At 22.3% G+C, this 1084169-nt stretch overlaps 285 protein-coding genes across 285 annotated transcripts; 139 read left to right on the forward strand and 146 right to left on the reverse strand. All coding sequences in view use genetic code 6, as the record gives it.

Annotated features, from left to right (window-relative positions):
- Positions 1-1549: 1549 nt before the first annotated feature.
- Positions 1550-3841, reverse strand: TTHERM_00577410 (kinase domain protein). The gene is made up of 8 exons (XM_001009431.2): positions 3562-3841; positions 3284-3505; positions 2345-2797; positions 2228-2279; positions 2140-2174; positions 2025-2084; positions 1834-1965; positions 1550-1778 (listed from the first exon to the last, which is right to left on the reverse strand). The coding sequence occupies exons 1-8, from the start codon at positions 3781-3783 to the stop codon at positions 1758-1760; spliced, it is 1197 nt and encodes a 398-aa protein (XP_001009431.2). The 5' UTR covers positions 3784-3841; the 3' UTR covers positions 1550-1757.
- Positions 3842-4386: 545 nt separating this feature from the next.
- Positions 4387-5886, forward strand: TTHERM_00577400 (PUB domain protein; the record flags this gene model as incomplete). The annotated part of the gene is made up of 1 exon (XM_001009430.1): positions 4387-5886. The coding sequence occupies one exon, from the start codon at positions 4387-4389 to the stop codon at positions 5884-5886; it is 1500 nt and encodes a 499-aa protein (XP_001009430.1).
- Positions 5887-6826: 940 nt separating this feature from the next.
- TTHERM_00577390 (hypothetical protein) lies at positions 6827-8149 on the forward strand (the record flags this gene model as incomplete). The annotated part of the gene is made up of 1 exon (XM_001009429.1): positions 6827-8149. One exon carries the CDS (start codon positions 6827-6829, stop codon positions 8147-8149), a length of 1323 nt encoding a protein of 440 aa, XP_001009429.1.
- Positions 8150-9436: 1287 nt separating this feature from the next.
- Positions 9437-10552, reverse strand: TTHERM_00577380 (hypothetical protein; the record flags this gene model as incomplete). The annotated part of the gene is made up of 1 exon (XM_001009428.3): positions 9437-10552. The coding sequence occupies one exon, from the start codon at positions 10550-10552 to the stop codon at positions 9437-9439; it is 1116 nt and encodes a 371-aa protein (XP_001009428.1).
- A 3549-nt stretch (positions 10553-14101) lies between these two features.
- Positions 14102-17596, forward strand: TTHERM_00577360 (PA26 p53-induced protein (sestrin) protein; the record flags this gene model as incomplete). Its single annotated transcript, XM_001009426.2, has 10 exons — positions 14102-14413; positions 14661-14719; positions 14943-15042; positions 15406-15786; positions 16154-16348; positions 16409-16607; positions 16659-17109; positions 17171-17279; positions 17336-17480; positions 17541-17596. The coding sequence occupies 10 exons, from the start codon at positions 14102-14104 to the stop codon at positions 17594-17596; spliced, it is 2007 nt and encodes a 668-aa protein (XP_001009426.2).
- A 900-nt stretch (positions 17597-18496) lies between these two features.
- Positions 18497-19507, forward strand: TTHERM_00577350 (ADP-ribosylation factor(Arf)/Arf-like (ARL) small GTPase family protein; the record flags this gene model as incomplete). Its single annotated transcript, XM_001009425.2, has 8 exons — positions 18497-18566; positions 18662-18694; positions 18756-18794; positions 18859-18940; positions 18992-19103; positions 19157-19204; positions 19289-19318; positions 19376-19507. The coding sequence occupies 8 exons, from the start codon at positions 18497-18499 to the stop codon at positions 19505-19507; spliced, it is 546 nt and encodes a 181-aa protein (XP_001009425.2).
- A 1476-nt stretch (positions 19508-20983) lies between these two features.
- TTHERM_00577340 (WD-repeat phosphoinositide-interacting protein) lies at positions 20984-22263 on the forward strand (the record flags this gene model as incomplete). The annotated part of the gene is made up of 2 exons (XM_001009424.3): positions 20984-21224; positions 21449-22263. 2 exons carry the CDS (start codon positions 20984-20986, stop codon positions 22261-22263), a joined length of 1056 nt encoding a protein of 351 aa, XP_001009424.1.
- Positions 22264-23728: 1465 nt separating this feature from the next.
- Positions 23729-24272, reverse strand: TTHERM_00577330 (hypothetical protein; the record flags this gene model as incomplete). Its single annotated transcript, XM_001009423.3, has 3 exons — positions 23729-23915; positions 23975-24096; positions 24177-24272. 3 exons carry the CDS (start codon positions 24270-24272, stop codon positions 23729-23731), a joined length of 405 nt encoding a protein of 134 aa, XP_001009423.1.
- Positions 24273-25146: 874 nt separating this feature from the next.
- On the reverse strand, positions 25147-25701 carry TTHERM_000577308 (transmembrane protein, putative; the record flags this gene model as incomplete). The annotated part of the gene is made up of 1 exon (XM_012796196.1): positions 25147-25701. One exon carries the CDS (start codon positions 25699-25701, stop codon positions 25147-25149), a length of 555 nt encoding a protein of 184 aa, XP_012651650.1.
- A 218-nt stretch (positions 25702-25919) lies between these two features.
- On the reverse strand, positions 25920-26605 carry TTHERM_000577309 (transmembrane protein, putative; the record flags this gene model as incomplete). Its single annotated transcript, XM_012796197.1, has 2 exons — positions 25920-26484; positions 26550-26605. 2 exons carry the CDS (start codon positions 26603-26605, stop codon positions 25920-25922), a joined length of 621 nt encoding a protein of 206 aa, XP_012651651.1.
- Positions 26606-26855: 250 nt separating this feature from the next.
- On the reverse strand, positions 26856-31732 carry TTHERM_00577310 (hypothetical protein; the record flags this gene model as incomplete). The annotated part of the gene is made up of 15 exons (XM_001009421.2): positions 29733-31732; positions 29553-29684; positions 29110-29220; positions 28684-28962; positions 28555-28626; positions 28285-28362; positions 28112-28198; positions 27967-28053; positions 27826-27915; positions 27680-27763; positions 27426-27623; positions 27278-27370; positions 27136-27228; positions 26993-27085; positions 26856-26937 (listed from the first exon to the last, which is right to left on the reverse strand). Exons 1-15 carry the CDS (start codon positions 31646-31648, stop codon positions 26856-26858), a joined length of 3495 nt encoding a protein of 1164 aa, XP_001009421.2. The 5' UTR covers positions 31649-31732.
- Positions 31733-32961: 1229 nt separating this feature from the next.
- Positions 32962-34140, forward strand: TTHERM_00577290 (RING-variant domain protein; the record flags this gene model as incomplete). Its single annotated transcript, XM_001009419.3, has 1 exon — positions 32962-34140. The coding sequence occupies one exon, from the start codon at positions 32962-32964 to the stop codon at positions 34138-34140; it is 1179 nt and encodes a 392-aa protein (XP_001009419.1).
- Positions 34141-34185: 45 nt separating this feature from the next.
- On the reverse strand, positions 34186-35208 carry TTHERM_000577279 (transmembrane protein, putative; the record flags this gene model as incomplete). The annotated part of the gene is made up of 4 exons (XM_012796198.1): positions 34186-34517; positions 34580-34647; positions 34996-35149; positions 35202-35208. The coding sequence occupies 4 exons, from the start codon at positions 35206-35208 to the stop codon at positions 34186-34188; spliced, it is 561 nt and encodes a 186-aa protein (XP_012651652.1).
- Positions 35209-35478: 270 nt separating this feature from the next.
- TTHERM_00577280 (PX domain protein) lies at positions 35479-37350 on the reverse strand (the record flags this gene model as incomplete). Its single annotated transcript, XM_001009418.2, has 1 exon — positions 35479-37350. The coding sequence occupies one exon, from the start codon at positions 37348-37350 to the stop codon at positions 35479-35481; it is 1872 nt and encodes a 623-aa protein (XP_001009418.2).
- An 801-nt stretch (positions 37351-38151) lies between these two features.
- On the forward strand, positions 38152-38863 carry TTHERM_00577270 (hypothetical protein; the record flags this gene model as incomplete). The annotated part of the gene is made up of 3 exons (XM_001009417.3): positions 38152-38494; positions 38544-38669; positions 38742-38863. 3 exons carry the CDS (start codon positions 38152-38154, stop codon positions 38861-38863), a joined length of 591 nt encoding a protein of 196 aa, XP_001009417.1.
- An 894-nt stretch (positions 38864-39757) lies between these two features.
- Positions 39758-44604, forward strand: TTHERM_00577260 (kinase domain protein; the record flags this gene model as incomplete). Its single annotated transcript, XM_001009416.1, has 3 exons — positions 39758-40159; positions 40358-41181; positions 41304-44604. 3 exons carry the CDS (start codon positions 39758-39760, stop codon positions 44602-44604), a joined length of 4527 nt encoding a protein of 1508 aa, XP_001009416.1.
- Positions 44605-45652: 1048 nt separating this feature from the next.
- Positions 45653-46665, forward strand: TTHERM_00577250 (hypothetical protein; the record flags this gene model as incomplete). The annotated part of the gene is made up of 2 exons (XM_001009415.1): positions 45653-45870; positions 46014-46665. 2 exons carry the CDS (start codon positions 45653-45655, stop codon positions 46663-46665), a joined length of 870 nt encoding a protein of 289 aa, XP_001009415.1.
- Positions 46666-47904: 1239 nt separating this feature from the next.
- On the reverse strand, positions 47905-49585 carry TTHERM_00577240 (50S ribosomal protein L1P). The gene is made up of 2 exons (XM_001009414.3): positions 49505-49585; positions 47905-48835 (listed from the first exon to the last, which is right to left on the reverse strand). Exons 1-2 carry the CDS (start codon positions 49507-49509, stop codon positions 48193-48195), a joined length of 648 nt encoding a protein of 215 aa, XP_001009414.2. The 5' UTR covers positions 49510-49585; the 3' UTR covers positions 47905-48192.
- A 2074-nt stretch (positions 49586-51659) lies between these two features.
- On the forward strand, positions 51660-52679 carry TTHERM_00577220 (transmembrane protein, putative; the record flags this gene model as incomplete). The annotated part of the gene is made up of 1 exon (XM_001009412.1): positions 51660-52679. The coding sequence occupies one exon, from the start codon at positions 51660-51662 to the stop codon at positions 52677-52679; it is 1020 nt and encodes a 339-aa protein (XP_001009412.1).
- A 3408-nt stretch (positions 52680-56087) lies between these two features.
- On the forward strand, positions 56088-57164 carry TTHERM_00577210 (transmembrane protein, putative; the record flags this gene model as incomplete). The annotated part of the gene is made up of 1 exon (XM_001009411.2): positions 56088-57164. The coding sequence occupies exon 1, from the start codon at positions 56133-56135 to the stop codon at positions 57162-57164; it is 1032 nt and encodes a 343-aa protein (XP_001009411.2). The 5' UTR covers positions 56088-56132.
- Positions 57165-59284: 2120 nt separating this feature from the next.
- TTHERM_00577200 (transmembrane protein, putative) lies at positions 59285-60307 on the forward strand (the record flags this gene model as incomplete). The annotated part of the gene is made up of 1 exon (XM_001009410.1): positions 59285-60307. The coding sequence occupies one exon, from the start codon at positions 59285-59287 to the stop codon at positions 60305-60307; it is 1023 nt and encodes a 340-aa protein (XP_001009410.1).
- Positions 60308-61473: 1166 nt separating this feature from the next.
- Positions 61474-62526, forward strand: TTHERM_00577190 (hypothetical protein; the record flags this gene model as incomplete). The annotated part of the gene is made up of 1 exon (XM_001009409.2): positions 61474-62526. Exon 1 carries the CDS (start codon positions 61504-61506, stop codon positions 62524-62526), a length of 1023 nt encoding a protein of 340 aa, XP_001009409.1. The 5' UTR covers positions 61474-61503.
- Positions 62527-66037: 3511 nt separating this feature from the next.
- TTHERM_00577170 (transmembrane protein, putative) lies at positions 66038-67123 on the forward strand (the record flags this gene model as incomplete). The annotated part of the gene is made up of 1 exon (XM_001009407.2): positions 66038-67123. The coding sequence occupies exon 1, from the start codon at positions 66095-66097 to the stop codon at positions 67121-67123; it is 1029 nt and encodes a 342-aa protein (XP_001009407.1). The 5' UTR covers positions 66038-66094.
- Positions 67124-67993: 870 nt separating this feature from the next.
- Positions 67994-69073, forward strand: TTHERM_00577160 (transmembrane protein, putative; the record flags this gene model as incomplete). The annotated part of the gene is made up of 1 exon (XM_001009406.1): positions 67994-69073. The coding sequence occupies one exon, from the start codon at positions 67994-67996 to the stop codon at positions 69071-69073; it is 1080 nt and encodes a 359-aa protein (XP_001009406.1).
- Positions 69074-69725: 652 nt separating this feature from the next.
- TTHERM_00577150 (transmembrane protein, putative) lies at positions 69726-70753 on the forward strand (the record flags this gene model as incomplete). The annotated part of the gene is made up of 2 exons (XM_001009405.2): positions 69726-70091; positions 70163-70753. The coding sequence occupies 2 exons, from the start codon at positions 69726-69728 to the stop codon at positions 70751-70753; spliced, it is 957 nt and encodes a 318-aa protein (XP_001009405.2).
- Positions 70754-73958: 3205 nt separating this feature from the next.
- On the forward strand, positions 73959-74531 carry TTHERM_000577139 (hypothetical protein; the record flags this gene model as incomplete). Its single annotated transcript, XM_012796199.1, has 1 exon — positions 73959-74531. The coding sequence occupies one exon, from the start codon at positions 73959-73961 to the stop codon at positions 74529-74531; it is 573 nt and encodes a 190-aa protein (XP_012651653.1).
- Positions 74532-75154: 623 nt separating this feature from the next.
- On the forward strand, positions 75155-76151 carry TTHERM_00577140 (hypothetical protein; the record flags this gene model as incomplete). Its single annotated transcript, XM_001009404.2, has 2 exons — positions 75155-75188; positions 75253-76151. The coding sequence occupies 2 exons, from the start codon at positions 75155-75157 to the stop codon at positions 76149-76151; spliced, it is 933 nt and encodes a 310-aa protein (XP_001009404.2).
- A 1391-nt stretch (positions 76152-77542) lies between these two features.
- Positions 77543-80455, reverse strand: TTHERM_00577130 (protein kinase; the record flags this gene model as incomplete). Its single annotated transcript, XM_001009403.3, has 3 exons — positions 77543-77998; positions 78096-79693; positions 80125-80455. 3 exons carry the CDS (start codon positions 80453-80455, stop codon positions 77543-77545), a joined length of 2385 nt encoding a protein of 794 aa, XP_001009403.1.
- A 397-nt stretch (positions 80456-80852) lies between these two features.
- On the forward strand, positions 80853-81097 carry TTHERM_000577118 (hypothetical protein; the record flags this gene model as incomplete). Its single annotated transcript, XM_012796200.1, has 1 exon — positions 80853-81097. The coding sequence occupies exon 1, from the start codon at positions 80870-80872 to the stop codon at positions 81095-81097; it is 228 nt and encodes a 75-aa protein (XP_012651654.1). The 5' UTR covers positions 80853-80869.
- Positions 81098-83124: 2027 nt separating this feature from the next.
- On the reverse strand, positions 83125-83891 carry TTHERM_000577119 (transmembrane protein, putative; the record flags this gene model as incomplete). Its single annotated transcript, XM_012796201.1, has 2 exons — positions 83125-83215; positions 83344-83891. 2 exons carry the CDS (start codon positions 83889-83891, stop codon positions 83125-83127), a joined length of 639 nt encoding a protein of 212 aa, XP_012651655.1.
- Positions 83892-84162: 271 nt separating this feature from the next.
- Positions 84163-86937, forward strand: TTHERM_00577120 (tesmin TSO1-like CXC domain protein; the record flags this gene model as incomplete). The annotated part of the gene is made up of 2 exons (XM_001009402.2): positions 84163-84381; positions 84868-86937. Exons 1-2 carry the CDS (start codon positions 84274-84276, stop codon positions 86935-86937), a joined length of 2178 nt encoding a protein of 725 aa, XP_001009402.2. The 5' UTR covers positions 84163-84273.
- Positions 86938-88746: 1809 nt separating this feature from the next.
- On the reverse strand, positions 88747-92788 carry TTHERM_00577100 (kelch motif protein; the record flags this gene model as incomplete). The annotated part of the gene is made up of 12 exons (XM_001009400.2): positions 88747-88813; positions 88883-89094; positions 89152-89444; positions 89512-89621; positions 89681-89849; positions 89914-90046; positions 90093-90253; positions 90309-90461; positions 90525-90695; positions 90900-91033; positions 91090-91535; positions 91871-92788. 12 exons carry the CDS (start codon positions 92786-92788, stop codon positions 88747-88749), a joined length of 2967 nt encoding a protein of 988 aa, XP_001009400.2.
- A 1685-nt stretch (positions 92789-94473) lies between these two features.
- Positions 94474-98197, reverse strand: TTHERM_00577090 (Serine/Threonine kinase domain protein; the record flags this gene model as incomplete). Its single annotated transcript, XM_001009399.2, has 6 exons — positions 97732-98197; positions 97251-97478; positions 95327-97146; positions 94857-95244; positions 94623-94759; positions 94474-94569 (listed from the first exon to the last, which is right to left on the reverse strand). Exons 1-6 carry the CDS (start codon positions 97904-97906, stop codon positions 94474-94476), a joined length of 2844 nt encoding a protein of 947 aa, XP_001009399.2. The 5' UTR covers positions 97907-98197.
- A 1011-nt stretch (positions 98198-99208) lies between these two features.
- Positions 99209-101789, reverse strand: TTHERM_00577080 (cytoplasmic phosphoglucomutase; the record flags this gene model as incomplete). Its single annotated transcript, XM_001009398.3, has 7 exons — positions 99209-99502; positions 99634-99852; positions 99909-100256; positions 100508-100864; positions 101091-101446; positions 101506-101587; positions 101682-101789. 7 exons carry the CDS (start codon positions 101787-101789, stop codon positions 99209-99211), a joined length of 1764 nt encoding a protein of 587 aa, XP_001009398.1.
- A 1022-nt stretch (positions 101790-102811) lies between these two features.
- On the reverse strand, positions 102812-105050 carry TTHERM_00577070 (cyclic nucleotide-binding domain protein; the record flags this gene model as incomplete). Its single annotated transcript, XM_001009397.2, has 6 exons — positions 102812-103598; positions 103658-103928; positions 103987-104119; positions 104183-104614; positions 104675-104785; positions 104838-105050. 6 exons carry the CDS (start codon positions 105048-105050, stop codon positions 102812-102814), a joined length of 1947 nt encoding a protein of 648 aa, XP_001009397.2.
- Positions 105051-106572: 1522 nt separating this feature from the next.
- TTHERM_00577060 (microtubule-associated protein EB1) lies at positions 106573-108330 on the reverse strand (the record flags this gene model as incomplete). Its single annotated transcript, XM_001009396.2, has 4 exons — positions 106573-107376; positions 107435-107620; positions 107851-108039; positions 108244-108330. The coding sequence occupies 4 exons, from the start codon at positions 108328-108330 to the stop codon at positions 106573-106575; spliced, it is 1266 nt and encodes a 421-aa protein (XP_001009396.2).
- Positions 108331-109312: 982 nt separating this feature from the next.
- On the reverse strand, positions 109313-109645 carry TTHERM_000577049 (inner membrane protein, putative; the record flags this gene model as incomplete). The annotated part of the gene is made up of 1 exon (XM_012796202.1): positions 109313-109645. The coding sequence occupies one exon, from the start codon at positions 109643-109645 to the stop codon at positions 109313-109315; it is 333 nt and encodes a 110-aa protein (XP_012651656.1).
- A 337-nt stretch (positions 109646-109982) lies between these two features.
- Positions 109983-110756, reverse strand: TTHERM_00577050 (hypothetical protein; the record flags this gene model as incomplete). Its single annotated transcript, XM_001009395.2, has 1 exon — positions 109983-110756. One exon carries the CDS (start codon positions 110754-110756, stop codon positions 109983-109985), a length of 774 nt encoding a protein of 257 aa, XP_001009395.2.
- A 1615-nt stretch (positions 110757-112371) lies between these two features.
- On the forward strand, positions 112372-115554 carry TTHERM_00577040 (Serine/Threonine kinase domain protein; the record flags this gene model as incomplete). The annotated part of the gene is made up of 3 exons (XM_001009394.2): positions 112372-113144; positions 113399-114210; positions 114389-115554. The coding sequence occupies 3 exons, from the start codon at positions 112372-112374 to the stop codon at positions 115552-115554; spliced, it is 2751 nt and encodes a 916-aa protein (XP_001009394.2).
- Positions 115555-116265: 711 nt separating this feature from the next.
- Positions 116266-118136, reverse strand: TTHERM_00577030 (clathrin adapter protein AP-1, mu subunit; the record flags this gene model as incomplete). The annotated part of the gene is made up of 3 exons (XM_001009393.3): positions 116266-116783; positions 117072-117513; positions 117795-118136. The coding sequence occupies 3 exons, from the start codon at positions 118134-118136 to the stop codon at positions 116266-116268; spliced, it is 1302 nt and encodes a 433-aa protein (XP_001009393.1).
- Positions 118137-119180: 1044 nt separating this feature from the next.
- TTHERM_00577010 (hypothetical protein) lies at positions 119181-122678 on the forward strand (the record flags this gene model as incomplete). The annotated part of the gene is made up of 21 exons (XM_001009391.2): positions 119181-119583; positions 119645-119688; positions 119756-119805; positions 119882-119971; positions 120038-120127; positions 120182-120268; positions 120326-120403; positions 120460-120549; positions 120609-120689; positions 120748-120837; positions 120896-120985; positions 121040-121120; positions 121175-121264; positions 121315-121404; positions 121554-121631; positions 121684-121764; positions 122003-122092; positions 122145-122234; positions 122285-122371; positions 122426-122512; positions 122588-122678. The coding sequence occupies 21 exons, from the start codon at positions 119181-119183 to the stop codon at positions 122676-122678; spliced, it is 2058 nt and encodes a 685-aa protein (XP_001009391.2).
- Positions 122679-123462: 784 nt separating this feature from the next.
- On the reverse strand, positions 123463-123876 carry TTHERM_000576978 (transmembrane protein, putative; the record flags this gene model as incomplete). The annotated part of the gene is made up of 1 exon (XM_012796203.1): positions 123463-123876. One exon carries the CDS (start codon positions 123874-123876, stop codon positions 123463-123465), a length of 414 nt encoding a protein of 137 aa, XP_012651657.1.
- Positions 123877-123963: 87 nt separating this feature from the next.
- Positions 123964-124137, reverse strand: TTHERM_000576979 (transmembrane protein, putative; the record flags this gene model as incomplete). Its single annotated transcript, XM_012796204.1, has 1 exon — positions 123964-124137. The coding sequence occupies one exon, from the start codon at positions 124135-124137 to the stop codon at positions 123964-123966; it is 174 nt and encodes a 57-aa protein (XP_012651658.1).
- A 7016-nt stretch (positions 124138-131153) lies between these two features.
- TTHERM_00576980 (hypothetical protein) lies at positions 131154-135848 on the forward strand (the record flags this gene model as incomplete). The annotated part of the gene is made up of 1 exon (XM_001009388.2): positions 131154-135848. One exon carries the CDS (start codon positions 131154-131156, stop codon positions 135846-135848), a length of 4695 nt encoding a protein of 1564 aa, XP_001009388.2.
- Positions 135849-137331: 1483 nt separating this feature from the next.
- TTHERM_00576979 (transmembrane protein, putative) lies at positions 137332-139696 on the reverse strand (the record flags this gene model as incomplete). The annotated part of the gene is made up of 3 exons (XM_001471111.2): positions 137332-138209; positions 138261-138750; positions 138881-139696. The coding sequence occupies 3 exons, from the start codon at positions 139694-139696 to the stop codon at positions 137332-137334; spliced, it is 2184 nt and encodes a 727-aa protein (XP_001471161.2).
- A 2012-nt stretch (positions 139697-141708) lies between these two features.
- Positions 141709-144129, reverse strand: TTHERM_00576970 (transmembrane protein, putative). Its single transcript, XM_001009387.3, has 3 exons — positions 143252-144129; positions 142653-143142; positions 141709-142602 (listed from the first exon to the last, which is right to left on the reverse strand). The coding sequence occupies exons 1-3, from the start codon at positions 144065-144067 to the stop codon at positions 141803-141805; spliced, it is 2106 nt and encodes a 701-aa protein (XP_001009387.3). The 5' UTR covers positions 144068-144129; the 3' UTR covers positions 141709-141802.
- A 568-nt stretch (positions 144130-144697) lies between these two features.
- Positions 144698-146042, forward strand: TTHERM_000576959 (hypothetical protein; the record flags this gene model as incomplete). The annotated part of the gene is made up of 9 exons (XM_012796205.1): positions 144698-144820; positions 144887-144954; positions 145006-145065; positions 145127-145171; positions 145245-145334; positions 145377-145466; positions 145519-145608; positions 145658-145885; positions 145943-146042. The coding sequence occupies 9 exons, from the start codon at positions 144698-144700 to the stop codon at positions 146040-146042; spliced, it is 894 nt and encodes a 297-aa protein (XP_012651659.1).
- Positions 146043-146756: 714 nt separating this feature from the next.
- On the forward strand, positions 146757-151302 carry TTHERM_00576960 (RING-H2 zinc finger protein; the record flags this gene model as incomplete). The annotated part of the gene is made up of 9 exons (XM_001009386.2): positions 146757-147491; positions 147560-147611; positions 147788-149348; positions 149479-149906; positions 149972-150607; positions 150665-150723; positions 150779-150843; positions 150904-151041; positions 151098-151302. The coding sequence occupies exons 1-9, from the start codon at positions 146859-146861 to the stop codon at positions 151300-151302; spliced, it is 3777 nt and encodes a 1258-aa protein (XP_001009386.2). The 5' UTR covers positions 146757-146858.
- Positions 151303-152058: 756 nt separating this feature from the next.
- TTHERM_00576950 (hypothetical protein) lies at positions 152059-159549 on the forward strand (the record flags this gene model as incomplete). The annotated part of the gene is made up of 16 exons (XM_001009385.2): positions 152059-152098; positions 152225-152433; positions 152505-153692; positions 153749-154000; positions 154070-154238; positions 154301-154446; positions 154506-155141; positions 155195-155443; positions 155504-156727; positions 156787-157630; positions 157690-158163; positions 158231-158448; positions 158505-158641; positions 158702-158835; positions 158896-159002; positions 159058-159549. 16 exons carry the CDS (start codon positions 152059-152061, stop codon positions 159547-159549), a joined length of 6519 nt encoding a protein of 2172 aa, XP_001009385.2.
- Positions 159550-160002: 453 nt separating this feature from the next.
- On the reverse strand, positions 160003-160730 carry TTHERM_000576939 (zinc finger, C2H2 type family protein; the record flags this gene model as incomplete). The annotated part of the gene is made up of 2 exons (XM_012796206.1): positions 160003-160031; positions 160097-160730. 2 exons carry the CDS (start codon positions 160728-160730, stop codon positions 160003-160005), a joined length of 663 nt encoding a protein of 220 aa, XP_012651660.1.
- Positions 160731-161621: 891 nt separating this feature from the next.
- TTHERM_00576940 (hypothetical protein) lies at positions 161622-162669 on the reverse strand (the record flags this gene model as incomplete). Its single annotated transcript, XM_001009384.2, has 2 exons — positions 161622-162521; positions 162655-162669. The coding sequence occupies 2 exons, from the start codon at positions 162667-162669 to the stop codon at positions 161622-161624; spliced, it is 915 nt and encodes a 304-aa protein (XP_001009384.2).
- Positions 162670-164889: 2220 nt separating this feature from the next.
- TTHERM_000576918 (transmembrane protein, putative) lies at positions 164890-165198 on the forward strand (the record flags this gene model as incomplete). Its single annotated transcript, XM_012796207.1, has 1 exon — positions 164890-165198. One exon carries the CDS (start codon positions 164890-164892, stop codon positions 165196-165198), a length of 309 nt encoding a protein of 102 aa, XP_012651661.1.
- Positions 165199-165384: 186 nt separating this feature from the next.
- On the forward strand, positions 165385-165605 carry TTHERM_000576919 (hypothetical protein; the record flags this gene model as incomplete). The annotated part of the gene is made up of 2 exons (XM_012796208.1): positions 165385-165530; positions 165584-165605. The coding sequence occupies 2 exons, from the start codon at positions 165385-165387 to the stop codon at positions 165603-165605; spliced, it is 168 nt and encodes a 55-aa protein (XP_012651662.1).
- A 1847-nt stretch (positions 165606-167452) lies between these two features.
- On the forward strand, positions 167453-170700 carry TTHERM_00576920 (hypothetical protein; the record flags this gene model as incomplete). The annotated part of the gene is made up of 2 exons (XM_001009382.2): positions 167453-168307; positions 168685-170700. Exons 1-2 carry the CDS (start codon positions 167543-167545, stop codon positions 170698-170700), a joined length of 2781 nt encoding a protein of 926 aa, XP_001009382.2. The 5' UTR covers positions 167453-167542.
- A 2244-nt stretch (positions 170701-172944) lies between these two features.
- TTHERM_00576910 (hypothetical protein) lies at positions 172945-174102 on the reverse strand (the record flags this gene model as incomplete). The annotated part of the gene is made up of 1 exon (XM_001009381.1): positions 172945-174102. The coding sequence occupies one exon, from the start codon at positions 174100-174102 to the stop codon at positions 172945-172947; it is 1158 nt and encodes a 385-aa protein (XP_001009381.1).
- A 328-nt stretch (positions 174103-174430) lies between these two features.
- TTHERM_00576900 (senescence-associated protein) lies at positions 174431-175684 on the reverse strand (the record flags this gene model as incomplete). Its single annotated transcript, XM_001009380.1, has 1 exon — positions 174431-175684. One exon carries the CDS (start codon positions 175682-175684, stop codon positions 174431-174433), a length of 1254 nt encoding a protein of 417 aa, XP_001009380.1.
- Positions 175685-176215: 531 nt separating this feature from the next.
- Positions 176216-178828, reverse strand: TTHERM_00576890 (BRCA1 carboxy-terminus (BRCT) domain protein; the record flags this gene model as incomplete). The annotated part of the gene is made up of 5 exons (XM_001009379.3): positions 176216-176408; positions 176502-177232; positions 177292-177687; positions 177824-178213; positions 178280-178828. The coding sequence occupies 5 exons, from the start codon at positions 178826-178828 to the stop codon at positions 176216-176218; spliced, it is 2259 nt and encodes a 752-aa protein (XP_001009379.3).
- Positions 178829-179194: 366 nt separating this feature from the next.
- Positions 179195-182525, forward strand: TTHERM_00576880 (hypothetical protein; the record flags this gene model as incomplete). The annotated part of the gene is made up of 23 exons (XM_001009378.2): positions 179195-179209; positions 179268-179311; positions 179373-179408; positions 179462-179551; positions 179600-179692; positions 179744-179848; positions 179900-179992; positions 180190-180276; positions 180334-180429; positions 180479-180577; positions 180632-180721; positions 180790-180879; positions 180929-181018; positions 181073-181162; positions 181217-181309; positions 181358-181450; positions 181513-181605; positions 181670-181759; positions 181805-181921; positions 181971-182066; positions 182112-182204; positions 182255-182365; positions 182447-182525. 23 exons carry the CDS (start codon positions 179195-179197, stop codon positions 182523-182525), a joined length of 1983 nt encoding a protein of 660 aa, XP_001009378.2.
- Positions 182526-183789: 1264 nt separating this feature from the next.
- Positions 183790-187278, forward strand: TTHERM_00576870 (hypothetical protein; the record flags this gene model as incomplete). The annotated part of the gene is made up of 24 exons (XM_001009377.3): positions 183790-183945; positions 184004-184047; positions 184106-184141; positions 184202-184291; positions 184349-184441; positions 184493-184585; positions 184643-184735; positions 184792-184884; positions 184937-185023; positions 185076-185168; positions 185222-185317; positions 185376-185462; positions 185531-185626; positions 185676-185762; positions 185813-185902; positions 185962-186054; positions 186107-186199; positions 186267-186359; positions 186423-186512; positions 186562-186678; positions 186723-186818; positions 186866-186958; positions 187019-187105; positions 187200-187278. The coding sequence occupies 24 exons, from the start codon at positions 183790-183792 to the stop codon at positions 187276-187278; spliced, it is 2175 nt and encodes a 724-aa protein (XP_001009377.3).
- A 391-nt stretch (positions 187279-187669) lies between these two features.
- TTHERM_000576819 (hypothetical protein) lies at positions 187670-190711 on the forward strand (the record flags this gene model as incomplete). Its single annotated transcript, XM_012796209.1, has 13 exons — positions 187670-188586; positions 188654-188740; positions 188812-188898; positions 189035-189124; positions 189177-189266; positions 189326-189544; positions 189594-189683; positions 189744-189833; positions 189886-190110; positions 190249-190347; positions 190407-190499; positions 190556-190591; positions 190648-190711. 13 exons carry the CDS (start codon positions 187670-187672, stop codon positions 190709-190711), a joined length of 2187 nt encoding a protein of 728 aa, XP_012651663.1.
- Positions 190712-193134: 2423 nt separating this feature from the next.
- TTHERM_00576820 (hypothetical protein) lies at positions 193135-194928 on the reverse strand (the record flags this gene model as incomplete). Its single annotated transcript, XM_001009376.1, has 1 exon — positions 193135-194928. One exon carries the CDS (start codon positions 194926-194928, stop codon positions 193135-193137), a length of 1794 nt encoding a protein of 597 aa, XP_001009376.1.
- A 768-nt stretch (positions 194929-195696) lies between these two features.
- TTHERM_00576810 (hypothetical protein) lies at positions 195697-196586 on the reverse strand (the record flags this gene model as incomplete). The annotated part of the gene is made up of 4 exons (XM_001009375.3): positions 195697-195890; positions 195947-196152; positions 196239-196374; positions 196490-196586. The coding sequence occupies 4 exons, from the start codon at positions 196584-196586 to the stop codon at positions 195697-195699; spliced, it is 633 nt and encodes a 210-aa protein (XP_001009375.3).
- Positions 196587-198171: 1585 nt separating this feature from the next.
- Positions 198172-199104, forward strand: TTHERM_00576800 (hypothetical protein; the record flags this gene model as incomplete). The annotated part of the gene is made up of 1 exon (XM_001009374.3): positions 198172-199104. One exon carries the CDS (start codon positions 198172-198174, stop codon positions 199102-199104), a length of 933 nt encoding a protein of 310 aa, XP_001009374.2.
- Positions 199105-200239: 1135 nt separating this feature from the next.
- Positions 200240-203985, reverse strand: TTHERM_00576790 (hypothetical protein; the record flags this gene model as incomplete). Its single annotated transcript, XM_001009373.2, has 9 exons — positions 203860-203985; positions 203566-203779; positions 203204-203464; positions 202694-203132; positions 201884-202427; positions 201413-201832; positions 201190-201321; positions 200490-200825; positions 200240-200293 (listed from the first exon to the last, which is right to left on the reverse strand). Exons 1-9 carry the CDS (start codon positions 203878-203880, stop codon positions 200240-200242), a joined length of 2421 nt encoding a protein of 806 aa, XP_001009373.2. The 5' UTR covers positions 203881-203985.
- Positions 203986-204638: 653 nt separating this feature from the next.
- TTHERM_00576780 (cyclin-dependent kinase-like Serine/Threonine kinase family protein) lies at positions 204639-207260 on the reverse strand (the record flags this gene model as incomplete). The annotated part of the gene is made up of 3 exons (XM_001009372.3): positions 204639-204712; positions 204761-205958; positions 206802-207260. The coding sequence occupies 3 exons, from the start codon at positions 207258-207260 to the stop codon at positions 204639-204641; spliced, it is 1731 nt and encodes a 576-aa protein (XP_001009372.2).
- Positions 207261-208381: 1121 nt separating this feature from the next.
- TTHERM_00576760 (PAS domain S-box protein, putative) lies at positions 208382-215874 on the reverse strand (the record flags this gene model as incomplete). The annotated part of the gene is made up of 15 exons (XM_001009370.2): positions 208382-208624; positions 208686-208935; positions 209033-210024; positions 210169-210765; positions 210813-210955; positions 211014-211393; positions 211488-211741; positions 211946-212212; positions 212272-212587; positions 212638-212828; positions 212883-213094; positions 213150-213737; positions 213850-214345; positions 214410-214882; positions 215355-215874. The coding sequence occupies 15 exons, from the start codon at positions 215872-215874 to the stop codon at positions 208382-208384; spliced, it is 5922 nt and encodes a 1973-aa protein (XP_001009370.2).
- A 1201-nt stretch (positions 215875-217075) lies between these two features.
- Positions 217076-218210, forward strand: TTHERM_00576750 (hypothetical protein; the record flags this gene model as incomplete). Its single annotated transcript, XM_001009369.2, has 2 exons — positions 217076-217338; positions 217406-218210. 2 exons carry the CDS (start codon positions 217076-217078, stop codon positions 218208-218210), a joined length of 1068 nt encoding a protein of 355 aa, XP_001009369.2.
- A 666-nt stretch (positions 218211-218876) lies between these two features.
- TTHERM_00576740 (CWF19-like protein) lies at positions 218877-221196 on the forward strand (the record flags this gene model as incomplete). Its single annotated transcript, XM_001009368.2, has 3 exons — positions 218877-219264; positions 219509-220356; positions 220537-221196. The coding sequence occupies 3 exons, from the start codon at positions 218877-218879 to the stop codon at positions 221194-221196; spliced, it is 1896 nt and encodes a 631-aa protein (XP_001009368.2).
- Positions 221197-222889: 1693 nt separating this feature from the next.
- On the reverse strand, positions 222890-232040 carry TTHERM_00576720 (transmembrane protein; the record flags this gene model as incomplete). Its single annotated transcript, XM_001009366.3, has 17 exons — positions 222890-222941; positions 223116-223183; positions 223326-223710; positions 223951-224443; positions 224494-224894; positions 224947-227165; positions 227218-227909; positions 227960-228243; positions 228563-228613; positions 228663-228784; positions 228836-228946; positions 229005-229526; positions 229593-230084; positions 230139-230597; positions 230660-230783; positions 230830-231626; positions 231696-232040. The coding sequence occupies 17 exons, from the start codon at positions 232038-232040 to the stop codon at positions 222890-222892; spliced, it is 7617 nt and encodes a 2538-aa protein (XP_001009366.3).
- Positions 232041-235680: 3640 nt separating this feature from the next.
- Positions 235681-245284, reverse strand: TTHERM_00576640 (transmembrane protein, putative; the record flags this gene model as incomplete). The annotated part of the gene is made up of 16 exons (XM_001009358.3): positions 235681-235933; positions 235981-236194; positions 236251-237578; positions 237847-238339; positions 238390-238790; positions 238843-241070; positions 241123-241814; positions 241866-242149; positions 242508-242558; positions 242608-242729; positions 242788-242898; positions 242959-243480; positions 243547-244038; positions 244094-244552; positions 244618-244741; positions 244788-245284. 16 exons carry the CDS (start codon positions 245282-245284, stop codon positions 235681-235683), a joined length of 8271 nt encoding a protein of 2756 aa, XP_001009358.3.
- Positions 245285-247457: 2173 nt separating this feature from the next.
- Positions 247458-257577, reverse strand: TTHERM_00575641 (transmembrane protein, putative; the record flags this gene model as incomplete). Its single annotated transcript, XM_001471110.2, has 17 exons — positions 247458-247713; positions 247762-247975; positions 248032-249359; positions 249622-250114; positions 250165-250565; positions 250618-252860; positions 252908-253599; positions 253657-253931; positions 254106-254156; positions 254206-254327; positions 254381-254491; positions 254552-255073; positions 255127-255618; positions 255671-256129; positions 256192-256315; positions 256367-257163; positions 257233-257577. The coding sequence occupies 17 exons, from the start codon at positions 257575-257577 to the stop codon at positions 247458-247460; spliced, it is 8925 nt and encodes a 2974-aa protein (XP_001471160.2).
- A 537-nt stretch (positions 257578-258114) lies between these two features.
- On the reverse strand, positions 258115-263515 carry TTHERM_000575619 (hypothetical protein; the record flags this gene model as incomplete). Its single annotated transcript, XM_012796210.1, has 5 exons — positions 263008-263515; positions 262749-262861; positions 260135-262693; positions 258261-259968; positions 258115-258194 (listed from the first exon to the last, which is right to left on the reverse strand). The coding sequence occupies exons 1-5, from the start codon at positions 263486-263488 to the stop codon at positions 258115-258117; spliced, it is 4941 nt and encodes a 1646-aa protein (XP_012651664.1). The 5' UTR covers positions 263489-263515.
- A 649-nt stretch (positions 263516-264164) lies between these two features.
- Positions 264165-266475, forward strand: TTHERM_00575620 (hypothetical protein; the record flags this gene model as incomplete). Its single annotated transcript, XM_001009355.3, has 7 exons — positions 264165-264905; positions 264963-265187; positions 265236-265342; positions 265389-265740; positions 265795-266069; positions 266128-266240; positions 266288-266475. The coding sequence occupies 7 exons, from the start codon at positions 264165-264167 to the stop codon at positions 266473-266475; spliced, it is 2001 nt and encodes a 666-aa protein (XP_001009355.2).
- Positions 266476-266862: 387 nt separating this feature from the next.
- TTHERM_00575610 (hypothetical protein) lies at positions 266863-268260 on the forward strand (the record flags this gene model as incomplete). Its single annotated transcript, XM_001009354.3, has 1 exon — positions 266863-268260. The coding sequence occupies exon 1, from the start codon at positions 266914-266916 to the stop codon at positions 268258-268260; it is 1347 nt and encodes a 448-aa protein (XP_001009354.1). The 5' UTR covers positions 266863-266913.
- An 861-nt stretch (positions 268261-269121) lies between these two features.
- On the forward strand, positions 269122-271517 carry TTHERM_00575600 (hypothetical protein; the record flags this gene model as incomplete). Its single annotated transcript, XM_001009353.2, has 3 exons — positions 269122-269490; positions 269773-270417; positions 270546-271517. The coding sequence occupies 3 exons, from the start codon at positions 269122-269124 to the stop codon at positions 271515-271517; spliced, it is 1986 nt and encodes a 661-aa protein (XP_001009353.2).
- A 656-nt stretch (positions 271518-272173) lies between these two features.
- Positions 272174-274415, forward strand: TTHERM_00575590 (kinase domain protein). Its single transcript, XM_001009352.2, has 13 exons — positions 272174-272534; positions 272592-272643; positions 272706-272764; positions 272809-272849; positions 272907-273047; positions 273089-273178; positions 273226-273315; positions 273366-273455; positions 273558-273647; positions 273709-273798; positions 273858-273947; positions 274003-274077; positions 274277-274415. The coding sequence occupies exons 1-13, from the start codon at positions 272199-272201 to the stop codon at positions 274371-274373; spliced, it is 1341 nt and encodes a 446-aa protein (XP_001009352.2). The 5' UTR covers positions 272174-272198; the 3' UTR covers positions 274374-274415.
- A 396-nt stretch (positions 274416-274811) lies between these two features.
- Positions 274812-277154, forward strand: TTHERM_000575579 (hypothetical protein; the record flags this gene model as incomplete). Its single annotated transcript, XM_012796211.1, has 15 exons — positions 274812-275223; positions 275278-275309; positions 275358-275398; positions 275509-275592; positions 275648-275737; positions 275796-275885; positions 275933-276028; positions 276080-276169; positions 276220-276309; positions 276356-276448; positions 276504-276593; positions 276640-276729; positions 276778-276867; positions 276922-277011; positions 277067-277154. 15 exons carry the CDS (start codon positions 274812-274814, stop codon positions 277152-277154), a joined length of 1566 nt encoding a protein of 521 aa, XP_012651665.1.
- A 152-nt stretch (positions 277155-277306) lies between these two features.
- TTHERM_00575580 (hypothetical protein) lies at positions 277307-278554 on the reverse strand (the record flags this gene model as incomplete). Its single annotated transcript, XM_001009351.3, has 1 exon — positions 277307-278554. One exon carries the CDS (start codon positions 278552-278554, stop codon positions 277307-277309), a length of 1248 nt encoding a protein of 415 aa, XP_001009351.1.
- A 1258-nt stretch (positions 278555-279812) lies between these two features.
- Positions 279813-280379, reverse strand: TTHERM_00575570 (hypothetical protein; the record flags this gene model as incomplete). The annotated part of the gene is made up of 1 exon (XM_001009350.2): positions 279813-280379. One exon carries the CDS (start codon positions 280377-280379, stop codon positions 279813-279815), a length of 567 nt encoding a protein of 188 aa, XP_001009350.2.
- Positions 280380-282214: 1835 nt separating this feature from the next.
- Positions 282215-284155, forward strand: TTHERM_000575549 (Serine/Threonine kinase domain protein; the record flags this gene model as incomplete). Its single annotated transcript, XM_012796212.1, has 1 exon — positions 282215-284155. The coding sequence occupies one exon, from the start codon at positions 282215-282217 to the stop codon at positions 284153-284155; it is 1941 nt and encodes a 646-aa protein (XP_012651666.1).
- Positions 284156-285594: 1439 nt separating this feature from the next.
- TTHERM_00575550 (HVA22/TB2/DP1 family protein) lies at positions 285595-286409 on the reverse strand (the record flags this gene model as incomplete). Its single annotated transcript, XM_001009348.3, has 5 exons — positions 285595-285701; positions 285758-285836; positions 285939-286080; positions 286176-286325; positions 286387-286409. The coding sequence occupies 5 exons, from the start codon at positions 286407-286409 to the stop codon at positions 285595-285597; spliced, it is 501 nt and encodes a 166-aa protein (XP_001009348.2).
- A 315-nt stretch (positions 286410-286724) lies between these two features.
- On the forward strand, positions 286725-288915 carry TTHERM_00575540 (hypothetical protein; the record flags this gene model as incomplete). Its single annotated transcript, XM_001009347.2, has 9 exons — positions 286725-286935; positions 287036-287160; positions 287215-287267; positions 287882-287980; positions 288041-288130; positions 288317-288406; positions 288453-288539; positions 288602-288733; positions 288792-288915. 9 exons carry the CDS (start codon positions 286725-286727, stop codon positions 288913-288915), a joined length of 1011 nt encoding a protein of 336 aa, XP_001009347.2.
- A 1422-nt stretch (positions 288916-290337) lies between these two features.
- Positions 290338-290802, forward strand: TTHERM_000575519 (hypothetical protein; the record flags this gene model as incomplete). Its single annotated transcript, XM_012796213.1, has 1 exon — positions 290338-290802. One exon carries the CDS (start codon positions 290338-290340, stop codon positions 290800-290802), a length of 465 nt encoding a protein of 154 aa, XP_012651667.1.
- A 756-nt stretch (positions 290803-291558) lies between these two features.
- On the reverse strand, positions 291559-293913 carry TTHERM_00575520 (Serine/Threonine kinase domain protein; the record flags this gene model as incomplete). Its single annotated transcript, XM_001009345.2, has 1 exon — positions 291559-293913. One exon carries the CDS (start codon positions 293911-293913, stop codon positions 291559-291561), a length of 2355 nt encoding a protein of 784 aa, XP_001009345.2.
- Positions 293914-298763: 4850 nt separating this feature from the next.
- On the forward strand, positions 298764-302711 carry TTHERM_00575510 (E1-E2 ATPase family protein; the record flags this gene model as incomplete). Its single annotated transcript, XM_001009344.3, has 6 exons — positions 298764-299781; positions 300027-300617; positions 300676-301635; positions 301729-301858; positions 301946-302133; positions 302191-302711. 6 exons carry the CDS (start codon positions 298764-298766, stop codon positions 302709-302711), a joined length of 3408 nt encoding a protein of 1135 aa, XP_001009344.1.
- Positions 302712-302961: 250 nt separating this feature from the next.
- Positions 302962-304756, reverse strand: TTHERM_000575489 (hypothetical protein; the record flags this gene model as incomplete). The annotated part of the gene is made up of 12 exons (XM_012796214.1): positions 302962-303043; positions 303236-303319; positions 303382-303471; positions 303518-303607; positions 303662-303751; positions 303800-303889; positions 303938-304027; positions 304072-304164; positions 304213-304302; positions 304477-304566; positions 304624-304673; positions 304727-304756. The coding sequence occupies 12 exons, from the start codon at positions 304754-304756 to the stop codon at positions 302962-302964; spliced, it is 969 nt and encodes a 322-aa protein (XP_012651668.1).
- A 1212-nt stretch (positions 304757-305968) lies between these two features.
- On the reverse strand, positions 305969-306616 carry TTHERM_00575490 (Ras family small GTPase; the record flags this gene model as incomplete). The annotated part of the gene is made up of 1 exon (XM_001009342.1): positions 305969-306616. The coding sequence occupies one exon, from the start codon at positions 306614-306616 to the stop codon at positions 305969-305971; it is 648 nt and encodes a 215-aa protein (XP_001009342.1).
- Positions 306617-308661: 2045 nt separating this feature from the next.
- Positions 308662-312217, forward strand: TTHERM_00575480 (E1-E2 ATPase family protein; the record flags this gene model as incomplete). Its single annotated transcript, XM_001009341.2, has 6 exons — positions 308662-309580; positions 310024-310614; positions 310672-311628; positions 311697-311826; positions 311907-312094; positions 312177-312217. The coding sequence occupies 6 exons, from the start codon at positions 308662-308664 to the stop codon at positions 312215-312217; spliced, it is 2826 nt and encodes a 941-aa protein (XP_001009341.2).
- A 46-nt stretch (positions 312218-312263) lies between these two features.
- TTHERM_000575469 (hypothetical protein) lies at positions 312264-312575 on the reverse strand (the record flags this gene model as incomplete). Its single annotated transcript, XM_012796215.1, has 1 exon — positions 312264-312575. One exon carries the CDS (start codon positions 312573-312575, stop codon positions 312264-312266), a length of 312 nt encoding a protein of 103 aa, XP_012651669.1.
- Positions 312576-314042: 1467 nt separating this feature from the next.
- Positions 314043-317688, forward strand: TTHERM_00575470 (E1-E2 ATPase family protein; the record flags this gene model as incomplete). Its single annotated transcript, XM_001009340.3, has 5 exons — positions 314043-314961; positions 315054-315644; positions 315707-316666; positions 316731-316860; positions 316917-317688. The coding sequence occupies 5 exons, from the start codon at positions 314043-314045 to the stop codon at positions 317686-317688; spliced, it is 3372 nt and encodes a 1123-aa protein (XP_001009340.3).
- A 1189-nt stretch (positions 317689-318877) lies between these two features.
- On the forward strand, positions 318878-320156 carry TTHERM_00575460 (transmembrane protein, putative). Its single transcript, XM_001009339.2, has one exon. The coding sequence runs from the start codon at positions 318959-318961 to the stop codon at positions 320009-320011; it is 1053 nt and encodes a 350-aa protein (XP_001009339.1). The 5' UTR covers positions 318878-318958; the 3' UTR covers positions 320012-320156.
- Positions 320157-320731: 575 nt separating this feature from the next.
- TTHERM_00575450 (AAA family ATPase CDC48 subfamily protein) lies at positions 320732-323435 on the forward strand (the record flags this gene model as incomplete). Its single annotated transcript, XM_001009338.2, has 7 exons — positions 320732-320884; positions 320941-321167; positions 321220-321424; positions 321479-321876; positions 322272-322512; positions 322571-322917; positions 322976-323435. The coding sequence occupies 7 exons, from the start codon at positions 320732-320734 to the stop codon at positions 323433-323435; spliced, it is 2031 nt and encodes a 676-aa protein (XP_001009338.2).
- Positions 323436-323805: 370 nt separating this feature from the next.
- Positions 323806-328640, forward strand: TTHERM_00575440 (calpain family cysteine protease; the record flags this gene model as incomplete). Its single annotated transcript, XM_001009337.2, has 13 exons — positions 323806-323944; positions 324005-324295; positions 324409-324561; positions 324736-325017; positions 325085-325309; positions 325389-325710; positions 325806-325954; positions 326018-326617; positions 326738-327048; positions 327091-327236; positions 327294-327427; positions 327905-328341; positions 328482-328640. 13 exons carry the CDS (start codon positions 323806-323808, stop codon positions 328638-328640), a joined length of 3348 nt encoding a protein of 1115 aa, XP_001009337.2.
- Positions 328641-330135: 1495 nt separating this feature from the next.
- Positions 330136-334636, forward strand: TTHERM_00575430 (Serine/Threonine kinase domain protein; the record flags this gene model as incomplete). Its single annotated transcript, XM_001009336.2, has 6 exons — positions 330136-330330; positions 330550-331176; positions 332176-332337; positions 332500-332853; positions 333365-333783; positions 333844-334636. Exons 1-6 carry the CDS (start codon positions 330271-330273, stop codon positions 334634-334636), a joined length of 2415 nt encoding a protein of 804 aa, XP_001009336.2. The 5' UTR covers positions 330136-330270.
- A 2306-nt stretch (positions 334637-336942) lies between these two features.
- TTHERM_00575420 (solute carrier family protein) lies at positions 336943-338842 on the forward strand (the record flags this gene model as incomplete). The annotated part of the gene is made up of 10 exons (XM_001009335.2): positions 336943-337033; positions 337132-337199; positions 337263-337394; positions 337455-337484; positions 337643-337761; positions 337978-338098; positions 338276-338417; positions 338470-338551; positions 338616-338703; positions 338765-338842. 10 exons carry the CDS (start codon positions 336943-336945, stop codon positions 338840-338842), a joined length of 951 nt encoding a protein of 316 aa, XP_001009335.2.
- A 1589-nt stretch (positions 338843-340431) lies between these two features.
- Positions 340432-343043, reverse strand: TTHERM_00575410 (hypothetical protein; the record flags this gene model as incomplete). Its single annotated transcript, XM_001009334.2, has 2 exons — positions 340432-341274; positions 342597-343043. The coding sequence occupies 2 exons, from the start codon at positions 343041-343043 to the stop codon at positions 340432-340434; spliced, it is 1290 nt and encodes a 429-aa protein (XP_001009334.2).
- Positions 343044-343288: 245 nt separating this feature from the next.
- On the forward strand, positions 343289-345098 carry TTHERM_00575400 (FAD-dependent oxidoreductase; the record flags this gene model as incomplete). Its single annotated transcript, XM_001009333.2, has 3 exons — positions 343289-343507; positions 343563-343825; positions 344045-345098. 3 exons carry the CDS (start codon positions 343289-343291, stop codon positions 345096-345098), a joined length of 1536 nt encoding a protein of 511 aa, XP_001009333.2.
- Positions 345099-346107: 1009 nt separating this feature from the next.
- Positions 346108-346880, forward strand: TTHERM_00575390 (maleylacetoacetate isomerase; the record flags this gene model as incomplete). The annotated part of the gene is made up of 3 exons (XM_001009332.1): positions 346108-346278; positions 346334-346592; positions 346651-346880. 3 exons carry the CDS (start codon positions 346108-346110, stop codon positions 346878-346880), a joined length of 660 nt encoding a protein of 219 aa, XP_001009332.1.
- Positions 346881-347438: 558 nt separating this feature from the next.
- On the reverse strand, positions 347439-349889 carry TTHERM_00575380 (cyclic nucleotide-binding domain protein; the record flags this gene model as incomplete). The annotated part of the gene is made up of 2 exons (XM_001009331.2): positions 349041-349889; positions 347439-348765 (listed from the first exon to the last, which is right to left on the reverse strand). The coding sequence occupies exons 1-2, from the start codon at positions 349865-349867 to the stop codon at positions 347439-347441; spliced, it is 2154 nt and encodes a 717-aa protein (XP_001009331.2). The 5' UTR covers positions 349868-349889.
- Positions 349890-352266: 2377 nt separating this feature from the next.
- TTHERM_00575370 (hypothetical protein) lies at positions 352267-352664 on the reverse strand (the record flags this gene model as incomplete). Its single annotated transcript, XM_001009330.3, has 2 exons — positions 352267-352397; positions 352514-352664. The coding sequence occupies 2 exons, from the start codon at positions 352662-352664 to the stop codon at positions 352267-352269; spliced, it is 282 nt and encodes a 93-aa protein (XP_001009330.3).
- A 1187-nt stretch (positions 352665-353851) lies between these two features.
- On the forward strand, positions 353852-354636 carry TTHERM_00575360 (glutathione S-transferase zeta; the record flags this gene model as incomplete). Its single annotated transcript, XM_001009329.3, has 3 exons — positions 353852-354022; positions 354084-354342; positions 354404-354636. 3 exons carry the CDS (start codon positions 353852-353854, stop codon positions 354634-354636), a joined length of 663 nt encoding a protein of 220 aa, XP_001009329.1.
- An 831-nt stretch (positions 354637-355467) lies between these two features.
- On the forward strand, positions 355468-356208 carry TTHERM_00575350 (TATA box-binding protein (TBP): present in archaea and protein; the record flags this gene model as incomplete). Its single annotated transcript, XM_001009328.1, has 1 exon — positions 355468-356208. One exon carries the CDS (start codon positions 355468-355470, stop codon positions 356206-356208), a length of 741 nt encoding a protein of 246 aa, XP_001009328.1.
- Positions 356209-358939: 2731 nt separating this feature from the next.
- TTHERM_00575340 (hypothetical protein) lies at positions 358940-359464 on the reverse strand (the record flags this gene model as incomplete). Its single annotated transcript, XM_001009327.2, has 1 exon — positions 358940-359464. The coding sequence occupies exon 1, from the start codon at positions 359408-359410 to the stop codon at positions 358940-358942; it is 471 nt and encodes a 156-aa protein (XP_001009327.2). The 5' UTR covers positions 359411-359464.
- Positions 359465-360717: 1253 nt separating this feature from the next.
- TTHERM_00575330 (transmembrane protein, putative) lies at positions 360718-362361 on the reverse strand (the record flags this gene model as incomplete). Its single annotated transcript, XM_001009326.1, has 1 exon — positions 360718-362361. The coding sequence occupies one exon, from the start codon at positions 362359-362361 to the stop codon at positions 360718-360720; it is 1644 nt and encodes a 547-aa protein (XP_001009326.1).
- Positions 362362-362838: 477 nt separating this feature from the next.
- TTHERM_000574318 (transmembrane protein, putative) lies at positions 362839-364056 on the reverse strand (the record flags this gene model as incomplete). The annotated part of the gene is made up of 1 exon (XM_012796216.1): positions 362839-364056. One exon carries the CDS (start codon positions 364054-364056, stop codon positions 362839-362841), a length of 1218 nt encoding a protein of 405 aa, XP_012651670.1.
- Positions 364057-365410: 1354 nt separating this feature from the next.
- Positions 365411-367030, reverse strand: TTHERM_000574319 (transmembrane protein, putative; the record flags this gene model as incomplete). Its single annotated transcript, XM_012796217.1, has 1 exon — positions 365411-367030. The coding sequence occupies one exon, from the start codon at positions 367028-367030 to the stop codon at positions 365411-365413; it is 1620 nt and encodes a 539-aa protein (XP_012651671.1).
- A 391-nt stretch (positions 367031-367421) lies between these two features.
- TTHERM_00574320 (transmembrane protein, putative) lies at positions 367422-370682 on the reverse strand (the record flags this gene model as incomplete). The annotated part of the gene is made up of 2 exons (XM_001009324.2): positions 367422-368760; positions 369889-370682. 2 exons carry the CDS (start codon positions 370680-370682, stop codon positions 367422-367424), a joined length of 2133 nt encoding a protein of 710 aa, XP_001009324.2.
- Positions 370683-371592: 910 nt separating this feature from the next.
- On the reverse strand, positions 371593-373745 carry TTHERM_000574299 (AMP-binding enzyme family protein; the record flags this gene model as incomplete). Its single annotated transcript, XM_012796218.1, has 3 exons — positions 371593-371705; positions 371774-372009; positions 372070-373745. The coding sequence occupies 3 exons, from the start codon at positions 373743-373745 to the stop codon at positions 371593-371595; spliced, it is 2025 nt and encodes a 674-aa protein (XP_012651672.1).
- Positions 373746-376905: 3160 nt separating this feature from the next.
- On the reverse strand, positions 376906-378192 carry TTHERM_00574300 (hypothetical protein; the record flags this gene model as incomplete). The annotated part of the gene is made up of 2 exons (XM_001009322.2): positions 376906-378005; positions 378117-378192. 2 exons carry the CDS (start codon positions 378190-378192, stop codon positions 376906-376908), a joined length of 1176 nt encoding a protein of 391 aa, XP_001009322.2.
- A 283-nt stretch (positions 378193-378475) lies between these two features.
- Positions 378476-381413, reverse strand: TTHERM_00574290 (hypothetical protein; the record flags this gene model as incomplete). Its single annotated transcript, XM_001009321.3, has 18 exons — positions 378476-378675; positions 378741-378813; positions 378911-378971; positions 379030-379128; positions 379187-379276; positions 379329-379421; positions 379475-379561; positions 379627-379713; positions 379759-379848; positions 379901-379984; positions 380036-380125; positions 380178-380267; positions 380463-380549; positions 380610-380699; positions 380766-380855; positions 380909-380955; positions 381008-381045; positions 381095-381413. The coding sequence occupies 18 exons, from the start codon at positions 381411-381413 to the stop codon at positions 378476-378478; spliced, it is 1815 nt and encodes a 604-aa protein (XP_001009321.3).
- Positions 381414-382434: 1021 nt separating this feature from the next.
- TTHERM_000574269 (kinase domain protein) lies at positions 382435-384145 on the reverse strand (the record flags this gene model as incomplete). Its single annotated transcript, XM_012796219.1, has 12 exons — positions 382435-382528; positions 382578-382667; positions 382721-382810; positions 382860-382949; positions 382993-383082; positions 383136-383225; positions 383379-383468; positions 383521-383610; positions 383659-383748; positions 383787-383876; positions 383934-384023; positions 384087-384145. The coding sequence occupies 12 exons, from the start codon at positions 384143-384145 to the stop codon at positions 382435-382437; spliced, it is 1053 nt and encodes a 350-aa protein (XP_012651673.1).
- Positions 384146-388339: 4194 nt separating this feature from the next.
- Positions 388340-389551, forward strand: TTHERM_00574270 (nematoblast specific protein; the record flags this gene model as incomplete). The annotated part of the gene is made up of 1 exon (XM_001009319.1): positions 388340-389551. The coding sequence occupies one exon, from the start codon at positions 388340-388342 to the stop codon at positions 389549-389551; it is 1212 nt and encodes a 403-aa protein (XP_001009319.1).
- A 1502-nt stretch (positions 389552-391053) lies between these two features.
- Positions 391054-392337, forward strand: TTHERM_00574260 (nematoblast specific protein; the record flags this gene model as incomplete). Its single annotated transcript, XM_001009318.4, has 1 exon — positions 391054-392337. The coding sequence occupies exon 1, from the start codon at positions 391114-391116 to the stop codon at positions 392335-392337; it is 1224 nt and encodes a 407-aa protein (XP_001009318.3). The 5' UTR covers positions 391054-391113.
- A 1226-nt stretch (positions 392338-393563) lies between these two features.
- On the forward strand, positions 393564-398690 carry TTHERM_00574250 (ABC transporter family protein; the record flags this gene model as incomplete). Its single annotated transcript, XM_001009317.2, has 7 exons — positions 393564-394531; positions 394714-395231; positions 395288-395808; positions 395923-396628; positions 396908-397406; positions 397462-398033; positions 398215-398690. 7 exons carry the CDS (start codon positions 393564-393566, stop codon positions 398688-398690), a joined length of 4260 nt encoding a protein of 1419 aa, XP_001009317.2.
- A 3549-nt stretch (positions 398691-402239) lies between these two features.
- On the reverse strand, positions 402240-402506 carry TTHERM_00574240 (hypothetical protein; the record flags this gene model as incomplete). Its single annotated transcript, XM_001009316.1, has 1 exon — positions 402240-402506. The coding sequence occupies one exon, from the start codon at positions 402504-402506 to the stop codon at positions 402240-402242; it is 267 nt and encodes an 88-aa protein (XP_001009316.1).
- An 872-nt stretch (positions 402507-403378) lies between these two features.
- TTHERM_000574229 (hypothetical protein) lies at positions 403379-404131 on the reverse strand (the record flags this gene model as incomplete). Its single annotated transcript, XM_012796220.1, has 3 exons — positions 403379-403861; positions 403932-403937; positions 404000-404131. 3 exons carry the CDS (start codon positions 404129-404131, stop codon positions 403379-403381), a joined length of 621 nt encoding a protein of 206 aa, XP_012651674.1.
- Positions 404132-404291: 160 nt separating this feature from the next.
- TTHERM_00574230 (hypothetical protein) lies at positions 404292-404858 on the reverse strand (the record flags this gene model as incomplete). Its single annotated transcript, XM_001009315.2, has 1 exon — positions 404292-404858. One exon carries the CDS (start codon positions 404856-404858, stop codon positions 404292-404294), a length of 567 nt encoding a protein of 188 aa, XP_001009315.2.
- Positions 404859-406613: 1755 nt separating this feature from the next.
- On the forward strand, positions 406614-411866 carry TTHERM_000573208 (hypothetical protein; the record flags this gene model as incomplete). The annotated part of the gene is made up of 1 exon (XM_012796221.1): positions 406614-411866. One exon carries the CDS (start codon positions 406614-406616, stop codon positions 411864-411866), a length of 5253 nt encoding a protein of 1750 aa, XP_012651675.1.
- Positions 411867-412321: 455 nt separating this feature from the next.
- On the forward strand, positions 412322-412639 carry TTHERM_000573209 (hypothetical protein; the record flags this gene model as incomplete). Its single annotated transcript, XM_012796222.1, has 1 exon — positions 412322-412639. One exon carries the CDS (start codon positions 412322-412324, stop codon positions 412637-412639), a length of 318 nt encoding a protein of 105 aa, XP_012651676.1.
- A 1452-nt stretch (positions 412640-414091) lies between these two features.
- Positions 414092-419077, forward strand: TTHERM_00573210 (calpain family cysteine protease; the record flags this gene model as incomplete). Its single annotated transcript, XM_001009312.3, has 2 exons — positions 414092-414773; positions 414981-419077. 2 exons carry the CDS (start codon positions 414092-414094, stop codon positions 419075-419077), a joined length of 4779 nt encoding a protein of 1592 aa, XP_001009312.3.
- Positions 419078-419980: 903 nt separating this feature from the next.
- On the forward strand, positions 419981-424969 carry TTHERM_00108220 (hypothetical protein; the record flags this gene model as incomplete). The annotated part of the gene is made up of 1 exon (XM_001010613.2): positions 419981-424969. The coding sequence occupies one exon, from the start codon at positions 419981-419983 to the stop codon at positions 424967-424969; it is 4989 nt and encodes a 1662-aa protein (XP_001010613.2).
- Positions 424970-426501: 1532 nt separating this feature from the next.
- On the forward strand, positions 426502-427119 carry TTHERM_000108228 (transmembrane protein, putative; the record flags this gene model as incomplete). Its single annotated transcript, XM_012796223.1, has 1 exon — positions 426502-427119. The coding sequence occupies one exon, from the start codon at positions 426502-426504 to the stop codon at positions 427117-427119; it is 618 nt and encodes a 205-aa protein (XP_012651677.1).
- A 583-nt stretch (positions 427120-427702) lies between these two features.
- TTHERM_000108237 (hypothetical protein) lies at positions 427703-432625 on the forward strand (the record flags this gene model as incomplete). Its single annotated transcript, XM_012796224.1, has 1 exon — positions 427703-432625. The coding sequence occupies one exon, from the start codon at positions 427703-427705 to the stop codon at positions 432623-432625; it is 4923 nt and encodes a 1640-aa protein (XP_012651678.1).
- Positions 432626-433112: 487 nt separating this feature from the next.
- TTHERM_00109240 (transmembrane protein, putative) lies at positions 433113-435052 on the reverse strand (the record flags this gene model as incomplete). The annotated part of the gene is made up of 2 exons (XM_001010616.2): positions 433113-434598; positions 434661-435052. 2 exons carry the CDS (start codon positions 435050-435052, stop codon positions 433113-433115), a joined length of 1878 nt encoding a protein of 625 aa, XP_001010616.2.
- Positions 435053-436205: 1153 nt separating this feature from the next.
- TTHERM_00109250 (hypothetical protein) lies at positions 436206-441455 on the forward strand (the record flags this gene model as incomplete). The annotated part of the gene is made up of 1 exon (XM_001010617.3): positions 436206-441455. The coding sequence occupies one exon, from the start codon at positions 436206-436208 to the stop codon at positions 441453-441455; it is 5250 nt and encodes a 1749-aa protein (XP_001010617.3).
- Positions 441456-442246: 791 nt separating this feature from the next.
- TTHERM_00109260 (calpain family cysteine protease) lies at positions 442247-447229 on the forward strand (the record flags this gene model as incomplete). The annotated part of the gene is made up of 2 exons (XM_001010618.2): positions 442247-444388; positions 444566-447229. The coding sequence occupies 2 exons, from the start codon at positions 442247-442249 to the stop codon at positions 447227-447229; spliced, it is 4806 nt and encodes a 1601-aa protein (XP_001010618.2).
- A 1283-nt stretch (positions 447230-448512) lies between these two features.
- TTHERM_00109270 (hypothetical protein) lies at positions 448513-450314 on the reverse strand (the record flags this gene model as incomplete). Its single annotated transcript, XM_001010619.3, has 2 exons — positions 448513-450004; positions 450067-450314. 2 exons carry the CDS (start codon positions 450312-450314, stop codon positions 448513-448515), a joined length of 1740 nt encoding a protein of 579 aa, XP_001010619.3.
- A 2276-nt stretch (positions 450315-452590) lies between these two features.
- On the reverse strand, positions 452591-453089 carry TTHERM_000109280 (transmembrane protein, putative; the record flags this gene model as incomplete). The annotated part of the gene is made up of 2 exons (XM_012796225.1): positions 452591-452669; positions 452791-453089. The coding sequence occupies 2 exons, from the start codon at positions 453087-453089 to the stop codon at positions 452591-452593; spliced, it is 378 nt and encodes a 125-aa protein (XP_012651679.1).
- An 841-nt stretch (positions 453090-453930) lies between these two features.
- TTHERM_000109291 (hypothetical protein) lies at positions 453931-454647 on the forward strand (the record flags this gene model as incomplete). Its single annotated transcript, XM_012796226.1, has 3 exons — positions 453931-453960; positions 454050-454301; positions 454579-454647. 3 exons carry the CDS (start codon positions 453931-453933, stop codon positions 454645-454647), a joined length of 351 nt encoding a protein of 116 aa, XP_012651680.1.
- Positions 454648-456437: 1790 nt separating this feature from the next.
- TTHERM_000109302 (hypothetical protein) lies at positions 456438-457696 on the reverse strand (the record flags this gene model as incomplete). Its single annotated transcript, XM_012796227.1, has 3 exons — positions 456438-456724; positions 456810-456837; positions 457124-457696. 3 exons carry the CDS (start codon positions 457694-457696, stop codon positions 456438-456440), a joined length of 888 nt encoding a protein of 295 aa, XP_012651681.1.
- A 2398-nt stretch (positions 457697-460094) lies between these two features.
- TTHERM_000109313 (hypothetical protein) lies at positions 460095-462221 on the reverse strand (the record flags this gene model as incomplete). The annotated part of the gene is made up of 1 exon (XM_012796228.1): positions 460095-462221. The coding sequence occupies one exon, from the start codon at positions 462219-462221 to the stop codon at positions 460095-460097; it is 2127 nt and encodes a 708-aa protein (XP_012651682.1).
- A 2324-nt stretch (positions 462222-464545) lies between these two features.
- Positions 464546-466703, reverse strand: TTHERM_000109324 (kinase domain protein; the record flags this gene model as incomplete). Its single annotated transcript, XM_012796229.1, has 7 exons — positions 464546-464586; positions 464832-464864; positions 465060-465110; positions 465188-465205; positions 465641-465886; positions 465937-465965; positions 466195-466703. 7 exons carry the CDS (start codon positions 466701-466703, stop codon positions 464546-464548), a joined length of 927 nt encoding a protein of 308 aa, XP_012651683.1.
- Positions 466704-468040: 1337 nt separating this feature from the next.
- TTHERM_000109335 (hypothetical protein) lies at positions 468041-470167 on the reverse strand (the record flags this gene model as incomplete). The annotated part of the gene is made up of 1 exon (XM_012796230.1): positions 468041-470167. One exon carries the CDS (start codon positions 470165-470167, stop codon positions 468041-468043), a length of 2127 nt encoding a protein of 708 aa, XP_012651684.1.
- Positions 470168-472033: 1866 nt separating this feature from the next.
- On the reverse strand, positions 472034-476056 carry TTHERM_00112290 (transmembrane protein, putative; the record flags this gene model as incomplete). Its single annotated transcript, XM_001010624.2, has 13 exons — positions 475859-476056; positions 475666-475746; positions 475306-475610; positions 474989-475249; positions 474653-474934; positions 474470-474593; positions 474225-474407; positions 474052-474127; positions 473834-473996; positions 473520-473769; positions 473274-473459; positions 472692-473168; positions 472034-472633 (listed from the first exon to the last, which is right to left on the reverse strand). Exons 1-13 carry the CDS (start codon positions 475952-475954, stop codon positions 472034-472036), a joined length of 3084 nt encoding a protein of 1027 aa, XP_001010624.2. The 5' UTR covers positions 475955-476056.
- Positions 476057-478375: 2319 nt separating this feature from the next.
- On the forward strand, positions 478376-478882 carry TTHERM_000112309 (hypothetical protein; the record flags this gene model as incomplete). The annotated part of the gene is made up of 1 exon (XM_012796231.1): positions 478376-478882. One exon carries the CDS (start codon positions 478376-478378, stop codon positions 478880-478882), a length of 507 nt encoding a protein of 168 aa, XP_012651685.1.
- A 1566-nt stretch (positions 478883-480448) lies between these two features.
- TTHERM_00112310 (cell surface immobilization antigen) lies at positions 480449-481231 on the forward strand (the record flags this gene model as incomplete). The annotated part of the gene is made up of 1 exon (XM_001010626.3): positions 480449-481231. One exon carries the CDS (start codon positions 480449-480451, stop codon positions 481229-481231), a length of 783 nt encoding a protein of 260 aa, XP_001010626.2.
- Positions 481232-483049: 1818 nt separating this feature from the next.
- Positions 483050-485128, reverse strand: TTHERM_00112320 (tetratricopeptide repeat protein; the record flags this gene model as incomplete). The annotated part of the gene is made up of 1 exon (XM_001010627.1): positions 483050-485128. One exon carries the CDS (start codon positions 485126-485128, stop codon positions 483050-483052), a length of 2079 nt encoding a protein of 692 aa, XP_001010627.1.
- Positions 485129-485668: 540 nt separating this feature from the next.
- Positions 485669-486190, forward strand: TTHERM_000112348 (transmembrane protein, putative; the record flags this gene model as incomplete). Its single annotated transcript, XM_012796232.1, has 1 exon — positions 485669-486190. The coding sequence occupies one exon, from the start codon at positions 485669-485671 to the stop codon at positions 486188-486190; it is 522 nt and encodes a 173-aa protein (XP_012651686.1).
- Positions 486191-489004: 2814 nt separating this feature from the next.
- TTHERM_000112349 (transmembrane protein, putative) lies at positions 489005-489442 on the forward strand (the record flags this gene model as incomplete). Its single annotated transcript, XM_012796233.1, has 1 exon — positions 489005-489442. One exon carries the CDS (start codon positions 489005-489007, stop codon positions 489440-489442), a length of 438 nt encoding a protein of 145 aa, XP_012651687.1.
- Positions 489443-490940: 1498 nt separating this feature from the next.
- TTHERM_00112350 (hypothetical protein) lies at positions 490941-493268 on the reverse strand (the record flags this gene model as incomplete). The annotated part of the gene is made up of 1 exon (XM_001010630.2): positions 490941-493268. The coding sequence occupies exon 1, from the start codon at positions 493152-493154 to the stop codon at positions 490941-490943; it is 2214 nt and encodes a 737-aa protein (XP_001010630.1). The 5' UTR covers positions 493155-493268.
- A 4790-nt stretch (positions 493269-498058) lies between these two features.
- Positions 498059-499018, reverse strand: TTHERM_00112360 (hypothetical protein; the record flags this gene model as incomplete). The annotated part of the gene is made up of 1 exon (XM_001010631.2): positions 498059-499018. The coding sequence occupies exon 1, from the start codon at positions 498926-498928 to the stop codon at positions 498059-498061; it is 870 nt and encodes a 289-aa protein (XP_001010631.2). The 5' UTR covers positions 498929-499018.
- A 1667-nt stretch (positions 499019-500685) lies between these two features.
- Positions 500686-502641, reverse strand: TTHERM_00112370 (hypothetical protein; the record flags this gene model as incomplete). The annotated part of the gene is made up of 1 exon (XM_001010632.2): positions 500686-502641. One exon carries the CDS (start codon positions 502639-502641, stop codon positions 500686-500688), a length of 1956 nt encoding a protein of 651 aa, XP_001010632.2.
- A 3390-nt stretch (positions 502642-506031) lies between these two features.
- Positions 506032-509894, forward strand: TTHERM_00112380 (DENN (AEX-3) domain protein; the record flags this gene model as incomplete). The annotated part of the gene is made up of 12 exons (XM_001010633.3): positions 506032-506107; positions 506202-506311; positions 506436-506642; positions 506782-507153; positions 507387-507848; positions 507901-507993; positions 508045-508131; positions 508187-508441; positions 508510-508755; positions 508817-509177; positions 509390-509576; positions 509630-509894. The coding sequence occupies 12 exons, from the start codon at positions 506032-506034 to the stop codon at positions 509892-509894; spliced, it is 2721 nt and encodes a 906-aa protein (XP_001010633.3).
- A 494-nt stretch (positions 509895-510388) lies between these two features.
- On the forward strand, positions 510389-513337 carry TTHERM_00112390 (DENN (AEX-3) domain protein; the record flags this gene model as incomplete). Its single annotated transcript, XM_001010634.1, has 10 exons — positions 510389-510464; positions 510526-510641; positions 510740-510946; positions 511122-511493; positions 511568-512038; positions 512110-512202; positions 512259-512345; positions 512409-512666; positions 512720-512956; positions 513017-513337. The coding sequence occupies 10 exons, from the start codon at positions 510389-510391 to the stop codon at positions 513335-513337; spliced, it is 2238 nt and encodes a 745-aa protein (XP_001010634.1).
- Positions 513338-514267: 930 nt separating this feature from the next.
- Positions 514268-516035, reverse strand: TTHERM_00112400 (oxygen-in-dependent coproporphyrinogen III family protein, putative; the record flags this gene model as incomplete). Its single annotated transcript, XM_001010635.4, has 9 exons — positions 515955-516035; positions 515752-515864; positions 515613-515696; positions 515301-515445; positions 515049-515217; positions 514926-514998; positions 514577-514783; positions 514415-514506; positions 514268-514353 (listed from the first exon to the last, which is right to left on the reverse strand). The coding sequence occupies exons 2-9, from the start codon at positions 515853-515855 to the stop codon at positions 514268-514270; spliced, it is 960 nt and encodes a 319-aa protein (XP_001010635.4). The 5' UTR covers positions 515856-515864; positions 515955-516035.
- A 2091-nt stretch (positions 516036-518126) lies between these two features.
- On the forward strand, positions 518127-519298 carry TTHERM_000112419 (hypothetical protein; the record flags this gene model as incomplete). Its single annotated transcript, XM_012796234.1, has 3 exons — positions 518127-518516; positions 518719-519005; positions 519106-519298. The coding sequence occupies 3 exons, from the start codon at positions 518127-518129 to the stop codon at positions 519296-519298; spliced, it is 870 nt and encodes a 289-aa protein (XP_012651688.1).
- Positions 519299-520312: 1014 nt separating this feature from the next.
- TTHERM_00112420 (hypothetical protein) lies at positions 520313-525183 on the reverse strand (the record flags this gene model as incomplete). The annotated part of the gene is made up of 7 exons (XM_001010637.3): positions 524886-525183; positions 524359-524532; positions 523295-523633; positions 522811-523220; positions 522673-522750; positions 520397-522613; positions 520313-520336 (listed from the first exon to the last, which is right to left on the reverse strand). The coding sequence occupies exons 1-7, from the start codon at positions 525166-525168 to the stop codon at positions 520313-520315; spliced, it is 3525 nt and encodes a 1174-aa protein (XP_001010637.3). The 5' UTR covers positions 525169-525183.
- A 1590-nt stretch (positions 525184-526773) lies between these two features.
- TTHERM_00112430 (unconventional myosin heavy chain) lies at positions 526774-533110 on the reverse strand (the record flags this gene model as incomplete). Its single annotated transcript, XM_001010638.2, has 5 exons — positions 526774-528348; positions 528593-529499; positions 529806-530011; positions 530067-531304; positions 531355-533110. The coding sequence occupies 5 exons, from the start codon at positions 533108-533110 to the stop codon at positions 526774-526776; spliced, it is 5682 nt and encodes a 1893-aa protein (XP_001010638.2).
- An 880-nt stretch (positions 533111-533990) lies between these two features.
- On the reverse strand, positions 533991-536018 carry TTHERM_00112440 (EB1 protein). The gene is made up of 3 exons (XM_001010639.3): positions 535565-536018; positions 535263-535451; positions 533991-535167 (listed from the first exon to the last, which is right to left on the reverse strand). Exons 1-3 carry the CDS (start codon positions 535829-535831, stop codon positions 534472-534474), a joined length of 1152 nt encoding a protein of 383 aa, XP_001010639.2. The 5' UTR covers positions 535832-536018; the 3' UTR covers positions 533991-534471.
- Positions 536019-537518: 1500 nt separating this feature from the next.
- TTHERM_000112469 (transmembrane protein, putative) lies at positions 537519-537920 on the forward strand (the record flags this gene model as incomplete). The annotated part of the gene is made up of 1 exon (XM_012796235.1): positions 537519-537920. The coding sequence occupies one exon, from the start codon at positions 537519-537521 to the stop codon at positions 537918-537920; it is 402 nt and encodes a 133-aa protein (XP_012651689.1).
- Positions 537921-539705: 1785 nt separating this feature from the next.
- Positions 539706-541133, forward strand: TTHERM_00112470 (vacuolar type H+-ATPase proteolipid subunit; the record flags this gene model as incomplete). The annotated part of the gene is made up of 4 exons (XM_001010642.3): positions 539706-539781; positions 539911-540069; positions 540376-540452; positions 540981-541133. 4 exons carry the CDS (start codon positions 539706-539708, stop codon positions 541131-541133), a joined length of 465 nt encoding a protein of 154 aa, XP_001010642.1.
- A 370-nt stretch (positions 541134-541503) lies between these two features.
- On the reverse strand, positions 541504-542638 carry TTHERM_00112480 (SIR2 family transcriptional regulator; the record flags this gene model as incomplete). The annotated part of the gene is made up of 2 exons (XM_001010643.1): positions 541504-541767; positions 541976-542638. The coding sequence occupies 2 exons, from the start codon at positions 542636-542638 to the stop codon at positions 541504-541506; spliced, it is 927 nt and encodes a 308-aa protein (XP_001010643.1).
- A 734-nt stretch (positions 542639-543372) lies between these two features.
- On the forward strand, positions 543373-547599 carry TTHERM_00112490 (hypothetical protein; the record flags this gene model as incomplete). Its single annotated transcript, XM_001010644.2, has 9 exons — positions 543373-543471; positions 543524-543604; positions 543660-543812; positions 543901-544083; positions 544138-544253; positions 544314-544751; positions 545162-545492; positions 545544-546843; positions 546905-547599. The coding sequence occupies 9 exons, from the start codon at positions 543373-543375 to the stop codon at positions 547597-547599; spliced, it is 3396 nt and encodes a 1131-aa protein (XP_001010644.2).
- A 299-nt stretch (positions 547600-547898) lies between these two features.
- TTHERM_00112500 (hypothetical protein) lies at positions 547899-556522 on the reverse strand (the record flags this gene model as incomplete). Its single annotated transcript, XM_001010645.2, has 13 exons — positions 547899-548637; positions 548703-549010; positions 549068-549259; positions 549310-549765; positions 549828-550112; positions 550176-550713; positions 550797-551879; positions 552256-552749; positions 552800-553549; positions 553607-553842; positions 553944-554521; positions 554715-555450; positions 555853-556522. The coding sequence occupies 13 exons, from the start codon at positions 556520-556522 to the stop codon at positions 547899-547901; spliced, it is 7065 nt and encodes a 2354-aa protein (XP_001010645.2).
- Positions 556523-557902: 1380 nt separating this feature from the next.
- On the forward strand, positions 557903-560587 carry TTHERM_00112510 (pre-mRNA-splicing factor ATP-dependent RNA helicase DHX16, putative; the record flags this gene model as incomplete). The annotated part of the gene is made up of 10 exons (XM_001010646.1): positions 557903-558061; positions 558163-558527; positions 558610-558715; positions 558772-558843; positions 558905-558982; positions 559035-559233; positions 559293-559495; positions 559564-559719; positions 559772-560371; positions 560426-560587. The coding sequence occupies 10 exons, from the start codon at positions 557903-557905 to the stop codon at positions 560585-560587; spliced, it is 2100 nt and encodes a 699-aa protein (XP_001010646.1).
- A 910-nt stretch (positions 560588-561497) lies between these two features.
- Positions 561498-569359, reverse strand: TTHERM_00112520 (DNA polymerase; the record flags this gene model as incomplete). The annotated part of the gene is made up of 13 exons (XM_001010647.2): positions 561498-562534; positions 562636-563732; positions 563810-564117; positions 564181-564485; positions 564547-564930; positions 564988-565864; positions 565916-566130; positions 566182-566736; positions 566885-567053; positions 567117-567595; positions 567652-568007; positions 568109-568639; positions 568743-569359. The coding sequence occupies 13 exons, from the start codon at positions 569357-569359 to the stop codon at positions 561498-561500; spliced, it is 6930 nt and encodes a 2309-aa protein (XP_001010647.2).
- An 852-nt stretch (positions 569360-570211) lies between these two features.
- TTHERM_00112530 (hypothetical protein) lies at positions 570212-575711 on the reverse strand (the record flags this gene model as incomplete). The annotated part of the gene is made up of 18 exons (XM_001010648.3): positions 570212-570456; positions 570509-571148; positions 571213-571273; positions 571332-571439; positions 571502-571759; positions 571814-572320; positions 572465-572725; positions 572799-573037; positions 573102-573179; positions 573234-573452; positions 573527-573855; positions 573921-573986; positions 574035-574120; positions 574174-574493; positions 574547-574717; positions 574948-575142; positions 575358-575438; positions 575541-575711. The coding sequence occupies 18 exons, from the start codon at positions 575709-575711 to the stop codon at positions 570212-570214; spliced, it is 4035 nt and encodes a 1344-aa protein (XP_001010648.2).
- Positions 575712-577525: 1814 nt separating this feature from the next.
- On the forward strand, positions 577526-578536 carry TTHERM_00112540 (inhibitor of apoptosis-promoting Bax1 protein; the record flags this gene model as incomplete). The annotated part of the gene is made up of 1 exon (XM_001010649.3): positions 577526-578536. One exon carries the CDS (start codon positions 577526-577528, stop codon positions 578534-578536), a length of 1011 nt encoding a protein of 336 aa, XP_001010649.1.
- Positions 578537-580053: 1517 nt separating this feature from the next.
- Positions 580054-583658, reverse strand: TTHERM_00112550 (pyridine-binding domain transketolase; the record flags this gene model as incomplete). Its single annotated transcript, XM_001010650.2, has 6 exons — positions 580054-580211; positions 580276-580837; positions 581166-581372; positions 581453-581922; positions 582834-583151; positions 583409-583658. 6 exons carry the CDS (start codon positions 583656-583658, stop codon positions 580054-580056), a joined length of 1965 nt encoding a protein of 654 aa, XP_001010650.2.
- Positions 583659-584785: 1127 nt separating this feature from the next.
- Positions 584786-589525, forward strand: TTHERM_00112560 (telomerase reverse transcriptase; the record flags this gene model as incomplete). Its single annotated transcript, XM_001010651.3, has 19 exons — positions 584786-584955; positions 585012-585114; positions 585162-585356; positions 585652-585736; positions 585795-585974; positions 586029-586200; positions 586256-586416; positions 586468-586611; positions 586677-586984; positions 587048-587452; positions 587506-587590; positions 587659-587927; positions 588077-588413; positions 588469-588546; positions 588627-588699; positions 588756-588843; positions 588903-589020; positions 589073-589181; positions 589252-589525. The coding sequence occupies 19 exons, from the start codon at positions 584786-584788 to the stop codon at positions 589523-589525; spliced, it is 3354 nt and encodes a 1117-aa protein (XP_001010651.3).
- A 796-nt stretch (positions 589526-590321) lies between these two features.
- On the forward strand, positions 590322-593301 carry TTHERM_00112569 (kinase domain protein; the record flags this gene model as incomplete). Its single annotated transcript, XM_001471163.2, has 3 exons — positions 590322-591126; positions 591306-592481; positions 592571-593301. The coding sequence occupies 3 exons, from the start codon at positions 590322-590324 to the stop codon at positions 593299-593301; spliced, it is 2712 nt and encodes a 903-aa protein (XP_001471213.2).
- A 486-nt stretch (positions 593302-593787) lies between these two features.
- TTHERM_00112570 (transmembrane protein, putative) lies at positions 593788-596675 on the forward strand (the record flags this gene model as incomplete). Its single annotated transcript, XM_001010652.3, has 2 exons — positions 593788-595550; positions 595610-596675. The coding sequence occupies exons 1-2, from the start codon at positions 593878-593880 to the stop codon at positions 596673-596675; spliced, it is 2739 nt and encodes a 912-aa protein (XP_001010652.3). The 5' UTR covers positions 593788-593877.
- A 2138-nt stretch (positions 596676-598813) lies between these two features.
- TTHERM_00112580 (zinc finger, C3HC4 type (RING finger) protein) lies at positions 598814-600430 on the forward strand (the record flags this gene model as incomplete). Its single annotated transcript, XM_001010653.3, has 1 exon — positions 598814-600430. The coding sequence occupies one exon, from the start codon at positions 598814-598816 to the stop codon at positions 600428-600430; it is 1617 nt and encodes a 538-aa protein (XP_001010653.2).
- Positions 600431-602700: 2270 nt separating this feature from the next.
- Positions 602701-604164, forward strand: TTHERM_00112590 (zinc finger, C3HC4 type (RING finger) protein; the record flags this gene model as incomplete). The annotated part of the gene is made up of 1 exon (XM_001010654.2): positions 602701-604164. One exon carries the CDS (start codon positions 602701-602703, stop codon positions 604162-604164), a length of 1464 nt encoding a protein of 487 aa, XP_001010654.2.
- A 1025-nt stretch (positions 604165-605189) lies between these two features.
- On the reverse strand, positions 605190-615716 carry TTHERM_00112600 (hypothetical protein; the record flags this gene model as incomplete). Its single annotated transcript, XM_001010655.2, has 21 exons — positions 605190-605835; positions 605896-606565; positions 606618-606856; positions 606909-607189; positions 607320-607553; positions 607606-607899; positions 607964-608134; positions 608190-608438; positions 608615-610220; positions 610277-610861; positions 611063-611454; positions 611525-611755; positions 611815-612363; positions 612509-612957; positions 613020-613325; positions 613423-613719; positions 613781-613920; positions 613981-614306; positions 614369-614544; positions 614597-615018; positions 615169-615716. 21 exons carry the CDS (start codon positions 615714-615716, stop codon positions 605190-605192), a joined length of 8811 nt encoding a protein of 2936 aa, XP_001010655.2.
- An 826-nt stretch (positions 615717-616542) lies between these two features.
- Positions 616543-617115, forward strand: TTHERM_00112610 (oligoribonuclease; the record flags this gene model as incomplete). Its single annotated transcript, XM_001010656.3, has 1 exon — positions 616543-617115. One exon carries the CDS (start codon positions 616543-616545, stop codon positions 617113-617115), a length of 573 nt encoding a protein of 190 aa, XP_001010656.1.
- Positions 617116-617829: 714 nt separating this feature from the next.
- Positions 617830-621768, forward strand: TTHERM_00112620 (Spc97/Spc98 family protein; the record flags this gene model as incomplete). The annotated part of the gene is made up of 3 exons (XM_001010657.1): positions 617830-619471; positions 619726-621464; positions 621517-621768. 3 exons carry the CDS (start codon positions 617830-617832, stop codon positions 621766-621768), a joined length of 3633 nt encoding a protein of 1210 aa, XP_001010657.1.
- Positions 621769-622936: 1168 nt separating this feature from the next.
- On the reverse strand, positions 622937-625363 carry TTHERM_00112630 (STOP protein; the record flags this gene model as incomplete). The annotated part of the gene is made up of 8 exons (XM_001010658.2): positions 625292-625363; positions 624883-625215; positions 624126-624597; positions 623807-624021; positions 623651-623746; positions 623425-623597; positions 623255-623366; positions 622937-623197 (listed from the first exon to the last, which is right to left on the reverse strand). The coding sequence occupies exons 1-8, from the start codon at positions 625295-625297 to the stop codon at positions 622937-622939; spliced, it is 1668 nt and encodes a 555-aa protein (XP_001010658.2). The 5' UTR covers positions 625298-625363.
- A 1789-nt stretch (positions 625364-627152) lies between these two features.
- Positions 627153-629901, reverse strand: TTHERM_00112640 (PX-SNX-like domain protein; the record flags this gene model as incomplete). Its single annotated transcript, XM_001010659.3, has 11 exons — positions 627153-627284; positions 627340-627492; positions 627550-627738; positions 627804-627894; positions 627951-628222; positions 628285-628527; positions 628936-629083; positions 629187-629293; positions 629350-629580; positions 629657-629697; positions 629799-629901. The coding sequence occupies 11 exons, from the start codon at positions 629899-629901 to the stop codon at positions 627153-627155; spliced, it is 1710 nt and encodes a 569-aa protein (XP_001010659.2).
- Positions 629902-631363: 1462 nt separating this feature from the next.
- TTHERM_00112650 (carrier protein) lies at positions 631364-632356 on the forward strand (the record flags this gene model as incomplete). Its single annotated transcript, XM_001010660.1, has 1 exon — positions 631364-632356. The coding sequence occupies one exon, from the start codon at positions 631364-631366 to the stop codon at positions 632354-632356; it is 993 nt and encodes a 330-aa protein (XP_001010660.1).
- A 310-nt stretch (positions 632357-632666) lies between these two features.
- On the reverse strand, positions 632667-632974 carry TTHERM_000112658 (hypothetical protein; the record flags this gene model as incomplete). Its single annotated transcript, XM_012796236.1, has 2 exons — positions 632667-632832; positions 632973-632974. Coding segments are annotated over 2 exons (168 nt in total).
- A 324-nt stretch (positions 632975-633298) lies between these two features.
- On the forward strand, positions 633299-633549 carry TTHERM_000112659 (transmembrane protein, putative; the record flags this gene model as incomplete). The annotated part of the gene is made up of 2 exons (XM_012796237.1): positions 633299-633323; positions 633389-633549. The coding sequence occupies 2 exons, from the start codon at positions 633299-633301 to the stop codon at positions 633547-633549; spliced, it is 186 nt and encodes a 61-aa protein (XP_012651691.1).
- A 1737-nt stretch (positions 633550-635286) lies between these two features.
- Positions 635287-637226, forward strand: TTHERM_00112660 (FHA domain protein; the record flags this gene model as incomplete). The annotated part of the gene is made up of 2 exons (XM_001010661.3): positions 635287-636763; positions 636850-637226. The coding sequence occupies 2 exons, from the start codon at positions 635287-635289 to the stop codon at positions 637224-637226; spliced, it is 1854 nt and encodes a 617-aa protein (XP_001010661.2).
- A 1195-nt stretch (positions 637227-638421) lies between these two features.
- TTHERM_00112670 (hypothetical protein) lies at positions 638422-639531 on the forward strand (the record flags this gene model as incomplete). Its single annotated transcript, XM_001010662.1, has 1 exon — positions 638422-639531. One exon carries the CDS (start codon positions 638422-638424, stop codon positions 639529-639531), a length of 1110 nt encoding a protein of 369 aa, XP_001010662.1.
- A 1151-nt stretch (positions 639532-640682) lies between these two features.
- TTHERM_00112690 (hypothetical protein) lies at positions 640683-643581 on the forward strand (the record flags this gene model as incomplete). The annotated part of the gene is made up of 5 exons (XM_001010664.2): positions 640683-641301; positions 641437-641810; positions 641866-642498; positions 642598-643269; positions 643330-643581. Exons 1-5 carry the CDS (start codon positions 640827-640829, stop codon positions 643579-643581), a joined length of 2406 nt encoding a protein of 801 aa, XP_001010664.2. The 5' UTR covers positions 640683-640826.
- A 2302-nt stretch (positions 643582-645883) lies between these two features.
- On the reverse strand, positions 645884-646408 carry TTHERM_00112700 (hypothetical protein; the record flags this gene model as incomplete). Its single annotated transcript, XM_001010665.3, has 1 exon — positions 645884-646408. One exon carries the CDS (start codon positions 646406-646408, stop codon positions 645884-645886), a length of 525 nt encoding a protein of 174 aa, XP_001010665.3.
- A 1447-nt stretch (positions 646409-647855) lies between these two features.
- On the reverse strand, positions 647856-648380 carry TTHERM_00112710 (hypothetical protein; the record flags this gene model as incomplete). The annotated part of the gene is made up of 1 exon (XM_001010666.3): positions 647856-648380. The coding sequence occupies one exon, from the start codon at positions 648378-648380 to the stop codon at positions 647856-647858; it is 525 nt and encodes a 174-aa protein (XP_001010666.1).
- Positions 648381-650780: 2400 nt separating this feature from the next.
- Positions 650781-652275, forward strand: TTHERM_00112720 (oxygen-in-dependent coproporphyrinogen III oxidase, putative). Its single transcript, XM_001010667.2, has one exon. The coding sequence runs from the start codon at positions 650826-650828 to the stop codon at positions 652158-652160; it is 1335 nt and encodes a 444-aa protein (XP_001010667.1). The 5' UTR covers positions 650781-650825; the 3' UTR covers positions 652161-652275.
- Positions 652276-652883: 608 nt separating this feature from the next.
- Positions 652884-655608, forward strand: TTHERM_00112730 (Scp-like extracellular protein, putative; the record flags this gene model as incomplete). Its single annotated transcript, XM_001010668.2, has 9 exons — positions 652884-652929; positions 653007-653170; positions 653221-653736; positions 653872-654201; positions 654259-654456; positions 654603-655142; positions 655200-655290; positions 655362-655478; positions 655544-655608. 9 exons carry the CDS (start codon positions 652884-652886, stop codon positions 655606-655608), a joined length of 2067 nt encoding a protein of 688 aa, XP_001010668.2.
- Positions 655609-655983: 375 nt separating this feature from the next.
- On the reverse strand, positions 655984-657530 carry TTHERM_00112740 (peroxisomal biogenesis factor 11). Its single transcript, XM_001010669.2, has 6 exons — positions 657319-657530; positions 657074-657217; positions 656814-656993; positions 656607-656744; positions 656389-656490; positions 655984-656330 (listed from the first exon to the last, which is right to left on the reverse strand). Exons 1-6 carry the CDS (start codon positions 657385-657387, stop codon positions 656226-656228), a joined length of 738 nt encoding a protein of 245 aa, XP_001010669.2. The 5' UTR covers positions 657388-657530; the 3' UTR covers positions 655984-656225.
- A 1158-nt stretch (positions 657531-658688) lies between these two features.
- TTHERM_00112750 (hypothetical protein) lies at positions 658689-660436 on the forward strand (the record flags this gene model as incomplete). The annotated part of the gene is made up of 3 exons (XM_001010670.2): positions 658689-658989; positions 659042-659760; positions 659819-660436. The coding sequence occupies 3 exons, from the start codon at positions 658689-658691 to the stop codon at positions 660434-660436; spliced, it is 1638 nt and encodes a 545-aa protein (XP_001010670.2).
- A 1511-nt stretch (positions 660437-661947) lies between these two features.
- On the forward strand, positions 661948-663803 carry TTHERM_00112760 (leishmanolysin family protein; the record flags this gene model as incomplete). The annotated part of the gene is made up of 3 exons (XM_001010671.1): positions 661948-662311; positions 662360-662827; positions 662929-663803. The coding sequence occupies 3 exons, from the start codon at positions 661948-661950 to the stop codon at positions 663801-663803; spliced, it is 1707 nt and encodes a 568-aa protein (XP_001010671.1).
- A 741-nt stretch (positions 663804-664544) lies between these two features.
- Positions 664545-665074, reverse strand: TTHERM_00112770 (RNA recognition motif protein; the record flags this gene model as incomplete). Its single annotated transcript, XM_001010672.3, has 3 exons — positions 664545-664630; positions 664693-664884; positions 664978-665074. 3 exons carry the CDS (start codon positions 665072-665074, stop codon positions 664545-664547), a joined length of 375 nt encoding a protein of 124 aa, XP_001010672.1.
- Positions 665075-665447: 373 nt separating this feature from the next.
- Positions 665448-665993, forward strand: TTHERM_00112780 (hypothetical protein; the record flags this gene model as incomplete). Its single annotated transcript, XM_001010673.3, has 1 exon — positions 665448-665993. The coding sequence occupies one exon, from the start codon at positions 665448-665450 to the stop codon at positions 665991-665993; it is 546 nt and encodes a 181-aa protein (XP_001010673.1).
- A 1189-nt stretch (positions 665994-667182) lies between these two features.
- On the forward strand, positions 667183-669215 carry TTHERM_000112789 (B-box zinc finger protein; the record flags this gene model as incomplete). Its single annotated transcript, XM_012796238.1, has 7 exons — positions 667183-667317; positions 667368-667472; positions 667517-667815; positions 667871-668159; positions 668208-668381; positions 668439-668915; positions 669054-669215. The coding sequence occupies 7 exons, from the start codon at positions 667183-667185 to the stop codon at positions 669213-669215; spliced, it is 1641 nt and encodes a 546-aa protein (XP_012651692.1).
- A 593-nt stretch (positions 669216-669808) lies between these two features.
- On the forward strand, positions 669809-673312 carry TTHERM_00112790 (B-box zinc finger protein; the record flags this gene model as incomplete). Its single annotated transcript, XM_001010674.2, has 2 exons — positions 669809-671017; positions 671069-673312. The coding sequence occupies 2 exons, from the start codon at positions 669809-669811 to the stop codon at positions 673310-673312; spliced, it is 3453 nt and encodes a 1150-aa protein (XP_001010674.2).
- A 582-nt stretch (positions 673313-673894) lies between these two features.
- Positions 673895-676031, reverse strand: TTHERM_00112800 (serine/threonine protein phosphatase 2A; the record flags this gene model as incomplete). The annotated part of the gene is made up of 9 exons (XM_001010675.3): positions 673895-673945; positions 674014-674092; positions 674144-674333; positions 674392-674467; positions 674524-674748; positions 675068-675220; positions 675443-675627; positions 675686-675839; positions 675894-676031. 9 exons carry the CDS (start codon positions 676029-676031, stop codon positions 673895-673897), a joined length of 1251 nt encoding a protein of 416 aa, XP_001010675.2.
- Positions 676032-677719: 1688 nt separating this feature from the next.
- Positions 677720-679469, reverse strand: TTHERM_00112820 (hypothetical protein; the record flags this gene model as incomplete). Its single annotated transcript, XM_001010677.3, has 3 exons — positions 679284-679469; positions 678872-679111; positions 677720-678649 (listed from the first exon to the last, which is right to left on the reverse strand). The coding sequence occupies exons 1-3, from the start codon at positions 679380-679382 to the stop codon at positions 677720-677722; spliced, it is 1269 nt and encodes a 422-aa protein (XP_001010677.2). The 5' UTR covers positions 679383-679469.
- A 1369-nt stretch (positions 679470-680838) lies between these two features.
- On the reverse strand, positions 680839-683260 carry TTHERM_00112830 (hypothetical protein; the record flags this gene model as incomplete). The annotated part of the gene is made up of 8 exons (XM_001010678.3): positions 680839-681105; positions 681184-681697; positions 681749-682397; positions 682454-682534; positions 682627-682791; positions 682854-682955; positions 683014-683156; positions 683211-683260. The coding sequence occupies 8 exons, from the start codon at positions 683258-683260 to the stop codon at positions 680839-680841; spliced, it is 1971 nt and encodes a 656-aa protein (XP_001010678.3).
- A 1120-nt stretch (positions 683261-684380) lies between these two features.
- Positions 684381-686711, forward strand: TTHERM_00112840 (MORN motif protein; the record flags this gene model as incomplete). Its single annotated transcript, XM_001010679.3, has 5 exons — positions 684381-684798; positions 684947-685484; positions 685585-685653; positions 685798-686010; positions 686063-686711. The coding sequence occupies 5 exons, from the start codon at positions 684381-684383 to the stop codon at positions 686709-686711; spliced, it is 1887 nt and encodes a 628-aa protein (XP_001010679.2).
- Positions 686712-687715: 1004 nt separating this feature from the next.
- TTHERM_00112850 (cytochrome P450 family monooxygenase) lies at positions 687716-689510 on the reverse strand (the record flags this gene model as incomplete). Its single annotated transcript, XM_001010680.3, has 5 exons — positions 687716-688091; positions 688145-688309; positions 688366-688408; positions 688468-688914; positions 689003-689510. The coding sequence occupies 5 exons, from the start codon at positions 689508-689510 to the stop codon at positions 687716-687718; spliced, it is 1539 nt and encodes a 512-aa protein (XP_001010680.3).
- A 698-nt stretch (positions 689511-690208) lies between these two features.
- Positions 690209-693558, reverse strand: TTHERM_00112860 (transmembrane protein, putative; the record flags this gene model as incomplete). The annotated part of the gene is made up of 3 exons (XM_001010681.2): positions 692104-693558; positions 690687-691864; positions 690209-690633 (listed from the first exon to the last, which is right to left on the reverse strand). Exons 1-3 carry the CDS (start codon positions 693393-693395, stop codon positions 690209-690211), a joined length of 2895 nt encoding a protein of 964 aa, XP_001010681.2. The 5' UTR covers positions 693396-693558.
- Positions 693559-695646: 2088 nt separating this feature from the next.
- TTHERM_000112878 (hypothetical protein) lies at positions 695647-697295 on the reverse strand (the record flags this gene model as incomplete). The annotated part of the gene is made up of 3 exons (XM_012796239.1): positions 695647-695705; positions 695774-696034; positions 696272-697295. The coding sequence occupies 3 exons, from the start codon at positions 697293-697295 to the stop codon at positions 695647-695649; spliced, it is 1344 nt and encodes a 447-aa protein (XP_012651693.1).
- A 1093-nt stretch (positions 697296-698388) lies between these two features.
- TTHERM_000112879 (hypothetical protein) lies at positions 698389-699287 on the reverse strand (the record flags this gene model as incomplete). Its single annotated transcript, XM_012796240.1, has 2 exons — positions 698389-698415; positions 698466-699287. 2 exons carry the CDS (start codon positions 699285-699287, stop codon positions 698389-698391), a joined length of 849 nt encoding a protein of 282 aa, XP_012651694.1.
- A 345-nt stretch (positions 699288-699632) lies between these two features.
- TTHERM_00112880 (transmembrane protein, putative) lies at positions 699633-702819 on the reverse strand (the record flags this gene model as incomplete). Its single annotated transcript, XM_001010683.2, has 5 exons — positions 699633-700054; positions 700105-701282; positions 701555-701962; positions 702044-702068; positions 702117-702819. 5 exons carry the CDS (start codon positions 702817-702819, stop codon positions 699633-699635), a joined length of 2736 nt encoding a protein of 911 aa, XP_001010683.2.
- A 380-nt stretch (positions 702820-703199) lies between these two features.
- TTHERM_000112899 (hypothetical protein) lies at positions 703200-708965 on the reverse strand (the record flags this gene model as incomplete). The annotated part of the gene is made up of 2 exons (XM_012796241.1): positions 703200-705568; positions 705728-708965. 2 exons carry the CDS (start codon positions 708963-708965, stop codon positions 703200-703202), a joined length of 5607 nt encoding a protein of 1868 aa, XP_012651695.1.
- A 1649-nt stretch (positions 708966-710614) lies between these two features.
- On the reverse strand, positions 710615-713842 carry TTHERM_00112900 (transmembrane protein, putative; the record flags this gene model as incomplete). Its single annotated transcript, XM_001010685.3, has 3 exons — positions 710615-711252; positions 711299-712844; positions 712928-713842. The coding sequence occupies 3 exons, from the start codon at positions 713840-713842 to the stop codon at positions 710810-710812; spliced, it is 2904 nt and encodes a 967-aa protein (XP_001010685.3). The 3' UTR covers positions 710615-710809.
- Positions 713843-720336: 6494 nt separating this feature from the next.
- On the reverse strand, positions 720337-722378 carry TTHERM_00112910 (RIO kinase family protein; the record flags this gene model as incomplete). Its single annotated transcript, XM_001010686.2, has 7 exons — positions 720337-721326; positions 721388-721540; positions 721600-721851; positions 721909-721958; positions 722070-722181; positions 722236-722307; positions 722361-722378. 7 exons carry the CDS (start codon positions 722376-722378, stop codon positions 720337-720339), a joined length of 1647 nt encoding a protein of 548 aa, XP_001010686.2.
- A 494-nt stretch (positions 722379-722872) lies between these two features.
- Positions 722873-724687, reverse strand: TTHERM_00112920 (spectrin repeat protein; the record flags this gene model as incomplete). Its single annotated transcript, XM_001010687.2, has 1 exon — positions 722873-724687. The coding sequence occupies exon 1, from the start codon at positions 724628-724630 to the stop codon at positions 722873-722875; it is 1758 nt and encodes a 585-aa protein (XP_001010687.1). The 5' UTR covers positions 724631-724687.
- Positions 724688-726071: 1384 nt separating this feature from the next.
- TTHERM_00112930 (ab-hydrolase associated lipase region protein) lies at positions 726072-727640 on the reverse strand (the record flags this gene model as incomplete). The annotated part of the gene is made up of 2 exons (XM_001010688.3): positions 726072-726402; positions 726760-727640. 2 exons carry the CDS (start codon positions 727638-727640, stop codon positions 726072-726074), a joined length of 1212 nt encoding a protein of 403 aa, XP_001010688.1.
- A 1654-nt stretch (positions 727641-729294) lies between these two features.
- TTHERM_00112940 (Ab-hydrolase associated lipase region protein) lies at positions 729295-730790 on the reverse strand (the record flags this gene model as incomplete). Its single annotated transcript, XM_001010689.2, has 2 exons — positions 729295-729625; positions 729913-730790. The coding sequence occupies 2 exons, from the start codon at positions 730788-730790 to the stop codon at positions 729295-729297; spliced, it is 1209 nt and encodes a 402-aa protein (XP_001010689.2).
- A 759-nt stretch (positions 730791-731549) lies between these two features.
- On the forward strand, positions 731550-733734 carry TTHERM_00112950 (DHHC zinc finger protein; the record flags this gene model as incomplete). Its single annotated transcript, XM_001010690.2, has 8 exons — positions 731550-731849; positions 731899-732014; positions 732070-732183; positions 732242-732280; positions 732339-732621; positions 732675-732972; positions 733051-733312; positions 733359-733734. The coding sequence occupies exons 1-8, from the start codon at positions 731589-731591 to the stop codon at positions 733732-733734; spliced, it is 1749 nt and encodes a 582-aa protein (XP_001010690.2). The 5' UTR covers positions 731550-731588.
- Positions 733735-734465: 731 nt separating this feature from the next.
- Positions 734466-737051, reverse strand: TTHERM_00112960 (hypothetical protein; the record flags this gene model as incomplete). The annotated part of the gene is made up of 6 exons (XM_001010691.2): positions 734466-734651; positions 734711-735700; positions 735774-736475; positions 736531-736632; positions 736692-736836; positions 736903-737051. The coding sequence occupies 6 exons, from the start codon at positions 737049-737051 to the stop codon at positions 734466-734468; spliced, it is 2274 nt and encodes a 757-aa protein (XP_001010691.2).
- A 1218-nt stretch (positions 737052-738269) lies between these two features.
- On the forward strand, positions 738270-739436 carry TTHERM_00112980 (eukaryotic aspartyl protease; the record flags this gene model as incomplete). Its single annotated transcript, XM_001010693.1, has 1 exon — positions 738270-739436. One exon carries the CDS (start codon positions 738270-738272, stop codon positions 739434-739436), a length of 1167 nt encoding a protein of 388 aa, XP_001010693.1.
- A 1552-nt stretch (positions 739437-740988) lies between these two features.
- TTHERM_00112990 (eukaryotic aspartyl protease) lies at positions 740989-742154 on the forward strand (the record flags this gene model as incomplete). Its single annotated transcript, XM_001010694.2, has 2 exons — positions 740989-741142; positions 741211-742154. 2 exons carry the CDS (start codon positions 740989-740991, stop codon positions 742152-742154), a joined length of 1098 nt encoding a protein of 365 aa, XP_001010694.2.
- A 2034-nt stretch (positions 742155-744188) lies between these two features.
- Positions 744189-748249, reverse strand: TTHERM_00113000 (kinase domain protein; the record flags this gene model as incomplete). Its single annotated transcript, XM_001010695.1, has 5 exons — positions 744189-744401; positions 744460-744900; positions 744958-745086; positions 745145-747756; positions 747823-748249. 5 exons carry the CDS (start codon positions 748247-748249, stop codon positions 744189-744191), a joined length of 3822 nt encoding a protein of 1273 aa, XP_001010695.1.
- A 1770-nt stretch (positions 748250-750019) lies between these two features.
- Positions 750020-750626, reverse strand: TTHERM_00113010 (kinase domain protein; the record flags this gene model as incomplete). The annotated part of the gene is made up of 2 exons (XM_001010696.2): positions 750020-750258; positions 750353-750626. The coding sequence occupies 2 exons, from the start codon at positions 750624-750626 to the stop codon at positions 750020-750022; spliced, it is 513 nt and encodes a 170-aa protein (XP_001010696.2).
- A 2237-nt stretch (positions 750627-752863) lies between these two features.
- Positions 752864-754930, reverse strand: TTHERM_00113020 (AMP-binding enzyme family protein; the record flags this gene model as incomplete). Its single annotated transcript, XM_001010697.2, has 1 exon — positions 752864-754930. The coding sequence occupies one exon, from the start codon at positions 754928-754930 to the stop codon at positions 752864-752866; it is 2067 nt and encodes a 688-aa protein (XP_001010697.2).
- Positions 754931-756155: 1225 nt separating this feature from the next.
- Positions 756156-760909, reverse strand: TTHERM_00113030 (chitin synthase; the record flags this gene model as incomplete). The annotated part of the gene is made up of 10 exons (XM_001010698.2): positions 756156-756442; positions 756504-756999; positions 757310-757369; positions 757426-757771; positions 757823-758266; positions 758390-758566; positions 758622-758726; positions 759060-759214; positions 759289-759937; positions 760620-760909. The coding sequence occupies 10 exons, from the start codon at positions 760907-760909 to the stop codon at positions 756156-756158; spliced, it is 3009 nt and encodes a 1002-aa protein (XP_001010698.2).
- A 1402-nt stretch (positions 760910-762311) lies between these two features.
- On the reverse strand, positions 762312-766808 carry TTHERM_00113040 (chitin synthase; the record flags this gene model as incomplete). The annotated part of the gene is made up of 10 exons (XM_001010699.2): positions 762312-762592; positions 762651-763146; positions 763244-763303; positions 763365-763726; positions 763830-764206; positions 764326-764502; positions 764562-764666; positions 764847-765172; positions 765248-765896; positions 766516-766808. The coding sequence occupies 10 exons, from the start codon at positions 766806-766808 to the stop codon at positions 762312-762314; spliced, it is 3126 nt and encodes a 1041-aa protein (XP_001010699.2).
- Positions 766809-767975: 1167 nt separating this feature from the next.
- TTHERM_00113050 (chitin synthase) lies at positions 767976-772160 on the reverse strand (the record flags this gene model as incomplete). The annotated part of the gene is made up of 9 exons (XM_001010700.2): positions 767976-768503; positions 768610-768669; positions 768728-769005; positions 769034-769569; positions 769689-769865; positions 769924-770028; positions 770350-770522; positions 770598-771246; positions 771868-772160. The coding sequence occupies 9 exons, from the start codon at positions 772158-772160 to the stop codon at positions 767976-767978; spliced, it is 2799 nt and encodes a 932-aa protein (XP_001010700.2).
- A 720-nt stretch (positions 772161-772880) lies between these two features.
- Positions 772881-777458, reverse strand: TTHERM_00113060 (chitin synthase; the record flags this gene model as incomplete). Its single annotated transcript, XM_001010701.3, has 10 exons — positions 772881-773176; positions 773239-773734; positions 773873-773932; positions 773991-774336; positions 774390-774833; positions 774897-775073; positions 775134-775197; positions 775573-775729; positions 775790-776438; positions 777169-777458. 10 exons carry the CDS (start codon positions 777456-777458, stop codon positions 772881-772883), a joined length of 2979 nt encoding a protein of 992 aa, XP_001010701.3.
- A 1412-nt stretch (positions 777459-778870) lies between these two features.
- On the reverse strand, positions 778871-779554 carry TTHERM_000113079 (transmembrane protein, putative; the record flags this gene model as incomplete). Its single annotated transcript, XM_012796242.1, has 1 exon — positions 778871-779554. One exon carries the CDS (start codon positions 779552-779554, stop codon positions 778871-778873), a length of 684 nt encoding a protein of 227 aa, XP_012651696.1.
- A 4088-nt stretch (positions 779555-783642) lies between these two features.
- Positions 783643-784800, reverse strand: TTHERM_00113080 (transmembrane protein, putative; the record flags this gene model as incomplete). The annotated part of the gene is made up of 1 exon (XM_001010703.2): positions 783643-784800. The coding sequence occupies one exon, from the start codon at positions 784798-784800 to the stop codon at positions 783643-783645; it is 1158 nt and encodes a 385-aa protein (XP_001010703.2).
- Positions 784801-785244: 444 nt separating this feature from the next.
- TTHERM_000113089 (kelch motif protein) lies at positions 785245-786099 on the reverse strand (the record flags this gene model as incomplete). The annotated part of the gene is made up of 1 exon (XM_012796243.1): positions 785245-786099. One exon carries the CDS (start codon positions 786097-786099, stop codon positions 785245-785247), a length of 855 nt encoding a protein of 284 aa, XP_012651697.1.
- A 581-nt stretch (positions 786100-786680) lies between these two features.
- Positions 786681-791500, reverse strand: TTHERM_00113090 (chitin synthase; the record flags this gene model as incomplete). Its single annotated transcript, XM_001010704.2, has 9 exons — positions 786681-787072; positions 787137-787629; positions 787704-787763; positions 787825-788215; positions 788280-788726; positions 788891-789067; positions 789204-789790; positions 789870-790521; positions 790866-791500. The coding sequence occupies 9 exons, from the start codon at positions 791498-791500 to the stop codon at positions 786681-786683; spliced, it is 3834 nt and encodes a 1277-aa protein (XP_001010704.2).
- Positions 791501-794571: 3071 nt separating this feature from the next.
- On the reverse strand, positions 794572-795216 carry TTHERM_00113100 (NUDIX hydrolase; the record flags this gene model as incomplete). Its single annotated transcript, XM_001010705.1, has 1 exon — positions 794572-795216. One exon carries the CDS (start codon positions 795214-795216, stop codon positions 794572-794574), a length of 645 nt encoding a protein of 214 aa, XP_001010705.1.
- A 317-nt stretch (positions 795217-795533) lies between these two features.
- On the reverse strand, positions 795534-797685 carry TTHERM_00113110 (hypothetical protein; the record flags this gene model as incomplete). Its single annotated transcript, XM_001010706.2, has 3 exons — positions 795534-796366; positions 796528-797196; positions 797385-797685. 3 exons carry the CDS (start codon positions 797683-797685, stop codon positions 795534-795536), a joined length of 1803 nt encoding a protein of 600 aa, XP_001010706.2.
- A 1645-nt stretch (positions 797686-799330) lies between these two features.
- Positions 799331-800374, forward strand: TTHERM_00113120 (porphyromonas-type peptidyl-arginine deiminase; the record flags this gene model as incomplete). The annotated part of the gene is made up of 1 exon (XM_001010707.1): positions 799331-800374. One exon carries the CDS (start codon positions 799331-799333, stop codon positions 800372-800374), a length of 1044 nt encoding a protein of 347 aa, XP_001010707.1.
- Positions 800375-801760: 1386 nt separating this feature from the next.
- On the forward strand, positions 801761-802087 carry TTHERM_000113149 (hypothetical protein; the record flags this gene model as incomplete). Its single annotated transcript, XM_012796244.1, has 1 exon — positions 801761-802087. Exon 1 carries the CDS (start codon positions 801836-801838, stop codon positions 802085-802087), a length of 252 nt encoding a protein of 83 aa, XP_012651698.1. The 5' UTR covers positions 801761-801835.
- Positions 802088-809398: 7311 nt separating this feature from the next.
- On the reverse strand, positions 809399-809998 carry TTHERM_00113150 (hypothetical protein; the record flags this gene model as incomplete). The annotated part of the gene is made up of 1 exon (XM_001010710.1): positions 809399-809998. The coding sequence occupies one exon, from the start codon at positions 809996-809998 to the stop codon at positions 809399-809401; it is 600 nt and encodes a 199-aa protein (XP_001010710.1).
- A 5178-nt stretch (positions 809999-815176) lies between these two features.
- On the forward strand, positions 815177-815516 carry TTHERM_000113178 (hypothetical protein; the record flags this gene model as incomplete). Its single annotated transcript, XM_012796245.1, has 2 exons — positions 815177-815367; positions 815504-815516. The coding sequence occupies 2 exons, from the start codon at positions 815177-815179 to the stop codon at positions 815514-815516; spliced, it is 204 nt and encodes a 67-aa protein (XP_012651699.1).
- A 2-nt stretch (positions 815517-815518) lies between these two features.
- On the forward strand, positions 815519-815761 carry TTHERM_000113179 (ubiquitin-like Rad60 SUMO-like protein; the record flags this gene model as incomplete). The annotated part of the gene is made up of 1 exon (XM_012796246.1): positions 815519-815761. One exon carries the CDS (start codon positions 815519-815521, stop codon positions 815759-815761), a length of 243 nt encoding a protein of 80 aa, XP_012651700.1.
- Positions 815762-816573: 812 nt separating this feature from the next.
- On the reverse strand, positions 816574-821710 carry TTHERM_00113180 (hypothetical protein; the record flags this gene model as incomplete). The annotated part of the gene is made up of 10 exons (XM_001010713.3): positions 816574-817198; positions 817921-817994; positions 818056-818242; positions 818297-818496; positions 818563-819135; positions 819195-819536; positions 819604-820062; positions 820115-820206; positions 820544-821295; positions 821358-821710. The coding sequence occupies 10 exons, from the start codon at positions 821708-821710 to the stop codon at positions 816574-816576; spliced, it is 3657 nt and encodes a 1218-aa protein (XP_001010713.3).
- Positions 821711-824281: 2571 nt separating this feature from the next.
- On the reverse strand, positions 824282-825169 carry TTHERM_000113209 (hypothetical protein; the record flags this gene model as incomplete). Its single annotated transcript, XM_012796247.1, has 1 exon — positions 824282-825169. One exon carries the CDS (start codon positions 825167-825169, stop codon positions 824282-824284), a length of 888 nt encoding a protein of 295 aa, XP_012651701.1.
- A 1367-nt stretch (positions 825170-826536) lies between these two features.
- On the forward strand, positions 826537-828235 carry TTHERM_00113210 (F-actin capping protein alpha subunit containing protein; the record flags this gene model as incomplete). Its single annotated transcript, XM_001010716.3, has 2 exons — positions 826537-827769; positions 827933-828235. The coding sequence occupies exons 1-2, from the start codon at positions 826663-826665 to the stop codon at positions 828233-828235; spliced, it is 1410 nt and encodes a 469-aa protein (XP_001010716.3). The 5' UTR covers positions 826537-826662.
- Positions 828236-828897: 662 nt separating this feature from the next.
- On the forward strand, positions 828898-830456 carry TTHERM_000113219 (F-actin capping protein alpha subunit; the record flags this gene model as incomplete). Its single annotated transcript, XM_012796248.1, has 7 exons — positions 828898-829027; positions 829180-829447; positions 829535-829605; positions 829756-829834; positions 829915-829963; positions 830059-830287; positions 830392-830456. 7 exons carry the CDS (start codon positions 828898-828900, stop codon positions 830454-830456), a joined length of 891 nt encoding a protein of 296 aa, XP_012651702.1.
- A 507-nt stretch (positions 830457-830963) lies between these two features.
- TTHERM_00113220 (hypothetical protein) lies at positions 830964-831416 on the reverse strand (the record flags this gene model as incomplete). The annotated part of the gene is made up of 1 exon (XM_001010717.1): positions 830964-831416. One exon carries the CDS (start codon positions 831414-831416, stop codon positions 830964-830966), a length of 453 nt encoding a protein of 150 aa, XP_001010717.1.
- A 1114-nt stretch (positions 831417-832530) lies between these two features.
- On the forward strand, positions 832531-834715 carry TTHERM_00113230 (anaphase-promoting complex subunit 11 RING-H2 finger protein; the record flags this gene model as incomplete). Its single annotated transcript, XM_001010718.2, has 5 exons — positions 832531-833242; positions 833315-833398; positions 833489-834410; positions 834492-834514; positions 834579-834715. 5 exons carry the CDS (start codon positions 832531-832533, stop codon positions 834713-834715), a joined length of 1878 nt encoding a protein of 625 aa, XP_001010718.2.
- Positions 834716-836006: 1291 nt separating this feature from the next.
- Positions 836007-843579, reverse strand: TTHERM_00113249 (kinase domain protein; the record flags this gene model as incomplete). Its single annotated transcript, XM_001471166.2, has 21 exons — positions 836007-836127; positions 836385-836474; positions 836742-836831; positions 837091-837180; positions 837437-837526; positions 837785-837874; positions 838132-838221; positions 838480-838569; positions 838831-838920; positions 839181-839270; positions 839529-839618; positions 839851-839940; positions 840621-840710; positions 840972-841061; positions 841316-841405; positions 841665-841754; positions 842015-842104; positions 842366-842455; positions 842717-842806; positions 843070-843159; positions 843551-843579. The coding sequence occupies 21 exons, from the start codon at positions 843577-843579 to the stop codon at positions 836007-836009; spliced, it is 1860 nt and encodes a 619-aa protein (XP_001471216.2).
- A 1600-nt stretch (positions 843580-845179) lies between these two features.
- TTHERM_000113249 (hypothetical protein) lies at positions 845180-845544 on the reverse strand (the record flags this gene model as incomplete). Its single annotated transcript, XM_012796249.1, has 2 exons — positions 845180-845335; positions 845506-845544. 2 exons carry the CDS (start codon positions 845542-845544, stop codon positions 845180-845182), a joined length of 195 nt encoding a protein of 64 aa, XP_012651703.1.
- Positions 845545-845944: 400 nt separating this feature from the next.
- On the reverse strand, positions 845945-847243 carry TTHERM_00113250 (hypothetical protein; the record flags this gene model as incomplete). Its single annotated transcript, XM_001010720.2, has 1 exon — positions 845945-847243. The coding sequence occupies one exon, from the start codon at positions 847241-847243 to the stop codon at positions 845945-845947; it is 1299 nt and encodes a 432-aa protein (XP_001010720.2).
- Positions 847244-849148: 1905 nt separating this feature from the next.
- On the reverse strand, positions 849149-851975 carry TTHERM_00113260 (MFS transporter; the record flags this gene model as incomplete). The annotated part of the gene is made up of 4 exons (XM_001010721.3): positions 849149-850434; positions 850544-850897; positions 851187-851496; positions 851649-851975. The coding sequence occupies 4 exons, from the start codon at positions 851973-851975 to the stop codon at positions 849149-849151; spliced, it is 2277 nt and encodes a 758-aa protein (XP_001010721.2).
- A 4810-nt stretch (positions 851976-856785) lies between these two features.
- TTHERM_000113279 (transmembrane protein, putative) lies at positions 856786-857871 on the forward strand (the record flags this gene model as incomplete). Its single annotated transcript, XM_012796250.1, has 1 exon — positions 856786-857871. One exon carries the CDS (start codon positions 856786-856788, stop codon positions 857869-857871), a length of 1086 nt encoding a protein of 361 aa, XP_012651704.1.
- Positions 857872-860456: 2585 nt separating this feature from the next.
- Positions 860457-861555, forward strand: TTHERM_00113280 (transmembrane protein, putative; the record flags this gene model as incomplete). Its single annotated transcript, XM_001010723.2, has 4 exons — positions 860457-860869; positions 860928-861105; positions 861168-861298; positions 861537-861555. 4 exons carry the CDS (start codon positions 860457-860459, stop codon positions 861553-861555), a joined length of 741 nt encoding a protein of 246 aa, XP_001010723.2.
- Positions 861556-862331: 776 nt separating this feature from the next.
- TTHERM_000113309 (hypothetical protein) lies at positions 862332-862742 on the reverse strand (the record flags this gene model as incomplete). The annotated part of the gene is made up of 1 exon (XM_012796251.1): positions 862332-862742. One exon carries the CDS (start codon positions 862740-862742, stop codon positions 862332-862334), a length of 411 nt encoding a protein of 136 aa, XP_012651705.1.
- Positions 862743-867793: 5051 nt separating this feature from the next.
- On the reverse strand, positions 867794-869556 carry TTHERM_00113310 (RNA polymerase II-binding domain protein; the record flags this gene model as incomplete). Its single annotated transcript, XM_001010726.3, has 7 exons — positions 869409-869556; positions 868967-869177; positions 868806-868914; positions 868631-868738; positions 868358-868558; positions 867909-867995; positions 867794-867844 (listed from the first exon to the last, which is right to left on the reverse strand). The coding sequence occupies exons 1-7, from the start codon at positions 869470-869472 to the stop codon at positions 867794-867796; spliced, it is 831 nt and encodes a 276-aa protein (XP_001010726.3). The 5' UTR covers positions 869473-869556.
- A 979-nt stretch (positions 869557-870535) lies between these two features.
- TTHERM_00113320 (hypothetical protein) lies at positions 870536-873054 on the reverse strand (the record flags this gene model as incomplete). Its single annotated transcript, XM_001010727.2, has 2 exons — positions 870536-872135; positions 872285-873054. The coding sequence occupies 2 exons, from the start codon at positions 873052-873054 to the stop codon at positions 870536-870538; spliced, it is 2370 nt and encodes a 789-aa protein (XP_001010727.2).
- A 944-nt stretch (positions 873055-873998) lies between these two features.
- TTHERM_00113330 (MIZ zinc finger protein) lies at positions 873999-876989 on the reverse strand (the record flags this gene model as incomplete). Its single annotated transcript, XM_001010728.3, has 2 exons — positions 873999-876649; positions 876830-876989. The coding sequence occupies 2 exons, from the start codon at positions 876987-876989 to the stop codon at positions 873999-874001; spliced, it is 2811 nt and encodes a 936-aa protein (XP_001010728.1).
- A 108-nt stretch (positions 876990-877097) lies between these two features.
- On the reverse strand, positions 877098-879811 carry TTHERM_00113340 (snoRNA-binding domain protein, putative; the record flags this gene model as incomplete). Its single annotated transcript, XM_001010729.3, has 8 exons — positions 877098-877433; positions 877490-877771; positions 877839-878378; positions 878439-878730; positions 878798-878907; positions 878958-879232; positions 879299-879338; positions 879809-879811. 8 exons carry the CDS (start codon positions 879809-879811, stop codon positions 877098-877100), a joined length of 1878 nt encoding a protein of 625 aa, XP_001010729.3.
- Positions 879812-880491: 680 nt separating this feature from the next.
- On the reverse strand, positions 880492-881665 carry TTHERM_000113344 (transmembrane protein, putative; the record flags this gene model as incomplete). The annotated part of the gene is made up of 3 exons (XM_012796252.1): positions 880492-880507; positions 880753-880820; positions 881084-881665. The coding sequence occupies 3 exons, from the start codon at positions 881663-881665 to the stop codon at positions 880492-880494; spliced, it is 666 nt and encodes a 221-aa protein (XP_012651706.1).
- Positions 881666-884324: 2659 nt separating this feature from the next.
- Positions 884325-887026, forward strand: TTHERM_00114360 (seryl-tRNA synthetase). The gene is made up of 7 exons (XM_001010732.3): positions 884325-884504; positions 884667-884765; positions 884985-885350; positions 885777-885970; positions 886090-886518; positions 886576-886791; positions 886848-887026. Exons 1-7 carry the CDS (start codon positions 884345-884347, stop codon positions 886914-886916), a joined length of 1533 nt encoding a protein of 510 aa, XP_001010732.3. The 5' UTR covers positions 884325-884344; the 3' UTR covers positions 886917-887026.
- A 589-nt stretch (positions 887027-887615) lies between these two features.
- Positions 887616-888536, forward strand: TTHERM_00114370 (serine/threonine protein phosphatase 2A; the record flags this gene model as incomplete). Its single annotated transcript, XM_001010733.3, has 1 exon — positions 887616-888536. One exon carries the CDS (start codon positions 887616-887618, stop codon positions 888534-888536), a length of 921 nt encoding a protein of 306 aa, XP_001010733.1.
- A 1442-nt stretch (positions 888537-889978) lies between these two features.
- TTHERM_00114380 (transmembrane protein, putative) lies at positions 889979-891460 on the reverse strand (the record flags this gene model as incomplete). The annotated part of the gene is made up of 6 exons (XM_001010734.3): positions 889979-890109; positions 890162-890282; positions 890339-890432; positions 890491-890594; positions 891156-891203; positions 891314-891460. The coding sequence occupies 6 exons, from the start codon at positions 891458-891460 to the stop codon at positions 889979-889981; spliced, it is 645 nt and encodes a 214-aa protein (XP_001010734.2).
- Positions 891461-892443: 983 nt separating this feature from the next.
- Positions 892444-895937, forward strand: TTHERM_00114390 (cation channel family transporter; the record flags this gene model as incomplete). Its single annotated transcript, XM_001010735.4, has 11 exons — positions 892444-892548; positions 892674-892948; positions 893043-893192; positions 893267-893425; positions 893495-893648; positions 893711-894070; positions 894188-894463; positions 894526-894726; positions 894788-894897; positions 894955-895708; positions 895779-895937. The coding sequence occupies 11 exons, from the start codon at positions 892444-892446 to the stop codon at positions 895935-895937; spliced, it is 2703 nt and encodes a 900-aa protein (XP_001010735.4).
- Positions 895938-896941: 1004 nt separating this feature from the next.
- On the forward strand, positions 896942-899089 carry TTHERM_00115390 (hypothetical protein; the record flags this gene model as incomplete). The annotated part of the gene is made up of 1 exon (XM_001010736.3): positions 896942-899089. The coding sequence occupies one exon, from the start codon at positions 896942-896944 to the stop codon at positions 899087-899089; it is 2148 nt and encodes a 715-aa protein (XP_001010736.2).
- A 1060-nt stretch (positions 899090-900149) lies between these two features.
- On the reverse strand, positions 900150-903797 carry TTHERM_00115400 (hypothetical protein; the record flags this gene model as incomplete). Its single annotated transcript, XM_001010737.2, has 2 exons — positions 902511-903797; positions 900150-902249 (listed from the first exon to the last, which is right to left on the reverse strand). The coding sequence occupies exons 1-2, from the start codon at positions 903756-903758 to the stop codon at positions 900150-900152; spliced, it is 3348 nt and encodes a 1115-aa protein (XP_001010737.2). The 5' UTR covers positions 903759-903797.
- Positions 903798-904548: 751 nt separating this feature from the next.
- TTHERM_00115410 (kinesin motor catalytic domain protein) lies at positions 904549-906863 on the forward strand (the record flags this gene model as incomplete). Its single annotated transcript, XM_001010738.1, has 4 exons — positions 904549-904585; positions 904653-905763; positions 905819-906273; positions 906400-906863. 4 exons carry the CDS (start codon positions 904549-904551, stop codon positions 906861-906863), a joined length of 2067 nt encoding a protein of 688 aa, XP_001010738.1.
- A 2525-nt stretch (positions 906864-909388) lies between these two features.
- TTHERM_00115420 (zinc finger lsd1 subclass family protein) lies at positions 909389-913720 on the forward strand (the record flags this gene model as incomplete). The annotated part of the gene is made up of 12 exons (XM_001010739.3): positions 909389-909452; positions 909508-910302; positions 910390-910594; positions 910652-910946; positions 911010-911178; positions 911355-911507; positions 911574-911669; positions 911726-912034; positions 912096-912641; positions 912693-912820; positions 912880-913636; positions 913710-913720. 12 exons carry the CDS (start codon positions 909389-909391, stop codon positions 913718-913720), a joined length of 3528 nt encoding a protein of 1175 aa, XP_001010739.3.
- A 2772-nt stretch (positions 913721-916492) lies between these two features.
- Positions 916493-921045, forward strand: TTHERM_00115430 (zinc finger lsd1 subclass family protein; the record flags this gene model as incomplete). Its single annotated transcript, XM_001010740.3, has 12 exons — positions 916493-916556; positions 916613-917434; positions 917490-917694; positions 917761-918055; positions 918119-918287; positions 918478-918630; positions 918706-918801; positions 918860-919405; positions 919457-919584; positions 919645-920415; positions 920479-920601; positions 920653-921045. The coding sequence occupies 12 exons, from the start codon at positions 916493-916495 to the stop codon at positions 921043-921045; spliced, it is 3765 nt and encodes a 1254-aa protein (XP_001010740.3).
- A 1082-nt stretch (positions 921046-922127) lies between these two features.
- Positions 922128-922899, forward strand: TTHERM_000115459 (hypothetical protein). The gene has a single exon (XM_012796253.1). It carries the CDS (start codon positions 922200-922202, stop codon positions 922425-922427), a length of 228 nt encoding a protein of 75 aa, XP_012651707.1. The 5' UTR covers positions 922128-922199; the 3' UTR covers positions 922428-922899.
- Positions 922900-925209: 2310 nt separating this feature from the next.
- Positions 925210-929407, forward strand: TTHERM_00115460 (zinc finger lsd1 subclass family protein; the record flags this gene model as incomplete). Its single annotated transcript, XM_001010743.2, has 12 exons — positions 925210-925273; positions 925330-926151; positions 926206-926410; positions 926473-926767; positions 926831-926999; positions 927193-927345; positions 927420-927515; positions 927574-928119; positions 928170-928297; positions 928361-929081; positions 929131-929155; positions 929389-929407. 12 exons carry the CDS (start codon positions 925210-925212, stop codon positions 929405-929407), a joined length of 3243 nt encoding a protein of 1080 aa, XP_001010743.2.
- A 2423-nt stretch (positions 929408-931830) lies between these two features.
- Positions 931831-935805, forward strand: TTHERM_00115480 (zinc finger lsd1 subclass family protein; the record flags this gene model as incomplete). The annotated part of the gene is made up of 10 exons (XM_001010745.2): positions 931831-931894; positions 931950-932771; positions 932827-933031; positions 933098-933392; positions 933456-933624; positions 933814-933966; positions 934041-934136; positions 934194-934739; positions 934791-934918; positions 934975-935805. The coding sequence occupies 10 exons, from the start codon at positions 931831-931833 to the stop codon at positions 935803-935805; spliced, it is 3309 nt and encodes a 1102-aa protein (XP_001010745.2).
- A 3876-nt stretch (positions 935806-939681) lies between these two features.
- TTHERM_00115500 (zinc finger lsd1 subclass family protein) lies at positions 939682-944140 on the forward strand (the record flags this gene model as incomplete). Its single annotated transcript, XM_001010747.2, has 11 exons — positions 939682-940561; positions 940618-940822; positions 940890-941190; positions 941251-941419; positions 941536-941688; positions 941798-941893; positions 941953-942495; positions 942557-942684; positions 942743-943516; positions 943574-943696; positions 943748-944140. 11 exons carry the CDS (start codon positions 939682-939684, stop codon positions 944138-944140), a joined length of 3765 nt encoding a protein of 1254 aa, XP_001010747.2.
- A 2292-nt stretch (positions 944141-946432) lies between these two features.
- Positions 946433-951054, forward strand: TTHERM_00115510 (zinc finger lsd1 subclass family protein; the record flags this gene model as incomplete). The annotated part of the gene is made up of 12 exons (XM_001010748.3): positions 946433-946493; positions 946564-947385; positions 947438-947642; positions 947710-948004; positions 948073-948241; positions 948348-948497; positions 948588-948683; positions 948737-949291; positions 949350-949477; positions 949535-950305; positions 950491-950613; positions 950674-951054. 12 exons carry the CDS (start codon positions 946433-946435, stop codon positions 951052-951054), a joined length of 3756 nt encoding a protein of 1251 aa, XP_001010748.3.
- Positions 951055-952992: 1938 nt separating this feature from the next.
- TTHERM_000115529 (hypothetical protein) lies at positions 952993-953669 on the reverse strand (the record flags this gene model as incomplete). Its single annotated transcript, XM_012796254.1, has 3 exons — positions 952993-953093; positions 953172-953439; positions 953541-953669. The coding sequence occupies 3 exons, from the start codon at positions 953667-953669 to the stop codon at positions 952993-952995; spliced, it is 498 nt and encodes a 165-aa protein (XP_012651708.1).
- A 3062-nt stretch (positions 953670-956731) lies between these two features.
- TTHERM_00115530 (zinc finger lsd1 subclass family protein) lies at positions 956732-961241 on the forward strand (the record flags this gene model as incomplete). Its single annotated transcript, XM_001010750.2, has 12 exons — positions 956732-956870; positions 956942-957760; positions 957813-958017; positions 958073-958367; positions 958428-958596; positions 958712-958864; positions 958976-959071; positions 959122-959673; positions 959738-959854; positions 960056-960151; positions 960197-961042; positions 961099-961241. Exons 1-12 carry the CDS (start codon positions 956807-956809, stop codon positions 961239-961241), a joined length of 3555 nt encoding a protein of 1184 aa, XP_001010750.2. The 5' UTR covers positions 956732-956806.
- A 2731-nt stretch (positions 961242-963972) lies between these two features.
- On the forward strand, positions 963973-969314 carry TTHERM_00115540 (zinc finger lsd1 subclass family protein; the record flags this gene model as incomplete). The annotated part of the gene is made up of 11 exons (XM_001010751.3): positions 963973-964813; positions 964875-965079; positions 965138-965432; positions 965487-965655; positions 965735-965887; positions 966000-966095; positions 966142-966684; positions 966763-967365; positions 967550-968152; positions 968207-968334; positions 968382-969314. The coding sequence occupies 11 exons, from the start codon at positions 963973-963975 to the stop codon at positions 969312-969314; spliced, it is 4569 nt and encodes a 1522-aa protein (XP_001010751.3).
- A 2010-nt stretch (positions 969315-971324) lies between these two features.
- Positions 971325-976925, forward strand: TTHERM_000115543 (zinc finger lsd1 subclass family protein; the record flags this gene model as incomplete). Its single annotated transcript, XM_012796255.1, has 12 exons — positions 971325-972159; positions 972217-972421; positions 972480-972774; positions 972830-972998; positions 973139-973291; positions 973410-973505; positions 973553-974095; positions 974163-974762; positions 975044-975646; positions 975706-975833; positions 975881-976639; positions 976842-976925. 12 exons carry the CDS (start codon positions 971325-971327, stop codon positions 976923-976925), a joined length of 4470 nt encoding a protein of 1489 aa, XP_012651709.1.
- Positions 976926-978654: 1729 nt separating this feature from the next.
- Positions 978655-984028, forward strand: TTHERM_000115547 (zinc finger lsd1 subclass family protein; the record flags this gene model as incomplete). The annotated part of the gene is made up of 12 exons (XM_012796256.1): positions 978655-979489; positions 979548-979752; positions 979811-980105; positions 980161-980329; positions 980471-980623; positions 980742-980837; positions 980885-981427; positions 981495-982094; positions 982378-982980; positions 983036-983163; positions 983211-983935; positions 983989-984028. The coding sequence occupies 12 exons, from the start codon at positions 978655-978657 to the stop codon at positions 984026-984028; spliced, it is 4392 nt and encodes a 1463-aa protein (XP_012651710.1).
- Positions 984029-986001: 1973 nt separating this feature from the next.
- Positions 986002-991664, forward strand: TTHERM_00116547 (zinc finger lsd1 subclass family protein; the record flags this gene model as incomplete). The annotated part of the gene is made up of 13 exons (XM_001471169.2): positions 986002-986833; positions 986895-987099; positions 987159-987453; positions 987508-987676; positions 987818-987970; positions 988089-988184; positions 988232-988774; positions 988842-989441; positions 989685-990287; positions 990410-990470; positions 990723-991272; positions 991437-991559; positions 991641-991664. 13 exons carry the CDS (start codon positions 986002-986004, stop codon positions 991662-991664), a joined length of 4254 nt encoding a protein of 1417 aa, XP_001471219.2.
- Positions 991665-992869: 1205 nt separating this feature from the next.
- Positions 992870-1000815, forward strand: TTHERM_00117540 (zinc finger lsd1 subclass family protein; the record flags this gene model as incomplete). Its single annotated transcript, XM_001010753.3, has 20 exons — positions 992870-992930; positions 992984-993799; positions 993858-994062; positions 994116-994410; positions 994463-994631; positions 994836-994988; positions 995114-995209; positions 995257-995793; positions 995980-996279; positions 996347-996525; positions 996712-996946; positions 997015-997134; positions 997225-997614; positions 997682-997801; positions 997892-998281; positions 998349-998948; positions 999019-999618; positions 999671-999798; positions 999855-1000601; positions 1000774-1000815. 20 exons carry the CDS (start codon positions 992870-992872, stop codon positions 1000813-1000815), a joined length of 6183 nt encoding a protein of 2060 aa, XP_001010753.3.
- Positions 1000816-1003689: 2874 nt separating this feature from the next.
- Positions 1003690-1004748, forward strand: TTHERM_00117550 (DNA-directed RNA polymerase, omega subunit family protein; the record flags this gene model as incomplete). Its single annotated transcript, XM_001010754.2, has 1 exon — positions 1003690-1004748. One exon carries the CDS (start codon positions 1003690-1003692, stop codon positions 1004746-1004748), a length of 1059 nt encoding a protein of 352 aa, XP_001010754.2.
- A 1367-nt stretch (positions 1004749-1006115) lies between these two features.
- TTHERM_00117560 (hypothetical protein) lies at positions 1006116-1006460 on the forward strand (the record flags this gene model as incomplete). Its single annotated transcript, XM_001010755.3, has 1 exon — positions 1006116-1006460. The coding sequence occupies one exon, from the start codon at positions 1006116-1006118 to the stop codon at positions 1006458-1006460; it is 345 nt and encodes a 114-aa protein (XP_001010755.1).
- A 1061-nt stretch (positions 1006461-1007521) lies between these two features.
- Positions 1007522-1009355, reverse strand: TTHERM_00117570 (nucleotide-sugar transporter; the record flags this gene model as incomplete). Its single annotated transcript, XM_001010756.2, has 6 exons — positions 1007522-1007619; positions 1007674-1007976; positions 1008040-1008127; positions 1008186-1008386; positions 1008682-1009133; positions 1009310-1009355. 6 exons carry the CDS (start codon positions 1009353-1009355, stop codon positions 1007522-1007524), a joined length of 1188 nt encoding a protein of 395 aa, XP_001010756.2.
- Positions 1009356-1010493: 1138 nt separating this feature from the next.
- TTHERM_000117579 (transmembrane protein, putative) lies at positions 1010494-1012005 on the forward strand (the record flags this gene model as incomplete). Its single annotated transcript, XM_012796257.1, has 1 exon — positions 1010494-1012005. The coding sequence occupies one exon, from the start codon at positions 1010494-1010496 to the stop codon at positions 1012003-1012005; it is 1512 nt and encodes a 503-aa protein (XP_012651711.1).
- Positions 1012006-1012261: 256 nt separating this feature from the next.
- On the reverse strand, positions 1012262-1015032 carry TTHERM_00117580 (16S rRNA methyltransferase). Its single transcript, XM_001010757.2, has 6 exons — positions 1014446-1015032; positions 1014255-1014336; positions 1013707-1013913; positions 1013217-1013319; positions 1012777-1013136; positions 1012262-1012722 (listed from the first exon to the last, which is right to left on the reverse strand). The coding sequence occupies exons 1-6, from the start codon at positions 1014813-1014815 to the stop codon at positions 1012603-1012605; spliced, it is 1242 nt and encodes a 413-aa protein (XP_001010757.2). The 5' UTR covers positions 1014816-1015032; the 3' UTR covers positions 1012262-1012602.
- A 1132-nt stretch (positions 1015033-1016164) lies between these two features.
- On the forward strand, positions 1016165-1017932 carry TTHERM_00117590 (eukaryotic porin protein; the record flags this gene model as incomplete). Its single annotated transcript, XM_001010758.3, has 2 exons — positions 1016165-1016782; positions 1017621-1017932. The coding sequence occupies 2 exons, from the start codon at positions 1016165-1016167 to the stop codon at positions 1017930-1017932; spliced, it is 930 nt and encodes a 309-aa protein (XP_001010758.2).
- Positions 1017933-1020101: 2169 nt separating this feature from the next.
- On the forward strand, positions 1020102-1021881 carry TTHERM_00118590 (hypothetical protein; the record flags this gene model as incomplete). The annotated part of the gene is made up of 7 exons (XM_001010759.3): positions 1020102-1020122; positions 1020220-1020301; positions 1020366-1020623; positions 1021007-1021121; positions 1021298-1021488; positions 1021554-1021609; positions 1021675-1021881. 7 exons carry the CDS (start codon positions 1020102-1020104, stop codon positions 1021879-1021881), a joined length of 930 nt encoding a protein of 309 aa, XP_001010759.3.
- Positions 1021882-1023522: 1641 nt separating this feature from the next.
- On the forward strand, positions 1023523-1026100 carry TTHERM_00118600 (pyruvate kinase complex alpha subunit; the record flags this gene model as incomplete). The annotated part of the gene is made up of 9 exons (XM_001010760.3): positions 1023523-1023614; positions 1023704-1023794; positions 1023895-1023978; positions 1024085-1024166; positions 1024233-1024369; positions 1024737-1025126; positions 1025177-1025425; positions 1025674-1025899; positions 1025955-1026100. 9 exons carry the CDS (start codon positions 1023523-1023525, stop codon positions 1026098-1026100), a joined length of 1497 nt encoding a protein of 498 aa, XP_001010760.3.
- A 1177-nt stretch (positions 1026101-1027277) lies between these two features.
- TTHERM_00118610 (ATP synthase F1, gamma subunit) lies at positions 1027278-1028177 on the reverse strand (the record flags this gene model as incomplete). Its single annotated transcript, XM_001010761.3, has 1 exon — positions 1027278-1028177. One exon carries the CDS (start codon positions 1028175-1028177, stop codon positions 1027278-1027280), a length of 900 nt encoding a protein of 299 aa, XP_001010761.1.
- Positions 1028178-1029286: 1109 nt separating this feature from the next.
- TTHERM_00118620 (methyltransferase domain protein) lies at positions 1029287-1031927 on the reverse strand (the record flags this gene model as incomplete). Its single annotated transcript, XM_001010762.1, has 5 exons — positions 1029287-1030229; positions 1030292-1030544; positions 1030608-1030771; positions 1030872-1030960; positions 1031034-1031927. The coding sequence occupies 5 exons, from the start codon at positions 1031925-1031927 to the stop codon at positions 1029287-1029289; spliced, it is 2343 nt and encodes a 780-aa protein (XP_001010762.1).
- A 670-nt stretch (positions 1031928-1032597) lies between these two features.
- On the reverse strand, positions 1032598-1034114 carry TTHERM_00118630 (serine/threonine-protein phosphatase 2A activator 2; the record flags this gene model as incomplete). Its single annotated transcript, XM_001010763.3, has 4 exons — positions 1032598-1032687; positions 1032816-1033125; positions 1033380-1033597; positions 1033800-1034114. 4 exons carry the CDS (start codon positions 1034112-1034114, stop codon positions 1032598-1032600), a joined length of 933 nt encoding a protein of 310 aa, XP_001010763.2.
- A 2656-nt stretch (positions 1034115-1036770) lies between these two features.
- On the forward strand, positions 1036771-1040044 carry TTHERM_00118640 (endo-1,4-beta-xylanase xylA, putative; the record flags this gene model as incomplete). Its single annotated transcript, XM_001010764.2, has 3 exons — positions 1036771-1037658; positions 1037725-1038397; positions 1038567-1040044. The coding sequence occupies 3 exons, from the start codon at positions 1036771-1036773 to the stop codon at positions 1040042-1040044; spliced, it is 3039 nt and encodes a 1012-aa protein (XP_001010764.2).
- An 864-nt stretch (positions 1040045-1040908) lies between these two features.
- On the reverse strand, positions 1040909-1042293 carry TTHERM_00118680 (ATP-binding domain ABC transporter; the record flags this gene model as incomplete). Its single annotated transcript, XM_001010765.3, has 8 exons — positions 1040909-1041132; positions 1041190-1041307; positions 1041362-1041436; positions 1041495-1041652; positions 1041710-1041807; positions 1041859-1041946; positions 1042117-1042203; positions 1042266-1042293. The coding sequence occupies 8 exons, from the start codon at positions 1042291-1042293 to the stop codon at positions 1040909-1040911; spliced, it is 876 nt and encodes a 291-aa protein (XP_001010765.2).
- A 1137-nt stretch (positions 1042294-1043430) lies between these two features.
- TTHERM_00118690 (hypothetical protein) lies at positions 1043431-1046553 on the forward strand (the record flags this gene model as incomplete). The annotated part of the gene is made up of 1 exon (XM_001010766.1): positions 1043431-1046553. The coding sequence occupies one exon, from the start codon at positions 1043431-1043433 to the stop codon at positions 1046551-1046553; it is 3123 nt and encodes a 1040-aa protein (XP_001010766.1).
- Positions 1046554-1047257: 704 nt separating this feature from the next.
- On the reverse strand, positions 1047258-1050477 carry TTHERM_00118709 (hypothetical protein). The gene is made up of 2 exons (XM_001471170.2): positions 1049219-1050477; positions 1047258-1047938 (listed from the first exon to the last, which is right to left on the reverse strand). The coding sequence occupies exon 1, from the start codon at positions 1050300-1050302 to the stop codon at positions 1049850-1049852; it is 453 nt and encodes a 150-aa protein (XP_001471220.2). The 5' UTR covers positions 1050303-1050477; the 3' UTR covers positions 1047258-1047938; positions 1049219-1049849.
- TTHERM_00118700 (tubulin/FtsZ family, GTPase domain protein) lies at positions 1047413-1049499 on the forward strand (the record flags this gene model as incomplete). Its single annotated transcript, XM_001010767.3, has 11 exons — positions 1047413-1047564; positions 1047621-1047675; positions 1047725-1047776; positions 1047857-1047920; positions 1047973-1048027; positions 1048104-1048206; positions 1048263-1048353; positions 1048475-1048741; positions 1048796-1049159; positions 1049213-1049305; positions 1049353-1049499. 11 exons carry the CDS (start codon positions 1047413-1047415, stop codon positions 1049497-1049499), a joined length of 1443 nt encoding a protein of 480 aa, XP_001010767.2.
- A 594-nt stretch (positions 1050478-1051071) lies between the features above and the next one.
- Positions 1051072-1051563, reverse strand: TTHERM_00118710 (peptidyl-prolyl cis-trans isomerase, cyclophilin-type protein; the record flags this gene model as incomplete). Its single annotated transcript, XM_001010768.3, has 1 exon — positions 1051072-1051563. One exon carries the CDS (start codon positions 1051561-1051563, stop codon positions 1051072-1051074), a length of 492 nt encoding a protein of 163 aa, XP_001010768.2.
- A 2065-nt stretch (positions 1051564-1053628) lies between these two features.
- TTHERM_00118740 (hypothetical protein) lies at positions 1053629-1055966 on the forward strand (the record flags this gene model as incomplete). The annotated part of the gene is made up of 6 exons (XM_001010771.2): positions 1053629-1053670; positions 1053802-1054068; positions 1055137-1055282; positions 1055339-1055488; positions 1055580-1055679; positions 1055736-1055966. The coding sequence occupies 6 exons, from the start codon at positions 1053629-1053631 to the stop codon at positions 1055964-1055966; spliced, it is 936 nt and encodes a 311-aa protein (XP_001010771.2).
- A 1115-nt stretch (positions 1055967-1057081) lies between these two features.
- TTHERM_000118759 (cyclic nucleotide-binding domain protein) lies at positions 1057082-1059841 on the reverse strand (the record flags this gene model as incomplete). Its single annotated transcript, XM_012796258.1, has 9 exons — positions 1057082-1057172; positions 1057394-1057483; positions 1057736-1057825; positions 1058082-1058171; positions 1058439-1058528; positions 1058786-1058875; positions 1059111-1059200; positions 1059699-1059748; positions 1059803-1059841. 9 exons carry the CDS (start codon positions 1059839-1059841, stop codon positions 1057082-1057084), a joined length of 720 nt encoding a protein of 239 aa, XP_012651712.1.
- A 707-nt stretch (positions 1059842-1060548) lies between these two features.
- On the reverse strand, positions 1060549-1064051 carry TTHERM_00118760 (hypothetical protein; the record flags this gene model as incomplete). The annotated part of the gene is made up of 3 exons (XM_001010773.1): positions 1060549-1062328; positions 1062379-1062704; positions 1062759-1064051. The coding sequence occupies 3 exons, from the start codon at positions 1064049-1064051 to the stop codon at positions 1060549-1060551; spliced, it is 3399 nt and encodes a 1132-aa protein (XP_001010773.1).
- A 2530-nt stretch (positions 1064052-1066581) lies between these two features.
- On the reverse strand, positions 1066582-1070084 carry TTHERM_00118770 (hypothetical protein; the record flags this gene model as incomplete). Its single annotated transcript, XM_001010774.2, has 3 exons — positions 1066582-1068307; positions 1068364-1068680; positions 1068741-1070084. The coding sequence occupies 3 exons, from the start codon at positions 1070082-1070084 to the stop codon at positions 1066582-1066584; spliced, it is 3387 nt and encodes a 1128-aa protein (XP_001010774.2).
- A 2557-nt stretch (positions 1070085-1072641) lies between these two features.
- Positions 1072642-1076144, reverse strand: TTHERM_000118777 (hypothetical protein; the record flags this gene model as incomplete). Its single annotated transcript, XM_012796259.1, has 3 exons — positions 1072642-1074367; positions 1074425-1074741; positions 1074801-1076144. 3 exons carry the CDS (start codon positions 1076142-1076144, stop codon positions 1072642-1072644), a joined length of 3387 nt encoding a protein of 1128 aa, XP_012651713.1.
- Positions 1076145-1078609: 2465 nt separating this feature from the next.
- TTHERM_000118785 (hypothetical protein) lies at positions 1078610-1082110 on the reverse strand (the record flags this gene model as incomplete). Its single annotated transcript, XM_012796260.1, has 3 exons — positions 1078610-1080335; positions 1080393-1080709; positions 1080767-1082110. The coding sequence occupies 3 exons, from the start codon at positions 1082108-1082110 to the stop codon at positions 1078610-1078612; spliced, it is 3387 nt and encodes a 1128-aa protein (XP_012651714.1).
- Positions 1082111-1084169: the final 2059 nt, after the last annotated feature.

A 1084169-nucleotide genomic window follows, 5' to 3' on the forward strand; every position in this document is an offset into this window, starting at 1 on the left:
ACCCCCAACCCCAACCCCAACCCCAACCCCAACCCCAACCCCAACCCCAACCCCAACCCCAACCCCAACCCCAACCCCAACCCCAACCCCAACCCCAACCCCAACCCCAACCCCAACCCCAACCCCAACCCCAACCCCAACCCCAACCCCAACCCCAACCCCAACCCCAACCCCAACCCCAACCCCAACCCCAACCCCAACCCCAACCCCAACCCCAACCCCAACCCCAACCCCAACCCCAACCCCCAACCCCAACCCCAACCCCAACCCCAACCCCAACCCCAACCCCAACCCCAACCCCAACCCCAACCCCAACCCCAACCCCAACCCCAACCCCAACCCCAACCCCAACCCCAACCCCAACCCCAACCCCAACCCCAACCCCTTTTAACTTTTCTTAAGTTAAATATCACTTTAAGCTTTAAAAAAATTTTTTTAGTTTTTTTCATTTTATTTTTAGAGAAAAATGAAAATTTTTATTGATTTTTTTAAAGAAAAATAATTAATTATAAAAAACGAGCAAATATAAAAAACTACATTTTAACATACAAAGAAATTTATTTAATTTTATAAAATAAATTTAATTAATTTCAAATATTTAAGTATCCCATTTCTTCAACAAGTTGTTCAACTTTTAGTCTTCCTTACTCATACAAATTCCAACATTAAAAGCACTTTTTAATTTGATAAAAAATTTATATAAAGCTTTTATTAGATATTTAAATACCTTCCAACTATTTGGTCCCTTTTTTAGCAGAATTAATCACTGATTGAATTGTGTTATAATTTACCTCAAGCTTTTTAAAAATATTTGAATCATCAAATAAATTAAATTATAAATTACTCTATGCTTTTAATAAAAATTTCAAAGATGGTTCAAATGTGATCAGAGAGTATAAGTTGAAATTTATTTACTCCATGCTTTTTATTTAAAAAAATAATTAATGTTGTTCATAAATTTATATTTTTTAAATTACAAACTAAATTTTAACAATAATTATATGTCAATAGATAATTCTTATTATTTAAATTAATTTTAAAGACCTTTTTCTATTCCAAAATATTTTAAAATTTTAATTTCATTCAACTTCATAATTACTCCCTAAGTTTGTTTATAAATAAATTTGTTATATAATTTAAATAATTTTTAATTTTTATTTACTTTTTCCTTTTAGAAACAAAATATATTCCTTTCATATTTATTAACTAAAGATTTTAATAAATTACTGTCTTTTTATAATAAATAAATTAATTAATTAAAATAAAATTTTTATAAATTAAAATAATTCATTTACCCACTTTTTAAAATTCAAGTATTGTTTTATATGGATTTTGTTCAAATTTAAAGCATACCCAAAACTTTTTTTTAAAAATAAATGAATGATACAAAAAATATTTTGATTAGAAAATTAATTTACTATCTAATTAATAAGAGAATGGATATCATTGCAAATTCAAATATTATTTTTTATTCTAATTTTACATTCTAAAAAAATAAAGAAGTCAATTTAAAAGATTATAAAAATAAATAATTAAGAATTTTTACTTTCTTTTAAATTTTAGATATTCAACCTTGATTTTAATTCTGACAAAACTCTAATTTACTTCAATCTTATAAAAAGTTAAATTTTTTTCATTTTTTCTAAAAATTTACTGCCTTTATTATATTTACAATTATTTATTATTATGTTTGCTTTCATATAATAAATTACATCCTTTTAATAGTTTAACCAAAGCTAAAACATCAAATATCTAACTCAATTTTTATTTACCCAGTCCTTCATTGTTATTAAAAGCAATTTAATTTGGCTTAAATATTTTAAATTTTTTTACCTGCCACTATTAATAAACCATTTTTGTAATTAATTTAAAAAGCGCCTTAGTTTTTAAATTATTAATTTATTACAAACTTTATTTTTATTAAAAGTTATTAGAATTTCTTCTTATTGTATTTTTTTTTACTTTCTATAATTTTTTAGCAAAATAATTTAAAATATAAAATTTATTTAATTAAATTAACATACTCTGTTCTGTCCATGTGTACCAACATTGTTGCATTTATCAACAGTGTATTTTCTAGCAGCCTTTATTTTTATTTTTGTCCATTATTTATTTATTAATCCATTTTAAATTTTTTACTTAAATCTCCTTAACTAATTTCTATTTTTTTTCCTCTTCAAAAAAATGTAATATTAATGATAAATTTCATCGTTTATTTTTTGTTTACTTAAAAATAATTTGTAATTTGATTCATCCTAAACATTTTTCAACTCTTCTTCCTATGATTAAATTAATAAGATAAAAATAACAAATTTAAAAAAAAAGTTATTTATTTAGAATTTACTTCCTCAGGAAAATTTTCTTTTTATTCTATTATTTTAAGCTTTTCTTGAACATCTTTATAACTTGGTCTTTTTTCTGGATCTTCGTCAACCATATCTTTTAGAAGTAAAAATAAATCATTACTATATAATTTTTATTCTACTTTAACTTTAAGATTATCAAGTAGTTGCTCAGGATCCAAATGATCTTCTAATACTTTATGTTTGTTTAAACACATGCAAATGATGATCATACCTATTGAATAAATATCCCCAAGTAAGAGATAATTACCATTAATTCTATCATAATTCTTCCATTAGCTAACTAAATCTTTTGGAGTATAAGGAGTGTATGTTTTTTATCCTTTTTTAGTATTGAAGAAGCCACTAAATTTTAATTTCTTGGTTTTACCTCCAATAGAGTTCTTTTCTTCAATATACAAGATATTTTAAGGTTTCAAATTTCCATGATATAACTTTTTATTAAGTTTTATAAGTTAAATCTTTTTAGTAACTTTATATTTTTAGATGAGTGTATTATTTATATTTCATTTTATCGAAATATTATTTTATTTTATCAATAAATTGTATTTGATTTTATCTATCGATTGTTTTTCATTTTATCTTTAAATTGTAATTGATTTTATCTATAGATTGTATTTCATTTTATCTATAAATTGTACTTGATTTTATCAATAAATTGAAAATAATATTCGTTAAATGCTTAAATATTTTTAAAATGATGAATAAGGATTAATAATATTTAAATAAACTTTTTATAATATTTTATGTTAAAATTGATAAAAATTTTTTAAATACTGAAAGAAATCTATTTAAATATTAACTCATTCTAAAAGTATGATGAATACTTTATATTTTAGCTAGATAAATCATAATTTTAAAAAAATTAAAGTATTTCTATTAACTTTAATAATTGAAATTCAAGCTTTTTATTTTATTACTTTATTAGAATGCAATTTAACTATTATCTTTATTATGTTTTTGAAGTGGTAAAGGATATCTTTCATACTCATATCAGGCTATTGTTTCATTATATGCAAAAGACTGTAACCTATTTCCATGATTAGATGGAGCGAATAAGTTTCTAATTAGCCACCTTTTCTTGTATGTATTTCCTAAACTAAATCTACAATTTTCAGTAAATAATTTGCATCTTTCTAAATCTTTAATTTTATCAATATATTGTTAATAGCAATTGTTGTCTTTCATTTTAATTTACAGAATAAATTGTTCTAATTTCCTCCATAACATTGAATCTTGTTTATCTATCTAAATTTTGCATTATTTATACTGCAAAAGCTTCTCCTGTTTTCTTTTTTATGTATGAATAAACTCTACCCAATCTTCCTTCAGCAATATAATTGGATTAAGATAATTTATAGCATTATTCAAATTCATCAATTGGAGTTAAATAATTCTGAAATATTGTTTTTGAGCTCATTATGTTTCACTTCACTTTTCTATGCTCTTGATTTATTTTTAATATCTTTAATTAATCTAAATGTGTTTAAAAAATTTACAATTCAAAATTTATCAAAAATTAACCGCTCTCAAAATCTTTGCTTGTTGTATTTCTACTTATAAAACTTTATCTTAAAAAAATATGGCAAAAAGGTAAATAATTTAACACAAAAATTAATTAAATTGGCTATTTTTGTTTTAGAATATTATAAAATGTTCTCAAATACTTTTTTATGTAAATTCCATTTATAAATTATTTTTGTTGTTGTAATAAGTAGGAAAAAAAATTAATAATTTGATTGATATTGATTTACTGAATATTCTTTATTATAAATTATTTCTAATATGATATATAACCTGTAATAGTAATATTTAAAGTATAATCAATAAATCCTTCTACTGGTTAACAAAATAATTAAAAAGAAATTACTAAATTTTTTAATGCAAATTAACTAATTTGTTAATATTTATTACAAAAAATTATAAAAAATTAAAGAAAATAAATAGTTCGTAAATACCTAATTTTAAAATAGAGTAAAAATATAGGACAATCAATAGCTAATTTGTTTAAAGTTTATAGCAAATGGGTTAATGCTGCTCAGCAAAATCAAAAAAATCAAGAAAAAATAAATATATTTAGGAAGAAGTTTATAATATTTTGCAGGACAGACAAGCTTTGGACTTCTACAAAGACTTTATAGTATTTACAATAAATCCATCTAGTGGATATACTTTTTTGCAAAAACAAATTATATAGCAAACTAAAGATTAAAATATTAGAGAGTATGAATTCCTCAAAGTAGATACAGAAAATAAATCTATAGCAGGGGCTTAAGCAATTAAACCATTCACAAGCAACGAAGCAGAAGATAAAATGTTGTAAATACTTTTCAATTTTAAGGAAGTGATAATACATAACAATGGCAGTTTATAGTTTGATTATAATGATGTTACCCATCCGATCAATAAACTTTTAGCAAATTTTAGATAAAAGAATGTGAAACCTAAAGTGATTAACATACTTACTGATAATAGTATATTTAATAAATTTGAATTTATATCAGATTAAAATAAGTGTTTGGCTTTTGCTTCTCCTGTTTTAGTGATAGATAGCTATGATATTGTTTATAAATAGAAAATTATATCAAAATCTACATGGCATGGCTCTAATTTGTATATACATTCAAAGAAAAGCTATGAATAAAACTCTAATAAGTATGAAGAATACCTTTAAATATCTACATTCATCCATCTCTATAAAAACCCTGCTGCTGGAGTAGAAAATAATAACATTAATTAGTTATATTTTGATATTAGTAATCAAGATTAAAAAAAGTAATAGAAAATTATTAGTCAAATTAGAGAGTCTATTGTTAATAGCTTTTAAAGAGGATTTAATGCAATAATCATACATGAAAATAATGATAAAAAAAGTATTTCCTAAATTCTAATCTTGATAATGGAAATGCTACTATACAGATTGAGTGTGTAAGAATAAGAAATAGTGAGCTATTGGGAGCGTCGTATTCCCAAAGGAATTTTTGATAGTTTTAAATAAGATTTAGCAGAACAATCTTAAGCTAAAAAATAGTAATAAGAGCTTGAAAATGTAAATGATAATTAAGAGCAAAATAATATAATAAGTAATGAAGAAGCAAATGCAAAAGAGTAAAGCAATAGCAATAAAATAGAGATTCTAATTTAAAATCTTTTTAAAGAGCAATCGTATGACTTGAAAGAGTTCGAAAAATCATAAAATATTTTAGAAAAGCTTCTTCAGAACATAACAAGCTAATTCGATAAAAAAGAATTCAGAAGTCTTAATAAAAGTAATTAAAATCTTTAGTGTTTATTTAAGTATCAAAATGGTGTATAACTATTAAACAGCTTAGGATTCATAGAATCCCCTGACAAAAATGGATTTCTAAATAACCCAATTGATGATATCGCTTACTTCAAATTGATAAAAAGTGATTACACCATAGCTTATAAAAATTTCCAATAATCCAAAATTTATATAGAGCAATAAAAATTATATTATAAACAAGCTGAAAAAGCTTAAAATGGCTAAAAGACATCTTGACTTGTAAATAAATTAAGTAAATAATAAATTTTTAATTATTTTAGCATCTTTTTGTATGTTAATTGGTACAATAAATCTTATTCAAATACTCTAAAATAGGAAATCAAACATCAAATTATATCTTGATTTACTTTCTTTTTTATAGAAATTTCATATCATCAAAATAAGATTTTCTGTTTATCTATTTCAATATAAATTATGTACAAAAAATAATTTTATATTGATTATATTTAATTAAATTGATTATAATGGAGGAGTGGCCAACTTGTACTACCATAATTAGCTGAGTAGTCGCCAATTAGAACTATATGAAAATTAATTTTTGATAGATTTTGTATAGTTTAATTTAAATTCCCTCTTTTTTTGTATCAACGATATTATAAAAAATTAAGAAATAATCTTTTTTTGATAGCTAATTGTAACTTTTTAAAAACTTTTGATAACTTCAATAATGGAAAAAAATGAATAACTAAATTTTCATTCATGGAGATTATTTTTATAATCAAAGAATAAATTTAGGTAATACATTTTATAAAATGAGAAGATCAAAAATTTGATTCTAATATTTTTTTTTCACCATGTAATTAAAATCTTTTTCAACTTTTTTTTATATTAATAAAAAATATTTTCACTCTTCATATTATTTCTCACCACAATGTTCGCAATTTTATTGACTTTGTACATTATTATATAAATATATTAACAATTTATGATTGTATATTTAGTAAATTTAGGAAGAAATGTTATATATTTTAGTTTTAAAAGAATTGAATATTTTAAAAAATAATTATTTTTTTATAAGTAACTCTTAACAATAAATAATCACTTTGAATTTTTAAAATTTTATAAAAAATATCAGAAAAGATATCAAAATTCATTAATATTTATTCAAAAATATTAACTAAATAAAGATTCAGTATTTTAAATTAATTTTTTGAAAATGAGTAATTATAACTAAATGATAGATTTAGCAAATAGCGGAACTACTCAGCTTTTAAGCTATTTAGAAAGGTTAAAAAGCCATGCTGAAGATCTTTTAAGAGGAGTGAGAGGGATATACATCATAACAAATCCTGTGAATAGTTCTTTAAAAATAAAATATGAAATGGATGTACCAATAGATAAAGATAAATTTATTAAAGAAATGAAGTTAATAAATGACAAAACTTTATTAATTATTTATTCAAATAATGAATATGTTTTACATGATTTAATTCAAAATAAACCTATTTCTTCACATAAGTTCCCTTCATCAAATTATTCTAACTTATAAGTATTCCCACATGATTAGCTAAAAAAATAGATAGAGTTTTAGAATACTAGGTCTTATGATTATTTAATAGCTTATTTTGACCTCACTTTAAAGGAAATAGCTATTTATGATTTAAAGTTATGCCTACCCATTTCTTATCAATTTTTCAATGATAGTTTGATAGAAGATAGCTTTGTTTTTAAGGTGATTTAAAACTAGATTGTAGTTACTTACAAAAAAGGAGACCTTACAGAGATTTTGGAAGATTCATAAACTATATATCACTCGTATGAAATTTATGAAATAAATTATGATGATAATGAGCATAGAATTAAGTGGGACCAAAAAATAAAAAATACATTCTAATTAGCAAACTATTTTAACGATAAATCTATCATCTTAAAAAATAAATCTTTAATATTGTATAACTCTTTTACTAACTCTAATTAGATTTTCGAGTACTATGTTTATTAAGAAAATAGTGTGTATATGAGAAAAATGAAATACCCTCTTGAAGGTTAAATTCTTGAAATTATAGAATACTCAAATTCAAACAAAGTAGGATTTTTAATAAATATGCATACTGATTAGCAATTCAAATTATTAGTTCATGATTTAGATTAAAAAACAGATTATACCGAAAATCCTTTCAATTTCTTATAAATTACAAAGAAAATATTGGTAACAAAAGTATTTTGTTTCATAGATGATAGATATATAGGATTGTCTGTATAAAATATATAATACGGTGCCAAAAATATTCTATATGATATTGAAAGCTAATAAATTGTATGCATTCTTCAAGGTAGTAATATTGTAGACTGTAACAATAAAGTTAATAAGTTAAGAATTTTAATGCATAACGATGAAGATTAGTTAGAGAATCATAATTTAAAATTTATTTACTTTGCAAAACAGAGCACAACATTAATGAAATATCTGGAAGAGTAAGGAATTCTAAAGCAATATGGAGAATAGGCATGCAAGGAAATTATTGAAATGATTGTATGAGTTGAAATATAATATAATTTCTTTATTTTACAAATTTTTATTTGAGTAAGAGTATATGAAATATTTTAGTTTTAATAGAATGATATTTAAGAAAGACTACATTATTATTTAACATATTAATTAATTTTACTCAATCAACTATTTACTTTAACAGAAATTTACAAATGTAATATCTAAGTAAATCTTTTTTTTTGCTTAAAAAATTATTTTACTTTTTTAATTTAATTAAAGAATTCTTTATAGAAATAAAACTCTTATGTATTTACTAAGCAGTTATTATTTAAATGGAGAATAGGAGTGAGATAAATAATTGCATGATCTTTCAGTTATATTAATTATTAAAGTTAATGTTTTTTGTTTGTGTTATAATTTAAAAAATAATTTAAATTTTAAATGAAATGAAATGATATTAAAGAAATATAATAATAATAAACCTTTATTTTTTTTTTGATTAATTCAAATAAAAACTATTTCATTTTTATTTTTAATTTTCAGAGTTTACATTAATTTATTTGTTTTTCATATTGATAATAGCTTATTAATATCAGTGCAAATATGTATTTTCATTACAAAAGTTTAATTAGGTCTAAATATAAGAAAAATTGATTATTCAAATACAAACTAGTAATTAAAAAATATAAATGTTTTTTTTGCTATTTTCAATTTAAAGGGAGAATAAGAATGAAATAGTAATATAAATTAAAAGTTTCTTTGAGTTAATTTTCTTTATTTATGTTGTTATTGATGGAGTATTTTAAATTTTTGATAAAATTAATGTTAAAGAAATAAAACATGACCATTTTTATCATTTTTTAGGATTTATTCAAATAAAAAGTGCTAAGTTAGCTTTCTTTATAACTTGTAGAATTTAAATTAATTTGATTATTCAAGTTGATAATTCTTGATAATATTGATAATAATGTCAGTGCAAATATAAATTTATTTTCATTTCAAAAATATTTAAAATTTATTATTCAAAAATGGCTCATAATGAAAGCTAAAAATTTGGATTTTTTAAATGCAAAGAAGTAGTAATTATTGAAATAAATGAAATTTTAATATGTTTTATAAAATATTTCATTTTCTAAATTGAATTAATGAAAGTAATAAAAATTAACAGGAATTGATTAAAAATGCAACTCTAATATTTGAGTAAATAATTGATTAATTAATGATAGATCTATTGATTGATTAATTGCTTTACAGAATATATGAAAAAAATAATTTGAAAAATATATATATAACATTATTTTTTGTTTTTAAGAAGAAATTTTATTAGAAAACCAGTCATTTTTTCTTTTTGCCTTTTTTCTTCTTCTTCTTTTTCTTTCCACCTAAGAATACTTCCTTAGTGATTTTATCGTACAACTTTTTAAGCTTAACTTCGTTCTGCTCCAAGAAATTACGCCACTTTTCTTCTTTATCTTGTCTTTGTGCTTCGATACGAATATTAATATTTTCTTGAGCTATTCTCTTGGATTCTTCACGAATGTGAATAATTTCAGAAATATTTTCTTCGTTGCACATTCTTTTTCTTTCATCAAACTCTTTATAGCGCTCATCATCGTAATTCTACTTGTTAATTTTTAGCTTTTCTTAAATTTTTCTAACATCTTCTAAGTTCATTTTAGGATTTTAATCTATGTCAAGGTTTATAATTGTGTCATTTTTTTCAAGCATTTGAACCAAAAAGTCGCTACAATTCTCATCCAAATTTGTATTTGTTAAATTTAAACAAAGCAAAGTATCATTATTTTTTAGGGATTGACAAATAGCTTCTATTCCAGAGTTATCTTTGCCACTGTTTGTGAGATCGTTTCCTTCTAAATCAATAACTCTTATGCAATTATTTTCCACCAGTAATTCTGCAATTGAGTGAGCAGTCCTAGGGCCCAAATAATTTCCTTCCAATTCAAGTCTTTCTAAAACGAAATTCTTTTTCAAATTATGAGCAATTTCTACTCCTTCAGCATCGCCTATTTTTTTGCGAGACATATTAAGACCTTTGAGTGAAAAGTTTTTTTCAACAGCTTTAACTAGAATACGAATCTGGGCAGGTCTAAGATCCAAACCAGAAACAGTGTAATCTAAGGTAGTTGAATTCTATTTCAAGTCATTGATCATACTACCAAATTTACCCTTTAAAGTAGAAATTTGCTGACGTTCTTCTGCTTTCTTACGCTCTTCTTCTTTCTTTTTTAATTCTTCTTGCTGCTTTTACTTTTTCTTCTCTTCAACAAGCTTTCTAATTTAGAGTTCCTGCTGATGCTTTTCTGCCATCGCCTTTTCTGCCTCTTCACGCTTTTTACGTTCTTCCTTCTCTTTCTTGTCACGAAGGTCCTTTGTACGCTTCGTGTTTGGCAATATTTCTACTACCAAAGTCTTTATCTTTTCCTCAAACATTTAATATTGACGAAATAATATATTTTATTATTAATTAATTAGAGTGGCTCCCCTTTGAAAAAGGCCTTTTCAAAAATTTTATCTTAAAATTAAGAAAGCAGATCGCTTTAGATCTCTCTTTATCACTTCAAAGATATATGTATTAATCCTTCTTGTGATGAAAAGTTTTGATAGATTTTTTTATTTAATAGCTTTATATCCAATAAGTCTTATTAATATTTTAAGAAGTCTTTGCTGCTTCTATCCTTAATCGACTTCTAAAATCTTAATTTCTAAATAATTAATTAATTATTCACTCTATAAACAAATCAGAACCTTTAATTTGATATATTTTTCATGCAATTTTTGCAAAGCAAATAATTTATAACTAACTAACTAACAATCTTGTATATTTTTTTCTATATAAAACAGTCATGTGTTTGTTTCTTTGTTTGTAGTTAGTTATTTTTTTAAACATAAATATTTTTTGAATGTACAATTTATTTATTTAATTATTTTTGATTTCTACATTTGAAATTTCTTATAAATACTTTATTTGTTTTAAAAATGTATTTTGTTAAAATTTATAAGTAAAATAATTTAAAAACAAAGGTTAATTACATAAAATTAAGTTTATTAATTTAAAAAAAACGAAGTTCTCATAATTACATTATAATTATCAAATAAATATTTTTAAAACATTAAGCTTTATTAAAAAATATTGAATGAGAATTAATTAAAATTAGTAATAAATATATAAAAATTACTTTAATATTTAAATTTATTTATTAACTTTGATAAATAATTTTTTATTATAAAAAATGCAAAATTCATTTATATTTGAATCCATTCTTTTTTTTTATAATCAGAATTAATAAAAATTACAGAATAAAATTATGCAGTTATTTTAATAATTTTAAATTAGTTTTGATTTGATTTAATAAGATACATAAATATTTTAAGAATAGTGATAAAAATTAGAATATTTATTTAATAATACAAGAAAAGGTAATTTAAAATAAAAACCCATAAATAAATTAAGAAAACCAAAATTTGCACTATTTTAAAATAAAAAATACTTTAAATTAAATAAAATAATAGATTTAAAATTTTTTTGTCAACTCATCAGTAAAAAATAAAATAATAAATGGAATATACCAATTTAATATGTTTACCTAGCTATTTTGCTTAAATCCTGGAAACAAATTTATCAGGAAAATAATATTTCAATAACATTTATAACATATCTTATTTACCAAATAGACCTGAATGTAACCAACTAAGTAGAACCTAACTAACTAAAGAGAACAAAAAAAAGATTATCTAAAATGAAATATTGATATTAGTTTAAATCAGAGCTTTGATGGATTCAGATTTTAATCAGATATTAATAAAAAAATATATATTTTGGAAAGGCAAAAAAATAAAACATAGATGAAAATTAGCTTACCATAGATACTAATAATTCAAAGGTATTTCGATTTATTTTGATTACATCTTAGAACAACATAACTTCTTAGCAAATTTAAGTATTAATATAGTCACTGACTACCAAATATTAACCCTCTTGAAAACAAAGAAATAATAAATGTTTGTAAAATAAGGTTTTTAATTTAATTAAAAAATTTTACTTTCTTATTCTATTAATATTTATTACAAAATTATAGTTTAGATAGATAATATTTTGCCTAATAGGAAGGTATAAGCTTATATTGTTAAGTGAATATCTTAATTGATGAGTATAAGAGTAAATATAAATTTATTACCCCACCTTTCCTCAAATTTTAGCACTTGTCAATAGTACATTTATTTACATTTTTAATGCTCTGAGGTTTATTTGGGAGAAAATCTTCTCAGAATTCCATAAAAATATTTTTTTTAGCTATTTTATTTATATGAAAATTAAAAATGAGCTTTTTTAAATTAAATTTTCATTTCAGAACCTATTTTTGAAAACAAACTTGATAAATTTAATTAGAAAGCGAATTTCTAGATTTCTAAGATTAAAGCTAGGAAATTAGCAATATCTAAACACGTAATTTAAATATTAAATTAAATTTTAATGAATAAAGTTTATTTAAAATTGGAAATTAATACAGCTGTTTTCAAAAATAAATATGCTATTTCTTTCTCTAAGACAGCAAAAAAAATACATGTAAAAGTTTCATGACTTTATCAAATAAGAAAATATTAATAAAATATATTAATAGAATATTTTTAATATCATAATAAAAAATATTTGATCAAAAAATTATATAATATTTATTATTTAAGGTTTATATTAAATAAATCTACAGTGTTTTACAATACTGAAAATAATTTGTTATTTAAAGAGTTTATTTGTTGATATTACCTAATAAAACTTATTTCACACTACTTCTTTTAGTAAAATCAGTTGTTAATAAATATTTTTTAAAGAATTTATCTCCCTTTTTAAAAATTACTTTTTATAAGACCTCAGGAGTTAAAAAATATTCAAATAAAAATTTTGATCAGAAAAAATAAATTAAATTAATTTTCCTAGAATTTAAATTGATTTACTTGTCTTAAATTGTGTGTAAGCTTTAAAAAATTCAAATTAGATTGAATTATATTTAGCAAATACTATCTATTGATTATTTATTTTATTTTTTTCTTCAAAAATATTTTAGTGTTAAGTGAATTAATTTTTTATTGTCAAGTTAAAAATCCATTTCTTTAAAAAAAAATGAATAAGTAAAATAAAATTATTTATTTAATTAAACTAATTCTTATTTCTAACTAAATCTAAAAAATAAATATTATATTTTATTTGAAGATATTTTGTATTATAATTTGCTAGATATAAAAACAAATATTCTCAAATTCAAAAAAGAAAATTCTAAAAGGAAATTATTTAATTAATAACATCAAACATTTTAAATAATATTTAGAAGACTCCTAAAAATAAAAATTTTTATTTTCTTGAATTAAAAATTTTTAAGGTGGACAAGGAATTTTGATAATTAGTTTTTATTTTAATTTAGCTTTTAAAAATTTGAGAAAATTTAGGAAATGGTGTTTTGATTGATTTATTTCACAGAAATCTTTATAAAATAAAGCTTTTTGAAAATAAAAACTAAAAGAAATTAATTTCTTCGGTATTAATAAGTCAGACAATTGTTTTTTTCCCAAAAACTTAATATTGATATCTGAAAAATTGTTTGATATCGGTTTAAGCTATATTTAGATTTAATTGAAAGATAAAGAACAAATAGAAAAAGAATAAAATAATTACTTTTTTTAAGGATCTTGTTTCAATTTTATTTGCTAATATAATAGTTAAACGCAACATATTTTATGTGATATTCGAAAATTGAAGTAAATAAACTATAAACAGAGAGATTTTAATTTTATGTGTCAGTTTTTTAAAGTAGAGGTAGGACAATAAAGTAAATAATATTGACTCTTTTATTAGAAAAAAATGAATTAATATTAATGAAATTTAGAAGAATGATGACACAAGGAATGATGATGTTAAATAATATTATCAAAACAATAGGGGTTTTCTAAGAATGTATGAGAAACTAATATTTAATTATACAAAAATGAATGAAAAAGATATAAAGGAAGTAATGCAATAGGAAAATTTAAAAAAAAAAAAGATTCATTACTTTTTAAAATAAAAATTATAATAAGCTAATTAAAAAAAAATTCATTTTTGCATTATAATTAGAAAAATTAAAAAAGAATCCAAACTTAAAAATAAAAGTAAAACTATCCCAAATGCATTCTAGCTAAAACCAGCAAGAGTAATAATATAGTATTGAAAGCCCTTTGAGTACAAGTGTTTTAAGGAGATAGATTTTAGAAATTTTCCCTAATTACTTAGACCCAGTTTGTAAGGATGAGCGTATCATTTAGGTACTAATTTTCATATTAATTTGTTTTTAGCATAGTAATTATTTATATGCTTACTTACTAAAATATATAATTGATTTGCAACATAATCTACTTTGTTTAAACTAATTTTGTATCAAGGTTGCTTCGCTATGATTTGAAATTATTAAATGCACCTAATTACATCATATTTAAGAAAATTATTGATATTATTTAAGCGTTTCTATTATCCTTTTTCTAAAATGAGATAAAAATTTTTATTTAAATATAGTGCAAAAAATCTATTGAAGAGTTGAAAGCATTATTAGAAGACCATGGAAGTAACATAGAGTAATCAGTCTTTAATTTATCAGACTAACATTTATATTGAATAAATCCTTTTTCTTTTGAGAATTTTTTTGAGTAAAGTGACAAAACATAGCTCATTTAGGCAAAAAAGATCATTTTAAGCAATAATTAAATTATAGCGTCAAATTAATATGAGAAGAATTTTCTAATTGAAAGCTGCAAAATTCTAAAAAATAATAATTTAATTTATTTATCAATCAATCAGGGCGGTCAATTTTGTGAAGTAAAAACTGAAAATTGCTATATTCTAAACCCCTTATCCAGAATGTTTCACTCTGTTTGAAGCTTTCTATAACGAGAGATATGTAATAATTAGAGCTATTTATTATAAATTAATTTCTACCTATTTAAATCTGTTAATAGCCCTATCTATATTCTATTTTTACTTCTCTTTGCATTATAACAAAGAAAAAAATTCTTAAATTGATTGCTTTAAATCGATAATTTTCTAAAGAATTTTGTAGGAAAGAGATCTCCCTCCTTTCTACTTTAGTTTAAACCATATGAAACGGTCTAGCTAAAAAGAAAGTATTTTCTGATTAAGATTCCTTAAAAAAAATGTTAAATTCATTAAAGATAATATCATTATTTTATTAACAGATCACTATTAACTAAAAATTAATATTGTAACACATTGAATAACTAAGTTAATTTATTTGAAAATATAGGCAGACGACTTGAAAGAATAGTAAGTATCAGAATTCTATTCGTTAAGTGAAATACCTTCAATTCAAAATTTAGGATATGCTCTCTTTAATAATGAAAGAGAGTGTGATAAAGAGGGTCATGGATAAGAGCTTCCTGAAGAATAAAAAGAAGATCTTAGCAACCTCATCACATGGCCTGTTATATAAAATAATGTTAGTAATGAACAATTAAGATAGGTTTTAGCAGAAATTTACAATAATAATAGTGGTAGAATCCCTCATTTAGAGAGGCTTTTATGCTGGTTTCCAGATTATTTATACCACTACCACTAACTTACATAGGAATTATTTTATGGACCAGGACCTATTCCAATTGATCAACGTTACTTCATTGCAATTCTAGTAATTTCTTTTTTAAAATAAGTAAATAAAGATAGCATCAGTCGTAAATTATAAGCCATTGAGTTAGAAATTAGAATTATGGCAAATTTAACAAGCTTTAAGATTTTGTTAATTTAAGTTAAATATTATAAAGCAATTGTGAAGAATTGAATTTCTATTTTAGAAAATATTACTCATTAAACTATATCATTAAATAAAAGATCTTAACAAATACTTTCAAATAAATATTAAATATCAAATAAAATGAATTCTGATTATACTCTTTAAGGCAAATAAGTTAAAGAGATCGAATTAAGAAAGAAAAAAAATAGCATGGATTAATATTAAATAGTAAATAATTAATTAATAAATAAATAAATAAAAATAGGCATCTTCTAATTTTGGTTGTGAATACTTACATTCAAGATTGTCATAATAGTTCCTAAATATAGGTGGCAATTTGAAATGGTTAGAAGTAGGATTAGAATAGGTAGACGTACCGAAATTATAAGCATTAGCTGCTTTTAATTCAAAATTAGCATATGCACCTAGTGAAGTGTGCAAAAACTCAAAAATGATAGAAGTAATTAAAAATATTTTTAATCATGTAAATAAGCAAATTTGTCATTTTTAATTATTAAAGGAGTTAATGCAAAAAGGATGGTAAAAAAATGAGTTAATGCAAGCAATTTTTATTATAACTTTTTATCATGCTCTAGCGTGTGCATGCTAAGCATTTGGGCTGAAGAGTGAATTGGATTTGAGAAACTCACACTTTTCACTGCTTTCAAAGACTTAAACTCCTATTGGTAGCAATTTACAATCACCTAAAAATAGAAATAGTAAATAAATTACTTATTTAAAAAAAATATTCATCTATTATTTTTAAAAAGGTGAAGATAAGCTTAGTGCTAAGAAGCCAAATTTTGACTTTGCAAATTCCGAAATAGAAAATCTTTTAAAAAGAATGACCAGTTCAGATCAGGATCAAGTTGGCAGTAACGAAGAAGAATAAGTATAAGAAAAGCCTCTTGAAAACAAGAAAAAAACTTCAAGTCATACCTTGAAAGAAAAAGATGAAGTTTCTTCACCTGTCATAAAAGAATAGTAAAAAGATTAAGAAAATGAAACTAAATTTCTGCAATTACGTCTTTTCGAAAAATTTTAAAAATTTATTATGAACCCAGAATTAAGAGACAAGGATGAAAGGATCTCTTAAACATTAAGATATTCAGACTTTAATTACAATACTCATGGATTTTAAATAACTAATTAATATGCACTAGACTTAGCATAGAATTCAAAAGATATATTAGATATAATCAAAAACATGACAAATAAAAAGTATCTTAGATTTCATCAATATCTTTTTTGTTTTTATTCAATTATTATAAAAATTAATTAGTTTTAACAGTTCTCAAAATTTAAGCACTACTCCATTTAGGAAAGCAATTAAGTTGTATATTTAAAATATATTTGGATACACTCACTTTGATGCTGATTACAAAACAGAGGTAAATTATCATTTCACATTTTTACTATACAATTAACTTTAAATTTTTATCCTTAGATGAATGCTTTGTTACCTATTCCTCTTAAAACTGTACTAAAATTAACTGTTAAGAGACCATTTGAAATAAAATATAGCCATATTCAGAATATAAACCTCAAATTAATGTCTAGTGAGGTGGCACATATTATACTTTTAGCTACACGTAATATATTTATTTATATTAAATTTCAAAAAAAATCACTTTAAAATATTTTAAAAATAGATGCAAGATTTGAAATAGAACTCCTTTATTTTTTATATCCCTTCCAATCATTTTGAAAGAGACTACAACTCATTCAAGTAAGTAAGCTAGCTTTCTAGCTTCAAAAGAACAAAACTTATTTTAAGGTATTTGTTGATGAATTTTTTATTTCAAAGCAAAATCCATAATAGTGATTTTGATTGAACTTCATCTTTGATATTAAGCAAGCAATCAAGCAAGCGAGCAACAAATATTAATCTAAATCTTTATAATCTGGTCAAGATTATTAACAAACTTCGAATAACAAATTAACATCAAAAACTTTCAATGCTGATTACATACATATTTAAAATACTAAAAAACCCTTCTATATCAATCAACCAATCAACCTCCTTTTTTAATTATATAATTTATTTATCTTATTCCTTTTTATATTAATTTATTTATGTTTTTTTGTATTCAATTTTATAATTATCACTCCAAATTACTTAAATAAATTAATATTGATATATATTATTCATATAACCTTGGTAATAATTAAATAAATTTCTTTCTTCTTCATTTTAAGTGAAATTATAATTTTATTACTTCAAATCTATAAATTTTCTCTTTTTCGTTTAAGAATAATTTTACTTAGTTATGACACAAGCTTACTAATACAAATAATTTTTCAAGTGCTTAAATAAACTAAATTTTATAGTAGAACTAACCTAGTCTAATTATATTCAATAATAAGAAGTATTTTTATTAATTTAAATTTTTTTTTTCAGTTTTTTTCTTATAGAATAATCGAATACTAGTTATTCTTTGCTTTTATTGAAGAAAAAGCTTTACTTTTTTTACGTGTCATCAATTTAATTTTATAAATCTTTTTGTATTTAACTATTTTAAAAGCTTAATTTGTAAAATTAAAAATAATAAATATATTTATTTCAAGGTAGCAAGATAGCCGCAAGTAAAAAAACAAAAAAGCAGAAATGGGATTCGTATTTTCAAAAGTTTTTGGCAGATTATTTAGCAAGAAAGATATTAGAATTTTGATATTAGGTAACTAAGCACAATTAATTTTAGAGATTATTTTAAATGATTTATGCAAATAAAGATTAAAAAATTAATATCATTTATAATTTATGAACAAACAGGTCTTGATAATGCAGGAAAAACTACCATATTAAGTAAGACTGATTAAAAATAGTTGTTTGTACAAAATTAAAACTATTTTATAACTAAAATTAGATAAACTCCACTTAAATGATGTTGTTCAAACTATTCCTAGTAAATAATATTTGCAAATTTATAGTTTGTGTAAAAATTTAATATAATTTTTTCAAAAAAAAAGCCATAGGATTCAACGTAGAAACAGTTACATTCAAAAATTTAAAGTTTTAAGTTTGGGATTTAGGTGGTTAAAGTGGAATTAGGTAAATTTTCATTTATGATAGAAAGAATCTATAAATATTCATAAAAAATAGACCTTACTGGAGATCTTATTATCCCAACACTAACGGCATTATTTACGTAGTAGATTCAGTAGATAAAGATAGATTGGATACAACTAAGCAAGAACTTCTCTCTATGTTACAAGTAACTCAAATTTTAATTCTAAGTTAAACGTATTAATTTGCTTTTTATATTAGGAAGAAGAATTAAAAGCTGTTCCCTTGATGGTTTTGGCTAACAAATAAGTAATTTATAAGTCTAATAAATATCAATTTTTTAAATTGCTAATGATTTTAAAATGAATTAACGAATTATCATTTTATATATAGGATTTGGCTGGTGCATAAAGCGAAGAAAAAGTAATCATTTTTTTAATTAAAACTATTATTTGAATTAATCAACTTTAAAAATATCAGATTTCAGAATTTATGGGATTAACAAATATTAAAGATAGACAATGGTCTATTTTCAAGTGCTCTGCTTTAACAGGACATGGTTTAAATGAAGGAATGGACTGGTTAGTCAATGTATTAGAATCATAAAAATGAATAAAAAAAGTAATAATAGGAAAAAAAGTTAATTTTTAATTATAAATAATGCTAGATTGATTGGATAATTAATTTTTTATCGATTAGGTTAATAACATTTTTCAACACAATAAATTATGTTTGTTTAGTTATATATTAAGATACTTGATTTATTCTTGTTAATTATTAATTTAATTCCTATCATCTATCTTTTCATTCAATTTATCTTATTTTTACATTAATTGCATTATAAATGGTTAATAAATTATTCTAATGAATCAACAAATTTTTTGATAAATAATTTCTCAATCATTCATTTTCATTTCGTATTAATAATAATTTCCTAAGCAATTAATATTTCTTAAATATTCTAAAAAATTAGTGAAAAGTGAATATATTTAATTAATTATGATTATATTATATAAGAAATAAGAATCTCTTTAAATTACATAACAAAAATATTTGAATAACTATTTTATTTATTTGAATAATTAGAATGAGTTTTCCATGTAATTATTATTCAAACTAATTAAAAAACATAGATAATTCTTTTAAAAGTTAAAATTTATTTATTAATTTAACATTTTATATATTAAATCTATAACTAATTTAAATATTTTTTATTTAATATACGAGTAATCAACATTATTTAGTAAAAGATAATTATAAAAGAAAAATTTTAATTTAACAAACTTTCAAGCTAAAGAATTCTTAAAATATTAGATTGAAAAGTAGTCTTTGATTAAATGCCATTAATTAGCTTTATTAGAATTTATTTGCATTTTATCTATTTTAATATCATTAAATATTTTTAAATTCTCTGATATCTATCCTTTACTATAATTGAGGAATTTTAGTAGTATTAATAAATAATAATTAAAATGATCTATCAATAGATAAATATTTAAAGTAATTTATTGAATCTAATTATTTTTTATGAATTTTTTTCTAACAAAAATAAATTTATATTTTTGTTAACTTGTTTGATAGATAGATAGGTAGCTTGCTTATTTACTTGCTTGTTTTTTTGAATCTTTGATCATTTAAACTATTCCTGATTAGCAAGAAAATAAAAAAATGAATCAATATATTTAGATAAAATATTTGGAAAAATGAAGTGTAATAGCATAATATAAAATTTAAATTCACTTCAAATGTATATCAATTTTTGGATATATACAAGAAAAATAATGAATTAATGAGTGAATGAAAGAGCAAGTGAGTTAGTGACTTACGATCAAACTATCAAAAAACAATCAAATAAGCAAGTAATAAAATTGATTAGCACTTAAAAAGGTTATAATGAATATAGCGCAAATAAAATCAAATAAGTGATAAGAAAAACTGAAAAGAAAGAAGAAAGAAACAAACAAACAAAGAAGGATAGCCAAAAAAAGAATTTAAAATACATAATAAATTTTTTAGAAAAGCAAATTACTTTTATTAATTTAATTCTCATCAAAAACAACAAATACAAGATAAGATAAATATCTAAGAATGCAAAAAAACGACGAAATTCTTTACCTTAGTTTCAATTAGGATTACGGATGCTTTTCCTGTGGAACTGAAGATGGCTTCAATATTTATAACACAGAGCCTTTCAAGTAAATATACTCGCGCTCTGTAGGAGGAGGTATTGGAATAGTTGAAATGTTATACAGATGCAATATTATAGCTTTAGTTGGAGGCGGAAAATCTCCCAAATTCCCTCCTACAAAGGTTTAGCTTTGGGATGACAGTAAACTATTTATCAAAATTTTGTTAGTTTTAATATTCTAAGATTAAACTCTTGAATGAATAATTTTTAATCAATGATTCAACATTTTTTTTTGATAAGCTTGTTTGATAACTAACTTATCATCATTATGTTGAAGGAGATAATTTTTATTAGTTGGTGAATTATTTAGCTAGTTAGTCAATTTAGGAGTGCATCAAAATACAATTATAATTTATAATATAAAGGTCAGTTGAAGAGAATAGCAGAAATGAATTTCAGAAGTGAAGTTAAGGCTGTTAAACTTAAAGCAGATAGAGTTATAGTTGTTCTTGAAACAAGAATTTATGTTCATAATTTTGCAGATTTGAAGCTTATTGATACTATAGATACTTGTCCTAATCCTCTTGGTCTTTGTTCAGTTAATACAGAAGGTGATGAAATCATATTAGCCACTCCTCATAAAGAAGTAGGTGAAGTTAACGTTCATTTATATTCAGATAACAAAACTATCAGCATTCGCGCACATTAATCAGCTTTAAATTGCCTACAGACAAATCCAAGAGGAACAAAGTTAGCAACAGCTTCCTAAAAAGGAACGATTATTCGTATTTATAACACTAAAAAAGGTGAACTTCTTTAAGAACTAAGAAGAGGTAGTGAATATGCACAAATTTATTCTATTGCCTTCCACCCTAAAGGCACATTTGTTGCCTGTTCAAGCGATTCAGGCACTATTCATATATTTGCATTAAAACAAACAGAAGACCTAGAACCATAAGGAAATAATGGAAATAGCTCTAATGGAGGCACTAAATCAAATCCAAAATCAGCATTAAAATTCCTTAAATTTATAGTACCCTATTTTGATAGCGAATGGAGCTTCGCTTAATGTAGAATAAATGACACTAAAGCAAAAGTTGCTTTTGGTCCTGATGATAATACTATAGTTGCAGTCACATATGAAGGAACTATCTATAAAGCAACATTTGATAATATTAATGGAGGAGAATGTAAAATAGAATCAACAAATAAGATATTGGAAGCTCCTCTAACAGAGTGAAAATATTTAATGCTTATTCTAACAAAAAAAAACAACAAATTAACCATCTTAAAACAATTAAGAGAGAAAGAGGAAAAGGGAGAATTATTGATAGATTTTAATTTTGCTTATAAAAAAACACACATACATAGATAGATAGATATATTTTACTATAAATTTTTATATTTAACTAATTATAATAATAATAATATGATTAACAGGTAATTAAAAAAGATTCGTTTATCTATTCTTTCATCAACTTGCCTGCATAAATCTAACAAATATACCCGTTGTATCAAATTACAATTATGAACTTCTTTCATTATTTTCTCATAAAAAATACAAATAAGTATTCACTAACACAGAAATATACACTCTCTCTCTGTAAAACCTCATTACTTCCTTAATGAATAAAATTGAATTTCAAGAAAGAATGTATGAATCCTATTAAAAAGCAAGCAATATATATGTGTATATTTATATTTTTATTAAAAATTATAGCTTTATTATTATTATTATCATTCACTCATACTCCTTTTGTAATGTAAATTTTATCTATACTAAAAAATTAAGTAAGTAAATAATAAATAAGTAGTTAAGCAGTTTATTATTTCATTCATGCAATTAAGTACCAATTTCTTGTATCACTATTATTTATTTAGAAAGAACCAGATACTTTCTTTTCTATATTTTAATTTTGGCTGTTTGATTCATACAATTTTTATTGCATTTAATAAAATAGAACAAAAAAAAATCTTACTTCTAATTTCAAGTCAACAATTTAAAAGAACAAATTTAATTAAAATACATAAAATTTTCGAATATGTTAATAGAGTAATTATAATAAAAATAAAAAAAGATTGTAGCTAATCATTAGACGATTTAGATTAAGGTATTTATTTAAACCTACTTTATTTCTTTTACATTTTTAAAAATATTAGCTTATTTAGTAAGTATGTTTGTGGATTTTCTTAGTAGATAGTAAAAGAAAATAATCTAGTCACTTATTGTTATCAAATAAATTTATCCTCTAGTAAGCTAATATTTTAATTAATACAAAAGTTTTTTGAATATTTATTTAATGACATATTTTCAATAACTAAATAGCTCAAACAAACTCAAAATAAATTCTATTAAGACATCAGAAAAATTTTGTTAAACATTGAAAAAGCAGCACATAATAAATTAATTACTTCATAAGAAAATCTTAAATATAAAATTAAATATTTTTTATCCTAATAGAATTTTATTGTTAGCATAATTTAAAGGTAAATTAAGACTAAATACATAAAATTTTTCAAGTAATTTAAATAAAATTGCATTTAATATATTGATTCTACTATAAAATATTTAAAATTAAATCTTTGCTATTTATAAAGAATAAATTGACAAATTATATAGCTAAATACATTTATTAATTTATTATATTTGAGATATTGAATTAGTATAATTTTATTAAATTTTCATTCATTATATTTATATTTTTTCACTCAGTAGAGTTTTAAAATGCTTGTCCAATTAATTAAAGGATTTACTAAATATATTCTCTAACTTGTTCTTCGCTTGTCTCGCCTTTTTTAAAATTATTCATGAATTCTAACTTTTTATTTATATTTTATATTGTTTATTCATCAACTCTCTTTTAAAACCTAGCAACCATATTTTTAATGAATCTAAAAATATAATTTTTTAATATTAAATGTATTTTCTGTTTGAATTCAAAATAAATTACTCTATCTTTCCTTTCATATACCCAATTGTTTGGGTAATATCCATACCATCTCTTAGGCCTTTATTCAAAGCAGCCTTTTCTTTATTTTCAATTTCCTCTAAGGCACCCTATCTAAATCCCATCTTTAATTATAAAAATTATACATTTTAATATAAATAATGACCATTCTTAATGTAATTATTCTGAGTAAATTTTTAATTACTGTAATAAATTCATTCTCTAATTTTTTTAATTCCCTTTCTGCTATCATTCTTTGAGCATCTCTTTCATCTCCTCCAAAAAAATCATCATCATCCATTTTAGATTCTTTATATCTACTACAAAACAAATAAAGTCTTAATTAAATGTGTATGGGTGATATTTTATTAAAATTTCAAAAAAAAACACAGTATTTATTAACCTGTTTAATGTATTATTTTTGTTTTATATATTAACAATTAAATTTGTTTTGCAAATTCACATGAAGCATAACAAAATAATTATTTAAATATTTTTAAAAATATTTTAATTTTTGATAAAAATGAGCCTAAATTTTAAATAACAACTTGAATTTACTTAAAAAATATATTAAAAATAAGCAAATAATAAATAAAAATATTTGTTCTTATTGAAGATGTTAAATTAATTGAAAATTTAATTTTTTAGTTGATTAAAGGTACTTAATCATTAATAAGCAAATAGTAAAATTAAATTGACTGAAATATGAAGGTGATCCTCATAAATTCAGTCCATTAGTTTTTTAATTATTATGATTTATTAAATAATACTAACAATTCAAGGAATAGTTATACCTAAAACCTAAAAGCTTTTGTAAATAAATAAATATATAGTTATTATTAGTATAGAAATTTTAAGAAGGGTGATTGATTGATAATTCAAACTCAATAATTCACAAATGAAATTTAGGAATAACACTTTTACAAAAACTTAAAGATTATATGTATTTTATATATAATTCTTTTATAATTTTCTAATTTATTCATCAGAGACTGTGTCTAGGGCAACAGTACTTATACTATTCAAGAGATTAATCTTAATTATCACCATTATAACTTACGCAATCATCAGTGCAGGCGAAATTGCATCCATCATCATACATATAACAGCTTTATCCATTTTATCTGAGAACGATGCTCAATTTCCATGGTGGGAATATGACTTCGTCTTCATCATCAGCATGAGTATTGTGGTGTTAGCAGTTTATAACAGCCAAAACCAATAAAATTAAAATAAATAATTTACTCATATTTTATCTTTTTTTTTCTCAAACAATTTTTTTAATTACAATAATTTAATTATTAATAATTTGTTCTATTTAAGTATAGCAAAATGCCATTGAAAAATTTCGTCGTTTGGAAACGACTAGATAAGTGAATGGCATTTATTATTTTACATTTAAATTGATTTAATTGGCTTCTTAGCTGAGTTAAGCTAAGTAGAAAGAAGAAAAGTTCATAAAGTAATTAAATTTTATTATATAAAAATATATAATAGAAAATTACACAACTGCCCCACTGGGCATAAATTAAATTTTTTAGATTGGGTCTTAATTTTAGGGAAACACACAGTTTTTTATGTATGCCCCCATGGGGCAGTTGACTAATTATATATTATATATTTTTATTCAATTAAATTTAATTACTTTTTTGAATTTTCTGATTTCTACTTAGCTTAGCTAAGCTAAACAATTAATTAATTAAAAATAAATGTATGTAATTAAATGCCATTCACTAATATAGTCGTTTCCAAACGACGAAATTTTTGAATGGCATTTTGCTATAAATAAAAGCAAGCCAGACAATTAGTTTTTGATTTTGATGAATAAAGTATTAAATAAATGTTATCTTTGATAAGAATTCATGTTAAATTCACTCATTTTTAGTTATTTATTGTGTAGTTACAGTAAGTATGTATGTATGCATACATAATATTTACTTTTATTATTTCACCATAGAAAAAAATTTTTATAATTTTAAATAAATAGTGAATTATTTTTTTTGATTTTCATTAGCAAGATCTTAAATTTAATAAAAAAAAATGAAGAGATCTATTTTGTTTATCGTTTTTATTGCAAAATCGAATATTTGTTTTTTAAATTTTTTATTTTACTTGCTCTATGCAAAACAAGTCCAATTATTTACAAATTCACAACTATAAAAATTTTTAAAAAGTTTTCCAAAAAATTATATTAATAAACTACCATGTTAAGAACGTATAATTTTCTTATGAACAATAATTGGGTTGCTACTACTAATATAGTAATTAATGCATATTTAATTAAATTCTTTATTTTGAACTATTAAATCAAATTTATAATAAATAAATTCTGATTACAACCTATTATTTCTAAATAAATATTTTATTAGTTTTATCTTTACTCTGCTTCATATTAATTACCTTTTATTCTTAAATGTTATTTTCTTGTTTACTTATAATTATCATTCATCTTGCTCTTCTATTATTTTTTAATGACTTACAACTTCTTTATTCTAAATATTATTTTTATATCACTATTAGAATAAATTTGTTTTTCATTATCAGATTCTGGTTGATCATAGATAAATTAATAAATTACTAATTGAATATTTTAAGATTTTTATTGCCTAGAATTAAGATTTAATTATATTACATTTTCAATCGATAAAAGATAAAAATATGAAAAGAAGTACAATAATATATTATTTATACTCTTTTTTATTGTGTTTTTGTAATATATATAATATAAAAGCTATAAAAACAGTCGATTTAAACTCCAGAAAATTTAAATTTCTAAATCTTTTTTCAATAAAAATTTTTGTAATAAATAAAAAAACATAATTAAATCTTTAAACAATAACAATACTTAAACCTTACAATTAATGATATAAATAACATTAAAATTTCATTAGTAAACCTTGAAATTTGGATTATTAAAATAATTCAACTTCTCAAATAAGTTATCATGATTGTTGAAATCTTTATTGCTTTAATTAAAAGAAAGTTTAAATAATGAATAATAAATAATATTTAAAAATTTACAGAATTATTATCCTTAGAATTTCTAATTTTTTCATTTTGTCCAAATTTTATTTTATTTTTTCAAGAGATTTTTCAGTTATCTTATCGCTATAACTTTATGATAAAAAAAAAGTGTCAATTATTATGAAAATATTTTTTTTTACTTGAATATTAAAATGAGAAACTAAATTTAGCTTTCTACATTCATAAAACTCTTTATAATATTTTCGAATTGATCATCATTCATTCCTTGATTACTAATAATAATTATTTTTTAGATATTATTTTATTTATATTATTAATTACACTAAGCTTAACGTTAACTTTTATAATCCTTTGAATTTTTTTAAGAAACTTGACACGTTATTTGCCATAAATTATCCTTCACATTTTTAGTTACTTAATATATGGTTTAATTTATAAATCATCAAATTTTTTTATAATATTAAATTACTCTAATTCTAAAGTTAAATTTTTAATGCTTGAGTTATATTCATAAGATTCATAAGCATCAAAATTAGATTTATCACTGAAGTCACTAATTTGTTATATTTTCTCCATATATAACTTTAAAGAAGCAAGCTCTTTTAATTTCTTAATGCTTAACAAAATTTTCATGAATACTGAAGAAAACTCAATAAGTCTAATTTAACTATTTGATAAATAAATAAATTTAAGAAAGCTACTTTGTAGAAATGAATATGAAACCTTATATCTATACTTAAAATCTGTAATCTTGGATTAAAAGATTATAATAGATTGCTAAAACCTTCTTAAGTTAATTCAGAATTCCTATTAAATATTTTTTTTTGCAATTAATATTATATTTTATTTAAAATTTAAATAGCACTTACTCTAAATTAATAGAAAAATATAATAAATGATTTTAGTTCTTTAAGAATTCTTATATATATTATAAGCTACTATCTCTGTAACCTTAATCTCTTTAATATTAATTATAAAAATAGATTTACAAAAAACAAAAATAAAATCACCCCATTTCTATTTTTAAAATAGAGAATTATCTTTAGCAGATCTTTTAAATTTCAGATTGAATTTCACTCTCACCATATTTTTTATCACTTTTTTGTTAATTTGTTTAATTATTTTATTTATATCTTCTTTGATGTTAATTTTTACTTAAAATTGAGTTTTATTTCTTGAATTTCATTTTAATAATTATCATTTTATGAGCAGTTACTTTCTTTTTAATTAATTTGATCAAAGCTATATTTAATATTTTAAATAAAATTAATTATTTTCATAAATTCTTATTTTAAATAAAAATAATGTTAAAAGGTCGATTAGATTACTTATTTTTATTATTGGATAAACTTTTTGTTTGTTCTTCTTATTAAGAGTTTTAAATTTTCTAAGAATCAAAATCAAAGCTATTTTATTGAAAATAAATTTATAAACTCTTTTATTTTATTTATAGAGTTTGTTTTAATTTATGGATAAAAAAACTGCTGATAATAATTATTTTCATAAATGTTTAAAATTAAAAATAAAATAACAAATTAACTTATTTATTTTAAGATTCTTTAATTAAATCTGCTATATCAAATAAACTAAAAATTTACTTATGATTTTCTTTTGCTGAGTCTATTGGTGTGAGTGTCTGAGCTTATTCATTTGAAATACTTGATTACTACCTATTTTTAAAAATATAAAAATTTATTTTCTTCTATATGAAAATATGTCAAATTTACTAAAGTGATGTTATCGTTTATGTTTATTCCAGAGAATCATTATTTTTTAAATGATCAGAATTTTTCAATTATTAATTATTTAATTATTTTGTTTCATCAATATCGTTTCTTTTATTTAATTCTTCATATATCTAATATGGTTTATTGACATAAGTAAATTTATCTCTACTACTTGTTTATTCTTAAGAATTAAAATTTTCTTAAAATTTATCACTCAAATTATCATTCTTATTGAAAATATCAGTATCCTAATATTTGTTGCATATATTCCAATTATTCCTTTTATTTTTAAAAATTTTTAATTTTTTAGAAGATTAAAAAGCACAGAGTAGATTTTTAAAAATAATAATAATAATTAAAGTTAATTTTAAGTTTTAATTTTTATTGTTCAAACAATATAATCTATTTAAATTAAGTAATATTTACAATAAAGGTATCTAAAAGATTTTGTTTTAATTATTGCTTATAGTAAATTGATCTTCTCTTAACTTTTATTCACATAATTTTGAATTATTGCCTTTATCAATTTCTTATAAACTATTAATTCCAAAAAAAAATATATAATAAAATTATTACTATAATTAATTTTTTTATTTAGAAAAAAACTCTTAAATTTAGTTATATATATAATGTTAGTTGTTTTCAAATTTCTAAATTTTTTTAAAGAAAAGTTTTTTAAATTATCTTACTTTTAGTCTTAAATTTTCTTGTTAAATTTCTAAATTTTAAAATAACCATCCTTTAAAGATATTTATTATATAAAAAATATATAGTAGAAAAAAAATAAATATCTTAAAATTAGAGTAAGGAAGGATAATTGTAAATTAAATATCAAACAACTTAACTTTTAATTAAAAATTGTTATTTACCTCATATTTAGTTTTATTTCATTTTGATAATTTTAGCTCTTAGTTACTTATTGTATGAAATCAATACTTTTGTTTTCTTTTAGCCTATTTTTATTTTATTGATTACCAAGAGATATATCTCCTATATAAAATCTTTTAAAAAAACATTTTAAAAAATTAAAATCAATGAATTAAAATTACCTTTAATATTAACATTATCCTTCTATTTCTTCCAGATTATATTTTATTGTGTTAATTGTTAATTCCTAAAGTTTTTTATTCATTTCTTAGAGAAATAGTTATAGATTTGTTTATTATTAATAAATTAAATATATTAAGATGGTTTCTTTAATTGAATCAAAATATTTAAAATTTTTTTAATCAAAACTATTCATTTATAGTTCATTTTTGATAGTTAAATCATCTTCACCTAGTAGTTTTAGCAGATAACAACCAAATATTTAATAATTTTTTTATTCATTTGTTTTTTTGCTATCAGATATGATTGAATCATAAATAGATTAAGATTATTATTACTTTTTTTATAAACTATTTTGACTTTATTAAGGTAATTAATAAAAGAAATAAATTCTTGAATCATTAAATAGAATATAATCTTCAAAGAAATTGTAAATTATTACATTTTTTTTATTCAAATAAATTATTAATTTTAAAATTAAAAAAATTGATTAAGCTGCCTATTAATTGTCTTTAATTGTTTTGTCTTATTGATTTAAGAATTATTCATTATTTACTTGGTTTTTTAAGTTTGCATATTATTAATCTTTAGTTGTAATTTCAACTATTATATCTTATCCTATCTTATATATTAAGTAATCTGATTAATCTAAATATTCTTTTACGATTTGATGTTAAAATTATTTTTATTCCAAATCTAATAGTATTTCTTTGTAAGATTTTCCAGAATCTTCAAATTTTTAGAATTTTTTTTTTATAAATTATTAAATCCTCTAATTACCTTATTCAATTATTTAACTATTTTTATGATACCTTGCAAGGCATTTTGTACACATTTAACATTATTAATCTATATTTTATTAAATTAAAAAAGTTCCACTTTTCAATCCATACTGCCATAGTTGATTTAATAGGCTTTAATTACTTCCATTATTTTCTTGGTATTATCTTAATAATTTAATTATTATATTATCATAATTTTTATATTTTTCCAATTTTATAATCTTCAAGTCTTCTCCAATTTGTACTTCCGAAAGATTAGCAATCTTTTCTCCATCAATAAATTAAATCTTGTATTAATCTTTTTGATTATCTTATTAATAACAATCAGAAAATTTCATAACAATTAACTCAGAATTTTTTATGGATCCTACTTAAACTTCATATATGACAAAGTGATAATTAATGAAAACTAAATTTGTATTTAAAGTGTGTTTATACTATTATTTAAATTTCCTCATCATTTTAAAATACATACTAATAGAATCAATATTCATTATTATACTATTTTCTTTTAAAAGTTGATCTATAAACTAACGTTCGATTTTAAAATATTCAGAATTTTTTAAAAAATATCTCTCTATTATTTTTAACATAAAAATGATATTTTCCTCATTTATTTCTTCTCTATAAAGATAATAGTTTTTAAATACATTAATATCAGGCACTAATTTCAAGAAAATTCCTTCAATTAATTTTTATTAAAATAATTCTTCTGAAGAACATATTTTTATATTTTAGTGTTGTTAAATCTTTTTAAACTAAGTCAGACAACCATCAATTAAGTAATTTAGATTTTCCTCGCTTTATTTATCTAAACTTTGAAAGAAATCTATTTAATCAGATAGAATATATTGTAGCACGATATAATTATTTTCCTTAAATTCTAATTAGAATATGTTGCTTGGTTTTATAAAGTAGTTATTATTATAAATTTCTTATAATTCTTAAAAAAAAGAATCGTAAACTGAATCAATTTGATTTTTGATGTGGATGACTTAATACTACTATTCTTTGTCATTTGGGTCTGCGATAGTGAATTAACCACTAAATTCTTTATTATTTAGATTATTCGTTATAATGCTTTCTATTTAATTTTAAATTCCTTTGTCTAATGTAAAATTTTTACTTTCTTCCATTTTCTCAAATTTAGATAAGAATTAAAATCTTGTTTTTCTTAATTATTATTTACTTATATATTCTAATAACTATTGGCCTTTTTGAAAAATATCTTAGCATTAAAAATAATCAAATTAATAATATAAAAATTAGTAGAGATTATAATTTCTAATTATAAAATTAGTTTATTAAAAATTTTATTTTACATATATAAAAGATTATTTCTTATTATGTATTTTTGATAAAAATCTTGGAAGAAAATAAAAATAAAAGCCTGTAATCATTAATCTCATCAAATATATTCTAAAACATCATATTAAAATATGAATAAAATATTTAGAATATTTAAATAATATAAATAAATTCTGATAATTAATGCATGATTTGGCTTGAACATATTATTAAAAATTGTAATTTTTTAAAAATTAAAATATTTTATACTTGTTCTTAATTTATGAGTATGTCATTTTGAAATATTATTTGAAAAAATTTGGTAAATAAAAAAATATTCATGGAAATTATTTTATACAAAATTCGATCTAATAATGATTGATAGATAGATAGATAGATAGATAGATAGATAGATAGATATATAGATAGATATATTTATTCTTGCAAATTCTTAAAATGAATAATTATCATGATTAGTTATAACAGGACTTTCGAATCAGTTTTATTGACATTCTTTTAATTTTCAAATAAAAAAAAATGAAATTATTAAAGCAAGAAGGTATACACATAAGAGTTTATAATTCAAAATACAATAAACCTTATTAATTTGACAAAGTTTATTTAGGAAAATGATTTTTAGTTTTACATACTCTAAATTAATAAATAAATTATTAAATAAATATAGATTTTTAAATTTTCTAAAATAAAAAAAGATCAGTTATAAATTATTCTGTAATTTATTGGATTTTGTGAGTAAAAGTAATTGAATTTAGATTTTTCAAGAAATTTATTTAATAATTTACTAATTGTTACTTAAACATTATTAGTGGCCAATAATTGTTATTTAGCTAAATATTGTTTTAATTAATTTAAATTGTTTGTTCTTTGCTTTTATTTAAATATTACCCAATTATTTAATTAATCATTTTAAGTATCCTAGATGTATCTTTTTAAAAACATAAATTTGCAAATTTATACTGAAATAAATAACTGTAAGTCATATATTATTATATAATTACGTAGAGTTGTATTATAAAAACTAAAAATCCAATTAAGAAATTACAATATAAATTTAAAATAAAAAAATATATTCTTATCTAATAAATAGAATAAAATCCATTACTCCTTGTTGTATTAACTTAATCTTTTCTAAACTCCTAAAATGAGTAGCAGTGGCAGCAAAAATAATCCTGACTTTACCTTTTAATGCTCACCTGATATAGTTAAATCATATGGATAATAGATTGCCATTTTTGATAAAGCAAATGAGGAAGATGCTTAAGAATTTTCCCATACTGAAAGGAAAATACAATAACTTATAAAAAAAAATAAGAATGAGTTATCCTATGATTCTAAAAGTGGGACTGATGAAATCAACAAGAATCTAAATACTGCTTAACAATAACTCTCAGAAGCTCCATAGTCGATTAATCCATTTTTGAAAACTGAAGAGTCTAAAACAAGTAGAGACAGGAGACCTTCCATTAAGTCTTTAGTACCTTATTACAAAAACTCTCATAGTATTTAAAATTACTTGAGGATGCTTGAGCTGAAAACTGTGAAAGGCGACTTAATTTCAGTAGAGTCATAGAACTCTGAAGATGAGTGCAAATAATATGCTAAACAATAGATTATAAATATGCAGAGAATAGGCTCAGCAATTACAAAAAGTGATATAGAAAGTAATATTATTACAAAAAACAATAATCAAGATTAAAATAGTAATTATTATTGCTCAGAATTCAGTGATAATTAAACAGATTTTGATCAAATATTTAAATTATAATACTCAATAATTTGCCGTATTTGCAAGAAGCAAGGATTTAAAACTGAAGATAAAGACCATCAAATTATAAATCCTTGTAGCTGCCAAGCACCCAACTACTGGGTACACAATGCATGTTTAGAGGATGAAATTAGACAAAATATCTAAAATATCCTTGAAAATCCAAATTAAAGCATCTGCTGCAAAATGTGTTCAACTCCTTACTCTTTATCTCTTTTTAAATACCGTAACTGGAGTAGATACAGAGAGCTACTACCTTGCTTTTTGTTTCTCTTATCCATGGTTGGGTTGATGCTATACTTTTTTGTCTAGTTGATCCTAGAAGTCACACAACAATCAATATCTATTTCTAGTGCACTGATTAACTTTTACATAGTAGTTTTCATTATAATAATTTGTATGGTCATCATATATATATCTCTAAAAATGCTAGAATAAGTAAAATTGAAGATTAATAGATATCAGAAGAGCTTTTAGACAGAATAAGAAGAGTAAAACTAAGAAACCTTAACTATTATTAAATATCTAAAATAAACAAATGGATAGTTTCTGTGAGTTTCTTTATTGAAAGAAAGTATATAACAAATAGTTAGTTTTTAATCACTGTGGAAAAATTCCTCTTAAGTGGTGAAAGAAATAATAAATTATAATTTTTAAAAATCTCAAATATTTATAATAAAAAATGATGTGTAACATTAATAATCGAATAATCAATTTAGTTTAAATCCTATATATGTATTTTATTATTATTATATTATATATAATTATCTAATTTTAATATTTCTCAAATTTGTTCTGAATAATTTCTTCGTCAATTGTATTTTGTTTTTTTATGACTATTCTAATGCTTCTTACACTTATATAATTTTTAAATCGTTAAATAAAAGAAAGATTTATTGTTTCCCCAGATTAGACTTCAATATTTAAATTTTCTTATTTTTTATGTAATAATTTTTACAAATCAAATTAGATTGCAAATTGAAAAAATTGGTACTTTTCCCAGCTTAGTCATCAGAATTGAGTGATCCTAAACAATATTTAAATATTTATATTTAAGGAAATCTATTTTTATCAAATAAAAATTAATTCAATTGAAGAAATCACCAAGGATTTATTTTAGAAAAATGAAAATTTGTATTTACACTCAAAATTATTTGCAAAAAATATTTTTTTCTCTAAATAAAACTTATTTTTCTTTTAAATAGTTTTTTATCATACCAATAAAGCTATTCCTTTATAAATTTTTATAAAAAAAGAAATTTCAAGCTAAAAAAAGTATTTAAAATTTTAGATACCTTTAATCTTCTAGCTTGATAGTTAAAAACAATCTAAAATAATAAAATATATTTGTGAATTACTTTTAAAAATAAAATAGTTTGTTTTAAAGAAGGTATCTTTGTTTGTTTTTACTCTGCTTTTATTAACTGAAAATATTCTATCACCAATATTTTATTCACGAATAAACAAATTTCAGCCTTCAATTTATGCAATAAAGAGATTCTTAATTAATAATAAAAGTTTTTTTATATTTTGTAAAAAAACAAATATTTGGAGAGATTGTTGCCTTGATTGATAAATATTTTGTAGAAAAACCATAAAGAAAAAACTTTAATTACACTTCATGCAATAGCTCTTAATATTTCTTTATTCAAAAATAAATCTAATAAGAAAAAACTAAAGCTAATAAAAAAAGTTAATTCAAAATGAAATATTTCAATATTATTCATACATTTTTTAGACTTTTTCGTTATGCTATTTATTTGCAAGAATGAAATACTTTATAGTTTTAAAGCGATAAAATAAATGATAAATAATGGTTAGAAAGTTATTTTTTTACAAATATTTAAATTAGATTGTAGGATATAAAATACGATTCATAAAATTAAAATTTATTCACTTTAAATCAAATTCTTCTATTGTTTTTGATTAGAATATTTCAAGAGACTCTCTTATCTTTTTCTTTAAGTTTTCTAAAAATTTACTCAACTCCTCTTTCAATAGTATCTTTGTATGTACTATTTCCTTTTCACTTTCTAGTATTTCATCATCAATTTCTTTAATCCTTTGCTTTTATTCTTAGTTACTTGGTTACTAATTTTATACCTTTTTAGATTTTAACTAGTTTAAAAATTATTAGTGCTTGATTTGTTAAAGCAACATATCGTGAGATTACTTAGCGCTTTCAATTTGTGAATAAATACTTCTAAATTCCTTCCAAACCTCCTTCTTTTTATCAGCATTATCTTTATAATTTGTAGAATATAAAACCAGATAATTTTCTAATTCTTAAATTTATTCAAAAGGTTGGTCATGTATTGTTGATAGTGATTATATTTTTTCTCTCTTCTATTTTTCCAGTTAGTATTGTTCATAGAGGATCTATTGCAAATTATCAACGTACAATTAATATTTGTTAATCTATTGCATTATTTAATCTATTTCTTCTGTTTTAGTATGCTCTTACTAATCATTTCTGTAGTACTCATTAAATCTATGTACGATCATGGCTTATAAGTATTCAGAATTTTCTTGAAGACTTTGGCTAGTGATAGAGTTATACCATTAGCTCATTTTGTTAAGCACTGTACTCTAGCTGTTCTGAGTGAATGAACTTTTATTAGAAACAAATTAGATAAAAACAGGATCTTCAGAAAGCTGAATACTATTATTTATCTTATTAAGATAATCCTCTAAGTCTGCCATGCGCTTAATTTAAAATTCGCTATCTTGTATTTATGTACCTATTAATTGGCTGATATTTATTTATTTTGGAGGAAGCTTAGGTATAATTAATCCTTTGTATTCCTTTTTAGAAAGCAAATAATTGTTTAATTCCTCAAATTCTTTAAACCTTCTCTCTACTTTTTCAGACTATAGTCCATAATGAATGTTATATAAAATATAGCTTTTTGTCATATAAGTTCCTTCTTTTATTATAAAATCTCTTATTTCAATTTTAGGTTTCTTCCCCTTGCTGTTACCGTCAGAAGTAAAGTTATTGATTTGAGAAAGGTAAATTTTACTTATATTTTAAATATTAGAAAAATTTAAGGACATATACGCTTCTTCGTTCAATTCGCTATTTTGATTTCCAAATGATTAATTCCCAAATTACTCATTTTATTTTTCCTGCTAAAACTAAGCAGTGTTTATAAGTTATTCCTAAGCAATATTTAGATTCTCTAAATTTCTTGAATTTTAAATATTACTGTCTTCATTATTATTACTATTATCAGAAAAAGAAAATTTTCTTTAATTTGCATCTACGATACTCATTTATAAGCTAGGATACATAGCTCTTTGATTACTTTGCTAATTATTATTGTTTTAATTAGGATTTTCTTTAGACTCCTCCTTTTCCTCTTCTGCTAACTGACTATAATTTAATTAGCTCAACATTAATTAAGATTCCATCTCTCTTTCTTTCTTTTCTTTCGCTTTTCTACTGCTAAATTTTGGAAGATTTGTAGTCTAAATAGTAAAAATGTCTATATTTTTTACATTCTTTCCACTCTAATAAACGGTTAAGTACTTCATCATTAACATGAATCCATTCTTATTTATATTGCTATTCTCTGATTTGCTTAATTTTATAGATTACTCTATGATATATTTTGCAATATCTTTTTCCTAAACATCTCCTTTTTTATATAACAAGCTATTCATGATACTCTAAGTTATAATGCTTTATTATTCTATCATCTTTTTATAAATCTTGTTATAGTAATTCTACTAATCTTTTGTTAAATTAAGCTATTAATCCATTTCTATTAATTTTCAAAACACTATCTAACTATTTAATAAATTTATATCTTTGAAAGAAGCTATTTAATTTCTTAACACTGAGTTCTTCTTATATATAATAAGTAATTAAATAAGAGAGATCAGTCAGGATAGTATCAAAAAATATTTGGTGAGCTCTAATAATTTGAATGTGCATAATAAAAATTAATATCAGATATGATAGACAGAAAGATATGCTTTTATTTTACTTTTAAATATTCTAAATACTTTTTAAAAATGAATAAAATTTTTCTATTTTATTTTATCATGATTATCATTTTGTATTTAACCTTTTTAGTCTTTAAAAAAAGAAAACCATCAAAAATTGTATTTTCATCAATAAAAATTAGCTCTTGAAAATATAAAATAAATTTTTTAAATTTTAAGTAATTTTTGGTTTTTTAATTAGAATTACTCCCCGAGATAATAATTAGAATAACAAAAGACAATTAATTTTTAAAAACATTTTTATACTTTATTTCATATTTAATGGTTTAGCTAAAGAGCAAAATAATAAATAAAATACTCAAATTATTCAATATGTTTAATAATATAAATTAAGCAGCTAATCTAAAAAATATAAAATAAATTTATAAAATTTGTAAAACGTATTTTTTAAGATTAGTTGAAAAATGAAATTTTATTTATAATAATTAATTGAAAGAATAAATTGAGCTTCAAAAAGTCTAATTCTTAATTTCTACTGATAGAAATTATTATTTTATTTTTGGCAGATTATCGATTAACACAGAGTAGATCTTACACTATATTTGCAAAATAGCTATGAATTTTCAAGAGAAAAGAATAAAAATCTAAACTCTCTAAAAGAAAGCAAACGATTATAATAAAAAAGAGGATGAACTGATAGATGCTGGAGTAGATCCAGAGGAAGCTAGATCATAATTAATATTTTAAGAAACCAATTTAGGCAGATCTGCAGAAATAAAATAATTACCATATTAAAATAGCGACAGTATAAACGAAGTAGGAAAAACTATCTCTCAAGGATTTAAAGATACCCACAAAGTTAATACAACGTACAAAGATTTTAATAAAAAGACAAGCCAATAGTTTGAAGATATAAAAGAAATGAGAAAATCATAAAAACTAAAGGAATAATATAATGGTAATAATTTGAAACATGAATAACATATGTAACACACATTTATTTATAGAATAAAAAAAATAGGAAGAAGATGAAAACTAAAAAAGGGTTAATTTTTATACTAAAGATCATGTTTCTTTAATGTTCGAAGGAGTACAAAATGAGAATAAGTAGACTTCTTACTTAAATAATTACTGTAAATTAACTACTTATTAAGAACATTTAATTTTAGAGCAATTTTATTAATTTTGTAACTATTTATTAATAGAACACACTCAAGAGAAAGAAAAAATGATTATAAATGCAGATTTGAAATATCATATTAAGAAAAACGATATTAATTCTTTTACAGATGCATTTGTTAAGCATAAAGGAACTATGAGAAAATGACTTTTTATTTATCTAATAAATATAATAATTTCTAAAAACTGAAGCAAAATAATCAATTTATTTATTGTTGATACTAGTACTGACTGACTGATTCATACTTCTATTGTTTCTTTTAGAAAAATTTAATTGTTTTTATAGTGTAAACTAAATTTATAAAATCCCAAAAAATATTTGAATTTTTTATTAAGACTTTTTTTTTTGATAAATTATTAGATAAAATATATTTTAAAAATACCTGTAATAAATAATTTATTGTTAATGTTTAACTTAAATTTTAATTCACACTGATAATAAAATTTAAAAGAAAGGAGATTCTTCTTTAAATTAAACAAGAAATAAATATAAATTATCATGCTAATCACTTCTTTCAACTTAAAATTTATTACTGTGAGTCTTAGAATTGTATTTTTGCAAAATAATTTAGCTTAAATTTTAATTCTTAGATTTATTCATTGAATTTAGAGATTTTTCAAATATTCAATGAATTATTCGTTGAAAATTTAAAGAAAGTAAAATCAAATATAAGAAATAGAAAGTTATATATACTATTAACGAGTACTATGTATATATTCTTCTTTTTTTATCATTAAGTGAGTTTTACTACAGTCTTTATAAATTAGTCAAGCAATCAAGCAAATTATTAAAGAAAAGTGCTTGAAAAAATAGTAATACTGAGGAATATAGAAGTCTTTAGATAATTAAAATAAATTAAAGAATTATAAACGTTTAAAATCATTCATAAATCAAAAGGTACATCTAATAACAGTAAAAAAAGTAAAGAACTAAAGGAGTAGAATATAATAAAATTTACTAAAAACTAATAGGTCATTATTAACAGTAAACTGGTAATTTATAGGTAAAAGTCTATTTTAGATTGCTTCACAGAAGATAATCATGATTAAAAAAATCAACTTGAAGTCTAAAAATTTGATCTTGAACATTTCTGAACCAGATTGGAGGAAAATGTTTGAGGTCTACTTAAATCAAGATATGATGAAGCACTTCGTAAAAGATGAAGAAATTGAAGCAAATAGGAAAGCAATTCAAAAGAAATTAACTCCTGCAAGAAAACCTCCTACAAAATACCATTTAATTCATGAAAAACCTCCTCTTTGTTAGTTTTATTACTTTATAAGGGGACTTTATTTTGAATGTGGTATTCCAAATATATTAAGACCAGATCCTATCAAGGCTTATGAGATATTTTTATAGGGGTTTGAAGAGAACTAAGACTCACTATGTGCTTACAAAATCGCAGCTACACAATGTAACCCAAAAAATAGGTGTCGAGTTAAGGTAAAATCTAAATGAATAATTTTGCAAAATAAATTAAATTTTTTTCTTATATACTTGTACTCACCATTTTATCCCTAAAAAGAAATGCAAGTATATGAAGATAAAATAAATTAAATTGAATACTAATAGCATTTACAATCAATCATATTATTTTACTGTTTATTTGAAAATATTTTAATATTCTTAATATAAAATAAGGTTGATAAATAAAAAGCTTTGTTTTTTTTAGTAATGTCAGCAATATTGATAGATATTTAGTATGAAGGAAACTCTCTCGATATCCGTTAACAAATGTTTAACGTGATTTAGGTTTATGAGGAAGGCTATAAATTAAGTGATATTTTAATTCAGAGATATGGAGGAGCTTATTTCAGCAATGAAATGAAAAGAGTTTACTCTTTAATGTTTGATTATCAATTCTGTGAGAATAAGCTACATGGATAGGAAAAGTATGATACACTATTAATAGCATTACAAAATTAGATAAAAATATTTGGCGATTAGTTTTGCTTAATTTACTTGTTTTAGACTCTCATTCAGAAAAATGTGAATATTAGCAAAAATTTAAAGTTGTTCATAGATGTTTGCATAAGTGGAAAGAAAGAAGCTTACAGAGCAGCTCTAAATCTGTTGTTAAAGGAATTCGATTTACTTTCAAAAGCTTAAAGAGATCATTTTTTCTTCTTTAATAAACGTGAAGTGTTCTATGAGATGTATAATTTCCTTAAATTTTTTGGAGGACCAGAAAAATCTGAACTGATATAGCAAGTCTTTTAAGTAAATGAATTTTTATTCGAAAAGCAGTTCTTTATTCTATAATCGTCTCTTCATTATTCTCAAACCATGAGAATTAGAAGCAAAATTTATGAAAAAGGATTAGGTGGAATTCCCATCAACTTGACTTTAGCATTAGAGTCAATCAATAAAGAATTAAGCATGCCTAAATAAAATGAAAATAGTTATGCCTATGCTAATTATGTAGCTGCTAAATTGAAAAGAAAACTGAACTACTAATACACAGAGTAACTTATATATTATCAAATTTATTTTTTATGAATCATTAAATGAATTTTCTATCTGAGAAAAAGGAAAAAATGAAAAATTATTTTTATTTTGTAAATTAACTTTATTATTTGTAAAATAGTTAATAAGTTAATGAGCACTTCTAAAAGAGTTACAACTAATTTACTTCAAGATTATAAAGTTAACAGAATCAAAAAACTGCTAATATTGTGTGTCTTTATTATTTAGCTAGAATCTCAAAGCTATGGAGCAAAAATTTTCTTGATACTAAAAAATTTTATTTAGAGGCATTAAATTTGTACTTAAATAATAAAATCACAAATAATAATGTAACAACTCTGCAATACGAAATACTTTGCATTAAAATAGAAAAAAAGACAAATAGCTAAGGTTAGGCATCCTTATATTATGGGCATGGCATATAATCTCCTCAAGCTTAATAGCAGCTTTAATCTTAGTCTTAAATGATTAACAACAATAACAACCCATAAAATTTAGGATAGTCTAACATCAATGGATTTAATCAGAATCCATAGCAGCAGATGAATTAGAGCTAACTAAATTAAATGAATGGAAGCAAGATTAACGGATTAGAATAAATGCAATAAAGTAATTTAAATGGAATCCAAAACAGCCAAAATGGTTTTTATTAGTAAAACAATGGATAAAATAGTTCTTAATTAGGGAATCAATAAAATTCTCAAAATTTATATTAAAGTCAGTTAAATAATAATATGAATTAGAGTAATATAAACAATCCTAATAATCTTTAAAGTAACTTTAATGGAAATAATAATTTTAATAATTAAAGTAATTATCAAAACAACCAAAATAATCTACCAAGTAATATGCATGCTAGCTTTAATAATTAAAATAATAATATGAATGGCAGTGTTATTAACACCAATCCTAATAATTATAACGCTTAAAATAACGCAAATAATAGTAACATATTTATGAATAACTAAGGTAATAACTATTAATCTGGTATAAATAATAGAAATATTTAAGCCTAACAATCAAGCTCGATGAATCATTCACTTCCTAATACTGCGCATGGATAATAGCAACAATAATAAATAAATTAATCTAGCCCTCCACAGTAAGTTTAGTTTTAACCTTAAATTTCAGGAGGAGTAAATTACATGAATGCAAGCAACAACATAAAAGCTAGTAATGCTTTGCCTTATGAAAATCAATAAAACAACTTGCAAAATAGTAATATTCTTGCTTAATAACTGCTTGGTAGCAGTAGCAATCCTAACAGCCAAGATAGACAAAATTATTTTGAAGCTCAATAAGGCAATTAATAATTTAACACAAACAGATCACAAAATGTAAACTACTAATAGCAACATAGTCCAAATATAAATAAGAGTAATAGTCAATAACCTATTTTTAATTATAATAATAACGAAAATGCTGGACTTTCTTAGCAACAACTATAAACAAATCCAAATAATATTGATTATGTAGGATTAAATTATCAAGGAGATATAAAAACATTCTAGACATAATAAAATGAGAACTTTCCCAAAAATAGCATGAATTAGAGAAATTAGAATGGTTCATAACCTTTCTAAAATAACTCTGCTAATGGTAATATATTCTAACAAAATCAATTTAAAACTATGAATGGAAGTGCAGAGTAGCTATCACCTTACAAGAAAAGTCAACCTAATTAAAGCATTTTTGGTAATAACATTTAATCCAAATACTTAAGTTTTGGGTTTTCCAATTTTAACATTAGCAAACCAATACAAGACAAGATAAATCAGCTCATGATCAAGAGAACTTTCTTCGATCCAAAAGACGTAATTATTTTAGATTTCCTTCATAGAGGTAGCAACTATACAACAAGCGAAGCAGTCATACTAAATAGAAACCCTGTACCTTAACAATCATAAAGTTTGCATTCTATTAAAAATATGGACATAAATATGATATCAGCTGATAAATTATCAAAATTTCGCTCATATAAAAAGCACATGAACATATCACCAGAAGACTAGCTTATCCTCGATGGAGAACCTGTTGTAGTCAAATAGTTTTTAATTAGTAATCCAAGAGAGGTAGATGAAATGTTCTATTTTATAGAGAGTCAAGAAAAAAAATTGATGAATTAATCCAGTTCAATTAACAACTAATCTACAAATGTTAATAGCTTAGCTTATTAGCAACATCTAGCTTAAGTATTTTTAGGTCAAAGTTTGATTTATATAAAGGGATTCTCTTACTAGCCTGTTTCAAACGATGCTATTTCCCTTTATTTATTTTATCCTGCTTAATCGTATAATCTTTATGGAGCTATGAGAAAGAATTTATTCTCTCTATTAGACAAACTTTTAATCGCCTCTTATATTTGTGATAGCTTGCAAAATCTACATGCTAGTAGTATCTTTCATCTAAACTTAAAGCCTTCAAATATCTTGTTTGATAGTAAAAAGCATCCTTATTTAAGTGGATGGGAAATCCGTAAAAAAGAGAAAATACAGCAAGCAGAAGAAAATATTGATGATGATGAGCAAGATGATAAATATCAAGTTAGTTATGGCTACACACCTCCCGAAGTAGTAAATAGCATAAATACATAGAAACCATAGGTAGCGATGGCAAATAATTTCTCAACTCCACAAAAGAGTTAATTAGCAAGCTATGCAACAAACTCTAATCCATCTTTTGGCCCATTAAATACTGTGTAAGCATTATCTCAATTTGGACCTAACTCAGATGTTTGGAGTTTAGGGATGATTTTTCACTACCTTTTCTTCAGAATAGATTCTGGAGAAGGTAACTTTTGTCGTGATAAAAGAGTATACGCTGGTTTCAACTTGATAATAACTGAGTATGCAATAGGAAGTAACTATTTCTTAGATAAAATTAAAGAATTAATAGAAGACATGGTGAAAAGCAATCCAGATTAGAGAGCTACTCTCTCTCACGTGAAAGATTTGTTGTAAAAGCTATATATAGAGTTAGATACATAGATTAAATAAGACTACTCACCATCAAGAAGCTAATATAGTTCCATGAAGACTTCAAATACAGGTTATTAGAGCAACTATAATAGTGTGAATAATTAATGTAATAATTATAACAATTAAGCAAGCACTCATTACTCATATAATAACAATAATGGAATGCATGGTACACCTCAAATGTAGCTTGGTAAATAAATTAGTGGTATCAATCGAAGCAACTACTCTCCAAATAGATATGACATGAATAACCATGATCCCTTTTATAACAATGGTGGAAGTTATAACCATTTCAAAAGTAATGTTGACCCATTCGTATTAAATAATAATAATAATAACTATTATGATTCTGCTTTTAATTATAACTCCACTTCTCCAATGAGAAATCATCCATCACAGCCCTTTTTTAGTCAGAAAAACTTTAGTACAGCTTTTCAACACTGAAATAAAAAAGAAATATTTCACCCTTATTCATTAAAAGATATTTGCATAACCCTTAACAAGTTAAATAATCATTAATTATATTCTGTAAGTATGATATCCTAAAGATATAATCAATCATTTATTGCAATTTCCAAAACACTAATAAAATAAATATAAATATAAATGTATTCGCACCAAAAAAATTTGACATAAAAACTATCTTTTATAGCATAAATTTAGAATAAAATAATTTTCCTTATAAATAGAAATGAATTCCTTATATAAATGTAAAAAAAATTTTGAAACCTTTTTTATTAATGGATTGTAAATGTATGTATTTATGTAATAAGTTTCTCTTATGTGTATAGTTAGTTATGCCAAAAATATCTATATAGCTTATCTTTATGTATTTAAAGTAGTAAACTTCATTAATATATTTTTTCTTCTACAAAACATGTTCATTACAAATGTTGAGTAAGTTTACAATAAGAGATGAGAAATTAAACTATTCAATATTCAAAAGTAATTTTTATTTATTTTAATCATATCAAAATTTTAGATTTCCATTTTCGAGTGAAGATTATTTAATTTCAAAACTAAAGGTTTCCTTTATATTTGAATAAATTTATTTGATTTTATATTTAGCAAATAATGAGTCGTACACCCTTGTAATATTGTTTTTTTGTTTTTTTTATAGCCCAATATTATGTGCAATTTTTACTTGTATCAGTTTTGAATATTTTAAAATAAATTTTATTGAAATTGTTAGAATATTAAGATAAATCATTTTATTTTAACTGGATATTGTTTTCTTATATTTAATATAATAAAGTTGACCTAGATATATTTTCAAATAAAATTTCAATTAATTTATTGTTTAATAAAAAATTGAATTTTTGCTTACCAAAAAATCTATGAAGATTTGAAAAAATAACTGTATCATTCATTAATTAATTAATTTGTTTTGCATTATTTTTAATAATTATTAAGTAGTTTGATAAAGTATCACATTCTTATAAATAATAAAAAGCTTAAATTTTTAAAACAAAAACACCTTTTCTGTAAAAAAATGTTTAAGGGAATTACTGATAATCCTCAACATTCGCAGTGGATATTTTATGATACTCACTTTACAAGAAACGACATTTTAAATTTAATTAAATTAGAAAATCAACCAGAATAGTTTAGAAAGTATATTATAGAAAATATCTTAGTAAATTGGGTTTAAAAAGATGCTAGTGAGAATAGAAATGAGGTTTTTGTAGATTAACTCTGCCAGTTATATAGGTAATTAATATGATGATAATTCAATCAAGGAACTTTAAATGATAGAAATATTTTTAAACTAAATTATTATTATTTTTATTTTAATTGACCCTTCTCAATATTATATATCATGATTAATAATAATTTTAATCAATTAAAAATAGGTTTATGAATAGCTAAAATTACACAGCTGAGTAGAAAAGTACCTTGATGAGCTTAGCTTATGAAATATTCATTAAATCTATGGAAAAAAAGATGACTTAAATAGACTCATTTAATTTACTAAAGCAAGCATTACATGAATAAACAAAAATATTCAGTACTTAGACTATACCTATATTTACATAATAACACTGCAAGAATGTTATTGATTTTATTAAAGGATCCTTCTATAGATATTATTCTTTGTATGAATTGACAATGACTAAATTCATAGACTTGAATATATACTCTAACTATAAATTTGATAATAATTTCCCTTAATTGTAGAGTCTTTCCTCAGGAAAGAAGATAGATAACCCAGCAGAAGTTCCTGCATTAAAATATTTATTTAATAAAATATAAGAAAATGAACATGAAGATGAATATGATGAAGAATAAGATTAACACCAAACCGAATAAGAATAAGAACATATAGATTAAGATAAAGATAGCCCTAAAAAAAGAGTTTTAACAGGCGAAGATTTACTTATTTAATAATATGTAGATAATAAATTAAATAATTATAATCAAGATGTTTAAAATAAGGTAGTTTAATCATAAGAACAAGTATTAGAGCAAGCATAAAATATAATCAATCCTCCTAAAAAGAAATGAAAAAAATTTATATTTTCTATATTTAAAATGTTTAATTCTGATGTGCTAAATTACAAATCTCTATTTATAAAATTAGTTTTGTTTCAATAAAGAAAATTAAAATTATAATTTCTTAAAATTAAATAAAAATTAGTATTACTGATTGATGCATTTAAAAATATCAATAGAAAATTTAATTATGTAGAATAAAATAATTTAAATCCTTAAAATAGCTTTAAATTTATCTAAAATAATTCAAATTTATTTTGTTTATTTAATTGGTTATTTTGAAGAAAAATAAATTAATGAAACTTTAATATTTATTAACTTATATTTTAAAATATTAGAAGCCAATTTAATATATTAACATAATATGCATCATTAAAGTTTTTGTTTGGTGATTTATTAATTATAAATTATATGTATAATTTTATTTTTATCTCTATTAAAATCGTTTTTAAAAAAATCATTATTTATCAAATTAAAATATAATTTAAAAATACTAAATAAATTTATAAAATTACTAAATTTGAAATAATTAAAATTATTGGTGTAATGTATTTAAAAAAGTAATAATAATTCGAAAGATTTTAAAAATGCAATATTCATATCTTTTATACTTGCTAAATATACTTAGTTATTCGTTCCATATATTGTTTAAATATTTTTAAAGGAGGCTTTAATTAATTTAAAAATGATGAATTTTTTATTAGAATAATTGAATAATTAAAATTAAGCATCTTATTGAATATTCATTTGCAAAAAGATAAAGCAAGTATTGCTTGCAGTTGATTAAATTAGCTTGGCTTTTAAGCACATTATATTTTTTAAAATGTATAGGATATTTATGGATTTGATAAGAGATAAATTTAATTAATTTTACTTTGATTGAAATGAGTATTATATTTATTTAGGAAATTTAATAATAGGATTTAAATATAATAATTAATGGATATTAACACTTAGTTTCATATATTGCTTAAATATTTTAAATGAGGCTTTAAGAAATTTACAAAGGATGTAATATTTTTTAGAATAATTAAATAATAATTAAAAATGAATTAAAATATCTTATTAAATACTAATATACAAAATGATATAGCAAGTTTTGCTTGCAGCTGATTTAATTAATTAGTTTGGCTTTTAAGCACATTATGTTTTTTAAATGTATATTATTATTTGCTTTCTGGATATTTATGAATTTGAAAATTGATGAATTTAATTAATTAATTACATTTTATATGAAATGAGTTTATATTTATATAGGAAATTTGATAATAGGAGTTTGTTTAAATATAAATATTAATACACATTAGTTGTATACAAATAAAGATTTACATTTATAAGTTAATTGTTAGTTTGTTAGTATAATAGAAAGAAAAAAGTAATATTGGCTTACGCTTCAGTCTGATTTTTGTAGGATCGATGTTAAGATAAAAATTATCCTTCATTTACCTAATAATTTAAATATCTAATATGAAAAGACTGGAGGTGTATTACCCATTATGCCTAACTCACTAACAAAAATACGCTCTAGCTGTCAGCAAATCAACCGAAGATTCTGTAAGACTTAGACATGGTGGTCTTAATGTGGACAGTCTTGAGATTTTACCAGCCCTTCTTCAAAAGAGAGACTAAGAAGTTAAGAGACATGTTGATGTTTTGTCTGATTTGTTCTTCAGTCAAAGCGTCGGTGGCAACGGCGGTAGCGAGACAGACGACCTTCTTAAGTTGGAATCTGACGGTAGATTATAATTCCTTGACCTTAGCAACGACGGATTCACCTTCAGTGATGGAGATGGGGAACTTACCAATCTTGGACAAGACGTTACCGCAGAGCTTGGGGAGTTGCTTCATGAGGGTTTCAGAACAAAGTAAGGTGTCATAGGGCTTGAACCACTTCTTGATGAGCTTGGGTTCCTTGTTGAACTTCTTAAGACCTTCAGTGTCAATGCAAGCAATACCAGCAGCCTTAGCTTCTTCGCAGTGTCTCATGGTACCGATGATAGCGATCTTTTTGTTAGGGTAGGGCATGTTAGGTAACTTGATCGAGCCGGTGAAACGTTTATCCTTATCGGGGTTGTAATCTCTTAAACCGATTTGGAGTTCAACAGTTTCAGTGAATTCTCTTTTCTTTCTATCAGACAACATTTGGGTAATGGTGTTCTTCAAGAATTCGGATGAAATTTTGCTATTTATTTTAAAATAAATAATCAGAATATTTACTTGATTAGACTGCTAACAAGCAAATAAATTAAAGCTTTTTTTAGAGAGAATTCTATTCATAAGTTTTGCATGCATTTTTCAATTTTTTCTAAAAATTTTAATTCTCTTAGACAACCAAACACGCACCATATTAATTTCATTTTTCTTATTGCAAGATCTATTCATAATAATCTTAAATCTAGATTATCATTCTGTCTTTTGCAAGATCAAAAATCCCTATTACTTAAATCCCTATTAATTGCTTAATATTTACAATTCATTTGAGCGATATATCGATTCTTAGTCGCTTCTAACTCAAATAATCTGCAATAAAAGGGGCTACATTAGAAGTTTCCTTCTTTATCCAGCTAAAAATTATTTTTAGTTGGTTTTATTTAAAGAAAAATGCTTTATTTTCTTTGATTAGGAGATAATTGATTTTTAACAATTAGATTAAGATATCAGAATGTATGTGCTCGATTCATAGATAGAGATCAGCATTTCTACTTATGATTCGCAAGACTTAAAATAAAATCTAAATGTGCTGATGTTGCTTGTAAGAGAATTCAATCGCATCGCTTTTCAATGAATAGATCCTTCCCTTTAATGAGAGTCAGCTTCAATTTTGTTAAAAAATAATTTCAATTATGATTACCTCATTCTTAATTAATTAATTTAGTTTTTCTTTTTGGCTCTTCCTCCTGTTTTTTTTGTTTTACTTAATATTATATTAATTTTCTCGCTTCTTGTTAGCACTTATAAAAAAATATCCTCAAAAAGGCTAAATTTTAATTAAAGACTCTTTAAACTTTATATCGTATTTAATTTATTCTTTTCTAAGTTAAAATAATAAATAATTCTTTCCTTGTTTTAGTCTTCTTCTTTCTATTCATTTTGAAAATCAATATGGAGCATATTCCATTTATCCATCTCATTCATTCATTTTTCATTGATAATCAATTAAATATCTTTTCATATTCATTATTATGGTGAAGTATCTATTAAAAGATCATAATTATTTTTATTATTTTCATATAAAGCAATACTTTATAAATTTAATCCTTTTATCGTAGTATTTTTGATATTCTGTTTGAAAAATAATAGTTAAAATTAATTTAATAATTAATTTATCAATTAAAAAAAATATTTTTATTTATTTATTTATATTTTATTGTAATTAATTCAAATTTTAAAAGTTTAATATTTTTAATAAAATTTTATTTAATATATAAAGATATTTTAAATAATTTTAATAATTATATTAAATATTTTTTATCTTTTATTTTTAATAATTGAACCATTTAATTAATTTTAAAATTATTTTTTTAAATAATCTTCAAAAAATATTTTTTTAAATAATGTTTCATTAATATTTATTTATATGATTTAAATTAATATTAATTTAAAAAAATGTAAATTAGTTTGCTAATTTATATCTTCAAACTAAATTATATTTGCTTTAAAAAAATGGAAAAAGCAAATTAATAATTTATTTTATATACAAATTTTTAATAATAGCAAAGAAGATAAAAATCTTAATATTTGTTAGAATTTAAATAAATGAATGAATATATTTTATCAAAAATTATTTTAGTATTATTTTATAAATTAATTTTATTTTGATTAGAATAATTTTTTTACAAATTAAATATGATCCTTATTCTATTTTAGGAAATAATTAGTATCTAAAATAAAATTACATAAAAATAGTCATGATAAAAATATATAAATAATACTTAGTATTTTATTATTTGTTTTACAAAATATTTCATTTATATTTGATATTCTTTATAATGGCTTGATAGAAAGAATAGCTTTTAGGAAAAATTTAATTCTTATTTAGATTTTAATAAGAAATATTGTCTTGCATGAATAAAAAATATAAAAATAAATTTAAATTGGTAATAATTTTTAGCTTATTATAAAAGAAGAGATGCAAATTCTACAGTTTAATATGATTTATTGAATTTATGATGAACTTTTAATCAGCTCTCTTTCATAATATATAAATTTAAATATACAATTAGGATCATTTTATATTAATAAGTCTTATTTTATTTTCCAAATATGAACTTAAAATTACAGGCAAAAAGTATATTAATATTTTAACAAATGTTAGCTAAGTTTGATAAAGTTTAGTAAAAAAATGCTTTCTAATACAAGCTTGTTGACAATTAAATAAAATATTAATTATAAAATGAATATGGAATTGATAAAATGTTAAAAAATAAGATATTTTAGATATATTTAGTTGATAGGGTTATCTTAATTTTTCATTGATATATTGTATTAATTTAATTTTACATAATATTTCTTTTATAGGTGACTGAAATTATTAATTATGTTTTGAAAGAAACAATAATTCCTTGGATAAATTTAAATTTAAATAAATAAAAATAATTTGATTACATTAGAAATTATATGGATTAGTAAAAATACATAAATTTAAATGAACAAGCAATATGAATTCAAAAGTAATTTCAAAGATAATTTAAAATGGTTGATAGAATTTATATCTAACTCATAATTTTTTCAGAAATATCTTTCAAAGAAAGCAAAACTGTTTGCTCATTATATTTTCATTAAGAAATTAATATTTATCTTTTATTATTGTATTTTTTTAATAAAAGAATATTTCCAATAACAAAGAGACCTTTGGAATATAAAAAGTTTCAATAAGAAAATTTTTTTTATTAATTATAAAACTTCTTTTTTCTATCATACTTTTTCAGTAATGTTTAAAAGCTTCATTTTTCAATCCTTATTTAATAATTTATAAAAAATAAAATTAAACAAAAAAAAAAACTAAAATGGTTAAAATAAGAAAATTTGCCTAATTGTTGATAATTTCTCTATTACTTGGATTGATTTCAGCTAACATCAGCATTCCTTTGAAAATTAATGAAAAACATGGCATTTATATGACAGTGAAGTATGGTCAAAACAAATGTTAGATTGATTTAGTACCTCAAATAGACTGTGTATAAAGTACTATTGTTCAACCTTATGGAACTCTAGATGAATGTGGAGCTAACTTTATTGATAAAATAGATTATTACACTAAAAAATATGAAGCTTAGTTCTATTTTGGTGCCAAATAATCAAATATTAGTTTCTAAGTTCCTTCAATTGGGGTTGATGTGGAGTATGGCACTAAGGAGCTTTGCTTTAGTCCCCTGTTTAGTGATAGATATTCTAATGCCCTTGCCGAAATTTTCGAACAAGGATTGATAACTGAAGAAAGAGTCTACATAAGCTTAAATAAAAAGTAGACAGATGATGGCTATGCTGGATAACTTGATATCGGTATTCCTGACTTATCTAAGACTAAGAATCAGATAGTTGATCTATAAGTTTCTCGTCTATATAAAAGATACTATTCTGCCCTTACGAATAGCTTTTCTTATGGTAAAAAAGAGTTATTCACAGCCCATACTGTTCTTTTCACTATTGATACACCCGCTCTAACAGTATCACTCTCAACATTTATTGATATGCTTGATTAATTTACCTAACAAGGAATTCTTTTCAATTTTTCATTTAATTCAGGTAAAAGACCCATACTCTATTCTATTGATTTACTTGAAGATATTACAGTAGGACTTTTAGCATAAGATGGTTCAGTCTTTAATGTTACTATAACACCAGAATAATATACTGAACCTTTAGGAAATGAACAATATGAATTATTAATATCATATAGAGATGATTAAGACGGTAATATGACATTTGGTTATAGAATATTTTAATCTTACTATATTGGTTTTGATATGTCCTAATCATAGGTTCTTATCAGCGAAAAAAATTATTAGTAGAACAGCCAAGCTTGAGTTGAAATTAAAAATAATATTAAAATTAAAAAATATATATAAAGAATAATATTTTGCTGTAAACTTTAAACTTTTATGTCATTTAATTTTTAAAATTTTATATTTTAAATTTAATTAAGGTTTCTTTTTAATGTATAATAAATAATAAAATGTTAAAAATTATATATTAAGCACATTCTATATCTATCCTTTTGTTTAATAGACTAACTACCATAATTCCTCAATTCGTATAAAATCGTACAACTACAGAGAGGTATTCATTATTAAAATTAAGTAATTTTTAAATTTTTATAAAATTTACTATCAAGAAATACAAGCGCAAATATTAATTTACTATACTTAAATGTTCTGTATATCCTAGTATTAAATTAATTAATTACCAAAAATATATTTTTCACCTTATTGAAAATATTTTCTTTTACCTTGTCCATTGATAATCAATTTTATCAAATATTTTTGATACAAAAAATAGTTTATTTGTTTTTTAACTTAATAAATATAAAAATACTATTTAATGAATACATTTTTTAATGTTATTAACAAATAAACTGAATTTGATTTTAAAATCAATAACCCCATAGAACTTTTTCAGACTTTGTCTCAGTTAATTTACTTTTATTTTTTATTAAATAAATTTCAAAATTTGTAAAATATCAAAAAAATTTAAGATGTTTGAAAAAATTGTTTATGAATAATAAATCCTGTTTTAAATTTCGCCAAATTACAATTCTATTGGTGATAAGTAGGCACCTTTTTACCTTTTGGTAGTCAATCAAGAGTTTTCATAAACATAAATATTTGCTAAAATATTTAATTTTATTCATTAAATTTGTATTTATAATAATAAATTATTCATAAATTGATAGAAAGTAATTACGATTAATAAAATACCTAGAGTTATAAAAGTATTTCTTTATTTTTTATATGTTTATTTCATTTAAAATTATTATAATATTTAATTTGTTAAGATCACTTTATTATTCCTCTTTTAAGTTGAGTTTTTTCTTAATGCATCCAAAAACCTCTTCTACAGGATTCATAGGAGAGCAATATGGGACAGTAAATATAAATCTAAGTGGATATTTCATAATATAATTAGCAATATAATAATTTTGATGAAATTTAAAATAATTATAAATTTTAAAAAATTAATTTTAATTGTATAAATTTTACGTCAAACATTTTATGTATCTTGCAGTTATCTATTATTACATTGAAGTATATATGTGAATTTAAATTTTATTAAAAAAATACCCACTTTTAAAGAAAATATATTTTATTTAGTAGGTAACTTTTCAGTACAGTTCATTTTGCTTATCAACATTATTAAATAGTGGTATTTAATTCTAACATCTTTAAAGATCTTAAGTGAATACCTCTATGAAACCAAAAATATGATGAGAAACATTTTTTAATTAATTCCAGATTCATCTGTATTAAGAATATCCTCATTTTCTTCAAAATTTTCTAGAATATGAAATCCAGATCAAAGCCTATTATTTAGAGGTTATGCATTTGTAGCTAAAACCCTAAGTCAAATAATATTTTTTCCATTTACTACTTTTGATAGTCTATTTTATGTTGCTTTTAAATAAATTTATATTTTTTTCAATTTTATTTTATAGTAACAACAGAATTTGAACAACAAAACAAAAATTTTGAGCCAAATTTTTCCAAAATTGGTAGGATTTTAAATTTAAAAGTTATTATTGTTAATAGATTTCGAAATAAAGATCTTAAAAAAGGAAAATAAGTAAAGATATTTATAAATTAAGAAGATCAGATAAATTATATATGTTTAAACTAATATTTTTAAGCTATTTATATTGAAGAAATTAGCAAAATAGACCTTAAATTCAAAGCATTGCATGGCTCCTTAGAAAATATATTGAAAAGAAAAGTATATATTCTTAATATTAACTTTAAATGGTAAAACATAAAAGTACAGATTTCAGATACAATAAAAGATAACTCCACATATCAGCTTAGCAAGTAGTAATAAATTGATATAATAAATAAATATTGCATTGCCATCAAACGAACCATAAAATTTATTTTATTTATTTAATTATTTTAAAATTATTTATCATTTATACTTTTTCTAATGAGTATTATGAAAAATTAAAATGAAATGATTATCACTTATAATTTAACAATTAATGATTTTATTTAAAAAATTTAAATTATTTTTAATATAAAAACTTTAAATTAATATATAGCGCTAAGCAATTTTATTAATTTATCAAATTTAAATAATATAGAAGGCATGATTTGGAATGGTTATACAAAATATACCTATTATCATTTTGTTTGGTTCATATTTATGGAAAATTGATTCAAATATATATATAATATTAACAAGCCAATACATCTAAAAGTAAAAATAAAAGTTTTAAAAATTAAAAATAATTTAAGATATTTATCAAATTCTATGTGTAAATTAAAAAAAATTTATTTAAAATTATTCATAAATACTTCTTTATCATAGATACATATTTTTGCTAAGAAATTAATGCATAAGTATGAAAAATATGTGCATTAGCTATTTCTTTCTATATAGATATGAATAATTTTTTATAAAAGATAATTTGATATAAAAGAAGCTTTAGATAAAAATGAACTTTTTTTAATGTAATTAATATCCTTTTTTTATCGAATTAATTACCAACCAATAAATATAATTTTAAATAGTAAATGGAAGAAATACATCAAAATATTAATCATTTTTACTGAAGTTTAGCAAAACAAATATCTTTCATTTTTAATTTATTGAAAATTAATGATAATATAGATGGTTATATTAAAATAAATGAATAAATATTCAAAAATTAGTTTAGCCATTTTTTAAATTTAATGGATTGAATGAATTATATAGTTGGTATTTGATAAATAGATTCTATTAATTTGATTTTACATAATATTTCTTTTATATTATTAATTAAGGTTTGATAAAAATAATATTTTGTATACATTTAATTTTTGCTTCTATTTCAATTAAAAATAGACTGAATTCAACACAATTCTAAATTAGCCAAAATATGTTAATATACTAACAAGCAAATTGTATAAAAGCCGCCATAATTTTGCTTCATCTATCTTTTAGCAACATCTATGCAAATAACATAATTTAAAATTAATAATTTTATTTTACAAGTAAATATTTTTTGTTTATCCTAGAAAAAAAGCTAAGCTATAAACTAATATAAATATATTTTTTAAATATGCTTTATCCTAATAAAAGAATTTATCCTTTAACGAAGAAACCTTTATTTCTAAGAATTTAATAGAAAAAGTTTTTTTTATTTGACTGACTGTAAGAAATACTTTTATATTTTGTTAAGTATAAAAGATTTCTAACAAAGAACTCTTTAAGGAGTATTTTAAAACATTCTTTCCAAACCGTATTAAATCATAAATAAAAAATAGAAATAAAATTAAATAAAAAAAACTAAAATGGCTTTAAAAAAAAGAAATACCTTTTCTATAATTTTGTTGATTACAGCTTTCGTTGGATTTACTACAGCTACAAGAGTTAGTCAATCTTTGAATATTAATGATAAAGAACAACTATAGATGACAGTTGCATATGGAAAAAATAAATGTTATGTTAATCTTTTACCTTCTATTAACTTCTGTTCTAATGTTATTCATGAATTTTCTTTTAGAGTTTAATATTAATGTGGAGCATCATATGTTGATAATGATGACTTTTTCAATTCCTTTAATTATAAAGCTTAATTTGAGCTAGGTAATTCATATGCAGTTCTTGATTTCGGGATACCTACTTAATAGTCTATGTTCTATGGTGATAACAAGCTTTGCTTTGGTTTTTATGAAGATGAGAGATAGCATAATGTTCTTGTTGAACTGTACAAAGCAGGATTAATACAATATTAAAGAATGTATGTTGCCTTAAATTCCACATCTGCTGGTCTTTTTGCTGGTAAAATCGATATGGGTGATTATGATAAATATCAGCTTTATAATAGCTTCTTTGTTTAACTGAAAAGTTCTCCTGGATAAAGCTAGTATTCTGCTATATCAAACGGAAATCTTAATTATGGTAGCTAGAAATTAAAAGGTGCAAATATAGTTTTCTTCAGCCTAGAAACTCCCTATACAACATTACCAATCACAGCATTTACAGAAATACTTTCTATTTTCAAAAAATTAGATATTAGATATACTTATTTGTATAATTAGGATCATACTCTCTTAATACCTTCTATTGAAAGCCTTTAAAATATTACTTTAGAGTTGTTAGTAGAAGATGATACTTCTTATAAAATTACTCTTACCCCAAAGCAATACACTAAGCAATTATCAAGCGGATAATACAAAGTGTTATTCTAACCTGAGTATACCCTTATTAATTAAATAACTTTAGGATATACAGTATTTTAACCTTATTATATTGGTTTTGATCTACTTGATAGATAGATTAGAATTGCTTAAAAAGTTCAAGACATATTTTCTTAAGCTTGAGCTAATTAATAAATAAATATATTTTCAAATTAAAAAAAATAAAATTTTTTAATGTAAACTTTTAATAAATATTTCTAGTTTATTTGCCTATTTATTTTAAAAGTTAGATATATATAAATCAAATTAAATAAAAAATTATAAATTTATATCAAATTTTACCAAGTATAAATAAATTTAAAATTTTATTTTAGCAAAATAACATAAGCTATTATTATTAGATTAAAATTTTAAAATCTTAATAAAGTATCATATATTAATACCAAATAAACTTAAAGAGACAACAAAAATATATTTTTCAATAGATCAAAATATTAAGGAGTATTAGCATCAAGTAAATTCTTTCTTCTCAAATTATCTAGAGAAAAAAAGTAAATTGGCCTTTAAATTAACAAATTAATTTCAACTAAATCTCTCTGACTCATTTGTAAACAGCTAAAAATCACAATTCAACACTGTACTTTCATTTACCATATAGCAAAAAACCTCTTAGTATGCTAATATGAGGGAGATTTTGAAGATATTTGCTTCCTCCTAAAGATATCTATCATGAACTAACCCAAGATTAAAGAAATAGTGACTACTAAATCTCAAAATTATCTTTTCAAATTTTACAAAAAATTAAAATTCATATTGATTGATTCATTCCAAAAATTTTAAGAATAAGCAACTTAATTTTAAATTAAATTTTATCTTTTTATATGATGGAAAGTTTTTTTGATTAATAATTATAGCACTTCCATGATTACAGATGCTGAACGTAAGAATAAAATTCTTCTTAAATATTTTAACATGAAATAGCTTTAAATTATAGTTTTTGAAAAATTATTTTTTTAATAATATCTTTTTTGAGATATTAAATGATTCATACCTTATTTTATAAAGAGATAATTGATCAAATAAAATTTTAGTATAATTTTATATTGAAATTGATTTATATGACTTAAACATTTAAGAAATATAAATTATATGCAATAAAATACTTTATTTTATTTAAAATTAAAATTTATATAAATCAATATTAAATCAATTTGCATAAATATTTTGTAAAATTGAAAATATCAATAAATAAAATTTAATGATTTAATTTACTTTGAAAGACATTTTTTTAACATTTCAATTAAAAATTTATTATTTCTTTTAAATCTTTTTTGTAAAAAAAAGTAAAAATAAATTATTTTTTTTATTTTATCTTATTACAAAAATTAAAGTATTTATTAATAAATATATAACCAATTTTCACTAGAAAATAATAACTGTTAATTTACTTTAAATTTAAAAAAAAAAATTGGTGTTGATAATTTTTTTAATAGTTGTAAATCTAAAATTTTTTGAGTATCAGAATTAAAAAAATGAACAAATTTCTTACTTTTAATTCAATAAAATTAAATGTGATTAGCATTTATATATAAAGAATCTTTAAGCTGCTTTACTTTAGTTAAAAAGGATTTAAATTATTTATTTAATATAAATTAAACAAATCAATTAAAGCTGGATTCAATAAATATCCAATTTACATAATTTAAGAAATACATTTTAAAAATTATTTTAGAATCTTATGTAATATTCAATACTAGAAAAGTAAAATATAGAAATATTATGTATTAATTATTGAGTTATATAAAAATAAATATACTCAAAAATAATTTAATCAGATTTTTATTTTATATAAGAATTTGCTAAGTAATGAGGACCTTCATAAATTTCTTTCTTGAATTTATTAAACGAAATTATTATGTTTATAAGTACATATAAAAACAAAAATATAAAATTGCATAAAAAGATGATATTTACACTATCATTTTTCTAAATTTGTTTTTTTTTTAAATAAAGCTAGATGTATTTTTTTAAATATTTTGCTCTCTTCATTTTACTTGTCACAATAAAGGTTTTTTAAAATCTAATAAATTAATTTTATTTTATTTCAACTTTCAAAATAGGTAGTAGTTTTTAATGAATGTACATATTTCAATTTTTTCAGTAGGTTAATAAAATTGAAAATTTATTATCTCACTTATTATTAATAATAAAATTAGATGCTTGAAATCCTTTTCTCAATCAATATTAAATTAGTAATAATAATAAATATTAATTAAAAATAATAAAAATTAAAAATTAGAAAAATGAAAAAAAATATTCTAATTTTGATCTTAATTATTGCAGTTCTAGGCTGTGTTGTATCAAAATAAATTACCGTTCCTCTTAGACTGAGTAAGGATAACTAACTTTACTTTAGCTCTAACTATGGTTCTGCTTAGTGTTAAGTTGATTTTTTTATTTCAATTAATCATTGCAATAACTCTATTTAGTAATCCAATGATGTCCTAGAAAAATGCGGAGCTAAATATGTTGAAAAAAGCCCATAATATAATGGTAAAAATTATAAATCTAAATTTTAGCTTGGAGATTAATCGTATGAACTCACTGTAACTTCACCTAATACAGATAAATCTTCATTTTATGGATATAGCATTTTATGCTTAGGTTTCATAAAATATGATTTCTAATTAAATGCCATTTAACAATTACATGCCTCTAAATAAATTGCTGAGTAGAAATTTTTTATAACATTGAATAACACAGCTCCTTCTTCAGTAGATTAAGTCATAGGGTAACTCGATTTCGGTACTCCAGATACTTCTATAGCTTCAATAAATAACTTTGTATAGATAAAAAAATAATACAGTGTTGTATCTTACGGAGCTGAATCTAAAAATTATTTTAACTATGGTTAAGAATAGATTTAAAGTGATGACACTATTTACTTTAATTTAGATTCCGCATTCACAGGCATCTCTATAGAATCTTTCTAAAAATTAATATCTTTGTTAGAATAACAGGGAGTTGCTTATGAATTCATATCAGAAAAAAATGCTCTATTTGTGAATTCTATTGATAAATTATAAGCTTTATAATTTGTTTTATCCTAAGTAGATAATAAACCCTACATTTTAACCATCAATCCAACCTAATATACTAAGAAATTAAGTGATAACAAATTCTAAATAATGATTTAGCCTTAATACACTAAAGGATTTTCATTTTTAGGATATAATGTGTTGGAATCATACTACGTTGGTTTTGATTTATCTACAAAGTCAGTATTAATCGCAGAAAAGAAATAAGTTTAATCTGAATAATATTGAAATTTTTGTAAAAAATTTATAATTCAAAAAATAAAATATATATTTGTAAAAATGTTTATAATTTAAATATTTAATTTAAATTAGATTTTTTTTATTTTATTTAATAAAATTTTTAAATCATTTTTTTTTAAGAGAGTATCTTTCATAATTACTGTAAAATAGATTTATTTTTTTATTTTTACAATTTTAGCAAATTATTATTATTATTACTTATGACCAACTAGGAGAAATCATTTAAATTTCAAAACTTAGTTTTAATAGATGAGAAATTAAAGTATTTATGTTTAATCTATCAAATATAAAAATGTGCTTGTTTTTTTCTCAAAAATGATTGCCAAAATGTTTTAATGAAGAAACTATAACATGCTTCAAAAATAAAACTAATTAATATTACATTTTAATTGTAATTAATATTTTAAAAATTAATTATTTATTTTAATTTAAAAAGTAGAATTCAAGCAAATTTCCAATTTATTTTTTAAGTATTTCATAGTTTATATTGAAAATTAATTGAAACAAAGTTAATAAATATGGTCAATATATTTTGAAATGTTCATCATCTAATGATGGTTGTTTGAATATCAATAAATCACATTAAATTATACAAATAAAGAATATTTCTTTTACAATCAATAGATTTTAATTATTATTTGAAAATAATGTTAATTTAGGTAAATCTAATTTGTGTTTAAAAACTTAAATAAAAAATTTTCTTGTAGATTAGAAATTTGATTATTTGTTTATTTTCTTTTATTTTTTTTGAAATTGTGATTTAAAATGTCATTTTTAATGAATTAATGAATAAAGAAACTAATCAATAGTAAATAATGATATGCTTTTATAAATGATTTAAATAAATGGTTTGTTATAAAACATCATTGTTTTAGCAATTATTACTTTTGCTTTAGTTTATTAAACTACTAAATTTAAAATATAATAAAAATTTCAACTATTCATTTAATAATGATAGCTCTTAATAAAAGAAATTATCCTTTAACCCAAAAAATCCTTTATAATTTTGAATTTCATTAGCGACTAAATATTTTGGGCGAATTAATAGTTAGTTATCCATAATTTTTTACTATAAATATTAATGTTACATCAAATAATTATCCTGGTGATATTTAAGATCTCTTTTATTATCTATAATAAATATAAATACACAATTAAAATCAAAAAAAGTTAATTTTGAATAAATGAGAAGTACTTTTGCTTTCATTCTAATATTTGCAACAATATTTGGATTTATTTCAAATCAAAGAATTAGTGTTCCTTTGAAAATCAATGACAAGTAATAATTATTCTTTACTGTCAAATATGGTGAAAAATAATGTTAGGTTGATTTGATACCTGCTATTAACTTCTGTTCTAATGTTATAACTGAACCTTCGTAAGTTGCTGATCAATGTGGATCATTATATGTTGGAGATAATAATTTTGCTAAATCTAGAGACTATATTGCCAAATTTTAGCTTGGGAATGTCTCAGCAAATCTTTAATTCAGTGTACCTAATGGATCTTAATCTATGTTCTATGGTGCATAGGAACTTTGTTTTGGCTTCTAAAGTTATGCTGAGTAACAAAACACTCTTATTGAGCTTTTCTAATCAGGATAATTAACCGAAGAAATATTTTTTGTTGGACTGAACAATACTCAATCTGCTAGTTCTACAGTTGGTTATCTTGATATCGGTGCAGCAAATGAATCTTAAATCAAGAAAGGATCAAATTTGATATCACTATAAAGCTCTACAGGAGAAAGCTAGTATTCTGCCAGCTCAAATAGAAATCTCAATTATGGTAGCTAGAAATTATAGGGTGGAAGTATAGTTTTCTTCAGTTTAGATTCTCCTTTCACATAGTTATCAATATTTGCTTTTTAAGATTTACTTTCTGCATTTAGCTAATAAGGAGTTTAATACACTTACTTACCTGATTAAGATTATGCTGTATACTTACCTTCTATTGATAAGCTCTAGAATATTACTTTAGGATTAGTTGCATAGGATGGTTCTGTTTATAATGCTACTCTTGCTCCTTAATAATATACTAAGCTTTTGAGCGATGGATAGTATTAACTTTTGATCATACCTTAGTTCTATACTACTTCTATCACTTTGGGATATCCAGTATTTGAATCTTACTATATTGGTTTTGATTTACCTCACATATCTATTCTCATTGCAGAAAAAGCTTAACAAAATTCTTTTGAAGCATGAATTAAAAAATATTAAAATCAAAAAGTTATATAAGTGTGAAAACTACTTTTATTCATTTATGTTTTTATATATTGGAATTTAAATATAAAATCAAACAATTAATACAATTTATTTATCTAAATACTTTACTATTTTATAAAATATATTAAATTTGATTTAGGATAATATTTAAATTAAGCAAGTGTTTGAAGATGCTCAAAAATTAAAACTGTTAGTATATTTTAATTTAAAAAATAATAATTTTTAAAACATTTTCATACAAAGATACTTTCAGAAATTACAAAGTAACTTCAAATTTTGTAGACTTATTGTGAAAGTTTGCTTCAAAAGTGAAATAATAAAATAATATCTTATTAAAATTAGATGTAATAATCATAATAAAACTTTGTTTTGTTCACTTAATAATGTTATTTTTGTTTTGCAATTAGTTGTCTAAAGTTCAAAAAATATTTAAAATTTTATTATTAATATTATTACATAAATTCAGTGAAGAATTTTTATTCGATGATATAATTAAGCATTCTTTGTTTACATAAAATTAATAACGAATTATATATTTTATTTAAAATAAATTTAATATCATAAATTCCGAAAAGCTTAATTTAATGATTGAATAATTCAATAAAATATAATTATCATAATTAGGAAATTATATTTATATATATAAACTTTCCAAATTTGTCTTACAGATTTAATTTTATTATTTTATGTTTCTGGCATCTATTAATAAATTTAACTTTTTAAATAAAAGAATTCATGATATAAATCAAATTTGAATAAAATCTTACTATTCAATTCAATTTTTAGATTTATTTAAAATAAAAATGAAAATAAATTTTATTTTTATATTTATTTTAGGGGCAGATGGTGGATATCTGAGCTCCCTAGTGGCAGAGGTAAGGGATATTTGGAATTGATAAGCTGTGAGAGAGCAGATAGTTAGGATGTATATAAATTTTAGAAAAAATATTTGATTATTTTAGTTCAAAATTAAAAGGGTTTTTTTTTAATAAAATTTCTGATAATTAACAAAAATCAGCTTTTGGTTATCAAAATTAGGAAAATATAAAAAATTAGTTCTTAACATTATTTTCTACAATAATTAGAATTAAATCTTATTTTTAAACTTTTTATTTCATATCAAATTATACTTACAATTACCTGATTTATTAGAAAAAATTATAAACAAGCAATCTTAACCAAATGTAAATTAAATACCTAAAAGGCTTTTGCTTAGCTTTTTTTTGTTAATAAATTTAACTTTAAGCTAAAATTTGAATGTTACATTAAGTTTCAATCAAAATGTTTAGTTAAATTTTACTATAAGATATAACTTACATGGATTTAAATAATGATAATAGAATCTTATTCCTTCCATCTATTACTGCTCAAATGTCATTACTTAAACAACTTAAGAAGCATAGGAATTTCAATTGATTGACAAAGATTATAATGCTTAACTTCAAGGAGAAGACTACTTATCAAACTTTTAGATAGAAAATTAATTAATTTCTTTAGCCTATACTGCTCCTAATGAATCATTTCATAATTATGGTTATAACGAGCTTTGCTTTAGCTTTTAGGATGATAAATCTCTGTCTATGATATTATATTAGCTATATCTAAAAAAATTAATTACTGAAAAATAAGTTTTCTTTAGCTAAAACTCTTTTCATACCTTAAACACTTACTTGCTTGTTCAGAAATTTGATATAGGTTCTGCTGACATTTCATATTACCTTCTCATAGATTGCCGACGATGACTCTCCTTTTGTTGTTAGATTTAATCTATAACAATATACCTCGCAATTATCTTATAGGTAATATAAATTGTTATTTAGGTAACAAATTCATAATGCAGTTTTGATTTTTGAAAATAATATTTTCGAGTCTCTCTATGTCTGTTTAATAAAGGTAAGTATTAAGTTCTTCTAACAGAAAAAGACTAATAAATTTCTTCTTAAATTTGAGAATTAATCTAAAAAAATAGAAAAATAAATAAAAATAAAGAATGTTTTTTGTATTGCATAATTGTATGAATGAGAATCATAAATGTTAAATAATTAATTTTAATACAAGAAAACCATTTTATATAATTGAACTACAAAATGTTTAATTTATTTATTAAAATTATTAATTGATATATTTTTCATTAGAAATTTGATGTGATTTTATTATTTTATTAAGATATAAACTCTTATTTTTAATAATAAAAGAAATATTGTTTTAAAGTAAGTAAGTAAGAAGCTACTAAAAAATATTTAAAATAGTATAAAAGCTATAATTCAAAGTAAACAGCTTAGATAAGTTAGTTTTTTTATTGATATTTTTACAAAATATTTCTAGGGATTATTGATTTTTTTCTTAAAATTTTGATAAATCATGATTAAATTTTTTGAAAAATAAAATTTATACTATTTATTATATTTTAAATTCTAAATAGTACCCTCTCTCTAAAAAAATGGCTAAATATTACTTTGAAAAAAAGTAAAAAATTAACATACACTAATACATTGAGTTAGACTTTTGTAGTAGGTTACACCTATTTAGCAATTCTAATTAATTTATTAATAAACTTTTAGAAATTCGATAAGAAATTTTTTTATTTCAAGTCATAAAGTTAATAAGAAATTTTGATAATATTAACTTATTTCTAACATTTCATCAAAAATAAGGCTGATTTTTTAGAAAAGAATTTGTTGTTTAACTTAATCATTTCTTATATTTTATTATTCCTTGTGTAAGAAATAGTAAAATTAGTAAAAATAGAAAAACATCTTCAAATAGTTTATATGGCATAGTTTAAAAATAGCAGAAAAATACTTGAATAATTAATTTATAAATACTACAGATACGAATATGAATATAAAATATTTTATAATTAACTAAATATTTTGCTTCCTTTATTAATTGACAATAATAATTTAAAAGAATTAAAACATCAAATGAAAATAAAATTATTATTTTTAGGAACCTTTTAAATTATTTTGACATTGTTGTTTAAAAATGAATTAATCGCATCTATTTGTTTTCTGTTTTATTTAATAATTAAGCTATTGATATGATCTTTAAACTATTCAGCTTATTTTCATAATATTCGATGTATAATGAATAAGAATAATTTTTCATTTTGTTAAATTTTTTTATAAATGCAAATTTATTTTTTAGTAAATTGATACTGAAATGAAATTAACCATTTTTAAATCACTTTGATTCTTCAAATTTGTAGTCAACTTAAAATAATTTTTGATTATTTTCACTAAATAGTTCTTTGTAAAAAAAATAAGGAGAAAGAAACAGATACAGTCTTGATAAATCTAGAATTATATTATATTATAAATGTAAAATAAAAGATTTTTAATTGAGAATTATTATGAGGAAATTAATAATTTAAATCAAACTTTACAGTAAAATGGAATAATATAGTATTTGTTTGATTCGTGATCATAATTTCTTTTATTAGCTCAATTATTATTAAACAGATTGAACAGTGCTTAAAAGCAAATAAAAAATCATAGAAAAAATATATAAAATTAAATTAAATAACAAAAAATAAAAATAAAAGTAAATGAAAAGAAACTTGACTAGCTTTTGTTTAGCTCTTGCGCTAATAAATTTAACTTTGGCTTAAAGTCTTACTGTTCCTTTAAGTGCTAACTAAAACGGAAAGCTTTTCTTCACACTTAAATATTCATAATATGGATTCAAAGATTGTTAAGTGAATTTTATTCCTTCCATTTCAGATTGTACTAATGTAGTGACTTAAACTGCTTAAGAAGCAAAAGAGTGTGGTTCAGTTTACATCGGCCCTAATACTTAAGTTTAAGGAGATGACTATTTATCCACTTTTTAGATTGGAGATCAATTAGCTTAGATAACTTATACAGCTCCAAATTAATAGTCAAGCTTTTACGGTGAAAACGAGCTCTGCTTTAGTATTTTAAATGGTAAGTTTGAGTCAAACGCTTTAGACTAGCTCTTTAAAAAGTAATTGATTAGTGAAAAATAAGTTTTCTTTAGCTTAAACGCTTAATAGAACTTAAACTAACCCATTCCAGCTGGAAGAATGGATATTGGTGCTCCTGATACCTCATTAATTAAGTAAGGTAGTAATTTAGTTTACTTAAAGAACTTTGGTCTTCAAAATATCTATTCAGCTCCTGCTAATAGAGATTTGAAATTTGGTGACGTACCTTTATCTAATGTTTAAGTTGCAGAATTCGACATTGAATCTCGTTTCCATATTTTGTCTATATTCACCTTCCCTAGTCTCCTTTAAGCTTTTGAAAGCTAAGGAATTGAATACACTTACCAAAACGATAATGTTTTCTTACCATCCATTGAGAAGCTTCAAGATATTACCCTTTCATTGGTAGACGAAAATAATTAACCATTCATTGTTAGATTATAACCATCATATTATACTTAACAATTACCTAATGGATAATACCTATTGCTATTTAAAAAGCAAATACGTAATGCAGCTATTATTTTCGGTAATGCTATCTTTGAGTCTTACTACATTGGTTTCAATAAAGACAAATAGTAGATTATCATAGCAGAAAAGGAATAACAATAAAATAGTTCTTAGATTTGATTACGATAAGCTATTTAACTTTATAAAAATAATTGTTATATACATATATATAAAATATATTTTTTTTAAAAATAGAATTTAACATTTAATAAAATTAAATTTGCAAATTTATTTAATAATTTTATACTCTAATTATTTTTATTAAAGAGTAATTATGTTTTCATATTTATTTGTCAATCTAAATTTTATAATTAATAAATCAATTGCTAAAAATTCAAAGTATTATAAAATTATAAAAGAATCAATTGAATTTTTTATTTATTTTAAAGACTTTTCTTATTTTTAATAAAAATGGAATCAAATTTTTTTATCTTGAAAATCGATTTTTGAATTAGGCAATCAATCGTATTTATATTCTTGAAATAATGAATTATGTTTGATTCTTACTAATTTTTAATATTAATGTTGTTTATAAAATTGAGGCAAAATAGCTTTTAATTTGGCGACATTCTTACAATAAAGATAAAACATATTAAACTTAAAACAAAATAAACTAAAAATAATAATGCAGTTATTTATTAAATTCTAATAAATAAAAGTATTTAAAACAGAAAAAAATATCTGAATGCTCAATCTAGAAAATTTAATAAAGCAAGCATATTTTTAATCTGATAAATTTAAATAAATAAATTTATATTTATCTTTTATAATTAAAATTCTGTGCTCCAATGAAATTGTCGAGATTATAAAAGAACTATTCAGTAATGAAAAACTGCAATTAATGTAGACTGATTAAAAGACTTTTCTATGATCTAAATATTGATTATAAGCTTCTGATAAATTTGTAAAATTAAGTAAATTATTATTTCTTTAAATCCTGAGAAATATAATAAAAAATTTAAAGATAATAATTAAAAAAAATAACTAAAAATGAAAATGAATAAAAAGATATTGTGTGTTTTGATTATATCTCTTATTTTATTTATAATTCAAACTTAAGCTGCTAAAATTACTATCCCTCTAAGATAGTACGATAGTGGAGATTTGTATATTAATACAAGTTACGGAACTCAAGATTGTGAAATTGATCTCTTTATTGAATTCACTTAAGAGTGCTACAATATTATTTCTAATCCTTTACATTAAACTGATGTCTGTGGTGCAAAATATATTGGTATTGAAAATTATTACACTAAAAAACCAAATTACTCAACTTAGTTTTAACTGGGAAACGCATAAGCCACTCTATAATTCATAGTATCTAATGAATTTAGCGATATTGGCCGTAGAACACTTTGCTTTTCAAGTCAATCAAATCATCAAGATAATGCCTTTGTCTAATTATTTGAAGAGAAATTAATTTCAAAACAAGTAGCTTACATTAACTTGAATAGAACTACTTAAGATAAAGCTGATGACTCGGTTGTTGGAACAATTGACATAGGAGAACCAGATTTGTCTTTAATTAAATAAGGATCTAACTTAGTTGAATTGCAGAAATACACTGTTTAAGATTTAGGTAATTATAGTTCTAATTGCAAAAAGGCTACTTATTCAGGATAAAATTTAGACCTCTATAGCTTTACTCATATTAACTTTAATTCTCCTTTCACCGTTCTTCATAATAAAGCTTTTAATAAAATCCTTCAAACATTTAATTAAAATGGCATTAAATACAGAATTGATTAACCTTCACAATATAAATCTCCTTCCATTTATTTACCTTCAGTAGAAAAGTTGGAACCTTTGCAATTTTAATTCTAAACAGTAGAAGGAAATGATTTTACTATTACACTCTAGGCTTATCAACTCTACTAATAGTTACCAAGCGGAGAATACCAGTTATTAATCTAGAGTTAACTACCTTCTTAAAACTATTAGTCTATTGGTTCAACCGTTTTTTAGGATTACTATATTGGAGTTGATTTTTAGAAATAGTCAATTCTCATAGCAGAGAAAGCTTCAAGTTAAAAACTGTCTAATTTCAGAGGAACAAAAAATTTACAATGAATATAAATTGTATCAAAAATTTAATATAATAATTTTATATCTTAAATAATTTTTTTATTAGTATTAAGTAAATATTAAATCTATAAAAATATTTCAGTTTAAACAGATAAAATAGCAAAATAAAATATTTACTATGTTTTTATTCTTATAAAATTTGAGTATTAATTAGGTGTTGTATGTCTTGTTTCTAATTCCTCTAAGTATAAGAATTTTTTTCATTTATGTTATGCATTTTATTTGTAATTTTATAAAAGAATTTCAAAAGTAAGATAGGTGTCTATAGATAGATGCTTGTATTGAGAAATAATACCGTAAATTCTCCTTAATTAAGACACTCGACTTTTAAATGTTTGATTGAAAAATGGTGTCTTTTTAAAAGGTTTTTAAAAATCTAAGAAATTAATTTAATTTTATTTCAAATTTAAAAGTAGGCAGTAGCTTTTTGTTAATTCCCGTTCATATTTCTATTTTATCATTAGTGTTTGTGATCATTAACAAAATAGTTTCTATTTAAGGTATGTAAAATAAAATTGGAAGTTTATTCTCTTAATTATCACTAAATATACAATTAGATGTTTGAAATCCTTTCTCAATCAATATTAAACTAATAATAAAATAAATATTAAAAATTACTATATTGTAAATTAGAAAAATGAAAAAAAATATTCTAATTTTGATTTTAATTATTTCAGCTCTGGGTTGTGCTGTATCAAAATAAATTACTGTTCCTCTCAGGTTAAGCAAGAGTAAATCACTTTAAGTTAGATCTAACTATAGTACTGCTAAGTGTTAAGTTGATTTTTTTATTTCAATTAATTATTGCAATAACTCTATTGAAAACTCCAAAGAAGTGCTAGAAAAGTGTGGATCCAAGTACGTTGAAAATAATGCAAATTAAAAGGGTTATGATTATAAATCTAAATTTTTGCTTGGAGACAAATCCTATGAATTGACTGTAACTTCACCTCATACAGATAAATCTCCATTTTATTTTATGGATATAGCATTTTATGCCTAGGTTTCAAATATCATGATTTCCTATTAAATGCCCTTTAAGAATTACAAGCCTCTAAATAAATTGCTGAATAGAAATTGTTTATAACATTGAATAGCACAGCTCCTTCTTCAGATAATTAAATCATAGGATAACTCGATTTTGGTACTCCTGATATATCTATAGCTTCAATAAATAACTTTGTGTAAATAAAATACTAATATAGTGTAGTATCTTATAAAGCAACTTCTAAAAATTATTTTAACTATGGTTAAGAATAGATTTAAAGTGATGACACTATTTACTTTAATTTAGATTCTGCATTTACTGGTATCTCTATAGAATCTTTCTAAAAACTATTATCTTTGTTAGAATAATAAGATGTTGCTTATGAATTCATAACAGAAAAAAATGCTCTATTTGTGAATTCTGTTGATAAATTATAAGCTTTATAATTTGTTTTATCCTAAAAAGATGATAGACCCTACATTTTAACCATCAACCCAACCTAATATACTAAGAAATTAAGTGAAAACAAATTCTAAATAATGATTTAGCCTATATACACAAAAGGATTTTCATTTTTAGGATATAATGTGTTAGAATCATACTACGTTGGTTTTGATTTATCTACAAAGTCAGTATTAATTACAGAAAAGAAATAAGTTTTATCTGAGAAATATTGAAATTTTAGTTAAAAATTAATAATAAAAAAAATAAAAAATATTTTATAAAATATATATATATTTTAGAAACATAAAATTAATTTAAATTAAATTTTCTTTTATTATAATAATTATATTTTTAAATCATTTTTTAAAAATGATTATTCTTTATATAGCTGTTCCTGGGGAAAATCACTTTTTTAAATTAATTACAAAACTTGGTGTTATTATTTGAAAAATCACAGTTTTCATATTTAATCAATCAAATATAAAAACACACTTGATTTTTTATCAAAAGCGATTGCCTGAATTTTTTAATAAAGAGAAAAAAAACATGTCTAAAAAATAATATTTATAAATATTACATTTTTAAAAATAATTTAATTGTAATTAATATTTTAAAAATTAATTATTTATATTAATTTATAATATAGAATTCAAATGAATTTCCTATTTTTTAGGTATCTCATTCATATTTTATATTGAAAATTAATTGAAATAAAGTGAATAAATCTGGTTGAAGTATTTTGAAATGTACATCATTGAATGATGATTGTTTGAATATTAATAAGTCACATTAAATTACATAAATTAAGAATATATTTACTTTTATAATCAATAGACTTTAACTATTATTTGAAAGTAATGATAATTTAGGTAAATCTAATTTGTGTTTAAAAACAATAAAAATTTTTTTTGTGTTTATTTTCTTTTATTTTTTTGTGAAATTGTGATTTAAAATATAGTTTTTAATGAATGAATAAAGAAACCAATCAATCAATAATAAATAATGATATTGCTTTTGATAAATTAATAAATGGTTTGTTATAAAACATCATAGTTTTATCATTTAATACTTTTGTTTTAATTTATTAAACTACTAAATTTTTATAAAAATGTCACTATTCATTTAATAATGATAGTTCTTAATAAAAAGATTTTCCATTAACCCAAAAAATCCTTTATAATTTTGAGATTCATTTGTGATTATATTTTTGTGTAAATGAATAGTTTGTGATTCGTAATTCTATACTATATCTTAATATTACATTAAATAATTAACTCGTGATATTTAAGATTTCTTTTACTATCTATAATTAATATAAAAACACAATTAAAATAAAAAAAAGTTAATTTTGTATAAATGAGAAGTACCTTTGCTTTCATTCCCATATTTGCAACAATATTTGGATTTATTCAAATCAAAGAATTAGTATTCCTTTGAAAGTTAATGATAAGTAGTAATTGTTTTTTACAGTCTAATATTATGAAAAATAATGTTAGGTTGATTTAATACCTGATAGTAACTTTTGTTCTAACATTATAACTAAACCTTCATAAGTTGCTGATTAATGTGGATCATTATATATGGGTGTTAAATAATAAAACTATATTTTACTAAAATAATCTTTAATATCCATAATACATACCACTTTATTTTGTTTACTTAATATCTTTACTATTATTATTATTATTTTGTAATTAGTTGTTGAAAGTTGATCCTTCCTTTCATGGTTAGAAAATTCATTTTAACTTGAAATATTAAAATTAAATTTACCCAACGATTAAACAATTATGCTGATATACTTTAATAAAATTATTATTTTGATTTTAAGAAAAATTACCTTTTTTTTGTTTCATATCTATTAGGCTAAAATAAATCCAATAATTATAAACCAATCTAACTTAAAAATTATATTTTTTTTAGTTATTAATAATTAAAATAAAAAATTTTACCTCATAATAAACAGCAAAAATTGTCTAAAGTTACTGCCATCTATATGGATATCTCTTTTTAATTTTTTTAAAAAATGCTGAAAAGAAGAGAGTGCTAATATTATTAATATGATAAAAAATAAGGTTTAAATGAATTTGCTTTATCTTTAAGAGAAAAAAAAACCTTATTGTTAAAATAAAAAAGAAATTAAAATGAATAAATATATACTTTTTGATAAACATATTATTAAAACAAAATCTTTTTATTTAATAATAGATTTTCGTAATTAAAAATGAATGAGAGTATTTATATTTTAAATATTTTAATAATTAAGTAATTGAAATAATTTATTTTTAAAAGATTCATACAAAATATTTATTTATAAATTTTAGTATAAAGTACCCTCTATAAATTGGCTAAATATAAGTTTTAAAAAAGTAGAAAATTTATATACAATAACGACTCTATTGAGTTAGACTTTTGTAGTAGGTTACATATATATCAATACTAATTAATTTATTATTTTTAACTTTTAGAAATTAGATAAGAAATTTTTTTATTTCAAGTCATAGAATTAATAAGAAATTTTTAAAATATTAACTTCTTTCTAGCTTTTCATAAGAAATAAGACTGGTGGATTAGAAAAGAATTTGTTGTTTAATTTTATCATTTCTTATATACTATTAATCTTTGTGTAAGATTTTTGTAAAATTAGTTGAAATTAGAAAACATCTTATAAATATTTAAATGAAATAGTTTAAAAGTAGCAGAAAAATGCTTAAATAATGAATTTATATGCACTAAATATAAGAATATTAGTATATAATACTTCATAGTTAACTAAATATTTTAAATTGACAAAAAATAATTAAAACAACAAATGAAATTAGTATTTTTAAAAACCCTAAATTTTATTTTGATATTACAGTTTAAAAATGAACCAATCAGATCTATTTGTTTCTTGCTTTATTTAATAATTAAGATAATCTTAAAACTATACAGCTTATTTTCATAAAATTAAATGTGTAATGAATCAGAATCAATTTTAAGAATCTCACATTTTTTCATTTTGTTTAATTTTTAATAAGTGCAAATTTATTTTTGAGTAAATTGATGCTGATAAGAAATTAATCGTCTTTAAATTACTTTGATTCTTCAAATTTGTAGTCACCTTTAAATAATTTTATATTATTTTCATTCAAAAATAAAGAGTTCTTTGGAATATTAATAAGGAGAAAGAAGCGACCTTGATATATCTAGAATTATATTATATAATAAATATAAAATAAAGATTTTTCATTGAGAATATTATAGGAGGAAATTAATAATTTTTAATCAATCATTATAGTAAAATGGAATAATATAATATTTGTCTGATCAGTGATCATAATTTCTTTTATATGCTTAATCACTATTAAATCGATTGAAAAAATATTTAAAAACAATAAAAAATGAAAGAAAAGTATTTAAAATTAAATAGAATAAAAAAAATAATAAAAGTAAAAGTAAATGAAAAGAAATTTGGCTAGTGTTTGTTTGGCACTTTTGCTAATAAATTTAACTTTGGCTTAAGCTGGAAGAATCGAGTAAGATAGTAATTTAGTTTACTTAAAGGACTTTGGTCTACAAAATGTCTATTCAGCTCCTGCTAATAGAGATTTGAAGTTTGGCGATGTACCTTTATCTAATGTTTAAGTTGCAGAATTCGATATTGAATCTCCTTTCCATATTTTGTCCATATTCACCTTCCCTAGTCTCCTTTAAGCTTTTGAAAACTAAGGAATTGAATACACTTACCAAAACGATAATGTTTTCTTACCATCCCTTGAGAAGCTTCAAGATATTACCCTTTCATTGGTAGACGAAAATAATTAACCATTTTTTGTTAGATTATAACCATAATATTATACTTAACAATTACCTAATGGATAATACCAATTGCTATTTAAAAAGCAAATACGTAATGCAGCTATTATTTTCGGTAAGGCTATTCTTGAATCTTATTAAGTTGCTTTCGATTAAGACAGACACTAGGTTATCATAGGAGAAAAGGGATAACTATATAATAATAATTAGATTTGATTAATATTAGCTATTTAAGATCTATTATAAAATAATTATTATATATATATACATAAAATTTGTTTTTTTTAAGTAAAATTTCAAGTTAAAAAAATGAAATTAGCAAATTTATTTAATCATTTTTTACTCTATTAATTTTTCAATTTTTATTAACTCATAAAAGTATTACTTGAATTTTTTATTTTATTTTTTAAAGACTTTTCATACTAACAATAAAAATTAATAAAAATTGATTCAAATATTATATCTTAATAATATAATTGTTTTTAAATGAGACTAACAATAGTATTTAAATTCTTGATAAAATGAATTATATTTAATTGCTACTAATTTCTAACGTTAATGTTGTTTATATTGTTGAAGAGACAACATAATTATACAAAATGAAACTAAAAAGAAAAATGAGGTTATTTATTAAATTCTAATAAATAAAAAGAATTAAAAAGTGAAAAAAATATTTCGATTTTCTATCTAGAATATTTGTTAAATGAAGTTTATTTAATCTGAAAATTTAAATAAATAAATTTATCTTTTTCTTTTATAAAAAACACATTGATTGCAATTTAATAAAATTGTAAAGATTATAAAACAACTATTGAGTAAAGAAAATTGCTGCTAGAATTATGTCCCTCTAAGATAGTATTATAGTGGAGACTTGTATATTAATGCAAGTTACGGAACTCAAGATTGTGAAATTGATTTTTTATTGAATTCACTTAAGAGTGCTACAATATTATTTCGAATCCCTTACATTAGTCTGATGTATGTGGTGCAAAATATATTGGAGAAGAAAGTTACTACACTAAAAGACCCAATTACTCTGCTTAGTTTTAACTGGGAAACACATAAGCTACTTTGTAATTTATACCATCTAATGAATTTAACTATATTGGTCGTAGAACACTTTGCTTTTCAAGTCTAACAAATCATCAAGTTAATGCCTTTGTCTAATTATTTGAAGAGAAATTAATTTCAAAACAAGTAGCTTACATTAACTTGAATATAACTACTAAAGATAGTGCTGATGACTCGATTGATGGAACACTTGACATAGGAGAGCCAGATTTGTCTTTAGTTAAATAAGGATCTAACTTAGTTGAATTGGATTAAAGTGGTTATTAAGATTTAGGAAACTATAGCTCTTATTGCAATAAGGTTACTTATTCAGGATAAAACTTAGACCTCTATGGCTTTATTCATATTAACTTTAATTCTCCTTTCACCGTACTTCATGATGCAGCTCTTAATTAAATCCTTAGTACATTTAATTAAAATGGTATTAAATACAGAATAGACTAACCTTCAAAATACAGGTCTCCTTTGATTTATTTACCTTCTGTAGAAAAGTTGGAACCTTTGCAATTTTAATTCAAAACAGTAGAAGGAAATGATTTTGCTATTACACTCTAGGCTTATCAACTTTACAAATAGTTACCAAGCGGTGAATACTAGTTATTAATCTAAAGTTAACTACCTTATTTAAACTATTAGTCTATTGGCTCAGCTGTTTTTTAGGATTACTATATTGGAATTGATTTTTAGAAATAATCAATTCTCATAGCAGAGAAAGCTTCAAGTTAAAAACTGTCTAATTTCAGAGAAACAAAGAATTTTTATTGAAAATAAATTATGTAAAAATATACTATAAAATAATTTTATATATTAAATAATATTTTTATTTTTCTCTTTAGTAATTATTAAATCTATAAAAAATATTTCAGTTTTAACAGATAAAATAACTAAATAAAATATTTATTTTGTTTTTGGTCTTAAAATGTTGGAGTATTTATTAGGCTTTATATTTATTTCTTGTCTCTATCTAGTTATAAGCATTCTTTGCTATTATCTTTTCAATTTTATTAATTTCAAAAGTAATATTTATGTCAAAAAATAGATCTTGTATTGTGAATATATAAAAAATATTTATATGATATAAAAAAGAATAATTTATTTATAAATTTTTAACCAACTATGCAAAATAACTAATAATATTAAAATGAGATTTTATAAATAAAAGAAGTTAATTCAAAATAATGTTAATATTTTTTTAAAAATACACAAGGATTTAATTATATTTCATTTCATTATGAATTGTTCAAAAATTTTTAATTTGTAATATGTTTTTATTAAATATGTTTAATTTAACTGTTTTTTTAATATTTCCATACTTTCTTTCATATGGTAAATATATTATTATCCAAGAGTCTAATCTGATTTATTATGCTTTGAAAATCTTCAAATTTTACTTTTAAATAATCAAAAATTGAAAAGGAATTTTTTTTCTAAATATTTATTCTGATCAGAAAATACATTAATTTATCCATTTAATCAAATTTGAAAGTACGTTAATTTTTATATTTGATCAAATTATGAGAAAAAGCAAAAAATCTTGATTTAAATTGAGAAAAAATAAAAAAAATATTTTATCACTGACATTTATTAATTTTTCACAATTATGATTAATATTTTGCTTATTTTATATCAAGTATTGAGAATTTTCAACACTGATTAAGCATAATGAAAACAATATTTTAAAAACAACTAGAATTCAATTTATTTATTTAATTTTAGTAACATTTTAAAATTGTAAATCCAAATTAGATTGGTTTCAAATTAATATTAAAATAATCTAAAAATAAAAAGCTTGGAAATTTATCAGTTAAATTTTTCTTATCATTTATGATTATATGTTGATATATAATAGATAACCTGATTCTTATGTAATTTTAAAAACAAGGATGATATGTAATAAAAAGGTAGGTAGAATGTAATAAAATTAATTTTTTATCTAAAATAGAAAACTGTTTTGTGTTTAGTGATAGAAATATGCTTCCATATTTTAATTAATTACACACAGTAAGACACTAATATAAAACTGAATATTTAAATAAATTTCCATTTTTTTTGATTTTAACTGCATGAAAATTAATTAACTTTTATTTTCGATGAGAAAAGATCAATTTTTATTAATAAACTAAATATACATTTATAAAAAATAATTAATACAATTTTCAATACTTCATAATTAATTTATCATTTTTCCACTCCCCTGTAGCAAAACCAACAGCATCTTCATACATATAATTACCATTTCCGTTTGCTTAGTTGTTAATAAATTGACCAACAAAATAATCGTTGTTCGAAAAAGTGATAGTTCCAAAGCCATCTTTTTTACCATATTTGAAATCTCCTTCATATTTTACTTAAAAATCTTAAAGCTATGATAAATCTTGATAGTATCTCTCTTTTACTTTGATAATAAATTCTTTTTATAATTATTCAACTTAGGCTTGTGAAAGAGTTGGTTATTACTAAATTAAAAGACTAAACTATTATATTTGCTATTCTGGTATTTTTAGTGGTTTAGGGTCTTTATAAAATAATGTACCAAAACCATGATATTAGTCATCTTCCCACTATCCTTCGTATTTAATTGAGCCATTTTAAAAATATTATGTTCCTTTACCCTTTTTTTATTTTAAAATCATTGATAAGCGTTAAAATTTCATGACTTATTAAATAAAAATAGATTGAGAATATATAATAAAGATAGATAGATCTTACATGACGCTTGTTGTTTTACCACTCTCCTTCATATTTTTGTTGATTGCTAAAAATGAATACTCCATATCCATGCTTTTTACCATCTAAAACATCTCCTTCATAGATATTTCCATTTTTATATTTTATTGTTTATTTAATAAGATTCTTATTTATTATTTTTGGTAGGTCTGGATTTTCTATAAAAAGCTGCTTTGATGTGCTAGTGAGCATAACTTCATTTTATTGGCCTGGAGAAAGGTTGTTATTATCAATTTTTTAAGTTGCATTAATTCCACTGAGATTTATCAGGTGATTATCTTGATCAGTGTTAATTTGCTAAGGTGATTAGAATTATGATTAATACTATTATGCTCCTAGGTTATTTAGGTTATTCTGCATATTTTATTAAATTATGTTTTAAGAATTATTTCCATTTTAAGGTGCAGCGAGTGGTCTAGATTTTGTAGGAGAGTTGTTTGTAAAAGGTATTTCATAATTACCAAGCTACTGCAATTAGTTATTCTATTAAAGAGTTTTATCTCCATAAACTCCACCAGATATAGGATTAAGACCTTAGTTGAGCATCATCATTTGATGCTGTTGGTCAATAAAGTTAACTTAACTTATTTAATTTTGGTTTGGATTAATTTTTTGGCTTGCAGGATTAAGCAAAATATTATCTACAGCAAACTGAACTTCAGCTCTTTAGCTCTATCTGAAAAGCTATTCAGTAAGATAAGAAGTTTTAGCAATAGAATCCTTTAAAATATTAAGAGCATCTTGTTACTGAATGGCTTTAATAATGATATCTTTTTCAGTTAACTCTTTTTGCTATTTTTCTTTGTCTTCTTTTACTTATTTCTTTCTTAACTCTTCTTGTTTCTTTTGTTCGATTTCTTAGTCAGACATAAAAGAAGCTGGCTTCATTTTATATAAATTAGGTACTTAAACCATTTCACATATTCTCCTTCCAAATAATTTAGGACAAGAGCTCAGTTTTCTGTCCAGAGACCTAAAATCAGGTCTATATTTTTCATCTAAAATACACATCTCTTAAATAATTTGAGAATAGTCAGAAGAATAAGTATTACTGATTCTGCTTAATTTATCATTTAGAACCTGCTAGTTTATTGAATGATCAATAAGTGAATATACATCAGCACATGATTCAAAGAGAGATAGATGAACTAAAAGCATTCCCAAAGTAAAAACATCGCTTTTATACTCATTGTGAACAGGATGTTCTATATTATTTCCATATTGAGTAAATAAAAGTGGTGAGAGATAGATGTATTTATCAAATTATGTGAGTTGATTTTCATAATTTGTAGTGTAACCCATAAGCTAAGAATCAGCTAATTTAAAGAGTTTGATATTCTTATGGTTCGAATTTATATATATCGTATCTAGTCTCAAAGATTAATGAGTTAAATCTCTTTCCTGCATAAACTCTAAAACTCCAACAATTGAGTCAAGCAAAAACCAAAGTTCGTCTTCACTAAACTTTTAAATCCTATCCTTTTTGATAGTATTTAGTAAGTCTGCTTCAACACTATCGAAAAGCATGAAAATTTTAAAAAATGTAGCACAAAAGCTCTCAACCTTTTAATGACAGCAAGCTAAATACATTAAAAAAGACAATATTTATAAAAACAATAAAGCAATTTTTATTTTCAAAAAAGAAATTTATTTAATAAAAATCGTTTATGTTTAATATTTTATTGATAATGATATTTTATAAAATATTTTATAATAAATTATGTTTGTTTTAGTAAATATAAAAAATAAAAATATAATTGATATTAGTCTATATCATCTAATAGTATAACTAACTAACTATCTTTAAACTTTTAAACTTATCTAAAATAGATTTTACAGAAAATGTAAATTTAGATTGTTTTATTTTAAAATTTATGAGCAAATTCTAGTAACTCATGTAAATTTGATATTTTATTCAATATGATCAAAATATAATCAAAATTATTTTATGCATATTCACTAAAACTTTGATTATTTCTTATTTTATATCTAAATATTTATAAAATATTACAATGAAGCTAGATTAAATTTGGGTGCAACAGTAAGCTTTAACGCTTTACCCACATTTCAACTTATTGGTTAAGTTCTTCCTCGCTTTTAGTAAACATTTCTTTCAAATATATGCGAAAATTTTTGTTGTGGATACATTTATACACATCAACGTTTCCTAAATATGGATCTTTGTAATTATGCTAAGCTAAGGTAAAATCTTTCATAATCTTTTTGAATCTTGATTCATTGTCAGTTTCTATTAATCCATCTTCGCTTTGTAATTCTGCATTAACATTTTTGCTTGAAGCCTCTTCACTATTTCCTAATAAAACAGACTCTAATTAACCCATTTTTATTCCTATTTCTTAAAATTCAAATAATCAGTGATGATTTTCTTGATTTCAATAATTTAAAGTTTAGAAACATCAGGTTTTAAGATATAATAATAAAGATTTATAAATATTAGATTGATGATGCTAATGTGATTTAAATCCAAAATTATTATTGAAAAACCTTAAACGTTAAAAGTATTCAAAAATTTAAAAATCAATTTCTCAAAATTTAAATATTCATTTTATTTTAATCAAAACTGCATTATTTTTGTTAAAATATTTGTTTTTTAATAAAATAAATTATCACAATAATATTTAAAGAACTTAATGTTATTTTTTCATAGAAATAAAATGTTTAAATCTTTTAAAAATAAATGATTTGTATCAAATAAATTTGTAAAATCATAAAATAAATTTTTAATAAGCATAAAAATGTTTAAATATTTTAAAAATAAATTAGTAGTAAAAGTGTACTTTGATGAAAAATAATTAATTTTTATCAAATAAAATATTAAAATGACTTCAATAACATGTTTAATAAGAACAAAAATATAATGTCTGAATTCGGAAATTACCATCAGCAATATTTGTGCTAAATGGGTAGTAAGAAACTCAGGCTGTTTTTGCGAAAACTGTTTTGCTTATACAGAACTAGTCTGAACAAACTATTAGTAGTTCTCGCTTGATTATGTATTTTTTTTGTATATCAAATAATTAATAAAGAAACTATTTTTATCATAAACAATCACTTATATATTTAATTTTGTTAGTTTTATGAATTATTTGAGCTTGTAAAATAAAAAATTATGGTTTTCATAATATTAAAATATAATATTCTCACTTAAAATAATTGCTTTTAATAAGTAAAATAAAAATTTTAAAATAAATAAATATCTAAGCATTTCACTTAGAAAATTAAGATTGTTTTTTAATAAAAGATTTTAAGAATTTAAATTCACTACTTTCTATTAGATTTAAAATTATTAAACTATAAAAAGAATTAATTGAGGTTTTAAATATATTCTAATCTGATTTTATTTTATTTAAAACAAAATTATTAATGTACAAGCATTATAATTAGAAATATTTTAAGTATATTTTATTAATATTATTTTTTGGAAAATTTTGTTAATTTTATTTTAAATTTCAATTTATAATTAAAATTTATTTCAATTACTTCATTGATGATATTTATTTATTTACTTTTATTTATTCCTTGTTCCTCCACATAGACAATAATTATTTTTCCAGTAAAAGTTTATTATTTTGAATTAACGTATATACTATTTAAACCAATTTATATAAAGTATTTATAATAACCAAGTCACAAATGCTTTTTAAATTCTGAAGAAAATAATTTTATTTTTTGCATGGCTTATTCAATTTAACTCTGTTTTGAATGCAATAGAATCCTTTTAAAAAAGAAAATATGCTCTAAATATTAGCAGTTTAATATTTTTCTATTTTAAATAAAATTTATTTCTAAACAATTTTGATATTCGAAAAAGAAAAGCAATAAAGCTATCTTAAATTTAAGAAAATTTAAAATGGCAGTTAAAATTTACTTATTTTTCGTGATAGATGTTATAAGTAATTATTAAAATAGAGATTACTGATACTCAGCTGATTGATCATTATAAAATTTGCGCGAAATAAATTATAAATATAATATAAATAGGAGATTCTAATAAAAGTAGATCAATTACCAAATAATCAAAATTTAATGTGAAGATTTTCAAATTTAGTTTATTTCTAACGATCTTTGAATTTAAAATAATCATCTGGTAAATAAAAAAATATTTGATGGTATTTAAACCAAATAATGTAATTAAGTATTTAAATGAAAAATTTCTAACGTTTTAATTACAGTGTATTAATGTAAATACTAAAATAAATTAAAAATAGTAGGTAGCACTAAAAACTTCCTTATTAAGACTATACCAATTTTTCAAATTTTAAACATAACATTTTGATAATTAAAATTGGTTATACTGGCATTCATATTTTAGATAAATTTTTGATTGAATTTTAAAATTATTAATAAATGTTTATTTATTTGTTGGAAATTTATTCATGTAAATTTATTTCATGTTACAGATTGATTGGTTGTTTGTATGTATTTTTATTAGGGAGCTGTACTCCTGCTATCTTTTTTGTATTTGAAAAAGAAGAATTCAGTTAGAAAAGGTAAAATTATTAATTAAGATATTTTTTCTTTTACATTTGCAAAAGTATTTGGAAGAATTAGAGTGTTGATTTTCTATCTTAAGTTGCTTTTTTTAATTTAATTCAGATTTCTATTTTCCTTTTTTTCAATAAGGAAATTGCTTTAATTTTAAACTTAAAATCTAACTAGTACATATTTTTTAAAGCTTTTATAGTTTAAAACTAATAGATTTTAAATCCTAAATTTAAAATTGTGAATTATAGTAATGCAATTAATTATTGGAAATAAGCTAATTCAAAAATTAATAAAGAAATTTAATATAATTTGCGGATTTTCTATTTGTTTATTTGAATTTTTAGTAAACCAGTGTGAATAAGTAACTTAAAAGATACATTTGAAAATAGTTAGCCAAAAAGCATTCAAATAAATTTATTTCTTGACAATTTTCAAATATCTCTGGATATTTCAAAAAAATTAATTAAGAAACTCTTAAGATTCTCTTTCTATAGAGCTCATTTGTTCAATTTATTTAAAACTATAAAATAGAGTTATGCAACCAAACAAGCTTATTAAAAGTTAAATGATCTTCCTTCTTCTCGAGTTCATCAAAACTAATATTTAGTTCATCAATTTTATTGACAAATAAAATAATATAATCTCTATGTAAGGAAATAGGTATTATTGTATATTGTATGAATAAAAAAATGGAATGAGTATATTAAATTATAAAGATATATACAGATTGGCTGACTGACAGACTGAAAGCATGGTTTAAATTTTTGAAAATAAATAAAATTGTGTTTTTAATTTTTGATTGTAAAAAATGTTTGAAAAAGAAAGTAGAAGAAAGGAATTTAGCAAGCAAGCAAACAAAAAAATTTTCAAAAGAAATATTTGAATTATCTTAGTTTAAGCGAATTTTTAATGCTTTCTTTTTATTTTTTGTTTTTATTTAAAAGTAACATTTTTAAATGAATGAATTTGAATATGTGAGTGAGGAAAATCGTGTTTTTTTGTTTTTTAAGTCTTTTTAAAAATTTGAAAATTAGGTTGAAATAAAGTGTGATTTGATTAAATAATAAATCTATCTAATGTGTTTAAAAATTTTTATTAAAAATAATATTTTTAAAAGCAATCATAAAAATGTATTTGATTGTTTTTATTTATTTATTTGTATTTTATTTGATGGGGAAAAACAAATTCGATCGATTAATTAATGATATCAAGTAAAATAAGAAAATGACTATCAATTTGATAGGAATTGAATGCAAATTCTTCAAAATACATGGACTGTTAATAATTTTTAATTTCTTTAGGTTTTATTCGTTAATTTTATGATTTACATTATTTATGTATTATTTTCCTTATTTAGATGTGATTTTTGATATTGCTTTATTAATAAATATTGGCATAGACCTTATATTCTTTTAATTTTTAATACTTTTCAAATCAAATAAAATTAATCTAACAAGAAAAATTAAAAAACAAACAAACAAATTATTAAAAAAGTGATCAATCAATCAAACACACAAAATACGATTAAAAATTTTAAAAATTTCGAAAGATAAAAGCACAGGCGCAAATAATATAAATAAAAAAAAGTAAAAAAGTAAAAAACAAAACATAAAAAGAAAGTTAGTTTTACAACTACATTCTTCCTTTTTTCAAGATGAACAATAGCATTTAAAACTCTCAAGCGAATAGCAGCACTTAAAATACCGTTAGCAATCTCTTCTAAGTAGAGAGCATTCCCATACTTCGCTCAGCTGATTTAAATGTATTTATCATTCTTCATTTATGCAAAAATTTGATATCCAACATCTCTTAAATTTTCTTCTTAATTTTAATCTCTTAACTATCATTGGAATTTACATGCATTTTCCATATAATTCTAAACTGACGGTTTAAAGATCTTAAAATTTTGATTTCATTCAAATTTTATCTTAAACAAACACTAAATAAACACTAACACTGTCTTTCTTTTTTAGTTTGCTTCTTTAATTTTTTTCAGTTTACCATGCAATCAATCAATATAAATATACATAACATATTTCCTATTTCTTTTACAAACCAAGCTATCTTAATTTACTCTGCATTTTTAACAAGAGCAAATTAATTTTTTCATACTTTTACCTTTCATTTTTTTATTTTTCTCCTGATACATTTCATAAAATTTCACATCCCAAATTACCTGCATATATACATACTTAAGAGTTTAGCATATACTTACTAAATATATTAATATTTTATTTTGAAAATTTAGACATGCTTTTCAAAGGGATTTTCAACTTCTTTTAAGCCTGTATCTCCTTTAAATAGCACTGGCAGTAATATCATAAAACCTGTAGCAGTTAAGAGAACTTCCTCATAAGCATCAACACCTCTTGCTGGTTTATAGAATTTATTATCGTTCTCAAGTTTATTGAACAACACTTCTAAGAAAACAGATTTGTAATAGACTACTTAAGATTATGAAAAAGAAAATATGTCAAATGCAACTTTATCATATTAACTTATGAAAGAATTATAGCATTAATTGCAATTAGAGCTGTCATAGCAATCGTAGAGCACACCTCTTTCTTCTTCAACAATAGGAAATTAAATGAATGAATAATCTATTGCTTCTAATTCTTCACCATTATTCTAATTTTTTTCTTAAACTGAGTGCAATAACAATCAAAACTTACTATCTGGAGCTACAAATTTTAATAATTAGTTGTTAAACAAGAATAGTCCATGTCTTTAAGCTGCTTAGAAACCAATCGCAGAAGAGTAGGAAGAAGCTACCTCTCCTTGTGTAGTAAAAAAGAGAAAAGTTCAAAAGAAATCATAGGTTAGCTCCTAAAATCTAAATGAATAAAAAACAGAAGAAATGGAATCAGAGTGCTCTAATGATTAAAATAAATCTCAAATATCAGCTTCATTAGTTAATTTACAGCAAGAATAAGTCGAAGAAGTAAAAATAATTCAAAAAAAATCTAAAGTCGAAGGTAAAAAGCGCTAAAAGAAAAGCAAAAAGAGCTCATAATCATTAGAAGAATAGTAAAGCAATCAAATAGATTTTAATAAAAGTGATTCTCAAAAGGAAAGTCTTACAGATACCAATTAAGAAGATTCAAATAAAAAAGGTGATTCTCCACTTCCTTCATAACAGGAAGTTAACAATCAAAAGGAGGATCAATCTAATGAGAACTAATCAGACGAAGAAGAAGGTGATGATGATGAGGAAGATATGGAGTAATAATCAGCTGAAGGAAAGCCCCATAAATAATCTTTAAGTCAGTAATAATAAAAACTCCTCATGTAAATAGGAGAAAATTAAGGTAATGGCTCAAATAAGAAGACTAGAATTTGTAATTGTAAGAAGACAAAATGCTTGAAGTTATACTGCGATTGCTTTGCAGCTGGTGAATTTTGTGGAGCTGAGTGTAACTGCTGTGAATGCAGCAATACTGTTGCAAATAAAGAAGCTAGAAATAAAATAGTTGAGGGGCTTTTAGAAAAAAATCCTTTTGCCTTCAATGTTAAAGATATTGAAATTGAAGAGCCTTCCTAACTAAGCCTCAAAGCATAAAAGAAATTAGCTTCTAAAAAAGGCTGTAATTGCCGCAGATCTGGATGCCTAAAGAAATATTGTCAATGCTATTAAGATGGGTTATAATGCGGCGAGCATTGCAAGTGCAATGGTTGTGAAAATTGCGAGAAGCCTGCTAAAAAGCTCTTCCTTGCTGAGTAAAACTCATTATCACTCTAATCACAAAATAGTACTCCAAACAACAATAATAATACTAATTCTTTTAATACATAATCTTTATTAATTAATAATAATTTAAGTCTGAGTAAATAGAACTCTCTTAATTTCAATGAAAACTAAAACAAATAATTTTAGGCATCTGTCCAATATAATAATTAATTAAATACCCAATAAAACACCTCCAAACTCAATAAAGCTAATAATAATTTCCTACTCAACTAGGTTAATACTACCTTTAACAATAATAATTATAGTAATAATAATAATAATAATAACAACAACAATAAAAGTTCCAGCAACAACCAACATAATTTATTAGATGAAAGCGCTCAATAGCTTGTATTGACTTAAATTTTAAGCAGCATGGTTGCCTAATAAACTTCGATACTTAATAACCCTTTAATATAATTAGCCACTCTGTAGGCATCATTATAGTCAGTTTTAATGCCCTAGCAATAGCAATAAACCCAATAAAATAGTTTTGAATCATCAATAGAATCACTTTTATTGTAGGCAGCAGCTGTTGCAGCTTCAAATTCTCTCAAAGACACTTCCAAGCTGAATAAAAAATATGAGTGATAGATAGAAAGATAAATAATAATTCTTTCAAACCAAACAACATTCTTTTTAAATTATACTTTTAATATACTTACCTAAAGATTAACTTTAATAACTAAACATTGAAGAACTATTCAATGATCCATAACTCAAACTTAAATGAGACAGAAACACATACACTCTTCTTATCTTTCTCATAATTTAATTAATTATTTGATCGTTTATTATTAAATAAATATAAATAAAAATTAATAAATAATAATTTAATATTCCCTCACTTCCTCTTCTCTCTTTAGCCAATCAAAATTACATGTAACAATCTGTTTGTTAATATAATAATTAAATAAAGAGTCAAACCTATAAATAAATATCCCTTTTAATGCAAAAATTTAGTGATAACTAGACCCTAAAATATGTACAATGAATGTGTTGAAAAATACTTAGCGAAAATAGAATTAATTTAATCTTATTACAAAATTGAGAATGAATTAGCATAGTTGAGCATCAAAAAAATCAATTGATTTAATTTAATTTTTATTTTGATTTTTTATGGTGATTGATAAAAGCTATTTAGCCTCATCAAAATAAATTTAACCATAAATATAAAATAAACCAAATTCAAAATGTTTAATGATATGCTAAAGCTTATTAAAAATTTGAAACAAACAAACAACCAAATAAATAAATAAATAATAAAACAAGCACGAAGAGGAAGGAATAAATTTATTTAAATTTAAATAATTATTATATTAAAATATTATTCTTATTGAATAAAAATTCTAGTAATTTAATATTAACTCTTAATTTTTTACACTAAAATCTATAATTTATGTATAGCTTTATCAAATAATATACTTAAAATCCTTAACACTTAATTAAATAAACAATAACTAATTGAATATATTCTTTTCAAAGTATTTATTATTCATAAATTAAATATAAATAAAAACTAATATGATAAAAGTTATTAATCCAAATTAGTTAATTTTTATTAATAGATAATTAAATCTATTAAAACATAAATTTAATTTTCTTTTTTTTAATTATTAATTTATTGGTTGATATCTGTTTATCAGTTTATAAAAATTAAACAATTCATTTGAATAAATAAGTAAGTGTAAGACTATTTTTAATATCTAATTTTACTAACTTCATATATTAATTTTGATGTTTATACAGCGATGAAAATATCTTTACCAATTGCTTTATATAAATATATTTAAATCTTTATTACAGATTGATTACTCATTATAAATATATTTTGAAATACAAATTAAGATTATAAATGTGGTATTCATATTTATAAATTTTGATGGAAATAAGTAGTGCACATATTAACTTATGCTATATCTCCAACATTCTGCTATTTATTTTTCATTAAAATTATAATGTACAAAATTTGCAAAATTTTAATGAATTATAAGAAAAAAAAGAGAAAGTATGTAAAAAAATTATATTTATTTTTTTTAAAGGGGTTTTCATAATAATAAAAAATTTTTATAAAAAATCTGATTTTTAAAAATAAATTTAAACAATTTATAGATATATTAATTAATTATTTATATTTTATTAATGACACATAAAAATATTTACTATTTAATAACAATACAAAAGTAGGAGTAAAATGAAAACTAATTTAGTTAGAGATAAATTAATTAATAAAGTTTTTAGAAATTTTAAATATTATTTATTTTTTATAAGAAATAATTGTTATTATAATATCTATTTTGAAATTTCCTTTGAATTAAATGAAATTTTTGTTACACAAATTATAAATATTTTAAAAAAATAAAACATGTAATATAAAATTAACAAAAAGCATCATTATATTCATTTTATTTTTACAACTTAACTTGTAAAATCCTATGTATTATTATTTGCCTTATAAGAAGAATTCCTTTTTTAATAGAAGCATAAAAAATAATTAATTAATTGATTAAAGATAATAATATCAAAAACAAATTACTACATTCTTTTTAGATTTTATGAATCAGTAAATTTTGAATTCAACTTTTATTCTTAAATCTGTAGGGAAGAAGAATGCCCAATTTTAGGAGTTCCTAAACCTTTTCTAGATGTAGTTGGGCTGGGAGAACAAGATTTTAACATTTGATCATTAATTTTCCTATCTGATTCTACATGATCCTAAATGTCTAAATCAAGTTTATCCTTCTTTAACTAAATTTATATAAAAAATAACTTAAATTATTAATTAATTTTTTATTTTATTTTTACACTATCATCTTATTTATGCATAGAGATTTCTTTTTTTCTGGTAAATATAATAGGCAAAGGCATAAAAGACTTGTAATTTTTAAAGTTAAGTTTATCAACTTTATTCTTTATTTCTGCCTATTCTAGTTAGAGGTTCTTTATAAATTCTTCGTGTTCCTTTACTTTTTCTTATCTCTTAATTGATGAAGTATTTAGGTTACCTTTTATTGTTTTTGCCTTTTTTAAAGCTTAGATTTCTCTTTATTTTTCATTCATTTAGTGCTCTATAATGTATTTTCTTGATTTGTATTTATCTTTTAGTTTGTATTAACATCAATAAATTAATTTAAATAATTTAAATATTTTAAAAAAGTTATTTACCTAGTTCTATTTTTAAAACTTCAAAAGAGTAAAATCCTTACTCTCCTATTCCACCAAAAATCAATAGTTATGTATCGAAACAGACAGCTTCGTGATTAGCTCTATTTTATCTAGTTATTTTAATCAAATTAAAAAATAAATAAATTATAATTTTATAAAGATTATTTACAGCCCAAAACCAACTGTTGCACATTCAAACCATTATAAATCATTTAGCTATAAAATAAAGAGGTCATCGTAGAAAGTTTGGTCGTTTTAAAGATTTTCGTTCATACCTCCGTAAACTACTAGTATTTTTAATTTCGAGTTATAAGTCAAGCTATGATTATACCTGGGCTCTAAAAATTATTAAATTATTTTACCATTTAGATTACTTTTAAGAATAAATTTTTGATTTTTTACCTGGCTTCTTACCAATAGTCTATGGTTATATAAAGTGCATAGGTCTTGTGCTTGTGACTAAAATAGAGAGCTAATTACTTGCCTCTCCATTTTATAATTAGCCTCCAAAAAAATATATTCCTTCATGCTTTACCTAGAACCAATTTATTTAAAGTAAAAAAAATTTTTAAACAACTTACTTCATTTAATTATTTTTCTGACATTTTTTCTGTTGAATCCTTGAATAAATCTATATGCTTTTTATCAGGATGATAGACAGGACATGCTTTATGAAAAGCTCTACCCTATAACATATAACTGTATCTATCTTCGTGCAAGTCAAAGCTCCATCTTTAGTTTGCTTAATTAATTTAAAAAATAAAATCAAAACATAAATAATTTTAACAATAACTTACCAATATCCAAAATGCACAAGTCATTTAAAAAAACTCCTTTTTAATTTAGTCCACCTTAGATAATAAAATATCTACCTACAACACAACATGCAGAATTTCTCCTTGGTTCTATGATATCTCCACTTGGTCTCAAATACTTCCATTCATTTTTTTCTATATTATTTCATTTAAAAATTTGTAATTTAAATTTTTTTGTTTATTTCTCATCTTAATTACCAGTATTGAAAATCCTTGTATCATTTTAATATACTTTTTGCTTTTGCTCATATTATGCATCTAATTTTTCTCCGCCGAAAACGATTAAATTTTTTTTGTACATCGCCATCATGTGATTGTATCTTCCTTCTTCTGCTGGTAACTTATCAACAAGACTCCAATGATTAGTTTCTTAAATTAATAATAAAACGTATTGTTTAATGTAATTTCTCTTTAAAAAACACTATAAAATATTTTTTCAAACAAAATTTGATAAAAAATTTATTTATAGATTTATAGAATTTGAGCATAAAATAATTAAATATTCAAATAGTAAGACTTAAGCTATTTGAAAAATATATAAGAGTTTTACTTTAAAAGTAAAAAATAATTTACAAACATCATAAGTGCAAAGATCGCTCATAGGCTTACTAGCACAACCTCCATACATATAAATAGTAGCTCCATTGAAAGCTATTTTAAATAGCTCTCTAACTTCTGGTTTCCATTTAACCTCTTCATTCCTTAATCTATAAAATTAATTTTGTTTAATTTTAAAATAAATTAAATTATCTTAAATAAATACATGTAGCAAGGAATCAGGTTTGCAAGATTCTTTTTAATCTTACTCTTTGGTGATTGATTTTTTGTTTAATTTTTACTAATACTTTTCATGATGCTAATTCTTTTTGGAGATGATGGACTTTCAGGTGAGGCTATTGAGCCTCTAATAGAGAAAATACTTCTAAAAGATCTTAAAGATTCGCCTAACATATCTTTATTTTAGTTATTACCTGGTTTCTGATTAACTTAAATAGTGTCATAATTTCTATCTGTTTCTTATCGATCTTATATTTATTAACTAATATCTTATATTAAAAATTGGTTTTTTTGATTTTAGGTGATGTGAGATGAAGGATATTTTCTGTATTACTGTTTCATAATAATTTACTATTATTATTCAATAATATTTTATAGTCTTTAAATACTTTTCATTTGTTCATTCATGTCAAACATTTTCAATTAATTTTCCTTTTTTAATTAAGTTAAATAATAAAATTATTTTCAAAATAAATTTTAATTAAAGCAATATAGCAAAGAAAATATGACTAATAATAGTAAGTAAGTAACTCACTTATATTTATTTATTTATTTATTTAATAAATTTCCCATAATTTGGATAACCCTAAAATTTTTAATAAGTTGTAAATATTGGTTGTTTGTTAGCGATTAATAATTAAAAGAAATTTTATTAAACTGCTTACTTACTTATTTAATGATATTATGCTACTTAAGTAAATTAATTGTGAAAAATAGATAGATAGATTAATTAATAAATAAATAAATATATTTTTAAAGAATTATACATGAAATTTATTATGCTAAAGGGTGTATTTAAGCTTTTATTTATTAGAATAATAACTATTTTTTATATAGCTCTTATCACCTATTTGATTAAATGATTTTTCCATAAAACTCCTTGTGCTATTGTAATTTGATTGTACTTCTTTAGAATCACTTTTACTTAAAAAGAGATCTTTAGACAATTTTAACAAATTTGTTGTGCTAGATTAACTTTTATACTATTCTTAAAAGTCTTTCTCAATAGTTGAAAGTAAAATTTCATTCATATCTTTAATCTTATCAAATGAAACAAATCCACTACTATTCTTTTCTATTCCTTATGTAATAAATTTCCTTGTTTTAAGGTCACCTTCATTTTAATTATGGTCTTTATCTAGCTCTTAATATTATATTCTTGGTAGACTGAAAATAGGAGTAAAGTTAACTTTAAGACATCCAACTGACTTTAAAAAAGCAGAATTATTCATATTTTCGTTAAAATATGAATATCCATTTTTATCTTCTTCTCTTTAAATGATAGAGCTATTGTATTTTGTTATAGTTAAATCTGATATTTTTAGTTTATTTTTTTTCATTTCATTAGCAAAAACTTATGGCTAAAAATAGTTCTTAAATATAGTTTCTCCATTCTTACCATGATAATATGCTTCGAAATAGTTGAAAAATCCTTTTTCCTTTGCAATTGGTTCTTCTTCATCTTGCTGATCTTTTGCTTGAATAGTGCTGGATGATGATATTGAATTCTGGTTGCTTTGTTATGTAGAGTTCTGATTATCAAATAAGCTCTTTTTTTACTCTTTTTTGTTTTCAGAGCCATCATAGTTTTATTCTAATTGATTGGTTTTTTCTTCACTCTACCGATTAGATGCTGACTGTAATGAAGATGAGTTTAATAATGGATTTCTAGCTGATTTGATCATTTATCAATTTTAGACTAGTTATATTTTTATTGTTTTGCTATACTTCTACTTTATAAACTAATAAATTAATCAATCAATCTTTTTTTAGTGTCTGAAATTTATATATTTAATAAAAAACTTTTTTGTTATCAAATAGAAGTTCTTTATTATTGCAAAACAAACTACAAATTTGTTTTGATTTAAAATTGATTGAAATAAGTAATTTTATTATAAAAATGTCATAAAAAGTACTTTAAATTTATTTTGCATTTCAACTTTTTTGCTTTAATTTTTATTTGATAAGACTCTTTATTATTATTAATTATTTTTTAAATAATAATTAAAAAATAACTTGTAAAATAATAAATAATTGTATTTTGAAAGCTGAAGAAATTAAAAGAAAAAACAAAAAAGAAAAAGCAGAAATATATTTTATTTTGCATATCAAACACTTTTTTCAAGTACAGTCTTATATTTTTATAAAATTATTGTAGTTAACAATTTAAAGAAGGTTTTTTATAAAAATTAATTATCTTTTTTTAATCTATTTTTAATTATTTATATTTAGATTGAATTTGTAATATTCTTTATGGTTTATTTTTAGCTATTTTTCATTTTTTTTTTGGATAATTATCATATTTTATTACATCATTTAAATAGATACTGAAATAATAAATAATAACATAATTAATAATATTGTGATTGAAATCACAAGAAATTAAGTGAGAGAATAAGCTAAAAAAAACAAACAAAAAATTAAATATCTTTTAATGATCAATCTCTTTTTTTTCTGATACATATATGACACAGCCATATATTTTTGTTAAATTATGTTATTAATAGTTTAATTAAGGCATTTAATAAAAATGATTTTTTAAATCTATTTTTTGTACAATCTGGAGTAATAAAATTTATTAATTTGAATTTGTATTCTTTTTTCTATTTTTACTACATTTTTGTATTTTTACTTATTATTTTACTATATTTTTAAATGATGAAAAATCAAATTAAATAATTAAATAATAATATGTAAGTATATAGCAAAAATAAGTAAGAGATTAATGAAAAAATAGAAATAAACTTTTCATTTTCATTTTCTTTAATAATCTTTATATTTTTATAAAATTATGGTATTACAAGTTAAAGGAGATATTTTAAAGTTATTTTTATTCTTCAAATTTATTTTTGGATTAAATAAATCTGTTTCATGATAATAATTGAATTTATATTTTACAATTTATTAAACTTAATATTATTCTTTTATTATTTATTGCTATCATATATTGTTACAGGTTTTTATGTAATAATACTATGTAAAATGTAATTTTGAAAGCTGAATAAAGTAAGTAAGAGAATAAGCCAAAAAAGAAACAAACAGAAAATGATGTTTTTTAATTTAAATATATACAAATCAAACTCTAATTTTCTTTAATAGCCTTTTATTTTTATTATAATTTGATATTTAATGATAAATGGAGACATTTTATAAAAATTAATTTCTTTCTTTCTTTAAATCTATTTTAAGGATTATTTAGATTTATTTATTTATTTATTTCATCATTATGTTATCGATTGAATTTTTATTCTTAATAGTCGATTTTAACTATGTTTTACAACTTATTTTGTTATTATTTTAATTGGTTTTATTTAAAATGGTGAGTGAGTGTGTGAGTTTGTTAATGTAAAAAAAGAAAATTTAATTAAAATCAATTCTTTGTAGAATAGGAAGTTGGTAGAGTCTCTTTTGTATTAGAAGATGAAGATGTGCTCCCTCCATATTAAACCCAAGGATCTTTAAGTATCTATTTTGATAGTTAGAATCATTTTAAGTTTAATACTATTAATATGAAATTACTTCTTCAACATCAGGACGTTCTTTCGGTACAGGTTTTAATATTCTTTATATTAGCAGCTTTGCACCAGGTGGAACATGGGGAGGAACTTCTAATTGACATTTTTAAATTTTCTTGTAAAGATCTTTTTCATCATTTCCTATAAATATATCATACAAAATTATTGTTATATTTTAATTTGAATTAAATGCTGTCTATCTGAATTAATTTAATAAATTATATTTATTTTTTATTACCTCTAAATGGAAATGCTCCACAGAAAAGTACAAAAAGCAAAACACCACATGTCCAGACATCTACAGGAGCACCATAATAATCTTTTTTAGACACTATTTCAGGAGCCATGTATGAAGGAGTACCACAAAAAGAAGTTAATTTTTTATCTTTAGGAGCACAAACAGCAAAACCAAAATCAATAATTTTAACATTTTTATAGTCATCTATAAGAAGATTCTCTAGTTTTATATCTCTGTGGATAATATTTCTACTATGCAAATATTTAATACCTTCTACTACTTGCCTAAATATTTTGCGAGCATCATTTTCAGGCAATCTTCTATTTGGTTTAGCCTTTAGATAGCTGTACAATGATGAAGTGCCGATATATTCCATAACTAAATTTAACTAGTTTTTTAATAAAAAATTTATTGATTGAATTGTAATATTAACTTAAAATAATAGTCATAAAAATTAGTTTTTTGTTTACTGTTGTTGGAGCATCAATCACATAGTAAAGTTTTATAATATTAAAGTGAGAAATATGGCTTAAAATTTAAACTTCTCTCTTCACATTTTTCATTTTATGTGGGTCTTAGAGTTTTTCTTTTTCATACACTTTTATTGCTACTTTTTAATTTGTTCTTTTATCGATAGCTAAGTTTACTACAGCATATGAACCTGTGCCAATTTTGGCTCCCATTTCAAATGTATCTAATGATACACTTCCCGAACTTAATCCTAAAAAGCTAGATTACTGCTACAACGAGATCTAATATTATTACTACTACTACTACTACTGCAATTACTGCTATTGCTGTTACTGAATCTAAAGCTGCAATTATTTTTCTTATATGCTGCTGTTTGAATTCCTTTTAGAATAAAATTGAGGTTAAGGGACTATGTTATTGTGCTGGGCTAGTATATTTTATTGAATTTATTGCTATTTTAGGATCTGCTACTGTTATTAATAAAATAAATATTATTTATGAAGGTACTGCGTTTCTTCACTTAAAACCTTCTGATTGGATGAAGTAGGAATTTGTTAATAGTTTTATGAATTTGGCAATTATTAAAGAATTATGTTGTTGTTGCGGTAAATTTGTTATTTCTAAAAATTAGTGCTAAGTTCTAAATCCCCCTCAGTCGTTGCTTGATTATTGTTGAAGAAGTTGTTGTTTCTTATTTTATAATTTGCTTACTGAATTTTATTGGAAATATCTTTCAACCCTCTTTAGTTTTACCTTGAATTTACAATCTGACCGTTAGAATTAGATAAACTTTCAGGAGTATGAGATCTTGGTGGTTGTGTGTGTTGAGGATTGCTAGATTAATAACTTTTTAGCTGAATAACAGGAGTCTAATTTTCAATAGCAGATTTTGGCTCATTATTATCTTATTCCTGATTATTATAATTTTCATTTTATGCAGCTGTTTATTAATTATTATTAGTTCCGTTTTCATCTTCTTCTTAGTATTTATCAGTATTCGCTTCATTCATTTCTCCAGCATCGTTCAAACTTTGTAATGTTTCTGTATTTTAATTTGTAGGAACTGTGTTTTTCTTTTGTATTTTTTTTATGATTTAATCTATTTCTCTAAGTACTTTTACTTCATTTTATGGTGCAATAGCATTATTAGCTTAAGTTTAGTTTGTAAATGCATTTCCAGATGAATTGTTTAGTGGATTTTAATCATTTTCTGTTTTAAAAACTTGTTGATGATGGTAATGACCTAAAGGTACACTTCTTAAGTCATTATTATTTGGAGAGCTAGCTTGAGTTCTATGAGGGTAAAGGCTATGCTTTGTATTTGAAGAACTTCTTGGACGACTATATAGCTATTAAACATGATTTACTATTCTCTCAGGTGATACTCCCGTAGAAATTACATTATTATAGTATCGAGAAGGATACCCACTATTGTTGTTTGAATTTTATAAGTTAACTTCCATTTCTTATGAAATTCCAATTGACTTTTAAGTATAGTTGTTGTTATTATTGCTTGTGTTATTCCCATTTGATTTTTAATTTAAGTAGTTATAGTATTTGCTGCGTTGCATAGGAGCAGGACTATTTGCCCTTGATCCATACGATGCGAATTAGTTTTATAAATTTAAATTGGCTGTGTTTGGCTGGAAATATGTATTGCTATTATTTTATGCTACTATTGCCTAAGAATTTTTTTATCTGAAAGGACTTGGTGAATTTTAAATTTATTTTAATGCATTTTAAGCTGATGATTCTGTCTACAATCTTGTTTTACTATGATTCAAAGAAGTATTGGCACGCTTGGTTGAACTATTTACAACTATTTAAAAACAAAATTATACTTTTATTTTAAAGTGTTTGTTGCAAATAAAGTGAATATTTTTATTTGCTTTTAAATATATGAAAAAGAAATAATAATTTTACTAAATTTTTTAATAGCCAAAGATTAACCCTAAGCTTCCAAATAAGATTGTCTGAGAGGTCTGTATAAATGCTGTTACGCTTGAAGTTTAGAGTCATTTAAAATAACTAAATTTGGGTCTTGTTGGAGTAACAATTTTAAATCGCTTCTTGGATTGTTAGAGCCTCTTCTGCTCATAATTGTATTTTAACTATTTTTTCTACTACTCTGATAAAATCTGGAGCTATGAGCTATTTAATAAAAATATAAAACATTATAAGACATTTTTTATGAGAGTGATCAAGTTTATTTAATTTAGGATTTCCATTTATTTCAATTTTGGTATTGCTCTTTTTTGTTGTTTCTTTAAAATTTCAAGCTTAAATATTGATTGATTGGCTGACTGATTAATATATGTATGTATGTATATATCTGCTAATTTTGTGTGAAATGAATGATAAAAAACAAAGAAAAATAGCTAAGTAAAAAGTAAAGAGTCCTTACTATTCATAGATGTATTAGGACGTTGCTAAGCTTATGCATACAATGATTGCGGTATATATGGACTTTGACTTTCAAAAGGCATAACTAAATTTGAAGTAAGAGGTCCTCCTATTATAGGACCTACTCCTCCCACGCCTGCAGCATTTTTTAATTTTTATCTATCCATCATTATCATTTTTTAATCGTAAACTTTTTGCAATTCTGCTAAATGGATGATTTGCTTTTGCTTTAACTGACTGCTCAATTTATAATTATTATTATTATCACTGCTAACCTAAATATAAACCCTACTTAGTGTAAAATATAGCTCGCTTGCTTCAAAGCTTATAGTCTTTAGTAATTTAAACTCTATCAACGTTTTAGAGATTTCTAAAATACCTACTTAAATATTAAGTTAATTTGAAATTACTCTTATTATGATACGTTGATAATTATACAAATTATTCTTATTATTAATTTTTTTTTTGAGGTTTATGCATAATATTTTTAATTTCAGAATTTCATATAAAACACAGAGAGGGGCATGCATACACACATATATTCATTTATTCATAAAAAAAAATAATTAAATATACAACCATATATTAATAAGCTGTGGAGTTTCAATGACTATCTAATTATCGTTGATAACTTTACCGAATTCAATTAAAAATACTTATCTTTCATTACCATGATTCACTAAAAGTATATTTATTTTTACTACTAATTTTTTAAGAGTTGTCTGGATGCGCCTTACTATTATCTCCTACTTGTAAACCTCTTTTTATCAAGTTATCAAACTAGATAATTTTTTAAATAAATTCATGATCTCATAGTTTGTTTAATATGGCATTTGTGTAATTATAAAACTATATTTTTTTTGATAAATATTTAATTCTTTAAATAATTTACATTTTTAAAAACCATTCATTTTGTCCCTAACTACTTAATAATAAATTAATAAATATCTGAATCTTAATCAATTTTTCTAAATAAATTCATTCTGAAACTAGGTCTATTTCTTTGCGCCTCAATCTCAATATTATTTTTATTAATTAAATATTTCGTTTAATATTTATTTATTTACCATTAAATAAATAAGTTAATTTCATATTATCTAGAAATTTGTTCTTAATCCAGTACCACTCACTCTCTAAAATTAAATATCTTCTCACTTTCATTCACTTTCAAATTATTTAAATGTTTTTCAGAAATGGCTCAATAAATTATTTTATTCAGAATTATAAAATTGAAAAGAAAATTTGCATAAAGATTATTCTTTCCGTTAGGAATGTTAGGTGGAAATGAATATTTTTAAAAAAATCCTAAAAATGTTTTTTTGTTAAAATATTTTTTATTTTAATAAATAAAATATAAATTAATACATTTTGAAGTAGCAAATTATTAGTAAATCTTTAAAATGGATATTACTCAATATGCAAAAATATATTTAAAATATTTAATAAATATTCAATCAATTTAATTATTGGAAAATCAATCATGTGATAACAGTAGGTTCATTTCTTCCAGTGAATTCAGAAATCTTAGAAAGTTAGAGACCTAAATTTATTATTTCTTCTAAGGCTAAATCAGTTCTTTGATCAATATCAGTAGCTTCATACTTTTCAAAGTAAATTCTAATTGTAGCTCCTTCAGAACCAGTACCACTTAATCTGAAAATGATTCTAGAACCATCGGCGTAGATAAATCTAATACCTTAGTTCTTGCTAACAGATCCATCAACAGGATCAGTATAGTTGAAAATATCAGCAACATTACCTTTCTATAATTCCTATTAATAAATTAAAATTGATAAGTTAAGCAATTTTTATCGTGAAAAATAGTTAATTAATCGAAATGAATTTAATCTTTAATTCATTTAGATTTTTAAACATTTCAAAGTAAATTATTGTTATTTATTACTTCGAAGTGCTTGAATTGGGTTTCAAGATGAGCCATAACTTTATTGGCAGCATCGGCATCAACTCCTTCATAATCGTATCTAGAATAGTAGTTTCTTCCATAAGTCTTCCAGAATTCTTCGACTATTTATTAAACTCCGATAAGATGACCTTCTTAAGTTTTGTCTACGTTTCTGTCAGCAATAACGCTCAACCATGCTAAAATAGCCCAAATACCATCCTATCAAAATAATTAATTAGAAGATTAAAATTAATTTATATTAAAAAGTTAAATACCTTTTCTCTAATGTGATTAGAACCAGTACCAAAGCTTTCTTCTCCGCAAATATTAATTTTTCCAGCATCCATCAAGTTACCAAAGAACTTCCATCCAGTGGGAGTTTCATAAAGGTTTTTGATTCCAAGCTTGGCAGCTACCTTATCAAGAGCACCAGATGTAGGCATGGAACGGGCAACACCTAAAAGATGTCCATTCTTACCAAATACGGAGCTAGCATTAGCAGCCAAGACAGCAACAGAATCACTAGGAGTAACAAAGAAACGTCTTCCTAAGATCATATTTCTATCAGCATCACCATCACATGCAGCACCAAAATTGGGAATTCTTTCTGCAATAGTATTAATCTTTTTTTAATAAAATTTTTATTTAGAATAGGGTATTGCTTTTATTTTATTAAGCTTTTTATTTTAAAATTTAAGCTTTTTTAATTAAATATCAAAGGACTATTAAAAAATTATTAATATCCTATCCTTGCTTGCTTACAAACTAAATAGCTAATATTAAAATTTAATAAATTAGTTCTACTACTATATCTATTTATTTTCTGATCTAGCTTTTCAAATTTTTTAATTAAAAATTCAAATAATTTTATTACCATGTTGTGGACATCCATAATTTTAACAAGATGCTCAGCATAGGTGAGGTTAGGATCGGGATGACCACCACCAAAGTCTTCTTTAGGGTTACAGTTAATCAAATTATCAGTGTGAGCACCAAGAATTTCATGGAAGATTTTATGAGCATAAGGTCCAGCGACACCATGCATGCCATCGAAACGGAACTAGAAGTCCTTTCTTTAGAAAAGTTTCTTCAATTTATCAAAGTCGAAGAGGGTTTTCATTAAATTAATGTAATTTTCAGTTGAGTCTACAACCTTGATAGTGAATTTAGGTCTCTTTGATTCTCTTTCTACATTTTCGAAAACGTACTCTTATATCTTGTGTAAATCATACTAGTAAAATTTAAAAAATGTTAATTAATTGATTTATTTGAAAATAATTTATTTAAATTATATTAATAGTTCTTATTGTAATATTCTATTAGCCTTCTTATTAAATGTGATAATCTGTTTTATTTACTTTAACCTTTTATCATTTTTGGTTATTTTATATAAGATTTCTGATCATTTGTTTGGAGATTAGGGAATTATTAAATGAAGAATTTCATGAAGATTTTACCTTTATTTCACCATGAGCAATCTTGTAAGAAGTTATTTCAGTAGTGTGCTTGTAGATGGTGTTAGTGAAGTCTTCAAGAGCTGGACCACCATTTCTAACATTGAATTTGATACCAAAATCGTTAGTTGGACCACCAGGATTGTGAGAAGCAGTTAAGATAAAAGCACCAATGCAGTTAAGCTTCAAGTCGAGATTCAAATGTCTGACGTAAGCAGAGACAGCAGGAGTGGACATTAAACCAGTATGAGCGACGTGAATGTGATCAACACCTTCTGCAGCAGCAATTTTAATGATGATATCGATGGCTTCTTTGTTGAAATATCTGCCATCACCACCAACAACCAAGATGTTTTCCTCTAATTATACATAAATAGGCATGAATATCTATATTTAAGCTAAAACAAATATTATTTACTTGTAAATTCTTCGCTGGGAATGGTTTTAAAGACTGAGCTTACGAAATTTTCTAAGTAATGAGCCTCCTTAACAACACTAACCTATTTTAATGCAATTAATTGGGTCATGAATAAAATAGCTGAGTAAATGAAATAGCTATGACTAAGTTAATATATTATGCTTATTTGAATTTACCTTTTTACGAAGTCCAGAAGTACCAGGTTTCTAACCAGCAAAAGGCTTGGTTTGAACAACTTAAACAGTGATGGGTTCCTTATGAACAATTGTATGATGGGTATCCATTTGGTATATTTTTTAGTGATCTATTAAATTTTTAATTTTTGATTTATTAATTAATTATAGGAGTATCTTTGGAATACTCTACGTTTTTGTTTGATAGAAATAAAAATTTTTAATTTATTGAAAGAGTAGAGATACAAGAACATAGTCCTATCTAATCAGATAAAAAGTGCGTATTTATTAATAATGATAGTTTGTCAAGTTATTATTATTCAATTATATCGAGTATCTTTCTTTTTATTTTAATTGATAAGCTTAATTATTTTTTCGTCATTATTTTACTGGTGGGAGTAGTTGCTATACCTACTTATATTATTACTCATTCTCCTACTAATTTTACTTCTATTATTGTATAATTTCTTGTACATTATCTAAATATTGTGTCATTTAAATTCAATAATTTAATTGAAATCATCGAATAACAAAGCAAGTCCTTAAATGATTGATTTCTTAAAATAGTAATGAATTTATTCTTTACTTTGCTTATTCTTTATATCTATAAAATTATTTTACAAAATAGAAAATACTTACGATAAATTAAAAACTAAATTATCTTTTCAACTCCTATCCCTGTTTTGTCTTCAAAGATATAAATTTCCTTTAGTAAATTAAATTAATAAAACTAAATTTTATTAACGCAGCAATTAAGAAAATGTATAAGAAATTTTTGCTTGCAATATAATTCAATATATTTAAAAATTTATTTTTTTTAATTTATTTAGAATTTTATAAATAATTCCTACATTTTAATAAATAATTCAACAATCATTCTAATTAATACTATAGAATATTTTATATTATATTTTTAAAGTTTTATACAAAAAATATATGATTTTATGTCTAAGATATGAAGAAAATACAAATTTAAAAAAAGGACTTTGTTACTTTTGATAAAAAAAGATATTCTTTTACATTTAATATAATTTTTTGAAAATAGAAATGTGGATCAATAATGTGGTTAGGTAATACACTAATTGAAATTAAGTTTAAAATCCAAATTATGAATGAATAAATAAGATTGAGTTTCAGAAAGGTGAAAATTCATCTTGATAGTCAGATTTCTCAAATAGTTTTAAATTGCTTTAGCAAATAATATCTTCATTTCTTGCTATGTATTATATGTGATTAGTAATTCTAGGTAGAATTTATTTTTAAGGCTTATACTTTTTGCTTTAAATCTCAGAACTGATAGTTTATAACTTAGGAGAGTAAGTAGAAGAAAATTTAGCTAGACCCTTATTTTTTTTATTCTAATCTTTTTCATTCTATTATAAATTAGAAAATGATTTGCCCATTGACTTTAAGTCATTTTTCATAGGGAGTTTCTTTTAGCTTAGAGTGGTTCTGTTAAAGGGATCCAATTATTTCATTAATTATTTAAGTATCTTCTTTTTATCATATTAATCATCTTCTTTCTCAATTTCCTATAATTCCTCATCAAATTTGACAAAATCATTCTCATCTTATAAATAGAAGCTATTCTTAGCAGCCTGCATAGCAAATTCATTTTTTTGATCATTTTCCATATCTTTTGTTTTTTTTATTTCATTTTTACTAATATTTAATCCACTCTTTTTATTCTCTTAAAATTATGGCTTGCCTTTGCCTTTATTCTGAAGACTTTAGTAAGTTTAAAGGCTTCTTCTTTTATTCATCTACTAATTATATTAGCCAAAGAATTTATTTTCTATTTGCTGAACATCTCCTTAAGCCGTATCTTATGTAAACGAGTCTTCAAGAGTTACTAGATGTGGCTGAAGTGGAATATGTTGCAGTTTACTTCGAGAAAAGAAGTTCACTGAATTTTGCAGCCTAAAAAATAGAAATTAATTTCATTAAAAAAAATTTTCAATCATGATTTAATTAATTACCTTTTTCTTAATACATTTTCTCTGCAAACACCTTCAACAACTACATTTTTATATTTTAACCATTATAGTCCTTCTAAATAAATTCTTCGAAGTTTATAATCTTCAGGATAAGGCTTTATATTATTTTACAAATCTTAGATCATTTTATTGGGCAGGACTACCATATCCTCCCTTTATATTTGTAGAATTTCACAAGGAGTGTAAGCAACTATGCTTACTGTGCTTTTAATCTATTTAAACTGTTCATAATCTGCAAAAACAGATCCTTCGTCTTCATATATTATAACAAAAACATTAAATTTTTTAATATAATAAACTATTTATTATACATATCTCATCTATTTCTAGGGAAATATCTTTGTATTATTTGTTTTAAATTTCTTAAGGAGTCGGATCTGAGTAATCAAGAGGTAAGAGCTACTTTGTAGTAGGATTAATCCTAAATTTTACAATTCTGTTAACCTTACAAAAATTATTTTAACATTACATAAAGAAGCTTCTTGTTAAATATAAAACAAATTTTACTTTTACAACCCCTTTTTTGATAAAATAAATCGATGACACAAGCTGCCCTTATCTTATAATCAAAGAATTCGATATATAATTTGTCTATTCAGTTTTAGATAAAATCTATATTTTTTCAGGCAGGTCCAACTGATAAGGATATAACACAAATTGATCATAAAATTTAAGAATCTCATGAGCGTTTGGAGGAGTTTTATATTTAATGTATTTCTAAAAAATTTCTTTGCGAAGCACTATAAAAGTACTCTTCTTGCTCAATTTTATAGTAGCATTTCTAATCGAGTTAAATAGTAGAGCTAAATCACCAAAAGAATCACCTGCAGAAAGTTTTCCTATTTCTTTCTATTCGATACCATTTTTTTTTGTTTATACATTGATAAGCACAGCTACTTATCCCTCTAGAATTATAAAGAATTTTTCTCCTATATCTCCCTTTATGCAAAAATAATATTTTTTACTCAATTTATTGAATTTTCAATAAATAATTTATACTTATTAAAATAAAATATGTCCTTCCTCATATTCTTCAACTTCCAAATATTTACACATTTCTAAAAATTCTAAAGATTTAGTACCAATAAATTGCTTTAAAAAGTTCACATTCTTTAAATTAAGTTAAATTAATATAATAATCCTTCTATTTAAACTAAATTACTTCTATTTACTAAGATAGCAGTATAATATCTTAAGTATTTCTTTCATTACTGCTTTTTTTTAAAACTAGTTTAATTTATTCTTCTTTAGTTAAATTCTATTGCTAGCTTCTAGATGTTGATGTATATGGAGAGTTAGGTGTGTGTATTCCTTCTGCATATTTTTACTTAAAATTCAAATTAATTTAAAGTGGCTTTCTTGGAGATATGCTCATTTTAAATAATTTTTATCAAATGTAAGTTTATTAAAAATTGTATTAGCAATTAACTAATCAATAAATTAAATTCTTTGGAAAAAAAAAAACTTTATTTATAGTTCTACTCTCAAATATCAATAATCTTTTAATTATATTTAGTCAGTAAAATAAATAGTATTTACAACATTTCTTTAAAAACTATAAAAGTCTCTTAAGTTAATCTATCAAAAATTTATTTTGAATAATCAAAAGAAATTGAAATTTATTTGCTTTATATTAATCATTTATTACAGTCAGAAGTTTCAAATCTACTAAATAACTAAATAACTGATAAAGATTTTTAAATTTTTAAGTTGAATAGTTGCAAATAATATTATCAATAATGATAAAGAGCATTTATAAGGATAAAATAGCAAAATAATACAATTAATTACTGATTTATTTATTAAACATATATGAATAAAAGTATTTCAGATAATTTCTAAAGATTATTATAATTTTACAAAATTTTACTATCTAAAAATATAATAAAAATATTTTTTTAATTTTAAGATTATGTAATATTACAAATTAGATTATTTTATTTCATTTAAATATTTTTAAACTAAAACCATAAAAGTTTATTAATAGTAAATAAATAATCAAAAACCAGATTAATCTTTCATTCCATACATAGCACAGCGCTCATCACATTTAAAAATTTAATAAAAGGCTTCAGAATCTTCTTTTTTAGGAGCACAATAATATTTACATCTGAAAAAACTCTCTTACATTTTTATTTCTTAAATATCTTTTTAAATTTCTTATTCCCATTCTTCGCATTCATAAGATTTTTTTTAACAATTTCTATAATTTGAGAAAGCTTTTTCACAATTATGGTCTCCTAATTCGCATTATTAATAATTGCAAACACTTTATAAGCACTTTAAATATTCAATGATTGTAGGATATTTTTCCTATTAATGTGAGCTTTTGAATAATAATCTGATAGTTAAACTTAAAGATATAAGAATAATAATTATTATGATTATATTTTTTGAAGTAATTTTCATCTCTAAGTAAATTTTAGTATTACAAAAATATAAAAATATTTACAAAAAAATTAATTAATTAAATATTAATTTACTTTATACAATTAATGCTCATCATTTAAGGTAACCTCCTTCCCTGATTCTCTCTAAAAATCTTTACCATGTCTTAATAAAGACTGATTAAAATTATTAGGGTGGTTGAAATGAATTTCTTTTGAAAGTAATTCACTCTTAATCTCATATTCAAAGCTTGGATATTACTAGATAGTATTCTACTCGATTATTTTGTTAAGCTAATTAAATTACTGGCTTTGTAGTAAAGATGGTTAAAAATGTAATAAAATATATTATTAATGTAAATATTATTTTTATTTAAAATAAAAAAATGGAAAACATTGACTGATAATATAAAATAATAAATGATATATTATTTATTATACACTTACTAAGTATGAAATAGTTAATTATTACAACTTATAAGAATTATATTATTATATATATATATTTAATCAATTGGCTTTTTATTTTAACTACTCAGAATGCTTATTTACACGTGCTAAAGTTTACTTTTTGTGTAATTCTTTTTCTATTTAGGTTTTTTAGACACTACCTCTATTATTTGGGTGAGATGCTTTCTCTTACTTAACATCCTCAATATTGCTATTTGAGTTTTAGTTGCTGTTGCTATTATTGGGGATATTTTAATTATTATTTCCTGTTAAAGGCTAGTTAAGGATTACGGATTTTTTATTTGTGTTATTAGCTACAGTGTAGTTATTATTGCTTAAACTGCTTGGATTGTTATTTAAATTTGATGAGTTAGAAATTTATGAATTATTTTTCATAACTTTTTCCTTTTATGAGGCTTAGGCGTTGGTATTTTGTTTTTCAGATCTAGGTGGACTATCTTCTTCTTTGATTGTATTATTATGCTAAAATTTGTCAATTGAATTTCTCTTTCTTATTGAACTAAAATTGTTTTCGTCATTTTCAATTTACTCTTTTGACTGTATTAAGTTAAGACTCATTACATAATTAGATATTTAAGTAATTTCTTGTATTTTTTAAGCTTCTCCTAGATTAGATTTTCCTAATATAGCTTAAATTTCTTGAAATTTAATAATTAGAATATCTCTCTCATCTATTAATTGCTTTTTCTACATATTCTCTAATTTTAATTCTTTGCTTTTTGATCCTAAGATGTATTAATTTTTCTCTAAAGATTTTAAAATGGGAGACTTGCTTCTTGTAACCATTTTTTTTCTTAAGTACTTCTAGTCGGCACTATTATCATTTTTAGCTCCTCTCATTGCCTTTAATTAGAAAGATATTTTTAAAAATGTTAAATAGACTTAAATTGTAAAGTTTTACTGCCATTCTCGAGTTGTCTCTCATATCTAGAAATGAAAAATCAGTTTCTGAGTTTTGGATTCCTCTTTTTGCAACAGGATCATAATCCTTAGCATTATTTTAGCCATTATTTATGTCGAAATACCTTTTCATCCATTAAGCAAATTCAAGATTGTCTTAATACTTTGCTTTTGAAAGTTTCTCAATCTACATATTAGGAAATAAAAATGCTCAATACATTAAAATCTAATAAATTCTAAATTATTTTAATTAGTTTTTTAAAGTCTTTTTTAAATTTTTTAACAAGTAAATTACATTACTTAATTTAAAATTTTCTATTCTTTCAATAAATACAAAAAAAATTTGAACATCAAACGTCATTTTAAAATATAAATAAATAATGAGTGAGTTAACAGCAAAGAAACTAAATTTTATACCTCAATGTATTTTTTGATGTTGTTCTTTTGAAATGCTTGTTGTAGATATTTCAAATTAACTATGAATTCCCACTCATTTCTAGCTTTCCAGTTAATTCTATTCATTTTAACAGTGCCTGGATAAAGTACGTCAATTATTTAACAATAGACTGATCCTGTTCCTAGTTGCTCAATTTTCGTCAAATTCAACTAAATTTTTTTAATACAATATCTACGGTTGGGATTGATATTTATTCTTGAAATAAATGAAATAATTGAAATAATATTTTATGATGCAATAACAAATCGTAAATTAAATAGAATTTTTCATCTTTTATAATGTATTTTAAAGTAGGCATTATCTATTAAGTTAGAGATTTGTATTTTTAAAAAAGTTAGCAAATAAATTTATACCTAGAGCAAGTTGTTGATCCAATTAAGAATTTCACTCTTTGGAACAAAGAACGCTCCTTCCATTATACCTATTGAAGCTTCAGACATTGATTGCTATTTATAAATTATTTTGAAGGATAATTTGATTTTACTACTAAAATCAGAATATTTTACAATTTCTATTCAAATAATTACTATCTCAATAATTAATTTTTTTTTTCACTTTTAAACAAAAGAAAGTTTATTTTCTCATGTACTATTTATAATAATTATGATAATAAAAGTGTTTGTTAACAAATTCAGTATTTTTCTAAATGACGCATAAATAAATAATTGGTGTTTGAAATCTCATTTAATATAAAGTTAAACTTTATTATTGCTTGCTTAGGAATAATTTAAAAAAATCAGTGCAATATTTTTTTAATAACCAACTAAAGCTTTTATGTTCCTTGATAAAGTTAAATACCATAGAAAACAAACATTTATATTATATTTATTCCAAAATAATAAGGTAGAATATTTATTTATCTTTTTATGTCTCAGATAAAAATTAATTTATGTAAAACCTAATTGTTAACTAAATCGCTCTAAAATTTCGTAAAATTAATTTAGTGGTTAGATCTTCATTATCAATATAAAAACTAAATAAAAACAACCACAGAATATTATTATTAAATATTCTCTCGTGTCATGTCAGAGCGTTATAAAATACTTAAATTGATATAGATCATTAAAGATTAAGTTAACTAACAAAGGGATTCAAAATCAATAATTTTAATCACACACATTAAGTTTAATGTAAAATATAAATTCAAAAAATGTTACTCTCTAGATTCATATTATAAATATAACACATTGTTTTAATAAAAGATTTTCTATAAATATCTACATTTTAAAATCATTAATAGAACCTAAAAAATGTGAATTTGAAAGAAAAAGATAAAAATCTATTTTTGTTGCAAATTTTTTTAATTGTTATTAATAAAATATAAATACAAATTTATTAAAGCATATGTTTGTTTTCATGATTTAATTTCGATTCTAGATACTCAAATTATTATTATTTATAGCATAAAATTTGAAAATAACTTCATTTTTTAAATGCAAGAAGGATCCACCCTAACATCATAGCCATACCACCGTATGGGGGAAGTCTTTTAAAATCTTCATTGTTTGTAAATGTTTTATAATAAAGAGATCCGCTAAAGCAAGTCACTCCTATCAAAAAAAGAATAGTGGAATAGTTGAATGGGTTATTATATGACCCTATAATCATTCCAGTATTTGAGATAAAATGATAAAATGTAGCTTTTGTCAACAAGTCTTTTCTCTCTTAGGTCCATTCCTTTTTATGACCTCCTGCAGCACCTATACCAATACCTAGAACAGTGCTTAAACATCCAGCGATATATGAAAAGTTCATTCTTTCTTTTAATACTAACCAAACAAATTTTTAAATTTTTGATAAAAAATTAATAAGATTATCAATAAAATTCTTATTCATTTAGATTTTTAAGAAATTCTAGAAAATTTTCGTAAAAAAGTAAGTAACTAACTATGTTAGTACCAAAAAATTTAAGTGAAAATATTTTATTAAATAAATTTAAATTTCATAATTTTAATATAAATAAAATTAAAGCAATTTTTTTATTTGTTTTAAAATGAATAAAAATAAAAATTTTTCTAGTTTTTGTTTGCAATTTTGCTAAGATAAATAATTAAGCAGCACATTTTTCTTTTTGCATAAAAAATAAAACAATTCAAAATAAGTCAATTATCTTAAAGAAATGCATTTTTTAATTCATTAATATGTTATCTAATATTAGAATAGGATATTTTTCTGTAACGTTTGAGGTTATTAATTCAAAACTATTCTATGAATCACTTAATATAAGCTCTTGTATATCAAAGACAGAATTTTCTTTTAACAAATAATAGTTCGGAGTTTCCTTTGAAAAATCCACTTTATAATCAACTTCTCGATATTTGTTTGAACCTTTGTTTTTAATTCCCCATATGTTATTTAATAATGAAGGGATTATAGATTTTGACAAATAAATTTTTTGCTCAATTTTCATAAATAAATTCAATGAAATTTAAATCCTGCTGCTTTCTTTATTTAGAGAAACAGAATAACTTGTATCGTAAATTATGTCTAATGAAAACAATCTTGTTTTGAATGTACTTAGAACATTTGAAAAACCTTCTTCAAACTCTCCTATTTTGAAATAAATAGAGTTTTTAATCAATTCTAATATTTCAGATTTAAACTTTTCAGCTTATCCTTTGTAGTTACAGTGAATGAACCCTCCTATGCAATTACCTCCTTTATTCTTTTATAGCTGGTTTTCTATTTCATTGGCTTAACATGATTTTTAGCAATTATAATCTGAAGTTTATTCTAAAGGTAAAATAAAATATGTAGTATTTTATTATTTTTATGAATACATTGATTAAGAGCTAAAATAATATTTTAATGAATCCAATTAACCACTTTCTTAATCTAAATAGATGATTTCGAGATCTTCGTCCATATTTTTTTTCACTAATTTAAAAATTAATATATTTAAATAATTTGCTATTCTTAAAAATTATATAATAAAAACTAATATTAAAATATAAAAACAAACGTTTTTTCTTATTTCTTTATAATTTTTATTTAACCATAATGGATCATTAAATTAATAATTTAAATAAATAATATGCCATCTTTATAAATAAATAAAAAACTCATTCCTAAAATTAAAATAAAAAGCCAAGTGATCAGTACAAAATAAAAAAAAATGTTGAACATTATAAATTAAGCTTAATAAATATGATGGATGACAAAGCCATATAGTTATTTGTATATAAAAGAAGTTTTTTTAAAAAAGAAGAAGTAAATAATATATCTTAATACATTTAAAAATTATTTATCAAATAAATGTTTATAATATTGATTGATTGATTGAACTGATGATTATTGTGTTATTTTTAAATAATTTAAATTTTCAACTTTATTTAAAAAATTACTTTTTCATAAATTTTCACAATCAGCTTTAACTAAATTGTTTTCTAATTTAATATTGAATGAAGCTTAAAAAAATATTTATTGTTTATAGAAAGCAAACAGAAATGCAAATTCAAAAAATTTATAATTATTTAAATTGTAAATTGAAGTTTTTTATAAATTAACATTTTTTTGAATGTCAATCAATATTGGTAATTATTTATTTTAAAAAAACATTTATTCTTAGTTTTATATTCAACAAAAAGTATGAATTAATCCAACTCAAAATTAATTTTGTTTACAAAGAAAGGAAAAATAAAATTTTAAAATATCAATTTTAGATAAACACATAATATTAAAAAAGATCTATCAGAAAATAAGTATATGTTGACAATTATATAGATAAATAGTATAATTTAGAAATACAAAATATAAATAATTAAATCGATCCAAAAACAAATAAATACAAGTGCTTAACCAAATCTAAAATAGAAATGAAATATAATTAATATGTATCTTAGATATTTTATTTTTAAATTTGATATATGAATATTAATAAGAAGCACATTATGGTAAAAATAGATAATATTAATCTAAATATTATATATAAGCTAGGATAAATATTTTTAAAATTAAATTATTGAATTATCCAGTATTAGATTTATTTAACTTTTAAATATTTCTAATTAAAATTTAAATAAAATATATCCAAACTTATTACATAAGTAAAAGTGGATGGATATATTAGCTTATTAAATGATATTTATGAAATATAAATTTACTGAAAATAAAAAATTATTGTTTTTGATAGTTTATTGAAAACTTCAAAATATGCAAAAAAAATGTACTATTTAGAAAAATGCTTAGAAATAATTTTAAAAGAAGATATAAAAACTCTTATGAATGCAAATAAAAAATAGTTATTTATCACCAACCATTCATTTTATGAAAATCTATGTAAAATTCTTTAATCAAAGATGCAATTAATAAGTTAATATTATTGAAGAATTTTTTTTGCATAATAAAAATTAATTTTTTAGAGTATTTAAGTAAGTAATAAATAATTTAGTGTAGAAAAGCATAGCTTAGCATAAAGCTTTAAAAGTTTTTTTAGTTATTAAATATAGGTTAGAAAATAATATACATTATTTATACTTTCTATGAGCACTAATGATTTAAAAAATTAGCCATTCCAATGGGATCTCTTATATAAATTATATAAACCATAGTTATCAAGCGAGATATTGAACTTGAATTTATTTGAAGATAAAAAAGTTAATTCAATATTTGCAAATTTTCTTATAGCGTATTCATTTGAAAGGGGGACACAAGTTCCTAAAGATACCTAAAAGGCCCTATAAATGTATAAATATAATGCAAATTAATTACTGGACCCACTAAGTCTTTATCGTCTTGCAGAAATTTATTCTGTAAAGACAGAATTTAATATTGAACCAAATTTTTAGAATTCATGGTACTACCTTCTACTTTTTTCGAGTATGATTTAGCCAATTTACGACATAGACTTTTTTAAAGGAACTTCGTGGCTTAGTAGAATCTTAAAATAAGCAGATCCTTCATTTACAAATAGTTATAGCTTACTTAAAGAGTTAATTCCTAATGATTTTATTGAATTATCTGAAATTTTAATAAATTTAATACTGCTTAAGTTGGATATTAGTTATGAGTCTAAAACAAACTAAGAAAGATATGACGATATGATAGAATAGTTAGGAAATATTCTAGAAACTCCCAATAAATATAATTCAAATATGCTTTATTGCACTTACAATATTCTATTTGGTATAACATTTTGTAATTTTCCTGGCGTAAAAGAAAGATAATATCCTAAAATTCTTAATATACTCTCACAATAAATAGAACTTACTAACTACAAGGTTAAAGAGCTATAAATAGAGTCTCTTTTTACCAAGTATTTTATTCTTAATTATAATTTTTTATCTTTTTTACACTCCTCTTAGTTTATTGAATTGATAATTCAAAATTGTTGAAATAGATTGAATAATGTTTTAATTTTAAATATATTTAGCATGTTAATTTATTCTTTATTAATTATGAGAAAAAGAATAATATTCAATCAATTGAGAAGAACATATTTATTTAATTAAATATTTTTAAAAAAATATTGATTTTTTTATTAAATTATTATTTGATTTAACTTAAAAGGTATTAAATTTAGGATAACTTCTTTTCATAAAGACTAAGAAATAGCTCATAGCAAATATTCTGGATAACTATTTAAGCTAAACATAATATGTTAGAATAAGCTAAGTTAAATAACAATTAATAACAAATTAACAATATGAATTAAAAAGATGTTTTGATTAAAGAAACAGATGAAGTTTAGTAAAATATTTTGCATTCGTTAATTGGGAATTAAACAATAAATCTAATTTAGGATATTATATTGTGCAAAAGAATTTATGTATATTTGCTATATACTGGGAATATTAAAATCGAGGAGGCTTTATAATAATCTTATATACAAATAGAACTAACGAAAAACGACCCTAACCTTTCAGCTTAAGCTGAATACATGATATCTAAAATATACTTTAAATTAGAATAGTTCTAAAAAGCATTTGAGATCGGATAAATATCAATAAAGAAATTCGAAAATAGAATTGCATAGTCTCAAAAAGATCCTGAAACTCTGCTTTAGTGTTACTACTATAAAGGCAGGATGGAAGAAAAATTATATAAGGATAAAACTGATGCAACTGATTCTTATATGAAAGGATTAAAAGTATTCTTAGAAAACTATGAATCACTATTGAAAATTAACTCTTTTAAGCATATTATTTATTAAAAAGGATTGATTAAACATTTACTTAAAATATCTGACTCTATAAGCTATATTGATTAATTTGTACAATATGCCTAGCAAAAAAATTTCAAGGTCCTAATTCCCTAAATTTATTATCAGCTCAAATCAAAATAAAAAAGTATCAACTAAAATAATCATAATCATTAAAAAGGTATGTTTATTCATTATTTATTTATTTATTTATTTATTTATTTATTTCAATTTCAAACATTTTTAATTTTATATGAGCTAAAAAGAATTAGCACTTCGATTTATCATTTTTACAATAAATAAATAATTTATACTTTTAAGCTTTAAGTTTTAAGTTTTATTTTAATTATTTAAATTAGACTAAAATGAGGAAGAAGTGAAATAAACATAAAATTATAATTAAAATGCTCAAGAAATAAAATTTTTTAATGAAATTTACATACTGTGTAAATCAGAAGAAGATATTGATATCCATTCTTAAAGAGATAATTTTAGCTTTGATGAAACATTAAATGATAGTAATTACAAATTAACATATCAATAGCGACCTTCTGAAATGAATATTTAGGGAATAATTTCTAGCTATAAATCAATTAAGTAGTATGCAAAAAATGAGAAGTTATTCATAACTTAAAATCATGTTTTTGAGTTAACCAAAAAGTATGTATTGAATGAATGTAAAATGTTAAAGATCGAACCTTAAGAAATTAAGCTTAAAAGTATGATAAAAAAGGGAGATTTAGGTGCTATTTATGGAGTAAGATACAACTCAGAATATTACGCTGCCAAAGTCATAACTTTTATCAGCTAAAAGCAATTGAAATAATTTATAGATTTTTAAAATAAGCTTCCTAACTGTTTAAATCTTTTAAGTATATTAGGTTATTCAATAAGCTAAAATAAGGATGGAGCAGTTAATCTTTATCTAATAAGCGAAATTAGACGTTCCAACTTAGAGAGTTCAATGCAAAAGAATGAGCTTACTAAATTAGAATAAAGATTTAAAATATTTGAATAATTATTGGATTGTGTTAATATGTTGCACAAAAATAATATTTATCATTCTAACATCAAGGATACAAATATACTGCTAGATTCTCAGTGTAACGTTTATCTATCAGATTTAGCTGTTTCTAGGGTATTGAAAGACTATGAATTTGGAGAAAACTCTTTTAAAGAACCTTATGGAGCTCCAGAATAAATGAATTAAGAGGAGCCTAATAACGGAAAACCAAGTGATATTTGGGCTGTTGGAATTGTTTGTTTATAGTTGTTTACCAACATACAATAATACACTCCTTAAAAAATAAAAGAATTAAACATATACTCTAATAATGATTTCAAAATAAATTCTGTTTCATCTTCACCTATTCCTGAGATAAATTAGTTGGAGAACTAAATTATACTTTTTATAGAGTCTCTTTTAAGGTAAGATCCTAAAAAACGTTTATCTGCTAAGGATGCTGTGAAAAAATTTGAATCAATAAAGCTCATTTTTAATTCAATAAAAAAGATTTAATCATGACCTAATAATTATCAATAATATGCAAAAATTTATTATCAATAATATGCAAAAACTAATTATCAATAATATGTACACATTTAATAAAATTATATAGATATCTCATTAAAAAAATATTTTATGTGTTTGTAAATAAATAAATCAATCATAAATGTTTGTTCGGATGTTTCATAATTTTAAGTATTTCTTTAAAATAAATATATTTACAGATAACAATTGTTAGAAAATTTTATTTAATCCAAATATGTTCCATAATAAAAAAATTAATTTAATTTACCATGAAAACTAATTTAAAAAATTTATGATGATATCAATAAGTTTAAAAGTTAATAGAGTAATTTTAATTAAAAAAAATAAAATTTTTCTTTTATTTTGATATTTTAGTCCATAAAAAACTATTTAAAATTTACTATTTGAAAGATAAAAAAGATTAATTTATTTTTAAAAATTAATAATACATTCCTTTTTTAAAAATAAAAAAATATATTATCAAAATAAAACAAACATTAAATAAGTTTTAAAAAAGCTTAAATTCAGAAATGAATTGGAATTTGCTAAATTTATAATGGAAATGGTTGTCACAATTTATTTAAGAGTAAATGAGTCATAGTTTATTTATCTCATAAAAATATATAGATGACTATTTATATATTTGATATATGGCTAATTTAACTGTACAATTTATTTAAATTTATATTCAAATATTAAAATTGATCATATACGATGAAGATATTCACCACCCTTAGTTATATAACGAATCCATTTTGTAGGGTGATAACCACTTTTTTCATGAATACGCAAGAATCTTACTCTCAAGCCACTTGCTGTAAATGATGGAACTTAGAATTCAAGAGATATAGGAGGTTTTACCCAATTTTTATCAAGAGCAGTATTACTCAACACGATTTCACATCTAAGAAGAGCTTCAGTTTCTCCCTAGAACTTCTTTATTCTCCAAACGATACCTCCTTATTCTGGTTCATATTTAGCTCTTCCTATACTAGCAGTGTTTGATGTGTTTGCAGTATTTTTAGGGCAAGGAACCTTTAAAGCAACATTAGTTGCATATTGAGTTTTATCAAAAATAGATTTTAGCTTTACTCTTACTTCAATATTATTTCCATCTTCGTTAATTACGGGCATTATTTTGAAAGGTAAATTGACATTCTCAGTAATTCTGTAGCTCATTAGCTAGAACTCACCATCAGGAGGAGTGAATGTGATAGCTCTTTCTATATATAAATAGAAATAAAAATTATTTTGAAAGGATTTAAATTTGCACTAAAGTGAAAATCCTATAATAAAATTGAATTATTTGAAATTTTATTTTGCAACATTTATGTTTTTTTTAATCCTTCTTTCTGTTTTATATTATTTTTTTAAATAATTCAAATTTTTGACAGAAATCAAACATATCTATCTATTTCTTAATTTTACTATATTTTTTTAACTTAATAATGAAATTTCATAAAGGAGATCAAACCTTTTTCATTTAAAAAACTAAATAAATAAATAATTACCTTTGTCAAACTTGGGAAGGACTACACAAGGATGGAACTTTAAGTCATCGATTGTAATACCCTTATTGTTTTAGCCACCTTATTAAGGATTTGAACCTGGTTTAGGAGGTTCTTTTTCCATTAAGACCTTGTCATTCATACCAAATTTACAATCAGGGACACCACTGAGTAGAGCTTTTACCATAACTTTTCCTGAGACATCAGCTTTAAGGATAGATCCCTTAACTGACATACTTACATTTACGCTTTCTATAATATCAATGTAGACTTCATTCTTTTTGTAGAAAATGTTTGGTGCTCTCCACGATTAAGCATTAGTAGCTTATTAAGTAAATTATTTTAATTTTTCTATATCAGTCATGCCATCTTGCTTGCCTCCTTCTTGAATTGATTACTTTAAAAGATCGGGGTCTAGAATTTAAGGAAGACCATAATCCATAATCTTTTTTTATAGAAAGAAAAAAAAATTTTTTTTTTTGATAAATTAAAGATTTCAAATATTTCATTTTTATTTAGAAAGAAATATCTTCATAAATCCATTATTCGATTGTATTAAAAGGATATTTTATTAACCTTTTCAATAGTCAATTACACTTTGATTATAAATGTTATTTAAATAACATAACTAACTTTATTTTTCGTTTTTTTTTAGATTTTTGGGAACTAATAAAGATTGGTTTATCATATTAATCTATTTCTAAATGTTAAATTTTAAATATTTACTTCATCGAGCAATTCATAGATGAGAACAAACTATTTACGAATATTGTTTTCATCGAAATCACCAAAATAGGACTTGCAAACATTTATCAACTAATAAAGAAACTAAATTGTCATAGCAGCATTTATATTACATTTAGTTGTGGCTAATAATATTATATCTTTGTAGCTGACGTGGATAAATGAAGTACCATCTATGTTTACAATAGGGGATTCTTTGCTTTCCTTACGAGCTACTACATTTGTGCAGAATTACATAGTCTCTGCTCTGCTAATATCATCCTTATAAATTCTATAAATTAAGATTTCACCTTTAGAGTTAATAAAAACAATAGAGCTAATCATATTTTAATTTCCTTTTTTTCAAACCAATTAATCTAATTAACAATATATATTAATATTGATTAATATTTATTCAGATGATTTATTATAAGTACTTTTTTTATTCATTTTTCAATAAAAATGATAAAATTTAATCAAAATAAAGCTGCCCAAACATTTTTATTTTATTTTATTTCAATAATGAAATAAATAAACAATTGATTCTTCCAAATATCTATTATTTATTTATTTACATGCTTTTTTTAGTTATTTATCTTCATCTTTTATAAGCTGATAAGCAGTATTTCAAAAATAATATATAAATAAGCTAATAATATCATTCATTCTTCATAACATATTTAAAACAAAAAAGCAATTATTATTTTTTTTATATTTCAAATTAATAATCAAAAAAACAACAAAGATTTCAAAATTTTTAATTTCAATATAAAACAAAACAATCAGATTTATTTTTTTTATATTCTACAACGATTATTTAAATACAATTTTTAAAATAGAATAAATTATAAAAGTTATATAAAAAAGTTGTTTTAATTATATCAATCCTTCTAAGAAAAAAAGAGAGTATAATTATAAGTAAAATACTAGTAATTTAATCTTTTACATTTGTAATTAGTTTTAATTATATTAAAATTTTCTGTTTTTAGTATATTTATTTTGTAAGATAGTTAATTCTATTATAAATGAATCATCTCATTCTATAAAGCTCAAAATTTTTATTTAAAAAAATAATTTTTAATAAAAGTTGTTTAAAAATTCTTAATTTTGTTCCTGCAATATTTAAAAAATAATTTAAAATAACAACAAAAAATTAATAAATTAATTAAATAAATTTATCAAATTAAGTTTATTTAAAAAGAAAATAAATTTATTTTTCTGGTTTTTTATGTATAAATTTGACATAAATAATAATATAAAAATTAATTTTTAGATGTTAAATTTTAGATATATTATGAAGATATTTATTTTTTAATTAATAAGTTTCTAAATAAAAAGAAAATAAAAAAAGTAAAACTTTTAATAAAAACAAATAAACTCTAAGATAAAATGAGCTTAGTTAATAACAATCTTAAAATTAAAACAGCTAGCTTTTGCTAAGATTAAAATAATATTTTAGAGTAGCTTTTAATTTATTTGTAAAATAATTACAAATAATTTTAGGATTTAAACTACTTTTACGACAATTCATTTTATTTAGTTTTAACTTCATTAAATGCATAAAGAAATTAGGAAGTTGGTTTAATTATTCATAGATTAAAAAAAACTGAAAAAATTGAAAACTAATACTCTTCTTTACATGAAATAAACTAAATATAAAATTAAATATAATTTGGTTAAATTTTTAGTTCGTTCATGATTATAATTTAAACTGAAGAAAGTCATGAATTAGAATAAAACTAAAATTTTTTTCAAGAAGCCTTTTTTGTCCAAGAATTAAGAATTATAAATAGTATGCTTTTTTTGTTTGATATTAGCTACTTAACATTTTTAATTATTAAAAAATCATAAAGATTAAAATTATAAAAAAGAGAACAAGGTTTTCACTCTTGATGAAGTAAAAATAAAACTTTTACTTATTTAACCTCTAAAGAATTTAAAATTAAATTATTAACATTTCTTAGATAAATAAGGAGAATTCTTTAATGGTATCTTAACTTATGATAGATTGTGAGTAAATAAATTTTTACTGTTATATTTTAATTAATGAATCAATTTTATTCTCAAAATAATATTCAAATAAATCATAGTTGGAATCAAAAATTTGAATATTATGAAGAAAATTTTATCTAAAAGTTGGAAATGTGTAAAAATCTGAATAGTTTAAATTACTAATAACTGTAAATATTTAACTTTTAAACAGCAAAATATATTAATGCATATATAATTAACTAACAAATAAACAGATATAGTGAAGTTTCTGAAGAAGATCTTAATAAAATATTCCTAAAAATAGAAAAATGTGAAAATTTTATTGATCTAACACTATATTTCAAGTAAATTATAATTTATTTAAACAATTGAATTATATTTATAATTATTATTACTAGGATATAAGACTCAACAATTGATTTTGATAGTTATCTCAATAAGCTTTAAAATTTAAATAAATTGGTTAATTTAAATATAAAAATATAGTAAAATTTCATATTTTTTTACCTGAAAGTCATTTTAATTATTTTTTAACATACAAGAAATACAATTAATTAAATTAAATTCAGTAGTATTGGAAATTTGTCACAGTTAAATCAACTTTCAATCATTAGATACAAGTATTGAAATTTATACTTCATATCGTTTTTAAAATAAAAATAATGAATAACCTTAGTTCGCTTATCAAAAACTAATTTGATCTACAAAGTTTAGCAGAAGCAATATCAAAGCTTAAAAATCTAAATCACTTGACAATTCACCTTTAGTAAAACACAATTTATTTTAGAAAAAAAATGTATTTATAGATTTATTAAAAATAATAAGAGATGAAGAAAATTAATTGAATTCATTTTTTTAAGGTTTTCCAAAAAGTTCAAATATCATTTATCTTAATTTAGAACTTACGTAAGTTTGTTTACTTATTAACTTATTTAATTAGTTAAATTCATTAATTATAATACAGGTTGGATTTCTAAGGTTAAGAATGGACAAATTATTTTGGGAAAATGCTAGCAAATCAAATCTATTTAAAACAATTAACTATTTCTATAAAGTAAATTAAACAAACACACAAATTATTATAGAAGCTTTGAATATATTATAATTAATAGGTAGAATGATGTTAAATAAAATAGTTTTAGATCTTTAATTTCTTCACTATAGTATTTGAAATATCTTACAGATTTAAATATTACTCTTAAGTAATTTCTAATATTTTTATGAAAAGCAAAATTTTTATTTTTTCCTTAAAATAGATTCAGCTCCATTAATTTATAAGGGGTTGGTGATGAATTATCAAAGTGTAAAAATTTAACTTTTTTTACTTTCCATCTAATGTAAATAAAATATAAATTAATAAAATTGTTATATAAATAATTTAATTCTATAAGCCGATCAGACGACATATTAGCTTAACCTTAGGAACTGATTAATGGCTTAGTAGAACTTCCGAAATTAAAAGTTTTATATCTGAATTTCTAGTATTTTTTTTGAAAATGTAAAATTTCCTAAATTTATAAATTTAAACTAGAAGTATATTGGAAGACAATAATATTTTGACCTGCTGCTGTAACTTACTCTCAAAGAACACCAATATAGAAAAATTTAATCTATAATCTGAGTAATTTTTGTTTTACTTAATAAAAACTTAATCATTTTAGATTTAATTTATTAATCTAAAAATTAATTAAATTTTTTTGTGATATGAAATCTGTGATTTTACTGAAATTGATTTTTAACAGTAATATTAAAAAATTATTTTATAAAAAGGGGATTTGTAATTATTGAGGACAAAATTATAGTTGAAGAACAAATAAAAAACCTAAAGTCTCTTAAATTTCATTTTCGGTAAAATGAATATTTGACAATAATTAATAAAATTATTAATTAAAATTTCTAGTTTTTAAAATTAGAAAATAGGATACTTTACTCAGTTTTTGTAGAAATGTTCTTAACTTAACAAATTAAAACTCAATCTATCGTAAAAATTTCAACTAACTTAATTTCTCCTTACTTAAAAAATTTATTCCCTCTTCTTAGAAAAATATTTAGAAGGCTTTATAATTTTTTTAAAATATTGATAAATACATTTTTCTACTATTAATTAGTTCTAAATAATTGAGTTTTAATTAGAAAAATGTTTGTAAAAAGATAAAAAGGGTTTTAATTTTAGAAGAGCTCTATTATTAAATAGAAATAATTATTGTATTATAATATAGAAACACTGATATAAAATTTGAAGGCTTAATTGAATTAGGAAAATGCATAAAAACAATGAGTAATTTATACTCATTTTAATCTGATTTTAGGTAAAATTATTTAATAAAAATCAAATTTTGTAGTTTATTTTATATTTTTTAGCTTTGGCGAATAAGAAAATTAAGCATTCATACAATTCTTTGAGCTCTTATAGCAATGTTAAAATTTAAAAAGACTGAAAATGAGAATGTGGTATTTAATATTATAAGTAAAATATTGATGCAGCATATTTTATATAAAAGGCATGTTGATTTAAGTTCTGATGCTTGTATTTAAATTGCAAAATAGTTAGCTGTTTTTCCTAAATTAACTCAACTTCGTTTTGTCATGTAATATTTTGCTTTTGAAATTATAAAAAAATAATTAAACATAAATTATGAAAGATCATCGTTATCTCAATAAACTGCAGATTCTATGGTTAAGATTCTAATTAATAACTAATTAATTAATCTGCTTGCAATAGGTCTAAAGTACATAAATAAATAAATACTTTCTTTATTGAGAACCTTATTAATATTTTTTTTAATTCTATAAAAATAAATAAGTCAAGTATATGGAAAATCAATAAAAAATTTAACAAAGAAGAGTATATTAAAAATGAGAAGATTAGTTCATATTTAATATAACATTTATTGAAAAGCTCTTATTGATCTTAAGAGCAAATAAATGTTTATAGAGAAGTAAGTGACCTCAACAAAACAAAATAAAAAATTTAATTTAAATTGATGCTAAATTTAATTTTAAAATTGTATAATAACTACTGATTAAATTTTTTCATTAATATCTGATTTGATAGAAATAAATTTTATAAAATTTTATGAGTTATTTCTACATAAAGTTGTTAAATCAAATTATTAAAATCAATTTAATTTATTTAAAAAAGAAATTTAAATTTTACATGTTAATAAAATTGTCAATTTTTCAAAATTATTTTAAAAATTTTTATGTGAAAAAAACTAAAAAAATCAATAAAAAACCAATTATTTTTGAAATTTACTATCAATTTTGTCTTTTTTAGACACTTCTTAAAGTAAAAATAAATATAAATTTAATAAGTTAAAACAAACAATATAGTATAACAATATTCTCACATACAAACCAAAATAGATTACAAAATTCATTATTTATACAAAAAATATCTATGACTGTAAGCATTTAAAACTATTTTTTTTAGAAATATTTCATTAAGCTCTCATAAAACCTAATAATGTTTTTTTGAGATTTATCAAACCACGAATGATCGGATTACAATTTCTACATTAGCACCTACATCTACAAGATGTATCTTAATCAGATGCTGCTAAACCACAAGCAATTACAGCAAAAGTAGATAGAGTAATTGTAGAGCTAATTATCACAGCTGCTTCTTTTAGCATTTTTAAACTTTGATATGCCTGATAAATATTTTGATAAAGATATTTCAAATTAATTAATTTTCTAGATTAACTTTAAGTGAATAGTTTTAAGTATATTTTTAAGATTATTTATATTAATTATTGATTATGTAAATTTTAATTGACAAATTATATGTTACTTGAAAGCAAAAAAAGTTCGATTATATACACATAAAAATGCCAGTTTAGATCATTTTTATTATATCAAAAACTTTAGAACATAAATAATAAAATATTATACTTATTCTTGCAGCAAATTTAAAGAAGAATTTAATGAATTAATGAGTAATTGAACAAAAACAATTATTATTATTATATTTATAATTTTTTAAAGATTATTAGTAGTGAAAAAGTAATAATGTCATCATTACAATGCTAATTCTTAATCTAAATAACTTTTATTTAAGCATATAAAATTAGAAAAAATGATAAATTTACATGAATATAATAAAAATAAAGTGAGTTTGTATAAAATTATTTTATATTATAAATTAATTATATTTTAAGTAATCTTTTAACTATCTATTTCAACCTAATAATCTTTTTTTTAAATCGCCAAAAGTGCGTCTAACAAGACTACAGTTTCTGCATAAGCAATCGCAAGAACACTATCTATCAGTATTTATTCTATCAGAATACATAATCGCTGTTAGAGTTAAAGCAATTGTTGAGACAAAAACTATTGCACCTCTTAATCCCATCTATTTAATTAATTATTCTAAAATCTTTTTGTTGCTAAAATATTAAAAACTTATCAAAAAACTATTTAATTATTAAAATCTGTCTAAAAATATTTTGAATGAATTATTAAAATTTAATAGAATTTAAAAAGTCGAACAATCTATTTATTTTTCATCATATTTTTTACATGATTTATTTTACATTTTTTTACTAATAAGTCTTTAGTATATGTAAAAAAGCAGGTCAATTAATCAGTCAAACAAATCATATAAAATATATTATGGATTTACTGGAAAATATTGTTTAATATGCTTATAAAAAATAGAAATTTAGGTTATTTTAATATAAAATTCAAAAATGAAATCTAATTTTTGAAAATATATTCAAATTATTAGTCTATCTGAAATGATGGAAAGTACCATAAATTATCAAAAACTCCTTTCATATTATTAAAATTTAGCTTAAAATTATCAGGATAAGAAATAGAAAATGTAAACATTTAATGTTACTTATCTAGTATAAGCATTTGGAAAAATTACATTTAATTCATAATCATCTATAATTGCTTTTAAAGTTAAAGCAATTGTTGGGAGAAAAAATATTGCTTCTCTTAATCCCATCTACTTAATTAAATAAAATCTTTTTGTTGCTATAATATTAAAAACTAATAAAAAAACTATTTAATTATTTTGCGAACTTAATACTTAAAATCTGTCTAAAAATATCTTGAATGAATTATTAAAATTTAATAGAATTTAAAAAGTCTAACAACAATCTATTTATTTTTCATCTTATTCTTTGCTTGGTTTATTTTATATTATTTACTTTAAAGTCTTTATTATATGTAAAAAAGCAGGCAATTAATCAGTCAAACAAATCATATAAAATAAATTATGTATTTACTGGAATGTAATTTTAAATATGTTTATAAAAAATAGAAATTTGAGCTATTTTAATGTAAAATTCAAAAATGAAATTTAATTTTTGATAACTAACCTCAAATTAGTTTGGATAAAAGTATCTTAGCTCATTTAAAATAAGATTTTCAGTTTTATAATCTCTTGAATATATTTAATCTAATTAATCTATATTAGAAAAACTTACTCTTAGTTTTTATTAATTAAATTGTTCCGGGTCTTATAAAAATATTATTAATTTTTAAATCAAAGCAGAATTTATGTGATGGTTGTTTTATTCGAATTGTAAGTACAATTTTTAACTATAAGTGTATGTTACAAATATTTTTTGCTTTTAATACTAATTACCATCTATTTTGTAAATTTAAATTTTCTTGTTTTATTATTTTGAGAGAAAATATATTTTTAAAAACAAAAAAAACTCTTCGCTATTGTAAATATCAAGGTTGGATAACTAGATATCTATATTCACACGATTGGCTAAATAGCGTTGCTGAAGATTTTATATTTTATCTTATAAAACACTCTAATAATTCTGGTTATTTAAATGTATATCCCATCTTAAATTAAAAGGTCCTCTGCGGTAATATTAGTAATAGCAATAGAAGCTTTAGAATGTTTCTAGCAAATTAAAAATAAAAGTAGCATAGATAACTATATCATAGGAGCTATTACCATGATAAATTGCTATTTTTATTATAAACAAAAAGAAAATAGTAATGCTCTATGCTTAGATATTTATTATTTAACTTATAGTTTAGCCATCCATTTTATTTAATGCTGACTAGCTTAAAATTGGTTATTTTTAAAAAATTAAATTGCCATTTTATGAAGGATCAAAATAACCTTATTTAAAGATAACTATTTCACTAATAATAATAAGTGAATAAACTGAGATAAACCCTAAATGATAAGATATAAGTTATGCTATCATAAGGTAGAAGCATACTTTTTTACAAATGATTGTAAGCAGATATTATAAGTGAGTTAAAAAATTTTGCCCTTCTTTTTCAGTCATTAATTTAAGGAAAAAATCAGTTAAAACCATGTGAGCAAATGCATATATTATGTGAGCTATGTAAAAATAATTAGTTGTAGATTTATTAAGCAGTATCCATAAATTTAGTATAATTGGAACAGAATTAATAAAATGAGAAAGCATATTTAAGCTAAAAAGATACAACTCTTTATCAAAACAAAGAGAGTCTTCCTCTACATTTTTTCCTAAGCTATTATCTATAAATATTAAATTAAGTAAAATACATTTAAGTAATCTGCACTTTCCTTGCCCAAGCATGATTATTGTAATTGATTTAAATAAACATATTAATCTTTCAAATGAGGCAAATGAGATAAGCACATAAAAAATATCATCATAATTATCTATTTTATAGTAAATGAGCAACCCAACTATCATGTAATAATTCGCTATTAACACCAAAAATAAAAGCGTTGTCCACCAGTTTTGGAACATTTTCTAATCTTTTTTTATATTTTTTTTCAAAATACTAATAAATTTTTTCTGTAATTAGAAAAGATTATTAAAAGTTTAGATTTTTTAGTGATGACAAATATAAACAAAAAATTAATCATATTTAGAAAGTTTATTTTTTATTACAATAGCTCAAACACATTTAAAAAATTCAATATTTTTCTATTTTATTACAAGACACTATAAAAATGAAGTAGATAAAATGATATAGAAAATTAAAATTAATTTATCTCTCATTAAAATGAAAAACTAACTGGTTTGTCTATATTTTTATGATTTTATAATTTTATTAATTATAATATTAATAATTAATTTTAAATATATGTAATTAATTAATCATTCAAAATTAAAAGTTTTAATAAATTATTTTATATTAACCTCCTCAACTCAGAAAATTTGGAGATTCTGAATATTAGCATACTACATTTTATTTCTCTATGGGGGTCATATTTTCTTTAGTTTTTTGAATGATTATTTTGGAGTTGTTAAAATCTATCTAAAAATAATTTGAATATGAATTATTAAAATTTAATAGAATTTAAAATGTCTAACAACTATTTTTATATTTTTCATCATATTTTTTGCTTGGTTTATTTATGATTTTTAATTAATAAGTCTTAATTGTATGTAAAAAAGCAGAGGTCAATTAATCAGTCAAACAAATCATATAAAATAAATTATGTATTTACTGGAATATTTTGTTAAATATGTTTATAAAAAATAGAAATTTAGGCTATTTTAATGTAAAATTCATAAATGAAATCTAATTTTTTTAGACAAGCCTCGAATTAGTTTGGATAAAAATATCTTAGCTCATTTAAAATAAGCTTTTCTGTTTTAAAATCTCTTGAATTGAATTAATCTATCTAAGATATACATACTTTTAGTTTTTTATAATCAAATTGTTAAGGGTCTTAAAAAAACATTATCATTTTTTAAATCAAAGCAGAATTTATGTGATGGTTGTTTTATTCGAATTTTAAGTACAGTTTTTAACTTTAAGTGTATGTTACAAATATAAATTGCTTTTAATGCAAATTGCCATTTATTTTGTAAATTGAAAGCTACTTGTTTTATTATTTTGAGAGATAATATATTTTTAAAAACAAAAAAAACTCTTCGCTATTATAAATATCAAGGTTGGATAGCTATATATCTATATTCACACAAGTAGCTAAATCGCGTTGCTGAAGATTTTTATTTATATCTTATAATAAACTTTAATAATTCTGTTTGTTTAAAAGTATATCCCATACTAAATTAAAAGGTCCTCTGCTGTAATATTAGTAATAGCAAAAGAAGCTTTAGTATGTTTCTAGCAAATTAAAAATAAAAGTAGCATAGATAACTATATCATAGGAGCTATTACCATGATAAATTGCTATTTTTAATATAAACAAAACGAAAATAGTAATGCTCTATGCTTAGATATTTATTATTTATCTTATGGATTATCCATCCATTTTATTTAATACTGACTAGCTTAAAATTGGTTATTTTTAAAAAATTAAATAACCATTTTATGAAAAATCATAACCTTTTTTAAAGATAACTATTTCGTAAATAATAAGAAGTGAATAAACTGAGATAAATCCTAAATGATAAGATATAAGTTATGCCATCATAAGATAAAAGCACAATTTTTTACATATTACTGTAAGCAAATATTATGAATGAGAAATAAAATTTTGTGTTTCTTTTGCAGTCTTCAATCTAAACAAAAAATCGGTTAAAACCATGTGAGCAAATGCAAATATTATGTGAGCTATGTAAAAATAATTAGTTGTAGATTTATTAAGCAATATCCATAAATTTAGTATTATTGGGACAGAATTAATAAAATGAGAAAGCATATTTAAGCTAAAAAGATACAATTCTTTATCAAAATAAAGAGAATCTTCATCAATATCTTTTCCTAAGCTAATATCTATAAATAATAAATTAAGTAAAATACATTTAAGTAATCTGCAATTTCCATATCCAAACATGATTATAGCAATTGACTTAACTAAACATATTAATCTTTCAAGTGAGGCAAATGAGATAAGCACGTAAAAGATATCATCATAATTATCTATTTTATAGTAAATGAGCAACCCAACTATCATGTAATAATTAGCTATTAACATCAAAAATAAAAGCGTTGTCCACCAGTTTTGGAACATTTTCTAAATACTAATTTGTATTCTTTTAAAAAAATTTTTTTTAAAAAACTAATAAATTTTTTTTTGTTATTAAAAAAGTATATTCAAAGTTTATATTTTAAGTGATAACAAATATAAATAAAAAATAAATCATATTTAGCAAGTTTGTTTTTTAATCATCATAGCTCAAACGCATTTACACAATTTAATGTTTTTCTATTTTATTCCAAGACACTATAAAAATTAAGTAGATAAATGCTATTGAACATTAAAATTAATTTATCTCTCTTGAAAATGTAAATCTGATTTGTCTATTTATTTTGTATTAAGTGTATATAATTACTTAATTTTTATAAATTATAATATTTATTTTAAATATTTATAATAACTGAAAATTTAATAGTTTGACTAAATAATTTACTCAAAAATGCTGGTTGTTAAGAATTCATTTTCAACTATAAACTTAATTTAAATGAAAATACAATATTTTAATATGAAAATCATATTTTTATTTTATCTCATTTAGTAATAAAAAACAATCTTGATAATTTATGAATTAAAAATTGCTTGCTGATTATTAAATAGTTTTCATTTTTAAAATAAATTCTTATTAAATATATTTCTCAGCAATTATAATTTATCTAATAATCATTTTTTATTAGTATTAAATATTATTTTAGTTGTTTGTTTAAAAATACTATTTTTTTTGCAAATCCCTACTATTTTAATCTCGAAAAATTGTGTATGACAATTTTTTACTCAAAAAATAAATTATTGCTATATGTTTTTGTAAAAATTAAATAAGTGTTTAATCATAAAAATCATTAATATTAAGAATTTATATTTAGTTATAAATAAAAGAGTGTTGCTTAAAAAAATAATTAAAGAGGGAATTAAATAATTTAAAAGTGAATTCAATAAGTTAGCACAATTTTGTTGTTAAAGCTTGTAAAAAAATATCCATTTTCATTTTATTTTGTAAATTGTGAATAGAAATGTAGACATTTTTAATAAAATATGGTTTAAAATTAGTAGTAAAAAAGATTTAATCTAAGAAAGTTTTAGCAATATTTACTATTATAACAACTTATATTAGTTTAGCGGCTTCTAAATAACTTAAAAAACATATTTAATCAATTTATAATAAAGAATTTTTGTCTAATGCTTTCTTAAACACTTGTTAACTCACTCATTATTAAGAATTAATTATTTTTTTAACTTTAGAAATAATGCCTTAATTGGTTCCCATTAAATTTTAGTAACTAAATTATGGCGTTTAGTATTATTAAAAGTATGAGTAATTTCCAAATAAGCTGTTAGCAAAGCTAAATTATAATTTTCGTAATTATTAAAATAAGTATTGACTTAAATTTAATATTTAAAAGCCTATTTATGAATAGAATACTAAAAGATTTGTATATAATAATGTGAATAGAAGGTATCAACTTTGTTTGATAAAGAAAAAGATTCAATTTTCAATACAAATATCTGATTTAAAATGAATTCTAATTGTTCTTTAAGAAAACAAATAGATTACCTTAAAATATATTTTTAGGTTAGTCAGTATATTTTTAAAAAAATACTCTGAAAATAATTAATTATTAAATTAGATACCCTTTTAGTACTTATTAACTACTTATAAACAAGCGAATTAATTATTCCTTTTAGTATATAAACTTCTACTTATTTTATATTAAAATGATTATCAAAATATTTAGGAATATTTTAAAAATAAAGATAAAATTATTTGCAAAATAAACTATATTTTTATTTGAATTTTACTTATAAATTATTAATTATGTAATATATTTATAATTGATATTATTTTTGCAATATCAGAGTTTTAATTTATTTTTTTAATTAAATATACAAATGAAAATACATATAAAACTATTCTATGTCAAAACAATAAAATTAATCTAAATCTATTAAAAAAGATATTTAAAAAAGGTTTTAATAGATTTTGATGAAATTATAGAAAATATATTTTGAGATTTCATATTATATTTCATTTAAAATAAAAGGATTATTCTCTTTAATATATTAATTTAAAAAAATAATAAGGTAAGACTTTATTTTAAGGTAAATGAGATTTGACATATAGAAAAATTTTACTTCAAAATTATGAGAAATGTTTTATAAAAGTCTGTCTTTATGCGGTTTGATATAATAAATCTTTTTTATGATAAAAACTATTAAAATTATTTTGGAGTTTTTAAAAAAAAAAATATTTTCGTGCTTTAAATATTTACGTTGAATTCGTTTATTTATTAACAACCTTAAGCTAACTAAAAAGGATTAATACCTAAAAAAGAGTTTTATTGCTTGCTATTTGTTTAAAAAAGTAAATAACTTTAAATATTTAATTAATTTAAAAAATTATCATACAAATTAAATATTCTAATATTAAAAAATCAATTTGAAATAGTTGCCCTGTTTGTTGAAAATATAATCAATTAATTAAAAGAAATAAAATAAAAAAAATGAGCACTAAATAAATAATCGAAGTAGTTGGATAGCTATAAAATAGCTAATTGCTTAAAAATTTAGATACCATCATAGAAAAATCAAATGATCTTAAAAATCTGACTATAAAAATATCTTAGACTTCTGAAAAGGGTGAATTATATTTTTAAAAAAATTTCTTGGAGCAATAGGAACTTGAGTAGGCTTCGCAAATATATTCTTTAAAAAAAATTCTAGAGACATCAAGCAGCTTAACGGGGTTGGAGTTTGAAGGATAGGGATAGCTTGCTAATGATTTTATTTCTGAGCTTGGTAAATGCATACAAAGCCTAAATACTATTGAAAGACTGGCTTTATCCTTGAAGGGTGAATAAGTAAACACTAACATACTCCAATATATTAATGAAGCATTAAGAAATAAAGATAAACTTAAAACTCTAGAAATTGGCTATAATTGTTTAAATAATTATGATGATGAAGAATAGATGAGATAATTTGCTCAGTTTAAAGAAAATATACAGAATTCTAAGTTCCTTTCAGAGCTCAAATTAAAAATAAATGACTAATCCATCCCAAAATAAGCTTTAGAGATTTTAATTGATGTTATTGCAAGTCATTAATCAATTAAAAAAATAGAAATAGGCTTAAATGAAGAGCTGAACGTCTTATTTTTAGATTATAACATTTACAAACCATAAAATGTTTAGCTCAAAATTTTAAATCATAAGTTAATAGAAAAAGGACTCACTCTATCACCTAATAACATGTCAAATATATATCTATAAAATTTAACTGAATTGTTTAATAGAAATTACTTTTTCAAAAACCTGGAGTAGTTGTAAATTTATTTCCCAAAATAATCTATTATCGATCAAAAAGAATCAAGCTTGGATTAACTCTCAGAATCAATTTAAAGATTTGAAAAGCTAAAAATACTGAATTTAAAAATTGAAGAAAATTTCTGCAAAAATTTGACATGGGTTGCCTACATTTTTAATAATTTATCAAGCATGAATTGCTTAGAAGAACTTATCTTAAATATAAACTCAAATAATACATTTAATTAACTTGAGTTAAACGAACTCATGTTTAAACTATAACAATTGTAAAATATGAAAGATTTAAGCATTTTCATTAGAAATTAAAAATAAAACATCACTTGTTTCTTTAATTTACGCAATCTTCCTAATTTAAATAGACTAAATATTGAAAATGAAGAAATTTAAATTTGCCATCACAAAAATGCCACAAAGTTAATATTAAAGCATGGAAATAGTTGCTAAAATTCATAAATTGAGTAATTTATCAATTAAAATGTAGATTTGAAAAATCTTCAATTACAATCCACAAATTAGAATTTTTTAAGCATGATTTATCTCAATGCAATAACCAATAATGAAATCAAATATCAATTTGTAAACATGATAAAGATTTCTAAAAGTCAAAGCTTTTTATTCTATAATCTTGATATTACCCTAACAAGTGAAATAAGTGAAAATGGGATTAATGCACTTTGCTGGGGTATTTTAAACAATATCCCTAAGCTAGAAAATTTTAAAATAGCTTTTTAAAGAGAATTATCATTTCAAGAAATCTTATATGTAACCCAGATCTTCTAAGAAAAAAAAGAAATACGCTCAATTGATCTTTAATTTAATATTAAAGATTAGTCTAGTCATTAAGTAACATAAAATATGATTCAAGCTATTTCTCAAAATTAAGCATTAAAAGAGTTTAAGTTAATGATAGAAGGAGCTAGTTCGTTTCTTTTTTTAACTTTGGTTAGTAAATGCAAAAATTTATTAACATTATATTTAAATAAGAATAAAATAATTCTTGAAAAATAAGTAAATCACTAATTATAATAATAATAAGTTATCTCCTTAGAAATTTAACTATTCTAATTACTAAGCGCTAAAGAAACAAGTGTTTTAGCTAATTAACTTTCCCAATTTAAAGATTTAGAAAGATTAAAAATAATTGCATAAAATTTTAAAGGCAATGAAACTGATTTTATTGAAAATATTTCTAAGTTATAAAATTTAAAAGATTTAGAATTAAAATCTACAGAATTAGAGATTGATGACTTCATTTTTTATTCTATTTTATCGCAACATCCTTTCTTAACCCAAGATTAGCTCAAAGTTAAATCCAACTTTTAAATAAATTTCTAAAAAATAGACAGTAACCTAGAATTTTATATTAAGGATACAATATAAAATTTTAACCAAAATTAAAACCTCAAGTTTTTGATTTAATATTTCTCAAATCTAAAGACCTTAAAACTAAATATAGATTCCTATAATAACACAAGGGATTTAGTAAGCAGCTTTAGTAATTGTTTAATAAGTATTAAAGAATTAAACACTCTTGAAATTAAAACCAAATATTAAATTGATTAATAAACAATATCAACCTTATTAACATAAGCCACTCACTTAAATTATTTAGAGTACTTCTAGTTTTAATATCTCAATAATGAAGGAATAGATAGAGGAAATATTAGAAACTTAAATAAACTTATAAAATCGTTAAAATAAATTAAAAAATTTAACTTATTAATTACTACAAATACTGAGATTTTTAATTTTCAACTTATTTCTAATAATAAAAATGAACAAAATGAAAAATTAATGAGTTTATCGTGTGAGATTAGTATGAGCAGCAGAGAAAACTAGTAAAATGCTTATCATGTTGTTGAAGATGATGAAGATTTTAGCATTTTCAAAGATTTAAATATTACCTATCTAAATATTAATTTTAGATAAAAATCTAAGTCCTAGATCTTTGATTCCTTATTTTCTTATAACTGTTTTGAGGGTTTAGTTTTTCTTCAAGATTTGAGTATAAGCACCAAAGAATACTCATTAGATTATGAATAATTTTAGAAACTAACAAAAAATATTTCATCACTTTAAAATTTATAAAAATTATAATTGAATTTTTTAAATTTAAATTGTTTTGGCTAATAAAATGTTTTTGAGATTGGTGAGTCAATAAGAAAATCGAAAGATCATCTTCAATTCATAGAATTATAAATATAAAATCAAATAGAATATCAAAGCATAGAAGATTTAATCTAAAATATTTAAGATGCTAGTTAATTAGAAGTACTTTCACTAAATTTGAATATATAAAACATTAATATGGAGGAATAAAAAAGTTGTTTTAGAAACTAAAACCTCAAGAAACTTCGCTCGTTTACTCTTTAAATAGAAGGATAATGCTAGAATATGTGTTAATTAATCTATCAGATAATCTCATATTGCGAACAACTAAGCTAATTGGAAATCTCTATTGGTAAAAACTCAGGTATTTTATAAGAAGATGTTAACTATATAAACAAAGCTATGCTTACAATTTCAAATTTAGAATCTTTGATAATAAAAATTTAATAATAAGAATAATTAATGGATATATTTATATGCAACATATAACAGTAGCTTTAATTATAAAATTTAGAAATAGCTATTGACTAAGATAATATAAGCTACAAAACGATACGATGCCTAATTTAACAATTGAAAAAATTAAAAAATATAAAGGAATTTAAATGCTTTATTGATCACCCATATTCTTTGGGATTTCTAGAGCTCATCAAATAAATACAAAATGTTTAGATAAGTCACTTATGTAAATTTAAATATTAACAATTCGAAATCTTTCAAGAAGATATAAGACAAATTATAAATTTAGAAGAAATCGAAGACATTCTGAAGAGATGCCCAAATAAATAATTAAAATGTGCTATTTAAAGCTGTTAACCAGGTTGTAGAAATATAGAAGAGTAGGAAAATAATAATAGCGTTAAAGAGCTCTAAGTTGAACTAATATCATACAAAGATAAATCTAAGGAGTATCAAATTGATGGATTAACCTATGCAATAAAATAATTTGAATCACTTTAGCATATTCACTTAATATTATCATAAAATTTTGCAATTAATAAGTATAATGGTGAGTCTATAAAAGATATGTTTAAAAAATTAACTTTTCTTATTGAAGTAAAAATAAATACCTTAAAAATAAATTAAGAAGGATGTGAATAAATTGGCTAAGGATTATAATATCTATAATTTATGATCTCCTTTGATATATAAATTGGAGACGGTAATAAAATAGGAGATGAAGGGGTCAAAAACTTACTTTAGATATTTAAAAGTTCTTCTTTACTTAGATCTCTTAGTTTGATAATTGGTCAAGACAATTCAATAAATGAAATAGGAGTGTTACATATTTGTGATGTTTTAGCAAATCAAAAATAATAACTTACTGAACTAGTATTAGATATCAAGTAAAATAATAATATTGGTAGAGGAGTTAAGTATTTGAAAGATACTTTATGCAAAATGTAAGAATTGTAACAATTAAAACTAGGTTTAGATATAAATAATGTTGGCTTTAAAAATAAGTATCGAATTCTAGACTCAGTTATAAAGTTACCATAACTAAAAAATTTAAGTATAAATATTATTGGATTAGATAAATAAAAAAGAAAAGAATTTATTTCTAATATTAAACAATTTAAAATTTTAACTTATTTTGAATTTTAAACTTAAATTTTTGAAAAAGAATAAGAAGAAAGTGCTCTATTGTAGAAAGGCATATAAAATAATTCCATATTGAAAAAAATAAAATATTAATTCATAAATTTATAGTACCGCATTTTACCAATTAAATTGATAGAAGTAGACAGTCGCTTATAAAAGTGAAAAATAAATAAATAAATTATTATTATAATAATTATAGTTGTACTTCTTGTGATTTTATATTTTTATCCTTAAAATAATCCTTTAAATCTAACATTTTAATTTGATAAAGTATTTTATTTTTATTTAGTTTAAAACCTTTATCAAAGTGAATATTTCTAATTTCATTTTGAAGTGATATATTTAAATTATTAATTTACAAATCCTTTTAAGTCAAAATAAAAATAGTTTTTATAGGGGTTTTTAAAATTCTATTTTAATACAATTTATTTTTAAATGCCTATTTTATAATTATTGTATTGTATTTTTTGAGCAAAATTAAATATTATAATTTTTAAATTGGTTTATTTGAAAATGCATTTAAATTTCTTGAATTTGGGTAATTTATCATTAATCTTTTTAAAAGCAGTTATGAAATCAAGTATTGATTTATTTGGAAAAATTTTAATAAAAAATGGTATAATTTAAATTGCTTAGTCTTTAAACAAATAAAAGCTTAAAATAATGATTGAATGATAACAGAGGCTATTAAATTTTGTTTTTCATTAATTAAATAATGCATAATATTCTATAACTTCAAGTACAATATTTTTATAAATTTACAACTAAAATAAAAGTAAATTTATGTATTAGATTAAAATGTTTCTTTAATAAAGAAATAAAAAATTTCGTTAATAAAAGAATTTTGTTACAACATATTTTTCTATAATAAAGATGGCTTTATCTTATAAAATTTTAGATAAAAAAAGTTATTTAAATCGAAATACTTTAGTTATTGTATGGTTATTTTATTTCTTTCATTAAATAATTTGATAAGAAAATTTTTTATGATATCTTGTCTGAGATTTGTTTCAATCTTTATTTGATTTAGAAAAAATCTGATTCTCTCAAAAATTTATTTTAAAAATAAAAGTATATTGGAAAAGAATATTGACAAAAGTATTTTAGCAGTTTGATCACAAACTATTTTATTTTTTACTTAAAATATCTTCCAAAAGTAATTTTATTTCATTTCTCAATTTTTTTAAAAAATCTTTTTTAAAGAAAAAAAAAGTATGAATAATTTTTCAAAAATTAAAGTTGGAAATATTATTTCATTGATTAAAATGTAAATCTATTGGGGTTTATGTTTTTTCACAAATTTACTAAAAGACTTCTGATCCATCAAAAATACTACTTATCACTCAACATAAAAATTGCATTTTATTCAAGTATTGCTTAATCAAAATTTAAATTTACTTTTTCTATTCTGACGTTTTTATTCAGAGATCAAAGAATAACAATGAAAAAATTAATTTAATCTTACACAAATCAGGAATATTCATTCAATTATAAATGAACAAACATAAAAACATAAATAAAAATATTTTTTAAACAACTAATATTTTTAGTAAAACTAATATATTTGACGACTTGAATAAATGAAGAGATTAAAAAATAATTATCTAATAATCAATTAAGGTAGATTAATCAATATTTGTTTTAATCAATATTGATTATTATCTGTTCTTATGTCAAGAGAGAAGTTGTTCAAGTTTTATTGTTTTAAAACTGAATGAATCATTTGAGGGGATTATTTGTAGGCTGAATTGTAAAATTTTAAATTTTCTTCTATATTACTTTCGTTTTAATTATCTTCCACAAAAAAATCTTAATTTATTTCATCAAAATCTTATTATTATTAAGAGTTCTTAATTTGATTATCTATCTCTTCTTCCATACTCTTCTTCTCCTAAGGTCTATCTTAAGATATCTGTGATTATTATGACTCCTCCTCGAATATTTATTTATAAGTTAAATCTAAATACTTTAAGATTCTAACATCCTTTTAATGCTTGAATGGTTTATTTAACAAATTTTTGAATGATTAAATTGCTTTCTATATATTATCTAATTCATTCTTAGATTTTTTGGAAATTGTAAAGCTTTAATTATCATGGAATTCAACAGAATTTCCTTTAAAAGAATATAAGATTGATGGTTTTGGGAGATATTCGAATAATAATAATTAATCATCATCTAAAACAATACGCTTTAATTTATCAAATTCAATCAATTTATTAATAATCAATTGAATATCAATGTAGTGATAAAGTTATTTTATACTGTAATCGTAAATCACTCTTTTTCTTTACAAGTCACCATACCTCAAGCAAAGAGATTTTAAATATTAAAATATATTGAATTTCATTGAATTTGAATCTTTATTTATAGTTTCTTCTAAAAGGATTGTTGGGTTTTATTTTTTTTAATCAATATTCTTTTTATTACCTATTTTTTCATTTTTATTATGGCTTCCTTCTTTTTGTTTCACATTCATTTCTGCATTTTTTTGGAGTTACAAATGATAACTTATTATTTATCCTAATAAAAGAAGATATGTTTTTTAAATATTGAAATTTAATTATATTTTACTGATTCTTTTAGAAGGTGAATCTAGAGCTTCTAGCTTCTCACTTGAATTTTCTTTATCAGAACTTCTGAATCTCGACTTAAAATTTTATATTGATGAGTTGTTTGAAAGTGATCTTTATCTTGGAACATTTAAAGTCTAATTTGTACTTTAAATTTTTGAATTTTGACTTTAAGTGTTTTTTGAAATTGATGAGCAAACAGATTTTTTTTTTTAATCTTTATAGATAGATTATCTTTAGTTGCTTTTTGTTTCTTATTTATTTTTGCATTCTTTAAATGTAAATGTATTGTTAATCAGTTCTTAATTTAAATGTGTTTGAGTAAAGAAAAAGCTTGAAAGGATTCCCACAGTTGTTAAAACTTGTAATAATCCTCCTAAATCTGAGACTGTTGATAAAAAATTTTTATATGATCTCTTATACAAATTTTCTTTTTTCTTTTCAAATCGAAATACAAAGGTGCTGTAAATATCATCAGTTAGTGAAGTCATCTTTTTAGTAAAAAAAAATAAGTATGAGTATAGAAATATTCTAAAAGTTAAACATTTTTTTTCTCAAAATTTCAAAATAATCCTTTAATAGGAAATAATATTTAAAAGATAGATAGATAGATATATTTACCATTTGATACATTTGACTGTAAGAAGGATAGATATCAGTTTAAACATTTGAGGTGAAAAAACCGAAATCACTCTCAATATAATTATTCCTCATTTCCATGAAAACCTTTTAAGGAAAATTATAACCAGCTTCCCAAAAATTATCTCTTACATACTTAGTAAAGGGATTTTTTTTGTTTTCAGGGCTAACATAAACGTCAGTAAAAATTACTTCACCATAAAAATGACTAAAAAAATTATCTAAAATAGAATCTGATTTGCAGTTAGAACCTCTACATCTTTTAATATAGAAATAAATCTAAGCAAAGCTATCTGAATGGTATTCACCTTCTATGAACAGTGTAAAATTCTTAGGAAAACAATAATGGGAACTCAGGTAAGAAAATTCACTTTACAATACAGGATCGCTTACAATCAGATCCTACGTGCATATCTCTAAGGGAATTAAAGTAGTTGACCAATTATCCTAGTAAGATTGAGTAGTCTCGTTGAAAGTGGTTGTTTTAAGTTCAAGCACAGACTCAACTGTAACTATTTCTGGATCAAAAACATAATTGTTGTTAACATCCAAAACCCCAAAAATTAGGCTAAAGGTTTCTGGAGTTATTTAAAATCTCTTTGGACTTTTGACTTATCTCTCTTGATAAAGAAAAGAAGGATTATTACCTGTTATGAAGTCATTAAGCCAATAACATATTCTTATCAAAATTAGAGCAATAAGAATAAAAGTTAATAAAGTGCCACATTTAGTCCTATGGCTTTTTAAACCTTTGAATCTTATTTGTATATCTCTTCCAAAATAATCTAGCTTTTCCATTTCTAATTTATCTTTTTTTACTATTCAAATTTAATAAATTATTTCTTCAATCAAATAAATTAAATATAAATTTAAAAAAAAAAATTTTAAATAAAAAGTGCATTAATAGTCTGAATTAGCTTCTTCTATATTTACTCTACCTAAAAAATAATATCGAAAAATAGCATTTGAAATTTTTTTAACTAAAAAATAACCTATTTTAGAATTATTAAAGTTAAATTATTATTGTAAGTCTATACTTCAATTATTTCAAAAAAAATCTTAGTCTTTAATTTTAAATTTATTTTCGTTTTTAATACAAAGATTTCTACATTTCAAACTTACTTGTTCATTTTTTAAAATTTTATAAATTATTGTATTTTATTATTATTTAAAATATGGTTTTTTACATTTAAAATTTTTAAAATTTTTTGAATCTAAAACTTATTTGTTTAAAATATTATTGAATTTTTTTATTTTTAATAATATAAATTAGTAAGTAAATATTTATTGAATTATGTAAAAATTTACATTTTTAGTAATTGATATATTAAATTATATAAATATTTTATTTAAAATTATTAAAGTATTTCTTGAAATAACAACATTTAATTTCCATTAAAAATCATATTCTAATCGAAAAAAAATTTAGTAATTTAAGAAATTTTACAGGATGTAAGTATATTATAAAGCTTGTAATAAATTTATGGTAATTAAGTTTGGTAAGTATATTTTTTTAATTTAAATCAGCATTTCAAAATTAGGGAAAATTTTTGAAATAATTATGGAAATAGTCAGTAAAATTAAAACTTTGTAATACTTAATATTAATCTAATGAAATTTTCTATATTTTGTTTTTATTTAGTTTTTTAGAAATAATTTTAAGAAAAATTTGAATAGATAATAATGATAAAAAATAATTTACTAACTCAGTTTTTAAGCTAAAAAAAGTAGAAGCATTTGTAATTAAACTTAAAGATATTTTAATTTTTTAAACTTTTTATTAATTTTTGATAAATAATAGTGAAAAATGATCAAAATCTAACATTTTCATTATAATTCTTAAATAAAAACAAGTAAAAATAAAATTTTTAAAACTATTTTTATTATGGCAGTCTTTTTGATTTATCATAAAATTAAGTTTTGCTTAACTTATTTTCTCACTAAAATATGTTGCCTACTCATTTTTATTATTTTTGAGTATATTGGTTTTAAAATTTGTAATATATGCTTTTATTAATAAGATTTATATTAGTTAATTTAAACTTAGAAATAAAAATCCCACTTCGTACGAAGGAAGCCCATACTATGCTTTTTTCTCCCACAGTTCTTGCTAGCTTTTACTCAAAAATAAAAGATCTAGTTTAGTCAAGATAGATTAATCTAAACATAATTATGATAATTATAAGTTGTTTAAATTTTATTCTTAAATCTATTATTTGTTGATATGAAAATTATTAATTACAAAAGTTTAATTTTAGATTATTATTTGAAATTTTTTTATTTTTGGGGTAGTTAAAGTCACAAATGTGATCATAATCAATTTATATATATATTCCATGTACAATCTTAGTTTCATTCCTTTAATCATAAAAAAAATATTTGATAAATTATGATTATGTCTTTATAATTAGGAATAATTTTTATCTTTTAAAATTTATAATTTTTTCAATAATAAAATGTAAAAATCTTTCAGGATTATGTTATTGTAAAATTTACTAAAGTACTTTTGATCCATCAAAAATAATAAAAATTGTATTTATCAAAAATGATATTTTTGGAATAAAATTAAATATTGTTTTTTCTTTACTGTTACTGGTTTTTTTATTTAGAGAAAATTGAATAACAATAAAATTACTTAAAGAGCTTATACAAATCAGATTTATTAAGATTGCAAATAATCAAAAATAAAAACAAAAATAATAAAATTTTTCTAATCAATTCATATTTTTAACATTATTAAAGTACTTCATTACTTTTAAAAGTGACTATATTAAAAATCATTATCAAAATATGAAGTAAAGAAATAGATAGGTATTAAATATTTTTTTTATCATTATTGATTACTCTCTGATTTTATTTCAAGAGAGAATGCTTATAAATTTTATTATTTTAAAATTGAATTAGTCATGAGAGGAGATTATTTATAGCATACAGAGTTGTAAATTTTTAAATTTTCTTCTATATTACTTTCATTTTAATTGTCTTCCACATAGAAATTATTATTTTCTTCAACAAATTCTTATTGTATGTTTTATTACTAAGAATTCTTAATTTGAATATCTCTTCTTCCATACTCTTTTTCTCCTAAGGTTTATCTTAATAAATCTAAGATTGTTATTATTACTCCTCAAATATTTATTTATAAGTTAAATCTAAATATTTTATGATTCTAGCATCCTTTTAATCTTTGAGTGGTTTATTTTACACATTCTTGAATGATTAAATTGCTTTCTATATATTATCTAATTCATTCTTTGATTTTTTAGAAATTGTGAAGCTTTAGTTATCATGGAATTCGACAGAATTTCCTTTAAAAGAATAACAGATTGATGGTTTTGGGAGATATTCGAATAATAATAATTAATCATCATCTAAAACAATACGCTTTAATTTATCAAATTCAATCAATTTGTTAATAATCAATTGAATATCAATATAGTGATAAAGTTATTTTATACTCTAATCGTAAATCACTTTTTTTCTTCTCAAGTCACCATACCTCAAGCAAAGAGATTTTAAGTATTAAAAAATGTTGAATTTCATAGAATTTGAGTCTTTATTGATATTTTCTTCTAGAAGGATTGTTGGTTTTCTTATAAAAATTTTTTTATGATCTATTTTTTGATTTTGATTTTCTACTTATTCTTGTTTCAGATTCATTTCTTAGTTTCTTTAGAGTTACAAATGATCATTTATTATTTATCCTAATAAAAAAAAGTTTATTTTTAAAAACAGAAATTTAATTATATTTTACTGATTCTTTAAGAAGGTGAATCTAGAGCATCTAGCTTTTCACTTGAATTTTCTTTATCAGAACTTCTGAATCTCGACTTAAAATTTTATAGTAAAGAGCTGTTAGAAATTGATCTTTATCTTGGTGTATTTAGAGTATAATTTTTCCCTTAAATTTTAGAATTTTGACTATCATTGTTTTTTGAAATTGGCGAGAAAGTAGATTTTTGTTTTTAATTTGTTTAAATAAATTCTTATTAGTTGCTTTTTGTTTCTTCTCTCTTTTTGCTTTCTTTAAATGTAAATGTATTGTTTATTAGTTCTTAATTTAAATGCGCTTAAGTAAAGAAAAAGCTTAAAATGATTCCCACAGTTGTTAAAACTTGCAATAACCCTCCTAAATCTGAGACTGCTGATAAAAAATTTTTATACGATCTCTTATATAAGTTTTCTTTTTTCTTTTCAAGCCTAAGCACAAGGGTAGTATAAATATCATCTACAAGTGAAGTCATCTTTTAATAAGATAATTAGTTGTGAGTTTATAAATATTAAAAAAAATTTTTATAGATTTTCAAAATAATATTTAGAAGGAAATAATAATATTTAAAATAAATATATTACCATTTAATACATTTGACTGTAAGAAGGATAGATATCAGTTTAAATATTTGATGTGAAAAAACCAAAATCACTTTCGATATAGTTATTCCTCATTTCCATGAAAACCTTTTAAGGAAAATTATAGCCAGCTTCCCAAAAATTGTCTCTAACGTATTTAGTAAAGGGATTATTTTTGTTTTCAGGGCTAACATAAACATCTGTAAAAATTACTTCACCATAAAAATGACTAAAAAATTACTCTATAATTGAATCTGATTTGCAGTGAGATCCTCTACATCTTTTAATATAGAAATAAATTTAAGCAAAACTATCTGAATGGTATTCGCCTTCAATGAATAGTTTAAAATTCTTAGGAAAACAATAGTGGGAACTCAGATAAGAAAATTCACTTTACAATACAAGATCGCTTACAATCAGATCTTATGTGCACATTTCTAAGGGAATTTAAGTAGTAGACCAATTATCCTAGTAAGATTGAGTAGTCTCGTTGTAAGTGGTTGTTTTAAGTTCAAGCGTAGACTCAACTGTAACTATTTCTGGATCGAAAACATAATTATTGTTAACATCTAAAACCCCAAAAATTAGGCTAAATGTTTCTGGAGTTATTTCAAATTTCTTTGGACTTTTGACTTATCTCTCTTGATAAAGAAAAGAAGGGTTATTACCTATAATGAAGTCTGTAAGCAAGTAACATAATCTTATCAAAATCAGAGCAATTAATATAAAAGTTAATAACGTGCCACATTTAGTCTTGTGGCTTTTTAAACCTTTGAATCTTATTTGTATATCTCTTCCAAAATAATCTAGCTTTTCCATTTGAAATTTATATTTTTTTATTTTACTAATTTTTTATGTTGTTTGTTTAATATAATAAATTAAATATGATTTTTAAGCAAATAAAAAAAATTTAAAAAGGATTAATAATTTGATTGAATCACCTTCTTATAACTCTTCAAAATAATATTGGTAAATAATTCATCCATGAATTAAATTTTTTTAAACTAAAAAAATGACCTAATAAATAAAAATTAAGTTTTTTTGTAAGTCATTTCATCAACTATCGTTAAAAAAATAAACTTTATTTTTGGTATTAAAATTTATTTTTTATATTTTAGTATAAAAATTTTCTTTAAATAAAAAAATAACATTAAACTACACATTTGAAATTCATTCTCATTTTTTAATAAAAACTAAACCTTTTATTTACATTTTCAATTTAATTTTCTTCTTATTTAAATTATTTAGAATATTACTTTTTAGACAATAAATTTTCCCACTTATTTTTATCTAAAATTTGTTTGCAAAAAAGATTACTTTCTCACTTAATATATTAATATGTAATATTTATCAAGTAAAATAAAAATATTTGTTAATAGTGATTCAAATGTAAAAAGTCTTTTACAAATTTTACAAATGATATAATTTAGTATTTTTAAAATTAAAAAAATGTATAATAATTTTCTTAAAATATATGAATTAGATATTTTAATATATTGGAGTAAATAAAATAATAATAAAAAATGGGCAATATCGTAACAAAAGCAGTAGAAATAATAAAAAAATAATTAAGTATTTTTAATATTAATCATCTAATTTTTCTTTTTAGTATATCAAATAAAAATATTTTATAAAAAGACCCCTAAAATCGAATTTAAGATAAATAAGTTAATGATTTAGAGAATAAAGAATATGACTATGAAGAAGTAATTTTTATTTTTTTAAAATTACAATATATATGCATACTATTTTTAAAGGTGCTGCAAAACTATGTTCCCTACAATTAAATTTTAAAACTAAGAATAAAACATAAGTAAGTATCTTCAAATCTAAAATATTATAAAAAATAAATATTCTATTTTAGATAAATCTAAACAGATTTGTCTAATTCTTGCTTTCAAATAGGAAGGTTTGTTGTACAATGTAAAAATTTGAGATCTTTATCAATCACTTTGAAGTAAAAAGTTAATTGTTACCTAATTTTATTTATTTTTAGCTATTACAAGTTAATCGATAAGCAATTTAGTTAAATGATGAGAGATTTTTCAGGATGCAAGTATATTATAAGACTAGAAATAAATTTGTGGTAATTTGATAAGACAGTTTATATTTTTTTAATTTAAATCAGCTATTCTAAATTAGGAGAGAAAGCTTTGAAAGAATTATGGAAACAAGTTGGTAAAATTTAAAATTTGCAGTATTTAGTGTTAGATCTAACGTAATTTTCTATTTTTAGTTGATTATATACATTTTTTACTAATTATTTACAGAAAAAATAGAATAGATAATAAAGATGCCCAATATTTAATCAACTCAGTTATTTAACTAAAAAAGATAAAGCATTTGTCATTAAACTTAAAGTTATTTAAATTCTTTTTAGTACTTTTATTAATTTTTACTAAATTATAGTGAAAATTATTTAACAAATGATGGGTTAAATTCATTACTTTAGCTATATGAATCATATTAATATATCAATTGTATTTAGTTGTTTCTAGAGTATATCATTTAAATATTATTTTTAGTATTTAATTTTAGTTAATTAAGTTATAATTTAGTTACTTGGGAAGGAATTCTTGATTTTTGTAAAGAAATATCTAAGTTTAATAAGCTTTATCAGTTTTCCTTGTCAGTCAAGTTATTATTATTATTATTATTAATTTTGATAAAATTTTACTTAAACTATTATATTAGATATTTTATAGATTAAAAATAGAACAATCCAACTAGAATTATCTAAAGATGCATGAGAGAATCTAAAAGATTAATAAAAATTTAGTTATTTTATTAATGAAAGTATGTACACAAATATATATATTTTTCAATACTTCTCAATATATTATAATCTTTCTAATATTTATGGAGTGGATTTTAGAATTATTATCTTTTCAGGGCTTATTTAAGTATCTAAAAATATCACTCAAAATTTCGAAAAAAGTACTTAAATTGATGAAAAATTAGAGTATACCTTAATTAATATAAAAAAATATCTAAAATATAATCTGTAATTATTAAGAAATATTTATTCTTTTGTTTATTATTATATTTAATTTTTAAAACATATCTATTTAAATTATAAATATTTGACTTTAAAATTAATTTAAAAAGTGTTTATTTACATAAAAAAACTATTTAAAAATAGAATAATGAGAAATTCAAACATTATGAAAATATCCAATTGAATATTTTAATTAATTTGCTTATTACAAATAATCAAAAATTTTTTTTGGAAAGATATTAATATTATTTAAAAAGTAACCAAAAAATTGAATAGATGAGAAATGATATATGCTTGCTTATATTTAAATTAAATAGAGTCACAAAAAATATTAATAGTAGTAATGAATGAAAGATAAATAATATATCAATCGAGTTAAATATAATTATAAATAATTGAGGTATGAATGATAAAGAGGCAGCGAAAAAAAAAATAAATCATAGTGATTTTAGCTTGATAAATAATTTAGTGTATATAGTGAATGAAAATTTGTAAATTAAGAATAGTTTTGATAATATTTGCGAATAACTAAGTAGTATTTAAATCAATTTAAAATAATTAATTAATCAGATTGAATTTGATCATCTAATAAAAGTTAGAATTGCATTTTTTATGATGATATCATCTTAATAATAGCCAATCTAATCTCAATAGCAGTAATAGTAGCTTAATTCTTTTTAGCGATAGCCAATTAACTCCATCCATAGAGCTATGAATGGTTAGATTTAATCTGCCAATAGACCAAATCAAGCTCAAAATTAATTTTTATATTAAAAAAACTTACATCAAAATCAAGCATAACCTAATAAGCGCATTAAAACTATTAAAAAACCTTCTCTGATGGCAAGGGCGGGGAGGAATGTAGTTGAGGAAAGAAAAAATAGTTTCCCTACTTAGAGTTCTGAGTAACCAAAATATATTCCCCAAAATGGACAATTAATATTAAATGGAGTGAATCGAGGAAATAATAATCCTTAAGTAAACTTAGCTTCAACTTCTCAAACTAGTTATTTATCGACTAATAACACTTTGATTTTAGGTAACAATAATAGCAATAATATGAATTCAAATTTAAACCAAAGCAGAAGAGTTAGTAACACCATAAATGGGTAAATAAATAAACATTTTGAAAAAAAGCATGGCTATGATAAAAAAATCAATTAAATTGGAAATTATTAAGGCGGAAATCCTTCAAATCATTTCTATCAAGGATCTTCTCAACCTTGTGTTTAATGTGGTTAAAATGTAAATTACATAAAAAAAATTAATGTTTAAACAAAAAAAAATAATTAAAATATTATTTTAAAAACTAGGGATGCAATAGCGTATGCGGATTAAGTGTAGTTGGGCAATAAATATAAAATGGTAAATAGTTATTTATTCATTAATAAACTATTACTAATTTGTTTCCATTAAATATCTATTTTTCTTTTGATATTACTATATTTTAGATTCTAATATTTAACTTGTATTAAAATGCCACTAAACAACAAAATATATCATAAATTTATTGAATTTAAGATTATTAAATTATTAAAAAGGTGGAAATAACAGCATCTTGGGTAACAATAGTAATGTGGTTTCTTATAATTAACCGCAGGATTCACAGAGAATGAGATTTTAAGCTTCGGCCTAAAATATTTTAAATTAATCAGGCTTGTAAAAAATCTAATCAAATAATTAGTCTAATAATTCAAATATAGCTAGCTAAAGTAGCTCAAGTTGCTTTTCTAATTAATAATAAAATAATATCTAAAATAGATAACACTCTAATTAAATTTCTATTCACTCCTCAAATAATTTTTTAGAAAACTCTTAACAACTGCAGTAATCTCAAAACTATTTAAATTAAAATAATTCCAATAGGAATAAAAGAAATTCTAATGTAGCTAATGGAAGGAATAATAACATTCGTAATATTCCCATATAAGAGTTAATAAACATCAATTAAAATTAAATATAATTAAATAATCATGTGATGGATATGTCATTTAGTAATAAAGAGAGCTAATATCATACTTTAACTTCAAATGTGAATGATCAATTTAATCAATAAAATGATTCTCCTTTGTAAATTTTAGCATCTAATAGGCATTAGCGTGTTAGATAAGCAGCTGCTCAAATCGAAAATGCAAACAATCAAAGGGCAAACTCTAATAATTAAAATAACTAACATACAAATAATACAGGAAGAGCTAGAAATCCATAAACAATTAGGTCATTTAGCAATAAAAATAATAATAATAATAATATCAATCAAAACTAAAATAGATAGAATGGAAACTAAAATTTTCAAGGTCCATAAAATGAAAACTAAACCCATTAATAAAATTAATATTCTGATTTGCAGATAATAGGAATTAGTACAGAAGGAAATCAAACAAGTAACTAATATAATTAAAATAGATAATAATAACCCACATAATAAAGTTAGTAAAGTCATCATAATATTAGCCATAGACATAACTCATTATAAAATGAAAATATTCGCAGAAATTCCATGCAATAACCTAGTTCGAATGGGCAACTATAAAATAACAATATATAATTTAACTAAGCTTTCAACAATAGTTCTGCAAGCAATTTAAATGATCATAATAGATAAAATTAGCAGCATCAAGCAAGATACAGAATTACAGTAAGACCAAACAATTCAAATAATTAAGCTAATTATCAATAGTAATAAAATAGACAGTCATAATAATAGTCCCTTTCAGAAACGTTAAACGAGTTTTCTTAAATTTAAAATGGAAATACTTATAACTAATACATGAACTAGACTGGGATGTCTCATATATAAATGGTAAATAACGAATACCTAAACTTAAATGTTAATTCATTAGCATAATCAACAACTAGTGATTTCTTTGGTAATACGAATAACGGATATAATTAATTTTTAAATAGCTTAAATTAGAGCATAATTGAAAGGTATAATTATGACTTTGATAGTTAAAATAATAATAATGAAGTTGAAATAGAAGATGATGAAGATAATAATAACAATCAAATTATATAAAACATTGAAGAAGACGATTAAAATGACAACGAGGAATAAAAATAAGAAGACTACGAAGATTACACAAGTTAATATGATCAAAAGTACAATTTTATTAACTAAAAATTTTAATTTTTTTACCTATTTATTTTTAAGAGTTTTTTTATTAGGTTATGGAAATTATTTTTCTAATTATATTCATTTATATTTATTCATTTTTTAAAATGTTATTAGCTTCATTGAGCTGAATAGAATAAGAAATCTGTAAGCAAACTAAATTAATTTTATGAATTAAATAAACTCAATTAACAACAGATAGATTAATAATAATCCTCAAAACAATAATCATTTAAATTTTAATTTACAAAATGTGAACCTTAACAATAACATCTTAAGAAGAATAAGTAATAATTAGTAGCAATAACAATAAATTAATCACTAACACTTGTTATCTTAAAACGCTTAAAATCAATCTACAAACAATAACAGCAATTATGGATACGATATTTTCTCAAATGAAGAGAACCATTCTTACAATTAGTCATAAATGAATCATTTTCTGCCAAATATTTACTACCCAAATAATCAATCTAGTTAATAGAATAATATTAATAGAAGACAATATGAAAGAACTTAACATGCAGAACCTCATACAATATTAAGTATATTCTATTAAATTAAATTTTTTTGCTCATAATTTATTAAATAATTAATTTTAATATTGAAGGATAAAACGGAAGAAGGAATAGAAGAAGATGGAATTAACAATTAAGTAGAAATTAAAATCAAGGCAATTCTAATTAACAAAGATAATCAAATGAAGGCAGTTAATAAATTGCTGGATCTAATTCTAATCTAAATTCAATGCAAGCTTATATTGGATAAAATGAATTTAACAACAATATTTTAAATAACTTTATTGAATATTAATCTGATTACTAGGATTATAATGAAGATAGCGAATAAGAGAGTTATATTTATGGTGAAGAAGAAGAAAAATAATCATTTGAAAGATATAACTTCAATTCTCATATGTTTGACAATGGGTATCTTTTTCAATAATATTAAGAAGAAGATAGCCAAGATTAGTAAGAAGAAAACTATGATTCTTAATACTTATAAAATACGGAAAATAATATCAATTTCGAAGAAGATATTGACAGCTATGATAATAATGAAGAATAAGATGAAGACGATGACAATTAAGATGATGACGATGAAGAAGAAGACGATGATGATGACGATGATAATGATAATGATGATGATGACGATAATGAAAGTTAGATATATGAAAATAATTTTAATATTACATTCTAAATAAATTCCCCAAATGAAATAAATTTCAATGTGAATTAGATAAACAGTAAATTTATTTTTAATAAATTTTGAATATTATTCAAAAAATTATTTATACAAATAGTTGATATTGACAATTAAATGTATGAAAACTCATCTTAAATAAGTCTACCTGATCCTAGAGTAATAAATTCAAATTCAACCTCAAATTAAAAAGTTATTCATATTTTTTAAACAGTTCTTTGACGAGTTTGCAAGAAATCTGATGAGAGATATTTTAAATAGACACGAATTAAATAGCTTGTAAATATGATAAATTACTTCAAATATTTATTCACTTAATTCTTATTTAATAAAAATTAGGATATCTAGGCATATATATTCTTTCTAGATTGACTCAGAGGCATTATAGCAAGAAGAAAGTAATTAAGTGCCTGGAATGAATTAAGAAGAAATAGATAAAATGAAAACGACCTTCCACACAAGCAATAAAACACATAAGTAAATATAAATTTTATTAATGACTGAAAAAAAAGTATAAAACTAAATAAATCTAGGACATGTGCAATATGCTTAAATGATTTTGATGAAGGAGAAAAAGTCAAAGAATTAAACTGCGAGCACAGGTTTCATATTTCATGTGTTGATGATTGGCTTAAAATCAAAGGAAGCTGTCCTTTATGCAGGTAAAATTTAGTCTAAGTAAACTCAGACTAATAAAATGAAGATAATTAAGATTTGTAAGTTGATGTTTCATACTGAATTAATTATCTTTCTTATAATAAATGAAATAATATAAATAATAATACTCTTACTATTACTTACTTTCTAAAATAATTCAAAATATAATTAAACTAAAATGTAAATATAAGGTTTCATAAATACCATAATAACTAAAATAAAATAAAATATAATTTACTTTTGAATAGTTTATATATAATTTATAATCTGCATTTTCAAATTATTTGACTAAACAAATTAAAAGAAAACTTTCTTTTTAAAACCAAAACTTTAAACATAAATAAAAAAAATAATTTTCCATAGAATTTGTCTTAAATTAGCATCAATGTTTAGTTTTTTATTAATTTATGTAAAGCCAGTATAAATAGCAAATAATTTTTATGGTTTAGATCTTTGAAGTATAATTCAAAGCACAAATATATTGTTAAGAGAAAAGGATATGTGGTAGTGCAAATAATTTAAAAAATTTCAAATTTTTGATTGATTAGATCTTCATTTTGATTTGATGAATAAAATAGTCAGTGTTTTGTTTGTTTTGTTTTATTTTGTTTTTTTTGTTAAGATTATATAAATATTAATCTAAGATAAATAAATAAAAATAGTAATTGAATCTTTTATTTGAAATTTAAATAAATAAAAAAGAGGATTTGTACAAATCAATCAAATAAAGTTACAACAATATCTAAAAATAATAAATAAGTAAGCAAAAAAAATAAACTCGTTAGGCTACAATTAAGTTAAAAGTAAAGAGCTGTTGCAATTTATAGTAGAGTTAAAATGAATATTATAAAAACAAAGGATATAATCGATAAAATTAGTAACAATTTAACTTAATATTGTTTGATTATTATTGTTTAAAAATTAAATTTATATCAGCCATAAATGAATCAATGAATGAAATGTAATAAGAATAGATTTAAATCAATTTTATTTTAAATAATAGAATAGCCAAACTAGCAAATTAATGAAGGAAATATATCGATTTTATTAAGCAAGCTAGTTAATAATAAATAAAATCACTCTCCAGAAGAGTTGTCTTTAAGATTTTAAGAGCTGCCTTCAGTTTTATTGAATTGGATTAATAAATATCAAGATAAAACTAGCCCTGACATTCTTTTAAAAGCTATCTAAATAGTCAAAATATTAACATCTGTATAGAATTTTACATATATTTTAATTGTAGTTTTTCATCCAAATTAACAAATTTTATTTTGTAAAATTAGTGTGTAAATGGGGCTAAGTTATTTGATAAATATGGTGCGATTGAATTTTTTTATGAATTCAAAAATTTTTTAGGATAAAAAGCAGATCTCAAACCACATTTGGCTCTTGTTGAAGAAATTTTGAGAAATATTGTTTAGTTGAGAGATTTATAAGAACAATAGTACACTCTTGCTCATCCAATTAATATAGAAAGCAACTTAGGAAGCAATAGTAATCTGAATGATGTAGAAGCAGACAATGTAAGAACAGTTAAAAGTAGTAAAAACGACTTAAGGATTCAAGATGAAGATTAATATATAAGCTTTAATCAAAATTAATAAACAATAAATAACAATACTTTGAAGTCAGATACAAAAAATGGCATAAATAATTCAATAAGATAGAGCAATAATAATAATAATAATTCTTCATTTAGTAGTTCCCTTAATTAAAGAGCTGTTGGGTAAAGCTTTAACAGAGAAACATTAAGTGGAATAAGAGGAGGATAGTTAGAATTCGAAGAAACTATTAAAAAAATATAAATTTTAGAAAGACCAAAGCAGGAAGTTATTAAAGAATTTAAGCATTTACCTCATTAGGAATTAAGTGAAAGTGATGATAAATTCTTATTTGATATTGGAGTTCAGTTAAAGTTTAGTGAATAGTCTATATAATATGATATTTTAACAGAGATTCTTCCAAATATAATCAAAGACTATCCTGTTGAGATATTCAGAAGAAAAAATGAAATAATTTAAGAACTAGTTTTTATTTAGCAAAGAGCCACTTCTTAGTTGTTTGTTTATCACTCAATATAAAACTAAATTGCTATTATTAAAAAAATAGTTAAAACTTTTAAGCAAGTAGACTCTGGAGTATATTAAGATTTAAATATCTCTAGAGCAGTTTAAATGCATTTAAAAGATGAAAAAAACCACATTAAATATTGTTATCCTTCTCTAAAAAAGCCATCTTTTAATCCAGAAGATTAAAATTCGCTATCTAAAACTTACTCAGGTTAATGGACTTTTTATCAGATTATTGAGTTCATTTGCAGTAGCACATTTGAAAATATAAAGTCAAACATTTTTGTTGGTTTGATATGCTCTCTTCTTGCTGAAGTTACATCAGCATTAAATTATTTAAAGACTATCAACTTACCTGCCACAAGATCATTGCTTTTTGAAATTCTTTCAAAGTTTTCTATTGTAAAATAAATTTTCTTTAACTTTAAAATTTGTAATTTGTATTTTTTATTTTTAAGGTTATAGAATAAAAGAGAGTAGAAATTTATGAAGACTTATCAAATCTTTGCCTTCTAATACAAATCAGAAACTTGTTTTGTGTGTTAAAGCCTGAAGATTACTAAATTGAAGGATCAAATAAGCTTCTAGACTAGCTTTACTACTACATTTTCAATCCTCAATTGAGATGCATTTATTCTAAGAAATAATTTGATGAACTTTATGCATATGTTGATATTTTTGGAAAATCAAACATTTAATCAGATAGAAAAGTAAATAAATAATTATTAATATTTTTATTTTTAAAATGATAATTTTAAATAATTTTTTACATTAATTAGTTATAATCACTTCTTGAGTCTCTTGAAATATTAAAAAAATTTGATAACGAGATTAATCAATATGCAGAAGGAGTGGCATTTGTTTAATTGAAGGAATATTAATTATTTATAGAGAATATTTCTAAATTAGTTTAGGCATTACCATTTACAAATCAAACTAAATATCCAAGTAAATAAACATAAATAAATTATAACAAAAATTATAATTTAATTTAATTGAATATATAAAAGAGCTCTATTTAGATACTTTATTATACACAATCGCAGAGAAGCCCACAAAACCCAGTGGAGATTTATATTACTAGGATGTGAGAAAGTATTTTATCTAACTAGCAAACATACCAACAAAACTATCTCACCTTGTATTTTAAGAAATCGTAATTACTTTTAGAATCAATAAGCTTATCTTATTTTTAAATATTATTCAAATTTTTAGTTGAGCTACATTAATAGATCTAATAGATTTATAAATACTAAATCTGGTCAATAGTTATCTTTATAAAATCTGATATGCCAATCACTATTAGACCCTTATTTTGCAAGCTAATTAATTTTAGCTGGTTTATCAAAGGAAGAGAATATTTCTCTCATTTTGCAGATCATTCATTAATTCTGTACTCTTTATTTCAAATAAAGTAATGACGTAGGTGTTATAGATCATATCTACAGATTTATTTCAGTATTCAACTAGCTTTAGTATGCTGAAAATGAGGCCATTTCAAAAAATGCAGAGTTATTAACAGATATTTTAAGAAATAAAAGCGAAGAATCTTGGGTTCATCTAATAACTTTAGACTTATTTAGCAAACATCCTATTATCAGAAAAAAGGCTTATGCAATTTTAAGGAACGAGTAACTTTTAAGAAATACCTACTTGTAGAGAGATACAACACATTTTGTTGCACGTCTCTTAATTGAACATAAAAAAGATGAATCAACTAATTATGAAGATGTTCTTGCTCCCTTCCTTAATGAATAATAAACTCTCATTAGCTATTTCGATAAGAGTTTACAATTTAATTCAAAAAAAACTGTTCAAGTCAACTTAGAAGATATATCAAATCTTTATTAAGTAATTAAATTAAATAATTTATATTTTTTTAAAGTTTAATTTCAACTGAAAAGGTGATAATTGGAGAAAATGTTGAAATAAAATTAAAATAATCTGCAGTCGAACAGCTAATTGAAAAATTGACTTATCTCGAATCTAAATAATATGTCTAACAAGAGATTTAGAATCTTGTAATTCTCTTAGTTTAGTATTCTATTTCTGTAATTGAAACCTCTCCTTCTATCCCATTAAGAACTAGTATGCTGGCACTTCTTTCAGCATTTTTATGCAATTTCAAACAGTTTGCAAAACTTAGATTTTAAGTAAAAAATTTTAATTTATTTTATTAATTAGTAATTTGTAAAAATTTTGTTAAATATAAGGTCTTACTATGTCTATCTCCTGTTAAGTAAGCTAGCCTCAAGTATAGCTTATTAACTAATTTGGTCAGCTAAGATAAAGATTTAAGATATTATTCATTAAAACTTTTATATGCCTTATGCCTTAATAATAATTATTTATATTATAGAAATATTTAAGAAAAATTTAATCAGAATTAAGAATTCAGTGATTTTTATGCTCATATTCTTTTAAAAGATTAATATATTGATTTTAAAATAAACTTAACTTACAAGAGCATTGACGAAAACTTAGTTGAAATTTGGAAAATTTATCCATTAAATGATTTTGAGGATTACTACGTGTAAAAATATCTTGAAGCTTAAAATGCTGACTCATTATATTCTAAGAACGTTACAGACTTACAATAAACTTTTATAATATAAAATACAAACGACAATATAGTGTAACAAGAGTATTAAACATGCTTTGCAGTTTTAACTTAATGGTTTGACTATTACTGTGGATTGACTCCTGCTAACAGAACTGAAGAATTCTTTACTGGGTTTGTTTGTGAGTTATTTATTAAAGTCTTGAGTAGTGAATATTCCTAAATGCATGTAAACTACGCTTATACTATAATTAGACATATACTAAAGTAGACTGATATTAATGAATACAAATATAATATTCCTCTTAATACTCTCATCCATGATATAATATCATTTTTATCTACCACTACTCTGAGCTATGTTTACTAAATTCCTACTCTTAATTTAAAAGATAAAGCTAAAATGATCGTTCCTTTCTTTTAATGTCTTATATCATTTTAAAAGTTTATTCATAAATAGGCTGATCCTAAATTGAAGCATGTTTTAACAAAAAAAATCCTTAAGTAAACTTTCATGGATCTTATGATGAAATTCTTCAATGCATTCCCTCACAATTAAACTTACTTTGATACACTTGTTAAATTCCAGACAGTCCTTCTTGACTAGCCTGAATCTCTTGATTTTGACATAAATTCCTTTATGAAGTATATAATGGAATAGCTTCTTATTATGTATAAACCTACTTTTGAGTTTATGTACAAGTCTAAATTGAAGAATATACTTATTTTCTTCTTGAAATACTTAAGTCTTTTTAGCAGTTCTTAATACATAACTGAAGCCATGCAACGTTCAACCCTTGTAGCCTCGAAAAAGAACCTCTTAAAAGCCAGTACTCTAGGATGGATATTAAAATACACTGATGATAGATGCACTTAAGTAATAAAAAAGTTGTTTATTGTTATAAAATTTATTTATTTATTTTTATAAAATATTAGATCCGTGTTTTAAGCTGGAACATTCTTTTGCATTTAATTGAGCCAAAAGTACTTAAAATATATAAATCTATTGTTGAACTTGCTGTAGATGTTGTTATGTCTCCTAATGAAGCATTTGGAGTCGTAATTTGTGCTGCAAGAGTTTTAACAAAAGCTTTGTAAGTGTATGAAGAAGAGAGCGATTTTGAAAAGAACGAGGAAAATGATAGAGACATCTCCTAAGACGAAGATATAAATGAAGAATATAAAAACCCAAGGGAAGTTGAAACAAGGTTTGAAATTTCAGAAGTGATGAGTATCATTAATGGTAAGAATCTAATTTCTCATGTTAAATTGATGATTGAAAAAGAAGGAGCACCTGAAATTTTTTATGCAAATGCTATTAGCCTACTATATAGAATAACTAGACTTGATGGATAAAAATCACTTGGAATAATGAGCTAATTAGAACTCTTTGATAAAATTGTTTAGCTTCTTGATAAAAAATTCTATGAAAGACAAGGGAAAATAGCTCCATCTGATGGAAAAGATAGATCATAAATTAACTCAGAAAGATTAATGAGCGTTTCTTTAACTTGCAATTTCCTAACATTTATTTTAACTTTAGATAAGAACTAATAAAATTACTTGATAAACGGAACAAATATGCTTGGCAATTTACTTAAATGGTTGAAAATTATCTCAAATTCATACATCCATCCTTAGTTTTAGACATCCTTTAAAAATAAAAAATCTTTGGATGATTGTGTCAATTCAATAGTAAAATTGCTTCACACGTGCATTATTTTTAATGAAGATATAACAGTATTTAGTATAAACAAACGCATGCAAGAAAAAATAAAAGGTATTTTATATCAATTAATTTTAATATATTTTATTTTTTAATCTTATTTGTTATTTTAGAAAAAGTTACTGATGAAAGTGAAATAGGAAATTACATTAACATATTTAGATCTATTTCATATATCATTGATTAATCTAAAAACGATGAAATGAAAAGAACATGTATTTAATTTATTGGATAGCTTTTAGGAGGTTGGAGACAAAAAGGGAGCCAACTTATAGATTCTAAAGATTTTAATCAAGAAATTATAGGAGAAAATCTAACACTTTAAACATATAGACAATATAAGCTGTTGAATCATCTTTTCATCAAGTAAGAAATAGAATTTTAATCTTTTAAATAAGAAAGAAATAATGTCCTATCTGCTTTAGCTGGTATTCTTTCGTGTTCAAATTATTCAAAATAGGCTTTTGTTTGTTCTGGATTCTACTAAGATATTATTAGAGAATTATATTCTGTATTGGACTACATAAATGTAGAAACACAAACTGTTTTCAATGTAACTACCACTTCTAATAAATAATCAATGAAAAGTAATACTTTCATTTATAATTTTAATTTACTAAAAATAAATATTCAAAATAAATTTAATTTAATTAGGAAAGACTGCAAAAGAATCTAATATAGCAGTAAAATATAATGAAAAACCAATCGATTCTAGTGATTGTTTGTTTTATATCCGTCTTTTTAAGGCTGTTTTTTGTGATAAAGAAGATGATTCATTTAAATTTGATAAAATAATGGAAACTTTATAAAAATCTTCTACAAATCTTCTCGAAATTCTTTATAAGCTTTAATTATTATCAATAAGAAATGAAGTAAAAAAATATTTTATTTGATTTACAAGATGTTATTTTTATTTTTAAATTTGTAGGATGAATACTTTGATGCATATTCGAGAATGATTACAAATTTCTCTTCTCATAAAGTTTTCTCTTAGATACTGTGCTTAAGATTAGTTGATAATCGTACTTAGTAAATACTAACAGACATACAAGCTAATATTTTAAAGTAGTTTCATAAATTTTTTCAATAAATTAAATAATTTAATATTTTTTTAATGCAAATTAGATTGGAAGGAATCACAAAGAATCAATTTAAGCACTGCATGAAAATTTTAGAAGTACTTGGATAAAATCAAGAAATAAGAAAAGTATATTATAGATAGAAGTTTATTGACTAAGTCAATTAAAAAATATTTGAAAGTAAATAAATATTTTTAATTTAAATTTTTAAAAAATCTCTTTAACAATAATAAAATAAAGTTTGGAACAAAAAAAGAGAATGGAACCCTAACAATTACTTTGTTTAATACTTTGTTCATTTCCTTTTAGCCTTATCTTTCCACCAGGATGCTCATCAAAGATTATTTGTAAAATTAATTCATATTTAGAATAAAAATAAAAAATAAATTTATTTTTCTGTAGATTGAAAAAAATATATTTGACACTCTGATTGCTATTTTATAAGAGACTAACTGCAGAGGGAAATTGAGTGAGATGATTTTATTATTGCTTTGTAATGTTTCTATTTCAAGTGAATGTAAAGTATTCTATACCTCTAAAGAAAATTAAATGCCTGCTTTGATGATGTCTGTAGTCTCTTCTGATTCAAACGATTTACTTTAGAAAGACATAATTTGCTAAATGTTTGAAAATTTACTTTACAAGTGTAACTAAGCAATAATAATGTTTAACAAGCCAGAAGTTGTGCAAGAATTATAATTTGTATAAAGTAAAATTTAAAGGTAAATTGATAAGATACAAATAGGAATTATTCAACAAGCTGAAGAAAATAAATAATCGCAGGGAGAAAGCTAATATTTTGAGAACGAAAAGATGAGTGAAGAGATGCAGCATAGAAAAAACATTGTTGCAAACTTAGCCCATGTTTAACAAATATTAGCTACAGTATGGTGATTGTCTACTTTAAAAAGAAGATTATTTATTATAAATCAATCAATATTATTTTAATAAATAATCAGCTCTATAAATTTTGTAAAATCATAGAGTTTTAAAAATTTAAAATATATAAATATATAATTTTCCTCATTACTAAATATTATCAAGCATTGAAATTTTATCTCTGAATTATTATTTATAGTATAAGTTTTGTATATTGTACATAAAGGTAAATACTCACTCAAAATTTTCATATCAAATGTGCTTTTAAAGCTTCATAATTTTTCTTAAATTAAAAATGTTTTATTTTATTTTCTAATAATTTGGAAAATTAAAATAAATAATTAATAAATGAATTACTCTTTTATTTAAAATAAATTTGGAAAAATTTTCAAAATCTTAAATTAAATTCTGACTCATATTTTCAAATGCAAATTGAGTGTTTTAGATCAAATAATTGCACTTACAGAATCATAGATTGAACTTATCTAAGTTAGGAGCTTTTTAAATAAATGCAATGGAAATTAATCATTTACTACTAATATGTAATCAATCCAACATTTACTATTGATTTAAAGATCAGCCTTTTTAAATAATGACATTGATATGTATAAGCACGCTATAGCTATATGGTCTGGCCTGTGAGTTATACAAACATTAAGTTGATATGAATCGTTAAGTATAGTATTAGCAGCTTCAAATATAGGTTTCTCTATGTACTTTGAAAATTTTTTCTAATAAAATTCTAAATACTCTTGAGGAACTCTTATTTTAAGATTAAAACCTATTGATAGAAGTAATTCAGTTTCCATTTCAAATAGACTCATTTTCAGAATTTCCAATTAATCATCATCTGTTTCCAATTAGTCAAACGACAGTTTTCTATGATATTTTTTTTAGTTATGAGATAAAAGTGTATATTATTTTATACAATTATCTACTTCTAGCTAATTATCATCGAGTTTAGAGGCTAAGTAAATCGCTGACATACAGCAAAGAGTTTAGTCAAAATGTTTCCCATAAATCTTATCAAAAGCAGTAACTAAATAAAGTGCCTTGCCAAGAGTTTTAGTAGATATTTTCAAGTGAGAAGCAGCTTAAAGCATAAATTTAACCATTTCTTGTCTTAAAACTTATTTTCTTTAGTTAGAAATAATTGTAGGACTACTTTCATTTTCTTATAAATCAATTAGCTTCATATTAATATATATTTACAAATCTTTACTTAATGAATAGAGCTTTAAATTTTAATCAATTCTTAAATTTATTAAATAAATTTTGCAGACAATAACTAGCCAATCAAGATTCATCTAAAGATATTAAATTATTTTAAATTAATTTGCAAACCCTATAAAAAATAATTGATATAAATAAGTCTTAGTAAAAGCTTCAACTCAAAAAAATTTGTTTAATAAAAATAATAATTTTTTGTAAAATTAATTTTCTATAATTCAATTTGATTAATTAATTTACTTAATAAATTAAATAAAATATATTACTTTTAATTAATTGTTAGTGTTATCTTGATTAATATATTTATATTTTAATTATTGATATAATAATTTTATAATTATAGTAAAATTATCTAAGCTAACAAAAAATAAAACAATTGCCAAAATTTTATGAAACAATAGTACAAAAATAAATAAATTATTTGTGGATTTGAACTAGAAAAAATATAAAGGCTTTTTGTCTTTTAAAAGATATTTAATTATTTTACATAAATTAAAATTAATTTAATAAAAAAGTGATAGAAATAAACATTTAAAAAATAGCATAATAAAAATATATAATTTTATTTTTAAAGTTTTCAATATAAAAAACTGTGTAAAATTTTTGAATACAATATTTCTTATCTAATGATTTAAACAAATTTAATAATTCTGAACTATTAATTATTAATAATATTATTTAAATTAATTATTTGCTTATTAAGAATGGCTTTATTTATTGATTAATAAATATATATAAATTAAAATTTATAAATTACAAAAATTAATTATTAAAGTAGTTATGCATTTTATTTATTCGTAAAATGAAAAAACCTTCAAGTATTTTATATATAGAGTACAAATAATTATAAAGACTATTCATTATTACCATAAATTTTTAATTTTCTATAAAAAATTGAAAAAACTACTTTATCCTTTTAGCTTAATCAAAAAGTTAAATATTAAATAGTCTTAATTATTATTTATTAGCTTTTGATACAATTCTTAGTGACAATTAGGGAATAGGTAGGCAGATAAAATTATTTTAAGAATCTAGCTTTTAATCTAATCATTGAAAAAAGAAAAGAGGTATTAAATTATTGGTTCAATTAATTTTTTTTCTTCATCTTGCATTTATTCAAAAACTGCTTTATAAGGTTTTTATTCTTCTACTTCTAATTCATGTAAAATTTTTTTGATATCAAATTCTTAAAAATTTAATGAATTATTGTCTTATTATCTTATAAATAAATTAGTTTTATTGAAATAGTTTATTTCATCTTAATCATTATTCTTTTGAATATTTTTTATAAATTCTTACAAAAAATCCTAAACTCTCTATTAGAAATCTAATTTATTCAAATCTATTTGTTGATTATTTTTTAATTTTTTTTAATTTATAATTTGTATATCATTAATTATACGTTCTTAACTAAATAATTTTTATTTTTAGTAGACTAAATTTTACAAAATTTAATGATAACTCTAAGGTTTTAATATTTTGTAGATAAGTATTTAGTTTAATTCTAACTTAGTTTATACTTAATTATAAATTGAATCTTATAATTCTAATTAAAACTATTGATAATATAAATATTTATTTGCCATATATCCTAAATCTTATAAAAAGATATTATAGTCTATATCTACAGAACCAAAGGCAAATACAGTGTCAGCAAATAGAGGATACTTTGGATTAAAAAATAAGCTAGGCTTATTCAAATTAACATTTTCATCGCATTTTAGAAATGATTTAATTGCAGATCTGAACTGTGGTTTCTATTTTGAATAAAGTAAAAAATAAATAAATATCTTTTTAATACAAGCAATTCAATAAAATTAAAAAGTCTATTTTTTACACTAAATTAAAAAATAAACTAAGTTATTAAGGCAAAATAATAAAAATCAATACCGCTTATTGTATCATTTGTCTCAATTATTCTAATACTTAAGGATCTTCTTCTTCTATTTATTCTGGCTCTTCTTAGGTTTATTATAAAGTATATTCAGTATTAGATTCATCAGAATCTTCAATTAAAAATAGGATGCATTTATCTGAATTTTATTAGTGTTTTCTTAGAAAATATCCATTAGTATAATTTTTTTAACAACCTTTGCATGTAGTTTTATTTTCATGCTTTAATTATGTATGATTGTATAAAGCTGATTAGGTACTGTAAGCCTTTGGACAGTATTTACACTTAAAATCTAATTATAAATTTTTTTAAGTTTATCTTTTTCTTTTCTGCATTTTTGTTTGTTTGTTTATTTATTTATTAATTTTTTATCAATTTATATTTTATAAATTAATAATTATTATTAAAGATTAATTTTTATGTCACCTTATTTTCTCCTATTCTTTGATAATTTATAAGAGAATATAAAAAATAATTTATAAAAAACAGGCAATTTAAAATGGATTCTTAGAGATATTTATTTATTTAAATTAACTTAAAATCTATCATCTATATCATGATAAATATTTTGCATTATTTGTTTGTTTCTCTCTAGTAAATACTTTAAAAAAGGTATATGAAGAATTAATATTAAATTTTATTACTATTTTAACCAATAGTTAAGATATTATTTAATTCATAAACATAACCAAAAATCTTTTTTTAGATTCCCTAAGTAATAACTTGACATTTGTAAAAACAGTTAAAAATGATTAAAAATTAGATCTGAATATTAGGTTAAACATTTGAATTTTGTTTATCTAAGTACAAATCTATAAACGCATTCAAAAAATCTAGAATTTTATATTTTCAAAAGAATTATCTTCAAAGAATTAAGGTCTATTTTAAGATTTTTATTTAGTTTGTTTTTACTTCGATAAAGGAGAAATTATTATTTTTTTATAAACTCTTATATATTGTTATAAAAGAAATTATAAAAATTGAGTAAGAATTTCGAATTATTTTGTCTCATTATTTTTTAAGCGAGAAAATTAAATTATTTAATTAGATTTTTCATTTTATTCTCCTACAATTGAATAAAATTTCAAAAATATAAAAGAAATTATGTATATTTATTAAAATAATAATCAAATTTTATTCTACGATGATTAATCAAATTATGTTAGATTATATTTTTTATCTATTTATTAATCAAATTATTTAAACATTTAATAAAAAATTTAGATAATATAAAAAACAATATGAAGAAATTTTATGGTGAATTAATATTTAATTTGATGAAACTAACAATTTAATTTTCATTTGTTTTTAGTTTTTTAATGACTAAGAATATACAATGAATATAATTCATCAGCAAATTATTGATTATTTTCTTTTGTTTTGTTTTTTTTGATTTTATTCAATTAATCAAAAAGTTTTCTCAAATAAATGATAAATAAGAGAAAAATTAAATAAATAATTATTTGTTTTTTAGATTTATGGAAACTAATTAATTTTATTTAACTATAATTTACAATTTATAAAATTATTAATAAATTATCTATTGATTTATTTAATTTATTAAAAAATAATTTTTTATAATTTTTAATTAAGAGGTATTTATTTATTTTAATAAAATAATAAATACTTAAATATATATTTTTTTTCATGCAATTATTATTATTATTTTTAATATAAATTTAATAGAGATCTGATACAATAAGAATTTATAATTAATAAAATTGACTAAAAGATAATTTTGATTATTCTATTTTGTTAATTCTTTTCAATTTATAAAAAATATAAATGAGAGAAATATTTACATAAATATTATAAAAATGTTTAATTAAGTTTGTAGATAATATAATTGTTTTTACTTTAATCATTTTATTAATTTTGATTTTAATTTTTTCAAATTAAAAAAACTCAACACTATTAAGTCTCTGCTGATAATTCTTGCTATGACAAGTTCTCTTCAATCATATCTACTATTTGTTGATTTGGACTTTAGGTTCTCATATCGTTTAAGAATTGTTAATTTTATTTTAACTGCTAAATGAATTCAATTATTTTCTAAAAATTTTAAGCAGAAGGTGTAGATGAGTCAGATTTACTTTTTTATCTAGTAGCTTCATTATCTTGTAACAATTCATTTTATTAATCATTACACAAAATATGGCTAAAAGATTAAATCTATGATTCCTCTTATTATGATTATTGGTTATCGTTATTGATCAATTGTTATAGTTATTATGTTGAGATATTATTATTAGTTTAAGAATTTACAGTTGGTTAATGAGTAGGATTTTAAGCTGATTCAAATACAAGTTTTCTACATATAGGACAGTTAGGTTTAATATCCAACCACTATAAAATGCATTCTTTGTGGAAATGATGCTAAGTAGAACAATTTAATTATAAAACTTTATCTCCTGAAGTATAATCAACTAAACATACTGCGCAACATGTTATAGATGCTTTATCTTTTATTTTTTCGTATTCCTAACAAGGGAGTTTTTGTATTAATTTTTCAATTTTGTATTTATTTAATTTAATCTTGAAAACATTTGCTATATTCCTAAAAAGAGTTAGTATATTGAAAAAAACTGAGTAAAAGAACAATATCATGACAACAGTTATTATGCAATAATTGTTAAATGTGAAGAGAACTATTAATGGAATAGAAATTCCTGATACATCTTTTAGCACATCAGTAAATGCAATCATAAATATTGAATACAAAAATAATGCCCAAGAGAATACTTTAATAACTCTTTCAAAGTATCTTAGGAAAGAATTAGTCTTTAAGATAGAATTAAAAACTAAAGAACTCTTGTATTTAATAGAGAAATCTTTGTTTTCTATTTCATTCAGAAATTCGAGGAGCTCATAGGTAAATTAATGAGAATATAGTTGCTTTTTTAGGTTTTGTATTTATCTGAAAAGGAAATAATTGTAAAATATTTGAAGAAGATCCTTAAAGAGGCCTACTGAAGTAAAAATAGAAATAAACTGGCTTCTTTCTTTAGAATAGCTGAGAGCAAACAAAGTAAAAATGATTCTAACTAAAGAGAAAAATGTTAGACCAATAGGTAAACGGTAGTTATTATCATCATCTAGTAATTCTTTTGCTGCCAACATAGATCTCCAATTTACATTTTAAGATAGCTATTCCTACTCTTATCTTCTAATATTTAGTTGTTAAATTTCATTTCTCATTACCTGTGAGATATATTCACTATCTTGACTGTTCAAGTAATTAACAAATTGCTAGTTTTCAAAATCTCCAAAATCCATTCTCTTATTTTTTGCAATATTTCAGTTTATCTTAAAATTATTTTGTGAACAAGTAAGTATATTTAAGATTTCTTTTATTTGTACCTATTTTTGTTTTTGTTATCCTTAATATATTTAGCTAAATTTCTTTTTTAAGATGTAGAGGTTTGATTAATATCCTACTTATAAGATTTAATTAAACTATATTAATTATCAACACAAAATGCGAACTTTTAAAAATTTGATAAGACAAAAATTTAATTTTTTTTAAGGTTGTTTGAAAATAGTGTAAATAAATAATATAAAGAAGTAATTAGCTTGATAATGATCATTAATTTAATGATATCAATAGGAATCTATTAATCTAAATAAATTTTCCACCGTATATTTTTATAACCCATTCAAAAGCACAGCAAAGTAATTGTCAAATTATTAAATTTAGTTAAGATAATATAGATTACATAAAAATTAAAATAGATTAATAATAAAGATACGTTTGTAAAAAAATAAATAATGGACTGAATATTAACGCACATATAAATAAATATCCAATTTTTAAACATTTCAAAATATTTAAAAAATGTTTAAAAGATGAAAAATAAGTTTTTTATTTTTATACTGTGCTAAATTATAATTTTAATCAAAGAAAGAATTAGAGTCATTCATTCAGAAATTTAAGATATAGATTATCAACACCTAATATAGAATAGCTATTGTATTAAATAGATAAAGATGTCAGTAAAATTTCAATTAGAAGCTAGAACTCTCCTTTTATTCTTTCAAAGTTAAAGTATATTTATTTTTTTAATTTTGATATAATTTTTCAAAGAGAAAACTCTTTAATAAATTAAAAAAAAATATGCCATTAAATTAAATTAAATAACTTATTTACTATTACAAAAAATCTCTCTTTTATACTTTAGAATTTTTTTTATAGAATTAATTATAAATTAATATTTAAAATAAATTATTTTACATTATTTAACAAAAAGAAAGAAATTTTGTTAAAGAAATGAAATTATAATAATAAAATATATATCTTTCTTTATATATAAACAGAAAACAAAGTTAAAGATTTTAATTTTAGAAACAGAAATGTTTTTAAATTTAAAAGGTTTGAAAAATATTTTTTTATTTTAAACAAATATAATTAAGCATATAATTTTTAAATTCAAAAACTAACAACATAATAAAAATATTAAAAGATTAAAAAAATCAATCAAAACTTAGTTAATATGGCAGCAGCATCAGCAATAAAATCATGCATAAGTAAATTTTAATCTTCCACGTAAAAATAATAAATTGCATAGAGATATAAGGAAATTTATTAAAAAAATGACTTTACAAAAGGGGGAAAAAAAAGGTAAGATATTACTTTAAATAAAATAGATGAATTCAATCCTCATTTTTAATAAATTGATGTTATTCACTTCATAAGATAGAGATTATAGTTAGTTTTTAGAGATTCACTCATTCATAAGTTAAAGCCTGATTTTATTAAATAGATACAAGTAAACTTATTGCTTTATTATATAATACGGTAAAATCAACAATATTAAAAAATTATTAAAAAGGAAAGGAGAGAATAAACTTTAAATATATAAAAAGGTGTATAGTAAAATAGATTAAATGAGCACCAAAACCAGAGGTAGAGAGCAACAACAAAAGCAAATTTATGAAGCTCTGAAAGAGTCTAGTTCAGAGTTCCCAGACGATCTAATAGCTTAAACAGCTTCAGATATTGAGTAAGCAGTTTATGAATACTACGAATAAAATGAGCACAATAAAAAGTACACTGAAAAGATTATCTTTTTAAAGATGAGAATTAAAGGTGCTCGTAATGCTAAAGTCAGAACAGTTTTGCTTCTTAAGAAAATAGATCTAAAGGAATTTATAGATTTGAAAGCCACTGATTACAATGACACATTCTTTTAGCAAAAATTGAACTCTGATGATATTTCAAATCATTCAACTTAAGCTTCTTAACAAGTATTAAAATAAGAAAATACTAGTAATCTACTATCATCTTAGCCTCCTGCTGAAGATCACTCCAATTCATAAGAATTAAAAAATGCACCACCTTAAATTGCATAAAATCCTTTTACTGCCAATCCCTTTTAGAGAGTCATTCCTACACAAAATAACGCTCCTGCTAATAGAATAGGAGGAAAATCTAGATATGTAAATCCTAATTTTGCAAATAACAATTCTCTAAACCAATAATCCAATGCACCTTCACTTATTCCTCCAGTAGATGTTCCACCTTAAAATTAAGTACTTCCACCAAGTGATAATATCCCACCCGTTAATCCTACTACTGCTATACAAACTCCTCCCGTTTAAGTAGTTCAACCCTAAGTTGTTAAAGAAAACATTGTTTAGTCTAATTTAGTAGTAATAGAATTATAATAAATATTATTTCAGCCCATAGAATTTGCAATTTACAATAAAATTTATAATTTTTAATAGAAATATGTTAATAATGTTTGTCATTAAACCTAACAAAACCCACAAAATAAATTTTTTACTCCACTGAAACTAAGTAGATAATTTTTTAAGCTAGCAAATATATTTATTTTAAATCAACGAAGTTACCTAAGGTTTAATTTTTATTTTGGATAAATAAAAATAAAATGTATTTATTTGGCATTTTCCTTACCTTAGAAGTTTTATTTTTAAGTTTTAAATTTTAGAATTATTTGAATTTTAAATAATAAATTAATATCTAAATATTTATTGTAATTCAATATAATAATAATTTTATTTAATAGGAATCTCACTTATAAAACTTAGTGGACCATCACAGCAACTAAAATGATTTAATTCATCATGAATAACCTCATTAAGATGATTTCCATCAATAGAACCAATAAAACATTCCTATTGCAAATAATAATGTTTAAGATTAATAGTAGTTAGTGAAAAATTCACCTCAAAAGACTAATCTTCCAAATACTAATACCCACCATACTTTTCATCCTGCTCCACCTCCTCCTAATAGATAAGTCTAAAAGAGTTCATAACCATAAGCCCCAATCAGAAATGATCAATAGGCAGCACAAATACAATAATAGTAATAGCCAATTTAAGTATAATAATAGCCTATTCAAGTATAATAGCCACCAATTTAAGTCATTTAACCTCCAGTCTAGGTAATATAGCCTCCTGCTTAAGCTCCCTAGCCAGTTTAAGCATAATAAATATCAAATAATTAGCATTAAGTGCCAAATCAGGTTCAACAAACTCCCGTTTTAGGATAATTGCCTAATAATTAAACTGGGTATTCTTAATAGCATATCTAAGCTTTAATTTAATAATAATAGTAAAACTAAAGTTAATACGATAATTCAATTTAATCATAGCAACACGTTTTCTAATAAGGAAATTAGGTTTAGAGCTAAAATTAAAAATTAGATAGTTAACCTCAAATTAGCAAGGAATAATTAAACTAATTAATTAATGAAGCATTAAGTCAAGCCTAAAATAGCTTCTTACAATAGCTAGATTAGTATAAATAGCATTAAGAATAAGTCAATGCCTAAAGTAGAACTAAAATTGAAGAACTGGAAAAAAAATTGTAGAATGTTTAAACAAATAGCTAATCATCTGATGTAGTTGAGCAATAGAATATTTTACATAAAAAATTAAATGAATTGAGTTTAATAATTCAATCACAATAAAATAATATAAATAATTTAGAAAATTAATTATCTCAATTATCTCTCAGGAAATCTTCAGTTGAATAGCAACCTTAAAATCAAAATTCTAATCAGAATTAAAACTTGAAAGCTGAAATCGAATAGTATACCTCTTTGATAAGTAGCTTATAAAAAGAAAATCTTGAATTAAAGAATTAATTGAACTCTTCAAGAGAAATTGAATCCTAACATAAACAAACAATCTAAAAAATGACTTTAATGATTGATTAACTTTAAGGTCAAAATAAGTCTCTACAAGAAAAGAATGATCAATTATCTCAAAATATTGCCTAGCTTAATCAATAGCTCACTGATGTGCAATTATTACAAAAGCAGCAATTACAATAGCTAAATCAAACTTAATGGTAATTGTAACAAGCTTAGTAATAATAGTAGTCAATTTAATAAATCAATTATTAATAATAGCAATAACAACAACAATAATAATAGCAATAGTAAATTGCACAAATATAATAATAATAACACTCATTGAATGCTACCCCTTAAAATTCACGTTAACAATCATAGACTTCTGCTCAACTTATTTAATATGCTAACCTTTCTAATAGTAATAATAACTAAAATCATAATGTTCATTAGTAAAATATCTAAAATATTGTAAATTCTGTAAGCAATGTTAATTAATAAATGAGTAACTTTGAGGCTGAGGATTTCTTTGATTCTATGAATGGCTCTTCCAACCAAAATACTTTATCTAATAGTATAAGTTAAGCTAACTAGGCCACTAATGTAAATTAAAGCTAAACCTAAAGTACTCCTGCAGTAACTTTAAATTAAGCTTCAACTATTACCTAGCATCATGTACCTGTCTATGGTGTTTAACAATAAATAAATTAAGCACCATCTCATTAACAAGCAAATACTCAACAGTAATCCAATATCATACCTCCTCATCATTAAAACATTGCATATAATCCTAACTAGCCTCTTTAGCAGCAGTAACTTGCTTAATCTTATTAATAGCCAATTATTCCTTAGAATAAGGCTAATGTCCCTCCTCCAATTCCTGTAGGTGCAGTATAAAAGCAAAGAAGAGTAGCTAAAGGTGTTGAAAGCATGTTCAACTGATTAAATTGTTACTTATTTTGTACTAAATCTTAATCTCTATAAATTCTTTTGGTTTTTATATTTTGATTTATTTAGTTCATTCAAAGGATTCTCTAAAAATTTTAATTTTTTCGAAAATGAATTTAAATAAAATTATATAAATTTTATCATTTATTAAAATCCTGAGATAATAGACTACATTTTATATTAAATTATTTTTTTATTGGAAAGAAAGATTATGGTTATATTGCTTTTTTATTGAAAAATTAACTAAATAAATTATTTCTTGATCTTTTTCATAAAATAATTTTACAAAAATGAAATGTTTTAGATAATTAACACTAATATATTTATCTAAAATATATATAAAAATTAGAAAATTAAATGTAATTTGAATTAAATTTTCTCTAATTTGAGTAATAGCTATGTTCTATTTGCAGGATATATTTTTTACAAATATTTACAAATCAACTTTTAAAGTAATCATCTTAAAACTTAAATTTTATTTTTTTATATTTAAATATTTTATAATAATCAAATGTTTTTACAAATCACATATATATAATAACATATACATACCTCAATATTTTTAAATTAAAATTATTATGCTAACATAGCTTGAAATCTTATTCCATAAATAATATTTAATCACGTAAATAAAATTCATTCAATAATATTAATATTTTTTACGCCATATTTATTATTAATTTCATCTACTCTTGTTTTTAAAATTTAAGCTAATTATTAAGCTTTATTTATTAATTCTACTTTACTATCAGAATAATTTATTTAATAACAACCTTTTTAATGTTTGCTTTGATAATGATTTTTTGCTTTTTTATTGTACTATAGGCTAACGTATCTATTTCTACTATTTGAAAAGATTTCTGAATATTCTACCCACCAATTGTAATTACTTTGTGAACTTTAAAGCTTCTCTCTATTTAATTAAAAAGGAGAACATCCTTTAGTAAAAAAGATATTCCTATCTTGAGTATAAGAATTAAAATCAATTTCGATTCCATTTTATATTTCCTCAAAAGATTACCATTCAAATTAAATAAAGTAACTTAAAGATCTCAACTTTTAATTTGCTTCATTGAGAAATGATATTTTTTCAATTTTTTCTTCATTTTTTTCTTCAATTAAATTTATGAAAATTTAATCTTTTCTAAATATGCTATCCGTCTTTTCAAATAATATATTTATTTTTTTTTATAGATGCTCAAATATGATTCCACTATTTTATGTAAGATTATATTATTTGATTGCAAGATTAAGTAGATTCACATTACTTTCCTTATTTTTGAACTATAAATTAACTAATTCTCTAAGCTAGTCTTAATTAACTTTATTATTGCCTGTAAAAATTTCTTTTAGTTTATCCACTCCACATATTTAATTATAAACACTTTGTAGATAATTCTACGTATATTAGTTTATTTTGTTTAAAATATATTTGTAATATTCATCTATTTTTTCATTAAAATAGAGCTTAGTTTAGTTATATTGTTATTCTATTTCTTAAATCAGAGATTGTTAATTATTTTATTTATTGATAATATATTCTAATTATTAATGTAATAGTTTTTCTTTAATAGGAGGCCAATTAAGAATAATTTAGTTGCCATTTGTAGAATTTATTATCTGATCTATATCTATTAGAAATCCTTTACTAAATTCACGTAAAACTATACATTTTTTGCATATAAATTCAATATGATCCTATTTTTCTACTCCTTCTTATAAAAAGAGAAATTCGCACTTTTAGTTTTTGTGAGAGTCGCAAAATATATTTTATTTATCTTCTATAACTTAGCTCTATTACATTTTATACTATTAAATAATATGAATCAAATTTATTTTAATAAAAATTTCTTCTTATATTTTATTAAGCGATATTTTGTTGAGTGTAAAATTTAATTAATAAATAAAAAAATTAAATATTATTAATCTTTCTATTGATAAAAAAATTTACTAAGATATAAAGAAGATAATTTAACCATATTGATTCATTTTTCATATCATAAAAATTTTCATTTTGAACAATAAACTATTTTTTTTAGATAAATTTTCTAAAATAAATGTGAAGTGATGAAAATTTTTGTTAATAATCAATAATATAATGTGTATATATCTATATTTTAATATAAAAACATATATTTTATACAATATTCTTTAAGATAAAATTAATATAATTGAAAATTTTAAAATTTATTCTATAAAAGATAAACAATTTTTATAAAAATACAAGTAATATTTACATCAATTATTTAATTGACTATATTTAGTTTTTATTTCATTTACTCTAAGTTTTAATTATTCAACTAATTATTAACCATTAATCACTAATGCTATATTATCACCTAAGTAATTTATATTATTGCAAGGTTTTTTATTATCTAATTTATCGTAATTTTTTGCTTTTTTGTTTGATTCTAGATAAATTTACCTGTTTCCACCATTAGAAAAGCTTTCTTATATTTATACCCACCAGCTATAATTACTTTTTATATTTTAAAGCTAAATTCTTTATTCAGGAATAGAAAATCCTTTTGTGAAAATAATGTTTTTCTCTAAAGTCCTAGGGTCAAAGTTAATTTATATTCCATTTTGTATTTCCTCAAACGATTTCCACTCAAATTAAATATTTTAATCCAAAGATTTCAATTTTTAATTTGATTCATTGACAAAAATTATTTTTTCGATTTTTTCTTGATTTTCTTCCTCAAGTAAATTTGTGAAAATAAAATCATTTACATATTTTCCATCTATTTTTTCAAATAGTATTTTTAATTTTTTTTACAGCTGCTCAAATATAATTCCACTGCTTTACATTAGTTTATACTATTTGGTAGCAAGGTTAATAATATTAGTATTATTTTCTAAGTTTTTTAACTATAAATTAACTAGTTCTTTAAGTTAATTAAAATCAACATAATTATTGATAGTAAAACAATCTTTAAGTTTTTCAACTCCACCTATTTGATTGTATATACTTTAAACATAATCCTATGAAAATTAATTTATTTTGGTTAAAATATATTTGAAATATTCATCTAATTTTTCATTAAAATAGCGTTTAGTTTATTCATATTGTTATTCTATCTTTTAGATTAGGGAATATTAACTATTTTAGTTATTCATTATATTTTCTAATTAAATATATAATTAGTTTTCTTTTAAAGGAGGCCAATTATGAATAACTTCTTTATCGCTTGAAGGATTAACTCTCTGATCTATATCTATTAAATATCCTCTTGTAAAGTCACCTTTAACAATACATTTTTTGCATAATAATTTAAACTAATTTTCTGCATGCATGCTTTATTATAAAAAAAGAAAATCGCATATTTAATTTGCATGCGAATCACAAAGTAATTTTGGTTTATCTTCCATGTTTTAAGAAATATTAATGTTCATATTTTAATTTAATAATAATCAATTTATTATAATAAAAACTTATTGTTAAATTAGTGACATAAATGGAATATAATTATGAATTAATAAATAACTAATTGAAATATATATTTCTACTAAAAAATTTAATAAAAAATATAAATTGTTATTTGAAATAATATAAAAAATTCATATTTTTAGAATAAACTATATATTACATTTTTTTAGTTAATCTTCAATTTTAAAATCAAAATAAATAATTTTTTTTCAATAATACTTTGCAAGATATATATAAGTAAATTGATTATTATTTTGATAGATTAAAGTATTAATAATTTATTAGTTAAAGAAATCATATAACTTGCTTAATAGATTCTTTAGCAGTTTTTATCATCACCTTTTATACAGCAAGTTAGTTTATATTTCTATAAGCACCATTTACATTTAGAGCAACTTAAACTCCATCGTTGACTATTTCCGCTGCATCATCTCCAAATTTTTTTTAAACAACTTAGGTAACAGATTCATTTATTTATTTTCCTATTTTATCTGCTGCTTGATCAAGGTTATCTAAAATACTCGAAGTAGCTTATAACGATGCTTAAGCTACACCTCTTAGATATTAAAAACTTTAATTTTAAGTTTTTGCAGAAGGTCCATCTATTTTATTGGTTATAGCACTAATCGCCATAGAACTTATTTTAATAGATGCATTTATTATTTATGAAGCAGCAAGGCTAGTTACCTCAATAACTCTACCACTGAAGGTTTTAATTAATTTAATAGCATTTTTAGTAGAATTACTAACTTTAATATCTTTGTTTTTTTTTATTTTTTTCTCAAAAAAATTACCAGTCATTTGAATTCCTGAATGCACTACTCCAGCACCAACTTAAATCCCTTTGCTAATAAAAGATCCTCCCAATCCAATATACTTTGCTATTGAATTACTAGATTATGGATTTTTTTTATTATCTTCTTATTAGCTATTTTTTTATTAAAGTTCTTGCGATTGTTAAACTAATTTCATTTATAGTTATTATTCTTGAATACTTTGATTATTCTTAATTTAATCATTTATCATTTCAACTTCATCATTCCCTTAAGGTGTATGGTTATCATAGCTTTTATCATCACCCATAGGAGTCTAGTATTCTTAAATTTAATTCTCACCTTCAGGAGTTAAATTTTGCTCACTACTTTTGAGAAGTATTTGAGATTTTCTAATACTATCTAGCTTTTGCTCCTTTTATCCTTAATTGTAAATTAGATTAGATAAGCTTGAAAGAATTTAATCTAAACAGTCATAAATATCTTCATAGTTAGGTGTATTATTACTCAAAAGCACCGCATAATTTACTTAAATACAAGGGAAAATATAACTGCGATGAGTTTAATAAGCTGTAAGATATATTGGAGTTTCCTAAAAAAGCTAATATTGAAAATTATTAACTTTAATGAAGATCTCTTGTTATTCATTTTATATCACTTGAAGAGTATCATTCTCAAAAACTGTCTAAACATCTCCTTTGTTAGGTACTGCAAGTAGTTAAACATTTTGCACTTCATAGATAATTACATCTTAAATTTACACAACGTCAACCATATTATTAGCTCTTTGAGTTCAATAATTTATTTAAAGTAAAATCTTTAAAAAAAATTAATTAATTAATCTTACACGATAAATGTTTTTAGTGGTCCCTAATAATAAATAAAATTGAATTACTTTACTTATTTCTTCTAAATGTTCTCAAATATTTTCTGATCAATTTTTTTAATTCGAATTTCAAATATTTTAAAAAATAAAATAGATAAATACATTTTCTGATTAAAAGTTTATAGAAATTTCATTTGGTTTTACTTGTTAATACAACATCTTAAAATAAAATTTAAGATTTTTGATACATAAAGATATATAGATAGATAAATAAATAAATAAATAGATTTTAAGATTAAATAATTAAGTTTATATAAAGGTTAGTAATTAATTAATAGATTTATATTAATTATTTAATTATTTTGTATGATTTTTAGATAATTTTAAAAATATTTTAGAATTTTGCTCTCTTTATTTTTATTTATTAAAATTGGTGTTTTATTTCTCTTTAATTATTTTTATGGAATGAATTTATATTTTTCAAAGCTTGTAGGGCTCATGGTCAAGAAGCTTTCCTTAAGTAACGCTTTCTAGAAGCCAAAAAGAACCAACAATCATCAATTTTCCCCATTTAATTTCGTATTCTTCTTAAGATAGATGCTATTGTTAATCTTGAATATATCTATATTTTTTACATTCTTTGTCATCTGTTATTAAGTAGCATCTCTTTTCTCTAATCATTTATATCAAATAATAAATTTGTAAATATTAAAACATAGTTTTAAAATTTAAAAACAATAAAGCATATTATAAAACAATATATTACGATGCAAATTCGTAATGTGCTCCTATTATTTTGATTGTCTCTTTTAGTGCCAATTTCTCATTAGGATTATAGCCAGAACAATAAACACTTAAACCAACGAATTCTTTCAGAGGCATAGAATGAGGGAATGGAGCAAGGAAAAATAGTTATTGATCTTAATAATTTCTCACAATTTACTTCTTTTCAATACAAAAATCGATCCAACGATAGCTGTAGAAAGAGGCATTTTAAAACTGCTTTTCCATAATTACTTTACTTTGAGGCTTATCATCCAAGATATAAAATATTTCTCTAACTTTTTCATCTATAAAGCTTAAAATTTCTCCTTGATTTTCAAATATTTTTGTTTTATACTATTTTAGCTTATCCTTGTATTGACTCATTTCTAAGTAAAAGTAGCAATTCTTAAATAAATTTCCTTTAACAGTGACAAGTTATTTTTACTACTTAAAAGTTAACTTTCTTTGTTTTTACTCAGTTTTTTCACTTACTTCTTCATTTTCAGGTATATTTGCAAGAGCTATTTACTGCTAATTAATTCCTTAGAAAGGATTCCCATTACCATTAAAACTGCTCATTCTTGACAAGTTGCCATTTCCTGTTTAACTATTGAACATATTTCCCATAGGATTATTTATACTAGCTCTATTTTTATTTGCTATTGCTGAAATAGTTTAAATAACTTGTTGTTGAGTTGATGAAAATCCATTTGTATCATTTTTAACCTTTTCCTATTTAATATGAAAACATACTTATTAAATGCTTATTTTAGAATTAAAAAAATATTTACCTAAGAGAATATTTGCTAACTATTTGCTTATTATTCGACAAGCTAAGGTTGATAATCTAACTCGTTTAATTTTTTGTATATAAAAGATGCTTCTAATAAAAACTCAGGGTGGACTAAAAATATAGAATTTCCAAATTAATTGAATTCAACTAAATCTTATTTTGTGTATTAAGGAGTTACTATATGTGTAATACAAGGCAAAAGTTAGTTTATATAAAATCCTCCTCCATAATTGATTAAATTTTTGATAATTTTAAGTTTCTACTAATCCAAAAACTAAGTATGAATATAAAAAGTGCAGTTCTAAAAATAATTACAATCTTTTTATGAACATTCAGATTCTTTCATTTTTTTGTTAATATATTCCTCTTAGCATAGATTAAAATTCAAGTCAAGCTATTTGTTAAAAATAAAAACATTTTTATTTATTTTTGTTATTTTGAGTTAAATTTATTAATTTTCTTCTCTTTATTTTTGAATTTTTTAAATTTAATTTTCAAATAATTTTAAATATTTTAATTTAAATTCTTACTTTATTAATGACATAGTGTTTAGGAAACACAAACATTTATCTATTTATGCACTAATAAATCCATTTTTCATCTACTGCTGGAGTTTTGATGATATTTAAATATGATGTGGAGTTATTTTTTGAGTTGATTACTGTCATATCTATTTTAGAAGATTACTAATCAGATGATTTCTGAACATAATTTAAGTCATTTATACAATCGCCACCATTATCCATGACACTTTATTTAATAACCTAATACTCATCCTAGCTAAAACCAAGAATGTTAAGCATGCAGCCTTCAAATGGTTTTAATAAATATTTCTTAATATCTTCTATAAAGCACTTTTCAGCAATACTATCTGTCAACCATTTAACATTCAAAATAGGTACTCCGGAATCATAAGAAAGCTTTTATTATTGAGTAAATAAATAAAGAAATTATTATGTTCATTAATATTTAATAAAATTTGATACTTTTGTTTTAGCACCTAAAGCTTTTGAAGCGATTAGAACATCTATTCCAGGTTGAAAATTTTCATAATATTCACCATTTAAACTTTTAATGGCATTTTTATTATATTCTTTTAGTTGCTTTGTAAAACCACTTAAACTAACTTTCCAAATTTTCTTTTAAACTTTAGATGGTGTAAAAAGTGTCTTAGATTCCACTTTATTAGGTTGAGCAGTTATTTTTTAAGATGGAGTATTCAACTTGCTTTAAGTTGAATTTTAAGTGAAGTGCAATTTTCCTATTTGGTGCACATCTTTTTTTGGTGAAATAAAAACTTCCATTTGCTTTTAATCATCTTCTAAACTTTTTCCATTTACTTCTTTTTTTACAATATCATCTTTCATATATGCAGTGATTTCTTCTTGCTTTTATGGATTTGGAGTTTATATTTTATCTACACTATTTCTATTAGATCCTCTTTTTTTGCTTGCACTAGTTAGCCTTGTTTCTCTAGGCTTAACTTCTTCAACCTTCTTGCTTTGAGCAGCCTTTTTTCCTTTTTTTGGTGGCATTTATTAGTTTTTAATTTAACAAATTAAATTCTTAGAAATCTATCTATTTATCTATCAAAACAAACTGATTTCTACTATTTGCAAATTACTTGTAAGGATATTAGTGCTTTGGCGGGTTCAATTATAAAGAGTTCAAAAATTTAACTCATTCTGGTAAATTTCTGATAGAATTTAATTTCTTGATATTTTTAGCATTAAAAAATTTTTTTTATATTAAAATAAACAAATACTTTTTTTCAACCTATTTTAAAATTGAAATCAAATAAAATAAAATTTTTATTTAAAAAAGCTGAAATAAATTAATTAAATTTTAAATTCAAAAAAGTTTAAAGAATATAAAATTTACATAAAGAAAGAGATTTAAAAATGTAAACATATCAAGTAATTAAAATTAATGAAATTTAAAAGAATTATAATAGATATTTTACTTTTTTTTTAGCTAGTTTAAAGCATGCTAGATATAGGATTTGATACTTATATTTCGTAAATAAGTTTTTTTTAGGTTAAGGTTCATTTTTTTATTTAATTACAATATTAAAAAAAGATTTCTAAATGAAAGAATGAAAATAATCTTGAGAAGGTAAAGAATTTAATTTTAACAAATAGCTATTTTGATTAATTGATAAATTTAAGAATGGAGATTAGATAAATATAAATCACTGAAAACATTGAATCCAGATACTTACTACCTTAAATTTAGTATCTTAGTGTAGAAATTGAAAGGTAAATACATAAATGTATTACTTAATTTATAATAAAAATTTATTACAGAGATATTGTTTACAGTTTAGACAGGCTTGCTTAGTTCTTTGCTAGTATACCTTAGAATTCTGATTTAAAATAATTATAGATCACTATACATGAGTAAGTTAATTTTAAATTAAATTTTGTTTAATCTGTAATTTCTAAAAACAGAGGTAATGAGATTTATGATGAGGGATGCTAAATTATTACTAATTTTATCGCTTCTAATAGCAAAACCCTGAATTCATTAGATCTTAAAATTGAGTAAATATTGGAGTAAATTAATTAATTTGAGTTAAAGCTAGATTTAAATATATAACTAAATAGTTATAATATGATTGATGAGGAAGGAGGTATACATCTTGGACAGTGCTTACTTCAATTAACTAATTTGGAAAAACTGATTTTAGAAATAGGAAAGTAATTTAAAATAAAATTCACTAAATTAATTATTTATGATTATTTAATTATCGCAGTCATAATTATATCAAAGTTCTTGGCTGTGAAGCAATAGGAATAGCTTTAGCCTAACTAAAAAATTTAAAGAACTTATCTATATGTATTGGAGGGTATAATTTTATATTTAAAAAAATTATAACATTTGTTATTACTTAAAGGAATGTCAATATTTAAGGAAATGTAGCTGCAAAGCTTTTACAAGGACTAAAACATTTGAGTCTTAATTATTTTAAATTAAGGTTGTTGTAAGATTATAAACTCTTAAATAATAAAAATAAAAATAAAATTTATTTAAATTTAAGTCCTAAAGAAATAGATGATCAGGGATTTGTAGACATGCAAAATGAGTTGACTTAAATAAAATCTTTATAAACATTAGATTTATCAATAATATTGTAGTAAAAATATTAATTATAAAAAAATACATATTTTATTCTTTTATTTTAGTGGCGATAATGCTGGAATTTATGCTAATGGATTTAAATATCTTGGAATGAATTTGCCATAATTAGATAATTTAAAAGTATTAGACTTTTAATTTTATGGGTAAACAGTTAAAAAAAATACTTATGAAGACAATATTTTTTATTTTTATCATAGTCCTCCTATAAGCATTGTGCAGTCAAATAATCTTGTTTCATAAATATACAAATTAAAATATCTAGAGTAATTTAAAATGGATATCCAACCGTAAGAAAAAATATATTTTGAATTTTTTTTCTAAGATATAAAAATTAAAAATTAATATAAAATTTAAGATTAGCTTCTTCTTAAGTTCAAATAGATAGTTTTTTGCAAAGTCTTTCAAAGTGTTAAAAGCTCAATAAATTGCATATTACATTACCAAGGTTTTTATAATTAAATTTCAACTGAAAATATTAATATTTTTTAAAATAGCTTCATTTTTAGCATATCAAGCCATCAATTTGAAGAAGAAATATAAATTCCATTCCAAAATCTCTTGGATTTTGAATTTAAGTTTGAAAAGTAATTGCTGTTTAATTTTTATTACTTTTAAAAAACTTTCAATTTTTCTTTTAGTGTAAGTCTTTCAGAAGAAGCTTCAAATGCAATTGGTCAATAAATTAGTAAGATGATAAAATTAGAAAATTTAAAAATTCAATTAAGGAAGTAAGAATTAAAATAAGAAAACATATGCTTAATATAAATTTAAATTTTTTATAGCAATGGTGATTCAGTTGATTCAACAGTAAAAAATATAATGAAAGGAGTTGAATACTGCAGTTATCTCAAAAATTTCTTCTTTGAAATAGGAAGGTAATGAACTAAAAAAAAAAAAAAATTAATTTGCATAAAAATTAAAAGTAAAAACAAAGTTTAGTCAGAAGGTGTTCGTTGCTTGATAGGTTCTTTATAAAATAAGCAATGTTTAAACAATTTAATGATTAAGTTTGAAATGTAAAATTTATTTATTGCCAAATAAATATTTATTTAGGCTGTTTAAATTAAAAATAAAAAAGTGGAAATAAAATAGAAAGTAAATCTTTAGATAATTTTTAAGAAGTTAGTAAAACTCTTTCTTCTCTATAGGCTCTTACTTTGGAAATAAAAGAGTGAATTTTTAAAGAAAATTTTTGATAAAAATAAATACATTTATTTAATAAAACGATATTTTAGGTCTAATTTAAAAAGCCAAGATATCGTGGTACTTAAAAATAGTCTTCGAAACCTTTAAGTCCTAAAAGAATTCAATATAATATTTAATAGGTAAATTTTTAAAATTTATTATTAATCACAAATGTTTAATATTAGAAATTTAGGTCTTCAAAACGAAAATGAAATAGAAGAAAGAGACAAAATAACTTAAAATTTTGGAGAGCTTATAGGTGCAATTAAGTCAATCGAAGTTCTTAAGTTTTATTTCGTGCAGTAAATTTATCATAAAAAGTAAAAAAAAATTTTATATTTATATTTATAGATATCAAAAATTAAGTTAGTTAAATCAAAACCATATTTTTAATGGTTTAGGCTCTGGTTTATTTAATTTAAAGGTACTACATATTATGTTGGCAAAGTAAAAATAATTCAGTAATTATCAAAAATTAATTTTTCTTTACAGTTAAATAGAACTTAACTCTGAAAGCTTTTAACTGCTTTAAAATGCTCTATCCAAGTGTAATAGTCTGATAGAGCTAGAATTAAAATTATAGAGGTAACTTAATTAAACGAAAGTATAAAATATTTAATTAACCATTTAAATAGTTTAAGACATAATTAAGATTAAAATGAAATAAGATTATACAATATTCTTAATAGTTGCAATAATTTGATCAAATTCTCTTATGAAGTTTATACTAGTGGTTTTTTAATTTAGTAATATTTTCAACTTGAACATATTTTTTAATTTATTTAATATTTATTTTAAATAAATTAATTTTATCAATTACAAAAAAGTAATTTGGGCTAAGAAATGAAGAGGTTGAAAAAAAATGCTATGAGAAAAAAGAAAATAATAGTTTTAAATAAATTATGATCACCTTTCGTTATTTAAAAAAAATTACAATTAAATGATAAAACCTTCAGATAACTAAAAAAGAAAGTATTCTCTAATTATAAAGAAATTGTGTTATTTATTTTGTAATTTTTATTTTTTGGAAATTTATTTGAATAAAATAGCTAAAAATATATTTTATCTTACTTATTAAAAATAAATAAAATTTTACTTAACGTAAAAAAAACAAAATATCTAAACAATTTAAGAAAAACAAATGATAAAAAAGGAATTTGAAATTTGAATTAAGATTAGTATAATGTTTTTAAGTTCAGAGATTCGTTTTTTGCTCCTTTACCAGATTCAATAAACTTCTTTTTATAATTAAATTAATATAGCTTAAATCTTGTAAACAGAGAGAGTGATTAGATTAATCTAATAGAATAGCTATAAAAAAGCTTCCAATCATTAGAATAAAAATAAATATATTAAATATATCATTAAATTATTCCTCATCATTATAAGATGAATGTATTCAACGGTTTTTGATTTAACCCACAGAAATTGATAAAAAATTTATGTAAATAAAGGAAATAATTTAGATCAACTTTTTACAAAAAAGTTTCTTAATACGTCAAGTTCAAATTATTACAAGATGACTGAATTTACTAATAGATTCCTTTGCAAAATTTTTGAAAAAAACAAAATATAAGAGTCAGATCCATACATAGCAAACAAACTTAAATCGCAAAGTTTTATGAATAAATTCAATATTTTTTGAAGAAAATGTTTTATATATATTTATTATTTGATAAATTTTTCCTTCAACAATAAATAAATGGATCATAAAAATTTTAAAAAGGACAAATTTTTAAACACCTATATATTAATTATCTAATCCAGATAGATAAAGTATAATTATATGAAAAATTCAAAATAATATGGAATAGAAATTATTATAAAATAATTTAGTTAAGCAAATTGGCAATAATACTATGGAAAAAGAAAATGAAGTTAAACTTCCTAATATTCTAATATTGTCAGTTTTGAAAAAAGCAGATATTTGCAAAATAAATAATCTAAAATTGATAATCATTTTGAGTATCTTGATAAGAAACTTAAAAATTAATAAAAAGAATAATAAAAAATTAACTTAATATTACAGATAATATAAATAATTTAAAATATATTACTATAAAAATGGAAATAAATTTGATTTTAGTAGAAAATTTAGAATTTAAAAAAATTGGAAAATATTTTTTTATATTTTTAGCTTTAAAAAATTTATTTATATTAAAATAAGTTAATGCTTTTTTAGCCTATTTAAATTTATAGTAAAAGTCTAATAAAATTTTTATTTAAAAAAGCTGAAATAAATTAATTAAATTTTAAATTCAAAAAAGTTTAAAGCATAAAGTTTAGAGAAAAGAAAAAAAAGACAAAAAAAATGTAAACAGATTAAGTAATTAAAATTAATAAAATTTAAAAGAATAATAATAGTCATTATATTTTTTTTTTAGCTTGTTGAAAATTTGTTAGATCTAGGATTTCATACTTATTTTTCGTAAATAAAATTTTGGTTTAAATTCATTTTGTTATTTAAATCAAATATTAAAAAAAAGATATGTGAATGAAAGAATGAAAATAATCTTGAGAAAGTAAATAATTTAATTTTAAAGGTTAATAAATAGATATTTAGATTAATTTATGAATTTAAGAATAAGTGAAGAAGAAATTTAAGTCAGCTAATACATTGAATTTAGACACTTGCTACCTTAGATTTAGTTTCTTAGTATAGAAGTTTAAAGGTAAATATGTATGTATTTCAATAAAAATATTAAATTTTTTATAATTTTAAATTTCAGAGATGTTATTTAGAGTTTAGACAAGCTTACTTAGTTCTTTGATAGTCTACCTTAGATTTCTGATTTAAAAGAATTATAGGTTACTATACATTCGTAAGTTAATTTTAAAAGTTAAATTATTTAATCTGAAATTTTTAAAAACAGAAATAATAACATTTAAGCTGAGGGGTGTTAAGTTATTTCGAATTTCATCACTTCTAATAGCAAAAACCTGAATTCATTAGATCTAAAGATTCAGTAAATATTTAAGAAAAATAAATTATTTTGAGTTATAGCTTGATTTCAACATATTAGTTATAATCAAATTAAAGAGTAAGGAGGAATGCATGTAGGATAATGCTTACAACAGTTAACTAAATTGGAAAATCTGATTTTAGAAATAGGAAAGTAATTTAAAATAAATTCACTTAATTTATAATTTATGCATTTTTAACTATCATAAGTGAAAATGATATCAGAGTTCTTGGCTGTGAAGCAATAGGAATAGCCTTAGCCTAGCTAAAAGATTTAAAGAACTTATCTATATGCGTTGGAGGGTATAATTTTATATTTTAATAAATTATAACATTTGAAATTACTTAAATCAAGGAAAAACAATATTTAAGGAAATGGAGCTGCAAAACTTTTACAAGGGCTAAAACATTTGAGTCTTAATTATTTTAAGTTAAGTTTGTTGTAAGATTATAAACCCTGAAATTCTAAAAATAAAAATTTATTTAAATTTAAGCCCTTATGAAATAGATGATCAGGGATTTGTAGACATGCAAAACGAGTTGACTTAAATAAAATCTTTATAAACATTAGATTTATCACTAATATTGTAATAAAAATATAAATTACAAAACAAAATAAATATTTTTACTTCTTTAATAGTGGCAATGCTGAAATTTATGTTAATGGATTTAAATATCTTGGAATGAATTTGCCATAATTAGATAATTTAAAAGTATTAGACTTTTAATTTTATGGGTAATTAATTCTAAAGAAAATATTTTATGAAGGTAATATTTTTTTATTAATATTATAGTCCTATAAGCATTCCTCAGTCAAATAATCTTGTTTCTTAAATATACAAATTGAAATACCTGGAATAGTTTAAGATGAATTTCTTACCGTAAAAAAAAAAATTTTACTTCTCTAATAAATGTAAATTAAATATTAATTAATATAAAATAAAATAAGATAAGCTTCACTATCTTCATAAGTTCAAATAGATAGTTTTTTGCAAAGTCTTTCAAAGTGTCAAACACTCAATAAATTGCATATTACATTACCAAGGTTTTTATAATTAAATTTCAACTGAAAATATTAATATTTTTTAAAATAGCTGTGTTTTTAGCATATCAAACTAATTTGAAGAAGAAATATAAATTCCATTCCAAAATCTCTTGGATTTTGAATTTAAGTTTGGAAAGTAATTTTTTGTTAAAATTGATTTTAAAAAACTTTCAATTTTACTTCTAGTGCAAGTCTTTCAGATGAAGCTTCAAATGCAATTGGTGACTAAATAAGCAAGATGATAAAATTAGAAAATTTAAAAATTGAATTAAGGAAGTAAGAAAGAATTAAATATGAAAACATATGCTTAATATAAATTTAAATAAATTATATAGCAATAGTGATGCAGTTGATTAAACCGTAAAAAATATTATGAAAGGAGTTGAATACTGTAGTTATCTCAAAAGTTTCTTCTTTGAAATAGGAAGGTAACAAGCTAAATAAAAATATAAAATATTTAATTTGCTTAAAAATTAAAAGTAAAAACAAAGTTTAGTCAGAAGGTGTTAGTTGCTTGATAGGTTCTTTATAAAATAAGTACTATTTAAATAATTTAACACTAAAGTTTGCAAGGTAAATATTTATTTATTTATTGCCAAATAAATATTTATTTAGGCTTTTTAAATTAAAAATAAAAAAGTGGAAATAAAATAGAAAGTAAATCTTTTGACAACTTTTAAGAAGTTAGTAAAACTCTTTCTTCTCTCTAGGCTCTTACTTTGGAAATAAAAGAGTGAATTTTTAAAGAAAAATTTTGATAAAAATAAATATATTTATTAATAAAATGATGATTTAGGTCCAATTTAAAAAGCCAAGATATTGTGACACTTAAAAACAGTCTCCAAAATCTTTAAGCCCTTAGAGATTTCAAAATCATATTTAATAGGTAAATTTTTTAAATTCATTATCAATTAATTACAAATGTTTAATATTAGAAATTATGATCCTGAAAATCAAAACTAAATAGAAGAAAGTAACGAAATAACTTAAAATTTTGGGGAGCTTTTTGGTGCAATTAAATCAATCGAAGTTCTTTAGTTTAATTACATGCAGTAAGTTTATCATAAAGAATAAAAATAAAATTTTTTATTTAAAGATATTAGCAAATAAGCTAGTTAAATCAAAACAATATCTTTAATGGGCTATGCTCTAGCTTACTTAATTTAAAGGTATTACAAATCATGTTGTCAAAGTAAATATAATTCAATAATTATCAAATTAATTTTTATTTTTTTTCAGCTAAATAGAATTTAATTCTGAAAGCTTTTAACTACTTTAAACTGCTTTATCCAAGTGTACTAGTTTGATAGAGCTAGAATTAAAATTATATGGGTAATTAATTAAAGGAAAGTGCAAAATCTCAAATTAATTAATCATTTTTATAATCTAAAGACGTAATGAAGAATAAAATGAGACAAGAATAGATAGAATTCTTAATAACTGCAATAATTTGCTCAAATTCTCATATCAAATATAATTGTAATGTATTTATATAAATAAATTTTCAACTTTATTTCATGAACTCAATTATTTAATATTTTTCTATAAATTAATATTATCAAAAATTAAAAAGTATTTGGGGTTAAGAATTGAAGAGACTGAATAAAAATGCCATGAAGAAAAAGAGAATTCTCATTATAAATAAATTATGACCACCTTTCATTTTTTAAAAAAATTACAATTAAATGAAAAAATCTTCTAATAACTTAAAAATAAAGTATTTTTCTAATTTATAAATTATAAAGATATTATAATTTATTTTGTAATTTGTATGTGAAAGCAGTTTATTTGAATACAATAACTAAAAATATATTTTATCTTACTTACTTATTAAAAAATAATAAAATTTATCAAAACGTAAATATTATAAATATCTAAGTTATTTATTTAGCTTTAATTTTTATAAAGAGCAACAACAATATATATTTAGTGTTTATATAAGGTGATATTCAATCAGTTTATTAAAAGTTTCTACTTAGATCTTATTAAATTTTTGATTAATATATTAATTTTAAATTAAAAAAATATCTGTTTATATATTAAATGGCATAATAGTGCTTACAATTTATTTTAGATAAAATTGGCTTCAGAAATGAAGTAAATGAAGTTGAGGAAGAGATATAATAGATAGATTTTTGCAATTTAAATTAATAATAAATAGAAGATTTATTTAAAGGTAGGAAACAGAATATCAAACTCATTAAAAATTTGAAAGTTTATAGTGATAGTATTATATTTTTTGGACATGTTTAGAATGAGTCGGTAGAACCAGCTGTATTTTATATAAATAAGATGGATTCTTTTGAGATTTAATCTCTTTTCTAAAAACAATAAAGAGAAAAGGAATTTGAAAATTTAAATTAAGATTAACATGACATTTTTACGCTCAGAGATTCATTTTTTGTTCCTTTACCAAACTAGATAGACTTCTTTCTATAAGTAAATTAATATAGCTTAAATCTTGTAAACAAAAAGGATGATTAGATAAATCTAATAGCTTTACTAGAAAATAACTATTAAATATTAGAAGAAAAATAGAAATATATTCAAAATAAATCATTGAACGATTCTTCATCATTATAAGAAAAAGACATTCAACAGTTTTTGATTTATCCTGAGAAATTGATAAAGGCATTAAGTGAGTAAAGCAAATAATTTAGCTCAATCTTATAGCAAAAAAGTTTCTAAATAATGTCAAGTTCAGATTATTATAAAATGAATGAGTTTACTAATAGATTCCTTTACAAAATTTTTGAAACAAAAAATATCTAAGATTCAGATCCTTACATAGCAAATAGGCTTTAATCGTAAAATGCTATTAATGACATTATAGATTCAGTATTTTTTGAAAGCAACGTTTTATATATATCTATTATTGATCAGAAAGGTATTCAAGCTTATAAATTAATAGAGCAATTCAACATAAAGCTTCTTAACTTCATTAAAACTATATTTACCAAGTAATATCCTTTAAGAATAAAATTAATAATTTTTTTCTAATTTATTTTAAATTGTATTTATACTTAGCATTTAGGCCTTGAATTTTACTAAATAAAATGATTAATTGGCATATTAGTAGCTTTCATCTCTCACACACATTGAAATTAATTTGAGGTAGTTATTGAATATTATTTTTTAAATAAAACTAAATCTTATTTTCTTTATTATTAAAAATACTATTTAAGGTAAAAAATATCTGATTCTGATTTGCTTAGTTTAAAAGATTCACTCCTCCATATGTAAAACCTAAACACATTATTATTCGATATAAGGTAATGTTAATAAATAATTTAAAATTTTAAAATTGAATATTTTTTTACAAAGACATTAATATGTTTGTTTGATGAAAATAGAATTTTTCTAATAATTTTACTTTATTTAAAATAAATTAAATAATTTTATTTTTAGTTATAATAAGATTTATAATAATTCTCTTATCTCAACTGTGTAAGCCCTTTCTGAGTTATCAAATTTGAGGAACCTATATTTCCTTATTAAGTAAATATTAAATGAAAAGTATATTTTTAAAATTATTTATTTTAAATATAAGCAATACTTAAGTTAACAAACAAGGGATAATCCAAATAGCAGAGTTACTAACAAAAATAAATTAACTGGAAATACTAATTATGGATGTTAGGTAATATAGCAATTATTTTTTAAATTACAACTTAAAATTTTATTCCTTTAAATTTTTAGATAATGCAGAATTGGTATTGAAGGTCCAAAAGTATTAGCAAACTGTTGCAGATAACTAAATATGATTAAATTTTTTGAGGTCTAATTTACGAACACTTTTGAGAGGCTAATTTTTGAGCTTGAGTTATCACTTTAAGATAATAAGTATTAAAAGTGTGAAATTATAAGATATTATGCAGCATTTATGTAAACTCTCTAAGATATAGATATTAGGTTACAGTAATTTTTTAACATATTAAAATATTAAAAAATAAAAATATTTTAATAGATCTAATTATTTAGACTTAGATGAAATATAACTCCTTTTCAACTATCTTTTATTAATCCCTCAGTAAAAATCACTAAAGCTAGATTTATGGTATATTAAAATGTCTTTTTAAAAGCTAATTTACTAAAACCTATCAATAAAATAATATAGCTCAACATAAATTAATGATAGTGGAGTCATTTTGCTTTAGAGCTTTTTGAATTAAATGAAAGAACTTGACATTCTTGTTTTAAATTTGTCGTAAAATATAAAATATTAATATTTTTTTATAATCAGAAAATTAAATAAATAGTTACAACTAGATTTCTTTTGAAGGATCACTTAAATTTGGGAAATTTTTCAGATAAATATAAAATTTGAAGAGACTTGAATTCTTTTATTAAGAACCCATTAAAAGATTATTTTTTGAGATTAGCTATTTTTATGAAGATAATTTTGGACCTAAATAAAGATAATTGCTTTTTCCTAAGTATTTAAGTATAGATGAAAAATCAAAGCAAATAGAATTAGACTTATCGTATTTATTTATATAACTTTACAAATGAGTTTTATTATAATTTCAATTTTTAAATTTTAATTATCATTATTTGAATGATATAAAATAATAATAATTATTGCATCAAAATTTTAATTTTAATATAAAATCTTAAATTAGTGACTCCCTATTCCTTTCTATGAGTGATAAAGTTGTATAATCTATGATGAATTTGTTGTCTTAGTAAAGTAAAATTCAAGGTCTTATCTTTTCAAGTTTGTAAAAATATTATTAAAATTTATAATATGCATATTAATAATATTTAATTAATATTACAGAGATAGAGAGAAGCATACTCTCCTCTTTTAGATCCTTAGTTAACTTAAACTCCTGAAATATATAAAACATTTGAAGATTTAGAGATATTCTGGGTAATTAATTAAATTATCATTTTATTTTTTTAATTGTTTTATGTTTAAATAAATAGTGTGTCTTAATACTTTTTACCTGAGAATAATTTAAGGTATGTTAATAAAATATTTACTTATATTATTTTTATAATATTTATTATTAATAAAGAAAAAAAATATGTTATCATGCTTTAAAAATGCCTAGATTGGTTATGCTAACTGTTTAAGCATGAAATTATAATATTATCTTTTGATTAAATCATTTATTAATTTGCATTTTTATCTTTTTGTATCTATTAATTGTTTGAATTTTTAAAAAATTGTTTATCTAATTTTAATATTTTTAATACCATAAACATTCTAATTCAATGTTAAAGATAAATTACTTTTTGTTTTTTCCCGAATATAAAATTTTTCTCCATTTTTTAAATTCACATATTATTAGAAGACAATCAATTAGAATATTTAAGGTAATAGAAATATATATTTTATTCAATATATATTTTGACTTTTTAAATTTATTTTTGTTATGAACTTATCAAAAAAAATTGACTGTTTTAATCAAAAATAAAAATTATAAGTTATCATCAAAATTAAATAAAATATTTTTTCTTTTAAACTTTAAAAATAAAATGATCAAAAAATTCAAATATTTTAATTAAAAAATATTTTACAAAAATAAAATTAAAAATGTTAATTTTTAAAATAAAAAATAATGGCAACTGTGAGATTCGAACTCACGCGGATTACATCCAGGCGATCTTAAGTCGTCCCCCTTAACCAACTCGGGCAAATTGCCTTGATGAAATTGTTTGTATTAAAAATTAAAATCTATATAAAAAGCTTAATACAATTTATTTAATAATTCATCTAATAATTTTTGAGTTGTAAATTTTTATTTATTGATATAAATTAATATATTATCAAAGTGTTTTAATATATAATAATTCTTACTTTTAAAAATATAACACTTTATTATTTTCATCAATTTCTTTGATTTTGCTTCTAGTTAATTGATTGGTAAATAAATAATTTTAGCTCTTTTTATTTTATTTGGATAAGAGTTATTTACCTCAAGCTGTATTAGACAAAAAGATAAATTAAAAAAATTTTTATTGTGTGTTTTTAGAAAAATAAAATTATTTATTATTATTGTATTCATTAAAAATTTTAAAAATTATTGCTATTGTCCTCTAACTAAAATATTAATATTGATTTTTATTGTAGTTGCTTGATATTTTTTAAATTATTAACTTAGTTTTATAACACAAATATTTATATTGATTTTTGAAGTTTGATTTAAAATACCAATTAGGCAATTTGCCCGAGTTGGTTAAGGGGGACGACTTAAGATCGCCTGGATGTAATCCGCGTGAGTTCGAATCTCACAGTTGCCATTATTTTTTTATATAAAATTTATCAACAAGAGTTAAATTTTATCAAAAATCTAATCATAATTTAATATTTAAAAAAATTTATATAAAAATTTAAATCTTTCTAGGCATAATCTAACTAATTTTATTAGTAATTTTTTTCTTAAAAGCTAAATATTCTCTTCCCTATGATTACAGTCCTCTAAAATTAGATGAGTTAAAAATTTTAGTTAGTTCAATTTTATTTTAAGTTGAGGTTTGATAATATAAAGATATTTTGATTAACCAATTTAATATTTTTTAGGCAAATAAAAATAATGATATCTAAAGTATATTATTATTAGAAACAAAAACTGTTTAAATAGATACTGAAAAATGATAAATATTTCAATTAGGCAATTTGCCCGAGTTGGTTAAGGGGGACGACTTAAGATCGCCTGGATGTAATCCGCGTGAGTTCGAATCTCACAGTTGCCATTATTTTTTTAAAAATAATATTTATCAAATAAATTAAATTTTATCACAAATCTAATCATAATTTAATATTTACAAAAATTTATATAAAAATTTAATCTTTCTAAGTATATTCTAACTTATTTTATTATTATATTATTTAAAAAGTAGGTTATTTTTTTCTTAAAAGCCAAATATTCTCTTCCCTATGACTACACTTATCTAAACTTAGATGATTTAAAAATTTTAGTTAGTTCATTTATATTTTAAATTGAGGTTTGATAATATAAATTTATTTTGATTAGCCAATGTAATATTTTAGGCAGGCAAATAAAAATTATGATATCTAAAGTATATTATTATTAGAAACAAAAACTGTTTAAATAGATACTTGAAAAATGGTAAATATTTCAATAAGGCAATTTGCCCGAGTTGGTTAAGGGGGACGACTTAAGATCGCCTGGATGTAATCCGCGTGAGTTCGAATCTCACAGTTGCCAATATTTTTTATTTTTTTTAATAAAAAAGATAAATTTACTAAATAATTAATTCTCATTTTAGATTTAAAAAATAAAATTTGTAAATTAGTAAAATATAAATAAATGAATAGATTTAGTTTAAAATTATTAGGTTAAATAAATAAATAATTCATTATTAGAATTTTTTTAGGTAACCAAAAGATAATTTAGAGAAAAATGAATGTCTTTTTGAGATTTTTAAGTAAAATAACACAAAGAAGTATTTTGTATAAAATGTATCTAACTTTAATTGTTAAACATAAAAATAAAATTTACAAAGGTTAAATTTAGACTAATTTTTAATGAACTCATTCACATGTCATCATTAAATTAATCTTCTACCATAAACTCATTTATAATAATTTAATCGTCTTATTAGTATAGCTCAATACCAAATCTATAATTAAGATTATCTTTAATTCTATTTCTATTATCTAACTCAGAAATATTTTCGTAGCCTGGAATCGTAGCAATTCTAAATAGTTTTTTTTTAAGATGAATCCTTATCTCTATTTGCTTGTTTATGTTCAGCTTATTTATTTCAGGAATTGGATCACCTTTGATAAGCTTTGTTAAAGTGTAGCAACTATCTGCTCTCTCATTGTAAGTTAAACCTGAGTCTCTGAGATATGATATGTCTTTACTTTACTCAGGTATTAAACCAAACAAAATCAAGTTATTTGAATTTTTCGGATTTGATTAAATAGTTAATCTTATTAAATATTTTTTGTCTTCTTCTAATTGAGTATTGCTATAGCAAATAGCATGACCTTTCTTATTTATCTTTTGAATTTATATATTCAAATTTGGCAATCTCTAAATATGAAGATTCTAAGAATCTGCATAAATTGATTTTATCATATTAAAAAATATTAATTAATGGCAACCAACTTATACACTATCTAGCTCAAAAATGGGGTACTCTTTTAATAAATTTTAAAATCTCTAATACTAACTTGCTTTTCCACTGAACAAATTATTGTATATTTCATAAGAATTAGGTTAAATACAAGCTTACAAACAGTAAGGCTAATAATTTTATAAGCTTTTATCTGAAAGAGCAGAGTCTTCTTTAAGTGAAGATGATGCTTCATTTTCTTCGTATTATTTATCAATAGAAATAATCTTTTCTGAAATGAGTCTTACTCTTTCTAGCTGCTAATCGCTAAGGTTAACGAAGCTATTTCTTTTAGCTTCTTCCCAAATTGGTTAATTTAATTCAATTTAATTTAAAAGCAATGAATATTTTTTCAGTAGCTTTTAAATTTCATCATAGCTTGAATTATTGCAATAATTTGTCTAGTTTTTAATAAGTTCTAACAAATAATCAACATTTGTCTTTTTTTGTTTACTTGTATTTAACAGTTAGTATTTATGATTATCGTTTAACTCCTATTAAAATATTATTTAAGTGTATTTTTCAGCATTGAAGTCTGAGAAAAAGTCTATTTAATTCATTAAACTTATGACTGCTTCTTCTATTTTAACAGGTCCATCGAAATTTACTGATCTTTTATAGGTATTAAATTTATCTATTAATTCTTTTATTTTTTATGTGTTTTCTGGTAACTCGTCAAATTTTTTAGAAATTAGATCGTGCAGAGCAGAATTATCCTTGTTGTTATTTTGAAAATAGTTCTTTAATTCAGATTTTTAAGAAATAGAATTATAAGTTTCAACTAATTGTTTTTTTAAATATTTTATATTTTCAATTTTATTTTCCATATCCCTTTGTAATTGCTTAATAATACCTATTAACTTTTCTTCAAACTCTTTGAAAAATTGCTAGATTTTAATGATTGATTAATCAAGGATCATTTATTCGTTGAAAATATTAATCAACTAAGTATACAAATTTTAATTCTCTAAAGGAGGGTAATTTTAAAGGACAGTATCTTCTTTTGCAAATAGAATCTATCTAATATTGATAATTTCTTCTTTTTTTATTGGATAACTCTAAAAACACATATAGCAAATTTCATGCTGATTAGATTTATTTGTGATATAAAGAAGGTCAAGAGGATACTCATTATGTTTAGGACATTATCTACTTAATATTTCTTATATTTGTAGAATTTTGTCGGTTCCTTTTTCTTAATTAATCATTTATTATTGATTTACTTTCAAAAAATTAAATTAATTTAATTTTAATTAGATCAGATATGTTTCTAGGCCAAAAAAATTTGTTTACCACTTTAAATATTTTTTTAAAAATTTATATAAAGTTTTATTTTTTTAAGTTTTTTTATTATGAATATAATAATGATGAGGAAAGTGAGCTTATAAATAAAAAATTGAGCTAATTAAGTTATTTTATATAAAATATTCAATGAGAACTAATCAACTTGACAGAATATTCATAATATCTAAAAAAATAATTTAAAAGCAAATAATTAAAAGTTTGTTTCGATATTTAAAATAATTTATCTCATAGAGTAAATAATAAGTTATAATAATAATATAAAACATTTAAATTTCTTGTTTATTTTGTATATTAAACATCATTTAATATTTTTAAATCAATTTAAATTATCTAAGAAGTACTTAATAATTTTCAAAAATATGAATATTCAATATTAAAGTAAAATATTATTATAATTTTTTAATGTTAAAAGGTACTTTTTTCTATTTAATTTATTTAAGATTACAAAATTTAAATAGAAAAATAAGCTATTCTATAAACAGTTTCTGAATTAAATTTAATTCATAATATATATATTTAATAAATTAATTAAGGGTTTTTATTTTATTTTTCTAACTATAAGAAATTAAATTTTTTTTGATCCAGCATACTCTATTTTCATATAACTCTACTACTATTTTATTGATTTATTTTATTCAAATAAATAATATCTCTATTTATAATTCTAATAGTCATAGATCTTCTTGTCTGATTAGATAATTTAGCTCAATTTATTCAATTTTATCTTCTTCTGTTTCTTCATTTTCCTTTTAAATATCTTAGATAGAGTCAGTTTTTAAATGCTCTTATTCAAGCTATTTTTTAGTGCCCTTTTTTTTATTTTTTTTAGGTTTCTTAAGGACTACTGGAGGTGGAGGGATTATTGCTAATAAATTTTATGTATTTTGAATTAAAAATTTAAATTAAGTTTAATGTAACTACTTTTTGTAGCAATTTTAGGAAGTTAAATTGATTTTCTTTAAATATCTAAACTTTTTTAAGCATTTTATAAATCATTCTTAAAGTTTAAATTAACAGTTTTCTTTGTCAAATAATTAATAGGCTTTTACAAAGGAGTTTTAATAACAGGCGTTTTTATTTGCTAAAGTGAGTTCAATTTTGTCTGAATCATACATTCTTAAAGCTAGCTTTTACCAATTTAAAAGAAAAATACATAATTAACAAAATCAGCATAATTGCTAAGTTTTCACTTGCAAAAATTAAAAAATATTACTTAGAACAGTCATAAAAATCATTATTCTAAATTAATTGTCTTAAAAATTTAGCATTCGCTAAGTTTTTAACATTATGAAGCAGATACATTTTATTAGCATCATCATTCTGATAATAAGGTTTTTTAATGTTCTTTTCTAGATTAAAATTATTTTATAAAGTTAAAAATGTAGCTTCTTTTCCAACTCAAGCGAATAATATGTTTAATTTACGCTTATTTCTTACTATCAAAAATAAAAATTAATAAATTACAATTTTCATAATTTGGTGATAAATCCCTCTAAACATGCTATTACTTAGGGCAATTAAGCTTAGTAAACGAGTTCTTGACTTAGAGTGTAATATTCATTTTTGTAAAAAGAGTTATATAAAATATTTGCTTTTTCTTTTAAATATATTTATGTAAGGAAATAAATATTCCTACTTTTGAATTATTACTGCTTATCTATCTATCTGCTTATTGGTTTTTAATTCTATTGAAATTCTTTGAAATTTTCTACTAATAAGAAATAGTATGTCTTATTAATGAATATATTTTTTATAAAATAACTAAATTTCATTTGAAAAATTAGCTAAATATTTTCTAACAATAATTTATTTATTAAAACAATTAAAATTATAATTATTTAATAATTTAAAATATTTATTATAGCTTTTTTAGATTTAAAATAGGAACCAAATAAATAGATAATTATTTAAAACTTCAAATTATGATTTCAAAAATAAATTTAAAAATTATTTTTTTAAATTTTATAATCTTATTTTCTTATTGTAAAAAACAAAATTCAAATTACAACTGCCCTATGTATTAATAAAATTGTATAAATATTATTTTTAAAGTCTAGACAAAATATTCAACCGAATTAAAATCACATTTTAAGTTTTTAACATTTAGCTAAATTGCTGAATAGTTTTCTAATTGTAATTTTTGATAAATTAAATAATAAAATAAATTATTTTATCAAGCTACTTGAATTTTATTTCCTACAATATACTCTAATAAATTTATGATAAGTAAAAGAGTTAATTTAAGAGTAAATAGTATTTTGATTTAGGATAATAAACATTTAAAAATATTATTGAGCAAAAAATACATAAATATTTTATGATAAAATGATTAAATTAAAGTTATAAATATATATTTGATGATTTCAAATCAACAAAATACAAAATTCTGATAAATAATAATAGAAATTTATGATAAATAAATATATAAAATAATCCAAAATGAATATTTTATTAATTTTGAAATCACAAATAAAATAAATTATTAATTAGTAAAAGAATTTTTATTTCCATTTATTTTTGTATAAAAAATTTTTCAAACTATTACAATTTTAAATTTATTCTTTCTATAAATAGTCAATTAATTTCAAAAACTTAAACATGAAGAATGAATGTTAATAAATTTAATATAGTTTTATTATTAGGAATAAGGTAAAAGATAACGATAAATTGAAGTAATGAAATACTAATGAAGTTTTTTGCTTTCTCAGAAAAGATATTGAAAGTTAATTTAAGGATAAATTTTTTATCGAATATCAGTAAGCTTAATGGTATTTTTTATTGACCGAATAGTGAATAGGAATTTAATTTTTAGTCATAATTTCAAAAATTGATTGATATAATTAAAAGAAAAATAGAGCTTTATTGATAGAGGTGATTTGTGTATTTTATAGCTATTATTATATAATCAAATCAAACTGCGAGTGAAAAAAAAAAAAGAAAGTTAAATCAGAATCAAAATTAAATATAAAAAATTAAAGGAGTATAAAACATTTGCTCTTAACTCTAGATTAGATATATAAATATATATAATTATAATATAAATATCAATATATTAATTGTTTTTTAAGTATTTAGTAGCATAAACTAGATATACCAAAAAAAAATAGAGAATAAGAAATATTAGAAATAACTAAAGATAAATAGATATGGCTTACTCTATTCAATAAATGCAATACTATAATTAGAATTAAAATTGTATTACTTCGAGTATTATTTAAAAAAAATTTAAGCCTTTGCATGAGCCGATTGTGGAGGTTCAATCTAAAGATGAATTTTCCATAAACGCAGATATATTATCATCATAATAAATGAATTATTCATTAAGTAAGTAGTTATTGTATTTCGATAAAAAGAATAAGTAAGGCTCAGCAGTGGATATTATAAAGGCAAATGCACTACATAATTCAATTGAAATGTCTCAAAGACTGATAGGTTCTTAAATCTACCCTACAAATAATCTATTATAGGTTGATGATCAATATTTAAACACACCTAAAAATATAATTAATAGCAATAATCAAATAAATTAGCTAAATAGCTAAAATCTTAACAATAACTATTAAGTAGCAGGTGATGTGAGTCTTTGCATAGATAATATGTCTAATAACGGAAATGATTTTAATGAAAAGACATCTACTACGTATGATCCCAGCAATCATTTGGGTACAAAACCTACTACATTAAGTTTTATGAATCAACATATAGTAGCTCCAGTAGCATATTCTAATAATTTTGGGTCAAATGACCAATTAGCAGGTATAGAGTAAGATGAACAAGCTTAAGATGTTGTTGCTGATATAGAAAAAAAAAGTATTGGAAAAAAAAGTGCCTTTTAGAACTCCAATAAAAAAGAAAAACAAACAAATTAATAAGAATTAATATTGATGAATTGTCCACATTGTAAAAATCACATTACTTTATTTTAGGACAAAGGTGATAATATAAGTGAAAATTAAAATTGTCTAAATATTTTCCATAAAATATTTTCTTTTTGCCAATCATGTTCTTGTAACCAATAAAACTAAGTGTCTTAAAAGTACTAATGCCCAGAGTGCTAAAAAGATATTTAAATTAGTTGATATCTTTACTGATTTAAAAATAGACTTAGCATTACCACTATAAATTAATTAACAATTTCCTTAAATTTAAGAACATGGCTATCTAAAAACAAAGTATCAAAAATACTCAAAAGTAAATTACTAAAATAATAATGATTACAATTAATCGTCAAGAAAATTTCACTCCTGACTTAAGGATGAAATGACTATCAAATAAATTAAAAAAAAACTAAAAAATGCCTATAAATTTTACTCAACTCTAATTTAATCTTATTCTTTCAATTATAAATGATAAAACATATATAAAAACTCTTCTAGCTTTAAAAAGAAAATAAATAATAATAATAATAGTAATAATAACAATAATACTGTAGTGTAAATAGATAATACTGTTTAACTAACCAAAAATATTATATAAAATAAAATAAAATTTTTTCTCAGATGGAATTTAAAATTTTGCAAGTTTTTTTTAAAGAAAGACAGTAAAATTTAATAAACAAAAATTAATATTGAATAATATTACAAACTGAATTTTATGCGTTACAATCATCAATTTGTTTTTATATTCTTGAATTCGTATTAATTTTAATTTTACTTTATTACATGATTTTATTATTTCACTCCATCCAAAATCAATCTTTGGTAATTCAATCAAACATAAGTTATAAAATATTCTATTTACAAAGCTTGCATTTATTATTTATTACATTTCCCAAATGTAAAAATAATATCAAAAATAATTAAGAAAAAGGATCTACTGGATATTTAAGGAAAAAGATACAAATTTATTCAAGCAATAAATTTTAATATTAGTATGACTTAATTTAACAAATTTTGTAAAACAAAAAAAAAAGATTTAATAAATCATAATTCCACAAAAATTCAAAGATTTATGTATACATTTACATTTTATGTAACAAAAGCAATTTATATATTAAATTTTTATAAGTTTTTTTAAATAATTAACAAAGTACTCTATTCACCATTTATTTATTCAATGGCTTAAAATTTTTTTTATTAAAATTGTTAATTATAAATTTACAAATTTATTTGACTTAAAAATTATAAATTTTTTTTAAGATTGTATTTGCTTATTGGTTATAAAATTTGCTCAGTCAAAGCTAACCAAACTAGAAAAAAATTAAATTTGTTACATTCAATTTATTTCTTTTTAAATCAATTCAAGCTTATTTTCTAATCTATCTACAACCTATTTCAAAAAATAAAATTTTTTTTTAAGTTAATAAATATATTTATAATAATAATAATAATTGCATTTTGATTCAGCAAATCTTAATTTTTATTAATGCTTTTAAATTATTGTGTAAAATTTAAACTAAAATTCTAATTTTTTAATGGTTGCCAATATTTGTTTTAAATTTTTGTGAAAATAAATAAAAAGATACGTTTTTGAACTTGTTAATAAATGAACCATGAAGTCTTTTGTTACAAGAGTTATTTTATAATCTGTCCTACTTCATAATACCTCTAGTATTTAAAGGAGTAGAAGCCAAAGAGAAATTCTATATAGCCTTACTTGAGCTGTAGCAAGGTCTTGCAGTATTATATTCACTATAGTTATGATCAGTATTATCTCTGACAATATAATCACGTTAAGGTGAGGCCGCTATAAAAGCATGTCTATTTGAGATATTTGATCCATTAAACTTTATGGTTTTAACTGAATTATATTTTTCATTTTCTAATCTTTCAACATCTATTGCATTTTTTTGGTGTAAAATCTAATTTTAAAACAAAATAATTTTTAATTTTTATTCTAATGCACTAAATCTGTATTAATAAAATTATTTATATAACAATGCCTAAATTTATTTAAATATCTTACAAATATTCTTCAATCTTTAAAGATTTTAAAATTAAGAATCGTAAAAAATTAGTCTAAATAATATTCTTCATACCAAAAAAAAATAATCACAAAATGAACAGTAAAAAATTTCAAAAAATCTGTTTTGCATTTTTAGGGGAAATAAATTTTTTTCTTAATTTTCTGTTAATTTCTTTATTATTGAAATAAATAAATCAATAAAACATTCTTAAGGACCTAATAAAAGTATGAAATTTTGTTTATTTTATAAAGTAAATTACTTTTTCAACTGATTAATCATATTGATTCCTAATTATTTATACTTCTTAATCTCTTCTTTTTATTTCTTCTTGATATCTTTAATTACTAATGTCAAGTTATTCTTATAAACTTCTAACATTATCCTTTAATGACTATAAAAATAAAATAAAAAAATTAAATCAATTATCATAAAAAAAAAATAAAACTAAATAATTATCAAAATAATCTATTGATTGTAATTACTAAAATTAAATTCTGTTCATTAGTTCTATTTATTCTTTCTTGTCTTATTTAATTTCTTAAATCTTCTATCTACTAATCTTTGTACATTTCTTATTTATTTCCTTTTAGCATATTATTTTCTATTTCTTAGAACCTAGAGTCATATCTGGCTAGCAATTTTTTTAAATCATCATTTTCAATTCTGAGCCTTTGTGCTTCAAAAAATGCACTACCCTAATTCTTACGGAGTTATGTAATTTCTATTCTTAGTTCCTCAATATCTTGATTTTTATTGTCCATCTACTTTTAAGAGTGCAAAATCCTTCTTTCTAAATCTTAAGTTTTTTAATCTTCCTATTCAAGTTAATCAAATACATCTCTTTAGAGATTTTTCAACTCTCTTTAAAATTCAATAAGCCTTGATCTTAGATATTCGTTTTGCTTTAAAATAATGTTCAATTAAGTTTATTGAATAATAAATAATAATCTTACCTATAGAAGATCATTTTCTTAATTCTATATATTTTGTATTTTCATTGAATACAAGGAACTGTTCCTATCAAATTAACTAATAGCATTCTGTAGTTCTTAGATTTGTATATCCTTATTCTACATAGCATTTTGTAAATCAAACAATTTATCTTTCTACTAATTATACTACTCTAATACATTATCATTTTGGAGCTTTAAGTTTTTATTTTCATTTTGAACCAAAATTAATTTCTATTATAGCTAGTCGATTTCGAAATTTTTTTATTATTATTCGAATTGAGTTTCTTGCTAAATCTATCTAACTGAATGGTGCATATTCTATTCTATTGCAGAGGCTTCAATATTACTTTTTCTAACTTCCTACTTGAGTTCTCTTATTTATTCTCTAAGTGCAGAATTTTCTTCCTCCAATTTAAATTTTGATTCCTTTAGTCTTTCAACTTCAATCGAACTTAAATCTACTTTCTCTTAAATTTTATCAAATGTTTTTTCAACATCAAGTTGCATGTTTTATTTCATAAGGTCCATATTCTATTCATATTTTCTATTTATAAAAATATTTAATTGACTTGTAAAAACTTGTAAATAATTTGTATCATATTATCAAGATTAATGTTTACAAAAATAAATTAATTTTTAGGTAATAAAAACTTAAATATTTTATAGAGGTTTCATAAAAAAATAATTAGTAAACCAAAAACAATTAAAAAATTGGTTTTTAGATTTAATAATTTCAGCAAATGAAAAAAAGAGGCTCAGATTTTAATTTATAATAAAAAAAATTATTTTTTAAAATTCTCAAAGATTTACTTAACAATTATTTTATAATTCTGATTTTCTTCTTCTAATTTATTCTCTAAAATTGCATTTTTCTCTTTAAGCTACTGATTTTCAATTTAAAGATTAGCAACAAAGTGCTTACTTATTTGCTAATCTTCCTACTCTTCTACTCTTTTTTAAAGAATATTTATTTGCTCTTTTAATTGATCATTTTAAACTTAGAGAGAATTGAATATTTGTTTATTGCAGTTCAAATACTCAGTTTCTAACTTTTATTCTAAAATCTTAATCTATTCTTTTTGTTAATCATTTTAAAGTTGAAGTTGGTGAACAAATTGCTTATATTTAACATCTTATTACTCATTTTCTACTTACTTTTCGTATAAGCTATTCAACTTTTCACTTTCTATTAGATTTCTTTGAACATTTTCAAGCCTATTTTTAAGAATTTCATTTTCTTAGATTAAACCTGTTAATTTAATAAGTAATAAATTATATATTGTTTTCTTATTTTATTAAATAAAAATATATATTTTTTACTATCTCTTTCTTAAACAGTTTGTTAAATACGTAAATTAACTTCATCAAAAGTTGTTGACCATTCATTCATAATTGCATGTCTTTTTTCTAAATCTTCATTTACTTTCTACAAATACTAATAAGCTTCATTCTTTTTAATCAATTCATTTTTTATTTCTTCATATTATGCTTATATATCTGACTTAGAATTCAACTCCATTTCTAAACCTTCATTTACTTATTTCAGAGTAAGTACTTCAGCTCCAAGATTTTATAGCTCCTCTAATTTTAATTTATCAAAATTTTCAATTAATGAGACAAATAACTAAACATTTGCTTTGGTATATTTAATGAATACTAAAATAGTAATAAAATTTAAGAACCTTTATATGAATTTATCTCTTCTAAGTATGAATTAAATGTTGATTCATACCTCTAAATTTGCTAAAATTGATGATCCTTTTCTATTATCAATTGTTAATTAATCTAATTTTATCTTTCCAATTCATAATGAAGCTCTTCGATAGCTTTTTTGCATTGCTAAAGAATTAGATCTTTATTAGGATCATCTGTTTCTGTATTAAAATTAGAACCGCTCTAATAATTTTAGGAAAAATAAGTAACATGAATCCTTATATTCTATCTAATTTCTTAATTTATTGATGCAATTTATTTACAGTTTCATGACTTCTGCTCATAACAAATATCCCTTAACTGATTTTATTAATGTTCCGCTATGCTAATAAAAAAGATATTTTTAAATAAACAATTTTTTTGTATTCAAATTCTTTGGATAATTTTTATTTTCTACTTATGTATTAAGTTTTCAATTTCTGAAGTTATCAATAAAATAATTGAAATAAGTAAAAATCCTAATAATCTTAAATTTTATCTATGCTTTGAGATACTGACCAACAAAATTTTTTGAAATAAAGCTTTCAGTTTAACTTTCAAATTTCTATTATTAATTTACATATTCTATATATAAATACGTTGTTATTTAATTATTCTTGATTTAGAAGTAAATAAAATATTAAAAACAATTTAATGATTTTATTTTTAGATTTAATAATTTATTTATTTAAAAAATATAATGCTTATAATTTCGAAATTAACATATTTAAAGGATTAAAAAATAGAAAATATGTTTATTTAATAAGGGATACAAAGAAAAGAATAAGTATAGAACAACAGTAAATAAGATATTTTAAAGAGTTATTTTAAAACTTTTATTTTTAGTATTATTTTAATTAACTTTTGATTGTTTTTGATTATATTTAATAGATTTTATAAGTAGTATTTTATAAAAATAGTATCTGCTGATTAAGCCTGTTTTTATTTTCTTTTACTGAGTATTTATTTTTTTTATTATAATTTAACTTTTTATTTTTAAAGACATTTTTCCTTTGTAAAGTTCAACCTAATCAACTTAAAATTACAAAGGAATAGACCAAGTTCAAAATGCCCAATTTAGCTTATCTTCAAACATTTTATTCAGTTATTAAGATTCAGCTTCATTATTGACATTTCCTATTTAATAAAATAAATTAATAAAATAATAAAAAGAAATTAAATTACTATATTCTGGTGGCAAAGAAGAGTTCTTATTGTTATGGTAATTTTAATAGTTATTATTGCTAACCTAAACTTTATTAAATTAATTGAAAAAAGCTGCTGCTTGATTGTCTAATGAGCTCTATAAATCACTATATTTTTGTTGATTGAAATATTATGGTTCATTGTTAGATTGAATAGAGTTAAAATTCTCATAATTCTTTTTCAGCAAATTATTTTATCTTCTGTTCACTTTCTAAAGATCATATTAATTGTTAAAATTAAGAGGTCTTTCTAATGTTCCTCCAAACGGTAATCCAGAGTTCTAAGCTCCATTTAAATTCGACTTACTTGCAAAATGGTAGTTAGTAGTTGAAGCAGGATTAAGGTTTTACTATGATTACTACTACTCATATAATAATTAATTTGCAGCTCTCTTAGCATAATTAGAATCTTATACATGCTGTTTAGAGTAGATATTTTAGTTTTTTAAAAATTCATCTTTATACTGTTAGAAAGGATTTTAAGGCTTACTTAAATTAAGAGTATTGAAGCTTTGATATGATTGGGTATTTTACTTTTTAGCAAAATTATTTTCATTTAAAACTGATTACTGTTATTAATATGATTACTAATTGTTTACAAACCATGGATTCTTTATTTCTTTATAAGCATTCTCGCTAACTTTATTAGGAATATTTGTAATGCTTAATGTGTGATTAGATTTTTGTTAAGTTAATGCATTTCCTGAGTGTGCTTCTTGCAGGTTAGAATGACTAAAAACTTAGCTTCCACTATCTGAATTTTCTTTTCTTATATCATCAAAATAAGGATATTTTGTAATTTAAATTGCTGTAGGACGTTTCATTGGATCATATTGCAGCATATCACCTAGAAGTTAAAGTGCATCAAGAGAAGCTCTAGGCACTACTTATGGTAAAGGCAATGGCTCCTTTTTAGGTATTGTTAACTACAGTTTTTGGGCTAATTTAGCTCCTTCATTCCAATTTTAAGGTGTGCCTAATACACTTACTATTTTATAAAATTAATCTACTTCATTTTAACCTGAAAATAATGGCTGAAGATTATATAATTCCGCCATAATGCACCCTAAAGCAAATACATCAATCGGAGAATTATAATTCTAGCTATGTAAAAGTATTTCTGGTGCTCTGTACCATCTAGTAGAGACGTATTCAGTAAAAGGAGGACGGCATCTAACCTGCAATAATATTAATTATAAAATAAATAAATTAAAAAATTGGGATTAATTCTATGGTCAAAATTACAATTTTGTTTAATAAATATTTAAAAATAAAACACTATGAATTAATTTTGACCACAAAAGAGAATCATTAATCCAGATGTAACAAAAAGTATTTGAATAAATTTATGGTAGTAATCAAAGTATTTTTATAATTCATTATAAATTAGAGTCTTTATTTAAAATATCATTTAAGGATTGATATATTTAAATAAATCCTCTTTCTTTTAAAAATATTAAGAGCTTTCAAATGAATGATTCTAATTTTAAAAATGATGGGAGTTTTATAGGTAGTAGAACCAGCAAGGATATGAATTACGACAATTAAACAAAATATTGAATTGAGGAATAAAAAATATGCTATCAATGCTTGAAAGAGCATTATTATTGATAATTTTTATCCTCTTCAAGTACTGGAAAAAATAATTTACAAAAATATAAGTTCTTGTAAGTATTACTGTAAGGCTTCATTTACTTGATATTAATAAAAATAATATCGCGCATCATTGTATATTCGAACAAATTAGAAGACTGGAATAAATTCGTCGCGAAAAAAAAAAAATTGAACGTTAGTTTAAAACATAACAAAAAATTTAGAATTTTTAAGAGGGATTTAAATATTTATTTGTGTTCACATGTTTTATTCATTTTAGTAAGCTACTTTTCTTTATTATTTAAGCCATTTTTAGGATTTCAAAGAAGTGAAAATCAGCAGCTTTAAATTTTTATAAAACTGGTGAAATTTATAGTTAAGGGTGTTTAGCTTATTTATTCTATTTGTTATATATAATTATCTCTTACCTCCCTTGCAAGTCCAAAGTCGCAAACTTTTACGTTTAATGATGACATGTTAACCAATAGATTTTCAGGCTTAAGATCCCTATGAAAGTATCCTGTGTTATGCAGTGAATCCAAGCCTAACGCTATTTGATAAATTATTTTTTTTATAACAGACTCAGGAATTTAAGTTTTCTTCTCTTTGTAAGTCATGTACATTTAGTATAAATTGAGATCTACATACTCAAAAACAAGCATAAGCTCGTCTTTTATCTAGAGGACTTCTTTTAGCTTGACAAGATTTGGGTGATTCATTTTACGTAACGATTTAACTTCCCTCAGAGACATGCACTCGTCCCAATTTCTATACTTTCTTTTCATTTTTTTGATAGCAACAATTTCACCATTTTCTTTATTGATAGCCTTGAATACTGTTCCATAGGTGCCATCTCCAAGATTTTTAACCAATTAGTACTTGTCCATTTATGCTTAATCTAATTTATAAGGGCAGATCTGATATTTGATGTTGTTTTATACTTTATTTACTTTTTTTATTTCTTGATAAATTGCGTTTATTGCCCTATCAACTAGATTATTTCAGAGTACCTACTATGTATTTTAACACTATTTTTAATAAATTTATTTCACTTTTTTTTAATGAATTATTATTTTTTATATAATACTAATTTTTTTTAAATTAATAATCTTTAAATTATTGTCTAATGAATGAGCTCTTGGGAGTCTTAGAAGACTTCATTTATTTTTGATGAACTATTTACTAATTTTAGTGATAGGTTTATACATAATTATTACTATTAATAACGAATGGCGAATTGTTTATCTCAATCCTACCATTTAAAAACAAAATGTTAATATTTTAAATCTACATTTTTCTTTGTTAACAAATGAATATATATTACTAAAATCAACACAATATTTTTTGTTTATAAAACAAATTTTGTCTAAGTCTTTTTATTTATTAACGTTTGAGCTAAAAACTTATCAATTTTTTAAATAAATATTATCAACATTTTTAAAAATAAATAATAAAAAATAGAAATATATTAAATAAATAAATTTGTAAATTAAAAAATTAAAAGCTCCTTTAATAATTTTAAATAGTTAAAAATCGTAAAAATAAATTTTAACTATAAAACTTTATTTTTTTCTCATCAATTTTTGTCACCTAAATTAACTGAGTTTAAATCAAATTTGTATTAAAAAATAGAATTTTATATTTTAAAATATTTATTCCATCGTTTTTTCATATTATTTATTTCAGAAATTGAATTCCTAGATGAAGTTATTTTTATTTTACTTCTTAAAAATGCATTTAAATTAAATTATAAATTTGGAATTAAAATAATATTTTATATTTCCAAAGTTTTTCAGAAAAATATAATTAAATTTTAATTAATATAAAATACTAAATTTTTTACTTTTAAATATTTAAAATTAATTTATTCAAAAAATTTTTGAGTAAATATTTATTAAAAATAGTATTATGTTTTAAAAACTATGGTTTAAAGCTAAAATATTTTTTACAATATGCATTGAATAATAATTACAATTAGCTTAAAATAACATTCTTATTTTTTATTACATCACTAACCAAAATTATTTAAATTGAGTTTTTTCTTTAAATAAGATCTTAAATATTGGTTTTCTCTGTGCAGCTAGATTGGAATAAGAAGAATGAAACTATTAACCCACTGTGAATCTCTCTTTAGGTCATAGAAAACTTTCCACCACACTAGAATGACGAATAGGAAAATAAATATATCAAAAAAGATAAGCAGCATCATGTTATAATTTATTTAATCGCTTATCCCTTAGTTGATTGCATCCTGTTTAAATTATTTTCAAATATAAATTTTTCAAAAAAATTAAGTTTAATAAAAGTTTTACTGTTTGTTCTTAATACCACAATTAAGTAGTATTTGAAATGTAATCATAAAGATATCTCATATCGTATACTTGTCTTTCTTTGATCATTTAACTTGCTTTTAACTTAGCAAAATCATAACCATTGGTTTGCAAGTATTATTTCAAGTTATCAACATTTAATTTCATATATTATTGCTGTGTAATATAGAAGTTTACATAACCTTCATTTAATACGCCAGAAAATAAACTCTAGCATTAATTTAATTAACTCCTTTAAATAAATATAAAAGATATTATTTTAACATTAAAATTTATTTCAATGTTTTTGAAAACTAAAGTAAATAAAAAAAAAAATTCTAAATTTATACTATGTTAAAGTGAGAACTTCCGTGCAAATACTATCTTACAATAAGCTTTAAATGAATTATTTATAGGATGTCTAAAATTAACCAAAAAATGAATAGCTGTCCATCAAATTTTCTTACAGTTTACTATTTTAACTCAAGAAAAATTCAAAATTGCTAACATCGTTGTTAAATTAAGTGGAATTGTTAGAATCGATGATATTTTTAAAAAGCTCATGGTAATTGCAAGTTGCAACAAGATTATTGTAAAGAACAGAGTGCTATGTAATTTAATGATTTTTCATAGTATCTAAGCTAGTTAAGAAGATGATAGCTTTATAATCTTTTAAAGCAATAAATGACAAAAATAATATCATAACAAATGAGATTTGAAGTAAGAATAATAAACTATCAACCTTTACTCCTTTATAATCACGACTACGAACAATAGATCTTGAATCTGAAGATTTTTTTAGCTTTTATAGGAGTAAAGCCTAGCTTTCAACAAACTTCTCGATTTCCTTCATAAGATAAAATACATTTTCAATTGAATTAAAGAAAAAGTGTAACTTCTTGTAGTGATCTTCATAGTAATCTACATCTCTTAAAGAGATACGAGTAAAGAGCACCAATGATTCATGTATTTTAATTCTAGACTTTAGCATAATAGGATATAAAACAAAGAAAGTGAATATTATAAAAAAGAAAGTAAAAGACCATTATATTATAAAATCTTATAATGCTTAATTATTCTAACTTTAAATCATGCTATTAGTACTATTCATGTTTAAAATATTTTATTTAATTTATTCATCCTTATTTTAATCGATAAAAAATAGGTAATCATTTGTTAAATAATTTTAGTATGTAAAATAAGTAGTAGGTAAATCTATTGTCTGGTTGATTGAGTTAATGTAGAGTCTTAAATAGCTTTCAAAGTTACTATCCTATACTTGTGGTTATTTAGCTACAAGCATAGTATATTGCATAGGTTAAAATAAGTATGCCCTTAAATCCTAGTTGGAATAAAAAAATAATATTAACTCTTATTTGATATTATCTCATTAATAAATTCATTAAATTTCTTGCTAAACATTTTATCTCTTTGATAATAAAAAATTGATGCGATTGATTTATTTAATAAAAAAATAATTTTTTACAGTTTTTCCAGACACTTCTTAGCCAGCTGAACTTAAATCTAATAGTTCAAAATTAGTGAATTCATAAAGATTTTACTTAATTGTAGCCACATTAGATTACCACCAAGCTTAGTTGTAAAGATTAAGATCATAATATTTTTAATTGACCATGTAGAAATCAATATAATTGTAATAAAATCTAATAGTATTTTCAGAGTAGGTACTGATTCTTCCTATTATCTAATATAGATCTTAGAGTTATTGCATTCTTGTCCTAAAAAGTAAGAACTAGCTCAAACTCAAACAAAATACTGCAACACACATAAAAATAACTGTATAATTTGCGATTTAAAGAATTCTTGGAGTTTCCATGTTTTTAAGACTTTATCTGAGAATTCTAACTGCATTTTAAGCGTTTAAACTCGAAGATGTAGATCCTACACTTTGAGCTACTGCTCTTTCTTCTTCTTTTATTTCGACTTTTTCCAAATTATCGATTAAATTTCTTTCCTGTATAAGAGAGTCATCTGATCTATGTTCAATAAATTTTTGATTCTCATCAAATATGTTATCTTTATGATAATCTTCATTTTCACTTGATGAGCTACTATCTTTAATCTAAAATATTCTTATTAATATCTTTAAAATTTTTAATGAAAAAATACTTTTTTGAGAGTTTTAATTGTGTTTCCAGATTTATAAGATTTTTTTTAGGAAAATTCTTCTTCTTCTTTTATAATTTTTTCGTTCATATGGAGTTTACCTTCTTTGAACATTTTTTTTAGCTTTTATATGGCATTCAATTAAGCTTTTTATAAAAAATTTATTGAGCTGTGTGTTTATTTATACATGATTAATATATTTACTTAGCTAAGGTTTACTTTACTCACCAGATTCTTATAAAGTTTCTTAAGTTCCTTTTTTGCCTTCGATAATTTCCTCTGAATTAAGTAGAAATAGCTAACCGCTCTCCCTTCTTTTTTTGAGATTCATTGGATCATAAAATAAACTTCTTTCTCTAATACCGATAATACCCTTATTTAGCAAAGCTCTTCTAACTCTATGAGCTAATCTGATACTGACCTCAGGTTCATTGTTATCATCATCAGATTCATCATCGAATACCCTCGATCTTCTAGTTTTGTCTTATCTTATAGGAGTTGTAACAGATTTACTTAAATTTGAGCTTTACTTTTTCCCTGATTTAAATGCATTTCTTTACTCAGCTGTTGGTCTTGCATTACTCCTTTTTATTATTTAAAAAATATTATTTTAGTTCCAGCTAATTTAACTCAATAAATAAAAATTGGGTATTTCACCAATTATTTTTTTAAATTTACAAAACTATGCTAGTTTTCTTTTCTAAGGTTCTAGCAACTGGCTTTAGATTATTTTTTTCTGGTGATTATTAGTTATTTACATCCTATTAAGAGGGCAAAGGTATTTTTTGTTAAGTAGGATTGTTTTACTTTAACCATGAATAACCTTTTAATCTCGCAGATTTAATATACTTTAAACTTTTCTTTGGTTTAAAGAATTCTAAAATTCTTTTTTTAAGCATAATATCTATCTCTTCTAAGTTTTCTTTATCGTTCTATTTAATTATTAATATATTTGTAAAATCATTTTAGGAATCATATTTTTTGTTAATATAATTTTCCATAAAAAATAAAATTCTTAATTTGATCATCAAAACTACATCAAAAAAGGTAGTTAACTATTTTAAAAATTTGATTTGCTAAATTGTCAATTTTTATAAAATAATTTTATGAAGTTAAAGTGCATGAAACAAACATACCTTCTTTTTACCATTTTAAGTTGGTTTAATCTTTTTTAGAAGACTCATAAGTTTATTTTGATTTGATTTTTTATTTTTAGGGTCTTATTCCTTCTCTTCCTCCTCTTTTTTTTGCTCTTCTTATTCTTTTTGCTCTTCTTCTTATTGTTTTTTTAGTTTTTTTACTTTGAAATCATTGTGCCTTTAATTTATATCTTAAATGAAAATCTTAAGATATTTTTACTATCTTTGCATTCTCTCTTAAGTAGCATATTATGGAGTTTTAGACTATTATCATAAATTTTATTATAATATATAAAAATTTCCTTATCTAATAATTTTATTACGTCTATTGTTATGATTTTTATAGCTTTGATTCTGAAAGTTTAGTTATTCATAGTTTAGTATTGTAGAAATTATACTGAGGCTTTAATTTTGATAATTTTTAATAATCTCTTTTTATTTAATTTTAAAATTCCTCTTTAAATAAACTCAGCATAAGCACTCTTAAATTTTATAAGCTCTGTTATATCTTTTGATTTTGAAGAAATGTCTTTAATCTAAATGTCTTCATCATTGAAAAATTTGGTAAGAAGTCTTTTTTTGCTATTCAAGTGGTGCTCTATCAAGCTATCACAATCGTTAGGAACAAAAAAATAAAATCTAATAAAATATAAATTAAATATAATTATTCAATTAAAAATAATAAATACTTGAATTCTTTTTCTCTTAATTAGCTATTATCAGCTCCCAGAACATGAAGTTGTTAGTTTGAAATTTTAACTTGATTTTATTCTTCAGGTTCTTCAGAATCTCCAAAGTAATCTTTATATAAATCACTTATCTTCGGTGCAAACAGCTAGATATTAAGTCTTTATTCTTTAAGTTTTTTTACATTTAATTGCTATTTATTTTTATAAAATAAAATTAAAATATTTTTTCTTTTAAATAAATTTACTAAATAATCAGCAGCCTTCTTTCCAAGGCCTGATATTTATCCATCATAGTCAGTGATTATATAATCTTTATCATTAATTTTATGAATCAGAGAAATAATCTCATAATTCTTTAGCGAAGGAATTATTTTTACAAAGATGTTACAAGAAAAGCAGAAGCCTTTATGGTCAATAGCCCAAGTATGCATAATATTATTTATACTTCTTTCCTTTCCTAAAATATTTAATTTTGAGTTAAAAATATTTTTAAAATCTATATTTTAAACAACCTTTTTGGTAAAAATTTTAGAGAATACTATCATGATGCTAAGAATAAACATCAGGCATAAAATCGTTTATACTTCTTCCCTTAAGATTTTATTCATTGATTCCAAACACATTTAAACAATTTTTAGAACACCAAGTAATTTGGCTCATTGTTTCTATATTGGAGCTTATACTAATAATACAAGAATTTTGATCATAAATATCATATTTCTTTAGAAGGTAGTCTATATCTTAATTTATTGAATCACCAATCTCCATATGAGGTGTTAAAAGGATTTCTTTTTAAATCTTTTTGTAGAGAGGTTCATCAAAAACTAATTAATCAGCATATATTTCCATCAGAATCTTTAATTCTGTAGAATTTTAATTATAATACTTTAGTTCTTCATATAAATCGTTAGTAGTTGCTATCTTTTAAGAAGTATCATTACATATCTCTAAAAGTTTGGATAAATCTGGTATATTATCTTATAAGCATTCCCATATTTGTTAGAATTATTTTGCAACCTATTTTACATAATCTTTTAGCCTCTTCAATCCAACATCAAAAATTTGAACATTTTCTATTTTTAATTCATCAGACACAGTACCTAATTTATAAATTAATATTGTTAACTTTGCTTCAGAATTTTTAAACAGATAAAGTTTTATTTTATTACAAATAAAACTCAAAATAGTATTTTAAATTTTAAATGAATTTACTTTTTTGGTTTTTGTTTTGTATAAAATGATGGACCATCTGTTCAAGCCTATAAAGACAAAATTCATAAGAAAGGTTAATTTAATTTTCATATTTTTTTTTGAAATTTTAAATGATTTAAAATAAAGGTGTGTATAGCCTTAAAGCTTCATACAGATAAAACATGTAATTCAACTCTAGAAGCATAGATTGCTTAAATTTTTTATGGCCATCTGAGATCATTTTAGAAATAAAATGTTTCACAAAAACGTTATCTTTATGTAATTAAAGCTTTTGATCACCATATTCTCTCTTTTTTGGGTCAAAAAGAGTATTTCTATTTCTACAAAGACAAGTTGCTTTTTCTTTACATTTATCATAGTGTATCTTAAGTAATGAAGCTAGCAATAGCTCACTTTTTTTGATATGTAAGGTTTTAAATAGATGATTGAAAGACCTTACTTTTAAATCTAAAAGTATATCATCTCCAATTTCTTCTAGCTCAGAAAATACTATTTCCTAGTTAAAGTTAAAAGACAAATAAATTCATGAGAAGGCTAAATAAATTTGATTAAAAAAATACTTTAGCGTAGTAATTCCTAACATTTAAGTAAAGCTTGACAAAACAACCCAACCCTACTCCTACTATGTATAAAATATTTGAAGAAATTGTACCTTCTTATATAATGTAAAGCACAAAGAATACTCCATTAATCCAAAAATAGGAAGCACAAAATATACCATGAGCTTTCGATACATTTTTAGAATGATAAGGAAAAGCAGATAGAGATTCATAGCACAAAAAAAATCCATTAATCAGATGAACTATCAAATATTCAATGTAAGTTTCTTTAGTTTTAATGTCAAATCGTACCTAAATAAAGATTAAAATAATCTTCATCACAAACATAAAAATTTAGAAATTAGTTGGATTTTTTGCTAAATTATCCTTTATTCTAAAAGTGAAGTTAAAGAACAGCTGTAAATAAAAGAGCTCGTTAATAGTCAAAAATATTATAAGTAATAGACTTGTAAAAATGTCAACATAATGAATTGCTTTTTTAATAAAATAAAATTATTAAATGTATTTTTAATTAATTAAACAATTAGTTTTTAATTTAAAGTTATTTTTTTAATTTGAAGAGTAAATTTAATATTTTTTATATGAGTAGAATTTTATTAATAATAAAGTTTTTTATAGAAATAGTTTTATTTTAATGCTTATTTTATATCTCTAAATAAAATATTTGATATTTTTGAGTAAATCTTCTTAAATTAAAATTTTTTTCCTTATTTTTTAGATTAATTTTTAAAAAAATGTGTGTCTTTCTTAAATTTTTTCTAAAGTTTTTATTTTGAAAATTCTAAATTGAAACTTTAATTTGTATTTTTTTGAATATTAAAAATGTTTTATATTGCTTTGAAATATAGAAACTGGCTTTTTAAAATTTTAAATGTGTATTGTTTGTAGAGATAAGTTATTTTTTATTATAATATAGACATTTTTCTTAGTAAAGTAATTAATTACGTGCTGAACAATCTGAAGATCCTTCACAAAATATTGCAGAAATAGCCAAACCATAATAAGGTATCATTAGAACTTTATCTTATAAGTCATAAATAAATGCCCAAACATTTTTAAATTCCTTTATAGATATATCATCTTAAAACTCTTATTTATAAATAAAAACAGCACCCCAAATAAGAAAAACTTAGGTAAACAATCCAAAAAATAGAAACCCGCTAAAGAATAATTGATTATTATTACCCGTAATAGCAGGATAGACAAGAATATAATCTGCTATTACTAAACCACCACTTATTGAAGTACTTGAAAGATCTGTATTTGCTTTGTTTAGAGTCATTGCTATAAGCTAAAGGAAATTCATGACTATAATAAAAATTGAAATATTTTCCGATAAAGTACGAGTTTCTAAGACTTAATAGAATGTGTAAAATATCATATCCTTTAATTATTCGAAAGGCTTGCTTTCATTTTTATCATTTTATCTTAATATTTGTATATTTTTTAAGAATCTATTAATCATTATTTTGTAATTAGCTTATTATTTTATTAGAAATAGACCAATTCAATTCAACTAAAATGTATTAAATAACAATGACACTATAAGTAAATATTTGTTTAGCTTTTAATTATTAATTAAAATAATTTCTAATAAAAGCTTCCTTAAATAATTGTCTTTATAAGGCCTATTTATCTTTTACAATCTCTACTGATTTCTAAAAGTTTTGTAAAACTAAACTTAATACTCAAATTAAAATCACAAACATAATAAGAAGCAAATTAACTAAATAATAATAGAACTAAATGTTAAAAAACAAAAGATGCAATAAATTTTTAATATTTATATTTCTTAATATTTTGTATGCAAAGTCTACACTGTATTACTGTATTAATTTATTAAAATCATATATTTTATATTTAAGCTGCATTAATTTATTTCAAATCTTTTAAAAATATCTTAATTTGAATAAAATATTTGTTTTTTTATAATAACCTCAAATAGTTAAACAAAAGTTTTATTTGATCATATTATTTTATAAAACACTCTTTTTTTGATATAAATGCATTTGTTCCTATGATTTTTACTGATTAATTCAAAATTTAAACAGTAAGTAAATAATTGATTGATTGATTGTTTGATTGTCCAAACGAACACTATAGAGTTAGTAAGATTTTAGTAAATTTGAAAATTATATTTAAAAATTAAGATAAAAGATAGATCCATTTAGTCAATTTCATTTTATTATATAATTAATGAAAGACCTTATAAATTAATAAGGAATATTAATAATACTAATTTAAAAGTAAAAAATTCTTTATTTCATAAATTATAAATTGCATTATCAATTTTAAAGTAAAGTACAATAATCAGACAGAAAATTTGTAGAATTATCATTGTTTTCATTAAGAAGAAGGAGTTAAGGAGTTGAATATCTATTAATAATTTCATTTTGTTTTCCAAATCATCAATATATCAATCAGATAGCCATAATTATCTCAATAAATAAATACTTCTAAATTTAAGGAATAAAAAAATCTACAAAGAGCTTTGTTGAAGTAAAAGCTTCACAGATTTGACTCATAGTTAAATTATATTAAAATAATAATTGCATTTTGATAAACAATCCATTAAAATTTAGAATTTACTATTTCAAAGAAAAATCTAAAAATTTTTATATTAACATTTAATTGGTGTGTCTGGAGATAGGTAATAAATTTAAAAAATGTATGCGATGAAAAGAGTAAAAAAACAAAGAAGCAAAACAATTGAAAGTAATTTAACTATTTACAATACAGAGAAAGTAGATTTGGATTCTTGTATATAAATTAAATAAGTAAACTATGGAATAACGAATAGAAACTCAACTCCTTCTCCTTCTTCTCGTTAAAACAATTAGTATAGAGAACAAAAAATGTGCTAATAATAATAAATTGATGGGCTACCAAAAATAAATAAATGTTTAACTGATAAATATGTAAAAATGAAGTAAGCCATTTTATTTATTTAAAATTAGATTACTATTTAAATTAACAATTTAAATTATTTAAAATAGCTAATCAAATGAACCTACAAATTCATTTTATTTGAATGAAGATAAGGACGTTATAAATAATTAATCTTAAGTTATTAATATAAGATAATAGACAAGGTCTTTGTTTTCTACTAGCTCTTTCATAGCTTCTTCTATGTAAAATAATTAATTAAAAGCAAGTGCCTCTTAAGGATTATCTATAACAAACTAATTGCAAAAATACTAAATAAAAAGTAAAGAGTTATTTAATTGTAAATAAAAACAATCAAATCATAATTCTTTTTTATCAAATTAATTATCAAACAAAAAAAAAAAATCAATATCAAATATTGCGTTTACAGCAAAAACAGCTGATTCTTTGTAAAGTAGCTAAGAAAAAAAACTATTTTGTGTTGAAGCAAAAAATAATTAAAACTCAACTTTTCTCAAAATAATGAGTAAATCTCTTCTGAACACCAGCATTAGTGATGATTAATTATCATATGAAGAGGGATATAATAGAAAAATATCATCTTCTTTTAAAAATATCTGCGAAAATGAAGGAGCAATTTTTATGGATTAAAAAAAGCTTAAAAACTCAATCAACAGCTCTAGTTTTTTAGAAAATAGTTATAAGCACAGTGGGTATAGCAATTATGCTAACTCTTTACTTTCTCCTTTTTTAATGAATTCGGATATTATTGATGAAAGCTGCATTCCCGAGCGCTGCTAAAATCCTCTCAGTAAAGATATTCAATTTTTGAATCTGTCTAATTAAGAGAGTAACTTTGAGGAACTTAAGAAGAAGATATTATTTGAAGAAGATCTTTCTGATTTTGAATTGTGATTATTTTATCTATAATTTATAGATATAGATAGATGAACAAATTATTAAAATTGTGTAAAAAAATTGAATTAAAATTAACAAATCTTCTCTAAAATATCAACAAAAATGTAAATAATCAATAAGATGTTAAAGAAAATATAATAATCAAACTAAATTTTATAAATAATCTATTCTAATTGACTCAGTTAAATTAATATTAATAATAAACCAAAATGATATTTCAATATTTTATGTAGATAGACAACTTCCCACCAAAATACTAATCTTATTTATTTAGAGTATTTCTGTATATTAAATTTATATATAAATATATATTTATCATGTGCATAACAATTATTATATTAGAACCATATCATTTAATAATCAATCTAAAATATTTTATTCTTAGAATTATTAAACAAACCCTTTTTCATACAAACACATTTATAATAATCAAATTAATTTTTTTTTTTTATGAATTGAATGAAATAAAATAATAATTTAATTAATTATAAATATTCTTAACTATATAATTTAATAGTTTTTGTATTGTAATTTATTCATTTTTAATTATTATAAATTTTTGATAGACAAAATGCAAAGAGATATAATTTTTATTACAATATATTATTTTTTATCTAGTCAATAAAGATACAAAAAATCATTGTTTTAAGATCATTAGTTAGTATGAAGAAAATTTTAGTTGTTGGAGACCTTTAAGGAAATTTTGAAGGTTTGGCTCAAAAAATTTAGAATTTTAGTAAAAAAGGGCAGGAATTCAATTTTGCTGTATGCGTTGGATAAACTCTCTCTTTAGAGATTTCATTGTAGGATTACAAAAAATCTGGAGTAGAAATGCCTATCCCTGTATATTTCATAGACTGCAGTGAGATGTGCTAATGCTTAAATCATTTATACCCTACTGGTACAGAAATTGCAAAAAATATATTTTTCCTAGGCAGGTCAGGAATATAGGAAATATAAGGATTGAAAGTAGCCTTTTTAAATGGGCTATAATCAAATAAATATTCTGAGTTCTACACAGAATTGCATTCATAAAAGTCTTCATTCACAGGTATTAGAATAGTTTATTCTTATTTATTTTGATATTTGCTTTAAAAAAGAACAAAATATAAAAAAATGAATTAGAATTTAGAATAAAATAATTGCTATGATAGCCATTTTCAAAAAAAAAATATTTCAAATATGAAAATCTTAATTCGTTCATTTTAGAAATTAAAATAAACTTAATTTAAAGCTGATATTTCACTTATTCAATATTAAACTTTATATAAAAAAATATATTTATTAATATTTAGGTCCTTATTATAGTTTGCAAGATATCAAGCTTTTAGAAGAGGAAGTAAAGCTTTCCAATCAATTTATGGGAGTTGATATATTTTTGTCAAATGAATGGCCTGAAGGCTTTGAAAAATATACTACTTTTAATGAGGTAGTTAAGAGAAAATCTATTCATATTACTAAAATTGCATAAAAGCTTAGTCCTCGTTACCACTTCTGTGCTTTGGAAGACAAATATTATGCAAGATTTCCATATTAAAATGAACAAGGTCATTTAAGTAGATTGGTTTGCTTAGGAAAATGGAAATCATAGCAAAAGCATATTTCAGCATTTCAAATAACACCAATCAGCAAAACTCCTCTTGAAGAGCTTAAACAAATCACAGACGATTGTACTTAAAACCCATATACTCATTTAACTAAGCCCCCAGTATAATAAAAAGTAAAAGATACTTCACTCTCAATATAGTAATAAATTGAAAACGAATTAATGAAAGAGGAAGAAGAAAGGCTTGATAAGCTAGAAAAAAGCTAAGGAGAAACTGAGGACTTAATAAAACCATACTAGCCTAATGGTAAGTAAGAAAAGCATTCTATTAACTTAGAATAAAATTAAACTATCCATTTTAGTGGATTTGATTACAGAACTAATGATGATGATATCATTGAGTTCCTTTCTAGATGGGGTACAATTTCTAAAATAAATTTAGTTTATGATGATCACTCAAAAAAACATAAAGGTTATGGTTTTGTTGAGTATAAAGATCTTTAAGTTACATAAAAAGCTCTAAATGATTCAGAAAAATATTCTCTGCACTCCAGAAAGATTAAATTTAATCTTGCAAATAACAATAAATCAAGTCAGGTAAAACTTACTAAATTAAATTCAAAAACAAATTAAAAATTAAATTAAATTGAAAGAATGATTAAATATTAAATTTTCAAGAGATAGATTATTTAAAAAATAAACTAAAAACAATTTTATAGTTTAAAAAAATAAATTAAAAAGAATTTTTAAATTTTAAATTATTTTTAAAATATAAAGTCAAAGTAAAATGATAAATGTTGGTTTTGCTATTCTAACCCTAATATTGATAAGAGTCTTATTTTTTATGAGGGGAAACATTGTTATTTAGCATTAGATAAAGGCCCATTGAGTAAAAATCACTTTATGATTGTACCTTATGATCATCTTTCTAGCACTTTAGAATTCTCTTAAGAATTACTTGATGAAATTTCAAAAATAAAAAAGAATTTGCTATATATCTTTGAAAACGGATACAATTAAGGGCTTGTTATTTATTAAAGATATGTAAAACTTTCTCCAAACGTCTCACATATATTGATTAATTGTGTACCATTAGATTAGAACTAAGTAACACAATTTTAAAGTAATTTTGAATCTATAGTCAAACATTAGAAAATTGATTTCTTCAAATTAGAGGCAAATGAGCAAATTTCTAGCTGCGTAGGAGAAAAAGAATATTATTTTAATATTGATATTTATCTTTCTTAAGATACTTTCAAAAGATATTTATATGTGTTTAAAGAAAATGAAAGATTTCCTTTAGATTTTGGAAGATAAATCATTTGTGAAATACTAAAAATGCCTCACAGGCTTAACTGGAAAACTTGTTAATTAACTAATGACGAGTAAAATGAATGTATTTCCGAAATGAAATTCAATTGCCAAAAGTTTAAATGATTGATTTAAATTTATAAAACTAAAAATTTTTATTTAATTTATTTTAAAATCAACTGTGAATAAATTAGTTTTATCCTTAATAAATAAAACTTAAATTAATTAATTTTTACTTATGTGCTTATTTATTTTTAAATAACAATCCTAAATAAATTTATTAATTGTATGCCAAATAGTATCAGTATTAAAAATCCTATGTGATATTATAAAAATTTAGATTTTTTTCTATCAATTAATCTATTTTTGAAATTTTTAGCAGAGCTATGCTATGAGGTTGTAAATTATTTTTATTTTTGTAAAATTCTAAAATTTTCATTAAGATTATTAAATTTAAAAATTGTAAAAAAGAAATTTATTTTAAGCTTTTCAAAAGATTTTTATATTTAGCTATCAAAAATAATCAATTAAATATACTAGATTAAATAATTCTATTTATTTGTAAACTAATATTTTATTTTTAAACATATATTTTAACAAAATTAAAATTTATTTAAAGTATTACAAATGCTAAATGAGTAAAATCAAATTAATTATCAACAAGTAATCTTTATTTTAACTAATACATTTATATTGATTTAAATAAAATTAGTATAAAATATTTTATTTTTAGGTGCTTAGGTTCATTCATTCTAAATTGAATTTTACATTTTAAATAATTCAAATTATTTAAGTCTAAAATTTCCAGTTTTTGTTTTTTTCAAAAGCTTTTAGTTAGACAATAAATTAAGCCTTTGACTAGACAAACTTTAATCTGTTTTAAAACTAAATTAAATGCGATGTGTTTAACTTAGACTATTAAGGGTTGGTGCTTTTTCAACTTATTGTTTTTTTGTTTTATTCATAGATTAAAGTAATTCTCTTAGTCTCTTCCAGCTTTTTATAATAAGAATTTAAAATTTGCAAATAAAAAAATATCTTTACTTTTTAAAGACCTACAGAGATTGATGACTTGGCTTAAACATTAAAATATATAAGGAGTAATTTTTTTTTTTAAGGTATTCTTTTACTTTGTACTCATTTTTTGTAGATAGACATTTTTTGAATTTAATAAATATATAATTAAAAATTTTCGATTTTATTATTCTAATCATGCTTCTTTATAGTAAAACATTCAAAAAACTTGCTATTAAAGAACCTTTTTATTTTAATTCAAATTAATTTATTTTTTATGAAAAAAATTTTTTTTTACCAAAGAGCATAATAAATAAAGTAACTAAGAGAACAGAAAACGCATATTTAAAGTTAGATTCTTCTGTCAAACTATCAAATACAGCAATCCAAAAAATCAGTATCATTAAAGTTACAGACTTTACCTCCAGCTTATTAATTCTGTTGTTTTCATATGGTTTAAAATATATTAATAGTGCTAAATATACCGATTATAGAAACAAAATAGATAATGTTTATATAAGATTTTGAGAATTAAAGAATGTTGCAAGAAAGATAATTATGAATTTTTGATATATTCTAATAAACTCCCACCACCACCTGTTTTATTTTATGCCTGAAATAATATATCCGTATCTTCTAATTACTACACTTCTGAGTTGGATAAACATATATTATTTATTGTGGTAGATTAAATAAAAAAGTATAAGAGGATAGATTATTACAGTTATCAAGAGTATAGGGCATATAAGAAAGAATAAATACTAGTTGTGTTCTTTGGTATAGCAAATTTAATCCATTTGGCTTTTCATGTAATATTTATTATCGAGCTCTTAGCAAAATATTATTTGTAGAGCTTCCTAGTATATATTTTATAAGACTAGATACATAAATACAATCAAAGAGCTTATTGCCATATTTCTAGTATTGTACATATGGTTATTAAAGTATTGATTGTTATTGAATAAACTTAGAATAAATATTATTCCTTTTACGAATAATATTAAAGAAAGAAGCATGATTATAGGTAATACCATAGATAAGTAAATAAATCTTAAATATTAGATTGGAATTTAAGTATTTATGCTACTTAAACTGCAATCTAAAGAATATATAAATATGTATATTGGCTGAGATGAGAAATTAGGGAAAGAAATTAAATTCGAAAATAGAGTTGGAAAGGTAATTCCAATATTTTGTTGTAATGAAGCAAATACCTAAAATTAATTTATAAATATTTTTACTATTGTTGAAGATTATAGAGTAAAAGATGAAACTCCCAAATTGATAATCCTGAGCTGCTTAAGAGTATGTATTTAACATATCCTGCAGTTACTATTTTAAGAGTCAACCATTAAAATTACTACATAAATTAAAACACCAATGAAGGTTAGTACTTATTTAAAGTAATTAGCTTAAATTTCAGAACATTCCATACATACCACACCTCTTACATTAACCGATAAAACGGCTCCATAGCGATTTCCCCACACTTATCCATAATTATCACAAGCTGAACATAATCCTCCAGTATAACCCTTAGCACAGTAATTATTTTATTCATCTCCATTGCAAGACAAAATATTTTTATTACATTCATAAATATTATCACTAATATTGCTGCTTCTCCTAAATATTATTTTAATTTTAAATAAAATTAATAAATGAACATGATTAATCAAGCTCACTCAAAATGTTAATAAAATAGAATATATAAATCATTTATCAACAACCTATCAAATACCCTCATAATATTGTCTAAAAATAAATATTATTGGATTAATGTTTTATTCATTTTAAGTCAAATATCAATAATTAAAATAAAAGAAGTTGAAATGTACTAAAATAATTTTTATAAAAAATAAATACCAATAATTTTATTTGAGCACTATTTAATCCAATTAACATGATTCAACAACTGATAAATCACAAGGTTAACATTACTTTTAACTATTAATTTTTGGTATAACTAAAGAATATGTTCCACTTTAACATTAAGCACATTCTTAAATTAAACAACCATTGCATGTAGGGTTGTAATACTCTCCTTTGATACAGCTTCTAAAATATATCTCTATTTAAATCTAATTAACATCGTAAAAAGTAGAATTTGCTGCTATTTATTTCATTCCTTAAAGTGATAAATAAACTATTGCTCTTTAGGACGGAACTCCTGCAATTTTAAAATTACTCATTAAACATCCAGATAAATTTTAATGTTAGAATTTATAATCAATAGAAGTAGCTCCTTCAATTTTAATGATTTATTTCTAAAGCGATTCTATAGTTTGTATTAAATAAACTTGGCAATTATATTGACTTAACTCTTAAAGCAAATTTCCACTTAGTTAAGCTGTTTATGCTAATATGTTAAATATGGTAAAAATATAATTTAATATTTTAAGTAGTTACTTGAATTCTTAAAATCAACTTAATTCACAGGGTTCTTAAATTCATCTAAAAATTAAATGCTTAGATCAAAGCTACTTAAACCACTTCTAAAATTACTAAAAGTTATATTAGGATAGAGCGAGATATTTACATCAAAGTCTCTGCTAGGAAAAATAGAAGCATATTAAGGATAACTTGCTATTGAATCACCAAATATTATTGCTTTATTCTATTTACATGAATTAGATGAATATGTTTTGCATGAATCTTTAGCTATTATGTTGTTTTATTAATTTTTAACCATAAATGAAGGTTTTATGATTAAATATCTTATAGCACCTCCAACACCAGCTCTATTCTTTATAAAATTTGAATTTTATAATGGAAAGTTAGAGTTATCAATTAGAATAGCACCACCACTCCTATTTTTTTTAAAATATGAATTGGAATTGTAAATTAAATACATTTAATTACCCATATGCATTGTTGAACTAAAAACTTGAATTATTAATTATTGATTTGATATATCCTGATTTTGTGATATAAAAACAGCCTCCATCCGAATAAGCAGTACTATTTTGGAATATTGAGTCTTTTATGGTTATAGTTGGTATTTTTGACATATATAAAAAACCTCCATTATTAGTACATTTTGATGCTTAAGATTGAACTTGTGTTAAATTAAGAGAACCACTATCAGCATAAATGCATCCTCCGTTTTAAGATGAGCAAGAAGAAAAAACTGTTGATAATATTGACAGATTTGATCGTGAAGAATAAATTGATCCTCCATTAGAAGTGCATGAGTCATTTTCAAAACTAGAATTCTGAATAATTTGAGTGCTTTAAGTAATATAAAGTGATCCTCCATTTAATTAAGATAAGTTGTTTGAGAAATATGTGTTTTTAATAGAAAAAGTTGATTGTTAAACAAATATTATTGATTATTACCAAATAGCTTTATTGTTTAAAATTTTAGAATCAAATAATTGCGCACTAGAAGAAATAATATAAAGTCCATAATAGATTTCATTTTAAGTTAATTGTAAATTAAACAATTAACATAAATTAAATTGATTAATTTAAATCAAAGAATTAAAGCCAATATTTATTCTAAAAAAAATATTCTAAAAAGAAAGTTAATCTCCTTGTTAAATATACAGTAAATTTATTGATTTGGTAATGTCAGTATTGTTCTCAAATATAGTATCATTTATAGTTAAATTATGACACTAGATTTTAATTGTAGGTTCTATGACTTTATTTGTATAATTATTAAAAATTATTTTTATATTTTTAAGTAAAACATTATCTTTTATTAATTAATAGTTAACATAGTAGTCTTATTGCACCTGTGATTAACTATTACTGTGGTCCATAAAGCTGATATCTTAATTTTTATAATATTCTATTGTATTTAATATTAAATTTTTAATTAAGAAAAGTCTAAAAATTAGAGTAGGAGTACCCGAGCAAGTAGAGATAAGTATAGAAGACATTTAGACATTTTAAAAGTTTTACAATTAAAAAATTGTGTTAATATTCATTGACGAAATAAAGTAAAATTTTGAGTTATCTATGATCATATTTGTAAGTTAAAGTTAATATATACCTTAACTTAAGCTGTTATAAAAGTTGAATAGTTAAATTTAACTAAAAGTACAATTTTAAATAGTCATTAAGTTTATCTAAATTTAATTGACATCCTAAATGCTAAATAGGTTCAATAATTAACTACTTTGCATATTCAGTTTAATCATTTAAATATGATTGAAATACACTTCATTGATTTAAGAAATTTCAAAAGAATAAATAGCTAAGTCTCCTAAATTGATACTATAGAAACCTAAGTATCCAACGTTTTAAATATTGAATATAGAATTGGAGCTATATTATTATTAGGGTTGAATAGTTAAATTACTCATGATAATTTTACTGTACCCTCTGAATGAATCAAAAAAATCAGAATTTACATAAACCTAAATTTAATTTGTTAAATTAGATTGAGATTAATATGTTATTGATGACTAACTAGAAAAAGCAAAATTAGGAAGTCTTTAAAGTACAATATCAGATTCTATTTAAATTAAAAATTCCATTTCAATTATTGGAAAGTATTTTTAAACTTAATAGTAAACACTGTCAATAGATTTAAAAGTTGAAGCAATTTCATCTATATATAGAGTTTCTTAGCAAATCTATTATCCCTAAATTGGTAGATGCAATTATCCTATTTAAAAAGAAGAGTAAAGAATTAACTTTATATAAATATTATCAAGAGAATTAAATATCTCATAATTTGAAACAAATCCTAAATCTTCATTATCCAATGATAATTACCCCTTTATTTTAATTGTTTAAGATATTTAGTCGATTAGATATACGAAAATAGTATTTTAGTATACATCTATAAAATAATCTTTGTTTACTAAAATGATTTAATTTTGATCAATAGTGTAAACATCTGTTAAATTTAAATTTTAAAAGAACCTTCCCATTCCTAGTTATTTAAAATTAGAAAGCAAATTAACTTGATAAATGCAAACACAACTTTATAAAATGTAATCCAACTCAAAATTCAAATCAAGTTTATAAACATAGCCAAGACATGGACTTGATATTTATTGGACTAGAGTAAAATCTTCTAAATTGTACAATCCAATATAAAAATCACTTATTCGTTTTATGAAAACCTAAAATTAAAAAAAATGAAATTTTATTAAATTTATTAAATAATTTTTTTACTTTTGATTCAAATATTTTAATTATGTGTGCATGCGATTTATAACCAGGTAATTTTATAATTTACTATTCCAAAATAGCAAAACTGAAATTAAATTTAATACAGGCTATGTTTCCATCAAAAGATGCCATTAATATGATATAAATATTTTCTAATAAAGTAAATGAATAGTTAATGATAGCTTACTTAAGAAGATTTATATTAAACTGTTAATCAAACTAGACAGGGTTTTTGTCATTTAGCTAGAAAGAAATGATTTCTCCTAAAGTAGTTGTAACAAAGAAAGAATTTAATTCATTAATTGATTCAAGTTAAATAATACTAGAATTTTAGTTAATTGAAATCTATTATATTTATCTGAAATCGTTTAAGCCAATTATTGTAATAATGTTTAATTATGAACAAATAAAATAAGATATAAGCTAAGTATTTCTCATGCACTTAACACTTTAAATGTTGACTAAGTTTAAACTATTTAGATCAAAAAATATTGTTTGTTCTCTGGTTAATAATACTCCTATATTCTTTTAACCTTTCAGTAAAATCATCTTACTTTAAACTTCATATTCAGGATCATCGCTATTTACGAAAAATCCATAACTTAATTATTAACTTGTATAATTCCATTACTAAACTATATTTAGTTCTTAGTGAAAAATAATACTTTAATTCACTTATAATGTGGATAATAGACCTATATTTATTATAAAAAATCAATTTTTGTATGCGATATTTAATAATTACCTTCGCTTTAATAAGAGTTTGTATACATATTAGGAACTAAAAACTCAATCATATTAAGATATTTAATTGTTCCAGATGATTGACTGCCTATCAATATTAAGTTATATTTTACATCTAAAAAGATTTTAGAAATCTATCCTTATGCTACTTATATTGTTCTCAATAATAATAAGTTTGGGTACCTAAGGATATAAACAAATCCATTAAAATCGCCAACAACAACAAGATTATTATCTTTATCTAATATTCCACAAAACAAAGGATTTTAAAGTTATAACTGACTCCTTTTTATTAAATTTTTATTTTAATAATATTTATTCTAAAAAAATTATTATTTATATTGATGCGCTTTAGTATTTTTATGTTTAATAAAAGAGTATATACAATGGGGAAATTATAAGGCCATTAGGTTCAAAATGAAGCCTTACATTAACAAATTTCTTGAAATTAAAATCTGTAGTGGCCCATTTTTATTGGCCTTATACTTCCCCTATTGCATGTTCTATAATAGAAATTTCAAATATAAATTATTTATTTAATTAATTTATTTTTTATTTTGTAAATAAGAGATTTAATAAAAAATATTTTATAATATCAAATTACATAAATTGAATTCCGTTAGAATAGCTCCATGTTTTTACAAATAGATCTTTACTTTATATTTATAAATACTTTAAATAAAATAATTATTATATTATTTTACCTTATAGATGTTAGTATATAGGATTAAGAATCAATAAGAACTTCATATATCCATTGTTTATGAGCTTAAACTTCTGATATTTTTTTACAATTCAAATCACTTAATCGAATATATCCAATATGCTTATTTAATATTTTTTTATTTTAATATATTTTAATATTTTAAATAATTACATCCCATTAAATTTAGTATTAATTAAAGTGGTCGAAATTCCCAAATATGCCCTCTATTGTACATATTATTTAAAGGTTTTTATAATCAATCAAAACTGACCACCATGAATACTAAATATATTTAGTAAAGACTCAAAAATTTAATAAATAATAAAAGTAAATAAATTACTCCTAAAATCATGATTTAATTTTATTCTGGATAGAAAGCCATATCTGATACTAAAGATACTGAGACTATTTAGTCTAAAATCTTTATCAATTAGAATTAATTTGAAGCATCCCATACAATGACTGTTCCAGGTCCACTGCAAGCAGCAAACAATCTATTTGAATAATCATCATAATATAACTCTGCTACAGAATTACATTTCTCTAAATCGTGTTTCATAGTATTAATATAATTATAATTACTTAATTTATAAGCTACAATATTATTTGAAACTGAAGTAAGATAACCAATAAGAATGGTATCTTATGAAGTTATACCTCTAATAATATAAGCATTAGATAAATTTATATTATTAGGAAAGGGTGGAAGATATTAATTGCTAATATGATTATAAATAAAGACTTCTTAGTTAGTAAGTATAAAAGTAAATCCGCTTTGTAAGTGAATATGGAAATCTAATACATTATTTTAAGGAGTTATCTACGCAATCTATCCAAAATTGATTAGCCTTTTTGTGTAAACCTACAAAATAAGTAAATAAATAATAAAAATTATTTAATTAATAAAATAAAAATTAACAAAAATTACTTCTGAACCAGATTTATAGGTTATTGTATTATAATTACTTATAAAATAGTCCATATTATTTGGTTATATATTATTAAATAGAGAAACAATCGAGAGAATATTATAATTATACAAAAGAATGTCACCATTGTCAAAGCTAATAATGACTATTTACATATTTGTGTCTATTTATATTTATTCTATAAGCTGAGGTTGTATCTGTAAGGAATTCAGCAAAATTGTAGTTTTTAAGTCAAAAACATTTAACTTAAAACTGCTTGTTATAATTATTAGTATTGCCTTTTATTCATCAAATACCAAATTTTTAACAATATCTTGCTTAAAATCAATAGCTTATTCTTATAAAGTAATATGATTTTTAGTTAATACTTAACTCCCCTTATTAATAAGAAAGATATTTAACTACTCTATAAGATAGATTTATTAAATTTTTCCTGAATAATAACTTATTGTTTATATGAGATCTAAGGAATTGACGTTATACTTATATTACTTTAAAAAAATAAAAAATATTAACAAAAATATTTTATTTAACTAATTTTTTACCATAATTTATTGTTCTTAAATGTTAAATAAAATTTATGTTTAAAAATTAAAAAAGAAACTGTTAAAATTTAAATTTTTTCCATCAAAAGGAATGTACGTATTGTAATCCCCATCACTGTAGAAGTAATTAAATAAATACAAGAAATCATTTATGTAAATAAATATCTGCTTCTAGCTTTCCAATAATAAAGCAATTCCTTATGTTTGAGCATTAGGGAGAAAAGTTCCTTTAAATACAAGGGAATGATCATGACTAGAGTTAAAATTATATATCATATATTAAGTAGTTTAAATAATTCCTATTAGATATCCATTAGTTTTATCTTAGTGTAAATAGTAATATTGTAAATTGCTTTCAGAGAAAGCATTTTCTATACTATCTATTAATATTCCTTATCTGTAATCAAATACAAATAAAATTTTACTTCCTTTTGTAGTTTATAAATTTTGCTAAACAAGCTATTTCAAATAATATGAAATGTTTTAATAAAATTATTATCAAAATAATTAATGATTGATACCTTATTTAACTATTTATCTATGATAAAAGTTGAGTTAGCTCCAGAAACAAAAATTTATTTCTCCATAATATTATCAAAATATGACCAATACTGTATTTTACCTCCTCTGTCTATTTTAATGATTCTAATTTTAATATTAATAAAGTATTAATTATATTGATTTAGTTTACCTGTTAAAATCTGGATCAACTTCAATTTTATTAGGAACATCATAAGCTGAAAGCTATCTATTAAAATAATCTATAGCATAAACAAATTTGGATGATTTTATATCAATTATCGAAACAGACATTTCAGAGCATAATATGATACTACTCTGGGAAATGTAAGCCTACAGCCAATTAAAACCAATATTTTAATTTTTGAACATAATTGGTTTTTATTCCTTTAAAGAGTAAGCAAATATATAATTATTTGATACACTAACAATTTAATCTAAGCTGTTAATCGAAGCATAAACAAAATTAATTTAGTTACTAATACTGGTTTGATTTGCATCTCTTTAATCACAATAAATATTTTGGAAATTAGGTTCATATACTTTTTAAAATCTTTACAAATCCCATACTTAAAATAAATTAGATGTACCTACTACTGTAATGTACTGTTCAAGGGAGTTTACTAAAACGTTTGTTGTTTAGGCAGGTAAGATTTAGGAAAAAATCATCTAAGACTACCTAAATGAAACCAAAAAGTAATTTAATGAAGATTATTAGTATGATATAGTAACGAGGTTTTTTGACAGAAAAGAGGATTATATTGAGTAAAATTTATTTAAGGTAAATAAAATGTTAAATGAATTCGAAGCTATATCATATTAATAGATATCACCATTAGATTAAAAAATTACCATTCTTCTATTTGCTTTATCATTTTGACAATTTAGAATTCCATTATTATTTGGAAGCTAGTGTGTACTTATAATTGTTGTGCTTTAGGTTGAGCTAGAAAAACCAATTACAAAGACCTATTTTTATAATGGAATTAATTTTCCCAAATTATTTAAATAAATAGCAAATAATTAATAAATTAATACATTTTTATTATTCCATGTCAACACAAGTTTTTCTTCAGAATTTAAACAAGAATAAGGATTAATGTTTAATAATTAATCAGGGATCTATAGTATTTTTTATTTGGTTCCAATATCTAGATTCCAACTGATTATTCTGCCACTAGAATCAAGAGTGTGCAGTTCTGATCTTTAAATTTATTTTCTGTCATCCTTGTCAATGCGATAAAACATAATATTTTCTTAAGGCTCCTACAGGATTAATTTTTTTTTTGATATCAAATTATAAATACCAATACTAAAAGGATTATATACGAGAATCGCTATATCATCATTTGCGATCTAAGGATCAGATTTCATAATTATCATTTTCTGAATAGAGTAATATTAATTAGAGCACCCTACTTACCAAAAGGGACAGCCTATAGCAGCAACCCCATTTATTTTTAAATATATCAATAAAAAATGAATTAAAATAAGTAAGTTCATTAAGTTATTAGCTTTTTACTTAATTATTATTTTTATATTCCTATTTGAATTTCAATATAAAATTGATTAAATTTATAATAATTATACTGATTTTACTTTTTCAACTCAATTTATTTAAAAGCCTTATATAAATAACTAGAGCCGTTTATTATCAATGTTAAATATAAATGAAAATTTAGTTTAATTTATCCTTCTTTTAATATTCTTATTTGAATTTCAATATAAAATTGTTTAGATGTATAATAATACTGATTTACTCTTTCAACTCGAATTATTAAAAAACTTTATTATTTAAACAAGCATAGTTGTTTATTATCAATATTAATCCTAAAACATAATAAATAATATAATTTTTAATCCCATTTAAGTAAATATTTTAAAATTAATAAAATGTAAAATATAAAATCAAATCTGTAGAATAAAATAAATTTATAAATTAATAAAATGAGAAAATGAATTAGCTTAAGTAATATTTTGTAAACTAAAGCAGATTAATTATTTTGGTGCAATACAAAAATGGGTGGTTACTTTTTTAAAAATTTAATAGATAAATTTGTGAGAAACTATAAAATAAATTATTGACTAGTTCATATTGAATATATTTAATGGTAAAGAAATAAAATAGAAGATTAAATTTTTTTTTATTTAAATTTGAATAAAATTTAAGAAAATAATTTAGCATTCAATCTAATTTTTTTTAACAATTAACTTTTTTATTTAATTTTTATGATTTAGAAAATTTAAGTTATATTTATTTAATATAGTGCGCTTATCCATTTTTTAAAACTTAAAAAGTATCTATCATTATGATGTTTGCATACAAATTATACTCACACCACAGTTTCATTATTAATAATGTATTTATTTTGAGTATTACTCTTTGCATGAATAAAAAACAAAATTTTATTAGCAATCTTGGTGCATGAAATTGCTGAATTATTGTTTATGATTTAGCTATTAAAGTTTTTGTTCACTATCTCATAATAAACCTTATATAAAACAATCTATCTACGATTTATTTTAGCTTTAATGCTTGCTTGTCTTTCAAAAATAATTTCTTGAGCTTTGTAAATGTTTATGTTATGAAAAATAATAAATAAATATACTTAAATTCCACACCTATTTTGCAAGAACAACCATTGAATAATATGTGTCTATAGAAAAATAAATAATCGATTAAAATATATTCTGGAATTGTTCTATTAATTAACAAATTTAAAAAAGGCAGCTTGGTTATTTTTTTTTTTTGATTGATAAAAAATAAAAAGGGGAGCTTGTCTTTTTTTTTTTGATTAAAAGTAAAAATAAAGAAATTAAATTAAAAGGAAGGTATTTATTTTTAAATTTTGCAAAAAATTAAAATTCTTTGATATTTGATTCGCTTGAGCTAGAAAATTGAATGAATTTGAATTTTTTACAAAATTTAATAAGAAAATATTCCTTTCAAATTAACCTTTTTAATCTATTCAACATTTTTATTTTTTCATTTATTTTTCTATAAGCATAAAATGGCTGGGCTTATAAAAAATTTGCAGGGTTTAAGTTTATAAAATTAATATTCTATTGATATTTAATTTAATTGATAAAACTTTAAAAAACCATTTTTTTTTAAGGTAAGTAAGACCTCTTTCATTTAAAAATAAAATTGAATTTCTTTTATTTAGAAAATCTTACATTAATATCAATTTTATTTATAATAGTTAAATGAGGAGTAGTAGAAATGTTTAGCAAGGATATAACCCAGTCAGAATGAGTGTAAAAGTAATTATTGAAAATGATTAGTTTATATTTACTAAATACATTTTTTTATCAAATGAAAGTTATTTATTGTATAATTTCTTCTTTTATTTGAATAGTTTAACTTTATTTCATTTCTTCTATAATATTTCCTTCTACTTTTAAATTGTTTGAGAGAGCTTTATTAAGCAAAGGAAAGTCAGATTTCTCAGATAATTTCAATACAGTACATCTTAAATCCAGAAAATCTTTTATTTCTTCTTTTGATCTTCTTTTATAAAATATTTTATTTTAAATTGTTAGCAAATGGCTTACCTTATTTTCCTAAGCTCTTTTTAGGGATTTGAGTAAAATTTATAGCATTCAAGTACATTAAATTATCAAAAATAATAGATGGTATTAAATAAATATCTGATTTTGATTTTGAGAGAGAGACTCATTTAGAATTTCAATGATTTTTATATTTTAAATTCCTATAAGTTAAGAAATTCATGAACTATTTAATAATTTATTAAAAAAACTTATTTTCCATTTATTAATTTTTTTGATGATTTGTTATCTATTTATTTCGATGATTATTTTAATCTAATGAAATTTGATAAATTAACTTCAAAAATAATATTAAAAATAAAATTAAATAGTATTATAGATTAAAAATTATATTTTCAAAAAATTATTTTTTTTTTAAATTGAATAAATTAAAAAGAATTTTAAATTAAAAAAGTTAAATTAATTAAATTATATAGAATTTAAAAATTTTTAAATATTTTAAAAATAAATTTAAAGTCAAAGCAAAATGATAATTTATGGTTTTTTTAACATTGTTATTTAGTATTAGATAAAGATTTATTGAGTAAAAATCACTTTTATGATCATACCTTATGATCATCTTTCTAACAGATTAGAATTTTCTTAAGAATTACTTGATGAAATTTCAAAAATAAAAAAAAATTTGACATATATCTTTGAAAACGGATACTATTAAGAACTTGTTATTTATTTAAGGACTGTAAAATTTTCTCCAAATGTCTCACATATATTGATTAATTGTGTGTCATTAGATTAGAATTAACTAACATAATTTTAAAGTAATTTTGAGTCTGTTGTCAAGCATTAGCTTCAAATTAGAGGCATGAACATATCTCTAGCTGTGTAGGGGAAAAAGAATATTATTTTAAATGTACATTTATCTTTCTCAGAAACTTTTTAAAGATTATAATATGTGTTCTAAGAAAATTAAATATTTCCTTTAGATTTCTAAAGAAAAATTACTTGTGAAATACTAAAAATACCTCACAGACTTAAATGAAAAAATTGTTGATTAACTAATGATGAGTAAAATGAATGTATTTCTGAAATGAGGTTCAATTGTCAAAAGTTTAATTGATTGATTTTTATTTATAAAACTAAAATTTTTATTAAATTTACTTTAAAATCAACTGTGAAGAAATAATTTTTATCCTTAACTTGAAATAAAACTTTAATTAATAATTTTATAAATATTATTAAGATTATTATTAAGCTTTACTTTACAAAATATTTTTTATTTAACTACCAAAAATGATGAATTAAATAAATTAAAGTAAAAAACACATTTTTTTGTACATTTATATTTATTTTGTACATAGACTATTATAAAATTTAAATTTATTTAAAATATTAATGCAAAAATGAGTAATATATAATTAATGAAAAGTGAGTGAGTAATCTTTTATTTAACTAATACATTTATATTGATTAGAGTAGAATAAAAATAAAATAATTAGTTTTTAGATACTAAATTTCATTCATTTTTAAATGAGAGTTTTATATTTGATTATTCAAACTATTTAAGTCTAAAACTTACAGTTTTTGTTTTTTTCAAAAGCTTTTAGTTAGACAATAAATTAAACCTTTAGACAAGCAAATTTTACTCAGTTTTAAAACTAAATGAATTGCGATGTATTGAACTTATATTATTTAGGGTTGATACTTTATCAACATATTATTTTTTTGTGCTATTCATAGATTAAAGTAATTGTCTTAGTCTCTTCCAGCTTTTAATAATAAGAATTTAAAATAAGTAAATTAAATATATTTTTACTTTTTAAAGACCTGCAGAGATTGATGATTTGGCTTAAATATTAAAATATATAAGGAGTAGTTTTATTTTTTAAGGTATTGTCTTACTTTGTATTCATTTTTTGTAGATAGACATTTTTTGAATTTCATAAATATATAATTTAACAATTTTGATTTTGCTATTATAGATATGCTTCTTCTTAGTAAGATATTCAAAAAACTTGCTATTAAAGAACCTTTTTATTTTAATACAAATTAATTTATTTTTTATTTATAGAATAAGTTTTTTTACCAAAGAGCATAATAAATAAAGCAACTAAAAGAACAGAAGAAACCTATTTAATGTTAGATTCTTCTGTCTAATTATCAAATACAGCAATCCAAAAAATCAGTATCATTAAAGTTACTGACTTTAGCTCTAGCTTATTAATTTTATTGTTTTCATATGGCTTAAAGTAGATTAATAGTGCTAAATACACTGATTACAGAAACAAAATAGATTATATTTATATAAGACTTTAGGAATTAAAGAATGTTGCAAGAAAGATAATTATGAATTTTTGATATATTCTAATAAACTCCCACCACCACCTATTTTACTTTAAGCCTGAAATAATATATCCGTATCTTCTAATTATTACACTTCTGTGTCTGATAAACATATATTATTTATTATGGTAGATTAAATAAAAAAGTATAAGAGGATAGGTTATTACAATTATCAAGAGTATAGGGCATATAAGAAAGAACAAATACTTATTGTGTTCTTTTGTATAGCAAATTTAATCCATTTGGCTTTTCATGTAATATTTATTATCGAGCTCTTAGCAAAATATTATTTGTAAAGCTGCCTAATATATATTTTATATGACTAGATACATAAATACAATCAAGGAGCTAATTGCCATATTTTTAGTATTGTACATTTGGTTATTAAAGTATTAATTACTATTGAATAGGCTAAGAATAAATATTATTCCTTTTATGAGAAACATTAAAGCAAGAAGCATGATTAAAGGTAATACCATAGATAAGTAAATAAATCTTAAATATTAGATTGGAATTTAAGTATTTATGCTACTTAAACTGCAATCTAAAGAATATATAAATATGTATATCGGCTGCGATGAGAAATTAGGGAAAGAAATTAAATTCGAAAATAAGGTTGGAAATGTAATTCCAATATTTTGTTGTAATGAAGCAAATACCTAAAATTAATTTATAAATATTTTAGCTATCGTTGAAGATTATAGAGTAAAAGAAGAAACTCCCAAATTAATAATGTTGAGTTGCTTAAGAGTGTGTATTTAACATAGCTTACAGTTACTATTTTAAGAATCAATCATTAAAATTACTAAATATACTAAAACACCAATGAATGTTAGTGCTTATTTAAAGTAATTAGCTTAAATTTCAGAACATTCCGTACATACCACACCTTTGTCATATATCGATAAAACAGCTCCAAATCGATTTCCCCACACTTTTCCATAATTATCACAAGCTGAACATAATCCTCCAGTATAACCCTTTGCACAGTAATTATTTTATTCATCTCCATTACAAGACTAAATATTTTTATCACATTGATAAATATAATCACTAAACTTGTTGCTTCTCCTAAATATTGTAAAATTTTAAATAAAATTAATAACTTATTTTGATTAATCTAATTCAAAATGACAAAAAAATAGAATTTATAAGAAATGTATAATTAATTTCTCAACAACCTCTCAAATTTCCTCACAATATTATCTAAAAATAAACATTATTAAATAGACATTTCAATTATTTTTAAATATACTCATATCAAATATCAATAATTAAAACCAAAGAAGTTGAGTTGAACTAGGATAAATTTTAAATAAATCAATAAAAAAATAAATACCAATAGTTTTATTTGAGTACTATTTAATCCAATTAACATGATACAGCAACTGATAAATCACAAGGTTAACATTGCTTTTAACTATTACTTTTTGGAATAATTAGAGAATATGTTCCATTTTAACATTAAGCACATTCTTAAATCAAACAACCATCACATGTAGGATTATAATATTCTCCTCTGGTACAGCTTCTAAAATATATCTCTATTTAAATTTGATTAACATCCTAAAAAGTAGTATTTACTCCTATTTATTTCATTCCTTAAAGTTATAAATAAACTAAAGCACTTTATGATGGAATTCCTGCTATTTTAAAATTATTCATTAAACACCCAGCTAAATTTTAACTTTAAAATGTATAATCTATAGATGTAGCTCCTTCAATTTTAATGGTCTGTTTCTAAAAGGATTCTATATTTTCTGTTATATAAACTCTGCAATTATACTGTCTTATTTCTTAAATTAAATTTTCACTTAGATAACCTGTTAATGCTAATATGTAAAATAACGTATTATTATAATTAAATATTTCAATAATTTACTTTAATTCTAAAAATCTGCTTAATTCACAGGGTTCTTAAATTCATCTAAAAACTAAATGCTAAGATCAAAGTTACTTAAACCACTTCTAAAATTACTAAAAGTTATATTAGGATAGAGCTAGATGTCTACATCAAAGTCTCTGCTAGGAAAAATTGAAGCATATTAGGGATAACTTGCTATTGAATCACCAAATATTATTGCTTTATTCTATTTACATGAATTAGAAAAATATGTTTTGCATGAATCTTTAGTTATTATCTTAGTTTATTAATTTTTAAGCATAAATAAAGGTTTTATCGTTAAATATCTTATAGCACCTCCAATACCAGCTCTATTCTTTATAAAATTTGAATTATAAAGAGAAAAGTTCGAAGTATCAAGTAGAATAGCACCACCACTCCTATTTTTTTAAAAATATGAATTAGAATTGTAAATTAAATACATTTAATTACCCATGTGCATTATTGAACTAAAAACTTGAATTAGTAATTATTGATTTGTTATCTCCTGATTTTGTGATATAAAAGCAGCCTCCATCCGAATAAGCAGTGCTATTTTGGAATATTGAATCTTATACAGTAAAAGTTGATATTTATGACATAAATAAAAATCCTCCTTTATTAGTAGACTTTGATACTTAAGATTGAACTTGTGTTAAATTAAGAGAACCACTATCAACATAAATGCACCCTCCATTTAAAGATGAGCAATTAAAAAAAACTGTAGAAAATATTGACAGATTTGATTGTGTAGAATAAATTGATCCTCCATTCTCAGAGCAAGAGTCTTATTCAAATTTGGAATTCTAAATAATTTGTGTACTTTAAGAAATATAAATTGATCCTCCATTTTATTAAGCTAAGTTGTTTGAGAAATATGTGTTTTTAATAGAAAAAGTTGATTTTTATTAAACAGTTATTATTGAGTATTATCCACTAGAATTATTGTTTTAAATTTTAGAATCTATTAATTTCACACTTGAAGACATAATTATAAGTCCTTACTAGATTTAATTTTAAGTTAATTGTAAATTAAATAATTAACATAAATTAGATTGGTAAATTTAAATCAAAGCATTAAAACCAATATTCCTTATGTAAAAAATATTCTATGATGAGATTTATATTCCTTGTTAAATATATAGTAAAATTATTGTTTTTAATTTCGTATTATCTACATTGTTCTCAAATATTATATCATTTATAGTTAAATAATTACACTATATTTTAATCGTAGGTTCAAGGATTATATTTGTATATATATTAGATATTACCTTTATATTTTTAAGTAAAATATTATCTTTTATTAATTAATAGTTAACATAGTAGTTTTATTGCACCTGCTATTAACTATTGCTGTGATCCATAAAGCTGATATCTTAATTTTTATTATATTCTATTGTATTTAATATTAAGTTCTCAATTAAGAAAAGTCTAAAAATTAGAGTAGGAGAACCCTAGCAGTTAGTGATAAGTATAGAAGACATCTATACACTATAAAAGTTTTACAAGTAAAAAATTGTATTAATATTAATTGACGAAGAAAAGTAAAATTTTGAATTATCAATGATCAAATTTGTAAGTTAAAGCTAATATATACCTTAACCTAAGCTGCTATAAAAGTTGAATAGTTAAATTTAATTAAAAGTACAATTTTAAATAGTTGTTAAGTTTATCTAAATTTAATTGACATCATAAAAGCTAAATAGATTCAATAATTAACTACTTTGCATATTTAAACTCATCATTTAAATCTGATTGAAATACACTTAATTGATTTAAGAAATTTCAAAAGAATAAACAGCTGAGTCTCCTAAATTGATATTATAGAAACCTAAGTATCCAATGTTTTAAATATTGAATATAGAATTGGACCTATCGTATTATTAGGGTAGAAGAGTTAAATTACTCATGATAATTTTTCTGTAGCCGCTAAATGATTCAAAAAAATCAGAATTTACATAAGCCTATATTTATTTTGTTAAATTAGATTGAGCTTAATATGTTATCAATGATTAACTAGAGAAAGCAAAATTAGGAAGTCTTTAGAGTACTATATCTGATTCAATTTAAATTAAGAAATCCATTTCACTTATTGGAAAGTATTTTAAAATTTTGTAGTAAACACTCTCAATAGAATTAAAAGTTGAAGCAATTTCATCTATATAGAGAGTTTCTTAGCACATCTATTATCCGTATATTGGTAGCTGCAATTAACCTATTTGAAAAGAAGAGTAAAGAATTAGTTTTATATATACATTATCAAGAGTATTAAATATCTCATAATTTGAAACAAACCCTAAATCTTCAATATCCAATGAAAATTATCCCTTGATTTTAATTGTTTAAGAGATTTAATCTATCTGGTAAATGAAAATAGAATTTTAGTATACATCTACAAAATACTCTTTGTTTATTAAAATGATTTAATTTTTATCAGTAGTGTAAACATCTGCTAAATTTAAATTTTAAAAGAACCTTCCCATTCCTAATTATTTAAAATTAGAAAGCAAGTTAATTTAATAAATGCACACACAACTTTATATTATATAATCCAACTCCAAATTCAAATCAAGTTTATAAACATAGCCAAGACATGGACTTGATATTTATTCGACTAGAGTAAAATCTTCTAAATTGTACAATCCAATATAAAAGTCGCTTATTCGTTTTATGAAAACCTAAAATTAAGAAAAATGAAATTTTATTAAATTTATTAAATAATTTTTTTACTTTTGATTAAAATATTTTAATTATGTGTGCATGTGATTTATGACCAAGTAACGTTATAATTTACTATTCCAAAATTGTAAAGCTAGAATTAAATTTAATACATGCTATGTTTCCATCAAATGATGCCATTAATATGATATAAATATTTTCCAATTAAGTAAATGAGTAATTAATGATTGCTTGCTGAAGAAGATTTATATTAAATTATTAATCAAACTAGACATGGTTTTTGTCATTTAGCTAGAAAGAAATGATTTCTCCTAAAGTAGTTGTAACAAAGAAAGAATTTAATTCATTAATTGATTCAAGTTAAATAATACTAGAATTTTAATCAATTTAAATCTATTATATTTATTTGAAATCTAATAAGTCAATTACTGTAATAACGTTTAATTATGAACAAATAAAATAAGATGTAAGCTAAGTATTTCTCATGCATTTAACACTTTAAACATTGACTAAGTTTAAACTATTTAAATCAAAAAATATTGTTTGATCTCTGGTTAATAATACACCTATATTTTTTTAACCTTGCAATAAAATCATCATACTTTAAACTTCATAGGATGGATCTTAGCTATTTACAAAAAATCCATAACTTAATTATTAACTTGTATAATTCCATTACTAAACTATATTTAGTTCTTGATGAAAAATAACACTTTAATTCACTTATAATGTCGATAATATACCTTTTATTTATCACAAAAAATCAATTTTTTTCAGTGGTATTTAATATTTACCTTCAGTTTAAAAGGAGTTAGTATACACATTAGGAACTAAGAGCTCAATTATATTCAAATATTTAATTGTACCAGATGATTGACTGCCTAACAATATTAAATTGTATTTTACATCTAAGAATATTTTAGATATCTATCCTTATGCTACTTATATTTTTCTCAATAATTATAAGTTTGGGTACCTAAGGATATAAACAAATCCATTAAAATCGCCAATAAAAACTAGACTATTATCTTTATCTAACATCCCACAAAACAAAGGATTTTAAAATTCTAACTGACTCCTTTTTATTAAATTTTATTCTTCAATAATTTATGTACTTTAATATTTTTATGTTTAACAGAAGAAAAATACAATAGAGAAATTTTAAGGGCAATAGGTTCAAAATGAAGACTTACATGCCAATTTTTCTACATTCAAATCAATCTTTAATGTAGAGGGCTAAATTTCACAAAATTTTGAATAATATTTTAATAATATTTGGATAAAATAAATATTGGTAGAGGTTGATTTTTATTGACCTTAAAATACCCCCATAATTTTCTCTAATAGAAATTTGAAATTTAAATTATTTTATTAATTTATCTTTTATTTTGCAAATAAAATATTTAATAAAAAACATTTTAAAATAACCAAATTACATAAATTGAATTCCATCAGTATAGTTCCATGTTTTTACAAATAAATCTTTACTTTATATTTATAAATACTTTATATAAAATAATAATTATTTTATTTTACCTTATAGATGTTAGTATAAATGATTAAGAATCTATAAGAACTTCAAATATCCATTATTTATGAGCTTAAACTTCTGATATTTATTTACAATTCAAATCGTTTAATCGAATATATCCAATATGCTTATTTAATATTTTTTTATACTTTTGGTATATATTAAAATTATAAATAAATAATTACGTCCCATTGAATTTAGTATTAATTAAAATAGTCGAAATTCCCAAATATGCCCTCTATTGTACATATTTTTGAAAGGTTTTTATAATCAATCAAAGCTGACCACCATGAATACTAAATGTAAATAATAAAGTATTCAAAAAATTTAATTGATAATAAAAGTAAATGAATTACTCCGAAAATCATGATTTAATTTTATTCTGGATAGAAAGCGATATCTGATACTAAAAACACTGAGACTATTTAGTACAAAATCTCTATCAATTAGAATTAATTTGAAGCATCCCATACTATGACTGTTCCAGGTCCAGTGCAAGCAGAAAATAATCTATTTGAATAATCATCATAATATAACTCTGCTACAGAATTACATTTCTCTAAATCGTGTTTCATAGTATTAATATAATTATAATTACTTAATTTATAAGCTACAATATTATTTGAAACTGAAGTAAGATAACCAATAAGAATGGTATCTTATGAAGGTATACCTCTAATAATATAAGCATTAGATAAATTTATATTATTAGGAAAGGGTGGAAGATATTAATTGCTAATATGATTATAAATAAAGACTTCTTAGTTAGTTAGTATAAAAGTTAATCCGCTTTGCAAGTGAATATGGAAATCTAATACATTATTTTAAGGAGTTATTTAGGCAATCTATCCAAAATTGATTAGCCTTTTTGTGTAAACCTATAAAATAAGTAAATAAATAATAGAAATTATTTAATTAATAGAATAAAAATTAACAAAAATTACTTCTGAACCAGATTTATATGTCATTGTATTATAATTATGTATAAAATAATCCATATTGTTTGGTTACATATTATTAAATAAAGACACAATCGAGAAAATATTATAGTTATACAAAAGAATGTCTCCATTATCATAGCTAATAATTATTATTTACTAATGTGTATCTATTTATATTTATTCTATAAGCTGAGGTTGTATTTATAAGGAATTCAGCAACATTGTAGTTTTTAAGTCAAAAACATTTAACTTAAAACTGCTTGTTAAAATTATTAGTATTGCCTTTTATTCATCAAATACCAAATTTTTAACAATATCTTGCTTAAAATCAATTGCTTATTCTTATAAAGTAATATGATTCTTAGTTAATACTTAACTCCCCTTATTAATTAGAAAGATATTTAACTGCTCTATATGATAGATTTATTAACTTTAGCCTGAATTATAACTTATTGTTTATATAAGATCTAAGGAATTGACATTATACTAATATTACTTTAAAAAAAATAAAAAATATTAACAAATATATTTTATTTAATTAATTTTTTACCAGAATTTGTTGTTCTTAAATGTTAAATAGAATTTATGTTTAGAAATTAAAAAAAAAATTGTTAAAATTTATATTTTCTCCATTAAAAGGAATACATTTATTGTAATCTCCATCACTGTAGAAGTAATTAAATAAATATAGGACACCATTTATGTAAATGAATAACTACTTCTAGCTTTCCAATAATAAAGCAATTCCTTATGTTTGAGAATTTGGGAGAAAGGTTCCTTTAAAAACAAGAGAATGATTATAACTAGAGTTGAAGTTATATATCATATATTATGAAGTTTAAATAATTCCTATTAGATATCCATTAGTTTTATCTTAATATAAATAGTAATACTGTAAATTGCTTTCAGGGAAAGCATTTTTTATACTATCTATTAATATTCCTTATCTGTAATCAAATACAAATAAAATGCTACTTCCTGTTGTAGTATATAAATTTTGCTGAACAAGCTGTTTCAAATAATATAAAATATTTTAATGAAATTATTATCAAAAGAATTAATGATTATTTATACCTTATTTAACTATTTATCTATTATAAAAGTTGAGTTAGTCCCGGAAACAAAAATTTATTTCTCCATAATATTATCAAAATATGACCAATACTGTATTTTACCTCCTCTGTCTATTTTAATAATTCTAATTTTGATATAATTAAAATATTCATTGGATTAATTTAGTTTACCTGTTAAAATCTGGATCAACTTCAATTTTATTAGGAACATCATAAGCTGATAGCTATCTAGTAAAAGAATCTATGGTATAAACAAATTTGGATGATTTTATATCAATTATGGAAATAGATAATTCTGAGCATAATATGATACTATTCTGGGAAATGTAAGCCTATATCCAATTAAAACCAATATTTTAATTTTTGAACATAATTGGTTTTTATTCCTTTAAAGAATAAGCAAATATATAATTATTTGATAAACCTACAACTTCATCTAAGCTGTTAATTGAAGCATAAACAAAATTAATTGAGCTACTAACACTGGTTTGATTTGCATCTCTTTAATCACAATAAATATTTTGGAAATTAGGTTCATAAATTTTTTAAATTTTTTACAAATCCCATACTTAAAATAAATTAGATACTCCTACAACAGTAATGTACTGTTCAAAAGAGTTTACTAAAATATTTGTTGTTTTGGTAGGTAAGATTTAAGAAAAAATCATCTCAGACTATCTAAATGAAACCAAAAGGTATTATTAAGAAGATTTTTAATATGATATAGTAATGAGGTTTTTTGAAAGAAAAGAGGATTGTAATGCATCAAATTCATTTAAAGTAAATAAAATATTAAATGAATTGGAAGCTATATCATATTAATAGATATCACCATTAGATTAAAAAATTACCATCCTTCTATTTGCTTTATCATTTTAACAATTTAAAATTCCATAATTATTTGGAAATTAATATGTATTTATGATTGTTGTGCTAGAAAAATCTATCACAAAGACCTATTTTTAAAGGAATTAATTTCCCCAAATTTACAAAATAAATAAATAAATAGCAAATAATTAATTAATACATCGTTATTTTTCCATGTCAACACAAGCTTATCTTAAGAATTTAAACAAGAATAAGGACTAATATTTAATAATTAATTAGGAATCTATATTATTTGTTATTTTGCTCCATTATCTAAATTCCAGCTAATTATCCTGTTACTAGAATCAAGAGTGTGCAGTTCTGATATTTAAATTTATTTTCTGTCATCCTTGTCAATGCGATAAAACATAATATTTTCTTAAGGCTCCTACAGAATTAATTTTTTGTTTGATATCAGATTATAAATCCCAATGCTAAAAGGATTATAAACAAGAATTGCAATATCATCATTTTCGATCTAAGGATTAGATTTCATAATTATCATACTCTAAATAGATTAATATGAATGTGAGCACCCTACTTACCAAAAGGGACAGCCTATAGCAGAAACCCCATTTATTTTTAAATATATCAACAAAAAATAAATTAAAAAAAGTAAGTTCATTAAGTTATTTGTGTTCTACCTTATTGTTATTTTTTTTAAATTTTGTATTTAATTAAAAATTTGATTTATCAAGCACTTTTTTTCATATAAATTTTTGAGTTTATAATTTAAAAGATAGTTGTAAAACCATAGTTGTAATTGAATTTCAAAATATAATTCATTAAATGTATAAAATTTATACTGATTTTATATTTTTAGAATCTACTTTATTAAAAAAAAATTTTAAATAAGCAAGTAAAGTTATTTATTATTAATGTAAATTTTAAAATAAAGTGATACTATAATTTCCAATTTTATTAAGTAAATATTTTAAAATCCATAAAAAAATAATATATTGTATAAATAAAATCTCATAAAATATTTTTTTTTAAATTTTCAAGAAATTATTTAAAAACAATTAGGGTGTGTTGAAAATAATTTAAAAATATTTTTAAAATATAAAGTCAAAGTAAAATGATAGATTCTGGTTTAGGTATTCTACCCTAATATATAAACGAGTCTTAAATTTTAAGGCTAAACATTATTATTTAGCATTAGATAAAAACCCATTTTAAGTAAAATCACTAACATTATGATCATATTTCTGCACTTTAGAATCTTCTTCAGAATTGCTTAATGAAATTTCAAAAATAAAAAAGAATTTGCTATATATAAAATTTTTTCTAAACATCTTGCTTATATTAATTAATTGTTTACCATTACATTAGAACTAAGTTACACAATTTTAAATTAATTTTGAGCCTAATTCCAAGCACTATAAAATTTATTTCTTCAAATAAGGCAAATGAGCAAATTTCTAGCTGTATGAGAAAAAAATAATATTTTAATATTGATATTTATTTATCTTTCTCAAGATCTTTTTAAAATACTAAAAAACCCTTATTAATTTACTAAAGACGAATTAAGACTCAATAGTCAAAATTTTAAATGATTTTATCTAAATTCATAAAACTAAAAAATTATTATTTAATCTACTTTAAAATTAATTGCCAATAAGTAAATAAGTTTTAACTTAAATATGAAATTATAAATTAGTTAATTAATAATTATTTAAATACTTTGCTAAGATTATTAACTTTATAAAATGGTAAAATAAGAAATTTATTTTAAGCTTTTATAAAGATTTTTAATTAGCTATCAAAAATAATCAATTAAATTTAGAAAAATGAAAAAAAACATATTTTATTTCTAAACTTAAAAGTTTACATCAATAAAAAAAAACTAAATTTATTTAAAAGATTATATGAGTAAAATATATAAAAACAATGAGCAATCAATAATCTTTATTTAGCTTATCCATTTATAGAGTATAATAAAAATAAAATATTTGATTTTCAGATGCTTAGGTTTCATACATTCTAAATTGAATGTTTCCTTTTTTATTATTAAAATAAACTAAGTCTAAAACCTGTAGTTTTTGGTTTTTTAAAAATCTTTTAGTTCGACAATAAATTAAACTTTTGGCCAAGCAAACTTTAATCTGTTTTAAAACTAAATGAACTACGAAGCACTTGAATCGAATTATTTGGGCTTAGTACTTCTTTTTCAAGTTATTATTTTTTTGTGCTACTCATAGATTAAAGTAATTATCTTACCCTTTTCCAGCTTTTTATAATAAAAATTTAAAAGAAGTAAATTAAAAAATATCTTTACTTTTTAAAGACCTGCAAAGATTGATGATTTGGCTTAAACATTAAAATATATAAAGAGTAACTCTATTTTTTAAGGTATTCTTTTAGTTTGTTCTCATTTTTTATAGATAGGCATTTTTTGAATTTAGTAAAAATATAATTTAAAATATTAGATTTTGCCATTTTAAACATGCTTCTTAAAAGTAAAGCATTCAAAAAACTTGCAATTAAAGAACCTTTTTATTTTTAATACAAATTAATTTAATATTTGTTTATAGAATAAATTATTTACCAAAGAGCATAATAAATAAAAAAACTAAGAGAAATGAAGAAATATATTTAATGCTAGATTCTTCAGTTTAATTATCAAATACAGCAATCCAAAAAATCAGTATCATTAAAGTTACTGACTTTAGCTCTAGTTTATTAATTTTGTTGTTTTCGTATGGCTTAAAGTATATTAATAGTGCTAAATATACTGATTGTAGAAACAAAATAGATTATATTTATATTAGATTTTGTGAATTAAAGAATGTTGCTAGAAAGATAATTATGAATTTTTGATATATTCTTATAAACTCCCACCACCACCTATTTTACTTTAAGCCTGAAATAATATATCCATATCTTCTAATTATTATTATTCTGTGTTTGATAAATAAAGAGTTTTTATTGTGTAAGACTAAATAAAAAAGTATAAGAGGATAGATTATTACAATTAACAAGAGTATAGGGCATATAAGTAAGCCCATATATTTATTGTGTTCTTTGGTATAGCAAATTTAATCCATTTGGCTTTTCATGTAATATTTATTATCGAGCTACTAGCAAAATATTATTTGTAGAGCTGCCTAGTATATATTTTATATGACAAGATACATAAATACAATCAATGAGCTTATTGTCATATTTCTAGTATTGTACATATGATTATTAAAGTATTAATTGTTATTGAATAGACTAAGTATAAATATTATTCCTTTTATGAGAAACATTAATGCAAGAAGCATGAATAAAGGTAATGCCATAGATAAGTAAATAAATCTTAAATATTATATTGGAATTTAAGTATTTATGTTACTTAAACTGCAGTCTAAAGAATAAATAAATAAGTATACTGGCTGAGATGAGAAATTAGGGAAAGAAATTAAATTCGAAAATAGGGTTGGAAATGTAATTCCAATATTTTGTTGTAATGAAGCAAATACCTAAAATTAATTTATAAATATTTTAGCTATTGTTGAAGTCTATAGGGTAAAAGAAGAAATTCCAAAATTGACAATGTTGAGCTGCTTTAAAGTGTGTATTTGACATAGCTTACAGTTACTATTTTAAGAATCAATCATTAAAAATACTACATATATTAAAACACCAACAAAGGTTAGTGCTTATTTAAAGTAATTAGCTTAAATTTCAGAACATTCCATACATACCACTCCTTTGTCATATATCGATAAAACTGCTCCATAGCGATTTCCCCACACTTTTCCATAATTATCACAAGCTTAACATAATCCTCCAGTATAACCCTATGCACAGTAATTATTTTATTCATCTCCGTTGCAAGACTAAATATTTTTATCACATTGATAAATAATATCACTAAACTTGCTGTTTCTCCTAAATATTATTTATATTTTAAATAAACTAATATTGAACTAAATTAATCTAACTCAAAATGTTAAAAAATAGAATTTATAAGAAATGTATATTTAATTTATCAACAGCCTCTCAAATTCCTTCTCAATATTATCTAAAAAACTTTTTGAATAGATGTTTTATTCGTCTTTAAATGCATTCATACCAAATATCAGTAATTAATATAAAAGAAGTTGAGAAGTATTAGAATTAATTTTATAAAAATCAATAAAAAAATAAATACCAATAGTTTTATTTGAGTACTATTTAATCCAATTAGCAAGTTACAGCAACTGATAAATCGCAAGGCTAACATTGCATTTAGCTATGAATTTTTGGGACAACTAAAGAATATGTTCCATTTTAGCATTAAGTACATTCTTAAATCAAACAACCATCACATGTAGGATTATAATATTCTCCTGTGATACAGCTTCTAAAATATATCTCTATTTATATTTGATTAACATCCTAAAAAGTATTATTTATTCCTATTTATTTCATTCCTTGCAGTTATAAATAAACTTTTGCACTTTATGATGGAACTCCTGCAATTTTAAAATTATTCATTAAACACCCAGCTAAATTTTAACGTTAAAATGTATAATCTATAGAAGTAGCTCCTTCAATTTTAATGGTCTGTTTCTAAAAGGATTCTATATTTTCTGTTATATAAACTCTGCAATTATATAGTCTTATTTCTTAAAGCAAATTTTCACTTAGATAACCTGTTAATGCTAATATGTAAAATATGGTAAAAATCTTGTTAAATATTTTAAGTACTTACTTGAATTCTAAAAATCAACTTAATTCACAGGGTTCTTAAATTCATCTAAAAACTAAATGCTTAGATCAAAGTTACTTAAACCACTTCTAAAATTACTAAAAGTTATATTAGGATAGAGCTAGATGTCTACATCAAAGTCTTTACTAGGAAAAATTGTAGCATATTAGGGATAACTTGCTATTGAATCACCAAATATTATTGCTTTATTTTATTTACATGAATTAGAAAAATATGTTTTGCATGAATCTTTAGTATTTATCTTAGTTTATAAATTTTTCATCATAAATGAAGGTTTTATTGTTAAATATCTTATAGCACCTCCAATACCAGCTCTATTCTTTATAAAATTTGAATTCTATAGAGAAAAGTTAGAAGTATCAAGAAGAATAGCACCACCACTCCTATTTTTAAAAAAATATGAATTAGAATTGTAAATTAGATACATTTAATTACCCTTTTGCGTCGTTGAAATAAAAACTTGAATTAGTAATTATTGATTTGTTATCTCCTGAGTTTTAGATATAAAAGCAGCCCCCATCCTAATAAGCAGTGCTATTTTGGAATATTGAATCTTATATAGTAAAAGTTGTTATTTATGACATAAATAAAAATCCTCCTTTATTAGTAGAGCTTGATACTTAAGATTAAACTTGTGTTAAATTAAGAGAACCATTATCAGCATAAATACATCCTCCATTTAAAGATGAGCAAGAAGAAAAAACTGTTGATAATATTAACAGATTTGATTGTGTTGAATAAATTGATCCTCCATTCTCAGAGCAAGAGTTTTATTCGAATTTGGAATTCTGAATGATTTGTGTGCTTTAGGAAATATAAATTGATCCTCCATTTTATTAAGCTAAGTTGTTTGAGAAATATGAGTTTTTAATAGAAAAATTTGATTTTTGTTAAACAGTTATTATTGATTATGTCCCACTAGATGTATTGTTTTTAATTGTAGAATCAATTAACTGCACGCTTGAAGACATAATTAAAAGTCCTTATTAGATTTAATTTTAAGTTAATTGTAAATTAAACAATTAACATAAATTAGATTGGTAAATTTAAATCAAAGCATTAAAGCCAATATTCATTATGTAAAAAATATTCTATGATGAAATTTATATTCCTTGCTAAATATATAGTAAAACTGTTGTTTTATATTTGGTATTGTCAATATTGCTTTCAAATAAAGTATCATTTATAGTTAAATAATGACACTGTATTTTAATTGCAGGTTCAAGGATTATATTTGTATAAGTATTAGATATTACTTTTATATTTTTAAGTAAAACATTATCATTTATTAATTCATAGTTAACATTGTAATTTTATTGCACTTGTTATTAGCTATTACTGTGGTCCATAAAGCTGATATCTTAATTTTTATAATATTCTATGTTATTTAATATTAAATTCTCAATTAAGTAAAGTCTAAAAATTAGAGTAGGAGAACCCTAGCAAGTAGTGATAAGTATAGAAGACATTTAGACACTTTAAAAGTTTTAGAAGTAAAAAATTGTATTAATATTATTATTATTATTTGATGAAGAAAAGTAAAAATTTGAATTATCAATGGTCAAATTTGTAAGTTAAAGTTAAGATATACTTTATTAACCTTAGCTATTGTAAAGGCTAAATAATTAAATTTAACTAAAAGTACAATTTTAAACAGTCATTAAGTTTATCTAAATTTAATTAATATCTTATAAGCTAAATAGGTTCAGTAATTAACTACTTTGCATATACAAATTTATCATTTAAATTTGATTGAATAACACTTAATAGATTTAAGAAATTTCAAAACAATAAATAGCTAAGTCTCCTAAATTGATATTATTGAAAACTAAGTATCTAACATTTTAAATATTGAATATATATTTGGAGATATATTATTATTACTAGGGTTGAAGAGTTAAATTACTCATAATAATTTAACTGTATCCACTCAATGATTCAAAAAAATCAGCATTTACATAAACCTCTATTTATTTTGTTAAATTAGATTGAGATTAATAAGTAACTGATGACTAACTAGAGTAAGCAAAGTTAGGAAGTCTTTAAAGTACTGTATCTGATTGAATTTAAATTAAGAAATCCATTTCACTTATTGGAAAGTATTTTAAAATTTTATTGTAAACACTCTCAATAGAATTTAAAGTGGAAGCGATTTCATCAATATATAGTGTTTCTTAGCATATCTATTATCCGTATATTGGTAGCTACAATTAACCTATTTGAAAAGAAGAGTAAAGAATAAGTTTTATATAAATATTATCAAGGGTATTAAATATTTCATAATTTGAAACAAATCCTAAATCTTCATTATCCAATGAGAATTATCCCTTCATCTTAATTGTTTAAGATATTTAGTCTATTTAATATATGAAAATAATATTTTAGTATACATCTATAAAATAATCTTTGTTTATAAAAATGATTTAATTTTGATTAATTGTGTAAACATCAGTTAAATTTAAATTTTAAAAGAATCTTCCCATTGCTAATTATTTAAAATTAGATAGCAAATTAATTTAATAAGCACCAACACAGCTTTATAAAATATAATCCAACTCCACATTCAAATCAAGTTTATAAACATAACCAAGGCATGGACTTGATATTTACTGTACTAGAGTAAAATCTTCTAAACTATACAATCCAATATAAAAGTCACTTATTCGTTTAATGAAAACCTATAATTTAAAAAAAAATTAATAAACTCATCAAATAATTTATTTACTTTTGATTAAAATGTTTTAATTATGTGTGCATGTGATTTATGACCATATAATGTTAAAATTTACTACTCTAAAATAGCAAAGCTAGAATTAAATTTAATACAGGCTATGTTTCCATCAAAAGATGCCATTAATATTATATAAACATTATCTAATTAAGTAAATGAAAAGTTAATGATAGCTTACTGAAGAAGATTTATATTAAATTATTAATTAAATAAGACAAGATTTTTATCGTTTAGCTAGAAAGAAATAATTCCTCCTAAAGTAGTTGTAACAAAGAAAGAATTTAATTCATTAATAGATTCAAGTTAAATAATACTAGAATTTTGATCAATTGTTATCTATTATATTTATTTGAAATCATATAAATCAATTATTGTAATTATGTTTAATTATGAGCAAATAAAATAAGATGTAAGCTAACTATTTCTCAAGCACTTGATACTTTGAACATTGATTAAATTTAAATTATTTATATCAAAAAATATTGTTTGCTCTCTGGTTAATAGTACGCCTATATTTTTTTAACCTTGTAGTAAAATCATCTTACTTTAAACTTCATATAATGGATCATTGCTATTAACAAAAAATCCATAACTTAATTATTAACTTGAGTAATTCCATTACTAAACTATATTTAGTTCTTAATGAAAAATAATACTTTAATTCACTTATAATGTCGATAATATACCTTATATTTATCATAAAAAATAAAATTTTTAAAGTGATATTTAATATTTATATTTACCTTCAGTTTAAAAGGAGTTTGTATACACATTAGGAACTAAGAGCTCAATTATATCAAAATATTTAATTGTATCACTACCTAACAATATTAAGTTATATTTTACATCTAAATAGATTTGATATATGTATTCTTATGCTACTTATATTGTTCTCAATAATAATAAATTTGGGTATCTAAGAATATAAATAAATCCATTAAAATCACCTACAAAAACAAGACTATTATCTTTATCTAATACTCCAGACAGTAAAGGATTTTAAAATTCTAACTAGCTCCTTTTTTAAAATTATATTCTTATAAAATTTATTATTAAAAAATATAATATATATTGATTGACTTGCTTTAATATTTTATGTGATAGACATTTCAAATATAAATTATTTAATTAATTTATCATTTTTTTGCAAAAAAGAGATTTAATTTTAAAAGATTTTAAAATATCAAATTACATAAATTGAATTCCATTAGAATAGCTCCATGTTTTAACAAATAAATCTTCACTTTATTTTTATAAATACTTTAAATATAGTAATTATTAGATTATTTTACCTTATAGATGTTAATATATAGGACTAAGAATCAATAAGAACTTCAAATATCCAATATTTATGAGCTTAAACTTCTGATATTTATGTACAATTCAAGTCGTTTAATTAAATATACCCAATATGCTTATTAAAATTTTTTTATTTTTATTAGAAATTTAAAAATTTAAAATAATTACATCCCATATAATTTAGTATTAATTAATGTAGTCGAAATTCCCAAATATACCCTCTATAGCACATATATTTGAAAGGTTTTTATAATCAATCAAAATTGACCACCATGAATACTAAATATAATCAGTAAAGTACTCAAAAAATTAAATAAATAATAAAAGTAAATTAATTACTCCTAAAATCATGATTTAATTTTTTTCTGGATAGAACACTATGTCTGATACTAAATTAACAGAGACTATTTGATTCAAAATCTTTATCAATTAGAATTAATTTGAAACATCCCATACTATGACTGTTCCAGGTCCACCACAAGCAGAAAATAGTCTATTTGAATAATCATCATAATATAACTCTACTACAGAATTACATTTATCTAAGTCGTGTATCATAGTATTAATATAATTATAATTACTGATCTTATAAGCTACAACACTATTTTAAACTGAAGTAAGAAAGCCAATAAGAATGGTATCTTACGAAGGTATACCTCTAATAATTTAAGCATTAGATAAATTTATATTATTAGGAAAGGGCGGAAGATATTAATTGCTAATATGATTATAAATAAGAGCTTCTTAGTTAGTAAGTATAAATGTTAATCCGCTTTGCAAGTGAATATGGAAATCTATTATATTATTTTTAGGAGCTATCTATGTAATCTATCCAAAATTAACCAACCTTTTTGTGTAAACCTACAAAATAAGTAAGTAAATAATTGAAATTATTTAATCTAATTAAGATATACTTCTGGACCAGATTAATAGGTTATTGTATTATAATTATGTAAAATTTTATCCAAATCATTTTATTATATATTATTAAATAAAGACACAATCGAGAAAATATTATAATTATACATGAGGATGTCTCCATTATCATAGCTAATGATTACAATTTACATATCTGTATTTATTTATACTTATATTATAAGCTAAGGTTATATTTGGATGGAATTCAGCAATGCTGTAGTTTATAAGTCTAAGATATTTAATTTAAAACTACTTGTTAAAATTATTAATATTGATTTTTGTTCATCAAAAACCAAATTTTTAACATTATCTTGCTTAAAATCAATAACTTATTCTTACAAAGTAATGTGATTCTTAATAAAGACTTAACTCACCTTATTAATTAGAAAAATATTTAACGACTCTATAAGATAGATTGATTGACTTTAGCCTGAATAAAAACTTATAGTTTATATAAGATCTAAGGATTTGACGCTATAGTTATATTTCTTTAAAAAATAAAAATTATAAACAAACATATTTTATTGAACTATTTTTTACCATAATTTATTGTTCTTAAATGTTAAATAGAATTTACTTTTAGAAGTTAAAAAAGAAGCTATTAAAATTATTATTTTTTCCATCAAAAGGAATGCATGTATTATAATCTCCATTACTATAGAAGTAATTAAATAAATACAGTACACCATTTATGTAAATAAACATCTGTTTTTAGTTTTCCAATAATAAAGCAATTCCTTATGTTTAAGCATTTGGGAGAAATGTTCCTTTAAAAACAAGCGAATGATCAGGACTAGAGTTAAAATTATATATCATATATTATGAAGTTTAAATAATTCCTATTAGATATCCATTAGTTTTGTCATAGTGTAAGTAATAATTTTGTAAATTACTTTCAGGAAAAGCATTTTTTATACTATCTATTAATACTCCTTATCGGTAATCAAATACAAATAAAATGCTATTTCCTGTTGTTGTGTATAAACTTTGCTAAACAAGCTGTTTTAAATAATGTAAAATACTTTTATGAAATTATTATCAAAAAATTTAATGATTTATACCTTATTTAACTATTTATCTATGATAAAAGTTGCAAAAATACCAGAAACAAAAATTTATTTCTCCATAATATCATCAAAATATGACCAATACTATATCTTACCTCCTCTATCTATTTTAATAATTCTAATTTTCATATAAAAAAAGAAATTATTAGATTAATTTAGTTTAGTTTACCTGTTTAAATCTGGATCAACTTCTATTTTTATAGGAACATCATAAGCTGATTGCTATCTTTAGAAATAATCAGTGACATAAATAAATCTGGATGTTTTTATATCAACTATTGAAATAGAAAATTCAGAGTATAATATAATATTATTCTGGGAAATATAAGCCTACAACCAACTAAAACCAAAATTTTAATTTTTGAAGATAATTGGTTTTTACTCCTTTAAAGAATAAGCAAATATATAATTTTTTGATACACTTACAATTTGATCTAAGCTATTAATTGAAGCATAAATAAAATTAATTGAATTACTTATACTGGTTTGATTTGCATCTCTTTAATCACAGTAAATATTTTGGAAATTAGGTACGTATACTTTTTAAATTTTTTACAAATCCCAAACCTAAAATAAATTAGATGCACCTACAACTGTAATATACTATTCAAATGAGCTTACTAGAACACTTGTTGCTTAAGTTGGTAAGATTTATGAAAATATTATCTAAGACTGCCTAAATGAAACCAAAAGGTATTGTTAAGAAGTTTTTTAATATGATATAGTAATGAGGTTTTTTGATAGAAAGGAGGATTACAGTGCTTAAAATTCATTTAAAGTAAATAAAATTTTAAATTAATTCAAAGCTATATCATATTAGTAGATGTCACCATTAGATTAAAAAATTATCATCTTTCTATTTGATTTATCATTTTAGCAATTTAGAATTTCATAATTATTTGGAAGCTAATATTTATTTATGACTGCTATATCCTAGGTAGAGCCAGAAAAATCTATCACAAATATCTATTTTTATAAAGGAAATAATTTTTCCAAATGATTAAAATAAACTATAAATAATTAATAAAGTAATACATTGTTATTATTCCATGTTAACACAAGTTTTTCTTCAGAATTTAAACAAGGATAAGGACTAACATTTAATAGTTAATTAGGAATCTATACTTTTTTTTATTTAGCCCCATTATTTATATTCCAACTGATTATACTGCCACTAGAATCCAGAGTGTGAAGTTCTGAAATTTAAATTTAATTTCTGTCATCCTTATCAATGCCATAATATTAAACATTTTCTTAAGCCTCTTACAGAATATATTTTTTGTTTGATATCAGATTATAAATTTCAATGCTTTACGTATTATAAAAAACAATCGCAATATCATCATTTGCGATCTAAGGATTAGATTTCATAATTACCATATTCTAAATAACTTAATATTTAGCAGAACATCCTACTTACCAAAAAGGGCAGCCTACAGCAGTAATCTCATTTATTTTTAGTAAAAAATAAATGAAAAAAAATAAATTCATAAAGTTATTTATGCTTTACTTTATTGCTTTTCTCTCTTAAATATTATATTTAATTAAATATAGAATCAGAGTAATTTATTAAAATTTTTAATTTTAACTAAGGTGTTTTAAAATTAATTAAAAATACAATCAGATAAGTAGAATTTAAAAAATTTATAATAAATAAAATTAGAAAACAAATTTTCTTAAATGATAAATTTGCCGACTTTAGCAGGATAATCATTTTGTACTATATGCATAAATAAACGGATAGGAATATTTAAAAAATTTAATAAATAAAACTTATAAAAAAGTAATCTCTTGTTTCACATTTAATGAATATAGCAATAAAATAGAAAATTGAAATGTATTTTTTAAGCTATTAATTTATTTTTATTTAAATTATGAATAATTCTAATTTAAATAAAAAAAGAATTTAAAAAGCATTCAATCTTATTTTTTTTTTAACAATTAACTCTTTTATTTAATTTTTGGGATTTAGAAAACTTTCCAAGAATGAGGATTATCTATTTATAAAAATAATTAATAAACATTTAAAATAATTTTTTAATAAAGAAATTGTATTAAATTACCTTATTTTATTTAAGTTATATTTATTTAATTTAGTACTACTTATCCATTTTTAAAAACTTAAAAAGTATCTGATGATATTAGGTTAGCATACAAATTGTACTCAAATTGATTATTTTATTTTATTGTTAAAGTAATTATTTCACTGGTGGGTAGAATATTTATTTCTTATTAAACGTAATAATTATGGTCACTGGTATCCTTATTAATTATATATTCGTTTTGAGTATTACTTTTTGCATGAATAAAAAACTATAATTGTTGTCTTAAAATAGATGTAGGATCTGTTGCTTGTATCACAATTTTGTAGATTTTCTCGTTACTTATTAAATCTTTTTTAGAGAATTCTATTATTGAAGTATCACTACTAAATAATGTTGATTACTTCAATTTGTAATCAGCATATTTAATGTTAACAATTAAATATGGATGATCTGCTTAAAATGTTATTTTAAATGTTGGTTGGCTTGTGTCTATTTAATCTGAATAAATTATTTGACCAGTCAAAATATTTTAAACTAAAATTTCACCTAAGCAAAACGAATCACTAACATAGTTGTTATAAATAAATAATTCACAGAAATATTGCTGATTCTACTTTTTATCCAACTAGTCAGGCTTGTTTTAAGAGTAATTGAAAATAATTGGACCACTTGGTGCTTGATAATCCGTATTTGAAGATGAAACAGTTAGTGTCCTTACACTTTCATCAATATTTTATTAGCAATTATGGTGCATAAAATTGCTGAATTATTGAATTATCATTTAGCAGTCTGCTCCAAAATTATAGGGCATCGTAAATATAGTTGCTTCATAATTATTTTATAATATAGCAATATCTTCTTTTTTTTCTATTAAATACTCTGTTATTCCTTAAACAAGATAAAGTAAATCAATTATTTAAATTTATTATTTAGTTAATATTTATTCTATTTATTAATTTAAGTGTTCTAATTGTTCTTACAATTCAATTAAATTTTTCTGAAAAATTTATTTTATTTAAATCTAAGGTGGAGTATTTTATTGTTCTTAATTCATACCTTATCTTTCTTGAGGTTCGCTAGGAAGCTATTGCTAATGTTGTTATATAAAATTAAAGAGTGTTTCTTGAGACGCTTTCAATTATTACTAATAAATATGTATTCTTTTTTTAATATCACTCATTTTTTATTGTGGTATTTTTTTGATATGCTAATAATAAAAAGAATCTTAACTTTAGCTGATTTATGTAAGTTAAAGGTTTTGTCCTACAGAAGATTTAATTTTATTGTAATTTTAGGATTTTGAACTAAGAGATTTAGTAAAAAACATATAAGAATATAATTATTCTACTAGCTCAAATGCTTAATCTCTTCCTGTAATAAATGAGCTTTCATTTGTATTATAAATAGAAGTATATAACTATATTAGCTAAACATATTAATTAGAGATAGATCTGAAGTTATCTATTCTGTTAAAATCATAATTATTGTCTAACAAAATTATTCTTATTTCATTTGTACTTGAAAATAGTCTTTTGAGTCTCTATTCTAGTACCTTTAATTTTATTTCTTTCCTCTAAATTGAGTTAATTAATTCTTATTCTAGCTATTTAAAGTTTTTGTTTACTAGCTCATCATAAATTCTTATATACAATAGTCTATCTACTATTTATTTTAGCTTTGATACTTGCTTGTCTTTCTAAAACAATTTCTTGAGCTTATTAAAAGTCTATATTTATGAAAAAAATAATTCTTAAATATAAATGTTAATAATTAAATTAATATTCTAATTATATTTAATTAATTTGATAAAACAAAAAATAATTTTTTTAAAGTAAGAAGGCGTCTTTCATTTTTAAATTAAAATTAAATTTCTATTAATTAGATAAACTTACATCAAGTAGATTTATAATAGTTAAATGAGGAGTAGTAGAGACGTTTAGCAAGGATAGAACTCTGTCAGCATGAGTGTAAAAGGAATTATTGAAAGTGATTAGTTTGTATATACTAAATGTATTTCTTTAACATATGATAGTTATTTCTTGTATAATTTCAATAATTTCTTTAATTATTTGAATAGTTTAAAATCTTCTCTATTTCATTTCCTCTATAATATTTTCTTCTACGTTTAAGTTGTTTGGGAGAGCTATATTAAGCAAAGGAAAGTCAGATTTCTCAGATAATTTCAATACAGCATTTCTTAAATCTAGAAAATCTTTTATTTCCTCTTTTAACTTAGGGTCTTCTTTTATCAAATCTCTTATTTTAAATTGTTAGTAAATGGACGACCTTATTTACTCTAAGCTCCGCTTATGAGTATGAGTAAAATGGATAGCATTCCAGTACATTTCATTATCAATAATAAATTAATCATATTAAATAAAAATCTGATTTAGTTAGGCTTAAACACCTATCATTTTGTTAAAATGAGTGAGAGACTCATTTAAAATTTCAATAATTTTTTATTTTTCTTTGAAGTCCTATTAATGAAGAAATTCAATGAACTATTTAATAATTTATTAAGAATACTCTTTATTTTAATGATCAATCAAAACTTTCATTTAAGTGAACATAGTCTTCATTTTAACTTCTAAATCATTTGCTTCCTATTGTTTCTATTATTATTCTTTTTATTCTTAATCTATTTAGCTAATTTTCTTTTCTTCATTTTATATTTTTTCATGCTAAATATCCTAAACAACTTCCAAATTTATTTACTCAGATTTACTCATAATTAATTGATCTTCATTACTTTTAATTTAATTCTGAATAGCCTCACTTTTACTTTTTCCAATCCCTTCATTTTTTTTACTATCCTATTTAACGTTAATTTCATTTTTATCATTTAAATTTTAATTTTAAGACTTTTAAGAGCACAGTTAATTATTTTACTATTTATTTTCTTGCTATTTATCAATAATAAAGCTACTATTATTTGAAATTTATTCAGATATGTTTATACTCTTTATTTCACTTTTCTAGTGTTCAATAATATCAGCTTTGTTAGTTTTTTCTGATTCTATTGCTTCTTCGATTTTGCTATTACTAAAAGAAGAATAATTTTACTAAACTTAAGAAGAGTTATTCTCAACATTATTTAATTAATCTTTGATGGATAGATTATTATCTAATTGTTTTATGCTTTTATCATTCTATTAAGAATTATTACCTTGCAATATTCCCTTTGAATTGGTTTAAATATCTACTAAATTTGGATTTGAAGTATAAACTTATTTTTCATTTATTAATTTTTTTGAAGATTTATTTTCTATTGATTTAGACGATGATTTTTACCTAGAATGATTATTTTCATAAAAATTTTTTTAACTGGTTTTTTTAGAATTTTTATTTTGATTAATACTATTATCAAGTTATTAAATAGACTCTTCTATATGATCCTAAGTTATATTGTAGTTCGAAGTATTGCTGCTTGTTTAGTTTTAATTATTCTTCATCATAGCTTATTTTATGAAAGATTTTTATGATGCTGACGGGGATTCTATAGTAAATTGATTTGGCTTTTATTCTTTATTGTTTTTTTCAATAGTTGATTTATATTCTGAAATATCTTCTTAAATGCTATAAAAGTTATCTGTTTAGTTATTCACTAATTTGACTAAAAGATTAAATAAATTTGGTACTTAACAATCTAGCTCATAGAGATACTAAAGAGCTTATGCTCTTTCATTATAATTAATATCTTAAGAATTACTTATTTTATGTAAATCATAGTTAAGTTAAAGGATTAATTCAAATGCTCCATTAATTTAGTTACTTTTTACATCTGAAAGCTATCTAATTGTTTTATTAAACATATTAAATACATATTCTACATAATTTGTCTGCTATTCTGTTGACATGCTTTATCTAAGATCATAATTGCTAGATCTATGCATTTATTAGCTTTGTGCTCTATAATGAATTTTTTATTTGTTTTTAAATCCATCGCTATCAGAAGTATTACTAAAATTTTATTTTAAATTTTAATTAGAGTTGTTTTAATTGATTTATTTTTATTCTTGAAGCTAACTGACATTAGCTTCACTGCTTTAAGCTTCTTCATTTATTTACTGCTGTTGATTTTCTTAATAGTATTAAATTCTATTTTAAATACTTTTAATCAATATTAAACAGGATTATATCTTTATTGTATCATCATGTTCTGTATTTGTTTGATAAATAAGTCTTATTTATTATTCAATGCTCATCAATTTTCTATCAATATCATTAATTTCTTGGTAAATATTATGGATTGAATCTGTTTGATTTTGAAACTTATCATCAATAAAACTCATATATTTCTAAATTTCATTTAATTGATTTTCAGCATCTTATAAATATTTTTTATTAATCCCTTGGTTTCTTATCAAAAATCCTCCTGATTATTTAATTCTTTTGCCATCTAGATATCTTTTATCTATATCAGCTGCACTTTTATTAAGATTATAAGCTTCCTATAATAAATAAATAGTTTAAATTAATAAACTAAAAATTAATTTAAAGTTTTACAATGTTTTATGAAATATTTATTCTTTTTTATGATTTTTCATTTCTTTTTTTTGACTTAGATTTCTTCATGTTTCTTGCTAATTTAGGAGAACTTTCCCTTATACCTATTTATCCTGCATTATTATGAACAAATATTAATTTTTTTCAAGACTTTGATAAATTAAATGGAGATCTTTAATACAAAATAATTTGAAACAAAAAAATTCATGTAGATTAATGAATTTAACTTTTTTTAAATGGTTTTAAAAAAATAAGTTACCATATTAAGTCTAAATATACGAATTGATTATCGATTATTTTGTTACATATTTTAAATCTTTATTTTCCTATTTTCTGTTAGCAAAACTACTTTTAGGGCGATTGGTTTTGATTAACACCTATTTTTTAATTCTAAACTGGTTAATATCTTAAGTTACACTTTGTTGTGCAATATTTGGAAAATCCGTTTTCACGTATATTGCAGAATTTTGCTTTAACTCTATCTATTCCGTATTCAAATACTATGATATAGACCTTTATTTTTTTTAAGAATAGTCTCCTGCATCTGTAGATCCTTATGTTAAAGCTCTACTTTGTTAAACAAATACTTGATTTTAACTTTAATTTAGTTTATTTTCTGAGTATAAAGAGCCATTTCCAATAGACTTTTCAATATGGAAAGAATTTTAGTTGAGCACTTTAATTTTAATATTCCTTTCTTTTAAAGGTGTAAAGTGCCTAAAATTAGTCGTTGGCTGCATCACAATCTTAATATCTTAATTATTAAACTAATTTTCTGAAAATTTTGATTAATTTCTTGAATAAATATCATATAAGTTAGAATCTAATAATATTTAATTCAATCTTTGTTTTAAATACCATTAAAAATTTTATCAATCTTATTTTTAATAATCTGTATTACTTTATGAATACATTTATATAAAATTCAAAATATTTTTTAAAATTTTAATATTATTTTTCTTTTTTATTGATTTCTTATTTATTTTACATAAAATTAACTGATGATAAATGTAAAATATTGTTAATTGAGAATAAATATTGTATAAAGACTATAATTAAAATCTTCTTTTTTAATATAAAAGAGCAAAAGAGATAATTATTTCATGTTAGTAATTCAAATTTTTATGCTTTTTAATTAAAATTATATTTTTTTAAAAATTTAAAATAAAAATCTCTTAAAAATTAATTTATAATGTCTTTTTTGTTGGCAAAAACCAGTAAAAATAGTTAATGTTTTTATCAAATAATAATGAATTCAATCAGCTAATAATTTGAAATCAATTATTAAATTTATTATTATATGAGATATGCAATAAATTTCAATTTAAAAAGATATTAGATCTCTATTGAAGAGTTTATTGATATTTAATTTACTTTTATTTATCAGAAATTGTATAATAATATAAACATTTATATATGTAAGAATATTAAAACTATAGCTTTCTTAACGATATACCAAACTAAAAAATTTAACTCACAGAAGAAAGCTGTAAAATTATCGAAAAGCTTGAGTTAAAAGAGAAAAATTACCAAAAAAAGATTCTCCAACTTTAAAAAGAAAACATCATTCTTACTAATAACATAAAGGACTTAGAAGATTAAAAGAAGAGATTGAGATAATAAAAGTTAGAATATTAAAAGGAATTAGAATTAAGCAAACATAAGATTACTATTTTAGAAAATGAAATAGATAATATTGAAATAGTTCATAGCTGTACAAGCAATTCAGGTTTTAATAAAGATTCTCCTGAAAAAAGCTTCAAGAAGCTAAGGAGAAAGATTTTAGACTATAAAGATAAATTTTAAATTGATACAAGCAAAAAAGAAGAAATTATTCAAGAAAATATTAGGCTAAATACTGTGATAGAAGAAATGTAAGCAAAACTTGAAAAGGCTAACTAAGTTTAAGATGAAATTGATAAATATGAAAATATATTTGATCAATAAACCATTTCTTTTAAAAAAATACAAGCTATATTGTAAGGATTTTTTAATGATTTTGAGGAAATAAGGGTGTATTAATAATTAGAAAGTGACTTAATTTCAACTAATTTTTTATAGTTTTCACAGAAAATAAACAGCCTTAATAGCGATACTCTTATTATTAGCAATGAACTTATTTAGGAGACCATTTTAACTTTATTAAATTAGATAGAAGTAATAAAATTTTGTATTAGTTCATCTGTAATTTTAAATTGAAATTAATTAAAATAGTTTGGGATTAAGGCAAGTTTAAATTTAAAAAAATCATATGTAGAAATATCAGATTAGCTGCAATTAAAAGATTCAGAAAATGAATAACAATATTTATAATTCGAAAATATGCAAAAATAATTATAAGATGCTCTTGATGCAAGAGAATTATATGAAAATGAAAATAATTATTTAAAAAGTTAAATAGAAGAATTAGCAGAACAATACCTCTAAGAAAAAAATATGGTAGCATATATTTAAATAAATTATTATTTTTAAATTAATTTAATATAGATATTAAAAAAGTTTACAATTGAGGCTTAAGAAGAGTAATTCTAACTAAAATCTGAAACTGAAAAGCTGTAAAAAGAAAATTAATTTTTAGATGAAATCATGAATAAGTAAAATAATTTGTAATTTCAACTAAATATAAAAATTATTTTAAAGGTTAGTGAACTTAATGCCAAGTTAAGACACTTAAGAACTTATTTAAGAAATAGTATCAAGGGCAAGAAGTATATTAGTTATTGAAAAGGAAAGAATATATATAGAATAGCTGCTTTAGATAAACGAATAAAATATGAAGTTAGCGATTTAATCTTTGCCATAGGATATCACAGATGATGATGTTTGTGTAATAAGAAAGAACGTAGAAAGGTTTAGAGAAAGTCTGAAAAATTGCTCTTAGCAAAAATAAATGCTAGTCAATGAACTTAGTGATTTACTTTCAAAGCTAGATAGAGCTGCAATAATATAAGCCCATAGACTTCAAGCAATAAGATCTACAGAATAAGATGAAGTAAATAAATTTAAAATGAAATTTGATATTAATTAATAATATAATTTTAAATAGATAATCAATCAAGCTTATTTAGATTTAATTGAAAAAGAAAAGTAAATTTAAAAGAACTAGAATAGCAGCAAAACATAGAAAGATACTTAAGAAATAGTTTATAGATCTGCTAGAGAACTGCTACAGCAAAAAGTAAAAAGAGAAGGAAATCCTTTACTTTCAAAGAATACTTAATAAAGAAATTAAGACTTGATATAAGAAGAACTAGAAATTGATTAAAAATTAAAATCTTCACTGTAAAATGGCAGCTTCACAATTAAGTCTATTCTATCAAAGTAAAATTGATTTTTGCATCAATATCAACAAAAAATAATATTTTTAAATCGTTAACAGTAACCGATCATATAAAGAGCAGGCATTACTAGTTGAAAACGATTAAAGTCTAATAAAAAATAAAAAAAAGGATTTAAGCGAACTTCTAGAAGATGATTAAAACAAAGATAAAAGTAATTTTGTTTGTAGTTTAAATTTACTGATTTTATATTTTTTATAGGTCTTTTATAGAAGCACATGCTATTAAAAAGAAACCAATTTATTGTTAGAGGGGAAAACCCATTAAATTTAGATATTGATAAGAGCTAGGATGATTATTTTTCCAAGCTTGACTACTCAAAAAGCAATGCTTCTGAAATAAATTTAGGCTAAATTGATCAATAAAATTAGGAAAAAGATGATCTATGAAATTTGCTAAATAATTATTATAAATATTCAATATGTAAATCGATTCATTTAATTTACTTGTCATTTATTTATATAATTAACAAACTTAAAAATACATAATATTTTTTTTCCTAAATATTTGTGATTTCCAAACAAAAATATTTATTTTTGGTTATTCATAAAACAAACAAAAAATATTTTAAAAAATGCTTTATAGAAGAAGTATAGAAAGAAATACTTTATTCTAAAAAAAAATTGAATTTTTATATAAAAAAACGATTATTGCACTGCACTTATACACTTCAAAAGAGTCAGCATTTGATTACATTATTTCGGTAAAATTAAATAAAAACTGGTTAGCATACTATTAAAAACACTTAAATTTGAGTAAAAATTTGTGGTGAATCTAAATAAAAAACTGAAAAAATATTAAAAAAGTAAATTAATTAAGTATTAAAAATGAAAGTAAATTAGTTAAGTTAAGGGTTTCCTGAGTACTTAAGCCATAAGCAAGATTAGTAAAACATATTAAAGTAGCAAGTATATACTCCCTCAAGGAGAGTAGAGTTTAATCATAAAAGGAATACTCATCAAAATATATTTAGCGATTAGTATCACTTTTTGCCTTCAACTCAAGTAAAGAATCCATTTTTACGATAAGAGTTCAAAATAGGTGAAGTCAAATAAAACTGGGTATAGCTAGTAGATGAAAAGGTTCTTTCACCAGTGGAAGTATATGATTGTGTGCTAGATTAAGTTTAAACAGTTCCAAGAGAAACTATTTTTATGAAAAATAAAGACTTATATCCATAGTATTATAAAGAAGCATTAAATGATGGATGTAAAAAGGAATTTAGGAGAATTTCAGGACCATTTATGTAGTAGATCAAAGAGATAAATAAAATGAAACCAATTATCGAAGATGTAAAAACTCCATCTAAGTTAAGAAATTAGTCTTACTCAAATAAAGATTATTATTTAAGTAATAATATTAATAATATATCTTCCTAGTTTGATATATCTTCAGATGAGAAATAAAGAAATAGCTATTCATATTAAACGAAACCAATATTGTTAAGATAAAGCATGCTTATGGAAAAATCAAATTTCTTTACTCCTAATTTCAAAGAAAATGATGAGGTTGATGAAAAATTAGAAGAAGAAAAAAGAAATTAATATTTGAGTCATGATCCAAGATATATTAATAAAGTTGAACACGATATTAACAAAGAATTAATTTAAAACTCCATGAAAAAATAGAAATCCTTGGCTAGATTAAATAGGGATTTAAAGCAACATCCAGAACTAAAATCCTCCAAACAATTTGAAAACTCTTCATCTTACAATTCTCTTGAGAGAATTAATGATTTAAAGAGAAGTGTTGAGTTTCAATAGTTCGAAGATGAACTAACTAAATTTGAAAAGTCATTAAAGACTAATAAAAAAACAAATTGTGCATGGATGACTAATAGTAATTAAAGGCTCACAAATAAAAGTTAATTTATGTAATAATCATAAAAAGTAGAAACACCTTAATCATAATTTCATTTATAAAAAGATGAATCTAATTTTAACTCCCCCATAATATTACAACAGAATTTGTAAAACCAAAATTCTTAAAATAGCTCATAAAAAGAATAGAATAACTTTAATTTTGATAAAATAAATAGTAATATATCTAACACTGATAATCTTAACACTCCTTCTTTTAATAATATATATAATTTTCACTTTAAGCCTAGCTATTCTTCTTCAAAAAAATTAGATTCAAATTAAGGGTCTCAACATACTCTTGCTTAAAGTTGAATAATAAATATTAGTATTATTTGACGTATTGTTTAATCATTTGATTTAAATGAATATTTTAATACCAATAACAAACAAACAAACAAATAAAATAAGATTATATACTGAGTAAAAAATTAATCAAGCTTCAGAATATTTATTTATAAAAATATTTTAAGTATTTTAAAAATTATTTATTTATCTGAATATAAAAATTGTAAATAAATTTTATTTTTCTTGAATGAGTTAGTTTTATGAAATTTAAATTTAATAGTAATAATAATCTATCTTTGATTAAAGTGCTATATACATTTAAAAATTATGCTAATCTATTATCAAATATTTTAGATATTGCTTAGAAAAAGCATACCAGAATGTAGAATAGAATTTTTGTAATATTTTTGTTATTAGAGAAATAATAGAAAATATTAAATTTATTTTTAATTGAATGTTAAAGTATTACTTATTTTACTATCTATGTATAAGAATTCTAAAGATAGATAGATAGATAGACATAGAGATAAATGGAATTTTTCAAAAATTCTTATACAAATAAAGAGATTAATAAATGGAATCAGAATCAAAAAATAAATTAAATAAGCAATTAATTCAAATTGCCTGTTCAAAAAGTTTTTGATCTGAAATATTACGCAATTAATAAAAAAATAAACCAGTTTATAATGTGGAAGCAAAGTTAATTAAAGGGATCAACAGGTAAGTAGAAGAGGAGTTTCGTTGTTATCAACCAATTTATTTTAATCAATATTTAAAAATTACATCATTATAAAAAATTATAAACAAACAAACAAACAAAAAATCAAATCAAATCAAACAACCTTTTAAAACCTGGAATTATTATTACTTTTAAGCAAGTCATATAATATGTACCCGTTTACTCTAGCTAATTAGTATTGTGTAGCGAGCAATCACAACTCAACAAAAAACATGGTTTGCTATGAGAAAGATTGCCCAAAAAGAGGGCTAATATGTGAATGGTGCCAAATCGAAGAACACAAAGATCATAAAGTTATTAGCCTTGAGTAGTATATGAACTAAATTTCATTAGTCTTCACGTCATCTACTAATTAAGAAAAGCTATTAAATAGTATTGAAGCCTACTAGTTAAATGTTAATAGTGAAATTAGGTAAATGATTGAGAATATTTACTCACTTAAAAATTAAATAGAGAAATACCTTTAGCAAATGACTACATTTTAGCTAGACTTCTCTTTGCTTTTGGATAGCATCAAAGTATATTTTTTAAAATGTTAATTATCCTACTATTCTTTACTAACTAAAATAAGAAAGCTTCCTAAAAAAAAATGCATTCAAACGAATGATTCAATTTAATTTGCATTTTTATATAATAAGTATCTTGTTATAACATTTTACATTTCTCATTTTACAAGCACTAACTGTAAAATGAGCTTGCTTTTGAAGTCAATTGCTTGTCACTGCTTTCATTTTTATTTAAAAATATAGTTTATGCTTTCTTGCAAAATATGAATTCATTAATTTATTTATAAAAACTAGGAAATGTATCATAGAGTTTGCTCATAGTCTAATTAAATTAGGACAAAAATTGATGAGAAATTACCTCCTTCATATGTCAATAAATATGTTGAAGACACTCTTTAGCTTTTTGAATATGACAGAACTCTAGAATGTTAGATTAGAAACTTAGATTATAATCACTAATATAAGTTAGAATGCAAATAGATTGTCAAAGATGCAAAACTTTTCTAAAAATATGAAAATGTTCACTCTTACTCCAAGATACTACGCAAGAAAATTGTTAAAATAGATTAAAAGATGCAATATAGATTCGAGCAGTATTTTTCAGATATGAATACTCATTTCAACTTCTATAAGCTTAAAGCTCAAAAGAATTAAGAGTAGAGTCAAGAAATGGTTGTAGAAGATTATGGATTAGAATTATACCACTATAAGAATCCTAAGTTACTAAATGAAATGAAAATGTTTTGCTCTTACAAACCTGAAAATGATAAATTTTAGGATATTGTAAATCTACTTTAGAATAAACCTAAATCGATCAAAATAATTTCCAAAGCCACCTAGTAGAAGATAGCAACTATTAGAGATATTTCTTCATCGAATGGTTCATCTTTGTTTGCCACTATAACAGATGCAGGAATGCAAATCTGGGACTACAAAAGTGTAATTTTTAATTTTTAAATTTTACAGATATTTTGCTACTGGAAGAAATATTTTTTAAGATAAATTACTACTTTAAAAATTTTATCAGAGATTTATTAATTAAATTAACTAAAAATATAAATAAAAAGGGTCAAAAAGTAAGGAACATTCCAGGAATTAAATATGGCATATTCATTTAAAAATATCGCTATCTAGCATGTTGTGAGAACTCAATAATAAAAATTATAAATATGTAGAATTATAGAGTGATGAAGATTTTGAAGTCAAACAATAGCCATATTATTAGGTTGTATTATGATGAAACAAACGATATCTTATACTCCACAGGCAACATAGGAAAGGTGGAATTGTGGAATATAATGAAAGGAGAGCTCATTTATTGCATTATGGAGGCAAGATCATAAATTTACTCTATAACTTGCACTGAAATACAAAAAAAGCAATACTTATACTATGGCGAAAAAGAAGGCTCAATAACTATTTATGACTTAAAAGAAAAACAAGTTACTAAAACCAAAAAGATGAATGACTAAGTATTCTTTTTGAAAGCTTTAGAAATCTAAAATAAGCAAATTCTTGTAGCAGTTGCCTCTTAAAAAGTTTTCATTTTAGATGCGAACACTCTTGAAGAGTATAAAAAGTAAGAATTTGTTGATTTTATAAACTCAGCTATGATAGTTTATGACACTCTTTTTATCACTGTTGGTCATGAAGGTATGGTCTTACTTATGAAAATAAGCTTTGACCAAAAATTCCCAATTGTGGAGTCCAGATTAAAGTATTCCACTGAAAGGTTTGCTTTATGCTGGATTGAAAAGAGTAGAGTTATGATCTATAATTCAAAAACTATCAAACAGAGAACCAATATTTTATAATAGAATAATATCGTTAATCACGATAATTAAAATAATAATAACAACAATAACAATATAAACTAAATGAACAACAATTTTATATTCTAAAATAATTTCAATAACTTTGATTTCCATAACCCTTTCAACAATACCTTCCATCAAGGATTCCATTTCAACTTCAATCAAACTTTACAATTTTTAAATGATCCATCATAAGGTGATGACTTAATTGTTTGCTAATATTGAGATAAAAGTTTAATTTGTTAAATAATTATAAAACTTTTATAGCAATTAACTAATTTAATTTAGGCAAACATTACTTTTCATTTAAAACTAAATTGGAATTTTACAATTTATCTCTATCATAATTTAAACAGAAAAGTAAAGTTTTAAAGAATTTGATTAAAATTATCCCATCATGTCTACTATTGTTTATTTAACAATTAATAATTTTATAACTAATAGTTATTTAATTGATACTAATTTCATAAAAATAAATAAATTACTTACTAAAACTTATAGTTACTTATATAAATACTAATGTTGTTTACTTATTCATTCATAAACATTGAGATTATTTTTAAAATTATTTTATTTTTATATTTTATTTTTTCATAAAATATTTAATTTTATTAAATATACAAAACATAGAAGCTTTAATTAAATAAATTACTATCTATTTAATAACCCAAAGGATTTAATAGTTTCTTTATGTTAATAACTCTATTAAAACTTGTAATATTTATATTCATGATAACTATATTTTTTGTTGATGATTAAAGAAAAGTAAATCGAATAATTTATTTAATTTTTAATTTATCATAAAATATTTAAAAGCTTCACTTATTTTTAAATATTCCTTTATTAACTCTATGAAAATTAATAATATTTATATACATGATAAAGTGGTATTAATTTTTATTATTTATGATGAAAGAAAAGTAAATAGATAAAGATTGCTAAATCAAAATTATTAAAGATAATTTAATGGAAATAAACTCTGAAGAGATAACAAAGATAATTTTTTTGATAAAGAAATTATATTCTTAATACTCGTAGATATAATATTATGAAAAAGACAATAATACTATACTATTAAGTGCTTATAATTATTCAATTAAGTAAAAAGTCTTATTAGAAGTTTATAGACAAAAATCTTAATAAAGCTGTGATATTTAAAATGATCAAAATACAAGTTAATTCCAAGTGATTTAAGAAGATGAGTATTTACAAACAATAAACAATAAAACTTTATAACAAAAAGTAAAATTAAATCTATCTAATTTATTTATTTAATTTATTTTAAAATGATATGAAAAGGTAGAAAACAAAATCTTATTTATATTTAAATAAATTGATCTTTAAGAAGAAGGTATTTTTTATATTTTTTAATTATTTATAATTGCAATTTATTTTTCATCAACACTTTTAAAGGAGAGTAAATACAAGACTCCTATAACTAGCAAGTTGATCAAGTAAAATCTTTGAGGGAGGTAACTTTATTCATCCTAAATTATCATTTTAATAAATATTTAAGATAAAAGGAAAATATGAAGAAATAAAAAATTTATAGATAGAGTAAATTTATATTTAGATTTTTATATCAATTTAATTTATTTAAAATTTAATTTAAAGATCCCTTAATGAAGCATTTTAAACGTTTTCTTCCAAAATAAAGCCTTGGATTGTTAACTTTTTATCTTTTTTATTTGTCTTCAAACTAAAAAGAGAGTTATCTAAATGCTTAAATTTAGTTAAGCTCACTATAGATTTGAGGTAAATTTAATCTAAATATCTCATTAATTAGTTTTTTTTAGTCTTGATGAGATAGGTTCTAAGGGAGCTTCTAGTTTATGTTAAGGTATTTCAAGCTGTTAGAGATTGAGATTTTTACATTTGAATTTAAAGTATTTTATTTTAAATTTACTCTAACCAAACTGAATATACATTTCAGAGATAATTTCGTAGGTCCTGAAGGAGGAAGAGGTTTAGGATAGGCATTAAATAAGTTAAGAGGACTGATATAATTAAATTTAAATTTAAAGTAAATTAAGTTCTTACTTCAATTTTTTATATTATTTATAATATTTAAAGTTATAATCATGTTGGGAAAAGTGGTATTTTAGAAATCGGTACAGCAATCTCAAATTAAAGGCAATTAATAAAGCTATCGCTTTCTTTAGAGTATAATTCTTTTTATTTTATTTTATTTATTTAAGTTTTTAAAAATTGAGTTATATTTACATGCTTTGTAGTGAGTTTTTAAAAATATTAAATATTTATAAGATGCAATCATATTGAAGCAGATGGTACATCAAATTTAGGAATTTGCATAGCAAAATGTTAAAAGATTACAGATCTTTCTTTAGAGCTCAGGTAATTAATTCAATAAGCATGAATATTTTTTAATTTTTTTAATTTCAAAATAATTAATTAGATGGAACCAAATTAATTGCTAGAGTGTCTAAATTTTGTTTCAAGAACTATCTCATCTTCCTTAACTTGAAACTCTTTATGCTGATTTAAGGTAAAGTTTAAATTATGTTATTTAATTTAATTTAATATTTTAAATTCTTGATAAATTAGTGAAAACATTATATTTTCTAATGGTTTGGATAATCTTAGTAGTAATCTGAATAAATTCATCAGCCTTAGAAGCCTTTCTTTAAAAATAAAGTTAACTATTTTAAATTTACTATATTTAAATAAATCTAAATAAATAATTTTAAAGTTAAAACCCAATAACAGCTGAAGGTATTATTTCTCTGAGAAAAAATTTAAGAAAATTAACAAATTTAAATAATTTGTAATTAAATCTAACGTATTTTAATTTTATACCGTATTTTCTCGACACCTCGCTCCCGACACATCATGTGTCGGGAGCGAGGAAAGGAATTTTTATTTTTCAAAAATTGAGGGATCCTCGACTCCTCGACCTCGACTTTTTGAAAGGAATTACGGTAATTGAATTTTTTTTTTTTGATTTTATGAATTTATTTAAATAGTAAAATTGGTGTTGATGAAGATGAATTTACAATTTATAAATTATGGCATATTGTTAAGATTAAAAGGCTAGTTTAATGCAACATAATAAGCTTCTGAATAAAATAAAATTAAGAAATAAATATTTATAAAAGAAAGAAAACATCATTATACAACTATTAATTAATAATTTTAAATTTAATAAAAAATCTGGTTTATTATTTATATATTTAATTTAGTTTATATTTAATAACAAATTATACAACCATTATGAATTTTCAATTTTAAATTTATTTTTGTATATCTTTTTACTTAAAAAAATTTAAATTAGCTAAAATGTTTTTTAAAATATTATTAAACTTAAGATTTTATTTGAAATAAAAATAAATAATAAATTATTTTAAAAATAAAAATTAATTAATAACTGAAATCTAAAACAAGCTTTTTATTTAATTATAAATTATATTTTTCAAATGAAATTTAATGTGTTATTAAATTTTGAGTTTTTATTAGAAAATAATTAACAAATTTTTTACAAAGTAAAATTAAAAAAAATAAATGAGATAAATAAAAGTTCATTAAAAAAATGAAAGCTTAAAGTTTTTTGAGCTTACTTAATAGGAAATATAAAAGTTTTAAATTCAAAATATTTTTTATTCATTTGAAACAATTGAATAATAAAAAAAAATAAATGATTTTTATGAAATTTGTTGCAGTTAGAAAAAAGCATATCTCAGATATATAGATAGCTCATATATTATTAAAGAATACGATATTGAATCTATTAATTAAATAGTAGATGATTTTGAGAGTAAAGAATCTTCAGATTGCAAAAACGATAAATAAATCAATTTTTTATTTGATTTGCGCGATAAATTAGTATAAAATTAACATACTAATACTAAGAATCATTAAATAATCCTTAGTACATTTGACTATTTGACATTTTTCTATAATTCTATCATTTAAAGTAAATATTTATAATTAATTCATAAAAATATAGTTTAAAAATATTATAAATTAGGATAATTAATTGTTAAATAAAGTTAATTTGATGTAATATTATTTTTAAAATTACATTTATTAAAAATTATAATTTTTAAGGAATTTTAAAACGGAAAAAGCAAAACCTTTGTTTTTGGAAAGTAAAATTTTATTTTTATAATATTTAATTTTAATTTAATCTTTTTTACAATTTTAATTTTGAATTTAATAACTTTAATGAATAATTTTATTAATTATTGTTTTAAAATAGAATTGAATCAATAATTTAGAATAAAAAATCATTTGAAAAATTGAAATAAATTGATGATGTTGCTCACTTGTAATTGTTTTTTAAGTAAATAATTCATATTTTATCAAATAAATTAATAATCATTATAATTTATACTAAGAGCTTATACAATACAATATCTTGAATTGTAAAATTTATTGGAACAGTTCTGCTAACAATAAAACTTATAATCAATCAATTTAAATATATCGTAAATTCATCAAAATTTGATTGCTTCTGATTTAAGATCTTTATTTTTTAACAATTAGGTTTAATAATTTTAGTTAAAACGAGTTAATAAATTTAGGAGAGATGATTAAATAATTCAAAAACTTAAATTAATTAAAATTAATTTTAAAGTAAATTTATTATAAAAATGCTAAATAAAAAATTTTTTAAAATATAGGCAAATAACTTTAAATAATTAATAAGATATAATTGCTTCTTTATTCAATAAAATTGCAGAGAATATCAATATTTAGATTTTAGATATATAATTAGAGTAAGTTTATTTATATAATTTTAATTTATTTTAAAAAAAGGATAATAAAAGGTATAATCATTTAAATCAAGCTCAAGCACAAAAAATTTGCTAAGAGATAAGTAGATTCCCTTAGTTAAAAAAATTAAGATTAGATTTAGAGTAAATATTTTTATTCGTACAATAAAATTAAATTGAAATTTTTAAAATAGTTAAAATGATTTAGATTCTCATTGCAGCATTGGATTATTTGAGACTATTTCTTAGATAAAATCATTAATTGAACTAGATATTTCTTAAGAGTACTATAGATTTTATTTCAAAGTTTAAATAATTATTATTTAAAAGGTATAACTAAATAAACAATGATAGCTTTTTGAGTTAAAAATTTTAGTGCATAGGAAATCTTAATAGTTTACAAGTTTTAAATTTAAGTTTAGGGTATTTTTCTATTATTTTATTTTAACAATTTTCTTAAAATAAATAAATAATAAAGAGCTAATTTCATCTAAGAAAGTGCAGCTTATTCAATAGGAGAAGGTGTTTCTAAATTATAATGTTTGAAAAAACTTTCACTTAAACTATAGTAAATTTTTGATAATTAGATTAAAAATAAATTAAAATTTGAAAAGATATTTAGAATTACAAGAAAATGGAGTCATAACAATTTTTTAAGGAATAAAGGAATGCATTAATTTAGAATGCTTATAATTAGATTTATAGTATATAATTTTAATCAAAAACTTAAAAATACTTAAAATATTGTTTAGAAAAAATTTAATAGGATAAAGGTCTATTTTGTAGCTATGTAAAACAATCACTGAGTTGCAAAAGCTGATTTCTTTTGATATTGATTTAGGGTAAAATAATATAAATTCTAATTTATAATTTTTATTCAAATATGGATAAATTAGATTAATAAAAATTGATTTTGATGATGTACTTATTTTATCTAAGGCTATCAAGAATCACAAAAAATTAGCTTATTTTAAATTTTTTATAACGTAAGTTTATTTAATAAAAATAAATTAACTTAACAATATATTGATATCACTTTAGCCTTTAAAATTAGAACTAGAGATTAATGACGAAAAGAAATATGCTAAAAAGTCTAAGATTAGTTTATTCTAAAATAACATTGCTATGATTAACATAATATAAAAAAAATATTTAATTATATAAATTTTTATAAAACTGAAATAAATTGAAATAAATAATTGTATAAATTAAGGACTTAATTATTTTATATTTAGGTAGGTTTGTATGGTTTTGTTCAGTTTAAAATAACAAATTAATAAATCAAAGATATTTTAATGAGGGATTTAATGTGTTGTTAACTATGTTATGTTGCTTGCCATATAAATCCTTAGACATTAAAAATTTACTTCTTTGACTACTTATTATATCTTTTTAATCTTGTAGATTATGGCCAAAAAGTCTATCAAAAGTTTATTTGTTCCTATTTAATGCTAGCTCACTTTTCTGTTTTCTCATAAAGTTATTTTAAAAATCATCAACCTAGTGAGGGAAGTTTTATCTTTTGTTTTCAAATAAAGTACTCTGCTTTGAATTATCAAAATATATAGCTGGGTTAGTCGTAACAAATTTTTCAATGTAAGAAAGTCTCACATTTCTTCTATTTAATTCATCATGTTCTTTTTTAACAAAGTTTTTATGCTCATTTGAGTAAATTCTAGTGTCGTTATCTAATGGACCATCAATATGAGAAATACCACTTTTGAAGGCTGCTTTTGCCAATTTATATTACTTAGACTTTTGTTGATGTTCTACCTTCCACTCTTATAATAACTGCTAATTCTTCTTCACTTCTTGTAATTCATTCATCCTCTCCTAAGGATTTTTTAAATAATTTGAATCCGTTTTTAAGTAGAGTTTGCTATCATCAAATTTCTTTTCTGTTTCTTGAAATATTTTATAGTATTTTATATCTTCAGCTTAGCTAGTCTCATATTTATGGGTATTGACCATAGGATTTATTGAAGAGCGACCAAAATAGTTATGATTTTTATCGTTCTCAAAGCGTTCTGGTCCATTAAAGAAAAATGATCTTTAGAGCTGAAGTGTTCGGCTATTGATATTAGACTGATTTTAAGTCCTTAAATTATTATTGATAGACCCAATAAGAGACTAGTCTTGTTATCCTTAATTATTCTTAAGACTAATCATAGAATCTTGTTAATTTGCCAACCTGGAATCATTTAAATATGTTGGATTATTATTTGAAACAATTGAATTATTTTTTGTGTTAATAATTGTATTATTGTTTGTTGAAGATATGTAGCTGTTTTCGTTTCTGCTTAGGTGTAATCTACTTGGTGACGCTGTGATATGCTTTGAAAAATTATCTAAATCTATTCTCCTTTTTTTATTTTCCTGTTCTACTTATGAAATGCTTAGTGTTGACTAAGGATTAGAATGTATGCTTAAAGAGTATCTAGCATTAGGAATAGATTTATTGAAGAATTATTTAAAATGGTTCGTTTCCTAACCCTTAAAATTCAAGGAGTCTTTATTTAAGCTATTCATGAATTAATAATAACTTTTAATATCTATTGTACTCAAACAAACTTTGCAATTAACAAAATTTTTGATAACTAGTTTTTTTATTAATAATAAATAGCTATACTTTTTAAGCAGATTAGTTTATTATATATGTCTTTTATTTACTATTCTTTCATTCAAAAGAAAGTTATTTATTTAATCATCTTTTATTTGTTTGTAATTTAAGTGCGAATAAAATTTGATGCTACTCTAATAATTAATAAAAATAACTTCTAATTATTAATTTAAAATAATTATTAAACAAATAATTAATACTTTTATATTCAAAAAAAAACTTACTAATAACATTTTAGGAGTTTCTAAATATTTTATTTCTTTAAAATTGGATATAAAAATTAAATTAAATCACTAAAATTGTAATTTTTTTTAAATATATTTTTATATCATTTAAATTTTGAGATAATTAATAATTGGATGATTTAGGAACATACATTAACAGCTTTCTATTTATTTTATTTTCATTTTTTCACTTTTCACTAAATAAAATATAAAATAATTTTTTTTAAAGAAATAAATTGGATGGATCTAAAACAAATAAAATGGCAAAATATTAAATTTTGTATTGTTAAGAGACATACTAATAAAATTTTAACAGTTTTCTAAATATTTTATATTAATTCTCACACTATTCGCTTAATAAAGTATAAAATACTTTTTAATGAATTAAATGTAAAATTAAATAAAAATAAAACTACCAAAATATTAAAATTTATAAAAATATAGTTTTATTTTATTTAAATATTAAAAAAACAAATTCAAATTATTTGTTTGGTAGAAAAGCCTTTGCTGATGCATATAATTTTTAAATTAAGTATAGTTTTTTAGATAAAGTTAAATAAAATAAGTTAGCATATATAATTTATAAAGATTTATTTATTTTTATTATTTATTGAGTTTGTTTAATTTATGCTTTTTATTTGCTATGTTTTTATTTAGTTTTTAATTTTTTTTGTTTTATTTTCATAGATTAATCATTTTTTTGTTTGCTGTTAGGTTTTTTTTTATTTCAGTTGAATATTTTTAATATTTTTTTTATCTGATTTTTCTAAATTTGATTTTTAAATAAATTTCATAGTTTTTTCTTATGATTTTTTTATCTTTTTATAATGTTAGATGTTGTTTATTTTTTTTTACAAATTAACATATATCTCCATGAAGTTATCTATTTTTTTTTAAGGGAATAAGAGCTAAAGGTTATTTTTAGATCTTTGTTTGATCGTGGTCATTATACCTTAACCTGGGTTTTTGGGTTTTTTTGATATTCCAATTTAAATTAAAATAGGGTGTTGGAGTTAAAGGAAGTTGTAGGAGATAGATGATTCCTCGAGAAAATATCTATTTTTCGCCAGTAAGATCCTAGGCCAAGGCTCGATTACTAGTATACTCCTAAAACTGTTTAATCCAATGACTCACCCTATTTTCTTCTCCAGTAGCAATCGGCTAAGGCTTCCGCAGATTCAGGTGTTTCAAAAATAGAGTAAAGGGCGATATAGTAAATCATTTTCAAGAAACATATCTGAGTTGTTCTGAAAATCCTTGAAACAAGGTAGATTTAGCTATGGTGGCTAAGATTTTGTAGATTGATTTCTTATTAGATTATTCGAGTTTAAAAACTTTTAAGGGGATTTCTTACATACCTCAGCGTATGATAAGGACCAGAGATGGTTAGATTATTCTTAGTGCAGTAACGAACACTATACAAATCGTTTAACAAAAAGAATATCTTTTGCCATGATTCTGGTGGATTGATCTTGCATTTTAGAAAAACTTATATTCCAATCCTGAACATTTTTTAAGGTCGAGAAAAAATGTACAAAAAAGCCACTCAAAGCATGATATTATAACGACGTCATGATAAGTATCGAATAATAAACATGTAGGTGGCAATGCAAGATCAATGTCATATTAAAAACTAAATCAATCTACTATAAAAATATTTAGATGCTTAGCGAACATCTTCCAGTCATTAAAAACTTAATCAATTCAAGTCACCTGTTTTTTGCTTTTTCTTAGCATTTCTGTTAAGAGGAGCCCGATAGCTGTCATACTATTAGCTGGAGGAAGGAGAACATCCTTTTGTATCTAACGGTTTATTTTTGTTATTAAAATTGAAAATTGAATTTTAATTAAATATTTATCAAGAAGATTGATCTCCCAAATTTATTTAATCAATTTTCACACAAAGTAAAAAATAAGAATAAGTAGATTTTTTATTTTTTTACAACAAAATTAATTCAATTTATCTAAAATGTTTTTTGATATATTTTTGAATTTAAGTAAAATTATTTTTTTAAAAATAAATAATTTAATTTAAATTTATTAAAAATTAATTTCTTATTTTAACATATTAATGTCATGTGTCTCACTCTCTCACTCTAAATACTTTTAATTGCATCTAACAAGTTAATATTTTTTATAAGCTTCTTATATTTCTATAAAATATTTTCTTAAATTATAAACCAAAACATTTTTGTTTAAAAAATAAATAAAAATTGAAATTAAATTTTTAAACTTAAAAAATTTTAAAATAGGTAATTTTAGTTGCTAACAATAATTTAAGCAGGACATTTAATTAACAAATTCAATGCTAACAAAAGTATTATATCATTTTTATTTAAAAAGTAACAAAGATTTTAGGTATTTATTCATTTGTTATTTTATGCAAACATTTTTGTTTATCTCTTTTTAACAAAATCAAAAGATAAGTTTGTTGTTTTTGATTTATAAATTTATGGTAATTTAAGTGATTTAACTGATAGCTAGCTGAATTTCTAAGATTTTATTTTACATTATTAGCTATATAAAAATTAAATGATAAGATTACGTATATACAAAGGAAAATCAGTGCAATTAGATTATCTTTATAATTAAAGAAAAAGTAATCATAAATTATTTAGCTTTATTTCAATTAGCTTAGGATAAGTGAAAGAAAATAAAATATTGGATTGGCTTGATTATTTATTTGTTAATTATTTTAATTAATAGGTAATATTAAATTATTTTGTAATCAAGGGTTCTTAATATATATTGCAAATTTTTTATAATAAGTAAGAAAAAACAAAATTATTCAGTTTCAGCAGATTTATTTTTGAAAGCAAGCCATATTTCCAAAGGAAAACATTAAGAAAAAGAAAACTCAGATAGCTGAATATATTTTTAGGAGGTTTTAAATTTTAATAGCATAAAATATCCTTCTGCGATCTTTAAAGCTTTAGTGAGCCCATTTTAGTACATCTGTAGAATAGAAAAAAAATCAAATTAAAGATAGCTATTTGCAATCAATCAGAATTTCTTTTTCTTCAAGCAATTTGAATACTAGTTGCATTAATACTAAACTTTGTAAATAAGTTATATAATAGTATTGAACAAAATCTAGTATATTTTATTTCAAGAAGCTTAAAACTAGGATAATATAATTTCTTACTTAGACTTCTAATTTGTATTTATCACAAAAATTAGCACGCATTTAATTCTGCACCTCTAGTTTGCGCACTTTTAATAAAAGAAACTCTTAATTACTGAAAATAAGAATAATAAGAGTAGCCAACCAATAAAAGACGAATTTTTTTTAAAAGCTCAAAAATTTAAAATAAAAACTCTCAATTACAAGATAGCAAAGCAGAAATGGATGAGAGAAATACCATGCTTATGAACTTCGTGCTTAACGACAATAAGCACCTTAGACGTTTTTTAGAAACATAGACTCCATTTAAAACACAAAAAAAGGGTTAAAAGCCAGCTCAAAAGCCTATTATGAAGGGACAATTTCTCACATTTTCAAAGATGATTAAGCAATTTAGGCCATTCTATTTCGAACTGTATCCTAACTTGCTAATTAAGTATTAAGATAAAACAAAACCACCGCCAGTTGAATAGTTGTAATGTTAGCATTGCACAATATATGAAGAAAATGAAGTCATAGGAGAATAAGTAGCATTTGGTATAATTTTGCAAAACGTTGAAGAAAACGAAATTGTCAAGCTTGTTACTGATAAGTTTCAAATGCATAAAATGTGGATGAAGGCTCTTAAAAAATTTTGCAAACTGCAGAATTTTCTTTAGCGTTATAAGGTGGAGAATAGAATATTTGACCACTTTTATCGTTGCATAGATAAAAAAAAAAGGGCTTATGCATCAGTCAAAATAGTGAACAAGAAAGGTTTGAAACCAGAATAAAAGCGATTTGTAGAAAATGAAATCTCGATTTTGAGACGAGTCACATGCAATTTACTACCAAAACTTAAAAAGGTTTATGAAGATGATAACTACATTTATCTTACATTTTAATATTTTCAAGGCGATGATTTACTGAAAATAGTTTGTACCTCTAGTTTGGAAGAAATAGCTGTTGCTACACTGACTTACCATATCCTGAAGGGATTGCGTAGTATTCACAGTTAAAACTGCTTTCATGGAAATTTAAAGCTAGAAAATATAATCTTTTCTACAAGTCAAAAGGAAAATGAAATTTTCATTATTAACTTTAAATATATAGAAGAAAACTCAAACGAGTACAGAGATAGATTGATTAAGAGGGGATAAAACAATTATGTTGCTCCCGAAGTCATTGAAGGAAAAGATTTTGATAGCTAAATTGATATTTTTTCTCTTGGAGTCTGCTTATTTTACATGGTTTTTTAAAAATTCCCTTATGCCAAAATAGAAAAAGTAGGAGATAAATGGACTTATGATCTTGATATATCTATCTTAGAGTAGATGTTTAATGAAAAAAAGAAAGATCCTTCTTCACACTAGCATCTCTCTGTTTCAGGTATTGATTTCCTTTTAAAATTACTTCAAAAAGATCCTGGTAAAAGACCCACAGCTGCAATGGCTTTAAATCATCATTGGTTTATAAACTTCACCAACAAGCCTACTGAAAATAAAAAGCTATAAAAATTTAGGGAGTCCCATCAAATGACTTCTCTAAAAACTATTTTAGAGTGCTCAGAGCTATCTGAAAGAGAAATAGACAGCTGTTCTCGTATTCTCTTTCGTCGTCCAATAGCCTCAAATTTGTCAACGTTCACAATAGGTACTACAACGGGGCTGGTTGATGACAATAATGTTAATGTGAGTGATGAAGAAGACTTCGTTAATTAATAAATGATAAACCTGAATAACTAAACAAAACCAAAGATCCCATCTAAAAATCTTAGAAACAACATATCTGAAAGACTATAAACAAATCAATTACCAGCAAACTATGAAGAAGATTAAAATGCAAAAACAATTGAAGAAATACTAAACCAAGGGCGCAAAAATCATAGTTCTCCAGAGAAAAAAGACTATAATCCTTTATTAAATAATCTCCATTTCAATGAATACATGCCTAGTAGTCCAACTCTATAATCGTATAAATATAAAGATGTTGGATTAGATGTAATTGCTGAAGATACTTCAGAAGTAAAAACAAATACAAATATAAATTACACTTCACCAATAAAAAAAAACAGTACAGCTGATCCTAGTAACGCAGATTTTACTACAAAAGTGACAAATGGAAATAGCGCTAATTAATATTCCACATCTACTAGCCCTATTTTTACACTTTCGAATAGCTGAAAAAAATAAAAAATTTAATCAGTACATAAAATTAAGAAAAATTTAGTAATAGTCAATAATAAATTTAATCAAAATCTCCTGTATAATAAAAAAATCATCTCCCTATACCTAATAAAACATTAGGTAATAGTAGCTGTTTAACCTTCAATATACTGTCTGCCTATGTTTAGCAGAATCTTATTAACAAAATTCTTTTTTCAAACACACATTTAGACTTGTTCAAATACAGTAAATAAATATAATTCATTACTTCCCTGTCAAAGGTGAATTTTAAAATTGAGATCACATTAAAGAAAAACTAAAAAAATAATCAAGAAAATAAATAAATATTAATCAAAACACAAACACAAACAAAATAAATAAATAAATAATATTAAAAATCTTTAAAATATTTCTTCAATCTTATTTGTTACTTTTAAAATATCTACAATTTCTTTTAAAAATTTTAAAATAATATTTAATTTTTTTTATTTTCCAAAAAAATTTATTTATAAAGTTGATTTTTTTAATTTATATTGTTTATTCAGAATTTATGATTTTTTTCTTGATTTCAAATTTTTTTAACAAAATCTAGCAAAAAAAAAAATATAATTTGGCATAATTTACACCGTTTTAATCAATTTTAAACATACATTTTTTTTAATAAGAGCAACAATCTAACCACAAAATTGAAAAAAAACTTTTTGAAGGTAACTACATTTTTATGTTAAAAAAGAATTAAGAAAATGATAATTAAATTTGTTTATATTTAAGAATATTTATGGATTTAAAATAAAAAAACTAAAATATTTTAAACAATAAATTAATGTAATTTATTTTCAATTGTTTTATCAAATAGTATTTTAAATATTTTAAAAATTTAATTTTTTAAACAAATTCTACTAAGCTAAGATTATCATAAAAATTAATATTAGAGGATAAAGATTATTACATTTTGATATTAAAAAACAACTAAAAATTAGTTTGATTATTTTTTAAGTATATTTATTTATTTAAAATAGAAAAATAAAAATTATTTTAAATAATTAAAAAAGTTATTTATTTTCAATATTTTTATCTGAAATAAATATTTAAAATTTCACAATTAATTTTTCTGACTAAATCAATTTAGCAAACATTATATTAAAATTAGATGAATATTGATTGTTGCCAAATTTCTATTAATTTATTTTTTGTATTTGAATGAATTCATCTCATTAATTATAGTTTTAAATTAAAAATTCTTCAAAATTCAAAAGGAAAAATATCAAATATTTTCTAATTATCACAATATTTAGAATTGGATTAAAATTAATTATAATGTCTTTAATAAAAATATTAGTACTGATGAATTTAAATTAAAATAATTTTATTCACAATTAATATAAATTAGTTTAAATTAAAATTGAATAGATTCTTTTGCTTTTAAACAATATTTATATTGATATTAATTAATTAGTTCATTCTTGTTTTTTATCAGCTGATTGTTATTCTTCTGCTGTAATTTACTTTTAGTTGAAAGAAAATAAAGCTTTTTTTACAGTCTTTTCAAATACTAATTGAAGCTCTTTTAAATTATAATATAATATATTATTCTATGGTATGCACTAGTTTAAAAATTACTTGGAAATACTGAAACAGATAAGACATCTTTAACTTTATTTGTAACAGATCCAGTAGCCTCATCAAATTTGTTTTCTACCTATTTTATTTAAAAATCATTTACATAAAGAAAATTAGATTGAATTGTTGAAAACAACAATCTATTTTAAATCCTTTTTTAAATTATGATATATTTTATTACCATATCTGCATATTATGATATAACTTCTTGATTCTTTAAGTAAAGTTTTGAAATAGTTAAATCAAAAATTTATCCTGCCCTTTTATATTCAGGGAATGTCAATGCTACGTAGAATATTACATTTGTTACAAAGAAAAACCATCTAGTTTTATATTAATTTAAATTTAAATTTATTTTAAGTAATAAATTTAAAATATTTTCATATTAAATAAATGTTTTGGAAAATTTAGCTATTACTAATCAACAACCAGAGGAACTAACACTTCGAATATTGTCCAAACACTATTGACACACCAAAATTTCAATATATTTGATATTTATTACTGATTGCGTTTTTTTAAAAATTTCAATGAATAATAAGCTGGAATGACTATCTTAAATAAGTATCTAAATTATTTTATTTTTTATTTGTTTTATTAATTTTCTTTTGTAAAAAGTGATGTTTTACATTATTGAATTTAACATCGACATTTAACCTAATTCTTTTTTATAAAACCTATGCTTTTTAGTTTTTTTCTTATCAAAGATTTTCTAATTAATTAATCTAATTAATATTTATTATCAGTACTTATATGCTATTTTTTTAAATATTTTTAATCTATTTCAAAAATAAAATGAAAATGTAGATAAAGAAGGTTTATTTTTATAATCTTACTAAAAACTATTCTAATTTTTGTCCACAAAAAATTGAATTGCTTAAATAATAACTTTTTAAGTTAAAACTTAAAACCATCTATAATAACCAACTTAGCTCTTAGCATAAAGTAGTAAATTTTTTATAAATTAATGCAGAGATAATTTATTTTTTTTATTTAATTGATAAAATTTTATAAGTTTATGTTATTTGAAGTGAAATTATTTATAGTATTCAAATTTAGATTGGCAGAATAAATATTAAATTCTGATATTACATTTAATAAAATCAAGTTAGTAAAAAATATGGGAGAAAAGTAATCAAAAAATAAGTCAATTAAGAATTTTAATGACAATAAAAAAAGTGCTAAAATTATTTTTATTGAATTATTTTTGATCTAAACTAATTAAATAATTTATATATTTTAAATTTATAGATTAAATTTATTCCTAAATTCAATTAGACCCATAAAAATAAAATGAAGATCAATCACAACACAAGTAAAAGCCTAAAGAAGAAACTCTTGATATTATTTTAATAAATGATTCCTAGGCCTAATAAAAGATAACTTTAAAAAGCTATTCTGAAGTAAAACAATAAATAATTTAGACTTTATTTCTAAACTTTTTTATGCTTTTAAAGATAGAAAATATTGATTCTACATATACTGTTTCGCTCATCATAGATTAACCAAAGTAAGAAATAAAAAAGTTTCTTTTGTTAATATTAAGATTAAAATTTCTTTTTTTATGAAGCTTGTAAAATATTTTTGAATGAAATAGCTATTATTTAAATCATTTCTTTTAAGATATTTGCTTAAAAGAATAATTATTTATTAATAAGTTATTTAGCTTAATTGTCTTTATAATTCAAAAAAAATAAAAATAAATGTAACTAAAATTTGATTAAAAAGAAATTATTATTATTACTAATGTTACTTCTGAAATTATTTAATATAAGATTACATACTTTAAAATAAATAAAATTATTTAAATATTCAGTCTTTATTGTTCTTATGATTAAATTATTTTTACATCAATTGGATAAAATGTTTTTTTTTCAAAGATAGAAATTAATAATCTAATTAATTTTTAAAATTAATTCATTAAAAAATTATGGTGGATGACCTTATTATTTCATAAATTACTAAGATATTTTCCTTTAGGTTTTTAAAAATATGAACAAATTTGAATAAATATTTATTTATTTTGATAATATAAAATTAATTAATTCTCTTAAGAATTTTAAATGCAAATAAATGTCAAATATATATTTTTAAAAGTATTAAAAATATTCTAATAATTTCTAGATAATATAACATTATATCATTCCCTGATTAGAATATGATATAGCTATGTAAACTTATAGAAAAAAGTAAGAAGTTAATTAATCTTAGGCTAAACTTATAGTAAATTGAAATAAATGATTTATTTAGAATACTTATTTTTATTACTAAACAAATTATCAGTGGCTGGAGAATCGAAGATAGTGGATTTATAAAATTAGTAGATACATTTAGTTTTCTCTAAAATATTACCTAACTTGAGCTTAATTACTAGTAAAATAAAAATAATTCATCTTAAACCTAAATTCTCGTTAATTAAAACCATCTAGCTGACAAAAATTATTTTTCAAAAACTTACCTTTTCTTTTAAATTATTTTCTAGAAAAATTTTTAAAAATGGCCTTAATTAATGAATATGCACAATAGATAAATAATTAATTTTAATTTTTTAATTATTAGATATAATTCAGCATATGAAATTGGTACATCAGGGCTAGCATAAGCACTTTCTAAATGCTATAATATTTAATATTTAAATCTTGCTATATCGTAATTAAATTTCATTAAAATAAAATTTTTAATTTATTCTTTAAAGATAATCTATAGATGATGAAACATTAATTAAACTTGGATAAGCTTTATCTTAACTTTTTAAACTAAAAATATTGATATTAGATTTTGGGTAATAAAGTTATTTTCTGAAAATAAAATATTTTAATTAAAGTGTTATTAAACTTATTTAAGTGAGCATCCTACAATTGATGTTGTTATTTACTAAGGGGAATAAATTACTCAAATTTATGATGAAGGATTCAAGAGATTCTTTTAGTGTTTGAAGAAATGTTAAGATATCAACTATATTTAGCTTTATTTTGAGTAAATAATATTAACAAACAAATTTAAATTTTAAATAATTTTATTTTTTATCGAAAAGTTTCATGGTAGATTTTAATATTAAAATGTAATAAAAGATTATGTTAAAATTTAAAAAATTAACATATTTTAATATTGCTCCTTTTGAGGATAATAGATATTTTAAAAGAAGTTTGTAAAGCTGATTTTATTTGTTATAAATTAGTATTAAATTAGTTTATTTTTTACTAAATCATTACTCATTCAAAAAATTATATGCAATTTATAAATATGAATTTATTGAAAAAATAATATTTTAAAGTAATTTTTACTTATATATTTAAATGTATAAATTTACAAAAAATAGTAATTAATATTGCAATTCATAAGTAAATATTTAGAGCACTTCCAGGTTCTAAATTCTTATGGAAGTTGAAACACAAGAATTTAATTCCCGGATTTGCTATAAAATAGATTAATTAAATTTATTTAATTTTTACCATAAATTATTTGTTTTATAATTTTTTAATCGATTTTTATTTTATTTTGTTTATTTTAAAAGAAAAAAATAAATTATTTAATAAATAAATGAATGAATTTGATTGAAATTATTTGAGAAAATTATCAAAAATTTTGAAAAATTAATGTAAATTATAATTATTAACTCCACTTCTTAAATATTCTAAAAACTAAAAGAATTGAGTTTATATCCTTGTAAAAAATTAACATTTAGGAATTAAATCCTATTTTTTATTTACGAAGTAGGGTAGATAATAATTATACTTTATTTATTTATTTATTTATTAATTAATTAATTAATCAATGAATCAAAACATTTCTTTTCAAAAATTCAATTAGAGAGGCTCAAAGAATATTTTTATTAGTTATGTATTTATTCTCTTATTGTATAAAATAAAATATTATTTATTTAAAATGAATTTATAATTATTATTTAATTTATACTAAAAAATCAGCTACAAATTAGTCATTTATGTAAAAATATAGAACAATTTTATAAAATTTAATTAATGGTCTCTATTTGGAATTGTAATTTATAATTTTTTTTGTAAGTAAAAATCTTTTCATTTACTTTTTATAATATTTTTCTCGTTTTTTAATATAAAATTATATAGTTTATAATTAAATGCCAACGATTTAGATTTCAAGATCTTTTGATAATAGAATCAATCACCTTAAAATAGAATTAAACTGAATAGAAAATTAAATTCAATTGGGTTATTATTATTTAATATCTTAAATCATTTTAAACATTTTAGAAACAACATTATCATATTATTTTCCCTTGTAAAATATGATTTAATCCTTACTTTTTGCTTTTTTGGTATAGAAAGAAAGAATCTCATATATTCTTTACTGGAAATCCTCTATTAAATTGGCTTTGAGCAAATCATTAAAAATTTTTAAGTTTATTTATTATTGATATATCTTACCTAATAGTTCTTTTAATTTTTTCTTCCAAGCACTACTATCTTACTTTGTTATTGCTTTATCTAATAGTTTTTTTGCACCTTTTTTGTCCGATTATAGTATATTAATACAGACTCTGTACAATCTTTAATAAATGTGCTTAGGATGACTATTGCTTTAAGTTTAGCTATTTATTGTTTATGGTGTTTGCTGTTAACTGGTATCCTCTGTTTACTATCTTATACCATTTTAAGAATTTGTGTAAAAGTTTCTCCTGTCTTATGTTTAATCAGTCTAAGCATTAAGATCTGAATCTTATTAGCCAGCCGTCTATGTATCATCTTAGAGGTTTTGGTACAAGTAAGGCTAAAAGCCATTTTCATCAAAATTTTAAGATGGACTATGACTACTATTTAGTACAGTAATAGTACCTGGTTCTTGATGTTTTAACTCCTCACTTTCCATTTTTAAAGCTTTTTTTAAAGTCTACTTTGCTGTGTTTTTGCTAGTTTATTGATAACAATTAATTATTTTTTGATATCAAAAAATTTTTTGTATTTAAAGACAGACAACTAAGTAAATAGATAGTTAATCCAATAATACTTTTTTTGTTGTAATCGGAATCAGATTATGTATAAGGATACCTATATTAATTAAATATTTGATCAAAATTAATACCGTATTATCTCTAAACCACCGCCGTGGTAGTCGGCACCTCTTAGACATAGCCGGCGCATAGAATCAAACCCCTCGCCGTATATTTTATACATTAATTTACCTAAATATGAATGAGTATATGCATTAAATAGATAAAAATTGTAATTTTTACATAATAAAAAATAATAAATTTTTATTTGAAAAGAAAAAGATTCATATTAATTAACAATATTTATCAAAATCTAAAATTCTTAGAGACAGAGTTGCAAGGAAAAATATAAGAAAATAAATCTTTACACAATGAAAAATATTTGTTTGTACATTTTATATAATATTTTGTTTTCATAAGGATATCTCAATCAATTTTTTTAGTGATTATTTCCAATTTATTAAGTCTGATTTGATTTGAGATTCTTTATTTGAATTCAGATAATTATCATCTAAAAAGTAAAAATAAATACAGGATAGAGTATTAGTATTCCTACTCTCGTTTTTTTTACTAAATAGAAAGGACAAAGAATTTGTTTAAATTAAATCAAATTCTTGTTGCGCAACTTTAATTTATTTTTTTGGAATGTATTTTTTTATTTATACAAGAATAGATAGAAGTCACTATATTAATAGTTGATTTTAGTATAAGAAATGAATGTGCAATTTGTAAATAGAAAAATAACTAGTTTCAATCATATATTCTCTTATTTATTAGGATTATAATTTTTTTATATCTCATTAACTTTATTATATGTTTATTTGTATTAATTAATTCACATTTTTTATTCTACTTTGCGAACTTTTTGAGCATTATTTGAAGGCTATCTCTAGTGATTAGCAGTTACTCCTGTTGTTCTTTGTTGCTATTATTGGTAATGTTGCTAATACTAGGCAAAGGTGTTACTTGATCCAGAACTTTGTGAATGTCCATGGTGGTAAGTAACTCCATATTTAGTCTATGGTTATTAAACTTGTTGTTATTACTATTGCTATTACATGTGTTGTTAGAGATATTACTATGCAGCTTAGTAATGATTTTAAGAGTTTGTTTAACTTCCACCAATATTATTCTAGCTTCCTCCTAACTACCCGTTACTATTGTTGTTATTATTGACATATTTCTAAGCATTTTAAGTCTAATTCATATATTTAGAGGGCTGTGCTTATTGATAAGCTTAAGTGGATGAATACTTATTTTATGTGTGACCTAGTGATGAAGATTGCTACTTGGAGCCATTCAATTAAGCTTAATTGTAAAGATTATTGCTGTTAGCAATAGAATTTGTTACTCCCTATCCATAGATAGTATTTGAAGAACTAGGTAAGTATTATTGCTATGTGTTTGAAGAGCTAGCTTAGTTTGCTCCTTAGCTTTGAGTGTAGACTTAAGAGGAATTTTTATTTTAAATTTAATTAGAAGAGTTCATTAGTACTTTTTTGTCATCATAGCCAGCATATTAAGCTGAAGATGATGCATTAGTGGTGCTGGCCTAGCTTCCTGATTTGTAGCCACTGTAATTATTTCCTTGAGATGTTGATTATGAGTTACCTTATTAGACTTAAACTTAGCTACTATTAAAGTTTTGTGAGTTGTAATAAGATTTTTGCATTTATTATTGTTGTAAAGCTTGCTATTATTGGAGTTGTTGTTACTATTGAAGGTATTATTGTTGAGCATTTGGCTTGTACTATTCTTTTTCCTGATCAAAGTAACGCTATTATTATTACTATGACTATTAGTACTTCTGTTAATTTTATTATATGCTTTACTGAGATTAAGGCTAAGAGGATTGAGACGATTGGCGCTAAGGTACCTATTGTTATTAAAGGGATTGCTACTATTGGTACTGTTAAGCTTACTACTATTGAGAGGAGCTGCTTTGATATTGGTTCTTGCTTTTTTCTTACTGCTATTATTGCTATTACTATTGAGTCACAGATGATTAAGTAGATTAAGAAGAGGAAGGTATTTGTTGGGATGAAACTGGTTGGGAAGATTATCCAGCTTAAGAAACCTACCCATTTCCAGTTGTAGTAATTTATTATTATTGCTTAAGGTAAATGTCTCTGTTTTATTAGCGTTTGATTCTCTTTTCTTAGTAAATTTAATTATAAAGTGCTTCTCTGTATTCTTTGATTGAGAATTTTTTATTGTCGTTCATGCTGATGGGGATGACTCTTCCGCAAACAATTTCTTCTTCAGGACAGTGGAAGTCTTTAACGTAAGGATGCTCTAAGGCTTATTCAACTGTAAGACGATTTTTAGGGTTGAAACAGAGGAGTTTCTTGATGAGATCAATTGCTTCTTCGCTTGCACCAGGGAACATTTAATGGAATGTTTTTTTCTTTTAAACATTAATTGAACTTATGATATTCCATGCTAGTTGGGATTCTAACGACTCAATATCTTCCTAAGTGGGTTTACCAGTCAATTCTAAAACTTTTTCAATTTGATTGAGAGTGGAATTACCTGGGAAGATAGCTCTGTTAGTTATAAGTTCTCCTACTATGCAGCCGATGCTCCACATATCAACAGCCTTAGCATATTTAGTACTACCTAATAAGATTTCAGGGGCACGATACCAACGAGTAGCAACATACTCTGTTCTGACAGGATTGTCATCATCATCGGTAACTGCAACGGAACGGGCAAGTCCAAAATCAGCTAATTTAACCAAGCATTCGCTATTTAGGAGGATATTAGATGGCTTCAAGTCACGATGGATCAGTTCACCTGAATGAATGTATTTCATAGCTTTAAGAATTTAATAGACAACATACTATTTGTGTATTTCTTCTAATATATTTGCTCTAATAACAGCATGTAAATCAGTTTCCATGAAGTCAAAAACCATGTACAAATCTTTATTATTTTCTGCTTTGATGATGTTGATTAGCCTAATGATATTCTCGTGTCCATTAAGCTCTTGCAAGAACATTACTTCACGGAATGTTCTTTGAGCATCAGTAGCGTTATGGAATGCATCGAATACTTTTTTTAAAGCAACTATTTGCTTTGACTTCTTGCAAAATGCTTTCCAAACAATACCATAAGCTCCTTTACCCAATTTTTGAATGATTTCAAACTTTCTTAAAATATGTGGTTCAATTTCTTCGTTGCTGCTCATTCTTTCTATGATTTTTACAGTTTAAATAAATTTTAGCTAAAAAAATTCTTTTTCGGCTTCTAAAAATTTCTAATGATCTTCTTCTTTTGTATTTTTAGTCTCTTTTTCAATTACTGTTTGTTATTGAAATTTTTATTTTCTTCCTTTATAATCAATCTTATTGGTCGTTGGTTAAACTGAAAAAATTATAAATAAACTAATATTAACTAAATTTTAATCAGTCTTTGATAAAATGAATATTTTCTATATAAATGAAGCTAGGCAGCGAAGTGATTCAACTTATTATTAATTAAAGCTTCCATTTTATTTGTAATCAAAATTAAAATTTTAAGTATAAAATGTATTTATTTGGATATATTTTTATTTAAAAGTAACTTTTTGTCTTCTTCGCTGCTGCTCTTTACTATTTTTGAAATTATTGTCCTAATGATAGCTTTTATTGATGATTAGCTACAAGAGCTTCAATAAGTATTATTTCTTTAATAAAACTCTAAAAAAGTAGATTTTGTGACAGTTTTTACTTAATAAGATTGCTAAAATACACAACTAAGTGTCATTTTTATTGTGCCGCTTCTGCTTTCATAAAATAAAAAATATTAATAATAATTTACCTTTGATTAGTTAGCTTTTCTTCTCCTTCTAATAGCTTTTCTTATAGATTTTGTTGATTGGTTTTCAAATGTCTTTCTTTTTCTTCACTTTTTTACTTTCTTAATTTTCTTGTTTAATATTTATTAATTTTCTTTATAAGTTCTAACACATCAACCAAATTACCCTTGCATGTTCGTTCGTTCACTCATTCAATAAATAAAAAAAGAAAAAATCCATATAAGAATCAAAATACACAAGAAAAAGATAATATATATATTAAAAACCATCTAAATGAATAAAATAAGTTCTTATTTAGAAAGAAAAACAATTAATTATTTAACTAATAAATAAATAAACAACTCTGCTTAATAAATCAAATTATTTATTTTTAATATAATGTTTATTATATTTCTTCGCCCTAATTAACATTTATCTTTTAATTTATTGTTATATATCAATCTTTCTTTAGCATTTATAAATCTCTTTAATTAAATAAGAAGAATTTCATCTGTTCGCCAATTCATATGAATCAATCAATATCATTTAATTTTATGATTTTATTTGGCTTAATTGATTGTAATTCCCTAACTTGCTTGCTTGCGGAAATTATTTATCTATCAATATGAAAGATTATATAAAAGCTTTGTGTAATTACTTAAATGCATTTTGAATATTATAACATAATTTTATTTATTTACATTAACAATTAATAACAATCATTTTTTTAAACAAATAGTATTAATCACAGCTAATGATCATAAAAATTTCATTCCATTTGAAACTATTTTTAAATTTCTTGTTTTAACTATATCAATAATTTGAAATTTAGTCTGTTAAATTTATTAGAGTATGTAAATATTTATTATCAAGTTATTTATATTCAATAGATCATTCATTAAAAATCTAATATATTTTTTACTCATTCTTTTTTGATTAGATTGATTGAAATAATTAAAACAAAAAAATCTATCCATATTTTGATTCTTACTTAATTCATAAACACAAATCTTTCAACTAATCCATCAAACTATTTATTGATATAGATTTTTTGTTTAATATAAAATAAATTCACATGAAATATTTTAAATATTAAAAAAACTTTTCACTCAATAAATTGATTAATTTTAAAAATAAAATTGATATAAAATTAATAAATTTAAATACTTATTAATTGTATGGTTATTATTTAATTTGAATTTTTAACGATTGCTGAAATTTATATTTAAATAAGCCCATTAATATTCATTCAAAATTTGAATTTATTTATTAAAACAGAAAATATCCTTTTGAGGGAGAGATTGTTATTAAGAATAAAAAATATGATTTAAGACAATAAAATTAATCTTACATTATTTATTACCAAAGAATTTTCAATTATTTTTAAATGTAAGATCTACATCATAGTGAAACAAAATTGTTTTATTTTTAAATTTTTAGAAATAATATTTCTTAATTATATATCCTAATATAGTTATTTCACATATCAAGCCTATTGTGCTTGCTTTACCCATTAAAAATGTGGTAAATTTGTATTAAAAATGGTTATAAATTTAGAAAAAATATAATTTAAAAATAAACTAAATTTTTATTATATAAATTAATATCTGAAATAAAAATTATTTCTTTTTTCTATTTTTATTTTTAAATAATTATAAAATTTTTCAAATTTAATTTAAACTCTGAATTATTTGATAATTCCTTTAAATATTTTTAAAAGTATTTGAGAGTAATATAAATAAATCTTATATATTGATTTAACCATTATTTATTATTAAATCATAAATTAGTATTATTCTAATTTGTTATTTTTTAAAAATTAATTGAATGAATAAATAATATTTATTTAAAAAAAAAATATAATATTTTTCACTATAAATATACAATTTATCTCAAAATATATGAATGTATTTATTTATAGATTATGTTTTAATTGAAAATAATATTATGATTTTCTAAAATTTAAGATCTCAATAAAATTAATTTAGTAATTGAGCTCATAAATAATTTTTTTCTTTCTTTTTTTATAATATTCATGAATAAGAAAATAAAAATAAATATAATAGGAAATTCTGTAAGATATTTGTTTCTATTTTTACTCTTAAAAGTATTAAATAAGAAATATAAATTCAATTGATGCTTTGAAATAATAAAGGATTTTGCTAAGAAAATGTAAAAATCAAAGGTATAATAAATATTATAAATACATTTTAGTTTAAGAATACCATTTTTCGTAATAAATTCTTTTTTATATTTATCGTTTTATAAAAATTAAAATTTAATTTTTGTTATTAATATTGAATCAAAGCAAAATAGAATTTAAAGAATTATTACCTCTAAATAGATAAATAATTATTATAAAAATTCACTCATTCAAGTAATTCATTTTTTATTAAACATTAATTTTTTTGTATATTTATTATTTATAATCAGTGCAATTTTTCATATGTCCGATCTAAGTCATATTAAAACCTTATAAATTGATTTTTAAATTATTATCCTAAATAAAACAAAAAAAATTTTATTGAAAAGATAATAGAAAGAGAGAACTTACACTAAATATTTTTTAAAAATAGGTTTTAAATAAAATATTCATCATGAATATTTAGGAGCCATTTAAAATTCTACTCATATTTCTAATAAATTTCTCTCAAAATATATTGATATAAAGTTAATTAGATTTAATGGTAAATATAAAATCAAATACTCTGCATAATATTCTTTTATATGCATAATTTTTGTTTATAAAATATCTAATATGAAATATAAAAGATTTATTTTGTTGGATAAAAATGATGATTTAAAGCAAGTAAGGAGTGACCTTTCAACATTTTAACTTTAAAAAAAATAAATTTAGATATGTTTAAATGAATGAATAAATTATATTCTCACACATAGACTTATATGTGGTAATAAGTTATGCTTTTTTAATTAACCTAATAAATATTACCAATATTATTATTTACTAAATGAATTAATATATTTAGGATTAAGGGTGGTTTAAATAGAAATTTTTAGCTTAATTTTTGATTACAATAAATAAGTGAATGGTTTATCTTAAATTTAACTAGAACTATAAATGATAAGAATTAATGGAAAATGAACCTTTAGAATACTATGCTCTCTTAAAAAAATAAATTGAATAATTTTAGTTGTTATTTTTATAGTACTTTGATAATAACATTTGTAATAATTCAAGCATGTATCTTTAAATATAAAAATAATAAATTTAACAAAAATTTATCATTATTTTTTCAATCTCAATTGAGAGTGTAAAAAAGCGTTTAATATTTTTGAATATTCAGTTGAGTTATTGAATTTTTTAGATTATCTATTGCAAATTATAGACTTCAAAGAAATTATACTAGAATGAAAACGCATAATATTTAATAAACTAACTATTGAATATTGAAAATAAAAACTATTATTAGTGTATTGAGAAACCATAGACTTAATTTCTAAACATAAACACTTTTTCTTCTTTTCTAAATAGTAAATTCCATTAGTGAATATAAAAATATGTAAAATAGATTGAAAAAATTCTCTTTTCAAGCTTTAGTATTTGCTAAAGAATTTTGCTAATGATTATATAATATTGCATCTGTTTAAATATTATGAGTCCTTTTTTTATATTATTTTAGATATTTATAATGCTATTTATAACTTTAATTGATATTTCTTTTATAAAATAAGGCAATAATTAAGATTATATCCATTCTTTTTTTAGCAATTAGCAATTTTTATTCTGAGCCTTGTGTAATTAAAAAAGAATACTCATATTATTTCAAATTTAGTAATATAATAATTAGTAAATTAGTGGATATATATGTTAATTCTGATCTATTTTTTTAGTTTTATTTAATAAGATACAATAGAACAAATTCAAAACATTATAATATTTGTCATTAAATTTTTTAATTTTTTAATGGTAGTTGTTTAATCAAATTATAAAAATGTTTTGAAATTTATAAATTTATCACCATATATTTGTTGTAAAACTTACGAATATGCCTGTGTTTTTCTGCATAAAGTGTGCAAAATCATTGACTAGATAATACAATTATAAGAATGAGAAATTAATCTTATTGGGTATTAACGCATACAAAATATTATATTTTGTATTGACTGTAATCTATCTATCAATCTCCAATATCACATAATATTAAGACTTTATATACTTTTTAATTAAACAGGAATTTGTAGGACTTAAAAGCAAGATAGTATTTCCTCTCTAAATAATCAATTTTTAGTAAAAATAAATAATGTTATCAGTGGAAAACATCCACGGAAAAATAAATTAATAATATTAGCAATAAAAAGGCGAAGTTTTATCCTAATTAAATTTTACTTCAAGAAACAATTCTCCAATGCTTCCAAAAAGCTCCAAGCAAGAATCAGATAGAGCCTCTGAAACAAACTCATCAAACAATACAAATCAACCAAATTTCAACTAAGTCACTATAGTAAATTGCGATGTAGAAGGAGATTAAAAGGTTATCAAAATAGAAGCTTTATAAATGTCTAGCAGTAAAGTATTACTATGTGTATTAAGTTCAATTATGACTTGCTTAGTGTTTGCATTATTTCTACGTAATTCTTTGAGAATCAGATTGAAATGTTTATACAACAAATGCTTAGTTTATGATGCAACCCACTTTTTGATTACAAATTTTGATAATAGCTAAGAAGTAGTTAAAAGAATCCAGCATCAAGACAAGACAAAAATCTTATTTATAAATCGCCACATGAAGTATCAGTATTTCGAAGATGATTCCAAAAAAGCGTTTTATCCAGTATATTATCATCAAATTGAGAAATAAACACTTAGAGATATAAAAGGTATTCATTCACAAGGATTAACCACTTAAAAAGTTGAAGCCCACTTATAAAAATACGGAAACTGTGAAATTCACATTCCTATTCCTACTATCTTTGAATATCTAGCTGAAACTCTTACCAACATTTTCTTTATTTTCTAGTATTTAACTGTACTTCTGTGGGTTTTAGAAGGTTATCTTTTGTTTGCTGTTGTTATGATAGTCTCTTCCGTCATAATTACCTTAATTAATTACTTTTTGTTAAGACTATCTTTGGACAAACTGAAAAAATTCGCAAAAATTGATCTAAGAGTTAGAGTTATTAGGAATGGAGTAGATTAGGAAATCAAGTGTAATGATTTGCTTCCAGGCGATATCTTTTTTTATAAAAATGACATGTCACTACCTTGCGATTCTATGCTTTTGAGTGGAGATGTTTTAGTCAATGAGTCCTCTTTAACTGGTAAGAAACAATTAAATTTAATATCTTTATTTCAGTTAATTTAAATCAAACATAAATATCTAATTAAATATAGACTAAAACTTCATTAAAATGATCTCTTTCTTACCCATTTCTTAAATGAATTTTCAAAAATTTAATAAATTTAAAAAACAATCAGTCTAATTTTGACTGCTTAAATAAATGAAGATTTACATTTTTAAAGTCTATCATAAAAAATAAAAATAATATTTTATTTTAAAATAAAGGTGAATCTCTACCAATTCCTAAGATAAGCATTGATCAAAATGACTAATAGGATGATTTTTTTCATATTGAAAATATGAAAAATCACATTCTTTATGAAGGAACAAAAGTTATCTAGATAAAAGGATAAGAAGTAAAAGGTATGGTTTTAAGAACTGGATACGCTTCCTTCAGAGGCAGTATTTTTAGAGCTATGCTTTATCCTAAATAAATTAGTTTTAATTTTTACAGAAACGGTATCTATTTCATGCTAATTTTAATTGCTATTGGCATTATTATCTATTTCATAGAGCTTAAATTTATTATTGATACTGGAATAGCTACAACTCTTATTATTTACAGATTCTTTGATACCGCAACTTGGATGATTCCTCCTGCTCTTCCTATTTTTTTCAGTGTTTGTTAAACTGTCTCTTTGCTTCGTATGGGCACTAAAAAGATTCTGGCTACTGATCCTGCTAAGGTTGTGGTAGCAGGTGACGTTTCTATTATGTGCTTTGACAAAACTGGAACTCTTACTAAAGATTCTATGGAAACATATGGATATTCTGATCATAATTGCAATAAAATCAAGTAATCTTTAGAATACGAAAGTAATATTTTATTTTAGTTTTCAAATTGCATTTTTATAAATTTCATTTTTAATTACAGGTGAGAAAGAAAAATTATTACATAAGTTCTTTGGATCTTGCCATGGCGTTTACCTTGTTAATGGAAAAAATTTAGGTGATGAATTAGATGTTAGAATGTTGGAGTTTTCTTAATATCATATATTACCAGGAGAATCAAAAGATTTTAAATTTTAAGTCTAGAGAAATAGCGATAATTCCTTACTAACTATCTTCAAAGTTTGGGAATTTGAAAGCTCACTGCAAAGAATGACCGTAGTTATCAAAGATGAGTAGGCATAAAAGCTATACGGAATCGTTAAGGGCTCTCCTGAAAAAATTTATGACTTGTGTGATAAATCTAGCATAAATGAGGAAAACTTTAAGAAGCTCTTAAATGAAATGACAAATAAGGGTTTGAGAGTAATTGCTTTTGGATACAAAGAAATTTAAGATAAAGAGAGTCACAGAGATGCTATCGAGCAGAATATACAATTTTTGGGTATCTTTGTCCTTGAAAATAAACTAAAAGTTGATACAGCTGATGTAATTAAGCGTTTACAAAATGGAAATATTTTATGTAAAGTCATTTCTGGTGATAATCTCTTAACAACAATCTAATGTGCCAAAGAAGCTAACATTTTACCAAGTGATGCTTCTAGGGTATTAGTTTGTAACTCAATCAACGACTGCTATGTTTAATCTACCCTAGAGAAGAAGGACCCATTATAATTATTAGAATCAAATGAAGAAGTTAAGAGATTTAAGATTGGTATAACTGGAAAGTTTTTAGAAGAACTTTAAAATATCTTTTGTAAAAAATTTGGTGACTAAGAATAGAAGATTTTATAGAATCTTTTGATCTAAAGTGTTGTTTTTTCTAGATGCAAACCAAAGCAGAAGGCAGAATTAGTTTATCTTTTCTAAACTGTTTTGAATGAAAAAGTTGGAATGATAGGAGATGGTGCAAACGATTGCTCTGCTATAAAACAAGCTGATATAGGTAAATAAATAAATAATTAAATTTAATATCAAATAAATATTCAAATTTCATTTAAATAAAAATTGTAAATAATAATTAATATTTTTAAATTAGGTATTTCATTCGCCACAACAGATGCTTCTTATTCTTCTCCTTTTTCCTATTCAGAAACTAGTTTAGACTGTGTAATTAAAATATTAGCAGAAGGTAGATGCACTCTCAGTAGTATGATCGAATGCTATAGGTAAAAATAAAAATTCATTTTTGAACATTATTAAATTAAATTTGATAAAAAAAACAAGAAATTTAATATAAATAAAAATTTAAATAGATATTATTTGACAGTCAGTTTTCATAAGTTTACATTAGCCTGCATCTTGATTTTGGAACTTAGTTATATGTCAAGCATACAAGTTATATTTATTAATTACTTTGTGAGTATTCCTTATCTTATTATGCTTTCTTTAAGCAAACCATTAGAGGATCTAACTCCATACAAATCAATCTCTAATATGTTAGGTAAATAAATGATTTGAATTTTATAAGCGTTTTTGAATTTAACTATTTTATTAATAGATATTGAAAACTTCTTCAGTGTGTTTGGTTAAATTGTTTTATCTGTTGGATAATTCTTGGCTCATTATTTCCACCTAAGATCTTAGAGTTGGTACGTTTAAATAACTCACGTAGCTGATACTAGTAAGTTTTTTACTGAAGGACAGGCTGTTACTGTTTTATTCCTTAGTGTTACCTTTGCCTTTGTCGTTTCAATAGTTGCTTACTATATCTCATATCCAACAAAGTAGAGGATCTACTAAAATAAAATTTTATTTGTCACTACGCTAGCTGTTTATATTTATATGTTTTTCTTATATCTCCTCCCTTCTAAATCTGGTGAGAAATTCTTTGGTTTAGACCACTAAACTGTCAGTAATACTCATTTCATGGGAATGTAACTTATAATAGCTCTTTGCTTTGGTTTCGGTACTATTTTATATGAAGAATGTATTGTTAAAAGGTATCTTGGACCTCACAGAAAAAGTCTAAATGCATTAAGAAAAACAAATTCTTTAACATACTAAAATGAAAAGAATTGATTTGTTTACAAAAAGATAACAATTTTAGTTACAAAAATTATTTTAAATAAAAGATTTATTTATTTTTACATATATAAACAATTTGCACAAAACATAAAAACAAATTATTGATTATCTCTTACCTCTAAAATAATTTCCTCTTTTTTATATTATAACTTAATTAATTAATCATATGAATTATTTAGTAATCTTTCTATTATTTAAATATTCAGTTTCTTAAATAAGCAAGTATTTTGTTATTGAATCAATATCAAAGTAAACTAAAATCTATTAGCTTTTTACACTTTTTAATATGCTGAATTTTAAAATTTTGCCTTTAATGACCTATTTTACTATATAGTATTTTTATTAAAATATTATTATTTTTTTATAAAATCAACAAAGTTTTATTTTAAAAACAATTAAAAAATTATTTTTGCTCAATCAAATATAAATGAATTATGATATGCTTTTACTTAAGCATTGTGATTAAATTTTAAACAAATAAATAAAAAGGATGTCAAAATAATTTATTAAAAATTTACTTTAATTAAATATAAGCATAATTAAGTTGCTTGAAATTTCTTAAAGTTTATCCACAGTTATCCATGTAAGATGCTTAGTTTTACCTACAATTTTTATCAATCAGCCATATTTATAATTAATTATTAAATTAAAAAATATATCTTACAGTAATAGAAGTATAATTTGTTGAATTGAAACACTAGTAGAGATTTTTTAAAGCATGGTGTTAAAGCCAACCGTATCTATTCGATTATTACTTAATTTTATGATAAAAGATAGTTCTTTTTTTAATAAAATTTTACTTTAAATTTAGAATTAATCTATTTAAATTAGATAGTGAAGAAACTGATATCCCTATATTAATAGCTCCTATACCATCTATTTTATTTTCACTGTTTTCATTTTTAAATTTATATTAAAATAATTTTGTATTGTAATTAAATTACATAGCTTCAAGTTATAACTTTTTTATAGTTTAACAGCTTTGTATTGAGTTTAAAAGCACAGTAATTCCTTAGTTATCTATTTAATTATCTCTATATTTACTTTAAATATTGTTAAGACTAATTTAAATAATAAGTTACCCAATATTCAAATGTAAATTCTCTATTTTAGTCATACTTGAAATAGCTGATCCTAAGTCTGCTGATCCATTATTTTATATTTCATTTTTACTTTAAAAAATACATGTTTCTAAGAGGTTTAAATAATCAAAAAATTACCACACATTTAAAGACAAATTAATAAGATTTTATAATGAAAGTAATTCTTAGCATATTGTTTTGATACCAGAAGATCCTATTTTATTAGTTCTTTAAAATATTGATATTAATATTTTCTATCTAGTTAACTTTACCCTAAGTCTAATATTAAAGTAGTCAAATTAGTCCATTTGCATAATTCATTCGTAGGAAACGAAACCCCTGTATTAATATCTAGCTTGTTTTAGCTTAGAAATTATTTAATTCAAATGATATTTTTTTATAAAAAGTTTTACTATAAATCCAGCTCTAAATAAGATAAATTACTGATCTATGATATGAACTAAAATATAAATTGAGCACTCTTTTATTTAGCTAAATTATTGCTTATTTATAAATTCATTAAAAAATGTTATCTTTAATTGCCTGTTCAAAAATTCATTTATTTATTATTTATTTATAAATTAAATTTTTTATTATGAACAAAAAAAATTGATTCATTTGTACTTTGTACTTGGTTTGATTACTAAAAATATAAAATAATTAATTTTTAAAAATACCTTAATTTTATTATAAGCTAGTCTAATTTTTTGTAATTCGAAATCTTAATAAAATTTTCTATTATCTGATTTTCATCTAACATTAAGTTGCTATTAAAAATATAAAGTAAATATCTAGCTTGACTATTATTTTTTATAAAAAATTACTTCAAAATTATCTTAATTCCTTTAACATTATTATCTTAGTCTCTAATCAGCTTTTGATACAAGAAAAAAAAAATATAGTGTAAAGTATTTCTAAATTAATTACTATCTATTAAGGTTGATTTAAAACTATCATTTTATATTGTTTACTATTTTTAATATTCAAATTTTTTGAAATTTCTTTTCAACAATTAAATAAAAATTGAAATAAATTCTAAATATTAAATCAAATAATTTTATAGAGATTGTATTATCTTTAGAATCAAAATTCATTCATATTTTTTTTTGAATAGCTTAAGCATTTTTAAATTTTTAAATGAGTTTCTTCCATAAAAAATCAAATAAATATTAAGTTACAAATGCAGAAGCAAAGAAGAGAAAATTAATAATTATTTATTATCTAAAAATTAACTTGTAAATTAATTTAAATATTTAAAAAATAAAATTTGTAAAAGAATTAGTTGTGTTTTTAGAAATAATCTATTTAAAAATAGTTTAAGAAGCAATTATATTTAAGTTGTTTTTTTCTTTTAAAATTAATATTTTAATATAATTTTAAATAAAAAAAATATTTTTGTTAAAAAATTTATGAACTTTCTTTATTTAAATTTACAAAAATATTTTTTTAAATTATTTTCTTTTAATAAAATAGAAATCTAAGTTTATATTAATGTTTTTAAATAGGAGAAATTAGTTTTAAATTAAGTCATTTTGAATGTGAATTTATTAAAAGTACATACAGAATAAATAAATAAATTAGATAGATAGATATTATTTACTATTAACTTAAAATGAAGATATTTTATTCATATTATTTTAATTTGGTTAGAAAACTCTATATGTTATTATAAAAGAATTTATTATATGGGCTCATTTATTACGAATTGATGATAGACAGATAAAAAGATAGATGTACTTTATTATCTTTTATCAAATAATTATAAAAAGATATTCGCAACAATATTTTATAGTAAGTTATTTCTATTTTCAATAAATGGATGTGCATTGATTATTTATTTATTTACCTTAAATTCTACCTCCAAAATAGATAGATTTTTAGCAAGAATAAATCTAATAGAGATAAATAGGTACTCAGGTATTTATGATTAAATTTGTACATTAAAAGTATTATTTACAAAAAGTATATTCGTTTATATCATGCCATTAATTATTAATGGGAGTATCAAAATTAGTAAAGTAGCTAGCTTTATTAAATATCAATCAGATTTTGAACAAAGTTCTAATTAAAAATTTGTATTAAAATTTACTAAGTTTATCATTTTTAAATTACTATTTCATTCATTTTTTTCTTTAAAAATTAATTGGTTATCATTTATTTTAAAATCCATCAGTCTTGTTATAATTTACTTGTAATCTTTGTTTTGTTTTAAGAGTTGCTGCTATGCTAGATTTATGTCATATTATTTAAGTTTTAAATCGTTTCGCCTATTAAGTTTTTGATGCTCTCCATATTTAAACATGATGTTTCTATGTATATCATATCATGTTTCAATGAGTATTCCTAGGCTACTTTTGAATCTACGGCTTTATCTTATATGTCTGATTTGTTCCCAACCATAAATTCAATCGGTTTCTATATAAATGTTTGCTCAAGAGGACTAGAAAATGTTTGCATTTATCTATACTTGCAAATTGAGTTGAAGCTCTCTAAGTCATCGAAAGCAAAAACATAAAATAAGATTTTAGCTGATTTTAAGTTGATCAGATGGAAGACACAATTAACCTCCCAAACCTTGAAATTATATACTGTCTTAGTACCTTCGTCATCCAACTTGAAGTTTTAGTAATCGTAATTTTGACTTCTTCTATAGCTTGGATTAAAATTTTAATTATTGATAGCATCTAGGATAGAGCTTTTGCCAACTTTGGATTCCCCAATCATCATAGCAGTAGCATCAAAAGTCTTTTTTTACATTCTCCTTTTATTAGAAGGTTCAGAGCACTTTTTAAATGCTGCACAAAGATTAAAGTTCATTCAGTTTTCAATTATATAAGTAAGCTTTAAACTATCTAAGTAAATAAGTAGAGCGATGGATATGTATTTTATCTATTAACTTTGTATTACAGATTTTTTTAACTAATTTTAATTATGTGAATTTGTAAATATTTTTGTAAGTAATTATTGAATTTGTTAGCACTAGATGATATATATTACAATTAATTATAAGGATATCAAAATAATTACTATTTTTTAAGCATTCTTATTTAGAATCTAAGTTATTCTATTAATTTTTATAGAGACTTTCAGAAAAGTGATTATTTAAAAGTTGATTTAAATCTCATCATATACTTACCTAAAAAAATATAAAAGTGACGAAAGAATAAACATAAAAAACACTAGACCAATCTTTTTCAAAATTTTCTTTTTTTAAATTTTAAAACAGTAAAAAAATATATAAATAATTATTTTTCTTATTGATTATTGGTATAAAATTTGTTATCAGCTAATTACTCTTAATAATTTACACTTGCTATTTATTCTTTCATTAAGAAGCTAATAAAATCTCTATACCTCATAACAATTGATCAATAATATTTTTATTAATTTTAAATACTTATTTGTTAAAAAATCAATAAATATTAGATGATATTTATTATAATACTATTTAATTTTACACTAAATTTTATTAACTTTATTTTTTATATTTTAAAAATAATTTATAATAATATTAATAAAAAATTATATTAATTGTTACATTTGTTTTATGTAATAATTTAATATATTTACTTAATTTAGTTCTTATTAGTTTTAATTTTTTAGTTTAAAGATTTAAAAAAAATAATTTTAAATTAACTTAAACCTGAATTTAATTCAATTTAGTTTAACATTAAAAATAAAATGATATTTATTTTTATCTTTGTTTTTTTATTCAATATATATTTAAATAGTTATTTAAAATTTAAAAATTTTTAAAATAATATTAATTTACCTTATGAAAGTTAAATAAAATTTCAAGATAGTTAAATAGAAAAAAATAAAATAATTTAAATTAAATAAAATTATGAGATTTAAAGTAAAGTCTAAATAAAATTAATAAAAATATATTTCTTCAAATTATAAAATTTCACATTAAAATATTATTAAAAATTATTTTTTTATTTGTTTTAAATAGAAATTGTTTTAGTTGTTTATTTAGTATCCAATACTTTTTTTATTACTTATAATGTTCATTTAATTATAAAGATGATTTAGAAAAGTTTCAATTAATTATATAATTTTTTTTATTCTTTTCGCTTTCATTTATATAAATTAATCCAAAATAGAGTTTTTTTACCATTCCCTTTTAATTATTTTAATTAAAAAAATTATGCAATTAATTTTTTTAATTCTACCTAAATTTTTAATGAAATGAAAGAATAAAAAATTCCTTTATGATGGATATATTTTTAATATTTAAAAATTAAAATATTTATTGGAAAAATATATATAAAAGTAAAAAGAATTAATTTACTTAATGATTGCTTATTTTAGCTTTTCAACATAATAAATTCTTATATGCTAATGAAATAGCATCAGTAGATTTTAATACACCTATAGATTAAATTTAAATATCACGTCAGTTTATATTAAAAAAGCAAAAATACATTTCCAAATGAGTCATATTAAATACTAAAAAAATATAAATATTATTAAACAGTTTTCTTATCTTTGTTTTTTTAATTATATTTAAAAAGATAAAGTTTCTTAAAAATTTGAGAATGGTATAAAAATAAATATGTAGGAAATGTTATTAGCAACAAATGAAGAACAGTTGTGTTAATTTTTTTTTGTACTTTGAAATAACTTAAAGCATTTAAAGGAAATTTCTGGGGATATTTTTTGTTCGCCTGTCCACAAAAATCTGGCTTTTATTTTAAATAAAGTAAAATTAATAAATAGGAGAACAAATGCTTGAGTAAAAGAGTAACATTTAAAAAGATTGAAAAAATTTAATATAAATTTGTATTAATTACAAGAAAAAAGTAAACATTATCTAAAGTTATTCTAAGATAGGCCATATCAGCTGATAGCTTTTCAAAATGATTCAAACAAAAGACAAGTAAGAAGATGAAAAATTTTCAAACTTAAACTATAGGAGTAGAGAATCTACATGCTAAATTGATTCTAACCAAGTTTGTATACAGAATTCTGATGTAGAAGGAGATTTAAAAGTTATAAAAATTGAAGCCTATCAACTCTCTAAATTTAAAGTATTTATTAGTATTGCAATAACTCTACTCTCATGCCTAACATTTGGTATTCTGTTAAAAAACTCTATAAAAGTAAGGCTAAGATGTATTTTTAACAAGAGCTCAGTGAATAAAGCAACTCATTTTCTAATCACTAACTAAGATGGATATCAACAAATAGTTAATAGAATTAAAACAAAAGACAAAAATAAAATATTATTTATTAATCGCCATATGAAATACCAATATTTTGACGATTTTAATAAGAAGTCATTCTATCCTGTTTATTATCATCAGTTAGAAAAACAATCTTTAAGAGATATTAAATCAATTCATGCTGAAGGTCTAAATGATCATAAAGTAGAAGCTCACTTAGAAAAATATGGAAACTGCGAAATTCATATCCCTTTACCTAGTCTTATTGAGTACTTATTTGATAATCTTACAAGTGTTTTTTTTATTTTTCAATATATTTCAATGATCTTATGGACTTTGGAAGGTTATTTATAATTTGCTATCCTGATGATAAGTGTCTCTGTATTTATCACTCTCATTAATTACTACTTACTTAAAGCAAGCTTAAATAAGTTGAAGAAATTCGCTAAGATAGACTTAAATGTGTAAGTCATTAGAAATGGAGTTCAATAGACTATAGACTGCATAGATTTGCTTCCTGGAGATCTGTTCTTATTCTAGAATAATATGCTTATGCCTTGTGATTCCCTCCTTCTGAGTGGCGATGCTTTAGTAAATGAAAGTTCACTAACAGGTTTGATTTTTATAAATTTTATATAAACTAATTTTAATCAGTAATTAATTTTTAGGCAGTTAGTTAATTAATCAATTAATATAAAATATACTAACTAAATAATTAATATTGTTTTCTCACTTTTCTTTTTTGGAAAATTGTGCGTCTAATATTAATTTGTTTCTTTAAATAATGTTATTTACTTAAAAAATAATAATATCTAATCGTTTTTTAATTGTCTAAGCAAGATATTATGTTTTAGATTTAGATTTAGATAGCAACAAATTTAATTTATTTTACAAATCTTGTTATAAAATTTTTAACAAATTAAAGAAATTATTTGATAAAATTAATTTTAATTTTATCTCAAAATATTTATTTTTTTTTAACTTAATTGAAAAATAAAATATTATCTTTAATATCTTAAAAATAAATTTCATTTATTAAAAATTTTGAATAATTAGGAGAATCAATTCCAATACCAAAAATCAGCATTTTATAGAACTAGCAATAGGATGACTTATTCAATATGGAAACTATGAAAAACCATATATTATATGAAGGGACTAAAGTTATTTAAATTAAAGGTAATTAGGTTTACGGAATTGTTTTGAGAACAGGATACACTTCTTTTAGAGGTTAGATTTTTAGATCCATGCTTTATCCTAAGCACATTTCCTTTAAGTTTTACACAAATGCCACTTACTTCTTATTATTAATGATTGTTATGGGTGTTACTACTTATTTTGTTGAGCTTTACTTTATTATTAAAATAGAATTACCAACACTACTTATTGTATACAGATTTTTTGATACTGTTACTTGGATGATACCAGCCCCACTTCCTATATTTTTTAGTATTTGCTAAACTATTTCTTTAATACGTTTAGGTATAAAGAAAGTTCTTGCCACTGATCCTGCAAAAATTGTTGTTGCTGGTGATGTTTCTATTATGTGTTTTGATAAAACTGGCACATTAACAAAAGATTAAATGGAATTATATGGATATTGTGACTACACATGCAAGAAAATAAAAGAATCGTTAATAGTTGAAAGTAAATATTTTTTTAATATCAATAATGTTAATAATTTATTTTATTTAAAAATTGAAGGTAAATAAGAAGAATTGTTACATAAATTCTTTGGTTCTTGCCATGGAGTTTATCTAGTAAATGGAGTAAATTTAGGTGATGAATTAGATATAAGAATGCTTGAGTTTTCTTAGTTTGAAATATTACCTGATGAATCTACAGAGTTCAAATTTAGAGTTTAAAGAAAAATTGATAATTGCATTTTAAATATTTGCAAAGTTTGGGAATTTGAAAGCTCCCTTTAAAGAATGACTGTAATAATGCATGATGAATAAGCATAGAAATTTTATGGAATAGTCAAAGGCTCTCCTGAAAAGATGTTTGAAATGTGTAATAAAGATAGTGTTGATGAAAAAAATTATAATAAAATACTAAATGAATTAACTAATAAAGGATTGAGAGTAATTGCTGTTGGTTACAAAGAAATTTAAAGTAAAGATGCTTTAAGAGAAGAGGTTGAAAAAGATATATAATTTGCTGGATTATTTGTTCTTAAAAATAAGTTAAAAGTAGACACAGCTGATGTAATTTAGTAATTGCAAAATGGTAACATTCTATGTAAAATAATTTCAGGAGATAATCTTTTGACAACAGTTTAATGTGCAAAGGAAGCTCGCATTTTATCGAATGAATCATCTAATGTATTAATTTTTAACTCAATGAGTGATTGCTATGTTTAAAATAGTTAAGAAAAAATTGATCCTTTAAACATCCTTTCTTCCTAAGAATGTAAAAAGTATTAAATAGGTTTGACTGGAAAATTCCTTGAAGAAATATAAACTCATTTATAAAACGGAAAAAGCATTATTGAACAACAGATTCTGAAGAATCTTTTAATTTAAACATCAGTATTTTCAAGATGTAAACCAAAATAAAAAGCTGAAATCATTTATATGCTCTAATCTGTTTTGAATGAAAAAATCGGTATGATTGGTGATGGTGCTAATGACTGCTCTGCTATCAAGCAATCTGATATGGGTAAATTGATTAAATTTAAAAAAGTATGTTTGTTACATTTAAATTAATGATTTTAAAAACATAAATAGGAATCTCATTTACGAAAACGGATGCTTCTTACTCTTCTCCTTTCTCTTATTCTGAAACTAGTTTAGATTGTGTAATCAAAATTTTAGCAGAAGGCAGATGCACTTTAAGTAATATGATTGAGTGCTATAAGTAAATATTATGTTTAAATTTCAGCAAATATAAAGTAGAAGTTACTAATTGTATTTTAATTTTATTTTATAAAATAAAAGATTTAATTTAGCATTAAATTGGGTGAAATTTATGTCAGCTTCGATTTTAATTTTGGAGCTTAGTTTTTTATCTGACATTCAAGTTATTTTCACTAATTATTTTGAGTATATCCCTTTACTAGCATTTATCTCCTTAAGTAAGCCTATATAGATATTGGCACCTTACAGAACAATATCGAATATGATGGGTAAAAATTTATTATAAGAATAACTTAATTTATTTATTTTAATATTTAAATATTTAAATCTAGATTTAGAAAACTTTTTTAGCATAATTGGATTAACTGTTATCAACTTATGCTAATTTTTGACTCTTTATTTCAATTTAAGAAGTTAAAGTTGGTACATTTAAACAACTCATACTGTTGTAGATAATTAATTTGTTTTCAAGGGATAGGCTATTACAGTATTATTTATGTCAACTTGCTTGATCTTTATCTTTATCCTATTTTCTTTATATGCTTCATACCCTAGTAAATAAAAAATCTACTAAAATATTCCTCTTTTTTCGTTGATGGTGGTCTTATTCATATACATGATTTTGCTATATATTTTCCCTAAATAGCTTGGTTCAGATTTTTTCGAATTAGACAAGGAAGTTATAAACAATTCAGAGTTTTTATATATCTAATTAATTATAGTGTTATCTTTTGGTGTTGGGATGATCATATACATGGATTGTATAGTGAAGAAGTTTTTAGGACCTTTAAGAAGAAAAAATATTTCTGTTAGTAAGTGTGACAGATAGCTGAATTAAATTAACTTTTGATATCTTAATTTATTTTGAATTTATAAAAAATACTTTTCTATTATAAAAATTGCTAAAATTTTTATTCAAATAAGTACAAATTTATTTTTTGTGTTATTTGGTTATATTTAGCTTTTTCTTAATCAAATTATTTGATTTTATTTGTCAAAAAAAATATTTAATTCAGTTAATAAGTTATTATAATAGATTCTTTTTTTATTATTAAAATAAATGCGTTGCTAAATAAATTAATTTAATGTTAAGTTGGCTCTTTTAGGCAGAAAATTTAAATTAGATTAATTTTCTAACGCATCACATTTTTCAGTTTTGCGAAAAATAACTAACATCTGAAAAATGGTTATTAAATATGCTAAATAAAATAAAGTTTTTGATGTAAGTAAAATACGCTCTGAAAATTAATTTTTATAAGATAATATTTGATATATATATTTATCTATTAATACGCTAACTAAAATTAAAAAAAATACATTTATTAATTAATTAGATAGAATTTTACATAAATAAAAATTAGATCATTTTAATTAAGTAATTTAAATTCAGCTATCATTGATATTTTGAGAAAATTAAGCAAAAATTTTGCAATCACCAATTTATTTGATTTAATTGAATATTTAGTTTTTTGTTATAGTTATTAAAATTTATTGATCGCATGTTCTATCGATTTAATAAAATATCTAACAAACTCTTTTACTTAACTTTATGTTTCCTTTAGTTAAAGTAAAAATTGAATAGTGGGCATTCATTTTATAGTACTAACTTTTTTGATAAAAGCAAATGCTAAAAATTTTTGCTTCTTTAGCAACAAAATGCAATAAATCTAGTTAAAGTTGTATTTTAATTGCTAAGCATGAGGATAAAATTAGGATTAATAAAAAACATTTTGAAGAAATGCAGTTTTTTATAATATTTTAATTTAAAATTTTGGAATTATTTGATTTAATGTAAGTTAATATCATAATAAATATAAAATAAACTTGATTTATTTAAAAGTAAGTTTTAGAAAATAGACTTCTGCTCAATAATATATATACATATTTTATATAAATTTATTTGTTTAGTGAAATTTGTAAGCATTTGTGGTATTAATTAGATTGGTACTAATTTTAGAGGATTATAATATTTGGGAAATTATATATACATGCTAATTATACAAATGATACTTTCATAAATTGAAAATTCATATTTCTTAATTAAAGGAGTAAGAGTAAACTTTATAGCTTATATAAAAACCAGCTTAACAAATAAATAAACAAATAATTAATTTTTTATAAAAAGTATGAACCTTCCTAAGGCTATAAAAAAAAGAAAGAAAAATATTAAAAACTCCAATTCGTATCCACATAAAAAAAATATAGATTCCGCATTCAATGATTTATGAAAAAGGTAAATTAGAGACTGAAGGAAACTATGATGTCAACGCTTCTAGCAAGTTACTTTAGACCTAAAATGATTTCAACTAAATTTTTATAGAGAATTGTGATGTAGAGGGTGATTAAAAAGTTATTAAAATTGAAGCATATAAAATTTCTGTCTCTAAAATTATTCTGAGCACTGTCTTATCTATCATAACAGGTACAGTTTTTGCTTTGATATTGAGAAATTCATTGAGAATCAGACTAAAATCTATTTATAATAAGTCTGATATTGATCAAGCCACTCACTTCTTGATAACTAACTTTGATGGAAGCTAGGACATAGTTAAAAGAATAAACAGTGAATCTAAAAATAGCATTTTATTCATAAATCGCCACATGAAATATAAGTACTTTGATGACGGAAACAAAAAAGCATTTTATCCTGTATATTATCATTAAATTGAAAAACAAACTCTAAGAGAAATCAACAAGATACACTGTCAAGGCCTAAGTGACCACAAAGTAGAAACTCACTTGAAAAAATATGGAAACTGCTAAATTTAAGTCCCTATTCCTACTCTCTTTGAATATTTAGTTGATGTTCTAACTAAAATTTTCTATATTTTTCAATATATTAGTGTACTATTTTGGATTTTAGAAGGCTTTCTTCAATTTGCTATAGTAATGATTTGTGTATCTATTGTTATTACTTTAATTAACTACTACTTGCTAAGAATATCTATGAATAAGTTGAAAAAGTTTGCAAAAATAGATCTAAAATTGAGAGTAATTAGAAACGGTGAAGATTAAACTATTAATTCAGTAGATTTACTACCAGGCGACGTATTTTATTATTAGAATAATATGTAGCTCCCTTGTGACTCGCTTCTTCTCAGTGGAGATGTCTTAGTAAATGAAAGCTCTCTTACAGGTAAACATAAATAATATTTTCATATTTATATTAATTTTATAAAATTCCTATCAAAGCAATACTTTGATTAAAAATTTAATTATTAAATAAAGGTGAATCTATTCCTGTACCAAAGGTAAGCATTTAATAAAATGAGCAATAAGATGAGTTTTTCAACATAGAGACTATGAAAAATAATGTCTTATTTGAAGGCACAAGAGTTATTTAAATTAAAGGAGAACAAATTTATGGTATTGCTTTGAGAACAGGATATGCTTCATTTAGAGGCAGTATGTTTAGAGCAATGCTTTATCCTAAAGCAATTGAGTTCTATTTTTACAGAAATGGTATTTATTTTATTTTGGTGCTTATTTGTTTAGCTATGATAGCTTATCTCATCGAGCTTTACTTTGTGATACAAGTAAAACTTCCAACAGTCCTTATCATTTACAGAATATTTGATGTTTTAACTTGGATTATACCTCCAGCTCTTCCTATTTTTTTCAGTATTTGCTAAACAATTTCTTTACTTAGATTAGGCAAAAAACAAATTCTTGCTACTGACCCAGCTAAAGTTGTTGTTGCTGGAGATGTATCTATCATGTGCTTTGATAAAACTGGAACTCTTACTAATGATTCTATGGAAATTTATGGGTATTGTGATTATCTATGCAATTAAATTAAACAAAAATTAGCTTTCGAAAGTAAATAATTTAAAATATTTTAGATCCATTTTTTATTTAAATATTTTATTTTATAATGTTAGGTGAAAAAGAAAAATTGTTGCACAAATTCTTTGGGTCATGCCACGGTGTCTATTTAGTCAACGGAGAGAATTTAGGGGATGAATTAGACATAAGAATGTTGGAGTTCTCGCAATATAAGATTTTACCAGAAGAATCAAAAGAATTTAAATTCAAAGTATAAAGGTAAAGCGACAATTCTCTTTTGACAATTTATAAAGTTTGGGAATTTGAAAGCTCTTTACAAAGAATGACTGTCATTATGAATGATGAACAAGATTAAAAAATGTATGGAATTGTTAAAGGTTCTCCTGAAAAAATATTTGATATGTGCAACAAAAATAGCATAGATTAACAAAACTACAAAAAAATGTTAAATGAACTTACAAATAAAGGTCTTAGAGTTATTGCATTCGGATATAAAGAAATAAATAATAAAGAATTATTGAGAAATGATGTTGAGTAAGACATACAATTTTTAGGTTTATTTGTATTAGAAAATAAATTAAAAGTAGATACTAGTGAAGTAATTTTGCGTTTATAAAATGGTAGCATCTAATGTAAAGTAATTTCAGGTGATAATCTTTTAACTACTATATAATGCGCTAAGGAAGCCAATATTTTAGCAGATGAGCCATCTCATATTTTAGTTTGCAATTAGATGAGTGATTGTTACATTTAATCTTCTTTAGAAAAAATTCAAGATCCTCTAAAATTGATAGCTTCTTAAGAAGTACAGAAGTACAGTCTTGGAATAACAGGCCAATTTTTAGAACAAATTCTAAATAATTTGGAAAACAGAACTGGATAGGTTGAAAAATAGACTTTGAAAAATCTTTTAACAAATACAACTGTATTTTCAAGGTGTAAACCTAAGCAAAAGGCTGAAATAATTTATCTATTATAAACAATTTTGAATGAAAAAGTTGGTATGATTGGAGATGGTGCTAATGATTGTTCTGCTATAAAATAAGCTGATATAGGTATTTAACTTTATTTTTAAAACAGAATTTTTTATTAAATTGAAAACAAAAAAAATAAAAATAGGAATATCATTCACGAAAACAGATGCCTCTTACTCTTCCCCATTTTCTTATTCTGAAAGTAGTTTAGAATGTGTTATCAAAGTTTTAGCTGAAGGAAGATGCACTCTCAGTAATATGATAGAGGTCTTTAAGTAAAATATTTGAAATACATAATGAATAGATATTAATATTATACCTTTTTAAAAAGAAACTACTTAACTATGAATATGTTGAAATTTGTTGGAGCATCAATCTTAATATTAGAGCTTTCTCATTTATCTAATTTTTAAATTACCTTCTAAAATTACTTGCAAATAGTTCCTTTCTTTTTGATGCTTTCTTTATGTAGGCCTCTTAATGATCTTACTCCATACAGACAGATAACAAATATGATGGGTATTATTTTTATTTTTTCTTAAATCGGTCAATAAATATTTTTATTAATTTTTAAAGGTATTGAGAATTTTTTCAGTGTTCTTGGACTTATTATTATATCTAGTGGTTAAATTTTGACAAGTTACTTTTATCTAAGAAGCTAAAGCTGGTATATTTAAAATACTGAAATCCCTTCTAACGATTAATTCATTTAGCATGGATAAGCTTTAGGCATAATATTTTTGTCAACAACTTTAGCTTTTGATTTTATTTTGTTTAGCTTATATTTATCTTATCCTATAAAGCAGAGGATTTACTAAAATTATATACTCTTTGCAGCTTTAACTGCCATCTTCATTTACATGTTCTTTGTCTATCTACTTCCAGAATAATCAGGTTAAACGTTTTTAGACTTAGACAAAGAAACTGTCAGTCACAAGAAGTTTATGGCCATTTAATTGATAATTGCTTTGTGCTTTGGGTTCGGAATGATCTTATACGAGGATTTTATAGTTAAAAGATATTTAGGTCCTTGTAAAAAAAGCCCTAATACTTTAAAAAAAACAAATTCTTCAATGAAATAGATTTCCAAAGAATAAAACTGAATTACCCTAATTAGTTTATTTCAAAGTTATATTAAATCATGTATGCATTTTCTATTTTATAAAATGTAGTAAATATTCCATTCAAAAATTATAAAATAAATTTGATTTATCTTCAATTTTAAAATAAATAAAATCTAAAAATAAAAAATTAGAAAACTACTACAAGATTTTAATTAAATTATTTTTATATTTTAAATTGTTAAATAATATTCTACATTAATTATTGAATTTTTGAGAGATTTAATTTCTTGATAAAAATTAATAAAAAATAGATTATTTTTTTCTTCTAAATTCTATTTTTGAAATATGTTGTTTGTCTAAGTGATTTTTTGGTATATATTAATAGCTTTTTCATAAAAATTGAAATATGCTTAAGAATTGATAAATACTTGTATATTAAAAGTAAGTATTTAAATCTGTAAAAAACAATAATAATTTAAATTAAATCTGATGATTAGACATTTTGTATTTTTTTTGTTAGAGAATTAAAGGTTTTTACAAGTATAAAACTTTTCATCTCTCTATTTAAGTTAAATGCTTTTCTAAAAACTATTTGATCTTTATCATAATTTTTAAAACATATTACCTTTTTAATTTTCAGAATTTTGAACAATCTTTTTCAAGCAAATCAGCTAAGCTTAATGATATGATTTAATCATTCAAATGAATTTTTAAAAAAATTGAAAAATTACTTTTTATTATTAAATTGAGCTCAACAATAAAAAATACATAAATATTATTTAAAAATATGTAATATTTGAGCATCATATGACGATATTATATTATAATTATAAGACTCATTTTTACAAAATTTTATTAAAATATCAAAATTCTATGAAATTCTTTACTAAAGCTATTTAAATTATCCCTTTTAATTTACCTTAAATAAATAAATTAATTATCATATATTAAAATACTATGACTTCTGATTATAGATCAGGTATAAGCTTCGAATGTAATTTATAATTCAGATTTTTAAAAATTATATTTATATATTTTAGTTGTATAAAATAATTTAAGATTGCTTGTTAGTTTTAAACATTTTTTTAAAATTCTATGAAATATGTCGAATGAATATTTCATTTTACCCTATTGGATACTTTTCATATTTTTTGTTGGTTCATCAGACGTAAGCATCTGCACAAGATCAACAAGACTAAGATTTATCAAAAAAAAACTATAAAAAGAAAATCTTCTTTCTGTTCCTTTTAAAAAATCAAATAATTCGTAAAACGTATTGTTTTTAATTAAATATATTTGTTTAAAAAAAATGATGAAAATAATATTTTTTATAAGCTCTCTTATTATAAAAGGATTATGTTTTAGTTTATTAGAATTAGGAGTTCCAATAGAGTCTATAATTCATTCCTAGCATCGCGAATCATTTCTTGTAAATGATGTTGGAAAATTAAATAATTTGATCATATAATTAAATTTGAGATATGGAAAAGTGCAATTTGGTGTAGATTTATACAACAAAACAAAAAATTACATGAATTCAACAGTAGAAAGCTACAGATGGCATTCAAATGTTTTTAGTGAAGTAGAGGAAGGTTACGATATTAAAGAAAATTAAATTAACATTGACATAAAGGATGTCCTTTAAGTCAGTATGAGCAATAAATTAGTTAATAAATTGAAGAGATTTGAGATAAAATAAAAATTTATTGTTACCATAGAGGCTCATTAAAGTGCTAAATATAAATTAGTTGCAGTTTCAGATAGAGTTTATTTAAAAGCTAATTCAACAATGAGGTTTCTTTTACCAACTTAAAACAGCACTATGAGCTTTATCATAGAAGCTGGTGATTTCTTTTTACTTAATACTTATCTAAATACTGGTTAAGCTAACTTGAAAATTAATAAATTAAATGAAGAATTAGCAATAGCAGATAGCTCTAGTGCATTATCTCATCAACAAATACCAATTTAGTAAATAATCTAAGACAGTGAGTCAATGTTAGAATAAGTCTTGATAGATAGAGAATCATTCCAAATTGGATATAAAAAAAAAGGAATAATGCAGTATGTGATTACTTTTGAAAGCAAAGAATAAAAGCCAATTAACGTATTTATTAATTGGTCAAGTTCATTTGGAACTGTAATCACTTAAAAATACGATACCTTCTATGGAAAATTGTTTAATTCAATAATTGGAAATGGTAGCAAGGGCAAATAAATGGTAAAGATTTTAATCATGGGATGTTTAGTGCTCTCTCTCCTTTTGTATTCAATTATTTTTGTATTTAGAAACATGAATTCAAGAAAATATGAGATGATTAAATAATATTGGGAGGAAGATGAAGAAAATATACTAAAATGAGTGATTTTTCTTAACCTTTCATCCTTACTAAATATTAAAATAATTCTAATCAATCTTATTTATCTATTTTATTTTATTGTTTATAATTTCTTCTATTTCTACATGTAAAGTGTTAGTAATTTGATGAAAATTAAACCTTTATTTATTCATTTTACAAATTTTAATTCAAAATAAAATCAATAATTAATTAATTATTTACTTTTATAATTAAAATATTTTTTTTTTCTAAATTTCATTAAATAATTTTGTTATTCTTTTGACTTTATAACTTTATGATGCTTTATTTTAAAATAGTGTTAAAAAAGTTTATATTTTTTCAATTTTTTCATTTAAAAAAAACAATTTATTATTTTGTTGTAAAAATTATAAATAAAAAACAATATTTTTTTGTTTATTTAAAGAGAATTTAAAAGTAGAATAAATAGATTACATAGAAATAAGGAAGAAAATATTTATGCTTTACTTATCACTCAAAGAAGGAAATATATTTATTTTTATTTGTATGAGAGTTAGAGTAGGAATAAATTAAAGTAGAGAATGAGAGAGTGATAGATATACAAAAAGACTATTTATCTTAAAAGCAAGATTTCTACTTAGTAAATAATATTAAAATATCAATTACTAAAGTTATTTTCATAAACAAATTCTTTATTTGATAAATAAAGAAGATATAGCAATAATATTTTATAAATTTATCATTCCTAAATCAAAATCAACAAAATGTCGTCTAAGTAGTAGAAAAAAACAGGTACATCAAAATCTAAAAAAGATGAAAATGAAGCATCTATTTAGGAACAACCTATTGATTCTTCTATACAATAAGCAGCTATGTTAACTATATCTCCATTATCTGATGATTTAAGTTTGAATAAAGTAATTATATTTTTAATATCTCAATGATCTAAAACTCGCTATTTTTTAATTTAAAGCTCCATCATAGCCTTGTTCTTAATTATTTTAGAGAAATGAGTTTAAATTAAGTAGTCAGTCTTGGAAGTGTATTAACTTTTTCAATATATGGGAAAAAGCATTCTTTTAGGGTCGTTCACATAGTTTCAGCTTCTTAATAAAATTCTCAATAAAACTAAAGCAGTGAAGCTAAATAGCAACAAGAAAGCAAGGAAATTTAAGAAAATAAATTTTTGATAACTAAGAAGTATTTTACTTATTCTAAGATTATTCCAAATTAAACTTTTATTTTGGTTTAGAACAACTTTTAAGTTAGCTGAATTATAAGAGACTTAGAATGAAAACGAAGAATCAAAAGAATAGTTACAAGCATAATAGAGTGTTTAATAAGAGTTAATATTACTAGCTGGAGTTTCCAAATAGTAGGAAGAATTAGAAAATTACTTGAAGCTTTCTCTTTTCTAATATGAAGGATTTAAAGATTTAGGTTTCTCACCTGTTAAGGTAAATAAATCTATTAAAAATTATTAATAATGCTAATTGTAATTTATTTTATAGGGTATTCTTCTAAGTGGACCCTCTGGTACAGGAAAAACTTAAATGATAAAAAAGATGAGTTAAAAGATGAATGAAGTAAAGTTTGTTTTAGTTGAAACTAAATAGTTTTTAAGTAGACTAGTGGGTGAAGGTGAGAAAAAAGTTGAATAATATTTCAATTTAAGTAAAAGAAGTGGAGAACCTACAGTGTTATTTTTTGATGATATACATATTATTTGTGATAAATCTAATAAAGGTTTAGTCAGTACATTGATTAATGAAATTGACAAGTTAAAGCAAACAGATAGAGTAGTTGTTGTTTGTGCAACTTCTCAAATTAAAAAGATAGACGAAAATTTAAAAAGGGCAGGACGTCTTGACAAAGAAATTAATTTTGAAGTACCAAAAGTTTAAGAAAGGTAGAACTAACTATTTTTCTAAAATTTTTTTGAGAATTTATTTTGCATATAAAAAATATATTTATTTTCAATATTTTTTAATGATAAATAAATTATTTTAAAAAAAGTTATTAATTAAATTCTTTTTTTATCTTCGATAAAAGAATAATTCTGGAACCCACCATTAAATTCAATTAAAAAAGCTAAGCTTCTTAAATTTTAGCAAGCATTTTTATAAAATAAAGTATTTTAAAAAAATAGTTGATGCCAATAACATCAGATTCAAATATTTTTTTAAATTTGATATAAAAGTATTTGAAAAATGTTTTATAGAAAAAATAGATCTTAACACATATTTTAAGAAAGCTTTAAAATAAAATTGTAATTTGTTTATAAATTAACCTAAAATTAATTAGATGTGATATACTCAATTGTTACTTGGAAAGAACTAAACATAATTTAAATTAAGACGACATTTTAGAAATTAATTTGTAAATGAATGGCTTTACAGGAGCAGATGTAGTAAGCCTTTTAAGAGAAACATTGCTTGAGAGAGTGAAAGAATAAAAGGAGATTATTGAAAAGAATCATTTTGAAAATGCTCTTTAAAATGTTCATGCTAGTGGAGTTAAAGATATTCTTATGGAAATACCAAAGGTAAAATTTTACTTAATTACAAGTTTTATGAATATAATTTGAACTTGGTATTTTAAAGGTATATTGGAGAGATATTGGTGGCTATTTAGAAGTCAAAGATTAGATTAAGCAGGTTATAGAATGGCCACTAAAACACCCAGATGCTTTTAAGAGAATGGGTATTTAGCCTTCAAAAGGTATACTCTTATATGGACCTCCTGGTTGCTCAAAAACTATGATAGCAAAGGCTATTGCTACTGAAAGTAAGTTGAATTTCTTAGCTGTTAAAGGGCCAGAGCTTTTTAGCAAGTATGTTGGTGATTCAGAAAAAGCTATTAGGGAAGTATTTAGAAGAGCTCGTTTGTGTGCTCCTTCTGTTATATTTTTTGATGAAATAGATGCTATAGCTACTTAGAGATCAGTCAAGTAATATTTTTGTGAATAATATATCTATTTTATTTTAATTTAACCCTTTTATTAATAGTACTGATGTTTCTGAAAGAGTATTGATTTAAATGCTTACTGAAATGGACGGTTTTGAAGGATTAAAAAATGTTGTCATAGTTGCTGCTACAAATAGACCTGAAATAATTGATAAAGCTTTAACAAGACCAGGACGTTTTGATCACTTAATTTATGTTCCTCCACCTGATATTGATTGTCGTCGTGAAATTTTAAAGATTAATATTTTGGGAAATAAAATGCCTGTAAAAGAAGGAGACTTAGATATAGAAGAATTATCTAAGATGACTGATGGATATTCTGGTGCTGAAATAACTCTGATAGTAAGAGAAGCTGGTTTGCATGCTCTGACTAGAGACATCTACTAAGCCTAAGTCACTAAAGAAGACTTTATTAATGCCATATCTAAAGTTAAACCTAGAATAACTTTAGAGATGTTACAAAAATATAAAAATTTTGCAAATAATCTCAAATTCTTTTGATTGATATTAATCTCATCCAAATTATTTATTAAATAATTTATTTTAATTATAGTTTTTAAGCGTTTCTTCATATATGAATGCAATTTAATATTAAATTTAATATAAAACCCAAATAAATAAATATTAAAAATATAATTTCTGTTTTTATAGTAATTAACATTTTAAAATAATAGAAGTAATATTTTATTTGTGTTCAATAAGTCTAAGTTGTAAAAATTAGAAAAGAGATTAAAAATTATATATATGATGCAAGCACAAACGGATTCTTATATATTCTTATAAAAAAAGCAACTTAAAATAATATAAGCTGTAATTAAATACTAAATACAAATAAATTTAGCGTTAACAAGCATTTGTTTTATATTTAGATATGGAGGTTGAAAGTAAGGTGTAGAGCTAAGGGAAGGATCAAAGATATCAAAATGAAGTTTCTTATGGAAAAAGAAAGTATGTTGGTTAGTTTTTGAATGGAAAGCGTGACGGAAAAGGCAAAGAAGAAGATAAAACTAGTAAATTGATAAATCATTAATTTAGTTAAAACATCAACAAATTATTAAAATAAATAAAAGACCATACCTTATATGAAGGTAACTTTTAAGATGATATGTATCATGGTATAGGTACACTCTATCAACTATAAACAAAGTGCTATTTTAAGGGAATATTTGAAAAAAATTAGAAGAAAGCAGGCATTGAAATCTTTCCAAACGGTGATGTTTATGAAGGTGAGTACAAAGATGATTAATTCCATGGTAAAGGATATCTCAGAAATAGAGATTTATTCTATTTTATAGATGATGGTAAATCTTCTTAGTAGGTTAACGATTAAAAAAAAGTTTAATCAACATACTCTTATGAAGGTAATTAATTCATTTATTTGTGTTTAGTTGATTACTTTAAAATAAATTTGAGTCATTTATAATTAACTAATTAATTTAATTGAGAATATGAAATACTAATAATATAATTTTAGGCACCTTTTAGAATGGTAAAAAAGATGGTTTCGGCACTGAAAGGTATATTAAAGGCGCTGTTTATGTAGGTGAATTTAGAAATAATTAAAAACATGGTAAAGGCAAGCTTTAGTATCCAGATGGTAGCTATTATGAAGGAGACTTTGTGAATGGTAATTTAACAAATTAGGTTTATTATAATAAATAAATTATTTTTTGAGAGAAAAATCAAATGTTGGAAAGATTGATTTCAATAATTAGCTAATTAATTCATTATCAAGCTATAAATTAAGAAAAAAGGAGACTATGCATGATAATAACTTTTCATTTATTTAATAATTAAATAGGTGTTCCCTGTGGGTTTGGTGTTCATTGTGCCTACTCAGTAGAATAGATATAAAGCATAAAACCAATTAAAAAAGGAGCCACAAATAATAGCAAAGCAAATGAAAGGTTATAAAGAAATATTTAATTGAAGGAATCCTTAGCAATTAATAGTTTGCAAGATATTGATAGCAGCTAACAATTAATCCAAAAGGAAGATGAAAAAGAAAACTATTAAATGAGCTATTTTGATGAAAAACCTGAATTTTACTATGAAGGTGAGTTTATGGAAGGTTTTAAGCATGGTAATATTATTTTTTAATTAGCCAGCAACAATAAATAAATGATTTATATTCCTAACTAAATATGAAGGAAAGGGAAGGTTTTATTTTCCAGACGGTTCGTATTATTATTGCCAGTGGGCTTTCAATAAAAAAGTAAAAGATATAATCTATTACGATGCTCCAGCTAATAAGCACTGCATATTTACTTATGTAAATATAGAAAAAGTTATTAATCATTTCCATAAACCTATTTAATAAGATCCTAATATTGTTGGTAGTGAAATGATATTAGGATATCCTCCAAACGATCAAGGTTATAAATAAATAAATAAATTAAATACTTTTAAGCATATTATAAAAATATTTTTAATGATTAATTTTTAAAAAAATAGATGGCTATAAGTAAATCATTGATAGCTGTGGGATAAATGGTGATTAATTTGAAGACGATGAATTTAAATCAAATGAGTAAAATATGAGTTTCCCTGATTCTGGAAGTAGCAAAAGGGCTAATTTAGATATAGAATTTTTAAAACTTAAAGATAATCATCATTTTTATGATGAAGGAAAAGATCTTTTTGAATTCCCTATTTAGTCAAATACTATAGTTTACAATTAATTGTCAGATTATCAATTGGTTACATGTATTGAAGCTCTATCTTACTTTCCTCACATCTTTTTCAAAATATTTTCAGTCAGATACGATTTAGCTGAGTAAATAAATATATTTTCATATAAAATACATTTTTAATTTGTGTAGAATTTTTCTTGTATCAATTAATTATCTTTTATAATAAATTAATTAATAGCATAGGATTTGTTTTTATTAAGCTCTATATTAATGGCGAATGGAGAGATATTATACTTGATGATATTTTTCCTTTTTATGATTCTTAATAAGATGTAATTTTTTCAACTACAGTTCTGAAAGAATTGGGATATTTATTTCTTCAGAAAGGTAAAAATAATTAAATTTACTAATTGAGTGAATATTTTATTAAATATATTTTGATATGAAAAGCTTTCTGTAAAATCTAGAATTCTTTCTTTGGACACAAGTAAGACACAGAAACGATAAAAGCCGAGGATTATTTCTAAATGCTTTCTGGTCTTCCGTGCAAGAGCATAACTTGGGAAAATGATTTAGATGAAGACTAGAAATTAAATGTAAAAAAATTAGTAGAATGTAGCTCTAAAAGCTGCAAAGTAGCTTACTTATAAGAGAAATTCAGCCGCAGTAGAGATATAGATATTCCAAAAAATTATCCTTACATCATTTTAGAAGTTGTAGATTTGGGAGTCTAATAGCAATAATTCTAACCAAACCACACTTTAACCAATTTAAATAGTTTGAATGCACCCACAAATGAAAACTTATTTATAATATTAAAATCAATTGATTCTAATTTTAGCTTTATTAAAAGAAGATGTGAAGAGAAGATTTCTTTCTCTAAACACAATTAAATACTTAAAGATATCATTTAAAGGCATACAATTATTCCTGATGATTTCATGAATTAATATACAAGTTTAAAGGAAAGTAACAATCCAATTAATAAAAATAAAATATACGAATTCGAAGAATACTTTAAAAAAATTAAATAATCTGTATTTGCTCTAGGTAAAAAATTTTTTTTTTTTGAAAATCCTCTTTAAAAGAGAAATTATTTGAAAGAACAATTTATAATATTTTTAATTTAATCTGATAAAAAATTTAAATTATTTCATAATAAATAATAAGATTTTGAAACTTTTATCGAATGCTTTGGAAGCGTTTATTAATTGATTGGAGTTAACCAAAACTTTTAGAGCTCAAGCTTTGTATAAGAAAATATTGGAACTTAACTGGTGGAATCGAGATATTTCTTTTCATTTAATTTGAACTTACCAGCTAGAATTTTAATAAATGTCGAGCAATATTTATAGGGAATTAGCTAACATTTACCTGTCAGAATACTATTAGCTTAAGACAAAATGGGAGTATATGCATAGAGAACTAAATAATCTCATACAGACGATGGAAATGACTATGTAGCTAGAAACAAAAAAGATGTAAAAATTAACATTAACTCTCAGTTAAACATATTTTTTTAGTTTTTAAAAAGACAATTTGTGAAGAAAGTTAAAGCAAAAAAAGAAACAGATTTAATTAATAGAGAAAAAGCTAGTAAATTAGGAAGAGATAAATCTTTTTCAAAAGACTAAGATTTGGTACTCAGCTAATAAAGGAGTTCAAAGAAGTATTTTTAAATTGCCATTTATTTTAGATTTGATTGAAATATATATTAATTTAATAGAGATGAGGATTAGCATAATTCCCAACATGAATCAAGAATTTACTAAAAAAAGAAGTTCCACAGCCTAAAATATATAATTGGAAAAGGGCAGTATAAAAAGAAAAATGTCTTTAAAACAGTTGTTTTAGATGAAGGTAATTAACTAATTAAATTATAATTAATATAACTAGAAAATTTCATTTTTATGAAAATGAATATAAATTTAATAAAAATTGAAACTTTTTGATATTTTTTATTCGATTTCCATTCATTTTTACGATATAAAAATTTTTATTCTCACAAAATTAGTTACATGTAACTAATTAAAAGAATCTGTGCTAATTTTCTCATATTAGATATTTATATATCTTACATATTAGATTTTTAAAATGTAGAAATTGATAAATATTTAATTTAGCTTTTCCTCATTTATCTAAGTAAAATAATATTGATATTTTCGATATTTAGGGTATTTTTATTTTATTTTTAAAATATTGATATCTGCTTATATAATAAAAGCTAAATATCGGACAACTATAGTAAATATAAAGAAATATTTATATATCTAAATATGTTAAATAAAATACTAATTTACAAAATTAAAGATTTAATCTTTTTTATTTAAAAAAAAGGAACTTATATACTAATGGTTCAAGTTGAAGGACCTGACCTTAAGAGTTTACAGGATCTAAAAGAAAATGTTAAGGAATTTAATTTAAAATTAGTTGTTAATATATTTGGAGATAATCTTCTGAATATTTTACAAATCGAGCATCCAGAAAATTTTATGCGCCAGGTTTACGAATCGTGTATCCATAATGCAGAAAAGAAATACCTTGAGAATTAGTAAAAGTAGTTAAAAGACTAAGTTCAAGATATTAGATTCTAAAGATCAGATTTGGGTGACAGAGAAAATGGTAGTGACTAAATTATTATTTGCTAATTCTACCTTTAATAAGAAGGAACTTACTTATAACTACTTGATAATAGAACAGATAACAAAAGTTGGAGACAAAAATTGTACTTTATTACTGAAAACATGAAGATAGTAGATTCAAATGATAATAAGGCAAAATATTTTTTTTGATAATATTTCTTTATCAAATTTTTAAAGATATTATTAAAGTTATTAAGATATTTTATCCAACATAAATTCAATATTATACCATACATGCATTTTAATAATTAATAAAATATTGTATAAAATAGGTTGATGTCTATTTAGGTCCACACTAAGATGCACTTATTATTATTTAATAAGTAAGAGGAGGTGTATATCGCTTAGAAGGTGGAGAGGGTATATGTTTAATAGAAAATATTCAAAAAAATATAGATTCAGACGATAACGATGAATTAGATGATAATTGATGCTAATAAGCTTTCTTATTAATTTCACTTTTCTATTTTTATTTCATAAAATGTTTTAAAAATTTTATTAAAAAATTAAAAATAATATTTAATAAAGTTTTCAATCAATTAATGTTAAAAATGTTAAAAAATTAAAATTTTCTAACTATTAAATTTATTCGATTTTAAAAAATATTTATCTTAAAGAAGATAAAATGTTATAATTAATAAATTAAGTCAATTATTTTGTATCTGATTTTAAAATATGTTTAAATAAAAAAATAATACATTATAATAGATAATATACAATTACTTTATTTAAAATTCTATTGAGTTAATTCAATTAAGTTAAAAACAAGCTAAGATTTGATTTAAAAAATTATCATTTTTTATATTGCTAAAATAAATTTAACTTACTTCCTTAACCTACTAATAATTAATATACCTACTTTCTTAATATATTAAGAACTTTCTCATTTAAATAAAAAACAAATTTATGTTTTTAAAATAATATTTGTCTAAAAATAATAAAATATTTGTTATTACCATTAAGTAGCTCAGTATATTTAAAAGAGAAGTTAACACTACAATTTTAATGTTTATAACCTATTATAATTGTATTTTTTCTAACCCAAAATGTTTTATCACTAAAAATATTTTTTATTTGCTTTACAATAGAAGTGATTAAGAGAGTTTATTTTTCAATAAAGCCAGAAATTAAAATTTAGAAAATTATTTAAAATATTTTTTAAAATTTAGATGGTGTTTTTGAATAAAAAAAGTAAATTAATGTGTAAAATGTGCTATAAACTAAAAGAAAATTTAAATATTTAAATGAATAAGAATAGAAGAAGAAAAAAATGTAATGAAATTTGCATTTATAAAAAATAATTATTTCAGCATTATTTTAAGGAAATATGAATAAAATGAGAAGATAGATTTTATTATATGATTAAGAATTTTTTTAACAGTAAAATAATTGATTTTTTTTTCTTACAAAAATATTATATTTGAAATGTTAGATTATTTATTTTTGCAAAAATAGTAGATAATCAATCATTAAAAAATCACAGTTAAAAAAATATTAATTGAAATTCTTTGAATGATTATAAATCAATTTCTGCTTCTATATTCTTGTTTGAATTTTTTAAAACAAGTAGAAAAAAAATACAAGAAAGAATTATGAAAATGCAAAATAGAGTGAGAGAGAGAGACTTTTATTTTATTAGCTATTTCTATTGAATTTTTTTTTGCTTTCAACTAAATGATTTTCTAAATAAATTATATTCATTCATTCATTAAATAAATCCATATGGATTTTATAAATAGATTCAAAAATGAGCATTTGCAAACAAATATATTGATTCATTGAAGGTAATTTATAATTGAATTGACTAACATATTTGTTGTTAAAGATAATTCAGTTCTTAAACATAAAGAAAGTAGCTTGTTAATAAAGGGCATCTTAGCAAATGAAGCATTCAATATAAGAAATTAACTAATAAAACAATTAGTAAACCAAATAATAAAATTAAAAAAAGAAAAAAAGAAAGAAAAAGTAGTAATTAATTGTCATTTAAGAAAAAAGAGACGATAGTAATTTAATCAAATATACAAAACAAAAGCTTATCTAAAAGGGAATAACAATAGTATGAAGCTACAATCTTTCGTTCCGACTACAATATAAGGGCAGCCTATCATTTAGTAATAGGTAAGTTACAAATTTAGAATGCTAAGACTATGTCTTAATATCAATTTAGCCTGTTAAAAACTCATATTTTCTGCATCAGCATTTTATTTGATTTACAAATACCGATAAAATTATTAACAGCTAAAAGCTTCTGAAAAAAGAATGTTTATCTCAAATTGAAAAAAAAAAGAAATTAAATGACAATTTCATGCAAAAAGTAATTATTTAATTTTAAAATAGGGGTAAATAATTGGATTTAGTTAGAATCAGCAAGTGTTTTAGAATGGCGTGATAGGTCAAAACTAAGGAACATAGTAGTAGTTTGTGCCTAAAAAAGTTATTGAGCATTATTCATATCAGCTGAATGATTAAATAGGTAAGGGTTACTCATCTAAGGTATTCAAAGGGAAAGACGAGCGTACTGATGAGGAAGTTGCAGTAAAAGTCATAGATATGAAAATGATGAGCAATGAAGTCTAACTATTTCTACTTTAAAATGAAATTTCTGTTATGAAAAAATTAGCACTGACTGGAAATATCAATATCTTAAAGCTAAACGATGTTTTTTAGACTGCAAATAATACTTATATTATAACTGAAATATGCAATTAGGGAGATTTAAGAGATCTTCTCAAAAAGTATAACACTTTAGAAGAGTCTTAAGCTGTCAAGATTCTCAAGCACATTATCAATGGTTATAGAGAACTTGCCAAGCATAGAATTGTTCATAGAGATATCAAACCCGCAAATATACTTATTAATGATGGTATCCCAAAATTAGCAGACTTTGGCTTTGCTAAAGACATAGATGCTCCTCCTTACAAGTACTATTACAATGTAGGAACACCAATGTACATGTGTCCTTAAGTAATTTAAAAACTTACTGATTATTAGATTAAGCAATTCAATCAAACTTTTATTCGAAATTTAGTTATTTATGAAAATCTGCTTGAATTGATTAGTTTTTTCAAAGCACATATATACATACACACATATCTCCCTTTAATTATCTTACAATTAATTTCTTTTCAAACAATTAACATTAAATCACTACAAAATTTTTAAACGAACTAAATAACTTAATAAAAACCTAAAAAATTATGAAATTCATTCAAATTTCTACTTTGGATTCACAGTATGCAGCAAGAAAGCAAGCAGCAGAAATTAATGATAATATTATACAAAATAAAATAAGCAACAAAGTCTAAATATCAATCTATTTTTTTTTCTCCTCTAAATAAATACAACGCATACTCAAATGAGTCTAGTCTAAATTAGGTTCATATGACTAAATAAATCTAGAGCATAATAATTAAATTCCATTTATATTCATAAGACAAAAAAGAATTTAAAAATAATACAAAAAAATTAAATATAATTGATTAAACTAGACAATTTTCCAATCTATTTTTAGAGCTAAAGCTAAAATTTCAAGCAAATAAAAGCTAGAAATTAAAATGAATATCAGTTATTTGATTGTCTTTTAGCTGAGCTAAACAAATAATTCATTTTTCAATTTTATTTCATCACCAAATAAAATATCTCTGATTCATTCTTAAATTCTAGCTTAAGAAAATCTCTAATTTTTAAATTTTAGTTAATTATTTTCTACTATTTTTAAACATAAAAATCTAATTAAAACAATAAAAATAAGATTGAGTAAAAAGAATTAAAAAAGCACTTTTATAAATTTGCATTAATATTCTTAAAATAAATGAAATTTTTTGGGGTATTTAAAAAAAATAGTAGTGTTAAAACGATTTGATATTTTTAGAATTTATTTTTTGATAAAAAAGAGATTGAATAACTTCGAATGTAAATTTACAATAAAATTAAATAGTTTAATTTTTTATTTATTAAATAAAGAGCTTGTAAAAAAATGAGTATTCGATAAAGAGTGATATTTGGTCTATTGGTGTGCTATACTTTGAACTTTTATATGGAGTTACTCCTTGGACTGCTGAGACTGAAAAAGAGTTACATCACAAAGTTTGCAATGTGCCTGTTTAATTCCCAAAACACATAAAAGTAATATAACTATTTAAATTTTTTTAATTTTATGATGACTCTTTTAATACTTTCTATTCTAATTAAATAAATTCAGAATAAAATTATATTAGATTATTGATGAGTTTGAAAATTTAAAAGAGATTTCTTAATAATTAATAAATATTTTTACTTAAAAACTAGATTTCAAATGAATCAATAGAATTTATCAGAGGATGTCTTCAAGTTGATGAAAGAAGAAGATTCTCTTTAGAATAAATAGAAAATCATCCTTTAATGAAGCTAAATTTCAAGAAGGATATCAAAGTTAAAAATGAGGGTTCTTTAAAGAACATACCTGCATAACAATAGTAACAAGTATAACAATAGTAATAAGCATCTCATAACATGAAAAGACCATCTTCTTAATAGTAGTTGCCATCTTCGACTAATATTCCTAACTTACCTTCAGGTATTCATCAATAAGAATCTGGAAAAGAAAATTCTCCTCCCTCTAAAGAAAATCTTGGTTCTCATTAAAATCTATAGCATCAAAGAGTAAATATATCACAATAAATTTTATTTATGACGATTATAAGATATTAAGATATTCTGAAAAAATTAAATAAAAACGAGAGAAATTAAATAAAAACAAAATAAATAAATAAAAATATGAGTGAATAAAGATATTCAAAAACGTAGTAAAATATTAACAAATTAATTGATCCATTCAGCTTGATTTATTTGATATCTAATTATTATTCAATTTTTTTATAAAATTCTATATCAATAAGAAAATTAAAGTTTAAATCTTCAATAGAAATCTTTTTTCACATATTCAATAAATGGAATAATAAAACAATTTAAAATGCAAAAGCAGATATTAAATAAATTAAACTATCTAATTTATAAAAATTCATAAACACAGATAAACTAATACTATATAAGATATAAAATAATGAAAATTATGAAAATAAATAATATCGTCCATCTTAATTTTTAGATGAATTGAAATATTTAAAAACAGTTAAATTTTAATATAAATTAATTTTTTACTTTTTTTAAGAAGGGTCACAAAACTGAGTACAGAAGAGCTGATAACGATCTATAACCAGGTTAAATGACAGCAGCAGCTGTTTAAACACCAAATATCCCTATGATTCCTACAACTACTATTGCATCTAATGGTAATTAAGTTCAATAAGGTAGCAATTAAGTAGGTACACCTATTAATGGTATTGGCGGTAATCAAGACTTTAACATTCTTAGAAGTGAAGGTCGTAAACTTACCCCAAATATGTAATAAATTCCTCCATATATTCCTAAGGAAGAAAAGGCCCTTCACGAATAATAACAAAATGATTAAATCAAAACAACATATTCACACTCATAAAACCATGCAGATGTTGTAGGAAATATTCCTTCGTCTTTAAGTTCTCAACAATAATAAGTGGAAGAATCAAAAAACACTCAACCATTAGAAAAAATGTAAATAAATTTTATTTTAAAATGATATTTTTTAAAAAGTTTAAATTTAAAAATAATTAGAAATGATTCCCTATAGAACAACAACAATAACTAGACAATTGGCTAATAAACCAATAACACAACTGTTTCAAACAACAATGGAAATGAATTATAAAATAATGATAAAATAATTTTAGCTTAAATCAATTTGTGTCGTTTCTTATTCCGTCTTTCTAAATTAGCTGAAGAGAGCAATATAATAGAAAGCCCTATGCTTAAAGAAAAGCTAGTCTTCTTGATATTAAAAAACATAATGGTGAAAATAACAAAACTAAATAATATGAATGAGTCCAATTAGAATAGCTTGAACTTGTCTGACTGGTCAAACTACACAAAAACTGAAAGTTTCAAAAGATTCTAGATTGTGATAAGTGAATATTATACTAAGTATTAGACTCACTTCAAATAACGCTGGGAAAGTGGTATTTTTGCTCAACAAGCTACTAAGAGCGAGCTATAAAAAGACAAAAAATTTGATGCTATCTTTGATGATAACTTCATGGAATTCGAAAGTTTTTATATTATTTTACAATCATTCTTACGTTTTACTATTCGTGAAATTAACCATATTGCTAAGGGTAGAGTGAAAAACGAGTAAGATGTTTTACCTAACGATTTAGAGTAGAGCATTGTTTTGCTTGACTACTTAATCACCTTCTATTAATTAACAAACCTTATATTAGACCACTTCACTAACTACCTCTATTTTGCTGATCACTCTAAAATAGAGCAAATTGCTGAAGGTCGCCCTGTTAGATTAAACAAAACTCATTATGCATAAATTAGAAGCAAAATATACACTCTTGAAATATGATTGGTGTGAAATAATTAACTACTTCCTCTTTTTCATAAATTAAATAAATTAATAAATAAAATTAGAAGAAATAATTTAATTAAAAAACTTAAAATTTCTAGTTTATGAAAAATATTTAATTAAAGTTTTTCTTTCTAGCTAAAGTAATGATTTTATAAGAATAACTTTCATAAATAATTCATTTAGGAATGATTCTTAAATATATCAGTAGCTCAGCTAGAATTAGTTTAGAAAAAGAAAATATAGAAAAGGAGTTTTAAAGAAAGTATCTATCTATTTATCTATTAAAAAATTAGAAAATTTATTTTAAATTATATTAAAAAAACTACCAATAAACAAAATATAAATAAAAATATATATCAATTATTTTATAAATAAATCTTCCTTAATTCATAACAACCCATCAACCAACAGTAATAGCTACCTATCTTTAAATAAAACTAAAACTATCTATAATCACATAAGTAATTTGTATTTAGGCTATTCAAATGCTAAACATTCTATTTAAGATTGTTCATATTTTACAATTTACTGCATTTTATTCTGTAAAATGTTGCATTCGCTCTGTATTTATCTTTAATCAATTAGTTTTAGTCATTTCTTTATAAATATTTTCCATAAATTTAACTTCATAATTTTTTAATTAAAATACCTTTTGATTTTTAAACATCAATTATGTTTTATAAAATTTTATTTAAGTAAAAAATAAAGAATTTTAATCTTAAAATTTTAAGGATGATTTTATTTTTCTTCATATTACATTTTTTATTACATATGTTACTATATCATAATTTACATAATATAGAAATTTACCTTCAAAGAAATAGTTTTACTTATTTCTTTACTTTTTAATACGAATATAGCTTTATACTTTTAATTCAAATATACTCTCTCTTTTTTGATATATTAGTACTCTTTATTAACAGAAAAATTTATTTAAGTTAAATAAAAATAAGAATTTTAATATTAAAACTTTTTTAAAAGATAATTTTATATTTTATATATTTATAAAAATAAAATATTTATATTTAACCAACTTTAAAACAATTTTAAAAACATATAAACTCATTTGACTTTATTTTTAACGTAAGTAAAATATATTACCAAAAAGGCTTATAAAATAAATATTAATTATGGATTTAAATAGAATTATTTATTGATTTGTTTAAAGCTTTTTAGTATTTTTTTTAAAAATGTATTTAATACAATTTATAAAGAATAAAATTGAATGAAAAAATTTCAATAAAATATATAAACCTACTTTTTTAATCTATTAAAAAGTAGATGTGGACACTGGATTTAGTTGCAATAAAAATATGGTATATGCCTCTAAAATGATTGGTATTTTGATGGTCTAACAATTTTTGATAAACAAATTCAGTTTACATAAATATGTATTATCATAAATAATAAAAATATTGATTTTGCTGTGTAATTTAATAAATGTAAATAAAGCGATCGAAATTTTTAGCCAGCAATATAATTCTTTAATTGAAGAAAATTGATTATTTTTAAATACTAATGTAAAAAAAGAAACAGCTGGCAAGTATATGCTCGTTAATGTGATTAATTTGATCAGATTTTATTATATGATAAATTTAAATGCAGTTAAATACTAAAATTTTAGATGCGATTTGCGTGTATTTATATAATATGCTTTTACATTTTTTTTTATAAATTTGATTTCGGATTAATTAGTAAATATCTTTCAGAAGATTCTGTTTAATTTTCTAAATTTTACAAATTTCATTTTGAAGCAAATAAATTTGAATGTTAAAATTGTAAATAAACCTGAGTAATTAAATTGATTAAAAATTTCAGCGATTACTTATCTATACTTATATTAGAAGTTGTTCAATTTCTGAAGATATTTCTGAATTTTATCTCTTTTAAGAGAATATTCTTAGTATCTATATTTTCTTTATTAGAATTTAAAATTCTATTACAAAAAAATATTTTTGGTAAAATTCGCAAACAGCATTAATGAAATTAAATTTTTTGTATTAGCTAAACCCTAATTTATAATTTCTATTAGGAAAATATTTTAGTTTCGTTAATATAAATCTAAAGAGGAGTAGCTTATCTTTATTATGCAAAAAATATCTGGGAAAGAGTTAAAATAGATGTATGTATATTTCCAATAAACAGAAGATAAAATAAATCGTTACTCTATTTCGTGAGTAAAATAAATGCATAATTTAATGCGATATTAAATAGATTACTGCCAGAAATCTTAATAATTATTAATTATTTAATTTAATCTAAACAATAATTATTTGGTTGAGTCAAAATACAATTAAAATCAAATGAGTAAGAATTAAGGTGCAATTTAGTTAGAAACTTCAGAAAAGATACAAAGCAAAAATGAGCACAAACAGTTAAAGAGTTTTTTAAGTGGTATAGTATTACATTTAAAGCTCTAATATTTAATAGCATTAACCCCTTAGATATATATATGCAACGAATCTAATAGGAATATTTTTATCTTTATTTAGGTGGTATAGCAGGCGCTTGTGGAAAAACTGTAATTGCTCCTTTTGAAAGAGTCAAACTCCTCTTTGTGGTATTAGATTTTTTTGTCAGGGAAAAGCGTTAACCATTTAATCACCATTAAAATATCAAATAGACAAGAGATAGGACCCTAACATACAGAGAGTTTTATAACGAAGGAAAATTCATCATATAAAAACACGGATTTAGAAATCTTTGGAGAGGCAATAGTGCAAATCTATTAAGAATATTCCCCTTTGCATCAATTGTAAATTTCAAAAAAAATACAAATAATAGTTAAGAATGAAATTTATAATTAAAATATTAGAATTTCTCGACCTTCGACTATTTGAGAAAGGTATCAAAATGCGATTAAAATATAATTTGATTCGTTAAATAGCATAGTTTTGTTTTTAGAAAACAAATTGTTTAATGATGCTTATTAATTATTAGCATACAAATAATATTTTTTTGAGCAAATGAAGAAACAGTAATAAATTGTTTTTTTTAATTTAGAATGTGTACTATCCCTATCCAAGCGAAAATAAAATAAAAAAGTAACTTCTTCTCTTTTGTATTGGTGCAGTTTCGGGTATTGTCTCTTAATCAATATGCTATCCGTTCGAGTTTATTAGGTAAATAAATATATTAAGAAAAGCAATTTTATACAAATTTTTAAATTAGTATTCTTATAAATAAAAATCAAGCCTTTTTAAATCAACTATGTTTTAGTAAATGCATTTAATCTTTGATAAAATTATTTCACTTAACCTAGAATACTGTTTAGGTTTTTTAAAAAAATTTTCAAACTGACTAATTTAAAATTTGCAATTTTAATTATTTATTTATAGAACCAGATTGGCTATGCAGAGAGACAATTTCCATTACAAAAATTTTGTGCATGCAGTAAAAGTTGTATATAATTAAGAAGGCATCAAAGGATTTTACAGTGGACTAGGTCTTGCGATAGTTGTAATGAATTTTTAGATGTTAAATTGATTTTAGCTAAAAGTAGAAGTGCATTGTATGAATTAAAAATCAAACAAACAAAAAAAACTTTGAAAAAATAACTCTATACTAGCTTTGAAAATTATTCTACTAACTTAATTTAATTTATTTATTTATTTAATTAATGAATAATAAAATTAGGGTGTTATATTTTATCACGGTTCTGGATTCTTTATGATGACAAATTTGAAAAACTATGCTAAAGAAAATCATATTTAAAGGGCTAATAAATGGTACATGGACTTTATATTTGGGGCTATTGGTGCAACTATATCATAAATGAGTATCTTATATTATTGTTTAAAAAGTTAATCATAATTGTAATAAAAATTTAGTTGCTTATCCATTTGATGTTATGAGAAAAAGGAGACAAGCACAATCACTCTTGATTTCTACTGGAGAATAAACACACAAAATGTATGTCAAACATAATTCATTATCTTTCAAAAAATCTAAATTTTAAATTTATTTATATCCACAGGACATATAGATAACTTGTTACACATTATATTAAAAAAGAAGGATATATTCCTACATTTTATAAAGGTATTACTATAAATCTAGTTAAGGTAATTTAATAATATGTAATAATAACTTATTGTAATCTAACAATTTAACTCTATTCAAAAGGCTCCTCTTTCAAGTGGAACTGCGTGGATGGTAAAAAATTAGTTAAATCGCTTTTTAGATAAGTCTTACGATCTTTGAAAAATCAAAGTACTAAGCAATCGCTTATGCAAGCCAGTTTCAATTATACAACCCTATTACGTTGCTCATTATTTATATGCTTATTTAAGTATTTATAAGCATCATTTTAATTGAAAAACGATCTATCGCAAAAATACAACATAACACAACACAACACTATGGTTTTTATAAAAATCATCTCCAACCATTTATATTTATAATAAATTATTACAGACACTCTTTAATAACAAATTATCAATAAAACAATATTAAATATGCAAAATCACAAAATCTTTATACATGTATTGTAATTAAGTTATCCATCTCTCTACTAATATAAAATAATTCACACACAAAACTCTCTTTTTGTTTGATTAATTTTTTTGTTTAAAAATCTGCTTGGTATTAATTAAATTCAAAATATATCCTATCCTGCCTAATTAACTAATAAATAAATGAATGAATAAATAGTCAAAACTTTAAACGAATAAATTTACAGTATTTGGTAATATAAATATAAATTTTTTATTTAATAACTCAAAATTAATCAGTTGAGTTGTATGTACATATTTTTATATTTTTGTAAAATAAATCAATATATATTTGTTTGTTTTTGTATTTATTAGCAGCATTTTAATTTAAAAACGATCTATCTCAAAAACAATACAGAAACCTTAGATTTATATAAAATTCTCCAACAATTTATCTATATTAAATGATTTTTCAGACACTCTTTTAAAATAAATTATCAATAAAATAATATTAAATATATAAAATAACATATATACACATATGTACTATAATTACCTTATCTACTATAATATAATAATTCGCATATGAAACTATCTTCTTTGCTTTTTTTGTTTAAAATTCTGATTGAATGCTTAATTTTAATTAAATTCAAAATATTATTAATCCTGCCTAATTCATTAAATAATAAGTAAATAATTTTCGTAGTTTGTAATATAAATAAAATTTATTTATTTAATAACTCAAAATTAATAAAATTTTTTACATATTTTTTATATTTTTATAAAATAAATAAATCAATCTATATTCTTTAAGTATTTATTAGCAGCATTTTAATTTAAAAACAATCTCTCGCAAAATCACAACAGAGAACTATTGTTTATATAAAAATCTCCAACCGCTTATCTATATTAAATGATTTTGCAGATACTCTTTTAAAATAAATTATCAATAAAATAATATTAAATATGTAAAATAACTTTCATATACATGTACTTTAATTTTATTATCCATTTCTATAGTAAAATAAAATTACTCACATAGAAAAACTATCTTTTTTGTTAAAAAATATGATTCGTTGCTTAATTTTAATTAAATTCAAAATATTATTTATTAATCCTGCTTTATTCATAAACTAATAAATAAATGAATAAATACTCAAAACTTTAAACAAATAAATTTACAGTAGTTGGTAATATAAATATAATTTACTTTTTTATTTAATAACTCAAAATTAATCAAGTTATATACATATATATTTTTTATATTTTTTTTAAATAAATCAATCCCCATTTTTTTATTACTAATTTTAAATCAATAACAAAAAGGTCTTTGAAAGACTCTTTGTTAAATTGAAAAATTCAGAAATACAAATCCCAAAAAATAAGTCGACTGTGGAAAGGAATATTCTAGGAAATGTATTTATTGAAACAGGTTATTTAAAGTGCTAATTTTTAATTTTCGAATTTAACTATATCAAAAAAAGATTGGTAAGCATCGCTGTCAAGAAATTTAATATCATTTATAAAAAAATTATTTGTAAGAAAGTCTAAATATAAGCAGATTATTTCTTAGTTTTTTTATTTTTAAAAAGTAAGAATGTCTAATTCAGATTTGGATGGCACTAAATTTATTTAATTTTAATTTAATTGTATTTTGCTATGCTTTATATTCATTAAAGTGCTCATGGACAAAGGTTTCAACAATACATTTAAACTGTCAAGAGAAATATTTAGGCACTCTATATTCTAAAGGTTTTCAAAAACTTACAGCAAAAACAATTCTAGACAAGAATGCTTCCTACTAGTTTTAAAGTTGGCATTCAAAGAAAATACTCTCAGATTGCTATTATTTTTTAATCCACTAAAGAAATTAATCCAAAACTCAATTTGGCATTCAGTATCTTATGCAGAAAATTCAAACACATCTAAATTTTCTCCCAAAGATTTTAAAAGCCATCTCCAAGACAAGCCACCTTCGTCATTTAATACACAATGATTACTTTTATCAATGCAAATTCTAATTTTATTCAAGCTGCTTAATTCCTTCAAGTTAGAAAAAAATTAGTTCATGTCATCCTAAGAACTAATATTATCTTAAAAATCAATATCCAAGTATTTCAAATTTTAATTTTATTTAATAGCTTCTGCTAGAGGCATAATGCTCTTCTCTTTTAAATTCTTGCTAACTGAAAGCTATAATTCCTATTTTATAATAAAATAAAAAACTCATTCAAATTATGTTTAAAACTCTTAATTATTGATTCGATATTTTTACTTTCAAAATAAAACAAACTCCTTTAAAATAGCTAAATAAAAATTTTTGGAAAATTTAATATCTAAAAAACTAATTTTAAATTAGGAATATTATTAGTGTTCTTGAATAAGAGAATTTTTAAGATTAAAAATTTGTTCAAATAATTTACTTTCATTCGATTATATTAGAATGAAATTTTCTCAAATATTTATTTATGATTAAATTTATTTATTGTTTTTTAAGTCATAATTAAACCTTCATTTTTCAATATTACAAAAAAAATGTATATTTCTAATGAAAGAGAATTCTTTGATATGAGAATTTTTAAGCAAAATAAATTTTTTCTCTCTCTTATTCAATAGCACAGACGGTATTCATCTTTTTATAATTGTATTTTTATAATTGTAGCCACTCTTCTGATTATTTTATTCTAAATAAATTAAAATCTTTTAAATTTCGAAGAATAACTTTTATTAGTTTTAAGAATCTAATATATTTGTCAAACTGGACACTCTTTTAAACTGAGCACTTGTTAAAAATGAGCAATTTATCCAAAATTTAACTTTTTCATTATAAAATACAACTATAAGCTGGATACCTGTGTATGTTAAGTTAAATTTATTATAGAATGAGCACAGTTAATATAAATTTTGTTTTATTAAAAAAATTCTAATATGATTTATTAAATTTATTTAGTCTTAGTTTTTTGTAATATTAGATTGTGAAAAATTAGTTTTAAAGAGATTATTATAAAATAGAAAGATATTTTATTAAAAGGATTAGGTAATTTTAGATTATAGAAGATCAAATTAACTTTAAAGATTAAACTCACTCTCCTTTTTGTAAATATAGATTTATTTCTTTACGTATTATTTTGAGAGTTTTAATATGGTTGGATTAAAATTATTTAAACTATAGATTGAGTTAGTTAGCTTTGAGGAATAATTAATATAAAGATGAACAAAATAGTAGAAGTACTTATATTATCCTTTTTTAATATTTTGCTGACTAATAAATTTTAATAGCTAACAATTTTGTTAAATTTAATTTTGTAAGTTGGTATAAATGCGTTAATTTTAATTGCCTCAATAATTTTTAAATATTTAAATATTTATGTTGAATTAAAACAGTTATTAATTCAAGGCACTCATTGCATATTAAGAATATTTTGTAAAAACATTTTCATTTTTTTGTTCAATTTTACTTACTGTTTTAAGGAGTGTTTATGTAATCTTAAAGTGTAAATTTTAATAATAAGAGTTAAAAATACTTCTATATTTTGGAGTTTTTAAAGTGTTTCACAAATCGAATGATAATCTATCAAGGATATGGGCGTATCTTACAGATTTATATACAGATTTTTAAGAGTAAAAGATGTCTAGATTATTTTTTTAAAAGAGCTTAGAGAATTAGCTGGAGTTTGTTCAAAATTGAGTTTCAATTCTGATAGCTAAAATAACTATGACAGTGTATACAGCAATCGAGATGGAAAAGTGCGATAAAATCTGGCATTCTAAAAATCAACATCAATCTTTGTTAACTAATTGTTTTTTAGTCTAATACTTTCCAATAGGCGATTCACTTTGATTGTTTATAAATGCTCATTTTTAAAGCTTTGTGTTATATATTGTTTTTAGTGATTTTTTTCAAAACATGCGTAGTCTAGTACTACATCAATTTTTTGCTAGGCACAAAAAATGCAACATTGCCTTTCCATTTAGAACAAAGCACTTTATTAAGCTTGATTTATTTATTTATTTACTTAATAGATATGTATAGTGTATATTTTTAAAATAATTTTATTTTAATTATAGATAATTATCTTCTTTCAAATGGTTCTATATTACTTAGTACAGCTTTGACAAATAAGTAACTATTTTTCTTTAGTATTTTATAATGTTTTATATCTTTAAAGTATACAGTCAAATTGAAATTGATTGATTGATAAATATAGATTTTTTAATGGGGACTATTAATTTTTTTTGTTTCTACTTCTCTCAATTATCAAATTTTTTATATATTAAATTCCTTTGGTCTACATTCAAATAAGGTAATTCATTTAGATTAAATTATCATAATACTTTGCAAAATTTATAATTTAGTAATTCGAGCCAGCATTATTTTTTTTATTAAATCAAAAATTAATCTTAAAAAATCAAATAAATAAATTTTAGCAAACTAGTAAATAAACAATCAAACACTACATTCTTTCATATACTTTAAAAACTATAAATAGACAGACATGCAAAAAGATATCTGCATTATTGGAGGTGGTATTATAGGTGCAACTATAGCGAGGTCTTTATCTGCTAAATTTCCCTAGTTGAAAATTGCTCTAATTGAAAAAGAAAAGACATTAGGTGAACACACTTCTACCAGAAACTCTTCAGTAATACACTCTGGATTGTATTACAGCACTGATTCATTAAAAGCAAAATTTTGCAAGCAAGGAAATATGTAACTCACCCAATACTGCATAGATAATAAATTACCATTAAAGTAAACAAATATATATATATTCAACTAAAAGGAATGCATTTTTTATATTCTTCAAGTTATTTACTTCCTTGATCTTTAAGTGTCGATTAAAGTTAAATATCAAAATAAAGCATATCTTTTTTATTTATAAAATTCAAAATATATTTTTAATTTAGATTAAAAAGAATTCAATAATGTTTAAAATTGAATATTTATTTATTTTATAATTTATAATGTAAGACACACAGGTAAATTTGTTATAGCCTCTACTGATGAAGAATATGAGCGCTTAAAAGAGCTGCGTTAATAGGCTGAAAAAAACTAAATTGAATATCAGTGGTTGACTTACAATGAAGCAATCAAAATAGAAAAGAATTTGAAAATGCATAATCCAAACTATAATTTCTTGTTTACACCAACAACAAAAGTCAGCAATAATAAGGCTGTTATCAATTGCTTGGAATAAGAATTGAAAGGATAAAAAAATGTAGAAATTTTTAGCCAATATGAGTTTGTAAAACTTGTAGAACAAACAAAGTCTTCAAATAAATTTGTGATTAAAAATCGCAAATTAGATTAAGAAGAAATATTTGAGTCTAGATATATAATTAATTCTGCTGGTCTATATGCTGATATAATAGCAAAATAATTCAATTATTGTAAAGATTATACAATTATGCCATTTAAAGGAAACTACTTGGTAGATAAGAAAAAATATCCTGAAGGAGTAGTTAATTCATTGATATACCCTATTCCACCTAAAAAGGGAAATTACTTTTTAGGTGTTCATTTAACATGCACAGTTAATGACCAAATTAAATTTGGCCCTAATGCTATCCCTGCTCTCTATAGAGAAGAATATGGTGATAAGCCAATCCATCAATGGAGCAAAAAGGAATTTCAAGAATTCTAAAGTCTTTCCTATCAATATATGATGAATTTGTTTAGTCCTAAATGCATGTTTTATCTCAAACATTTATATGAAGAATCAAAAAAGTATTACAAGCCATATGTTATTAAATAATCATAAAAACTATTCACATTATATGATTAAAAACCTTTGAATTGGCTCTCCTTTCCTTAAAACGTAAGTAATGAATTTGAGCCAGGTAAGCCAGGTATCAGAGCTCAGCTTGTAGACTTAAAGACTAGAGAATTAATAAATGATTTTATAATTGAAAAAGATAATTTAAGCATGCATTTGCTAAATGTAGTATCTCCTGGATGGACTTGCTCAATGCCTATAGCAGATCATGTATCTGAATTAGTTAAAAACACTGAAAATCTGTTTTGATTTATGTAATTTATGGCTCTGAAAAAAATAATAATCTAGATCATTATTTATTTTTGCTACCTTTCTTAAAATTTCTTTTTTATAAATACAGGTTTTAAAGAATAAATTTTTCTAAGATAATTGTTAAATTTTTAATTTTTTAATTTAATGTTTTCATATTAATTTTTAATCTTTTTGTTTATTCCATTATGAGGAAAGTCTAAAGTTAAAGTTTTTAAGAATTTTTAACATGTATAATGATTAAAAATAAATATCTCTAATTAATAAAAAATGTACCCCAATTATTTTTTATGAAATTTCAATCTAAATCTACAAATTATGATAAATAATAACTTTATTGGTTTGATTTTAAGGGGAAAATAAATTGTCAATATGTAAAGTAAAATTTTATCAATATTTAATATACAATGAAAAATTAAATTTAATATTTATAAAAATTGAATATTTTCCCTTGTAATCTTTTGATATGTGGCTGTTTAAAATTTCTTTATTTATTTAAGATGTATTTGCCATATGAGACTTTTACTTAGTTTTAAGAAAAACAATTATATTAGAATTCAGTTAATCAAATTTATTTATAAGCATTTATTTTATGGTACTTAATTGCTTTTTTTCTATTTTAATAAACTTAGTTAAGAAATCGATAAATAATTTTATCCAAAATAAAATAGAAAAAGATTTAATGAAAATTCTTACACTTTCTAAAAAATTATCTATCTCATATTTACATATTTTAATGATATGTTTAATGGGATTTTCTTTAAAATTTCTAATTTGATTGAAAATTCAAAGTATTTCTAAGAAAGATAGATAGATAAGCCTATTAATATCAGAAAAGATTCTACTCTTAATCTTTAAGAAGTTAACAGATTAATCTTTTTTTTCTATAGAAATGACATATTTTCTCTTAAATTGTGAATTTTATAAGTATCATTAAAAACAAAAATTAAAAGCACAGAACATACAATAATATTAATTAAAATAAAATAAAATTAACATATTTTTAAAAATGAGTGAAAATAATTAAAATATTATCCTTTATGGCAATTACCGTTCTTCACCTTCTTGGCGAGTAAGATTAGCACTTGGTTTAAAAAAGATAGAATACAAATTAGTTTCAATTGACCTTTTTAAAAATGAGTAAAAATCTGAAGTATACTTCAAGGTTAATCCAAATTAAGTAAATTAATTTTTCTCAAATATTATATTAATTTTGAAGTAATTTATCTATAAAGCGTATCCCTGCTCTTATATATGGAGATCAAACATTGATAGAAAGCACTGCAATAATCGAGTTCTTAGAAGAAAATTTTCCTTAGTATCCTTTACTTCCCGAGGATAGAATTAAGAGAGCTTAGATTAGAGGCTTTTGCTAAGTCATAAACAGTGCTATTCATCCCTATTAGAATTCAAATTTAATAGGAAAAATTGAAAAAGAAGGCAATATGAATAAGTTAGAATGGATTAAATTCTGGGTGACTAAGGGGTTGACAGGTAAACAAATAATTCTTTTTCTATAATTTTTTTAATAAATAATATTCTTATATTTCAGCTATAGAAGAACTTTTGAAGAAATATCATGGAAAATTTTGCTTTGGTGATGATATAACGATGGCAGATATTTTCTTAATCCCTTAAGTATCTGCAGTAGTAGAAAGATTTGGATTCGATTTAACACCTTTTCCTCTTATCTTAAGTGTTGTAAATAACTTAAAGGATCTTCCAGAATTTATTGCTGCTTCCCCTAGTAATTAACCAGATTATACTGAATAAAAAAATTGAAAAAATAATTATTTCTTAAAAATCTAATTTATAAAAAAATTAAAATAAATAATTTGTATTTATTTCTCTAATTTATAATTGGTATTTTTTCATAAATAAATATTTTTAATTGATACTTAGCATTTTTATATATAAAAAATGAATTTAGAAAAGTTAGAATTTCTAGTTAAAATTAATTTTCACCTTAATTTAGAATAATTAAGGTATATTTTTTAATCTAGTAAGTATAATTAATTAGTTTTCATTTACTTGAAATAAATATATATATATATATATTTAAAGTATGTAAATAAGAAATTTAAATATAAAATGACAAATAAAAGAATTGAATAATAATTTATACAAAAAATAAATTGATTATAGATGTAAAACTATCTGCTTTAATAAATATAGGATTTCTTGATAAATAGGTTAGAATTTTTAAAATTTTGATATCTAATTTCATATCTATTATGATTATTCTAAAAGTAAAATGTTTTATTTTTTGAATTTAGATTTAATTAAAGTAATTAAATTATTTATTAACTAAGTAGTCTCTATATGCTTACTTAGTTTTCTTCAAGCAATATTTTTATTTTATGACATCTTATAGGGATCAAAGATTTCTTATTCGAACTTACTTAAAATTTTCCTTTCGCAACTCTTTTTAAAAAAGTTAAATGAGTTATATTCTTAGCTTAAAGTAGAGTTGTTAGTATTTTAAGTATTTTAATTATAATAGTTTGGGTTTATGAGCTTTATTTATTAATTTTTGACACTTAAATTTTAAAAGCTTTTTAGAGAGACTGGAGATTTTGAATAAGTGAGCATATTACTAAGCTTTTAGGAATAACTTTCTTATGTTTTAGAGGATTCTTTTTGAACTTTTTAATTTAATGAAGTATCGATTTAAAGTATTGAGTTGTTTTGCTGATATAATTGACGTAAGCTATTTTAAGACTATGGTTTCTTAAATTTTTTAAGCTCTTACATCCTAGGTTTGAAAATTTATCTATTATCAGAGCTAATGTGACATTCTTTATTTAAGAAGAAATCGTAATCAGTTTTAGCAAAAGTATTTTTTAAGCAGTTACTTTTAAGTACTTGTACCATTCTTTCAGTTTAGAAACCATCAGTACTATTTTTATTTTTGACTTTATAATCTTATTTAATTAAATGTTTTTAGTAAACACTCTAAATGGAATTAGCCTTAAAGGGATTACTTTCTTATTCTTTTTTTATGCTTAATTTTTTGAAGGCGCTTGATGGAGAGGTAATTTCTTAAGATGACTCTCTACTAACTAATGCAGATTTATAGGGTTTAACCTACATTTAACTGCTTTCAGATTTTGTTTTTTGGAGACTAGGTTTCCTTGTTCCCGAAGTATCTAAATTAGATTAAAAATTTTCTTCTGTAAACTAAGTTTATACTTGAATGTTAAAGACATTTCTATTTTTTTATCTTAAACTTGTTGTATTCATGGTCTCTTTACTGTGAATTCTACTGTTGTTAAATCCTTCCTAAGTTTTGGAGAATATAATCTAATCAAAATTTTCTTAGGGTTTTTCTTACTTGTTTAACTCTTTTTGTTTTCTTTATATCTGACTTTAAATTCTTTAAAATTATCTATCTTTGTACATTTCTTGGTTAAACCACTTTATAAACTAGTCTTTTTATTGTTCAAAATCACATTTTTCTTTTTTTTGGTATAAACTCAAATCACCTTTGTCTAATGGAATAAAAGAATCAGGCATTTTATTTATCAAGCTGCTCTAAATATGTTTTTTAAGATTTTGAATATTTTAGCTTTTAAATTTATTAAAATAGTTTATTCTTAAAGTTTTATAAAAGCTATCCGTCATTTAATTAATATCATTTTGCTTGTCTTAATTTGTTTTTTTCTGGCTATTTTATAAAAATTAAATTTTAAAAATCTTTTTTTCCTCGAAAATTCATTAATAAATTTATTTAAAGAGCATTTAATTTATTTTAATTTAAAATTTCTGCAAAATAGTTTTTATTACAAATCTTAATTTATTAAAAATTTTCTACTTTTTTTATTTATTTTATATTTTGATTAAAGAATATTTTTGATAGGCTGAGATTTGATTGGGTTAAAATTTAAAAAAATGAAAATAAATATTAAAGAGTTTTTAAAATAATTTCAAAAAATATTTTACTTTTAAGATTTATTGATATCTTACTCGTTAGTGAATTAAAAGACATTTTAACCATTTGAAGAGCTTTGAGTTTTTAGAATGACTGGTTTTAAATTACAACTGTGAATTTCTGTTTGTTAATCAAAGTATTTTTTAGCTTTTTTATTTTCACTTATTGCTTCGTTTGCTTTAATTTCATTTGGAATCATCAAAAGTAGTTAAGAAGCTTTATTTGAGATTATTTCATCTATTTTATTAATATTTTTGTGAGAGGTACTTATAGGTATGTCAAGTATCCCATTATTATTTTGGGAATTGGTGCTAAGTAGCAAATTAAAATTGTCCTGTTTTCTTGATTAGCTTTCCTAAATTGAATCACTTGCTAAACTTTCGAAAGCTTTAAAATTACTTATTAAAAAAGGCGACTAAGGTGAATTTTAAGTATAACTAGATCTTGAATTTTATAAACTGACTGAATCAGTGAGTTTATTTTCACAGTTTATTTGGGTAATACAAGTAATTGAGGGTTGCCTAATTGCTTCTAAATTACTTGAATCTATTTATTTCTGGGAAAGAATAATTGTTTTAGAGTAATAACTTTCTGGTATCTAAGGAGAATCTTCATCTTTTGGCTATTTTGGAGTTAAAAAGGTTCTAGACTTTATCAATTATTGCTAGCAAGAAAATTTACGCTTAATCTATTTAGAGTTTTATAACTACTATATATTACGACTTGAGCTTATCTTTTTATATTTAGAAAAGTTATGGGATGGTAATTAAATTGAAATATTTTATTGGTTTTGTTCTGAATTTTCAGATTATGAATGCTACAGAGATAGGGACGGCATCAATAGCTATTTTTACTAAGAATTTCTTATTTTTAAGTCTGGAGAGTTAGGAATAGTTATGAATTAACTAGACCTAATAACTGTAAAGGAGTTTATTTATTTAGAATCATCTGATTTCTCTTCTATTCTTGAAGGCTAGGGACTTAAATTTTTTGATTTTTATTGTTTAGAGTTCAAAAAATTGCTTTATGTAACATAGTTTTCTGCAAAATTGTAAGTTCTATCATGGTTTTAATTTTTAAATGTTTATTTGCATCTTCTAAATAAAGGAATATTTTGCGCTTTCATTTAAGCAATAACTTTACTTTAAGGAAAATAAAAATCTGAAAAGTCATGCATGGATTTTTCTAATAAACTAATTTTCATATTCATCATTTCATCTTTTTTTTCAAGCCTCTGTAAAATTAACTACTTAGTTCTGTAATCACTTAAAACTCTATTATAAAAATCTTTGAGCTTTACCATGATCAATTCTCCTGTGAATGATATACATTTAACAGTGAAAGACCTTCTCTATCCTTTTAAAATATCTTCTTCTCCAAACATTTCTCTATCAGTATAAATGCAGAGTTTAACAAGCTTTCCAAGAGAGTCCTTTTCAATTTAAGATTGATTCTCATAACTTAAATTTGCTTCTTTCATCTTTTTTCTTAAACCTTTCACTCCTATTTTCTTTTCATTTTTTTAGAAGTTTTACCTTTCGACTCCTTCTAATTTAAATTCATCAGATTGCATTATGTTTGTGTATTAAAAATATTTCTCTACCTCAAACTCGCCAGATTTTATAAAAAAAACTGCATTGGAATCTTAATTCTCTTAAAATACCACTTAGCCTTTAGAATATTGTTTTACATAACTATTCAAATAAAGCATTTTTAGCAAGTTAAAATTCCATCCTTAAAAGAAGGGATAGTCAGCAAAAAATTGCATTTCTTTTAAAATCTTCTATTCTTCGCTCTCTCCTAGAACTTGAACAAACTACTGCTTATTAAGAATAGCCATGTGACAATTCGTGTGGCAAATAATTGTTGCAAGACGCTTTTTATTCTATAGGAGAGATAATTCACCAAAAGATGTTCCATCTTTTAATTCCTTTACACAAGTTAGTTCAATTTTTTTATCTTACCTGCTATTTTCATCTCCTATGTCAAACATTTTTTTATCTTTTCTTTTTATTTCCTATTAAATTTCATCTGAACCATCAATTTTGATGTAAACTCCAACTGTTCCCTTCAGGACAATATAAAATTTTTCACCTGTTGTGTCTATATGAAACACTACTTCCCCAGATTAAAAGTACTCATACTCCATCAAGGCGCAGCATCTTTTATGGATAAATTCTTTTCCCTCTTACCTATATTACTAAAAGAACGGTACGTCTAAAGTCATATCTTCAAGTTTTTTAACTTAATGCTAGGTTCTCTACTCCTGCTTAAGGATTTATATGATATTCTTGAGTTTAGTGTCTAAATATTCCTACTCCATTTTAAATTTTCAACTAATAATATTCTTCTTATAGATTTTAGATATAAAGTATTAAATGTAGAAGAAAAATTAATGTTTTTTCTGATTTTATTTTTAAGTAGAAATAACTTAGAAACTTTTTCTAATTAAAAATTTATGATTAATAAGACTTATTTTAGATTTTACTGAATTTAAAGTTTACTTAATTTTAAAAAATGATTTACCACCTCTTGTTTGTCCATATATTAAAATTTTATGCACTTAGAAGATTCTTATTTTTTTAATACTACATAATTCTTTAATAGACAAAAATAAGATTGATTTACTAATCGTTTTTATTATTACTGGTTATATTTATTTATTTATTTACCTTAAATTTTAAAATAATAATTTAGCATAAAAATTTCTTATTATTTTTTTGGATACGAAATAAAATAAATACTTTGTTTGAAAAAGAGCTTTTTATTTAAGAAATCAATCATTTAACATTAATATTTAAATAAAAAAAAGGCATAAGAAATTCAACCAACCTAATATAAATTACTAGCTATTAATATAAATTATAAATTTGTAAAATGTTTAAAACCCATCAAAATAGAAACTGCATTTATATCTATTTATCTTATAATCTCTTAAGTGCTTCAGAATCTTTTTTATAATGTTAACTAATTAATTAGCAAATCTAATAATTCTTAAAGATTAGAAAGGAATTAAAATTCTTCAATCTTAATTGGTATAATTTAATAAAATCAGATTTCAAAAGCAAAGACTGATTGATCGATTGATGTTCTGATCAGCTTAAAATGAAATACAAAGATAAAAATTTAAATGAATTCCGCTCATTTTTTGGAGTTTAAATCTCAAATACGACAAATAAATGATTCTTATTAAAAATAATATTTATATTTTTAAACTTCTAGCTAGCTAAATAAATTTCAATCTTTTTCTTCTACAATTTTATTATCTTAATTATCATTTTCTTCTTCCATTCCATCTCCATCGTTATTATCGTCTAAATCATTTTCACTAGTTTTTTTCTTTTTCAATGGATCTTCTTTGAGATCACCTAAGTTATTATTAAAATTGATCTAAACTAAAAATTGCTCAACAAAATAATATTATGAATGTTAACAAACTTTAATTAATTCATATAAAATGCACTTTTTAAAAAAACCAAAGTACCTTCTTTTTCATTTAGCAAAGCAGTGAAATGCTTATCAGCTACATCTTTGGTTTAATGCAAAAGATTTATAACACCTTGAATGCTTTATCCCTTTTAGTCAAACAGAACTTCTTTATTTCCTGCAAAATGATAATCTACTAATACTTCCATATAAATATAAAAAATTAATTTGGTTTGTAATTACTAAACTTCAAATTAGATGTGTTTTAATTTTATTATGTACACTATTTATTTAATGCTTCTGAAAAAATAAATAGCACTGAATAGCTACAATAACAATAATCTAAATTCTCTTGATGATAAATAAACATTAAAGTTAATAATTAATAAAATAAATTTAATATTATCATAATTTCTATGTATTTTTTTATAAGACTAGCTTTTTATATTTTATTTATTAAAAAAAAAGTTAAAAAAACCATTTTATTGAAAATTTATTTTCTATTTTTTAATATGTGAATAACTGAATCAAATACTTTCATATTATTAATTAAAATAATAAATACTTATTAAAATGATTAACTTACTAAAGAAATATCATTTAATTATTACTATTAATAAGAAAGACTATTTATAACTACTCTAATTTTTATAGTTTAATTAAATCTATTAAAACTCTTGCTATTACAAAAAGTTAAATTACCATTTTTCTTAAAAACAGATAAAAAAATATTTAAATTTAAATGTTTTTTTTTTATATACAAATTAATTATATTATTGAAGGCTTTCTTACTTAAATTACTCAATTAATGAATAATTACTTGATTTAATGTACCTGCAATCCTCATTTACTAAAATAATTTACTAATAAAAACTTTTAGTGATTAATTAACATAATTTTAAAAATCTATGATTTTTTTCAATTTCATTCAGACATTATTATTGAGATACTAAGGTAATAAAATAAAAAAGTAATTATAAAAATTATATTAAATAAAAAAATGTAATTATTATATAAATTCAATAAAGATAAAACAAGTAACTACATAATAACATTCTAGAAAAAATAAATAACTAAGCAGTAGAAAAAATACAGAAGATATCTAGAATATATTAAAGTAAAGTAAATACTAAAGCATAAAAAAGAAAATTATGACATAATATTTATACTTTAAATAAGCATTGATTTTTGTAGAGAAATTGTGAATAAATTGGATTTTTTCATATGATTTTTTTAAAATCAGAAATTTACTAATAACTTATTTGATTTGTGATAATTATTTATTTATTTATTTATTTCATTATTAAATTAATTAATAAATATTTATATAAATAATCTTCAAAATTATTAAATATAATAAAGATATATACAATAAACATATCAATTAATATTTTAAATGGCTGAAAGCTCAAAGAAAATTACTCTTTACAGTTATTTCCGCTCCTCAACTTCATGGAGAGTAAGAATAGCTCTTAATCTTAAGAAAATAGACTACAACATCATTCCTATTAACCTTTTGAAGAGTGAATAAACTTCTGAAGAATATACTAAAATCAATCCTAACTAGGTAATTAATTTAATTTTTTATGAGAGTAATTATAATTCTAAGAAATATAAAACACTATTAGGGAGTCCCTGCTTTAAAGTATGGAGACGAGGTTATTATTGAAAGCTCTGCTATCTTAGAGTTTTTGGAAGAAGTATTTCCTGAGCACCCACTTCTTCCTTAAGATGCAGTTAAAAGAGCTTAAATTAGAGGCTTTTGCCAAGTAATTAACACTGCCATCCACCCTCTCTAAAATTTGAGGGTGCTTAATAAGATTGAAAAGGAATATAGCTAAGACAAGATTCAATGGCTCAAATTCTGGGTTACTAAGGGTTTGACAGGTAATTAATTTTAATTCTATTATAATGAATGAGCGTTCAATAATTTAAAAAATATATAAAGCAATTGAAGAATTATTAAAGAATTCTCATGGAAAATATTGCTTTGGTGATGAAATAACACTTGCTGACTTATTCTTGGTACCTCAAGTTCAAGGAGTTGTAGATAGATTCCAATTTGATTTAACCCCTTTCCCCAATATTGCAGAAGTTTTAAAAAATTTAAAGGAAATTCCTGAGTTCGTTGCTGCCTCACCCAGCAAGTAAGCTGACAATCCTGATAATCAAAAGATCTGAAAATAAAAGCATATCTTTTTAATATTTTTGTGTTAAATTATAATTTGTAACTAAAATTTATTATTTTTACAATTAAATTCAAATCATAATTTTTTATTCAAAAAAATAAAATATTTTAATATTTTTTTAGATTTATAAAATAATTTTAAAATTTTATGTAAAATTTAATATAATAAATAGCTGGTATTATTAATCAATTAAATAAATTTTTTGTTTGTTTGTTATTTGGCGTTTTGAAATATTTATTTAGAGTATCTACCAATTAAAAATTAGAATTTAAAAAAAAAGGATTATTTATTGATTTATTGATTGATTATCCTGGTGTAAATAATAATACCAATAATCAAATTAATTGGTAGTTAATAATATTTGTGAAAACCCATAAATTTAATAGAAAGATAGAAATAAGAGCAAAAAGCAAAAAAAATTAGATTAATTAAAAGGGGTGACTGATTTAATAAGCATCGTATGAATATAAATACAAATAAAAGAAAATATATAAATTAATCAAAATCAAATAATTCTAAATTAAGAAATCAAGCAAGACACTTTTCATCACTTAAAGCAATCAATTATTTATTACAAAGAAATCTCATTCTCTATAAATCAATTATTTCTTTTAAAACTTAATAACTTGAAACCCAAAAAACAAACATAGATAGATACATAGATACAAAGAAAGATAGAAAGATAAAGCAAAAGGGATTACACCTGCACTGAAAACCAAACAAAATTCTACTTAAGAATAATAAGCTTTAAATACTTTTCATAATAGACATAATAAAAGCAAATTAATACAAGAAAATAATAAATTACATTATTTAGATCATAATGAGCAGCGATAAAACATCTCAGCAGACTTTTAAGTTAGCACCAAACAATAGCGTCGCTTAGAGCAATAGCATAGACCAAAATAAAAATAAAAACAATATCCTTAGCACTATAGAAACGATGGATAAGAGCATAAGTGAAGATTTATACCCAAAATTGTAGAATATTGTTTCCACTGTAAATCTTAGTACAAAATTAGATTTAAAGCAAATAGCTCTTAGAGCCAGAAATGCTGAATACAATCCTAAAAGATTTGCTGCAGTAATTATGAGATTGAGAGATCCTAAAACTACAGCTCTGATTTTTGCTTCTGGTAAAATGGTGTGTACGGGTGCAAAAACAGAAGAAGATTCTAATAGAGCTGCAAGAAAGTATGCTAAGATTATCTAAAAAATAGGTTTCCCCGTACAGTTCAAAGATTTTAAAATATAAAATATAGTAGGATCGACTGATGTAAAATTCCCCATCAATCTTGACCATCTTGAATAAGACCATAAAAAGTTCGTTTAGTATGAACCTGAAATTTTCCCTGGCTTGATTTATCGTGAATTTAATACAAAAATAGTTCTCTTAATCTTCGTATCAGGTAAAATTGTACTGACAGGTGCAAAAACTAGAGAAAATATTAACAAAGCTTTCTAAAAAATATATTGGGTTTTGTACAATTACTAGAAAAAAGACTATAGAGGTGCAAATCTTCATAATTAAAATTTAAATATTAAACCTAGTATAAAAAATTGATCACTGAATTCTATATTTGATAAGAACGTATGCATTAATTAATTCATACAAATACCATATTATAAATTAATTAATAAATAAATAAATTAGTAATAAAAGGATTAAAATAATAATTTAATTGTGCTAAATTTTAAACCTTAAAACTCGATTTAATTTCAAAATAAATAAATAAATAAATAACACTATTATTCAAATTAAAAGTTTAATTTTACTTATTTTATCTAAAAATAATTATTTTAGTATATTTTAATATTAATTAATTAATAAAATAAATTACTCTATCTAATTTTTATATGATTATTTTATACTTAATAATTTAAAAATAATATTTAATAAAAAATCTTATTCTAATTATTTAAAAAAAATTAAATTCAATAAGGAATTTATCTATCTATCTATATTTGTATTCAAGATTCCATTTTTGTTTAAATAGTATGAGCTTCATTTTTAAAAAAAACCAATAACTAAAAATTTGAAGAAGGTATTTTAATTTTTTTTAAATCAACTTCATTTTAAATCCTCAAATTTTTTAATATAAAAAATTAATTTCCAAATCATGGAGTATAAGAAAATAAAAAGAATAAATACATTTTTAAATTTCATATTAACTAAATTTGTAAAAAATAGTTATTGTTTTATTTAGACATGCCAATTTATTTATTAATTATTTTATTAAGAGGTTATTAAAAATAAATAAATAAATATATGACAGAATATTTTTTAATAATCAAATTTTAGATTTTGAATTAATTATGATTTTAATCAATCATATTATTAAATAGCGGTACATCTTAGCTTCTAAACTCCAACTGAATAGATAGATAGATAGATAGATAGATAGATAGATAGATAGATAGATAGATAGATAGATAGATAGATATTTATTAATTAAACTAAATTTACATTTTACAATCTTATTATTTTTACAAAGAAATAAATATTTTATTAGCATAATTGTTAGTCTTATTATTAAATATCTAAATTGGTTTAATTGCTTTTCTTATTTTTTTCATAATTTTACTCTAACCAAGTAATTGAGTAGGATAAAATCAAATACCATTTCAAGAATGAGAAATAAATTAAACCATACTTAAATAAATTTATGGTAAAACTATGATTTTTACCTAAACTACTCCCCATCCATAAGTATTTAATCCTAGTCTTTAAGCAAAATTCAAATAATAACTAATAGTTGAAATAGCAAGTATTTTATAAAAATAAATATTTTTATTTTATTCTTATTAATTTGCTTCTTAACTATAATAGTCATCCTATTGTAATTCATATCTTTGTTTATAATTTTATTTTATTAAATTTTAAATAAACTCATTTTTATCAATAACTCTCCCTTTTTTAGCAATCTAAAAACTCCGTAAAAAAAGTTAATAATATTTTTCTCCATAGACAAGTTTTTTCTATCTATTGAAATAAATCAATATGCTAACTTCTTCGGCAGGGATTAATTCATCAAAAGAAATTATTATATCAAGATCATAAAAAGTAGATAAATCATTTGTTATGTAAATGTAATTGTTTTCATACATAATTTTCAAATTTTTTTCTTAAGCTCTTTAAAGTAGTGCTATTCTCTAATTGTTTATCTTGAATCGTATATTTAATCAATATGAGATGTTTTTTTTCCCCATCATTTTAATCTTCTGTTTCACAAATACATTTATAATACTTTTGAATAAGATTTTGATCTATCTTAATCTATTTTTTTTTTTACTGCTACATTAAAATATTATCTTAGATCTAATTCAAGCTCACCTGCTTTACATACCGAGGTATAATAATATTGCTATACTATTTAAATAAAGTATGGATCTAAATGAAATTTTTCTAATTCTGTTTAATAGCAAATGTGATATTGTTAAATTTTCGAATTGTTTTCATTACCATTTTAAAGTTCTAACTGATGAATTAATCCTACATTCTGACTGCTTGAAAACACTCCAAAATAAGGACCATAAAGAAGTTAACCTGAATTTTAATTTATATTTATTTTATCAATCCGATATAGAGGTAAAGTAGAATTTTAAATTGTAATTAAATACATAATCAAATGATTTTTTATTATAAATTATTCATATATACTGTATACATATTTTAATAAAGACTATTTAAAATAAGGTGAAAAAATCAAAAAATGTTTTAAATTAATTCTTGCTAATTTTACATAATTTTGGATTAGCAATATTCATATAAGAGAATTTACAGTATTATTGTTTAACTTGTAATTATTATCAACTTTGTGTTTATTTTTCAAGAATATGATATCATTTAATATAAGGTTAGTTAGTTTTTTAATAACATAAATTAAGGAAAATCTTTTTTTAATAAATTTAAACTATTCCAAAGATGTCTAAAATATTTTAAGTAATTTACATTTTTGAAATTTCCAAAAAAAAAGTAAATCATAAATAAATAGATAATTTAATAAAAATCAATAATTATTTTACTAATAACTAAATATTATATAATCAATTAATTCTTTTTTTTCCATTTAAAATATGGATATTTATTTATATTTAATTAAAAATATATTTTTTTGTAAACTCTATAATAAAAAATATACACATATATAGATTATAAGCTAATAATTTATTAATTGAGGTTATTTTAATTCCAATTATCAATCATAAAATACATTTCAAAATTAGTAATTATAAATATAAGATTATTCACAAACATCATCAATTATTTATTAGTGGTGTATCATTTATTAATTTCAAAATTATTAATTTTGCTAGAAAAATTATTATTATTACTAAAATCCTGCTTACTATTATTGATACAAACCTATTAGCTATTAAGGAGTTGGTTAAAAACCCATTTTAAGTTAATGAGTTCTAAAAACACAAGTTTAGCAAATTTATTTAGGACATAGCTCACAAACATAATACACATCATTGTTTTGTGAAGGTACTTTATGACATGTTTGGCATGTAACTGAGTCTGGTCCTGTCAAAGGAGCATAAAATTTGCAAGAATGCCCTTTATCACAAAAGGCTTGCTTTTTTTGCTCAAAACATTTTTCACACATTTATTCGTTACAAGTGTTGCATTCAGCACAACCATATAAACAATTAAAAGATTAATTGCAGCTTCTACAAAAAGCACCCTGTTTATAGCCTATGAAATTGGTCATTTCGTGGTTTGCATTACAAAAAGCCTTACATTTATAGATTTACATTTCCATTTTAGAGATACTAATCCTTTAACAAATTATTATTTTTTTCCTATATCTTATTTTGAAAAATATTATTATTATTATTATTTAGAAACAATTCTAATCATATATTTATACTGAATCCAAGATATGATAATTACATAAATTATAAGATAAATATTTCTAATGATTATTATTCATAGATATAAAATAGATATCATCTTTCAGTCTTTCCTTTTCTTTATTGATTTTCCACAAGATTACTTAAAAGCATTCATGTCTAAAAGTTTTCTGATAATAACTGTAAATCAAAATTATTAAAATATTGGCCAGAATTTTATCTAAATGAAATAGATAAAAAGAATAGCTACGTCTACATTAATGATTAATTAAGTAGTATTTATTTTAGCCTTAACATAATAAAGGTTACTAAAAGAATTTACCTTGACACAATAAATTTAGATGTAACCCAAATAATGATAATAATCTTACAATAAAAATATTCAAAAATAATTTTATGAATTTGGATATTATTTTTCTTAATACTCTTTAAAAAGATTTTAGTTTTCGAAATGTTTGAAAGTACATACATATATCTTTTAAAAACTCAGTTTAAGTAAAAAAATGATGAAACTAGAATGTCTACCTTTACATTATTAGTTCCTATTTTAATTCAAATTATGTTTAAAAATTCAAAGAATAATTAACATAAATTTTGTATTTAAATAAATAAATTTTAGATAAAAAGTGATAGAGTGATTGATACAACTTAAACAAATTAGAAAATCTTCAAGGATATTCCATTCTTAATTTGGATTACGAATACTTTTTTTGAGTATTTTCTAAAAGGATCAAGTTATTAGAGGAATAATTAAAAAATTTTACTATGTTTCTGCATTTAACTAGTATTTCATTTATATTTTCAGATTAAAAAAAATGGCCTTAATTAAAAAATTAAAAAAATATCTATATTTAAATTTTTCATTTTTGTTTTTAAATTTTATGCATAAATTGATGTAACCTACTGTATATTATAAAAATATTTTTATTGAATAAATAAATTCTTTTCTTTTAAATTAATTTAACCGAAATAAGAAAATTAAATATCTAACATTAATAAAATATTTTTAATCTTTATTATAAAAACTTCATTCTTTTTGAGCACACAAACTTAAAAATAGATGATATTGACAAGATTTTAAATATTAATGAAAATATTTATAGAATATCTTTATTAATAATAAGCAGATAATTCAGATAAAAAATTTTATATTTTACAGTTGATTTATAATATTGATTTTATAATTTTATCAAATTTATAAATTATTTACATAAAATCAAATTTTTGGTTTTAAATTAAGATTTTAATCAATCAATTGATTAAATAGTAATTCATTTTAATTTCTGAACTCCTGCTCAATAAAATTTTGTTAACTTATCTCGCTTTCCACTTTAATATCTTATTGTAAATATTATTAAGTATCTTATGCACATAATTATTGATTTTATTAAGAATTGTCTGAACGAATTTATTTATTTTCTTCATTAGAATACATTATCCAAGCAAAGGTATAGGGCAAAAGGAAATACAAATTCAAAAATTTGAAATTGATTAATCCATACTTATATAAATATATAGCAAAGCAATGATTTAAACTTAAACATGATCCCCATTTAAAAGTATTTAATCCTAGTCTATCAGCAAAATTTAAGTAATAAATTAAAGTTAAAATAGCAAGTATTCTCAAAAAATAATTCTTTTTATTTTATTCTTATTCAAAAGATAAATCTGTTTGCTATTATAATCCATATCTAGTTACTTCAAGGTTTTTGATTAATTCTTAAACTAACTCATTCTTATCATTAATTCTCCCTTTTTTAGCTATTTAAAATCTATATAAAAACAGATTTAAGTATTTTCCACCCAAATAAACGTCTAAACTCTAACCCTAAGAAGTAAATATGGTAGCTTCTTCACTTGGAATTAACTCATGGAAAGAAATTCTTAGATCTTCTTCAGAATAAGAGTTAAGATTTTTTGTTATGTAAATATAGTTTTTTTCAAAGAAAATTTTCTTATTTTTTTATTAAGCTTATTTGAAAGGATGATTTTTATTTATGATTGAAAAAGTAATTGAGTTATTAGATAATTATTCTAATTCAGAAATTTATTAATTTTCTTCTTTTTGAATACTTTCGTAATAGCTTTCAATAAGATTTACATCTATCTATATTTATTTTTATTTTTCAGCTATATTAAAATACTATGATACTTCTAATTCATGTTCACCTACTTTTACAGAATTAGGTATAAAAATATTGCTTTTTTTAGGGAAAGTTTAAAAATAGTATTTTAATTTCTATATCGTATCAATTTGATCAAATACATTAGCTTCAAACGAATTTTATTTTTCTAATTATCTGTGATACGAGTATCCAAACATTTTCCAATTATTACTATTTTCATCATAATATTCAATCTGCTGAATTAAACCTATAGCATTAGGACTGCTTGCAGAGACTCCAAAATAAGGATCAAAGAGGAGTTTATTTGCATTTTGTTATACATTAACTTTATCAATTTGGTATATTGGCCAAGTAGAAGTAAAACGTCTTTAATATTAGAATACATTTTATTACTAATTTATTACTGATAATAGCTTTTTGCTATAATTATCAATATGAATTCCAAATAGACTTTTAAAAAAGCTATTTTTAGTAAAAGAGTTAATCTTTATTTTCGATTTTAGTTTTTAAGCTACAAGCAAAGTACTACCCCAAAAAAAGATATCACACAAAAAAGATTTAAAGCTTTTTTCAGACAAACTATGAATAGAATACATTGATTTTAAGTTATTATTGAATTATTATTTAAAAGAGGCTTTTTCTATTTATGTCTTTCTGATGCACATGCTATTTTGTTATTATTTTTATGTTATTGCTATTCCTGCTAGCAAAAAGGCTGTAGATGCTAATTTCATTTTATGTATATTCACTAATTTTATTATTTTGTTGAATTTATTTTGTTAATTTAGATTTTAATTAGTAAAATCAAATTTCTTTGATGAAAAATTTCTAAAATATTCCAGAATAAAACTGATAAAAATTCTCTCAATTTGATCAGAAATTTATTATTTGTGTAAATTTAAAACTCGTATTAGGCAAAAATAAAACAAATATAAAGCTTGCTATTCTCAATAATATACACAAATTAGATATAAAATTAATGGTAAAACTTTAATCCATATATCACGTAAAAAGTAATTATATCGAATAAAAAATCAATAAAAATTTCTTTTAACACAAAACTTAAAATTGAAATAAAATAAAATATTAAATTTTAACATTTATAATTTCTACATATTTTATGGTACATTTTTTATTAAAAATTTTGTATTTCAAAATTATAACTTCAAGAAAATAATTTGATCTTATTATCTGTTATTTTGTTTAATTTGTCAATTTGAAAAACCTTCTTATAGCATATTAATAAATCTTTTTTCTATTTCTTAAAATTATTAATATTAAGCAATAATATTTGGATTTATTTAAGTAATATATTGAGAAACTTGAGACTCTTGATTATTTAAAACATTACTTAAAACATATTATATAATATATGATCCTCCAATTGTAAATAAAGCTGTAGGTACATTAATTATTCCATAAACTAACATTCTTATACTGCAGGAATGAATAAATGTCATTAAAAGAGGTGAACTAAATGAATCTAGTTCTAATCTTAAACTGAAATTATAATAATAATAAAACAAAAAGGCACAAAGCAGACTATAATTTAGAAACTCGCTTTTTGTAAATTAATTGTTTTTATTATTATTATTATTTTAAGATGATTTCTACACTAATTAAAGTTCTCCTTACTTCATTTCTACTTCGAGATTCTATATAAGGTATTAAATTAGTTCAAGCTAAGATACATTTCCAGGTAAAATAACTTCAAAATCATGCAGCTATATTTTATTATATTCTCTACCTAGATAAAAATCAGAATCTTAATTTTCTATATACCTTTTTTTTAGTTTATTCGTGAAAACGCTAATTTATGAATAAGGTTTTAGTTCATAAAATGAAACACGAAAGTCTCCTTACTAAAACTTATTTTATTCTTAAGTGTAGTATATAAAGTTTTAATCATACGATACTTACATTCTTTTAGTTCCTTAGAATTTTTTGTTTAATTCATCTATTTCTTCTATGAGAATTTCCATATCCTCTTAGTCATACTAAAATTATCTTTCATATTTGCTTCTAACACTAGGAATGAAATAATTATTAATGAAACCTTAATATCTTTTAGTATAATCTAATTGTGCTTAATTGATTTAGTTTTAATCTATATTTAATCTTATACTTTCTTAAGTTATCTTATCTAAATTAATATCTGTAATATCTACATTTCCTAGCTTAATATCGTTTGCTATAAATTATATTTTAAACAATGGGCTAGATACCCATTTATCCTATTGATACATTTCCAATCTCCTTTCTAATCCATATGAATCCTTAGATTAAGTAGAAATTCCAAATAAAGGATCTTTTATAAGTTCATTATTTAAAAGGCCAACTTTTATATCATCTGTTCCATATATTGGTTAATTATAAGACAAAGTATGCTTATTAAAGTTAAAATTTTTCACTTTCTGTATAAGTGACATTTATAATTTGTCTTAATTTAATCTAAATATCCTTTAAAACATCTATTTTTTATTGAAATTCTAAATAGTAATCTTTTTTCTGAAAAATCTAGCTAATGGAATAGTAAGCGCTATCATACCCATATCACAAATAAAGCTTCCAATTGTATTCTCCTTTAAAAAATATTTTTATGTCTGTTAAAAATTTTTAAATGGAAGTTCTTCAAAATTATTGCTGATTGCCTTAGCATTCTTTTAATAATAATTTTAAGCCATAAATATTGAAGGTAAAGCTAAATATGTTAGTTTCATTAGATCACAATTTTTTATCTTTGAAGAAAATTATTAATTTAATTAGTTTGATTATTATATTTAATTTGATTAAATTCTGATATCTTATTTAAAAATAAAAAATTGTGAGAAATAAAACTAAATTTGACTAATGAATTATCTTCTAGAAAAGATAAGAATAATTATTTCTAGAAAAATCTTCTTAAAAATATCCTTCTGGTAAGTTGTTCATGCAAAACTAAATGTTTTTATATTTGAATCTCTAAAAAATAAAAATTTGAATAAAAGAACAAATAACAATCGATTTATTTTCTAAAAAGTTATATCCGTGGTACAAAACCAATTTATTTATCAACTTCGAATAATTCGAATATTCTTGGCAAAACTCACTTTCTGTAATAAAAACATATAATTTGAAATAAATTTACTTAAATATCAAATTAATAAATCACTTTCTTTGTTAAAAAAACTAAATTATTTTAAAATAATATTACTATTAAAAATAATAATAAAGTTGAATGCCTTTTATTTTTTTATCACATTATATTTATTTATTGATATTTTTTGTTGCAATATTTTAGGGTTTCCTAATTTTTTTTTAATTTTCTTTCATTTTTTTAAGGCATTTATTTATAATCAATTTCTTTTATTAACTGTATTTTCTTCAGACTGGCTATTCATCTCTCTATAAAAATTATTTTTTAGTATAGGATAATCATACGTAAAAATGGTCAAAGAATTTTTTTATTCTACTGATTATGTTCCCAATATCTATTATATTAAATATTTTTATTGAATAAATAAATACATTCATTTCTTTAAATTAATTTAACTACTTAAATTACAAAATTAAATATCTAAAATTAATAAAATAATACTAATATTTATTATATAAACTACTTTCTTTTTGAGCAAACAAACATAAGAATAGATAATTTTGATAAAATTTAAAATATTAATGAAAATAAATATAGAATCTCTTTATCAATAATAAGAAGATAATCTTATAAAAAATTTGCTATTTTACAGTTGATTTAAATAAATGTTTTTATTTTATCATATCTATAAATAATTTATATAAATATCAAATTTTTGGTTTTTAATTAAAATTTTAATCAATAATTTTATTAAATAATAATTCATTTTAATTTCTTAACTCCTACTCAATAAATTTTTGTTAACCTATTTCGCTTTCCACTTTAATATCTTATTGTAAATATTATTAAGTATCTTATGCACATAATTATTGATTTTATTGAGATTTATCTAAATAAATTTATTTATTTTCTTCATTATAATACATTATCCAAGCAAAGGTATAGGGCAAAAGGAAATACAAATTCAAAAATTTGAAATTTATTAACCCATACTTATATAAATTTATTGCAAAGCTATGATTTAAACTTAAGCATGATCCCCATTTAAAAGTATTTAATCCTAGTCTATCAGCAAAATTTAAGTAATAAATTAAAGCTAAAATAGCAAGTATTCTCAAAAAATAATTTTTTTTATTTTATTCTTATTCAAAACATACATTTTATTAATAAAATATTCCATTTCTATATTTAGTTCCTTAAAGGTTAAGGTTTTTGGTTAATTCTTAAACTAACTCGTTCTGATCATTAATTCTCCCTTTTTTAGCTATTTAAAATCCTGATAAAAACATATTTAAGTATTTTCCACCCATTATCTAACCCTAAGAAATAAATATGGTAGCCTCTTCACTTGGAATTAATTCATGGAAAGAAATTCTTTGATCACGATCAGAATAAGAGTTAAGATTTTTTGTTATATAAATATAATTTTTTTCAAAAATAATTTTCTTATTTTTTTATTAAGCTACTTTGAAAGGATGATTTTCTTTTATAATTGAAAAAGTAATTAACCTTTTTGGTAATTATTCTAATTCAGATATTTATTAATTTTCTTCTTTTTGAATACTTTCGTAATAGTTTTCAATAAGATTTACATCTATCTATATTTATTTTTTTCTTTCTGCTATATTAAAATACTATGATACTTCTAATTCATGTTCACCTACTTTTACAGAATTAGGTATAAAAATATTACTTGTTTCAAGATAAATTTCCCAATTTTATATCTCCATCCTATCGATTTGATAAAATACACCTTCTTCAAACAAATTTTATTTTTCTAATTATCTATGATACGAGTATCCGTAATTTTTCCAATTATTATTTTTTTCATCATAATATTCCATCTGCTAAATTAATCCTATTGCATTAGGACTACTTGCAGAGACTCCAAAATAAGGATCAAAAAGGAGTTTATTTGTATTTTGTTGTACATTAACTTTATCAATTTAGTATATTGGCTAAGTAGAAGTAAAACGTCTTTATTATTAATTTATTGTTGATAAGAACTTTTTGTTGAAAATATCAATATGAATTCCAAATAAACTCTTAAATAAGCTATTTTTAGTAAAAGAGTTAATGTTTATTTTCCATTTTAGTATTGAGGCTACTAGCAATGAACTACCCCAAAAAATGATATCACAAAAAAAGGATTTAAAGCTTTTTTCAGACAAACTATGAATAGAATACATTGATTTTAAGTTATTATTGGATTATTATTAAAAAGATGTTTTTTCTATTTATGTTATGGTAAGGCACATGCTATTTTGTTATTATTTTTATGTCATTGCTACTCCTGTTAGCAAAAAGGCTGTAGATGCTAATTTCATTTTATGTATATTCACTAATTTTATTATTTTGTTGAATTTATTTTGTTAATTTTGATCATAATTCACAAAATCAAATTTCTTTGATGAAAAACTTTCTCAGATATTCCAGAATAAAATTGATAAACATTTATTGTGTAAATTTAAAATTCGAATAGACAAAAATAAAAATACAAAGTTTACTATTTTCAAAATGGTAAAACATAATCCCTATATTATGTAAAAAGTAATTAATTAACATTAAAAATTAATGAAAATTTCCTTTAACACAAAACTTAAATAGAATCTCTTTATCAATAATAAGAAGATAATTCTTATAAAAAATTTACTATTTTACAGTTGATTTAAATAAATGTTTTTATTTTATCATATTTATAAATAATTTATATAAATATCAAATTTTTGGTTTTTAATTAAGATTTTAATCAATAATTTTATTAAATAGTAATTCATTTTAATTTCTTAACTCCTACTCAATAAATTTTTCGCTTTCTACTTTAATATCTTATTGTAAATATTATTAAGTATTTTATGCACATAATTATTGATTTTATTGAGAATTATCTAAATAAATTTATTTATTTTCTTCATTAGAATACATTATCCAAGCAAATGTATAGGGCAAAAGGAAATACAAATTCAAAAATTTGAAATTTATTAACCCATACTTGTATAAATTTATTGCAAAGCAATGATTTAAACTTAAACATAATCCCCATTTAAAAGTATTTAATCCTAGTCTATCAGCAAAATTTAAGTAATAAATTAAAGTTAAAATAGCAAGTATTCTCAAAAAATAATTCGTTTTATTTTATTCTTATTCAAAACATAAATCTATTTGCTAATATAATCCAAATGTAGCTACTTCAAGGTTTTTGATTAATTCTTAAACTAACTCGTTCTGATCATTAATTCTCCCTTTTTTAGCTATTTAAAATCCTGGTAAAAACATTTTTAAGTATTTTCCACCCAAGTAAACTTCTTTGTTCTAACCCTAAGAAGTAAATATGGTAGCTTCTTCACTTGGAATTAATTCATGGAAAGAAATTCTTTGATCACTATCAGAATAAGAGTCAAGATTCTTTGTTATGTAAATATAATTTTTTGAAAAGAAAATTTTCTTATTTTATTATTAAGCTACTTTGAAAGGATGATTTTCTTTTATTTTTGAAAAAGTAATTATTAACTTCTTTGGTAATTATTCTAATTCAGAAATTTATTAATTTTCTTCATTTTGAATACTTTCGTAATAGTTTTCAATAAGATTTACATCTATCTATATTTATTTTTATTTTTCTGCTACATTAAAATACTATGATTCTTATAATTTATGTTCACCTATTTTTACAGAATTAGGTATAAAAATATTACTTGTTTGAGGGTAAAATATCCAATTTTATTTCTCCGTACTATCGATTTGATAAAATACACCATCTTCAAACAAATTTTATTTTTCTAATTATCTGTGATACGAGTATCCATAATTTTTCCAATTATTATTTTTTTCATCATAATATTCAATCTGCTAAATTAATCCTATTGCATTAGGACTACTTGCAGAGACTCCAAAATAAGGATCAAAAAGGAGTTTATTTGTATTTTGTTATACATTAACTTTATCAATTTAGTATATTGGCCAAGTAGAAGTAAAACGTCTTTATTATTAGTTTATTGTTGATAAGAGCTTTTTGTTGAAAATATCAATATGAATTCTAAATAAACTTTTAAAAAAGCTATTTTTAGTAAAAGAGTTAATGTTTATTTTCCATTTTAGTTTTGAGGCTACTAGCAATGAACTACCCCAAAAAAATATATCACAAAAAAAAGATTTAAAGCTTTTTTCAGACAAACTATGAATAGAATACATTGATTTTAAGTTATTATTGGATTATTATTTAAAAGATGTTTTTTCAATTTATGTTATGGTAAGGCACATGTTATTTTGTTATTATTTTTAAGTCATTGCTATTCCTGTTAGCAAAAAGGCTGTAGATGCTAATTTCATTTGAAAAATATACACTAATTTTATTATTTTGTTGAATTTATTTTGTTAATTTTGATCATAATTCACAAAATCAAATTTCTTTGATGAAAAACTTTCTCAGAAATTCCAGAATAAAATTGATAAAAATTTATTGTGTAAATTTAAAATTCGAATAGACAAAAATAAAAATATAAAGCTTACTATTTTCAAAATGATAAAACTTAATCCTTATATTATGTAAAAAGTAATTAATTAAAATAAAAAATGAATAAAAATTTCCTTTACAAAACTTAAAAATAAAATTTGATCTAATTAAAATATGAAACTTTTACATATATAATTTCTACTTATTTTATGGTACATTTTTTATTTTTTTATTAGATACCTTTTATCTCTAAATTTTAACTACAATAAAATAATTTCATCTTATTGTCTGTTTTATATAATTTTTCAATATAAAAAACTTTCTTTTAGCACATAAACAAATCTTTTTTCTATTTCTCAAAATTATTAAAATTATGCAATAATATTTGGCTTTATTGAAGTAATTTATTGAGGAACTTAAGACTCTTGATTACTTAATATATTACTTAAAACATATTATATAGTATACGATCCTCCAATCGTAAATAAAGCTGTAGGCGCATTAATTATTCCGTAAACTAACATTCTTATACTGCAGGAATGAATAAATGTCATTAAAAGAGGTGAACTAATTGAATCTAGTTCTAATCTTAAACTGAAATTATAATAATAATAAAACAAAAAGGCACAAAGCAGACTATAATTTAGAAACTCACTTTTTGCAAATTAATTGTTTTTATTATTATTATTATTATATTAAGATGATTTCTACACTAATTAAAATTATCCTTACTTCATTTCTATTTCGAGACTGTTTATGAGGCTTTAAATTAGTTCATGCTAAGATACATTTCCAGGTAAAATAACTTCAAAATCATGCAGCTATAGTTTATTATATACTCTACCTAGATAGAAATCAGAATCTTAATTTTAAATATACTTTTTTTTTAGTTTATTTGTGAAAACGCTAATTTATGAATAAGGCTTTAGTTCATAAAATGAAACACGAAAGTCTCCTTACTAAAACTTATTTTATTCTTAAGTGTAGTATATAAAGTTTTAATCATACGATACTTACATTCTTTAAGTTCCTTAGAATTGTTTGTTTAATTCATCTATTTCTTCTGTGAGAATTTCCATATCCTCTTAGTTATACTAAAATTATCTTTCATATTTGCTTCTAACACTAGGAATGAAATAATTATTAATGAAACCTTAATATCTTTTAGTATAATCTAATTATGCTTTATTTATTTATTTTTAATCTATATCTAATCCTACACATAATTAAGTGATTTTATCTAAATTAATATCTGTAATATCTATATTTCCTAACTTAATATAGTTTGCTATAAATTATATCTCAAATTATGGGCCAGATACCCATTCATCCTATTGATACAATTCCAATCTCCTTACTAATCCATATGAATCCTTAGATTAAGTAGAAATTCCAAATAAAGGATCTTTTATAAGTTCATTATTTAAAAGGCCAACTTTTATATCATCTGTTCCATATATTGGTTAATTATAAGACAAAGTATGCTTACTAAAGTTAAAATTTTTCACTTTCTGTATAAGTGACATTTATAATTTGTCTTAATTTAATTTAAATATTCTTTAAAACATGTATTTCTTATTGAAATGTTAAACAGTAATATTTTTTCTGAAACATGTAGCTAATGGAAAAGTAAGCGCTATCATACCCATATCGCAAATAAAACTTCCAATTGCATTTTCCTTTAAAAAAGATTTTAATGTCTGTTAAAAATTTGTAAATGGAAGTTCATCAAAAGGATTGCTGATTGCCTTAGCATTCTTTTAATAATAACTTTAAGCCATTAATATTGAAGGTAAAGCTAAGTATGTTAGTTTCATTTAATCACAATTTTTTATCCTTTAAGAAATATTATTGAGTTAGTTTGATTATTATATTCAATTTGATTAAATTCTGGTTTTATGTTTAAAATTAAAAATCTTTGATGTGAAATAAAATAAAATAAATTTGACTAATTTATTTAAGAATAGACAAGATAAGAATAATTATTTCTCGAAAAATCTCCTTAAAAATTTCGAATATCTTTTTGGTAGAGTTGTTCATGAAAAATTAAATGTTTTAATATTCGAACCTCTAAATTAAAAAACGAAAAAAATATTTTCAAATAAAAAACAATGAATATTCATTCCCTACCAACTTTTAAAAATGTTAAAAAAACTAAATTATTTTAAAATTTGATAGTCTTATTATTTTAATAAGCAAGCAAAATGAAAGATACATTAAAATTATAAATATATGGTTAAATTTAAAATCTTAAAATTAAGTTTTTATTTGTTCAGTTTTTATAAAAGAAAAATCTCAATGTCAATAAAAGTAAAGAATTTAATTGTCTCTTACTTAAGATTGAATTATTCAAATATGATTTATTTTCATATAAATAAGTAAGTAAATAAATAAATAAATAATTAGCATTTTTTCAAATAATAGAAGAATAAATCCTCATATCTATTTTATTAATATTTTCTCTTTTATAACATCTTTGTAGGAATTTGGTTAGTTTTTTATATTAGAGTTCTTCTGATAATAGAATTGCATACTGTTCCTCAAAATAGCTTATTTTATTTTATAATTCTATACAAAAAAAATTAATATCAATTAATTAAAATAGTTTTTTTTTTACTTAATGAACTTAAAGTAAATGAATCGATGTTTTTATCAATGTCTAAAAAGAAAGAGGAACAACCTATATGCTTGATAGCAGACAACTGTTCTGTATCTAGTATCATCATAATAGCTTTCTTTAAAAACATTACATCTTTGTATAACTCAAATATATTCAAATTTTTAAAGACTTCATTTTGAATAGTATTTTTAGTCTTTTGATTGATCAGTGAATGCTTTGAGCCTCTACAAAACCTTTAAATTTATTTTTAAATAAAAAAAATATTTTAATTTTTAATTTTATATTTATTTTACTTAAAATTAAACATATTTTCAAAGGTTTTTTCTTAAAACTGCTTATTTTATATTGCTTTTAGCTTTTCTAATTTTGAATAAAAAAGCTAGGAATCCTCCTCCATATTTTTAGTTTTCTCAAATTGCTGAATGTTTATTTTACTTAATGGAAGGATATTAATTTTAGTCTACTGAGTTCTATCTGATGATAAAGGAGATTAACATAAATTTATTGTCTTAATATTTTGATTATTTTAATTTTAAATAATTGATGTGTTATTATTGGACCTATTTTAATTTAAAGCAGAATTTTGAAAAGTTTTGCTTTGACTTTCTTCACTTTGTTTAGAAAATGACTATTGAATTATCAATCCTTCAGTTTAATTTGTATTATCTGAAGACTTTTTGCTTTAAGGATATTAACTTTAGCAGCTTTTGATTTTATCTAATGACTATTTGCATTAAAAATCTGTTTAAGGCAACTATATCGAGCAGTTATCTTCTCTCTCTTAAATAATTTATTCGTCTTCTAACTCTATTTTATCATCTTCTTTAGAAAAATTTTAATCTCTTTTTTATGATTAAGAATCTAAATCTGAAATCTCTTTATTATCATACAATTTTTAATTTTTTAGTATTTATAAGTATTTTCCTTGATAAACATTTTACATCAATAGCATAAAGAAATCATTTCTTATTGATCTAGATGATATTTTTCTACCTACAATTCCAAGTAGCATTAAAAGAGACAATGTGCTATTCACAAGTGCCAATATTTAAGGCAAAGCAGGATACTATATTTGTATTATTTGAACTATTTCATCCATCTATAATTCTACTTATCCATAACCACTCTAATTAATTTATTGTATAGAATAATTTCTGTCAAAATTTTAATTCATTAGTTCATACTAAATTGGAGAGGAATAATTAGTAGAAGATTGTATCAATAGTCCTTCTTTGATGCTAGTCGTTTACTTTTATGCTTTTAACGAGCTGTAAACAAATTGATTAGCAATAGGATAAAATTGAGCATTTCTGTAGTTAACTTATATTTATTTTGTAGCTGTGTTATACTAAGATGTATATAACTTAAGTCTAAATCTAGCATTCATACCATTCACTATTTACTCTGTTTCGTTTTAGCTTGCACAATTATTTGGAATGAAGTCCTTATTTGAATCAGTGTCTAAGCATCCATAAATATATATGTTGACAGAAGAAGATATATTGTCTTTAGTATTTACATTAAGCGTATAATTCTAAACTTTAGAAAAATCTAAGCATTAAAATCCAACCAAGTGAGAACTTGTGCATTAAATAGTATTCAATTAAATGCTTTAGAATAATGTATTATTTTTGAAATATAAATAAGCCATGAACACTAAATAAGTTTTATTTTGCTATGCTTAAAGAGATTATAGGTCTTTGTTAATATCATATTCGAATCTGAATCCAATCATATCTTGATCTAAGCTTATATCAATGCTTTCTTCAGTGATGAAGCTTTGAGCCTTATAGTTTGGTTCAATTTAATTCTGAATATACTGAACTAGAAGATATGTCAAATATCCTACAGAGCCAATATAAACAAAAAAGGATAATATTAATCCAATGAAGGTACCTTTCTTTGTTCTTCTATTCTCAATACCGAATGAGAATGTCTAAGAAAATAAGTCCAATTTATAAAAATTCATATTTAGTATTTATTTCTTTAATTTAAAAATAATAATTATTATGAAGTAAGTAAGTTTTTCAATGTTTTGTTTGCTTTTTAGATAAATTTTTAATGCAAAATATATTCTTAATGTATATCATGAAATAAGTTAAAAAATCTTAACTTTACTTATAAGTATAAAATAATCATAATATTATTTTGAAATAAGTATGAATAGTTAATATTTCATCATTGAAGACAAGCTAACTATACTAAAAAAGATATATAAATAAATAAGCTTACATTATATTTGAATACTGATTAAAAATCATCTAATTTATTAAATAAGTTCTAATATTTTAAAAGAAAATTATAATTGTGGTTAAAAATACATTCATGAATAATTTTTAAAATGATACAGAATAATTGGATTTTAATGAAGTTATTATTTATTAGGTCAACACAGTTTGAGCTACTAAGAAATTAATAATTTATTATGTTTTTAACAAGTTTTTATTATTAATTTCACTAAAATATTATTTCATAATTATAATTTTTTTAGTTGCTATTTTAAATTTTTTATGAGATAAATAATAAGATTCTAACATAATAAGTTAAATAGATATAATATATTTCTATTTGCTAATCAAAAACACTAATATATTAAGTTAAAAAAATCAATGGTATCAATCGAGTGTTTACTTTACTTAAATTTTCTTAATTTTAACATCTGTGCAAAAATAATCATAATTGTTTAACTATAATTTATAAAAAATTGAAAACTATTCTTCAAAACTGCTTATTTTATTAACTCATTCTATTATTATTTAAAAAGATATTTTTGTTATGCCTATTGAAAAAATTACTTAATACGGATAGTTAATATGTGCTAATGTTTTTTAAATCTAGATAAAAATTAAGAGGATAACAAATCATATAATGACAAATATTTGTACTAAGTCTAACAATAGCATCACTAATTTTTTTTAAAAATTATACTTTTGTAGAACTCAATAATATTTATGTCTTTAATTCTTCTATAATCTTTCTTGATGCTAATCAAAAAATCTCTAAAATTCTTCTTGTTCGTTAAATTAAATAAAAAAAAGAAAATTTGTAATTTTAGTTTAAATAAAAAAAAACAAACAGTTCAGCTCAAACAGGTTTTTTTGAACAATTTTTTGGTATGAAATATCTTAAAAAGCTTAGCATTTTTCAATATTCTTATTTAAGATCTAATGATTATTTTGAAGAATAATTTTATTCATAGTTTATTTGAAAGATTATTATTTTTTAAATAATCTAAATTTTATTAAAATCTAAACATTTCTTGTGATATGAATTGATTAGCTGTAAGCTATTTAGATTAATTTTGTAACAAGAGATTCAAATCTTAGCAAGAATTTTATCTAAATTAATTGTTTCTTATTTTAATACAAATTTTTTTAAATTTAATTTTCTTAAGATTAAAATGAGTTACTTTTAATTCAGAATATGCAAATTATTCTTGGTTTTTAATTGGTTCTCTTCTGTTTTTATTAGAATATGTTTTTAAAAATAATAAGAAAAAAAAGTAATTTATTTACAATTATTTAAATTATTATTAATAAGCAGAGTAAATAATTTTAAAGCCTCGATTTATAAAATGTGCAATTCAAATTTATTTCCTCTAGATAATTTATATTTTAATTATGAAATATAAATATTTTTTATTATATTTACAAAAATGAAATTTCTAAATGCTCTATCAATAAACACTTTTTTAGTCTATCAAATAGTTTTTGAATTCCTTCATTGCTGATTGAATTTCTCCTAATCAATTATATTAACAATATTAGTACATAAAGTAACTCTTAAAAAATAAATAACAACTTTGATATAAGAGTCAGGTATTTTAAATTTAAGCAGCGTGATATTGCAGTTGATATACTAAATAATCGTTAATCTTAAATGGAGTTATCTCTAATTTTATAATAAAAATAAATATAAGAAGATATAAATAAAAATAAATATAAGAAGATATAAATAAAAATAATTACGAAATATCAAGCTTTAATCCATGAAGATCAGGAAAGTTTTAAATAAAATATTTGACACCCTTAGCTCCTTATTAGCAAATAGAATTCCATCTTAATTTAATGAAGTATAAATAGCTCAAAAATTAGTAAAACAATAAATTACTAAACATCAAGATTTAAGCGTTTCAAGTTAGAGCATTTAAATTAAATTGGTCCAACTAACTATGCACCTTCTATGTGTAAGCTATTTTCACTTTTTTAAGCTATTATTAATTTAAACTTTAAGATTTTTATTACTATATTTTAAGAGCTAGCTCATTTAATTGTTTTAAATTAGAAATAGAAGAAGCCATTAATTCAAGTATTCCTTTACTTATACACCTTTTTCTAATTATTTAATAAATAAAAAAAAATTTCAAAATTATTCAAGAAGATTATCAAAAAAAAATGTATAATTTTAAACTTAATAAAGATCACACTTAAGATATATTTGAAGATTTTCTAAATTTTAACACTGGTTCATCGCTATAATACTATTTTTAAAATGATCTTCAGCTAATGTTTTATCCTCTTATAATAAATGCTCAAAACTATTAAAAATTGTTAATTTATCCAATAAAATGTTCCAAATGATATTTTACTCAAATTTTAATTTTAAGAAAGTTTATTCCATATTTTTTAGTACTTTATATCAAAAAAGCAATAATGAATTATTTATTTATTTATTTATTTACAAAAGATTAAAAAATATTCAATCTTTTTTTTTGTTTACACTTCAATTTTTCAATTTGTTTTAATTAATAATCTTTTTATTATAATTAAATTCGCTTCATTAACTTTTTATAAATAATTTTGAAGCTGGTTTTTCTATATTCAGAAATTAATATAATTTAATTTGTTATAGATGAATCAATCAATCAATTATTTATTTATTTATTGCTTTTTTTAAGCCACCACAATTCACACTTGTTTGTTATTGATATTAAAATAAAATATCAAACTCTTTATTAATATATTTGTCAATAAAATATCTTTAATTAAAAATACTTCTTTATTAAATTGCAATTTAATATTTTATATAAATTATTTAATTGTAAGTTTGGGTTAGTAATAAATGTATTCAACAAATAGTTTACAAAAATTAATAAAGATTTTATATTTTGTAGTAAGAAAATTAGTTGATCATTCAATTAAATTTTAATACAAGTCATACAATATTTGCTAAGAGCAAAATAACATTTCTAATTCCATGTATTTTTTATATGCAAGGATCATAAGCATTTCTTTGCTCTGTTTATAAACTTATTTTCTATAAATAACAGGTTTAGACATTGGAAAATCAATGAGTCTTATTTAACTTATAAGCTCGAACTCCCTTTAATTTACGTATATGTTATTCAACCAATATATTCCTTTTGAATTCTCTAAAAGATGCTCTGATTTACATAGATAGCTTATCAAATCTCTCTTTGAAAAGTCAAAACTGAAAGGAAATATAATATCTTTTTTTTGGGGTAATGATACAACCAACTCCAATCCTCTCATTTTTAACTTAAAGCAGTCTAGATTGAATTGGCAGTAAGCTAAAATTTAAATTAGTTTTTTAATTTCTTCTTTTATATCTTCTTTATTCCAATTATACTTTTCAACATTTATGATATTAAAATCTATATCAAAGCAAGGGACTTCTCTATTAATTAGATTTTCACAAGATTTGATTATCTACGATAGACACTCTTTCTTTGATGAAGCTTCCTTAACTATGTCAATACTTTTAGAAGTAAGCTTCACCAAAGAGTATTAGGCTATTCTTAGAAAAATAAATATTGATAAGAGATATTCTTGTTGCTTAAAAAAGAATGTAACAATGAGTTGACCAAGCAGGTCAACAAAAATGATGTCAAAAACATTTTTCTTATTTACTTGTTAATCCATATTTTTCAAAATCGCATAACTCAAATAGAGAACTAATAAATCTGGAAACTAATCAAATAAATGTGGTTTAGTAAATAATCCAATTAGCTAAACATTTTTGATTTACATGATAAAGAAATTCAATAAATTAAGTAATAATCCTACATTAAACGATTAAGTAGAGCTGTAGGACAAAAGCTAGTTCTTTTTAAAAGTAGAGCAAATAAAATTGATAAAATCATTGCAGTATATAGAAAAAACAGTAAAATATGTATTTGATTGAGCTGAACAATGTATCAAGATAGTATCAGTCATTACAGATTCTACTTCATTCCATAACTTGTTAGCGTCACCAAAAATGAGAGATGCTATATTTATAATATTTTGATAAATTTAGTAGATAATGTGTACCGTTATTATGAGTTTTAGGAAGAAAAATGATTCCATGACTATGACCAAATAAATCATAGAGTAAATACGTTATATGAGCACTAATATTCTAAATAACTTGAATAGATATGCCCATTTTTACTTGCAGAAACTCTATAAGGTCATTTGAAAAGATCTGAATATTATCACTAAAAAGAAACTTAATTTAATTACCTAATTTTAATTAACTAATTATTATTAACTCACCTATACTGAATACTTTAGTTATTATTTATTACAATCTATGTCTTTGGTATTCAAAAGAAGACTTAAAATCTTTGTTTTTTATTTATTTACAGCTCTTGATTACACCATAAGTAATTTGAAAATTATGAATTCAAGTAAAATTACAAAAAATACTTCTTTTACACTATTTTAATGAAATGAAACTAAAAAAAGATACATAAAATCACTACAGAGATTTAGAAAAGAAATCTTAATTTGCAAGATATTATTTTGTTTGTGTAAATTGGATTGTTAAAGCATTATTAACATACTTTATTTCATTCTTATGTATATTATATATATTATTTATATTAGTAATATTAAACTAGTCTTTTGCATTTGATTAGATTTACATAACTTTTTCCATATTGGTTTAATTCTAAACTTTATTTTATTAAAAACAACTTAGATTTAAAAGATAAAAGGATAATTAATTTACTTTATTTTACCAAAGTTAAATTCTAACGTGTTCAACTTCTTGCATTACTTAAGTTATTTTACTATTTCTTAAAATTGCTCGGCCTAAATATAGAATTAACTTTTTTTATAAAAAAGATTTTACTGTAAGCTCTTAAAAATAAATATACGAAAGATTAATCTCCAGGATAGACAATTTTACAATATTTTTGATAAATATCCCAAGTTTTTCTGGTTATTCAAGTTTTCTCATTTCCAGAACTCTATTACATTTTAAGATTTTTAATTAAATTAAAAGTATATTATAATATTTATGTTTACTCAGAATACTTTTAGATTAGTGCTAGCTTGAACAATTTCTAGCATTATGATATCTCTTACAGGAAATCTAATATACCTTTCTCAAAGATGTAGTTTTGTCTATTTTACGAAATATCCCAATTTATTGTTTATTCATTTATAAAACTAAAATTATTACTCTATGTTTAAATCTACGGATTGAAGATTTTCACATAATGAAATACTCTTCCCTAATGCTTTTAATCCTAAGCAATCTATAGCACATGAGCTAAATTTAAAAAATTATGTTAATATTTAATATTTAATTTTAAATTATTTACTTAAAATCAAACTTGACATCTTTTAAACTTGAGCAGGTTCCCAACTAATTTAGAAAACTAACTAAAAATTTAGAATCTAAAAACTAATTTTGGCTTTATCAAAAACAAATAAAAATATTTGAATATTTAATAAATTAAAATATTACCACAAATTTAAATTTAAGTAAAATAACTTTTTTTAGTTTGCTATTGTGTTTATAACTTCTTGTTCTTAACTTTCTATATTGTTCATCCTATCAAACATTTTTATTTTAATTTAAAAAAGAAAGAAAGAAAAATGCAAAGTTTTTAGTAATACTTTAAATCTAAGTTTAAGCTTTGTAAATTCTTACAATTAGATACACCTTAAGCTATATAATTAATTCCTTCTCTAACCTAGCAATTTCTAAAAAAACAATAAACTTTATAAAATTCATATTAAGTTCTTTACACTAAAAAAATGTTGAGCTTCTTTAGTTTATCAAATGATTAAATTGCACTTCCTAAGCTTTTAGCTCCTTCGTATTGAATACAGTTTTAACTTTATTATAAATTAGCTTAAAAAAAGCAAGCATAAAATGTTTATAAAATACCTTAAATTCAAAGTTAAATTAGTAAGAAGATTACATTATTGAATTTCAAACTCAATTTTTTCATCGTTTTCAATATTATTTTTGCTAAAATAAATAACATGTTTAGAATTTTATAATTAAATGAATTAGTTTTACTATAAATCCAAATTCAAAGATTATAAATTTTTTAATTTAGAAATGGATCTAACTAAACTGTTGAACCCTTATTCTTTTATATTGTTATACCTTTTGGATTTTTATAAATTCTAATGTAGATAAAATCTTTCAATAAACTTACTATAGTCCTAGATAAAGGTTATCTAATTTATTCAGGTTTTCTAAAGCTGTTCCAATAATCTTAATATCTCCTTGGTTAATATTATTTGATCTTTTTATTTTCAATTTTTATTTAAGTAAATTTTAAATATGTTATAATTTTAAAATAAAAAAAATCCCTCATTAAATCAAAATAAAAAATTTATTTAGTTTATTTATTTATTATTTTAATAAAAAAATTTTTTAAAAAAACCTAAATGACAAATTTAAATATATAAATAAATGTGAAATTAAATTAATAATTTACTCTAAATTAATATGAAGAGTAGTCATATTTTTACAGTTAGCTAAATTTTCAATCCATTTAATTTCAGTATTTCCTAAATTACACCAACTTTTATTTAAAGAAATTATATTTAATTAAAGTTTTTAAGTAAAACTAAATAAATAATACCCTAAGTCTAATACTAATTCTTGGATTTCTTAGCATTATGAGATACTTTATACCAAAATAGATGCAAAAGAAGGAGTTATTGGATTATCACTTTTAATTAAAGAAATTTAAAAAAATTAATTAATTAATTAATTTAATATCGAAATTTTAACTTACAAAAGATCAACATTTAGTTGCAGAAGTTAAATGCATTGGCTGATTTTAGTAGAGAGCTAAACTATTTCAGGTTCTATAAGTTTTTTTTTCCTATATTTAAAAATATATATTTACTGATATAAAGAATATTTTTTTAATAATACCTTGCTAGAACCTAAGCATATCTGATTTTTTAGAAATCTTCATTAATCTTTTTAAATTGAAATAATAGTTAATTTTGAAAAATACTAGTTAAATTTTACAGAGAGCAAATCATAAAATTTGAATTAATCATCTAAGTCTATTTTAAAATTTGTTTATTAATTAATTTTTTTTTTTTCAAAATTAACCTTTGTCTAATTTAAATTCTAAAGCAGTGTAGAAAATGTCGTCATTCAATGGGATTTAATAAGTTCTTATGATTTTATCTTATGTGATTTAAGCTGGTAGATCCTCATTAGTAAGAATAAGGATGATACCAAATTAGTTTTAGCTAATTAAATTGATAGCTTTAATTATAACTCCTTTTTTAAAGCTACACAAGTACTCAAAATTTGAATAATACCAATTATTCTATGATAGAAAAATAAAAAAATTTCTAATTCCATAATAATCAAAGAGACATGATTTAGATTTGTTTTTCATAATTTATGAAGTAAAATAGCTCATATTATATAATTTTAAAGTCTCTACTAATTTTATTTAAACTTTTAGTTTATTACTTTTTTATTTTCTATTTTAGTACTTGGTTTGAATTCTTTTTCAATAATTTCTTCCTTTAAAATTAATTATCAAATTAAACAAATTAGATTTATTTTCTTTTAAAAGTTCAAATGATTATTTTTAAACTAAATAATAAAATAAAATATTTAGATTTCTTTAACTATTTCATAAAATAAATATTCTAATTATTCAAAATAGGTTTTTTTTCTATAAAATCTAAAAAAAAGTTACTACATTCAAAAAAGATATTTTATTAATAAGGTAATTTTTCTAAATAAAATCTTTTTTAGTGCCTTTGAATAATTTAAAATAAAATTACTTAAAATCTAAACAATTAAAGCATAAAATAAGTATTATTTTCATTCATTAAAATTATAATCTAAAAATTAATTATTTCATTTATGCAAAATAAAAAATGAAATGGGATTAAAAAATTATTTATTGTACATCTAACCTAAAAATCCTCCCCTTATTTAAAAATGATAGAATTTTAAGATTTTGATGATAAAAACCATAGTTAGATTAAATATAACCAGTTTTTAAAATAGAAATCAAATAAATTAAAAACTATTTTATCTTATCCTATTTTAATAGAATAGAAGCTGATTCAAATATGAAATTTTATTAATAATGTAATTTTTAAAATAAAATCTTAATTCTATCTTTTTAAATTGATATATGTTATTTAAAAATATTATTATTTCAGTCTATTTTAATAACATGAGAAACTATTTCAAACAGAAAATTTTAGAAAAATAATTTATATTTTATAAATAAAATCTCTGATTGTACTTATGCACGATTTATTTTTACTTTTATTAAGTGTTAAACGAAAAAAAATTTTACAAATCAAATATAAATCTTAAAAGAATTTAATATTTTATTATCTTTATTTGAGTTTATGTCTTAAATTTTTTTTGTATCTTTTGATTTAGATTATTTTTAAGTAAAATCTAAAGCATTTATTTCATTTCCCTAAATAGACTGATTTTGTAACTAGCTTTCTAATTTTAGTTAAAACCCTCTAAATTTGGTTCTTTTGTATTTCTGTTAGTTTTATTCTATTAATAAATAATAAGTAACATTAGAAAAAACTATTAGTTTATTTACTCAAAGCCTATCGATATCTAGATTAATTTATTGCATTTTTTAAACGAATTTATCATATTCATAGCTCCTTTATATTTAACCGACTTATCTCTTTAATTTTACAAAATAATCAAACTAAATTTTTTAAAAATTTATAATATTACACAAGATAGAAAGTAAGATTTCTTAAATTTTTGCATTTTTATATTCCAAGACCAATTTATTAGGCACCGTCATCACCAATAGCATTATTACTCATTAAAAAAAATTAATTTATATTTTTACACTTATGTTTATTTTTACTGCAAATCCAAAGATAAGTGCTCAAGATTGATACATTTTCCTAGTCCTTAGCCTAGCTAATAAGATCCTAATTCTTCGATTTAGCTATTTCTAAATTATGAGTTAGGATAAATGAAAATTAAATTTATTTTACACAAAATATAGTTTTAAACTTTTTATTTTCTAGCATTTAGATATTCCTTAAATTAAATCTTGCATTCCAGTTTATCCAAAATCATTGTGGCTTTTATGAAGTTAAAATAAGTTTATTTTTTTCTTTTTTTATTAAAATATTACGAGAACTTCAAAACCAAGTTTTCTAAATTTGCCATTTTATTAATTCCCTTACTGATATACTAAGATCCCTTCTTTCCAATAGAATTTTTTCTAATTTTAATAAAATATGGTAATCAAAAATTATAAGCAAATTAGTTAAATTCAAGGACATATTAATTTATTATGATAATACAAATTATTTTAATCAAATAAATTTTTTAAAACCAAATACATTTAAAAATTTTTTAAATTATAATTAATTACACAACATTTAATGTAAAACTTGATGTATTACTGTAGATTATTTAATCTTACGCTAAATCTTTCAAGCTATCATCAGTGAGAATATTATTTCTGTTTTAAAAATATAAATATTAGAAATTATAAAATTTAATATAATCAATACCCTAAATCAATTAGGAGCAAGTTAATATTTTAACAGCTTTACAATGAATTAATAATAGCTTAAGCACCTGCATTTCCAATATTATTTGAGCTTATAAAAATTATGTTTTCTATCTAAACTAATCCAAAAAAATTTTACCTAAATCTAAGAATAACAGAATTCAAATTTTTGCAATTTTCAAGATTTTAACAAAACTGTATTATACCTTCATCACCTACATTATTTTATCTAAATTTTTTAATAGAAATATTCGATATCAATTATACGAAAAATCAATAGCTAAATTTTGAAGACAACCTAGCTTCGATAAACACTTCCCAAACTCTAAAACCCCATTATCACCAATTTAATTTTTACTTTTATAAAAATTATAATTAATTTTAAGTACAAAATTTATTTTCAATTATCCTTACATTATATTTAAAGTAATAGTATTTAGATTAGAGCAAGACGATATTCCTTGTGAAAGCTCTTGAAGACCCTCAGATTTAAACTCATTTGAGCTTTTCAAATAAAAAAATAGTATTGATTATTTATGCATTAAAATCCAATTTTAATTAATTTACGATAAATATAAATGCAATTAAGCTAATTTATGATTTTTTTGAAGTAGATTTTCTGACATAATTTTTGCAAACTTACTATTCAATCCATTTTCACTAGTTATATTCAAGTTCGATATAATATTTATTACTTTTAATTAATTAATACCTTAGTTCTATTGTTAAATTGATTAAATTTTAAAATTAAGATAACTAATCTAAGAACTTAGTCTACTCAGGCTCACATTGGATTGCTTATCTTAATTTATTAATGAAAAACTAAAATCAATCATGAAAACTATTACTTTTTACATTAAATCTAGAGATAGTTGGTTAGTTTCTTAAAAATTGCATTTAGTAAACTATTTTTCAAAAGAAAAATTTTTATTGTTAAAAATAAAATTTATTGCCATTAAATATTTTACAAATTCTTAGTAATTCATTTTTTTTTACACAACTTTTTTTTTTAAATATAGTTCTAAATGAAATAATTAATAAAATTTAATTATAAGATAAACACAATGTTAGAAGAAATTAAATTAAATAATTTAGATTATTTTATACCTTAAGGAATATTTTATTTTTAATTTTTATTAAAATTAATTATTAGATTCATTTTCCTATATGCTATTAAAAAATCAATCAAAAAATTTTATAGCACTATTTAACAATCTAATTATTAATTACTATCAATCCTCATTAATTATGGTCTGTCGCCCCAAATTTATTTTATTTTTATTTAAGGTTTTTATGATGAAAAATAATTCTAAAAAAATATTTAAAATTTTAATTTTATAAAATGTAAAAAATGGTATATAAAACTCGCTTTTTGTAAATTTGTATGGCAACTTACTCTAAATAAATTAAAAGATTTTAAATGATAAATTTATTTAAAAGGTTGAAGATTTTATTCTAATTATTAATTTTATAGTAAAATTAATTGAAGAAAATTTGTTTAGTTTTCAAAAATAAGTTAGTAAAAATGAAGGACTATATAAATTCACTTAATAAAGATAATTATTTAAATTTAACTCACACTCCTTACAAGTAGATTAAGGACTAAATTAATTTTAGTCAAAATGTTGAATAGCTTATTATTCACCTAAAAGAAATGGTAAACTTATCTGAAAAAGTATAAGTTATTAGCTAAGAAATGCTATTGTTAGATAATTTAAAATATCTGTAAGTTAATTTTAGATAAAATATGGGGATCAATAATTTTAGATTATTTGCTGATTAACTTAAGTTTTTAAAAAATATTATTGGATTGTCTTTGTAGATCTAATTATAACTAGAAGGATAATAGATTTATATAATTTTATCTGAGACCTTAAAAGAAATGGTCAATTTATAACATCTAGAACTGCTTGCTGGTAATTCAAGTTAAGTGCATGAGGCAGGAGCACAAAGCATAGGATTAGCTCTTGCTAATTTAATAAATTTAAAAAGCTTAAAGTTAGTTATTAACAGTGGGAATCATTTAAATATTTTAGGATGCCAATATATATCATAAGGGATATAATGTTTAAGCTAGTTATAAGAATTGAATTTAACTATTTAGCAAAATAATATAAATACAGAGGGAGTAATTTTTCTTTCCAACGCATTAAAAAACTTACATAATCTGCAAAGTCTCATAATTGTTATTGGGGTTTAAAATCTTATAAACATTAAAGGAGCATAAGCTTTAAGTGAGGGTTACTAAGATTTGGTAAACATAAAATACTTAAACCTTTCTATATTAAATGAAAACCTTATTGAGTCTGAAGGAGCTTATTTAATTGGAGTTAATTTGAAAAAATTAATAAAAATAGAAAAACTCTATCTCTACTTTGGTTCAGATAATTAAATTGGAACAAAAGGTTTAATAGGATTAGGATATGGTATTTAGCATTTGGAGAATTTGATCCACTTATAGTTTACTATAGAAGATATGAATTTTCTTAATTAAGAAGGAATTTAGTAATTTAAGGAATCCATTTCAAAATTGTAAAAAATAAACCATCTCGAACTCTCTTTTCAAAAGAATATGCTAAATTTTGAAGGGTTGTCATAAATATCAGAATTAATTTCAACATAAATAAATGTTTAAAATTTATCGTTAAATATCTCAAACAATCAAATAGATTCTCTTAGTTTGATAAATTTGAGTGATAGCATTGAGAGAATGACAAAGCTTGAAACTTTAAATTTAAGTTTAATTGAAGATACTCCCATCAATGATGATGGCTTTCATTCAATTTTTTAATCATTAAAATAAGCAGAGAGCTTAAAGTATTTGAATTTAAGCACTTCATTTAAAAGTATTTCTTGCGATTATATTAAGATCGGCAGCTCTTTAGGCATGTTAAAAAATCTTCTAAATCTGTCTTTTTGTATTAATAAAATTAATTTAGAAACTGAGAACATTTTAAATATTTGTGAAGGAATTTCTATGATAAAAACACTAAAAATCTTAAGCTTAAATTTTACAATAAGTGAAATTGATGACAAAGATGAAAAAAAGAGTCTAACAAAAGCTTTGAATCTTCTCTAAAATGTAGAAAGTCTCTCTTTAGATTTTTAACGTTCAGAATTAAAAGAAATAGGACTAAATTAAATTTCAGAAGGCTTAACAAAATTAAATTAATTAAAATAATTTTACTTTGAATAATTCAAGCCTTAGTATTTTGGAATAGAATGTGTAGTAAATTTTCTAAAATAAATTAGAAAATTAAAAAATCTTAATCAATTAAAATTAAATGTTAATGAAAGAAGTTTGCACATAAAGTAGCAAGAAGTCAAAGAATACAAAAAAGTCTTTAAAATTAGTAGACTTGCTAAATACTAGTATTTTTGATAAATAAAAAACAATTATAATATTTTTTTGTATGATAATATTCGATTCATGATTATAGTCATAAAGAGTTATTATTATTTGTTTTTTAAATCTAAATGAAGTTATTATTTTATCAGATTAGTTTAATCAAAATTTTACCTATGCAATAAATAGTGAAATAAAATTTATTAAATATTTTCAGATTATATCTTTTATTCAAGGGGATTTATGGAAAAATTAATATAAAAGACAAAATATATTCAAGAATAGCCTCTAAATAGAATCCTTAACTAAATTTCCATAATGAATATTAATTAGAAAATTAGGAAATCGTAATTAACTGAAATTAAATGTCAATGAAAGAATTTAGTACATGAAGTAAAAATAACTCTAAAAATAAAAAAATGTTTTAATTAATAGCATTATTATTATTACTGATATTTTTGGTAAATAAAAAATAAAAGTATATGCTTTAAGATAGAAATTCATATTAAACTTTCATTATTTATTAATGTAAAATATAAATGAAATTATGATTTCTTAGATTAATTTGTTTATAATTGTTGTTTAGTTAGATATACTTTATCAAATTTTTTATGATATTTTTGTATGTAAATATTATATTTATGGCTAAAATGTATTATTAATTTGTATTTTTTAATGGAATATATTTAGATTTTTATTAATTTAAAGTGGTTTCTTGAAAAATTTGTATAAAAGAAAAAAATATATTCATGAATAGGGTTCCAATAGAATGTATTTGTGATTAGCTTTTTTGAGTAAGTTAGAAAATTAACAAATCTATCTTAATTAATTAAAATTAAATGTCAATGAAAAAAAATTTAATAGGAAGTAAAAAAAAATAAGTCTAAGAATACAAAAAGGTCTCTGGAATTTATAGACTTGTTAATTAATTACCAATATTTTTAATAAACAAAAATATAAAGCGTATATGTATGTCTTAATTCAGAAATTCATATTAATCTTTCATTATTTATTAATGTAAAATTTAAATAAAATTAGTATTTCTTAGATTAATTTGAGTATAATTGTTGGATATATATTATTAAATTTCTACAAAAATAGTTTTAAAACTTATTTCTTATAATATTTTTTGTGAACCAGTATTTAATTCATCATTACAAAAAGTAGGATGGATACATTATTATTAGTTGTACTTTTTCCGATTAGTTTAATTAAAGTTTTGGGTAAGCAAAAATACAATTAATTTAAATGTACTCAGATTCTATCTTTTAATTAAATTAGCTTCTTGAAAAATTAATAAATAATAAAAAATATATTCAAGAATAGCCAGTCATATCAACTTAATGACTTGACTTATTTTCAAAAATTTGTTTTAAAATAGGTCTTTTATATTACAACTTTTTAAGATAAATATTAATTAAATTTCTTAAACAATAAATTAATTAGGAAATAAAAAATACTTTTCAGATCTAAAATGACTGACATTTAAGTCTTATTTGGATGGAACTCTTTTCAAAATTGTTAAGCAGCAAGTACTTGTGCTCTTGCCTCTATTGAAGAAAGCGGAGTTATGAATTGGTCTGATTCTAATTTGATCATAAGCATCTTTTTTTATATTGCTGCTTCTGGTGTATATGATTTTTCTGTATTATCATCAGAAATATAAAGATAAGCATAACTACTAGTTACTATTCCAAATCTTTAACAATCGTTCGTAGCTGATTTTATGAATGATAGTCTTAACCTCTATATAGGAACTTTCACAGTAACGGATCCAGGTTACTATAGATTTGATTTTTAGGGCACTAACTCTGTTTTAAATGAAAATGAAGGAAATTATCCAGCTTTGTACTCTCTTGTTTTGCATTAGGTTTAAAATCCTTAGAATTTTAACTTTGTTTAAGAACAATTCTCTTCTTATTATGGAAGAAGAGGACCCTCAGTACACTTCAGCTATTAATTAGAATCAACTGAAAACATATTCTAATTTCTCAACGAAGTGACTGTACCTGAAAACTTAGACACAATTGGAACTTATGCTATGGCAATCGGATTTGATTATGGATATTTTGGTATTTAAGTTAATTCAGAATCAGAGAGAAGAGTTTTATTCTCTGTTTGGAGTCCTCAAGATACCAATGATCCTAGTTAAATATAACCAGAAAATGCTGTCTTACTTGTGGCTAAAGGAAATGACACTCTTGCCTAAGTATTTGGAAGCGAAGGATCTGGTGGATAAAGCTATTTAGTATATCCATGGATTGCAGGAGTGTCTTACTAATTTAAGCTTGAAGGATATCCATCTGATGATGGATATTCTGTTTTTACTGCATATTTTAAAGATCCTACTCAACCAAACAGTGATTACAATCTAATAGCATCTTGGAAGAGACCAAAAACATAGTCTTATTTGAATGGAATTTACTCTTTCTTAGAAAATTTTTATCCCGAAACCGGTCACATCACTAGAAAAGCATATTACAATAACTAATAAGCTTTTGATAAAGATGGAAATAATTTGAATGTCACTTAAGCTATATTTACTTATGACGATACTGCTGCTCAAAGTTAAAGATTAGATTATGATGGTGGAGTTGAATAAGGTAATGGATTCTATCTTTAGAATTGTGGATTCTTTAATCCAACTGGAATCAAGATAGGAGATACTTTTAAATTAAATAGCTGATAACCCAAATGAACAATTAAAATATCTTTAAAATTAATTTGTCTGTTTTTTTATATTAAAATGTTATGAAAAATTTATTAAATATAATAAAAAACCTTTTTCATATTTTCTATTTGTAAATTTTAAAATTTTTAAAATATTTAAAATTAAAAAATTAATAGAAAAATTTTAAAGATTAATGAAAATTAATATTATTGAAATTCTATTATAAGCTTATTTATTTTTATATAAATAATGTTCAAATGCATTAGCCATTCAAAAAAATAGTGATCTCAATTCACTAAATTTTTGAATGGCATTTAGCTATAATAAGTATTCTTATTGCATGGAGTTTGCACACCATATTTTTACTTGAAAGCCTAGCCTTATATTTTAAAGTTCTGAGTTAAATTAAATAGGATTAAATTAATTTAATTAAAATAATTCTATCAAGAACAAACAGTTCAATCCTTAGTATTTTAGAACAAAATGCCTATCCAATTTTCTAAAATAAATTACTAAATTAAGAAATCTTAATCAACTAAAAATTAATTTCAATGAAAAAAGTTTGCACAAGAAGTAACGAGGAGCCTAAGAATACAAAAAAGTCTTTAGGATTATTAGGCTTGTTAACTGCTAATATTTTTGATAAATAAAAAATAAAAGTTTTTAGAAATATAATATTAATTTTCAACTAAAATATTTTAAATTTATTTTTCAAGATATTTTTTTCTTTGACAATATTTTTTTAATCTTGAGATAGCTTACATTATTTATCTTTATTAATGTAAATAAAATAATAATTTCATAAGATTATAATTTATAGATGATATTTAAATTTCTACTGAATGGTTTAAGTGCATTATTTATAATATATTTATTTGCGTCAATAGGTTAATATTTATGTAAATTTTTAAAGAAATTAGTTTTTCATATACTAATTTGATTACAATTATTGCTTAAACAGATAATTCTTATTAAAATTCAACTAAAGTTGTTTTTAAGTTAATTTTCATAATTTTTTATTTGTACAATACATAAGCATGTACAGAGAGATTAAATTATGTTTTCACTAATTATTAATCAAAAATATATTTGAAATTAGGATTTCTAAGATTAATATGAATATTATTGTTGTTTAAATATATATCTTATTAAATTTTTACAAAAATAGTTTTTAAGCCTATTTTTTATAATATTTTTGTGTGTGAATATTTGATATATGATTACAAAAAGTAAGATATGTTAATATTATTTAAAATTTTTTTAATGTAAATGAAGTTAGTATTTAATCAGATAATTTGATTATAATTTGTAGTAAGCAACAATTAGTGAAATATAATTTATTTAATTATACTCGGATTCTATCTTTTATTTAAGGGGATTTCTTGAAAAATTAATATAAAAGAAAAAAAATCTCTAAGAATAGCCATAAATTACAAAAACATTACAACTTATGTATTTATTTTGGAAATTGTGTTTTTAAAAAGGTCTTTTAGTACAACTTTTCAAAAAATTAATAGTAATTAAATTTCTTAAACAATTAATTAAATAAGTCATAAGAAATACTTTTCAGATCTAATATGACTGATATTTAAGTCTTATTTGGTTGGAACTCTTTTCAAACTTGCTAAGCAGCAAGTACTTGTGCTCTTGCCTCTATTGAAGAAAGCGGAGTTATGAATTGGTCTGATTCTAATTTGATCGTAAGCATCTTTTTCTACATTGCTGCTTCTGGTGTATATGATTTTTCTGTAGTATCATCAGCAATATAAAGATAAGCATAACTACTAGTTACTATTCCAAATCTTTAACAATCGTTCGTAGCTGATTTTATGAATGATAGTCTCAACCTCTATATAGGAACTTTCACAGTAACAGATCCAGGTTACTATAGATTTGATTTTTAGGGCACTAACTCTGTTTTAAATGAAAATGAAGGAGATTATCCAGCTTTATACTCTCTTGTTTTGCATTAGGTTTAAAATCCTTAGAATTTTAACTTTGTTTAAGAACAATTCTCTTCTTATTTTGGAAGAAGAGGACCCTCAGTACATTTTAGCTATAAATTAGAATAAAATTAAAACATACATTAATTCTTCAACGAAGTGACTGTACCTGAAAACTTAGACACTATTGGAACTTATGCTATGGCAATCGGATTTGATTATGGATATTTTGGTATTTAAGTTAATTCTGAAACAGAGAGAAGAGTTTTATTCTCTGTTTGGAGTCCTCAAGATACCGATGATCCTTCTTAAATAAAACCAGAAAATGCAGTCTTGCTTGTGGCTAAAGGAAATAACACTGTTGTCTAAGAATTTGGAAGCGAAGGATCTGGTGGATAAAGCTATTTAGTATACCCATGGAATGCAGGAGTTTCTTACTAATTTAAGCTTGAAGGATATCCATCTGATGATGGATATTCCGTTTTTACTGCATATTTTAAAGATCCTACTCAACCAAACAGTGATTATAATCTAATAGCATCTTGGAAGAGACCAAAAACATAATCTTATTTGAATGGAATTTACTCTTTCTTAGAGAATTTTGAGCCTGAAACAGGTCATATCACTAGAAAAGCATATTATAATAACTAACAAGCTTTTGATAAAGATGGAAGCAATGTTAATATTAAATATGCTACATTTACTTATGACGATACTGCTGCTCAAAGGTAGAGATTAGATTATGATGGTGGAGTTGAATAAGGAAATGGATTCTATCTTTAGAATTGTGGATTCTTTAATCCAACTGGTATCAAGACAGGAGATATTTTTAAATTAAATAACTACTAATCCAAATGAACATTTGAAATACCTTTAAAATTAATTTTTCTGTTTCTTTATATTAAAATGTTGTGAAAAGATATTAAATATAAAAAATATATTAAAAACCTTTTTGATATTTTCTATTTGCAAATTTTGAAATAATTTTGAAAATATTTATTTAGAAAATTATTTAAAATTAAAAAAGGTAATTTAATTTTTATAAAACTACTTTATTTATCTATTAAAATATTATAATGAGCGAGCTAAATCACTTTTAAAAGATAAAATTTATATGAATTTTAAATTTTTAAGTTCAAAATTCTTATTGAAAGAACTAGAATAGTAATTTTAAATTAAATATTAAAGAATTACTAATATTTTTTACAAACAAAGAAGTGAATAAGAAAGACATCATTAATTAAGTATGCCACTATTAACTTTTTCATTATAGACAAATTAGTATAATTTATAACAAATAGAAAAATTAAATTAATTCTTTTATTGTTAATAAATATGTCTGAAAAATTGATAGATTTTAAAAATTAGTTTATCAAATCATAAGATCAATAATGTGTATAAATCTTTAATTATAGTAAAGATTAAAAAAATTTGTTAATAATATTTAATCATTTGTTTTCATATTATTTGATTAATTTAGCATAGACAATATAATAAATCTTTTATAGTTAAAATTAAATCAGATAGATTATTTATATCTTTTATAAAGATATCAGATCTTTTGATTTAAATCCAATCATTCAATTTTAATATAAAATAAAATAAATTTAAATACTGTAAATACTCATATAATAAGGTTAATACCCCTCTACATTATTGACCCATGTTCTATAGTTCTTATTAAAATTTATTTTCAAAAAACAGTCCAAATAAAAAAAATTTAAAATATGAGGATCTATAGTAATTTGATTTTTTAATATAATTTTTAATTAATTATTCTTAAATTATTTTATTTAAAATGAAAATGCAATTTAAAACTAAAGCATTTAAATTTGTATGCCCTGTTTTTTAATTAATTGTTACATATTATAAAAAGAGGGATTAATTCTTATTTAGACTAGTAAGTAGAAACATTAAAAGATATATAAATTTTATCTAATTTCACCATAAAATAAAATAGATAAGATATAAAATTTCTCAGATTACATCAGCTTTGTTTTATTTTTGTAATTTAAATATTAATAGGGATAACCACAAACAATATATAAAATAATAATTATTTATAAAATTAAATGGAATTAAAAATGGAATTAGAAAACTAAAAAACAAAGCATCAAAGAGGTGATCAATATTTAATCTGTTAAATTAGCGAAACTCCCATAAATAAAGATCAAAGACCTGAAATAGACTTGTCTAGAGGAGATAGTGATGATTTAAAACCCTAAAAAAACTAGGAAATTTAAAAATATTAGTAAATCGTAAACTAAGAAAAGATGTTAGCCTAAGTGAAAAATTAAGATTAGGATGTAAACGATGGAAATTTTTTAAATTAAAATACAGCTTCAGAGTAAGAAACAAATGAAAATAAAGAAAGTTGTGATGAAATTTCCAGTTCAAATTTTCTTTAAAAGATTGTCATGTATGATTACATAAAGGTGCTATTAAAATGTTCAATTTCTATAAAGTTAGAAAAAATTCTTCTACTTAAACATATTCCATAGATTTCTAGAGAGCAAAACTTTGAACAAAAATATGAAATTTTAAGTTAAAAAGTAAGAAATTTAATTCAAGAATCTCAAAAATCCAAACTAAAAGTGTCTCACTTTAAACTAATCAAAGCAATTTTATCTACATTCAAAATAGAATTAATCTTTCAGTTATTGACAATGTTAACAAATTCAGCTTTAAAATTATTTTACTCCTATGTAATAATTTTTTTGCTAGATGCCATCAATGAGAATTAAAATTATTCAAAAGTCTATTTTTGGGCTATCATACTCACTTTAACTCAGTTTGGAACTATTTTAGCTGGACATAACTCAGTCAGATTCTTTTATAACTTTTATCCAGTCTTTAAAGTTATTTTTATGAAGATATTATACTAAAAAATTTCATCTCTTTCTGCTTTTTCCATCAAAAAAGCAAATGTAGGTAAATTGATAAATTTAGTTTCAAATGATCTCAATCTACTAGAATTTAAATCCCTATCTATTATCAATATGCTTCTAGTTCCTTTTATACTTATAGCAGTTGGAATCATTTTATACTTTAGGTAATAAACATTTCTTCATATTTTATTATTTAAATAAATTTATTATTATCATAAATTCTTAAAAACTTAATATTGTGATTTAATTTTTAGTTTTTAAAATGAATGGAGAAAAATTTAATTAAAAATATCAAATGTCTTAAAATAATAAAATTAATTTATTAATTTTTTTTATTAAAATTTAGATTAGGTGGATATTCCTTATTAGGCTATTCTATAATTTTAATTTATCCTTTTGTTTAAACTCTATTTGCTAAGGTTAGCTAAAAATAGTTCAGACTTAAGGCTTAGTTAGTTGATCATAGAATCAAATTTACAAATGAAGTAATAGAAGGAATTAGACTTTTAAAAATGTATGCTTGGGAAGACGCTTTTGTTTAATTTGTCAAAGCAATTAGATAAACAGAAATTAAAAAAATACTTATCATTTAGATAATTTACTTAACTCAACAGTCAATAACTAGTATATTGAATTTAATTGCTTGCTTTGTTTCTTTCATTTGTACTTATTCTCTTGGAGATCCTTCTTTGTTAACAGTCCCTATGATGCTTTCAGTCTTAGATTTATTTTCTTACACTAAAGATATGGTTATTTAAGGCTTAGCTTTAGGAATAACTGGGTTTTTTGAGCTTAAAGTTATATTTGATAGAATGATTAGTATCCTAACAATTGAAGAATCTCAAATGCAATCAATTTAATCAAGTAAAATTTTTTTATTTTTTAATTAAAATAAACTCACCATTTTGGTTTAATAAAAGATTCTCAAGAAGATTTTTAGATCATAGACTAATCATTACCCAGTGGAACTATTTGTGTAAATAATTTTTCTGCTTACTGGGCAAAAAATAATCCTGTATTAAGTGAAATAAGCTTAAAAATTTAATAAGGAGAATTTGTCTGTTTAGTTGGCAAGATAGGAAGTGGGAAATCTTCTTTTTTGAGCTGCTTTTTGTAAGAGATGCCCTTTTATGAAGGAAGTTTTAAATTTCATGGGAGCATAGCTTATGTAGAGTAAGAACCTTACATATTTAGCAGCTCAATCAAAGATAACATAACATTTGGATCATAATATGAAGAAGAATTTTACAAATAAGTTTTGGAATGTTGCTGTTTGAATGATGATATCAAATAATTAGATTTCGGAGATTAAACTTAAATTGGAGAAAGAGGAATAAACTTAAGTGGGGGACAAAAAGCTCGTATCTCGTTAGCACGTGCAATTTATTCAAAATCGGATATTTATATTTTAGATGATCCGTTATCTGCTGTAGATTCAAAAGTAATATTTTATAAAATAAGAAATTCAATTTTTTAAAACAAAATTGATTTAGAAAAATTTCTCACGTAATTAACAAAATTTTTATTTAGAGTATTTTAAAATGTTATTGAATAGGTAGCTAGGCATATTGTTGAAAAGGCTATTTTGAAGATGCTTAAAGGAAAAACGATTTTGTTGGCTACTCACTAGCTTCATTATACTAAACATTCAGAGAGAGTAGTTATAATGAAAGAAGGAAAAATCTACAAAGATGGTAGCTTTGATGACTTATAAAATGTTTTAAAAGAGATGTTTTATGACAAATTTGATGAAAATTAGGAAGATAATCAAATAAATTAAAATTCATCAATAGAAAATTCACAAGAAAATTAAGAAAATTTAAAAAAAGAAGATGAATATTAAAAAAATGTTAAAAATTAGCAAAGCGCTTAAATATTTACAAAAGAATAAGATGAAGAATCATCTGTTAGTTTTAAAACTTATTCCAAATATGTTGGCTATTCTTCATTTAATTGGATATTCCCAATAATGCTGGCTTTATTTGCTTTATCTGAAGTTATATTCATTTTTTATACAAAAACAATATCTAACTATGATGAAAACGATGATGATCTGTAAGAAAGACTAAATCTTTTGGGATATCTAACTCTAGCTTATCTAGTAAGCTAATTTTTAAAATATATATGTTTTGCTTTGATTTCCTACAGCAGTAACAAAAACATTCACAAAAAAATGATTTAGTCTCTAGTAAGAGCAACAGTTTTATTTTTCGATACTACTCCTTCTGGAAGAATTTTAAATAGATTTTCTTCTGATTTAGGTAATTAGGATTTACTTTTGTTTATTTATTTTATTTGGCAATGATTAAAACTTTTTTAAAGCCTGAGAGGCTAACTAACCATAAAATTTTTTTTTAGCAGATAGAAATTGGAAAAAGTTAAAAATTTATTTTAGATATTTTTAAATAAAATTTCACTTCTAAAATAAAAAATATAGAAGGGGTGGGATGTATGAATTTTTACAATTGACTATATAATCATTTACCATAAAAAATCTATTATTTTCATAAATTTAATCATATTTTTTTTATTTTATTTAGGGTTGGTTGATTAAGAGCTTCCTAGAAACATCATAAATTCGATTTAATTCATAGCTATTTTTTGTGTTCTTTTGATTACAATTGTTATTATCAACCCTTACTTTTTAATAGTTATCGCTGTTTAGCTCTTTTTGACTTATTGGTTTTTGAATTTATCTAAAGGTCCTTAAGTTTAATGTAAATAGCTTGAATTAAGACATCGCTCTCCTTTGTATACTTGTTTTAACTAAACAATTTAGGGTGTACTACCAATCAAAATTTATAAAAAAGAAAAGATATTTTTAAGTAGTTTTTCAAAACTTCTTAATAACTCTTTAAGGACAGCTTAAGCTACAAATCAAATTATGAGAGGATTTGCTATGTTTATTCATATAGCATCTGCATTGTTTTCAAATATAGGAATTTTTATGATAATTTCTATTAATAATAACTCAACTTTTTTAGGATAGGCAATTATTTTCTTTATTACTGTAAGTGATAACATTCAATTTGGGTTAAGGTAATTTTATCAAAATTTTTAGAAAAACTATTTTCTATAATTATTTTTGTTGTAGATAAATGCTATTAACAGATGTGGGTATGTCAAGTACTTAAAGAGCTATGAATCTTATCGAAATAAATCATGAACCTTGTCTCAGAAGTGAGTTTGACAACTGCTTTGTATTATAATAAGCCAAAAATAAGCATGATAAAAAAAATATCATTAGAAATTCTAACAAAAAAGTCTATTCATTCCCTAAAAAAGGTGAAATTGAATTTTAAAATGTTAGAATGAAATACAGAAACGATTTAAGCTATGTTTTAAAAGATCTTTCATTCAAAATAAAAGATGGTGAAAAAGTAGGTTTTGTTGGGAGAACTGGAGCTGGTAAATCTTCTATCATATAAGCTCTTTATAGAATGACAGAGATAGAAGCAGAACCTTAATCAAACGGATCCTAAGGGGTTATAAAAATAGATGGATATAATACAAGGGAACTTGGAATTCATACTGTAAGAGAAGCTATGAGTATAATTCCTTAAGTTCCATTTATATTTTCAGGTTCAATTCGTAGAAATTTAGATCCTCTTAGCTAATTTTCAGATTAAGATGTTATCTAAATATTAGAAGAAATTTGCCTAAAAGGTCTATTTTTATTTTGATTAAAAAGAAAATTAATAAATAATAATTTTACACTCAATACCAATAAATGTTAAGCAATGACAAGATTTAAAAATAAATAGAAATTATTTTTTGTTTTTTACTTCAAATTTAAAAACTTAATTGATATATTATTTTAATAAATTTTTATTGTTTTTTAATATAGATAAGGTACTAAATCTGAATAAAGGAATATATACAGATATGACTAATGCAAATGATATCTTTAGTAGTGGAGAAAAATAGTTGATATGCTTAGGAAGAGCACTTTTAAGGAAAAGTAAGATTTTAGTTTTAGATGAAGCAACAGCAAATTGTGATTTGAAGACTGATTAAATCATATAGTAAAAAATTAGAGAAAAATTTTAAGACTCAAGTATAATTACGATAGCTCATAGATTAAACACAGTTGCAGATTACGATAAAATTATTATTATAGATTAAGGGCACGTTGTAGAGGAAGGAGTTCCTTTTGAACTCCTTTAAAAAGAAGATAGTTTATTTAAAAATATGGTTTCTCAAACAGGAGATAAAAACTTCAAACAAATTTACTAATAGGCATAGTAAAGTTATAAAAAAACGGAAAAACTAACAACTATAAATTATTAAAATAATAATTAAAATATACCTTAAAATTTATGATAACCCATTAACAATTTAATCATTTAGATTTATTGAAATAATCAATATATTTAAAAAAAAAATGTTTATTTTTTAGTATTAATATATTTGTTAAATTTCATAAATTAGTATAATTTTTAATATTCTTAAGTTGGTTAATTAAGTTATTAACATAATTAAAAATATTAAAATTTCTTTTTACAACTTTTAGTGTTTAAGTAGTATGAATATAAAATTCTTTGAATAAATTTAAAATTATTCTATTCTAACTTGTTTACATCAATTATTTAATTTTTTAAGAAATGCTTGTAATTGTTCTTATTTTTTATAAATATACAATAATGAAAATTTTAAAAGCACACACAGATTTTATTGAAACTTAGAGAAATTTAAATTCATAAATATTATTTAAAATAAATTAATTTTTCTTAATACATTTAATATAAATGGGGCAAATAAAAATATTGAAATTATTTACTAATCTTCATTTTTTTTAGTTTCAAAACTAAGCAAAAAATAAATATACATCTCTTTCAAAATTTTATATTAAAGTTAGAGCAATTAATATTTGATTTTGTTTGCACTTTGAAATTATATTTGCAACTAAACTATAAATCATAAATTATTAAATTAATAAAGTATTCAAAAACTAGCTTACTAATAAATTTTTTTAAAGAATGACTATTTTACTTTATCTATATACTGAAATTTACTTAAATATAAAGGATAAAATAGTAATTAGTAAATTAATTGCGCGCAGAACAACTTTCATGGCTTATAATAGACTATAAATGATTTTTTTAAAGTAAAAATATAAGAAAATTTCATAACATAATAACTCAGTTTAAAATTTTAATACCTAATATTAAAAAATTTAAAATAAAAAGGTGCTTAATGAATAAAATGAATATCATGTTTGAGTATTAAGATGTTTTACAAACATTTTTCTTGATCTAGATAAATATTTAAAAAGTCATAGATTTGTTGTTAACTTTATAAGATGCAAAATTAGACTTTAATACAAAAAAATATATTTTTAAGACGAGTAAAAAAATAAAACAAACAAACTCAAAAAAAAAGGAAATTTAACTAAAAATGTTTAATGAAAACTCTTCTTAAAATATATTTCTTATTTTTATATTTCGAAAACATAAAAATACACAAGAAAAATAAATTATTTATCCCTTCTTTTGAACCAGATTTTTATATTTCTACATAACTGCTTCTAGTAGAATTTTAAATATATTTTCCTTTGATTTAGGCAATTAAAATGTGATTATTTTTCTTAGCTAAAACATTAATAAAACATTTTTTTGTTTTGCTAGCTAGCTAGCTAACTAACTAACTAACTACTAAAATTTCAGTATAGGTATTAATTAATTAGACATGTTAGTAAAGTAAATAATAACTTATCAATAAACAAATGAATTATAAATTAAAGAATAAAATAGCGTAGGTGGATTAAATTTTAACAAATTTATAGATTTACTTTTCTGCATTTACTTCTTTATCAGATAAATAAAAATAATTAAAAATAAAAGTAATTAAAAAAAAAATATATTTTTCAAATTATTTTATAATCAGTAAGATAAAAGTGATTCCCAATAAAAATATATTTTTATAAATGTTTTCAGAAAAAAAGAAGAAGAAATTTTCCAAATTCTAAAAATTTATTTATTTATCTATTCTTTCGGTTTAACAAATAGATAAATAAATTGAGATGTAAAATTAATATACAATAATTTCCTTTATCTATCTTGTATCAAGCTATTATCTATCTGTTTGTTGCTTTCCTTTTTTAAATATACTTTTTTTCTAATTATATTTTGCTATTATGTTTATTTTTATCAACTAGTGCTTCAATCTTATTATAGACTCACATTTTGAATTTGTATAGCTTCATTCAATATATAGCTCATTAATATTCACTTTATTTATATACACCTCACAGAGATATTTAATATGTGCTTCATATTAAAATTTGCAAAAATAAAGCAGCATCAATTCAGTAGGTGTGATTATGAAAACCTTAGTAAATTTTAATTGCTAAATTACTGAACATGTTAAATGCATAATTACTATTAATTTATTACAATAACTATCTCAACTTTTTAAAAGATTAACTATTTTTCATTATTAGTTTAAGCATTGAATATGAGCTTTGTACATTTTGTTTGACTAAAAAATAAATAAAAGACCATATTTTAAATGCTTTTTCAGAAAAATATTTTTGAAAGATTCAGCATTTCAAGCCTTCAAAGAACAAACAACATATCTGAAATCAAAGAAGAAATTAATTTCAGAAATGGCAATTTATTTTTTTAAAAAAACAAAACCAATAACGACATAATCAAATAAATATTTTTTTGAAAGGACTGGTACTAAAAATCATCAATAAAATAATATTTTTCATTGTTCCATAAAAGGAATAGGCTCTGATGATTTTTAAATTTGATAAATTACAAAAATTCTTATTAAAATTAGGAAGAAGTGGAGGTTGTATTAAATCATAGAAGACATTAATCAATTATTTAACTTCATTTATATTCATTACATAGTCAAATTTTTAGATTAGAATCGCTACAAGTTTTAAGACTTAAACACATTTAAAAAATAATAAATTTGCAAAATAAAATTTAATATTCTAATATTGTAATATCTTAATCATTATAATGTTAAGCTATTATATTAAGAGCAAAAAAAAATTGATAAGCAAATTTTCTATTTTATTTTGAACATTTTTAGTGAAGATAAAAAAAACAGAGATGTTATTCTATTTGATTAATAATAATTCATTTGATATAGAAAAAAATATAAAAAGTAGATAAAATAAATGTTAAAAGTTATTTTACATTAAATAGTATTCTTTTTAGTCAAAGAAAGATCTCCATTTTTAAGTAAAATAATAGTTGATTGCGAAACGAAGACATACATATTGAGTCTTTTACTGGTTTGTTAGTAATATATTTTATAATCAAAATTTTATAATGATAGTTCAGAAGTTAAATAGATCTGCTAAATATGAAAGAAGAATCGTTATAGGTATATATAAAGAAGCAAGCGGCAAAAAAAAAGTTCTATCCATAATTTTAATAAAGAAAATGAGTAAATTAGAGAAATAATGGTAACCAAAATAGGCAATAAAACAAAATTTAAATCTATAAAATGATTGAATTTGTTTTTTAGATAAAATAATACAAATAAATAGTTTATATTCTAAATTTTAATTTTAATATAGAGTAAAAAATCTATCACATTTTGTGCAAATTTAGATAAAAAATCAATTTTAATATTATCATTATTATTATTATTTTAAACTGTTAAAAAGCATTCTAATTTTTAATCCTCTTTTCAAATAATCATTTATAAGTGCAGTCTTCCATTTCTTTAAATAAAAATCCTAAAACTCAAAAGTATTTGAAATATTAATACTAGATTTCTATACTTTTCGTTTTAAAATTTAATGATTATTAAATTAGCCTTATTTACTTAAAATAAACCATTTTTTTAATTCTTTTTGAATAAATTTAGCAAAACTATTAAACAAAAATTATTTTTATTTTTTATTAATCATTAATCAGCTTATTGTGTTGTTATCTATTTTTATTGCTATTTTTATTGTTGTTATTATTATTATTATTATTCTTATTTTTGTTGTTGTTGTAATTGTTAATTTTTAGTTATTTAATTTTATATGTTATTTTATTGTACTTGATTTTAATTTTACTATTCAATATCTTCATCTATTATTAAAGCTTCTATTTCATCATCTGGTTACTGATTATCATCATTCGTATCTTCGTAATACAAATATTTGAATTAATTAATACTGCTCATTTACTTAAAAAAAATTTTTTTAATTAAATTATTTATTAAGAAATTTATATAGATAAGAATTCCTTTGTTGAATTGTTTTAAAATATGGATATTAAGGTAACAATTTGCCTTAAAATATTTTTTTTAATAGTTAATTTTTAAATAAAATATTATAATGAATATAAAATTTTTGATTATTGTAAAAATTATTTTTATTTTTAAAAAATGCTTAAAAGTAAGATTTTTAATAAAATACTTTTATATCTAAAAATTGATTTGTCTAGATAAAATCTAGACGCCGCAAGCTCAGATTGATTTATTAATTGGGCATAATTTTTAAATATTGTTATAAATTGAATATTTTAACAGTATTTTTTGATAAAATCTAAGCTTAATAAAACATGTCTTACATAATTTAATTTATCAAATGATTATTAAATAAATAAGTCATTTAAATTTAAAGTGCACACATTTATTACAATAAAGTATCTTCTTATTTACTTAAATAAAAAATAAAATAAAGTAATTAACTTAATAATTATTAAATTATGCTGAAATATTACATAAATTAATAAATCTTTGCATTTTTATATCAATTAACCATCTATGATAAGTTGTAATGTTTACTGAGCTGATTTGGAATTTTTCATACTAGTTTATTTTATTTAATTGTTTTATTTCAAATACCAAAATCCAGATATCAAAAAAAATTAATGTAGTTGTTATTAATAATAGTTGTTTATTAATTAACCATATAAATTAAAATAACCCTTTAAATAATTTATTACAAAATAAATATCTTTTTATGATTAGAAATACTGTAAATTTTAAAATTTAAAGACCTTCCTTACTCCAAAACAAAAAATTTACTTACTAAAATAACCCTAAATATCTCAATTAAATTCAATTTATTTACAAAGGTTTCCGAATTAATGAATTGTGCTATATATTAAATAGTTTTAAAAAAATAAAACATTATGAATTATTGATGAAATTGGGTACATGATAGATAAATCTTCTTTTTTTTAACTTGAATATATACTACCAATTGTTTTACTTGGAGTAAAATTTACATATTATTATTTTTATTGAAAACTACATTCTTCAATTGGTACTTATGAATCATCTAATATGAAGTCTTTTTTTGTCTATTTTAGAAGGTTTTGTTTTTGTGTTTATTAATTTCTAGAAAGCCTCTAAGACTTAGCTTGTTTTTGGCTTTATATTATTTTCAAAGTCATCTTTAAACCCAATTTTATCTGATAAGTTATTTGGTTTTTATTCATCTAGAGTTAAAAGAGGTCTTGGGATAAATTCAAATTACTTAATATAATATTCGTTAAGTAAAAGCCTTTTTAATTTTTCAACCTTAAAAACTTTTAAATAAGGAAAAAAATATAAATTTAATTATATAATCCATCTAAACCTTTTTAAAGGATTTCTCACCTTCTCCTATTGCAAAGTTTTAAAAATTTAATGTAATTGGCATAATATTCTTAACCTTAAATTGAAACTTTATTTTTAGAAAAGCTAAAAGAGTTATTTAGCTCTTTTGTCTCCTTTTCTATCTTTCTTCCTCTTTTTGTTGCTATTTTTATTTTCTATTTTTTAAAAATTTTTAATTTCTCTTTATAAGTTTCTTTCATTTTTATCAAGTTTACTTTTTCAAATTTTTGTAAAGACCTACTTTAAAAAATATTTAGTTACTCACCATAACCTTTTTACCTAAAAGAAATTTGATATTTTTTATAGAATGTTTTCTATAATTTATATTTAATGATGTTTTTTATTAATCTTATTTTGGAATCAACATTTAATAGGATGCTTTGGTATAAATTTCTTTTTTCTTTTCACTGTCTTCTGAATTTCTATTTTTGTTCTATTTTTCTTATCAGATTTATAAGTTGGGTCTTCAAAATTAAATAATCTGTTTATTAGCTTTGAATCTAATTCTATTTGAGATAAAGGTCTGCAAATTATAGCTTCCACTGTAAAAAATATATTAAATACATCAACAAGTTAGGATTTTAATCTATCAACCTTTTAATAAAGATCTGTTGTTAAATTATCTACATTTTTTTCAAATAAAATAAAACAATCATAGAGAAGATTTCCTGATTTAGGTGAAATCTATTCTCTTTTACAGCTGAGTGTCAGCACATTCGTTGTTTTAATATCAGTTCCCATTAAACAGTAACAAATATTCAAGTAAGTGAACCTAAAATTAATATCTATTTATTTTGTAAACTCTGGTCCATAGATCCAAAATAATTACCTTCCAAGGGGTTAGAAAGGTATTGTTTTATCTGAAGGAATAACAGAATAGTCAACAAAGTAGATAGCCAACCTACAATATTGAAGAAGTTTATCCATATTTGGGTTGCGATTACAGAATGAACAAGAACTTAACTTAACTTAAGATCTAAAGCTGAATAGTATCTTTAAAGATACAAATCTGTTTTTTTATACTTATACAATACATATTTTTGTAGCTTAATGGAATAAAATAGTTATTAACTTTAGGAATATTTAAATGAATTATCCTACGTGGTTCGTTTTTACAGTTGTCCAAGCAACAAAATACCCATTAGTAATATTTTTAGTTTTTATAGTTTATTTAATCAAAAGAGAAGCATTATAATCTGTATGATTAATAAAATACAAAGAAGTAGAATTTTATAAGCCAAAATTTAAATGAATTTGTATGAAACCAAGTTATAACGTGATGGCTATGAAGTAAATTTCTATTTAAAAAGAGCTTAAAGGTGATAATAGTCATAAAGTTAATCAAGAATTAGCTTAATCTGATATCCTAAGATGATGCCAATCAAACAAAAAGTTATTAATCCACTAATTTTAGTTTTGTAATTAGCTTCTTTATTAAATCTTATGTTTATTCCTATTCCAAAAAAACCAAATCGTTCAAGAAATATTTTACTTTTATTGTATTTTGAATTCATTTATTTTTTTAAATTTGATTGGATGATTATTGTATAAATTTTTTTAAATAGTAAGAGGAAATAATATAGATTTAAAATTTGATTTAATAAATGCTTATAATTTACTTATGTCTCTATGAAATTAGTGATAAAATTTGATAAGATAACAAATTAAAATTTTTTTTTTTAAATTCCATTTAAAAAATTTAAGAGATCACTCCATAGATTGCTAGTAATGCTAACAAAATAGCTTCTTAAAATTTAGCCTATCTTATATTATAAATTTGTGCTGATTCATAAATTTAAAAAAATATTTTATTTAGATGCCATATATTCTCATTAATAAATATTATTGATAAATACTTTTTTTCCATTTAATATTTTAATTTAATAAGGACCAAAAATTGAGCAAACAAATTAGAGGGTCAATTAATAAGATTAATATATATATTATCTGTTAAATTTTAAATGAAATTTTTACAAGGGTTTTAAATAAAAAGAATTTTAATTTATGATAAAAATTCCTACCGCCTTAGTGCAATCTTAAATATTTTCCAGTCAATAATAATTTGATATAAAATTATTTTTGACTAGAAAATTTTATATTAATTGAGCATTTTCACAAATTGATTTAGAAACTTGATCTTACTACTAAATATTTAATAATAGTAATATTATTATTAACTAACATGGAGTACATTTTATAAGTTTTAAAAGATTTTAATTTTGAAAATCGCTAAACAATTTATTTTTTTTCAAATTAATAACTGAATGATATTTAAATATTATTAAATTATTTTCATTTGAAATCATTTTAATGTAAATAAATTCAAAAGCAATCAAAATAGTTTCAAAGTTAAAAAATATCAAGAAATTGTTATGAAAAAAAGAAAAAATTGACATTAAATAAAAATTAAAAAGCCTTTCATTTATAATAATTTGAAAAATATTAATGAAATATTGAAATTTTATAAAAACTATTTGATTTATTAAACAAACTAAAAGAAAAAATATGATGATTATCTGTTCAAAAATCTGATTTAATAATTTTTTTTAACTAAAATAAATAATTCCTTCTATTACTTTTTACTAAAAAAATCATAATTTACCTATCTAAAAATAAATAAGTAGAATTAAAAAGAAAAAAAAGCAACAAAAAATAAATTTAAGAAGAATAAGTTTTTTACGAATGAATAAGTAGATAGTAATTATACTTAGCTTAGTCCATCTATTACTCACTTAAACAACTATCAACAATATAAGCTATATTTACTCTCCATAATTTTTAAATGCATAAAATTTGAATAATGAAAAGTGGACTCCTCTTCTTATTGATATTGATAAAACAAACAATCTTGTTTTTGTTTCTACTGGCTTTTCTGGGATATCTATCCTCGATAAGCATGGAAGTAAAATACTTTTCTCAAAGAGTATTGATGATTATTTTATTTAGCACATTCAAATCTCAAATAATGCATAGCATTTATTTGTAGGATTTCAAACACATTTGAGAGTGTATAAATTAGATTTCTAAATAAATAATTCTAATGAATTAGATATGAAGAGTTTCGTTTAACTGTAAGAAATAGAATTTTAAACAGGTATCCTTAAAATTCTTTATTAGGAATAGCAAGAGTTATTGATAGTCTCAGGAAAATTTGGCATAATAAATGCTTATGATACTTCAAATAAGAGTTAAATCTACCAAATTGGAACTTTTACAGTTGATAATCCTCTTATAAATGGTCTTTTTCTCACAAAAGATGCATAATGGCTTTATGTATCAGCAGACACTTTAGGAATAGTTATATTTAGATTGCAAGATAATTATTACTAAAATAATTCTAAAGGCTAACGATAACTTCAATTTATTGTTGCTGGAGAAGGAATTTTTGGTACTTAAGCTAATTTTTGCTAGACCACATCTGATTATTATGTTTTTTGCTTTGATTTTTGGTATGGATTCTTTATTTCTAATTCTTAATAAGTCATTGAAGCTTAATAAGAATAATACCCAGTTTAAATTACATTTTAAGGATACTGGCCGTTTTCATAGATTGTTCCCACTATATAGTCATTAATGGTTAATTAATAAGAAACTCTATTATTAATAGGAGTCAGGTCTTAAGGAATTTATATATTTGATATAACTAAAAGACCACAGATTAGTCTTCTTTAGCAAATCAAAGCAGATTCTTTAGCCTACTCAATAAAACTTTCTCAAGATGAGAAATATCTATATTTATCTAACTCTTAGTCTGTCTTAACTTACTAACAAGTAGAAATAAGTTTGAATAATAACTTTCCTAATTTATTTAACATTCATTAAGCAAAATTTGATTAATTAGATTAAATCACTCATAAATCAAGATGCTATATTGATTCTACTAATTCTTACTTTATTGGTGCTTTTGATTCAGATGGAATATTCGTCTTCCCATTTTACAAAAATCCATATAAACTAAATATTTCTAACTATCAGAGCTATCCTATTGCATCAGACTCTATTTACTTTGAATCATCAAACAAGTACATGATTGTTCCTTAGAAAATTTCTAATTTTCCTCTTGAAATTTACTAATACAACCCTATTAATAGCAACTAAGATCAAAGTAACATATCTTTAATGAATATTAAACTAGTTAAGAAGTATAACTCAAATACTATTAAAGTTAGTGAAATGATAACTTTTAGCTATGATAAAACATTTGCTGTCTAAACCCATTAAACAGGATTGATTCTATATAATTCTACAGATATACTTAATATGTCTATTTATCATTTATGGGAAAATCCTGATTTTATCTAAGGTGAAAACTAGGGCGCATGTATCACTAAAGATAATAAATGGGTATTAAGTACTGTTAGATAATTTGGGGTTTATTTGCTAAATGTAGAAGACAAGGCAAACCCTATACTCTCTGATTACAGTCTTGATTTTGGTGGAGAGAGTATTTTGATTTCTTAAACTTTTAATTATGCCTATTTGATAGATGGCGTAAAGGGATTTGCAATAGTAGATATTTCAAGTTTCCCTAAAATATCAATTTTATCTAAAATTGCTTTAGAAGGATATGCGATCATGAGTCTACCATTATAAAATGAAGATTATATATTGGTAACATAATAAGAATAAGGAGTATTACTCACTCTTATTGACATTAGAGATAAACACTATCCATATATCATAAATAAAATTATGTATGGATCTTAAATATGTTAAGCCATTTGTATGCCATAAACCTAGGGTTTTATTTTCCTTACATTATCCTAAGGAATTTTAACAATCCCCATGTAAAGTGAAATTTAAATTCATACTGACGCAAATCTTATTACGTTAAATCAAAGCAGTGGAATACCTATAAATGAAAGATTGAATAAAAGTGATTTATCTCTGTAAATAGGTAGCCCATAAATATTAAATGAATATATCTTGTAAGTAGGATAAAAAGTATAGTTTAGCTTTAGCATTCTTTACCCTGTTTCCAAAGATATAAGCATAGAGAACATCTATTTTTATAAAGATGGTTAGATGGTAAATTTACCTTCGTTTTTTTAGTTTGATCTCTTCTCTCAATCTCTATAATTTACTGTCTAAAATTAATTATTAGGAAATAATTAAAATTAGCTAAATCTTATTATAATACTTCTTTGGACTATCATTCCTCTTGATTAGACATCATTTTAATATTTTTCTGAAGATTCAAATGACTTTGCTGTTACAACCCTAGATTAGTCTGCACTCATCTATTAGTATCTTTAAAATTAGAATATACTAGACTCCAATAATAAAGTAAATCCTAGTTATGATTTTAGCAAAGATTTATAGTTGAATAGTTAATTTAAAAGTTAGCTTGTTAACTCTCAATTAGTTAGCTATAATATGTATTAAATAATCACCCAATAATTATAATAAAAAATAAATTTAACTTTGAAAAAGTCATGCTATTTAAATCCAATCAAGTTTTATGTAGTACCATCACTAAAATTTGATAATGAAAAAATCAGCCAGTTTATCTCAACGAATTAAATCCAATTAGTATCTGTAACCCTATAGATTAACATTAAGGACGGAAAATTTGTTTAACTAATTTAAAGTAGTGTGGTAACTTTTATTTCACCATAACAAGATCAATTAAAAATATAAGGTTCTCTTGAGAATGTAAACAACGTTTTGTATAAAAAGGTAATATTTTCTAATAATACATAAATCACAGAAAATAATTCTCCAAATATAACTATCACTATTACAGACAATACAAACTATCCCTTAGTTTAAACATTTAAAATATCTAAAAGCAATTTTATCAAACTGAAAAAATAATTGCAAATTAATTAAGAAAATAATCTACAAAAATAATTGGAAAATTAATATCCGAACAGTGTGCTCTATATAGCTTCTGATGTTTATATTTCATTTTCTTCAAATTCATTTTTTGTAGAAGATATTTCATAGCTGAGCTATAAATATTTATACGAAACAAAAAATGGAATATACGAATAAATTCCTCCTGACTTTTGGTTGTAATAATAAGATGAACAGTTAAATCTAAAAGGTTCCACAACAGCTAAAATGTATAGAAATACTTATAAATTTAAAATAATAGCTTCTGATGGATATACTCAAGCAGAAGACTATTTTTAGGTAACTGTTTCAGGGATATCTTACTTGTATATAACAAATTTACTGATTTAGATATTAGGGCCTTTAGTTGCAATCTTAGGTTTGTACAAATATAGAGGAATATTATATAATATTATTTTAAAAAATAAGATAACTTATTCAGATGAAACAGCAATTTGTGGATAATTGTTTCACAAAGAAATTGTAATTTTAGGGAGAACTTAAGAAACCGCAAGAATAATTTTAAATAAATTATTCAAAAATATTTTAAATTAATAAAAATTTAAAGAAAATATAAAAGAAAAATATATCCCTGAATAGTATTTTTTTGAAGACATTTATAAAAAAAGCTCACATTCTCAAGAATAAATTGATTTATTAGAGGAGTAATAAAAATAGCAAGGCTCATAAGATTAAATAATTAAAGGAGAATCAATTTAAAAAAAAATATAAATAACAAGTTAAATATTATAAAAGCTTAAAAAACATAATCCAAAATCCATACTTGAATAGAGATATCTCGATTAGTAAGGTTAATTAAGATTTTCAAAAGTAATAGAGGACATCCTTTAAAATGTAATATATCTGTAAGAAGAATATTTTAATTCTTATCAAGAATTTAAAAGTGAAATAACTGACTAAAATTCAAGAATACATAAGGCTATAAGATCTTTAATTTCAAGAGATCTTTTAAATTTAGACAAAAAGACAAAAAAATTGTATGAATTTATAAAATATTATTGCATACAAAGTAATTAAATTAATAGAAATGATTGGTATAAAGTTGTTGTAGATATAAACTATGAATCCAAAGATAATTATTTAAATTAAAGTTAAATATTCCCAAGACTCAAATTAAAATGTGAAACTTTATATTTAGTTTTTTAGATGCTAAATTTATTACCAAAACAAATATCTCAAAATCCACCAAAAATATTTTTTAAGTTTAGCGAGTTAGTAACAGAATAAAATTCAAATTTTAATTTATATTTGCTAAGAGAAGTATTATTTGCAGATGTTTTAGGTTTTAAGTAAAAGAATCCTTCTCTCTTCTCTCCATCTGTAGGCTAATCAATACATTTAAATATATGTGATATAAGCCAAGTTATAGCTTTTAAAAAAAGGAAAATAAATAAGTGGTTATAACCAGTATTTAGAGTGTTGAACATTGAATATACTAAATTTGGAGCTTTTAAAAATATGAGATTACCTGCTTGGATGTATTTAAATTAAATGAATGGAAAAATATACTTGCATGGTGTACCAGAATAATATGATTCCTAAGAAATTTAAATACGAATTTATGATAATACTGGATATGTTATACGACAATTCAATCTGAAAATTCTAAATAATTATGAACTTAAAAACAATAATTTAAAATCATAAATTGATAATATATATTCAGTTGCTGATGAACGAGGAGAATTATTTTCTATTGCCTAAAATAAATTAAAGGGTAATTAAGAATAAATATATTTTGCTGATCAATAAGTTAAGCATGATGAAAATTTTAGAGATAATTATTCAATTAATAGTTTAAGGCAATAAAAAAGATTACCTTAATCAAAATTTATGGTCAGTTATTTGAAAAGTTAAAATTTGGTGTCGCCTAAAGACTTTATTTCTCACGATTACCTAAATCATATAAATAAGTATGAATTTAAAAGTAACTCAAATAGCAAAAATACCAATGAAAATAATGAAAATTCTAGGAGTATCTTTTCTGAATATAATTAATCTATCACCTCAGAAGAATATTAGAATTATAATTCTTAAGAAACAAATTAATTATGTATTGATGAAATAAAAGAGTGAGTATCAAAATTAATCATCAAAAATTTAAAATTAATAAAATTTTTTAAAGTGATAAATTATTTTAAAGCCTTGATTCTAATCGAAGAACATACCCTCCTTCAGAATATGTGTGATTTATCTTATTTTAAGTTGGCTTTCATATCAGTTTTATATTTTTATAATTTTTAAATTGGATCAGATTATGAAAATATTTTATGTCAACATAATTCATTTAAAATTATATTTTTAAAAGTCTAAAACAAATAAAAAAATATATTGAATTTTTTGAAAATAATTTTTTTTTAAATACTTTAATGTTTATTCAAAAGCATTTAAAGTAGGGATTATTTGGAGTGATTTTTGAAATAATTAATTGCAAAATAATATTGATAATTTAAATGAGTAAAATTGTGTTTAAAGAATAAGATTTAGGATTAAAGTGACTTAATAAAATTAAGAAATACAGAACAATTATTATGTATCTTGAAGGTAATAGTATTAGATTAGAATTAGATATAAACAAATAAATGCAGACCTCCTAAATTCATAGAGATTAAGCTGAAGAAATTTATGATATGATTAATGAACAGGATTTAAAAACTTCATCTTAGATACATTAATCTCTTTAAATATAAATGGAGGACAACTATTTACCTATTAATAACCAAGTTTAGTAAATTTTTTGTATCTCTTTAAAGATCCATTTTAAATTAATTTCATAGAGCAAAGCGAATAGAATATTGCAATTATCACATTAATCTTAAATCAAATTTTCAAAATACCATTTTTACTGATGAATGTTAGTTTTAATTAAACAGACTTACAAAAAAAAATATATGCCCTTGATAACTCAATATCACCAAAAGAAATTACATTTAAACCCAATTATACTATTATGGTTTGGGGAGAAATTTCTTATATTGGCATACTGTAGTTAGAAATTGTTGATGGTAGGTTAATTCTGATTACTATTAAGAATAATCAAGAAGTTCTTTGAAAATGGATGCTAAGGGTTACCTAATTTAAAAGGAAATAGAAAATATAGATTTTAGCTTGAGAATGCTCCGTCACACAAACCTTAAGCATAAAAGTAATTTATAAAAGATAATAATGTTACTTTCATGTTCACCCACCCTTATCCCCTGAACTAAACCCAATCAAATTGGTGTCTAAAATAAAGTAGAGTTGTAAAGCTCAACAAACAAAAATGAATTGGAAAATGCTATTCTATTATAGTTTGATTAAATTGAAGATCAATTCATAAAAAATTGTATCAATCACCTAAAAAAAACTTTGAAAAAGTACTAAATGCAAATGATGGTTATCCTGAAGGAAACTATTGAAATCAACAATAATTTATTTAATATTATTCATTTAAGAATTTATGTTGTTAAGCTAATTATTAACCTTTTGTGTGTTAGTATTTTGAATAATAATAAATAAAGTTTCTAATTTTTTCAAAACTGTGCCAATTTAAAAATTTTACAAATATTAAACTGATATGAAAACCAACTTAAAATAAAATGAATCATACATTACTTAAAGAGAGCAAAAGTAACTTCTTCTATTAGAATCAAGGCTTTAAAATTATTTATCTCTTCTATTGTAATTTTTTAGGGTAGAGAGGCGTATATTATGAAATTGATATTATTTTTAATAAAAAATAAAATTCTTATTTTAACTTATTAGCAAAATGTTATCAACGCTAAATAGATTAATGTAAACAAGAATTGGAAAAAAAGAAAAGATAAGCTATCCTTTAAATTTAAAACAAAGAACTAATAATTCAAGAGGTTTACAATATGGTATTTCTAAGAATATTTAAATAAATATACAATATGAATAAATTTTATGTTTTAAGTATTTTTAAAGATATGCTGAATAAATTAATTTAGCGAATAAATTTTTTATCTAATATTTAAATGTTATAAAGAAAACCTAGATTGAGAGTTAGATTAAATAATAGTAAGTACTCATCACAATAAAAGGATGATGTTATTTAAAAAATTAAATTTAAAAGTATAATCAATCTACTTCTTATTTATTACAACTTTTCAAGAGATTAATTTATGTATAACTTTTATAATCTCCTATTACACTTTCTTTTAATCTTTTTTGTCCAAAGCTCTTATTTGATTTTTATGCTTAAACTATATAAAAAAGAGTAAGTAAATTAACAAAACATATAATAATTAAAATAATAGCAAACAAATACTTGATAATTCAAATTAGTCACTGTAAATAAAATGTGTATTCAAATGTTGATTCTTTTAGTCAAAGTAATATGTGTAATGGGATAACTAGACAAAAGCATGAACTTTATTTATTCTCACTAATTTACTAGCTAATTGAATCAAACTTAACCGTTATGGACTCCATTTCTGCTACATCCTATAACTTAAAATAATTTAGTTTTTGTATCTACTAGTAATTCAGTAATTTCGATTGTCAACTAACTTGGATGTCAAATACTTTTCTACGAAAATGTAAGTGATGATTTAATTTCATGCTTTTAAGTTTCATAAAATGGCTAATTACTTATTATAGGCTATGAAATGTCATTCGTTCTTTATGAATTAGGATTCAACTTAAATAAATTTAATTAGATAAATATGTAGAAGTTTGATAAAATATAAGAAATTTAGTTTATTTTAGGTATATAAAGAATGGTGTTTGATGAAAAAAATGATTTACTATTAATTGTTGGAACAAAAGGTCTTATTAATGCTTATGATTTATCTAATAAAAGTTATGTTCGCTAAATAGGGACTCATACTATTTAAAACGCTGAAATTGATGATATATACCTATCAACAGATGGCAAATGGTTGTGTGTGTCTTCTTTCACTTTTGGATTAAAATTATTCTAGGTTCAAAAAAATCAACTTAATAATAATAGTTCAATGATATTTAATGAAGTAGGATATGGTAAATATGGAAATTACACAAACTATTGCTAAATCACTTCTGACTTATACATTTTTTGCTTTGATATTTAGTTAGGTTTATTTTTTGTTAATTTATAATCAATTTTATAATCTATCTTAAACTAATTTCCCATTCAAATTGCTTTTTAATCATACTGGCCATTTTTTTCTAGAATTCCAAAAATAACATAAATGATAATTAATTAAGGTGAATCACTTTTATTCTTAGGAACTAGATCTTAAGGAATTTATATATTTGACATTTCAAATAGACCAAAATTTATTCTAGTGTAATAAATAAAATCAAACCATTTTGTGGGATCTTTAAAACTATCAATCGACGAATAATACTTATATTTTTCAGATGGTTCAAGTCTTTTCACTTTTTAAAAATAATAAAAAAATTTGAATAACAATTTTCCAAATTTGTTTAACATTCATTAGGCAAAGTATGATGAATTTATACCTGGTGCATGGAAATGGAGATGCTATATTGATTAAAATGATTCATATTTTATTGGAGCTTTCGATGTCAGTGGCATTTTTGTTTTTCCTTTTCATTAAAATCCATATAGATTAAATATTTCTAATTACTAAATTTATCCTATTATATAGGATTCTGTTTACTTAGAACCTTCTGGAAAATATATGATAGTACCGTAATAAGTTTCACCTGACATTATAGGAGTTTATCAATATAACACAATCGATGATAGTCCTGATTAAAGTGATATCTCTCTTATGAATATGAAATTAGTAAAATCTTATCCTGCTAATTTAACTCAAGTAGGAGAGATGATAACATTTAGCAATGACGGAATGTTTGCTGTTTAAACTTATGCAACAGGACTCATTCTCTATAACTCTACAGATATTTTTGATATGTAGGTTTACATAGTTTGGTAGAATCCTGATTTTATGGTCGGCGAAAACTAAGGTGCTTGCATTACCAAAGACAATTAATGGGTGTTAAGTACTATTAGGTTATTTGGAGTTTATTTACTAAATGTACAAAATAAAACAAATCCTATTCTTTCTGACTATTTATTAAACTTAGGTGGAGAAAGTATTATTATATCCGAGTTGTATTCCTATGCTTATTTAGTGGATTTAACTAAAGGCTTTGCTATTATAGACATAACATATTTTCCAAAAATAAAAGTGATATCAAGGGTGCCTTTAGAAGGATATGTTATTATGGCTTTACCTCTATATAATGAAGAATATATTTTAATTACTTAAGAAGAAAGAGGTATGCTCACTCTAATTGATATGAGAGATAAGAAAAATCCATATGTTGTGAATACAATAATTTATCAATCCCAGACAAGTTAAGCTGTGTGCATGCCAAAAAACTAAGATTTTATATTTCTAACAATATCTTCAGGAATTTTAACGATGCCTTTATAGAGTGATATTTAAATACACACAGATGCAAATCTTATCATTTATGATAATAATCATGAAGTAAGTAACATTCAATAAATAAATAAATTAAATTATATTCATAATAATGGTGTTTAAATAATAAATGAATACATTTTTTAGATTGGTCAAACTATTCAATTTAATTTTAATATAATTTATCCAGTCTCTTAATATATGTAAATACTTTAAGTGTATTACTCCTATAATAGTTAGATTCTGAGCATTCCTAGTTTTTTTTCTTATGATGTTACTACTTAAAAGCTAACATTTACTGTAGATTAATCTTTATTAGGAAATACTTAATAACTAATAAATTAAAATATAATTTTATTGTGGACAGTTATTCCATTAGATAAGACTTCATTTATTTATATCGCTGAAGATTCTTATGATTTGGGTGTTACAAACACAACTTAATCTGCTTAAATCTATTAGTACCTTTTAGATTAAAATATATTAAACGCAAAAGGAATAGTTAATGATAAGTAAGACTTTAATAAGAATTTTCTGTTAGACAGTGATTTTTAATCTATATTAATAGATTCTTCAACTATGGATAATTTACAATACTAATAAATCATATCTTAGATTACTTTAAAAATTAATATATCTTTGAAAAAATCTTGCTACATGAATCCTATTAGATTTTATGTGATTCCATCACTTACTTTTGATGCTACTAATTCAAAAAAATTTATTTCAACCAATTAGCTGGGAGACATTTAAATTATTTTACAAATAGATGATTAATTTGGAAAATTTGTTTTACCAACTTAAACAAGTATAGCTCTCTAGATGTCAGCAAAGTAAGATTAACTAAAAATAGAAGGTACCCTTAATAAAGTTAATAAAATTTTATAATAATAGATAATATTTGCAAATAATACAATAATAACTAATCAAATTAGTCCTAATATTACAATAACTATAATTGATAATATTAACTATGAACTAGTTTAAATTTTATTTATTGTTGATTGTAAATTTATATAGCTAAAGGAGTAATTATAAGTTAACACATAAAATAACCTTTAAATGTAGTTGAATTAGTAATACCCTCAAAGTGTAATTAGTATAGAATCTTATGTAAAGATATCATTTTCTTCTAGCACATTTTAAGTATCAGATAGCTAAATAATAACATATAAGTGTTATTATTTAAATAAAAAAGGGGTATACGAATTATTATCAGCCAACTTTTGGCTTCAGTAACAAAATGATAAGTTAATCTTCTAAGGCTTTTCAACGTCTAGTATGTATGGTTAAATCTATAAATTCAAGATAATAGCATTTGATGGCTATACTTAGGCAGAAGATGAATTTTAGATTTCTATAACTGGCGTTCCTTTTACTTATATCTTAAATTTGCTACTTGAGATATTAGGTCCTTTGTTAGCATTATTTGGTGCTTATAAGAAAAGGTATGCTTTCTATAATATTATTTATAAAAATAAGATTACCTTCTCTGAAGAAAGAGTGTTCTGTGGATAGATGTACAGAAAAGAAATAATCCTTTTAGGTAGAACTCAAGAAGTTGCTCAGTATATTTTATTAAATTTGCAAAAAAAGATTTAAAAGGATCAAAGCAAATTTAATAAAGAAATGGATTAAATAAAAAACTAAATATTTGAAAGTGCTGAAAATTAATTTTCTGATTTCAGTGAATCTTTGAGTGATAAAGAAAACTAAATAAATTTTGTAAATAAAGAATAATTTAAAATTAAAAGTAAAAAAAAAAAAAAAAGTATTGAAAAAACTTTACAAAAAATAAAAAAAATGAAAAAGCATTAACCAATTACTTTATTAGAATAAAAATATATGGATGTAACAGGTGATTTAATTTTTTCAAATGTTGTTGAAGATATTCTTAGATTTTCAATAATTCCAAATTAAAATATTTTTAAATCTAAGTAAGAGTTTATCGGCGAAATTATAGATTAAAATTCTAGAATACATAAAGCTGTCAGAGCATAAATTTCAAGATAATTATTAAGTTTAGATTTAAAAACTTATGAAGTTTATTAGTTCATTAAAACATATTGCATTTAAAATATATAAAAAAATCATAATGACTGGTTTAAAGCTTTAGTTTCAATCGAATACAATAGGAAAGAAAATTCAGGATAAAAATCCATTTTTCCAAAATTAAAATTAAAGTATGAAATTTTATTTGAGATATTACAAATTCTCTAACTATTTTCAGCTAAAAATGATAAACATGTACCTAAGAATTTTAAGTAAATGCTAGATTGTGTAAATAAATATTAAACTGATATTAATATTTATTTATTAAGAGAAGTTATCTTTGCAGATACATTTGGTTTTTAAGGTTATATGCCATCAAATTTGAATCCTGCAGTAGGTTAATCTATCCATCTTAACTCCTGTGATATAATTTAAGTTATTGCATATAAACAATAGAAAGTTAATAAATGGTTAAAGCCACTTTACTAGCTGTTAAAAATATAATATACAAAATATGGGTTGTTTAAAAACATGAGACTACCATCTTGGATTGAAATAGATCAGAGACATGGAAAAATAATTATTTATGGAATCCCAACCAAACTTGATGTAGAATAAATTTAAATTAGGATATATGATAAAAATGGATATATAATTTAAGAATTTTCACTTAACATATAAATAAACTTTTAAAAACCAGAGCAAACATTAGATTAATTAAATAATATTTTTTGCAACTCGGAAATTTAAGATGAATAAAATTTTGTAATAATTGATGTAAATAAACAAAATAATTAAAATTATAGAACTTTTGACTCTTCTATTGTAATGAAAAGTCTATCTGCAAGAAATAATTAGAACAGTATTTATAATTTGCTAGAGAGATAAAACATTTAAAAATCATAAAATTGAAATATCTTATAAATTTAAATTTCTTATATTTAATTATTTATTTTGTTATTCATTTATTCATTCATTCATTCGATTTTATTAAAAAACAGTTAGTCAAAGCATTAACATTTGTTATTAATATTTTAATAGAAATAAATTTTCAGGCAAAATTATTTTTTTTGTATTTTTTTAAAAATAAAATGTTTATTAATGAAAATTGGCAAAAACTTAACAAAATATAATTAATTTTATTCACACTCTCTCTATATATATATATATAATCTATTATAAAAATTAATTAAATCAATTTTATTTTCAGATTTCTAGCTTTACTAATTTTTTTTAGATTTTTTAAAACAATTAAATAATTTACATAAAACAACATGTCCTGGTATTGAAATAAGCAACAGAACAATTTGTGATATTTCAATACCAGGAACAGCTATGTAAATCAATATACAATAAGAATAAATTTTATGTTTTAAGTATTTTTAAGATATATTTATGAAATTAATATAGTGAATAAATTTTTTATTTTATATTGAATGAAATGTAAAAATGAAAACCTAGAAATGAGAGTTAGATTAATTAATAATAATAAGTACTCATCACAATAAAAGGATAATGCTATTTAAAAAATTAAATTCAAATGTATTATCAATCAATCTACTTCTTATTTATTGCAACTTTTCAAGAACTTAATTTATGTAAAATTTTTATAATTTCCTATTATTACATTTTCTTTTAATCTTTTTTGTTTCAATCAATTTTTAAAGGTAAATAATGACCCAAAGCTGTATTTGATTTTGTCTTTTAAACTCAATTTATAGCATTTAAAAAAAGTAGGTAAATTAACAAAGAATATAATAATTAAAATAATAGCAAATAAACATTTGATCATTCAAATTAATCACTAAAAATAAAATGTGTATTCAAATCTTGATTCTTTTTGTCAAAGTAATATGTGTAATTGGATAACTAGACAACAGCATAAACTTTATTTACTCTCACTAATTTACTAGCTAACTGAATCAAACTTAACCATTATGGACTCCATTTCTGCTACATCCTATAACTTAAAATAATTTAGTTTTTGTATCTACTAGTAATTCAGTAATTTCGATTGTCAACTAACTTGGATGTCAAATACTTTTCTACGAAAATGTAAGTGATGATTTAATTTCATGCTTTTAAGTTTCATAAAATGGCTAATTACTTATTATAGGCTATGAAATGTCATTCGTTCTTTATGAATTAGGATTCAACTTAAATTAAGTAAATCAGATAAACATGTAGAAGTTTGATAAAAAATAAGAAATTTAGTTTATTTTAGGTATTTAAAGAATGGTGTTTGATGAAAAAAATGATTTACTATTAATTGTTGGAACAAAAGGTCTTATTAATGCTTATGATTTATCTAATAAAAGTTATGTTCGCTAAATAGGGACTCATACTATTTAAAACGCTGAAATTGATGATATATATCTATCAACAGATGGCAAATGGTTGTGTGTGTCATCTGCAACTTTTGGATTAAAATTATTCTAAGTTCAAAAAAATCAATTTAATAATAATAGTTCAATGATATTTAATGAAGTAGGATATGGTAAATATGGAAATTACACAAAGTATTGCTAAATCACTTCTGACTTATACATCTTTTGCTTTGATATTTAGTTAGGTTTACTTTTTGTTAACTTTTAATCAATTTTATAATCTATCTAAAATTAATTTCCCATTCAAATTGCTTTTTAATAATACTGGCCATTTTTTACTAAAATTCCATCAATAACATAAATGATAATTAATTAAAGTGAATCACTATTATTCTTAGGTACTAGATCATAAGGAATTTATATATTTGACATTTCAAATAGACCAAAATTTATTCTAGTCTAACAAATAAAATCAAACTTTTTTGTGGGATCTTTAAAACTATCAATCGATGAATAATACTTATATTTTTCAGATGGTTCAAGTCTTTTCACTTTTTAAAAATAATAAAAAAATCTGAATAATAATTTTCCAAATTTGTTTAATATTCATTAGGTAAAGTATGATGAATTTATGCCTGGCGCATGGAAATGGAGATGCTATATTGATTTCAATAACTCTTATTTTATTGGAGCTTTCGATGTCAATGGCATTTTTGTTTTCCCATTTTATTAAAATCCATATAGATTAAATATTTCTAATTACTAAATGTATCCTATTATATAGGATTCTGTTTACTTAGAACCTTCTGGCAAATATATGATAGTACCCTAATAATTTACTCCTGACATAATAGGAGTTTATTAATACAACCCAATTGATGATAGTCCTGATTAAAGTGATATCTCTCTTATGAATATGAAATTAGTAAAATCCTACCCTACTAATTTAACTCAATTAGGCGAGATGATAACCTTTAGCTATGACAGAACATTTGCTGTTTAAGCTCATTCAACAGGACTCATTCTCTACAACTCTACAGATATTTTTGATATGTAGGTTTACATAGTTTGGTAGAATCCTGATTTTATGATAGGTTAAAACGAAGGTGCTTGCATTACCAAAGACAATTAATGGGTGTTAAGTACTATTAGGTTATTTGGAGTTTATTTACTAAATGTACAAAATAAAACAAATCCTATTCTTTCTGATTATTTATTAAACTTAGGTGGAGAAAGTATTTTTATATCTGAGATGTATTCCTATGCTTATTTAGTGGATTTAACTAAAGGCTTTGCTATTATTGACATAACATATTTTCCAAAAATAAAAGTGATATCAAGGGTGCCTTTAGAAGGATATGTTATTATGGCTTTACCTCTATATAATGAAGAATATATTTTAATTACTCAAGAAGAAAGAGGTATGCTCACTCTAATTGATATGAGAGATAAGAAAAATCCATATGTTTTGAATACAATAATTTATCAATCCCAGACAAGTTAAGCTGTGTGCATGCCAAAAAGCTAAGATTATATATTTCTAACAATATCTTCAGGAATTTTAATGATGCCTTTATTGAGTGATATTTAAATACATACAGATGCAATTCTAATAACTTATGATCATAATCTGAAAGTAAGTAGCATTCAACAAATAAATAAGGTTAATTATAATTAGAACAATGATGGTGTTTAAATAATAAATGAATACATTTTTTAGATTGGTCAAACTATTCAATTTAATTTTAATATAATTTATCCAGTCTCTTAATATATGTAAATACTTTAAGTGTATTACTACTATAATAGCTAGATTCTGAGCACTCCTAGTTTTTTTTCTTATGATGTTACTACTTAAAAGCTAACATTTACTGTAGATTAATCTTTATTAGGAAATTCTTAATAACTAATAAATTAAAATATAATTTTATTGTGGACAGTTATTCCATTAGATAAGACTTCATTTATTTACATCGCTGAAGATTCTTATGATTTAGGTGTTACAAACACAACTTAATCTGCTTAAATCTATCAGTACCTTTTAGATCAAAATATATTAAACGCAAAAGGAATAGTTAATATTCAGTATGACTTTAATAAGAATTTTCTGTTAGAAAGTGAATTTTAATCTATATTAATAGATCCTTCAACTATGGATAATTTATAATACTAATAAATCATATCTTAGATTACTTTAAAAATTAATATATCTTTGAAAAAATCTTGCTACATGAATCCTATTAGATTTTATGTGATTCCATCACTAACTTTTGATGCTACTAATTCAAAAAAATTTATTTCAACCAATTAGCTGGGAAACATTTAAATTATTTTACAAATAGATGATTAATTTGGAAAATTTCTTTTACCAACTTAAACAATTGTAGCTTTGTATATGTCAGCAAAGTAAGATTAGCTAAAAATAGAAGGTACCCTTAATGAAGTTAATAAAATTTTATAATAATAGATAATATTTGCAAATAATACAATAATAACTAATCAAATTAGTCCTAATATTACAATAACTATAATTGATAATATTAACTATGAACTAGTTTAAATTTTACATATAGTTGATTGTAAATTTATAAAACTAAAGGAGTAATTATAAGTTAACACTTAAAATAACCTTTAAATGCAGTTGAATTAGTAATATCCTCAAAATATAATTAGTATAGAATCTTATGTATAGATATCATTTTCTTCTAGCACATTTTATGTATCAGATAGCTAGATAATAACATATAAATGTTATTATTTAAATAAAAAAGGTGTATACGAATTATTATCAGCCAACTTCTGGCTTCAGTAATAAAATGATAAGTTAAGTTTCATAGGCACTTCAACATCTAGTATGTATGGTGAGATCTATAAATTCAAGATAATAGCATTTGATGGCTATACTTAAGCAGAAGATGAATTTTAGATTTCTATAACTGGTGTTCCTTTTACTTATATCTTAAATTTGCTACTTGAGATATTAGGTCCTTTGTTAGCATTATTTGGTGCTTATAAGAAAAGGTATGCTTTCTACAATATTATTTATAAAAATAAGATTACCTTCTCAGAGGAAAGAGTGTTCTGTGGATAGATGTACCGAAAGGAAATTATCATTTTAGGTAGAACTCAAGAAGTTGCTCAGTCTATTTTATTAAAATTGCAAAAAAAGATTTAAAAGCATCAAAGTAAAATTAATAAAGAAATGGATTAAATAAAAAACTAAATATTTCAAAGTGCTGAAAATTAATTTTCTGATTAAAGTGAATCTTTGAGCGATAAAGAAAACCAAATAAATTTTGTAAATGAAGAAAAATTTTAAATTAAAAGTAATATGAATAAAAAAAGTTTTGAAAAAACTTTACAAAAATTAAAAAAAATGAAAAAGCATTAACCAATTACTTTATTAGAATAAAAATATATGGATGTAACAGGTGATTTAATTTTTTCAAATGTTGTTGAAGATATTCTTAGATTTTCAATTTATCCAAATTAAAATATTTTTAAATCTAAGTAAGAATTTTTTGGTGAAATAATAGATTAAAATTCTAGAATACATAAAGCTGTCAGAGCATAAATTTCAAGATAACTATTAAGTTTAGATTTAAAAACTTATTAAATTTATTAGTTTATTAAGACATATTGCATTTAAAATATATAAAAAAATCATAATGACTGGTTTAAAGCTTTAGTTTCAATTGAATACAATAGGAAAGAAAATTCAGAATAAAAATCAATTTTTCCTTAATTAAAATTAAAATATGAAATTTTATTTGAGATATTACAAATTCTCTAACTATTTTCAGCTAAAAATGATAAACATGTACCTAAGAATTTTAAGTAAATGTTAGATTGTGTAAATAAATATTAAACTGATATTAATATTTATTTATTAAGAGAAGTTATCTTTGCAGATACATTTGGTTTTTAAGGTTATATGCCATCAAATTTGAATCCTGCAGTAGGTTAATCTATCCATCTTAACCCTTATGATATAAGTTAAGTTATTGCATATAAAGAAAAGAAAGTTAATAAATTGTTAAAGCCGCTTTGCTAACTATTAAAAATATAATACACAAAATATGGGTTGTTTAAAAATATGAGACTACCATCTTGGATTGAAATAGATCAAAGACATGGAAAAATAATTATTTATGGAATCCCAACTAAACTTGATGTAGAATAAATTTAAATTAGGATATATGATAAAAATGGATATATAATTTAAGAATTTTCACTTAACATAAAAATAAACTTTTAAAATCCAGAGCAAAGATTAGATTAAATAAATAATATTTTTAGCAACTCAGAAATTTAAGACGAATAAAATTGTTTAATAAATGATGTAAATAAACAAAATAATTAAAATTATAGAACTTTTGGCTCATCTATTGTAACTAAAAGTCTATCTGCAAGAACTAAATAGAACAGTATTTATAATTTGCATGAGAGATAAAACATTTAATAATCATAACATTGAAATATCTTATAAATTTTAATTTCTTTTATTTAATTATTTATTTATTCATTCATTCGATTTTATTAAAAAAACAATTAGAAAAAGTATTAACTTATGTTGTTATTGTCAATTACCAATTTGATTTTGGTTTTTAATTTTTCTATTCTGCAATTACATTTAAATATAATAAAATAATAAAATTATTCTTTTTTTTAATAATATTTTTATTTAAATTATTTTAAATCTTATTTAGGAGATGGTTAATAATTTTATTTACTTAAACTATTAAATGTATTTTATAAACCATAATAAATATTATTTTTCTAATTTGTATCTACATTTAATTTAATTTATTTAGAAAAAGAATTTTTATTTGAATAAAAAAGAATTAAAAAGAACTATCAATAAATTTGTAATAAATAGAATAAATATAAAAAAAATAAATATTTTAAAAAATAAAAAGTATGGTTTTAAAAGATAAAAAATAAAGAAAATTTAATTTAAAATTTTTAAAAATAATTAATAAAAAAAACTTTAATAAAATATTAAAGAAAAAGATTTCCCCGAATAGTATTTTTTTGAAGACATTTTTAACAAAAACTCATATTCTCAAGAATAAATTGATTTATTAGAGGAGTAATAAAAAAAGCAAGACCCATAAGATTAAGTATTTAAACACAAATAAATTTAAAAAAATATATAAATAAAAAGTTACATCCTGAAAAATGTAATATATCTGTAAGGAGAATATTTTAATTCTTATCAGGAATTTAAAAATCAAATAACTGTCAAAAATTCAAGAATACACAAAGCTATAAGATCTTTAATTTCAAGATATCTTTAAATTTAGACAAAAAGAAAAAAAATTGTATGAATTTATAAAATATGTTTGTAATTAAATTAATAGAAATGACTGGTATAAAGTTGTTGTAGATATAAACTATGAATACAAAGATGACTATTTAAATTAAAATTAAATATTTCCAAGATTTAAATTAAAATGTGAAACTTAATATTTAGTTTTTTAGATACTAAATTTATTACCAAAACAAATATATCAAAATCCACAAAAATAATTTTAAAATTTAGTGAGTTATTAACATAATACAATTCAAATAATTTATATTTCCTAGGAGAATTATTCTTTGCTGATGTTTAAGTTTTTAGTTAAATAATTCTTCTATTTTCTCTCCATCTGTTAGGCTAATCAATACATTTAAATATATGTGATATTAGCCAAGTTATAGCTTTTAAAAAAGGAAAAAAAATAAGTGATTAAAACCAGTATTTAGAGTGTTGAACATTTAATATACTAAATTTGTAGCTTTTAAAAATATGAGATTACCTGCTTGGATGTATTTAAATTAAATTAATGGAAAAATATAGTTGCATGACATACCAGAATAATATGATGCTTAAGAAATTTAAATAAGAATTTATAATAATACTGGTTGGATATTTTATTCAACAATTAAATCTGAAAATTCTAAATAATTATGAACTTAAAAACAATAATTTAAAATCATAAATTGATAAAATATATTCATTTGCTGATGAACATGAAGAATTATTTTCAATTGTCTAAAATAAAGAAAAGGGTAATTAAGAATAAATATATTTTGCTGATCAATAAGTTAAGCTTGAGGAAACTTTTAGAGATAATTATTCAATTAATAGTTTAAGGCGATAAAAAAGATTACCCTAATCAATATTTATGGTTAGTTATTTGGAAAGTTAAAATATGGCGTCGCCTAAAGATTTTATTTCTTACATTCACCAAATTAATATAAATTAGTATGAATTTAAAAGTAACTCAAATAACATAACTGCCAACGAAAATAATGAGAATTTTAGGAGTATCTTTTCTGAATATAATTAATCTAACACGTCAGAAGAATATTATAATTATAATTCTTAAGAAACAAATTAACTATATATTGATGAAATAAAAGAGTGAGTATCAAAATTACTAATCAAAAATTTAAATTAAAAAAAATTTTTTAACACCCAGACGCAATCTAAAAAATTTAATTGATGGCTCATGGGGCAGTTGTATAATTTTCTTTCATATACTTTTATTTAATAAAATCTAATTACTTAATCAACTTTTCTTCTTTCTACTTAGCTTAACTCAGCTAAGAAGCTAATTAAATATATTTAAATTAAAATGATAAATGCCATATCACTTATCCAGTTGTTTCCATAAGATTAAATATTTGAAATGATATTTTTGCTTTATTTTTATAAATATTTAAATAAATATATGATAAGAATAGATTTTATGTTTTAAGTATTTTTAATATATATTGAATAAATTAATTTAGCGAATAAATCTTTTATTTAATATTGAAATGTTATAAAAAAAACCTAGATATGAGAGTTAGATTAAAAAGTAATAAATAATCATCACAATAAAAGGATAATGCTATTTAAAAAATTAAATTCCATGAGCTTATTTTATGTAAAATTTTTATAATTTCCTATTATAACATTTTCTTTCATTCTTTTTTGTTTCAATCAATTTAAAAGGTAAATAATCACCCAAAGCTGTTATTTGATTTTGTCTTTTAAACTATATTAAAAGGAAATAAAATAAGATAAAAAGAGTAAGTTAATTAACAAAGATTATAATAATTAAAATAATAGCAAATAAACATTTGATCATTCAAATTAATCACTGTAAATAAAATGTGTATTCAAATCTTGATTCTTTTAGTCAAAATAATATGTGTATTAGGATAACTAGACAATAGTATGAACTTTATTTACTCTCACTAATTTACTAGCTAATTGAATCAAACTTAACCGTTATGGACTCCTTTGCTGTTACATCCTATAACTTAAAATAATTTAGTTTTTGTATCTACTAGTAATTCAGTAATTTCGATTGTCAACTAACTTGGATGTCAAATACTTTTCGACAAAAATGTAAGTGATGATTTTATTTCATACTTTTAAGTTTCGTAAAATGGCTAATTACTTATTATAGGCTATGGAAAATCATTCGTTCTTTATGAATTAGGTTTCAACTTAAATGAAGTTAATCAGATAAATATGTAGAAGTTTGATAAAAAATAAGAAATTTAGTTTATTTTAGGTATTTAAAGAATGATTTTTGATGAAAAAAATGATTTACTATTAATTGTTGGAACAAAAGGTCTTATTAATGCCTATGATTTATCTAGTAAAAGTTATGTTAGCTAAATAGGGACTCATACTATTTAAAACGCTGAAATTGATGATATATATCTATCAACAGATGGCAAATGGTTGTGTGTGTCATCTGCAACTTTTGGATTAAAATTATTCTAAGTTCAAAAAAATCAATTTAATAATAATAGTTCAATGATATTTAACGAAGTAGGATATGGTAAATATGGAAATTACACAAAGTATTGCTAAATCACTTCTGACTTATACATCTTTTGCTTTGATATTTAGTTAGGTTTACTTTTTGTTAACTTTTAATCAATTTTATAATCTATCTAAAATTAATTTCCCATTCAAATTGCTTTTTAATAATACTGGCCATTTTTTACTAAAATTCCAACAATAACATAAATGATAATTAATTAAAGTGAATCACTATTATTCTTAGGTACTAGATCATAAGGAATTTATATATTTGACATTTCAAATAGACCAAAATTTATTCTAGTGTAACAAATAAAATCAAACCATTTTGTGGGATCTTTAAAACTATCAATCGATGAATAATACTTATATTTTTCAGATGGTTCAAGTCTTTTCACTTTTTAAAAATAATAAAAAAATCTGAATAATAATTTTCCAAATTTGTTTAACATTCATTAAGCAAAGTTTGATGAGTTTAAGCTTAATTCATGGAAGTGGAGATGTTATATTGATTTCAATAACTCTTATTTTATTGGATCTTTCGATATCACTGGCATTTTTGTTTTCCCGTTTCATTAAAATCCATATAGATTAAATATTTCTAATTACTAAATGTATCCTATTATATAGGATTCTGTTTACCTAGAACCTTCAGGCAAATATATGATAGTACCCTAATAATTTACTCCTGACATAATAGGAGTTTATTAATACAACCCAATTGATGATAGTCCTGATTAAAGTGATATCTCTCTTATGAATATGAAATTAGTAAAATCTTATCCTATTAATTTAACTCAAGTAGGCGAGATGATAACCTTTAGCTATGACAGAACGTTTGCTGTTTAAACTTATGCAACAGGACTTGTTCTCTACAACTCTACAGATATTTTTGATATGTAGGTTTACATAGTTTGGTAGAATCCTGATTTTATGGTCGGCGAAAACTAAGGTGCTTGCATTACCAAAGACAATTAATGGGTGTTAAGTACTATTAGGCTATTTGGAGTTTATTTACTAAATGTACAAAATAAAACTAATCCTATTCTTTCTGATTATTTATTAAACTTAGGTGGAGAAAGTATTTTTATATCTGAGTTGTATTCCTATGCTTATTTAGTGGATTTAACTAAAGGCTTTGCTATTATTGACATAACATATTTTCCAAAAATAAAAGTGATATCAAGGGTGCCTTTAGAAGGATATGTTATTATGGCTTTAACTCTATAAAATGAAGAATATATTTTAATTACTCAAGAAGAAAGAGGTATGCTCACTCTAATTGATATGAGAGATAAGAAAAATCCACATGTTGTGAATACAATAATTTATCAATCCCAGACAAGTTAAGCTGTGTGCATGCCAAAAAGCTAAGATTATATATTTCTAACAATGTCTTCAGGAATTTTAATGATGCCTTTATAGAGTGATATTTAAATACACACAGATGCAAATCTAATAACTTATGATCATAATCAGAAAGTAAGTAACATTCAACAAATAGATAAGGTTAATTATAATTAGAACAATGATGGTGTTTAAATAATAAATGAGTACATTTTTTAGATTGGTTAAACTATTCAATTTAATTTTAATATAATTTATCCAGTCTCTTAATATATGTAAATACTTTAAGTGTATTACTACTATAATAGCTAGATTCTGAGCACTCCTAGTTTTTTTTCTTATGATGTTACTACTTAAAAGCTAACATTTACTGTAGATTAATCTTTATTAGGAAATACTTAATAACTAATAAATTAAAATATAATTTTATTGTGGACAGTTATTCCATTAGATAAGACTTCATTTATTTACATAGCTGAAGATTCTTATGATTTGGGTGTTACAAACTCAACTTAATCTGCTCAAATCTATCAGTACCTTTTAGATCAAAATATATTAAACGCAAAAGGAATAGTTAATAATCAGTATGACTTTAATAAGAATTTTCTGTTAGAAAGTGAATTTTAATCTATATTAATAGATCCTTCAACTATGGATAATTTATAATACTAATAAATCATTTCTTAGATTACTTTGAAAATTAATATATCTTTGAAAAAATCTTGCTACATGAATCCTATTAGATTTTATGTGATTCCCTCCCTCACTTTTGAATCCACTAATTCAAAAAAATTTATTTCAACCAATTAGTTGGGAAACATTTAAATTATTTTACAAATAGATGATTAATTTGGAAAATTTCTTTTACCAACTTAAACAAGTGTAGCTTTGTATATGTCAGCAAAGTAAGATTAGCTAAAAATAGAAGGTACCCTTAATGAAGTTAATAAAATTTTATAATAATAGATAATATTTGCAAATAATACAATAATAACTAATCAAATTAGTCCTAATATTACAATAACTATAATTGATAATATTAACTATGAACTAGTTTAAATTTTACTTATAGTTGATTGTAAATTTATAAAACTAAAGGAGTAATTATAAGTTAACACGTAAAATAACCTTTAAATGCAGATGAATTAGTAATACCCTCAAAGTGTAATTAGTATAGAATCTTAAGTAAAGATATCATTTTCTTCTAGTACATTTTATGTATCAGATAGCTAGATAATAACACATAAATGTTATTATTTAAATAAAAAAGGTGTATACGAATTATTATCAGCCAACTTCTGGCTTCAGTAATAAAATGATAAGTTAAGTTTCATAGGCACTTCAACATCTAGTATGTATGGTGAGATCTATAAATTCAAGATAATAGCATTTGATGGCTATACTTAAGCAGAAGATGAATTTTAGATTTCTATAACTGGTGTTCCTTTTACTTATATCTTAAATTTGCTACTTGAGATATTAGGTTCTTTGTTAGCATTATTTGGTGCTTATAAGAAAAGGTATGCTTTCTACAATATTATTTATAAAAATAAGATTACCTTCTCAGAGGAAAGAGTGTGCTGTGGATAGATGTACCGAAAAGAAATCATTATTTTAGGTAGAACTCAAGAAGTTGCTCAGTCTATTTTATTAAAATTGCAAAAAAAGATTTAAAAGCATCAAAGCAAAGTTATTAAAGAAATGAATTAAATAAAAAATTAAATATTTGAAAGTGCTGAAAATTAATTTTCTGATTACAGTGAATCTTTGAATGATAAAGAAAACTAAATTAATTTTATAAATGAAGAAAAATTTAAAATTAAAAGTAATATGAATAAAAAAAGTATTGAAAAAACTTTACAAAAATTAAAAAAAATGAAAAAGCATTAACCAATTACTTTATTAGAATAAAAGTATATGAATGTGACAGGTCATTTGATTTTTTCAAATGTTGTTGAAGATATTCTTAGATTTTCAATTTATCCAAATTAAAATATTTTTAAATCTAAGTAAGAATTTTTTGGTGAAATAATAGATTAAAATTCTAGAATACATAAAGCTGTCAGAGCATAAATTTCAAGATAACTATTAAGTTTAGATTTAAAAACTTATGAAGTTTATTAGTTTATTAAGACATATTGTACTTAAAATATATAAAAAAATCACAATGACTGGTTTAAAGCTTTAGTTTCAATTGAATACAATAAGAAAGAAAATTCAAAATAAAAATCAATTTTTCCATAATTAAAATTAAAGTGTGAAATTTTATTTGAGATATTACAACTTCTCTAACTATTTTCAGCTAAAAATGATAAACATGTTCCTAATAATTTTAAGTAAATGTTAGATTGTGTAAATAAATATTAAACTGATATTAATATTTATTTATTAAGAGAAGTTATCTTTGCAGATACATTTGGTTTTTAAGGTTATATGCCATCAAATTTGAATCCTGCAGTAGGTTAATCTATCCATCTTAACCCTTATGATATAAGTTAAATTATTGCATATAAAGAAAAGAAAGTTAATAAATGGTTAAAGCCGCTTTACTAACTATTAAAAATATAATACACAAAGTATGGGTTGTTTAAAAACATGAGACTACCAACTTGGATTGAAATAGATCAAAGACATGGAAAAATAATTATTTATGGAATCCCAACTAAACTTGATGTAGAATAAATTTAAATAAGGATATTTGATATAAACGGATATATAATTTAAGAATTTTCACTTAACATAGAAATAAACTTTTAAAAACCAGAGCAAAAATTAGATTAAATAAATAATATTTTTATCAACTCAGAAACTTAAGATGAATAAAATTGTCTAATAATTGATTTAAATAAAAAAAATAATTAAAATTATAGAACTTTTGACTCAGCTAGTGTAACTAAAATTTTATCTGCAAGAACTAATTAGAACAGTATTTATAATTTGCTAGAGAGATAATACAATTAAAATTCATAAAATTGAAATATCTTATAAGTTTAAATTTCTTTTATTTATTTAGTTATTTATTTATTTATTTATTTATTCATTCATTCGATTTTATTAAAAAAATAGTTAGAAAAAGCATTAACTTGTGTTATTAATATTTTAATCAGCATAAATTTTCCATCAACCATAAGTTTTTAATTATGGATATTTTTTATATTTCTTAAATTTTCATTTCACCCTTTTTTAAAAATTAAAAAAATATTTTATTTTTAAAAAAAATTCTGTATGTTTAATATAAATATTCATATAACAAAATTAATTAAATTACTTTAGCGCTTTATTTCTTTTAAATAATATTTTCAAAATAAAACATAATGAATTATTGATGATCAAATTTTGAATTCATAAAAATGATAACAATAATAATTATTGGGTAGAGCTTAAAAAAAATAAATACTCATAAATAATAAGGATATGCATTTATTTATAATTTAGACAGACTTTATATTTATTTAATGGTAAATCAAATAGGGTACAGGTTAGATAAATCTACTTTTTTTTAACTTGAATATATACTACCCAATGTTTTGCTTGGAGTAAAATTAAAATATTATGATTTTTATTGCGAACTACATTCCTCAATCGGTACTTACAAATTATCTAATATAAAATCTTCTTTTTGAAAGATACTTTTTTATTATGATTCTAATATAGTATTTTGCCTTAATTTAGTTGATTCTCGTTTTATATCACCTAAATCTGAAAGGAATTATTTAAATTGAGGATCTAGTAGTTCTAAAATCCTTATGTCTATTTTAGAAGGTTTTGTTTTTGAGTTTATTAATTTCTAGAAAGCCTCTTAGACTTCGCTTGTTTTCTACTTTATATAATTTTCATATTTATCTCTTAACCCAATTTTATCAGATAGGTTATTTGATTTTTTTTCATCCAGAGATAAAACAGGTTTTGGGATAAATTCAAATAACTTAATTTAATTTTCGTTAAGTAAAAGTCGCTTCAATTTTTCAACCTCAAAAAGCTTTTAAATAATGTAAAAAATATCAATTTAATTATATAATCCATCTAAACCTTTTTAAAGGAGTTCACACCTTCTCCTTTTACAAAGTTTTAAAAATTTAAAGTAATTGGCAAAATATTCCCAACCTTAAAATGAAACTTTATTTTAAGAGAAAATGTCATTTAGCTCTTTTGCCTCTTTTTCTATCTCTTTCTTGCTCTTTTTGTTACTATCTTTATTTTCTCCTTTTTTTAAAGTTTTTAATTTCTCTTAATAAGTTTTTTTCATTTTTGTAGAGTTTACTCTTTCTAGTTTTTGTAAAGGCCTATTTTAATAGACATTTAATTACTCACCATCACCTTTTTACCCAAAAGAAATTTGGGATTTTTAATAGAATGTGTTCTATAATTCATATTTGAATGATGTTTTTTATTAATCTTCTTTTGTAATCAAAATTTAATCAGCTGCTTGGGTATAAATTTCTTTTTTCTTTTCACTATCTTTAAAATTCCTTTTTTTATCCTATTTTTTTTTATTTGATTCTTAAGTTGGGTTTTCAAAATTAAATAATCGATTTATTAGCTTTGAATCTAATTCTATTTGAGATAAAGGCCTGCAAATTATAGCTCCCACTGTAAAAAATATATTAAATATACCACCAAGCTAAGATAGTGATCTATCAAGCTTTTGATATGATCTGTTGTATATATTATCTACATTTTTTTCAAATGAAATATAACAATCATAGAGAAGATTTCCTGATTTAGGCGAAACCTACTCTCTATCTCCACTGAATGTCAACGTATTAGTTGTTTATATATCAGTTCCCATTAGTCCGTAATCAGAATTCAAATAGGTGTTTCTAAAATTAATATTTGTCTATTTAGTAAACTCTGGTCCAGAGATCCAAAATGATTACCTTCCAAGGGGTTAGAAAGGTTTTGTTTTATCAGAAGGAATAGCAGAGTAGTCTACGTAGTAAATAGCCAACCTACAATATTGAAGAAGATTATTCATATTAGGGTTGCAATTAATACCTTAACAAGAATTTACCTTAAGCTCTAAAGCTGAATAGTGCTGAGCATCGAATTATCCTTAAATATATAAATCCGACTCTTCTTAACTAATACAATACATATCTTTGTAGCTTAATGAAATAAAATAGTTATTAACTTCAGGAATATTGAAATGATCTATCCTGCATGGCTCTGTTTTTACTGTTCTTATTGTTGTACTAGCTACGAATTACCCAGTGGCTTCATTTTTAGTTTTTATAGTTTATTTAATAAAAAGAGTAGCATTATAAACTGTAGGATCAATATAATGCTAAGAAGTAGAATTTTATAAGCCAAAAGTTAAGATGAATTTATCTGAAGTTAAGTTATAACGTGATGGCTCTGAAGTAAATTTCTATTCAAAAAGAACATAAGGATGAGTATAGTCATAAAGTTAATCAAGAATTAGTTTAATTTGATATCCTAAGATACCAATCAAACAAAGAGTTACTAATCCTCCAATTTAAGTTTTATGATTAGTTTCTTTATTAAACCTAATATTTATTCCTATTCCAAATATATCCAATCTTTCAAGAATATTTTTTTTCTATTTAAGGACTTTGAATTCCATTCTATTTTATTATTATTATTATTATTAATTTTTTGAGTTTATTAATTTTTTAAATTTTATTTATTGGTTATTGTATCACACTTTTTTAAATAGTGAGAGGAAATAGCTTTTTAATTTATAATTAAAATCTGATTTAGTAAATGTTTGTAATTTTCTTCTGTTTTTTCGAAATTAGTGGTTAAATTTGATCAGATTAAAAAGTTAAAACTTTTTATTCCTTAAAAATAATATGATTAAGCAAATAAATACTACCTAAAAGATAAAAAAATAAATTTTCAATAAATTCTTATTTCATAAAAATCATAGAATTATTTGATATCAAATTATTTTTAATGAAGAAAATTTTATATTAATTGAGTATTTTTATAAATTGATTTTAGAAACTCAAGTATTTAAGTCATTACTGCTAATTATTTAATGATAGTAATATTATTATTACTCTAACTGGAGTTCATTATATAATTAATTAGTTTTAAAAGATTGTAATTTTGAAAATTACTAATTAAAATATTTTTTTTCAAAAAATTTTAATCACAATTATGTAATATTTAAATAAAAATAATATTATTTAATTATTTATATTTATTTAATCATTTAAATGTAAAAAATTTCAAAAGCAATCAAAATAGTTTCAAAGTTAAAAAAAGTATCAAGAAATTTTTATGAAAAAAAAAAATTAATATTAAATAAAAATTATAAAAGCCATATTCCATAATTTGAAAAAGATAATGAAATATTGAAAATATATTTAAATTATTTGATTTATTAAACAAACTAAAATATAAAACATGATGATTATATGCTCAAAATTCTGATTTAATAATTTTTTTTTTGCTAAAGTAAAAAATTCCTACCGATCTTATTACTTTTTACTAAAAAAATCATTAATTACTTATCTAAAAATAAATAAGTAGAATTAAAAAGAAAAAAAAGCAACAAAAAATAAATTTGAGAAGAATAAGTTTTTTACGAATGAATAAGTAGATAGTAATTATACTTAGCTTAGTCCATCTATTATTCACTTAAACAGTTAATAATAATACAAGCTATATTTACTCTCCATAATTTTTAAATGCAATAAATTTGAATAATGAAAAGTGGACTCCTCTTCTTATTGATATTGATAAAACAAATAATCTTGTTTTTGTTTCTACTGGCTTTTCTGGGATATCTATCCTCGATAAACAAGGAAGTAAAATACTTTTCTCAAAAAGTATTGATGATTATTTTATTTAGCACATTCAAATCTCAAATAATGCATAGTATTTGTTTGTAGGATTTCAAACACATTTGAGAGTGTATAAATTAGATTTCTAAATAAATAATTCTAATGAATTAGATATGAAGAGTTTCGTTTAACTGTAAGAAATAGAATTTTAAACAGGTATCCTTAAAATTCTTTATTAAGAATAGCAAGAGTTATTGATAGTCTCAGGAAAATTTGGCATAATAAATGCTTATGATACTTCAAATAAAAGTTAGATCTACCTAATAGGAACCTTTACTGTTGATAATCCTCTTATAAATGGTATTTTTCTCACAAAAGATGCATAATGGCTTTATGTATCCGCAGACACTTTAGGAATAGTTATATTTAGATTGCAAGATAATTATTACTCAAATAATTCTTAAAGCTAACGATAACTTAAATTTATTGTTGCTGGAGAAGCATTGTTTAGTACTTAAGCTAATTTTTGCTAGGCCACATCTGATTATTATGTTTTTTGCTTCGATTTTTGGAAGGGATTCTTTTTTTCTAATTCTTAATAAGTCATTGAAGCTTAATAAGAATAATACCCAGTTCAAATTACATTTTAAAGATACTGGCCGTTTTCGTAGATAGTTCCCACTATATAATCATTAATAGTTAATTAATAAGAAACTCTAATATTTATAGGAGTCAGATCTTAAGGAATTTATATATTTGATATAACTAAAAGACCACAGATCAGTCTTCTTTAGCAAATTAAAGCAGATTCTTTAGCCTACTCAATAAAATTTTCTCAAGATGAGAAATATCTATATTTATCTAACTCTTAGTTTGTCTTAACTTACTAACAAGTAGAAATAAATTTGAATAATAATTTTCCTAATTTATTTAACATTCATTAAGCAAAATTTGATTAATTAGATTAAATCACTCATAAATCAAGATGCTATATTGATTCTACTAATTCTTACTTTATTGGTGCTTTTGATTCAGATGGAATATTCGTCTTCCCATTTTACAAAAATCCATATAAACTAAATATTTCTAACTATCAGAGCTATCCTATTGCATCAGACTCTATTTACTTTGAATCATCAAACAAGTACATGATTGTTCCTTAGAAAATTACTAATGTTCCTATTGAAATTTACTAATACAACCCTATTAATAGTAACCAAGATCAAGCTGAAATATCTTTAATGAATATAAAACTAGTTAAGAAGTATAACTCAAATACTATTAAAGTTAGTGAAATGATAAGTTTTAGCTATGATAAAACATTTGCTGTCTAAACCCATTAAACAGGATTGATTCTATATAATTCTACAGATATACTTAATATGTCTATTTATTATTTATGGGAAAATCCTGATTTCATCTAAGGTGAAAACTAGGGCGCATGTATCACTAAAGACAATAAATGGGTATTAAGTACAGTCAGATAGTTTGGGGTTTATTTGTTAAATGTAGAAGATAAGGCAAACCCCATACTCTCTAATTACAGTCTTGATTTTGGTGGTGAGAGTATTTTGATTTCTGAAACTTATAATTATGCCTATTTGATAGATGGTGTAAAGGGATTTGCAATAGTAGATATTACAAATTTTCCTAAAATATCAATTTTATCTAAAATTTCTTTAGAAGGATATGCGATCATGAGTCTACCATTATAAAATGAAGATTATATATTGGTAACTTAATAGGAATAAGGGGTATTACTCACTCTTATTGACATTAGAGATAAGCAATATCCATATATCATAAATAAAATTATGTATGGATCTCAAATATGTTAAGCCGTTTGTATACCATAAACCTAGGGTTTTATTTTCCTTACATTATCTTAAGGAATTTTAACAATCCCTATGTAAAGTGAAATTTAAATTCATACTGATGCAAATCTTATTACCTTAAATCAAAGCAGTGGAATGCTTATAAATGAAAGATTGAAGAAAAGCGATTTATCTCTGTAAACAGGTAGCCCATAAATATAAAATGAATATATCTTGTAAGTAGGATAAAAGGTATAGTTTGGCTTTAGTATTCTTTACCCTGTTTCCTAAGATATGCGCATAGAGAACATATATTTTTATAAAGATGGTTAGATGGTAGATTTACCTTCGTTTTTTTAGTTTGATCTCTTCTCTCAATCTCTGTAATTTACTGTCTAAAATTAATTATTAGGAAATAATTAAAATTAGCTAAATCTTATTATAATACTTCTTTGGACTATCATTCCTCTTGATTAAACATCTTTTTAATATTTTTCTGAAGATTCAAATGATTTTGCTGTTACAACCCCTGATTAGTCTGCACTCATCTATTAGTATCTTTAAAATTAGAATGTACTAGACTCAAATAATAAAGTTATTCGTAGTTATGATTTTAGCAAAGATTTATAATTGAATAGTCAATTAAAAAGTTAGCTTGTTGACCCTCAATTAGTTAGCTATGATATGTATTAAATAATCACTCAATAAATAGAATAAAAAATAAATTTAACTTTGAAAAAGTCATGCTATTTAAATCCAATCAAGTTTTATGTAGTATCATCACTAAAATTTGATAATGAAAAAATTAGCCAGTTTATCTCAACAAATTAAAGGTAATAAGTGTTTGTAACCCTATAGATTAACAGTTAAGATGGAAAGTTAGTTTAACTAATTTAAAGTAGTGTAGTAACCTTTATTTCACCATAGCAAGATCAATTAAAAATATAAGGGTCTCTTGAGAATGTAAACAACGTTCTGTACTAAAAAGTAATATTTTCTAATAACACATAAATCTCAGAAATTAATTCTCCAAATATAACTATCACTATTACAGACAATACAAACTATCCTTTAGTTTAAACATTTAAAATATCTAAAAGCAATTTTATCAAACTGAAAAAATAATTGCAAATTAATTAATAAAACAATCTACAAAAATAGTTGGAAAATTAATATCCGAGCAGTGTGCTCTATATAGCTTCTGATGTTTATATTTCATTTTCTTCAAATTCATTTTTTGTAGAAGATATTTCATAGCTGAGCTATAAATATTTATACGAAACAAAAAATGGAATATACGAATAAATTCCTCCTGACTTTTGGTTGTAATAATAAGATGAATAGTTAAATCTAAAAGGTTCCACAACACCTAAAATGTATAGAAATACTTATAGATTTAAAATAATAGCTTCTGATGGATATACTCAAGCAGAAGACTATTTTTAGGTAACTGTTTCAGGAATATCTTACTTTTATGTAATGAATATACTTATTTAGATATTAGGTCCTTTAGTTGCAGTCTTAGGTTTGTACAAATATAGAGGAATTTTATATAATATTATCTAAAAAAATAAGGTAACTTATTCAGGTGAAACAGCAATTTGTGGATAATTATTTCACAAAGAAATTGTAATTTTAGGGAGAACTTAATAAGCTGCGAGAACAGTTTTAAAGAAATTATTCAAAAATATTTAAAATTAATAAAAACTGAAATAAAATATAAAAGAAAATGATATCCCAGAATAGTATTTATTTTAAGACATTTATGACAAAACCTCAAGCTCTCAACAACAAATTAATTTATTTGAGGAGTAATAAATAAAGCAGGACCCATAGGATTAAACATTTATAGGTGAATAAATGTAAAATAATATATAAATAACAAGTTAAATATTATAAAAACTTAAAAAACATAATCCAAAATCCATACTTGAATAGAGATATCTTGATAAGTTAGGTAACTTAAAATTTTCAAAAGTAATAGAAGATATTGTTAAAAATAGAATATATCCGAAAGGAGAATATTTTAATTCTTATCAGGAATTTAAAAGTGAAATAATTGATTAAAATTCAAGAATGCACAAAGCTGTAAGATGTTTAATTTCAAGATATCTTTTAAATTTAGACAAAAAGACTAAAAAATTGTATAAATTTATTAAATTTTATTGCATGCAAAATAATTAAATTAATAAAAATGATTGGTATAAAGTTGTTGTAGATATAAACTATGAATCCAAAGATGACTATGTAAATTAAAGATAAATATTCCCAATTCTTAAATTAAAATGTGAAATTTTATTTTTAGTTTTTTAGATGTTAAATTTATTACCAAAATAAATATCTCAAAATCCACCAAAGATGTTTTAAAATCTTAACTAGTTAGTAACTGATTACAGTTCAAATATTAATTTATCTTTGCTAGGAGAAGTATTATTTGCAGATGTTTTAGGTTTTTAGTAAAATAACTCTTCTAGTTTCTCTCCATCTGTAGGCTAATCAATTCATCTAAATATATGTGATATAAGCCAGGTTATAGCTTTTAAAAAAAGAAAAATAAATAAGTGGTTAAAACCAGTATTTAGAGTGTTGAACATTGAATATACTAAATTTGGAGCGTTTAAAAATATGAGATTACCTACTTGGATGTATTTAGATTAAATGAATGGAAAAATATACTTCCATGGTATACCAGAATAATATGATGCCTAGGAAATTTAAATAAGAATTTATGATAATACTGGATATGTTGTACAACAATTCAATGTGAAAATTCTAAATAATTTTGAACTTAAAAACAATAATTTAAAATCATAAATTGATAAAATATATTCAGCAGTTGCTGATGAATAAGAAGAATTATTTTCTCTTGTATAAAGCAAAGTATATGGTAAATAAGAATAAATATATTTTACAGATCAATAAGTTAAGCATGAGGAAACTTTCACAGACTCAATTTCTAATTTAAGGAGGTAAAAAAGATTATCCTAATCAAAATTTATGATCAATTCATTTAAAACTTATAAATAGAACTCACCTAAAAAAATTATTTCTCACAATTACCAAAATAATATAAATTAGTATGAATTTAAATGTAACTCAAATAGCAAAAATACAAATAAAAATAATGAAAATTCTAGGAGTATCTTTTCTGAATATAATTAATCTAAGACCTCAGAAGAATATTAGAATTATAATTCTTAAGAAAAAAATTAATTATATATTGACGTAATAAAAGAGTGAGTATCAAAACTAACAAAAAAAAATTTTTTGATAAAAAGAAAAAATTTAAATAATTAATTTACATTATAAATGAATAAATTTTTGCTGTGACTCCCCACCTCAAAACCCATATTTTACTAAATTCAAATTTATAATTTGAGATATTAAATTCAAGAGAATTTTCGGTCAAAAGCTAAGGAAAATTATCAACTTTAAATAATAGAAAAAAGATATGCTGTCCTTTAAATTTTATTTAAATTTAAGTATGTGTCTAATAATTCAAAAGAGCTACAACATAGTTTCCAAATAAATGACTAATTATATAGGAATATATAAATAAATAATAAAATAATACTATAATTTGTTTTATAAATATTTTTTATGATATGTGAATAAATTAATTTTGCATAGAATATTTGTTTATTTATTGTTGAAGTATTATTAAGAAAAATTAGATATTAAAGTTAGATTTCAAGATAGTAAAAACTTTCAATGATAACTCACTATTAAAAATTATGCTATTTACATAATTAAATTTAAATGCAAATTAATCACTTTTCATGATTTTTATTTATGTAAAACTTTAATAATCCTCTATTAGTATATTTTTACTTTTTCATAACAACTTCTATTAATCTTTTTTGCTCCAGCCAATTTTTAAAGCTAAATAATCACCCAAAGCTCTTATTTGATTTTATTCTTTTAGGCTATAATAATAACAAATAAAAAGAGTAAAAAATTAATATAACATACAATAACTAAAATAATAGCAAGTAAATACTTGATCATTCAAATTAATCACCTTAAATAAAATGCGTATTTAAACTTTGGTTCTTTTAGCCAAAATAATATGTGTAATAGGATAACTAACCAATAATAGGAGCTTTATTTACTCTCATTAATTTACTAGCTAATTGAATCAAACTTAACCATTATGGGCTCCTTTGCTGCTACATCCCATAACTTAAAATAATTTAGTTTTTATATCTACTAGTAATTCAGTAATTTCAGTTATCAACTAACTTGGAAATCAAATACTTTTTTACAAAAATGTAAGTGATGATTTTATTTCGTGCTTTTAAGTTTCTTAAAATGGGTAATTGCTTATTATAGGTTATGAAAAGTCATTCGCTCTTTATGAATTAGGATTCAACTTAAATAATGCCAATCAAATAAACATGTAGAAGTTTGATAAAATATCAGAAGTTGAGTTTAGTTTAGGTATCTAAAGAATGGTTTTCGATGAAAAAAATGATCTACTATTAATTGCAGGAAGATAAGGCCTTATTAATGCTTATGATTTATCCGATAAAAGTCATGTTCACTAAATCGGGACTCACACTATTTAAAACGCTCAAATTGATGATATGTATCTATCAACAGATGGTAACTGGTTGTGTGTGTCATCTACCACTTTTGGATTAAATTTATTTTAGGTTCAAAAAAATTAATTTAATAATAATCGCACATTTAATGAAGTAGCATATAGTAAATATGGAAATTATACAAATTATTGCTAAATCACTTCTGACATTTACGTTTTTTGCTTTGATAATTGGTTAGGCTTATTTTTTGCTAATTTTTAATCAATTTTATAATCTATTTAAAACTAATTTCCCATTCAAATTACTTTTTAATCATACTGGCCGTTTTTTTCAAAAATTCCAGCAATAACCCAAATGATAATTAACTAAAGCGAAACACTATTATTCCTAGGTACTAGATCAAAAGGAATTTATATAATCGATATTTCAAAAAGACCAAAATTTATTTTCGTATAGTAAATAAAACTCAATCATTTTGTGGGATCTTTAAAACTATCAATCGATGAATAATACTTATATTTTTCAGATGGTTCAAGTCTTTTCACTTTTTAAAAATAATAAAAAAATCTGAATAATAATTTTCCAAATTTGTTTAATATTCATTAGGCAAAGTATGATGAATTTATGCCTGGCGCATGGAAATGGAGATGCTATATTGATTAAAATAATTCATATTTTATTGGAGCTTTCGATGTCAGTGGCCTTTTTGTTTTCCCGTTTCATTAAAATCCATATAGATTAAATATTTCTAATTACTTAAATTATCCTATTATATAGGATTCTCTTTAGTTAGAGCCTACTGGTAAATATATGATAGTACCCGAGTTTTTTACTCCTGATGTAGTAGGAGTTTATCAGTATAATCCAATTGATGATAGTCCTGATTAAAGTGATATCTCTCTTATGAATATGAAATTAGTAAAATCTTACCCTGCTAATTTAACTCAAGTAAGTGAGATGATGACCTTTAGCTACGATAGAACATTTGCTGTTTAATCTTTTGCAACAGGACTCATTCTCTACAATTCTACAAGTATTTTTGATATGTATGTTTACATAGTTTGGTAGAATCCTGATTTTATGGTCGGCGAAAACTAAGGTGCTTGCATTACCAAAGACAATTAATGGGTGTTAAGTACTATTAGGTTATTTGGAGTTTATTTACTAAATGTACAAAATAAAACTAATCCTATTCTTTCTGATTATTTAATAGACTTAGGTGGAGAAAGTGTTTTTATATCTGAGTCGTATTCCTATGCTTATTTAGTGGATTTAACTAAAGGATTTGCAATTATTGACACAACATATTTTCCAAAAATAAAAGTGATATCTAGGGTACCTTTAGAAGGATATGTTATTATGGCTTTACCTCTATAAAATGAAGAATATATTTTGATTACTCAGGAAGAAAAAGGTATGCTCACTCTAATTGATATGAGAGATAAGAAAAATCCATATGTTGTGAATACAATAATTTATCAATCTCAGACAAGTTAAGCTGTGTGCATGCCAAAAAGCTAAGATTATATATTTCTAACAATATCATCAGGGATTTTAACGATGCCTCTATAGAGTGATGTTTAAATACACACAGATGCAAATCTAATCACTTTTGATCATAATCAGAGAGTAAGTAACATTTAATAAATAAATAAGGTTAATTATAATTAGAATAAAGATGGTATTTAAATAATAAATGAGTATATTTTTTAGATTGGTTAAACGATTCAATTTAATTTTAATATAATTTATCCAGTCTCTTAATATATGTAAATTATTTAAGTATATTACTACTATAATAGCTAGATTCTGAGCACTCCTAGTTTTTTTTCTTTTGATGTTACTTCTTAAAAGCTAACATTTACTGTAGATTAATCTTTATTAGGAAATATTTAATAACCAATAAATTCAAATATAATTTTATTGTGGACAGTTATTCCATTAGATAAGACTTCATTTATTTACATCGCTGAAGATTCTTATGATTTGGGTGTTACAAACTCAACTTAATCTGCTCAAATCTATCAGTACCTTTTAGATCAAAATGTATTAAATACAAAAGGAATAGTTAACAATCAGTATGACTTTAATAAGAATTTTCTATTAGACAGTGATTTTTAATCTATATTAATAGATCCTTCAACTATGGATAAAACACTATACTAATAAATCATATCATAGATAACTTTGAAAATTAATATATCTTTAAAAAAATCTTGCTACATGAATCCTATTAGATTTTACGTGATTCCCTCCCTCACTTTTGATGCCAGTAGTTCAAAAAAATTTATTTCAACCAATTAGCTGGGAGACATTTAAATTATTTTGCAAATAGATGATTAAGTTGGAAAATTTCTTTTACCAACTTAAACAAGTGTAGCTTTGTATATGTCAGCAAAGTAAGATTAGCTAAAAATAGAAGGTCCCCTTAATGAAGTTAATAAAATTTTACAATAATAAATAATATTTGCAAATAATACAATAATAACTAACCAAATTAGTCCTAATATTACAATAACTATAGTTGATAATATTAATTGTTAACTCATTGAAACACTATTTATTGTTGATTGTAAATTTATAAAACTTAAGGGTTAATTATAAATTAACACATTAAATAACCTTTAAACACAGTTGAATTAGTAATATCCTCAAAGTGTAATTAGTATAGAATCTTATGTAAAGATATCATTTTCTTCTAGCACATTTTATGTATCAGATAGCTAGATAATAACATATAAGTGTTATTATTTAAATAAAAAAGGGGCATACGAATTATTATCAGCCAACTTTTGGCTTCAGTAATAAAATAATAAGCTAAGTTTCAAAGGCTCCTCAACATCTAATATGTATGGTGAGATCTATAAATTCAAGATAGTAGCATTTGATGGTTATACTTAAGCAGAAGATGAATTTTAGATTTCTATAACAGGTTTACCTTTTACTTATGTCTTGAATTTGCTACTTGAGATATTAGGCCCTTTATTGGGATTATTTGGTGCTTATAAGAAAAGGTTTGTTTTCTATAATATTATTTTTAAAAATAAGATTAAATTCTCTGAGGAAAGAGTGTTCTGTGGATAGCTATACAGAAAAGAAATCATCATTTTAGGTAGAGTTCAAGAAGTTGCTCAGTCTATTTTATTAAATCTACAAAAAGAGATCTTTTTATAGCAACGAAGCAAGCTTATTAAAGAGATTAATTAAATAGATAACTAAATAATTAAAGCTGAAAATTAATCTTCAGATTGCAGTGAATCTGTGAATGATAAAGAAAACTAAATAAATTTTGTAAATGAAGAAACACTTAAAATTAATAGTAAAACTTATAAAAAAAGTTTTGAAAAATTTTTACAAAATTTTAAAAAAATGAAAAAACATTCACCAAAGACTTTATTAGAATAAAAATATATGGGTGTGACAGGTGATTTGATTTTTTCAAATGTTGTTGAAGACATTCTTAGATTTTCAATATTTCCAAATTAAAATATTTTTAAGTCTAAGTAAGAGTTTATTGGCGAAATAAAAAATTAAAATTCTAGAATACACAAAGCAGTTAGAGCATAAATTTCAAGATAACTATTGAGTTTAGATTTAAAAACTTATGAAATTTATTAGTTCATAAAGACATACTGCATTTAAAATATATAAAAAAATAAAAATGATTGGTTTAAAGGTTTAGTTTCTATTGAATACAATAATAAAGAAAATAAAGAATAAAAATCAATTTTTCCAAAATTAAAATTAAAGTGTGAAGTTTTATTTGAAATATTAAAAATTCTTTAACTATTTTCAGATAAAAATGATAAATATGTTCCTAAGAATTTTAAATAAATGGTAAATTGTGTAAATAAATATTAAGCTGATATTAATATCTTTTTATTAAGAGAAGTTATCTTTGCAGATACATTTGGTTTTTAAGGTTATATGCCATCAAATTTTAATCCAGCACTAGGTTAATCTATCCATCTTAACTCTTATGAAATAAGTTAAGTTATTGCATTTAAAGAAAAGAAAATTAATAAATGGTTAAAGCCTCTTTACAGACTATTAAAAATAGAATATACAAAATATGGGCTGTTTAAAAATATGAGACTACCATCTTGGATTTATTTAGATCAAAGGCATGGAAAAATAATTTTTCGTGGAATACCAACTAAACTTGATGTAGAATAAATTTAAATAAGGATATATGACATAAGCGGATATGTAATTTAAGAATTTTCACTAAATATATAAACAAACTTTTAAAAATCATACCAAAGATTAGAATTAATAAATAATATTTTTAACAACTCGGAAATTTAAGATGAATAAAATTGTCTACTAATCGATATAAATTAATAAAAAAATTAAAATTATAGAACTTTTGAATCTCCTATAGCAATGAAAAGTCTATCTGCGAGAATTAATTAGAACACTATTTATAATTTGCTAGAGAGATAAAACATTTAATAATCATAAAATTGAAGTATCTTATAAGTTTAAATTTCTTCTATTTATTCATTCATTCTATTTTATTAAAAAATAGTTAGATGAAGTATTAACTTATGTTATTTATATTTTATTTAGCATAAATTTTTTATTTTGGATTTTTTATTTTAAAAAAAATATTTCTTTTTGAATTTATTTATGTAAGTTTTTAATAAACTTTGAATAATTTAAACAATATTATTATTTACTAAATCACCATATTTAAATGAAGAGTATGATTTATTTTTCTTTCTATTTAATATTTAGAACTTATTCATCATTATTTAATAGGTTTTGATATTTTTTTAAACACACATTTTTTTTTTACTTTAAAGAAGAAGTTTCCAATAAAACTTTATTAATAAGTTATCAATAAAAATATCTATGATATTTTAAAGAATTTTGAATTTCTTCAGTATTAAGAGTTAGAATAAAAATATTTTATTTTTCAACTTAACTATGTTTACAATTATTTGCTTCAATTAAAAAGATATTACTTAAGCAGTTTACTTTATTCTTTTATATTTAAATTTAGTTTTTTATTCTTATTTGAAATTAATTTTTAATATTTTGTTTTTATTTCATTTTTAGCTTTTTAAATCCCTTTAATTATTAAACTTTAGAGTAAATTTTATTTAAAAATCAAAAATACTCATCGTATTTTATCTTGATACAATTTTTTTCTTATTTTGAAAATTTATTTTTCCACTTATCTTAAAAATATTTTAATATCAACAGAGACTTTCTAATTTATTAAAAATAATTTACTTTTCTTTAAATAATTATTGTTTTTTTTAATTTTTATCTAACCTTGTTATTATTAATAGTAATTTAATTCTAAATAATTTTTTCATATAAATTGCTTTTATTTGATTCTTAATAATCTTAAAAAATAACAATTTCTAAATATTTTAAATACAGAAAATTGTTTATTTATTTTCAGATTTAATTAACTTAATACCAAATTAAAATAGTTAAAATTTAAATTTTATAATTATATTAAATAGTATTTATCAAAATAAAACATTATGAGTTATAGATCATCAAATTTTTAAATTAATCTTTTTGTTCTAATTAATTTAATAAAAAACTCAATTAATAAATTACGAGCAAATTTTTGCTGATTATGATTTTGTCAAATTTCAGCTACATAAAAGGGAAATTGATAAAAATAATAATAATAAAATATTGGGTAAAGCTTACAAATAAATAAATACATAAACATAATAAGAATAAAGCATTTATTTATAATTTACATAGGCTTTTTATTATATAAAAAATCAAATTGGGTACATGTTAGGTAAGCCTTCTTTTTTTTAACTTTAATATATACTACCCAGTGTTTTGCTTGGAGTAAAATTAAAATATTATGATTTTTATTCCTAACTTTGTTCCTCTAGTGGTACTTACAAATCATCTAATATGAAGTCTTGTTTTTCAAAGATACTCTTTTATTATAGCTCTAATATAGGAGTTTACCTTAAATTAGTTGATTCACCCTAAATATTGACTAAATCTGAAAGCAATTATTTGAATTGAGGATCTAAGAGCTCTAAAATCCTTATGTCTATTTTAGAAGGTTTTGCTTTTGAGTTTATTATTTGCTAGAAAGCCTCTTATACTTCGCTTGTTTTCTGCATTATATCTTTTTCATCTTCATAAAGTAACCCAATTTTATCTGATAAGTTATTTGATTTTTATTCATCAAGAGTTAAAAGTGGTTTTGGGATAAATTCAAATAACTTAATTTAATTTTCGTTAAGTAAAAGTCGCTTCAATTTTTCAACCTCTAGAAGCTTTTAAACAAGGTAAAAAATATCAATTTAATTATATAATTTATCTACACCTTTTTAAAGGAGTTCATACCTTTTCCGTTTACATAGTTTTGAAAATTTAAAGAAATTCGCATAATATTCCCAACCCTAAAATGAAATTTTATTTAAAGAAAAACTAAAAAAGCTATTAAGCTCTTTCGCCTCCTTTTATATATCTTACTTACTCTTTTTGTTACTATCTTTATTTTCTCCTTTTTTTAAAGCTTTTAATTTCTCTTTGTAAGTTTCTCTGATAGTTGTTGAATTTGGTCTTTCAAATTTATATAAATGTTTACTTTAAAAAATATTTAATTCATCACCTTCACTTTTTTACACAGAAGAAACTTAGGACTTTTAATTTAATGATTTCTGTAATTCATATTTGAATAGCGTTTTTTATTGGTCTTCTTTTGTAATCAAAATTTAATCAGCTGCTTGGGTATAAATTTCTTCTTTTTTTTCACTGTCTTTTGAATTTCTTTTTTTATCCTATTTTTTCTTATCTGATTAATCATTTGGGTCTTGAAAATTAAATAATCTATTTATTAGCTTTAAATCTAATTCTATTTGAGATAAAGGCCTGCAAATTATAGCTCCCACAGTAAAAATTATATTAAATATACCACCAAGCTAAGATAGTGATCTATCAAGCTTTTGATAAGATCTGTTGTATACATTATCTACATTTTTTTCAAATGAAATAAAACAATCAAAGAGGAGATTTCCTGATTTAGGCGAAACCTATTCTCTATCACCGCTTAGTGTCAACGCGTTCGTTGTCTATATATCAGTTCCCATTAAACCATAATCAGAATTCAAGTAAGTGTTCCTAAAATTAATATTTGTTTATTTTGTAAACTCTGGTCCAGAGATCCAAAACGATATTCTTCCAAGTGGTTAGAAAGGTTTTGCTTTATCTGAAGTAATAACAGAATAATCTACGTAGTAGATAGCCAACCTACAATATTGAAGAAGTTTATTCATATTAGGGTTGCAATTGCTGCCTGTGCAAGAATTTACCTAAAGCTCTAAAGTTGAATAGTGCTGAGCATCGAATTATCCTTAAAGATACAAATCCGTTTCTTCTTTACTAATACAATACATATTTTTGTAGCTTAGTGAAATAAAATAGTTATTAACTTCAGGAATATTGAAATGATCTATCCTGCATGGCTCTGTTTTAACTGTTCTTAATGTTGTATGAGCTACGATTTACCCAGTAGCTTCATCTTTAGTTTTTATAATTTATTTTAACAAAAGAGTAGCATTATAAATTGTAGGATCAATATAATGCTGAGAAGTAGAATTTTGTAAGCCAAAAGTGATGAGGAATTTGTCTGAAGTCAAGTTATAACGTGATGGTTCTGAAGTAAATTTCTACTCGTAAAGAACATAAGGATGAGTAAAGTCATACAGTTCATCAATAATTAGCTTAATTTGATAAGATAATACAGCAATTAAGCAAAGAGTTACTATTCCACCAATTTTAGTTTTGTGATTAGCTTCTTTATTAAACCTAATATTTATTCCTATTCCAAATATATCCAATTTTTCAAGAAAATTGCGTTATTATTAAAGGACTTTGAATTCCATTATATTTTATTATTGTTATTTTTTTTTAGTTTATTAATATTTAAAAAATTTTTTAATTTAATTTATTGGTTATTGTATAACAATTTTTTAAATGGTGAGAGGAAAGAACTTTTTATTTTTTATTTAAATATAATTTAGAATTTCTTGTGAATTTCTCTTTGAAATTAGTGGCGAAATTTGATAAGATTATAAAGTTAAAAACTTTTTATTTAAAAATAATTTAGTTATATTGCTAATTGCAGATTTTTTTTGTAATAGAGAGATAAACAGTGATAGGTTACACCTATAACTACTTATCTTTCTAATAGAAATTAATATAATATTAAATAAATTTATATAATAGTATTTTATATTTTTATATGTGATTTGTATTTAGTTTTTAATAATTTAAATAAATTTTAATTTAATTTAAAAATTTCGAAAAATTTAAATTTTATACCTTAATAAATGAGAATTTACATTTATTTTAATTGTTAAGCAGCTAAAAAAAGTGCATAACAATATAAAAACATTTTTTAAATTTGCTTTACTTCTAATTTTCTTTTCTTTATATTCATGCTTACAGATTTTGATTATTTTAAACAATAAAAAAGAATTTCTGGAATTTTTTATGAGCTTTTCTTAAATAAGTATTAGTTTGCAAATTTGTTAATCAATCTAATAAAAAAATTTTTTAAATCTAAAAATAGTAATGACAATTTAAATAAATTGTAATAACTCAAAGCATATTGATGGAAGTTTAGAAATTTTAAAAAAAGAAAGTGCTTTTATTAATAATTTATTTCATAAAAATATTAAATTATTGCTTTAAATTTAAATAGAGTATTTTGACTTATTCTTTAGAAAGTAATAATTTTATTTTAGTAAATGTACAGCGTATTCACTTCTCTGATTATATACTCATCAATTTGATAAAATCTCGAATTATTTTGAGTTAAAAAGAAATTTATTTAAATTAAGTGCTTTTAACTTTGTAAAATTTATTAATAGATATACTTTGAAGGAATTGATAGAAATTAAAAGTACTAATAAAGTGTTTTTGAACAAAAATACAAAGTAAAAACTCATTTAATCTTTACTTTATAAGTTAGGTGGGTAAAAAAAGAAATTAATTAAACAATTTGTAATCATTAAAAAATTGAAATCAGTATATTATTAAAATTTGTCAGCTGATTTTAAATTTTAACCCCCTTATCCTACATAGATAACTAATTTTTAAAAAATTGATATAATACTCCCATGTACTTACTATAAGTGTACTGAGATACTGCCCTATTTTTAATTAAAAAATTTATGCAATTCTTCTCTTTAAATATATTTCCGATTAAATTATTTATCTATTGTTACTTTTTAATTCAAAAGTATTCTTAAAATTATTTTTGTTACTATTTAAAATGTTGCTTTAAGTCTATTCTTTGATCTAATTTAGAAAGAAAAGGCTTTATCTTTTAATTTTAGCTTAAACTTAAAATATATTTTCTATTTGCTATAATTTAATTACTGTTACTTAATTATTTTTCTACACTTTTTTTATCAATTTACAATTTTTTTAGGCAAAACCTTCATTAAATCAGACAATAATTAATAAGAGTAGATTTACCAACCTTTTTAATTTATATTGGGGAATGTAAATATGAGAAATTTACTCTATTATATTAAACAGAATTTAGGTTAATTATATTATCATAACCAAAAAGTAGTCTTTTGTTTAGCAGAAGGTATTACTACATTATATAAATAGTAAATTAAAAAAACGTCTTGGGAAGTTGATAAATATTGAATTTATTTTGGCTGACACATATATTAATAATTAATTGTAACCATGCGTATTTATTTGCACCTTTTTAAAAGTGAATTTAGATTTCTTGACTTCTCACAATTCAAATCAAACATTTCATGTCTAAAAAATAAGAATCAATATTTTGTTTCTTCAATTTAAAAATAATTAGCTTCACATACTTTTATTTTTACTTACTTCTAGCTTCTTTTTCATCTTCCTCATTTTTGTTTACCTTCTTCTTTTTAAAAACCTATTTTTTGATATTAAATTAATAAAGTTACACTAAAAATTAAATAAAATTATTTTATTGATTATTAATTTTTTTAATGATTGCTTATTTTTTAAATATTTTAAATAAAAGCCAGCTTTACCTAAATTCATTTAATATTTATTATAAATACTGTGAAAGTTCTTATTTTAGGAGGTTTTTTAAAAGAAGATTTTTTAAAAGTTCTCCTTAGAATTTTAAGACTCTTACCTCTTACCTCGCAACACATTCTTTTTCCTTAATGGGGTTTTATGGTATTATCTATTATTTATTTAAAATATATTTGAAATAGGATATTATAAAAAAATGAATAAATAATATGAGTTTAATAAATACTTTTTAAAATAGTAATATGAAATTATGAGTTATATTGATTTAAGTTATTTCATTCTGAATATACATTAAATTATAAAAATTCAAACTAAAAATATATTTATGTTAATTGACTTTAATTTAGAAATGAGTTAATTTTAATGGAAATTTTTTTAGCATTTTAGTTAAACAAGAAAGATTAGCATAATCAATCACTAAACCATTAAAAGCTTATTTCCTTAAGCAATTAGATTATATGCAATAATATTTTAAATATTAATTTAATCTACCATATTTATGTTAAATATATTTAAAAAGTATTTTTTTGTTTAACAAAATTTTTTGTAGGTTTTGATAATTTTATGATATAAAAATGGAATATTGCTATTTTATAATATTTTGTTAATATTTATCATTTTGATTGCATTTTTTCTACACTCAATATATTATTTTAATTAACCAATTTATTCATATATTTAGGCAACTTCTAAAAGAAACAAAACCAGGTACTCGCTACTTTCTGTTTATAAGATTTTCAATGATAACAATCCTATTTCTAAAGATTCATCTAATTTAGAACTTAGTCTTAGTTATCTGCTTTTATAGATTAATACTAATCCAGACAAGGGAATATTATTTCCTAAATTCAATTTTTGTATTAGCTCATTGGCTGCTTCCGATTAACTTATGGATTAATTTACGTTACCTATCAAATTGTAAAGATCACTAGCAAAAAGGAGCAAAAAAATAATTTACTCTATAAATTTATTCTCATACAAGTAGATCTATTCATAATACTTAATAGATTTAATACAATGACTTAAGCAGCTTACAAAATTTCCCAGAAAGAATTAGATATAGCAAATATATTAATTTAACTTAGCAATTAACTATATATTTTAACATTTCTCTTAGCTTACTATACTTTCATATGCCACTGCAAGATATAGATTTGAATTAAGTAAATAAATAAAATCAGTATTTTAGCTGAAGGTATTTTGTTTAAAAGTATACTCAAAAATATTTACTAAACTTTCAAAATTTTATAAGGAAAATAGTTCTAGAGGATATAGCAATCCAAGCAGTTAAGATGAATGTATTCATTCATTTGGATTAGACTTGACCATCATTAACACTTTCTCAAACCATTATGATTTCATCACTTAAGTGCTAAAAAAATAATTTTCTTATCTAATACGCTAGGAGCTATACTCATTTACTTCTACCCCTAAAACTTCTAAAAATACAATTCCTAAGTTAAATACATCAGATTTTTAAGTTATTTCAATTTTATATGATTAAGTACGTTTTTAATTATTATTCCATTCATCTTATTCTGGAGACATTAATATTTAGTGTATCCTTTCATGATGCTTGTTGAATCTTAAAATTGATCAAGTTAAGAGGAAAGGTCAAAGTCGCAAATCTTGTAAATACTTTATTGAGACTTTAGAATATTTGATGGTTTGATATCACAGTGTATGATTTTGTGAGAGTGAATATGATTAATAGCGTTAATCATATGAATGAAAATAGTATTAATATCTTCATTTGTAAAAAATTTGTTTTATTATTTAAGATTTGTAATTTCTTCTTCTAGATTTTATTAGCAAAGTTCTTGAACAATTATGCAAGTAATAAATTTTGAATAATCTAAAAATTCAAAAACCTAAACAATATTATTATTTTTCAAATTATCTTATTTAAATGACAATTATGATATATTTTGCATTCTATTTAATATCTAGAATTCATTGATCACCATTTAATAGTCTAACTCACTCTCTTCTGAAATTTTTAAACACACCTTTTTATTTTATTTTTAAGAATAAACTTCCAATAAAACAGAGTAGGTTGCTTTATGAATAAGTTATAAATCAATATATCCATCACATTTTAATGAATTTTCAATATTTTCAGTACTGCCAATTATTTCATTAGTAACTATTTAAATATCTTTAATTACTTTCCACTCTCCATTATATTTTTAATGACAGGGTTTCCTTATCTCAAACAAAAGTTCTATTACTTTAATAAATAACTGAAGTATTTTATTAACTTTTTAGATATTTTTTTAAGAAATATTTTAATTTTAATTTTATTTTTAAATTACTAAGTTTTGAATTTTAGTTAACTAAATATTTATTAGAAATTCTAAACTATCTTCTATTAATATTTTATTATATATAGCTTTAAAAAATAAGTCATATCTAATATTTTAAATACCATTATTATCCTTGCTTGTTATTATGAATATCATATTAGTTACACACTATTTAAAAAAAAATTTCTATTTATTTTGTTTAATTTAAGTAAGAAAAATTTATTAGGATTTAAACTTGAAATTCTATCATTAAAATAAAAATTTTATTTTTTCTTTCTTATTTTTTCGCAAATTCAATTTAAAAATCAAAAATATTAACCATTTTTTATTATGAAAAAATTTTCTACATATTTTGAAATTACCAAATTAAAATTGTTTTGATAATCAAATTTAGATATTAATATTTATTGTTTATATGAAAAAGCTTATTTAATAAATTATAAGTGAATTGTCACTAATAAAGAATTTGTTTCAGCTAAAACAAAGGGCAATTAATAAAAATACTAATAATAAAATATTGGATAAAGCTTATAAACAATAAAAAAACATAAATAATAAGAATATAGCATTTGTTTATAATTTAGACAGGCTATATATTAAATGATAAATCAAAATGGGTTCATGTTAAATAGCTCTTCTTTTTTTAACTTTAATAAATACTACCTTGTGTTTTGCTTGGAGTAACATTAAAATACAATAATTTTTATTGTGAACTATATTCCTCAATTGGTACTTATAAGTCATCTAAAATGAAGTCTTTTTTTTCAAAAATACTCTTTTATTATGTATCTAGTATATGAATTATCCTTAATTTAATTGATACTCCCTATAAATTAGCTAAATATGAAAGGAATTATTTGAATTTATTATTTATAAGAAAGCATCTTAGACTTCACTTGTTTTCTGTGTTACATCTTTTTCACAATCATTAAGTAGCCCAATTTTATCTTATAAATAATCTGATTTTTTTTCATCTAGAATTAGAACAGGCTTTGGGATAAATTCAAATAACTTAATTTAATTTTCGTTAAGTAAAAGTCGCTTCAATTTCTCAACTTATAAAAGCTTTTAAACAAGATAAAAAAAATCAATTTAATTATATAGTTTATCTTCACCTTTTTAAAGGAGTTCATATCTTCTCGTTTTGCAAATTTTGGTAAATTTAAAGAAATTCGCGCAATAATCCCAACGTTAAAATGAAATATTATTTTTAGAAAAGCTAAAAAAGCTATAAATTTTTAATGCCTCCATTTCTATATCTTTCTTGTTCTTTTTACTACATTCTTTATTTTCTTCTATTTTAAAATTTTTTATTTTCTGATTATAAGTTCCTCTCATTACAGTTTAGTTTACTCTTTCAAATTTTTATAAAACTCTACTTTATTAAATATTTTATTCTTCTCCATTGCTTTTTTACTTGAAGAACCTTGGGACTTTTAATTTATTGATTTCTATAATTCAAATTTGAATGATGTTTTTTATTGATCTTCTTTTGTAATCAAAATTTAATCAGCTGCTTGGGCATACATTTCTTCTTTCTTATCATTTTCTTATGAGCTTTTATTTTAATCCTATTTTTTCTTATCTGATTCATTTTGTCGGCTCTTCAAAATTAAATAATCTATTTATTAGTTTTAAATCTAATTCTATTTGTGATAAAGGCCTACAAATTAAAGCTCCCACTGTAAAAAGTATATTAAATATACCACCAAGCTAAGATAATGATTTATCAAGCTTTTGATAATATCTATTATAAATGTATTCTACATTTCTATCCAATTAAATATAACAATCAAAGAGAAAATTTCCTGTTTTAGGTGTAAACTTTTCTCTTTCACTGCTGAGTGTCAACGCATTAGATCTGGTCCTGAAACCCAAAATGATTGCTTTCCAAGAGGTTAGAAAGGTTTTGCTTTATCCAAAGGAATAACAGAATAGTCAGTGTAGTAAATAGCCAATTTATAATATTGAAGAAATGATTCATATTAGGGTTGCAATTACTATATGTGCAAGAACTTACCACAAGCTCAAAAGCTGAATAGTGTTGAGCATCGAATTATCCTTAAAAATATAAATCTGTTTCTTCTGTACTAATACAATACATATTTTGGTAGCTTAATGAAATAAAATAGTTATTAACTTCAAGAATATTGAAATAATCTATCCTGCATGGCTCTATTTTTACTGTTCTTATTGTTGTACTAACTACGAATTACCCAGTTGCTTCCTTTTTAGTTTTTATTGTTTATTTAATCGTAAGAGTAGCATTATAAACTGTAGGATCAATGTAATGTTGAGAAGTAGAATTTTGAAAGCCAAAAGTTAAGATGAATTTGTCTGAAGTCAGATTATAACGTTATGGTTCTGCAGTAAATTTCTATTCTTAAAGAACATAAGGATGAGGGTAGTCATAAAGCTAATCAAGAATAAGTTTAATTTGATATCCTAAAATACCAAGTAAACAAACAGTTACTAATCCACCATTTTTATTTTTGTGACTAGCTTATTTATTAAACTTTATATTTATTCCTATACCTAATAAATCCAATCTTTCAAGAAAATTGTGTTACTATTAAAGGGCTTTGAATTCCATTTTCTTTTTTTATTATTATTATTATTTTTTTTTGAGTTTAAATAGTGAGTGGAAACAGCTTTTTAATATAATTTAAATTGTTATTTAGTTAAATTTTGTGAATTTTCTTCATTCTCTTAGATATTAGTGGTGAAATTTGATAAGATTAAAATATTAAAGACTTTTGGTTCCATAAAAATAATATAGTTATACATAAATGATAAAATATATTACATAAAATACATTTTTATTTTATGAAAACTTAATTTATGCTAATTTTTCTTGTAACCCTTTTATAATATTTTTAACTATTTTAAGACTACTTATATTCGATTTTTTATCGTGCATTATACTTATTCAAATTTAAGAAATTTACTTAATGCTATTATAAATTGAAACAATATATAGAATGATATACATTTTTATATATCCCTCTTAATATATCTTTTATTTTAATTCAATTTTTTAGTACTGAATTTCCAATTTCCAATATCAAAAAAATTAAAAATATATTACAACTTTATTTTTTAATTTAATAAAAAGAAAATCTCCGATTTTTATGTCAATTAGTAAAGTTACAAGTTACTTTGACTAAAAAGTATTGATATCTTTAATTTAACAAAAGACACTCTCAATAACTTAATTCAAAATACCTTCTATTTTTTAATTAATTCTTCAATTATAACCAAAATTAATATTATACATAATACAAGTTGATTTAACAATTTAAATTTATTTTTGCTGACTAATAAATTAAAAATATATTTTATTTAGATAAATCATTTTCATTTTTTCCTTAACAAATGTGAAATTAAGTATATTTAAATTGTTCATAGCTAAAAGAAGTACGTACATTAATATTTGTATACATTATTTTATATTTCTTTTATCTCGAATTTTCTTTTCTTTACTTACTGTTTACAATTTTGTTTATGTTAATTAATAAATAACAAAAGAATTTTTGCAAATTTTTATGTATTTATTTTGTTCTAAATAAAATTAGCAAATTTATTAATCAATCAAATAAAAAAATTAGTAAATCTTAAAATAGTAATGACTATTGAAATAAATTGATAGCTTAAAACATTTTTTTGGAAGCTTGGAAGTCTGAAATATAGAAAATATTATTACAAATAATTAATTATTTTAAATAGAAAATAAATTATAGGTGTAAATTTAAGTAAAATAATTTGATAATTTCAATTAATGAAAAGCGCTTTGATTATATACTCATCAATTTTATAAAATATTGAATTATGTTTTGATTTAAAAATAAATTTATTTATCATCAAGATTTTTTTAAATATTCAATAGTTTTTGTTCAAAAATTCAAATCAAAAACTCTTCTGCTTTCTTTTTTCGAAGTTAGTTAATAAATTTTGAATAATCTAAAAACCATATAATCTAAACAATATTATTATTTACTAAACACCATATTTAAATGAAGATGATGATTTATTTTGCTTTCTATTTAATATCTAGAACTCATCATCATTATTTAATAGGTTTTGATATTTTTAAACACACATTTTTTTTAACTTTAAAGATGAAGTTTACTTTATTTTTTTATATTTAAATTTAGTTTTTTATTCTTATTTGAAATTAATTTTTAATATTTTGTTTTTATTTCATTTTTAGCTTTTTAAATACCTTTAATTACTAAATACTCTCCATTATGTTTTTAATGATAGAGTTTCCTGATTTCAAACAAAAGCTCTATTACTTTAATTAATAATTGAAAGAGTTTTTTAAATCTATTTAGATATTTTTTAAAAATATTTTATATTTTAATTGAATTTTTTGATTTGTTAAGTATTTAATTTATAATTAATTAAAAATTTATTAGAAATTTACATTTACAGAATTATCTTCTCTTAGTTTTTTACTATAATTAGGATTAAAACATTATATTATATTAGTGATAATAATATATATTATATAAAATACTTCTATTTATTTTGTTTAATTCTAAATAATTTTATCATATAAATTGCTTTTATTTGATTCTTTATAATCTTAAAAATTAACAATTTCTATATATTTTAAATACAGAAAATTGTTTATTTATATTCAGATTTAATTAATTTAAGATAGACTTATTTACCAAATTAAAATAGTTAAAATTTAAATTATTTATATTAAATAGTTTTTATAAAAATAAAAGATTATGAGTTATAGATGATCAAATTTTGAAATTAATCTTTTTGTTCTAATTAATTTAATAAAAAACTCAATTAATAAATTATGAGCGAATTTTTACTGATTATGATTTTGTCAAATTTCAGCTACAAAAAAGGGAAATTGATAAAAATAATAATAATAAAATACTGGGTAAAGCTTACAATTAAATAAACACACATACATAATAAGAATATAGCATTTATTTATAATTTACAGAGGCTGTATATTAAATTATAAATCAAATTGGGTACATGTTAGGTAAGCCTTCTTTTTTTTAACTTGAATATATACTACCCAGTGTTTTGCTTGGAGTAAAATTAAAATATTATGGTTTTTATTCCTAACTTTGTTCCTCAAGTGGTACTTACAAATCATCTAATATAAAGTCTTGTTTTTCAAAGATACTCTTTTATTATGGTTCTAATATAGGAGTTTACCTTAAGTTAGTTGATTCACCCTATATATCGACTAAATCTGAAAGCAATTATTTGAATTGAGGATCTAAGAGCTCTAAAATCCTTATGTCTATTTTAGAAGGTTTTGTTTTTGAGTTTATTATTTACTAGAAAGCCTCTTAGACTTCGCTTGTTTTCTGCATTATATCTTTTTCATCTTCATAAAGTAACCCAATTTTATCTGATGGGTTATTTGATTTTTATTCATCAAGAGTTAAAACAGGTTTTGGAATAAATTCAAATAACTTAATTTAATTTTCGTTAAGTAAAAGTCGCTTCAATTTTTCAACCTCTAGAAGCTTTTAAACAAGGTAAAAAATATCAATTTAATTATATAATTTATCTACACCTTTTTAAAGGAGTTCATACCTTTTCCGTTTACATAGTTTTGAAAATTTAAAGAAATTCGCATAATATTCCCAACCTTAGAATGAAATTTTATTTTTAGAAAAGCTAAAAAAGCTATTAAGCTCATTCGCCTCCTTTTATATATCTTTCTTGCTCTTTTTGTTATTATCTTTATTTTCTCCTTTTTTTAAAGCTTTTAATTTCTCTCTGTAAGTTTCTCTCATTGTTGTTGGATTTGGTCTTTCTAATTTATATAAAGGTCTACTTTAAAAAACATTTAATTCATCACCTTCACTTTTTTACACAGAAGAAATTTAGGACTTTTAATTTAATGATTTCTATAATTCATATTTGAATAACGTTTTTTATTGATCTTCTTTTGAAATCAAAATTTAATCAGCTGCTTGGGTATAAATTTCTTCTTTTTTTTCACTGTCTTTTGAATTTCTTTTTTTATCTTATTTTTTCTTATCTGATTAATCATTTGGGTCTTCAAAATTAAATAATCTATTTATTAGCTTTAAATCTAATTCTATTTGAGATAAAGGCCTGCAAATTATAGCTCCCACTGTAAAAAATATATTAAATATACCACCAAGCTAAGATAGTGATTTATCAAGCTTTTGATAAGATCTGTTGTATATATTATCTACATTTTTTTCAAATGAAATATAACAATCATAGAGGAGATTTCCTGATTTAGGCGAAACCTATTCTCTATCACCGCTTAGTGTCAACGCATTCGTCGTCTATATATCAGTTCCCATTAAACCATAATCAGAATTCAAGTAAGTGTTCCTAAAATTAATATTTGTTTATTTTGTAAACTCTGGTCCAGAGATCCAAAAAGATTGCCTTCCAAGTGGTTAGAAAGGTTTTGATTTATCTGAAGGAATAACAGAATAATCTACGTAGTAGATAGCCAACCTACAATATTCAAGAAGTTGATTCATATTAGGGTTGCAATTGCTGCCTGAGCAAGAAGTTACTTTAAGCTCTAAAGTTGAATAGTGCTGAGCATCGAATTATCCTTAAAGATACAAATCCGTTTCTTCTTTACTAATACAATACATATTTTTGTAGCTTAATGAAATAAAATAGTTATTAACTTCAGGAATATTGAAATGATCTATCCTGCATGGCTCTGTTTTTACTGTTCTTATTGTTGTACTAGCTACGAATAACCCAGTAGCTTCATTTTTAGTTTTTATAGTTTATTTTATCAAAAGAGTAGCATTATAAATTGTAGGATCAATATAATGCTGAGAAGTAGAATTTTGTAAGCCAAAAGTTAAGATGAATTTGTCTGAAGTCAAGTTATAACGTGATGGTTCTGAAGTAAATTTCTACTCAAAAAGAACATAAGGATGAGTATAGTCATAAAGTTAATCAATAATTAGCTTAATTTGATATGTTAAAATACCAATTAAACAAAGAGTTACTAATCCACCAATTTTAGTTTTGTGATTAGCTTCTTTATTAAACCTAATATTTATTCCTATTCCAAATATATCCAATTTTTCAAGAAAATTGTGTTACTATTAAAGGACTTTGAATTCCATTTTATTTTATTATTATTATTTTTTTGAGTTTATTAATCTTTTAAAAATTTTTAAATTTGATTTATTGGTTATTGAACAACAATTTTTAAATAGTGAGAGGAAAGAACTTTTATTTTTTATTTAAAATGTGATTTAGTAATTGTTTGTGAATTTCCTTCAATCCTTTAAAATTAGTGGTGAAATTTGATAAGATTACAAAGTTAAAAACTTTTTATTCCTTAAAAATAATTTAGTTATACATATAAATACAACATAAAAGTTATAAAAAAAAATATAAAATACATTTTTATTTCATTTAAAATGATTTTTTAATAAAATTTACTATTGGAAATATTAGGGGTTGCTGGATTTATGATAATTTTTCTTGAAATGCTTAAACAATATTTTTAGCTATTTTAAGGCTATCTCATATATTAAATTTATAATAGTTTATACTTATTTAAATTTAAGGAATTTACTAAATGCTATTATAAGTTAAAACAATATATATCAATAGGTAATATTTTTATTTCTAGCATTTAATATATTTTATAAATAAAGTCAATTTTGAATTTTGAAGTACTGATTATATAAATCTTACATTTACGCAAAGCTTTAAAAATATACTATATATGTTTTTTTTTTAATAAAATAAAACAAAAAGCTCTAGTTTTTATGTAATTTAGTTAAGTTAGAAGTTACTTTGACTACAGAGTATTGATATTTTTAATTTAACAAAAGGCATATGCATTTAATCTTGATTTCTCTATAATTTCATTCAAAATACCTTCTAGTTTTATTTAAATTCTTAAATTATAACAAATATTAACATAATACCAGTATATTTAACAATATAAATAAGTGTTGTATAATAAATTTAAAAGATATTTATTTTAATACCATATATTTTCATAAATAAATGTTTTTGAAAAAAAAAAACTTTTTTTCCTTTTTTTAATACTTTAATTTAAACATTTCTAAAAATTGTAATTTTACACCTTAATAAATGAGAATTTACGTTTATTTTAATTGTTAAGCAAGCAGCTAAAACAAGTGCATAGCAATATATATACATTTTTTAAATCTGCTTTACTTCAAAATTTCATTTCTTTATTAATGTTTACATATTTTGATGATGTTAATTAATAAAAAAATAATTTCTGCAATTTTTTATGTGCTTATCTTAAATAAGTATTAGTAAATTTGGTAATCAATCTAATAAAAAAATTTTTAAATTCTAAAAATAGTAATGACAATTTAAATAAATTGTAATAACCCAAAGCATTTTGATGGAAGCTTAGAAATTTTAAATAAAGAAAGTGCTTTTATAAATAATTTATTTTATAAAATATAAAATTATTGCTTTAAATTTAAATAGAGTATTTTTACTTATTCCTTAGAAAGTAATAATTTTATTTTACTAAATGTGCAGCGTGTACACTTCTCTGATTATATACTCATCAATTTCATAAAATCTCGAATTATTTTGAGTTAAAAAGAAATTTATTTAAATTAAGTACTTTTTACTTTATAAAATTTATTTATACATATACTTTGAAAGAACTAATAGAAATTAAAAGTACTAATAAAGAGTTTTTGAACAAAAATTCAAAGCAAAAACTTTTCTACTCTTTATTTTGTAAGTTAGGTGGGTAAAAAAAAGAAATTAATTAAACAAATTTGTAATCATTAAAAAATTGAATCAGTATAATTGTAAAATTTGTCAGCTCATTTTAAATTTTTACCTCCTTATCCTATATAGATAGTTAATTTTTAAAAAATTTATTTCTTACTCCCATGTACTATAAGTGTTTAGAGATACTGCTCTATTTTTAATTAAAAAATTTATGCAATTCTTCTCTTTAAATATATTTTCGAACAAATTATTTATCTATTGTTACTTTTTAATTCAAGAAAGTATTCTTAAAATTATTTTTGCTACGATTCAAAATTTTGCTTTAAGTCTATCTATTCTTTGATCTGATTTAAAAAAATAAGGCTTTATCTTTTAATTATAACTTAAACTTAAAATATATTTTCTATTTGCTCTAGATTTCTAATCAACTTGCTGACTTTAATTACTGTTACTCAATTACTACGCTTTTTTTTTTAAATTTACAATTTTTTTTAGGCAAAACCTTCTTTAAATCAGATACTAATTAGTAAGAGTAGATTTACCAACCTATTTAATTTTTTTGGGGAATTTAAATTTGAGAACTTTTCTCTATTTTATTAAACAGAATTTAGTTTTATTATATTATCATATCTGTTTGCATCAAAGTATATCTAAATAATAATGAGTGTTATTTTGAAAAATTAATACTAGAATTCCAAAAAATATCAGCTCAAATGGATTAAATAGTCTAATATTTAGCAGAAGGTATTACTATATTATTTAAATAGTAAATTAAAAAACTGTTGTTGGGAAGTTGATAAATATTACATTTATTTTAGCTGACACATATTTTAATAGTTAATTGTAACCAAATTTATCTGCCCCTTTTTAAAAGTGAATTTAGATATCTTCACTCTCTCAATACAAATCAAACATTTCATGTCTAAAAATAAGAATAAATATTTTGTTTCTTCAATTTAAAAATAATAAGCTCCATATATTTTTATTTTACTTACTTCTAGCTTCTTATTCATCTTCCCCATATTACACTAAAAATTAACTAAAATTATTTTATTGATTATTAATTTTTTTAATGATTGTTTATTTTTTTAAATATTTTAAATAAAAGGCTTACCTAAATTCATTTAATATTTATAATAAATACTGTGAAAGTTCTAAAAAAAGGAGGTTTTTTAAAAGAAGATTTTTAAAAAAGTCTCCTTATTAGATTTTAAGACTCTTACCTCTTACCTCGCAACATGTTCTTTTTCCTTAATGGGATTTTATGGTATTATCTATTATGTATTTAAAATATATTTGAAATAAGATATAATAAAAAAATGAATAAATAATATGAGTTAAGTTAAATTACATGTTTTTTAATAAATACCTTTTAAAATAATAATATGAAATTATGAGTTATATAAATTTTAGTTTTTTCATTCTGAATATACATTAAATTATAAAAAGTCAAACTAAAAATGTATTTATGTTAATTGACTTTAATTTAGAAATGAGTAAATTTTAATGGAAATTTTTTAACATTTTAGTTAAACAAGAAAGGTTATCATAATCAATCACTAAACCATTAAAAGCCTATTTCCTTAAGCAATTAGATTATATGCAATAATATTTTAAATATTAATTTAATCTACCATATTTATATTAAATATATATTTAAAGTATTTTTTTGTTTAACATAATTTTTGGTAGGTGTTGATAATTTTATGATATAAAAATGGAATATTGCTATTTTATAATATTTTATTAATATTTATCATTTTAATTGCATTTTTTCTACACTCAAAAGATTATTTTAATTAACCAATTTATTCATATGTTTAGGCAACTTCTAAAAGAGACAAAACCAGGTACTCGTTACTTTCTGTTTATAAGAATTTCAATGATAACAATCCTATTTCTAAAGATTCATCTAACTTTGAACTTAGTCTTAGTTATCTGCTTTTATAGATTAATACTAACCCATACAAGGGAATATTATTTCCTAAATTCAATTTTTGTATTAGCTCATAGGCTGCTTCAGATTAACTTATGGATTATTGTACGTTACCTATTAAAATGTAAAGATCACTAGCTATAAGGTGCAAAATAATAATTTACTCTATAAATTTATTCTCATACAAGTAGATCTATTCATAATACTTAATAGATTTAATGCAATGACTTAAGCAGCTTACAAAATTTCCCAGATAGCATTAGATATAGCAAATATATTAATTTAACTTAGCAATTAACTAAATATTTTAATATTTCTCTTAGCTTACTATACTTTCATATGCCACTGCAAGATATAGATTTGAATTAAGTAAATAAATAAAATCAGTATTTTAACTGAAGGTATTTTTTTTAAAAGTATACTCAAAAATATTTAGTAAACTTTCATAATTTTATAAGGAAAATAGTTCTAGAGGATATAGCAATCCAAACAATTAAGATGAATGTATTCGTTCATTTGGATTAGGCTTGACCATCATTAACACTTTTTCAAACCATTATGATTTCATCACTTAAGTGCTAAAAAAATAATTTCCTTATCTAATACGCAAGGAGCTATACTCATTTATTTCTTCCCCTAAAACTTCTAAAAATACAACTCCTAAGTTGAATACATCAGATTTTTAAGTTATTTCAATTTTATATGATTAAGTGCGGTTTTAATTATTAATCCATTCTTCTTATTCAGGTGACATATAATATTTTGTGTACCCTTTCATGATGCTTGTTGAATCTTAAAAATGATCTAGTTAAGAGGAAAGGTCAAAGTCACAAATCTTGTAAATACGTTATTGAGACTTTAGAATATTTGATGGTTTGATATCACAGTGTATGATTTTGTGAGAGTGAATATGATTAATAGCGTTAATCATATGAATGAAAATAGTATTAATATCTTCATTTGTAAAAAATTTGTTTGCTTATTTAAGATTTGTAATTTCTTCTTCTAGATTTAATGAGCAAAATTCTTGAACAATTATGCAAGTAATAAATTTTGAATAATCTAAAAACTCAAAAACCTAAACAATATTATTATTTTTCAAATAATCTGATTTAAATGACGATGATAATATATTTTGTATTCTATTTAATATCTAAAATTCATTCATCACCATTTAATAGTCTTACTCACTCTCTTTTGAAATTTTTAAACATACCTTTTTATTTTATTTTTAAGAATAAGCTTCCAACAAAACAGAGTAGGTTCCTTTATGAATAAGTTATAAATCAAAATATCCATCACATTTTAATGAATTTTCAATATCTTCAGTACTGCCAATTTAAGAATTAGAATGAATATTTTATTTTTCAACTTGACTTTGTTACCAGTTATTTGCTTCAATTAAAAAGTTATCACTAAAGCAGTTTACTTTATTCTTTTTTATTTAGATTTAGTTTTTTATTCTTGTTTGAGGTTAATCATTAGTATTTTGTTTTTATTTCATTAGTAACTATTTAAATCTCTTTAATTACTTTCCACTCTCCATTATATTTTTAAGGACAGGATTTCCTGATCTCAAACAAAAAATCTATTACTTTAATAAACAACTGAAGTATTTTTTTTAATTTTTAGATATTTTTTTATGAAATATTTTTATTTTAATTGAATTTTTAAATTACTAAGTATTGAATTTTAGTTAACTAAATATTTATTAGAAATTGTAAATTATCTTATCTTAATATTTTATTATATATAGGGTTAAAAATTATATCATATCTAATATTTTAAATATAATTATTATCTTTGCTTGTTATTATGGATATCATATTAGTGACACACTATTTAAAAAAAAAAATTTCAATTTATTTTGTTTAATTTAAGTAAGAAAAATTTATAAGGATTTAAACTTGAAATTCTATCATTAAAATTAATTTTTTTTTTTCTTTCTTAGTTTAACCTAAATTTAATTTAAATATTAACCATATTTATTTATGAAAAAATTTTCTACATATTTTGAAATTACCAAATTAAAATTGTTTTGATAATCAAATTTTGAATTAATATTTTTTATTTAAATGAAAAAGCTTAATTAATAAATTATAAGTGAAATGTCACTAATAAATATTTTGTTTTAGCTACAACAAAGGGTACTTGATAAAAATACTAATAATAAAATATTGGATAAAGCTTATAAACAATTAATACACATAAATAATAAGAATATAGCCTTTATTTATAATTTAGACAGGCTATATATTAAATGATAAATCAAAATGGGTACATGTTAGATAGTTCTTCTTTTTTTTAACTTTAATATATACTACCTAGTGTTTTGCTTGGAGTAACATTAAAATACAATGATTTTTATTGTGAGCTATATTCCTCAATTGGTACTTACAAGTCATCTAAAATGAAGTCTTGCTTTTCAAAAATACTCTTTTATTATGCATCTAATATAGGAGTTTGCCTTAATTTAGTTGATTCTCCCTATAAATTAGCTAAATCTGAAAGGAATTATTTGAATTGAGGATCAAGGAGTTCTAAAATCCTTATGTCTATTTTAGAAGGTTTTGTTTTTGAATTTATTATTTATTAGAAAGCATCTTAGACTTCACTTGTTTTCTGTGTTACATCTTTTTCACAATCATTAAGTAGCCCAATTTTATCTTATAAATAATCTGATTTTTTTTCATCTAGAGTTAGAACAGGCTTTGGGATAAATTCAAATAACTTAATTTAATTTTCGTTAAGTAAAAGTCGCTTCAATTTTTCAACCTCTAAAAGCTTTTAAACAAGGTAAAAAATGTCAATTTAATTATATAGTTTATCTACACCTTTTTAAAGGAGTTCATATCTTCTCCTTTTGCAAATTTTTGAAAATTTAAAGAAATTAGCGCAATAATCCCAACCTTAAAATGAAATTTTATTTTTAGAAAAGCTAAAAAAGCTATAAAGCTTTTTAGCCTCCTATTCTATATCTTTCTTACTCTTTTTGCTACTTTCTTTATTTTCTTCTATTTTTAAATTTTTTATTTTCTGATTATAAGTTCCTCTCATTACAGTTTAGTTTACTCTTTCAAATTTTTATAAAATTCTACTTTATTAAATATTTTATTCCTCTCCATTGCTTTTTTACTCAGAAGAACCTTGGGACTTTTAATTTATTGATTTCTATAATTCAAATTTGAATGACGTTTTTTATTGATCTTCTTTTGTAATCAAAATTTAATCAGCTGCTTGGGTATACATTTCTTCTTTCTTATCATTTTCTTATGAGCTTTTATTTTAATCCTATTTTTTCTTATCTGATTCATTGGTAGGCTCTTCAAAATTAAATAATCTATTTATTAGTTTTAAATCTAATTCTATTTGTGATAAAGGCCTGCAAATTAAAGCTCCCACTGTAAAAAGTATATTAAATATACCACCAAGCTAAGATAATGATTTATCAAGCTTTTGATAAGATCTGTTGTATACATTATCTACATTTCTATCCAATTAAATATAACAATCAAAGAGAAGATTTCCTGTTTTAGGTGTAACTTATTCTCTTTCACTGCTGAGTGTCAACGCATTCGTTGTCTATATATCAGTTCCCACTAAACCATAATCAGAATTCAAGTAGGTGTTCCTAAAACTAACAGTTGTTACTTTTGTAAAATCTGGTCCAGAAACCCAAAATGATTGCTTTCCAAGAGGTTAGAAAGGTTTTGCTTTATCTGAAGGAATAACAGAATAATCAGCGTAATAAATAGCTAATCTACAATATTGAAGAAGTTGATTCATATTAGGGTTGCAATTACTACCTGTGCAAGAACTTACCTTAAGCTCAAAAGCTGAATAGTGTTGAGCATCGAATTATCCTTAAAAATATAAATCCGTTTCTTCTTTACTAATACAATACATATTTTGGTAGCTTAATGAAATAAAATAGTTATTAACTTCAGGAATATTGAAATGATCTATCCTGCATGGCTCTGTTTTTACTGTTCTAATTATTGTACTAGCTACGAATTACCCAGTTGCTTCATTTTTTGTTTTTATTGTTTATTTAATCGTAAGAGTAGCATTATAAACTGTAGGATCAATATAATGCTGAGAAGTAGAATTTTGTAAGCCAAAAGTTAAGATGAATTTGTCTGAAGTTAGGTTATAACGTTATGGTTCTGCAGTAAATTTCTATTCTTAAAGAACATAAGGATGAGTGTAGTCATAAAGCTAATCAAGAATAAGCTTAATTTGATATCCTAAAATACCAAGTAAACAAACAGTTACTAATCCACCAATTTTAGTTTTGTGACTAGCTTATTTATTAAACCTTATATTTATTCCTATACCGAATAAATCCAATCTTTCAAGAAAATTTTGTTAATATTAAAGGACTTTGAATTCCATTTTCTTTTATTATTATTATTATTATTTTTTTTTTTTTAGTTTATTAATCTATTAAAATTTTTTAATTTTGGTTTATTTATTATTGTATAGCACTTTTTTAAATAGGGAGAGGAGACAACTTTTTATATAATTTAAATTGTGATTTAGTCAATTTTTGTCAATTTTCTTCATTCTCTTAGAAATTAGTGGTGAAATTTGATAAGATTAAAATATTAAAGACTTTTGGTTCCTTAAAAATAATTTAGTTAAACATATAAATACAACTTAAATGATAAAATATATTACATAAAATACATTTTTATTTTATGAAAACAGATTATTTAATAAAAGTTACTAATGAAAATGCTACAGGTTGCTTGATTTATACTATTTTTTCTTGTCACCCTTTTATAATATTTTTAACTATTTTAAGGCTATCTCTTACATTCAACTTTTTATAGAGTATAATACTTATTCAAATTTAAGAAATTTATAAATGATATTATAAATTAAAACAAAATATAGAATGAAATACATTTTTATCTCTCCCTCTTAATATATTTATATTTTATTCAATTTTTAAGTACTGAATTTCCAATCTCCAATATCGAAAAAACTTTAAAAATATATATCATCTTTTATTTTTTAATTTAATAAAAAGAAAATCTCCGCTTTTTATGTCAATTTGTAAAGTTACAAGTTACTTTGACTAAAAAGTATTGATATCTTTAATTTAACAAAAGACACTCTCAATAACTTCATTCAAAATACCTTCTATTTTTATATTAATTCTTCAATTATAACAAAAATTTAATATAATACATAATAAGAGTTGATTTAACAGTTTAGATTTTTGCTGACTAATAAATTTAAAATATATTTTATTTAGATATATCATTTTCATTTTTTCCATAAAAAATGTGAAATTAAGTATATTTAAATTGTTCATAGCTAAAAGAAGTACGTACATTAATATTTGTATACATTATTGTATACTATTTCTTTATCTCAAATTTTCTTTTCTTAACTTACTGTTTACAAATTTTGTTTATATTAATTAATAAATAACAAAAGAATTTTTGCAAATTTTTATGTGTTTATTTTGTTCTAAAGCAGTATTAGCAAATTTATTAATGAATCAAATAAAAAAATTAGAAAACCTTAAAATAGTAATGAAAATTGAAATAAATTATGATAGCTTAAAACATTTTTTTGGAAGCTGAATATCTGAAATATAGAAAATATTATTACAAATAATTAATTATTTTAAATAGAAAATTATAGGTGTAAATTTAAGTAAAATAATTTGATAATTTCAATAAACGAAAATCCTCATTCCCTAAAAAGTAATTATATTTTTGCTAAATATGCAGCGTACTACGCTTCTCTGATTATATACTCATCAATTTTGTAAAATCTTGAATTACGTTTTGATGTTTTGATTTAAAAAGAAATTTATTTATAATCAATATTTTTTATAAATTATCAATAGTTTTTGAACAAAAATTCAAATCAAAAACTCTTTTACTTTCTTTTTTCGAAGTTAGATAGTTGGGTAAAAAAATTAATTAATCTTGTAATTAAACAACTTTATGATCATTAATAATCATAGTTTTATTGGTCAATTAAAAGTAAAAATTTTCTATACCCACTTACAATTATTTCAACAACTGAAAAATAAAAACTAAAAAGTGATTCTTAAAAAGAAGTTTTTCTATAGTGTTTCTTAAAAGTGATACTTCAATAAACAAATAAATTAGATACATTTTTACTTAATTGTTTAGATTTTTTATCAATTTTATGTAAAAATAATTTTTTTTCATTTATAATAATTTTGTAAAACATTATAGTTTATCAAAAACATAAAAGTATAAGTGAGTGTTCTATTCATTTATATTATTATAACTAAATTCCTCCTTATTATAAAAGTGGTTGTTATTATTATTGCTAGGGCATCATCATTGGAATGAACCCTGGTCTCTAATTATAATAATTTTATTGAAAGACAGGCTATTAAGCTTGCTATTAATACATTTAATTACCAATCACTTAAGGATTTCCCATTTACTATTATTACTAATAATTTGTATTAAATGGTTAATAAAGAATAGACCCTTACTAATTTGGATTTCTATAGACTTATTACTAGGGTTAAATTATTTATTGATTTGGCTATTAAGGATAGAGCATGGGATTTTGATTATTTGGTTAAATTTACTAGGGCTACATGTTTGTATAAGACGATGATAATTAATTTGGTGCTGCCTAAATATTATTCTAATTAGACTATTATGTGTTTATTTAGCTTGAATTAGTTGGGTTAACAATCAATGGGTTAGGAAGGTTATTTTGTTAAGGTTATATAAAATTAGATTATCTTGCTGGATCTTATATAGGATTAGGTAAATTGCTTTAAAAACCTATAGCAGGTGCAATATTTATTGGTTACTGTCTATTGATTTAAGATTCGAGATAAGTTATCCTACGCTATTTATAATGAATTAAATATCAGTTTAAATAAAATAATAATTATAAATGAATTTACATTATTCATTTCAAGTTAAGATATAATATTTAGCTAGAACATAGGGTTATAATTATTTAGCATTTATTATCTGAGTTATTCTTGCTATTGCTTCAAGTTATTGATCTCGTTTTGCATCATAGCTGGATCAGTAACCATTTAAGGTTATCTCATCGGTATAACTTAATTAATACTTTGTGGAAATCCTCCAAATTAAGGCTATTATGGCCTGTATTAGTTTGGCATAAATTGCTGCTGATAGCTAAAGTTCATATTAAGCTTTTGTGGTTATTAATATTATTAATTCATCATATTCATTTATGGCTATCTGAATCCATGATGATAAAAAGAGGACATTCCTGGCCTGTTGAGGGCATAGTTAGATAAAAACACCAAGTTTTACTTTTTATTGGCTTCTTTAATCTTATTATCTTACAATTTTTTTGTCCACTCTTCTATAGCTTTCATAGCTGTAACAGGATTAGATCTTTCATAATCCTACAAAATAATATAAAAATCAAGTTTAAAAATAAATTCATCTTCAAAGCTTTCAAAAAAGTATGAATTTTTGTAGCTGTTAAGAAAAACTAAATAATAATTTACAGTTAAAAAATATTGGCTATAATACTCATATCTTCTAACTTAGGTTTAGTTGCTATCATTAGAGCATATACAGTTTACAATCGCATCAAAATCAGCAACCCAAAATAATATAGCAAGAACTAAAGCAGCAATTGTGAGTCCACTTGACTTATTAAATAGTAGATTCTCAAATACTATATTACCAATCTGAGATATTTTAATTTTAAAAATTATTTGATGTAAAATAAAATAAATTTTGGTATTTACACAAAAAACAACGATCATAAACTCCAAATAAAAATCAGCCATAGCTTCTGGCAAGTGGTGAGATAAGTAATCAGGCATAGAACACCTAGAAATAAGATGGTATTTGTCAAACCAATATGTTAGAATTAATATTCCGAGTGATATGTACACAATCAAAGGAGCAGGATAAGAGTAGAATGAAGCAAACATAATCAATTTAATTAATTTAGCATAAGCAGCTGGGAAATCAAACTTAGGACCCTCATAAATTCTAATTTTTATTTTTAAAGAAGTTGATGATAACTAATTAATTAATAAACTTAATCTATTAATACTCATTCATTTTCTGTTATGGAGTGTGCTCTATAAATTGTTTATTACCTTTCTCAGCTTTTCTTCTCAACCAAAGTTTATAGAAGTAGAAAGGATTCATAAAAATATTGAATGAACCAACGAGATTCATAAGCAAAATGAAGTGAATTGTGTATAATAAGCCACCTTTTTTATATTTTTTATTATTATTTATCTTTATATCTTTAATAAAAATTTAAACCTGAGATATAGATTTAGCTTTCCAGTTTTATTTTTTTGATAATATAAACAACAATAGTTGTATTCAAGAACTAAGCCTTTATAAATTAAATAATAATAAAAATTAGAATAAATTGACAAAGATAATTTTATAATCATGAAATTTATCATTAAATAAAGAAAATGATGATTTACTATTCCTGATTTTTAGGCAACTCCAATGAAGTAATAAGTGAGTGTAGCATGCTTTTCAAAAATAGCAAACTTTCTAATAATAATATTCAAGCCATTATTAATTATAAAAATAAATAATGATGCTATGAAGGAGAGGAAAACAACAGTTGGATCATTTTTATTACTTGTACTTTAGATATTATCCTGCATTATAATATAAATTAATAAATTTATTTAAGAATAATAATTGTTAGTTAGATAGTTACTTAAGCTTTTGAAATAGCAAAAATAATGAAAAAAGCTGCAACCAATAAAATAGCAGTAAAAAAATGAGTAATTAAATTGCTTGTGAACTTCTCAAATTATGTGTAGCAAAGATTTTCCCAATAACTAATATTTTTTTACAAATAAAATAATTCACTTAATATTCTTATAAAAGTACTATTTACATATCATTTGGTTCTGGTGCTCTCTTAATTGATATAACTTTACCATTTAAAGAACCAAATCTTGTGATGCTTCTAATTATCCTACTAAAAAAGTTTCTTTTAAAAATTTTAGTTACTAATTCAGCAGTATTATCAGATCCAAATGTAACGAAAGCTGCTCCTGATCTGACAAAATTACCAGTTTTAAAATTTTCTTCTGTAATTGAGATTTATTTTTCCAGTTCATCAATTTCCTGACTTATCTTAGTTAACAAATGAGAAGTATCTTAGAATTTTTCCTTTCTTTTTTGATTAAAAAAGAGTTATTTCAGATTTTATGCAAAAGTGTAAAATTACAATGAAGCTTTTTCTTTGATTTATTTCAAAACTAATTCTTAATGCTTTCTTTTTATCTTTATATAGTTAGATATGTCATATGCAAAGTTTACTTTTATTATCTGTATCTCACCATAGTTTTTAGTCCATGATTTTATATAATCAACTAATTATTATTCTGTTGTACCAATTTAGAGGTTTGTTACCATGACAGTAAAATCTCCTGCAGTAATATTATCAATATTAATTTATTTGCTCATAGTAGACATTTATTTTCTTAATCTAAAAATTTTTTATAAATAATATGCATTCAAGTAAAAATTGATTAACTATCATACATTACAGAAGCAACAATTAAAGTAATTGTTGTTAGGAAGTTGAGCCCAGCTTATGTTTAGAATTAACCATTTGCATCATTTCTGTTAATAATGCTTAAATTATTAATAAAACTTGATTAGCATTAAGGTATAGCAGAGCAATTTGATCCAGAAGCATTCCTAAGAATATTGAAGATAGAGCATATAAGTCCAATAAAAAATAAGAAGGTGATGCAATATTTTATAAAAAAGAAGTATAGCGAAACTCCTGCCCCTAAAAATCCTAAATCTTCTAGTTTGCACAAGAGACTTACCTTTTCTTTTTCCTATTTATGTTTTAAAAAATGTTTAACTTTTTTTTAATAATACTAAAATTTTTACTATAATACATCCGCAACAAGGACATATTTCAGAAGTATTAATTAATTCTATGTTTCTCACTAAACCTACAGCTTTGGCTTTCTTTTATTAAAATATAAGGACATTAATATCTTGAAATTCTTAATATAATTCTAAGTTTATAACCACATAAAATGGAGTAATACTTTAAATAAAAATTGTATTCTAAATTTACTAAATGTTTTTTAGCCATGTCTAAATCAGCAGGAGTTTTATGAGGATCATACTGCTGCTCTTGGTTTTAAGATTCCTAATCTGTTTGCTTTTACATTTATAAATTGATGAATTTTTGTTTTGAATTCTTTTTGTTTGAAAAGAAAAGGAATTTGATTTCAATGATTTAATAATAAATAACTGATTGATTATGTATTTTTTATTTATTATTAAGATTTTCATAACACAAATCAATCTTGGCTATCTACTTTTTAAGTCTCTTTTTAATTGAATAAATATCATACTATTGATCATAGAAAGTGCATATATTTGTTTTAATCTTTTTTAAATCCATACATTTTACCTCAATTTATTAAATTCGAGTTTAAATTATTAGATTTATTAACATTTAAATAATGTAGTGTTGCTCGAATTTAAATAATAAAAATATTTATAGCATATTAAAATCTACTATTTTATAAATTAATTTCTTGTTATCCAAATACTAAAATAAGAAATATGGCAGATAGAGCTACTTTTTATTAACCGTGTTTGAATCTTTCTAAGTAAAAAAACCATGTTTAATTTGTAATTTAATAATTTTCTTTAAAACATTGATTTTAATTTTATTATTATTTTATTTTTAAAAAAGATTTTATTTTTCAAAGAATTTGAATTTAAGGTGTTAAAATACATTTTTATAATAAATAGCAAAAAAAAATTTATGTATCTCACTATTTGAATCAAATACTATTTATAACTTTTTAACAAAATCAAATGCAATAATTTCAAGATAAAAATTGTAAGTAAATCTATTAACATATTAGTTTTTAAAATACCATTAACAAAAATCGAGACAAAAAATAATAATTTACTCAATATCAATATCGATGTTATATATTTGTAATATCTAATAAGCAAATTACGAGCCATAAATACATTTAATATTAAAAATATATCAAATAAAAAACCTTTTAAATAGTTTATCTAAAAGAGAGTTACTTCTGCAGATGTAAAAGATAAAAAGCTTAAATAAAAGATAAATAAGATTGATTAGGAGTTAAGAAGGAATAAAAAATTCCTAAAAGCGTAGAAAAGAATAAGATTAAACCTCAAAAATATTAAATTAAAGTAAAATATGGGATATCTATTTGGAAAATTTAATAACTTTGGAAAATTTTAGAAAAATATATTAAACTTTGTAAAAATTATATATATTTTATTCCAAATATTACATACTAAATACATTACATTTATGTGAGAGTGTGGGGGTTTATTTTGTTTGGTTTAGTAGAAATTAATGGATAATTTTTTGAAAGAATTTTAAAAATAAAGCCTGAAATTTTATTTTTAAAGTAATGACTCCCCTTCAAAATATTTACATTCTTTTTTAAAGAGTTGATTTAAAAAAATATTTTTTATATCTTTAATTTAATATTTTATAACAAATTAATTTAGCTTAAACATAAGCTAAAAATCTATTTTCAAATGAATAACTTCTAATGAATTTCTAACATCTGATATTCATAAGTATCAATTTTTCTCTTTATTTTTCAAAATTTAAATCTTTATTCTAATATTTGTTAAAATCACCTCTTCTATTTGGAATGATATTATGCTAATTAATATTACAAATTTCATTATATTCATTTTTAGAATTTATAGATCATTTTTGCAAAAACCATTTGTAAATATGAAATAAATAGTTTATCACTTTATGAGATTTTTATAAATTTAGACTAATTAATTATTTAATTTTGTTTTAAGTTCTCTCTAAAATGTTATTATGATAACTAAAAGGTATAATTTTTATGATCTAAAAGATATTTAATATTTTTTTAGAACTAAAAATAAAAGTAAAAATTTATTTATTAGAATCAATTTGTAAAATAAAAATGTTTGTCTATTTTATATTTTTTTATATTTCTTAATTAATAATCTAAAGTTTTTAATTGAAGATGAATTCATAAAAATGGTAACATTTTAATGGGGATTTTCCTTTGATAAATTTTTAAATTTAATTTAATTTTAATGATAGCAGATATTTAAATTTTTTGAAGATGAATTTTATTAATAATATTCTTTAAAGTTCTTTTATCATTATATTATAAAGTAATATATTTATTTGTCCATTTAACATTTAACAATTAGAAATGTTAATATTAAATAAATAATTAGAATTCATTAAGTTTATTATTATTATACACCAACAAATTTAGAATCAGTAATAAATAAATTAGTCTTTCTATATTAATTAAGCTATCTTATTTTAATGGATTGATTTATATCAGAACTAATATTGCTTCAGTATAATGAAGGAATAAGTTTATCTATTAATGTATATTTTGCTCATATATTATGATAAATTAATAAGTAAATCCCCTAGTATTTTTGTAATTTTTCCAGTAAAAAAAATATACAAGTCTATAATTTTTAACGAACTTGCTTTAAGTTAGCAAGTAAATTAAATATATTTATTTATTATTATTATTTAAATTAAAAAATTAAATTAAAGAAAATAAAACACAAATATTTAAATATGAAGATAACATTTATAGTTTTGGTCTTATTATTAGCTCAAACTTATTGTGATATTCCACCAAATGATTGTCCTGATAATTTTGAATTCATTAATGGATAGTGTTTCCAATGTAAGCCAGGATATTAATCAGGAGGTGGCTATCCTTGTATGAAATGCTCAGCTGGTACTTTTTTTATTAAACCAAATTATTGTGGTCAATGTGGATAAGGTTTTACTTCTTTATATGGTGGTTTTTGCTTTAAGTGCCCTGAAGAAGCTAAAATTGATTTAAACATGGTCTGCCAATGCCCTACTAACTACTGCCTTACAAACATTAATTCTTCACCTGAATGCACATTATGTTCACCATAAAATTCATAAAGCAATAATAACAATAATAATAATAACAATAATAGTTAAAATAGTAATAATGCTAATAGTAATAATTTATGTAAATAAGACACTAAGACATTTTCTTCAATATTAACTCTAGGAATGTTAATTTTTACATTAATCATTTTCTGAAATGCAAAAACGAGTATGTAATTATACAAATTAAAAATTTTAAATGTAATTTATTTTTATATTATTCTGTAAAAAAATTATTTTAAATTTTCAAATTACTTTAAGCTTTTTGATAGCATATCAAACCCTAAAAGTTAAATTAAAAATATAATTGAAATATTATGCAAATATATTTACAAAAAGACTAAACAAATTCAATTATAAAAAACAAAATCAAAAATTAGCAAATCTTTATACTTTATAAATTAGTAAAAATAAAGAAATTTATTAACACAAAATATTATGTTTTGTTTAAATTGAAATGAAATAGTTAATTTAAAATATGTCCGCTTGTCTAGTTTTTAATTAGTTGTAGTTTAGGATTGTTAAAATATTGAAACTTAAGAAAATTTAAGTAGGAAATTTATTTATTTGAAATTTAAACGACATATTCTTAGATCATTACATTATAATTAGTATATTTACAGAATTAAATAGAGTATCTTTTTAAAAATGCAATATTTTTTGAAGATTTTAGAATTGCTTGCATTTGTTTAAGAATAAAATGAGTGAGTTAGCATATTTTTAAATAAATTTATCCAAATATTTTTAAATTAGCTTAAATAAAGCAAAATATAATAAATAATTCAATATCATTTTATTCTTTTTGAAGAAGGATTTAAATAAAAATATAATAGAATATTTATTGATAATTTAAATTGTCTATTAAATTTATCTAAAAAAAATACCTGCATTTTGAATAAATTTAAAAATTATAAGCAATTTAAATTAAAATTATATTTATTATTTAGAAAAATAAAGACATGAAGCTTATTTTATCTCTCAATACTCTTTTTCTTACGCAATAATGTTTTACGATAAAAAATACTTAAATCACCTTATAATAAAAAAATGAATTTTGTTTTGATAAGGCTTGCTGATTAAAACTTTCTTAACTAAATAAAGTAAAAATGATTTATCTGCTTTTATAAGAATGTAAAATACCTATCATTGAAAACTTGAATCTAGTTACAAAAACAAATATTAATTTTTCATGCATAAAAAATTAAATAAATCTAATAATTAACAAATTCACCTGAATTTTTAAGTTCCACAACTAAAAATATTAACTCAAGCAAGAAGATTTAATGGCAAATTATTTTTTTATTTAACATTGATAGATAATTCATGATTGTTAAAATATTTAAAAATTAAAAAGTATTTACTCCTTTATTCATCATATTCAACAGTTCTACTTTAAATAATTTTACTTGAATGTTTCACTTATTTAAATCATAAACTTTTTGATATTTTAAGAAATTATATAAATAACTAGTTTTAATTAACCTAGCATTTAATTCACTCATGAAGTTTGAAAAGCCTGGAAAATTAAGAATATAATTTATTTAAATTGTTTTGAAATTTCTTTTTCATGATTTTTTGTTACAATCTAAGATATCTTTGTAAATAATTAAATCAAAATCAGCTAATCAATCATAATATAAACACTTACTTTAAAGTAATTAAAATCATAATAAGCTGATTAAAAATATATAATAATTATTAACAAAAATAAATAAGAATTTTATGAAATTGAAAATAAAAATTTGTTTAATTTATTTTATTCTAACAGAATATGCATTTGCTGCTTAAGGATCTTAAGTAGCATGTGTAGGAAATTCTGGTTAAGCATGTAACGCTGCTTGCCCTAGTCCACCAGGAGGATGTACTTGGAATACATCTACAACTCTCACAAGTTGCCAGATTAACGAGTGTTCTTACTGTCCATCTTTTACTAGCAATACTAGCGATTAATTTTGTTCCTCTTGTACTTCAGCAACTCCTTTTACAAATTTTCAAAATACAGCTTGTGTTGCCTCAAAGTTTTCATGCATTAACAGATAAACTAATCCATGGTCTGATTCTGATTGCTCAACATGTTATGGGAAAACTATGTATGCTAATATAGCAGCAAGTTCCTGTATTTCAACAACTGGATCTTGTACATCTCGAGGAAATACACCTTGGAATGATACAGATTGCACAGCTTGTAATGGAAAGACTCTTTATGCAAGTACTTCTGGGAGCTCTTGTGTTGCATCTGTTGCTTCGTGTGTTAAAAGACAAAGTACTCCTTGGACTGACCAAGATTGCAATACATGTAATGGAAAAGCTATGTATGCAAGTTCAGATTAAACAAGCTGTGTAGCATCTTCTGCTTCTTGTATATCAAGAGGAGGTACTGAATGGACATCTGATGATTGTAAATTATGCAACCCCTAAACTCCAAAGCTAGCAAGTGGATAATGTGTTGCAAACTCAAATATTATATTAATATCTTTACTCATATTTATTTCTTTGTTGATCTGATAATAACAGTTATTTTTTTATTTTTGTTAAAATTTGAGAAAAATACATAATGTTAAAAAATAGTCTCCATATTGTATTTTTATAAAATAGAAAAAATTTCTTTTAATATTATCATTAATTTAATTTTATCAAATCAAAAATTATTAACAGCTGGATTCAAAACTCATTAAAAAAAAATAAAAAATTTTAAAGAAGTTATTCATTATTTAAAAGCATTTAAAGTATAAAAAAATTACTATGAGCTTTATTAAATGAATAGAGAGAATAAAAAATCAATTTTATTTTAAAGAATAATTCTAAAATATTAATTTTGTTTTGTTTTTTTAAAAATAAATTTAAATAATAAAATTATTTTTTTTTGTAATTTTAATAATAAAAATTACTAAAATTAATTATTAGAAGTTTATCAAAAAATATGAAAAATATCTTTATTTAATTTTTTAATATTAGGATAACAGCTTTATTAAAAATATGAATAAATTTATAATTAAATTTTTTTAGATTAATTGATTGAATATTTAATTAAATAATCTTTTCAATATTTTAAAAGCATAAGCTAGCTTAAATAGTATATAAAGATAATAATTTAATACTTTATAATTTAAGTTTTTAAGTTTTGGGTCTTTTCTCTTTTAAGTTTTCTTCTTTTTTTATCCTTTGAACAATTAAAGAACTGTTTTTTACAAAAGATTTTTTTTATTATTTAATTGAAGCATTTATGAAAGTTTTTAATTATGATTGTTTTACTTTTTTGTAGGCCATCAATTTAAATCTTTAAATCTTTAATTTAAGCTATTTCATCAACTAACTATTCAATCTATATATTTTTCGAACATTTTTATAATCAGTAAATTTATCTCTTGCATACTTTTATGTATTCATATACTAATAAAAAATAAGTAAAAACTTAGTAAATTTCAACTAATAGATAGAAAATGTTAATCAACATAAAATTATTTATCTTTTAATTATTATTATTTTTTATGAATGTTCATGTTGCATGTTTTTATATATTTCCTTATAAATAGCTTATTAAACTTTATAATATTTACTATTTTAATTAATTTCTTTTACTAATTTAAGTAATTATAACTGCAATTTCGAATTAATTGATTAAGAAAAAATCATGGGCTAAAATTAATTAATATTTTTCAAATAAATGTAATAAAAGATTCGAATTATAAAAGTGTAACAATTAAACCTTTTTGCTTTGATAACTTAGGATTAAAATGTATAATAACACAATAATTTTCATTTTCGTAATAAAATATATAAATTATATGTTGAAAAGTAAAAATGTTTACATTTTATTAAATTTTCAAATAAAAAAACCATACTATTAACTTCTAACTAATACTATTTAAAAGAGTAAATAAAATTGAAATCTAATTATATTTAAAAATTGACAAATCAATTTATATTACGAGAATTCGAAATTAGTGAAAAATACTCAGATTTAAAAATTTATTAATTTTGCACTTTATGAGATAATAGAAAATAATCTAAACGTTTTGAAGGAATAAATATATAAATAAGTTGTATTTTTATCAGTAGGGATTTATAAAATTTGAAAAGTAATAGATAGCATTTATAAAGTACAAAAATAAACTAGAATATGTGTGTATACATTTTATAAAATAGATTTAATTTATAATTTTTATTTATTTTTGATATGTTTAGTAATATTATATTCATAGATAAAAACAAACTTACCTAATCTGCATTTAAACTAAATTAAGGTATTTATTGATTTTTTGAGATTATTTTATTTTATTGATCAATTAACATTATTCAGAATATTACAATGCAATGTATAGATCAATTATTATTCTTCTATACATGGCTTTCAATATTGAGTATTTCTTTTTCTAATTAATTAATTTCCTCTATTCTATTTAGTTTTTGTAGAGACCTTAAAATTCCTTTCTTTGAAATTAATAAAAGAGGATGATAATTACCATAAATTTTTGTATACATTTCAGAAGCCTAGGTAAAATATGCCAATGAATTTTAATAATCTTCCATTTCTTCATAAATTACACCAATATTATTTAAGGATGCTGCTAGATCAGGACGATTACCCTTAGCAGATTTTTTTAATTCTTCTAAGCTTTGTTAGAAGTATCTCAAAGCTTCATCTCTCTTTCCTACTAATTAATTAGCAGCTCCAACAGTTTCTAAGGTATATGCCATATTTTAAAACTATTATGAACGAGTTTAAATGTTGCTAGCTGTGTGTATTTCTTTGATTTTTTATCTTAAATGGAGAGCTTTTTCTGCATATTCTAAGGCTTTTTAGCCTTGTTTAAGGAAATAATAGCTCCATGAAACATAGTGGAGAGAGCATATTATTTAAATGTGATTGGCATTTTTATAAAGATCTTCTGCCATTTCCAAAGATTTCATAGAGAACTCAAGATACTTTTCATAATCTCCAAGTTTTTGATACACCTAAGCTATATTTCTTAGTAGATCTATCATTTCATCACTACTACCAGCTTTTATTTGCTTATATATTTCAATAGCTTCTTGATATCTCTCCAATGATTTTTTGAACAATCCATATTCTTCATTCAAATATCCACTTTCAGCAGTCACTTGAGCTATTCCTAGCCAAGGTAATAATTTTTATTAATATATTTTCATTAAATTAATCCTAAAATCGCTTATTGCTAATTTGTAGTTCATAAGATATTGGATATTCTGAGTATAATCTATTTAGGGAGTAGAAAGTACTTTTCCTATATGCTTTAGAGTCTCCTTTAAGCAATTTTCCTATGGTTTAACAAATTAGTGGATTAAATTTATTAATTCATAAGAATAAATTCTCTTTTTATAATTAAAGCATAAAAGATGCTTCTTGAAGTAACTAATATATTATTCTTATTGTGGATTATAATTTTGCTTTTATTTGGTAATATTTGATTTAGGGGTTTGATTTACAGGTTCTGCTTACTTTATTTCTAATAAAATATCCAAAAAAATTGCACTTAACGAATAGACATCAGATTTAGAGGTCAACTCAATCGCTGGGTTTTATAATTTTTCTAAAAACTCAGGTGAAAGAAATTTCATATTAATTTAATTAGTAAATGATTAGAGAGTTTATTTTGTGATGTTTCTCCAAGTTCCAAATCCACCAATTTTGTATAATCCATCATTAATTTTTAGTATATTCAGTGGATTGATATTTTTATGAACAATATTATTTGTGTGGAGCTCTGCTATTCCAAAATATAATTAAGATAATAGAGTGTATGCTTTATTAGGAGTGTATTAGAATTTTTGTTATTAAATTTAATATAATTCGTCTTATAGAGATGATTCATAGACTTCAGAAACAATCACATAAACAAAGAGTTCTTCATAATAAACAATTTTATAAACGTAAAGCAAATATTAGTTGTTATAAATTCTTTTTACTTTTTCGTGTTCTTCCTTAACTTACAGATAATCATCTTTCATTCCTTTGAATATATTAAGAACGACATATTGGTTCATATCTTTATTGAACGCCTTCAATGTGAGATTTGTAGAAGATTCATATAAGGAACTGAATTTTATATAATTTTCTTTTTTAAATAATAAGATTAATCTGTCTCTTGATGCGCTACTCAAGAAGGGCTGCAGTCTCATTTTATTTTAGTTTAATGTTGTAGGGCTGGTGCTTATAAAGTAGGGACTAATTTGTTCTTCATTTTCATTAGATTTAGTGCTTTCTGAGGATCCTTAGTTATCTTCATCTTACAACTCATCAATTTGAATAGGAGGAGCTTACTAAATTTAAGTTGCTTAATCGTAGCAAATCGTTCTATTTTATATCATCTCATTATTTTCTTAAATGTCCATAAAGCAGCTTTAGTCTATAGCCTTTGTCACCAAAAAACTTGTTTGCATTCAATCAATAAATCTTTGTTTGATTTTTTGTTGTTCTTACTATTGATTAAATTTTAGTGATTTTTTTTTTTTGATTACATAATAAAAAATCTTTGATATGCTCTTTCTAATATAATAACTCAATATGAATCACACTAGAAGATTTATCATGTCCTTATAAAGATTTTAGTGGTAATTTAAAACAAAAATCTAAATTCGTATGGTAATTGCAAAGCTGTGTTAGTCTTTCTCTATTACTAATAATGAATTAGCTATATAATCAAAAGAAAAAATACAAATTTATCTAATGTAATCTAGTATTTTTGTAACCCCTCAATTAAAGATATAACTATCAGATAAAATGTTAAATATGAAATTATTTTAATAACCTAAAATCATGTTATGAACTAATTGATAAAATTGTTTTTTAAAATATTTAATTATAAAGTACAAAATATTTAACGGATTCGCATTGTTAATATTTCTTCAACGGTGAAAAATGTAAAAACAACTTCAAAAAAACAAACAAATTTTAATATATTTACATAAATTAAGAAATGAATGATTATAAAACTAACAAAATAATAATTAATTATTAAAAGTTTTTAATTTAATTTATTATATTATTCTTTCTTTATTTTTTGGCCTTTCATATATTTTATAGTCTATAAGTCTTTAAAAAATTTAATTATTAGTAAGTATTTTTTATTAATTTTAACAAAATTCAATACAATTAAATATCCAGAATTTAATCTTCTATTTGATCAAGATCATCCATTATTTCATATAAATCTTTTTTGTTAACTTTTTTGTAACCTCTACTAAGCGTAGAGTATATTAGCAGAGCCTTACTAATGGCTTCTTCTGATTTTTAATATTCTTTTAACATTTAATAGCTCTTACTAACTTTTATAAAAGAATTAACTAAAATATAATGATTATCTTTGTATCTTTCTGTAGAAAGGTTCAATGCTTCCAAGGAATATTGCAATGCTTTTTAAAATTGGCCTGTTTCATCATATATTTTACTTATATTTATCATCTAATTTATTATTTTAGAGCTTTTATATGCTTTGTGTTTGAATAGATATTATAAATACTCCAAGTTGATTTACAAAAATTATAAAATATCTTATTGTTGGTTTTGAAGAACTAATTTATAAGCTTTAATTACTTATTTACTGCTTTGACCAAATTATCTTTTTGTAATTAACAAATTTAATTTATCTATTTCGATTTGGTTTTCTTTTAAATTACCTTCTATTTAAAGCTACTTTTGATAACTCTAGTCCACCATTTCTTTTAGAATTTGATAATTTTATTATGTTAAATTTAGAAGTGGCAATATTTCATTAAGGATTGCTTAAGAATTTTTCGATTTGCATGATGAATTAATATTTTAATAATCAAATTGATTACTTTGTAATAACAATTATAAATCTTTATTAAAATATTGTTGTCTATTTTACTGCTTTTCTATTACTTTGTTTTAAAATTACAAAATTTATAATAATACATTTAAGATTTATTGAATATCACTAAACTCCAATTATTTATTATCTTTATCTAAATACTATTATCTATAAATGTTAATGTTTTAATTGGGATTTTATATGCGATATCTAACACTTAAGGGAAAGTTAAAATCATATAGCTTATAAAGTTTATCTTGAGTAATTACTATTTTAGATAAGTTTATATTTTAATGGTAGATTCCTCTTTAGTGCATCTCTGATAGCGAGTTGAATAGTTAAATCACTATTGTATTAAATTATTCTTCTGTAAAGAGCTTTTTACTTAAGAGTCTAGATTCGATTTCTTGTTATAGAGTTTTTTCAAATATTTAACTCACTAATATTGTGATAAACAACTATTTATAATAAATAATATCAGTATATTTCAGTATGTTCATGCAACTCTATCCTATTATTTGTTAATATTTTTTGCATAAAAATTCATTATCATCATGTGTTGCTTTTAAAATTGTTAAAAGTACTTTTTAATTTTATTTCATAGAATTACACGATATTAGTAGCTAATCTACTGATTGCTCAAGAATTTAAAAATTATAAAAGCCATCTTTATTGAGAAAAGAAAACAATGAATCATTTATTTCTTTGGATGTAATATGTTATAACTATTTAATCCTATTTACTTTTTAGCTTACTTTTTATTAACTTATTTAGTTGTTAAGTTTTCCTAACAACGGAGTTAATAACTCAAAAGAGTTTAAAGGTGAGCACAATGAATCCATTTAATTTATTATTTTTTTTTTTTATTTTTAGAATTTTTTTATTATTTATTTTTAATTATGTAATTCAAAGCATCATCTGTATATTTTAAATGATTCTATTTATAGTGTTTCTAAAAATACGAGTTTAAATTAGTGATATTTTAAATAATATTTTAATTTTCTTAGCAATAACTAAAAAATAGAGTTTATGAATTAAATTTTTACTCCATTTTATATCATTTATGGTATTATTTATTTAGTAATTGTAGTCTTTAGTTTATTTTCTTTGGTACTGCTTTTAAACAACAAATATCTAACCTCAAATTTATTTGGTGTAAGCTTAATCAAATTATAATAAATATATTTAAAATTTTTATTATTTACAATTTAGAAAATACTTTTTTATCTATTTATTTAGTTGAAAAATAAAAATGGAAGTTCAGTTAAAACATTTATAAATTATTTTAAATGACACAAATTATTTCATAAAATTGTTTTGTATATAATTTTAAGCTAAATATAATGTGGAAAATTATCTAATTTAATAGTTTTGATATGAAAAAATATAAGTTTATGTGTAATTTTTTAATCTATCTTATTATTTCAAAGCTAATTTATCTATAGCATTATCTCATCTGCTAAATCTTAGCTATCCAGATTTTTTAGAATTTAATGAACTTAATTATATGATTATTTTATTTAATTGGTATATTTTTATTTATGTAATTTATATAAGCTAGCTGATGTAATAAAATTCTATAAAGCTTATTTATTATCTTGTAAAAATGCCCAAATGAGACCAATATTATAATAACTTTAAGCTATAGCTGGGTGATCATATTTTAGGACGCTCTATCTTAATTTTAAGGATTCTTAGTACTGCTATAAAGACTCATAGTAATTTTGCAGTAATTCTTAGGAACAACCTATAGCATCTAAAGCTTCAGCCAAGCATAGTACAAATTTCTTTTTATTTAGCTTTGAATATGCTTGCAGCGATTCTTGACCATACTTAACACCATTATGTCCATCCTTCAATCTACAATAAGACCAACTTAATCTGCAACATGACTTTCCAAGCAAGTAGTAATCTTAATCTTCAGGTTTCTATTTGTTTGCTAACTTGTACGCGTCATTTGAATGCTCCAAAGACTTTTCAAATTATTTAAGTTTTTCATAGCATAAACTGATAACTATTTATAGATTTATTTTTTCTTTTACATTTTCCTTGATATTTAAAATCGCAATTTCTTACGTATTTTCACTGTTGTCTAAGTTGATTATTTCAAGACAGCGCAAGGAATAGTCTAGTCCTTTAGAAAAATCAGAATTTTAAATATACAGCAAGGCAGTATTTTTGTAAGAATAGAATTTCGTTTCTGGTAATTACTGCTTCTCTGGAAGTCGAAGAATTAATTATAATCTTAGCTCGCTATAATTGATTCTCAATTATTTTAAATAGTTTTCACATTTATTTCTTGAAAAAATATCTACTTTCAAAGATCTATAAATCGAAGACAGCATTGAATTGATGTAAGATTAATCTACTTATATAAATTATACTAATTTGTTAAATAATTCATAAGAATTAAACCTTTAGCTTGGATTTGGATTAAGAAATCCTAGATCAAACAACTCAGCTTCATTTTATATTTTCAAGTTTGATGACTTTAAAACTGCATTACTTACATGAACATATTCAGAATTATCTACATTTGAAGAGCAAAGGCTTTTATTTAAGCTAAATCTCTCTTCTACATCGTAACTCTTGTTGTTATTATTGGTTATCTCACTCACAATATTATATATCAGTTAGCTTTATCTTTCACTATTATTTTCTGTCTTATTATTATTTTATTGCTTGTAATTTAATGATTAATATGTAATATTAGATGGTTTTATTATTTCAAGTATAAGTACTCCTAAAGAATAAACATCTACTTTATTATTAAGAAAATCAAATTTCTAATTTTCATCATTTAAAAACCACTGCAACTCAGGAGAAATATATTTCTTATCAAAACTATCAGGTATCTATCTAGATTTTAATTAAGCAAATTAATCAAAGAAAGAAAGTTTGTAAATTCCATCTTCTGATTTGATGACTGTAGTAGGAGACAACGAGTAGTGAATAATATTGTACGAGTGTATTTCTGTAAGGGCATGCGAAATTTAGAAAATTATTAAATTCTTTTAGTAGTCGTTAAAGTCATCTTTTGATTTTAATTCTTCTTTTAGAGTGAGTTTAAAAGGATCTTGAACGATAACTGCCAAAAATAATTCAGGATAGAATAAAGTATTGTAGTATTTCTAAACAAATTATAGAGTATCTATCCCTATAATCTTTTCAATAATGTTATTGATATCTGTGAAATCTTCTTGAGTGCATTTTATTATTTGTAAAAATACTTACTTTTTAATCTTTTTAGAATATCCTTTATAAATTGACTACTTTAGATTAGAAAAAACCTCTTTTTACATTTCATACCCGTCTTTCAAGAGATTACCTTGTAGTTATTTTTAAATAAATTGAGTGATAAAAGGCTACTACATCTATTGCTAGCTTTCTGTATTTTGGTTCTGTTAAATATTTTAACTTGAAGTGTTTGATTAGGTTTACTAATTTTTTGAATATTAAATTAGCTTTTCCTCATAATTGGCACTTTTTGATTCCTCTTCCTAATCTTCATCTTACATATAACCTTAGACATTGATATTTTCGTCTCTATAGCTAAGCAAACCGACGTTTAAATCCTAATTCTCCTCACTTTTAGAATTTCTACTCATTTTATTATGATAATGTGTTTAAGATCTAAGCTTGTAAACAACTTTTTAATTAAATATCAAATTTTGCACACAAGAATAATTGTTTTTTACCAAACAAACAAATCAATTAATTAGTTTTATATAAGCAAAATATAAATTATGAAATAGTTTTTAGCAAATTTTTTTTTAAATTTACTTTAATTATTATTTTCAATATTCTAAATAAATTTTAGGAACTCATCTTTCCTCTTTAATAATAAAAAGAAAATAATATTTAAAAATTTTATAAGAGAATATAGCAATAGTCAAATCTTGTCACTAGCACTTAAACCAGTATATTTGACTCATTTTTATATTAATATTTAATATACATACCTTCGATTATCCATATATTGAGGTATAAAATAAGTTATGCATATTGATAATTTTTTTAATTTAAAAATAATTCATTCCCTCTATATCCCACGAAGAACTAAAGGTGTTGAATATTGAAGTATATCGATATACTTTTATGTTCAATAATTTGATTAATATAACACACAATACATATAAAAAGTCTGTTTAAAAATTAAGACGGTAGGTGTAGTTATATTCTCTTAAAACCAAGTTGAAAAGTTAATCATGCATAAAAAAATAAGCTTTATAAATATAAGTTAGTTGATTTCAAAAAATGTTAAAGTAATATTAAGTATTATAAAGAATAAGTATAGCGATAGAAGATAGTATAAATTTGATAAGAAAGATAATATCAGATAATAATTTATTGAGAGTGAAGATTAATTTAGTTGTTTTATAATTTTATCAAGATTTAATTTTTTGTTTATTTTGCCTAATTCAAAATTTCTTAACAAATAAACCTTTATTTAAATTAGATATGCCTTGTAAAGCGCGGAAAGTATATGCCATACGCATATTTTCCTGCTCATTAAGTTACTTGTCTTAGTTTTATATTTGTAACTATTCATCAAAACAGACTTCATTGCCTTGATTTAATTTGTTTTCAGGTTAATCATTGATGCCAAACATATTGGAGTTTTTAACGATTTAATAGCAATAGCGTTTTAGAATGTTAATATATTATATTCTTTCTTCATAGCAGCATACGTTGTGATTTCTAAAACAATCATTAAATTGATCAGTTTCTATTTCAATTTGTGTAGATTAGCAAGCGTTATTATTATTTAATTCTTATTATTATTAAGGATTGTTAATGTAATGAGAAATTTTTTCGAGATCGATTTGAAATATAAGCTTGTGTAAGTACACTTCAAATTTATTTTGAGATAAAGCAGTAATTGTTTTTGGTGTTAGATGTAAAAACAAAGCATTATAATGAGCTTGTGAGAAAAATTCTGTTTTTCTGTTAAATTCTTCAGATTTTTTGGCAGACAACTTAAATTTGACCATTAATTTGAGGATGGTTTCTCTTACCTAGATGGGCACGCCAATATCGATCATATTACTCATATTAAAAGTAGCTATTAATTTATACATAAAGAGCTTTTTCAAATTATGAAATTTAGAGGTTGCTTTACGTGTTTTACCATTTATAGGTTTTTACCTTTATAAGGAAGATTACTTATTCATGGATGAATCATCATCTTCATCACTAATTAATTCTGGATCCTAAAAACTACCTTCACCTTTGAATTTAAGTTATTCGTCATCCTTGTTATTAAGGCGGTTATTTCTTCTAGATTCTTTGATCTATGCAAAGACAATATCATCATTTTTGAGACTTGATTGCCTTAATTTGAAAGGATTTAAATTTTTTTATTCAAAAATAATTTCTTTTTTTTAGTTAAAAACACATTGCTTTACAAATTACAGTGCATCAGATAGTTAAAATTTTTTAAGTATTTTGCCTTCAGAATAAGATTTACCATTCATAATTTTATTTAGAATTTCATTTTACGATTATTAAAGGTTGGAGTTATTAGTTTTTTTACTATTACTTGAATTGAAATTAAATTATTAATCTATTGATTAACTTTGTAACAATTATTTTTCATTCTATTACTTATTATTTTACTTAATTTATTCTTGTAAAAACTTCTCATTTTCACAACAGTTTTTTGATTCTGCTTATAGTTATTCATTTTAAGTTACAGGTAGTAACTTATAGGTGCATTAAATTAGGTTCTATTTTTTTTATTCAACAGGTTATTCAATAAAGTTTTTTTAATCAAATTCAGATAATCCTGATTTATCATTTTATGAATCAGATAGACTTGTAGTTTTGTTTAGATAAATCTTTTATTAAGTATCAGAATGAATAACAGAGTTTTCATTTTTTATAGATTTTGTTTCATTTTTTATTATTTGCTTTTGAGATTGTTTGTTTTTTTTCTTTTAAATATCTGACTATTCAGTCTTTATTTGATTATAAATATACTGCTAATCTTGCTTTGTGTTATTTTATCCAATTTCATGTAATTTTGTATTTTAGAAGGTTTTCATTTCTTCAGTTTGCATTGCCTAGCTCTCTTACTCAATTACATTACTAAGAGGAGTTACTTTCAATAATATATTATTTGAAATATAAGAGTTAGGTTAGGTTTTAAGAGATGATGGTGGTGTTTATTATAAACATGAGAATGAATTCCTTTCATATGTGGTGCTTTATTAGCTCTCGAGATGAGCAAAAGAAGAAAAAGTATTTGAAATTTCTTAGATTCCCTACATGTCTAAGCATGGTTATTAAGAAATGCATTATTATTGATGGAGAAAGTGGGTTGCGTCTTAGCCAGTTTATTAATAATGGAAACTATTAGTAAGTATTTCATTAGATTTGTGCATCCTATGAAGTTCATTATTTAAAATGATTTATTAAGGTTGTTCATAAATATTTACATGATTATTGACATTGTTGGTAAATTATTATATATTATTATTATTATCTATTGAGTTTCCTTGAATAAATGGTGTTGAGTAAATGATAATGCATTAAGGTTGATGCAAATATAATAGAGGAGTAGTTTATTAGAACATGTTACTTTGTGGTGTGTTCTACAAAATTTGATTTTAGTTAATAGGATAGAAGCTCATGTGTTTTGTTTGCTATTTTTTAGATTATTGTATCGGTCTTTAGATTATGATGTATAGAATTTAGTATAATACTTTTTGCCTCTTTTCTTAACTTTAATTTTCTTTTTTTATTTTAATCAGTATTTTTTATTAGAACATCCAGACAATCTCTTTATTTCAGAGCAAACCTAAGTCTAACCTTTGTTTGTGAATTTAATTTACAATAATTTAAATACACATATTTGCACCAATCTGATAAATTTATTTGGAAGTAAATTCAACAAACCGTGATCTAAAAATTTCATAAAAAATATAGCTTTACACATTATCAAAAAATTTATATTACTCTTTCATTAAAATTATATGCTTACAAACTTTCAGGCGAAAAAAGATGTAATTTAAAGTTAATTTTTGCATATGGTTGGATGACAATTATTAGAGGAAATACTAATATTTAAGATAAAAAAAAGGAAAATTTTTTGTTTGTGCAGATTTAATTTAAGTGAGCGCTGGGGAATAGATGAATACATATAAGAAAAAAGATGTATTTATTTGTTAATAAATTAATGAAATAAATAAATAAATACCACCGAAAGTAAGGAATAATTAAATTTGATTTTTCTTTAAAATTTTCTAAAGTATCTATAGTTTTTTAATTATATAATTATTTAAATTATGTTTGTAATCATTTTAATTATAGAATATTATGTTAAATTAAAAATTTTAAGGCAAATTATTTTATAAATCATATTTTAAATATTAATTTGAGATTTAGTAAGTATTAATTTTGTATTTTCTTATATAAACATATTTTATATATTTCAAAAGTAGAAAATACGATTTTAATACAATAAAATCTAATTTTTCTATTTATAGCTAAAAGCTAGCTCTATCCAAAGTAAATTATCATTTAAAAACTATTTTTAAATGCTTTTAATACCTATTAGAGTAGCTATGCCATATCCATTCCCTAGAGAAAATTTTTAACAAATAACTTTTTTAAGAACTAAATGCGAAAAAAGTAAAAAAGTAAAGTATTCAGCCAAAAAAGTTAATCAGCTGCGAATGAATAAAATGGCATTTATTTTATAAATAAAATAGAATAGTAGTGATTGGTGAAGAAATTCATCTTATAAATGAAAATATTTTAACCGTGTTTGTTTGAATTGTTTAAGTATGATAAAGAAATAAAATTTTCAAATATTTAAAAAATGACATTTCTAATAAATCGAAAAACCAAAATTTATGAGCAAAATGATAAATAAAAATAAATCATAACTAACTATAAGCGTATTCTTTAGTAAATTAACTCATATAATCTAAAAAATAAATTAGAACAGTTTAATAAATAAAATAAAGTATAATTTTAAAATGTTATTAAAATATACATTAGTTAATTGATTAGAATGTTTTTTATCATGTTGATAAATACTTAATAATATATATATGAGTTGATCCTCATTCTTTTTAAATAAATCTATTTATATAATGATAAATTTCAAATATTATAAACCTAATATCTCTTTTTCACTAACTGTAATTTTTTTATTTATTTTACAAAATCTCACAAAATTTGATAATACCAAATTTTTCAATTTCTAAAGAAAAATTTTAAAAATAATATTCTCTGTTTATAAATTAATTTCATATTATCTGACTTTCAATTATAAGCTTTGAAAATATTTCAGAGTTGCATCTAATTAAGCAGTTAAGAGCTTATTTCATAATTTTTCAGTAAAAAGAGTATGAAAGCATTGTGAAAAATTATATATGACAAATTAAATGGATTAATCAGTAGGTAAGAAATAAGATAAAATATTTAAAAAGCACAAATATTTTTAAAAATATTAAGCGATTTTGTATTTTTCTTTTTTTCTACAACTTAACTTAAAATATTACAGATATTCAACTTACAGAAATAATGAAGCCATATTTATTTAATTAAATACTAATAAGCGCTCGAATGAGTACTCTGTATTTTTTTAATTCTACAATTAAATTACTTTGTAAATTTCTAAAGAAAATATTAATTTTAACCAATATAATTTTTCAAAATAAGTAGGTTAATGAAATATTCGAGAATAAAAGCGTCTAAAGCATAAAAATTATATCAATGAAAACTTAAAGTTGGTATTAAATGCCACTTAAATAACTTTACATTAAATACTTATTTTCCAATGTAAGGAAAGCTTTAATCTATTTTATTTAATCCCACTTAAATTATAATAATTACTTTTACTTAATGTTAATTTTATATTTGTAATAAAGTATTCTTGCTTACCTACTTACTTACTTATGGAGTGAATGAATACAAATGAATTTTTTAAACCAATAACCTTCAATAAGAAATAGAACAAAGAACATTTAAAAATATATATTATTCGATAACACTGTTTTTGCTTCAAGATATTTTGTCATAAAAATTATGAATTTATTTGATCTGTAAAAATATTAACTAGTAAAAATTAATTAAAATAGAATCTAGTTTATCAAATTTAGATATAATTTCATTCATGCTTATAAATATTATCTTCAAAGTTCATAAGAATTTTTTAATTTTTATTAGATAAGATAATCATAAATTAATTAGATAATGTATCCTCAGTTTAATTATTTGATCCTCGAAAAGTTATACAGCTGAATATTTTTAATTAAAAATTTTTTCTCTCTATAGATTAAAAAGATGAATATACCTCAATTTCTACTTACATCTATATAATCTTATTTAAAATAAATTATATTATTAAATATGGCTAACCAAAAATTTAAGCTAAACATTTTTTTTTTACTCTATATTTTTTTAAAATAAATTAGGTTTTTAAAACAAATTTGTATTTGTATTGATATTAAAAATAAAAATAAAAAACTTACAAGCAAATATTATTATTTTATTACAAATTTTAATGTAAATTTAAATTCTTAAAATTAATTTGAGTTGTTTGCAATTCATGCTTACTTTTATTTTCTATGTTGTTTAAACATATACTTCTTAAACAAAGAATAGATTTAATAGAAATACTTGCTTAAAAATATTTAAAATAAATTAAATAATTATTTATTGTTATACACAAAAGGTTTATTATTTAACAAAATATGTTTGGTAGATTTTTCGCTTCTTTGAATTACACGTTAATGAGTAATTAATAAATTTCAATATTATCTTAAATATATATTTTTTTACTTTTGAGAAAATGATTAATAGTCTTTGATTCATAGTTTTTTAACGTTTAAAAATAAAATCTAAGCAATTAGATTTACTAAATTAAAAAGAGAGAGGAAATTTTTAAAATATATTTGTAATCTTTTAAAGAAGTTTTGTGTTGTATTCCATATAAATTTAGAAGATTAATGTTTGCTTGTGATAATCAAAGAACTCATTATTCTTCTTTCTCAAAATTCAAAGAAAAAGAAAATAGTAAGTGTAATAAATTGATAAAGAGCTATTTTTTTAATGTAAATCCTCATTTTTACCTGCTTTTTAGAAAATATTTAGGACATTTATTAATTTTTAGCATTCACTAAAACAAAAAATAAATTTATTAAAAATACAAAAATTGGTTTACTTGTGGATGAAGAAGCAAGCTAATTAAATGGAAACCAATTAAATTATGATATAAAATAGGTTATAGTGTTTAATGAATTTAATTACTTATCTTTTAATGTTACAATAAAATTGAATATGTTTCTAATGACATCAGTTAAATAAACCACCTCAATTAATGTAGAATATAATTTATTAATAAATTTATAATTATGAATATAAATTTTATTTTAAATAAAATTCAGGTTATTTTCTTACAAAAGAATGAGTTATTTTAAGTTTATTATGATTCAGGCATTTTTGATTAAAGTACAAGTTATTTCTCATTTTCATTTTAATTAATATATGAATTACAATTAGTTGTTCAAGCATACTTGAATAGGATTTTTAAATTATTAAAGTATATAGAGAAAACAGTTTTATCTATCTTATTTATTGCATTAATAAAATTGTTTGAAATCGATGTTTTTGTAAGTTAAAATTGACAAACAAATTTATAAATATATTAAATAATTTATCAATAACAATTATATTGAGAATATTAAATTGTTTATTTTTATTGAGTGAATAAAAAATTCTTTAGCCTTAAGTAAACTTGGTAACAAAACAATATTGAATAATTGTTATTTTTTTTTATAAAAAAGTTAATTTTCTCCTTGAAATATTGAAATCTATATTTTTAAAAATACAAATAACTTTTTTAAAGTTTCAAATAGCAGTTTTTTTATAATCTCATTTATTGAAAATGAAAGTTTAGTTTTTGCATACATCACATTTTAATTATTGAAAATAATTCATATTTCAAAAATATTTATTTGCTTTTAAAAATAATTTTATAATTTGTTTTGAAAGAATAATGTAAAATATTATAATTTTTTAGACAAAAGTAAACTAAATTTTATGTATTAATTTATTCTCTCTTTATTAATTTACATCAATTTAAAATTTTATGCTTTTTCTTAATCAAATTGAATCAAAGATTCAGTTAATTTACCACTTCTTTTGTATTATTTTATCTGTCTATATTATTAATTGAATTCTGTTTAAAAAAATAATTATGAAAATGTCTTGTAAAAAAACATCAAAATTAAAATATAATGTTAGATTTTCCTTATATTTTCTAAGATAAAAATTGATATTCATATTAATTATTATTTTATAATTTATTTTCTTATAATAACTTTTAAAAATATTAACACACTAATTAGCATCTGTTTGATAAATAAAATAGTTAATATCAAGCAATTTTTAAAAAATAAAATAAAATATTTTGGAATATTTTAAAAATTCAAATAAACAATTTAAGCATTTTGAAATATTTTGAAATTCAATTTAAAATAATTTATGAAAACAAAAAATGTAGAGAAAACTACATAAAATTTTATCATAATTCTTAAGAATTAGTGTTATTACTAGTTAAATTATTACTATTATTAGTTTATATATTATTATTATCAGTATTTGAATTTTCATTATTTTATTATTCTTAGTTTTCTACTTTTGCTTTAACAGTAGGAACTTTAAATTGAACAGATAGCTTTTCCAGATCTTCTGCACTTTCAATATAAACATCTTGATATTTCTTATTAGATTATCTATTTAAATATTTAGAAACATCGAAAATAAACTTGGATTCTGGCTACATTTTCTCTCCATGGTATTATACAAAATAGTCTTCAAACATTTTTAAAAAGTTAGGGACAAATGAACTTGGGTCTATCTACTAAGCATTGAATGCATGATAAATAGGACCTAGAGTTTTCATAATAGCCATATTAAACAACTATTAAATAGTCAAGGTGTATCTATTGTACAACTCATTTTCTTCGTTAAGTCTAGTGTTATCTATAGAGATAAAGCTTGGATTAGAGTAAAGCTCAAAGCTGATTTCTAAAATAGGCATTTAGATATTCATTATTTCGTTTTACTATCCCAAAGGTATCCAAATATTTTCAAGATTAAAACTTAAATTGGATACAATTAGTTTTCCATTGTAAACTGAAATTTCTTATTCATCTGAATTTTGAGGAGTAAGTGTAAGATTTATTTTTTCATATTTCATATCTGTAAAATGATAATCATCACTCATATTCTTCAGATAAAGACTATGATATTTTTGAAAGAATGTGTCTGCGAACGTGTAAAAAAGCTCTATAACCTTATCTACATTGTTACTATTAACCATTCTTTTGCAATAAATGCTATGTATGCTAAGTAAAAGCAACAATGTGCTTATTAATGCTAGTTTGGACATTACTAAAAAAAAAATTTTTTTATTTGTTTTTTTTACCTTTTTTTTGATAATTAAGTTAAGATTTTTTTGTTTAGTAGTATTTCTAATTTTAAATTTTAAGTTCTATTTATATACATTTTTTTTTAGCGTTATTTTAATTAAAATAGGTATGTTGTGAGTTGAAAGGTAACTAAGTAATTTTTGATAGAAAATTTTAAAAAGTAAAATAACGAAAAGAAAATATCTTTTTTTAAATTTAATTATTTATAATAAAGAAGGATTTGAGTAAAATATAGAAAATAATTAGTTATAATCATTCGCTATTTATGATTTAACACAGTAAGGAGAATTAATTATTCTTATCATAAGAACGTTCCAATTAAATAGTTGATTTATATAAATTAAACTTATTAATAAATATTCTATTGTAAATAAAAAGAGAAAATTATTCTACTTTAACTAAACGGAATAGATGAGAATTTTATCAACAATAAACATTATTCACTCATTTAAAATTAATTTTAACTCATAAAATAAGATTCTACATTTAATTTAATTAATAATTCCATATTAATAAATTTAAAAAGAGTTATTATTAAATTATAATTTTTTAATTTTTTTTGGTGAAATATTTTAGAAAATAAACACAATTTTTTATTATTTAGAACTAAAGATATTCTTAACATTGTTTGATAAGCCTAATCAGAGAATAACCTAGAAAATAGATTGAAATGATCTTAGTTACAATAAATTCAAAAAATTTGTGGACATTAAAAATTTATTTTTTGATAATGAAAATATATATTTGACTTTATTATTTTTTAAGCTAAATAATAAAATTTTAATCTTATAAGATATCTTATTAGATTACATATATATCATAATAGCTAGCTATCAAAATATAAATTTTAATTTTATTTAAAATAAGTATTTTAAATTTACTAAAAATAAATTCAATTTTTCTTAAAATGTCAACAACTTTATTAATATATTTTCCTAAATATTTTTTAATTTAAATATATATTTTAAATTATAATATCCTTTAATGTTACTCTAATTATTCTAATTCTATACCTAAAATCTTCTAGAAAATTTCAAAATTGAAAGGGTTTAAATTTTGGATTTTTAGGGGCTTTATTATAAAGGATTTTATTTTTAAGGGATTACAAAGAATAATTAAGGTATAAAAGAAAAATAAATTTTTCAATTTTTTATTAAGGAACTAAAATATTTTGGTATTTACTAAAAGGAGTAAAAAAATAAAAAATGAATTAAAAAATGAAATATATTGATTATTTTATCCTGAGATTTAGCAAAGGAATAAAAAAAATATTACTTTATTAAAATATCTTACAAAAAATGTCGTAGGATATTATGAAAAATGAATTTTTATTTAAATAAAAAACTTTGATGTTTAATTTAAATTGAATTAAAATTTTTTAGTTATAATTTAATGAAGCAAAATAAAATTATGCAGTAAAATACAAAAATATTATTATTATAAATAATTTTATATATTTATTTTTTTTTTAAATTAGAAAAATTGTAATTAATTATTTTTACAGGATTAATTATTAATGGATAGTTTGTTTATTGAAATGAGTAGAGAGATTGAGATTGATGAGAAAAATTTATTTAAAATAGTAAAGGGTTTTTTAAAACCATGAATTTAATTTTTTTAGTTCATTTTTTATTTTAGGTATTCATTTATTAAAATAGGAGTAAACATTCGAATTATGTTAATGTAATTAATAATTCTTTTAGAATAGAAATTTAAGTCAACTTTCAAATTTATTAGAAGTAACAAGTCTGTATGAACACCTAGTTTCAACAATATCTTTTTATAAATTTATCTATTCATTTGATTAAGACTCATGATTGTTAATGTTGTTTTCAGTTTATTTGTTTTAAATTGGCTTCTATTCATTTTAGATTTAAAATGTTTACTTAATAAGTTCCAGTAAATCAATACCTTTAAGATTGAAATAATCTACCTGTTTGTTGTTACAGTCATTGTCAGATATCAAGGTATTCTTAATTTCATCAACAGGTGTACTAGGTTAAATATTATTGATACTACTTGAAGCTGGAGGAATAAATTCTTCCTTTAAAATTTGTTATGCATCTTATACAGATTTGGTAATTTCTCTTTAGTTATTTAAGAATATTTTTTTGCTTGGATTTTCACCATTCAATTTATTAACTTTATTATTTTTTGAATTACAATTTTTTGATTTTGAATAAACATAATCAAAATTTTTTTCTTATGGCAAAGGCAAACTCTCTTAAATCAATTTTGAGAAATCAATAGATTCACAAAGAGCTAATCTTTCTTTACTAAAAATGTATTTATTAATTTCCTAATTTTCGATGAAAAAGAAGTGTTTTGTCATCACATATAGTATTCCTTAAGGAGTATTTTCATCTTCATTATCTTCTTCATCATCATCATCTTCTGTTTATTTATTAGGGTAATCAAAGTCTTCCACTTCAATTTTGCATTTCTCATAGAGATTTACTTCTTTAGTTTGTTGAGTTTAAGAAGGTAAATTCAGTTGTGCAGGAGTTATATCACTGTCAATATGACAACGAGAAACCATTTTTTCTGTTATATTTAGTAAGATGCCATCGAAGGTCTTAATAACACCTTTACAGACTGAACTTCTTTGCTTCTCAAATTTATTCAAGAGTGCTTCCATTATGTAGTTATAATAATCTGTAGGGACAGTCAATGAAGGAAGTTTTTTTGTAAATTGAATATGTTACTATAACAATTCAAGTTTTGGGAATCCTAATAATTGAGAAAGCTTCTCGTTGAAGGTATATTTATCGAGACTTATAGTTCCTTTCTTTGCATTAATTTTATAAGTAGCTGTTAAAGAAGGAAATTTGGGATCACTAGCAAGAACTTATTCGGGAGTTTGATGATTAGGGAGAAGAGGCATGAATTGCTTGAAAATATTTATTTTATCATTATTATTCTCTCGGATTGTGCGGAATTTCTTTAAAAGTTTATGGAAATAATATAAAGAATCACACAAATCTTTAGCTGAGGAGCTTGAATCACTAATAAGTTTTTTTAATATGAGTGTAATAGGAGTTTTAATTTTATCTAAAGAGTCAAAATGAATAGTTAACAATTTATCTTTCTTATTCATCTCAAATTTATCCATGCTCTTGTGATAGTATGCCATTTGAAGGGGGCTCTTCTTTTCAGCATATTTCAATGAGTCAAATACTAAAAAATCAAAATCTAAACGATGAGCATTTGTTTTTTTATCTTGCTGGATTAAAGCACTTTTGCATCTAATTTCCCTTTTATTTTTTTTTTAGTTACAGCTTTTGCTTTTAAATAACTTAGATTATTTTGGAATGTTATTGTTATTGTTGGTATTTTTTTATTTTAATTTATCTTTTTTATTCTTTGATACTGAGTCTTGTGAATATTAATCCTCTTTAGTCATATTGTTATGAGACCCAATAAATGTTTCGCTTAAAGTCTCTTGCTTAGTCTCCCTCTCAATACTCAAATTTGTCATATCGTCCATACTCTCTCTTTTAAAAGCCATTTCTGTATAAAAATTAGTCATTTAATCTTCTTTTAGATCATCCTAGATTGATGATGACATGCATATACTCTTCAAAGAAGGTGATCTAAAAGTGTCTTGACATCTAGATCTGTCATTCATCGCAACATTTTAGCTTATAATATTTGGCTGTTATCCTGTTTGCATTAATAAGATGCAACTAAATGTACTCTCTATTTATATATCTTATGTAGTTTTATGTATCGTTCGTTATAGCTTTTAGAATGATGCAGCCAAATTTTGAATTAGTTAATTAATACTTTTTTGTTTTTTTGATCTCTTAATATATCTCTCTAATTATATTTATTAATATTTCAGAAGTATTAGTTAGTTATCTATCTATCTATCTTCTTTGTTAATAATATTAATTATTCTTTTAATAATATTTTTAGTTTTCTTTTTAAGTCAAATTAATTACTAATATGAAAAGGGCTTAAAGCTCACTTGCGAATTACACAAAAAATTTTTTTTTCTAAATTTTACATAATAATAATATTATTTGAAGATTTGGTGCTGTTTTACCTTTATTTAGTTTTTATTTTTGTTTTTTATGGATATATGCATTACTTGTTTTCCCACCCATATAATTCTAACATTTTTTGATATATCTTACTTGCTTTACTACTTTTAATTAGAGGTGTTTTGCACTCATAATGCGCAATCAATTATTATCCTTATATTTCTATTCACTCTTTTTTGTTTATTTAATCATTTTTAAAATTTAAAGACGAAATATCAGTCATCTTGTTACATAACTTGAGATCTCACATATTTTATTAATTCAAATGACTCAATCGTAATTAATATTACATACCTCATGTTCATATATCTTACGGATCACTGATAAGTAAATTTCATTTTCTGATACTCGGAATTTGGTTTTACAGCTTACTCTAAATTTCATTACAAAATCTTTATTCATCTATTCTTATTATCTTTTTTTGCTAATAAATAATATTAAATTCACCATTTAAACTAAAATCAATTTGTGAAACTATCTCAGCCTCTTTCACTCTTTTGTAGCCATTTTAAAATTCATTTGTTCTAAATAATAAATAAAAGACAACATAATTTTCATTTTATTATTAAGAAGAGTAGAATTAGCATTTTAAAATCCTGCAGAATGTTTTTCTTAGATATTTTTAATATAAATATAACTAAAAATATCAATTAAGTAATTATTTTGATGCCTTTTATGTAATAAATTTTATCAAGAATAGCATATGCACGCCGCTAATATTTAGACAAAATTTATATTTTAAAATGAAAGTCAAAATATTTTTAGTTACATTTTAAAGGAAGATCATTAGCATATTTTATATTAAGAATAAAGTAATGGGTTCATTAATGCAAATTGACATTCTAGATTTCATATTCATGTAAGATTTGTAATTCCACGTAAACTATTCAAGTCTCTTTTTTTTTTAGTGCGCACTAAGAATTTGTATATTTCAAAAGTAAATATTTAGTTTATTTATAGTAATCTGAGATTCGCATTTCTCAATAGAAATCAATATATCAAAAATTATTTGAAAGTATATTGTTCTCTTAATAATCTATATGTATGTATCTCATATCGAATAAGATTTATTAAAAGACCGAACCCTAAAATTTTTTGTTAAATTCGATTTAATATACAGAAAAGCAACAATTGTTCGTTCACATTTTTAAAAATTCATACAAATCCATAATTTCTTAAGAAAAAACAAAGTTAATTGTTTTTAAAAAACAATATTCTATTCTTCATATATTGTTTTCTTCTTAAATTACAAAACTTTTGATTTAATAATTTGAGATTTTTACTATAACTGTGAAAATTTACAGAAAGTAAAGAAGTTTAGTTTTATCATACTTTAAGTAGAAAAATTTACTTTATAAAAATATTAAGAATATATGGAAATAATCAGTCATCTTTAAATAAAACAAAATCCAATTTAAATTTAGGCTATATTAATTTTAGTTACTTGTTTTTTTTTTATATCATAAAATGTAAATATTTTTTAATGAATCCTTTCTAGCTTTTATAACCATTTTAAATAGTTATTTATATTTTATCTTTTTATGAGTACATCGTTTAGCAAAAGTAAAAGGCTTTTCAAAATATTATAAGTTATAAATTAGTAATATATTTTTAAATTACGAAGATGTTACTCGTTTTGCTTATCTAATTTTTTAATAAAGATATCTTATTATTATAATATGCAATATTTTAAGGAATACTGAATCTTAAATTTGTAATAATTAAAATAAGACGCCTATCTAAATAAACTATAAAGTAGATCCAATTCGTAAAGAAAAAAAATTAATTAATTAATTTATTTATTCACTCATTCATTTAATTATTGCTATGAAAGATTAAATTAATAAGTTCTTTTAAAAAATCATCATAACTAATAATCAGTAACCACCTTGTAAATAGCATCATTTATTTATATTTTATTTTCTAAAGTGAACAAGGTGATTTGTAGCATTAATTTTTATTAATTTGAAGAATGCAAATCCTACTTTTGCCTAAGTTTTTAAAACATTAAATTTGTTTAACTCTTTAATATTTGTTCTATTATTAAAATACTCATTTGAAATCTTAATTTTAATGTGTGGTTTATATTTAAGACTTACAATGAAGATTTTATTATAATTTTTTAAAAAATTTTAATAATTAGATAAATTTAAAAATATATCCATTATCATGTTTTACAATTTTAAATTTACTCTCAAATTAATAAAGTTAATTAAAGAAAATACTTTTTATTAATTTAATTATCAACTAAAAAATCGCTACTAAATTTTAAAAAACATTTTAAAAATAAATATTTTTTGGATAATTCTTTTTATATAATATACTGTATTGTAAATTGATATACCGCTCAATACCATATACACAACCCCAAAAAATACATTGGGGATGAATATACCTGAAATATATTTCAATATTTAATAAGCATTTTAATAAAAATGAATAATTACGATAACAATTTATATTTTAATGCAAAAATTAATTGTTTTAATTGCAAGTTATCATTAATAAATGTTTATTATTTATGTTAACAAAATTTAAAAAAATAGAATAAATTTTTTATTAAAAAGATACATATTAATTTGAATATTTTCCAATTTATAATAATAATCTATCTATTTTATATTATTTTTTTATAATAATAAAATATCTGTAAATCTTTATTTACTTAAAAGAATTTAAATATAGATAAGAGTATCAATAAAGTAAATAATACTTTCTATTTCAATTATGAAATATTAAATATCTTTTGTAAATATTTATTATTTATTTGTTGCTATATCTAGTTTAAAAAAAAGAAGCTATAGGTTGTAGTTTGTTTGTTTGTTTATATGTTTTTATCTAGTTTTCTAATTATTATAAATTTTAGCTTTTATTTTAAAGTAATTAAAAATTAAGAACTTTAATTATTAATATTTGTAAACAAAATATTAAATTCAATCTTGATTGATTGATAGATAGATAGAATTCCAGTATTATTTTAAAATTTAATATAAGCATAAAGTATTAGTAAGGAAGGAATGGACAATAACAATGAAAAGGTTACCTAAGTATTTGAAAGATTTATAGTCATGGGAGTAAATACAAAAACAAAAGGTACTGCTCTCATTTTGAAAAAAACTAAGAGAGAATTAAATTTAAATTGTTGTGACAAAGAATTAATTTACTTTCTTAAATATAACAACATTAGATATTACATATGAAAAGATTATAAACAATGACTTTACTGTTGATTTAATAGATATAGCCCCATATTTGCCTTAAAACAAAGTTCCATAATACATAGAAGGAATGAAAGATGTAAAATAAAAATTAATCAACAAACATTTCTACTAATTAGATAAAAATCAAATTCTTCAATTTATTATTTCAATTATACTTATTAAAATTAAAATGTAAGATATTCAATTATTCTATTTAATAGTTTCTCTTTCCTGATGGTCTCAAGATTTATGATGATAATCTCAATGTAATGAATGATCCTTAACCTCTTGATACCTTTAAGTTAGAATCATAGCACTGTAAATAATATGAAAAGATAAATAAAATACACTAAAAAGATTTAATATTTCACTTTGTTACAACTGATGGTGATTCAACAAAAAGATATTGCACAGCTTTAATTTTTCATGTAAATATTATATTGCAATAATATAAAAATATAAATAATATTTAAAAAAATAAACATCTTCAAGCACTTTATTGGTCTATATTATATTTTATTTTACTTTTTTATTATTTTTTATCATAGATTTTATAAACATAAAAAGGAAAAATTCTATATAAAGAATGATTAAAAATACAACAATAAGAAATAGTTATCTAAATGCCTCCCAAAAATACCAATTCAGTAAATAATTAAAAACCCACTTATTCTAGATGAAGACACTGATACAATATATATTCCAAAAGCTATTTGCTTGATTTCGAGACTTCCTTTCTTCTAGAGCTAAAGATAGTTTTTATAGTATTATTATCACAATATTATTATGGGTAGAATAATTGGAATAAGGAAGAGGATTATTCCGATACCAAACAAATTGATTAGTGTATTTAATGGCCTCATTTTAGAAGCTGGTATAAAGAAAGCTGAGAAGCTTTGGGACAATAATTATAATGAAATAGCCTCAAAGTTAGACAAAGTAATATAAAATATTTATTTTTTATTTTTCATTAATCAAAAAAAAGTAGTGCAAATTTTTGGAAAAATTAAGATGACTTTGATTTGTAGTTAATTTATTATTTTATCAAGGTTAGCAAAAATATATTTTAATATTTATATAGTAAAATATATTGAATTATATTAGCTTTAAGCTAGAAAATATTTCGATTTAAAAACATTTTTAAACGCTTAAAATATTTTTTTTAAAAAAAGGAAATTGCAATTTAATATAAAGTTAAAGAGACTCATTTAACTGAGTTTTATTTATCATATATATTCTTTTTAATGAATATACCAAGTGATGATATCTCGATATCTCTACATAGAAGTTACAAAGATGATAACAAGCAAGAAGATTTAATATTTAAATGTAATTTTTCCTCTCGTGAAACTATTTCTCTTCCAAATTTTAGCTTTGGTCCTCTTTTAAGAAGAAATTTAACTCAAATTAACTTGTTAAAACTTATAAAAAATATTCTTTTGGAAAGATTTATCCTGATATTTTCGAGTTCACCTGGTGAAATTCCATGTCTGACTGAATCCATTTTAAAACTCATTCAACCTTTGAATCATATAAATATATATGTTCCTTTTGCTAGTTTGCATCATCTCTGGTTGCTCGAGTCTCTTGGAACATCAGCAATTATTGGATTTTCAAAAGTTTACAAATAACAAGTTAATTTATTTTTCAAAATAGCTCTTTCTTAGTTAAATTTAATTTTTTTAGATTTTAGAAAGACTAAATGAAATTGATAGAGCAGGAAAAATTGTTGTGATAGTTGATTTAGATGCTAACACAATTGAGGAAGATACGTTTCTGGTAAAATTTATTATCAAATAATTAATCTATTAATTGATTTTCGTATTAAAGAATATTCAATTACCCTCAAAGGCCAAAGGATATATCATAAAAGAGCTAACAAAAGCAGAATATGAATATAAGTAGTCACGTGAGAAGGTAAATTTCTTTATGTAGTTATAAAATAGCTATAAAAATATCCTTATGTAATTAGAATGCATGGGAAAAAACAGTTATTGAAATATCTAGGTCTTTTTTTAACTTCATCCTGTGTTTAGTCAATGATTACACACAATTTTACAAATAAGAAGTAATTAATCAAATTAATAATGCCTAAACAGAAGAAGATTTGGACTAATTTAGGAATCAAAAATATTAAATAGACGATATATTTAACAGAGATGATTATTTAAAAATGTTTCCTCTTGAGGACTAATCTTTTATGAGAGAATTTATCAAAAACACAATGGTATTTATTAATATTAATTCATTTAATGTATTCTTGATCTACAATTATTTTTTTTTGTTATTCATTAGATGTTTTCTTACCTCATTCAACAAACCTATGAAGTTCTTTATTTGAAGAAATATAAGAGAAAGTCTATTCTAGAATTACAAGAAGGACTGAATTTGATAAAAAGATAAAAGGATTAGCAGAGTCCATAACTACAAACAAAATTAGGATTTCCATAAAATGTTTACATAGATTTTGAAAATGAATAGCTATTTTCAGGGTTGATTACAAGTTAGAATCTCTATATTTCAAAAATAATGAATTGTAAAGTAATAATAAAAACAGAGAAAGATAAAAATATTTAATCTTTGTTCAATAAAATGTTAATAGGAAGATAAATTATCGATATATCCTTATTTGATAAAATGGATTAAATATCTTGAGCTTTTTAAAATAGAAAATTTAGAAGGTAAAAAAAAAAAGGCTGAGCCAGTATCATTTTGGAAAAGATTTTGGCAGGAAAATATTTTGCATTTCGTAGACTCAGAGCAGAGATAATAAAATAGGGATTAGCTAAATATTAAAACAACATTATACAAAATAGTAGATCGCAGAAAGTTTCTTAACTTAAACAATCTCTTTCAAAAATCAATATTAAGTGGAAGCTTTTCATTATATTAAGACAGAATAAAGCTACCTACAAACATAAACTATAATCCTCTAAGTCTAAAAAAGAATAGTTCAACTTAATGTAAACTTTTATATAAAGTTTAAACCTAATTTTAAAACCAAAAACTAAATAAATTTAAAACAATCTTTAGCCTATTAAACAAGTTTTACATTTACTTCTTAAAGGCTAATTTACAATTTAACTTGATAAATTAGAGATTTGTTTTATTTAATTATATAAATTAAGAAATGTGCTTAATTTACTTATAAACAATTTAAATTTAATTTAAAAAGAATAATTCTCCTAAGAAGATTAAGTTTATGAAGAAGAATCCTTAAATTCTAATAATTCTGAATGCACATCTGGAAATTTAGAATAAATATAAAATACATTTGAAAATTAAGCTTTTCTTAGCTATCAGTGCACTCCAGTTAATTAAAGGAGAACTCAATATGAATAAGTTCACACCTCTTAATTTTAGTAAAACATTTCCATTTTCTTTCGAATATTTAAAATACATTTTTAAAAATAAGACATTATTGTCATAGAATGAGTTAGTAGTAAACAGAATTAGATGGCTTATCATTTGTAAATAGAATGCCTAAAAAGCACATGACTGTATTCTCACATAATTCTCCTATGACTAAATTTGATGAAAAATTACCTACTTATCCAAATCTTTAATCAAATAACTCATTAAATTCTCCAGAGCCACAAAACGTGTAGTCAAAATAGAGCTCAAGATCGAGATCAGGATCTGTTTTAATATAAAAAACCCTAGAGCCTATAAAAGAATGAATGAATGAATAAATAAATTAATAAAAAAATAATGATTTAAAATATAAAAATTTTAGATTTAACTTAATATTGAAAATATTTTTCATTTAATTGTTATTTGAAATAATTTCTCAATTTTGATTTGTAAAAATAAATAATTTTTCATTTTGTAAAGTTTATTTTGTAATAAAAATAATGAAATTGAAAATTTTTGTTTCTATTTTCAATTTTAAAATAGAAATGACAAGCTATAAAATAGATTGGCAAAAAAAACATTTGATAGGTAGATGTTGTTTTTAATTTTATCAAAGCTACTTAGTTACTACTACTTTATTATTATTGATAGAATATATTTAGCTAAAATTTAAAAGTGTTATTATCATTATTTCTATCTTTTAATTAATTTTTGTTAAATATCTTAATAGTAAGAATTCATTCAAAAAAGACTAATAACGATATAAATCACTAAATAGAATAAATATTTAATAATATTGTAGAGCTATTTACTATGAAATATGGATAGTAACAATTAAAAAGTAGATAAAGTTTTTGAGAATTTTCTGGTTATGGGTGTTAATACCTAGGCTAAAGGTATCAAATATTATTGAATGGACAAAATTTTTAATGCCATCGTTTTTTTTGCAAATAATAGATATCACCTATGAAATGATAATAAACAAATAAAATGACCTTTCTATTGATGTAATCGATATAGTTCCTAATGTACCTTAAAAAGATATACCTCATTATATATTAGGGATGAAGGAGGTATGAGTTTGATAATACATTTTAGATTTCGTATTGAAATTATCTATTAGAATCTCTAATATTCACTTTATAATACCTATTTAAATATCTAAAAAAAGTTTCTGTTTCCTGATGGATTAAAAATATATGATGACAAGCTGAAAGTGATTAATTGTACTGATTAATTCGACACTTTGAAGTTAGAGTAGTAGTTTTGCAAGTAATATGAAAAGATAAATTAGATTCATAGAAAGGATATTATATTTCATTTCGTTAGCACTGATGAGTATAAAGTTAGAAGATATTGCACAGCCTTAATTTTCCATGTAAAAATAAATTAAATCTATAAATAAATCTAATAAATAGGTTTTTTTAATAGTATATTTACCAACTATAATTAAATTTGTGAATTAGTTGGAATACTTTCAGAAAATTATTAAAAATCTAATTATTAAATATATCATCTAATACTGTTGTAATCTAATATCATATAATTAATAGGAAAAGTTCTACATTAAAAATGATTACAAATATACGTCTAAAAAGTAAGTTTGTAAAAGTATTCCAAAAATTCCTGTTGGATAGATCATCAAAAATCCACTTATCCTCGATGAAGATACTGATGTTATCTATATCCCTAAAGCTATATGTCTAATTTCAAGATTACCTTTCTTCTAGTGCCAAAGATAATTTCTGTACTACTACTATCATAACATCATCATGGGAAGAATTATTGGATACAGAAAAAGAATTATCCCTGTTCCTAATAAAATGATTAACATTTTTAATGGACTAATTTTGTAATCTGGTGTAAAAATGGCTGAAAAAATATGGGATAGTCATTACTATCAAATATCTCAATAGTTGGATAAAGTAAACTTTTTCTTTTATTTATTAATTTTTTATAGCTAATAAATAATTAAAAATGTATATATTTATTTATAAAGGACATAGCAATTTAGTACAAAGTGAAAGAAAATCATCTTAGTGAATTTTATTTATCATATATATTCCATCTCATGAATATTGTAGATGAAGACGTATCTTTTTCCTTATACAGGTGTTACAAATTAGACCAAGTCAAAACAGAGGATTTGATTTTCAAATTCAAGTTCTCATCAAGAGAAACTCTCTCTCCTGAAAATGTTAGCTATGGTCCTCTTCTTAAAAGAAATTTAACTTAAATAAATTTGTTAAAAATAATTAAAAACATATTGTTAGAAAGATTTATAATAATATTTTCAAGTAGTCCTGGAGAGACTGCTTGCCTAACAGAGTCAATATTAAAATTAATTTAACCATTGAGTCATGTTACTACTTATGTTCCCTTTACTAGTTTTCAAAATCATCTTGATAAGCTGCTTGAATCACTTGGTACTTCAGCTATTATAGGTTTTTCTTAAATTTATAAACAATAAGTAAATATTTATTTATTCATTTAGCTATTAAATTTATATCAAAATACATACTTTAATAACTAATTTAAAAGGTTTTAGAAAAGTTAAATGAAATAGATAAAAGTTAAAAATAGATTGTCATAGTTGATTTAGATGAAAACACTGTTGAAGAAGATGCATAATTTGTAAAATTTATTTGATAAAGATAAAAACTAAAATTTCATGTTTTTGAAAAATTTAGAATATTTAACTCCCTTAAAGACCAAAAGAAAAGCTAATAAAAGATTTAACTTTAGCTGAATAGGAATTCAAATCTTCTCGTGATAAAGTAAATTAATAAAATATTAATTTCATTATTTGTTTGTTTAATAAAATCTCTAATTAAATAAAGAATACGGCATGGGAGAAAGCAATAGTAGAAATACAAAAGGCCTTTTTTAACTTTGTTCTGTACTTTGTGAATAATGTTACTGAATTTTTCTATAAAGAAGTCGTATAGTAAATACATTATGCTTCTGAAGAAGAGTTAAATGCAATAAAAAATGATAAATATTATCTTATCGATGATAAATTTGATAAATAATCATATCTAAAAATATTCCCTCTTGAGGACTAAGTATTTATGAGAGAGTTCATCTACAATACCATGGTAAATATTTTAATAAACTCTCTTTTATTTATTTATTAAATATTATTTAAAAGATGTTTTCGTACTTTATTCAACAAATGTATGAAGTGATATATTTGAGATTATTTGATAAAAAATCTATTTTAGAATTTAATTAAAGCTTGGATATGGTCAAAAAAGCGAGATAATATTACAATGAAAACCTTGGAATATATCACTATCCTCCTTACATTGAATTTGATGAAGATTTTTTTACTCAAGAATTGTATAACTCTTAAAATTAATTCATATCTAAAATAATTAATCAGAAAGTAAAATATTCAATTCTATTTTTTAATATTTTAATTACTTAATTATAAACTTTAAATCAGGAAGAGCAGCTTTCTATTTATCCATATTTAGTAAAATGGTTAAAATATCTTGAACTTTATGAAATTGAAAAGCTCGATGGTAAAAAAAAATAAATTAAACAGACTTCATTTTGGCAAAGATTTTGGTCAGAAAACATTCTTCATTTCGTAAATGCAGAGCAAAGATAATAAAATAGGAATCAGTTAAACAACAATACAACATTATACAAAACACTTGATTAAAAAAAATTCTTAGACCTCTCAAACATTTTCTAAGAATACAATATTTCAAATTAAAATTTATCAAGTATTAGAATAAAATTAAATAATTAGTATTCTTGATAAATTATAAAAATAATTAAAAATAAAATAGCTTAATAATAATTAATTATAATAAATTATTTCATAAAAATTAGAATAATTGTATGTATAACCAATCTGTTTACTTTAATTAGTAAATATATCTTTCATAAAAATAATTATATGCATAAACGATATATTTTCAAATGTTAAAATTATTGAAATTAAAAATCTTTTTATATCTAAGAAATATTAAATTATAATTATACCTTAATTATTCTTTCATAAGCTAACTAAAAATTAAGCCCTTTCCTAATGAAGATCCTTTTTATCTACCGATATCATGTTGATATTGAGGAGAGGAATGGTGAAAATATTAGTAGATTTACATAACATTCCAACAAAAAAAGACTAAAATCAAAAAATAATAATGTAAGTAATCATAATTCCAAATTAATTAAATTTATTTTATAATCAGATTATTTTAACTTGTGAATATCTTTTATGTAAATTTAGAATATATTAAAATACAATTTAAGTAAGAAATACTTATAAAATAACATAAAATAATTATAATTATTTCAAATCTGTATTTTTTAATTTCTAAATATAATTTATAATTTAATGATATGGTACTTAGTATGAAATATATAAATTAATATTTATCAACAAGAATTAATTCTTTTTTATTTACAAAAATAGAATAAATATTTTCATTAAAAATTAATAAATGTTTCCTTTTAAAATATAAGGGCATCCTAAAAGCTAAACTTGAAAAAAGTAAAAATAAAATTAAAAAAAAATACTAATATCAAAAAACCAATTATCAGATATTTTTTTTTAAGCAAAATGATTTTAATTTAGTCATTTTAAATCGGAAATATATTTTATAAAAATAATTACATGATATATTAAAATATATTAATTGATATTTATTAATAAGAATTATTGAAATTAATTAATGCATATCGGTCAGTATTAATTATTTTTGCTTGCTTTAGCAAAAGAAGCATTTGAAATTCTTGATTGGTTCATGATTTTTGATGCATTTATTACAGCTTTTTTAGTTTTAAAAAGGTTTTTTTCAAAATAAAATCTATTTTAATATAGCTAATTTACATCCATTTTTTAATGATCTTTCCATTCTAGAATGCTCTTAAACTTGTGTGGTTTCTAACTCTTTTTTGACATTGTTGTATTTTTATAATAATCTGATTTTAAAATAAATAAATAGATGATTTGAGATATTTATCTACATTGCATATATATATATTTAATTACTTCTCAAGTTCCTATGTTCTAATTTTCTTTTGTTCTTCTTGTCCTGACTAAATTCTTTGTCTAAGGGCGTTTAATTCATTTTATTAACGTTATTTCATTTGTTAAATAATATTTCTGATTTTTTGGTTTCTTTGGAAATTCCATTTTTCAAATTCCTCCTTTTCAATTTAGAAAATTCTTTGCTAAATTTTGTGAGCTTCCATATATCTATATAAATATTTTAATAATTAATTGAAGTGTTTTTTTTAAATTACTTTTAAATAATTTTATGTGCTTAATTATTTGTTTGATGATTTTTTTTATTCAAATCTACAAAAAATTTTATATAGAAACAAAAAAAATTTAATACTCTTGTTGTTTAGCTAGTTGCTCTTCAGTCTTTCTAAGATTTAATAATTCAGCAGTGTCTTTTGGTTTCTAACCTATTATTTTTCATGTTGTTATATTCAAATTTCAATTAAATGAAACATACTTATTTGTTGATCTAATTCTTCTTAAATTTTTCTAAGTTCTTCTTGGTGTCTCATAACTGTTTCTCTCTCTACTCTCTCAGCTTCTTAATTGAATTCTAACATTTTTCTATCCCAAAATTCATTAAATTCATTGTATTCACTCAAATGAGCCTTTTCAATTTCTTGTTTCTGTTTAAATTATTTTTAAAATTAATTATCATATACGCTCAAAATTAAATGTTGCTCATTTAAATTGTAATTTAATATATTGCCTCGCATTAATGGCGTTATTTCATCTCAGTTTTAGATCTCTTCTCGAATTCAACTTTTAACTCTGCAAGTCTGCGTTTTGCCATTTCTGCTTCAACATACTTACCACTCTTTTCGCAGTTTTTTTAATGTTCAAGCAACACTTCCCTAAATTATTAAGTAAATTTAATATAAATTCTGAGCAAAAAAGACATTAAAGTGTTTAAAATTTATATTTGCTTTCATTATATTGCGGTATGATTTGAAATCAAATATTTCATCTTTCACATTTAAAATTTATTCTATTAAATTATAAAAAAATAAATTGTCTTTACATATATTCTTCAATATCACCTTCAGGTTGAGGAAGGGAATTCTTTGATTTTTTTAAAGAAGAAGATGGTTGTCTCATATTATTACTAATTTTATTTTAAAAATAAAATATATTTTTTATTAAGATGAGATGTTCCATACGCATAAGGCATATTTTCTTCACCATTATATTATAGTTGATGCTATTGTTATTAAAACATTTATTATTGGTATAGTTCATCCTATTAATGCATATCAGGATCCATTTCTTAATTCTTTTTAAATAAAATAAATTTAATTATTGATTTTTGCTAATATTTTCTGTTTATCTTAACAGCTGAATTTATAAATAATTTTATAATTACTTTTATCTTAGAAAATAAATATATCAACCAACTAAACTAGAAACAACTATCAAAGTATTAATTTTTTTTGAATTTTATTAATTTATAAATTTTTGTATTCTTGGTTTCCTTTTTTATTTTAAAATAAACAGTAAATAATCACATATTAACAATTAGATGGTTAAATTTCTTATTTTGATTTCTTTTTTTTTGAACATAACAAAAGAGTGCAGTTACTAATGAATGAATAATTAATTAATTTTGATGCTTTGCTTTCATTCTATTATTTGATAACACACATAAAATCAAAGCATTAAAAATAAATTTTATATATCAGCAGCCATAAAGATAGATATAATGAAATGAATAGAATCAACCAAACAAAAAAAGATATTTTTATTATATTTTTTTAGATTTGAATGATATCATTTTTTTGCAAATCTATTATGTTTTTTTGAATGAAAAACTTGAAGTAAATAAAAATATGGTAACATAAATTATTTATTGTATGAGCTTGTTAAATTTTTCTGAAGAAATCTAAAATCTAAATCTCAAATTCAGTAAAATTATTTAGATATTTATTTACAATCTATAAAATAATTTAAAACTTGTTGATAATTAATCGAAGAAAATTTGTAAACAATTTGTATTGACAAAAAAACTAATTTTTTTGATGAAGTAATTCATGATCAATTTATAAGTAAAAATACATTGAAAATTCTCAGGGGAGATTTCTTATCTAAGTAACTATAATTAGGATTATCATAAATTTGAAAGAAAAGAGATATACAAAATGCAATATAAATTATATAGAAAAAATTAATTATTAGCAAATAATTATTGACAAATATTAATTAAAGTGATAGAAAATAAATTTTTTTATTATTAATTATTTTTCAAATATCAACACCATGCTCAGCACCCCATTTTCTAACGATTTTAAATATGTATTCAACCTATTTTAATTCAAATTTATTAACAAATAGCCTAATTAACCAATAATATGATTTACTTATGGATTGTTTCCTGCACTTCTTAACATGTTAAGGACTTCAAGTAAATGTTCAGTAGATTCTTTTTCTGCAACAACCATTTAGAATACACCTAGATTAATTATTAAATTAAAATTATTTAGTTTTTAAAGTATTCAAAAATTTTTATTACCAACAACTGCTCCTCTAAAGGCATCTTCGTAGTCTCTTTCAGAATCTAATCTTTAAATTAAATCAAATGCCTTAGCTGAGTAATAGAAGTGACCCATTTTATAGCAATCGTTTGCAATAATTTATAATAATTAGAATGTCTCTGTTGATGTTTCCATATTGATGTACAAGTCCCAAGCAAGTCTTATATATAAAATTAATTACTCTATTTAATATAAAGAGATATTAATATAATTACCTTGGTTTTCCATTCATAATATATGTGCGTGTTAACCAACGAATGAAGCAATCATCGTTTCTATAACGTTCGTTTTACACAAGAGAGAAAGCTTCCTCAGCTTCTTTATAATCACCATTTCCTGCACAAGCGATACCATAATTCCAATTGAAATCATCATCACTTTGATAATAGTTTTTAATAGATTTAAGGTAAATCAAAACTTCTTCAAATTATCTTAATAAGAAAAAGCATGAAGCCATGCATTAACGACCAGGTATGGTATCGCATTCACTGGAACTTGAACCAACTAGTTAGAACAATTATTGAGCTATTTTAAGTTAATCTCTTAATTCGTTTTCTTGTCCAAGAACAGCATGTACAACTGCTTTTATTATATATTCTCTAGGGATGGAAGGTTCCATGTCCTTAACTAATTCAAAGGCTTCTTTGAAATTTTCATTTTTTAAATGATAGATAACTAAATTTAATCTAGCTTCAGGGAAAGCGTCAACCAAAGGGGGGAAAACCTATTCAATTGCAATAATGGAAAATATTTAAATTACTTGATTTTCAATTTATGTTAAAGTTTAATTATTGTTTTTGTGAAATTAGATAAAAAATTTAAAATTATAATTGAAATATATAATCAAAGTAAATTTCCTAGCTTTTAGAATAAAATATTTTGTGTAAAAATTCTTTAAATTACTTATAAAGCATTTTCTCCGTTTCTGAATACTGCTAAGTTATGACGAAGCAAATCATTATCTTCAAAAAGATTGCTGCCTTCATAAGCACTGAGTAAAGGCTTAAATGTTTCTTCAGCGGTTTTACCAGAGAATAGTTAGAATTAGTTTACTGCTTTTAAGTTAGCTGCTATAATAGAAGTTGGGTTTTGATTAAGATAAGTACTCAAAATTTCAAGTGAAACATCATAGAAATCAAGTTTATAATAGCACAAGGCAATATATACATTAATTGCAGCAAATTCCTTATTTTCAAGCAATAATTTTTTATAAATATCAATAGCTTCATCATGATGTGAGCGCAAAAAATGAATAGCAGCCAAACATAATTAATCTTAGGTACTATCTGATAATTTGTGATTGTATTCCATTAAGCTTGCTTCATCATTCTTTTTATGAGCAATATGGAAAAGGATTCTGTTTTATAATTCACATTCAGGTCCTTTCAAAGCCTAAAGTAATAAAATAAAATTCTTAATTGCTTACTTAAAACATAATATCATTTAATTAATTATTAAGAAAATATTTTGCTTAAAAAATTGCTTATTCAATCATTTATTTATTCATCTATTCTTTATTTATTTATTTTTTTTATTTATTTATTTAACATTTCATTTTGCATTTTAAATTCATAGCAAATATTTTCGTTTTAACAATAGGTGCTTACTTCTCTTTTTGCTTCATCATAACTGCAAAGAGCATAAAGACAGCATGATTTATACAAGTGCAAATCTTTCTTGTAGTCGCTTTTTTTCATCATATCGTCATAGATTAAAATTGCTTTCCTATTTAGATAGTTTAATGATATATTTGTTAGTATTTTTATTCAAAGACGATTTTATCAGCATAATGTTTTATAAATTTTAATTAAATAGTCGCTTACTTATAGTCACCATTATGGAAACTGCAATAAGCATGCCATAAAGAAGTTTCATCCTTTACATCTGTAACTCTATTTATTTAAATAATTTAAAATCAGCTCATTTGTTTTCAAAAAAATTTAATTTATATTTTCAAAAATTTCAACTAATTTTGAAAACATACAGAGAAAAACAATCTCATCTAATTGATACCTTCTTTCATATTCTAAATGAACTATTGCACCAACCCAATCTCTGCTTTTTATGTAATCTTCTAAGAGAGGAATCTTATTCTCGACCTATTTATTTATTTTTGAAAAAAAACTTTTGTTTCATATTTTATTTTTTTATTTTGAAAATATCTTCTTTGATATTTTGATATTATGAATCGCAAAGATGGATGAATGAATGAATCAGACAACTCATAATGACAAAAAAATTGCTCCAAATTATTAATTATTGCTTATAGTAATTACTTTTTTGAATGTGATTCCACCAACTGTTTGCTTATTTGTTTTTGCTTTGGATAATGATGATCCTGGTCTATACATTTTATCTAAGTGATTATTTTATATTTGCTATTTAATAAGATAATGATCAAATACTTTTAATGTATATTTTTATAATAATTAATTTGTGTTTAAGTTTTTAAGTTGTGTTTTCTTCTCTTTTCTTTTATTTTTTAAAAAATTCAAATTGCCTAAATTTTATAAATTTTCTTAAAAGATGAATCAATTCTCTATATCAAATGATATTTGCTTGACATAGTTAACAAATCCTTTTAAAAAATCATGCAATATATGATTATATATTCTGACACTCAACATTTTCGTTTTATTTTTCTATTATCTATTTACAATCAATCATCAATCAATCAATCAAAATAAATTATTAAAATTTGAAAATATTTTTTTAAATATTAACGAACAATTATTTTTATTTTTTCTTTTATCAAACTTAATTTTTAAAATTAAAATTATTTTTGTATTTCTCAATTGAAATAAAAAATTATTATTTTATTTTATCACAAATCAAATTAAATTTGTGTTTGATTAATGTTTAATTTTAATTTATTTTTTAATGAAAATTAAAAAGAAGAAGATATTTTTTGCAGAGATTTACAAAACTAAATTAACTCGATAAGTAAATATGCAATAGATATATAAAATATAATTACAATTTGAAATAATTTTAATAAAACAATATAAGAAATGAATATAATTACAAAATTATTTGCACAGATTAGTCAAAATTTAATTTAAAAGCTCACTTACTTACTAATAACTTAATTACTTACTTACTTATTAACTAACTTGCTAACTTATATTTGTCATATCAAAACATTTAGTCTTAAATATACAGTAATTTTATGAAAGTAAATTGGTATGCTTGTTCAATCTGAGATCTCTCCTTCTTCCTATGATTAATTTTATAATTAAATAATTTAGTTAAAGTCTTAGCAGTTAAATTTGTTTACTTTATCGTTATTATTATCACTGTCTTTTGATTACTTAGTTGGCTTAGATTTCTCTTTTTCTTAGTAATACTTAGAGTCATGATAATTTTTTTATTTATGTTAATTATCGTGATGATGGTGATAAGAAGAGCTTGAGTGACCTGAGTGATGATTATTAGATGAGTAATAGTGATGATGATCTTTAGATGAAGATCTATTTTATTAACCAGAAGATTCCTAATGATGTTGAGAAGATTTATCAGCACTCTCTTTTCTTGAAGAATACTAAGAGTTATTGCTATTAGATCTTTGCTTGCCTGATGATTGTTGTTAATCAGATTCATGGTCATTTTTTTATCTATCTCTGCTTGATGAATATTTTTCTCCATCTTTATTTGATCTTTCAGAGTCTCTAGAGTCTCTTTGTCTATCTTGATCTTTTGGTTTTTCTTATTTATCGCTATCCCTTGATGGTTTTTTCGATAGGTTTTCATCCTTCTGATCCACTTCTTCACTAGATTTCTTTACAGGAGTAGATTTCTTTTTATCGGATTGATCATTTTGGTTTTATTTAGATTCAGCTGAGTTTTACTTTTCATCTTGTTTTTATTAGTCTTGTTTCTTAGGCTATTCGCTTGAAGCATTCTTTTCCCTCACATTATTGTTTTATTATTCCTTTTCTTCATGTTTTTAATGTTCGCTTCCTTAAGCTGGGGGCACTTCTTAACTTGCTTTTTCTTTTTCCTATTCAACTTCAATTTATTCTACATTTTTATCATTTTAAGAGGTGCTCTTTTATTATTTTTCCTCACTAATTATCTCTAACTATTCTTCTTCTTCCTCTTCTTCTATTTGAGAAGCTTTTTATTAATCTTTAATTTTATCATTATGTTGTTGTTGTTGTTATTATTATTATTCTTCTTCTTCTATTTTTTCTTCAATTCCTTCATTTTATTCTTCAACTTTATCTTCTAAAGCTTCATTTTCATTTTTAGGTTAATCAGCATTTTCTTTAGAAGAAATTTCTTCTTCTATTTTTTCTTCTTACTGAACAGTGTTATTAGCCTACTCAGGTTATTGCTCTTTTGAATCGTTTAGGACTATTGCTTCCTGTTGATTTTGTTTCTATTCTGAATCAGATTTTTTCTACTATTCTACAGGACTTTATTTAGCCTATTCCTTTTATTATAGTTCTTATTTTTAATCTTTTTTCTTGGTTTCATTTGATTAAACAGATTGCTTTTTTTATGCTGGAGATTCTTCTTGCTCTACATGTGAAATTTCTTTTTCACTAGCTAAATTTTATTAAGAAATTTGGCTGTGTGATTATGATTTTTATTCTTAATTGCTTTATTAAGAAACAATCTATTATTAATTTTATTATTAGGCTTACTTTGATTGATTCTTTTATCTTGAAACATTGCTCGTTTGTTAAGAAGATGAAAGATCATCTTAAGTATGCTCAGTTGCTTATATCTGTGATTCTTGTTGATTGGAACTTTACTCTCTTTACTCTTTTTACAAAGCTCTAGATTATTTTTAAGTTTCTTTTTAAGATACTTTTGACTCATCGTCTTCTTTGATTTCAATAGCTTTTTTAGCTCCTTTTCCTTTTTTAGGTTTTGCCTATGGTGGTTATTAGTATTGTTGAGCTTATTATTGAGCTGGTTGTTAGTTAGATGACTATTAAGGCTAAAGATAATTGCTAAAATTTAATTATTAGTTTATATTCATCTGTTACTGTTAAGCAGGCTGATTTTATTGCTGTTGTTTATTCATAAACTAGTTTATAATTGACTAAAATTGTGGAGATTAAAATATGGTCTAGAATTGAGGTTAATTCATAATCTATTACATACCTCCTTAACTCATTATATTTTGAAAAACTTATAAAACTTAATTAGAATTTATTTATCTTTGTTACTACGATTGTTATTGATGTTGCTATTATTGCTGTTAAAGTTGCTATTATTACTATTGATTCCATAAAATTGAAGGATTTTATGCTTATTGCATCATCATATTTCTTTGTTATTATTGATTTTAGATATTTTATTGCTAAAAGAGGTTTTGTTAAATCTAATTTTATGTTAATTGAGATATCTAATTTTAGGGTTGTTAAAATTATTGTTACTATTATTATTATTATTATTATTATTATGGTGGTGGTGGAAGCTATTATTGCTATGGCTATTATTGCTACTATTACTATTACGAAGGTACAGTTGGTTCGTTATCCTAAAAAATATTGTAAAATAATCAATTAAGATTAATGATAAAATTAATAATTTATTTACCCTTTTGCCTTCTCTAAGCTTTCTAGCATTATAGGTAGGATCTAATAAATTTTTATCAGACAAGCTTGAGTTATTTTACTATTAAAAGATAAAAGATTTAGCTTTGAAATTTTATTATAACGAAAAAAAAAAAAATACTTTTTTCATATGAATGTGATAAGCTATGGCTATGTGTGTAGAAGCTCTACTAAATGGTGCATCCTTGTGTTTATTTTAATATGATGGGAGCTAGAATCTACTATTATTTTATTAACTTGGTTGGTTGGCTTGGGCAGCTTATTACTATAATAAGCTTTGCTACAATTACTGTAATTAAGACTGTTACTATGAGACTGCTGGCTATTATTAAGGCTAATTTAACTACTAATGATGTTATAAAAGTAACCTTATTAATTACTATTATTGCTAGCTTCCTTAAGTAGAAGCATTTTGCAAATATTAAAGAGCAGGGTTATTTTATGTTAATTTTTGGAGTAAGGAAAGCTAACTGGTGGTCTGTAATAAGTGCTTTAACTAATTCGAGTCAATCCCATTAGCATTAGCTTATTCTTTTAAAATTATTGATTTTAGATAAACGTAAAATTGCTTAAAATGTATTCAATAAATGGCAAAAATATGTTACGCAAAGGATTTAAGAGTAATTAAATCAACTAATTAGTGCTCATTGAAGGATTGTTTCTCTAATTTCTATAAAAATCATCAATAAGGCTAGCTAAATTGCCCACATTACCTATATTACCCAAATTAAGAGCACCTAAGATTTAATTAGCTGATTGACTGGTATTATTTGCTGCTTAAATTAATGGTGCTGCTAAATTTCCAATTTCATTGTTCTTAATTTATTATTTTTGTTATGCAAAATTTTGCTACTCCATGAACTAAAAGCTCTAATCGTTGTTGAATCTATATAATGAATTGTTCTTTCCTTCAGGTTTTTTTTCATCTGACAAATCGCTTTCACCTATTTTGTTTATAAACAACATAAAATGTTTTTTATTAATTTTGTCATAAAAGGTATGCTGCTTAATAAATTAATAGTAAAGTTTTTCGATTGTAAATTTCAGTGAATAAAATAAAAAAAATCTTTATTTTTTTCAAAAAGTGAATTAATCTTGTGCATGAGATTGAAAAATGAATAATTAATCTATTTGCTTATTAATTGATTGATTTGTATTTAAATAGTAATTAGAAAAAGATAGAAATTTAAATTTAATTATAAATAAAATAATAAAATTAGGAAAATAAAAGATGAATTCGTCTACTTTAGAATTATTAATTAAATAATATTTATTTATGTCTCTATTGATTAATTTATAATAAGTGGGTACATTTTAAAAAGTGTTAACATTGCGTAAAGTTATCTATATTTGGTGCTACTACTTAGGCTGATTGATTCTTGATAACATTTAGTTTGTATTAAAGTTATTATGATAAAATTTTACTTACTAAGTTTAGTAAAAAAAAGAAGCTAAATAGTAGTAGCGATTATTATTTTTATTATCATCAAAATTGAAATCTTTTTCCAAATAATTGTTTTTCTATTTAATACTAATATTTTCTTGTTAATACTATAACAATGCCAATTAGTAGCTTATTATGCACTTTTAACATCCACTATTGTGGTAAATTCCTCTCTTTTATTTTCTAATTCGACTTTTAAAATTATTTTAACTAAATTAAGATTACCTTGATCTTCAACTTTTCTTTTTTTTACAAGAACATTGCCATTAGATTCATTATTAAATTATGAAAGATTTTCAGGATTGGCGTTGCTTGTATTTTGCTTTTCGTTGTTAGCGCCTTATGGTTTTAACTTAGTTCTGGTGGACTTCTTATTATTCTTTCTATCTTCTTTAGCACCTGTTTTATAAAACTTTTTAAATAACCTTTTAAAACGAGTTTATCAAAATTGATGCATTCATTATTCTATTCATTTATTTCTTCTTTATTTTTTCACAATTATAATTGCAGGCGGGAAGTAAAGAATTTATTCAAAAATTCTAAGGAATATAAGGGATAGATCTCTTTTATACTTTTAAGGCTAGTTTAATCCCTAGTCCTTCCGATTACATTACTTCCAAGCCATGATTCAAATTAAGCATTTCGTTTCTTCATTTGAGAAAGAAATAACTATAATTTGAAGCCTAGCGATTATGAATATTGCTGGCATGATTATGCATTAATATTTTATCGAAATAATTATAATTCAATACGTCTGTTGATTTCTGTGATCTGCTCAACTACAATTTTTATAACTTCCTAAAAATCCTCATCATGTTAATTGTTTTTCTTTTTCCCCTTGCTAGGAGGAGGTGCTTGTGCACTTTTTTCTGTTAATAACGCTCCACTGGACGCTTATTCTATATCTTAAATCATTTTTAAAAGATCTTTATCCTATTTAATTTATAGATTCTTTTGATAACTTTTAATTATTATTTTTTTTCTTTATATTCTTTTTTTTGTAATCACATTAGACCAAAATTAAATTATAAACATTATTTCTTGAAAATGCCGAAACGTTAAATTCAGAGCACATTCATTCATTCTTTAATTACATAATCTATACATAAACACATACATACATATATATATATATATTAATTATCATAATTTGTATTATTTTCGGATCTTTTGTATATTTTCAAATTCTATCATTTTTCAGTCTTTCTTGTCTATAAATGTTTTCCATAGTACTCCACTCCTTAGCTACTCTTACTTCTAAGGAGATCAATCAATCATTTATCTGGGTTATTTCTGCAACAATTGCTTGGTGTGAAACATAAAACTTATTAACCGCGCTACTTACTTTTCGATTATCCAATATCACATTAACTATCTAGGATTGATATTGATTTCTTTTCTTTTATTTTTTTTATAAGTCCAAAAATTTATAATATGATTATTAATAGGTTTTTGTTAATTAAAGCAATTCAATAGTAATTCAAAATGATGAATTATTTTTAAATTTATTTGTATTTAATAATATTTGCAATCTTTAAAAAGAAATTTTGACTTTTATTTCCCCTTACTTACAATTTGCCTAGTTTTTTATCAAATTTATAATTTGCATTCAATGATGCGCAATTTAATCTTTTTTTAAATTTTATCGTTGCCATTAAATATAATTTAATTTATTTTAAGTAAGTTTTTTTTTTTTACTTAATTAATTTTCTGATTTCTAAATAAACAATCTAAATAATATTAATGCTCATCTATTTATTTATTCATTCTATTAAGATAATCTTAACTAAAGCAAATACATGTTTATAAGTTTTTTGTTTATTTAGATAAATAAATTCATAAAGATTTAATTTATTAATTCATTCATTTTCATAAAGACATTTTTTTATTGAAAAAAAATAATTAAAAAAATATTTTAAAATTAATTTTGATTTTATTGTTATTAATAGATTTAATCCTTTATTTAAATTAATTTTATTTTTTAAATAGCTTATTTTTGCTTAATTATTGATAAAACTTTATTATTTTAATTTGAATTAAATATATTTTTATTTATTTAATTTTGAAAATAGAATAAAGCTTGTTCAAAAAAAAAAGCAAATATTTTAATTCATATTAATTGAAGATGAAATTATTAAAATGCTTTTAAGTTTTAGAGTACTAATTTTAAGATATCACACTTACACCTTTAAATCTAGCTAAACCATTTATGGGCTTTTATCATAAATGTAATTAATTTTAAAAAATATTATTAAATATATAAAAAAATTAAATTTAAAAGCAAATTTTATTTATTTTTTTAATTATATTTGCATTTATTTTATTAAAAATAATTTTATCTTTCAAATTAATTTTATTCTTATAAGTTGTCAAAGTTTATTTATCATAATAATAATAAAAATAGTTCTAATTTTACTTTTAATGAATAAGATATAATACTAGTTGAATATCATATGCAATTCAAGTTAAATATATTGAGGTTAAGTTTTTAAAATTATTAAAATAACTAGTATATAAACAATATATATTAAGAAGACTTAATGGTAATTTATATTTAAATTAAATAAATAGAATATTGAAACAAGAGAATATATTATTTTTTGAAATGTTCTGTTACTTATAAATAAAAGGAACAGAGACTCATTGACTTTTTTCTTATTATTGTTGTTACTATTATTTTTAATAAAATATTCTCAAGTAAGAGCGAATTAAGAAAGCTATTTCTCTACAGTATTGGGGAGTTTCAAAAATATGTTTTGTATTATCATGAGATATTACTATAACTTCCTTCTCAGTGCAGCAAAATTTTTAGATATTTTTAATTTGCACTCTTCTTTTTGGTCTATTTAAACCTATAGAATCGCACATCAGAATATTAGATGGGTTTATTGCTAAAAGTATCTCGTCTTTAATGGGAATTTGTTAATTTTATTAAATCATTTGCTCATATTTTTCTTTAGAAGAAAGTGTGTCATTTAGTGTTTTAATTTTGATTCTTTGGTATTTTACATCTCTAAATATTGTACTCATAAACAAATCTTACTTACTAAGATAAAGTATGTAGGCTAACTTTGCTTAAGATGGAGTGTACTCTTTCTTTAAAAGTCTATTATCAACCAAATTCTATAGTATTAAGTGTTACCATTACTGAATATCTTTTTAGAAATACATTTTAGCTGGTATGTAAAAAACCGGATCAATTAAAATTTCATTTCTATTTTATATGAATTGTTCGTATTCATCTTATTCATCAATCTGTTCAATATCTTAATAAGAAAGCTTTTTAAGCTGTGATGCACCGCTTTCACTTTAGCTAGTAGCACTCAAAAAATTACTCTATGTTCTTTATGGAGACCCACTATCTGCATTGATACTCTATCTTTTAGATATTTCTTTTAAAATGACGTCTCTTGGAAAATCTATGCACAGTTATAAAGCAGCCAAATTCAAGTAATCTTTTTCCTCCAAAGGTGCATACTTTCCTTCAAGTACTTCTGAAGATAGCTAAGTGTAGAAAACGCTTATTGCTTCTTTATCGTTTTCTTAAAATGAAAAAAGTATTCTGATTCCAAGGTAAATTTTAAGTCCTTCAAGATCCTAATAATTTTAAAGGTTGAATTGCTCAATACCTTCATCATTTTATTTTGAGTTGCTATGTATGAAAGAAGAATTTAATTGAGATCCAAATAAATACTACTCATTTTCCCAAAAAGCTATCACATCCATTACTCTCTCACTTTCATCTATAAATCTCGTTTCTTTTCTCTTTTTCTTAATATTGTTTCTTACTTCCATAAGGCCATAATATTCATGTCTTTAGGTTATACCTATTTTCTAAAGTAGCTCCTGCTTAAGCATCTTCACACTAGTATAGCTTTCTACTCCTACAGTAATTGGGATTTCATTTAGAAGATAAACTCTAATCAAAATTTGTTTCTTATTCTCAATCATTACAATTTCAGTATCAGTTGGGATGCATCCTCTTTGTATTTACTCACTTTTATAAATTCTTTGAAAACAGTATTAGTACCATTTTCTCTCATCCTATTCTATTTGAGTATCTGTATTTCTCATATATAAAAAGTGAAGTAAAGGATAATAAAATCTACTGGTTGTTGGCAGTATGCTGCTTATAATAGCAAACAGCTTTAAATATTTTATTCTTGACTCCTTTTTATCATTTGCACTTAATTATTTGCATAATTAAACGTAAACCTAAAATATTTTAATTCATCAATTTAAAATTTCCCAAAATGCATATTTAAAAAATGGTTTTCAAAAATGTTATTTGAATCATAAAAGATTAAAATATTAGTTTAAAAACTTAATTAATGCTGATAAAATTTTTATTTATTGATAAAGCATTTATTTTTTTTAATTTATTCTTATTTTTCACTAAAAAAAAAAGAAAAAGAGATTAAAATCAAATATGTATTTTGACAAAAAAATTTTAATTTACTTCTTCTTTTAGGTCGATTGACTCTTCGTTACAAAGGGTAAGAAGCTTTATGATATTGTTGTGTCTGTTATATCGGGATTTTCTTTCTCCTGTGCACTTTAAGAGAGTTTTAAATATGTTAATAGCTTTTTCTGAAGGAGAAAATTTTTTATACTAAATTAATTTTGTAAGTTTTCTTTATTATAGGACAATTTGTTCAAGTGAGTTTGTGTCTCTAACACTAGCTTTTCTTGGGTTCATCAGAGAATATTTCGAAAAGACAGTTGCTAATTTTTGTGATTAATCGTTAGTAATTTATTTAGATACTTACTTATCTAATTTTCCAGTTCTAGCATCTTCATAATTAATTGGTCTTTAAGTCTATGTTGATGTGTCATTATATAAATTATTTTATTGAATAATACTCCTAATTGATTAAACAGCATCTTTTGTGTCTTCATAGGTGATTATATTCTTCAAATCAGCAATATTTGTTAGTGGATTTGAAATTGGTTTAAGCTAGTGCCTCATTATTTTCTCTTAAGTTTGTGTGATTCCCCATTTTGTTCTTTTTGCAAGAATAAAAGAAAGGTGTGAATAAAAGTTATTTTTTTTTATTTATTGAATGATTTCTTCACTTATCAAATCATTTAATTCACCCTCAAAATCTAAACTATTAGGAACATCTTCTAAATCTATTGCACTCTCCATATTAAACTCTGCATACTAATAAGCAGGGTTATACTCTGTAAATTATAATATCAGAGGTTTAGTATATTTAATTTTTTCTTTTTAGTCAGTTGTTTCTTTCATATTTATCAGCTTCTACTCTCCTAATTCAGATAGCTACAAATCTTTATTAATTTTATTTTAACTACTACTTGCAATTAGGGTTTATCTCCAAGCATTGCTGGCCCTCTTACTACTACTAATTAATTTTTATTTAAAATTTAATTAAAACAAATATTTTAAGTAGTGAAAATATTTTTTCAATCCATTTTATGGGTGTAGGTCTTAATAATTTCACTAAAATTTTTATTATTAATTTAATTTAAATTGATTTTCAAATTAATAATTGCATGATTTTATTTAAATTCAATTTAATGCAAAATAAGAAAATGTTTAACATCTAATCATAGCTCAAATTTTTAAATCCTAAAAAAATTTTTTATAGATTTTGATTTCTCTTAAAATTTGTACGAATTAAATAAATAATTTAAATAAAATTAAATACTGTGATGGATTCAAGTTAACTTAAGGTATAATCTTTGATTTTCTAAAGTCTTTTAAATCTTGTTAGGTTTTATTAATTTATATCTCACCTAAATTAAGCTCGTTTACAATAGATTAAATTTATTGGCCTACAAGACTTTATTTTTATTGCATCATTTAATTATTTACTTAAAATGATGAAGTAACTTAATTTTGGCTTTTTTAAGGCTATTTTAAAATAAAAAAATTTAAATAAACATTTAAATATTTATTTTAATTTTACTTGTTGATTTTACTATTTATTTTACTAAATTGTAGATGTTTAATTTTGAACAACAGGCTTAGTTTTATTTGGGTTACGATAATATTTAATTTACTAAAATGCAATATGAATATTTGTTTTATCAAATATCATAAAACAAACCAAATCCCACACAAATGAGATATAGTTTAACCTAAATGCAGAGATTCCTTATCCCAACATTCTTAGCCTAATAAGCTTCTTCATTTTTAATATTGATTTCTTTTTCCTTAGGAATTTTTATCTTTAAATAGCCATTCTAGCAAATGATTGCAATTTAATTAATTAATTTTTTATTTTCATTAAATTCTTATGGAAGTATTTCCTAAACAGATATTTTTAAATTGAGACAATAATTCGCTTTGCATATTTTTTTCTTTATTAAATAATTTCTTAAATTTTTTCATGCAAAATCTTCATAACTTCATTTTTGAGAAATATTTTTGTTTTTCCAAATGCTACACATTTCTAAGGAAGTTATTTATTTTGCAATAAATTGGTCTTTTCAAATATTTCTGTTGTAATTAATTATTTTAAATCTAACTTTTATTGCTAAACCTTCTACAATGTTAATCCTTTTGTTTTCTATCCCAGTTCTTGGTATTCTAAGAAAAAGTTTTCATAAGTCATTCTGTAAGAATATCCAACTTTGCGGATTTTAATGGAATCAAGTATGCCTAAATACTGTACTTGCTAATAAACATAATCATACTTAAAAAAATTCTTTTTCTTTTCTTCGTTTGGTTTTATACATCTTATGAAGTGAACATCGCTATTATTCAATTCTATCATTAATTCCTATAAAGATTATCTAAATTTTTAGCCTAGAAACTTTACATTCTTTTTACTTGAGTTCATTTGATTACTAATTTCAGCTTTTTTAAAATTTAAATTATTTCCAAAATTTTGAAGATTTTAAGTTTCTTTATTCTACTAAGTTTAAGACCCTTAATAAGATAATAAATTCGCAATAACTGGACATTTACTACTTTAAAGACATTTTTCTACTTCGGTACTCACTTCATCTTTATTTTTATCTCTAAATCCGCGCACATCATATACAACTTGTTTTGCTGTATGACTAAGGCTGAAAGAATATTTATCTTTTTTAGGGAAGCTGACAAGTTGATTTTTAGAGTGGTTTTTTGTAATTTAATTTAAAAAAGAATCATCCGTCCCTGATCCCAATGAGCAATTTTCATCTAAAAGCACCATGATTCCTTTAAATAAAATATAAATCAAAATGTAAAATATGAAAATAAGAATTTACCATTGGGTTTTTTTTCAATTGTATCAATAATGAGCTAATTCTCTTAATATTATAAATCAGAAAATACATCCAAAATTCCTTCTTATTTATAATCTTCTTCTTCGCTTTTGAAAACATATTAAACATACAATTACTAAAATTTTTCATTGGTAAAATTAATGCAAAGCTGCTCAAATGAGTTTATATCAAAGCTCTCAAAACCAAATATATCTAAAAGGCCTATGCTTAATGATTTATTTAGCAAATCTTAAGGTGGCAACAAATTTTAATTTAACTTCCAAACCAAAAAGTTAAAAAGACTATCATATAGATTTTTACTTAGACTGTCTCTCATAGACAAGCATTCTTCAGCAGTTTATGGAGATTTAATTACTGTAGTTCCAACTTTCCTTACCTTAAATACTAAAGACTCTTCAAGGTCTTTAGGATTAACTTAGAGTAACTCAGAGGCATTTTTGAATTCTTTATGATGTGTCGGTAAACTCATGTTCAAAAAAGTTGGAGCCTGAGTGTCGCTAGCTTTTGATGAGTCTAAATTTGCATTGCCTAACAGTAGTATCGCAGATATTAGAGAAAATATAGCTTCTTACTCTTAGTTAGAGAAATTCATTTATCTGAAGGACTTCTTTACTTCCAAATAGAGTTTAGCATCTTAAATGTTCTCAACCTCAAAGCAGTCACTTTTCTTTAGATAATCAAAATCAGATAAATTTTTGAACTAACTCAATCTCAAATTAGATAGTTCTTGATTTCCTTTTAGCATGTGGTAAAAAATGTGATAATTTCTCTCTCCCTTTCCTGGACAAGGTATTCTGCTCTTTTCGAGTAAGTAGCTATCAATGGAGGCTCCATTTATCTTTTAAGATGTTTTATCTATGTAGATTTTTACGTATTTACCAAATCTAGAGGAATTATTATTTCTTACTGTTTTAGCATTACCAAAAGCTTCTAGAATAGGATTACAAGCAAGTATTTTTACTTCTATTGCAAATTAGTTAAACTCTTCTAATAGAATATTCTTAGCTGTTTGAGTCTTTAATTAATTGAGTAAATCATTTTATTTATCAGACCCTGAACTCAAACTTGTTAAAAATTGCATCGATAATTTAGCATTTTCTGTTTTACCTGCTCCACTTTCGCCTGATATAACTATTGCTTAATTTTTCTTATTGCTAAACATTTATTTGTAGGCTAATCCGCTTACAGTATATGTATGAGGTGTGTTTATAATATTTTAGTTGGTGCTCAGATTATTCATTTTGAAATCCTCTTCAAATTTTATGCCTAGATCAGATTTTATTTTATCTATTACTTGATTATCTTATACTCCTTCTATTTCTTTATATGGATTCATAACTACCAAAGTTGGTCCAATATATGTGAAAATCATATTATTTTAATATCGCTTTCTCAAATTATTGATTATTTCAGCCTCATTTAAATACTTCATATGAACCATATCTGAATAACCTAAAGTTTGAAGAGAATCAACCATAATTTCCTTTTCTAATAATCTTTCAAATTAAACATCTAATTATCCATTAATTGCTTAATCTGATATTCGATTTCCTAATTATTCTTCTTTACAAGTAACTTTTATCTTTGCTAAATTCTTTTCTTTTTATACTGATTGAATAACGCACTAGAAATATTATCCATTTTCAGAATTGTTTTAATTTTGCTAAGAATTTTCATATTTGAGCCAAACCCAACACTCTACATTAGGATTAATCCATTCTTAATAACTTTTATTCATAAAACAAACTAGGAAAAAACTATATTTATTTTTACTAAATAAAAACTATTGATAATAAATAAACTAGTATATTGTACAATTTATATAATATTATGCTATGCTAATTTTTAAAAAATTAGAATATTCAGACTACTTTAGAATATATCTATATTATTTCTTATTTCTTCCTTTTAATGCTTTTTAATTAATTGCTATATCTTTTAGTTAAATTCCAATTAATAAAAAGCTTTAATCTCTAATCTTTTTGATTGATTACTAGTCAATTAATTAATGGATCTTATCAACTCATAAAAACATATCTATCTATTAAAATTATTGAATGCATTTATTGAATATATCTGTATCATTAATTGTATATATAATTTTTGTTGGATTTTATTTATTTTGTATTCCCCTAGTTCATGAAAAGAAGGTGTAGATTACTGATTTATCAAAAATTGATTAGTGTTCTAAAATAAAAAGACATTTAACTCTTTATTACTAATTAAATTTAAGTATTATTAATTCACATCTTCAAAAATTAATTAATAATTTTTTATTTTTCTTTTAAAAAATTTAATTAAAACCAATAAGCTGTCTTTATATTTATTTATTGTATCCTTTTTAAAAACAAGACAATTTTATTTTTACATAGATTTTTTTTTTTCAAATCAATATACTCACATATCATATACACTCATATATTAGGCACAAGTGGAATTAAATAAAATTTTCATAGGTAACAGATATTGATCTCAATTCACTAAATTTTTGAATGGCATTTGGCTATATCCTTTTTTATAAAATTATATTGTATTTATAAATTAATTTTCATAAAAGCTTATTTTTTTTTAGACAATAAAATTTTTGATTTGGAAAAATTTTAGTGATTCTATAATTTATAAAAAATAAATATCTTATAAAAATATAAAAAAAATTAAGATGATAGAAAATCAATAAAAATTATGAAAGGAAAAAAAATCAAGCTACATCAAAAATTTGTCAAACTCCAAAACATAAATATAAAATAAAATGTAATTTAATCATTTATAATTTGATTGGTATGCATATTAAATTTATGTTATAAATTAATTAAAGTGAGATGGTACAATCCTCTATAAATAAGCTATTAGTATTTTTTATATTGACTTCATCTTGATTTACTTACTCAATTCCTTTCTTAATGCTATATATAGATTTAAATTCATTTATTTACTCAAATGATTAGTATTTGTTTAATTAATTAATTGGTTAATAATATTTTGTTCAGTGAATTAAATCTACTATTATATATTCTATTTTACTATATATTTTGAAAGGCTTTGCTAATCTTTTGCTTGTTATCAAGATATTATATATGTTTATTTATTTATTTAGGTTATTCAATTTTCCTATTCGATAAAAGAAGTGTTTGTGGTATCCTTGAATATTGATTAGTCACTTATTTACTTAATTTAAGAGCTATTTTGCAATTCAGCTTTTTCTTCTGGCTTAATATCAGTATTTTCTTTTTCTTCTGGTTTAATAGCAGTATTTTCTTTTTAAGCTACATCTACTTTAACAAGAGTTCTAATTTTATTAACAATTTCTTAGTCAGATTCTCCCTTAGTTAAAATTTCCTTTATGCTATTAATTAAAGAACTGTATTCTTTGCTCTCTGTTTTAGCAGGATTTGTTACTTTACTAGAAGGATTATGAGCTGCAGTAGTATTAGTATTAGTTTTAGTATTTGAGTGAAGAGCTGGCTTACCATTTGAGTTGCCATTGTACATTTGACCTAAAGTTCTCTTATTGTTGTTAGCCAAAGCAGAAGTTGCAGGTTTAGAAGGAGTAGCTTTTTTTACTGTACTATTTGCAGCTTAAGTTGAAGGTTATGATGCTGCTATTGTCTTTTACTTAGTCTATTCTTCCTTTCTAGCAACTTTAGGAACTTCAACAACAGAACTGATTTTTACGGCTCTTCTTGCTTCAGGATCGTAATCAGCATTTCTATCACCACACTTTGTATCAAAGAACTTTTTAAACCATTAAGCGAATTCCAAATTGTCTTGATATTTACATTTTACTAACTTATTTACCTATTATTTAGGAAAAAATATATGATATAAAGCATAAAAATTTTGGCTAAGTATTGATTATTATGACAATCTTTGTAAGTAAAAATAATATTTACATCAATGTGCTTTTTAACATCATTTTTCTCCAAACAGTTAGTAACAATCTTAAAGTTGCTAAGATATTCGTATTCTAATTTGGCTTTCCAATTAACTTTACCCATGCAAACTTATCCAGGATAAATCATATCCAAAAATTAGCAATAAACTGCTCCTGTACCTAAATGGTCAATTTTTTCTATGTTAAGCTTTTTTTTTAAATGAAATGTTAATAAAAAATATCAAAAATTGTAGGATCATTTTTTATTGTTTTAAATCATTAAACAAGATAGTTAAATATTTTTAGAAATGAAAAAGCTACCTTAAGTGTGTTATTAATCCATTTAAGGATGTCATTTTTGTTGACAAAGTATGCTGGATCCATAATTCCTATTGCCTCACTCATCTTAAAAAAATGGTAAAATATTTCGCTTTTAATTGTTTTTTACTTGTTTTTTTTGTATATTGTTTTAGTTTATGAAAACTTTATAAATAATATCAAATATAATACAAATAATATTTAAATATAAATCATTTGTTCACCTAAAATACTCTTAGTGATTAGATAGATTCTCATTTAAAACATCATCAAGCCCCGCAAACGATAACTAGGATTTTAACAAATATTTTGTTATTTGGCGTGATTTTTATCTTTTTTATGGATAAGCAACTAAGATTCGATTGATACTTTTCGAGTCTACTTTATATGAACATAATCATTTTTACATTAAAAATTATAAAATTTATTTGGTTTATAGATTTGCAAGATGAATTTTAAATTTTGAAATTTAACTTTAAAATTTCTCTTCAAAGAATGAAGCTAAACAAATGCTATAATTTTTGAATTTCTAATTAATTCTTTCAATAATAAATGCGCGGGTGATCAATTTAAATTTTTACAAATTATTTTGAATTTTACTTAAAGTTTAATACCATTTTTTCATAGATAAAAAGATAAATAAAACATTTTCATTAATAAATTTCATTTTTTTGAATGATATCCATAAAAAATAATCAATTAAAGATTAAATAAATATGTCTACACAATGAAAGTAGGATATAAAATATAAAAACATTAATTACCTCTATATAGATATTAAAATAAATTATGATAAATTGTTTAGTGTATTTAAAAATAGAATGAGTTTTATTATTAATTAATAACTTTTTAATTTTAGTGTGTATTTCTTAAAAACATTCAATGTTATTATAGTTCTTTATTATTAGATTTGGATATAGATAGATAAATAGATGACAGATTTACTGATTGATTGATTGATAGATTGGTAGATTGATTGATTTATTATAGATAGATTAAATTATAATAATAACTATTGTTATAAAAACAATTAATTAAGTAATTAATATTATTATAATACTAATCTAATTCAAATCATTCAATAGTAATAACCTTGATTTTAATTGAAATAGTTGTTGTTATTGTTGTTATTATTTTACTGATAATATTAATTGTTATTGCCATTTTAGTAATTCATGTTATTTTATTAGTTCATTACATTCATATCTTACTATTGCAAGATTCCTTAATATTATTCGCCTTGGTTAGTTTTAATCTCAATAATATTTGCACCTCTTAGTACTGGGGCCATACTCTGTTTAGATTAAGATTTAAACTAAGATATCATAGATTTGCGATTACTTTAAACAAAATCTTTGCTCTTTGATTTACTAATTTTGTTAACATGTTCTTCATAGTTTTCACGTATGGTTTTCTATTCTTCTTATGAAAGTACATTTTACATCATGTTGATGTAATTTTAATTTCCGATTACTTGTGCCATAGTTTCCATTACATCTTTAGACAAAGCCTTAATAGAACTACGAGAGTTTGATATAGTTTGAGTCAATCCTTTCATAATGTAGCTAAAAGTTTAAGGCTAGAGCTTAGTTAAATTTTCTTTAGCTTCTAAGATTAGCTAAGAAAGTATTTTCAAAGCTATTTCTTAGACATTGGGATTTTTATGTATAACTGCTGTTTTGATGATGACAACATAGGCTGAATCATAGTGACTGCAAGTCTAAGTAAAAGTAAGAAGAGCATTTTATGCTGGCTAAGAAATAATTTTTGACTCGTCTATAGACTTCTAAAGCAAAATAGGAGCAAATTTCTCAATGACTAAATCATTTAAAGGAGTTATTTATGAAGACATAAATACTTCATTAATGAATAGAAGAGTGTTCTTGAGAGTACAGGTCTTAACTCCTTCGATATTTTCTAAAATTTACATTCCGAAGTTAGAAAAGATTTGATTTACATGCTAAGGATAATTCTTATTTAGCACACGCATGTGAGTAATTGCATCAAATTGATCACGCCAATTTTACTTGGAATTGATTAAATTTGTGATAATTTCTCCAACTTATTAGAGGTTTGTACCTTCCTGATATTCAGGAAGTTCTTCTCTTGTATAATAGACTATGTTATTATTGTTGTTTCCGTAGACCTATTAATTCAATTATTAATTATCTTGATACTACTAGTTGGTATTTTAGTTATTAGGAAAAAAGCTGTTGTCCATTTTGATAAGCGTACTGTTATTATTTAAAGAAAAGTGTTAAGATGTATTATTAAGAGTGGTAGTATGTAGGGATTTTGCAGATTATTCTTCTAGTTTAATGGAACTTATTTAGTTCTTAGATGGATTATATAATTTTGAATTTATTATTTCGTATGAGCTAATTTATATGTAGATATTTGATATTAAATATTATTATCAATAATAAGTGTAAAATCTAAAATTTAAATACAAACTCTGACTGAAAATAGCAAAAAATAAAGCACACACTTTTATTGAAAGTAAGTGTATTGAAATTTGATATATTCCTAATCAAGATATCTCAAATAATTCTTATTTCTATGAATACAAATAATTTGCAGATTCAAAAAATCAAATTTGAAATCAAAATAGACTGTTTTTATTTAAAAGCTCATTTTCTTTTTAGTATTTATGATTAAAGTAAATCATCAGTCATTACTTAGTTTTTAGAATGTAATCTAAGAAAGAAAAAATAATTATTAAAGCTTTATTTTAAAATAGAAAAAAAAGTGAAAAATTTTTAAAAATTTTTGCAAAGAGATTATTCTACTAAAAATTCAAATTAATAAACAAACAAGATTTAGGAAATTTAAAATAGAAACAAATGAGTTAAAAAGTGTAAAACATATTTTAAACTAAAATACAAATAAATTAAAAAAAAATAATAATATTTTAATCAAATATTTATATTAAAAAGTTAAAACTAAATTAATTTTTTATCGAATTAAATTTATAAATATAAAAGATAAGCTAGGTTTCATTTTTATTTTTTTATAATTCAAAGTTATCTTTATCAAATTTATATTTTTGAAATAATAAAAAGGCTATTTGAGTTGCTTAAAAATTATATATCTTTTTTAATAAACTTTTTTGATGATCTTTTCAAAATTATATTTTTATTTGACTGACTCAAATAATAAATCATTTTAAAACAAATGCCTTTAAAAAATTATTTATAAAATAAATTTTTAATAAAATTAGTAGATTTATCACATTATTATTTTTAAATATAAATTAATTAAGTTTCTATCAAAATTGTAATGAAATTTCAAAACTTTATTATTAGTCTTTATCAAAAAAAAAAATTTATGATTAAGGAAATCATTTTTTAAGTTGTAATTCATTAAAAAAATTTTTCTATTTCAAAAAAAATAAATTTCTTTAATATACAATGCTTTATTTAGTATTACAATTAGTTTGCTAAAAATTAATGAATTATTAATTATTAAAACAATTTTTAGTTCGATTATTACATCTTCTTAATTTTAATAAAGATTAAATGAAATTATTATATAAATTTGTTTATATTATTGTATTTTGCATAAATAAATAATAGGATAGTTTTTTGGTATTTTTTTAAATAAAATCTTTAGAATGAAGATTTTTTAGCTGATAAACTGAATGAATGATGTGATCATCCATCAAAAATAAAAATCAGAAAGCATTTATAAAAATGAATGTCAATCAGGAAAAAAAAAGTATATGTATGTCATTCATTATGTAAAGAAAGAAGATTTAAAGCAAACAGTAGATAAATAGATAATTAGAAAGATTGATAGATGGATATATATATGGGAAAAGGTATTTGAAGAAATCTTAGGTATAAATCTTCATTTAATATGAAGATAATTACAAATAAACAAAAATTAAAAAAGAAAAATAGCTAAATAAAAATATATTCAGGTGATGACACTAATTGATTTATTAATTAATAAATAAAGCAATATTGACAACATTGTATGAGCTGTGAGTTGAAGAAAATTGAATGTAAAGGTAGTAAAATAAAAAAATATTAAGAAAAGAGCTAAAGAAAAGCAATTAATTTATTTATAATTAAAGATAAAAGAATAAAAAAGTACATATACAAACAAACAAACAATCAATTTATTATAATAATATTTAGAAATGGCTGACTAACCAAAATCAACTAGTGCTCCTTTCTTTGGATTTGCAGGTGTATCCCTTGCCTTAGTTTTAGCAAGTAATTAATAAAATAATCAATTAGGAAAAATATAAAATAAATTTTAATCATAAAGCAATTTTCATTATCAAATTTGAAGTGTTCTTCGAAAAATTAATAATAAGCATTCTATTTTTAATATAATAAAAGATGTAGGTGCCGCTTACGGTACTGCTAAAGCAGGTTCAGGTATCAGTAGTATTGGTGTCTGGAAACCTTCTATTATCATGAAATCCCTCATTCCTGTTGTCATGGCTGGTATATTGGGTATTTATGGTATGATCGTTGCTGTCATTCTAATTCAAAAGAGTAAAATTAAAATAATTCTTATATTCATAAAAAATCTAAGATGAGTTTTATGTGAAAAAATCACCTAGGAAATATTATAAATAAAATAAAGGATAGTGAAATTGAAATAATATTTATTAAATGAGTAAGTTTGAAGAATATAAGTATATTAGCAAACAAAGTCAAGAAGACATAATTTATTTTTTAAATAATATTTTCTATTTTAATAGTATTTAAATATGCTCTCAATACACTTAAACTCTGCTTAGTTATAATAAAAATTGAATAAATAATTTATTAAATCATTTTAATTAAATATAAATTTAGTTAGTAAGAGTAACTACACCGATTTCGACGGTTACGCTCACCTCGCTGCTGGTTTAGCTTGTGGTTTGAGCTCTCTTGTAAAAATTAATTTTTTATTGCTAACTTAAAAAAGAAAGAATGAAATATTATCTAAACAAATGTTATTCAAAGAATATTTCTATTTAAAAGCTTCTTATATTCAAAAATAGTAATAAGGTTTGTAGAAAAAGGGTTATTATTAATATTCAAACATAGGATAAAATAGATGAAAAAAAGCCTTGTTTGCATCAATCAAGCTTTAGATAAAATACAATGGAATAGAAATTAATCTCCTCTAAAAAATAATTATAAAAGGAATTCATTTTTAAATATAGGAAAAATCTTAGAAAATAAATAAATTAATTAACATATTACAAATAAATGATAATATCTCAAATTTAAAAATAGAACTTTTAGTATTTTGAATATAAGATAGCTTATAAATATTTTATTTAAATGCAAATAAATGAATAAATAAATAAATAATTGATTGATTTATTATTAGATAAATAGATAATATTGCGTTTTTAAGCTTAGCTTGCTTAATTAGAATTCTTTTTAATTTTTTATATCTTATAAATAAATAGGCTGCTGGTTATGCTATTGGTATTGTTGGTGATGCTGGTGTTAGAGCTAATGCTTTATAAGATAGAATTTTTGTTGGTATGATTCTTATTCTCATTTTTGCTGAAGCCTTGGGTCTTTATGGTTTAATTATTGCTTTGATCCTTTCTCAATGATTAAACAGTTTAAATATCTTAACAAATAACCTAAAATTAAATATTAAAAATGGCTTAATAGCTTGCTTGCCTGCCTTATGAATCAATTTTGCAATTAAACTTTTTTAAGTCAAATATGATTTGCATTTGTATTAATTATATCTTTTTTAATATGTAGTGGATCTTTAATCATATTCATATTTTCTTTGATAACTTTATTTTTCATAAATGCATATATGACGTTCAAAATCATAATTTTATTTATTTATTTATTAGATTTGATTTATATAACATGAAAATTATAACTATTTTAAACTAAGATATTTAAATTTAGATAAATAAATATATTTTAATGCTCATTTTTGAATAATGGAATTAATATTTTTGAATATCAATTTATGTAATCAATAATTTATTTAGAAATTTCATTGATATCTCCTTATATAAATTCAATTTGATTTTTAAGATGACTTATATTTTTAGGAAGTTTATTGTTTATTATATATATTGGAACAGAAGTACCTACTTCGTTTATTAAATTAGCAAATGGAAAGACACCTAAAGATGTTCCCATAACAACCACACAATCTGAATTTGGCAAAATATCTCTAGACTAATAAAACTCATTAGGAAGAAACTCTCCAAAGAAAACAATCTTTTATTTTTATAAATATAAAAAATTTATGATATGGAAACTAACTGATAAATTTCAATAATAAATAAAGTTGATTCTCAATAAATATTTTTGATTGAAATTTAAAATATTTATTTTTTTCAACTAATTGTGCCAATAATTTCTAATTTTTATTTCCTATATTTTTGCTAGCATTACAATTAAAATTTAAACAAAGAAATAAAATTACTTTTGGCTTCACTAAATTATTGCAAATGGGGCATTAGGTTTTTTTTAACTGTTTGCAGTTTTGTAAGTAAGTTTCAATATTGACAATATGATTGCAATTCACACAATGAGCCTTTCTCATATGTCCATGTGCTTAGACTACTTTTGAGGGATTAATCCCTGTTTTTAACTCTAAGCCATCAATATTTTAGGTTATATTTATTAATAGTTGTTTTCTTTTGTAGATTTAATGGATTAACTTATGAGCATAAGTTGGGTGATATTCTCTTGAAAAGAAATCTCTAATAACTTGCATAAAAGGCAAAGGATTATCTTGATAATATCTAATTGAAAATATTTTTTAAGGATCACTTATGTCATATTCTTTTTTTATTTAGGCGTAAAGCCCAGTTTCAGGAGATCTAAAATCTGGAATTCCAGCACTTACACTAATTCCTGCTCCTGTCAAGAAAGCTATCTATTTATATTTTTTTGCTAACAACTTCTCAGCAAAATTCTCAATTATTTGAGATCTGTCCTATACTTCATGTGAGATTGAGTTATGTATACTATGATTTGTTTAATCGAATTTAATACTGTTGATAACTGGCTATACGTTAGATATTCTCAAAGTAATTTACTTACTTGGAGTAATTAATGATTTGAAGAGTGTTTTTAAATGCATTATTTATGCAATATTTGTTAAATAAATAATTTTCTTCTACTAATTAATAACTATTTAATACTTTTAATTAAAAGATAAAGTTGAGTATTTAATTCTAAAAGTCTTTCTACCTATTTATCTGTTTCTACTTTCTTTAAAAGTTATTTATTACTTTCTTATAGTTATTATGCGTACTATTTGGTATCTTTTCTTGAAATTTCTTGCAATAAAGTAGAATGGAATCAGACTAGAAAAAATAAAAGACTTTAATAAAAGCTTAATTTTTTTTGCTTAACAAATCAAATCAAAACTTAATTTGATAACTTAACAAAGAAAAATTTTTTAGGTTTTTTAAATGATTGATTAATTTACATTTGATAACTTACAGCAATTATATATGCTTTACCTTCATTTTATTTAATAATTTATTTTTAAAAAATTTTTTAAACATAAATTAAATTATTTCAAAAAAATGATTTGGAGGATGGAAAATTAGCAAAAACATTTTTTATTTTAAATTAAAAAAAAATTTATTTTATGAGTACTAATAAATTCATACTTAAATTGCGCAATTTTTTATTAAATTTAAATTTTTTATCATTGATTACTTTACCAGAACATTGTTTTTAAATCAAATTTTTTATTTTGCAAAAAAATTTATTAATTCTAATTTCTCAAATAAAAAAGGAGCACATAGTTTGCTTGCAACATCCTACTTTTATTGAGCTACTATTAAAGACTAGATTATATTTTTAATGATTACATCTATTTAACAGATTAGTAACACATAAGCTCTGGTACAAGTCGAAAACCAAATACTAATTAAAGATCCTTATATAAAGAGATATTTGCAAGTAACTTTACTCATTTTAACATAAAAAAAAGTAAGTTAAATTTATTTTTAAGAATTAAAATAGAAGCAAATATGAGGAGAAATACAATGGATATCTAATAGATATCGCAGAGTCTTCATTCATGAAAGATAAGGTACTTAATTTTGGATTTCAAATCGAAGCTAAACGGATTTTTTAAATTTCGAAAGATTAATTTTTAGATTAGCGCCAAATAAAAGAAAAAGAAATTATCAGATATCCCAAGATTTGTGACAGAAGCTTTTACAGACTTTGGGAATAAGTTAAAAATTAGAGACTTAAAAGGCAACATTGTTTCAGAGATCAATTATGGAAATGAATAAGTATAATGTTATATTTGATTTTTCTATTTCAAGATTATTAATTAAATTTTAATTTAAAAAATATTTTAAAATAAATTAAAATTAATAGCTTGCAAATGATCTTGGATTATCTTAGGAACATATCAGTGATGCTATTTAAATGGCTTTTCAGATGAGAGGAAGAGTTATCCTTGCTGATGACCCAGGACTGAATTCATGCAAAACAGCAGTCAATATTGCATATGCTTATGATTATAAAATACCTTTTTTAATAATTGCTTCTTCTACTCAGGTTTTATTGTTATTTTATGCTTATTTTATTAATTTTTAAAAATATTTAACTTAGCGTTAGAAATGGAAATCAATACTAAAATAACAATTTAGCCTGAAAGATAAAGACATATAAATTTTATATAACAATTAAACTTAATTTGATTTCAAAAAGGATGCAATAATAGCTACGTAAGTTTTTATTAACATTTTAATTAAAATATGTTTAATTAGTTGATATTTAAATAAAAGATATGATCAAGTTTCTACTAGAAAAGAGGAACTTCAAGATATAAAAGTTGCTTTAGTAGATGAGGCTCATTACTTGAGAAATATAAAGTTTGTAAATGAGAGAAATTTAATGGAGTATTTATGCAAAAGAAAAAGAGTTGTCCTTTTGAGTAGTTGCTGTATTATATAATCAGTTGAAGATCTATTTCCTTTGCTAAGAGTTATTCGTCCTGACTGCTTCCATAATACTAAAGCTTTCAAAGACAGATATGTTAACAATGAAAATAATTGGATAGAACTTCATTGTATGCTAAATTAAATAGGATTTATTAGAAGAACAAGATAAATGTTCGCAGATAACCATAATTTTACTAATTTTGGAATTGTTCCTATAGAATGTGATAAAAGTGTTACATCAATTATAAATAGCCTCGTTCATAATGCACATAGAATTGGAGGGTAATTAATGCAAATTTATTTTTTTTAACTAAAATTGCTTAAATTTAAGTTAAATATTTGGTTTATACTTGAGATAAAAGAGAAAATTATTAAGTAATACACCTTATTCTTTCAAACATCATAACTTTTAATTCAAAAAATGAAAGAGTTTCCTAGTTAATTGAAAAAATCCATATTTTTGGCTTACCTCGTAAATCAAAATACTAAGTTTATCGATACAATACGATATATTAGTTACATCTGATAACTATCCACTAAAACATACTATAAAATCAAAATGATAGAAATTTTATTTTTATATAATGAGATAAAATTTAATAATAATCAGTATAAAAATTAGGATATATTGATTAATAAAATAAATTTTATATTTAAAAAAATTTAATAATTATTTTATTAAAATTTAATAGAAACTTTTCAAAAGGTATCTATTCATAATGCTATACTTTATCATTAGATGCAAAGATCAAGGGTTGCTTGTAATTCATAGATAGATAATTAGAATAAAAACCTGATGATAAAATAGTAATTTTTGGATATCATCAGAAATCTTTCGAGATGATTGGTACCCATTTATAAGCAAAAAATATTACTTTCATAGTTGTTGATAAAAAAACTAATTTTGCTTAAAAAGAAGAGTTACTACATCAAATAGATCCATAAATTAGCGTTGTTTTGATGTCTTTCACAAATTTATAAGATATTGAGTTATCCCTATTTTCTACAGCTATTGTCTTGGAAGTAAGTTTAATAAATATTTGTTATTTTATTTAGTATTAAAAATTTGATTAGTTTTCTTGGACTCCACATTTAATAGATCAAGCTATTGGTTGTTTATATAGCTTAAGTCAAGTGAATGAATAAGTAGATGCTTTTTTACTTGAAGGTATAGGGACACTTGACAAATTACTAAAAGGGAAATACATCAAGTGGTTAGATTTGAAAACTAAAATTTTAGATGGGAAAAAAGTAGATAATTTACTAAATATTCAAGATGTAGTGAGTATTGATAATTAAGGTTCAAATAGATTAAGATAGAATTAAAGCATAGATATAAGCTTCAATGAAGATAATCATTTGTCAAACTAACCTTCAAAAGCATACAATTAGCAGAAATCTCCTCAATAGAAAAAAAAGAGAAGTAGAAAAAATATTTAAAAATTTGAAATATCTAAGCTAAATACTAGTAAATAAAGAATAACAACTTAGACATTAAGCTAGGATATACTACCACCTGAAATAAAGGTAGATATTAATTAGAGCAAAAAAATCTTTATGTAGAAAGCCAGAACTGTTGAAGATTTAAAAAAGAATAATAATAACACCAAGTATAAAAATGAAAAATTTTTTTAATAATAATAACATGATATGGAGATAATTATATCTGAGGATGATATTGAAAATATAACAGATGAAAGATAAATCACAAATATGGGTTAAAAGAATAATAATTATAATAATAAAAATAATTATTACGAATTGAATCGCTAGTAAAACGAATAAAAAGATGAATAGGTATTTATGACAGACTATACTTAAAGCTTTAATGAAGGATTTATTTCTATTTATGAAGATATTGAGAATAATTAAAGTAAAAATGTATACCGTGATGAAGAACAATTCGACTTTGACTATGAAGAGAATGAATTCAATTAAATAAAAAGAAAAAAGAACTATTCAAATAGAAGTATGCCTAGTAATTACTTAAAAGATATAGAGTGCGATTTAAATATCTCTGAAATATAAAACAATTAAGTCAATTCAATAGATTTTGGCTATGATGAGACACCTATAAACAAATTTCAGAGCTAAAAGAGCGAATCTCATGCTTCTTTATATAAATAGATTATTTCTAAAATAACTGATTACACAGAACCAATAACACTTCAAGTGGAAGATTACACAAATGACTAAAAGAGTTAATGTTAAAAACCTTCAAAAATTATTTAAGAGAAAAAATAAATGATTTAATAAACACCTAATTTTATAGCCCAAAAATAAACTGACAACGATTTGGATTTTTTGTTGAAAGAATTAGAAATAGAAATAGATTTTGAAGAAAAGGACAAATCAAACTCACAAAAATTGGACTGTAATTAGCTATAACCGTTTTAACAATATTTATTTTCTTTTTCACATTATTTATAAAATAGGCGACAGTATACCATTTTAAATATTGGACGAAGACAGCAATCTAGAAAAAAACTCTTAAAAAGATAACTTAAATCATTCTAATTTATCTAACTAGCCAATTGTTTATAAGGGAAAATAAATATCAGCAGAAAAAATTACATAGAAAAAAATACCTCTTAAAGACTAACCATTCTGTAGGAAATTATTTGATGATGAATTTAGCTCTCCATTTGGAGCTTTTAGCAAAGAATCTGCTTTAACAAAATGCTCTACTAACCATTTTGTGAATGATAATAGCTGTAAGAAATCTAGTGTTTTCGATAAGCTAATATTAGATATTGATGAAAGCACTAAAAAATCTAATGTTTTTAACGATTAATTGAACCCTAAATAAAATGTAGACTAAGGTGATCTAGAATATGATGATTTATTTTCAATAAACGGATAAAATGCTATAGGATTTTTTGAAATAAATAAAAAATTGAATCATAATACAAATAATAACAAGAATTTAAGCAAAGAACAATTTAAAACTCAACAATTATTTAAAGATACTCAAAAAACAAATGACAAAAATCTATTTAATTAGTCCGATAAAAATATAGAAGCCCCTTAATAAATGAAATTTACTGGATTAAAGAAAAGGAAACTTAACAATTCTTTCAAGTTAGATCCAAAGCAATTACTAAAAAAGAAAAAAATAAAAACAAATTGATTTTTTTTACTTTAATATATTTTATTTACTTAAAAATTAGACTTAATTAATTAATTATTGTTAAACAATTTATACAATTTATATTCTATTTATTTATTTTAAGTTTTTTAGAAGATGATATTAATGATTTAAACATTTAATAAAAATATATTTGACTTAACAAATAACTATAATAAAATGTTTCATTAATTAATTAATTCGTTTAAAAAGAATTCAATTTGTATCAATTAATGCAGGTATTTATATATATTACTACTTATAAATTTTATTGGTCTATTATAAAATTATTTATGGTTTTTTCATACAAAAGTTACTAAAATAATAGAAACTAAAATCAGTTAGAATTTTAAAGTATTTGCAAAGGAATCAATAGGTATAGCTGTAGCTGTTACTTGGATATTTTATACTGAAGAGAAAATGCTTTAATCTGGGAAAGGATTTTCGTTACTAAGAACATAATAGATGGTATAACTTTAACCAGCAGTTAGAGGTGCAAATGTAAAATTACCACTTGGGTTTATTAATGTGTCAACAGCTATACTGGCTTATGCAAGAGCAGGTTTACTTAAAGAGTTAACTCCTTGAATAACTTATGAAGAAGTTGGAGTTCCACCAGAAGAATCTATGATCATATAAATTAAACCATTTTATTTCAATTACATCTCGAAATAGCTCCAATTATTTCCTACAAATGTAACAGGAGATTAAGATTGAGATGGAGCAGAAGCTTATATTTAAATGGCTTTATAAATGTTTATGACATTAGGGATACCCTATAAGTTTGACTAAAAGTAAGTCTTGAAGCAAGCTTTTTTTGTAGCGCTTAGTAATTAAGTAGCAACTTAGTCATTATCTACATTCATAGCTTTTCCAAAATAGAATGTTTAAGTAAATAAGTTTGGTTAAGTAATAATTGGCAAATCAGTAGAAGACTCTGCGCAATTTAGCTATGCTTGCTAATTAGCTTGCAATAGTCTTACTCTTCTCCTATTCGATTGATTTAATTCTTGGCAATATGTTCCATCAAACGATTTTAGACTAGTTAATATTACAAAAAATTAAGTGATAAATTTAAATTAGAGATAGAATGTTTTTATGTTTACTAGAGAGGTTACACTTAGAAGAATAATGTTAAGAAGCATAATATCTTTTATCTTTATTCCATAGTAGGCGCAGCATCAAAGTCTATTGTTAGTTTCATCACTTATCCAGAATTATCAGATGTTGTCATTGTAACAGGATTAGTTGTAAATGATTGGTTATTGCTTCCATCTTGGCATAAACCATAAATCCTATATTAAGAATTTACTCTCAAATTTGTAAGATTTATTGTTGCAGTTTGTGCTCCTTTAATATAGACTTAACCAAATTAGTAGAAACATAATTATATATCATTAATCGAATCTTATAACTATTAAATTAATTAAAATGATTAAATTTAAAATTCATGATTTGAAATTAATTTTACAGTCGAAATAACTTATTTTTAAGTTATAGCACATTTGGTTGTATCAGAGCTATATGATACAGAAATACCCCAATAGAATTGAGCAGCTTTTCCACATTATGCGGAAAGAACTGCTGTAGTAGGAGAAGTTGTAGAAGGTGTTGATGAAACTGAAACGGCTAAAGTAGTGGAATCTTATGCAATAAATTGAATCTTTTTTTAAATAATATTTTTTTTTCGTTGTTAAATATTTTTATAATTACTTATAAAGGATTTGTAGGTATAGAGTAAGATGCAGCATTTGTGCCTGATATAACCATAGATAAATTGATAGTTGTTCCAACTGCAGGAGGAGAAGAGAGAGTGAATGGAAGAGTACCAGAACTTACTGCTGGAGTAAATCTTAGAGTAGATTTTTATGGATCTAAAACGAATCCTGTAAAGGTGTTCGTATTTGGAACTGAAAAAGTAATAGATACATCACTTACAGGAAGTAAAGTTGCTAAGCTTAAGTAAATAACGGAAGTAGATATGTCTACCATTAAAGGCTGTTCATTAAAAGCTATTACTTAAGAGCTTGTAGCATCAAAAACAACACTTAAAGTAGGTAAATTAGCATAAAACTCTCCATCACCTAGCTTTTACAATTATAAATTGTACTTACCAATAGCATTGCTGGCAAAAAGCTAAAATGAGCTTGATTAAGTTCCAACTTGCACCTGTAATATTTGTAAGATTGTTGTTTATTAAAATTTGTTCATAAAAATAAAATTATTTTTACCGTAGGCTTAAGTGGCAATGTTAAAATTTGATCTACTAAACTAACAAGAGTAAAAGATCTAGCAAATACATAAGCTGTCGAAAGCTATCTTTGAATAAATATAGGATTACTAATAACTCCTTACATCAGTACAATTTAAGTGATTGGATTTCCAGAAGCATCTGCAAAATTTAACAATTGCTACTATGGTGAAATGGAGTAGACATAGTCAACATAATTTGAAGTTGAAGCAAAACTCTTGTAAACGATAAATTGTTAATTATTATCACCAACTTCAATAATCCACTTTTAATTGTTTAAATAAAAATTATTTAATATTAATTAATTGAGAATTTATTGATCGATTACTTTGTAAAACTGAGGTCCAAACACAGAAGGATTGTATATGTTATTAATAGAAATAACATAGTATGCTCCAGATGTCATTAACTCATTCACTTTAATCTTAATTCTTAATCCATAGCTTAAGCATGCACCAGAGTAGTCTTTCTCAGGAGAATTTAATAATGTAATTGAACAAACTGGATTTGTGTAGCCACTGAGTTATTATGCAAATATTTGAGGGAAGTTTACAATTACAAACTAACCATAGTTTATAGAATCCATACTACTGCTTAAGTAAATTTAGAAAGAGTAACTAGCTCCGTTTTATAGCAAATAAGTTGAAGAGATAGTAGCTGATTGAACAAATAGACTTCCCTTCAAGAAAAGCTAATCTTGCTAAACAGGGTTATCTTGCAAAACAATATATTCGTTAAGTTAGCCGTTGCTATTATCATCATCTATTGCTACTAAAAAGCTACCTACTGAGTAATTTAAAGGTTAAATTACTCCGCTAATAGTAAATTTCAATACTCCTCCTTTATTAACTTGTTAAGGGAAATATCTTTTGGTTTTACATTAAATAAAAAAAAATTAAAAATTAAATGAATTTAATTATAGTTCCAAATATTAATTTTAAATTTTTACTTGATTTCTAAAAGTCTTATATCTAGCACGCTGCATGAAATTACTAGAGTATCACTTTGTAAGCAAAATAAATTATTGCCATCTCTTGAGAGTAGACGAGGATAGTAATTTGGGAAATAAACAAGCACTCTAGAGGTTTGACTTATCACTGAATTCGCTGTTCCGATTTCAAAGATTAGCTCAAGTGAACTTCCTGGTGTAGAATATTGCTTAGTGACTTTTGATGTTGGAAGAGATGTTTACATTGCAGGGGATAGTGCAGGAGATGACTTTTAAAGAGTTGCTGGACCTACAGGGAATAGTTAATTTTAACTCACGGAAGGAGTTAAGGTTGGTAAAGCAAAGAATTTAAAGTCAATGGCTGATGAAGCAACTGCTGGCACATTAAAGTTATAACACTATACAGCATAATTTCTTTCTTTCATGTATCCTGTAACCTTAAATATGATATTTAATGTGAGCACATTTGAAATTTACTAGAATTGCAAAGAATATATATCATTGGTTAAAGGCATGTTAGTCACAGGAGGAGCATTTGGATTTGGATTTACATAATATACTAAACATCTTAAATCTCCTAAATTTTGAACATTAACAGATGAGAATGTATCAAATTAAATTTATATTCTCTCTCCACTATATAAATATTTTGAGTGCAAATACAAATTAAAAGAAAGTTGAGTGCGTCCATTAATATTTAAATTCGATTATGTTATAGAAGAAGCATCAAATCCAGTTGCATAAACTCCAGGAGTAGTTGGAGGGTTAGGAGCTACTAAACTATTGAATTTTATACTTTGATTTAAAATTTATGAATACGTAGTTGCAGCTGTAGAATCCATAATCTATATGGTTGCTGTATTTATATCACTTCCATTAGTAGCTGTTACAAGACCATACAAAATTATTTAGATACTTGTACCTTTTAATATTTATCCACCTTTCACAGTTATCAAAAACTATAAAGTTTGTAAACTTGTTGGATTTTAAATAGCGCAGACAGATGTAGTAGTTAAAATTGTAGACATACATGTTTAATATGCTGCTCTAGATGTGAGCTATAAGTTAGCTGCGTTAGTAATTCTTTTTATTAATATAATGTTAGTTTAAATAATTATTGTTGAATATGGTTTTAAAATATTTAATTAAATTTTCAGTTCAAAAATTTTTTCAAATTTTTATAAATGTAAAAATTTAGATTTCCATCAAAAAAAATTATTTTTAATCAGTTAATAAAAATAATTTATTTGATTTTAATTCAAAGTTTTTATTTCAAAGAAAAAACCTTATTTTCCAAAAATCTAAAAATATTCTCAATTTTTTTTATTTTAATTTTTAATCTAATTTTTAAAAGGCTTAGATAAAATATAATTAATTAATTAATTATTCAAGAGAAATAAATGTGAATTTAGCAAAAGCTTCATAAAATTAATTTTGACTAATTAAAAATTTTATTTACTAAACCACAAAAGTCTATGGGAGGTCTGTGGGTGTCTATATGGTAAATGATATTGCATAGCCAGTCTATGAAGAGTCAATAGAAGGAAGCTATGTTGGAGAAGCTATAGTTGCAGGATTAAGGATACTATTGCTATTAGTATTTAATTATAAAGAGTAAATAGCACCAGTTTTATCAGAGTAAGCACCATAAGCATTGACAATCGGTAATTATGGAAGATTGCATTTAGACACAGAAATAGGAGTTGATGGTACAGCTCCGTTTAAGGGACAAAACAAACCATAGCGAGTTGCGCTACTAAAACGATACAAGAATAAAATACATGTACCAAATTAAGCAGGAGTATTAGTAACTGCAGATGATTATTAGTTATAAAATGGATAATCAGCTACAAATGTAAAACCAGCTCCAACGTCTGTAGCAGCTGCGTTAGGATTAGGAGCATTTCCTGAATGAGAGGCGTTTATAGTTAAAGGATCTTGTGTATCACCAGCCTTTTAAAATTTAAATAATATTGATAAAGGAATTAATTTTAAAAAATTACTTTGCAGCTTGAGCAACTTATCCCATAGTTATAACTGCTTGTACCTGCTGCTTAGAATGGAGCCAAGGCAGAACCCTAAAGAGTGTAAGAAAACTAAGGAATAGGCTTTACGTACGTTACTGCTGAGTTACTATTGATTGTACCTAAATATAAGGTTAGCTTAACTTAATTAGCTGGTATTGCTAATGGTATTATCACTTAAAAGTTTGTAGAGGAAGAAGGTGATTATACGGTTATTTCAAATCTACTCATTTAAAAGTATGCAAGGACATTGGGGTTTTGAGAAACATATACTTTGCATTCAGCAGTTGTTAAACTTGGAAGAGTGCTAGAACAAGCAACTAAGTCTTAACTTTGGTTAAAATACAAAGGACTAAGATTATCAAAGAAGACAACAATTTTTTGAGAAGGATTACTAAGTTAACCATTAATTCTTAAAATTGCAGGAACCATGGAGCCATCGATACCTGAAGCACTAGATGTATAAAAGTTGGCTACACCAACAGAAATTCCTGGTAATGCTGAAGAACTTAAATAGTATCCGTTTACTAAGACATATGCATTTCTTGTTTAAGTGTTTTATGGACCAGCAATTCCATCTATAGTCTAAATAAATATATCCAGGTTAGTTTAATATCCATTTAGAGAGCTAGAAAAAGCTTGTAAATTCATATTCTTGATAGTAAGGGTTGTTGCAGATGCAGTATTTGGGAATAATGCTGATAATTAGCCTTCAGTTTTAAATTAAATCTATTATTTAAATTCAAATATAAGCTTTATAAAACGATTTTATAATGAAATTATTACTTATATGCAAGTATAACCACCTTATGCACTTGAAAGATCTTGAGTTGATTAAGTATTAGTGACTGTAGGAGTTTAAAATTTAATTAAAGGATTCATCATAAGTAATACACCAACATTATTAGGGAGTTGAGTAGCTGCAGTACCTGTATATGAGTTGGCTGTTACATCTGAGAAGAGAGGTTACATACCAATTGATAATTAAAATCCAAAGGTTGCATCTGGATTAAAGGTAAATCCTTATTTTTTTTACAAAATATTTTCATTAAAATATATTAAGATCATTTATAACACTAAATTAATTAATATTTTATTTTTCAAAATATTTTTTATAATTTACCACTGGATGTTTATCCTATTAATTGAGAAGAAGCAACAATATCACCTCCAGTTTATTTCCAATTTTTACCATTTACAGTCAAAATCCTGTTAATATTATTAGGAAGAGTTTGCTAAACTGTAAAGTACTTGTTTCCTGTTTTAGTTATATCGTAAGCTTAGAATGTTGTTGTTTGAGGGAATTAGGCAATGTAAATGTTAGGATAATTTGTTAAAATGTAGTTTATAAAATCTACATTATTGGCTGGGACAAAGTAATCTTAGTACGAAGTAAATTTATTGCTAAAAGTATATGGCCTGCTAGTCGAATATACTTCATTTGGGTAGTCAGTAAAATCTTAAGCATTCACTAATAGTACAATACTACTAAAGCTTTTTAAGTTTTGCAAAAATGCTACATTATTATCAGTATTAACAACAGATGCCTAGCTTGTATCTCTCATTTAATTAATAAACTTAATGTCTTTAGATATTGCAAAAATATTGTCATTCGATGTCATAGGAATCATACTTTGAATTTAGATTGTACCAAATTAAGAACAATCAATCCAAGCTTAATAAACTTCAAATTAGAAGAACCTATTATTATATTATTAAAGCATATTTTTATTAGATTTTATTTATAAAAGTAGATAAGTTTATTTGATGAATAAAATGAATTTCTTTAAACAAATTTTTTATTTTATTTCTTATCCCCCTAAAAATAAAAATTAGAAATCAAAAAACTAAAAAATATTTTAATAATTTTTTCACATTTATTTTAATGAATTACATTTTGAAGGATATAAAGTATTCCTATGAATTTTATAGTGCACTAACTTAAGAGCAAACTAGACGTCTTGTGGATGGGTTTGTTGCGTCATATTCTCTGCAAACTACATTTTTATTATTGAAGCTTGGTAAGTTATGGATAATAGAACCAGTTAACAATTAAGAAGTAATATCAGTATTAAGCTAAATGATAATTCTATATTCTTGTGAATTTGGCATGGCATCTTTCATTTTGAATCTTAAATTGATTTAGTTATAAGGCACATAACCTGGATTTGCAGGTGGAGATCCTCTAACTGCATACATATTCATAGGTAAGCTAGGTAAATCCTACATTCCCCAAGCTAGATATAGTAAATGAGAAGCTATACTGAGAGAATTTGTGTAAAAAGCATTGGGAACATTACCAATTTAAATAATAGTTGAGGAGTATTAATGTAATGCATACACATTTACATTAACTCCTTACCAAACAAAATCAGGATTTTATACCTAAACACTGAAACGAAAAACTGTTTATATTTAAAGTGCAGAGACATTAAGTATGATGACCATTTGATTATTAGTATTATCAACAGCACAAGTGTAATCAGTATTTTTTAATATATTAATAATAGGTAAAGATGTTTTTGCTACAGATTGACAGGTGCCAGTTAACATGAAGGATTTATCTGATAATTGTATAATGAATTTTTTGTTATCATTTTAGTCAATTATTGTAGGATCAATTGTCAAATCTATTGATTTAATTAAAAAATTTATTTATAAATTAAAAGCTACTGGATCAAATCAATTAAATGCAGTTTAAAAGATTTAATATTGCATAAATCATTAATTTCAAGGGAAAAATAAAAGTTAATAAATCAAATTTAAATGTAGATTTATTTATTATTTTAAGCTATTCATTTGTTATCTTAAAATGTTTTTAATAATTCCTTTTTAATGAAAATAAATTAAATTAGAAATAATGATTAATCTTTTCATTTATTAACAATATTAAACATGTTTTTTTTTAAATTTATGCTTTATTTCTTGTTGATGTTTGCTTATATTATTTCATTTATCTTTGTCAATTACTAAAGGCAAAGAAATATATATCTATTTTAAATTATTGATTTATAAAAAGCATAATTGTATACCAAAGTAGACTAAGTTCTAAACTGATAATTGATTCTAGGTTGCAGGATTGTCAAAAGAGATACTTAAGCTTAAAGAACTTGCTGGTTGATTATCTAAGTAAATAAAAGAGTGCGATTCATTAGAGTCATATTAAACAGCATTTAAATCTATTGAACTCACTGTAGAAGTTTATACCTGGAGTAATTGCGATTATTTTTATGAGTTTAATGCAGATGGATCCTATATATTGAACTGAATTTTATACCAGCCAGGCACAAGAGGACTTATTTGATTGATTCCAGAAAGAAACTGGGCTAAATAAGTAGATGACTAACTAGTAAAACAAAAGAGCTGGACAATTTTTTATGGTCCTTCAACTTAGGTAACTGGATCAAATGTTGACCATAAAGCTTATAAAGCATAAGGGCGCTGATAACCGTTAGGAGCATTTGAATCTGCAATAAGTGAGCTATGAAGAGGGAAGGGTAAATTAAATTATACAAAATCTGTTGTAGTAAGAGCATTAACTATTTAAAATTTGAGTGACATCTATGTCATATATTATGCATTAGAATAATTCATTACTACATCACTTCCTAACATCTAAGATGCCTTCACCGAGATACCATATAATGATATCAACAAAAACATATTAATGAATTTCATTAATATTCTAAAATAAGAAGTCATAGTATTGACTGGTCTTTGTAGTGGTCTAATTTTAATTTGTGAGCTAAAATTCCTTTCTACTTATTTTTCGCTTTACTACTTTAATTGTGGATGAATGAAAACTCAAACTGAACTGATTTATCTAATCAATAGTACAAATTATATTATAATGATTTTTATTTAATAATAATATCTGTAAAAAATAATTGCTTTAGATCTTGTTCATAAAAGCAACGAATCAATTCTTTGAATTTTATCTAATTGAAAATATAGTAATTACCCACTAATCTTTAAAATATCAATCCATTAGACCTTTATAACTTGTAGATGTTATATTAATACAATGAGCTAATTTCTAAATAAATAAATAGATAATTTGAATCAGGCAAAAATCATTCCTAAATTATTTATAAACTTTTAGTATTTGTATAATTTTTAAATACTTTCAATAAAATTAGATAGATTATTTATTTTTCATTTATAAATTAAAAATATTAAAATTAATTACTCATGATTTAACAAAAATATAAACCATATTTTAAAAGAAAAAATTGATAAATATTTCATATAAATGGCTTGAAAGTTACATTTAATCAAATATTATTATTTTTTAAATATAACAAAATTTTTAAAATATTTATCAACTTAAATTTAAAAAAACTAAAGAATCCATTTTTTTTAATAATAATTTATGATATATTTATTATTTAATAATTAAATTTTTAAAAATTATTGTAAATCCTCTTTATTTAAATATTTTTCTAATTAAATTATTTTAAGTTAAAATTTTAAAACTAGAATTAAAAAATTTCTTTATATTAATAAGTTTCAGTAAGACTTTTAAAATTAAAAATTTGTAGAATATACAAAATTGAATCAATACTATAATAATCATTTGAAATTTCACTAACCATGATATCTTTGTTGGCAACATTTCAAATGAAGGAAAAGCTATATACTCAGTTATTCCTCAAGATATGATATTTTAGATTGACTTAACATGTAATTCTAAATAGATTAAGAGCTTTAAAAACCTTAGTTTTTGCTAATAGATTTTGTAGCATATATTTATTTAATATTTTTTTAATAATATTTTAAATATTTTTCTAAGATTATTTTAAAGAATTTCTAGTTACAAAATAACAAAATATTTTTTTCCTGATAATTTTTGTGTTATTCTATGAGTAGTTATATACTATTCTAACAAAAATTTAGATTTTTTTAATAAATTGATGGATAATATTATTAAATTTTATAATGCTCATGATTATCTTCTTTTTGATTGAAGATTAAAAATATAAAGCTTAAAAATTAATTAAGAAATTCTTATTAAATTTAAGTAGTATTTGTCATAATACAAACACATATCCTTTAAACATCTACTTATTTGAATTATTCGATATGGAAATTGAGAAAAGCTAATCACCTAATAAAAGCACTGTATAGCAGTAAATATTAGTAGAAAAAAACAAAAATGGCAATTTGGGGTTATTTAATAAGCTCTAAAAAGAAAGAAAGAACCTTCCTATATTCAAGCACAGATAAGGTTTATTGGATAAAGTAATAAATTTTAAATGCTATTAATGAAAGCTTTCTATGAGATATACTTCATACAATTTATTCAAACTATGCTTTTAGTAAATAATATGTTTTAATTTTAGATAAAAAGCAATTAAATTAGTGTTATTGCTGGTGAAACTGGTTGTGGTAAGACAACTTAAATTCCTCAATATTTAATTGAAGAGGGTTTAAACAAGAACAGAATGATTGCCGTTACACAGCCTAGAAGAGTTGCAGCTATTACTATAGCATAAAGAGTTGCTTAGGAAATGAATACTACTGTTGGTAATAAAGTTGGTTACAGTGTTAGATTTGAGGAAGCTGTTGATAAAAATAATACAAAATTATTATATATGACTGATGGTATGCTTTTAAGAGAAACTATCGTTGACCCTAATCTTTCTAGATTTTCAATAATTGTTATTGATGAAGCTCACGAAAGAACTATAAATTCAGATTTACTTATGTAATTAATGGATTATCAAATAGCTAAATTAATGAATCTAAATAGCCTAATTATTAATATTTTTTTATTTATATGATGTTAGATCTCTGCTTAAATAGCTGTCAGAAAGAAGAAAGGATCTTAAAATTATAATTATGTCTGCAACAATAGAAACTGAAAAATTTGCAAACTTCTTTGAAACAGAAAATGTAACATAATAAATCTTAATAAATGAAGACAAATGAAATGAATTTTATTTTAATAGATTATATATTTAGAAGGTAGATGCCATCCAATTGAAGTATTCTATTCAAAAAAGCCACATGCAGATTACTTAGTAAAGAATAAAATTTTATAGTAAGAGATAAATAAATATTTGTATTTATTTATACTAATAGGATGCTGCTTTAAACACAATATTACAAATTCACTTCGAAGAATAAGATGGAGATATTTTATGCTTTTTAGTAGGACAAGTAGGTTTATTTAGTTTTAAACTAATAGATTTGATATTTTATATTTTTAAAGGAAGACATAGAAGACATGCAACAAATGCTAGAAGAAAAGATAGAGCTTTTCCCTAAAGAGGCAAAAAAGCTAAACATTTGCACTCTCTATGCTGCTTTACCTTCACATTTACAATTATTAGCATTTGAAAAAAGCTAAGAAGGTGAAAGAAAAGTAGTTTTATCTACTAATATTGCTGAAACTTCAGTTACCATTGATGGTAAAGCAAAATTCTATATAAAGCTTAATATTTATTTAATATTAAATAATTTATTTTAGGTATAAAATATGTTGTTGATCCTGGTTTAGTTAAGACAAGGAAGTATAACCCAAATAAATTAATAGAAATGCTTTTAGTTGTACCCGTTTCTAAATCTTCAGCTATGCAGAGGGCTGGTAGAGCAGGTAGATAATCTGCAGGTAAATGCTTTAGGCTCTACACCAAATATACTCATGACACCTTGGCTGAATTTATGTTACCTGTATATAAAATATTACTTACATACTAAACGAATGAAATCATATATTTTACTATGTATATAAATAAAAGGAAATTCTCAGATCAAATCTTTCAACAGTTATTTTGCAAATGAAAGCTATTGGAATTAAAGATGTTAAAGGATTCTAGTTTATAGATAGACCACATGAAGACTAATTCATAGAAAGTATTGAAAACCTTTAACAGATGAACGCTTTAGATGCTAATGTAAGAAAGTAAAAAAAGAAATTTAATTAATTTATTGCTTTTTTAAAAACAGGAAAATATTACTTTGCATGGTAAGGAAATGGCTGAATTACCTCTTGAACCAATATATGCTCATTTTATGCTTGTAGCTTTTGCTACTAATCCTAACTCGATTAGTGTTGTTCTTTCAGCAATCAGTTTGATGCAAGTAGAAAATCTCTTTTTCATTCCTAAGGGTGCAAAAATATCTTTATTAGATGTTTTACTTAGGTTTTAGTTAGGAAATAGTGATTAATTGACAAAGGTCAACATGCTGCACTAATATTATCTAGCAAAAAATAAAAAGAGTTTTTGTAAAGAAAATTTCATTAATCAAAAAAATATAAAGAAAGCTTTGGAAGTAAGATAATAATTAGAAAATTACTTCCTTGATATTCTTAAGAAGAGATCTAAAAAGAATTAAAAGTAAAACTAAGCAAATATCTAATAGCAAAGTGAAGAGTAGTAAATTTAAGAAGAATTAGCAAAAGGAAATACATTAAAAAAATTGTAAGAAGAACATAAAACAGCTATTTAATAGGAAATAAATACAGAAGAGTTTATATCATGTATTGCTAAAGGATTATCTGTGAAAGCTGCCAAGCTAAATAACGATGGAACTTATACTATTATTGTAATTAAATTTATTATCTAACTTTTATTTATCTAATTTTTATAAATAATTCAGAGAAGCAATATTCAAGCTTACATTCACCCTGAGAGTTTGCTGTTTTACTCAAAGCCTAAACCTGATTATATCATTTTCAATGAAGTTGTTAGTACTATAAAAACGTATCTTAGAGACATTACTGAAATATCATTCTCTGATTTTAAAGAAATTTCTAAATGAAAAATGGCAAGAAAAGCTTTTTAATTAAAAAAACTTAAAAAATTAAAAAGAAATTCTTTCATTAATTTTTTTAAATTAACTGTAAATATTAAATTCTTTTATTGTTAAGTATTCTTAGTTTTAATATTATTTTATTGCATATTTAGTGATAAATCTTTAATAAGTATAAATTGAACCAAAGTTAATGTTGAATCCCATCAAATAAAATAAAATAGAATTTTTTAGATTTAATTTAATATTTTACAAAATAAAAGAATATAACTAACTAGTTATAAAATAATTTTAAATTAAATTGACACTATAAATCAACAAAAATTTCTAAAAATTAACTAAGTGTATATTTAAACATTTTTATTTAATTTAATCTAATTAAAATATTTTTAAACATTTATTAAAACATAAAAATTTTCAATTTGATTCAAATCTTTAGAAAATTAAAAATTTTTATTTATTTTAAGGCTAATTTTTATAAATTTGATATTATTTTACAATAAATTTTTATTTGACCTGATTAAAATGGAAGTCTTTGATAATAGATTATGAATTAATATTCTGTTCATATTAAATCTTTTGTAAGAGATTATTTAATAGAATAAAAATTATATTTTTTCTAATTTGAAAAAAATATAAAAAACATCAAAGTTCTTTTGTTGTTTAAAACATATTTTTTTTGCTGTAACTTAATTAATTTTATTCAAGATTTTTAATAAGAATGAAAAAATAATTTTAAATTTGATTCTACAGTTTAAATCTACAAAAATAAAGAGATTTATAAAATTGAAATACTAATTATTTTATTTTTAAGATAAATTTTATTTGTTTAATTTAATTTTATGAAATTATAATTTATTGATTGGATTTTTTTTTTATTTTGAATTCTTTTATTGTTAATTATGAATAATTATTTTTTTCAAATAATCCATGTCTATTAAATCATTTGTAAGAGAGTATTGAAATTGTTAGTTTGGGCAAGCTCTGTAAAGGCTCTTCTTATTTTTTTAGAATCAGGACCAATTATTGGTAAAATATTTTCATCAATTTAGAAGAAGTATGAACCTGAGCATTTGCAAAGATTACTCAAAAGGTCTTCTTTTATCATTTTACATTTCTTACAATATATATCTTGGAACTAATAGAAAGTTAATGAGTTTTTAATTAGTTCTATAAATTTATTTTCAAGATAATGTAAATCATAAGGGGTTCTGCATTCTTGACAGATCCAATCATCTCTGAATATGTCTAGCTCACATACTTAGAGACAACTCTTGCATACTATATCAGCTGCTTTTATGATAACACAGGGCTCTTTAAATTAAGCTTCATTTGAAAAATCATTCATTTTAAGGAATTTCAAGCAATCTCTCTTAACCTAAATTAATTCATCTTTAACATTCTAATCCAGGCTAAACACATGCATCAAAAAGTTTACAAATTCTAATATAGAGTTATCATATTTAACTCTACCACCAAGAAGCTATGGAAAACTCCATAAATTATTTAGCTCATCTAATTTTTTTTAATCTCTCTTCATTATCCTTTTAAGCTTAGAAAGTTCATCCTATGTTGCTGGGATGTCTGCATAAAGAGCATCCTTTACATCATCAACAACGAAAGAATCATTTAAATCATCACCATCTTCTTACTCAGAATAATAATTATCAGCTTCTTGCTCATTTTAAGAAACTATAAAATCATCTAAATCTTCTTACTCATTTTCTATTTCTTCATAATCTACAAGTTAGTTTTCATATTAATCATCCTCTTCGTTTACCATTGCTTTTTAAGATTGCTTAGTATTATTATTATTTTCTTTTTAGTTCTGAATCTTTTTTTTGTATTGCTATTCTTCTTTTTCTTGCTAAATTTAATCATAGTAATCTGCGTCCATATCAAAATCTTAATGGTAATTATTTTCTATTTAAGATTTTTTCAATTTCTTTTGTTATTCTAATATTAATAAAATTAATTTATTAAAACAATTTCAAAATACGAAAAATAAAAATAATTTCCTAAATAGTTTTATTAAAAAAATGAGAAAAATTAATTACCAATAATTTAGCTTTCAAGGTATATGTATTCTTCTTATTTTTAAGTTAGTTTTTCTATTTGCTATCTATCTCTTCTATATTATGTTTCCAATTCTGGAATAGCGTCTAATAGTTTATCTGATAGATTAACCGAAATATACTTTTTGCAGAATGATTCGATTTCCTCAACTAGTGTATTAGCATATTCAGGATTTGTTGCTAATTCAGCTTTTTATTGAGTTATTTTATACAAATATTCTAAAACAACAAGTTGGAAATAGTGTTTTAATTTTGGTGGTAAAAAATCTGAAATATGCCAATTAGAAATAACAGAATGCTATGTTTAATTAGGTTAGCCTGTTTCTTTTTCTTCATTACTACTGTCAAACTCTTACAGAGCCATGTAATTATGGGAATCTTTAAAAAGTAAAATCTTGAAATATCTTTATGGTGTTAAAGTCAGCACCTTAAAGAGAGGCTAGCCAAGCACAGTTTGGAGGATATATTGAGTATAGCTTTTAGCTTCATTTAAAGTATTTTTGCCAGTATCAAGAATAATCTTATTCATTGTAGAATGAACAATTTTAGCACCTAGACCTCTTAGTTTAGAAATAAAATATTAGAAAATTTTCTTCATGAGTTTTTGAAGCATTTTTGAGAGAATAGGATCATAAAATTTAGACTCTTTTGTTGTTAGCCATGAGTGAATATTGGTAATGAAAAAATCTGCAATAGGATTCTCAAATTGCTATACATCATGTATCCAGTATTATACCATTTACTAAAGATTCTTAAAGGATTGCTTTGCTTGAGTTAACTCATCTATTTCTTCATGATCTTATTGTTAATACTAAACTCCTTTTTTGTTTTTGTTTTACTTATTATTTACCCTTGAATAATCTATGAGCTTACTAGCTTCTTTATCAATATTCTTTAATTCATCAGCATGAGCAATAGTGTTGAGAGCGAGCAAACCAATATCAATTTCGACGGTATGTGAAGTATACAAACCGCTAAAAGATATTTCGTTTCTCAAGAAATCTGAAGGAATAAGCTGTCTGTATTCCTATTCTTTATTATTTATGTAGCTACCATACCAAGAAATACAATTATCATTTCTAAAATATAATTTATTATTATTGATTAACTTTGAGAATATTTATTAAAAGATAAAGTTGTTAAATTAATTAATTACCTAAGCAAACGACCAAAGTAAATATCAGTTAATTGGCTAAATGAATTTTCAAAGTTTAAATTGCATATGGGTACTTAAACGTACTCAGTTAATCTGTAAGCATTTTCAAGATTCTATTAAACATTTTCAATTTACTGACATAAGAATCTCATACCTTTTTGTTGCCAATCTAAAGAACTATAAAGTGATTCATCCATTTTTAAATGAGGAAGCTATGCACAAGGATATTCAGTAAATATAGATTTTATGCCTTAAGCTCTTAAATTCTGCAAAGTATAAGAAGTCTAGAATAAAATGATACCATGGACCTGTTTTTTAAATGATTTTTTTAAATAAATTTCATAGCTAATTATTTAATAAATAATATTTACTTTCTTAGATTTAATTTCTTGAAGGTAATTTTCTATAAAAATAAATGCTTTATCATTCACATCAAAATTATATGTTTATATCTTCATTTAGGGATTAACTAAATTCTCAGGCAACGACTCTCTGATTATTTTAGAATATTTATTTTTATCAACAGTCTTATGTACCATAATAAAAATGTATTCAGATATTTAAGCATTCAGTATACACCAAAGTTTTCTGTCCTTCATCTTTAACTCGCCAATATATATAACAGAATTAGAAATTTCCATACCTTCTAAATAAGTTTTAGAGTCACCAAATTAACCTTTAAAAAGAAAATTAAGAATTTTTATATTTATTAATCTATCAATAAATAATATTTTTACCTGCAAATTATTCTAATTTAAAAACATAATTTGAATAAGATGTCCCTCTTGGTATAGATTTTTAATTTATTTTAACAACATTTCCTATTTAGACAATAAATTTAAAATCTAAAGGCTAATGGTATTCATAAATATTTTCGATTTCAGGGTTTGAAAGGAAGTACTCAAAGTCTTTAAATTGAGAGTGAAATTCTTCTTCTTTCTTACTAATTTCGTAAAGATAATAAGCTCTTTTTTCTCTTGGAAGTTTCTTTTTCACTAACTTAAATTGTTCATCAGCTTAGTATTCAACCAAACTATTCACATAAATGACTCTAGGAATTTCTACTGAAACAGATATAATTTACTTTGTTTCAATCACGAAAGCCCATAATTTATAAACACCTAAAATAAATAAAAGAAATATTAATTAAATAGAGTAATTATAGTTTTTTTAAATACCTAACTAATCTGTGGGTGCTATTTAAAGAACATGCCAGTCAGATTTGAGAATGAATTCATCTTGATTAGAAAACATTTACCTCAATGTAGAAATATTCTAAGCATAACTAAAATCTTGCATGTATTTTTTTAACTCTATCCAGTGTTGTTTCTAGGCTTATAAGAAGTCTTTGAATTGAGTATTCATATTGTATGGATTCACAAATTTTTTTGGTTTTTAAACTACTTTTGTGGTATGAGTGAATGCCTTATTTGTAGAAGATTTTTATGTTGGCTTTTATTAATCTTCAGACATGCCTACAAGTTTCATTTATTATTAGTTGTGAAGAGCTTGCATTATACTTTAAGGTTATTAAGAAGGAATTTTAAAATTCTTAAATTGTAGTTTCTGCTATTAAAATTTATCTTCTTGCTCTTTAATTTATTTAGTGAGCCAATCGGGAACAGAGACATCAGGTAAAATATTAAAAACACCTTATGTGGCAGCTGGAATAATGATGATTTTTTAGATTGTGTTACTTAATCTTTCAATATAATAATCCCAATCAAGTATTTCTCTCATTTCTAGTTACTTATCATCAAGGGTATTATCTTTTAACCATTTACGTAAGAATTTCTTTTTTATTGTAGGATCTGAATTGAATATTTATATGGGTATGGCTCTTTCAGCTTTGCTTGCTTCTTATGGTTTCTTACTCATAACATAATTACAGCACAAACTTTTACCCTTAACAATATCTGGCCCCAATAATTCTTTTAATCTCTTAGCACATGTAATACCAACACCCTTTTATTCTCCGTACTCAGCTAACTCCTTAGAAAGAACTTTACTTTCACCAATATAGTCAATCAGCTCTTCGTTATTCAAGCCTTCTCCCTGAGATTAAAATTTTTTTTTAATTTTAGAAATTAAAATTCAAAAAATTACCCTATTTTTGAGAAGATTAAGCCATTTTTTAGCAACTTTAGCACAAGCTTCATAACATTCCTTTAAATCTTTACCAGCTAAAAACTAGCTGAAAATTTCTGATTAGAATATTTTGATAATATTTAACTCACCTCTACGCTTAATTTCAAACCCTTTTAATTCTGTTAGTTTTCCACTCTTGTTGAAGACAACATAACGCTTTTTAAGCAGCTTACCTTGTAATTTAAAAAACAATTAATTTAATATTTATAATTCATTTGTAATACCTTCTTCCCTAGCAGCTGGAATAATCATAGCTCTATAAGGACCATCAAGTTCAAAAAAGATAGACATTTCTAGGTTTGTCTAATATTTTAGATTTGCAGGGTCAACTAAGGTCTAATATTAACGGTTACAGTATTTTTCATAAACCAAGTAATTCAAAATAGAGCAAGGGTAGTCCATTCTAGCTTTTTTACCATCCTTAAACTTAATAAAGAAATCTTCAGGGAAACCTTCTGGTAGCAAACACCAAATACCATCTGTATCTAGTTCAAGAGGAATTCCAACACAATCTACAAATGCTTTAGCATCTGATATAATACTAGAACCAATATGAGTGACCATAGCAGCCATTTCCATCGAATACCATCTAGCGCCTTTACGCATGACATAACCGTAAAAACTATTCAAAATAATTTTGTGAGCTAGTTACATAGACTCATATAAAGCCTCCATTAAATTTGCTTCTTTCTTTCCAACTGCATCACCTTTTTTAGAAGCCTCATCAGCTTTGCCTTTCCAAACCTTAACCAAATGCTTGAATGTATATCTACGATCACCTAAATTAATTTTTATTAAATTAAAAATATTTAAACAATCATAAATTCTATTGAAATTAAATCATCTTCAAAATAGAATTCAAATTTCATTTATTTATTACTAAAAAATCAATAGAAATAAAAGTATTAGCTTTAAATAAATGCATACGGAAAGCTTTAACGGTGTCAATATAGAAGGAATTTTCACGCATACAAACAGTATTCTGTTTTGTTAAAGTTTCTTTTACATGAATTGTCTTATATGTCTTTTAGCTGTAAGTTTTGACTCTTTGTTTTAAGGCTTTATAAAATTCTTCTGTGTTATTTTAATGCTAATCCTAAATTTATCAAAAAAAGAAAGGCTTGTAACACAATATTTTAAAATTAAAATTATTTATTACATTTGCAGCTCTTTCATATTCTAGATCGCTCTTCAATTTTTCAAATTCATTTCTATTGAGAGGAAAATACTCTCCCCTCCATTACCAATCTAAAGGTCTCTTGCATTCATTTTATGCACTATTAAATAAGCATCCTGAGCATATTTATTCATTTACAATTGCTACAGGCTAGAGTCTATTTGTTAAAATAATATTAGGATACATAGCAGCGACATCCAAGTGATAAATAAGTGGGAAGGCATCATGGCAATTAGGATTTGGCACATCTCTTAAAAACTCTAATTTTTGAACAACTGAAGCTCTTAGCTATTCATATCCATCAACATCTTTTACTTCTTTATTTTGTTCAATTCTAACAACGAAGTCTAATAATTTATCAATGTTATCAATCAGTGTCTGGAAAGCATTTTTTTCAAACTTAAACTTTGATTTAATGTCTGATCTGAATACACCACTCTTTAAGCATTCTACTTTACCACCTAAGTTTTTTTTTTATTAAAAATTTTTAATATTTGTCACTCAATAATATAAATACCAATATATGTCTCAGAATCTAACCAATGTCCTTTATGCATTTTTTCTTTTTCTTCCATTTTTTTATTTGGAAAAATTATATTTCTGTTAAATGCTTCTGTCATTAACAAATTTTCACACAAGGTACCTGAACCCTTTCTCAAAACTTCATCTGAATAACAAGGAATAATTGTGCACAAAGCAAAAATAAAATCATGAATATGCTTTTTATATATAAAATAAGTAGCAACAGCATCAGAAACTGAATATTCAGCTAATTCCTGAGTATTATTTCTTGCTAGAGGAACCATTTCCTCAGGATCTACTTCAATAGGCTCATAACCGAGCTTAGATCTTGTTACAGCCTTCAAACCGTGACTAATTGATTGATATTTAAAAATAAATTAAAAAATTTGGAAATGATTTTATTTCAGAATAATTTTTATAAAACAAATAAAATAATCTTTTATAAAGCTTACCTTCCTTAAGGTAAATAAGCATCTCTTATAACCCAATACAAACAATCAAGATGTGTGAGATATCTTCCAAAATATTCTGGACCTTCTTCTAAATGGATACCTATTTCCTTTTCTAATGAGAGACCAAGTTAGTTACATCTTTCATGAATAAAAGGCCAATCGAATTTGTCACCGTTAAAACTTGTAATGATAAATGCTTTGTAGTCTACTATAATATCAAAGAATTTTTTGATGCAAGCTTTTTCATTTGGTTCATTATAAACTGTAATAGAACACTCAAACTCAGGAGTAGGAGCATAATCAAATCCTACAACATCCTAACCACAAAAATCTCTATTTACAATTAAGTAAGCATCACCTTCGTACATTAAGGAAATCATCATTACACAATCTGTTTTGGCATCAGGAAATCTTAATTCTGCTTTACTTGTTTCAATATCAAACGCTAAATATTTTAAATCTGGTCTTTCCACTATATCTTCCATACAAACAATTTTATCTACTAAATTGTCTTTGAAGGATATTTTAAACCTGTTTGTTGTATTTTAAAAAGAAATTTATTTATATGAAATATCTTACTTGAAATGATTTTAAAATTTAGATTAATTGTGATAGTATAAAAATTTGATATTACCATTTACCAGCTCTTATATTCAAATCAATACAGACACGAGAATGATAGGGTACATCATATTCTCTAATATCTGAAATATATTCTAACAAATCCAATTTATTGAAATCTGTTATTGTGCTACTCATATGCCCATTAAAATTATTGCTATAAATAGATAAAGAATTCTAATCTTATTATTTTTTCTTATCAATCTTAGGCTTAAGCTACCCTCTTACACCTAATAAATCTTGAATAGTTTTAAAAGATATTTTGATGTACTTCTTTTTCTTTCCAGACAAATGGTTTATTTACTCTAAATCTATTTTTTCTACTATTTCCACTTTTGAAATTTTGTTCTCAAACTTCTTTTCCAAGAAGAATGCTATTTCTTTTTCTAAATTACGCTCACAAGCTACATAAAAATAAGGCTAATAGAGTATTGTACTCTTGCACCAATTGCCATTGTCTTCTACATAGTAAATCTATAAAACTGATCTCTCATTCATATCTTCATCTACAATGGAGGCAGTCTTAAAATTTGCTATAAAACCTAACCGATCAGGCCCATCCTTGACTGTTTCAATGCCGAATTTCTAATCAACTATTTCCTAAATCCTTTACTTTTCTCCTTTTTGCATTTTTCAAATTCTGCTTTTGTAAATATCAATTCTACTAAGTGTCTTATATTGAATATCTATTTGCTATAATTTTAAACACTTTAGAAATAATATGCCAAAACTATTAAATATTTTAATTCAACAGAAATTATGTATCATATTACACTTTTTTTGAAAATCTTGTTAAAAATATATAAATTACCGCGCCAGATGATTGACCTTTGTCGATTACCCGCAAAAAAAATTTTATTTATTTTTAAAGATGTGCTTGGTTAGTATTGCATAACTAAAATAACATTTATACATAAAAAATAAGTATAAAACTTGAATTAAAAATTAATTTAATTTAAATTAAATAGCAATGAATAAGACATAAACCTAATTAAACTTATTTATTTATTAAAATTCAATGAAATTTTAAACTATTTCTACATTTTAAATACAAGTAATTAATAAATAATATTGATTGATTAAGTTATTAATTAAAAAAATATGAATATAAATGTATCAGATATATTTTTTGTAATGTGAGTTTAAAATAATTTAAAGAAAATCTTAGAATATTATTGTACTATTAATAAATAAATTATATATTTAATTATATACACTTATATTTAAGAATGAAGCTTATTTTGTATTTTTGTTTGTTTATTTATTTATTTATTTGGTTATTTGCTTTTTCTTAAAATATATGAATAGAAATTAGGAAAAATATTAATATTATATTTGTTTGTTTGGTTAGAAATACCTACTTTAATTTTTTAAAATACTTAGTTAAAATATGTTGTTTTTTTTATTTGTTTATAATCTGATTAAAATTTCATTTTGTAATATCTAATTAATCATAGCTTATTTCTTATTGATTACTTCTAATCACCATTCATCCATTTGAGAATAACTAGATTCGGCTTCATCGATGGTTGCTTTCAAAATAACTTCTGGAATTATAAATTTTCTAGCATGTGCTTATCTCCTTTCTTTAGACATAGCTGGGAGCTTTGAAGCTTATTGTGAATACCATTTTTGATAACTTTTTTTCAACTGCTCAAACTCATAACAAGATTAAACTATATACTTTATGTATTATTTTTCTATTTAAACTAAGGTATCATCTTTTTCTAGATAAAAATTTAACATACTTTTTAAAAATTTAAGGATTAAATAACTTACTATCGTCTACTTGGTAGCCTACTCTTCGGTTGTAAATTACAACTTTTTATTTATTTGCATCTTTTATAGAATCAGATTTTTTCATTTATTAGTAATTCACTGAATTAGACCTGGAACTTTTCTGTCTTTAAAAGTTGGCTATATCATACTAATTATCATACTCAAACTAAGTATCTTCCTTTTAAATAACTTGAGCTGCTTATACAACTGAATTAGACCTTTTAAGGTGCACTTTAATCTATGTGATTGTGCTTTATGCTCTTTGTATTTATTGTATTTCATAGTTTTCAAATGAATCAAAGATCATATCTTTTTCTACTGGTTTTGCAATTTCTTCATGTACTGAATCTTTTTTATCATTATCTAGATCATCTAAAATATTATTTTAAGTATGCATTTCTTCTTAAATTCTTTCTTTTTCCTAACTAAATGAAACTTCTAAGATCGAATAAGAGTTATTTGGATTTGACTGATTATTTTTTGAAAATAATTTATTTTCTTATTTTTCTATGAGTTTCTGTCTCATTTTCAAATGGAATTTTTATTATTCTTAAAATTATGTTTCTTGAGAAGCATATTTAGCTCTAGCTAAATCAACTATATTCATCATTTTATTATACATTAAATGAATAATATCATTCTATTTTATATATTTATTAATTTATATTTAATTCAATTAATTAGTTAAAAATATTTTAGTTTACAATCAAAGCGAATTTTCTTTCTGAAAAATTTGTGTTATTTAATATCTGTCTCTTCAGTTCACTGTTAAAATTAATTAAAATAATTGTATAAATTCTGTTAATAAAAAATTTAAATTTACTCAATTCCTTTATATTTTGTTTTTTACTCGCCGAATAAATGGTTGATTCTGTAGATTAAAAAATACTAAAATATCATTCTAACATTATAGGACCAGTGCATGAAAAGCCTTTTTATAAAAAGATATTTATTTCATGTTAATTCTTACTTACAAAAATTATTTATACTTACCTAAAAAATAGGTTTGAAAATAGGTATTCGCATATTTCTTTTTAGAAGTCAGGTGGAAATAAAGTAAAATTATTATAAATAACCCAAATCACTCTTGCTAAGCAAATAGAGTGATCTTGATCCAAAACAGTTCTAATGCCTTTTAAGAAAAAGCTGAAATCAAATACAGTAGGAATGTTTTTGTTGTTTTAAATAAGGAACTACATCCATGAATTTATCAGATCAAATGTTTACACTGTTTTATTAGAGTCGTACACACTGTATAATAAATGAAGAATTAATAAATGAATTATTTAATAATTATCAAAGTACTTTGTTTTATTATAGATAAGAGTGATTAAAATGTTCAAAAGTCTTTCATTATTCAAAATACTTTGAGATGCTAGTTTCAATGCTTCTGGATACTGTAGAATGTCTCTGGACTTAAGTTCTATTAAAAAAGCTCTAAGTAGAGTAAGATATCCAGGAAGATCTTGCCAAGGGACGTGATCTTTTACTACGACTGTTTTATTGACATACTAAAGCCATTCAGTCAAGAAAAAGAAGAAGGCAACACCTCTCTTAGACATTCTATAAGACCATTTTGTATCATTTAGTATTGCACTTAAATCATTAAAGTGCTACTCACCTCTCTCTTAGGTTTTAAGAAATCTATAAAAGCTTTATTCCCAATCAAATAAGCTTATAAATTCATTATTTTTAGCTAGCTTATTATTTTTTGTCTCATCTAACTAATACTCAGTACCTCTCCATTCTGTTATTTCTATGTCATCAGACTTTATTACAACACTAAGTAACTTTTGTCTAAACTCTGGTATCCTTTTAAATGATAATATTATTTTTTTTATTTATTGTTCATTATCAAATAACTTTGAAAAAGTCATTCCAAATAAATTAAAAAATAATTTGTAATTATAAATTTTCAAATTATATCCCATGAAATTAAATAGGTAATAAATTTACCTAAAGTAAGCAACAGCACAATAATTTTCAACAAACTATCTTTCTTTATCGCTCAAAGCTTTTTAATTTAATTTATCAAGAACTTTTTCTAAAATGCTGTATAGTAGTTTTTAATAACTTAAAGCAACTTTCATCTTTAAATTGAGCTTTCTAATAGCTTCTTTATTGAATCCTGTCTTTTTAAGTTGAGCTCCTTGGGCAGTTTCAAGCAAAAAATGATAAGACTCATCAAAGCCCATGTAATTTAGGTCAAATTCACCTCTAAGATTTAAATAAAAGATCAACATTAAAAAAACTGCAAAACTAAAATAAAGAATAGCTGCTAGCTTTTTACCTATTGATAATAATTTTAAGACAATCATAATAATTATCTCTTAAGTATTCATCTACTTCATCTGCGTACTAAGATAAATGCTTTGCTACATCAATCAGAATATCTTGAGACTATAACAGCTCTTCCTAGCTTTTGTAATAGAAGGATTTGATTGACTCTTTGTGACTTTTTTAAGCCAATTCAAATACGGTTTAAAAGCTTTAATTTATCTCTTGCTTTATTTTATCTTTGTCTTTTTACTTTAGGAATAATATTTTTTATTAATAACTGACTATTATTTACTTTACAATTAAGAATACTTACTTCGAGAATCTACTTTTTTTCGTACAAAGTAAAAACGCTATCATTTAATATATTTTTTGCTTCATTCAATGCAACAATCTTTATTAAAAAAAACAATTTATGAAACAAGTTTACATTTTCTCAAATATTTACATCTGCATTATTACCAGTTCCTTCTTTGAAATCATATACTGCAGGACTTGCTTTTAAGACACCGTTTTCAGTTTATACACCTACTATCATTTGCTGTAAATACTCATGATTAATAACCTTGAAGTTACTTTTAGTAGTACCCACTTCCTTACCATGATTCCAAAGTTTTTCATTTATTGCTTTTTTCCTTACTTGAACTTTTTAACCTTTAATTTCTATCTATTTTATTCAAAATAAATGATAAAAGACTTTTTCTCAATATATATTTATAAATAAATAAATATATTTTTTACTATTTCGGGATCAACTGCAAAAATTCTATTTAGTGAGATATAGCACTCACCTGCAATATGATTATCAAAATATTTTATAACTTTTCCAGTTTCATCAATTTTTTCAAGTGGATCAGTAGATAAAAGACCCCAAAAACATATTTGGAGAGATGTTGTAGCCAAATCTTTGGTTGTTAGTTTTACAATAAGCTCAGGAGGTTCAGGGCCATCTTAACTATTATCTTAGCTTGAATAATCCCATTAAAGAATCTATTCTTCATTATCTATTGATTATTTTTCTGTATTTGCACCTGTTAACTCTTCATTGACTATGTCAGTATTTTCTTTTTCTTTTTAATTATGATTAAAATTCATGCTTCAAAAATTATATTTATTTGATTGATTGATATATTACCATCATTTGATGAATCTAATTTTCCAGAGCCCGGGACCTTTTTTAATGATGCTAATCTAGCAAGTTCTTTAAAAGAAAGAAATTTAACTCAGAAAATAAACTTAAAATGCTTACTTTAAGATTCCTATTTTGTAAAGCTTAAAGTTGGTACTAGCTTTCTTCCTTCATTAGCTTAATTGAGAACATATGTATTTTTTTTTCTATTTTAATTTAAATTTCTTAAAATATGAATTAAAATAAATCTAAGAAATACTTAGTTGGTGATTCGATCGTAATACTGTCTGTCATATCTTTTTTTGGTTTTATCAATTTACTTTTTATCTTAATTACATCAACGTTTTCATTCATTTCTTGAGTAAAATTTTCATCTGCTGGAGTTGCAGCTGTGTTTGCTTTTTCTCTTTGTTTATCTTTATCTTTATCTTACTCTTAATCTTTTAATTTACCATTTTTAAAGGATATTCTAGAATTTTTTTCATCCTAGCTATCTGTCTACATTTTATCATCAGCTTTTTAGAATGCTGGATTTAGAAAGAAATCAGAATGCTCGCTATTATAAGTATTATTATGAGTCTTTATTATATTTTTAAATTAATATTTTCAATGTAAAATTAGAAGAGTTTTACAATTAATCTCAAAGAAAAGTTATATGCTTTATCAGTAAATGTTTCTAAATTGCTAATGATTGAATCTGTTGATATGCAAAATTCAATTTTCTAAAACATTTTTAAATCAAAGCTGATTCTGCCTTCTGTATGTTGATGAATAGGGATATTTAAAGCTTTCATTTATGCCATCTATTAGATTAAATTTTAACATCAATTAGTATTCATTTTTTGCTAAATCTTTAATAATATTAAATTAAATATGTCTATAAGCAATTTCTGCGTATTAAGCTAAGAAGTTTGAAGTTAGTACCAATATTTGTAATATGATTTAATGATATGAGCTAAACTCATTTTGAAAAATATTAATATAGATAGACATCTTTTCGATATTGCAATAACAAAGTTTAAATTAAATCTACCTTTTAAGGATTAATATTATTTTTCCACATAATTGCCATATCGTGGTGGTAAGGGCCAGTTGCTACTTTGTAAAGTTTTAACACTATATTTCCTAAATCTTACTCTGAGCTATTTTTTAGAGAAAAATTAACAAAGGCTAATGACTTAAGACGATAATCATCAACTGTATATTCAAATTCTAGTTACTGTTTCCACTAATATTTTAATATTAAAGTGTTTCATTATAAGAATTTTTCATTCTTTTTATATTTTAATGCTTTTTTAATTTATTTTCATTCATTTTTTAATGTCTTATTTTTTATTTTCTCTTCCTAAATAAACATTTTACAGTGTGAATGAAATTTAAACTTTTCATTTTATTTCTAAATGAATCAATCAGTCAATTTATATTTCAAATTAACAATTTTACCCTAAGACTATTATCCACTTCAGTTAAAGAAAGCTAATGTTTGCATTGAGTGTCAAAATTAAGATGAAGAGAAGCACCAGCCTTTTTAAATATTAATAATATATTAAATTACTCTTTCAAGGTGGAAAAATAGAATTAAATTATAATATTTTTGATCTCATTAAATAGAAAATAATTAATTACTCTTTAAGGAGGATTTTTTATCTTCAAATTAGACAAAATTACTGTAAATGTCCTTTTTATTTGCCTATCTTTCTCAGTTACTTATGGCATATTTTGCTAATTGTTTTCATTACCTTTAGATTTTTATTCTTACTTTTTATTTCCTTTATCTGTGCTACTGCAAATACCCATTTTGCTAACTTTTATTAATTGATTTATAGCTATTTGCTTCTTTTAAATTATAATAATAATAATAATAATAATACGGTATTTTTCGACTAATATTTATAATAATCAATAACAAATCGCTAGAGTTTTTATTATTCAAGACAATTAATTAACAATACGTAAAATGAAAGAAACACACAAACAAATGGTAAATCATTAAATTTAAAGGAAATAAAAATACATATGCAAAATTGAATAAGCATCAAATGATAAAATTTATTGATTGATTATTCATTTTTGCCCATAATTTTTTATATCGTTATTTATAATCAATGAAGAAATAAATTTCATTTTTTTTTGATTGTTATTTCCGCAATTTTCATCTTTAATAGAAAAATAATAAATAAACAAATAAATACTCTAGTTATTTTACACAGCACTTATCTTTAAATGTAACCAAAAGTATTTGAAAATTGTTATCTAATAAAGGCTTACATAGCTCTTCTGGTAGAGAATTATTAGATAAAACTTGTTTTTAAAGTCAATTTTAAAAAAACCCTTTTAGTAAGATATATCTCTAAAATTTTATGTAATTACACTATTTCATAAACTATATAATCTAAAAATTAAATAAAAGATTAATACACTAAATTTCTAACATTTCTTTGGTTATCTTTTTATAAATTCCTTTCAAAAAAATTTTTAAGCATAAAAAAAAAAATTAAATGATAATATCATACTTTTATTTCTTTTTATCATTTGTAAGACGTACTATTCTCTATCTATCTAAATTACATTTACTTTTTAATTTATATCTTAGCTTTGTATTTCAATGAGTGAATAGTTACTTAATTAGTTAGTTACAGGTCTTATTATTTAATATTAAAAATTTCCTAAAAAAAGTTAAAAATTATTCATAGTAGAAAATCGATTTAAAGAAGTTAATTATCTTGATTTCTAATTTTTCTATTTAATTTTATATTTTATTTGAGTATTTTAATTATAAAATTTTGAATTAATTTTATTTAAATTTTAGATTTATTAGTTAAGGCAAAAATCGATAGATTCTTTCTTGATAGTAATTTTCGAAATCTTTTGATTAAAATATTTATTTTTTAAATAGTTTATTTATTGATTTGGAATTAAAAACCTTTGATATATTTTAAATAATTTTTATAAAATATAAATTTAAAAATATTTTTAAAAAGTAAATTTCAAAAGAAAATAAATAATAAATTCAAATAAATTATAAATAAATTATTATTTTTAAAACTCTCCTTTAAGATTAATAGATTACAACAAATTGTTATAATAAATTTTTAAAAAATTTTACTTAGTGCTATACTGAATGTAGATTCTAATCAATTTTTTCTGAGTTTAACTAAACGTAAAAAAAGTTTTTCTTTCATAAGAAAATCTTAAAGAATTGATTTAATAAGACTAATTTATTTTGGTATAAATTTTATCTAAACATTATTGAAGAATTTCAATACTAAATATTTAAGTTAAATTTTTAATATAAAAAATAAATTTGTTAGTGATGAGTAAAATTATTTTTATGAAATATTAACAACCACTTATTATAAATTTATCTTAGTGTTCAGGTACTAGAAGAATTATTAGTTTTTATAATTATCTCTTACCTTACTTATGAAAAGATTAAAAAAACTCTTTTCTAATTTAATAGCTATTTTCCAACATTCATTAAAAAATTTACCAAAATTAGAAGTATATTATTTTACCATAACAAAACATAATTAATTCAATAAAGAAAAACAATTCAAAAGAAGAACATCTATTTAAAAAATATTATAATTACCTACTTTCATATATTAAAAATGATAGAAAACAAAGAAGTAAAAGATATAGAATTGCTTGTGTAGAATAAACATATCAACAATTAAATTGATTTGGAATCTTAAAAATCTAATGAGGAGCAAAGTTAAGCTGGAATGGATAAAGAAACAGCTTTCGATTCTGCATCTCAAAAATCAGAAATGGAATACTCTTCTCATGCAAAATAATCTGCAATAGTGATTGGAAATATTAATAACCAATATCAGCAATTTGAAGATGTAGTCGAAGAAAACAATCCTTAAACTGTCATCGAATAGACCGCTTTAGAAAAAGATTAAATTATCGAGGGAAGTTCTTTATTAGACTCAGCTTAGAGAAACTTTGTTAAGAAAGTCTTTTGCATAGTTTTCTTTTAACTTTTAGTGACATCGATTTTTAGTGCTCTCAGCATGTATGTTATCCATTTCTAAAGCTTCTAAGTTGAGTATTACGCTTTACTCTTTGTAGCTCTTGGGCTCATTATAATTACTTAAATTAGTGTTTTTGCTTCAAGGAATGCAGCTAGAAAAGTGCCACTCAATTATATTTTGCTTTTATTATTTACTATTTCTTGGGCATACTTAGTTTCCTTTTTATGTGGTGGGTTTAGTATTAACTAAGATGGAACTTATAATGAAAGGAATCAAACAATTATTTTCCTATCAGTGATAGTGACATTTAGTATTGTTCTTAGCCTTACATTTTTAGCTCATGCCACATCTATTGATTTCTAGTTTAAAGGCACTGTTTGCAGTGTCTTAGGCGCAGCACTTGCTATTATTTCTGTTCTAATATGTATTGGATTTCCTTTTATCTATATCACATACAGTTTATTGTCAGGTATTACATTTGGTTTCTACCTCGTATTTGATTTACATGCTATAATGGATGGAAAATACGAAGACATAAGTTTAGATGATTACATTATAGCCTCAATGCTCATCTATGTCGATATCATTATGCTCTTCTTAAGAACTTTAGAAGTTCTCTCTAGAATTTTACCAAGAGATTGATTGATTATTAAATATCCCAATCATCCTACCTTAATTGCTCTTAAGCAAAATTATACCTCTAAATTAATTAAAAAAACGAAATCACTCTGATATAATTTATAGAAATCTTTGATTTAACTTCAAATGAAGATGTTATGTTTTGTTTTACTAGTTTAAAATCAATTAAATGCACACTAAATATTTATTCAAATAAAATTGCTAATTCATAGAACTTACTGAGTATTACTAATCAAAAATAAATAAATAAATAAATATATATAAATATCTATTTTTATGTAGAACAATTTTTATTTTCTATATTTAGGTAACAAGTTAATTGAATTTTGTTTATTCATCAATTCTTTAAAATTTTTATATTAAATTCATAATAATATTTAAAAAGTACTTTATTTAACTTCTATTGATCATTATAAAAAAGTTTAATTAAATTATTTTTTCTTAAATAAATTTATACATTCTAAGTTATTTGATAACTAACTCTTCACATTTATTGTAGATATAAATGAACTGAAAAAATTAGTGGTGATAAAGAAAAATAGATTAAATTTCAATATTCATTTAAATGAATTTTAGTTACAATTTTCTCTTTTCAATCTAATGATTAATTAAAGATAAACATATCATATTTGCTTATTTATTGATGCATATTTTTAATTTAATCTATTTAAATATAATCAAGAGCAATAAATTAAAAATAAACCTTATTAACTTAAAAGATAGCGAGTACATTTATCTTATTAATTTTATATTTTATTTTAAATTCAATATTAATATTTTATATTTATAAGTTAATAAAATATGTTCATTTGATATTTATTTTCAATCATTTTCATTGATTTCATTAAAAATACTTTTTATCTTCTTTTCTATACCATTTTATTATCAATTTGCTATTATCAAATATAAAAATTAAATAGTAAAATTTTATATTTGTTCCATAGTTCATCTTTTAATTTGATTTTTTTCAAATTGTTAAGATAAATTAACTATAAACAACATTTCTAACTTATATGCCACATTATATAAAAAATTTATTTCTTTATTTTTTATTTATTATTTTTAAATTTCATTTAAAATATTAAATATAATCATTTTTTTTTTGTTTACCAACAAACCTTATTCATTTGTTATTTTGTATTTATAAATATTACGAAATTTTAACTTATTTTTTTTTTAGTGAATTTTAATATTTATTTAACTCTTTTAAATATTATTAATTTTGATATTTAATTTAAAAAGCCTCATTTTAATTGACTCTTTCAAATACTTAATAAAATGATTTTGTGAAACGTACATATATAAAGATGATACTTTAAAAACTATCATTAAACATTCATTAAAAAATACTGAGCATATTGATGATGGGTGACTCGACCCAAAAGCTTGTTGACATATAATTACTGAATGGACATATTTATATTTTAAATTTAATTTGACTCTATATAATTTATTTGTAATATAAACCCTTAAAAAATCATAAAATTTCAATTTCTTGTTCTGAATCAAATATTTTTTATTCATTGAAGGATGCTCTTAACCTTTTCAACTACGTGAGGAGCAGTAAGTTTATAATGATTTAAGAGATCTTCAGGAGTACCACTTCTAGGAACGCTATCGACGGCAATAGCGTGAACCTTGATGCTACCGAGAGAAGCAACAGCATTGCAAACAGCCTCTGTTATTAATTAAAGAAATTCAATTAAATAAAAATTAATTTCTAAAAAAAAATATATTATTACCATGGATACCACCTTCGATGTAGTGATCTTCAACAGTGAGGATAGTATTATTGCATTCTTTAGCATTGTTGATGATACCATCTCTATCAATAGGTTTAATAGAAAAGATATCCATAACTCTAGCGTGGATTCCTTCAGCAGCCAAAGTTTTTTGAGCCTTCATGGCAGATTCGAATGTAATACCACCACCAATAATAAGAATCTTATCAGAATCAGTCTTACCATGTACCTTAGACTAACCGAGATGGAATTCTTCATGGTTATCATAAACTACTTCAGTAGCAGGTCTTGAAGTACGGATGTATACGATACCGTGATGATTAGTAGCTAATTCAACAGCTCTTTCACAAGAAACAGCATCAGAAGGATAGAGGACGACAGCATCAGGAATAGCTCTGAACATGGCAAAGTCTTCCAAAGCCATTTATGAAGGACCATCTTCACCAATAGAAACACCAGAGTGAGAACCTACTAATTTAATGTTAACCTTAGAAACACCAGCCATTCTAATGTGATCGTAAGCTCTAGAGAAGAAAGCACCAAAAGTGGAGGCAAAAGGAATCTATCATACAAATAAATAAATAAATTCATTAAATTTAAAAAAATAATTTTAGAAGCTAATTAATGCAATTTGGTTTTTAAATTCCTTTATAAATTTGCTTTTGCTTGCTTATTTTCTTTAACTAATAAATAAATATGGGCTTTCTTTAACTTATTAATAATTGCTCTAATCAACTAAATATATATTTTTATAATAAAATCTATTCTTTATATTATATTATTTTATTTTATTTATGCTCTATTAAAAACTGATTATATTAAGCTATTAAAAATCTAGGTAGGAATAATCTTTTTTATTTTGCTAATTTTATTTGTATTATATTTTTTACCTTGTTTCTGGCAGATAAACCAATAGAAACAGAGACTAAGTTTTATTCAGCAATGTAGCATTCAACAAATCTGTCAGGGAATGCGTTCTTGAAAGTAAGGGCATAAGTAGAGTTCTTGGTATCACCATCCAAAGAGCAAATTCTTCTGTAAGTGTCAACACCACCGAGTCTCTTCAAGGCATCACCATAAGCGAATCTGGTAGCAACCTTTTATTAAAATTAAATAAGATGTTAGCCAAGAAAAATAAATTTTATTGAAAATATTGTAATTAAAATTATTTTTGTACTTGTTGTCCTTTCTTGTAGCTAAGTTCGGGTAATTTAATTGCATCTGAATGAAGAGTAATTTCTTCAGCATTCTCAGGGGGGATGGTAGTAAGCTTTCTGTTCTTATCGACAAGCTATTCTTCAAGGTGCTTGATCAAATCGTCAATCTTGTTGCCGACGGGCTTACCGTGCCAGTTTTCTTAGTCTTCAATATTAGGAAGACCCTTTCCTTTTAAGGTCTTAGCAATAATGATACTGGGTTAGTTAGCCTTGTGCTTGCATTCATTGAAAGCCTTAATGAGGGCTTCAATATCGTGTCCATCAACAACCAAAGCATTCCAGCCAAAGGCTTCGAATCTCTTCTTATAAACGTTAGTATTATGACCCAAAGAGGTAGCTTCAGATTAACCTAATCTGTTGACATCAACGACAGCAATCAAGTTATCTAACTTGTAAATACCAGCAAAGTGAGCAGCTTCCCAAACAGAACCTATATTAGTAATTAAAAGATGTTAGTTAAATTAATGCAATTTTTAAGATTTAATTTGAGGTTATTTTAATAAAATTGAAAAAAGTTTTTGATTTGCGGTGTTTACTGATTAAAATTTCTAGAAAAGCTTAACTTGAACTAATTATCATTCAATTCTATGTAAAGCTTGTATTATTTACATTTCTTATTAAAGCAAATTAAAAAATAGACTTTTATTTTCTGATTGTGTGTGTGCTTCTTTTGATTTCTTTTAAAGTATTCCAATTAAGAAAAAATGAGTAAATCGTAATTAACATTTATTTGTTTGCTTCGATTCCATAATTTTATGCTCTTTTTAAAACTAAACAAATATATCTTTGAATGAAAATCATTAATTTTGATATATTAAATAGACAAAAGTTCTATCAAGTGTATAAAAGCTTGAATTGATCATTTTAAAGCAAGCAAATAGATATTAGCTTATTAGCTAAATAGATAGATTGATAGATAAATAGATATCTCTCAAAATAACTATCAATTTTTTTCAAATAAAATCTAAAAATAATAAAAAATCCTTAATTTGTTCTATTAATAAATTTACAAAGTAGAGTTAGTAAAATGCGAAAGATATTTTTTCATTTTTTTGTATTTTTGTGCTTTTTTACACTCTATTTCAAATTTTTTGTTATCTGTCATACCAAATCGCAGTCTATACACAAAGATAATAAATTTATTATAGATTTTTCTCTTTGAAAATGCTTTTAAAGAAGATATCTTCCTATGCAGTAGAAACAAAGTCTAGACACTTGAAATTAAAACAAGTTATCTCTGCAAATAATAAGTAGATTTTATTCAATGGAATATGATATGAAATGGATTTCATAAATATTATTTTTAACCTCTAAAAATCTGAATTAAAAGTATAAAATTACCTTCAGCGCATTCACCATCACCGAGGATACACCAGAAACGGTTGTTAAGGCTGTCGTGGTATTTAGAAGTATAAGCCATACCGCAAGCAACACCTAAACCTTGACCCAAAGAACCAGTAGCAACATCGACGAAGGGAAGTCTAGGAGTAGGGTGACCTTCTAAATCAGAGTCGAATTTACGGAGGGTCATTAATTATTCTTCAGTGTATAAGCCTGCAATTCCCCATGCAGCATACAAAATAGGGGCAGTGTGGCCCTTAGATAAAACTAATCTGTCAGCAACAAATGACTTGGGGTTATCACTCTTGATTCTCATACCTAAATTATGAACAAAAAATTGATTAAACACATTTCTCCATTTAGAAATGATTTATTAAATGAAGTTACGAAGTATAAATACATCATTTATCTTCATTTTTATAAATTCATATAAAAAATTTAAAATAAAAATCAGATGGCTATTAAGTTTAAATTTAGGTTAAAAAGAGTTTCTGAATGTCAATTAATAACATTTTTCTTTAATAAACTGTAAGAAGATATAGCCGTAAAGTTAATGCTTTGGGTTTTAAGCTTACCAGACTTGTCGAAGAACATAACTGAAAGGAATTCAGCCATAGATGCACAACTGGTAGGGTGACCACTATTAGAGGCGTTGGTCATCTTCATGGAAAGAATTCTCAATCTGTTAGCAACGTCTTGAAGAGCTTCGATGTCATGTTCTTCGTTGGCCTTAACCTTCTTATTGGTAGAATTCTTAGTGGTAGAAGTGGTGGTTTCGGGCTTGGAGTTGGAGGCACTAGATTTTTTGCCGCTTCTTGTATTCATTTCTAATTGATTATTATTTTTTGTATTAATTTTTGTTTTTATTTGTTAATAAATATTATTATAATGAATATTGGTTAAATATTGACAAGATATGAATTCATAAATAAATAAATAAATTAATAACTAAATACATAAGTAAGTCTTTTTATTAAAAAATTCTTTTGTATATATTTCTATTTAAAAATATATGGAACTTTTAGTAAAAAAAAGAATGAAGAATAAGAAAGATCGATTGTTAATATAAAAGACATTAATCATTTATCTATATTAAAAACAAGTAAAAAAATAAAGCAAATTAATCTTTATTTTTCTCATTATCTTTAATAAATTAATTAGTTTTTCATTCATTTAATTATTAATTTATTCTGAATGAACCTATCAATCTATCAATCAAACTAAATAAAATATTCAAAGGCAAATATGAATTTATATTTTTTAGCATTGAAATTAATGAGTTGGTGCAAATAAATAACCCCCAATATTTTTCTTATGTTAGATTTAAATGATCAGAGTATGAATAGCAAATTTAAAATGTTTTGATATCTTACCAAACTCTAAGTGCTCTAGCTATTAATTTTTATTCCGATTCTAATTTCAATTTTAAATAAATTTTATTAAATTTTGCAAATTTTTGTGTTTTCGCGCTTAGATAATAAATATAAAATTTATTAATCTTGGTAATAAAAACAAAACTTTATAATTCTTTCCAATAACCTTTCATTTATTTTTTTTTATTTAATTTTTTAATAATTATAATCATTTTTCATCTTATCTGAATAATTTGTTTTCTGATATTCTTGCTGATGTTAAAAATTTAAGCAGGAATTCTTTGTTTTTTTATTTAATTATGTATTTGCATTTGAAATTCTTTTGTTTACGATTCTTACCAAAATTAAAATTAAAATTATTTAAAGAGAAAAATATAAAATACTTTATAACTTGAAAATTTCCTAAAAAATTAAAAAAATATATATAGGTTTTAGTCTATTAACTAGCTAACTAGTTACTACATTTTATATCATAATAAAAGTGTAATTTTATTAATCAAAGATTCGATTAGTTTTGTAGCAAATCAAATACTTTAATTTATCAAATTTAATCAAGAAATTGTAAATTGATTAGACATAATGTAGAAAATTAACAATATTAATAATAATAAATAAATGTTAACCAGAAAAGAAGATTTGCTAACTGTTTTAAAATAAATCTCTGCTCTAAAGTATGTTTCAAATTTGTATGAATTTTTGTTAGCAACAGAAAAAATAGTACAAACAAGTGAGCTTGATACATAGTTTTAGTAAGATTATTAATCATAAATAACAAATATTAAAGGACACATTCAATTAATTATAGAGAGTTTTTAACAACAACTATAATTGCGAGCGAGTAAAATTTAGTTGAAAACTACAAGCAAAAATACAACCAACCTAACTTCAGTTAACTGACCATTAAATAAGTAATATGTTAACTAAATACAGCTATAATTAAACCTTTTTCAATTAGGTTATCGATGATAGCATTATTTTGCTAGGAAACAAATAAAATTATGTACAGTAAATAGGGACAACAACTATTGGCTTTTATGTTGAATATGAAAATATTAATCTTTCAAGACAAACTCTCTATTCTTCAAATTTTAGAAATCTTTTAAATATCTTCGGAGAAGAAGATTTTAAATATTTTTTAATAGATTTTTTGGTAATCAATCAATAATTTTTTGATAATTCTACTTATTAAATTAAAAAATATCTTACTAAATTTTGTAGTAAAATTTTATTTCAAATTGAAAAGTAATAAATAATGAATCTATTAATCTAAAAAATGGATATTTTAAAGGAAATAATTTGCATCATTAGCAAATAACTGAGTACAATCATTATTTATATTTATTAAAATCATATTTTTTATTGTTAATATTAAATTGAAACCTTTTATGTTTAATTTAAATATTAAATTTTTGTAAATATTGATTGATATATTTATTTTATTAAAGGTATTCACTAAAGTAGAATAAAATGGCTATTTACAGGTAGCAGGAGTCTGTTTGAATTAATATTTTTCTGTTTAAGTTAAATAAAGTAAATTGAAAATTATTTAATTTAACGACTAAGCAAAAATATTTATTAAATAATTTAGAAAAATGGTATAAAAATAACTTTAATATGAATGGTAAAGCTACAAGTAATAATAATCAAAATAATGCTAATCTTAGCAATGAGAAAAAGTAAGAAAATCAGTACATTTATCCTGAAATTTAGAGATCATAAATATTCTATTGCAATCATATGGGAAGAGAACCAGGAGTTTTTAAATCAAGTATTATTTATTTGAAATACATAAAAATATAAATAAAAAATTAATTTTACGTAGGTTTTTTCAACTACTCAGAGATAAAAAAGGGTTTTTAATTCAAAGTAATTTAAGAAAAACTGCAAGGAAGATAATTTATTAATTCAGATAAAATAAAACCTGACCACCCTCAAACTATTATTAAAAAAACTTTGTTGAAGGAATATCAAAGCAAAAATTTTTCGTGCTAAGAGTAAATTAAATATTTTAAAAATAGCTATTTATTTTAATATTGTTATAAATTATAGAGAAAGAGATTTATTTTTAGAATTTACAGAAAAAATTGTGCAGAACTTTCATAATATCAACTTCAATTACTTACTCAAAAAATTTTGTAAACTTCCAGAAAATTATTAAAGCTTAAAAAGTCAAGTTAAACAAATAGTCTAAAGCGAGAATAAAGCTAATTGTAAAATTTATTCATTTTTTTAATCTGTTTTAATTTAGATGTATTAAAAAGAATAAAGTTGTGAAAATCTATTTAACTCCTTATATGACACAGAAATAAGCTACAAGCAAATAACTAATTTTTTGAGATAAATAATCCAAAATTGTGTACCAAATTAATTACTTGGTAAAAAAAACTTCAAAGTGTTCTTAGAGAGTAAATATTTTATAATTTATCTACAAAGTAATTATTTGGTTTTTAATTTTTTGTATGTTAATTAGAGTTATATGAGTTTGTCCAGATGAAGAGATTTGAAAATCAAAAGGTACTTGATTACATTTGCTTTATGGATGTGTTTGATGTTGAGTGGTTTGTAGATTTAAAGAACCAAAAGTTTACTTAAAAAAGAAAGTATATTTCTGATAAAAGAAAGATTCTAGGAGACTTGATAGTTTTTATAATCAACAAAATCGTTATTCCTGTTCTCAGGTATAATTTTTACATAACTGAGAAACACAAGGAAGGAAGTCAAATATTCTATTACCGTAAACCAATATGGAAATTAGTGAGTAAATTAACTATTGTCAAAGTAAGAATTTAGTTTTCTGAAAAGAATAAATAAATGAAAAATAATTTTTATCAAAAAATTTAGCTTGAAGAGGAGAATTTGGAAAAAGTTGAAGAAAAATTGATACCAGAAGATTCATTTTAGAAATACCCTCAAGGAAAGCTAAGGATTATACCTAAAAAAGGATCTTTCCGTCCAATCATGACTTTCTTAAGAAAGGACAAGCAAAAAAATATTAAGTTAAATCTAAATTAAATTCTAATGGATAGCCAACTTGTGTTTAGGAATTTAAAAGACATGCTGGGATAAAAGATAGGATATTCAGTCTTTGATAATAAACAAATTTCAGAAAAATTTGCCTAATTCATAGAGAAATGGAAAAATAAAGGAAGACCTCAGCTATATTATGTCACTCTAGATATTAAAAAGTGTTATGACTCTATCGACTAAATGAAACTTTTAAACTTCTTTAATCAAAGTGACCTAATTGTAATTTATTTTAAAAAAATTAATTAATTTTTATAGTTTGTTATAATAAATAGCAAGATACTTATTTTATAAATAAATATTTACTGTTTTAGAGAAATAAGCGCCCACTCTTACAAATTTAGCAAACAAATAATTTAAGTAAAATTATTTCAAATTAATTTTAAAAACTGAAATTAAAAAATTTTCACGAAATTAATATTTATTAGACAGTGCTATGGAAATTGAAGAGGAAAAAATAAACAAAAAACCTTTTAAAATGGATAATATTAATTTTCCATATTACTTTAATTTGAAAGAGAGACAGATTGCCTACAGTTTGTATGATGACGATGATTAAATTTTATAAAAGGGGTTTAAAGAAATTTAATCTGATGATAGACCATTTATTGTAATCAATTAAGATAAACCAAGATGCATAACAAAAGATATTATACATAATCACTTGAAACATATCAGCTAGTATAATGTTATCAGTGTAAAAAAATTATTATATTTTTGAAAAAATTTGATTTTAAATCCTTCAAAATTATTAATTGATTAAAATTCTTATTGATTGATTGATAATTTTGGAGATTTGCATTTCATTTGTGAGCTTATTTTCCATATTTTTAATTTTTTTATTAGTTTAATAAAGTTAAATTTAGATAGAAAAGAGGTATTCCATAAGGTTTAAATATATCAGGAGTCCTTTGCTCATTTTACTTTGGTAAGTTAGAGGAAGAATACACTTAATTCCTAAAAAATGCTGAGTAGGTTAATGGCAGCATCAATTTACTTATGAGATTAACTGACGACTATTTGTTTATATCAGACTCTCAATAAAATGCATTAAATTTGATTGTACAACTCTAAAACTGTGCAAATAATAATGGATTTATGTTTAATGATTAAAAAATTACCACAAATTTTTAGTTTCCTTAGGAAGACTACAATTTAGAGCATTTTAAAATAAGTGTTTAGAGTATTTTTTTTATTAAAAATAATAAATTAAAAATGAAAATGAAATATTTAAAAAGATGAGTGCTAATGGATAGGGAAAAGCATAGACATGAACACATTAGAAATCAAATCTATATAAAAATAAACACAATAAGGTAAATTAACTTAATCTATGAAAGAATTACTTTTTAAAATATACTTAATTATAATCATTTTTATAAAATCACTAAATTAGAAATAAACCAAACAATCAACGTAGCTATTTCTATAAAGAATTTAAAATCATAACTTAAAAACAAACTTAGAAGGTAAAAATGAAATTTGAATGTTAAATTTGTTAAAATAGATTTATTTTTATAAAAAGTTTATTTTTAAATTAACTAATCGATTACTTCAACCCAAATATTAATTCTTTTGAGGGTCTTTGCAGATAGCTATATCACCACAGCAAAGTAATTTCTTAAGGAATAAAAATTTTAAGACATTTAATATATATTATAAAAATCAACAGGCTACAGTTATGAAATTCTATCCTTTCATGACTAAATTATTTTAAATTGATCTTAAAAAGTCAAAACAATATTCAGTTTAGTATGGAAAAGAAAATACAAATGAAAATTTTCTTAAAGGTAATTTAAATTTTTGAAAAAAAAGATTATTTTTAATTTTTTTATCTGCTAGATATACTATATTACACAGTTGAAGATGTTTGCAAAATATTATGCTATCTATAATTTGAAGACGAAATTAATTCAAATATAAAAGAAATCTTCAAAAATTTATACTCATGGTAATAATTTAAATACACTTATTTTATTTATTTTTATTTCATCATTAATTGCTTGCATAACACTAATTAGGATTATGTGGGATATCATTGTTAGCTATTTGAAAAAGAAAAAGCAATTTAAGGGATATCTAAACAAATTACTACAAAAGATAAGAAAGTCCAGGTTTTTCTATCTTAAAGAAGGTTGCAAAAGTTTGTAATTGATACTTTCATAGCAAAAATATTAATTAAATAAAAAAGAATTAGAGGCTATTGAATTCATAGATTTAAATAACCTCATATAAGACATTAAGACACTGATACCTAAAATTTCAGCTAAATCTAATTAATAAAATACCAATTGAAAGTTTCTTTTTATATTTATAATACTTAAAAACTTTTAATCTTCAAATAGATAATTATTAGTAGTTTAAAAGAAATATTTTTTAATTTCCTTTTAGCTCTTGTGTCTTTAATTTCAATTTGTTTCTTAAATAAATTAACATTATTTACTTATAAACCCCTTCATTTGATTTATAATATTATTTAAACTGCTTACTTATTATTTCTAGGTAATATTTAATTTTTTTTGAATAAAATTTAAGTTTCAGTGTATTTTATTTCAATTTGACTAACTTTAAAGCTCTTATTTAATATAAAATAGTTATTTAGTATTTTTTTGTTTTTGTAATCTTATTTTTAGCATTTTTTTAATCTCATTTTTAGTATTTTTATATATCTGTAATCTTATTTTTAGTATTTTTTATGTTTTAGTAATATTTGCTTGTAAAAATAAAAATAATTTATAATTAATACTTCCTTCATTAGCAAAAAAGAAATACTTATTACCTACCTTCAAATCTTTTCAGGTTACTTCTTTAATTTATTTTTCCAGAAATTTATCAAGAATTTATAAATTTTGTTGCTGCTTAATTCAATGTAAGGTAAATAAATATATTTATTTCTAATATTAATTAACATCAAAATTATTTTGTATAGTAAAAAAGAATGAAATAATACTTTATTTTGTTAGGATATTAAAATTGTATAAAACTTATTAAATTTATCAAAGCAAAATTTAACTTTTATATTAAAACAAAATTGTTATTTAAATATCAGTAAAAAATTAATAAATTTATAGATTTTTCATCTTATTTGTTAATGAAAGATTTACTTTTAATCATCTTTATCATATTATCCTCATGTCAAGCTCAGTATTTAGAAAGTCCTTAGTTAGAATATTTTTTAAATAATATTGAATTTGCTAACTAAGGGTAGTTCTTTTATGATAATAATTTAGATCTCGCTATCATTATTTAACCAGATAAGGAATAAGATTAAATAAAATTATATAGGAATTTCACAACAAATAAATATGAGCATCCAAAGCAGCTGACAGTAAAGAATTTACCTTAAAAATATGATAAGTTTGTTTTTATTCCTGAAATACAATAGATTTTGTATGCATCATCAAATTAAACTTCAAATATTTAATAAATTTCATCTATTTCATATAGAGATAACCAATTAATAATAAGTGAATCATAAACAAGAATCAAGTCAGTACTCTCAATTGAGTATCAACCAATTACAAATATCATAGTAAATATATTCATCTGTGGTCTAGATAATAAAAGTAATTACTAAATAGAAGTTTGGCAAATAAATTAGCTAGGAGAAATTAAACATTTTGAAAGCTTGATCAAAGTAGAAAAAAATATTTTGAAAACGTTTTCAAATATTTATAAAAAAAATAATATTGACTAATAATTCTCTTAGAAAAGATATAGCATAATCTATCTTTCTTACTTGTTAGAAAGCAGTCTATTATCTCAGTTTAGCAAGCAATAGTATTTAAATTTATTTAAGAATTAAACTCTAAGCATTTTAGATGCAGAGATTTTCTATCTTAGGAAAAATAATGATTAAAACAATGTTACAGCTAATCACCTAATTAATAAGTCTAGTAAATTTTTTAGAGTATTCTCAAAATATAACAAAATATTTCAATTTTTAAATAAAAAACAGCAAAATATTTCAATTTGCTTATATAAAATTATTATTTTTTATTTTTCTCTTTAAATTAAATTTTAATTTGAATCTTTCAATTTATAAAAATATTCTCATATTTATTGTTCAAAATAGATATATTTGGAGATTTAATGACCTTGAATTCGACCAAGCTCAAAAAAGGATTGACTAAAAGTTCTAAAAAAATAAAATTAGATTAATAACAACTTCAAAGTAATCTTAGTTATGCCAACTAACTTGCTCCATAAAACTTTACTCTAATTAAGAGCGAAATAAAGGTTTTTGGATAAAATAATAATTACTACGAAGCAGAAAAAGAACTTTTTAATGATAAAAATATCAATGAGTATGATAGAATAATTTGTTTGATAATCTAAGAAGATATTAATAAAGATCAATAATTTAGAAAATTGCTTAAATGTTAATCAAAATTAGAGTCTCTACAAATTTCTATGTAGTTAGATTTATTTTAATAGCTTATTTCAGATCCACAAAATAGTAGAATCATATCAATTCAACCTTATTAGAGTGGAAAAACAAAGATTACTCTTTATGACCTTTAGAAATTAGAAGAATAGGATAAAATTATAAGCATGTAAGATATCCAATCATAAGTAGATTGCATAGTTTTCTATAATTTTTAGCAAGAAAAACCAAAAATTTTAAATTTAAATGAAAATATATTGCTAATGTAAGAGTCACTTAATAACTACTACCAATGCAACACAAAATCCGGACTTGCAACAAGAAATAAAACACCAGATAATTGGAAATAATTGTTATTAAGCAATGATTACAAAGTTTTCTAAAGGAAAAATAGTAATTCTACTTTGATTATATTCACAAATCAATAGTCTAAAAGATTTATATTAGCTGAAGGTAAATAAAGAAAAATGGCAGATATTAATCATTATGGACTTAAAATACTAAATATGATTCCATTATTTGTAACTATTGGACTTTTTTTATTTATTATTCTGAGATTGAACAACTACAGAAAAGTATAGAGAAAGCTAAGTGCATAAATATCTACATTCAAAAGTACCTTCATCACTTACTACCAGTTTAAATTGAGATATATGAAACGAGAAGATTTTATGAGATCTAGATACAGCTTTTACTTTAATTAAGTGGCTCGAGAACATCAAAATAATGGATATGAAATATATGTAGATCAATTCAATCATAACAAAGCTTATTTAGTTAAGGTAATTAAAATTCAATCATTTTAGAACCAAGACTATGTCTAGGAATACATCAACACTCATCTTTAGCTTTCTAAATATGAAGGTAATTTATTTATTTACTTAATTGTTTATTTGTTTATTTATTTTATTTATTATTTCAAATTTTATAATAAAAAACTAAAATTATTTTAGGAGTTGTGAAATTATTACATTATTGCATCATTCCAGAGCAAATGGCTTATATTATTACAGATGTCCCTAACAAAACTTTGCAAAGCTAGATTGAATAATAGATTGCCATTTTAGAATAGTTTGATGACAAAATAATTTTAAAAATAGCATAAGAGGTAATAAATTGCCTTTTGCTAATTTAAAAGGAATTAGATTTACCACATAGAGATATTAAGCCTTCTTCAATAGTTTTAGCTTCAGATGGTTAATACAAGCTTACAAATTTTAGACCTAGTCAATTCAATTTAGCTTCAAATTATATGCTCATTTTGTCTTAAGGCTCAATTGCATTTATGTCACCTGAAGTCCGTTTTTAGATTGAAGTGTAAATGAGCAACGTTAACTATGATCCTGAAGAAGAAGAGGTTGGATAGAGCTACGAAATTTATAAAAAGTCTCTTGATTAAAATATAAACGTTTTAGACTACATTAAAAACGAAGAAGAAATTCACTTGTATGATTAATACAAAGCAGATATTTTTAGTTTAGGATTAACTCTTCTTTTAGCAACAACCAAAATGGGTATTGATGGTTTAAATATAAACAAAGAACTACTGAGTGAAAGAATTCTTAAATTAAAATCGAATACAAATTTTTCTGATAAAACAAAAGACTTAATAGAATCAATGCTTAAATGGGAAGAAGATGAAAGACCTACATACGAATAGCTGCTTTCAATGATTTAAGAATGATAAATTCATAAAATATTAATTAAAAATGCAAAAAATGCTATGTGCTAATTTATTTATTTTAAATTTTATTGTATGTATGTAATAAGAAAGTATGTTTTAATAAAGTATTTTGAAATTTAAAAAGTTGTTATAGATAATTTATTGATTTGGAATTCTAGTGTTCGAATTATGAAAAAATAAAAATTGAATATGTTCAAAGATTATTGGCTATTTAGTAAGTAAAAGCTACTTTTATTGATTTTCACTTTAGAATATCAAAATATAAATAAATAAATATTATTAATTTATGATTAGAAAGTTGGTTGAAGATTAGCTAATTGATAAATTTATTTATTTATTAGCTATTTCATCTCAAAAATAAATAGAAGTTTTAGTATTTGAATCTGAGGATATTAAAGAAGATAGTTAATTAATCAAAAAGGAATTCATCTAATTTAATTAATATCGTTAAAGATCAACTGAAGGAAGTTAATTCATTTTTATTAAATAATTCAAAAAATAGAAATAGTTTAAATTACTTTTGAAGGATAAAGAAAACAAAAAGTAAATAAAACATAAATATACAAATTAGATAAGATGTATGCCCATAACTTATATTAGAATTAGATTACTTAGGAATAGCCTATAAAGAATGATTATGATTCATAGGCTTTACCATCAAATGAGGAGTGGGATACTATGAGAAGTCCTAATAAAAATTATGAATAACAGAATTAATAAACAATAGGTTAGTATTTAAATTAATTAGGTGGTGGAGGAGCTCATACACCATAATACGCATCTTCAATCTAGCAGTAAAGAAATTTTTAAATGGCTTAACCAATGAATTAGAATGTAGTTAATGAACCTTCTTCAGAATACGATCAATTCCACTCTCAATATAAAGGAACTGGTAATATCAAAAATTAGGGAGAAGGATATTATCATTAGCCATAGCAATTATAAGGATCTGGCTAAAATTAATACATGAACTAGATCTAATCAACTTATGGTAATGGAACGAAGCTTAACAACAATTTTGAGAATGGAGAATCTCCTTAGAAAATGCAGTCATAAAAAAAAAATAGTTTAGCTATTTAAACGAATGATGGAAATCTTAATTTTTAATAATAGCCCTATTAAAAATAAAATAATAATTAATATGGAGGAGTTTAGGAAATCAATTATGGAAATCCTTTAGGCACATAGAGTGTTAGTTAGAGGAGTATTTCGTAGTTCCCTAAAACAGAATATTAGTAAGTGTAGCAATAGAATTAACAAAATAGTTAGTTATACCAAAAACAGATTTAGTAATAACAATAGTCGTAGTTATTATAATAATAATAAAAACTAAATCAGATATAATTGGATAGAACTTAAATGAACAATACTATTATGGATAATTATAATGATAATTCACCTATTAGAGACATGACAAATGTAAATAATACTTAGTACAATATAGCAAATCAAACCTAAGCGGATATACCTTTAATTACTCCTCCAAAGCAAAGAATAGAATAGCCTGAAGTCTTAAATAAAATAGACTTAAATGCATCTAATAATTTACCAAATATAAATTTACAGTAATAACTAGAAATGAATTAAAATAATATATATAAAATATAGGATAATAACGTAGTACTTAATAACAATTAAATATATTTGAATGAGGAAGGAATCAAAGACAGAAATAGCACCACATATAATTTTAGAGAAACTACTCAGGTTGAAGGAGCTCCAAATTAATAATAGAGATTAAACTATAATATAAACTAAAGGGTCAATAACTATAGCGGAATGTATGCTTATGTTGCTGATAATAAAAACTAAATTAATAACACAACATAAGCGTATCTAGCATACGAGCCTAGCAAGAATGTGCTCGGAGACCAGATTGGAAAAATCATTAATGTTGATGATCCTAATTTTCATTAAAATTTAGATTTATAATAGCAAAATTTCAATCTTCTTTTACAGTAAAAGCTAACTCCTCTTGAAATAGAATTTCTGAGAAGAGCCTAAAGGAAGTAAAATACAAGCTTTTTTTATGACAAACTAGCAAAAAGTTATAGATCCGTATGCATTCCTGATTACAAAAGACCATTTTACAAATTTTTCCTTTTTGAATTTATCATTCCAATAATCATAGTATTTTTGCTCCATGTTTTCCTATGGGGTGTTCAATACTCAATCAATGACTACTGCTTTTAATCGTCATCAGTTTGTCAATGCAAAAATTTTTCAATTTAATTATGGACTTTTTTCAGGTAAAATTCTTAAATTAAAATGTATTAAAAATTTAGTAGAATTTTATGAAAATAAATAGATAAATGATTGCTTGGAAACTTGGAGTCATTTGCTGTAAAAATATTCTTATGATAGAAATAGGCTAAGAAAGATTCCCACTGATGGAAAGCTTTATGATGTTTTTTGTAAGTATAGGTGTTGACTTTATCATGGTAGTTGGAATTGGATTAAATCAAGATTGGCAGTTTTATTTAATGATATTCGTTTTAGGCTATATCATGACAATTCATGTCATAAAATTTAAGTAATTTACTAAGATTAGAACAAAAGGAAGAGGGCTCTATTTATATGATTTAAATTTAGTTGCTATAATTGTTTTCATATATTATGCTCTGCCTGCAATTTATAAAAGTTTGATAGATAGACTTTCCTTTTCAAATGGCAGAAGTACATTTCTGCTTCTCTATCCCTTGCTAGAATGGGTATTTGAAATATTTAGCAATATGATTTTAGATAAAGCTAAACTAGCTACTTTCTTTTAGTACCAAATGTATATGCTTATTTTAGGCATGAGAGTAGGTATCATGACAAGCACCTCAACTAGCAACTTCGAATTTTGGTATCTAGGAACTTTATTCTTTTTGAAGCGTATATTAGAGTCCAGCAGCTTTGTATACATTAATTTAAGAAGACTCATCTACAAAATGTTTCCTCCAAACCTAAAATATAAGGCTTCTATGAGTGAGTATCCAGATTATAAAAAGGGTAGAGAAGGATTTTACATGGAAAGCATCGTATGGATAGGCATGTATTATTGGTGGTTTTATACAAATACAATTGTTCCAGGATATGTCAAGTCTTATATCGTAGTCAATAACTGTGAATTCTAAGCAACTAATATATTTAGAGGAGTCACTTGGGATAGGCCCTTCTTTACATGGATATTCTTTCTCGTGGCTACTATTATTTCCTATTTTGTTAACTTTAATTTAAAATACGACATGATTAAATGGATAGGTGCATAAAAGCACAATTTCATAGAAAACATCTTGACCAGAATGTTTGGATGGTATTTATTCTAAGTGGCCCTTATAGTTTCATATTCTATCTCATAAGAATATGCACAGACCTACAGCAATTTTTGAAAATTAAAAATAAACTTGAGTGAATAAATCAAAATATTATAAATTAATTAATTAAATAAATAAATAAATAATTATATATCATCTTTAACTTTTAGTGACAAGCTGTCTTGTAAATTAAAAATAATAATAATAAAATAAAAAAACAAATAAAAAGTATATTTTTGAAACAAGAATAAATTGTAAATATAAAATAAACAACTTTTGAGTATAAATAATATATCTATCTATATCTTGTTTGTATCTGTCTTTATCTTATTTTTTAGATTTAGCAAATTCTAATTTATTTTAAATTAATTCATCTTAATTTTTTTCTAATTAATTATCATTATGCTTTAGTTATCTTAATTTTATAAAATATTTTTTAATTTTGGCATTTATGTGCTTTTTTTTTCTTTTTAAAATTAAAAATATAATGTAATATAGATATTCATTATTTAAGGTCTATTGATATTATATTGTAAAGCTAAAAATTTGACCTTAACAGCATTTTAAAATTAAAAATATTTTAGGAGGGGGTTGGTGAGAATTAATGAGGAAATACAGTATATAAAAGATGTAGTTGGCTAAAATGATTAAATCTTTCATGACGATAACATAAGTTTGGATTTTGGATTTGGTTTTCTTTTAACTTAAATATAATTCATTTAATAGCTCTAATAAATTAATTGTAAAAAATGAAATATTTTAAATATATTATTAGTGATATTTTTTATTGAAGGTGAATAAAAGCTAAGTTATCCATAATTCTTGTAACAATAAGATTTTTTTGTTTAAAATGAGAATAACTGGCTAACTTAAAAGAAATTATAGCTTTAATTTAATTTATTTTGTTTATCAATTAAAGTAGAAACATAAACAAATTATTGAAGCAAACTTTTTCTAAATGTTATGAATTATCTCAAATTGAATGATACTTTGTTTTGCTTTCAGCTATTTTTATTAGGATTTTGTTAAGATAGATAAACGATTTTTATTTATTTTTATTTTTGCTTATAAATTTAATTTACACCTGTAAGTTATGATCTATCTATTTCTTAAGTATAGATAAATAAATTCAAAAGACTTTGTAAAGAAGATTTGATCTTAATTATATCTAATTAGATATTTAAAATTTAGCTTATAAAACAAATGATGACCTTGGATTTTAAAAAATAACCTGAATTCATTTAATAAACAATAACTATCATTCATTTTAAATTATACTTTACCCTAATTAATAAGAATAATTCATAACTTTCATTTCATATAATTCATCAGATATCAGCATAAAATTCAAATTTTAAAATCCTTTTGTAAAATCGAGAAATTTCTACAAATAATAAAAAGGATTTGACAAAAAAGTAATATTTATTTTAAAAAATAAATGAGATATATTCAAAAAGGTAATTACATTTATCCTTTACTCAAAATAAAATAAATTCAGGTGTATTATTTTAAGTATTTTCAAGTATTTAAAAATTTTAATTTATCAGTAAATCACCTAAAAAGTAATTTATCACATAAAATAATAGATAAATTAATCAACGAGAGAATAAGTAAACGAATATGTATGTTTTAAGTTTATATTAAATAAATTTAAAAAAATGAATGAGAGGTGCTTTTAATAAAAACAAATAAATGACTTTGTCATGAAAGGAAAATTTAAAAAAGAAGGGAAAAATCTTTAATTATTAATTAATATCAAATTTTTAAGTAATAATTTAATTATTATTTCATTGTTTATTAAGAGTTTTCTAAAATGATTAAAAATTTACCTGAATAACTCTTTGTTAGATATAACTTAAAAAAAGCTATTTACAGATTTTAATTTCTAAAGAAAAATAAAAAAAACATAATGTTTTTTAATCAAAAGTCTATTTCTACGAATAATAAAGCATTTTTTTTATTGCATCACTTTTATTTAAGCTTTCAAAATTTCTAGAAGGTAAAGATGGTGTCATTTTTTTTACTATTAGGTTAATTCTTAATCAGAATTCTATTATTGAATTTTTTTTCCAATAAAATAGTAATAAATTTTTTGTTATTTTAGATGCTGTAATAAAGTAAATACTTACAAAAGCCTAAGAAGTCTTATTAATTTTTTATAATAATTAAATCAACTAAAAAAAAAACAAAAATAAAAAAGTAAAGCGCAAAAGATGAAATAGCCTTTAACTAAAAAATATTTAGTTGTAATATCTTTATTATATATGAGTCTACTTTCTGTTTAGGCTTTGGATTAATAAGATGAACAAGAGAATCAACCTTACATTGTTATATAATCTACCATTTAACTTGATTATTATTCATATTATTACACTATTCCTTTAGATTTAGATGCCTTAAAAAGTTACTAAACCAATCATTTTTCATTTCAAGATGAAACATTATTAACAAAAAACCAATTGAGCTAATATTTTGTTGGAAATATAGCTATAGAATTTCAAGTTGATTCTGATATAGAATTCAGTACATTTTTGTATACTACAAATTATTCAAATAAAACATCACTGAGACTGTTCAAGAATGTGCATAATAACAATCATTTAAAAATCAATAGGAATTCTGACTAGAAGTTAGAAATTATCTTATAAAGAATCAAAGAACAAGAAACCGATAATGATGACGAAGAAGAAATAACTGGGACTTATAAAGAAGAGTAAAAAAATAATCAAACTCAAAATAATAAATAATTCCCTACTCATTTGAATTACACTCTAAAAATAATAAACTTAAATTAGTCACAAAAATATTGTCCATATAATTGCTACGGGAATGGTGAGTGCTAAGCAGATGGTATGTGTCAGTGCAATGAAGGCTTCTCTCCTATATTTTACTGCATGATTGAAGTTAAAGATTTAAAATTAGATTTTGAAGAAATCAGTGATTTGTAGATTAGTGAAATTTAGAATAGTCCCAGATAAAATAAGTTGGGATAATCATAAAATAATAATTTATTTCAAATGAACTATGCAAGGCTGTAAATTAACAACATTGAAGATTTTAAAAATCAAGTTTTGTATAAATAATAATTTTATGGTGTCCCAAATGAAATCTTAATCAGCTTTTACTATATTAAAAATTATACAGATAACCAACCAAGTATACAGATATTAGATGATCATAATTACTTTAAGGTTTTAGAAACAGAAGAAAAAATCGATGATGGTGAAAATAGATTTGTTTCAACGTTTTAAATTATAAATCTCGATTATTATAAATTTCTAGTAGACCAGGATACATAGGGTTAATTAATCACTTTTGCTTATAACAAAAATTTAAATAATTTTCAAATAGAAATTTAAGTTCTCTACGATGATTTTAAACTGCTCTACGAATCAATCCAAATATTAGTAATTGCTCTATTAAGTATCTTACTCTTTATTTTTTTAGCTATCACTCTAAAAAAGAATGATAACCAGGAGAGCTAAATTAGGTAACTATCAATACGCTAGATTAATGAATTGACATATTTAAAAAGATCCCACCAATAAAACATAGATATATAAAGTATTATGAAAAATCAAATGATTTCATTTGTTTACGACTTATAATCGTCAAAGAATTAAGAAAACGGAACTCATGCAGAATGTTTCATCTGTCTTAGCGCTTATGAAGAGTCAGACGAACTATGCAAAACAAAATGTGGTCATGTATTTCATAAAAACTGCATACAAGCTTGGGTGTCTAAAAATCAAGTTTGCCCAATAGACAGAAATTGTATTTTCGATGGAAAACCTATCTCTAAAGAGTAAGTTAACTAACTAAATAATTGAATGAGCGCATTTCATTAAATTAAATTTATATCTTTATTAACAAATTTTAAATCAGAAATTTACCTTACCACTAAAGAAAACCAAGTTTTTAGTTAAAAAAAAAAAATTATTACTAAATAAAATATATATAATAAAAAGCTAATACACTCAATCGATACTTTCTCATAATATAATATTAACTTACTTCTATAAATTACTTGTTCTTTCAATATTTATTCCTTGTTTCTCAAATATTAGAATAAAAATGTTTTATTTTCCACATTAGTTAAACTAAAAAAAATGTAATAAATATCATTTGTGAATATGTAAGCACTTAAAATATAAATGCTTAAGATTTGAGATACTTGAATTAAACTTCGCTTTAAAAAAAAAAATATGTATGTTACACATCTTGTTCAATTTATTAATTTAATTTATTTTCACCCCCCGGATATAGTTAAATATTCCTACTAAACCACCAATTTATCAATTTTTATATTCGGGGTATTTATAAGTGCATCTACTATTTATAGAGGAAATTAAAAATTTCCTTTAAGCTTTTTAACAATTACTCAAAATTTTTTTTAGTCTATTGATTCTATAAGAAGTATCCTTTATTTAAAAAATTTTATAATTATGGATTGGTTAATACTTCATTATATTGTTTTCTTGGTGGTTGATTTTTCATAAAAAGTTTTATTGGTGGAAACATTATAAAAAAAAAACAACTACGATTAGCATCTTCTTTTAAATTAATAATAAAATGTGTCATATCTATTGAAAATTAAATTGCATACCACATAATGACTTAGTTAAAAAAGATCTTTTTTATTAAACACTATTATTTATCTTACAATTTTCTTAAATATCAAAACAATCTAAAACCAAATTAATAATTAGAAAAATAAATTATAAATTTCAAAATGAAGAGATTACTATTAATCTTTTGTTAAAAATAAACTAAATTATTTAGAAAAAATGCATTTATTTTATGGTAAAAATTCTGGGTAAAATTGAATAAATTTATTCGCTTTTATTACACCTTTATCTATTTTTAAAAATATAATCTATTAGGAAGTTAGACAGTATTTCCTTTCAAATTAATTTGAACCTGAAATTAATTTTGTAATTGTAATTTGTTTTGATAAAAAATAAAGTTAATAATTTGATTTTTATATCAGTAACAAAAATATCAGCAGCGTCACAGATACAATTTCAATACCAAACTATTTTAATTAAAATAATGAGCTTATCAGATTGAGCAAAAAGTAATTTTAATATCGCTTATCTAATATTTATAACATAGAAGATATAATTAAATTTGTTTAATATTTTTGAGTACAATAGTAATCATTTACATTTTAATAATTTGATTTTAAGAGATAAATTAAGTAAGAGCATTTAAATTTTAAAATATATTTCTAATATTTAGAAGAATTCCTTAGTTTACTTTTAATTTATTAAAGAAAATATGTACAAAAGAGCATTCTTTTATCATTTTTTTAATTAAAAATCTATTTATAAATATAATTATTATTTGAGTTTTTTATGCTAATTTTAAAAGCAAAATAAAATTTTAAAAATAAAATTAAAAAAAAATAAATACATTTATAAATTGTAAGGGAATAAAAGTTCTAGATTTCTTTTAAACTATTATTGAATACCAACAAAAATTATGTGGTATACAAGTTTAAATATTTGATTGTAGAGATAGAGGATAAAAATTTATCAATTATTTTTATTTTTTGATTAAATTTTTGAAAATCTAAGAGACTTTACTAATTTTTTGTTTTTCAATATAAACTCTTAGATAAAATCACAAAATTAAGGAATTCAAAAAAATAAATAAATAAAATAAATTTATTTACAATTAATTTTACACAAATTACATATAAAGTTGTTAGGTTATTAATAGCATTATGCAAAATTTTAGTATAAGTTTAATTATAAAATTGAAGAAATATCATTGAAGTTAGTTTTAAATTATTAAAAGATTAAAAACAAAAAATATTATTATTTTAATATAGAATAATGTTGTATTGACAGTAAAATAACATCAAATTTATAGTTTCTACACTATGGTGATAGTTAAATTCTTCAACAAATAAACAGAATTCAATTTAAATGTGTTAATTTATTTAAAAATATATTAAATAAACATTATTAAGGCTTAAAAAATAAATAACATAAATAACTAAAAGCTTGAAAAGAAAATTTAAATAACTCAATTTAAAGAAATAGAAAAAAATAATAGCTAGTGATATCACAAAAATTTTTAAAATCAGCAAATAATGAAAGTAGATATTTCAAAAATTATTACTTTATTTTAGCTAGTTATCTGTATTTTAGACTTGATCATTTGCCAAGAAGAGCATGATTAGCCTATAAAAAGAGACCAAGTAGCTAAAATCTTTTCTCTTCATAATACCTTATTAGATTTACACTTCGGTTAGCAGGTGATTGTTCCCCTTAATTTTTAAAACACGAAATACAGCATTTAAAAAAATCAAGAAAATGGAATATTGATAGATGAATTAGAATTTGTTTTGGTTGAAGTTAAAGTGGATTCAAATAATCTTTATTAGGTATATTATAGAGAAGTAGGTTCTTTTGAATAAGAGTAGTTCTAAAGTATTGACGGAGTGCACTTTTTTAAATTCATAAATCTGAAAAATAGGACTATTGAGATAGTTTTAAGAAACATAGAATATGAAATCTAATATCAAAGCTTCTTAAGCAAAAAGATAGACTTTCATAATGTTAACAGCATAATTCAATTTTAAGTAGAAGTTATTTCTTTATAGTAAGTTGTCTGTCCATTTGACTGCTTTGGAAATGGTTCTTGTTAATAAAATGGATAGTGTCTTTGTTAAGAAGGGTATTCCTAATAGTTCTACTGCTAGACTCAAATAAAAGACTAAGCAGTATAATTTGATATTTAAACAAGGATCTTTGATTAAACTCAAACAAATGAAATTGAATTAATAATGAATGAAGACTGGGTATTTTAGACAATTAACGTATTGTTTGATTAATACATTTAAAATTAAATTGAATCCAGTATCTCCTCTCATATGAAGCCTTTATCAGTGAGCATCATAATAGAATATCAAAAATAAGATCAATCCCCTAATCATAAATTAATCCTACTCGATATGAATACATCTTTTAGAATCCTGTAGAAAGAAAAAACTCTAGGGAATAGATTTATCACTACAATAGATGTTTTATACTAAGATTTTTAAGCAAAGTCTCTATCTAATAATAAAAACTCATATCCATTTATTATTGGTCATAAAGGATGTAAGTCTATAGATTTAGTTGTCAAATTTAATTATCTATCTTAGGCTGGAATTTCAGAAATATTTACTTTGACTTTCGTGATTATTTTTTCTGTTATCTTTGTGTATATTTTTGCATTAATCCTTAGAAGACGCAAACCAAGTTTCTTCTCGTAAGATATTTAATCTATAATGTAGATGAATTTGGATTAAAGTGAAATACAATTAAACATAGAGTAAATTAATTAGTAAATTCAAAGTTAAATGCCAACTTTCCTTTATACTTTGCCAACAAATAATAACTTAAATGGTACTCATTATGAGTGCTTCATTTGTTTAAATAAATACTAAGATCTTGATGAATGCAGAATGACTAAGTGTGGTCATGTATTCCACAAAAACTGTGTTGATGCATGGCTTTAAAAAAGCCTAGTTTGCCCTGTAGACAGAGTAAATCTATAAGTTAAATGCTGAAAAAAAATAACAATAAATTATCATCATAATCTGTTCAATAAAGCTTAGAAAAACTCTTTATATTATTGAGTTCTCTTCAATTAAATTTAAATTATCACCAAAATAAAAAAACAAGCAGAGAAAAAACAAAAAACAATCAAACAAATAATAAAACCTACAAATTTATAGATAAATTGATTAATTTATCTATAAAATATACTTTAAATTTTATTTAATTACTTATTTACTTTTTATATAATATTAATAAATAAATAAATATTACTTCCTTCATCACTATTTTAATTTAAAAATTAATAATACAAATTCATTTATTTTATTTATTGATGTAAAAATGAATGTTTGAAATAACTCTTCATCTACTCAAGCTAATTAATTTAAATTGTAAAATTATTACCTTTTATTATTATTAACTTGTATTATTTATTTATTTTCAAAATTAATCTCCCGAAAAAAAAATACCCCGAAACTTAATTTTCATTAAGTTATTTTCTTTATTTTGCAAAATAAAATTTAATGAATTGACGAGTTTGATATTTTACCGGATTGATCAATTTGGTTTTTTAAAACTAAAAATAAACCTTGTAAAGTTAATCATAATACCTAAATATTCTCTTTAAGTTTTTTAAATTGATGTAATTAAATTTTCAGAGATATAAAAATCAAATTTTAAATAATTTAATTTTTTTATTCTCTTTTAAGGTATTAAATTTGAATTACCAACCAAATGAATTATTTCAAATGGTCCATCACTTTTTTGTATTTTTTTTAAAGTACAATTGATACAAATGCTTTCAATGCTTTTTGAGTAGTTATATAATAAAAATTTAGTTGTTTTTAGTAAAATCTTTGTATATAATTTTATTTAAAATCAAATATGAAATAACTTATTTAAAAAATGAAAATGAAAGAAAATTAACAATAAAATTTATTTAGAAACTAATCAGTATAATTCAATAAAATAAATATACATGTTGATAAAAATAATGTAAAATTTAAAAACTATTTTGAGTATTAACAATATTATTTCATTAATATGACGTCTTATTTAAAGAATCAGCTTATCTAACACTTTTTTAGGCAATAGAAACTATTCGATTTCTGTTTGCATAATTATTTAGCTGGTTCTATTTTGAGTTACTAGATTAAACTCTTATTTAGCTATTATTTTATATATTAATAGGACTTTCATTTCTTGATTAAGCTCTCTTATTTTAATACAAAAATGACACATCCATATTTTTTACCATATTTTTACTTTTATTTGTTAGATCGACTTCATCAGGTTGAGTTAGAACTTACCTCTTGCTGCCAGAATAATTAGGATTAAATGGTGATACGTTCGCTCCAATTATTTTAGTTTTTGCTTTGATATCTGAAGAGCTTAATAAATCAAGAGATATTTATTTCTCTGCTCTCATTTTTTTCATGCTGCTCAAAATAACATCTAATTACTAATCTATGTCGTTCTTATTACTTTTAGATATTTTTAGTTGCTTGATTTCATTTTTTTGATTTAAAATTAGTTTAATCTTTTCATGTAAATTCAATAGAATCTAATTCAATATTAAATTTGGCGAATCTTAAACTTCATTTTAAAATATTTTGAGTAAACCAATCAGTTGCTAATTTTCATATTCTAAATCTTGATTTTATGAGTGCAAATCGACACATCTAATATTATAAATAGTAAAATTTAAAACACATAAAATTAATTTCAATAAATAGTTTTACTTATTCTACCATGTTGATTCTGGGAACTGAGGTAAATAATTAATATTTGGAAATCCTGAAGAATGAGTAGAGTCAATTTTTGTTAGCATTATGCTTTTGATATTTAATTCATTTTTGATTTTATCTTCTAAGGATTTTAGTTATTTTTTATTAGATAAGTTAAGTGTGTTTACAGTTTTCTGCATTATCTTCTCTTTGTCCTATAACTTTTATATTTTCTCATCTCTCTCATTCAACATGGCTTGAAAGTCTTCACCAAGTCCATCATACTTATCAATATACTTTATTTGATCCTCTAACTACTTCACTTTTTTTAGCAAATCATCTCTATTCTTTTCTATTTTGAGCTTTTCGAATGTTAGAATTTCAAGTTCTGTAGAAAGTTTTTTGTTTTGCTTTTCTTATTCTTTCAAAGCATTGTGAACATTTACAAGTTCTTTTTTAACTATGTTCTCTTCTTTTTTATTTTCAATTAGTTCTTATTGAAGAGATTTGAAATTATTTAGCTCTAGCTACTGCTAATTTATAATTTACTCATATTTCTCTTTGATTGAGGTCATTTTAATTAAATAGAAGATTCTTATTTTGTTTATATACTTTGTTGTGATTACAGGGTCAGTCAATATATCTTCATCTGGTCCACACTTTTATACGTTATAGTTAGAATTTTCTATTTATTAAATGATAAAATGATAAATAAAGTAAATGATATATTCAATTACTTTGAAGCTCAAGATGTCTCTAAGGATTATAAGAGCTAAAAGAATTTGGATATATAAAATTCATAGACTATCTTGTATTCTGAATATGAGAAGATTCTGATTAATCTTTTGGTGATGAAAGTACTGAAGGAGACCTTGCTCCAGAGTTTAATATAGATTTCTTTGGAGAACTAGGTATTTATTCATCAAAGATTGCTTGCTGCAGTCTATTCAGCTGATTAAGCACATCAATAGTTTTTCTTTTGTTTTGAAAAAATAATTTAATAATTTAACAAATTTAAATGCTTTTACTTAGTCATATTTGACTCTAATTCTCTTCCTGCTGTCTTAATTTCATGAGTAAAAGTAACAGTGAGAAGTCTTTTGAATTCTGTAAATTAGTTTCTTAAAATTTACTTATCATTTTCCAACTTTAATATATCAGAATTCATTTCTTTTCTTACTTCCTAAGTGACTTCGCTTTCAATATTTGTGAGGAATCTTTAGAAATCAGCTTATTTTCTTTACATTTTGGCCATCTCGTAAATTAAATTATTACCTCTTTCATGAACTAATGCATCAATATGTTTATTCTATATTAATTAATTTCATTCAATTAAAAATATTATCAAATTAAAATATTAAATTTTTATCATAAAATTTATTATTTATTTATTTATTGCTTGCAAAATTAATTTTAGAAATTTATTTTCATTTTGTTACTTGAAGAGTTTTAATAAGCTTTATTTTTTGTTTGAGGGCATCAATGTGTTTTTACTATGATTTTATTTTAGAATTTTAAAGATCATAAAGATACTATGCACTATCTATCCTTTTCTTTATTTCTTTTTCACCAAATTACTAAATTGCTTTATTTAAATATTAAATGCAATCTTCCAGATCGTTTACAGAAATAACAAAACCAAAACCACTGCTGAGCAAATCGACTCTTGATACCTGTTTTGTTTTAATTTAATATATTAATTGAATACAATTTAATTTTTAATACTTTATTTCTTAATCTGTTAATGAAGCTTTAAACATAGGACACTTTAGCAACAGTAGGAATAATTATTTGCTTTTAATCAACAAACAACGGAGATGAAAAACATGGGTTAGCCTACACTTTATAAAAAGAGGTTTAAGTTCTTATAGCAGAAGATTATGTAGTTTTCTATCTTTCTAATCTCTATACTGCATCATTAACATTAGATTTTAAATTTAAAACTGAAAATTCTGTCTCTAAACATTTAATAGAGTCTTCAATAATATTTAATTGAATCTCCTCAACCAAAAATGTTTTCTATAATAAAATTAATTATTTTTTAATTCATTTTTTTTATTAAATTAAAAAAGTGATTGATTACTTCTAAACATATGTTGAGTAAAAGCTTGTATGTCCTATCAAAATCTTAATTTTCTTAGAGAAGTTAAATGCTAAATGGTTCAAGGAGTTTAGAGTTTAAAATTTAGAAATTCTTTTTTTAATATTCTTCCATATTATTCTTCACCTGTTAGATTTTTTTGTCAATTGAATCCTTTAAAAAAAATATTTAATTTATGTTTATTTTAAATATAGATAGAATTTATTACTCTTTCTTGGTTAAAATTCCTCGAAAATTAAATTGAAATTATCGGATAGTTTATAGATTTTTTGTAAATTGACAATCCTTAAACTAGAATTCTATTTGATGCTATCACACTTAGGTAATTCAACTCTTCTTCAATTTAATTTGTACTTTCATTTTTGTAAACTTTAAATGGCTTAATTTCTTTATCAAAATTTCTAATCTTTCCTGCTATACTAAATCTTTCTTACTCAGTTAATCCCATTAAAATATTCTAAAAATTTGAGATTAAAAAAAAAATTTTAACAATAAAAATATTTCAAGTGAAGTTTTGACTTTTAAAAAAGTTGTTTTAAATAATACTGAACAAAAAAATTAATCTGTTTTTTTAAATATTTTTAAAGCAAATTAATGAAAAAAATTAAAATTATTTTTCAAATAATTAATTACTCCATATTCTGAGTTATTTGCTGTGTAAGAATTTAATCCAACACAGGGCAGATCTGAAATTCTGACTAATTTTTTGCAGTTAAATTAGGAGTAAAACTCTGAAATGCGAGAGAAAATCTATTCAGAAATACCCATTTTGATTTAATTGTTTTTCTGAAAGGTAAAAATGTGCTTTTAGAAATCAATTGGCAAGTTAGTGATTAGTAGCTTCAGCTTTAAATAAGGCTCGTTTAATGTTTTTTTATATATTCTTTTCTTAATTCTGATATAATTCTTATCAGAATTTTTGAAGTTAAAAAAGTTTTATGTGTTATTTTGCAAAAAAAATTATGTATTAAAATAATTTAGGTTTAATGAGTTTTTGTGCTTTTTCAAAAAAATTAGTTCGTTTAGCCTGAAGAAGTTTTAAGCAAAAGGAGTATCAGTATCACTATGACATTGAGAAACAAATGTGTCAATAAGATTCATGTACAATTTGTGATAAAGTAAATCGCTTAATTTTTTTATTTCAGCTTTTGCATCTTTTATTTTAATTTAATTCATGTTTGTTGAAGTTAATGAGACTTATTTTTGAAGAATTTAAGTGTTCACAATTGATTTTCTGGGATATATAACACTATTAATTTAGGCTAAATCCATTGTTAATCTTTTAAAACTCTGCTCCATGTTAGAAAAGCTTTGTAATTTTCTAACAATACCATCAATTATATTGCTAACAATCTTGACCTAAACTCCCTGCTTGAATTACTATGCAGCAATAAAATTCTCTTTTAAGTATGCACTTTGAAGTTCATCATAGGAAATTAACGTTTTGGAGACATCTCTGCCACATTTTATCGCATATTCCATCTCATTATCAGGAGAAATGTCTTCAAATGTTTAATTAAATAAGAGCAATTCTTAAATGATCTTCAATTCGCTCTTATATAAACTCATTTAGATGTTTAAGAAATGCACTTATATAAATTCGAGAAACTACTTATAAAGTTTATTCAATTGATTGATTCCACAATAATCATCATTTATATATTAAAATCTACCATAATCAGGATATAATTTCCCAGTGATGCTCCTTTAAATTTTCATAAGGTAATAGAAAATCTTATCTCTTATTTTTTCTGTCTTTTTGTAATCTTAGAAGAGCTATTGCTTTTATACAGGCGTTACTACCGTCTTTTATAATAAGTTTTCAATTCCTATTGAAGAATCTACTTGCTTAATGGCTAATTCTTATTTAGCACTCTATAAATCATTTACAAAGTCTTTCTTAATAATCTGATTGTCAGAATAAATAGTCAAAATATCATTAATTGAATTGTTTTTTCCTATAAAAATTCTATTTTCTTCTTGTAAACTCCTTTAATTATTCTCTTCTTGTTCTTCTCTGGAGCTTTAAGTTACTTTCTTTTTCTACCCTGCATAAATACAATCATCATAGTACCTGTCTTCGCTCTTATTAATATTAACATTACTTCCAATATTTGGAATACAGTTTAAATACCTCTTTAAATTTTAGCACAAGTGTAAGCATTCTAATCTTCCCCACTCCTTATTTAAATCTACTAATAAATCAGCATTCACTACCTTAAGAAGATAAAGCTTTAAACTATATTTGAATTATAAAATGAGTTAGTTCTTTTATACATTTTAAATTAAAAATACCATCTTATGTGCTTCTCAACTAATATCTATTTACTAGTATCTATACTTTGTCCATCAGTTTCTCTTTAAATTTATTAAGCACATTCATTAAATTTGTATTAAAGAGACTACCTAATCCTTTCTTTAGCTTCAATGGGAGAATATAGGTATCTATCTCTCATTTTAAATCCTATTTCCTACTTATATTGCTTTACAGATTAAGTAATAGCATTCAAATTAGAGTGATTGAGATATATCCTAGAAATATCGATATAAGGATTTTCTTAAATAACTTTTTTCTGCAATAAAAAATATAGATCTAATTCTGAGCTCCTAATAGGGTCAATTCTCTTTTAATTTAACTTTACACAATTCTCTAATGTCATCAAATTCAACTTCTCATATAAAAATATATTTTAAAATTCTGCTATTGAATCCATCATTAGGATGAGACCAATATTTTTCATCTCATTAAATTTATAAATTCTCTCCAATGAATTATCTATTTCATTAAAATAGCTTAATGTATTCTTTTTAAGCTCTTAATTTGCAAGTAATTTTTTTAGTTTGCTAGGTCCTCCCACTCTTCCTATATTATAGCTAAAGCTATTTTTATGTGAAATTATTAAAAAATTAATTTTATAATCCTGTCAAATTTCATTAACAAATAATAGAAATATTTTTTTTAATGCTTATCGATTTAATAATTAACAAATTTTTCAAATAATAATAGAAATTTTCTGCTTATTTTTCAAATTAAAAACTAAAATTTAAAATAAAAGAAGTATAAAATGTAATTTAATGTACTCAAGAGGAGAGGGGAAATTAATATCACAATTCTTTTTGACTTTTACTCCGAAATAAGAATATTAGCTTTTGTAAAGTTGAGATAGGACTTTTCTCTCCCAAAGAGAGTGTAAAAGGTTCTCTCTAATTGATATAAATTCAAGAATATTACAACTTATGAAAAGCTCTTTGTAGTTATGAGTATTAGATATTTTTGAAGTTTTTAAATAAGAGTCTAATGTGTTGTAATCGAGACAAAGTAAAAAATCTTTATCAGGTAATTTTTCTTAAGGTCTATTTTGTTATCTTGCTCCAGTGTTTACCTCTTCATTATTAACGGTAATCACATCCAAAAGTTATCTTACTGTATTTTGAATAATATTTTCCATATTATTTTCATCATCACAAATAATCTAATTAAATTTATTTAAATTAAAATAAATAAGAGCTAATTAATTAATTAATTAATTAATTAATTTATACGGTGTCTTCAATATTTTTAGCTTCTTTGAAGTCGAAATTGTTCCATCTGTTATTTAAATTCTCGTAAAGAGAGAATCTCATGTATTGATTTGCTAGAATTGACTTTTATGGGATATTTTGCTAAAGATCGGATATTATTTGAGGGAGAATTCCTATTATTTTAGCAATAACACTGCAGGATTCATAAAAATTGATGAAACTCTCATTTTCTGAAGATGGACTAAATTATATCTAATTAATATGAGAAGAAAATTTTATTGATAAAATATATGCAAATTTTTGGTTATTACTTTAGGCAAATGAGCATTGTTATAAATGTAATGAGGTCCTCCTTCAAATTTTTTGTTAATAATGATGTTTTCACTTTTGTTTTAATTTATGTTTTGATTCTCTGAACTCTACTTTGAATTATTATCAGATTATTTGTTAGGGGAGATAGTTTAATTTTTATTTTAGTCTATAGTCATCATGTTTGCAAAAACATCTTCCATATCTTTCTCCAAACAAAAATCATCGTATATGTCTTAAGGATTATTCCATATATCAGCAGGTTCTTTTTATCTGGCAGACTAATCCAATTCGTTTGTCTTCGATTTAGCAAATTTACTTTCTTGATTAATAGAATTTTCGCTTTTTTTATCATCTATTGTTGTTTGATGTCTTTGTAATACTATAGTTTTTCTTTACTATTATTACCTTCTTTCCATAAAAGCTAAATTCTAGAGCTAGTTTGCCTACTTGCTTAAACTCTACCCACCTTGATTTTATTCACTGTAAACAAAAAAGCTTTAGTGATTAGTAGATGCTATCTTTTAGTATCGTTTATGAAACAGAGAAACCTTAAAGTAATTAATTATTTATAAAAATAAAAATTAAACAAAATAATAAATTATTTATGTAACAAGAAGCTAGAAATTTTAATAAATAATTTAAAATAGTTTAGGTATTTCTATAAGTTATTTAAAGTATAAAATAATTATTTACTTCTTCTGATTCTTTTTGGACCTAATAAATATACATGCTTTTGATGAGTTTAGTAAGTGACTTAATTCTTTTGATGTTAGCTTAATAAGAATCTTTAAAGGTATTAGATTTAAAATCAATGTGAGGTATTTCATGAATTAAGTTCATAACGGTCTCTGCTAAGTGATAACTCTCTACTGGATCATTAATTTACTCAAATACTTACATATACTGCTCCATTAATCTAAGTTTAGCAAATTAATATTAGGATTCTAGCTCGAAGATATCATTACTGATAGTAAATCTATCAATAATTGTGAAGAAATCTTTAACTCTATTTACCTTTTCAAATTTTTCAATGAAAAAAGATATCGTTTTAAGTATTCTTTTCTCTACTTTTTAAGTATCTTTTTCTGATACATCATAAACAATATACTTTCCATATCCACTTAGCCCATCCTTATCATCACCTAAATTTTGTTAAAATACCAATTAACTTATTTTGAAAATAGAAAGTATTTATTTATAAAACCTTTCACATAAATTTCTGGAACTGTTGTGTTTTCGTATTCATCAAAGTTAGTCTGATTATCATAAACTATCTAATCAAATCTTCCAATAGAAATATTGCTGTCAAGCGAATTAAGGTATCTCTCATCAAATATTTTTTTAGCTTCACTAAAAGAGTGCATTTATTTTCTCTTAATTTTTTATGGGTCGTTCTACTTATTAACTTTGGGCTGTGGATTAAATTTTTCGTTTTACGATTCTTCTTGCTTTTCTTGATTTACATTAACCAAAAACTCATCATCTAATTCTCTTGGGAAAGAGCAATCAACTATATTTAATTTAAGAAATAATTATTTAGTTAAATTTTAAAAAAATAATTTATTAAATAATTTTCTTCAAATAATTAAAACTTTAATTTTTATTACATATTTTAACAAGATCGTAGGTGATTCTTCTTTCTATTGACCTTATTGCGTTCAAAGTATTTAAAATTTTTCTTCTATTTTCACTTGTTTTCAAAAACATAAGTCCATAAATTGTATCTAAAGCAGATTCAACAGGCTTTTATTCGTTGACAATATCAATGATGGCATATAAATGCTCCTTTTTTAACTTTTCTTTCACTTCTAATTTTTTACTTTTTAGGGTATCGAAAGGCTTCTTTTAATCAGTTAAGCCTTCTTGATAAGTATCAACTAGCAATTCAAACGATATTGAATTATCTTTGTATTAAAAAGTAAGATAATTAATTTTTATAATTTAATCTCTAAATAAATAATTTACGGGTTTTATCAACATACTTTAAATTCTCTATAAATAAAAAAAATTTTTCATCAAAAGAACTAATGATTTCTTTAGTTTATTCAGAAATAAACCTCTTAATTGAATCATAATCTCTATTTCCCAAAAATGAAATTAATAATCTATTGATAATTAAAAATAATATTAAATTTCATTTCCAATATATATTTTTATTTAATCACTTTGTGGTAGAGTCTTCTGTGATATTTGGTAAATTAAGAGTGTTCATAACATTTATTTAGCATTCATCGTATTTTGGTGTAAAATCTAGCAAGCTTACCCAATCAGCTTCTACTAATATGATAGTTTTTTTCTTAATTAATAATTCTTTAATTTACTGTTTTAGTGATCCCTCTTCAATTTGAGATAATTTTTCTCTATTACTTTTTGATATATTAGCCTTTTTAGGATCAGAACTATCTGCTTAATCATTAAATACTGATTCCTTAGACTCATAATTACTAATATCCAGCTAATTTTCATATATGACTCCCATAATAATATTCATCTATTTTTTAAACAAAATTATTTAACAAATTTAAATTATTTTTAAAAATATTTTTTATCTACTTTAAAAATTAAAGTTTATAATTCAGTAGATTTGACAGTAACTCCTTTAACAAATAAATCACAAGCTTTTTAAAGCAAAGTATTTTATTCTATAATAGTTGAAGGCCACAAAGGAAGTAAATCGTATCTTAAAAAGAGGTTTTAGTACTCTTACTGCTCCTTGTTAACAACTTTCACTTTATTTTTTTAAAAAATTTTATTTTTGAGTATCAATAATTTATATTTTACTTTATTCAAATAACTTTTAGATAACTTATTTCATTTCATTTTGAGAAATTGGGAATTTTTCAATAATTTTTCTTTCAAAAAAATCATATAATTTTTCATAGTAGACTGTCCATTCAGCTTAATTTTGTATTCTCTTTTAATTAAGTTGGTTGCTCACTTCTTCAATAATCTCAAATCTGTTTATATAATGAATCCATTTAGTTTAATAGTAAAATTTCCACATATTTCTTTTTGATCTATTCTCAAACAACTTAGCCCTCATAAAAACTTCAAAGTCTTCTCTAGAAATATTTGAAAAACACATTTCATCATCATCTAAAGACTTATAAATTTAACTCCCCTTTTCATTTACTGCAACAGGTCTCTATTTAAAATTAGTTAAACTTTCTGTGAAACCGTCATCTTATTAAAGCCTCTCAATTCTTTACAAATAAATTAATATTAATAACAATTTATTTCATTTATATTTGAATAGCTATTTTAAAAATTAATATATTTTTGCTTTCAAGTAGTAATAAAAAATATATTTTTTAATACAAATTATAAATATTTTTATATAATTTATTAAATACCTTCTTTGTAAATGTATTATTTCTTAATCAATTAAATTGACTCTTGAAAGTAAATATCTGTCACACTTTGTATTAGATGAAGGTCCCCTTATAAAATTACTATAACGAACAATAGTCTTCTTCTTTTTCATATCAAGCTATGCGATTCTCCTCTTAAAAAAGCTAATAATTTTAATTTTCGTAGAGTCTGGATCGTTTTTTAGTGTCATTAATGATTATACTCTCTTTGACTATTGATCAGAGAATAAACTTGTTTTTAAGTTTGGTTTTATGTCTTACATTAGAGATTAAGTTATTTAATTAATAAACTCATTTTAGAATTCTGGTTCTTCAAAAAATATGTGATCCTTTGAGTTATAATGGTAGTTTTAAGAAGAAAAATCAAAATCATATTGCAATTTGCCTGTTTTAGTTTTAACTTTTTTAATTTTAATATTCCCTTTTTTTAAAAAGTCTTAAAAGATAAAATAGTTTTCCCTCAGCTTTTCATTTAATTCGACTCTCCTTTAATCATAGTCTATTACTTTCTTTTATTAATCCTTTATCATTTATTTAGCTTGATTTATAAGTTCCAAATTTTTAGATTTTAATAATATATTTATTTTTCTAAAAATATTCTTGATATGAGTAATTTTGATTAAAAATGCATTTATTTGTTTATTAACAGAAAGTAATTAAATTTTTTGATTTTGTTAGATTTCTATTTATTTGTTTATTTATCAACGATTCAATTTTGTCAAGCTTTACCACATATTAAAATAATTGTAAAGATAAATCAAATATCTAATTGATATTACAAATACCAATCATTTCAATTCAATTCACTGTATTTTAATAGTTTTAAACTGTCAAATTCAAACTAATTTTCAAAATACATTCAACAATGTCAAATACTGGTAAACATTAAAGATTTTTTTACTTTGAAATTTAAATTAACTCTTTTATTAATATTTTTAAATATTTATTTATTTATTTTGATGTTTGAAAAAAAAATGATTTCTTAAATTTAGTTTAAATTTAAGGAGATTAGCTTTTATTTAAAATAGAAGCATTAAATAAATTCATAAATAATTAAATGAGTAATAATATAAACATTTATTAATTCTATTTCCTTACTATTACAATTTATAGATTCTAATTTATTTGTTAGAAAAGAATTCAAAATTAATTGCACTTAATTTGAATATTAAAAATGTTTTGTTGTTGATATTTTATCATAAGTATTAATTTAATAAAAATTTATTTTAAAGCTATTGGATATTTATTAATTGTCTTATGTTTAGAAAGAATTAAATAATTAGGAGCTTATAAAAAATATATTAATTAAAAATTAACAAGCCAACAATTATATTTAGCATATCGAATAAAAGTAAAATGGATAGTTAAGAGTAAAAAATTAAGTTGAAGGATCCTCTTTTATGGTGTGATTGTGAAATGACTGGTTTAAATTTTTTGAATAATGATTAAATTATAGAAATAGCAACTCTTTTAACTGATGGTGAATTGACTTAAGTCATCAAAGGTCCTGAGTTAATTATCTAAGCCCCAAAAGAACTACTTGAATCTATGGACGAATGGTGCACAAACACTCATAAAGGCAGTGGATTATATGACAAAGTTTTAAAAAGTGAAGTCACTTTATAGATGGCTGAAGAATAAGTTATTAAATTTTTAAAAGATAATGGAATTGAATAAAAAGAAGCTTTATTGGCAGGAAATTCTATACACGCAGATATGAAATTCATTTAAAAATAAATGCCTAACCTTTATAATTTTTTGCATTACAGACTTGTAGACGTTTCAACTGTAAAGGAGCTAACCAAGAGATGGAATCCCGAAATATTAAAAAAGGCACCTGTCAAAAAAGGCGGACATAGAGCTCTAGACGATATTCTTGAAAGCATAGAAGAGTTAAAATTTTACAGAAAAGAAGTTTTTAAGATTTGAGATAAATTTATTTATTTATTACTAAAGTATTTTTTGTATTTTGTGTATCTCTTTGTTTGCTTTCTTGCTTTTTTTAAAAGAAAACAATAAAATAAAATGGATTTTTATTTAAAATGATTTAAGATTTATTTATTGTATTATTTTATTTATTGGTAGCAATTAATAACAAATGAATATTAGAATTAATTTGAAATTTTTGCTAAACTTTTTAATGCACTGAGATATCTCTATATTTAGTGATTGTGTTTATTATATTTAATTTATTAACTTGCTTGTTTATTAATATTGTTTAAACAAAAAATAGATGTTTGTTTTGGCAGATATTTTTGAAAAAGAAAAGAGAGCCAAGAATTAGTTTGATTTCAAATAAAAATGTATGTATCTATCTAGTTATCTATTTATATTATATGCTTGATTTATTGATTTATTGATTGATAGATAGATAGATTGTGTTTTGTGTAGTTAGATTATTATTATTATTATTATTATTTTAATTAATATTGAAGGGCTCTTTTTTGAAAATAAAAAATCTTCAAGGCAGGCAAGTTTGATCGATTATTTTTTTTTGAAAATTTTAATAAAAATTTAAATTAGAGAGGAAAATTATCAGTATACAATATACATATCAACCAATACATATAATTAATATAAGGATTTAGATACAAACAATCATTAACATTAGCAAGCCAATTAATTAAATTACGTTTAGTAGAAATGGGAGACCAGCAAAAGGCTTTAACAAAGTGGGTACAGATTCTTATAGAATCTGAAATGCATGGAGTTAATGAAGTTACTATCCAGAAGGCATTAAGCTATTTTATGAAGATGTTATCTGGACGCTTTGGCGCCAGAGTGACTGATGAAAAAGTTATAAAAAATTAATTGATAAGACAAGCGAAAACAAATCAGTAACAATTAAGAGTGTAGGAGCTGTTAAATAAATTAGATAAGTACCCTGCTGCTATTTAAAATAAATCAGCGATTCTTCATTTATTATTTGCACTCTCGAATAGCGCTGAAATTAAACAGCATTTTGATAATGTGGAAGCTCTGTTTAAAAATAATAATTAGGGAATTAACACCACCATGGAAATAGAAAATAATACAACAATGAATACTTTAGCTAATAACTAGTCTAATACTTTTAACTAAACTTAGAAGTCTTTTTTAGGCTAAAGTAACATTTAGTTCTTACAAACAATAAAAAAGATTAGCAACAAAGGTAATCCTAACATAGATCTAACTGAAAAAGATTTGATTAGGGATCTTTTGTTTACTTTTCAAGCTATTGATGGCCACTATATCACTCTTAATAAATAAGAAGACAAGTTTATGCTTAAAAATAATGTTTCTGTATCTGATCCAGTTAGAGAAATGGTTAATAAATTAGCTAGTATGGGAGATTTATTTAGAAAGATATAAATATACTTATAAGGAGAACCTTAAGGATAGATTCGTTAAGCACTTCACTAAGCTATTAGAGATGAATTAAATGAGTATTATAGATTGATAGCAATTTTTGAAAATGAATTAAATGCTTCATATAACAATTAAATCCTTTCCTAAAATAATTAATCCTTGCTACTAAGCTAAGCTTCCTATCAAAATCCATAATAAAATAATGAAAATAACTAAAATAGTGTAAATCTTTAAAATGGATTTAATCCTAATTAATTTACTTTAAGAAAATTGTAGTTATGGGTAATTGAACCTATGGAAAGATTGAAATGGTTAGCTATCATATGTGATGCAACTAAAGGAATGAGCGGATTTTAAGTAATATCTGCTGTCAATGCTTACGAAACATAAGGAAGTCCTCCTATCTAGTAGCTAATTAGCAGAATCCTCCAAAGTATCGTTTAGCCTTTCATTAAATATGTTAACTCATGGGTTTACAATGGAGAATTAAGTGATCCATTAGGAGAATTTTTTGTAACAGAAAATGTAGGTGAAGCTGATATTTGGAATAAAAGATATTCTATGGTAATAAAATAAATTCCTAACATCATAGACAAACATAATGCAATTACAATTTTTAACATTGGTAGAAGTGTCAACTTTCTACACAAATCATGTAAATCCAGTGACTGGAAGTTAAACTTAGCTCCTTGCAATTTGAAGATTGTTGATAAAAAAAGTTTTGATGTTTTTAAATAGTGGATTTATGAGGCTGCATTGTTAACCAACAACAGAATAGTTAATATTTTGGTTGACAGATACTAGCTAAAGTAGCATTTATTGAACATAAAAAGGTATATTTTAATGGGATAAGGTGATTTTATTTAGTCACTTATGGAAGTACTCTCTGAGTAACTCTCTAAAAATGCAAACGAAATACATCGTCATAATCTTTTATGTAATCTTACTTAATTTTTTGAAAAATATTAATCAGCAATATTTGAATACTAACTATCACAAAAGCTTTATTTTAATTTAAAAAAAAAAATTCCATTTTTAAAATTCACAAAAATAATGTGAACTGTTTTTAAATAATTAAATAATATTTAGAAATTACTTTTCAAGTTTTTAAATTAAAAGAAAAGTCAAATTTTATTTGAGAGAAGATTTTGTTAAAAAATTACAAAATAAAAAAAATAATTTTATAAAAAGCTATTCTCGATGGTGTGATAAAAGGAAATAGTAATGCCTTTTAAGAAAGCAGCTAAAGATTAGATATTAAATTGTTAGAGGCCTCTCCTGGAGATAAAGGTTGGGATATCTTTACTTTGGATTATAATGTAGACTCTCCTATAGATACTATATTGTCTCCATCCGTGATGAGAAATTACCTAAAGATATTCAATTTCTTATGGAGAGTACGTAGAGTTAGTCACTGCTTGTCTTAAATTTGGTTGGATCATATGAAGTCTGCAAATCTAATTGGAAGAGAAAGATCTCATGAACCTATTTCCAAACTCATGAAAAAGTTTAATATACTCCGTCATTAAATGACCCATTTCATAAATAATTTAACTTGCTATATCATGGTAGATGCGATTGAAACAACTTGGAAGCAATTCCTTGATGATTTTGATAAAACCAAGGACTTTGCAGAAATCATTTAGACTCACATAAATTTTGTATAGTCCGTCTTAGATAAGTCTCTCTTAACAGATAAGAATATTAATATTTATAGACTAATGAATTCTCTATTTAATTTGATTATCAAATTTAGAAATACTTAAATGATTATATTAACTGAAATTCAAGAAGAATATGAGCGTATCAGAGCTATCAAAAATACAAATAAGCAAAAAGCTATTCTCAGTGAGTTTGGTCACGATTTTTCACGTAATAAAGATTTTGATTAGGAAGATGATGAACATGGTAGCGGTAGCGATCATTAGCTTGAGTCTGAAGACTTTTAAATTCCTTAGAATGCAAATTAATTTAACTAAATTTAAAAAGATTTTCAAAAGTAATTTACAGAATTGTTAATATTACTTAAAAAAGAAGACAAGCTCCGTTTCTTGAGTTTTAAGTTAGATTTCAATGAATATTATAATTCAAGATAGAATGAATCTCTAGCTAATTTTGGATAAGACTAACTAAATAAATACTCAGCCAGTGGTACATTAAGGATGTAAAATTTTAACGTAAAAGTTAATAGCAATTAAGGAAGCAGCTAAAATCTTGGTGGTGAAATCCCTACTTACAACAATAACACAAAGCTTTTTAATTTAGGTCCCCACAGCAACAGCTTACCTCCTAACAGGGAAACTTCTTAATTCTTTAAACCTGATGTTAACACGGCTATTCCTAAGCCTAATAACTTTGGAGCTGATTTAAACACCAAAGACAGCTTCTTCTCTGCCTTATCAAATAATAACAATTTAAAGAATAGCGGATTTATCAAAAAAGACTCATCGTTCCTCCAAAATAACTCCTTGTTCAATTAGGATCAATCTTCTATTGCTAACAACAGCAAAAATAATCTAAATAAAACAAATCTAACTGGATTTAGCAATCTTGATATTAACAGCTAAAAATCTTTGAATAACTTCTTTTAAGGTAAAAGTAATGCCAGTATAAATCTTACCCAAAAATAAGATTTCTTCAAACCTTCTTCTGGTATGCCTTCAAATAGAAGCTATAAGACTGTTGAAAGCAACTTTACAAAGATGGAAGAAGAGTAAAATGCAGATAGACAAAATGCTTATTAAGCAAACTTATTCTCTAAAAATAATCCATTCAGCAACAACTTTACAGGAATGGATTCAGAAGCATTTAAGTAAAGAATAAATAATCAACAGCAAATCTCTAATGAAGATTATCTAAGATAAAATAAATTGCCACAACCTTAATAGAACAATTTCTTTTAAGCTTAAAATAAAACACAACAACAAAGAGTAAATTTTTTTAATTTATATTTCAATAAATTTATTTTAAATTTAAAATTAGATTAACAGCAGAAACAATTTATCAAGACAATAAGAAGGGGATGAAGAAGAAGACTAAAAATATTAAGATTCAGACTAGAAAAATTATAACTCGTCTGATATGTACAATAAAGATGATCAGGATGAATAATACGAGTAAGGAGAACATGAAGAATACGAAGATTAATATGATGATCAATATATCAACGATCAGTATTAGCAAAATGATGAAGAAGATGATCAGGAAGATCACAATTAATCTAACTACGAATGAGAATTCGATTTTAAAAAATATATTAATATAAAGCAAAACAGCCTGTTACTAATTATCCAAATTATTAATTTATTATTACAAATTTTCGAAATTATTAATAACCATTTTCATATTTATGTTTTCTTACAATATCCTTTACAATTTAATATAAAATTCATCATAATTTTAATTAGATAAACTTTGTATAAAATAAATTATTTATCATTCTCACCTAAAAATAAATTTTGCTTTATTCATTTATTTATTTAGCTTAATATTTCATAAAATTTAAATTATTTTTTCTTAATAAATGGAATTTTTTACTTAAAAACAAAATAAAATTTTAAACATTAAATTACAAAATTAAAATACAATATTTATTTAGTATTAGAATAGTAGGCATCAAAATTAATTAAAATAAAGTAAACAATTTTAAATATTAGGAGATGGATATCATTTCTTTCTATTTTAAATTTCATTCTTATTTCTCTATTGACTTATTTCTTTTAAATGTTAATACAATAACTTAATTTAAAATTTTTTTCAAATTAGTCAAAGAAAAATTTAATTTTTTACACAAATTGAAAAAATTAAAATAAAATTGATTATTTTTTTTTAAGTAGCAGAAATCAAATAAGACATAATAATTTTTAAACTTTCTATTAGAATAACTATATAAAAAATATAAAAATATTTTAATTCATTTCAAAAGTTTAATTTTATTTGAATTCTTATTATTTATTTTTAAAATTTATTAAAATAATAAATAAATTATAATTAATTTTTAGCAATGGTAAATTAATATTTTTATCTTTTTTAATGAAAATTGTAGTATAAAAAAATATAAATTATTGATTTTTAATAGTAAAATTAAGTAAGTAAAAGGTAAAAATTTTTGAAACTCTTGATTATTAGCGAAATAAAAACTTAGTTTTAATTATTAGAATATCTTGTATAAAATTAGATTATTATTTAATTCCAATTTAAAAAGATTTGATTTAAATTCATGCTTTAAATTAAATTATCTTTTCATAAAAATTAATTAAAATTAAAATAATTTTTATTTATTTTTTTCGAATTTTTTTTAATTAGTAAAAGAATAATTTAATAATTAATTTGAACAGAAAGTTGAAAAATAGTTAAAGTAATTTATTGGTTTAATGTAATTAATAGTAATACAGAATCAAAGTCAATTTTATTTTTAAGGGCTATAAGAAATGTTTGAGTTGTTAATCTAATTTAGTTTAATTTCTCCTTAGGTATGATTATAATTACTACTTTAATTAGTATTTCTGAATTAATTTATTTTTGTAAGTAATTTGAGTTTCCATGGTTTTGTTGCATATTTTTATGTTTTCACAGGACAGTCATTTAATCTTCTTTTATTATTGAAATCATTCATAAATGTACTTTTAAATTAATCTGGGAAAGATGGTATTCCTGGTGCTCTCTATTTATATTTAAGTAAATAAAAGTTAATTGACATATTTTAATAATCATATTTTACTGATGTATCTGAGAGATTCTTATTAGGAGATCTATCATAAGGATTCTTTCCGATGTAATTGCTATTATATTCTGTACTATGTTGAGGTTAGTATCCCTTCAATAAAGGAGATCTTTTATTATTTTGTTTATAAAATTAATAAATGAATAAATAAAATGATAAGTATTTACCCTTGTAACTAAGCTTTAATATCTCTGGCGGTTAACGGATTTAATAAATCTTTAACATTATAGTTATCTTTATATGTCGTTGTATTTGCAAATGGTAAACCAAATACATGTTTATCAAGTGGTTTAAGAGATTTATTATTAGGATCATAATTCTACCAATCTTTGAAATTACTCTAAATATAAATTGATTAGTTAAAAAATAAAATTTTATTTGTTAAAAAATTACATTATAAGTTGTTAAAGCAAAGAAAGGATTGCCACTTGGTTTATAAGTATCTCTTTTTGGTGACTGTTTGCTTACTTTCCAAGGTTAGTAATCACTCTATTTATTATATATTAATTTTATAAAATTAAAATGATGATATTTTAATTTTTAAATTACACGATAGTTAGTGGATAAGTTAGGGTTTAAATTATCTGGGTTATGAAGACCTAGTGAATTGTAGTGAGTTTGATTGATACTAGGAGTGTTATCAAAACTTTTTTTATTATAATCTTTTCTATAATTAGTTTTAAATCCTGGTTTATAAGTTAATTTCAAGTTTGAGTGCTCACATTTGCAAAGTCCACAAGTACACTAAAAGCAAGCACAATTTCCTAATTTTATTTAAAATTTAAGAATTTTTTCAGACATTAAACTTAAAATATTTATTTATTTATTTATATATTTCCTAAATAAACAAGTCAAAAGAATAAAATACTGAACATATGATGGAAGTAATCAGGGTTTTAATCTAAAAGTTTAGCAACATCTATTGTTTTATTTGTAATAACTTCATCATTTAATAGTCTTTACAATCTAGGATCGTTTGGAGAAATATCATCTAAAAATGAGTAATCTAAAGAAAAGCAAGGCATATGAGAAGGAGTATATGAATCAGAGTAACTCCTGGGTGAATTTTGTTAATAATAACTATTGCAACTAGAATTTCTCTTTTCTAAATAATTTTTATTGTTTATATTATCTACATATGAATCTAGGTATTGATCTTTTAGTTAATTCTCTTGGGGTTAAGTCTAAGTGTTTTGCTAATATTATTATTGCATTTGTTATTGCTATTGTTGGTGGTCTTAAAACTAGACATTCCCATGAGAAGCTCTTAATTTATTTTTATCCAAGGATTAAGCACGAAGAGAACTCTTCTTTTCATCTATGCCATTTGTTGATTAAGGCTATAATTTAATAAAAAAATTAAATAATCATTTATAAATTATTTAACTTTATTAGAATGGCTATTATTTAATTTTATTAAATATTTACTTAAATTAATTAAAATAAATAGGATTGCATACATACTAAAGACTTATTTATATATTTAAGATATCTATACGAAAAAAATGGGCATACAAATATTAAGCTGTTATTTTATTGTCTAAGAAATTATATAAAAATATAAAATTAAACAGCTCGTCATTTTTGCTAACTATTTAATGAAGTTGTAATAAAAATAAATTTACTAAAAAATCTAGCTTTCGTATTAAATTTTTTGAGTTTGGATTTAATGAGCTGCGATGAGATAAGATTTCTTTGTCTGGAAGATTCAATGATTTATCTAAAATATTTTAGTTTTTTTTATTTCTGCCATGCAAATCATTTACTTCCTTAATGAAATTATCATAGGAAGTACCTCTTTAGCGATAAACTGTTTTTCTATACATTCTATTAGGCGAATTATATGCATAATTGGAAGGAGATCTTGCTTCGTTTCTATTGACAAAAATATCATCATCTTATTGTTATGCCTTTTCCTATATATCAGAGTTCTAGTGATAATATTTACGCATCTAATTCTATATAGTTTTAAAATAATAATTTAAAAGCCTTTCTTAAATACTAAAATATATAGTTAGATAACTAACTAACTACCTTCATTTTGATAGACTCTAATAAACTTTTTATATCTTGAATTAAATTTCTATTTATCTCTTAATTTATATTAATTCAATACTTATTTGCATTAACAAATCACGATTTATTTTATTAATATCCTAAATTCGCTTATCTTATAAATTTATTTAGGCGATTCTATAAATCAAGCATTATTTGCCAATAATTTTTTAGATTTTTTGTTATATTAATTTTTTAATCACCATTTACTTGCCATTAAATTTGTGAACTGAATTGAAGATTTTTTTTTTGTGTGGCTTGAATGAATTAATAATTATTAATTAACCTTCTGACTATATCAAATGATAAAAATTATACTTTGATTAACTAATAACTATGCCTTACATTTCTAATTTAATTATTTATAAAAATAAATATTAACACTATTTTATTAAATATTTTTATTTTATTTTCATATTGCTGTTTTTTATTTTTTTATGCTTCAAACAAAAAATGTTGTTAAATAGCATTCATTTTTGAAATATTTTGTTTTTGCTTTTTTTAAATATATTTTACTTTTAAGATTAATAATTAATCAAAATATGTAAAATTTCCTTTAATTAAAAATGCTTTTTAAAAAAATATTTTAGCTATTGAAACATTTTTTATTGGTATTTGCATCTTGAACAAACAATTTTTATATTTTAAAGGAGAGGTGTGTCAAATTAATTAAATAATATTTTGCTGTTAAAATTAATTAATTAATTAAATAAATAAATAATTCACTAAAAAGAAGCAAAAAGTAAATGAATACAGGATATAAACTAAGAAATAGTTTTTAAAATCAGTGAATAAAATGATTTATTCTTTAACAAACTGGATTAGTTTTTTAATTTAAAATACAATAGCAATATAAGCGAGTAAGTAAACATAATCTATATGATAATAATATAGTTATTGAATGCAAATACAACTCAATTAATTGCTAAAGAAATACAATTCTTAGATTTTATATCATGTATAAAAATTTACTACTCGAAAAAAAGGCAAACTGGTTTTCAAAATAAAATAAACATTTTTTATCATAACTCATTAATATAATTCGCTCCATAAAAAAGCTCTTAAACATAATCTTTTATCACTTATTACTCCATTTAATATTTCAAAATCTTTTGCTCTAACAAAAATGGGATTAAATTAATAGTATTTAGAAATGACACTCTCTTTCCTCATAAACTATACTAGCTATATATATGTTCAGCAAATATAATTTAAAATGTATAACATAAATAATCAAATAAACTTTCAAAACCAAAATAAAATCATATTAAAATAATCACAGATATTAAAAATAACAAATTTAAACAAATAAAATTTATTTCAATTAAATTTAACAGAAAAAAAAAATAAGAAGAAAGAAATTTATGAAAAAAATTGATCAAATTAATTAAAAATTAAAAACCAAAAATTTAGAAAGAACTTTCTTTATTATTAAAAGAATGAATATTTTTTGATAAAGATATATTCGTTTGATTGATTCAAAGCAACATTTTTCATTAATTAATAAACATTGATATTTTTTGTAAATTATTAATGATAAAATTTTATTTAAGATTATTTATTCAGAAAAATAAATGTATTTGTTTATTTATATATTAAGAAAGATATGCTTTTATTTGTAGATGAAATTTGAAACAAAATTAACATTTTTTAAATATATTTTATTTTTAAAAGAAATCAAGAGAAAATTTTAACTGAATTTTTAAAAATATAGACAAAATAATAAATATTTATTTGAATATCATTCTAAAAAGTTGTTAAATTTTGAGAAATACATTTTTTAAACTAAATTAATTGCTATTTTTTATACTAATTTATGGATTTTTTATTAATATTAATTTCAATCATCAACAAACTGATTTTCTTGTTGTTAATTGTTTTTAAATCTGGTGCTTTCAAGTAGTGTTGTTTGTTTATCACCAAATCCTAAACTTTACATATTCGTCATTAAGTCAGCCCATTAGACATGCAGCTAATTTTTAAAATATTTTAAAATAAATAAAATTATATTTAAAAGTAATAAATACATCTGTTATGTGGTCTGATTAAATTTATCCGAACTGATTGAAGTGCTTTGAATACTATTCTATTTTTTCTTTTAGAAGTCTTTTGATTTCTATATAACTAGTGTTATTATAAAAACCATAAGTATCTCTTAGCTCTCCCTCTTGTATAGTTTCCTTTGAATTAATTTATAAATGTAAATGATAATAGATATCTTGACTAAAATTTGTTACTCTTGGGAACATGTATTGGAAAATAAAATCTTTGTTTTTAAGGAGTTCTTTATCAATACCATTTAATGTTGGGGCAGGAATTTCCCACTTAGTAGGATCCCCTAATTAGAAGAATCTTTCTTTCTTTTAAGTAAGCTTGAGCTTAAAGTTATGGTAATCTCTCTCTGTTTATTCTCTGATTTTCAAATACTTTATTTATAAATAAGATAAAATATTTTTTAAATAAAGTTAAGATTAAAATTATGCATTCATACTTCCTTCATGGATTTTAACTCATTATCATAGTACTTGAACCAATTACCTAAATTATCTTAAACTAGCTTGATTTATGTTGTAATGTTATTTCTATTTTTAAATTTTTTTAGCTTATATAAAATTAAGGAATAGAATTATTTATTTACCCCCAAGAAATGCTCATATTGTTAAGATGGATATATAATTCTTCTAATAAAGGATTTTTCTCTTAAATTGTTGCATTGTAATGGAGGGAAAGATTATAAGACTAAGAAAAGCAATCTCCGATACTAAATAATGTTGTTGAAAGCTAATCAAAATCAATAATCAACTGTTTGCACAATTTTCTAACCTTTTTGTAGATAATATCCTAATTTCCTAAATATTCATTTGTTTTTTTCAAAAACTAGTTGATATCTTAATTGATGACGCATTGAGCCTTTTTATTTTAAGTTTTTTATATTGCTTCAAAATTTTTACTAACTAAGTTATTGATTTTACCTCTCCGTTTTGTGTAATCATTTAGTTTATCTTTGTTTGCTTAACTAGTTTGTCTCCTTCTTTCTTTAGCTTAGAGAAGGCATCTTCTTGTGTTATAGTCAAAAATCCCTCAACAAATTTTGATCTCTTCAACTCAGGAGATCTTAAAATTTTGTTTAAGTACTTTTCCATAAATGCCATTCTCTTACTTAAAAAAAGAGGTTAAAAGCTTCTAGTTGATTTTTTAGCTGGAACAGGAGGGATCTTTTGTTAAAATTATATATAAATAAACATAAATAAAATGGATTCTAAATTGATTAAAAATATTTTTATTCTCAAATTTATTTCTTGCTTATTCAAAATATGTGATTGAATTTTTTCTACTGCTTAAAAGTTTTAAATTAATATAATTTAATTATTTTTTCATAAATAATATATTCCTTCTTTAATAATTTAGGTATATATTATCAATTCTAAATGAATAAAGAATATCCAATTGTTTGCTTGATTAAATAATTTCTATTTTATTTCAGTTAGAATTTCTATTAAAAAAATTGAAGTTCAAGCTTTATTGAAGTTATTCATTTTGATTATTTTTTATGAAAATTATTATTTTAATTTATATTTTTGAGTATTATTTTTACTAATATTGGATTTAAAAATTTAATTTACTGATATTTGAGGATATTATTTCTCTAATGTTTAGTGTAACCAAGCAAAATCATTATATCTTCTAAATACTTCTATATTTAATGGCTGTGTTTAAACTTGATATACGATGTAGGCTTAGGAGAAGAGACCACCAGGTTTCTTTTCATATCTTTTTATTTATAAATAAAATTCTTATTTTTAATACCTTAGTTTACTAAAGAATTAATCATAATTGCTATGAAAAAATATTTTATTTTTTTATTTCATTTTACTTTGCAACTTGTACATGCAAACCTTCAACTTCTGATAGAGTAGAAGGATCAGGCTTTAAGCAGGGAATAGTCTTTTTGTAGTTGCTATCATCTGCTTCATGCTTTGGCTATTTTATTATTATGAATTTATGTGTTTAAGATTTTTTTATTTTTAACATTTTACGACAACATGCTTAATTTCTTCTTCCTTTTGATGTTATGCATTTGTTGGTGTTTGCGCTTGTTAGTTATTTTACTAAGAAATATTATCTTGATTTGTTGGTTTAGTAACATAGTTATCATATTCTGAATAAGATTATACAGGTCCTAAGTTAAGATTGCTTAATTACTGCTAAACTCTGATGTAGTCAAGTTAATATTAATTTTATGCATCTTACTAGAAATTTTCAACCAACTTTATTTAAAATTATAAAAATATATAAATCAGTAATATTCTATCTAAATCTTTTGAAAATATATTAATAAATTACAATTTTTAGCTCATCAATGCTCCACTTTTCAATATCTGAACCTTTTATTTATTAATAATATAATCGTTGTTTATTTTTGAGAATAGTAAATTCTTTGAAAGCTTAAATTTAATTAGAGTAAACTATTATCAAACTGTTTTACCATTTTCCCTTAAATTTTCTAAATAGCTCATGAAAATATTAGCATCATATCCCTTATCGAGAATTTCATCGCATAAATATTTCTATTTGATTTCAGTACTCATTTTTAAATTTAACTTTAACTAAAAGGTGCTTGCTATGTATGTTTGTATTTCCTGTTTTTTAATATTTTTAATATGTTGAATTTAATAATTTTTTAATAAATTACATAAAATAAGTGGAAGATAAGATAATAAATAATACATGAACCAATCTATTTTATTAAAGGATTCTTGACAATCAATCTGATTAAAAATTGTTATTTTTTGATTTTATCATCTTTTTAACTTTTTAATTTTTGTCAAATAAGTTTTTGTGGTGAACCTTCTTATGTTATCTATCTATTTTAAGATACAAATTAAAATTACAAAATCCTACACAACAATATCATTTACAAGTATTCTAAGTTTACCATCATAGTAAGAAGACCTGTATTTATTTTGTACTTTAAAACTAACAATATATTCTATTCTAACTTTTTATCAATAATAAATGATTTTAATGTGACAGAAATAATTTAAATAATTTCAGATTTATTATAGAACAAAATTTATTTAAAATATCAATCAATTAATTATTAACTACTATTTAATGTAATTTTATAAAGTAAAAATAAATTTTTTAAATAAGCAATTATTTATTATTTATTAATTTATAGCTTTTTGTAATTAATTTGAAGTGATAAAATTTGTTGATCAAAGAAAGAATTTTCAAAAAGTTTTTAAATGTTGTAGAATTGAAAATAAAATAATTTTATAAGTAAATTAAATTAGTAGAAATATAGATAAATATTAATTTTTAATACATTCTAATAAAATAAATAAGGAAACAATTTTGAAATAAAAGAAAGATACTTTCTTTTCAAAATAAAATGAAAGAAATTAAAATTATGTGATAACATTTATCATAGACATTTCAATGAAATTTAATAATGAATGAATGAATTAAAGGAAGAAATGAACAAAAATTAATGTGCTCTAATTATTATTGATATTATTTATTTATTTATTTAATTTATGAAGGATATTTATTTAGTTTATTTATTTATATCTAATTTGATAGATACTTTGTATGCTAATGAATCTTTATTAAGATTTTCTTTCTTTTTTGTTTTATTTTTTAATTTATTTGTTTGTTTCCTTTATTTTTCTTTATTTTCATAATGCTTTTTTATATTGTATTAGCTTTTTTTCATTAATTAATTAATGAATTTATGTATGTATGTATGCATGATATGCAGGACAACTTTGAAAATAGCTTTTGTACAGATATTGTTATAATGCTTTTGCCTTGTCTTGTATCATGTTGTCCTATCCTATCCTATCTTGCCTTGTTTTTTGTTAGATTATTTATTTTTGCATGGATTTAATATGCAAATAATAAGAAATGCATTTATTCATTTTAGATAGAAAGATAGGAGAAGAGTGAAAAATATAAAAAACATATTGATTTTTGAATAAATAAAATCTTAAGAAATCTTATAAATTATTAGGAAAAAGGCAAAAAAGAAAGTTAGTTTAAGAAAAAATGGCTAATTTCGTTATCCCATATTTAAAGCCCGTTGCTGATTTTTGGAACAGCTTGTGCATTGACCAACACCAAGACTCTCTTTTCTAATTCAAGGGACAAACTGGTTCATTAGGTACCGATTGGACATCTAAATACTTGCGTTCTGAATAGGATGTATACAATCATAAATATTTATAATATCACAAGAGAGTTCATGAAGCTCCTGAACTCACTGATGTTATTTCAGATAATGTTTACAGATTGACTCTATTTGCAGGTGTTGAAAGAGTTTTATCAGTTAGATAAGCTTAAGCTATTCTCAAGACCTAATTCGCAGGTGCCACTGAAAATATTTCAGGAGCTTTCTAAACTGTATTGAATGGAGGTATATTCCGTAGAGGTTATTTCCGTGGTGCTCTCTTGAATTTATTATAATTTTGCGGTGCCCCTTACTAATCTTTAATTTGGAGCAGAAATTCTGGTATCACCAATTAAGTGATCGTTTCAAGCATTTTCGAAGCATTCTTCTATCCTTTAGATACTGTTAAGACTCTTATCTATAATGATGTCCAAGGTAAATACAAAGGTGCTTTCCATTGTGCTTCTTAAGTTGTCCAAAATGCTGGATGGAGCAGACTTTATGCTGGTATCTTCTAGAAGCTTATTTTCAACTCAGCTTTAATTTTCCACTTAAATCAAGTTTGGGATGGTAGCTCTTAATAATGGGCTTCTCTTGCTCTCGTTGCAGCAGCTTATCCTCTCTTAGTTTTAAAGACACGTTTCTAAGTAGCTGGAACTCCTCTTGCTCTTGCTACTTCAAATGAAGTTTTAAAAGTAAATCGCAAAACTCTTTATGCTGGTCTTGTTCCTTACTTAATTTTTAATACCCTCTTTGCCTACGAATTCGCTGCTTGGCACTCTTCTACAGCCCAAGAACGTGTTATTGGCGGACTTCAAAATGCTATGAAGCAATTCAGTTCTCCTGCTGCTGAATAAGTATGGAGCAGCTGATAAAATTGAAGTCTCTGTCAATTTAGCTACTGAATGATATATATCTTCAACTATTTTTATTCAATTATTGTGTTTTTTGAAATAGTAGTAACTCTGAATATATCGTCATATGCACTATGTTATTATTTTGTGGAAAAAACTTTAAAAAACAAATATTATTTCATTCATAAACTCATCTATAATATACTTACTTACATACATACCTACTATATAAATTTAAGTTAAATATTACTTAAGTTCTTTTCCTCATTTTTAGCAAGCCATTAATTAGCTAAGACTAAACCAATCAATCAATAAGTCAAGTTAGCAATCAATTATTAATATGAATCAGGTAATATAGTAATAAAGGTTTTAGAAAGTCAAAGTGAGATATGTAATTCATAAGATAATTATGTTGAAATGCCTTAATGTGAGAAGTTTAAGCATTTAAAACCGATTCATACCATCTTGTTTCATCTTTAAAAGCTGAAATTTCCCTTTTAATTGCAATAATTTTCATTTTTAGAATCAATAAACTAATGAAAATTAAAATATTTCATATTATATAAGATTTTAATGAATTTTTAGGGGAAAATAAACAAAAAAATGCAATTTTAAAAACAAAAATTATTTATACATTGATTGTCAATACTGATTGATTGGTTGAAAAATTTTATTTTTTAAATTAAAATAATTTGAGAATATTTTATTTAAAATTGTTAATTAATTTAATAATAAATCAAAAAAATTTAAATAAAATCTTAACATTAAACATGATTGATTTCAACTTTTAAACACACTAAAAATTACTTTAAAATTTTTGATTATTTAATTTAAATTAATCCAATTTAATAAAGATAAATAAAATATTCAGTAATTAAATAATTTTTTCAAAAAATTTTTCAATTTATTTATGAATTGGTTCGGAGGAGCTAAGAAAAGAATAAAATTACAAACGGCTGGATGTCTGAACGACAACAGAAACGAAGTAATAAATTAAAATATTAAAAACTCATAAATAAATTTAAGTCATTCATAATTAAATAAATTAAGAATATAAAAAGGGTAAGACAAGACGAAGATATTCACTAGATGATATAAAAGATAAAAGCATTCTAAAGTGGTATCAAAGAAAATATATTTTACTTCTATTTTCAAATATATTTTACTTCTATTTTTAAATATATTTTAGAGTAAAATAACTTAAAGATTGATTAGAAAGGTTTTATAACAGAAGAGATAGAGTATTTTAAGCTGATTTACTAAGAAGAAATAGATCAAATAATTCAAAAAGGAAATAAATGATATAATTTATATTCAATAATATAAAATCTGAAGTAAAAAATATATCTTTTGTATTGGTTAGTTATATAAAATCTGATTTAAAAAATACATCTTTTATATTGGTTAGTATATCATTAGAATATTTTTTGTTTATTTTAATAATGAAAATATTCAAAAATTAAATTAAAAAAGGCTTTATTTTTTCCCTATTAGTATTAAAATAAATTTATAAAAAATCTATCTTTTTTTTCAAAACTAAAATTTATTTTTTAAAGGTGTTTATTTATTCTATCTATGTAAATGAATATACCAAATAAAAGGATTTTCATTTTAGGAATTAAAATCAAGAACTTAACTACTTTATTTATTTATTGATTGATTAAAAATTTATTACAAAATTAGTATTGAGGTAATTTTGATATGAAAAGATTCAGCTCTTCGACAAAAAATTTTCATTAAATAAACATTTTTTGATTATTTCTAAAATTTTATTATTTTAAAAGAAAAATGGTTTATGAAAAAATACATTTGATTTTTAATTCTTTTTAGAAAAAAATTTAGGTAATTATCCCTTAATTTTAATGGTTTATACAATAACTAATCTTACACACATATTTAATTTATTTTATATATAAAACCAATCAATATAAATTATATTAAAGGGAATTAATTGCTAAAGTTTAAAATTGCTTAAAAACTCAAAATTCGAAATTTTTTTGGTATTTTCATGATTGAATTATTTATTAAATGATTATCCTATGTAAATTAAAAGTGGATTCATTTTATTTTTATAAAAAATAGTATACGCTTCCTTCCTTCACAACTAACCAAAATATCTATCATGCTAATTTTTTTCTGTATAGTTAATGTACTAATTAAAACACTATATAATTTATATTATCTAATAATGTTACTAAAACTATGAAATATCAAAGTGTTTGTTTATTTTAAGTTATAATAAGACTTGGATGCAATATCAATGTATTTTTAGTTTTAAAAAAAAAAATGAGAATATTAAAAAGTAAATGAAATTTTCTGTATATTTTGAGTTACTCAAGTGAATCTAAGTTTTGTTAAACTGTAAATTTGGTTATTTAAAACACTCAAATTGAAATAAGTGTGTGAATTAGAAACTTTTAATTAATCGCCTGTTCTTATGGTCAATTTGATTGATTTTGATGAAAATATTGGGTTCTAGATTTATGAATTAAAGAAAAATAAATGTGATATGTATGTTTGTCATCTAATAACACTATAAATTGTTTTTATGAATTTTCTTTTGCGTATTTTATTTATATCTAGTTAATTTTTAATAAATATAATTTTTTATATTAAAAAAAAATAAAAATACAATTTTTATACAATTTAAAACATTAATAAAAATTAGCCTCTATAACAAAAAGCTAAAAAGCAAGCATTCATTTAAAATATTAGACTGACTTTAAGTTAAGTGCTCATTTATTAAAACTATTTAAATAACTATTTCCTATAGCAACTAAATAAAGACTAGCTTAGATAGATAGATAGACTTGTATAGAAATATAATATTTACTTCAAGCATAATCAAAAGCACATACTATTTATTAAAAATACAAATCCATACAATTTATTGAGATCAATCATTAAGCAAACATATTTGAAAGTTTATTTTCTTTAAGTCTAAAAAAATGGATATAAGAGAAAAATTCAAAATGGCAATTAAAACTTGCAAATCGTATTAATTTAAGCGTTATTTTATTCAAATGATTTATTAGCGCTTGTGGGTTTTAGAAAGTGAATATCATTGCTCTTATGAAGAGAATAAGAATAAAGATTATTCAGAAGTTATTGGCAGCTTATAAAAAATGATAAATGCATTATAAGTCTTAAGAAACCATCCAAAATTCGATTAATTTGGAAAAAATGGATAATTTTGGGATTCTTATCGTGTAATTTCAGAACTTTTTAACGAATTTGTGCTACGTTTAAAGTAATGTCGCTTCGTTTATACTTGCGGAGTTGATAATGGAATTCTTGATCTACTAATGGTGCCAGACACAGGTTTCTACAAATAAATTTTCTAGAAGATAGATGCAATGCATGATTATTTAAAGGAATCAGCTAAAAAATGGGGAGTAATCAAGGAACTTGAGTCTGAATTGTCTCTTTTGTTTTGGTACACTGAAATTTAAAATCAAAATTAAACTTAGAAAATAGAAACTATAACCTATAGCTAACTTTAGAACTGCTTAGACTAATTTAGTTTAAAATTTGAAAATTTGAGATTCGATTAAAACTCTCTAGTTAAATTGTAGCAAGAAAAAAGTGTTTTAAATGCTGCATAAAATATTTTGAGCAAGTACAAACCAGGTCTTGTTGGACCTGATTATGTGGAAACTGTGATGAATATTGTATATGCAAATCCTAGTCTTAAATATACTATTTTTTGCAAAGAAAAGAACGAAAATATGTAATAGTCTCTTTTCGGCTAAGAGTCTTTGGCAATAGGATATGCAGAACCTCTATACCTACAAGTGGTAGAGTGTCTAATGGATCTTTCAAATGTGAAGCACAACGAAATTATTAAAATAACACCAAAAACAATCACTTTAGGTGAAGGTAAAGAATAACCATTAAACCAGCCAGGAGTAGTCTACTTTGGTCGCTAAACGAATAAAAATTAGCCTATTTAAAACGATGTTTCTTTTCCCTCTTAGGTAACGAGGGTTTCTCGCCAATAATTCTAAATTGTCTGTGAAAGTATGAATTACTATTCAATTATTTGTACAAGTCCTTCAAATCCTACTTATTTGAAAGTGGAGGATATGCCTTATGAGTTATAAAAAAACATGATATTTAAAATCGGAGAATTTAAGTTTTTGATAACAGATGTTAAGAATGAAGAGTCTGTATATGGCTAGCCTTTAGATCTATCAACGACTCAATCATTAAAAAAGCTTACAAGATTAAATGTTAACATGGATAATGAACCACCTATACTTGAGCAGTATAAAACTACTTTAAATGAAATAGATTTACTAGACAAAAGCTAAAATCAGAGTCAAAACATTCCGTATGCGTTAGGACTCTCATAAGTACCTGAATTATACTCAGGTGAGAATACAATTAAAACTAAAGAATAGGATTTAAAATCATCAAATTAAAGTAAAATTAAATAGATTAAAAAAATTATTTTTAAAAAGATTCAAAAATTTTAAGTGTTTTTTTTAATTAAATTTTTCTATAAAAAGGCAAACCATTCATTGAATTTAAATGCATAGTAGGAGAGTACAATCAAAAATAAGGAGAAGAACCTAAATTATTTAGAGAAGAAGTTGTTCAGGATAATTAAGTTGTAGTAGTTACATTTGGTAGAGACTAGCGCAATAAATACCCCTTTACTGATAAAGAAATTTCTCGTTTCCATTGTTAAATAGTTTATGATAGTCAAAAGAGATGGAAAATCTGTGAGAAATACATTCCAGATTAAAAAAATTTTTCATCTGGTGGAACATTTATTTAATTGTAAAATTACGAATAAAACCGAAATGAATCATACTCTAACCCTTGTCCTTTGTCGAAAGGTATGCTTATACACTCAGAAGGAACTACCTTTAAAGTAATATGAAGGAAAATTCAACTATATTTTTATAGATATTCATAAATACTAGTTAATTTTAATAGTAATTCTATTTACAATATATATCCAAAAAAGCTATTTCAAGCACCTCTCAAGTAGCCAAATAATTTAATTTATCTTTTTTAAGTTTGCTCCACTTTAAATATCTATTTTTAAACTTGATAAGCTCTAAAAAAAGTATCAATTACATAATTAAAAAATATTATTATTTATTTTCATCAATTTAGCATACTTTTATGTTTTAATTTATTTTGAATTCTATATTAAAGTTTAATTTCAATGAATTTTTAATCTCTCACTTTAAAAAAATATATGTTTATTTATCAATTGAAATAAAAAAACAATTTAATTTTATATTTAATATTTTAATTTTTTATAAATTTTTAATATTTTTTCTCTAAATAAAATCATTTTTTCAGCAAAGACCACGAAATTGAAAGCAAAAAAATCTATTTTAAAAATGAGATAATTTTATGAAATTTAAATTAGAAGAATGTTCAACTTAGTGTTTTATTGACTAAATATTTATTATTTTTTATCTATCTAAATATCCGATCAAATTTATTTCCTTTTTTTTAAAGTTGATAATTGAATTTTAATTATTATTTTAGCATTGAATACTAAGAAAAATGATATTTTTTTAAAAATAGATGTATTGTTTTAAAATACGAACTGCAAATAAATATTAGCAACAGAATAATATTTTTGTATAGCTTATTTATTCTTTGAAATTAAAAAATGTGGATATAAGAAATGTATAAATATTTAGATGGTAGATTGATTAGATAAATAGATAGATAGATAAAGAAATTCATTCAAAATCGAATTTCGATATGTTTTTTTAATAAAACATCAATCGATAATTAATTTACGTATTTGTATTTAAGGTAACCAAAATTTTGCGATATTTTATAAATAATATATTTGATATTCTCTATTAATTAAATTCCAAAGAATTAAAAAGATTTGAGATTAAAAAATATAATTGAGTATCATTTGGATCGCTATTTAAATATTTTAAAAGACATATCTGCAGATCATTCGCTTTGTTTCATTATAAAATTTTTTAGAATAGTAGTATTTCTTTTACTTTTGAAGAAACGAATCTAGTTTTTACTCTAAATAGGATATTCATTTTTTTAAAAAGTGAATTATTATTCTCATCAATAGACAAAATAAAACAATGCTGAGTGCTAAAGTTAAAGGATGTGACAAAAAAATTGTAAAGAGAACTGTGTAAAGTGGATTTTGTATTGCTGGAGATTGGATAATTGAATTCGATGAGTAGAAGTATCATTCTACATGCTTGGAAAATCGAATGATCTCATTCAAAGAGTTTCACAAACAGCTACAAATAATGGAAGTGAATCTCTAAAGAAAGAAACCTATAGAAAAGAACTTAAATATTTTTCTTGATATTTTAGGAAACAGTGACAATGAATAACATAGAAATTTATATCAGATTTTTGTTAGATACTAGTCGATACTTTAATAGTATTCTTTAATATTTAAATAAATAAAATTTCTTATGCAAAATCCTGTTTCTGAGCCTATTATAACCAAAGACTTAAGCGATTTAAGATAGAATTTTAACAACTAAATCAAATTGGTTATGGAAAAATAGCTTGCTGGAGTTGAGTTCTTTTTTTACTCAATTACTAGTAATAATTATTAATCAGAGGTGTAAGAAAAAACAAAAATGGGCTACTCGAATAAACTAATGATGCTTTTAGCAAGAAGTGTAGAAAATTTTGAACATATTTATCTCAAAGAACGCTCTTGTGAGATATTTGATTAAGAGTCTATGCTTGATATTTTCTCTTGTTAAATATTAGAGCAAAGTTAAACTAAGTGCTCTCTCACTACTTTAGATAATATCAAATTAACTTTTGATGTAAAGATTTGCATTTTTTGTCATGACTCTAATGATACATTTGCTTAAAAATACAGTTTGTTGAAAGGCTTTTTTAAGGATTCTGTAATTTGTGTTTATTATCCTAAAGTAGAGCAACACCATCTAGACTTGCTATATAAAGTCAGAAAAGAGTAAAAAAAAAACTCATTAAACAACTGGGAGAGCTCTTCATCAATCCAAGATGAAGATAGCTATAGTTAAAATGAGATCATTTCTAAATTCTATTCTAGCGATAACCAAAAACTGGAAGAAGAAGATCAATTAGAAAAAATGAAGAAAACAATATTACAAAAATAAAGGAGAAATTTAGGAAATGGAGTAGGCAAGGATGGAAGTGATTAAATTTGTGATAAATTATCTAACTTTAATTTAAAATGAATGAATGAATGAATGATAAAAAAACAAACATATCTCTCTTTTTCTTTAGAAATACTTTTCTATTTATTTCCTAATTTAGAAAATAATTGATCGGATTTGGATTTACATTAAATATGAAAATACAATTTTAAGCTTAAATTAAAACAAATAAATAAATAAATGAACTTGAAAATATATTTTAAATTTTTTGAATATAAGATCAAATATTAAATTAAACAAATCTAACATAAAAAATTTATGTGATAAATGATATACATACTAACTTATAAAAAAATATTTATAACAAATTACTTTTGAAAAACCATAATAATAATAAAAGAACTTCCTTCACTCACTGCAAACACTAACTAATTACTAATAATTAATTTAATATAAATAATTTAAAAAAAAAAATAATAATAAAACACAAAAGCATATTATTTATTTATCTATTGTGATTAATAGTCTATATTATTTTATTTGTAAATTTATTCTTATGATTTCTCTCAAAATATCCTCTCGAATTTAATATTCGAATTAATAGAATGTATAATACCTAATAGTCATTACTCATCAACTTATATAAGTTTTTTTTATATTGAAAGTATAAAAAAGTTGAATGGCTTTTACTATTTATTTCTGAATTTTGGTAAATAATTAGTATACATATTAATTGCTAATTTATACTCTCTCGTTCGTTTTAGATATTTAAGGATTTTAGAAATATTTTAAAATTTATTAAGCTATTGATAGAAAATCCAAGTATAAAAATATAAAATAATATTTACAAATATTTTATTGATTACGTTTATTTAAAATTATTTTAGTATAATTTAAAATATAAAAAATATATTTAAAAATGTCAAATAAGAGCATTCCTTCTAACTCAAATATTTATGTACTTTGTTTAGTTTATTTTCTTGAAAAAGAAGATGATATTATCTGAGAAAAAAATAATTTTTATAATTCATAATAAAGCTGATTTAATTAGCAAATGAAGTACAAAACACAAAAATTTGTTAATAATAAAAATAAATGGCTAATATTTTCAAATAGTATCAAAAGAATCGTTATAAATAAATATGTTTGATTTAGGTTATTCATTCGCACATTATATATCTAATATGTAAAATTATTGTTTATCATACATTAATTATATAATTAGTTAGTAAAAAATATTTCTAATAGAGAGTAATAAATAATCTTTATAATATAAAAATTTACTAAATAATTAAGAGTACTTCTTTTCTTTTTTTAATATTTTAGACGATAACTTAAGATAAAACAATAAATTAGCCCTTAATTATTATTTTAAAATGCCAGAAAATGACATATTCCCTAATGGCTTAGTGTTTGAGAAAATGTTTCATTATATTTGGACATAATCAGATATGTTTGAATAAAAACTTAATGTGAATCTACCTCAAACAGTTATTTTCAAAAACAGCTTACCAATATTTTGGTATTTCACAGATAAAAATGGCCAAATAAAAAAGAAAAAGACAGAAAAACACACACCTGAAAATATTTACGAAGTGTTCACCAAAAAAATACCCAAATGTGGGGTAGTTGCTCAATTGCTTTATCCTACTACCTGCGAAAACGAATTTAATCCAAGAACTAATATTAATCCAAAAGGTTAAATATCTGGATTGCATTATATTGATTCTACAACAGAAGCTAAAATTCGCTATCTGACTGAAGAAGATTTGGCTAAATTTTTAAATGGGGAAATGCAAATCAGTTCTGGTGTTCTTTAACAATTCATAGAACCAGCTACACTTCATAATGGTAAAATCTTTTTTTAATAAGATAAATTTGCTTTTAATTAAAAAAAGTGTTGTTATTTTAATTCTACAGATATTTATTTTTACTTATTCAAATTAAATTCTTTTTTGAGTAAAAATCATTTTACTAAACATTAAGATTCTATTTAAGTGGTATATACTCCAAGGGTTGTTCTAATGAATAAAAGAGTTAATACAAAGAATCTTTACAACTAAAATGTAGATATTTATGAAAGGTGCTGCACTTTTGATGGACCTGATTACTTTTCTTAAAATTTATAAATGTCTGGCCCGATTTCAAAGGAAATGACAGAGTAAGTTGATAGAATTATGGGACATCTTGAAACTATTTCATACGGATTATTCAATATCTTGAAAATACACCTTTATTTTAAAATTGATGCCAACAGAAAAATTTGGTTTCTGTGGGCTGGAGGTGTTTCGATGCATAACATAAGTGATAAATCTAACAGCTAAAAGCCATAACAAGTTATATCTCAACCAGAAATATAAGTAAATAAATATTTTATGTAATTAAATGATTTTATAAATTTGCTTTTAATTTTAGATTCCTGATATTCACCAATCGGTCAGCATTAAGAGAAAGCCAATATAGCTACAGAAAGAATTGTTTTGTTTAAAATGTAATAAAAAAGGAAGATCAGTTGATTTTTTTGAATTAAAGTTTTCAGATTTACTAAACGAATATGATAACACTGAGACATAAAAAATAACAGCATAAAATCCATATAATTAAAATAAAGTTTTTGGAAAAAATTAAAGAGAGGATATGTTAGGACAAACACTCACAAATACATTTATGGAATTTAAATAGATGAATTAAACTGGAAATTACTCGAGTTCTAAAAAAAACCATGAAGAATAGTTAAAAAAGCAAGCTGAGAAGCATACAGTTTATAAAAATAAAGAAATTCCTTCTTTCTTTACACTTCTTTTTCCTAAATTAGATACAGAAAACTTCTCTCAAATATCATAAACTTTTTATTTTAAGAATCAAAAAATTATGGTTTGCAGAGAATGCTACCTTGAATTTTCATCTCTGTACCAAAAATAAATTGAAACATTCAAACAGCAAAATAGTGATTATTCATCCACTGCCACTTCATTTTCAGATAAAAGAAGTACAAATAGATCTAACTCCTATATGAAATTCTAAAACATTTAATCAGAGTAAAAGAAAGTAAATAAATAAATAAATGCATTTATTTAGAATAAAAATTTAAATAATTTCAAATCTCATTTTCTCATTAATTAATTAAAAACATTTTTTCATTTAAAGATAAATTAAGAGTTTTAAAAAAAACTTCGATCACTAAGCGAAGATAAGCTGAAATCTAATGAAAAAATCCAAAAACTATTTAAACTGGCTAAACTTGGTAAGGCTGAAGATTAAATAGAATAAGAAAATAAGAAATCTAATTTAAGTTTGAATGAGAACTAAAAAGATAAAAGCGATTACTGTAATTTGGACACATCTAATTCAGGTTATAATTTTGATGATAAAAGCCATAATACAGCTTAATTTTTTAAAAATGATGAACCTTCTTCTACAATGAAAACAATCTAAAAGTAAAATGAAAATACAATACAAGAAACCTTAAAATTAATAAACGAAATCTACTCTAATAAAAATATCATGAACACTAATTAAAAATTACAAAATAGACCTAAACCTTATTAAACCTATAAATACAATTAAATTGATACTGCAAAGTTAAAATAAAAAATATAATCAGCTATATCTTTAAAAAGCGATATTTTCAACAAGCAAAAGACAACTAATCTTACTGAACAAACCACAAATCACACAGAACCTAATTTAACAAATGAAGAACTTAAAACTTAAAAAACAGATTTCTCTGCAATTACATAAAAGAAAGAATAAATCCCATAAAAAGACATATCAAAAATCATAGCAACTAATCCCTATAAATTCAGTTACTATGAAGTAGTAAATTAAGACTATTTTATTTTTCATTTTTCATATTTCATATTTCATTATAAAAAAAAGCTAAAAAAATAAGAATTATCGCCAAAAAATGTCCAAGAATCCAAAACAGATAGTGAACCTTTGAAACCAAGAATTATAGTAAGATCAAAACGTGCTCATAGTTAAATTAATTTTTTACCAAAGGATACTCCTTCCAAATAACCCTCAAATCAATCTTCATAAAAAAGACTACTAAGAACAACTTCTTCTTCAATTCAAAGATTTCCAGTTAAAATGATATCAGAAAGACATTCTGAAAATTCAAACATTTGAAAACTCTTTTTCAATAAATTAATTAAATAAATAAAATTATAAATAATATATTTTTGTACATATCTTTCACTTCTTTTGCAAAGTATATATTCATTAAAATTTTTATAAAACTAAACTAAATTATTTATTCAATATTATAAAATTGAGAGAAAAAAAGGAATAAATTAAATTAAGAGCTACTTGCTTACTAAATTGATATTAATTGACTTAATTTTGAATAAATTATTACTAAATATTAAACTTTGTAAAATTGAATTTCTTTATTCATTTAGTATTTTATATCATAGCAAGTAGAAATAAGCAAAGTGGTTAACAATAAAGCTTTCATCATTATTTTTAGAAGTTTTTTTTTTTCCTTGATAATAAATAATACTTTGTAAAATAATTATTTTTATTTTTAATAATCAGCTAATCACCTTATATACTTCATAAATGATCAACAAAAGATATTTGTTAAGAATTTGAGAAATATTTATTTTATCTATAATTAATATTAATTCTGATTTGAATAAGTAGTTAATAAAAGAATTTTAGAAATATTTATTGTAACATTTATTGTAACCATAAATACTATTAATCATAATTAGCATTTGTAGCTATTAAAAAGAATTTGAATATTTTTAAAGCAAAAGTAATTAAAAAAAGGATATGGGTAATATTTTATTGTAACCATAAATACTATTATTATGAATCCTGATTAGCTAAAGTAGCTATTAAAAAGTATTTGAAAATAAAATATAACTTTATTTTAGAAAAATTCTCAAAAAAAAGCTCTCAAATAACCAATTATTGCAGTATTTTAATAAGTTATTTATAATATCAAAATTTTTATATTTTAATTATTTTTTACTAATTGCTTATTCTTTTTTGAAGTTGAGCACACTAAAATTAATTTTAATTTGATGTGGATAGATAAATTTATTTATAAAATCATTATTTGATAATGAAATTTAATAAAGGCTATTAATTAATACTTTAATTATCAAATATATAATGAACAATTTATTATTTAATTAATATTTAAACTATTTAATAATACTCATTTTATGATACATAATATGTTAATTATAAAAATTATTTAGTTTGTTTTATATTTTCTTTTTCTTTTAATAGCTAAATTAATAAAATAAAACATACATTTTTCTTAAGGTTTGAATAAATAATATTGATTTCAATATTTTTTTTATTAAATTATTTACAAAGAAGAAATTATAATAGAAAAAAAATTATTCTAATATTTAAATTATAATCTCTTTCAAAAAAGAGTTATATACTATAGATTCTGCTTTACATTTATTTATGTATTTATAGAGGCATGAGGTATATTAGCTTGTTGGAATAAAAAGAGTTTAAATATTTAATACACCTCCTCAAGCCTACTTTTTAAGTTATATGAAGGAAAAAAGTTACGAATAAACTAATTTCTAAGTATCCTTAAATTAAGAAATAACATATTATTGAGGGAATTAAATTTTTAAAGTGTCCTTTACAACTTATTACAGGTCAAGTTTATCAAATATATAATATTTGATAATTAGTATTCATTCTTTGAATAATTAATAACTTTTATTAAAATTTTAAGTTATTAGTTTACTAATTACATTGAGCGATGTTTTATATAATGTCATCATTAGTCAATTTTTAATTAGATACAATAATTTAATATTGAATCCTACTTAATGGTGGCAAATTATTAACCTAATTTAATTATTTTTAGGTGGGGGCTTATTATTATTAATTTTCTATAGAGATTTATTTTGATCATTAAGAAATATAACATTTTTGCAATTTTCACTAATTTGCAAAATAAATAAGTCCCTCGAGGAAAAAAAACCTAGATAAAAATTCTCAAAATTTTTAAATTTTATTCATTCGATGAGATTTTATTTATTTCTTCATAGAATTTTCTTTAAAATTTTTTTGTCTTAAAGTTCACAGAATCTTTGATTCAATAAATAAGTTTGAATTAAAAGTATTAGAAGGTTAGCTTTTTGATTTGAATTCATTTATTTGTATTGACTTAATTTTCAATAAATTTCAACAAAAAATAAATATTTTAAAAATTTATTATTTTTATTAATTTAGATATTTTATATATATTTTATTTTTATGAGGATTTTTAAATATTATTCTTTATCCTAATCATGCCAAGCAAACTTAAAAATGTATTTTTAAGCTTACATATATAAAAATAAAAACTATTGTTTCTATAAGAACTAAATTATTTGTGTTTGATATTTTTATTATATTTTATTCATACTATATAAAGCTAAAATAAATGTTATATCATTATATATATTTTTCAATTTTATTCAATATTATTTACTTAGACTTTTTGAGCAAACTTCTCCAGAGTTTATGTAATATAAGGTTCAGCTTAGGGTTTTTCAGAATATGTTTTTGCAAACTCTAATAATATTTCTCTCAAAGTAGCATTATAAAATGGAGAAACTTATTCACTAGTAAAGTTTTATCCAAATTAAGAAGGGCTTCTGTAACCTTCTCTAGTAAAGTTATAACTTTTGACAGTTCGATTATCGTAAGCTTAGCGATAGCATCCTGGAAAATATTAATTGTAAACTGTAACTTGTACTTTTTACTAATAAGTTCCTTGAGAAACATAAGTACCATTTGTAAATTCAGTAATGTTAGACTTAAATTCTTCATCTGCATAAAACTCTCCAGTATCATCATAATAGTTAGTATCTGTAAAGCCAGTAGCAAATGGTTAATTACCATCAACTCCTTAGTAAAAATCTGTGCAATAATAATCACCTGCATAGCAAGCAGAAATAAATAAAGCGGCTAATAATAAAGCTTTCATCATTATTTATTGAAGGTTTTTTTCCTTGATAATTAATTATCCTTTTTATTTTACTTTTTAGTTTTTAATTTAGAATAATTGTTATTTATTTTCTTTTTATAAGCCAATCAGCTTATCTTCTTCATATATGACTGATAGACAAAAGAAGTTTGTGATAAATATTTATTTTAGCCACTAATACTATGAATTCTGATTAGTAAGATTAGCTAATTTAAGAAATATTTGTTTTAATTATAAATACTATTTATTAATAATGATTAGCTAGCTAATGTATCTCTTAAAATGAATTTGAATATATTTATTTCTACCGCCAAAATTTTTCTTAAATAAAATATAAAAAATAGTCTTGATACAAGTTTTTTAAAAAATATTAAAAAATTGTATTATATGTAATATGCCTTTTAACTTATTTTAATGCTAAATTTTAAACTTTTCATTCAAATTTTTATTAAATATCTTATAAAGTATTCTATATTTTAGTATATATCGTATTTAAACTAAAATTAATAATTAATTTTTAAAAATATCGATTAAATTATTTAAATAATATAAATATCAATCAGTCGAAGTCTATAAATATTTTCATTCTATCAACACCTAAAAATTTAGGTGTCGATAGAGTGAAGAGGAAGATAGGTGTCGATATGGTTAATATATAACCACATGTCGAAACGATACATATCAACCACTTTTTTAATTATTATTGTAAATTTATTTATTCAATTATTTTATATAAGTTTTGTATGAATTTATATATTATAATTACATTATTGCAATTTGCACAAATTTGCAAAATAAAATAGTACCTCGGAAAAACTGGATAAATGTTATCAAGTTTTTAATAATTATATTTTTATAATATTTTATCGATTTTTTTATAAGAATTTTCCTAAAACCTTTTTTGTCCTTTGATCGCAAAGTCTTTGACTCAATAAATTAGTTTGAATTAAAAATAGTGGAAGGTTAGCTATTTGATTTTAATTCATTTTTATTCACTTAACCTTGAATAAACTATATTCAAATAATGAATATTTCTAGAATTTAATATTTTTATTAATTTAGATACAAAATAACTAAATATATATACAGCTTTTAAGCATCGCCTGAAAAAGGTAAGACTTAAACAAATAGTAAGATATGTGAATTTATCTAATAATTTAGTAATTTTATTAATATTTTATTTTTTATGGGATTTTTAAATATCTCCTTAACTTTAAATATTATACTTTATCCTAATTAAACCAAGTAAACTTAAAAATGACTTTCTAAGCTTAAATATATAAAAAGAAAATAATATAAACTATTGTCTCTATTAGAACAAAACTATTTGTGTTTGATATTTTTTATCATAAGCAAAATAGATAATTTAAATATTTTATAAATTTTTTTTATTATATTTTATTCATACTTTGTAAAGCTAAAATAAATGTAATATAAATACAAATATTTTTCAATTTTATTCAATATTATTTACTTAGATTTTTTGAGCAAACTTCTCTAGAGTTTATGTAATATAAGGTTCAGCTTAGGGTTTTTCAGAATAAATTTTTGCAAACTCTAATAATATTTCTCTCAAAGTAGTATTATAAAATGGAGAAACTTATTCACTAGTAAAGTTTTATCCAAATTAAGAAGGGCTTCTGTAACCTTCTCTTGTAAAGTTATAACTTTTGACAGCTCGATTATCGTAAGCTTAGCGATAGCATCCTGGAAAATATTAATTGTAAACTGTAGCTTGTACTTTTTACTAATAAGTTCCTTGAGAAATATAAGTGCCATTTTTAAATTCAGTAATATTAGACTTAAATTCTTCATCTGCATAAAACTCTCCAGTATCATCATTATAATAAACATTTGAGAAACCAGTAGCAAATTATTCATTACCTCCAACTCTACTGTAATAAAAATCTGTACAATAATTACCTGCATAACAAGCAGAAATAAATAAAACTGCTAACAATAAAGCTTTCATCATTATGTATTGAAGTTTATATTTTTCTTAATAATTAATTATCCTTCTTATTTTACTTTTTAGCTTTTAATATATTACTATTTTATTTTCTCATAAATAATTAGCCAATCACCTTATCTTCTTCCTACTGCTGATCAGCAAAAGTAAATAATTATAGAAATATATATTTTAGCTATTAACAATTTTAATTCTGATCAGCAAGAAATAGTAGCTTTCAAAAAAATTTTAGAAATACTTATTTTAATCATAAGTGCTATTTCTGATTAGATATAGTATCTCATAAAAAGAATTTGATAACAGCCAAAATTTTTCCTCATTAAAATATAAAAGATGTAAAAATATAAAAAGCGAGTTTTTAACTTTCTTTAAAGCTAAAATTTTAACTTTTCATTCAAATTATTTTAAGGATAATTTTTAATTTTATATAAGATTCTTGTAAATAAAGCAGACTTATCACAATCAAAATCCAAAAACATATATTTTGCTTCCAAAAAATATATTTTTAAACATTTTCCAAAATTTTTCAAAAAATAAATTAAATGTTTTTAACTACATTCATGTTTATGTTTGAATTTTTGTTTCTATTTTTTTTTCTTTTTCAATGATAAAGTAAACTAAAATTTAAGAATTTATAGAACAAATATAAAATTTGCTGGTAAGATATAAATATTTAAATATGGTATATATAATAATATGATAAACCTGGCGCAAATGTCATAATTGACTATGCCAAAATAAAAAATAAAAAATAGATAATTTTGTTAACAAATTTATCATCCTTAAAATTAGATGAGTGAACATACTTCTCAAAAAATATATAATTTAAAAAGAAATTAGATTTTTTTTTGATTTGTTTTTTGGTTTTTATTCTTTTTTTCTTTTAATTAAAATGGTGATCCATAGCACATTAAAAATAACATTTTTAAATTTACTAGGACAGTGTATGCTTTTTATAATTAAAAGATTTTATACACTTTATTAAAAGATGTAAATAGAATTACTCGACCCAAAATAGAATATTCATTCAAAATACCAAATTTGTTTCTATTTTTAGAGAAAAAATATTTTAATTAAATTATCGTGAGATAATTTTGTACAAATTATATTTCATAAAAGTTTATTTTCGCAAAAATATTTCTTTAAAAAATTAATATATTATGGAAGGTGTTTTAAGTTCTGTTCATACATACAATAGGAAAAAATAAGTAAGATTATGAGCATTTTAATAACTCTTACAGACCCATATATGTTACATAAGATATATTATTAAAACAAGAATTATATTATTAAATAATATTTGACCTTCTTTCTCTCTTTTAGCCTGAACATGTATAAGAAATACTAAATTTAATGAAGATAGAAGGGTTTTATTTTAAAGATTGTACTGAAATTACTATGGATTGTGTCATGGAATATTTAACATTTAAAAATTTAATTTTTATTAAAAAATTATTTAAATATTAATAATTTAAATGAGGTACACTAAATTTGGGATTAAGATTTAGTGTAAGCCATTAAATTTAAACCAGGACATATTTGCATATATCCATTAACAATTGAATCTGACTGGATCTTATTATTATGAAAAAAGTAATTTTAGATTGACTCTACATTTTTAGGGGAAAATTAATATAAAAATTATTTTGTGAATCTTAATGAACAAATTATATCTCTTGTTAATTACCATAATGCAGATTATGTTGTAAAAAATCAATTGATAGTAAAAAAATGCTCTGATCTATATTTTTATTTATTACTATGAATTTTTATTTATAAAATTAAATTTTAAATGGTAATTGATAATTTATTTAAATATTAATTTTCAATTTTATTTGATTACTAGCCCTTTTTACTATGTTTAAAAGTTTATAAGGGAAAATTTTATATTAAAGTGCAAAAATCTGTGTAATTTTTATTATTAAAATATTGAGAAAATGTTTTTTATGAATTATTTTTTTATATTTAAAAAGTAAATAAACTATATGTAAAACTAAATTGTAGGTACTATGTATCTATAATATTCAACCTTTAAATTAAGCTATGATGAATAAACCTTCTAGCTAAAGCTTATTCAATGATATATGTTTGGGGTAAAAATTTTAAAAAAATGTCTTTTGATTTCAAGCAAACAATTTAATATTAAATTTATTGTATCTATATGATTAAAAATATTTATATTCATCGAAGTAGTTGCAAATGCTCAAAAGCTCGCAAAATAAGTAAATGGGTATTTATTTCATTTTTACTGATTTTAAAAAAAAACTATTTAAAAATAAAACAAATTATTGTTAGTGTTTGTATAAAATTCATTTAAAATTCATGAGATTTATTTTATTGTATAAATTAAAATGATAATAAAATTAATATTTTGAATATATTATTTAAATTAATTAATAATTTACAAAAGATTTTTCTAGATGTAAATAATGTATTAAATTTAATTTTACTATGAAGAATAATATCACCAGAAATATTGAAAATATATACATTCATTTACCTTTTTGCTAAAAAAAATGCTTTTATTGTTCATTCCCAGTTCATGCAATTGGAAAAAATAAGTAAGATAATGAACATTTTGATAACATCTAACAAACATATCTGAAATATATTAAATAAGAGATTGTTTAAACAAACATTATGTTGTTTAAACATCATAATCAAATTTGGTAAAAGAAACCCTTAAAGTCTATTTATTTTGGGGGAGGGACTCCTTCTCTCTTCTAGCCTGAATATATTAAAGAGATTTTAAATTTAATTCAAAGCGAAGGGTTTTTCATTTAAGATGATACTGAAATTACTATGGAGTGTGATCCTGGAACATTTGATGCTGAAAAAATTTAATTTTATGAAGAGTTAAAAATAAATAGAATATCATTAGGAATTTAATCATTTAATGACAAAATACTATAAAACTTAAATAGGCCTTAAAATGCTTAGACTAACTATGAAGCAATTTAGATACTAAAAAATTCTGCTAAATTTAAATATCTTAGCAATGTTTCAATTGATTTGATAATGAATTAACCTTAAATGACTTGCTCTAAAGATAAAAATAACTTAAGTATTAATTTAAATGAGGTAGATTAAATTTGGGATTAAGATTTAGAATAAGTAGTTTAATTAAAACCAGGACATATTTCCATATATTCATTAGCAATTGAACCTGGATCTTATTTTTATGAAAAAAATAATTTTAGAGAAGGTCAATTTCCTCTTCCTTCTGATGAAAGAGCAGCAGATAACTTTATTAAAACTCATTAAAAACTTTCTCCAATATATAACCATTATGAAATTTCTAGTTATGTAAGGAGTGATCTTAATTAACCTAAGCATAATCCTATTTACTGGGAAGGAAATAAAGATTTCTTGGCTTTTGGAATGGGTGCAAGCAGCTTGCTAAATTATAGAAGATATACCAGACCTAAAACAGTTACTAGATATTATGAATATGTAGAATAATTAAATAAAAATCCTAATTTTTATTTAGAAAATGGCGAAGATGAAAGTGACATTCAGTCTTAAATTGAATCTATTTTAATGGGCAGGCTAAGAACTTTCCAAGGTCTTGATTTGTTAGATATTAAAAACTCTTATGGCGAAGATATATACAATATAATTTGCAACAAAATTGAAATGCTTCTTTTAAAAAGCCCTTATTTAATTTTTTAGAACTAAAGATACCTAAAATTAAAATGTCCAGAAGGATATTTAGTGTGTGATGACATAGTTGCTGAGATCAGCTACCATCTTTAAAAAAAAATATTTAGAAATAAAAATAAGTGAAATTAAAATGTTTCAATATATAATTTCAATAATTAGAGTTTTCTCTCTTCACAAATTTTTTATCATAATTTATAATATTTATTTTGTTAGTCATATTAGAATCTAAAGTTTATTTAAAATAATTAGAAAATTATCATTTTTAATTTTATCATAAATTTTTGTCAGTTCATTTTTTTAATTTATAATTTTTTAGAATAATTTAATCAAAATGTGTTTCAGTCAGTTTTTATATTGAAAATTTTGCTCAAACTATCGTTTTTATTTAATGGATTAATGTTTTATAAATATTATCATTATTTTTTTAGGTTCTAAAATGTATTTGCAAAAAATAATCCTAAATATTAAAAATTTATAATGAATGAATGATTGATAGATAATCAACACCAATTAATTTTTAAAATAATCTTTAAACAGAAATCTATTAAATTATGAAATGTTTAATTTAAATTAAAATATTTTTTTGGAAAATAATTTTTAGTAAATTTTATCAAATTGATTGTTTTTTTAAGTGTAGATGGATTGCAAACAAAAAATTAAAAATAATGGTAAATTTCTATTTTTATCTTGTTAAAATTGAAAATTTAATAAAGACTTTATAAATACCCAAAAAAAAAACTTATTTAATCAGTATTATTTATACTGATTAAAATACAACATAAAGTTTTAGTTAATTATTAACATTAATTATCAAAAGATTAAATACTCTTTTACAAAGTTAAGGAAATGTCAACTAATTAAATAGGAGCAATTAACTCAGAGCTTTTAAAGGGTAAATTTAAAATAGCATGCTTCATAGTTATCTGTGAAGTATTTAAGATTTTAGTAAACTAATTTGTAAAATCATAGAAAAGGCTTAATTGGCTTCATAGATTGATACTATGTTTCACATGGATGTAAGGATGGATAATTTGAAATCTTACTTATAGAATATATCAAATGTAGTTAACTAGTAATCTATTATAATTAACTAGCTACAAGCTGAGATGAAAACAAAAATAACTGCAGATAGAGTAAATTAATATGAATTAGAATTGATTGAATTATTTTATTTTAAAATTAGGTTGAAAAAGCTTTGAAAACTGTATCAACAGTTATTGAAATTAACGATGCTGAATTGTAAAAAAAAGTATCTGCATTGGTTGATAAGCCAAAAGTAGAAAATACAGGAGATGTTATTATGGATGGAGCAAATATGATTTGTAACAAAATTGTGTATTTGGGATAAGCATGTAGTTTAATTTACAAAGGAAATAAAGATTGGGAGAGAAAACTCCAAGTTGTGGAAAATGAGCTCCCTAAAAAGATTACAAGAGATGTAGTTAAAGAAAAAGTTAGTAAAACAAAGAAGAAATTATTAAATGAAATAGAAGAATTCAAGAAAAAATGCCAAAAATAAATTGATGACAGCAATAAGCGTGTTGACAGCTCTCTTGGTAAAATGGAAATAACAGTCAAAGATACAGAAAAAAAAACTCTTTGGAAAATATCAGATTGTGAAGCTCTTTTATAAAAGAGAATTACAGCTGATTATGTTGATAACACTGCAAAGACGCTAGAAGAAAAATTGAGGAGAGAAGTAAATAATTTTTTAAGTGGATTTTTTATGAGTTAGATAGATCTTGTATTGAAAAGATTTTAAATTATTTTGAAAATGAGCTTAATTGTTTGAAAAGAAAAATAAATATAATAAACTTATAATTATTATATTAAGATTTAAAAAGTTAAAGAAGAAAGTTTTGGTGAAGTATTCCATAAAATTGATTTACTAAATGATAAGTGCAAGAATTTGGATGATTAGATTTAGGAAAAGTAAAAAAGCTTAAAGAAATTAGTTAAGGATTTAGAAGACGATTTGCTAGGTAAATTCTGCTCAACTGATAAATTTGAAACAAACAAGAAGACTGTATAAGATAGACTCATTGAATTAGATAATAAGATTAGTCTTTTAGATAGAAGAGGAAGTGCTGTAGATCTGGGAGAGAAACTTGCTAAGCAGCTTAAAGAGCTAGAGGAAAAAATATTTGCTCTTTAAAGAGAAGATGTACATTTCCTTAAGCTTTAATTATATATTTTAAATATTTATTGATTATCATTTTAGGGTCACCTCAGAAACTCAATACAAGATCTGACAGTAAAGTTAGAATTGGTTGGTAAATCAATTCCTGAGGACTCTGGTGAAAAGAGTGAAGGATTCTCTTTGGCAGATCCTCACAAACTTTGTGCTATTGAAAGTGAAGTCAAGCGCCACAAAGATGAAATTTCAGATTTAAGACGTATCCTTTCAAATTCAGATCATGTAATTGATTAATTAATTATTAATTTTATAATTGCATTTTTAAGTAATTTAAAAATAAAGAATTTAGTTTTGGATTTTACATTTTAATTTTTATAAAAAAATAAAATAAATCATTTTTATTTTAAATTAATTATAAAAAAATTAAGGATTTAAGAAGAAAATTTGATGCTCTTGAGCATAAGGTACTTAGTTAATTTAATAATGCATAAAGGTTATAAGAGTAGTCTGGAATTTCTAAAGAAGATGCTATTACTATGATAGAAAGAGCAAGAATTATTTTAGAAGAAAGAATTAAAGCCTTGGGTTCAGATGTTGAAGATTTAAAAGGAAAACTTGGCATTATTAACGAATTAGATAAAAAAATAAAAAAGAAATTTAGAGAATTATAAGAAGGAAATGGTGGTGGTGACTTGGATTGGTAAAAAAAAATTGATTTAAAGGCTGATGGAGAAGATACGAAAAAAGAGTTCTTGTTAGTTGATGAAAAGATTAAAAATATAATAGAATTAGTCAATCAATTTAGAAGAGAATTTGAAACAATAGAAGAGTTCTATATGTAATTAGCTTAAATGCTTAAAACAAATTAACAAGAAGCTATCTCTATTATTACTGGTAATTCGAAGATTATTCCAAACAGATGTGTTGCTTGTGGTACTAAAGGAAGATAGCAATACCATTCATAAGATGTAAGACTATTAATTTTTTAAAAATATATACTTAAAAATATATCCTTAATAAAAAAGATGAAAGGCATAGATGGTAAAATATATAGAGCAGACTTTGGATCATAGCATCAAACTAGTGTCTATGAGACATAGGAAGTATTTGATGTCCGTAACAGATTAATTTTCTATTTATTTATTTATTTATTTATAATAATAAATAATTATTTATTTTAAAAACAGTTCCGTCAACAATTGGGTTGCCCTCTATTAATGTTACTGATGAAAAATTTAATAAAAGCTAACTTACAACCAAGCAATCAGTTGTCTCGTTCAAAGGAAGACCAACTTCTGCAAAATGTAATTATATTAATTGACCAATAAATAGTTAATATTAAAGATAATGTATTTAATAAATAATATAGCTGATTAAAATAGTGTGCAATAGTCTTTTATTTCACAAAAAGGTACTACTTAAAAGAGATATTGAATAAAAATCAAATAAAAAGTCCTACTAATTACATTACTCCATAAATAAATAAATACATAATATTACACTTTTATAAATTACATGTTTTATACAATAATTATGCTTTATTCTTCAGAAAATAAATTGCTCACTAAAATCAAATTAAAATACAAAATTAATTATTCTGTTATTTAATATTTTTATTTGAAACATAGTGTTGAAAAAAAAAACATATTACTTATAAATATAATCAATTCAATAAATATTAGATTTTATGGAATTATTTAATAAATTTAATATAAATTTCATTAAAAAATGATATTTATTTTTTAATGTGCAAAGTTAATTTTAGAAATAAGATAACCATTTTTTGTATTTATTATCAAAAGTGTTTATTTATAGTGAATAGAATATTCAAATAATTTATAGAGTATTATAATTAACTCATAAATATATGAATTTACAAATATAAATAGCTTTAACTTATTTTTTCTTTTACTTTATATTCCTCTTTTGAGTGTATAAAGTAAGCTTTTTAAGATTATTTCTTACAAATTTTAAATTATTCTTAAACAAAATCTAACTTATTTTGTAAAACCATTTCCTTAAATTAGTTATTTTTATAGGGAAAATCTATCTCACTTTTACCAGCACTACATGCAACCTATATAAGATGTTATAACACCTAAAATACTAACAAAAGTAGTGTTAAACCATTCATTATTAATGTGCCATAATGAAACCTTAAAAATTTTAATATAAATAATTAATTAGTTATTAAAATAAATCAATAATATTTACTGGTATATCAAATACAGCTCTGATTATTTCAATTATACATTTTTAGATTTCTAAATAGTATTGTTACATTTTTTTTCTTTATGCTTCATCACCTGTCCACTCCTATTAATTATTGTGTAAGTAAGATATCAAAGTAAATTAATCTATCAAAAAATATTTAGATAATTACAATTTAAGCTTTGAATAAAAAAATATTAAGTTATTGAAAGACTTTTTACCATTCCTTATGTGAGTTTTGCTGTATTTTTTAAATACTCCACTTCATATCCAATAATAACTATTAGGGCTGCCAACCAAAAACAGTATCCTAAGATTTCAACTTTTTTCGCTATAGCTTCTTTAGTTATAATATTAATCTATTGATATTAATTAATAATTATTAGCTAAAGTCAGATTTTTGAAAATATTTTAATTATTATTTTTACTTTTGAAAGCCAGACAAAGTGGTCACATAAATAATATGACATTAAGAAAAAGTCTTTAAGTGCCTTAGTAATCAACAATAATTTTGTTTCTTAAGGTTTATTATGCTAAGAATTAATTAGCTTTTTTATTGAGATAATCATTTGCATTAAATTGGTTGCAGGCTTTCCTAATCTTAAAACCTATTTTTTTGTAATTTTAGGGATTAGAAAAAATAAATATAATTCATTAATCAATAAATAAACTTATGAACAATACTTACCTTTCTTGTCATTTACATAGTACTACCAAGCTTTTCCATTTTAAGAACTTTTTCATATTGTTTACTACCATCTTTTTTATATTTTAGTCTTTGCTTCATAACTGATGAGACAAGCATTGCAATATATTAAATTAATCTACAGCTCTATTAAATATTAATGATAGATGGATTAACATAAATATTTTATCAAAATTATTAGGAAAGGAGTAACATTGATTTTATATAAATGATTATCTATTGTTTACTTTATCTCTTCCTTAAGTAGTAGTTAGAAATTAAGACATCCTTTATACCATATGCCACTAATGCCCCATTTTATATATATTATTTTGATTTTTTGTTTGATATCTAACTAAAAAGTTTTTATTTGTAAATAACTAGTTTAATTCTATCAGAAATTTAGTATCTAATAAATACTTTTTTTGCTTTTGCTTTAATTTTTAATTGTGATTATCAAAGTAATTGAGTTTTTAATAAATATACATTTTGAGAAATCTAAAGAATTTTATTATCCTATTTTAGTCAAATAAACAATGGTTAATTTAATTACTATAAACATTTATTTGTCATAATGGAATGATTCTAATTAGTAGATGAGTTATTATTACTAATTTTAAAACCAAAATTATGTACTTTTAACACACTAAATAAATCACTAAATAGTGAAAGATTAGATATATTGCATAACAACTGAATAATATATAATATCTGTCTTATTTTATATGTAATAATTTCCATTCTTTAGATAAAAATAACTTACATTTATAATTTTTATAAATACTTAATGTTAATGTTTTTGTTGTTATAATATACAAAAAAATCATATTAGGTAATATTAAATTTTAATGAATTAATTTTTTAGAGAGTTTGCTTAATGAACAAATAGTTTAGCAATTTAAGAACTACAGCAAATTTCTAATTTTTTTATTTAAAATACTATTTTGCAATTTGACCAGCCATCATTCTTTCTGCCTATAAAATGCTTGACTTAACATTTTAAATAAAAATAATTTTATTATGAAGTTAAATTATAAGTGCTATATTCTACATAATTACTATTTATTGTTTTACAAGTTTTCTTAAAACGAAATTAATTCAGTAAGGTAATATTTGTTACTAAAAGAAATATTATATATACAAATAGATAGCAATACAATAAAATTATATTTTGCAAGGTAATAAACAAAAATATTATTTTGAAAAGTTTGAAATAATTATTTATTATAAAAAAATTTACATATTTTATTTAAGGAAATCTATTTAATTTTAAGATTAACTATATAAATATTTAAAAAAATTCATTAGAAATATCATTTTATTACAGGTTGATAAAATGATATCTCTGAATGTAAAATGAAAATAAAAAAATCTAATTTTGAATGATTAAATAATATATTAAAGAATAACTTGATGATTACACAGCTTATTTATATTTGAGATTTGTAAAATACTATAATTTTATTATTATTTATTAATATTTTTATTTAATGATTATTAATTGACCCTAATATTTCTTAATAATTTTTAGTAAACTTATTAAATAGTGAATATATCTTATCAGCTTTGATTTGTTGATTGTTTTTGTTATTATAATATTTTCAGACATAGATTTACTATGATATATGTTTAAAATATTGGATTGAATAAAGCGAATAAAGAGGTTTTAAATGAACATCTACACACTCCTGTAAAAATGCAATAAAGAAGATAAGCTTTTAACGAAGTGAGCCAAAGTTTTTATTTAAAATCTAATTAAGCCTCTACCACTATATCGAGCACAAAAAAGAATAATTAATCGAATAATGCAAGCAGATTGAATTAGAGTTTTAATTCATTTGCTTAATCTAAAATTCATTCTCCTAAAAGACTAAGTGTTCATAGAAGTAGCTTAACTCCATCTATGATACTAAAGCAAAGTAAAAATAAAAAATTTTTTTTCAATATTATCATATATTTTATAAAATTAAGCTAACGACTAGTTCTATGCTACCAAAAATTATAAAAGCGGTTAAGCGATGAGATTAAGCTAAATGAGTGTGAGCTTGAATAAAAATGAGTGTAATTTAGTTCATATAGATGATATCTTAGAAAGTTATAGAAAGTCTCCATCAAGAAAAAATGAATTAAAAAAATAAGATATAAACTAAAATTAAATGTATTAGTAATCAGCTGAAACCTTTAATGTTAAAAAAGAAAAATAAAATTTTTATGCAGATGAAAATATGAACATAGAGTTTTAAAACTTGAAGATTAATGAAAAATTAAAAAATTTAAATCATAATTAAATTGATTTTATTAAACCAAATCGTCCAAGAATTGATAAAATCAAATAAAGTATGGATTTAAATAGTAATTCAATAAGCTTATAAAATAACATTCCAGATTCTATTGAAAGTAATATGCTTAATATGCCTTCAATAGTCAAGTCATCAACAGAAAATATGAATAATTTTTTGAACGAAATAGATCCAGAAACAGCTTTTAATTCTTATTAAAGAGCAAATACTCAAGATGATTTTTTAGCTTAAAGTTCTAAGTAATCGACAAACTATGAAAGAAGATAAAATTCCATATCTGGCTATGCAATATTTAAATCAAGTAATACTCCACTTAACCCATCTTATTCTTAAATGGACGATGATTTGTCTAAGCCCTCCCTAAGCACAACAAGCAATTATTTTAGAATCGTAAATTTAAGAATTATTCAAACTATTTAAAAAATTTAATAATTTATTCTTTATAAAGTAAAAGAGAAATAATCCTTTTAAAAGGTTTTATAAAACAGATCAAAAGCTCAATTAAAATAATTTATATAGATATATAGACACTTAAAATGAAAATACACCCACCAAACTAAGTTAAGGTGCCTTCTAAAATTTAATACAAAAAAAAGACTCTCATTTTCAAAGCAAGCAAAGTGATGAAATTAATATTTTTTAATATTATAATCCAACTAAAAACAATATGTCTAATTTAGTCGATGGTGAAGGTAAAGTTTACAAAAAGCATTACATGCTATCCTTACAATTGAGATTAGAAGAACTTAAAAAGCAGAAAATATAAAATGAAGCTCAAATGATGATGATAAATTATAACCTCATAAATGAAATAGAATAAACAAGCAAGCTACTCTATAAATAGATGCCTACAAATTAAGTTAAAAAGTTTGGATAAATTATTGACTCAATAAAATAAAATATATATTAAAATTCATAAAATTAAAAACAAAATCTTTAAAATTAGTAAATAAAACAAAGGAGAAGTTCTTCTTAAAATTCTTCATATATTTAAGACTAGTCTTAATATGAAGATGGAGAGGAAATCTAATTTATCATGAATTAAAAACTATAAACAGAAATGTGAAAATGTAATTTATTAATTTGTAAAATTGTAAGCTTAAAGTTAATCTTATTAAAAAAATATTAAGCAATCCCACAAATTATACCATATGTATTTTTAGAAAAGCGTTTTAATAAAAAAAGTATGAAAAAAAAAAATCTTGCGGCTAATTTGCTTGGTTTAACATAAATATTATTTTATATTTAATTATAACATTTTTTAAAATTATTATTCATTAGCTTAAAAAGTAATATTAAATATTTTATAGACATAGTTATATTCATAGATTGAGACATTTTTATTAAGCATACGATTATTGATTTATTTGATATGAAATATTTATATTTAAATAATTATTTAAACTCAATTAAAAAAATATATTAATTATCTCATAGCTTTCATTAATAAAATAATAATTTGTTTTTAAAATAAAAAAAAATATATTTTAAAAATTTATCTTAGAAGTTTTTAGAAATTGATTATTTATTTATTTTTTTATGATAAATTATTTAAATTTTTATGTTTTTTAAACTAAGATAATTTATCGATTGGTCTGTAAAGATCTTTATTATCATTCATCATCATAATAATAAATTTGAATTTTTAAAAATATTTAAGTTTAATTGTAATTGTTTTCTTGCATATAAATAAGTAAGTAATTTAGATATTAATCTTAATGGTTTAAATGAGGTTTCGATAAAAACCTTCGTCATCCTTATCATAGTATTAAATTTCAATATTTTTTAAAAGTTAAATATTAAAAATTTAATGAATCAAATTAATTTTTTCGTAGATTTGTCTTAAATGTTTAAAAAGGAAATTAATTTAATTTTAATTAAACTGATAATATCTGAAAATTTTTTTTTTTCAAATTATACTGTAGAATATTAGCTAGCACCATATACTGTAAATGCTCATTAATTAATGCATTACCTAAGTATCTTTTTTACCCAAAAAAAAGTGCCATACACCATAATCGAAAAAAAAAAAAAATTTAAGAAAAAAATGCCTTAATTAACGAGTATTTACAGTATATTAATTCTCATTTTTTGAAAATTTTTAGTTAGAGACATTTTCTTTTATATATTATGAACAATCACTAAGAGGAATTAAAATTAATTTTTTTATTTTATAATATAATTTAAAAATCCTTATAATTTGTATAATCTTTTGTTCTAATATCTTTTTAATTTTATTCTTTATCAGCAAAAATTTTGAGAGCAAACACACATGTTGATTTTGTATTTTTTAGTTTTACATAAATAAGATATTACTAAGATTTTATATATAGCTAGATATTATAATAAAAATCTTACAGTTTATTCTATTACTATCAGTTTGAATTAAAGCTATAAATAGAAATGAAAAATTGATTATTCACCATTTTTTGTTTGTTTTGAGAACAAAATAGTTCTAGCTATTATTTGTATGGAAGTTATTTATAAAACTGAGAAAATGAAATTATAGATGACTATAAAAAATTATTAAAATATACAAAAAATAAAACGCAATTAGAACCTATTGATTGATATAGAATGCCATAAACTTCATTAAGAATAAAATTCTTTTTACTTATGCTGGCGCTCCTTTGTAGCCTTACTTTTGCAAATCTACTCTTAGATACTGTTCATTTAAGAGATTTAAAAATCATTAATACATAAACTTAATTAACTGAAAATGATAACTCCTCTAGAAATCTATCAGGCAGTACTATCAGATTTACTTATGATGATTAATTAGTTTAGAAATCTAATAACCGTTTGCATATTAAAATTATTTAGGATGCCTTGAAAAGTGCTTTCAATTTTTATGAGCAATTTATTTAAGTCAAAAATCCTATTCTTTCTGGCTTAGAAGTTGACTGCGATTTTGATTTATTACCTGATTTGTTTAAAAAGAGTAAATAAATATACATTTTTTAATAAAAATAATTATTTTTAATAAAAGCTGTCTATAACACTGACATACACTTCATAGTTGGTTTAGATTATGATGAAGATAGTTGGTTAGCAAGTGCAGGACCTTGTGGCTTGTAAAAAACAGACAATAGACCAATTATAGGATTTATCATATATAATTAAAAATATTTGCCCTCCGAAGATAATGGAAGCTTTTCTAGCTTTGAATATGATTATCTAATTAAAGTAACTATCCATGAAATGTTTCATGCTTTAGTATTTCACGACGATTTATATCAGTATTACGTTAACTCAACTCCTGAATAGTATGGAATAAACTTACATAAAAAACCTTTTTTAGCATTACCAGAAGTACTTTCTTTTACCTAATAGCACTTTGGTTGCTCTGATATTAAAGAAGTGTATCTAGAAGATATTAGCTTAGAAGGAACAGCTGGTTGTCATTGGAAAAAAAGCCTATTTTACTCAGATTTAATGACTGGTTTTTTAAATTCAGGTATTTACTTATTAAATTAAATAAATTTAATATATTTTTTAGAGTTTAATTTAATTAAAATGAAAAATTTATTAATTTTAAAAAAATTCCTTGTTAATTAGGCGACGTAACATGGAGCGGGATCAATAATGCGCTACTCAAGGATAGTGGCTGGTATGATGTTAAAATGGATTTTCATGACAGATTATTTTGGGGTAAAGACAAAGGTTGTGATTTCTATTTTTAAACTTGCAATGAAAAACCTCTGCCTAAGGAATTTTGTGATTTATCAAACGAAAAAAATAGCACTGGTTATAACTATGAAGGATATAATTTTAAATGCTAACCACTATTCCCTAATACTTGTCCTGTTTAATATTCTTTGAATCATACTTCTTGCTATGGAAGAGTAGACAAACTTAATTTAATAGAGAATACAATGGAAAATTTTGGATCTTCTTTTGGATGGAATAGCAAAGCTGTTATTAGTAGTCTATCCCCTAAAAATTCTCATTTTGAGGTTGATCCTTAATAAATCTAGTGTTATCCATAAGAATGTATCCAAAAAGGTGATAAAATTAGTATACATTTTACTATTGGAAGCAAAATAGATAAAATATAAAATGTTATTTGTGAAGAAGATGATCAGATTTTGACAGTAGATTAATACGATGGCTAATTAATCTGTCCAAAAATAAATAATTTTTGTAAATAACAATTTATTTGCAAAAATCACTGCAATGGAAGAGGTTTTTGCATGAATCAAACTTGTATTTGTGCTAAAGGATACTCAGGCGAAGACTGCTCTATCGATAATTCAAATTAAGAAGAAGAATAATAAATTTTAGATGCAAATTGTAATTCTTATGATGATAAAAATGAATGCATAAATTGTTAAAAGGGGTTTTAATTGATAGGTGGTTCTTGCTAAAAGACTTCTTAGCAAATTCTGTTAATTTAAATATTTATCATAGCTTTCTATTTAATCTTAATTTGATTGAAATTAATTAGAATTAAAAAATTTTTTAGTTTGGTATTTTCTTTATTTAATATAAATTCTGATTAAAAAATAAAATAATTTGAGAAAATATAAGAAAATATTTTTAAGTTTTATATTTATTTTATTTTAAAAATATAAAAAGAAAGGGTGATGTTTCAAAAATATTTTACATTATATAAATTAAATATACTCAGTCAATTAACTTTTAAATACCTTAAAATCAATGAAAAAAATAATTTTTCAATAATAACCTCTTTTCTCCTATTATTAACACCTACCTTTATTTTTATTTTTTATAAAAAAATTAATTAATACCTAAGTTTTCATTTTAAAAATCTACATTATTTTATAAAATTATTATTAACGATAATTAGATAACATAAATAAATTATTTTAAGATATATATGCACTTTTTTAATTTTATAACATATTTTAAATTAGCTTTTTTTGATAATTGATTCAATCATAATAAATTTAAATCTACATAAAATAATTAATAAAAGCATTAATAAAAAAGTATCTTTTATTGTTAGATGTTTGTAAGTGAAGTACAAGTAAGTTTATTTAAAAAAATTTTAACTCAATAAAATTAATTTTAATTATTTTAATAAGCAAAAAAAAAAGACTAAGCAAATATTATATTATATATACAAACCTTTCAAATCAATATTTTAAATATTTTTTTGTATTTATTAGAGTTATTAAGAATATTTTAATTAATTAATTTTCCTTTTTTAATCACTTTCTTCCGCTATTTTTTACAGGTCTCTTAAAAGCCCAGTCAACTGTAATTTATCTATCTAAAATGGTAGTTCCATTAAGTCCTATATTTTTAAACGCAATGTGTTTTAATTTAAAAATTTAATTTTCTGCTTATAATAAATACCCTTTATTGCGTCTTATGCATGTTAAAGATTTTCATATTAAACTAATGCATAACCCTTAACATATCCTGATCTTCTATCTAAATTCAAGTGACAGTTTTTAATTTCACCGAATTCTCCAAAGGCATCATATATTTAGTCATCAGTAGTTTCCTCATGGAGGCCAGTAACAAATAGCAACCATCCATCGACAGCTATTTTGTTAATTTTTGAAATTTTGAATTTAATATCCTCACTCATCAAAAAATGATAAAATTAATTAATTAAAACAAATTCTTTTAATTTACACTTTAAAGGACCATCTCCATCATTATTATCTAAAGAAGTGAATACACCTGATTCACCTTAATATCTTTCTGCCATATTTGATAAATTTTTGCTCATCTCCTATTAAATTTTTATAAAGTTTGCTAATATTTTTTAAATTCCTTTACTTACTTATTTATTTATATTTTCTTATTAAATTAAATTAATTGATACTTTAAATTCTGAGGCAAAGATATAATGTGTTCGCAGTTTATCTAAGATGATATTAATTTGTTAATAATTAAACAAAAATATGTCTAGTTTTATTGTGTGCAGTATAATTAAAGCATTAGTATTTATTAATTATTGGTTATTACTTTTTAATAATCTATCAGGAAAAGAATTTCTATTTATTACCATAATTTGTTTGATTCATTCCTGTTTATTTATTTTTAAAATAAGTAAAAAGCAAATAAAAAAGCAATTAGTTAGTCAATCAAGAAATAAATAAATGGATGAATAAGAGTCTGCAAAGATAAGTTACGATAATTTAATTAAAAGGGTTCAAAGATTAAATGAAGATTTCACTATGTTGATAGATTCCATAACTGATCTTAGAGATAAAATGTACACCTTTTTGGACTAAAGTCACAATATTTAAGTTTAAATAAATCAAACCAACTCAAATAAAAAATTGTAAAGTTAATTTGCGTCTTCTAGCTCCTATCATACAGATTATTAATACTTGCAGAATAATTTTGATGCTAATGATAAGTCAGAGTATTAGCAGTTTATTAAAGATGTAGCAAAAGATTTTTGGAAATTATATCTTAAGTTTAGTTTTCTTGACGGAAATAGAGTCAATCATGCTTTAATAAAAGCAAGAGCTTTAGGCTATAATATAGATGATATTTTAGAGAAAAAAGAAATTTTGAAGAAGTATTTTATAGAATAAAGTCAATTAGATGAATCTTAAAAATAGGCTTAAATTTAAAGCGAAGTAAACAATAATAATAAAAATAATTAATCATCTCATACATCATTATAATAAGTTTGAAAAGTTATAATCTTAGTTTAAAATTTTAATTGCACAGTGAAAATTATAGCTTATAAAACGATTTAATAGTTTAATTTGGGTTACTAATTTTAAAAATAATTATATAAATATTACTTAAAATAATTCTTTTATTAAAGCTACTACATTATAATTATATTTATAGCATATTTATGCTTGTTTGAATAGTTAAAAAAAATAGTTTAAAAACTCATAAATATACTCAGTGTTTTCTGTTTTAAAATACGTTTTAAATTTTATAATATGTTAAAGCTTTTACTTGATTATTGTTATGCAAACTCTCCAAATATTTAAGGTTAAGAAAAATATGAAAATATTAACAATTAATTTAAAAAAAGTTTTAATTTTAAATAAATGAGAAAATAAAAAAAAGGTTAATTAATTAAAAACTATGTATGTATAGTTAAAACATAAAATATATAGCTATGCGAAAAACAGAATGAAAATAAAAAAATTTTATTTCTTTCAAAATTAATATTATTATTTAAGTTTAGCAATATTAGTTTTGTCTAAAAGGCTTTTCTATGAGTTAGTGACTATTTGGGTTAGATTAGATAATTAATAACTTTATTAGACCTTGCGGAAGAAGAAGTATTCTGCTTTCATGAGGTTTTTCATGTGATTCTTTCCATTTTTACTAAAAACAATATTTATAAAATCTAAAGGTTTAAAAACTAAAATTACCAAACATTTTATTTTATTTTTTTATAAGAAAATTAAATATATATTTCACATTTTTTAGATTTAAAATATTTTAAGATATACTTATTCAAGCAATCAATAAATGTTCTAAAATATTTTTTATTTAATTATAGTATAATTTAGTTAATTTAATTATAATTATAGAACTACTTGAAGGAAATTTATTTTTAAAAATTGACTTATTGATTATAAAAAATAAAAGTATAAAATAATTTATCAAAAAAATTTAATCTAATTAAAAATGTTTTAATGGTTGTAATTAATTAATTTATTTATTTATTTAAGATCTTAATATATTTAGGTTAGTTACTCAACAGCTCGTTTATGATTTTTTGTTTTAGAGATTATCTTGAAATTCAAATATTGCTCAAATAATTAAAGATTTGAATATTTAATTTATTTATCATAAAAAATAAATAGAGAACTTAAAATTAATAATTAGATTTTTCAATTTAATCATAATAAATAAATGAGTTTTAAATAAACTGATTTTTGTTACGAGTGTAAAGAATAACCTGATAATCTACTATCTTTATAGTGTGGGCATGATTTATGTTTATCGTGCTCTTCTCTATAATACTATAAGTTTTCATATAAAAAAAAAGTAATATTAATCTATAAATTTCTGATTGAATTAATTTATTAATAAAACAGAATTTTACCTGCTAAATATGTGGAAAAATTACTCCATTAGATCATTCTAGCATTTATGAGTTAGAAAAGTTAATAATTTCTCATCCTCCTGAAGAAAGCGCTTTAGTAAAATTAAGTTTTCTATATTCACAAAAACTTAACATAAATAGAATAATATAGGAAGAGAAGAGGATTAGAGAGCCCCATATATAGAGAGAATATTACAAGATAAGATTAAAAAAATAGAAAATTATACTAATATTAATAAAGGAATACAAAGGAATACCTTTAATAATGATGAACCTCAAAGAATTGGTTTGAAAGATAATAGTTATTCGAGGATATAATAGCAATTTTAAAGTGGAAGCATTAACTAAAAATCATTAACTTAAGGATATGAAGATGATAAAGATTATAGTAAAAATGAGCATTCAAGATATTAGCAAATTTCTTTTCTTGATGATAATCAGTATTAAATGTTTATTTATTTTTATAAAATACTTTTTATCAAACTTTAAATTTAGAAAATTATGTAAAGAGCATGATGATGAAGAAGTAAACTATTTTTGTTTTGACTGCAAGAATGTTTGCATATGTCCTGAGTGCATTATTCATGGAGTTCATAAGGATCACAATGTAAAAACAATTAAAAAATCGTATCCAATTGTTAAATAGATATTAGAAGACTACAAATTTGATCTAGAAAATAGCATGGCCACAATATGCAATAAAAAAGAGGCTGTTTACTAATAAAAAAATGAAATATAACAAATTCAAAAAAACCTGAAGTTAGAAATCACAACTGTTTTTAACGTACATTTTGTAGTTTTCTTTAAAATATTTAAATATGTTCTTAAATAGGTCCTCAAATAAAAAGTTGAAGAAACTTGCCAATAGCTCATTCAATAAACTGAAGAAATATCTAAAAAATCATAAAGAGATTTGGACGAAACAATCAAATAAATTGAGAAATAGATTATAAACTTTAAAAAAAACGAAGAGTAAATTTAAGAACACTTAAAAATAAAGGAAGAAGTAAAAATATATTTTGTCAGCTTTATTTTTAAAGAGAACATTTATTTTTTTAATTAGTATAAAGTGATTAATTATTATGGGTTGAATAGTAAGTCGATTGATGAGAAGGCTCTTTTAAATAATAATTCTATTTTACATGAATAATTTTCGATAGCAAAATAAATATTCTCCAACCATATAAACAAAAAAAACTAATTCCTTAATATAAAGTCTTTGATAGAGGATCAAATATTCGAACTTCAAAATATAGAAAAAAAGTTCTAAGGGTAGATTTAAAATACTAATTCAACTTACACTTATACTGAGGATTAAGAGCAGTCAATACTTCCTAAAAAGTAGAATTCATTAGATAAAAGCAAAGATAATATAAATGCTTCTGAAGATTTTAAATATTTAATTGAAAAAAAAAATGATTTGCTTGAAAAAAAATAGGATTTCGTTGAAAGAAGAAATGAATTTTTAGATAGAAGACTCATTTCCAATGCTACTAATACTTCATTTATGAATAATTTATAGTCTTAAGAAAGTTTAGGAGTAAATTCAATTAAATTTATATTTGTCTTTAAATAAAATATCTAAAAAAAATATTAATATTCAAAAAATATTTCTTTCTTTTGTTATTTTTAATAATATTTCTTATATTCATTAATTTTAAATCAATATTTTAAATAGATATCGAGATAGTTGGACTAGGATTTTGAAAAAATGAAAGAAAATTTAAAAAGATCTAGTTAGTATAGGGCTAGTTCTTTAAGAAAAAATATAAATACCGAATCAAAAGATTAGGAAGTATTTAATATGAGTTATAACAACATTAAAAACAGTAAAATTTGAAAAAAAATTCTAATTAAAAATTATAAAAATGTAATTATTTATGTTGATGATATCTTAATTTATAAAACTAGTTTTTGTTTATTCATTAATAAATCAGAAGTGCATGTTTTTATATAAATCAAGGTTGATTTTATCTAACTCAAATATTAATTTGGTAATAATTATCCTATTGTAAATAAATAAATAATTTAACCTCTTTTTATAAAAATCATAAAAATTTTTTGACAAATTCATTTGGATTAATAAAAAATGTTTCACCAATTGTATTGTTTTTAGTTTAGATTTTTATAAAATTAATACACATAAATTGCATTGTATGAAACTTCTTATTTGCTTTTTTGTAATGAGGAGGTTATATAATTTAATATACTATCTACTTGATTGAAAATTAAGAGGTAATAACCATTTGATAATAACTTAGAAGATTTAATCACTGACTAATTTATTTTACATTACTAAATTATGTAAATTTCATTTAAGTTTTAATATCAATGTTATCATAAATTAAAAAAATTATTGCTTATTTATTTTTTTAATTAGTAAATTAGTTCTGAAGGTATTTTTAAGTTTAGAAATAAAAGAATTCAAGTTCTATGAATTTAGACGCAAGCAGCTTAAATATATTTTGCCCTGAGCACAATTAGTATGTTTAATATGTTTGCTTAGTAAACTCTTGTTACTAAAAATTAATGTGCGAAAATTGCTTAAAAAAGCACAGGGACGTACATAGGAATATGCATATTCCATTAATGGAGATGATTAATAATTTTAAAAGGTTTTAAAAAATTAAGCTAGAAGAGGAAGATAATTTAAGCGGGTACCACGAATAGATTAAAAATGGATCTAGAAGTTTAAGAGGAAAAGATAGCAAACCAAGTGAGATTGATTATAATATGATGTAATGTATAAATGGTAAAGACTAAGAATAAAAGTTCACATTATTCAATGAAAAATCATAGGTTATTAAAACGAAATTAACTGCTAACTAAGCGAAGATCTTTAATGATGAACTTTAATTGTTAATTTAAGCTCAATAAAAGAAAATTTTAAATTTCGAAAAGTCTATGATCGAGTCCATGCAGAATCAATTGAAACGTGCTACTTCAAGAATAGTTTTAGAGGAGAAATTCATTAAGGAATCGTCTATATAGGTGATACTTGATGACTTAAAAAACAACAATGATAGATATAATTAATTGAATAGAAATCTCTAAAAGTTTCATAAAGGATATCTAGAATTAAAAATATCAAAAAAAATATTTAGGGATATGTGTGTAGATACCCAGTAAAGATTTAAAATATTTTCAAAGAATCTTTCTACTTATTTTGATTAGGAATACAATAAACTATTTTCATTTATGATTGACACAAATGAGGCTATAAATGAGTTAGTTGCATTTGAATAGCAACTGTTAGAGGAATAATAGTTACTTCAATCTCCTACTAGCATGTCTCCTATAAAGCCATTGGGAAGCAATTAATCAGTACTTACACCAGATTTATCGAAATAGCTTAAAATTCCTGATAAGCACGATCCTAATTTTTAAATGAATAAAATGATAGAAGACTTGAAAAAGATTAATTAGGATATTAGAAAAGCTACACTGAAAACTGAAGTGTATGCTCCAGATTTAGTTATTACATAAACTGACAAAGTGTTTTCTTTTAATCATGAAAGCGATAGTCAATTAACTTCTTAGCTTGAACTACCTCATGTAGGAGTGTCTCAAGTTTAGGATGATGAGTTTCATAGTAATAAAAGTGATTAGCAAATTAATAGTAGCTCAGTTGCACGCAGACAAGTAAAATCTATTGATTTTGAATTTAAGAGTATTCCCTCTACTTTTTAATAGCAAAGCGTTTAGAGTAAAAAAAAAATACAGTTGAGCCAAATTGCTAATTATTCTCCTAGCTAGCAACAATAACATTTAGAGAATTTTAACACTATGTAGAAATAAGAATTGCTACAAAGAGTCAATTTTACTAAAAAAGAATATAAAATAAATCTCGAAAAAATAGAAAATATTCGCTTTTAAAATATTTAAAAAGAAATAGTTGATTCTCACAATTAGTTTAATAAACAAAAATCTTAGGGTTATATTTCTTTGAAATCATTAACTTTCTTGTACTCTGCACCTAATTTATCAGCCTTACAAAATGGTGCTAGTGAAAGTACTTTAAAGCCATCTTAATCGAATTCATCACTTTCTTAAAGCACATCTCCACTTAAAAAATCAGTAAATTTCAGAATAACAACTCAGAATACATAAAAAAGTCCTGTTGTTGCTAAGTTTATCTAAACTGATTCAAGCGATAACACACCAATGAATAATAAGCAAAGTTAAATGGTAAATAAGCAGCTATAATAAGCTCAAAAAATGCTGAGATCAACTGAAAAAAGAGATAGCTTCTTTTTAGTAAAAGAGTAGCCTTCTTAGACTCAATCAATAACTGAAAGCAGTGTGTGTTACGAAATGTAATTAAAAAGTGATTATAGAAATGCAAACATTCTATTACTATCTGTTAACCCTTATCTAAGAGCATATGGCTACTTAGATATGCTGAAAATTCCCTTTCAATAGTTTACTCATCCTTTCTAATAATATTTTGCAAGCGTTTAGTCTAAATAAAACGAGTTGAAGCTAAAAAAGACAGGCTCTTAAGATTAATTGGTTGAAAAACCGAAAAAAAGAGAAGTTATTTTAACTAGAAATGAAAATAGCTACTTAATCAATTATTAAAAGGAAGAAGCTCAATAAGTTATCGTAGGATTTGAAAACTTACCTTATTCTAAGTATTTAATTATGCATCAAAATGGAAATATCCAAGTTTGGTAATTGGCCCTTTCTCAGTTTACATCTGCTCCTACTTAGATAACTAAAGTTAAAGACTATAACATAGGTAGATACATTTATTGCTACTCTGAAGTTAATGAAAACGAAGAATTACATTAAAAAGATTCTAATATAAACACGAATATAGAAACAGATCCAATTTTTATAATTGGAGGACAGAATGAACTAAACGAATCTACTTTAAGTATTTTTAGATATGAGTCTGATAAAAGTAAATTTTTAGATATTGATTCATTCAAGTGCTTCCATGGTCCTGGAGCCATATCTCAAATGCAAGTTGTGCTTGATAAACAATTTAAGAAAAAGAATGTACCTAATTCTTTACAGCTAATTACTGATGTATGCTATGTGTTTACTTTGAATTTATTTGATTTTAATGAAGAGGCTGAATTTGATGAGTAGGAAAGTAAAAATGTTCCTACAATTTAAGTTTAAAAATTACAGTTTCACAGAGATAAGCATGGCTCGACTGAAAAAATGATGATAACTAAATTTAAAATAAAAAATAACTTAATTATTTAAAGGATAATTTATGATTAAGTTAATGATTGCTTATGGGGACACTCTGATTATATGCTATTTAAATGGCGTATTAATTTATTAAGCAAATGCTTAGAAAGCTAAGAGTGCATAACTTTATGTACGAACTAAAACGACGTTATAACTTCGATGAATTGTAATAATAATATTTTGATGCTTTCAAGTCTATAAGGAAATATTTGGGGAGTTGATGTTATGTTAAACAAAGTGATTATGACTGATCTCCAGAGGATAAAATATTCATCAATTAACCACTACAACAAAATTTAAGGAAAAGATCCAATTTATATAATATCTGGAACAAAGATCTACCTAACTCCAAATAACTTAAGAAATACTGCCAAAAAGAATAATTTAAATAGCTCAAACAATGGTATTAATAATGAAGATTTTAATAAAACTTCTTCGTCATTTAATTCAACATAAATGTTAAATGCAACTAATTCCAGCAACCTAAGCAAAGGTAAAGAGTAATAAGGTTAAATAGCTTTGCCTTAGGCTTAGTCATATTTTTTATACTCTACATTATCTTCTTCAGGAGTTAAAGTATTCTGCTTTGACTCTGAATTTAAGTAAGTAGTATGCACTCTTTCAGGTTAAGAAAATCACTTGTAATAATTTATCGCATTAAATAAAGAAAATATGATTCTAGCAGTTGAAGATTTCAGTACAATAAGAATGTGGAAAAACGAATAACTTTGATTGATATATTTAAATTTTATATTAAAATCCAAAATCATTTATTTATATTATTTCTTGAATAAATCTAATAATTTAAATATTTTAATTTACATTCTTCCTTAAAAATAAAAATAATAAATCGTTTAATTTATAATTAGAAAGAATTTTAATCAAAATAAGTTTAATTGAAAATAAATATTTTTTTTACTTGCAAAATTTAGAAAAATAAATTATAAGTTTGAAATTAAAAAAATATTTCTTTTTAAATAGAAACTTTGATGTTTTAAAATAAATTTTTTGATGCTTTAAAGTAAAAACTTGATGTTTTAAATGAGAAATTTTGTTGTTTTAAATTGAAATTTTGATGTTTTTAATAGAAACTTTATTGTTTTTAAATAAAAACTTTGATAATTTTGAAGATTTTGATTAAAATAATGAATGAAAACACAGACTGCTTGAATTTAAAAATAAAGAGATAGGCCAAAAATAAAAATGTTATAAATTTAACAATTGTCTTAAAAAATATTTATATATTATAAATTCTTGTTTTTTTTTTTAAATGTTTTGATAAATCCATGACATGAGCAATTTATTGATAGTTTCTCAAAGGAAATATTCTGGTAAAGATTTTTTAGCAGGTACTCCTCTGTTTTCCTTTTGATAAAATTAAAAAACAATTTTTAGATGTCAAAATGTGGAGTGATTGAATTATTCAATTTTACTTGTGCAGCAGCTTCAAAAGTTTTATAAGATTTTTGTAAATTTTCATCTAATTCTAATATAGCAGCAATATTTCCACATCTTTAATATAAAAATATTCAATAAATTGTTAAAAAATAAAAAATAGAATACCTATAGCAGTAATTAGGAGCAGACCAAACAGTAGCAAGTTAATCGTTAAACATATTTCTATATCCTTCCATAACTAATTAATGTGCTCTGCAAATTAAATCTATATTATTTGTTCTATTAAATTCATCAACTACATCTCCACCAAAGAGATAACCAGCACCTCTAGGACTAACAGCCCAACCTTCGATCTCTATTTTATAGATTTTTAATAAAATTATTTTCTTAATAAATAAAGTTAATTAATCTACCATCAGGATCACTCCACATCAAATCACACATAGCTCCGTCGTGAGGAACTTCTTGCTTTCTGTCGATAGCAATAATCTATTTAATTAAATAAATTAATTATCTATTAATATAAACAAAAATTAAATTCCTACTTCATCAAGAGTTTTTATAGAAGGAGAAAGACCACCATGAACACAGAAGAACTTTTCTTCAATAATAGCAGCGAGAGACAAATAATCAAATATTTCTGTGCAATATCTCCAAACATTGAGAGAGCCAAATTTTCTTAAGCATTCATCATAAAAACCATAAACTTAGGTAATTTATCTTGACTCATGATTTCCTCTAATCAATGTAATTCTATCTGGATATCTTACCTTTAATTAAATATAAATTATGCATTTTCAAATATAAACACAATTTGAATTTTAAATAAAATTCATTTAAAATCTATTTGATATTTTTAATCCATTTCATGCATCATATATATTCAAATTTTGAACATTTTATTCTTCAATTTTATTGCTTTTATCTATAAAACATATACTATTTCAAGTTTCCTCAAGAATGGCGCAAATATGATGCTATACATTATTATTTAAACTATTTATTTATTTCTCTTCAGTTGAATATGGATTGACGTATAAAAAATATAAATTTAATTTCCTATTAGATTTTTTAACTAATTAGTATTACCTTTAATGCAAGGAGAAGCAAAAATGTTTCAACTGAATGAAAACCTCTATCTACAAAATCTCCAAGAAAGAGATAATTAGTGTCAGGACATTCACCACCAACAGTAAAGAGCTCCATTAAATCGTAAAATTATCCATGAATATCACCACAAATCTGATAATAATTGATAGTTGTATGAAATATAGCAATTAATATACTTGAATATAATTAGAATAATGAGGGCTTATTTAATTCTTATCAGCTTTCTAAAAAAATTTTGGAAACATTTAAAAATTATTTGTATTCATTTATTTAGATTTAGGAGACAGAAATTGTTTCATCATATAATTTAGCATTTATTTATTTTGTTTTTGAAATTAAATTTATTAGAATTACTGTGACAGGTGCATCAACTCTCTACACATTAGACTCTTCAACTAAAATTTCTCTTGCTTTATTGCATAAATTTTTAACTTCATTTTCTTTTATGCATTCGCATTTCTTTAAGGTTTCAATAATTTGATCTAATTCGCTTGACATTATAGATATTATTTTTTGTATACTATATTTTTTTGAGTACTCTAGGTTTTATAAATTATTTATATTTTTTCTTGATTAGTATTTATAAATTTGTTCTACTTTTTATCGGCTTAAGAATGAATAATTCTGATGCTTGCTTGCTTGTTTGACCTTAACACTAAAAGATTTTTTTATTATGTATTTTATGTATTTCTATTTGAGTAATTAGCTACTACTTTTAATCTCTAACTCTTTTTTGTAGAAATTGATATTACTTTTTATAATTAAATATCTATTTATAATATATATAAATTTTAAATAAATTTACTTTATCTTTCTTGTTTATTTTCTTTGTTTTTTAACAAAAATTATTGAATTTATTTATTATTTTATTTAGAATTGCTTGCACAATTAGAACTTTAAATGAATCAAAAGAATCAAAATTAATTTGGATTTGTATAAGCATTCATTAATTCTTATAAAAGCTGTCTATTAAGCTATCCATTTACCACTAACACAAATAACTGATTATCCTAACAATTTATCTGTAGATGTATTCGTTTTAAATGCTGAAGAAAATATTAGATAATGGATGCACTCAATAGATAGGAAGATCAATTTTTTAGTCTAATATTTAAATCTTAACTATGATAAAATAGTCTAAAATTTAACTTCAAATAGATAAAAACTTATTTAAAAAGCCATAAAAAATTATATAACTTTCATTTTAAAACAAAAATATTCAATTACGTTTAAATTTTGCATTGCAAGAAATGAAAACTTCGCTTTTAAAGCTGCAAAGAAGTCAAGTTGAAAACAAAGAAGAAGATTAAGAAAATAAGATAAAGAAATAAAAAATTATACTATAATAATGAAATTATTCAATTATAAGCATTCTGATATAATAATTCTTGCTAAATGTCAATTTACGATCAGATTTAGTTTCATTCATTTTTGCAATTTCGAGGAAATTAGAAAGTTTAAAAATGTAAAATATGTTGAATTACAATATCAAGTTTAAATTTTTATAAAAGAAAACCTAATAAAATTTAACAAATTACATATTTTAGAGTCTACACCAAGCTTTTTTCTATATATTTTTGAAGATTCAATTTAAATTCTTCTTCATTTGTGAGAATTATATTATATTTATAGGTTAAGATAAAAAAGAAATATCATGAATATATTTCAAATATGAAATACAAAAGCTATGTTGCTAATATAAAATTTTCTTTTTAAACTAAACAATCAAAAATGATAATTTTTAAATAAATATCATTACAAAAAAAATTGAAGCTTCTGTTTTAAGTAAATCCTCTTAATTAATAAAACAAATTGCTAATACTGCATTTTATAAAATGTATTAATTGAAAACCCTCAAGTTTTACTTTCAAAATTAAAACTTTAACCATGTTTGAATTCAGTATTTTATTACTTATTTAAAAGATTAATCTATAGTTATAAAGGAAGTTAGAAACTTTCATTTGGTAAAGCAAATATTTAAATTCATTTGATATTATTTTTGTTTATTTTTTTTCCATTCAACATATACAAATTTTGAATTTTAAATGACAATTTTACTTTATGCCTAATCATAGAGTAATAAACTATTAAGTAATAAAACAAAAAAGATTAAAAATTGATTAGAGTTTATGCTTTTCTTACAAATTTTATAAAAATAATTTTAATCAATAACATATAATTTATTTAGATGCTAAAATATGAAAAAAAAGTAATTTATTCTAAACTATCAAACATATGATTGATTGATTTATACATTACAGATATATTTTAGAGAAGCTTTTGAAGTTAAAGAAAAAGAGATTTAATCAATAGAATAAATTATATAAAACAAATAGATAAATTACAGGATATAAGATTTTATTTCATATTATTTTACATTGTGTGTTTAATAGAAAGATAAATATATTTAAATGATCGATTCTTTGCAAAATTAACCATTCAAAGGAAATGGAGATTTTTAAATGACATTTGAGAGTAGTTAGTTGAAATTTGAATAGCGGTAGAAAGATGCGAGTAATGTTAAAATATTTTTTTTTAATAGATAATATGTTTAGTTCTATCTACTTACTCTTCTTCAATTCAGCTATTACTCAATTTATTATGTTTTTGTTTTATAATTATTATTGTTTTTCAAGCTTAAACAACTTCTTCAGCCTATTCAGTTTTTTGATCTTTGTTATCTTTCTTCTTTTTATTGCTATCGTTGTTATATTATCTTTTCTTAGGTTTTTCTTCCTTTACAATTTTGAATCCATTTTCATCATATTCAGGTTCGCTATCTTCGTCTTCACTATTTTTGTTTTCTTAATTTTTCTTTCTCTCAACGCGTTGTTCTTTCTTTTCGTTGGTTTAAGGTTTATCTTCCTTTTTAGTTAAGTATTTTTTATTTTCTAAGACTTCAGGAACCTTCACTTCTTTGACTTCTAAGGGCTTGAAGTTAGGACCTTGATTAGTTTTATGAGAGTTAACGAATCTTAGGGGCTTGGAAGCGGATTCTTCAGTAGTATTGTTTACTTCTCTCTTTTCAGAGTCTTCAGGATTTACTAAACCCTTAGAGATTTCAATCTTTTATTCTTTAACTTCCTTAAGTCTTTCTTCGGCTCTCTTTTAGGCCTCTTCCTACTTCAATTCTAAGTCAGTCTTTTATAAGGGAACAAAGTTAGCACCATCGGCTGCCTTCTTATTCATAAATCTAGGAGGTTAGCTGCTTTAAGAGTGAGAAAATAGACTGCCATTAGTATCGCTAGGGGCTTGAGTAATAGGACCACTAGTAGCACTCTTGTATTCTTTTTTATTTCTTTCTTCTATTTCTAAAAGTTTCTTTTATTATTCTGATAGTTCTAACTATTTAAATCCTCCCTTATTTGAATTTTAGAATCTAGGAGGGTTTGAGCTAGAGCTGCTAGGTTCTTCAGCTCTTGAAATGATAACTGGAGCTTTCTTTTCTTGCTTTTTATTTAAATTTTCAGTATTCAATTCAGGCATCATCTCTTCTTCGTCAAAAGTAGCAGTAACATTGGATTCATCTCCTCTCTTTTAAGGAACCCAAGATTTGACAACCTTTTATTATTAACAAAAATTTTAGAATCAAGTCAAATAAAAATTATTTTGAAAATTGAATTTATTATTTTTAAGCATTTTAGTGCATAGAAAAGAATATCTTTTTAACTTTTCTATCTATTTTAAGCATTTTAGGAATTGCTTTAGCTAATTTTTCTATAATAGGTTTTATTCTACAATAGCTAAATTAAAAAAGTATGAAAATTAATCATTATTAGTTACCTTCTTTCCTCCATCGTCTTTCTTTTCAGTTTGTTAAGCAGCTTATTACTATAATTCAGCAGCTTTCAAAGCTTCTTATTCATCGATTTCTTTGGTTTCTCCCCAAGTGAAAGTTTCCTAGCTTTATTGAACAACTTCAACTTATTTGGGTTCTTCTTCAACCTTCTTTTCAGGCTTGATACTGGTAAGATCGATTTATTCAGTATCAACTTCTTTCTTTTCAATAATGTTAGGAACTATCTATATATTTTTTAAGTTAAGTTATTAATTTAATATTTACATAACATTTTAACAATTTCTATAGACTTGCGAAGCTTAATTTAATTCAATAAATGAATTTAAATTGATTAAATAATTCGCAAGTAACTATTAAAGAGAAAGAAGAAAGTAAAGTAAGTAAATAAATAAATACCTTATCTTCAATAACTTCTTATTGACTTAAGGCATTCAAGTTGGTAACTTTAGTTGCCTTCTAATTTTTTTATTATGCTTTCTTTAAAATGCTAGCCATTTTTTTGTTTGTATTAGAGTAAATCTTATTTTTATAAGCAAATTGTGTTTAAGTTTTTTTTTGTTATTTAATTAATATTTATAAATTTTTGTTTCTCTTTTTTGTATTTAGGATTAATTTGTATTCTCAATATAGTTAAAATTCCTTTAGAATTTCTCTTTTTGCCTCTATAATAAAGTTAACCAAAATGACTTACCTTAAGTACATTTATAATTTTATCTATTATATCACAAATTTTCATTTAATTTTCTTTAATTTTAAACTATTTTTACACTTCTAAAAATATATATTTTGCATTTCATTTTATAAAAAAAAATATCTTTAAGGTTTTTTTAGAAAAAAAGGAATAACATGGATAAAAGTATTACCATGGTTATAAAAGCAAGAGATTTAGCTTTCATAAAATTTGTAGATAAAGTATTTAAATAATTGTGGCCTTAATCTTATAAAAGCAAAGTATTTCAACAAAAAAAAAATGAAATAGTAAAAAACTTCTTAATAAATATTATAATTCATATTAGTTTTTAAATATTTTGATTTTTAAATAGATTTTTTAGTAAATTTTCTATAATTTAGTAAATGAATATCTTTTTAAAATAATTAAAAAGTAAGTAAGTATTTGGCTTTTTTCAAGAAAAAATTTGTTTTTCTTCCTTAAAAAATAATTTACTTTGTAAATTTTTTTCTTATAAATTTAAGATACACTCACCACTTATTTTTACTATTAAGAGAAACATTTAATAAGATAGGAAAAATTATTTGAATTGCTTTTAAATATCAATAAATTTCATTAAAAAAAATAGATAAAGATAAACCAATCAAAAATAAGTCATATCTTTTATTATTTCTATTCATATAGCGTATTCTGAAAATCTTAACAAATAATATGTCATACATCTAATTTATTTAAATATATTAAGTGATTTAAGATATTTATCAAATATTTATCACTTTCATGAGTTTTAATTGTTAATTTATTTTCTCTACTGTATTTAACAATAATAATTATATAATATTTTATTTTTTCAGAAAATTTTTAATTTAATTGATTATATTTTTACATAATATAAATTTTTCAAAAATATTTTGAGTAAGTTATAAAATATTAACTAAGATAAATTAATTTTAAAAATATTTTGAATTTATTAAATAAAATTAGAAGATATTTTATTAATTTGTTGTGATTGAGATAATTTAAAATTTATCTAATAAAAAATTTCTTTTGTTTTTATAAAATTTCATTTATTTATTGAATGAAATAAATTGCCTTTATATAATTTCATAATTTTTCAAAATTGATTTAAAATCAAAAAATATGTCAAATATTATTTTGATATTTATATTTAATTTAATAAGCAAATAATTTAATTTTATTCCAAAATAATTTATTTTTTATTATTCAAAATAAAAAAGTTTACAAACAACAACTATATGAATAAATTAATTATTAAGCATTTCAAATTAAAATGACATAGTATTCATCTTTATTTTTTTTGCATTACTTAAATTGTACAGGTTAAATTAAAATTGTAATTTCAGTAGATTAAATGTCTTTTTCTCCCTATGAAATTTTGGGTTTCAAAGCGTTTTTTTTATTTTATAATCCATCATTTTCTAATTCTAAATTTTTAAATTTAGTGTCTAATTAGCTATTTTTAGAATGAGGAAAATATTCTAAATCTTCAAAGTCTTAAAACTAATCAAAAATACAGAATTATTTTACCTAATTAATAATAATTATTTAATCCAATTATCCCACAATTTTTATGTTAATTAAAAAAATAGTTAATTAATTAATTACACATTTTCTTTGATTTTGATCTATTTTTTTATCAGTGGAGTTAGATAATTCAGGAAACTTTTAAGGTTCAATGAAATCTTAAAACTCTAAATTTGTATTATTTTAATTACCTTTAAAACTATCATAAATACAATTAAAACTATGATTATTGAGGTTAGAGTTATGGTAAATATTTTAAATGTTATCTCTGTTTGCAGTTTAAGATATATTATATTTTTAGGCATTAAATATATTAAAATTATTTTAAGTAAGATCAGATATTTATGGACTGTTATTACCATTTTATGTGTTTGAATAAGAAAAAATATCCTAGTATTAGTACAATGAGTTATTTTCATAATTCTAGAAAAGTCTTTTTCTTATTGGGCTCGTTTTTTTACTAAATTTAATATTTTACTGACTACTTCTTTAATTCGAGTTATTGCTCTCCTCTTAAGACACAGTTTTGACACTTTTACTTTAGTAAGCATTTTTAAGCAATTAAATACTGGAATGCTACATAAGGTTCAAGTTTCTTTAATATTTTTAATAATATTTAATTATGGCATTAAAAATTTTAAATTACTTATTTTATGATGAATATATTGAGCTTTTCAAATAAATAAAGGGATCATTACTATTTTGTTTTGTGTAGCTATGAAAGAAGTTTTGGTAATAGTTTTAGGCATCTTAAGATTGGTTCTGTGATCCTAAAACCTATGAAGAATTAATCTAGAGCTAATCTTTAAATGGTGATGCCTTTTCAAAAATTTTATCATTCTCAATAGAAATAGCAGCAGTGCATTACTCAGCTGTAGAACTTATATGATCTACTTAATTTTCTATTTTAATACTTTAAGGCTATTCCTATTACTACTCACTACTATTTAAAGATACATTACTTTCTATTTCAATTTTATCACATTCGAAGCTTCTATTACTATCAAAAATATTTTACTTTTTGTAGCTTTTTTAATTTTACAACTCATTTTTTTGGCTTTAAAAAGAATTTTTTTCAAGAGAGTAATCATCAACTTCAAATTCTATTTTATCTTCATCATCTGTTTATTGCTTTTTTTTCTAATTATACAGGATCTCTTTCTTTCGAATTAAGCTTATTGGTTTTGGGATATATTTCTTCCCTTCTTTTGTTTTTCCAAATTCTATTTCAAGCATCTAACACACTACTAACCCTTGAGAATTTTCTTCATTATGTAGCTCTTTATTGTATAAATCTATTTAAAAATAAATGAAGCAACCAAGAATTGATATTACTTTTAAAAAAACTCACCTATCTTTTTTGCAATATGCATTCTAAACCTTTTCTGAACAAGATTTCCATTTTCATCAGATTCCACGCCTTCAGTTGTTGCTATTTTAAATTAAAGAACAGTAAAAAAAATCATAAATTTATTAACTGTAATTTTTATTGATTTATTGTTAAATGATTTAAAATCGAATTACCGCAAATATAAACTATTTTAGGGTCATTTTTTGGAAGTTTTGTTGGAAAATTATTTCTTTTCCATTTCCATGATTTTTTATTTAATGATGAAGTTCTAGGAAATCCAAGCTTAAATGGACCATCTTTTTCTAAATCAACTTCTTTTAGGAAATAGAGATGTCCATCTATTTTTTTTTTTCAATTAATAAAAACAACCTAATAATTTAATAGTAATTATTTTACTTACTGATAGGTTTTTCATATATCCAAGTTGGATGAGATGACAACAATGGAAATTACTTTTAGTCTAATCTGTGTTAGTTTTTAAGTAGCATATAGTATTAGTATCCTTAATTATTTATATAATAATGTAGAAAAATAAGTAATAAATTTTAATTTAATCAAACCATCAAGCCAGTTGTCTTTCCATAGTTATTTATTCACTAAGACAGTATCTAAGAAGTCTAAGTTAAGATCTTCCTAGTTTTTGTAAACCTTAGGTGCTCTTTTTCTTCTTTTTTGAACATAATTTTCTCTAGAAGACTCTAAACTTTTAGTAAAATAATAGTAATTAACTATTAAAATTACATGTGAAATTAATTACTCCATTAATTAAGTCTTATGTATTTTATTTTAATTTGAAGATTTTTTCATAAATAACTATTAATGAAGATAGATTATTAGTTTTTATTTATTTATTCACTTATATTTATATTATGATATACACATAAACAAATTAATTTATAAATGCTATTTTTAATTTTTTGTAGTGATTATTAGTGAATTTGGTTGTCGATGCTTAAAGATTGCGGAAATTTTACTAATTTTCAGTACAATCAAATATTCAAATTTTAATTATCCTTACGAAAAATAAAATTTATCAAGTAAAAATCAAAATTAATATCATAAGTTTCAATATTAAAGAATGAGTAAGCTAAAAAAAGCAAGATTCGAACTTGATTAAACCTTAAATACTGGTGGTACATACCTACTTGAAATTAAATTAATTTGTACATTTACTTTAAAAAATAACAAAAAGCGCTTGTATGAATTAATAAAAATAATTTTTATGTAAATTACTGGGCCTTTTGTTTACTTAGTTTGACAATTCATAAACATAAAGAGTATTAATTTAAATTGGAAATAAAAAGGAATTATATAGATTATTAATTGATTTATCTAAATCCAATAGAAAATAAAGAAACTAAATAATCAAAACATTCGTTATGCTTGATTAATTGTACAAACAAATCTTGAAAAAATGTAATTTATTGGATAAACACCAGTATTAAAAAATTAATGAAATAATGATTGATAGCAGATATTTGATGCTTTTTGTCTATAATCATTATATCAATTGTATAGATTAATAATAATATTTAATCTTTTAAAGTTATTGAAAATTTATCACAAAGGTTTTCTAAATTTATAGTAAAAATTCTTTATCATTTAATTAATTAGCTAGAAGAAAACTAAATAATTAAAGCAAGCAAATAAATAGAAGAAACTTATAACCATAATAAATAGTTCTTCTATAAATACAAAAAACTTGGTATCTAAACTTACACTAACAATAAAACATTTATTATCATTAAATTAAGGTAAATTTAACAAATTTTTGATATAAAACATCTTTCAATTATCAGTATTTTTGTTTTTGTACATACTTCGTTTATTTATTTTTGAAATAACCATATTCTTACTTATTTAAAATTAACATAACAGATCATACATTTCTTGAATAGTTAGCTCATAGCTTATATTAGGAAATAAGATGGGGAATTGTCAAGGATTAAACCTTGATTTAAATTAAATTTAAAGTGTGAATTTAAACCAGATTCAATTTAATGGCCATAATAAAGATTTTAACAAGTAGGATATTAGCAGCGAAGAAATAAGTTAAATGATATCTTAAATTCGAGATGTAGAAGATTTGACTAATTCTTTATTAATAGAATAGAGCTTCTTAGAAGAGAGTTAGATGATTTAAAATTAAAACTTTAATCAAACTCCTAATTTGTTTTCTAAGTTACCCTCTACAAAGCTGAATAGTTTACATAAAATTCCTGAAAAGCAACTTTTTTTAAGCTAAGAAAGTCTTCATAAAGCAGACTTGAATGTTTTATCATTGATAAAGAAAGACAAAAAACAATAATAAATATTAAACACCTTAAAATACGACGAGGACATATGTAAAATTATCTTAAAAATTAATTACCATTTAAAGTATAAAGCTTTTTAACAACTATAAAGTTAGTTTAATTCTAATTTTATTAGCAATATATAAACAAATTAACTCATTTATTAAGCAGTAATTAATTATAAATTATATATTTATAGATTAAGAAGATGAAATAGGCCAAACTATTTATAATCAAAGTTATAAACCAATCAAAGTTTTTAGTCGCTTTTTTGAAGATTATAAAAATCCTAATGCTTAATTTAAATTAAATACTGCTGCTAAAGGATAAGTATAAAATAATTTTAAAAAAGTGAGGCTCTTTTAGTAATAAATGTAATAAGAAGAGCTCCCTTTAGAAACTGAAAGTGATGGAAATTATGAAGGCTCTGAAGAAGAAAATTTTAAAACAAAAGAAAAATTAATTGATAATATATTTACTGATAGATCTAAAAGCTCTAGAAATAACTAGTAATTATCTGTAATTGAAGATGCAGAAGAAAGTGGTGATTATTCACCTATTCAAGCTTCGCCTAAAATGCAAACCAAAAAAGAAAGTATCCTAAAAGTACATGAAAGAAATAATAAAAAGATTAAAAGATTTAAAACTGTATTAATTTAAGGCTGCAGATTTTAAGGATAATTAATTAATAAACAAAGAAACGGAATTGGTAAACTAACTTTCTAAGACGGTACAGTGTAAAATATTTATTTTTAATATTTTGTATAATAGAAGCAAAAAAATATAATTATATATTAAAGTTTAATACAACATATTACAATCAATTAATATTAAAAGTTACATAGGAGAATGGATACTAGATAAAAGACATGGAAAAGGAGTACAAATATGGCCTGATGATACTTTGTAATTATCTATTAATTATTTTATTCTACTATAATTTAAAAAAAATTCTCTCCTAAAAAAAATATAAATTATACTCTACTTATAAAACTATTAATGAAACTGCTAAATAATAACAAATTTAATCATTTAATTGTTAATTTAAAGATATGAAGGAGAATGGGAAAACGATTTCATATAAGGAATGGGCAAAATTGAATATAGCAATAGAAGCTATTACATTGGGGAATGGAAAGAAAATAAATTCCATGGAAAAGGAAGGTTTTAACATTTTTCTGGATCCTACTATGAAGGCTTATGGTTTTAAGATAAGCAACATGGTAAAGGTGTTGAAGTTTAACTCTATCCTACATATTCTAGGTCAGTATTTGTTTTTTTAGCTTAATTTTAAATTACAATATTATACTTATAGGTATGAAGGAATATTTGAAAATGGAAAGAAAGAAGGTAAAGGGAGAATATCTATGGCAAACGGCTCAAGCTATAAAGGAGATTTCAAGGATGGAAACGTTCATGGACTTGGAGTATACAATTGGCCAAATGGAGTTGTATACGAAGGAAGATGGGAAAATAATAAAATGTCAGGGAATGGAAAAATGACATGGCCACATAATATAATTTATTAAGGAGAATTTAAAAATGATTAAAAGAGTGGAATAGGATGCATAGAATATGAAGATGGAAGCAAATTTATTGGTGAATGGAAAGCTGATAAATAACATGGAAATGGAACATTTTATTTCAAAAAAAATAGTTCCTAAATAAAAGGTATTTGGGAACATGGAAAATTAGTTAAAATAATCAATTTTTACATGTAAAAAATGAATGGATAAAGCCTTTAAAACTTAAATTAAAATAATATTAACCTTACTAATTTATCTTTTGCACCTAGTATAAACTTAAATAAATCATTTTACTCTCCTAAAAGTAGCATAGATATACATGATAATTTCGTTTATGATAGTAAAATAATGTCAGCAAACAAGCCTAATAAAAATAAAAGCAAACAAAATAATAATTAAAAATAAAGTTCAAGATTTATTAACATTCCGAACGAATGAATTAATAAATGAAATAAATAAAAAAATAAATAAATAATCTAATTAGGAAAATAATTTGGACACTGGAAAGAGATTCTTAATTCAAAATTTATCTCTCTTTATGCTTTAAGTTCAAAGATGGAAATTCATAAATAAATAAATGAATGAATGCATACATTCATACATCTATAATTCTAATAAACTATTCTTAATCTCTTAATATTTTAGTATAATTTTTGAATATGATAAATAAACATTATAAAAATAAAATCAATTGAATACTTATAAAAATATAAAATAATTTATTTATAATGTAATATATAAACTGCTTCATTTAACTAACAATTTGTAATTAAATATTTATGATTAAAAATCTCGATTTTCTTAAATATATTTACAGTAATATCTTAAAATTATTAGAAGTAAAATTAAATAAATATAATTGATTTTATCTAAATTTGAACATATTCTATTTTTTATTAAATTAAATTTTCTAATGTTAGTCAGTTAGCCTCACTAAATAATTTCATTACAAAAAAGTAATTGATTTAAAATTATTTATTTTTAATAAAACTTTTTATCAGGTTTATTTAATATTAATAAATATTTTTATTGTTCATAAAACAAACAAAAAATTTTTATGATAAATATTTTGAAAATAATTATTACAAATATTTTTCACTTTATAAAAAAATAACCTTAAATTAGAGAGCTGATTGTATAAATAATTAATTAGTGAAAAGAATTATGATAATAATTGAAAAGGAGGGAAAGCTTTAAACTAAATAATAAATTTATTTAATTCTTCAAAGCCATTTTTGCTTAACTGGAAATTTAGTAATAAATTAGACTTTATATATCTTTTTAAAATATAAATTCATAAATGAAATTAAAAGAATTTCAAATTAAAAAAATTATTTACAAGTTGTATATTAAGGAATATAAACGAAAAATTTTAATTTTAAACTATTTTATTAAAATTTAATTTTTAATTTAGAAGAGTTTGATGAAATTAAATTATTTCCTCATTATTTTCTTTTTAAAAATAGCAACTCATCATTAACTGGACAATAAAGTGAATTAGAGTCCATTTTAAGAGGAACATTTTCGTTATTCGTTATATCAAAGTTAAGAATAAACTAGACAAGGATAATTTTAGCCTCAATCAAAGCCATATGCTAGCCTATGCAGTTTTTAGGGCCACTTGAAAAAGGGATAAAGGCAAGATGGTTAATATTTTTCTTATTTTCTTCACTAAACCTTTCAGGAATAAATTCATCTGGATTCTAGAAATATTTTTCTCTTCTTAGCACTCCATGAAGAGAAATATTAACTTACATTCCTTTCTAAACAAGGATATTGTCTCCAATGTAAAAATCTCTTTCAGCTCTACGTGTGAACCTTAAAAATTTACAAAAGTTAATTTTAATAGACTAAAAATATTATTTATTTACAATAACATTGCTGGGCAGTGGTATCTGAGACATTCTTAGATAAACATGTGGCAATAATTTAATTTCTTTAGTTATTCGTCATTGATTTCAGGATCTTTATTTTACCCAAATACACTTTTTATTTCTTAAACTAATTTCTCATATATATCTTTTCTTTTAGAAACCCTATTTGATAATAATTTACATTTAATTATTATTTTTATTATTTTTATAATATCTACCAATAAAGCATGATGCCAGTCAAATTTCCAGTTGTATCCATACCTAAATTTTAAATGAGTAATATTTTCTTACATTAAAAATATTTTCTTTTAAATTTATACCTGCAAAAAAGAAAACAATAAACTAATGGATTATGGATTCTTTAGTAATGTATTCTTCAACTTTTCCATCATTTTTAGAATAATTTAATTTGTATTCATCAACTAAAATGTCTAAAAAGTCTTTTTGAGTTTTATTTTAATCATAGTTTTCAATTCTTAGATTAACTTCTTTTTCTATTAACTATCTAAACTCAATACAATTTTTTTAAACCTCATAATATTTCTCATCTGCAAATATTTTTGACATAAATTTAGGAAAGAAAAATGAAGGTATTAGCATCCTTAATCTTCTTGTTTAATCAAAAACAGAGAGTAAAAGCTAAGCTAAATATATGCCTAAGTTTATTCCTTTATGTTATTGTTAAGAAAATCTCTCTCCAAAAAAGGATCTTAAAACAACTTCTGCCGTTATCTTAGTGCATTCAGTTACAATTTTAGTTGGTTTTCCTATAAAAAAATAATTAAATTATTTACATACGATATTGTTTTAACTTTATATTCATCAAATCAGATTAATTATAAATAACTAAATTACCTTCTTCAATTTATATTTTATTAATCATTTCTTTAACAATATTATTGATTTTAGATACTCTATTTTTCAACACATCAAAAGAGAATGAATGAGAAAGAATTTATCTTTATTTTTTCCACTTTTCACCTTCAGAAAAAACGATGCCTTATTTAAAAAGTAAATCACCAAATTACATACCCATGTCCTTTCTAATATTTTAAAGATTATTTAAAGTTATATCTTTTGCTAATTATGCATCCACAATATGTATATTATTGTATCCAATTAAGAATTAGACATCATTATCATTTTTAAGGAGTTCTCTTATCCATTGCAAACTATCTCCATATTTTTTAAAAGACTCTCTTACAAATTTTATATTTCCAAGTATAGGATAATATATTGGCTTGCATATTTTACCATATTACTTAACGTACCATTTATTCCTTACGTAAGGTTTCACAAAGATAAGGTATGCGAAATATGAGAAGAGTGAAAAAATTAACAGTCCTATTATTAACAATATCATCAGATTTGTTTGTTTTCAATTATTTATTTATTAATTAAATATTTATATACAAATTTTCAATCTTTTTTTTTTAATATGAAAAAAAGTTAATCAAATAGTAATAAATATATTTGATTGTTTAAATTTTTCGTTTTATAAAATTGATTAGAATTTTTCTATTTATTGCAATTAATTCTGATAAATTATTTACATTTTTTAAAATTCAATTTTAATATCTTTAAATTTTTTAGAAGATTGATTACAATTTTTTGAAAGCAAAATAATTGTTCTTTTTTCTGGAATTATTCTAATTAAATCTATGGATGATTTTATTTACAAAAAAAAATAAGCAAGAGTATCTTATATTTAAGTTAAAAATAAATTTTAAAATGCAAAGGATATCATTTAAATAATATAGTTATGAAAGATATCACAAATCTAAAATATTCAAATAATGGCATATTATTTTTTTTAATTTTCAAGTTCTTATTTCTCAAAAATTAATAATATGGAATTAAAATATTACTACTCAATATTAAGATTATTTTAATGATTTTCAGTAAGTAAGTTAAAAAATTATTAAATGTATTATAATAAACATATTTTCATAGATAAATAATCTTCATGTAAAGTTTTTAGTTCAAAAATAATAAATTTTACTAAGTTTTAAAATTTTAAAGCAAATAATTAATTAAGGATAAAAAATATATTAAAATGATTCATTATTTTAAATTATTTACAAGCTTTCCTGTATTTAATTAATTATTTTTTTAGAATCTAAATTTATCTTGGAACCTTGGAGCTTAATCTTAATGTTAGCTAGACATTTCAGAATTAATAATAAAAATGTCATCTTATTTTCCACTTGTTACTTAATTGTTTTAATTTATGTCTTCTTGCTATTTAGATTGTTAATTAAATAAAGACTATTTATTTTAACTATCATAATTTTTATTTAGTAATAAATTAGTCGGAGACAATTAACTGTTGATTGGTTAAATTATGTTTCCATTAGGAGTACTACATATTCTCTCAAATATGCTAATTTCTTGATGGTTAAGTATTGGAGTTTAACAGCAAAAATTGCTTTCTAATCTGTGTCTTGGATGAATTAAATTAATATGTGTTTAATTTTCCTTTTAACCTTTTTAAAATATATAATAAATAAATTTAGTAAATTTAATTGATAAATTTTACTTATTGTTTAATTCATTTTATTAATTGTATGTAAATCTATATAATATTTCAAATTATTTCTAATCTTTTTCCAATTTTAATAGACTTTCATAGAAACTTCAGTATGCCTTTATATTTTATCAAACATTTTCTAACTTAGAATCTTTTAGATAACACAAAGAAAAGTTCTACCCAAAATATTTCGTTTAGTAAGTAACTAACGATATAAAATAATCCAAATTACATAACTAATAAATGAAAAATGAAGTAAAATCATTATTATTTTAATTGCTGGTTGCTAATTATAGATACTTAGAACGATTTAAAAGCATATTAAAGCAATTAAATTAAATAATGAAAGCAATTCTAATTTTTTCATCCTTTAATTTAAGAAGGGGTCTGAGTTATTTAGATATGAGATATAAAGGACTATAAAGACAACGGCAACCATGTAAGAAAACTTTTAATTTCCATTAAAAAGAGTAAAGAATATTACTATCTATACCTTCAAGTACATCCTTACAAATTCCCAGTAATATTTATTTTTCTTATATTCAATAAAAAAATAACCATAACGAAAGATTGTTGAAGATATATTTAAATTTTTGGATCTTTTACAAATTTAAACAAATATAATTGCAGGAAAAACTATCCAAAAGACTAATAAAGGAATTCCGAAGTAATATTAAAACAGTTTATAGTCTGATTAATTGCATAAAATTTATAAATCTTCAGTAAAATATGAATTATCTCCAATTTTTCTACAAGTAAGAAATTTTGACAGTAGTCTCAAGGCGTCAGGTTGCATAAATGTGTAAAGCAAGTAAAAGACATTATATCTCAGGTACTTTTTAAAATTAATTTTGTTAAATTTAATCTTCTCAACAAATATAATCAAACATATTATTATTGCTCCTAGAATTAGATTATAAATTTATGAAATTATAAGCTTAGTCTTTCCAGGTCCATTTTTATCTAGTGTTTCAGGTGATACTATACATAAAGCGTCAATAACAGTGAATGAAGAAGGCTAAGCTAAAGTGCTAGGAATAAAATTTATAGATAAAGAAATTTTATTTATTTGATCTACCAAAAATACTTAAAGTTGTAAATAACTCAATAAACATTTTATATAAAAAGTGTTTATAAGCTTAAATTAAGAAACAGAAATTGGAAGTAGATTCATCATTCTTATATAACTTATTATTAAAAATAGTAAAATATATATATATATATTTATACAATAAAAACTCAAAAAAAAAAATAAATGATAAATAATCTTTAAATATTTTGTAAAGAAAAGAAAGCAAATTAGTTTTAAAATTTTAATTCTATTCTGAAAAATTATCGAAATTTGTTGTCAAAAAAAATTTTAAGAAATCGAAAAATTAAAAAAAATAAATTAGTAGTAATTATTTCAAAAAAAAATGAATCTTACTAGCAAGATTAATATGTGTACAAGTTCGATACAATAAAAATAACTTGTAAGAAGAGGTAGATTAGTATTATGAGACTAGAAATTACGATTGCTACAATCTGATAAGACATAGAACTGCATTCTTAGCAACTTGTACTTATGCTATTTTCACTATATCTCCTCTACCATATAGATCCAGAATAGTCACATTACTCGCACAATGGACCCACATATCCTTAAACACATCCAAATAAATTATTAAATTCTTATTCATTACATGCTTCTTAATATTTAGTGCATTAAATGATTATATTAGATGTATTAGACTGCCTCCAATACCCTTATTTCAATACAAAATTATCTTTATTGCATATTAAAGATTCCTCAGGGCACTTCTAGCACTCTATATCACTTACATAACTATTTTATGAATACTCATACATAGAATACTACCCAATATTACATGGAACACAAATTCTTATTTAATCACTTAAAATATGATCTATCTCACCTCTTTAACATTTTCTGAAATTAATTTACATTAAAATTTAAGATTACTATACATAATCAGCCAAGCTATATTCTAAAATTATTTATTATGTTGTAAAAGGTATAGAATTAATTATTATACTCTAAAAAGTGAATGATTTAGTTGTTTCATTATATTAATTGTAATTTACACTTGATGCTCCAATAATCTAAATTGAACTTTTATTAAATAAATCTAAATGAGCATTGAATTGTTATATTTCGTTTTCTATTACTTTTGGATAAAGTCCTTATTTAAAAGAATTTACTGAAAAATTTAGGTGTTTTCCTTCATTGTCCATAAAAAATAAATAAATATCCAAAGATCCTCCACTTTAAAAATCTTGAATATAGATCTATCTGTTGTTAGTAAAGTTGCTATTATCGAACTTAAATTAGTTATTTACTTAAGAAAATAATTCTATCTACAATAAGCTTGGATAAGTTGCTATGTTTTCTCCATATATTTCTGCTTTATTATTAAAAATTTATCCATCGTTAATTAAATTAAATTCTTACACACCTCTAATTCTGATACCACCACCAATCAAAGCACTATTAAATAATATTTTAGTATTTTAATCAAAAGAAATACACAGTATAGTATCGAATAGGATAGCTCCACCATTAGCATATGCTGAATTATTGCTAAATGTAGAGTTTTAGAAATAAATATTTCCTTTAATTTAAGTAATAAATATTGCTCCTCCTTCTAGTGCAGTGTTATTTTCAAACAAGCTATTTTAAATTATAATTTAAGTGGTTTGATTTAGCAGGATATTCATATTATTAGATATGGAAACAATATTGTTGATGTCTACAAAAGAACTTTAAGTTTATATTAGAGGGATTTATTAAAAGCTTTCAACATAATTTGGAGCTTCAATTGGCTAATTCTGTATATTTTATTTTAGTAAAATATTTTTTAAAGTTAAAGTATCATTTTTTAAATATATAACCGTATTTTTATAATAATACTAGCTTTGAGAATCTAAAAATTAAATATTTACATTTTATGTAATATTAGCATTAAATATGATTGTATTTTAACATCCATTTAATAGGATTAGTTATTATCCTTAAAATGATTCCTATACGTTGTTATAAATTTGAATATTTGATATTGAAAGATTTTGAACTGCTAAGAATTAAATTAAAGTATTTTATATGATATTCTCTTCTATAATCAAATTATCAATTGAAACCTAATTAATCTCTTCAAACAGCAATAATGTTGTTATATTTTAAATAAACAATCTTCTAATTTCTAAGTTGTTAATATAAATTTCTGTGCAATTAAAAAAATAAATGAACTATTGATTTTAAAGAACACTTCCGATTTTTTAGTTTTTTTATGAGTCAAAAATATTTTCTAATACCAATTCATTTATTACTATAGTTTTTTGGTTCTTAAAATTTAAATGTATTCCAGATATAGTTTGGTTTTAAATTATAGTATTTTCCATGGTTATTTCTTGTACACTATCACTAAAATTGTATTAACCTTATTCTAAAAATTAAAATTTAAAATTCTTTAGAAAGACCTTGTATTAAAAATAACTCAGGCTTTATAAATATAGCTAAAACTCTTAATTAGCTGAGGACTATAAAATCAAATTATTTTATTATTGATTTACTAAATTCAAGAAACTAAAGCTATCAATAACATTTATATAAATTGTTTATATGCTTGTTGTTGAAGATTGTAATAAAAGCATCTTTGCATAGAATTAGTAAGGATCTTAATAATCAATTACTTAAGAGCATTAATTAGGAAGTAAGCTTATAAAATTTGAGACATCATACTAGAAATGGAATATATTACTAGTTGTAAATCCAATTATTTAGAGTTAATTTGTTGTTAAATTAACTTCACATTTCATAATTTAAGGATATGAAAGAGTTTATATATCTATTAAGGAGAAAAAATCATCATTGTTGTTATCATAAAGTGGTATATCCTAATTAATTTAATAAATATTTATTTTTTTCTGAAATTATAGCACTAATACTCTTTCATTTAAAATAAAAGTTTTTATTAATTGCTGTCTTCTCATATTATCTCTTATGTAGAATAAGAATTATTTTGTACTCCTTAAATGTATATTTAACTAAGCAGAACTTTGTAGCAGAATATAATTTTTACTAACTTGTAAATAATTATAAATACTATGAGGAAACATAATATTACAGCTAACAGATAGATCATTTATTTTTATTTAATAGATCTACTTAAAATTTTCAAAGTGAATAAATATCTCTGAATATAATTCATCAATAAAAACTTATCTTAATTCTAATTAGTTTGCTTATAGTACTTATTATGCTTTAGTTAATTGAACAAAATCTAAAATATTTATTGGATTTTATAATTAATTTTATAAAAATTAATTTGTTTTAAATATTTATGCCTTACCATATTGATAAATAATCCAAATTTGATCTATGTACATAAAAATATTAATAATACTTTAATTTATTTGTTAAGTTATTATCGTATACTACTAAATTTACTTATTAAATACTGATACTTTACCTGTTTAAAAGCCAAATACAACAAACTATTAATCAGAATTTGAGTAGAATTACTTTAAAATTTCAGTTTATGAAAATTAGACTTAAAAAAGAATTTTATTTAGTTAAAAAGAAAAATAAATAAAAGTTTGATTCTGTGTAATAAAAATATCATCATCAATGAATTAACTAATCGATATATTGTTAACTTTGTAAGAAAAATTTTGATAGCTGATTTTTTCTATATCTAAATTTTAATAAACAAAAAAGTAATTTTAGAAATATATGATTATGTTTTTATAGTTTGTAGATTAATATAATCCTAAGACACTATCATTAAAATCAGTTTAATAGCTGTAATTTTAATATTTATAATTATATAAGATATTATTTGAGCTTATAATTAAAATATTACTATTGAAGCTTCCTTAGTTAATGATGTACATTTAATTTTAAGGTTATTAAACTGAAATAAATGTACGAACTACATCATTATAGTTTAAAATATAGGCTTTAAATTCATCATAAATAATAATATTTCCTGTCTAAAAATTATTTGATACACTTAGCTTAGTATTATTCTAAAATTCATCAAAATTTAAAGGATTATCAACAGCTTAACTTTCATAAAAATACATTTAAATAAAACCTTATTCATCAGTTAAGCCTATTATAGATAAAGCTTAATCATGAAATACACTTCTTACTTAATTAAGAGGGAAAAAAGCCTTTAAAGCAGGTAGTTAAGAAAGAGTAGTCAGGCTAAAAACAAATATCTAGCCTTATGTAATGTTATCTGTATAGTATAAAAGATGGTTATAATCTCCTAAATAAAAGTTACCAATGAAATTTCCAAATAATTAAAACACCGCTTATTATTGCTAAGAATTTCTATCTAAGATAAATCCATCTATTTAAAATATAAAAAAAATATTTTATATACGTTATTATGTTATTTTAAATATACTGCTTATTTATAGCAAAAAATCTTTTTATTTATTAAAATATTTTATTCATTTAATTTAATTAATTGTTTATTGGAGTATGGTATAATAAGATGTAACAGTATGATAATTACATTTCAAAAAATTTTTAATTTTAAAATAAAATAATAATAAATATTGTTCAAAATAAAATTATTGCTTACTTTGATTGGTAAAGATTACAATTTTTGAGCCAAAGATATTTAATTATAAAATTTGAGAATTTTGCACCAATATTTAATTTAATGATTATTCTGATATTGAGAATGATAATATTTAGGTTTTATAAATATAAATATTTCTATAAACTTGATCTGCGAGTAAAAAGGATTAATCTTGAATTTCAATAGAGGAAAATGTTTTAATTACAAAAAAGCTTTAATTTTCTAAAATTTTTATTTACTAAGGAGCTGTTTAACAAACCAAGTAGCTTAATAAAAAGACACATTAAGTTATTATATAACTATTTGATTCATAGATAATTTTGAGGTCTTTCAGTTACAAATCATATATGAATATATTGGAGCCATAAATATATATAATTTATTTTTCTTCTTAAAGATAATAATTCGAAATGTAAGAAAAGTTTGTCAAAATATTTTAAATTTTTAAATTTTATTAACAATTCAAAATAGCGAAATATTAACTTTTAAAGCATGTGATTAGCTTTTGTTATTTGCTATATTAAAACCCTTGGATATATTCTAACGAATTATCACCTTCATTATCTAATTTTATTTCTTCAACAAATAAATATTATGCTATATCAAAAACTAATAGAGTTTTTTTTACTATAAAGATATACCCTATATCATAAATCTATTAAATATTTTGTATTTATGACGAGCTTTCTAATGTTTGATAAAATATCTTTCCTGGATTTGATATCAAATTAGTTAAACCGACATTGCCACTAACATATCCTTCATAAACAATTTTATTTGATTCCTCATTGTAGTTCACTGAAAAATTTTGATTTCTATTAAAAGTGAAGCTATCTAAATTTTGAAAACCTGTTTATAAATTCCACTTAAGTGCTGAAATTAAAGTTAAGTAACTCAAGGGTAAAGTCATGTAAACTTTATAAACAACTTAGTTTAGATTATTTCTATATTTTAACACATTTATTATATTTGCTAACAAAACTTGGTTAGTAAGATATTATATCGAGTTTTATCCTGAAAGCATCGTAAATAAGCAATATTTAAAAGGTAATGTTTAAATATTGCAATTGTATATAACAAAATAACGATATTTATTTTAGAAAGAGTCGTCAATAATAGTGAAAATATCTATCATATAAGAAGCTTATTACAAAGTAAATTAATCAATTACATTTAAGGAAGTATCTATGATTACCAATTATTACTATTGCTTATCAAACACTGTAATATAATTAAATTTAGAATTATATTTAATATATTAAATATCCTAAAACTAAGTTAATTAATTGTTAGTTTATATTATTTGTTCAGTGTATAAATTTATTGTAAGTAATTATATTTAGTTTTTAAATATAGTTATTAAAAAGTTATCATCTATGAAAATATATTTCATAATATTCTAAAATTCATCTTAGCATTATTATAAAATAGTCTGAATTTATTCATTTACAATATAAAGGCAATTCTTAAAAGCAATCAATATTTAGCTTTAGCTTTACTAAATAGTATATTTATCAATCAGCGTTTTATCATTTGTCTAATATATTTATATTTACTAAAATTATGAATCTAGGATTTAGATAGAGTTTGAAAGTAATACAACAAGATACAAGCTTTTATAAACTATTAAATCTCTGCAAGTATCATTGATAAAATAAAAGTTTTTATAAAATTTCAAATTAAAAGAGCTAATACTATTCCAAATTACAATTTATCCTTCTTAAGAACAACTATAAAGCAATTAAGTCAAAGGATCAAAATAAATTTTAGTAACATTTGACATATTTGATATTATTTGCTAAGAAAAAGGAGCTGCAATAGAAATATTATTTAAATTATTTGGTAAATTGACATTTATTAACTAGAAGTCATAGCCAGCTACAAAAAGCTGTATTTAATTTTATTAGTTTACAATTAATTTAAGAAATTATGGATAACTTATTTTAATGTAAATTTAAGACTATTAAACAAATTGCTAATTGATAGTTAAGCTTGATGAATATAATTTAAGAATGTTATCGGTAGTTAAAATAAGTAAATAAATTAAATTATTTTAAACTAAATATTAATAATCGATTATATTAGATATTGTCTAGATTGATGATAAATCTTTCTAATCAAATTATTAAATTTAGATATAAGTGCTGAATTGGTATATTAAACAGTTAAAGTCTTAAAAGTTAATTTAGCTTACTTTAATTAAATTACTAGTCAGGTTTATTTTTGAGCAAGAGTGAAGAAGTTTTGAATAAGAATAGTAATTTAGGCTTTTTTGAATAAATATATAAATTGAATTTTAATCAGGAGTCATTAAAGCACTTAAAATATGAATATCTGCTGTGAAGCCGCATTCCATAAAATTTGAAATAGTCTATAAAGAAACTGTATTTAAATTGTTTTCAACAATTTCTAAAAGTTTTAAATTATTTTATTATGATAGCAACATAATATAAGAATCAAAAATATAAAACTTCTGATTATAAATTTAGATAGATATTGTGCTTATGAAGATAAAAGATTTATTATTACTCCTAAAAATATTCAAAAATATATTTTGTTTATTTTAGCTAATTGAAGTAATTACTATCAAATCTTAAGAAATACTTGTCATTATGCTGGAAGATGATACATTTCCTTAAGTAATATTATATAGATTTAAGTAGAGCTAATTTTCTACTATTAATTATGAAACAGAATTATCTTAACTTACTATTATGAGCTTATTAAAGATAAAGTCGCATAATAACACTTAGCTGTTAGTTTTTATAGACACTATAAACTATCCACTTTATGAATCAATAATATTAAGGAATCCATTATATTTTACTAAGTAGACTTATGATGAATATGCTATTATGTCTTATATTACTTAGTTATTGCTCAAAGTTGCTTGAGAAATGTAATTTTAAGTACAAATACTACTTTAAACACATTAATTATTAGACGTGTTTGCAATTTAATTATTATTACAAATACTTACACATTGCAATTATTGATTATCTTGCTTTAAAAACATTTTTTATTAACAATATTAATACACACAATATATAAGAGGAAAAGTGAGGTCTGGCGATTGATTTTTTTAGACTAGCTTTTTAAAACAAATTTATAATTTTTAATTTTCAAGTTCTTATTTCTCAAAAATTTAAAATATGGAATTAAAGTATTGCAATTTAATATTAAGATTATTTTAATAGTTATCAGTAAATAAGTTAAAATATAGTAAAATATGTTATAATAAACACATTTTCATTTATAAATAATCTTTATCTAAAGTTTTTAGTTCAAAAATAATAAGTTTTACGAAGTAAAAAAATTTTAAAACAAATAATTAAATTAGGATAAAGAAAATAATAATTTTTCATTATTTTTAATTATTTTCAAGCTGTCCTTTATTTAATTTATTAATTTTTTAGAATCTAAATTTATCTTGGAACCTTGAAGCCTAATCTTAATAATAGCTAAACATTTCAGAATAAATCATAAAATTTTCATCTTATTTTTCACTTATTATTTCATTATTTTAATTTATGTCTTCTTGCTATTTAGATTGTTAGTAAAATAAAGACTATTTTTAGCTATCAGAATTTTTATGAACTAATAAATTATTGGGAGACAATTAACTGTTTACTGGTTAAACTATGTTTATACTAGGAATATCACAAATTCCCTCAAATTTACTAATTTCTTGGTGTTAAAGTATAGGAGTTTAACAACAAAAATTGCTTTCTAATCTTTGTCTTGGATGAATTAAATTAATATGCGTTTAATTTTCCTTTTAACCTATTTAAAATATATTATAAATTTTCTAATTTTTAATGAATAAATTTTACTTATTGTTTAATTCATTTTATTTATTGTATTCAAATCAATAGTATATTTCAAATTATTTCTAATCTTTTTCCAATTTTAATAGACTTTCATGGAAACTTCAGAATGCCTTAATATTTTATCAAACATGTTCTAGCTTAGAATCTTTTAGATAAAACAAAGAAAAGTTCTACCCAAAATATTTCTTTTAGTAAATAACTAACGATATAAAATAATCCATATTACATAAATAATAAAAGAAAAGTGAAGTAAAATCATTATTATTTTAATTGCTGCTTGTTAATTATAAATGCTTAGAATTATTTAAAATCCTATTAACATTATTAAATTAAATAACGAAAGCAATTCTATTTTTTTCATCTTTTTATTTAAGTAGGGGTCTGAGTTATTTAGATATGAGATATACATAACTATAAAGACAACAACAACCATGTAAGAAAATTTTTAATTTCCATTAAAAAGAGTAAAGAATATTACTATCAATACCTTCAAGTATATTCTTACAAATTCCCAGTAATATTTATTTTTTTTATATTCAATAAAAAAATAACCATAACGAAAGATTGTTGAAGATATATTTAAATTTTTGGATCTTTTACAAATCAGCACAAATATAATTGCAGGAAGAACTATCCAAAAGATTAGTAAAGGAATTCCTAAGTATTGTTAAAATAATTTATATTCAGATTAATTGCATTGAATTTATAAATCTTCAGTAAAATATGAATTATCTCCAATTTTTCTACAAGTAAGAAATTTTGAGAGCATTTTCAACGCATCAGGTTGCATAAATGTGTAAAGTAAGTAAAAGGCATTATATCTCAGGTAATTTTTAAAATTAATTTTGTTAAATTTAAACTTCTCAACAAAAATAATCAAACATATTATTATTACTCCTAGAATTAGATTATAAATTTATGAAATTATAAGCTTAGTCTTTCCAGGTCCATTATTATCTAGTGTCTCAGGCGATACTATACATAGAGTATCAATAATAGTGAATGAAGAAGGCTAAGCTAAAGTGTTAGGAATAAAATTTATAGATAAAGAAATTTTATTTATTTGATCTACCAAAATTACTTAAAGTTGTAAATAACTCAATAAACATTTTATATAAAAAATGTTTATTTACTTAAATTAAGAAACAGAAATTGGAAGCATATTCATCATTCTTATATAACTTATTATTAAAAATAGTAAAATATTTATTTATTCAATAAAATATTCAAAAAAAAAATAAATGAAAAATTAACTTTAAATATTTTTTAAAGAAAAGAAAACAAATTAGTTTTAAAATTTTAATTCTATAGTGAAAAATTATCCAAATTAACTGACAAGTAATTAAGAATTGGAAATTTTTTTTTAGTAAATTATTAGCAATTATTTCAAAAAAATAAATCTTACTAGCAAGATTAATATGTGTACAAGTTCGATACTATAAAAATGACTTACAAGAAGAGGTAGATTAGTATTATGAGACTAGAAATTACTATTGCAACAATCTGATAAGACATAGAACTGCATTCTTAGCAACTTGTACTTATACTATTCTCACTATATCTTTTCTACCATGTAGATCCAGAATAGTCACATTATTCACACAATGGACCCACATATCCTTAAACACATCCAAATAAATTATTAAATTCTTATTCATTACATGCTTCTTAATATTTAGAGCATTAAATGATTATATTAGATGTATTAGACTGCCTCCAATACCCTTATTTCAATACAAAATTATCTTTATTACATATTAAAGATTCCTCAGGACATTTCTAGCACTGTATATCACTTACATAACTATTTTATGAATACTCATACATAGAATACTCTCCAATATTACATGGATCACAAGTTCTTATTAAATCACTTAAAATATGATCTATCTCACCTCTTTAACACTTTCTAAAATTAATTTACATTAAAATTTAAGATTACTATACATAATCAGCCAAGTTATATTCTAAAATTATTTATTATGTTGTAAAAGGTATAGAATTAATTATTATACTCTAAAAAGAGAATGATTTAGTTATTTCATTATATTAATTGTAATTTACACTCTATGCTCCAATAATCTAAATTGAACTTTTATTAAATAAATCTAAATGAGCATTGAATTGTTATATTTCGTTTTCTATTACTTTTGGATAAAGTCCTTATTTAAAAGAATTTACTGAAAAATTTAGGTGTTTTCCTTCATTGTCCATAAAAAATAAATAAATATCCAAAGATCCTCCACTTTAAAAGTCTTGAATATAGATCTATCTGTTGTTAGTAAAGTTGCTATTATCGAACACAAATTAATTATTTACTTAAGAAAATAATTCTATCTACAATAAGCTTGGATAAGTTGCTATGTTTTCTCCATATATTTCTGCTTTATTATTTGTGATATTACCATCGTTAATTAGATTAAATTCTTACACACCTCTAATTCTGATACCACCACCAATCAAAGCACTATTAAATAATATTTTAGTATTTTAATCAAAAGAAATGCTCTGTATAGTATCAAATAGGATTGCTCCACCATTAGCATATGCTGAATTATTGCTAAACGAAGAGTTTTTGAAATAAATATTACCTTTATTTTAAGTAATAAATATTGCTCCACCTTCAAGTGCAGTGTTATTTTAAAACAAGCTGTTTTAAATTATAATTTCATTGGTTTGATTTAGCAGGATGTTCATATTATTAGATATGGAAACCATATTTTTGATGTCTACAAAAGAACTTTAAGTTTATATTAGAGGAATTTATTAAAAGCTTTCAACAAAATTTGGAGTTTCAGTTGTCTAATTTTGTATATTTTATTTTAATTATATATTTTTTAGAATTAAAGTATCATTTTTTAAATATATAATCGTATTATTATAATAGTATTAGCTTTGAGCATTTAAAAACTAACTATTTACATTTTATGTAATATTAGCATTAAATATGATTGTATATTAACATCCATTTAATTGGATTAGCTATTTTCCTAAAAATGATTCCTATGCATTATTTTATATTTGAATATTTGATATTGAAAGATTTTGAATGGCTAAGAATTAAATTAAAGAATTTTATATGATATTCTCTTCTATAATCAAGTTATCAATTGAAATTTAATTAATTTCTTCAAACAACAATAAAGTTGTTAAATTTTAAATGTGTAAATTTCTAATTTTTAAGTTGTAAATATAAATTTCAGTACAATTAAAAAAATGAACGAAATAGTCATTTTAAAATCTACTTTCAAATCTTTAGTTTTGCTTTGAGTCAAATATATTTTCTAATACCAAATTATTAATTACTATTATTTTTTGATTCTTAAAATTTAATTATATTCCAGAAATAGATTGATTTTAAATTATAGTATTTTCCATGGTTATTTATTGAATACTGTCAAATAAATATTTTCGATATTAATATTTTGTATATTCTCAAAAAAGGCCATTATTTCAAAATTCGATTCTTTCACAGTAACATTTTTTAAGACTATTTAATTTATTCTTGAAAATATTAAAAACTGTTAAATGTTTTTTATATTTGCTTGGAATATCTATAAATTGTAGATTATTACTTTTTAACAATCTTGAAAGTCCAAAAAATTTTGAAAATCTTAATCTAAATTTTAATTTGAACTATTTTATGTTTTGTTTGGAAAGTTGTCACTAACATTCGTTAAAATTAAATTATTAATAACTATTAAATTTTTTTAGGAAAAACTAATTGATACATTTAAAATGTTTTATGATTCAATCTTTAAATCCTAAATGTATATATTTTTTGTATAATTACTAAACTGATAAATTCCTTACTCTGTAAAATTCAAATCAAAATTTTTAAGGTATGCATCACTTTAGATACTTTAAAAACTTTATTAATTTATATCAAAAGCTGATTTTTAGTCAAAAGATTAAAGAATCATAGAAGTTAGTTATTAATTAATTGAGTTAATAGGAGTAAAATCAAATAAATTTAGATAAAGTAACTACTATTGCTACATGTTGATATTTGAATCTTTTAAATCATTTAAATTTTTTAAAAACTAAACACTTGTAGAACCTTCTACAACTGAGCTACACCATTAAGAAGAAAAAGTATAACTTGCTAGCCAATATTTTTTTTCAAAGATATTTGTACTTGAAAATCCTACAAAATTAAGAAGAGTGTTAGATGAATCATAATTAGAATATATAATCACTGGAAATTAAGTGCTTAATGAATCAACAAGTTCTATTGTATTTTAATTATCTATTAAAAAGTAAATATCTATTCTATTTGTAAAAGTAATTAAATAAACAGAGTCATTTAGAACTTTTAAGTCTGTTATTTAATCTAATCTGTTGTTACATCTTATTTATTATTAGAAAAAAAGATTATCTCTTCTGTGAACATTTATTTATGCTGTTGAATACAAAATTACATATTATGTAGTTATCATTATTTTGCTTATTTCATCTGTTGGAAAAGACATGTTTTATAAAATAGCATTTGTTATCATATTAATTACAATGCATCTTTTTTATTTTACAAATTAAACAAAGTAGCGGTTATATTATTCATCCAAAATAATTAAATTGAGTTATACTTAATTTTAGTTCTTTGTTACAGTTTGTAAATTAAAACTTGAGCTTGGTAATGAAAACTAACTAAAATTTTATATTTAGAAAATGTTAATTGAACCATCTTTCTAAGAGAACCAAAATTAAGTTGATATTGACTATATATTTACAACAGGTTAGATATATTAAAGACTCAAAATAAATGATGCCCTTTTAGTTAAATTATAGGTAATAATTTAACCCATAGAAGTCCCAAGTATTATCAAGTCATTTACTAATTAAAAGCTTTTTACAACTTAATTAGCTGATAAGGTTAAATTATAAAGCAATAAATTATTTTAAAAGTCATAATGTATTAATTAATTATCAGCAGTGAAGAAAATATTATCTGTAATAAAACTGTGTTTATTATTTTAATCTGTTTTTATGATATATTAATATTAAATTGGCTAGACTATTTAATAAATTTTTTGAGTTAAAAGATTATAGTTTAATTACACTACTAAATTTATATTATAAACAATTAATGAATTTGTTAAATAATCTATTGAAAAACCTGATGCTTTGTTATTTTGAAATTAATCAATAGGTAAAAAATTATAGCTTAAACCTAATGGATAGTTAAAAACTTCTATATTACCCATTTGGTTTACAATAATCAGCATTTAGCAAGACTCTTCATAAGCAAAATCAACAATTTGTACTGAAGGATTAAAAGAAAGAAATAGTGGGTTCTTAGATTTTAAGTTCGTTAAATCAAATACCTAAATTCCACGAGTTACATAATTACTAAAAAACAAAAGATGATTTTACTAAGCAATGTAAATACTTTTTATAATATTTCCACCTTAGCTACTTAAAAATGTGCTGACATAATTCTATGTCACTCTATCATATATGTATCCATCTAATTTATATTAAAAATAAAAATATTTAAATTATAAAAAATTACTATTGTAATCGAATAGTGCTTATTCAAAACCTAATAATATCAATAAACAAAACTCTAAATATTTAATTGATTATTATTAGTTTTACAACTTAATGAAATAATTTTTTAATTTACTTCCTATGGTTAAAACTGCGATGTAATTTCCATAAAAGTTAAACTCAATGATATCTTGATAAAGTTGATCCAAAGAAAATATAAATTAGCCTAAAATTGTATACACTTATATTGTTTGCTTATAGATATAAAATCTGTTATTTATTTAGTCAAAATTTAAAAAAAATCCTAGTTCTATTCCTGTAACTTAGAATTATTTGATTATAGTAAAATCTAGACTATTCAAAAATATTAGCTAATAGTTTCCTTATTTGCAGATAATTAATCCATCAGGGAATATACATTAAGCAATTAAATTATTTTAAGTATTAGAGGGAATTATAATAAATTCATTTTGTAAAGCTAAATTAAATATACTTAATTTTGTTCCATAAATAAAGATTATGTTTTAATCCTCATTTATATAATAGTTGCTTATAATCCCAAAATTATTAAGTTTAAAGACTTAAGGAGTGGTATAATTATAAGATTTTACTAAAAATGACTGACTTTTATAACATGAAATTAATCGAAGATTATTAGAGATCTTAAAACCTTAAACGTATTCTATCTAATTTTAACTTATATCATCAAAAGAAATGTCTTCAATATAAGTATTCAAAATTAAATCAAATTCCTTAATATTTTTTTTTACAACAAATATTCTATTTAGTTGATAACTTTATACTACTTACTATATATTGTTTGTATCATTAGGAGGATTTTAGTAAATTAAATTTGCATATTTAGAAGTAGATGAACTTATTCCTGTAAATCCACTTTTACTTCCTGTGTAAATAAATTAGGTATTATAGGAGGAGGTAAGAAAAGTAAATTAATCTCCAGTATTTACGATTAGTTATTCTATATTAGATGTACCTTAAACAGCATTCCATTATATTGTAAAAATTAAAGAGTCTGTAATATTATTGGATGCTAATATCATATTAAATATAAGCTATCCATTATAATTTAAATAATTATCTACTTAGTAAATTCCTAAACTATTTGTCATGTTTTAGATTTGCGTAAATTAATTACCTATCTCATTTATGGCAGCTATAAAATATAAGTTACCTTATGTTATTACACTAGTCTTATAAACCAAAAAAAGTGTAGTTTGCTAATTTAAATCTATGAAGGGTTTAATACTAATGAATTTAGATATTGAATTTAATTAAGCTTGAAATTAGATGTTCAACTTATCATCCAATACAAATAGCTATTACAAAATTGAATCAAAGTAGATTATTTAAATTTAATTAGGAATACTTTCGTCTAAAAAGAAGTTTACTATATTCTGACAATTTTGAATAGAATAACTCTGCAATATTAGATCATTATTTGTTAAATCTATTTAATATGCATTTATAAACTATTACCCATAAATATAAATTATTTATTTAGAAGATATTTCAGAATTTACAATATTTTGAGCAATGCATTTATCAACTAAAATATTGAGATTAATATCTATTATCTTTGTGCATGAATCAAGATGAATTAAAATGTATTACCCATTAGTAGAAAGAGAATATTATTAAATAAATTGCATATCTGTTTAAGTTAATACAGTCTTTTTGCTTTAGTCATTCAAATCAAAAATAACAATAGAATATTGTAATAAAACAGCCGCAATCGTATTTTAAAGCTAAACAAAATCTCTACAACTATCATTTTTAAACAAGTATTCCTTATAGTATTCAGCATTAAATTATGTAATAATATTCCATACTGTTAGCATCCCATCTTGTGAGCAAACATATAATAAAGATTAATTATTTTCATAAATAATTTTATTAATTAATCCTTTATTAGATAAATAAGATTACCTAAAACTTTTAGAAATATATCCAACTTATATGTCAGAATAGCTAAAATAAAATTATTAGAAGTCTTTTCCAATAGTGAAAAAAATGTTTTAAATTTAATTGCTCTATGATGGATATATTAATTATTAGGGATTTTTAATTAAAACAGGGAGAGTTTTAATTACATTGTATTAAAATTTACCATTTTAATTTTATTATTAAATGCATGTAATTTAATTTTAATTTGTTAAAATAAACATTTATTGATTAATATTATTTATCAAAACATCTAGGATTAGAGGATTTCCGTTTAATGATATTTAGTCTAAATTATTATTAATATCACTAATAGCTTTAATAATTATTTGAGTTTAAAGTTAAATAATTAATAAGTCATTACTTTATTACGATTCTACTAATTCAATTTTCATAATTTGATTTCCAACTTTAACTTCAAAACAGTTTTGTTATTCTTCATCGATAATATTAAAATTTTATTAATTTTGCTAGAAAAAGATGTATTTTTTATTATTTAGTGAATATATCAAATTCTTTATCTCCTAATCAGTGATAATATTACAAATAAAATTTGGCGTAATTTCATTTAAGTAAAAGCTGGCTATATTTTCTTATTTTAAGATTAACTAGTTTAACTTAATTTTTGTATTATCTTAAATAACAATGTATTAAGAAAAGAAAAAAATTTTTTAGTAGGAATTAGATAATTACAAATCAATAACTTTTATTTCTTACTAAAGGTTGAAAAGATTAATATAATTTGTATTCTTTGAAAAGTCATAAGTGACAATGTAGTAATATTCCTCTTCAACATAGTACATAAGAGTATTATTGCTTAATTTTCCAAACATTATTTAACATAATTTTTAATATGTATTTTTTTCAATTTCCCATAAATTGATAGAATAATCCATCAAAATAATAAATAAATTGCCATTAAGAGTGTAGACGCCTAAATTATTGCTATCATAATTAAATCTAAGGATTATTTCTCCTGTTGTTTTATTTACATAATTTAGAAAATTGCTATATTAAACAAGATAGGAGTTATCTTAATAAGAAAGTATATTTAGTATACTAGTATTGCTACTATAATCAGAGCTTGTAATAAAACTCTAAGGACATTAATTTAAAAGATTACATGTATTCTAAATATCATTAGCTTAATAATAATCATTGCAAATAGCTAAGCATTGGCTTTTTGTTGGATCTGCATTTGTTTAGTAGTATAAGTTTTCATCACACAATTAATAAATGCATAAACTATTTGATTTATCTAATTAATAACCTTAATCACTCTGCAGGCACTCTTATTTTTAGAAAGATTCAGCAGCATTACAGCTTATACAGCCCTATATGCATTAGTCCTGTGATACTATAACCTAAATACAATACTGTAGAAGAAGAATCAGCTTAAAATTATATTTCATACTAATATATTAGTTATAATTTATGAAGTTTTTATGTTATTAAATAACAAAATTAATTATTTTAAATAAATAGTAAAAGCTTAATATTCAAATAAGCTTCATTCATACTTCCCATATATACATATAAATAGCTATTTTAACTAATATATAGAACTCTCATGAATTAAATTATTTTTGATATTGAGACACATTTACTTTATTCTTGAATTTAATACAAAAATATTTTTTAATTACTATCATAAAAATCCATATTATATGATATATTTAAAATTTCACACTTTATTTTACAAAATATTTATGTTAAAAATGTGATACTTTTAATTTTATGTTAGAAAGCATTTATTATTTAAAAACCAAATAATTTCAAATTCTTTTAGAAAATTAATAAATTTTTCGCAATAATTAATTAAATTTACTCTACAAAAAATAAAAAGAAAAAATAGCGATATCAATATATAAACAGGCAACAAAAGATTAAAAGAAATTCAGAACAATTATTAAATTTAGATTAAAATTTCTAGAAAATTTAGCAACCTTTAGATTATTTATTTCTCCTTCCATTTAAAAAAATTAAAAATATAACATTAAAAGACTATTCTAAATATAATTAATAAAATTTTAAATAAAAATATTTTATGACAAAAACAAAAAAGAAGGTATTAAGATAAAATATTAGTAAATAATTTTATTTATTAGCTTAATGAATCTAACTAGCTATCCTGAAGATTATTATTTTTTAAAATAATTAATATTCTCTAGAATCAGTAACTTATTTTAGCTTAATAGTAATGCATTATTTAGTTGTATGTAAATATTTAATGAAGAGCATAAAATTGTGTAATGAGAGTTCTGAAAATCTAAAATCCTATTTTAACCAAGAGAATTTAAAATATGAGAATGAATTGGATTTTTTTTGGTCTAAAATTTAATAATTGGCAAATTGATTACACATAAAATTATTTTTATATCTTAAACATAAAAATTTTTAATTAAGATGAATATTATTTATAAATTTTAATTTATTTTTTCTAATGAAGGCTCATTTATCAAAAATATCAAATTAATTATTATTTTCTTCTAGTAATAAAAAATTTTTAAACAAATTTCAACATGTTTATATATTATCAAACTTTTCTTGTGTGTCTTCGATAAAAATAAAATGAATTACACTTATCAAAGCATTTCTTTTAAAAATAATTTATAATTCAATATTACATTACGAATAGTATTACTTTGACAAAAGTTATTATTTATCTAAATTTTTTATATTTTCTAAAATGATAAACAGATTCAAATTAAAAAACAATAGCTTTCTCATTATCATAACGTAATTATTTAGGAATGAATTTGAATAATTAAAATATAGCAAGTAAGAAACCATTAAATGATAATTATCAATTGTAATAACTATTTATATCAATTATACAGTGCAAAAAATAAGAAAATCACTATTTTTTGTGTATATGTTTTTATTTAGATAAAAAAAATCTGTTATCATTTTTTAATTTACCGCATTCATTTAATAAACAAAAATTTCGTAGCTAGGTAAAAAAATTATCTCTAATTATTGAATAATTAATTAAAATAATAAAAATGGTCCTAATATAATCGAATCTTAATTAATGAGGATTTATTATATATAAATTTTGCTCAAAACTAATATTTCTTGTATTCTTGTATTTTTCGATTAAAAATGATTTTTTATCAATAAAAAAATTAAGTCATAATTCCAAATTAAAATTTAAAAGTTTTAAGAAACTTGTAAAATGTACTAAATTTTATATGTAAAGTATCCAAGGTAATTAAATATAAGTTATTGAAAAGTAATTTTTTTCTAAATATCATCATATATTACCATAGTTTTCAATATTATTTTCTAATTTTTTTGTTTTATTTTCAAATTAATTTATTTAATTATCATTTTTAAACAAATTTTCCATTTTTTAGAATTCCATTTGTTTAAATTACATGCTTATTTATTTTTAATTATATTCACAATGCTCTTAAATTTCATTATTAAGCTCTTCTATCTTACTTTCTTATAAACTTATTTCTTGAATGCAATCTATTTGGTTATTTTAGATTACTTTTAAAGCTTAATTTTTTTATTATTTCTATTAGGGAATCTACTTATTGAGATTTTCAAATTAATTTAAGAAACTCTTAACTTTTTTAGTACTAAAAACAATACAATTAAAGCTACTTAATGCATTTTAACTAAATTAATTAGATATTTCCTAACTCAGTTTTAGATATTTCAAAGTTTAGTCATTTTAGTTTATAGTAACTATTAATAAAATTTAATTAAATATAATAATTATACAATAATTTACTTTATAAATCTTCTGCTCCATTTTTTTCCACAATATCAACTGCTTTTGAGTTAATAAGCTATTTAATATTTTTCTTAATTTTTTTCCAGTTTTTAAAAGTCTTAAATTGAATTTGAGGTTTGTACTTGTATTTACTGGATATTTTTGAAGCAATATAAAAATATATTTTTTTCAATTTGTCATTATTTTATATAAATCTGTTATATATAATTGTACCTACTATGTATATGATAAAAGCAGAATGGATTATAATGTATATGTATTCTAAAAATCCATTTTAGAAGGTAATATTTAAGTCCTTAATTAAAATTACTAGCATAAGGGTGATGTACGAGTATTATTCTAATCTTACCATATTTGGATTTATGAAAGGACTTGCTTTTTTTAGAGATGTTAGATATAAAGCTATGCAAAGAAGTATGATCATATGAGACTCATATAAGTTTTATTTGTATAAAGTATAGAATACTACTATCCCTGTTTTAAAATAGATTCTAATAAACTCCCAATAAAAATACTTTTCATTGTACTCTAAATAATAGAACCCAAATATGAAAACACTAGAGTAATACATTAATTTTTTCTATCTTTTAAACAATAGATAATGAATAAAAACAGGTATTAATGTCCAAAATATCAAAAGAGGAATCCCAGCATAGTATTAATATATTTTATAGCTTTCATTTTAGCACTCATAAAGAAGATCAGTAGAAATATAACTTTTACTTCCTATAGACTTGCATGTTAAAAATTATGTAATAGAACTTATTTAATCTGATTAGAAGAAGATATATAAAAAGTTTAATGCTGTATATGCTTATATGAATTTTATTTTTAAGGATTTGATTCTCATTGCTATTAAAAAAAATATTAAAGTAGCAATTAAATAGGCTATAGGCTATAAGATGATTAAAAACATTTTTATTTTACCAATTCCATAGTTATCTATAATTTTTGATGGAATTATACAGACTATATTCACTATTATATGAGAATTAGGTTTTCCAAAAGCATCAGAAATATAGAATATGCTCTAAGGTAGCCATTAAAGCTCAAAGTCTACAACTATCGAATGCATTTAGATGTAGGTTAAAAGGCATTTTATGTAAAAGCTGTTTAGTTTGCTCATCTAAGTAGCAGAAATAGGTAAAATATTAGATAATCTTAGGTATTGTTAAGTTAAATATATTTGAAAATTCTTCATAAATGCGTAGACCTATATAGTAATATAAAAAAATAGTCCAAGGCCTGATAATGCTAAAACTACTATTTGCGTTTAAGTAGAGCTACAACTAAAGCATTTTTTTAAAAAACCATAGGCACTATATCTCTTACTCCAAACTAAACCAGAGTAATCACACTATTCACAAATTGGGCCTAAATATCCATCTAAACATCCAAATTTGTTAGATTAATTGCTTTCATCACAAGAGTTATTTTAAGTATCACATTAGAGTATATTCAGAGAGCTTATTTACTATTCTCTCCAATAGCCTGGCTTTAATATCAATTGGTTTTTATCACAAGAATCTGCTTCGCTAGGACACTATTAAATTTTTTTTTATTTGTTATTAAATTAATATTATTTTATGAAAATCATTTTAAAAAATAAAAAAATTTAAAAAGTACTTTTTAACATTCTGTGGTTTCGTTTTTTTAAGGATGTTAAATCGAATAATATCCTCCAGTGCATGATTAACATATTTAAATTTATTTTGAAAATTATTTATAAATTTCTCCTTAAATACATTATCTTAATTGTATGTTTAACTGAATAATATTTTTTTTTTAATACTTGCTAATAAAGTAAATCAAATTTATTTGCTAATTACTTTCAGGGTTTGCATTTATGTAAACATTTTCAAATCTAAAAAATTTATTAACACTATCAAACTGATTATAGTTAATCTATTACTATCCTGTTAACTATACTTAAGTAGAATCTTGGCTTTCTAATTGGAATAACCAAGAAGTTATTTCATCAATTATTATTTATGGGTAAAGTTTATTCATAACATCATCTGGTGTAAAATTTATTTTTCTATTTTCTGAATCAACATAAGAAATTAATAGGTTAGTAGAACTTCCACTCTAATAATTATACATCTCTACTATCCCATATTTAGTAATATCATTTTAAGTTTTTGTAAAGATTAAATTTTCTTTTTTAGTACCTGAAATAATTTCAATATCAACTGGGAAGGTTCCAATATTATTCCCAAATATCTTTGCTTAATTTTATGAAACTGAGTTCTAGCTAATATTTTGTAATGCATTTTGCCCTATAACTCTAATACCTCCACCAATTAAAGCTTGGTTATTAATTATTTTAGTATTCGCTTGTATAAATATTTGAGCAACATTTTCCGCATAAATGGCTCCTCCACTAGCTCTTGCAATGTTATATTAAAAGACTGAGTTACTAATTAAAATTTAATTGGAAATTTATATGAACTATATTGATCCACCTAATAAATTTGTATTATTTTAAAACTTAGAGTTAATTATTGAAACAGAACTAGAAGAAGTGACTTTCATATTCATTTAATTGTTTATATAGGTAAAGTTATCAATTTTCAAGTTTGAAATTTAGAGAAAGTATTAATTAAAATCTTAATTTTTATCAATATAAGATAAACTATTATTTGCAGAGTAAATCGTATTTAACTAGACTTCATCATTTTTAAATTGAATTAGCTAATTACCTTGCTAGTAAGAATTAACAATATTTAAAATTTAATAATCACTACAATTTATTGATTATAAATTATTTATATAAGTATTCATACTACCTTGAATTTATAAAATTTGCTTAGGAATTTTAAAATCTAACTTTTGTGCCTTATTATTGTATATTTAAATGTTCTAAATTGTCAAATTTTATATGTTTTAAAATTATGCCATAATATTGAATTCAGATTCATACACTGTCAAATTCTTAATTAAAATATTTTCGATTTCAGAAAAAAATATTAGCTATTGAATATCTTTTATAATTGTGTTAGATATTTATAAGTCATAAATAATTACGTTTTGACAGTCATAAAAATTCAGAAAACTTGAATAATTTTACTGTTCTAAATTTCTAAAATTAAATTTATCATTTTGATAGTCTGTTTAAGATAATAACCTTGTTGTAACTTAATCAGTAATATTGTTAATTATTAAGCCTTTTATTACAACCAAGGATTTTTATGAAAAGTTTATTTATATTTTTTATATGCTTTAAGATGTTATTTAAATATTCTGCAAAAAAATTTTATTTGTTTATTCGCTAAATTAAAATAATCCTTATTATTCAAAGTTAAATTCAAAGTTTTTGAGATAAGCATCACTTTAAATATTTTTAAAAGTTTAAGTGTTAATATTAAATGGAGATAATAAATTATAAGGCTATAAGATTATTGATACCTATGCTTAGTTAATAAAGTTCACTGATGTAAAATCAAAAAGGCTCAGGTAAATTAATTACTATTATTACAGTTTTATATTACCTGCTTATAATAAATTAATATTTTTTATTATATCTATATTTGTGGAACCTTTCACAACTGAGCTGCATTTTGGTGAAGTAGTTATATAGCTTATTATCCAATACTTCATTTCATAAATATTGTTATTTGAAAAACCAATTATATTTAATAATGTTGAAATGGGATCATAATTTGAATTTATTATAATTGGAAAGTTCATGCTTATTGTATCAATTAGTTAAACATTTAACTTATCCTAGAAAAAATAGTAAATTTACAATTTGTCAATAAATGAAATTATGAAAATTTAATCAGACAAAATTTTTAGATCCGTTATTTGATCAAGCAAGCTATTACATTTTATTTGATACTAAAATAAGAGACTTTCTCTTTTGTGTATATTCAATTAAGATGTTGAGTATAGAATTAAATAATTATCTGTTATCATAATTTAACTAATTTAATCAGTAGGAAATGATAAATTTTTTATTATTAAATTTGTAGTCATATCAATTACAGTGCATCTTTTTTAGTTACTTAACTAAACAAAATAGTGATTTTAATCTTCATCTAAAAAGATGAGATTTAATTCATTATTTGAATTTGGTTGAATTAAATTAATTATATTTAAATTAGAAATAGGTTATGAAAGAGCATTAAAGTTAATTTTTAAGTAAATATTTAAAGATCCATCTCTTTAAGCAAACTAATAACTTGAGGATGTTTATAAAATGTTCATTATTGGTGATTGAGATGGCAGTTTTATGGCAAACATACTCTTTTTACTTATAATATATGAGATAATTGTACCCTAAGAAGTTCCTAATAAAATTTGATCATTTTACACTAATTAGCTTTTAATAAATTATGGAAAAGGTATAATGAAGGTAAAAAGGACTATATTATTAACATAATCATAGTGAACTACTTAATTATCTATTGTGAGAAAAATGTAGTCTGTAATGAATTATTTTATTCTATAACCCTTTACAATATAGTTACTATTATTACTTAAATACATTTACTCAAAATTTTTATTAAAATAGACAATAAAATAGTCTAGAAAGTATATTAAAACAACTGACTAATCTTAAGTTTAATAAATTCCTTTTATCTAATCTTAAAAGTATGATTGATAAGACAAAGAATAATTTTGATAAGTGTAAACTATATTTTTTGAATCTAATAAAATAAATTTTTTATTATTCAGTTAATTAATTTTTAATATAGTTTAGTATTAAACTGGATCAACATTTCTTTACAGTTTCTAAACAATTAAAGCATAATTTACTAAGACAGCTTTATTGTTATTGTAAACAACTAATGAATTAGATACATAATCAACAGAAAAACCTATAGGGTGGCTGTTTTCAAAGTCATCAATCGTTAAAATATTATAAGTAATACTTTGCTAATAATTAAAAGCTTGAATATTACCTTAATAATTAAGAATAATAAACATTTATGTTGAATCATCAAAAAAAAGATCAGCAATTCTTACAAATACATTAAATGTAAGCTATAAAAAGCCTTTTAATACAAGTTATGTTAGATCATATACTGAAATTTATCCAACTGTAACATAATCGGTATAAAAAAACAGCTAATTGTATTGAGGAACATAAATGCTTTTCTAAAAGACACCAACTTAGTTACTTAAAAAATTAGATAGAAAAGCCTATGAAGCTCTATCATAGAAGTATCCATCTTTTTAATTAATTTAAATAAAATATAAGAAAAACATGTTATTTATTATTTAAATAAAATCAATTGTAGATTATTATTATTTCTTTTCGGGTTTGTTTTTATTTTAAACAACAAAAATTAAATTATTTTATTTGTGAAATTAAAAAAATAATTTCTTTAAAAATAAAATAAAAATGACAATTAAAAAAATTAAATCTTACTTCCAGCTGTCAAAATAGCAATTTTATCTGAACAAAATTTGAATTCTATAATAAGTTATTTTTATTGATTCATTGAATATAGATATTATCCTTGAAGAGTATAGACTTAAATAGACTATTTATATAAATACAGTTTATTATTTTATTAATCAAAAGTTAAATTAAAGCCTATTTCTATTCCAGAAGCATCAAATTTTTTAAGGATACTATAATCTTAACTATTCAAAAATACTAAAGAATAGTCTCCATATTTACAAATTATTAAGCCTGTAGGGAAAACGCATTAGTAAATCAATTAATTTTGTTATGTAAAAGATATAATAATTTACTCTTGTTGTAATTTTGGATCAAATCTGCTTAGTTTAGTTCCATAAATGTATAGATAGTTTGAGCTTTCACAAAAGTAATAATTTTATATGATCCCAAAATTATTTAGCTTATAGATTTCCGAATTATCATCCTCATATGATTTAATAAGAAATTAATAACTCTTAAATAGCATGATAATTCTTAAACTATTTACAACTTAAAAACCTTAGACATACTCAATAGTATTTTAATTACTTTCATCAAATGTAACTTCATCAACATAGCTATTTAAAACTAAATCGTATTCAATTATTGTTTTTTTAATTATAAAAATTCTATTTAACTAATAGCTTAGAGCTACTTACTATATTAAACTATTATCGTTTGAATTGCTTTGATAAATATTTTTAGTATAGAGAGTATTAGTAGGATTTAATGCAGTAAATCCACTCAGAGTACCAATGCTGATCATCCTATTTTAGTTATTTTACTCTATAAATTTAATTTAACTTCCTTCAGTGTTATAAATGAACTATTAGAGTATGCCAACATTTTGATTACTATTCCATTTAATAGTAGAGAGAAAAGATGTGTTAAGATTATTAGAAGCTATTGTTAGATAAAATATTAGTTAATTATTATAATTTATTTGACAGTTAATGCCATAAATTCCTAAAATATTGGTCATGTTATAAATTTATTAAAACATTTAACTTTGTTTATTAATTGCTGCCACAAAGTAATTATCAGTTAAAGATTTAATATTTGGTTTATATATTATAAAATACCATATTTATTGATTTAAATCTGTATATGGTTTCACAGATATAAGCTATTAAATTTATTTTAATTAAAATTAGATAATAGTATTAAATTAATCATCAGTGATAAATAATATTTGCGATGCAAAATCAAAGTATATAATTTAATTATTGTTAGGTTAACTTTCATCTAAATAAAAAATTTAAATGCTAGAGGCATTTGTTATTCCTTAGTTTTATAAAACTAGTTATTTATTTACCAAATCTAATTAATAAGCATTAATAAACTTCTATCCATATGTGTAAATTATTTATTAAGAAGAAATTACAGAATTAACTATGCTTAGTACCATGCATTAATTAATTAAAATTGTTAAGCTAATATCAATAACTTTTAAGCATGAATCTAAATAAATTAATATATAATTTTAATTTGTGTAGAGAGAGTATTATTAAATAAATTATTTATCATTTTGAGTAAGTATCATCTTTTGATTTTCGCTTGCAATATCAAAAAGAACTATTGATTTTTGTAAAACTATAGCAAAGATTTTATTTTAGAGCAGTACGAAGTCTCTACAGCTATCATTAATAAAAGTGTATTCTCTCAAATACTTGTAACTATATTATGTTATTATATTCCAAACTGCCAAAACTCCATCCAAGGATGACACATAGAGTAAGGATTGATTATTTTCATAAAATATTTTACTAATTTAACCTTTATTAGATTAGTAAGATTACTAGAAGCTTTTTGCTACAAACCCTACTTAGATATCAGAATTATTAATTTTAATCATCTATAAATCATTACTAATGACAAAAAACAAATTCTAAATTTTATTAAATTAAGAAGGATAAACTAATTATTAAGGATTATTAATTAAAACAGGCAATTTTTATTAAAGAATAAAATCCATAGATTCATTTTGATCTGACGATTGAAAGCTAAAAACTTAATTTTAGTTTGTCAATATAAATATTTAAATATAGGAGGGAATATTATTAATCAGTATATCTAATATTTATGGAGTTCCATCAATTTATATGCTAGCAATATTAGTGGATATTTAATTCAAATCTTTAATAACTATTTATGTCATAAGTTAAATAATTAATAAATCTGAAATATTTTATCTTTGATAGATAATTATTTTCTAAATTTACTATTGGAATTGAATTTAATTGCAATTTTGTTTTTATTCATCAACAATATAAAATACTTATTAACTTTGAAAAAAGAAAATATACTATTTGTTTGTCGAAGAGAATATCAAATTTTAGATTATTGAGTTTTTTTATTAAATACAAAGGACATTCGCAATAACTTCTAATATTTAAATTTTTGACATATCAGAAATATTCATATTGATTTAAGATATCTTAGCGTTTGAGTTATCTTAAATAAAAATTAGATTTGAAAAGAAATACATCTTTTAGTTATTACTAGATAATTAATAGGCAATAAATTCATTTTATTACTATGATGTACTTATTAAAGTAATGTAATTTATATTTTTTTATATATCTTAAGTAACAATATAATAATAATCATCCTAGATGTGATATATTTAGCTAATCGACGTTAATTTACCAACAGTGATTAAATTTAACTATTAAAATGAATTTCTTTCTAGATTCCATAAATTTATAGAATAGTCTTACAAGACAGCAAATAAATTGCCATTTACAACATAAAGTGATAAAATGCTATTCGTGTAGTTAAATCTCAAAATAAACTCACCGCTCGTTTTGTTAATATAATTAAGAAAATTATCGTATTAAATAATAAAAGAATTATTATCATAATAAAGGATATTTTATACTTTAGTATTATTACTAAAATCTGGAAGTGTAAAAAAATTCTCTGGACATTAGTTCAATATATCGCAAGTATTTTAAAGCTGGTTAGTAGAATAATAATCATCACAAATAGCTTAACACTATCCTTAATCTGAGCTTGAATTTTTTTAAAGGTATAAGTATTGCCCACACTATTAACTTACACAAGTGTTTTGAGATTAATTTAGTAAGTACCCCTAATCACACTACGTACAAATGGAATTCACTTGCGTACCGACTTATTCACATTTTAAGCATGCGTTTTAGCATTATGAAATTATTTTTTGCATATTAAATGCAAAGAATAATACTTTTAAGATACCTATCATTTGCTTTTCTTTAAATTTGAAAAATTAGTAATTACTTTCTATAACTTAGAAATAAATATTAAAAAGTATATACTTTTTATTTGTTTCTATCTTTCTTTCAAAATGCTACTTCAAATTTTTCTTACATATAGTTATAATCTTAACCTAAGCAAGCGTGTAAAAAATTGCAATTTTTTACTATTTAATACGAAATTACAGAAAATTGACACAAATTAAATTTATCAAGTTGTATGAATAACTTTTTATGAAGTGTTAACATTAATTTTAATTATAAGTGTGGTTATACCAAAAAAAAATTTTAATTATTTTATTATTTAAAAAAAATAAAGATATTTTAAAAAGGAAAAAATATTATTAAAACTTAAAAAATCATTTTATTTAATAATTTTTTTAAAGCATAAAACTACAATTATTTTATCACATATACTCTGAAGCTAAAACTTTATTACTGTTACTGCTTTTTGTATTTTTCTTAAGAATTTTATATTTTTACTTAAATTACTTTTCTACTTATCTTTAAATATAAGCCTTTGCTTTTTCAGCTAATTCTGATTCTTTAATATATATTTTTTCTTTTAGGTCTTGTTTGTTATCCTGGTCTTATTCATTAGCAATATCTACCATTTTCTTTTTAGGTTTTTTCTTCTCTTTTTATTCAGGAACTACAATATTTCCATTAATATCTTTAACCTCATTCAAAGCCAATGGATCATCTTCATTATCATCATCAGAAAATAAATCTTAGTTTACCTTTTAAAGTTCTTTCAAATCTTCTATTGATATTTCAGAAAGATCAGGAGAAAAGTTATTTTTTTAGTTATCTTCATCATCTTCTCCATCTTTTCCTTCTTATTCTTAGTTTTACTTTTTAGATTTTGATTTTGATTGCTTTTTAAGGTGATGCTTTTTTTATTTTTTGTTATTTTTTTGCTCTTCTTCATTTTCATCTTAGCTAATATCTTCATCATTTAAGATATTTAAATTTTGTATTCTCTTATTAGATTCTTCTATTTCATTATCGCTATCTTCTTATTCTATATTTTTATCTAAATCATTCTATTCATTTTCATCATCACTATTATCATCGTCGCCATCATCATCACTACCTCTCAAATCAATATCAAAATCATCAATATTCTTTATTTCCTTTTTGATAAATCCAGAAGCTTTTACTTATACATCAAGATCATTTAATCTAGCAATTTTGTTGAAATCAAGAGTATCAGTAATCTGGTAATTGAATCTTCTTTCAAAGAAAACGTGAATGCATTCAACATCTCTATCAAAGTAAAATTATGCATTTTTATGCTTTGTGCTAACCATCTGAGGAAAATCAATCATAATAACTTTTCCATTATCTTCTACCATCAAGTTAAACTCATTAAAATCACTATGGATAAGTCCATTCTTTTTTATTAAAGTAATAAATATAAATATTTTTTACGTAATTAATTAATAATTTCTTTACCTCAGCTAATCTTTTAATCAAATAAAAGCATTAGTCAAAAACATATTTTGGATTGTCAATTTCAGAAATGTTTTGCATAGGAACACCATTAATTAAGCTCATAACAATACCATGTCTATTTTACTCAATAGGAATAGGTGTAGGGAAGTTATTCTATTTATATGGTTAATAATTTAGCTTACTAAATACTAAATATTGATTAAAATAAATACCTTATGTAGAAGATCCATAAAAGTGTATTCTTTAATAGCAGAAAGTCTGGATAAATATAACCAACTATAACTTGTTCTATGCTAAATATAATCTCTATTTTTTTTAATTGTTCTAAATGAAGTTCTGCCCAAACGAGTGAATTTCAAGATAACAAAATCTCCATTTTCATTTACACATTTATAAATATCTGACTCTTTACCACATCCTACTTTTCCTAATACTTCCTTAATAGCTCCTCTTCTGATAAAAACCTGTTATTAAAATATTTATTGATAAATAAATTTCAAAATGATTAGCTAAATAGGTACCTGTAAAGCAAGATAATCATATCCCAAGTAAGTTAATTTATAACCGTCGACTATTTTGATTTTTTAAAATAAGTGTCCATATTATAATAAATTTGTTTTTAAATTTCAATTTAATCAAGTAGGAGTTTTGTTAATCAAGCAAAAATATTTTTAAAACTTACATTTTTTATTTTCATGTGCAATAAACTTATTTTTAAGAAGTAACTTTACTACTTTACTAGCACATACTCTCTTTAAATGAGAGATTCTTTCTATAAGATGCATAGGTACAAGCTTTATTAAAAAATATTATTACTCAGTTTAGAAATAACAAATTAATTAAATTACTTCATGATTTCTCATACCGATTTCAATTGCTGTCAAGACACGGAATTCATCCTTTGTCATATATTCTAAATACTTTAAAAATGGGAATTGAACATCTTAAATTGATATTAAATATAAATCTTTACTGAAGGGTCTAATCTCATTTTTTTTTTTTTTTTCTTGCTTTTTACTTATTAAATTTAATAGAAGTGAATTTATAGTTTAATTATTTTCAATACTTTTTGATGATATTTGATATTTTGAGGTAATAACAAATTCTTTTTATTTAATTTTGATTTGCATGGGATTACTAATTTTGATAATAATCATAATAATTTAGGCCTTTTGTAAAATACATGAACAAATAGCAAACATAATTAAATTTGATTTTTTTAAATTAATAAATTAGAAAGAAATAGTATTAAAAATCAAATAGCATTAAAAATAAGTAATAAATTGTATAAACTATCACAAAAATGACTGAATATATAAATTAGAAAGAAACATTTTTTATTTATAAACGAAAACAAAACATAAATCTCTTAACTTTTGTAGATTAATTATTTTTACTTAATTCAATATCAAAAATTTTATTACAGTTTTATTAAGTATATCTACTAATTTTAAAATGAGATTTAAGATCATACTGATACATTTATCAATATTAATTTTTGAAGTTTTTTTTACCCTTCTGCTAGCTTTGTGGAGTTGATTCTTGCTATTATTCTTTTAAATTCTATTTATTTTTACCATTAAAGTTAGATTATTAGTTTTATTAGTTATTTGTGATATTTTAGTTATTAATCAAGTTTTTCTTTTAATTAGGAGTATTTTCTCCTTTATTGTTGTTATTTTACTCTTGTTTTATGAAATTTTTAGTATTCTCTTTCAATTTATTCAAATTATTAAAATCTTTATCACTTTAAGGAGTTTTTTATTCCTTCTTTTTTTGATTTTATTTAGACATAATTTTACTCTTACTTGGTAAATTTTCACTTTCACTTGATTCTTCATCTTCGCTAGATGATCCATAATCATCATTATCATTTTTTAATTAGATTTGCTACTCCTTTTTAATTATCTTCAGGGCTTACTTTGATTCTTATGCAAATGACTTAGGTGTTATTTCTGTTTTAGATTGATTGCTTTACTTTGGGGTTTAATCTACTTTTATTTCAGAATTATTTTAAGGAGTTTTATCTTGTTTGATCTAACTTTTCTAGAGTGTTTAAGATTATTCCTTTTCATTTTACTTTTGGATTGCTTTCTAGCTAAATTCTTAAATTTCGAACTATTAGACTTTATCTTTCTTTTCTTTAGGTGTAGATGATTATTCAGCCAACTGCTGTTTAAATTAGCCTTGTTATTTTTATTTAGGTGTGGTTATATCTTACTAAATATCCATTTAGTCTTTTTCTTTCTTGGATTTAGGAGTTGGAGCATCAATAGGATCTTTAGATAAGGGTTACTTGAATTTTTTTGCTGGTGATTCCTCTTCTATATCTTATGATATATCTTGTTAGATAGGTTTACTTGTATTAGAAGATATAAGTTTTTGATTTTGTTATTATTAGGATGCTATCTACTTCTCTAAACGTAAGATTAAAGTTTTATATTCGTTAACTTCTTTTTTAAGTTAATTTATCTCATCTTTAGTAGTTAAAATCAAATTATCTTTTTAGCTTTCCAATTTTTATGATATTTATGAAAACTTCTATTCTAAATCAGTTATAGATTTGATAATTGCCTTATTGGTAGATTGACTAGATTCTTAAATATTTTTTACAGATGATTCGAGACTATCGATACGAGTTTTTTAGTTAGCCATGTCTTCTTCAACTTTTGAAATTTTTTGAGAGTGAGAGATGATAATTTTTTCAATTTGAGTAGAAACAACCTCCTCAACCATTTTAGTAGTTTAGATATTTGACAACTCTTAGCTTTCTTTAATTTAAGATAATAAAGATTATTCAAGATTTGTGCATTTTTAGTTGAATGAATTATTAATAAGGTCTAGCTATTTTTCTACTAAAGTCAACTTCGACTGAAGACCTTCAAAACTCTTAACTAGTTTATTATCTTATTCTCTAGAAATAGATTCCTTTAGGATATCTAATTTAGAAGAAAATTCTACTTCCATTTACTGATCTTTTATGCAACTATTGCTAAGACTTTCTTATTAATTGCTTATTCTAGACATCTCACCTAAGATTTCAACTTTTAATTCATTATTTTAGCTGTCTATTGATTTCATTTATTTAGATAAGTCACTTTAAGATTTAAGTATTTGGTCTAAAATTTATTGTGTGGAAGAGAAAGTTTTAAATCTATCATTCATTTTATTTTCTAGAACTCTCAGTCCATCTGATAACTCTTTCCTTTATTGACCAATAATCTTGCTATTATCTCCTCCCATTTTATGCTTGCTATATCTATTTATTTAATTTAATAAATATCTATTTTTATATTTTGCTTATAATTATTAATAATTTAATTTATTATAATTTTGATGTTTGATAAATATATTTAGACTAATAAACAATTAATTTCCACATATTTTTTAGATCTAAATGGAAATTAATTATAAAATAAAAAATAAATTTGAAATATCCCGCTAATACTTGTTTTTTAAATTAATTTTAATCATTAAATTTTTCAAAAACAAAATAAAGCATATTTGATTTTAAAAATTAAATATTTTTCAAATAAATTATTAATATACTTAAATCAAAATAAATAATGTTTTCATACTGAATTAAAATCAAGAAAAAAATATTTATCTAACAAACTTACAAACTTTTTGTAATTAAAGTAAGCAAATGATTTAAAAAAATTATTTTTCAATTAAATCGTTTTATCATTTACCTTGTTTTAGCAGCTAGCCATCTATTTTTTTTCTTTAGACAAAGATAATTTAGGTAAAAAAACCATAATAACTGAACAAAATAATTTTCAACAAAGGATTATTATTGGATTTTTAATATTAATGATAGCTGTTATTAAAAGTAATAAATTAATAGAGAAAATAATTTTTTACAGATTATTTATTATCAAAGTCTTAAAATCCCTAAAAAATTTCACCAAAAATTTATAATCAGTCGATTTTGTTGATTCTATCAAAAACCCTTTTAATAACTTTTAAAATAGATGAGAAATATTTTTTTTCGAGGTGATTTATCGATTTATTTTGTTATAAAACTGATTTAGAGTTTAAATTAAATTTCTTTAATTTTCTTTTAGACATTCCAATTCATCATAATTTGATAAAAGTAAATAATTAAAAAATAATATTTTTAAAAACTTTAAATCCTTTTAATATTTTTATAATATTTATTTTTTATTAAAATTTTGATAATTATTTTTTAAAAATTCTATGTTAATTTAATTTTATTAAAAATTTAAGAAAAAACAAACTATTTACTTGCTTTATGAAAAATAAAAAATAGTAATTAAAAATTTATTTCAAAATGTTCTTATTAAATTCTATTTCTCAACCTAAATAGTTATTGTAGCTAAATAAGTATAAACTAAAAAATTTTAAATATTTATATTCTTAAATATATATGAATTATTTAAATAGATGAAGTATTTTTACATATTTTTATTTAATAAATAAATTATCTATCAGAGTTCAATTCAATATCTAATATAGATTATAAAATAATAAAAGTTTAGTCATTCGACTAATTTTGCAGCTTTATTGATAAGAAAAAATTATTTATGTATAAACTAATTTAGTGATGTAATGAGCTAATGATGTAATTATTTATATATTTATTAATATTTACCAATATAGATAGTAATATATATCATACTTATAAAATCTTAAAAAATTTAATATGTCATCACTTTTGTAATCAGAATTAAATTTTGGTTTCCTTTTGATTATAGTCATTAAGGACAGCGAATACATCATTCATGAATGTCACATTTTTGCCAATCAAGAAAGAAGCATGTCCGAAAGGATATAAATTGTATGTTACATTAGGAGAACCTATGAGATTTTGTCTAAGAATTTCAACATCACTAACATCAGCGAGTTCATCAGTTTGGCCAACAAATAAATGGACAGGTACATTAATTTTTTCAACTTCAATTTTAGGTGCTTTGGCTTATCCATAATGTAAATAATTTCCTGCTGTTCCATAATCGAAGTATCTGTATTCCTTACTACGGATGTTCTATGCCCTATTTATATATAAAAGAATAAATTTTAGATTATAAATTTTTTGGATATTCATATTAATCATTCAATTAGTCTTTAAATTAATAATTAAATTTTAATTTGTGAGTAACTAAATTTCTTTGGAATTAAAATCTAATTATTAGATAAATTACTCTAAAATTTCATAAATTTTGATTTATCAAAACTGACATAAGTGATGTAATAAAAATTTTTTTTTGAACACTTTTTATAGCCTAATTTGAATTCTTAATTGCCAGTTTATTAATTGTATAAACAAAACTTTATCTCTTTATATTGCACTTTTCGAAATAACTAAGACTTTATCTTATTCATTAAAAATTTAATAAATGAATATTTACCAATGTCTCATATTTAAGGTAGAAGTGCCTGCTGGAAGATGGCCAACAAAAATGTTCATTCTCTTTAAGTTATCATAAGAGTCATTCATATCCATTAAGGCTTCTAAAGTTAAACCACATAATTGAGGAACATATGTGCAAAGTAAAGGTAAGACTTCTTCTTACTTATAAGGGAGGAATTGCTAAATTCCAGTAGCAATAATTGCGTCAATTAATGGCTTACTTTCACCCATAGAACGTAAAAGAACTGATTTAATTTAACCAACCCAAGCTACAGGTCCAAGAGCAATATAACTCTTTAAATTGTTTAAGACTTTCTTTTCATGTCTAGACAAAGCGACAAACATTTGAATAGTACCTTAAGAGTGTCCAATATAGTTAATTTTTTGATTAGTAGCCTTTGAAATATACTCAAAAGCAGCTGGGACATCATATTCACCCATGTGTTAGAAAGTGAATTACCAAAATTATTTATCAGAAGTAGTGTATTTAGTATGATTTAAACTATATCTGTTACCTCTACTATTACCCAACCATAAGTCATAACCTTCATTAGCAATCAATAAACCTGGAGCATTTTCTTCATCATTTAAGCATATGGTATCTGAGCTATCTTCAAGTCCATGTTAGAAGTAAACAACAGGTAATCCGCTCTTAATAGTAGTATTCTTGGCTTGAATTCTAAAGAAAGTTAGGATATATCCATCTTGAGTAGTGATATAGTGAGTTTCTACAGGGTAATTTAAGTAATTCATAGCTTCAGGAAAGGTCATATTTGTGAGAGCAGGAAGATGATTTAAGTCTATAGGAGTTTTTGTAGGGAAGAAGCAATTGCTTAGAGAAAGCAATGCTACAGTTAAAATAATCACTTTAATGCCCATGATATATTTAAATGATGTTTCTTTTTAAACTTTTACTCTATTTAATTTTATTAAATAAATATCAATTAGTTTTGATTAATAATAACAGTATTTGTTTTTATATCAAATTTAATAATAAAACAATAACATTTATTTTCAACACACATCAATCAATTTTCTTTTTTTTGCATCAATTTTAAAAAAGGTTGGAACTTACGTAATAATTAAATAGATATTATAAATTAAATGATTATAAAAGAATTCCATTTACTTTTTTATTCATTATGAAATATAATTTTATGTTTTTAATCAATAAAATTATTGAAGAAATCTCATCTCCCCTCAAATTCTAAATAAAGAAGTGATCAAATTTCTAGTCAATATATATTCAAATATAATTTTTATATTTTTAAATATATTCCTGATAACAATAGTAATTTTTTAGGATTAAGTTTATTAAATAGTAATGTAAATTTAATTTATTATTTTAAAACTATAATTTTTTATGTAAATTTTTGATTTAAATTATATCATTTGGACCTAGATTTCATTTATTTATGTTATCAATTGTGATACTAAAATTTTATATCTTTAAATAATTTGTTAGATTAATAAGGATATAAGACCAAGAATATGATTAAAATCTTTTACTATTTCTAAAAATAAAAATAAATAAGAATTATAAAACATAATATTTTTATTTGAAAGCTAATAAATATCTAAAAAAAAGCAAAAATAAAAACTTATATTTAAAAATAAAAAATAGTTAATGATTTGAAAGTAGAAAGTAATTATTTTACATATTAGTCATTATTACTTCTTAAAAACTATATAAAATTCTAAAAAAAAACATATAATGAATATCTATTTTAAAAAATATGAATTCATGATTTAGTGTTTTTTAATTATCTAAAATATCAAAAAATATTAATAATTTATTTTGAATTAAATTACTATTAAACCTTGTTCTTAAATAATTTATTTAATTATAATTGGTTTTACAATAATTTATTCATCCATAATTTCCTATGTTATCTTTATTTACAAAATAGTTTAATTAATTTTAAATTAATAAATCATACCTTAAATCAAAAATGTGGTAATTAAATTAATACAAATCATGACAACTGTACTATTTTATAAAGCCAATTTGAAAATTATTTACATATAAGAATTTTACTTATGAAACTAATCAGTTTATGCTTTCATTTTTTTATTTATTTATTTATTTATTTATTTATTTATTTTTGAATTATAATATTTTTAATTTAACAATATTTTCTGAGGATTTTAATTTACAAAATTAATTCTATAAATGATTTATTTAAATAAAAGTCTATTTTATTCTAAATGTTTTATTCAAACTACAATAGCAAAATGCCTTATATTTATTTTTAAATAATTAATTTTTTAGCTTAGATAAGCTAAGTAGAAATTTGATAGTTCAAAAAGTAATTTAATTTAATTGAATAAAAATATAAAATAAAAAATTATATAATAGGTCCATGGGCATAAATTTAATTTTTTGTGCTGGGTCTGGGGAAAAATGGCCTCAAAAATATCTCCCCAAAAAGAAAAATCAGATAAATGTAAATTTTAACTTAACTTAATATAAAGATACTATATTATATAAATTATATAAGGTTAATCATAATTGATATCAACTGAATATATATCAGTATTCTAATTGAATTTGATTTTAATCATAATGCTTAAAAATAGCAAATACGTCATTCACATATGACATATTTTTTGCAAATAAGAAAGAGGCATGACCAAATGGGTAGATGTTTAATGTAACATTAGGTGATCCAGTAAGACTATTTTTAAGAATTTGAACATCATCAAATGGGGCAAGTTCATCAGTTAAACCAGCAAATATATGAATAGGGAAATCTATGTCTTATAGCTAAATTTAAGGTGGAAGTACAGATCCATAGTTCTTTAGATTTCCAAGCTTTCCATAATCAAAATACCTGAATTCCTTATCACGAGAGTTTTAAGCCCTTTTAAATATGAAATATCTATAAATATTTTTTGATATTAAATGGTGATAATTTGATATAATCTTTAATTTTTAAAGATCATTTCATTTATTCTTTGTATTTTCTAATTTAAAATCAAAATTATAAAATTTGATAATTATCTAATTTTTTTGTATTTTTTGATGATGCTTATTTTTTCAAATTAAGGTTTTAAAAATTAAGTCATTTGTTTAAGATAAATTTTACTGAATACTTTTTTAGCCATTAATTTTATAATTTTCATACAAAATAAAAGTAAATAAATTTACCAGTGTCTGGCATTTAGAGTTGAAGTTCCTGCAGGACAATGACCAACTAAAATGTTCATTCTATCTATATTATCATATGAATCATCTAAATCCATTAGTGCTTCTAGCGTTAATCCACATAATTAAGGAGAGATAGTACACAAAATTGAAGTAAACTGCTTATTTTTGTAAGGAAAAAACTATTAAGCTCCAGATGCAATAATAGCATCTATAACAGGTAAACTTGCCAAATTGGAAAAAAGCTTAGATTTAATGTTACATAATTTACCAACTGCTCCAAGGGCAATATAGCTTTTGAGATTATTGATGACCTTAGAATCTTTTCTGGCCAAAGCCATAAACATAACAATAGTACCTTAAGAATGTCCAATATAATGTATTTTTTATTGAGTAACTTTTTTTATGTACTCAAAAGCAGCTGGAAGGTCATAATGAGCTATGTGCTAATAGGTAAACTGCCAGAATTATGTATCATTTGAAGAATATATAGTATGGTTCATACTATATCTGTTACCTCTACTATTTCCAAGCCAAAGGTCATACCCAGCATTAGCAATCATTAAACCGGGGGCTATTTCCTCATTGTTCAAACAAATTGTATCAGAACTATCACCTAGGCCATGCTAAAAGTAGACTGCAGGTAAATTACTCTAAATTGTTGAGTTTTTAGCTTGGATTCTAAAGAATGTTAAAATGTACCCATCTTCAGTGGTTATGTAATGAGTTTCCATAGGATAATTTAAATATTTCATCATTTCAGGGAAAGTCATGTTAGTAAGTACAGGAAGTTTAGTATAGTCTATTTTTGCATTTGTTGGATAGTAGCATCTACAAAATGAAATTGCTGCTAATGCAAAAATAAGGATTTTCAAATTCATTTTTTTTTATGTTTTTGATTTTTTCTAATCTGATTTAAATTATTATTCAAAATATCTGATTTTTTGCTTAAATTTATTATTTAAATGGAGCTTTGTAATTTTTGGGAAGTTGAGCGTGTTTAAAATAAATTTTTTTTTTCTTTATTATTTAAAAGTTAATCTGAAATCTTACAATTTAATGGACGTATTTTAATAATTTTAGATTTAATTCGTTATTTAAATTTTCTAAATAATTTATTCTATTTCTTTCTTACATTTATTCAAATTAATTATATTATTATTTTTAAATTTTTCAAAAACATAAGATAGGAAAATTACAACTTTTTTTATCATGTTAATTCAAACTAATTATAATTACTTAATGCATATTAAATTATATTGGAAATTTTATTATTTTTTTGTTTTCTAAGTATTTTATTCCTTCTGATTAAAGTAATAATTATTTTATTACTAAAAACAAAAGAAAAAAAGTTTATAATTTAGATGGCTTTTAGAGTAATTTATTGAATAAATGAGTTTGAATTCATGTTTATTAATTTTTTAAGAATGAATAATATTTAAAATGGATTTAATTAAATTAAAAATGGTTTAAAATTAATAAAATTATATAGAAAATTTATTTATCAAACTTTAATAGATTTCTATACTATTATTGATTCTCATAAGATTTTGATAAAAAGAAAAAAATATTTATATATTTGATGGTCATTGGTAAAGTAATTATTAAAAGATTTAATTATTATAATTAAATACTATTTAGCATTATCATTTATTTTTAATAAGATTACTAAAACAAACATGAATGTAAAAGATAATGATCTAAATAATTTACAAAAAGACAATAAAGAAGTCAATTAAGAAAATAAGCTTTTTAAGAATGAATGTGATGAAGATGAAAAGATTAAAGAGTATAAAATTATTAAAAGAAAGGTGAAAGTAAATGGATGTTCAACTCCTTTTACTCTTTATCAAATAACATCTTGGATAATTTTTACAGCTTAAGCAATATGGGTTTTTTACATCTTTAGAGAATTTTTAAAAGATTAAAGCACTTTAAATGTAAAAAAATGTTATTTTTTAGATGCTAATATTAATAATCTTTTAAAAGTTTATTTACCTAACTCTGAATGGCGCATTTTATATTCTGATACTCATTTTTGGAACTATTGCTAGTTATTGCAATCCAATAGATGATATGATTACATAGCAAATGAATGGAATTTAGTAGACTTTAGTTAAATCACTAATTAAATATTTTTATTTTCTTTGTTAAAAATAGGATAGATGAAAATAAAAAGACTCACTAGTGTAAGATTTGCAATTTGTTTGTTAGTGAAAAAACAAAACATTGTGGTGTCTGTAATAAATGCGTCTTCGAATTCGATCATCACTGGTATTTAATAAATAAAAAGAAAGAAATAAAAAAATATTAATATTATTTTTATGAATAGTGAATGGCTAAATAATTGTATAGGTTCAAAAAATTATAAGTAATTGCTTTTGTATTATTGAGATAAATATGAAATAATTAGTTTATTTAAAAAATAGATATTTTATTTTACTTGTTTGCTCTTTAATTGGCGAACTATTGACAAGCATATCTTATACAGCCTATTCTCTTGCTCTCTATAGCAATGATTATGAGAGTTATGTTTAAAGAAGTGAGTTTTCATTATCTTGCAAGACTTTTTTAGGGCTCTCAATAGCTGTTATTATAATAAATATAGTTTCGTTTTTATTTTGTTTACAATTAGTTTTGTATCATGCGTGGCTTAAAATTAAAGGAATAACTACTTATGAGCATATTGTTAAAAACAGGAAAAAATAATAAGTGAGAACAAATTATATTATAATTTTTTCACATTTAAATTTATTATAAATTAGGAAAAGGCTAAACATAAAATTGATTATAAAAAGAGTAATAAAGAACAAGTAAGAAATTAAACTATATTAGATTAAACTCATGGGGTTATTAATAGTAAAAATCAATAAAATAACAGCTAATAAAATAAATTAAGCTAAAATTTAGAAATGACTAATTAAATACAAAAAGTAGATCAACAAGAATAATAGTTATAACATATTTTTGGAACTAATCCATTAAACCAAACAAATGATATTTTATTAGATAAAAAGTAAAATAACTTATAAACTGGATCTCAATTTTGCAATAACAATTTGGGTAAAATATATTTTAATTCATAATAAAATAAAGATAAAAATAATAAAATTATTAAAAATATTCTAATGAATAATTAAGAAATTTCAGTTATTGTTGAACGAATCTAAGGCTAAGATATGAAAATTAATTTTTTATAATTCTCTAATCCAGATGAAGTACTATCTAATTAAAATTCTTAAATCAATGAGTATACTCCGAATTGCATTTAGAATAAAGATAAAAAAGACAATTTATCGATATAAAATGATACTTAAAATGAAATTGATAGACAAAATGAGGATGCATAGACTTAGCAAACTCATCAAGAAATAATAGATTAAGTGGCTATATTCCATGGAAGGTATTTATTTTTTAAATTCACTATTTAAAAACATATTTAAAAATAGGAAAATTATATAAAAACCTGAAACAAATAATAAATCCTTAAGAAAATCTTGTTCTGAATCTTAATATAAAAATGATTTAGAAAACTAAATTAAGAACAAATTTTATCCTGCATAATAAAAGAGCTAACAGAATTTAAGTAGGATCTAATCTGCAAATTCAAGAAAAAATAGCTAAAATAAAATTTTATAAAATAATTCTGATTAATTTAAAAGTAAATCTATCAAAGTTTAACCTTTAAAACCTCATTAACCTTAATAGTAGTAATCAAAATAATAAAAAAGTTAATGTAATAATGAATTATAAATTATAGATTCTACATCAAATAAAAAAGACTCTGATGAGACTATAGTAATTAAGCAATAAAATTTTTTTTGAATTCAATATTTAAATTATTAATTTATACACTAAATATATAGTAAAAATCCATAACACAATCAAATATTTATTAATGTTTAAATAAATAAAATATAATTATTATTATAAAAATAAAAAAATCCATTTTTTACTTAAAAAAACGTTGTCTAACAAACAATTTATCAGAATTAATTATTTATATGCATAATATGATATTAAATATATATTTACGATTTAGTTATTAAGTTCTTTTATTTTCATAATTAAAATATTCTCCTCTACTAAAGTGCGCATAATTCTTACAATCTTATGCATATTAAAAATTTTATTTAAAAGAACTTTTTGTATCTTTTGCCCATCTTGTAAAATTAAAAATTTTTTTAAAACAAAAATTTATTGAAATTCGTTGACTTTATGTACCCAGCCATTCTGTGGAATTTGAATACCTGGATTAGCAATAAATAGGAATTAAAGGTTTGAAAAAATGAAAGATTTGAAGAAAAATATTTTTTATAGTTTTGAGCATTAATTTGCTCAATAAATCTAAACCTAATAAATTTAAGGATTGCAAATCTTTGAATACTTAAAATAAAAACAATTATGATATTTTATTTTTTAATATTTTTTGAAAAGCAAATACTATTTATAAATCTAATTAGTTTTATTTTTTGTTTTAAATTTAGTTTAAATACATTTTATATTTATATTTATATATATATTTACAATTAAGATAATTTTTGTGCATTTACTAATCATTAAAAGCTATTAAATGTTTAAATTTATTAATCTTACTATCCTTTTTAAGGAGAGAAGGAGAAGTTATAATATTCATTAGTAAAATTAGAATACTGTAAATCAGAATCTACTTTTATTATTTAATTATTTTATTGTTCTAAAAAGTTATAATAGTTACTTCCAAATTGGTTCTAATTTTTATCCTATTAATAGTTATTTAATTAAATATTTTAATCAATTTTAGTAATAAAAATTAATTTACTTGATAATTTTATATGGGAAAATTATTTTCTTAATTATAAATGTTATAAGATTAAGTTTAGTTTTAATTATTAAAAGGTGCTACTTAAACAAATTGATTTTTTAAGTTTGTAGCCTATCTATAAGGAGATACATTTGTTTGAGTTTGCTAATAAGAGCTTAAATGATTAATTCTTCTATGGGAATTAAGGATGGATTTAATATTTGAAACACCATTATTGCTGTACTAAAAATTACTACTGGGGCTATTTGAATTAACTCTATGAGATGCCTAGACTTAATTTATATTTATTGATGAGCTTGTTTTCTTTATTTTTTCAGAACTTTTAGATTTATCCAGCTTTTGATAAATATACTGTTCCTTGTATTTCAACTTTAGCTTTAAATTTAGTTGCTTAGGATCAATTTTTGTTGTTTGTCTGTTATGATTAATATAGTCTCTAACTGGAGAGTATTAGGTGCTTTCTCTGTATGTCATAGATTCTTTTTATTCAGTTGGATTAGTGAAATTTTTGAGAGTATGGTTTTTAATTGAATATCTAAATTAGTTAATATTTGTTTGATTATTTTTAGTATCGCTTTATGAAAATCTCTTATAATGTTCTTATTAATAAGTTTAACTACCTCGATTCTGTGGAGAAATTTTGTTAAAATTTTAAGGACTAGAAGAACGAGATTTATTTTATTTCATTTAGTTTATATTATTTTTGTTCAAATTATCTAGTAAATATTAATCTGCTTAAGAATGAGTTGGTGTTTATATATTTAAAAATCCACCTGTTAGATAATATTAAATGATTTCTTTTTCAAAATTCTAATATAATTATATAAAATTAAAAATTATCGAGTTAACGAATTGCTAATAAGTCTTTGGGAACTAGCCTTCAACGTTTAGGAATGTTGCCATATAATTTTATTTATAAATAGAATAAATTTAAGACTTTAATTGCTTATCAGTAACTTAAATATCATTAGTTTTAATCCAATACATCTATTTAATTATAATAAAAATGAATTAAATAAAATAATTATTTTATTATTGATAAATAGTAAAAGGTATTTACAATTGCAGAGTAGTTATCATTTAGACAATAATAAATAGACTTTGCTATTGGACTTTGGTTAAGTATATTCTATAAGTCTTCAATATTTTATCTTTCTTACACTAATTAATAAGCTTTACAAAAACTTAAATCGAAAATACTAGGAAATTATTGGAGAAAGTCTGTATTATACTCCATTTAATTTTAATTTTGATTATTTGCATTTTAATGTATATTGTTTTGAGCTATATTTTAAAATTTTTAATCTTCATTTTGCTAAAAGTGATTCTAACCTGTTTAATTTCTAATAAAATGACTTTAGTCTCCTTTATTTATGCTTTATCTAAACTACATTTATGAATTTGATCTAGATTGTTGTTAATGATTTAAGTTATCTATTATCTAATTTGCCTTTTATTTAAAAGGTATAAAAAATAATATCTACTTTTCAACAGACTTAATCAGCTCAAATACTATATTTTGACTAATAAGTCGCTTGTTGTAAAAGAAAAGCTTAAAATATCTCATAGAGATTTTTCCTTCATATTCTTAAAATTCTTGACTCAGATTCATTAATTGGCTTTAAATTTATTTATTATTTAACGGCTTCTTAAGCAAATTTGCTTCAACTAAAGAAAAATAAAGGAATATTAATTTTTCTTTTTTGATATATCCTACAATCTTTTCATCAAAATACTAATAAAATTTTTCAAGGAGTTCAATCTATATAATTTGTATTAAAAAAAGTTATTATAAGATATTTTTTAATTTTATTTACAATGGTTTGAGGATTTTGTTTAAGGAGAAGTTTGCTTTCACTCATTTTTTCAATTAATAACTTATTTAAATTAGTATAAATAAAATCTAATTGCATCAAAACCTTTTTAAGTAAGAATTTTATTTAAATGAACATTTTATTGTTTGTAAAAAAAGGGGTACATTATACTTGATATCTTCCTAAGGATCCTAACCATGCCCATAAAAACTAAAAATTATCTCTGAAAATTCCATATTTGATATAAATCTATTGTACTTAGTATTAGTCAATATATCATTTTCATCTTATATGCCTTTTAATGTCAACCTAAATGAAATTTTACAAAACAGCAAATGTTATATTCATTTATTTTATAATTATTATTTTTTTTACCATTTTTTGTATTGCAACTCTGCTTGCTCTAAATTTATTTTTTTAATGAAGTAGTAATTGAAAGTACTTTTAATATAAAATTTAAAAATTGTATTTTAGTCATGGCAATATTTATTACTGAATAATACTTTCTATTTAAAGTATTTCATCGTCTTTTTGTTATGTTTAGTTGTTCTTATTAATTATGCCTAGTTCCAGTTGGAGAGATGTCATAAGTGCTATTGTATGTAATTCTAATTCTAAATACTAATCAGCGATATATAGGTGCTTTATATATGGCTTTTGTAATAATTTTTCCCTTTCATTATCTATTTCCTCAAGTACTTTTGCGTAATCCTATTTAGTAGGAAGCTAAAAATTTGGCTTAATAGGATTCATAAATTAAAATTAATTTTACTTAAAATTAAAAATATATTTGGTGTTTGCGAAAAATTAATTATTAATATTTGAATTAATAATCAACCATAAAATATGAATATTAATTTTTATTAACAAATAAAATTTGATGACTAATTAATTAGTAAATTTACATCGAAAAAGATAATATTGATATTTTAGATAATCTTTATTTATTTTAATATAAAATGAATTAATTGATAAATAAATAACCTTAGATATTAAAAATATTTTTTTCTCTTCATTAAAATTTTTTACAAAAAAAAAGCTCAAAAAATCATTATTAAAATTTTAAATTTTATAAAATGTAATTGAATTATTAAGTAAAAAATATTTATTTGATCATTAGAAATTAATAAAATATTTTTAATAATTAACAATTTTATATTAATTTATTTATCCAGTTTTAAAATTAAAAAATTATTTTAATTATTTTTTATTTTATTTTTTAACTTTTTAGATACAAATTATAATAATTATAATTGGGAATATAATTTTACATATTTTTTGAGCTGTAGAGATACTTAGAATAAACATATATATTTATTTATATTTAGATGGGAAATGTAAATTTTTATAGCAAGTTTAACATAATAGATTGTTTTTATTCAGAAATAAATTAGATAATAGTTTTTTAATTATTAATAATAAATTTACTTTTTCCAAATTTTAAATTATAAACTTGAAAATATTTTTGATTTAAAGAGAAAAATAAACAACTAATTTTAAATATTAATTTGATAGAAAAATTTGAAATGATACATCATCTTTTAAGTATATTTATAAAAGAATTTTAAATATTTATTATCTGGAAGTCGTTTCAGTAACCACATTCATTGATTCACAAATATATGTGAAATATTTATTTTTATTTGGAAGAATTATAAATTTGATACGCCTTAAACTCATAAAATTTTAATCTAAAAAAGTTAAATAACAATTATTAATAATAAAAAATAAAGAAAACTAAAATGAAAAAAATATTAGTACTATTAACAATAGTTTACTTAGCCACAGCTTTTATAAAGATCCCTCTTCGAAGAACTGAAGAAACAGATCTTCCATATAATTAAACATCAAATCAGTCTTAATTACAAATGAAAAACTTTCTTTCCCTAAAGTCAAAGTAAATAAATTGGACTGATGAAAGAATAGACTTTTATGTTCACTCACAATACTATGGTGACATTTAAGTAGGAACTCCTCCTTAAAACTTAGGTATCATTTTTGATACTGGCTCTCCTGAATTTGTGATTCTTTCTTCTACATGTAGTCCTGCTACCTATACTTGTGGAGTTCATAAAAAATATAATCATACATCTTCATCTACATACACAGCTGATGGAGAAACATTTGTTGAGCAATATGATGCTGGTTCAATAGCAGGTTTCAGATCTAATGACACTGTGAGTGTTGGAAATTATACTTTGAAATAGTTCTAAATTGATGAAGTTTAAAATGTAACAGGATTTATTTTTAAATACTTTAAAACTAGTGGTATTTTTGGTCTTTCCTACTAGATAGGTAACAGCACTGTTCCTTTTTTCCAGCAATATCTTTAGGAAAATCCTGGTAGTAATATTTCATATGGTTTTTATTACACTGAAAAGTATGGAGGAGAGGGATCTGCCCTTTTTATTGGCGGTTTTGATCCATACTATGCTGTTTCTCCTTTCTATTATTATCCTTTGGTATAGGATGATTTTTGGACTATTGGAATCAATTGTGTTAAATTCTAAAACCAGACTTTTAATATCAGCTATGCTATTGTAGATTCAGGAACTCCTCTCTTAACAGGACCTAGCATGCTTATGAATGCAATTTTCTAAAGTCTTCCTAACAAAGGTGAAAGAATAGTTGATTGTAGCACAATTAAATAATACCCTGCGATACATTTCGAAATAGGTAACTAAACTTATACATTAAACGGAGAAGACTATATATTATAGATAAAAAGTTAAGGATAATATGGATGTCTCTTAGGTTTAAAAATAATAGATATTGGTGAGCCAACACCTAACGCTTTAATTTTTGGTGACGTTTTCATGAGAAAGTATTTTACTAACTTTGATTTAAATGGCAAATAGGTAGGATTTGCTTTAGCTAGAAAAGATCAAGAAAGAGTTGTTGAGTATTGATTGATTAATATATAAAATCAATTTTTATAATATGATAATTTTGCATGATTTATCCTATCTATATAAACAAAAATAAATTTCAAAACTATATAAAAGAAAATTATTGCTCAATAAATAGAATCTTATTTGAAAATCAATATTAAATTTATATTTTATAAAAGAAAATGTAATAATCCCTATTTGAATTCTAATTAAATCTAAGAATAAATATCTTAAATTTTTAAAAATGTAAATCAAGTTGGATATTAGAATTTAATTAACTCCATAAAAAAAATTTTTCAATAGTATTTTAAAAAATTAAATGAATCCATTTTTTTACTTAAAATAATTACAATTATTATATTTTCTTGTTTAAAATTTGTTGAAAAGCAAATAATATTTTTTATTTTTAATGCTTTGTTTTAAATTAAGTTTAAATACATTATACATTTACCATTAAGATGTTTTTGTGTATTTAATACTAATTGCTAAAAGATATTAAATATTTAAATTTATTAATCTTATTATCATTTTTAAGGAGAGAAGGAGAAGTTGTGATTTTCATTAGTAAAATTAGAATACAGTAAATCAGAATCTACTTTTTATTCTAAAAAGTTATAATAGTTACTTCCGAATTGGTTCTAATTTTTATCCTATTAATAATTTTTTTATTAATACTTTAATTAGCTTTAGTTATAAAAATTAATTTACTTAATAATTTTATAAGCTATAAGATTAAATAGAATTTTAGTTTTCACAAAGAACTACTTAAGCAAACTGATATTTTAAGTTTATAACCTATCTATAAGGGGATACATTTGTTTGAGTATGCTAATAAGAGCTTAAATGATTAACCCTTATGGAAATTAAGGATGGATTTAATATTTGAAAGATCATAATTGTTGTACTAAAAATTATTATATGGACTATTTGAATTACTCTATCAGATACCTAGACTTAATTTATATAAATTGATGAATTTGTTTTCTTTAATTTTTCAGAACTTTAAGATTTATTCAGCTTTTGATAAATATACTGTTCTTTGTATTTCAATTTTAGCTTTAAATTTAGTTGCCTAGGATAAATTTTTGTTGTTTGCTTGTTCTGATAAATATAACCTCTAACAGGAGAGTATTAGATGCTTTCTCTGAATATCATATATTCTTTTTATTCATTTCAATCAGATAATAATCTTTTAATTATTGATAACATATTTAATAATTTATTATAATACTTTTTAAATTACTTTTTTTAAAATTCAAATAATAAACTTGAAAATATTTACAATAAAAAGAAAAAATTATAATGAAAATTTTTCTATTCTCTTAATCAAATCCATAAAAATTAAAAAATTTGAAATGATACATCATCTTTTAATCAAAGTTATAAAAGAATTTGAAATATTTATTATCTGGAAGTCATTTCAGTAACCACATATTTCAAATGTTTGTGAAATATTTATTAATTATTTGCATCAATTATAAAAATTCGATACAATTTATACTCAAAAAATTTTAATCTAAAAAAATTAAATAATAATTATTAATTATATACAAAAATAAAGAAAACTAAAATGAAAAAAATAATTGTACTATTCACTATAGTTTACTTAGCAACAGCTTTTATAAAGATCCCTCTTCGAAAAACTGAAGAAACAGATCTTCCATATAATTAAACATCAAGTTAGTCTTAAATACAAACAAAAAACTTCTATCCCAAAAATCTAAGTAAATAAATTGGACTGATGAAAGAATAGACTTTTACATTCACTCACAATACTATGGTGACATATAAGTCGGAACTCCTCCTTAAAATTTAAGTGTCATTTTTGATACTGGCTCTCCTGAATTTGTGATTCTTTCTTCTACATGTAGTCCTGCTTCCTATACTTGTAGAGTTCATAAAACATATAATCATACATCTTCATCTACTTACACAGCTGATGGAGAAACATTTGTTGAAGATTATATTGCTGGTTCAATAGAAGGTTTCAGATCTAATGATACTGTGAGTGTTGGAAATTATACTTTAAAATAGTTCTAAATTGATGAAGCTTAAAACGTGACAGGATTTATTTTTAAATACTTTAAAACTAGTGGTATATTTGGTCTTTCCTACTAGATGCGTAATAGCACTATTCCTTTTTTCCAGCAATATCTTTAGTAAAATCCTGGTAGTAATATTTCATATGCTTTTTATTACACTGAAAAACACGGAGGAGAAGGATCTGCCCTTTTTATTGGTGGTTATGATCCATACTATGCTGTTTCTCCTTTCTATTATTATCCTTTGGTATAAGAAGAGTTATGGACTATTGGAATCAATTGTGTTAAATTTTAAAACCAGACTTTTAATATCAGCTTAGCTATTGTAGATACAGGAACTCCTATCTTAACAGGACCTAGCATGCTTATGAATGCAATTTTCTAAAGCCTACCTAACAAAGGTGAAAGAGTAGTTGATTGTAGCACTATTAAGCAATACCCTGCTATACATATCGTAATTGGTAACTAAACTTACACATTAAACGGAGATGAATATATATTACAGATAAAAAGTTAAGGATAATATGGATGCCTATTAGGTTTAAAAGCGATAGATCTTGATGAGCCAACACCTAACGCATTACTTATTGGCGACGTTTTCATGAGAAAGTATTTTACTAACTTTGATTTGAGTGGCAAATAGATTGGATTTGCTTTAGCTAGAAAAGACCAAGAAAGAGTTGTTGAGTATTGATTAATAATTAAAATCAATTTAAATAATATGGTAATTTTGCATGATTTATCTTATCTATAAAAACAAAAATAAATTTCCTAACTATATAAAAGAAAGTTATTGCTCAATCAAAAGAATCTTATTTGAAAATCAATATTAAATTTATATTTAATAAAAGAAAATGTAATAATACATATTTGCAATCTAATAAAATCTTATAATAAATCTCTAAAATTATTAAAATGTAAATCAAATTAGACAAAATTTAAAAAAAATATATAAATGAGTATTTTTAAAATACAAAATTATTCTAGTAATACATTTGAAAGATTTTTTTAATATTTAAATAAACTAATTATCTTTTTTAAAAGTTGTTCTAAATATTAAATAAAAATTAAGTTTATTTCAAATTATTTAAAAGCTTTTAATATTAAAAAAGTAAAGTTATCGTTTATCAAAGTTCATAAATAAAAAAATAATAAAAATTACCAAATCTTCCTGTTATTATTGAATATTAGTATGTATGGAATAACTAATAATTAAACGAAATCATATTAATAAATATATTTTTCTTTTAAAAATAGAAAAGCAATGTAGATTCTTCTATAAAACATTTTAAGAAATTTAACAACTAACTTAGTTTAAATTCAGAGTTACATAATAAGAAAAGTATTTCCATATTACTTACTTTTATAATCAAATTAATATTGTTTTGTAATTAAATAAGTAAAAAAATCTTTTTGAAAAACTTAATAATAATTTTTTTTTTCTTCTACTTTTTAAAATTTCTAAAATAATATTGCTTAAAAAAAATGTTAAAATTTTATATAAATTTTGTAAGTTTTTACTTTATTCAAAATATTAAACATTTTTTATTGATGATAACTCATAAGAATTAAAAATTGTATTTTTATTTTATAAAAAAATTTAGTTCAAATAATTTATTTTAAGTTATTTTTTAAGAAATGTATTTAATAAAGACATTTACTTTCTTATGAGATTTTAAAAAAATTACAAAAAATAATAAATTTTAATTAAAAGATATTAAAATAGCTAATAATAAAATATTATAAAGAGTAAGATTAAGTTTAAAATTAAATTATACACTATTTAAAATATACAAATAAAAGAACGGTATAAGTATTTTTTTATAAATGGTTAGTTTTATATAAAGATGACTGCTATTTTTAGGGTGAGTTTTAGCAGTTTTAAATGTTTAATATAATTTTAATATAGTTTATGTGACTCTTAGCTAATATATTATTAGAGAAATTTATTATTAGAAATAATACATTAGATTTTAGCTTTAAAAAACGGTAGTTAATTAATAAGATAAGATAAATACTACTTTTAAGTTAAAAAATATTTTTGGATTTCAATAAATCGCTTTAGATAATTAATTATGTTTTTGTTTTTTAGATAGATAGATTATTTAATGTGTTTTATTCGAATATTTACTAGGTTTTTCAATATCTTATTAACTGCTTCTTAGGTTTTCATATACATGCTGAATTTTATTTAAATTTTAGTTTTTGTTTAAGTTGTCTGTAGCTTTTAGATTCTCACTCTTTATTAATTTTATTTCAGATTTTTTGTTATAATAGGAGAAGAAGACATTCTAAAATAATACTAAATTTAATAATTCAGGGAAAAAATCATAGGAGCAGTTCATGACATTGTTATTAATATAGTATTAGTTTATGATTAAAATGATCAATAATTGCTAAATTAACTCATGGTTAATCTATTAAGTAAGTATTTTTAGTGTTTACTTTTCTTTAATTATATAATAGAAGCTTTAAAGTTTTAGCTATTTCTTTATTGAATATAATTAATTATATTAGAAAATTAATTTGTTTACAAATTATATAAGAGTTAATTTATTTATCAGATTCTTGCTTATATTTTTAAATTATTATTATTATTATTATCCTTCAAAGAAGTTATTTTTAAATTTAATGTTTTTTTTGTTTTTTATAGATTTTTGTTAGTTCAAGTTGCTATTTATTAGTAGAAAGCAATTTTATTTTAATATATTATGTATTTTATCATCCTTCAATCCTACTCAAGCATAACAAGTGTATGGAAAAGAGTAGTATATCTTTGGATTTCTTAATTGTTACAGCTTGGGAACATGATTTTCAAATTTTAGAAAAATTCGCTACTTTCTAGAGGCTGTTGAACATTATTTAAACAGGATAAGGCCATTTTGTATACTTTTGAGAAATGCATGGTTCCAATTTCTTTTTCAAGAGATTATCTCAGTAACTATTAATTTAAAATAATATTTTTTATTAAGGTATATTAAAATTTATTTAAAAATTACCTTCACACGATCTTCAGAGTTAGAAAATAAATCTGATTGGTTAGTGTTGCTTGTGGCAATAGCTTTAGATACCGCTGATTGATTATTATAAATGTTATTTTAATTATTTGATGAAGAATTTCCATTTAGGTTTGAATTAGAGCCAATATTATTACTGTTACTATTATGATTTCCGCTGCTATGCATTTTGTTTTAAGAACTCTTATTATAAGCTGGTGCTATACAACTTATGTTGCTAGGGATATTTGAATTGAAATTCAACTATTGCTTATTATTTTGATTGTTGCCAATGTTATTTTAAGGACTAGAACCAAAGTTGTAATTATTACTATTGCTAGTATATTCCTCTTCATCGAGATAATCATCCTTGTCTTCGATTGTGTCTAGTTCAAATCCATTATTGTAGAGATTTTGAATTTGCTCATCAAAATTTCCAGTTAACTTTAAATAAAATTGAAATTATTTATTAATATTTACAAAATGAATAAAAAAATTTACCATTTAGTTCAATTCATTAAGCATTTTTTCTAAGTCAGTCTCTTGTTCTTCATTTCCAGCTTTAATATCAGGTGAAATTTCGTTGTTTTTATTTTTTTTCCTCTCTTTTTCTTTAAGTTTTAACTAATTCTATATTTAAAATAAATATTTAATTTAAAATTAATGAATGTTTATAAATTTTATTTACTTCTTGGAATGGGAGAGGCAATTTTACAATGAGTTTTCTTTCTACTTTTGTTTCTTTGTCATTATCTGCATTTAGTATACTAGCAGTTACAGGTAGATTGTTAGCTTATCTTTTTTAATAGTCAATATCCTCAGATGCTGTTAGCTTGTTTTTTGTTTATAAGTTTGAGCTTAATTAGTTATTGCTACCATTCTAGCTGAAATGAGACTGAGGAGCTGGAATAATATTTGTAGGAGATTTAACACTCTTTTGGCTATCTACACTATCGAAAATTCTTATGTCTTCGTCACTTTAACTATCTTTACGCTTTCCTTTTGCCTCAGAAAAATCTTATTTGTAGGCATTTTATACTTAGTTTTTAAATTGTCCGACTTTATTAGGCTAAGAATTCTAACTAGAAGTTGAGGAAGATGCTTTGAATTGTGAATCTGTATTATCAATATTATCTGAGCTGCAAACTTATTTTATAGAGTTGATATTTTTCTTTGCTGTTTTTAAATCTTCAAATGCTGATTGGGCAGCGGCATTTGACTTAATTGATTATGTTGCTTCATATTAAGAGGCTTAGGTAGCTGATATTTAGCTGTAATCAGATTTCTTTAGCAACTAAGTGTTAACGATGCTTGAATTAATAGTAGCTTAAGAAACATTTTCAGATTTTGGTGTATCTCTTTAAGATGTATCAGAGTCAACACAAAGCAATTGAATATTTTATGAGTTGAGTAAAGTAGGTTGAGTGTTAAAATTAACAATCTAAGAACCAACTTAAATGATATGTTCTTCTGTTGGTTAGGAACTTACTCTATTAGCACTAGAAATAGGTTATGCATGATGATTTCCTTAGGGCTATTAATTTTAAATATGATTTCCGGGTAGTAATCCTTAAAGTCCTCCTTTTTTGATAACAAACTTTTTATTTTACTACTGCTATGAAGAGTTGTTGTACTAATTGCTCTTACCAAGTTGGTTTTAAGAACTTTAAGGTTAATCATCTTAAGAAGACTCTGAACTATCTTCACTTTTTTAAGTTTCTTTAGTGGATTATTGCTGTTATTGTTAATTTTGTATTAAATTTTATTGTTAAGCTATTTATTAATTTAAGTTCAATAGGTTTGGAGGCTGAAGAAGTTTTAATCTATTTGAATTACTAGTTGGGTTTGCAGATTGAAGCTACTCACGTATCATTTAAATATTTTAAATTTATTATTGTTATTGTTATTGTTCTTGGTTATTTAGAGCGTCTTAGAATTATTGTTATTAGTTTTTGTTGCCTTACAGATTTAATTTATTTATATTGCCGTAGGGTGAATGACATTCCTATCCAATTTAAGCAGCTTATTTCTTTTAAAGATTGTTATAATTTCCCAATCCAACAAAAGCGCTTGGGGGACGCTGACTGAATTTTGGTGATCCAACTTCGTTTTTGTTGCTTAATATTGAGGGTTTTTAAATCTTTTCCAAGTTCCTACGATTGATATTAGCTTAAGGAGTCTAAGGAAGATTATCCATTACGCTAAAATTAGATCCATGCTTGACTTTTGCTTGAGGAGGCTGGTAATTCAAATGAGGAAGACGAGTACCAGGACTTCCTATCCTATTATACTGAGGCTAAGCATTATTGTTATTAATATTATTATTCTAAAACTTGAAATCATGTAGATTACTATTTCTATCCAGATTAGAAATATTGTTATTTTAGTTCATATTCAAATTATTTTAATTATTATTGGCAAGTAAAAAGTTGTTGCTAATAGGAACTTTTTGCTAATTATTCTAAAGTTACTATAGCTATTCACTTTACTTGCTATTAAATTGTTGTTATTATTCTGTATTTTAATTATAATTTTCATTTGCATTACTAAAGTTATTATAAGAGCTGATAGGGCCAGCAGCTTAACTATAATTTTAATTACTTTTGTTTTCGTTGAATCTATTGTTAGGGGAAGGCATTTTATGATGAACAGGAGAGTGTACTCTAAATGACTTTTTTGGGTAGTTTTGAAAACCCATTCCATGTTATGAACCATTTACATTATTTTCTTACTGTATTACAGGTTAGAAAGATGGTTATTTTACATACCCGATTTTCTTATTAATATTATTGCTATTCTAATTATTTACTAAGTTATTATTATTTGAAAACTCATTTAATGATTCAACTCTATTTAATTAACGTTTATTTTCTTAATTTGCTTATTAATTAATATTCTATTTAAAATATTCATCCTAAGCCTTAAAATATTTTAAAGCCTCTGCCTTCGATTTGGGTCTATTCTATACGTCATCTCCATTAATTACTGGAAGATCATTATAAGATAGCTTATCTTGTACATTATCTTTAGGATTATTATTGAAACCTAGGTTTCTCTACTCCATATTATGTTATGGAGAATAAAATCTTGTTTAAGGAATATTCATATTATTGTTTTTCTAGTTGTCCTTAAATCCGTATCTTCTATCATTATCTATGGAGGGAATAGCTTGCACTTTCTTTTATGCTTATTGTTTGTTTCCTAAATTTTCATCATTTTCACATTAAGTGTCTTGCTATACTTACATGGCTATTGTTTCTGACATTAAACTCATAGCTCTGCCCTTAATTAAAGGTTTTTCTATTAATAAAAAATAATTTTATAAAAATTAATAAAAAAAAACAATTAAATTTTTAAAAAATCTACCTAATATTTACAAGGCTGAGGGTCTTTAATTGTGATCAACAGTAAGCATTTCATTAACAAGATATCTAAGCTCTTTTGAGTATATTTAAGGTATTGGGGGGAATTAACCTCTTGAAATTTTAATCATTAAGCTTGGAATGTTATCTGCCTCGAAGGGAGGTTTTAAAGCACATAGATGGTATATTAAAACTCCTAAACTCCAGATATCAGCTTTCGTTGTGTAAGGATCGCTATTTACAAGTTCAGGTGCTAGATAGTATGGAGTTCCAATGAATGTTTGTGCCTTATCTTTTGTGCATGAAAGTATGCGAGCAATACCAAAATCTGCTAATTTAACAATGTTATTTGCAGATAAAAAAACATTTTAAGCTTTAATATCTCTATGGATAATGTTTTTATTGTGTACATAATTGAGAGCAAGACTCATTTATAGAAGCCAATTCAGTATCTACTCTTCTGGAATATTAGATCTAGCTTTTGTAATCACTTGGTTCAAATCGCCCCCTGTTACAATTTTAAGGTTACAATTTAATTTTAAATTTATTTGGATAATAATTTAAATGGATAATCAATCTTTCATACATACATACATATCATAAAAATAAAATGATATTAAAAAATTTTTTTTGGCTTTTTAGATTAAATTTTATAAATTTAATCTGATATCTATGAAGGGTTTATGCTAAAATACAAAATTTTATTAAAGTGTAAGATAGAAAAATAAACCGTCCCTATTTTCAAAAATTATGAGTATTTTATATTATTATATTAACAATAGAAATGATAAGACTGTAAGGTTAGAATTATATTAAAATTCAATTAGAATTAATATAATATTTTTTCATCAGAAAGCGCAGAAGTACTTTAAAAAAGCTGAGAACAAAGAATTATTTATTTACTTAAGAATTATAATGGAATAGCAATAATCTATTGTTATTACTTATTGTAAGTAAAATATGATTACTAGAGAAAAAATATTCAAATTTAAATATTTTTATGTGAATTTGTTTATTTTGCTATTTTATAGTATTTAATTTATACTTCTGCAATTATTATTTTTTTAGAGACGATACCATACGCAAAAAAATTAGATATCTTAAGCAAATTTATTATTTTGTGAATATAATTATTTTTAAAAAAGATGGCTAGTGAAAAAGATTTTTATGATAAAGTAATAGCTTCTAATATTAAAAAATGTAAAGCGTAATTGATAAATTTAGACATATAAAAATCTTTTATATCTAAATGAAAATGGTATGAATTGCTCATTTTCAGCTTGATGATAGAAAAAATAGATTAGGTGGAAAAAAAGTATTGATTATGAAAGAATTTTGTATTTTAAAAATCATAAAAGTGATAAGAAGAAGTAAAAGACAGACAGAAGAAATAAAAGCAGTTTATTAAAATTAGAAATATTAATTAGTAAGCTTTGCTAGTAAATAATATTAGGTGAGTTGCTTTTGAGAATAGGGATTTTTAGGCAATTAATATATTAAAAATAAAATATATTCTGGATATTTCTTTTTTGTTTTCTAAGTGATTATTCCAATAAAATTTTTGCTTAAAATTGTAATTGTATAAAAATTGATATATTTTATGATAGTTTTTGGTATAATTGTACTATTCTACTTAATCTTTAATTTAAAGAAGTATTTATCCTTAAATTGGTTAGATCGATAACGATTAATTAATTTTCATGCAGAATAAAAATTTAACTTTGCCCTTCTTTTTTTGATAACATTTGGCAGAATTTGAATTTTAAATTGAATGGATAGATTAGCTTTCCTTCTTTGTTTTTGCTTGTTTCTTATTGATTTCAAAATATTTTTGAATTTATTTATGTATTTCTCAAGCTTACTTATTTTTTAAAAGAGTGTATAACAAAGGGGAAATTATTTACTTTTAAAAAAGTAAGACTCTCTGCTAATTTTACAAGAGTTGTATAAGTCTTCCTTTTTAACTCTTATTTTTTTGGAATAGAAAAAAGAATATTTATCTTAAACTTTCTTTAATATTTCTTGCTATTTTCTGTAAGAAGCTGTCTGTAAATTCAATCAATAAATAAATAACATGGGGATGAGTTGAGCTAGTTATTAAATTTAAATTAGAGCTCTCTCAATTCAAATTCAATGCTTAAAAACAGCTTGTAAAATATTTTTTTAAAAGCTAAATTTCTCATCTCATTTTAAATTCCTAATCATATTAACGAATATGCAAATGGTAATGATGCTACTTTGATTAATGTTGGAAATTGCTACTATAAAATATGTAGCTTTTTAAGTATCAAGCTAAATTCTATTGAAAAATTACCGCAGATATGTAGTGTGTTAGAAGCTATCAAAACATTTTTAATCTTGAAGGAAGTTCTTTTGAGATTAAAATGAGTAAAAATATGGGAAAAGTTAGTTTTAATTCTATTGTTTTTGACTAGTTTTTCTTTTCTATGAATTTGATGTTATCATATAGATGAATGATGTAGATTTTCCATTTATTTGTCTGTTTATATATATATAATTTTGAAGTTAATTACCTTCTGCATAGTCCATTACGATGCAAAGGCGTCCCTTTTTCGTTTTATATTGTTCATGATATTTTATGATGTTGTGATGATTCAACATTTAGAGGATGTTTGCTTCCTTTTAAGCTTCTTTGCGCTCTTCTTCAGTCATATGCGACATCTCAATCTACTTAATAACACATTTTAAGCCATCGCTTTTCCTTTCTACCAAAAAGGCTTTACCATAGGTCCCCTATCCTAGCAACTTTATTTTCTTATAATCTTATGCTTAATTTTATTATTTCATTTCTACCTTTCAAAAGGTATTACTTGATTTTTTTTGTTCACTCTTGTTAAGATCTTTTCCTACTTTGAATTATCTGAGAGAACTCTACAGATTTTTTAAAGTAAATGGCTTCTCTTCTTTTTTTTCTTTGAAATTTTACAAATGTAAATTTGCTATTCTCTTTTTTTAGCAAAAAAAAAATGCTCTGTTATACTTAAATCAGCTATTTATTATTAACAACAGGGATTCCTAAAGAACCTTTTCTTTTGCTTGTATAGTATCCTAGTTTTGATTTCTCTTTATATTATTTAATAAATCAAAGTTATTTTTTTTGTTTCTTTGCGATTGATGATCGATCTATGATTTTGATCTTTAGAATGAGGTCTTGAAATGAAAGGTTGATTAATTTAATCAAGAAAAAAAATTAACTTTTTACGAATTGTTTTTCCTTATAATCTATTAATATTTTGGTTTAGCTTTTTGATATTGATTTTTAATACTATCAATTAATTGCAATTCTGAGAGTTGATTTGATAAATTAATAGATTGACTTGATTGGCTGACAAATTGATTGATTGATCGAGGATTAATTATAAAAATAATAATGCAAAATTTATTAATATTATTAAAGTGCCAATTAGGTTTAAAGTAAATGCACTTCTATTTATCTCAAACTATATTCTTCCTTAAATTAACTTCGTAAAGCAGCTTAAATTTCAACATTTTCGCTTCTTTTAAGTAAAAAACTGACTCAATAATAAATATGTTAAAATTAATTAGAGAAGTTTTACTGAAAAAAGAAAAATATGATTCCTCATATTTATAATTATTTGTATAATCTTTAATTACATTAGCCAATATTTTTAACAATCAAAAGGTTTCTATTTAATATTTTGCACTTCTAATTATTTCTTTAATCAACTAATCTAATAATTTTTGTTATTTATAAATACAATATGATACTATAACAAATTACTATTTACCTAGTTATTTGAGGTATATTTTTATATTACTTTTGATATTTCTTATTTTTATTATTTGCATTTTACATAAACTAAATAGGAAATGGACTAAATTTTATCATCCATTTTTGATAATTATCTAATCAAAAATTCTCAATATTATTTTTAATAATAGCGAATCAAAATTTTTCAAACAGAACAAAATTCTATTTCGAAGAGAATGTTAAAAACATTACAAGAAAATTCATGTAAAACTGTAAAAAGAAATCTTAATTTACTTATTTCAGATGATAAATTACTAATGCACTTATTAAGATAATAGATAATTTATTTATCTTAACTTACAAAAAATTTTATTCAAATTTCAAATTATAAAATAGATAAATGGCGTTACTTATATTACATCATCCTTATCATAGTTGTGCATAAATCTTTACAGATTCCATAAATAACAAAAAGTATTAAAATTTTTTTTTTCAATAATTGAGAGATTTAACATATTATTATCGAGAATTATTAACTATTATCAATATAAAGCTACTTATCTACTTAATACTTTATTTAATTTAATACTTCAAACAGAAATTATAAGTGTTACTAAGTTAGTTTATATTTATAATAATTTTAAAATTTTACTTGAATTTTATTCAGAAAGTGTATGTATGTTCTGATAATATTATTTACAAATTTATTAATTGATATATATTTTATATATTTTGATTCGATTAAACATCTGTAAATATCTTCTTTTTAATGGGCATAAATTAAAGTTTTAGGACTTTATAATTAATTTACGCAAAATTTTTATACCAATAATACAATAAATTCGTGATATATCAAATAAATTAGATAGCACATTAGTAATAAACATATTCAAATGAAAATGATCAATTAATTAAAAAAAATATAAGCTTTTCTTACAATAAAAAAAGTGTGTTAATAGTAAATAAAAATAATTTAGGTTACCACTAAAATAAATAATTCAATTATGATTTCCAAAATATTTCAAATTAGGATAATCACTTCAAGATTTAAAAGTATATTTGTTTAGAAATATTTAGTGAAATTTTCATGAAAGAATGTTTACTCTAAACTTAAAATTAATCAATCGATATAGATAAGATTATATGTAGTAAATACATAGCAACTTATTTTATTTTGTTACTTTTATTAATTTTAAACAGTAAAAGTATTAAACATCTATTTTTACACAAATGCTCATAAATTACAAATTTATACAAAAAAAATTCACTTTTCTATTTTAATTAAAAATTCACAATAATCCAAATGATTTGATCAGATATTTTCTAATTGACTCATAAAGTGCTTTCTTGCAAAGAATCTCTATAGTTTAAGACTTTAAGTATATAATCCTAATGTAGAGAATGGCTAGGATTCAATGATAATTTTTTTAACATATTCTTTTGCTTGCAAACCATTTAGCTTCGCTTATTCATCAAATTTATATTTAAAGTATTCTATGACTCTTCCATGCTTACAAGAATCTTCATAATTTAAAGTGGCACATTCGTCTTAAATTTTTGTGTTAGTATTAATTGTTGTTTTGCTAGCTTAAGTTTTGTTTATATTATTTTATACTTCTATTTATTTTTTATCTTAAAATTCTTTTAAAAGATTTAACACAAAATCTTTCTAAGGTACCACTACTGCAACAACATATTCTTCTGCTCCATTTGAAGTAATAAATACTTCTGAAACACCCTTAACTCTAATATATGTATTCTCAATTCTTTCAGGCGATATTACTGAGCCATTTTTAAGCTGAAATACATTAGCTATTCTCCCTATCACTCTAATAGAACCATTCGGATAGATAACACCAATATCTCCAGAGTGTAACCAGCCATCCTAGTCATATATTTCGTTAGTCTTTACTTCATCTTTATAATATCCAGCAAACAAACCAGGTCCCCTTGTACATATTTCTCCTCTTGGGAGAGGTTTACCATCATCAGACGTATCTGAAGATAAAAATCCATATTATGGAATGTCAATGAGCTTCACTTCAACATTGCAGCATGGTCCTCCAACCATTCCAGAAGCATTAAAATCTTTATTACTTGTCTAAAATTGCACACCTCCAGCTTCTGTTAAGCCAAATGCCTCCTACACATTTATCCCTAAGGAAATCTTGAAAAAATCCAAAACTTCCTTAGATATTGGCGAAGAAGCACTAAAACAAACCCTCACAGATCCGCCAAAGATATTTTTAATTTTGTTAAATATTAAAGTGTCATAAACAATATGAGTTAATTAATTTTTATTTTTTAAATTATCTAATTTTGTAGCAATAGCATGTTTTATTAATGATCCTTTGCAACCAATTAACTTAGAAAACTATTCATTAATTATTTCATACATTTTATTAAATAGAGTAGGAACTGTGACAAATATTGTAGGTTTTAATTTTTTGAGATCATCAGTAAGTTTGGTCATATCACCACATGATAATCCAATCTTACTTCCGTGATACCATGCTAACATGTTGCAAAATCTAGATGTCCCATGAGGTAATGGCATATAACAAAGCATTCTGTCAGAGGATTTCATACCCATATGCTAAATAGCTGCAATAGGAGAAAGAAAGCTAACGTGAGTCATCATTACTCCTTTTGGAATACCTGTACTACCTGAAGTGTAACTAAAAGTAAATATATCTGTGGGTTTAATGTCTTTAGGTAAATCTCTTTAATTTTTCTCTCCTTCTAGCAAAATGTCAGAGTATTCCATAATTGTAATTCCTCTGCTCCTTAATTTTTATCTGTCGTCAGTTGATAATTAACCTACCATAATTATATTTTTTAAATTTCCTAAATCTTCTGTAATTAACAATGCTTAGGCTTACTTTTCTGTACAAAAAACAGAAGTCAAATTTGTTTATTTCAAGATATAAGTAATTTATTCGCCTTCTAGATTATCATAAAACGGTACCATTACTATTCCATACAAACTACATGCCATATCTATTGTATTCCACTCAACACAATTCATCATGAAAATTCCAACAAACTTGATAGAATAATTTTTATACTCCTAAGCTAAGTAATAAATCTCTTAATTGTAGATATAAGATCCTATTTTTCTTGCATCTAAATATTCTTCTTCATAAGTTCTATATTAATATTTTTTGAGCTTCCCAGCTTACTTTCCTATGAGAGGATTTTTTTTATATTTCTTATAGCCATACTCAATTAAATCCTACATATTTTTAATTTCAGGTTAAGGTGAACTTATCAGCTCATTTGTAAAACCTTTATTTCTATAAATTCTACTTTCTCCCTATTTAGCCTATCCAATAGGAACAGCATATTAGTACTAGCTAAGAGACTCTGATTAACCCATATTAAATTGGAAATTCAATTTTTCTGAACTTTAGAGAAATTTTTGTTAATTATGCATTATTAAATAAAAAGTTAACAATAAGTTTCTGATATTTAAACCCTTAATTAACACTTATATAATTCTATATGTGATTTAAGTCAAAAAAAAAGCTTTTAACAGACTAATTTTATAACCAATTTTAATTTTCTTTTATTTTTTATTTTGATCAAACTAATTGTAAAAATCAATAATTTACGATGAGTATTAATTAATATTAACCTCAAAATTAAATGATTCATAATTTACCATAAAATTTAATTATTTATAAAAGATAAAAAGGATATTATCTTTTAGATTCTAAAAGTTTTAGACATGAAATGTTAAGTTTTTAATTGATGGTTTCTTAGCAAAATAACTAAAAAGTAGATTTTATGATTATTTTCTATGTAAAAATTGATAAACAAAAATATTAATAAACATAGGATTTATTTTTATTTAAATAATGATTTAGATATTGTAGATTGGTAAGTATTTAAGATATTTTAGGTTAGAGTAAACACTAATAAATTCTATTGTAAAATTATTGAATAAAAATTTCTATTATTCAAAAATAAAAAATATTAAAATTGTTGTGAAAATTAAAATCTTTAGTAAATAAAAAATATTTTGTAGCATTTACTTAATTAATATCAAAATCAATTTAAAAAATAAGAATAAAAAATGTATTATTTTTAAACTTATTCAATTTAACTTTTTTGACCAAAAAGTTTTAAGATTAAATTTTTTATTTTTTGATTTAATTTCTTGATTAACTTAAGGATGTATTGAGTTGAAATAAATTGTTTACTGTTTATACCAAGAAATTGGTTTTTTGCTTTTTATCTAGAAGGATTAAAATCTTATTTATTTGTTGTAATTTGCAATAGATTCTTAATTTAGGAAAACTTGATTACATTATTTAAAAACTGAGACACTTTATTAACACCCCAATTTGAAAAATCTAATTATTTTTTACTGATTTCATAAAAAAATATAAATCTTGTTAATGATTTAATAAATCCAATTTTTATTTATGCTTTTATTAATCAATATAAAAAAGCTTTTAATCATAATTTTGTGAAAAATAATTTTAATTTTACTTAAGAAATTTTGATTAAAATTCAGTTAAAATAAAAAAATTTTGCTAAATTATTTTTACAGATTGTTGTTAATAATTTAATTTATTTACAAATTAAAAAATATGAAATCAACTTTCATGCATTTTGTCTTTGTTACAATTTTATTATAATTAAGTTTGATAAATATTATCGCTGATAGCTCTAGAAAAAACTAACTACTCACTATCCTCACTATTATAAGATTCAAGGAATTCTTAAGGTTTATTAACTTAACTTCTACTGTTTTTAATTGTTTAGAAATATTTCATTTATAAATGTTCCTGTTATTAAATATTGTTTTCTTTTATTTTTTTCAAATTTTTTGTGATTTTTAGCTTGTCATATAGATAATATTTCAAATAATTCGTGATTCCTCCTATATTAATTAAAAATAAAAAACTTGCTTAAACTAATCTCAAATATATTTTATTGTTTACCTGTAATTCTAATAGTATTGTAACAAGTACCATAAATACCTATTCCAATAATTACATAAGGGGTTTTATCTAAAGGTATCAAGCTTGAACATAAAAAAGCTAAAAGTAAACCTGCGTTAATCCAGATCCAATATTTTACATATCTGACCTTATCAGTTACAAAAATTTCATTTTAAGAAGAATTTTGTAGCCCTTTTGTACCCCATGTCACATCGTCTAAATTGCAGAACGAATAGATTGTTAAAAATATTTAGTAAACAGGAGCATACAAAACATAAGAAAAATAAGATTTTATAGCAAGCAGCACTAATTTCGGTTAGAAAATTAAATGGAAAAACATAATTAGTAAGAATAAACCAGTGTTAATAATCAAAATTATAATTATATAGCTTCTCATCCATGAAGGTAAGAGATTAAATCCTAAATCTACATAAACTTCAGGTGCAAATATGTTTATGTAAAGTTATGAGCTAATTATTATCATTAAAACAGAGCTCTATTTATTTAAAAAAAAATATAAAATTAAGTTTAAAGAAAATAATAATTTAAAATTTAATTTCTTGATGATAATTAAATGAAATAGAATTAAAAAAAAGGAAAACAAACCAATTTACAAACCCACATAAAATTATTTTTGTTGGTTGCTGACTAAACTCTTTGAAATATATTCATGCTATAGATTTTATCAATTTTTTAGGATATTTTTTTGAATAATTTTGGGGAGAATTTGTTTTATTAAATAAAAATTTGCATTTCTGGAATTTGAAAAAGTAAAAATTTATATTTATTAAATTAAAATGATTTACTTCTATAGAAAATAGGGAAGCAAATATCTTATAGATCTTATTACAATACTTCTAAGTATACTATTTATTTTTAAATAATTAGGTTAAAATTAGTTAATTTTAATGAAATATTTTACAAGTTTGTCATATGTTGATTTTATCTTTTGTAAATCACTTGGGAGCTTATGAGATTATTTCAATTCGAAAAGGATCTTTAGCTCTTTTAGTCTTTTTTCGCCTAACTTTTGTAATAGTTGATTTGATTCTGTTTCTATTTCTTTTGGTTACACTTACTTTTACCTTAACTGTTCCTTGAATTCTTCTATTTTTTACATGTCTTCTTCTGTGATTACTTATCTGAAGAGCTATAAAAACTCTGAGAAATTTTATTTTTTCATCTTAAAAGTTAGGCAAATGATCATAAATAGTATGAAAGTAATTATTACAAAGAAGGGGAAAATCTTCATAAAAATATTGAAAATTCTAATTTATAAAATAAATTTAAGTCGTTTGGTTTTGAATAAAATTAAATACTTTTAAAAGATATTTAGATCGCCAGTTTGACATTCCTTAAAACATTTCGTTTCATTATCAGAATTGCAATTCTATTCAAATTCTTTCAATTCGTAATTAGCAACACAGCTTTTTAAAATATTATATTCATCTAAAAATGCCTTTCCAACTTAATTTGAGGGTATGTTGAATTAGTAGCCAGACAAAAGTACCATAAATAAGAAAAATGCAGGTAAAAAGATATAATTTATCAAGCCAAGCTAAGCAAAGAACATATTTATTGGTAGTCTAATCTTTCTAAACCAAGCTGAATGGCTACTTTCTTTGGTACTTGATTCGTAGTTCTTTAAGACATGGTGAAGAGCAAATATCATACTATTTGTCCATCTTCTTCTTTAGTGTATGAATTCTTCTAAAGTTTCAGGTGAGTCAGTTACTGCATAAGCATCTGGAAGGTATTTCAACCTGTAATTATAAAAGAAAAAAATATTAAGATAAGTGAACCTTATTAGCTTATAATTAGTCTGGTAAGACTTAATTAGAAAAAATAAAAATATTAAATTTATATCATAATCTGTCATAATTTACTAATAATTTGATCCTTTAGCAGAAATTATTCCCAAACATAGAATTCTATCTTCTGCCAAAAATTTATTGGCTTCCTTGATATCATCAGTCAATAGATCAGGGTTCAAAACGGATTTGAAATAGCTGTCTTACATAAAATTTGATTTCTAATCATATCTCAGTTCTAGTGCATCATATCTTCATAATAAAAAAATTTATTAGCAATTCATAGATATTAATATTATTCTCATACCTATACGCTGACCATGCTCCAGGCAAGACATGTAAAAATCCTAAAAAAGAGTCAAAATTTTTGTCTATAATATGTCCTGTAGCATATTCATACACTTGAGCGAGCCTTAGTGATGAAAATATATCAAGAAATTTTTCTAAAAATAGAGCTAATAATGATCCTAATTTATTCAAAAACCTTAACAAAACATTAAACAGAATGAATTTTGTCAAATAAAATGGAAATAGCAAAATCCATAAAATTATATTCGTGATTAAGTAGTTTTTATTGAAATTTTTTTATTAGGTTGGATTTCTAAAATTAATTTTGTGCTCTCTGTAAGTGCTCAGAATTTAATCTTTTGAGTAAATTTTATGTGAGGAATTTACGACCAAATTTGATTATTTTTTTTATTGAATTTTTTATTTCCACTCACATTAATCCTCTCCTTTTGCTTACTTTAAATACTTGTTTATATATTGAGTTTATTCATTTTTTTCATTGTTTTATTCACCTTCAGGTGGCTCTTCTAGTCCTAAGAAGCCGCATACTCCTCCAATATTTAAATTACCTTCCATAGCTTTATAAAATTATACAATTCCATATTCACAGGGCTTTATTATTATAAACAAATTAATTTAGTTTGGTAGAAATTTAAAGAAATTAAAAATTTTTGCAATAATTTTACCAAAGTTCCAACATCGACAAAACACACATATTTAGGTCTCGTTTATCTGCATAATCCTTCGAAAAACCATAAATGAGATGATAGTTTCTTAGCATTTTTATGTTTGAACAAAGAAAATACAATTAAGGCTGGTTCATTTTAATTAAAATCATCATCTTAAGGGCTAATAATTTAGACTTTGGAGTTGCGGTTATTTTAATCTTGTAGCTTTAATTAAAATCTATTTTAATACAATAGAGATATTTGTTATGGGATTGTAGGAGGAAGGCCTTCGTTTGCATCTAAGAGATAGCTTTAATTTTAGAAATCTAAAAAGTCTATTTAATTTTAAATAACTTCTCTACGAAGTCTGAGGTTTCTGTGTACGTCTAAGTTATCTTCTCTTTCAAGTTCCAAATAAAAGTCAACAACTTCTTTTTTTGTTTTCATGATACCGTCATATATTACAGCAACAACAACTTGAAAATCAGATACTCCAAGCTCTTTGAATCCTTTTAGATTTTTTTGAATATGAAGAAGAGTTTGCTCTAGAAAATGTCTATCTTCACTATACATAGTCACACAAACAAGCATTTGTATAACATTTTCTTGCTTTTTTTTACTATAATACCCTATCAAACCATCGTGTTCCTGAATTCTTCTTAGATTTCTGTTGATAAAAAAATTACTTACTTAATAAGAAAAAAATTAAAACCATCAATATTTTGATCAGATTTTAGAAAAATAAATAGTTCGAATAATTAAATATTTTAGTTAACATCATATGTTAATAAAAGAAATTCTCAAATTTAAGACTATTCATTTCATAACTAATCACAAAAAATTTAATTCGTTTATTTGGTTAAGCTTAACTAAGAGTATGATTTAATAACAATAATTCAATATTTTTAATTTTATTCATTGTATAAAAGAAAAAAAAAGATATTTTTTATAAACACTAAACACATTGAGTATCAAATATATTTGAGAGTAAAATTAAAATTTATTCCCAATAGAAAGTAAGAATAAATATAAGTTAATTAAATTAAGGATTATATTATTCTGGACAAAAAATCCAAAATCAAATTGATTTCAAATTTCATAAGAAACTTAATAACACTAATATATTAATTAGTAAATGTCTTATCAAAAAATCTTGATAGATTAAAGTTAAAATTTGTTTGCATTTATTAGAACAATCAAAGATTATTTGATCAATCTAAACGTAGGTTTATTTTAATCATACCATTTTTAATATTTTGAAAAATTAACAAAATTGATAAGTTTGATATTTTAAATCATTAAATACTATTATAAGCATTATATTTAAATAAAGAAAATATTATAAATACCCATTGTTTCTGTATGAATTTTCGTCAAAGTTGACATAGTAGGGTTATTCGTTAGAATTATATTCTACTTTTGGTTAAATCACTTAAGTGTAAACATTCAAAGGTTAAAGTTCTCCATCTTAATCATCTTATCCTGTACAAACCATAAATAAATCTAAGGGCTTCTAGTAGGAAGAATGGTCTTTAATTTCAAAAATATTTTTTAATCCAGCTTTGTCGATAATTTTTAGGTCATTTTAAAAATTATCATTAATGATTAATCTTTGTTTTAAATCAATTTCTTCTTGCATCATTTTGAAAATAATATTTTTTATCTAAGTGTTTAAATAAATTATTAATTATATTATAAATTTGATTTAAATAATAACATAATAATTTAAGTTTATGTCTCAAATAATATTTTTCTCGAATTTTTAAAGAAAATATAATCAATTTTATATTTATATCAACTTCTATTAGAAATTAAAGTAAAAAATTTATAATTTACTCTTTGAAAGCAAAATTTTCTTTTATTAATAATACAAAAGAATTATAAAAATATGTTAATAGCTATTTTTTCAAAAGCACCCTCCTCAAATTTAGTTTTTTCTTTCAAATTAATTAATTAGGTTAGTTTTAAAAAATGGGAGGAATAAAATTATAAATTTAATAAATAAAAATCTTTAAAAATATAAATTTAATTTAATATTTATTAGAACTCGCTAATCAGAAAACAATAGAAACGCATAAATAAAATAATGATAACTTCTTTTACTCATTTTAACTTATGCATTGAAACTTATTGGATTTAGCTTTAAAATTAACAAATAAATATTAAAATAACTAAAACTGATGTCTTAAATTTAATATTTTAAATCTTCTAAAAATCACTTATTTAATCCTACTTCACAATTTCAGATTATTTTCTTTAAAGTGTTTGAATCTATTACTATTTCTTCTTTATCACATAAGAATACTTTAAATAACTGAAAAACCAGTCTTTTATATTAAATCAATAAATCAATGATAATGTTAAAATTAAATAATATTTCAAATCTAAAAGTAATATATTATATTTACGAGTCTTAATCCTCTATTAATTGTTTGGTAATGCTAATAATAGTAATTATATAGGGCTATTTTTCAAATGAAATGAAATTTTCACAAAGAAAATGTACAAGCAAAGCAAGCAGAATTGAAAGAAATCCAATAAATTTACATGTCTTGCTTTATTTGATATAATTATTTTATCATATTTGTTTTTTTTTATTCTAAAAATAATTTTTGAAATAGGAGAGTATATCAAGAGATCAACTTTTAAAATAAAATTAAAACAGCTAAATTAATTTTAAAAAATAAATAAAGGTATAAATTATATCTTATTAGTTGATTAAACAATATTATTTAATAAAGATGAATTTTCAAAAAATTTTAAGAACTATTTTCAAAATATATACAAATTTTAAAAAGTATTTTTTGATTGATAATTAATTATATTTTAAGACAACAAATTAAAATATTATTTTATTTAAGTTATTAATTAATTAATTAATTAATAATTATTATCTTTATTCAAATTTTAATAAAATTTCTAAAAATTAATCGATAAAATATAATAGCATTATAATTTTTAAGTACACTAAAGTATAAATTTATATTATTAACCATACTAAAATATTATTTTTCATTCTTTTATTTTTGTATGTTATTAATTCAGCTTTGTTCCTTATTCATATTGAGTTAATAATCGCTTTAATTACTATACTATTAACTTATCATACGAGATGTTATTAATTAAATATTATCATCGCTTATTTCTGATTCACTCAGTTCTTGAATTTTAAATTCAATATTTTTACAATTATTTAGTATTTATTAGTAGTCATATCTAATTTCATCTTATTTCTATATATTATCTGATATTATTTTTTTAAACGCACTTTTAATTTTAATTTTATCAAAAACAAAGTATTTTATGTAATTTATTGATCCTCCTATTTTTTTTAGTAATTATTAGATTCATACATAATATATATTAATTTTATAATTTACCTATAATTCTTACTGAGTTGTAAAGAGAACCATATATACCTATTCCAATAATCACATATGGAGTTTTATCTAATGGTATCAAGCTAGCACAAAGGAATGCAATTATTAAAGAAGAGTTGAGAAACACCCAATACTTCACATATCTAACTTTGTCAGTTAAAAATGTCTAATTTTGTGTTGAGTTTTGCAAGCCTTTTGTGCCCCATGTCACATCATCAAGATTACAAAACGAAAAAATGGTTAGGTATATTTAATACACTGGAGAGTATAAAATATAAGAAAAGTAGGATTTTACAAATAGCCACAATATCTTTGGTTAAAAGATTGTATGGAAAAATAAAATAAGTAAAATAAGCCCCATATTAAATATTAAAATTATGATAATATAATCTCTCATCCATTTTGGTAGTGTGAAAAATCCTAGATCAGAGAATGTATCTGGAGTAAATATATTAATATATAAAGCAGCACTGAGTATGATCATTAAAATTGAAGCCTAAAAAATTATTAATTTTAAATTTATTTTGTGTTTTTATGCTTGAAGTTTATGAAAATAGCATAATTTTATTTAAGTAAAGAAAAAGATGATTTACCTCTATTGAAAAGAGAGAAGCAAATATTTTGTAAACTTTGTTATAATATTTTTGCGAGTACTTTATATTAAAAAAATAAATATTAATTTTATTTCTATTTTATTTATGAAAAAAGAATTACTATTCTGTCATATTCTGATTTTATCTTCTACAGATCTTTTGGAAGTTTATGTGATTAGTTTTGATCAAATATAATCTTAAGATCTTTCAATCTTTTTTCTCCAAGCTTAAAAATTAAATTATTTGAGCAAGTTTCAATTTATTCAGGAGTTTTTTATTTTTCTATTAGCTATTGCTTTTAAGATTATATTTTCTATTTATCCTCTTATGTTAAAACCTAATTAAATAGTTTCAAATACTCAGAAAGATTTTATTTTTTCATTTTAAAAGACAGGCATACTATCATAAAAACAACTACTGTAACTACAATAGCAAAAGGAAAAGTTTTCATCAACATATTAAATATTCTAATTTTAGATAATTCTATTTAATGGTATTATATATAAAGTGTTAAATTACTTTTGATAAATATTAAGCTCTCCTGTTTAACAATCTATATAGCAATTTGATTTTATTTCAGAATTACATTGCAAATCAAATTCTTTTAGTTGGTAATCTATTTGGCATTTATTTTGTGCAAGGTCTTCATTAATAAAAGCAACTCCATGTATGTTGGATGGAATGTAAAATTAATATCCTGATAATATTACCATAAACAAGAAAAATGCTGGCAATACAATATAATTGATTAACCCAAGATAAGCAAAAAGCATATTAACTGGTAAGCAAATTTTTCTGTAAAAATTTGAATGCTTACTGCCTTAAATACTGGCTTTATAATTTTTTAAAACATGGTTGAGTGCAAAAATCATGCTATTTGTCCATCTTCTGTGCTAGTGAATGAATTCTTCTAATGTTTCAGGAGAGTCTGTTACAGCAAGTGCTTCGGGAATATATTTTAATCTATGTTTTAATTAAATTTACAAATTATTCACAATTAAAATCGTGAAAAATTATAATTCATAGAAAAATTTGATTTGTAGAATATGAAACATTCATTTTATAATTTATAAGGAATATACTTGTAGTTAGATCCTTTTGCTGAAATGATACCTAGACAAAGTATTCTATCTTCTGCTAAAAATTTATTTGCTTCTTTGATGTCATCTGTTAATAGCTCAGGATTCAAAACAGATTTAAAGTAGCTATCTTGCATAAAATTAGATTTTTCACCCTTTCTTACTTCCAGAGCATCATATCTTTTATAAATAAATGCATGAAAAATAATATTAAAATGACTAAAGCTTTTTTAATTTACCTGTAAGCAGACCAAGCTCCTGGTAGCACATGCATAAATCCTAAAAAAGAATCAAAGTTTTTATCTATGATATGACCAATAGCATATTCTTGGACTTATGCAAGCCTTATAGATGCAAAAATTTATAGGAAATTTTCTAAAAATTTGGCTACAAGAGATCCAAGTTTAGAAATCAGTTTAAATAAAACATTAATCAGTACAAATTTAAATAAATAAAAGGGTAAGAAAATAAAAAAAAGTATTGCGTTTGTGATAATATAATTTCTTTTGAATATTTGATTCTACTTTTAATTTCTGAAGTTACTTGATAACTGATCAAAAATTTAATTAATTTCACTCATTGTATAAATTTTGACTTATCTTAATTCCTTTTATTTATCTTATTTCTCCTATTAATACTATTACTCCCATTATATTTAATCTTACTATTTTAATTATTGCAAATTCTTTTTTAATTTTTCTAATTTATCATTATCTGATTTACTTTCTCCTCCTCCTCCTCCTCCTCCTCCTTCAGGTGGTTCTTCTAATCCCAAGAAGCCACATACTCCTCCTATTGTTTAATTTCCCTCCATTGCTTAGTAAAATTTGACTATACCATATTAAGAAGGCTTTATTTTAAATATAAAATTTTAAAATAGAAAAAATTAAGATTTTTAAAAGGGAATTAATATAATTATTTTTACTAATGTTCCAGCATCCACAAAGCAAACATACTTAGGCCTTGTTTAGCGACATAAACCTTCAAAGAACCATAAATGAGAAGATAACTTTTTTGCATTTTTATGTTTAAAGAGAGAAAACACTGTTAAGGAAGGATGATTAGTGTCAAATAGAGGATTTTGAGGGCAAATTATTTATACTTTAGAATTGCGATTACTTTTATCTTGAAGGCTTAATTGAAATCTATTTTAATACAATAAAGATATTTATTTAGGTATAGTTGGGGGAAGACCTTCATTTGTATCTAAAAGATGAGATTAATTTGTGAATGTCAGATAGTCCATTTGGCTCTAAATAATTTCTCTTCTCCTTTTTAAATTTTTATCAAGATCAAAACCATTTTCGGAATCAATTTCAAGATAAAAATCAACAACTTCTTCTTTTGCTTTCATGATTCCATCATAGATAACAGCAACAACTACCTAAAAATCTTAAACTTCAAGTTCTTAAAATCCTTTGAGATTATTTTGTATATGAAGAAGAGTCTATTCAAGAAAGTTTCTCTCTTCACTATACATAGTGACACAAACAAGCATTTGAAGAATATTTTCTTGCTTTTTACTGCTATAATAACCTATCAGCCCATCTTTTTCATTTATATTTCTTAGTAACCTATATTTTTTGAGAAAATAAATAAAAAATTTATTAGATTTTATTAGATCACATAATAAAAATTTCTAATAAGTTTTATTAGTTCTTTTTGACACGCAAATTTTCAAAAGGTGATTTAATAAAAATATTATGAGCTAAAAATTAAATATTCTATTAAGGATGACTTAGTTTGACAAAATTAATCACAAATTAAAAATAATTAAATTAAAATGAGAATATTTAATTATCTTTTAAGCAAATAATGGAATACAATACACCTCTTACTTTTTAATATATTACCAACTTTAGTAATTAAAAATATCTTCGAGTTTAAAAATATAATTCAAATAAATGAATAAGTATTTTTTTAGAATTTTGAAATAAAATAATTATTGTCAAATATTTTAATCATAAAATATTTTTAATTCTTAGTTTAATTAAGTATGAATGAAATCTTAGTATACTTTCTAAAGATATTTATTTACTTAGTAACTTACTTCTATTACTAAGAAACAATCAATATTAATTGATTAAGTAAGTAAGTAAAAAGTTAGGGATAAGATATGATGAAAAAACTAAATCTAAACAAAGTAATAAAATAACAAATACTAAATTTAACTGTTTTAAACAATCTTTTTACCCTTAGTTTCTATAAGATGTTTCATCAAAGTAAGTATAATAAGCCTATCCATTAGATTAGTAATGAGTCTTTGGTTAGATTGTTTATGTATAAACGTTTAATGGTTCTAGTTACCCATCTAAGTCATCTTAACCTGTGCAAACCATATAAAGGTCTAGCGGCTTCTAATATAGTGAATGGTTATCAACTAATAATGGAGTATTGTTTATCAGCCTTTCATTAACTTTAGATTGATCTAATTCAAAATCGGTTTAAATTAATCTCTTTTTTAATTGTGATTATTCTTCTGACATTTTTGGTTTTTTTTAATTAATGACAAAATTATTAATTATCTATAAAATTATCAATTTCAATTAAATTTTATAGATTAATTGATCTATGTAACTTTAGTCAAAGAAATCATCAAAATGCCAATAAAAAGAAATATATTAAAAATTGGATTTTAATACGATTCACCAAAATAATATATATATTTTGAATTTAATTTAATTTACACATAAAGAGTGTAACATTGCAGAAAATGTGGGGGTTGTTAGCTACTGCTTAATTTGCAGAAATTTAAATTGCATAACTATTAAAATTAATAATTGTTAATGTCAAATTATTTTACATATGACATTTTTATTTACTAATAATTGATTTTAATACATCATTTTATAAATAATTTTTTACATGGATTAAAGATTAAATTTTCAAAGTAAGGCATTCACTGATAAGAAAAAGATTTTTACTGATCAAACAAAGAATAAATTTAAAAGAAAATCTTTAAATTCTTATCAAAATTTAAAAATAATTTGTTATTTTTAATTACAATAAACTTAACATTTAAAGTCCATAATTTTCAAAAGTAACTAAATTTGAGTAATTTATCTTCTTTAATATACTGTAAAATGTTCATTTTTAAAGACTGAATTATATTAAGAAGGTTTTTAGAAAATTTTTACTAAATTTAAAAAAACAAACGAAATTAATAATAATTAAAAGTACTTTTTTATTATTGATTCTTATATTTTGTTTCAATATTAAGTTCAAAAATTATTTTATGTAAATTATTAAAATATTTTTCAAATTACTTAAAATTTATTTATAAAATAAAGAACATTTTTACAGTTTACTAATAAATTAAATAAAATATTCTTTTTATTCTTTTATTTTTTCAGCTTTGTTCCTTATCCATATTAAATTCATACTCACTTTAATTACTTTTTTATTAGCTTATCATACAAGATTTTATTAATTATATATTATCTTCACTTATTTCTTGTTCATTCAGTTCATTAACTTTAAATTCTGTATTTTTGCAATTATTTAGTATTTATTAGTAGTCATATCTAATTTCATCTTATTTCTATAAATTACTTGATATTATTTTTTTAAATGTATTTTTAATTTTAATTTTATCAAAAACAAAGTATTTTATGTAATTTATTGATCCACCTATTTTTTATCAATTATTATATTCATACTTAATAAATTATATTATATAATTTACCTATAATTCTAACTGAATTGTAAAGAGAATCATATATACCTATTCCAATAATCACATATGGAGTTTTATCTAATGGTATTAAGCTAGCACAAAGGAATGCTATTATTAAAGAAGAATTCAGAAACACCCAATACTTCACATACCTAACTTTGTCAGTTAAAAATGTTTAATTTTGTGTTGAATTTTGCAAGCCTTTTGTACCCCATGTGACATCATCAAGATTACAGAATGAGAAAATTGTTAGGTATATTTAATACACTGGAGAGTATAAAATATAAGAAAAGTAAGATTTTACAAATAACCACAATATCTTAGGCTAAAAGATAGTATGGAGAAATAGAATAAGTAAAATAAGACCCCCTTTAAATATTAAAATTATGATTATATAGCCTCTCATCTATTTTGGTAGCATTTAAAATCCAAGATCAGAGTATATATCTGGAGTAAATAAGTTGATATATAAAGCAGCACTGAGTATGATCATAAAAATAGAAGCCTACAAAAATATTAATTTTAAGTTATTAAATTTATTTTGTGTTTTTATGGTTTTAAAATTGATGAAAATAGCTTAATTTTATTTAATTAAAAAAAAGATGATTTACCTCTATGGAAAAAAGAGAAGCAAATATTTTGTAAACTTTATTATTATGCTTTTGTGTGTACTTTAAATTAAAAAAAATAAATATCCAGTTTATTTATAATTAATAAAAAAAGAATTACTATTCTATCATATTCTGATTTTATATTCTAAAGATCTTTTGGAAGCTTATGTGATTAGTTTTAATCAAATATAATTTTAAGATCTTTCAATCTTTTTTCTCCAAGTTTAAAAATTAAATTATTTGAACAAGCTTCTATTTATTTGGGAGTTTTTTTTCTTTCTTTGAGCTGTTACTAGTAAGATGATATATTCTACTTATCTTCTAATGTTAAAACATAATTAAATAGTTTCAAATACTCAGAAATATTTTATTTTTTCATTTTAAATGACAAGCATACTATCATAAAAAGAATTACTGTTACTACTACAACAAAAGGAAGAGTTTTCATCAACATATTAAAAAACCTAATTTTAGATAATAATTTTTAATGGTATTATATGTAAAGTGTTAAATTACTTTTGATAAATGTTAAGCTCCCCAGTTAAACAATCTAAATAGCAATTTGATTTTATTTCAGAATTACATTGTAAATCAAATTCTTTAAGTTGATAATCTATTTAGCATTTATTTTGTGCAAGATTTTCATTAATTAAAGCAATTCCATGTATGTTGGATGGAATGTAAAATTAATATCCTGATAATATTACCATAAATAAAAAAAACGATGGCAATATAATATAATTGACTAATCCAAGATAAGCAAAAAGCATATTAACAGGTAAGCAAATTTTACTATAAAACTTTGAATGCTTACTGCCTTAAATACTGGCTTTATAATTTTATAAAACATGGTTGAGTGCAAAAATCATGCTGTTTGTCCATCTTCTGTGTTAGTGTATGAATTCTTCTAATGTTTCAGGTGAGTCTGTTACAGCAAGTGCTTCAGGGACATATTTTAATCTATGTTTTAATTAAATTTACAAATTATTCACAATTAAAATCATCAAAAATTATAATTCATAGACAAATTTAATTTGAAGATTAAGAAACATTCTTTATAAAATTTATAAGCAAGATACATGTAATTAGAACCTTTAGCTGAAATAATACCTAGACAAAGTATTCTATCTTCTGCTAAAAATTTATTTGCTTCTTTGATGTCATCTGTTAATAGCTCAGGATTCAAAACAGATTTAAAGTAGCTATCTTGCATAAAATTAGATTTTTCACCCTTTCTTACTTCCAGAGCATCATACCTTTTATAAATAAATGCATGAAAAATAAATAAAAATAATTAAAACTTTTTTATTTCACCTGTAAGCAGACCAAGCTCCTGGTAGCACATGCATAAATCCTAAAAAAGAATCAAAGTTTTTATCTATGATATGGCCAATCGCATATTCTTGGACTTATGCTAGCCTTATAGATGCAAAAATTTATAGGAAATTTTCTAAAAATTTGGCTACAAGAGATCCAAGCTTAGAAATCAGTTTAAAGAAAACATTAATCATTAAAAATTTAGATAGATAAAAGGGAAAGAAAATAAAAAAAAGTATTCCGTTTGTGATAAGGTAATTTCTTTTGAATATTTGATTCTACTTTTAATTTCTGAAATTATTTGATAACTGATCAAAAATTTGATTAATTTCACTCGTTGTATAAATTTTGATTTATTTTTATTCCTTTTATTTATTTTGTTTCTCCTTTTAAAATTATTCTTCCCATAACTGTTAATCTTACTCTTTTAATTATTTCAAATTCTTTTTTAATTTTACTAATTTTTCATTATCAGATTTACTTTATCCTCCTCCTCCTTCAGGTGGTTCTTCTAATCCCAAGAAGCCACATACTCCTCCTATTGTTTAATTTCCCTCCATTGCTTAGTAAAATTTGACTATACCATATTAAGAAGGCTTAATTTTAAATATAAAATTTTAAAATAGAAAAAACAAAGATTTTTAAAAGGGAATTAATATAATTATTTTTACTAATGTTCCAGCATCCACAAAGCAAACATACTTAGGCCTTGTTTAACGACACAAACCTTCAAAGAACCATAAATGAGAAGATAACTTTTTTGCATTTTTATGTTTAAAGAGAGAAAATACTGTTAAGGTAGGATGATAAGTGTCAAATAGAGGATTTTGAGGGCAAATTATTTATACTTTAGAATCGCGGTTATTTTCATCTTAAAGATATAATTGAAATTTGTTTTAATACAATAAAGATATTTATTTAGGTATAGTTGGGGGAAGACCTTCATTTGTATCTAAGAGATGAGATTAATTAGTAAATGTTAGATAGTCCATTTAGCTCTAAATAACTTCTCTTCTCCTTTTTAAATTTTTATCAAGATTGTAACCATTTTCTGAATCAATTTCAAGATAAAAATCAACAACTTCTTCTTTTACTTTCATGATTCCATCATAGATAACGGCAACAACTACCTAAAAATCTTAAACTCCAAGTTCTTAAAATCCTTTGAGATTATTTTGTATATGAAGAAGAGTCTATTCAAGAAAGTTTCTCTCTTCACTATACATAGTGACACAGACAAGCATTTGAAGAATATTTCCTTGCTTTTTACTGCTATAATAACCTATCAGCCCATCTTTTTCATTTATATTTCTTAGTGATCTATATTATTTTGAGGGATTAATTAAAAACTTTATTAGATTTTATAAGATTGCATAAGAAAAATTTTTAAAACATTATATTAGTTATTTATTGTACTTAAATTACTGGAAAGTGATTTAATAAAAATATTATGAGCAAAAATTAAATATTCTATTGAGGATGGCTTAATTTGGTAAAATGAACCATTCACTTATTAAAAATAATTAAATTAAAATTAGAATATTAAATTATCTTTTTGACAAATAATGGAATACAATACTCCACTTACATTTAAACTTTTTATCAACTTTAGTATTAAAAATAATTTCATGGTTAAAGATATAATTCAAATAAATTAAGTATTTATTTTTGATATTGAAATATGATAATTATTGTCGAAATATTTTAAGGAAAAAATAATTGGAATTTTTTGTTTAATTAAGTATGAAAAATATACTTTGTTTTGATATTTATCTACTTAATAACTTACTCCTATTACTAAGAAATAATCAATATTGATTGATTGATTTAATATATAAATAAATAAAAAATTAGGAAAAAATATGATGAAAAAACTAAATATAAACAAAATAATAAAACGAGAAATACTAAAAATTTAACTGTTTTAAAGATTTTATTTACCCTAAGTTTCTATAAGATGCTTCATCAAAATAAGTGTAATAAGCCTATCCGTTAAATATTTGATGAATCTTTGGTTAAATAGTTTATGTATACACATTTAATGGTTCTAACTAACCATTTAAATCATCTTAACCTGTGCAAACCATATATAGGTCTAATGGTTTCTAATATAATGAATGTTCATCAATTTATAATGGGGCATTTTTTATTAGTGTTTCATTATCTTTAGACTATTAAAATTCAAAATCAGTTTAAGGTAAACTCTTTTTTGATTGTGATTATTCTTCAGACATTTTTGGTGTTTTAAATTTATGATAAAATTATTAATTACATGAAAAACTATCAACTAGAATTAAATTTTATAGTAAATTTGAATTGTGTAACTTTAATCAAATAAATTAATCATCAAAATGCTAATAAAAAGAAGTATACTCAGAATTGCAATCACTATAATTTTCTTTGAAGATAGAAGTGGTGATATTAATTTAATTTAGTTATATAGACTCTAACATTAGAGAAAATATAGGGGTTGTTAGCAGCTGTTTAATTTAGAGAAATTTAAAAATACATAATTAGTGTAATTAATTGTTGTAAATTTCATCTAATTATTTAATTTATGACATTTTTATTTACTAAAATTTGATAAATATAAAATAAAAAATAAATAATTTTTTGCATGCTTCAATAATTAAAATTTTTAATTAATGTATTCACTCATAAGAAATAGATTTTTACAAAATAAACAAAGACTAAATTTAAAAGAATTTTTAAATTTGACTTGTCAAAATTATTTATTATTTTGGTACTTAATTTATGTTAAAGTACAATAATAGTTTTTTAATTAAATTAATAAATAATTTAATATATTATGAAATTATTAGATTAAATTTTTAATGAAAAATAATTTATTATTCTTTTACAAATTAAAATAAATGCATTTTTTACAATTGACATATTCCCATTTTAAACTTTTTCAAATGTTCAATGTTTTATTTATTAAAACACCAATTTTTTCAATATCTAAAGATTTCTTTTTCATCTGTTCTAAAGAATTCTTATTAGCTATTATTTTAGCTATAATTTTTACTAATTGAACGAGAGAATACTAGTTATTCTTTATCTTCAAAAAACTATTACTAACTAGTTTCTTAAGTATTAATCTACTTAACAGTAGTCAGGGATAAAGATTTTAAGTAATCCCTTTTCAACTCTTCTTAATTTTATAAATTACTAGTAACAATTTTGTTTAATTATTTTTTAATCTTCAATTTATCAAAAAGATAGTACTTTAAGTAATTAATGGTTCCTCCTATTATTGTTTTATAGAAACAAATTTTATACAAAAATCATTCACAATTAATACAAATTTACCTGATATCCTAAGTACATTATATAATGTGCAATAAATACCCAGTCCAATAACAACATAAGGAGTTTTATCTAAAGGTATTAAACTTGCACTTAAGAAAGCTAAAATAAAAGAAGAGTTTATCCAAACCCAATATCTAACATATCTAACTTTGTCTGAAACAAAAATTTAATTTTAAGTAGAGCTTTGCAAACCTTTAGTTCCCCAAGTTACATCATCTAGATTGCAAAAAGAGTAAATAGACAAAAATATTTAGTAAACAGGAGCATAAAAGGTAAATGATAAGTAAGATTTGAAGGCAAGCCAAACTAATCTAGGTTAGAAAAGTAAATGAAATCCCATAATCATAAAGAAAAATCCAGTGTTTATGATTATAATTATAATAATGTATAATCTCATCCACTTTGGTAAAGGGTAGAATCCAATGTCTTTATAAATTTAAGGAGCAAATATATTTATATATAGCGAGAAGGTAATGACAAAAACAAGCAATAAAGTCTATTTTTTCAAATAAAATTTAATTAACTCTTTCAAGGATTAAAATAAAAATAAAAAATTTTTTTATCCAAACAAAAATATTTGAAATAAAAATGTTTATTAAAATGATATCAAATATTATAAATTGAAAAAAATTACCTAAATGGAGAAAAGTGAAGCAAATATTTTATAAACTTTATTGTAGTACTTTTGTGTATACTAAATTTAAAAATTTTAAAATAAAATTAAATATTATTTTTTATTTAAATTTCATTACTAATCTGTCATATTCTGATTTAATTTTCCTTAGATCTTGAGGGAGCTTGTGAGATTTCTTTGATTCAAATAAAATTTTGAAATCATTAAGTCTTTTTTCTCCTAGCTTTTAAATTAGGTTATTGACTTTCGTTTCAATCTATTAAGAAGACTTATTCTAAGCTCTTAAGATTTACCTGAACTCTTCAATCTACTTTTTATCTTCTTCGTTGATAACAGAGTTGAATAGCTATAAATATTCTGAAAAATTCTGCTTTTTCATTTTAAAAGTGAGACACACAATCATAAATAACAGCACAGTCATAACAATACTAAGAGGTAGTATTTTCATGAATATGTTGAAGATTCTAATTAAAATATTTAAATTTTATATTAAATATTTACATTATAAAATAAATACTTTTAATAAATTGTGAGTTCTCCAGTTTGGCACTCTTAATAGCAATCTTGTTTGATATTAGTATCACACATTGTTTCAGATGAAGTTAAATCGTAATCTAGTATACATGACTATTACTAAGAGCTTGAATCAACATAAGATTTACCAGGTTATTTAGAGGGTATGTAGAATTGGTATCCAGACAAAACAGCCATAAATAAAAAGAATGCTGGCAACAGAATATAGTTAATTAAACCTAGAAAAGCAAAATACATATTCAATGGTAGTCTAACTTTACTAAACCACTTAGAATGGATACTTTCTTTAATACTTTATTTATAATTTTTAAGAACATGGTTAAGGGCGAATATCATGCTGTTAGTCCATCTTCTGCGCTATTAGATGAACTCCTCTAAAGTTTATGGAGAATCAGTCACAGCATATGCATCTGGAATATACTTTAATCTTTTAATTTATAAATTTTTAAATAAAAACATGGTTATTGATAAAAAACAAGTTATTCATTACTGATAATTTTATCCTTTCGCTGAAATTATTCCTAAACACAAAATTCTGTCTTCAGCTAGAAATTTATTTGCTTCTTTGATATCATTTGTCAATAAATCAGGGTTTAAAACTGACTGAAAATAGTTCTCTTGCATAAAATTAGTTTTTTAATTGCTCTAGACTTCTAAAGCATCGTATCTTTATTTTTATGAAATTATAAAAATTACTAAGTAAAAAACATAATAAATATTTATCTACCTATAAGCAGACCAAGCTCCTGGTAAAACATGCAAGAAGCCTAAGAAAGAATCAAAGTTTTTATCTATTATATGTCCTGATGTATATTCATATACTTGAGCTAGTCTTAAAGAAGAGAAGATTGAAAGAAAATTCTCTAAAAATAACCCAATTAAGCTGCAAAGTTTAGCTAAAATTCTAAAAATTATGTGAACTAACAAAAATCTGATTAAAAATAGAGGAAATAATAAGATCCAAAGCATTAAATTTGTAACATAATAATTTTTATTAAATATCTTTTGTTAACTTTTGTTTCTAAAGTTATTTTCAAATTAGTTGTAAATTTAGCAAATTTCTTCTTTCGAATAAATTATATTTTTGTTGCTTTTAGTTTAATGAGCATTTTTTATTTGATTAAGTTATTTGGTCCAATTATTTTAATCTTGGTTAGATAATTTACTATTTAAATGTTTCTAATTTATATTCTTTTTTTAATTTGTGTTATCTTCTTGTCCTCCTTCAGGGGGTTCTTCTAACCCTAAGAAACCACATACTCCCCCAATATGATAGTTTCCTTCCATAACTTTATAAAACTAAACAAGTCCTAATTCAGAAGGCTTTTTATAAATAAAAAATAATCTATAAATTATTTAAATTACAATTTGTAATTAAAATACCAGTGTGCCTACATCTACGAATGACACATATTTTGGTCTCACTTACCTACATAAACCTTCAAAAAACCATAGATGAGAAGATAGTTTCTTGGCATTTTTATGTTTAAAAATAGAAAAAACTGTTAAATTAGGTTCATTTTAATTAAATTCTGCATTGTAAGGACACAGAATTTTAATCTTTGAATTTCTATTTTATTTATCGAATTATTTTATTTATATTTTGTTTTGATAAAATAGAGATATGTTTTTGGGTATTGAAGGAGGTAGTCCTTCATTTGCATCTAAAAGATATGATTATTTTTATAGCTCTAAGAAGTCAATTTAGTTTTGAATTAACTCTCTTCTAGTTTTAAGATTTCTATCTAGATCTATACTCTCTCCTTTCTCAAGCTCACAATAAAATTCAACCACTTCTTCTTTGATTTTCATTATGCCATCATAAATTACAGCAACAACGATTTAAAAATTTTACACTCCTAATTCTGAAAATCCTTAAAGATTTTTTTGTATGTGAAGAAGAGTTTACTCAAGAAAGTGCCTATCCTCACTATACATAGTAACACATATTAGCATTTAAATGACATTTTTATATTTATTTTTGCTATAATAACCAATCAATCCATCTGTTTCTGCTATTGGTCTTAATTGACTTTTGGGAAATAAAAAATATTATTAAATTATTTTGTTTTTAAAGTTTATAAAAATAATTTATTTTTTTTAGTTGTTTCTCTCTTTTTTAATTTATAATAGATTTTATATTTAAATTTATTTAAAATTAATATTTACTATTTATTTAAATTAGAAATTTTTTTCTTATATTAAAAAATAGTATTGGCAAACCCTAACATTTTTTATTTATTTGTAATTAAATGAAAAAAAGCAAAATAATTGCATTTAATCTGTCAATTCTTTAATCCTTTTAAAATTTTCTGAGTATGATAGAATAATACGTTGTATTTGATTAATTTACTAAAAGTATGATTAGAATAAATAATAAAGGAATTCTGGTAAAAATATTTAGGCTGAGTAAATTTAGATCTATATTAATTAAAGGTCTTGATTTAATTTGAATTACTTTGGAAGTTATTGTATAAAATTAACTATAATATGTAATTCTAAATAGAGCAAATTTATAATGAAATTTTGTAAACTAGATTAAAATAACTTCTTCTATCAATTAAATATGAACAAATGATAATAATTTAAATATGAATAAAATATTGCCTAAATACTTAATAATGTAATTTGAAAGAAGTAAAATTACAATTATGACGTACGTAATTAATAATCATAATTAAAATAATTCTGGTAAGGGAGTTCAAAGAATAAAGGAGTTTATCTTTTTTTCTTAAAATATAAATATTTTTTTGATATTTTACCTAGGATTGAGATAAGAGCTCTCATCAAAATTAACAATATATGGACTTTCTTCTTATAAATATTCAGTTTTAGGTTGAATTTTTTAAGTGAAAATATTTAAAGGTTGTAGCTTTCCATCTTAATCATCTTATCCTGTGCAAACCATAAATAAATCTAATGGTTTTTAATACATTTATGGGTCTGTCTGTTATTTAGAATCAGAATTATTAGAAGTTTAGTCTAAACATGATGCATTAAATTCATTTTCATTAATGATCAGTCTTTGATTTAGGCTCTATTCTGAAATCATTTATATTAGGCAAGAAAAATGAAGAATTATAAAAACAATATTGAGAAATAAATTATTTATTTATTTTTTAATAAATTATTATAAAGATTGAATGAATAAATATTTACTTTTGATTAATTAGGGTAAACATTTGATCTTTGTTATAAAAATTGACAAATTAGATAATCATTAGGATGGATCAGAAATACAAGATATTTATAAAAAATTTTATTTCAATTTGATTTCTCAATTTCTCCTATAAGGGCTTAACTTATTTGAAACATAAAGATAGTGACCATAATGAACCATTTTGAAATATAAAAGAAGAAAAAATTCAAATAATGTATAAAAGTAAGTTAAAAACATCTGATTTAAATATTGATTAATTTTACCTAAGATTATGGTTTATAGTTTATCAAAAATATTATCAAACATAAGTAACTTAAAAAAAATAACTCATAATTATGCTTAATAGAAAAAATTTAATAAATAATGAAAAAAGTAATCAATACTCAGCTTTTTTTTGATTAATAAATTTCAAGCAAATTTACATTTGATCTTTAATTTAAATAAAAAATCTTAAATTATTTTAATAATGCTGATTTAAAAAAGTTATTATTAAATATTTCATTTAAAGTTATCTTAAAATTATAGGCTATCAAAATATGTGTATGAAGCTAAAAAATATTTTCATTCGCAGATATTTAATGAAATTTTGAAAAATTGACATTTTAAAAACATTTCATAATCTTTAAATGAATAAAAACTAAACTTTATTGTAAAAATAATTAAAGCTTAATAAATTATAAGTTTTAGATACTTTTATAAAAAATATTAGGCATTTAAAAAATATCTATCTATATTAGTAATTAGTATTTTGAATTTTATGAATCAAACATATCCTAAAACCCAAAAACTAATGTGTTATTCTGAATCAACATCTGTAATTCACATTTTCCTCGATATAAATAAATAAAAATTTTTACCTTCTCCCTCTTACCCTTTAATTAATAAAATAATATTACAATCAAAAGGCATAACATAATTTAGTTACAATAAACTATTAGATTATATTTAAAAGTTTCAAATTTAGATAGAATTAATTGAATAAATTTAATATTTTTATAAAAAAATTAACATATTTTTGGTCTTTTAAAAGTGAAAAAGATTTATTTTTGAAATGAGACTATTATTTATTTAAATATGAATGTAAAGATAAAAATACTTTTCCATTTTTATAATTTTTGAAATGTAATTAAATGAATAAGGTGGATTTAAACTAATTTATACTTACTTGCTTTTGACATTTAAACCATAAAATTAAAATAATCAATAATTGAATTGGATAAATTAGAACAAAAATAAATATTATTTTGTTTTAGAATTTAATAAAACTTTTAATTAATTATATTTTTTAATTACAAAATTAAAAATCACTCATATAAATCATATAAGACAATGCAAGGGTTTACTATTGAATACATATTTAATATTTTATTAATCTAATATATTTCTAAAAATTCTGCAGTAAAATCTTCATACAATTCTTCAATAAACAAATATTCTTCCTCAGATTTACGTTTTGAGAATTTATCAATAAGCATAATGGTTTCTTTTGTAAAAAGATAGCCATTAAGATATCTTTCTAATAATACCTATGCCATTTAATCTGAATTTGCCTTACCAATCATTTAATAAATAAAAGGACTTAGTTAGCCTTCATTATCTATAAGCTAAAGTATATTATCGCATTTGCAGTTTATATTGCATTAATCTGCATAAACTTTATTAATTTTACTTAAGAAATCTATTTTCTCATTTAATGTAATTACTCTGCATTAATTATTAAAATTAGTTGTATTTTTTTTCATTAATCTTTATGAATCCACTCTACAGTAAATTTTATCAATTTATATAATAAATTTCATATGGTAAACTCTACCCTAAAGAGATCTCTATTTGAAGTATTCAAGTTCATTTTCACTACTAATCACTTTTGTTTTGCGAAATAATTTTATGAAGACAGGAATCTAAAAAACGAAATTAGTAAAATACAAAATAATTAAGAAAATTAAGATCTTGGACTCATTAAGTAAGCTTAAATCAAGTGAATCCATTTTCGAAATTTCAAAGTATCTAATAAAAATCATCACGCCCATAATCACATTTTAAAAATGAGCCAAACAATATTGCGCTCTTTATAAGTATAAAGTTGTCTTATTTTGAATTTTTATTAAATTAAATTTAAAATAATTACTATAATACTCAGAAAAGAGCTCACAAAAAGTAAATTCTTTCCATAAACATGATATAGATTTAGAAAATATTGCTGAAATGAGTAGATTCACAAGAAGAGTGTACGTTATCCCATAGAAAAAAAGTATAAGCCCATTTAATATGAAATATGTAGTTGAGAAGAATAATTATTATAGAAATTTCTAAAATTTAAATTTATCTTATCTAAACTAATCGACTAAGTTTAGATAGAAAATTTGGCTTATTAAATTGATAGCAAATAGCCATAATATTTCACCTTTAATTTCTTAATTTGAATGTAGTAGATAGTTAAAATAGTAAACCACTTGAAATATTATTTTAAAAGAAATAAATTGACATTTAATCTCTTAATAATATTTTTAGTCCTTGCTTTGGAATTGATCGCAAATTATTTCTTTGAGTAAACACTCTAAACTAAAGTTTTGAAGTATTAAAACCCAAAATATCTTCTATAAAAGCAATAAACAAACCATAGTTATAAAGATAGCGATTGTCCCATTATAATAGTAGTAGACCCAATAAATTAAGTAATATTCTATCATTTATATAATCGTTAAAAGAAGCTTTAAAGCTGTTGAGATAACAATCATTTTTATTGATTTTTTAATTTTTTAAAAATCTTTTGTAATTTAAATTATCTTCAAAACTCAAAAATGAATTTTTAGTTTATTAAAAAATATAAAGTAAACATGAAATTTAGTTTTGCATGTTTAAAATTGATTAAGCCCTTTCTATTTTTAAGTAAATTTTTAGTTTTCACAAAAAAAAAATTAATTAAATTTATTAAAAATTAGACTTGTAAAAAAATTTTTAAAATAAAAGATTATATAAAAATATATATCTTCTCATTAAAAAAAGGGAATAAAAAATATAAGTACAAGTTTATTGGTTTTTAGAAAAAAATATTTTCAAAGTAGAAATATGGGTTTATCATTATTAATTTTTCCTAAAATTACAATCATCAAAACTAAAATTTAAATTTTTTAAATATCATTCATTCTCCCTCCCCATTATCATAATTTAAAAGAAAATTTAAAAACTTTTAAAAAAAAAAAAAAAAAAAAATTAAATAGATAGATATATAGAATTTATTATTTATATTCTTGATTGAGTTACTGATTTATAGAGTATAAATAAAATAAATTGACTTTTATAAATTTAAATTCTAATCAAAATTTTTATTTTTAAAGTTATCCTAGTAATTTTTTGAATCTTAAGTTTGTAAGTGAGCATTTATCTAATATGGAATATATCCTATGTTGTGAGTAAAATTCTGAATTCTTCTAAAACATCAAGGACCATCATATATTTTATGAGTTCTTTTCAGTTATAAAAATTGTTTAAAAGATATTTTGTTTGAACATCATATGTTAACCCATTTTTTTATTTAAAGATTCATAAATTTCTGAAATTGGATGATGTAGATATTGTAAGAAACCAATTATGAAGCCTTAGATTTCGCTCTCTGTCTTTTTCTGATTGTTTTGCTAAATTATAATAGATAACTATAAACTTCTAAAAGCTGAGGAGTTTCTTATTTAACCAAGGTTATAATCTTTATATCTGGTTTATTCAATATTTTGATTCATATTTTTATTTGAAATTATTATACATAATTTTAATGATTTATTTATTTAATTTTTTATAGGTATAATTGATGATGTAAATTTTTAGATATATTAATTTTATGATTCGCTTATATTATTATTATTATTTCTTCAGTTACCAAGATTTTACTGATTATGCAATTATTCTTTTCTTTTTTCAATAAACCAAAATCAGGAAAAATAAACTCTCTCTAATATCTATTTTGGATTATTTTATAAATCAAATTAAGTTCTCAAAAATTTATATACAAATGCAAAATAAGAAATAATGACTAAGTTGCTTAAAATATTTATGTGTGTGTTTGTTTTTGTTTAATCTAAAACTACTTAACTTAAAATTCAGCTTATTTATTATAATAATATTAATCTTATAATTAACTCGACTCCATCACATTTTATGATTCAAGTTTCCATTAAATTTTAAAAAAATATTTATCAGTAGAATTAAAAAAGCTTTATCACCACTAAAATAAACAAAATTTAAGCCTGCTAAATTAATATTTTTTAAATATACTTTAAAATTTCGATAAAAAACTTAAATCTAAAAATTAACTGTATTTTTTTTAAATTTTTTGACGATTTTGACGGAAAAAACCCCCAAATTTAAAACCCTGGTTATTATGTAAATCAATTCATGCATTATAAAGAACTAAACAATTTTTTTCTTATCGTATTTCAAGTGTTTTTATCAGATATTAAATATCTTTTATAAACTAATAAAAGCTTTCATTTTGCTAAAAAAAAAAGTAAAAAGATATTTTAAAATATCTTTATAAGCAAATTAACTAAATTTGTTTGAAAAATTATTTTAATTCATTTTTATTATAATTAATTTAATAATTTTAAATTGAGTATTTTGTAAGAATTTTTATTTTTTATTGATTTATTTTAAAAAACCATTTGATTTTATTCTTTAGATAGGAGTAGAGAAAGAAGTTTTATATTAATTCAAACTCAAAAAATGTGAGCAAGTAATAGAAATAAATAAAAACATTAGAATAAACACTCAGGTTTTATTGGATATTTATGCTTCTATTACTGATTAGCTTTATTAAAATTTTCTTAGGTTTAGTTCAATTACCATCTGCATGTTGTTTTTTTTGTCTAAATAAATGTAGTATCATATATCTTTAATGATTTGTAATGTTATTTTAGTAGAGTAAAAAATGTTATTATGTTATAATAACTATTAAATTTATAATCAACTTCAAAAAAACTAATTCCTTAATATATTTTAAAAATAAATAAGTGATAAACGTTTCACAAATAAACTTATTAAAGGTCTAAAATTTAACTACTTTCAAAAATAAAAATCTAATACTTAGCTAAAACATTTAATCAAGCCTTACAAGTATGTCAAAGAATGTAAAATTATTAGTTTAACCTAAAAAATATAAATAAAATTGAATATTAAAAATAATTATAATTAATAAAATTTACTATTGTTATTATTAAATTAAAAAAATAGGTTGATAGGTACTCAAAAAATAATTTTTTTTAAATTTAAAAAGTGCAGATAGATAGATAGATAATATATACTTATATATCAGATATGTATCTTTATCTTATTTATTGTATTAAAAATTTCAAGAGATTTTTAAATAAATGCTAACAAATTTAGGCTAATTATTTAGTAGAAGTATCATATAAACTGGTTAAGGTTGGCAATTATAATATTAAGAAAATAAATTTTAGGTTTTGTTAATTATACGATTTAAATAATATAATCTAAATATTACAAAATATATTTACAAATTTTTTATTTATATTTCTAATCTTTTCTATCTTTAATTTAGTTTTCTATTAATAATTGGAATATTTAAATTATTTTTTATTTATTTATTTTAAAGTCTTTTAAATTAATTAGAATATTTATAAAATAAATTAAAAATATATTTTGATTGAACCAAATAGTCTATTATGGATAGTATATTCTTTCTAAATTTTTTATCAAATATTTAGATTATTTAATCATTTTCATTTTATATATATTTATTTAAATTCTTTATTTTAATTAACCTTGTTATAATTCAGATTATAATATTAGAATTCACATTTATTTTATTAATCATTTTATTCTAAAATGTGGATTATTTACTGAAAATATTTTCTTCAATTGGCTTTTATCTGAGAATTTTAAAGATTTTTAAATAATTTAGAAAAATATATATTCAAAATCAAGTATGTAAGTAAGTTATTAATTAATTACAATTAGTAAAATATCATATAAAATGGTTAGGAAATAATATTTATAAAATAATACAAATTATTTATTTTATTTATACAACTAAATACTATGTAAAAATACATTTTTTTGTTTTTCAATATCTTCTTAGCTTTTTTTCGAAAAATCTAAAAAGTTTTTTGATGTATCTCAAAAAAAGTGTCCGCCAATAAAATGCTAAATAGAAAAAAATTGAGATAAAAGTTATTATAAATTTTTTTGATTATGAAATATTAGGAAAGTAATAAATGATTATCCAAAATATGATTAGTGCCAAAATCAATATTTTACTTTTTTTAGGTTAGTTATTATTATTGCCTAAAAGTGGGTCACTTATATCATATTCAACTTCTTAATTAGCACCTCCTAATCTATTTGGCTCATTCTTTATGATGATACAATTGTGGTTTAATTTTTCTTTTATTTAAGTATCAAAATCTCTAATATACATTCTGATAGTCTCCAAAGTAGAATGATTATTAACTTGAAGACTATCAATATAAGAAATTAATTCCTTTATTTAGCTTTAGAATTACTCTAAATTATTGTCTTTATTAATTTAAGAGTTTCTAAAGTTAAGAGATTTCAAATAGAAAGTTTTTTAGAAAAGGCCTTAGTAATTTTCCAAATCTTAGTAAGATTATACTCTATCTCCATTCCACTTATTAAGTATTTCAACAAATGTTATTTTTTTTGTTTTACTTTGTTATAATATTTTGGTGGCTATATCTTCAAAACCTTTTGAGATTCTAATATTATGATGTACATAGATCACACACGTCGAAATAAATATAAAATGAAACATAAGATCTCTCATAGATTAATTAATTTTACTATCTTGAGAATAATCTAAATTCTCGAATTCCACAAATAAATATGGTGAATCTTCATCGCACTAGAATTTGATCTCAGGATAAGAGCTAATGCTAGATTAACAAGCAAAATCATCACAATTTTTTTATTTCTGCATGTTAATTATGCTATTCTAAATCTAAGTCTTTCCTTAGCCAGGTGGACCTATTAAAGTTATTAGTTTTTTATCAGGATGATCTTCCAAAAATTTCATAAATTCTGAATCTTCCAAACTCTAAGTATCATTACTAGAATTTTATTAGATAGAAAGCTAAAAGGAATCTGTCATTAATTTTTACTTATTATTTTTTGATTTAGATGAATATATTATTTGATTATTTATTTATTTGATTATGTTTGTGTTTGAGCTAAGCACAGTATTATTTAAATAAAAATTAATCATTCTAAATCAAAATAAATATCTATTAGATATTAGAATATTTATTATTCTAATATTATTTGTTAGTTAATAATCTATCTATTTTTAAATATTTATTAGAATTTTAAGTTTAAAAGTAATTTAATATTCTATCATCTTTTGTAAACATTAAAAATATACTTTATTTTCTTACTAACTAATTAACTAACTAACTAATATCTTTTAAAGAAACTTTTCTTTTTTCACAGACCTCTGTCTTTAATTATTTATTTTTTTTGATGAAGCTAAGATGAAAAATTAGAGTAAATCTATTTTGCTTATTTATTATTGAAATTATTTGAATCATTAAAAAATTGTATTATTAAAATAACACTCAATATAAAGTTTATAAAATACTCATAATTAAAATAAGAAGTATAGTAATAAATTATTTTAATTTATTTATGTCTAATATTTTTAATTTTTTAATCATTCATTACTTATCTATATAATAGATATAATAATAGATAAACAAAACGAAAATGAAGGTAAAACTTTTTATATTATTTTCTTAATTTCGAAATAATAACCTGTTTGAGGTTTGCTTATTTAAGCAAATTATTCCATATTCAAAAATTCAACTTAATTTTCTCTAAATTTTTAAAATATTTTTGGATTAACTTGATCACATTATATTTAATTTTGAAGTTCACAATTCTTAATTAATTCGTGTATTTCTTTCATTTTACCTAAAAATTAATTTAAGTTATCATCTTTTTAAATAGTATTATTTTTATAGTTGAGGGATTTAAGATAATATTCATCTAAAAAAACATCTTTATACTATGGTGACTATCTGTAAGATTGAATAGAGTCTCCATTCCATTGGTTGAGTATTTCAACCAAATGATATTTTTTTTATCCGTGCGCATTTATTAAGTTGAGAATTTATTCAAAACCTTTATTATTTCTACAGTTTTTGTGGATATAAAATATGAAGGTAGAAGTATCTGCAATATCTTTTAAACAATTTTAAATAGAATTCATCTATTCGCTATCTTAAGAGTAGTCTATTCCTTCAAACTCCAATAACAGTTAAAATTTTGCTTTACATAGATAGAATTTTATTCCAAAAAACTCTATTTGGCTAGATTGAGATGGAGGAAACATACTTCTAGGGTTTTCTTATTATTCACTAACTAAATAGCTTGAAAATAGAGATTTTCCCGCTCCAGGAGATCCGATAACAATTATTATTTAAAGTTTTTTGTCTTAGTTTTCGAAAAGAAATTAAGAGATTTCATCATAAGGATCTATTCTCTATGATATTTTGCTTTGAGACATTTTAGATCAATAATAAATTAATAATTGTTATTTAAATTAATTTTTAATTAAATTAATAACGATATAGCGAAGATATTTTTTGAAAAAGATATCAATATTCTAAATAATCAACTTTAATATTCTAATAAAAAATTATATTCTATTTTGGGATACAAACAAACATTCATGTTTATTTTTCTAAATCTTAGAATTTGTTATTTATAAGAAATATTATTTGGTTTTTTTCACTCACTTGTAAACAAGCATATTTAAAAATTTATTCTACTTATTGACTAACTATATATATTTTAGATTGCTATTTTGTATTTTACTATAGATAAATATATATTTATATCCCATGTACAAAAAATATAAATAAAATCAATAAAATAAAGATGAAAACTTTAATTTTTACTAAAAAAATAAAGTCTTACAACTTGTATTCAAAGAGGATTAAATTTAAATTTATGGATTCTCATGAAATTAAAAACTTTATTAGATTTATCTAAAAATAAGAAAGAAACAAACAAACAATAAATATTTATTTAAAATGGTTTAATATTTTTGTAATATTTTAAAAGTAGAGTTAGTTTTAAAACTCCTCATTTTTGAGAATGTTAAGGAGAAATTGGGGTTTAGTTTTAGTTAAGGGTTGGATGTTAAGGTTACTAGTTATTAGGTTAATTAACATTTACAGTTACATTACTTGAAGATCCAATACCTTAAAAGTTAGAAACTCTCTGATTGAATTTAGAGTGGAAGATCAAGTTTTCTTAGTACATTGATCCAGAAATAGAGGGGTTTTATTTATAAATTGGATAGTCGTATCTAGAAACACTTCTTAATCTGTTGTTTTCCATAGTAGAGATAAATCTGTTATATTCTTATTTCAAAAGTTCTTGAGATTCTTCGTTTTTCTTCTTTGTTTTGTGAATTTGGTATTTGTAGTAGATTTTATTGAAGATGAAATACTTAATATAATTAATTATAGCCACTTTTTTATAGAAAAAATTAATTAATATATTTATTTATTTTTTTGCTTTTAATGTGTAATTTACATATTGTTTTTATGGCTAGATATGCAGTACCATATAGACCGATAAAGAGAATGATATATGGTGTCTTTCCAGTAAAGACATTACCACCAATTAAGGCTAAGAGGAGGACAATGTTAGAGGCAAACCATCTGATCAAAAATTTAACTTTTTCTTAATAGTAGCTATTAGCTTCTTTAGAATCTGAGAGACCCTTTGTTCCCCAAGTGACATCGTCAATGTTACAGAAAGAGAAGATGATCAAAATAAAGTTATAAATAGGCTAATAGACAATGTAACTCCAATAAGAAATAAAGATGTACCACACTAATTTGGGTTAAATAAAAAGATGGACCAATAGAATACCAAAGAATGATCCCATGTTTATGATAACCATGATAATGATATAAAGTCTTAACCAGCCATCTAACTTAACGAAACCATTAATGATACCAAAACCGCTATTGAATATATTCATAGCAATAGCCAAACCAACAACAAGCATAATTACAATACTCTATTTATTTATATAAATAAATTAATTAAAATTTTTTACTATTCAAAAGAAAGTTTAATTAATTAATTAGTTACCATCAAAGACATAACAGTAGCAAGAATTTTGAAGATATCATTTGCATATTCCTGAGAAGTCTTTTTGAATAAATTTATGAAAATATTATTTTTTAAATTGAATTTTTATTTATTTATTTACAATCTTATCATATTCAATTTTGAATTTTTTCTCAGAAGGAGATAGCTTAATGTGATGTTCACTGATCTTAGCAACAAGCATCTCAAAAGTGGTTTGGGTCACTTTAAAAATTTCAACTCTGACACGTCTTTTTTCCTTTTCGATTTCCTTCTTCTACTTTTAAATATCTTTCTTTTCCTATAATCTTGACATAGAAACTTCCAAATCTTTAATGTTGTCTTCCATGGCTTTGATATCACCTCTTTATTCATCAGTCAATATCATTCTTCTGAGGTTTTCATAAGCATTTTATGCTAATCTTCTAACTTTGAAAGTAAGACTTGCAAAAACAATAAGCAAGAAGCAAACAATATAAATGAAAGGAATTAAGTTAAGAGTAACATAGAAAGCTCTATTATTTTTATAATAATTAAATAAATATTAATTAGTTGGTAATATTTTAAAATTATGTTTACTTTGGATAGGCAGTAGATTCACATTATTGGTAACAGCCTTCTGAAATACCAGTATCATAATCACATTCATTTTCGTAATCCGCAATTTTTTTACCAACTATGCACTTAAATTTGACAGTTTCGCCATCAAAAGGAACATAAGAATAACCTTTCTATATTTCAGGTGACAAAAGCTAGAAACTACTCATCAAAGCAACAAAGAAGTAAAAGGCAGGAATAAAGTAAGAGTTAATATCACCTATTTTAGCGAATAACATATTAAATGGCAGTAAGAAACCCTTTTCAGTGCTGGAGTGGCTACTTTCTTCAACGTGGAATGAATAATGTTTGAGCACATAATCCAAGGCAAACATAGTACTATTAATCCATCTTCTTCTTTAGTTCATGAATTCTTCTAAAGTACCAACAGGATCTGTGAAAGCCTTAGCATCAGGGATAAATTTAAGTCTATAATTTGAAAAAAATATAAGTCATAAATATTATTTATAAGTCTATATTTAATTGCTATTTATAAAATTTATCTATCTATCTATTTATCTATATATATATTTCTTTCTTTTAGTTGATATATTTCTGAAATGAAAGAAGTTTTTTATCAATAAATTAATTACGTAAAGTTTGAATCAGGTTAGCAGTAAATACCTAAACATAAAATTCTATCTTCAGCCAAGAACATATTAGCTTCTTTGATGTTACCTTCTAATTTATCAGGATTAACTAATTACTTAAAATACTTTCTTTGCAATAAATTTTATCTATTTGAAAACTTAACTTCTAAAGCTTCGTATCTATTAATTAATTAAAATAAATTTAGATAAATAAATTAATTTATTTGAGTCATTTTTATTAAGTTGTTAAAGAATTAAATTCTAGGATTGTATTTCTATAAAATGTTGTAAAGCAATTTGTTTATTTGTTTGTTACCTATAGGCAGACCAAGCACCGGGAAGCACGTGAAGAAAACCTAGTAAAGATTCGAAATTTTTATCTACCATATGCGCCATTGTGTATTCATAGAGCTAAGCTTTTTTCAAACTAGCGAATATATCTAAATAATTGACTGCAAACCATCTGAAAAATCTAAAAATAGCTTTAAAGATGGCTTTTCTTATAATCCAATAAACAAGACCAATTCCAATCTGAAGGAGCATTACTGGTAAGAAAATTGTATATTAGAATATTTTATGAGTTCTGTGTTTGCTATCAAAATGTTTTTTCTTTCTTTCTTCTAATTCTTCATTTATAAAAACCTAGTTTTCTTCTCTATTTTTTTGTTCTTGCTTTTGTTTATCTATGCGTTTTCTTTCTTCAAAGTCCTTCTACCAATTATCTAAAGTCTTCTTTTTTTCATCAAGAATTTGATTTAATTCCATCATGTGAGGTGTTTCTGCTTCATCAAGCAATTCGTCATACTCAGGTGGATCTTCCAAACCCAAGAAACCACAAACACCACCTACTTTTGAATTTCCTTCCATAGCTATGTAAAACTTTAGCAAACCATCTGAAGCAGGCTTATTAAAAAATAAAATAAATTTTTAGTTTTTTTTGTTGATGAATAAAATAAAAAATAAGATGATGTTTGTTTTTTACCAAAGTTCCGACATCGACTAGAGCACAATATTTAGGTCTGAATTAACGACAGAAACCTTCGAAAAACCACATATGGGAAGATAATTTTTTAGCATTTTTATGCTTAAAGACACTGAAAACGGTTAAACCTGGTTTTGAAGTGTCATATTGATAGTGATTTGAACTATAAACCTTAGGTCTTTCTTCCTTTTTATTTTAATTTTCCTTTACGAATTAAAGTCTATTTTGATAGACTAGTGCTGTACGCTTTGGAATAGTTAAAGGTAAACCTTCATTTGAATCTAAAACCTTTTATTAACCTTTGTATTATAAAAATTGTTCTTGCTTAGAAATTTCATAACGTCTAAGCTTTAAATTTCTATCTACGTTTCTGTTTTAACCTTCCAAATCACAATAGAAATCAACAACTTCTTCTTTCATCTTTGTAATACCATCTTGAATGACAACGACAACAATCTAGAAGTCTTTTAAACCAATTTCTTCAAATCCTCTCATATTCTTAAAGATGTGGTACAAAGTTTGCTCTAAGAAAACTCTTTCTTCAGAATACATAGTAACACAAACTAACATCTTCAAAGTTTAGTTCTTCTTAGTCCATGGCATTGAATAATAACCCAAGAACCCATCATTCTAATCAATTGATCTTAAGACACTATTTAAATAATTTTAAAAATATTTTTAATAAAACAAAATATGAAAAGCTCAATCAATTCAATCATAATTTATTTTACTTTTCTCCAAAAAGAAAAAAAAAAAAAAAAATATCTTCACTCGAATTAATTACAATTAATAATAAAAATAATTAATGTTAAATTCTGAATGGCTCTAAATAAATTAATTATCCTAATCAAACATCAATTTTAATTTTTTTTTTTTTTTTTTTGAGATTTGTTTAATTAAAGGTTTTATCTTAATCTGTATTTTTAATTCATAAATATATCCACTATTATCAAAGCACATTCAAGGAAAATTAATAAAATGTATTTATTATATTACCCTGGGTTGTAGTATGATTTTTCGTCGAAGTGTACATAAGTCTACTATCCATTCTTCAAATCTTATATTTTAGGTTTAACTTTAGGTCTGAAAACAGTAAGAGGGTCAAGAGTAGTTTTCTTACCATCTTCGTAAGTACCTTCTAAGAACAAATCGAGAGGAGTTTCACCTTTACCGTAGTTAACTTCAATATCATCATCATTCAAATTCAGAACATTGTTTTTTTCTGTGCTTACTTCTTCATTATAAGACTTTTTACTAATATTTGAATTTAAGTCTAATTATTATTTTGAATTTCTTGGGCTTTCGTGGTTTTCATTGTTGTCTTCAATAATAACCTGACTTTTGTCTTAAAAGTGGACTGTTCCTGGCTTGCGATTAGTACTCTTTTCTTTTTTAATGGAGAGACTGGGCTATGTAGAGGGTTACTAATTTGAGACAGGCTACTAAGAATATTAATCATAATTAAAAGGAAGTTGTTTAATTTAATAATCTCCATTTCCGTTTTAAGCTTTTGAAGAATCTTGTAAAACATCACTAAGATTGAATGGAACATTTGAAGATTCACCATCATCGTCTTCTCCTTCATCAACAATAAAAGGAGTGTTTAAAGAATTATCAACCTTTTTATTCATAATGTTTTGTACGCTTGCTATTTTTGAGAAATTTGTGAGTAAAATCCTTTTTTTATTAATTTTTTCACTATTTGGATATTAACTCTTGTAATTAATTAATATTGAGAATTTCTAATTCGTAATTTGGTGTTTTTAACTTCTAGATGTAATTCCTTCCTGATTGACATATCAATTGCTTTACTATTAAACATTAAATTAAATAGTTTGAAATGCTTTCTATGTCACTTTGAAGTAATTAAATATTATCCACATAAGAAAGTATTGGATTTAATCAAAAATTGCTATGATGTTATCTATTAAAAACACTTTTATCAATAACACGCATTTTTCTTTAATATAAATTAATACCATTCTCACAAAGCTCATTACCAATTTATTATATTTTCTCTCTAGCTAGTAATCCTAATTAAATATAAAGATTCAAACCAATTTTTTTCTTATCAGGTTTGCACATACTGATGAATAATCATTTTAAATAAGTTTTTCTATATAAATTATAATCTAAAAAAAACACACAAATATCCAAATATTTAGACCATTTAGAAAAATTTGGTTTGGCGTTTTCATCTTTTTCTGGTGGTTTGTATATTTCCAACATTTATAAAAAAGGAATAAACTTGTGAGAGTACGAAATAAGTGTAATTAACTTAAAAGGGTAAATTATTTGTAGTGATAAATAACTATACAACAAACAATTTAAGTATAATAATAAATTTATTTGTTTATCCTACTAATTTTATATTATCTTATGCTAAAATGTATTCCTTTGCTATTCAAAAATGTGTCTATTACTAACTAGTAAAAATTATGGTAATTTCAAAGAAGCGATTGCTTGTTTTGGCTAGACATTACTTGCACCCATTTAGATAAAATTAAAACTTTCTAATTTTCAATTTTCTCATTGTAAAATTAATGAGTTTGTTAGTTTAATTACTATTTTACTTCTTTTGAAAAAAGCGGCAATATATGCTTGCTTCGTAGGGATATGAATTAAAAGTGAGAATTATTGTTTTATAACAAATATATCAAATTATTTTTCAGAGAAATTGTCTATATTTTTATATTTACATTCATAAAATAATTCAAAAGCTTTATTTATGACATATACAAAGTTAAGTAGTTTTGTATGTATATATGTAAGCACATTTTTTTACACTTTTAATAATCTTTTTTATCTCATTTTATTATTAATAAATAAATCTTTGATTTTAATTGAAATTATATTCCTTATTTTGTACCGTTTAAAGTGTCTAGAAGTGAGTAAATAGATGCTTTAAAAAATGGATTTATTTCAATTTATTTAATTTATTTTCATAAATTTCTTTAGAGTTGAAATAATTTTCTCATCTGAAAAAAAAGCTGTTTGCATCTCTAAATAATTCAATTTAAATTATTCTTTGTTAACATAATAATTGATGATAAAAAACTGACAATTAAATCAGTTGGTATCACCAAAAAATTTTTAGTTTAATTATAGCCAATATTAACTTCTTACTAAAAATTTTAATTTCAAAGAAGATAGTCTTATTAAATTTATTTTTTTGTAAATAAATTTGTCAAATTAAATTTGAATTAATTCATTATTTCTCATTTTTATTTTTTTATCAATTTAAATTTAATTGTTATTTATTTTATAAATTAGATAATTATTTTCTTTATGTTCTTCTTATTTCTTTGCAACATGTTTACTTTTTTTTAATTGAAATTTTATTTTCACCTAATAAATATTATTTTTACTTTAAGTATTTTTTAACTTAATCACAATAATAAATAATGTCAAAATACAAACTAATTAAATCTAAAATTTTATTATTCTTATTATTTTAAAAAATCGAAAATTTATTTTTTTCAATTTTTCATACACTATCTAAAAACATATTTAAAAATACAATCTATGAACCTTTATTTAAATATTTTTTTGAAATAATTTAAAATATAATAAGAAGCTAAAGTTAAAATAAGGTTAATAAATAGATAAATAAATAAATCACATCAACATCTTCATTGTCATAACCAAAACTTTTGAACAACTTTTAAAAACAAAAACAGTAAAGAGAAAAAATATTCAGAATTAAATATTTTTTTTAATCTTTATTTTAGTTTTTCTTGTTTAGAATTTATTAATTTTTTATGCTCTCATATAAATATGTTTTTTATAAACGTGAGAAAACATTTATGAATATATTCGTTCTTTAAACACTCTAAAAAGGATAATTAAGAAAGAATTATTATTAGATAATTTTAGTAAAAAGAATTAATTTATTCATTTTTCTATATAATGCTATCCTATCAAAATTTATTTAATTTTCTATACGTAATTTAATTTCTCTTTACTAATACAATTTATTTTTAATCAAATTTCTTGATTTTTTTAATTGATTTTGATCAATATTTTGCTTTAAATGATTTTCAATGTTAAAATTAAAGCGTTAGATATAAAAAAAAGGTTTATTTAGTTTTTCCTTTTAGATTTTCTTATACTAAAACAAATACATTTTATTGTTCATTTTCTGTTTGTAGTGTTTTTAATTAATTAATTTATTTTTAGTATTCTATTTTCATCTTTTATAATTCATTTGTTAAGAATTTATTCAAGAGAGATAAAATTATTAAATTTAATCCTTATAAATCAAATAAAATAATTGCAATATTTAAAAATGAAATCTTAATAATAATTAGCTTTTTATGGTTTTTTTAAACATAAAATTACTCAAAAATAAATTAGCTAATTTAAACCAAGCTCAATACTTTCATTAAAAATTGAGAATGCTTAAAAATTATCAAATATAATATTTTAAAATAATTAATTAATTGTAAATAAATATTTTAAAGAATTATTTGATCATCTTTTAAAAATATTTTTTTGATTTGTAATTTTATGTGAATATTTCAAAGTGATAAATTTAATCATATGAGCACTTAAAAGTTTATTGATTATTTCTGATACATTTTTCTATTAAGTATTATATAATTCTTTCATTTATATTTACAAATATACTTAAAGATACACACTAAAAAAAAATATATTTAAGAGTTTTTAAAATATAAATTTAAAATATAAAATTGGTTATTCATTGACTCAATCCCAATAAGCTGAAACCTAGACAGAGAGAGTACATTTATAATGTCATTTAATAATTATTCTCTTCCACTATTTTTCTTAAATTTTCCATAAATTTTTCATTCAAATCAACTGTGAAAATATCTATATTTTCTTCTGTTTCTAAGTCTTACTTGGGATTTATATTGCATTCTTTGTCTCCATCTATGTAAGCAATTACAACTTTTGTAGTTTCGTTGCTTTTCCATGGATCAGTTCTTAGTAGAGGACAGTAATCGAGAACCTTTATTTCATCTGCAGTGTATCCAGTTTCTTCTTTCAACTCTCTTCTAGCATTCTCTAACAAGTCTCCATCGTCTAATAATCCTGCAGGAAATTCAACTGTATATGCATTTACTGGTGGTCTATAGTTAGCTATTAAAAGAAGCTTTCTTCTTCCATCTTTATACTTAATAATAGGACAAACATCTACACCATTACACTCTTAATCTGGACGTACACCTTATCTTTCGACCATCTCCCAAGCCTTGCATATATGGCCTTTTTCATTTTAGAAGTCTACTAAATTCATCTTAATCCACTTTCCTTCATAAACGGTTTTTACATCTACTTACTTTGCTCTTATCTTAGCTTTTTCTTGGGGATTTTAATCCATTGTTACTTATTTGCTTTATATTTTATGCTTAAATTACTTTTATCTATTAAATTTAGAATTTTTATTTAATATTGTTTAATAATGTTAAATTAGTATCTTTGCAAATCTCAGTATTTAATAAATTCCATTAATTTATTTTTGATGGATTATTAAATTACTTGATCAATAATTAATAAATTAATAAATATTGTTCGCTTCAAATTCAATAATTATTTCTAGTAAAAAGGTGAAAACTTAACAAATAAAAATGCATTGTAAATTTACTTTTATAAATAACAAACAACTCAAATATATGTAAATACATTTAAATCTAAATATCACTTCTAAGATTCAGAATCTACTCCTAGTTTAGTAGACTAATTTGTATGTGTATTTTATGAAGGATCATCATCATCTTCTATTTCTATTAAATTCATTTGTTAATTTTTATTCTTGTTATTAATATTATCCTTATTTAATTAAGAAGAATTATTATTATTATTTTGAGTAGGAAAGGATTTTTTCTTCTTCTTCTTATCTTTAGGATCGTTTGATGATTTTATAATATTAGAATTAGCTTAACTTTGTGCTGGAGCAGGAGTCAAATTAAATGCATTACCTTAACTGAACATAAAATTATTTGCAATTTGATTTGCTTATGGCTAAGTTGAGTAGAGCATCATATTTTATGAAAGATCTAATTATCCTAGCATTAATTACTGAGACGGATCCAAGTAATTAGAGAAAGCTATTCCTTAGTTATAGTATGGTTGCAAATAATAAGACGATGAGCCTAATCCTGATTGAGGCTTTAAATATTCCATTTACATAACTGAAGCAGCATTTTACAAAAGATTATTGTTGTTACTAGATTATGCTTAAGAGAGTAATTAGCTCAATTAAGATGTACTTAAATCTGCTCCTAACAATAAATTTGATGCCTATACAGCTTATGGTAAACTTTATGCATTCACTGATCCAGAAACAGATTATAAATTTTAATTTAATCCTGCAGCCTACAAAATATTCTGTGCATTTTGTAATTGTTATCCAGAAGACAAAGAAGTTGTATTATTTACATTATCTTTTTTAAACTTTTTCTTTTCTTATGTTTTGACACTTTCAACTTAATTTAAATCTTTTTCCACATCAGCTGTAGCTTTCTTTTGAACTTCAAGTAAAGTTTAAAAAATAAATTTAATAAATTTGAATTAAATTTTAAAAATAAAATTTTTATTTATTCATTTATATTTACTAATCTGTTTGTTTTAAATAAGATTTTATAATCAATAAAAACAGTAATTAATTTATAAAGAATAATTCAAGTCTTACTTTTATTGTTAAGTGTGGCTGTTGCAGAATTGAGAGCAGCGGTTAGTGAGTTGTTTGCCAAATTAGATGAGAGATTATTTGAAGATGATATTGCTGGATTGCTTGGGGGATTTGGTTTTTTTTTCTTTTTATTGAAATTTTCAGTTTCTTCTTCAATTTCATTTTTCTTTTCTAAGTTATGCATTATTTCTACTCTATTTTTGTATATTTCACTCTTAATAAAGTCTTTTAAATCACCGTCAAATGTTCTAAAATCGTCAATAAACACTTCAGCTAATTGCATTCTATGAGATACTTTAACAGATGTATTATTATACTCGTCGTCATCAATAAAAGGATCATTTTAATCATAGTACAGCTCATCTCTAAAGTTAACATTAGTTCCTTCTCCTTTTGATATAGCACCACTCTTTTTGGCAATTCTCTATATATTTTCTATCTAACCATATCTCAATATACGCTTATACAAGTCATCCGTTATGCTACTAACCTAAGAATGGTGTTATACGATATTAACATCTTCAAACTCTACCAAGTCAAGCTTAAAGTAATCTAAATTGTTTTCTCCATTTAATTTTAAAAAATCGCTTAGATAATTAAGTGTCTTATCTTCGGTAGTATTATAATTAACCCAATCGAAATTAGCCTTTATAACTACACCGTCTTCTTCTATTTTATTAAAAATATAATTCATATGTCTATTTGCTACATCTTACATAAATAGAGCAATTTAATTTCAAAAAACCTATTCGAAACAATATTCATCTTAAATTAAAAAATGAATTTTCTTCTAATGCTTGTTGCTGCTTAAATTTTCTCAATTAAAAAATATTCTGATCAAATAACTAATTAATTACATCCATTTACACGCTTTGACTGATTTTGTTTAATTTATTTAGTTAGCTCCTCAATAGACACCTTATTAGTGCTTCTTTATTTCTTTTTTTTCTTATCTGCTGATCCATTTACTGAATTTTTGTTGCCATTAACTTAGTCGAGCTTATTGTTGTTGTTGTTGTTCAAATTACTAAATTTTGCGATTGAAGGTTTATCAACTTCGTTTTCCTCTTCTTCCATAATGTCTGATGAGTTTGAGTCAGCAACATCTTCCCCCTCATCATCAAGACATATTACTTTATCTTACTTTGGCTTATCCATAATAAAAACTAGCTTGTTATAATTTCTAAGTAATTGTCCTTATTTATTTATTTAACTCTACAAATTTTTTCAATAATTATGCTCAAATTTGATTATATTTTATTATAAGTAATATCCTACAATCTCAATTTTGATATTATAATTAATTAATTAATAATTAACAAATAAAGGAATAAGCATGATCCCTACATATAAAAGCTGCAAAGCAAATTATTAAGAAGGAGAACTGCTAATCTGATTTAAAATTTTTGATTCTTATTAAATGAATTCTATCTCCCTAAGGATATATATCTTTTATATATTGTATAATCTAGAAAATCCAATTAAAATTTGCGGTTTTTTAATTTATTTCAAACACAATTTTTGAAAAGATCAATCATTCAATCAATCATCTTCTTATCCCTCTTAACAATTATTTTTTTTATTTACCTTAAGATCTTGTATTTAAACACTAAAAGCTGTTATTTGCTAATATATATTTGAAGTTAAAATGAATACCAATAATATTAATTAATTTTGAAATTAAATAAAAATATTTTTTTAGCAAATTTTGGATTCAAAGAATACAAATGCAAATGATTTATTTATCGATTGAAATTTACGAATATCATTGAACTTAAAATATCATTTTTATTAAAATAATAATTAACGAATGAGTGTACTAAATAAATAAATCATTAAAATAATATAAATTCAATTTAATTATATTTAAATTATTTAGATATTCACTAAAGCTTAAACGTAGCTAAAATATCCAGCCTGTTTACTCAATAAAATATTAAATTTAAATAAAAATAATAATATTTGAATATTAAAATTGAATAGAAGAATATTTTCATTAGAAGCATTTCAAATTGAAAATTAAATTCTTAAAACTTGAATAAAATAATATAATGTTTGATAATAATTATTTATTATAAATTTTAATTAATTTGTAAAAGTATGTTGAAGTTGTATTTTATTATTCAATAAAAGGTTATAAAATGCTTTTTTAAATTGCATCTTTTGAATAAATAGAATTATTTTAGTATTTTTTGTTCAATTGATTGATTTATTTAATAAGCCTAATTTTGGAAAAATATTTTCAGAATAGTAAATTTTAGAATAAAAAAATTGAATTTTCTATCTTTTTGTAATGAAATAAAATAGATTGTTGAGTCTACAATTAGATTATTTTATTGAAATAGAAGATAAAAAACTAAAATTATGATTTTTTGAATCTATAAATAGGTTCATTACAAAAATAAATACAATTATAAATGATAAGAAAAATTGTTATTTTTACTACTATAAGTTAAAAAATACTACTCTAATTTAATAACAGGTAAAAATATTAACTTTTTTTATTATTTTTAATTTACATATTGTTATCTTAACATTTTGTGAATAAATAATATTAACAGTAGACAGATGTGAGGATAATTAAATAGAATCTTCTTTAATTTTGCTTATTTTTTGCTTTTTATTTAAGAATAACTTAAAAGAATATTGATTAAATCCAATATTTTGTTCTACTTATGTTTGTAAATTAATTATTTAAAGTTAATATAAAAAGCAGAATAAAAATTAAATATAAGTTATTACTTAAATAAAAATAATTAATTGAATTAATAAAAAGTTAACAATAAACTAAACAAATTAAAAAATGATTGGAAAAAAACTCTATTAAATGCCTTACGAAGGTTCTTTACATAAATTAACTTGGATGGGCTTTCCTAAATCGTCAGAATTCACTCCGCATTTGTTAAATCTTTAATAAAATTTAGCACTTTTGGCTAAGACTATTTCTAAATATGAACCTGTGAATCTTATAGTTCCAGACAAGGAAACCTAGAAGATTGCTGAAAGATTTGTTGATTAGACTGATTTTTAGTCAAAATTTAATATTACATACATTTTAAATCCTATCTTCGATTTATGGCTTAGAGACACTGGGGCCATTTTTGTAAAGAGTTTGGAAAATCAATCTCAAGTATATGCTGTTGATTTTAACTTTAATGCTTGGGGAAATAAATTAGAGCCTAATGATGACAGATTTATTGCAAAGTTTATGATTCAACATGAGAAAGCAAATTTAATTTCAACAAAATTAGTTCTTGAAGGAGGAGCAATTGAAGTAGATGGAGAAGGTACAGCTATTTTAGCAGAAAGCTGTATTCTAAATGAAAATAGAAATCCTAATTGGACAAAAAGTGAAGTTGAGTAAGAACTTTATAGAATTTTGGGTATAGAGAAAATAATATGGGTTCCTGGAGTTAGAGGTATGGATATTACTGATGGACATATTGATTTATATGCTAGATTTGTTGGCCAATCAAATCCTGCTCACGTATTTGTTCATTTAGACCCAAAAGACCCTTCTACAAATGAAAATTTGTAAATAATACAAAATTCTACTGATGCTAAAGGAAGAAAGTTAATTCCAGTTATTTTACCTGCTCCAGACCATAATAAAATTAGAAAATAGCTATCTGAAATAAAAGAAAGTGCTTTAAGCTATTGTAACTATTTGGTGATGAATGAAGCAGTAGTATTGGCTAAATTTGGTGATGATGAGACAGATAATAAAGTGAAAGAAATTTTGTAGTAATAATTCTAAAATAGAACTATTGAAATGATTGATATTGATTATATTATAAATGGTGGAGGAGGCGCTCACTGCTCAACTTAATAGTAATTTGAATATTGAAAATCAATTCTGCTTTTATTTTACTATTCATTATTTATTAAATTTAATAAATAAATAAAACTAACTTGTCTCACAAAAAACGTTGTATTGTATTTTTAAATATGTTTTTTTCTTTAAATTCAAGAATTAAATTAATTTCTTATTTTTATAATTCTAATCTATTTTAAATTGAGTTTCTAACTGTAATATTAAATAATTGATATTTTTAAAATAAATAAAATAAAATAAAAGATTGCTTCTTTCATTTTCATAGATTTATTTTTTTTTAATACATTAAAGTATTTAAATAAAACAGTCATCATTTTATTCAAAAAATGATAATTTATAAAAAATATTGTTGAATAATTAATTATTTCATGGGCAGGAAATATATATTTAGAAGGGTAATCAATGATTTTCTAATAAATAGTAATATAAAAATGTTTTGAAACATATAAAAATTTGTTGACAAAGATTTATAATATTGAGTTAAACATTTTTTTCATTAATTTTTTATGTCAAAAAAATTTAATACAAATAAATAATTTAAACATTTTTTATTTTTATTTGCTAATAAATTAATGGAAAATACATTAAATTTTAATTTATAAGCTAACTTTATTTGTATGAATTAGTTTTTTTTGGATTAAATTCAAGTTTTTTTAAAATATTCTAATAATGTTTATGTGTTTTATTATACTTTCTTTTCATAAGAATAATAAAATCATTTTTCATCTTTTTAATTGATATATTAATTTTTGATAGGAATAAACAGATAATTATAATCAATCAAATATAAATATTCAAGAAATGATAATATCTTATATAAAAATGCTTTTAATTTACTTTCGATTTTATAATTTTTTATTTTAACCTAAAATCATTTTTAGTTTACTTATTTGCAAATGAGATTTGACAAAAAATTAGGTCTAACATATTCTTAATTTATTCGAAAGAAAATTTTATTGAAAATTCGCAATAAATTAATATTTTATGACTGAAATTGAGTCAATCTCATAAAATATTGAAAAGAAGATTAAATTATTTAAAAAATTAAATCTTTTATTAACATTTATGTCCAAAGTATTTTTATTTGGTTCAAAAATTAGAATAAATAATTTAAAAAAATAAAATAACGCATAAAAGAAATCATTTTACCATTTTATTATGAAATAAAGTGATAAATTTATTTTATAAAATAAGCGTTTGTTATAAAACCAAAATACAGCAAGAGACGCATATTACAAATGAAATTCTTTTATATTTTTTAGAGAAGCAAATTCTTTTCTAATTATTATATTGACGGCTCAAATTTGAAGTTACATATGGAAAATTTGCAAAAAATTTACTTGAGATCGAAATGTTTTTTTTGTTTAAAAAGTTATCAAATAGTATATGCAATATCATATAATAATTAATCTAAAATAAAATAAAACGAAGTATAAACAAATAAACAAACAATCATCACAAAAACTATTAAAAATGAACTAAAATATTGAAATCGTTTAAGATACCTACTAACCTGGTAAAACCACTTTCTAAAACAATTGTAACACTTGTCATGGTTATGACACTGAAGGTGATTGTAGCTTTTTAATGTCAGTTAACTCAATTGCTCCTTAAAAGTCATTCAAGACCTAGAGCATCTTCACATACAAGCCTGTTAACTTCAACTTTTAATATGGAAACAAAGATGAAGTCAGCACTATTATGGATCAAATTAAGAGATTTTGAATTAATATCTTGATAAAATATTACTAAGATTATAATTTATATCTGTTTACTCTATTTTATAATTCATACAATCATAACAAAATTTCACATAAAGAAATGACATTTTATTTTTTTAGATAGTTTTTTATGTTACTAATTTGAAATCAGATTTTAGTTTAATAAATTTCAGATGAATTCACTCAATTATTTTACTTTTTTATCAAGTTTGTTAATAAAAATATAAACAAGATGTATCAAAATAAGATCAACATAAAATGACAAAATAGTCTAACATTTAATAGATGAAATACCTTTAAAAATACTCAATTTATATTTAAATCTAATATAAATTTTTATGAGTAAGATAATATTTATAAATTGAAATTGAAATTCTATCTATTTTGAAATATTTATTCAATAATCATTCAGAAGAATAATGGGTTAAGTCAATTTAATTTATTTTAAAAAAATTAATTAATTATTATTTTGATCATTTTTAAATATTATTACCTTGAAATATTACTTTTTGAAATATATTTGTTCTGAAAATTGTTTAAAAAATACATTAATTGCCATATAATTTGATTAAAAAGAAAATACTTAAAGAAAGAAAAAAAATAAATAATAATCTTTCAAGATCGAAAAATTGAATCTAAAAATTAATTACTTCAATTTTATTTTATCATGGAATTATTTTTGTTTTTAGTAATTAATATTTGTAGACATTTATGCCAATTTAAAAATTTCATTTTATCCTTATAATAGTGCAGTTCTAAACAAATTTTATTTCTAATAATATAGTTTTGATAATAAATTTTTGATACTTTTTTAGGACAAATTGTTATTATATTAAGAAATTAATTGTTAAAAATAGCAATTTTATTTAATTTAAAAATTATTATTATGGATGAATGTTAATTTTATTTTTAGTACTTTAAATTTTTTACTTTTACCAAAAAAATATTATAAATTAGCCAGATTTTTTTGAGATAATGCCAAATAGTTGTCTGTCTATCTGTATACTTTAAATTTATTTAAAATACTATATTCCCTAAAAATTTATATAAAATTTTTGGCATAATATTTAGACAAAGAATAATTTTATTTATTTAAGATTGAATCTTGAATAAAGTAGAAACATTTAAATTTATTTATTCCTTTATATTTATTAATAATCTTCATAGTTAAAACATAAATAACATTTGTAAAATATAATTAAGTTTTTCAATATTAAAACATTCCTATTTATACAAAATTTAATTAATTTCTTACATTTAAAATAATTGAAATTTTGCAATATTTTATTGTTGAATGAATACACAATATTTGATTTAATTAATATTATTATATTTTTTTAACAAATATTTAAACATAAAGCTAATAAAAAATTACTATGTTGTTCATCCATCAACTTCTTTAATTTAAATTTATAATTTCATAAAATGTTAATATTTTATTTAACAAATATTTAAAGTTAATTTTCTTTTTTTTTTAAGTTAAAGAATTTGTTTTTCAGCAGTTTTATTAAATATTTATTTTATCTGTTTAAAATAATCAGTAAAAAATAATATTTTTATTTTAATTAGTTAGTCTTTCCTATTCTTTTCTTTTTTAAAGAAAAAAAATTTTAATTTAAATATTATAAAAATAAATTGATATTTTGCAATATTTTATTATTTAATTAGTATTTTTCATTTTTTTAATAAGTTTTTAAGCATTAGACTAATAAATAAGAACTCATTATCTTATTTATCCATCAAATTCTTTAATTTAAATTTGAAATTTTAAAATTGTTGTTTATTTTATTTTATTTTATAAACCTTGAGAGCTGATTTTATTTGTTAAAAATGCTAAAAAAAAATTGCTATTTAATAGTCAAAATTTTTAAATTAATTTTGCTAAAATAATTAATTAAAATATTATTTATTATTTTTGATTAGTTAGTCCTTCCTATTATTATATTTAAAAATAATATGTGATACAATATTTTTAACCAGCAATGTTAATTATTTCTTATTAATTTTATTTTTAAATCTTGAGTGTTTGTTTTATTTTAAAATTTTAATTAGATGTTTAGTATGTTTAATTTTTTTGAATAACTTTAAGAATTGAAAAACAGAATATTTGTTTTTTAATTTAAATTAATATTTTAAGAGCAATAAGATTTTGTATTTGTTTAAAATGAGCAATCAAATCAAATAAAAATCTTAAATAAATTTTCTTTATGCATGCTAAACAAACAAACAAATTTAATAAATAAAGCTTATTATCTTTAATTAATTATTTCTTATGATATGATATTTTTAAATGTATTGAGTACATTTCATTTTTAATTTTTAAGTTTTTTATAAACTTTATTTTTGTTTCAAATAAATATTTATATATTTTAAATTTATATTCTACTATATAAGTATATTAACAATAATCTAATTATAATGAAATTAAAAATTAGTTTAATAGTAAATTATTCTACATTATTGATTGCTTTTTAATAATTTTTTCATTTATAATAATTAGTTACCTTGAAAATTAATTCACTTAAATATTCTGAAACATATCATTAAAAAAATATATATATATAATGTAAAAGTTAAGATATATTGATATTTAAAAGAGTAATATATTATTTTTATAAAATTAATTTTCTAATAGAAGAATGAAAAAAAAAAATTTATTTGAAAGTATTTAAATTTCAAATAATTTTAGCTCTAAACTTATAAATTGTATAATTTTATTATGATTTTTTAATTAGGACTTAATAAGAAAGATCAAATATCCTAATGCTTATAAATTTACTTCATGAATTATCTTTAAAGGCTTAAAAGCTTATATTTGCTTAATTTTTTCATGATTATATCAAGTTTTTAATAAAAATAATAATTGTTATTTGCAGTACGATCTAAAATTTATTTATAGTACGGTAAAAATTTATTTTTTTACATTTAGATTTTTAGAGTAAATGTAAGATCAATTACAAAAGCTCTTCAAAAACTTGTTTAAAAGCTAAATCCAACACATAAAAAATTGTTTAGTAACTAGCATATTTAAAATTAATTTATTTGAGAATGTAATTTACTTTTTAAATAGTACTTGCTCTATAAATGCTAGCTAGTTAGATTAATTATGTAATTTAAATTTTTCTGAAAATTTAGATAAATCGTTCAATCAATCTTCTTTGAATTTTCATTCACATAAATACTGATTGATGTAGATTAATTTATTAATTTATTTAATTGTCTTCTTAAAATTATGGAAATGGTAATAATTTATTCCTTACTTAAAATAATATGCAATTATTAATTGATCATTTGTAAATTATTGATTTTAACTTCAAAAATAATAGTTTATGTAAAATATGTAAACACACAATTTAATCATTATCAGTAAAAGAAATTTAGGATATTGAATGAATGAATGAATGAATGATAAAGAAGGAAAACCTTATATATTGTTTAAAAAATAAAATAAATATATTTGGGTAAAACAGCTCTCACTAGGTTTATAGTATAATACAGTATAATTTATACTATTATTAGCTAATAATTACATGATATAATTCAACTTTACTCTATAAAATTTTTAATTTTATTTTAAGTAAAGAATTTGTGTTAATTGTGAAAAAATATTGAAAAAAGTAAAAGTATCTTCTCTAATTTTAAAGAACTGATTACTATTTTTTTTATTCAACTACTTTTTTGATACATCTTTTCGAGAATTATATTTATTTAGTAGGTATTTTTAGAGATTGTTAACAACCAAATAAAATTTTTGATAATTTTTGAAAGTAGTTATATTTTATAGACTTCTAACTAGAGGGATAATAAGAGAAAAATATTTCGATAGAAATTACATTATTTCTTCGAGTAAGTTTAATAAGTATAAATGGAATAAATAAATTTATACTTTTATTTTTCTAGTTTTTTTTATGAACTAAAGCATGAAAGAAAATAATTAAGTTTCATTCATATATTTGATAAGATGATTGCAAAAATTAAAACCAGAACAAAATAAATGTTTAAATTTATTATTAAAATATTTAAAAAATTAAGTATGTAAGTAAATAATTTTCTTTAATTTCTTCACATAAAAAAATTGAATAGGTTTTTAATTTATTAATAATTATTTAAAGATTATTTTATTACTGCTTTTTTAATTTGTTGTGATAAAATTTATTTGATTTGATAAAATATTTTTTGATAATGCTTTATAAAAAAATAAAAACAGATTAAAGCAGTAAAAAAAGCTTTTGTTTTTTTTAAATATTTTTAACTTTTTGATGGGATGGATTTGTTTTTAAGGATAAATAAAAAAAGATAGCAGAATATAAATTAATAGTTAAAAATATAGTTTATTCATAGATATTTAAGTGCATTTTAAAATATTTGAGTAAATTTAAAAATACAAAGAACAACAAAGATTTAAAAATTCTTTTAAAAGTAATCAGTAATTGATTTTTTGAAATTTATTGATAAAAAGTTGATTCAATAATTTCTATTTAATGTTTTCTATGAAATTAATAGAAAATATTAATTAGCAAATACCCAATACTTCTAGAAGAATCCTATTTACTTAATATAAATAATGCTAAGAATATTAGGTGTAACGAAAGAAAGATTGAATGATATATTAAATTACGTATTGAAATTGATCTTAATGCTAATTCTTGATTTATGACTTAATTTATGTCGAAGCAATAATTAAATTGTTAATTTTTAGATTTAAAAAAAATCATACTGAAATACTGGATACATCAGTCAGTCAGTCATTCAATCGATATTTAACTAAAAATATAAATCTTATAATTTTTAAAAGTGTAAGGCTTTTTATTGTTTATCATGTTTATTTTAAAATTGTAATAAAAATGGCAAAAAGCAAATAACAAATCTGATATTCTGACATATTTTAAAAACAAACAAATAAAATGAATGAATAAAACTAAATAAAATTTTAAAGTTTTTTAGGATGTTTTGGTACTATAAATTTAAAGATTACACTAATTTATTTTATAACTTTGTTAGAGACCAGAATCTTTTTAGTTAGATATGGCTTTGATTTGGTATTATAAAATTTGTGCTATTGTATTTCTTAAAAAAACTTGCAAAAATTAACTTCACTTTTTTTACACATTTTGAGAGAATTGTTATTTTTAAGGCTTCTTAGTTTTCTAAGTGTAATCTAAGCAAAATGGTTGGTATCATAGGACGGACCATTGGATTTATCTAAAATTTATACATGGATCAAATTTAATAGAAAATTTATAGACCTAAACTTATGATGACTCTTTTCTAAAATTAGTAAGAGAATGTATTGGTATTTACTTCTTCAATTTTTTGATCTTTCTTTTAAATAAATAAAGAAATAGTATAGATACTTAGAAGATTTCAAAGGAAACAAAAAGTTTTATAAAAAATATTTAAAATTAAATAAAGTATGAAGGTAATTCATATGAAATGGTATTTGAATTAAATATTTTATTTGAAATGCTTGTACTAGAAATATTTATTTTTAGTGTTTATTTTGAACTTTGAACAGAAAGTATAACAAAAAAATTAATATTTTGAAGATAATTTATCAATTTCAAATTTATTATCTGGGGATTTTTTATGAACAGAAAGCAAATTTAAAAAAACGAATAATACAATGCTCTTTTCTACAACATTTCTTCTTCTTTTTAAAAAATTGAATTGGCTTATTAAAAACTGATCTAATTTACAAAAAAAGTATGAATTAACAGTGATTAAAACCAGCTTTATTTTATTAGTGTAATAAGAATCTTATTTTATTGTAAGCAATCATTATTTCAATCAAAAATCTTTAGTGATTAGAAAGCAATCAGAATAAAAATAATAGAAGCCACAGTAAAAGTAAGTTAAACATTGATAAATATAAAATGCTAGAAGAAAAATTAAATTAATGTTTGTTATGTCATTAGTAATCTAATTTATAATTTCATAGTCGGAAATCTAGTATTTCTAAATAAATTATTTTTTAGCAATGACTATTTACAAAATTTTGAGTAGAATTCAATTTCACGTCAGTTTTTTTATATAAAAAAGAAAAAAATGAGTGATATTATTTGTATTTAGAATTATATTTTGTGAATTTCATCTAAATCAAATAGAGAACTTTTTTGAATTTAAGGTGATAGAATGGGATGTAATCATATATTTAATACATGGTATTTATACAATTGAAGCTACTTCAAATTTAAAGTTAAAAAGAAATAAATAAATCTTTTTTATTATAAAGCTTACATGTCAGAAATCATTTATTACATTTTATAATTGCATAAAATACAAAAAAATGCATACTTATTTATTTCTCATTTTTAATATAAAGAATATTTAAATTAAAATCTCCTTAAATACTAAGGTAAATTGACAGATACTTTTGTTAGAATTTTTTTTTTTTTTCGCTTATTCGAATGAACATGTTTTCAATAACATTTATTAAAACAGGAAAAAAGTTAATTACTTGAGATAGAAAGCAGTATTTTGATTGGTACAAAAGATTAATTATCAATTTTATTTATTTACATAATATTTATCTAATAGAGATAAAAATGACAGACACAGCAGTCTATTTCATAATTTTGTAAATAAATAAATAAAATTAAAAAGCCAAAAGCTAAATTATTAAAAAAGATAGATTGTACACTATCTATTTTACATGAGCTATGTGTGTTAAAGTAATTGATTATAGTAAATTTAAAATTTTTAAAGAAGTGCATGCAATAAATAAAAATAGATTTTGTTAAGATAGATAGATATATATTTATTTTATAAGCTAAGTAAGTATTAACAATAATTACAATTAATGAGTTATAATTACTTTTAAAAAGAGAGTATTTTATATACTGATTGTTTATTATAGATTTTTAGTTTCAGTTTACAAGCTTTGAAATGTGTTTACATTTTATGAATTTTTTGTTGGTTTATATGATTAATTAATTATGTTATTATAATGAGGGTATTTTTGATTGAAATTAGATATTGTGTTTATAAGAATGAATCAAAGAGTGAGTGAGTGAATAATTAAATAATTTTCACTCCAATCCTTTTTAATTAATTATCTAGAAAATATGCTATAAACAGGTTGATGAATACTTGTTTGTTTGTTTGTTTATTTATTTATCTTATATTTGTGAGAATGAGTCTTTGCTTTTTAAAGCAGAAATTTAAATTAAAAAATATTCTATTGTTTGCACGCTTTAGTTTAGATTAATTGCTATAAGATCAGTTAAATCAAATGTTTTAATTATTAGTGTGTAATAATATCAAAATGATATATTAATAATTTATCAGCCAGTTAATAAATCAATTAATCAATCAATCAGTTTAGCTTGAATTCTACAACTTCTTCTTGCTCGTCTCCACAGTCAATTTAAATTGGCTCGACGTTTAAAGAGTAATTTTAATTTTCTTCAAAATTTAGAGATTCGCAGTAGCGCAATACTTAGAAAACGTCATAGTGTTGCACGTTGTGGAAAATTTTACTTTCGTTTAGGGAGTTGCAATTTGTATTGAGTGATTTTATATTTTTAAGAATATGTCCTCTATTTTAATTAGTATTTTCATTGGGACTTTCACCCTTTTACTCAATTACAAGGCTAGTTTCACTGTTAATTTCCTTTTATTGTTTGATAATGGCTGCAATTTATTTAGCTCTTTAGAGTACGTTTTACTCATAGCATCTGATAATGTCTTCAATGTTTTCTTCATGACGTTTTTTCATTTTGATTAAACAAATGTCTTGTTATATAGAAATTAAACTCTTTTAGTATTCTTTCATGTCAAGAACTTCGAAGAGGCAGCTTCTCAGAAGGAGGATTTCATTTTTTAGCTTTTCCTCTATCCTGAAAGCTTTATCACTAATGTTGCTGCTCTCTCTTTCAATATGTCTTTTTATCTGCTTTGCTTGATAGCATCCCATTTTAAAAATGTATTTGCTTGATTGTTATATAAAAGCAAGGAGCGTTGATTATTATGAGAGTTAACAATTAAATAAATAAATATATTGGTTTTAAGAATTGATGATTTATGGATATTATTAGATTTTGATTTCTCTAATTTACTGTAATTGTTTTTATTTTTAATTTTTTTGAATTAATAAATTATAATTTTTTTTGGGAGAGCAAAAACATTTAAAAAGGTGAATGAATTTAATTAATAAGTTGGAAGGGAAATTAATAAATAAATAAATAAATAAATAAATTCTTAGTTACAATTTATTAAACTTCTTTTGATTTTCTTTGGGCATGTAAAATTTAATATAAAAAAAATTTGTTAATTTAATTTTTCTATTTATTACATTACAGGAAAGTAAATTATAAAATTACGATTGATATCTATCTATCTATCTGTATGTATGTATCTAACTATCTATCTATCTATCAATCTGCAATATTTGCTTGAGTTATAAGATAGAATTCAAAATCAAATATCTTTATAAATAAAGATTAAAATTTGAATGAAATTAATCTAATAATGTGGCAACATCTGTTACTACTTACAAATCATTCAATAATCTATGCAAAACGATATTATTGATCATTTTCAAAGCATTTAAAAAAACCAGATGTAAGGAAATAGATGAATATTTTGATTGATCTTTTGTCGATAGTATTTAACTTTTGAATAAGTATAAAAAATTAATTTAAGTCAATCTTATTTCAATTTCATTTAATCTGTTATTCTTTTAGAATAGAAAATTCTCCTAAAATGCTCTGTTGCTTTCTTTATCGAAGCTTTTGCTTAGATCAATAACATTCTTTTTTTCTATTGGAATTCAACTTCACCATAAAATCTAAATTAACAAAATATTATATCTACCTGATTTTTTATGTAACTTTAACGCAGTCTAAAAACAATTAAAATCTGATATATCGAATTTAAAACTCAAATTTCCCTAAATAAAAACAAACGCAGGTAACAGAAAATATGTTTTAACTCATCTACATTTTTTTTATTAATAATCTATAAATAATAAATAATCTATCTGCTTTATAACAGATAAAGGAATTAATAAAAAGTATTGCTCTTTGTTTCGAATTAGTTAGTGATGCTTATAAGATTAAATATAATTTATAAGACTCTTTATTGCTAGGAATAGCTTTAATTATTTGTAAAATGTAATTTTGTAATTTTTAGATCGGATTATTTACCAAAATAAATGAAAGGAAAATATACTTTTACTAAAAAAATCATTTGTTTCAAAATGCTAAAATATATATCACTTAGCAAGCTTGCTTGGTTATAGATTAAGCTTATATCCCTAGAAATAATAAAAATTCATTCAATTATAATTAAATTACTCTAACCCGACTAAATTGATTCATGTGTTTATTTGCTTGATTGATTGCTTGCTTGCTTGTGAATAGCATAAACATAGAAAAAGTATCGTCCTTTTTAATAAAATATTAGGTGAAATAGACAGTAATAAAAAAAAATAATTAAGCACTAAGTTAATCATGCTAAATAGTATAAATGAATGAACATAATATTTCATAAAAAGCTCTCTAAATTACTACTTTTTCCCGAATTATAATCAACAAAATTCAAAAAAAAAATCACCAACCTAGCAATTTCTTTGATCATTGCTAAGTTTTTATTAAGGAAATTTCCTTTTCATAAAAAGTTTATATAAAATACTTCTAACAATAATTTATCATAAGTAAATGTATTTAATAATGCAATGCTTCGAAACATCCACAAACACTTAGTATAAATCTTTTGGTAATACTTCTGGCTTTCAAAATTAGCAAGGGAACAATTAATTTATCAAAAAAAATCTATCCTTTTATGATTGTATGTAGAATTTATTACGAATTATTTATTTATTAATTTAGTACTAATTTGATTTCCTTCTCAAGCATTCATTCACTCTCTCTTAACATCATTTCAAATATTAAATTTCCCAAATGAAATTTGTAACCTAATTCCAATACAAATTTCAATTAAGGTAGATTTATATATTTATATTCCTTGCTTCTTTCATTTTACATAAGTATTAAATACTTTTTATTTATTTATCCACAAATATTTATTTGTTTTACTAAATACTTTTGGTAAATTAGGTAAATACTTTTTATATTTTAATATGAAGAGGAACTGTAAATAAAATGAGTCTCATTAGTTAAAACAATTTTTACATTCAGATCCAGTACGCCAAAAAAGGGATAAAATAATAATGAAATAGAAATTAAGAGGCGAAACTATCAATTTTTCTCTTTCTCTTAATTTAATCTAATTTTTATAATTAGACTGGTATAGCAAACATAATGCTGCTAAGTGAAAAAAAATTGCTAAATTTTAACATAAATTAGCAAAACTACAAACCAAAAGAATCTTACAAAAACATTTTAATTGCATGCATATACTTATTAGTAAACGTTAATTAAACTTTAAGTTCTTTGGAAAAATTTAAATAAACTCCTATCAGATTTAAATTGAAAACTTCTTTCTGATAATGGACTAATTTTCAATATATCTTGCTATGAGATTTGGTACTAAATTAAAATATAAAATAAACAGACAATCAATCAGACAGACAGACAGACAAACAGATAGACCGATTGATATCTGACTGGTTGACTGAATAGCTTTTTTCAATTAAAAATTATTTGACTACTAAAGGGAGAGAAAAGAAAAAATATTAAATTAAGGACAGTAAAAGCTAACTAATAAATAAAAATTGTTATTCAAATTATTTTTCTTTCTTTCTAAAATATTAATTGGATACATCCATCATACAATTAGAAAACCACATTTTTGTATTTTTAATTAGTTTGTATGTTTGTTTACCTGCGAATCTTACAAATGCTAATCATAATTTAAAAATATTGTTAAAAGATTACAAAATTTAAAAATAATCAGCTCATTAAAAAAATGTGCTTGCTTGAATTTTGAAGTAAACAATTGCTTAAAATCTGTAAAAAAAAAATTCTTTTATAATTTTCAAAATATTATTTCATCGTTTTAGTTCGTGCCTACTATTTGAATTTAATTTCGCAATACATCATTTACAATTTTTTTAATAAAATTATCTATAATTTGTAGTAAATTATTCATTATTAAACGTTAATAGAAGAATGAAATATAGATGAATAATTATTAAAGTATAAATTTATAAAAATGCTAAAAAATTCAAATAATTTAGCAAAGAGTATATTTATTTTATTTGTCTTATTTTATAACAAAACCAGCTGAAACATCTCTAAATTGTTTAATAATTTTTAGATATTTTAAAAATTGGACATAAAAGAGAAAGGAGAGTAAAAATCATAGACTATATTATTATTATAAAATTTTATTATTAATGAAAATTATAGATTGATAAAGACTTATAAAATCTGATATTTTTAGATGAAAGTTCATTGATCAGAACAGCTTTACTTCTTAAAATTTGTAAATATGTTATTTGCTTTTACTTTTAATTATTTTTTCTTCTATTTTTTTTAATTTTCCTATGTAAAAACTATTTTATGTAATTAAAGCGATTTAATACCTCTCTAAGCCATCAAATTTATCGAAGTATCGTATTTTAATCAATCTATTTATTTTAATCCGTGCTTACAATCATCTTTAAATTTAAATGCTTTTTTACAATTTTAAAATTAAATGTAAATCCTATTTTCCTAAAAAAGTTTACAAAAACTCTCAAAATAATACATTCATGATTAAATAGAATATTTTTCACAAGCTTTCACTATTTAATTTGAAATTTTGATGAAATAAATAATACATGCTTACATACATACATACATACATACATACATACATACATACATACATACATACATACATACATACATACATACATACATACATACTAATATGAATTGATTTAATATAATTGCTTCAATTTTTCAAAACTTCTTCAATATTAAACTTCAAAATTTATGATATTAATGAATCTAATTTTGTTTATACAAATTTTTTAAGAGTTTTTGTAATAAAAAACTCCACCTTTTCTTAGTTTATAGCAATTTAGAATTGATTAGTCCTTTCTTAGAAAAGTAAGAAAAATTCTACCTTAATTAATAAAATTACCATACAAACAAACATAGAAAAATAATTCAAAAAGGGCTATAAAGAATTTATAAATTTTGAATAAATTACATTGATGTACTTTAAATTTTTTGCAATTTTTATGTTATTAAAATATAAAATTTTCTCTTAAAATTTTGGATTTGTAATTTATTCAGCTCATTTAAAAATCAATAACTTTTTTGTCAAGATTTGCATTTATTTTTTTATTTAAAACAAATATCCGTCTTTAAATATTTCACTAAAATAAAAGGAATTTTGTTTTTTCAATTGTTTAAGTTGATTTTTCTTCAGATATTTCATTTAAATTTTAAATTTTGCAAGTTAAATATGAATTAATTGTGTTTAGTAAATTATTTAAAATAAATAAAATCCTTATTTATTTTTTTATTTAATAACTGATTTCATTTTGAAATATTCTTCTAAGGGTCTTATTAAACCTAAAACAAACTTTGCATTTTTACCTCTTTTTAATAAATGATTTATGAAGATAATAATAAATAATAAATTTATTTTATTAACAATAAGAATTGCTTCAATTTAATAAATCAAAAAGATTTAATTAATTAAATTAGATTATGAAGTTAATTGGTTAAAAAAGAATAAATATGTCATATAAATTTTATCAATATAATTTTGAAGAATTTAATTAAATCCTTGAAAATTAATTAATTTTACTTTTTTGTTTTCTTTTTAAAAAAAAATCAATTTTGATAACAGGATAAAGCTTGAATCAGTTATTGATTTATTAATATTTAAATCTTTATATCATCAATTTTTCTTCTTAAATTAACAAATAAATTGTATTTTTAATTTCGTAAATATTATTAAATAATTTTTTGATAAAGCATGAAAATTAATTCATAATAATTTATTTCATTTTACTTAATTATCAATAAGCTTTTATTCAATAAAATAATTTTCTAAATTTAATTAAAAATTAATTTGCATATTTCGATAAAAATTCTAATTATTTTTTACACGAAAAAAATGATAGATTGATCAGAGTCTAACAGAATTAATATTACAAAAAGACATCAGAATTGATAAAATCTGACTATCGATGGTCTATTATATATTAAACCTGATTTAGTTAAAAAGATAAGTCAAGGATCAATCATAGAAATATAATTAAATTAGATTAACAAAGTGCAAACAAAAATCTTTACCATATCTGAAATTCTAATTTCTTAGAAATATCTATTTAAAAATATACAGAATATAGCAGATTTTGTAAGGATATTTACTAAAAAGGTATATTTATTCATCATGATTAAATTTATAGTTATGCGATTAGCTTTCTATGAGTCAAATTATGTTTATACTTTTCGTTCTTTTTACATTACTTACTTTGCTTACAAAGCAACTCATTATTTTCTTGTAATATTAGATTTTCAACTTGAATATGGAGTAGATTAAATTCTTTGTAAGGATAGTCATGGAAGGAAGAAAAATTCGACTGGTTATGAATAAGAACAGCACCATTGAAGAAGTTCAAAAAAAAATCTATGAAATGGAAGGCTTGAATTTCAGATTTTTTTAGTTAATATTTAACGGGAAACGCCTAACCTAAAAGTAAACTCTTAGCGAATGTGAGGTAAAAACTGACTCAGAGTTGAATATTGTATGGAGAGAGTATAGTGGATGAATAAGACAAAAATATTAATAATAAATACAAAACAAATCATTTATTTCTAAATATTGATTAACATTATAAAATATTAACTCTCATTCTATTCCAAATATCAAAAGAAGGAGAAAAAATTTTACAGTCATTATTTATTTCCCTAGGCATTCAACAAATTTTTTGATAAAGCTAAAAAATTCATATTTAGCTCATTATCAAGACTATTTATTTAAATTTAACTTTTATTTATTATAAAAACAAACATCAATCCATCCATCCATAATTAAATAAAAATATATATATTAAAGTAATATCATTTATCTATCTATCCATCTATATAGACATTTATTTATATTTTAGTTTATTTGCTCATAAAATATAAGAAATAAATAAATAAAACCAATTTCTCTATGATAAGAACATTATTTTCCATTTCAGGTGTTTAATTGAATTATTTGATACACATGAATTTAATTAATTGATTGATTGATTCATCCATTATTTACTTAACCAATTAATAATTTTAGAATAGCGTATTAAAAAATAAGAGCAATTAAATGTAAACTTAAAAAGGATAATAAATAAGTTGTTATATACGTTTAAAAATACAAAGAGATTTACAATATAATAGGATCAATAATTTTTGGTGTTTTTTGGGTTAATAACTATGATTATTCTCAAATCAATAATAATGTAAGATAATTGATTTTAATTGTGTCATTATAATCCTATTTTTTTAATTTACAACCAATTAACTAACTAACTAACTAACTAACTAACTAACTATCTAACTTCATTATTAGTCAATTTCTAGTTTTTTTGGATTAATAATTTCAATTGTGATTTTGTTAGGTCAAGAAGTTGGGTGATTCGTATGTTTTTTATATTTACTATTAGTTATATTACTATTGAATACTCATTTATAAAGTGTTGTTTTTGGCTTTTTTCGCAGTCGAAGTATTGTCAAATTTATTTTTATTTTAAACATTCAATGGACTTAGTTGAGGTTCATTAGTGGAATACTCCTCATTATTTTGTTGGACAATATTATTATCATTTATTACTGTATCTTTGTTGTTCATTCTTTAACTTTCAGAATTGTTGTTGCTTGAAAAGTTTTAAGTAGGAGCCTAGCTCTAGTTGTTAGAGTTTTAATTAAGCTAATAAATTTGCGATCTTTCATTGATATCCTTTTACTAAAGCAAATACTGCTAACTTAAATTTAAATTAATTGAGTTTTGCATCTTGATAGAATTCAAGCTCTTTTTGAGTACTTCGTCAAACCTTCCTGTAGAAGGAGAGTTTTAGATGAAGCTCTTTTATACAGATTAATTTTAATCTAGCTAATAGTATGAGTTTTGCTAATTAGAGATTGTAGCATAATTTGATACTTTATAGAATTCAGTGTATTTCTTTCTAATATTATGAAGCATATCCCAATGAAGTCCATCTGGGCTCCTATTCAATAAATTTAGTTAATTTAATTAAAATTATTTTTTTTAAACTAAAAATTTAATCTAAAAAAAGAGTTTCTTAAAATAAAATTTTTTTATAAATAAACATATTTTCACTAATTAAAATAAATTAAATTTATTTATTTGCTGATTAGAGGCAAAACATATAAATTAATTTAAATAGATTTAACTAAATTCATTTAAACATAATTAATTTTTGAATTAAATTAATTTCTTTTTGAGATAAATTTAGAAATTTAAAATCTCCTATTTTAAATTTATTTAATAAATGTTAAATTTAGATTTTATGGTTTCCTTTTTTTATTTTTTTATCTAAAATTAAAAAATTAACTTGGATAGGATAGACAAATTTTAAAAATATTTTTATTGATTGAATACTAAAAATTATTTTGCTTTTAATAACAAATAAAGTTTTAATTGTCAAAATTAAAATTTTAATTTTTTTAATTTCACAAAAAATTATTCTATTTTTGTTATTTAAAATTAAAAATTCACTTAAATGAACAAATATTTTAATTTGATTGAAAACTAAAAATAATTCTAATGATTTGTTTTGCTTCTAATTTCAAATAAAATTTTAATTATTATAATAAATATTTATTTGTCTTGAATGTTTATATTAAATAACAAAAAAACATTTCATATTTATTTAAAAAACATTGAAATTAGCTTTTTGTTAATGAAAATTAAAGAAATTTTTTTTACCTTGTATGACCAAGTTATTTTTAAATTTTGATAGGACCTTGAGAACTATTCATTCTTTCTAAGATCATAATAATCTTTTTATATAATTGAAATTTGTTTAAATATTTTGAATTATTAACTGCTTATTTATCTTACTTTATGAAGGTTTTTTTATTTTTCTGAATATATCTCTATCGCTAGAAGAGCTATTCCTTCAACAAATAGATGCTAATCTATAATTTCAGTTTCATTTTAATCTGGAGCATTTGAAGACAGAGAGTCATTTAAAAACATTTGGCTTGCCCTGCTTGTGTTGTGCATTGTTTCATTTTATTGCTTTTATCTTTTCAAATTTTTCATTGATTAAAATTTTAAAAAGCTACTTTTAAAGAAATACCTCGAATTTTTTTAATTGGCTTGCACTTAGGCTAATGTGTAAAATATTGCCTGTAGCTTTGCTTTACTGACTAAACTAGGGAATACATCAAAATCTTAAAAGAATTTAATGAAATTTGTGATATTCATATATCCTTTTTAATCCTAATATATTTTGTAATACATGACTAAACTTAAATGAACTTCTCCTAGTAAATTAACCTAAATATTTTTAATTCATATTTATTTTATACTCTTTAATTATTTAAAGAAAGAATAAATAAATACAATTTCTTGGTCTTTTAAGATGTCCATCAAGTTAGCTAAGTAATCGTGCATTCCTTTTCTGTTTGGCTACGTTTATTCTAAAAGCTTTAAAATTTAACCTTCAACTATAATTTAAAGAGATTGTTCTATTTCGAGCTCAGGGTACAATTTTTCAGCAATCATTTCTAGCAATTTTACAAAATGCTCATATTCGATCTTACCTTTTGCACCTAATGATTCATCGTTTTTATACATATGACTTGAGAATCCAAGCTTTGGTGATGATATTTTTGGATCAATTTAGGAAACTTTATTTGTTTGTTAGTTAAATGTTTTGATCCATTTGCTTCCAGTTAGCTTAACGACCATAAAATCCATATCTATTTTACTCAAATATCTTTATCCTTTTATCTAATAGTCATCTCCACCTGCTAATATAGACCCTTAAGCTATGCTGTTTGAATACTTATGCGATGAATACTAAGCAGTATTAGGAGTATAACTGCCTTTCAAGTGACTTGAAGTTGAAGATTTATTTAAGCCTTTAATATCACTTAAATTTAATGAATGATTTTAACTTGTGCTAATTTTAGGCTAATTAAAAAAAATACATTTTAAAATCATCATATTTAAAAAATTAATTAATTTTCTACCTTCTTCATTATGCCTGCATCTGTGAGAAGACGAATTAATTTGAATGTTTTTAGTGTTGCTTAATTCATTGGTTCACCATATGAGCAATAATATTTAAATATTTTCTGTAAATTCTCATTATTCTTCTCGAAGACATTTATATTTGCAAAGGATTAGCCTAGCTTTTCTGCTAAAAATGATTTTCTTAAGTTTGAGTTATTTCTACTAGGACTTCCTGAAGCTGGTGGATTATAGAAGCTCTATTAGCGTGTACTCTATAAACCTGAATTCAATTTGGATCTGAAACTGCAGTACTAACTGGTCCTTGGAGTACTCCAATCAATGCTCTTATTTTGACTTAGCTTTTATAAAACAAAAAAACCATTAATTAATTATGAAAATTTATCAATCTATCTTAAAATCGCTTACTCTCATTACTAAAGTAGAAGGGATTAATAGAGAAGTATGAGAATTGTTAGTCATATGAGTTTTTTTTTAAATATTCAAGAAACCTTCTGAGACTTCCATTTTTTCTAAGAGTAAGTTTAATTTTTCTACATGAGAAGAGCATACGTATTTAGATGTCTCTATTCTATTTTCATAGCAAATGATTGAGCTTCTTATTAAAAACAAGAGGAATCTCTGAAAAGTGAATACCATTCCATAGTCTTTGAACCCAAAGATTGTAGTAGCGCTTTCAGCAACTCCAAACTGAAGATTTAGATTTTATAACTCCACAATAAAATTATACAATAAAAATGCTGTGCTTTTTGTATAATAAGTAGGACAAATATTATACTCACTCAAAAACTAATATAACGCTTTCAGACTCTTACTGTAGTTATCCTCTTTTTTCAACGAATTAGTTGGTTCCCATTTGAAATAAGACTTTTATTATTCAATTTAAAATTATTAATGAAACTATCAAATAATTAATTACTTCATATATTTTTTGTAGAACTGGATACAGAGGAGTCAGCACCTCTATACATTCTATTTCCAACGGTAAGTTGAAGCTCCTTAATTCTAGACCTAATAATTTTTATTTTTATTTTAAAACACTACGTCTTTACATTAAATTAAAATCTAAATTTAAATAATAAATTTTTTTTATGATTGAAATCTAAAAAATTTGTCTGAAATCTAAAAAAAATGGAATAATGCTTTTAATTTGATTTATTCTTTATGAAATTTAATTTTCTACTTTACACTTAATTAATTTTTATATTGAGTTGAGTAGATTTCAGTAAAATTTATTTAGTGCTACTTTTTCTGATTACTAATTCAAATCTAAATAGATATTTTTCTTTAAGTCTATTCTTTGATTTTTATGAAGTCTATAAAAAAAAATTTATTTTAAAAGGCATACCTAAATCTGTTTTTTCCATAATTCCCAAATACAGTGGATTAAGTTCATTAGTTATTAGAGAAAGCATGGCTTCTTCGGCAGAGGTATTTGGATATTTAAGCTGTGCTAGCTAAGGAAGCATGTCAAGGAAGGTTTCAAAGCTCATATTTGCTTTGTGCTTATTTACTTAGCAAAACAACAAATCCAACCTATTAATATTGATATGGGGAGATGAGCTCGATATAATGTTTGCATCAGCCATCATTTTGTAAAACTTATTTGACTTAAGATAGGTAATGTTTTATCTATCACCAAAAGTAGTGTAGAAGTGAAAAATAGTTCTTAACTGCATCTTCAATGCTACTATATTTTAGCCTGCTTCTGCTTCACTGAATTACTCCATGCTTTAAACGCTATCATAATTGTCTAAATACTGTCCATTCTAATGATTTTCGCTATTTCTAGAATTGTTATTGTTACTGTTTAAAGCACTTACATTGTTATTACTGATTTAGTGGTTATTCTATCTAAAATTTGAGTGATCTGCATTAGTAGGAGTTAAACCGTTTCCGGCCCATCCGCTACTTCTATTGCTTGCATTATTTAATGGAGATCCAATGGTGCTAAATGAATTCTTTTTCTTATGCTAATTTTAAGCATGGTTTCCTACCTGGTTAGCAGAAGATTTATTGTTTATCCTTAAGGAATCATAACCATTGTGATCTACTTAGGTATTTAGAGTGCTAAAACCATTACTTGCATATTATTTTTCACTATTTTTAAATTGAATTTTGATTTAATTTTTTAAGGAAAAGAAAAATGAATAAGTAAGTACATCTTGTTAGAATTTAACTAGGACGAGGTTGAATTCGGTAAAATACTTTATTGAAACTGAGATTATGATAAAGAAATCTAAAGCAATTAATTTTAGGTATTAGTTTAATTGTTTTAGGTACTATTTTAATAATTTATGTTAGCAGAGCTATTGTAGTTTTGTTGTGCAGATGGTGATTGCATTTGTTGTGGTGAGAGAGCAAAGTCGTGGATTTTTGGTCCTAATGCTCGGTAATTACCTACATTATTTTAAAGGATCTAATTCGATTGAGACTTCTTAACTGTACTTATAACTTTATTTGATGATGATTTTGTTGATGACGGAGGCTGCTACTTCTTTAAATTTGGATTCATTCTTGCTACTTTAATAAATTTTATAGTAATTATTTTTCTCCTTAATATTTTTTACTAACAATTATTGTAATTTATTTTAATGCTTCTAAATTTCAAAATCTTATTTACAAAACAAGCAAGCAAGCAAACAAACAAACAAACAAACAATCTATTTATTTATTTATCTATCAATCATTTATATTTAATAATCAATAAAAAAATTACAATAATAAGGATTTATTTATTTTGATTTTTACTTCTTACTATTTATTAATTGCTTGAATCATTGAATTTTATGTTTAATTACATATATTTTAAACTAGTTGTGTTCAGTTTATTTTTTCAATTCAAAAATTTAATATAGTATATTGAGTGAGTAGGTGCGTGTGTTTGCAACAATTTGAATTTAACTATCTTCACTATTATAGTAGTATCCTTTATTCAATCAATAAAAGTATAAATTATTGACAAACAAATTTAGGCTAATAAGAAATAACAAAATACTAACTTGATAAAAAAAAATATTGAATTTAAATTCATATTATATTGCATTTGCATATTTAGCCAATTTAAACCTGAGTTTTTTATAAAAGGTTTTTTGTGTAAGTTATTATGCATTTGATGCAAATTTTAACCTTCAAAAATGTATGGCTATACTTTGTTTTAGATTAAAAAATAAAACATAACCTAGGCAGCATTTTAATTTTGAAACTAATTACCTACCTTTTTTAAGTTTTAATAAATTACCTCAATTTTTATGAAAATTAAAGCCTAAAATAATTTAAAGCAAAAAAGTAAAATCTACATTTTACATTTATATTCATAATCGAAAAAGCGTGAAAGGCTCTTCATTAATACCCATTTCACTTATTATTTTCTTTCTTTAATCTTTTTAAAAATTCATTAACATTCTAAAAAGAAGTATTAATTGTTTGGTCTTTTACAATTCTATTATCATATGAAAAATATCTTTATGCTTTTAAGTTTTTAATTAATTTATAAAAAAATCTATTTACTTATTTATTTTAAAATAGCTGATTAAAAATGATTTATTTTATAATAATCACACTTTAATTATAGCACATATTTTTTAAATCCAGCTTCGTAATCATAAAATAGTTAATTTATTATTTAATACTATTTTAAAATATTATTGTCTCTTTAAAATTATTAACTTTCTAAAAAGATTTATTTATAGTTTGAGTCTTTTAAATTAATCTTCTAATATAAAAAATATCATTATGCTTTTAATTTTTGAATTAATTTACATATAGATCTATTTATCTTAAAACAGTTGATTAAAAATAATATCTTTTATTATAGCACCTATTTTTTAAATCCAGCTTCATAATCATAAAATAGTTAAATTATGATTTAATATTATTTTAAAAAATTCTTGTCTCTTTAAAATTATTTAGATTTATTTAAAGTTTGAGTCTTTTACAATTCTATTAATATTCTTATATGAAAAATAACATTATGCTTTGAAGTTTTCAATTAATTTACACATCAATCTATTTATTTATTTATATTAAAATAGTTGATTAAAAATTATTTTTTTTATTATAATCACAGTTTAATTATAATACTTATTTTTTAAATCGTGTTTCATAATCTTAAAACAGTTAATTTATGAATTAATATTATTTAAAATATTCTTGTTACTTTAACATTAACTTAATTTTTTCTTTTTTAGATAATACTTATCTATTTTTTTGTTACTACAAAACTCCAAAACAGGATTATTACAATTATTTGATAAAATATTTTTAAATAATATTACAAAATATTTTAGTTTTGTGAAGTAATTTTTTTGAAGAATATGGTCTAAATTATTTATTAAATTTACTCTTTTATTGAAAATAAATAAGGATGAAAACTCTCATATGTAACTTATTAAAATTTATTTTTACTATTACGATTATCTCACAAATTGTTCAAAAAAACACCTATTCAAAGATAGTTTAGAAAGTATTCATACTTTGCTTAATATACTTTTTAACTAATAAACATCATTCAAATGATTAAAATTAAAATATTCATTGGTTAATTTTTTAAAAGATAACAATCAACAAAATTGAAAATATATTTTTCAAGCTAATCCATAGTCATTCATTAGCCAAAAATACCTTAACTAGACATGACTTAGAAATCATAGACTATAAATAAACCAAACTTATGGGAAGAAAATACTTTAAATATTATTATAATTATTATTAGATTACAATTAATTTTTTTTTTTCTCACTTTCAAAAGTGAATTTGTTTGAGTAATTTAAAAATCTATTTTTTATTTGACATCATCAAAACTACCATTTAAATATTAAAATTTTGCAAAAAAATTGAGAAAGTTAAAAGGTTATTAACAAAAATTGAAAATTAGAATCATTATTTGATAATAATAATAATAATAATATTAACTAATTAATCAGATTTAAGCATTAAAAATATATTAGCTTATAAGAGAGAGAGGGAGAGAAAGAGATAATAAACTCAATTTTTAGAACAAAAGCTAAAAAATTATTTTTTATTGTAAAAGAGGTTTTCAGTTTCTTTAAAAAAGTAATAATCAACCTCAACCAGCAAGAAGGATTCAATATTTAGTTCTAACAAGCTAAGCTAGGCATTTATTTATTAATTTGTTGAAGATATAAATTTATTCAAATTACTTATATCTGATGATAGATAACAGATCTCTAATTTAAAACTAATAAAGTGGTGATTTGCAGTTAAATGAATTAGGCGAAGTTGCTATCCAACAGAGTGCGTACACTAGATTGGATCTCATGATTTAAAAGGCAAAGAAAGAAGCTTATATAATTAATTTGATTTTAGGTTTTATTTGTATATCTAAGATTACTGCTACTACTATTTGCTTTTAAACAAATGATACTTCATTCTCACCACTTTTGCTTTGGGTTTATCTAATGCTAATTTATGACATAACTTATTTACTCCATTTGGTAGGTGCTACTATTGCTGTCGCACGCTGCTCAGAAGAAGATTTACTCTATGGAGATCCTGATTAAGAAGAGATTTCTGATACAAATTTACAGTCATTTATATTTTAGCAGTTCCTTCTGTCCTGCAGACCAATAAATGGGTTAAAATTATAGGAAAATGCTGAAAAGAAATTTATAAATAACCTTAGATACGGAGAATTTTGTAGGCTCTTTTACATGATTTTATTTATTTATGGCAATGTAATTTTTTGTGCTGATGCAATTTGCAGCCCCGATAGAGATGAAATATATTACTATTTAACAGTGGTTTACTTAATATTTGGTTATATTTATTTATCTATTCCTCTTTTACTATGCCTTTTCTGGCCTTTTATTGCTATTTATACTTATTGCTCAGATATATGGTCTGAAGTATCACAAAGACCTCCTGTAAGATAAGATAATCTGAATAAATTAACAATTTAATGTTATAAAGAAATTGAGCAACCTGTAGAAAAAGATTGCACAATCTGTTTCATGTAGTACGAACCTGATGATAAACTTGTAGTTATGCCATGTAACAAGCTGCATTATTTTCATGAGGAATGTGTAAAGAAATGGCTTGAACGCAATGGAAATTGCCCAATGTGTCGTGTATATGTAGACAATGCTTTTGAGATTGAAAATCCATGAAAATCTATTTTAAGTTGTTGTTACCACACGGAAAAATAATGAAAAGAATTTCTTTCTACTATCGATTCTCAATCTAATTAAAAATTATTAAGCTATTTGGAAATAGCTCTTACAATTTTAATAATTAACCACTAAATTTCAATTTAACTCTTATAAAATAATAAAAATAAATGATGGATGTAATTAATAATAACATTTTCTATTTATAAATATAATAATTATCTTCTTCGATTCATTACTTTTGAGTTTACATTTAGTTAAACCTGGGTTGAATGCACTTCATAATATATAAGTTACCAAAAGCTTGATCTTAAATATTAAATTTATATTATCTATCATTATTTAATTTCTCTATCATTACAATTAAATTATGTTATCATAATTTTGCTGTGCATTTATTATATATTTTATATTTATCAAAATTAAGTTAATTAACTTTAATTTTGTTCCCAAGTCAGAATAAACTAAAATATAAGCTTTAATTTTATGTTGTTGTTGTTTAAATATTTTTATTAGATATCATAAATTTCAATGTCTCTACAAAATTACATTTAAAATTTTTAAAATAAAATAAATGCACATTTTTACAATTTTAATTTTATAAAATTTTGTAAATAAATAAATAAGCGAAACCTATCTAGAACTATTTATATTGTCTAATTAAATTTACTCATAAAATTGTAATCTTTTTTGTTAATTTTGATGGAAAATAAATATTTGTTTCTAAAAAGTATATTTTTTAAATTTATTGTGTAACTAAAATTAAAAGTTAATAGAATTCTTGAATAAAATAATTCTAAGAAAGAATTTTACATTTTATAGTAAACAAAAAATATTTTATGTTAGAGCTTACATTTCAATAGATAAAAATAGTTTTTAAATGTATCTAAAATAACTTGCATAAATTAAAAGTTTTAATAATATTTATAATAATTATTAATTAAATTATAGCTTTTTATTGAATTTTACAGTGAAAAAGGAATAAATTAATTTTAGAATATTTTATCATTTAAAATTTTTAATAAGCAAACTGATTTTGTAAATTCTTAATAAAAGTAGAAATCTTAGAATTAACAATTAATTATTTGGCTATATAAATAGTTATATTAAATATTTGATATGATAAATAAAAATAGTATACATTATTATATTTTTTTATTTTATTTACATTGAATCTTCAAATAAGTAAATAAAATTAATTGTGTGGAAATAGTTAAATATTAATTAAATTCAAAAGCGAATACTAAAATAAGTACTTAAAATTTAATCAAAAAAGTAGCAATTAATTTGTGTTTTCAGCTAAAAAAATATTTCAACAAGCAAGCAAGTAAATAAACACATGCAAAATTCTTTACAATCCCCTTTAAAATAGAACTAATTTTCACCTGTGAAATAGAGTTAGTTAAAGCCAGCTGAAGACTTCAACAAGAAGTTAAGTTAGATTTTAGAACTAAATTTGATTTCTATCAAGCAGCATGCTGCATTAGCAAAGAAAAAATTTGCAGTAGATTAGAATAGTAAAGAAAATATTGAAAAGTAAATTAAGAAGTAAATCAATGAAAATAATCATTTAGTTTATAATTACTTGTAAGAGGAGGACATGTTTGTTATGAAGTATTTGGTAATGGGACTTTACAATATTTTTATTGGTTATGAATAGAAAGAAAGCTTATTTTAAAAGTTTAGAATTCTAAATGATGAGCCTCTGAAGTTGCAAATGCAGGACGTTATTATTTTAGAAAAAAAATTATAAGAAAGAAATAAAATAATTGAATAGAGCAAAGAAACTATTTCTCTACTTCAATAAAAAATAGACTCTTTTGATGTTAAAATAGATAAAGCTAGACTAACTATCTCCTAAAACAAGAAAATGGAGAATAATGTTAGCTAATTGGAGTCTAATTTATAAGCCAAAGAGCAGTACATTTAAGATATAAAGCGATAATTTTAGTTGCAGCTTGAGGAAATAAAAACAGAAAACAAAACACTTTAAGAGAGATTAAATCTATTACATGCTGAAAAGTAGCAGTTAAATACAAACTTGAAAAATATTAAAAAAGCCAATATGGACTTAGATTTAGCCTTAAAGAAAAGCAACTTAATTTGTAAACAATTATCTGAAAAAATTGAAGAAATAGATCACTCACACTATTAATTTATGGCTAAGGGACAAACTATTCTGAGCTCAGCGTTTAATCCATATGATAATTCCGTTACGAGTACTTTCCTTCCACCCTAAGTTGAACAGTCTTTTGATCCTTAAGAATTTAATGAAAAAATGTATTAATAACAAATCTAATAATAAATAAACTAATTAAATTTTGAAGCTAATGATGTGCTTAATTCTAGTAAAATTTAATCAATTGGAATAACTACTCCTTAGAATCCTGATAGCCATAAAATTAAGTTTTAACAAAATTAATTCACTTAATAATCTCCTTAGCAAGTAATTAATTAATTTAGCAAATAATTTTATTTATTTTAAATGATAACTCATTAATGAAACAAACTATCTCTTTTTATGATAATAAAAAAATAATGATTAATTCTTTTTAATAATACATATTTTTAAAATATTAATTAAAATATTTTAATTTTAAAATAAAAAGCTAAGGGAAAAGACTATATTTACTCCAGAAAAATCATAAAGCGAAAATCTTAATTACAGATATGAATTTATAAAATTAGCTGAGTTTTTGTTGAGTATTTCTTCTATGGTTTAAAGCTCTGGAGGAAACTTATCAATTGCTTAATTTAAGCAGATTCTAGATCAGAAAAAGACAGAAATTTAACCAAAATACATAGTTGCTACATCCATGAATGATAATAACTTAGAATCAAGTTAAAAGATAAATAAATAATAATAAAATATATAGTAAAATTAATATATTAATTAAATGAAATTAAATTGAACCTATTTGTTTTTTTGTATTAAAAAATAATTTAATTTAATTTAAAAATTATTAATTAAATTTTTTTAATTAATTTGATATAATTTTTTTTTTTTGGTGAAATTTAGATAAAATTATTTTTATCGAGTAAATTTAATTTATTTTAATCTATTAATCTTATGAAGCATTTAAGCTTTGAAAGTGAGTTTTGACACAGATTAAAAAATATATTTTAAGGAAAGATTAATTAATTTAAGAAAAAATTGCATTTATTTCATATTTTTACCTTAAAAATCAGAAAAAAAATCATAAAGGAATGGTCAAGTGTTTTTTATTTATATTTTTGATCTTTAAATAAATTCAAGAAAAGGAATGATAGCAATAGAATAAATGTTCTTCACCTTATTCATTTGTAAAAAGATATTTAGTTTTATTTGATAAGGAATAATTGTGAGGAATTTTTGGTAAAGATAAGGATAGGATGGATATAGATTGATAATCATCAGCCAGCTAAGCCAAATACATCTTTTATTAATTTTTAAGATATCAAGCAAAAATTTAATAAAATATCAAGCAACAAAAAAAGAAATTCATTATTTAATAATTAAATTAAATAAAATAAGATATTTAAGTGCAATCAATTATAAAAGTTTTTAGCTCAAAAGAGATAAATAGATAGATAGATGGCTGACGATTATATTCAATACGACTAATAAGAATAGCCTTAGGTTGTTTTAGATGAAAATAAGAAGACAATTATGGAATATATTATTAAGAATGCACCATATGGTGAAATTAATGACGTAATTGCAGGTATAAATTTTGCATTTATTTTTCAGAATACTATAAAAAAATTTAGATCAGTGCTGATGCAATTTATAGATTAGCAAAGATTATGGATTTACTGTCTGTCATAAGACTTAAAATATTATTTAAATTCAGAACTTATCTAAATAATACTATAGATCTCAAAAAACTCGTCGATGACTATCATTTATACGAATCTTACGTCGATTCCTTATTGATTAAGCATGCATAAGACCATTTTGCAATAGTCAGGGATCATCCTCTTTAATCTACATTTTTATTAACTCCTCTCAATTACATTGAATAGGAAGATTGCTATCTCGATTAATAACACAATCTTAAAGTTTTTGTTGATCACAAAACCTTAAAAGTCACAAGAACTGAAGAAGTAGAGATTGCTTCTAACCCTGTCCTTGGATAATACAGGTAATTAATAAATACCACAAACATTAAAAAAAGAAAAAAAAACATAATTATTTTATAATCCTATCATCTTTTTTAAATAAAATATAGAGGATTCATCGAAAAGGGTATCTAAGAATATTTGAAAAACTATTATTCTGGTACTGAATTTGGCTAATTAGGTAATTTAAATTAAATATTTTCATTAAATGTTTACAAAATAAATAGATAATTTTAATTGAAAAGTTCCTTACTAAAAAAGAATTAGACTTTACATATAAAATAATTAAATAAATTCCTATTTTAAATAAATAAATAAATAAATTTGTTAGTTTATCTTGATTGGGATGAAGAGAACTTTACCATTTATATAGCTATTACTTGCAAAAACTTAAAGCTTAACAGTTTCCAGTAAATAAATAAATAAATCAATATTTTATTTTAAAGAGATCATTTTAATTTGTTAATAAATTATCTTATTTTATTTATAGTGGAGGAGAATGGATATCTGATTGGAAGATCGATATGAAATCTTTTGAGGTAAAGAATTCAATTTTTAATCTTTATGCTTTAATTTTTGTTGCAAAGATATATTATATTCTATTGTATTAATGCATTTTTTTAATTTTATATAGGGAAAAGTTAGAATTAATTCTCATTTCTTTGAAGGAGGTAATGTTATGTTGAAGGAAACTAAAAAATTTACAGAAGAAGTGTTATTTACTGGCAGTCAAATAGAAAATGAATCATAGAAGATTGTTAAATAAATTATTAACTTAGAATAAAGCGTTTAAACTTCTCTCGAAAGCATGTATGAAAGAATGTCAGATCAATTCTTTAAAAATATGAGACGTATTTTACCAGGTATATATTTATTTATTTACATACTTCAATAAATAGCTAATTAATACTTAGATTTTTATAAGAAATCAAAAATTTATTTACTTATTTATTTTTATTTAACACAGTAACAAATATGAAGATGAGTTGGGATGCTTCAGTTCATAAGCTAATTGCAAATTTGAAAAAGTGATGAAAAATAAATAAGAAGAAAATATACAATAACAAATAAATAAACAAACAAACAAAATAACTTATTCATTTATAATCTATTATTAAATATTCATTCATATTTATTTTTAGAGTATTTCCTTATATACAAACGATATCATGTTTTTTAAAATAATTTGAAACAAATTTGATGATTGATAAATTTATTGCTTTCTTGATATGTTATATATATATAACTATTTTAGCTGTTTAAAGTAGAAATATATATTTATTTTTATCATTTTTTCTGATTATTTTCCTTATTGTACATCTTAAATTGTAAGCGAATGTGCTTGTTATTAAATCAAGTCTTTTAAAATAATACATAGCAAAGTAGATTGAAAATTGCTTGCTTGCTTGATTTATACTATTATTTTTCAGTATTTAAAGTAAAAATAAATGGGTACTTATTTGATTTCTCAAGCATATTTTAATAAATTCTACACTTTTAACATGTTATTTTTTATTAAAAACTATTTATAAAATATATTCAAATCTTTTCTTGTTGTATTTTGAGCTATTTTCCTATTTCAAGCTGTTAATCAACTTGTTCAAAACTAATATTTGAGCGTACTGAGCTAGAAGGGATAAATGCGCCTTAAAGATTTATAACTTGGTGATTATTTTTTACTTCCTAGTCTAAATTGTTTGTAAGAAAATCAATTAAATCTTTGAACTAAACATATTTTAGGTCTTTATTATTTTATATATAAAACAGAGATTACTGAATTACATTCAATTAGCCATTTATTTCATTAATCTAATCATTATTAGAAATATTATATATTTAAGCTTCGTGCTGGAGACACTTTTCAAAATACTCTTAATTTTATTTCAAAGCTTTCAAAAAATCTGCATCATAATTTATTTCATTTGTGTAATTAATTTCTTACCAATCATTTTGAAAATTTTAATCAGTATTTTTCATAGATTTATCAGACATTTATTAATTTTAAGATAATAAATAAAAACTCAATATTTTTTTTAAATTCTTTAGAATATATTAAAAAATATTAATTAAATTAACAAAGAGACTTAGAAAATTTCAGAATCTTTCTTTGCTTTAGTTTTTCAAAACAAAATTTAGATTATAAATTTTTTTTTTGGGTGAATTTTAAAATCATAGTTAAATCATTAAAATATTTTTAATTTTTTAGTTATTCACTTTGAAAAATGTTATAAAACATAGTTTTTTATTTTAGATATATTTTGATAATATTAAATTAATAAATAAATAACGTAAGTTTATAAAGTTAGAAAAAAAAACCAGTATATTTTTATTTTCTTCCAAAAAATATTGAAATTAATAAGATTTTAATCCAAAATTAAAACATTTCACTTTGATAGTAAAATCTTATTGCTATTATTTATAGAACATAATTATATGTCAAAGTTATCATTTTAATCAAAAATAAATAACAAGAAAATTTCAATTATTGAATAATTATTTAATGAATAGAAAATAAATAGTTAGAATAGCAATACATATTTTTTTATAAATTAAAAGATAATTTTTATGAAATTAAAAAAGCTTTGAATAAAATATCTAACTAACTAACCTTCAAAACAAACAAACAAAAAAGTTAAAATGTTTAATTAAAATTTAATTTTTTGAAACATTTTTATATCAAAATTAAAATCTTTTATTAATTTTTTTTCTCAAATAAATCTTTGATTAAAAACTTTCATTTTTTTCATCAGTGAGGTTAGAGACATTTATTTTATTTCTTTAAAGTTTTCTTTTAACTTATAAAAAATATATGTTTCCAACACACGAAATAATTATTCAAGCTAGAATATATTTCTGTAAATCAATTAAATTTTTGATTACTATCATGCTTTTTTTTGTTTTTTTAAAAGATAAATTAACTTTGAGAATCAAAATCAATTATTTTTGTGGCTTCAATTATTGATTTTATTTATGATTGATTATGCTATTTTTAAATTTACATTAAATTGAATAATAAACTCAAAAAATTGAGAAGAAAATTAAAATAGGTAAATTAATATAGGAGAGAAAATTAAAACTTAAGTAAAATAGCTATTAAATAATAGCAATGAAATTTAGCACAATTTATTTAGTGCACAGTCTAATTATTTTATCCTTCCAGATTGTAAACTGTGATTCAGAACCACAGAATCTTTACCTAGACACAACTTATTAGATAACCTAAAACCAGACAGCAGAGAATTTTCAAATAAATATTTTCTCTGTTGATCCAAGATTCAATTATTTGATCATTCAGATAGATGTTATTTCTCCCATGTATCCTGTTTATAAGTTCGTTGCTTGCCTTAACTTCAATCAAAATAACTTAGATTAGCAATCTTAATAATATACAGAACTTAATGCTTGCTAATTTATCGATACTTTGGCTACTCAATAATAGTTAAGTTAACATCTTTTAATAATATAAACCAATTATTCAGATTATTCTACTAGAACTCCTACATTTTTAACAATCCTATACACTTAAAAATTTAATGATAATACTGTACAAAACCTTTAATCACTTCATCAAATTTAATACAATGTTAAAATTTATTAAGATTATCTTTACCCATGCCATAAAAATTGCAATCAACAAGGATATTGCGATAACTAATTAGGAAAGTGCACTTGTGAATCATAATTTTATGGGATCGACTGCAGTGTATAATTGAACGCATTAAATATAAGTGAAACTTAAAACATAACTATCTCCTCGATGGAGTAGAGATACTTTATTTTATAATTTGAAGATGCTTTAACAAAATCAAATGGTAAAAGTACTTAAATTTGTTTATAAAATTTAAATGGTACGGCAATAATATATTTTTAAGTAATTTTTAACAAATTAGAATTACCTTCTATTTTTAATAATAATATCTCACAAAAAATACAAACAAATGAAATTATAACTATTTTGAGTTTAGAACAAAAGTGTAATGAATACTAAACATATAAAAGCTTTTCAAATAACTATTAATTAAAAAGTTGCTTTGCAGTGATAAGTATTTAATAATCAATATCAGATGAACCTACAATGCTTTCCATTTCAGCCCAATATTCGCAATAAACAATAAGTTAGCAAAATTCTTCAGAATAATCTAAACAAGATAAAGACATTTCATAAATAAAAATAATAATAATAATAATAATAGTAGTAGTAACTTTGTCAGTTTTTCTTCTTTGTATTTTTATTTTCGTGTTAGTTAAAATGAGGAAAAGAAGAGCTTCAACTTAAAATAGACTTAATCAAAATTTATAAAGGCCAAATAATGAATACTTTTAAATAAAAGTTGATGTGACAAAGGCAAAAATACTTTTTTTACAAGAAGCCTTTATGCCAATTGTTTAATATGATTCCTTCAAAAAATAAAATGAAATCAACATAATTTAAATAAGATAAGACAACCAGATGATAAAGAAAGAATAAAACTAAAATGAATAAAACTTTACAGAAAATATGTTTATAATTAAAGATAGAATAGAAGGCGATTAACAACAGAATATAGGTAAGGATCGTTAAAATTAAGATAAAAACTCAAAAGACCAAAATACAAAGGAAGATATTTAGGTTGATAAGGATAACACAAATAACTGTTCTATTTGCTTGGTTGAGATTGTTACTTAAGATGAGCTTAGGTTAACTATTTGCAGGCATTTGTTTCATTCTAATTGCTTGATTTCGTGGATTAGCTAAAATGATAGTTGTCCTCTTTGCAGATAAAGTTTTGCTATAATTGATATAATAGATTATTTAATCACCCAAAAAATCAATTAAAACGCAACAAAAGAATAGGTAGCTGATATTTAAAGCCAAAAAGATAAAATATTAGAGGTATTATCAAATGAAAAAAATAAATAATTAACCATATCTGATTTTGAGCTATTAAATATATTCAAATATTTTTTACCATTTGAAACACTCTAAAAATATCAACTGATCTAGAAGTAATCAAATCAATAATGCAACAATGAAGCAGAAAATAAATATTAAGAATAAATTTCCGTATTTGAATAATTTAAAAATAGGAAGAAATGTTCTATTTATTTTGGTAAAAAATTTATAATCTAAAATTTATTTTTAAAAATAATATTTTTATTTATTAATCTCAAAAGATAATACTACATTCGATTAATCTCCAACTAGTATGTTAATGAGTAACCATTTGAGTTAATAATTTAGAAATAACTTTCAAACAGCTAATTAAACAGAAAGCCTTATTTAAGAAAGAAGAGTAAGCATCTTTCATTGATTAAGATTGCGAAGACAATTAAATTAAATAGAAGTCTTCTATTTAAATAAATAAATTAGAAAATTAAATAAATATTATAAACTAAATATTATTTTTATAATTATAATATAAAATACTTGAGATTATTAACATCAAAATAATTGCTAATTAATAGGATTTTTAACTAATAGTTAGTTCAGAGGTATGCATCTATCTTTGAATTAAACATAAATTTTTATCTGAATAAGAGAAACAAATGCATGCACTTAGTATTGACTAAACTTATAAGGATAATAAAATTAGATAAACATCAAAAGTTATTAATTAAATTAATTTTTAATTAATCAATTAAGATTAAATTTATTTTTTTTATTTTAAAACCTTATTTTTTCTTAAGTTTGTTATATTTATGTTTGCTTTAAACTTTGCTTAAAAAGAGATAATTTAGTTTTTTAATTGATTTTTCAATATTTCTAATATCTTTTTTACTATTTATCCAAATTACCTACCCCATTTTTATTTATTTTTTTTGTCAAAATTTTAAATAGTTTTTTTAAATTTAAAAATATTTTAAAAGTAAAATTTGATTTCTCTATTAGGTTTTATTTAAGTCTTGGTATCTAATTAATCATGGTAAATAAAAAAAAGGATAGAAATATGATTGATCGACAATATTTAAGATTAAAATATATTTAACTGGCATGTAAAAGTTTGGCATTTATATAATTTCATAAGATATAATTTAACACTAAAAATTTTTAATTATTTGATCCTTTTTAGAGAAAAAGGAGAGTTGGTTTAAGAGGAATTAATTTATTTAAGTAAATTTAATTTTTTTATTTTTTATTTTTACAAACAATTTATTTACTTACAAAAATAAATATGAATGATATTTATAATAAAAAACAAGAATAAAATCTAATATATAGAAGGTTAAAAAAACTTTTTCAAAATATTAAAAATAAAAAAACCTTTAATATTCAATTATTTAAACATTTAATATTTATTCTTCCTTTTTTCGCCATTTGCTTATCAACAGAATTATTTTTGAAAGACAACTAATCTTTTTGATTTAAGACACTTGCTTATTACTTTGAAATTTTATGATTAACACATGTAGCTAAAATTTTATAATAAATTTGTGTAAATTTTAAATAAATATCTAATAGAATAAACTTTCAAATTAAAAATTATTTCTTAAATTAATATATAAATAAATAAAATAATATTAGTCAAATAAAATAGATAAAAAATAAATCAAATAAATTCAAAGAAATTTTTTATTTTAAATTAGTTTTTATAATTCAAAATATCACAATCCAAAACAAATAAACTATTTTTACTCAAGCTGAAGTATCAAATTTGAGAGATTAATGCAATTTGCTAAACCAGAACCTAAGCATGATGCACCTTCATAACCAATTTTATTGCCACTTTTTAAATATTATAGAAAAAATATATCATTAAATAGTTAAATAGAAGGAAAAAATGAAGAAAGAATATGAAATAATAAAATTAATTAATTGATAATAAAAGAAAAAGTTAAAAATAAAATAATGAGTTAAATTAAAAAAGAAAGAACAAAAAAAAAGCAAGCACAATAAAAAGTAAAAAAAAGAGAGCTTTGTTGTTTTAAATTTGTTTTTATAACTCAAAATATCACAATCTAAAATAAATAAACTGTTTTTACTTAAGCTTAAGTGTCAAATTTGAGAGATTAATGCAATTTGTTAAACCAGAAGATAAGCCTGATGTACCTTCATCACCAATTTGATTGCACCTTTTTAAATATTGAAGTAAAAATATATCATTAAATAGTTAATTTGAGGGAAAAAATGAAGAAAGAATATGAAATAATAAGATCAATAATTAATTGATAATAAAAGCAAAAGTTGAAAAGAAAATGAGAGTTAAATTAACAAAGAAAGAATAAAAAAAAAAAAAAAAGCAAGCACAATAAAAATGAAAAGAAAAGACAGCTTTATTGTTTTAAATTAGTTTTTATAATTCAAAATATCGCAATCCAAAACAAATAAACTGTTTTTACCTAAGGTCAAGTGACAAATTTGAGAGATTAATGCAATTTGCTAAACCAGAAGATAAGCCTGATGCACCCTTTGCACCAATTTAATTTTCACTTTTTAAATATTGAAGAAAAAATATATTATTAAATAGTTAATTAGAAGAAAAAAATGAAGAAAGAATATGAAATAATAAGATAATTAATTTATAATAAAAAGAAAAGTTAAAAATAGAATGATGAGTTAAATTAACAAAGAAAGAACAAAAAAAAAAAGCAAGCACAATAAAAAGGAAAAGAAAAGAGATCTTTATTGTTTTAAATTTGTTTTTATAATTCAAAATATCACAATCCAAAACAAATAAACTGTTTTTACATAAGGTCAAGTGACAAATTTGAGAGATTAATGCAATTTGATAAACCAGAACCTAAGCCTGATGGACCTTCATCACTAATTTTATTACCACTTTTTAAATATTGAAGAAAAAATATTTAATTAAATAGTTAATTAGAAGGAAAAAATGAAGAAAGAATATGAAATAATAAAATTAATTAGTTGAAAATAAAAGTAAAAGTTAAATATAAAATGATGAGAGTTAAATTAACAAAGAAAGAACAAAAAAAAAAAGTAAAATAATAAAAAAGAAAAGAGAGCTTTATTGTTTTAAATTAGTTTTTATATTTAAAAATATCACAATTCAAAACAAATAAACTGTTTTTACCGAAGATTAAGTGTCAAATTTGAGAGATTAATGCAATTTGCTAAACCAGAACCTAAGCCTGATGCACCAATTGCACAAATTTAATTGTTCCTTTTTAAATATTGAATAAAAAATATATCATTAAATAGGAAAAAATGAACAAAGAATATGAAATAAGAAAATTAATTAATTGATAATAAAATCAAAAGTTAAAAATAGAATGATGAGTTAAATTAAAAAGAAAGAAAGAACAAAAAAAAAAAAGCAAAAAAAGCACAATAAAAAAGAAAAGAAATGAGAGTTTTATTGTTTTAAATTAGTTTTTATAATTCAAAATATCACAATCCAAAATAAATAAACTGTTTTTACATAAGGTGAAGTGACAAATTTGAGAGATTAATGCAATTTGCTAAACCAGAACCTAAGCCTGATGCACCTTCATCACCAATTTTATTGCCACTTTTTAAATATTGTAGAAAAAATATATCATTAAATAGTTAATTAGTAGGAAAGAATAAAAAAAAAATATGAAATAACAAAATTAATTAATTGAAAATAAAAGCAAAAGTTAAAAATAAAATGATGATTTAAATTAATAAAAAAAGATCAAAAAAAAGCAAGCACAATAAAAAGGAAAAGAAAAGAGATCTTTATTGTTTTAAATTAATTTTTATAATTCAAAATATCACAATCAAAAACAAATAAACTGTTTTTACTTAAGGTAAAGTGACAAATTTGAGAGATTAATGCAATTTGCTAAACCTGAACCTAAGCCTGATACCCCTTCATCACCAATTTAATTTTAACTTTTTAAATATTGAAGAAAAAACATATCATTAAATAGTAAATTAGAAGGAAAAAATGAAGATAGAATATGAAATAATAAGATTAATTAATTGATAATAAAAGCAAAAGTTGAAAAGAAAATGAGAGTTAAATTAACAAAGAAAGAAAAAAAACAAAAACAAGCACAATAAAAAGGAAAAGAAAAGAGATCTTTATTGTTTTAAATTTGTTTTTATAATTCAAAATATCACAATCCAAAACAAATAAACTATTTTTACTCAAGGTAAAGTAACATATTTTAGAGATTAATGCAATTTGCTAAACCAGAACCTAAGATTGATGCACCCATTTCACCTATTAAATTGGTACTTTTTAAATATTGAAGAAATAATATATCATTAAATATTTAATTAGAAAGAAAATAATAAAGAAAAAATATGAAATAATAAAATTAATTAATTGATAATAAAAGCAAAAGTTAAAAATAGAATGATGAGTTAAATTAACAAAGAAAGAACAAAAAAAAAAAAGCAAGCACAATAATAAGGAAAAGAAAAAGAGCTTTATTGTTATAAATTAGTTTTTATAATTCAAAATATCACAATCTAAAACAAATAAATTGGTTTTACCGAAGGTCAAGTGACAAATTTGAGCAATTAATGTAATTTGCTAAACCAGAACTTAAGCTTGATGCACCTTCATCACCAATTTTATTTTTCCTTTTTAAATATTGAAGAAATAATATATCATTAAATAGTTAATTAGAAGGAAAAAATGAAGAAAGAATATGAAATAATAAAATTAATTAATTGATTACAAAAGCAAAAGTTAAAAATAAAATGATGAGTTAAATTAAAAAAGAAAGAACAAAAAAAAAAAGCAAGCACAGTAAAAAGGAAAAGAAAATAGAGCTTTATTGTTTTAATTTAGTTTTTATAACTCAAAATATCACAATCCAAAACAAATAAACTGTTTTTACAAAAGGCTAAGTGTCAAATTTGAGAGATTAATGCAATTTGCTAAACCAAAACCTAAGCCTGATACCCCTTTATCACCAATTTAATTTTAACTTTTTAAATATTGAAGAAAAAATATATCATTAAATAGTTAATTAGAAGGAAAAAATGAAGATAGAATATGAAATAATAAAATTAATTAATTGATTATAAAAGCAAAAGTTAAAAATAAAATGATGATTTAAATTAACAAAGAAATAACAAAAAAAAAGCAAGCACAATAAAAAGGAAAAGAAAAGAGATCTTTATTGTTTTAAATTAATTTTTATAATTCAAAATATCACAATCAAAAACAAATAAACTGTTTTTACTTAAGGTAAAGTGACAAATTTGAGAGATTAATGCAATTTGCTAAACCTGAACCTAAGCCTGATACCCCTTCATCACCAATTTAATTTTAACTTTTTAAATATTGAACAAAAAATATATCATCAAATAGTAAATTAGAAGCAAAAAATGAAGAAACAATTTGAAATAATAAGATATATTAATTGATAATAAAAGCAAAAGTTAAAAATAAAATGATGTATTAAATTAACAAAGAAAGAACAAACAAAAAAAAAAGCTTTATTATTTAAAATTAGTTTTGATAATTCAAAATATCACAATCCAAAACAAATAAACTGTTTTTACCCAAGATCAAGTGACAAATTTGAGAGATTAATTTAATTTGCTAAACCAGAACCTAAGCCTGATGCACCCTTTGCATCAATTTTATTATAACTTTTTAAATATTGAAGAAAAAATATATCATTAAATAGTTAAGTAGAAGGAAAAAATGAAGAAAGAATATGCAATAATAGGATTAATTAATTAATAATAAAAGTAAAAGTTGAAAATAAAATGATGAGTTAAATTAATAAAGAAAGAAAAAAAAAAACAAAAAAAGCACAATAAAAAGGAAAAGAAAATAGAGCTTTATTGTTTTAAATTAGTTTTTATAATTCAAAATATCACAATCCAAAACAAATAAACTGTTTTTACATAGAAAAATCAAAAATAATATATTTAAAGACCTAATAAATACAAAAAGAACAAACAATAATACATATAAATATAATAAATAAATAAATAATTTTTAATTTAAGTTGTATTCTGAGTGCATTTATATGTGCGAGTATTTCTATTCTATTCTATCACCAATATTATTATCACTTTTAAAATATTGAAGAAAAAATATATCATTAAATAGTTAATTAGAAGGAAAAAATGAAGAAAGAATATCAAATAATAAAATTAATTAATTGAAAATAAAAATAAAATGATAAGAGTTAAATTAACAAAGAAAGAACAAACAAAAAAAGCAAGCACAATAAAAATAAAAAGAAAAGAGAGCTTTATTGTTTTAAATTTGTTTTTATAATTCAAAATATCACAATCCAAAACAAATAAACTGTTTTTACCTAATGTTAAGTGTTAAATTTTAGAGATTAACACAATTTGCTAAACCAGAAGATAAGCCTTATGCACCCTTTGCACAAATTTAATTGTTCCTTTTTAAATATTGAAGAAAACATATATCATTAAATAGTTAATTAGAAGTAAAAATATGAAGAAAGAATAAGAAATAATAAGATCAATTAAATCATAATAAAAGCAAAAGTTAAAAATAGAATGATGAGTTAAATTAACAAAGAAAGAAGAAAAAAAAAAAGCAAGCACAATAAAAATAAAAAGAAAAGAGAGCTTTATTGTTTTAAATTAATTTTTATAATTCAAAATATCACAATCCAAAACAAATAAACTGTCTTTACTAAAGGATAAGTGTCAAATTTGAGAGATTAATGCAATATGCTAAACCAGAACCTAAGCATGATGCACCTTCATCACCAATTTTATTGTAGCTTTTTAAATATTGAAGAAAATATATATTATTAAATAGTTAATTAGAAGAAAAAAATGAAGAAAGAATATGAAATAATAAGATCAATTAATTGATAATAAAAGCAAAAGTTAAAAATAAAATGATGATTTAAATTAACAAAGAACAAAAAAAAAAGCAAGCACAATAAAAAGGAAAAGAAAAAGAGCTTTATTATTTTAAATTAGTTTTTATAATTCAAAATATCACAATCCAAAACAAATAAACTGTTTTTACTAAAGGCTAATTGTCAAATTTGAGAGATTAGCGCAATTTGCTAAACCAGAACCTAAACCTAATACACCCTTTGCACAAATTTAATTGTTCCTTTTTAAAAATTGAAGAAATAATATATCATTAAATAGTTAATTAGAAGGAAAAAAATGAAGAAACAATATGAAATAATAAGATTAATTAATTGATAATAAAAGCAAATGTTAAAAATAAAATGATGATTTAAATTAAAAAAGAAAGAACAAAAAAAAAAGCAAGCACAATAAAAAGGAAAAGAAAAAGAGCTTTATTGTTTTAAATTAGTTTTTATAATTCAAAATATCACAATCCAAAACAAATAAACTGTTTTTACCCAAGGTCAAGTGACAAATTTGAGAGATTAATGTATTTTGCTAAACCAGAACATAAGCCTTATGTACCTTCATCACCAATTTCATTATACCTTTTTAAATATTGAAGTAAAAATATATCATTAAATAGTTAAGTAGAAGGAAAAAATGAAGAAAGAATATGCAATAATAAGATTAATTAATTGATAATAAAAGTAAAAGTTGAAAATAAAATGATGAGTTAATAAATTAACAAAAAAGAACAAAAAGAAATCAAGCACAATAAAAAGAAAAATAAAAGAGAGCTTTATTGTTTTAAATTAGTTTTTATAATTCAAAGTATCATAATCCAAAACAAATAAACTGTTTTTACGAAACGTTAAGTGTCAAATTTGAGAGATTAATGCAATTTGCTAAACCAGAACCTAAACCTAATGCACCTTCATCATCAATTTTGTTGCCACTTTTTAAATATTATAGAAAAAATATATCATTAAATAGTTAAATAGAAGGAAAAAATGAAGAAAGAATATGAAATAATAAGATTAATTAATTGATAATAAAAGTAAAAGTTAAAAATAAAATGATGAGTTAAATTAACAAAGAAAGAATAAAAAAAAAAAAGCAAGAACAATAAAAAGGAAAAGAAAAGAGAGCTTTATTGTTTTAAATTAGTTTTTATAATTCAAAATATCATAATCCAAAACAAATAAACTGTTTTTACCGAAGGTTAAGTGTCAAATTTTAGAGATTAACACAATTTGCTAAACCAGAACCTAAACCTGATACACCCTTTGCACAAATTTAATTATTCCTTTTTAAATATCGAAGAAAAAATATATCATTAAATAGTTAATTAGAAGGAAAAAATGAAGAAAGAATATGAAATAATAAAATTAATTAAATGATTATAAAAGCAAAAGTTAAAAATAAAATGATGAGCTAAATTAACAAAGAAAGAACAAAAAAAAAAAAGAAAGCACAATAAAAAGAAAAAGAAAAAAGAGCTATATTGTGTTAAATTAGTTTTTATAATTCAAAATATCATAATCCAAAACTAATAAATTATTTTTACTCAAGGTAAAGTGACAAATTTGAGAGATTAATGCAATTTGCTAAACCAGAACCTAAACCTGATGCACCCTTTTTACCAATTTTATTGCCACTTTTTAAATATTGAAGAAGTAATATTTCATTAAATAGTTAATTCAAAGGAAAAAATGAAGAAAGAATATGAAATAATAAGATTAATTAATTGATAATAAAAGTAAAAGTTGAAAATAAAATGATGAGTTAAATTAATAAAGAAAGAACAAAAAAAAAGCAAAAAAAGCACAATAAAAAGGAAAAGAAAAGAGAGCTTTATTGTTTTAAATTAGTTTTTATAATTCAAAATATCACATTCAAAAACAAATAAACTGTCTTTACTCAAGCTGAAGTGTCAAATTTGAGAGATTAATGCAATTTGCTAAACCAAAACCTAAGCCTGATATACCTTCATCACCAATTTAATTACCACTTTTTAAATATTGAAGAAAAAAAATATCATTAAATAGTTAATTAGAAGGAAAAAATTAAGAAAGAATATGAAATAATAAAAATAAAATTAAAAATAAAAATAAAAATAAAATGATGAGTTAAATTAACAAAGAAAGAACAAACAAAAAAAGCAAGCACTATAAAAATAAAAAGAAAAGATAGCTTTATTATTTTAAATTATTGAGGTATTTTTAATGTTGGAAATTTTGATTTTTGAGTTCGTAAATTTTTTCAAAAATAAATATGATATAAGAATATACGGTGAATAATATTTCAAATTTTGCATTTTGTGAATGCTTTCTAAAAACTCAAAAATAAATCTGTTTTAAGCTAGTTTAGCTTTATTTATTATGTTATTAAGATATATTACATTTCACCTTTTATAAATTAAATAGGCATTTCACTCAAGTTAAATAGAAGGAAAAAAAGAAGAAAAAATAATAAATAATTAAAAATTGAAATGAAAATTAAGTTAAAATACTAAAAAATGTTTGTTTTAATAAAAATCTATAAATAATGATGATAATTTTTATAATAAAAGTTATAATTAATTGAAAGTTAAATTTATAAAAAATATTAATAATAATAAAAATAATATTTTTTAATTAAATATACTTCAGATAAATATGGAGAACCTAATGAGATGATAGTGAAGAGCTTAAAAACTTTTTTGTTAATTTATATAAATTTAAAGGATATTAATAAAAAAATTAATAATTACTTTTTTTAATTGCCTGTAATATTAAATCTATTATATCATTTATTTTTTTTCAAAAATATAGAATAAAAATATATGAAATTTAATTAATTAATTATTAATGGATAAAAAGAACAAATAAATATATTAATTATCAAATATTAATTTATATTTTTGGTTTTATGAAGATATAGATATCATAGAAAATTTAATTTAACATTCATTATTTAAACTTAATATTTGTATGTAAAACATATACTTACAAAAATAATAGGAATTAGAGATAGCCAGTTATTTATTCGTATTTCATAATGTTTATAAGTAGATTATTCTGTTTTAGCTCTGTAATTTTACGAATTTTTATAATACCTCAAATTATAGCAAGGTGCCATACAAAAATTTTATGGTTTTCATGCCGCTTATTAATAGATTTTTTATTTATTTATAAAAAAATTTGTTTTTATATTTTATAATAAAATTGTTATCAATAATTTAATTTATTATAATATCAAAAATAAATAATTTTTTTATGTCAAAGTTTTTAAATTTAGCTAAATTTGTGAATTTAGTTATTTTTATGAATTATTTTTTTTATTATATTACAAAACTAGAGTGATCTAATCATAGTATATAAATATATATCTCCTCCAATATTTGCTTAATTATTCTAAATTAAACAATCTTCCTTTTTAGAATAAATTTATGAGTTTTGTGGTCTGACTTTCTTGCAGATAAAGTAGCATTAGCAAAGAATATAAACATAATTCTTCAATTTTATTAATAAATGATTTTCCTAATAGATACCACCACTTATTTATAATATCTATTTATTAATCTAATCAAAGTATATATAGATCCTCCTTATCCTTTAGCTTCTATATTATATTTAAGAGAAAATATTATAAATTTAAATTTCATCTGATTTATTGATAATAATAATGAATAATGCTTTTTAATTTAACATCATTACTGATTCTATTTAATGTAATTTGAGATTGAATATATCTCTATATTATATAATTGTTTATTCTTTTATTAAAGAACTTTAAAGACTACAAAATAAGTGCTAAGACTAACTAACTAACCATCAGCTAGTTTTTTAAGCTGAAGATAATATTTTAATATGGCAATTTAATCAATTATAATATTATATTTAAATTAATAGTCATAAATAATTTTAAATTAAAGTTTTTTAACCTCTTTTATATTTATTTTATTAGCTGAAATGATCTATTTGAGATGTAGTAAATTTTAGATAATTGTTCTTAAGGATCACAATTATTTTCAATAGTAATTATTCACTCAAAAGATTATAGTATTCAATTCGATATTCAGGTTAATATTCCTCTATATAGGCTTCTTTATTAAATTTAGTGCATAAGTAATTCTAACCTAGATAATTGCTATCTAGTACTAATGAATATCTGATAGCTTTAAGTTGAACAAGTATTATAAACGCTAATTGAAAACAAAATTAAAAACTAAAATAATTAAAACTTCCTCTGCATTATTTTTTACTAAATTATTTTTAAGAATTATAGAAAATTTTTCTGAAAAATTCTTCAAGAATTAGAATTAACATAAATTTTCTATTTAATTCTAAAAAAATAAATCATTTTTTAAATTACCATGATTACTGTAAACTCTTGGGTTTTATCATCTTGCATTTCATTTCATCATACGATAAAAATCGAATTATTTAATTTTTTTGTTTGCTTGAATTTTAAACTTTTATGTCAGAATTAATTAATGTTTTACATTAAATTTTTTGTTCATTTACTTTTTAAGTTAAGTAAATTTAGTAATAATTAATAACCAAAAAAAAATTTGTTTTAACCTAAATATTTAATAAAAAATAGATAAATCAAATATAAAACTTACTGTTTTGATAACCTACTTTTGAATATATTTTAATCATTTTCTGATAATTTTATATAATTTTTCATCAATTTTCAATATATTTATGAATGAATTTTATATTTATTTAAAAATCTATTTAAGATTTTCAATAGAAAAAATTCTTTTACATGGCAATACTTTCACTGCAAAAGCAATATTTTTGATTTATCAAAAGATAGAATTAATTATTTCTGATTTTTTTGTCTCGTCAGATGGATAAATTTGCTTAAATTTACACATCTTAGATTTATCAATGTTGGCTTTGATGTTTTTGTATTAATTTTTTAAAGAATTTAGGTACATTAGATTATCTTTGTAATATTTTTCCATAAATAACTCTGAGTGGACAGAATACTCTACATCTTCAAGAATAATAGACAACTCCTTATTAATAAATTAATCAAATGACATTTTATCATTATTCATTATTTTTTCTCTATAATTTATTAAATTTTCTAAATCTTTTAAATCTACATCTAATTCGGATATCTCAAAGATATATTCTTATATCAAGCATGTTTAGTTTTTTACTATTTCATTGCAAGGAAGTATCTGTTTTTTCTTAATGCTTACCTTAATTGGAAATCCATCGAAAGTTTAAATATAGCATTAATACTCCATTTCTAACTATTTCAATATCCTCAAATGTAGTCCTTCAATAGAATACTTCATGATATCTTCTTTGTTCAGCATAAGATCTATTTCTTTTTATCTTAATAGTAAATTGCACAGATTAGAAAAGTCAATTCCAATTAAATTCAAAAAAGATTGAGAAAAACCAGTTTTAACAATTTAAATATCTCCCAACTCATAATTGAGCCTTCCTATAGTGAATTGAAATATTTAATTTTCTGACTTCTTTGAATATTCAGATATCTGTTTCATACAAAATTCCACAAACCTTTCCATTTCTTCATCCTTTTCTTTAATTAATTATTTAGTTATTTAAATTGACCCAAGTATAGATTAAACATATTTATTATAACTTCTTAGTTAAATCAACGCTTTTTTGCACTCTTTATTTTAAAGAGAATTTATTTTAGATACATATTTTATAGCTTCATCAATAGGCGTTAGCTATTTTTTTTATAAAATTGATAAGTTTATTTCTATTAGCTATTCTTCTTTAAGGTATTTTATTTACGTATTTTGATAATAGTTAAAACCAAAGCTGAAATGTTTAATGCTATAGTAGAATTTTAGAATTCCTTCTTTTGATATGCAAATTCCTGTACCTAAAAATATTTGGTCATTTAACACAACTTCTCTTTAAATAAAATCAGCTCTTAAAATTTTTCTTTTCGATACATTTTTTTTCCTAATCAATCTAAATTTTTACAAACTAACTTTTGATTATTCATCTTCAGTAAATTTATTATCCTTTTTCTTTTTACTTCTTAAAAAATATCTGGTATAGATGTCATGGTTTATAGAATCTAAGGATAACGATTATTACTAAATTGACATTTTTATTTATTATTTCAAATAAAATTAATGTTTATTTATTGAAAAAATATTCCAAAACTTTTATTTTATAAATTAAGAATTCTAAAATCTCAAATTTTTTTATCAAATAATTATTTATTTATTTGTTTTAAATAAAGTTATAATTAAATGAGTTTTATATTGTAAGCTTTTTTAACTATAATTAGTAATGGAAAATTTTAGTTTTTGCTATTATTTTATCTTTAAATTAGTTTTTTAAATTTAATTTAATAGCAGTTTTCAAGTTTAAATTCAATAACCAAAAAGTGGAGAATATCAAAAGCCAAACCAAGACAATATAATATATAAGGTGAAAATCTTACCAAATATTATTAAATTTTTTATCTCATTTATCATTTTATCTGTTAATTGCTTTAGATTTATTAGTACTTCTAATTGGTTTAATAGGCTTTAGTTAAATGTGTGAATATGAGCAATTTCAGTTTCATTCATTTTTATTTGAATAGGAATCACCTTTTATTCACAAATAGTTGATTCACATATATTTTTTATTATTCTATGATAAAAATATTTTTGTAAATATTTTAAAAATTAAAAAAATAATTTATATTGAAAAAAGATGTCTATATAAATTAATATTTATTTTTGATAAATTTAACTTTTTTATTTTTCTTTGACAAAATTTTTTATTATTTAATTTGAGTCAAGCAAAGATGAAAAATAAACTCAATAACGAAATAATTATAAAAAATTTATATATGGAATGTATTTATTTATCTTTTTAATTATTTGGAAAATTAATAAAAATGAAACTAAAATATTTTTTTATAAAATTTTAGGTAAATTCATTTATCTATCAACATCATTTACCCAATAAGTAAGTGAATATTATTCACCTAAATTTTAATAAAAATCTATATTGATGGATAGTGTTAGATTGAAAAATAATCTTTAATTAAGCGATTAATAAATGATTAATTTATTTAATTTAGTTTATTGGATAAATATTTCGATTTAGATTTTTAAATTTACAGGACAGAATATGTATGAATATTATTAATTTTAATATAAATATTATATGAAGCATTTATTTAGTATAATTAAAAGATTAAAGTAATGATCTTTCCTTTTAAATAAGAAGGATGTAGATTTAGAGTAATAACTAAAAAATATTTTTAAGATTCTACTACTCTTATTTTTGCTTGTGATGTGACAAACAGAGACTCTTTTGATTCCTTATAGGAAAGAATATAATTAATTATTGATGGAATAAAGTTTTTCAAAAAATATGATTATTTTTCTTATAGGACTAAAAAAAGATCTATCTATATGATTAAAGACAGGTATAAATAAATAAATGAAGTAAAAAAAATTGCTGACTAATTAGGAATGAATTTTTTTGAAATTTCCTCAATAGAGGAATTATGTATTTGTAATGTTTGATCTTGTAATAAGAGAATCTCTAGAAAGACTTTATTTATTTATTTATTTATTTATTTATTTATTTATTTATTTATTTATAGTCTATGAAATTATTAGTATTTTTTTTGGTAAATTTAAAATAGAGAACAAGATAATTTAAAAATTTTACTAAAATAAAAATACATACATCTATACATACAAAACTTTTATAAATTAGCTTAAAACTATTTTGATTAGAAAATATAAAATAGCTAGGTAATTTAAAAAAAGTATAACTTTTATTTACTAAGATCAGTATAATTTGAAGTATATTTTCACTTAAAGACAGACTGGTTGATGTAAAAGGAAATACACTATTTATATAGTTTTAATTTTTTAATCACATAAATTCAAGTAAATCAATAAAATAAATAATAAATATCAATTTTTATCATTTATTATATGTAGAATTGGTTAAAATTAAATAATTTTTTAAAAATATAAAAACATTTATTTAGATAAAAATCAAATTAAATTGTATAATAGTAAAAAACTATATTTATAATAGTATTAATTTTTTTTTTAATTTATCAATTCAGTTATTAATATTTCATTCAATAAATATTAATTATTATCTTTATTTTTTTAAGTATAAAATAAAATAACTCTTAATTGTTAGTTCATTATTTGATTTGCTTATTTATGATTTGTATATACCGTAATTCCACATTAATTAAGGCTTCTTACCCCCAAATTATTTTGAAAAAAATGGCCCTTTAAAATAAAATAAAGGGGTTGGTAAATATATATTACTTTTTGAATTTTTGAGATTTTATAGTATACAGAATATTTAATCTATATTAAAATTTACATCCAATTATAGGATACAATTTATAAAAAACAAATATTTAGTTTAGAAGTTAGTTAGTTAGTTAGTTTTTAATTATTTATTTATTTTGTATAATTTGTTATAAATTAAATACTGAAGTAAAATAAAATTATATATGCAAATTAGTCTTTAAAATTCAAATTATATGTATGTATTTCTGTATATATATCTATCTATATTTTTAGTTAGAGAGAGGTCTTTTATTAAAAAATATTTTCATTTATTTTGTATTGATTATTCATCATCACTATTTTTTAATAATATCTTACGAGGATTAACTTCTAAGTCGTTGTAATATTATTTTTTTCTTTATTATCTTCTTAACAAACTAGCTACATCTTTGAATGTTAAAGGAGATAGTAAGATTAAGGAAACTAAAGTAAGACCTAAGAGTACCCAAAATACATTACCAACACCTGCATATGGGACTACAAGTTAAGTAATGGCTGCAAAACAAGCTCCAGTTCCATCTTTTAAGATTTAAATATTAAAATTAAGTTATCAAAGAAATTAATTAAATAAATTGTTTATTTAAAGCATGATAAAATATTAAAATTTAAAATAATTCTTTATTTGTTTGTTTGTTTGTTTAAATGGCTTTAAAAAACTAAAGGATTAATTTATTTCAAATTTAACTATGCAATAATTGATTTACCTATTAATGAAGTAACTGTAGACAAAGCATCAGCAGAATTTTTTAAAGCTTTTTATTTAGCTAGATCAATCATGATAGCGGATTGGCATACATTGTATGGACCTCCTAGGAATATACCAATAAAAAAGAAAAGAATAGAGTTTGCTAGAGGACTATCTGTATTAAGAATCAGACAGACAATCATCAAACCTACAGAAAAGAGAATTGAAGGGCCCATAAGGACAGCTCTTTTACGAATTCTATCTGTTACTTAACCGACGATCATTCCTTTTAAATTAGAATATATTAAAAAAATGTTTTAATTTGGAATTAAATAGTTAGACTTAATTATTCAATCATTAATTAATAAGTTAAAAAAGTAAATAAATAATTTTACCACCAATGAAGATGCCAATATCGAACAAAGAACAAACAACAGATTTATTGACCATAGAAACGTGATTACCCCCTGTGCTCAATAAGGTGGGAAGCCAAAAGAGGATGCAATAAACAGTTGATTTTAATCCAGAGAAGAGGAGAGCATATATTGCAACATTAGGAATCAACCAGGCATTGAAAAAGTTGACAGGTGTTCTGTCTTAGTCAGTACTCAAGTTAGAAGGTTACTTTTAAGAAAATACAGAGGAAAATAACGATGAGTTGAACTTCTTTAACAGCTCTTGTTATGCTTATTGCTCAGTTTTTGTTTCATCATCCATAATACTTCCCCACTCAGCTTATGCATCTATGCCTTAATTAATTCAGTTTAAAAAAATCAATTATAAAATCAGTAATTTCAACATAAATTTATAATAATGCTAAATTTATTAAGTTAGTAAGTAAGTAAGTTATTAAGTAAAAAATGAAACTAGAAATTAATAAAACAAACACAGCTGCTTTTTTAAGTATTTGCTTTAAATTATATTTTAAACTTAATTTTGCTTGCTATAATAATTTTATTACTGTTTTGTATGGATGGAATACTTACTAATTACATATTGCAAAATTAAAGAATTTTATAATATTTTGTTAATTTTTACCTATTTTCTCAGGGTAAGGTTTCATAAATAAGAATAAGTTTACTACCATGATGAATATTAAGGTTGCTGAAGCTATTGGTACATAGCCCCATTGAATATTCAATCCTGCAGACATCACACAACCTAAAGTGTATCCCATGATGTCTCCAAAATTAGTAGTACCTATCCAAAAACCCATGATCAAACCTCTTTTCTTTTTTCCAAACCAATTACCCATGGCAGCTACAAATCCAGGCATGGCAGTACTTTAGCTCAACCCATTCAAAATCCAAAAGATGATAAAAACAACTTCTCTTGTGGTACCTTCAACCTTATTTTTATATATTTTTATTTATTGTTTGTTGCTTTGCTTAACTTTTAACTTGTAAAATTGGAAAGTAAATTAATTAAATAACTTGATTAGCTTTGATACAATAAGTAGTAGTAATAACAATAATAACTAATAATAAAAATATCTTTTACTGCTCCTGTAGTTTGCAAAATACCAACAACCATAAGACAAACAACTGCACAGAGCATACCAATAGTTGTGAAGTATTTAAGATCCATTCTATCTCCATAATGTCCTAAAGTTGCGAGACCAATAGAATATGACATGAGAAAAGCGAAATCCATATAACCAAGGAAAGTGCTACTAATATCGCTATCACTTTCCATATTTGCCTTCATCAAAGACCAGGACTGACGAGCACAGTGGAGAGTGGCATAACCAAAAAAGGTTAGGCCAAAAATTAAGCATCTATAATATTTCAATCTCTTTTAACTCTTTTTTTAATCTTGTTCATCCATTTTTTAGCTTTTGTACTTACTTACTTACTTTAGAATATTTATTATGTTTTTTTGTTAGCTTCTTTTTTGATTTTTAACTTATTAAGATTGTTTAAAGTTAATATGATTAATATGATACGCAGAATTTTAATAACCAATTTAAAAAAGATCAACTAATTGAATGAGGAGAAATCTTAATCAAATTAATGTATTTTCCAATTAAAATTTTACATGTTAATTAGAGTGAGTAAACAAACATAGTTATTTATTTTCGAAAAGTTGCTCACCTATTTAATTATTCGCGAAAAAATATGCCAGAGTTGAAATGCATTAAATTTTAATTACTTTAAAGCTAATTTTGTAAATATTTGGTTAAATTCTTGAGTTAATGTGTAATTGAAACAAAATAAATCTTTAAATAATTTTATTTATTGCTTTTATTTACTATAAAACAAAAAGAGTCCATCAAAAGAAATAAACAATTTTTTGGTTGACTTGAACAATTTATCTATAAATAGATTTATTATTAGAACGTTCATTAAAATAGTATGAAAGAAAAAGAAAAATTTCAATTTATTTATGTTATCATAAATTATTTTACAAATAAACTTATGACTAATGTACCACTTTCCTCATTTTAAATTGATAATGTTCCTCATGTAAAATGTAAGCTTCTTGAAGGATATTTCTAAATATCTACTAGATCTAAAGTTATGTGGTAATAAATAAGCAAATATCTATACTCTAAAGGAAAATAATAGTGCAAGAGCAAATAAAATTCTATTAATATAAAATAAATTTGTAAAAGATAAAATAAAGTAAATTTGGTTGTTTAAAAAAGAAATACATAAAATAATGCTAATTTTTATTATCTAATTAGCATATTTATTTATTTAAATTAATGCAGAAAGATAAATCAAAATTTATATTTCGTTCATTTTGTTCATTTTGACATATCATATAAAATAAATCTTTGCTATTGTAAAATATAATTAATCATTAAGAAATCAAAAAAAAAAAATCGAATTACTGTGTTAATAGATCAATTTTTTCCTTATAAATTTAATAAATTATGTAATTTTAAATCAAATACGATTTTTAGGGAATGAAAGAATATAAAAAATAACTAAATTTTATTTTCTTATTGATAAAATAGATAAATTTACATCGGGATGGAAAACAACGAACGAACGGATATTTTTTAAAGTTAAATTTATCTTTTTCTTATCAATTTTAGTTTATTATATTTCGGTCATTTTTTAAATATCCGCTTTGCTTTAAGGTTTAAGCTATAATTTTAAATTATTAAATTTCAAATTTTTAACAGATAGATTCAAAAAATAAAAGAAATGCAATTTAAGCCAATTGGTGGCAAAATCATCGAAAATTATTAGCTTAATTTTTATAAAATTTTTATTAAGATATTTGCGAAGGTATGTATGTATTTTTTTGTTTGATTGATTGATTAGCTTACACTGAACTCAATTTTTATATTTAATTAATTAATTAAAATATGATCTTTTTCTGAAGAAAAGATTGTCATCAAAAATTAATTATCATTTATTTATTTTTAGATACACTTGAATTTCTTTTATTTGAGATTTGCATGTATGTATTTACGTAAATAATTAATATTTGTTAAGTATTTTGAAAAATATTTTATATTAAAAGTGAATGACACTTTTTAATAATAAGAAATGCAAAAATTTATTTATTTCAAGATTTTTAAAGATATGCTTCAAATGTTTAATTTTTTTCCCTTTATTTGAGGTTTGATTAAGAATAGATCTCTTTATCAATACATAATTAGTTAATTAATAAGAGAATATGATATAAATATAGAATTTTTATAGATAAATGAAAGCAATTATAATTTTTTGATGCTTTTCAAAATAAATTGGCTGATTCACTTTATATGAGAGAGAGATACTTTGATTTATTTACAGCTAAAAATAAAAATATTTAGTAACAAATATAAAAAAATTACAAACATTCAAATAGATAAAATTGATAGTTAAAATGTTATCAATTTATCTAGAAAAATAATAAAATTAAGAAATTTTCTATCGATTTGAGATTTATTGTATTTTTTAATCGACTTGAGTATTGAAAACAACAAGATAGATAGATAGATAGATCCATATTACTTAGAAAAAAATTAAAAGAAAATTTTAAAGATATTTTTTTATCTTTTATGATAAAAGTTAAGAAATTTCAAGTAGAAATTTATTAATTTTTGTGTAAGCAGAAAAATTAGAAATTGTAAAAATGAATAAGTATTCAATTAATTCTTTAAGTTTTTGTGTAGAGGAGCAAACAAGATAAAAAATTTTAGGTAGTAACTTTGCCAATTTTTAATTTAAAAAACTCAAGTTAATTTGACAAAACTTAAGTGTGAGAAATATTAATTATTGTTTAAAATATTAAAAAATAAATAAAGAAATGTAGACAGTATTCATTCAAACATTTTCAGTAGAAAAAATTGAAATAGAAAAACTTTTTTAAGTGACTTCAAAAGTGAAAATAATTATTCATATTAAATTTTATGTGAACATAATGAATGAGTCATAATAAATTTACTTTCCTCAAAAAATAAAATATAAGTAATTAAAATGGGTATTTATTCTTATTTTTTTCTTCTCAGCCATTTAATTTTAGGCTCTCCCTTTTGTGAATCAACTATAAATTGAATTCTTTTCTTTAGGATGAATCAATCATAAATATCCTGAAATAGTAGGAGTGATGCATGCTTAAGAATTATAATTACATTCTAAACATACAAGTATAAATAAATAAATTAATTAATTAATCACTAAATTTACCTACCCTAGTCTTTTTTAATTATTACAAAGATTTGATTCTAAAAATCAGCCAGCTATTTTCAAAAGTAAATACGTTTATTTATTTATTCTATTCTATTTTCTTAAAAAAATTTCAAATAACTGAAATTTAAAATCTTAGTCTACTAATTTAAATTTATATGTTATATAATTATGTCTTAATAATTAATTATTGGTTTATGCTTAACACTTTAGTAATTTTTAAGATAGATTTTAAAATGTTAGTTCTTATTTTTATTTATATGTTTTCTAAAAATACTATTTTTTTTTATACAAAGATGATCATAAACATAGACAAATTGGGCTTATTTCAACAAAATTACAATAAGAAAATTTACATAATTAAAAACTAAGCCATTTCATTTAAATTTTTGCTCATTAATTGAAGATAAAAATTTCGGTTATTTTTCAATGTAAGTTAATTTTTTTTCTTTCAATTGTTGTTTGTAATTTGTACAAATGTAGATTTTAGATTATAAATGAAGGAATTTCTTTTTTACATTAAAAAAATATAAATAAAATAGACATAGTTGTAAGAAATTTATGATTAGTTTTTTCCTTGTTGTACAAAATTAAAAAATAATTTTATTTCTAGAGTTAAAGAAAAAATAGTTTGTTTCTATTATTTTGTAAATCTGATTAAACGTATCTTAGCATTTTTTATTATATTTAAACAAATTTTTTAATATTTTGATAAATTTTTTAACATTTTGTTTTTTAAAATCTTTTGATTAGAAAGAAGAAGCCACATTAAACCTAAAGTTTTATTTAATTTCATTAACAAACTGATTTACTATCTTGAAAATTAATGCAATAATTTGCATGCTTGAATGAGTGGTTATTTATTATTTAATTTATAGTTTATTCATGTAGCTCTAATATATGTTATTTTTTTCATATAAAATTGATGGTAATAGTTTTCTCACAAAAAAGCTTGAAAAACTCTTGAAAATTTAAAAAAAATAGAGCAATTTTTTATTTAAATGGAATGAAATCGCTACAAACAAAACAGTTCGAACTATCGTCTTTTATTTTTAAAATAAATAAATAAATAATTATTTTTTCAGAAAAACATTAAAAATATAAAATTGGTTAAGTTTTAGTATGTATCAAACATAACTTTTTATTTTTTAAAGAAAAACATATTTAATGTGTGTAAGCAATTTTTTTAATAATAAAAAAAATAGAATGCTTTAATTTTGCTTATTTTTAAAAAAGTGGATTATTTACTTACTGAAAATAACATTAAAATTTGAGTTAATAACTCTTAGATTAGTTTATTACTAGAGTAAAAAAAATCCACACAATTAAAAAATTTACATTGCGAAATAAAAACCATAATATTGGACTTAATATCAATGATGTAACAATTAAAAAATACTTGGTTTGGTTACCAAAGAAAAGCTGATTAATAGAGTAAGAAATGTTTAAAAATTATGAAAATTATTGAATCTAACAAAATTTGTGGTAATAAATATGTTTAATTTATGCTAGATGAAAATCAAAGAAAATCCTTGGATAATGTATAATTAATTAATAATTATGCTTAAAAATAAAAATTTTTTCAAAGAAAGCCTAGCCGTATTTTTAGATTTATGCTTTGATATCAATTTCATATTAAATATGATCCAATCAATCAAGAAGATTATTGCAAAATAAATAATTTAAAAGAAATTTTAAACAGGAGGAAGTAAAAATGAAAAAGGAATTCATAATTAGTCATTTTAGTAATATTGAGATAGAAATACTAGAAGTATGTAATTAATTATTAATAGAAATGATTATAAATATAAATATTTTGATGATAAATTATTTATTAATTTTATTATAATAAATTGGTAATCAAGAGTATAAGAAAGAAAGATAGATAGATAGGTAGGTAGATGGAGAGAATTAATAAGAAAGGTTAAATAAATAATTTCATTTATTATTGATATTCCATCCATAATTCTCCTATTGAAGTATTTATCTATTATTATCCAACTATAATTATGATATTCCGACTCTCAGAAATCAATCGATTAATTAATTAATCAAGATTAATTACATGCATAGTTATAATTTACTTTTATTTCTCTAAGGAACTATTCGTTCGCAAAGAAATCCTATCAGATAGAATGTTTGTCTATAATCATATAATCCAATCAATTGTATGGGTAAGAATATTTCTTGTTTTGGTTATTAAAATATTTGTAGAAAGTGAGTATGTGGATAATAATATATAAATAATTAATGAGGAGAAGAGGAAGGAGAAATTTTAATTTAATATTAAGTGTTTGTTTTGCTAATTATTTTTGTTAGTTAGATCGTTAGTTACTATTTTTGGTATTTAAATTTTTTAAATTAGTTCGTTTTTATTTATTTATTTTATTTACATTTTTAGATTAAAATAATTATTTTTTTTAGCATTTACTTTTTAGATAAATAATTTTATGTTTGTTTTAATAAGGAGATTTAAATGTTTCTCAGAATGTGGCCAACATTTCAGTGTTGTTGGTATTTTTGTTTCTGTTGAAGACACTCTAAATGATTTCTTTTTCATCCCAGTTCTTAACGTTTTCTTCTTCATTTTCAGAAGATTCTTCTTTAATTATGTTAAGAGAGGGTTGGATGGCAGAAACACGGGTAGTTGCATGAGTGGAGGAACGTTTGAAATATTTTCTTCCATTACCCTCTAAAGGAGAATTAATTTTAACTTGTTTTTGAATTTATTTGAGAGGACCATTAGCTTCCTCAAGTATTTTCAAACTAATGTTAAGATAAGGAGTTATGATTTTATTAGCAATATCATTATTTTAACCATAAGCATAAAAACTCATTTCAATTGCATTTTCAAAGCACTTTTGTGCTTTGTAGTGGTTTCCTGCAATATCTTAATTAATACGTCCCATTTCAATATATAATTCCATCATCTCTTAGTAATAGGAGTTTTCCTATCTGTATGTCTTAAGTAAATTAACTAATCTATTCATTTTCATAAGAGCTTGATTAAATTTTTCTTCTTTTTTAAGTAGCTCTATTTCATCTTTCACAATTTTAATAGCTTTTATTTGTTTTTCAGTCCTTTTGTTTTATGATGTTGATTTAGCGGTGGTACAATTTCCCATATTTTCTTTCTTTTTTTATCTTTGTTTCTTAAGTTGTATTAGTTAGTTTGTTTTTCTGTGTGTTTGTTTGTTATAGATTTAAAACGAGTTTATCAATGAATAATCAAATCAAATTTAAAATGGACAAGCAGAAAATATTTTTTTATTTGTATTGTTTTGATTGGAATTAGATTTAACTCTTTGTTTTAAAAAGGTGAATTTTTTTTCCCTTCGTAATTATGGAAAACGTTCACAATTTATTTGAAAGTCTTTTTTTGTTTGTTTGTTTATTTATTTATTTTTCCTCTTTTTTTAAACAAGAGACTTTATGATTTTTTTGATTAAATTAATGTTTATAATTTTTAATGTACTAAATTTTGCCTTGTTATATTAATAAATTTAATTTAATTCTTAATATCTTAGCTTGCTTTTTGCTTTATTCTTTTTTAGTGTTCAATTATTTACGCTAACAATTTATATATTTAATTATAATTTAGTTAGGCGAAGCGAAGGAAGGGGTGGGTAAAAAAATTAGCTCTATAAGAATCTAATAAATTATATTTACTTTCTATTGATTTTGATATAATTACATTTATTCGTACTCCTTTTTGCGTATACCTATAAAGAAAATTTATTAAAAGCTTATTGATTAATGATCAACTTTCTCTAAAAATTGTAAATTACACTTTCTTCTTAAAATTCATGCTATTTTTCTATTAAACAAATCAATAAATTGCGAAATCATTATTTTTTTTTCTATGAAGTTTAAGATTATTGATTCGTTTTGGTATATCTAGATTCTATTAAGACTAATATCGGTCTATGTATGTATATATTCATTAATGATTGATTGCATGAATGCTTTATTATATATTAATGTCATAAAAATTACTTCAAACCTTTTCAGTACTATATCATTTTGGAATTTAATTAATTAGCCCTTATGTGAGTAGTGTTTGTTATAATATAATTGTACGAAAATACATTTTTTAAGCTTTAGTTTTTCAAACAAAGATATCTGAAAAATAATTACTCCAGCCAGCCTTTGTGTTTATTGATTAACTAACAATTAATATCAAATGAAAATATGTATAGTATTTTTAATATAAAGGGTCAAGCAAAATTATATTACTTTCTTATTTTTGAGGTTTGAAATTATTTATTGGCAAGAAGATCTTAAAAATATGAAAAAGGAAACATTTGGCTATAACATTGTTAATAATTCTATGTTGGCTATCTGTGAATTGTCTATTTTAGGTTTTTTAATAATTAGGTAATTTTAGTTATTCAAGTGAATGAAGATTTATTTCTATTTGTAAATTTGAACAATATTTATTTAAATAAGCAAATAAACAAACTGCTATAGACCGAATCGAAACAATATCTAAGTGAGAGCCTCTTTGTTTGTTTTTTTGTTATTTCTTTGTTTATTTTTATCTTCATTAACTTATTTATTTCTGAAGTGCACCCAGTAAAAGAAAATAATTGCCATCTAAAAACTTGTTTACATAGTTTTTAAAATTAAAATAATTTAGAAAACAAGATTTTTACAAATATTTTCGAGAATTTCCTAAATTTAAATTAAAGATCTCCTTTGAAATTAACGAAAGATTAGAACACATAAACAAACACAAAATACAATGAATCATATTTTCTATATATTTTTCAATCAGATTTCAGGCTAAAATAGATTTTGCTATTGAAGGAGATTAAAGGAGTTTTTTGGAATAGATAATTACAATTAATTTTTCCAAAGCGAGATGATAGTAATTTACTTTTAATTTAAACAAAATTCGTTTTACATTCATATGATATAATTATGCAAACAAAGAATATTTCTAGATTTTATTTAATTATTGCTATTCACTATTATTGTGATGTGTTTGTTGGATTAATTCTTAACAAAGGATTCTTTCTATTATTATTTTATTCTTCCACTTCTAGATACAACAATATTTATTTTGAAATGTTGAATGAAGATTTAAGTTAACAAAATATTATAAGAATCTCATTCATAATTACATGCATAACTAACTAAATAACTAACTAACTATAACTAATGGTTTTTAAGAAAAAGAGCAATTTAAAAGAAATTTAAATTTATTGTTCTAACGAAGTATTTTTGGTTATTTTGTTTTTTATTGAAGCTGAAATTAAGTCAAGCCATCCCTAATTACTTAGGTTACTTCAAATAATGTTGATAATTTCTACGAATATTTTCCCCTGTTTTTTTTTAGTTTATTGTTAGTAATTATTAATCTGGATTTTATATAGATTCCAATTATCATAAAAAAGGCTGGCCTAAAATTTGAATAAAATCAAATTAAATGAATGTATGTAATTTAGCTGAACTTAAATATATTTACCTTAAAATAGCAGATATCTTTTTTATATAAATATCAATCACTGAATAGGTATGCATTCTAACCTATATACTGTTTGAAAAATGATCTTATCTACAATGATATACTAACTCTAAATAGATTTTTATAGAAGTGGTAGGATTTATATCAAATTAATTTATCATATATGTAAATAGCATCTAATAGAAACTATATAGAATACTCTTCTCAACGATGAAGTATATCTCAGATTCAAGCTATTTTCTTCCTTAAATTTAATCAGTCCTTCAATCACAGCAATTAATTAGACGTAAAAGAAAAATCAATTATCCTTCAAAACCTATCTAAAGTTAAAGTACTGTACAATAACAAATTATTCGAGAACCAACCAGCATTTCCATAAAAACCAAATCTTATCACAAAAATTATACATATCAAAAAATTTAATTAGGATTTTTCTCCTCAAAAATAAATCATAAAATATAAAAAATAAAATATTTATTTCTTTTTTTTATTTTAAAGAGCCATTTTTAAATTGTGTTTTTACAAAATTTTTTATTAATTTTTGCAAAAAAAATATAAAATTTTCATTAGCTAATTTTTGAAAGAAAAAATAATTTATAATTTATTTTAAAATTTTAGAAATTGTTACTGAGATGTACAAATTTATTTCATTAGAATTAATTTATATTTTAATGAAAATAGTGATAAGAAAGCATTATATTTGATTTAAAGTGAATAATTAATTAATTTGATTCCTAGAAGATAATAATAAGTAACAAACATCATTTTTTTCATTATAGAATTTTTTATTTTAATTGACCTAATTAAGTATTTAGCATCCATAAATTAGAAATTTACATTTAAATTTTCTTTAATCTTGGTATAATTTAAAAAATATTACACAGAATGTAAGCAAAATAAATTAAATATTTTATGGAATAGCTAAGTGTAACACTAAAAAGCTCAAGCTCTTATACTGAATTTAAAAAATTAGAAAGGTTCAAGGAAAAGCAGACTAAATTAAACAAACTAATTAATAGGACAAATTTAGTTAAGTTACATGCAAATATTAGGTAAGAAGTAAATAAAATTTTCTCAACAATAAAATGAAAAATAAATATGTCAGATACTTCAAAAATAATAAATTTTCACCAAAAAAAAAAACTTATTCATATTTGTAAATTATAAAAGAGGAGTAAGAAAATCGGTAGATTATTCTCAAATTTGTAACATATTTCTATATTAATTAGTAACAAATCATTTAAATTAAAAAAAACTAAATATTTAAAATTTAAAAAATTATTGTGTTAGGTTACAAATCCAAAAATGAATGAAAGATGAATGAATAAATTTGTTCATAAGTTCTTATTTCAAATTATATAATTATCTAAAAAAAATACTTGAATACCTATATGTATGCTAATAATTGAAGTCTATGAATATTAATTTAGTTATGTTAAGCTGAAATTGTATAACCAATGGATATGGATGGATGCATGCATAATATATATTGCTTGCATATTAGTATTTACGTATTCAATATACTTTTCTTCTATAAATTAAACAAATATTATAAATTTAAATGACTTCTTTATTGATATAATCACCATCCAGTCAGATGATAAAATCTAATATTTCTTATTATTGCATTAGTATTATTTATTAAATGGTTTCGGACTTATTAAAAACCAACCAGCGATAGACATACCTATATACATACTTATGCATATAAACTTTAGGATATTAAAAAGGCTCATTCTTACATATAATTAATAGTATTTGAAACAAATGCAATTACAAAAGATTTATAAGATTCATGAATATATTAAATAGAAAAATTTAATTTAAAAGTGTTTTCATTTGTTTGAATACTGATAAATATATATTCATAAATTTATTTACTTTTACTTGATTACTTTTATTTTAATATATTTTTCTTTATTTTGCAATATAATCGCAAATCTAAATTTTCTTTCAGAGTACTAGCTTAGTTGCTTTTAAATTGGTTAAATCCAGCATTTATCTGCTTTTAAATCTAGCATATTTATAAACAAATGAGAGCTCCAATTCAATTTGTTTCTTTCCTTATTCTTATGTCAATTTTTATCATTTTTTGCGAAGGAAAGAGCGAAGATTAAGTAAATGTTGATTCTGAAGAATATAAATAAGTAAATTGCATTCTATTAGACTCATGTCGTGAGTGCTCGTACTAGGAACTAAAGTAAATAGCTGAATGCAAGTAAAACTCATTTATATACACAAATAAATGCTATTACTAAAATGTAAAAGACGAAAATGACAGCTTCGAAGAAATGGAATATCATGCTTGTGCAGATAAAGATACAAAACTCTTTAAAAATAGTCATTACTTTTTTATTTTTATATTGATTGGATTTTTGGTATCAATGTATTCACTAAACTAGAAAAAGTACGAAATAGAAAACTAGTGGTTCCTTTCATTGAAAAAGTGATAAGACATTTCAAATATATGTTCCTAAGTAACCTTAATTGATACATAAAAACTATCCATTAATTTCAAAATATCTTCAAACGATTTATATTGATATAAGTATGTAAATTAATTGATTAATTATAAGACAAATCAGCTTACTGCTTAGGAAAAATAAATATTCAGCTTTATCTAACATAAGAGCTATTATATAAGCTCGATTCATAACTTATTATATTAAGGATTCTAAATTAATCCAATCTATTATCGAGCTAGCCTTGGCTATTACAAATTAATAATTATATTTATATATATATATATATATATATAAATATAAATGCAAGTATTAAGTTTTCTCTTTATTTTTTAAAAATTAATTTCAAAACCAAAGCAGAATTCTAAATAAAATTTTTGCATTTACTTTTTTTTTCTTGTAAATTTGATTAATTAGCTATTCTATTCTATTCCATTTTGATTAACAATAAATTCCTTGTAAAGAAAGGGAGGGGTAAGAGAGATTATAATATTAAAAAAAGAAAATTATATCGTCGACTATCTGAAAAACTATTTGTAAAAAAAGTTATTATTAGATATGAGAATAAACAATACTATATAAAGATATAATTTTTAAATCAATGAGCATTCATTCATTCATTCTTGGTTGATTGATTATCATTTGATAATAATCAATCGAACAAATCTAGAAACTAATATGAAAAATCAAAACCATTTACTGATATAAAATTTTTTGAATTTTTACATAAAAAATATTAAATTTCTATTGCCACTATTTAACTAGAACAAAATCTATTTCTTTAGCCATGGCATGGAATGCTTTTTGTCATTTAGTTTACATTTAAAAGTAAAGTAAATGACGATTGTTTATGAATTTAAAATAATTAAATTACTACATTTTGATTACTTAATGCCAAAACCTAATGCTAATGAAGCAGGAGGAATTATTAATGATGAAAGGGATAATGATTTTTCCCTAGACTAAAAATGGGTAAAAAGCTAATGCAAACAAAACTCTTCTGAATCAAATTTATTTTTGCTGATTTAATAAAAAATATTCAGAAAATAATAACTTATTTTGAATTAAGTTATAAAAAGTATTTTTCTATTTGAATTAGAAAACAAATAATAAGCAAATGGCTTAAATAAATTTTACTTATATGAAATTAAATTTTTATTTTAGTTAGGTTTAGTTAAGTAAGCAAACTGAGTATTCTACCTCACTAAAATTATTAGCTAATTATAAAAATATATTAAGGTAAGTATTTACTGATATAATTTTAATCTAAGAGAACATTAGATCAACTTTACTGATTGATATTCAAAAAAATTAGGCTAAATATAATAAATGCTTATAGGGCAAATATTATTTTCATTCTTTTTTTAATTAAATTTCATCTAGTATTTCTCCCATATCTAATAATAAATAAATAAATAAGTAAATTTTTTTTCTTCTATTTTAAGAATTAGAAAGTTTCGAACTACTTACTTACTTACCCTAAGATATTTATAATTAAATTATATATAGCTTGAAACTGCTTATTTATGAAGAGAATACCAGGCAGTAGTCCTAACGCAGAAGACTTTAATTAATTTACCAAATAACTAAATACAAGCTAAATAAAAGAATACTTAAACTACAAATAATTTAGCTAATTCACAAACTTCAAAGTCTTCATTTTTTATAATTATTTAATTTAGTAGATTAAATGTGTCTATCCGCACCAATTAATTCAAACCATTAAAATTCAAATTTTTTCTATTCATTTTATCCAATTTTATCTTTGACTATCGAATTATAATAAATTAAAGTATTTAAAACATATTTTTATCACCATAAATATAATATTATAATTAATATCAAAAATCTCGAATTATGCTAAACTTTTAACTTATTTAATTCAAAAAACAAATAGAGTTTATAATAATCTCAAATAAAAATTATAAATATTTGTTTATGTATATAAATTAAGCAAATAAAAAGGCAAATATTATCAATTGTTTTTGTAAATAAATGTAAATTCAACAAATGCCTTTTTACAAAGTTATCTTTGAATCAACTAGTTTTTTAATAAAGCAAATGAGTAAGCACACAAACTATCTCATCAAATATTTATTAAAATCTAACTAAAAAGCTATTTCTAAAATATACTCCTTTTAAAAGTGTATTGTACATATGTATATTTTATTTAGAAAATAAATCCATTAAAAGGAATTAACAAAATATTAAAATAGATCTAATTAATTTTATCAATTTGAAATGCGTTATGACTATGATCTTATTTGAAGATAATAATTATTATAATAATAGCTTATTTTATTTATCAAATTATATTGTAAAATTAAATATAATATACTAGCAAAATTTTTCATTTTATTAAAATTAGTAACTTAATAAAAAAAAAAACTAATGCGTTAAGATATAAATGCATACATACATACATAAATACATTCATACATTCGAGCTTGAAAACTTTATCAAATTAATCTGAAAAACTACATTCTTGATTTTCAAATAAATACCTTTATTTTTAAATGCTTTTTGGTTTTATTTAATCAATTATACTATTTTTGAATATATTCCAAAAAAACAAAGTAAAATTTTAAATCCAAATTTCATAAAAATTTTAGTTGTAGTGACATTTCTTTAAAAACATAACTTTTTACTATAGCTACAGAAATTATTCATAATATTTAACAGAAAGATTTTTTAAAATAGAACAAAGTATTCTTTTCATTTGTCTACATACTTTTTGAAACTGTAAATTATAAAATAATTAATTGGTAATATTACAAAAACAAAATTTATTCTAATAGTAAAACACACACCTACAATACATACATAATACACATGCTTTCTTAATAAAATAATCTTATATAAATTCCAGATAGTTTTAGTTTAATACAAAAGATTATTTGAATAAAATCAATCTTAAATTCTATTTATGAAAATTGTGTGAAAAATTTAACTGTTTCATTTTCAAACAAAATTTAAAGAAAATGAAATAAATTGAATTTCCTTTTGAATATTTTTAAGGAGCTCAAAAATAAATAAAAAGATATTGTATTGGTTTTAAAAGTTATTTTAGATGTAATAATGTTTCTTTGTATGTGTAAAGCTTATTACTATTACCATACAAACTACTCAAATTATTTATTTACCTTTAAAAAACTTCAAAAATAGTAAAAAGTTAATTTTAATTTGAGATCTTTCCTTTGAAACTGTAAATTATAAAAAGATTAATTGGTTGCATTCCCTAAGAAATTTTATTTAAAAAACAGCATTTACTTACTTAGTTGCCTATTATATGGTTATCTTAATAAATTAACCTTACCTAAATTAAAGATAGTATAAAAAAACACAAAAGATTATAGTTCGAGTCAAATCAGCTTTTATTTTTAATTTTGTTTAATTACAGTTTCAATGAAAATTGTGTGAAATTCAATATGAAAATTAAAAATTTTTCTTTATTAAAAGCAATTTTATTTAAAGAAAGTAGTTTTGATTTTGTTTCAGATGGATTTCATTCTGAATACTTTTTAAGACCTCAAAATTAGAATAGAGAGATTATTTATTATATTATTTATCTTATGAAAAATGTTAGCTGCAAGAATTTTTGTTTATAATATAATTTCTATTGTCATTGTCAAGGAAAATAGTGAATTTATTTAATTTAGAATTTCTAAAAATAGAAGAAGCTTAATTATTAATTGATATCTTGCTTTTTGAAGCTGTAAATTATTCAAAATTTATTTGCAAAAGAAAATTGATTTAAGTCTATCATAATTAACTTCTATTCGGTTAGGTAAAATATTTAGTCCTACTTAAGCCATAGATATTATTTATAAAATACAGAACAATAGTTTAAATATAATAAATCTTGATTATTTAATTTATCTAATTATATTTAAAGTGAAAATTATGTGAATATCAGCAATTTTAATATTTCATTTTCAAGTCAATCTTATAATATAAATATAAGGTAAATATATTTTTTTAGAGCTTAATTTACTTACTTATTTACTTCTAATGTATTTTAACAACTTAAAAAAGAAGAAATTTTACTCTGTATTTCATAAAAAATGTTAGCTGTAGTAATGTTTTTTTAGATAAAAATGTTTATTAATATTATCACTGAAAATTTAATTTAGAGGATTTATAAAAATAGAAGAAATTTAATATTAATTAATGCTGTAAATTATAAAAATGAATTTGTTATATTACCAAGAGAATATTAATTTAGCCAATTAAAAATATTTGCCGTTCAATTACTTTAATAAATTAGTGTTATGCTTATTATAAATTATATAGGATAGATTTTTCGAGTAAAATATTTCTTGGTTGATTAATTACTACTTTTATCTATTTATTTGCATTCAAAATGAAGATTATAAAAATTAAGTACGAAATAGTTAAATATTTCATGACCACAAAACAATTTTATTTAAAGATAAAGTTTTGATTTTGTTGGCAAGCTAAATTTATTTTTTTTGTATTTAAAAAGTTCACAAAGTACAAAGAAATTTCTGTTTGTTTTTAACAAAAAATATTTTGCTGCCATTTTTAATTTTAAATTATAAATGTAAAGTTAGTTATTGCAATTATCTTAGAAATAATTGAAGTTATTTGATGAGTAATCTTACTAAAAAATTAATATAATTGAAGATGTATTTTAATAAGAAACATTATTTTTTTAAATAAGTAAACTAATTTGCAATATCACTAAAAAAATTAAGTGATTTAACTAGCTTTTTAATTAACTAATTTATGAATTTCCTTCCTTCCTTTAGATTATCTTAATAAAATAGGCTTGCGTAGTTTACAGAAAATATAAATAAATACAATTAATTAATAATCATGAGTAAAATCCTGATAGCTAAATTTGTATGATTACATTTAATATAATGAGTTTGGTTTGTAATCTGTAAGAAAAAACTAGGAGAAATTAATTCGTGGCAATTTTGTAGTGTAAAATATTTAATTAAATCTAATTTTGTTCTAGTCTTAAAACGATTCAAGCAACTAACAGTAATTTAGTCTAGTTAGCCAGATAGCTAGCTAGCTATCTTGCTAGCAATTAATATTTTTATCTACCCCTTCCTTTCAATTATTATCTATAAGTTCTTTGAATTTCTGTTACCAATTTGTAATGTCCTATGAATTAATTAATTAGTATGATTGATTTATTATTTATTTATTAATTTAAATCTAAATATACTTCCATAGAAAAATTCATGTAATCATTCACTTCTTTCTATGAAGAATCGCCAACTTACATGTAAACTTTCTGGAGAGTGTCTATTTTCTATTTGAATTTATTAAATAAAGTATTAAATTAAGGATTTCTTTAATAGCTAACAAAATAAATATTTATTTGCTTCTTATTATCTTGCTTCTCACTTAATGAATATTGAGAAGCTGAATGCAAAAAAAAAATGTTAAATTTCTTGATAAAATTTTAATTTCTATCAAAATATTTTTGTTTGTAAATAATATCGAATGAGTGACTATTTAAAATAAAAATCAACAAATTTATTTATTTAGCATCTTTTTAACAAATATTTCTTTCATCTCAAACAAAATAAGTTCGAACTAAAAAATTAAATTCAAATTTACATTTTAACTAATTAACAAATATAATTTATTTTCTAAAACTAAATTAATTACCTATATCATATTTTCAATATATTCTTTTCCCTAACTAATAATTTGGTCGAGGGATTCTTTATCCTTCTCATCTCTAACTTACTAGGAGCTGGGACATCTCTTGAGGAATTGGTCACAAATTTTGCTATGTTTATCAATAGCCTAAATCATGTATTCTGAGTCTGAAAATACTTTATAAATATCACTACATAATTGATCTTCCTATTTAACACAAATAAATAATTAATTAATTATTAAATTATTTTATTCTTAATAATATTATTAATTAATTACATTAACAATTTAATAGTTAACAAGGAAAGTTTTAGTGTACTTTCCTTCTTTATCTTTTTCTCCATAGTACTTTTAATATTATTCCTTTAAGTCCTTGTAGTAAGGTCCCTTTAATTATTAGAAATTAATATATTTTATTTTTAATCTAGACTAATAATAAAAGAGAGTTAATTACGACAATACTTTTGAGTTTTTCACAAAATTCAGGATGATATATCTTATCGCTTTTCCATCTATCTACTATTTGGACAACTTTCTTAATTGTATCAAAAACTTCAGTTGATCTATTTTTTTAGAAATTTTAAGCTAATTTGGAATAAAATTATTTTTAATTACTCGCAGATTTATCTGACAATATCTTTAAGCTTAGCGCCAAATGATTTAACGAAGTATGAGCTTTATTTTCTTTAAGACTCCATAAAAATCTCGTGAATTGAATAAAAGAAATAAATCTTTTTATCTTTTCTAGCCTTAGTGAAGTATTAAATGAAAACTTCTGTAATTTCAGGTGCTTGCTTATCATATTAACAGCAATACTAAGAAACATCTATATTTTTTATAAATTAAAATATATCTCATTACTTTAAAGTAGCTAATCTTTAAAAATATATTGGATAGACGCACCAATTATTAAATCTTGATTTATTTTATTGTGTTAGATTTTGATAATCATTATTTTTAACCAAAAAAGGAATTATTTAAAACACTCGATTCTTTTCAAATAAATAATTGTTGGTCTAAACTACAAAAAACTATGCGCTTTAAAAAATTATTTTACTCTAAATAGTCTTTGAAAAAGAATCTAACTCTTACAAAAATCTGCCTAAAATATCTTTATCCATTTTCAAACTTAAAAATCTATAAATTAATAAATAAATAAATAATTAATTAATTAATTTTCTTACTACAAATTTTTGAATTAAAATCTATTCAACCAAAAATTTTAAAATCTATAATTCTTTATAAATTGGCTCAAATTTTCTTATTCTAACTCAAGCTAATATTTACTCTAATTAAAGTAGTCGATTGCTATTAATATTATAGCTAAGAGACACTCACTACAGATAAAACCATTAATTTTGAGAAGAAAAATAATTAAAATCATTAAAAAGTGCATTCATTTTAATTGGAAATAAATTATTTTATTAAAATTTCTTTTTAAAAATTAATTCAAATTTATTTAATTTTCAATACTTAAAAAACTGAACTTAAGTGGTTATATTTACTATTCAATTTTTGATGGTTAAATTAAAATAAATTTTTCTACAATAAAATGAATTTTTATTTTTATTATCAACTAACATTAGGTTCAAATATAAATTGTATTTATTAAAATAAATGATTCATTTTAAAAGCAAAAAGTTCAAATATATTTTATAATGTTTACATGATTTTTAAAAAGTAAATGAATTTTGTTTTCATTAAAGTTATAGTTTTACTTTAAAGGTTATTTATTTACTTTTTATAGCTTTGATAAACAAAAAAATAGTTACTAATTAAATGTTGATACCTATTTTTAATCAACAGTGTTCAATGAATTATTTATAAAAATTGATTGTAAAATAATTTAATAAATAAAAACCTTTTAATTATCATAAAAAATTCAATTTTAACTTTTTTTTAACTAAAATTTAACTTTTTTTTAATAAATTATTTTTTTTGTTGCTTTGATAATATAATAATATTTTCTTAGAAAATATTTTATTTAGTGATAGAAGAATAAAAAATATTTTTAAATTCATATTTTATATAAATTGCAAATTTTTTTTAACTTTTAAAACAAACAAACAAACAACAAATTTAATGGAATATTTTTATTTTTTTTTATAGCAATTAAAAATAAATTAACAAACAATATTCATTTTAGATAAATATTTTGATGTGATTGCAAGAAAATAAATAGACTCAAAACCTGAATTTAAAAACTTGTATTAGTGACTCTATTTTGTAATTTAGAGTTTTTACAGCAACATCAAAGAAATTTTATGCTTCTATCTCAAAGACACAGCCTTTTAGGTAATACTCAAGGTTTTTAGGTTATTATGAAAGTCTATCAGATCTAGAATTTATAGCACTTAATTTTAACAATTTTCTTATATGCAATGGCAATGGTTTTTTGGTATCGACATAAAATTCTCTCTCATCAAATTTAGTCTAAAACTCATTTTTACATTTTGTTTAAAAATCTTCTTCTTCGTCCTCTTCCTCCTCATTTTCTATATTTAATTTTTTTAGCTTAGTCTTGGTTTATTTCAAGTCACTTTTTTTGTGAGTTTCTTAGTCTGCTTATGTTTATTCAATTTGCATTTGACTGCTTTATCTCTTTTCTAATTTTTACTTTTGGGTTTCCTGAAGTTTTTGAACTTCTTAGAATTTGTAAAGATTTCCAAATTTAGCTAATGTTTCTTAGGAAATTTATGTATTTTACTTTAACCTCTCTATCATTTGAGCTTTGATTGATAGCAACTAGTTATCTTCTATTTCTAGCTTTTTAATATTTTTGTTATCGGTTAAGTAATATTACAACTATTTCATAGCGTTAGCTCTTTCTATCATTTACAAATAAGGAGACCAATCAGGAACTTAAATATTAAGTTTCTTATTATTTGTTGTGCTTTTATTTTAATATTAAGTAAATCCATCTTATGGAATTTTATTAATAATAAATGGAACTTAGCTCAGCAAAGGTTTTTATTAAGGATTACTACTATTAAATGTCGTATTCAACATATCTTTATTTGAAGCATACTTTGGTTCTATAATTAGGTTATTTTTTTCTTTCACTGATTGCAGCATTTTATTAAAAAAATAATTCTAATCATTATGAATAAAAGGTTGAATAATTAAATCTTCCCTTTTTACTTTAGTGCCAGGCACATAATTGCTTTATTCTCTATCATTATTTTACAATTAAGTTGTTTCTAATTCTAATTCTAAACGCTTTTGATAACTCTGAACTAATTTTATTTCTTTTTAAACTTGTCCGAGATCTTAGTTTACAGAAGGAATCACAATAAAAAACTTAGCCACTTCTTCCAATCTAAATACTTCCAAATTTCTCAAATGTGCAACAATAAATTTAAGTAAGTTTCTATCTAAATATTTTTCTAGCCATCCTTTGCTACAACCAAAGCTATTTTATTTAATTTAAGATAGTGAATATTTTATTTGCTGATCTCTGCTAGGGATCTTTAATTCCTTATACAACTTCAACAATATCCATAGTCTTAGCTTCTACTCAAGCATACCATCAATAATCTTCCTACCACCTCCAGTAAGTCTAGAAGGAGTTAAATTGCATATCCATCTTTTAGCGCATTTGATTGGCACACGAGCTTACTGGCAAGCACTTTCAGGAGAATGTCCTTTAGCACAATACAGTAAGAATAACTCTTTATGTTCTTCTTCTGATAAAATATATTCATTTTTCTTATTTGATGTTCTACTTTTTACTCCATTTTCGAACTGATTTTCTTGCTATTCATCGCTAGAAATGCTACAATCACTGTTTTTTAAAATTAAATGTTAATTTCTATTTTCAAAATAAATATAATTTTTCGTAAAGTTTTTTGTTTTAAAATTAAAAAATTTTAAGATATTTTGACAATTAAAAAATAAATTTATGAGGAAAATTCTTTTTTTAAATATTTTTACTCATTTGACTTCTCTTTGTGTGGTTAATTTAGGATAGGATTACTAGATTTTTAGCATTTAAGATTATCATCTATTTATTTCTTTTTTTAGAGTATTTACTGTTTTGTTTCTTCGATATACTTATCAATTTCTGGATCTTCATCAAGGATTTCACAAATAGAGTTTTATTTATATCTAGAGCTAACCTCACTTTGATTATATTCTGGCAATGCTAAATGCTTTTATAGTTTAAATTCTTAAATAGGTCTAGAGAATTTTTAGGTAACAAGTGAATCTAAAACTATGTTAATATCAGGCTTTGGATTTATTTCATCTATTTATTTCTAAAGTTTTCCCCACTAATTATTTTCTTCGTCTATAACTCCTTGTTTATGTAAAGCATAAAGATTGATGTCAGTGTTTGCTATACCAGAAAACTCCGGATCATCAAATATACTTTTATTTTTATTTTTCCCCTTTAGAGTCTATTTGTAAGGATTCTTCATCTTATTCAAATCAATTTTAAAAGTTAGCTTTTTATTTTTCTACCTCTTAAACTTGTTTTTGTTTTCAAGAACGCTAACAGATCTTAATTTTTAATTTTCTAGATTCACGCATTCAGACTAATTAGGATATTTAAGTTAACTAGGTTATTATTTGTAAGACTTTTCATCAAATTCAAAGCTACTATCTTGATTTTCAAAATCCTAATAATCACTCATGTAATTTTAATTTTTTTAAGATTTACTTTCTCTATATAGATGTTGTTGCTATTATTATTATTACTTCATGCTGAAGCTTTGTTAATTGTTTTACTGCTTTATTAAATATTATGCTTTTTTTTTTTTTCGTTTATAAAATATTTTAGTCTTTCAATATATGAAATAATTATGAATTTATTGAGAAGATATTTTTTTTTCTAGGATAACTAATAGAGTGAACAAATAAATTTTAAGAAATGAAAACTGTTTATGTTGTTGTTAAAATATTTTCTTTTCGATTAATGATAATTTATTTTTTTATGAGAAAGACTTGTAGCTGTATATTAAAATATATTATTGATATTTAATATTCTTATTATCAATCAATTAAAAGCAAAATAAATTTCTTGTTTTTTATTCAGCCTATTTTTTTTTAATAAATAATTATTATAAGAAGTTATTTAGAAATTTAGAAACAAATAAATTCCTTAAAATCATTCTAATAATTTTCCACTGAAATAAATTTTTCCTTAAGATAAATTAGAATGAAAATTTATTTGTCTTATCTAACAGAAAATGCAACATATAATTATAAATAATAATGTGCTAGCCTTATTATTTATCATTTTTTTTTGAAAGAAAATTATAAAATAATTTTACTTCAAGAATATTTGTAGAAAATTTTTTTAAAAATTTACTAGTTAAATAAATGATTTTAAACAAAATTAATTTAGTGAAACAAAAAAAAGGATTTGTTATTAAAAAATAAACAGGTAAAATAAACAAATATTTCACACAAATATGACCATAAATAAGACAGAAACAAATAAATAACATTGAATTAAATGCAAAAAAATGACTTTAATTAAAGAATATTTGAATAAAGTTTAAAATAAATTAATTAATAAAATAATTTCTTTAAAAATTAATTTAGGGAGTCAAAAATTAATTTATTATTAATATTATTCTATTAAAATAAAGAATTAATTTATACAAATATGACTACGAGATAAAGACAAACAAATAAAATGGAATCAAATGCAAATATTCAAAGAGTTAAGAGATTTTTTAATAGATTCAATAAGATTTAAGCATTAATTTGGGAAGTAGTTTATGATTATATTGTGAATATTTATCAAAGTTGGAATATTTTATTATTTAAATAATAGATACTCAAATACCATTTATTGAAAATTTTCTATAACATCTTCATTTGATAGTTATTTAAATATAGACATTCCTAGGAAGCATTCGATGAGTTTTTCAAGAAAATTTTTATTTTGACTGTAGTTTAAGCTTGTTATTTAACTTTCTGAGTCTAACAAATCATAAGAGATTTTGTTATTCCTCTATTTGTTTGACATTACTTTATAATAAAATTAAGATATTAGAGTGTAAAATTCAGATGACATACCAAGGTTAATAAATTGTTCTTAAACATTAATCAGAACTTAAAAGAATGTTTTTGTTGAAGGATTTTGGTTGAGAATAGTGTGTAAATCTTAGTATTGACGATTATTAACATAAGAAAGATTAAATATGTTAAAGATAAAGTAATGATTTTAAAGAATATCTATATTAAATAGCTTTTCTAACATTTATTTATCTTCTTAAAAGTCAATTAATTGTATTATTTATTAAACAGATTAATATTCTTATTCTTCTTTATTAAATTGCAAGTAAGAAACATCAAACAGAACATTAATTTCTAATGGAGACCGTAAAAATGATGTGTCTAGATAGAATTGATTAGCAACCTCAAGAGTTCTCTCCTCTTTTTATTATGAAATAAATTTTTAACTCAAATCAGAAAAGCTTTCAATTTATTAGCTGAATTATATATTTTTATTTGCATCTATTTAGTCATTTAAGGATGGTTTTTCTTGAACTTTTTCTTCTATTATTTAACCTGACTATTCTATATCAATTTAATTTTCTTTAAAAGCATCATTTTGTTTTTGTTTTTCTTCTTTATTTGAAGAACTTGTCTTTGATTTAGATTTATTTACTAGCTTCGAATACACTCTAGTGGAACTTTTTTAAGAGGCAATTTCATTACATTAAATATTTAAAATACTCATCTCATCAATTAAATTTGCTTAATCCATGTTATGCCTAACACTGATATCCTTACTGTTCCTCATAGAATGCTACTTCTAATACGGATTTAAAAAAGATTAAAATTCATCAAAATCTTAGATAAAATCTAAATAATTATCTTATGATAAGTCTGTACAATTCAGATTCTCGTTAAAAAACTCTGATGTTTTACTTTTTTAGTTTTAATTGCCATTTTTATGATTTCTTTACTCATAATTTGTATTTTAATCTATGCTGCTTTTACATTTAAATTATTTAATTTTAGTACTGTTTTTCAAGATATTTTCTTTTTGACCTAATTGATTGCTTTTTTTATAAATTTAGATGAAATTTTTATTTGTTTAATTTAATTTATTTGATAAATTTTGCTAAATTTTTATTTCATTTGACTAAGTCCTCTATTGGGTTTGTTCTAATACCTTCATGCTATGCAGATTTAGTTATTTTAATTGATTGCTAAAGAATTCAGAATCAAATTATGGTTTGCTTTGTAATATTTATTAAATTTTATCTGAAATATATGAATCTTTAAGGTACTGAGTTTAAATCAAAGCGAATAAATAGAAGTCCAACTAAATTTCTTTTAAAAAAATTTTGTGCTTATTACAAATAGGACACAGCCAAGTAGGGTTAACTTAATTTAGATAGCAATAATCTCTCAAATCAAATGGATGAGAATGATGATAAGTGAATGCTGGATACTAAATCACAGCATTATCATCCATTTTAACAACCATTTCATTTTTATACATAAATGGAAACATTTGATGAAAATTTTTAATTCTAAGATATATTTCAGTAAGCTCTTTTTTTTCACAAAAATCTTTATTTAATTATGAACTCTGACTAATGTTTGATGTTTCTTTATGTGTTTAAAGTTAGGATGGCTAAATTTCATTTAAAGTAGAGCTTTAATGTATTTGACTAGTGCTTAAGCTATTTTACTTAGTTTATAATTTGATTTTTTGAATTTAATCTTTTTGTTTATATTTTTACTCTTATTCTTCGAAGACTTTAAAGAGACTTTCATGATTAAGACAGTTAAAGAACTTCTTTTTGAATAGCTTAGCTACATAAGCACTAACTCTTATTTTCCTACAATGCAATATTACTGATATTATATTCGGTGAGGCAGTCTTTAATTATGATTTTTATTAATCATTCATTAAAATAATGTTGCTTATGAAACTTTTTTAGAAAGAAAAATTTAAGCACTCAAAGTTTAAAGTGTTTTGCATTTATGTCAAATCATCAGAATCAATAACAAAAAAATTGCTTCCCTCTTAGCTAGGATCCTGTCCATTCATTTTAACATTGAGAATGAAATTATGTGATCCTGTTTATTTTTTAAATACGTTGATAAGATTCTATTTAGACAAAAATACTCCTAAAATACAGCTGTCTTAATAGCACTCTTCTTGCAATACTAGATTAAATTCATACTTAGTGTTTACTTCTAAATTACTCATTTTCAAAAGCAAATCTAATTAATAATAAAAAGGAAAATGCAGACTGAGATAGCAGTTTTCACAACAAAAAGTATCTAAATTCTTATTGAAATCCATTTCATCTAACAAATCAATTCCTTTTTAAAATTTTTAATTGAAAAAAAATAATTTAAAAATATAATTTTAGGAAAAATTAAAAAATTTAAAAATATAAGTTAGTAAATTAAAACATCATAATGGATATCATTAAAATTATATTTCTTATTTATAAGTTTGAGCATTGTGATTAAATAGAGAAATTTAAATAAAATAAAAACCATATTTTGTAGGATCAAAATATTTGTTGCAATTAAAGCATTATAACTATTCATCTATCAATATTTCATGATCAGCAAACATATCTTAATCTTCTTCCTAACTTTTTTAACAAAAGTTGAATATGACTTCTTTATTCTTATTTCCAAATAGTGAACTCATTTTGCTTATATTTTTTTACTTATTTACTTAATTTTAACAATTAATTTAACTATAACAAAAACCTATTTAAAATTTTTGGGTTTGAATTTAAAAATTATCTAATTCATTTCAAACTAAATTTTTTTGAGTAAATTTTAGCAAAAATTAATTTTTTTACTAATTTTTACTGTTTAAAACAAAAAAAACACCCTAATTATTTTTTTAAAAATTTTAAACAACTTTTATTGCAAATTTAAAGATAATTTTTATGAAAAACAAGTTTAAAAACAAACACAACCAACATTTAAATTTTAAGATAGATTAAGTAGTAAACTCAATTAGGAGCCTTAAATTGACCTGGGAGTAAGCCTACATTGTTTTTTGTTTCTACAACAGTTCTGAAACCAACATCTTTGTTAAAATAATTTTCTGTCTTGATACCATCTTGCTTGAGAAGGTAAGGATCTTTATTTTTACAAATAAATTTAAATAGAGATTTATCTTAAAAAGTTATTATTTACTTATAAGTTCTATTCCCTAATTTGAAGTAAATTATAAGCTAGATGCAAGACCATCTTGCATATCTCCGCCAGCTATTTTAAGTGGAACCTATCTTTATTCTTATTTAGCTTGCTGCTTTTATTGCTTTTGAGCTATTTTTATATTAAATTTAGAATATATAAATAAAATTTAATAACATTACTTAATTTAATCTTCCTCTTGCTTACATTGACCTTAATAGTACCAGCTTAAACTCCCAATAGACCAAAGCCCTTTCCTGTGTCTCTAAATTCTTCTTCTGCCTTTTATTTAATTTAATTAATAAATTATTTAGAATATTTAAGTTTTTATCAATTTTTTCAAAATTACTTAATCACCAAACATCATTCTTTGTGATAAAGCTCTCAAATTAGTTAATCCTAAACGCTCTTTAATCTTTCTATATTTCTCACCACCTCTTTTTCTGCTGGGCTTGTCATCAGGTTTAGCTAAAGGTTTGTTCATCTTGGCTGGAGGAGGTTCTTAGACTTTTGAGAATCTTTAAATCATTAAATCATACAATCTTTTTCCAGCAGATCCACTAGGACATGTCTTCAAGAAATCAATACGAACAGCTTTTGCAACATTAGTAGAAAGCATTCTGACTAGTTTTGTCTAAAACTAGGGAGGAGCTTTTTAGACCATTTCTAATTATGCGAAATAACCTCTGTTATTTCCTTATCCTTCTTTAGACATACCTAACAGTGATTTTTTCTAGGAACCCATAACTTAGATATTGCAAGCAGGCATTCTTTAGAGAGCTTCCACACCACCAGCTGCTGTAACCAAACGAGAAGCACAAGTACTTCCTACGAGAGCACTTAAATTTGGAGCAATAAATTTCATACGACTCTCTATGTAAGCTTATATCTAATTAAAATATATTTTTATGATAAATAAAATATATAATAAATATGAAAAATTAATTACTTATAATGACATCTCGTGAAGTTCTAAAATATTGTCACAAGCAGCTATGACTTATTTGTATTCGCTAGCATTTAAATACTTTCCTTCTTCTTGCGAAGCTGCAACAGAAATAGAAGTAATTTACTGCATAGTTAATGTAGGAATGCTAGAAAAATCTAATTTCATGATATCCGATTCATTTTTAATTAACTTGACACATTTTGCATAATCAATAGGATTGATAACAATATCTTGCAATTCAGCTAATCTCTTTAAGAAGATGTCCTTTGCAAATTTATGCACAGCTTAGATTCTAAAATAAATTAAATTAAAAAAGAAACTTTAATAAGGAATAATAAATACAAAGTATATTTATTTACTCTCTTTCAATAATAGCAGCATATTCATTTGATCTTATTATAACATGATATTCATCATCTTGAGCTGTCAAGTTAGAAACATTTTATTTTCCTTTATACTCTTGGATTTTCTACAAATTAAGAAGATAAATAAGATGAAAAATCTTGAAATTAATTTTACTTGATAGAGCTTTTTGAACTCAGCATCATTTAGTAAATTTGAAATAGGCTTGGATTAAACTTTTTAAAAAGCTGTCTTAAACTCTTAAATAGCATTTTCCTTTTCATTTTCTCTATTTTGTGTTTTTACTTTTTTAACAATTTATTCTTCTAGATTATCACCCTCCAAATCCTCATCATCAAAACCTTCAAGATTCTACAAATCTTCATCATTCATTTCATCTTCTTCATTGTTATCATCATCGCCATACCCATCATCTACAACTATTTCCTCATCTTTGTTAATTTAAACAAATAATTTTTTAATAAATAAATATTAAAATTGAAATAAAATTTAATTACCATCATCCAAATCATCTAAATCTTTCAAAAAGTCTTGATTCTAATTTATTTTTTAAAAATGTTAGAAGTTATTTCACTTATATATTTTCAGTCTCTATGGTTATAAATATATAGAACTTTATTATCATTAAATATAAGCTTCGTTTGGCTGGCAAACAAATATTTTTATTTTCAACCAAAATCATAATAATTTATAAATGAATTTAGGAAGTTTATTCTTATCGCTAATTGGAATAATTTATTCATCTTTTATATTATATTTTCTTTCATTATTAATCCTATTTAAGGATTCAAACAAAATTCATAGAAGTAGATTTTTTATTGCAAATTTGTTGGAAATTGTTGATTCATTTAGGAATATTTGTTTCTAATCAATAAATAGATTAGCCTTGAAACTATCTCATCCTAACTTATTTTAACGACACTTTAACTTCAAAATGATTATTAAAATTCCTATATTTTAACCATAAAAGACTGTGAAATTTTTCAAAAGTAAGATGCTATTTTTACCATTTCTATTTAACGTGAATATTTTATGTATTTCTTTTTGATGACTATATTTTGCTAATTCTAACTTTTAATTAAAATTCAATTGATATGATATTTATTCATCAAACAAGCTCTCTAGCTTCAAGTTAATAAAAAACCTAAAGAACTTTATTAAATAATAGAATCACTAAATCAACCAAAGAGTCAAATTATCTATCTAGACGTTCTATTTAAAATTAAAATCTTCAAATTATAAATTAGATAATAAAAAATAATTTTAATTTTATCTATCTCAAAAAAATGAAAAATAAATTCATTAATTTTAAAAATTTTAATAAAAATTTTATTGATAATAAAATAAAACTTCTTCACTAAAACCTGATACTTAAACAAATAAATTTTATAGAGATTTATGTTTTTTTAACAAAGTATTCATTTATATTTGTTGGTTAAAAAATCTAAAAAATCTAAAAAATCAAAAAAAGACAAATAATTATATTTGGATATCAACTGAAATTCTAAAAAAACAAAAAAAAGATGAATCTATTTGATATAAATTATGATGTAAAAATGAATATGATGTTTTCTTATTATAAAACACTGGAAAAGTAGTTGTATGAGATTTAAATAACGCTTTACTCTTATATAATCTTTGATAAATGCACATCCAGTTCTGATTCTAGCTTATCATTCAACCATAATTATCAAACATTTAATTAACTTATTGATATTAAAATTTTTAAAATATTTAATTAATATTAATTATTTTTTAAATATTTAAAACTAACTTTTAATAAGAGTAAATAAATTCTTATTCAATATAGAATAATTTATAAAAAATTAGAATGATTGAAATATTAATTAACTATTAAAACTTGTATGATAATGTTTAATTTTTATATTTTGTTATATCAATTTCAAGAAACTCTTTATTATCATTTAATGTTGTAGAAGAAAACACATACCTAAAAAGATGAATATAGGATATTTAAAATGCAGATGACCAAAATTAAAGAGTTGTATTGGTTTATACCTATAATATATATAATTGATTTTAAAATAGAATGTTTACTTTTTGCAATTACAATTAATTATCCATTTAGTCTATAACAAAAATTCTAGGACAAGCAAATAAAATTTTAATCAAATTTAAAAATAATGAATTTTATCAAAAAAATTTATTTATTTATTTACATAAAAATTCTGAAATTATTATTATTTATTATCATTATTGTTATTGATTGCTATTGATAGAATATAATTAAAACTAATTTATCATAAAGTTCAAATATATACATTGAATTAAAAAAAGTCACTGCTAATTAGATGGACACACAAGGCTTGCCTAAGCACGAAAAATTAATTGAAGAAATTGAAACTGATGTAGAGAGCAGGTCTTCGCAGGCAACTAATATAGAATTAAATCAAATTTCTTAAGAAAATAAAGCTGGACAATAAAATTAATAGGGAGATTAGGATTTAGAAAAAAAGTAGTAAGAAAACAACTAGCCACCTGTTTTGACTATAAAAAAACTTAATGGTGAGCCTATTTGCATCCCTTATACAGATGAACTTAAATAAATTAATATTAACGCTCTCAAATAGCGAGCTTTTCCTTAGCAAGTTGCCGAAGGCTATTCTATTAGATTCATTTATAGAGGAAGACTAGTTAGAGATGATGAAATTTTAGGTAGTTTAGAGTTTATAGGAAATCCCGTTATGCACGCTTAGATAAATCCACCTGCTAACTAAGTAGGGCAATAATAAAACCCTTAAGGAGGAGATATTGAAAATCAGCAAAACTAATTATAAGGAGTTATTCCTCCTAACCAAGTTAATAACTTTTAAGCATTAGCAGCTCAAATAATTTAATAACATCAGCAATAAGCATAAAATATTTAATAACAATAATAAGACATGATAAATTAAAATACTTTTGAAATGGAAGGAACTACTTGTGATTTCTGGTTTGGGTTCTTTCTTGTATTTTTCTTAGACTTTGTAGGTTTGTTTGCTGTATTTTGCTGTTACTACCCTAAAAAAACTAAAAAAGGAGCTATTTTTGGTTTCGTTGTAAGAACTATCTTGAAAATTATTTTCTTCAAAGAAGAAGATTATTAGGAACAGTGAAATTATTTTAAATAAAAACAATTAATAAACTATAGTTAGAAAATTCATTCATTACTTCCTGAATTTCATATTTCTGATTGGATAGTTAGTTATTTAGTTAGTTCTTTAATAAGACTATTATGTAAAAATATATTAATTAATTATAAATTATTTCTAAATTTAGATATTCAAATGTATTTATTATTTTGATATAAATAAAAAAATGAATTAACTTAATTAGGTATAAATATATATTATCATATTTAAAAAGAAAGTATTTATTTTTATTAAATATGTATACATATATCAAAAGTAGCTTGAATTTTATAAAATTATTATCATTCATAAAATAACACTCACAGCTATCTAAACTTTTAAAATTAAATATATCTGATATTAATTGTTGTTATTATAAAGCATTTACCTATTTTGTTTTGATAAGAAATAGAATTTGCCATAAATTTAGGATTAATAACCAACCAGTTTTTAAAAGGGAGGAGGAAGTTTAAAATAATAATATATTTATATAGCCAAGCTCATATTAAAATACATTAAAAAAATATACTCCTCTCCTTGATAAAAACGTCACACTCTCACATGTAGAAATTAGGGTATTTAAATTTACTATTTCATAAGCTTTTCCATCTATTTTATTCAGTAATTATCTTAAAATTTTACTAAATATTTACTACCATTAATCCTCGTTAATTAAGACTGTATTTATAATTTCATAAGCCACTATATTTTAATTCAATCCAACTTATTTTGATCAGTTGATTAAATAATAAAATATAATTGATAATTTATGGCTTTTTTAAAAAAAACTCAAAAAAAAGAAGGCGATTAATTTTAATTAAGGTTATTAAGTTATTAAGCTATCACTCTTTTATTTAAATATTTTTGTCAATTTAAAATTTTTACTAAATCAATCAGTTTAGAATATAAAAATTTTTAAAATTTTAAACAGTGATTGTTACTAAATAAAGAAAGAAGTTAAATCAACATTGTTTTGGAATATTAATTTTAATACAAAGCCAAATAAAATTTATTGTGTTAGAATATTTAATTAACTTTTCTTATTGTTTAATACCTGTTTATAATTGCTTAATAAAAAAAATTAAAAGCTTAAATCAACTTTCTTTTAGAATATTATTTATTACTAGATTAAACTAAATATAAATTATTAATTGAGATAGAATATTTAAATAATTTTTCCTCTGGCTTTATATGTGTTTAACTTTATGTTAATATATTAATATATTTATCGAATGTTTTGAGAAAATTTTTTAACTTACTTTCTGTGATTTGCTTAAAAGATTGATTAGTAAAACATGTAATTATTGAAATAAATTTTAAGAATTAAAAAAAAATAAATATTACAATTTAAATAGATTTATTTGAAGTTAAAATCCTTCACAAATCTTCACAATTGGTATGAAAAAAATAGGGAAATTAAAAAGATTAAAAAGAGGACTTTACTAGAAGTATTAGAAATGATTAAATTAAAATATGCATCAAATTAAGTAATATAAGATTTGTATTTTTTACTCAATTTTAAAAATCAAATGTGGAATATAATAATTATTTAAATTTAAGTTTTCTTGATTGACAAGAAATTCTCTTTTAATGATTTGAAATGTCTATTAGTATATTTTGCAATTTTTTTATTCACTGTTAAAATTAGGTCGAATTGTGACGTAAAATTTTTTAATTTCATAAATAAGATTCAAAAAATTATGAGCTGATACGATTTATTAATTAACAATTGTTAATAAATTTTAGGCAATACTACATAGTAATTAGATTGCATACTTTCTTATGTCATTTAATCCACAATTTTCTAATCTAAAATTTTTCCTACGTGTTTAGTAATTCAAATGCAGTAGACTCTATCTATTAGCGATAAGTACTAAGACTTATCGTAAATAAAATGGATGAAATTTTGGAAAGGGATTATTAGAAAAGCAAGTAAATGTGCTAGAAAAAATATCTTAGAATGTTTTAGAAGTTTGAAAGAATACAAACAAAAACAGTTTGTGAGCAAATTTTATAATAATAACAAAAAATATTTCACAAAAAGTGTAATTTTTTTCTATTGCAAGGAAAAAAGTATCAAAACCGCTTCTAAAATTGCGCGAAAAACAAAAAAAGTTAAATAGTATTTTTCTTTTAGCACTCAATAAGTAAACATTTATTGATTTAAAAAAAGAAATTAAAAAGAATTGTTATCGAATACTTGCTTGCTTGAGAATTATAGTAGAAATAACACAAATAAATTTAAATATTAACGAAATATTTAAGAGAACTTAAAAGATACTTAAACTAAAAAAATCTTTTTTAAAAACAGAGAGAGTAATTAATTGAATAAAATTTCTATCTCGCTACCTCAAAATAAAAGATAATTTTTATAGAATAATAATTATTTAATCAAATTTCCCCAAACGAATCATGCTGGCTTTAAGAAGATTGAACAATTTTCAAAAATTATATAAATTTAATAAAAATATAAATATTTTACCTTTTTAAAAAACCAATTACTATAACAATCTAAATTTCAAACTTACTTATTAAATGGGTCTTGACATTAACGACTTCAGAAAGGAAAAGGGTAAATAGCTTTGTTTTCTTCACATCATACTATTCTTGTTTTAGAGCAAACTCTCTATTTTAAAAATATTTTCTTAATTGAAGCGATCACTAAATATCTATACATAAAACAATCAACCTTAATTAATTATTTGAATTTATCTATTTTTTTCAAATATTATAGGTGGTGATCCCGAAAAGATTAAGGAATCTCAAAGAAGAAGATACGCAAAAGTTGAATTAGTTGACGAAGTCGTTGCATTAGACGAAGAATGGAGAAAGTGTAAGCATTCTTTAAATTTTATTAATTACTTACTTTACCAAGAACGAAATGGCTAACTACCCATTCGAAAGTGCCAAAAAAGCAAGAAGTTATATACAAATTAAACTAAAGGAAAAAATGTTTGAATAGCCATTAGAAAAATTAAGTCTGATGATGATTTAAATAATTAGATTTTAGTTAATGCTCTCATTATTCAAAATTTATCTTAATTTAAAACAGCCTAATATAACTACGAACAAGCCAGAAAGGAATTGAGAATTGTTCAAACTGCTATCGGTGAGAGAAAGAAGAAAGATAAGACTGATGCTTGTGAAGATCTCCTTGCTGAAAAAGCTAAAATCGAAGAAAAGATCAAGGCTTTAGAAGTTGAAAGCAGTGAAAAGAAAGAAAAGTTAGAAGTTACTTTGAAGAAGATTGGTAACATCGTTCATGACTCTGTCGTTGTTCACAACAACGAAGACTTCAACGGAGTTGTTAGAACTTGGGGTGATGATATCAAGAGAGTTATTAAGATTGACGAAACTCCTGGTGCTGCTCACCACCATCAAATTCTCTACATGCTCGATGGCTTCGACCAAAAGAGAGGTAAAATGATATTATCTTATTTATACAGATCTAAAAAAATAGATACATAGAACCAATCAATATCTTTCTTTAGTTTTCCTTTTCTTTGTTACCAAAATCTTAAATAGAATCAAATAGCGTCTATGCATAAATGAATGAATGAATAAATAAATGTACAAAGCATAAAAAAGATTAAAAGGAGAAGTTTGCAAAAAAAAAGAAAATTATTTAAAAATAGCATTTGTTTCCATCAATCTAACTATCTAAAAAGAAAATAAATAAATAAATATCTTCTTTTATTTTTTTAGATTTAGAAAATATTGAAAATTTTCAGAAGATAAGCGAAAATTCCTTAAAATAAAAAAACGAACAAAGGATTATTAAAGAAAAATTGACTTTTATCAATATTTTAATTATTCTAATTCTTTTTAAATTATTTACGAAAAGGTTAAAAGATTGCTGGTCACAGAGGTTATTTCTTAAAGAACTACGGTGTTCTTTTAGTTCAAGCTTTATGTACTTTCGGTTAATAATTCTTAATGAAGAAGGGTTACTGCCCTATGTACACTCCTTTCTTCATGAAGAAGGATGTTATGGGTGAAACTTGCTAATTGTCTGACTTTGATGAACAACTTTACAAGGTAATTAGCAAAAATAGAATTATTAATGAAATCTTTTCTTCAAAGCATTTATTTGAAAAAAATTAAATAAATCAGGCAGTTAAATATTAATTGGTTTTATTAACACAAAAAAAAAATAGGTTGACTCCACCAGTGTCATGCATGCTGAAGAATAAAAGACCTTAAACGAAGATAAGGAAAAATACTTGATTGCCACTTCTGAACAACCCATTTCTGCCTTCCATTCTGGTGAATGGATTGATTCTAAGGAACTTCCCTTAAGATATGCTGGTCTTTCCACTTGCTTCAGAAAGGAAGCTGGTGCTGCTGGAAGAGAAACCTGGGGTGTCTACAGAGTCCACTAATTCGAAAAGGTCGAATAATTCGTTCTCTGCAAGCCTGAAGACTCTTGGGATGAACTCGAAAGAATGATTAAAATTTCTGAAGAATTCATGTAAGAACTCGGCTTACCCTACAGAGTTGTTAATATCGTCTCTGGTGCTCTTAATGATGCTGCTGCTAAAAAGTACGATCTTGAAGCTTGGTTCCCCGGTTATGGTCAATACAAGGTAAATTCAAATACTTGAAAAAATGAATCTTTATAAAAATTATAATTAATTTAAAAGGAATTGGTTTCTTGCTCTAACTGTACTGACTTCTAATCCAGAGGTTTGAACGTCACTACCGGTGAAGTCATTCCTGGTAAGAAGGACGGTGATAAGGGTAATGAAAAGAAGTTCGTTCACATGCTTAATGGTACTTTATGTGCTGCTTAAAGAACCTTAACTTGTATTTTAGAAAATTATCAAGAAAAGGACGGTGTTCGTGTTCCTAAATGCCTCGTAATCATCAATTTTTTTTTTTAATTTAATTTTAATTTTACTTTAAATCTTAATAGGTTCCCTTTGTTGGTACTGATTTCCTTCCTTACAAGTTACCTATGCCCAAAAAGACTGAATTCTAATGATTAAACTAAAAATAAAAACTCAACCACTTTTATTATTTGTATCTATCTATCTTTCTATGTATTTTTAGTAAAATATTTTTTATTATTACTTAAAAATATTTAATTCTTTCCATCAAAATACTCATTTAAGATAAAGCAAATCAATGCAAATAAACAACAAATTAATCAACAAGCAAGTAAATAAATAAAGAAATAAATAAATAAATGAATGAATTTCTAAATTTATATTGAAAGAAAATAAATAACTTGAATTTTTAATCGCTTACTTTATTTCCACTTTGGGCATATGCATAAGAATTATAAATGTTTGTTTATTATTGTTAAGAATGAAAACATATTTGACAGATTGCTTACTTATTTTTATGCATTAATTATTTAATCAGAAAACGACTTAGCAATCAAACAAACAAACAAATTCCCTAAGTATCAATCAATCGGACAATAAAAAATTTATTAAATTTCATAACATTAAATAAACTTTAAATTAGGAGCTAAAGCTGAACAAGACAAAATTTTCAAATAATTACTTCTAGTCAATTTAAAATAAATTATTTTATCAAAATTATTGAAAAATCTATTGGTAAATATTTAGTGTTTTTCTAATTATACTCTTCTTATTAAGTGACTATACTATCTGCTATCATTTTAAAGATGTTTATCATTTTTTTTTGACATTTTATTATTTTAAGTGCAGGTAGAATGAAAGCGGATGTAGATTAGTGGTTGTATACTTTAAAGGTAGACAAAGAAATTCTTACTGAGAGAGATTTAAGATTGCTCTGTGAAAAAGTAAAGGAAATCCTAATTGAAGAGTCTAATGTTTAGCCAGTTAGTGCTCCAGTTACAGTTTGTGGAGATATTCATGGATAATTTTATGATTTACTTGAACTTTTTCAAAAAGGTGGAGAAATACCTACAAGCAATTATATTTTTATTGGAGATTTTGTAGACAGGGGACATAACAGTGTAGAAACAATAGAATATTTGCTTTGCTTGAAGCTGAAGTACCCTGGTAATATTACCCTTCTCAGAGGAAATCACGAATCTCGCCAAATTACTTCAGCGTACGGTTTCTTTGATGAAATATCTCGTAAATATGGTAATTCTAACCCATGGAAAATATTTACAGATCTATTTGATCACTTAGCTCTAGCTGCTATAATAGATGGGACTGTACTTTGCATCCATGGTGGTTTATCTCCAGACATTAAGACTCTGGACTAAATAAGAACAATAAACCGCAAAATTGAAATTCCTCATGATGGACCCTTCTGTGATTTAATGTGGAGTGATCCAGATGACTTAGAATCATGGCAATTATCTCCAAGAGGCGCAGGTTGGATTTTTGGCTGGAAACCAACTGAAGAATTTTGTAGAATAAATGGTCTTCAATTGATCTGTAGAGCTCATTAACTTGCTTAAGAGGGCTATAAATATTGGTTTACAAAGTAGAATCTAGTTACTGTATGGAGTGCTCCTAATTATTGCTACAGAATGGGTAATGCTGCAAGTATATTATCCTTTGATGAAAATATGCAAAGATAGTTTACCTTCTTTAATGCTGTCCCAGAGAGCTCTAGAGCTACCAGCTACAAGCAAGTTCTTCCCTATTTCTTATGAGGAAAGTAACTAAAAGAGAACATTTAAAAGTCCTTATTTTTAAATAATTTTTTAGTATTCTTATCTTCTTTAATATATAAAATCATTCTCAAAAAACAAAAAAAATTAATAATAATACTTAATTTTATTTTGGTTTCAGTGCAGAAATTACTAATTATCAAGTAAAAACTTACCTGCCTACTTACTTAATCACTCACTCACTCACACATGATCTGATCTGTCTATTAAAATAATATCTTTTATAATCTAAAAAAATATTAAAACATATTTTGTTTTATAAATGTGAATTGTTGAAATTTAACAAAATATAATAATTAAAATAAATATTCTGCTCTTTAAATTTCTTTTTAGATTGAATATTTATTACTCAAAGACTCAAATCTTTATAAATAATGAATGCTTTGTAACTTAAATGTGTTTCGATATCCTCTAATATACAACAAACAAATAAACAATTAAAAATGAGAAAATAAACTTAAAATAATAACTACCCTCATATTAATAGTAGATTATAATTTAATTATATTTCATGCTCTTAATTATGAGATATATATATAAGTTATTATAACAATACAATAAAAATAATAATTATTACTAAGAAATTCTATGATATTTATTAAAAAACAGTATTTTGATATATGTTAAACAACAAATCAACATTTTCGCTTTAGTTGTGATATGAAGTATCTTATTTTATAAATAAACTATCTCTTCTTTAAAAATTTATCATATTTTTCTTTTTATTATAATTCGTAAATTTTAATTTCTCTCAATAGATTATTAAATATTTTTTCTAAAAAAGTATCTTTAAGTTATAAAAATATTCTTTATTAAGAAAACAAATAACATGATTTAAATAAATTAAATTTATTATTATTTTTTACATAAATAACTTTTATCATATGAATAGCATATAGTCATGTAAAATTTAGTTAAATCCTATCATATGGGGGACATATTTTCAAATTGAAGAGTCTGGACATTTAAAAAATTAAAAAATACATTAATACTTTTTTACTTTTTTTAAAGTAAATAAAAAAACCTTACCTTACCTTAGCAAAAACAAAAATATTTTAATTGTTTTTGATAATATAAATTTTTAAATTAATTTGGAGATAGATGGATATTTGATAAATTAATTTTTTTAATAATTCGATATAAAGGTTTATGTGTTAGAAAATACTTGAGAATTGTTTGTTTATGAATGAGTGATAGATATTAAGGATATATTAGTAAAAAGCCATCTAAAATACGAATATAAACAAAAAGCAATCGCATAAAATAGATGTGAGTTTCAGTTATTGTTTAATTTCGTGTATATTTTTTTTAAATTTCAAACTTTCGTAGGCCAATTAAAAGAGTTTTACTCTTTCTTTATTTCGTTTGTTTGTTACTTCTTGAGAAAAAATATGAATAATTTTTGTTTTGAGCTTAAAATCATCTCAGTTATTGAGGGAAGCTAATTCTTCTTCTAATTAAGCCTTTCTCTAAAGTAATTTATCATTATCTATTCTAATTTGTCTAATTTTATCTTCAATTTCTTCAGCAGCAGTATTCAAGCTGAAAAGACTTTCTAATATATAAATAAAATTCTTATTAATATTTTCCAAATATTTTATTTTTACCTGCAGGATTAGCTAAGTTAAGACCTTAATAACCTAACATGAGAGCTAAGATAGCACCACCACTAACAAGGAATAATAATTCTAAAGCAGATTTTTCATAATTAGGTCTAAGATCCATAGGCTAAAAATTAAAAATTTGAAATATAAAAACAATTAAGAAATAAATAAATAATATACGTCATCCATAGTTAAATAACCGTGGGGTTCGTTCATTAATCCTTCATGAGTATCGTCATGGTAATAAGCATCAGCAAAGTACATTCTTTCGAAGCTATTTAAATATATAAACATTTAATTTCTAATAATCATATCAAAGCAAATCTAATTACGAAAGAGTAGGAACTCCTCTAAGATGGTGATAAGGATCGGTTTCGTCATGATGGTGGTGATCATTTACATCAGTAAAGCCATAGACAGCAACCAAATCGTCTTTCTTTTATTTTAATATGTGATTAAAAATTATTTAGATATTTTATTGATAAAACAAATCATTGAAGATTTATGAGAATCAAAGAAAGAAATATCTCTAGAAAGCAAACACTATTTTAGGATTAAAGAGTAATATTGCTGTAATTATCCTATTATATAATTAATTGAATAATCTTATATTTTATTTGTGCTTATGATTTCTATAAAATATAACATCTACTTTTATTTATTAATCATTTTCTATCATTTTTAATTCATAACAAATTGTTTGTTTATTTAGAAAAATGTTTATCAAATTCAAATGAGTTATTCTAAAAAGAGACATTTATCTATCTATCTTATCATTATTAGATTTATCTATTCAAATTATACTTAAGAGCTATTTTAATTTCTACTAAATTAATTATCAATAGATATTTTGTTTGCTTCTATTTGTATCTAAAATAACCAATCACTATTTAAATCATCTTCTAATTGCAACAAAAATTGATTGTATTTTATATTTCTTCCTTCTAAGACCTCATTTCATTTTTGCAAATAAAATTAAAATATTTGTAAAACTTACAAAGCTCTTGTTACCAATAAGATTCTTATCTTTAACTAAATGGACTTCCTATTTTTTATATTTAAAAAAATATTTTTAAATTAAATTAATCATTAATTGATTTTATCTAATAATAATCATAATATAATTATAATCTATTTATAGCTAGAATATCATACATAACCATGTCCACCATGTCCATGATGATCATCATGGTGGTCATCGTGATGAGCTGCAGCACCTCCGAATCTCTTAAAAGCCTTCTATGTAATAGAATTGAAATTTTAAACTTTCTTTGCTAAATTGAAGATATTTCTGGGATTCATGATAAATTGTAAAGACTGCTATCTATTTATAAATTAATTAATTAAATAAATCTTTCTTTCTTTTTATTTATTTATTTTTTATATTTTTTGTATTAAAAATATACTTTTCCCTATGTTAAGATTTTCTTTGTTTTCACATTCTATTAAGAAGCATATATATAATACATTCATATATTTTTTTAGGTATATCAAAAATCAAACTATACTAACATAGTTATTATTTGATAAGCAATCATTCATTCATTTATTAATTTATTGATTGATTGTTCAGCAAAAGGAAAGGTTATTAATTCTAATTAAAATTTACATAATATCAAAACAAATGAATGAGCTAATAAATGAATATTTCAAGCAAAAATTATTTTAAAAGGGAATTTTTACAAATTGATTTTAAAATTATATTTTTATGATAGATAATCAAAATCATTATTTTTTGAATTATAGCTAAAAATAAGCTTGAAATAAATTTGAAGTTTTAAAAAGCTATGAATTATTAACGTATTTGTGAATAATAAATATGAAAACAAAAAATAAACAGAAAAAATTTAAAAGAAATTTAAATTAAAAAAAATTTGAGAATATCATAAAATAAATATTATTAAAATTGTTTTTTAAGCTTATTTTATTTTTTTGTTAAATTTTAACCACTTTAATAATTTTTAATCTAAAATAGCTTGCTTAAACAAGGCTTTTTTATATGGTCATGTAATAGTTAAATTTTCTTTGGTTTACAAGAATTATAATCAGAATAATTGTTTGTTTTTTATATATTTCAATTTAAATTACTTCAAATACAAAAGCAGTTTTTGTGAAATTGTATATTAGTAGATATAAATATTAGAGCTATTAGTATTTTATTCAAGAAGCCTTAAAGCAGTGAAATAGAAAATATTTAAAAAAATAGAGCTACTATTAAATACAAGAGCCGATAGTGATCTGTTGCATTAAAGCGAAAGATAAATAATTGAAACTAATTTTTATTTATGAATACAGACATTTTATTTACTGATCAATAAAATACTAATTAAGATGAATTAATTACAGAATAGCGAGAATTAGACATAGTTAATGGTTTAATGCAACCTTAGGTATATATAATTAAATTAAGCATCAGTTTTAATATTATTTGTTTATTAAATGTCAAACTTGACTAAATGCTTTATTCTAAATGTAGTAATTTTTAGCTATTGTTGATTTCTTAATTTAAAAATAGATCGATAGCGAATAATAAAATTAAGATGGAAGCAATGTGACTTAAAATAAAAGCTAGAATTAACAAGTAAAAGCTAACTAATTAACAGAAAGTATTGAAATTAAATAGAGTTCATAAAGAGGTTTTATGGATAAACTTAAAAATCTTTTGTAAAAAAAACAAACAACATTTTTAGATGAAAATGTGAATGAGGAAGAATAAAATAGGAGATATTAAATCGCTATGAAAGGTTGGAAAAAAGTTAAGTCAGTACTAAGAATCATTTAGTATAAAAGGTGAGATTTGTTAAAACTTAAGAAAAATTTTAACTTATTTATTTATTTATTTATGTTTATAATATTGACTAATTATGTTTGTCTTATAAAATAGGAAAGTAGGTATTTTGGATAGCTACTAACCTAAAGAATCTAAATGGGCTTACTCTAAATTTTTACTATTACCATTCTCAAACTTCAGATTTTACTTTTTATTGATTGAATCGTTTTTCATTATATACAACATATTTCTTGTTCCCTTTAGGTAAAATAAATTAATTAATTTCAAACAGCTATAAAATGTTTATTAAAAAAAACTTTTTTTTGTTAACTTTATAGATATGCATTTAGTTTGATTCGTTAGGAGAATTTGATGGTCATAGATATTGTTATGGATTCTTTTTTTCTTTGCACGATAATTATTAAATTTTTTTGTGCTTATGTTGACAAAACAAGAGTCGTTAAGGATTTTAACTCTATTGCATTTAGATATTGTTTGTAAATTTAATTGATTTTTTAACTCAATCAATTAATGCTAATTTTACTTTTTATTATTTATAAAAAAAGTGGTTTCTTATGGATGGATTCCGACGGATTATTCTTTTTTGAAGTTACAGCTTTGTTTCCTTATTATATTTTTAACACTTGGTATGGCACAAGATTTCTCAGGATGCTCTAGATTGGCTGTGTTTTAGATTATTTCTAAATATTTTGTAACAAAGTAAATTATAATTAATTAAAAGTCTACAATCGATCTGATTTTCATCAATTTAATTTAAAAAGGTTTTAGGGTTTTTTACTTCTAATATCAACTTGACTAAGAGCTTAACAACCATTCTATAATTTTTGTTGCTACTATGTATTATAGCATAATATCTTTCTTGCTTTTGGTATTATCTTGGTATCAAAAAGAATGTAGAATATGGATATGATAAAAATGCAAAAGAATTTAGACTAATGTCGGGATGGGTATATGAGTAACTATTCTCGAGTGATGATAATCCCGCATCTGAAATTGGAAATAATTTATAAACTGAATTTGTTGCATCACTCTATTGGGTATTCACAACATTGACAACACTAGGTTATGGTGATTTTTATGGATAAACAAGCTACGAAAGAATATTTACTATGTTTGTATAAGTAAATAAATCAATCAATCAAAAGTTTTTCTCAGTTTTTTACAAATAAATTAATTATTAAGAAGATAAAATAAAGGCTTAATTAATTGCTCACTCATATTTTTAAATAACAAAAAAGTTCTTAGGTGTATTCATTTTTGCTTATATGATGGGAAATATAAACAATCTTATTGAAAAGCTTAATGATGACCATTTAGAATATATTTAAAATGAAAATGAAAATCTTGATCAGTGGATAATCAAAATAGATAGAGCAAATCCTACAAGAAAATTACCATAGTCATTTGTTGATGATTTAAGAAAAAGATTTACAATTTATTGGTAAAGAGATCACACAACTGTTGTGCAGGAGTTTCCTTTCTTTAATTAGCTTCCAGTGGATTTAAGAAGTCAAGTAAATTTTAACAAATATTTTTAAAATAAATAAATAAAAAAATATTCTTATATTGAAATAAGCTTGTTGATCACATTTTTAAAGGATTTATTGACAGGTTTTCTGTCTTCTTTAAAGGGCTAGAAATATAGTTTGTTCATGCTGTTGTAGTAAATCTCTATCCTAAAAAATATACTTAAGCTGAATACGATGGATTGAAATAAATAGACATTATTCCTATAGATACCTGTCCAAATGATCTCTTTTTTATTACAAAAGGAAATGTAAATTAAGTCAAATTTTATAAAAAATTCATAATTAAATATCTTTTATTATTAATACTAGGTAACAATAGGCTCAAAGGATGGTGTTCATAAATATATCACATTAGGTCCTGGTTCTTACTTTGGTGATCATCTAATTTTATTCAATCTAAAGTCTTCGAATGCTTTTATGTAATAAATATATGTGAAAAATGAATGATTATTTGAAGAGTTTTTTTAAATATAAAGAGCTATTGATGAGGATGTAGAATGCATGTGTATAGACCGCAAAATACTTTTGGATTTATGCGATTTTTATCCTTATAGCCATAAAATATTAAAGTATAAAGCCTATGCTAGACGTAAACATTTTAGAGAAATAAAAGAAAAGGTTATGGAGTTGGAAGAGATGTAAAGACCTAAATATTCGGCAAACTAAATAGAAAATAACATTAATGGGCATACGCAATTTTTATCTAATTCTCATCAAAATTCTAACAAAAATTCCAAAGCTAACCAGATAAGTTTCAACTAGGCTATAGCTGATAGACTCATGAATCCAGATAATGATTCTAAAGTTTAAAGTCCTGCCTTAAAAACTAATTTTGCTAATTAGGCTTAAGAAAAAGAATTTAATAAAGATTTATAAAGCTATGATCAAGCCCTATAGAGCAAAAAATAAATAGAAAGTTAAAAAGAATAAAATTATAGCATTTAAAGTAATCGATTCAAAACAGAAAGTGTTTAACTAAATGAAATACAAGAGATTCCTCATTTTATAGAGTTTGTAGAAGAGACAGAGTTAAAAAAAGTGGCACTACAAAAAGAATTAGATTAGGTAAATCAAATCTAAAGCTAGTTCAAGTAATACATTAAAGAAGCAGTAAGCAATCAGGGCTCTAAAAGTCCAAAAGATAGTCATAATGAAAGTATGTAAACTATTTATAACTACGAGGAAGAAAACAGAAAAAATGAAATACTGAAACTTGCTAAAGATCTCAATGTAAATTTTTAATTAATCTGATTCTTATTTAATTTTATTTATTTATTTACGATATAAATTTTAATTTTAGGATAAAATAGAAATACTTAAAAAATCGATATGTTTATTAGATTCAGAGATTAAAAACAAAATATCTAATATCAAAACAGAGTTAGAATTCGTAACAAGCTACGAAGAAGTTCTTCACGATTTTGATGAAGATGATAAAATAATCTAAACTTAAAATTGAAATATAATCTAAAATAAATTTAACTACTTACAAATTAATTAATTTTTTCCTAAAGCAAATAAATGAATTAAAAAATAAATATTCAAGATTCAAATAGAAATTCAATTTATTAAATAAAGAAAAATTGCTATCAAATGAAATTTAGTTTGCCTTTAAATTTTCTGAACTATTTTAACTAAAGTCAAAATAAATAAACAAATAAATAAATAAATATACATACTAATAATTGTCTCATATAAACAAATATAATAACTAAATTAATTAATTAATTATCTAAATAATACTCAATATAAATTTGGAAATCTTAATTTAATTATCTAAAATTTTAGATAGATGTATTATATGAATAAAAAAATATTAATATATATTTAAAACAGCTATTAAATAAAATGTTGATGAAAATAATAAAAATTTGTTTATTTTTTTATATATTTTATGAAATTTAAGTAATTTTCAACATCTATTTCATCAAATATTTAGCAATAATAGCAATAATATAAGCTGTAAAACATTATTTATATAAAATTTTAGATATATTGTATAAAATAAATCTAATTTGATTAAAGAACAGTTAAATTTATATTTATTAAATTTAATATCATTTAATTACTTACAAAAAATTGATGGAATATTAAGACTTAAATTAAAATAATTTTAAAAAGAATTGAAATATTGCCAAAAATAAATAAATTTTATGTATATTTTTTTTATTTTATTATTTATTATAAATTGGTTACAAAATATCAAAAGTGGATTATAGTTGTTATTTATTGTAATAGTGATTGATGTATAATTTGATTTGATTTGAATTTGTAAAAGTAAGTAAATATAATTTAACTATAACGAATAATATTCATGATTTATTTTAGAACAGTAGCTAGCTACTTTCAGCGTTATACCTAATAGAACATTAATTACTACACAAAATTTAATTAAAATTTTGTGATATTTTTTATTTTTAAAGAGATTAAATTAGCAAATTTACAAATTGATACCAAATCTTAATGAGTTTAAGCTACAAAAAATAGAATGAACATAGGGATAGCGATGTTAAAAATATAGTCTCTTAATTGCAGTAGACTTAAGATTGTTAAGATAAGCTTAATATGTCCTTTTCTCCAAATGATCAACATTTTGAAATAGATCAGAACTAAATCAGCAGCAATGATAAATCTCATTATTCATAATTAAGCCCTATTTCTTAAAACCTAAAAAAATAAGAACTGGATGATTACACAAATTAATATTTAAATCAGTTTCAATCTCCAAATTAAAGAAGCAGCCCAGAGGTAATTAGAAATACAAATTCTAGCTAAAATTCTATGAAAAGAAATTTTCTAGGTAAATAATGCAGTTCGAATTATATTTCGTAGGAGATTAGCACTCCTACAGATAAGCTTTCAAGGCAATCACATATAATTTTTGAAAAATCTCCTTAGGAGGCATCATAATCCAAATAAAGTGATTCTGTTTTAATGAGATCTTCTACTAAATAAAGTTAAATGGATAGAAGTTTTAGCAAAAATAGTATTTATTAATAACGCCCTTAAAGTAGCTTAAATAGCAGCGAATTTTATATGTCCAAAAGTCTTAAGGATAAATACTTCTCTCCTTAGAAATAAACGAAATTAAATGCATCTAGTCTCATTCCTCTTTCAAACACAGAAATCATTGGAAGCATAAGTTGCTCAACAATACTTAATAAAAGCACATCTTTACTCAATAGGAGCACTAATTCTATGAATAAAAGCACTGCATCTTTGAATAAAAGCACTGTTTCTAATAAAAATAACCTCAATTAATAAAATATTATTTAATAAAAAAGTATGAAATAGAGTTAAAAGTTAAATAACTTTGATGATATTTTAAAAAAATCTGCTTTAAATAGACTAGGGTTAACATTGAAGCCAGTTTGCTCTGCTCACAAACACTAACAACTTAAATATATTTGTGTAGACTAAAAATGCTTGGATAAGGAGAGAGTTTTATGTGAAAAATGTATTTCAAGTTTTGACCATGAATTTCATGATTTAAAAACAATCGAGGAATTTATTTTGCAACTGGAGAGCTCTTATGAAACTTTTTTAAGGAAATTCTTTCACTTCAAGAGTATAAAAGAAGAATTGGAACATCCTTCGTTTCTTGGAAATATAAATTAACTAATTAATTAAATAAAAGAATAAATATGTTAAAATCTTGATGAAATCAAAGATAAAATTTAAAATCAATACTAAATAATATTACAATAAATGGATAAAGAAGAAAAGTAATAAGAATCTGAAGAATAAAGAAGGAAATCTAAAATTTAAGATTATTCAGAAATTAAATACGTTGGAGGATATCTTTAGTAAATAAATAACTAGCAAATATAAAAAGATAGATTTTAATAAGGATAGAGCAGCAGTCATTTAAAAGTTTCAGCTGATGGTATTGAATAAGAAATTGAAAGATTGGAAAAAATTGATTAATTTATGCAGAGCATTGTTTAAAAAAATTTTTTTGATTTAACTAAAAAAGAAATAAATATGTCACTTGGATTAGTGAGTAGATCTCATTATCTTAAAATTGATTAATTGCATAATACATTGAGTACTAAATATAATAAGTTAGAAAATACTTTTAATGAAGCAGTTTATTAATATACATAAAAACTCTAGCTTGCTTTGAAAGAGGTGTTTAACAACCATACAGATTTTAAAATACCTCTTCCCGATCAATATTCTCCCACATAAATAAAAAACGATTTGGTGAATCAATACTAATAATTAGAGTTAGAAATTAAGTATAAGAAAAAGTAGCTTAAGCTGGCAAAATAAAATATTATACAATAAGATTAAGCTCGTACTTAAAACAAATTGCTCAAAAGGATAGAACCTACTTTTCCTTACAATACATATAATAATAATTGTTATCATTTAACTGAAGCAGGAATAATTTGTAACACAACTCCAATTTTCGAATGTTGCTAGCAAGCTTATTAATGTGTATAGTGTCATTACAAATTCTGTAAACATTAACCTAAAATTACAAATCCAAGTAAAAGATATTGCATGAAGTGCCTATCAGTTTTCAAAGTAGATTTTCCTACAGATGTATCAATAAATTGTGATGATTGTATTAAAAAACAATAAGAATAAAATGAAATATCCTGAAAAAAGTTAATTCATATTATTAATTAAAAAATAAATAAATTTTATTTTCTTTTTTCTCTTTTTAGTAAAAAATAAATATAAATACTAAACTAGTTTATAATATAATTAAATAAATTTAAAAAAACAAAATATAACAAAATAAGTACTAAGTATGTTCATATCTGTCAAAATAATGTATGTAATTTATACTGTAAATAAATTATAAAAATCGAAAAAGAATAAAAATTATTCAAATTATCTCTCTTATGCCTCTCTGTTATTATTAAAAAATTCTAAAAAAAAGAGCACTCATTACATTAAATATATGATGTAGGGGAATATGATTCAGCATTAAATTTTCAGCCCTAATTTCAGCTAAAAATTTTTTAATTTAAATTTTTTTCAAAAATATTTATTATTTTACTTAATATTTATTTCCTACTAGAGAAATAATTATCAAAGTATAGCAATTATTCTAAATTATTTTTCAATTTTTGAATTTAATATTTATATCTTTTCTTTATTTATCTTTAACTGAAATTCATTATTAATTAATTTATCAAATTCATCTTTACAAATTTTGTTTTTATTAATGCTATTTCAAATGAATCTTAACATGTTCTACACTATAATATAATTTTTTACTTAATTTTACACATATTTTTGATTAAAAGTAACAATAGAATTAAATCTTATTTTATTTACTTTGATAGTTTGATCTAATATATAATATTAAATTTACATAATAAATAATTCATGACATTGATCTCATCTAATATAATAAAAAATACTTTAAATTAAACTAAACTTTGAATGTACGTACTCATTTAATTGATTTTATGCAGTGAATTTGATTTTTCTAATCTTAGCTTTAATCGTTAAGATTATTCCAAGTTGAAAAAAATAAAATAATTTTTTATAAATAATATTGTAAAGATAAAGATTTAAATGTATTAAATTTATTTTTATTTTGTTAAATGATGTGAAAATAATAAATAATATAAAAAATTCAATAAAAATGGTAGGTAGTATATGTTAATCTATCTTTTTATTTCATAATTTTAATAAATAAAAATGCAAATCAGTTTGTTTGTTCTTTGTTTTCATCGAGTTTTGGATTTGTGGAAATAGGAATGATATCGTTAATATTTTAATCTTAGGAATCCAAAAAATCGTCGTATTAAATGTCATTTAAAAATGGTTATTACTCTAAAATTGCTCTATTCTTTGGATCTATCATATCTATCAACTTACTGTTTTTTTCGAGGTGTATTTCATTTTCGTTTTGTAGCTTTTATATCTGAAATTCATAGTTTTCGATTACCTTAGCATAGTTTCTAGTTTACTCTTAAATTTTGTTTCTTATTTCCTCATTTTCTTCCTTTAAATTTACTATTAGGTTTTTGAGCTAGATATTTTCTGTTTCTATGATTTCCTTCTCATTCATTATATCATTCTTTCTTCCACTGCCTTCAACAGATTCGCCTATTTTGCTTGATTATTAAGAGTGCTTTTATCTTTCACTTTACTATTAGTTAATTTTAACTTGCTTTGTTTGAGTTTAACTCAAAAAGATAGGAAATTAATTTTAGTAATCTTTCTATTTTTCATCAATCAGATTTATGAGCTAATCAAATTTATTTTGCTAAAATTTAACTATTTATAACGAGAGATTGCTTTCTAGCTATGTACTACCTTCTACAATTTATTTTATTGAACTGTATAAACCAAAATCACCTTCTAGGTCTTTAATCATACTAGTAACATATTTCTTTAAGCCTTGTCCATTATTTAAGTTAGCTAAATTTAGAGACAACAATTTTAATGATGATCTTCCTTTTGAAATACTATTTATGGATGCATTCTTTAGTCTACTAATGAATATTGCTTAATTAAAAACATTTTTTAATTTTTATAGCAACTTTTTAGGTTTTTCTTCTGCTTATTTTGAAATTTTATAGGAATCTGTAAAGGCAAAAACAATTTATGTTTGTTATTTTAAAAGAGCGTTGAGTCTAGCTATTCTCTATTAATGATTTTAAATAATTTTACAGAGGATATAAACTATACAGCTAGTGTTATTGTTTGCTTCTGTTTATTGCTTTTGCAAATCATTAATTATAGTGGTATAGTGAGTATCCTTAAGTGTTAAGATTTCGTCAATTTGGCTTTAATATCTAGCATAATCGCTTTCTTAACTGTTAATCAACTAAGGATTTATCATGTTTTATTAATTATCTTAATTTAAACTTATATTGTTGACATTTTGAGCTACACTCCTTCTTATTTATTATAAATCAACATTAGAGATCTTATTTTGAGAGTTGTTCAAATTTGGATTTTAGAAGGATATCATTTGAGATCCTCTATTTTGTTGCACAGTTGAGTCTTCAATCCAATTCTATGCATTAATTAACTGTTAATTGTGATAAGAGGATTGAGGAATAGCTGTTTTAACAGAAATTCTTTGGAACTGTGAAATAGGAGTTGATTAAGCAGAATTTATTTGTGTTTGCTATTAAATTTCTTCTAAGTTTTACCTATTTTACATTTAATTTTGTTATAGTAAATGTTAATCAAGTTGCTGTTGTTATTAAAGAAGCTGCAATTATATTTGTTATTGTTCATTTTGAATGATTTCTTCTTATCTTTCATTGACAACTTAATGCAAAGTATTTTAGAGATCTTCTATTTATTCTTTTAAATCATCATTTTTTTGTTGCAAAGCTTTCTTTTTCTTTTTGAGAGAGTGTCTAGAACTTATCAATTTAATAATTTAAGATCTAACTTCTTCAAATATGTCTAATTGCATGTACTATTAAGTAAAATAGGGGCTTTCCTGCTCTTCAATATCTTCTTTCCCCTTAGTCTCAATTAGTGTTTTCATATGAATTAGGAGATTTTTGATTAAAGTTGAGCTCTTTTCAGTTTCCATTTCTATGCCTTCTTTCAAAACTTAAGCTTTTTCTTGCCACTCTTGGAGCTCCTTTCTCAAATCTTAGTTTTCATTATAAAGTTAAGAAATTTACTACTAATTTATTTGTTAATAAGCTTTCAATTTATCTTCTCCTTCAAATTATTAATTGTTTATTAATAAAGCAATGTGATTTTATAATTCTTCATTTTTCTTTCTTAGTTCTTCACATAATTTGTAAGAAGCTTGTAATTCTATTTCTTGCATCTGTTTAATATAAAAAATAAATAAATAAATAATTTCAAAAAATAAATTTAAAAGAGATTTAAAATTAATAATAATATTCTTAATATTATTAATTAAATTCATATTTAAAAATTTATCAAATCAAAAGAGGTGTGTGTTTGTGTTGTGTGAAGGATAAAATAAAGCTATTAATTAGAATTAATACCTAATATGTGTCATTATTTTTAAAGTATATAATTGCTATTTATGATGTAAAAATATATCTAAATTTATAAAAATTACCTAAAATTTATGAAGGGTATCTTCATTTTCATACTGCTATTAGGTGTATGCCTACTAGAGAGACTCCAAGTCATCTTTAAGTTGCTTGTTTTCTGTTTGAAGCTGAACAAGCTCTGTCTGATAGCTTTCAATAAGGTTTTTATCAGTATTAGCTTGATGTTTGAGCTATTTAATTTTACTATTTTTGCTTTCTATTTTAGATTTATATCTTTCTTCACTAGAGGCAATAGCATCATTCATGGTGTCATGCAGAGTTTCCAAGTTCTGTTTTAAATATTCCTTTTCATCTTCTACTTGTTAAATCTTTTAGTAACATTCTTGCCTGACATTTTTTAGCTCTTGCTCATAATTAAGAATAGCTTGCTCGTAATATGTAATTTTATTAAATAAATCTTTGTTGAAAATTTCTAAAGATTTTATTTTTTCTTTATTGCTATTCAATTTATTCATATTTTCTTTTTCATATAAAACCATCTTTTGCTCCATAATGCTAATCTAATTCTTTAAATTTAAATTCTCATTAAGCAACTCTTAGTTTTATTCTAAGAGTCTTTTATTTTCTTGACTAGTAAATAGATGCTCGCTTGATAACTACTTTAATTGCTTGAGATAATCTCTGACTAAAGCCCAGCTACTTTCACTACAATTACAATTGGCATTTCCACAGGTAATTTTATTACCATTCATAACTAAGAAATCAGCAGCTGAAATATGTTAATTAGTCTACAAATTCTAGTAGTAACTACTCGTATTTTGATTCTTTTAAGCAGAATTTGCAATAACATAATCGTTTGATTAATTTAAACTATTATCATTTTTCATATTGCTACCAGTGTTTGGATTAAATGCAGATACCTATTCCTTTTAATAGCTTCTTTATAATTGTTAATATTAAATATTTTGAGAAGCCTATTAGGCCTAGTGAAGGTTATTCATAGACCTAGTACCCTACTGCTCTTTAGTTTGCTATTCATAATCTTTGCTATTCTTATATCCTAAAATTAGATTTTGAATTAAATTTGTATTTTCATTAGCAAGGTTAAATTGCTATTGATTTTGCTGACTTGAGAATTAATTTTAAGCCTCATTATTCTGTTTTTGTAGTTGGACTGTAGTTCCTTAAAATGAATTCACATACTACTAAGAACTACTTTATACAAGATTACCCTTCTTCTATGACATTTCTTAAATCTTTTATTAATTATGGATTGATTTTGATTCACTTTCAAATTTTGGGGGTGAAAACATAACAATCAAATAATTTTTATTCAAAATGATTAATTTTTTGATATTTAAATCTTAAAAATATTAATCTAAAGTAATAATAAAAATAAAAAGACTGATTTTATCCTAAACCCATCAATCAATATTAATCAATAAATAAATTAAAAATATACAGTTTTCATTGAGTAAAAATAATTAATCAGTGCTTTTTTATTTAACTAAAGCATAAAATTAAAATAAACTTTTATATAAACATTTAATCAAACATTTCTTAACAAATTTACTCTTTATTTTGATAACTATTTAAAATAAAACACTAACAGAAAAGTGACAATAATAATTTTATAAAAATCTAAAAATTAATTTTTGTTTTTAAATTTAATTTTAAATTTACTAATTTCAAATAAAAATACGTTTGTTTGTTGAATCTTCACGATTTCAAAAAATTTCGAAAAAATTAGGATTTAAAATGTAAATATGAAACTAAATTATAATGAGATATTAAATGAATTATTTTACTATTTTATCAAAAAAGAGAACAAAATAATTGTTTTATTTTATGCTTTATGAGTTAGAATTATTAAAATTAAATAAAAAACATTAAAAAAGGAATAAAAAAATTAAAACATAAACATATTATTCATTTAGAGTTAAATTAAGTCTTGATAAAAAATTGTTACCGCTAAAAAATTATTAACTTATTTTTATTAATTTAAATTTTGCTCATAAAGATTGATAGAAAGATAGATACTGATGAAGTTTTTACTTAAAATTCAAAATTTTAATTAATATAAGAAATAAATAGTTTCTTAAAATGGATAGATCATTTTTTTTATAAAATAGAAGCCCGTGTAAAAACAATTTTATTTAAGAGAAAGAGGACTTGTAAAAAGTAGTTAATAATTTTTAATAAAATAGATTAATCTAAAAGTGCTGGAAAATATAGAAACGATGAGGATTTAGCTTTCGAAGATTATTACACAGATGATTTCAGTAATGAGGAATATATAAAGGAATATTAGTAGTAAAATGCCTACTTAAATAAAATGGTTAAACAAAGGATCATTTTTTTAGAAGAGCTGTAATAATAAGAAAATATTTAGGAAGAAAAAAGAAAGCAACTACAAATGAATCTTGCTATTTCGAAATCAAAAGTTTAAGGAGTTGATTCAGATTTACTAAACTTAATATCAGAGTGTAAAAGCTTAGCTGAAGAAACCACTTCAAAATAAGACAAGTTGTTACAAGATAAGACTAACCTATAAAAAAAGGAAGCTGAAACTTTGTCTTTGCTGAATCATCATAAATTCTCTCTTTAAAAAACAATAGAAAAGACCATGAATTATAAATAAATTTACTAAAGTTTGGAAAAATAGTATTAATATTATAAAGAGAATTTATTATGTATAAATGAAAAATAAAAATCTTTATAAGAAGAGATAAAGAGCATACAAGATGGGACTCATCTAGATGCATAACTTTTGCAATTTACTCAATAAAAATAAAATTTAAATGAAAAACTTTAATCTATGAAAGGGAATATTAGAGTGTATTGTAGGATCAGACCCTTAAGACAAGAAGAAAAGATAGCTATGCTTCAAAATTCATTTAAAAAGCAATATGAAGAAAAACAATAAAATGTTTAAAATCCTAAAATAACTCCATTGAGCAAAGCTAGTGTATAAAAAGGCAGTGTTGGTAAAGTAGAAAATATAAAAGGAGTGGGATCTGTGGGTAAAATTGATGAGAACAACCCAAACTTTTAACAAGAAATGCAAATTTATGTTTAAAATATGCTTGATATCATAAAGGACGATGATAACCTTCTTTATTAAATGACACAATAAAATAGAATTATAAAAACATAAAATTCTTAAAATTTAAAGTTGGTTGTTCCTTTCTAAAACATGAAATCAGAAAATAACATCAAAGAATACAGTTTTAAATTAGAACATATTTTTGAAGAAGATGCCACATAAATGGAAGTCTTTTCCAACTTGCAAGAATTGATTTAATCTGTGTTAGATGGGTTAATAATTTTATATATTATTACTATTTTTTAACAAAACTATTCATAAAATTAGCTACAATGTTTGTATATTTGCTTATGGGCCTACAGGCAGTGGGAAAACTTACACTATGTAAGGAGAAGAAGATTATAATAAATGGGGAATAATACCTCGCTCAATAGAGTACATTTATTCAGAAATTGAAAAGATGTAAAGCTATGGCTGGGAACATAAAATAAAAATCTAATTCAGTGAGATATACAATGAGACTTTAATAGATCTCTTACATCCTGATGGAAAAAAAGATGAAGTATAGGATAAAGTAATTACTTAAGGCCCAGAAGAAATAATGAAGCTTTTATAAAAAGGCTATATCTCTCGTAAAGTAGCATCTACTGATTGCAACGAATACAGTTCAAGATCACATTCTATTTTTAGAATGAACTTAGATATCTATAATACCTAAAAGCAGGGGAAGAATCCTTAGCAACCGCTTCTTAAGGGAAGTCTGAACTTAGTTGATTTGGCTGGTAAAATTATTATTTTTTTGTAAGTTTTTATTTTGAACAGAAAACAATTCTGATTTATGGAAATTTATTTGCAAAAAAACATAATGCAATTTATAATTTTGATAAATAAATGAATAAAATGAATAGGGTCAGAAAGAATTAATTAATCAAATGTTGCAGGTGAAAGATTAAAAGAAACCTAAAATATTAATAAAAGTTTAACTTCTTTGGCAGCTGTGATAACAAGTCTAGCCAAAAAGGAAACATTCACGGCTTTCAGAAATTCAAAATTGACTTATTATCTCCATGAGTATTTAGGTGGTAAATCAAAAACTCTCATGATGGTAAACATATCACCAGCCCCATCTTCATTTTATCCTACACTTACTACTTTAAGATTTGCTGATTAAGCTAAATAGTGTTAAAATAAAACTGAATAAAATACAATTGGAATTTCGTAAAGTTAAAGGTCAATTTCACCCATGAATAATCAAGGAAAATAAAGCTTATAAAAGAATGTAATATCTACACCTAGTAAAGGTGGAAGATTCTAAAATATTCTTGCTTAATCTAGTATTAGAAACACTATTCTTAATTCTGTTAAGAAATGAAATTCATACTAGTCATAAAAAAAAATAAAGAATACTATCAAAAATCATTTTTCTTTTAAAAAAAAATTGAGTTTACTTATTTTAAAGTTTACTTCATATAATTTTGGAAAAAAATTTAAAAGTTATTTTGAATATAGTTAAAAATATATATAAATATGTGTAAATAAGTTACTTTAATAATTATATAATTTTTTATAAAGTCAGTCCTCGATAAAAAAAAAATTTAATTTCTAATTAAACTAAATTTAGAACAAGCATTTAACAGTTAAATAGTAAAATTAATATTTGTTAAGTATTATTGTGGATCAAAAAAAGATTAACTATGATAAATCATTTAAATATCCAAAAATATTAAATCATAATTAATGAAATTTTATTATAGAGAGTTAATTAATTAATTTTAAAATAAATATTAATTCAAATTTTTTTTTTTTCTAATTCTTTAATTGGTATTTTATTTCAGAAAATTAAGAGAAGACTTAGTAAGAAACAAGTAAAAAATTAAATAATTATTTTTAAAAAGAAAGGAAATTCCCTTGTAGTTTTATTGATATGGTAAATCTAAATTTTTTAAGATTAAAGAATGTAAAATAATATGATTTTTAGCTTATATAAAAAAGTTCATTTTATTATTATATCTAAAAAATTGTAATTAAGGTCAGTAAGAAGTAGAAAAAATTACTTGCCAAAATTTTAATAAAATTCTTTCAAACATTTAAATTAAATTGATCAAATTAGTAATTTAATTATATAAAAATTCCAATAATATTTTGGAAAATAAAAAGTAATAAAAATATGTAAAACAATATCATTATTTGCAAAATCTAATTTTTTTAAAATTCCATAAAACACATCAAATTAAGTTTATCATTTTTAAAAACTTCCAATAATATTTTGGAAAAATAAAAATCAAAAATAATCTTAGTTACAATTTAAAGCTAGATTTATTGATTAAATAGATAGATATATAGATAAATAGTCTAACAAACTGATTAAAATCTAAAAATATAAAAAATATGAGATTGATTAAATCTAAAAATTAAAAACCTAAAATCTTTAATAATAAAAAAGTGGGGGAGTTGATAAGTGGGAAAAATTTTATTTTTCATATTTTCTAAGGGAAGGAACTTTTTTTAGTAAGATAGATTTAATTAAAAATTACTCTGGGAATTTCACATCTAATCCAATCGTTAATAAATATAAAGGAAATTATTATTAAATATTTTAAAGTTGATCTTAAGAAGTTACCTTAGTGTTAGAGTTGTTAATTATACAATTTTCTTTGAGTTGAATGGAAATAGATTTATATAAGTATTTTAACTATGCAAAATATAAATTGCTCAAAAGAGACACTGACTTCTTTAAATTTATTTTTATACGATTTTCATACTCTTAATTATTTTTTTATTAACAATATATTATTTACAAAAGATGAAATTTAATTTTCTTGCTGTCTTTATTTACCTTGATATTTGTATGGAAGAAGCTTAAAAAAATAATTAGTTAATTTATTATGCATGATTGCAAGATTGGGGCAAATAAATTTTTCTTTTTTCTATTAACATGCTGTTTCATTACATTTTAAGATAAAATCTAATTATTTTGTTTAGCTATATTAGATTTAAAATACGTATTTAAAAATAAAGAAAATTTGCTAATACTATTTTAATTATTATAAATATGGATTTTGTAGTTCTATGTATTTTTAGACAGACACACTTTGTAAAGAAGGTAAAGTAATTCACGAAATAAAAAATTATCTATTTTTTGATTTTAGTGGCTTAATTTAGTCTATTATTTATCAATTTAAAGTGCTATTTATCTCATTATATTTAGAGTAATGTTTTAATAAAAATCAGTCTGATTTTTTTTGTTTCAATTATTAAAAGTAAATTAGGATTAATCTTATTTTTTGGTTTATGAAAATCATTAGACTTAATTTATTATGCTTTATTAAGTTGTAAATTACCTATTTATTATTCAAAAAGTTGGAAAAAAATCTATTTTCGAAAAATTAATTATTTTGATTGAAATAAAAAATACGAAAAATACAATTTAAGCTCATAAATATAATATAATCTTTTGTTTGTTTTTATTTTTTTTCAGGATACTATCATTAATTAATTATTAGTCTATTCTGTAAAGTAGGTTTAAAGTATTCATATCTTTTTTTATTTGCTTTTAAAAGTAAAAGAAAACATTTATTTTTGGCTTATTTTTTTATATTATGATTAATAAGCCAGCTAAAATTGATGAAATATTATCATTTTTAAATTTTAGGTTTTTATTTACATTTATAACCTATATTTTATGGACTATATTCTAATTATATTATGTTATTATTATTTAGCTTCATTAACTTTGTTTAAATAAGAATATAAATTTACTTAATTTATTTCAAAAAGCACTTATTGATTGAAGAATCTGATTTAAATATAATTAAAATTACAAAAATTTTACATAAAAAAAAATATAATTTTGCAAAAAGGTTTAAAAACAAAAAAATTTTATAAATATTAGAAGAAATGGTTTACAATATTAAAAATTCACTATTTTTAACTATCTTCATTCTAAGGTTTGCTCTTGCATGTAATTTACACATTTAAATATATAAAATTTTACTTGATTTAAAAACCTTATACAGCTGAAAAACTTGTCTTAACAGATTTAACTGGCGTATACACTAGCTCATCAATTTCATGGAGAGCAAATGATGTTTATTTATGTGGTGCTGTAGATTTTACTGAGTTTGCTAATACTTCTGCACTAGGGTGGTTTGGATTAGGAAACAATAGCACTTCAAAGAATTTTACCAATCTGCCTCCTCATTGGAGTATCACAATTAGGTTTGAACTCATTCTTTATCAATCTTTAGATCCAAATGACTATATTTATGTTACTATTAATGGACAAACTGACACATATTAAAAAGATGGACCTTAGCTTGGATATTATTTCTGCGTACCAAATAATTATTGTTATGATGAAATAGTCCTTTTTCATAAAAATTTTACTTCCCATACAGATTCTTTTATAAATATACTTGTTTGGTCTATAACAGATGAGTTAATAAGCAATGAAGGTTTTGGACTCAAAAATCTATACTTGTCAGTAGATACTTGTCATGATTCATGCTTAACTTGCAATGGACCGGCAGCTAACTAGTGTACATCTTGTCCACCTAATTCCACCAAAAATGGAAATACTTGTAAATGTAATAGTGGTCTTTATGCTTAATATAACTAATGTGTAAATGTTTGTCCAGCTGGATACATTTAAGATTCAACCGGAACACTTTGTGTAGTTAATTTTTGTTATAGCGCTTAATGCTAAACTTGCTCAAATGGTATGTGTACTCTTTGCTAATCTGGGTATTACCTCCTCAATGGATAGTGTGTTTAAAGTTGCCCATCCTATACGAATGTTAGTGGATAATAATGTATCGACATAATTACTAAGACTAGCTGTAGAATTTTTTATATAAATTAATCATGTAATCTAATTTAAAAAATCTTTATTTTAATAGATGGATAATATTTGTATTAGGGTATGTTCAATACATACTTTGGGGAAGGTGAAATATCAGGAACTGGATTATCATATTCAGGATTTCAGGGCTATAATACAAATCCAAGTAGAGCTATGACAACTGTTTGTGGTGGAAAGAGCCTTTTAGGCGGAGCTTATTTAAGCTCAGTAAATTCTTACATAAGTAAAAACTTTTCTGGGCTGTAATTTTATTAGAAGAATACAAATTAAATTATTAATTTTAATTTTTTTTAATTAAGCTCCCCTCATTGGACAGTATTAGTAGGTTACACATTGTATAAAATTGATTATTGGAACAACGAATCAATTTAAATGATAGTAGATAATAATGTGAAAGTTACTACAACAAAGAACGCAAATGATGGAACTAGTAATATATGTGGAAGAGTTTCATTCAAGGATTAAATTATATATGTTACATAAAACTTTACCCATACAGCTACCTCTCTAAATTTAAAAATTAGTTCTACACTTGCTTCAACCCCTTTTGTAGAATCATATGGTATTAGAGAAATGTTTATATTAGTTGATTATGTAAGCTAAATTTATTAATAATAAAAACCTAATAAAATTCATATTTAAAAAATATTTATAAAGTGTACTTCTAATTGCGCAATTTGTAATGCTTAAGGTTGTACTAAATGCTAAACAAACTTTTATCTATACAATTTCTAATGCGTAAGCTAATGCCCTAGTAACTATGCTCTTGACACCAGTTAATCTTGTTAGCCTTGTGATGTGACATGCCTGACATGCTCAATTCCATGTAAAATATTATTCATTTTTTATAGTTTTTTTAAATCTATAGAATAGAGTGATAGGATTTTTTAATTAATGTAAATATAACAGAAATAATTAGTATTTTAATACTTCTTTTTATAATTTTTACCTTTTAGTCAACTTATTAATTCATCTATATATTTCTTCATTTTAAAAATATAGAGAACTCTACTTCTTGTGAAACCTGTAAACCAAATACATATTTGAACCCAAATTATTCATGCTAAAGCACATGCCCGGATTAATACTGGCTCAATACAGCTAATTTGACTTGCTAGACATGTGATACCACTTGCTATAATTGTAAAAGTCCAGGTAAACTAAATTTTGTAGTAAAGTATTTAACTTTGCATTAAATCTATAATATTTATATATAATTAGGAGATAAAAATTCTTGTACAAGCTGTAGTGGAAATTTATATTTAAGTAGTAATTAATGTATTTCTACTTGTCCCCCTGGAACATTCCCTTTAAAATGTAATTTTTTTAAAAGTATTTAAAATTAAATAATTAATTATTTTTATCTATATTAGAAACCAATAGTAATATTTGCGCACAATGTGATCCATCTTGCAAAACATGTAATGGATAAAATAGCAATAACTGTTAAAGTTGTTAAGCTCCTAATTTATTTTATCAAGAAAGCTCCTCAACTTGTGTATCTATCTGTAATACTGATTAGTATTAAAATACATCTACTTAGATTTGCTCTTCATGTAATTCTGAATGTGCTACTTGCTCAGGACCCAACAATAATAATTGTTTATCGTGTATAGGAAATGTATATTTGAGTAATAATTAGTGCATTTCTACTTGTCCCCCTGGAACATTCCCTTTATAATGTAATTTTATTTTTTTATAAGTATTCAAAATTAAATAATTAATTATTTTTATCTAAAATAGAAACCAATAATAATATTTGCCAACAATGTGATCCATCTTGCAAAACATGTAATGGATAAAATAGCAATAACTGTTAAAGTTGTTAAGCTCCTAATTTATTTTATCAAGAAAGCTCCTCAACTTGTGTATCTATCTGTAATACTGATTAGTATTAAAATACATCTACTTAGATTTGCTCTTCATGTAATTCTGAATGTGCTACTTGCTCAGGACCCAATAATAATAATTGTTTATCATGTTCAGGAAATGTATTTTTGTATTAAAATTAATGTATTCCTAATTGTCCTAATGGCTATTTCAACAATATTAACAATAATACTTGTACTCCTTGTGATAGTTCTTGCTTCACTTGTAATGGGAGTGCTCTAAATAATTGTCTCTCTTGTTAGCTTTAAAGATACTTTAATCCTATCTCAAATGAATGTGTTTACACTTGTAATTCAAACTAATATCCTGACCCAAATTCTGTACAGTGTAAACCTTGTGATTAAAAATGCATGACATGTAATGGACCTTCAGCAACATAATGTACAAGTTGCGTGAATGGTAAAATTATTTTTCATAGAAAACTATTTATTAAAATTTATTTTTGAAAAGGTCTTTTCTTAGAGAATAATTAATGTGTTTAACAATGCAGCTAATCTTATTTTGTCTAGCAAAATACTAATATTTGTTAGTAGTGCGATTCCTCATGCTTGATATGTAGCGGGCCTTCTTCTTAAGAAGTAATTAAATTAGATAATCAATCTTAAAAAAGTAATAATTAAATTTATGAAATGTAAAGTGTATTTCATGCGCGCTAAATTTAATACTCTTGAACTCTTAATGCTATTCTGAATGTCCATCTAATTATTATATTTCGTAAGAATCAGAAACTAAAGAATGCAAACTGTGTAATTACTAATGTAAATTGGGATGTATTGGTCCACTTGCTGAAGATTGCGATTCTATTAAATACTAATATTAAATTATATTTTACATCTTGATAGGAAAATTTTTCCTTTGGTTTACTTCTTCTATTTTAGGGTATATAATGGATAAAAAGTAGTCTAGAGTATAAGTGGAAAAATTAAGGCATAAAGTTTCAGAAGATATTGATAAATTAGACATTTAGTAAAATTCACCATAAATAGAGGAATATTATGGCAGATCATAAAAGAATGGAGAGAAATCTTCTATTAAATTTAAGTCAGAATCTGCCTCCTAATAAAATTAACAAGATCTAATTTATTTATAATAACAAGCTCTTTAATTTTAAATGAAACTTGATTTAGATAAAATGAAAAGAGTAGGAAATAGGAGACCAAGATAAAAATTTTACAAAAATGCTTTTTATGATAGATCCATGTAGACATTTGAGTTTTAATTGCCTTCGATTGCTTTTAACATGAATAATTGTACCCACACAAGGAATCCCTATGAACTAGGAGGAACTATAACTACTCTACCAAATATGTCATAAGTGTAAACTTAAATATAGGGAATTTAAGAAGTAAAAATAGCAAGACCTTATATTTATAAATATAAAATGAATGAAATATGTAAGTTCATAATAGTAAAAAAATTAAATTTATTTTTATAAATTGTGATTATTTAATTATTAAAAATTAACAGTTAGGAAATGAGTGGGTTTCTCTATTTTATTTTTATGATCAAAGCTTAAATAGATTAACAAGGGCTACTTTAATCTTTTTGAAGTATCTGGCTTTCTTTTTTTCAACTGAATTGATTTATAATGTAAAATTTTATTACTTTTAGTTACTAAATTAACTAATTTTTTAAATTAGCAATCATATTACTTATTGATAGCATGCATGTTGTTTGGATAGATTTCTAAACAGTTGTTTAAATATGTTCACTAGTTGCTTATAAACATATCTTTAAAATTTATTCAATTAATTTTACTGGCTTTTTTAGCTTTGATTGCTGTTAATATGTATTTTTGGTTTATTCCGTAGCTAATGAGCCTTAAATTCCTGAAGGATGAAACATGGAGCTTTTATTATGCAATAGTATCTACTGTTGATTTTGTTGTATTTTAACAATTATTTAGCTTTTTTGAATATATTTATTCCATAAAATACCTAAATAACTAATCTAATAAACTAAAACTTTCTAAAATATACTTATTACTTATAAATCAATAATTTATAAAAAAAATTTAATAAAATTAAATATGATATTATTTATTACTTGTTGTTTAAATTACCTGTTAAATCTTAATAGTTAGTTAGTTAGTTAACCACCTTTTTTCACTTAAAAAATAAATAGAAATTTTTTTCTAACAAATAAATTGCATATATGATTTTTGTTTGAATATAATAGCTTAAAATAAAATGGTTTATAATTATAAAAATGTTTTGAAAAAGCTTTTAAAATATGTTAAGACAAAAAATTGATGATAAATAAATAAATTGAATATATATAGAAGAATAGGAATAAGACTGAAGATGATAATAGTTCATTATTTTTAATATATTTTGAAAAGGATTTCCATAATTCAAATCTATTTTTTGAAATAGAATATTAATCAAAGTTTTATTCTGTTCTTAGTATATAAAAAATATTTATGACAATTTAGATAAATTTTTTAATAAATATAAATAATTAATAAAAATATAAAACTATCAGCTCAAAAATAAACCTTAAAATTAAATAATAGCCATCAAAATAAAATAAAATTGTTTTAATTAATGAATACTAATTTTGCTAATGTATAACTAAAAATAATATATTTATTAAATACCTCACATTTCTACTGAGAAACATTTCATAAATTAAACATTTGATACCAAAATCTAGCTAAACAAATAATATTTAATTCAAAATCAATTATATATAAACAAATACAAGAAATATTTAAAATTTTTATGATGATTATTTGAAAATATATTATTTAACAATAGAAGTGATTATAATTTATTTTTTCATATAATTTAAGTCAGTTAAATATGAAATGAGGTTTGAACTGAATTTATTTTTGATAAAAATACTCAGTAGAAACAACAAATTATTTATTTTTTAGATGCCAGTAAATGATCTTAATATGGACTATCTAAATTAGAATTTAATTAAATAATTTAGTATTTTAACAGGTTTTACTAACGTATCAGCCTAATTCTGTTAATTATTTTTTACTAGCTCATATTTTATTTAAATTAGATAATATTTAATATACTTGCAGTCTTAATTAATCTTGATACTTGTATGGTAAAAACCTAAAAAAATAATTAATAAATTTTTTCACAAACGATTTGGGCAGGCTATGATAAAAAGATCAAATTTAATGTTACTTTAAACTCTATCTTTTTTTCTGAAATGAATGCTTTTTCATTATATTATCACATAAAATCTGATTTTCAAATTAGGTTAATCTAGATTTAAAATATATGTAAGTAAAATGCATTTAAAAATAGAGGAAATCTTGGACTGAATATAATTTTTATTATTATTTATATTCATTAATTTTGCAATTTTTGGTACATTTTAGTATTTTAGATAAATTAATTCCTGAAACAAAAATATAACATTTTAGTAAAAAACTTAATTGCTATACATATATAAAATAATTTATTTAATTGGTTTTTTAAAAACGTTTAATTTTTAGTTTTATCAAAACTTTTTTAACTTAACAGTTTAACTTTTTTCTATAATTTGTCATTATTATGCGATTTTTATCTCATAATACTTGATTGTAATCTTTAAATAATAAGCAGCCTGATTTCTGTTTCGTTTCAAACATGAAAAAGTAAAATAACAATGATCTAATTTTTTTGGCTGATGAGAATCATTAGATTATATTTATTACACTTTAATTAGTTGTAAACTAGTCACTTTTTTCAAAAGACTGGAAAAAACTAATCTGTTTTCAAAAAATTAATTATCATAATTTAAATAATTAATATTAAAAATACTTTTCTCAATTCAAGCTCATAAATAAATATATTTGGAATCAAAAGTTTTTATTTTTCAGAAAGTATGATAATTTATTATTAATCTAATTTTTTATGTAAGCTTAAGCTATTCATCTCTAGTTTTTTTTTTTAATAATTAAAAGTAAAATATGACATTTATTTTTGGTGCTTTTTTTAACATTATGCTTGATAGGCATTTAGAATTGATAAAATATTAGCATTTTTTTAATTTTAGATTTTTATTGATATTTAACATCTATTTTTTCTAGGACTATATTCTAATTTTATTTTGTGATTATTTTTTAGCTTCATTAACTTTATTTAAAAAAGAATTATAAATTTGCTTAATTTATTTAGATAAGTGCTTATCGAAAATATATCTGGAATTATATATAATATTTATTGCAAAAAATTTACAAACCAAACAAATATCATTTCGCAAATAAATTTAAAAACAAAAAAATTCATATTATATTTGAAAAAATGGTTTACACAATTCTTAATTCACTTTTTTTAGTAATCTCCATTCTAAGGTTCGCTCTAGCATGTAATTTATATATTGAAATTTATAAAGTTTTACTTAATTTAAAAAACCTTATATAGCTGAAAAACTAGTCTTAACAGATTTAACTGGTGTATACACTAGCTCATCAATTTCATGGAATGCAAATAATGTTTATTTATGTGGTGCAACAGATTTTACTGAATTTGCTAATACTACTGCGCTTGGGTGGTTTGGATATGGAAATAACAGCACTTCAAAGAATTTTACCAATCTACCTCCTCATTGGAGTATAACAATTAGGTTTGAACTCATTCTTTATGAGTCTTTAGATCCAAATGATTATATTTATGTTAATATTAATGGATAAACTGACGCATACTAAAAAGATGCATATTGGCTTGGATATTATTTTTGCTATCTAAATAATTATTATTATGATGAGATAGTCCTTTTTCATAAAAATTTTACTTCCCATACAGATTCTTTTATAAATATACTTGTTTGGTCGAAAACAGATGAATCAATACTCAATGAAGGTTTTGGACTAAAAAATCTTTATTTGTCAGTAGATACTTGTCATGAATCATGCCTAACTTGTAATGGACCAACAGCTAACTAATGTACATCTTGCCCACCTAATTCCACCTAAAATGGAAATACTTGTAAATGTAATAGTGGCACTTATGCATAAGATAACAAATGTGTAAATGTTTGCCCAGCCGGATAAATTAAAGATTCAACAGGAACACTTTGTATATAAGATTTTTGTTACAGCGTTTAATGCTAAACTTGCTCAAACAGTATTTGTACTCTTTGCCAATCTGGATATTATCTCCTCAATGGATAGTGCGTTTAAAGTTGCCCTTCATATACTACTGTTAATGGTTAATAATGCATCGACATAATTACTAAGACTAGCTGTATAAATTTTTTAAATAAATTAATCATATAATATAATTATCAAAATTTAAACAGATGGATAATATTTGTATAAGGGTATGTTCAGTACATACTTTGGGGAAGGCGAAATATCAGGAACTGGATTATCATATTCAGGATTTCAAGGATATTTAACAAACCCGAGTAGAGCTATGACAACTGTTTGTGGAGGTAAGAGTCTTTTAGGTGGAGCTTATTTAAGCTCAGTAAATTCTTATATAAGTAAAAACTTTACTGGAATGTAATTTTATTAGATTTTATAAGAAAAATACAAATAACAATACTTCTTGTTTTTTAATTAATAAAGAGCCCCTCATTGGACAGTATTAATAGGTTACACATTATATAAAATTGATAATTGGAACAACGAATCAATTTAAATGATAGTAGATAATGATGTGAAAAATACTACAACTAAGAGCGCAAGTGATGGAACGAGTAATATCTGTGGAAGAGTTTCATTCAAGGATTAAATTATATATGTTACATAAAACTTTACCCATACAGCTACCTCCCTTAATTTAAAAATTAGTTCTACATTAGCTTCAACCCCTTTTACAGAATCGTATGGTATCAGAGAAATGTTTATATTAGTTGATTACGTAAGCTAAATTTTTTTAACTATCAAAATCCACTAAAATTCATAATTAAAAATATTAATATAGTGTACTACTAATTGCGCAGTTTGTAATGCTTAAGGTTGTACTAAATGCTAAACAAATTTTTATCTATATAATTTCTAATGCGTAAGCTAATGCCCAAGCAACTATGCTCCTGACACTAATTAATCTTGTCAGCCTTGTGATGCGACATGTCTGACATGCTCATTTCCATGTAAAAAATATTATTTATTTTTTTTTTGTTTTTTTTTAATCTATTGAAGAGACTAATAGGATTTTTTAATTAATGTAAATTAAACAGATTTAATTAGTATTGTTATATAGGATACTACTTTTATATTTTTTACTTCTTAGTCAATTATTCAACTTAATTTATCTAAATCTTTTTGGTTAAAAAATATTAGAGAGTTCAACTTCCTGTAAAACTTGTAAGCCAAATACATATTTGAACCCAAATAATTCATGCTAAAGCACTTGTCCAGATAAATACTGGCCTAATACATCTAATTTGACTTGTTAAACCTGTGATACCAATTGTTATAATTGTAAAAGTCCAGGTAAAATAAATATTTTAGCAATTTTATAATAAAGTATTTAAATTTTATTAAATCTATAATATTTAATATAATTAGGAGATTAAAATTCTTGTACAAGCTGTAGTGGAAATGTATATTTGAGCAATAATTAGTGCATTTCTACTTGTCCTCCTGGAACATTCCCTTTAAAATGTAATATTATTTATTTAAAAACATTCAAAATTAAATAATTAATTTTAATCTTTATTAGAAACTAATAATAATATTTGCCAACCATGTGATTCATCTTGCAAAACATGTAATGGATAAAATAGCAATAACTGTTAAAGTTGTTAAGCTCCTAATTTATTTTATCAAGCAAGCTCATCAACTTGTGTATCTAGCTGTAATACTGATTAGTATAAAAATACTATTAATTAGACTTGCTCTTAATGCAATTCAATATGTGCTACTTGCTCAGGACCCAACAATAATAATTGTTCATCATGTACTGGAAATTCATTTTTGTATTAAAATCAATGTATTCCTAATTGTCCTAATGGCTATTTCAACAATACTAATAATAATACATGTACTCCTTGTGATAGTTCTTGCTACACATGCAATGGAAATGCGCCAAATAATTGTCTCTCATGTTAGCTTTAAAGATATTTTAATCCTGTCTCAAACTAATGTGTTTACACTTGTAATTCAAACTAATATCCTGATCCAACATCTATTTAATGTAAATCTTGTGATTCAAAATGTTTGACATGCAATGGACCTTCAGCAACATAATGCACAAGTTGTGGGAATGGTAAAATTATTTTTCATAGAAAACAATTTGTTAAAATTTATTTTTGAAAAGGTCTTTACTTAGAGAATAATTAATGTGTTTAACAATGTAGTTAATCTTATTATGTCAAACCCAATACTAATATTTGTTAGTAATGCGATTCCTCATGCTTGACATGTAGCGGCCCTTCTTCTTAAGAAGTATATTAAATTCATATAAATGTTTAAAAATAATAATTAAATTTATGAAATGTAAAAAAGTGTACTTCATGCGCAACAAATTTAATATTCTTGAACTCTTAATGCTATTCTGAATGTCCATCTGAGTATTATACTTCATAAGAATCACAAACTAAAGAATGCAAACTCTGTAATTACTAATGCAAATTAGGATGTAGTGGCCCACTTGCTGAAGATTGTGACTCTATTAAATACTAATATTAAATTATATCTTACATTTTGGCAGGAAAATTTTTCCTATGGTGTACTTCTTCTATTTTAGGATTTATAATGGATAAAAAGTAGTCTAGGGTGTAAGTAGAAACATTTGCCCGTAAAGTCTCAGTAGAAAGTGATAAATTAGACAATTTGTAAGATTCACCATAAATAGAGGAATATTATGACAGACAATAATAAAATGGAGAAAAATCTTCTACTAAATTTAAGTCAGAAACTGCCTCCTAATAAAATTAATAAGATCTAATTAATTTAAAATAGCAAGCTCTTTAATTTTAAATGAAAGTAGATTTAGATAAAATGAAAAGAGTAGGAAATAGGAGACCAAGATAAAAATTTTACAAAAATGCTTTTTATGATAGATCCATGTAGACGTTTGAATTTTAATTACCTTCGATTGCCTTTAATATGAATTCTAGCTCCCACACAAGGAATCCTAATGAACTAGGAGGAACTGTAACTACCGTACCTAATTTGTCATAAGTAAAAACTTAAATGTCAGGCATTTAAGAAGTAAAAATAACTAGGCCTTATATTTATAAATATAAAATGAATGAAATATTTAAGTTCACAATAGTAAAAAATTTAAATTTATTATTATAAATTGTGATTAACTAATTAGTTATTAAAAATTAACAGTTAGGAAATGAGTGGGTTTCACTATTTTACTTTTATGACCACAATTTAAATAGATTAACTAGAGCTACTTTAATCTTTTTGAAGTATCTGGCTTTCTTTTTCTCAACTGAACTGATTTATAGTGTAAAATTTTATTAATTTTATTTATTAAATTAACTAAATTTTCTTAAATAGTAATCATACTACTTATTGATAACATGTCTGTTATTTGGATGGACTTCAAAACAGTGGCTTAAATATATTCACTAGCTACTTACAAAAATATCTTCAAAATTTATTCAATTAATTTTATTGACTTTCTTAGCTTTAATTTCTGTTCATATGTATTTTTGGTTTGTTCCATAGCTAATGAGTCTTAAATTTCTTAAGGATGAAACATGGAGCTTGTATTATGGAATAGTATCTGCTACTGATTTTGTTGTATTTTAACAATTATTTAGCTTTTTTGAATACATTTATTCCATAAAATACCTAAATAACTAATTTAACAGACTAAAACTTTCTAAAATTTACTAATTAGTAATAAATTAATAATTTATAAAAAAAATTAAATAAAATGAAATATGATATTATTTATTACTTGTTATTTAAATTATCTTAAAATCTTAATAATTAGTTAAATAGCCTTTTTTTACTGAGAGTAAAATAAATCAATTTATATTTATATTTATATGAAAATATTAAAACATATTTAGTGTGTATTAAAAACTTTTATTTATTTTTAATTTTTTATAAACTAATCTAAAAAGCTAAAGATAAAATATAATGACAATGCTTCAACAATAAAAGATTCAAAATGTTAGCTTTTATTCAAAGAAATAAATTGTATGATAATTTTTATTTGAAACTTAAAATATAGCAAGATGCCATTAAAAAATTCCGTCGTTTGGAATTAACTTAAAATGAAATAGATTTTTTAATTATTTACTAAAAAATCAGATTTTTATATTTTATAATAGAATTAAAATTAATATTTTAATTTATTATAATTTCAAAAATACATAATTTTTTTACATCAAAATTTTTAAATTTAGCTAAATTTCCTCTACCCAAGACCCAATCTAAAAAATTTTATTTATGTCTCGTGAAACAGTTGTATCATTTTCTATTATATTTTTTGTTTAACTAAGCTAAGAAGCTAATTAAATTAATTTAAATTTAAAAAGATAAATGCCATTCACTTATCGAGTCATTTTCAGACGACTAGATTTTTGAATGGCATTTTACTATAATTATTTTTTTTACTAATATATAATATTTAATTTTCTTGCAGACTTTATTATCTTGATACTTAAATGGAAAAAGCTTAAAAAAATAATTACTTAATTTTATTACTAACGATTTGGGCATACTATGGCAAAAAAGAAAAAATTTAATGTTATTTTAAGCTTTATCTTTTTTCTATTTAGAATGCTCTTTCTTTACATTTAATGTAAAATCTGATTTTCATATTAAGTTACATTAGATTTAAAATATTTAGAGCAGACATTTAAAAATATAGAAATCATTAGATTGATATTATTATTTTTATGGTTATTAATGTTAATTAATCATATCATTCGATGTAATTTTTGAAATATTACCATTTTAAATGTAAGATTAGCAGTAAGTAAGAGGAGATATTAAAAAAATATATTTAATTATAATGGATAAATATGAGAAGTATCTATATTTTAGGCTATAAATATTTTAAGATTTGAAAATTTATTTAGGAATAAAATATGAAAATAATTAAATGTTTAAAAATTTCAACAGTAGTGAGTGATTAACGTATATAAGGATTTTATGATTAAAATAAAAAAACACGAATAGAGTCAAATTAAGCCCTTTAAATTTAGAAATTTTATAGAAAAAGATAGGATTTCAGTTAGAATAATTACAAAATTAAGAAAATTGATAGAAACTCATAAAAGATGACTGCAAAGGCTCAAACGGCAAATATCAATTGAACTTTTTATCTACTATAGTATTTGTAATAAAGAATGAAAATGAAGAAAAAATATAGAATGGTTTGCTATTTAATTTTTTTAAAAAGAATAAATTGTCTGTTCTCTTAACAAGCCACTTCAATATTCTGATATCTTTCTCTTCTAGCCACTTAGTTGCCTTCTATGATTTGTAATAACTTGAGTTGTCTTATAAAATTGTAAAATCAGTATATTTTATTTTTATTTCTTCAAAGGATTCTCTTAAAATTTTGATATATTCATCTGATTTTAATGTATCCGTTATTTTTTTGATAAATATACTAAGGAAAATTAAAAAATGATTTGCCTTCAAAAAATACAAATTATATGAGCTCTCTAAAATTATATTAGCATATATTCTTCAGTAATTTATATATAGCTTTATGCGTCTGCTTTATTTTTTTATTTAAATTTTTTCTATTTCATATATTGTATTTAATTTGCTGTAGACAAAATATACTTTTCTTATGGATTATATATATTTAGTTACTTACAACTAATTTATGTTATCATTAATAACATAATTCTCAAATATAATATCAGTTTTAATATTATTTTAACTCTAATGATTTTCAAAAATCCTTATTTTTTGTTTTTAAAAAAAAGAAAATCTTATTTCTTTTTTGTGCCAATCGTAATTGAAATTTTTTATTTGATTCATTTTAAACTAATATTTAAAAATGAAAGTCTAAAAATAATATTATTGTAATTTTATTTTCTATTTTTAATCTTAATTTTATGAAAAGAATTTAATTATTTTGATAATGCTTTAACTAGTTGCAAACTTCAAATAATATATAAGTTTTAATATTATTTTAACTTTCATTTTTTTTCTCAAAACTCTCATATTTTAAAACAAAATATGAGAAAATCTGATTTCAAAATTTTTGAAGCCAATATTGAGTATTTTTTTTACTCAATTTAAATTAATTGTTTAAAATTAACAGTCTATTCTATTAATCCTATTTTTCTAATTTCATTTTCTATTTTTAATATTAATTTTATCAAATGAATTAGATTGAATTAATTATACTATAACTAGTTCTAAACTGGTCTATTTTTATTGAGTGACTTGAAAAAGCTAATAGTTTTTAAAAGTATATTTCAAATACTCTCTGTATTCAAACTAATAAATACATTTAAAATCTAAACTTCTTCTTATTATTATTATTATTCGCATGACATGATGAATTTGTTAATGAACGATTTAATAATACAAGGTTAAATAAAGATTGATACTTTTAACAATTTTACTTTGCTTGTGGTTAAAGGTATTCACCATGAAGCAATGAATTTATATTCAGAATATCTTTTAATGTATACTGAGTAAATATTCAGAAATTCAGAATTTATTCTGAGTATATTAATTTTAAAATATTCAAGTTATCCAAGACCCAATCTAAAAAATTTTATTTATGTCTCATGAAACAGTTGTATCATTTTCTATTATATATTTTGTTTAACTAAGCTAAGAAGCTAATTAAATTAATTTAAATTTAAAAAGATAAATGCCATTCACTTCGACTAGATTTTTGAATGGCATTTTGCTACAATTATTTTTTTTACTAATTGATAATATTTAATTTTCTTGCAGACTTTATTATCTTGATACTTATATGGAAAAAGCTTAAAAAAATTATTACTTAATATTATTACTAACGATTTGGCATACTATGGCAAAAAAGATAAAATTTAATGTTATTTTAAGCTTTATCTTTTTTCTATTTAGAATGCTCTTTCTTTACATTTAAGATAAAATCTGATTTTCATATTAAGTTACATTAGATTTAAAATATTTAGAGCAGACATTTAAAAATATAGAAATCATTAGATTGATATTATTATTTTTATGGTTATTAATGTTAATTAATTTTAATGTTTGATGTAATTTTTGATATATTCGCCATATAAAATAATTTAAGGAGTAAAATTATAAAAATTTAGCAAAAATAAAATACATATATAAAATAATTTATTTAATTTGTTTTAAATAACATTTAATTATTAGTTTTATTAGTTTTTTAACTTAATAGCATAATTTACTATATGATTTAAGCGATTTTTATCTTATAGTACATAATTGTAATCTTTAAATAATAATCAGGCTAATTTATGTTTTATTTAAATCATTAAAAAGTAAAATAGAAATGATCTAATTTTTTTGGCTGATATCGTCGTTTGATTTTATTTATTGCAATTTATTAATTTGTAGACTAGCCTATTTTTGTTAAAAAGTGGAGAAAAAAGTAACACATTTTCAAAAAATTAATTATCTTGATTTAAATATGTAATATTACAATTACTTTTCTCAATTATAAATATATTTGGAATCAAAACTTATTATTATTTTTTAGGTAGAACTATTAATTTATAGACCTATATTTTAATTTTATTTTTTTAATTATTTTTTAGGTTTACCAACTTTATTTTAATAAAAATTGTAAATTCATTTAATTTAATCATTTGATTTTATTTATTACGCTTTATTAATTTGTAAACTAACCTATTTTTGTTTAAAAATGGAGAAAAAAATAATATCATTTCAAAAAATTAATTATCTTGATTTAAATACATAACTTTACAACTACTTTTCTCAATTATAAATATATTTAGAATCAAAAGTTATTATTATTTTTCAGGTAGAACGATTAATTTATAGAACTATAATTATCCTGAATTATAAATAACAAAATATTTACAAACTCAACATATGTTATTTTGCAAATAAATTAAAAAAAAAAAAATTTCATAAATATTAGAAGAAATGGTTCACTACTTTCTTAATTCACTTTTTTTGATAATCTTCATTCTAAAGTTAGCTCTAGCATGTAATTTATATATTGAAATTTATATAGTTTTATTTGATTTAAAAAACCTTATATAGCTGAAAAACTAGTTTTAACAGATTTAACTGGTATATACACTAGCTCATCTATTTCATGGAATGCAAATAATATTTATTTGTGTGGTGCAACAGATTTTACTGAATTTGCTAATACTACTGCACTAGGGTGGTTTGGATTAGGAAATAATAGCACTTCAAAGAATTTTACCAATCTGCCTCCTCATTGGAGTATCACAATTAGGTTTGAACTTATTCTTTATCAGTCTTTAGATCCAAATGACTATGTTTATGTTAATATTAATGGATAAACTGACACATATAAAAAAGATGTGTGTTGCATTGGATATTATTTTTGCTATCTAAATAATAATTATTATGATGAGATAGTCCTTTTTCATAAAAATTTTACTTCCCATACAGATTCTTTTATAAATATACTTGTTTGGTCTTTAACAGATGAGCTAATAACTAATGAAGGTTTTGGACTCAAAAATCTATATTTGTCAGTAGATACTTGCCATGAATCGTGCCTAACTTGTAATGGACCTGCAGCTAATTAGTGTATATCTTGTCCACCTAATTCTACCTAAAATGGAAATACTTGCAATTGTAATAGTGGAACTTATGCTTTAGATAACCAATGCTTAAATTTTTGCCCAGCTGGATAAATTTAAGATTCAACCAGAACACTTTGTGTCATTGATTTTTGTTATAATATTTATTGCTAGACTTGCTCAAATAGTATGTGTACTCTTTGCCAATCTGGATATTATCTTCTCAATGGATAGTGTGTTTAAAGTTGTCCTTCCTATACTACTGTTAATGGTTAATAATGCATCGACATAATTACTTATACTAGCTGTATAAATTTTTATATAAATTAATCATATAATCTAATTTTCAAATTTTAAATAGATGGATAATACTTGTATTAGGGTATGTTCAGTACATACTTTGGTGAAGGTGAAATATCAGGAACTGGATTATCATATTCAGGATTTCAGGGCTATAATACAAATCCAAGTAGAGCTATGACAACTGTTTGTGGTGGAAAGAGTCTTTTAGGAGGAGCTTATTTAAGCTCAGTAAATTCTTACATAAGTAAAAACTTTACTGGAATGTAAATTAGATTTTATAAGAAAAATACAAATAACATTATTTCATGTCTTTTAATTAATAAAGAGCCCCTCATAGGACAGTATTAATAGGTTACACATTATATAAAATTGATAATTGGAACAACGAATCAATTTAAATGATAGTAGATAATGATGTGAAAACTACTACAACTAAGAGCGCAGGTGATGGGACAAGTAATATCTGTGGAAGAGTTTCATTCAACGATTAAATTATATATGTTACTTAAAATTTTACCCATACAGCTACCTCCCTTAATTTAAAAATTAGTTCTACATTAGCTTCAACCCCCTTTGTAGAATCGTATGGTATCAGAGAAATGTTTATATTAGTTGATTACGTAAGCTAAATTTATTAATAATCAAAATCTATAAATATTTATAATTAAAAAATATTTATAAAGTGTACTACTAATTGCTCAGTTTGTAATGCTTAAGGTTGTACTAAATGCTAAACAAATTTTTATCTTTACAACTTCTAATGCCTAAGCTAATGTCCTAGTAACTATGCTCCTGACGCTAGTTAATCTTGTCAGCTTTGTGATGTGACATGTATGACATGCTCACTTCCATGTAAAATATTATTTATTTTTTTATAGTTTTTTTTTAAATCTATTGAATAGAGTGATAGGATTTTTTAACTAATATAAATTAAACAGATTTAATTAGTATTGTCAAAAAAAAAAATACTTCTTTTTATACTTTTTACTTTTTAGTCAATTTTTCAACTTAATCTATCTAAATCTTTTTGGTTAAAAAATATTAGAGAGCTCAACTTCTTGTAAAACTTGTAAGCCAAATACATATTTGAACCCAAATAACTCGTGCTAAAACACTTGCCCAAATTAATATTGGCCTAATACTATTAATTTGGCTTGTTAAACCTGTGATACTACTTGCTATAATTGTAAAAGTCCAGGTAAAATAAATATAACATCAATTTTATTTTTAAGTATTTAAATTGAATTAAATCTATAATATTTTAAATATTAGGAGATAAAAGTTCTTGTACAAGCTGTAGCGGAAATTTATATTTGAGCAATAATTAGTGCATTTCTACTTGTCCTCCTGGAACATTCCCTTTAAAATGTAATATTATTTATTTAAAAATATTCAAAATTAATTAATTAATTTTAATCTCTATTAGAAACTAATAATAATATTTGCCAACCATGTGATTCATCTTGCAAAACATGTAATGGATAAAATAGCAATAACTGTTAAAGTTGTTAAGCTCCTAATTTATTTTATCAAGTAAGCTCCTCAGCTTGTGTATCGAGTTGTAATACTGATTAGTATAAAAATACTATTAATTAGATTTGTTTTTCATGCAATTCTGTTTGTGCTACTTGCTCAGGACCCAGCAATAATAATTGTTTATCATGTACTGGAAATTTATTTTTGTATTAAAATCAATGCATACCTAATTGTCCTAATGGTTATTTCAACAATATTAACAATAATATATGTACTCCTTGTGATAGTTCTTGCTAAACTTGTAATGGAAGTGCACCAAATAATTGTCTCTCTTGTTAGCTTTAAAAATATTTTAATCCTGTCTCAAACTAATGCGTTTACACTTGTAACTCAAACTATTATCCTGATCCAACATCTGTTTAGTGTAAATCTTGTGATTCAAAATGTATGACGTGCAATGGACCTTCATCAACATAATGCACAAATTGTGTGAATGGTAAAATTATTTTCATAGAAAACAATTTACTAATATTTATTTTTGAAAAGGTCTTTATTTAGAGAATAACTAATGTGTTTAGCAATGTAGTTAATCTTATTTTGTCAAACCAAATACTAATATTTGCTAGTAATGCGATTCCTATTGCTTGACATGTAGCGGCCCTTCTTCTTAAGAAGTAATTAAATTCATATAAATCTTTAAAAATAATAATTAATTAAATTTATGAAATGTAAAAAAGTGTACTTCATGCGCACCAAATTTAGTATTCTTGAATACTTAATGCTATTCCGAATGTCCATCTTAGTATTATACTTCATAAGAATCTCAAACTAAAGAATGCAAATTATGTAATTACAAGTGTAAATTAGGATGTAGTGGCCCACTTGCTGAAGATTGTGACTCTATTAAATACTAATATTAAATTATATTTTACATCTTGGCAGGAAAAGTTTTTCTTTGGTGTACTTCTTCTATTTTAGGAATTATAATGGATAAAAAGTAGTCTAGAGTGCAAGTAGAAACATTTACCAGTAAAGTCTCAGTAGAAAGTTATAAATTAGACAATTTTTAAGATTCACCAATAATAAAGTTAAATAACTACAGATAATAATAGAACAGAGAAAAATCTCCTACTAAATTTAAGCCAGAATTATTTTCCTAATAAAATTTTCAGGATTTAATTAATTTAAAATAACATTCTCTTTAATTTTAAATAAAACTTGATTTAGAAAAAATGAAAAGAGTAGGAAATAGGAGACCAAGATAAAAATTTTACAAATATTCTTTTTATGATAGATCTATGTAGAATTTTGAATTATAATCACCTTCAATTGCTTTTAACATGAATACTAGCTAATCAAGGAATCCTAATGAATTAGGAGTAACTGTAAATACTATCCCTAATTTGTCATAATTAAAAATTCCCCCTAATTTTTCATAAGTAAAATCTTAAATATCGGGTATTTAAGAAGTAAATATAACGAGACCATATATTTATAAATATAAAAGGAATGAAATATTTAAGTTCATAATAGTAAAAATTTAAATTTATTTTTATAAATTATGATTAATTAATTATTAAAAATTAACAGTTAGGAAATGAGTGGGTTTCTCTAATTTACTTTTATGATCACAATTTAAATAGATTAACAAGGGCTACTTTAATATTTTTAAAGTATCTGGCTTTCTTTTACTCAACTGAACTTATTTATAATGTAAAATTTTATTACTTTTAGTTATTAAATTTACTAAATTTTCTTAAATTAGTAATCATACTACTTATTGATAATATGTTTGTTATTTGGATGGACTTCTAAACAGTGGCTTAAATATGTTAACTATTTGCTTACAAAAATATCTTCGAAATTTATTCAATTAACTTTATTGACTTTCTAAGCTTTGATTGCTGTTCATATGTATTTTTGGTTTGTTCCATAGCTAATGAGTCTTAAATTCCTGAAGGATGAAACATGGAGCATGTATTATGGAATAGTATCTGCTACTGACTTTGTTGTATTTTAGCAATTATTTAGCTTTTTTGAATATATTTACTCCATATAATACTTAAATAACTAATTTAACAGACTAGAACTTTCTAAAATTTACTAATTAGTAATAAATTAATAATTTGTATAAAAAATTAAATAAAATTAAATATGATATTATTTATTTATTACTTGCTATTTATCTCCTACTAAACGTTAATAGTTAGTTAAATAGCAAATTTTTTTCTGATATTGAAACAAATTACTCTATATAAACATTAAAAATTTGAATGAAAATATTTAAGCGTATTTAGTGTATATTAAAAAATGTTTATTTATTTAATTTTTTTAAACCTAATTTAAAAAGCAAATGTAAAAATATATTGATAAACTTCAAGAATTAAAGAATCTAAAGTAATAACTTTTATTTTTATAAAAAATACTTGTATTTGTACACTTAAAAAATAAAAAGTAATTTTATTCTAAGTAATAAATTACATAATGATTATTTATAAATAACATAAAATAAAAATGCTCATAAATATAAAAAAGTTTTGATAAGGATTTAAAAATAAGTAAATACCTAAAATTGATGATAAATAAATTACAGCGCTTCCATGAATAAGCTATAAATTAGATTAATATAATAAATAAAAATTTATTAAGTTTAGGCATTCAAACCTTTTTTTATTATTATTAAAATAAAATTTATAATTTTAAATTACATTATTTATATTTTATAATAGTTTTATTAATTGTAATATTCGGGTATATTTTTAATATATTTTTATTCAAGTTAAAATCAAATACAATCTATTAGGTGAATTTTTGGAAATTGGTAATACTTAACTGCCCAAACCTAATCTAAAAAATTTAATTTACGCCCTGTGAGGTAGTTGTATCATTTTATATTATATATTTTACTTAACTAAGCTAAGAAGCAATTAAATAAATTTAAATTTAAAAAGATAAATGCCATTCACTTATCTATTTGTTTCTAGACGACTATAATTTTGAATGGCATTTTGCTATAAATATTTTTTTTACAACTCATAATATTTAATTTTCTTAAAGTCTTTATTATTTTGGTACTTTTATGGAAAAAGCTTAAAAAAATAATTACTTAATATTATTAAGAATTATTTGGATTACTGGCAAAGAGATCAAATTTAATGTTGTTTTAAACTTTATCTCTTTTCAAAATAGCATACTTTTTCATTACATTTAAGATAAAATATGATTTTCATATTAAGTTACATTAGATTATAAAATATTTAGTGTGTGCACACATTTAAAAGTATAGAAATTATTAGATTGATATTATTATTTTTATGATTTCTAATGTTAATCAATTATATAGCTTGATTTAATTTTTGATATATTTTTGTACACCATATAAAATAATTCAAGGAGTAAAGATATAAAAATTTAGCAAAAATACAAAACATATTTAAAATAATTTATTTAATTTGTTTTAAATAAAGTTTAATTATTACTTTCTTTTATCAATTTTTTAATTTAACAGCATAATTTACTATATGATTTGTCTTTATTAAGTGATTTTTATCTTAAAGTATTTAACTGTAATCCTTTAATAATAATTAGGCTAATTCATGTTTTATTTAAATTCGATATAATCGTTTGATTTTATTTATCGCACTTTATTAATTTGTAAATTAGCCTATTTTTGTTTAAAAGTAGAGAAAAAAGCAAAATCTTTTCAAAAAATTAATTATCTTGATTTAAATACGTAATATTACAACTTCTCAATTATAAATATATTAGGAATCAGAAGTTATTATTATTTTTAGGTAGAACGATTAATTTATAGACCTATATTTTAATTTTATTTTTTTAAATTACTTTTTACGTTTATCAACTTTATTTAAATAATAATTGTAAATTCTTTTGATTTAATCATTTAATATTATTTATTACACTTTATTAATTTGTAAATTAACATAATTTTGTTTAAAAATGGAGAAAATGATAATATATTTTCAAAAAATTAATTACTTTGATTTAAATAAATAACATTACAACTACTTTTATTAATTATAAACATATTTCGAATCAAAAGTTATTATTATTTTTCAGGTAGAACGAACGATTAAAATATAGAACTATAATTATCTTGAATTATAAATACAAAATACTTACAAACTCAACAATTATCATTTCTCAAATAAATTAAAAACAAAAAAATAAAAAAATATTCGAAAAAATGGTTCACTGCTTTCTTAATTAACTTTTTTTGATAATCTTCATTCTAAGGTTAGCTCTATCATGTAATTTACATATTTAAATTTATAAAGTTTTACTTGATTTAATAACCTTATAAAGCTGAAAAACTTGTCTTAACAGATTTAACTGGTGTATACACTAGCTCATCAATTTCATGGAAAGCAAATGATGTTTATTTATGTGGTGCTGTAGATTTTACTGAATTTGCTAATACTTCTGCACTAGGGTGGTTTGGATAAGGAAATAATAGCACTTCAAAGAATTTTACAAATCTACCTCCTCATTGGAGTATCACAGTTAGGTTTGAACTCATTCTTTATCAAACTTTGGATCCAGTCGATTATATAAATGTTGCTATTAATGGGTAAACTGACGCGTACTAAAAAAATTAATCTTTGCCTGGATATTATTTCTGCTATCTAGATAATAATCATTATGATCAAATAGTCCTTTTTCATAAAAATTTTACTTCTCATACAGATTCTTTTATAAATATACTTGTTTGGTCTATAACAGATGAGCCAATATACAATGAAGGTTTTGGACTCAAAAATCTATACTTGACTGTAGATACTTGCCATAAATCATGCCTAACTTGTAATGGACCTGCAGCTAATTAGTGTACATCATGTCCACCTAATTCTACCTAAAATGGAAATACTTGCAATTGTAATAGTGGAACTTATGCTTTAGATAACCAATGCTTAAATGTTTGCCCAGCTGGATAAATTTAAGATTCAACCAGAACACTTTGTGTCATTGATTTTTGTTATAACATTTATTGCTAGACTTGCTCAAATGGTATGTGTACTCTTTGCCAATCTGGATATTATCTCCTCAATGGATAGTGTGTTTAAAGTTGTCCTTCTTATACTACTGTTAGTGGTTAATAATGCATTGACATAATTACTAAGACTAGCTGTATAAATTTTTTAAATAAATTAATCATATAATCTAATTTTCAAATTTTAAACAGATGGATAATATTTGTATAAGGGTATGTTCAGTACATACTTTGGGGAAGGTGAAATATCAGGAACTGGATTATCATATTCAGGATTTTTGGGGTATTTAGCAAATCCAAGTAGAGCTATGACAACTGTTTGTGGTGGGAAGAGTCTTTTAGGTGGAGCTTATTTAAGCTCAGTAAATTCTTACATAAGTAAAAACTTTACTGGAATGTAATTTTATTAGATTTTATAAGAAAAATACAAATAACATTATTTCATGTTTTTTAATTAATAAAGAGCCCCTCATAGGACAGTATTAATAGGTTACACATTATATAAAATTGATAATTGGAACAACGAATCAATTTAAATGATAGTAGATAATGATGTGAAAACTACTACAACTAAGAGCGCAGGTGATGGAACAAGTAATATCTGTGGAAGAGTTTCATTCAAGGATTAAATTATTTAGGTTACTAAAAACTTTACCCATACAGCTACATCCCTAAATTTAAAAATTAGTTCTACATTAGCTTCAACCCCTTTTGAAGAATCGTATGGTATCAGAGAAATGTTTATATTAGTTGATTACGTATGCTAAATTTATTAATAATCAAAATTCATTAAAATTAATAATTAAAAAATATTTATAAAGTGTACTACTAATTGCGCAGTTTGTAATGCTTAAGGTTGTACTAATTGCTAAACGGATTTTTATCTTTACAACTTCTAATGCCTAAGCTAATGTCCTAGTAACTATGCTCCTGATGCTAGATAATCTTGTCAGCCTTGTGATGCGACATGTCTGACATGTACACTTCCATGTAAAATATTATTTATTTTTTTATAGTTTTTTTTTTTAATCTATTGAATAGAGTGATATAATTTTTAATTAATAAAAATTAAACTGATTGAATTAGTTATGTTAAAAAAATACTTCTTTTTATACTTTATACTTTTTAGTCAATTATTCAACCTAATTTATCTTAATCTTTTTGGTTAAAAAATATTAGAGAGCTCAACTTCTTGTAAAACTTGTAAGCCAAATACATATTTGAACCCAGATAACTCGTGCTAAAGCACTTGCCCAAATTACTTTTGGCCTAATACAATTAATTTGACTTGTTAAACCTGTGATACCACTTGCTATAATTGTAAAAGTCCAGGTAAACTAAATTTAACATTAATTTTATTATAAAGTCTTTAAATTGTATTAAATCTATAATATTTTATTTATTAGGAGATTAAAATTCTTGTACAATTTGTAGTGGAAATTTATATTTGAGCAATAATTAGTGCATTTCTACTTGTCCTCCTGGAACATTCCCTTTAAAATGTGATATTATTTATTTAAATCATTCAAAATTAATTAATTAAATTTAATCTTTATTAGAAACCAATAATAATATTTGCCAACCATGTGATTCATCATGCAAAACATGTAATGGATAAAATAGCAATAACTGTTAAAGTTGTTAAGCTCCTAATTTATTTTATCAAGCAAGCTCATCAACTTGCGTATAGAGCTGTAATACTGATTAGTATAAAAATACTATTAATTAGACTTGTTCTACATGCAATTCTGTATGTGCTACTTGCTCAGGACCCAACAATAATAATTGTTTATCATGTACTGGAAATTTATTTTTATATTAAAATCAATGCTTACCTAATTGTCCTAATGGTTATTTCAACAATATTAATAATAATACATGTAATCTTTGTGATAGTTCTTGCTACACTTGTAATGGAAGTGCACCAAACAATTGTCTCTCTTGTTAGCTTTAAAGATACTTTAATCCTGTCTCATACTAGTGTGTTTACACTTGTAATTCAAACTAATATGCTAATCCAACATCTGCTTAGTGTAAATCTTGTGATTCAAAATGTATGACATGTAATGGACCTTTAGAAACATAATGCACAAGTTGCATCAATGGTAAAATTACTTTTCATAGAAAATAATTTATTAAAATTTATTTTTGAAAAGGTCTTTACTTAGAGAATAACTAATGTGTTTAACAATGTAGTTAATCTTATTTTGTCAAACCAAATACTAGTATTTGTTAGTATTGTGATTCCTCATGCTTGAAGTGTAGAGGCCCTTCTTCTTAAGAAGTAATTAAATTCATATAAATGTTTAAAAATAATAATTAAATTTATGAAATGTAAAGTGTACTTCATGCGCACCAAATTTAGTATTCTTGAATTCTTAATGCTCTTCCGAATGTCCACCTAGGTATTACACTTCACAAGAATCGCAAACTAATGAATGCAAACTCTGTAATTACAAGTGTAAATTAGGATGTAGTGGCCCACTTGTTGAGGACTGTGACTCTATTAAATATTAATATTAAATTATATTTTGCATCTTGGCAGGAAAATTTTTCCTTTGGTGTACTTCTTCTATTTTAGGAAGTATAATGGATAAAAAGTAGTCTAGAGTGTAAGTAAAAACAGTTGCCAGTATAGTCTCAGTAGAAAGTGATAAATAAAACAATTTGTAAGATTTACCAATAATATAATAGGAAAATGATGACAGATAATAAAACAACGAAGAAAAATCTCCTACTAAATTTAAGCAAGAATTTACTTCCTCATAAAATTTACAGGATTTATCTAATTTAAAATAACAAGCTCTTTAATCTTAAATTAAACTTGATTTAGATAAAATGAAAAGAGTAGACAAAAGGAGGCCAAGAAAATAACTTCACAAAAATGCTTTTTATGATAGATCTGAGAAGAATTTTGTATTCAAATAACCTTCGATTGCTTTTAACAATAATACTAGCAACACAAGGAATCCTAATGAATTAGGAGTAACTCTAAATACTATCCCTAATTTGTCATAATTAAAAACTACCTCTAATTTTTCATAAGTAAAAACTTAAATGTCAGGACGTTAAGAAGTAAATATAATGAGACCATATATTTATAAATATAAAAGGAATGAAATATTTAAGTTCATAATAGTAAAAATTTAAATTTATTTTTATAAATTGTGATTAACTAATTAGTTATTAAAAATTAATAGTTAGGAAATGAGTGGGTTTCACTATTTTACTTTTATGATCACAATTTAAATAGATTAATTAGGGCTACTTTAATCTTTTTGAAGTATCTGGCTTTCTTTTTCTCAACTGAACTGATTTATAATGTAAAATTTTATTACTTTTAGTTATTAAGTTAAATAAATTTTCTTAAATTAGTAATCATACTTCTTATTGATACCATGTCTGTTATTTGGATGGACTTCAAAACAGTGGCTTAAATATGTTCACTATTTGCTTACAAAAATATCTTCAAAATTTATTCAATTAATTTTATTGACTTTTTTAGCTTTGATTGCTATTTATATGTATTTTTGGTTTGTTCCATAGCAAATGAGTCTTAAATTCCTTAAGGATGAAACATGGAGCCTGTATTATGGAATAGTATCTGCTGCTGACTTTGTTGTATTTTAACAATTATTTAGCTTTTTTGAATATTTTTACTCCATACAATACTTAAATAAATAATTTAACAGACTAGAACTTTCTAAAATTTACTAATTAGTAATAAATTAATAATTTATATAAAAAATAAAATAAAATTAAATATGATATTATTTATTACTTGTTTATTTAAATTTCCTACTAAACGTTTATAGTTAGTTAAATAGCAAATTTTTTACTTAAATTGAAACAAATTACTCTTATAAATATAAAAAATTTGAATGAAAATATTAAAGTGTATTTAGTTTATATTAAAAAATTTTTATTAATATCTATTTTTAATTTTTTATAAACTAATTTACAAATCAAATGTAAAAATATATTGATAAACTTCAAGAATTAAAGAATCAAAAATGATAACTTTTATTTTTATAAAAAATACTTGTAACTTTGTACACTTAAAAAATAAAAAGTAATTTTATTCTAAGTAATAAATTACATGATGATTTTTTATTTAAATATAATAACATAAAATAAAGCGGCTTATAATTACAAAAAATTTTTGATAAGGATTTAAAAATAAATATGCGAATACATAAAATTGAATGATGAATAAATTATAGTGCTTCCATGAATAAGCTATAAATTAGATTAATATAATAAATAAAAATTTATTAAGTTTAGGTATTCAAACCTTTTTTATTATTTTTAAAATAAAATTTATAATATTAAATTAAATTATTTTTATTTTAAAATAGTTGAATTAATTTAAATATTATATTTTTAATTTATTTTTATTGAAGTATCCGTTCGGTGAATTTTTTGAAATTGTTAATATACTTTTCGAATTAAGAGGTAAAAAATTAATTAAAGTTTGCAATAGTTTTTAAAAAGAATTTGGAAATTATTTTATTATTCGTAATAAATATTTAATTTTAAAATAATTAAGTGTATTATACTATAAATAAAAATATTTTATAAATTGAAAATTTAATATCTTAAATTATATACTTAAATTAAAAAATGATAAAACAAATAAAAAAACACAAATAGAATTATTTTACTTAATTTTAATGTTGATTATATATTGAAAACTATACAGATATTACACTATGAAGAATTTGATGAATAATCTATTTTTAATTTATATACAACTAAAATTAATAATACTATATAAATTTTCAAATATAATATCTTTAAAATCAGATCTTATAGAATTTAGCTTTTGGAATTGGATTTTCTATTTCGATTATGAAAAAAATGTGCCTAAACTCTCACAATAATTGACCAGTTTAAGGGAAGAGTAAAGATCGCATTTCATGTTGCTACAGGATTTGCTTTTTTTACTCGTTAGAATGATAACTAAAGTGAATCAGTTCTTAAATTTACTTATCTATTTTAGTGTTATTTGGAAGAGGAGAAAAATCATGGTTATAAGGTATTAATGAATTTATATTCAGAATATCTTTTAATATTTACTGATTATAATAAAATGTTAATTTCCTAATCCAACATCTATTTAGTGTAAATCTTATGATTCAAAATGTTTGACATGTAATGGACCTTCAGCAAGGTAATATAAAAATTGTGTGAATGGTAAAATTATCATTCATAGAAATATTTATTTAATCATTTAGGAGTATCTGTTCTTCTTTTTCTCAACTGAACTGATTAATAAGGTAAACATTTTTTACTTTTAGTTACTAAATTAACTAAATTTTTTAAAATTAGAAATTCTACTACTTATTGATAACATGCCTGCTATTTGGATGGACTTCAAAATAATTTGTTAAATATCTTCTTCACTGTTTACTGGTAAAATTATTTTGAAAATTTATTCAATTAATTTTATTGAGTTTCTTAGCTTTGATTGCTGTTCATATGTATCTCCATAGCTTATGAGCCTTAAAATGATTAAGAATGAAATTTGGAGCTTGTATTATGGAATATTATTTGCTGCTGATTTTATTTTATTTTAACAATAGTTTAGCTTTTTTGAATATATATATTCCATATAGTATCTAAATAACTATTTTAACAAACTAATACTTTCTAAAATTGGCTAATTAGTAATACATTAATAATTTATAAAAAAAATTAAATAATATAAAATGTTAAAGAAACTACTTATTAGTTGTTGTTTAAATTACCTACTAAAACTTAATAGTTAGTTAACTAGCCTACTTTTTGCTTAAAATAAACAAATTAATTTATAATCAGATTAAAATTTGTAAGAATATATTAAAACATATTTAGGACATCTTAAAAAATTTTTATTTATATTTATTTTCAAATTTTTAATAAAATAATCCAAAGAACGCAAGGTAAAATATATTGATATGCCTCAATTACTAAATATTCAAAATGGTAGCTTTAATTTTAATAAAAATTACTTACTATTATGTAAAGTTAAAAAATAAAAAGAAATTTTATTCTAAGAAATAAATTGAGAATACATTTTATGAGTATGAATGTTTAAGTGTGTCTAATTAGAAAATATAAATAATTAGACTTTGATTTTTTCTAGATTTTACACTTGCATGAAAATATTTGATTAACTATTACTAACTAATTTATTCTTGTCAGTAGCTCCTATTACATATTTTGAAAATTTAAAATATAATACAAAAAAAACTACAAAATTTTAAGATTTTTTATAAAAGGATACGCCTTCGCTACATTTACAGACAGGTATAGAAAACGAAAATGTTTTAAATATCCTTTTATTTACGCTTTAAAATTTGAAGATTATAATATCAATAATAATTTCTTACTGTGCTTATAAATTTGTAAAAAGTCTAATTTATTTTAAGGTAAATTTTTTTAAAATTCAATTCAAGTTATGTGTAATTTTTTTAGATATAAAATATTAATTGATTGATTTATTTTTAACATTTTGATATCCTTTAAATTTTTAGCCAAACTATTCAATTCTTTTACTCTTTACAGCCTATATTCCTTATGATTTAACACTTCTATACTTGAAGAATGAATACTTATATTTCTTTAAAAGGTAAATAAAAAAACTCAATCTACAAAATTTTATTTATAATTTTATATTATTTCTTTATTATTAATACAATATTAGTATGTATTTGTAAATAATTGGCAAGTGATCAATTTTCATCTTAAATATTTAGAAATTTAAGGCTTTTTTCTTTATTAAATGAAATTTCTATAAATAAAAATAATTTTATTGTGTGAATTTAAACCCTTAAAGCTTACTTTTTTAGTAAGAAAGAATCTTCAAATTTATTAAATTCACCAATTAATATAAAAATAAAATGCTTGAATTGTTTTTTTGTATAATTTTTATAAAAAAAATAATTCAATAATTTTTTGATAGCCTACTAATAAAAAAAAATCTAATTTATTCATAAATGAAAAATAAATTTCTAAATCCATCAAACTTAATTATCATATTTTTAGGACTAGTTTAAGCAGGTAATGTATTTATTTCCTAGTAATAATCCTTTTAAATAAAATATTATTTTATTTTATGTAGCTGAAAAACTTGTATTAACAGAGTTAACTGGTGTGTATACAAGCTAATAAATTTAATGGAATGCAAATACTGTTTTTTTATGTGGTGCAACAGATTTTACTGAATTTGCTAATAGCACTGCATTAGGATGGCTAGGAACAGCAAGTAATAGTACCTAAAGAACTTTTACTAATTTACCTCCCCATTGGAGTATATCAATAAGATTCGAACTCATTCTTTATCAATCTTTAGATCCCGACGATTCTATTTAAGTTACTTTAAATGGGTAAACTGATTCATATAGAAAAGATAAGTATTGGCTTGGATATTATTTTTGCTATCCAAATAATTATTATTATGATGAAATTGTTCTTTACTATAAAAATATAACAACTCACACTAGTTCTTCTCTAACTGTTCTCGTTTGGGGAATTACAAATGAGTCAATATACAATGAAGGTTTTGGACTCAAGAATTTTTACTTATCAGTAGATACTTGTCATGATTCTTGTCTAAGTTGTAAAGGACCAGGAGCAGATCAATGTCTAACATGTCCACCTAATTCTACTTAAGATGGAAATACGTGTACATGTAAAAGCGGCACTTATTCTTAAAATAACTAATGTGTAAGCATTTGCCCTGACGGATATATTTAAGACTCAACTGGAACTCTTTGCATTCAGAGTCTTTGTTACAGTCTTGTATGCTAAACTTGCTAAAAAGGCATGTGTATTCTTTGCCAATCTGGTTATTATTAATTGAATGGATAATGTGTCTAAAGTTGTCCATCATATACTACTGTTAGTGGATAAAAATGTGTTGACATAATTAATTAGACAAGCCGTAAATATAATTAATTATTAACTAATTAAACAAGTTTATTTAATAATTTTAAATAGATGGTTAGTATTTATTTAAAGCTTTGTTTAGTACATATTTTGGAGAAGGTGAAATTTCAGGAACAGGATTATCATTTTTAGGATTTCAGGGTTATTTAACTAATCCAAGTAGAGCTATGACAACTATTTGTGCTGGAAAAAGCCTTTTAGGTGGAGCTTATTTGAGTTCTATTAATTCTTCAATAAATAAATCATTTAATAGACTGTAAATTTAATTAGAATTTAAGAGGAAAATGAATTTGAAAAATATTGAAATTTTTTTATTAAATAAGCGCTCCTCATTGGAGTGTATTGGTAGGTTACACACTATACAAAATTGATAATTGGAACAACGAATCTGTTTAAATGATAATAGATGGTGATATAAAAGTCACTACTACTCGTAACACAACTACAAGTAATGGATTAAGTAATATTTGTGGTAGGGTTTCTTTCAACGACGAAATTATATATGTTTCTCAAAATTTTACGCATTCAAGCTAAAATCTTAATTTAAAAATAAATTCTACATTATCTTAAACAGCCTTTGAATAATCTTATGGCATCAGAGAATTATTTATTTTAGTTGATTATGTAAATTAAATTGTTAAATTATTTTAATACATTAAAAATTTTCAATCTTTTCATTAAAAGTGTCCTCCTAATTGCGGTGCTTGTAATGCCAATGGTTGCACAAAATGTTCAGATGATTTATTTGTATACAATTTCTAGTGCGTAACTGAATGTCCTAGTAATTATGCCCCTGATACAAGTAATATATGTTAACCTTGTGATGCATCATGTCTCACGTGCTCACTTCCATGTAAAAAAAATATTATTTTTATTTATAAAAGTTACTTAAAATAGTAATATATATTGAAGAAGAAGAGAATAATTTAGATTAAAATTTATTGTCATTCTAATTTTAAATATAATTAGAGAGTACTACTTCTTGTCAAACTTGCAAACCTAACACATATCTTAATCCAGATAATTCATGTTAAAATACATGTGTAGACAATTATTGGCCTGATAGTACCAAATAAATTTGTTAGACTTGCAGTCCTACTTGCTATAATTGTAAAAGTCCAGGTAAACTATATAAAAATTTAACAATTTCGTTATTTATTAAATAATTAAAAGTTTATAATATTGAAAAAATATCAAATAAATTCGTGAAAAATTTATTATTTAAAATTAGGAGATTCAAAATCTTGCTTAAGTTGTAGTGGAGATTTATATTTGAATAATAATTAATGCCTTTCTACTTGTCCTCCTGGATAGTACCCTTTTAAATGTAAAATTATTTTTTTAAAGCCAAAAATAAATAAATTTTAAATTTATTATTAAATTTAGAAACCAACAATAATATTTGTCAATCATGTGATAAAAATTGCAAAACTTGCAACGGATAAAATAGCAACAACTGTTTAAGCTGTTAAGCTCCTTTATTTTATTAAGCTAGCTCATCAACTTGTGAGTCTAGTTGTAATGCTAATTAATATAAGAATGATACTAACTAGTCTTGTTCTCCTTGTCCTTCTAATTGTGCTACTTGCTCAGGACCCAACAATAATAATTGTTTATCATGTTCTGGAAATTTATTTTTTTATTAAAACTAATGTATTCCTAACTGTCCTGATGGTTTCTTTAACGATAATACTAATAATACATGCTCTCCATGTGATAGTACTTGTTTTACTTGTAATGGCAGTAAGTAAAATAATTGTCTCTCCTGCTAAAATAAAAGATATTTTAATCCTCTTTCTAACTAATGTGTTTACACTTGTAATTCAAATTAATATCCAGATCAAACTTCTAATTAATGTAAATCTTGTGATACTTCATGTTTGACATGCAATGGCCCCACATCGTAATTTTGCACCAGTTGCATAAATGGTAAAATTCCTTTTTGTAATAATACCTAAAATGCTATTTTTCAATACTTAAATTAAAAAAGGTCTTTTCTTAGAAAATAATTAATGTGTTTAAAAATGCAGTCAAAATTATTATGTTTAACCTAATACTAATATTTGTTAGTAATGCCATAATTCATGCTTAACATGTAGTGGTCCTTCCTCTAAAGAAGTAATTAAATCAAATAGTCAATCATTTAAAAAATAATTTTTTATTTTTCAATTAAAAGTGTACTTCATGTGTATCCAGTTTAATATTCATCAACTCTTAGTGCTACTCAGAATGTCCTAATGGATATTATACTTTATAAGGTTAATAAAAGAAAGAATGTATATTATGTAATTACAAATGTAATTTAGGATGCAGTGGAGAACTAGCTGAAGATTGTGACTCTATTAAATACTAATATTAAATTATATTTTACATTTTGGCTGGAAAATGCTTTATTTGGCTTATTTCTTCTATTTCAGGATTTATTTTGGATAAAAAGTAGTCTAAAGTATAAGTTGAACCTCCTAGGACTTCTGTTTTTGTAGGCGATAAATAGGATATATAAATTAATAATTTTAACTCTCCTTAAGTTGAGAATGATATTTAAAATCTATAACAAAATGGTATAGAAGAGAAATTATCAAGTAAATCTAAGCCAGAATCTGCCTCTTCATAAAATTAATAAGATATTATTAATGTAGAAAAGCAAGCACATTAAGTTTAAATTAAACTTGATTCAGATAAATTAAAAAATATAGGCAATAGGAGGCCAAGACAAAAATTTCACAAGGACCCTTTTTATGATAAGTAGATATAATAATTTGAGTTTTAATTGCCATCAAGTGCCTTTACTGTGAATGGTGGCTAAAATGTTAAGGGTTAAAATGAATAAGCACAAAGTATATCTACTATTCCAAATATATAAAAATCAGGCTGTTAAATTTAGGAAAATTAAGAAATAAAACCTTATGTTTAAAAATATAAAACTGCTTAGCTATTAAAATTTGCTTTAGTAATAAAAATTTTTAAAAAAAATTAAGTTATATTAATATTATTGTCTAAAATATAGTTAGGTAATGAGTGGGTTTCTCTATTCTACTTTTACGATTCAAATTTAAATAGATTTACAAGGGCAACTTTAATATTAGTGAAGTACTTAGCTTTTTTTTTATCGGCAGAGCTTTTATGCTAAGTAAATAATTTATTTATTTTATCACTAGTTATTAAATTTAAATTAAAATAGAAAGCAATATATTTGATAGCAATTTCCTTCATCTTTGGATGGACTATGAAGTAGTTTTTTACCTTATTTCATCGCTCGATAACTAAAATGTCATCAAAATGTGTATAATTAGCTACTTTTTTTTTGATCACTTTAATAGCAGCACATATTACTTTATGGTTTATTCCTCAACTAAAAAGCCTTTAAATGTTAAAAGATATCAGATGGAGCTTACTTTATGTGATTGTTTTTGTAGCTGATTTGATTATATTTTAACAGATATTTAGTTTATTCTAATTAATTTTGACAGTAAAATATTTAAATTAGTAATTTAATAAAGTGAAGATATCAAAAATTTAATTTTTGCTGGCAAACAAATATTTTATATAAAAAATCTCCTAAATTAGAGATTGATTATGTATTAAATGTATATATTATATATTTGATTATTTTTATTAAATTAATTTTATAATAATTATATTTTAAGTTATTATGTTTTTATTTATTTGAATATTCATCAATTCTTATTAAATAAAATCTTATTATTTCAGGAGTTAAAATTTCTGAATCTTCAAAAAAAATGGCATTATTTATACATAAATAATTTAATAGTAATATAAAAATAATTAATTATTAAGATTGTAGTAAATTTTGAAAACAGTTAGGAGATTTATCTCAAAATCTAAATTATATTTTTAATACACATTTAATAAAATTAAATAAATAATATATTATGTGATAACAATTTATACCATTTCTTTTTAAACATATTTTTTTATTATCCTTATTTAGCTTTACTTTGATTTATGTAAGCAAGCATTGCAATCAAAGGACGAATAACTAAATTTTTTAGATAATTAATAAAAAAAATTTAAGATTTTGAAAGCTAAAAAATATCTCTTAGTGACGCTACTCTTATTTGATAAATCAAATATTTAATCTAAGAAATTGTAAGTTAAAATCAACAATATCTTGTTTGAAAAATGTAAGGATTTCCTTTTTTTAAATTTTTAGGGTAGATTATCACACAAATTTACAAAAATACTAATAAATAGTTGAAAATCTATAATAAAATTAGATTTAGTAAAATTTTTAAGTACTTAGTTAACAAATATTTTATATTAAAATTAAGATATATTAATATACACATACATATGTTTTTATTTATTTCATTCTATTAATATATAATAAGATAAGGATACTATCCCAGACTCATTTTGATCAATTTTTAAAAATACTTACCTTCAAGTTAATTAATTCCAAATTCAGAAAAAAAATTAAGAATAATTATTTGATTTAAAACTCACAATAGATAATATCTATTATGATTTTTATTAAAAATAAATAGTATTTAATATATTTGTGGGATGAAAATTTTTTAATAAAAAAATTGAGAAATAAAATATCATTACTAATTTAATAAATTTAAGTTACTCAAAGTATGAAAAAATACACAAATAATCTGATGTACTAATAGATTATTTTTAAAAAAAGATTTATAAAATATATGCTTGAATGATACAAGCAAAATTTAATAGCATATAAAATAATACACAGAGAGAGAAGAAAAAAAGTTTTAAAGAAAGATAAAAAAGCTATGAATAAAAATTCTAAATTTGTTTGCTCAAATTCAAGCCTATAATATAAGCGAAGAGCATTTTGTAAAATTTTATGATAAATTTTAAATTTAAGAAAAAAATAATTTTTGAATATTTTGTCTTTTATTTTATTTATTTTACTTATTCATTTTCAAACAGAAGAAATACATTTATTTTAAAAGTAAAGTAATGAAGCAATTTCATTTTTAAGAAATTAATCATAAGTAATTATTTTCTTTTATCTTTTTAAATTAATGAATCTATCTATACATTTAGATATCTGTAAAAAGTATATAAATCAACATCCATTTATTTATTCCAGTAAATTAGATTGCTAATCACTAGAAAGTAAAAATTTTTTTTCAGAAAAACAAATAGAGTAATATATGTAATTGATATTTTAATTTACTTGATAGAAAATTTTAGTTACTAAGATACGATATTTAAAAATGAACTGATATATTGTTTATCACCATACAAATATTTAACGCAATAAGAAATATAAATTAAAATAGTAACTTTATAATTAATAAAATAGAATTTCTTTATTTGAGTTTTTAGCATTTTTATAACTAAATTTACTTCAGATTTTCAGTCTAAGATTGTATGGTAAATTTAAATTATTTTGCTTATGATTAAAGAGTAATAATAAATTATTTTGAGGGGAAAATATAAAAAAAACAAAAAGATAGAACTTAATTAAAAAAATTATCTATTTATTATTCTTTATTGATTGATTTTTTTAAATTATGTTTGTTTAAATTTATTTTTAGTTAATAAATAGTAAAGAAAAATTATTTTTAATCAATTTAACAATATCACTTTTTAATCTTCATATCTTAATAGCAAAGGCTAGAATTAACTATTAAATTATTTATTAATGAAAATTAAATACTCTAACCATACCGATTAATTTTACCACTTATTTAACTTAAAGCTTTTTATTCATCAAATTGTAATATCACCTTATTAAATATTAATTTTTTCTGTATCAAATAATTAATATTCAAATATATAAATATTATTTGATTAATTGGAATAATATTAACAAAAACTAGAAAACATCTTTTGATTAAATTTCCTAAAGTTTATTTTTCAATATCAGTATATGGCAATAAAATATACTTTGCTCCTGTAAATTATTACATTAATACGCATAACTTATGGAGGTATAGTTTTTTTTCTCACTAATTTTATTAATTTATTCAAATAACAAAACAATGTATGATAAATCGATAGCTGAGAAACTTGTGTTATCAGAATTAACTTCCACCTTCTCAAGTCCTAGTGTTTAATGGTCTTAAACTACTGTCACTTAATGCCAAACAGCAGATTTTACAGAATTTTCAAACCAAAGCGTTATGGGATTTTTTGGTTTAGGTGCGACTACTTCTACTAGAACATTTACAAATATTCCTCCTCACTGGAGTATATCAATCAGATTTGATTTAATACTTTACCAATCTTTAGACATTAATGAAGATTATATCTATGTGAAGATTAATGGAAACACAGATACTTATGTTAAACAAAATCCTGCTGGAGGTTATTATACATGCATTACTACAAACTAATATAAAGATGAATTAGTCCTCTACTATTATAATATTACGCATTCAAGTTCTTCCTTAGCTGTGACAATATAATCTCTAACAAATGAGCCAATATCAAATGAAGGCTATGGTTTTAAGAATGTTTATCTGTATGTAGATACTTGTCATGATACTTGCTTGACTTGCAGTGGACCTACTGCTTCATAGTGTCTATCTTGTCCTCAATATTCTACATAAACCGGAAATACATGTACATGCAATTCTGGCTACTATGCCTTAAGCAATTCGTGCATTTTAAGTTGCTAAGCAGGATATGTTAAAGATTCTACAGGTAAACTCTGTGTTTAAGATTTTTGTAATAGTTCTACTTGCAATAATTGTTCAAGTGGTTTATGTACTTCTTGCAAATCAGGATTTTACTTATTAAATGGAAATTGTGTATCAAGTTGCCCATCATACTCTACATTAAGTGGATAGTAATGCATAGATAAAATGTCTTCAACTAGCTGTATTTTCTATATTTTTATATTATATTTTTATTTAACAATCAAATTTTTAAGATGGAAGCTATTTGCTATAAGCAATGTTTAATACTTACTTTGGAGAGGGTGAAGTTATTGGGGCTGGTCTAAAATTTACAGGATTTCTAGGGTATAATTCATAAGCTAGTAGAGCATTGACTACAGTTTGTAATGGTAAAACATTACTAGGTGGAGCATATCTAAGTTCAAAGAATGCTTAAATTTCTAGATAATTTACTGGATTGTAAACTTCTTATACTTTAATAGATATAAATATAATAATCAATATATAAATAAATTTAACTTTTTAGATAACCTCACTGGTCTATAGTTATTGGATATACTTTATATAAAATTGATGCATGGAATAATGAAAATGTTTAATTAACTGTAGATGGTTAGGTATTAGTTACAACAACACAAAACATAAATGATGGGGGATCAAATATATGTGGGAGAGTAGTATACAATGATTAAATTAATTAAATTTCTAAAAATTTTACTCATACAAGCACTTCACTTAGCTTACAATTTACAACTAGTTTAAATAGCGACCCGTTTGTTGAATCCTATGGTATTAGAGAGTTATATATTCTAGTTGATTACGTAAATATTTATTATATATCAATCGACTAAAAAACCTTTATTTATTTTGTTATTATTTTTAAATATAGTGCACTTCTAATTGTTTAACTTGTGATGCTAAAGGATGCAGCAAATGCTCATCTACCTATTTTCTCTACAATTATTAGTGTGTTCTTGTATGTCCAGATGGTTTTGCTTCAGATTCAAATAAAACTTGCTAACCATGTGATTCAACCTGCTTAACTTGCTCAACTCCATGTAAATAATTAAAATAAAAAAAGGAATTAAATAAATAATAACTATTTAAGAAACAGATTATTTATTGTTTTATTATTTATTTAATTATTATATTTATTTCAAAAAGAAAGCAATACCTCTTGTGTAACTTGTAAGCCTAATACATATTTAAATCCAGATAAATCATGTAAAATCAACTGTCCTTCCTAATATTGGGGTGATAATACATGGAAGTGCTAATAATGTAACTCTCCATGTTATAATTGCAAAAGTCCTGGTATTAATTTTTTTCAGAAGTTTAATGATAAAAATAAATAAAAAATATTATTTTTTTCAAAGACTAAATATATATTTAATTGATAAATAGGAGATTCTAATTCATGTACTAGCTGCTCTGGTACTTTGTACTTATCATCAAATTAGTGCATAAACACATGCCCTTCTAATACATACAAACAAACATGTAAAAATAATAATTATTATTTTTTATTAATATTAAGAATATTTATCAATTAGAAACTAACAATAATATTTGTTAACCATGTGATAGCTCTTGCAAAACATGTGATGGACCTAACAATAATAATTGTTTGAGCTGTTTAGCTCCTGGTTTATTTTACTAATAACAATCTAAAACTTGTGTATCCAACTGTGATCCAAATTAATATAAGAATATTTAGGATCCAAACAATTAAACTTGCTCTGCTTGTGATTCATCATGTGCAACTTGTTCAGGTCCTAATAATAATAATTGCCTTACATGTACTGGAAGTTTATACTTATATTAAAATAAATGTATTCCTAACTGTCCTGTAAAGTATTATAATAACATTCAGAACAATTAGTGTACTTAATGTGACTCTACTTGCTACACTTGCAGTGGAGCAGCTCCTAATAACTGTAAATCTTGCTAGTTACCATTATATTTTGATTCTGGGTCAAATCAGTGCGTTCAGTAATGTAGTTCAAATTAATATCCTGATTCAGTCTCAATTTCATGCTAATCATGTGATCCTTCATGTTTGACATGTGATGGTCCTACTGATTCAAACTGCAAAAGTTGCAAACAAGGTTTATACAATTATAAAATATAAAAAACTTTAAAATTGATGTTTATTTTATTAAAAAGGATTATTTTTGTAAAATAATTAATGTAAATCCAAATGTGATGATTCTAATTATGTTGTGCCTCAAACTAATATTTGCTAAAAATGTGACTCTACATGCTTAACCTGTTCTGGACCTTCATAATCTGAAGTAATTAATTATTGAAGAGTCATAATTTAATTAATTAATATTATTTTATATAAAAAGTGTCTTTCTTGTTCATCTTAATTAATCTTTTTAAATAATTCCTGCCTTTCAGAATGTCCTAATAACTACTTTACTGATTAGTAGTAATAGACCAAAGAATGTAAAGAATGTCATAAATATTGTAAAATGGGATGTAAAGGTCCTTTAGAGGAGGATTGTGATTCAATCAAATATTAATATCAAATCATATTTTACATACTAACTGGTAAATGCTTTATTTGGATTGCTTCTTCGCTTTCTGGTTATTTCTATGATAAAAAATAATCCAAAATATTTACAGATACTAACTTCCCTCCTCTTTCTGTTAATAGTGATAAGATTTCTAATTTATTTGCAAGATAGAGCGAAAACTAATTTTTGTAAGAAAATAATAATAAAAATGAAGAAAAATAGTAAATATAAACTGCAACAGAGGCGCCCTCACAATAAAATGATAAAGATCTAATAGCGCAACAGCTGCAAACTTTGCAATTTTAAATGAAAATTGAATTAGATAAAATGAAAAGAGTCGGAAACAGAAGACCTAGATAAAAATTTTACAAATAACCTTTTTATGATAAATCATCTCAAATTTTTGAGTGCTAATTACCTCATATGAACGCAAATTAACCCACTCTTACTAAGAGCCTTAACTAGTTTGTGCCCACTTAGACAAATCTTATTGATCCATCTTATTTATCTAATTAAAAAGAGTTGAATAAAAGAGGAGTTTAGGTTATATTACCTTACATTTATAAGTATCAAGCAAATCAAATATTTAAGTTTACCTTAGTAATAACTTTCTTTAAAAAAATTGAGAATGGGAAATATATTTTTATTGAATTAAATTTTTAATAAGTATTAACAGTACAAAATAAAATATTATTCATTCTAACAGAGAATTAAATTTAAAAATGAATCCCTTCTTAGTTTAGTTTAAAAAATAAATTTTAATTAATTTTTTATTTAATATTTAGTTAGGAAATGAATGGGTATCTTTATTTTATTTTTATGATACAGAAACAACTAGGTTTATAAGAGCAACTCTAATATTTTTAAAATACTAAGCATTTTTCTTATCAACTGAATTTGTTTATGAAGTAAACTTATTACTTTATTTGATATAAAATATTTAACAAATTAAATAAATTAATATTTAGAGCTTTTAGTATTTGCTAATTTTAGCTTTGTTATTCAGTATAACAGTTAAATAAGCTTTTAAGATTATACATTTAGTATTGGTGAGAAAATCTTTTAAATTAATAGCAGCCTTTGTGTTCTTTTTCATCGCAATTTTGGGCATACATGCGTATTTTTGGTTTGTACCTTAACTAGAATCTTTAAAGTTTTTAAAAGATAAAACTTGGAGTATTTACTATGGAATACTCTTTGGAGCTGATTTCATTATATTTTAATAATTATTCAGCTTCATTGAGTATATCTTTACTATTAAGTATTTAAATGCATTATATAATGAAAATAAACTTGCTAACATGTACAAATACTTAGCTAACGAATATTTTATATAAAAAATAAGATGATTTAATAAAAGTAAGATATATATTTATATGTCTTTGTTTATATCAAGCTAAATCATTGTTCAAAAATATTTTTTATATTAATAAATTGATTGATTCTTTTTTTTAATTATTTCTTAATTTTAAAATAATACTGTAAATGCTCATTAATTAAGGCATTTTTTTCTTAAATTTTTTATTTTTTTGATTATGGTGTGGCACTTTTTTTTGGGCTAAAAAGATACTTAGGGAATGCCTTAATTAATGAGCATTTACAGTATATCAAAGAATAAAAATATTTTTACTTTATTAAACATTCATATTATTTAAACGTTTGTTTTTTAGTTAAAAATCTATTTATTAAAACTATTTTATTTATTTTCCTTTTTATCTTTTAAGAGCTCATTCAGAAAAATGTAATATTCAGAATTTTTGTTTTTTATACTGTTTTTATCTAAAACAAACAAATATATGTTAAGAAATACCAGAGATTCTCTACAGAAATCATCCATTTATTTCATATTACAATCATTTAAATATTTTAAATTCCATACCAATAACCCTAAGTCTTTCAGCACAAATTATCTGTAAAATTAGAATCAGCTATTAATATAAAATTTAATTAAATTATTTCTAAAAATAAATACTTGTTTCTAAACACATTTAATGACTCTCTTATACACTATAACAGTAAGTTTTAACATGATTATGTAATTATTTTATTTTGGATAGTTTTATCAGGGGAACAAATATAACTCTACCATGAAATCTAAGTATGGGCAATATTATGATTCGTTCAATTCCAGTTGCTGAGATAAATTTTGTCCTCAGTTTCTGTTAGGATTTCTTACTCTTCTCAATCTACGTCTAGAGCATTTTTTTTTTGTCAAATTTTTTTAATTATTTATACATCCCTAATATAATGGAAGTAAACTTCCTAAAATAAAATGATAAGTTATTAAAATATATATTTGTAATCATATGTACATATTTATTTTAGTAACTTTTTATAAAATAGATTTTAAAACTTATAAAAGCATTTTCAGAAATATTAATAACTAAAATCTTTTGTTTTGTATTCCAAAAAAAGTCTTTTTTTAAAAAATAAAAACATATTGAGTAAAAACTTTTCTTCATTAGCTTTTTTAATTTAGATTACTTAAATCAAATAAGATACTAAAATGATTTGATTCTACTGATAAATTTTTTGCAAAAGATTTATTAATATATGATTATTGAATAAATATTTTATCAACATCAGATGAAATATTATTTTAAGCAGATTGTGATTGGTTAATACTAAAATTGTTACATTGAACTGAATCTATATCTCATAAAGATATAGATTGTTTAAGGATTTTTAAAAAAATATTAACCATTATTATTTTTAAATTTCAAACCATTATCCTATCTAGGTATTTTACACAACTTAATTTTGATTTTTCAAAATAACAAACAATTATTTATGAAATATGACAAAATGTATAAATTCCCTAAATTTAAATTTGGTTTTAAAATCAGAACTAATAGTTAAATTTAAAATTAATGAAGTATTTTTGTTTAGAATAATTCAAATATTTAGTTTTTGTAATATTTTTACTTATCTTCCTTTGATTTTTTAGTATAATTTGATTTAAGTAAGATAATGTTAGACGTATGCTCTAATGTAAATAAATAATCATTCATTAATTTACCCCAGTAAAAATAGTTAATCAAAATCACTAAAATTAATTGAATTTTTATATTTATAATAAAATTATTGCTTATACCATTTTAGATATGTATATATGTATGTACAAATAAAATTAACTTTATTTAATAAATTGTTTTACTTTAATATTTTTATTCTTTTTATAAAAGAATTCATTCATTAATTTTTCAAGACTCACCTATTACCTCCTCTTTAATTTATTCAAAATTAAATTTAATTCTTAATTAAAAAAATGGATTGCTTTAATTATTTCAATAATAAAAAGGAGACTCAAATTCTTGCACAAGTTGCAGTGGTTCATTATATTTGTATTAAAATTAATGTATAAGCACATGTCCTTCCAATACCTTTCCTATATAATGTAAAATTGTTTAATTTTACTTAAATTAATATTTTTTATCAAAAGAAACTAATAACAATATTTGTTAACCATGTGATTAATCATGTGAAACTTGCAATGGAGCTGGCAACAATAATTGCTTGAGTTGCATAGCCCAGGATTTATTTTATTAGCAAACCTCTAAAATGTGTGTATAAACATGCAATACTAATTAATATTAAAATAAAAGTAATTAAACATGTTCTTCTTGTAATTCTTCATGTGCCTCTTGTTCTGGTCCTAGTAATAAAAATTGTCTCTCTTGCTCTGGAAACACATTTTTATTTGAAAACTAGTGTATTACCTAATGTCCAGTAAACTATTATAACAATTCTAAAAATAACCAGTGTACTACATGTGACTCTACTTGTTTTACTTGCAATGGAAGTTCTTGTAATAATTTTTAATCCTGTTAATTACCTAGATATTTAGACCCTATTTAAAATTAATGTCTTACTACATGTAGTTAGAATTAATATCCTGATGCAAACTCTGTTTCATGCAAATAGTGTGATTCTAATTGTTAAACTTGTAATGGATCATCTGCATCTAATTGCTTAAGCTGCAAATAAGGTTAATAATGATAACAAATTATTAAAAATTTTCAAAATTTTTTTATTTTTAAAAAGGATTATTTTTGCAAAATAATTAATGTGTATAAATATGTGATGGCTCTTATTATCCTGATCCTCAAACTAATACTTGTTAAAAATGTCACTCTTCCTGCTAAACGTGTTCAGGATCTTCTTAATCTGAAGTAAATTATATTTGATGAATTACCATTTAAATAATTTATTATATTTAAAAGTGTCTTAAATGTTAATCAAGTTTAATTTTTATAAACAAATCCTGTCTTTCAGATTTTCCAAATAACTACTTTACTGATTAGTAGTAATAGGTCAAAAATTGTAAAGAATGTCATAAACATTGTAAGTTGGGATGTACAGGTCCTTTGGAGGAAGACTGTGATTCTATTAAATACCAATATCAAATAATACTTTATATTCTTACTTTTAAAAGTTTTACTTGACTTACTTCCTCCTTTTTTGGCTATATTTATGATAAAAAATAATCTAAAATATAAACCAATACTAATATTCCTGCTCCTTCGATTATTAGTGAAAAGGATTCCAAATTATTTTGATAGTAAAATGACAACTAATTTATGTAGGAAAATGATAACAATCAAAAAAGCCAGGAAAAACCATAAATATAAAATCCAAAAGGGTCATTTGAATAGCAAAACACATAAAATTAATTAGTACTTAAGCATTGAATAGATTTAGATTAAATGAAAAGAGTTGGAAATAGAAGACCTAGATAAAAATTTTACAAACATCATTTTTATGATAGATCTTAATAGACTTTTGAATGCTAATTACCTTATTTCGATACAAATTAACTTTCTCATACTAAAACAGCAAGCTAATTAGTATCTACATAGAATAATTTTGTTAATCCTTCATTTATCTCTAATGGAAAAGTATTAAATAAAAGCGGGGTTTAAATTAAATTACATCCCGTCATTAAGTATAAGCCTAATCAAATATTTAAGTTTACCATAGTAAATATTTTATTTTAAACATTGAGTTTTCATTCAAACATTCAATTTAAAAAATAACAAAAAAATAAGATATTTTTACTTAAAAATATAAATTGAAACAAATAATAAACCCTTTTTACTTTAATGTAATACATTTCAATCATTTTTTAAAAAACTTAGTTAGGTAATGAATGGGTGTCTTTATTTTAGTTTAATGATACAGAAGCATCTAGATTTGTAAGAGCAACTTTAATATTTTTAAAATACTAAGCATTTTTCTTATCTACTGAATTTGTATATGAGGTAAATTTATCTATTGTTTAAAAACAATATTTAATTAATAATATAAATAAATAGAACTTACAATTTATGATAATTTTTGCATTATTGTTCAGTTTAGTAGTTAAACAAACTTTTAAAATTATTCAATAAGCATTGGTTAGACTATCTTTTAAATTTATATCGACTATTGTATTTTTCTTCATAGCAATCTTAGGTATACATATCTATTTTTGGTTTTTACCTTAGCTTGAGTCTTTAAAATTTTTGAAGGATAGAATATGGAGTATTTATTATGGATCAGTTTTTCTCGTTGATTTCTTTATATTTTAATAATTACTAAGTTTATTTGAGTACATCTTTGCTATTAAGTACATATATGCTTTATATAATGAAAGTAGTAGTGCTAAAATATACAAATTTTTAACTAACTTATATTTTGTATAAAAAATAAGGTGATTAGCTATATATCTGTATCAATTTTAAACTAGAAATGTCTTTTTTTAACAAAGGAATGCGCATGCACAGTCAATAGTATACTTCATGTATGCATGAAAATAGTTAATATAGTAAAAAATTTTTTAGAGCTTTAACTATTTGAGCAAATATTAAGTTTTAAAGTACCTATTATATTTAATAATAAACTATTTTTAATTGAAGATTAAATTTTAATAATTAAAAGAACTTCATTTTTAATAAAAATTAATAACCTAATTTATATTAATTAGATTATTAATTGGATTATCTAGCATAAATTTGGTAATAAATTCTATTTATTTTATCTCAGCTGATTTAACTACTATATACTGGCTCAGGAAATTAAACCAAAAAGTATTTTTGTTTCAATATTTTATAATTTTAAAATATTTATGAAGGGGTTTTAATAAACATATGTATTAGACAAATTTGATTTAATAAAAATTATAAATTTTAAAACTGATGATTTTTATAACTATCGGCTAAACTTTCAAACCCCCCTCATCCCCCCTAATTAGGACTGTTTATAGGCATAAAAATTGTGCCCTTTAATAATAAAAATATTTCTTTGAAATATCTCTCCTAGTTTTGGATTTATGATACTTTTCCGAAGACTTTTTAAAGTAGGTATATGTACTTATTTCCCTTTATGTAAATAAATAATAAATAATCATTCATTAATTTACTCCAGTAATAATAATTAATCAAAATCACTAAAATTGAATATTTCTGATTATTAAAGAGAGATTATTGTGTTTACTATATTTAGTCCTGAAATAGTATAATTAGGTAAGATTTTAATACATAAATATCAAATAGCATTTCTCTGTCAAAGAGTAAATATCCTAACAAATAATTAGCATGATATTCAATAAAATATATTATTCTTTATTTATCTAAAATAGATATTCTCACTAAATTTACTTAATGTTCAAGGAAAATACAATAAATAACAAAAGGATTTAACTTGATTCATAAAACCCATTTTGTACATAGATTATGTTTTTCAAAATAATTATTTTAATAAATATTTAAATTTTTGGCTTTTAATAATAAATAAAATTATTACTAACCTATTTTAATACAAAATTTATTGAAAATTAATTTATATATCTAATATATTTTTTTTGCAATAGTATAAATTATTTAACCATTATTACTTGGATTAATATAAATCGCAATTTCATCAATTTTACCACTCATTTAAATGAATCCTTTTTTATTCATAAAAATGTAATATCTCCTTAAAATTTTAATTAGATGATATTGTATATTTGCTAATATTAATTAATTTAAAAATAAAAGTTCATACTTGATAAAGTAATAAAAAAAGTAGAAGAAACATTTAATTTAATTTTGTTAAGGTTAATTTTTAAATTTTGTAAAAATGATGACTACCAAATATACTTCACTCCTATAAATTCTTATTTTAATACATGTAGCTTGTGGAGGTATACTTTGTCTTTTTAATTCTCTTTTTAAGTTTATTCAACTAGGAAAATAACTTATTTTAAATTTATAGCTGAGTAGATTGTGGCATAGGAGTTGACTTCAAATTTCAATAGCTCTGGCGTTTAATGGGTTTCAAATAAAGTATCCTAATGCTAAACGACTGATTTTACAGAATTTTCAAACTAAAGTGTGATGGGATTTTTTGGATAAGGTGATACTACTTCTTCTAAAACATTTACAAATATTCCTCCTCATTGGAGTCTATCAATCAGATTTGACTTGATTCTTTATTAATCTTTAGATCCTAATGATTACATCTATGTTAAGATTAATGGAAACACAGATACATATCAAAAATAGAGTGCTGGTGGTGGATAATTTTTATGCTTTCCATCAAACGGATGGAGGGATGAATTAGTCCTATACTATTATAATATTACGCATTCAAGTTCTTCCATAACTGTAGCAATTCAATCTCAAACAGACGAAGCTATAAGTAATGAGGGTTATGGTTTTAAGAATTTTTATCTATATGTAGATACTTGTCATGACTCTTGCTTAACTTGTAGTGGTCCTACAGCAAATCAATGTCTAAAATGCCCACCTAATTCTACTTAAAGTGGAAATACTTGCACATGCAGTCCGGGTTACTCTGCGTTAAGCAATTAATGCATTCTAACTTGTCAAGCAGGATACGTTAAAGATTCTACAGGTTAACTGTGTGTTTAAGATTTTTGTAGCACTTCTACATGTAATACTTGCTCAAGTGGTTTGTGTACATCTTGTAAATCAGGATTTTTTTTACTAAACGGATATTGTGTATCAAGCTGCCCATCATACTCTACATTAAATGGGTAGTAATGTTAAGATTTAAAATCTTTAACTAGCTGTAAATTCTATATTTTAATTTTTTATTTTTAATTAAAAATCTAAATTTTAAGATGGAAACTATTTGCTGTAAACTATGTTTAATACATATTTTGGTGAGAGTGAAATTAAAGGCGCTGGCCTCACTACCTCAGGATTTTTAGGTTTTAATTCGAAATCTAGTAGGGCATTAACAACTGTTTGTAATGGTAAAACAATATTAGGTGGAGCATATTTAAGTTCACTGAATGCTTAGATTTCTAGTTCGTTTACTGGATTGTAAATTTCTAATATTTTACCAGTAAAATCTGATTTTTAATTAACTTTTTTTTAGATAACCTCACTGGTCTATTGCAATAGGATATACTTTATATAAAATTGATTCATGGGATAATGAAAATGTTTAATTAATTGTAGATGGAAGTGCTTAGATTACAACAGTAAGAGGCTTAAGTGATGGGGGTGCAAATTTATGTGGAAGAGTATAATATAATGATTAAATAATCTACAATTTTAAAAATTTTACACATACAAGTACTTCGCTTAGCTTATAATTCAAAACAAATTTAGACACAGAACCTTTTGATGAGTCATATGGTATAAGAGAGTTATTTGTGCTTGTTGATTATGTAAAAAAAATAAAATAACTAAATAAAATGCATTTATTTTTATTATAATTTAAAATAAAGTGTTCCCCTAATTGTTTAGTCTGTGATGCTAAAGGATGTAGTAAATGTTCCTCCAGCTATTTTCTGTATAACCTTTAATGTGTATCTACATGCCCAGATGGATTTGCTACAGATTCAAATAAAATTTGTCAACCATGTGATTCTACATGCTTAACTTGCTCAACTCCTTGTAAATTATTTTTTTAAAATAAAAAATAAATTCATTATTAAGTTTTCAAGATAAAAATTATTATTGGTCTTTATTTGTTGAATTAAAATAAGATAATCTTTTTTATTTTAAAAAGAGAGCAACACTTCCTGCTTAACTTGTAAGACTAATACATATTTAAATCCAAATAAATCCTGTCTAAGCAATTGCCCTTCAAAATATTGGACTGACCAGACTAATTGGAAATGTTAAGTATGTGATCCTACATGTTATAATTGTATAAGTCCTGGTAATAAATTTAATTTTATAATAATTTTAAATAAAAATGAAAAAAACTATTCTTTGAATTAAATTTATTATTATTTCTTTGAGAGTATATTATAAATTCAAATTTAAATAGGAGATTAAAATTCATGTACAAGTTGCTCGGGTACTTTGTACTTATTTTCTAATTAGTGCATAAACACATGTCCTACTAATACGTTCTATTTAACATGTAAAAATTGTTTATTTTTGTTTTAAGTAATAAAATTTTCAATAAATTAGAAACTAACAATAATATTTGTTAACCTTGTCATAATTCTTGCAAAACATGCGATGGGCCAAACAACAATAATTGTTAAAGTTGTTTAGCTCTAAGTTTATTTTAATAGAGCTCAAAAACATGTGTATCTTAGTGTAATCCAAATCAATACTAAAATAATTCAGATCCTAACAATTTAATTTGTTCTTCTTGCGATCCATCATGTGCAACATGTTCAGGTCCTAATAATAATAATTGTGTTACATGCACTGGAAGTTTATTCTTATATTAAAATTAATGTATTTCTAACTGTCCTAAAAAGTATTATAATAATACTCAGAATAATTAGTGTACTTAGTGTGACTCTAGCTGCTATACATGCAATGGAATAGCTACTAATAATTGTACATCTTGTTAATTACCTTTATATTTTGAACCTACATCAAATTAGTGTCTTTAAAATTGCAATTCAAATCAATATCCTGACACAAATTCTATCTCATGTAAATAATGTGATAATTCCTGCTTAACATGTGATGGTCCATCTACTTCAAATTGTAAAAGCTGCATATAAGGTAATAAAATATTTTAACTTTTTAGCCTAACTATTAAAATAAAATAAAAATATTTTTTTAAAAGGACTATTTTTATAAAGTAAATAATGCTTATCTAAATGTGATGATTCCTATTTTGTCCTATCTTCTACTAATATTTGCTAAAAATGCGATGCAACATGCTACAACTGTTAAAGTCCTGGTAAATATTCAATTTTATTTTGAGGGAGGGTATTAGCAATAGTGGTCTTCAAAAACGAATGAAATTTATTTATTTTTCCATATATAAAAATTCATTAATTTTTCAAGACTCGCTTATTACCTCCGCTTTAATTAAATTAAAAATTAAATTTAATTCTTCATAAAAAAAATGAATTGCTTTAATTATTTCAATAATAAAAAGGAGACTCAAATTCTTGCACAAGTTGCAGTGGATCATTATATTTGTATTAAAATTAATGCATAAGCACATGTCCTTCCAATACCTTTCCTATATTATGTAAAATTGTTTATTTTTTCTTAAATTAATATTTTTTTATCAAAGAAACTAATAACAATATTTGTTAACCATGTGATTAATCATGTCAAACTTGCAATGGAGCTGGCAACAATAACTGCTTGAGCTGCTAAGCCCCAGATTTATTTTATTAACAAACCTCTAAAATGTGTGTATAAACATGCAATACTAATTAATATTAAAATACAAGTAATTAAACATGTTCTTCTTGTGATCCTTCATGTGCCTCTTGTTCTGGTCCTAGTAATAAAAATTGTCTCTCTTGCTCTGGAAACACATTTTTATATCAAAACTAATGTATAGCCTAATGTCCAGTAAATTATTATAACAATACTTAAAACAACTAGTGTAGTCCATGCGACTCTACATGCTATACGTGTAACGGGGCTAACAATAATAATTGTTTAAGCTGCAAAGCCCCTTACTTTTATTAATAGGTCTCTAGTACATGTGTATCCAAATGCAATTTAGATTAATACTAAAATCAAATTAATTAAACATGTTCTTCTTGTGATCCATCGTGTGCCTCTTGTTCTGGTCCTACTAATAGCAACTGTCTCTCTTGCTCTGGTAACACATTTTTATTTGAAAACTAGTGTATTACCTAATGTCCAGTAAACTATTATAATAATTCTAAAAATAACCAGTGTACTCCATGTGACTCTACTTGTTTTACGTGCTATGGAGGTTCTTCTAATAATTGTTAATCTTGTTAATTACCTAGATACTTAGACCCTGTTCAAAATTAATGTCTTACAACATGCAATTATAATTAATATCCTGATGCAAACTCTGTTTCATGTAAACAGTGTGATTCTAATTGCTAAACTTGTAATGGACCATCTACATCTAATTGCTTAAGCTGCAAATAAGGTAAATAAAATGATAAAATTCTACAAAATTTTATAAATTTTTTTATTTTTAAAAAGGATTATTTTTGCAAAATAATTAATGTGTATAAATATGTGATGGTTCTTATTATCCTGACCCTTAAACTAACACTTGTTAAAAATGTGACTCTTCCTGCTAAACGTGTTCTGGACCTTCTTAATCTGAAGTAATTTAAAATTGATGAATTACCATTTAAAAAATTTATTATTTTTAAAAGTGTCTTACATGTTAATCAAGTTTAATTCTTTTAAATAACTCCTGTCTTTCAGAGTGTCCACATAACTACTTTACTGATTAGTAGTAATAGGTCAAAAATTGTAAAGAATGTCATAAAAATTGTAAGTTGGGATGTACTGGTCCTTTGGAGGAAGACTGTGATTCTATTAAATACCAATATCAAATAATATTATATATTCTTACTTTTAAAAGTTTTACTTGGCTTACTTCCTCCTTTTTTGGCTATATTTATGATAAAAAATAATCTAAAATATAAACCGATACTAATTTTCCTGCTCCTTCAGTTATTAGTGAAAAGGATTCCAAATTATTTGGATAATAAAATGACGACTAATTTATGTAGGAAAATGACAATAATCAAAAAAACCAGTAAAAATCATAAATATAAAAGCGAAAAGAGTCTTTTGAACAAAGCACATAAAATTAATTAGCATCTTAAACATTGAATTTGTAATTTTAAATGAAAGTAGATTTAGATTAAATGAAAAGAGTAGGAAATAGAAGACCGAGATAAAAATTTTACAGACATCATTTTTATGATAGATCTTAATAGACTTTTGAATGCTAATTACCTTATTTTGATACAAATTAATTTTCTATTACTAAAACAGGAAGCTAATTAGTACCTACATAGAATAATTTTGTTAACTCTTAACTTACCTCTTATCAAAAAGTATTAAATAAAAGCGGGGTTTAAATTAAATTACCTCCCTTAATTAAGTATAAGCCTAATCAAATATTTAAGTTTACCATAGTAAATACTTTATTTAAAAAATTGAGTTTTTCATTCAAGTATTTAATTTAAAAAAATAACAAAAAAATAAGATATTTTTACTTAAAAATACAAATTGAAACAAATAATAAACCATTTTTACTTTAATAAAATAGACTTTAATAATTTTTTTATAAATTTAGTTAGGAAATGAATGGGTGTCATTATTTTAGTTTTATGATACAGAAGCATCTAGGTTTATAAGAGCAACTTTAATATTTTTAAAATACTAAGCATTTTTCTTATCTACTGAATTTGTATATGAGGTAAATTTATCTATTTGTTTAAAAACAATATTTAACTAATAATATAAATAAATAGAACTTACAATTTATGATAATTTTTGCATTATTGTTCGGTTTAGTAGTTAAACAAACTTTTAAGATTATTCAATAAGTATTGGTTAGACGATCTTTTAAATTTATATCGACCATTGTATTTTTTTTCATAGCAATCTTAGGTATACATATGTATTTTTGGTTTTTACCTCAGCTTGAGTCTTTAAAACTTTTGAAGGATAAAACATGGAGTATTTATTATGGATCACTTTTTCTAGTTGATTTCTTCATATTTTAATAATTATTAAGCTTTTTTGAGTACATTTTTACTATTAAATACCTAAATGCCTTACATAATTAAAGTAGTAGTGCTAAAATATACAAATTTTTAGCTAACTAATATTTTGTATAAAAAATAAGGTGATTATATATTTTTACATATATGTATTTATTTTAAACTAGAAATGGATATATTTAACAAAGAATTAATTATTTTATTTTTTTATTATGTACTCTTAAGTAATTTAAACTGCATGTGCATGCGCAGTAAATAATATACTTGCATGAAAATTGTTAGTTTAGTAAAAAAGGTTTAGAGCTTTAATTATTTGAGCAAATTTTAAGTATTAAAATAGATATTATAATTAATAAAAAAACAATTATTAAATGAGCTCAGGATATTAAACCAAAAAGTATTTTGTTTCAAAATTTTATCATTTTAATATATTTATGAAGGGGTTATAATAAATATATGTATTAGACAGATTTAATTTAATAATAATTAGAATGAAAAAAAGCTAATATTATGAAGGATAACCTTTTTTTTCATACAGCAACACTAGTTTGATTTTAATGATAAAAATTTTGATTGATTATTTTAATTAAATTCAACTTACTCTTTATTTTTAGAAAAAAATGAAAACAAATAATTTAATTAATTTCAATTTAATTAACAAAAAGAAATTGTGGTAAAAAACTAAATATTTTTTTTTCTTCTTTAAAATATTGAGTTATTTTATAATAATTTTATAAAATTTAAGTAACTAATATATTTATTAAATCTATATTTGTTAAAGAAAGTTTAAAATCTTAATTACTACTATTTATTATTGTTCATTTATTTACTTTTATATAAATTAGCAGAAAAAAATATGCTTTTTTTAAAAAATTGCTTACACATTTTTTAATTTAAAGACGCACAGAAAAAGAAAAATATCTTTTATAAAAAGATTACACTTCAATTATTTATCATTTTCCATAAATTAATTTAATTAAAATTGAAAACAAATTATTTTTTACAGTGTACTTGATTATTCAAAATTAAGTAATCTCTATTTATTTCAGAAATGATCTCAAAAAAAAAAAATCAAAGTTATTTTTAGGAATAATTAATTGGATAGGGTTTGTAGTAAAAAAGAAATACATGAACTAATTAATAAACACTTATTTTTATTTTAAAATCAAAAAGTATTTAGAATTATAATAATATTTATTAGTAAATAATTTGTCATTTCTAAAACACTATGAAAAATATTTAAATATTTTGGATAATACTATTAATCAATACAGCTATTGGCGGTAAATACTTAAATTTTTTTTTTAAATTTATAATCTATTATTTATTAATGCAAAATTAAGCTGAAAAATTGGTATTTTCAGATTTGAATTCAGTCTTTACAAGTAGCAATTGTGGATGGAATTTAGCTACAGTAACACAATGTGGAGCAACTGATTTAACAGAGTTTTCAAATTAAAGTGCTATGGGGTTTTTCGGTTTAGGCGCTACTACTTCTTCAAAAGTGTACACAGGTATACCGCCTCATTGGAGTCTTTCTGTCAGATTTGACCTAATACTTTACTTAACTTTAGATCCCAATGATTTAATCTTAGTATAAATTGACTAAAATAGTTAAAATAATGATGGCTATACTAAAGATGCTTTTTATAATGGGTATAAAACTTGTATTCCTTCAAATTAGTTTGGTGACGAATTAGTACTTTACTATAGAAACATAACACACACAGATTCAAATTTAAAAATTGTTATCTAATCTATTACAGATTAATCTATATCAGATGAAGGTTTTGGATTTAGAAATTTTTATATCTACGTTGATACTTGTCATGATTCCTGCTTAACTTGCAATGGACCTACTGCAACTCAGTGTTTAACTTGCCCACCCAATTCTACTTAAAATGGAAATACCTGTACATGTATTTCTGGATATTATGCTCAGAATAATTCTTGCATATAAACTTGTTAACCAGGTTTTATTTAAGATTCTACTGGAAAACTTTGTGTTTAGGATTTTTGCTACGCTATTCAATGCCAATCTTGCTAAAATGGTTTATGCACTTAATGTTAGCCTGGATTTTATTTATTAAATGGGTAGTGTCTAGCTAATTGTCCTTCTTTCTCTACATAAACTGGACAATAGTGTGTTGATTTGATAACTTAAATAAATAGTAAACTTAATTTTATACATTTTTTACAAATAAAGAAGTAAATTTTTAATTGACTATATAGATGGAAGTTATTTATTGAAGAGTATGTTTAATACATATTTTAGTGAGAGTGAAATTGTAGGATCTGGCTTAACTACTTTTGGATTTTTAGGATTTATTAACACCTCTAGCAGAGCACTAACAACTGTATGTAATGGGTACAGTTTACTAGGTGGTGCCTATCTAAGTTCTCAAAATTCTTACATATAAAGAAAATTTACAGGATTGTAAATTATTAATTTAGTCATTTATTTTTAAAATAAAAATTGTATTAATAAATATTAGGTAACCTCATTGGTAAGTGATTATTGGATACACTTTGTATAAAATAGATTCATGGAATAATGAAAATGTGCAATTAATTGTAGATGAAAATGTAATAGTTACTACATAAAGAAACATAAACGATGGAGTAGCAAATATATGTGGAAGAGTATCTATCAACGATTAAATTATCAAAATTTAATAAACATTTACTCATGCTAGTTCTTCTCTTAGCTTATTAATAAAAAGTAATTTAAATAGTGATCCATTTACAGAATCTTATGGAATTAGAGAGCTCTATGTATTAGTTGATTATGTAAATTAAATTTAAGTTTTACATTTATTTAATTATTAATATTTTTAATAAAAGTGTTCTCCTAATTGTATAACTTGTAATGCTTAAGGTTGTATTAAATGCTAAAGTAACTATTATCTTTATAATTTTAAATGTAATACCGTTTGTCCAAGTGGTTATGCCCCCGATTCAAATTAAGTTTGTCAACTTTGTGATCTCTCATGTTAAACTTGTTCAAAACCCTGTAAATTTATTTCTTTTTTAAAATTAAATTATAAACTATCATTTTAAACTTAAAATTTTTTAATAATTAATTCAAATAGAGGACAATACATCTTGTTTGAGTTGTAACCCTAATCATTATCTCAATCCAAATAAAACTTGTTAAAATACATGTCCTTCTTCATATTGGAAAAACAACTCAAATTGGTAATGCTCAGCTTGCGATTCTACATGTTTTAACTGCTAAAGTCCAGGTATATTAAAACAAAATAAAAAAGGAAAAAATATAATTTAAAATATTATGTTTGTTTTATTTTTTCTTTTTTTATAGAAATAGAATATTAAAAATTTTAATATTATTAAAAGGTGATTCAAATTCATGTACAAGCTGCAGTGGCTACCGTTTTTTAACATCAAATAAGTGCTTAATAAATTGCCCTTCTAACACATTTCCAAATATATGTAAATAAAATTTTTTTTTCTTTTTTATTAAATTTTTTATTAAAAGAAACGAATAACAATATTTGTTAACCATGTGATTCATCTTGCAAAACCTGTGACGGACCTAATAGTAACAACTGTTTAAGTTGTAATGCTCCATAATTTTTTTTGCAAAGCACTAAAACTTGTGTATTATCATGCAATCCAAATTAGTATAAAAACATTAGCAATCAAACATGTTCCTCTTGTGATTATTCATGCAGTACATGCTCAGGTCCCAGTTACACTAACTGTCTCTCCTGTTCAGGAAATACATTTTTATATCAAAATTAATGTATTGCAAATTGTCCTGTAAAATATTTTAATAATGCATCTAACAACTAGTGCACAGCCTGTGATTATACCTGTTAATAATGCAATGGTACTGCTCCTAATAATTGTCTTTCTTGCCAATTACCAAGATATTTTGATCCAACATCAAATTCATGCCTAATGACTTGCAATTCAAACCAATACCATGATTTAAACTCTAACTTATGCAAGTAATGTGACTCTTTATGTTTAACTTGTAACGGACCATTAATATCAAACTGCACAAGCTGCAGATAAGGTAAATTAATAAAAATTAATTATTTCATCACAGATTATCCTAATTTTTAAATGCGCTAATATTTTGATCTATAAAAAGGGTTGTTTTTACAAAATAATATATGTAAGCCAATATGTGATGGTTCTTATTATGGTGAAACTCTCACTAATACATGCAATCCATGTGATTCAACCTGTCTAACTTGTGATGGACCTAACAGTAATAACTGCTTGAGCTGCTAAGCTCCAAATTTATTTTATCAATAAGGTTCGAAAACTTGTGTTACACAATGTAATTCGAATTAATTTAAAAATACTGCAAATTAAACATGCTCTCTTTGTGACTCATCGTGCAGTACTTGTTAAGGGCCTAGCTACACTAACTGTCTATCTTGCACAGGAAATACTTATTTATATTAAAATTAATGCATCTTAAATTGCCCTTCAAACTATTATGGAAATAATTAAAATAAATAATGTACTTAATGTGATCCTACATGCTATTTATGCAATGGTGGTGCTAACAACAATTGTCTTTCTTGTCAAAATGGCAGATATTTAGATTAAACATTAAAATAATGTGTTTTAAATTGTAATTCTAATTAATATGTTGATGCCAACTCTGGTTAGTGTATGTAATGCCACTCTTCTTGCTAAACATGTAATGGTCCATTAATATCTAACTGTAAAAGCTGTAAATCAGGTATAAAAAATAATTACAGTAGTTTCTATATAATTAACACTAATCTACCCCCTAAACTTTTACCATTTTGGTTTGTTATTAAATTATAATTATTGAGAAATTGGTGTTAGTATTTTAATACTTTAATTACTGAGGAAATATAGTATTAATTTAATTAAATAAATTATTTAATTTTTATTAAAAGGACTATTTCTACAAGATAGCTAATGTAAACCAATATGTGATGGTTCTTATTTTGGAGATGTTATGACAAATACTTGTTAACCATGTTTTAATTCTTGCAAAACTTGTGATGGACCTAACAATAATAATTGTTTAAGTTGTTTAGCTCCTAGCTTATTTTTCTAACAAAGTTCTAAGACTTGTGTATCAACATGTGAAATAAATTAATTTAAAAATACAAACAATCAATCTTGCTCTTCTTGCCATTCAACATGTAGCACATGTTCAGGCCCTAACGACATTAACTGTTTATCTTGCTAAGCAAATTCCTTTTTATATCAAAATTAATGTTTATCTAGTTGTCCAATAAAATATTATGGTAATACTTAAAATAATTAGTGCTCTCCATGCGATCCTACATGCTAAACATGTAATGGTAGTGGTTCCAATAACTGTTTATCTTGCTAATTATAGAGATATTTTGATCCGAAAACAAATTAATGTGTTCAAATATGTGATTCAAACTAATACCCAGATATAAATTCAGATTCATGTAAATAATGTGATAGTTCATGTTTAACATGCTCTGGACCTTCCTCTTCAGATTGTGCAAGTTGTGAATAAGGTAAGTAATATATTAAAATTAAAAAAATTATTATTATATATTATTTTTAAAAAGGTACATTTTTGCAAAATGGTTAATGCATTTAAACTTGCGATGATTCTTATTATATGATTCCACAAAGTAATATTTGTTAAAAATGTGACTTAAACTGTAAAACATGTACTGGAACTTCTTAATTTGAAGTAAATTTATTGATATTTTTAATAAAATTAATATTATTTTTATAAAGTGTCTCTCATGCAGTCCTAGTTTATTTTTTTTGAAAAATGCTTGCCTTACAGACTGTCCTGAAAACTATTATCCTGATTTGTAACAGTAAGAATGCTTTGAATGTCATCAAATTTGTAAACAAGGATGTAGTGGTCCGCTTTAAGAAGATTGCTTTTCAATTAAATATTAATATTAAATTATATTGTATATTTTGGCTTGTAAAAGCTTTATTTGGATAGTTTCTACTATAATTGGATATCTTTAAGATAAATAATAATCTTAAATATTTATCAAAATAGTAGATTAACCTCATACAGTAGATAGTGACAGTCCTTCTAAAAAAAGTTAATAGAAGGATAATGATTAAACTTATTTTGATAGATATATAAACTAGTAAAGTCCAAAAAAAATAAACATAGAACAAAGTTTTAATTTTTAATAATAATAACAACAACTTGATTAAACATAAATTTAGTAATTGTAAACAAACTAAAATTTGGATAACAAAATTATAAAAACTAAGAGAAGACCTAGAAAAATTATACACAAAAATATATTTTATGAGAGAACTTAAACATTTAAGGATATCTGTGAAGCTAATTTTAGCTAAGGAACTCCAAATTTAGTAAAAAGCATAAGTAAGATGTCTAGTACAAATTTTAATCTAATTTCTTCATCTCTTGCTAAAGATGAAAAAGATTTAGATAAATAAGAAGAAACTATTCAATAGCCTTTAGAAAAGTATATAGCTGACTAAAAACTTAAATTCACAATTGTAAATTTATTTTTTAATTTAAAAAGATAGGGTTATAATTTAAAATTTTGCATTTTATATAATCAAAATCAAATCTATTAAATAATCCTAAAAAAACTATACATTTAAAACAATACTAATACCCTCCCTATAAATGATATTAATAATTATTATAATTAAATATTAGTTAGGAAATGAGTGGATATCATTATTTTACTTCTACAGTTCAATAGATACAAGAGTTTCAAGAAGTTGTTTAATTTTTTTAAAATACTAAGCATTTTTCTTAACTACAGAGTTTATTTATGAGGTAAAAATAATTCTATTTTTTATATAAATATTTTTAAACAATTTATTTATTTAATTAAAGAATTAGTACTCTTACCTTTTATTAAGTATCGCTTTAATGATAAGTTTGACCTTTTAATATATTTTTAAGATTTTTCAACAAGCTCTATTGAGAAAGCATTTCAAATTCATATTTTTAGTTATATTTTTATTTGCTTCAATTTTGACTATTCATGCCTATTTCTGGTTTTTGCCTTAGCTTGAATCTTTAAAGTTTAAGAAAGACTAAAATTGGAGTCTTTTTTATGGGTCTATCTTTGCAATAGATATTCTTATACTTTAGCAATTATTTAGCTTAGCTTAGTACATTTTTACTATAAAATACTTGAATGCTAAAGAAACAAAAAATAAATTTGTAAATATTTACAAATTTTTAATGAATGAACTATATTTATAAAAAATAAAATGAAGAACTAGCTATTAATATTTTCTATTATTTATATGATTTATATTTCTATATAAATATTTAGATTAATGAATAATGTTTTACCTTAGTAATTTATAAAATATATTTCTTATAAAGAGAATTTCTTTTTAAATTTATTCAATAAATATTTCCTTTACTTTAAATTTTTAAATATTTAAAAAAAAATAATTATTTTTATATATTTTAAAATTTGAGATAAAAGAGCACTTCAAATCATTCAAATTTCACCATTCTTTCATTAAACAATTTTAAAGTTTCTACAAATTAAAGTTATTAATTATTTTAAATTTAGAGTGTTCACATAAAATGTATATTTCATTAATTTTATTTTATAATTCTTGTTTTAATAAATTTACATCTAAATTATTAACAACTTCTAAGGATATTAATTTAATCCAAAATCAAACAATAAATAATTTTAAAAAAAGAGATAAAATATGTAAATTAATTAAAACATTTAAAAAATAAAAAATAGATTCTCAAATCAAGAATTATTCGCTTGGCATTTTTCTACATAGCAATTTGCCTAATAATAATTAGTTTATTTGATCTAACATTTTGATTGAATTCAACTTACTCTTTCTTTTTAGAAAAAATACATACATTTTAATTAATTTCAATTTAGCAAACACAAATTGTGGTAATTAATAATAATAAAAAAATAAACGTGAAATATTTTTTTTGATTAAATTCAACTTACTCATTCCTTTTAGAAAAAAATGAAAACAAAAATTTTAATTAACCTCAATTTAACAAAAAGAAATTGTGGTAAAAAACTAAATATTTTATTTTTTTTTCTTTAAATTTAAAGAATAATGAATTACTTTTAATTTTATAAAGTAAATGTAATATCTATAAATTGATTTTATATTAAAGAATGTTTAAAATCTTTATTATTACTTTTTATAATTATTCACTTATTTTATATAAACTTGTTTATAGTATAAAAAATCTTCTTAAATATGAACCAGTAGAAAAAAACTCTTACTCATTTTTTAATTTAATGATGCTTTAAAAAGAAATATACCCTTTATTATAAGATTACATTTAAATTATTTGATAATTTGTAAATTAATTTAATTAAAATTGAAAACAATGTATTTATTTAAAGTGTACATTACTATTCAGAACTGAGTAATCAAAATTTATTTCACAAAGGTATTTCAAAAGCAAATAAAAGACATTTTTAAGAATACTTAAGTGGATATGCTTAAAAGTAAAAAAAGCAATATATAAACAAATTAACAAATACATATTTTATTTTAAAATCAAAAAGTATTTAGAATTATAATAATATTAATTAGTAAATAATTTGTCATTTCTAAAACACTATGAAAAATATTTAAATATTTTGTATAATACTCATAATCAAAACAGCTATTGGTGGTAAAGATTTAAATATTTTTTAAAATTCTATTATCTATTATTTTTAAATGCAAAATTAAGCTGAAAAATTGGTATTTTCAGATTTGAATTCAGTCTTTACAAGTAGCAATTGTGGATGGAATTTAGCTACAGTAACACAATGTGGAGCAACTGATTTAACAGAGTTTTCAAATTAAAGTGTAATGGGATTTTTCGGTTTAGGCGCAACTACTTCTACAAAAATATACACAGGTATTCCACCTCATTGGAGTCTTTCTGTCAGATTTGATCTAATACTTTACGAAACTTTAGATCTCAATGATTCAATCTAAGTATAAATTAACTAAAATTGTGATACTTATACTAGAGATGTTTGTTGTAGTAATGGGTATAAAACTTGTCTTCCTTCAAATTTATTTGATGATAAGTTAGTGCTTTACTATAGAAACATAACACATACAGATTCCAATTTAAATATTACTATATACTCAAAAACAGATACAGATATTTCAGATGAAGGTTATGGATTTAGAAATTTTTATATCTATGTTGATACTTGTCATGATTCCTGCTTAACTTGCAATGGACCTACTGCAACTCAGTGTTTAACTTGCCCACCCAATTCTACTTAAAATGGAAATACCTGTACATGTATTTCCGGATATTATGCTCAGAATAATTCTTGCATATAAACTTGTTAACCAGGTTTTATTTAAGATTCTACTGGAAAACTTTGTGTTTAAGATTTTTGCTACGCTATTCAATGCCAATCTTGCTAAAATGGTTTATGCACTTAATGTAAGCCTGGATTTTCTTTGTTAAATGGGTAGTGTCTTGCTAATTGCCCTTCATTCTCTACATAAAATGGACAATAGTGTGTTGACTTTATATCATAAACAAATAGTAAATTTAATTTTATACTTAAATAATTATAGGAGTAAATTTTTATTGACTTTATAGATGGAAATTATTTATTGAAGAGTATGTTTAATACATATTTTGGTGAGAGTGAAATTGTAGGATCTGGTTTGAGCACTTTTGGATTTTAAGGATTTATTAACACCTCCAGCAGAGCTCTAACAACTGTATGTAATGGGTACAGTTTACTAGGTGGTGCTTATCTAAGTTCTCAAAATTCTTACATTTAAAGAAAATTTACAGGATTGTAAATTATTAATTTAGTCATTTATTTTTAAAATAAAAATTGTAATAATTTTTATTAGGCAACCTCATTGGAAAGTGATTATTGGATACACTTTGTATAAAATAGATTCATGGAATAATGAAAATGTGCAATTAATTGTAGATGAAAATGTAATATTTACTACATAAAGAAACATAAACGATGGAGTAGGAAATATTTGTGGAAGAGTATCTATCAAAGATGAAATTATCAAAATTTAATAATCATTTCCTCATACAAGTTCATCTCTTAGTTTATTAATAAAAAGTAATTTAAAAAGTGATCCATTTACAGAATCTTATGGAATTAGAGAGCTCTATGTATTAGTTGATTATGTAAATTAAATTTAAGCTTTTATAAATATTTAATTATTAATAATTTTAATAAAAGTGCTATTCTAATTGTATAACTTGTAATGCTTAAGGCTGTAATTAATGCTAAGCTAACTATTATTTATATAATTTTACATGTTAAACCACTTGCCCAAATGGTTATGCCTCAGATTAAAATTTAATTTGTCAACCATGTGATCCTTCTTGCTAAACTTGTTCAAAACCTTGTAAATTTTTTAAAAAAAAAACAAAAGTTAATTTTATGACAGAAAAATATATTTAAATACAAAATTAAGTCATTAAATGATATTTATCAATTTAAAGGTTTTATTTATTTTAAATTCTAACTATTTTAATATTTAAAAAGAGGATAGTACATCTTGTTTGAGTTGTAACCCTAATACTTATCTCAATCCAAATAAAACTTGTTAAAATACATGTCCTACTTCATATTGGACTAACAGCTCAAATTGGTAATGCTCAGCTTGCGATTCTACATGTTTTACTTGCTAAATTCCAGGTATTTATCATAACAATAGAAAAAAGGGAAAAAAAAAAATAATTTAAAATATTATTTTTACTTTTTATTTTTCTTATAAAAATAGAATATTAAAAATTTTTTTATTATCATAAATAAGGTGATTCAAATTCATGTACAAGCTGCAGTGGATACCTATTTTTGTCATCAAATAAGTGCATAATAAATTGCCCTTATAACACATTTCCATTAAATTGTAAATAAAAATTTTTTTACTTTTTTATAAAATTTTTTATTAAAAAGAAATGAATAACAATATTTGTTAACCATGTAATCCATCTTGCGGATCATGTGACGGGCCTAACGCTAACAACTGTTTAAGCTGTTAAACTCCAACATTTTATTAACAAAGCACTAAAACTTGTGCACCTTAATGCTCTGCAATTTAGTATTAAAATACTAGCAGCCAAGTATGCTCTTTTTGCGATTATTCATGCAGTACGTGTTCAGGTCCCAGCTACACTAACTGTCTCTCCTGCTCTGGAAATACATTTTTATATCAAAACTAATGTATTGCGAATTGTCCTGTAAAATATTTTAATAATGTCTCTAACAACTAGTGCACAGCATGTGATTAAACGTGTTATTAATGCAATGGTCCTGCTCCTAATAATTGTCTTTCTTGCCAATTACCTAGATATTTTGATCCAACATCAAATACATGCCTATAGACTTGCAATTCAAACCAATACCCTGATTTAAACTCTAACTCATGCAAATAATGTGACCTATCTTGTTTAACATGTAACGGATCATCAAAATCTAACTGCACAAGCTGTAGATAAGGTAATTTAATAATTTTATAACAAAATATCTTAGATGTTAAAATGCTAATAATTTTATCTATAAAAAGGGTTATTTTTACAAAATAACATATGTAAGCAAAAATGTGATGGTTCTTATTATGGTGAAGCTCTCACTAATACATGCAATTCATGTGATTCAACCTGTCTAACTTGTGATGGACCTAACAAATAAAACTGCTTGAGCTGCTAAGCTCCAAATTTTTATCAATAAGGTTCAAAAACTTGTGTTACTCAATGTAATTCGAATTAATTTAAAAATACTGCTAATTAAACATGCTCTCTTTGTGACTCATCATGCAATACTTGTTCAGGGCCTAGTAACATAAACTGCCTATCTTGCACAGGAAATACATATTTATATTAAAATTAATGTATCTTAAATTGCCCTTCAAACTATTATGGAAATAATTAAAATAAATAATGTACTCAATGTGATCCTACATGCTATTTATGCAATGGTGGTGCTAACAACAATTGTCTTTCTTGTCAAAATGGCAGATATTTAGATTAAACATTAAAATAATGTGTTTTAAATTGTAATTCTAATTAATTTAGTGATGTATACTCTGGTTAATGCTGGCAATGTCACTCTTCTTGCTAAACATGTAATGGTCCATTAATTTCTAACTGTAAAAGCTGTACATCAGGTATAAAAATAATACTATTATTTTATATACAATTAACACTGAGCTATCCCTAAAAATTATGCCATTTTAAGTAGTATAAATTAAAGCTTTTTGTAATCTTATTAAAATATTATTATAACTTTTTTAAGCTTAAACAGTGTTCGAAATATTTTTTTTGTCATATTTTTAAAGGTACTAAATCAAAAAATGTATAATTATTAAGAAATTAGTATTAATATCTCGGTGTCTTAATTATTGAAGTTAAAGATAATTTATTTATTTATTAAATATTTTATTTATAGGACTATTTTTATAAGATAACTAATGTAAGCCAACATGTGATGGTTCCTATTTTGGAGATGTTATAACAAATACTTGTTAACCGTGTTTTAATTCTTGCAAAACTTGTGATGGACCTAACAATAATAATTGTTTAAGTTGTTTAGCTCCTAGCTTATTTTTCTAACAAAGTTCTAAGACTTGTGTATCAACATGTGAAATAAATTAATTTAAAAATACAAACAATCAATCATGCTCTTCTTGCCATTCAAAATGTAGCACATGTTCAGGTCCTAATGACATCAATTGTTTATCTTGCTAAACAAGCTTCTTTTTATATCAAAATTAATGTTTATCTAATTGTCCAATAAACTATTATGGTAATTCTTAAAATAATTAATGTGCTCCATGCGATCCTACATGCTATACTTGCAGTGGCAGTGCTTCCAATAATTGTTTATCTTGCTAATAAAAGAGATATTTTGACCCAACAACTAATTAGTGCGTTCTAGAATGTAATTCAAACTATTACCCTGATATAAATTCAAATTCTTGCAAATAATGCAATACTTCATGTAAAACATGCTTTGGACCTTCTTCTTAAAATTGTAAAAGTTGTATTTAAGGTATAATTTTTTTTTTTTAATTTAAAAAAATAATAATATAAGATATTATTTTGGAAAAGGTACATTTTTGCAAAATGGTTAATGCGTTTAAACTTGCGATAATTCTTATTATAATAATCCATAAAGTAATGTTTGCTAAAAATGTGATTCGGCCTGTAAAACTTGTTCTGGATCTTCCAAACTTGAAGTAAATTTTTTGATGCTTTCAATAAAATTAATGTTTTTTTTAAAAAGTGTCTCTCATGCAATCCTAATTTATTTTTGTTGAAAAACTCTTGCTATACAGATTGTCCGATAAATTATTATACTGACTAGTAACAGGATGAATGCTTGGAATGCCATATAATTTGTAAACAAGGGTGTAGTGGTCCATTTTAAGAAGATTGCTTTACTATTAAATATCAATATTAAATAATATTATATATTTTAGCTTTTAAAAGCCTTATTTGGATAGTTTCTACAATACTTGGTTATCTTTAAGATAAAAAATAATCTTAAATATTTATTAAAATAGCAAATTACCCTCAAACAGTAGATAGTGATAGTCCTCCTAAAAAAAATTAATAAAAAGATGGTGATTAAAATTCTTTTGACAAATATATAAATTAGTAAAGTCCAAATAAAATGTAAGTAGAATAAAGCTTTAACTGTTAATAGTAATAATAACAACAACATGATTAAACATAAATTTAGTAGTTGTAGACAAACTAAAATTTGGATAACAAAATTATAAAATCTAATAGAAGACCTAGAAAAATAAAACAAAAAAATATATTTTATGAGAGAACTTAAACATTTAAGGATTATCCTGAAGTGAATTTTGACTAAGCTACTCCAACACTATTAAAAAGTTTAAGTAAGATGGCTAGCACAAACTGTAATCAAGCTTCTTCATCTCCCGAAAAAGACGAACAAGATTTAGATAAATAAATTGTAACTATTCAATAGTCGTAAGGAAAGTATAGAGCTGACTAAAAACTTAAATTCACATTTGTAAATTTATTTTTTTTTTAAATAGATAGGGTTATAATTTAAAAATTTTACTTTTTATAAAATGAAAATCTCATTTAATCCTATAAAAATTTTACATTTTGAAAAAAATTGAAAAACATCCCTCCCTATAAACGATAGTAATAATAAAAATAATTAAATATTAGTTAGGAAATGAATGGATATCATTATTTTATTTCTACAGTTTGTTAGACACAAGAATATTAAGAAGTTTCTTAATATTTTTAAAATACCAAGTATTTTTCTTAACTACAGAACTAATATATGAAGTAAAAAATAATTTATTTTTTTTATAAATATTTTTAAATAATTTCTTTAATTAAAGTATTAGTACTCTTACCTTTTATTAGGTATTGCTTTAATCATTAGTTTGACACTTTAATATATTTTTAAGATTTTGTAACAAACTTTAGTTAGAAAACATTTCAAATTAATATTGTTAGTTATATTTTTATTTGTAGCTATTTTAACTGTTCATGCTTATTTCTGGTTTGTTCCTAAACTTGAATCTTTATAGTATAAGAAGGATTAAAAATGGAGTCTTTATTATGTGTATATCTTTGCAATAGATATTCTTATTCTTTAGCAATTATTTAGCTTAGCTTAGTACATATTTACTATAAAATACTTGAATGCTAAAGAAACTAAAAATAAATTTACAAATATTTATAAATTTTTAATGAATGAATTTTATTTATAAATAATAAAATGAAGAACTAACTATTAATATTCTCTATTATCTATATAATTTATCATTCTATATAGTATTTAGATTATAGAAGATCATTTTATAAAAATTATTTATAAATATTTCAATTAGATAAATTTAAAGTTTAAATAAATTATAGTTAGTTATTAATTATTTAAAATTTAGAGTATTTACATAACATATATATTTCATTAATTTTATTTTATATTTCTTGTTTTTAACATATTAATTATTAATAAATTCTAAGTGATATTAATTTAATCCAAAATCAAACAATAATAATTTTAAAAAAAGAGATAAAATATGTTAATTAATTAAAACATTTAAAAAATAAAAAATAGATTCTCAAATCAAGAATTACTCGCTTTGTTTTTTTTACATAGCAATTTGCCTAATAATAATTAGTTTATTTGATCTAACATTTTGATTGAATTCAGCTTACTCTTTCTTTTTAGAAAAAATACATACATTTTAATTAATTTCAATCTAACAAACACAAATTGTGGTAATTAATCATTATAAAAAAATAAATGTAATATATATTTTTTGATTAAATTAATCATTTCTTTTAGAAAAAAAATGAACTGAAAATTTTAATTAACCTCAATTTAACAAAAAGAAATTGTGGTAAAAAACTAAATATTTTTTTTTAATTTTGTTTAAAGAAAAATGAATTACTTTTAATTTTATAAAGTAAATATAATAACTATAAATTAATTTTATAATAAAGAATGTTTAAAATCTTTATTATTACTTTTTATTATTATTCATTTATTTTAAAAAATTTATTTATAATATAAAAAATCTTCTTAAATATGAGACAGTAGAAAAAAATGGGCTTACACATTTTTTAATTTAATGATGCTTTAAAAAGAAATATACCCTTTATTATAAGATAGCATTTCAACTATTTGTTAATTTATAAATTTATTATTTTAAATTGAAAAGAAAGTATTTATTTAAAGTGTGCTTGACTATTCAAAACTGAGTAATCAAAATTTATTTCACAAAGGTATTTCAAAAGCAAATAAAAGACATTTTTAAGAATACTTAAGTGGATATGCTTAATAGTAAAAAAAGCAATATATAAACAAATTAACAAATACATATTTTATTTTAAAATCAAAAAGTATTTAGAATTATAATAATATTAATTAGTAAATAATTTGTCATTTCTAAAACACTATGAAAAATATTTAAATATTTTGTATAATACTCATAATCAAAACAGCTATTGGTGGTAAAGATTTAAATATTTTTTAAAAATTCTATTATCTATTATTTTTAAATGCAAAATTAAGCTGAAAAATTGGTATTTTCAGATTTGAATTCAGTCTTTACAAGTAGTGATTGTGGATGGAATTTAGCTACAGTAACTCAATGCCAAGCAACTGATTTAACAGAGTTTTCAAATTAAAGTGTAATGGGATTTTTCGGTTTAGGCGCAACTACTTCTACGAAAATATACACAGGTATTCCACCTCATTGGAGTCTTTCTGTCAGATTTGATCTAATACTTTACGAAACTTTAGATCGCGATGACTAAATCTTAGTATAAATTAACTAAAATTGTGATACTTATACTAGAGATGTTTGTTGTAGTAATGGGTATAAAACTTGTCTTCCTTTAAATAAATTTGATGATAAGTTAGTGCTTTACTATAGAAACATAACACATACAGATTCCAATTTAAATATTACTATATACTCAAAAACAGATACAGATATTTCAGATGAAGGTTTTGGATTTAGAAATTTTTATATCTATGTTGACTCTTGTCATGATTCATGCTTAACTTGCAATGGACCTACTGCAACTCAGTGTTTAACTTGCCCACCCAATTCTACTTAAAATGGAAATACCTGTACATGTATTTCTGGATATTATGCTCAGAATAATTCTTGCATATAAACTTGTTAACCAGGTTTTATTTAAGATTCTACTGGAAAACTTTGTGTTTAAGATTTTTGCTATACTGCTCAATGCCAATCGTGTTAAAATGGTTTATGCACTTAATGTTAGCCTGGATTTTCTTTGTTAAATGGGTAGTGTCTAGCTAATTGCCCTTCATTCTCTACATAAAATGGATAATAGTGTGTTGACTTGATATCATAAACAAATAGTAAATTTAATTTTATACTTAAATAATTATAGGAGTAAATTTTTAATTGATTTTATAGATGGAAGTTATTTATTGAAGAGTATGTTTAATACATATTTTGGTGAGAGTGAAATTGTAGGATCTGGTTTGAGCACTTTTGGATTTTAAGGATTTATTAACACCTCCAGCAGAGCTCTAACAACTGTATGTAATGGGTACAGTTTACTAGGTGGTGCTTATCTAAGTTCTCAAAATTCTTACATATAAAGAAAATTTACAGGATTGTAAATTATTAATTTAGTCATTTATTTTTAAAATAAAAATTGTAATAATATTTATTAGGCAACCTCATTGGTAAGTGATTATAGGGTATACTTTGTATAAAATAGATTCATGGGATAATGAAAATGTGCAATTGATTGTAGATGAAAATGTAATATTTACTACATAAAGAAGCATAAACGATGGAGGAGCAAATATATGTGGAAGAGTTTCTTTCAACGATGAAATTATCAATATTTAATAAGCAGTTCCTCATACGAGTTCTTCTCTTAGCTTATTAATAAAAAGTAATTTAAATAGTGATCCATTTACCGAATCTTATGGAATTAGAGAGCTCTATGTATTAGTTGACTATGTAAATTAAATTTAAGCTTTTATATTTATTTAATTATTAATAATTTTAATAAAAGTGCTATTCTAATTGTATAACTTGTAATGCTTAAGGCTGTAATTAATGCTCAGCTAACTATTATTTATATAATTTTACATGTTAAACCACTTGCCCAAATGGTTATGCCTCAGATTAAAATTTAATTTGTCAACCATGTGATCCTTCTTGCTAAACTTGTTCAAAACCTTGTAAATTTTATTTTAAAAAAAACAAAAGTTAATTTTGTGACAGAAAAATATATTTAAATACAAAATTAAGTCATTAAATGATATTTATCAATTAAAAGGTTTTATTTATTTTAAATTCTAACTATTTTAATATTTAAAAAGAGGATAGTACATCTTGTTTGAGTTGTAACCCTAATACTTATCTCAATCCAAATAAAACTTGTTAAAATACATGCCCTACTTCATATTGGACTAACAGCTCAAATTGGTAATGCTCAGCTTGCGATTCTACATGTTTTACTTGCTAAATTCCAGGTATTTATCATAACAATAGAAAAAAGGGAAAAAAAAAAAAAATTTAAAATATCATTTTTACTTTTTATTTTTCTTATAAAAATAGAATATTAAAAATTTTTTTATTATCATAAATAAGGTGATTCAAATTCATGTACAAGCTGCAGTGGATACCTATTTTTGTCATCAAATAAGTGCATAATAAATTGCCCTTCTAACACATTTCCATTAAATTGTAAATAAAAATTTTTTTACTTTTTTATAAAATTTTTTATTAAAAAGAAATGAATAACAATATTTGTTAACCATGTAATCCATCTTGCGGATCATGTGATGGGCCTAACACTAACAACTGTTTAAGCTGTTAAACTCCAAAATTTTATAAACAAAGCACTAAAATTTGTGCACTTTAATGCTATGCAATTTAGTATTAAAATACTAGCAGCCAAGTATGCTCTTTTTGCGATTATTCATGCAGTACCTGTTCAGGTCCCAGCTATACTAACTGTCTCTCCTGCTTTGGAAATACATTTTTATATCAAAACTAATGTATTGCAAATTGCCCTGTAAAATATTTTAATAATGTATCTAACAATTAGTGCACAGCATGTGATTAAACGTGTTATTAATGCTATGGTCCTGCTCCTAATAATTGTCTTTCTTGCCAATTACCTAGATATTTTGATCCAACATCAAATACATGCCTATAGACTTGCAATTCAAACCAATACCCTGATTTAAACTCTAATTCATGCAAATAATGTGACCCATCTTGCTTAACATGTAACGGACCATCAAAATCTAACTGCACTAGCTGTATATAAGGTAATTTAATAATTTTATAACAAAATATCTTAGATGTTAAAATCTTAAGAATTTTATCTTTAAAAAGGGTTATTTTTACAAAATAACATATGTAAGCCAATATGTGATGGTTCTTATTATGGTGAAATTCTCACTAATACATGCAATTCATGTGATTCAACCTGTCTAACTTGTGATGGACCTAACAAATAAAACTGCTTGAGCTGCTAAGCTCCAAATTTTTATCAATAAGGTTCAAAAACTTGTGTTACTCAATGTAATTCGAATTAATTTAAAAATACTGCTAATTAAACATGCTCTCTTTGTGACTCATCATGCAATACTTGTTCAGGGCCTAGTAACATAAACTGCCAATCTTGCACAGGAAATACCTATTTATATTAAAATTAATGTATCTTAAATTGTCCTTCAAACTATTATGGAAATAATTAAAATAAATAATGTACTCAATGTGATCCTACATGCTATTTATGCAATGGTGGTGCTAACAACAATTGTCTTTCTTGTCAAAATGGCAGATATTTAGATTAAACATTAAAATAATGTGTTTTAAATTGTAATTCTAATTAATTTAGTGATGTATACTCTGGTTAGTGCTGGTAATGTCATTCTTCTTGCTAAACATGTAATGGTCCATTAATTTCTAACTGTAAAAGCTGTACATCAGGTATAAAAAATAATACTATTATTTTCTATATAATTAACACTGAGCTATCCCTAAAATTTATGTCATTTTAATTAGTATAAATTAAAGCTTTTTGTAATCTTATTAAAATATTATTATAACTTTTTTAAGCTTAAATAGTGTTCGAAATATTTTTTTTGTCATATTTTTAATGGGTACTATACTAAAAAATGAATAATTATTAAGAAATTAGTATTAATATCTTGGTGTCTTAATTATTGAAGTTAAAGATAATTTATTTATTTATTAAATATTTTATTAAAAGGACTATTTTTATAAGATAACTAATGTAAGCCAGCATGTGATGGTTCCTATTTTGGAGATGTTATAACAAATACTTGTAAACCATGTTTTAATTCTTGCAAAACTTGTGATGGGCCTAACAATAATAATTGTTTAAGTTGTTTAGCTCCGAGCTTATTTTTCTAACAAAGTTCTAAGACTTGTGTATCAACATGTGAAATAAATTAATTTTAAAATACAAACAATCAATCATGCTCTTCTTGCCATTCAACATGTAGCACATGTTCAGGTCCTAATGACATCAATTGTTTATCTTGCTAAACAAGCTTCTTTTTTTATCAAAATTAATGTTTATCTAATTGTCCAATAAACTATTATGGTAATTCTTAAAATAATTAGTGTGCTCCATGTGATCCTACATGCTATACTTGTACTGGCAGTGCTTCCAATAACTGTTTATCTTGCTAATAAAAGAGATATTTTGATCCAACAACTAATTAGTGCGTTCTAGAATGTAATTCAAACTATTACCCTGATATAAATTCAAATTCTTGCAAATAATGCAATACTTCATGTAAAACATGCTTTGGACCTTCTTCTTAAAATTGTAAAAGTTGTATTTAAGGTATAATTTTTTTTAATTTAAAAAAATAATAATATAAGATATTATTTTGAAAAAGGTACATTTTTGCAAAATGGTTAATGCGTTTAAACTTGCGATAATTCTTATTATAATAATCCATAAAGTAATGTTTGCTAAAAATGTGATTCGGCCTGTAAAACTTGTTCTGGATCTTCCAAACTTGAAGTAAATTTTTTGATGCTTTGAATAAAATTAATATTTTTTTTTAAAAGTGTCTCTCATGCAATCCTAATTTATTTTTGTTGAAAAACTCTTGCTATACAGATTGCCCTATAAACTATTATACTGACTAGTAACAGGATGAATGCTTGGAATGCCATATAATTTGTAAACAAGGGTGTAGTGGTCCATTTTAAGAAGATTGCTTTACTATTAAATATCAATATTAAATAATATTGTATATTTTAGCTTTTAAAAGCCTTATTTGGATAGTTTCTACAATACTTGGTTATCTTTAAGATAAAAAATAATCTTAAATATTTATTAAAATAGCAAATTACCCTCAAACAGTAGATAGTGATAGTCCTCCTAAAAAAAATTAATAAAAAGATGGCGATTAAAATTCTTTTGACAAATATATAAATTAGTAAAGTCCAAATAAAATGTAAGTAGAATAAAGCTTTAACTGTTAATAGTAATAATAACAACAATTTGATTAAACATAAATTTAGTAGTTGTAAACAAACTATAATTTGAATAACTAAATCATAAAATCTTAGAGAATACCTATGAAAATTATACCCAAAAGTGTATTTTTTGAGAAATCCTAAGTATTTAAGGATCATTCTGAAGTGAATTTTGACTAAGCTAATCCTACAATATTAAAAAGTTTAAGTAAGATGGCTAGCACAAACTTTAATCAAGCTTCTTCATCTCCCGTCAAAGACGAACAAGATTTAGATAAATAAATTGTAACTATTCAATAGTCTTAAGGAAAGTATAGAACTGACTAAAAACTTAAATTCATATTTGTAATTTTTTTTTAAATAGATAGGGTTATAATTTTTAAATTTTACTTTTTATAAAATGAAAATCTCATTTAAATAGTCCTATAAAAATTTTACATTTTGAAAAAAATTGAAAAACCTCCCTATTAACTATATTAATAATAATTTATAATTAAACATTAGTTAGGAAATGAATGGATATCGTTATTTTATTTCTACAGTTTATTAGACACAAGAGTTTAAAGAAGTTTCTTAATATATTTAAAATACCAAGTATTTTTCTTAACTACAGAACTAATATATGAAGTAAAAATAATTTATTTTTTTTGATAAATATTTTTAAACAATTTGTTTAATTAAAGTATTAGTACTCTTACCTTTTATTAGGTATTGCTTTAATCATTAGTTTGACACTTTAATATATTTTTAAGATTTTGTAACAAACTTTAGTTAGAAAACATTTCAAATTAATATTTTTAGTTATATTTTTATTTGTAGCTATTTTAACTGTTCATGCTTATTTCTGGTTTGTTCCTAAACTTGAATCTTTATAGTATAAGAAGGATTAAAAATGGAGTATTTATTATGGGTATATCTTTGCTATAGATATTCTTATTCTTTAGCAATTATTTAGCTTAGCTTAGTACATATTTACTATAAAATACTTGAATGCTAAAGAAACTAAAAATAAATTTGCAAATATTTATAAATTTTTAATGAATGAATTTTATTTATAAATAATAAAATGAAGAACTAACTACTAATATTTTTTATTATCTAAATGATTAATCTTTCTATATAGTATTTAGATTATTGAAGATCATTTTACGAAAATTATTTATAAATATTTCAATTAGAGTAGTAAAAAATATAAAATTTCAATAAATTAAAGTTATTAATTATTATAAATTTATAGTGTTCATAAACAATATATATTTTATTAATTTTATTTTATATTTGTTGCTTTAATAAATTTACATCTTAAATTTTAATAACTAATAAGTGATATTAATTTAATCCAAAATCAAAGAATAATAATTTTAAATATAGAGATAAAAAATGTAAATTAATTAAAATAATTAAAAAATAAAAATTAGATTTTCAAATCAAGAATTATTCACTTTGCATTTTTCAACAAAGCAATTTGCCTAATAATAATGAGTTTATTTGATCAAATTTTTATTAAATTCAACTTACTCTTTATTTTTTGGAAAAAATTCATGTATACATACATTATAATTAATTTTAATTTAATAAACAGAAATTGTGGTAATTAATAATAAAATAAAAAATAAACGTGATATCTTTTTTTGATTAAATTCAACTTACTCATTCCTTTTAGAAAAAAATGAAAATAAAAATTTTAATTAATAACAAAAAGAAATTGTGGTAAAAAACTAAATATTTTTTTTAATTTTATATTTTCTTTAATGAATTATGAAAGTAAATTTAATATCTATAAAATTGATTTTATATTAAAAAATGTTTAAAATCTTTATTATTACTTTTTATTATCATTGATTTATTTTCTTTTAATTTGTTTTAAGTAAAAAAATCTTCTTAAATATGAATTTGTAGAAAAAAATCTGCTTTTTATAAAAAAAATGCTTACACATTTTTTAATTTAATTGTGCTTTAAAAAGAAATATACCTTTTATTATAAGATTACATCTGAACTGTGTGTTAATTTGTTAATTAATTTAAATTAAATTGAAAAAAAAGTATTTATTTTAAGTGTACTTGACTATTCAAAACTGAGTAATCAAAATTTACATCACAAAGGGATCTCAAAAATAAATCAAAGATTATTTTAAGAATAGTTAATTGGATATGCTTTATAATAAAAAAAGAGATATATAAACTTATAAATAAACACTTACTTTATTTTAAAATCAAAAAGTATTGAGAATATAATAATATTTATTAATAAATAATTTGTCATTTCTAAAACATATGAAAAAGATTTTAATATTTTGTTTAATACTTATAATCAATACAGCTATTGGTGGTAAATATTGAAATATTTTTTTATTTTAATCTAATTATTTATAAATGCATGAAAAATTAAGCTGAAAAATTGGTATTTTAAGATTTGAATTCAGTCTTTACAAGTAGCAATTGTGGATGGAATTTAGCTACAGTAACTCTATGCCAATCAACTGATTTTACAGAGTTTTCAAATTAAAGTGTAATGGGATTTTTCGGTTAAGGTGCTACTACTTCTACAAAAATATACACAGGTATTCCACCTCATTGGAGTCTTTCTGTCAGATTTGACCTAATACTTTACTAAACTTTAGATCTTAATGATTCAATCTAAGTATAAATTAACTAAAATTGTGATACTTATACTAAAGATGTTTAAAGTAATGGAGCTAAAATTTGTCTTCCTTTAAATAATTATAATGACGAGTTTGTGCTTTACTATAGAAACATAACACATACAGATTCAAATTTAAATATTACTATCTACTCAAAAACAGATTAACCTATATCAGATGAAGGTTTTGGATTTAGAAATTTTTATATCTATGTCGATGCTTGTCATGATTCCTGCTTAACTTGCAATGGACCTACTGCAACTCAGTGTTTAACTTGTCCACCCAATTCTTCTTAAAATGGAAATACCTGCACATGTGATCCTGGATATCATGCTCAGAATAATTCTTGCATATAAACTTGTTAACCAGGTTTTATTTAAGATTCTACTGGAAAACTTTGTGTTTAAGATTTTTGCTACCCTACTCAATGCCAATCTTGTTAAAATGGTCTATGCACTTAATGTTAGCCTGGATTTTCTTTGTTAAATGGGTAATGTCTTGCTAATTGCCCTTCATTCTCTACATAAAATGGATAATAGTGTGTTGACTTGATAACTTAAACAAATAGTAAACATAATTTTATTCATTTTTTACAAATAAAGGAGTAAATTTTTAATTGACTTTATAGATGGAAGTTATTTATTGAAGAGTATGTTTAATACATATTTTGGTGAGAGTGAAATTGTAGGATCTGGCTTAACTACTTTTGGATTTTTAGGTTTTCTTTACAGCTCTAGCAGAGCACTAACAACTGTATGTAATGGGTACAGTTTACTAGGTGGTGCTTATCTAAGTTCTCAAAATTCTTATATATAAAGAAAATTTACAGGATTGTAAATTATTAATTTAGTCATTTGTTTTTAAAATATAAAATTGTATTAATAAATATTAGGTAACCTCATTGGTAAGTGATTATTGGATACACTTTGTATAAAATAGATTCATGGAGTAATGAAAATGTGTAATTGATTGTAGATGAAAATGTATAAGTTACTACAATAAAAAACATAAACGATGGAGTAACAAATTTATGTGGAAGAGTATCTTTCAACGATGAAATTATCAAAATTAAATAAGCAGTTCCTCATACAAGTTCTTCTCTTAGCTTATTAATAAAAAGTAATTTAAATAATAATCCGTTTATAGAATCTTATGGAATTAGAGAGCTCTATGTATTAGTTGATTATGTAAATTAAATTTAAGCTTTTATATTTATTTAATTATTAATATTTTAATAAAAGTGCTATCCTAATTGTATAACTTGTGATGCTTAAGGCTGTAATAAATGCTCAGCCAACTATTATTTATATAATTTTACATGTTAAACCACTTGCCCAAACGGTTATGCCTCGGATTAAAATTTAATTTGTCAACCATGTGATCCTTCTTGCTAAACTTGTTCAAAACCTTGTAAATTTTATTTTAAAATAAACAAAAGTTAATTTTATGACAGAAAAATATATTTAAATACAAAATTAAGTCGTTAACTGATATTTATGAGTTTAAAGGTTTTATTTATTTTAAATTATAACTATTTTAATATTTAAAAAGAGGATAGTACATCTTGTTTGAGTTGTAAACCTAATACTTATCTCAATCCGAATAAAACTTGTTAAAATACATGCCCTACTTCATATTGGGCTAACAGCTCAAATTTGTAATGCTCAACTTGCGATTCTACATGTTTTACTTGCTTAAGTCCAGGTATTTATCATATTTAACATTAGAAAAAAGGGGAAAAAAATAATTTAAAATATTTTTTTACTTTTTATTTTTCTTATAAAAATAGAATATTAAAAATTTTTTTATTATCATAAATAAGGTGATTCAAATTCATGTACAAGCTGTAGTGGATACCTATTTTTGTTATCAAATAAGTGCATAATAAATTGCCCTTCTAACACATTTCCATTAAATTGTAAATAAAATTTTTTCTTCTTTTTTATAAAATTTTTTATTAAAAAGAAATCAATAACAATATTTGTTAACCATGTGATGCATCTTGCAAAACCTGTGACGGACCTAGTAGTAACAACTGTTTAAGCTGTTAAACTCCAACATTTTATAATCAAAGCACTAAAACTTGTACACCTTAATGCAATTCAAATTATTATTAAAATAATAGCAGCCAAGTATGCTCTTTTTGCGATTATTCATGCAGTACCTGCTCAGGTCCCAGCTACACTAACTGTCTCTCCTGCTCTGGAAATACATTTTTAGATCAAAACTAATGTATTGCGAATTGTCCTGTAAAACATTTTAATAATGCATCTAACAACTAGTGCACAGCATGTGATTAAACGTGTTTTTAATGCTATGGTCCTGCTTCTAATAATTGTCTTTCTTGCCAATTACCAAGATATTTTGATCCAACATCAAATTCATGCCTATTGACTTGCAATTCAAACCAATACCCTGATTTAAACTCTAATTCATGCAAATAATGTGACCCATCTTGCTTAACATGTAATGGACCATCAAAATCTAACTGCACAAGCTGTACATAAGGTAATTTAATAATTTTATAACAAAATATCTTAGATGTTAAAATGCTAATAATTTTATCTTTAAAAAGGGAAATTTTTACAAAATAACATATGTAAGCAAATATGTGATGGTTCTTATTATGGTGAAACTCTCACTAATACATGCAATTCATGTGATTCAACTTGTCTAACTTGTGATGGACCTAACAAATAAAACTGCTTGAGCTGCTAAGCTCCATATTTTTATCAATAAGTTTCGAAAACTTGTGTTACACAATGCAACTCGAGTTAGTTTAAAAATACTGCTAATTAAATATGCTCTCTTTGTGACTCATCATGTAATACTTGTTCAGGGCCTAGTAACATGAACTGCCTATCTTGCGCAGGAAATACATATTTGTATTAAAATTAATGTATCTTAAATTGCCCTTCAAACTATTATGGAAATAATTAAAATAAATAATGTACTCAATGTGATGCTACATGCTATTTATGCAATGGTGGTGCAAACAATAATTGTCTTTCTTGTCAAAATGGCAAATATTTAGATTAAACATTAAAATAATGTGTTTTAAATTGTAATTCTAATTAATTTAGTGATGTATACTCTGGTTAGTGCTGGCAATGTCATTCATCTTGCTAAACATGTAATGGTCCATTAATGTCTAACTGTAAAAGCTGTACATCAGGTATAAAAAATAATACTATTATTTTCTATATAATTAACACTGAGCTATCCCTAAAATTTATGCCATTTTAATTAGTATAAATTAAAATTTTTTGTAATCTTATTAACATTTTTTGTCATATTTTTAATGGGTACTAAATTAAAAAATGAATAATTATTAAGAAATTAGTATTAATATCTTGGTGTCAATTATTGAAGTTAAAGAGAATTTATTTAATTTATTTATTAAATATTTTATTAAAAGGACTATTTTTACAAGATAACTAATGTAAGCCAGCATGTGATGGTTCTTATTTTGGAGATATTATAACAAATACTTGTAAACCATGTTTTAATTCTTGCAAAACTTGTGATGGGCCTAACAATAATAATTGTTTAAGTTGTTTAGCTCCAAATTTATTTTTCTAACAAAGTTCTAAGACTTGTGTATCAACATGTGAAATAAATTAGTTTAAAAATACAAACAATCAATCATGCTCTTCTTGCCATTCAACATGTAGCACATGTTCAGGTCCTAATGACATCAATTGTTTATCTTGCTAAACAAGCTTCTATTTATATCAAAATTAATGTTTATCTAATTGTCCAATAAACTATTATGGTAATTCTTAAAATAATTAGTGTGCTCCATGCGATTCTACATGCTATACTTGCAGTGGCAGTGCTTCCAATAATTGTTTATCTTGCTAATAAAAGAGATATTTTGATCCAACAACTAATTAGTGCGTTCTACAATGTAATTCAAACTATTACCCTGATATAAATTCAAATTCTTGCAAATAATGCAATACTTCATGTAAAACATGCTTTGGACCTTCTTCTTAAAATTGTAAAAGTTGTATTTAAGGTATAATTTTTTTTAATTTAAAAAATTAATAATATAAGATATTATTTTGGAAAAGGTACATTTTTGCAAAATGGTTAATGCGTTTAAACTTGCGATAATTCTTATTATATTAATCCATAAAGTAATGTTTGCTAAAAATGTGATTCGATTTGTAAAACTTGTTCTGGATCTTCCAAACTTGAAGTAAATTTTTTGATTTTTTCAATAAAATTAATACTTTTTAAAAAAGTGTCTCTCATGCAATCCTAATTTATTTTTGTTGAAAAATTCTTGCTATACAGATTGTCCGATAAACTATTATACTGACTAGTAGCAGGATGAATGCTTAGAATGCCATATAATTTGTAAACAAGGGTGTAGTGGTCCATTTTAAGAAGATTGCTTTACTATTAAATATCAATATTAAATAATATTATATATTTTAGCTTTTAAAAGCCTTATTTGGATAGTTTCTACTATACTCGGTTATCTTTAAGATAAAAAATAATCTTAAATATTTATATAAATAGCAAATTACCCACAAACAGTAGATAGTGACAGTCCTTCTAAAAAAAATTAATAAAAAGATGGTGATTAAAATTCTTTTGACAGATATATAAATTAGTAAAGTCCAAATAAAATGAAAGTTGAATAATTTAACTGTTAATAATAATAATAACAACAAATTGATTAAATATAAAATTAGTAGCTGTAAACAAATTAAAATTTGGATAACAAAATTATAAAATCTAATAGAAGACCTAGAAAAATTATACACAAAAATATATTTTATGAGAGAACATTAACATTTAAGGATTATTCTGAAGAGAATTTTGACTAAGCTACTCCTACAATATTAAAAAGTTTAAGTAAGATGGCTAGCACAAACTTTAATCAAGCTTCTTCATCTCCCGTCAAAGACGAACAAGATTTAGATAAATAAGTTGTAACTATTCAATAGTCTTAAAGAAAGTATAGAGCTGACTAAAAACTTAAATTCACATTTGTAAATTTATTTTTTTTAAAATAGATAGGGTTGTAATTTAAAAATTTTACTTTTTATAAAATGAAAATCACATTTAAATAATCCTATAAAAATTTTAAATTTTGAAAAAAATTGAAAAACCTCCCTATTAACGATATTAATAATAATTTATAATTAAATATTAGTTAGGAAATGAATGGATATCGTTATTTTATTTCCACAGTTTATTAGACACAAGAGTTTCAAGAAGTTTCTTAATATACTTAAAATACCAAGTATTTTTCTTAACTACAGAACTAATATATGAAGTAAAAATAATTTATTTTTTTTGATAAATATTTTTAAACAATTTGTTTAATTAAAGTATTAGTATTCTTACCTTTTATTAGGTATTGCTTTAATTGTTAGTTTGACACTTTAATATATTTTTAAGATTTTGTAACAAACTTTAGTTAGAAAACATTTCAAATTAATATTTTTAGTTATATTTTTATTTGTAGCTATTTTAACTGTTCATGCTTATTTCTGGTTTGTTCCTAAACTTGAATCTTTATAGTATATGAAGGATTAAAAATGGAGTATTTATTATGGGTATATCTTTGTTATAGATATTCTTATTCTTTAGCAATTATTTAGCTTAGCTTAGTACATATTTACTATAAAATACTTGAATGCTAAAGAAACTAAAAATAAATTTGAAAATATTTATAAATTTTTAATGAATGAATTTTATTTATAAATAATAAAATGAAGAACTAACTATTAATATTCTCTATCATCTATATAATTTATCATTCTATATAGTATTTAGATTATAGAAGATCATTTTATGAAAATTATTTATATATATTTCAATTAGAGTATTATACCGTAAATTCTCCTTAATTAAGACACTCGACTTTAAATGTTTGATTGAAAAATGGTGTCTTAATTCATTATAATTTAAATAAAAATCTATTTTAAATTAGAAAATAGATAATTTTTGAGGCTACTAAAATTTAGAGTAAATTTTTTACCGTTGCCTATAAACAAAAATTAAGAATTTAGAAATAAAATTTTTTTTAATTCTATGCTTTTAATTGATTTAAAATAATATCATTAAGGATACTGATTTAAAATACAATATGATCAACTAAAAATTTAATAATTTCATTTTTTTAAATTATTTTAATATTAATTGCAAACAGCTGTAAATTAATTTTTACTTATTTTGAAAAAAAGAAAATTTTAAAATAATTTGTGTATTATTATTCTAGAAGAATAAAAAAAGTAAGAGCTTGGTAATCTAAGCAATAAAATCTATTATTTATTTATAAAAAATATCAAATTAATTAAAAATAAGCAATTATAAGTAACTAAATATAATTAAATTATGTGTTTAAAGTTAAGTATAATAATAAGATTTTCAAGACTTTTAATTAAAGTCTCTTTCTAAATTTCTTGAGATTTTTATATGTAAAGCAAAAAAAATATTTCTTTCATTACAAAAATATAAATATTAAAAGTAAATATTTAGTTTTTTTCATGTATATTTTAATTTTAAGTTAGTAATTATGAGATATAAAAAATAAAAATAAATTAAATGTCTATAAAATCTAAATTCTTAATTATTAGTATTATGATTTACAAATATACTTCACTTTTTTGGATCCTTAATATCATACTATTAGCTTATGGAGGTATCATTTATCTTACTTTTGTAAAATATGTTTAATTAATATAAAAATAATAGCTGATAAGCTTGTAGTTTAGGAATTAACTTCAACTTTCACAGGCTCAGGCTGGTCTCCTAACACTATATCGTAATGTCAAACAGGTGCTCTTACCGAATTTTCAAATCAAAATGTGATGGGTTTTTTTGGTTTAGGAAGCAATACTTCTACTAAAACATTTACCAATATACCTCCTCACTGGAGCCTTTCAATTAGATTTGATTTACTTCTTTATTAATCTTTAGATTCTAGTGATTATGTTTATGTTAAAATTAATGGAAACATAGATGCTTACTAAAAAGATAATCCCGATAACGGTTATTTCAGATGCATCTCAACGAATGTATTTTTTTTTGATGAGGTAGTCCTTTACTATAGAAATTTTACTCATTCTGATTCTTCAATATCTGTGACCTTATTTTCTCAAACAGACGAAGCCATCTCTAATGAAGGTTTTGGTTTTAACAATTTTTATTTATACGTAGATACTTGCCATGATTCATGCTCAACTTGTACTGGACCTACTGCAACTTAATGTCTAACTTGTCCTACCAATTCTATTTAAAATGGAAATAAATGCATATGCAATAATGGCTATTCTGCCTAAAACAATCAATGCATACAAATTTGCTAATCAGGATATACTAAGGATTCTACAGGAAAAATTTGCGTTCAAGATTTTTGTAGTAATACAACATGTGACACTTGCTAAAATGGCTTATGTATATCTTGTAAATCAGGATTTTATTTGCTAAACGGATAATGTGTATCAAGTTGCCCTTCCTACTCCACTCAAAGTGGTTAGTAATGTATGGACATAATTTCTTAAACTTAATGTAAATTTTATATTAAGATTTTTTATATTTTAAATAAATTGATAAATTAAATTTTTAGATGGAGGTTACTTGCTGAAAAGCATGTTTAATACTTACTTTGGAGAGAGTGAAATTATAGGATCTGGTCTAAATGCAATTGGATTTTTAGGAAACATTAATACTTCTAGCAGAGCATTAACTACTGTATGTAATGGTAAAACAATCTTAGGTGGCGCATACTTAAGCTCTAAGAACTCACTTATTTAAGCAAAATTTAATTCATTGTAATATTTTTTTACTAAATCAGAACTTATTTGAATTTTCTTAAAATTTATAGGTAACCTCACAGGTCAGTAACTATAGGATATACTTTATATAAAATTGATGCATGGAATTAAGAATATGTATAGTTAATTGTAGATGGAGATTTAATTACTGTAACAATAAGAAATATGTTTGACGGAGGAGTGAACTTATGTGGGAAGATTTAATATAATGACTAAATTATCAAAGTTTCTTAAAAATTTTCACATTCAAAGAATTCCCTTGAGTTAAATATCTCAAGTGGTTTAAATAGTGATCCATTTACTGAATCTTATGGTATTAGGGAGCTCTTTATACTTGTTGATTATGTAAACAAAAATAAATAACTAATTAAATTTTACTATACAATTTTAATAAAAGTGTTCTCCTAATTGTCTATAGTGTGATAATTAAGGATGTAACAAATGCTAATAGGGCTTATATTTATACAACTATTAATGTGTCTTAACATGTCCAGATAGTTTCGTTACTGATGCAAATAAAATTTGTCAACCTTGTGATTTTTCTTGCTATAATTGTTTTTAACCATGTAAATAACAAAAACTGTTAAAATAAAATCTTTAATTTTTCTTTAAAAAAATATATTTTCACATTTTTTTTAGTTTTATTAGAACAAATTAAAAATATTAAATTAATTTTTCTTAAGGAGCTAAATTAAAAGTTCATAGACGAATTTAATAATTTTTTAATTTTATCAATTGAAAATAATAAAAATATTTAAAAAACTTTAAAGTAAGCAGTACATCTTGTTTGACTTGCTAACCTAATACATATCTAAATCCTAACAATTCCTGTCTAAATAATTGCCCTTCTAAATATTGGGCAAATAACTCGAATTTGTCATGTTAGGCTTGTGATGCTACATGTTATAATTGCTAAAATCCAGGTATTTATTATTCTTTTTTTAAGTATTAAAGAAAATATTCAATTTATAGAATATCAGTTATTTATAAACTTTACTTGTATTCATAAAACTAAATTCTTTTTATAAAACTTTAAAATGTACAAAAGGCGATTCAAACTCATGTACAAATTGCAATGGTTAATTTTATCTGCTATACAATAAGTGCATTGCTATTTGTCCTCCCAACACATTTGCTGTAGCATGTAAACATTTTTAATTTGTAGTATATTCATATTTTTTATTTATGAAGAAACAAATAACAATATTTGTTAATCATGCGACTTATCCTGTAAAACATGTGATGGACCAAATAGCAATAATTGTTTAAGTTGTTAAAGCCCAATGTTTTATTAGCAGACCTCTAAAACTTGTGTATCCTCATGTAATTAAAATTAATTTTAGAGTAATTAAATTTGTTATCCTTGTGATTCTTCATGTAATACTTGCTCAGGTCCTAGCTATTTTAACTGTCTCTCTTGCTCAGGAAATACATTTTTATACCAAAATTAATGTATTACCAACTGCCCAGTAAAATATTATAATAATAGTTAGAATAATTAATGTTCTCCATGCGATTCTACATGTTATACATGCAATGGAAATGCTTCTAACAATTGTTTATCATGCGAATTATAAAGATATTTTGATTTTTAGTCAAATAAATGTGTACTTGCATGTAATTCTAACTAATACCCTGATTTAAACACTATTTCTTGTAAATAATGTGATTCTTCCTGTAAATCTTGCAACGGCTCAACAGCTTCTAACTGTACAGATTGCAGATCAGGTAAATAAAATTGTATTGTAATTTCTTTTTAATCAAAACCTATCACTTTGATCAAATTTTTTTAAAAAATTTTAACTTTCAATAAGATTTAGGTTCTGCATAAAATTATATTTTAGTCATGCTTATTTAAGAGAATTTATGTTATTAATAAAAACAATTAGATTGACCATTTTTAATAAATAATAGGACTATTCTTACAAAATAATTAATGCAAGTCTATTTGTGATGGTTCATATTTTGGAATGACTTAAACTAATACTTGCTAACCATGTCATTTATCTTGCTTCTCATGCAATGGTTCAAGCATCAATAATTGCTTAAGCTGTTAAGCCCCAAGATATTTTGATCCTACAACTAATTAATGTGTTTTAGTTTGTAATTCTAATCAGTATCCTGATTTAATATCTAATTTATGTAAGCAATGCGATTCAACTTGCTTGAGTTGTAATGGCCCATACATTTATAATTGCACAAGTTGTAGATCAGGTAATTAAATAATATTTTATAGATATATTAAGTTATAATAATATTTTTTAAATTTTAATTTAAAAAGGACTATTTTTACAAAATAATTTTTGTAAGTAAACCTGTGATAGTTCTTATTTTGGAGCGACATAAACTAATACTTGTTAACCATGCTAATCACCTTGTAAAACTTGTGATGGACCTAACAGTAATAACTGCTTAAGTTGCTAAACTCCAACATTTTATCAGTAGATCTCTAAAATTTGTGTATCCTAATGTAATTAAAATTAATTTTAAGATACAAGTAATCAAAATTGTTCTTCTTGTGATCCATCATGCGCTACTTGTTCAGGTCCTAGTAGTTTTAACTGTCTATCTTGCTCATTAAATAAATTTTTATATTTAAATTAATGTGTTACTAATTGTCCTATAAGATTTTATAATAATGCTTAGAGTAACTAGTGTTCTCAATGTGATTCTAGTTGTTATACGTGCAATGGAAGTTCATCTAACAATTGTCTTTCTTGTGAACTATAAAGATATTTTGATCCTTAATCAAGCAAATGTATTACCTCTTGTAATTCTAATTAATATCCTGATGTTAGTTCTAATTTATGTAAAGTTTGCGACTCTTCATGCCTAACTTGTAATGGATCATATAGTTCTAATTGTACAAGTTGTAGATAAGGTAAATGATAATTCTTCAAAAATTTAATCAATTTATTACATTTTCTTAAATATTTAATCTAAAAATAGGGCTTTTCTTACAAAATAATTAATGCAAGTAAAATTGTGATGGTTCTTATTTTGGAGAATCTGTAACAAAAACTTGTCAGCCATGTGACTAGTCTTGTAAAACTTGTGATGGTTCTAACAGTAATAACTGCTTAAGTTGTTAAGCCCCAAAATTTTATCAATAGGCCTCTAAAATTTGTGTATCCTAATGTAATTAAAATTAATTTTAAGATGCTAACAACTAAGTTTGCTCTTCTTGTGATTCATCATGTGCCACTTGCTCAGGTCCTAGCAATTTTAACTGTCTATCTTGCTCATTAAATAAATTTTTATATTTAAACTAATGTTTTACTAACTGTCCTGTGAGATTTTATAATAATGCTTAGAGTAACTAGTGTTCTCAATGTGATTCTAGTTGTTATACGTGCAATGGAAGTTCATCTAACAATTGTCTTTCTTGTGAATTATAAAGATATTTCGATCCTTAATCAAGCAAGTGCCTTTCCTCTTGTAATTCTAATTAATATCCCGATATTAGTACTAATTTATGTAAAATTTGCGATCCTTCTTGCTTAACTTGCAATGGCTCATAAAGTTCTAATTGTACAAGTTGTAGATAAGGTAAAATCTAATTCTTCAATAATTTAAAATTTATTCCATTTTCTTAAAACATTTAAACTAAATATAGGGCTTTTCTTACAAAATAATTAGTGCAAGTAAAGTTGTGATGGTTCTTATTATGCAGAATCTCTTACAAAAATTTGTCAGCCTTGCGACTAGTCTTGTAAAATTTGTGATGGTCCTTACAGTAATAACTGCTTAAGTTGTTAAGCCCCAAAATTTTATCAATAGGCCTCTAAAATTTGTGTATCCTAATGTAATTAAAACTAATTTTAAGATACTAATAATTAAATTTGCTCTTCTTGTGATCCTTCATGTGCCACTTGTTCTGGTAGTAATAGTTTTAACTGTCTGTCTTGCTCATCAAATAAATTTTTATATTTAAACTAATGTATAACTAATTGTCCTGTGAGATTTTACAATAATACTCAGAATAACCAGTGTTTTTAATGTGATTCTAGTTGTTATACATGCAATGGAAGTGCATCTAACAATTGTCTTTCTTGTGAATTATAAAGATATTTTGATCCTTAATCAAACAAGTGCCTTATCTCTTGTAATTCAAATTAATACCCTGATGTTAGTTCTAATTTATGTAAAGTTTGTGATTCTTCTTGCTTAACTTGCAATGGATCATAAAGTTCTAATTGTACAAGTTGTAGATAAGGTAAAATCTAATTCTTCAATAATTTAAAATTTATTCCATTTTCTTAAAACATTTAAACTAAATATAGGGCTTTTCTTACAAAATAATTAGTGTAAGTAAATTTGTAATGGCTCTTACTTTGGAGAATCTGTAACAAAAACTTGTCAAGCATGTGACTAGTCTTGTAAAACTTGTGATGGTCCTAACAGTAATAACTGCTTAAGTTGTTAAGCACCAAAATTTTATCAGTAGACCTCTAAAATTTGTGTATCCTAATGTAATTAAAACTAATTTTAAGATACTAATAATTAAATTTGCTCTTCTTGTGATCCTTCATGTGCTACTTGTTCTGGTCCTAGCAATTTTAACTGTCTCTCTTGCTCGTTAAATCAATTTTTATATTTAAACTAATGCGTTACTAATTGTCCTGTGAAATTTTATAATAATGTTTTGAGTAATCAGTGCTCTCTGTGCGATTCTAGTTGTTATACATGCAATGGAAGTACATCTAATAATTGTCTTTCTTGTGAATTATAAAGATATTTTGATCCTTAATCAAGCAAATGTCTTACCTCCTGTAATTCTAACTAATATCATGATGTTAATTCTAATAAATGTATTTTTTGTGACCCTTCTTGCTTAACTTGTAATGGCCCATAAATATCTAATTGCACAAGTTGTATATCAGGTAAATAAATAATTATTTAAAAATTTAATTAAATTTTTGTAATTTCTGAAAAAATTCAATCTAAAAAAAGGGTAATTTTTACAAAATAATTAGTGTAAATCAAGTTGTGATGGTTCTTATTTTGGAGATACTGTAACAAAAACTTGTCAACCATGCGACTAGTCTTGTAAGACGTGTGATGGACCAAATAATAATAACTGTTTAAGCTGTTAAGCTCCAAATTTATTTTACTAACAGAATAATACTTGTGTCTTTCAATGTAAATTGAATTAATTTTAGGATAGAAATAATTAAATATGTTCTTCTTGTCATCCTACATGTAGTTCATGTACAGGCCCTAACGACATAAGCTGCCTTACTTGTTCTGGGAAAACATTTTTATATTAAAATTAATGTGTTTCTAATTGCCCTAAAAAATTTTTTAGCAACACTTAGAACAATCAATGCACACCATGTGATTCTACATGCTATACATGTGATGGAAGTTCTTCCAATAATTGTTTATCTTGTTAATTATAAAGATATTTAGATCCTGCATTAAATTAGTGTGTCTAAGTATGTAATTCAAATTAATATCCTGATATAATCTCAGATGAATGCAAATAATGTGATATTTCATGTTTATCATGCAATGGACCTTACTCTTCAAATTGTACTAGTTGCAGATAAGGTTAAAAATTATTTCATATCAAATATTAGATATTTATTTTTCTTGAAAATAGGTTTATTCTAACTAAACAATACATGTGTTTAAGACTGCGGTGATAATAATTTTGTTATTCCTTAAACTAATATTTGTTAAAATTGTTATTTAAACTGTAAAACATGTTCTGGACCTTCCTCATCCTAAGTAATTTAATATATAAAATTTTTAGAAAAATAGTAATATCAATTTTTTATATACAGTGTAACTCTTGTTTGAATGGTTTTATCTTTTTGAATAATTCTTGCCATTAAAATTGTCCTTCAAACTATTATGATGATTAATAACAAATGAGAGAGTGTAAGTTGTGTAATTCATACTGCAAGGAAGGATGTGGAGGACCATTAATAGAAGATTGTGATTCAATTAAGTATAAGTATTAAATAATATTGTACATTCTCGCCACTAAAAGTTTTCTTTGGATATTTACATCTATAATTAGTTTTTTCAAGGATAAAAAGTAGTCTAAAGTATTTGTTTAAGTAATGAATCAACCTAATACCATTGAAACTGATAGAGTATCTAAAAGCAATGAAAAAAAAGATAATAATTAAATGTAGATTGACTTATCATAAATTTAATAAACTCCTAATAAAATAAGCATAGAAGAACATATTAAATAATTACAATAACCTAGCAAAATATAAAATTTTTAAGTTTAAAAAGAATTTAACAAAGTTATATAAAACCAAAATTCAAAAAGAAGGCCTAGAAAATTAATAAATAAAAATGATTTTTATTAATAGTCTTAAAAACCTTGCGAATTTTCTTAGATTAATTTATAATCAAATTAACTTTCTATGATTAAAAGCACAAATTAAATTGTTCCTACAATTTCTAATCTAATTACTGCTTCTTAGGTTAAAAACTAAAATGACTTAGAAGTTTAAGATGTTACTTCTATCACATCTAAAAAGTACAGTGCTGATAAACTATTTAAATTTACAATGGTAAAATATTTGATTTTTAAAAATAAATAAACAGGGTTAAAATATTTTAAATTAAAACAATCATTTATTTTTTACCTTCTCTTATTTTGAATAAAAAAATACTTTTATCAAAATTAAAAAGAAAACCCTTGTTTAAATAATTAGTAAAATATTATATTTTTAATTTAGTTAGGAAATGAGTGGGTGTCTTTGTTTTACTTTTATAATTCAATGAATACAAGAGTTATAAGAGCTTCTTTGATTTTTTTAAAATATTAGGCATTTTTCTTAACTTCTGAATTTATTTATCAAGTAAGTTTATGATTATTACAATATTCTAAATTAATTATATTTTAAAGAAATAGTATTCATATCCTTTTCTGAGTATAGCTTTGTTAATTAGTCTGACATTTAAATAGATTTTTAAAGTCATATAGTCAATATTAGCCAAAATAACTTCTAGATTTATAACAGATTTTCTTCTTTTTTTAATAGTAATTTTTGCTATTTATACATATATTTGGTTTATACCTAAGCTTCAGACTTTAAGCTTTTTGAAAGATATAACATGGAGTTTTTATTATGGATTAATTTTTATTACAGATCTTGCTATACTTTAATAATTGTTAAGCTTCTTTTAATATATCTTCACAATCAAATACTTGAATGCTTTAGAAAATAAAGATAAACTGATAAATATTTATAGACTTTTTATGAATGAGAATTTTGTGCAAATAATAAAATGACTAATTCATTTTTGTGTGTATTAATATATAAATAAAACAGTTTAATTTTGATTTTACTTTTGAAAGTTCTTAAAATGTTAAATTTAAAAAATATTAATTATTTTTTATTAAATCTTTAGAAACCATTATTTACTTTTAAAATCAATTAATTTATATTGTAATATTAGATAATTCATACAATAAATAGATAATTTAAACATACCGTAACATATTTTTAAGAAATTGTATTAGTTAGCTGATTTAAAAATTTCAATTTCATAAAAAAAAAGGAAAATATATCTTTCCTCATAAAAAATTTTTGTCATGCCAAATAGATGAATTATAATATATTTTATAAATTATTAAAAGTGTGCTCAATTATTATTTGAAATTTATGATAGTTATAATTATGATATATTTAAACAAAAACAAAAGATTCTTATTTCTTTAGAGATTAAAAATATATTAATCCCACTTGTGCTATAATAATCTATTTATTTTTGTTTTATAATGATTTTTTTAATTAATTATCTCATTTTGATATGTATTTTTAGAATATTTGATTCTAGTATTTTGAGATATTTAAAAAATGCATTATTACATCACTAGAAATAATTAATTATCATAAAATTTAAAGATTTTAAAGGTGGGCTCAATCATTTCGAAATTTATGAGAGTTACAAGTGTGATACAATTACAAACCAACAACAAATTGAATTACTATTTAGATTAAAATATTTAAATAAAATTTGTCTAATTTTAGTAGTTGTAATTATTTTAATATTAAATAATCATTAATCAAAAAATATTAATGTAAATAGCTTAGAAAATAAATTTATAAAATTACTTATCTATTTTTGTTTTATTTTTATTTCTGTAATTCCATTTTGATGTCTATTTTTAGAATATTTGATCATCTAGTATTATAAGATATTTTAAAAATTCATGATTACATCATTAGAAATAATCGCTTATTATAAAATTACGTTTTTATTTAAAGATTTAAAGGTGGGCTCAATTATAATTCTAAATTTATGAGAGTTTTACACGTGATACAATCAATTAATAACCAAAAAATAAATTAGAATTTAAGATATTTAATTAATGTTTTAAAGGTGGGTTCACTTATTATTTGAAATATTTGAGAGCTACAAGTGTGATAAAATAAGGAATCAACAAAAAAAACCTGTTTATTTTTATAATTTATTTTATTTTATTTGTCATGAACCTTATAAGAATGCTAATCTGCTTTTGATTATTATTTCTAATTATAATAGATTATAATTAAATATAACTAAAAATGAGCAATTTAATTCCAAATAATAGCAATAAATATGTAGAGTTCTTAAGGAACTACCCATAACTTTAACAATTTGTTCAGTAACTCACTACTACACTATAGGATATTTCTGAATATGACAATATTCACAAATATTAAGATATAAAAATAAATTAAATATTTAATAATTCAAAAAATCAGTGCCCTTCTAAAATAAAGGATTTGATTAAAGATACTCCTTTACTTGCTATTTTTGAGTTAGTCTAATTTGCTGAAACAAGCTCAAAAGAATTTACTAAACTCTCAGAAACTACACTGAAATTATAAGAATAATAAAAAGCTTCAATAAATCGTGAAAACGAATAACCACTTAATTAGAAATAAGGTGATGAGATAAGTAGTTTAGAGAAATAAATTATAGAACTTGAGGCCTATAACAATTAATACTAAAATAAATTATAATTTATGGAATAATAAAATTAAAATTATGCTTAATAAATTACTGAGTTAAAATAAAAAAACGAATAAATAGAGTTATTTAACAATTCTTACAAACAAAAATAATTACTCATGAAATAATAAAATGGAAAAAATGATTAATGCATTAATCAGTTGCAAGAGGAAGAAGTTGACAATTAAAATGAATCTCAACCCCAAAATAATAAACAACAAAATGGTTACGATATGATTATATAAATGAATTCTGTTTTTGATTTATAATGTGATTTTTAAAAATAATTAAAGTGATTAAATTCAAAGCATTATTCCTTAAAACAGTATATTTGAAGAACAAAAAAATGAAGCCCCATAGATTTTTGATAAGAAATTATAAGGACTGAAAATATAAACATTTAATGACAAAAAAGATTTGTGTTTTTTAAATGTAGTAATCACTGGAATAATTGGTTATAACTTGAAAGATACAAATTTTATTCTAAACTAATTATCAAATGCATAATTCCCTTTAGATAATCATGTCAGCGCTCCTAGAATCAGGATTAAATATCATAGCATAAATAATTAGAACAGAGTATATCTGGATTCAGAAGGTCTTGGCATACCAGCAACTTTTGACTATAAAAATAATAAGGACTATCTAACCTACATGGATAACAAAAAAAACAATGACTGTCCAGATTAAAAAAGCTTCGAAAAATTATAACAATAGATTTCAAATAGACACTTAGATCTCAAGGCAACACAGCAAATACAATAAGGTTTTATTATTGAACATTCAAATTTAATAATTTTAGTCATTTCTGAATTGACACAAGATGATTAAAATCTGATTGATTAAATTTCATCCCAATTTGGGAACATTAAAAACTGCTCTAAGTAGAAGAAACTCATAGTAGTTCATAATTTGAAAGATCATCATAGACCAAATTATGTTAAAAGTTATATTCAAGAATTGAAAAAAGTTTTTCCTCTTATAGAATAATAAATAAATAGTTTTGATTAGGCAGATAAAGATAAAGATGATAGTAACATTGTATATGTTGATGAAACAAAATCTTATATTAACCATATAATTATGGTTAATTCAGACAGAGAAATAAGAGAAAAAAACAACAAATTTGTAATCTAATATTTACATTAGTAGATTTAAAATTACTAAGACTATATTAATTTTAATGTCCCAATAAAGCTACGTGAATATCTTAATAGAAATCTTTAGAGATATGTAACTTTAAAAAAGGAATCAGATGATGCAAAGTCCAATCCATAAATAAAAGACTTCTTAGAGTACAATAGTGAAAAGCAAGCTATAATGCTAAATCAAGGCTATATAATTGATAGAGTCAAAGAACTTAAAGCTAATGTGCTTGTATCTCTTTAAGAAGATTGCTCATATTCAATAGTTGATAATGATGAGAAAAAAGAACGCTATTTGTTGGTAGAAATACCTGGTACAGCAACACTCTAGAAAGAATTTTTAAAAAAATAAGGGCAGTTTATAATAACAATTTAACAAAGTAGTGATATAGAGAATTAACTTGGTAAAATTGAAGAATCAACTAGGAAATTAGATACGAAATAGTATACAATTTAAATTTGCAATTAAAACGAGCTGTGGGATTATCAAAATGACAAATAAGAAAATTTAAATAATGGAATTTATAAATTTGTGTTTACTGAAGATAAATATTATATTAAATAATGATAACTAATAATTATAATAATCATATCTAACTTTATATTAATTTATATATAATAGATACATAATATTATTCATATAAACATTTTTTAAATATCTATTTGCTTTAGATAATTATAAACTGAAATATTTCTTATCAATATTAAAAAAATAAAAAATTATAAATAAAATTTTAATTTGCTTAAAAATAATAATATAATAATAATTCAATTTCATATTTGATCTATCAAAAATCATTTATTTTGTATTGTTGATAATATTTAGATCTTAAAAATACTAATATAATTGAATAAAAAATTAAATTTTTATTATATATATAAATATAACTATTTGTAAATTTAATTTTTAGTAGTTAATGTTTAAAAACAAAATTTTATTTAAAATAAGATTTGCTCTTTAATTGATTTATAACTCTTACAAATAAATTTAGAAAAAAGTGTTTCATTAAATAGTTTCTAATCTTTTATGTAAAATTTTTAAGATTTTCAATAAGAAAAACAAACTAGTCTAAATAAATTTCATTCAAAAATGAAAGCAATTAAAAATTTAGAAAGTTTTATATTTTTCTATTGCAATTCATAAAATACTTCCGCATTTAAAATATTGAAGAGGGTTTCTAATTTTTTTTATTAGATATTTTATATGATGCCTTGTTTTTATTCTTATTTTTAATAAAAACTACTTTTATCAAAAATAAAAAGAAGACCCTTGTTTAAATAATTAGTAAATATTATATTTTTAATTTAGTTAGGAAATGAGTGGGTGTCTTTGTTTTACTTTTATAATTAAATAAATACAAGAATTACAAAAGCCTCTTTGATTTTTTTAAAATACTAGGCATTTTTCTTAACTTTTGAATTTTTTTATCAAGTAAGTTAATAATTATTGCAATATTCTAAATTAATTATATTCTAATGAAATAGTATTCATATCCTTTTCTTAGTTTTGATTTGTTAATTAGTCTGATATTTAAATAGATTTTTAAAGTCATATAGTCAATATTAGCCAAAATAACTTCTTGATTTATAAAAGGTTTTCATCTTTTTTTAATTGTAATTTTTGCTATTTACACATATATTTGGTTTATTCCTAAGCTTCAAACTTTAATTAAGCCTTTTGAAAGATACATAAAATTTTAATTATGGATTAGTTTGTATTATAGATATTGTTATGCTTTAATTCTTGTTAAGCTTCTTTGAATATATCTTCACAATCAAATATATAATTAGCTAAATATTCTAACAAACCAAAAACCTTAATCCTTTGAAAAAATATATAAAAATACTTAGAATCTTAATTAATTAAAATAATTGAGATTCTTCTAAAAAAAGAAGAAGTAGAGAGAAAAAAATAAAGAAAAAAGAAGAGAGTGAATGCCTTGTGGATATATTGAAAGTGATTGTGCTCACGAAGCTTCAAAATATCTATAACTCTATTTTCCTGTGCTCAATGCAAAAGATGGCACCCACTAAAGAGTTGTAAATGGTTTACTTAGATGTGGATGTGGATTAGTGTTAAGGGCGAAAGAGCTATTTAATTGGGCAAAATAGCAAGGTAAAATTGTTAATGCACTAGGAAGTGGTCTCTACCTCGTTTATGAAGAAAATACCGAAAATGGTCAAGGTCATGTTTATGTAATTCATAATCATCAAAAATATGGAAACGGCAATTATAACTGGGATAAATCAAAATATAGAGTTTATATTTAGCTAAAATGAAGATAAAATATCTTGATACAATATATTACTTTTGGTAACTTAGGTAAGTAAAAACTTTTTTATTAACACTATTGAATCCTAAGATGATATTCTTATTTATAATAATAACCATAAAATTTAACCATCCTAAATCAATTTTCACTTTTATGTCCTTCCTAAAGTTACAGAAGAATTTTTTATCAAATAATTGTCGCTAAATTAATATATGAGCTCCCTAAACAATATCTGCTCTCATGCCAATTAATTTTTTATTCATCACGCATAGCCAAGAAATAAATCTGATCCGAAATATGAACAGAAACAGAGAAATCTACAGGTTTAAATTTTGAAAATGAAAAAATACTGCATCATATGTCATAGATAAGAAATTCAATTAAATAAAATGACTTTTTAATATTATTGATAATACTTCTTTATTGAGTAATTAATATATGTGATGGCTATTTTATATTAATCTATTATTTCTTTTATAAACTATATAAATAAAAGAATATATCTTCACAATCAAATACTTGAATGCTTTAGAAACTAAAGATAAACTAATAAATTTTTTTGTGTATTAATTTTTAAATAAAAAAGTTTATTTTGCTTTTACCTTTGAAAGTTCTTAAAATGTTAAATTTTAAAAAATATTCATTATTTTTTATTAAATATTTATAAACTATTATTTACTTTTAAAATCCATCAATTTATATTGTAATATTAGATAATACATACAATTAATCGATAATTTAAACATACCGTAACATATTTTTAAAAGGAATTTTATTAGATAGCAGATTTAAAAACTTCAATTTCAGATTGTTTTTATTTTCATATTTTTTTAAAGAAACTTAAATATTTTAAACTTATTTTGTTTTTAAATTAAATAGTAAGAATTTATTATTAATTATCGATTAGATTTATAAAAAGACATAATAAATTTTTGTATTTTTTGAAAAAATAAAATAAAATGGTTTGTTGTTGCAAACATATTTAATTTATAAGCTTTACAATGTTATTTTATTATTTTTAATTGAAATAAATATAAATTTTATTAATATCAACCAAAATTTGAAAAATCAATTATTATCTTAACTTGTTCTATTTGATTCTTGATTTACAAAAATGGTAGATTTGTTGAAATTCTCTTCTTTTGTAAGTCTTTCTTCAAGGTATGCTTTTATTTATTTATTATTAAAATATTCTAAGGATTTAAGAAATAATTAATTACTTTGAGATTTTGCAAAAGGAAGAACAATAAGTTTATTATAAATTAAATTTCCAGTAACTAAAATTATGAAACCAATAGCCTCAACAATTATTGGACCTACATTTACATTTTCCCATTAGTAATTTTTATTATCCTATCCAGCTGTCAAAGTAATTATGATAGCAACAATCCAAACAGCTACAGTTCTTGTAACATCTACTACTGATCTGGCTAAGGAAGAAATGTGCTTAGTGATGCTTACACCACAAACATTAAAGCAAGCAATAGTAAAAACACCTAATACGATATAGAATCCTAAAAGAGCTATTTTTGATTGTTTTATAAGATCTTTTTAAATAATATTTTTTTAATAAATAAATAAATTACGGAAATCAGCAAACTATTAGAAATATTGCACTGGGTTTTCAATATGATAGCTTCCATTATATTCCATGCATAAATCTTTTAAGCTATCCTTTTTATTTTCATTTATATTTTACTTAAAACAAATGAAAATTAATATATTATTTTACTTTTGAGCATGGGACTAAAGCTAAGATTGGTAATAAAATAGCATAAAAGCATAAACCCCAAATACCTTCAGTTCCAACTACTTACATAGGATGAAGATAATACTTAGAAAACAATTTTTCTTCAGAAACAAACAAAATGCCATTTGTGAATAAGGAGATAAGTATAAGAATTATAGCAATCAATGCCATAGTTGGATCAACCTAATTAATTAAAAAATAATTTATTTTATCATTCAAATTTAAAAATAAAATAAAATAAAATTTTTAAACAAAAATATTTGAGATTTTTAACCATTTAAATTCTTTGTTAAAAAATATCTTTTAATGCGAATTAATTTATCATTCATCAAATATTTAATTTTAATTTCAATCCATATAAAATAATGTAAGTTTATTATAAATTATTAGAGATATCTTTTTTTATTCATATTATCAAATTTGTCCATTAAATTATATTAAAAATAACTTAATGCAAATAATAAGATAAATTTTTTACATCATCAGAGTTTGAGGATTTAGGGAAGATGTAATTTACTGAGCCAACTAGAGTGATTCCTATAATAACCAATCCACATCCTATGTAGTTATGGAGATATATCTTTCTCTTTAAGAATACAACTGAAAATAATGCAGTGACTAATATAACACCACCTCTTAACATTTAGTAGAGAGAAGGAGCCATATAGTTTAACGCTATGTAATGCAATATTGAAGTTAAGAAATCGGCAAATGCTGGTATAGCTAATAAAAAGTAGTTCATTTTTGTGTTCAATCCCTTCAATTAAGCTTATCTCTTTTCCTCTTCTATTTGCTCTCTTTTAAATTTTTTCATGTACAAAAACATGAAAATGCAAATAAATTCACCAAAAAACATAGTCACAGACTACATAAATGGGTGGTTAAATTTCTAGCCAGGAGCTACTTCAAACGAATTTTAAAGCTTATAAACTATTATTTTTATAATAAAATATTAAAATTAGCCGAAGCATCAGCAGGAGTAATTCTATAACTCGTCAAAACAAAAAAAAGAAACATTATTGTTATAAAATAGAAATTTTATTTATAAACTAGAAATAATTAAATTTAAGCAACTATAAAATAATTCAAATATATTTTTAAATTACCTATAGTGTTACAAGCTCCAGAAATGATCATGCTTACAAGAAGCATTATAATAAATCCTTTAGTTACTTCCATCAATTATTTTTGTTTACTCTACTTTTATTCAATTTTGTGCTATATTTATTAATTTAATGTAAAAAATATCTTAAATAAACAAAATCACTTTTTAATTACAACTAGCCTTAATATACATACCTCTATAACTAAATTATTTTCAATTTTATTTAAAAATATAGTCTCTTATCCATTCAGTAGTCTTATAGATAGAAAGTAACCAAAAAAATTCTAAAATTGATTGACTTTAAAAATAAATTTAGCTATCAAATTTAATTTTAATTTTTTCAATTTTCTTTACTTTTTCATTTAGATTATTCAAATATATTTCTACATCAATTAAATTATAATTTTTAAAATGATTATCTTTTGTTGCTCTATTTAAAAAATTAATATTAACTTATCAAAGATAAGTTATGCCTATGATAACGAATAATAAATATCTTGTAAAAATTTTTAATTGATTTTGTTTAAAGAAATATATTTAATAAAAAGATAATATTTAAATTATTGATAACTTTTTTTGCTGAATTTAATAAATTTATACAAGCTTTCTAAGATTTAATCTACTCTTAGATAATAAAAAAATGGATCAATTTATATATTTAAAAATAAAATTTTATTTTTCTTTCTTTCATTTAGTTTCTAAACAATTTAAGTAAAATTAAAAAATATAAACTGTAGTTCCTCAATAAAGATGAACCTCATTGCAACAAAATTTTTACTATTTTGGAAGCTGACAGAAAATTATTAAAATTAGAATTTTAATACCTGCAAATAATTATTTAGGAGGTCACACATTAATTACTAAATACCTAAACAAGAATAAAAAATAAATAATAATTTGTTTGATTGCAATAACTAGAAAATTTTTTGAAGGTTATTTGTTAAATATATAAAATTTGAGCAGAAAAATTATTAAAATTAGAATTTTAATACCTACAAATAATTATTTAGAATGATAAATAATTAAAAATCTACCAATTACTTACTCTTGTTAATTACATACAATTTATTTAAATTAAAGTGTTATTTATTTGTTTAAATCAAAAAAAAAAAAGATTCATTTATAATTAAAATTTCATGAGAAATTAACTTAGAAAAATAACAGATATTTATTTACTTTTTGAAGATGAAAAAATTTAATTTTATGCTATTTTTGATGCTAGTTTTGAACTATTATTTGATAGTTTGGATATTAGTATAATATAATATAGACGGGTATTATATACTTTTTGTAGTTTTACTTTGCTTTTTATCAGTTGAAAGAATATTTAGTATTATTAGAGGTACTTTTGCCCATACTTAAGAGAGTTAATAATTAGATATCGGATTAATGAAAAGTATAGCTTTGAACTTGATTTTTTTTGATTATAGCATATAAATTGATAGCAACTAGGAATAATCTGATGATTAATTAAAAAATGACTAGAATTACTTATTTAACTTAAATTTTTTGGCACACTGCTTGAATCATATACCAATTATTTTCAATATTTATATCTTACTAAATGAATCAACTTAAACGTTATAAAGCTATAATATTTATCTTGCTATTACGATTTATGGAATTTCTCATTAAATTATCATAGATTTTATTAATTATAAATTAACTCAGAGACATCATAGATTTGTCCTTTTGTCAATTTATAGATTTATTTAAAATGGATGTAAAAAAGTATGTTTTTTTATGCTGATAGCTGTTTTAATTAATTACAGATTATCTTATCTTTTACTATATATTATTTACTTACTTCGCTATGTTTATTCTTTATTCTAAGCTGAAAGTGTAAAATCTTTGGAATTACTTCCTATTTTACAAATACAATATGTATTCAGTTCACAGCTACTAAGTAAGTATGACATCAAAGCAATTCACTTTCTAAGATCTAACCTTTTTTAATATTTAATGCTTATGTTATTATTAATAATTCATCTAAGCATCAATTAAGCTCTTGATATTTACAGTAATAGAATAATTTATGCAACTTTTATAGCTAATACTTTCGAAATATTATCCTCTGTGGTTTCTTATTATTTATTCTTAAAGAAAGGCCCTTTAAAATTTAAAATTGGCATAACAGTTGAAATGAAAAATTACAAAAAGAAAATATCTAATCTAATTAGATTATTACATTAAAAAAAGTTCAGTCTTTTTTTTAGTATGTTTATAAACTTGTAAAATTATAAAATTTTTTAAACTGAGGAGCTAATTGATATAATAAAATATGTAATGCATGGATCAATATTTTATCACCTTAAAGTGAGAAATTTAGATTCAAATAATTAAATAACTAACTTAATAACTTTAACTTCTTAAAAGGATTAATTATCAATAGAAATAGAAAATATTAAAGAATTTAATTAGCTTTAGATTTTAATTTCTTATTTTTTATAAAATATCTTTTCCTCTAAGTAAATCAATATAAAAATAAACTAAATATTAGAAATTTAATTACAAAAACTATTTGTGTAAGAGCTATGCAGCTATTATCCTAACAAAATTATTATTAATGATGTTAATTAAAATGATTTATTTAGTTTTTGGTATTCTTAGTAGTTAAGTATGACACTATTTTATAATAAATTCAGTAACTTTATTCCTATCAATCCAACATATTTGCTCTATGATTTACATGAATGAAAAAAATCTAAAAAATAAAAGCATATTATTACAATTTTTTATTGGCAGATAAATTAAAAAAAGAAAGCATTATAATAAAAACAAAAAATGATCTAAATCTATCAAATTAACTAAAGAATTATGAGTTTAATTAAATAATATAAATGATTTATTAAAATATTTTTTAATTAATTTTTATATTTAGAAATTATTATTTTAATAATATTAATTTTTTTTAGATTGAATTATTAAAAATCAAAAAAAATTAGACAAAATTTGGAAAAAAAAGTTTTTCTTAGTTTTTTTAATTTATAAGAAATTACAGTATTTAAATTAATAAAAGTAAAAGCTTATGTTTTTTGTGTTAGTAAATAGAATAAAAATACCTCAATATTCATTTAAATAATCTATTATTATTGTTATGTGATTAATTTACAAGAAAAAATATATTTTTTTTATCAATATTTATTAATATTTTTGAATAAAATATTTATTATTAGCTAGTAAAAAAGTAAATAAATGAATTGTATTATTTAAGATTTTTAATTTAAATATTAATTTAATTTTTATTTATTTTTTTCAAAAATAATTTAAAGAAATAAATAAAGATCTTAATTTTCATTTCTTTAGCTTTTTAAATGTGTATAATTTTGCAGACCTAGATTTACTATTTTTTTAGAGCTCATTTATATCAGGTTTTTCTCCCATTTGAAGGATTTCTATATTTTTTTATCTTTTCTGTTTAATAAAATAAAAATTAAATACTCGAACTTCTATCTATCTGTTGATTACCAAATCTCTGAGTTTTTATTCTACTATGTTTTCTTCAAGTGAATGAAAAGTGATAATTATTCCAAGTCCATCTTTAAGTAATTTATCATATATTTTGTCCATAAATACTTGCAAATTAGTTAATTCTTAATTAGTGGCAATTCTTAGAGCTTGGAAGAGTTTAGTTATTGCTTTATATTGTCCACCTTTGAAAGAGTATCCGCTTTAATCTTCAAGAATGAGGTCAACAACATCCTTAGTAGTTTCAAATGGCTTAATCTATCTTTGTTTTATGATCATTTGACTAATTACGTCTGCATTAGGATCTTCTCCATATTAACGGATTATTTCAAAGAGTTCTAAGTAACTAGCTTTGTTTAACTTAAATTATTGTATATAAAAAGAAATATTAGTTTCTTAACAAATTTAACATTTTTAAATTTAATTTTTATATTATTTACTATATCAGCTGCAGAGTTAGTCTGAGATGATTAGTTGTATCTCATATCAAGCTTTCCATTTCGCAAATATGAGAAACCCCATTCTGAATTTTCTAGATGAAGGCTGTATAAATAATTTATAAAATTTATATCTAATATAAAAAATTTATGTATAAAATTCTATTTTGAAGCAGAAATGTGTCAGTCAATTAGTGGGTTTAATTCATTCCTTCTAATTAGTGGCTGACAACTAAAGAATATTTTTGGAAGGATAGTTTAAAAATTCTATTTTGGGAGATTATCTGGTGGGGGGAGAGACTAGATAGACTTGTGTTTGTTAGATAATAAATTAAATCTAATAAATAAATTATGCTTCCAAATGTTAGGAATAATAAAAATCGATTACTATCAAAACAATTAATTAATCAATCACTATTTAAATTAATCAGAATTCTAAAAGAAAAAAAGAATATTTAAATTTATCGAATAAGATTATATCTCTTAATTTTACGTGTTGTATCCAAGATCTGCAAATATCGCATGAAAATTTTTATAGGAAGGAAATTCCTCTTCAAAAATTTTGTAGAGATTTATTTTATCAATATTAGTAAAGTTTTCATTTCTAGTTTTGAATCGATTTTGATCGCTATGAGAAAGTTAGCTCTTAACATTATCATTTATGTATTAAAGCATTCTAGGATCTAGGTCAAGCCCAAGACTATTTTATTTTTAAAACAAGCACTTAGTTAAAACAAAAAGTAGTTAGCAATTTCAAAAATCTTTTAACAGAATTATGAATCTCTCAAAAGAAAAATTAAATTCTTTTTGAGATTAGCTTAAATTTAACATGGTGATATTTCGTTTTTTTGAAGCCATTGACTTAAACTGTTTAAATTTTGATAGTATATATAAAGCTTAAAAGTTATTGTTGTAAGTAGACTTTTGAAAATATTAAAATTTATTTAGGCATCTAAGTAAGATTAATATGTTTGTAAGCTAATAAATTCAAAAATTTGTGGCAAATAAGTTAGCTAAAAATCAAATTTTTTTGTTTTTTACATGTATAAGTAAGGGAATTTTTGTAAGAAATGTTTGGCATGACCTGCTGAACCAAGAGTGCAATCAACTAAACATTTTTCAGCTTTTTTAAAATAAAACACTCTTAGTAATTGAGTATGAAATAATTTGAAAGAATAATTAATTTAAATAAGTGGAATTTAGTTTTATTTTGCAATTCATGTTTAAATTACAGTGACTAGAAGAATGAGGATAGAACTCTTCTTGTAAAACTTAAGTTATTTTGTCGATTAATACTGGATAATGCACTTTATTTGTGGCAGTATCGAACAAAATATCATCATTATGCTAAATAGCTTCTTCATCAAGAGATGAATTTTATTTTTTTTAGCTTTATTGCTATTAAATCATTTATTCTACTTTTGACAATTTTTATCCTTTCTTTTCTTACTAAACCTTTTTAGATAGAGATGAGAGCTTGTTCTCAAGACCCTCCTGCTTAATGAAATTAAAGAGAGAATATTAGATTTGCTAATTTAGTAGTTTTGAAGATTATTAAAGCAATCTATATTTTAAGTTGGTTGAGTGAAACAGGTTTATCATTTATTATAGGTTTAAGGATTGTAATAATTTTCGCAATTTGAGATGTCTGCCTACTTTTAAATTTTATATTTGCTTTACTACTTGTGTTAAAATAGAAATAAGAAAATATTTATGATTGATTATTCCTAGGAGGATTATTGAATTGAAAAGCTTTCTTGCAGTAGTATTAATTTACTCTATATCTTAAAGTATATCTGTCTGTCTGTATGTATCTATGTCTATCAAGGTTAAAAGTAAAATATACTTTACAACCAATATTCCCATAATTATTTTAAAATTTTGAGCATTTAAATAGAAACTTCTAAATCATATAAAGATCTTATAAAATATGGATTAAAATTATGCAAGAATTAAGTTTAGAATAAAAAAATTAGTGGATTACAAATTTTGTAATTTTTGATGGAATTATGTATCTTTTATTTGTTGATTAACAAAGTCAATAAAATCAAAAGCTGCAAAACATAAAAATTGGCTAATAGCTCTTTTATTTACAATAAAAAAGAGATAAATCATCTAATTTTCAAGTTATAAGCTTCTATTTTTGACATCTTTTTTTGTAATATATTGCTTTTTAATATCATTTTCCTTTTATTATTAGTTTAACAATTAAAAAAAGTATCAATTTTGCTAAAAATTGAATTAATTTTTAATTTTTAAAATTTATATATTAAAGTCTTTTATTAACCTAAATTTATGAAAAAGCTGTGTTATTTGTAGCTTTGTTGTGTGAAAAGTGACTATTATAAATTATATTGAAGCCATTTCATTTAATATTATTTAAAGTTAAAAATTTAACAGAATGGATTTTTTTTGAGTAAACACAAAAGAAAAAAAATTTTCTCAATTAAATTTAGAAATTTTAAGAAATAATTAATCAAAGATATAGCAGAAGAAAGATATATTTTTATATGAGGAAAATAGTATACCAATAAATATTACAAGATATTGAATACTAAATTTTGATAAAAGTCAATCATAAGTGAATGTGCGCATTAAGATAACTAATATTTAAAATAAGCAGAAGATCCAATCAATCAATAAATTAAATAAAATAAAAAGTGAATGAATGAATGAATAAACAAATAAATTACTAAGCTTTTGTATAATGTGTTTGTTGTTTGATGCTTAATTGTCTTTGGATCTTACAAGAAAAAGAAAGAAAAAGAAAAATAAAAAAAGAAGAAAGAAGAAAGAAGAAAGAAATAATAAATAAATAAAGAAGATCGTTTCTTATAAAAAAGTGAATTAAAAATAAAAATATCGATCTTTGTAATAATAAATATTTAATTTGAATAAATATTATTAATTTTTAAGAAAAGCAGATTACTAAATCAATAAAATAATCAAAAATGGCTCAATCTTTAAAGCTTTAACCTTTAACCAGTCTTGGAACACCCAACAACGTTCTTTCTGACGACTACGTTCACGGTACCTTCGAAACCTACAAGTTCAAGGCCAGCACCACCAACGGAGGTAAGGTTGACTACAAGGCTAAGGTTGCCACCGCTCAAAAGGATGGTAAGCTTGCTGTCAAGGTCAGTGATGAAGGTAAAATCTAATTCCCCTTCCTCGACAAGTACACCTTCTAATTCTGTTAGAGAAGATCTGGTGATGTCAAGCTCCACTTCGACTTGGGTAACTACACCATTTCCGGTAAATCATGGAACTTCTTCACTAACGTCAAGACCGATACCACCTTATCCAAGTTCAATTTCAGATTAGGTACTAACTACTTTGGTAGCACTTGCGAATCTAACACCAGATTAGAATTAGTCCCTGGTGATGCTCCCGTCCTTACTCACAGAAACTACATCAAGAAGGGATCTATCTACTACGGTGGTGTCTTCTCCCTTAACCTCTAAGCTTTAGCTTTAAAGAGATACGACGCTCTCTTTGGTTACGTCAATGATAAGTATGAAGCTAACCTCAAGCACGAATCTGACAACAAGGATACCAAGGATTTACAAGTAACTTTTATTTAAAAACAGCTATCTCAAATAGCATAAATATTCAATGAAATTAAGTAGAAAAGACATGTTTTTTTTATCAGGTTTTTAAATAATTTTAAATATTGCTTAGACATTTCAAACTTTCAAATAAGATATGACAAGAGATACTCATAAATAAAAAAATATATTAAAAAATTATACACATAACCAATCTTCAATCTATTTTTTTTTGATAGCAAGCAATAGAATTAATTATACAGTAAATATCTATGTTTGTTTGTTAATCAAACAATAAAGAAAAAATAATTGAAATATCAGACAAACAGACAGACACAGTTAAGTAGGACTTTAAAAGCAAATTATGATAATCAAATCATTAAATTTATTTTAATAAATGAAATGTCAGTCGAAGCAGCATAAATATATGGTAAAATAAGAAGTCTATCCATAGGGGTATTTTTGACACTCATTTTTCAAAATTTTAAAACATTTTAAAATTTTGAAAAATGAGTGTCAAAAATACCCTATGGGATAGACTTCTTATTTTACCATATATGCATAAACAGAGCTAAACAAATTTAATAAATATTAAAAGCTTAGGATTAGAAAATTTTTTAAAAAGAAAAGCTAGTAAAATAAATTAATAAATAAATAAACAAAAAACAGATTTTAAAATTCAAAAAATCTTAAATGACACAATAATCCTATTCACATCAATTCCAATAAAAAAAATCACGTCACTTTTATCTCCTTAAATTTTTAAAATCTCTTAATAATTAATTATTCTTTTCGAAGTTTAATTTCATAAAAGTCATTCAGCTCTCATTGTATAAATAAATTTAATTTAATAATATAGGTTGGTACTCTTACTGCTACTGTTTCTTACTTCCACGATGCTAACACCAAGCTTGCTCTTGAAGTCTAAAACAAGGGTCACAAGTTATAACCTACCTTCACCGTTGGTGCTCAACGTAAGGTTAACAGCGACTTGACTGTTAAGGGTAAGGTCAACAACAAATTAGATTTATCTTTGGCCTCTAAGTACGCTCTTAACAGACAATTCACCCTCACTGCTGGTCTCCAATTAGCCTTAAACGAAAAGAACATTGTTGATTTCAGCAAGTTCCCTCCCGTCCCCTTCGGTTTACAATTAGAAACCAACTTTTGATTTATATTAAGAGCTAATCTAATTAGTTGTAAGCAAGCAAGCAATCAAGCAATACATATATAATATATAATTCATTCTCACTTTAAGTGTTAATTTATATGTTATATAAAGAGCTATCATTATTTTTATTACTTTAATTAAAATTAAAAATACATTTTGCTTCATTTATTTTACTCCTTCTTGATTAGTGATTGATTGATTGACTGATTATTAATTAGTTATAAATCAATCTAAAACACCAAACAATTTCGTTTCTTTAAAACCAATTTTATTACATTTATACTTTATGTTTCTGCATTGTAAAAAATAATAAAAAAGTAGTTGGTAAGATATGATAATGATATTACTTAACAAAATAAACTCAAAAAAATTAGTAAATTACAAAAAAAATAAAAAATTTTTATAAACTAAAATTAAAATAAAATGTAAATATTAAAATTTAGAATTGCAAACTACCTTCAGTTCTCTTGAATAAGAAAGATAATTTGTAATTAAGATTAAAATTTTGTTCCAATAATTATTTTCATTCTCTTCTTATTTTAGAATGAAATTTTTCTAAAATATTTTTTTTAATTTATTGTTATTGAAATTTATAGTCAGTCACCATAATTTATTTTTCAATATTTCAAAAAAATTTAATATTTGTAATAAAAAAGAAATTTTTATTGACCACTCTAAATAAAGAGAATTCTTTGATAAGACAATTTTTAAGCAAAATAATAATTTTTTATTTTAATTCAAGATAATAGATGATATATTTTAATGATAATAAATTGGATTTTTAATACCTTTAATCTAATATAAAATAATTATGTTTAATAAATTTATTACAATAAGGAAATTTAATCTTAAAAATGATTTAGTTTATTAAATCAATCATTTTTTTAAAATAACAAAATACAAAAATTTTTAGTAAAATTTAAATTAATTAGGAAAAAATATCGTAATTTATTTTAAGTATTATTAAAAATATAATTCAATTCTCTTTTTTGGAATATTCCAATCAAAAATTGAAAGAGAGCTAATTCATTTTAACAAAAAAATAAAATAAATACCTTTTATTTAAATTCAGATTTAAAAAAAAAATTAAAAATGATTAATTCTTGTTTATGGGATAAATTTATTTATAAAAGATCCATTCTTTTTCTATCAAATATTTAAGTAATCTATAAAATATCAGGATTATTAATTCCATTCATATATATTTAATTACTTGACCTTTTGAGAATTGTGATTTAAAGATAATTATTTCTTCATTTACTTTAACAATCAATAGAATATCTTAATTATTAATGTCATAAATATATATTTAATATATTGGCCTGTTAAGGTTTGTTATTTAAATAAGTAATAATAATTCTCTCGAGCAAAAAAATATTTTGTTAAGATAAATATTGCCTTCTAGATACTTCAAAGCAGCTCTTTTATTCAATATCCTAATTAAATCTATTAATCTAACTTAAATATTAAATTTTTAAATTTAGTTTAATAAAGGTATAGTTATAAATCAATTTTCAAATTTTTGAAGATTTAAGATCCTTGTAAATATAAAAAGCTATTTCTTGATTTTTAAGGATAAGCAATAATATTGATTTTAAATTAAAATTTCAAAATAAGAACTAAACTTTGACTTTGGGTAATCCTAAATTACTATTTAATTCTAAGCTTATAATTAAAATTCAGAAAAATAATCTAAATGCAAAGCAACCATACTATCTTCAAGTAAATTTTGTAAAGATACTTTAGCATTAATTTATTGTATTTTTAATTTAACTAAAAGAAATAAGAATTAAAATAAATTTTTTTAAAGAGAATAAAATCTATTAATATGTTAGTATTTATTTATTTGATCTATAATTTTATAATGGCTAGTTATCCAAATTTTAAAGCTTGTTTCGAAATTTTAGTAAAATAAAATTTCATTTTTATTGCAAGAAAAATAAAATCACACAATTAATTTACTATTGTTTGTTAGCTAAATAAGCAAATAAACATATTTTGTCTAACAAAGCATTTAAGTTTATAAAGACTTTAAAATTTTCTTAAAACTAATTAATTTATAAAAAAAAGACTTAAAGAAAATTTGAAGAATCCCAAAAAAAGACTTAGGAAAAATTTTAGATTAAAAAATATTGATTGAAGTCTTAGGAAATTTAATAAATAGTAGAGATGGATACTTAGCAATCAACAGTAATAGTTTCATATTATTAAACTAGTAGCTTCATTGAAATATAAAAGCTACATTGAAACCTTACAGCTGATAACGCTTTTATTAAAATAAATTTAGAGCAATAGAAGAAAGAAATTGGTTATTGATGACGATGAGGACGATGAACCCCAAACTATTGCACCAAAATAGCCTGAAAAAAGTATTAAAATTTATATTTCAAAATTGTTCAGAATTAAGAAATAAATTGCATTTATATGAAATAGAGGAGTAGCCTAAGGAATCAGCTGAAGTAAGTGCTCCCTAACCTAATAAAAATTTGAAATAGGAGAATGGGAATGGCAAAAGTGTCTAGAATAACTAGCAAGCCAAGAACAATTCCGATTTAAACAAAAAAGTTCAAGAAAAGGTGCAAAGAAAAGACTAAGAAAAAATCTAAAACTCTTCTTAAAAGATGGAAATTGAATCTGATGGACATGCTTCTGACAGAGACCTTTTCATTGCTGATGATTCTAATTCCTAAGGTAAAGCAGGCAGAAAATGAATTTGAAAAAAAATTGCCAAGTTTTTCTTTTTATTTAGATATTGCTTGCTATCTATTTTTTTGTTAGCAAAAAATATATGAAATAAAATTAATTACTGTTTAGTAAATAAATTCATTATCATATTGATTGCAAAGTATATAGATATTAATTAATTAATTAATACACAATTAGTAGCGCCAAATTAATTAATGACTAATAATCAATTCTTTGCAAATTCAATGAATTATTTTATAGAATGTTTTTTAAATAAAAATGTTTTGAAAAATCAACAAATTAATTAAAAAGGAAATTCATTTTACAATTTATTTATTTTTAGCATTTCAATTTATTAATTTTAAATTTTAATTTAAATTAAATTAAAGATATTCAAGAAATCAGAAACAAGTATGGATGGAAGCCTAAATAAGCTCCTTAATCTGCCCCTAAGCAATCAAAGCCTTCTTCATCTTCTTCATCAGGTTAGAAGAGTACTTCATCGTAAATAAATATTCATTAGCAGAGAAAGATCAAAAATTTAATTTTTGAATTAATTAAATAAAATAAATTCATTTTTATTATTTATCAAAAAAATTATGAAATTAATTCTAAATGAACAACAATATTCTAATATTTCATTATAAAATATTCATAAAATTAAATTGTTTAATAAAAAGCTCCCGTAATAGAGAAGAACCTGTCAGAAAGGGTAAGGATACAATTGTGTATGAAATATTAAAGAGATGGTGGTATGCATTACCTGACTGGCCTCCAGCTAATTACAATTACTCTTCTGCTCTTGAATAGAATAAGCTACGTGTAATAAATAAGTAGAAATTCAGAATAGAACCAGATTTGGATGAAAGAGGTAATATATATATATATATATCTATAATTCATCATATTTTAATAATAAAAAAAATAATACTCAAGGTTTTTTGAAAGTGTACGAAATTTTAGGATTCTAAGGAATGTACAAAGATGCTAATGTAATTAATATATTACTAAATGTTAAATAAGAGTATTAAGTTTTATTTATTTTATTAAAATTTAGAATAAATTATACGACTTGAGACCTTAAGAAGGAAAGCCTAGCTACAACAACTTGTCAAGAAAAAATGAGTCAGAATTGTTAAGCTTGCTTAAGACCTGCTATCAAAATCAAATTGAATAGCTAGAAATGTCTTAGGTTGTAGATCAAAATTTATTGGATATATTGAAAAAACAACTTGAAAAAATAAAGCAAAGAGTAAGAGATTGATTGAATACTACTTTCATAAAATATAAAAAAAGCTAAAATCTATAAATAAACGCTAAAATAAACACAAAAAAATGAATAGAGTCAGAGAGAGAGAAAGAGACAGAGATTTTAACTTTTATCTGTATTTGATTACAAATAAATTTCTAAAAAGTGAAAATATTGAATTTTATAGGTGGTGTATGAACAAAAATTAAAATTAATAGTTATATTTATTGTACTAAAAATTCACTTTATATGTAATATTTATAATATGTCTGACCGATTATTACAAATCTTATTTTTATCAATTTGCCCTCTTACATTTATTTCGTTGAATCAAACTAATTATTTTTAAAAAACGCTCTTTTTATCAGTTGAAATTATTTTGCTTATATAAAGTTATACAAAATAAAAAATGTAGTAAAAATAGAAATTTATTTATTTATTTATTTTTTATTCTCTCTACTTGCTCTTTTTTTTGATTCTACATTGCAATAAATTTTTTTATATCTTTTATTTTAATGCAGTATGGTAGAAGGAAATAATTTGTGAAATTTGTACTTAGTTCAAAATAATGGCAAAAGGTAAAAACATACTTATTCGTAATTCTTTTATTTCATCAGCTTGATGCTTGTAGAGAAAATAAAACTGCTTCGAAAGATTCCATCGTATTTTTGAAAACAAGATTTTGACCTGTTTGAATTTTAATGGTATGACCAAAAGAGTGACGAATTTTATTTTAATGACTTATTAATTACATTTGGGATGATTGATTCTAAATTTATGGGAGTTTTAAGGAAATTGAGTTCAGAATAATGTATTAACTTATTTACCTTGGAAGATTTTAATATGATTTTAAATTTACTGGCAAATATCAAACTAAAATAATTATTTTTTGAATTAGAACTGTTTGATTTAATAAATTAGATATTGTAAAATATTACTGTAAAGGAATACTGTGTTTTAAATCATTAAAAGATTGGTACATATATTTATATGATTATATTTCCTTTGATTCCAAATCCAAACTTAAGGTCAGTCACCAAAGTAACAAAATTGTTTAATAATATTTGAATACCAGCAAAATTCTACATATGCAATAGCTGTATTGAATTTTTAGGACCTATCCTTATAATATGTAGCTTGTTCACTATTAAATGTGATTTAAAAATAATATGAATAAAATTATAGGCCTAGTACATTTAGTAAAATAGTCATACTGGAATGGATATCTTAAAATATATGATGCATTAATTATCTAATACGTTTCTAAATAATTTACAAAAGAAGTTTATAGTGTATTATTTCATATGAAAAATAAATAGCTTTATGTATAGATAATAAAAATGAATGAAAAGAAACAAAATATTAATATTTACTCATTAAGATTCTAGTTAAAAAATGAATGTTAAAAGTTTATATTTGTAAATGTATCCGCAATTTGCTTCTTAACAATTTTATTCAATCAAATAGCTAGTTTGTTAGTATCTAAGAATAGAAGTTTATTTTTTGATAGATTACGCTGCCCTATTAATTATTTAAAAGATAAATTCTTTGGGTTATTTACAATAAATTAACAATAATTAATTATTAATCAAAAAAATTTTAAATAAAAAACCTTTAATTAAAATCTCTTAAAATAAATAAATAAACAATATATAAATGGACTCAAGCTACTCTGAATTCACTCTTGATGGTATTCTCTCCCACACTGACTACTCCAAGAGAAAGACCAAAATTGTCTGCACTATTGGGTAACCAGCAAATCAATTTTATATTATTCATATATCTTTTGACATCCTTTCATGATTGTGTTTGCTAACAATTTGTTTTAATAATATAGACCCTCTTGTTGGGATCACGATAATCTCGTTTAATTGCTTGAAAATGGTATGAATGTTGCTCGTTTGAACTTCTCCCATGGTGATCACGCTGTAAGCTTCTAAAATATATTATTATTTTGCAAAAAAGCACAATTTCAAGCTTATTAAATGACATTTTTGCTTACTATCTCCCATATTTTAATCATAATAGGGTCATGGAGAAACTGTTAGAAGACTTAAGGAAGCCTTCAAAGCCAGAAAGAACATTCAATGTGCTCTTATGCTTGATACTAAAGTACGTCATATTTTATACTTCACAGCCCTTTAATAGCCCTAAAATTAATATTTTCAAAAGATTTCAATCAATTTTTTTCTAAATTATACTATTTATAATCTAAAAGGGACCAGAAATCAGAACTGGTTTGGTAAAAGACTAAACTAAGAAGCTCATCAACCTCGTTGCTGGATAAGAATTAGAAATAAGTAAAGCTTAGTATTAAGTATTAATGAAATAAATATCATTTTTCTTTTTTAATTGTAATTTTCTAGCTACTGACTATAGCGTTTTAGGAGATGAGAAAGTTCTTGCTTGCTCTTACAAAAGTTTACCCAAGAGTGTCAAAGTTGGTGGTTAAGTCTTGATAGCCGATGGTACTTTGGTTTGCATAGTTAAGGAAATCAAATAGGTAAAATATTAATTAGTCTTATTTAAAAAAACGTTTTTTATTTGCGAAACAAACAACAACAATAATAAAAATAAATAAGCATAAAGAAACTGATAGAACTTTTTAATGAAAATAAATAAAGAGTTTGTTTTTTATCTATAATCAGAGATAGTTAATTAATTTAAAATAAAAGCCAAATCAATAAAAATACAATTTATTTATTGTTGGTTATTAAATTTTGATTCTGATCACAAAAAAATTAATTATAAAAATATTTACAAAGCAAGATATTAAACTTAATTTATTGAGAATAATCAATCCCACTTAATAATTATTAATGCTTTAATGAATGAATGCAATTAATTTCTTCTTTTTAACAATACAATAGGACAGTATCATCGTAAATGTTTAAAATACCTGCAGTATTGGTGAAAAGAAGAATATGAATTTACCAGGTGCTATTGTTGATCTCCCTACAGTCACTGAAAAAGACGAAGATGATATTGTTAACTTCGGTCTTAAGCATGGTATTGATTGTATTGCCTTGTCCTTCGCCAGAAAAGCTGAAGATATTGAATACGTTAGAGATATCTTGGGACCTCAAGGTGAACACATTAAGATCATTGCAAAGATTGAAAACCAAGAAGGTCTTCATAATTATGAATAAATTTTAGATGCTGCCGATGGTATCATGGTTGCTCGTGGTGATTTAGGTATGGAAATCCCTCCTTAGAAGGTCTTCGTAGCTCAAAAATGGATGATCCGCAAAGCCCTTGAAGTAATTTTAATACTACCTATCTATTTACTAATTTATTTTCTAATAAACAGAAAGGTAAACCCATTATTACTGCTACCTAAATGATGGAAAGTATGATTAAAAATCCCAGACCTACTAGAGCTGAAGCCAGTGATGTTGCTAATGCAGTTTTGGATGGTACTGATGCAGTTATGCTTTCAGGTGAAACCGCTAACGGATCTTTCCCTATTCAAGCTGTCTAAACCATGGCTTACATTTGCTCAGAGGCCGAACTTTGCTATGACAACAGACAAACTTTCTGGTAAAGAACAAACAACAAGGTATTTATTTTTATTTTATAGAATTAAAAATAAAATTTAGATAAGATTAACATACAAAAAGGATTTTTATCAAAATAAAGAAAGATACAATTTGCAAATTTATTTTAGTTAGATATTATTAAACAAACTTGAATTATTTGTTTAGCATAAATAACATAAACATTATTTACAAAGCTAACACAAAATATTTATGATATATAAAGATTCTTAAAATTAATATTTTTATGTTAAATTAATATTAAAAATAGAAAAAAGTTTCTGCTGTTGAATCTATGGCTATCTCTGCTGTCTAAATGAGTTTTGAAATTGAAAGTCCTGTTATCATCGTATTTACTACTAATGGTGATATGGCTAGATATGTCTCCAAGTACAGACCAAGTGCTTAAATTTTCGTTGTATCAACTGAAAACGGTACAATTAAAGGCCTTTGCACTACTTTTGGTGTCAGATGCTTAAGAGTCCCTTCATTCTAAGGTGAAAATTACTATTTTAACTGTAAAATAAATATTAACTATATTCATATTAATAGGTATTAATAAGCTCATTGATTATGCTGTTGATGCTGCTAAAGAGTAAGGATTTATCAAGTCAGGATAAAATGCAATTGTAATCCTTGGCTCAAACGAAGAAGAACCTGATCAAGGTGACATCCTTAAAATCAAGGAAGTTAAATGATCTAAAAAAAATATAATACCAATTTATAATATTTTACTTTAATTTATTTGAAAATTATGTAATCACTCTTCATAGTATTGTAAAGTGTTAAGCTTGTTAAGCAATAAAATCTTTAAAACTAATAAATTATCATCATTCAAATAACATAATTAAATAAATCATAGTTTAATAAATAGTTTTTGCAAATTTTTTTTAAAAGAATTTTCAAAAATAGTTTGCCAAGATCAAAGATTTTTTTTGCACATTCCTAAAACATTTTATCATTAAAAAAATATTGTCATTGAAAAATTTATTTAAAAAATTTTGAATTTATTTTATGTAAAATTTGTGCTTTGATTTATTTTTAATTAAAGTAAAAAAATATTTTTTAATAAAAAAAATAAATTTGAAAAATAAAATTAGCAATCAATTTTATAAAATTATTTTTCTTGAAAAAGTAACCAATTTTAATTAATTTTTTGTATGAAGCAAACTAATTAACTAACTAACTAACTAACTAACTAACTAATTAGCTGTATTTTTAAAATTTAGGTTTCAAAACGCTTATAAAATTAATTTTATTTCCTGTTGAAATTTTGTATAATAAACATTTTAATTCTTAATTTAAAGGCTTTTGATTTATATTTGTAATTTAATATTAAATTTTAAAAATATTAATTGATAATTTGATTATTTTATGCTATTCTTATCCCTTTTAAATTGTTAAAATATTAGAAATGGAATCCTAATCTATCTTGCTAAGAGTTGTTAGTTGCTTTTTAATGCTTTTTTAAATTTTAGATTGCTTCGATTACCTTTTATAATGCTATTATATTTAAATAAATTATGAATAAGGAAGGTATTTAGTTAGATTGCTAATAACTAAAATTTTTCACTAAAAAGAGCTTTATAATGAAAAATAAATAACAAGAACTGTTTAATGCTATTGAAGTTGCAGATAGACTAATACTTATTCAACAATGCAGACATGTAAATAATACTAATATGTTAAAAGTGCTACTTTTGTTTGTTTGTTTTCTTGCGATTGGTTATTTAATTTGAGTACGATAACATCAATCAATATCAACAATATGGAAGATTTACTTTACCTATTAATTTACTTGTTGCAATTGTTTGCTATAACAATAATAATAAGTATGTATTTCTAATATTAAAAAGAGTCGCTAAAAAAAAGTGATCAAACAATGGAGGCACCAGAAATAATTTCAATAAGTTCCATAGTAATTTTAGCTTAACGAGCCTTGTTGTAATCGAGAGTGAGCTTAGAAAGGATTTCACCAGCATTCTTGGAAGCGTTTTCCATTGCATTCATACGAGAAGCTTATTCAGAAGCAGAAGAGTTGAGGAGAGCATTGTAAACAGAAGAAGCCATGTACAATTCAAAGAAGTAATTCTTGGAATATTCTAATTCAGGTTCAACAGCTTCGTGACGAGTAACGTACTTGAATAAATTTAAGAATTGGGCTCTGGGAAGCAATTCTTAGTGCTTGACAACGTAGGAAATGGCATTCTTGAAATGATTGTATATTAAAGTAACTTGATCATAACCAGCTCCTTAAGTAGAAACTTAGTGTGCAATAGCTGCAGCAGTAGGGAAATTAACATTTTAGATATTAACAATAGAACTCTTAAGCAAATCGGGGAAAGGTCTAGATAAACCACTAGAACCCTTTTCACCAACTGGTAAGAGACCGAAAGCAGATCTATTATTGAGGGCTAATCTCTTAACTTCTCTGACAATACTGGAATTGACAGAACCACACAAACCCTTATCGGAAGTGATGGGAACGAGGAGGGTAGATTTGGGTGCGGTGGTAGATTTCTTCTTTTGGACGTAAGATTCGTTTTCCAACATCTTTTGTACGCTGCCAACGGCGAAGTTTCTACCATTTTCTAATCTGCTGGTTTCAGCTTTCATTTTTGATGCAGCAACCATCTTCATGGCCTTGGTGATCTTCTTAATTGAACCAATGGCTTTCATTCTAATCTTTAATTGCTTTAAGTTAGCACCGAAGTTCATCTAAGGTACCATAACCAAAGAGGTATTAATGAAACCCTTTGAAGCTAATCCGAACATTTAAGCTTTAATAAATTCTTAAAATATCTATTTATGAATGAAGTTTCTCTTCTAAGAAGATTTATCTATCTATCTTTTTTCTTTCTTTAAATTATTTCCTTTTAATTAGATTTAATTTCTTCTTTTCTCCTCTTCTTTTCAAAATCTTCTTGTATTTACTTGCATTTCTAAATATTCCATATTAAACCAATTACTAGCTAATACACTATTTATTTTTTTTCCATTATTTCATTATTAATTTTCCCTTTAAAGCTCAATCATTTATTTGTTTTATTTATTTATTTATAAGCAACCCAATACATTTATTAAATACAATCATTTATTTCCTTTGCTTTAGTGAGTGATTGAATTTTTGATTGCTTTTCTCTTTTCAAAGCATTTATTTTTTTTGCTACTTTTTTATTTAATTTTTATCTAAAATTCTTTGTACTTTTCTTGTATAATTGCTCTTTCCTATACAAATTAGTATGAAAGGGCTCTCTCTACAAAAACACATTATTTATTATTCTTTAAAATATCAAAAAGGCATCATTTTTTGATAATTCTATCTTATTGTTGCAATCAATGTCTTCTTAATTTATTTATTTTATTATTTCTTTCTTATTATTATTATTAAAATAAGATATGGATGCCTTTAATTTTTTATTTATTAAGATCTGTTTTTGTTCCTCCTTATTTTATTTTATTTAATCTGTTTTTTATGTAATGCAAAATTGAATAAATTCAATCAAGAAAGACTATTTCAAATGACTATAATTTTTTTATTGATGAGAAGATCTTTCTTATTTTTATTATAAGATATTTCTTCAAAATTTAAGATATTTCTAATATTATTCCAAAAATTATAATTTTTTGCCATCTTTATATTTCAGTCGTGTCATTCATTCATATTATTACTTTATTTATTTTTCAAAATATGATAATAAAAAATAAAATATTAAATTCAAATAATTCTATCAAAATTCAAAAAAATAATTTTAAAAGAAAAAAAATAAAATTTTAAAATTAATTATTTGATGAAATATCATTAGATAAATTGAAATAAATTACAAATATTTAATACAAATAATTAAATTTAATCATTTATTTTAATTGTTAATTAAATATAATCATTTCTTTTTATTTTTGCTCTTCTTTTGTTCTTTCTTAAGGACTTTTCCTAAGTCATTTTCATATTATTACTTTGTAGAATTAACCATTTTATTGTCTCCTTGGTCTACGTACACATTTGTCCTAGTTAAGGTATTTGTATTAATTTAAGGATATCTGAGCATCAATTTTGTGCATAAAGTATCAATATTTAATGTGAAATCCCAAGGTTTGACTGCTTTTTTCATAATTTATTTAAAGTTGATTTCGAGTTCTTTTCTCTACTTGATTTAATCTTTTTCGACTATAATTAGTTCTTCCTTTTGGTTATTGTTGTCGATTTTAACATCTCTTTTGAATTTAGTGTTAACTGCAAAGAGAACATCATTTAATTCATTTTCAGTCTTATAACTGTAAATTAAATCGAAAACTTTGCTGAGTTTAGTTTAGAGTAAAGTATCACATTCTTTTTAGTGAGTACCTATATAGTTTATCATGAGTAAGCCATTATTTTCAAGCAATTTTTATAACTTTTAAAGGAATTCTTCTTGTAAGAACTATTCAGGAGGACTTGCTTAGTTTTCTTAGGGGCTAACGATATCAATAACAATAATGTCATATTATTGTTTCTTTTTAGGTGCAGTCTTGCTTTCCTTAGCTTCTTCGATTTCTGATCCTTCCTTTTCTACTTTAGGAGCTTCTTCATTGACAGTATGATTTTTAATGTAAGAAAAAGCATTATCAATAGTAATTTTGAATCTGGGGTCTTTATCAACTCCAAAGTGAATTTTAGCAGCTTCAACAATATTCTTAGAAATTTCAATATTATTAAGCTTAGTGTTAGCAAAGTGGTTGTAAATAAACTTGCTTAAGGCGCATAGTCCAGCACCTAAAACGAGAATGTTCAATTCTTTCTTCTCAAATGCATCAGCTCCAAGCAATGATAAACCAGCAATCATAGCTCTGTATTAATAAAATAATATTTTAAAAAAATATAATTTTGCCTAGAATTATTAATTTATTACCTGTGGCTTTCAAAATCGAGATAGCTTTCATCAATTCCAATAACCATATTCTTCTTTGGAGGAAGGATGCTCTTTGTAAGCTTATTTTATTCGACTAAATCAGGTCTATTCTTAGCTGAAAAATAAGTCATTTTATACTATGATTGGATAGCAGAAATATTATTTTTCAAAACTAATCTTCTAAGAGCGTGGCCTTCTTCGTTAAGGATTTCTTCAATAATAAATTCTTCATTTTAAGCAATAACATCCTTGTCTATTAAATTTTTACAAAAGTCATTTCATATTGAAAAAAATTATACAAATAATTATATTTTACCTCCTATTTCATCTCCATCTGTAATGAAAGGAACAGGAAGATTCTTGCATCCTTTGGGGATCAAGTCATTAACAGCAGGGCAGAGTTCATCTTGAACTTCCTTCATGCTAGAGAAAACGTAACCAGGATTCAAAATAGCAATAATTAATCTTGAATAACCAGCTCTATTTTATACAAATTTGCATTTTAAATACTATGATAAATTTAATTTATTGTATATTTAATGAATTTTAAATGAATTATGAATATAAATAAAATCATTACTGCTCTAATAATTCGAAATTTCCTTTTTCTGTGCTAGAGATATAGCTTTGCTCTTTACCTTAAGGTGTAATGAAGCAACCACAAGTTTTCTATTCAAAAAAAAAAAATTTAGTTTTTTATTATGTGAGAAAAATTTCTTTTTGTGATGAATAATTAATTTACGTTTTCTAAAATCTTTTTGCTATTTGAATCAACTACATGAAGAGTATACTTAGGAACCTTTGCATTAGGTACTTTAGGATCCCAAACTTCTATAGAAAAGCGCTAACCAGCATGACACTTTTTAACCTAAGACATAAACCTATTTTAAGTTTGAATACGATTGATTTAATGCTTAATTTCTTGAGGAGGTAAGAGCTTAGCCTCAGCTTCGTTCTTTAAATGAAGATTAATTTTATTATGAGTGGCAGTTGGATTATCAGATCTCTTAATATCAACTAAGAAAGGATAAAGCTTAGATTTTTCAATAAGAACTTCATGTATAGTGATCTCAAAGTTCTTTGAATTGAAGAAAGTGAGCAAAGTGTTTAAAATGTGAGATTGTAATAAACTAATGCAAACGTATCTAGAATTAGGATTTGCTGTAAGTATATCAACAATACTTTATAAGAACTTATTAATCTTAGTAGTATTTTCTTCAGTTTCTTCAGGATAAACAGCATCAAGGAGACCTTTATCCATGACAATATCAAAAGAGTTAGGAGCATAAGTCATATTAAAGATATCTACTACTTCATATTTCATTTCGGGTCTGATTTTGGCAGATCTTGCAGACATTTCTTTAATAACGTCTTCAGAGAAATCGCAGTTGACAATATTCTTAAAGCCACCATCGTACATATCTTCTGAGAATAAGGAATTACCACAACCAATATTTAATATTTTTTAGTCTTCCTTAACGATTTGACTAATGATATGTTAAAAGTTCTTGAAATTACCATACCATTCAAAAAACTCGCTATCCTTTTTGTCGTTTTGCTTTTTAAGTTTGCGGAAGAACTTATCCCAATATTGCTTAGATTAAAATTCACCGTAATTTTTAGGTAAGATGTTCATTTTCGTAAATTCTTATTAATAACCTTTTTATAATAATAATAATAACTTGCTATCAGTTTTTTCTTGCTTTTTAACAAAATTAACCAAAAAAATATCTCTTTTAACTTTTGATTATAAATATTAAAATCACTTAAAGCACTTAAATATCTTTTGCTAACAAAATATATCTAACCACAATGCAAGAATTGATTATTCTATTAGTAATTTAACAAACATCTTAAACCCTACCAATATCTTGTAGAGATAGTTTATTAATTTTGGATTGTATATTATTCATCTCTTTTACAAATTAAACTAAGTCTTTGCTTTGAGTTTTATTTGCTTGCTAAATGCATAAATTATTTATTTATTTATTTATATATTTATATATTGCTGGTAGAATTTAAATTTCATTAATAATTTCATTTAAATTTCATTAATATTTTCACTTAAACTTATCAAAAAGTAAGATGTTAATAATAAAAAAGTATAAGTAAAATGTTTAGAAATAGTTAAATTAACATGATATAAATCTATAAATGACATATAAAAAATAATTAATTACTTTATATTTTATTATTCTATTTTTGAAAGTTTATATAGTACTTAAATTATTATGAAAACTTCTTTTTTTATTCTAATTTTAGATTATTCAATTAATGCATGGTCAAACACCAAAAGAACAAATAAATCAGTTGAAGGGTAATATAGTTCCAAAAAATATATGCTTTACTACAGGGAATTTAAATAAAACTTCAGCTTAGTACATTTTAACCATACCCTAAAATAATAATTAAAATTTGTTTAAAATAATAATTAAAATTTGTAAAACAAAAATTTTTTTATTTTAATTTTTTTTATAAAACAAAAATATTTTCTTTTTTAAATAAATAAATAAATTAAATTTACTTGGGCAACTTTAGTCCAATTAGCAGCTCCTGAGATATCGTTGAGGATGGGTGAGTGCTCAAAGAAAGGACCCTTCTTCTATTATTTTATGAAGTCGATACAGTGTAGATACATATATTCTTTTTCGTATTTCTTAAGTATGTCATCCTTATGAATGTAAGAAGGATCTAAAACGTATTAACTGTTTACAAGCTCATTTGAGCCAAATAAAAAGGGTAAAAAGTGATAGTCATCTAAACCCCAAACCCCATGTGAGCCAGCAGGTTCAAGCATGTAAGTAACTTAAATTTTCCTCATCAAGTTAATATACCTTTTAATTAATTAATTAAAAATTTAATTAAATCGTCTAGCAAAACAGAAATCATTATATTGCACTCAAGTTTTTATGCTTTTATAAAAGGTAAATTGCTTTAAGAGAATAAAAATGTAATGTTTTCTCATTAAAAGATTTAGAGAAAAATAAAACTCATTAATTCAAAAAAATGTATTCAATAACATCACTTTGCTTATGTTTTGCTAAAATAAATTTAAATCTTAATTTTAAATGTGCTAATATTTAATTACTTATAAAATACACATCTACATAAAACTTCTAGATCAGAAGTATCATATAAGCCGAGCTTTTTTAATGCAAGTAAGAAGAAAGCAAAAGCCATTTCGTGACCCGTTCCATAATCAAGTCTAACATTAGAACCGTAAGAGTCTTGCAAATAAACTCTCAACTCTACGATTGCTCCTTTAATAGGTTCAGGCAAATATTCTGCAAGGAAGTTATCAGTAGACTAATAATAGAAATAAAATAATCTTAAATATAAACTTCAACTTTTCAAAATTTTTAAGAAGCGATCGATCGATATATATAATTCTTGAGAAAAAATAAGTCTCAATTAGATTCTTCTCAAATCAATAAATAAATCATATTTAAACATGTAGATATTTGATTGATAAGTTATTAAACGCGTAATCTGCAATTAATATATTTACTTTAATCATATCAGCATGCCAGTCTTTGAAGGCCTTGTTTCCAAAACGCATGGGTTGCTAAATTGGAGGGTTCTTCTCAAGGAGCCCTTCCAATTCTTAAAGATACTAAACGACCTTCTAGAATTTACCATTATCTTTTGTCTCTGAAATCATTTTAGATTTTACTGATACTTAAATCTCACAGACAAAAATAATATATTCTTAGAATGTGCTACTCTTCTTAAAGATTTCTACATCTTCTTGAGTTTTCAATTTCTTGGTAGGTTCTTCAAATTGATGTTGAGCCCACTTACTTTGGATATTATCTGAAGCCATTTATCTATTTAATACTTTAAATGTAAACTGAGAAGTGTTTGGTTATTTATTTCCTACTCCAATTTTTTTTGAAATTTTTCTAACTTTATTCTTAAAAGAATTGATCAAAAAGTAAATTTTAGATTTATTTATTTAAAATTTCTATGAATATTTATTTTCTTTCTTTCTCTATCCTTTTATTTCTTAGCAATATTTATTTATATTACAGCTTTTAAATTCTTTGTATAATATGATATATTAATTATTTAACTTTTAGATGCTTCTTTTGCTTTATAAGTCCTTATGGAGTAATTTGTTTATGAATTTTTAAAAAGGGGATTTCTTGTTGTGTCGCCTGCATCATGTTAACTTCTTTTATCAAGAAAAATTTTTTATTAATTGCGTAATCGTAATGCAAAGTTTATACTTTCAACTAAACGAGTTTAAAAATCATCACAATTAAATACTTTACTTACGAGTAATAATCAATACATAAATTTATACCTTGAATTAAATCCTCCTGAAATTAAATCAGTTAAGCTCTAAGCCATTAATTATTAGTAACAACAAATATTAAACTGAATAATTAGAATTACAAATTAATTTCATTAAATCAAGTAACAAATAAACAAAGTGTTCTATCATTAAATTTTGCAATAATTTAAGTACTATAAGTGTGAACAATGAAATGAAATTAATAAGTGATATTAAATTCGATCATTTGTCAAATTATTTACAAAATATTAAAATAAATATTTATTTTTCGATGAACTTTTCGTTATTAATATTTTTTTAAAGTATGAAAAATCTTGAGTAAATAATTTATGTAAGTTAGTCATTTTGTAAATTTATTCTGATAATAAAATAAAAAGTAAATGATTAAATCATATTATATCTTATCTATCTATCAATTTATTTATTTATCTAATTATCTGCCTTCTTTAATTTTATTTAATTAACTTTCATTTTTTAGAAGAAATTAAAAAGTTAAATAAAATTTTTATTTTTTTAAGAGTTTGAATTTTATGAATTAAAATTAATAATAATTATTTTGAAACTAGTTTTTTTTTTCTTTAATATTTTTATTCTAATAAAAATATAACATTTAGATATAATAGATTAGATTTATTTTATATGCTAATAAGTTACATCTCTATTTAGATAAATAATTTAATTTTTTTCAAATTTTTAAAAGAAATTTAACTTTTTTAACAGGTTTAAATAGTAAATAAATATACTAAATTTTGCTTAAAAAAATGTTTATTTAATTCTGTTTAGCTAAATTTTATATTTATCATTTAATTTAAACAAAAAACGATACCTGAGAGAATCGAACTCTCACTCCTCAAAGGAAACGGATTTCAAGACCGCCGCTTTTACCACTCAGCCAAGGTATCTTATAAATTGAAATCCAAATTTTTTATACCTGCTTTTATAAAAATTAAAAATTTCAATTTTTTTATTTTTCATTTATATTCAATAAAAAATGATACCTGAGAGAATTGAACTCTCACTCCTGACAGGAAACGGATTTCTAGACCGCCGCTTTTACCACTCAGCCAAGGTATCTTATAAATTGAAATCCAAATTTTTTATACCTGCTTTTATAAAATATTTAATATTTAAATATTTTATATTTATGATTTAATTTAAACAAACAAACAAACAAACAAACAAAAAACGATACCTGAGAGAATCGAACTCTCACTCCTGATAGGAAACGGATTTCTAGACCGCCGCTTTTACCACTCAGCCAAGGTATCTTATATGTTGAAAATCAAGATTTTTATACCTGCTTTTATAAAAATGAAAGATTTCAATTTTCATATTTCATACTTTTGAGATTAAACTCTCCTATTTATTATCTAAAATATATTTTCTTGCTTTTTCTTATATTCAGCTAAAACTCATCAAAAGCAAAACTTAAACAATTTTAAAAGCGTATTAAAGTAGTTATCAAATAAGAATTGAGTTTGGAAAATTTACTAAGATTTTTATTCTTAAGTAAAACTATAAATTTGAATTACAATTAAGATTAGAAAAATTTTATTACACTAATAAGCAAGCTAAAAAAGAAGAAAATTAAATTGAAATTTCTTTTAAATATCAAATAGTAAATTACTCGAGGGTATTACTTAGCTTTTTTGAAGAATTTATTTAACTTTAAAATAAGTTTAAGTTGAGGAAAGTTTTAATCAAAGTGAAGGTTGAACTTCTAAAAAGAAAAAAAACATAAATGTATTTAAAACTATCTTACTTTATTCTTATAAACACAATTTAGAAAACATACACATATGATTTAAACATAAAATATGCTAGTTAATTCGACATAAGATAATTAATAATATTTATTACTAATAAATTTTAATTTAAGTTTGATATTACTCCTTAATATTTTATTATTATAAATGGTGGTAGTTAGTTATTTAGTAAATAAATAAATACAATAATGTGATATTGCCAAGAGGAAAAATTAATAAATGAGATGTTTTTATTGGTAAGCTTAATTAACGAAAGTAGGATTATTTGTTTTTTATCTCTTTTCTTCTAATATTTTAATAAATTTGCAAATAGAAAGATTAAAAATTAACAATTAATATTGGAAATCAATACACTTTTTTTTAGAAAAAATATTATTTTTACTGTCACCCATTTACAAATATCAATCCTTTTTCCAATGAATTCCTCTCATTCTCAGCAAAGAAAGGAGTTACCAAAAGTTTGCAAGTAATTCCCTGAGGAATTCCTTTTTCAAAGATAGAAAACGGCTTAATCTACTTTAAACAGTTTGAATAGAGTAGACATTGAACAATTTTTTGATTATGACTAAGTTTTAAAGAGCAATATCAGTACAGCCTCTAGCTCTGCAACTAGCAACAGACTTTAGAACCCACTTCTTTGTCACAAAAACATACAATTTCCATAGCTTTCAAAAGATATTTTAAATTAGATTATCTCAGTAGAAGGAGGATTAGCTAACCAAAATCCTAAGGGAAGCTCTATAAATAATATATTTTAGCAGAATAAACAAAATAATGCTTAATAAGAAGATTTATTTGACAGAAAATAACTAAAATAGAGTTTTTTGCTTAGTTTAAATCAAAATCCACAATAAAAAATGTTACAAAACTAAGATTTGGCTTAAAAAATGCTTAACAATAGCTCAAGAAATAAAATTCTTGATGGAGAGAAAAGTGATTTTATGGTGCCAATCTTAAGACATAGAGGTTCTACCAACTTAATTGGACAAAAATTATACGAATTCAATGCTGAAGATGAAGTTATGGAGGATTTTAAAGAAAAAGAAGATTATTAGGATTCTCTTGATAAAATATAAATTTCTCCTGAGTTGCATTTGTTAAATGAAAATATTTTTTAATTGTAGAATTAAGCAAGTATTATCAAGCTAAATAATATTATTGAAAAGAAAGAAAGAAACAATTCACATTTAAGTATGGCAAACAAGTCTCAGTCTTCATCTACATCTAAGAGAATAGAGTTCAAGAATAAAAAAAGCACTTAGATTACTTCATCTTCTTTCACTTTAACTGATGGCTAGAGGAATGTAAATAAATTTAAACTTTTTAAAAATTTGAATTAAAATAATTTATTTTGATATCAATTCAAAAAGGTTGAAAATCCATCGAATTGCTTACATAGTCGTATTGCTTCAAGAAAAAACTAAAGCGCAATATCTTAAACAGAATAGGCATTTGATAGCTAATAAACTGAAGATGAAGACTCGATATAATTAAAACTAGGCTTCAAAAAATAAAGTTAATTGGAAACACTAGAAAAAAGTAGAGTTTTAATTGAAAAGGCTATCAATTAAAATAGCACTTAAATGATAAAGTAAGACAACCAAATAAGAGCTAGCTCATCTTGTGCTAGCTTTATATCTAACTAATAATCAAATAGAAGTGCGTTTAAATAAATCCCTTACATTCTAACTCCATCAAACCTAAATTAAAATAAGTAGTATTTAATTTAAGGTTAAAATAAAAAAAATCTTTAGATCAACTAGTAATTATTTCTAAGCAGAAATAATTCAATTGAAAATTTGCCTAGTTAAATTAGTCAAAGCATACAATTAAATTAAAATCATAGTGATAAATAGATAAATGATGCAAATTTATTAAATTCGCCCATCCTTAGATTACCTAAATTGACTCTTAATGCTGATTAAAAGTTATTATCAATTAATAATTCTGCATTAAATTTTATCAATGATAATAACTTTCAAGAGTAGCAGCAGCAATAAACAGATTAGACTACTTGTAAGACTATTAATGGTATCGGAGTCAGTAAATCACATTCATTTTCTGTGTTTAACAAACTAACTTATCAGAATTAAATTTTGCAAAATTAAAATTGTTAAGTATTTGCAATTGATAAGAATCTATAACAAATAAGTAAATAAATAATTTTAATTTTTTTACTTTTGTATTAAGTTTAATAATTTTAAATTTTTAGAGAGAGAGATAAAAACACCTAATTTTAACACAATGTAAGCAAATAGAAATCAAAATACTAGCAGCTTGTAATTAGATGAATAGAAAAAAATGTTGAGATAGTCTAAAGAAAAGAGTGAAACCAGCTTTTAAAATAACCAATAAATGCAAATGATAAGAATATCTAGTGTGAATAGCGACTCAAAAGAAAAACATTAAAATGAAATTGATGAAATGAATTCCTTTGAACTTGAAGTTAAAAGCAGTTATTACTAAAGAAAGCAATAAAATGAAAATATTTAAGAAAAGAAGAATAATAAATAAGACCTAGATGCTAGCTTTGGAACGAACTAGAATAATAAAAATAGCACCTTTCAACTTAATGAAGACTAAACTTTAACTTTATTGGATACATCGATGAATTAATAAAATAGTGCATAAATTGAACATAGAAAAAAGAATATTGCACAAAAGAATTTTAAGTGCAATAAAAGTTAATAAGTTAGCAAGAATCAAAATCACAAACATAATTAAAATATTTTATAAGATGATATTTTTTCTTAAAAAAATATTGACTTTTCAAATTAGACACAAAAAAAAGCAATATCCAACAGGAATTAGGAAAGAAGTTTGTCAAATGCATTAGATATTTAATACAAAGATTAACAAATTAATGCCTTTGGCTAAATCTAAAATTAAAAGCTAAGCTTACATTCCTACGGATTTTCTATGAGAAATAAAGAGAGTGTGCATTAAAGAAGCTAAATTTTAAACCAAAATAAAGCTAACAATTCATTAAAAGACCAACATATTATTTCTTTTGATATTGATTCTTACTATCAAAATTTGTAACAAAATATTCCTAATAATTTCTTGATAAATGAATAATTAAAATAGAAATATCCTTAAAAGCAGTCATGTATTATTTAAAATTAATCAAACTAAAATGGTTTTGTTTAAAAATAAAATGACATTTTTTAGGCTGAAAAAATGAAGAATGATTCTAATTTAAGTGAAGAAAAAGCTTTTGACAATCTTTTGCATACTTTTAATGCATCTAAAAATACTGATCAATTAAAATTATAAGAAGTCATCCAAAATTTTTAATTTAATAATTAACATTATTTGAATTGTGTTGAAAGCCTTTAACTCAGTAAAGCAATCTAGCCAAATAATAAAAACATCCTAAAAGAATTTGAAAAGGAAAAAGAAATCAAACAGTAAAATAGCTCATCTTAAAATTAAAAATAAAGAATAGAAAAAAATCAACATTATTTCATACAAGTAAAAAATGACAAATATCTCTAGAAAAAAAATTTAGTGTAAAGCAAACACAAAAGTGTAGATTTAAAACAGATTATTTCAAAACAAAAAACTAATTCTAATAATAAAACTAAAATTGAGGAAAAAAATAGTTTAGCCACAAGAAGTATTTCAAATTAATAAGATAATAATTTATATATCAATGAAAAAAGTATCGAAATTTAAGATCCTAAATGACTTTAAGTTAAAAAATATATATATATAATCATAAGTCAATCTAACTATATTAATTATTTATTATTAATAATCATATATTTATATTTATAGATATTTATTTATTTACTCATTTTAATATCATTTTTAATTTTATTAATTTATACTTGATAAACTAAAAAAATAAATTATTCAATATCATTTTTAAATTATTAATAAACAGAGAGAGTAATTAATATTCTCTATATTTTTAAAAAATAATTTAATTTTTGAAATAGTTAACAAAATTTTTTGTTACATTTAATAAAAAATTAAAAATTCACCTACTTCAAACTTATGATTTTATATTTTAGGATTTCTTGCTTTTAACAAAAAAAGTCAAACATAATTTCTTTTTCATTAAAAAATTATTTAAAAATATACTTCCAAATTATACTGTCAATAACACAAAAATTTATTTTGTCTTTTCTGTGTCAATTACATTTATTAATGTATCCTTTCATAAGTAAATAAAAGAAGGCCTTACAAAAAATATTAATATGTAGATGGAATTTAATATTTAAAACCAGATATATGAATTGTTTGAATCTGTTTATGCTTGCAAGCAGTAAATTTAATTAATTTAGATTATTTGGCTGAACTTAAAGTATTTTAATTACTTCAAACAAAAATCCAATGAAAGGTTTTTTGAATTAAATTTGAATTTAATATGAATTGCAAAAATTATATTAATATATTTCTGAATAATATAAAATAAATATCCTTATGATTAATTTATGTAATTGATTTAATTTAAACTTTTATTAACTAATTAATTATAGAGTATTAAATTTACTTTTATTTAAAAAAAACTATTTTGTAATTTATTAAAACAAATAGTAAATAAATTCAATTATTTGCATTTAAATATTTCACGTAATCTTCCCAATCAATAGGCACTTATCTTTCATTATATACTTATTTTACTATTTACCCATCTGCTAGATAAAGTATTCTATCAGCATAACACTCAATATCTGGATTATGTGTAACCATAATCATAGTAACTTTCTATGTTTCTTCACTGGAATAACCAAAATTATTAATACTTAACAACAAATCCATAACTTCAACTATTTAATAAATTATTATTTAAAAATTATAATTAATCTATTAATTCAAGTGAATACCTGTTGATTTTGTGTCCAAATCTCCTGTAGGTTCATCCAATAAAACAATCTGTGGTGAGTTTGCTAGGGCTCTAGCAATGGCTACTCTTTATTACTCACCACCTGAAAGCTCAGAAGGCTTTTTAAATATTATAAATCAATTAATTTATTTGTTCTTAGATTTAAAAATTACCAAGTGATCCATTCTATCTTGTAAGCCAACTCTAGTAAGGAGATTGATAACTCTTTGTTTTATAACTTTTTAGCTCTATTTAATAAAAATAATTTATTTAACCTTAATTTTTGTATAAAAAATTATTTCTTACTAATTTATTAAGTATTTTCATTGGTAATTCAACATTTTCATAAGCAGTCATTGTTGCAAGTAAGTTAAATGTTTGAAAAACTATTCCAATAGATTCTAATCTAAGCTAAGATAAATAAGAATCTGAGGAATTAGTATCAATTTATTAGCCAAGAAGCTCTATTTTTGATAAAAAATGTAAGCAATTAATTGTTGAAAAATCATAAGTATTATTACTAATTGTGCCTGAGCTTGGCATATCTATAGTACCTAATAAATTTAAAAGAGTAGTTTTACCACCTCCTGAAGGTCCTCTAATCATTACAAATTCTCCCCTAATTAAATTCATAATAAATAAAGATTTGCCTAACTTTTTAAAATATTACTTTTTTATTGGTTTACATTCACTTTATTCTTGCAAGGTAATATTGTTTAGAGCTTTCACTTTATCATCTCTTCCTACTAAAGAAAATTCTAATGTATAATTAAAAGCATATTACATATTTAAATAACCCATTCTTGAATATATATTTAAAATAAAAAAGAGTATGTTTTCTTTCTTTTTAGAAGTATTTTCAATTGATTAACAGAAATATTGATTGCTAGTATCTAGTAATTAAGGTAATTAATTAATTAATTATTACCTTTTGTAAGATTTTAACATTCCATAATTACCTCTGCATCATCTAAATTTTTAGGTTCTAAATCATAAATTTTTTGATCAACAGTCACTATTATATTTTTTTTATGGATACATAATTTTTGCTTGCTTTATACTTCAATATAATATTACAATAATGAGTGCTATTCTTTTAATTCATTCTAAATTATTTATCTTTTCCTTCTACTAGTGTTTGGACAGTTTTTACTTGTATTTATTTATTTATTTATTAGGTTTCAACTATTTATTTTTAAAATTGAACAATCTTCTACTCAATTAATATTTATTTAAATTAAACTTATTTTTATCAGATATAAATCAGATTTTATCATTAAGTCTTCTATTTCACTTTTAAATAAATAATCTGGAAGATTTTTGATATTTTTCAGGATATAACATCATATTTTTTTTGTTAATTGAAGAGATCAACAAATAAAATATTAGTTAATAGTTATGTAAATTAAAACAATTTAAATAAATAATATTTATTTATTTATTTTTTACAAAAAATTAGATTAACTGTTATTTTATAATATGAATTTAGTTTAACGATTTATGTAAATAGTAAAATAAATTTATAATTTTTGTTTAAATATTATTAAATAATTTACGTATTTAACTTTTCTTTATTCATAAAAATATCTTACTATATTTAATTTATAACTTAAAAATTATATTTTTACTAACTAAATTAAATATTATAGTAGTTTAATTTCACAAAATTATTTATAAATGATATATTTTTAATTTATTATTAACTAAAATTAAAGATTTTATTAAGTATTTTTTTATATTTTTATTATAAAAATCTATTTTTATATTTTTCTTTTATTATTATCTATTTAATTTTATTTCACAGTTATGAAAATTAAGCTATTTAACTTCTTAATTTAATCAACTTTCAACTATGATTCAACTAGTTAATATTAAATAAGATTTTTAAATTTCTAATAAAATGTTTAACTGAAATATTATATTTATTTATTTAAGTCTTAAATATGTATTATTGCTTATTTTAACGTAGATTAATTTATTTGTTTCTTGTAGGACTTAGTGAAGCCAAGTAAAGTAAAGTAGACTTCGAGTTTTTGATGTATTAAAATTAGTAAAACTTTAAATTTAATGGTAACTTGTTTTTTTTATTGATTTCATTTTTAACAAATATTCGATGATTTAGTAATTTTTTTTTGAAATTAATACTTTTAAAACTATAAAATTTTCGAAATGTTCTATATAAAAAATTAATCAATCCTGATTAAAAAAATATATAAATTAAATTAAATTAAATCAAATAATTATGGATATTTAGAAAAATCCATGGAAGAAAGGGAGTCTTAGACCACTTTCTTCAAAGCAAAAAGATGATTAAAAAAGCAAGGAAAGTTCAAATAAAGAGTAAAATAATGGACTGTTGGGTATGGAAATCACAGGAACAAAAATTTCAAAGCAGAGTGAAAAAGGGTTCGCGAAATTTATGTAAAATAAGATGAATAGGTCATAGTAGAGTAACAGATAAGATGATTAGGAGAGTGAAATTGAAGAAGAAAAGCATAACAATGAGCCTTAAATATATCAAAATTAGCAATTAAATGAAACTGGTTACAGTGAAACTTCGAATATATATATTGATGATTAGCTTGATGATTTAGAGTAAAATAAACCAAGGGGGAATTTTAATGATTATATGAGGGAAAAAATTGAAAATAATCCTGATAAAAAGAAAGTTTATGATAATTTCTTACTGGATTAGAAGAGAAAAGAACATGAAGACGAGTTGAAGAAGCAAACATCCAAGCCTTTTTAATTTTAAAAAGGAAGAATGAGTTCTTCTGCTACTGCTTATTCTAAACAGAGAAGCAACATTACCACCAACGATGGGCTTGAAGGATTGTAAAATTATGAGCGCTCAACTGAATTTGGATCAAAACCTGATACTAAAAGTGAAATAGGAGATGATTTTCTGGCTCCTAGTGATTATTTAGGATCTAGAATTGAGCAGTAAGTGAGTATAATGGGAAATATAACTGATGGATAAAATCAAAGAAATACAAAAATTTAAAATAAGCCTTTTAAAATAAGCGAGTTAAAAAGAAATAGCTCAAGAACTGAAACAGCTGAATAAGAAAATAAAAGAGCTCAATCATCCTAGCTATAGCAACAGTCATCTGAAATAAAGAAAAATAGACAAGGTCTTTCAATAAAGGAGAAAAAAAGACTCCAGCAAGAAGAAGAAATATTAAAGAAAATTAACTCTAATCAACAAAATTAGATATGGAAAATAAATGATCCTTAAATTAGATAGTTAGAACAATAATAAAAAATTTTAAGAGATAAGAAAAAGGAATAAGTTGAAAAAATTGAGAAATCGTTAATTGATATGGAGAAAAAAATGACGAAGAGAAATAAATTAAAAGTTATAGCTCTAGTTAATGGTAATGACAATATGGAAGATATGGATTTTAATAAACCGATGACAGAGTATGATATTGAATTAGCTGAAAAAGAGGGATAAATGCATGAACTTGAGAGACTCGAAAGGTAATAAAAAATGCAAGAATTAAATGAGTAGAATGTAGATGATTTAACGAATATGAGTGCATCAGAGATGAGAAATAGACGTCTATTTATTACGGATTGCTTGAAGAATAAAAGCAGTATGCAATAGAGTTTTTATTCACAAATGTCGTAACAAGCTAATGAGAATTTATAAGCTGGTTTTAATGAGTTTAATGAGTTCAATTAGGAAGAAGAGTCTAAAGAGTTAGAAGATATGGATGAGGAAAGCAGTATTCACGAAGTTAGTAATGGAAATAATTAGCATATCATTAATAGGAATATTTTAAATGCCTTCAAAACTTAAAAGTAGCAAGCTGAGTATGGGATTGAAAACTTCTTGAATCCTGAAGTTAGAGAAAGGCTTAGCTAACTGCTGAGTGGATGTGAGGATTTTGATTTGAAAAAAGAAGAAGAAAAGCTAATTGAATAAGGAAACCCATTTGGGTTGACTGAAGAGTAGTAAAAAGAGTTAAAAAATATTCAAAAAAACTTAGAAAAAATTAAAATGGATGACAACACAATTTAGCAAATTTTAGGGCATGAGCTTTTTTCATTGAAAGACGCTATTTTACCAAAAGATCCTCAGCTAAGAGACTAAGCAGAAATAAAAATTCTTAAAGAAAAGATGAATTCAGTGAATGAAAGACTTAGAGATTTATTTGATGTAGAGAAAAGAAAAGAAGCGAAGAGCAAAGTTGGTAGCAAAGTGGAGAAAATTAAAATACAAAATTTAGTTTAGCAGCTTATTGAATAAAATGGAAATGCTGAACCAACAATCGAAATCTAGAATCTCATATCAGACTTTGAAGAAAATTAACATTTACTTGAAGAGAGCAAAAGAATAATTTCTGATTTGCAAGGATAGGACATTGAAAAAGAAGTAGGGGAATATAATCAGATATTATTAGAGGCAATTGAGATTCAGAAAAAATATGAAGAAATGCTTGATTTAAATACATAAAATGCATTGATGGAAGAATAGCAAGATATAATAAAATCTTTCAAAGATAAATTTGATGAAATTTATTAAACCCAAAAAGAAATTGAAGAGAAAGAAAAAAAATTCGTTTAGGTTGTAAAAGAAAATAACTTAGCTGATTTGCTGGGAATGTAATTCAATGAACATAATGATGACTATGAAATAGAAGATATTAATTAGGTCATGAAAGATGAAGAATAAAAACTTTAAAGAGAAATTGAAGCAGAACTGTAACGAATATAAAAGAAATATGATCAATTTGATGAAAATTTAATTGATTAAAAGTTACAAGAAATGTATGATTATGATGCTATGATTACATAAAAGCTTAATGAAATTAATCCAAATTTATTGGATGACCTCAGAGAATCAGTATTAAAGTAGTAAGAAGAAGTAGAATAGTAAAGATCCTAAGTATTTCAAAGAAATCCCTATAGAGAATATGAATTAAGTTTAAACTAAGACTAAGATGATTTATAATAATAAATAAGTGAAGAGTAGGATGAGAATATTACTCATAGTTAATACTATGAAGAACAAGAAGAAGATACAAATAACACCCTCAAAATTTAGCTTGAAAATAATTTTAATGAAGAATAAATTTAAGAAACCATAAATATCCTAGAAAAGAGACAAAGAGAGAAAGAAGAAAGAGAGAGGAAAAAATAGGAATATTTCAATAAAATGTAACAAGTAAAATAGCATGAATAAATTGTAAATGAATTATAGGAAAAATAAGAAATTAAGTAAGTTGAAAATTTTTAAATGCTATAAGATTCTCTAATGCAGTAAGAATCAATTGAAACTAACACAAATTCAATCAACCAAAGTTCTAAAAACAGAGATGAAAGGCAATTTGAGTTTGAAGACAGCTTAGAAATGTGAAGATAGTATAAATTTAAAAATGCTTCACCAATTAAAAAATATTAAAATATCTGTTTAATTTACTCTCAACAAAAACTTTTTTAAAATTAACTTAACTTGCCAGTATAATTAATTGCTGATGGCGTATGTTTATAGAAGTTTGAGGATAAATAAATAAGTAAAAGACATAAATGTAATTTAAATAAAAACTCTTAAATATTCTAAAATAAGCAGGATATTTATGGAATAATATATTTCTACCACTGAATGATTATCCTGATATATTGTATTTCATAAATTATGTTATAACTAAAATATTTATGTGATATTTATTCAAACCAAAATTATTAATAACTAGTATTTCAAATTATCTGTTTAACCTCTTTTCAATATCTCAAAAATAAGTTAAATTTAATTCATTTTTTACATAAAAATAAAAGTTTAATTTATTTAATTTCTTAAAAAAATTTAATGGCTTTTTGTATGAGATTTTTATTTGTTAAATTGAAAAAATTTATAAAAAATTTTTTTTATTTACTGAATTAAAAGATTTTCTTTATAAAAATAAATAAATCCCTTTAAAAAATATAATAAAATGATTTAATAAAAATAATAATTCAATTAAATAAATGAATTTAAAGTGTATGTTTAACAAATAAATCTTGTTTAAAGTTTTAAATTTACTTTAATGCAATAATTTTTTATATAAATAATATAGTAAATGCGCCAAACAAAGTATTAATTATATTTTATACAAAGTATTGATATTTTTTATATTTTTTAATTTTTGATTTGGATTTTTGATAAAATTTCAAATTAAGATAATATTTATTATTAATTATTAGCTGTACTTTAATTAAATTATACATCAAGAATTTAAATGAGAGAACTTATAACTATTTAAGTAGGTCAGTGTGGAAACTAAATTGGTGCTAAATTCTGGGAATTAGCGATAAAAGAACACTCAAAATATAATAAATCTTCTGTCTATGATGATGCTCTTTCTTCTTTTTTCCGTAATATAGATAAGAGGTATTTTTGAATTGATCAATTGTATTAATCACTATATAATTTATGATTCATAATAGCTCTAAAGGACATGAATTAAAAGTTGGCAGTGAAATAATCAACTTGAAGGCAAGAGTAAATAAATAAATTATAGAAAAATATAATTAATTTAATAACAATTCAGTCTATAATAGTTGATATGGAAGAGGGTGTCACAAATCAACTTTTAAAGAGTGGTAAAAAATGAATACAAAATCAAACAATTCAATTTATTAGAAAATTGTTCTAACTAAGACTTTCTATTTATTTAAATAAGATATTGGAGATCTTTTTGATTAGAGATAGTTCATAAATGATGTGAGTGGTGCAGGAAATAATTGGTACATTCAAATATAGCTCTATATATTAAATAATTTAATTTTATTAAATAAGGGCTCATGGTCACTTTTTCTATGGAAATAAGTATAGAGATAATATGAGTGAAAGAGTAAATAAATACTTTTTAAAAAACTTTAAAATTCAAAAGTAGTTTTTTATATGAAATTATAAATAATAATAAACAGATCAGGAAAGCTGTAGAATAATGTGATTCTTTGTAATGTTTTTTCTTGATGCATTCTTTAGGAGGAGGAACAGGATCAGGATTAGGAACATTCCTACTCTCATGTATATATATACTTTTAAAAGTACTTTAAAATAATAGATTCATATAAATTAAAAAGTAATTGAAGATGAATATCCCGATGTTTATAGATTTACAGCTTCTGTATTTCCTCAAAAGGATGATGATGTTATAACCTCACCTTATAATAGGTAATAATGCATATTTAATAGAATTAATAATAATATGTTTTTTTGCTATTTAAATTTAACTTTATTAGAGAATAATAAATTACACAAATATTTTATCTGATTATGTTTATAAAAAAATAAGCTTTTTTTCTTTGTATGAGCTAGCTAAGCATGCCGATTGTGTGTTTCCTATTGATAATTAAGCTTTAATGAATATTTGCTACTAAATTGATAATCCAAACAAGGTAAAGTTGGCAAAGGATAATATAAATGTAAGCAAAGAAGAAGAAATAAAAATAATGATGAACAAAGGTTCTAAGATAACTTAAGCAGGAACTGAAGAAAAGAAAGAAAAGCCTTTTGATAAAATGAATAATATTATTGCACATTTACTCAGTAATATTACATGGTAAATTTATTTGAGAAAATGGCTCATAAAAATTAATTTGAATTTAAATTAAAGCTCTATGAGATTTGAGGGAGTTCTAAATGTTGATCTTAATGAAATAACAATGAATTTAGTTCCTTATCCTGATTTACATTTCTTAATATCAAGTATAGCTCCGCTTTATTCCTTATCGGATAGCAACTTATAGCCTAGAAGATTAGATTAAATGTTTAAAGACTGCTATCATCCTGATTATTAGCTAGTTAGTGTGAATCCCTTTTAAAATAAGTATTTAGCAGTAGGATTAATGGTAAGGGGATCAGTTCCCTTTTCTGATGTAAATAGAAATATCAAAAAGCTTAGAAGTGAGTTAAATATGATTTACTGGAACCAAGAAGGTTTTAAGTACGGTATATGCAACACACCTCCTATAGGCCAAGTAATTAAATTTTTTTTAATTAAATTATTTATTTTAAAAAAATATAAAAAAAGCCTTACTCCTTGCTATGCTTGGCAAATAATACTGCAATAAGAGATCAGTTTTCGACTATGGTAGAGAGATTCAACAAACTATATAAAAGGAAGGTAAAAATTTAATAAAGGAATTATCAATTTAACAATTTTATTTTTAGGTGTTTGTTCATCATTATACAGAATATATGGATGCAAAGCATTTTGACGAGGCTTTGAATTCTATCACATCTCTTATAAGTAAATATGAAGAACTCCATAAAGCTGAAGAACCTTCTTCTCAACCAAGATTGAAACCTTTGATTTGATTTTTTAAAGGGTTTACTTTTAATAGGATCATGATTAATTAATTTGTGCTGAAACAGTAATAATAAAAAACTTAGAACAAAAAAATGATTGAAAATAATTAAAAAAATATTAAAAATATTTCAAAATTAATTGAGTAAATTAACAATTTTCTTTTTTTTTTTTTGAAAATATCTATTTAATGCTGGTTGGCTTTGGCTAAGCATAAAAAACACAGTGTAGAAAATTTATAATTAATTAACTAACTAATATATAAAGGTGGTAACTAGAATTATATATATTTATATAGATAGATGTGCATAAATTTACTAAATTTATAAACTCTAAATTATTTAAATCCATTCAAAATAATTCACTTTCTTTGGTTTTTGTAGTTTTTAAGTATTTCCTATGAGTCAATCACTTGATTTTTTCCCATGTTGTTAATTTTTTTCTCGTCTTCTGGAGATTTCTATTTATCGATTTATATATCTGATGAATTGTAATCTAAATTATGTTTATATCTAAGCCATTCGTTGTATTATTCTTCATCGTATGTTTTAAAGTTCACATTTGGGAGGAGTTTTTGCAGGTAATCTATCCTTATAGGCTCGTCATTCATAACTTGGTAGTGAACTTTTTCACAAATGTCCTCCATTTAAGGAGGAATAGGCTCAAATTTAGCCTTAAATACCATTTCTTCTATTTTTTATATGATTTGCGTTTTTTAATTACCTTTCAGTAATATGCGCTATATATTTTCATCCTTTTAAGATCCTAAGTATGAGGTAGTGTTTTTAAAGAGTCCCTTGAAAAAAGATTTCATGAAAAGCTTTGATATTTTCTTCAAATAAAATGAATAGGGATTTAATGCTACAAGAGAAATATTAAACGAGTAAAGTTCAAATTAAAAAAAAATTGAAGTGTGAATAAATATATTTATTAAATAAATTAAAAAGACTTTCAATATTAAGATATAACTAAGAATAACTTTCAAATTATTTCCTAGACAATATTTATTTAATTAATTAATTAATGATTTTATGCTAGCTCATTTAAAAATTTTTTAAATATTTTAAACACAAACATGCTTTAAACTCATTTGAAGTTTTTAAAGTATGGCTCTTGTAAAATATAATTATATTGAACTTCTATTTTCTGATCTAGGTAGTAGAGTAATCTTTACATTTTTATAATTAATCTATTAAAGCTTAGATTAGATTAGAGAGAAAATATGTTAAATTTTTTTATAGCTTTTCAGATTATAAATTTTAAGAGTTTTAAATTATCAAATTTTTATCTTTTTATTATTATTTATAATTTTTAATTAATTATTAGTTATTCTATAGCAGGATAACTCCCTGCAAATTCTGCAAATAAAGTTTGCTGGTTTGGTATGTAAAATATGGAAAATGTGATTTTGATTTTCTGCAACAATATTTGATTCATAGAAAAAACAAAAGTAATGAAATATGGAAGCAAAAAAAACAATACGAATATTTTATAAAATGCAATTAAGTGTCATAATATTAAAATTTTATTTTTATTTTAGTTTAAATTATTAATTGCTTTTGCTTTCGTAATCACAATCATCCTCAGAGTTGACCGCAATCTAAGATAGCACATGCAACTTTAGTTTTTCCGGTTGAAGTACCTTGGCCTTCTAACTTTTTAACGATATCTAAACCCTTGGTGACCTTACCAAAGACAACGTGCTTACCGTCTAACCAGGGGCAAGGAACGGTGGTGATGAAGAATTAGGAACCGTTAGTGTTAGGACCAGCATTAGCCATGGATAACATACCAGGTTCAGTGTGCTTGTAAATGAAGTTTTCATCAGCAAACTTTTCACCGTAGATAGATTTACCACCAGTTCCGTTTTGCTTAGTGAAATCACCACCTTAGATCATGAATTAAGGAATGATTCTATGGAAAGGACATCCCTTGTAACCGAAACCCTTTTCACCAGTGCATAAAGCTCTGAAGTTTTCAGCAGTCTTGGGGACATTAGAAAATAATTCGAATTCGATTCTGCCAGCGTTTTAACCACCGATACTGATGTCAAAGTAAACTCTAGGGTTAGCCATTGTTTTTTGCTTTTTTTAAATTTTTTAATAAAGATATTTTGATGTAAATATTTATTTATTATTTTTTAGTATCTATTTTTTTTTATTTCAATCAATCAAAAGCTAATACTACATGAGCAACCTTCTAAATAATTTAAAAACTGACGAATTAATCAATTTACTTTTTTTCAATTTAAAGGAAGATTCTTTTTTTCCAAAATAATTAAATTAAATAAATAAATAAATACATGCTATCCTTTTTATATCTCTTTGTTCTTCTAATTTCTTCTTCTTCTTCTTCTTTCAAGCTATTACTTTATTTCAAATATTTTATTCCATTATCCTCTGATGTTTTAAATAGATCCTACATTTCTTTCAAAGGTGATCGATCGATCAATCAATAAATCAATCAATATATTTCTAATTAAACTTCGACATATAAAATTATCTAATTAATTCAAAATTTTCAGACTACCTTGCTTTACTATTTGCTTTATTTGCCCTCTCATATCTATAAATAAATATATGAATTAAATAAAAATTTCACTTAAATAGTTTATTTGAAAACAAAAATTATTATATTAATAAATATTTAAGATTTTTTTCTATATTTGGTATTTTAACGATTTAATGACTACTAACTTTATTTATTAATTCTAAAAATAAAATAAACTTAATTATATTTAATAATGTGCTTTATATTTACCTTAAAATTTGAATTTGAATTCTAGCAAACATTTAAATATAAAATTATTTTTTTTATAAATCAAAAGTGAATTAATATTTATAATTCAATATCTAGAATAGTTATTTTAAAGTGAATATTGCTGTTTTTATACATTTGTTAAAAAATTTAAATAAAAATATTTCATAGATAAAACATTTATTTAAATAACATCAATTTGTTTTATGAGTTATGAATTCTTTTTTATTTAATTTTTTTCTTCTCATTTTTTAAATTTTATTAAGTTAAAGTTTGCATTATGAATATCCAAACGAATTTTAAAGGTACTAATACAAAAAGTAATTCATATTGTAGCATCTCAATTTCTGGCTCATATAGAATTCTAAGAGTTTCTAAACCGAGGTATGAATTGATAAGTTGAAAATTTTTGGAAGTTTAAAAAATATCTGCTTGGATTTTAATTTTAATCATGGTAAGATAATCCTAACTTTTATAAATTTATAAAAAAACAATTAAAAATATTTTATTCTATGATTGTGAATTAAGAATCTAAAATTTTTAATAGAATTTCCTCTTCAAAACATCATTTAATTACTAAGTTGTTTATTAAATTTTGTTTACAGCTTTTTAAATTTATTTAACTAATTAAACCATAATAAACAATGTAAAAGTATAATTTGAGTTTGGTATAATACAAATATATAAATGAGAATTAAGCATCAAACATATTTTTACTTTTATTTGTTAAATATATCTATTCATTTTAAAAAATTTACCATGATAATAATTTACATTGGTCATTTATATGATCAGTAGTTTTTTTAATTCATCAAGCATATCAAATAGTTCTAAATAGCTTAAAATTTTTTATTTATTTGATAATGCTAAAAAATGCAAAAACTCATTACGATGAAGATCTTATATGCTACTTTTATAATTATAGAGAACATGTCCAAATTATATAAATATGAATTATTGATTTAAAATAATAAAATGATTTTTCTTTTTTGATTTAATTTTTAAATGTTTACTGAAGATTATTAATATAAAAAAAGTAATAAAAAAATAATATTTTAAAAAATAAAATAATTTAATCAGTTTGTTTCTAAATTTAATATAAAATAGAATTAAAAAATGAAGATAACTGAAAATTAATTATAAAATTAATAATTTCTACAATATTAATTTAATCAATTAGTTAGTTGTTTTATATATGAAACCTTCTTGCTTTAAATCATGAGGAATAAATAATTAAATAATTGAAAAAGCTTTAGTAGTTTTTACTAAGCACATCGTTAGTTAATAATAAAAAACAAAAGGATTTTCTGATAGTATCAACTTATAATAAATTGGGCTTTTGCATACTAAAATATAAAATAAAATAGAAATTATATCAATAAAATGTTTATAAAAGAGGCTTTCGAGAGAAGATTAAAAAAAGAGGTAAACATTTTACTTAAAACAGTTTCTAATGAACATAAAACTAATATTTTATTCGTTTCATTTATCAATTAAAATTAGAATATGTATAGAGAACTTTTATATAAATAAAATTAATTTAATAAAATCATTAGCAATAGCTTGAAAATGAAGGGTTAAACTAGGAGAAACACAAACTTCATAAAATTGGCAGCGTTAGAAATGGAAAAATTAATTTTGATAGGGATGAGTAGTTCTTTTCTCAAGATGATATACCATAAAAGGCTTTAGAAATAAAGAAACAAATTAAAAATTTTATCGATTTAGACATTTTAAACCTAAAGAAAAAAGAATGGAATAGTTCTTGTTCTGTTCCCAAGAATCCTCTCTTAGAAGAGACTCATGAACGTAAGCTTATAAAAGTAAATAAATAAATTTTGTTCATTTTTTATGAGATTAAATCAGCAACCCAATTTGATAAATAGATAGAAAAATAAATAAATACTTTTGATTGGTAATAAATATTAAGTGTTAGTTATATATTAATTAATTTTCTCAGTTTTTCTTTCCAAAATTTACTCTACAATAAGCAAAGATCAAACAAACAGTTTCCATTAAATCAAACACCTAAATGGGAAAATTATTTTTTTAAATAGATAGAATCGTGTGGAAGAATAATTTATTTTCCAAATACATTTCAGTTTGACATGTTTGAAAGGTTTTTTTAAAGGCATTGTGAGAAAAAAAGTAAAAATAGACATAAATAACACAAGAGAATCAATAAATCCTAATCCAAATACAAAATAAATGAAATAAATTATAAACTTTTACAGATAATTTTAATAAAAAAAAAATTCAAACAACTCTTATTAAGTTAGTAAGTGATTGATTGGATGGTTGATTATAACTAATTAGATAAATTAATATAATTTTATAGATCATTATTTGTTATTTTGGTATTAATTCTCATCAGGATTTTCAATTTTTTTTATCTTTCTCTTCATGAGCTTTTTGCTTAGCCCTCATGATTTCTGCGTGGGATTCTTTATTTTTATGATAATCAACATTGCCTTAGTTGTTTTTATCAGCGTTTCTTTTACGAGCTCTTTCTCTGTCAACGTCTCTTTGATTTCCTCTGCTCATTTTAAATAATCTCTGCTTCTTTTAAATCTTACCTGCTCTTTTTTACTAAAAAAGAGATTTAAGTGTTTTCAACCTATTTTGTTTTTTTTTTTTTTTTGATCAATGATTTTTTATAAATCAAATTATGAACTATTTGATGAAATGATTTACTTTTTAAATTTTCGATAAATTTTTCTCAAAATTTATAATGCATTATAAGGACTTTCTATTCTTTTTTCTTCCAATCAATCATTTTATAAAATAAATCGATCTTTTTCACGCTTATTTCTAACTTATTAAAGACCAATAATTTCTAATTTACAAATCTATAATTAAAATATATTAAACTTTTTACTTAAATAATATAGATTAAATTAGGATTATACGATCGTCCGATACCTCCCTTGAAAGATAAAATCATAGAACTTGGAACAGAGACAAGAAATGATTATACAGGCTGGAATGTTAGCACTTAATAAGATATAAAACAAAGAAGAACTCATCTTGATGACTTGTATGAATTTTATTAAAAATTACTTAATAAATTAAGTAATATACCAATTTAAAAAGCACTATCAAATCCAAAGTAAAGAATAAAGAAAAAGAAGATGGACTTCTAATGGAATACAGAAAGCCACTAGAATAATAATTAGATTTAGTCAATCACTACAGAGAAGTAAAGAAAAAAGAAAAAGAATTTAGAGATGAAATAAGAAAAGAGTAATTAATTTATTAAATTTATTTATGATAAATTAATTCTATTAATTCTTATTTAAAACTTTTATTCTTATTATTAATAATTAATTAATAGATTCTTGAGAAGTAACCCAAAATCTACAAAAGAAAAGACTGATGCAGCTGTTTATAGATTAACATATGAGGCTAAGCTTAGAATAAATTAAATTTAACAAGTAAAAAATATTAACTTTTATTAAAATGTACATGAATTATAATTATAATAATATAGGATCCTAAAGTTACCTTTAAACCTTAATTATATAAACCAGACGAAGATAAAAGAATTAAAGCAACTCACTCAGGTGTTTATTAGAAATTTGGATTTGAGAAAGATGCAAACGGTCAATAAAAGGACCACTATGCATGGTCTTGTTGCATGAATTCTGAAAAGGATAGTTAAGGATGTAACAGATAAGTAATAGATAAGAAAAAATGGATATATGCATCTTATGTTTCTTGAGTATATATAATAAATTGTAAAAAATCAGTAATTAATAAATTTAATACAGTATAGTTTGTATCAAACCTACTTTACTTTGAGATGTTTTAAGTAAAACTTAATTTATTATTTACAAACCAAACATATGTTTTATTTTAATTACTTTTGATATAAAGTTTTAATTTTTTATTTCTTATTTTAGATCTCTAAAAAAAAACTCATAATTAATATAATAATAATAATAATAATAATAATAATGACCTTTGTTAAGCTATTCTTATTTTTTTATTAAAATAAACTATAATAAATTATTATTTTTATTCAATTTAAAAATGGAAATAGATTAATTAATTAATTTATCGGATAGAAATGTTTTGGTGTTGATTCAAATTTAATTAGAAAAATTATTTAATTGAAAATATGAAAGTAACAATGTAAAGTAAATAGTAAATATATCACAGTAGTAGGGGTGTTTAGTCTTTTTAGAATGATATTCAAAAGAATATCAAAATTATTTTATCAAAACTTGCTCGGATTTCAAAATCCTAGTAAAAATAGTCACTTCTTGGTAGAACAAAAACCACAGATGTCAAAATAAAAAGTACAATTAATTTCTCCCTAAAGTTTTAAATCATGGTATCTATCTAATTTAGGGGTTATAATTTGTAACCCCTCAAATACCTTAACATTATTGATGGATACAATTTAAGATTAAAATTTAACTGGGATATAAAAGCTTGGCATTTATATTATTTAATTTATAAGATATAATATAGCACTAAAAATTTCAAATGATTTAATAGTTTTTTTATTATTTAAAAATATTTATTAACTTATAAAAATGTGAATGATATTTATAAATATGTATATATATATTAATTTAAACACATAATATATAGATATACTCACAAAATAACATACAATTATATGACTCATCAATATTATTTAAATTTAGCTTAATTTGTCTTGTACAAGAGACTCTTTTATAAATATAAAAATAATAATAAAATATATCTATGTATCTATCTATATCTTTGGTGAAAAAAACTTTTAAAATGTTATATAATAAAACATATGATATTCAATTATTCATGCATTTAATATTTATTTATCCTTTTTTTACCATTCGTTTATCATCAGAAATTTTTTTCAAAAATAACTAATCTTTTTGATTTAAGACACTTGTTTATTACTTTGAATTCTTATGATTCATTTATCTAGTTTAATCTTTAAAAATAAATTTGTGTAAATTTTAAATAAATATTAAAAAAATAAACTTTTAAAATAAAAATTATTTCTTAAATAAATAAATAAATAAAGTAATATTTGTGGAATAAAAAAGATAAAAAAAAAAATAAATCAAATAAATAAATTCAAGGAGCTTTTTTGTTTTATATTCATTTTATAGTTAAAAATATCACAAACCAAAACAAATAAACTGTTTTTACTCAAGGTTAAGTGTCAAATTTGAGAGATTAATGCAATTTGCTAAATTAGAACCTAAGTCTGATGCCCCCATTGCCTAAATTTAATTTCCACTTTTTAAATATTGATGAAAAAATATATTATTAAATAGTTAATTAAAAGGAAAAAATGAAATAATAAGATTAATTAATTAATAATAAAATCAAAAGTTAAAAATAAAATGATGAGTGAGTTAAATTAACAAAGAAAGAAGAAAAAAAAGCAAACAAGCACAAAAATAAAAAATAAAAAAAAGAGCTTATTGTTTTAAATTTAGTTTTTATAATCAAAAATATATCAAACCAAAACAAATAAACTATTTTTACCAAAGATCAAGTGTCAAATTTGAAAGATTAATACATTTTGCTAAAGCAGAACCTAAGCATAATGCACCCATTTCACCAATTTCGTTGTAACTTTTTAAATATCGAAGAAAAAATATATAATTAAATAATTAATTAAAAGGAAAAAAAAAAAATATGAAACAATACGATTAATTAATAATAAAAGCAAAAGTTAAAAATAAAATGATTAGTGAGTTAAATTAACAAAAAAATAAGAAAAAAAAGTAAATAAGCACAATAAAAAGTAAAAGAAAAAAGAGCTTTATTATTTTAAATTAGTTTTTATAGTTAAAAATATCACAATCCAAAACTAATAAATTGTTTTTACTCAAGATTAAGTGCCAAATTTGAGAGATTAATGCCTTTTGCTAAAGCAGAGCCTAAGCTTGATGCACCCATTGTACCAATTTAATTTTAACTTTTTAATTATTGAAGAAAAAATATTTTATTAAATAGTTAATTAAAAGGAATAAATAAAAAAAATATAAATGAAATAATAAGATTAATTAATTAATATTAAACGCAAAAGTTGAAAATAAAATGATGAGTGAGTTAAATTAACAAAGAAAGAAGAAAAAAAAGCAAGTAAGCACAATAAAAGAAAAAAGAGCTTTATTGTTTTTAATTAATTTTTATAATTAAAAATTAAAAATATCACAATTCAAAACAAATAAACTGTTTTTACCTAAGATTAAGTGTCAAATTTGAGAGACTAATGCATTTTACTAAAGCAGAACCTAAGTCTTATGCACCCATTCCACCAATTTAATTACAACTTTTTAAATATTGAAGAAAAAATATAATTAAATAGTTAATTAAAAGTAAAAAATGAAGAAAAATATGAAATAATAAGATCAATTAATTTTGAAAGCAAAAATTGAAAATAAAATGATGAGTGAGTTAAATTAACAAAGAAAGAAGAAAAAAAGCAAGCAAGCACAATAAAAAGAAAAAGAAAAAAGAGCTTTATTGTTTTAAATTAGTTTTTTATAAATAAAAATATCACAATCCAAAACAAGTAAACTGTTTTACAAAAGGTCAAGTGTCAAATTTGAGAGATTAATGCATTTTGCTAAAGCAGAACCTAAGCCTGACGTACCTTCATCACCAATTTAATTTTAACTTTTTAAATATTTATTTAAATATTGAAGAAAAATATATACCGTAGATTCTCGTTAATTAAGGACCAATTTAATTAAGGACTTTTTTGAGTGGTATTTAAAAAAGGACTAAATTTTTACAAAAATTTTGATTTGAAAAAGTCCTTAATTAACGAGAAACTACGGTAATTAAATAGTTTTAAATTAATTTTTATAATTAAAAATATCACAATCCAAAACAGATAAAATGTTTTTACCTAAGATAAAGTGTCAAATTTTATAGATTAATGCATTTTGCTAAACCAGAACCTAAATCTGATGCACTTTCATTACCAATTTATTTATAACTTTTTAAATATTGAAGAAAAAATATAATTAAATTTTTAATTAAAAGGAAAAAATGAAAACAAAATATCAAATAATAAGATTAATTAATTAATAATAAAAGCAAAAGTTAAAAATAAAATAATGAGCTAAATTAATAAAAAATGAAAAAAAATCAAACAAAATAAAAAATAAATAAAAATAAATCAAATAAATTAAAAGGGCTATAATGTTTTAAATTAATTTTTATAATTAAAAATATTAGAATCAAAAACACATAAACTGTTTTTATCAAGTGTAAATTTTAATAGAAAAAATATAAAATGATTAAAAAAAATGAATGATAAATAATTAAAAATAGAAATTTAAATTAAGTTAAAATTGTTAAAAAATATTTTTTAAATAAAAATAAATCAATGAATAAATAATGATGATAATTTCTATTAGAAAAATTATTTTTACAAATAAATTGAAATTAATATTTTTAAAAAATATTAATAATATTTATAAATTAAATATACCTCAGATCAATATAGAGAACTTAATGAGATAAAAGTGAAGAGTTTAAAAACTTTTTTTATTAATATATATAAATTTAAAGGGTTTAATAAAAAAAAATAATTACTTCTTCTAATTTTCTGAAATATTTAATCCATTATATCATTTAATTTTTTTCCAATAATATTGAATAGCAAATAATTTATGGAATTTAATTAATTATCAATAGATAAAAAGAACAAATAAAATATAATAATTAATTATCAAATATATATTTATAAATTTGCTTTTAAGAAGATATGTCACAGAAAAATTAATTTAACATTTATTATTTAGTCTTTGTATTTAAAATATATATTTAAAAATATAATAGGAATTAGAGAAGCAGTTACTTATATTTGAAATCATTCTAGTAATTAATTAATGTTCTTAAATTTTATAAAAATAATCTTAATAAGTAGATTTTTACGTTTTAGCTCAGTAATTAATTATAGGAATATTTATAATATTTCTAATTCTTCCCTAATCCCATAAAATAATTTAATTAAATTTTATGAATTTAAAACAATAAGAATTTTTTTGCATAAAAAATTAAAAATTCTCTACTTGGTTTTAAAGCAAATGTATAAAATATATTTATGTAGATAAATTTTTTTAAAAAGAAAAAAAGCATCTCAACTGCCATTTAATCATTTTCTGTATAAATAAAGTAAGTAGGTAGATAAGTAATTAAGTAAATTAGTAAATAATTTATAGTAATTTCATTTATATGTAGGTGTACTTTTTTAATGTAGTAATAGTGAGTGTATTGTATAATTTAATATTTTCTTTAATATATGCTTTTTATTTTATCCAGTTTACTATTTAAGGAATTCAGAGTAACTCTTCGTCAGAGTATCCAAAAGAATCTTTGCTATTTACTTCTATAAAAGATAAAGTAGAGCACTAGCACAGATTTAATGCTTTGTTTGTCTAATATACCAAATTGAGTGAAGGAATTAATGGTATTTAATCTTTTATTTCTTTTTGGTTATTAGCAGGCTATTTAACTTTTTTATCGTTTTTATGTTTAAGAGAGTATTTTAAATGCTCTAAAAATCTTTCTAATTTGTATCCTAAACTTATTTTTTAAGCTTATTCTTTTTACAACTCATCAGTTTTTAAGCCAAGAGGCTCCATGCATTTTTTTTCAGCTATCCTTGCTAGGGCTTCAATAAATTCTATAAATTCCATATTTATGAACTTATCGTTATTAATCTCATCTATTTAGGTCATTATAGATAAATTAAATGTCACCTAAGCGTCTTTTTCAGTAAAAGACTCATCAATTAACTTAAAATGCCTAAGCATATCTATAAATTCATTAATATTCATTGTTTTATGAGATTTTAAACTCCTTTTTTCTCCTTTTCTACAATCAGCCCATTTTTACCATATTTCTTCAATCATAACATGATATTTATTAATAACAATTTCACATACTTCATTCCAATATCTTTGGTCTCTCCATTGTTGAGGATCTTCAATTTCTTCAAACATTTATGAAACTGATTTCCTTGAGAAAAACTTATTCAAGGTTTTTTGAACATTTTTACAGTTTCCGTTTCTCATGTATTTATCACAAGCAATTCTAACAATTAGCTCTAAAAATTAGAATCTAATAACAGCCTTGTCTGGATTTCTGTAGTTTTATTATTTTGATGTACTTGAAAGAGCTGAAATAAAATTGTAATCGACATCTGAAATTTTGCACAATTTACCGTCTGATATTTTCATTTTATTTGCTAAAGCAACAAATTAGCTTTAAGAGATAGCAGGTATGTCACCAATCATTCCTAAAGACGAATGGTATTTGTAAAAGATTCTTATCATATTGTAATATGTTTTAAGCAATTACTTCACTTCAAATTTTTCTTCTGGAGATGTAGTATAAGAATTCAAAATTGTGTTTATTTTTGAGTTTTCCCAATCAAATTCAAAGCATTTGCTAATTAATTCTTTTGAATCTTTAGCAAATGTCGAGAAAATTGATTATTCAACTGACCACTTTTTTTAGCAATTAGAAATTGAAAAATATGTTTCTAATTTTCTAGGTCTGCACTCAATAGAAGGCTATTAATAAGAAGAAATGAGAGTTTAATTTTTATCAGTTACTATATAATTAACTACAAAAGGCTCTTCGTATGTAATCAAAGTAGAGTCAAGGTATTCTAGTTAAAAATTTTTTATTGGTGTCATATTAATTGAATTATTTTGGAGACGAGCTTATTTATTGTGTTAATGATTGTCAGAATCCTAAGGATTAGAAGATGATTCTGCTGCTTTCTGAAAACAGTAATTATTTGTTGATTAAGTAGAACTAAAGCTGGCTGTCTCATAATCTAAAGAATAATACAAAATTTTCTTTAAAGGATCACTAAAAAAGAATAGAATTTTTTTATTTGGAGGGCACATTCTTTTCACAAAAAATCTGTTTGGATTATTTGGATCAACATCCATATAATGAGGCCTGTAGTTTTCAAAATCAAGATGCAAAAAAACAGGTTTATTACAAAAAGAGCTGCTCTGCTAAGAAAATATCTCAAAAGTGATTTCTTGCCATCCATCACATATCCAACAAATATCTTAGATTTTATTGGTATCTTCTTTACATCTTAATAAAAAATTTGTTTGTTTGAAATATTTAAGAGTTAAAAATATTACTTTCTTTCTACTTATAAAAGGCTATTAATTCTTTAGTGTTGGTTATCCTTTAATAAACCTTAGCCTTAACTTAAGTTTTCTTGAATCATAAAACCTCTGGAGTCAAAAAACCAATTTCCTTCATTTCCATTATAATGTATTCCAAAGAGAGAGAAGTTTTCTTTCAAGTACAAAGAAATTTCTTAAGATTCTTGAAGAGGTATATTGTTATAGGAAAGATCTAAATGCTTCATTTAAGAATTATCTAAAGAACAACTCTTAATGATACTCAAACAGCTGCTCAAATTCTATGGATTTCCTAAGCCATTGTAGCTTAAGTCTAAGACCTAATTAAATAAACAAAAGTTTTTGATATTATAAATAAATTTATTTTTAATTACTTATAAACTATTATTTTATTCTAGTCCTTAGGCTATAGCTAAACCGCCCTGAGAAGAAATGTTATTCCAGTGAAGATAAAGTTCCTGTAGTTATGAATTTTTCAAAAGTTCTGAAATACCTTCACAACTACTATCAGTAATACCATTCTTAGAGATATTCAAAACTGCTATGCAAGATTCAATTAACGCTGGATAAATTTGATAAAAACCAAGATCATTTATTTTATTATTTTCCAAATTTAGTATTCTTAGTATTGGATATGTCAAGGTGCATAATAAAGGATTAATACCTAAGGAGAGATCTTAAGAGCCCAGGTTGTTAGATTCTAAGTTTATTTCTTGAATTTTTTAAGGTAGACATATGCTAATAATCTCCATTGACTTAGGTGTTAAGTTAGAGTTTTTTAACTTAACTATTTCAATTTACTCAAATTATGAATGAGATAACACTTTTTTTAACATTTAGGCGTATTTTTCTGTTATATTTTTGTTGGATATGTCTAAAATATTTTGATATTCTTTAAATTAGCAGTTACTGTCGCAGCCAATATAATTGAAAATGCCAAGCTTTTTAGGAATCACATTACAGTTTTTAGCCTCATTGAGCATTGCTATGTCGATTGGATTTTCAATTTAGTTGAAATTATTACTATCAACTATTTTTTTAATATTTTTCAAGTTCTTATAAGAATTTATTTTTGATAATTTTTAATTAATTTTAGAATCACTTGGAGAGTCGAAAATTAAACTCGGAGATTGAATTCCAGACAATGAAGTTATAGACCGACTGACAGTTCTCTAAGAATTTCTTTATTATTCTAATTTCAGATTCACATTCATGTTATCAATTAGAATATTATTTTTTTTCTGAATTTTGTTGTTTAGCACTAAACCATTTACGAATGATTATTTAAGTTTAGCTTTTATGCAAGGATTTAATTGTTTCACGTCAGAGCTTAGGTTTCTCTTCTAAAAAGCACTTTTTAAATTAATATTTGTAAAAATGCACTTCTATCTGTTTTAAGATTTGCTCTAAACATGGCGACTCATTGAGAATTTTCTTTCAAGTTAAGAAATTTCAGATTGATCTATTTACTTATTTTCAACAGAACCGTTAATGTTTAAAGTCTTTTATGAAGATGTGTAGTTAGTTAATTTCATTTTTGTTGGTGATTCAAAGCAATTTGTTTAAAATATCTTATGATTATTTAAAGATATTTGTTACTATCTTTTTGGGAGCTTTTATGGCTGTAAAATAGGAGAGTCTACTGTTAAAAAAGGCAGAGAAGCCATTTAGAGTTACTTAGAGTTGAATTTTATTTTTCAGTTTGTATTTTATTTTTTGATCTTATTTTTTATAGCATTTAGCCTAGTATGGTCAGAATATAAAGGAGGAAAATTGATAAAATTTATACTAGGAAAACTTAAATGATTCTAAAAATAGTTAAAAAATAATAACAACATTTATGTTTAATTAAGTTGAATGTAAATAAATTTACTATTAATTTCTGATTATTTTATTTTGTGTAAGATATATTTTATAATATAATAATAAATGTAAATTCTGGCAAATAATAATTTAGTTATTGATTATAATTTATCAACCTTGAAAATTTAATAATTAATTAATTAGTTAATTAATTAAATTCAAGAACTGCATTTAGGTTGTAAGGCACGTGAATTTATTTTAAATTTCAATTGTTTAAAAAAACTGGATTTTAATTAACTTTTAGCGTCTTAATTTTTTACCAATAAATAATACTTGATTAAGATAAGAGAAAAAAACTATTCAACATCTATCTGATGTATTAATAAATTATTAAATATGTAAATACATGAATCAGTCTACTAACGCAGATTTAACAACATATTTAATCAATTTAGAATATATTCATGAAAGCGAAAAGATATTAATTTATATGTTAAGTAGTAACCAATTACATCAATAACATTAAAATAATAATTAAATGACTTAATGTAATTTTGTTTGTTTAAAATACATTAGGTTGTAAGCCAATCATTTTATATTTATTATTATAAACTTTTATTAATTCAAGCACTTTATACATGAATTATACTCATTACATTTAATACATCACTATATCATTAATTCATTCAATAAATAAATAATTTTATTCTTATAAATCATAAAATCATAAATACTAAGCCATTCAATTAGTTGAAGTTAGTTATTTATCTAACTCTTAAATTTATAACCAAAGCTATTTACTGTTGAAACTATAAAAAATATATTTTTTATTAAAAATTCTTAATATTTATCTTTAGTATTTGTGACTTATAATGAAAGATAAACTGGTTAATTATTTTATTTAGACATTTATTCTACGTATTATCAAATTCAAATTCAAGCTCCAGATTCAATTTTTATAAAAATTATTCAACCTTTTGTTTGTTTGGTTATTTAATTAATTTTTTTATTGCTCTCTCTGCAGTCATCAATCAAAACGTTTTAACTAAAAAACATAAAAACTAATTTTGAATAAGATTTATTTTTATATAAAATATTTTTAAAATTCTTAATTTTCAAATACCTATAAAAAATAAATTACAGATAGAAGTAATTAATTGGATATCTTATATTTACTTTTTTGATATTTATGTAAAAACATGAAACCTAAATTTATATCTAGAATAATAAATTAATCCAGCAAAAATTAAATCTTCCATATTTAAATCTGGTAAAGTTATTAAAAATAAATTACTATTAAAACGCTTACACTTTTTATTTATTAATTAATTATTTTAATTTCAAAAAATAATCTAAATTGTTCAAGTAGTTAAATTGTAATGCTAACTATTTAGTCATATAAAATTTATACATTTTCGTTTGATTATCTAAAAATCCATTCAAAATTTATTTAAGGAATTCTTAAAGGGATAAAGCTTTTAATTTATTAATAATTTAACATCAAAACCCAATTAATCTTTTCTGAAAAATATTTAAGGTGTTTATTTTTATTAACTAAATATTTCATTTTAAGAATAAAGATGCTGCAAAAAGAAATGTTTGCATTTTTTGTAACAAAATAAAGTAGATTTATTGGGTTTAGATAATGAGAAAAATTAAAAGTATTTAGGCCATTAAGTTGAGAACTATTAATATGATTAAATTTAAATTATATCACAATCTAAATTAAATTAAAGCAATATAATTAATCTCTTTTTTATTAAATAAAATTTAAAGTTGATTTTTTTATAAAAACTTGATTTTCTGCCATCTGAAAAATACCATTATTAAATCTTACATAAAAATGTAAGTTCATAAAATTAATTTTTTAAAAATTAGTCCAGTATCAAATAAAACTTTATACACAAATAAATAAACAAGTTAAGGATTTATTAACTTTTTTTTCTTGAATTAAGCAATAAAGAATTTATAATGCTCTAAAAATAGCTTTAAATTTAAAAATGTTTTATCCTAAATATTCTTATTTAATATTTTTACTCTTTTAATTATAAATAAACAAATATATATCAATTATAATATTTATACTTAAAACAATGAATATCCTTTCATTAAATCAATTTTCAAATAATTTTAATAAAGAAAAAAAATTACATTTAGTTTGTATAAATTACATTTTATGCTTTAGTAAATTATATTTTAATAAATTTACTAGGAGTATTTAGTTAGTAGTTAGTTAGTTATTTAGTTAGATAGATAGATAATTAGTTAGTTAGTAAATTAATTAATAGTTAGTAGGTTAGATAGTAAGTCGTATTTATGTATTTTTTTTTTTAATGCTATTTATCAATTAATTTTTTATTACTAGGGTTATGATTAATTTTCTACAAAAGAAGTTCATGAATCTCTGCTGCTATACTCTAGTTAATATTAAATGAAATAATCCTAGAAGTTTTAATTAATTTTTTGGAACTATTTAGGAAGATCTTATCTTGAAAAAGTTGGTAAAATAAAATTTGATATGCTTCTCCCTAATTTTAGTGTTCTTTCAGAAATTTTTTTATCAGTTCTCTTTTACATATTTTCTTTTAAGTGATTTAAGAGGAGTTCTAATTTGTATTCTAATTTTATTTGATCAGTTTCTCCAAAATTTTAGATGCTTTTAAGCATTTCTAAAGGTATGAGGATTTTTTTTTCTGCAACTCTGCCTAAGGCTTCAAGAAACTCTATAAATGACATGTTAATAAATTTATTATTATTGATTTCATCAATTTGAATCATAATTGAAAGATTAAACATAATTTAAACATCTTTTTCAGTAAAAGATTCACTTAACAATTTAAATTGCTTAACCATGTCAGTAAATTCATAAATACTCATAGATTTTTGGAATTTCAAGTTTCTTTTTTCTTCTTTTTTACTGTCAGCCCATCTATGCCATATTTCTTAGATGGTGTCCATGTAATTTTTAAGTACTTATTCACATCCTTCATTCCAGAATCTTTCATCTCTCCATTTTTAAGGGTCTTCTATTTCTTCTATTACTGATTTGATAGATTTTTTATCAAAAAATTTTTAGATTGCCTTTTAAATACTTTTGCAATTTCCCTTTCTCATATATTTATCACAGATGATTCTTACAATCAGTTCTAAAAATTAAAATCTTATAACTGCTTTCTCAGGATTTAAATAGTTGCGTTCCTTATCTGTATTTGAGATAGCTGAAATAAAGTTGTAATCAATGTCTACTGTTTTATATAATTTTCCATCTGTCAATTTCATTTTGTTTGCTAAAGCAAGAAATTAACTCTAAGAAATTGTTGGTATATCACCAATCATTCCTATAGAAGAATGATATTTGTAGAAATTGATTAATAAATTATAATGGTTCTTAAAAAGTTCTTTTACTTCTTATTTTTCCTCAAGATTATTTAAGAAAGAGTTTAAAATAGTATTGATTTTTGAGTTTTCCCAATCGAATTCAAAGCATCTGTTAATTAAATGATCATAATCCCTAATGGAAGATAAGAATATTGAAGTTTTAATAGACCACGAATTATCTAAATTTAAATAATAAATTTTTTCTTCTTTCCTTGGTTTGCACATAATCAGAGATTCGTATTTGTTAGAAAATAAGTTTGAGCTTTTAACAGTTTTTATCTTGTTAATAAACAAAGGAGTTTAGAATTACACATTTTTGCCAGAGTATTACAACTCGAAAAATTTGTTCGCACTTTTAGTTTTTTAAGGAGTTACTATAGAATTTGAATTATCCTGTAATTCCATTTTATCTCCATGTGAAAAGAAAATTATTTCAGGATGTTCATTTGCCAAAAACAAGATTTTTTGGTATTCTTTTGCATGATAAACAATTTTACTATCAATATTAGTAAAGAAAAATAAAATTTCTTTATTTGGTGGACACATTCTGGTTAAAAAAAATCTGGTAGGGTTATTAAGATCATGCTTCATTAAGCAGGGTTAGTAATTATCAAATTAAAAGTGTAAAAAAACAGGGTATTTACAAAAAGAACTACTTTATTAAGTAAATATTTCAAAAGTAAATTCAACCCATCCATCACATATCCAGCAAACACCATTTTTTAAATTGTTTTATTGTGAGCTTTTAATAAATTAAAAATTTATTTTGAAAATTGTTTAAAAAATAATAAAATTTACTTTGTTCTTGTTTGAAGTCCTTCAATTCTTTAATGCTAAATATCTGGTTCTTATTCTTAAGATTATTCGTTTTACTTCATATATCCTTTGGAGTCAAAATACCAATTTCCTTCGTTACCCAAGTAGTGTATTCCAAATAGAGTTTTATTTTTTTAAATAGATGTTGATATCTCTACAGATTCCTCAATAGAAATATTATTATAAGAAAGGTCTAAGTGCTTTAATTTAGAGTTTTTATTTGAAATGCTATTAACAATGTTCAAGCAAGCATTTAGCCCTTGAGGAAATCCAATGTTATTTTTGCTTAAGTCTAAGACCTATTATATATTTTTATGATTATTTATTAATTGAAAATTTTAATAAAAACAAATTAATACTTGTAAGCTGTTGTTGCCTTCTAAACCTTAGGCCAGACAAAGTGCACCTTCAGAAGTGATATTGTTTTGGCTAATGTATAATTCATTGAATTCAGTATTTTTCAAGAAATTAGAAAAACATTCCATGCAGCCATCAGTTAAACAGTTTTAAGATAGATTGAGAACAGATAAATTATATTCAAGAAGAGCTGAGTATATTTAATTGAAACCAATATCTCCTATGTTATTGTTCTCCAAATTTAGAATTTTTAAATTGGAATAAAAAGATTTCTGTGAGAGTGGATTTAAGCATAGAGAAAGATCTTAACTTCCAAGGTTATTTGACTGTAGGTCTATTTCTTGAATTTGTTAAGGTAATTGCGAAAATAAAATCTCAAGAATTTAAGATGTTAGGTTATTATTTTTTAGCTTCAAAACAGTAAAATTACTCTTATTTGGTCTGTTAAGAATCTAAATGATTATTTTAGCAAATTTTTCTGATATTGTTTTATATGATAAATCAATAACATTTTGGTTTTGATTTGATTCTATGCTATCCTCTTAAAAGAAAAAGGAGTCAATTCCAAGCTTTTTTTGAATCAAATTAGAGTTTTCAGATTCTTTTAAAAAAGTAATATCTTCATCATTACTATTGCATTTGTTTGAGATATTAGAAATATTTAGTTGCTTTAAATTTCTGATTGAATGTTGACTTTTTTTAGAATCTTTATTTTTGAAATTAATATTAGGCATGCAATTTCTTGAGGAATCTAAATTCTAAGATGGAGATGATTAGAGATAGACTAGTGATTTTATAGATTGTCTCTAAACTGATTTATATGGACTCAACTTTATGCTATTTTTTATAATATCTCTATCACTTATTTGTTCGAAATTTAACAAACTAGAAATATTTGCTTCTTTTGCAGCAGTCATCTTAGATTTAATTTATTTCTTCAAGCTAATCTTTATAGATTTTCCAAATATATCATATTAGCAGATACTATTCAAATCTCTCTTTTTTTATGTTTTGGATTAATTAATAGTAAAAGATTTAAAATCCTTCTAGTTTAGTTTCTGATTTATCAAGGAATTTTCCCATCCTGGAGATTGACTCTTATATTTGGATTCTGCAATGCTTCTAATAGGAGTTTTTTTTACATCCACTGAATTCATGGTCGATAAACTTGAGCTAAAGATCTATTTTATGGAGGATCTATTTTCTAGAGAACAAAATATAATTTTTTTACTTAGTCTTTAGCTACTAACAGATTTTTCAAGAAATTAGTTAATTCTTTTATCCATTAAAGGCTAGATTATAGGTGAGTAGCTTAGATCTCTCATAGCAGGAGGAAGTGAAGTCATTTTTAGTTTATAATTTATATTTTTTGTTATTATTAATTGTTTATCATAGATCGATAATAAATATTTGGTTGGTTTTAAATCAGAATATAAACACTAAGCAGGATGCTACTTCTGCAAGTAAACATCAATCAAGAATCTCGAAGTTTAATTAGATAAGCGATTGTGCTATTTGAAATTAATTCAGATAACAACTTTTCTAATATTTATTAACCTCAAAACAAAAACCCATAATTTACTGATAAATTATGATCACTGCCACCTGAATTTTATTTTGTAAATAAATAAGATTGTTTAAATTTAGAAGCATTATTTAATCTATTAATAAATCAAAAAGAGAGACAGACAGACAAATAAATAGATAAAAAAATAGATAGGTAATGTATGAAGATATATTTAGGTGTTAATTAATTGGAAAGATTAATATTCAAAATTCTTTGAGCTTTAAAATTTCATTTAGAGACTTAAAAATATTAAGCTGAAAAAATTAATAAATTGAAGATTTTTGAGGTTGGGAATAAAAGGTAAGCAAGCAAGCATAGTAAATTATATAAAGTTTTGAATTTCCACCAGATTTAGTTTAATTTAAAAATTCAAGAAAATGAATTTTGAAAGCTATTTAATAAATTAATTGTTATAATAATATTAATTTTAGTAAATGCGTACCTTAATTAAAAGAATAATCTAAGCTCCACTAATTTTTCCTTGAAAATTCTTCTTTAAACATAAATTTATGTAATTCAACTAAATGTTTGTTATATATTAAGCAAATATACATTCTTATTTTCATATAATGCCGATGTGTAAGTAAGTAATAAGAAATAAATATATTGACTAAATAATTTTTTCTACTAGAAATACCAGAGGAAAATATGCCTAAATTATTTTATTAATTTACATATTGACAAAAGAATAATCGAAACGCATAACTTTCATTAAGTTTTATTACTTTTCTAAAAAAATAAATGCTTGTTTATTCATTAAGAAATGCTACTTATAGTTTAAATACACTTAAATTCATTAAATAAATGGTGAAAGATAGTAATTCAGAAAACTATCGATTAAAATATAAAATATTAATGTAGATTTAGTCTTTTAAATGCTGTTACAAAGATGATATCCATTATTTAAAATGTATCTTTTACAAATTTAATTAATTTTTCTTCCTCTTAAATTGAGTGGTTAATTTACTTCAAAGCTAATAACATCTATCTTTTCTTGTTTTAGTGTAAGCAATTAATGAAAAATATAATAATATTTTATCTTATTTTCTTATTTAATAATTAATTCTATTTTTAATTACGTTTAATTCAGAGAAAAAATTGTTTTATTTCATATATATTTGTAATATTTTAAAATAATGAATTAAAAACACAGCTTTACAGCTTTGAATTTTTCTTTTATGCATTTTACTTTTTTTTACATTTTATTAGACAATGTTACAGTCAAACCAGATATATCGATTAATCTTATATGTTGGCAAATTATTTATTTGAGAAAATTTTTTACTTAAATGTTACAGTCAAACCAGATATATTCATTAATCTTTTATGTTGGCAAATTATTATGTGAGAAAATTTTTTAATAGTGTAACTTTCAAGTAATACCATACATAAAAAAAGTATTTTTATTTCACATTTAATAAAGAGTGTAAATTTTTTAGACAAATAATGGCAACTAAAAACCTATTTTAAAGTTAGGAGTAGCATAAAATGTAATTTTCTTTAACTCTTAATTCAGGTTAAAAATTAAGAGGTTACTATAATAAGTTTTTGTTGCAAATTCGAATAAATTTAATAATCTAAAAACTTACAATTATAATAACTTTAAAAAGTCAGTGAGATTACACTTAATTCATGAGATTATATTTTATTATTACCATTTAAATTTAATATAGATTGATCAAATTGTGGTTAAATTTAAATCTAATTTTCACAATGAATTTTAAAATCAAGAGATAATCAATCATCAATATATTCAATATTCGAATATTCTAAAATACATTTCGAAATTATTATTTTAAGTAATAAAAACCAGTTCATGAAGATATTTATCACACTTTTAATTATCTCTATCTGTAATAAATAATAAATATAAAATTATCAAAATCTTTTATCTTGACCCTCCAAAAAAAATGTAAATTTAGCCTTAAATCGAATCTTTAAGCCCTCCAAATTTCAAAAATTTAATCAAAATTATTACCGGCCTTAATTAAACCACATTTTCAAATTTTTAAAAACCTGCCTTAATATATGAACCTTTACCGTATATATCAATAATAATTTTTTATTTAAAACAATAAAAATGCTTTTTAAATCAATTTTCAAAATAAGTTTAACAAATTACATTTAGTTTATATAAATTACATATTATACTTTAATAAATTAAATTTAAAGAAATGTATTGGTAGTATTTAGTTAGTTAGTAGTTAGTTAGTAATTAGTTAGTAGGATAGCTAGTTAGTCGTATTTATGGTAAGATTGGTATATTTAGTTTTATATGCTATTTATCAATTAATTTTTTGTTACTAAGATTATGATTAATCTTCTAAAAATGAAGCTCATGAATATCTGCTGTTATGGTCCATTTAATAATAAATTGATTAATCCTAGAAGTTTTGATTAATGTATTAGAACTATTAAGGTAGATCTTATCTTGGAATTGTTGGTAAAATAAAATTTGATTTGCATTTCCCTATTTTTAGTGTTCTTTCAGAATTTTTTTTATCAGTTCTCTTTTACATATTTTCTTTTAAGTGATTTAAGAGGAGTTCTAGTCTGTATTCTAATTTTATTTTATCAGTTTCTCCAGAATTTTAGATACTTTTAAGCATATTTAAAGGTATGAGGATTTTTTTTTCTGCAACTCTGCCTAAAGCTTCAATAAACTCTATAAATGACATATTAATAAATTTATTATTATTGATTTCATCAATTTGAATCATAATTGAAAGGTTAAACGCAATTTAAACATCTTTTTCAGTAAAAGATTCACTTAACAATTTAAAATGCTTAACCATATCAGTAAATTCATAAATACTCATAGATTTTTGGAATTTCAAGTTTCTTTTTTCTTCTTTTTTACTGTCAGCCCATCTATGCCATATTTCTTAGATGGTATCAATGTGATTTTTTAGTACTTATTCACATCCTTCATTCCAGAATCTTTCATCTCTCCATTTTTAAGGGTCTTCTATTTCTTCTATTACTGATTTGATAGATTTTTTATCAAAAAATTTTTAGATGGCTTTTTAAACATTTTTACAATTTCCCTTTCTCATATATTTGTCACAGATAATTCTTACTATTAGTTCTAAAAATTAAAATCTTATAACTGCTTTCTCAGGATTTAAATAGTTGCGCTCCTTATCGGTATTTGAGATAGCTGAAATAAAGTTGTAATCAATGTCTACTATTTTATATAATTTTCCATCTGTCAATTTCATTTTGTTTGCTAAAGCAAGAAATTAACTCTAAGAAATTGTTGGTATATCACCAATCATTCCTATAGAAGAATGGTATTTGTAGAGATTCATTAATGAATTATAACGGTTCTTAAAAAGTTCTTTTACTTCTTATTTTTCCTCAAGAATATTTAAGAAAGAGTTTAAAATAGTATTGATTTTTGAGTTTTCCCAATCGAATTCAAAGCATTTATTAATTAAATCATCATAATCCCTAATGGAAGATAAGAATATTGATGTTTTAATAGACCAAGAATTATCTAAAGTTATATCATAAATTTTTTCTTCTATCCTTGGTTTGCACTTAATCAGAGATTCGTATTTATTAGAAAATAAGTTTGAGCTTTTAACAGTTTGTATCTTGTTAATAAACAAAGGAGTTTAGAATTACACATTTGTGCCAGAGTATTACAACTCGAAAAATTTGTTCACACTTTTAGTTTTTTAAGGTGTTACAATAGAATTTGAGTTATCCTGTAATTCCATTTTATCTTCTTTGGATAGGAAAATAATTTCAGGATACTCATTTGCCAAAAACAAGATTTTTTGGTATTCTTTTGCATGATAAACAATTTTACTATCAATATTAGTGAAGAAAAATAAAATTTCTTTATTTGGTGGACACATTTTGGTTAAAAAAAATCTGTTAGGGTTATTAGGATCATGCTCCATTAAGCAGGGTTAGTAATTCTCAAATTATAAGTGCAAAAAAACAGGGTATTTGCAAAAAGAGCTACTTTATTAAGTAAATATTTCAAAAGTAAATTCAACCCATCCATCACATATCCAGCAAACACCATTTTTTAAGTTGTTTTATTGTGAGCTTTTAATAAATTAAAAATTTATTTTGAAAATTGTTTAAAAAAGTAATAAAATTTACTTTTTTCTTGATTGAAGTCCTTAAATTCTTTAATGCTAAATATCTGGTTCTTATTCTTCAGATTATTCGCTTTACTTCATATATCCTTTGGTGTCAAAATACCAATTTCCTTCGTTACCCAAGTAGTGTATTCCAAATAGGGTTTTATTTTTTTAAATAGATGTTGATATCTCTACTGATTCCTCAAAAGAAATATTATTATAAGAAAGGTCTAAATGCTTTAATTTAGAGTTTGTATTTGAAATGCTATTAACTATGCTCAAGCAAGCATTTAGCCTTTGAGGAAATCCAATGTTATTTTTGCTTAAATCTAAGACCTATTATATATTTTATGATTATTTATTAAATGAAAATTTTAATAAAAACGAATTAATACTTGTAAGCTGTTGTTGCCTTCTAAACCTTATGCCAGACAAAGCGCGCCTTCAGAAGTGATATTGTTTTGGCTAATGTATAATTCATTTAGTTCAGTATTTTTCAAGAAATTAGAAAAACATTCCATGCAGTCATCAGTTAAACAGTTTTAAGATAGATTGAGAACAGATAAATTATATTAAAGAAGATCTGAGTATATTTAATTGAAACCAATATCTCCAATGTTATTGTTCTCCAAATTTAGAATTTTTAAATTTGAATAAAAAGACTTCTGCGAGAGTGGATTTAAGCATAGAGAAAGATCTTAACTTCCAAGGTTATTTGACTGTAGGTCTATTTCTTGAATTTGTTAAGGTAATTGCGAAAATAAAATCTCAAGAGTTTAAGATGTTAGGTTATTATTTTTTAGTTTCAAAACTGTAAAATTGCTCTTATCTGGTCTGTTAAGAATCTAAATGATTATTTTAATAAATTTTTCTGATACTGTTTTATCTGAAAAATCAATAACATTTTAGTTTTGATTTGATTCTATGCTATCCTCTTAAAAGAAAAAGGAGTCAATTCCAAGCTTTTTTTGAATCAAATTAGAGTTTTCAGATTCTTTTAAAAAAGTAATATCTTCATCATTACTATTGAATTTGTTTGAGATATTAGAAATATTTAGTTGCTTTAAATTTCTGATGGAATGTTGATTTTTTTGAGAAACTTTATTTTTAAAATTAATGCTAGGCATGAAATTTCTTGAGGAATCTAAATTCTGAGATGGAGACGATTAGAGATAGGCTAGAGATTTTATAGATTGTCTCTAAACTGATTTATTTGAACTCAACTTTATGCTATCTTTGATTATATCTCTATCACTTATTTGTTCGAAGTTTAACAAACTAGAAATATTTGCTTCTTTTGCAGCAGTCATCTTAGATTTGATTTATTTCTTCAAGCTAATCTTTATAGATTTTCCAGATATGTCATATTAGCAGATACTATTCAAATCTCTCTTTTTTTATGTTTTGGATTAATTTATAGTAAAAGAATTAAAATCCTTCAAGTTTAGTTTCTGATTTATCAAGGAATTTTCCCATACTGGAGATTGACTCTTATACTTAGATTCTGCGATGCTTCTAATAGGAGTTTTTTTTTCATCCACTGAATTCATTGTCGATAAACTTGAGTTAAAGATCTATTTTAGGGAGGATCTACTTTCTGGAGAACAAAAAATAATCTTTTTACTTAGTTTTTAGTTACTAACAGATTTTTCAAGAAATAAGTTAGTTCTTTTATCAATTTAAGACTAGATTATAGGTGAGTAGCTTAGATCTCTTATAGCAGGAGGAAGTGAAGTCATTTTTAATTTATAATTTATTTTTTTTGTTATTATTAATTATTTATTATAGATCAATAATAAATATTTGGTTGGTTTTAAATCAGAATAAAAACACTAAGCAGGATGCTACTTCTGCAAGTAAACATAAATCAAGAATCTCGAAGTTTAATTAAATTAGTGATCATACTACTTGAAATTAATTCAGATAACAACTTTTCTAATATTTATTAACCTGAAAACAAAAACCCCATAATTTACTGATAAATTATGATCACTGCCACCTGAATTATATTTTGTAAATAAATAAGATTGTTTAATTTAGAAAAATTATTGAATCTATTAACAAATCAATTAGATAGACAGACAGACAATTAAATAGATAAACAAATAGATAAGTATGCATGAATGTATGTATATGTATGTAGATATATTTAGGTGCTAATTAATTGGAAAGAAGCTATTTAAAATATTTAAAAATTATTTTCCTATTCAAAATTTTTTGAGCTTTAAAATTTCATTTAGAGACTTAAAAATATTTAGCTGAAAAAATTAATAAATTGAAGATTTTTGAGGTTGGGAATAAAAGTTAAGCAAGCATAGTAAATTATATAAAGTTTTGAATTTCCACCAGATTTAGTTTAATTTAGAAATTCAAGAAAATGAATTTTGCAAGCTATTTAGTAAATTAATTATTATAATAATAGTAATTTTTGTAAACGTGTACCTTAATTAAAAGAATAATCTAAACTCCACTAATTTTTCTTTGAATAGGCTTCTTTAAACATAAATTTATGTAATTCAACTAAGTGTTATATATTAAGAAAATATATTATGTTATTTTCAAAAATGCTGACGTGTAAGTAATAAATAAGAAATAAATATATTAACTAAATAGTTTTTTCTACTAGAAATACCAGAGGAAAATATATCTAAATTATTTTATTAATTTACATATTGACAAAAGAATAATGGAAATGTATAACTTTCCTTAAGTTTTATTAATTTTCTAAAAAAAATGCTTGTTTATTCATTAAGAAATGCTACTTATAGTTTAAATACACTTAAATTCATGAAATAAATGGCGAAAGTTTGTAATTCAGAAAACTATCGATTAAAATATAAAATATTAGAGTAAAACTAATCTTTTAAATTCTGTTAAAAAGAGGATATCCATTTTTAAAAATGTATCTTTTACAAATTTAATTAATTTTTCTTCTTCTTAAATTGAGTTGTTAATTTATTTCAAAACTAATAACATCTATCTTTTCTTATTTTAGTGTAAACAATTAATCGAAAATATAATATTATGCTTTTTACTTTTTTTTTCATTTTATTAGGCAATGTTACAGTCAAACCGGATATATCGATTAATCTAATATTAAGGCAAATTATTTATTTGAGAAAATTTTTTACTTAAATGTTACAGCCAAACCAGATATATTCATTAATCTTATATGTTGGCAAATCATTTATTTGAGAAAGTTTTTTACTAGTCTAGTCTTTCAAGTCATACCATACATAAAAAAAAGTATTTCTATTTAATATTTAATAAAGAGTGTAAATTTTTTAGAGAAATAATGGCAACTAAAAACCTATTTTAAAGTGAGGCATAAGCATAAAATGTAATTTTCATTAACTCTTAATTCAGGTTAAAAATTAAGAGGTTACTATTATAAGATTTTTTCGCAAATTCGAATAAATTTAATAATCTAAAAACTTATAATTATAATAACTTTAAAAAGTCAGTGAGATTACACTTAATTTATGAGATTATATTTGATTATTACCATTTAATTCAATATAGATTAATCAAACTGTGGTTAAATTTAAATCTAATTTTCGCAATGAATTTTAAAATCAAGTGTTAATCAATCATCAATATTAGATATTCGAATATTCTTAAATACATTTCGAAATTAGTATTTTAAGTAATAAAAAACAGTTCATTTAGATTTTTATCACACTTTTAATTATCTCTAGTTCTAATAATTAATAAATATAAAATTCTTGTAATCATTTTAATACTTGATTAAACACAAAATAATCATATATTATATATTATCAAATGTTACACATATTCAAGTTCCAATAATGTTTAAAATCATATATAATATAAGCCTTAATTAAACCATATTTTCTAATTTTTAAAAACCTGCCTTAATATATGAACCTTTACAGTATATATCAATAATAATATTTTTTCTTAAAACAATAAAAATGCTTTTATTAAATCAATTAATTTTCAAAATTAGTTTAAAAAATTACATTTAGTTTTTATAAATTACATATTATACTTTAATAAATTATATTTAAAGAAATTTATTGGTAGTATTTAGTTATTAAGTAGTAAGTTAGTGTAATTAGTTAGTAGGCTAGCTAATTAGTTGTATTTATGGTAAGACTGGTATATTTTATTTATTTTTATATGCTATTTATTAATTAATTTTTTGTTACTAGGATTATGATTAATCTTCTAAAAAAGAAACTCATGAATATCTGCTGTTATGGTCCAGTTAATAATAAATTGATTAATCCTAGAAATTTTGATTAATGTATTGGAACTATTAAGGAAGATCTTATCTTGAAATTGTTGGTAAAATAAAATTTGATTTGCATCTCCCTATTTTTAGTGTTCTTTCAGAAATTTTTTTATCAGTTCTCTTTTACATATTTTCTTTTAAGTGATTTAAGAGGAGTTCTAGCTTGTATTCTAATTTTATTTGATCAGTTTCTACATAATTTTAGATGCTTTTAAGCATTTCTAAAGGTAAGAGGATTTTTTTTTCTGCAACTCTGCCTAAAGCTTCAATAAATTCTATAAATGACATATTAATAAATTTATTATTATTGATTTCATCAATTTGAATCATCATTGAAAGATTAAACGCAATTTAAACATCTTTTTCAGTAAAAGATTCATTTAACAATTAAAAATGCTTAACCATGTCAGTAAATTCATAAATATTCATAGATTTTTGGAATTTCAAGCTTCTTTTTTCTGCTTTTTTACTGTCAGCCCATCTATGCCATATTTCTTAGATGGTATCAATATGATTTTTAAGTACTTATTCACATCCTTCATTCCAGAATCTTTCATCTCTCCATTTTTAAGGGTCTTCTATTTCTTCTATTACTGATTTGATAGATTTTTTATCAAAAAATTTGTTGAAGGCTTTTACAACATTTTTGCAATTTCCCTTTCTCATATATTTGTCACAGATAATTCTTACTATTAGTTCTAAAAATTAAAATCTTATAACTGCTTTCTCAGGATTTAAATAGTTGCGCTCCTTATCGGTATTTGAGATAGCTGAAATAAAGTTGTAATCAATGTCTACTATTTTATATAATTTTCCATCTGACAATTTCATTTTGTTTGCTAAAGCAAGAAATTAACTCTAAGAAATTGTTGGTATATCACCAATCATTCCTATAGAAGAATGGTATTTGTAGAGATTCATTAATGAATTATAACGGTTCTTAAAAATTTCTTTTACTCCTTATTTTTCCTCAAGGTTAGTTATGAAAGAGTTTAAAATAGTATTGATTTTTGAGTTTTCCCAATCGAATTCAAAACATTTATTAATTAATTCATTGTAATCTCTGACGAAAGATAAGAATATTGATGTTTTGATAGACCAAGAATTATCTAATGTTATGTCACAAATTTTTTCTTCTTTCCTTGGTTTGCACTTAATAAGAATTTCGTATTTATTAGAAAATAAGTTTGAGCTTTTAACAGTTTTTATCTTGTTAATAAACAAAGGAGTTTAGAATTATACATTTGTTCCTGAGTATTACAACTCGAAAAATTTGTTCGCACTTTTAGTTTTTAAAGGAGTTATTATGAAATTTTAATTATTTTATAATTCCATTTTATCTTCTTTGGAAAAGAAAATTATTTCAGGATGCTCATTTGCCTAAAACAAGATTTTTTAGTATTCCTTTGTATGATAAACAATTTTACTATCAATATTAGTAAAGAAAAATAAAATATCTTTATTTGGTGGACACATTCTGGTTAAAAAATATCTTGTAGGGTTATTAGGATCAAGCTCCATTAAGCAAGGTTAGTAATTCTCAAATTATAAGTGCAAAAAAACAGGGTATTTGCAAAAAGAACTACTTTATTAAGTAAATATTTCAAAAGTAAATTCAACCCATCCGTCACATATCCAGCAATCACCATTTTTAAAATTGTTTTATTATTAGCTTTTTATAAATTAAAAATATATTTTGAAAATTGTTTAAAAAAATAATAAAATTTACTTTTTTCTTGATTGAAGTCCTTCAATTCTTTAATGCTAAATATCTGGTTCTTATTCTTAAGATTATTCTTTTTGTTTCATATATCCTTTGGAGTCAAAATACCAACTTCCTTCGTTACCCAAGTAGTGTATACCGAATAGGGTTTTATTTTTTTAAATAGATTTTGATATCTCTACTGATTCCTCAAAAGAAATATTATTATAAGAAAGATCTAAATGCTTTAATTTAGAGTTTTTATTTGAAATGCTATTAACAATGCTCAAACAAGCATTTAGCCCTTAAGGTAATCCAATGTTATTTTTGCTTAAATCTAAAACCTATTAATATTTTATGATTATTTATTAAATGAAAATTTTAATAAAACGAATTAATACTTGTAAGCTGTTGTTGCCTTCTAAACCTTATGTCAGGCAAAGTGCACCTTCAGAAGTGATATTGTTTTGGCTAATGTATAATTCATTGAGTTCAGTATTTTCCAATAAGTTTGAAATAGATTCCATGCAGTGATCAGTTAAACTATTTTAAGATAGATTAAGGACAGATAGATTATATTCAAGAAGAGCTGAGTATATTTAATTGAAACCAATATCTCCTATATTATTATTCTCCAAATTTAAAATTTTTAAATTGGAATAAAAAGATTTCTGCGAAAGTGGATTTAAGCATAGAGAAAGATCTTAACTTCCTAGGTTGTTTGACTCTAGGTCTATTTCTTGAATTTGTTAAGGTAATTGCGAAAATAAAATCTCAAGAATTTAAGATGTTAAATTATTATTTTTTAGTTTCAAAACTCTAAAATTACTTTTATCTGGTCTGTTAAGAATCTAAACAATTATTTTCGCAAATTTTTCTGATATTGTTTTATCTGAAAAATCAATAACACTTTGGTTTTGATTTGATTCTATACTATCCTCTTAAAGGAAAAATGAGTAAATTCCAAGCTCTTTTTGAATCAAATTAGAGTTTTCAGGTTCTTTTAAAAAAGTAATATCCTCATTATTATTACATTAGTTTAAGATATTAGAAATATTTGCTTGCTTTAAATTTCTAATGGAACTTAAACTTTTTTGAGAATCTTTATTTTTAAAGTTAACACTAGGCATACAATTTCTTGAGGAATCTAAATTCTGAGGTGGAGACGATTAGAGATAGACTAGAGATTTGATAGATTGTCTCTAAACTGATTTATTTGAATTAAACTTTTTTTAATCTTTGATCATATCTCTATCACTTATTTGTTCGAAATTTAACAAACTAGAAATATTTGCTTCTTTTGCAGCAGTCATCTTAGATTTGATTTATTTCTTCAAGCTCATCTTTATAGATTTTCCAGATGAGTTATATTAGCAGATACTATTCAAATCTCTCTTTTTTTATGTCTTTGATTAATTTATAGTAGTAGTAGAGTTTAAATCCTTCAAGTGTAGTTGCTGATTAATAAACGAATTTTCCCACACTGGAGATTGACTTTTATATTTGAATTCTGCAATGCTCCTAATAGGATTTTTTTTTTCATCCACTGAATTCATGGTCGACTAACTTGAGCTAAATATCTATTTTAGGGAGGATCTAGTTTCTGGAGAACAAAATATAATCTTTTTACTTACTTTTTTGCTACCAAAAGGTTTTTGAAGAAATTAATTAGTTCTTTTATCCATTTAAGGCTATAGTATAGGTGAATAGCTTAGATCTCTGATAGGAGGTTGAAGTGAAGCCATTTTTAGTTTATAAATTATTTTTTTTATTATTAGTAATTATTTATCATAAATCAATAATAAATATTTGATTGGTCTTGAATCAGAATAAACACTAAGCAGGATGCTACTTCTGATATTAAATATCAATCACTCATCTCTAAGTTTAATTAAATTACACTACTTGAAAATAATTCAGATAACAACTTTACTAATATTTGTAAACAAGATAACAAATATCCATAATTTTCTGATAAATTATGGTTACATCACTACATTGTTTAATTTTAGAAAAATTATTTAATTTATTAATAAAACAAAAAGAAAGAAAAACAGACAGACAGACACACAAATAAATTAATAAATAAAAAAATACTTATGTATTTATTGATTTATGTAAGTAAGTGTATGAAGATATATTTAGGTTTTATAAATTGGAAAAAAGTGTTCAAACTATTGAAAGATTATTTGAATATTGGAACTTCTTTGCTCATTAAAATTTCATTAAGAGACTTAAAAAATATTTGATTTAAAAATTAATGAATTGAATGAAGATTATTGATGATAGAAATGAAAGGCAACAAAGCATATTAATTTATGTAAAGTTTTAAATTTCCACTAGAATTTAATTTAATTTAGAAATTCAAGAAAATGAATTTTGCAAACTATTTAATAAATCAAGTATTATAATAATTGTAATTTTTGTAAATTCATTCCTTAATTAAAAGAATAATCTAAACTCCACTAATTTTTCTTGAATAGACATGGTTAAGCATAAATTTTTGTAATTCAACTAAGTGTTATTTTTAAAGCAAAAATTTATTGTTAATTTCAAATAATGCTGATATGTAAGTATTGAGAAATCAATATATCGACTAAATAGTTTTTTCTACTAAAAATATGAGAGTAAAACATGTCGAAATTATTTTATTCATTTATATTGATTAATATTGAGAAAAGAACAATTTAAACTTATTACTTTTCTTAAGCATTTATTAATTTATAAAAATATGTTTGTTTATTCATTAAGAAAAATATTTCTTATTGTTAAAATAAACTTAAATTCATTAAATAGATTGAGAAAATTTTAAATTCAAAAAATTTTAGATTAAAATGTAATAAATTAGTTGGGATCTAATCTTTTAAATGTTATTAGAGAGATATCCATTTTTAATAATTTATGCTTCATAAATTTAATTAACTTTTCTCTTTCTTAAATTGAGTGGTTAATTAATTAACTTTAAAACTAAAAACATTAATCTTTTTATTTTAGTGTAAATAATAAATGGAAAAAATTACAATCTTTTATATTATTTTCTTATTTAAAAGTCAATTTTATTATTTAAATATATTTAGCGAGAGAAAAAATAATTTTATTTCATATATATATTTGTAATAATTAATTTTTAAAAATGAATAAAATACACATCTTTTAATTTTTATTTTATTTATTTTACTTTTACTTTAATTTTATTAGTTAATTAATGTTACTGTAAAACCAAACAAACTAAACCAGATATATTAACATATCTTCTTTTTTGTCAGATTATTTATTCGAGAAAGTATTTTAATAGTCCAGTTTTTAATTGTAATATCATACATAAAGTATTCCTATTTCATATTTTTTTCAAAAGAAGCTAAATTTTAATTATGGCAACAAAAAAAAAACCTAGTTTAGAGTTAGCATAAAATGTAATTTTCATTAACACTTCATTCAGGTTAAAAATTAAGAGGTTACTATTATAAGTTTTTTTGCGAATTCAAGTAAATTTAAAAACCTAAAAATTTATAATTATAATAACTTCAAAGAGTCAGTGAGATTACACTTAATTAATTGATTAATAAGATTAGGTTAGATTATTACCATTTAAATTTAATATAGATTGATTAAATCGTGGTTAAATTTTAAATCTAATTTTCACTATGAATTTTAAAATCAAGTCATCGATAATCAATCATCAATATTCTATATTCGAATATTCTTAAATATATTTTGAGAATGGTATTTTAACTAATAAAAACCAGTTCATTAAGATTTTTACCACACTTTTAATTATCTCTATTTATATTAAATAATAAATAT

The sequence above is a fragment of the Tetrahymena thermophila genome (genome assembly GCF_000189635.1).
Source record: "Tetrahymena thermophila SB210 genomic scaffold scf_8254752, whole genome shotgun sequence".
NCBI classification, from domain to species: domain Eukaryota; phylum Ciliophora; class Oligohymenophorea; order Hymenostomatida; family Tetrahymenidae; genus Tetrahymena; species Tetrahymena thermophila.